At 42.4% G+C, this 1,094,002-nt stretch overlaps 6 protein-coding genes and 1 long non-coding RNA gene across 17 annotated transcripts; 2 read left to right on the top strand and 5 right to left on the bottom strand.

Moving 5' to 3' along the window:
• Positions 1-18,621: 18,621 nt before the first annotated feature.
• DYRK2 (dual specificity tyrosine phosphorylation regulated kinase 2) lies at positions 18,622-29,776 on the bottom strand. 4 transcript variants are annotated; one of them, XM_075856918.1, is made up of 3 exons: positions 29,687-29,776; positions 27,267-27,391; positions 18,622-20,374 (listed from the first exon to the last, which is right to left on the bottom strand). In XM_075856918.1, exons 1-3 carry the CDS (start codon positions 29,706-29,708, stop codon positions 18,773-18,775), a joined length of 1,749 nt encoding a protein of 582 aa, XP_075713033.1. In that variant the 5' UTR covers positions 29,709-29,776; the 3' UTR covers positions 18,622-18,772. The 4 variants fall into 4 exon arrangements, with proteins under 4 accessions (XP_075713033.1, XP_075713032.1, XP_075713035.1 ...); XM_075856917.1 differs by lacking the exon at positions 29,687-29,776 and adding an exon at positions 28,912-29,680; XM_075856920.1 differs by lacking the exon at positions 29,687-29,776 and adding an exon at positions 29,260-29,342.
• Positions 29,777-130,816: 101,040 nt separating this feature from the next.
• Positions 130,817-135,729, bottom strand: LOC142747888 (uncharacterized). The gene is made up of 2 exons (XR_012882081.1): positions 135,515-135,729; positions 130,817-131,494 (listed from the first exon to the last, which is right to left on the bottom strand). It is a non-coding gene; the product is annotated as an uncharacterized LOC142747888 (long non-coding RNA).
• Positions 135,730-202,477: 66,748 nt separating this feature from the next.
• On the bottom strand, positions 202,478-237,677 carry CAND1 (cullin associated and neddylation dissociated 1). Its single transcript, XM_075856916.1, has 15 exons — positions 237,320-237,677; positions 230,411-230,554; positions 228,474-228,628; positions 227,024-227,147; positions 225,257-225,513; positions 225,060-225,165; positions 221,713-221,858; positions 215,036-215,328; positions 213,595-213,736; positions 211,979-213,472; positions 210,469-210,564; positions 207,280-207,449; positions 207,034-207,198; positions 205,048-205,155; positions 202,478-203,623 (listed from the first exon to the last, which is right to left on the bottom strand). Exons 1-15 carry the CDS (start codon positions 237,385-237,387, stop codon positions 203,399-203,401), a joined length of 3,693 nt encoding a protein of 1,230 aa, XP_075713031.1. The 5' UTR covers positions 237,388-237,677; the 3' UTR covers positions 202,478-203,398.
• Positions 237,678-354,949: 117,272 nt separating this feature from the next.
• On the top strand, positions 354,950-827,338 carry GRIP1 (glutamate receptor interacting protein 1). Of its 7 annotated transcripts, none has more exons than XM_075856910.1 (25): positions 354,950-355,198; positions 650,712-650,792; positions 675,612-675,747; positions 678,979-679,124; positions 724,806-724,889; positions 728,903-728,978; positions 730,306-730,451; positions 766,692-766,839; positions 767,600-767,769; positions 770,135-770,293; positions 773,351-773,503; positions 785,337-785,523; positions 787,189-787,334; positions 788,474-788,554; positions 790,315-790,384; positions 792,071-792,216; positions 793,081-793,225; positions 794,539-794,678; positions 802,903-803,088; positions 804,491-804,647; positions 816,781-816,892; positions 816,971-817,015; positions 819,439-819,672; positions 822,376-822,522; positions 824,998-827,338. In XM_075856910.1, the coding sequence occupies exons 1-25, from the start codon at positions 355,144-355,146 to the stop codon at positions 825,232-825,234; spliced, it is 3,387 nt and encodes a 1,128-aa protein (XP_075713025.1). In that variant the 5' UTR covers positions 354,950-355,143; the 3' UTR covers positions 825,235-827,338. The 7 variants fall into 7 exon arrangements, with proteins under 7 accessions (XP_075713025.1, XP_075713022.1, XP_075713026.1 ...); XM_075856907.1 differs by lacking the exon at positions 354,950-355,198 and adding an exon at positions 508,898-509,314; XM_075856909.1 differs by lacking the exon at positions 354,950-355,198 and adding an exon at positions 610,609-611,044.
• HELB (DNA helicase B) lies at positions 826,381-877,902 on the bottom strand. Its single transcript, XM_075856914.1, has 14 exons — positions 877,677-877,902; positions 871,557-871,892; positions 869,813-870,012; positions 866,003-866,884; positions 854,153-854,327; positions 852,222-852,363; positions 851,153-851,274; positions 850,691-850,775; positions 849,332-849,391; positions 844,846-844,935; positions 838,016-838,193; positions 832,032-832,166; positions 827,682-828,224; positions 826,381-827,299 (listed from the first exon to the last, which is right to left on the bottom strand). The coding sequence occupies exons 1-14, from the start codon at positions 877,885-877,887 to the stop codon at positions 827,210-827,212; spliced, it is 3,249 nt and encodes a 1,082-aa protein (XP_075713029.1). The 5' UTR covers positions 877,888-877,902; the 3' UTR covers positions 826,381-827,209.
• A 73,736-nt stretch (positions 877,903-951,638) lies between these two features.
• Positions 951,639-1,020,149, bottom strand: IRAK3 (interleukin 1 receptor associated kinase 3). 2 transcript variants are annotated; one of them, XM_075856905.1, is made up of 12 exons: positions 1,019,704-1,020,149; positions 1,008,814-1,008,933; positions 1,008,655-1,008,729; positions 976,947-977,123; positions 967,168-967,319; positions 965,538-965,602; positions 960,789-960,903; positions 956,623-956,741; positions 955,969-956,167; positions 954,839-954,901; positions 953,992-954,156; positions 951,639-952,786 (listed from the first exon to the last, which is right to left on the bottom strand). In XM_075856905.1, exons 1-12 carry the CDS (start codon positions 1,019,747-1,019,749, stop codon positions 952,361-952,363), a joined length of 1,722 nt encoding a protein of 573 aa, XP_075713020.1. In that variant the 5' UTR covers positions 1,019,750-1,020,149; the 3' UTR covers positions 951,639-952,360. The 2 variants fall into 2 exon arrangements, with proteins under 2 accessions (XP_075713020.1, XP_075713021.1); XM_075856906.1 differs by lacking the exons at positions 1,008,655-1,008,729; positions 1,008,814-1,008,933.
• Positions 1,019,890-1,082,258, top strand: TBK1 (TANK binding kinase 1). The gene is made up of 21 exons (XM_075856904.1): positions 1,019,890-1,020,024; positions 1,027,296-1,027,412; positions 1,029,852-1,029,992; positions 1,039,128-1,039,257; positions 1,049,524-1,049,705; positions 1,050,465-1,050,625; positions 1,052,479-1,052,589; positions 1,054,514-1,054,693; positions 1,056,691-1,056,887; positions 1,057,388-1,057,446; positions 1,057,529-1,057,620; positions 1,058,558-1,058,659; positions 1,064,126-1,064,192; positions 1,066,792-1,066,913; positions 1,067,865-1,067,941; positions 1,069,268-1,069,307; positions 1,074,722-1,074,823; positions 1,074,906-1,075,002; positions 1,075,133-1,075,239; positions 1,079,811-1,079,882; positions 1,081,914-1,082,258. Exons 2-21 carry the CDS (start codon positions 1,027,326-1,027,328, stop codon positions 1,081,963-1,081,965), a joined length of 2,178 nt encoding a protein of 725 aa, XP_075713019.1. The 5' UTR covers positions 1,019,890-1,020,024; positions 1,027,296-1,027,325; the 3' UTR covers positions 1,081,966-1,082,258.
• Positions 1,082,259-1,094,002: the final 11,744 nt, after the last annotated feature.

Raw genomic sequence — 1,094,002 nt, 5'->3', positions numbered from 1 at the left:
TTGTGATCAAAATTTAGTTTTCAACTGCTATGTCTGATAACAGTGTAACTCTTAGGGCCCTTTCACGCAAGACAATTATCGGGCAAACGAGCATTCATAAAACGCTCGTTCCCGATCATTGCAGTGTGTAAACAGGGTAACGATCAGCCGATGAACAAGCAAACGCTTGTTCATCGCCTGATTTTATCATTTTAAACACTGAAAATATTATCGTTGTCGTCAGCACATCTCCCTGAGTAAAGAGGGAGACGTGCTGCCGACATGATAGAAAAGTAAGGGGACGAGCGATCGTAGTAACGAGCACTCATCCCCATACTGGCTCCTGGTAAAAGGAGCAAACGAGTGCCGATCAACGAGCTGTCTCATTGATCTGCACTCTTTTACAAGGCCCACGTCGGGCCTTGTAAGAGTACCTTTACTCTATATTCTTTATATAAAGGGCATTATGTTCTCCTGGAATACAGGAAACATATATTTAACTTATGGTTGGCTCCTCCCTGGGAAGGCAGCTTCTCCCTTGCAGAGACATGAATGTTGTCACGGTGCGGGGTGTTGACCCACTGGACCGTACCGCGTAGTGGGACGGCAGCTGATCAAAACAGGTATAGTACAGAGTCTATAGTCCAGAAAGGGTACCTGTGGCAACTCGGACAGTAGCAAGGCAGGCTAGGCTGGGACCAGGCGGCAGGTAGATATCAGGCGTGGAGTAGCGAAACAGGCGTGAAATGCAGCACAACATGACAACAGCTCAGCACGGTACTAGATCTGGATAGCACGGGAAACAGGATACAGGAACAGGGAACACTTGGAAACTGGAAGACACTAGGAGACCATTAGCAAGATCAACTTTGGGTAACGAACAATGCTCAGGCAAAGAACAAGAGGACAGAGCCCCTTTTATAGTCCAGTAGCAGTGTAGGCTTGATTGCAGACGCGCGCGCAATCTGGGAGTCAGTCTCGATACCAGGAAGTGAGTGCCGGCGCCTCACTGGGGGACGATGCAGCAGAGAACACACATGTCCATGGCCATGGCCGTCGAGGGGTAAGTCAGAATGACGGGCTGTGGCCATAGACATTACAGTAACCCCCCTTTTACATCCCCTCTTCTTGGAACCAGAGCGGGAGAGAAACTTCCTCACGAGGACAGGGGCACCGATGTTATCCTCTGGCTCCCAAGACCCAAGAATCTCCCTTACTTTGAAAGGTCCGGATGAGCCACCAGGGACCACTGCAGAACTAGGAGTCCTGGAGTAGCAGTTCAGGACCACGGGCTTCAGCAAGGAGACATGGAAGGAGTTAGGGATCTTGAGGGTAGGTGTCCGCCGCAGCTTGTAAGACACCAGGTTAATCTGTAGCAGGATTTCGAAGGGTCCGAGGAACCTAGGAGCAAATTTGCAGGATGGCACCCTCAGCCGGATATTCTTTGAAGACAACCAGACCTTCGTACCTGGAAGAAACGGAGGAGGAGCCCGTCTTCTTGTATCTGCCTTTCTCTTCATGCGGTCCACCTCCAGTACGATAGAAGATCGGGTCTGTTGCCATATTTGCAGAAAGTCCCTGAAGGTAGAATCAGCTGCAGGCACCTGAGACATAGTAGAGACAGTGATTCTTCCTCTGTCTGTCAGACGCACAAAAGTCCTTGCCGGAGGGATGTTTCTAACCTGCAGAGGGTTTACAGAGAAGATGCAGTTAGGATCAATAATATTCTGTGGGGACTCCACAGTGTCCTCTGTCTCAAATGACTTAGACAAGGCATCGGCCCGCACATTCTTGTCGGCAGGTCGGTAGTGTAGTTCGATCCGGAATCGAGCAAAGAACAACGATCACCTGGCTTGAAGAGGATTCAACCGCTGGGCCATCTGTAGGTAGGTCAGGTTCTTGTGATCCGTGAAGACCAGGATAGGATGGACTGCGCCTTCCAGTAGGTATCTCCACTCCTGCAGAGCCAGCTTGATGGCCAGTAACTCCCGATCCCCAATCAAGTAGTTGCGCTCTGCGGAAGAAAACAGCTTGGAATAGTAGCGACATACCACAGTCTTGCCCTCCGAACCTTTTTGGAACAACAGTGCACCTGCACCAACAGAGGAAGCGTCCACCTCTAAAGAAAACTGTAGGGATACATCAGGGTGATGAAGAATAGAGGCTGACGTGAAGGCTTTTTTTAAGGATTCAAATGCGGCTTCTGCCTCCGGAGGCCATACTTTGGCATTCATGCCCTTTTTAGTGAGGGTAGAGATGGGAGCTGTCAAAGATGAGAAGTTGGGATTGAACAGCCGGTAGAAGTTGGCGAATCCCAGGAAGCGTTGTATGGCCCTTAAGCCTTGGGGGCGTGGCCACTCCAGGACAGCCTTTACCTTCTCAGGGTCCATCTTGAGACCCTGATCGGAGATGATATGGCCCAGGAAGGGAAGAGACTTTTTTTCAAACACACACTTCTCTAGCTTGGCATAAAGATGATTCTCTCTTAAACGAAGCAACACCTGGCGGATATGACTCTGATGAGTTACTGGATCTGGAGAAAAAAATCAAAATGTCATCGAGATACACCATATCACAAACATAAAGGAGATTATGAAAAATGGCATTGACAAATTCTTGAAACACCGCGGGGGCGTTACACAGGCCGAAGGGCATAACTAGGTATTGTAGCGTCCATGGCGGCGGGCCTTCGGGTTTACTCACCTCCCGACTCCCGCAGCCATGGATCCGTGAGCGCTGGCCCCCATCTCCTTCCTAGGAGACGCCAGCACTCACTTCCACTCTGGTCTACTGGGTCCCGTAGGGTGCGCGCACACACTCGTGCCCGGCCTTAAAGGGCCAGCGTGCGCACAAAGGAAGTCGTCATCATTATCAACTGCCACGATTTCCTGGTCTATAAGAAGGCCCCAGGCCTTCTGATCCTTGCCTGAGCATTGTTAGTTTTCCCAGTCTGTCTTGCAGTCGGTCCCTTAGTGTTTCCCGTTCCAGTTGTTACCTGCCCCGTTACCTTTTCCTGTTTCCCGTGCTGTGCCTTTAGTATTGAGTCTTTCATGTCTGGAGGAATCCGCCACGTCCTGTGTCATCTGCCACGTCCGGAGGAATCCGCCACATCTGGCGCAACCTGCGGCACCTGTGTCATCCGCCACGTTTGGTGTTATCTGCTGCACACATCTCCATCAGTGCAAGAGGTGCGGCCACTGTCTGGACTATCCAGGTACCCTTGTGCGGGACATTGTATTACTGGGGTTTCCTGTTGTTTGGCCAGCTGCCTCCCAGCTACGGCGGTACGGCCTAGTGGGTCCACTAACCCGCTCCGTGACAGGTATTCATAGGGCCCATCATGAGTATTAAAAGCAGTCTTCCACTCGTCACCTTGACGAATCCGAATCAGATTGTAGGCCCCCCGCAGGTCCAGTTTAGAAAAAAATGTTGCCGCCCGTATGCGATCAAACAGTTCTGAAATCAAAGGCAGTGGATACTTGTTCGTCACTGTGATCTGGTTGAGGCCTCGGTAGTCAATGCAGGGTCGGAGGGATCCATCTTTCTTCTTGACAAAGAAAAACCCAGCTCCGGCCGGGGATGAGGATTTACGAATGAAGCCCCACTCCAGATTCTCTTTAATGTAGGCAGACATAGACCGGGTCTCTGGCAAGGAGAGAGGGTACACTCTACCGCGAGGAGGGGACGACTCAGGAACCAAGTTGATCGGACAATCATATGCTCGATGTGGCGGCAAATTCTCGGCTTCCTTCGTATCGAAGACATCAGAGAACATAGAGAAACAAGAAGGCAACCCTGCCAATGACTGAAGCGGAGGAGGCTGCGGTGGCTGGATATGACCCAGACAGCAGTTGAGACACTTGGGACCCCACTGGAGAACCTCTCCAGCGTTCCAATCCAGGACTGGGTCATGCAAACGGAGCCAAGGCAGACTCAGTTATGCAAAAAAATGGGACATAGAATGTAATTAAAACCACAGAAAAGGCCATACTCACAGATTAGGTGGTGGGTAAAAAAACCCGTTCCAAACAGGACGCAACCAGGTCAGAGAATGCTGTTGAAGGGAAGTGCCCAGGTGTGTTTAAATAATGATAGCCACTCCCACTAACCTTGAGGGGAGTGGTGTGTTGGGCATGGAAGTAAATGTGTAATAATAATAAATAAATAATGAAGTACTGTGTATAGTGTACATGTGAGGTATAGGGGACATGACTAAGTGTAGTGTGTAGAAATCAGGGCTGTGAGTGAAACAAAAAAGTGAGTGTAGTGTGTAAAACATGGAGGCATAGTGTTTGGATAGTGAGGCACAGCATATATCGCTGAATAGCAGCCTATTTATAACGCCCATACTGTAAGAGAGCGGGCTGCCCTGCATGCAGTGCCAAACATCCGCACACCAGGCTATCCCAGCATCATAAGACCCGGGCGCGTCCTGAAAAAAAGTATGTTTTTTCATGGTTACTTACATTGTACATACTTTTTTTCAGGACGCGCCCGGGTCTTATGATGCTGGGATAGCCTGGTGTGCGGATGTTTGGCACTGCATGCAGGGCAGTCCGCTCTCTTACAGTATGGGCGTTATAAATAGGCTGCTATTCGGCGATATATGCTGTGCCTCACTATCCAAACACTATGCCTCCATGTTTTACACACTACACTCACTTTTTTGTTTCACTCACAGCCCTGATTTCTACACACTACACTTAGTCATGTCCCCTATACCTCACATGTACACTATACACAGTACTTCATTATTTATTTATTATTATTACACATTTACTTCCATGCCCAACACACCACTCCCCTCAAGGTTAGTGGGAGTGGCTATCATTATTTAAACACACCTGGGCACTTCCCTTCAACAGCATTCTCTGACCTGGTTGCGTCCTGTTTGGAACGGGTTTTTTTACCCACCACCTAATCTGTGAGTATGGCCTTTTCTGTGGTTTTAAAAGGCAGACTCAGTAGCACGGGGTTGACGGCCTTGGACAGGACAAACAGGGAGATGAGCTCAGAATAAAGAGCTCCCACTTGAAGTCTTATAGGCTTGGTCACAGACAAAACTGGGTCAGGCAATGGCAGTCCATCTACCGAGGCAACAATCATCGGCCTTTCCAGCAGGACAGTGGGCAACTGAAGAAGATCCACAAGGTCTTGGCAGATGAAATTGGCTGCAGAGCCAGAGTTCAGGTAGGCAGAGACCGGATGGGACCTCTTGCCAGCAATGATGGTTACGGGAATGAACAGTTTGGAGGAGAATTCTCGATTAAATGTAGTAGCGCCCAGGGTTGTCTCTCCAACCAAACCTAGGCGCTGGGGTTTTTTGGCTTCTGAGGAAAGAGACGAAACATGGCCAGCGAGGCCACAATATAAAGAGAGTCCAGAGGTGCGCCTGCGCTGTTTCTCCTGGATGGACAATTTTGGCCGATCCACTTGCATCGGAACCTCGGGCAAAGCAGTAGAAGGAGGCCAGAGGGGTTGCTGGAAGTTGGGCGCCAGTCTAGGAAGCCGTCTCTCCTGAAGAACCTCATGATATCTCTCCCTCAGCCTTATGTCCACCCAAGTGGCAAGCAGAATCAGGTCATCCAAGGCAGGTGGCAGATCTCGAGCAGCAAGTTTGTCCTTGATCTCGGGTGATAGACCATGCTAAAAGGATGCCACCAAGGCCTCATTGTTCCAGGATAGTTCTCCTGCCAGGGTCCGGAACAGGATGGTGTATTCGCCCACGGATGTGTCCTCCTGGCGAAGGTTAAAGATAGCAGTGGCTGCCGATGACTCGTCCTGGCTCCTCGAAAACAGTCCGGAATAACCGCACAAACCCCTGGAAGCCTTGGGTCTCGGGTCCCTGACGCTCCCAGATAGGATTTGCCCATGCCAGGGCCTTGCCGGCAAGTAGAGACACGATGAAGTCGATCTTGGTTCCGTCCGATGGAAATGCTGAGGCGTGCAGGGTAAAATGGATATAGCATTGATTCAGAAACCCCCAGCACATACTTGCATCTCCATAGAACCGAGAAGGTAATGGCAGCGAGAACCGAGGATCCGAACCGGAACTGCCAGGAGGTGTAGCAGGAGGGTCGATCTGAGAAGCTTGCATAGAGGCAGGAGGGCAAGCAGCTAGTGTCCCTAGCTGCTGTGCCATGGAGTCCACTTCCACAAGAAGTTGATTCTGTTTTGCTCTGAGATCCTGCAGGTCCGCCTGCATGGCTTGGGAGGGTGACATGCCCTTGAATTGATCAGCGGGGTCCATAGCCTGAGCGTACTGTCACGGTGCTGGGTGTGGACCCAATGGACTGTACCGTGTAGCGGAACAGCAGCTGACCAAACAGGTAAAGTACAGAGTCTGTAGTCCAGAAAGGGTACCTGTGGCAACTCGGACAGTATCAAGGCAGGCTAGGCTGGGACCAGGCGGCAGGTAGACGTCGGGCGTGGAGTAGCGGAACAGGCGTGGAATGCAGCACGACACGACAACAGTTCAGCACGGTACAAGATATGGATAGCATGGGAAACAGGATACAGGAACAGGGAACACTTGGAAACTGGAAGACATTAGGAGACCATTAGCAAGACAAACTTTGGGTAAAGACTGCATCACAAGAGAGTGACCACCCCAAGGAAAAGAAAACCGCAATATAAAAATAAGCACCTTCTCTTGCCTGAGTGGTTTCCTTTCTCATGGAGGTAGACCTGGAAAAGACCCAGGAAATTTTTATTTTAAAATAAAAACAGGGCTCGGAGCTTCTGAGTTACAAAATGCCCTTTTTATTTAAATACATGGCTGCCTTTTAGGTGCTCTTTTGGCATAAGTCTCCTGGCCAAAGCAGATGTAAGTCTGGAACACTTTTTACAGGTCCTCCATTGCCACCATATTTCTGGGGCTTTCTTCTCTCCCACTGATCGAATCCTTGCACTGTTCTCTTGGCATTGTACACACATCTGATGGAGTCCTAGTTCAGTGGTGGTGTACTGTTTTCGGGTCTGTAAACAGAAGTTGTCTTGCAAAATCATGCTGTCATGCTTGAATAGAGAAGGTAAAGGTGAAAAAGTCTGCTTCCCTTGTTGGAAATAAGAAATTCTTAATTAAAGCAGAGGACCGCAACTCTAACGAAGCTTTATCTAAATGTGGTGACACAAGCTGGGTACTTCTGCGGAAGTAGTCTCCTAGGACTCAAGCTCTAAGGGTGAAAATTTGGAAAGTGTGGAAATAGACTGCAATTCTGACTCCTCCAAATTAGGCTGTAGGTGGGGCTAACCTCTATTCCCACCCAATTCCACTAAGACACTTGAGAAGCCTAGAGCGGCCCGTTCTGTTCAGGATGAAATATTTAAGGGGCTGTGTACCTGTGGGACACTGTGGCTTAAGCCCTGATCTGAAGATATATGTTTCAAAAGAGACTGTGTCATATCCAGTCTTATCGACCTGTTGAAAAAAATATTAAGAAGAAAAGGCTTCCCTCCGTTCCGTACCATGAACCATAAATTCTTTCATAACCAGAAGGGCACATATTATCATGTCACCTTACACCCAGGGTGTCAGAGACTTGCAAGGATTGCAGTGGTCAACTTCTCCCTAGTCTATCTTCAGTTCTGTGCCCAGCCAGGCAGGATTTCAGTAGCTCTTACAGTGTTCCCTAAAATTGTAAATGAAATGCCAGCCCACATATGGAAGTCTAATATCTCATATACCTTATCAATTCGACTATTAGGTGGTGAGATTCCCAAGAGAGTCTAACCTGTCATATATTCAAAGTCTGTTCTATTTTGCAAGAACTTGGGTAAAACTTAAACTACAAGAAGTCGGCTTTAAAGGGAACCTGTCACCAGCATTTCACCTATTAAACCAACAATACCTGGTGGTAGTGGGTGAAAAATCATTTCTATATAACCTATAATTGTCTTCTTAGTTGGCTCTGTAGCTTTAGTATTCAGTTTTTTAGTGTTCCCACACCGTATGCTAATGAGCAGAAAAGAGTCAAATGTTCGTTTGAAAAGAGTCATATCTTCATTACTAAAGTCTTTCCGAGTTTACCCCGCCTCCTTACTTTTGATTGACAGCTCCTCGCCACACAAAATCCTGAGCTTGCGCATTGATGTCCTATTCTAGTATCTGCGAACAACGGGACACCGGATTATTACGATAAAAGGCACAACATTGCAGACCGTTATTTACAGTCCGAGGAGGAGTTTAGGAGAGGGGATAACGGCAATGAACTTTTGATAGCAGCGGCCAGTGAGGGATAAGTAAAGTTCAATAGGTGAAATGCTGGTGACAGGTTCCCTTTAACTTATCTCCTTATTGATATTCTGCAAAATTTGGAAATGATGAAAACTTTCCTCCCAGCAGAAAATTAACTGAATGTGGCTAATGTAGTAAGGACAGTCCTAAAGAATCCTGTGATATCTTTGAGAAAGGCTATGGCTGTCTTGGGACAGGTTAGGGTCTGCATTCCAGCAGTTATATGGGCGCAGGCTCATACCAAGTTACTACAGAAAGAAAGTTTAAAGGAATTGGATGATTGTGTCTCCTCTCTGAACAACCAAATCCAGATCTCTTTACAAACTTTAGACTTCCTTCAGGTGGTTGTTTCACCTTCCAAACCTCTCAACAGGGGCCCAGTGCTGACAACAGATGCTATTTCATAGAAGTGGAGAGCCCACAATAAACAACAAATCTTTTCAGGGTTCCTGGGAAACAGAGACAAGATCAATGTCTTCAAAATGGGACAAAGCTGTTGAGGCTTGGAGGGCTTTGAAAACTGTGAACGGATAAAAAGGCTCAGATGTAAAAGTCCTTTCAGAAAACAGTTCAACAGTGGCATGCATAAACCGAAGATTTTCCCCCTCTACTATCAATCTCCGTACATGTATTTTTACTGTCCGTTTTCATCCTTTTCAGCAGTCTATCTAAAAGGGACAGAATCAAATTGCATATTTTCTCTTACCCATCAGTTAGATCAAGGAAAATGACAAGGTTTTTGTCATGCTAGTCATTCTGTGGCACATTCCTCAGGTGGATTTCTTTTCCACCAGAGCCAAAAAATATTTAAATATTTAAAGAGATTTTACTCCCTAGCACCTTTGAACTTTCCCATTTGGATAGATGCCCCTTTTCGAGGCTTGGAAATACACCTATGCCTTTTCTTTCTCTCCAACTGATAGCAAGGGGTTTCACCAAAAATCGTGGAAAGTCTCACCACGGTGGTATTAATAGTACCCTTCTGGTTCAGTAGGGCCTGGTTCCCCTGGCTGAGGGAATTAGCTCTATCAATCCCCTTCAAAGGGAACCTGTCACATTAAACATGCAGTCGTATCTGTGGTCACCATCATGTTATAGAGCAGGAGAAGTGGAACAGATGTATATGCTTTTGTGGAAAAAGCACCTGAATGCCTTATAATCATTGAGGGAGCAAAAAATTCAAAGGTGTATCAAAACATTTTACAGAAGAATGTACGGGTAAGGCCACACTGAGCAGCCCTGACACGGTCGCAACGCGGCTAACAACCACGCCGGCACCATGTTCGGTGCAGCTGTCAAACAGCCTGTTAGTGGCCGCATGTTAACACAGGTAAATCGTCCCTTTGTCTGCAAAATTGTGCGGCCATGAATTAATACACCTTTTACGGCCGCACGATTTTGCAAGTTACAACAACTTACCGCCTATTCAGTCTCTATGGCTGCACTGGAAAAAGCAGAACACTGCACTCGGCTATCTCCGGCGCTCCCATAGAGAATAAATGTAGCGGCAGTGCGCATGCACATGTCACCGGAATACCTCTGAACGAGGTATTTGTCAGCCACTCCTACATGGTGCCGGCGCAGTTGTTGGCCCCGTTGCGACCGTGTCAGGGCCGCTCCGTGTGGCCGTACCCCAAAAGCAACAGTCCATGATCTCAAGCTGAAGAGATGATGAGTGATGCAACAGGTAAATGAACCCTTTACGGAAACCAACTCCAGCGGAATCATTACCAATGAAATCAATGGTAATGCAAACGGAACCTATAGTTTCCGCTCAGCTTTCCGTTCATCGGTTCCTGTGACGGAAAGTTTGAACGGAACCGATGAACGGAAATCAACCTTAGATAAAAATCAGACCTCATTGTATTAGTAATCAATGCAAAAAAACAGGTAATTCCGAAAGTTTCACTTACCTTTTTCTTGCAATTGTACCTATATATAACTATAAAATGGTGTACAAAAGGTAAGCAGACCATTTAACTCTGTGGTTAAATGAATGCCTCCAAGGAGAAATCGAAACAAAACAAAATACTAAGGCAAAGTTCACACATTCATGGTGTATTTGCTGCAGATTTTGGGAAGCCTTTGCAATGTACCTTTGCAACAAACCATAGTACAATGCAAATAAACGGGGTTAAAGGGAAAAAAAATGATATATCCACACCATCTGAACATAACTTGGCACACAGGAGTATCCTTGTCTATTTAACAAGAAAAGTCTACCTAAATTGCATTCCTATAAATGGTAATCTTGCTGCATTGCATTATGTAACTACACGACAAACACCTTCAGGATACTTTGCCAAAGAGAGATCTTTGGCCACTTCAGTTTCATTAAGTGAATGACTTGGCTTCTATTGTAAGGACAGTATTCGATGAGCATGAAAGTAAGAACTGGAGGATGACTAATTTAATAAAAACACCAGTGCAATAGAACATGTTTACCGCAGGAGCATCTGTTCAGTTTATACATTCAAGAGATGATCGCTTGTGACAGGAAGAAAAGACAATGCAGCTACAGTTTGCTCAAGAATAAGTCAATCATAATATAATGCACCCTCCGTAAACACCATGTGGCTTTTTAGATGGAACGCATGATAAAATTACGACAATAAAAGAAATAAAGGACCATAAAGATATAGACTATGTCTTATAGACTGTATAGCTCTATTAATGTTTAACTATCAGAACTGATGTAGGAAATTATTTTGCATGTTTAAAGTGAAGTTTGACCTCTGGAGCCACTGTAAAGGATACTTCTAGTAATTGCATAAATATCAATTCCGTGATATATGGTATCACCTGAAACATTCCCTTTAGTTGGAGCAACATTCCTATAATAACCTCCAGGCAGTGTGGAATTTTAAAGGGAACCAGTCACTAGATTTTAGGGCACTAGAACACCAGCATGTCATTATACTGCTGGGGTTTAGCGCCCTGCACATGCTCAGATGAAGCTGGTGCAGGTACACCTGGACTTTAAGACTCCTCTCTAGTAATTTTCATACAGCGCACGCTGTATTATAACTTTCTTTTAGACAAAATACTAAAATTGACAGTTTTGAGAGGGGCATTTTTAGGGCAATAAACCCCAGCAGTATAATGACATGCTGTTGGTCTGGTGCCCTAAAATCTCATGACGGGTTACCTTTAAATACAGACTTTGAAGACTAGACTCCAGACCAGGGGTCAGCAACCTCCGGCTCTCCAGCTGTTGTGAAACTACAATTCCCAGAATGCTCTGGCAGTTTTAGGCTGGAATAATAAAGCCTTTGGCTGTAAGAGCATGATGAGAGTTGTAGTTTCACAACAGCTGGAGTGCCGAAGGTTGCTGACCCCTACTCTAGACTAATATATTTGTAGACAAAATGACTTCGAAATAGCCCAAATTCTATTACATGAACATGCCACAAATTCAAGGAAAGGGACAGCATCCAGCCATTACTTGCTTCCTTAAAGGGAATGTATCACCTGTATTTTTTTATTGTAGTTTTTTTTTATTCTATTGTACCGGATTATGGGGGCAGTCATCTCGCCTAAGCTGCTGCTAAGAGCATTTAGAGATATGTTTTACAGCAGCAACATGGACCATAGGAACCTGTGAACAGGAGGTGACCCATTTACTTCTATGGGAGAGTGTTCTAGGCATGCTCGGTGACCTGTGCAGAGGTCATTGGGTAGGAAGGGATGGGAGCTGTGACCATCATCTATTGTCAATGGATCCTGGGCTATCTATATATAGGTGTTACCTTCCATTGTAATCCTCCCTGAGATGATAATGAGAAGTTCTCTACAGAACAGGAAGGGTCAGTCTATTATAAATGGTGAATCCAGTGTTATCTATATATGTGTTATGTCATTATAATCCTGCCTGTGATGAAAATGAGATGACTGCTGAGAAGTGATCTCTACAGAACAGGGTCAGTCTATTATGAATGGTGGATCCTGTTATCCATATAGAGGTGTTTCCTTTCATTGTAATCCTGCCTGTAATGATAATGAGATGGCTGCTGAGAAGTGATCTTACAGAACAGAAAGGGTCAGTCTATTGTGAACGGTGGATCCTGTTATCTTCCATTGTAATCCTGCCTGTGATAATAATGAGATGACTGCTGAGAAGTGATCTCTACAGAACAGGAAAGGTCAGTCTGTTGTGAATGGTGGATCCTATGTTATCTATATCGGTGTTCCCTTTCGTTGTAATCCTGCCAATAATGAGATCATTGCAGAGAAGTGATCTCGACAGAATAGGACGTTTGTCTATTATGAGTCACAGTGGCCAGAGTGAAAACTGCAAGATTTTACGATTATTTTTTTAATATAATGTCATAGAACATTTTTTTAAAAGAAAAAGAATCACAAAGAAAATTCATAAAATATGTTTAACATAAAAACTTGATTTAAATAATTGTTTTCTGATGACATTCCCTTTAAGCCGCCTCAGGGCTGGAGAGATAACAAAGATGGCCACCTGAACTATTTAAGGCATGGAAATAAATATAATACAGGAGACCAGAAGTTCAACAAGATAAAAAAAAAACACTTCTTGTGGACAAAAACAAAAAAATAATCCTTTTTTATTTCAGTTTCTTTTCTGAACATTACTAAGGCTTGTTTATTGTGTGAATGGATATGTAGTCTTAGGGATTTTCCCTAGTTCCAGACAAAAAGAGTCAACACTGTGTGCCGACAGCTGATTGGTGCTTGAGATCCGGCTCCAACTTTCTCTCTGGATCATGAGGCAGAGCTGCTTCAGTCACGGTCAGGGCTCCAAGCTGCTAACTTGACCATTGCAGACATTAATGTGTAAAATACTGGATACAAAAAAAAAAAAGTGCAAATCTACAAAGAGCTATGTACATTAATGTTATGGCTCAACAGTGTATAAACAGGTGAAGTGAATATCATTGCGTATCTCATTAGAATGGCACCTTTCAAGTGGTGGGATTTATTACAGTCGTCTTGAAGTTGATGTGCTGAAAGCAGGAAAAATGGCCAATCGTAAGGATCTCAGCAACTTTGACAAGGCACAAATTGTGATGGCTAGACAACTGGGTCAGAGCATCTCCAAAATGGCAGGTCTTGTTCTTGATACGCAGTGGTTAGTAGCTACCAAAAGTGGTCCAAATAATTACAACCAAAGGCTCATTGATCTGCATGGGGAGCGAAGGCTAGCTCATTACCGCTGGCTACGAAAGAAAGGTGTCAGAACACACAGCGCATCTGCAACGAGCATGTGAATTGGTTCATGGAGCAATGGAAGAAAGTGGCCTGGTCTGATGAATCATGTTTTCTTTTCCATCATGTGGACGCCCAGGTAGAGTGGGGGGGGGGGGTGTGGGTTAGTTACCTGGGAGCAGAGATGCCACCAGGATTTACTATGGGAGAAGGCAAGCTGGCAGTCAGTATGTTGCTATGGACAATGTTTTGCTGGTATACCTTGGGTCCTGGGTTCATGTGTATGTTACTTTAACATGTACCAACTATTTAAACATTGTTGTAGACCAAGTATTCGCCTTCATGACAACGGTATTCCCTAATGGAAGTGAACTCTTTTAGCAGGCTAATAAATTGTTCAGGAATGTTTTGAGGAATATGACAAACAGTCCAAAATCTTCAGATCTCAATCCAAATCAGGAATCTCTGGGAGGTGCTAGAAAAACAAGTCAGATTCATGGAGGCCCCACCTCACAACTTAAAGGCTATGGGCACCTATTTCTCTTTTTTTTTTTAATGAAATGTATATTTGTATTAAATGTATTGTTTCACTTCTGCAGCTTCTATGTATCACTGTCGTAGTAGCTGCAGTTGAATCGGTCAGTGAGCTTGGTCTGATGGCTCGGTCTGCAGCTGCTCCTGAGCAATCTTTTAAGCCAAAAGTGTATCAAAACAAAAAGGATGCCATTATAAGAAGTAGCTGACACTTTAGTCAAACCTGTGTTATTACAAATGTAACCTCAGCCTAAAGCTTCATTTTTCTACCTAATTTACTAAAACTTTATCTGCCATTGTCAAAACCACTGTCCTTATTTGCACGTATTACACATCTACCCCTTTGCCGGCAATTTACACTTTTTACGTTAGTTAAGAAGTTTATAAAAAGTGTATTCAGATGTTCTCAGTCTTTTTAAGTACTGGCTGATATATCAAATAGGCAAATAAATAAAGGCAAAAAAAGGACGTACATTTTATTCTGAAATGATCTCTGGCCACAACAATAATATTTAACAAATATTCACTAGAAATGCATACGTCTGTCACCTGCTGTACAATACATACAGTATTATAAAACTGGCCACAGATTCTAGTCCACTAGAACATATCCAATATAAAGTGGAGCCAGCAGCATCTTACAGAAAATGTACACAAAATATACACAAGTCCACATTCAACCCAAGTGTTTCACATATTATCAGTACACACAATTGCAGCATATTACAGTCACATATCTAAGATGTTGCTCAAGAAGCAAAGCCAAAACCTTAAGCTGTGGTTATTACTATCAATCCCAAAAAGAGAATGCTTTGAAGACCTCATAAAGGAACGGGACAATTATCACGTCTCTTGTATTAGATCACTCATGAGGCATTCGTGAAAATATGCGGTTTGGGATCCTGGAGGACCCGGATTAGGATTAATAACCACAGGCGAAGGCAACTGTAGCAGTTTTGTGAGCATTCACAGAATTTTTCAGAACCAAATGTCTGCCAAGATGGAAAAAGCTTATGATACACGTATATCACAGGGCTATACTGTAATCTATAGAGAAGCATGGATTTGCTAGAAACCTTTCTAATAAGGATACTAGACTGAATATAAACTTGTCCATCTCAATTACAGTACAGCCCAATGTAAGAGCATATGCACTCCAAGGTCATACATGAAGAGGCTCAAATGCCTTGCACCTAGTAAAAAGTTCCTGGCTCTATTCATCAAGCCAGGTTATTAGAAAAGGAATGCACTTTGGTTCTTACCAAATGCCCTGGGTTTAAAGACACTACAAAAAAATGAACTGTCTGAGGTAATTCTTACAAAAAGTCTAGCATAACAAAAACATTGTACAAAAAAAACAAAAAAGGAAGGGTCGATGAACAAATGCAGGTAACCAGTAAATCATATATTGTACCGGTTGATTGACTCAGAGCTTCCTCAAACCTTCAGATGCATGGAAGTATTTTCCCGCCAGTGACAAGAAAAACAATACTACCGTTATAGTACCTTGTAAGGCCTCGAAGTAGGATGGTGATTTTAAGACAAGTCGTTTTCATCTGTAATAAAAATGCCTTTACCATTGAGTAAAATGAGGCCAAAACATGCCCAGCATGGCATCCATAACAAAAAGGCACATGGTTCACAACGGGCACAATTTATCCGGTATTGTTAACATTAGCTCCTTCTGTTGTTGCACTTTAAGATCAACACACTTATGTGTTAAATAAGCCCCAAAGGGTTCATGAAACCAAGCCAAACAAGACGGCAACGTGTTGTGTTATCACGACAACTAGTCATCCCTCGACAATGGGAAGCTGTGAGACGCAATATTGTTTCCAGGACAACCTACAGCAGCTCAGCCGCCAGAGCCCTTAATAAAGTAATGACAAACTTGGAACTCAACATGCTTAGTGTTTACCTCCTAATATTACAAAAGGATTCAGGGACGAAAGCTGCTATAAACTGAGAACAGACATGACTGTATGTGAAAAGTTCAAAAGTAAAAGAAAATTAAAACAAACAGGGCTTCTTCACTTTTGTTACTATACCCGACTAAGTTAAAAGTGTTGTATGAGAGTAGAAAAAACACGGCAGATCTCTTTCAGAAACCAAGTCACTTGTCTATAGACTGTCTGGTATTGCAGCTCAGCTCCATTCACTAGAGCTGAGCTGTAATACCGCATAAAGCCCATGGACAAGAGTGGCGCCGTTTCAGGAAGAAGGCAGCCAAATTTTTCTCTAATTTCATACAAACATTAAAAGGGTTCTGGCACTCCGAGCGACAAACACAAAATAGATGACAAAGTAAGTGCATTCAATGCCCAGTGGGCATATGAAACATACAACATAAAAATGGGCTCATCATTAAAATAGCGTTTCGAATATATAGTCAGTATACTGCTGGCCAAGTCGTGATGGCCAGTGGTTTTATTTTCACTAAACACAATGTGCAAATTATCAGTGTGGATATTTAGTCTGTTCAATATATAGAAATCGCCTTCTATAATAAATACATTCTTATATTTCGAGTAGAGTATAGGTATTCTTCATGTTCTAGAATATTTACTCTGAAACAAGGGATAAACACAGATATAGATCTGTGAAAATAGTACAAACACTGGAAAACAAAGTGTTAAAATACATGTTGCCCCAGATCCTGACTGAATTATACCTTTATCAAAGGAAAAGAAGAAAATGGAACACCAGAAGTTTGTTTTAGGGGTATTGGGGAACCATCTTTATGCAAAGGGAGAACAGCACACATTGTTTCTTAAGGGTGTGGGTATTCAATAACCCAACCGCCCACGGGTAGATCCCATGTCATTCCAAATCGAAAGACAGCATTTCAGATGAACATTCATTCAAGCCATAATAGAAACCAAACATAACCACAAGACGACATTTCGGCCTATAACATAACCCTTTCTCAAGCTTTCCGTGTGCACAGATAGGCTAACTTGGACTTCATGTACATCTGGAGCGCTGGCTTTGGATTCGGAATTACATGCTATTGGGGAACCATGCTTTAAGCGTTACTAGAAAAACACAGCTGGAGGTTTACAGTGTAAATAAAAAGGTTTAACAGTCAAACACTGCTCTTCTTTCCGGCAAAATCACATTCAAAAAGTTTTTACAAATACATATTAAAAAAACCCTCCTCTTTCCAGTATTTTATAATCTGGGTATGCAATCGGTTACTCTCACAACAACCATATGTTGGGCCATGGTAAGGAATTATATATTTGTTATTATTATTATAACATAACTAAATTAAATCCAAACAGAACGGATTCTAGGATTGAACATTAGTCTGACCGTGGCATAAAACCAGGGAAATAATTTGCTGCAGATACCCGTGTCAACAAGGGAAGCCATAATATAAATGCAACTAAAAACTGCAGGGCAGTTAAAGCAATGGGTGCCCGTCCTCCATAGCCAAGAGCTTAACAAATATTCTAGGCATAACTTTAGCACTGTGCTATGCTTTGTGCGCAGTCTGTGGAGGTGGTGTATGACATAGGGATTCTCTCTTTAGTATTCCTTGAATCACTGGGTCATGTACAACCCCCTCAGGCTACAATATGCATAACACTGGAGTGTTCCTTTAATGCACCCCTTGGCTGTAACAAAGAGGGGTTTTGATTGGGCACATAAGTTGGTTGGTCTAAACCGGACAACCCCTAGGGGGGGGGGGGGTGTATATGTGTATATATATATTATATAGATATATACACACACACATGTATATATATATACACTCGCAAGTCTGGGGATCCTTGTCGTGGATTGCGAGCTTGCGTCCTTTTGGCCAAAATGATCACGAATACCCCAGGTATTTTTCATTATTACGTATATTCGCTTCTCTTGGACACAGCCGGGTCTTTGATGCTGGGAGAGCATGGTGTGTTGTGGTTTGGCATAGCAAGCAGGGTAGCTCGCTCTATGAACTATCAAGGCGTCACAAATAGGCTTCTACCTGGCTATACACGTTGTGCCTCATGACGTACACACTATCCCTCCATGTCTCACACACTTGCACCCCATTATCCATTTATTTCTATTGAGGCACTTCACTCATTACTGCCCCCTATATTTCACTTATAGTATTACACTTGCACACACACTATTCATTTATTATTTCTTACTACACATCCCATGCACCACACACACCACTCCCCTCAAGACTAGTGGGAGTGGCTATTATCATTTAAAGCACCTGCTCACTCTCCTTCATCAGCGTTTCTGACCTGGCTGTGTCCATTTGTAAGGATGGCCTTTTTCAGTGTTTTTGTATTTGTCCCCTTGTTATATATATATATATATATATATATACACACAGATATACCAATGGTTAACATCTCTCTCGCATGTTACTTACTTAAAGCATCTTACTTATCTTTTCAATGACAGACCTGTAAAATATGCAAAATGCATACACAGCAATTGATCTGCTCACCCCAACTGTGCACCGAATATACATATTATAATGTGCGTCTCTGTATGAAGTAGTTGAAATAATGCAGGACTCTTGTAGTACTACAATCACAACTTTAAAATGTAGAAAAGGTGGCTAAACCTTCTGATAACAATAAGTCTAACAGTCAACCAATAGTCAGTGGCCAGCCACTGTTGACACTTCCTAAAAGCCAATTTTATATAATATACTTAAAATAAAAGCTTAAAGCATCATCCCCAATGTTTAAATACAAAATTTCATTGTTATTAAAAAAAATGACAATGGCTGCACAGATAAAGAGTTGATCGAAACAGAACAATAAAAATATTCTAAATGTGAGCTGTATGCATAAGGCTCAACAAGGTGTTCAAAGAGAGTTGTTCATTACATCAGCTTACAAGCTTTGGCAACACAGTCCTTTGCTGAATATTTCCATTGGCATCGGTTATTTGGGCCATATTAGTTCTTAGTTTTGCAGCGGAGCCTGATGTAGGAGGTAACTTAGAAATGGATGTTATAGCACCAGAACTTTCAGTTATTCTTTTGGATAAGGCCTTCTCCCCAGTAGGAGGCTTTGGCAAGCGCCTACGTAGCCAATGGTGTCGTAACGCTTGACTGGGTGTCATACGCAAAGCCGGATCCCATTCTAAACATTGAGCTAGAAAATCAAGAAACAAGGGATCATCACAGCCTTTCAATGCAGTTACCCAGTCCCTACTCCCGGGAGGGCCACGTAGTTTTCCTCTTCGAGAGCGCCCACCATTTAGTACCACGGATCCATCGGGCAGAGTTGTAACAGTGCAATAACGAGGATAACCTTTGGAGCTGACAAAATTCTTGCCTCGTTTTGAAGAATCAAGCAGTTTTTGGGATGGCATCCCTAGTAATTCAATCATACATGCCAACTGATCGCTTTCATCTTCTCCGGGTAAGAGTGGATAACCAGTCAACAATTCCGCTAGAATACAACCCAAGCTCCACATGTCAATAGGCATGCCATAGCGACCACCAAGTATTACTTCCGGAGCTCGATAAAAACGGGACTGTATGTAGGTGTACACACGCTGATGCTCATAACAGCTGGAGCCAAAATCTATCACTTTTATGCCACTTCTGCCCTGTTGCTTCAACAAAATATTTTCAGGTTTAAGGTCACAGTGGATTATTCTGTTTTTGTGCAAAGCATCCAAGCACTGTAAGATTGAGTGTGCGAACTTACGGACTAACGGCAGGCTGAAGCCCTGAAATTTGTTTTTCTTTATGAGCTCATAAAGGTTCATGCTCAGCAGCTCAAACGTCATGCAGATATGATTGCGGAATGTGAAGTTCTCCAACATGTGGATGACATTCATGTTGTTCTCTTTATCCTGCTTCTTTAGGTGCTCTAGAATACGGATTTCTTCTGCGGCTTGACGATGGAAACGTTTCTCATTCCTTACCATTTTTAAGGCCACGTGCTGATGGAGTTTGTGATCATAAGCCTTCACAACTTGCCCAAAACTTCCTTTGCCAATTACCTTAAGAACTTCATAACGGTAAGCAACATGGTCATGTGGCACTTGCACATAGGAGCCCTGGTCATCGTCATAGCCACCATTATTTGTGCCACCAATCACACCTTGACGTTTCTTTGCATTTGGACCCAAAAAAAATATTTCAGGATAGTTGAAAATTTCATGGTGCTCAAAGGCGGTCAGTTTTTGCATGTATTGCTTCATTGCTTGTTCCGGGGTTAATGAAGAGGACTTTACTTTGGTTGTCCCATCTGAAGATTTCAAAGAGCTAGAACTTCCTTGTCGACGGTGAGTGCTTTCTAGTTGTCTCTCTGAAACAACCGGTAATCCAGTTTTATTAACAGCTGAGAGCCCATTGGGTTGTGTGGTCAGGACGGTCCTTTTGTTGCTGTTCTCTTCAAACAATTGCTGCACGTGGATCTGTCCATGGCTGCTAATGTGCAGATGTTCATTCATTGTGTGCTTATTGCCGCCAATCTGAAAGATAGAATTTAATAGGTTTCAACGTTTTATAATCAACATATTTTTTTTTTTTTTAAATGTCAGCTGAAGAAAACCATTTTCTTGCACATGGTTTGCATTCTTCTATCATGCAAAAGGCAACATGACAATATACCTTATAGGTCTATACATAGTAGACATAATTGTCACCTTTAGGATGGGGGAGGGGGGAGTTGTCCGCACATTCCACGCATTTCTCTGCAGCCTGGAAGCACCCACTGAAGTAAACCCAGTATATGACATCCGTTTGCCCTTACAGTACAGGTGCAAAAAAATTATTGTACACAAACCACACTACCCTAACCGTATTTGCCCTTCTTATCCCAAAATCTTCTCACACTCCATTGTGGTGCTACTACTCCTCAGCTTTCTCTCCTCTCACCAGGACAAAAAGCAAACTACTGTATGTACTTTTTCCCAGTTGTAAGGGTGAGACCACACGGCGTGGCATTCGCAGGCTGCCGAAACCACGGTATTATACAGTATTAACGGTATACGTTATTAACTGGGCGTGTTTACGTGTATGACGCTGACCAATCAGTGACCAGTCAGCATCATACACTCATCTCCATTCATTTACACAGCAGCGATGTGCAGCCACATAAACACAGATTAACGTATAATGAATACACATGATCATCCAGCCTGGATGTCATGTGTATTCAGAATCCTGACACTTCTGAATCTTTTCTGTGAGATTTCCAGCAAGAGAAACGAAATCTTGCGAGATTACGGAGGTAAACGAGATTTCGTTTCACTTGCTGGAAATCTCACAGAAAAGATTCAGAAGTGTCAGGATTCTGAATACACATGACGTCCAGGCTGGATTTCATGTGTATTCATTATCAGGACACTTGATTAACGTTAATCTCTGTTTATGTGGCTGCACATCGCTGCTGTGTAAATCAATGGAGATGAGTGTATGATGCTGACTGGTCACTGATTGGTCAGCGTCATACACGTAAACACGCCCAGTTAAAAACACAATACACGCCCAGTTGGACATAACGAAAAAAAACGCCCAGTTGTCCATTTCAAACCTCATTTGCATATATATAAAATAGCTCATAACTTGGCAAAAAATTAACGTTTAAAAAAAAACAAACAAACGTTACCGTTATCTACATTGCAGCGCCGATCACATGCAATAGGAGATAGGGATTTGAGAATCTGGTGACAGAGCCTCTTTAACCCCTTCCCTCTTTGGCCGCTTTTGACCTTCCTGACAGAGCCTCATTTTTCAAATCGGACATGTTTCACTTTATATGGTAATAACTCCGGAATGCTTTTACCTATCCTAGTGATTCTGAGACTGTTTTCTCGTGACACATTGGACTTTATGTTACTGGCAAAATTTGCCCGATACATTCAGTATTTAATTGTGAAAAACACCAAAATTTAGCGAAAAATTGCAAAAATTTGCATTTTTCTCAATTTAAATGTATCTGCTTGTAAGACAGGCAGTTATAACACACAAAAATGTTGCTAACTAACATCCCCCATATGTCTACTTTAGATTGGCATCATTTTTTGAACATCATTTTATTTTTCTAGGACGTTACAAGGCTTAGAACTTTAGCAGCAATTTCTCACATTTTCAAGAAAATTTCAAAATGCTATTTTTACAGGGGCCAGTTCAGTTGTGAAGTGGGTTTGAGGTCCTTAGATATTAGAAACCCCCAATAAGTCACCCCATTTTAAAAAATGCACCCCTCAAAGTATTCAAAACAGCATTTAGAAAGTTTCTTAACCCTTTAGACATTGCGCAGGAATTAAGGCAAAGTAGAGGTGAAATTTACAAAGTTCATTATTTTTTTCCAGAAATTCATTTTGAATCCATTTTTTTTGTACCACAGAAGGTTTTACCAGAGAAATGCAACTCAATATTTATTGCCCAGGTTCTGCAGTTTTAGGAAATATCCCACATGTGGCTCTAGTGTGCTACTGGACTGAAGCACCGGCCTCAGAAGCAAAGGAGCACCTGGTGGATTTTGGGTCTCCTTTTTATTAGAATATATTTTAGGCACCATGTCAGCTTTGAACAGGTCTTGTGGAACTAAAACAGTGGAAACCCCCCAAAAGTGACCCCATTTGAGAAACTACACCCCTCGAGGAATTTATATAGGGGTGTAGCAAGCATTTTGACCGGCCAGTTTTTTTGCAAAAATGTTTGGAACTAGGCCATGAAAATCTAAATTTTTTCAAATAAAATGTAGGTTTAGCTAATTTTTTTTCATTTCCAAAAGAACTAAAGTAGAAAAAGCACCACAACATTTGTAGAGCAATTTCTCCCGAGTAAAACAATACCCCACATGTCGTAATAAACGGTTATTTGGACACACAGCAGGGCTTAGAATGGAAAGAGCGCCATTTGGCTCTTGGAGCTCAAATTTAGCAGGAATGGTTTGCGGAGGCCATGTCGCATTTGCAAAGCCCCCTAGGGGACAAAACAGTGGAAACCCCCAACAAGTGACCCCATTTTGGAAACTATACCCCTCGAGGAATTTATCTAGGGGTGTAGCAAGCATTTTGACCGGCCAGTTTTTTTGCAGAAATTTTTGGAAGTAGGCTGTGAAAATGAAAATCTACATTTTTTCAAATAAAATGTAGGTTTAGCAAATTTGTTTTCATTTCCACAAGGACTAAAGGAGAAAAAGCACCATAAAATTTGTAAAGAAATTTCTCCCGAGTAAAACAATACCCCACATGTAGTAATAAAAGGCTGTTTGGACACACGGCGAGGCTGAGAAGGGAAAGAGCGCCATTTGGCTTTTGGAACTCAAATTTAGCAGGAATGGTTTGCGGAGGCCATGTCACATTTACAAAGCCCCTGAGGGGACAAAACAGTGGAAAACCCCAACAAGTGACCCCATTTTGGAAACTACACCCCATGAGGAAATTATCTAGGAGTACAGTGAGCAGTTTGACCCCACAGGTGTTTTACAGAACTTATTGGAAGTAGGCCGTAAAAATGAAAATCTACATTTTTTTAAATAAAATGTAGGTTTAGGTTTTTTTTTTTCATTTCCACAAGGACTGAAGGAGAAAAAGCACCATAAAATTAGTAAAGCAACTTCTCCCGAGTAAAACAATACCCCACATGTGGTCATAAACGGCTGTTTGGACACACGGTAGGGCTCAGAATGGAACTAGCACCATTTGGATTTTGGAATGGTTTCTGGGCGCCATGTCACATTTGCTGAGCCCCTGTAGTACTAGTACAGTGGAAACACCACAAAATTGACTCCATTTGGGAAACTGCACCCCCTGAGGAATCATCTAGGGGTATAGTGAAAATTTTGATCCCAAAGGTTTTTTGCTGAATTAATTAGAATTAAGCCATGAAAATGAAAAATAATTTTTTTTTTCAACAAGATGTCGTTTTAGATCAACATTTTTAATTTTTACAAGGAATAGAGAAGAAAAAGCACCCAAACATTTGTAAAGTAATTTCTCCCGAGTACGGTAACACCCCATATGTGGTTATAATCAGCTGTTGACATATATGGGAGCATTCAGAAGAAAAGGAGCGGTATTTATCTTTTGGAGCGTAGATTTTGCTGGAATGGTTTGCGGACGCCATGTTGCATTTGCAAAACCCCTGATGTACCAAACAAAAGTGACCCCGTTTTAGAAACTACACCCCTAAAGGCATTTATCAAGGGATGTAGTGAGAATTTAGACTCCACAGGTGTTTTTCAGAAATGAATACGCAGTGGATGGTGCAAAGTGAAAATTGCAATTTTTCCACTGATCTGCCCATTCACCGCACAAGATGTTGTGCCCCTGGAGAATGTTACCCCATAAATTGTTAAGCGGGTTCTCCCGGGTATGGTAATGCCTTACTTGTGGCCATAAATTGCTGTTTGGGCACACTGTAGGGCTAAGAAGGGAAAGACCGCCATTTTGAGCATGGATTTTGCTTGGTAGTTTTGTTTGAGTTTTGCTGGTATTCAGTTTATAATGTGGTGGCATATGTAATCTGTGCGGAGTACATCAGGGGTATATGTAATCTGTGCGGAGTACATCAGGGCATAATAAGAGGGTATAATAATGGGGTAAATAATACAATTCTCCATAGATGTGTGTTACGCTGTGAAGCGATCCGTTATGCACAGGCCGGCGTCACACTGATAAACGGTTTTCTTTCTTATCCCCCTTTTGTAACGCTCTGCACCTTTTGGGGACTTTTTCTCCTTCGTAGTTTGGGAAATATTGCTGGGAAAGTTTTGCGCTGGTATAATACGGGCGCCCTCGCTTCCAGCGGATGTGCTGTGTCCCTTCCCTTTCCTAGTTCCTAAATACTGGGGTTCTGAAACTGCAGGAATGTTCCCCTCCGGCCTGCGCATTGAGATGTTTTTTCATCACCACATTACTAGTGCCATAACTTTTTTATTTTTCAGTTGATGGAGCTGTGTGCGGGCTTGTTTTTTGCGAGACGGGCTGTAGATTTCATTGGTACCATTTTGGAACACATACGACTTTTTGATCACTTTTTATTTCATTTTTTGGTAAAGGAAATTACCAAAAACAAGCAATTCTGGAATAGTTTTTTATTGTTTTTTTTATCGGCATCCACAGTGTGCCCTAAATTACATGTTAGCTTTATTCTGCGGGTCGATACGATTACGGCGATACCAAATTTATATCGTTTTTTTATGTATTGCGGCTTTTGCACAACAAAATCACTTTTTTTATAAAATCATTTGTTTTCTGTGTCGCCATATTCTAAGACACATAACGTTATTATTTTTGAGTGCACAAAGCGGTGTGTGGGATTATTTTTTGCGGGACGGATTGCCGTTTTTATTGGTACTATTTTGGAGTAAATGTGACTTTTTGATCACTTTTTATAGCATTTTTTGGAAGGAGATGTGACCTAAAAACAAAGATTCTGGCGTTGTTTTTCATGTTTTTTTTTTACGGCGTTCACCGTGCGGGATAAATTACATAATAGTTTTGTAGTTTGGGTCGTTACGGACGCGGCGATACCAATTATGTATAGTTTTTTTAATTTTTACGGTTTTTCCCATAATAAAAGACTTACTATGGGAAAAAAGTCAGTTTAGCTTTATTTTTATTTGAAATGTGTGTGTTTTTATTGTTTTACCACATTTTTATTAACTTTTTTTTACTTTTCTGACTTGTCCCACTACGGGACATGAGGGCCTGATGCCCCGATCGCTACTCTAATACACTGCACTACATACGTAGTGCAGTGTATTAGCGCTGTCAGTTATTCACTGACAGCAAGCCTATGAGGACACGCCGAAGGCGGGTCCTCATCGGCTCCCGTACAAGGCAGACTCGGACGCCATTTTCTGGCGTCCGATTGCCACAGCAACCCAGCGATTGCATCACTGGGTTGCCGATCGGGTGAAAACCTATCAGATGCTGCGCTCTATTGAGCGCAGCATCTGAGGGGTTAATCTGCCGGATCGGAGAATAGCTCCGGTCCTGGCAGTTACAGGAGGGTGCCAGCTGTATAATACAGCTGTCACCCCGCGGTGACGGTGCCGGCTCTGCTTCTGAGCCCGCACAATCACTGCGCCGTACATGTACGGCGCTTTGCGGGAAGCACCTCCCGACAGCGCCGTACATGTACGGCGCATGTCGGGAAGGGGTTAAGGGTCAGTCTATGCAGAGTTTTTTGGCGCTCACTTTGACGTGTAAACAGTGTCGGAATCAGCACCAAAAAACATCCGAAATCGCCTCCTATTGATTTTAATGGGAGGCAGAGTTGTTTTTATTCCGGGGCAGCTTTTAGCTACTCGCCCGGAAAAAAAAAAAAAAAAAAAAGTAGAAATCCTTTCTCGAAATCAATGGGAGGCAGAAAAAGCGTTTTTTTGCCAGTGGTCCACAATGACCGCAAGCGAAAAACACTGCAAAAAACGCAGTGGCAAAAGAGAACAGGCAGGTCAAAATCTGCCTCAAAATGCAGATTTTTTTTTCCTACTCCGTGTGAACAGGGCCTAAGAGTATCAAGTAAAGACATGCTTGAGGATATTAAAAAGGTATACAACAAAAAAGCATCAGAAGAAAACAAGGAACTAAATGGAAACTTACAACCAAATACTTATATTGTAGATTGCAAAAACAATAAAGGGAAAGGGTCACTGGATGCTTAGTGAAAACTCAAGTAAATAAGCAAGAAGACGACCGCCAAACAGCAGCATAAAGTGGTACGGACATTTTATTCCTAAAATGTTTCAATACTGAGCAGCTGCCAGCCACCTGTCCTGCCAAAACCCAGGGCATCCAACAGCTGTTATACACGAAAATGTAGAATTGAGCTGTTTGTGCAAAATGGGCGCCACTTGATATGACCATACGTGACCCGGCACAAATAAATAACTAAAATCTCCATTCTGTAACATATAAAACAACGCATGCTCCACTATAAAAAACACCATTAGGTGCCATTTCTTTCTATTAGAAAAGGTTCATACACGGTGAAGTGTGAATAGCTGTATAAGATAAAAGGTGTCGGACAAAAATAAGAGATGATTTCTGATCCCGGATAATTGAAAATAATAATAGAGGTCGCTATGGTGACTGTAAATATAAACTGGGAAAGAAAACTAAAATAACACAAAATATACAAACACTAGAATAGAAATCATAACTATGAAAAAAACAAACAGATTCATTCCTTCTTCTATAGAAGAAACACGGCTATAGATGATGCTTACAGCCGCCCCCAGCAGGGGCTAGTATGCCGCCTGGCTGTCACCCCGACTTTACCTTGCACATTTATTTCTATTAATACCAATGTCTGAATTTAGAAAGCAAGTAGATCGTTAGCAGGCGAATTAGAAATGTGATAGACAACAGGCCAATTTATGAACTGGCCATGGAAGATTCTTACCGTGTGTGTTGCGTTGCTGGTTCTTAAGGGCGGCAATGATACCGGTGATGATGGTCCTGTCCCAGCTGCAGAACGGGGTAAGGCCGGAGATGGCTGCAATTGACTAGTACCTTCGCTTCCTCTGCCTAAAATACAAGAGACACAAACCATGACTCAAGACGGTCATTTCTAATATGTGCAGCACACCAAATGTCTAGAGCCCGTTCACCACAGGTTCCAATACCAGAGACCCTGTACAGAATACAATGAAACCACCCAAGATTGCATTGAAAATGGTCTTCTAGAGGAGCGGTCCACTCAAATAACAAGGCCAGTGTGTATATTATATGATGGAACTGAAAGTCTGTCAAAGGATATCTGGTCTGGAGAAAGGGGGGCATCTCAGGTGGTATTTTGGAGAAATTTCACTGTAGATGTATGACCTATAGGCTGCATCCAATACAGAGTAGGCCTATAATATGGTATTATATGGGATATATAAGGGATACATTTAAATACCTTGTACAAAACTATAAAAGGTACAGAAGACATAGTAGTACCCTCTATTAAATAATAGCCACGGACGCGCTGCAGACCTAGACGGCACAGCCACAGACGCGCTGCAGACCTAGACAGCATAGCCATAGACGCGCTGCGACCCTAAACGGCATAGCCATAGACGCGCTGCGACCCTAAACGGCATAGCCATAGACGCGCTGCGACCCTAAACGGCATAGCCATAGACGCGCTGCGACCCTAAACGGCATAGCCATAGACGCGCTGCGACCCTAAACGGCATAGCCATAGACGCGCTGCGACCCTAAACGGCATAGCCATAGACGCGCTGCGACCCTAAACGGCATAGCCATAGACGCGCTGCGACCCTAAACGACATAGCCATAGACGCGCTGCGACCCTAAACGGCATAGCCATAGACGCGCTGCGACCCTAAACGGCATAGCCATAGACGCGCTGCGACCCTAAACGACATAGCCATAGACGCGCTGCGACCCTAAACGGCACAGCCATAGACCCGCTGCAGACCCACACATGTACTATATATATTGTATTAAATAGACAATAACTATATAATAGGCATAGGCTATGGTTCCCTGTACAGAAGTCACACAGGAACTATACATTGTGCAGACTGAGGAGCCCTACATTGTGGTACCTGTCACAGCTCAGTCTGCCATTGTTAGGGATAAACCCATGAGCCAAGATTAGCCAACCATTAACTGCTAATGGGACATGAAGCAAACGGCATTTCCTAGTCAGACAGCATTGCAATGACAAGTGTGATGGCCACGTCTGACTCCCGGCCCCGGTCACCGCAGACTCCAATATCCAGAACTGCCATGTACACGGGCTGCTTGGTCTCTAGGTGCACGGCTAGCGACAAGACAAAGCTGGGGGAAGGGGGCTTAACCCTTTCGTGCCCCTACGAGGGCCTGCGGGGACACGTCTGGAGAGTGTGGCAGCAGCACAGGAAATGGCCACAGATGTGTCTATGGAAGAGGATAACAGGGCTCCTGATACACAGACAGCGTGTCTCTGAGGAGGACACATCGCTCTCAGTATCTGCGGCACCCACAGGCTAGTGACAGCCGAGCTGCCTCGCATGCTCCCCGGTCATCCTCCTCTAAGCTCCGGGCTCAGCTCTTACCGGTCGGATGCACCGCTGCAGCCGCACAGGGTTTCCTCGTTAACATGGCGGCTGAGCAGGGAGAGGCCAGTGGGGAGCAGGGACCTGAACTCCGGGCTGTTGATCCCCCACTGTCTCCACGACCTCCGCTCCCCGGCTTCTTCTCCGATCAGCGCGGCAGCGCCCCGGCATCCCCAGGCTCGTCACTCACTCGCACAGCACGGTTAGCCCCGATGCCTCCTCCGCTCCCAGGCGAACTCCCCGGGGAGTCAGTGTGGGAGGAGAGCAGCCGGGAACACAGGCCCCGCCCACCACAATGCGGGCACACCCACACACTGGAGACACCGTTAGACCGCCCACTCGTCTCACCGAACTCGGACAGGTTAACTAGCGGACACGACTGCTTCAGCTGCTGTCGAGGCCGTACTCGGCTGTCTAACTCAGGGGCGGGCGGCGGTCATACGGATTGGAGGAGGTGGAGATGCGACTTCAGGTGACCAACCGCTCGCAAGCGGCTGTGGTGTTGCTAAGCAGCGATGTAACATGCTATTCACAGACTATCAACAAGGAAAAGCCGTGCGGGGGGCGTAGTAAAGTGGCAGGAGGCGGAGTCTAATAGTACCAGATGGTTGTCACAAGTTCGGGTTAGATTCTAGACGAGGGCGCCCGAGAAACATGTGGTAACGAGCTGCGCCTCGCTTGGTGACAGACTCTGAAGCCTCTCCAACATGGGTCACCATAGACCAACGTGGAGCTGGAACACCTGCAGCGCCCCCTTACCCCCAGGCTTACTCACTGCACTTAAGCCATCGCCACATGAAGTTGATGGGATGATAATAGGTCAGGGCTCTGGTAACACAGTCTATGTTGCTAGGCCTGCATTGATGTTGCTAGGCCTGCATTGATGTTGCTAGGGCTGCATTGTTTGTTTACTTTGGCAGCCGTCCATTGTGTCCTGCTGTGATCACACATTAGTGAAGTGTGTGGAGATTTCCCTACTCATCTGCTGTCAGCCACAGGGGTTAGAAGTTACTGGGAATGGTGGTCATATGTTTATGTTCATTTACTGAAAGGGATTACAGAAATAACAGACCTGGACAAGATGGCACTTTCTATTGTGCATCGTTACTATTTGGCCCTGAGCTTGGTGACCATAGATGGCGGGTGGATTAAATCTAAGAAAAAAGATGACTTCGTCCTAGTAAACAGTAGGAGTAGAGAATCGGGGGGTGCTTGGTAGTCTACAAGGTCCAGGTTCCAGGACTTCACTACATAGTCCACAAGAAGAGAAACCACTGCAGTCTCCTTGTAGGGTGGATTATATATGACTCTTCTAGGATATGTACATAGCGCCCACATTTATGGACAAGACTTAATAACTTATGCTTTTTTATTCTCTAGGAATCTCCCAAAATAAGAGGCAAACTCCTGGTACAGGGTTCAAGGCTTCCACACAACCTGGAGTCTGTAGCTGTCAAGAAGCTGCCAGTCCTATATCCTATAACCACCACCGCCACCGCCGTGTGACTACTAGTGGGGATTATTTAAATATCGGGGGCCAAATATACCAGCACCGATATCTAAATAATAGAGGAGGGTAGGAAAAAATAGAACGTCCTGTTTTCTCACGGACCCTTCAACAACGGCCATGTGAACGGCCACATTGAATTACAAAGGTCCGTGGGACGGTCGTTGTTTCAACGGCCGTTACACGGACGTTTAACACACTCGTGTAAATAAGGCCTAAGTTGCAATTCCTCCAACAGAGGACTCACAAATCAATAAATGATCCCACCTGAATAGCAAATCAAATACTCAGGCAGGTTAACCAGTATAATGCAAAATACAACACCTTTATTAGATATGAAATACAGAATATAAAATGGAACGACAAACCCATGATGCAAGGATCCCCACACATAAAATACTAAAAACCTATAGAAAAAAATGCATAGGTAAATACAGCAAAGTGCAAGTGGCTGGACAATAAATGCAGCAGCCCTAAAGCGACAAATGTTGAGTTAGGCTGGGTTCACACGAGCACATTAACGTCCGTAATGGACGGAACGTATTTCGGCCGCAAGTACCGGACCGAACACAGTGCAGGGAGCCGGGCTCCTAGCATCATAGTTATGTACGATGCTAGGAGTCCCTGCCTCGCTGCAGGACAACTGTCCCGTACTGTAATCATGTTTTCAGTACGGGACAGTAGTTCCACGGAGAGGCAGGGACTCCTAGCGTCGTACATAACTATGATGCTAGGAGCCCGGCTCCCTGCACGGAGTTCGGTCCGGGACTTCCGGCCGAAATACGTCCGTCCATTACGGACGTTAATGTGCTCGTGTGAACCCAGCCTTAGGGAAAACAATTAGACTAGACGGGAACAAAAAGGAGGACAGAATACAGACCAAAATAGGGGGACCTTGATCCCCAACACGTGTTTCGCCACCTGCTTCATGTTTCGACCCCCGGACAAAGCAGGTGGCGAAACACGTGGGCTTAATTTTTGCAGTAGTTTCTATTGGTACCATTTTGGGGTACGTGAGACTTTTTGATCACTTTATATTTAATTTTTTTGTGGAAGATGAAGTGACCACAAAACAGCAATTCTGAAGTTTTTAATTTTTTTACGGTGTTCACCGTGCAGACTACGTGGGTAGTACAATGCATTAGAGTAAAGATCAGAGGTGCAGGCCCTCAAGTCCCCTAGTGGAACAAACCGTTTAAAAAGTTAATAAAAAAAGTTGAACAAAAGTGTGCAAATAAAAGTTTCAAGTTAATAAAAACAATCACTGCCTTTTTTTTCCACATATTTGGTATCGCAGCGTCCATAAAGACCCAAACTATTATGTTATTTTTCTCGTACGGTGAACACTGCAAAAAAAAATAAATAATCAATGCAAGAATCGCTATTTTTTTTATCACCACCCCTCCCAAAACATGGAATAAAAGTGATCAAAAAGTCGCATGTACCCCAAAACCATACCAATAAAAGCTACAACTGGTCCCGGAAAAAACAAGCCCTTACACAGCTTTTTTGACTAAGAAATAAATAAGTTATGGCTCTCAGAATATGGTGACAAAAAATAAATAAAAAAAAGTGATTTTATTGTGCAAACGCTGCAAAACGTAATAAAACTATATACACTACCGTTCAAAAGTTTGGGGTCACCCAGACAATTTCGTGTTTTCCATGAAAACTCACACTTATATTTATCAAATGAGTTGCAAAATGACTAGAAAATATAGTCAAGACATTGACAAGGTTAGAAATAATGATTTTTATTTGAAATAATAATTTTCTCCTTCAAACTTTGCTTTAGTCAAAGAATGCTCCATTTGCAGCAATTACAGCATTGCAGACCTTTGGCATTCTAGTTGTTAATTTGCTGAGGTAATCGGGAGAAATTTCACCCCATGCTTCCAGAAGACCCTCCAACAAGTTGGATTGGCTTGATGGGCACTTCTTGCGTACCATACGGTCAAGCTGCTCCCACAACAGCTCTATGGGGTTGAGATCTGGTGACTGCGCTGGCCACTCCATTACAGATAGAATACCAGCTGCCTGCTTCTTCCCTAAATAGTTCTTGCATAATTTGGAGGTGTGCTTTGGGTCATTGTCCTGTTGTAGGATGAAATTGGCTCCAATCAAGCGCTGTCCACAGGGTATGGCATGGCGTTGCAAAATGGAGTGATATCCTTCCTTATTCAAAATCCCTTTTACCTTGTACAAATCTCCCACTTTACCAGCACCAATGCAACCCCAGACCATCACATTACCTCCACCATGCTTGACAGATGGCGTCAGGCACTCTTCCAGCATCTTTTCAGTTGTTCTGCATCTCACAAATGTTCTTCTGTGTGATCCAAACACCTCAAACTTCGATTCGTCTGTCCATAACACTTTTTTCCAATCTTCCTCTGTCCAATGTCTGTGTGCTTTTGCCCATATTAATCTTTTCCTTTTATTAGCCAGTCTCAGATATGGTGTTTTCTTTGCCACTCTGCCCTGAAGGCCAGCATCCCGGAGTCGCCTCTTCACTGTAGACGTTGACACTGGTGTTTTGCGGGTACTATTTAATGAAGCTGCCAGTTGAGGACCTGTGAGGCGTCTATTTCTCAAACTAGAGACTCTAATGTACTTGTCTTGTTGCTCAGTTGTGCAGCGGGGCCTTCCACTTCTCTTTCTACTCTGGTTAGAGCCTGTTTGTGCTGTCCTCTGAAGGGAGTAGTACACACCGTTGTAGGAAATCTTCAGTTTCTTGGCAATTTCTCACATGGAATAGCCTTCATTTCTAAGAACAAGAATAGACTGTCGAGTTTCACATGAAAGCTCTCTTTTTCTAGCCATTTTGAGAGTTTAATCAAACCCACAAATGTAATGCTCCAGATTCTCAACTAGCTCAAAGGAAGGTCAGTTTTATAGCTCCTCTAAACAGCAAAACTGTTTACAGCGGTGCTAACATAATTGCACAAGGGTTTTCAAGTGTTTTCTAATCATCCATTAGCCTTCTAACACAGTTAGCAAACACAATGTACCATTAGAACACTGGAGTGATGGTTGCTGGAAATGGACCTCTATACACCTATGTAGATATTGCATCAAAAACCAGACGTTTGCAGCTAGAATAGTAATTTAGCACATTAACAATGTATAGAGTGTATTTCTGATTAATTTAATGTTATCTTCATTGAAAAAAACAGTGCTTTTCTTGCAAAAATAAGGAAATTTCTAAGTGACCCTAAACTTTTGAACGGTAGTGTACATTTGGTATCGCTGTAATTGTATCCACCCTCAGAATAAAGTAAAATTGGCATTTATAGCGCACAGTGATTACTGTAAAAATAAATCCATACTCCAAAAGCCAAACGGCGCTCCCTCCCTTCTGAAACCTATAGCGTGCTCAAACAACAGTTTACGTCCACATATATGGCATCGCCATGCCCGGGAGAACCCGCTTAACATTTTATGATGTATTTGTTTTCGATGGCATAAATTGTGCACTAAAATTGCATATCAGTGGAAAATTGCAGTTTTCACTTTACACCAGCCGCTGTGCATTCATTTCTAATGAAAAAACACCTGTGGGGTCAAAATGCTCACTATACCCCTTAAAATGCCTTAAGGGGTGTAGTTTCCAAAATAGGGGTCACTACTTGGGGGTTTGTTTTACTATTTGACCTCAGAGCCCTGCAATTGTGGGCCAAAGCTGTGAAAATCACCAAAATAGGCCTCAAATTTGCATGTTGCTCTTCACTTCTGAGCCCTGTCATATGTCCAGTCAAATGATAAATGCCTTGAGGGGTGAAGTTTACAAAATGGAGTCACTTCTTGGGGGCTTCCACTATACTCTGGTACCGCAGGTTTTTGCAAATGCAACATGGCGCCCAAAAACCAAGCCAGCAAAATCTGCATGCCAAATAGCTCTCCTGCCTTTCTGTGCCCTGCCGTGTGTCCATACCGCAGTTTATGACCCCATATGCGGTATTGCCATAATCAGCAGAAAATGTTTTTCAAATGTTGGGGCACCTTTTCTCCTTTATTCCTTGTAAAAATTTAAAAACTCCACATTTTGTCAGAAAAAAATAAATTTTTAATTTCACAGCATAATTCCACTAAATACAGCAAAAAGCCTGTGGGGTCAAAATTCTCACTATACCCCTTGATACATTCCCTTAGTGGTGTAGTTTCCCAAATGGGGTCACTTAGTGACTTAATTCCACTAAATTCAGCAAGAAACCTGTGGAGTCAAACTGCTCACTATACCCTACGATAAATTCCTAGAGGGCTTTAGTTTCCCAAATTAAGTCACTTTTGGGGGGTTTCCACTGTTTTGGTCCTGCAGGGGCTTTGCAAATGTGACATGGCACCCGAAAACCATTCCAGCAAAATTTGAGCTCCAAAAGCGAAATGGTGCTTCTTCCTTTCTGAGCCCTGCCGTGGGTCCAAACAGCAGTTTATTACTACATATGGGGTAATGCCGTAATCGGGAGAAATTGTTTTTCAAATGTTGGGGTGGTTTTTCTCCTTTATGCCTTGTAAATATTGAACATTTTATTGGAAAAAATTTAGATTTTCATATTTCCACTAAATTCAGCAAAAAAAACTAACTGTGGGGTTAAAATGCTCACTATGCCCCTTGATAAATTCCTTGAGGGGTGTAGTTTGCCAAATGGTGTCTTTGTGGGGGTAAGTTTCCACTGTTTTGGCACCACAAAACCTCTTCAAACCCGACATGGTGCCCAAAATATATGCTAATAAAATGGAGTCCCCAAAATCCTCTAGGTGCTCCTGAGGCCTGTGTTTCAGTCCAGTAGCACACTAGGGCCACTTGTGGGATATTTCTAAAAACTGTAGAATCTGGGCAATAAAATGGAATTGCGTTTCTCTGGTGAAACCTATGTTACAGAAAAAAATGAATTAAGACAGATTTTCTGCAAAAAAAAGTCAAGTTTCACATCCACTTTGCTTTAATTCCTGTGACACATCAAAAGTGTTAATTAATTTTCTAAATGCTGTTCCGAATACTTTGAGGGGTGCAGTTTATAAAATGGGGTGTTTATAGGGGGTTTCTAATATATAAGACCCTCAAAGCCACTTCAGAACTGATCTAGTCCCTGAAAAAATAGCCCTTTAAAAGTTTCATGAAAATGAGAAATTGCTGCTAAACGTATAAACCTAGTAACGTCCTGGAAAAATAAAAGAATGTTCAAAAAATGAATGGTTGCTATTGACCGCAGCATTTAATGGGTTAAACGAGAGGGATCGCGCTTATTACCCGGAAGTGTCGGCTGTAACACACAACCGACACGCTCGTTCTATGGAGCAGACTCAGCCCGTGAGCCCACTCCCAACTCCCCCACCCGACTTGCGCTGTATATATACAGCGGATGTCGGGAAGGGGTTAAGTTGCACCAATGTTGCAATCACCTGTAACTTCAGCACAACGTAGTATCACAATTGTATAAATGCACAATGCGTTGCTATAGGTACAGGGGTCAGGCCTCACAGGGTATATTAGATTGTGGGAGGCATGTCTAATATTCTAAAAAAGTTTTTACTTTTGTGTGACACAACCCAAAGTATTTGGTCAAAAGTATTGGTACACCTACACAATACACCTACAGGCGCTTTTATAACACCCCATTCTAAATCTATAGGCATTAATATGGAGTTGGTCCCCTCTTTGCAGCTAAAACCGCTTTCACTTTTCTGGGAAGGCTTTCTACAAGATTTTAGAGTTTGACTGGGGGAATTTCCTGGTTCCCAATCTCTGTTCTAGTTCATCTCAAAGTCGATGGGGTTGAGGTCAGGGCTCTGTGTGGGCCAGTCAAGTTCTTCAACACCCAACTTACCCAACCATGCCTTTATAGACCTCATGCATGGATGCTTTGTTCACTGGGGCACAGTCCTGCTGGATCAGAAAAGGGCCTTCCCCAAACTGTTCCCACAAAGTTGTATGTATACTTTTGTACAAAATGTCTTAGTATACTGAAGTATTAATATTTCCCTTTAGTGGAATTAGAGGCCTAGACCAACCCCTGAAAAATATGGATCATATAACCATGTGCCTGCCATTCCCTAAAATATAGGTGAGAGTAGCCTGGTTCAACTTGGGTGATTCTAGAAGGAACCAGATACCTTTTTATCTCTACCCTTCCCTGATTGCAAATGTGGGGGAACAGAGGGATCGAGCATGTTGGATTTCAACATTTTCATCGCTTCTCTCCCTATGAATGGGTGTTTGTTAATCCAAGAGAATTTCTACTAAGGAAATGCTCTATGGACAGATGAGACAACAGTGGAACTTTTTAGCACAAATACACAACGCTATGTTTGGAGTATAAAGAACATTACCCACCCCAACACCAAAACCTCATCCCAACTGTTAGAACTGCATCGAAAAAACGCTTTTGAAATCCGAATGCGTTCTTACTGGGATTTGATGCATTTTTCAAAGTGGTTGCGATAAAAAAATGCAACCAAATTGAAAACACACCAAATTGCGCTAAAACCACATGTGGTTTTCGAGTGAGATTTTTCTATGCCGTTCTAACCGCACCACAACGTGTGAATGGACCCTAAGGAAACAATTGATTCAAAGGTGTATGAAAACAGGAGGATGTAAGGGCAGCTGTCCATGAACTCAAGAGACGTTGAGTGATGCAACAAGGTTGTTAATGACCCAACAATGACCCAATGCACACCAGTAAATCAACTAAGGAATGGTTGAAAAAGAAGATTTGTGTTGTGAAATGTCCCTGACATTAAAGAGGCTCTGTCACCAGATTTTGCAACCCCTATCTGCTATTGCAGCAGATAGGCGCTGCAATGTAGATTACAGTAACGTTTTTATTTTTAAAAAACGAGCATTTTTGGCCAAGTTATGACCATTTTCGTATTTATGCAAATGAGGCTTGCAAAAGTACAACTGGGCCTGTTGAAAAGTAAAAGTACAACTGGGCGTGTATTATGTGCGTACATCGGGGCGTGTTTACTACTTTTACTAGCTGGGCGTTCTGATGAGAAGTATCATCCACTTCTCTTCAGAACGCCCAGCTTCTGGCAGTGCAGATCTGTGTCGTCACTCACAGGTCCTGCATCGTGTCGGCACCAGAGGCTACAGATGATTCTGCAGCAGCATCGGTGTTTGCAGGTAAGTCGATGTAGCTACTTACCTGCAAACGCTGATGCTGCTGCAGAATCAGCTGTAGCCTCTGGTGCCGACACGATGCAGGACCTGTGAGTGACGTCACAGATCTGCACTGCCAGAAGCTGGGCGTTGTGAAGAGAAGTGGATGATACTTCTCATCAGAACGCCCAGCTAGTAAAAGTAGTAAACACGCCTCGATGTACGCACATAATACACGCCCAGTTGTACTTTTACTTTTCAACACGCCCAGTTGTACTTTTGCAAGCCTCATTTGCATAAATACGAAAATGGTCATAACTTGGCCAAAAATGCTCGTTTTTTAAAAATAAAAACGTTACTGTAATCTACATTGCAGCGCCTATCTGCTGCAATAGCAGATAGGGGTTGCAAAATCTGGTGACAGAGCCTCTTTAACCCTATCCAGATGCTATGGCATGACCTGAAGAGGGCTGTGCACACAAGGCATCCCAGAAATATCGATGAAATGAAACCCATTTGCGGGAAGGGATGGTCCAATATTCCTCCAATGTTGTGTAAATCTTATTTGCAGCTGTAGGAAACCTTTGGCGGAGGTGATTGCTGCTAAAGGGGGATCTACAGGTTATTAAATTCAAGGGTTCACTTTTTCCCCCTGCACTTTGGATGTTTACTCAATGTGCTCAATAGAGGACGTGAACAGTACAACTACATTTTAGGCAAATTGTGTTTGTCTATAAAACTTAGATAACAACCAGACCACATTTTATTAGTAATCAATGCAGAAATCCAGGTAATACTAAAGGGTTCGGTTAGGACGATTATCGGGCAGACAAGCGTTAATATAACACTCGTTGCCGATAATTGCCCTGTGTAAAAAGGTCAGCGATCAGCAGATGAACGCTCAATTAGCTGCTTGTCGTATAGTTTTAAAAAAGTAAAAGATTATCGTTGTCGGCAGCACATCTCCCTGTGTAAACACGGAGACGCGCTGCCGACATGATAATGTATGAGCATGAGCGATCAGAGTAGCGTGTTACGCCTCGAATTACGCCTGAAAAGACGGCTCCAATACGTCAGCAAACATCTGCCCATTGCTTGTAATGGGTCTTACGATGTTATGTGCAGACGAGCTGTCATTTTACATGTCGCTGTCAAAAAACGGTGCGTAAAAAGACGCCCGCGTCAAAGAAGTGCAGGACACTTTTTGGGACGTAATTGGAGCCGTTTTTCATTGACTCTAATTTATAACTATTAATAACTACATTTTATAAGTAATCACTGAAGAAATCCAGGTAATTCCAAGGGGTTCACTTACTTTTCGTAAAACTGTGTAGTAAATTTGCCAGTTTCTGATATGAGTGTTGAGCCTCATGCAGATGGCAGAGTTGCAAGCATGAAGCTTATGTGGCGGCACACATAGTTCCTTCAGCTCTGTATGCTGCCTTATGGTGTCTGCGTACAGCATTGTATTACAAGATATTATCCCCTAGAAGCATTGTTCAGTTTTGCAGAATCAGATGGAGCGAGCCAGGATTTTCTTTCTGTTGGGTTCGGTACTACTATGACAGAAAAAAACACACCATATGCTTCCATATGAAATTGGAGTCATACAGAGGTACAGTGTTGGCTACTTAGACTTAATAGGTACATATTTGTCTCTCTACAAGTCAAAGCTTTTATGGTTACTTAATATGGCATGAGCCCTAACAACAACATTGTTACTTTAATTTTTTAAAATAATTCCAAAATATGGATGTTATACAACTATTCACATCATTCATGTGTGTACGTACGTACGTACACACACACACACACATATATATATATATATATATATATATATATATATATATATACATATATTTATTTATATGTATGTATATATACAGTACTGTTCAAACGTTTTAGGCAGTTGTGGAAAAAGTAAGAATGCTTTAAAAAAATAGAAGTGTCAATCCTAATGCACCCAACCGTGTGTGCCAGGCCAAGTCCCGTTCAAGATCCGTGGAAAGATAGGATATGTCCTATATTTTCACTGATTGGATGGTCAGGTCCGTTTTTACGAACCCGATTCACCCACTAAACTGAATGGGTCCGTGAAAACTATCGGATGCCGTGAAAAACTGGCAATCATTTTTTATCAGATAAAGTGAATGAACAGAAGAGCAATCTAAATCAAATCAATATTTGGTATGACCACCCTTTGCCTTCAAAACAGCATCAATTCGTCTAGGTACACTTGCACAAAGCCATGGATTTCATAGGATCTTAGTCAGGTGTATGATTAACCAATTATGCAAAACAGGTGATAATGATCATCATTTTATGTAGGTTGAAACACAGTCAGTGTAACGTCCGCAGCCGCATACCGTAGATTCCTCTCATCCTGCCGACGCCTTCCTTCCCGGAGATGCCAGCACATGCGGCCGTCCTGGCCTGCAGTGACCACTAGAGTGCGCGTGCGAGTTCAGTCCCGGCCTTAAATGGCCAGTGTGCACACATGTTTAGAATTGTCTAATCACCCTGGACTATAAGAAGGGCCCTGCCCCTTCACTCAATGCCTGAGTGTTGTTGTGTTTACCCATGTTAGTCTTGCAAATGGTCCCTTAGTGTTTTCCAGTCCCAGTGTTCCCGTTCCTTCTACCTGTATCCCGTGCTACCTTGTTCCTTAGAGAGTTGGAGCCGTGTTGTGCCACCTATCGCATCTTCTATGTTACACTGCGCATGGTGTCTGCTGCCAAGGTCCCATCCGAGCCTAACCATTGCTACTGTCTGAACTACCACAGGTACCCTTACCTGGGCTATAGACTTTACTTGGTACACTGTGTGGCCAGCTGCTATCCGGTACGGCCCAGAGGGTCCACATACCCACAGATCGTGATAGTAACTAACAGAAACAGCTGTGTAGGAAGCTTAAAACTGGGTAAGCAACAGCCAAATTCTGCTACAAAGGTGAGGTTGTTAAAGACCGTTTCATGTCACAGGTCCACCATAGCAAAAATGATCGCAGCAACAAGACACAAAGTAGTTATACTTCACCAGCAATGTCTCTCCCAGGCAAAGATTTCAAAGCTGGCTGGGGTTTCAAAATGTGCTGTTCAAACGCTTTTGAAGTAGTACAAAGAAACGGGCAATGTTGTGGACAGTAGATGCAGTGGCCGGCCAAGAAAATGTAATGCAGCAGATCAAAGACACATCGTGCTTACTTCCCTTCGAAATTGGAAGATGTCCAGCAGTGCCATCAACTCAGAACTAGCAGGAACCAGTGGGACCCAGGTACACCCATCTACTGTTTGGGAAAGTCGGGTCAGAAGTGGTCTTCATGCAAGAATTGTGGCCAAAAAGCCATACCCTTAATGTGGAAACCAGGTCAAGCGACCCAACGATGCATGAAAACAGGAACTGGGGTGCAGAAAAATGGCAGCAGGTGCTCTGGACTAATGAGTAAAAAGTTAAAATATATGGCTTTAACAGAAGGCAGTTTGTTGAAGGGCTGGAGAGCAGTACAATAATGAGTGCAGGTAACCGTGAAGCATGGTGGAGGTTTCTTGCAAGTTTTGGGCAGCATTTCAGAAAAATGAGTTGAGGATATGGTCAGGATTAATGGTGTCAATGCTAAGAAATTCTTGCATACTTACCCATCGTGCGATACCATCAGGGAGGCGTCTAATTGGCTCAAAATTTATTCTGCAGCACGACAACGACCCCAAGCATACAGCCAATGTCATTAGAAACTATCTTCAGCGTAAATAATAGCATTGAACCTACATCCACAGAAGATCTGTGGTTAGTTCTCCAAGATGTTTGGAACAATCTCCCTGCCGAGTTCCTTCAAAAACTGTGTGCAAGTGTACCTAGAAGAATTGATGCTGTTTTGAAGGCAAAGGGTGGTCACACCAAATATTTATTTGATTTCTCTTCTGTTTATTCACTTAGTTATTTTTTAAAGCATTCTTACTTTGCAGAATTTTTCCACAACTGCCTAAAACTTTCACACAGTACTGTATGTACGATACCTGATCAACATTAGAGTATTCTGCATTCTTAATTTAATTTAAGGTAAATGCTGTCTGCAGCATACATGTTAACCATTTATTTGTACGTTAAAGACGTTTACACTTACAATGTAATCACGTCCTATTATATTTCAGTGTCTACAATGTTATAATTAATCACACTCGCTCACGTTTTATAGTTAAATTATTCTTTCATGTTATGACAGATGGCTGTGGGGTTGATATGTTGGTATAATGACCTTGGCACTAGTGTCTGCACCATCTGATTCATGATTATGCCAAAGGCTGTCTGTTTCTTACCAGGAAATTTACTAACCAATCTGTACTCTGGCAAGTGCCACGTCCATTAAGAAAATATGAATTGAATATAATACTACAGTATTAAGTGTTGGCAGGGAATTCTTTACAAATCCAACACTGGCCAAAAACCATTGGGAATACAAAAATATATATAAAAAAAATTACACAGTGTTATTAAAGATATTGTAACAGTTACATTAGCTAATGTAACACTGTTTTCTTATTTGCGCATTTCACTAGACTAGTGATTGTGATGTTATTTCTTCCTTAAAGGCTATGTACACCTTTGAAATAATTTTTATTTTTTATTTTATATATTTTTTTAAATAAAACTGTCCATCAGTGTGATTGGTGCAACTTCCTAAATACATTTTTATTAAAAATTATTTTTAGTTTTTTAGATACAGCTGCTTTGCATACTAAATGCGCAGCAGCTGTATCTAGCGCTGAAACCTGTATCCGTCAGGTCAGCGGCACTGAAGGGTTTCAGTGTAAGTGGGTCCTGCATGCCTCTGACACCCAAGATCGAGCTGCTACCAATCACATCTAAGTTCATAACTTAGATGTGTTCGATTACAGGTGAATCCCGGGGTACACCACCTATAACCGGTCACCATTTAGAGTAGGAATCATTGACCACAACTCTCTGGATGTGGTCCTTGAGCCAATTTTTAATCCAATTACAAACTATACTTTATAAACCTTAAATTTATAGACCTTAAATTTACCCATTAGACGTCTATGAGGGACAGTGTCAAATGCCCTTGTAAAGTCCAAAAACACTATATCCACAGTGGCCGCTCTGTCTGGGCTTCTACTCACTTCTTCATAAAAACAAATCCGGTTGGTTTGACAGCTTCTGTCCTTAGTAAAACTGTGCTGGCTGTCACTTATAATCCAATTTTTTGTCACATACTCCTGTATATAGTCCCTCAATAGCCCCTCAAACATTTTTCACACGATTGATGTTCAGCTTACTGGTCTATAATTACCCGGGGAAGACCTAGAGCCCTTTTTAAAAATAGGCACCACATTTGCCATGCGCCAGTCCCCTGGCACTATACCAGTCACTAGAGAATCTCTGAATATTATAAAGAGGGGGACTGAAATAACTGAACTAAGTTCTTTAAGAACTCTAGGGTGTAACCCATCTAGTCCCGGGGCCTTGTGCACATTTATTTTATTTAACTTCGCTTGGACCATATCTACATTCATCCAATTCATTATATTAATTAATGTATTAACAGCACTGGCACCGGCTATATCAGCTTCTCTTTCTTCTGTTGTATATACAGAGCTAAAAACCCCAAAGTTACTCTGCCTTCTCTTGATCCCCTGTGACCAACTCCCCATTACCACTATTTAGGGGTCCTACATATTCAGACCTTGGCTTTTTTGCATTTATATACTTAAAGAATTTTTGGGGATTTGTTTTGCTATCTGTGGCTATATGCATTTCATTTTGTATTTTTGCTGATTGTATTACTTTTTTGCTGGTTTTATTAAGCTCTTTGTAATTTACAAAGGCTACAGCTGAACCTCCAGATTTGTATTTTTCAAATGCCATTTTTTTTGTTATATATTGCCCTTTTTACTGAAGGTTTAAGCCATGTGGGGTTTAATTTTAGTTGTTTATACTTGTTACCTATGGAAATACAATTTGCTGTAATGGCAGGGGGTAGGGAGACGGACAAGTGAGCCCTAATCTACCCGCCACTTTGTCCCTGCCTACTTGCAACGACCCGCCCTAGGCGACGGGGTACAACTGGGCGGCGGTCCCGGCGCTCAGTAAGTGCACGACAAACACGACAAACATACAAAGGAACACAAGCAAGGAAAAGGGGCCGTTGCCCACGGCAACACCGTGAGCAACCAGAGTGGTGAACGAGCCGAGTCAAGCCAGGAGTGTGCGAGGTACAAAACGAAAAGCAGAAGAGTAGTCGGTAAGCCAGGGTCTGTATGGAGCAGGATCAAAAATAGCAGAAGCTGTAGCTGGGCCAGGAAACCACAAGGAAAGAATCACAAGCACCGAGGGACAGGAAGTGCAGGCTTAAATAGACCGAGGGCGGGAGCTAGCTGAGTCTGGCCAGGTTACGATAGGCTCTCCCACTCCTAAGCCTGCCAGCCTGAATGGTGGAAGCAAAAGTCAGTCTCAGGGATGTATTCTCAGGTGCTGACTGATTAGTTCTGGGAGTTAACCCCGAAGCTGTGCCTGGCAGATCCTTTACAGTATCCCCCCTTTTATGAGGGGCCACCGGACCTGGCTTACTGGGGAAACGCAGGTGGAACCTCCTGACCAATACCCCAGCGTGAACATCCCGGGCGGGTACCCAAGTCCTCTCCTCGGGCCCATATCCTCTCCAATGGACCAGGTACTGGAGGGAGCCTTGGACCATCTTGCTGTCCACAATCCTGGCCACCTCGAATTCCACCCCCTCAGGGGTGAGAATGGGAACAGGAGGTCTCCTCGAGGGAGCCAAGGACGGGGAGCAGCGTTTGAGGAGGGAGGCATGAAACACGTCGTGTATCCGAAAAGACGGGGGTAACTCCAGCCGGAAGGAGACAGGATTGAGGACCTCAATGACCTTATACGGCCCAATAAACCGGGGAGCAAACTTCTTGGACGGAACCTTGAGACGCAAGTTCCTAGACGACAACCACACCAGATCCCCGACCATAAACGGGGTTATCAGAACGTTTTTTATCAGCCTGAGTTTTTTGTACGCTCTGGGACACCTCTAGGTTTTTCTGAACCTGGGCCCAGACTGTGCACAGTTCCCGATGAACGACCTCTACCTCGGGATTGTTGGAACTACCAGGTGAAACGGAGAACCGTGGATTAAACCCAAAATTACAAAAAAAAGGAGAGACCCCTGACGAGTTACTGACCCGGTTATTAAGGGAAAATTCGGCGAGGGGAATGAAAGAGACCCAATCAAATTGACAGTCAGAGACAAAACACCTTAAGTATTGTTCTAGAGATTGATTAGTCCTCTCCGTTTGGCCATTGGTTTCAGGATGGAAGGCAGAGGAGAAGGACAGATCAATCCCCAACTTCATACAGAAGGCTCTCCAAAACAATGAAACAAATTGCACCCCTCTGTCCAAAACAATATTGACAGGGACCCCATGGAGACGCAGGATGTGTTTGACAAACAAGGTAGCCAACGTTTTGGCGTTGGGTAGTTTCTTGAGGGGCACAAAGTGGCACATCTTACTGAAGCGGTCCACCACCACCCACACCACCGACTTGCCTTGGGATGGAGGCAAATCGGTGATAAAATCCATGGAGATATGTTTCCAAGGTCTCTGGGGAATGGGCAACAAACGCAGTAAGCCCGCTGGTCGGGACCTGGGAGTCTTGGACCTAGCACAAACCTCACAAGCGGCGACGTAGGCCTTAACGTCTTTAGGCAACCCAGGCCACCAATAATTTCTGGAAATGAGGTGTTCGGTACCCAGGATGCCTGGATGGCCAGATAGTGCGGAGTCATGATTTTCCCTAAGTATAGTTTCACTGTATAGTTAGATAGAATCTAATTGTGCTCCCACAATATAAAGAGTTTTATTTTTAAGGTTCACTGAATTGACAACTGAGTAAAAAGATATCTTTAATAGTAACTAGTTTAAAAACAGGGGTAACACACCACTGTGACATAAGCCCCACCGTGAAAATTTAAAAAATGTATTAAACAAGGAAACACTGAGTTATTATGATACCTATATCTCTGTGTATAAACGATATTTGTAGGAATCAGCATATACCCAGGGCACAACAGTAGTACAAGCCCTAATTATAGCATAGGTGTCCGACAATTACGGATCTCCTAACGCTGGGTTTCACACAATATATTGTCCCCAATGCACACATTCCTTAAACATTAAACGACCCTACGCGTTTCAGATACTCATCCTCAGGGGTCCGTATCTTGGTAACTCTGGCCTCATCACCAGCGATATTAGTATTTCAACAGCGGATATTCCGCTGTGCGTCACGGGAAGATGCACGTATCGATGTCAACGGCATACTCCATAGCAGGCGCTAGGTTACTATAAACGCTAAACTCCACCCATCGTGTACGGCGGCAAAACATGAATTGACCAATCACAACACCCTCTCGATTCGTGACACCTGCCCATGTGACCCCCCGCCGTCAGCTGACAGCCTGGGGTCATCATCGGCCGCATCAAGCCGAACGCGCAGGCGCAGTGGAAGCCAAGGACGTGTCGCCCGGACTGCCAAACACGAGGAGGTAAGCGCTAAAAGATAATATATTGTAAGTATATCTTGCGGCACAGTGTACCACCGCAAGTGGGCAACCTCACAAAGCAACTCAAGAGAAAAAGACACATATGAGGTGGAAGAAATTGCTGAGGTCCCTATTCCTTAGAAAAACTGACAAAACGATCTCTTTGTATGTTGGCTAACAAGTATAGCCATCTCAAATAAGTAATGCACAAATGCAGATAAACACTCACCCACCCCAAGGTGAAACACCTATAGGGGGATGGTATCACACATTTTAAATAAAACATGTATAGTTAGTCTGCTCATTTAGACCTAGTGGTTGTATGCATTCCAGTCTATGGATCCACTGCGCTTCCTTCCGTAGAATCAGGTTATCCCAGTCCCCTCCTCTCTTGGGGGGTCTGACAAGTTCAATTGCTTGAAATTTTAACACTGCTGCCTGGCCTTGGTGTTTTGCATGCACGTGCTTAGATATTGGAGTGTCCCTACCATGAATAATGTCTCCAACATGCTCCCTAATACGACGACGAAATTGTCGTGCTGTTTTACCCACATAATTTAGGGGGCATGGGCATGTAATAAGGTAGACTACTCCAGCTGTCTTGCAATTGACATAGTCCCGAATATTGTATTGTTTTTGGGTGACAACACTGGTAAAGCTATTTCCTTTAAGAATGAAATCACAGGCTTTACAACCACCGCATCTGAAAGTGCCTGGTGTTTGTCTATCCAGCCATGTACCCCTAGGTGAAATGGGGTCAAAACAGCTGTGCATGACTCTGTCCCTTATATTTTTCCCTCTCCGATACGTGACAGAAGGCCTCTGTGTGATCTGATCTGCTAGATCTATATCAGAACTGAGAATACGCCAATACCTATTCAGTATCTGCATAATGTCATTCTGTTTAGAGTCATAGGTGCCTATGAGTCTGGTAACTTGTTCCTCTTTCCGTTTTTTAGGGACCAGAAGACATTGCCTATCTGCATCCCTAGCTCCCTCATAGGCCTTTCTAATAACACTCTTGGGGAAACCTCTATCCTTCAATCTTGTTTTGAGTTCCTGGGCCTGGCACTCAAAATCACCCATAGAGCTACAGTTCCTACGTACTCTCATAAATTGGCCCTTCGGAATGCCACGTTTGAGGGAATAAGGATGACAGCTATTCCATTGCAAAAAACTATTTGTTGCTGTCTCTTTCCGATGTACCTTTGTGCGAATTGTACCTCCTTCCGTTTTTATGATTTTCAAGTCTAGAAAGGACAGTTCATTCTCACTGATCTCACATGTAAACCTAAGTCCTACATCATTTTTATTGAGGGCTGCTACGAACTTATGGAACTCGTCTACTGAAGAGTTCCAGAGAATAAGCACGTCGTCGATATATCTAATCCACAGTCCAACGGATGAAGTCCAATTTACAAATTTGTCACCAAAAACAATTGTCTCCTCCCACCAGCCAAGAAATAGATTTGCATAGGTGGGAGCAGCGGGACTCCCCATTGCAGTTCCACATTGCTGATGAAAGATCTTATCTTCAAATATAAATATATTTTTTTCAAGAACAAACTGTAATAACTGCAAAACAAATTGGTTATGAGCAGCAAACTGTGTACCTCTTGATCCCAAATAGTACTCAATCGCTTTATAGCCACATTTGTGAGGTATGGATGAATACAAAGCCTCAACATCCAAACTAGCCAGGATTGTATCTTTCTCCAGAGAAATACCATCAATCTGTTTCAAGACGTCCATGGTGTCACGTACATATGATGTAAGACTTAAGACAAAGGGGCGCAACACCTGATCTACATAAGTACTCACATTTTGAGTTAAATTGTTAATGCCTGAAACAATGGGTCTGCCACGTAAGGGAGGATACCCTTTGTGGATTTTGGGCAGGCTATAGAAACACGCCATAACAGGAAATTGTGGGTACAGGAACCCAAACTCTCCTGCACTAATCAAGGATCTGCTCTTTGCATCACTCAGAATGCTCAGCAACTCCTTCTTGAATAGTGCTGTGGGGTTATCCTTTAAAATGGTGTAACAATTATGGTTAAACAATATGTCCTCACACATTTTTTTATAATCATCCCTACTCATGACCACAATGTTACCACCCTTATCAGATGCTTTTAACACGATGTTCTGTTTTTTCTCTAGAGTGGTCAGAGCTAATCGTTCGGACCAGGACAAATTGTTATCCATGCCCCTACTATCCTGACTAAGATTTTTGATCTCATCTCCCACCATATCCACAAATAAATCCACATTGGTAAAATCTCCTATAGGTGGCAGCTTTCTACTCTTCATTTTTAGGTTGGTAAAGGGACCTAGACCTGGAGCTCTTCCAGATTCCTCTAATAACCCCTCCAAGGCTGCAAGGCCTTCCATATCAGACTCTTCCAACCCTAGTTCCATACATTTTTTTCTATTATGATGTTTGAAAAATTTAATCCATTTGAGTTTACGAGCAAATAAATTAAGATCTTTTATCCACGAGAAAGAGTCAAATTTAACTGTGGGGACAAAGGAAAGTCCTTTCTCTAATAATGTGTTCTCTGATGCGCTCAAATTATATTCAGATAGGTTAATGATTTGTAGTCTATCCATATTTTTTCCCTTCATTACCGTATATATCGGCGTACAAGACGACTTTCTACACCCTTAAAAAAATGTCAAAAGTGTGGGGTCGTCTTATATGCCGGATATTGTCGGATATTAGGGATGCACGTTGCAGCCGCACAGCTCAGTATAGTACACATGACTATGAGAGCGGGGCTGCGGCTGTGTAATTCAGCCACAGCCCCGCTCCTGAGTCCTGACATATGCGCGCGGGGTCAGCATCATGTGATGCGGCCGGCGCTGCACTAATGATCTGCGGCACTGAAGACAGAACATGGCGGGCGCGCTACAAAGCACCCCCATGTTGTCTTCAGTGCCTGAACTGCCGCTCATTAGTGCAGCGCCGGCCGCATCTCCTCATGCTGACCGCGCGCGCACTTCCTGTCAGGAGCGGGGCAATGACTGTGTTACACAGCCGCAGCCCCGCTCTATAACGCCGGAGATCAGAGAACCTCTCATCTCCGCCGTTATTCCCGTGAATGCTGCGATCACAGCTGACTGCAGCATTCAGGGGAAAGTGAGAAGGGGGGATGCCCCTGGATCGCGTCACAGGGAATTCCTGTGACGCGATCGAGGGCCATACCATATATGGGCAGACAGCCCAGGGTCTATTGACGGACCCCAGGGCTGTCTGACCATATCTCTTGTTGTTAGGATATACCCAAGTATGTCCTAACAACTGCCTGTGTGCTATCCGTCCACAGGCTAATGTACTGGCACATATCTGATATATGTCAGTACATTAAAGTTTAAAAATAAAGTAAAAACAAAGTATGGTTACATTTTAAAAAAAATACACCTTCACCTTTTTTTACAATAAACATTAAAATAAGTCTCAATACATAAAATACACACATTCAGTAATGGCGCGGACAACAATGTTTTTGCATCATTTATGATGTGTACGCTGTAAAAAAATGAAATAAACACGGCTTTCATTCACTTATTAATGTGAGGCGCGAGGTGCGATGAATTTACCCTCCATGTTCCTCACATTAATAGTAATTAACCCCATCATGTACCTCGCCTATCTGCGCATGCGCGAGTTCAAAGAGACAGAGTCCTGGGTCCTGCCGCCGATGGCCATAGTGAAGCGCTCCTGCACGAAATGGTGAGTATATCTTAAATTCTATATTTTAAGGGTAAAAGTTGGGGGTCGTCTTATACGCCCAGTCGTCTTATACGCCGACATATACGGTAATCCTTTTGTCCCCTCAGCATATAGCGGGAAATGGGAGGATTGTTGGCTAAAAAATTATTGCCACTATTAGAAGAGGCTCTACCACGGCCTCTATTTCTACCTCTAGCTCCTCCCCTAAACTTTTGTTTCCCACCGCTACCACCGAAAAATGGGCCCACTCTTTCAGAGTCTGTGGTTTCACTCTCTGATGTGGAAGGGTCAGATTCCCTCGGCCCCCTATTGGTCTGTTGATATTGTTGTTGTTGTGTATGGACAAAATCATACGCTTTTTTCTCCCTAAATTCCTGTAGATCTCTCTGGAATTGGAAGTGTTTGCGTTCCTTAAGATGATTGGTAAATCTCTCTAAAGTTTGTTGAAGGATTTTGTCCCGTTTATCAAAACCAGGGGTATCTACCAGGGATTTAGCTGCCTCAATCTCTTTTTTAAGCTCAGCACTAATAAAGTCGAACTGAATTTTTTCCTCCTCTACCAGAATCTGCATAAGCCTAAGTGAACTCCCTGTAATCTCCTGTTCCCACCTTTCTTTTATATTGGCAGTTTTTAATCTCAATGCTGGGACAATGGGGACCCTGAGGCCTCTGGGAACTATCTTGTTCTTTAAATAATTTTCCAGACTCTGGATCTCCCACCAACTTCTCGTATAATCTTTATGCAGTCTATTAAGGTTTTTAAAGGTAGATTTAAGAGACACACCCTGAACTGTATACACCAGTTCACATTCAGAGAAAACACTTTTAGCCTCACTCATCCACCCTTCTGTGTTTAAATCTGAGAGTGCAAAGGCTGCCATACCCAGATAAAGCAAAATTATTGACTGTATAGATTAAATATAGTTTCACTGTATAGTTAGATAGAATCTAATTGTGCTCCCACAATATAAAGAGTTTTAATTATAAGGTTCACTGAATTGACAACTGAGTAAAAAGATATCTTTAATAGTAACTAGTTTAAAAACAGGGGTAACACACCACTGTGACATAAGCCCCACCGTGAAAATTTAAAAAATGTATTAAACAAGGAAACACTGAGTTATTATGATACCTATATCTCTGTGTATAAACGATATTTGTAGGAATCAGCATATACCCAGGACGCACAGCGGAATATCCGCTGTTGAAATACTAATATCGCTGGTGATGAGGCCAGAGTTACCAAGATACGGACCCCTGAGGATGAGTATCTGAAACGCGTAGGGTCGTTTAATGTTTAAGGAATGTGTGCATTGGGGACAATATATTGTGTGAAACCCAGCGTTAGGAGATCCGTAATTGTCGGACACCTATGCTATAATTAGGGCTTGTACTACTGTTGTGCCCTGGGTATATGCTGATTCCTACAAATATCGTTTATACACAGAGATATAGGTATCATAATAACTCAGTGTTTCCTTGTTTAATACATTTTTTTAAATTTTCACGGTGGGGCTTATGTCACAGTGGTGTGTTACCCCTGTTTTTAAACTAGTTACTATTAAAGATATCTTTTTACTCAGTTGTCAATTCAGTGAACCTTTTCCCTAAGTACCCTTAGCCGGAATTGCAGGGGAACAAACAGCTTGTTCTCAGGAAGGTTCCCGGGAGCTGCACCTTGATCAGCAGCAATATCAGAGACTAAATCAGAATCGATCGAGGAAATGATTATACCTGGAGGCAAAATACAAGCAGGATCTTCCTCCGAAGGAGGGCTGGCCATGAAGCTACGCGACAGTGCATCAGCCTTAATATTTTTAGACCCAGCCCTATAGGTAACCAAAAAATTGAATCTGGTAAAAAATAACGCCCATCGAGCTTGTCTCGGGTTTAGCCTCCGGGCAGATTCTAGGAAAACCAGATTCTTGTGGTCGGTAAGGACTGTTACCTGGTGCCTAGCCCCCTCCAGGAAGTGGTCCCACTCTTCAAATGCCCATTTAATGGCTAAGAGTTCGCGGTTGCCAATATCATAGTTACTTTCAGTTGGCGAAAACTTCCTGGAGAAGTAGGCACAGGGGCGGAGATGGGTGAGGGACCTGGTACTCTGGGACAAGACAGCCCCCACTCCCACCTCAGATGCGTCAACTTCCACGACAAATGGCTCAATTTGGTTGGGCTGAACCAGCATCGGGGCCGAGACAAAGCACTTTTTAAGGACCTCAAAAGCCTGGACAGCCTCAGGAGGCCAGTGGAGGAGATCAGCACCTTTGCGAGTGAGGTCCGTAAGAGGCTTAGCGATGACCGAGAAGTTAGCAATAAATCTCCTGTAATAATTAGCGAACCCCAAGAAACACTGTAACACCTTCAGGGAGGCAGGTTGGACCCATTCCGCCACAGCCTGGACCTTGGCGGGGTCCATGCGGAATTCATGAGGAGTGAGGATTTGACCCAAAAATGGTATCTCCTGTACCCCAAACACACATTTATCGGTTTTAGCAAACAGTTTGTTTTCCCGAAGGACCTGGAGCACCTTCCTGACATGCTCAATGTGGGAGGACAAGTCCTTGGAAAACACCAGTATGTCATCAAGGTACACTACCAGAAAAATCCCCAGGTAATTTCTCAAAATCTCATTTATGAAATTCTGGAAGACCGCAGGGGCATTACACAACCCAAAGGGCATGACGAGGTATTCGAAATGGCCTTCGGGCGTGTTAAACGCAGTCTTCCACTCATCCCCCTCTTTGATGCGAATAAGGTTATACGCCCCCCGTAGATCCAATTTAGAAAACCATTGGGCCCCCTGAACCTGATTAAAGAGATCAGGAATCAAAGGAAGGGGATACTGGTTCCTTACCGTGACCTTATTCAGGCTACGGTAGTCAATGCATGGCCTAAGACCACCATCCTTCTTCCCCACGAAGAAGAAGCCAGCACCTACCGGAGAAGAAGAGGGACGAATGTAACCCTTGGCCAGGGATTCCTGGATATACACTCTCATAGCTTCACGTTCGGGACAAGAAAGATTAAATATCCTACACTTAGGAAGCTTAGCTCCTGGTACCAATTCGATAGCGCAATCGTATTCTCTATTAGGAGGTAACACTTCGGAGGCCTCCCTAGAGAAAACATCAGCGACGTCCTGAACAAACTCGGGTAGCGTATTCGCCTCCTTAGGGGGAGAAATAGAATTAACAGAAAAACATGACGTACAACATTCATTACCCCATTTGGTTAGCTCCCCAGTATTCCAGTCAAACGTGGGATTATGCAACTGCAACCAGGGAAGACCTAGAACCAAATTGTACGATAATCCCTGCATCAACAGTACAGAGCATTGCTCCAAATGCATGGAGCCAACAAGGAGTTCAAAAACAGGGGTATGCTGTGTAAAATAACCATTAGCAAGAGGAGTGGAGTCGATACCCACTACCGGGACAGGTTTAGGCAAATCAATCAGAGGCATAGCAAGGGACATAGCAAATTCCACAGACATGATATTAGTAGAGGACCCTGAATCCACGAAGGCACTGCCGGTAGCAGACCTACCACCAAAAGAGACCTGAAAGGGAAGCAAGATCTTAGTACGTTTCATATTTACGGGAAATACCTGTGCGCCCAAGTGACCTCCCCGATGATCACTTAGACGCGGAAGTTCTCTGGCTGCAATCTTACGCTTAGGACAGTTGTTCACTTGATGCTTGTCGTCCCCACAGTAGAAGCAGAGACCATTCTTCCTGCGGAATTCTCTACGTTGTTGGGGGGACACGGAGGCCCCGAGTTGCATAGGTATCTCTGAATCTTTCGGGGAGGAACGAAGCAACGGAGCTTCGGGAGGCATCATGGGGGAGTCGGAGGAGAAAACACATAAACGTTCACGTTGTCGTTCCCTGAGACGTCGGTCAAGTCGTACCGCTAAAGCCATAACCTGGTCTAGGGAGTCAGAAGAGGGATAGCTAACTAGCAGGTCTTTCAGGGCATTCGACAGACCCAACCTAAACTGGCACCTTAAGGCAGGGTCATTCCACCGAGAAGCTACGCACCACTTCCGAAAGTCAGAGCAATACTCCTCAACAGGTCTCTTACCCTGACTTAAGGTCACCAGCTGACTCTCGGCAAAGGCAGTCCTGTCAGTCTCGTCATAAATAAGTCCGAGAGCAGAAAAGAAACAATCAACGGAGGAAAGTTCAGGGGCGTCAGGAGCCAAGGAGAAGGCCCACTCTTGGGGCCCTTCCTGGAGCCGGGACATAATTATACCCACCCGCTGGCTCTCAGAACCTGAGGAATGAGGCTTTAAACGAAAGTAAAGCCTACAACTCTCCCGAAAGGAGAAAAAAGCCCTCCGGTCCCCTGAGAACCGGTCGGGCAACTTGAGGTGGGGTTCAAGAGGTGCGGTGAGGGGAACTACCAGGGTAGCATCAGGCTGGTTGACCCTCTGAGCCAGGGCCTGGACCTGTAGGGAGAGACCCTGCATTTGCTGAGCCAGGGTCTCACGGGGGTCCATAGTGGTGTCAGGGACCAGGGGTAGACTAGGTATGGGCTTGTGATTATGTAATGGCAGGGGGTAGGGAGACGGACAAGTGAGCCCTAATCTACCCGCCACTCTGTCCCTGCCTACTTGCAACGACCCGCCCTAGGTGACGGGGTACAACTGGGCGGCGGTCCCTGCGCTCAGTAAGTGCACGACAAACACGACAAACATACAAAGGAACACAAGCAAGGAAAAGGGGCCGTTGCCCACGGCAACACCGTGAGCAACCAGAGTGGTGAACGAGCCGAGTCAAGCCAGGAGTGTGCGAGGTACAAAACGAAAAGCAGAAGAGTAGTCGGTAAGCCAGGGTCTGTATGGAGCAGGATCAAAAATAGCAGGAGCTGTAGCTGGGCCAGGAAACCACAAGGAAAGAATCACAAGCACCGAGGGACAGGAAGTGCAGGCTTAAATAGACCGAGGGCGGGAGCTAGCTGAGTCTGGCCAGGTTACGATAGGCTCTCCCACTCCTAAGCCTGCCAGCCTGAATGGTGGAAGCAGGAGTCAGTCTCAGGGATGTGTTCTCAGGTGCTGACTGATTAGTTCTGGGAGTTAACCCCGAAGCTGTGCCTGGCAGATCCTTTACATTTGCACTATAATTACCCAAAGCAGACTTTAAGCACTCCCATTTATCATTTGAACCTGTAATGGCCGCAGTCGCGGACCCCCGGTATTACTTACCTGCCAGCGGCCGCGAATGCAGACCTATGAGTTCCAGCCAGCATCTCCCTCCTCAGTGACGCCAGCACTTGCGGCCGCTCTGTTCCTCTGCTCTGACTGCGCTCGTCCCAAGCCTTAAAGGGCCTGTGCACACAACTACAAAAAGCTCCCTACTCACTCCCATGTATAAAAAGGTTTCTACCTCTGCCTGAGCATTGTTGTGTCTACCCATTTTCGTTAGCAAATGGTCCCTAAGTATCCTGTTCCTAGTGTTCCCGTATCCTGTATCCCATATCCAGTAATTGTTTGTTCCTGAGCGAAGTCTAGTGTTGGAGTCGAGTTCATCCTCTGTGCCACGTGTCATCTGCCACGCCAAGTGTCATCTGCCATGCCAGGTGTGATCTGTGCCAAGGAGTCTGCTATGCCATAGTGTCTGCTACGCCACGTGTCTGTCAGAACTTCTACACAGGTACTCTAGTTCTAAAGACTTACATTGACTGTGTTTTGGCCAGCTGCTACTCAGCAGCCTAGTGTGTCCACATACACCCCCCCCCCCGAGTCGTGACCGTACCATTATTTGAAATTAGTTGTTACCAGTCTATGTCCTGAATTGCAGCCTTCATCTCGGGGAAATTGGCCTTCTTAAAATTAAGTGTTTTTGCCCAACCAGCCTGTATTTGTTTTTTACAGTATTGGTAAAATGTAACTATATTGTGATCACTGTTACCGAGGTTTTCCTGAACATTGACATTCCCAACAAGCTCTGCGTTATTAGAAATTACCAGATCCAACAGAGCTTCACCTCTAGTCAGTTCTTCCACAAACTGGGCCACAAAATTTTGCAACACGTTGAGGGAATTATGACACAAATTAATATCTGGGTAAATAAAATCTCCCATTATCACTACAGTACCCCCCTGTGCAGTGGCGTAACTACCGCCATAGCAGCCGTAGCGGCTGCTACGGGGCCCGCGGCATGAGGGGGCCCGTGTCGCCCGCCGGCACGGGCCCCCACCATGGCCGGAGGCTTCGCTAGCAGCCGCTATGGCTGCTACAGCGCGACGCCACTTAACACTATGGCAGAGCAGGGAGGTATCTCCCCGCTCTGCCATTAAACAAAAGACATGTATCCCCTATCCACAGGATAGGGGATACATGTGTGATCGCTGGCAGCGATAGGGAGAACGGGGGACTGAAAGTCCCCTGAAGTTCTCCATCACAAACCTCGGACTTCCGTGGTCTGTGTCGGCAGCTCCGTAGAAATTAATGGAGCGCCAGTCGCGCTTGTGCGCATGCGTGACCAGCGCTCCTTTCATTTTTATTGAGCTGCCGACACAGACGCCGGAAGTCAGAGGTTAGTCATGGAGAACTTCAGGGGACTTTCAGTCCCCCGTTCTCCCTATCAATGCCAGCGATCACACATGTATCCCCTATCCTGTGGATAGGGGATGCATGTTATTTGTAGGACACACTATAGGTCGCATTTTTTTTTGGGGGGCGGCTGTATGGCGTTCCCTGCAGGGGGGGCGCTGTATGGCGTTCTCTGCAGGGGGGCGCTGTATGGCGTTCCCTGCAGGGGGGAGCTGTTTGGCGTTCCCTGCAGGGGGGGCGCTGTATGGCGTTCCCTGCAGGGGGGGCGCTGTATGGCGTTCCCTGCAGGGGGGGCGCTGTATGGCGTTCCCTGCAGGGAGGGGGCGCTGTATGGCGTTCCCTGCAGGGGGGGGCGCAGTAAGGCGTTCCCTGCAAGGGGGGCGCTGTATGGCGTTCCCTGCAGGGGGGGGGGCGCTGTATGGCGTTCTCTACAGGGGGGGCGCTGTATGGTGTTCCCTACAGGGGGGCGCTGTATGGCGTTCTCTGCAGGGGGGCGCTGTATGGCGTTCCCTGCAGGGGGGAGCTGTTTGGCGTTCCCTGCAGGGGGGGCGCTGTATGGCGTTCCCTGCAGGGGGGGCGCTGTATGGCGTTCCCTGCAGGGAGGGGGCGCTGTATGGCGTTCCCTGCAGGGGGGGACGCAGTAAGGCGTTCCCTGCAAGGGGGGCGCTGTATGGCGTTCCCTGCAGGGGGGGGCGCTGTATGGCGTTCTCTACAGGGGGGGCGCTGTATGGTGTTCCCTACAGGGGGGCGCTGTATGGCGTTCCCTACAGGGGGGCGCTGTATGGCGTTCCCTACAGGGGGCGCTGTATGGCATTCCCTACAGGGGGGCGCTGTATGGCGTTCCCTACAGGGGGGCGCTGTACGGCGTTCCCTACAGGGGGGCGCTGTATGGCGTTCCCTACAGGGGGGGCGCTGTATGGCGTTCCCTACAGGGGGAGCGCTGTATGGCGTTCCCTACAGGGGGGGTTCTGTATGGCGTTCCCTACACGGGGGGCACTGTATGGCGTTCCCTACAGGGGGGGCGCTGTATGGCGTTCCCTACAGGGGGGGCGCTGTATGGCGTTCCCTACAGGGGGGGCTGTATGGCGTTAGCGCCATACAGCCCCCTCTGTAGATAACGCCATACCGTCCCCCTGTAGATAACGCCATACAGTCCCCCTCTGTAGATAACGCCATACAGTCCCCTTCTGTAGATAACGCCATACAGTCACCCCTGTAGATAACGCCATACAGTCCCCCTCTGTAGATAACGCCATACAGTCCCCCCTGTAGGTAACGCAATACAGTCTACAGGGGGGGCTGTATGGCGTTATCTACACAGGGGGCTGTATGGCGTTATCTACGGGGGGGCGCTGTAATATATTATGTTAATTGTCCCGCGCAGTTGAACGCCGTAAAAAAAATAAAAAATACTGCCTGAATTGCTGTTTTTTTGGTCACTTTGTCTTCCAAGAATTAAAATAAAAAGTGATCAAAAAGTCGCATGTATCCAAAAATGATACCTATAAAAATTATAGCTTGTCTCGCAAAAAACAGCCATCATACAGCTCCGTTGACGAAAAAATTTAAAAGTTATGGCTCTTACAACATGGCAACAGAAAAAATACATTCTTTTTACATAAGTAATTTTATTGTGCAAAAAGTTCTAAAACATAAAAACGTGCTATAAAGGTGGTATCACCGGAATCGTACTGACCCGTAGAATAAAGTTGACATGTAATTTATGACGTGTGCTGAGCACTATATAAAAAAAACAAAAAAAACTATATCAAAATTGCTATTTTTTGGTCACCTTGCCTCCCAAAATATAGGATAAAATGTGATCAAAAAGTCGCATGTACCCCAAAATGGTACCAATAATAACTGCAGCGCGTCCGCAAAAAAACAGCCCTCATACCACTACTATGAACAAATAAAATAAATTAAGGCTCCAATAAGTCAGGAAAGAAAAATATGCAGTTGTGCAGACCCGAGGGGGACATTTCTTCTATTTCAAGAGGCTATTTATCAAGGCACTAAAATTAGGGAACCAGGAAGGGGAGGACCCAAACATATCTGCTGGAAGTGAGGGTGCCCGTATTATACCAGGACAACACTTTCCCAGCAAAATTCCCTAAACTGTAAAGGTGTGAAGTGTGGACCAAAAGGGGGATAAGAAAGGACACCATTTATCAGTGTGACACTGGCTTGTGCATAAAGGATTGCTTCACAGCGTAACACACATTTGTGGATTATTTTACCACCTAACTATGCCCCTGATGTACTCCGCACAGCTTACATATGCCCCCACATTATAAACTAAAATACTAGTAAAACTCCAAACAAAACTACTACCAAGCAAAATCCATGCTCCAAAAGCCAAATGGCGCACCCTCCCTTCTGAACCCTACAGCGTGCTTAAACAGTTGTTGCATCGCCAAACCAGGAAAAACCCTTTTAACAATTTTTGGGTGTGTGTCCCCAGTGGCACAACATATTTGCCACTGCATATTTGGTAAAAATTGCTATTTGTACTTTGCACCATCCGCAGCGCAATCATTTATGGTAAAGACCTGTGTGGTGAAATTTCTCACTACACCCCTTAATAAATGCCGTCAGGGGTGTAGTTTCCAAAATGGGTCACTTCTCAGGGGTTTATTTTTTATTATTTCACATCCGAGCCTCTGCAATTGTCCACCAATACTTTGTAAGTTGCCAAATTAGGCATTCACATAGTACTCTTTCACTCCTGAGCCCTGTCAATCATCCAGGCAAAAGATTAGGGTCAAATGTAGGGTGGTTCTAAAACTGGGAAACACAGCATAATAATTAGAGAGTTGTTTTTTCATGGTGGCACAAGCTGGGCACCACATATTGGCATAGCTATGGAAAAATTACCATTTTCACTCTGCAACATCTAGTGCACCCTAGTTTCTAGAAAACACCTGCGGAGTTAACATGCTCACTACACCCCTGGGTGAATACCTTGAGGATTGTAGTTTCCAAAATTGGGTTACTTCTGGGGGGTTTCCACTGTTTTGGTCCCACAAGGGTTTTGGAAATTTGACATAGTGCCCAGAAACCAATCCAGCATAATCTGCACTCCAAATGGCACTCCTTCCCTATTTAGCCCTGTATGCCCAAACAGCAGTTTATTACCACATATGAGGTTTTGCCGTACTCGAGAGAAATTGCTTTACAAATGTTGGGGTGCTTTTTCTTCTTTTATTTGTTGAGAAAATGAAAAATGTTGAACTAAATCTACGTCTTATTGGAAAAAAACATTTTTATTTTCACAGCCCAATTCTAATAAAATCTATGAAACACATTTGGGGTCAAAATGCTCACTACACCCCTAGATTAATTCCTCAGGGGGTGTAGTTTTTCAAATGGAGTCACTTTTGGGCAGTTTCCACTGTTTTGGTCCCACAGGGGCTTTGCAAACGAGACATGGTGCCAAGAAACAAATCCAGCAAAATCTGCGCTCCAAAAGCCAAATAGCGCTCCTTCCCTTCTAAGCTCTGCCGTGTGCGCAAACAGCAGTTTATGACAACATAGGTATTTCCGTAATCTGGAGAAGTTGGTTTACAAGTGTTGGGGATCCTTTTTTCCTTTATTTGTTGAGAAAATGAACAATTTTGAGCTAAAGCTACATTTTATTGAAAAAATATATATATTTTTTATTTTCACTGCCCTATTCTAATAAAAACTATAAAACACCTGTGGGGTCAAAATGCTCACTACACCCCTAGATTAATTCCTCAGGGGGTGTAGTTTCCTAAATTGAGTCATTTTTGGGTAGTTTCCACTGTAGTGGTACTACAGGGGCTTTGCAAATGCGACATGGTGCCAAGAAACCAATCCAGAAAAATCTGCGCTCCAAAAGCCAAGTGGCGCTCCTTACCTTCTAAGCCTTTCCGTGTGCCCAAACAGCAGTTTATGACCACATATGGGGTATTTATATACTCTGGATAAGTTGCTTTACAAATGTTGGGGGCTTTTTCTTCTTTATTCCTTGTGGAAATTGTTTTTTTTCAGATAAAACGACATCTTATTTCTAATAAAATCTATGAAAGACCTGTGGGTTCAAAATGCTCACTACACCCCTAGATGAATTCCTTGTGGGGTATAGTTTCCAAAATGGGGTCTTTTTTGGGGAGTTTCCGTTGTTTTGGCATCACATGACCTCTTCAAACCTGACATGGTGTGTAAAATATAATCAAATAAAAAGAAGGCCCCGAAATCTACTAGGTGCTCCTTTACTTTGGAGGCCTGTGCTTCCACACTAGGGCCACACGTTGGATATTTCTAAAAACTTCAGAATCTGGATATCAGAATCTCAATAAATTCTGAGTTACATTTCTCTTGTAAAACCTTCTGTGTTACAGAAAGAATGAATTAAAAATGAATTTCTGCAAAAAAAATGAAATTTGTACATTTCACCTCTACTTTGCATTTATTCTTGTGAAACGCCTAAAGGATTAAGAAACTTTCTAAATGCTGTTTTGAATACTTTGAGGGGTGCACTTTTTAACCCCTTCCCGACATCCGCCGTATATTTACGGCGCACGCCGGTTGGGGGAATATGGAGCAGGCTCACAGGCTCAGCTCGCTCTATAGTGCGAGTGTGTCGGCTGTGTGTTACAGCCGACACTTCCGGGTAACAAGCGGGATCCCGTTCGAGCATGATCTTGCTTGTTTAACCCGTTAAATGCCGCGTTCAATAGCGATCACGGCATTTAAATGACTAAAAACAAGGGGGAGACCCCCTGTAACATCCCAACCCCCCCCCCATGCGGCGAGATCGGGGGTGCCATTGGTTGGCATGACAGCCTGGGGCCTGACGAAGTCCCTTAGGTCCGCCATCTTTGTACTCTTATATAGGGCTTCATAGGAGGCTGTCGGAATCACGATATACTGCAATACATTAGTATTGCAGTATATCGTGCAAGCGATCTAACGATCGCTGGTTAAAGTCCCCTAGGGGGACAAGTAAAAAAAGTAAAAAAACAGTAAAATAAAGTTTTTTTAAGAAAATTAAAAGCTAAAAAAAAAAACCTTTTCCCATTTTCCCTCAAGCCCAATGTAAAAATAAAAATCTAACAAACTGGTATCAGCGCATCTTTAAAAGTCTGAACTATTACAATATATCATTATTTAGTCTGCACGGTGAACGCTGTAAAAAAAATTAACAACATCAGAATTGCTGTTTTTTGGTCCCTTCATCTCCCACAAAAAATGAAATAAAAAGTGATCAAAAAGTCCCACGTACCACAAAATAAAAAAGTTATGGCTGTCAGAATGTGGTGACAAAACTCAAATTAAATTTTTAACATTATTTTTTCCCTTGTAAAAGTAGTAAAACATAAAGAAAACTATATAAATTTGGTATCGCTGTAATCGTATGACCCGCAGAATAAAGTTAACATGCCGTTTTTACCGTACGGTGAACGCCGTAAAAACAAAACCACCCAAAAAGTTGAGGAATCGCTGTTTTTTTCCTATTTCACCCCACATATATTTTTTTCCCGTTTCCCACTACATTATATGGTACAAAAAATGGTGCTGTAAAAATTTACAACTCGTCCCGCAAAAAAACAAGCCCTCATACAGCAATATTGATGGAAAAATAAAAGAGTTATGGCTTTTGGAAGGTGGGGAGGAAAAAACAAATCTGAAAAATGGCTGCGGAGGGAAGGGGTTAAAATGGGGTGATTTATGGGGGATTTCTAATATATAGGGCCCTCAAAACCACTTCAGAACTGGTCCATGAAAAAAATAGCCTTTTGAAAGTCCTAGAAAAATAAAAGCAGATACATTTAAACTTAGAAAAATGCAAATTTTTGCAAATTTTCTCAAAATTTTGTTATTTTTCACAAATAAATATTGAATTTATTGACTAGCAAAAGCATTCCAAAGTTATTACCACACAAAGTGAAACATGTCAGATTTGAAAAATAAGGCTCTGTCAGGAAGGTCAAAAGTGGCCACAGCAGGAAAGGGTTAATGAAATTATCATCATAATCTCTGCTCTAGTCATTAAAAAATGACATGTAGTTTACATACCGTTTTTGCCATAGGTTACAAGTGACGCTTCAATGCACGCCAGAAAAGTGTGCAAGCCTGCTTCTAACAACATTAGAATACATTACAGTAATCTGATGACAAAGCGCAAAGTAAGTCATTGGAGACTCCAGTTTTTACTTCCCTTCTTGAATATATAGTTGTATCATAGCATCTCAATAAGAGCTTTACGTCCAGAAATTAACTATATGTACTCTAAAGACATAACAAGTATAGTACCAAATCATTCAGCTTCTACTAAAACTTATAAGCTATACAAATAGTATGATTATGGAGGCTCAATATTATAAAAGTTTCATACTACAATTGAAGTAAAGGTTGTACTTACCCATAATTATTCCTGTTTATTTTCTGAACTGTTCATTCGAAAAGAAACTGCAAGAGAATATCATTGAGTGGTGAAAACCTTGTACAAATGCAGTCGATCTATTATAAAGTCTTGTTCCTGCACTCCTGGTGCTGTTCTTATTACCAGCAACTCTGCTGCTCCATGACAAGTTTAGCAAAAGAGAAATACACAAGGAACAAATAGTCCACTGCCTGCAGCTTCTGCCTGGGAGAAGATTACTATTTGTACCTACACACTGACTGCAAGAAATGCCAGATGGATTGTTCCATGGAGGAGCGGAAATGTCACACTAGCTGTCTTCTGAGAAGAGATGAGAGAACATAAGGCGTGCGAGTTCATCAATATGTCGACAAGAGAGCAATGTATTTTTTACTGTGCTGCTTACCACAGACCGGAATCAAATATCTTGTGTAGCCAACATTTACGTTCTACAATAAACATGTCGAGAATCATTTCCAGGACTAGGTGTACAATACACTGTCACATAAATTCTCAGGAAAATTGAATCAATGAAAAGAAGGATTTTCATCAAATTTAATCAGTAACAACCTATTACACACTTAAAGGGGTATTCCCACAATGAAGATCAGGTCTTAATGAATAATATCTTAAAAATTTATAATATTTGTAATTAACATCAATTAGCTAAATCGCATTGTTTATAAAAAAAAATCCTTGCCCCAAGTACTCCAATTCCTACCAGTATTTGGATCGAGTTACGTCCTGCCGTAGTTCCTATTTTGAAGGACGAGCATACGTAGATGGGTTCACTTGATTGAATGCAGACATCGGAGCTTAGCTATACTGCGCCTACGCAGTAACTTATAGGAATTCAGTAGAAAAAGGGAATCCCACCGAGCGGCGCTGTTCCACCCCAGTGCAAAATAGGTCCAGCAGGTTCCGTCGGGATTAGATTGCTGGTGTAGATTTCAAAATTTTTCTGCACTACTACAAAGATGATCTGTTATCCATTTATTGTTGCGTTTTTTTAGAAAGTAAAATACATGTAATGAATGCTACGCATTTCAAGACCAGACCGGTCTCTTCATCAGGCTGTGGTTTTTTTCTTAGCCTGATGAAGAGACCGGTCTGGTCTTGAAATGCATAGCATTCATTAAATTTATTTTATTGTCTAAAAAAACCACAACAATAAATAGATAACAGATCATCTTTGCATTCCTTACCTGACGTTATACTTCAATCACCTTGGGATGATGCACCATGTGCGCCGTGTGTTCTCTATAGTTACACAGTAACTTAGTCCTATAAGTACAGGGCAGGCATGCGCAGTTGGAGTCCTCACCGACTCTTCCCCGGGCATTTATTGTACAGTATTCGTCCCTGCAGAACGGCTCAGAGGATGCAATCTTGAGTATGCGCAGAGCGCTGCATCCACAACTCACCAATGAACAATGAGCTTTTACAGCTGAGTTGAGTATGAGTAGAAGTTTCTTCAGATTTCACTAGGGGAAATATACGCGCCGCACATAGCAGAGCTCATGGGTAGTGTAGTTCTTCATTGCAAAGGGGGTCACGTGACACTGCAGGACCGCCCATTTCAGGATATCCATGGAAAATTTTTATTGAGCCGCAGGGGTCAGAAAAGAGGAAGCAGCAGGCGGTGGAAAACAGGCACCATACAGTGAGCATGCTTCCGAAACTTTGTTAAGGTTGTGGGAGTTTGGTGAAAATATTTAAAAGTGGAAAACCCATTTAATTGCGGAGTGTAATTGCTTTGATAAATCTCCCTCAATGGTGAGATTCCTGGTGGTTAGGGCTGTGAAGAGAATAATGTTATTTTATGTGGTGGTCTAGGGCAGTAAAAGTGTTAAGTTAAAATGTACATATAATTTTATTTTACCATTCAGTTAAAATGTATTTTTATTCAGCAAAAAAGCAGCATATAGATGTGGAGCACAAGCCTACGGTCGTTTCGTGTGTACTCATGCTTTGTTAAGGCCTTCAATTAAGGACAGGTTTTCAATTCATATTATATGAAACCAATTTATCCAATCACATTGTGAAACAAGGGTCATCATACTTATGTGCTGATAAATGTATTTTTGACAGATCTATAATAGCAACAGAGCTTACCTACACTACCCTTCAAAAGTTTAGGGTCACTTTGAAATTTCCTGATTTTTGAAAGAAAAGCACAGTTTTTTTTCAATGAAGATAACATTAAATTACTCTCTATACATTGTTAATGTGCTAAATAACTATTCTAGCTGCAAACGTCTGTTTTTTAATGCAATATCTACATAGGTGTATAGAGGCCCATTTCCAGCAACCATCACTCCAGTGTTCTAATGGTACATTGTGTTTGCTAACTGTGTTAGAAGGCTAATGGATGATTAGAAAACACTTGAAAATCCTTGTGCAATTATGTTAGCACCGCTGTAAACAGTTTTGCTGTTTAGAGGAGCTATAAAACTGACCTTCATTTCAGCTAGTTGAGAATCTGGAGCATTACATTTGTTGGTTCGATTAAACTCTCCAAATGGCTAGAAAAAGAGAGCTTTCATGTGAAACTCGACACTCTATTCTTGTTCTTAGAAATGAAGGCTATTCCATGCGAGAAATTGCCAAGAAACTGAAGATTTCCTACAACGGTGTGTACTACTCCCTTCAGAGGACAACACACACAGGCTCTAACCAGAGTAGAAAGAGAAGTGGGAGGCCCCGCTGCACAACTGAGCAACAAGACAAGTACATTAGAGTCTCTAGTTTGAGAAATAGACGCCTCACAGGTCCTCAACTGGCAGCTTCATTAAATAATACCCGCAAAACGCCAGTGTCAATGTCTACAGTGAAGAGGCGACTCCGGGATGCTGGCCTTCAGGGCAAAGTGGCAAAGAAAAAGCCATATCTGAGACTGGCTAATAAAAGGAAAAGATTAATATGGGCAAAAGCACACAGACATTGGACAGAGGAAGATTGGAAAAAAGTGTTATGGACGGACGAATCGAAGTTTGAGGCATTTGGATCACACAGAAGAACATTTGTGAGATGCAGAACAACTGAAAAGATGCTGGAAGAGTGCCTGACGCCATCTGTCAAGCATGGTGGAGGTAATGTGATGGTCTGGGGTTGATTTGGTGCTGGTAAAGTGGGAGATTTGTACAACGTAAAAGGGATTTTGAATAAGGAATTCTATCACTCCAGTTTGCAATGCCATGCCATACCCTGTGGACAGCGCTTGATTGGAGCCAATTTCATCCTACAACAGGACAATGACCCAAAGCACACCTCCAAATTATGCAAGAACTATTTAGGGAAGAAGCAGGCAGCTGGTATTCTATCTGTAATGGAGTGGCCAGCGCAGTCACCAGATCTCAACCCCATAGAGCTGTTGTGGGAGCAGCTTGACCGTATGGTACGCAAGAAGTGCCCATCAAGCCAATCCAACTTGTGGGAGGGGTTTCTGGAAGCATGGGGATAAATTTCTCCCGATTACCTCAGCAAATTAACAGCTAGAATGCCAAAGGTCTGCAATGCTGTAATTGCTGTAAATGGAGCATTCTTTGACGAAAGCAAAGTTTGAAGGAGAAAATTATTATTTCAAATAACAATCATTATTTCTAACCTTGTCAATGTCTTGACTATATTTTCTAGTCATTTTGCAACTCATTTGATAAATATAAGTGTGAGTTTTCATGGAAAACACGAAATTGTCTGGGTGACTCCAAACTTTTGAACGGTTGTGTACATTCTCCAAAATCAATGTAAAATCAGTCCTTTGCATCGATCTTGAATCTAAGACCTAATTCACACGAGTGTGTCAGATTTGCGTGAACGGGACAGTGGTGCAATGCCTTGCATGCGCCGTTACATTTATAGTGGCTGTTCAAGTATGAACGGAGTGGAGAACCATGTGAACAATAAAGAGGCTGCGGCGCACGTACAAGCACCGCGGCCCCTTCAAACAGCTGATTGGCGTGGTGCTGACTGTCGGACCCCCACCGATCTAATATTGATGTCCTATCCTAAAGATAAAAGCAAGAAGTCAAAGAAAAAGTTCATGCAGTATGACGGTATCGGTGCCAGGCTGGTAAGAAATTATGATGATAAAAGTATTTCTTTATTCGTGTAGACAACGCGTTTTCTTCGATTTCTTGCTTTTATCTTCATTCCCGCAAAAAGGATTAATCCTTCCAGGGATCGCAGTAGGTGACAGCCGGCAAACACCAACAACACACGGATTCACAAGTGCAAGATTTCTTTTGGTAGCGTGCCGACTATCACAGAAAAGCATTAATGTGTGTCTGTTTCATAGATTCACCTCTAAGGCTGGGTTCACACGACCTATTTTCAGACGTAAACAAGGCGTATTATGCCTCGTTTTACGCCTGAAAATAGGGCTACAATACGTCGGCAAACATCTGCCTATTCATTTGAATGGGTTTGCCGACGTACTGTGCAGACGACCTGTCATTTACGCGTTGTTTGACAGCTGTCAAACGACAACGCGTAAAAATACAGCCTCGTCAAAAGAAGTGCAGGACACTTCTTTCAGACGTAATTTGAGCCGTTCTTCATTGAACTCAATGAAGAGCAGCTCAAAATTTACGGCTGTCAGAGAAGCCTCGCAAAATGCGAGGAGGAGCATTTACGACTGAAACGAGGCAGCTGTTTTCTCCTGAAAACAGTCTGTCTTTTCAGACGTAAATGCCTGCTATCGTGTGCACATACCTCAGAGGACAACACCTCAGAGGAGCGCCACTTCTTCATTTTTTTTTCTTCACCTTCATATCCTAAGAATAGGCCATCAACTTTATTAACCCAGATAACCCCTTTAACTTTATATATTAAAAGTAACATGGTGAAGTAGTCACCATGAAGTAACCGCAAGGAAACTATACCATGGTCAATGGAAATTTTAAGTAAGAGACAAGTGATTAAAGAAATAAAAGTCTGGAAAGGGTTACAGCAGCTCATCTGCAAAAATCGGATGAAAACCTCTCCCGATTATGCCAAACTGACATAAGTGCCTGGCTTGTTCGTATATGCAGATGTGGCAAATTTGTTCTGTTCCATTGATCTCAATGGGGTTGTAAAAGTTAATGCACATGCTGCAGAATCCACCACATTAAAGGGGTATTCCGATTATAACAAAGTTATCACCTATGCACTGTGCAGTACAGCGCTCGTCAGTTTCTGTCAGTGCCATAGTGTTTGAATGGAGCGTCAGGGCGCATGCTCGACTACCACGCCATTCAACTCCTCCTGGCGATCAATTGTGGTCCCAGTGGTCGGACCCTCACCAATCTAACAGTTATCATCTATTCAGTAAATAGGTGATAACCTGTTATAACTGGAATATCCCTTTAAGATGTATGAAATTAACTTTAAGGTGCAGAAAGTTCTGCAACAAGTCCCACGCGTAAAAATAACCTTATACTCTTAAATCTGATCTGTCATTTTTGTATGCTGCCCTCGTTTCATGAGCTGCGGGCTCCCCCGTCACCGGCTCTGATTGACAGCTCCCCCCTTTCGAAGCTGTCAGTCAGTGGCCAGAGGAAGCCCACAGCTCATGAATACGCCTAACTCCAAGCTCACAGCGCAGACAGAAATATGTGCACGCTCAAACTATTAAAATGTACGTTTTCCGAAGCTATGAAGTATTTATACAAAATAGTTTTATAGTCTACATGAGCGGGCCTGTCACTAATTCATACTGCTCTTCAAGTATATATATTTACTATATAAGAGTCATATTATTATAGGAATAAGCCCCCTGACTGGTGTCCTAATGGGTTATAAACCTTTCGCTGTGACAAATATGAAATAATAGTGAAGAAGAAGACAAATATTTATTTTACTTCACTGTGCATTTAAATGGTCAAGGCTTATGTTAATACATTATGGATGACTCGGGAGATACTTCTGGCATAACTCATTGGCCGACATTTATGAAAGTGTCTGTTTCTGGAACTGCCTCCAAAATTACAACTTTTCTCCTCCCTCATTAAACTTGAAATGTGAGGGCAGATATAGCGCGGTCTCCCAGGAGACGTAGTGAAGGATAAGATTATTGCCGCATATCAACATCTGCTTCTAGCAGGCGTAGAAAGATTTGCCTGTCCGAAAAGTCACAACTTTTTAATAAATTTGAGGCAAATCTCGCCAACTACCCTCTTAATTGTGGCTGGTGTAAAATACCCAGTCTTTGTAAATTCTTAAAGTAAGATACAAAAATAAAATATCCAACAAGCAGTCCTAAAAAAAATTCTATAAATTTTGAATGTCTTTTTTCATTCAGTCACTGCACAAAACAGACCCAAATCCCTCCCAATCCATCCTTGACAATATAAGGTTTTCAATTATTTATCTACAATTTATTATTTTAATAAAACATTTTGCTGTATGGCAAATAATACATTTGCTAAAAGCTTTAATGTGTGAACTATAAGAATATGTTTGGAAAGCAGCACTTCTATGGCTTATGCTGACACAGTGACATGCTTGACTGCAGCTGTTTATGGCCCTTGGAAATCCATGGTTCTGTTTCCTACATTTCATTTTATAAATAGTTCTAATTATTTACACCACTTTTTGTCTTTGTACTCATCTGTGTCTATGTAAAACTTCTAAAATGTGTTGTCTCATTCTCGTCTAAAAAAAATTCCATTGTAATAATAATCTTGATATATCTTGCCATGTCAAATCAGTGACAACAATATGCTGCACCCCCATTCTTGTGTAGCGCATTGCATAAAAATTAAAGGGATTGTCTTGCCTAAGGGGCATGTTGGGAGTTGTGGTTATGTAACAGCTGGAAAACCACAGGTTAAATACCGCTCCTCTAGATGAAAAGCTCCTTAATAATGTGCCCCCACTATCTTCACCAGCAATCCTTGCTGCCAGTGTGTACCTACCGCCATTTTGAAGGACTGAATGTGCTTCTATAAACCAGCCCAGAATTAAGGAAATGGACATAAGTCGACTACTGAAGCCATGAACTTGCATTTCTTGTAAATCTAGCAACATGAGACTAGTTTTGCAAAGTATGCAGAAGGATACTATCACTGGGCTTTGTACAGCAGGCCGATAGTCGACTATTTTCATCCAGTTCACGCCTCAAATTATCTAATGGTATATACGGATGAATTTCTTAGGTCTTCTTAACCCCTTGGCGACATGTCACGTACATGTATGTTGGTTATCCACAGCACTCACTTGGTCGGAATATTTCCACTTGATTACGGCATGATGCAAATTCCAAGTCCAGAGATCCCATCTGGACAGTCAATTGATGCAAAAAATTTGAGGACAGCATCCGTATGGCAAAGATGTAAAAGTGTTTTATTCACAATAACAAAGTGCTACGTTTCGACTCCGCTGGAGTCTTTATCAAGCATAAAATTCAAATGACTTAAAGAGGCTCTGTCACCAGATTTTGCAACCCCTATCTCCTATTGCAGCAGATCGGCGCTGCAATGTAGATAAGAGTAACGTGTTTTTTTTTTAAAAAAACGAGCATTTTTGGCCAAGTTATGACCATTTTTATATTTATGCAAATGAGGCTTTCTAAAGTACAACTGGGCGTGTTTAAAGTAAAAGTACAACTGGGCGTGTATTGTGTGCGTACATCTGGGCGTTTTTACTTCTTTTACTAGCTGGGCGTTGTGAATGGGAGTGTATGATGCTGACGAATCGGCATCATCCACTTCTCTTCGTTAACACCCAGCTTCTGGCAGTGCAGACACACAGCGTGTTCTCGAGAGATCACGCTGTGACGTCACTGCCCCAGCTCCTGCATCGTGTTGGACGAGCGAGGACACATCGGCACCAGAGGCTACAGTTGATTCTGCAGCAGCATCAGCGTTTGCAGGTAAGTAGCTACATCGACTTACCTGCAAACGTCGATGCTGCTGCAGAATCAAATGTAGCCTCTGGTGCCGATGTGTCCTCGCTCGTCCGACACGATGCAGGACCTGGGGCAGGAAGTGAGTGACGTCACAGCGTGATCTCTCGAGAACACACTGTGTCTGTGCACTGCCAGAAGCTGGGTGTTAACGAAGAGAAGTGGATGATGCTGATTCGTCAGCATCATACACTCCCATTCACAACGCCCAGCTAGTAAAAGAAGTAAAAATGCCCCGATGTACGCACACAATACACGCCCACTTGTACTTTTACTTTAAACACGCCCAGTTATACTTTAGAAAGCCTCATTTGCATAAATATAAAAATGGTCATAACTTGGCCAAAAATGCTCGTTTAAAAAACAAACAAAACCTTACTCTTATCTACATTGCAGCGCCGATCTGCTGCAATAGGAGATAGGGGTTGCAAAATCTGGTGACAGAGCCTCTTTAAGCTGGGTTATAAATACATGCCCTTGTGTGCAGTTCATCCAATCCAATGGAGCTACTGCAAACACTCCCACACATACGTACATGTATGTGACAGCTGCCAAGAGGAAGTATGGAGCGCGCTCATGGGTTGAAGATCACTTTGATTCCGCCTGTTTAACTACTTAGATGCTGTGGTCAATAGCGACCGCAGCAATTAAGGCATCAAAATAAGAGGGGCGGTCCCGTCTGACGTGCTAACTGACCCCCCCCAGTGATGCTAACGGGGGAGCGATGGTTGTTATGGCAGCTTGGGGGCTTCATGAAGGCCCCCAGGTCTGCCATATTTGTACTCCTATGAAGCCCTGCCTCCTGTAAAGCCAGCTCTTTTTACTCATTTATTGGAAGTAGAAATTCAAATTTCTGAAACGAGGAATGTTTATACCATGCTCCAGTTCGTAAAATAATCCTTATGTCTTAAAATATTTGGTCACTTCTGTTATCTATTATGCCACAAAAGCAATCCGGTACAGAGAGCAGCAGTCCTCAACTTGCAAGTGGGATATTTCCACAAAGAGAACTCCTCTGTCATTCTTCCAAGCTGGATTGCTCGTACTGTCATCACCTGGAGTCATGGGCGTAACTAGGAAAGACTGGGCCCCATAGCAAACTTTTTACTGGGGCCCCCTTAGGTGCCACACGCACCTTATAGATAGTACCCCCATGTAGATAGTGCCCCCCCTGTAGATTGTGCGATACAGCCCCCCTGTAGACAGTGTCACACCCCACTTGTAGCTAGTGCCCCCACCTCTCCCTGTCTGTAGTATTGTAGTATATCATGCAAGCGATCCAACAATCACTGGTTCGAGTCCCATAAGGGGGCTAATAAAAAAAAGTAAAATACAGTGAAAATGTTTTTTTTAATGTACAAAAAACAAATATTAAAAGATTAAAAAAAGATATATTTGTAAATAATGTTAAAAAAAAAAGTTTACATAACTGGTATCGCAGCGTCCATAAAACTCCATGCTTTAATGTTATTTAACCCGCTCGCTGTTTTTTTTTGTCACCTTATCACCCCAAAAAAAAAATATTAAAAAGTGATCAAAAAGTCGCTTGTACCCCAAAATGGTACGAATAAAAACGACAGCTCGTCCCTCAAAAATTAAGCCATCACACCACTAAATCGACTGACAAATAAAAAAAGTTATGGCTCTCAGAAAGTGGCGACAAAACTATTTTGTTTTCTAACAACGTTTTTTCTTTATAAAAGTGGTAAAACATGAAGAAACTATATAAATTTGGTATCTCCGTAATCGTATCAATCCGTAGAATAAAGTTAACATGTCCTTTTTAGCACACGATGTACGTCGTAAATACGAAACCGAAAAAACAAAGGTGGATTCACATTTTTTTTCCTATTCCACCCCAGTACATTATATGGCACAATAAATAATGCTGTGAAAAACTACAACTCGTCCCGCAAAAAAACAAGCCCTCATACAGTTATGTCAATGGAAAAATATAAAAGTTCTAGCTTTTAGAAGGCGGGGAGGAAAAACGAAAATGAAAATCAGAAAAATGGCTGGGTCTCCAAGGGGATGAGAATCTTTTATCATCAGTGACCATACTGTTGTTATCTATGTTAAATGCACTGGTGTGCATTACATTGTTCAGTAAATATTTTTTATCATTATGCAAGTATAAATCCTATGTGGAGTACGGCAGATTCCATGGTTTAGCCTATTTTTTTGAACAATTAGTTTTCTCTCAGTTTCACATTACTGTAGTACTTCCAGTACATTTCACACAGTGAACCTGAACCAGTTTAACTGGTTACCAGGTTGTTGCAGTTACGACTCTAAATTACGGCTTGCAATCTTATCATAGCAAAGCAGGTGATATGTTAAAAGCTTGAATATACCTAGGCTGGCGGATAATTATAGGTGATTATACTTACCACTTTGACAATATGGTAATATTTATTTCATATCAATGACGAAAGTGTTTCTTAAAAGTTATGACCACCATCGCAACCTTTTTTTATTATTGTCCTAATGCATCTGAAATGAAAAAATGGAACAACTTTCCAAAAGGTCCTAATTAAAAATTTCCTCCCATTTTGAGTATACAGCTACTTTGCAAACCTATGTGTCTCCATGGTAACAGACTACAAACTACTTAGTCTGATCCTCTAGTCATTACCTTCAATTGTCGCCAATTCTTACTAACATGCATTTGTGTAGTCTGCTTCTGTAGCCATACTCCATTCAGCATCGGACTGGGGTCCCTTGAGGGAATGACTCTGGGGGCCCACCCACCATCTCTACAGGATATGTGCACATCAACTTGTTGTTATCATTGTGCACATATGACATATTGTCAATAATGTCTAATAGGATATTTGTGAATCACCTATAAGAAATAGACTCTAGTGGCAAGTGGTTGGCTCGCAAGTCATCTCCAAATGGAGTTGTGTTCTGCTAGACCTTTTAGGACCCATTATTGAGTCAGAGTCTGGGCCCACCGGAGGATACTCTGGTGGGCCAGTCCGACCCTGACTCCATTCCATCTGTCCCCTTCTTCTTGCTAACCTACATTCAGATGGTGGCAAGAGGTAGCAGACAGATGGTTGCGGAATATTCTTCCTATTGTACATTGTATAGTTTTCCGCAGCGTATTTTTATGTTGCGGAAATAAAAGGCAAATACGCCACATGGGACTGCATCAGTGTTTGTAAGCCAAAACTGGTCATGGTCCATACCATGGAAGAGGTGCAAATCTTTCCATTATAATTTTTCTCTATCTAGGTTCCACTCCTGGTTCTGACTTCCAAATGGCTTTCAAATACTGAAGGAAAATACAAAGCAAAATACTGCCATTTGAAAGTGGCCTAAGACTGCAGGAGCAGACTACATAAATGCATGTTAGTAAGAATTAGGGGGCCCATGTAAGGCAATACGCCTGCAGGATCAAACTACACAGAGTTTGCTCTATGTTACCATGGAAACATAAAGGCCTAAATAGGAGCTGAAGACACAAAACAATTTTGTGTTACAATTTATAATTAAGATGACTTGCAAAGCTTTTTCCCATCTTCCCCAAAAAATCTTTGCAAAGGTAAGGTTTTTTTCCTCTACTCTCCTCTCGACCGCTTGCAGGGAAAAAAGCGGCATGCTCTTTCTTGGAGCATTTTTTGTCTCTGACCATCCATTGAAATCAATGGGAGACATTAAAAAAACCATGTCGCTCTTTTGAAGTGGTTTTTGCCTTTTCATTTTACAAAACGTCAAAAATAGGCGTCAAAAACGCAGCAAAAAAAAAAAAAGCCAAAAGGCTGGCATTTTAAAATTTGGCTCAAATAACCTGAAGGAATTTTGAGGCAGATTTTTTTCTGCCTGACAAAAAACTCTGTGTGAACTTACCCTAACCTGCAAAGAAAGACTAAGAAAGTGATGCTTTACACTGCAGCTATGTTATTTTTCTGCTATTTATTGATTTCCCTTGCATTAGTGAATAATCATAAATTACAAATAACTAAACCACCAGTGAGACTGAGGGGGGGCCTAAACATTAGATTTTTGTTGGTATATCCTGCTTATTTTGGTGAGATCTACAGATCGTATACATTAGGCTGTCTGCATATTTAGAAGATAGTCTGTTAGTTGTGGCTTTGTTTTAAAGGGCACATGTTCCTCTGGTCCCTTATTGATATATTATAATGTACCGGTAATTGTAAAATTATTTTTTTATCAATACAAGAACAAGGGAAATGAACACAGAGAGAAAGAATTTATGGTCATGAGTTGGCAGTGTTTATATATTTTTATATACTCTTTTTTTTTTTTTTTGCTTGTACAGCTTTTTCATTTTTTTGTGAGAAAATGTAATAAAACAGAATATTGGTTAAAAAAAAAAGGAGAGTTGACTAGGCTGAGAATCGGGGCTGTGGTCCACCAACGGTATACCACACAGGTTTTGTGAACTTTTAGGCCGTGTTCCCACTGGATGGATAAGCTGCATAAAAACCACGCAGCATATCCAATCTGGAACCCACAGTACATTCCGTCCGAAAACCGCACTAAATTGTGGTGCGTTATATCGGACGGAATTTCCACTGCGGAAAGCATAGTTAAAAAACGCTCATACTTACGTAGGCCGTTATTATGGCGACGCATCCCTCTTGTGCAGTCCGGTCCAGCCTCCCTGGATGACGTTTCAGCCCATGTGACTGCTGCAGCGGCGATCACATGGGATGTAACATCATCCCAGGAGGCCGGCCCTCTAACATCATCCAGGCCGGCCTCCTGGGATGACGTTTTGCATCCTCATTGAAAACAATGGGGAGAACCCGCAATGGAAATTCAACAAAAATATAGCATAAATTGACATGAATTAAATTTCGCGCCGCAGGTAAATTTTTTAACGTTTATGCTGTTTTTTTCTGCAGCGTGGGCATGAGATTTTCTGAATCTCATCCGCTTTGCTTCTACTGTAAATGCTGCAGAATTTCCACACATAATTCCATTGCGAGAATTCCACAGCGTTTACGCTACTTGGGAACCCGGCCTTATACAGAAACTTCGGACCACGGTGTGGACGGGTAAAACATTGTATGGGACTTTTTTTTTATAATCCAAAGGAATGAGTGAAGTAAATACATTTTGGATGCCCTTTTCTGTACAAATTTGGAGGGCTGAAAAACTGTGAAGTTAAATTCTATCAACAGGCAGCATTTGTGGAAATATACAAACAAGTGGAATTCAAATGGAAATAAATAATTTTATTTCTGGGAGTGATAAAATCATGTAGAACGTGGACTATTATAATGCCGTTAAATTGAAAAGATATTCTGTGTGGTATGTAAGATACATTTCATTTTAAGCATTATAACATCTTTATTATGCAATCTGCTCTGAGTCTATAAGGACTATTTGACATATCAGGGCCAATAAAATTCTTGCCGTAGACTATGCACCAATCTCTGGTTTAGCTAAATAAACTACCACAATACCTTCGTGCTTATTTTAATGTTCTACTGTGTATAGGAGACATATTTTAGTATATATTTATTTAAATTATAAAAATTGGCACGGACTACAACCAATGGTGAGGCTCAGTTAACACCATGTTCTGGCCGGCAGGGCACCCGTAATAAAAGATTGAGATGCCCATGCCCATAAGATACTGGCTTCCCAGACCCTTTTAAGATAACCAGATAAAATCATGTTATGTATGGCACGGCCTCTGTTTCATTTGTTTGTATTTTTCTGTGTTGAAATTACCACATTTTTATATCAGTTTAGGCCAGGATCACACGCACAGTTTTAAATAAGTTTTTGTCGTAGTTTTTGTCGTAGTTTTTTGAGCCAAACACAGAAGTGGACATAAAAGAAAGGAGTTGCATCACTCTTTTTTTTTTATATATACCTTTTCTTCCTTTTGGATCCACTTCTGACTTTGGAAAAAAAAACTGTGCCCAAAACTTCTACAAAAACTGTATCTCAACTGTGTGTGTGATCCTGGCCTTAGGGAGAGGGGAATAAAAAAAGGAAGTCAACCATTCACATTAGCAGTTCAATTTGGGCATGAATTCACAGGATTAAATCTCTTCTGGTCAAACCGGCTAAATAGCTTAAAGGCTTAAAACAGAAAACTTGCTCCACCCTGTCCATCACACATTATTGTCTCACGTGCAAGTGTGAATTTATGTTTATGTCTTCCACTTGCCAGTTGCTAGGATCATATGTATACTAATCAGAAGGAAATCAACATGAATTATTTTCCTACATGTTCAGGTAAAACACCCTCAATATTATAAAATTGTGTAACTGCAGCCGATACAGCAATTGCAGCTGCTACAAGACCCAGAAGCTGAGAGGACACACTTAGGTAGAAACATTGTTCCTTTTCGTATGAAAAAGGAGATGGTAGTGGCCTGATATTGCCTAGTTCTCTTTTGTGGAAGATATGATATATGATACATGCTACTAGTCATCCATGTTGTTACGGTGCTATTTGCTCAAGTAAAAGTAATTATGTCCCAGTTCGATTAACTACAGTTCTGTTTCCCGTCAAAAAGGCATTCCTGACTTTGCCAAGGGGTTCTATTTATTCTAGTTATGCCACTGTAAATTAGAATTTTTAAAGGTCAATGGGGCAGATTTACTAAACTGTACAAGATTAAGACAACATAAACTTTAACCAGGCAACCTGAAGATGTGCCAAATGTATGACAGTGGTGCATGCTATATGATAAATTTGGCACATCTTGCTAGACACTTGCCTCTTCCTTACACCCACTTTTGGTTGGTTTAGTTTTAGTTTGAAGCATTTTAAGCCACACCCAGGCGGCACCGTCCATGAGGCGAGATGAGCTTCTTGCCTCAGGTGGCGGCCTGCTGCCTCATTGAGGGTGCGGCGGCGCCACTGAAACCAGCCACCGCCACCCCCTCCTGCACTGATTGTACCTGCGTCTATAGGACGCAGATATAATTACATGCATAAGCGCTGAATGGCCGGGCAAGATCCGACCATTCAACGCCTTACGATGACCCTGATTGGCAGGGCAAAATGACTTGCCCCGCCAATCAGTGCCTTTCAATGCCGCCAGCGTCGCGATGACGCTTCCGATGTTGAAAGGTGCGGCCTTGCTATTCAGCACCTTCCAAAAATGCTAGCGGTGCGATGACGTCATCTCGCCGCTTCCGCTGTTGAAAGGTGCTAATTGGCGGGGCAAGTCATTTTGCCCTGCCAATCAGCGCCTTTCAACGACGCAAGCAGCACGATGACGTCGTTCAGCCCCAGCAAGCCTGCTCAGAAGGCATTGCCACTGGACGTCGCGGGAACGGGATCATGTGAGTATGGAAAGTTTTTCTTTTCTAATAAAACTGAGTGGCATTATCTACAGGGAGAGCTATATGAATGGCACTATCTACAAGGGGAGCTCTATCTACAGGAGGGGCTATATGTACTGCACTATCTACAGGGGTGGGCTATATGTGGAGCACTATCTATAGGGGGAGCTATTTGTAGGGCACTATCTAGAGGGGTGGGCTATGTGTGGGACACTATATACAGAGGGGTTATATGTAGGGCACGGTCTACAAGGGTGGGCTATATGTTGGACACTATATACAGGGGGAGCTATATGTGAGGCATTATCTACAGGGGTGGGCTATATGTGGAGCACTATCTATAAGGGGAGCTATTTGTAGGAGACTATCTACAGAGGTGTGCTATATGTGGGACACTATATACAGGGGCAGGTTACCTGTGGGGCACTATCTACAGGGGGCTATATATAGGGCACTATATACAGGGGGAGCTATATGTCAGGCAGCACGGTGGTTCAGTGGTTAGCACTATTGCCTTGCAGTGCTGGATTCCATATGTGGGCATTACAAGGGGCTGTATGTGGGCACTATCTACAGGGGCTTCTATGTGGGGCACTATCTACAGATGCTCCATGCGGGTTACTATCTTCAGGAGGCATAGGGGGCACAGTGTTTGTGTGTGTGTGTGTGTGTGTGTGTGTGTGTGTGTGTGTGTGTGTGTGTGTGTGTGTGTGTGTGTGTGATGCACTGTATGGTACTATTATAATCAGGGTCACAGTGTATGGCGCTATTATATTTAGGGGTGTTGAGAATTTTATCTTCGTTTATAGGAGCAGAAATGTTTTAAAAGTGAGAAGCTGAAGACATCTGAGCTGCAGACATGGGCTGTGGCCGGTATAAGTTATCATAGAGGTATGGACTGGATGGAGAAGAAAAGAGAAAAAGAACAACTAGATCCTGAGATATCACGGTGAGTCACTTAATGTAAATGTTTGCCTCTAATCAATACTTATGTCACTGTATGATCTGCAGCGAGATGATGGGTGGTTTGATTATAATATGATTTTTTTTATGAAACAGCGACACCCAGCATACCCTTACCATTGTTCCGGCCATGCTGGGAGCTGTAGTTTTACGCCACTCAAACCTATAAGGCAGGGGTTGCACTAAAATGAGCTGTATTTGTGCTTGTGCTGTATATATGTACTGAGCTTTGTTCTGGTGCTGTATATATGTACTGAGCTTGGTTCTGGGGCTGTATATATGTAATGAGCTTTGTTCTCGTGTTGTATATATGTACTGAGCTTTGTTCTGGTGTTGTATATATGTAATGAGCTCGGTTCTGGTGCTCCTCCTCAGGAGACACCAGCGCTCACTTGCACTTCACTCTGCTGTGTCCCGTAGGGCGCTTTTGCCCGCTCTTAAAGGGTCAGCGCGTGCACCTAAATTAAAGAACCAAAATAGCCCATGAGCACCCTGGACTATAAGAAGGGCTCTGCCCTTCCTGCATTGCCTGAGCGTTGTTGTCATTTACTTATGTTCATCTCTGCAAATGGTCCCTTAAGTGTTTCCTAGGTCCCAGTGTTCCCGTTCCTGCTACCTGAATCCTGTGTCCAATGGCGGATCATCATAGGGCGTTTTAGGAGGCTGCCCGGGGCCCGAGGCTTCCGGGGGGCCCATGGCCACCCAAAGTACAATGTAGTTTTGTCTTTCGACAAAAGGTCACATGACCCCCATCTCGGAAGTTCTTACTACTATTTAGAGACCTGCTGGTCACATGACCGCAGCTCCATGAGCAGCAGCAAGACTCTACAGAGAAGACTGAGGTGAGCTGCTATGTAAGTATAAGGGGATGGATTTGTTCTTGGGGTCTGTATTTTGGGGACCTGGTTTGGGGACTGTATTTAGGGGTCTGGTCTGTATTTAGGAGGTTTGGTGTCTGTATTAGTTTAAGGGGTTTAGGGTCTGTATATTTAAGGATTCTGTGTTAGTTTAAGGGGTCTGGGGCCTGTATTTAGGGGGTCTGTATTTTACGTCTGGGGTCTGTATTCAGGGGGCCTGTTCCAGGGTCTGTATTAGTTTAGGGGTCTTTATTTAGGGGTCTGGTCTGGGATCTGTATTACTTAAGGGAGTCAGGTCTGGGGTCATTATTAGTGTAGGGGGTTAGGTCTGCGGTCTGTATTTAGGGGGTCTATTCGTTTGAGGTCTGTGGTCTGTATTTAGGGTGTCTGTATTTAGGGGGCCTGGTCTAGGCTCTGTATTAGTTTAGGGGTCTTTATTTATGGGTCTGTATTAGTTTAGGGGGGTCTGGTCTGGGGTCTGTATTAAGGGAGTCTGGTCTGGGGTCATTAGTGTAGGGGGTCTGGTCTGAGGTCTGTATTTATTTAGGGTGCTTGTTCTGGGGTCTGTATTTGTTTAGGGGGTCTGGTCTGAGGACTGCAATAGTTTAGAAGGTCTTGGGTCTGTATGTATTCTATGATTTAGTCTGGGGTCCAAATCTATAAGTCTGAGTAAAAGGGGTTGTCCAGGCACATCGATAGGTTATCAGTATAAAAACCGGTCCGTGCCCAGACAACCCCTTTAATATTATGGTCCTGGGCCTTGGTGTCTAAATTTGTGTGTTTAGAGGCTGGAAATGGCTGCAGAAGTGATGGAAAAAGATGTTTCATCAGGAGAAGTCACCATAACGGTCTACTTCAGACGGAGAAGAAAAGAAAACGACTTCCATCAGAGAAGACATGTGAGTCACTGGATCTATAGGGGATCTGTCCCCTCTCCTGACATGTCTGTTGTAGGAAATCCTTGTATTCTACATATCTTTGTGTACCCAGGACTAATAGACAGATTCCCATTGTCAAGGGGATGTGTCCCTACACAGTGTGATACAGTCAGCAATTGTTGGAGACTGTCAGTATGGACACAGCCCTTTGACAAGGGGAATTGTAACAACCATTTGTCAATGCTCGCACAAAAAGGTGGTGTTCACTATAGACACAGCAGAGCGGCGGTGGGGAAGGGGGGCCAAAGTTTGTGGAACAGCCCAGGGCCTAAGGTCTACTTAATCCACCACTGCCTGTGTCCCGTGCTATCCTGGATCAAGTTTCATTTAGAGTTGGAGTCGAGTCGTGCTGTGTGTTACACCTTCTTGGTTACACCACACCTGGTGTCCACCTGCTGCCAAGGTCCCATCCGAGCCTGTCTTCGCTACTGTCAGAAGTTACCACAGGTACACCTATCCGAACTATTGACTTTGACTTGTACCCTGTTGGCCAGCTGCTATACCATCAAGGTGGTACGGCCCAGTGGGTCCACGCACCCAACGTGACATATATATATATGTACTGATCTTTGTTCTGGAACTGTATATATGTACTGAGCTTTGTTCTGGTGCTCTATTTATGTACTGAGCCTGGTTCTGGTGTTGTATATATGTACTGAGCTTTGTTCAGGTGCTGTATATATGTACTCATCTTGGTTCTGAAGCTGTATATATGTAATGAGCTTGGTTCTTGTGCTGTATCTATTTAGTGAGATTTGTTCTGGTGCTGCGTATATGTACTGGGCTTGGTTCTGGTGCTGTGTGTGTATATATATATATATATATATATATATATATACATACTGAGCTTTGTTCTGGTGTTGTATATATGTATTGAGCTTTGTTCTGGTTCTGTATCTATGAAATGAGCTTTGTTCTGGTGTTGTATATATGTACTGGACTTGGTTCTGGTGTTGTGTATATGCAATGAGCTTGGTTCGGGTGCTGTATTTATATATTAGCTTTGTTCTGGTGCTGTATATATGTAATGAACTTTGTTCTGGTGCTGTATATATGTACTGAGCTTGCTTCTGGTGCTATATATATAGATATATATACTGATCTTTGTTCTGGTGTTGTATTTATGTAGTGAGCTTTGTTCTGGTGTTGTATATATACTGAGCTTTGTTCTGCTGCTGTATATATGTACTGTGCTTTGTTCTGGTGCTGTATATATGTAATGAGCTTTGTTCTTGTGCTGTATTTATGTAGAGGGCTTTGTTCTGGTGCTGTATATATGTACTGAGCTTTGTTCTGGTGCTGTGTATATGTAATGAGCTTTGTTCTTGTGCTGTATATATGTGATGAGCTTTGTTCTGGTGCTGTATATATGTAATGAACTTTGTTCTAGTGCTGTATATATGTAATGAGCTTTGTTCTGGTGCTGTACAAATGTAATAAGCTTTGTTCCGGTGTTGTATATATGTAATCAGCTTGGTTCTGGTGCTATATATATATATATATATATATATATATATATATATATATGTACTCATCTTAGTTCTGGTTTTGTATATATGTACTGAGCTTTGTTCTGGTGCTGTATATATGTAGGACAGGCGTTGTACTCAGCGCAGCATGGTTCCAACTCAATACGGCACTTGGACCAGGATAGCACAGGATACAGGTTATAGGTAGCAGGAACGAGAAACACTGAGAACTGGAAAACACTTAGGAGACCATTTGCAAAGACAGACTAGGGTAACGACAACAAAGCTCAGGCAATGCAGGGAGGGGCAGAGCCCTTCTTATAGTCCAGGGTGATCTGGGAGCAATCAGCTCAATCTCACACATGTGTGCGCTCTGGCTCCTTAAGGCTGGACTGAGCTCGCGAGCGCACCCTAGTGGTGGCTGCTGAACAGGACGGCCACAAGTGCACACATCTCTGGACTGAAGGGGGTCGACAGGATGGGAGGAGTTCGTGGTCAGCGACCACGGACGTTACACTGCGCTTTATTCTGGTGCTGTATATATGTACTGAGCTTGGTTCTGGTGTTGTATATATGTAATGAGCTGCGTTCTGGAGCCGTATTTCTCAGAGCTTGGTTCTGGAGATTTAATTATCTAGGATATATTTATAATAACAAAATTGCAGGGCAGATGGAGATGTTTTTAATTAATTGTATATTTAATGAGAACCTGTCAGGTAGTTTTAAGCCCTTGAACCGCCACCATGCGGTAATACATGACCTGACAATACTTCCAAATGTATGTTTTTTTTCAGATGCAGCAAAATCTATCAAATCAACTTTTAAAACGCTGTACGCTATATGCTAATTACTAATTAAAGTGTCATGGGCAGGTGCCACTAACCTGAAGAGTCACATAGTCCTCCCTCCAAACCTACCTTTCCATGTTTGATTGACATGCCACTGGCTGATACAACTTTCTCGGATGCACCATCGCCTTGTACTACTTAGGCACACACCGTGCAGCGAGGTGTACTCTGCCTGGCTTCATTACTGCACCGCGCATGCCAGGGGAGTACAAGGCAATGGCGCATCCGCAAGAGTTTGAGGAGGCCGGTAGTGATGTAGAACAGCCAGGGGGATGTCAATCAAAATCTGGGGGGTGCCATTTCAATTTTCGCCTCAGACAGCAGAAAAGCTAGAATTGGCCTGCCACGACACCTTTTTCACTAAGGCGGAATTCACACGACAGTGTTTCCCGGCCGGGTGCCGGCCGTTCATAAATCGGCCGTCACCGGGCTGCATTAGGAAACAATAGACCCCTAATGGGGCTATTCACACGACCGATTTTTTGACGCGCCGGGAAAACCGGCCATCAAAAAATGGGACATGCCCTATTTTCGACCGGGTACCCGGCCGCCCGGCTCCCATAGAAGTCTATGGGGCCGGCTAATACACGGCCATCACGAGTGATGGCCGGGTCTACCGTCGCTCGCGTACTCTCTCCTCCTCCTCACAGCGCAGAGTGCATGTGAGGAAGAGGAGGGTCTTTTTTTGCTCCCTGTAGTAGTCGGACTCCCCAATCCCCGGCCTGGGATTGGGGATTCCGCTACAGGAGAAGTGCGTGACTACACTGTCCATATATGGACACAGCGAAGTCACTCACTTCTGCAGCGGAATCCCCGACTCTATGGCCGGTGATTCCGCTACAGGAGAAGTGCGTGACTACACTATCCATATATGGACACAGCGATGTCACTCACTTCTGCAGCGGAATCCCCGACTCTATGGTCGGGGATTCCGCTACAGGAGAAGTGAGTGACTACACTGTCCATATATGGACACAGCGATGTCACTCACTTCTGCAGCGGAATCCCCGACTCTATGGCCGGGGATTCCGCTACAGGAGAAGTGAGTGACTACACTGTCCATATATGGACACAGCGATGTCACTCACTTCTGCAGCGGAATCCCCGACGCTATGGCCGGGGATTCCGCTACAGGAGAAGTGCGTGACTACACTATCCATATATGGACACAGCGATGTCACTCACTTCTGCAGCGGAATCCCCGACTCTATGGTCGGGGATTCCGCTACATGAGAAGTGAGTGACTACACTGTCCATATATGGACACAGCGATGTCACTCACTTCTGCAGTGGAATCCCCGACTCTATGGCCGGGGATTCCGCTACAGGAGAAGTGAGTGACTACACTGTCCATATATGGACACAGCGATGTCACTCACTTCTGCAGCGGATTCCCGACGCTATGGCCGGGGATTCCGCTACAGGAGAAGTGAGTGACTACACTGTCCATATATGGACACAGTGACGTTACTCACTTCTGAAGCGGAATTCCCGACCTGTGGCAGGGAATTCCTCTCCAGGAGAAGTCAGTGACTACACTGTCCATATATGGACATTGAAGTCAGTGACTTCTCCTGGAATGTGGGGGGGGGATGGGTGCAACCTACAGGGGGCTGTGTGGCATCACCTACAGGGGACTTGGTGGCAACCCCTACAGGGGATTTGGTGGCATCACCTACAGGGGGCTGGGTGGCATTAAAAACAGGGGGCTGGGTGGCATTACCTACAGGGGGCAGGGTGGCATTACCTACAAGGGGCAGTGTGGCATTACCTACAAGGGGCAGGGTGGCATTACCTACAAGGGGCAGGGTGGCATTACCTACAAGGGGCAGGGTGGCATTACCAACAGGGAGCTGGGTGGCATTACCTACAAGGGGCAGGGTGGCATTACCTACAAGGGGCAGGGTGGCATTACCTATAAGGGGCAGGTTGGCATTACCAACAGGGAGCTGGGTGGCATTACCTACAAGGGGCAGGGTGGCATTACCTACAGGGGGCAGGGTGGCATTACCTATAGGGGGCAGGGTGGCATTACCTGCAGGGGGCTGGGTGGCATTACCTACAGGGGTCTGGGTGGCATTACCTACAGGGGGCTGTGTGGCATTATCCACAGAGAGCTGTGTGTGGCAACAAATTTAAATGAAATTCATCAGATTTTAAAACGGACAGGGAAAAAAACGGATTCAAATGGGGTCCAAATCGGCTGGTAAAAACGGCAACACGGCCCGGAACGGAAGCAAACCGGATGCAAACCGGCCGGGAAAATCGGCCAAAAACAGCCGATTTTCCCGGCCGACACTCGGACCATGTCGTGTGAATGAGGCCTAAGTCACACCCCCTTTCCGTGACACTCTTTAAAAGTGTCTAGTGAGGCATAAACATCTGTACTTTAATTTGTCTAAAGTGAAATGCGACAAAACATTTTTCAACGAATTCTAGACACAAACAGTAAATCTGCCCCAATGTGTGTAGTTTCGGTCACACAATGATCGCAGTAAAACCATAACATAATACAACCTCAATGTTTAAATATGGGGGATATATTGAGGTTGCGTGGGGGTCCTGGTAACCCACAATTGCGAATGTTGCACAACCAAAGGCCCCCTGGAATTTTAATGAGCCTGCAAATGATTTATAATCAAAATAAAATGTAATGTAACACCAAAGACTATAATCAAGTATAGCAGGCAAGAGTCCAAAATCCTCATAAATTTAACCTGTTAGTGACCGCCAATACGCCTTTTCACGGTGGCCACTAATGGGCTTTATTCTGATGCATACGCCTTTTCACGGCGCTGCATCAGAATAAATAAACAGATAATAAATAAACAGAGCAGGGAGCTGTCAAATCTCCCTGCTCTCTGCTACCAGAGGTAGCTGAGGGCTGGGGGCATCCCTGCTCAAACGGGTGAGATCGATATCAGTATCGATCTCACCCGTTTAACCCCTCAGATGCGGTGCTCAATAGCGAGTTGTTTTGGAGAGAGGGAGGGAGCTCCCTCTCTCCCCCACCGACACCCGGCGATAAGATCGCCAAATGTCTGTGTCTCCAATGGCAGCCGGGGGCCCAATAAAGTAAATGCCTGCTAGGTCACGCCAGAGGCATGGCCTTGCAGATGCCTGTCCGTTTTAAACGGACAGGCAGTAATACTCTGCAATACAAAAAAAATATTAAAAACCCAATTTTTCCCCTTACAAAATGCTTTACTATTAAAAAACTAAATAAAGTGAAAAAGTTACACATATTTGCTATTGCCGCGTCCGTAACGACCCCAACTATAAAGCTATTACATTATTTAACCCGCACGGTGAACGCCGTAAAAAATAAAATAAAAAACAATGCAAAAATTGCTGTTTTCTGTGAACCCTGCCTTAAAAAAAAGTGATCAAAAAGTCGCATCTACTCCAAAATTGTAGCAATAAAAAACAAGACCTTATACAGCTATGTCGACGCAAAAATAAAAAAGTTATAGCTCTTGGAATGCGATGATGGAAAATATAAAAAATTGCTTGGTCATCAAGGTTTAATATAGGCTGGTGATTAAGGTGTCTTATTTATAACACTTGTGATAGAAGTTGGACACTGACGGCCTAAATACCATTTGAGTTAAATATATGCCCCATTCATACTATTCATAAGCCATGAATCTGGAATTCGATATAGTGTAAAAACTAATCTGTGAACGGCACCGAGTCCACTTTATGTAGCAGGTTTATAAACTTGTTGATCTTGCAAAAATATTATATCATTTTCGTAATCAGTAACAGAGTGTATAACTAATGACTACATAGTTCTGCTACAGTAATTTGATATTGCAATGAAGTGCTTTTCATAGAACTTATGGTACAGTACTTATTTTAGAGAATATCTTTATCAACGTTCACTTCCTACATGATATGATAAAGTCAATATAATTACAATATACAGATGTGTTGAAGAAAATTAAAATATGATTTAGATGTTATTAAAGTTTTTATTATAAGATATTATTGGGTCAACATATACCGCAGTGCTGTACATCTTATTTTTGTAAATGAAAGTAATAAAGTAATGTGTAATTAAATATCATATTATACAGTGTGAGCTCAATGTATGCGATCGATACGAGCACTTTGGTACCGTTTTTGCATCAGAGATTAGTAGCTGCTAGCTACACCTCTGTGTGTCTGTGTGGACAAACATCCCTTTTTTCATTGAAGCATATTAGTTACAAAAACTTTTGAAGAATTTTGCTTCAGTTATGAAAATCCTTATTAAAAGGGTATGCCTATCATAGAAAGTAATGGCATGTCGCTAGGATATGACATCACTTTCTAATTTAGTGGGTGTCTGACTGCCAGGACCCCCATTGATCCTAAGAATGAAAGGGCAACCGTGCAAGTGTAGCAAGTAAATGGCACAGTGCTGTAGTTCCCTGCGCAGCCGGTGACCGGGAGATCTGCTGTGCATGGAAAAACATTGAAGGGGCTGTAGCACTGTGGCCTCTTCCATCTTGGGATTAGTGGGGGTCACGGCAGCTAGACCCCCATTAATGAGAAAGTGATGGCATATCCTAGCAATGTGAATAACTCTTTTACCCCATACACGATGTTACGGCGGTCACTAAAATGCCTTATTCCGATTAATACGCCTTTTTACTGCGCATTGAAATAAGCTTGGTACAGGAGCAAGTTCTTGGCTGTCTGATGACAGTCGAGCTTCTGTTCTATCGGCCGGGATCAACTATCAATTATCTCCAATCCCGGCCGTTTGATCCCTTAAATGCAGCAGTCAATAGGCCCCCAGGCTTACCATGGCTGTATGCCTAATGGGCCATGCCAGAGACACTACCTTACAGACTGCCTGTTGTACACTGAAAGGCAATAATACTTTGTACACTAAAGCATTATAGAAGCGAGTAGCGATCACATAGTAAAATCCCCTAATGGGACTAAAAAAATAATTAATGTGAAATAAAGTTTATAAAAAAAGGTGCACAGTAAAGGTGGACGTCATGTGTATTCAGAATCCTGACACTTCTGAATCTTTTCTTTGAGATTTCTAGCAAGGGAAACGAAATCTCGCGAGATTACGGAGGTAAACGAGATTTCGTATCACTTGCTGGAAATCTCACAGAAAAGATTCAGAAGTGTCAGGATTCTGAATACACATGACGTCCAGGCTGGATGATCATGTGTATTCATTATCAGGACACTGCAGTAACGTTAATCTCTGTTTATGTGGCTGCACATCGCTGCTGTGTAAATCAATGGAGAGGAGTGTATGATGCTGACTGGTCACTGATTGGTCAGCGTCATACACGTAAACACGCCCAGTTAAAAACACAATACACTCCCAGTTGGACATAACGGGAAAAAAAACGCCCAGTTGTCCATTTCAAACCTCATTTGCATATATATAAAATAGCTCATAACTTGGCCAAAAATTAACGTTTAAAAAAAAAACAAAACGTTACTGTTCTCTACATTGCAGCGCCGATCACATGCAATAGGAGATAGGGATTTGAGAATCTGGTGACAGAGCCTCTTTAATGACCAAGCTATTTTTTACGTTTTCCCAACGTCGCATTCCAAGAGCTATAATTTTTTATTTTTACGTCGGCATAGCTGTATAAGGTCTTGTTTTTTGCGGGACAAGTTGTATATTTTAATAGCACCATTTTGGGGCACATATAATTTATTGATTAACTTTTATTAACTTTTTTTGGGAGAGAATAGAAAAAAAACTGAAATGTCACCACTTTTTTTTGCATCCTAAATCTACGCCATTTACCGTGTGGTATAAATAACACAATAACTTTATTCAGCGGGTTGTTACAATTGCTACGATACCAAATTTGTATGGATTTTTTTATGTTTTACTACTTTTACACAGTAAAAGCCCTTTGATTTTGTGTCTCCATATTTGAAGACTTTTTTATTTTCCAACGATGCAGCTGTATGAGGGCTTATATTTTTAATTTTTTTTTGCAGGACGACTTGTAGTTTTCATTGGTACAATTTTGGAGTAGAGGCGACTTTTTGATGACTTTTTATCATATTTTTTTTGATGGCAGGATTCACAGAAAACAGCCATTTTTGCATTGTTTTTAATTTTATTTTTTCGACGTTCACCGTGCAGGTTAAATAATGTAATAGCTTTATAGTTAGGGTCGTTACGGACGTGGCGATACCAAATATGTGTAACTTTTTTACTTTATTTCGTTTTTTTTAATAATAAAGCATTTTTTAAGGGGAAAAAGTTTGTTTTTCATTTTTTTTAAACTTTTTTTTAATTAATTTTAATGGCATGGCTTAGCAGGCATACTCTACAGGCAGACCTGGGGGGCTTTATTAGGCCCCGGCTGCCATAGAAGACACAACACAGGGCGATCTTATTGCCAGGTGCCGGTGCGATGAGAGAGGGCACTCCCTCCCTCTCTCCAAAACAACTCAGATGTGGCGCTCACTATTGAGGGGTTAAATGGGTGAGATCGATACTGATATCGATCTCACCCGTTAGAGCAGTGATGCCCCCAGCCTCCGCTACCTCTGGTTGCTGAAAACAGGGAGATTTAACGGCTCCCTGCTTTGTTTATTTATTCTAATGAAGCGCTGTGAAAAAGCGTATGCATCAGAATAAAGCCCATTAGTGGCCGCCGTGAAAAGGCGTATTGGCGGTCACTAACGGGTTAAACCACATAGTAAACAGCATAAAAAAAGCAGTGCAAAAAACAACGACAGAATTGCTTTTTTCCCATACCCCCAAAAAATGTGTACAAGTTAAGTCCCATGCACCCCAAAATTTTTCAATATAAGCTACATCTCGTCGCGCAAAAAAACAAACCCTCATATGGCTATATTGGCCGAAAAAGAAAAAGTCATGGGTCTTGAAATGTGGTGATAAAATAACAAATTATATTTGTTTAAGTGTTTTTATTGTGCAAAAGCAGAAAAGCATAAATAAAAAACTATACATATGCGGTATCCCCATAATCATACAGACCCATAGAATAAAGGTAACGTTATTTACACAACATGGTAAGAAGTGTAACGTTAAAACGCAAAAAACAATGTCTTTTTTTTTTTTTTTCGCTTCCCCCCCAAAGAAAAAGTTATTAAAAGCTAAAGGGGTTGTCCAGTCCCTAAAAATTTAAGACCTATCCTCAGAATAGGCCATCAGTAGCTGATGTGTTGGGGTCTGACTCCCGGGACCCCCCGCAGAGCAGCTGTTTTGATGGGGGTGCAGTGCTCGGACAATCACTACTTCCCCTTCATCTCTACTTGCTCACTGTGAATCGTCGTCACACATTTAGCGGCGATTCACAGGTATTACAGCCTTCTTCTCCCATTTTCTTCAATGGGAGAAAAGGCTGCAATACCTGTGAATCGCCGCTACATCCATGTTGAGGATTCACAGTGAGCAAGTAGAAATCAATGGGAAGCAGCACTTGTACGAGCACTGCACCCCGTTCAAAACGGCTGATCCCAGGAGTTGGACCCCGACCCATCAGCTATTGATGGCCTATTCTGAGGATAGGCCATCAATTTTTAGGGACTGGACGACCCCTTTAATAATGTGTACCCCAAAATAATGTAATTGAAAAACAACTCATCCCGCAAAAAAAAGCCATCATAAAGGTTTGTTTATGGAAAAATAATGTAACGTTATAGCTCTTTAAAAAAGGGCACAATTGCATGCTGGGAGATGTAGTAGAGCAGCGCCAGTTGGAGCACTAAGTCCCACCCGTAACCCGGAAGTACAGTAACGTTTGTAACTGTGATATCGAGGGTAGGTTACTGGCACAAAAAAAAATATTTCAGCTTATGTAATGATGTCATACCCTTAAAAAAACATGTTATATAGCTTTTGTTAACGTTTATATTTTTTTGGGGAGGGGACCGTCGAACAACCCCTTTGTTAGGAAACGTCCATCTCTTTAAGATTGTCACGACTACTAGCCTAGCTTCTGGGTGGCTCTGGTTTGAGTTGTACAGCCAATCTTATTTCTCTGTTTTCTTCCTATCAGATTCTAGGGTGGAGTATTTAAGTCTAGTCAGTTCTTTCATTGTTGCTTGTGAATTTCTTTGTGTATGCAACTGTCTGATCAAGCTCCTGGCTATAGCCTGTATCACCTGACTATTTGGATTATTGGTACTGGATCTCGGCTTTGTCTTTAGATTAACCCTTTTGCTCACTGATTTGGACATTCTGCTCTCGGCTGGTTTTGACCTCTGCAACTCCTGGTATTCTTCAGCTTTCTGATTTGGACTTTCAGTCCCTCCTGGTTGTCAACTCTGTTTGCTGTTGACACTCTGTCTGTCTGGTTTCCGTTCTGGCATTGCCTGCATTGCACCACCTGTCCAATACTGTTTTCTTTAAATGCAAACAAGGTTCTTTGCAGCCAAATCCAACCTGCCTTGCGGTGTGCTCTGGTGAAGACCATAGAGTAGCCTTAGACACTGCTGACAGACTTGAGATAGCGGATTACCTGCACGCTTTATCTAGACAGTCTCCACCTGCCTTTGGGGAATCACTTACAGAGCAATTCCATAACTTGAACTCTGGGGAATTTCTCAACTAGTGATTCCATTATACCCTTTAAGGGACAAAATAAGCAAGTCATTAAGGGGGTTAAAAGGGTTGTCTGCTTTGGAAAAAAAAACACTATTTCAAATAGCCTATGAGGGCTGTCAATGGTGAAAGTGTCCATTGTTCAGGGTCCTCATCTATTAGTCAGAGCACACAATCAGGGCCAGCGTCAGCACCTGGCGAGCCCGGGCAAGTGCTGGGGCCCACTACTCTAGGGGGGGCCCACTCGGCCACCTGGTGCTGCCGCTGCCGTCATTGCTCCTCCAGGAGTGGATTCTGGTTCTAGGGGGAGCCCCCCTTGCCCCCCCCAATGCCCAGTGGCCCCGCTAACAAACGCTATGGCTGCTACAGCGGTAGCTACGCCGCATTCAATAGGCACAGATACTAGGACGCAGATACTATTGAACGCTATGGCAGAGCAGGGAGGTATCTCCCCACTTTGCCATTTACTACGCTACAGACTCCCAGGCAGAGTGCTAATAGCGCTCTGCCTGGGACTCCGGCTCTAAGGAAGCCCCAGACATCACTGTCCATATATGGACAGTGATGTCAGGAGCAGAGCAGGAGTCCCAGGCAGAATGCTAGTAGCACTCTGCCCGGGACTTTGGCTCTGGCATTGCCCCTGACACCACTATCCATATATGGACAGTGATTTTAGGGGCTTCGCCGAAGTCCTGGAGCAGAGCCTTTACTAGTGTTCTGCCCGGGACTTCAGCTCTGCTCCAGACATCACTATCCATATATGGACAGTGATGTCAGGAGCAGAGCAGGAGTCCCAGGCAGAATGCTAGTAGTGCTCTGCCCGGGACTATGGCTCTGGGGTTGCCCCTGACAACACTGTCCATATATGGGCAGTGACGTCAGGGGCTTCTTTTGAAGCGGAATCCCCAGCCAGAGTGTTGGCAATGCTCTGGCTAGAGATTCCACTCCTAGAGGGAGCCCCAAAGGCGCTACCTGCAGGGAGGGGGGCTGCTTAGCACTACCAGGGAGCGGGCTATGTTGCACTACAAGGGAGAGGGGCTGTGTGGCACTACCTGGGAGTAGGGGGCTGTGTGGCACTACCTGGGAGTAGGGGGCTGTGTGGCACTACCTGGGAGTAGGGGGCTGTGTAGCACTATCTACAGAGGGCACTAAATTTATGGGGGTACAAACAGGGGGCCTAACTTCTATATGTGGGCATAAACAGGGCCTAACGTCTATATGGGGGCACAAAGTGATGTTTTCTGCCATTTTACTGTCGCCGTGAGTTCCACCGAAAAGGGGCCTACTAAGTCTGTGTCGCCCAAGGGCCACATAAACCTGGAACCGTCCCAGCACACAATGGTTTCAAAGAGCATCTCTTGATTTGGAATAGTACTAACAATTTACCGCAAGGAAACTAAATACCCTATTCCCTATAGAAAGTATATATTTTTTTACCATTTAATAAAACGTAACTTTTATTACATTTTAGGACATAGACAAATCAAAAAATGCAATGCCTATAGCTCAGTATTAGGCTGGATTCACACGAGCACATTACGTCCGTAATTGACGGACGTATTTCGGCCGCAAGTCCCGGACCGAACACAGTGCAGGGAGCCGGACTCCTAGCATCATACTTATGTACGATGCTAGGAGTCCCTGCCTCGCTGCCGGACAACTGTCCCGTACTGTAATCATGTTTTCAGTACGGGACAGTTGTCCGGCAGCGAGGCAGGGACTCCTAGCATCGTACATAACTATGATGCTAGGAGCCCGGCTCCCTGCACTGTGTTCGGTCCGGGACTTGCGGCCGAAATACATCCGTCAATTACGGACGTAATGTGCTCGTGTGAATCCAGCCTTAGAGTGAGAGATCCCTACTGTGAACGATACAACAAGTAGTGCATTCACCGCTGCGACTATATTAATGTAAATCACTGGATGTTTCTGCAGATTGCTTCCGGGACTATACTATACTATTTAAAAGCACAGAGAATGCCACCTGACATGTTTCGTCGTTCATACGGCAATTGCCTCATACAACCCTAAAGCCTCCCACACACGAGCGTGTTCGGTCTGTGATATACGATTCGTACGTCAGCCGCATCTCCCTGACCGAACACACTGCAGGGAGCCGGGCTCCTAGCATCATAGTTATCTATGACGCTAGGAGTCACAGCCTCGCTGCGGGACAACTGTCCCGTACTGTAATCATGTTTTCATTACGGGACAGTTGTCCCGCAGCGAGCAGTGACACCTAGCATCATAGATAACTATGATGCTAGGAGCCCAGCTCCCTGCAGTGTGTTCGGTCCGGGAAATGCGGCCGACGTACGCACCATATATCACGGACCGAACATGCTCGTGTTAGGCTCCTTAGGACGCTGTATCAACGGAGAAACTTGTATTGCTTACTGTAGAGATCTCTCACTCTAAGGGTATGTTCACACGGCAGCGTCCGTAATGGCTGAAATTACGGGGCTGTTTTCAGGAGAAAACAGCACCGTAATTTCAGCCGTAATGGCATGTTGAGGTGCTTTTTGCTGCGTCCATTACGGACGTTAAATGGACCTGGTTTTCCATGGAGTCCATGGAAAACGGCTCCATTTACGTCTGAAGAAGTGCCAGGCACTTCTTTGACGCGGGCGTCTTTTTTACGCGCCGCCTTTTGACAGCGGGGCGTAAAAAAAATTACCGTGTGCACAGAACATCGTAAGACCCATTCTAATGAATGGGCAGATGTTTGCCAACGCTATCGAGGCACATTTTTGGACGTAAATCGAGGCGTAAAACGCCCGAATTACGTCTGTAAATAAGCCGTGTGAACATACCCTAATACTGAGCTATAGGCATTGAATTTTTAAATGTCTGTGTCCTAAAATGTAATAAAAGTAAAATTTTATTAAATTGGTAAAAAATACATACTCTCTAAGTAGAGTGGGAATAGGGTATTTCGTTGCCTTGAGGCAAATTGTTAGTACTATTATCTATAGATATACCAGCCCTCCTAATGGGCTTTCCTAAAATCCTCTTGAGTTGGAAGACCCAGCCTAGCACATCCGTGCATTACATGGATGGACCATTGATTCCCAGCAACAGGATATCCTGTGATTAGATTATTATTGGGGGAATCTTCCAATAAAAAGGGATCCTCTAAAATGGGTCTGATATGTGGTAGTCCTGCATCAAGCGTGAAATGAAGACTGCTCGTGAAGCAGTCTAGCAATGTCATTTGCTAACACAAATATATGTTAAATGTTACGATTCTAGCAAATGTTTCCATTTCTGAATAATGCATGAAGCTCAATATATAAAACACTGTTTTATCCACTATAATGTTCTGTGCACTATTATCTTCAATCTACTGCTCTCTCAAGTTCACAGTGTAGATGTTCTGTGATGTCTCCTTCTGAATAATGGATGCCAAGGTTAGAGACTGTTGCTGTTGAAATTATTGTTTATAAGTTCTCTGTATAATATATAATGAATGTGGGTTGATGTTGGCATTAATGAAAATAAATGGAAATTATATGTAGATTATATCAAGCTTTACGTCTGATGCATCAGACTGAAATAGCCCTTTATATTTTCATATACACTTATAGTGCCAGTGGATGACCTGTATAGCAGCATACCATTCTGTGTCATTTATAGGTGATTTCTAGTTTTATGTTCCAGAATATAGTAGGCCATTTTTCTATAACAGTATGTAACCAACATACCCAGGTAGACTTGTTCTTCATGCTTATTTAAATTCATAGAGTTTGTCTAATATATAGAGAAATATATGTTATAACAATATTGATGTGTTAAGTTCCTCCTCAACATTGATCCTGAGTAACATTCCTTCTTTTGATTCAGAGTATTTACCATCAAAGGAAAATAATTGGCAATAATGCATAATCCTGTTAAGGTCCTTAAGGTGTGTACTATGGAACTCCAAGCAGTTTCTTGTGTTTGAGTTTATGGTTCTACTCATTTCCTTTGGTCATGGGTGATGAACCCATGGCACATGTATTGGAAGTGGCACATCTGAATATGTTCCTGGTATGTACTTAAATGGGGCTGAGCTGCAATACCAGACACAACTCATGGACAAGTGTGGTGCTGTTTTTGAAAGAAAGCCGCCATGTTTTTATAACCCTGGAAAATACTTTAAAGCGGCTCTGTCACCACATTATAAGTGCCCTATCTCCTACATAAGGAGATCGGCGCTATAATGTAGGTGACAGCAGTGCTTTTTATTTAGAAAAACGATCTATTTTTACCACGTTAGGAGCGACTTTAGATTTATGCAAATTACTTTCTTAATGCCCAACTGGGTGTGTTTTACTTTAGACCAAGTGGGCGTTGTACAGAGGAGTGTATGACGCTGACCAATCAGTAACCAATCTGCGTCATACACTTCTCTCCATTCATTTACTCTGCGCATAGTGACACTGCGTTGTTCACTATGTGCTGTCTTATACTGACACATTAACGTTACTGAAGTGTTTAGACAGTGAATAGACATTCCTTCCAGCCAGGACGGGATGTCTATTCACAATCCCTGCACTTCGTTAACGTTTCTGTGGTACTTACAGCAGAGCAAAGCGTAATCTCGCTGTAACCTGTCATTTACAGCGTGATCTCGCAGGATTACGATTGCTCAGCTGTAAATACCACAGAAACGTTAACGAAGTGTTGGAATTGTGAATAGACATCCCGTCCTGGCTGGAAGGAATGTCTACTCACTGTCTAAACACTTCAGTAACGTTAATGTGTCAGTATAAGACAGCACATAGCGAACAACACAGTGTCACTATGCGCTGAACTAAATGAATGGAGAGAAGTGTATGACGTTGATTGGTCACTGATTGGTCAGTGTCATACACTCCTCTTTACAACGCCCACATGGTCAAAAGCAAAAAAACGCCCAGTTGGGCATTAAGAAAGTCATTAGCATAAATATAAAATCGCTAATAACGTGGTAAAAATAGATCTTTTTTCTAAATAAAAAGCACTGCTATCACCTACATTACAGCGCCCATCTCCTTATGTAAGAAATAGGCCACTTATAATGTGGTGACAGAACCTCTTTAAAGAGGCTCTGTCACCACATTATAAGTGCCCTTTCTCCTATATAAGGAGATGGGCACTGTAATGTAGGTGACAGTAATGCTTTTTATTTAGAAAAACAATCTATTTTAAACCACTTTATGAGCGATTTTTAGCTTTATGCTAATGAGTTTCTTAATGCCCAAGTGGGTGTGTTTTTACATTAGACCAAGTGGGCGTTGTACAGAGTGTATGACGCTGACCAATCAGCGTCATGCACTTCTCTTTATTCATTTACACTGCACTAGCGATATAGTTATATCGTTATGTGCAGCTACATACACAAACACTAACATTACTGTAGTGTCCTGATAATGAATATACATCACTACCAGCCTGGATGTGATGTTTATTCAGAATCCTGACACTTCTGAATCTTTTCTGTGAGATTCCAGCAAGGCAAGCGTAATCTTGCGAGATTACGATGTAACCTGTCATTTCAAACGAGATTACGCTTGCCTTGCTGGAATCTCACAGAGATGCTACAGACATGTCAGGATTCTGAATAAACATCACGTCCTGGCTGGTAGTGATGTATATTCATTATCAGGACACTTCAGTAATGTTAGTGTTTGTGTATGTGGCTGCACATAGCGAAATAAAGATGTAGGAGATAGGGCACTTATAATGTGGTGACAGAGTCTCTTTAAGCAGAAAATCATAATACTATATGTGTATGGCAGAAAAATCTTAAAGTTAGTTTACTCAATGAAGAAACATTTTAAAGAATTCTAAAGGAAAGTGAGCAGATAGATGTAGAAGGGATTATATGTTCCCATTAGTACCTAGCTCTTCCGGGTGCTAAATATAACACTAATAAAGCAAGAGAGATCTGAACACTATGACACTGCTAAATGGCAAGGCGGGTGCACTTCATCTGCTCCTTGCCAGCAGCTGGCTTATCTGTTTGCTAATTGATAGAAAGGGAAACTTAGAGGGCAATCATCTCAGGTTTATTATCCACTTCTGTCATTCCTGGTTCATTAAAGGGAAAGCAATTCACACCCTGAAAAGTAATGATAATGCAATGAATTTAGAAGGCGAAGTCTGCCATACTTCAAGTAGTTCTCCAATAACATGTATAGGAGAAAAGGTAATTTCCAGTACTGGAATAAAATATATTAATTTTAGCAGACTACTTCTGTACTTGTTCCCAGAGGTGTCTGACTAGTAGGGCATTTCTCCCTACTATTAGGTCTCCTTCACACAGGGATTTTTCCTGGCATTTCTGGAGTTTTTACATGCATTTTTGGTGGCATTTTTATTGAATGTTATTTTTTATATTAGTATTTAAGGCCAGGATCACACAGTTTTGATGCAGTTTTTAGCTAAATTTTTTTAACCTAAAGCCAGAAGTGGATCCAAAGGGAAGGAAAGTTATCCATGCGGTCTCCTAAAAAATCCAAGTAAACTAAGTGGCATGGCGTTCTAGTGATTGCTGCGGTCACAGTGGTCGGTCCCCCACAATCAGACATTAATGGCATATCCTATCCATGTGGCATCAATGTCTGTAGTGAGTTAACCCCTCTAATGGCAGTTAAGAAAACAATGTCTCTGGGAATTACAGTCCACATCTGAAATGGAATTTCTGTTATTTATGAATATTAAGTAATGATATTGATCCGTAAAGTAAAAGTGGTGAACGGTGGAAAGACTGACTGATGTGTAGTCACTTTCCATCACATCAATCTTAAATGTTCTTTTCCGGTAAAAGGGGCAGTCTAAGTTCTACAATTAGAAGAACTGTGTACAGGGGATACCAAGAGGTTCTTAGAAGTCTCTGCAATGCTGAATCTGCTAAAAGACAAAAGTAGGATATGTCTATAGTAATCCTGCCGGTAGCTGGGACTATATAGGACGAGTGTCAACAACGCAAGGTTAAAATAGTCTAAACATTTTACAAGCTGTCAACTCAAAGAAAATGAAGGACCTATATTATGTTTCCAAGTTAGCAAAATACAGTAGCAGCCAAGTGCAGATAACAAATACACTAGATAGACAAAAGTATTTGGACATGCCTCTCTTAATCATTGAATTCAGGTGTTTCATTCAGTCCCATTGCCAGGTGTATAAAATCCAGCACCTAGCCATGAAGTCTGCCTTTACAAACATTTGTGAAAAAATGGGTCATTCTAAAGAGCTCTCTGAATTAGAGCATGGTACTGTAATAGGATGCAACGTTGCAACAAGTCAGTTTGGGAAATTTCTTCCCCCTAGATATTCCACAACCAACACTGATTGTTATTATTGCAAAGTGGAAGTGTTTAGAAACCACAGCAACTCAGCCATGAATTGGCAAACCACGTAAAGCAGAGCGGGGTCGCCGACTTCTGATGTACATAGTGCATTAAAATGTCGCCAATGCTCTGCTGACTCAGTAACTGCAGAGTTCCAAACCTCCTCTGGCATTAACATCTTTACATAAACTGTGCGTCAGGACCTGCAAGGCATGGGTTTCCATGTCTGAGCAGCTGCCTGCAAGCCTTACATCACCAAACACAATGCCAAGCGTCGGATGGAGTGGTGTAAAGCACGGCGCAACTGGACTCTGGAGAAGTGGAAACGTGTTCTGTGGAGTGACAAATCACTCTTCTCTATCTGGTAGTCTGATGGTTTTGTGTAACTCCAGGAGAACGTGACCTGTCTGACTTTATTGTGCCAACTGTTAAGTTTGGTTGAGAAGGGATAACACTTTGGGGTTGTTTTTCAGAGGTTGGGCTAGGCCCCTTATTTCAAGTGAAGGGAAATCTTAATACTACAATATACGAAGACATTTTAGACAATTGTATGCTTCCAACTTTGTGAGAATAGTTTGAGGACGTGCCTTTTCTGTTCCAGCATGACTGCGCTCCAGTCTACAAAGCAAGGTCCATAAAGACATGGTTGGGTGAGTTTGGTGTCTTGAACTTGACTGGCCCCACAGAGCTCTGACCTCATCCCCATCGAACACCTTCAAGATGAACTAGAACAGAGATTGTGAGCCAGGCCCTCTCGTCCAATATCAGTGTCTGACCTCACAAATGCTCTTCTGGATGAATGGACAAAAATTCCCACAGATACACTCCAAAATCTTGCAGAAATCCTTCCCGAGTGGAAGCTGTTTTAGCTGCAAAGAGGGGACCAACTCCATATTAATGCTTATGGATGTAGAACGGGCTGTCATAAAAGATCCTGTAGGTGTAATGTGAAGGTGCCCCAATACTTTTGTCCATATAGTGTATGTTCCTAGATGTTATTACTGTAATTGAGTTTACAAATGGAAATCATGATATCAATATGTGGTAACATGGAAGGTGGAGGAAGGGCAAATATACTGTATACTTATACAGTATATTGTATTAATTACAAAGTGTAAACATGTTACATGTAACCTAAAGAAAATTATATTTTCCACATTTCTTTGCAATTTATCATTAGTCATGCAGTGCCAGTGAAAGTCACTATGTTAGGTTCATCAAATGTGAATGCTTGCAGACACACGATCAGGTGCTGCATCATGGCTGCTTCAACATCTGCTATGGGCATAGAGGAACAGGACATGAGAAGAATGGGGTCAAACATAGGAAAAAAAAAAAGGAAATATTACATTGACAACCACGGAGAAGTTTAATAATTGCAATCGTATCAGTTTTCAGGCATAATTGCATAAAATAAATGGCGCTTGTACAACATAGTACATTTATGAAGGCCCCCTAACATTTTTACTGACCTAAATGATGATCATTTATTGTATTAGTAAAGGAGGCATGCTTTAACGTTTAATGAAGTGCAAATTATAAAAACATTCCACCTTTTAAATTTAGAAAAGTGTCAGTAGACCACCTGCCCTATGAGAAAATAGATGCATATACACAGTGTCAATCCAAGAATACATCACCTCTCTGATCCACAGATATTCAAATCATACTTTACCTCAATTGATAGTGCCCCCTAGTGCCATACTGAGCTCATAAGTGCAATATGACTATAAATGCCATAGAGCTCCCTTCTACCCGTCAATTGGCAGAATTGGCAAAAAACTGTACCTATGTGAACTAACCCCCAATTGTCTATGGCAAATGCTGACTGCTTTCATATTTGGTACTTTGTCGCATTCTGCCGCTTGGAGCTATACAGCCTGCAGCTGACAGGTTTTATTAGATTAGCGGACACAGTTTACATCCCTTCCTTCATCTACTACACTGGGCCCACGGCTAGTTAACCACCTGCCCCTTATTGTGTCCATGAGTTTTACTTGTAGAGCCAACTAGAATAATAATTCATCATTTTAAATAATATTGATTTATCAGCTACATTCCAAATCAAAGAATATGCTATAAAAAGCATGTATAAATCAGAGTGATCAAAGACAGTTTGTTTTAGAGCTCTTGGAGGAACTGAAACCTTGAACTAGCAAAACACTAACATGATATTTCGGAAGCCATCTATTATTAGTTTACAGAAATACTTATTACATTACCGTTTTTATAAGCTAAAAGCTTCTTATAGCATCATCCTGATACAAAGCATTTACAAGAAAGTCAGTGCTAATGCTCTTCAAGGCTCACACTTATATCTCAAAGCTGTCTGATTATTACCTACTTATAGTGTTATTAGAGAGATAAGCTGCAAGAGCAACTCAGCACTAAAAGTATCTGAATGTTATTGAAAATTCTCTATGCCGATGAATGTAAGTATACATACAGGTGAAGTGAATGACATGGTTTATCTTATTACAATGCCGCCTGTCAAGAGGTGGGATATATTAGGAAGCAAGGGAACAGTCAGTTCTTGAAGTTAATGTGTTAGAAGCAGGAAAAATGGGCAAGTAAGTGTAAGGACGTGATCGACTTTGATAAGGGCCAAATTGTGATGGCTAGACAACAGGGCCGGAGCATCTCCAAAACAGTTCTTGTGGGGTGTCCCTGGTATGCAGTGGTTAGTACCTACCAAAAGTGGTCCATGGAAAGGCCTACTGGTGATCCAGCAACACGGTCATAGACGCCCAAGCCTCATTGATGCGCGAGTGGAGTGAAAACTAGCCTGTCTGGTCAGATCCCACAGAAGAGATACTGAAGCACAAAGTGTTAAAAAAGTTACTGCTGGCGATGACAGAAAGGTTCAGAACAGACAATGCAGAATTTGGGGTTGTGTACCAAAGACTGGTCAAAGCGCCCAAACTGACCCGTGTCCACTGCTAAAAGTGAGCACATGAACATCGTAACTGGACCATGTACCAATGAAAGAAGGTGGCCTGGTCTGATTAATCATGTTTTCTTTTACATCATGAGGGAACACCAAGATGCACTATGGGAAGAAAGGGAGTTGGCAAAGGCAGTGTGGCACTCTGGGCAATGTTCTGCTGGGAAACCTTGGATCCTGGTATTCTTGTGGCGGTTACTCTGGCACGTACCACCTACCTAAACATTGTTGCAGACCAAGTACACCCCTTGATGGCAGAGTTATTCTCCGATGGCAGTGGCCTCTTCCCACAGGGTAATACGCCCTGACACACTGCAAAAATTGTTCAGGAATGGTTTGAGAAACATGACTATGAGTTCAAGGTATTGACTTGACCACTAAATTCCCCAGATCTCAACAATCTGATCGAGCATCTGTGGCATGTGCCGGAAAACAAGTCCGACCCGTGGAGGCCCCACCTTGCAAGTGACAGGACTTGAAGGATCTGCTGCTAAAATCTTGGTGCCTGATACTACACGACCATTTAGAGGTCTTATGGAGTCCATGCCTCAATGGGTCAGTGCTGTTTTGGCCACGCGCACTTATAGATATTCATACATAAACACATACTATATATATATATATATATATATATATATATATATATATATATATATATATATATATATTCATGTTTACCCATTGTGTCCTCTAAGCTTTAAAGAGGTTTTCTAGGACAGCCTTTCCTTCCTTCAAGGGAATGAGACTGAGCTGCAGCACTAGGCACAGCCACCAACCACAACAAGCTGCTGTGCCTGTATAAACAATAAAGGGGACACAGTGCTTCCTCTTCATTCCCCCACTAATCAAATATTGATGCCTATCCTACGGAGTCCACGATTAAGTCCAGGAGAACCTTTTTAAATCGCTCAAGACTCATTCAAAACCTAGATTTGAAAAGAAGTTGAGATGACCCAGTCCCCTTTTCTATCGTTATAAAATGTGATAGGGCTTCACAACGTAATGCCCTAAATGTGAGATATCTTTTTAAACTATTGTTAAATGGTCAGTCATTTTAAAAGTCACATAGTGAAGTGCTGATGGCTATTTCCATCAGGACAATCTTTGCTGCTGATGGGGGAGGAGGTTAGTTGCCTAATGACGCAGAAATGTCTTCTGTAATTGTCACTGGGAGTGGCATTTACATGTAGCAATCATGCTGCTAATAATGATCATTTAATGGGGGCTTTATGGATAGAAAATCAACTATAGTTTTATCATTGATCTCTGATATTTTCTCGATATACAGTATACTGCCCAATTATGGTTATACCGATTTGGAAAGAAGCGAATCCTAATGATTATGTGCCAGTGTAAATGGATATAAAATGGGTTTTCACATGAAGACATCTCCTGTACATATACCCTGTTAGGGCATATGGACGTCAAAGACAGAGGTCTTCTGCTTAGGACCCCCATCTATGAGCCGGAACAGAGAACTGTTCTGTAAGACCGTCTTCTGTTTTGGTGGATGGCCATTCATCGGGGAGGAAGGATATTTTGAAAATAAAATGTCACGAAATATAACAAAAACTAAGTTATGATGTAGATGGAACCTTTTGACAACAATTAGTTTGGTGCTGGCTAAACCAAAATGTGGAATCTAAGTGATCTACCCTTTTTCAACCGCAAACTCCCTCAAAGAGGTATATCTTTCTTGGTTGAAAAACCAGGTTGCAACTCTTGCAGAAGTTACCAGTTGGGGGTAACTGCTAGAATGGACACCAAACTGATTCTGGCTTAGGCAAGCTTGTAAAAAACATCTGCAGTTTGAAGTGGGTTTTTTTTTGTATTTTTATATGCGTTTTTGCTACAGCTTTTATTTTGTGTTGTTTTGTACAGGTTTTTTTTCCAGGTGTTTTTTAAGTTCTATTGAGGGGCCTTTGAAGCTACTTACTACATATATTTTCCCATTTGTGTTGTTGAAAGACAAAAAACTATAATCAGCAAGTAGCCAAAGACTGGGCTGCTACAGATCTCAAGGCTACATGCAAGCTCATGTTCAGATTCTCAGAAAGCACTGACTGGACATTCTCTGTATAGAGGTGCAAGAAATAGCACAAAGTCATAAAGTAGTCAGGTTTGACCTATGGGTGATCTCCATTCCTGTGCCTGTCATTCCGGTTAACAAGAACAGCTGGAGAAGTGAAATGATCTATATTATATTATATTATATAATATTATATTATCTCATTAAACCTGCTGGAAGGCATTTATTCAGAGAAATAGCTTTGTTTTATTCTGACATTATACACGCAGATTTAATCACATATTCACAGAAGAATTCCTTTGATCTGTGCAAATACACAATCCTAAAATACAACTCAATGCATGTGAAAAATGCAAACAGTATGAACTATTCACAGTACCACAGTCATCTCTAGAAATTATGGATTTTGCTTTCTTTCAGACTTCTAAACCCACAGCTATTGGAATACTTTTAGATGCAAAAGCAGCAATAGATAGCAAATAGTTGTCCTTGAGTTGTTCTCTGTTAAATCAAAACTTATGTTGATATACGTCTCTCACCCCTACATTGCTGAATGACTAGGCAGACTTAGGACAACCTCTGTGACAGCTGTAGTGGTAGACATCTATATTTTAACCTAAATATCCATGAATCATACTATCAAAATGATTTAAAGTGGTATAAGATTAGGAAAACAGAGCTTTACTGCCGTATTGCAACATTCAAGTGAATGGAGCTGAGATGCAATGCCACACACTGCCTATGGAGAAGAGTGGCGCTGTTTCTAGAAGATTTTTCAAATCTTATGAAAAGTGCTTTTAATGTACGTTTATTGTATGTAAATGTTTGTGAGTATAATAAATCTCTGATGATTAGAATTGTATCCTGTCTGTTGGTTTTACATTATTGGAGCCATATAGTATCAAGAATTTTAACTTTCAACGTGATTCTTGCTCCAAGATGAGAGACCTATATCTGTTGAGGCTAATTTTCCTTTCCCATCAAAATATAAAACCCAGCTGAAACAATTTACTTCTAAAAGAAGAAGTACTTGATGACATTCTGAACTATGCACGTTAATCATATACCAGGTAACAAATAGGTATGAAAAAATGTTGGTTGCCAAACTTGGAAGCTATACCAGATATATCCAGTAGGAAAATTGAAAGGGAACAGCAGTTTCCAAAGCTGGGCACCGATCCATTACTTCCACCAGGCTATTCAATGAACGGTCTATTTCTAACATTCAACGTGTGCTAAAGGGAGATATGAACATACTCAAATGTATTAAGCACATGAGCAAGGTTTACTTTTAATAAGTGATTAAACTATGCAAATGATATCAAATAAAGAGTAAATAAAAAGTATTTTGCTCTTCTTTAACTATAATGCCCCATCTACTATATGTAGCCACATGGCCAATCCAACAAAGAATTAAAGTCTTGGTTCACTTTCGATTTGCCAGTAATTTAATAAAAGTCATTTATAAACACATTTTAGTTCTACAAATAACTATAGTGACTTTGGCAAATCCTTGCCGCGATCTTTGCGGCATTTTTGCCCATGGCCATTGAGCGCCGCTGGCAAAAAACTCTTTCTCTGCATCCCATTGATTTCAATGGGAAGTCAGAGGCGGAACCGCCACAAGAAAAAGCGTGCCGCTTTTTTTAACGCAAGCGGCTAAAAACCGTCATGGAAAAAAACATCAAAATCAGCATAAAAAACTGTGTGAACTGGGCCTTAGGGTCTATTCACATCTGTGTCCAAATCTACATTGTCCTTTGTTTTACATAGCCAGACATGGCTGTCATAGGGGAAGGTCAAGACTACTCAGCCAAACTGCTATTACAGGGGGAGGTCCAGACTACACAGCCAGACTACTTTTATAGTAAGTGGTGCAGACAAATGGTCAGTCTGCTCTCATAGGGGTGCTCCAGACTACATAGACTGCTGTTATAGGGTATGGTCCAGACTACTCACCCAGACTGCTGTTATAGGGGTGGTTTAGACTACTCAGCCAGACTGCTGTTATAGTGGGCGGTCCTGACTACACAGCCAGACTGTTGTTAAAAGGGGTAGGCTGGAATAGGGCTACTCAATATTTTTCTACCTGGGCCCCACCAGCTATGATGCTTGCCATCACCAGTAATTGTAGTCCATGCCTCAATTTATCTTAAAATGTGTGTCCTAAACCCAATAAAACAATAGAATAAGTACAAAAGGTGTCCGTTATGATGCTAAAGCAAAGATTGGTGCAACTATAGAAAGGCCTGTGTAGCATGTTATCTCTTCTGTAAAAACTGCCTTCCCAGCTGCTCTTCACCAACAACTGGGGGGTGCCTCACAGTTTGAGCAGCACTGATCTAGACTACACTGCCAGACCGATGTTATAGAGGGCTGTCCAGACTTCACAACCAGATTGTGTAATAGGAGAGTTCCAGACTCCACAGCCAGACTAATGGTATAGGGTCTGGTCCATACTACACAGTCAGACTGCTTTTATAGGGGTGGCGCAAACTATACAGCTAAACTGCTATTACAGGGGGTAGTCCAGACTATACAACCAGACTGCTGTAATAAGGGGATGTCCAGAATCCACAGCCAGACTCCTGTTACAGAGGGCTGTTCAGACTACACAATCAGATTGTGTTATAGCCAAGTTCCAGACTACACAGCAAGACTGATGTCATAGTGTGTGGTCCATACTACACAGCTAGACTGCTATTATAGGGGGTAGTCCAGACAACTTTAATGAGGGGATGTTCAGACCTCACATTTAGACTCCTGTTATAGGGGGTTGTCCAGACTACACAGCTTGACTGCTGTTATAGGGAGTGGTCCAAACTACACAGCCAGACTGCTGTTATAAGGTAGGTCCAGACTAAGCAGCCAGACTGCTGTTATATGGGGCAGTCCAGATTGCACAACAAAACGACTTTTATAGGGGTGGTCCAAATAAGGCTCTGTTCACACAGGTGTTAGGTTCATTTCTGTTATGTTTCTGTTGCTCTCTAATGGCCAGAATAGTGGATTGTTCTGTCCTAATATTTTCTTTAAAACATGGAAAGAAGATGGATCTATTATAAGGATCATCAGGATCCAAAACACATCAAATCTGTCATATCAGTCGTGGCTTTTGTAATAACGGAAGCCTGACTGATGTGATAGGGCACAAACCAGACTACATAGCCAGATTGTTTTCATAAGAGTGGTCCATATTCTATAGCCAGACTATAGAGGGTAGTCAAGACTATACAGACACATTGCCAATAAAGGAGGCAGAGCTGATTGCAAAACCAGATGGATGTCAATTGACAGTCAGTGCTATTCACATAATACTAAGGCCTTATTCAGACTAACATAAATTACGTGTGCTATCTGTTGAAATAACTGACAGAACACGGACCCATGCAAATCAACGGGGCTATACACAATTCCATGATTTTTCATGCAGCGTGTGTATGTTGCGTGAAACTCACTGCATGTCCTATTTTGGTCAGATTTTGCAGACCACGTCACCCATTGAAGTCACTGGGTGCGTGAAAAACACGGACAGCACACGGACGATATCTGTGCGCTGTCCGTGTTTTTCACGCACCAGTTGCTAAAGATATGATGAGAAAACAGGAACACTGATGCCACACGGAAAGCACACTGATACCACGCAGAAATGAAATGCATAAAATATGGTCTGTTTTTTGCGGACGCAAAACCAACACGTTCATCTGAACTAGGCCTAAGTGAATTAATAAAATATTTTATCCAGATTTCCCTTTTTGCAATGTGTAAATATACATATTTGGAAGTTAGATTATTCTCACTGTGGCTTTTTGCACATTAATATAAGCAGGATTGGCTGGAAACTATAGATATGTTTTGTTGAGTGTTCTTGTGGCCCAAAAACTGTCAGTGTGTGGGCTGCAATGCTAACACATGGCTCTAGTTTTTAAAAACAATATGATGAATAAAATAAGTGTGAATAAGCAAATGACATCTTGTAATTTTCAAGAACATTTCTTTTCTCTGAATACTTTGTTTCTATATTACATTAATGTGCTTATATGTTACCACATCTTTTGTAAATTATTATATTTATTTAGCCTGCAGATCACAAGTTATAAGGAGAAACATAACTAAATAGTATATACAGTATGGGTAGGTAGTTTAGTCTTTAGCTGCGTAAATGGCTCAAGATGTGATTATTATTTTTTTGGTTTATGTTTGCACCATATACAATTACCATGACAGACTGTTAACCCAAAAAATTAGCTTTCCTAGTTAGTTGGTTTAGTACCCTAAACACTATATTATGTTACCCGCAAGACCAGTGCTTTGTCTATAAGGGGGCAAACTAAGGGAATTTCATGCAAAAAAAATAAAAAGCAATGAAGGGGATAAAAGTAAATTCTCAAAAGGCAAAAGTCTCATACTTCATAGTTATCTTAATGACTGCTCTACCATACTACTCTCTTAAAATAATAATACTGAGTTTTCAAAATGCTCAAAAATAATACCCAAATGCGTCAGTTTCTATTAGTTGGAAAGTTGGCATTTGGTCGGACAGTCACCATACGTTTACTGACGGTTACTGTCCAAAATGATAGAGTATTGGGGAATTTGACTGGCAGATTGTGCCATTACTTATGAGGGACAGAGCTTCCCAACAACCTCCTGAGGTGACATGCCCCCTGTGATATCAGTAGTTGGCAGAACTGTATACACCGGGCAGGCATAGCGTTAAAAACAGGCTGTACTACGGCTTAGTCAATAGGAAGGAGCTTATTAATACCAGTCCATGTTCCCTGTTGCAGCCTGGGCAAACTGTACTCCTTTCTTTTTCAGTGTACCCCATATTCTGGCCACCTTCACACACCCAATGCCCGCTCTCAGTAGAAGATATGGTAATGGTTATGGTAAATTGTGCACTTATAGGCCTACTAGTTTTTATGCCTAGACTTATAGTGCCATAAATGTTTCTTAGCAAAACAAATAGGAGCCTTCCTACAAGAGTACTATTTACCATAGGTCCTATTGAGGGTGGAAATGTGGGGACAGAAGAAGATGCAATGTGTATCCATGCTACAACAGGAAACATGGACTAGCATAAATGATAATTAAGTTATATTTTGGAACTATGAACACTTTTATTAAGGAAAAAAATACTTTTTCTTTCCAGTCCCTGAACTTGATATTTAGCTTTTATAAGTAGTATTTTATTTTCCAACATTTTCTATATTTTCAATGATTCTTGTTGCAGGAAACAATAAAGTTTTTTAATAAACGGAAAAAAAACTACACAATAATTTTCTGCCAGGATGGACTACTAGTAAGTTTTAATGATATTTTGAATTTCTTTCTATCCATAATTTAATAGGAAGCATAAGTTAAAGCACGTAGCATCACAAGAAGCCAATGCTACAACCAAGCAGATCGTGATACAATCAGTGTTCTGCTATTTATGTCGTCAATTGCAAATCCACACAGGAAGAACAAGCTGTGTGGGTAAACTTAATATATTTAGATTGTGAGCCCCAATGGGGACAGTAAAGAAGAGAACCTCTGTACAGCGCTGCGTAATATGTTGGCGCTATATAAGTAACTGAAATAAATAAATAATAAATAATGTAATTCGTATTTAATATTACAGTGTTCTGTCATTTATTGCATTAAAATAGATCTGTCAGCAGATTTCATACTACTTGCCATGCTTTTCATACAGGGCGTTATACACAGGACATTAGGAATACAAAGTAGAATATCATGGTTCTTATGGCAGCCATTCATAGTAACATAATAAGGGTAAAAAACGACACTAGGTTCAACCTATAATCCTACAGTTTTGAACTGAAGAGACGGCATGTGTTGAGCAAACTGCTCTCTCCGTCTTCTCAAGGAGCTGCTGCTTAGGATCAAGTGTAACTGCAAAGGATACTCCATTCCTGGCCTAGAGAGAAATACAGACTATAGTTGACTTAGAGGGCCTATTACAGTTTGCTTAAAGGGGTTGTCCCAAGTTGACTCAAATTTTTTTTTTTAAACATTCTAAGCAGGAAATGAATTTTAAAACATTTGCTGTTAAAAAATTTTAACAATTCATTTCCTAAGTGCCTTTTTTTTACACTTGATAACTCAGCAAGTGCTGGTTATCTTTTCTAAAAAGGGGCGTGAGCGGCTCGATGTCAATCAAGCCGCTCCGCTCTGCAGTGTGCGCGCTCCCGATGTTGCTAGATACTGTAGTTCTAGCAACATCGGGAGAATGTTCGTCTCAAGCGGGCATGGTAAGCCCGATTGAGACGAACTTACCGTGAATGTCATCAACCCTACAATACACTACACTACATTACACTACACTACATTCACCCCGTTTCGGCAAACTACTTCTCTCTCCCCCCCTGTCACTACATGTAATTTGTGTACCCGCCGCACCGGTGAGTATAAGTATCGGTATTGTTCACATTGATAACTTTTTTTTATGTTGTTGCAGATTTTGATGTACCGATTGGACTACGTCTTCGATTCGTTGGACTACTGCGTAGATCTACGTTTTTTGAAAATTTTAATAAAATGGTTAACGAGGGTTTTGTTGGGGATATCTTATTTCAATAAAAAAAAATTGTCTTTGTGTTTTTTTTTCAAACTTTATTAGTGCCTAGATAATGGTAGTTGGCTGATTGACAGCGTCCATTATAAAGGCGGTACTTAATGTTAGCCGGTGCAGAGGCTAGCACTAACCACCCATTATTACCCCGGTACCCACCACCACCAGGGGTGCCGGGAAGAGCTGGGTACGATCCAGTACCCGACCATCTGTTGTGATGGTCGGGCCCTGGGGCGGCCGCAGGCTTGTATTATGAGGCTGGGAAGGGCCAAAAACAGTGGACCTTCCCACCCTTGTAATGCTAGGCTGCTGCTGTGTTGTATCTGGCTGGTTATAAAAATGGGGGGGACCCCACGTAATTTTTTTAAATTATTTATTTATTATTTTTATTAAAAAGACTTGGGGTTCCACCCAATTTATCATAACCAGCCACAAACACAGTGTTATTAGCCTGGGAATGTACTAAACCAGTGGCCCCTCCCACCCGTGTAATGCCAGGCTGCTGCGGCCTTGTATATGGCTGGTTATTAAAAATGTGGGGGACCCAACGTCTATTGTTAAATTTGAAGAAAAAAAACGACGTGGGGATCCCCCACATTTTTATAACCAGTCAGATACAACACAGCAGCAGCAGCAGCCTAGCATTACAAGGGTGGGAAGGTCCACTGTTTTTGGCCCTTCCCAGCCTCATAATTCCAGCCTACGGCCGCCCCAGTACCCGACCATCACAACAGATGGTCGGGTACTGGATCGTACCAAGCTCTTCCCGGCACCCCTGGTGGTGGTGGGTACCGGGGTAATAATGGGTGGTTAGTGCTAGCCTCTGCACCGGCTAACATTAAGTACCGCCTTTATAATGGACGCTGTCAATCAGCCAACTACCATTATCTAGGCACTAATAAAGTTTGAAAAAAAAACACAAAGACAATTTTTTTTTATTGAAATAAGATATCCCCAACAAAACCCTCGTTAACCATTTTATTAAAATTTTCAAAAAACGTAGATCTACGCAGTAGTCCAACGAATCGAAGACGTAGTCCAATCGGTACATCAAAATCTGCAACAACATAAAAAAAAGTTATCAATGTGAACAATACCGATACTTATACTCACCTACACACACACACACAAACAACCACACACAAACATATACACAAACACATATAAATACACACCCATATATTACATAAACACATACACACAAACATATACACAAACACACACATATACACACAAACACATGTACACAAACACCCATATATACACAAACACACAAAAATATACACACAAACATATACACAAACACACACATATACACAAACACACACACATATACACAAACACATATACACAAACACACACATATACACAAACACCCATATATACACAAACACACACATATACACAAACACACACATATACAAAAACACACAAACATATACACATGCACAAACACACCCATATATACACAAACACACACACATAAACTCCAAAAAACACACATATACACACAAACCTATACACAAACACATGTACACAAACACACAAATATACATATACAAAAATATACACACAAACATATACACATATGCACAAACACACCCATATATACACACACATATACACACACACACACACACACACACACACACATATACACACAAACATACATACACAAACACACCCAAATATACACAAACACACACACACCCATATATACACAAACACACCCATATATACACAAACACACACGTATACAAAAACACACACGAACATACACACAAACCTATACACAAACACACCCATATATACACAAACACACACATATACACACAAACATATATACACAAACACACCCATATATACAAAAACACACACACACACACAAACATATACACACAAACACACCCATACACACACACACACACATATACACAAAAATATACACAAACATATACACATACACACAAATACACCCATATATACACTCACACATAAACACACACACACACACACACACACAAACACATATACACAAACACACCCATATATACACAGACACACACACACACACACACACAAACATATACACACTTACCTTTAGCGGAGCGCAGACTTCTCCTTGCGACGGGTGCCTTCCACTGCATCTTCTGCGCATGCGCCGAGAAGCGCCGAGATGCGCGTTCACGAGCAAATGACATCCTTTGCTCAGGGCGCAGAGGATGTCATTACGCATGCGCGGCCACCGCTAAAGGTAAATAGCGGTGGCCGGGAACCTAGGCAACGAGCAGGATACAAAGAGGGACCGACCGCAACTTCAATCAACGATATCAAGAAAACGACATCGCTGGACGACGGACAGGTAATTAGAATTCTTCTTATTTTTACATGGGGGAGCTTTATAGCTCCATTTATCAACTTGGGACAACCCCTTTAATCCTGGGGAGAATAGGTCTTCAGCACAGAGGTAAGCTGTTAACAAAATATCTTCACATTTTCAAGTAAACTAAACCATCATATTTATCACACTTCATGTACACTTCACTTCGACCCATGGCATAACATAACACATTTATACTTATTTTTTCATTTGAGACGCTTCCAGTTAAAGAGGAAACATTTGCATTAACTTACTATCTTTCCAAAAAAAGTGATCTAACCAGCCTACATCTCAGCTGGACAATACCCATAGTACCAACCATAGTCTAGACCAGGGGTCTCAAACACGCGACCCTGCTCCAGGACTCCTGCTCTGAGGAAGCCCCTGACATCACTGTCCATATATGGACAGTGATGTCAGGAGCAGAGCTGGAGTCCCAGTCAGAGTGCTAGAAGCGGCTCTGCTTCGGGACTCTGGCTGGGGAAGCTCCGGCCTGAGCGTCGCAACACTCTGGCTGGGGATTCCACTCCTAGAGGGAGCCCTAATGGAGCTATCTACAGGTGGGGTGTGGCACTATATATAGGGGTGTGTGTGTGTGTCACTATCTACAAAGGGTACTGTGGCATTATCTACAGAGGGCACTGTGGCATTATCTACAGAGGGCACTGTGCCATTATCTACGGGTGGGTGTGTGGCATTATCTACAGAGGGCACTGGCATTATCTACAGAGGGCACTGTGGCACTATCTAAAAAGGGGCTGCCCAATCTTCATACTTTTGTGTCTGCCAAATGCTGCCAACTGAGCAGCCAGAATGCATTTACTGACACATAAGCCAGTGGCGTAGCTAGGTACTCCAGCAAACGTGACAACGATTCAGTTTGGCGCCCCCCCCCAACCTCTTCCTCGACATCTCCTTCCCCATCGCCATGTTTGTTTTCTCTACCAATGAATGACGTGTCATTTCTTTTCCACATTATTTTTTTAATGTGACTCGAGTACCAACCATAGTTTAGACCAGGGGTCTCAAACACGCGACCCTGCTCCGGGACTCCTGCTCTGAGGAAGCTCCTGACATCACTGTCCATATATGGACAGTGATGTCAGGAGCAGACCTTGAGTCCCAGTCAGAGTGCTAGAAGCGGCTCTGCTTCGGGACTCTGGCTGGGGAAGCCCCTGACATCACTGTCCATATATGGAATGTGATGTCAGGAGCAGAGCTGGAGTCCCAGGCAGAGTGCTAGTAACGCTCTGCCCGGGACTCCAGCTATGGGGTTGCCCGACATCCCGCTCACCTCTCCCAGTCTGCGTGCTTACAGGCACCAAGACCTCGCTACTCCTCATGCTTAACCTGATTTTTTTTTCTCGCTGTGGATCTACGTGCATTTGGACAAGGAAGCAGCATGGGCAGGGAAAACTAGAACTCCCAGAAGCACTTGCGGGAAAAAATAAATATTCAAGGTGGAGCGAACTTTATTTGAGAATGTGGAACGCCTTTTCTCAGACAGCTGAGAAGAGAAAGGGAAGTGTGCAGGGCTGATAATAGATTATGTGTCTCAAACATGGTCTCACAGATCAGGAGAGTTCTCAAACATATGGACAGTGATTTCAGGAGCAGAGCTGGAGTCCCAGGCAGAGCACTACTATCGCTCTTTCCAGGGCTCTGGAGGTGCCCCTGACATAACTGTCCATATAAGGACAGTGATGTTAGGGGCTTCCCCAGAGTTCCGGAGTACAGCCTCTGCTTTGCTCTGGTACTCCGGCTCTGGGGTGTAGCGCCCATGGCCGCGGGCCGTCGGGTTCACTCATCTCCCGACGCCCGCAGCCATGAATCTGTGAGCGCTGGCCTCCGTCTCCTTCCTAGGAGATGCCAGCGCTTGTAGCGCCCATGGCCGTGGGCCGTCGGGTTCACTCACCTCCCGACGCCCGCAGCCATGGATCTGTGAGCGCTGGCCTCCGTCTCCCTCCTAGGAGATGCCAGCACTCACTTCCGCTCCGTCCGCGCGCACATGAAAACAATTATCATTAACCCACGTGATTCCCTGCCCTATAAGAATGTCCCAGCCCTTCTGATCCTTGCCTGAGCGTTGTTGGTCTTTCCCTGTCTGTCTCGCAAATGGTCCCTTAAGTGTCTCCCGTTCCAGCTGTTAACCGTGCCCTGTTACCGTTCCTGTATTCCGCATTGTTCCTGTGCCTACCCGTGTTCAAGTGTCATCTGCCACGTTCAAGTGTCATCTGCCACGTCAAGTGCCATCTGCCAAGTTCAAGTGTCATCTGCCACGTCAAGTGCCGTCTGCCACGTCAAGTGTCGTCTGCCACGTCAAGTGCCGTCTGCCACGTCAAGTGCCATCTGCCACGTCAAGTGCCATCTGCCACGTCAAGTGCTATCTGCTCATCGGATACTGCCCGCCACGTCTGGCGCCACTTTCCGCACCTGCCTCCATCCGTGCTGAAGCCACAGTCACCGTCCGGACTATTTCAGGTACCTATGCATTACTGTCTATCTTACTTTCACATAGACTGTGACCTGGTCAGCTGCCTCCCCGCTACGGCGGAGCGGCCTAGTGGGTCCACAAACCCAGTGACCGTGACAGTACGCTCAGGCCATGGAACCCGCTGGCCAGCCCAAGACCCCAGTACAGAAGATTCAGACAGAGATGCATGACCTACGCACTCGTCAGGATCAACTCCTTGAGGCGGTGAATTCTATTCTGGTCCGCCTGGATCTACTCGCTGTTCCACCCCCGGTTCTTCCTCCAGAAGCTGTTGCCGTGCCACTGCCTGTTGCTCCCCCTGTTTGTTCCGGATCCTCAGTTCCTCTGCCTCTCCCTCCTCGCTATGACGGTGACCCCAGAGCATGCAGAGGATCTCTCAACCAATGCACGGTGCATTTTAGGCTACGGCCTCATCTCTTCCCCTCCGAGGAGGCTAAAGTAGCGTTCATCATCTCCCTCCTCGCTGGCAAGGCCCTCGCATGGGCAAACCCAATCTTGGAGCAACAAGGACCTGTATCTGCGGACCTTGCCTTGTTCCTGCAGTCCTTTCGTGCCGTGTTCGAGGAGCCGGGTCGAACATCCTCTGCCGCAGCCACTCTGTTGACCCTCAAGCAAGAAGGCTCCACAGTAGGGGAGTATGCGATCTCCTTCCGTACCCTAGAAGCCGAGCTGGCATGGAACAATGAGGCACTGGTGGCGACCTTCTGGCAGGGACTGTCCTCTCACATCAAGGACGAACTGGCAGCCCGCGACCTTCCTTCTACCTTGGATGCCCTCATCCTGTTAGCCACCCGGGTTGATATGAGAATCCGGGAGCGCTCTCAAGAGGTTCGTCTGGAGAGCCGGGCCCACAGACCAGCACCCCCTGCCCAGAGACCACAATTGTCCACTCCTAGTGCGCTACCTGAGAAACCCATGCAGGTAGACAGAGTCCGGTTATCTGAACAGGAGAAGCAGCGCAGACGCTCCTCTGGACTTTGCATGTATTGCGGCCTCAAGGCTCATTTTGTGCGCCAATGCCCACAGAAACCGGGAAACTCCAGTACCTAGGGTTGGTTGGAGAGGCAACTCTAGGTGGAACGTCTCCAAACGTTAAAACCTCTTCCAAATTATCGATACCTGTGGCCATCGTCACCGGACAGGCATCACATCCTTCCTCCGCCTATCTTGACTCTGGAGCGGCTGCTAATTTTATCCACCAAGATCTAGTGGATCGGTTTCAACTACCCACAGTCCGTCTGGAGAGACCCCTGGCAGTTGCCTCGGTGAATGGTCTACCGCTGCCTGATCCAATCATGCTCATCACTGAGCCGGTGACATTACGGGTCGGAGCTCTTCACTCAGAACAGATCTCCTTCCTGGTACTACCCAAGGCTATCAATCCTATCCTGCTGGGTCTGCCATGGCTCCGTCTACACGCCCCGACACTTGACTGGAGTTCTGGAGAAGTTCTTCAATGGGGTTCCAGATGCCATAGCCATTGCCTGTCACAAGTCCGTCCTGTTGTGCCCCCTCTGCCTCAGTCACTCTCCAATCTACCTTCTCAGTATGCCAGTTTTGCGGATGTCTTCTGCAAACGAGAGGCTGAGACGTTGCCTCCACATCGGAGTTATGACTGTCCCATTGAACTGGTTCCCAATGCTTCTCTTCCCCGTGGACGAGTATATCCTCTCTCCTTGCCAGAGACGTTATCAATGTCAGCCTATATCAAGGAGAACTTGGAGAGGGGTTTTATTCGAAAATCTTCCTCCCCGGCCGGGGCAGGATTCTACTTCGTTAAAAAGAAAGATGGATCTCTCCGACCCTGCATTGACTACCGTGGTCTCAATCAGATCACGGTCAAAAACAAATACCCGTTGCCACTAATTTCCGAGCTGTTTGATCGCATACGAGGAGCCAAAAAATTTTCCAAGCTAGATCTGCGGGGGACCTATAATCTAATCCGGATTCGCCGGGGTGACGAATGGAAGACGGCATTTAACACCCGCGATGGGCACTACGAATACCGAGTGATGCCCTTCGGACTGTGTAACGCTCCCGCAGTATTTCAGGAGTTCGTTAATGACATCTTCCGAGATCTCCTCTATACGTGTGTTGTAGTTTATCTTGATGATATTCTAATCTTCTCCCCAGATCTGATGACCCATCGGAGGCACGTTCGTCAAGTTCTTCTGCGACTAAGAGAGAATCGCTTGTATGCCAAGTTAGAGAAATGCACATTTGAAAAGAGGTCTCTGCCCTTCCTGGGCTATGTCATCTCGGATCAAGGCCTTAAGATGGACCCTGAGAAGTTAAAGTCTGTCCTGGAATGGCCACGTCCTCAAGGCCTAGGGGCCATACAGCGGTTCCTGGGTTTCGCCAATTTTTACCGGCAGTTTATTCCGAACTTTTCTTCTCTGACGGCCCCCATCTCTACCCTTACCAAGAAGGGTGTGAACGCCAAGGTGTGGACTCCGGAGGCAGAGTCCGCATTCATTAGCCTCAAGAAAGCCTTCACTTCAGCTTCGATCCTCCATCACCCTGACATATCTCGGCAGTTCTCACTGGAAGTGGACGCTTCCTCTGTTGGTGCAGGCGCACTTCTGTTCCAGAGGAGCTCCAAAGGAAAGGCAGTAGTGTGTGGCTACTACTCAAGACTGTTTTCCTCTGCTGAGCGCAATTATTCCATTGGAGATCGGGAGCTACTGGCTATCAAATTGGCCCTGGAGGAGTGGAGACATCTTCTGGAGGGCGCTGCTCACCCCATCCTGATCTTCACCGACCACAAGAATCTCACTTACCTTCAGTCCGCTCAAAGACTGAATCCTCGTCAAGCCAGGTGGTCACTGTTCTTCACCCGTTTCCAATTTCTGCTCCACTACCGTCCCGCGGACAAGAACGTGAGGGCCGATGCCCTGTCCAGATCATTCAAAACGGAAGACACCGTGGAGTGCCTTCAGACGATCATAGACCCATCCTGCGTTGTCACCGCCAATCCTCTGCAGCTTAGAAATATCCCTCCAGGGAGAACTTTTGTTCGGTTGGCTGACAGAAAAAGGATTCTCCGCTGGGGACACAGTTCTAAACTGGCTGGGCACGCTGGTGTCCGTAAAACCCAAGACCTGGTCGCTCGTCACTTCTGGTGGCCCACGCTACCTAAAGATGTTCTGGACTTTGTCTCTGCTTGCACGGTATGTGCCTCTAACAAGGTGGCTCACAGCAAGCCTGCCGGCCTGCTTCAACCCCTGCCTGTACCCAGTGCCCCCTGGCAGCACATCGCTATGGACTTCGTCACGGACCTTCCTCTCTCAGCAGGATGCAACACCATCTGGGTGGTGGTGGACCGGTTCTCTAAGATGGCACATTTTATCCCGCTAACCGGCCTACCCTCTGCTCCTCGACTGGCAAGCTTCTTCATTCAGCACATCTTCCGCTTGCATGGCTTGCCTCTTCACATTGTGTCCGACCGGGGGGTTCAGTTTACCTCCAAGTTCTGGAGAGCCCTCTGTAAACTCCTGGATGTGAGTTTGGACTTTTCCTTTGTCTATCACCCCCAGTCCAATGGGCAAGTTGAGAGGATCAACCAGATCATGGAAAATTACCTCCGCCACTTCATCTCTTCACAGCACGATAACTGGGTACAGCTTCTACCATGTGCGGAATTTTCATATAATAACCACACAAGTGAGTCCACCACCTCCACTCCGTTTCACATCGTGTACAGTCAACATTCCAGAGTTCCTCTTCCAGTGTCGACTTCATCTCAGGTACCCGCTGCTGACTCTGCATATGGGGACTTCCTGCAAATCTGGCAACAGACCCGGTCCTCTATTTTGCAGGCGGTAGATCGCATGAAGCGTAAGGCAGATACCAAAAGAAGAGAGCCGCCTCAGTATCTTCCTGGAACTAAAGTCTGGCTGTTCTCTCGAAACATTCGCTTGAGGGTGCCTTCATACAAGTTTGCTCCCAGGTTCCTTGGTCCCTTCGAGATCCTGCAACAAATTAACCCTGTTTCCTATAAGCTGCCCCTACCCTCAGAATCCCTAACTCCTTCCATGTGTCCCTCCTGAAACCAGTGGTCCTGAACCGCTACAGCAAGACCTCTAGTTCCACAGTTTCTTCCAGCGGTTCTTCTGATGTATTCGAGGTAAAGGAGATCCTGGACCGCAAGAGGGTAGGAGGAAGGACTTTCTATCTGGTGGACTGGAGAGGGTTTGGTCCTGAGGAGAGGTCCTGGGAGCCAGAAGAGAACCTCAGTGCTCCTGCTCTTATTAAAAAGTTTCTCTCTCACTCTGGCCCCAAGAAGAGGGGGTGTAAGAGGGGGGATACTGTAGCGCCCATGGCCGCGGGCCGTCGGCTTCACTCACCTCCCGACGCCCGCAGCCATGGATCTGTGAGCGCTGGCCTCCGTCTCCCTCCTAGGAGATGCCAGCGCTCACTTCCGCTCCGTCCGGCTGGGTCCCGTAGGGTGCGCGCGCACGCTCGCGCCCGCTCTTAAAGGGCCAGCGCGCGCACATGAAAACAATGTTCATTAACCCACATGATTTCCTGCCCTATAAGAATGCCCCAGCCCTTCCGATCCTTGCCTGAGCGTTGTTAGTCTTTCCCAGTCTGTCTCGCAAATGGTCCCTTAGTGTCTCCCGTTCCAGCTGTTACCCGTGCCCTGTTACCGTTCCTGTATTCCGCATTGTTCCTGTGCCTACCCGTGTTCAAGTGCCATCTGCCACGTCAAGTGCCATCTGCCACGTCAAGTGTCATCTGCCACGTCAAGTGCCATCTGCCACGTCAAGTGCCATCTGCCACGTCAAGTGCCATCTGCCACATCAAGTGCCATCTGCCACGTCAAGTGCCAACTGCCAGGTCAAGTGTCTTCTGCCACGTCAAGTGCCATCTGCTCATCGGATACTGCCCGCCACGTCTGGCGCCACTTTCCGCACCCGCCTCCATCCGTGCTGAAGCCACAGCCACCGCCCGGACTATTTCAGGTACCTAAGCATTACTGTCTGCCATCTTACTTTCACATAGACTGTGACCTGGTCAGCTGCCTCCCTGCTACGGCGGAGCGGCCTAGTGGGTCCACAAACCCAGTGTCCGTGACATGGGGTTGCCCCTGACATCACATTCTGGTCCAGGAGAATCCCCTGACTTCACTGTCTATGGACAGGGATGTCAGGGTCTCCTCCAGCAGGGGAATCCCCGGCCTAAGCGTCGCAACACTCTAGCTGGGGATTACACTCCTAGAGGGAGCCCTAATGGAGCTATCTACAGGTGGGGTGTGGCACTATATATAGGGGTGTGTGTGTGGCACTATCTACAGAGGGCACTGTGGCATCATTTACAGAGGACACTGGCATTATCTACAGAGGGCACTGTGGCTTTATCTAGGGGGTGTGGCATTATCTACAGAGGGCACTGTGGCATTATCTACAGAGGGCACTGTGGCATTATCTATGGGTGGGTGTGTGGCACTATCTAGAGGGCACTGTGGCATTATCTACAGAGGGCACTGTGGCACTATCTAAAAAGGGGCTGCCCAATCTTCATACTTTTGTGTCTGCCAAATGCTGCCAACTGAGCAGCCAGAATGCATTTAGTGACACATAAGCCAGTGGCGTAGCTAGGTAATCCAGCAAAGGTGACAACGATTCAGTTTGGCGCAACCTCAACATCTCCTTCCCCCTCGCCATGTTTGTTTTCTCTACCAATCAATGACGTGTCATTTCTTTTCCACATTATTTTATTAATGTGACTCGAGCATAAAAACATTTGTACATTTAACAAGCAATATAGTTCTATACACAACACCAGAACCAAGCTCATTACATATATACAGCACCAGAACCAAGCTCATTACATATATATACAGCACCAGAATAAAGCTCATTACATATGTACAGCACCAGAACCAAGCTCAGTACATAAATACAGCATCAGAACCAAGCTCAGTCCATAAATACAGCTCCAGTACCAAGCTCTGTACATATATACAGCACCAGAACAAAGCTCATTACATATATACAGCACCAGAATCTAGCTATTTACATATATACAGTACCAGAACCAAGCTCAGTACATAAATACAGCTCCATAACCAAGATCATTACATATATACAGCACCAGAACAAAGCTCAGTACATAAATACAGCTCCAGAACAAAGCTCTGTACATAAATACAGTACTAGAACAAAGCTCATTACATATATACAGCACCAGAACCAAGCTCAGAACATAAATACAGCACCAGAACAAAGCTTAGTACATATATATAGTACCAGAACCAAGCTCAGTACATATATACAACACCAGCACAAATACAGCTCAATTTAGTGCAACCCCTGCCGTATAGGTTTGCACTAAACTGTTCCCAGCTTCCAGCATGGCCCGAACAATGGTAAGGATATGCTGGGAGTTGCTGTTGCACAAAAAAAAATCATATCATAATCATACCACCCATCATCTCGCTGCAGATGATACAGTGACTACAGTACTGATTAGAGGCAGAATAAACATTTACATTAAGTGACTCACTGGTGACGTCTCAGATTCTAGTTCTTTTTCTCCATCCGGTCCAGACCTCTATGATGACTTCTCCCGGTCACAGCCCATTTCTGCAGTTTGCCGCTCAGATGTCTTCAGCTTCTAATTTTTTCAAACATTTCTACACCTATAAACAAAGATAAAGTTCTCATTATACCACGCCCCAAAATATAATAGCACCATACACTGCACCTCTAATTATAATAGCACCATACACTGTGTCCCACACACACCATGCCCCCCGTAGATAGTGCCTGCCATAGAGCCCCCTGTAGATAGTGCACTACATATATCTTCCCCTATAAATAGTGCTCCACATATAGCCCACCCCTGTATATAGTGCCTCACATATAGCTCCCCCTATAGTGCTCCACAGATAGCCCACCCCTGTATATAGCCCCCCTGTAGATATAGCCCACCCCTTGTATATAGTGCTCACATATAGCCCACCCCTGTATATAGTGCTCCGCAGATAGCCCACCCCTGTATATAGCCCCCCTGTAGATATAGCCCATCCCTGTATATAGTGCTCCACATATAGCCCACCCCGGTACATAGCCCCCCTGTAGATAGAGCCCGTCGTAGATAAAGACACCCCCGTAGATAAGGCCACACACTTTTTTATTAGGATAAAAAAACAACCTATACAAACTCCCCATCAATCCGTTCCCACGCCATCCGGTGGCAATGGAGACCTGCTGTCTTCGGCGCAGGTCTCCTGGGGTTGAACGACGCAAGCAGCGCGATGACGTGATCGCGTGGCTTGCGTCTATGAAAGGCGCCGATTTGCAGGGCAGAATGACTTTCCCTGTCAACCAGTGCCTTTCAACAACGCAAGCATCGCAAAGTATCGCGCTGTTTCACTCGTAGAAAGGCGCTGGATGGCCGGGCACGGAATATACCCAGCGATTTATTGCTTCTAATTGTACCTGTATCCTATAGACGTAGGTACAATTATAGTGCAGGAGATTGTGGCGGTGGCTGGTTTCAGTGGTGCCGCTGACCCCTCAAAGAGGCAGCAGGCCACCGTCATGGAAGGTGCGGCCCTGGCACCCCCCTCTAAGATCGCGCCCTCACATGCCCCACCTGCTCCCCTAGCTTCGCATAAGCCCTGTTCACATAGTTATTTGGCGCTTTTTTTGATGTAGAAACCGCGTCGGAAACAGCGCCAAATGCCGGAAATCCCCTAAAAACCGCTCGTGGGAAAACGAAGCGACATGCCTTATCCTCAGGTTTTTCCGTCTCTGACCTACCATTGGTATCAATCGGAGGCAGAGAAAGCGTTTTTCGTAGCGTTTTTTTGCCCGCGGCGCTCAATGGCCGCAGCCGAAAAACGCAGTGAAAAATGCAACGAACAGCATACAAGCAGGTCAAAATCTGCCTCAAAATTCCTGAAGGAATTTTGAGGCAGACTTTTCCACCTGCAAAAAACTCTGCGTGAACAGGGTGTTAAACCGGAAAACTGGATTATTAAAATAAGCACGTGGAGTAAACTTGCAAATTTACAGTAAGTTTAAACCTAGTGCTATTATTATAGTAATGTAATATTGTTATAGTAAATGTAGAATTATTATAGTATTGTAGCATTGTTATAGTAATATGGTATTATTATAGTAATGTATTATAGTAATGTAGTATTGTTATAGTAATGTAGTAGTAGTAGTAGTAGTAGTATTAAAGTAATGTAGTAGTACTATAGTAATGTAGTATTATTATAGTAATGTGGTATTGTTATAGTAATGTAGTATTATTATAGTAGTGTAGTATTGTTATTATAGTAATGTACTATTGTTATAGTAATGTAGTATTGTTATAGTAATGTAGTTGTACTATAGTAATGTGGTATTGTTATAGTAATGGGGTATTGTTATAGTAATGTAGTATTGTTCTAGTAATGTAGTATTGTATAGTAATGTGGTATTATAGTAATGTAGTATTATTATAGTAATGTGGTATTATAGTAATATAGTATTATAGTAATGTAGTATTTTTATAGTAATGTAGTATTATTATTATTATTATAGCAATGTAGTATTATTATTATAGTAATGTAGTATTATTATAGTAATGTGGTATTTTTATAGTAATGTAGTATTATTATAGTAATGTAGTATTATAGTAATACATTATTCTAGTAATGTAGTATTGTTATAGTAATGTAGTAGTACTATAGTAATGTAGTATTATTATAGTAATGTGGTATTGTTATAGTAATGTAGTAGTACTATAGTAATGTAGTAGTACTATAGTAATGTAGTATTATTATAGTAATGTGGTATTGTTCTAGTAATGTAGTATTGTATAGTAATGTGGTATTATAGTAATGTAGTATTATTATAGTAATGTGGTATTATAGTAATATAGTAATGTAGTATTTTTATAGTAATGTAGTATTATTATTATAGCAATGTAGTATTATTATTATAGTAATGCAGTATTATTATAGTAATGTGGTATTGTTATAGTAATGTAGTATTATTATAGTAATGTAGTATTATAGTAATACATTATTCTAGTAATGTAGTATTGTTATAGTAATGTAGTAGTACTATAGTAATGTAGTATTATTATAGTAATGTGGTATTGTTATAGTAATGTAGTATTGTATAGTAATGTAGTATTTTCATAGTAGTGTAGTATTATTATAGTAATGCAGTATTATTATAGTAATGTAGTATTTTCATAGTAGTGTAGTATTATTATAGTAATGCAGTATTATTATAGTAATGCAGTATTATTATAGTAATGTAGTATAAGGGTATGTTCACACGCAGGGTTTTCAGATGTAATTTGGGTGTTTTACGCCTCGAATTACGCCTGAAAAAACGCGCCTAATACACCTACAAACATCTGCCCATTGCTTGCAATGGGTTTTACGTTGTTCTGTTCCCACGAGGTGTCATTTTACGCGTCGCCGTCAAAATACGGCGCGTAAAAAGACGCCCGCGAAAAAGAAGTGCATGTCACTTCTTGGGACGTTTTTGGAGCCGTTTTTCATTGACTCCATTGAAATACAGCTCAACTAACGTCCGTAAAATGCGCCGCGAAAAACGCGAGTGGCTACAAAAACGTCTGAAAATCAGGAGCTGTTTTCACCTGAAAACAGCTCCGTATTTTCAGAAGTTTTTGGTCACTGCGTGTGAACATACCCTGATAGTAATGTAGTATTATTATAGCAATGTAGTATTGTTATAGTAATGTAGTATTGTTATAGTAATGTAGTATTATAGTAATGTAGTATTGTTATAGTAATGTAGTATTGTTATAGTAATGTAGTATTATTATAGAGTTATAGTAATGTAGTATTATAGTAATGTAGTATTGTTATAGTAATGTAGTATTATTATAGTAATGTAGTATTATTATAGAGTTATAGTAATGTAGTATTATAGTAATGTAGTGTTATTATAGTAATGTAGTATTGTTATAGAAATGAAGTATTATTATAGTAATGTAGTATTTTTATGGTCCTGTAATATTTTTATAGTAATGTAGTATTTTTATAGTAATGTAGTATTATTATAGTAATGTAGTATTGTTATAGTAATGTAGTATTGTTATAGAAATGAAGTATTATTATAGTAATGTAGTATTTTTATGGTCCTGTAATATTTTTATAGTAATGTAGTATTTTTATAGTAATGTAGTAGTGTTTTAGTCATGTAGTATTATAGTAATGTAGTAATATTATAGTAATGTAGTATTGTTATAAAAGTTCAAATAACAAATTGATTAACAATAATTTTGTATTGTATCAAATTTGAAAGTAATACGGCCCGTCAACTTCACTTTTTTTTTCTTTGTGCGGCCCATTTACACGGCCGAGTTTGAGACCCCTGGTCTAGACAGTATCCCAGGTATCTATACTTTAGTGCCAGCCACTGTGTTCATACTATACAGCACTTACCACCCCATTCTGCTCTCCTTTAGTAACAAGCCAGAAGCTACAAGTGAGTGGCCTGTAGTAGACTGGCAACACCCTCTCCCTGCACAGATTCCTATCATTAGACATTGGTGCAAGAACAGGGCAGCTTGCTCAACATAGAGAAAGTAGAAGAAAGATCCAGCGACGTACGGTGAGTAAAAGGAAATCCTGGTTTCCACTTTATTGAGCAGTCAAAATGACATGTAAAACACGGGAGGGAGAACGCAATGTAGGTGGTCTTCCAAGGCAAGTAATAGAAGCCCTCCTCCCCCCATTTTTCCTCATGTTTTTTCAAAAGCTTGCTCAACAGATATGATCCTGACTGATTGTAGTGCCTGACAGCTCCATCTCTGGTCAGTGCTCCCTGGAATGGAGAATAGAGGCATTCCGGTCCATAAGGAGGGATGCGCATGGGATTATAATCATCCTATGTGGATCTTTATTTATGTTTATGCATAGTTTTGGAGGGAATATCCCCAACTATAGTTAGCTGTTTTCCCGTTTGAAGGTGGGCAAAGTTAAGGTTGATTGGGTTGATGAGGTAGACTTTATCCTCTGCCCTGTTACAGGTGGGTCATTGGATTGGTAAATCCATGTTACCCACCTATTTTGATATTTAAGGAAGGCCCCTCCCAACCTTTCACGACTGCTGACTGCTGTGCTCCCCGCATTCCCTCCCTACGACTCTAAGGGTATGTTCACACGGCTTATTTCCGGCCGTTTTTCGGAAGCAGAACACCTCCAAACATCTGCCTATTGATTTCAATGGTAAAAACAGCATTCTGTTCTGGCGGGCTGTTTTTTTACGCGGCCGTTTTGAAAAATGGCCGCGGAAAAAAACGAACGCGGAAGAGAAGTGTGTGTCACTTCTTGGGACGTCGGAGCCGTTTTTCATAGACTCTATAGAAAAACAGCTCCAAAAACGGCCGTTAGAAGCACAGCTAAAAACGCGACTTTGATTAAAAAACTTCTGAAAATCAGGAGCGGTTTTAACTTGAAAACAGCTCTGTATTTTCAGATGTTTTTGAGTTTGTGTGTGCACATACCCTAATTTGAAAAAATTGTGTATATGTTCTGTATTATCGTTATGGCCTCTTTATTAGAAGGAGGGGTATATTTAGATAGGTATTACCCTCTTACAATTTTATATATAATATGTTGGAGTAATTCACACTAGGTGTACACCACCAATTATCGATATATGAACAAAGGAACGGGGAGTGGGAAAAGTAGTGTGTTACATCAATGTTAAAAATAAAAAATACTTTATTGAATAATTATTAAAAACAATGTTAGATGAAAAAATGATGACGTTGTGCCAAAGTCCCCTAGATTGGCACACTGAGACAATATTATGTCTAAATTAATTGCTTCGTTTTATTAAAGATATATGTGTCTAGCCTCCCCCTGTGTATATGCGAGGAGGCTCTGCAATAGTCCCTAATCCAGAGATTAAAGTGTTAATTATTAGCAAATGGCTGTCCCCCTCAGTATCAATGACGAGACAGTCAACCTGCATATGACACTAAAGGTTCCTCCAACGGGCTGTAATTAAAGCCCTGCGGTGGAGAAATCCCTGCATCAATACAACCATATGGGTTGTATGTGCATGTGTCCCATGCAAGTAGACACGGCACAGCAGAGTTGAGACTGTTGCGTGCTAGCTAGTCCTCTATGTATAAGCTTGACATAGCAGAGCTGTAACTGCTCCGTGAGGACAACTCTGCAGGAGGAGTTAGGGTATGTTCACACGGCGGGGGTCCGTAACGGCTGAAATTACGGGGATGTTTCAGCCTGAAAACATCCCCGTAATTTCAGCCGTACCGGCATGTGCAGGCGCTTGAACGCCGCGTCAATTACGGGCGTAATTAGCGCTGCTATTCATTGGAGTCAATGAATAGCGGCTCCAATTACGGCCAAAGAAGTGACAGGTCACTTCTTTGACGCGGGCGTCTAGTTACGCGCCGTCATTTGACAGCGGCGCGTAAATATACGCCTCGTGTGAACAGACAAACGTCTGCCCATTGCTTTCAATGGGCAGATGTTTGTCAGCGCTATTGAGGCGCTATTTTCAGACGTAATTCGGGGCCAAAACGCCCGAATTACGTCCGTAAATAGGCCGTGTGAACATACCCTAACTGATCAGATAGTGTGCTCACACAGTGATCTCCAGTCCCACGTAACCATTAGTATTCTGCCTGTCAGGCAGTTGTATCACTAAATCGAGGTGTGTTTACTTTGTGCAGATAAGGCTGCCGAAGTCAGTCACATACACATGGGAAGGGTTGAGAGAAGGTGAGCCGCGATCAGCTGTTTGAGTGTATTCACAGCTCAAACATAGCTCGGCATAGCAGAGTTGTAACTGCTACGTGAGGACAATTCTACAGGAAAGAGTGTGTTCTCTTTGTGCAGACTATGCTGCCAGAGTCAGTCACATACACATGAGAAGGGTAGAGAGTAAGTGAGCCGCGATCAACTGTTTGAGTGTATTCACAGCTCAAACATAGCTCGGCATAGCAGAGCTGTAACTTGCTATGTGAGAACAACTACAGGGAGGAATAACTGATCAGCCACATTGACGGGCAGGCGGCCACACAGGTAGTGTGCCTCAACAGTGATCTCCAATCCCACGTAACTGTAAGTGTTCTGCCTGTCAGGCCGTTATATTACTAGATCGAAGTTTGTTTTCTTTGTGCAGATCAGGCTGCCGAAGTCAGTCACATACACATGGGAAGGGCTGAGAGGAGGTGAGCCGCGGTCAGCTGTTTGAGTGTGCTCGCAACTCAAGCATACGGTATTGACGTGCTTAAAGAGGCTCTGTCACCGGATTTTGCAGCCCCTATCTGCTATTGCAGCAGATAGGCGCTGCAATGTAGATTACAGTAACGTTTTTATTTTTAAAAAACGAGCATTTTTGGCCAAGTTATGACCATTTTCGTATTTATGCAAATGAGGCTTGCAAAAGTACAACTGGGCGTGTTGAAAAGTAAAAGTACAACTGGGCGTGTATTATGTGCGTACATCGGGGCGTGTTTACTACTTTTACTAGCTGGGCGTTGTGTATAGAAGTGTCATCCACTTCTCTTCACAACGCCCAGCTTCTGGCAGTGCAGCACTGTGACGTCACTCACAGGTCCTGCATCGTGTCGGCACCAGAGGCTACACTTGATTCTGCAGCAGCATCAGCATTTGCAGGTAAGTAGCTACATCGACTTACCTGCAAACGCTGATGCTGCTGCAGAATCATCTGTAGCCTCTAGTGCCGACACGATGCAGGACCTGTGAGTGACGTCACAGTGCTGCACTGCCAGAAGCTGGGCGTTCTGAAGAGAAGTGGATGATACTTCTATACACAACGCCCAGCTAGTAAAAGTAGTAAACACGCCCCGATGTACGCACATAATACACGCCCAGTTGTACTTTTACTTTTCAACACGCCCAGTTGTACTTTTGCAAGCCTCATTTGCATAAATACGAAAATGGTCATAACTTGGCCAAAAATGCTCGTTTTTTAAAAATAAAAACGTTAGTGTAATCTACATTGCAGCGCCGATCTGCTGCAATAGCAGATAGGGGCTGCAAAATCTGGTGACAGAGCCTCTTTAAGTCCCTGAGGCCTCTGATTCTGGCGGTCGCCACCCCTGGAAGAAGCCGGAAGTACCGGCGAAACGCGCGTCGGGTGTCTTTTAAAATCATCACAATGTTAGATGGTCACACATTGCTCCGCACTGTTCAAATAACAATTTGATTTAATCATTTATCTGGCAGAATATCTGCCCTGGTCAGGGACTTAAGCACGTCAATACCGCATGTTGGGCTGCAGACTCGGTCACAATACATGGAGGGACGGAGCTGAGCTATGCTTGAGTTGCGAGCACACTCAAACAGCTGACCGCGGCTCACCTCCTCTCAGCCCTTCCCATGTGTATGTGACTGACTTCGGCAGCCTGATCTGCACAAAGAAAACAAACTTCGATCTAGTAATATAACGGCCTGACAGGCAGAACACTTACAGTTACGTGGGATTGGAGATCACTGTTGAGGCACACTACCTGTGTGGCCGCCTGCCCGTCAATGTGGCTGATCAGTTATTCCTCCCTGTAGTTGTTCTCACATAGCAAGTTACAGCTCTGCTATGCCGAGCTATGTTTGAGCTGTGAATACACTCAAACAGTTGATCGCGGCTCACTTACTCTCTACCCTTCTCATGTGTATGTGACTGACTCTGGCAGCATAGTCTGCACAAAGAGAACACACTCTTTCCTGTAGAATTGTCCTCACGTAGCAGTTACAACTCTGCTATGCCGAGCTATGTTTGAGCTGTGAATACACTCAAACAGCTGATCGCGGCTCACCTTCTCTCAACCCTTCCCATGTGTATGTGACTGACTTCGGCAGCCTTATCTGCACAAAGTAAACACACCTCGATTTAGTGATACAACTGCCTGACAGGCAGAATACTAATGGTTACGTGGGACTGGAGATCACTGTGTGAGCACACTATCTGATCAGTTACTCCTCCTGCAGAGTTGTCCTCACGGAGCAGTTACAGCTCTGCTATGTCAAGCTTATACATAGAGGACTAGCTAGCACGCAACAGTCTCAACTCTGCTGTGCCGTGTCTACTTGCATGGGACACATGCACATACAACCCATATGGTTGTATTGATGCAGGGATTTCTCCACCGCAGGGCTTTAATTACAGCCCGTTGGAGGAACCTTTAGTGTCATATGCAGGTTGACTGTCTCGTCATTGATACTGAGGGGGACAGCCATTTGCTAATAATTAACACTTTAATCTCTGGATCAGGGACTATTGCAAAGCCTCCTCGCATATACACAGGGGGAGGCTAGACACATATATCTTTAATAAAACGAAGCAATTAATTTAGACATAATATTGTCTCAGTGTGCCAATCTAGGGGACTTTGGCACAACGTCATCATTTTTTCATCTAACATTGTTTTTAATAATTATTCAATAAAGTATTTTTTATTTTTAACATTGATGTAACACTGTTAGAAGAATTTTCCATACTTATCAATAATGATTCAAGTTTTCATCCCAATAAGAGTTTTATTCTCATCGATGAGGAGACAAGTCAAAATCAGCAGTTGTCTGCCTTCATTACATAAGCATAGGTTTATATACACATATACCAACTGAAAACCATTTGTGGCTTTCCTGTCATATGAAATGTTACACTTCAGAATGAGATTAGGCCACGTTGGACTTCCTCTGGAGATTGCAATCTTTATTAAGAAATCCAACCGACTTACACACTTAAGAATATAACATATTTAACCTTTTGTTAGCTAAAGCATTTTCTGAGAACCCTGCATGCACATTTAATATCTATTACATGAAGTAACAATAAATTTAAAATAAAACTTGTCTAACATTCCCTCCTCTTATAAATTTATGTAGACATGTTCTGTAAGATTATCCAGGACAGGTTCTCTTCTTTTGAATCTCTTGGCACATTGTCTTTGTTACTGAGGTCTCAATTAATCTTTGGATCAATCCTCTTATGCAGAGTGTCGCATCGACAAACAGTCAATATACTGGCAACAACGGCAATGGTCATGAGTACAGATGTTACCAGGCCAGTCCATTTTCCAAACTACCCCTCACTCCATGAGGTGAAGATGTCATTTATTCTGGAGTTTTCCTGCAAGCTCTTCGGACAGGGAATTGAGTCCTTCCAATGCCTTGGTAATACTGCCATCAGGAGCTGTATTATTGGGAATAAAAGTACAACAGACATTTTGCAGACACCCCCTTTCTCTGCTAGTAACATATCCAGGGTTATTCTATTTTGCCATGTCATTAAAGATATAGGTCCCAACTGATCTGCAATGCCCTTTATTGCATCTCTGGTAAAATTAACAAATCTCTGTTGATTGTAATAAATATAATAATCCAGTCGACATTCTTATTTATCGTAAACCACCAGAAAAGTACAGACTCGCAGCCTGATGCAATCTGATTTTGGGCCTTAAACTCATTTGCCCCCCCATAGGGTACTCGTACTTCATCTATGTATATTCTATGGTCAAAGGAACCTCCAGGGATCTACCGCTTATAGCGATTCAGATAGTCTCCAGGGCGTTTTCTCATTCTCTGAAACTCAGGTGTTAAAAACAAGTGGAATGGCATCAGAATCTGAACCAGAGTACAGCTTCCCTGCCACTTGGCCAGTAGCCTCCCCATAGCCACCAGAGATCAGTCCTTGCCCTTGTCTGGTTGGTAAACCAATTAGAGGAGTAATTACCATTATCGGTCTCAAAATTGTTCAGTGAGGTTCCCTACTTTCTTACCTTGCCCATTCCTCAGAAAGCAGGTGTAGTTGCCTGGGTAAGCCACTACTAAGGGAGGGATTTCATCTCTCCCCACAGGTGGGTACAATAAAGAGAATGTCTTACATAATTTATCACCTGGATTATATGATGCATTATATAAAGATAACACGCATTGCAGACCTTGTGGGTTCTCCTTATCTGATAGCCTGAAAGATATAGTAGCCGGATGTGGTCTGGCTTTTGCACAAGCGATACAGTTAGTTCTATTATTTTGGATTGCAGTGTATCTCATCCAGACTAACCATTCATGTTTATCACTGTAACCTGTTTCTAATGTCAATTTATCTTCATAAGTGAAGTTGGCCAGATAAACTTTAGAGGGTAGGTCTATCTTTGGAACTAAAAAAACTTTCAGTTGCAAGACATGCCCTATAGGCCAGTACCTGAAACATCAATTCCTATATCATATAGTCCCTTATCCTTTTTATTAGGGTATTTACATAGATAGTACAAATGTATTTATCTGAATATGCGCTAGTTTGTAAGCTATGTTTCTATCCTTGCATTGATCTATAACACAGCGCGGAAATCTATTTCATACATTGCAGTCTCACCTTCAGTGAAATTAAAATATTTAACTCTTTAAGCTAAGTCTTTAAGAAATCATACTCTGACCCTGTGTCCCAGGGATCCCATACCTTTGGTTGACACACCTTGGACCCCCATAGAATACCTAGAATAACTAATAACATTTTGCCCTGTCTCCTCCCAGGCTCTGGATGTTTTCTTCGCTGAAGTTTGAGACCAGTCACTTCTAACAAATGACCACCCTTTGTAATCAGTCTTTTATAGCCTAGGAGGATAGTGGCAATTTCCTAACTACCTTACAGTGTGATAAGTGTATCCTAGAGGTACATTCGGCTATCTGTACGGCCGTAGGTGTGGTAAGCAGAACCTGATATGATCTTTTTCAATGAAAATAATATCCAATTTCCTGGCTTCACAGGTTCAGGTTCAGGTATAGGTACACCTGGAATACAATTAGAGATAGAAACTTCCTTGTTGGTTAGCATTTTTGCCATAAATTCAGCAAGTGTAAAATCAAACTCTTCATCCATCCTAGAGAATGGATGTAACTGTGGTATTACAAATAGTCAACCCATTTGGTGAATACATCAATAATCACTAAATAATAATTCTTCCCTTTGAGTTTCGCATAAGAACTAAGGTCAAAAATAACTATTTTAATAACATGCGAAATCAGCATTAATATAATTGTCTTAAAGGAACAATGTCTTTCTTATTCACTACATAAGAACAAGACGGGGTCTCCAGACAAGATGACTGCTGCACAAAATAAATTAATCTAAACATTATTTTAATCACTTTCATTTTTCCCACCTTTTGTTTATTTTAGGACATTTTGTACCCAAGCCAGGTACTTAAAATAGGGCTTATCCCCCTTACGGACTTTATTTTCTTAGTTTGCTCTATCCTGCATAATGCCAAAAAGGTCTATACAATGGCAACAGGTTGAGCCAACTACTTGGCAAATGCCAAGGGAGCAGTGTTCAATCTGTCGGCCACTTTCTCTACATTATGAGCATTCTTTACTGCTAAACCTACTAACATTTTCAATAATCCAAACTTCTCCTCCACGGTACATATTGGTCATAATTGTCGCACTGTCACTTACTGTCCTAATGGGACTTTTACCCCTGCAGATATAACCGGTCGTGGGCAGCATCTTTCTCAAACCTAAAGACACCCAGGTCACATAACCTCCGGGCTGTCATTGCTGCCATGTACTTCTTACATATGAGTGACAACAACCAGTGACCTTCACCTCATAACTCCACATAAAACACCTCAAGTTGTTATTCACAATACCGTGACATATTTACATACATTCTAAATATAAACCTCAGACAATATAAACAATAGGGTCTCAACTAAGAAAATAATACTATCACCAATCTCATGCTATCACCTCTCATGTTTGGGTGTCATAAGTTCATTGACAAGTCCTGTATATCAAATCAAACAAACACCTTTATATAAGAAAAACTTCTCTGTCTCTCTGGACAGGGGAACCTAGAAATATGTAGTTACTGGGTACATTTTATGTCACACTTGTTGTTACCCTTTTCAGCAGGATTTGTACCTTAATCTGAGCTTATTACCTGTAACATCTACTCACAGAAATATTCACAGATACCATACGTTTTATCTGACAAGTGTCTCAAACCAAATTTCTTCTTGCATACTCTGAGATTCAAATTAACACCCTTATACGTATTCCAAATATCTTAGGAAGCAAAAACAACTTCAATGAAATCCATACAAATGTGTTAGAATGGATATTGTGGATTTGGGAACTGTTCTCTTTTTGGTCTTACATTCCCCTGTAGATTATATTTGGCGCATGTTAAACAAGTTAAACTAAAATTATTTTTTTTAGAGTAGTTAGTAAAGCCATATGCCGTGAACACTTTATATATGATCTCTACCATCCCCCCTGTTGAGACATGGCTTGTCCCATGGCTCAATATAACTGCACATCTGAATAAGTTGCTGGGTAGGATGTATTTGTTCTTACAAGATCCATCTACAAACAGTATGAGATCACTATCTAGTAGTGGAATATCTTTAAGATTTGATCTTGGTAACACTCTTTCTGCTATGGAGGATCGGCAATCATGTGGTTCACCATCCTCCGCAGTAGACATCAAGGTCGAAAAATTTAAAGTGGTACATCTTTCTATCATAAATAACACTAATGTGATGGAAGCTCTTATAGCATCTGTGGCGGCTACAACTGATTGAACACATGGAGGTAGCTCTAGCTACAGGGTCGAGTTTTGATGAGTAGTAAGCTAGAGGTCTATCCTTTCCCCCATACTCCTGTGTTAGCACTGAAGTCATGTATCCATTTTTACAATCAACAGTTTGAATTAAAAAAAAAATTCTTTGTTGTTTTTATTAAATAATCAGTTAGTCCAAGCACTGAAGATCCTACAAGAACCTGTTTTTATCTGAAAAAAAATCCTCTTCATAAATCAAAGACATTAATGGTCCTGTAATATCAGCATATCCAACTCCTGCAGAAGTTAGTCATACCCAAAAAGGACATCATTTGTCTTTTTGTCAGAGGTTTCGGTGCTTGGAGTATTGCTGACTTTCTTCCTTCATCTAGATGTTTACCTTCTTGGGTAATATGGTGTATGGAATGCCTGTGTAATGCCGAGGCTAGTAAGTATATGCCCTAATACTTCTCCTATGAAGTGGGTTCTTCTGTCACTCTCGATTACTTCAGGACCCCATATCGGCATACTACTTCACTGAGTATTTTCCTAGCAGTGTTTTTAGCTATGTTTTTTGGTTACTGGCTATGCCTCAGGCCAATTTGAAAACATTTCAATAGATACAAGGACATATTCATATACACTCACCTCGGGTAGCTGTATGTAGTCCACCTGCAGTCGCTGGAAGAGGTAATCAAGGCAAGGCGTGTGCTTACTGGGTGTTTTTATCATTTTTCCGGGGTTGTGTCTGACGCATGTCAGGCAACCCTCTACATGTTGAGCAGCTGCGTTCTGAAATCCAGGTGCAAACCAGTGTTGTATTGGTTTGCCTGCTGCAGTCAGAAAGCCTCTTGCACCATATTGTGTCATAATCGTGTGAGACTCCAAAGGTGTACCTCGAGTCTATATAGACGTTCACCCTTTTACCTGTGCCCAATTTACATGCTTCTGCGAGTGCCATGAGTTCTGCTTCCTGGGCAGAGCTGCTGGAGGGCAGTGACTTTTTCAGCACTGTCTTACCTTCCTGGACTACTGCATACCCAGGGGTGAAATGTCCTGTCAGCTCATTCCAGTATCTGGATCCGTCTACAAAATACTGAACATCATAGTTAGTCAGAGGTACATCAGTGACACCGGGTAACCCTTGGGCGTCAAGTTACATTAAACTGTGACAATCAGACTCATGTTCCATATCAACCAAGACATTATCATTTGCAAGTTTGTAGATTTAAGGAAACTGTATTTATAACTTTAAAATCTGATTTTATACAGCTAACTTTAATTAATTACTTAAAGTCAGTCTATTTACACAATCTTGTACTTTAGTTCAATGTTCTAGAACTTTTTACACACTAATTTTACATATAATAATAATTTGAAATTCAATTAATTCAGTTCTTAATCTGGATTGAGAAAAACATCTCACATCAAACAGTACACAATTTCATTTCCTCCTCAGACTAGTCTGCAACAAACACCCTGTATACACGGGGACACACCCTGTATACACGTCTACATCAGACTTCTCGTTCTCATCCACCTTACTCATTGCAATGTACCCATCTGTATTACTCTTTATCACTACTACAGTCACTATTATTGAATGCTATTATTTTATGCACATGCTATACATATCAACATTTATTGACACACTCTTCTATAGTTCTGCTTTTCCGATCATTTCATGGTCTTTCAACCAGCCAGCATTTTGTTCTATGAAAGTTTTTCATCTTGAACTATATAAACAACCTTCTTTAACATTCCTTATCATTTTAACATTCTGTCAACCTTCTACCTTGTTCCCCTTTGTGAGAATCTTCCAACCGTCGTCTTACACAATCAAAACCACACTTCTCTTTTTCCTTCACTAAATTATAACATTCAATTACCCTCAAAGTCCTTTTAAATCCAAATTTGCCACACCTTTATCATCATCATCATTGTACATTCACCACATCTAATTTGTGCATATACTTAACATCCCCTTCTAAAGGAATATTTAATACTTTTTAACACAAACAACCACATGTTACAAGCAGTGTCCTTTTGAAAGGAAATCTAATTTAGCAATTTTAGTATATGTCTCTCTATTTATTTAATGGACACCTAAATAGTTTATTTTTTCTTTTTTCTAGAATAGGAATCTTACGAGCACTTTTAATATGAAAAGATTTGATTAACTTTGTATCCTTTATCAATTATTTTGACTATTCTATGATCTGACTCTAATTTGATCTCATTCAAAGAGTCTTGTAGAATTTTGATGGTCATTTGGGAATATTGAATAACAGTGTTTGCTGCACCATAACGTTATTCTCCCTGGACTGTAGGACTCGCTGCACTCTACACGCCTAGAGCTGCTTACCAAAACACAGTCCCAAGACAGTAATGTCGCTCACCCAAGGTGACCACGACGAGGAAATGTCAAACACTGTCTCAACTCTCACTTTTACCACATTTAGACAAGACACATGATTAACGATTAACAAACAGACAAATTCGATATGAATAACAAAATCTACTATCATATTCTATATTTCTGTATACCTCATATATCTTCACCACAAGGTATTTTCACCAGTTTCACAGTACACACACAAAACACAACAATATTTACAAGTATTATGCTGATCAGTCATATACTTCATGTTCCTGGGTGTTTTAACAGTATTTTTCCTACTGATTTATCCTTGTAACAATTTTACAAAGGACCATTCCTAATCGGACTCCCTTATACACACAGGGTTTTATTTATTTAACCCTCATACATTCATTCTTCACAGTCAAGGAGTCTCATATATGTTTCATCTAGAACAACCATTTCTTTCAACTGCACCAAAGAAATACTTGATTACCTTAAAACTTCTGGTGTCAGGGGCGTCCAGAGACAATAAGAGGCTGGTCAAACCAGCAGCAGATGTCCTGGATGTGTCTTTACACCACAGTTTGAAAGTCTTTATCTTTCTTTAACTTTGGATTTAGTTTATCTCAATCATTCAATACTTTTAGTCACAATCATAAACTTTATAAAACAAATAATCCTAATACTCTATAAGCAATAATCATAATACTCTAAGAAATAATCATAATACTCTAAGAAATAATCATAATACTCTATAATCTATAGGAGATCCTCCAAATCTCCAAGTACTTTATCTTTTACGTGCTGCACGGAGTTATTTATTACCTGTAGCCTTCTCACATAGGCTATGGACTACTAACCTCGAGAACCACTATTCCCAGGTTTTTATATTAAGACCTCTGCTTAATATAACTAAGACCCAGTCTTAGTACCTAAGTTCCAACTCAGGTTTTTTACGTTATCTTTTTTTTTTGTTTTTTTTTATCACATAACCTTATAACATCTAAATATGAAAAATAATAAAAACACATATATACAAAATTATATTACCGTTATTCAGATTAAAACTCGAATCCTCAATTCTCCTTACTATGTTCTTTTAAAAACCGTCATTCCACACCTCGTCCCTCCGTCTGACTGGCCTCTTTTTAACGGTAATTTAACCGGAGGTCTTTGAATTAAGTGAGTATTTTGATGACTCACCCCGTGCACGGTGTACAGTCCTCGGGTGGACGAGGGTCTGGAAATATTGGTTTCCGGCTTCGAAGGACCAAGATGTTAGAAGAATTTTCCATACTTATCAATAATGATTCAAGTTTTCATCCCAATAAGAGTTTTATTCTCATCGATGAGGAGACAAGTCAAAATCAGCAGTTGTCTGCCTTCATTACATAAGCATAGGTTTATATACACATATACCAACTGAAAACCATTTGTGGCTTTCCTGTCATATGAAATGTTACACTTCAGAATGAGATTAGGCCACGTTGGACTTCCTCTGGAGATTGCAATCTTTATTAAGAAATCCAACCGACTTACACACTTAAGAATATAACATATTTAACCTTTTGTTAGCTAAAGCATTTTCTGAGAACCCTGCATGCACATTTAATATCTATTACATGAAGTAACAATAAATTTAAAATAAAACTTGTCTAACAAACACACTACTTTTCCCACTCCCCGTTCCTTTGTTCATTAGAAGGAGGGGTAAGTCGCTCACCTTAGTGAGTTGACAGGTAGTTGATAACTATATTTAATCCGAGCTTGTGGCTGAACTATGATGTGAATAATAAATTGAAGTATTTTTAAATTATTTGTATTGGAGTTTGAATTGATCTTTAATAAAGATGGCTGTGGCCAATTTTATGTCTACTTTTTATTATTTCCACTTGTCTTATTTGTTTTTAGCGGCAGTTATGGTAGTTAAATTAAGGATAAATACTAATTGTGATGTATAATCCCATGCAAAATAATAAAACCGATGTTGTGTTGTCTTTACCCCCTTGTAATAGGGTTTCCAAGAAGATGATACAGATGTCGCAACACGCACTTATTGGATTCATGCTACAACCCTGAGAACAGTCCCAGTCCACGAAGTGGCACACACACAGTCCAAAGTCTAAGTCCTTTAACCCCTTCAGGACCAAACTCATTTTGGCCTTCAGGACCAGGCCCATTTTTTCAAATCTGACATGTCACTTTATGTGGTAATAAATCTGGAATGCTTTTACCAACCCAAGCGATTCTGAGATTGTTTTCTCGTGATATATTGTACTTTGTTAGTGAAAAAATTTGGTCGATAAATTTAATATTTAGTTGTGAAAAACACCAAAAATTTAGAGAAAATTTGCAAAAATTCTAATTTTTCTAAATTTAAATGTATCTGCTAGATAGTAATACCACACAAAATAGCTACTATTTCACATATCCCATATGTCTACTTTATGTTTGCATCATTTTTTTGAACGTCCTTTTATTTTTCTAGGACGTTACAAGACATAGAACTTTCGCGGCAATTTCCCACATTTTCAAGAAAATTTCAAAAGGCTATTTTTTCAGGGACCAGTTAAAATCTGAAGTGGCTTTGAGGGCCTTAAATATTAGAGTTACCCCATTTTGAAAACTGCACCCCTCAAAGTATTCAAAACAGCATTCAGAAAGTGTTTTAACCCTTTTAACCATTTTACAGGAATTAAAGCAAAATAGGTGAAATGTACAAATTTCATATTTTTTGCCAAAATTCATTTGTAATACATTTTTTTCTGTAACACAGAAGGTTTTAACCAAGAAACGCAACTCAATATTTATTGCCCAGATTCTGCAGTTTTTAAAAATATCTCACATGTGGCCCTAGTGCGCTACTGGACTGAAGCACAGGCCTCAGAAGCAAAGGAGCACCTAGAGGATTTTGGGGCCTCCTTTTTTTAGAATATATTTAGGCACCATGTCAGGTTTGAAGAGGTCTTGTGGTGCCAAAACAGTGGAAACCCCCCCCCCCATAGAGACCCCATTTTGGAAACTACACCCCTCAAGGAATTTTTCTAGGGGTGTAGTTAGCATTTTGACCCCACAAGTTTTTTGCTGAATTTAGTGGAATTAGTCTGTGAAGATGAAAATCTACTTTTTTTTCTGAAAAAAACATAGAATTTTCTAATTTTTACAAGGAATAAAAGAGAAAAAAAAAACAAAACAACATTTGTAAAGCGATATCTCCCGATTACACCAATACCCCATATGTGGTAATAAACTGCTGTATAGACCCACACCAGAGCTCAGAATTGAAGAAGCACCATTTGGATTTTGGAGCGCAGATTTTGCTGGAACGGTTTTCGGTGCCATGTTGTGTTTGCAACGCACTGGAGGGACCAAAACAGTGGAAACCCCCCCCAAGTGACCCCATTTTGGAAACTACACCCCTCAAGGAATTTTTCTAGGGGTGTAGTTAGCATTTTGACCCCACAAGTTTTTTGCTGAATTTATTGGAATTAGTCTGTGAAGATGAAAATCTTTTTTTCTGAAAAAACATAGCATTTTCTAATTTTTACAAGGAAAAAAGGAGGAAAAGCACCCCAACATTTGTAAAGCAATTTATTCCGATTACGGAAATACCCCATATGTGGTAATAAACTGCTATTTAGACCCACGCCAGAGCTCAGAAAGGAAGGAGCGACATTTGGATTTGGGAGCGCAGATTTTGCTGGAATGGTTTTCAGTGCCATGTCGCGTTTGCAACGCACTGGAGGGACCAAAACCTTAGAAACTCCCCAAAAGTGACCCCATTTTGGAAACTACACCCCTCAAGGAATTTTTCTAGGGGTATAGTTAGCATTTTGACCGCACAGTTTTTTTGCTGAATTTATTGGAATTAGTCTGTGAAGTTGAAAATCTACCTTTTTCTGAAAAAACATAGAATTTTCAAATTTTTACAAGGAATAAAGGATAAAAAGCACCCCAACATTTGTAAAGCAATTTATTCCGATTACGGAAATACCCCATATGTGGTAATAAACTGCTATTTAGACCCACGGCAGGGCTCAGATGGGAAGGAGTGCCATTTGGAGCGCAGATATTGCTGGAATGGTTTTCGGTGCCATGTCGTGTTTGCAACGCCCTGGAGAGACCAAACCAGTAGAAACCCCCAAAAGTGTCCCCATTTTGGAAACTACACCCCTCAATGAATTTTTCTAGGGGTGTGATCACTTTTTTAACCCAATAGTGTTTTTGGAGGATCTTGTGGAAATCTGGCATGAAGAATAACATTTAAATTTTTTTTCACAAATGCGTAATTTCTAGGACATATTGTTCCTACATAGTACATGAACCTGATTAAACGCACCCCAACATTTATTACCTAGTTTCTCCTGTGTCCAGAAATACCCCCACTTAATCTGATGCATGCCCACACAGTGTGGCCCCAAAGCAAAGAAGCACCCTTTGGCTTTTCAGAACATAATTTTAGCTTGAATGACTTGATAGGCCCCACTACATGCCTATAAAGGATTTGAGCTGGCAGAACAATCTGACACCTAGAAGTGACCCCGTTTTGAAACCTGCACCCCTAAGGTATTCACCTAGTGGTTTAATGAGTGTTTGTACCGCTAGGTTTTCATAGCCGGAATCATGGTATTTAGGTGGTAATTTTTTTTACAAATCTATTATTTTTGGGGCATGGTTGCCTTCCACAGCATATTAACCCGTACAACTGCATTTGCCAGTGTATGTAACTATGTCGTGCCAACAAAGCAGATGACCAACAAATGTGTCAGTCCACAGCTGTTAACAATAGTTAAAGCAGGGAGAATTAAAATTAGAACTGTATTGGACTGAAGGGCAATATATTTGAGAACTGTAAGAAAAATTTTAGAACTTGAGCATGTTCACAGGATGAAAGAACAGGGCTTTATAATGTCCCTTCTTTTTTTCAAAGAGACTGGTCATACAAGGTCTCTTTAGCCCCATCAATCTCTATATCAGAGATGAACGTGCCAAGGGACGTTGGCACACCATTACAGGTCCCTGTCCGGCAAAGTAGGAACCGTAATGTGCGCAAAACAACCAATCACCTACAGAATATATAAAAGGGCAGTGTCCAACACCATCTTTATGGACAGTAAAAAATCACATCCCCTAAAATATTGTCAATTTTCCTGGAAGTATTTTCGGGTTTAACAGGTTGTTCAAAAACCTGAACAAAACATTGAGTTACCTCCAAATAATAAAGGACTATGCCCATATCACCAAACAGATTATAAGAATTAATATAACAGCTTTATATGGCAGGACATAGTTATAATAATAGGCAAACTCCGTGAAATTATAAAAAAAAAATATGTATTAAAGGAATATTACATTTATATGAAATGATGCTGTCAAATAAAAAATTTAATTTTTATCTCAAGTATGCTATTTCAGTGATTCCAACTGACCTTATTTTGAAAACTCTACCCTTCAAGGTATTCATCTAGGGGTATAGTGAGCAATTTGTTAGGGGTTTTTCAAAAATATTTGAATTTTGTGTGACCAATTATAACGAGAAACCACGTAGGTATTCATCTAGGGGTATAGTGAGAATTTTGTTAGGGGTCTTTCAAAAATATTTGAATTTTGTGTGACCAATTATAACGTGAAACCACATAGGTATTCATCTAGGGGTGTGTCACATAGGGTTCGTGGACCCACTGGGCCGTACCGCCTTGGCTGTTTGGCAGCTGGCCAACAGGGCGCAGGTCAGAGTCTATAGTTTATATAGGGTACCTGTGGCAGCTCGGACAGTAGCAAGGCAGGCTTGGCAGGAACTAGGCAGCATGTAGACGTCAGGCGTGGAGAAGCAGGACAGGCGTGGTATACAGCACAGCATGGCTACAGCTAAGCACTGCACTAGATCAGGATACAGGTTACAGGATACAGGAACAGGAAACACTGGGAGCAGGAAACACTAGGGGACCATTTGCAAGACAGACTAGGAATACAACAACAAAGCTCAGACGTGGGAGGATGGCGCTGGGACCTTCTTATAGCCCAGGGTGCTCTGGACCAATTAGCTCAATCACCAACATGCTGGCGCTCTGGCTTCTCAAGTCTGGACTGAGCTTGGGAGCGTATCCTGGTGGTCACTGTGGAGCAGGACGGCGTATGTGCAGACATCTCGAGAGAAGGGCGTTGACTGGATGGAAGGAGTTTGTGGTCAGCGACCACGTACGTTACAGGGTGTAGTAAAAATTTGTAGTTTTGTTTGGGCTTCTTTTAAATTAGTAAGTGGGCAAAAATATATGAAAATAAAATTACTCAGCTTCAAAAATCAATTTAGAATGGCCAATTTGTAAAATGAACGGGTATATAAATAAAATAATTTAAAACTTAGTGGAAGTATGGTAAAGTTTAAAGCATTTATTGATGCATAGGCCTGGCTTTTTTGGAACACACCCGACATCTTTTCTGGGGTTTTGTTTTCTTCTCAGTGGGGGGTATTACTGAGGGAAAGTGCTGGCCTGGGATTATATGGCAACTGTAATCTCGCCACAAAGTGCCCTCGCCTTCTGGGTTGTCAAACAAAAGGGCCTTGATAATGGTCTCCTGAAATTGGGGAAATGTATTTCTATTGCCTGCGTATCTGGACACCACAAATGCGTTATACATTGCTATTTGGGTGAGGTGGACTGCCAGCTTCTTGTACCAGGTCTTACTTTTCAGCATGGCACTATACAGCTTTATGACCTGATCAGATAGATCCACCCCACCCATAAAGCGGTTATAATCCAGTACGCAGGCAGGCTTGGCAGTCACTAGTGGTGCTGGAGCCACGAACTGGAACGTGGATGCTGCTATCCTTATGGATGCTAGTTAGAATATGGACATCTTTCTTGTCCCTATATTTCACTAGCAACATGTTGTCACTGCACATTGCTTTGCTTTCTCCTTTTGGCAATGTTTGGCCGCAGGCCACTGTTGCTCTTGCCAAAAGGCACTTTTGCAGAGGCATACTGTTATAGAAATTGTCTATATAGACATAATATCCCTGGCCAAGTAGCGGGTGTATAAGATCCCACACAATTTTTCCGCTGACGCTAAGGGAAGGGGGGCACTCTGGGGGATCAATTTTGGAATCCCTTCCCTCATAAATCCGGAAACAATGTGTGTACCCGGTGTAACTTTCGCAGATCTTATACGACTTTATCCCATACTGAGCCCTTTTCTTTGGGAGATATTGACAGAAGTGGAGCCTTCCCTTAAAACTGACGAGAGACTCGTTGACCGCAATATTTTTACCTGGGGTGTAAATTTGGGCAAATTTAAAAATTCAAATGGTTGATGACAGGCCTTATTTTATATAAACGGTCATAATTTGGATCATTGGGGGTGGGCAACAGGTATTATCTGCGTAATGAAGAAATTTGAGGATGACCTCAAATCTTTTTCTGGTCATAATGGTGCCATAAAGGGGGGTATTATATAGGATGTCCGATGACCAGTAGTCCCTAATTCTGGGTTTCTTTATGAGGCCCATATTCAGTAACAGGCCCCAAAGTTTGTGGGGGTCCAAATTTGGCCCTTGGAATAGTAGGATGTGGGATTGTGGGCGAGAAATTGTTCCACATATAAATTAGTCTGTTTGACCATCAAATTTATGTATTCAGCGGAGAAAAATAATTTGAAAAAATCAAACTCTCCGAACTCCGTGGTCACCACTTGAATTCCCGAGGATGCGGTGAAGTCGGGGACCTGGGGGGCATAATTTGTAGCAGGTATCCATATTGCCTCACTATCGGGGGGCTAGTCAGAACCAGCAACTCTTCAGCACGAACTGCATTTCATCCTTGCTAGCAAAGTCTGTATCCGAGCATAGCATAGCGTATGCCGGGCTATAAAATTTCTGTGCCATATTGCAGTAATGCACACTACAACGTAACAGATATAATTTTAAAACTTAAGTGTCCCTAAGAAAAAAAATATATATATATATATTTTTTTTGTATTAACTAGAAAAAAAACTGGCGCTCTCAAAAATGTAGGAGCGGGATGGAACTGACTGGATCACTGCGTAAAACTGTCACTGTATGTGGCAAGGCAACAGTGAATAGTGGCGATCTGTGTGGATCGTACAGGACACTGACACGGCTCAATGTTCTCTCACTGGGCAGAGAGGGGGCGATCTGGGGGTATTTAGGCTATCGCCTAAAGTAATATGGCGCAGTAATTTCACTGGGGTAATGGGTGGGCGATTTGGGGGCTATTCTCTAATTACTGGGACAGCAGAGATCTAGGAGGACCTGGGGAGATCTATAAGAGATTAGTATTCACTGTTCTTTTACTTTTACTTTCTGACAGGGCTTCACACACCGACTCTCACAAGCTCTCTGACAGAAATGAGCCTGTCAGAGCCGGTGATAAGAATCCTGCTTCTTTTGTTTACCTATGCTGTGATTGGTCAATCAGTTTTTAATGACCAATCACAACCATCGACGTCACAGGACCGCTCTGATTGGTCCTGTGCCGGCGAGCGGTGAGTGTCTGTTGTCACTCGCTGCCGCGATCTGCCCGTTGTCGCCATGTCATCTGACATGGTGACAGTTTAGTGTCATCACGTAACTAAGTGAGAAGCGGAAACACACCGCCGATTGTCACGTACAGTAACGTGATTGTGCGGGAAGGGGTTAATAGTGTACCCTCTCTTAAAGGGCTGCTCTCATACTTAGCACACAAAGCTTAAACTTGCACAACTTCCAATGCTATAATGTAACAGGTGCCATATAATGGTGTGGTACTTGTTCTGCCAACTCGGTCTGTGAACGGAAAGGAGGGCTCAGATAATTACTGTAGTCTGTCCCCAGGACCTGCACTTGTAACAAGAGGTTATCTCTTCTTCTAAACTCCTGCTGATCTTGACCATCTTATAAACTCTGTGGTACTTGCGTTTTACCATATGCAGCGGCTTAGGAAACCCAACTGCATTTCAGAGGGATCTTTTTTCCCTCACCCAGCGCCGGCTACACACACTCATCCTCCCCTGACTCACCATATATAACCCAGAGTCTTCTCCTACTTGCGTCCCAACGCTCACTGAGTGTCGATCCGCAAACTCCTCCTCCTGCACTCCCATCCATGCCTATGGCGTCGGTGTCATGGTGTACGGCAGTATAGTAAGGGCCAGTGTCATTCCCTTGCACTCTTTTTCCAAAGTAAAACCAGTATCCTAAGCAGGAGCTCCCAAATAAAGGGGTTCACGCTTAGTTAACTAAATTGATCATCTAAAAACAGGTGTATTTTTGATTGAGTTGCTTTATATAGGCAGCTTCCTATTTATAAGAAATACTAAATTTTGCTTAACAAAAAAACAACGAGACACCAAACTTATAATTCCATATGTTGCTTACCTTCCCAGCAGAAGAATGTATAATATGACACACTGATCTGCATATTATGTTGCGATGTCAAACAAGTACGTCACAGATAGCAAACTACTTTTTATTCAAGGACACTGGAGTTTGTGATCCTTCCTAGTTTAAGATTAAGATAATGACACACCTCTAATCTGCACACTGATCGTATCACTGTATGTCCCTGTGTGTTTCCGATTTCGGAGAATATCATCCTAAATTTTGTAGAGTGTAAGGGTATGTTCACACGCAAACTCAAAAACGTCTGAAAATACGGAGCTGTTTTCAAGGGAAAACAGCTCCTGATTTTCAGACATTTTTTAAGCCACTCGCATTTTTCGCTGCGGTTTTTACGGCCGTTTTTGGAGCCGTTTTCAATAGAGTCTATGTCCCAATCCCCTGAAAACACAACAGTGCCCATGTAGATAGTTCCACAATGCCCCTGTAGATAGTGCCCACTTTAAATAGTGTCAGTGTTCACATAGTGCCACAGTGCTCACTGTAGATAGTGCCACAGTGCCCAAATAGTGCCACGGTGTCCACTATAGATAGTGCCCACATAGATAGTGCCACAGTGCCCATGTAGGTAGTGCCACACACCATGCGCATGTAGATAGTGTTACAATGCCCCTGTAGATAGTGCCACAGTGCCCACTGTAGATAGTGCCCACAGACAGTGGTGTAGCTATAGGGGTCGCAGCGGTCGCCGTTGCGACCGGGCCCCCACGCAGCGCGCTAATACAAATTTTGTATGTGCCGTGATGCCGGCACTTCCTGGTTACGGGCATGTTTTATTTAGACGTCACAGTCACATGGTACACTCAGTCTGCCATGTGACCGTGATGTCATGTGAGGGGGCGTTCCAGCCACTCGGGAAGAGCGGATGTGGAAGAGCATGGAAGACTGCAGGTGAGCTGCAGAGGGGGCCCGTAATGTATGTGTGTTGTATTGTACTGTCTGTTGTATTGTACTGTCTGTGTTTGCAGTGGAGAGAGGAGAGGGGGGCTTTAAATTACAGGCCCCCCTCTCCACCGCAAACACAAACTGCACGACACAATACATTACAAACTGTGGGTCGCACTCCCCCTGGGGGGTCGTGTGAAGACCTCCGGGGGGTTCGCGAACCACTCACCGAGGTCCTGCTTCCAACTGTATTTGCGTCCTCAGGATGCCGATCCAGTTGAATATAATCCTGGAGCAAGGAGCTGACGGATCCTTCCTCCAGCATTCACTGTGCCGTGAGCTATTAGCGGCTCGGCGCAGACAGGCGCGATTTAGTGACGTCATTGCGCCTGTCTGCGCCGAGTCACTCATAATACAGGGCAAAGAAGGAGAAGGATCTCCTCCACCCGTCGTGGGAATGGGGATAGGTAAGTAACTTTATTATTTTTCTATTATGCACAAATGGAGGAATTATACTGTATAAGGAGGGGGGCTCATATGGTGGCAGCTATGAGGGGCATTATACTGTATAGGGGGCTGATATGGTGGCAGCTATGAGGGGCATTATACTGTATGGGGTCTGCTATGGGGGGCATTATACTGTAGGGGGTAGCTATGGGAGCATTATACTGTGTGGGGGGCAGCTACGGGGAGCATTATACTGTATGGGGGCAGCTATGGGGAGCATTATACTGTATGGGGCAGCTATGGGGAGCATTATACTCTATGGGGGCAGCTACGGGGGGCATTATACTATGTGGGGGCAGCCATGGGGGAATTATACTGGGGGAGGCTGTTGGGCAAGGCGGCTGGCCATAGGCGTGGCAGGGTTCTTGTGGTGTTGGGGAGGGGTAGGGGGGCCCAAGATGAATTCTTGCACCAGGGCCCATGAGCCTTTAGCTATGCCCCTGCCCACATAGATAGCATCACAGGGGCCCCTGTAGATTCTGCCCACATAGATGGTTCAACTATGGTTTATGGTGGCAACTAGAAAATTCAATGAAACTGTAGATTCAGTTGCGGAGTAAATTCTGACTTTTGGGAATTTTGAGCCACCTTTGGAAAAAAAATAAGTCTTAACAAAAGGGGCGCAGGGTCACCCGCAGCCCGACAGATTTACTATAATTTACGACAGAGAGCGACTAAAGTTATTGCTGAAATCAACGCCAGCTCCCAGCTGGCATAGATTTCACTCTGTAGGGCATAGCAAAGTAGAGGCCCATGCCAGGACCCGTACCTTGCCCCCCTCATCAGACTACTTTCCCCCTTCCCCATTGGACAATAAAATAAAAATGATGTACTCCCCTATCTGCTTCTCCCCTCAGGTCTTTACAGAAAGCCGCTGCATACGAGGTAATTGGGAACACAAGTAGCAGACTACTGAAAGGGTTTGTAAACAAAAATACAATAGTATTTAAAAGCATGCAATGGAAAAATTTCTACTTTTTCCCTTGCATCCACTCCTAATTTTTAGCTAAAAAATAGAAAACAAAATACTAATAAAAGTGTGAATGAGGCCTTACAATTTTGTGTCAGATTTTCATGAATAGAAATTTCTGAATAGTGATAAAGGTGTTGCAACTCTATGGAGGCCTTCCATTGTGGATTTCAGAGGTGGACTGAGATTACAGACTTTACTAAACACAATACCCATCCATAAGGATATGTTATTAATAAACTCTATATTAACATAGAAATGAGGCAAGTGACATTAAAATAGACATCTTTTACTCGCATTCTTTCACTATCATATTTTTATATATATATTTTTAGAGGGGACTGGATTAGTGTGCCATCTTGTGGACTAATTTGTGACCGAAGAATGTATTTACGATATACCATAAGAGAGATATAGACTTATGATCAATTTTTAAAAATCAAAACAAATGTATTTACAACATAAATATTTATATCTCACTTTTTACAATCACCTACTCCTGTTACCATATTCCAGATTTTGCATAGTTGAGTTGAAAATTAAAGGGAATGTTTAATATATTAATTTTAGTTTCATTAAATACATGTACAGTTGCAAGCAAAATTGTCGTTAATAAATTGAAGGGTTCACTTACTTTTTCTCCCTACAGTCGATGTTTACTTATTGTGTTCTACAAAAGACATGAACAGTACAACTATTTGTGTGTTATTGGTTTAGTTACATTGTGTATGTTTATAATTGTGATTTAGATAACTATCAGACCACATTTTATTAGTAATCAATGCAGAAATTCAGGAAATTCCAAAAGGGTTCACTTACTTACTCTTGCAACTGTAAGGCCTCATGCACACAACCACATTGGTTTTGCGGTCAGCCAATCCACGGGTTCGTTGCGGTCTGTGGAACCGCAAAAAACCTTTGTTGTACACCTGTGTGTCATACAGACTCACGGACAACAAAATTCACCAGATTTGGTAAATCTGCAATCTGGATCTATAGAGAATCTGTCCCCTCTCCTGACATTTCTGTTGTGGGAAATCCTTGTATTCCACATAAAGTCTTTGTGTACCCAGAGCCAGGGGTGAACTTAGCCCCTCTGCTGCCTGAGGCGAACTATAAAACGGCGCCCCCCCCCCCCCCGCAAACTTCTCATGGCCGACGGTCCGCAGCTTTCAGCTGCATCGCTGGGTCTCCTAAGTGACCCAACAATGCAGCACTAGCAGCCAGGGGCGTCACTAACTACTTAAAATGTCAGGGGAAATAGCCCCAATACATACAGTGAAGGAAATAAGTATTTGATCCCTTGCTAATTTTGTAAGTTTGCCCACTGTCAAAGACATAAACAGTCTAGAATTTTTAGGCTAGGTTAATTTTACCAGTGAGAGATAGATTATATAAAATTAAAAAAAACAACTGAAAATCACATTGTCAAAATTATATATATTTATTTGCATTGTGCACAGAGAAATAAGTATTTGATCCCTTTGGCAAACAAGACTTAATACTTGGTGGCAAAACCCTTGTTGGCAAGCACAGCAGACCTTTTTTGTAGTTGATGATGAGGTTTGCACACATGTTAGATGGAATTTTGGCCCACTCCTCTTTGCAGATTATCTGTAAATCATTAAGATTTCGAGGCTGTCGCTTGGCAACTCGGATCTTCAGCTCCTTCCATAAGTTTTCGATGGGATTAAGGTCTGAAGACTGGCTAGGCCACTCCATGACCTTAATGTGCTTCTTTTTGAGCCACTCCTTTGTTGCCTTGGCTGTATGTTTCGGGTCATTGTCGTGCTGGTAGACCCAGCCATGAGCCATTTTTAATGTCCTGGTGGAGGGAAGGAGGTTATCACTCAGGATTTGACGGTACATGGCTCCATCCATTCTCCCATTGATACGGTGAAGTAGTCCTGTGCCCTTAGCAGAGAAACGCCCCCAAAACATAATGTTTCCACCTCCATGCTTGACAGTGGGGACGGTGTTCTTTGGGTCATACGCAGCATTTCTCTTCCTCCAAACACGGCCCACTTGTAGGTAGCGCCACACAGCCCCCTTGTAGGTAGCACCCCCCCCCCCCCTTCCTGTAGACAACGCCACTGTAGCTCCCTGAAGGAGAGGAATCCCTGTGTGGCTGGGGATTCCGCTTCTGGAGCGCTCCGCTTGATTTCTCTGTCCATATATGGACAGTGACATCAGGGGAAACTCCTGAAGCGGAATCCCCTTCCACAGCGTTGCCGACGCTGTGACCGGGGATTCCACTCCAGGAGAAGCTCCTGTCGTCTGTGTTCATTTATGGACAGTGACGTCTGATAATCCAGAAAATTTGGTAATCCAGCACAGAACCGCAAAACAATGTGACAGAGTGTGATTGAGCAGATTAAGAAATTATAGGTTGAAAATTTGAAAACACTTTTTTTATACGAGCACTATAATCCAGAATATATGAGAATCCATTATCTCTGAGGTCCCATTGATGGCACATTAAAGGAATGTTACTCTAAAACTACGTATTTGACAGTTTCTGAATGTTTATGATTGATCCCATTAACTTATTGTGTTCTCTCTTCAGCTTATCCCAATACCATGGAGGAAAGAGATATATATAGTGGCTGATTTACTGCATGAAGTTTCTTCCGTCATTAATCTTCAAGATGGAGGCTAGTGATTATACTGATTATTATGTTGTCTTTTTAAAAGATTATTTGATGTTCTATCTATAGATGTAAAGATTTTATCAGAACGTCTCAATATACAAATGACTAAATCTTTTATTTTCTTAGGCCTCATGCACACGACCGTGTTTTTGCGTCCGCAATTCCCCCGCAAATCCACGGGAGAATTGCGGACCCATTCATTTCTATGGGCCCATACACACTATCCGTGTTTTCACGGGTCTCCGCATGTCCGCAAATCCGTGCCGCAGAAACTCAGGACATGTCTTATTACGGGCCGCAAATTCGATGCGGACATGCCAATAGAAGTCAATGGGCCCGTGGAAATTGCGGATACACCTCCGTGTGTCATCCGCGGATTTGCGGAAGTGTTGCTAGGCGACGACCGGGAATGAGTTCTGTCGTCATCCTGTTTTACCTAGGCTTTTTTTTTTTCATCCGCATTTTGCGGATTACATACGGATGAACTGCGGAGGACATTTCACGGAACACGGTCCTGGAATTTGCGGACCAGAAAAACACTACGGTCGTGTGCATGAGGCCTTAGTGCCTCATGCCAAGAAACCACGACACCAAACCTACATCAACAATGGCAAGCCAGCTGTGTGAAGAGCTGAAGGAAGAGGAGGTCAAGAAGGAGGGAGAACAGGCAGAAGAGAACGAGGAGAAAAAAAGTGCAGGAAGATAATGACGAGGAAGACATGGAGACTATTGATGAGGAATCAGATGGGGATGAAGAAGAGAGTGTGGAGAAGGAGAAAGAGGAGAATGAAGTTGGGTTGTTCCGATACCAGAATATAAAACTTTGATGACGATACTTCTGTAGTATTGCAATTCGCCATGCCCAAACGATACTTTGCCAAAAATAAAAAAAAAACACAAAAATAGAAAGTCCAAGGCCATTTTCTGATGTGAGTCACATGGTGTTGTGAATTTTAAACCTCCATGGGCCTCAGATTAATAGTAATTAACCCCATCATGTACCTCACAGTCATAATGGGCAACATTGTGTTAGTGTGTGAGGTACATGATGGGGTTAATTACTATTAATTTGAGGCAATTGGAGGTTCGAAATTTATAACACCATGTGTCTCACATTATTTTATTTTTTTTACTCAACACCTAGCCTGGTATTCATAGACGTCTAGTAATGTGAATTTCCTGCATATGCCCCCTTTGTATGCAGGTAAAAATAGTGGAGTGCATCATGTTGCATGTAAACAATGTTAGTGTACTATTTGATACCATTAATTCATCTTGCTAGGGAGATAATAAACATCACGTTACTTACCGTGGAGTGGAGAGCGGGTTACCATGGTAGCGACACTTGATGACGCGCCATGGTGCTTGCAGTCATGTGATCGGGGTTACTAGGTTACGTCGCTTTGTTGTCATAACGTCTAGTGAATCCCGCGCATGGGCAGAAGGGAGAGCCGAAAGCCGACACATTACTAATGTTGAATTTTTACAGCTTGTTTCAACTAACAGTCCAGGTATCCACTCATTCGGGTATTACACACTTTTATTCACATGTACACTACCGTTCAAAAGTTTGCGGTCACCCGGACAATTTTATGTTTTCCATGAAAACTCACACTTATATTTATCAAATGAGTTGCAAAATGACTAGAAAATATAGTCAAGACATTGACAAGGTTAGAAATAATGATTTTTATTTGAAATAATAATTTTCTCCTTCAAACTTTGCTTTCATCAAAGAATGCTCCATTTGCAGCAATTACAGCATTGCAGACCTTTGGCATTCTAGCTGTTAATTTGCTGAGGTAATCGGGAGAAATTTCACCCCATGCTTCCAGAAGCCCCTCCCACAAGTTGGATTGGCTTGATGGGCACTTCTTGCGTACCATACGGTCAAGCTGCTCCCACAACAGCTCTATGGGGTTGAGATCTGGTGACTGCGCTGGCCACTCCATTACAGATAGAATACCAGCTGCCTGCTTCTTACCTAAATAGTTCTTGCATAATTTGGAGGTGTGCTTTGGGTCATTGTCCTGTTGTAGGATGAAATTGGCTCCAATCAAGCGCTGTCCACAGGGTATGGCATGGCGTTGCAAAATGGAGTGATAGCCTTCCTTATTCAAAATCCCTTTTACGTTGTCCCACTTTACCAGCACCAAAGCAACCCCAGACCATCACATTACCTCCACCATGCTTGACAGATGGGGTCAAGCACTCTTCCAGCATCTTTTCAGTTGTTCTGCATCTCACAAATGTTCTTCTGTGTGATCCAAACACCTCAAACTTCGATTCGTCTGTCCATAACACTTTTTTCCAATCTTCCTCTGTCCAATGTCTGTGTGCTTTTGCCCATATTAATCTTTTCCTTTTATTAGCCAGTCTCAGATATGGCTTTATCTTTGCCACTCTGCCCTGAAGGCCAGCATCCCAGAGTCGCCTCTTCACTGTAGATGTTGACATTGGCGTTTTGCGGGTACTATTTAATGAAGCTGCCAGTTGAGGACCTGTGAGGCATCTATTTCTTAAACTAGAGACTCTAATGTACTTGTCTTGTTGCTCAGTTGTGCAGCGGGCCTCCCACTTCTCTTTCTACTCTGGTTAGAGCCTGTTTTATGCTGTCCTCTGAAGGGAGCAGTACGCACCGTTGTAGGAAATCTTCAGTTTCTTGGCAATTTCTCGCATGGAATAGCCTTAATTTCTAATAACAAGAATAGACTGTCGAGTTTCACATGAAAGCTCTCTTTTTCTAGCCATTTGGAGAGTTTAATCAAACCCACAAATGTAATGCTCCAGATTCTCAACTAGCTCAAAGGAAGGTCAGTTTTATAGCTCCTCTAAACAGCAAAACTGTTTACAGCGGTGCTAACATAATTGCACAAGGGTTTTCAAGGGTTTTCTAATCATCCATTAGCCTTCTAACACAGTTAGCAAACACAATGTACCATTAGAACACTGGAGTGATGGTTGCTGGAAATGGGCCTCTATACACCTATGTAGATATTGCATTAAAAACCAGACGTTTGCAGCTAGAATACTCATTTAGCACATTAATAATGTATAGAGTGTATTTCTGATTAATTTAATGTTATCTTCATTGAAGAAAACTGTGCTTTTCTTTCAAAAATAAGGAAATTTCTAAGTGACCCTAAATTTTTGAACGATAGTGTATATGTATTTTTATTGTTGTACTTCTATTTGCCTGTTTTTTCTCCATGTGAATCTGTTTATTCAATCACTGCTGTGATGTCATTTCCCCTATATAAATCTCACATTTGCACTTGATTTACTGCTTGAGAAAGACCCTCACTTGGGTCGAAACGTCGCTATTTATGGTGGAATAAAGATACTCCTTTTGATACTTTGATACCTGTGTGTGCTGCGGTTTTTCTATCTACTTATGTCTATTTGAAGTTGGACTGGCTACAACTTGACACTGCTTGCACCGATTGAAACCTTTTCCTGTTTAATGCCCCTCATTAATTTCTCTGGGACTGTGATGTGCTGCTGATTTCTCTTTTTGGTGACGTAGGATGTTTGCTCCATGTGGACCCTGTTTGCAGATTGGCATCTCCCTAATGCCGCGGAGGGAACCTAGAAGGCAATACCTCTCAGCAATTTTTGGCCAGCATAAGCCTACTTGGATCTCCACGGCCATATTATGCTCTAAAATTAATGATGCAATATATAATTTCCTGAATACTGGGGAGTTCACGCTCCTATTGGGCCGTGAGTAAAACTGCCGGTTGGAGATTTAAATGTATGATACATAATACAAACATCATTGACTTGCTGGTCTTTTGACTGCTTTGACATGGACAGAGTCACATTGAATTTGGCTTATGACATGTGCTATATGTTGAAAGCCTCAATTTCCCTGTGCCAATCTGCCATTCAATGGCTATAAACTATCTGGATAAACAGTACATACAGTTTAATAACAAGCATTAACATTTATTGAAAAGGTGCCCAATACTAAATCTTACACTACATTCAATGGCTAGTGATCTTAACTTTAACTGCCTATTATATAATTCTGTGTTTTTTTGTATAATTGCGTTTTTTTGGGGAGCAGAGCACCGCCATAAGATCTTCTTGGTATTATAGAGCCGTGAATTGTGTGGTCATCTGTCCCTTTTCGTGGTTCATTCACAGTATATAATACACGGACTAAGGTAAAAATAAAATCTGAGGATGGACACATTTAGATTATGCACAATGTGAAGACTGCTTAGGCAGACAATAATCTAAAGAACTGAATGTGAAATTAAGATGCAGAACATCCCGTATAGGAATGACATTGAGAAAATGTATTTTCAGCTCGCTAATTAACATATCAGTATGAATTTTGCCATTCACGCTACGCTATTCTGTAAGGACATTTTCTCTCGCATTCTTATCACTGCAAATGAAAGCTGATGAGGAGCCAGACATGTTTGAGAGCTCTTTACAGCTATGTATTGGCACTTCTATTCATCAATCACTTGACAGCATGAAGTGCACTTCAAGATGTCATTTGGCATAAGCGGTCACCACTAATGATTTTTTTTTTAAGGTATCTGCTTATTTTTCTTTATACTTCAAATTTAATAAGTGCTTTTCAGCCAAATTCTATATTGTTTTGTACAATAATGTTACTGCATTATAATTCATTGAACGGATCATATATTAATTTGAAATCTTGTTTTGTAATGTTTTATTCCCGACCGCCGACTGTATATAAACGTCTGGCTGGCGGGGTCCTTAAAACCTGCACCATAGAGTATTTACGGCGCGGGTTTTAGTTTGCTGCCCGAGCGATCAGCTAGCTGACTTTTGGGTCTCTGTCAGTCTGTGACTGCTGGGGACCCTGAGGAGAAGATAGAAGCAGCTGCTTTTGCTGCTTCTATCTTCTCTGATCACTTGTACACAGCGCTCAATGAGCACTGTGTATGAGTCCCGGTGATTATGTGACTGGTCACATGATCGCTGAGTGCCGTTAGTGGCAGACTGCTGCGGGGTCTAGCTAGACCCAGCACAACCCTATTAGTGACAAGAGTATAAGAGGGCTGATTTGCACTGTAACTGGGGCTGCTGTGTAGCCCCAGTTACAGTGGAAAGACAAAGTGTAAAATCTGAAGAAGAAAAAAAGTACCCAAAGGTCTTTTTTTACCTTTTGAGGTACAGACCATAATAATAATAATAATAATAATAATAATAATAATAATAATAATTAAAAAAAAAAAAAGTTAAATAAAGTGCAAAAGAAAGTACTACTATTTACACATAAAAAAAACCCGCCCAGAAGAAACTTTCACCCCCGCTAATCATTCTTAATGCTAGCCCAGATCCAATTACCCTAAAATAGACACGTAATATATCAAAATTTACAGTAGGCAATGACGATCACAAATAAAAGGTCTATTTTAGCGTAAAACTAAACTATTACCAGAAAAAATTACGTTAAAAGTAAAAAAGCATATTTATTTTTTATTATTTTCAAACTTTAAGCCTAAAAATTCTATAATAGTAAAAAAAAAGTGTATAAAAATGATTTTAAAAAAAAACTGCATTGTCTACGAAAAAGCATTGCACAATTGACATCACTAGCCCAACAAATAAAAAAGTTATAGCCGTTTAACTAACGCGTGTTAAAAATGGCTAAAGGTGTCTGGTCCTGAAGGCTGAAAATAGCCCGGTCCTGAACCGGTTAATATGATAGAAATGTAACTTTTTTAGAATTAGCTGTTGTAATATAATTGGACCAAAATAATAATTTTTCCTACATGCATTTATTTTATTCACATGCAGTCCCCAGATGTTGTCCGTGTGCTGTCCGCGGTTTTCACGCACCCATTGACTTCAATGGGCAACTAGGTGCGTGAAAACGCACTAATATAGGACATGCAGTGAGTTTCACCCAACGGACACTCGCTGTGTGACAACTCACGCTTGTATGGAATCGTTATTTCAACGCACAGCGCACAGACGAGAATCACGCTCATCTGAATGAGTCTATCATGCTGGGGCCATGTATCTAAGTCTATCATGTATGATACTGTCTGCTGGGGCAATGTATCTAAGCCTATCGTGTGTGATACTGTCTGCTGGGGCCATGTACCTAAGCCTATCATGTTTGATTCTGTCTGCTGAGACAATGCATCCAATTCTATCCAGCGGTGTAGCTATAGGAGCCTTAGTATTATAGATATGCTATCTCCGATATATATGTATGTGGGCTTGTATGGATATATATGGGGGGGCATATAGGTCTTGGGGCTTGTGCCCCATATCTTTTAAGACCCTAGCAACGCCCCTGGTCATGCTGCAGGAGTGGTTGTTTGGGGAACCTGGTGCAAAACTGTGTGCATGTCAGTGAGGCTAAGAATGAAGATCCTGCGAGCTTCTATTCACTAATATGGGTCATCTGATGTGATATGGAGGAGGACCCTTGATGTGGATGCCAGTGGTGCCATATTTGCTTTTGTATTGCAATTTTTTGTGAATATGTCTAGAGCGGTAGGTCCTAGAGAGCTGAAACCGGTGTAAAACCTACAAAAGCGCCTGATTTACTTATGTCAAATTTTGTGCAGATTGGTCCACTCGTTTGGCCGTGCATAAAGAACAGACAACAGTAATGTATTTTTATATATTGTGAGGGATTTAGCGTCAGTGGAGCGAGGCAAGCGAGTTCACAGCAGACAGACAGCGACGCAGCAAATATAGTCCAAACAGGGCTTGCATGTGTTTTATTTTTATAGTCCAAAATGAGAAAAGTAAGCCTTTTACATTTCAGGCAAAAACAAAAGAAACCTGCTCGGCTGAGCACTAACTACACAAGTACAGTCCCTGACTATACCAGGTGCCTTAGTAATATAGACATCTACGCATAGACAGCAGGCGATGTCCCAGACTCAGGAGTCAGACCCATAAGTGAGCAAGTCAACCCTGTGTCTGCACCTTCTTAGGCCTCATACACACGGCCGTGCCCGTAATCACTGCCTGTGATTGCGGGTACGGCTGTCCGCCGACAGCCGCGGACAGCCACCCGCATTTCCATCCCGTGCTCCCATTCTTTGCAATATACTTTCCAACCAGCCAGCTTTGAGAAGTCTGAGCTTTCCATTTTAAATGAAACATTCCCTTGAGAATAAGACACATACAACAGGGCTCTATGGGAAATGTACCTTCCCTCAATTACTTTACCTGCCACTGTCTCACATAATATTATAAATTATATATATATATATATATATATATTGATTATAAAAGCGAATATCTGTTTGTCTGTCCTCTATAGGCATCCAAACGCCTTAACCATTTTGACCCAAAATTTGGCACATAGGTAAATCGGGTGTCTGGGAAGGTTTTTGTAAAGATTCCGACCTTGCCGTTGTTCTCTGTTATCAGCCATTATCACAGGATCACAATCCAATACTATAAAAGCGAATACAGACATTTGCTTTTATAGTATAGATGTTGTTATCTGGCAGTAGCAGGTAGTGCACCTTACTAGATAATCGTACATGGGAAGGTACAGTGGAGCGTTTGCCCATAGCAAGCAATCCGATTGCTACTTTCCTTTTCAAAGGGGCCTTGGAAAGATGAGAGCTGGAATCTAATTGGTCGCTACCTCATATTTGTTTTACACCAGTTCAGATAAATCATCCCTTATTGCATCTTATGTTTTTTAGGCATATATTAACATTTTCAGTCATAAATCTTGAAGGGGGCGGTAAAACTGTCAAATTATCTTCCAGATTTCAGTGGGATCCTTTGGACCCACTAAGAAGTCTTGAAAACTAAAACCAAGTCCAGTGGAGGCCTACAGCAATTCTGGCCTTGAGATTTTGATTTCATGTTTCGAAAGTGTATTGCACTTGGCTTCTAAGCCAGCAACTACACCTTTAGAATCTAAACTTTGCAAATTTGAATTCAACTAACCGTTAACTTCAATTTGCAAAATGCCGCTGAAGAGAACTTCATCAATTCCCTCATCTCTGTCTACCACCCTACTCGGGCTCTACGTTCTGCCAACGACCTTAGATTAAAATCCTCCATAATCCGAACCTCCCACTACCGTCTCCAGGATTTCTCTCGTGCTGCACCCGTCCTCTGGAATGCGCTACCCCAGACAATCCGATTAATTCCCAATATCCACAGTTTTAAACGTGCCCTGAAAACACATCTATTTAGACAGGCCTATAAAATTCCCTAATCTGACTCCTTTTCATGGCCCTCCATTTAGATTAGTCATCAGAATAAGATTCCCTCACACTCCTTCTCTTCATGTCCGTCATACACGGATACTGGCTGGTGACCGGCTCATGCAGCTTTATGTTACCACCGCATGTGTATAAAAATGGCCGGACCATTGTACAGAACAAACACTGTTACACTTTGTGTCTCCCTTATGTCCTCATAGATTGTAAGCTCTTGCGAGCAGGGTCCTCACTCCCCAGGTTTGAATTGTAAATGAACTTTGTCACTATGTAATGTCTGATATTGTTTTCATGTTCCCTCTACATTGTAAAGTGCTGCGTAATATGTTGGCGCTATATAAATAAAGATTATTATTATTATTATTATTATTAAGTCTGGAAAACTGCATCACGAGTTGCAGAGGCTCCTCAGCAAACTCTTCCTTGACTGCAAACTAATCAAATGCGTTATACTGCTGTTCGAGCTGCAGAAGCTCCTGCCTAAACCCATGTCAGAAAACAAGCTGATGTTGCTCAGCGAGCTAATGAGTGGGCTTTCATGCATGATGCTGCTTTCAATTATGATCCAACCATAGCCTATGGCCAACATAGATTGGTTGAGATTGGTAAAATGGAAATTCCATGCACTTTCTGTGGTGCCAGGCACCAGGTATGTGTTGCTCTGGAGGCAAGGTACAGATACCAGACTTGTCAACTCCTCTGGAGCCACTCAAGCCATTGTTTACAGGCAAATAGCCTTGACTCAAGTGATTTTCTTAGCAAAATCCGAAGTTATAACAACTGCTTTCACTTGACTTCATTTGGAGCAACTGACGTCAGAGAAAGTGGTTTCATGCCCACATTTAAGATACAAGGTCAGATATCCCATCTCATTGGATCTCTTTTGCCAACAGAGAATCAGGAACATGTAATCCTGCAGATCTACTTCATGGGTGATGATCAGGTAGAGGCTAATGCCAGCCATGGAAATTCCCAGCTACCAAGCAGGAAACAATACTTAAATTACAGGAGATGCTACGTCAGCATAATCCTTATGTCAATCTGTTTAAAGAGGCTCTGTCACCAGATTATCAAATCCCTATCTCCTATTGAATGTGATTGGCGCTGCAATGTAGATAACAGCAACGTTTTTGTTTTGTTTTTAAACTATCATTTTTGCGCAAGTAATGGCAATTTTATATTTATGCAAATAAGCTTTTCAATGGACAACTGGGCGTGTTTTCTCGTTTTACCAACTGGGCGTGTATTGTGTTTTTACTAACTAGGCGTCTATTGTGTTTTTACCAACTGGGCATTGTGAATAGAAGTATATGACGCTGACAAATCAGCATCATACACTTATCGTTCCCATCCAGCTTCTTTCACTGCAGACACACAGCGTGGCGTCACCCACAGGTCCTTCAACCTTGTCGTCGGACAAAGAAGATACATCGGCTCCAGGCGTCCAAAAGGTTAATATGCTTGTCTCTAGGGAGTTTACTATGCTTACCTGCACATAGTGATGCTGCTGCAAATTCAACAGTACCCTCTGACGCCTGGAGCTGATGTGTCTTCTCTCTTCCGACGCCAAGGTTGAAGGACCTGTGGGTGACGTCATGCTGTGTGTCTGCAGTGAAAGAAGCTAGGTGGGAACGATGAGGTCACCCACAGGTCCTTCAACCTTGACGTCGGAAGAGAGAAGACACATCAGCTCCAGGCGTCAGAGGGTACAGTTGAATTTGCAGCAGCATCACTATGTGCAGGTAAGCATAGTAAACTCCCTAGAGATGAGCACATTAACCTTTTGGACGCCTGGAGCCGATGTATCTTCTTTGTCCGACGACAAGGTTGAAGGACCTGTGGGTGACTTCACGCTGTGTGTCTGCAGTGAAAGAAGCTGGGTGGGAATGATGAGAAGTGTATGATGCTGATTTGTCAGCGTCATACACTTCTATTCACAACGCCCAGTTGGTAAAAACACAATACACGCTCAGTTGGTAAAAACACAATACACGCCCAGTTGGTAAAACGAGAAAACACGCCCAGTTGTCCATTGAAAAGCTAATTTGCATAAATATAAAATTGCTCATAACTTGGGCAAAAATGATCATTTTTTAAAAAAAACACAACTTTGCTGTTATCTACATTGCAGCGCCGATCACATTCAATAGGAGATAGGGATTTGATAATCTGGTGACAGAGCCTCTTTAAGGCAGCAATTGAAAGAATGCCCTCAGACAATCATCAGGGCACATAAGGCACCTCCTGGCCAGCATCCAGGCAGTTTCCATACTCCAACCATTAAATGGGTTGTCCAGTCCCTAAACACTTCCAGGTGAAATGAACCCCCCGATCAGACACAATATGCTGCGGCAAGCCGTGCAGGCAGAAGATGTGTTGGATGAACAGCTTGGCCAGTTGAGGAGCAGAAAGAAGACCGGTCAGAGGAGCGAAGTGGGCCATCTTCGAAAATCGATCATCCACCACCCAGACAGTACTGCATCCAGCAGAGAAAGTCAGGTCAGTGATAAAGTCCATAGCTATATGCTGCCAGGGAGCATCGGGCACAGGCAATGGCTGGAGCAGGCCAGCAGGTCTGGAGTGAACGACCTTGTTAGCTGCACACACTGAGCAGGAAGAAACAAAGTCCATAATGTCCTTGGGCAGTGTGGGCCAACAGAAATGACTGGCAATCAGATCTCGGGTCTTACGGGTCCCCGCGTGACCTGCCAGTCTAGAGGAGTGTCCCCAGTGGAGGATTCGCCCTCGGTCAGCCAGGCGCACAAAAGTCCTCCGTGGAGGAATGTCCCCAACTTTCAGGGCATTGACCGAGACAATGCAAGATGGATCAATAATGTTCTGTGGAATTTCCATGGTGTCTTCTGTCTCGAAAGACCTGCACAAGGCATCGGCCGTCACATTCTTGTCGGCGATAATTGAGCTCAAAGTGGAACCTGGTAAAGAACAGCGACCACCTGGCCTGACGAGGGTTCAGCTGTTGGGCCGTCTGAAGATAGGTGAGGTTCTTGTGGTCTGTAAAAATCAGGATGGGATGAGCTGCGCCCTCTAGTAGATGTCTCCACTCCTCCAGGGCCAATTTGATGGCCAGTAACTCCTGATCCCCAATCAAGTAGTTGCATTCTGCGGAAGAGAAGAGCTTAGAGAAATATCCACATACCCTTGACTTGCCCTTGGAACCTCTCTGGAACAGGAGTGCACCAGCACTGACAGAGGATGCGTCCACCTCCAACGAGAACTGTAGAGAAACGTCTGGATGATGGAGGATAGAGGCTGACGTGAAGGCACTCTTCAGGCTATTGAATGTGGACTCTGCCTCAGGAGTCCACGCCTTGGCTTTCATGCCCTTCTTAGTGAGGTTAGAGATAGGAGATGTCAGTGAGGAGAAGTTTGGAATAAACTGTCTGTAAAAATTGGCGAATCCCAGAAAGCGCTGTATTGCCCTCAAGCCTTGAGGCCGTGGCCATTCCAGGACGGACTTTACCTTTTCAGGATCCATCTTGAAACCTTTATTCGAGACAATGTAGCCCAGGAAGGGTAGAGTATCCTTTTGAAACACACACTTCTCCAACTTGGCGTACAGACGATTCTCCCTTAACTGCAGCAAAACTTGACGGACATGTCTCTGATGAGTCATAGGATCTGGAGAAAAAAATCAAGATGTCATCAAGAAAGACCCCAACACAAACATAGAGGAGGTCACAGAAAATGTAATTAACGAACTCCTGGAAGACCGCGGGAGCATTACACAGGCCGAAGGGCATTACTAGATATTCATAGTGTCTGTCACGGGTGTTAAATGCAGTCTCCCATTTGTCACTCCGGCCAATCCGGATTAGGTTGTAAGCCCCACGCAGGTCTAGTTTGGAAAAAATCTTGGCACCAGCTATAACTGGGTCTGACAGAGGTAGTCCATTTACCGATGCAACCATCAACATTCTCTCCAGAGGGGTAGTGGGTAATTGAAGAAGGTCCACCAGGTCTCTACAAATGAAATTAGCAGCGGATCCAGAGTCCAGATACGCAGAGACCTGATGCATTTTCTCACTGGACACTATGGTCACGGGCATGGACAATTTAGACGGGAGTCCTTTTTTGCCTAAGGTTGTCTTTCCTACCAACCCTAGGCTTTGGGGCTTTTGGGGACACAGACGCACAAGATGGCCTCCGAGGCCGCAATAAAGACAGAGTCCCGAAGCGCGTCTGCTTTGTCTTTCCTGGGTAGATAGCTTACATTGGTCCATCCTCACAGACTCCTTAGGAGGATCGGCATCTGAGGACGGCAGGGGTTTCTGCAAGGTAGGGACCAGACTAGGAAGACCTCCCTCCCAACGAACCTATTGGAGCCATTCTCTGAGCCTTCTATCAATCCGGGCAGCCAGAAGGATGAGGTCATCCAGGGTAGATGGCAGGTCTCGAGCGGCAAGTTCGTCCTTAATTTTAGGAGACAGTCCATGCCAGAATGTAGCCACCAGGGTCTCATTGTTCCACAACAGTTCTCCCACCAGGTTGCGGAACTGGATGGCATACTCACCCACAGAGATGTCTCCTTGGCTTAGGTTCAGTAAGGAAGCCGCTGCAGAGGAAACTCGTCCAGGCTCCTCAAACACCGTGCGAAATGTCCGGAGGAAAGTCACGGGTCTCTGGTCCTTGTCTCTCCCAGATAGGGTTCACCCATGCAAGGGCCTTGCCAGTAAAAAGAGAGATGATGAAAGCGACCCTTGCGCCATCAGACGAAAATGGCCTTGAATACAGGCTGAATTGGATACCTGTGACAGCTTGGACAGTAGCAAGGCAGGCTCGGCTGGGACTAGGCAGCAGGTAGACATCAGGCGTGGAGTAGCAGGACAAGCATGGAATACAGCACATCACGACTACAGCACAGCATGGCACTTGACCAGGAAAGCACGGGATACAGGATACAGGAAACCATGGGAACTGGAAAACACTGGGAGACCATTTGCTTAGACAAACTAGGATACGGCAAACAATGCTCAGGCATTGAAGCAAGGGGCTGGGCCCCTCTTATAGTCCAGGGTACTCATGGGTTGATTACATATCAAAGTCCGGTGCACGCGCTGCCCCTTTAAGAGCAGACCCTACGGGACCCGGCCGAGGTGAATGGAAGTGAGAGCTGGCGTCTCCTGAGGAGGAAACTGGGGCCAGCGCTCGCAGACCCATGGCTGCGGCCGTCAGGAGGAGAGTGAACCTGATAGCCCGCAGCCACGGATATGACAGTATTAATATCTGTTTTACAAGTAGATATATTTAAATTTAGAAAAATTTAAATTTTTGCTAATTTTCTCTAAAATTTGAAGTTTTTCACAAATAAATATCTAATTTATCGACCAAATTTTTTGACTAACATAAAGTACAACATGTCATGAGAAAACAATCTCCGAATCGATTGGATAGGTTAAAGCATTCCAAAGTTATTACCACATAAAGCGACACATTTCAGATTTGAAAAAAATCATCTGTGTCCGCAAGGACAAAACAGGCTCAGTCCTGAAGGGGTTAATGCTGGTTATGATAGAACACACACAGTGCATCCCAGCTTGTTGCGTTTGGGGCTACATAGCTGCAGGCCAGTTAGATTATCCATGCTAATGTCACCGCATTCCAAGAGTCATACATTTTTTATTTTTCCCTCGGTGTAGCCATATGTGGGTATGGTTTTTGTGGGATGAGTAAATTTTTGGATAGAACCATATATGGGTACATATAAATTATCAATTAAATTTTAGGATTTTTGGGAGGGAACGAGATGGGAAAAACAGCGATTTTCCCATAGTTTTTTTATGTCATTCACAGTGCGGTTTAAATAACGTGTTAACTTTATCATACTGGTCGATATGATTGCAGCGTCAGTATATATGTGTACACTTTTTAACACCTATAGAAAATTAAATCATTTTTTATGGATTTCATTTTTTTTTTTTTTAATAAACTTTATTAAACTTTAATTACCTTTTTAGTCCCACTAGGTTACTTTACAATTTGATCTACTGACCGCTTCCAGTGAAAGACTACTAGACATATAGCTCTAGAAGGCCCCAGCTGCCATTACAACCCATCGGCACCCTGCCGATGGGGTGAAAGAGGGAGCCCCGTCCCTCTCTCTATCCATCTAGATGCTGCGGTCGCTATTGACCGCGGCCTCTAGGGGGATAACAGAGTAGCAGTACTCCAGAGTCTTCTAATGTTTACATCTCACAGTTATCTGCCTACTGCTGCAAAATATATAGTCACTTAGTGGTAGGCAAGTGGTTAAATACATACCGTCCAAAAAAAATGTATTGCTGTGAAACAATGGCAGGTTGGTAGCTAAGAATATACAGCCATCTACTTGGTGGACACTAGTAGGTAGTATGTGCATTACTGATCAACTTTCTTTTTTCATTTTGAACATTATAAGCTAACCCACATCATATTTTTGTCACATAATATGTTCTATATTGATAGGAGTCTTGTTTTTATATTTTCAGGTGATATCAGCCAGAAAAAAACACAAATTATTCCCATTAAACCATTTAACGGGAGGTCAGGAATTTCCAGTGTTACGAATTTTATAACATACATGCTCTGAACTCCATTTTTTTTTGCAGTTATTTCAATAAAGGCTGCCCTAATGTTCAATTGGTCATTTTAACAGTTTCTTTCATTTTACATCCACTGAGTGAGTACAGGCTGCTGCAAATGGCCCGTGTTTCCGGATGATGGTTCCTGCAATGCAGGCACTGGGATTTTAATTTCTCAATGTGTAACGTGGTAATAAGGAGATATTTGTTTTCTTTTTTTTTTGTTGCTTTATTAATGTTGCCTCCAACAATAACAGGCTAAGTGATCGACCAAATGATCAACCGGTGCTGGACAAGGCAGTTAGAATGACATATGGTGGGTAATGTCGATTTATCATGCATTGAGCTTGTGTATTGAGCTTGTATTACTTAATATACTATCATGCTAAATTTTGCCAATTGTGTGAATATATTTAATGCTTGATGGTTAGTGTGGTACTATGTATACAGCTACTGTATATCAGGGGATTTGTAAAACCACAGTTTTTTTGTCCTGCCTTATATACATATATCACACTGTCCTGTTTGTTTGCAATAGTTTGCATATTATATTTTAATGGGTGCTTTTAATGGTTTGTACAGCTATTTGTAAAAGGAATAATAAAGTATTTATATTTTGCGCTATTGTTTGGTATTTTCATTTATGTTAAGCATCGAGGGAAATAGTATAGGCTTTTGCATTTGTTTTGGTTCCCTAGTGTAAGGATCAGTGGTGTAGCTATAGGGGTCGCAGCGGTCGCAGTTGCGACCGGGCCCCTAAGCATGGGGGGCCCACGGGCCCCCGTTGCCATACAGAATGCTTCCTAAAGAAATCTTCTGTGCCGTGAAGCCGGCACTTCATGGTTACGGTCACATGATACACTTAGTGTACCATGTGACCGTGTTGTCACGTGACACGGCTTCCAGACAGTGGAATGGAAGAGTCGGTGCAGAGGACTCCAGGTAAGCTGCAGTCTGGAATGTAATGTATTGTGATGTAATGTGTTGTGTTGTAATGTAATGTCTTGTAATGTATTGTGCTGTATTGTGCTGTTTGCGGTGGAGAGGGGGGTGGCGTTAAATCACAACCCCCCCCCTCCTCTCTCCACCGCAAACTGCACAATCCAACACAATACAGTATAGTACACATGACTGTATGAGAGCGGGGCTGCATCTGTGTAATACAGTCACTGCCCCGCTCCTGAGTCCTGACATGTGCGCGGGGTAAGGATGATGCGATGCACTAATGATCTACGGCACTGAAGACAGAACATGGCGGCCGCACTGCAAAACACCCCCGTGTTCTGTCTTCAGTGCCTGAACCGCCGCTCATTAGTGCAGCGCCGGCCGCATCTCCTCATGCTGGCCGAGCGCGCACTTTCTGTCAGGAGCGGAGCAATGGTTGTATTATACAGCCGCAGCCCCGCTCTATAACGGCAGAGATCAGAGAAACCTCTCATCTCCGCCGTTATTCCCGTGAATGCTGTGATCAAAGCTGACTGCAGCATTCAGGGGAAAATGAGAAGGGGGATGCCCCTGGATCGTGTCACAGGGAATTCCTGTGACGCGATCGAGGGCCATACCATATATGGGCAGAAGGACTCCAGGGCTGTCTTACCATATTTCCTGTTAGGGCATACTTAGGTATGTCCTAACAACTGCCTGTGTACCATCAGTACACAGGCTAATGTACTGGCATATATCGGATATATGCCGGTACATTAAAGTTTAAAAATAAAGTAAAAACAAAGTAATTAAAAAAATACACATTCACCTTTTTTTACAATAAACATTAAAATAAGTCTCAATACATAAAACATACACATATTCGGTATTGGCGCGGCCGTAATAACCTGCACAACATTTTTTTTGCATTATTTATGATGTGTGCGCTGTAAAAAAAATAAAATAAAAACTGCTTTCTATCACTTAGGCCCCATTCACACGAGCATGCCGTTTTTGCGCAGGCAAAAAACGCGGCGTTTTGCCTGCGCAAAAGGCACTTAACAACTCCGTGTGGCAGCAGCATATGATGCACAGCTGCGTGATTTTTGCGCAGCCGCCATCATTATGACACTCCATTTGGATGTTTGTAAACAGAAAAGCACGTGGTGCTTTTCTGTTTTCATTCATCCTTTTGACAGCTGTTGCGCGAATCACGCGCGTCCCACGGAAGTGCTTCCGTGCGGCATGCGTGGTTTTCACGCACCTATTGACTTTAATGGGTGTGATGCGCGAAAAACGGCCAAAGAACGGACATGTCGTGACTTTTTTTCAGCGGACTCACGCTGAGTAAAAATCACGCACATGTCTGCACGGCCCCATAGAGTAATATAGGTATGTGCGACGTGCGTGAAAATCACGCGCGTTGCACAGACGTATTTCCCGTTTGTCTGAATAAGGCCTTATAGTGGGGCACGAGGTGTGATGATGAATTTAACCTCCATGTTCCTCACATTCAGGGCTCATTTACACGAGCGTGTTATACGTCCGTGCAACTTGCGTGATTTTCACGCGCGTCACACAGACCTATATTAGTCTATGGGGCCGTGCAGACAGGTGCGTGATTTTCACGCAGCGTATGTCCGCTGCGTGAAACGCACGACATGTCCTATATTTGTGCGCTGTTCGTGCATCATGGACCCATTGAAGTCAATGGGTGTGTGAAAACTACGCATGTCACACGGAAGCACTTCCGTGCGAACAGCGTGATTCGCGCAACAGCAGTAAAAAGTATGAATGAATACAGAAAAGCACCACATGCTTTTCTGTTTACAAACATCCAAATGGAGTGTCATAATGATGGCGGCTACGTGAAAAGAACGCAGCCGCGCATCATACGGGGCTGACACACGGAGCTGTTAAGTGCCTTTTGCGCAGGCAAAACGCCGCGTTTTTTGCGAGCGCAAAACGCACACACTTGTGTAAAGTGTAAACCCGGCCTAATAGTAATTAACCCCATCATGTACCTCACACATTAACCCATTATGACTGAGAAACATGATGGGGTTAATTACTATTAATGTGCGGCACATTCAAAATTCAGCATCACACCTCGCGCCTCACATTAGAAAACGAAAGAACTTTATTATTGTTCACAAAGAAAACGAAGTATCGGTATCGAAGTCCAAATTTTGGTATCGTGACATTACTACACTGTGGGTCGCGTCCCCCTGGGGGTTCGTGTGAAGACCTCCGGGGGGTCGCGAGTCACTCACCGAGGTCCCAGTTCCATTCAATCCTGGAGCAAGGAGCGGACATCTCCTTGATCCAGGATTCACTGTGCCCTGAGCGGCTGGGGTCTGATGATGATGGTGGTGGTGTTGGGGAGTGGTAGGGGGCCCAAGCTGAATTCTTGCACCCGGGCCCATGAGCCTTTAGCTACGCCCCTGGTCATGATCATGATTAATGAGACTAGATAGACCTGATAGATAACATAGTATTCTTTTTTTTAAACTTAATAATATTCGTGTCCGGCTGTGCTCCGTGGGTCACTGCAGGAACCACCCCAAAACCTCCAGGCCTTCTCCAAGAGCAGGGGAGGAGCCCTCTGCTCTTGATTGCGGCACAAACTTTGTGTTGTCGCAGATACACCACTGCGGGTCCTGGTGGCGGTAAACTACCACCTTCCGAGCATCAATGGTAACACACTCGTGCGGTTGCTTACTTATGTTACAAGCAACCTGTTTTGCACTGCAAACGGGAAAATGGTGCCACAAAGTTATTCCGTAATAAATAGTTTAGTTCACAGGCTAATTTCCCTCTATAGACCAATTCTGCAATGACAACAGTTCTTAGATGATGACACACTTAACTTCTTGAAATTAATAACACCTCCAATGCGTATCTGCTCATTGAGAGGCTCAGTTCTTTAATGTTATATCAACCTTGGCACTGTGAATGGTGGTAATGACTTTCCCCCTTTGCTGACTTGGATACTTTGCAGCTGCTGTGACCACTGCTTCTGGCCCGCTCGGCCAACTTTGGGTCCATACAGGCTTCCTGGTGCTTTTCACTTTGTATACCTTATGGATGACCTTTCTGCACACCAGCTTTAACCATCAGCCTAAAGCACCGGTCTCGATCCCGATCTTAACGCTGTCTCACTCCCTTATATTTATGTATGTCTTCCTAAAGTTTCGCTCAGCTTGACGTGGGATGTTATTATCTCATGTCTCAACGTTCATAAGACCTAATGGTAACAGGCCTCCGACAACAGGGCGCACTGGATCTACACTCCATGTCCATGTTGTTTCCTAGGCTAAGGAGGTCTGCGCCAATAACGAGGGGAAAGTCACCACATTCACACTAGTAGACCATTATTTGCATGCCCAACGCTCAACACTATTATCAACACAAAAATAAAAAGCAGCCATAGTAACACATAATAACTAACGCAATTCCACCTTCCCTACATTTTGCTGCCCTGCTCTATTACTTGCAATAAAATTCCTTTAATCTAACATCTGATAACCTGGTATTTGTTTCCAGTTTAGAAACTGCAATATGATTTAGAATTTCACATGACCAGAAGCAAGTCAGACTTTCTGTTAACATTTTATTTATTAAAGGTTCCTACCCTTAAAAGTCTTTGCAATAAATCCAGTAATCCAGAATACTTAATAATCTGGAAACTATCCTTTAATACAGCAACCCATTGATCTCAAAGTAAAGATTTCTTAACGTTTTAGTTTCATAAATTTTTGGCAAATCTAGAATTGTACACGGGGGAATATATCAAAAGTTGCAAACTTTGTTGCACGCCATATTTTGTGGTAAGAAAAGGTGTGGGGTTTAGCTGAAGGCGGCAGGCCCTCAACTGGAATGATAGATTTAGCATAATTTACACCAGGAATTAGAGTCAATTATGGCGCAAATCCACACCTGCTCATTTTAGGCATTGATTTGCATTTCTGTCGCACGGACAGCCAAAGATGCAAAAAATGTATTAACGGTTGTGCACCTCTCAATAAATTTTGCTCATTTTCTGTTGAGGCAAAATAGTTAAAGGCTGGTGTTTGAAACACCAGTCTTAATATATTCCCTTGCCTAATTTAAGGAAATGTCTGATCTGTATAATTAGTTTAGTCGATTGCAATTCCTTTTGGTGTGTAAATTGTTTTAGGTAAGGATTTCCTATCCTTTTGTGCAATCAATTGTAGTAAGGGGCCAGTCACTGAGTAGATGCAGCAGATTAAAACTTATTGACTGCTGGCAAATGTTCTTTCCTAAGAAAATCTATACACAGGCAAGGGCTCATTCAGACAAGTGTAATACTCGTCCGTGTGCTGTGCGCTGAAATAACTCACAGCACACAGAGCCATTCAATTCAATGGGACCATTCAGACATGTTTGAGCTTTCACGCAGCGAGTGTCCATTGTGTGAAACTCACTGCATGTCCTATATTGATGTGCTTTTGCGCACCTAGTCGCTCATTGAAGTCAATGGGTGCGTGAAAACCACAGACAGCACATAGACGACATTGTGTGCTGTCTGTGTTTCACGCATCAGTTACATAGGAAAGCAGAGAAATAATTTAATTTTAAAAAGTGCTTGCACAGACGTGAAAAACGCATGTCACATGCAAAGCACACTGATGCCAATACGCAACGCACATGGCAAGAAATGTAGGAAAAACACTGCGTTTTTTACATCAGACACGCTCGTCTGAATGTAGCCTTAGGGTATGTTCACACGTGCACGTCTGTTACGGCTGAAATTACGGAGCTGTTTTCAGGCGAAAACAGCTCCTGAATTTCAGACGTAATGGCATGTGCAGCCGTTTTTCGCAGCGTCCATTACGGACGAAATTGGAGCGGTTTTTCTATGGAGTCAATGGAAAACGGCTGACATGCACTTCTTTGACACGGGCGTCTTTTTTACGCGCCGTCTTCTGACAGCGGCGCGTAAAAAAAATGACCGTCTGCACAGTACATCGTAAAACCCATTCAAATGAATGGGCAGATGTTTGCCGACGCTTTCAAGCCGTATTTTCGGGCGTAATTCCAGGCGTAAAACACCTGAATTACGTCCGTAAATAGTGCGTGTGAACATACCCTTAAAGTGACTAATGCATGACTCTGCTTAGAAGTACAGTAAATTCACACCTGCATAAAGCATATTTTACAGAAATATTTAAAGGGCCATTAACACCAACCAGAAATAACTAACTTTCCTATACACCAAAACTAGATGGATGAAGCAGAATCCCTCTCTGATCGCAATGTGTAGTTACTCTCAATACATACCGATAGTAGAAAAAGCTGTATTTAAAGATTGAGCTTCATATAATGAAAACATCTCCCAGCGAATCAGAATTATCCAGTCACGAACTACCCAGCATGATACGGTTGTGTTATAGATGGGTGTCCTGCACCCATATACTATCGCATAACACACAATGTATGTTTTAAAAAATCCTAAACGGGTTCTTTAGAACTTTAAAAGGGTTGTCCAGTTTCAGCAAATGAATGTTATTTTTTGTATAATTATAAGTTATACCAATTTCCAATTTTAATTTGCTGAAACTGGAGAACCTCTTTAACATTCAATATTTGATTGGTGGGGCCCCAACCTCCAGGATCTGCATTGATCAACACACTGTTTCTGTTTAAAGCTTATCCATTTGCTAAACAGACTTTTCTGCTTCTTGAAGACAATCTGTCACCAGGTTTATGCTGCCCTATATGAGAGCAGCAAGAAGTGGTGCTGGAGACCCTGATTCTAGTGATGTGTCACTTACCATGTAATGTTCCATAGTTTTCATGAAATCGCGATTTATCTACTGAGCACGAGCCGTCAGGAGTCGTCTCTATGAGGGTATGTTCACACGCACTATTTACGGACGTAATTCAGGCGTTTTACGCCTGGAATTACGGCCGAAAAAACTGCTTGAACGCGTCGGCAAACATCTGCCCTTTCATTTGAATGGGTATTACGATGTATTGTGCAGACGGTCATTTTTTTTACGTGCCGCTGTCAAAAGACGGCGTGTAAAAAAGATGCCCGCGTTAAAGAAGTGCATGTCACTTCTTGGGACGTAATTGGAGCTGCGAAAAACGCGAGTACGAGCAATTACAGCTGAAATTCAGGAGCAGCTTTCTCCTGAAAACAGCTCTGTAATTTCAGCCGTAATGGACGCTGCCATGTGAACATACCCTAAGAGGCTCGCGTTCAGGAGTCCTGGATATACAAGTGCTGCATCTAGCCCCGACCAACCGTCGCTGATTGGCAGCTTTCTCACCATGCACAGTATGGGGGTTGGTGGAGCTAGCTGCGGCTCATGAATACGAGCTGCTGAAGAAAAAGAGAATTTTAGCAAAACTACTGAACGCTGAAAAGTGAGTGATACAGCATTGGAACCAGGGTCTCAGGCACATATTTATGCTGTAGAAAGGGGCAGCATAAACCTGGTGACAAATTCCATTTAACTCAGAAACAGGACGTTTTTACCATATCGAGGGACCTGCTTGAGGGCCTGCTCAGTCTCTATGTTCCCTGGACCATGCTACCACCTCCACCAATCTCAGTCACAGTGTAAGCTGCTTTTGATTGTCACACCCCAGGCGTAATGAACTGCTAAAATGTGACATCACTGTGTGAAAGGTTCTGGAGGGGCTTCAGTGGAGCTTCTTCTATTACATTGTCTGCAGATCACAGGTCCTTGAGCAGCTTCACCCAGCAGTTAAGCAAAATCAAGCTTGATTTTCACCACACAGAAGAGTCACAAGCCCTGCTGTTTTCTTGTTATAGTCACTACAGGTCTGCTTTAAGAAAATTTACACACTTGGATACAAACGACCTCTAGATGTAAATCCGTAATTTTTATCAGGGAATAGGGCCAGGCTGTAATACCGGACACAGCCCTTAGACAAAAATGGCTCTGTTACTGGAAAAAGCAGACCTTTTTTTCTAATCTCATACAACTCAATACTACCTTAACAGGGGTATAATACACAAAACAAAATCTGAGATGGTAGACTGTAGATCAGATGTTTATTTGTACTTTGCAATGTTAAAATTACTAGATAAAACGGTGTTGCAGATGCTGTACAAATTTATGTTCAGATGGGTTAATATATTCTGTATGCATTATTACACAAATGGCAATCAAAAAACGAAGAGCAGTAAAATTATTTATTTCAGAATTGTTTATATGCAAAAACCAAGTGTTCTTCTTAAAGGAGTTGTCTCACAATTAAAATGTATCACCTATTCACAGCAACAGAGGTCCCAACCCGTTCCTCCTTACTGCACAATTGCAGTAAAGATTATTTTGAATAGAGCAGGGGTTGAGCAAGTGTGCTGCCGCTCCATTCAAAGCCTATGGGTATGCTGAAAACCGCCGAGCGCTACACTTGGCTGCCTCCATTATCCCCCCCCCCCCCCCCCCCCCCGCTTCACTCAAAATTCTCCTAAAGGGATTCTGCATTGAGGAGGAATGGGGGTTGGGATCCCGTTCTAGAGATTGGTAGGGGTCCTAGTGGTAGGGAACTCAGCGATCATACACAGGATAGGTGACAAATGCTAATTGCGCAAAAAAAAACCTTTAATATTACATTTAGCGTAAAGTGGTATTCCGATTTCAGCAAATAGATCAAATTTACTTACCAAAATTTTCCTTTTCAGGAGTCCTCCTGAGGCAGCATACACATACACACAAAAAAAGGGTTAACAAACCATCTTTCCCTAGGAGGACAGAAGAAAACACACATTAATTAACAATTAATCAGTTAGCATGCTGGCAGCTCAATAAACACACCTGTAGACAATTACCCAACATGTTAGGCTATGTTCACACGGAGTATTTTGGGGGAGGAATATCTGCCTCAAAATTCAGTTTGGAACTTTGAGGCAGATATTCCTCTCCCTGCACGCCGATTTTCGCGGCGATTATCGCGCCGTTTTTCGCCCGCGGCCATTGAGCGCCGCGGGCATAAAACAGCGAGAAATACGCTTTCTCCTGCCTCCCATTGAAGTCAATGGGAGGTCAGAGGCGGAAGCGCCCGAAGATAGGGCATGTCGCTTCTTTTTCCCGCGAGGCAGTTTTACTGCTCGCGGGAAAAAGACGCCGACGCCTCCCATTGAAATCAAGGGGAGGCGTTCTCGGGCCGTTTTTGCCGAGTTTTGCGATGCGGTTTCCGCGTCAAAAAACTCGCCAAAATACCCCGTGTGAACATAGCCTAAGTATGCAGCAATAATTTTAATAGAGAGGGACATTGTGCTGCAGCCACTTCTTTGTTGGCAGAGATATCCAGTTTATAGTGTTTCACAAACGCATGTCGAAACGCTATAGATTTGATCAAAGGATACCTGGATGAATTCTGCCCAAGAAGTAGAAGTAGAACGAGTCGAATGAGTTCTAACTCCTGAAGGGAGTGAGGTACATTGGATAGAATATCGCATATTTAATCCACCTGCATAAGAATGCTATTGGGGCTTTCTTCCTCTAGTTAGGGCCTCAAAACTTGAAATTCCCAGAAGATGTAATATCCTCTGCGATTCTGCGAAAAACTGGAAAGAAAAATTTCCCGGTTGATATTATCACTGGTATGGATTTTAGGCAAAAAAACAGGAACCGTACTAAGAACGAGAGTGTCTTGGTTTACCTTCAGGTAAGGGTTTTAAGCTGACAGACTAAATCTCTCCCAGTCGCTTAGCTGAAGAGCTAGCCATCAGAAATAAAGTTTTCCAAGATAGGAAATTGAAAGCAATCTGCACCATTGGTTAGAGCGGAGACTGGACCAAAATTTCTAGTACTGAGGGAAGGTACCAAGATGGAATAGGCTATCTGCAAGTTTTATGTAAATTCCTAATGGATTTGAAAAATTTCGTACCAGAGGTTGAGTTTAAATATTTTCTTCATATAGGGAATTGATAGATGAAAAGTGGACTCTAAGTGTGTTAAACTGAAGACCTTTAGAAAATACTTCCTAAAGAAATTTGAGAATATCTGAAAGAGAAGATGAAAGGACATGGATATCCAAACATCAATATCTGAAATGCTTGGCTTCATAGACTTCAATAGTAGAGTCTATTTTTGAGAAACTAAAATATCTACATTATCAGCAAAACTTCTGTCTCTCAAATTCTACCTATCAGATGGGGTTTTTCTGGAAATGGGTAAAACCGACCCTTCTGGGTCAGCAAATCTAGATAGAGGGATTTCCCAGAAAGATCCTTTTAGAAATCTCAATGCAAATGAGGACCATGCCATTCCGGGCCAAAATGGGAGCACCACAATTGCTGAGGCTTGTTCCTCCACCATCTTACTAAACACTCTAATGACCGGAGGGAACGGGGGAAACACATAAATGTAGATGTTCTTCCAGCTGACCGCTAGACCATCTAGGATGTCCGGAACAAAACTTGACTGTATTCCTGTTCCTACTGGTTGCCATCACATCCAATTCGGGGCAACCGAATCCCTTGGTGATCTGAAAAAAACACTTCCGAAAGAAGGCTCCATTCTGATAGTTTCAGGAAATTCAGCTGAGCCAGTCTGCTTGTACATTCACAGTCCCTTTGATGTGGACTGCTCTGAATTCTAGGAGAAATTTTCTCTGCCCAAACCTTCATCTGCTGACACTCCTTCATGAGTTGAGGGGACCTGGTTCCACCCTGCTTGTTTATGTAAAAGCTTGGTTGTCCGATTGGACTAGCACATTCCACAATTGCAGGAGACAATGAAAATAGTAAAGTTCTAGGCGAATTGCTGTTAAATCTTTGAGGTTGGATGAGAACTGGGATTCTTCTTTGTACCATAATTGTTGAACCCACTGATTGCCCAAAAGAGCGAAAGCCCTGTAGTAAATGCCAGTGCACCTTTGGTTAAGAATTTGTCTATTAGTTGTAGAATTAAAGGTTTTCTTTTATTAAGAAATAAACGTGTTTGGAGGTATCTGAAACAGTTTGAGGGAGTACCCCTAAGAATCAAAACACTGGACCTAGGAATATCATGTAGGTTTAAGCCACGTATAAGAGAACGTTGCTTGTCTGGCCCCCACCCTGGGTATCGGGAATCTGGTGTCACAAATTAGATTCATTAGTGTCCCTCGAAAAGGGCTTCTTCCTGTAAGAGATTAAAGCAGATTCAATTCTGGGTTTGAAGCGTTGCTGCTTGTCCTGCTGCCTAGATTTTGTATTTCTTGGAGACCCTCCATATTTCCTCCGAAAGTATCTAAATCTGGGCTTCCTGATGCTTGAGGCAATGCCACCTATTTATTTTAACTCAGGGACTCCAAGATTTTATTAAGTTGGAGCCCAGACAGACTTCCTACTTGGAAAGGTAGAGTGCAAAAATAATTCTTGGAAGGCACGTTTCCTGACCACTCTTTGAGCCATAAAGCCCCTTTGGTAGAGATACAGTAGATAATGTCATGACTTTAGAACTTAAACTAAGAGAATCAAGGGGAAAGTCCATTGAAAACTCAGCAGTCAACTTAATCTTGTACATACTCTGGAGGATTTCCTCCCTGGGAAACCCTTCCTGAAGGGCGCTGGAAAGTTTGATTCACCAGATCCATAGAGACATGACCACTGGCACGATATTTATAGATGCTTTGCAAATAGACGCTGCAGCTGAATCAATTATTTTTAAGGAAGCATCTACTCTCCTGTCCATAGGGTCTCTCAGTAATGAAGAGCCCTTTGCAGGAAACATAGACCTCTTAGCCAGCCTAGCCTTAATTTTAAGGTCTAGCTTAGATACAGACTTAAACCTCGACCTAGGATCAAGCTTATTATCTGTCTTGGACCAGTCCAACTGCATAAAGTCACCAAGAAGTGGCTGATCCAGTAGAAAACGATGAGGTTTCTTGGAAAATAAAAAGTGCTTCCGTTTTTGGAAGGTTGTCTTTCATTTTTCAACTTCAACAGTTTTTTCACCGCTTTAGTTAGGATAACCGCCTTATCTTTATGTAGAAGATAATTCCAATGCAGGTCTGCCTGTCGATTATTATCTGCGTTTGAGAATATTTCACCCTCAGAAAGCATCTGTACATCTGTGTCTGTTAAAAGGTAGGAAGGAGATCTGTATCTGGAAACCTTGCGTTTTTTGAAAACTTTATGAGAAAATTTAAGCTCCTGAAATGCTTCAGCAAGTTGTGACTTGAACCATCCAAAAAACTCTTGCGCTTCCTCATGGGAACCTGAATCCTTAGCAGAAGGGGCCCAAACGTGACACCTATCAGAAGAATAGTTCTCTTGCACTGGTTGGGAACACTGTAGTACAACCTGTGTTTATTCTTATGCTTTCTTTTTCCTGACTCTCTGTGGCTCGAATATTTGAGTAAAAAAGTTGCAGGATAAGAACCGGGCATAATAGGCTTACAGACAGTGCAGCTGCCTTAAGCAGAAAATATACCTTGGCCAAAAAAAGGCTGCTGCCGGCAGAGTGCAGAGAAATATACTGCTGCCAAACACAGTTTAAAATGTCCAGGGTCTCACGAAAAAAAAAAAACTTGCACGAAGACATTTAAAAAAACGTTCACATGCACTAGAACTCAAAAGGCCAGAACCAATTGTGTTGTAATATATGGCCGAAGGCAGGAGTAACGCATAATGCCACTCAATGGGCAGCAATATGGTTGCAATGAACCACCTTACCAGATGCCTACAGTCAGAGCTAGAAGGAACCTGATTCCCGCCAGGAAATGTAAATACGGTGACATCCTTGCATGATGTCTATAACTCTAGGGATACATGAAGGAGTACAGGAATGGCTGTGCCGATACAGTCTTAATATGCCAGAGGTGATAGGAGCCAAACTTCTTCCTACTAGGAGAGAAGAAAATAAAACCCTTTTGGTCAATATCTACAGGGGTTGTTTTATGGAGCTAGCAGTATGTTAAATAAATAATTATTTTAATGTTAAATAATGGGGAAGATTTATTATTTCTTTACGCCTCTGTTCTGGCATTTTGTATGCCTATTTTCTTCGGGCATATATTGTTGGCTAAATTTATTAATGTCTTTGCCAGCAAGAACCTTGATTTGGGACATGCTCGCCACGTCAGGTCGCATATTTAGATTATGGCCTTGGATTTGTTGAGTCATGAAATATGCCAGATTTAACACTTGCACGCCAGTTTTGTGACGCGGAATAGTGGTAATAGAGATACTTGCAAGGGGCAAATGGGCAAGAAAGGACCCGTCACTACCACATTAAAATATATAACTTTTAATATTTATTACTTTAAAAGGACTCTGTCCCCTTCAAAAAAAAAACTAAACAGCAATAATCAGTTAAGATGCTAATTCCGAATCTGTTCATTTTATCTTACTACTCACTTGTATTCTCCCGTTGTAAGCCAGCAAACAGGCTGTGCAGTGAATGCTGATATTGAGTCCTAAGGCCCTATCTACACGGCAGGGATAGACAGCTGTGTGACAGCCATTTATTTAACGGCCGTCACATGGCTGCAGTAAAAACAATAGACCCAAAATGGGGTTATTCACGCGGCCGATTTTTTGACGGCCCGGTAAACCGGGCCGTCAAAAAATGGAGCATACCCTGTTTTGGCCCGTTCTTGCAGTCATACGACACCCATAGAAGTTTATGGGGCTGTGTACAACGCAGCTGTCACTTGGATGTGATCCAAGTGACGGCCGTACTTTCTGCCTTCCGCTCTTTCCTCCTCCTCACATCTACAGGGGTGCTATGTGCAGGGGGGGGTGGCACTACCTAGAGAGGGGCTGTGCGGCACTATCTACAGGGGGGCTGTGCGGCACTACCTACGGTAGTAGCTCTTGTACATAGCACCCCTTTAGATAGCATACTGACCGTGGATGGCACCTCCCCTTCCTGTAGATAGCGCCACTGTAGGGGACCGCTCCAGGAGAAGTCCCTGACGCCACTGTCCATATATGGACAGTGACTTCTCCTGAAGCGGAATCCCTGGCCATAGCGGCTGACACTGTGGCCGGTGATTCCACTCCTGTAGAAGTCCCTGACTTCACTGTCCATAAACAGACAGTGACTTCTCCTAGAGTGGTCTTCTGCTCCTAAAGCGGAATCCCCGGCCACAGCGGCTCGTGACTGTCCATATAGTGACGTCAGGGACTTACCCAGGAGAGGAATCACCGGACACAGCTGTATCAGGGACGGCTGTGACAGGGGATTCCGCTCCAGGAGAAATCCCAGACGTCACTGTCCATATATGGACAGTGAAGTCAGGAACTTCTCCTGGAGCGGAATCCTCGGCCACTGTAGAGAACTTCTCCAGGAGAAGTCCCTGACATCACTGTCCATATATGGACAGTGAAGTCAGGGACTCCTCCTGGTGCGTAATCTCCAGCCACAGCTTTGTCAACGCTGTGCCTGGGGATTAGGGATTCCACTCCTATAGGGAGCAAAAAAAATCTCCTCCTCACATGCACTTCTTCGGAGAAGAGAGCGAGCGAGCGACAGAAAGCACGGCCATCACTCGGATCACAACCAAGTGACAGCCGTGTTTTATACGGCCCCGTAGACTTCAATGGGAGCCATGCAGCCGGGAGAAAGGTCCAAAATAGGGCATGTTCCATTTTTTGACGGCCATGTTTACCGGGCCATCAAAATATCGACCATGTGAATAGCCCCATTTGGAGTCTATTGTTCCTAATGCGTCCGTCACGCGGTCGAGAATCCCTGCAGTGTGAATAGGGCCTTAGAGTCCTCTCAAATATATTGCCAAGTTTAGGAGTGCTCGCTATGCATTAGCATGCAGCACACGGCCAATTTGCGGGCTTACAACGGGGAAATACAAGCGGGTAGAAAGATAAAAATTACAGATTTGGAATCAGCGTCTTTTAAGCTATATAGTAATGATTGTAGTTTAAAGGGAATGTGTCACGAATTAGAATTTTTTTTGTAAGTTACTTATTTTTATTATATTTTTTACATATTTTTCTGTATTTTTTTTTTCTTCCAAAAAGTGGAAAGTATTAAAAATGAAATAATAATTTCACATGTTTTCCTATGTTTGCCAACAGAGAGAGCACTTCCCAGAATTAGGTGAACAAGGGAAAGCACCCTGACTCACAGCTGCTGTAAATGTGGGAGGGAATCTCACCCCCTCCATAGTTTTGGCTACAAGCGAGGAAAAGGTGTCTTCAAATTGCTAAGCATTGTCCGGCTCCCAATTTGAGAGAGCTTTTACAATGCAGCTGGTAGAAGCTCTAGAACACACCAAAAGGCTAAGGGTATGTGCACACGACAACACCAAATACGTCTGAAATTACGGAGCTGTTTTCAGTAGAAAACAGCTCCAGAATTTCAGACGTTTTTACAAGTGCACGAGTATTTTGCGGCGTCTTTTACGGATGTAATTGGAGCTGTTCTTCATTGGAGTCAATGAAAAACGGCTCCAATTACGTCCCAAGAAGTGTCCTGCACTTCTTTGACGCGGCCGTAATTTTATGCGCCGTCTTTTGACAGCGACGCGTAAAATGACAGCTCGTCTGCACAGAACATCGTAAGACCCATTGCAAGCAATGGGCAGATGTTTGCCGACGTATTGGAGCCGTCTTTTCAGGCGTAATTCGATTAGTAATACGCCTCCATTACGTCTGAAAAGAGGTCGTGTGCACATACCCAAAGAATGATGAAAGTCAGCAGGGAGACCCTGTGGAGAATGACTTTTCAGTTGACAGGTTTTTTAGCGCATTTTACGTGCCAAAAACCGCAATCAAAAAACACTTGAATACGCTTTTCATTTACATAATTGGTAAAGCGCGCTGTTAGTACATACAACATGCTTTTTTACACATGCGTTTTTATAAAACGCGTTATGTAAATGAAGAAGTGTCAAGTCAATTCCTTTGAACGTAAAACACGCCAAATGTTCCCATAGTCAACAGGAGTCCTAATTATGAGCCAAAAAACGTGCAAAACGCACACACATAATGCGTCAAAAATCTTGCGAAAAAAACAAACGCTTGATTAAGCTTCCCATTTACATCAATGGGAAAGCGAGCCGTTAGTTTTTTATGCAAGCGTATTTAAAAAATGTGTTGCGTAAACAAGAAGCGTTGGATCAATTCTTTGGTGCATAAAATGCACCAAATGTTTCCAGAGTCAGTGGGAGTCCTAACTACACGCCCAAAAACTTGCAAAAAGTGCACACAAAAACTGCAACAACAAAAAACCCGCAAATAAAAAGGAATTGTGCTTGGCCATATAGAAATGAATGGGTCAGTGTCACACACTAAAGCATTTCACTGAAGTGTGCTTGAAACCTAACTTTATTTTTTTTGCAGGTTCCGCTGGACCTATTGGACTACTGCGATGATCTACGTTTTATTTATTTTTTAAATAAAACGGTTAGCGAGGATTGTGTGGGGGAGTTTTTATTTCAATGTCTCTGTTTTTTTAATACTTTATTAGCGCCTGGATAATGGCAGTTGTCTGTTTGACAACGTCCATTAATAAGGTGGGGCTTAGTGTTAGCCAGTAAAAAGGCTAGCACTAACCCCCCCCCCCCCCCCCATTATTACCACCAGTGGTATCGGGAAGAGCCAGGTACGATCCAGTACACGACCATCTGTAGTGACTGGGGAGTACACAGTTTAAACTATTTAGTGCCTGGGAACACTAGCATTTCTAAAATCATAAAATAAATTACATTATTTTATGGTTTTAGAAAATCTTGTGTCTCCAGGCACATTCTTGTTGCGGCTCCCGCACCCCCTCGTGCCCCCCTATCTATCTATCTATCTATCTATCTCATATCTATCTATCTATCTATCTATCTATCTATCACATATCTATCTATATATCTATCTATATATCTATCTATCTATCTCACATATCGGTCTCCCTCTATCTCTCTCTCTATCTCATATCTATCTATGTATCTCTCTCTCTCCCATATCTATATATATATCTATCCCATATCTATATATGCCATATCTATCTATCTATCTATCTATCTATCTATCTATCTATCTATCTATCTATCTATCTATCTATCTATCTATCACATATCATTCTCAATAGATGCAGACAAAGCAAAAACAAATGTTATACGCAAGTTACTAAACTAAAACAAAGAAGATGTAACCGGATCCATAATATTTATAATATCCATATCGTTTCTTTTGTAAGTCTAGAGATCGGCAGTGAGAATATACTCTTGTTATTTGAAGGAGGAGCTGGGCGCGATATTCTGTGCTTACACAAGATATCGGGCGTGGTTAGATGGTGTGGCTTAAAAATGTCCCTCTTTTTAAGATTCAAAAGTTGGGAGGTATGTTAAAGCGGCTCTGTCACCACATTATAAGTGCCCTATCTCCTACATAATCTGATCGGCGCTGTAATGTAGATAACAGTGGTTTTTATTTTAAAAAACTATCATTTTTTAGCAAGTTATGAGCGATTTTAGCTTTATAGTAATGAGTTTCTTAATGTCCAACTGGGCGTGTTTTTACTTTTGACCAAGTGGGCGTTGTGGAGAGAAGTGTATGACCCTGACCAATCAGCATCATACACTTCTCTCCATTCATGTAATCAGCACATATTGATCCTGCGTTGTTCACTATGTGCTGTCACTTACTCACACATTAACGTTACTGAAGTGTCTTGAGAGTGAATAGACATTGCTTCCAGCCAGGACGCGATGTCTATTCACAATCCCGACACTTCGGTAACGTTTGTGTGGGATTTACAGCATAGCAAGCGTAATCTCGTTGTAAAGTGTCATTTACAGTGAGATCTCGTGAGATTACGCTTGCTGTGCTGTAAGTCCTGCACAAACGTTACCGAAGTGTCGGGATTGTGAATAGACATCGCGTCCTGTTTTGACGCGAATTCAATTTACTGACAAGACACTTCAGTAACGTTAGTGTGTGTGTGTGTGTGTGTGTGTGTGTGTGTATGTGACTGCACATAGTGAACAACGCAGGATCACTATGTGCAGAGTAAATGAATGGGGAGATGTAAAGGATCTGCCTGGCACTACGTCTGTGGATACTCCCAGGATTAATCAGTCGACACCTGAGGCCAGACCTCTTAGACTGACACCGGCTCCCACCAATCAGGGTGGCAGGCTCAGGAGTGGGAGAGCCTATCGCGGCCTGGTCAGTCGGAGTTAGCTCCGCCCCCTGTCCATTTATACCTGCCGTTTTCTCTTCCTCATTGCTTGTTATTCTTCTTGGATTCCTGGCCCCACTGCTGCCTTGCTCCAGCCTGCTTCTGCCGTGCTTCTGCCTTGCTTCAGTTCCCGCTTATCCTGCTTCGCTCTGCCCCTGGCTTGCTTCCTGCTCCGTGCTCTGCGTTTGTATACTCCACTACATCCTGATCCTGACTGGCTCGTTCACCACTCCGTTTCCTCACGGTGTTCCGTGGGCTACTGCCCCTTCCCTGTTTGTGTCCCCTTGCACTTGGTCAGCGTAGGGACCGCCGCCAAGTTGTACCCCGTCGCCTAGGGCGGGTCGTTGCAAGTAGGCAGGGACAGGGCGGTGGGTAGATTAGGGCTCACTTGTTCCCTTCACCTCCTTCCTGCCATAACAGGAGAAGTGTATGACGATGATTGATCAAAAGTAAAAACACGCCTGTTGTCTATTAACAACGTAATTAGCATAAAGCTAAAATCGCTCATAACTTGGTGAAAATGATCGTTTTTCTAAATAAAAAGCACTGCTGTCACCTACATTATAGTGACCATCTCCTTATGTAGGAAATAGGGCCCTTATAATGTGGTGACAGAGCCTCTTTAAAGAGGCTCTGTCACCAGATTTTGCAACCCCTATCTGCTATTGCAGCAGATAGGCGCTGCAATGTAGATTACAGTAACGTTTTTATTTTAAAAAAACGAGCATTTTTGGCCAAGTTATGACCATTTTTGTATTTATGCAAATGAGGCTTGCAAAAGTCCAACTGGGCGTGTTGAAAAGTAAAAGTACAACTGGGCGTGTATTATGTGCGTACATCGGGGCGTGTTTACTACTTTTACTAGCTGGGCGTTCTGATGAGAAGTATCACCCACTTCTCTTCAGAACGCCCAGCTTCTGGCAGTGCAGACACAGCCGTGTTCTCGAGAGATTACGCTGTGAAGTCACTTCCCCAGGTCCTGCATCGTGTCAGACGAGCGAGGACACATCGGCACCAGAGGCTTCAGATGATTCTGCAGCAGCATCGGCGTTTGCAGGTAAATCGATGTAGCTACTTACCTGCAAACGCTGATGCTGCTGCAGAATCAACTGTAGCCTCTGGTGCCGACACGATGCAGGACCTGTGAGTGACGTCACAGATCTGCACTGCCAGAAGCTGGGCGTTCTGAAGAGAAGTGGATGATACTTCTCATCAGAACGCCCAGCTAGTAAAAGTAGTAAACACGCCCCGATGTACGCACATAATACACGCCCAGTTGTACTTTTACTTTTCAACACGCCCAGTTGTACTTTTGCAAGCCTCATTTGCATAAATACAAAAATGGCCATAACTTGGCCAAAAATGCTCGTTTTTTAAAAATAAAAACGTTACTGTAATCTACATTGCAGCGCCGATCTGCTGCAATAGCAGATAGGGGTTGCAAAATCTGGTGACAGAGCCTCTTTAACTGCACTGCTTTGGAGCAGTCGCCTATAGGTTGTGAAGCAAAATCCTTTTTTGCATGGTTTAAAGGCCACTTAGTTGAGACTTTTAAAGGAGTAGTGACATCTAGTGGTCATTCCACTAAATCCAGGGAGCCCTCTATGTCAAGAGGAAAAAAGATCTACCTGCCCTGCTATCACAGAGTCTTCTGTTGCTACCTCTAGCAATTCTGATTTATATGATGAAGATAATCGTCTATTTAGGTAAGAGAAAGTATCTAAACGGATTAAAGAAGTTAAATCTACCATAGAAGTTGAAATTGCTGATCTTGCTATAGGAGGTAGAAGAGGGCTGTTCTATTTCCCAAAGAAGCTATGTTCCAAAAACAAAATGTATTAAAAGTAAAAAAAAAAAACCTTTTCACATTTTTCCCTAAATCAATGTAAAAAAAATTCAAATTTAACATAACTGGAATCACCGCTTCCGTTAAAGTCCGAATTATCACAATATAGCATTGTTTAACCCGCTTAGTGAATGCCGTAAAAAAAATATACATAAAATACGCAAATTGCTGTTTTTTGGTCACCTTAGCGCTCCAAAAAAATTAAATAAAAATTGATCAAAAAGTGTCATATACCCAAAAATAGTATCGGTGAAAACTACGGCTCACCTTGCAAGAGCCCTCACATCGCTAAATTGACGGAAAAATTAAAAAAAGTTTTGGCTCTCAGGACATGGCGACACAAGATTTTTTTAATTTAGCAAATAGTTTTATTTTTTAAAAAGTGGTAAAACATGAAACAAAACACAAATTTGGTATCTCCGTAATCATATCAACCTGTAGAAAAAGGTGAATATGTAGTTTTTACCGCCTGATGGACACCGTAAAAACAAAACCCCCCAAAAAAAGCATAATTGCTGTTTTTTGCACACTTCACCCCGAAAATATTTTTTTTTAGCTTCCCAGTACATTATGCAGCACAATAAATGAAGCCATGAAAAACTACAACTTCTCCCGCAAAAAAATAAGCCCTCATACGACTATATAGACGGAGAAATAAAAAAATGTATAGCTTTTGGAAGGTGGGGAGGAAAAAACAAGTCAAAATCCGAAAGGAGGGAAGGGGTTAAAGCTTCCAATTGACTTCAATGGGAATACAACTTTATTTATTTTTTTGTACGTGCACGCAATTAAATGTCATGTCAATTCTTGGCGCGTTTTCCACAATGGGAGGCTTTAAAATGCTGCCAAAAAAGACTTGATTTTTTTGCTTGTTTTGCATGTGTAAACGCGTCAAAAATAAGCAGCACATTATTTTTTGCCATTTTTAAACATACCCCACTGGTATTTTGGTACAGTATTTAAAAATCAGCATTAAAAAGCGGTGAAAAAACAAGTTAAAAAACGCTTGTACAATAATAACAGTGTGCAAAAACGCATCACATTTTTTTCTACCTACAAATTACTCCGTTAACATACATTTGTAACATAAAAAAAAAATTCTGAAGCATTCTGTTTGTAGTGCATTTTACATTTCACGAAAAAAAACTTAGTATCAAACCATTCATACAGAGTGAAAGAGTTGTTGTGAAATCCCATAAGAAAAATGATCACGTTCGGACTAACCACTTCGGGACGAAGCAATTTTTTGATTTTTGATTTTCGTTTTTCACTCCCCGCATTCCAAGAGCCAAAACTTTTTTATTTTTCCGTCAATAGAGTGGTGTGAGCGTGGTACCATTTATAGTTCCATATAACGTACTGGCAAACTGAAAGATAAACATTTTTGGGTTACGTTTTTAGAGCCATAATTTTTTTACTTTTCACTGATTGAGCGGTGTGAGGGCTTATTTTTTACGGGACGAGCTGTCTTTTTTTTTATCGGTACCATTTTTTTGGTACGTAGAACTTTTTGATCACTTTTTATAAAAAAAAATTGAGAGCTAATATGACCAAAAAACAGCGATTTTGGCGGTTTAAATTTTTGATTTTTTTACGGGCGATCACCGTGCGCATTAAATAACGCTATATTGTAATAGTTAAGACTTTTACGGACACAGCAATACCAATTTTGTTTACTTTTTTTTATTACTTTAGGGGAAAAATGGGAAAAGGGTTTTTTTTACTTTTAATATATATATTTTTTTCACCACTAAAGTTTTTTTGACTTTTTTTTTTTTTAGACACTTTATTAGCCCCTCTAGGGGACTTGAACCAGCAATCGTTAGATCGCTGGTACAATATACTGCAATACTAACGTATTGCAGTATATTGGCATTTTTACAGGCATCTCTTAAGCCCTGCAACAGGCAGGGCTTAACAGAGGCAGAGTGAAGGCAGTCCTGGGGCCCTTTATTAGGGGGGTACCTAGACTGCCATAACAATGGTCGTCACCCCCTGATCTCACTGCGAGGGGGGCGATGAGCTGTCGGAGGGGTCTGCCCTCCTCTTTTCAATGGCTCAGATGCTGCGGTCAATTGACCGCAGCATTTGAGGGGTTAAACAGCCAGGAACAGCGCAATCGCTGACCAGGTTGTTAGCCCAGGTGTCCGCTGTAAAATACAGCCGACACCCGCAGCATATGGAGCGCCCCCAAACATCAAACCCCCCCACACCAGTACGTAACACCATGGGATTTCCCGGGAAGTAAAGGCTATGTAAACCTTTGAAAGGACATTTTTTTTATAGAGATGTCAATCAGTATGATTCGTACAACTTTCTAAATAGTTTTTATTAAAAATTATTTTTACTTTTTGTGATACAGCTGCTCTGTATTTTCTTTACATAGCAGCTGAATCTAAATTCTGCTCCTGTCAGGTCCGCGGGACTGACGGGTTCAGTGACATCGAGTCCTACGTGTCTCTGATACGCAGGAGCCACCTGTAATCTATCACATCTAAGTTCATGACTTAGATGTGATAGATTACAAGTGGACCCTGCGTGACCCGATGACACTGAACCCGTCAGGTCCGTGGGACTGACGGATTCAGGTCATAGCGAATGATACAGCTGCTCTGTATAGAGAAAACAGAGCAGCTGTATCTCAAAAAGTAAAACAAATTTTTAATAAAAACTATTTGGAAAGTTGCACTAGTCACACGGACAACTTTTTATAGGAAGAAAAAAAATTCCCTTCCAAGGTTTACATAGACTTTAACTTTGATTGCTTATCCTCAAGATAGGTTATCAATATTTGATTGGTGGTGTCCGAGCTGCTGTACCAGATACAGACCCCCATACAGATGAGCCGCTGTGTCAACGTACACAACAAATGGTACGTGGCGCCTTCATTCTGCTTATTTGCGAGGGTCCTGATTTAGATCCCTGCCAATCAAATATTGATGTCTCCTCTTTAAGGATTGGGGTGGACAACATATTTTGCTCTACTTTAACCCCTTCCCGGCATTTGACGTATCCATACGCCAAAGTCGGGTAGGGGAAGTATGGAGCGGGCTCACGCGGTGAGCTCGCTCCATACGATGCTGGTGTGGGCTGTATGCTACAGCCGACACTCCAGAGTAACTAGCGGCATCGCGCTTGAGCGCGATCCCGCTAGTTTAACTCGTTAAATGCTGCAGTCAATACCGACCGCAGCATTGAAATCGTCAGATAGAGGGGGTGACCCCCTCTAGCAGCTGATCGCGCCCCCCGCAACGCAATCACGGGGGGGGGCAATGGTTGCTATGGCTGCCTGGGGGCTTAATGAACGCCCCCAGGTGTGCCATCTTTGTACACCTATTGAGCCTTGCCTCCGGCAGGGCTTAATAGGTGCCTGTCAGAATCACGATATACTGCAATACATTAGTATTGCAGTATATCATGCAAGCAATCTAGCGATCGCTGGTTGAAGTCCCCTAGAGGGGTCTAATAAAAAAAAGTAAAAATGAGTTAGTTATGTGTAAAAAAAAAAAATTCAAAGTGAAAAAAAAAACCCTTTTCCCATTTCCCCCCTAGAGCATAGCAAAAAAATAAATAAACATAATTGGTATCGCCGAGTCCATAAAAGTCTGAACTATTACAATATATCATTATGTAACCCGCACGGTGAACGCTGTAAAAAAAAAAATTGTAAACGCCAGAATGCCTATTTTTTGGCCACCTAATCTCCCACAAAAAATGAAATAAAAACTGATCAAACTGTCGCATGTACACTAAAATAGTTTTATTAAAAACTACAGCTTATCCCGCAAAAAATAAGCCCTCATACCACTTAATCGAGGGAAAAATAAAAAACTTATGGCTCTCGGAATTTGGCGACGCAAAATAAAAAAATTTTACACTTAGGTTTTTACATGTAAAAGTAGTAAAATATAGAAAAATATATATATATTTGGTATCGCCGTAATCGTATTGACCCACAGAATAAAGGTAACATGTTGTTTTAATTGCACAGTGAATTCCGTAAAAAACGGCGCGCAAAAAACCATGGAGGAATCCCTGTTTTTTTCATTTTCTACCCCACAAATAATTTTTTTCCCGTTTCCTAGTACATTAAACGGCAAAATAAATGGTGCTATGAAAAACTACAACTCGTCCTGCAAAAATCAACACCTCATAGTACTATATCGACGGAAAAATAAAGACGTTATGGCTCCTGGAATGTGGGGAGGAAAGAACAAAAATGAAAATCTGAAAAAGGGCTGCGGCGGGAAGGGGTTAAGGAACCACAATAAAATATTCTATTTATAAATAAATACTAAAGTACATGAAATATTGCAGCTGTAGAACACGTTTAGTGCTGAGTGAAATGAATAGCATTATACTTCATATGCTGGATGTGTGTATTTAATTATATTAGTGTTGCCACTGAACAGAAACAAGAATGTATCAAAAACTGCTATGAATGTGGTGGATCCATCTCTCCATCACTGTCTGGAATGGAATCAGAACATACTTCTTATATCATTTCCACAATCTAGGCATGGAGAATCTGTACACACTTCCTGTGATTACATCATCTAGATCTGGGTGTGGTCCATTTACACACGCTTCCTGTGGCGATTATCGAGCAGACAAGCGTTCATAGAATGTTCGCTAACTAATAATTTCCCTGTGTAAACAGGGCAGCGATCAGCCGATGAAGAAGCAAATGCTCGATCATCTGCTGATCGTATAGTATTAAAAAAGTGAAATAATATCGTTGTCGGCAGCACATCTCCCTGTGTAAACAGGGAGACACGCTGTCGACATGATAATAACGTATGGAGACAAGCGATCGGAGTAATGACGGCTCGTCCACATCCATAGCTCCGTGTGACAGGTGCAAACGAGCGCCGATCAACGATGTCTCGTTGATTGGCGCCCGCTGCACCGGCCAAATATCGGCAGGTGTAAAAGGCCCTTATGTCTCACACTTTGACAAATGTGGCAGTCTTATCTCTTGACTGTACAAATGCTTTCTACTTCTAGATCATTGATAAAAAAACATTTTTACTTAAAGTTTATGTACATCTTTGAAATAGTTTTTTATTTGTTTTTTTTATCCGTGTGTTTGGTGCAACTTTCAAAATACTTTTAAAAAATATATATTTCTAATTTTTGAGATACTGCTGCTTTGTATACTGTATACACAGCAGCTGTATCTAGCGCCAAAAGCTGTATCTATCAGGTCCGCGGGATTGACGGGTTCAGTGTCAGAGGGTTCTACGTATCTGTATCACAAAAAGTAAAAATAATTTTTAATAAAAAGAATTGTGAAAGTTGCACCAATTACACTGTGTATATAGCCTTTAACCCCTTAACACAGTATCACGTAAGTGTACGTGATAAGCTTTAAAGGAAAGTACAGAGCGGGCTCAAAGGCTGAGCTCGCTCCATACTTAGCGGGTGACGGCTGTGTAATACATCCGTCACTTCATTGCAACGGGCGGAATATCAAAGATCACTAATTGCAATTGTGGCATCTGAGGAGTTAGAAAGAGGAGGCAGTCCCCTCAGACGACTCATCGTCCTCGTCCCCACGACGCGATTGCAGTGTGTCGATGGTCGTCCTGGCAGCCTGTGGGCCTAGTGAAGGCCCAGGGGTCTGCCATCTGTGTACTCCTCCGGCAGGGCTTGAAAGGAGCCTGTCAAAATAGTAATATACTGCAATACATTAGTATTGCGGTATATAGTGCCAGAAATACAACAATTGCTGGTTCAAGTCCCCTAGGGGGACTAATAAAAAAAATTAAATACAGTTAAAGTTTTTTAAATACATTTAAAAAAAATATTAAAAGTTAAAAAAACAAAAACATTCCCATTTTCTCCCAAACACAATGTAGAAAAAATAAAACATTAACATATCTGGTATCATCACGTCCGTAAAAGTCAGAACTATTACAATATAACATTATTTAACCCACACAATAAACACCGTAAAATCAAAAAGACTCACGTACCCCAAAATTATACCAATAGAAACTACAGCTTGCCCCGCGAAAAATAAGCCCTCATATTGCTCAATCAATGGAAAAACAAAAAAAAGTTATGGCTCTCAGAACATAGCGACACAAAACAAATTTTATTTTTAACAATCAGTTTTTTCCTTGTTAATGTAGTAAAATATAAAACCTATGTAAATTTAGTATCACTGTAATCATGTAGACCCGCAAAATAAATTGTCAGCATTGACAACATGTCATTTTTACCACACGTAAACGCCGTAAAAACAAAACCCCCAAAAAATGGAAGAATCGCTGTTTTTTTACCATTCCACCACACAAATTTTTTCCCCAGTTTCCCAGTACATTATATGGTGTCAGTAAAATCTACAACTCGTCCCGTAAAAGACAAGCCCTCATACGGCTATATAGACAAAAAGATAAAAAAGTTATACGTTTTGGAATGCCGGGAGGAAAAAAAGTGAAAATCAAAAAAATGGCTGCGGAGGGAAGGGGTTAAGGGCAGTCTTTACAAGAACAACACTGTAACATCTAGAACATATAAAAACATCAGGGTTAATAACATCAATACCATCTATAATAACATCATCTTTAATATCATGTATAATAACATCTATGATAGAATTTCGATAGAATCTTAAATTCATATGAAGACTTCTCTATAGATGAAACCTCTGTTTAGAGAACAGGAGAAAGATTCGGTGTTAATAAACGTTGCATTTTCATGGTTGGGGTAAGACTCTTACATGTGTGGGGGTCACAGTCTGGTCTCTTTTGGTTATTTTATGTATTTTTTTTTCTTTTTGTCATTTTTAAATTATCTTTATCTATGTTGTTCTATTTTTTTGCTTATTTAAACTATTTCATTCTTTAATGGGATCTATTCTAGCGCAGGAAGACCTGAAAATTGAAAAACATTAGAAAAAATGTAATTCAGTCAAGGTTGCAGTCAGGGACGGAATGCCCATCTGGCAATTTTGGCAAATGCCACATGGCCATTGTCTGCAGTGGGCTGCTCTCTTCATCTTCGGCTACTGTAGCTCTCTCACCTCCTCTCTGACCTGCCTCTGCATGGGTCAGTCACCCAACCCATGCAGTCTCAGTTATGCTCCTGCTAGGTATAACATCACAGCAAGAGTTGGGGCCTCTTGAGAGAAAAGGTGGGGACTCCCAGATTACAGTACTGTTTTTAACAGGAAGAGACAGGACTGAGGGATTGCAGGATCAGACTGTATGTTGGAGGGAGCTGAAGGGATGGAAACTATGTGTTTTACATGGGACTGTATGTTGGAGAAAGATGAAGATAGGGTAGTGATGTTTTATTTTTTTTTACATGGACTGTATGCTGGAGGGGGCTGAAGGGAGGGGAGTGATGTTTTCCACATGACAATGTATGTTGGAGTGGCCGAAGGGTGGGATGTTTTTGTTTTTTTACATGAGGCTAAGTAATGAAAAATTGGTCAGCTCACCACTCATGCAAAGTAAAGACGCCACGTCCCATCAACAATCAGTGCACGGCCAGGAGATCTACGTCGGAGGTAGGCAAGGATCCAAGAAGAACAGTGAAGGGTCCAGCACACGATGGAGTGTAAAAATGCAAAGCGATTTATAGGTATCAAATGATGATAAAACAAGTGTTTAAAATCCCGGACAGAGAACGTTTGCGCGTTTTGAACTGGTCAGTTCTTAATCATAGCTGCTCTCCTAATGTGGTGGGTTCTGCTTAAATGGATTGGTTGTGAAAAAGGGTGTTTGCCCATAGGAGTGGGGTTAACCCCTTCTTGGTTTCTAAAATAGGCAGTGCATGAACAGCTTCATTATGCTCTTGTAAACCACACCCGGGCTCAAACCCTAAGGGTATGTTCACACAACCTATTTTCAGCTGTTTTTTGGGCCGTAAACGCCCCAAAAAACGGCTAAAAATGCGGGGCTGAACGCCTCCAAACATCTGCCCATTTATTTCAATAGGAAAGACGGCGTTCCATTCACACAGGGCATTTTATACGACGTTTTTAAAAACGGGCACGTAAAACAATGCCTCGTAAAAAGTGTTTGTCACTTCTTGAGCCGTTTTTAATGCCATTTTTCATTGACTCAATAGAAAAACAGCTCCAAAAACGGCCGTAAAAAAACGCTAGTTGCTTAAAAATCCGCTGAAAATCAGGAGCTGTTTTCCCTTGAAAACAGCTCCGTATTTTCAGCCATATTTTGTTAAGCGTGTGACCATACCCGAATAGTAAAAAGGTGTATCAGAGATATGTAAATTAGTTGCTATAGTAGATTCTGTTCGATAGTGTACTAATAGTCATACTAGATTAACCCCTTAGTGACCACTAATACACCTTTTCACGTGAGTCACTAATGGGCTTTAGGCTAGGCTGACGCCTTTTCACGTCAGCCTAGTCTAAGTCCTGCACGGGTCTCCCGTGCAGGCAGGAGCCGGGGCTCTGCTGTCTGATGACAGCTGAGCTCCTGCCCCAACGCCCGCGATCGAAGTTAACTTCAATCGCGGCCGTTTAACCCGTTAAATGCTGCCGTCAATAGCGACCGCGGCATTTAACTTTGTTTACAGAGGGAGTGCGCTCCCTCTGTCACCCATCGGCGGCCCGCGAATGAAATCGCGGGTCTCCGATGGGGTGTCATGGCAGCCGGGGGCTTGATAAAAGCCCCCAGGTCTGCCCTGGACATATTCCTGTTAGGACGCGCCGGAGGCACGTCCTAACAGATTGCCTGTCAGATTTACACTGACAGGCAATAATGCTCTGGTATACGAAGTATACCAGAGCATTATAGCAGCGATCGGAATATCGCACAGTAAAGTCCCCTAGTGGGACTAATAAAATAAGTCATCAAAGTGAAATAAAGATTATTAATAAAAAGTACAGTAAAAAAATAAATAAAACCATTTTTTTTCCATAAAAAGTGGTTTTATTTAGTAAAAGTGTAAAAAAAAAAAAAAAGTACACATATGTGGTATCGCCGCGACCGTAATGACTCCATTAATAAAGTTAATATGTAATTTAAACCGCAAAGTGAACACCGTAAAAAAAAAACGCAAAAAAACATGGCGAAATTGCAATTTTTTTCCATTGCCCCCCAAAAAAGTCATAATAAAAATGAATCAATAAGTCCCATGTACCCCAAAACAGTACCATTCAAAACTACGTCTTGTCCCGCAGAAAAAAAGCCCAAAAAATCACTACATTGATGGAAAAATAAAAAAATTACGGCTCTTGGAAAGCGATGATGCAAAAGCAAATAATTTTAGTTCTTAAGTGTTTTTATTGTGCAAAAGTCGTAAAACATAAAAAAACCTCTACATATGTGGTATCGCCGTAATAGTACCGACCCATAGAATAAAGGTAACATGTTATTTACGTTGCATAGTGAACGGCGTCAATTTAAAAACGCATAGAACAATGGCGGAATTTCAGTTTTTTTTTATAATCCCCCCCAAAAAGGTTAATAAAAATTATATGTACTCAAAAATGGTGCTATTAAAAAGCACAACTAATCCCGCAAAAAACAAGTCCTCATACAGCTATGTAGACGAAAAAATAAAAACGTTATAGCTCTTTGAATGCGACTATAGAAAAACGAATAAAATAGCTTGGTCATTAGGGCCTAAAATGGGCTGGTCACTAAGGGGTTAAAGAGGCTCTGTCACCAGATTTTGCAACCCCTATCTGCTATTGCAGCAGATAGGCGCTGCAATTTAGATTACAGTAGCGTTTTTATTTTTTTTAAAACGAGCATTTTTGGCCAAGTTATGACCATTTTTGTATTTATGCAACTGGGCGTGTTTACAGTAAAAGTACAACTGGGCGTGTATTATGTGTGTACATCGGGGCGTTTTTACTTCTTTTACTAGCTGGGCGTTAGGAATGGGAGTGTATGATGCTGACGAATCAGCATCATCCACTTCTGTTCGTTAACACCCAGCTTCTGGCAGTGCAGACACACAGCGTGTTCTCGAGAGATCACGCTGTGACGTCACTCACTTCCTGCCCCAGGTCCTGCATCGTGTCGGCCACATCGACACCAGAGGCTACAGTTGATTCTGCAGCAGCATCAGCGTTTGCAGGTAAGTAGCTACATCTGGTGCCGATGTGTCCTCGCTCGTCCGACACGATGCAGGACCTGGGGCAGGAAGTGAGTGACGACACAGCGTGATCTCTCGAGAACACGCTGTGTCTGCACTGCCAGAAGCTGGGCGTTCTGAAGAGAAGTGGATGATACTTCTCGTCAGAGCGCCCAGCTAGTAAAAGTAGTAAACACGCCCAGATGTAACACACATAATACACGCCCAGTTGGACTTTAGCAAGCCTCATTTGCATATGCAAATGAGGCTTGCAAAAGTCCAAATGGGTGTGTTTAAAAGTAAAAGTCCAAGTGGGCGTGTATTATGTGCGTACATCGGTGCGTTTTTAATACTTTTACTAGCTGGGCGCTCTGACGAGAAGTATCATCCACTTCTCTTCAGAACGCCCAGCTTCTGCCAGATCACGCTGTGACGTCACTCACAGGTCCTGCATCGTGTCAGACGAGCGAGGACACATCGGCACCAGAGGCTTCAGTTGATTCTGCAGCAGCATCGGCGTTAGCAGGTAAGTCGATGTAGCTACTTACCTGCAAACGCTGATGCTGCTGCAGAATCAACTGTAGCCTCTTGTGCCGATGTGTCCTCGCTCTTCTGACACGATGCAGGACCTGTGAGTGACGTCACAGCGTGATCTGGCAGAAGCTGGGCGTTCTGAAGAGAAGTGGATGATACTTCTCATCAGAACGCCCAGCTAGTAAAAGTATTAAAAACGCCCCGATGTACGCACATAATACACGCCCACTTGGACTTTTACTTTTAAACACACCCATTTGGACTTTTGCAAGCCTCATTTGCATAACTACAAAAATGGTCATAACTTGGCCAAAAATGCTCGTTTTTAAAAAATAAAAACGTTACTGTAATCTGCATTGCAGCGCCTATCTGCTGCAATAGCAGATAGGGGCTGCAAAATCTGGTGACAGAGCCTCTTTAATACACAACCCAAACTCCAGCTGAGCTCCAAGGACAAATCAGGTTTGTCAATTTACAAGAGCAATTGGACATGAAGAGGTAGGTGTGAATAGACCCTATTGGAAAGAAACGCAACTAATACTTGATACTGTTATGCACATACCATATGTCCCAGGCATCTAAGTGTCTAAGGTGTCTAAGTATAACTAAGGGAATAGATCAAAAGTTATATAGTAGCGCGGTGTATACTAGTCCTTCTCGATTAGAATATCATCAAAAAGTTAATTTATTTCAGTAATTCAATTCAAAAGGTGAAACTCGTACATTACATAGATTCATTACACACAGAGTGATCTATTTCCAGCATTCTTTCCTTTTAATGTTGATGATTATGGCCAACAGTTAATGAAAACCCAAAATTTAGTCTCTCAGAAAATTTGAATATTGGGTAAAAGTTGAAGATTGTAGACACATGGCGTCACACCCTAATCAGCTAATCAACACAAAACACCTGCAAAGGTTTCCTAAGTCTTTAAAAAGGACTGGTCTGCTGCTCAGTGGTCCAAAGTCCCATTTTCAGGAGAAAGTCAATTTTGCATTTCATTGGGAAATCAAGGTCCCCGAGTCTGGAGGAAGAGTGGAGGCGCATCAATCCAAGTTGCTTGCGGTCCAGTGTGAAGTTTCCTCAGTCAGTGATGGTTTGGGGAGCCATGTCATCTGCTGGTGTTGGTCCACTGTGTTATATCAAGTCCAGAGTCAACGCAGCCGACTACCAGGAAATTTTCAAGCACTTCATGCTTCCTTCTGCTGACAAGCTTTATGGAGATGCTGATTTCATTTTCCAGCAGGAACTGGCACCTGCATCACTGTGAAAAGTACCAATACTTTGTTTAATAACCACAGTATCACTGTGCTTAATTGGCCAGAAACTCTCCTGACCTAAACTCCATAGAGAATTTATGGGGCAGTCAAGAGGAAAGACACCAAACCCAACAATGAACAGACGAACTGAAGGCCGCTATCAAAGCAACCTGGGCTTCGATAACACCTCTGCAGTGCCACAGACTGATTGCCTTCATGCCACGCAGCATTGATGCAGTAATTCATGCAAAGGGAGACCCGACCAAGTATTGAGTGAATATATTGTACATACTTTTCAGTAGGCCAACATTTTGGAAATTGAGCTTATATAACATTCTAATTTTCTGAGAGACTAAATTTTGGGTTTTCATGAACGGTTAGTCATAATCATCAAAATTGTCAAATTGTGACTTGGTGCGGTCGATCAGCCACCCGAATCTACAAAGACAATCCAGTGTGATGTTGTGGCTGTCCAAGTTGTCCTGTTTGGAAAGTGCCTTCCCAAGAAGATCATCCAAGTACGGGATAACCGCTATCCCCCTGGATCTGAGGAGACTTATGGGCACTGCCATGACCTTGGTGAAATACGTTGGAGCCGTGGCCAGCCCGTAGGGGAGGGCCACAAACTGGAAATGCTCGGAACCTACTGCAAAGCGCAGAAAATGCGGATGTGCTTAAGTGATGGGAACATGAAAATAAGCATCCTTGAGGTCTATGGAGCACAGCAACTCGTCGACCTCCAAGGAAGCGGCCGCCGATCGCAGAGGCTCCATGCAAAACCTTCACATATCAATTGAGACGTTTTAGATACAAAATAGGTCGAAGAGATCCGTCCATCTTTTGTACTGTGAAAAGGGTGGAATAAAAAAAAGTTCTGGAGTTGGTACTGGGACAATTACTCCTTGATAGAGGCTTTGAATGGCCTGAGGAAAAGATTGGGCCCTGGAGGGGCACCGAGGGGGAATTGACAGGAAAGTACGCCCGGGGAGAAGAAAACTATTTTGTAGTCGACACAACCTCCTGCAACCGGACGTTTTTGTGCCATGTCTCCTGGAAGGAGGGCAGCCGTTCACCCACCCAAAGGAGCAGCTCAGGTGAGGGCAAATTTTTTAGGCTGTGGAAGTCTGCTGTCGTGGAGCGGGTCAGTCAGGAGTCTCTAAACTGGAAAGTTTCTGCCCTCGGAAGGAACGGAAGTTCTGCCTCTGACAAGGGGCCGAGTACTGAAATGAACAAAACCATCTTTGTCTTCTGAATAAGGGAACTGGGCATGGTCTTTGACAACGTTATGGAAGAAAAGTGCTCCTTCCTCCTATAGGCTCAGAAATTAGCTGGACCAAGTCACGTCCATAAAGGAGATCCTGGGCAAATGGCAGGGCGAAAACCTTCCTAGAGGCACGATCAGTATCCCTGTTCCTAATCCAAATAGCCCTGCGGACAGCTACCGCAATAGCCATAGCTTTTGCCGTCCTTTATGCAGCTTGGACGGAGAAGTCACGGATATATTTAGACATCTGCAAAAGCTGTGCAGTTAGCAGGGAAGTATCCACCTGAGAGTCCCCTGAAACAATTGCGTCCTGTAGTTGTATAGCTAGTTCAATAATAACCAAGCTAACCCAATATGTTGCAAAAGGGGGTCTGACTGAAGCTGCGGCCGCGCTGAAAGTGGCTTTTGCCAAAGACTCCCCTTTGGCATCGAGGTCTTTTAAAGGCGGAAACATCTGCAACCGGTAAGCTAATATTTTCAAAAAGACAGGCCATGGGAGCATCTAACTTTGGGTGAGCCAACCATTTGGCAATACACTCAGAGAAAGGAAACACATAGTCCGCACTCTTGGACATGTGCATAGACTGTTTTCTGAGGTATGGCAACACCCTACCTATCCAATGTCAAAACACGGATTATCTAAAAAGACCAGAAGGGGGTCACCTGTGGCGATGCAACAACAACTCATTCTGAGGGGATTCAGAAGGATCATCCGCAATCTTAACTATAGCTCTCACTGCCTGAATGAGATACTTCATAGCAGGAGTGGATTCGCTTCTATTACACTCAAACTCTGAAATCGGAGAGACGTCCCTGAAGATGCTGGTTCAGATATATCTCTTGAATGAAAGGAATGAAGGATGCCTGAAGCATTTTTGTCCAAAGAGGAATCAGAGGAAGAAGGATATCTCTTGACTTCCTGGCCCGCTTGCGGGATGCACCGGGAGAACGAGTGCAATCTAGGGAAGAATGCCTGAATGGACTGTAGTGCCTGAGAGGGGTCAGACAATTGGGACGGCAACTGCTGAGGAAGGTGCCGTGGCCTGAGAGGCGGGCAAGATTATCTACCGCCTGGGTGAGGGAAGCCGCCTATTGGGGGGCAATATGCTGACTAACCGTGGGAGCAGGGGAATCTTGTGGTGGATTAGGCAGAGGGCATTGAACACAGACTGGGTCAGCCTGCCCGATGGAAACTTAGTACTGTACCACATACACGCAAAAGTGAGTTACAATGGCAGGGGGGGTGGGGAAGTCACCAAGTGGAACACACAAGTAACTCACACTCTGCACCTGAAAAATAAAAATAAACTTAAAAAGAATCTGGAATTGCCTGCAGTGTAGGACATGTCTGCCTCCTACAGACACTAGGCTAAAATGTAGGCGCTGAGTGCTCAGAAGAGGGTATAGCCCACTGGGCGGAGCCACACCTTTTTTTTTAGATTTACTTAGTGTCGGGCTCCTAATGACAGCAGCTTATACCCATGGTAGTGTCCCCCAGTATATACTTTGATGAGAAAAATTGACTTGTCTCGATTTTTAGAACAAATAATAGGACTGATTGGACCATGAACAGAAAGTTGGACTGACTTATTTGCCATTCACCTTGTGGAAACCGCTCATCTAGCGCACTAGCAAGGTCTTGGTGCATTAGACCTGTGCATCCAAATAAGGTATTTTTCTTGAAGGACTTTAGAAAGAAGCCTGCCACTTTTATTCGCAAACTTCGTTGCTTAAATACGTCTTCTATACATCTTATTCTGAGACTAGGAGGCTTAGAGCTTAAGATCTTAGTGTTGCATTTAGGAGCATTTGTTTGTGTTGCTCCTCTAGTCCATTTTCTTGAGGCCTGACTAAGGTTTCTTGCCGAGTCTCTTTGGACTCTGGGACCATTCATAGAGATGAGCTCCATTATTACTAACCATGAGAGCTCCCACTTACGAATAGCAGCTGTATCCTCATTTATATGAGCCTGGTTTGAGTCTTTTCTCTAATCTCCTCTTAAGAAACAGTGAAACAGAATACAGATACACCTTTAATAGTGGGAGAACTATTACAATTCTGAGGAGTTCATTTTACAGAATAAACTTTTAGAAGTGGTTATGATAAAACATCGGCCCCAAGTCACAAAACAATTTCAGAGTAGACAGCCAATTTAGTCTTTATTCGTAAGGAACTACTGAAGAGTAGACAGGTGCTATTATGGGCTTTCTGGTACTTTGGAAACATTATAAAGCTAGATTGCTTCAAGTAAATGTATCAGTTACACTGAACATATGGCAGATTAAAAGGTCTTTTAATCATTCCTTAAAATTATATTAAAATAAAAAGACAAAACACTAAATTTAGGTAGTTTTGAAACCACAGACAAGCCCCACAGATGGCTTGTGTAAATAAATTCCAAGCAAAGGGCTCATGCATACTGCCATATTATGTATCTCTGTTGTATGGATTCACAATACAGCACCCATAGAGAGGCATGCCTGTACTTTCCCTCTGTATGCTTCAGACATTATAGAGGCAGGCGGAATCTGTGGTTGGGTCGGGTATTGTGGCATACGCCATCACATGCCAATTATAGAAGTATACTATGCCGTACAGAGGCATCACATGGAGCGCCTATGACTGTTACGGGACTGTAGGGAATCTGTATGCTGCCATACAGGCTCAGTGCACTTGGCTATGCCATGTACATGGCAGCCATAAAAATAAAACAGCTTTATATTGCAAAGGAAATGCTATATGTTGTGCTACCCTTTACGTTCGGAGTGACTATTTAAGAGAACAAAATCATATGCCAAACTGAAATATGATTTTCTTAAGGGGGTTGTCTAAAATTAGGGGGGGCGGGGGGGTGTTGAGTGGTATTTTTTATTTGTTTTAGTTTTTCACCAGAATCAGTGCAATGGCTGTCTGGTATTGCAGCTTAACCAGATTCACTTGTTCATATTCAGGTGAAAATAAAAATATCACTTACTTCTTCTATGTTACATTGTCAAAATGTACAAAAATGTGCCATGTAAACCATATCTGATGAACAGTAATGCAAAATGAAGAGCACGTAAGCCAGTTATTTATTGATGTTCCCATGTATGTGGTATGAACACAACTTGTTTATTTTCCAAAATGGCAATTATCTTCACTTCTATTATATATATTTTTTTTGTGTTTCCATTTGAAGGAATCTGCCAACTCTTCAACAAAAGCTATAGTTTCACACAACTTATAAAACCTTGATGAAATAGGTTATCTAGAGCAATCAGGAGCCTACATTGAACTGTTTAAGTGTTCTGCAAAGACGCTAGGACAATATATTATAGTACACTTAAATGCTTGTCAATTCCTTAACATTAAAACTGCACGTGAAACAATATGCAGTTTCTGTAGAAATGCATGCTATCTTACAGACATTATATACTGTATGTGTGAACCCAGTCATGCAAACTAAGTGCAGATTAGGGATAAAGGTCCTTCACCACAAATTTAAAAGGGAATCTTTACTTCTCAATCATGTCTGGTGTAAGAAATATTACAACCACTTTGATCTGCAAGCCAAAAGAAGCCTTTTATGAAGTGAAAGGAAGGAACATAAGTAATACAAAAAGCTAATGTGTTCATCTCTGAAACCAGAGACTAAAGAAAACGGAATAAAAATATGTTCATGGTCCGTTTTAACAGTTTTAATCCTAAACAATACAGGGGAAATGGATGCTGGAAGGTTATTTCCATACATTACATATTTTAACTTTCACCATCTTTAAAATGGCTGAACCAATAACCTCTTTATTATGGAAACATATTCCTGGAATAAAGGCTACAAAAAGCAACAATGGAATTAAGCCAAACCCCCTCCTTAAAGAATGTGGAACATTGTGAAGCTTTGAACGCAAGATCTCAATCTTTTGCCTTATTTAGAACCTGTCAATTTCAGTGCATTATATGGATCAATGTTATGGTCCCACTCGAGTAGGAATATTTAGGTTGTGTCCATTGAGTCCAGGTTGGCAGATGAAGTATCTTTTTGAATACTTTCAAATATTGCAGCAAGTTCAGGATTTGAGCTGATCTGGGACTGGAATTCACTCATTAAGGGGCTCTTTTCTGCTTCAGGAATGGTTAAAAGTGCTGCCACTGCTCTCATTGCTGAGCGCTTTAGTTCATCTTGCTTCTCAAATTCTTGTTTCACAGAGTTTGCCTTCACCTGCAGATTAAGAAAATGTACGCCTCAATAAAACGCTTTCATATAAAACAATGTCCCAGATGGCTTATCGTGTGTACACACACACACACACACACACACACACACACACAATCTGGGCCTTCTTAGCATAGAATCCTCCAGCTCACCAGTCTTGCGTCTCAGGATCAAACAGCACTGTGATCTGTGCGACAGCTCGTGGCAAATATCGTAGAGAAAAAAAAAGGATCGATCCAGTGCTGATAAATCGTTAAAAGGAAGCAATGTCCCTAATTCTATTTATAAACAGAGCTTAAAGGCAATGTGTTGCCAGAAAAACATGTTTTGTTTTTTTAAATTAAACATTTAGTGTGTGGGTGATTAAACATTGTTCAAATTTTTTTTATTTTTTTCACGAGTCAGGAAATATTATAAATTAATTCTAATTTATAAAATTTCCCATTTCTGGTCACTAGATGGAGCTATTCCCAAAATTGCAGCATTGCAAAATTGGGTAAAAAGCCCTCGCTCTAGTGAGCTCTCAGCATCCCCCCCTCCTTTATCCTGGCTAGTGCCGGGATAAACGAGGGGTTTGAACGGTGTAACCTCCTACACTGTGTGTCGCCATTTTTTGAGCTAACACACAGTGTAGTAGGTTTACATACAGTAGTAAACACACACACAAACACGAACATACATTGAAATCTCTTACCTGCTCCTGCCGCCGCGGCTCCCTCCGGCCCGTCCGCTCCGTCTGCTGCCGCTGGTCCAAGTGCACAAGTCCGGAAGCCGCGACCGGAAGTAGTAATATTACTGTCCGGCTGCGACTTCCGGTCCACAGGAAAATGGCGCCGGACGGCGCCAATTTCAAGTTGGACTGTGTGGGAGCGGCGCATGCGCAGTTCCCACACAGACGCCGTACACACATGTGAATGGGACGGGAGCCGTTCGCAGTCCCTATGGGACTGTGGCTGCCGTATTCCATGTCTGTATGTGTCGTTAATCGACACACACAGAAATGGAACAAAAAATGGCAGCCCCCATAGGGAAGAAAAAGTGTACAAATAAGAAAAAGTAAAACACAAACACACAAATAAATATAAACGTTTTTAATAAAGCACTAACATCTTGAACATATGAAAAAAATTTCTGTGATGACACTGTTCCTTTAAGATATCGGGATGCAATGAGAGGTGGTTTGTAATAATAATTTGCCAATTATTATTACAAACCACCACTCATTGCATCCCGATATTTTAAACTCTGTTTATAAATATAATTAGGAACATTGCTTCCTTTTAACGATTTATCAGCACTGGATCGATCCTTTTTATTCTCTAAGAAAAGTGACCACATGCCTTAATGGTTTCCTTTTAGTAGTAAAAAAATGAAAAAAAAAGTCTAATAAAAAATACATCAGAAATGAATCTACGCAAAAAGTAACATACCTTTGTTGTACAGGTGGCACGCAACGGTTCTACCAATCTATCCAGCCTCTGCAGTACAGCACTTGGACATAAGGTAGACAATCGTACCAACATCAAAAATGTCAGCATCTATAGAAGAAAAAAACAAACATAAGAATACAGTGCATTCGCAAAGTCTTCAGACCCTTTCACTTTAACATTTTGTTATGTTGAGGCCTTGTGCTAAAATAAATAAAAAAATCAAGTTTTCCCCCATCATTCTGGGGGAAAATTAATATTAATTAATGGGGTATTAATCATTAATACCCCATAATGACAAAGTGAAAACAGAATTATAGACATTTTTGCAAAATTATTACAAATTAAAACCTCAAATTTCGCATGGACATAAGTATTCAGACCCTTTGCTAGGACACTTGAAATTTACCTCCCATTTCTCTAGGTCTTTGAGATGTTTCTACACCTTGATTGGAGTCCACCTGTGGTAAATTCATTTGATTGGACATACACCCCTGTCAAGTAATCGGGGGAGAAGGGCCTCGTAAAAGACGTGACCAAGAACCCAATGGTCACTCTGGCTGAGCTCCAAAGATCCTGTGTGCAGATGGGAGACACTTTCAGAAGGTCAACCATCACTGCAGCACTCCACCAATCTGGGCTGTATGACAGTGTGGCCAGAAAGAAGCCTCCTCTCAGTAAAAAAAAAATAAAAAAAAAAATAAAATAAAAAAAAACACATAAAAGCCCACCTGGAGTTAGCAAAAAATGAAAAAAATAAATAAAAAAAATATACCTAAGGCTGGATTCACACAGTTTTTTTGCAGGCAGAAAATCTGCCTCAAAATTCCGTTTGGAATTTTAAGGCAGATATTGCCCTGCCTGCACGCCGATTTTGCCTGCGGCCATTGAGCGACACGGGCAAAAAACGCAGCGAAATACGCTTTCTCTGCTTCCCATTGATGTCAATGGGAGGTCAGAGACGTAAACGCCCGCAGATAGGGCATTTCCCTTTTTCACCGCTAGCCGTTTTTTCCACTCACGGGAAAAAACCGCCTCTGTCTCCCATTGAAATCAATGGGAGGCATTTTCGGCCGTTTTTTGGCGCGGTTTCCAAGTCAAAAAAACTCAGTGTGAACTGACCCTAAAGGACTCTCAGACTGAGAAACAAAGATTCTGTGGTCTGATGAAACGGAGATTGAACTTGTTGGCCTCAGTTCTAAGCGTCATGTCTGCTCATTACCTGCCCAACGCCATCCCCACAGTGAATGATGGTGGTGGCAGCATCATGGGGTGGGGGTGTTTGTCAGCGGCTGGGACAGAGAAACTGGTCAGGGTTGAGGGAAAGATGAATAGGGTATAGTACAGATATTCTTAATGAAAACCTGATCCAGAGTGCTCTGAACCTCAGACTGGGACGAAAGTTCACCTTCCAACAAGACAATGACCCGCAGCACACAGCCAAGACAACACAGGAGTGGCTTAGGACAACTCTGTTAATGTCCTTGAGTGGCCCAGCCAGAGCCCTGACTTGAACCCAATCGAATACCTCTGGAGAGACCTGAAAATGGCTGTCCACTGACGGTCCCCATCCAACCTGACAGAGCTTGAGAGGATCTGCCGAGAAGAATGTCAGAGGATCCCCAAATCCAGGTGTGCAAACCTTGTGGCATCATACCCAAGAAGACTGGAGGATGTTATCACTGCCAAAAGTGCTTTAACTAGGTACTGAGTAAAGGGTCTGAATACTTATGTCAATGCAATATTTTACTTTTTCCTTCTCAATAAATTAGCAAAGATTACTAACATTCTGTCTTCACTTTGTCATTATGGGGTATTGAGTGCAAAATGATGGGGAAAAACTTGCATTTTTATTTTAGCACAAGGCCTCATAACAAAATGTGAACAAATTGAAAGGATTTGAAGACTTTCCGAATGCATTTCATTTGTATAGTACAGGTGAGACTATACCAGTTGCAGTATATTTAAAAAGAACTAGCTTAAAGTTACCTTAATGTCATAATGATCCTTTAAACCATCTTCCACATGGTTTAAGAATTCAAAGATGTCTAGTCTGTCTAGACAGCTGTCAAGAAGAGTGTACATACACTCAAAGGCTGCTTTCCGGATGTCAAGCCCATCATCAACAGTGTGTTTGAAAGGGCCCATTTCCACCTGAAATAAATATATGTCAAAATACACCGGAAAACAGACCAGAAATCAATTGTAGAAAAGCTCAACGCTAACTTCACCAACCTCTCTTATCAGCTCTTTTCTGACTTTTGTTTCATTGTAAAGATGAGGAAGAACAGAATCAAGCAAATCTCGGATCAATGAGGGCTTGTTGTGTGCAGCAGAATTAAAGGTCACTAAAGCTACTCGTCTCACATTCAAGTCTGGGTCCTCCAAGGTCTTCAAAAAGTCACCTGATGCAAACAAAGTTAGATAATAAGTTGTGATTGTTGGCGTAATAAATTAAATTCTGCCTTAGAATTTTACGACTAAGGCTGCGTTGTCATCAGTGTTGTCTTTCCATTGAGGTGTTCTGTCGGAGGAACCCCTCAATGGAAAGGCAAACGGAAACCTTAGCTTCCAATTGCATCACCATTGATCTCAATGGTGACGGAAACGTTGCTAATGGTTTCCGCTTGTCACCGTTGACAGGGTTCCGTTGTTTTTGACGGAATCAATAGCGCAGTCAACGGAGGCTAAGGTTTCCCCGACTGAAACCCTAAACGGAAAGAGACGCTGATGTGAACAGGCCCTAACTATAGCAGAACACACACACCAAATAGATTGGCATAAACAATGTAACCAAATCTGCAACTTTATAAAAGGCAGGCAAAACCAAATACAGCTGTGACAATATCTTTAACCCCTTAATGACCAGCCTATTTTAGACCTTAATGACTAAGCCATTTTTTACTTTTCTCCATCGTCTCATTCAAAGAGCTACAACTTTTTTATTTTTGCGTCGATATAGTTGTATAAGGTCTTGTTTTTTGCGGGACAAGTAATTTAGAATAGCACCATTTTGGGGTACATAGTTAATCAATAAATTATTTTATTAACTTTTTTTGGGGGGGGGTGGAAAAAATCCTGCAATTTTGCCACACTTTTTTGCGTCCTAAATTTACGCAGTTTACCATGTGGTATAATTAACACAATAACTTTATTCAGCGGGTTGTTACGATTGCAACAATACCAAATTTGTATAGTTTTTGTATGTTTTACTGCTTTTACACAGTGAAAACACTTTTTTTTTCAAAATTATTTGTTTTTGTGTCTTCAGATTTGAAGAGCCATAACTTATTTTTTCGCCGATGCATTTGTAGGAGGCCTTTTTTTTTTGCGGGGCGACTTGTAGTTTTTACCGGTACCATTTTGGAGTAGATGCGACTTTTTGATCACATTTATATAACTTTTTTTTTTTAAGGCTGGATTCAAAGAAAACAGCAATTTTTGCATAGGTTTTTATTTTACTTTTTACGACGTTCACCGTGCGGGTTAAATGATGTAATAAGTTTATAGTTGGGGTCGTTACGGACGCGGCGATACCAAATATGTGTAACTTTTTTACTTTATTTTGTTTTTTAATAATAAAACAGTTTTTTTACTAGTCCCACTAGGGGACTTCACTATGCGATTATCCGATCGCATTTATAATACACTGCAATACTTCTGTATTGCAGTGTATTATGCCTGTCCGTGTAAAACAGTCAGGCATCTGCTAGGTCATGCCACAGGCATGACCTAGCAGGCGTCCACTACAGGCAGACCTGGGGGCCTTTATTAGGCCCCCGGCTGCCATAGAAGACACCGGATATTGCTCCCTCCCTCTCTCCAAAACAATTCCGACACGGCGCTCACTATCGAGCGCCGCATCTGAGGGGTTAAATGTGCGATATAGATACTAATAGATCTTACCCGCTCGAGCAGGAATGCCCCCAGCTACCTTTGGTAGCAGAGATTTGACAGCTCCCTGCTCAGTTTACTTATTTCGATGCAGCGCCGTAAAAAGGCTATTGCATCGGAATAAAGCTAGTTAGTGGCTGCCGTAAAAACACTATGGGGCGGTCACTAACGGGTTAATGACCAGCCTATTATAAACCTTAATGACTAAACTATTTTTTGCGTTTTTCTATCGTCGCATTCCAACAGCTATAACTTTTTCTTTTTGCGTCGACATAGCTGTAGAAGGTCTTGTTTTCAGCACTATTTTGGGGTACATATAACTTATATTAACCTTTTGGGGGGGGGGGGTGGAATAGAAATAAAACCCATACATTTCACCACCCTTTTTTGGCGTCTTAGATTTACTCCGTTTACTGTGTGGTATTTTATTCAGTGGGTCATTACGGTTGTGGCGATACCAAATTTATACAGATTTTGTATGTTTTACTACATTTACACAGTAAAAACACTTTTTTCAAAATTATTTGTTCTTGAGTCGCCGTGTCTTAAGAGCCATAATTGTTTTATTCTTATGCCGATGCAGTTGTATGAGGGCTTGTTTTTTGCGGGACGACTTGTATTTTTTATTGGTACCATTTTGGAGTACATGCGACTTTTTGATCACTTTTTATCAACTTTTTTTTTGAAGGCAGGACGAACAGAAAACAGCAATTCTGGCATTGTTTTTTATTTTACTTTTTACGGCGTTCACCGTTAAATAACAATCGCTTTATAGGTGGGGTCGTTACGGATACGGTGATACAAAATATGTGTAATATTTTAATTTTTGTTTTCTCATATTAAAGTATATTTTGAGAGATATAGTGGGTTTTTCCTTTTGTTTATTTGGGATTTTTATTTATTCATTAACTTTATTAAACTTTATTTCTAGTCCCACTAGGTGACTTCACTATGCGATCTTCTGATTGCTTTTAGAATACACTGCAATACTTCTGTATTGCAGCGTATTATTGCCTGTCAGTGTAAAACTGACAGGCACCTGCTAAGTCATGCCTCAGGCATGGCTTAGCAGGCATCCACTACAGGCAGACCTGGGGGCTTTTGTTAGGCCCCCGGCTGCCATAGAAGCCATTGGAACCCTGCGATTGCAATTGCAGGGTGCCGATAGGGCGGGAGGGAGCATCCTCCCTCCAAAACCACTTGGATGCGGCGCTCGCTAGTGAGCGCCGAATAAAGGAGTTATACGGGTGAGATCGATGTTGAAATCAATCCCACCCGTTAGCCGGACACCTGCACTGTCTTTAGACCGTCGGACACCCGCTTTATCCGACACCGGACACCAGTGCCGGGCTTATGCAAGAGTGCCGTGAAAAGGCAGCGCTCTGGCATAAGTACCCTTAACGACCGCCGTAGAAAGGCGTATTGGCGGTCATTAAGGGGTTAAATATAATAAATATTTAGAATGGATTAACTATTCATCAATGAATATCAACTACTTAGAGATTGCTGCTATCAGCATGTTAAGCTTACCAATACAATTTTTCAGCAGAGGATCAATGGGCTGTGGATGGTCAGAAATTGTAAACTTAACAGCTGTTACTACAGAGCTTCGTGCATAAGATGAACCTAGAAGAAATTTAAAAATAAAATAATTTCAACTTTACATTCAATAACCTATCAGACATGGAAGAGAATGTAAATTGCATCTGGCCTGTCCTTAAAGGTTTTCACTGACTGACCCACAGTGAGTGTCAGAATGAAGTGGCCGCAGCAGTATTTAAGTGCCTCAAACGTCAGACCCCCACTTATCTGAATATGCCGTAACATTCTTAGATGACAAAAGACAAATTATGCATGGCCGTGTCTGGTCATCTTCTGCAGTAAGTCCAGCTTAGTCAAACCTTATAGAAAAGAACCACTGAGGAGATCCCATCACCTAGCCCAGGCACTGAGCATGAGCCACAAGTACAACCGTCTAAACCACCATGGGAGTCTGGTTAATGCATTCAGATATGGCCAGACAGTGACTAAGCGACTATTAAGCGCATTGATTATTAAAAAGAGGTTTTCTAATCAATCTTGGACATTTCGGACTTATCTACAGGATCTCTCAAATGTCAGATAGATGTGGGTCCCACCTCTGGGACCCGCATTTATCTCTAGAACGGGGCCCCCTAAACAGAGTTCTATTTTTTTGTGCTCACGCTGACACCCGGCCACCTCCTGATTACATGTTCGGGACATGGTCGGGAGTTACAGAAACCGCGCAACTCGCTGAGCTACGCCATTTCCGTAAATCCTATAGTAGTGAATGGCAGTTATGGAAGCAGCGTAGCATGCAAGCTACGTGGTTTCCGAAACTACTATTCAGTTCTATGGGACTTACAGAAACAGAGTGCCTCAGCGAGTTACGCTGTTTCCGTAACCCATTCCCATGTAATCAGTAAGTGGCCGGGAGGCAGCGTGAGCACAAGAAGCTAGAACGGTGTTTAGGGGGCCCATTCTAGAGATAGGTGGTGGGACCCGCACCTGACATTTATGACATATCCTGTGGATATCCAAATCTAAAGTATTTGAAGCAGCACAAATCCCGATATCAGGAGAGGTGTCACGCTGTAAAATCAGACAAACCCAGTCTGACGTAATGTAATGCTCAAAAAAAGCACGGTTGAACAGCAGCCCACGTCTCTCAAGCTTGAGAAAGACCCTCCACTTGTCACGGGTTGAAGCGTTGCCATTTTTTTACTGGATGTTTGACCAATAAAAGAATATATTGATTGAAATTTGGGAGACGTGGGCTGCTGTTCAACCACGCTTATCCTGTGTATATGTCATAAATGTTCTTTGTGGGAAACCCCCTTTAAGTATCTAAAAATGGATAGAGACTACATGCAAGAAGCAGTAAACCATTAAGCTGGTAAGAACGAACCATGAACCAATGAAAAAAAACAAAAAAAAAAAAAACATATTGCACTATTCCTTCATGATTCTAAAGAACTATTGGCGTCTTACACATTATAGATACTATTTATACACGTACCTGCAGCCAAGTATCCTTTGAGCCGTGGTAAGAGCGTCTCCGGATCTATCAATGTCAGCTTGCCCAAGCATTCTGCAACAACATTCCTGGTTCCTTCCTCAGCACATTCAGAGTGTTTAAGCAGTAAAGACCAGATGTTTTCAACATATGGCTTAAGGCCCACTACTGATGCCGAGCTTATGATCTCTTTTAAGGAGTGAAGTAGAAGGTATTGCCTTTTGGGCTGACTAGTTATCTCTTGTAAGACAAATGGCAGATACTCGGGTAGATTACCTACACTAATACTTCCAAGGGCATAAGATGCTGCAGATTTTACTTCTTCACTAGGAGAGGAAAACGCTTCCAATATAACAGATTTTAGCTCTAGCTGTCCACTGAGATCAATGTGATGTCCAACTTCACCTAAAGAAAGCAAAGCCAAGAGACGAATTGAATCTGTAGACCTTGAGTTTTTAACGTCTTGGATAAACTGACCAACAACAGCGGGTCCCTCTTTTGGGCATGCCCGAGTAAGTGCTGCTACGCATTTGGCAATAGAATAGTACGACTGCTTGTGGGTGAGAGCCGTATTCTGGGCATATACCGGGCCTGTCAGCATACGCAGTAAATCCATATACCCCAAACTGGCAGTTGCTGTCACGACTAAGGCTTGGAAAAACTCCAACATTGCACTAAGAGCTCCTCCTTGAAGTAGCGGTGACCTCACAAGCCCAATCAGTTCAAGAAGGATAGATCCACTAATCTTTGACAGAGAGGATGGATAAACCTTAGCTAATGTGGTCAGAAAGCTTATTGCCATCTGAGACACATGCATATCGCTTTCACTAATAAGAGGTGGAAGCTCGTCCAGCACTGCATCAATCATTGATGCAGTCAGGCTGTCACTATAATTTTTTATCAAAATATCTAGAGCAGAAAGAGTGCCAAGTTTTAACGCTCTCTGATTCTTCCGTAGAAATGAGGCAAGGATAGGCACCCCTTCTCCCAGGATTGGCCTCAGATCAATTTTCAATGGCGATCCAGCTATTAACGTTAGAGCTTTAACTGTAGTCAACCGAGTGATCTCGTTCTTCAGTCTCTCAAGGAATATTTGAAGTGTGCTGGGGAGATCACTTCCCAAATTATCACCTAGACTACATATTATTTGACCCATGCAGGAGATTGCACGTTCCTTTACTTCTTGATCAATATCTGCGGCTTTTAACCTCTTGATTGTACATGTAAACAAATCTTTTATGTAAGGGGTTGCATCGAAGGAAGAGGGCCGATCCAGTGGTCTAATGACTTTCACGAGCTGTTGAGTAACTAAGAGGGCTTCAGATGTGATTTTGTAAAATGGATCTCCAACACAAATGACTACAGGTGCCACCAAGGCCTGGACATGCGAGTGGAAGACTTGAGGAGAATGATTGCAGAGGATTACATACAAACATGACAAAGCATCTATCTTCAGGTTAGATGAACTGGACTTGTCATTTAATGAAAAGATAATTCCTGCAAAACAAACAAAAAGGGGGAAGTAATGAACATGGCATAATCCTCGTTCAGTACACCGTGTATATTTTATAGACAGAGGATTACAACAGCATGCTAATCCAAATGTGAAAGTCACGAACCTGGTACAAGAACAGGAACATGTTGTGTCAAAGCCCCAGGCAACACATTGACCAACTCCGTCAGCATATTAAAACAACACTGCCGCGTCTTCACGCTCTTTTCCTTCATTTGTTTGTGCAGTGATTTTACAATGTTCGGTACCTACAGATTACACAAAGGAGTAATACTAACGTAAGGGTTAAAATGTTACAGCCAGAACTGATGAAAGTAGTTACAAAACAGTAAGGTAAGGAAACTAAATTTTGCCTAAATTATCGATTCTCTAAATTTTATGCTTTTTAAAAAAATTAAAAAAAATGTTCTCCGTCTCACATTTATAAACATACGTTTCCATATATGAAAAACAAATGGCTTTCAATTCTTAACCCAAGGGTTTTATAGTAAGCCGAGGAAAGACAATAATAGCTTGAAATATTAATATAAATGCCACTATGTTCACATCTTATTCGGAGGTTCCATCAAATTTAAAAGGAAAAAAAAAAAGAGCGGCATGCTGCGCTATTTATCCCATCAAAACAACGAACCGCATTGACTTCTTTAGTGCGACGGATCCAGCACGGTGTCTTGGCTTCGGTTATAAACAGAAGCCCTGACACAGATTTAAACAGAACCTATCCCATGTTTAGCAAAGCTAAAAACTACTTCTACCTCCCAAGCTACCTATTCAGATTGCAGTATCCACGCTATCCCAGCACATTACTGTTTGTAAGCTTGCCAAACAAAATGGAGTAAATAAAACTTTCCCTCCACTTTTTACTTTACTCTTAGCAAGCAAAGTGTCCTAAATACACGTCGCAAAAGCCCTAAATATGGGCACCGGTGTACGACATGCACGCTATTCAATGTAACATTTAATAATGGGATGATGGTCTTCTAAAGCAGCTATCAGTTTCTCTTAACTTCTAGATAGATTTATTGCATAAAAAGCATGATCATTGTACTGCGCAATACGGAATAGTTACAAGCACGTCTGCTTTGTTTCAATTAGTGATTATTTTAACGATCTCTGTTTAAAACCTCAGCTCTGACATCTAACTGGCACCGCTTTACACTTGGCGGTTCACGGTGAAGATTAAGCACGGATTGTGCACTAAAAAAAGATTACATAAGTACAATACATGTGAGTAGGGTTTTAACCCATTTCAGAAAGCGGCTCCTTGGGCGATACGCAGATCCCGCGTCATGCACCCCCAGCAAACTGCTAATTTTGCTGGGGGGAATTCGAGGTGGTCACTGTAATGAGAATGTAGTATTACATGGAGGCCATTTAAATAAATAGCCATCCTTGTACAGCTCGAGTCCACTAGAGAGGGTCCCCCCTCTGATGTACAATCCCTTTAACTATACAATTATCTAGCTTTATTTATATTAAACAAAACAAAAAAACAACCACCTTATTTTCTGTAATATAGTATTAAAAAGGCGGATTGAGACACCAACCTGGCTCTGCAGCATTGTCAAGGGAGTCTCTCCCTGTTCCATTGCATCCGGGTCACAAAGCCAGCTTTGTACAGGCCTAGTCTGTTTCAAAAGTGACAGATATGCATGAAACACATCAGCCTTAACATTCTCTTCACGTTCTTTGAACCTGGCTATCAATGCCGGAGAGACAGTCTTGTAAAATTCTGGCAGCATCTCATGGCGAGTGCTGACCACAGCATCCAGGCACTTTGCTGCTGCACGTCGCACCTTCCAACTCATATCATCATCATCACTGTACTCATCATCACTACCTGCAGCCAGACAGAAAGGTTACACTTTTACAGAGATTTAACTTAAAGGAAGGGTGTCGCGAAAAATAATTTTTTTGTATCAATTTGCTTTTAGTGTTTTATTTTTTTTTTTAAATATTTGTGTGTTGGTTTTACTTTTTTTTTTATTTTCCAACTTTTTCTTCTCTATGTGGGCTGCCATTTTTTTTTTTCATCTCTGTATGTGTCGATTAACGATACATACAGAGATGGAATACGGCATACACAGCCCCATAGAGAATGCGAACGCCGTCTGTGCATGCGCCGCTCCCACACAGTCCAAATGGAAGGTCTTCGGCCGAGCGACATCCGACACCACTTTCTTGTGGACCGGAAGCTGCGGCCGGACAGAAAGATTACTACTTCCGGTCGCGGCTTCCGGACATGTGATTAGAAGCAAGCACTAGGCGCGGACGGACCGGAGGCAGCAGCGGCGGCAGGAGCAGGTAAGTTATGTTTGTGTATGTTCGTGTTTTGCTGTGTGATTAGCACTGTATGTAAGCCTACTACACTGCATTCGCTCAAAAAATGGTGACACAGTGTAGGAGGTTTGAACATTCAATCCCCTCTTTTCTCCTGGCACTAGCCAGGATAAAGGAGGGGGGATTGTTTGAGGACGCTAGAGCGAGTGTGTCTTATCAAATTTTGCCGCATAAAGCAATGTGGTTGCTTTACCACATGCCAATGCTGTAATTTTGGGAATTGCTCCCTCTAGTGACCAGCACAGGGAAATGTTATAAATTAGAATCTAATTTATAATATTTCCTGACTCGTGAAATTTTTTTTTACAAATTAGAACAATGTTTAATCATTTATACACGAACGGTTTAACTAAAAAAAAAAAAAAAACACATTTCTAGCGACACATTCCCTTTAAATTTACAACAAAAAACTGTCTCATTGCTACTCTGCTAAAGATTGCTCAATGGGAAAACCAACGTCACTCAAGAATTACTGCATCCAAGAACAGAATCATCCTTCATGCATACTTAGTTGGTGACAGGCTAAAAAAACAAAACAAGTAATTAATATTTAAGGCAATAGATAATACAGTGAGAACTTTGTTTTTCTTAAAGGAGTTTTTAATATATTCTTTGGATAGGCCATCAATATTTGATTGTGGGGGTCAGACTCCTGTCACCTCTGCAGATCAGGTGAATGAAGAGGCCTCAGGCGCATGAAATAAGCACAGCAACTACTGTATGTTCAGTGCTGCGCCTGGGTAAACAAGAACGCAGAGCTTTATCCCCGTTAGCTCATCTGCATAGGTGCCAGGAGTCTGACCTCCACAATCAAATATTAATGGCCATCAACATTAACCCCTTTTCGCTGTGGCCACTTTTGACCTTCCTGACAGAGCCTTATTTTTCAAATCTGACACTTTATGTGGTAATAACTTCGGAATACTTTTACCTATCCAAGCGATTCTGAGACTGTTTTCTTGTGGCATATTGGACTTTATGTTAGTGAAAAAAACTGTAGTCGATAAATTCAATATTTATTTGTAAGAAACAGCAAAATGGAAAAAATTCGTAAAAATTAGGATTTTTCTCAAATTAAATGTATCTGCTTGTAAGAGATAGTAACTATTTTGTGTGGTATTACTATATTCTCATGGTTTTTTGAACGTCCTTTTATTTTTCTAGGACGTTACAAGGCTTCGAACTTTAGCAGCAATTTCTAATTAATTTTTTTCTGTAACACAGAAGGTTTTACAAGAGAAACGCAACTCAATATTTATTGCCCAGATTCTGCAGTTTTTAGAAATATCTCACATGTGGCCCTAGTGCGGTAATGGACTGAAGCACCGGCCTCAGAAGCAAAGGAGCACCTAGAGGATTTTGGGGCCTTTTTATTTTAGGCACCATGTCAGGTTTTAGCTATAAAAAAAATAAAATATCAATTTCCACAAGGAATAAAGAAGAAAAAACCCCCCCAACATTTGTAAAGCAACTTCTCCAGAGTATGTAAACAACCCATATGTGGTCATAAACCGCTGTTTGGGCACACTGTAGGGCTCAGAAGAGAGGGAGCACCATTTAGCTTTTGGAGCGTGGATTTGCTTGGTATTAGTTTGGTTTGGTTTGGAGTTTTACTAGTATTTTAATTTACAATGTGCAGGAATATGTAAGCTGTGCGGACTACATCAGGGGCATAGTCAGGTGGTATAATAATGGCATAAAATAATCCATATATGTGTGTTACTCTGTGACAATCCTTTCTGCACAAGCCAGTGTCACACTTATAAACAGTGTCCGTTATTATCCCTCTTTTGATCCACACTTTGGGAATTTTGCTGGGAAGTCTTGTCCTGGTATAATACGGGCGCCCTCGCTTCCGGATTCCCTAATTTTAGGGCCTTGATAAATCGCCTCTTGAAACAGAAGAAATTTTCCCCTCGGGCCTGCACAACTGCATATTTTTCTTTTCTGACTTATTGGAGCCTTAACTAATTTATTTTTTCATAGACTTCGTGGTATGAAGGCTGTTTTTTTTGCAGGACGAGCTGTAGTTTTTATTGGTACCATTTTGGGGTACATGCAACTTTTTGATCACTTTTGATTGGGAGGCAAGGTGACCAAAAAACAGCAATTCTGTCATAGTTTAGTTTATTTTATGCAGCGTTCAACCATGCATTATAAATTACATGCTAACTTCATTCTGCTGGTCAGTCCGATTCCGGCGATACCTAATTAATAGCACTTTATGTTTTACAACTTTTTGCACAATAAAATTACTTTTGTAAAAATAATGTATTATTTCTGTCGCCAAGTTGTGAGAACCATAACTTGAAGTGTAGCTAAATGTTTGACAAGCTTCTGACATGTCATACTGACATGTCAGACGTTTGGATTAGTGGGGGTCCGAGCACGGAGTCCCCCACCAATCGCTGGAATGAAGCAGCTGAAGCGCTCGTGTGAGCGGTCAGCTGCTTCGTGTCTGTTCGGCTTTTTCCAGAAAGCCGATGTATCAGAGTACCGGCTCATAGGCTTTCTATTGTGTCCATGCACCGATACATTTATTGCCGGAAAAAGCAGAACAGACACGAAGCGGCTGAGCGCTCACACAAACGCTTCAGCTGCTTCATTCTAGCGATTGGTGGGGGTCTCAGTGCTCGGACTCCCACCAATCCAAACTTCTGACATGTCACTATGACAAGTCAGAAGTTTGTCAAACGTTTAGCTACACTTTAATTTTTTTAGTTGACAGAGCTGTATGAGGGCTTGTTTTTTGCGAGACGAGCTAGATTATATACGTACCATTTTTGGATACATGCGACTTTGATCACTTATTTCAATTTTTGGAAGAAAAAACGCCCCAAAAAACCGCAATGTTTTTTAGTAGTTTTTTTTACGGCGTTCACCGCAGGGAATAAATATTTTTATAGTATATAGTAACTACTTTAACTATTTTTATTTATTCAGGTAGTTACGGACACGGTGATAACAAATATGTATGGTTTATTTATTTATTTCAATAATAAATGACTTGATAAAGGGAAAAAGGGCGATTGTGTTGTATTATTACTTGAAACTTTGTTTTTTACAACTTTTATTTTTACACTTTTTTTTTAGTCCCATTAGGGGACTTGAAGGTTCAACAGTTTGATTGCTGTTCTAATACATTGCACTACAGATGGGTGGGGTCTAATCAGCTTCCGTAATGGCAGGAGGCCATCGTTAGGCCTCCTGTTGCCATAGCAGCAGTCAGCAGCCTTGCCATCGCATGGCAGGGCTGCCAAATTTTCTAAAACCACTAAGATGCAGCGATCGCTGTATCTAAGCAGTTAATGGCAGGGATCGGAGCTAGCTCCGGTTCCTGCTGTTACAGCAGTGTGTCCGCTCTAACATACAGCGGACACCCATTGCTGATGACGCCGGCTCATATTATGAGCCGGAAGTTAAGTCGGCGCCATCTTGCCGTTGGTACTGGAAGTCTTTTAGGCCCCGCTTCTGAGCGGGGCCTAGGAGGCATCTGTCGCTGGCAGACTGGGAGGCCAGTATTAGGCCTCCGGTTGCCATTGCAGCCACTGGCAACCCAGCAATCAAGTTGCTGGAGTGCCGATGGCCAAAAACCCCACAGATGCTGCGATCTCTATTAAACGTAGCATCTGAGGGGTTAATCGGCCGGATCGGGGGCTAGCTCCGGTCCTGGCCGTTACATCAGGGTGTCAGCTGTAACATACAGCTGGCACCCGGCGGGGACAGTGCAGGTTCAGGAGCTGAGCCTGCACCATCACCGCGACGTAACAGTACTGTGCTTTGCTGGAAGCCCTGCCCAATGTGTATATATGCGGCGGATGACGGGAAGGGGTTAAAGCCCCGGGAAAAAAAACAAAAATAACTAATGCATATAGTACCTAAAGCGCTATTAGAACATATAAAAATATTAAAAGCCAAAGTAGAGGCGTGGAATAAGTTACCGCTATCGGCTCTGGGTAGGACGAATCTGATTAAAATGATCCTTATGCCCCAGGTGCTGTATGTCCTACATAACTCCCCGGTATGGATCCCCAAATATTGGTTCAGGAGGTTGCACAACCTTTTTAGGGACCTAGTATGGAAGAAGGGGGTACCTAGGATTAAACTGGAGAAATTACAACTGCCTAAAGAGGAGGGGGGCCTGGCTGTGCCCAATGCTTGGGTGTATTATTTAGCTGCCCAATGTCAGCATTTCTGGGGGTGGGAGCAGGAAGAGACATGGGGGTCCAGTGCGCGCATCCTATCATCTGGGGGGGGGGGGGGGGAAGAACCCGTTGGTAGGACTGGAAGCGCACAGCTATAAACGGATGGCGAGTACCAGACCCACTCTGCTTCTCATACACAAAGTGTGGTGGCAGTGCAAGCAATTGCTGGGGATAGGAGAGTGCACGAAATACACACCACTCTGGAGGAATTCTTATCTGGGGGAATTGGGTAAATTGGAAGGGATGCAGGGGTGGGAGCAGCAAGGTATAATACGATTGAGTCAGTTGTACGAGGGAGGCATACTCAAATCCTTTCAGCAAATAAGGGAGGAGTTTCAGCTGGACTCCCGCATGTTCTATCAGTACCTGCAGATTCGGCACGCTGTGCAGACACAAGCGGCCAGTGTAGACATGACAATACATGCCACGGGAGTGTTGGAACATATTGCAAAAGCAGTAACGTCAAAAGGATTAATTTCATTGGTTTATCGCAGGTTATTGGTGGAACATCTGGGGGATCCTATGGCACCAGTGAAAGCTATATGGGAGAGGGATGTGGGTCCTATTCCGACAGACCACTGGGAGGCTGTATTGGCAGCAACATGTACTTTGTCCATTAATGTAGCACAACGAAGATCGCAGTTGTTTCTGATACATAGGGTGTATAGGACCCCGTGGGTGCTGAAACAAATGGGATTAAGAGCAGATGCCAAGTGCCCTAGGTGCCCGGAGGAAAAAGCAGACATCCTCCATATGTTCTGGACATGCGGGAGGTTGGGGATTCTGTGGACGGAAATATTGGAGCTAGTGGGGAGAGTGTTTGAGGTACAGATTCCATGGGATCCTGTGGTAATGCTGCTAGGGTATGTTGGAGATTTGGAGGGGGATAGGATGTCAGGGTTGGCAATCGCTAAAATACTATATCAAGTTAGGAAAGGAATAGCAAAGCACTGGCTGGATGCGGAGCCAACCTCAACACAAGAAATCATAGGGGCACTTAACTCACAGGTTCTGATGGAATATAGGATATACTCCAAGAGGGGGTCCAGGGTCAAGTTTGAAAAACAATGGGCTAGGTGGATTGATCAATCTGGGTATGCTTCTGTGGAGCTAATGACACTACACGTTCAGGTATAGGGCTACTGACGGTGGGGTACATACGGAGAGCAGGTGTAAGATGGGGAATGGAAAAGGGGAAGAGAAGGAGATAGGATTGGAAAAGTGGTATCGAGAAGACCGGCTGGGGGGATACAAGGGGGAGTTGGGGGGAAGGGAATGTTTGGTTGGATATAAATAATTGGGTCTGTGGAAATTTGCTTATATACTGTATAAGAAAGTACAATGACCTGTAAAAATGTGAAGTTTGTTGAATAAAATTGAACTGATTAAAAAAAAAAATTAACAAGGCTTTAATGTAGGCCATCAGCAAGGTAGCCCTCGTCGATTACTGGGGCATGGACCACATCCAGCGGCGTTTCACAGTATTACAGCCTTCTCCGATTCCACGCGGTCCCTTCAAAACAGCTGACCAGCGCAGGTGCAGAGTCGGACCCCACCGATCAGATTTTTCCTTCTAACTGGAATACCCCTTTAAAGAACATGACCCACTTTCAGGACACACTATTTTTAGCCAAATGCAGCATGCCGGATTGATAATTGTTCATAGCAGAACACAATACCTTGATCATCATCATCTGCACCATCAGCATCCATCGCATTTTCATCTTCATCTTCATCATCGTAGTTGTAATTGGGATCATAAGTCAGGTACTTAAGACAGATATTTATAATAGTAGATACATGGGGATATACTTCCTTGGGGCATCTATATAAAAAAAAAGGACATTCAAAAGAGCATAAGCAAAATATTAATTTTAAAAAAAACAAAAAAAACACAACCCCCCTTATTCTATGTTATTCTCAATACAGAAAGGTTGCCCATACCAATGCCTTACAATAGGTCATAGAATAGAGCTGCTACAAAAAGTGGAGAACCTAGCATATCTGTGTACTGAAGTCAACTGTGTTATGCCTAATGCGGAGCCTGTGGGTGTGGGGCATGACAAATGGATTTAACCCCTTCCTGAACGGATTTAAAAAAAAAAATAAATTATTATGGGGGGTGGGGGGTACTGAGCATTTTCACCCCAAAGGGCTTTCATAAATAATTGTGCTGCGGATGGTGCAAAGTAAAAATTTACATTTTCCCTAGATATGCCATTTCAGTGGCAAATATGTCGTGCCCAGCTTGCGCCACTGGAGACACACACCCCAAAAATTGTTAAAAGGGTTCTCCCGGATATGGCGATGCCATATATGTGGAAGTAAATTGTTGTTTGGGCACACTGTAGGGTTCAGACCGGAGGGAGCGCCATTTGGAGCTCAGATTATGCTTGGTAGTAGTTTTGTTTGGAGTTTTACTGGTATTTCAGTTTATAATGTGGTGGTACATGGAACCCGGGCAGAGTACATCAGGGGCATAGTCAGGTGGTATAATAATGGGGTAAAAAAAACAATAAAATGATCCATAGATGTTTGTTACGCTGTGAAGCAATCCTTTCTGCACAGGCCGGTGTCGCACTGATAAATGTCCATCCTTATGCCCATTTTGGTGCACACTCCGCACCTTTGCAGTTTGGGGAATTTTGCTGGGAAAGTGCTGTCCTGGTATAATAAGGGCGCCGTCGCTTCAAGCGGATATGTTTGGGCCCTACCCTTTCTAGTTCCCGAATTTTAGGTCCTTGATAAATCACATCTTGAAACAGAAGAAACGTTCCCCTCGGGCCAGCACAACTGCATATTTTTTATTTCCTGACTTATTGGAGCCATAACGAAAGATTATTTTTTCATAGACTTCGTGGTATGAGGGCTGTTTTTTTGCGGGACGAGCTGTAGTTTTTATTGGTACCATTTTGGGGTACATGCGACTTTTTGATCACTTTTTATCCTATTTTTTGGGAGGCAAGGTGACCAAAAAAAACTGCAATTCTGGCATAGTTATTTGTTTTTTTTATACAGCGTTCAGCGTGCGTTAGAAACTACATGTTACCTTTATTCTGCGGGCCAGTACGATTCCGGCGATACCTATTTTTTGTGTCACCATGTTGTGAAAGCCATAACTTTTACATTTTTCGGCAACGGAGCTGTATGAGGGCTTGTGTTTTGCGAGACTAGCTATAGTTTTTATAGGTACCGTTTTTGGATACATGCGACTGTTTTTTTTCCTCCATTCACCGCGCGGAACAACAATATTTTTATAGTTCAGGCGGCTTTTTTCAATAAAAGGTCTTGATGAGCAAAAAAGGGCGATTTTATTTTATTACTTGAAACTTTTATTAGATTTTTTACAACTTATTTTGCACTTTTTTTTTAGTCCCACTAGGGGACTTGAAGGTCCAACTGTCAGATTTTTTTTTTTATACAATTGCACTACCTATGTAGTGTAATGTATTAGATCTGTCAGTAATTCACTGACAGCAAGCCAATTAGACTTAGTCTCCGGGCGGGGACTAATCGGCTTCCATAATGGAAGAGCAGGAGGCCATTGTTAGGCCTCCTGTTGCCATAGCAGCAGTCGGAAGCCGATCTGCTGCCAACCACTAAGATTCAGTAACATACAGCTGACATCCACCACTGAGGACGCCGGCGCCATCTTGCCAACGGCTACAGAAGCCTTTTAGGTCCCACCTCAGGGCGGGGCCTGGAAGGTGTCTGTGCTAAGCAGGCCGGGTGTCCACTATTAGGCCTCCGGTTGCCATTGCAGCCACCGGCACCCCGGCACTTTCATTGCTGGGGTGCCGATGAGCTGCAAACAACTTAAATGGAGCGATCACGTTTGAGTGCTGCATTTAGGTTAAATGGCGGGAATCAAAGCTACCTTCGGTCCCCTCCATTACAGCAGGGTGTCAGCTGTAAGATACAGCTGACATCCGGGGATGATGGCACCGACTCAGCTTCTGAACCGGTGCCATCCATTTGTCGTAATTATACGACAATATGCGGGAAGCACTGGCTTTCCATGATGTATACTAGGGATGTCATGATACTAGAATTTGGACTTAGATACCGATACGTCGTGTAGTATTGCGATTTCGATACCAAAACGATACTTTTACCAATAAAAAAAAGTTCTTCCGTTTTCTGATGTGAGGCACGAGGTATTATGAATTTTGAACCTCCACGTGCCTCACATTAATAGTTATTAACCTCATCATGTTCCTGTCATAATGGACAACATTGGGTTAATGTGTGAGGTACATGATGGGGCTAATTACTATTAATGTGAGGCACATGGAGGTTCAAAATTCATAATACCTCGCGCCTCACATTAATAAGTGAAAGAAAGCCGTTTTTATTTAATTTTATAACAGCGTAAACCTGAATGACGCTATAAATGTGTTATTACGGTCGCGACGGCACTGAAGACCGAACATGGCGGACACACTGCAAAACACCCCCCACGTTCGGTCTTCAGTGCCGCCGCTCATTAGTACAACGGCGGCCGCATCGCCTCATCCTGACGGCGCGCACTTGTCAGGACTCTGGAGCGGGGCGATGGTTGCATTACACATGCATTAGACGGCCGCAGCCCCGCTCTCATACATTCATGTATTACCATACAGCTGTGCGACCGCACAACTTAGTATCGAAATACATGAAATGATGGTATCGAACCGTTTGGGGATGTAAAGTATCGAAGTTTCAATGCATCGTGCATCCCTAACGTATACTTACGACAAATGTCGGGAAGGGGTTAGACAACACCAAAAAGAGAATCCCTGTGTCATGCTCCACCCCCTCAGGGCCAGAACTTGGCATAACACAGTGCATCCGTTTTGTCCAGAGCATTCCTTCTAACTAAAGGGGTCGTTTATGTAAACAATGTAAACTTTCTATGTTCTATTTTTTTGTGGGTAACCATTACTAGGGTTCATGGATGCCTATTCAATAAAAAGGTAGAGGAGACATCCGCAGTTGGTAACTTGGACTCAAGTATATCAACAGGAGTCACATACACATTACTTACCGTCTAACAAACGATTCAAAAGCTTGAATGCAGTATTCTCTAAGTTCATCATCATCAATATTACAAAACTTGACCACTAGAGGAATTATTTTCTCCAAATATTCACCTACAAATATGACATTTAAGACACACTTAAGTTATGTAATATGGTGAAAAGACATATGCAGAAAATCAGAATGTTACCAGCCTTTACTTACCAATCCTATGACCTGCTTGCCTACTGATAGCAGCAATACACTGTATGTAGGTCCTAGTGGTAGACATTGAATCATTTTTAGAAAGCTCTGCCAAGAGGTGCTCAATGAGATCAATGAATACAATGTTCCCGCAACTCATAACCAGATGACCAAGTGCAATGATGGTTCTTTTCCTTACAGCCAGTCTTGGGCTTGTTAATTGTGGAAGCAAACAGCTCAAAATTGAAGGATGGAAATTAACAAGCAATCCACCCTGTCTGAAGAAAAACACAAACCTTAACCAATTTTTGGTAAACTCTCCAAACCTCAACCTACATCAATACTTAAAGCTTACCTAACGTTTCAGAGTAAGATGTCATATGTGTGTGCATGAGGAATAACACGATTTCTGGCCATTATATGATATGAATTCAGCATTTTTTAGCAGCCCCCCCCCCCCTCCCTCCCTCTACAGGCTCTTATTTGAATTCTGTTTTCTCTCAGCAACTGGGTGGAGTCGAAGTTTCAGACGTGAACTATTTTTTTCCTGGGATTGGCAGTGCGAATTCCACAGCAATTGACATTACAACCCCATCTACATGTAGTGGAAAAAATCTCCACTGAAAGCATGGCATACTAGATTTCCAAATCCGCAGCATGCAGTGTTGCAACAGAAAGGCTGAAACCTGTGGCAAGCCACGTATGGATGCACCCTCATATATGAGAATTTAGCAGAAGATCCGTTGCGTAATTGCGGGAAAAAAAAGACATTTAAAAAAAAATAAAAAAATAAAAAATAGATCTGGAAATTTTCCACCACGTCTGAACATGCCTTAAAGGGGTTGTCAGAGATTAAATGATTGTGTTAATGCTTGTAATTTATAAATGTAAATACATTTGTAATATACTTACATTTTCCAAAGTGACCCCGTTTCCAGATCCTGCCGTGGGGTACATGACGGGTGACGTCACTCTCTGGCCGCTGTGTTGATCTTCAATTATTTTCCGGGTATACGACACGTCACTTGTGATGTGTATGGGCTGTTCTGTTGTAACGTGTATGCGGGGTCCCTGTTATCTCGAGAACAGCAAGGACCACACATACGCGTTACGGGCTGTACAGAAGAACTGCCCATACACGGCACATCCCAAGTGATGTGTCGTATAACCGGAAAAGAATTGAAGATCAACACAGCGGCCAGAGAGTGATGTCACCAATCATGTACCCCACGGCAGGATCTGGAAACAGGGCCACTGCCTCGCTGCATGACAACTGTCCCGTACTGCAATCATGTTTTCAGTACGGACAGTAGTTCCACAGCGAGGCAGTGACACCTAGCGTCATAGAGAACTATGATGCTAGGAGCCCGGCTCCCTGCAGTGTGTTCGGTATGGGAAATGCGGCCGACACACGTACCGAACACGCTCGTGTGAATTAGGCCTTAGGAGGGTAGGAGCCAAATCAAGAAAAAAAAAATGCATTTTCTCAAATAAGATATTACAAAAAAAAATAAAAAATCTATTCGCTTGAACAATCGATTTTTGCAAGGTTTGTTAAAAAGCCAGTGACCCTTCAAAAAAATAACTAACCAACTGCTCAGTATGTGTGGACAAAATTAAGAATTTTCCTCAACTGCAATCCAATATAGGGAGGTGGGGTATTTGCATGGGCAAATTTTAAAGGTCTTCTTTTTGAAACTGCAGTTTTTGCAGCAGTGAAAAAATTATGATTTTATAAAAATAAAAAAATACATAAAATCTGGGAGGATTGGCCAGTGTGAAGGTTACCTGCTAAGCATATCAGCCATAATATCCAAGGCTTCCAGCTGGACAGATACATCCTCCTGCTTTGCAATAGCACTTGTGAGACGTCCAGTAATTTTTTTGCAGACGTTTGCAGCCAAAGCCGATCCTGTGGAATAAAAGACACTTTAAATTCATCTCAAGGTATAACACTACATACCATAGAATTACAAATTTTGGGGTTAGTATAACTTTCTATTTTTGCAGATGACACCAAGTTATGTAATATAGTTCAGACTATGGAAGATGTTCATGAATTGCAGGCTGATTTACACAAACTGAATGTTTGGGTGTCCACTTGGCAGATGAAGTTTAATGTAGATAAATGTAAAGTTATGCATCTGGGTACCAACAACCTGCATGCATCATATGTCCTAGGGGGCGCTATACTGGGGGACTCACTTGTTGAGAAGGATCTGGGTGTACTTGTAGAATATAGAATAAATAACAGCATGCAATAAAGGCCAGCAGGATACAGTTTCTAATGCCAGGCTGGATTCACATTCTGTGTTTTTGTTGTGTTTTTAACAAGCTTTTTTTGTTTTGGTTGATAAACACCCTAAGAGAGACATAGAAGTTTCTCTACCTAAGCAAAAAAAAAAAAAAAAGTTACAACACCACACAATGAAAAGCCACTCTAAGAGGCATGTACTCGCGGGACATTGACATAATATCACTTTCCAAAGCATTGGTGTGGCCTGGTCTAGAATATGCAGTTGAAATATGTGCACCGGTTCACAGAAAGGAGTTGGAAAAAACACAAATAAGAGCCACAAAACTGATTAAGGGGCATAGAGAATCTCAATTATGAGGAAAGATTAACATTAGTTACAAAATTAATTTAGTCACGAGAAGTGGTCTAAATCCTAATGCATATGACCGTTGTGTGCCGGCTCACAAGTCACAGATTTGCCTATTGCAATTCTGGCGTGGATTTTTCAGAACATCCACAGCTGACACTTGAATGTCGGCAGCAGATTGGCGCCATTTTAATTCAATGGAGCTAATCCGCAGCTTTTTAGCACGGAATACAAAGCCATAATAAACATGCTGTCAATTTTTAAATCCTGAGCGTGTTAATGAGGTATAAAATACACCATTCACATGCACTGCCAGCGAAACGTGAAGTGTGTCAGGATTTAGACGTGGAATCCATGCCTAAATCCTAATAGAATCCTGAATGTGTGAACGTGGCCCAACTATACATAAGTGAGTAAACCTCGGACCTGGCTAAGTCACATTCTAGTACAGCAAGCATGATGCTTTACTGTGAACATGCAAGACGTATGATGCTTTATAGAGGAGACAAACCTATAGGGCCGGTTTAATTACAAACTATGGTATTGGTAGTTTGCACTTTCCCGTTACATTCAGAAAGTCTATCAGCGTCTGCCTGTTGAGCGTTCACCATTAGGGGAAATACTCTATAACTCACCACTGGAAGCCGGCGGAAGCTCTCCAATTACAGTCTTCAGTCCAATGCTAGATATATCGCGTAGCTGCTCCTTGTCAGACAACATGTTAGTGCAGAGAGTGTCCACAATAGTCTCAACTTGATATTCTTTTACTTTACTCACAAGCGGGCCAAGGCTAAAATAACAAGAACATATCAATTTCATTCGTTTTGGTCTTTACAAAACTAAACACATGAAATCACCAAAAAACAAGGGGGTTGGGCAAATCTGAAAAGCTAAGCTGTTAAAAAATAAATTAAATAAAAAATAAAAGGCCAAAACCTAAACCTAAATTTGTAACTTTACTTGCATTGTACAAAGCTGTAACCAGAAAATGTGCGACCATGGAACAATGCTGAATTTGTTCTGGAATCAAATTAAAATGAAAAGAAAAAAAAAAAAACAAAAAAAAAAACACTATTAAGGCTCTGTTCACATCTGCGTTGGGGTCCCCGTTCGGACGTTCCGTCGGAGCGGGAGGCCGAACAGACACGAAAGGAAACCAGAGCTTTCCGTTTCCATCACCATTGATTTCAATGGTGACTGATCCGGTGCCTATGGCTTCCTTTTGTCTCTTGTGCACCGGATCCGTCGTTTTGCAGGAAGCAATAGCGTAGTCGAATGGGACCCCAAAACGCAGATGTGAACAGAGCCTAAAATGCATTAGTCTCTCGCTGGGTTCTTTGAAGCCTGCTGCTGATAGACAACTTATTATGATTCGTTTTTAAAAATAAGTTATGTAGGGGGAAACATCCAGTAGTAGACCGTGCCAGCCAAATAAATTAGTACCTGCAACATGGTGCAGTTTTAGGCTGCTGAAACTGGCATTCTGGCATCTTCTACACCATTTGTCAAGCTGGATTCACAGGGGAATGTCTGTGCAGATAATCCGCAGCGTATCATAGTTACAGCCATGTAGATGAGATTTGAACAATCTGGAAATCCCAGCCTGCTGCGTTGTTTCAAAACCGCAGCATTTGTTTCTGTTCTGGATGTTCACCCTTTTCAATCTAGAAGGGGTGAAATCTGCAGCAAAATATGCCTATAAAACTTGAGTATTTCGCTGCAGAAAAACCTGCAGTATTTCCATCCCATGTGAATTCATCCTCAGTCTAAAGGATTTTCTGCATGTTCCGGTTCCTGTAGGAATCTAGCAGACAACTCCGGTGGTAATTTCTCCGCTTCCTTCCATATTCATCTGACAGACAGCGGAGCGGATTGTGTTTGTGTAAAGAAGCGACAGATTCCTGGTCTCTTATTGACAGAGAAGTTGGTGAAGGCTTCTCCTGCGTTCAGTTACTTTACAGCCAGACAGGATTGTGAGAAGGCGGGGGAGGGCAGGGCTCATCTCCAGGGACACACAGAGAAGGCTTCTTTCTAGATTTCTAACAATTTTGATCCTACCATGTCTTATACTACAACTAAAAGGAGTGGAGAATATACAGGTCACGTTCCCACAGCAGTATATTGCATCACTATTTGTAAGCTGAAACCAAGACGGAGGCCATAATACAAAAGAGGTGCAAATCATTCCAATAAAGTTATTTTCTTTTTATGTTCCGCTCCTGGTTTTGGCTTTCCAATACTAAAGCAAAATACTGCTGTGTGAAAGAGGCCTAAGGAAGGAGATTCTATGAATTTTCCAAATGTTTCTACATTAGTAGTCTCCAAACTGTGGCTCTCTTGCTGTTGCAATGACAACTCCTAGCATGCCTTAAGCCAAAGGCTGTCAGGGCATGCTGGGAATTGTAGTTTCAAAACGCCTGGAGAGCCAAAAGTTGGAGGTCCCTGTTCTAGATTTCTTCCCGTAATGAATAGAATACCACACGAGATGCTTTAGAGCGTCCATGCTACCTCAGTCCTACAGTACCAGCTAAAAAGGTGGAGGACTAGCTTCACAATACTTGATATAACTCACCATTTCACAGCTAGATTTTGAACTTCACCATTCTTATCTTCCAAAAGTTTTAAAATCATCTTTACAACTTTACGCTCACTGTCATCGTCCAGTTTAATGGAGTCCTTCTGAAGCTCGGTCATTAAGTCATTAGTTGCCATGAATCTACAGAATAAAAAGGATGAAAAATACTTAGTGTTACAAAAGTCACATTATATTAGATGTATTGCAGTCAGGAGTTTTGTGTCTCTATCAAAATCTGTGCATGGCACCTGGAAACGTATTACTTGGGTGCAGCAAGTATAATAGGGTCCAACGGGTTCCGCTGTGGTGTCCATCGTTTTGACGGGAAGAATAGTGCTAGCGTTTCTGCCACTAAAATTTGACAGGCTCTGTGAGGAAGTCTCCAAATAGAGCATCTGACGCACGTGTGAACATAGCTTGACCATATGTAAACTTCTCTTTGAGACAAACTGGGGAAACCGCGCCTAACCCTTCTTCACCGTTTTTGCGCAGCGTTTTATATTTTGTGACATTTTGTACATTTATTCTTCTAGGCTTTTTTAAAGTCCTATAAAGAAGTCCATGAACAAAAAAAAAAAACAAAAAAAAAAACCGGAGAGCCTGCTGCGTTTTAGAAAAACGCCACCAACCCTGTGTACGTAGGCCCTCTTAGATTTTACTATAGACTTTCAAGGAGTATTTTCATCTCGGACAGGACAAATATTCGATAGATGCTGGTCCCTGCATCCATCTCTAGAACGGGGCCGCCTGACTCCGGTTCTACCTGGTCACACTGTCTCTGGCCGCTGAGTTGCAAAGTCGCCGGTGGTACGAAAACAACAGAGCTTGCTGTGCTACGTTGTTCCCGTAGCTCCCATTTCCGTTGTCGTATTCCAGGTCACCTTATAACTCAGCGGCCAGAGATCCGCGACAGCGGGATGAGGTTTCAGGGGGCTCCGTTCTAGATAGGTGCAGGTCTCAGAGGTGGAACCCACATCTATCGGACATTTATGACACATCCCGTGGACACGTCAGATGTATGAAATAGGAAAATCCCTCTAATGTAATATCTGGCCAAAAATAAAACATGCACAAAAATTTTTTATTGTAAAATGGGAAAAAACAGCCTTGGGCTGGAATCACACATGAAACACAGGAATGGATACAAAAGAAGGGACATAGCAGTCTTTCCTTTATACTTTTCCTTCTTTTTGGATCCACATCCCTGCCACAAATACTGCATGTGTGATTTCAGCCTTAAGCATCCAATAGCTTGCCAAACGCAGGAATCGTTCATATGGAGTTCAGAAAATACTCAACATCGACTATCTCCTAAATATGAAAAAGTCTACAGTCTCTTCAGTTCAGCATCTAGTTTTAAAACTACAGAACGTTAGGAAGACCCTGGTAGTCAGCGGGCACAAGAACAATTTCTATATAGAATTTGCAAAGAAAGACCTTTATTTTCCAACTACCCATATGACGAAATGTTAAAATTTTACTTTTATTAATTCCTATTCAGAACCAAATTAAGCAACCACACACTTAAAATGACCAACGTGAGACTGACCGCGATGCCTGAATATTAGTAGATTTGATAACAAGTAGTATCTATTAGTCTTAGAACCAGCGGCTGCAGTGCGCTGCATCAACTGTATCTGCCATTACTAGTCTGTGAGCTAACCCATTGTATTAAAAAGCGGTGCGTTTTTATGGCGGGATAAGCTGTCGTTTTTAATAATACCATTTTGGTGTAAATGCGACGGTTTGATCATTTTTTATTTCATTTTTTGTGGGAGATTAGGTGACAAAAAAATAGACATTCTGGCGTTTACAATTTTTTATTTTTACGGCGTTCACCGTGCGGGTTAAATAATGATATATTGCAATAGTTCAGACTAAAAAACGAGCATTTTTGGCCAAGTTATGACCATTTTTGTAGTTACGCAAATGAGGCTTGCAAAAGTCCAAGTGGGTGTGTTTAAAAGTAAAAGTCCAAGTGGGTGTGTATTATGTGCGTACATCGGGGCGTTTTTACTACTTTTACTAGCTGGGCGTCCTGATGAGAAGTGTCATCCACTTCTCTTCAGAACGCCCAGCTTCTGGCAGTGCAGATCTGTGACGTCACTCACAGGTCCTGCATCGTGTCGGCCACATCGGCACCAGAGGCTACAGTTGATTCTGCAGCAGCATCAGCGTTTGCAGGTAAGTAGCTACATCGACTTACCTGCAAACGCCGATGCTGCTGCAGAATCATCTGTAGCCTCTGGTGCCGACGTGTCCTCGCTCGTCTGACACGATGCAGGACCTGTGAGTGACGTCACAGATCTGCACTGCCAGAAGCTGGGCGTTCTGAAGAGAAGTGGATGATACTTCTCATCAGAGCGCCCAGCTAGTAAAAGTAGTAAAAACGCCCCGATGTACGCACATAATACACACCCACTTGGACTTTTACTTTTAAACACACCCACTTGGACTTTTGCAAGCCTCATTTGCGTAACTACAAAAATGGTCATAACTTGGCCAAAAATGCTCGTTTTTTAAAAATAAAAACGTTACTGTAATCTACATTGCAGCGCCGATCTGCTGCAATAGCAGATGGGGGTTGCAAAATCTGGTGACAAGAGCCTCTTTAAGTGAAGTGAGAGCAGGAATAAGTCTGCAAAAGGACCCAAGCAAAATTCGCCATGTGAACATAACCTAAGACTGTTCACATCTGCACTGCGGATTCCGTTTATAAAAGGAAACCACACTGCTGTGAAGGATCCAACACTTGAGGAACACTAGCAGCAGCCGGAGGAACCCACTGACTTATAATGGGGTCTGTCGGCTTCCTCCAAGGCGCCCATAGCTTTAAAGAGAAAAACATTGCTGCATGCTGCTTTATTTTTCCCGTTAAAAATTACAGAATCTGCGACGGAGGCTCCCAACCAGATGTGAACAGTCTGTTTTTACACTGTGTTCGGCATATGCGCTAGAAATGCTCCTGGCACATATACGGAATTAATCCAGGGGGCCCAATTTATCAGACACATGCTAGAAGAGTGTTCTTTTGGCATCCGCCAGGCAGGTATATGTTGGTAGACTTATTAACTGTATCGAAAAGTGTAGTCTGCTGCTCTTATAGAGAAGCATCCTGCATAAAAACTTCATATGGAGAACCTAGGGGCGACATATGCCACATACAGTGGTAAATGTCACCCATAGGCTCCCATTGTAAAGAAAGAAAGAAACACAACACTCCGGACACATACCTCTGCCATCCAATCACATCCACAGCTGCATTCACAATTCTGCTCATTGATACGAATGCTTTGTGCTATACTGCATTCTGGGATAATTTTTCCTATATTAGATTACTTTACTGTGATTTGTATACAAGGTTAAGCTTAGCATTACACTGAACATGCAGGGTATACTGGAAGATTGGAGCTCAGCAACCTGCAGGGAAAAATGCAGGTGTGGATTAGAATGGCTATAAAACGTTCCAAGAGACGTATAAAAACGACAGTCGTCCATTACAGCCACATTTTTCTAGGGCACGTTGTAAAATGACAATATGAATAGGTGCTGCAAGAAACCGCTTCACTGTTCCGTTGTGATAGATGTATATACCTGTACCGCGGCACATGATGCCCCTACCGTTTTTATGAGCCAAACTGAAATAATATGAAGTAGTAGACACACGAAGGTACAGTATGGACCCATTCACTTCTATGGGTGCCGTGAGCTTGTAGGAATATGGCAGCGTACATGACAGTGAAAAATAAGGAACGCATTGCATTTACCAAGATACACAACTTTTTATGTGTATAATAAAATGTAAAAAGTAAGCCATCCACATGAAAGAGTAAACCTAACAATTTATAAGGTGGACTAAAAGGAAGGCATGTACACATCTGCATCAAGCTATGCACACCAAAGAAGAACCTGATGTACACTATTATAACAACAGATTCAACACTTCCGTCATAAACGGAAACCTGAAAGCAAGTGTGAACAGAGCCTAAGCTGAACTCAGTGATGACCGTGTAGATAGCAGCTGATTTGACAGCTGTTTCCTGCACAGGTACACATTGTCGCCACATTTCCTATCAGTGTACATGTACACAAGCTATCCAAAAGCAAGTGGGCATAACCATACAAGTCTCCTGACATGTCTGTTTACTTAAAGGGATTTTCCGAGTTATTTCAAAAATTGGCCAGGGTAGGAGGGATGCAAAAAAAAAAACAACTAATTTCACAGATCCCGGTCATTCCAGCACCACTGCTCCGCTCCTCCCCACCGCTCTTTATTGACATAGCTGCAGCGATGACGTGCCCGTATACCCACGTACTGGCCTCAGCGACCCTGTGCCACATACCCAGAGACCAGTGATTGGCTGCAGCGATCATGTGGGTATAAGGGCATGTCATCGCTGCCGCCATGTCAATACACAGCGGCAGGGAGAACTGGAAGCGGTAGTGCTGGAACGACGGGGGTTCGTGAGGTAAGCAATGGGTCTTTTATTTTGAATCTCTCATACTGTGGCAAAATTTTTAAATAACTCGGAAAACTCCTTTAAAAATTCTATTCCCCATGACAGAATACTGGAGCACCGTTACTTAGAACCCTGCGTTGTGACCTTCCTCGGTTATTCCTCTTGGAAAGGTGAGAAGAAATTGACAACTGGGCTTTATCATTCCCACTGTCAAAAGGATGCGTCCCCAAACAGTCAAGTGTTGCGACTTTTACGCAACTTAGAAAAAAACAAAACACCTTATACCTACCTCTGCCGTTCTATCCCACGTGACCGCTGCAGCTAAGCACAGGCTGGAGTACCGGTCACATGGGATGAAACGTCATCCAGGCCGGCCTCTTGTGATGACGTTTCATCCCACGTGACCGTCACCCCAGGAGGCCGGCCTGCCAGCAGGCTGGCTAAACGTTGCAGTTTCCCACAGCAGACTACCACCTGCGGCCACCGGGGCGCATACACTGTGTACCTTTACGCAGCGTATCCACCCCATGTGAACCCAGCCTAAGGATTTAACTGGCTTCTTTTTCACCAGATGGGTCCTTATTTTTTGCCCTGAAAATAATTCACACCAAAGGTGTGCACGTATATATATCCCCCAAACACACTACCAAAAACAACATGCAGGTGTGCAATACATATAAAATCGCCGTCACCCCGACCACTATAAACGTGGAAACCCGGATCAACTTCTTACCTATTACAACAGGGAGAAATGGATAAGCTGCTATCAGACACATCAAGCGACCCTTATTTTTTGCAAAAAATAGAATATTTGAAGCAGCACAAATCCCAATGTCAGGAGCGGTGTCACGCTGTAAGATCAGACAAACCCAGTGACGTAACGTAATCTTCAGAAAAAGCGTGTTGAACAGTAGCACACGTCTCCCAAATTTCAATCAATATGTTCTTTTATTGGTCAAACATCCAGTAAAAAATGCCAACGTTTCGACCCTTGACAAGTGGAGGGTCTTAATTCAAGGCTGAGAAAGAACCTCCACTTGTCACGGGTCGAAACGTTGCCATTTTTTACTGGACGTTTGACCAATAAAAGAACATATTGATTGAAATTTGGGAGACGTGGGCTGCTGTTCACCACGCTTATTTTTTGCAGTCACAAATAACAGAAAATCCAGTATGCCCGCTACTTGTTATGCCAGAGAGCAGAAGTTGGGGACAGCCAGGCTGCCCTCGTACACATTTAATTATCATCTGGATCCATTGACCTTTACGTAATGTGCAAGCACGAAATTAAAGGGACGCTGAAGGTGATAGTTGTTGGCTGAACATCCGATGGGTATGGTTGGACACGAGATTTAGTGGTCTGATCCTGCCACCTTTGCGGAAAACCTGATGTCTATGGTGCCTGCCATAGGTCCCTCAACAATAGAAGGATTGGACAGGTTCTATTTTAGCATGGCTGATCCTTTGTCACTACAAGAGATAAGCGGTACCAGATGCATCTGTCAGTCTCTTATCTCTAAGGCCCTGTTCACACAGAGTATTTTGACGAGCCTTTGAGCGCGGAATCCGCTCCGCAAAATTCATCAAAAACAGGCCGAAAATGCCTCCCATTGATTTCAAATGGAAGGCGGGGGCGGTTTTGTCCCGCGAGCGGGAAAACCGCCTCGTGGGAGAAAGAAGGGACATGCCCTATCTTCGCACATTTATGCCTCTGACCTCCCATTGACATCAATGGGAGGCAGAGAGAGCGTATTACGGGGAGCTTTTTTACTTGTAGCACTCAATGATCGCGGAGGAAAAACGCAGTGAGAAACGCGGCAAATGCCGTGCAGGAAGGACAAAATCTGCCTCAAAATCCCAAACGGAATTTTGAGGCAGAATTTTCCTCCTGCAAAAAAACTGTGTGAACATGGCCTTAACCTCCATGTTTGGCCGATCAAACCGCTGACGTTTATGGTGACCCTAAGTGGAGAAGCCACTTACATGATGACAAGCAAATGTGGCTGCAGTCTTTATTTGGGGCATGATGGCCACTGGGAATAGTCCTGCCCTAAGGCTGCTGCTGGAAAGACAACATGGGGTAATTGCTACTTATGCAGTTTCCCAATACATTAGCCTATGCTCACACAACGTATACACTAGCACAAGAGTAACTGCCTGCCCACTCACCACCACACAGGCATGGGATCGACACGGGCAGGCGCCTGCGGGGCAGCACATTGTACTAGAGGGCCCACAAGCAGTGTCCAATCTACCTGGGCCCGTCCACTGTGACACCGCGCTCAGCACACGTTTCCCAGAGCCACGGCCTAGTGTGAGCGCCTGGCAGTGAGTGACAGGCCGCACCTCCGTCCCCAGCACACAGCGCTATTTCTTGCTCGGACGCCCCTCCTCTATCGCTGCCTGCAGGTGACAACCGTCCGCTCCGCACCGTGCGGCCCCTCACCTGAAGTCCTTGTCGCTGGATGTCATTTTCTCCAGCAGGTTGGAGATGTGGTACGAGGCGCTCGCCATGTTGCCGCTGCAGTTGCCTCCGGTGATCACGCTGGTGAATTCTCCCCTGCCGGGGCCCCGTGTCTGGAATCCCCCCCGGTCCTGCCGCAGACAAGGCTCCTTTCAGCGGCAGAAGTCGAGAAGAGGGACGGGCGCGTCCACGATGCTGTATTCGCAGGCCGCCTGTCCCGTGTACGTGAGCGTCCCCGGCTGTCCCCGCCCAGATCCGCTCCCACAAAGCCTGTACCTAGCCGGTTAGGAGGAAGGAAGACACAGCAAACTGCCCGTCTCACTCACAGCCCCGCAGATGAGGCGGAGCTCCACGGGAGGGGGCGGGGCCATAAACACTCATGCATCAGCGTTCTGTGAGTCTAACCCTCGGATTGGCTGAGTGATCTGTCAGTCTAGATGATTGACAACAGATCCTTACACGGCTTCGTGCACGCGCTGTCCGGAGTTTGGTCGCTCGTTGCTGGCTGGGAGACCAGCCTCATCTCTATAACGTGTATTCATCGCCTTGGAGGTTTTGTTATTGCAGCCGATTATAACAGGTGCTGCTAATATCACTAACATACAGTAGTGATCATGGGGATAGACGGTTCTTTGAAACTACTGTAACTCTGCAGGCAGCCTGTAGCTATCCTAAAATGACTGATAACAGAGGACAATAGATTACGTTTGACTGCACAGCACATGGATAAGAAAAAGTGTATCTTTGGTGTTCAAAGTAACTGCAAAAGTTACTCTCAACTTAAAAGGGGACTTTAGTGTATATGTGTATAATAATCTTTATTTATATGGCGCCAACATATTCCGCAGCACTTCACAATTCAGGGGGTACATTGTACAGACTATCAGACATTACTTAGAGACAAAACTAAATTACAATTTCAAGAGGAGCGAGGACCCTGCCCGCAAGAGCTAACAATCTATGAGGAAATAAGGGACACACAAAATGTAAAATATGCTTGTCAAGTACAACGGTCCAGCCATCTTTTATACATATGGGGTAGTACATAAAGCTGCATGAGCCGGTCACCAGCCGGTATCCGTGTAGGAGACATGGGGTGCAAGGAGTGTGGGGGAAACTGCTGAATGAGGGGGTGACGTTCTCATGACTAATGTAAAAGGGGGCCGGGGAAAGGAGTCAGATTAGGGAATGTTTTAGGCCTGTCTAAAAAAGATGTGTTTTCAGGGCACGTTTAATAATGTGGATGTTTGGAATTAATCTGATTGTCTGGGGTAGCGCATGCCAGAGGACGGGTGCAGCATGAGGAGAATCTTGGAGACGGGAGTGGGAGGTTCGGATTATGGAGGATGATAATCTAAGGTTGTTGGCAGAACGTAGAGCCCGAGTAAGGTGGTAGATAGAGATGGGGGGGATGTAAGGTGGTGCAGCACTGTGGAGAGATTTGTGGGTAAGAGTAAGTGTATGTGCACACGACCTCTTTTGAGACATAATGGAGGCGTTTTACGCCTCGAATTACCCCTGAAAAGACGGCTCCAATACGTCGGCAAACATCTGCCCATTGCTTGCAATGGGTCTTACGATGTTCTGTGCAGACGAGCTGTCATTTTATGCGCCGCTGTCAAAAGACGGCACATAAAATTACGCCCGCGGCAAAGAAGTGCAGGACACTTCTTCGGACGTAATTGTAGCCGTTTTTCATTGACTCCAATGAAAACTAGCTCCAATTACGTCCGTAAAAGACGCCGCGAAAAACGCGTGCACTTGTAAAAATGTCTGAAATTCAGGAGCTGTTTTCTCCTGAAAATAGCTCCGTAATTTTAGACGTATTTGGCGTTGTCGTGTGCACATACCCTAATAAGTTTGAATTTAATTCTGAAGGGGATGGGCAACCAGTGGAGTGACTGGCACAGGGTAGAGGCGTTAGTGTAGCGGTTGGTCAGAAAGAGGAGCCTGGCTGCTGTATTGAGGATAGATTGGAGAGGGCAGAGTTTAGTGAGTGGCAGACCGATTAGTAATGAGTTACAGTAGTCAAGACGAGAGCGAATCAGAGACAATGAGACTTTTGGCTGTTTCCAAAGTAATTTCTTCCGATTATAGCAATACCCCATATGTGGTAATAAACTGCTGTTTGGACCCACAGCAGGACTCAGAAGGGAAGGAGCACCATTTGGATTCTTGAAGTTATTGCACACATCGACGTGCAGTTACGTCAAGGTGCAGGAAGGAGTTAAAGGAACAGTGTCACGAAAAAAAATTTGTTTACATCAGTTTGGTTTTAGTGTTTTATTAAAAACCTTTATATTTATTTGTGTTACTTTTTTTTATTTTTACACTTTTTCTTCCTTATGGGGGCTGCCATTTTTTTTTCCATTTCTGTATGTGTCGATTAACGACACATACAGACATGGAATACGGCAACTACAGTCCCATAGTGAATGCGAATGGGGCCTGTTCCACTCACTATGCTGTACGCCGTCTGTGTGGGAACGGCGCATGCGCCGCTCCCACACAGTCCAAGTTGAACTGCGTGCCGTCCGGCGCCATTTTCCTGTAGACCGGAAGTCTCGGCCGGACAGTAAGATTACTACTTCCGGTCGCGGCTTCCGGACTTGTGCACATGGAGCAGCGGCAGCAGACGGAGCGGACGGGCCGGAGGGAGCCGCGGCGGCAGGAGCAGGTAAGAGATTTCTATGTGTGTTCGTGTGTGTTTACTACTGTATGTAAACCTACTACACTGTGTGTTAGCTCAAAAAATGGCGACACACAGTGTAGGAGGTTTGACCGTTCAATCCCCTCGTTTCTCCCGGCACTAGCCAGGATAAAGGAGGGGGGGATTCTGAGAGCTCACTAGAGCGAGTGAGTTTTCCCAAATTTTGCAGCATAAAGCAATGTGGTTGCTTTACCACATGCAATGCTGCAATTTTGGGAATTGCTCCATCTAGTGACCAGCACTGGGAAATATTATAAATTAGAATCTAATTTATAATATTTCCTGACTAGTGAAAAAAATTAGAACACTGTTTAATCATTTTTACACTAACTGTTCAATTAAAAAAAAAAAAACTCGCAACACATTCCCTTTAATAGCACCATTTTGCGATACATATAATTTATTGATTAACTTTTATTAACCTTTTTTTGGGGGATAGAAGAAAACACTTTTTTGCGTCTTAAATCTACGCTGTTTACCGTGTGATATAAATAACACAATAACTTTATTCAGCGAATTGTTACGATTGCAACGATACCAAATTTGTATAGTTTTTGTATGTTTTACTACTTTTACACAGTAAAAACACTTTTTTTCAAAATTATTTGTTTTTGTGTCTCCATATTTGAAGAGCCGTAACGTTTTTATTGTTCCGCCGATGCAGTTGTATGAGGGCTTTTTTTTTGCGGGAAGACTTGTAGTTTTTATTGGTACCATTTTGGAGTAGATGCGACTTTTTGATCACTTTTTATCAAATTTTTTTAAAGTCCGGATTAACAGAAAACAGCATTTTTTCCATAGTTTTTTATTTATTTTTTACATCGTTCACCGTGCGGGTTAAATAATGTTATAGCTTTATAGTCAGGGTTGTTATGGACGCGGCGATACCAAATATGTGTAACTTTTTTTTGCTTTATTGTGTTTTTTTCAAAAAAAAATGTATTAACTTTATTCGACTTTTTTTTTACTAGTCCCACTAGGGGACTTTAATATGCGATTTTCAGATCGCTATTATAATACACTGCAATACTTTTGCATTGCAGTGTATTACTGCCTATCCGTTTAAAACGGACAGGCATCTGCTAGGTCATGCCTTTGGCATGACCTAGCAGGCATTCACTACAGGCAGACCTGGGGGCCTTTATTAGGCCCCCGGCTGCCATCGGAGACACAGACACTCGGCGATCTTATCGCCGGGTGTCAGTGTGATGAGAGGGAACTCCCTCCCTCTCTCCAAAACACCTCAGATGCGGTGATCGCTATTGAGCGCCACATCTGAGGGGTTAAACAGGTGAGAACGATACTAATCGATTTCACCCATCCGAGCAGGGATGCCCCCAGCCCTCAGCTACCTCTGGTAGGTGAGAGCAGGGACATTTAACGGCTTCCTGCTCTGTTTTCTTATTCTGATGCAGTGCTGTGAAAAGGCTTATGCATCAGAATAAAGCCCATTAGTGGCCGGGGTTAAAGGGATACATCATGAACTTTTCATGACAAGCTTTTCATAACATATCTATTAAAAGGGTGCCATTATAGTCATTATGAGTGACGGATACATTAAACAGATTCTTAACAGTGGCATCCGTCACCCACAATGACTATAATGGTATTTGTTTAACTTATACGTCATAAAAAGGGTCATGGGAGTTCATATCGTATTTAACGTCTTCGCGCGCTGCTCCGCAATAGTACGTCATAAGCAGGACTGCATTCCCGCACTCCAACGTACTATTGCGGAGCAGCGATAAACTGTCACAACCAGTGACATATCGGCGATAGAACAGAGATGGCGGCTGTCATGGACAGCTGACCATCTCTGTCATCACCGTGGGACCAATAAGAGCGGTCCCATGCCGGCGATCGCTGTTATTGGTCTGTCAATTATGACAGGCCAATCACAGCACTTCAGAAGCGATAGAATAGTAAACTGTCACTGTTAGTGACAGATTACTAAATGAGACAGTGATGGCAGCTGTCATAGACAGCTGACCATCTCGGTCATCAGCCAGGGCACCAATCAGAGCAGTCCCTTGCCGGCAAACGCTGTGATTGTTCTGTCATTTCTGACAGGCCAATCACAGCACTGTAGTAAATAAAGCATAGTAAACTGTCACTGCTAGTGACAGAATAGCAATAAGACAGTGATGGCAGTTGTCATAGACAGCTGACCATCTGTGTCATCGGCCAGGAGACCAATCAGATCGGTCCTTTGCTGGCAAAGGGATTGGTCTTTGAGTTCTGAAAGACCAAATCACAGCATTATTTAGTAAAAATAAATTGGATCGATACAGTAATCAGCTCTGATCTCCTCATTGTGTGGCAGAAATCTGAGGAGATTAGAGCTGTATTACCTGAAGAGCCTGTGAAAAAAACAAAAACAACAGTTATCCTATACTGTGTCCCATCCATTACCCTTTGAATCCCCCAGTGATCCCTCTCACAGCCCCACTGTGATCCTTCCTTTTTTTTTTGTAAAAGTATATGTATAGTTTTAGGGCTTATTCAGACGAACGAGATATACGTCCGTGCAACGCGCGTGATTTTCATGCGCGTCGCACAGACCTATTTTAGTCTATGGGGCCGTGCAGACAGTTGCGTGATTTTTACGCAGCGTGAGTCCGCTGCAAAAAACTTACGACATGTCCTTTCTTTGAGCGTATTTCACGCATCACGCACCCATCTAAGTCAATGGGTGCGTGAAAATCACGCGCAACACACGGAAGCACTTCCGTGGGACGCGCGTGATTCGCGCAACAGCAGTGAAAAGTATGAATGTAAACAGAAAAGCACCACGTGCTTTTCTGTTTACAAACATACAAACAGAGTTTCAGAATGATGGCGGCTGCGCGAAAATCACGCAGCCGAGCATCATATGGTGATGACACACGGAGCTGTCAAGTGCCTTTTGCGCGGGCAAAACGCACACGCTCGTGTGAATCCAGCCTTAGGGTTAGTTCGTTTGTGATAGTTAGGGATTTTATAGAAAATACCCCCAAAAAACAGTTAATATGTCTCGCCGCCTATATACCGCCGAGGAGGCGTATGCTATTGTCTGTTCGGACACAGACGGTGACAAGAATTTCCAAATTTATAAACTGCGAAAGTAATTCCGGATACACCCACCGATTTAGAATATATGAGGGGAAAGATTCGCAAATAAATCCCCCAGACTGCCCCCCCCCCCCTTCTCTGGGAATAAATGGACAAATTGTGTGGGACCTCATACGTCCACTTCTAAATAAAGGATACAACTTGTACCTTGATAACTACTACACCAGTATTTCACTTTTTAAATGCCTCCAAGACAAAAACACGGTAGCCTGTGGCACAATTCACCGCAATCAGAGAGGCCTCCCTAAAACATTTCTAGCTGATAAATTGAGAGTCGGGGAATGCAGAGCATTGTGCAGCGATCAGATCCTGCTCATAAAATTTAGGGACAAAAAAGATGTCCTGATGCTGACCTCAATTCATGGCGATATCACCAGCCTTCTCCAAATATGTGGGGCGAGCACCACAACCTCCAAGCCTGTATGTATACAGGATTATAACAAGAATATGGGTGGAGTTGACCTCGTCGATCAAATGATGCAGCCATATTGTGCCATGAGAAAAACCAGATCATGGCACAAAAAACTAGCTGTCCATCTGGTTCAAATGGTCATGTAGAATTCTTTTGTACTTTTTAAGCGTTTTGGCAATCAGGAAACTTTTCTTGGTTACCAAGAAAAAGTCATAAAATACCTTATTTTTGGAGATCAGGAGGAACCAGGGGCATGTAGGGCTACTGGTGAGGCCTCCAGGATCGTACCTGGGCAGCATTTCCCCAGTGAAGTGCCACCTACTGCAAAAAAAAGTAAACCCCCAAAAGCGATGTCGTGTCTGTTCTAAGAGAGGAATCAGGAAAGATACAACGTATCAGTGTGACACATGCCCTTCTAAACCCGGCCTCTGTATGAAACAATGCTTTCAGATTTATCATACCTCCCTTGATTACTAAATTAAATTATAATTATTTAGTAGTTTACCCTTTTAACTATTTTGTCCATTAAAAATTATATATTTGAAAAAATTCTAAACTATTATTTCTATTATCAAAATGCCCAGAGATAAATTGGCTTTCCACAAAAATACCAAACAAAACTAAAAATTCTCATTATACCCCTAGACGAATACTTTGGGTATGTAGTCCTCTAATTTGTTTCTGGTGAATGCTTCTATGTTCTGGCACCTGAGGGCTAATTTAAAAAAAAAGGAATTCAGAATTCTATCTCTAGTTTCGTATTCATACCTAAAAAGAAAACGGTGGGTCAGCATGATCACTACACCCCTTGATAATTACTTTGAGGAGTGTACATTCCAAAATAGGGTTACTACTCAGGTTTTTTTTAATTTTACCTCGGAGCCTATGCAATTGTGGGCCAATACTGTGCAAATCACAAAATGACACCTAAAAATGCGCATGTTGCTCTTTCCCTCCTGACTCCTGTCATATGTTCAAGCAAAAGAGGAAAAGTTGTATGTCCAGGCACCTCAAAGACTTTGCAGATGCAACATGTTGCCCAAAAACCATTTAATTTAAATCTGTGCTTCAAAAGCAAAATGGCGCTCTAAGCCCTGTCGTGTGTCCAAACAGCAGTTTATTACCACATATGGGGTATTGCTGTGCTCAGGAGACTTTGCTTTACAAATGTTGAGCTTTTTTTCTCCTTTATCTATTGTGAAAATGAACAAATGTGAGCTAAAACGACATTTTATTGGAAAACATTTTGATTTTCATTTTTCCAGGCCTAGCTCCAATAAATTCAGCAAAACACCTGTGGGGTAAAAATGCCCACTATGCCCCTAGATAAAGTCCTTGAGGGGTGTAGTTTCAAAAATGGGGTCACTTTTGGGGGGTTTTGGTCCCTCCAGGGTGTTGCAAGCGCGAGATGGCACCGAAAACCAATCCAGCAAAATCCGTGCTCCAAAATCCAAATGGCGCTGTAAAGGATCTGCCAGGCACAACTTCTGTGTATACGCCCATAGGTAATCAGTCTGCACCTGAGTCTATGTCTCTGAGACTGACTCCAGCTTCCACCACTCAGGCTGGCAGGCTTAGGAGTGGGAGAGCCTATCGCAGCCTGGCCAGACGGAGCTAGCTCCCGCCCTCTGTCTATTTATACCTGCCTTTCCTGTTCCTCCTTTGCTTGTGATTCTTCTCGTGTGGTTTCCTGGCCCAGCTACAGCTTCTGACTATTTGATCCTGCTCCATACTGACCCTGGCTTTCTGACTACTCTCCTGCTCTGCGTTTGGTACCTCGTGCACTCCTGGTTTGACTCGGCTCGTTCACCACTCTTGTTGCTCACGGTGTTGCCGTGGGCAACTGCCCCATTTCCCTTTGCTTTGTGTTCCCTTGTCTGTTTGTCTCTTGCACTTACTGAGCGTAGGGACCGCCGCCCAGTTGTACCCCGTCGCCTAGGGCGGGTCGTTGCAAGTAGGCAGGGACAGAGTGGCGGGTAGATTAGGGCTCACTTGTCCGTTTCCCTACCCCTGTCATTACAGGCGCTCCTTTCCTTCTGAGCGTTGCCATGGGTCCAATCAGCAGTTTATGACCACATATGGGGTATTGCCGTAATCAGGAGAAAATCCTTTAACAAATGTTGTGGTTCTTTTTTCTTTTATTCCTTGTAAAAATTAAACATTTCTATGTTTTTTCAGAAAAAAAGTAGATTTTCATTTTCACTGCCTAATTCCACAAAATTCTGCAAAAAACCTGTGTGGTCAAAATGCTAACTAAACCCATATTTAAATTCCTTGAGAGGTGTCGTTTCCAAAATGGGGTAATTTTTGGGGGGTTTCCACTGTTTTGGTCCCTACAGGGCGTTGCAAACGTGACATGGCACCGAAAACCAATCCAGCAAAATCCGTGCTCCAAAATCCAAATGGCACTCCTTCCCTTCTGAGCGCTGCCATGGGTCCAATCAGCAGTTTATTACCACATATAGGGTATTGCTGTAATCAGGAGAAAATGCTTTACAAATGTTGTGGTTCTTTTTTCTTTTATTCCCTGTAAAAATTAAAAATTTCTATGTTTTTTCAGAAAAAAAGTAGATTTTAATTTTCACGGCCTAATTCCACAAAATTCTGCAAAAAACCTGTGTGGTCAAAATGCTAACTAAATGCCTAGATGAATTCCTTGAGAGGTGTAGTTTCCAAAATGGGGTAACTATTGGGGGGTTTCCACTGTTTTGGTCCCTCCAGGGCGTTGCAAACGCGACATGGCACCGAAAACCATTACCACACTAGTGTCACGTGTGGGATATTTCTAAAAACTGCAGAATCTGGGCAACAAAATATTGAGTTGCATTTCTCAGGTAAAACCTTCTGTGTTACAATTTTTTTTTGTTAGAAATGAATTTCGGCAAAAAAAAAAAAATTTGTTCATTTCACCTCTACTTTGCTTTAATTCTTGTGAAACGACTAAAGGGTTAAAACACTTTGTGAATGCTGATTCAAATACCTTGGGTGCAGTTTTCAAAATGGGGTGATTTATAGGGATTTTCTAATATATAAGGACCTCAAAGCCACTTCGGAACTGAACTGGTCCATGAAAAAATGGCCTTTAGAAATTTTCTTTAAAGGGAATGTGTCGCTAGAAATTATTATTTTTTTTTTTTAGTTAAACAGTTAATATATACATGATTACACATTGTTCTAATTTTTTTAATTTTTTCACAAGTCAGGAAATACTATAAATTAGATTCAACCACATTGCTTTATGCTGCAAATTTGGTGTAGACACACACGCTCTAGTGAGCTCACAGAATCCCCCCTCCCTTATCCTGGCTAGTGCCAGGAGAAGGAGGTGGTTGAATCTGCTAATCCTCCTGCACTGTGCATTCGCTCCGAAAATGGCGGCACACAGTGTAGGAGGATTAGATACAGTGGTAATCAAACACTAAAACACGAACATAATACACACACCACATACACAAACATAACTTACCTGCTCCTGCCGCCGCTGCTGCTTCCGATCCTACTCCTCGCATCTTCGCTGCCTGGAACATATGACCGGAAGCTGCGACCGGAAGTAGTCATCTTACTGTCCGGCCGCGGCTTCCGGTCCACAAGAAAATGGCGCCAGATGTCGCTCGGCCGAAGACCTGCCTTTTGGACTGTGTGGGTGCGGCGCATGCACCATTCCCACACAGACGGCGTACACCATAGTAAATGGAACGGCTCCCGTTCGCATTCTCTATGGGAATGTATGTGCCGTATTCCATCTCTGTATGGCTGGGTTCACACGACCATGTTACGTCCGTAATGTACGGAACGTATTTCGGCCGGAAGACCCGGACCGAACACAGTGCAGGGAGCCGGGCTCCTAGCATCATAGTGATGTACGACGCTAGGAGTCCCTGCCTCTGCGTGGAACTACTGTCCCGTACTGTAATCATGATTACAGTACGGGACAGTTGTCCTGCAGCGAGGCAGGGACTCCTAGCATCGTACATCACTATGATGCTAGGAGCCCGGCTCCCTGCACTGTGTTCGGTCCGGGTCTTCCGGCCGAAATACGTTCCGTACATTACGGACGTAACATGGTCGTGTGAACCCAGCCTAAGTGTCGTTGATCGACACATACAGAGATGAAAAAAAAAATGGCAGCCCCATAGTGAAGTAAAAGTTAGAAAAAAAAAAAGTAAAACACAAAAACACAAATAAATAAAATTTATTTTAATAAAACACTAAAAGCAAATTTATATATAAAAAAAATTTTTTTGCGCGACACCCTTCCTTTAAAATGTGAGAAATTGTTGCTAAAGTTTTAAGCCTTGTAACGTCCTAGAAAATAAAAGGACGTTCAAAAAACGATGCAAACATAAAGTAGACATATAGGAAATGTTAACTAGTAACTATTTTGTGTAGTATTACTATCTGTTTTACAAGCAGATACGTTTAACCCCTTAAGGACGCAGCCTAGTTTGGGCCTTAAGGCTCAGAGCCCATTTTTCAAGCGATTCTGAGATTGTTTTCTCGTGACACATTGGGCTTCATGTTCGTGGTAAAATTTGGTCGATATATTCAGTGTTTATTGGTAAAAAATTGCAACATTTAGAGAAAATTTGGAAAAAATAGCATTTTTCAGAATTTAAATGCATCTGCTTGTAAAACAGACGGTTATACCACCCAAAATAGTTACTAGTTCACATTTCCCATATGTCTACTTTAGATTGGCATCGTTTTTTGAACATTTTTTATTTTTCTTAGACGTTACAAGGCTTAGAACATAAACACCAATTTCTCATATTTTTAAGAAAATTTCAAAAGCCTTTTTTTTAAGGTACTTCTTCAGTTCTGAAGAGGCTTTGAGGGGCCTATGTATTAGAAACCCCCATAAAACACCACATTTTAAAAACTAGACCCCTCAAAGTATTCAAAACAGCATTTAGAAAGTTTTTTAACCCTTCAGGCATTTCACAAGAATTAAAGCAAAGTGGATGTGAGATTTGCAAATTTCATTTTTCTTGCTGAATTTCAATTTTATTCAATTTTTTTTTCTGTAACACAGAAGGTTTTACCAGAGAAACACTACTAAATATGTATTGTCCAGATTCTGCAGTTTTTAGAAATGTCCCACATGTGGCTCTAGTGTTCTCATGGACTGAAACACAAGCCCCAGAAGCAAAAAAGCACCTAGTGCATTCTGAGGCCTCTTTTTTATTAGAATATATTTTAGGCAGCATGCCAGGTTTGAAGAGGTGTTGAGGTGCCAAAACAGTAGGAATCCCCGAATGGTGACCCCATTTTGGAAACTACACCCCTCAAGGAATTCATTTATGGTTGTTGTTACCATTTTGACCGCACAGTTTTTTCACAGCACCTATTTGAATTGGGCTGTGAAATTAAAAAAATGTAATTTTTTCCAATAAGATGTCATTTGTGATCAAAATTTCTTATTTTCACAGGGAACAAAATACCCCATTTGTGGTGATAAACTGTCCTTTGGGCCCATGGGAGGGCTCAGAATGAAAGGAGCGCTACGTGTTTGTTGGAGTCCAGATTTTGCTGGATTGGTTTTCGGGTGCCATGTTGCATTTGCAGAGCCCCAGAGGTATCAAAGCAATGGAAACCCACCAGAAGTGACCCCATTTTGGAAACTACACCCCTCAAGGAATTCAAATATGGTTGTTGTTACAATTTTGACCGCACAATTTTTTTCACAGCACCTATTTGAATTGGGCTGTGAAATGAAAAAAATTACATTTTTTCCAATAAGATGTCATTTTTTATCAAAATTTCTTATTTTCACAGGGAACAAAATACCCCATTTTGTTGCCTAATTTCTCCTGAGTGCAGCAATACCCGATTTGTGGCGATAAACTGCAGTTTGGGCCCATGGGAGGCCTCAGAAGTGAAGTAGCGCTGTGTGTTCTTTCGAGTGCAAATTTTGCTGGTTTGGTTTTCGGGTGCCATGTCGCATTTGCAGAGCCCCAAAGGTATCAAAGCAATAGAAACCCACCAGAAGTGACCTCATTTTGGAAACTACAGCCCTCAGGGAATTCATTTATGGGTAATGTGACCATTTAGACACCATAGTTTCTTCACAGAACTTATTTGAATTGGGCTGGGAATTTAAAAAAAAAATATTTTTTCCAATAATATGTCGTTTTAGCTCAAAAATTCTTATTTTCACAAGAAATAAAATACCCCATTCTGTTGCGCAATTTTTCCTGAGTGCAGCAATACCCCATTTGTGGTGATAAACTGCCGTTTGGGCCCATGGGAGGGCTCAGAACGAAAGGACCACCATTTGGCCTACTGGGGATTTTCTGGTGCGAAGTCATGTATGCAGAAGCCCCAGTACAGTTGAAACCCGCAAGAAGTGACCCCGTTTTAAAAACGACACCCTTAAGGCATTCATCTAGAGGTGTAGTGAGCATTTTGACCGGAGAGATACACCCCATCAACTGTAATGTGGGTTCTCCCGGGTATGGCAATACCCTCAATGTGGCTGTTATCAGCTGCTTGGGCACACAGCAGGGCTCAGAAGGGAAAGATAAGGGGGGATAAGCTGTGCGGAGTGAATCAGGGTAAGTAAAATTGGCGTCAATTATAAATCAAGGGATGTATGATAAATTTTAAAACCCTCTTCCATACAGAGCTCTGGTTTTTCGGGACACGCGTTACATTGATATATTGTGTCCTCCCTTATCCCCCTCTTATAGCAGACTTTGCACCTCTTTTGACTTTTTCCCTTCTTGCCAGTTTGGGGAACTTCTCCTGGAAAGTGTTGCCCTGGTACGATGTGTGTGGCCCCGCTTCCAGAAGTACTGGGTGCCCCCCCCCCTTCCTGGTCCCTAAAGATTAGGTTCTTGATAACCACCTCTTGAAATTCCAGGAAAGTTCCCCTCTGGCCTGCACATCGACGTAGCACGTACACATTGTACAATGCCATCTGTATGATGTGCCCGGCCAGCTTGTTATACCACACCGCATGGCGCTGTAGGGCTTCAGGACTTGATCTGACAAGTCCACCCCTCCCATGTACCTATTGTAGTCCAGGATGCAGTCTGGTTTGGGAGTCTCTGTACTGGTACCTCGTACGGTACATGGGTACTGGTGTGACATCTCTCTTGTCCTTGTACTTGACACACGATATGTTGCTTCTAGAATGTGCCCTGCGCTCACCCCTTCTTGTTTGCCCAAGCAGAGTCTTAGGTAAGCCTCTCAGATTTCTTCTAGCAGTGCCGCATGCCGCAGTACTTCTGGAAGCGAGGCAGTTGAAGAGTGGGACGCTGGTATAAAAATTATCCAGGTAGAGGTGGTAACCCTGGTCCAGCAGTGGGTGCACCAAATCCCACACCATTTTTGCATTAACTCCCAGTAAGGGGGGGGCATTCTGGGGGCTGAATACTGGTGTCCTTCCCTTCATATATCCTAAATCTGTAGGTATACCCTGATGCACTCTCCCACAGCTCATACATCTTCACGCCATACTTTGTATTCTTACCCGGCAGGTACTCGCGGAATTGAACCCTCCCTTTAAAATCTACCAAGGACTCATCAATAGAAATACACTTCTCGGGGGTGTATGCTTGGGAAAACCGGGCACTGAAACGGTCTAATAGGGGTCTCCGTTTATACAAACGGTCAAAACTGGGGTCATCTCGGGGTGAGCACGGCTCATTATCAGTATAATGTAACAAGCGAAGTATTGCCTCATTTATTTATTTTTTTAGGTTCCAGTTCAGTTCTGAAGTTGCTTTGAGGGGCCTATATATTAGAAACCCCTATGAAACACCCCATTTTAGAAACTAGACCCCTCAAAGTATTCACAACAGCATTTAGAAAGTTTATGAACCCTTTAGGTGTTTCACAGGAATTTAGAGCAAAGTAGAGGTGAAATTTACATTTGTTTTTGTCAGAAAATCCTCTTTATACCATTTTTTTTATAACACAAAAGGATTTATCAGAGAAACGCAACTCAATACTTATTGCCCAGATTCTGCCGTTTTGAGAAATATCCCACATGTGGCCCTAGTGCGGTAATGGACTGAAGCAGCGGCCTCCGAAGCAAAGGAGCACCTAGTGGATTTTGAGGCCTCCTTTTTATTAGGCACCATGTCCGGTTTGAAGAGGTCTTGTGGTGCCAAAACAGTGGAAAACCCCCAAAAGTGACCCCAATTTGGAAACTAAACCCCTTGAGGAATCCATTGCAGTTTTCATGGGGTGCATGTGACTTTTTGATCAGTTTTTATTCTATTTTTAGGTGGCGTGGTGACTAAAAAACAGCAATTCTACTGTTGTTTTTTTATTCTATTTTTTTTACAGCGTGCACCGTGCGCTATAAATGACATATTCACTTTATTCTGCGGGGCGATACGATTACGGCGATACCAGATGTTTATCGTTTTTTTATGTCCTATGGCGTTTGCACAATAAAATACTTTTTGTAAAAAATCATTCACTTTTTGTGTTACCTTATTCTAAGAGCCATAACGTTTTTATTTTTCCATCAAGAAAGCCGTGCGAGGACTTATTATTTGCGTAACGAACTGTAGTTGTGTCAGCTATGGGGCATTATACTGTGTCAGCTATGGGGCATTATGCTGTGTCAGCTATGGGGCATTATACTGTGTCAGCTATGGGGCATTATGCTGTGTCAGCTATGGGGCATTATACTGTGTCACATCTATGGGGCATTATACTGTGTCAGCTATGGGGCATTATACTGTGTCACATCTATGGGGCATTATACTGTGTCAGCTATGAGGGCATTATACTGTGTCAGCTATGGGGCATTATACTGTGTCGCAGCTATGGGGGCATTATACTGTGTCAGCTATGGGGCATTATACTGTGTCGCAGCTATGGGGCATTATACTGTGTCACAGCTATGGGGGCATTATACTGTGTCGCAGCTATGGGGGCATTATACTGTGTCAGCTATGGGGCATTATACTGTGTCAGCTATGGGGCATTATACTGTGTCGCAGCTATGGGGGCATTATACTGTGTCGCAGCTATGGGGGCATTATACTGTGTCAGCTATGGGGCATTATACTGTGTCAGCTATGGGGCATTATACTGTGTCGCAGCTATGGGGGCATTATACTGTGTCAGCTATGGGGCATTATACTGTGTCGCAGCTATGGGGCATTATACTGTTTCGCAGCTATGGGGGCTTTATACTGTGTCGCAGCTATGGGGGCATTATACTGTGTCAGCTATGGGGCATTATACTGTGTCAGCTATGGGGCATTATACTGTGTCAGCTATGGGGCATTATACTGTGTCGCAGCTATGGGGGCATTATACTGTGTCGCAGCTATGGGGGCATTATACTGTGTCAGCTATGGGGCCTTATACTGTGTCAGCTATGGGGCATTATACTGTGTCAGCTATGGGGCATTATACTGTATCGCAGCTATGGGGCATTATACTGTGTCGCAGCTATGGGGGCATTATACTGTGTCAGCTATGGGGCATTATACTGTGTCAGCTATGGGGCATTATACTGTGTCGCAGCTATGGGGCATTATACTGTGTCGCAGCTATGGGGCATTATACTGTGTCAGCTATGGGGGCATTATACTGTGTCGCAGCTATGGGGGCATTAGGGTATGTTCACACGTAGTCAACAAAAACGTCTGAAAATCCAGAGCTGTTTTCAAGGGAAAACAGACCCTGCTTTTCAGACGTTTTTTTACCAACTCGCATTTTTCGCGGCGTTTTCACGCCGTTTTCGCGGCGTTTTTTACGTCCGTTTTTGGAGCTGTTTTCATTGGAGTCTATGAGAAAACAGCTCCAAAAACGTCCAAAGAAGTGTCCTGCACTTCTTTTGACGAGGCTGTATTTTTACGCGTCGTCGTTTGACAGCTGTCAAACGACGACGCGTAAATAACAGGTTGTCTGCACAGTACGTCGGCAAACCCATTCAAATGAATGGGCAGATGTTTGCCGACGTATTTGAGACGTATTTCCAGACGTAAAACGAGGCAAAATACGCCTCGTATACGTCTGAAATTTGGCCGTGTGAACATACCCTTATACTGTGTCGCAGCTATGGGGGCATTATACTGTGTAGCAGCTATGGAGGCATTATACTGTGTCGCAGCTATGGAGGCATTATACTGTGTCGCGGCTATGGGGGCATTATACTGTGTCGCGGCTATGGGGGCATTATACTGTGTCGCAGCTATGGGGGAATTATACTGTGTAGAGGCAGCTATGAAGGGCATTATACTTTGGGGGCAGCTATGGGGGACATTATACTGAGCAATTACAAGAGCTGCAGATCCAAGGGGGGAGACGCTGTGTAGCACTATATATGAGGGGGGATTGTTGTATAGCACTATATAGAAGGGAGCGCTGTGTATCACTATATCTAAGGGGGATTGCTGTGTAGCACTATATACAAGAGGGGGAGGGCTATGTGACGCTATTTACAGAGGGGGAGGACTGTGTAGCGCTATTTACAGGGGGCTGTGTGTGGTGCTATCTACAGTGTTTGACACCATTATATTCAGGGGCGCAGTCTATGGTGCTATAATATTTAGGGGCACAGTGTTTGTACTATTTTATTCAGGGGCGCAGTGTTTGGTGCTATTATATTTAGGGGCACAGTGTGTGGCACCATGATAATATTATCTTTGTTTATAGGTGTGGAAATGTTGGAAAAGTGAGGAGCCAAAGACATCTGAGTGGCAAATTCTGCAGAAATGGGTCATGGCCGGGAAAAGTCGTCATGAAGTCTGGACTGGATGGAGAAGAGGAAAAAAACTACGTCGTCACCTGTGAGTCACTAGATTTATATACAATCTGTCATCTCTACTGACGTGTTTATTATAGGAAATCCTTGTATTTCACAAAGTCTTTTTGCAGTCCAGGACTGATAGACAAATAAGTGTTACTATTCCCCTTGTCAGCAGAATGTGTCCCTACACGGTGCGATACTGTCAGCGATGGTTGGAGACTGTCAGTATGTGGGGACACAGCCTTTTGACAAGGGGAGTAGTAACACCCATTTGTTAATGTCTGGACAAAAAGGAAGTGTTAACAATAGTTACAGGGCGGCGGTGGAGAAGGGGGGCCCAACTATGGGTAACAGCCCAGGGCCCATGGTCTACTTAATCCGCCACTGCTGGTTTATCAGAGGGGCATGCCACTTTACACCAACGAGAATGTCCTTCTATGACAGCCACAATGCCTCGTCCACCTTGTTGAGCCCAGACCACGTTTTCCTCCTGCGATGGACTGAGAAAAGTGTCTAACATGTCTGGCAAGATGCAGCAAATGTATCTTACAGCATGCACCAATTGGAGAAATTTGGTGCGTTTTCTGTCTATTCTAAGTTACAGCTGTCTAAATATTAGACGGCATCAGTAAATCTCCCCTGCTCTTATGCTTATATGTTAATGCTGGTAATGCTGACATCTGGTGGCCAATGTGAAAACTGCCAAAATTTGATAATATCTGTTATATAGTGGCACATATTCCACAGTACTTTACAATGCAGGGGAAATATGTACAAACAAAATTAGACATTACAGTGTAACAAACAGGAGGAGTAAGGACCCTTGTCACAGGAACTTACAATTAGAGATAAATGAATCGATTCTACACAAATCAAATTCGGTATGATTTTCCCAAAAATGTCAGATTTGGTGAATTCTGAAACTTTCGGAGTTCACAGCGCAGGAATAATGGCAAAATGGTGAGCGCTAGCCAAAGTTTTACAGATTTGGAAAAAATATTACATGACCTCGGACGGGCTTTCCCATATTGCCTCCCCAAAATGCACTGTGATTATCCCTCTCTCTACCCTTATGTGTTGATGTCACTTTGACATTACTAATGCTGTCTTGGTGTTAACGACCGCCCACCGTCTTTTGACGGCAGGCAGTGCAGGTACTTAGTCTACAGCGACATCTTTTGGCATCGCTGTATAAGAGGCTGATGAGCGCTCATCCTCTAAGCAGGAGCTGTAACTTACAACTCCTGATCTTAGAGGAGCCTGCTAAATACAGCTGGGATCAGAAAACATTCCGACCCCAGTTGTTTAACGCTTTGATCGCCGCGGTCTGTGACCGCAGCATGATCAAAGGGAACTCCCCTCTTTGATTGCGTCACCGGAAACCCGGTGATGTGCTCAAAGACCTGGGAATCCCTCTGCAGTCAGCCCTGGAGACCTAGAAAGGAACCCAGGGCTGTCTGTTCAGTTTGCCTGCTGTTAGGGTATGTTCACACGGAGTGTTTTCTGCCGTTTTTTGGGCAGGAAACGTCCCGAAAAATCGGAAGCAGAACGCCTCCAAAAATCTGCCCATTGATTAAATTGGGAAAAACGACATTCTGTTTTACGCGGCCGTTTTTGGAGCCGTTTTTCATAGCCTTTATAGAAAAACAGCTCCAAAAACAGCCGTTAAAAAAGCAGCGAAGAACGCGACTTTGATTAAAAAATGGCTGAAAATCAGGAGCTGTTTTCCCTTGAAAACAGCTCTGTATTTTCAGACGCTTTAGGCTGGGTTCACACGACCACATTAACGTCCGTAATGGACGGACGTATTTCGGCCGGAAGTCCCGGACCGAACTCAGTGCAGGGAGCCGGGCTCCTAGCATCATAGTTATGTACGATGCTAGGAGTCCCTGCCTCTCCGTGGAACTACTGTCCCGTACTGAAAACATGATTACAGTACGGGACAGTTGTCCTGCAGAGAGGCAGGGGCTCCTAGCATCGTACATAACTATGATGCTAGGAGCCCGGCTCCCTGCACTGAGTTCGGTCCGGGACTTCCGGCCGAAATACGTCCGTCCATTACGGACGTTAATGTGGTCGTGTGAACCCAGCCTTATATTTTGTGTGTGCACATACCCTTAGGGCACACTATGTGCTACCCTAATAGCAGCCTGTGTCATAGTGACACAGTATAAAGTATTAGCATATAGGAGTATGCTAATACATTATAAGTAAAGAATAAAGTTTTAAGTAAAGTTATCCCTTAAAGGGAATATGTCGTAAATGACATTTTTTTTTTAAAGTAAGTTACATTTAGTTTTTTTGTGTATTTTTTTTTCTTTCCCAAGCTGGGAAGTATTAAAAATTAAATACTAATTTGACATGTTTTCCTATGTTGGCCACCAGAGGGAGCACTTCCAAGAATTACAGCAAGGTGAATCAGGCAAAGCAATATGACTTACAGCTGCTGTAAATGTGGGAGGGTGACTCACCCCCTCCCTATTTTTGGCTACAAGCCAGGAAATGGTGTCTTCAAATTGCTGAGCATTGTCCAGGTCAATGGGAGTCCTAATTATGCGCCAAAAAACATGCAAAAAGTGCACAAAAAATACGTAAAAAATATGCGAAAAAAGCGTCAAAAACACTTGATTAAGCTTCCCATTTACATCAATGCGAAAGCGAGCTGTAAGTACATACTACGCTCTTTTTTACGCAAGCGTCTTTAAAAATCGCATTGCATAAAAAAGAACCATCTGATCAATTCTTTGGTGTGTAAAATGCCTCAAATGCTCCCAGAGACAATTGGATTCCTAACTACGCGCCAAAAACTTGCAAAAAGCGCACACAAAACATGCAAAAAAAAACAAATTAGTCAAAATCCCTGTATTTTAAAAACTGCTTCACAAGAAACGCTGGTGTATTTGACACGGTGACACGTCGTTTTTTCTTAGCGCAATGTGAACATACCCTAAGGGAATTATTTTTCATTGGCCCCTACTTTAAATTGTGGCGCAGGGAGAAGACAGAAGGTAGGTGAGTAGAAGTATTTTTATTTTTCATATTACTAAGGCGGGATTCACACGACCGGGTCGTTCCCGAGCCCGAGTCTCGGCCGGTAAAATCGGCCATTTTGCCCGGCCGGTTTGCATTAAGTTTTGCATCCATGCCGGGCCGGGCAGATCCGGACAGTGACATCAGCAGCAACTCCTGAAGGGGAATCCCCATGTGTTCGGGGATTCCGCTTCAGGAGTTTCCCCTGATGTCACTGCCCAGATATGGACAGAGACATCAAGCGCTCTGTCCAGGAGCGGAATCCCCGAAAACACGGGGATTCCGCTCCTTCAAGGAGCTAAAGTGCGGCTAGCACATAGCAGAGCGGGGAGATACCTCCCCACTCTGCTATAGTGGCGTCGCTACAGTAGTAGCAGCCGCAGCAGCAGCAGCTGCTAGCGGCGCCATCGAAGGTGTCGCCGGGCCAGGGTGCTTTTCAAGCAGGGGAAGGGAGCCAGCGCAGCGCTCCCTTCCACCTGCTGTACACCCCGGCCCTGCCACACAGTGTACAGCGATGCCATTCGTCCGAATGGCATCAACTCCTCCTCCTCACATGCACTCTGCGATGTGAGGAGGAGATAGAGCGCAAGCTCCGGAAAATCCGGCCATCACTCGGGACACATCCCGGTGATGGCCGTGTAATACCCGGCCCCATAGACTTCTATGGGAGCCGGGCGGCCGGGTACCCGGGCGAAGATAGAGCATGTCCTATTTTTTGACGGCCGGTTTTCCCGGCCGTCAAAAAATCGGTCGTGTGAATAGCCCCATTAGGGGTCTATTATTCCTAATGCAGCCGGGTGTCGGCCGGTTTATGAACGGCCGGCACACGGCCGGGAAACCCTGTCGTGTGAATCCCGCCTAAGGCCTCATGCACACAGCATCCGTGTGCGGTACGTTTCAACTGACCAAATGAATGGAATGGCCAAGACTGTTCTGCAAAAAACGGACAGGAATAGGACCTGTTCTATTTTTGTACGAACGGCCACATGGTTCCGTTGTGCTATTCTTTAAAAAAACAGATAGCAAACTGAAACATTTCACTGAAGTGTGCTTGAGGCCTAACTTTATTTTTTTGTTTGTTTTGCAGGTTCTACTGAACATATTGGACCACGTCGTAGATTCGGTGGACTACTGCGATGATCTGCGTCTTTTTTTTAAATAAAATGGTTAGCGAGGATTGTGTGGGGGAGTTTTTATTTCAATAAAAATATTTTCTTATGTCTGTTTTTTTAATACTTTATTAGCGCCTTGATAATGGCAGTTGTCTGTTTGACGACGTCAATTACTAATGCGGGGCTTAGTGTTAGCCAGTAAAAAGGCTAGCACTAACCCCCCTATTAGTACCCCGGTACCAACCGCCACCAGTGGTGCCGGGTACAATCCAGTACCGGACCATGTGTAGTGATGGACAGGTACTGGGGTGTCTGCAAGCTAGTACTATGAGGCTGGGAAGGGACAAAAACATGGCCCTTCCCACCATGGTAATGCTAGGCTGCTGCTGCGTTGTATCTGGCTGGTTACGAAACATGGCGGGTAACTCACTTAATTTACAAAAAAAAAAACGACATGGGGTCCCCCCCATTTTTTATAATCAGCCAGATACAACGTAGCAGCAGGCTACCATTACCAGTGTGGGAAGGGCCACGGTTTTTGGCCCTTCCCAGGCTAATAATACCAGCCTGCGGCCACCCCAGTGCCCTACCATTGTAACAGATGGTCAGGTACCGGATTGTACCGGACTCTTCACGATACCCATGGTGGCGGTGGGTACCGGGGTAATAATAGGGGCTTACTGATAGCCTTTTAACTGGCTATCACTAAGCCTCGTCTTTGTGATGGACGTCACCAAACAGACAACTGCCATTACTAAGGTGGTAATAAAGTATTAAAAAAACAGACATGTTTTCCTATGTTGGCCACCAGAGGGAGCACTTCCCAGAATTACAGCAAGGTGAATAAGGCAAAGCAACCTGACACAGCTGCCGTAAATGTGGGAGGGAATCTCACCCTTCTTCCTACAAGCCAGGAAAATCTGTCTTCAAATTGCTAAGCAGTGTCTGGCTGCCATTTTGGGTGTGATTCTGCAGCTGGCAGAAGCTATAGGACACATCAAAAGGCTAAGGCTCTGTTCACACGCTTACTAAACAAAGGGAAAACAGTTCCTGATTTTCAGCCATTTTTTAATCAAACTCGCCTTTTTAGCGTAGTTTTTTAGCGAGTCAATGAAAAATGGCTCCAAAAACGTCCCAAGAAGTGATATGCACTTCTTTTTGGCGGGCGTCTTTTTACGTGCCGTTTTTGGAAAACGGCCGAGTAAAAAATGCCCCGTCAGAACAGAACGCCGTATTTCCCATTGAAATCAGAGGGCAGATGTTTGCAGGCGCTCTGCTTCTGATTTTTCAGCCGTTTTTCGGGACGTTTACGGCTCGAAAAACTGCTGAAAACCTTGCGTGTGAACATACCCTTAGAATGATGAAAGTGAAGTGAATGACTTTTCAGTTGACAGGTTCACACGGAGTGTATTTGACACGTTTTTTTGCGCATTTTACGTGACAAAAACCACATAAAAAAACGCTTGCTTCCGCTTTTTATTTACATAATTGGTAAAATGCGCTGCTAGTACATACAACGCGCTTTTTACACACGCGTTTAAAAAAAACTGTTGGGTCAATGGGAAAGCGAGCCGTTAGTTTTTTACGCAAGCGTTTTTAAAAAACGTGTTGCGTAAAAAAGAACAGTGGATGGGGTTGTGTGTGGCGTAGTTGAATGTTTCGGGGGGGAAGTGTGTGTGTATGGGGGGGTGCTTGCCACTGATTCTTCAAAACAGCTGATAAGCGGCTATGAAGGATCAGCGGCGCCCGTGCATACGCCACATGTGCTGCACAGACACACACACTCAGCTCTGCTACACAGACACACACACACTCCGCTTTGCTACACAGACACACACAATCAGCTCTGCTACACAGAGACACACACACACACACACACACAGCTCTGCTACACAGACACACACACTCAGCTCTGCTACACAGACATACACACACTCAGCTCTGCTACACAGACACACACACACTCAGCACTGCTACATCTGACAAGCTTAGCTCCGCACACGGTCCACACTGACAATACATCTAGCGACAGGGGGGGCGTCGGGGGTCACAAGAGCGGGGGTCTGTGAGAGAGAGAGAGAGGGACAGACAGAGACACACACCTTACCTGCAGTGCAGCTGGTCTTCATAATGGCGCCTGCTATCTCCCTACAAACAGCTCCTCTGCTGTGTGACTCTGACCTGCGTCTGCGCAGTACAGAGCCAGATAGCAGAGGTAATAGACGGGAGCCGTTCATTGACTCCTATGCATTGTAGCTGCCTTATTCCATCTCTCTATGTGTCGTTAATCGACACATACAGAGATGGGAAAAAAAATGGCAGCCCCCATAGACAAGTAAAAGTATGAATACATTAAAAAGTAGAAAGTGACAACACAAATAAAGAAATTTATTTTTTACATTATATTAACCCCTTAATGACCAGCCTATTTTAGACCTTAATGACCAAGCTATTTTTTACGTTTTTCAATCGTCGCATTCCAAGAGCTATAACTTTTTTATTTTTGCATCGACATAGCGGTATAAGGTCTTGTTTTTTGCGGGACAAGTTGTATTTTTTAATAGCACCATTTTGAGGTACATATTATTTATTGATTAACTTTTATTAACTTTTTTTGGGGGGGGAATAGAAAAAAATCTGAAATTTCACCACTCTTTTTTGCGTCTTAAATCTACGCCGTTTACCGTGTGGTATAAATAACACAATAACTTTATTCAGCGGGTTGTTACGATTGCAACGATACCAAATTTGTATCATTTTTGTATGTTTTACTACTTTTACACAGTAAAAACGCTTTTTTTTCAAAATTATTTGTTTTTGTGTCTCCATATTTGAAGCCGTAACGTTTTTATTTTTTCGCCGATGCAGTTGTATGAGTTTTTTTTTTTTGCAGGACGACTTGTAGTTTTTAGTGGTACCATTTTGGAGAAGATGCGACTTTTTGATCACTTTTTAATCACATTTTTTTAAAGTCAGGATTCACAGAAAACAGCAATTTTTCCGTAGTTTTTTATTTAATTTTTTACGGCGTTCACCGTGCGGGTTAAGTAATGTAATAGCTTTATAGTCGGGGTCGTTACGGACGTGGCGATACAAAATATGTGTAACTTTTTAACTTTATTTTGGTTTTTTAATAGTAAAGCAGTTTGTAAGGGGAAAAAGTGGGTTTTTCATTTTTTTTCACATCTTTTTTAAATTAACTTTATGAAACTTTTTTTTTAACTTTTTTACTAGTCCCACTAGGGGACTTTAATATGCGATTCTGCGATCGCTATTATAATACACTGCAATACTTTTGTATTGTAGTGTATTACTGCCTGTCCGTTTAAAACGGACAGGCATCTGCTAGGTCATGCCTGCGGCATGACCTAGCAGGCATTCATTACAGGCAGACCTGGGGGCCTTTGTGTGGGAGACACAGACACTCGGCGATCGTATCGCCGGGTGTCAGTGGGATGAGAGGGAGCGCCCTCCCTCTCTCCAAAACCACTCAGATGCGGTGCTCGCTATTGTGCACCGCATCGGAGGGGTTAAACGGGTGAGATCGATACTAATATCGATCTCACCTGGCAGAGCAGGGACGCCCCCAGCCATCAGCTGCCTCTGGCAGCTGAGAGCGGGGAGATTTGACAGCTCCCTGCTCTGTTTACGTATTCCGATGCCGCGACGTAAAAAGTCTATGGCATCGGAATAAGGCCCGTTAGTCACCGACGTAAAAACACTATGGGCCGGTCACTAACGGGTTAAAAGCAATATAATAAAAAATAATAATAAATCATGACACTTTCTCTTTAAGCCCTAGAAGTGAGGAGCAGAAAGATCCAGGCTGCCATGACAACCATTGGCACCCCGCGATCACGGAGGGGTGGGGGATGAGCTGACGGAGGGGACAACCCCTTCTTTCTAACGACTTATATACTAACTTATATGCTGATGTCACTATTAACCCCTTAGTGACCAGCCTAATTTAGGCCTTAATGACCAAGCTATTTTTTAAGTTTTTCCATTGTCTCATTCAAAGAGCTATAATTTTTTTATTTTTGAGTCGACATAGCTGTATAAGGACTTGTTTTTTGCAAGAAAAGTTGTATTTTTTAATAGCACCATTTTGGAGTACATAGAATTTATTGATTAACTTTTATTAACTTTTTTGGGGGGGGGAATAAAGAAAAAACTGCAATTTCGCCACACTTTTTTGCATCCTAAATTTGCGCCATTTCTCGTGTAGTATAAATAACACAATAACTTTATTCAGCGGGTTGTTACGATTGCAGCGATACCAAATTTGTATAGATTTTGTATGTTTTACTACTTTTACACAGTTTTTCAGTTATTTGTTTTTGTGTCTCCATATTTCAAGAGCCATAACTTTTTTATTTTTCCGCCAATGCAGCTGTATGAGGGCTTTTTTTTGCGGGACGATTTGTAATTGATATTGGTACCATTTTAGAGAAGATGCGACGGTTTGATCATTTTTTATCACATTTTTTCAAGGCAGCATTCATAGAAAGCCGCAATTTTTGCATTGTTTTTTTATTTTATTTTTTACGCCGTTCACCGTGCGGGTTAAATAATGTAATAACTTTATAGTTGGGGTCGTTGCGGACGCGGAGATACCCAATATGTGTCAATTTTTTAGTTTTTTTAATAATAAATATGACCTACCAGGCCTAAATAGTGGCACACCTGGGGGCCTTTATTAGGCCCCCGGCTGCCATAGAAACCACCGACACTCTGCTCCCTCCCTTTCTCCAAAACCACTCAGATGCGGCGCTTGCTATTGAGTGCCACATCTGAGGGGTAAAACGAGCAAAATCGATACTGATATTGGAGCTCCCACTCTCACCCCACCGGCATGCTGCGTAAGATCGCAGAGTGTCGGTGGTTTCTATGGCAGCCGGGGGGCCTAATAAAGGCCCCCAGGTCTGCCACTATTGGTAGCTGAGTACTGCCACTTCTGATAGCTGAGAACAGGGAGATTTAACGGCTCCCTGCTCTACTTATTTATTCCGATGCAGCGCCATGAAAAGGCTATTGCATCGGAATAAAGCCCGTTAGTAGCCGCCGTAAAAACACTAATGGGCGGTCACAAACAGGTTAAGTGGTTAAAGAGGCTCTGTCACCAGATTTTCAAACCCCTATCTCGTATTGCAGCAGATCGGCGCTGCAATGTAGATTACAGTAAAGTTTTTTTTTTTTAAAAAACGAGCATTTTTGGCCAAGTTATGAGCATTTTTATATTTATGCAAATGAGCCTTTCTTAAGTGCAACTGGGCGTGTTTAAAGTTAAGTCCAAGTGGGTGTGTATTGTGTGTGTGTGTGTGTACATCTGGGCGTTTTTACTTGTTTTACTAGCTGGGCGTTGTGAATAGAAGTGTATGATGCTGACGAATCAGCATCATCCACTTCTCTTCGTTAACACCCAGCTTCTGGCAGTGCACAGACACACAGCATGTTCTCGAGAGATCACGCTGTGACGTCACTTCCTGCCCCAGGTCCTGCATCGTGTCGGACGAGCGAGGACACATCGGCACCAGGCGACAGAGGCTACAGTTGATTCTGCAGAAGCATCGGCGTTTGCAGGTAAGTCGATGTAGCCTCTGTCGCCTGGTGCCGATGTGTCCTCGCTCGTCCGACACGATGCAGGACCTGGGGCAGGAAGTGACGTCACAGCGTGATCTCTCAAGAACACGCTGTGTGTCTGTGCACTGCAAGAAGCTGGGTGTTAACGAAGAGAAGTGGATGATGCTGATTCGTCAGCATCATACACTTCTATTCACAACGCCCAGCTAGTAAAACAAGTAAAAACGCCCAGATGTACACACACAATACACGCCCACTTGGACTTAACTTTAAACACGCCCAGTTGTACTTAAGAAAGGCTCATTTGCATAAATATAAAAATGCTCATAACTTGGCCAAAAATGCTCGTTTTTGAAAAAAAAAACGTTACTGTAATCTACATTGCAGCGCCGATCTGCTGCAATACGAGATAGGGGTTTGAAAATCTGGTGACAGAGCCTCTTTAAATGGCCAGAATAAAAGTTATCATCAATCCCCGCTGTCACATTCTGGCGCGACTTCGGGTCACACGCATGCGCACTCAATTTGGACGCAATTGGTCAATCCCAGGTCAGCTGACACTGTCAGTCTGTGATTTAAGCTTCATCCTAGTTATCTGAAGTCACCCCTTGAGAAAGCAATTTACGCGAAACGCGCGTCGGGGCACTTGTCCGTCATACCGTCATCACATATAATGGGTAAGGCAGTATCTTGGGCTGAATGAGTGACCTTTATTTTTAAACACCTAGCTTTTTACTTTAAAGAGGCTCTGTCACCAGATTTTGCAACCCCTATCTGCTATTGCAGCAGATAGGCGCTGCAATGTAGATTACAGTAACGTTTTTATTTTTAAAAAACGAGCATTTTTGGCCAAGTTATGACCATTTTTGTAGTTATGCAAATGAGGCTTGCAAAAGTCCAAGTGGGTGTGTTTAAAAGTAAAAGTCCAAGTGGGCGTGTATTTTGTGCGTACATCGGGGCGTTTTTAATACTTTTACTAGCTGGGCGCTCTGAAGAGAAGTATCATCCACTTCTCTTCAGAACGCCCAGCTTCTGACAGTGCAGATCTGTGACGTCACTCACAGGTCCTGCATCGTGTCGGCCACATCGGCACCAGAGGCTACAGTTGATTCTGCAGCAGCATCAGCGTTTGCAGGTAAGTCTATCTTACCTGCAAACGCTGATGCTGCTGCAGAATCAACTGTAGCCTCTGGTGCTGATGTGGCCGACACGATGCAGGACCTGTGAGTGACGATGCAGGACCTGTGAGTGACGTCACAGATCTGCACTGTCAGAAGCTGGGCGTTCTGAAGAGAAGTGGATGATACTTCTCATCAGAGCGCCCAGCTAGTAAAAGTATTAAAAACGCCCCAATGTACGCACATAATACACGCCCACTTGGACTTTTACTTTTAAACACACCCACTTGGACTTTTGCAAGCCTCATTTGCATAACTACAAAAATGGTCATAACTTGGCCAAAAATGCTCGTTTTTTAAAAATAAAAACGTTACTGTAATCTACATTGCAGCGCCTATCTGCTGCAATAGCAGATAGGGGTTGCAAAATCTGGTGACAGAGCCTCTTTAAGTAGGTGCTTACTTTACTTTGCACTTATATATTTATTCATGACTTCAACTTTAAGTCCATACCTCTTTCCTTTATGGAAATTAATTTACCTGCTGCATAAATACCTCTGTGCAACAGGGTTTCTTGGCTGTCAAATATTGTCGAAATTACGTAAATGCTTGTTTGTTTACCCTAAACTTCACATTACATTATCACTTTTTCAATTTGTAATGACCTGATACTTTGTGATGTTGTTTTAACTACTGTATAGCCGTAGACAGTTAAATCCCTTTGGATCTTGCATTTTCTACTTTGAATTTTAGCTCTTTTTGTGCTTAATAAAGATTTTGCTACTTTTTTAATAGTACATGACTCCTTGTCCTCTTGTTTTCAATCTCAACATTTGTGTAATGCCACGATCTCTTACCAGTGTTCATGCAAGGAGTTCTCACCCAAGCTGCTACTGTTTCTGGCAGATGCGTCTCTCCTCTGCTGGTCGTGTGTGGCTCCTGTCCTCTTAAAGAGCCAGTGGTGGTTAAAGTGGTTGTCCAGTCCCAAGAAATTGATGGCCTATACTCAGGATAGGCCATCTATATCTGATCGGTCGGGGTCCGACTCCCAGCACCCCCGCTGATCAGGTGTTTAACCCCTTAATGACCGGGCATGTTTGTTACTTAATGACCAAGCTAGAACAACTCTGCAATAGTTTTGCATATCTAAGTAATTTTGACATTGTTTTTTCGTCACATATTACTTTTTTCGATAAAAGTAAACTGATACGATTTGCGTAGATGAATAAAAAAAATATATGACATTTTGTAAAAATTACAATTTTTCCCTAATTTGAACTGCAAAATGTCACATATGTACATACAACTGTACATTTTTTTTTCAATTAAATATATATTTCCATCTCTTTAGTCTATTTTGGTAGTACTTTTGAAAACATTTTTTTTAACAATTTAGAAGATTTACAAATGTAAGAATAATTTTATACATTTTGAAGTAAATTTTGTTTTCCTGCACCAAGCCAAGTTTTCAGAGGCTCATTGGTGTCAGAATGATAGAAACCCCCGTAAATGACCCCATTTGAAAACTACACCCCTTAAGGTATTTATTAAGGGGTGAGTAAGTATTTTCACCCTGCAGTTTTTTTGTAAGAATTCATGCCAAGCAGGTGTAAAAAAATATAATTTTCATTTTTTCACAAATGTGTCATTTTAAAGACAGATTTCTTTGTAAAGCATGAGAATGGGAGAGGATTTGAGCTGCTAGAACGATAGAAACTCCCCATAAATGACCCAATTTAGACAAATAGACCCCTTAAGGAATTTATCTAGGGGTGTAGTTAGTATTTTGACCCCACAGTTTTTTGCTGAATTTAATGCAAACAGGTGAAAAAAATTCCACTTTTTCAACAAATGTATAATTTTAAAGACAGATTTCTTTGTAAAGCGAATATGAGAATGAAGAAACACACCCCAAAATCTATCACCCTGTTTCTCCTGTGTTCAAAAATACACCCACTGTGACCTTAATGCGCTGCCTGGACACAGGGCAGGGCCCAAAAGGAAGGGAGCACCCAGTGGCTTTCAGGACACATATTTTGTTTGAAAATGTTCTAGGCCCCACTGTACATTTGGAGAGGCATTGAGCTTCCAGAAAGATAGAAATCCCCCATAAATGACCTTATTTAGAAAACTAGACCCCTCACAGTTTTTTGCTGAATTTAATGCAAAGACAGTGTAAAAAAAAATATATATATATTTTTTCACAAATGTGTCATTTATAGGACATATGTTTCGTACACAGTACATGAAACTGAGGAAATGCACCCCAACATTTATTGTGCTGCTTCTACTGTTTTCAAAAATACCCCCACTTAGGATGTAATTCATTGCCTGGCCGCATGGTGGGGCGCAAAATGACAGGAACCCCTCCATGGTTTTCATGACATAATTTTCACTTGAATGACTTATAGGCGCCACTCCTTCCTTACAAAGGATTTAAGCTGGCAGAATGATGTAACACCCCCAAAAGTGACCCCATTTTGGAAACTACATTCCCTAAGGTATTCTTCTAGGGGTGTAGTACGAATTTTTGTTTTGGTGGGGATCTTTCCCTAACTGTACTCCTCCAGGGGTATAGTGAGAATTTTTTTTTTTTTGCGGGGAACTTCCCTAATGGTATACATCTAGGTTTGTAGTGAGAAATATTTTTTGGGGTGAGGGATATTTCCCTAATGGTATTCATCTAAGGGTGTAGTGAGAAATAGATTTTGTTATTTTGGAGTTTTTCTTGTATTCCAATTTATGTGTGAGCTATAGTATAATAAAAAGTGAAGTGAAAAAAAATCAATGGATTGGATAATAAAATGCTAAAGAAAATGAATAAAAGGGCTAAAAATTTTTAGGGATGTATGGTGCACACAGAAACATTCCCTAATGCAGAGCCCTGGTTTCTCTGGGCAGGTGTCACATTGGTAACTGGTTTCCCTCCGTACTCCGTTCCTAGCACATACTCGACATTTCTTTTGGGGTCCGCTTTTTTTGGCAGTATGGGGCACTTTAGATGGGAAATGTTGTTCTGGGACAATTCTGCTGGCTTGACTAGATGATGCCACCCATCCCCTCACCTGGGCCTGGTCTACAAATATAAGATTTTTAATCACTTTTTCTTGATAATAAAGATAGGATCCCTGGTTCCAATCTTTTCTACAAATTACAAAGGAATTATATAGGGACACTTGAAAGAGGTGAACAGCCAGTTTTTTTTACGATATCCGGGATTTCCAGACAGCATTGTAGGGCTGCAGCATCTGGTCTGCAAGGTCCACCCACCCATACATTTATTTTAGTCCTGTATGCAAAAAGGCTTACAGGTGGTCGGTCCCACATACAGGATTGTGGCTGCTGCTGTCTGGGTGAATAGATGTAAGCATCAGGACATCTCTCTTGACAAGCCGCAAGTCCTCAATACAAAGTCACCTGATTTTCCCAGCTTTTAATTTTTGGTTGACCAGGGACTTTGGCAGGTTTTTTTGATTTTTGATTGCGACGTATGGTGCTACAGGCCACAGCTTGTTTTGCAGAAAGGCACCTGAAGAGGGGTACGCTAGTGTAGAAATTATCCACATATAAATTGTACCCCTTATCCAAAAGAGGGTGCAAAAGGTCCCAGACAAATGAAATAATAAATTTTTAACTCGAATCAGGCCCTCTCACTTGGCAAATATTGCCTGAACTGTAAAAAAGGACCAGACTTTCATCCACAGCGATATTTTTTTCTGGGGTATATGTGCCCGCAAACTTCCTATTTAAATAATGTAAAAGTAGCCTAATTTTTTTCATGGCTGGGGTCACCGCTGGGTGGGCAAACTTCATTTTCAACTAAATGAAGGAAGTGCAGTATGGTCTCAAAGCGCTGCTTCATCATTACCTCTCTGTACATAGGGGTGTCGTACAAGACATCAGATGTCCAATAGGACCTAATTGTGGGTTTCCTTACCAAACACATGTTCAAAAGGAGGCCCCAACCGCTGTTACAAGTGTGTTGGCGATTCACAATGTGAGCAATAAAGGAAATAAAGGGGAAGCAGCCCTCCTGCAAGCGCTGAAGCCCCTTCAGAACAGCAGATCAGGGGGGTGCCAGGAGTCGGACCCTGTCCAGTCAGATATTGATGGCCTATCCTGAGGACAGGCTATCAATTTCTTAGGACTGGACAACCCCTTTAACTGCACGTGTCTTCTGCCTATACACTTGTGTTCCAGGCTTCTGAAAGAACCATCTCCCACCTCTCCTTGCCTGAGCAATAGGTTTTGTTTGTTCCAGTTCTGGGCTGAAGCATATCTTCTGTTCTGAATACTTGTTATTGGACCAGCTTGTACCTGACTACATCTTTGTCTGCAGCCTGCCCTTACTACTGCCTGTCTTTTGTTTTACAACTTCACTGACATGTACCTGTCTGACCACGTAGTCTGCCTACTGTCATGGTCCCGCATCTATGTGACTTCTGCCTCTTCTACATCAGCTGTTACTATCGGATCATACTCCTGGGGTAGCGACCTGGGAATTCACTGCAACAAAGTCCAGATCCCTGTATAGGCATTAAAGTGAATAAGACAGTGGTGTAATACCTAAGGACAGGCCATCAATTTTAATAACCCGGATAATCCCTTTAAAGGGTGAAATACGGGGATTTCCTTAGAATCAGTTCCCGGATTTAACCCAAAGTTAAATCCGAAGCAACCCAGTGGGCCCACATCCGCCTCTTCAGGTGTGTGGCAATTTTTCTGCAACAGTTCATGTAAATGTGTCCAATATCTTTTCTACTAGTTTTTCCCTTCTGTTTCATCAGAAACATTACAAAGTAACGTAGATTTTTTTTACCTGCCTATGTATTCTCCATCAATAAGGCCATCTTCCTCTTGCTAGACACCGCCTAGAAAGCTTATTGCTTGTTGAAATTATTGTCAGAAAGACTCCTGAATAACTTAAGGTCCTTTTATATGGGCCGTGAAAACGAGCGCCGATCAATGCTCGTTTGCTTCTTTCACTACGATTGTTTGTCCCCATATATTATGTTGGCAGGACATCTCCGTGTTAAGACAGGGAGATGTGCTGCCGACTAGTGACCATTGTATTGGCCGCATAAACGAGCACATCTTGTTCATCGGCTGATCATTTTTCTGCTTACACAGGGCAGTGATCGGAAACGAGTGTCCATATGGACGCTCATTTGCCCGATCATTGGTTGGTGTAAAAGGCCCTTTACTATGGTAAATTGTGGGTTTTATTTAAACTAGTCATTGTAATAGTTTCTATTAAACCAGTTTTAGTAAGTGGCTGCTTCTTATTAATGTCCTCTGGATAAGCCTATTTGGACGTACTTTCCATTTCACTGAAAGTGCCTAAATGTCAAATGGTTGTCACCTGAGATACATATCAAAATGGGAAACAACGTTCAGCCAGAGTTTAGTCAGATATTTATTCCAAAAGAATTACCAGCGTGTCTGGCTTCCATAATCGTCTGATTAACATCAAACTGTCACTTCTGCTATTTTCAAAGATGCTGAGGATGTTAGTGTCTGCAGAATAAGCCTAAGTGCTGGAAATCTCAGAATGGATCTTACATATAGGGGCTGAAATGTGACCTGGGTGATTTTCTTGTAGTCTGACATCTACAGCACAAGGTTAGGAAGAATATTACAAGATGAGACGCTGTCAGTTATTAAACACTAAATACAAATTGATGCATTTTAAGAAGGTTATTTTACCATTCACTGATTCTGTGCTCTAAAAGCTGCGAATAAAGACATTTGTTAATGATTTGAGGTGAGTTTGAGCATTTATAATTAAGAAACCATTAACTTTTGTTTATATAGTTATTTCCTACAATAGATACAACCTCAGAAAATAAATACAAAATGTATCATAGCTGTTGCCAGTTTCTGGTTGTTAAAGGGTTAGTAACAGTTTTAAACATCACCTATGCTGTCCGTTGACACCTGACTGGAAAGCTTTATTGATTCTTGTAGATTGTACCAATTTCTGACCCTTTCATCGGCATGGTGCAACAGAAATCTGGATTCATCTGACCAGGTGATGTTTTTCCACTACTCAGTGATCCAATTTTTGCACTCTTTTGCCCACTAGAGTCTTGCCTTTCTGTATTCCTTAGACCACTCGAAACGGTGCCAGGAGAGAAGCCTGCAAGGTTGGCAGTTTTTTAAAATACTGGCCTCGGCTAGTCTAGCACCCTTGAACACGCCTCGTTCAAAATCGCTCAGATCGCTCAATTTTCTCACTCTAATGTGGATTCACACTAAAACTGATCCACAGAAACAGGCCCAGGCATATTCTTTTTTTTTTAAACTCGTTTTATTGAAGATTTGTAGTACAAATGCAATTATACCATACACATAGTACAGAAAATAAGGCAGAGATGTGAGTGATACATAATACACCACCATTTCAGATAAAGGAGAAATACATACATGTATTCAGACATTTAACATGTATCCCATGGTTAACAAACAAACTAAAACATAACACTGTATCATGAAATATGTAGATCCACAACCCAGTAACTCAATTATGTGTTAATGACCGGCGGAGGTCATCATACCTGTGTGGGGTATACTGAGTCACCGCAGAATCACACCCTGCTTCCCATATCTTAGAGAATTTATCAGGGCATCCTCTCTGTTTCATACATTTTCCGTTCATACGGAATGATCGAATTCACTAGTGATTTCCATTTAGCCACAGTTGGAGGACGCGGATCCATCCATCTAAGAGCAATAGTCTTCCGTGCCATAAACAGTATTTCCTGGAGAAATATTTTCAAATAATGAGGCCAGTATTCATCTTGAAGAATACCAAACAGACAAACTTGTGGACTAACTGGAACTGGGATATGCAAAATTCCAGTAGCTATCCCAACCACCTCATCCCAAAAAGAGGAAATATATGGACATGCCCAGATCATGTGCCAAAAGTCTGACCTAGGAAATCGGCACCTGTGACATTCCGTGCTCGGGTATCTACCCATTTTGTGTAACCTAACAGGAGTAAGATAACTTTGATGTATCATGAATATATGTATCATCCTGTTATTAGCGGCTGGAGACACATATAGCGGAGAGGATGGGATCTCCTCCCAACCCCCTCTGTAAGGTCGAGTATCAGTGTAGTCCACTTGTCTTTTACCTGTAGTGGTGCACTGGCTAATCTGGCCGATATGAGGGACGTGTATATGGCAGATATCAAGCCTCTGGGACCTTGGGATCTAAGAATTCCTATCAGAGAAAATTGTGAGAATGCCGTGTCAGGGGAAGGGTACTGGGCCCCGAGAGCATGGCGCAATTGTAGGTATCTGTAAAAGGCAGTCCTAGGTAGTGTAAAGTCAGACTGCAACTGTGTAAGCGACTTAAAAGTATTGCCCGCCAGTGTGCACTCCGTGTTGAATCCAAAAGGAGGGAGCCAAATCATCTGTTATCTGAGAAAGGAGTGGGTTAAACCACAATGGCATATCAGTGTGTACATCAGCATACCCATAAATGCCCTTCGCAGCTATCCACACCTGGGATGCCACCTTATGAATAGGCAATACATTCTTAATTGTACTCAGGGTCCCTTCTAATACTGGCCATAGAGTGAACATCTGTAGATGAGATGCCAGATGATGTTCCTTATATGTTAGTGACCCACACTTTCAAATATCTTAATTGACCCGCCAGATAATAAAGGAAGAGGTCTGGCAAGGCAGCTCCTCCTAATGTCTTGGGACGCTGCAAAGTAGTTAAACTGAGCTTAGATCGATTGGAACCCCAAATAAATGCTGGGAATAGGGTGTGTAACTGCTTGAAAAAGGTTTTAAACACTGGTGTCGCTGCATGTTCGAGGACGTAAAGACATTTGGGAAGAACGACCATTTTAATGAAGTTTATTCTACCAGTCACTGCTAGGGGAAGAGTGCTCCAGATCCTAATTTTAACCTTTTCATATTCCAGCAGCGGCAATATATTAGCAGCTTGATCATTCCCATGATCCCGATTGATAATAATACCCAGATATTTAAATGAGGAAACCACCCGCAAGCCCTGTACGGAGTCTGGCCATCCCACCCCCTGTAGGGACATAAAAAACGACTTGGTCCAATTAATATGAAGTCCAGAGAACCTCCCAAATAGTTCCAGAGTAGTAATCGCCAAGGGTAGCGTCACGTTTGGCTGGGACATAAGAAGAACCATGTCGTCTGCATACAGGCCAATTCTATCCTCCCTGCCCCCCAAACATATCCCTTTGTACTCGGGGTGTTGTCGAATACTTATAGCTAATGGTTCAATAGCAAGAGCGAAGAGCAAAGGGGAGAGGGGGCATCCCTGCCTGGTACCTCTCTGTAAACAGAAATATGGGGATAACACACCATTCACCAGGATTTGTGCCCTTGGTGCCCTGTAAAGAAGGGAAATCCATCTGAGGAACTGTGGACCAAATCCAAACCTCTCCAGCGTCTCCAGCAGGTATACCCATTCAATGGAGTCAAAGGCTTTCGCAGCGTCCAGTGACGCCATTGCCCAGTCAGCCTTTATAGCTCCCCCTATCTGAGCAAGTATCTGCACCCTCCGAATGTTATCGGAGGTAGACTTCCCTGGCATAAAGCCTGACTGATCATCGTGAATAACTTGGGAGATGACTTTATTAAGTCTGTTTGCAAGGATTTTAGTAAGTATCTTGTAGTCACTATTCAATAACGAGTTCGGACGATAAGAGACACATTGCATAGGGTCTTTATCAGGTTTTAACAGGACAATAATAGTGGCATCATACATGCTATCTGGTAACTGCCCCGTATCAAGTGCATAGGAAAACATAGCGCACAGTGAGGCGATGAGATGGTCTGAGTATTTGTGATATACCTCAATAGGGATCCCATCTGGGCCCGATGCTTTCCCCCCCTTTGACATATCTTTCAGGGCTTCCCGTATCTCATCTTCAGTCACAGCAGCCTCCAGGGCTGTTCTACCTTCTAGACTCAGTGTTGGGAACGAAATACCATCCATATAGGCCTTTAACTCAGACATATCATATCTAGATTGAGAGGTATAAAGCTCCCTGTAAAACTGCACAAATGTCTCGGCTATTCCTTGGGAGTCCGTCAAACTTTCCCCAGAGCTACTGTGAATTTTGAGAATAGCCGGACTTTTAGAGTTTTGATAGATTAAGTGTGCCAAGAGCTTACTTGACTGGTTACCCAGCTCATAATATGATTGCTTCGCAAAAAATAATTTCCTATTTGCCTTTTCCTGAAGCAACAACAGGTACTTCCGTCCCGTTTGCAGCCATAGATCTTTGATTGTATCAGTGGGGTCAGCAGTGAATTTACCCTCTGCCCAGGCAGATTCTTGGTGGGCCGTTCTGGCAGGCTACAGAGTGGGCCGGCTGCCCCAGCACACATATCTGCCGGCTCCCGCAGGTGGTCAGGTGGTGATTTTCTACTACATTTATATCTGTAACAGGTGACCAGAGTTAAAAGGAACCTGTCACCATCATTTCACCTATTAAACCAGCAATACCTGGTGGAAGTGGGTGAAAAATCATTTTTATGTAAACTATAATTATCTTCTAAGTAGGCTCTGTACCTTTAGTATGCAGTTTTTTAGTGTTCCTGCACCCTATGCTAAAGACCCTAAAAAAGTCATGCCTTCATTCGAAAAGAGTCATGTCTTCATTCCTCAAGCCTTTCCGAGTTAACCCCGACTACTGACTGTTGAGTGATGGCTTACTTTTGATTGACAGTATTCAGGGTGGGCCAGTTTTCAGCGGTGGGCGGGCATAAGAAAAGGAATGAATGAGACTGACGGATTATTATCATAAAAGGCGCAAAATGTTTACGGTCAGAGGAGGAGTTTAGGAGAGGGGGATAACGTCAATGCACTTTTGACAGCAGCGGCCAGTGAGGGGGGAGTAGAGTTCAATAGGTGAAATGCTGGTGACAGGTTCCCTTTGAGAGACTGTCTCTACACATCAAGGCTTCATCATGGTTTGTCCACAATTATCTGAAAATTGGGGCAAAAAACCCATTTTGACACAATTCCAAAAATTGACGTAAAATGTCTGATATTTGCTTCTATTTTCCAAAAAGCCATTCACATGTTGTGGAATTGGTGCAGATTTTCCATCTGGATTTGCGGGCAGAAAATCCAGCGTATTACAGTAGCAGTAAAGTGGATCAGATTTTAACAAATCTTATCCACATGGCGTGTAAAATTTCTGTGCAGAAATTGATCTACGGTGCAGATTTTTTTAATCTGCAGCATGATTTGACATGCAGAAAAATCACAAGTAGGAAAATAAAAAAAGCCCTTCACTTCCAGTTTACACACCAAATTAACTATCTCTCCACTTGATTTTTTTGTTGGTAGTGAATATAGAGTGAGGTAGTAACAAGCCAAGACAGACTCTACAGTGCACCAGGATCAGAACCAGGTAGTTAGGCTATATCTCTATTATATTCACTCTCTTACGAAACAGTCTGACACACAAGTTCGACAGATTCAAACTAATGCCTCTACTTTCTGAACTTTCCACAGTATTGTTGAAGGGTATAGTGCTAGGTTTTTAATGCAGATAAAAGTTTAAACGTTTAAGTTTTAATGTACTTTATGATTTACAAATTTCACCAGATATTCAGTAATATAATATTACAGGGCGAGCTAAATCAAGAAGTTATGTCTGTGATGTACAGTAGTGTTAAAAAAAATAGCAGTGAGTTTAAAAAGCAAATAAAGCGCAAAATTATTATTATAACTGTGATGGATGGTCCATTTACTTCTCTGTCTACTTATATTCTCTGTATTAAATTATATTATGGATTATCAAACAGGATGACGGATTATACAGAGATGTAATTTCTATCCCACCTGCAATGACCTTCTCCCCCCTATCATCAGAAATATATAAAACCTCTGTGTGTTCTTTATGTGGCCTCGATGAAGAGCAGTCTGGCTGAACGCCCAGACATGGAGTTATCACATTGCTTATTATTTGTTGCTATCCTAATATTCACATACGTATGTGAATATAACTCCTCCACACTCCCCATTTGGAAGAACAAGCTATTGAATTATTGCCAAGAGATTTTGCAAGTGTTAAGTAACGTAAGCATCTAATGAAAAATTATAATATTACATTTGAAATGTATTGTATGTCATTGGCTCAATATGAAGTATTCTCATTGTATGCTATTGGCTGAATCAGAGTTATTGTCACATTGCCTCTGATTGGTTAACCTCAAGCCTACACCCTTTTATGAAAGATATTATTGTAGTTGTTGATCAATAAACCTCAGAGGAGTATTTTTGAGCACACAAGCAGTGTCTGTGTGTCTTACTTGTCTTCGCTATATAAATATAATCTATGATTTGGAGCTAGATAAATTTCCGGAGTGAGTGTCGGTTGAAACACTCGTCTAAAATTTTAGTCTATTATATTTTGAGCCATGACTTCCTCAACATAACTTTAATTTGCCTAAATGCAAATGCACTGGAAATACTACACATTCAAATCCAAATCAAAACAATAACACAATTTATCCAGTTTGTGTTAAAGGGGTTTTACTATCAGGGACATTTATGACATATCCACAGGATTTGCCATAAATGTCAGATAGCTGCAGGTCCCACCTCTGGGACCAGCGCCTATCTCTAGAACGGGGCCCCCTAATCCCTATTCTACCGCTCTGTGTTTCGGCCTACTCGTGTGATTCCCGACCATGAAGAAGAAAACAGGGTAGCTCACTGAGTGGCAATTACTGAAACAGGGTTGCTCGCATGCTACGTTGCTTCCGTAACTGCCATTCACTACTATGGGACTTAAGGAAACACAACAATGTCTGTAACGACCAGGGGCGTAACTAGGAAAGACTGGGCCCCATAGCAAACTTTTGACTGGGGCCCCCCCTCCCCTGGGTGTCACACAACCCCCCCCCCCTTGTAGATAGTGCCTTTTTTACAAACCCCGCTTTTGATAACGCTATACAGCCACCTGTAGATAACGCCATACAGCCCCCTTTGTAGATATCTACAGAGGGGGCTGTATGGCGCTATCTACAGAGGGGGCTGTATGGCGCTATCTACAGAGGGGGCTGTATGGCGCTATCTACAGAGGGGGCTGTATGGCGTTATCTACAGAGGGGGCTGTATGGCGTTATCTACAGAGGGGGCTGTATGGCGTTATCTACAGAGGGGGCTGTATGGCGCTATCTACAGAGGGGGCTGTATGGCACTATCTACAGAGGGGGCTGTATGGCATTATCTACGGGGGGCTGTATGGCGTTATCTACTGGGGGGCTGTATGGCGTTATCTACGGGGGGACTGTATGGCGTTCCCTACAGGGGGGGTATATGGCGTTCCCTACAGGGGGGGACTGTATGGCGTTCCCTACAGGGGGGGACTGTATGGCGTTCCCTACAGGGGGGGGCTGTATGGCACTATCTACAGGGGGGGCTGTATGGCGCTATCTACAGGGGGGGCTGTATGGCGCTATCTACAGGGGCGGCTGTATGGCGCTATCTACAGGGTGGCTGTATGGCGCTATCTACAGGGGGGCTGTATGGCGCTATCTACAGGGGGGCTGTATGGCGCTATCTACAGGGGGGCTGTATGGCGCTATCTACAGGGGTGCTGTATGGCGCTATCTACAGGGGGACTGTATGGCGCTATCTACAGGGGGGCTGTATGGCGCTATCTACAGGGGGGCTGTATGGCGCTATCTACAGGGGGGCTGTATGGCGCTATCTACAGAGGGAACTGTATGGCGCTATCGACAGGGGGGGCTGTATGGCGTTATCTACAGGGGGGCTGTATGGCGCTATCTACAGGGGGGCTGTATGGCGCTATCTACAGGGGGACTGTATGGCACTATCTACAGGGGGAACTGTATGGCACTATCTACAGGGGGAACTGTATGGCGCTATCTACAGGGGGGGCTGTATGGCGTTATCTAGAGGGGGGCTGTATGGCGTTATCTAGAGGGGGGACTGTATGGCGTTATCTACGGGGGGGGGGGCTGTATGGCGTTCCCTACAGAGGGGGCTGTCTGGCGTTATATACAGGGGGGACTGTATGGCGTTACCTACAGGGAGTCTGTATGGCATACCCTATAGGGAACGCCATACAGCGTCCCCCCCTGTAGGGAACGCCATACAGCGTCCCCCCCTTAGGGAATGCCATACAGCGTCCCCCCCCTGTAGGGAACGCCATACAGCGTCCCCCCTGTAGGGAACGCCATACAGCGTTCCCCCCCTGTAGGGAACGCCATACAGCGTCCCCCCTCCCAAAAAAATGCGACCTACAGTGTGTCCTAATAAAAGACATGTATCCCCTATCCACAGGATAGGGGAGACATGTGTGATCGCTGGCAGCGATAGGGAGAACGGGGGACTGAAAGTCCCCCCAAGTTCTCCATGATTAACCTCTGACTTCCGGCGTCTGCGCAGCTCTGTAGAAATGAATGGAGCGATGGTCACGCATGCGCACAAGCGGGACCGGCGCTCCATTCATTTCTACGGAGCTGCCGACACAGACCCCGGAAGTCCGAGGTTTGTGATGGAGAACTTCAGGGGACTTTCAGTCCCCCGTTCTCCCTATTGCTGCCAGCGATCACACATATATCCCCTGTCCTGTGGATAGGAGATACATGTCTTTTGCTTAATGGCAGAGCGGGGAGATACCTCCCTGCTCTGCCGTACTGTTCAGTGGCGTCGCGCTGTAGCAGCCATAGCGGCTGCTAGCGGAGCCTGCGGCCATGGTGGGGGCCCGTGCCGCTACTGCTGCTACGGCGGTAGTTACGCCACTGGTAACGACCCATTTTCCCCAGTATTTCAGAAGGACTATAACCAACATGTGCAACATTTGCCACCCTCCTACCAAAATTGATACTTCACAGAGTGAATAACTTCACCGATTTAACTCCTCTCTGCTATTATTTTGTACAAGCGCCTTTCAATTAATGATTCAATGACTCAGAATGAGCGCATGTATGTCCTAAATGTTGGCTCTGTTTTTTTTCTACTATGCTACTACGCTTACAAATAAATTAATTGCTATATAAAAGTATCACTTCTACCAAAAACATTGATTTATCAGGTAAATAATGTTGGACTGCTATTTTTTTTTAACACTACTGTATATTGTTTCGTTTTCAATTGTTCTCTCTTCTGTTTGCCTTGTTTCACTAGGTTTGAGATTTGTTAGTTTTGTTTTAACCCCTATCCACACCACAATGTACTATTGCGTCATGGTGGGGGAGTTGATGTTTGGAGCGAGCTCACCCGCGCAGCTCGCTCCATACGAAGCAGTTGTCAGCTGTGTATTAATGCTTACACCCGGGACTAATGGCCATAAACAGCGATCGCACTGTTCCTGGCCATTTAAACCCTTAGATGCTGAGACCAATCACGATCGCAGCATCTAAGACGTTAAAAAGAGGGCTCCCCCTCTGACAGCTCATCTCCCCCAACGCAATCTGGGGGTGCCGATGGTTGTCATGGCAGCCCAGGGGCCCAATGAAGGCCACCAGTGCTGCCTTTCTTCATGGCCTGTTAAACCCTGCCTCTGGCAGGGCTTCAACAGCACCTGTATAAATGACAATATACGGCAATACACTAGTATTGCAGTGTATTGTACCAGCGATCCAACGACCGCTGGTTCAAGTCCCCTAGCGGTAACTAGTAAAATATGTAAAAAAAAGTTTTTAGTAGAGTAAAAAAATATATACATATAACAAAAGTTAAAAAAAATAACTTTTCCTATTCTTCCTCAAAAGTAAAGTCAAAAATGTCCATACAATTCCGAACTATTACAATATACCATTATTTAACTCGCACGGTGAACGCCGTAATTTTTTTTTTAATTAAAACGCCAGAATCTCTGCTTAAAAAATAATAAGGTTAAGGCTCTCAGAATGTGGTGACAAAACACAAATTTTATTTTTAACAAAGTGACTCCTAAGTGACCCAACGATGCAGCACTAGAAGCCAGGGGCCGTCACTAAGGTCTTAAAACGTCTGGGGCAATAAACCCAATGCATATGCCGCCCCATTAGATACAGTGGCTCAGCAGACAATATCACACATGATTGGAGTAGATTCAGTGGCTCAGCAGACAGTATCACATATAATAGGCTTAGATACAGGGCCCAGCTTGCTGACATTGCGGCTCCAGCGCTGGACCCAGGAAAGGTAAGTATAAGAAATGTTTTGCTTTTTTATGTGTTACTAATTTTTTTGTGTTTGTGTTTTCTTACAGGTGTGGTTGTTGGACTACTTCAGATTCGGGAACTACTTTGGTGATGACGTTTTGTTTTTTTATTCTCAATAAAATGGTTAATGAGGCTTGTGTGTTTTTTTTAATTTCAATAATATATTTTTTCTGTGTATTTGTATTTTTTTTTAAAACTTTATTACTACCGCCTTAGTAATGGCCACTGGCTGATTGACAGCGTCCATTAATAAGGCAGGACTTAGTGATAGTAAGTGAAGAGGCTAACACTAACCCCCCATTATTACCCTGTTACCCACTGCCACCAGGGGTGCCGGGAAGAGCCGGGTACAATGCAGTACCCGACCATCTGCAGTGATGGTTGGGTACTAGGGAGACAGCTGGGCTCCCGCGGCGATCATATGGGCACAGCTTCTGTGCCCGCACGATTTCCTTCACGTACATACACGGCAGAATGCGCTAATGGCTGCATTCTGTGCCGTTCATGTAAGTGATTCTGCGCCAACAACGGGTTAATGGTGTTAGGACAGTTCTTAGTGACAGACCCAGGGATAGATATAGGGAGAGCTAGTTAGGGTTAGCTTCTTATCTTACCTCTGGTATGAGAAATCTACAGGTGCCATTTTAATGTATTTATGAAGATTCAGTTATTATAAGCTCATTTACCCTATGACGCTTGTCAAAAAATCTGGTGAGTGTTGAGAAATTCTGCAATTGGTCTACAGTTCATTCTCTTCATACAAGTATTAAGTGATTGCAGACTGTTTTCTGTAAGAGAGGCTTTCTTATAGACCAGGAAATCGTGGCAGTTGATCACAGTCAAGAACAAATACCTGTTGCCACTCATTTCTGAGCTGTTTGATCGCATACGTGGAGCCAAAATGTTTTCTAAGCTAGACCTGCGGGGGGCTTACAATCTAGTCCGGATTCGCCGGGGTGATGAATGGAAGATGGCATTTAACACCCGGGACGGGCACTACGAATACCTAGTGATGCCCTTCGGACTGTGTAACGCTCCCGCAGTGTTCCAGGATTTCGTTAACGATATCTTCCGAGATCTCCTCTATGTCTGTGTTGTTGTTTATCTCAATGATATTTTGATTTTCTCCCCAGATCCGATGACTCATTGGAGGCATGTCTGTCAGGTACTACTACGATTGAGGGAGAATTATTTATACGCCAAGCTGGAGAAGTGTGTCTTTGAGAGGAATTCTCTGCCCTTCCTGGGCTACATCATCTCGGATGAAGGCCTCAAGATGGATCCTGAGAAAGTGAAAGCTGTCCTGGAGTGGCCACGTCCTCAAGGCTTAAGGGCCATACAGCGGTTCCTGGGATTCGCCAATTTCTACCGGCAGTTTATTCCTAACTTCTCTTCTCTGACGGCTCCCATCTCAACCCTTACCAAGAAGGGTGTGAACACCAAAGTGTGGACTCCAGAGGCAGAGTCCGCATTTATTAGCCTCAAGGAAGCCTTCACTTCACCCTCGATCCTCCATCATCCTGACGTATCTCCTGGGAGGACTTTTGTTCGGTTGGCAGACAGGAGAAGAATTCTCCGCTGGGGACACAGTTCTAATGTAATGGCAGGAAGGAGGTGAAGGGAAAGTGAGCCCTAATCTACCCACCGCCCTGTCCCTGCCTACTTGCAACGACCCGCCCTAGGCGACGGGGTACAACTGGGCGGCGGTCCCTACGCTGTCTAAGTGCACGGGAGAACAAACAGGGAACACGCAAGGGAAGGGGCAGTAGCCCACGGAACGCCGCGAGGAAACGGAGCGGTGAACGAATAGTCAGGACCAGGATGAAGTGGAGTATACCAACGTGAGCACGGAGAAGGAAGCAAGCCAGGGGCAAAGCGAAGCAGGTAAAGCGGAACTGCAGCAAGGCAGAAGCACGGCAGAAGCAGGCTGGAGCAAGCAGCAGTGGGGCCAGGAATCCAGAAGAATTACAAGCACTGAGGAAGAGAACACGGCAGGTAATAAAGGACAGGGGGCGGAGCTAACTCCGACTGACCAGGCCGCGATAGGCTCTCCCACTCCTGAGCCTGCCACCCTGGTTGGTGGGAGACGGTGTCAGTCTAACAGGTCTGGCCTCAGGTGTGGATTGATTAATCCCAGGAGTATACCTAGACGTAGTACCTGGCAGATCCCTAACAGTACTCCCCCTTTTATGAGGGGCCACCGGACCCTTACTAAGAGGACCCGGTTTAGTAGGGAAGAGAAGGTGGAACCTCCTGATCAATACCCCAGCGTGAACATCACGGGCAGGTACCCAAGTCCTCTCCTCCGGCCCGTATCCTCTCCAATGGACCAGGTACTGGAGGGAGCCCTGGACCATCCTACTGTCCATAATCTTGGCCACCTCGAATTCCACCCCCTCAGGGGTGAGAACGGGAACAGGAGGTTTCCTCGAGGGGGACCAGGACGGGGAGCAGCGTTTGAGGAGGGAGGCATGGAAGACGTCATGTATGCGAAAGGATGGGGGCAGCTCCAGACGGAAGGATACAGGGTTGAGGACTTCAATGATCTTATAAGGTCCAATAAATCGGGGAGCAAACTTCCTGGACGGGACCTTAAGGCGCAAGTTCCTGGAAGACAACCAGACCAAATCCCCGACGACAAACCGGGGGTTAGCAGAACGTCTACTATCAGCCTGAATCTTTTGTGCGCTCTGGGACGCCTCTAGGTTCTTCTGAACCTGGGCCCAGACTGTGCACAGTTCCCGATGAATATCCTCTACCTCAGGATTATTGGAACAACCAGGGGAAACGGAGGAGAACCTTGGGTTAAACCCGAAATTACAGAAAAACGGGGAGACCCCTGACGAGTTACTGACCCGGTTATTCAGGGAAAATTCAGCAAGGGGAAGAAATGAGACCCAATCGAATTGACAGTCAGAGATGAATTACCTTAAATATTGTTCCAGGGATTGGTTAGTCCTTTCCGTTTGGCCATTAGTTTCGGGATGGAAGGAAACGATATTGACTGGGGCCCCACAAAGAAGCGAACGTCTTGGCGTTAGGTAGCTTCTTAAGGGGCACAAAGTGGCACATCTTGCTGAAGCGGTCTACTACCACCCACACCACCGACTTGCCCTGAGATGGGGGCAAATCGGTGATAAAATCCATGGAGATATGGGTCCAAGGTCTCTGGGGAATGGGCAAGGAACGTAGTAGGCCCGCAGGTCGGGACCTAGGGGTTTTGGACCTAGCGCGAACCTCACAAGCGGCGACGTAAGCCCTAACGTCTTTAGGCAACCCAGGCCACCAATAGTTTCTGGTAATGAGGTGTTTGGTGCCCAAGATGCCAGGATGACCAGATAGAGCGGAGTCATGGTTTTCCCTGAGTACCCTTAGCCGGTATTGCAGGGGAACAAACAGTTTGTCCCCAGGGGCGTTCCCGGGAGCTGAACCCTGATCAGCCGCAATATCAGAAGCTAAATCAGAATCCGTGGCAGAAACGATTATACCAGGGGGTAAAATACAAGCAGGATCCTTCTCGGAAGGAGGATTAGCCATGAAACTACGTGACAGAGCATCAGCCTTAATATTCTTGGACCCAGCCCTATAGGTAACCAAGAAATTAAATCTGGTAAAGAATAGTGCCCACCGAGCTTGTCTAGGATTAAGCCTCCGGGCCGATTCTAGGAAAACCAGATTCTTGTGATCCGTAAGGACCGTTACCTGATGTCTGGCCCCCTCCAGGAAGTGCCGCCACTCTTCAAAAGCCCATTTAATGGCTAGAAGTTCGCGGTTGCCAATATCATAGTTACTCTCCGTGGGCGAAAACTTCCTAGAGAAGTAAGCACAGGGGCGGAGATGGGTGAGGGAGCTGGTACCCTGGGACAAGACGGCCCCCACTCCCACCTCGGATGTGTCAACCTCCACAATAAATGGCTCCTCTTGGTTGGGCTGAATCAGCACGGGGGCCGAGATAAAGCACTTCTTGAGGGTCTCAAAGGCCTGGACGGCCTCAGGGGGCCAATGGAGGATATCAGCACCCTTGCGAGTAAGGTCCGTAAGAGGCTTAGCGACGACCGAGAAGTTGGCAATAAATCTCCTGTAATAGTTGGCGATCCCTAAAAAACACTGTAACGCCTTAAGGGAGGCAGGTTGGACCCATTCCGCCACAGCCTGAACCTTGGCAGGGTCCATGCGGAATTCATGAGGAGTGAGGATTTGCCCTAAAAATGGTATCTCCTGTACCCCAAAGACACATTTTTCAGTCTTAGCAAACAGATTATTCTCCCGAAGGACCTGGAGCACCTTCCTGACATGCTCCACGTGGGAGGACCAGTCCTTGGAAAACACCAGTATGTCATCAAGGTACACAACAAGAAAATTACCCAGGTAATCTCTCAGGATTTCATTAATAAAATTCTGGAAGACAGCAGGGGCATTACACAACCCAAAGGGCATGACCAGGTATTCGAAATGACCCTCAGGTGTGTTGAACGCCGTTTTCCACTCATCCCCCTCTTTGATGCGGATAAGGTTATATGCCCCCCGTAGATCGAACTTAGAAAACCATTGGGCTCCCTGAACCTGATTAAAAAGATCCGGAATCAAAGGAAGTGGGTACTGGTTCCTTACGGTGACCTTATTCAGGTTACGATAATCAATGCACGGCCTAAGACCACCATCCTTCTTCCCCACGAAGAAGAAGCCAGCACCTACAGGAGAAGTCGAGGGGCGAATGAAACCCTTGGCCAGGCATTCTTGGATATACACCCTCATAGCTTCACGTTCAGGACATGAAAGATTAAATATCCTACCCTTAGGAAGCTTGGCACCAGGCACCAAATCGATGGCGCAATCGTAATCTCTATGGGGGGGGCAACACCTCGGAGGCCTCCTTAGAAAACACATCGGCGAAGTCCTGAGCAAACTCAGGAAGCGTGTTTACCTCCTCCCGGGGAGAAATAGAGTTAACAGAAAGACATGACATAAGACATTCATTACCCCATTTGGTAAGCTCCCCAGTATTCCAATCAAACGTGGGATTATGCAACTGCAACCAGGGAAGACCTAATACCAGATCAGACGATAATCCCTGCATCACCAGTACAGAGCACTGCTCCAAATGCATGGAGCCAACCAGGAGTTCAAAAACAGGAGTATGCTGAGTAAAATAACCATTAGCAAGAGGAGTGGAGTCGATACCCACTACCGGGACAGGATAAGGTAAATCAATAAAAGGCATCTTTAGAGACATAGCAAATTCCACAGACATGATATTAGCAGATGAGCCAGAATCCACGAAAGCACTGCCCGTGGCAGACCGGCCAGCAAACGAGACCTGAAAGGGAAGCAAAATTTTATTGCGTTTCACATTAACGGGAAATACCTGTGCGCCCAAGTGACCTCCCCGATGATCACTTAGGCGCGGAAGTTTTCCGGCTTTTTATTCTTGCGCCTGGGACAGGTGTTCAGTAGATGCTTGTCGTCCCCACAGTAGAAGCAGAGACCATTCATTCTGCGAAACTCCCTACGTTGTCGAGGGGACATGGAGGCCCCGAGTTGCATAGGTACCTCCGAGTCCTCAGTGGAGGGGCGAGGGGACGGGACCTCGGGGGGGATCGCAGAAAAGTCAGAGGGGAGCACATTGAAACGTTCAAGCTGACGTTCCCTGAGACGTCGGTCAAGTCGTACTGCTAGGGCCATAACCTGGTCAAGGGAGTCAGAAGAGGGGTAGCTAACCAGCAGATCCTTCAGGGCGTCAGATAATCCTAACCTAAACTGGCACCTTAGGGCCGGATCGTTCCACCGAGAAGCTACGCACCACTTTCTAAAATCAGAACAGTATTCCTCAACCGGTCTCCTACCCTGACGTAAGGTCACCAGCTGACTCTCGGCTAAAGCAGTCCTGTCAGTCTCGTCGTAAATGAGTCCGAGGGCAGAGAAAAAACGATCAACAGAGGAAAGTTCAGGGGCGTCAGGAGCCAAGGAGAAGGCCCACTCTTGGGGCCCTTCCTGGAGTCGGGATATAATGATACCCACCCGCTGGTTCTCGGAACCTGAGGAGTGGGGTTTTAGGCGGAAATACAGTCTGCAACTCTCCCGGAAGGAGAGAAACGTCTTACGGTCCCCTGAGAACCGGTCAGGTAACTTAAGGTCGGGTTCTAGAGGTGAGGTGAGGGGTACTACTAAGGCAGCGTCACCCTGGTTGACCCTCTGGGCCAGGGCCTGGACCTGTAGGGAGAGGCCCTGCATCTGCTGGGTCAGGGTCTCAAGGGGGTCCATGATAGCGTCAGCGTAGGAGAATGGTAGACTAGGTATAGGCTTGTAATTATGTAATGGCAGGAAGGAGGTGAAGGGAAAGTGAGCCCTAATCTACCCACCGCCCTGTCCCTGCCTACTTGCAACGACCCGCCCTAGGCGACGGGGTACAACTGGGCGGCGGTCCCTACGCTGTCTAAGTGCACGGGAGAACAAACAGGGAACACGCAAGGGAAGGGGCAGTAGCCCACGGAACGCCGCGAGGAAACGGAGCGGTGAACGAATAGTCAGGACCAGGATGAAGAGGAGTATACCTAGACGTAGTACCTGGCAGATCCCTAACATCTAAACTGGCTGGGCACGCCGGTGTCCGTAAAACCCAAGACCTGATTGCTCGTCACTTCTGGTGGCCCACGCTACCTAAAGATGTTCTGGACTTTGTCTCTTCTTGCACGGTGTGTGCCTCTAACAAAGTGACTCACTCCAAGCCTGCCGGCCTGCTTTAACCTCTGCATGTACCCAATGCCCCCTGGCAACACATTGCGATGGACTTTGTCACAGACCTTCCCCCCTCAGCAGGATGCAACACTGTCTGGGTGGTGGTGGACCGGTTCTCTAAGATGGCTCATTTTATCCCGATGACCGGCCTACCTTCTGCTCCTCGTCTGGCGAGTCTCTTCATTCTACACATCTTTCGCTTGCATGGCTTGCCTCTTCACATCGTGTCAGATCGGGGTGTTCAGTTCACCTCAAAGTTCTGGAGAGTCCTCTGTAAACTCCTGGATGTGAGTCTGGACTTTTCCTCAGCCTATCACCCCCAGTCCAATGAGCAAGTTGAAAGGATCAACCAGATCATGGAGAATTATCTCCGCCACTTCATCTCTTCACAGCACGATAACTGGGTACAGCTTCTTCCATGGGCCGAGTTTTCATACAACAACCACACAAGTGAGTCCATCACTTCCACTCCGTTTCACATCGTGTACATTCAACATCCCAGAGTCCCTCTTCCTGTGTCGACTTCATCTCAGGTACCCGCTGCTGATTCTGCATATGGGGACTCCCTGCAAATCTGGCAACAGACCCGGTCCTCTATTTTGCTGGCGGTAGATCGCATGAAAGGAAAGGCGGATACTAGGAGAAGAGAGCCGCCTCAGTATCTTCCGGGGACTAAAGTCTGGCTGTACTCTCGGAACATTCGCTTGAGGGTGCCTTCATACAAGTTTGCTCCCAGGTTCCTTTGTCCTTTCGAGATCCTGCAACAAATCAACCCTGTCTCCTATAAGCTGTGGCTGCCTCCTACCCTCAGAATCCCTAACTCCTTCCATGTGTCCCTCCTGAAACCAGTGGTCCTGATCCGCTACAGCAAGACTTCTAGTTCCACAGTTGCTCCTAGCAGGCCTTCTGATGTATTCGAGGTAAAAGAGATCCTGGACTGCAAAAGGGTAGGAGGAAGTACTTTCTATTTGGTGGACTGGAGAGGGTTTGGTCCTGAGGAAAGGTCCAGGGAGCCAGAAGAGAACCTCAGCGCTCCTGCTCTTATTAAAAAATTCCTCTCTCGCTCTGGCCCCAAGAAGAGGGGGCATAAGAGAGGGGATACTGTAGCGTCCATGGCCACGGGCCATCGGGTATACTCACCTCCCGACGCCCGCAGCCATGGATCCGTGAGCGCTGGTCCCCAGCTCCTTCCTAGGAGACGCCAGCGCTCACTTCCGCTCTGTTCGGCTGTGTCCCGTAGGGTGCGCGCGCACGCTCGTGCCCGGCCTTAAAGGGCCAGCGCGCGCAAATAGGAGGAAGTCATCATCATCAACTGCCAAGATTTTCTGGTCTATAAGAAGGCCCCTGGCCTTCTAATCCTTGCCTGAGCATTGTTAGTTTTCCCAGTCTGTCTTGCAAATGGTCCCTTAGTGTTTCCCGTTCCTGTTGTTATCCGTGCCTTGTTCCCCGTTGCTGTTTCTCGTGCTCTGCCTTTGTATCTAGTTGTGCCACGTCCTGTGTCATCTGCCATGTCCGGAGGAATTCGCCACGTTCTGTGTCATCTGCCACGTCTGGAGGAATCCACCACGTTCTGTGTCATCTGCCACGTCCGGAGGAATCCGCCACATTCTGTGTCATCTGCCACGTCCGGAGGAATCCGCCACGTCTGGCGCAACTTGCGGCTCCAGTGTCATCCGCCACGTTTGGCGCTATCTGCTGCACCCATCTCCATCTGTGCCAGAGCTGCGGCCACCGTCTGGACTATCCAGGTACCCTTGTGCGGGACATTGTATTTCTGGGGTGTCCTGTTGTTTGGCCAGCTGCCTTACCCACTACGGCGGTACGGCCTAGTGGGTCCACTAACCCGCTTCGTGACAATTGTAGAGCTACAGCTGATAAGTAAACTTGAAATTTGGCGTATTTCAGCCTATTGTCTTTAATATAAAGTACTTTATAATGTAGATTGTATTATGATACTAGAATTATTTTCTGTTAAAATATTTCACAATACCATCCTTATCATTTAAATGTAAGTGCTGTATGGTAATTTCTATTTTCCTTATCAAAAACACATTTAATATAAATATTTTTATAGACTGCACAAACTTGTGATCCATCAACTAGATTCACCTACTTCCAATTCATAAATAAAGTTGTATACATATTAGACCAGTCTTGGCCATTTGTATACAGCCCATGGAAAGGTCCAGAGATCTCCAGACTAGGGATGAGAAGCTCCTGAGTTACGGGGGCATACTTTTAAAGACGTTTTCTGGTTTACAATGAAGATCCACTCTAGAACACTATTTTTTTTAACCAAGTAGGTTCAAACTTCTGCGCTATTTAATTTTTTAAATATGTCTTTATAGCGGTAATGATGTTTTACTAATTTAGATCTTCTTATCCCCTGCAAATACATAGGTATTAAAGCATGCTGGCTACCTGCTGCTGTTAATAGGGCAAGGGTACACCACCTGTGGCCCGCGATGCCGTTTAATGCGCCCCGCCCCCAGCCATCTCTCCATATTTGGGAACTCCTTTCTGTTCAGAGAGGAAGAGAAGAGGTGGCTACGCATAAATGCAGCTCTTTCCATTGTAGTTTATGGGAGTAACGCGCATAAACTATAGATAGGATGACTATTCTTATGCGTGCCTTCCTTGACTCTTCCCCTGGAGTGCAAAGCAGGGCATTATGGGACCCCCATTCTCCCAATAAGTGAAAGTTTCAGGACCCCCACCTATCAGACATTTATGGCATATACTATCAATATGTCTCAGATGGGAATACCCCTAAGCTGTAGTGTGGCTGTTGGGAGTGGACAAACCAGTAAAGGTTGTGCACCCGTGCTCTAGAGGAAGCTTAGAAGCTTACTGCATACATTGAACGCGATAGTAACACAGTAAACTTCTAAGCTCCCACTAGTGGTGGCTGTAGGTAGCCAGTATGTTATCTTTTAAATCTCTGTAAGGGATTTAGAGCTGTGTATCATAAAAAACAGCTCTGATTGCTATAAAGCTATAGAAAGAAATGAATCGGCACAGAATTTTGAAGCAAAAAAATGATGTGACGATAAATGCTGGACATTTACTGTAAAGTTTCCTGGTGCTGTCTACTGTCAAAATGAGCTATGGCGAGAGATGCAGTGTCCAGTGGCCTCAGCAACCATAGGATGCCAAAAGCCGCTCCTGTAAAATAAAGTTTTAAAAAAAGATGAGATAGAGCATTATTATTAGTTTTTTCCTCCCCGCATTCCAAGAATAACAACTCTTTTATTTTTCCTTCAACCTAGCAGTATGAGGGCTTGTTTTTTGCGGAATGAGTTGTATTTTAATGGTACTGTTTAATGTATCATATAATGTACTAAGAAAAGTGTTTTGTGTCACCATATTCTGAGACCCATACTTTTTTATTTTTCCTTCAATGAGCTATGTGAAGGCTTGTTTTATGCAGGACGGGCTGTCATTTTATTGGCAAATACAACTTTTTAATCACTTTTCATTCCATTTATTTTGCAAAGAGAAGTGACCAAAAAACATGGCGTTCACAAATGTGTGATATTATTTTTGAGCTTTTACAGATTAGGCAATATCAATTATGCTTTTTTTATTGTTTGCATTATTGTATTTAACTTTTACTTCATTATTATATTTTTTTTTAAATGTTATTAAACATAATTTTACTTTTTTTTTTAGTCGCTCTGTCTGGAGAACTTTACCATGTAATCATTAACGGTAGCACACAGAAGGCTGACCTAGAGACCTTCACTAGGCCTCCGACTGCCATGGCAACCGATCGGCATACCGCGATTTTATCTGTCTACCTCTGTGTAACCCCTCAGATGTTATGGCCACTATTGGCTGCGGCATCTGAGGAGATAAATGGCCAAGTTTGGAGTTATCTCCAACCCCGGCCGTTGCACATGGTCGGCGGTTGTCACCAAGGGATTAACTAAAAATATTTTTTTTAAATAACCCATACAAAATAACCCCTATAAACAGTATCTTGGTACCATACTAAGATCATAGGGCAATCATCATTCTTTTACTATATAAATATTCATTGCAGGTTTTGGTAGACAAACCTACTTGCACTTTACTAAGAGTATCACGGGGCCCACAGAGAATGATGTAAATCCACTGTGTTGCCAATGGAATTTACGTGGGGCTATTCCATAGAGTGGAGTCTGGATTCTCAGGTGTTCACCCTTTAACCTCTGCACGGAAATGTGAACTATGCTGCTAGGATTTCCCAACGAACTACCCTCAGAGTGTAAAGGATCTGCCAGACACAGCTTCTGTGTCGATGCCCGTGGTTAATCAGTCTGCATCTGGTCCTAGGTCTGATAGAGTGACTCGATCTGCTACCACTCAGGCTGGTAGGCTGAGGAGTGGGAGAACCTATCACAGCCTGGCCAGACCGAGCTAGCTCCCGCCCTCGGTCTATTTATACCTTCATTTCCTGCTCTTCCTTTGCCTGTGATTCTATCTTGTTTCTTGGCTCTGCTGTTCCTGCTAGTACTATTGACCTGTGCTTCAAATTGACACTGGCTTTACTGACTACACTCCTGCTCTGCGTTTGGTACCTCGTACACTCCTGGTTTGACTCGGCTTGTTCACTACTCTTGTTGCTCACGGTGTTGCCGTGGGCAACTGCCCCATTTCCCTTAGCTTCTGTGTACCTTTGTCTGTTTGTCTGTCGTGCACTTATTGAGCGTAGGGACCGTCGCCTAGTTGCACGCCGTCGCCTAGGATGGGCCGTGCAAGTAGGGACTGAGTGGCGGGTAGATTAGGGCTCACCTGTCTGTCTCCCTACCCCGACATTACACAGAGAAGTCTCCATTGGCAATAGGCAATACAATAGCTGGCATGCAGAACGCAAAAAAATAGTATAGATGCTCCTAGACAGCAGACGATAATGTATCAGTGCAGGCAAAGTACAGTCACTACGGTAGACTGGCAGAAGGTAAGGGCAGGTGGCAGACAAAACGTAGTCAAGAAACAAGCAGAGTCATTAATGGAAGTTCATGTTACAAAGTTCAGCAGACAAACTAACTAGTATAGAACCCAATTGCTCAGGCCCACAGTGATTGGGGAGGGTACCCTGGAAAAGCTGGGTGGAATTGAAAATTTGTTTTTCACACTGGAAAAAGCTCTGACGGAACGGAGCCCTCACGCAGATGTGAACGAAGCCTTAGATTGTCAGAGTCCAGCATGTGGCAGTTTCTCCGTACAGATCATGCATTTTGCATCTGTGGTGAATGACTCTTGAACTTTGTGCCAACACTCACCAAAAATGTGCTGCAGCCTGTGTATGTCGGGTTTGAAAGCTGTATGTTTGAAATGTCCTACTTGTCTAAAGGGTCCTTGGAAGGCTACGTCTCTTTAATGAATTCTAAACCAATCTGTGCTGTGTCCCCATTTCCTTAGCATTCATGCTGCGGCTTGTAACTAAACAGAATCTAATTATGCGTGGCAACAACAGGAGATCCTCAATGAACCAAATTAAATGCAATACTATCAGCCTATTCCAACTGCTGATTTGCAGCCAAAAACACGCTCTCATTTATAAATCACAATCTCCGATAAAATGAGACAGCAGTTCTTCTTGGCATTAGGCAGTTCTATTTTTTTCTTTTCTCAGAATTTGATGATGTCGTGTTCGGTGAGACAAATGGCTCATTTTATTGTATTGTTAAGATGTATAATTAGACCTTTTAAGAAAATATTGAAGGTTCAACTTATATTTAGACATATTGCCACAAAAGTTTACAAATTGGGATGCTAAGAGTAGGCTAGAAAAGTGTAATTGTTTTACATAAGTATTGCAAATACTCTATTATACATATTCTTGTATTGATTCCCATTCACTCTTTTCAGTTGTTAATCGGTGTCCTTATTGTGTGGAAGTAAGGAGGAGTGATGTATTAAGGGAATAACCTTCAAATCTGCAGCAAAATACATAGGTGTTTCTTACAGATTTTTGTGTGGATTTCACTCTTTGCATTGACTTATTCATGTACACAGGGGTTGGCAAAACCAGACCACCTCTTTAATTCTTTTCATGCCATGGACATGACATTCACATGAAATTTTTTAGGAACGGACTCGAGTTTCACGTCTTGGCTGGAAAAGCCTTTAATGCAAACGTTAAACTAGAGCTGTGTTATATATATATATATATATATATATATATATATATATATATGTAACAAAATTTTCAGGTGAAACCCTTATGTTGCATGTTCACTGTTTAAGCATTTTTGTGAGCACACACTCTTGTAGATGTAGACATATGAAGTACATAGGAACTTTGCACACCTTCGTCTATTATTTTTAAAGTGTGATTTGTGTGTAGGTATCTGCTTGGATCCGAGTTTTAATCACAAACTTTCATTCTCTTGTTTTTTTTCTTTTTCCAACAATTCCTGTTTGTCACAAAGTTACACGAAGGTAGCCATAACTGCAAACTGCTGTGTTGTAACACTTCTACAGCACAGGCCTCTACCATGCTACACCCCTTTTAGTGAAGTGTACGCCAGCTCGGAGCTGGCGTAGATTTGCCCTTTAATTTACGCCAGTTTGTCGGGCAGCGGTGGCCACACCTTCTTTTCCCTAGGCCATGCCCCTTTCTCACAAGTGGTGAGGGTGACCTAAAAAGGCCAAAAGTCACAATTTTCACCACTAATTGCGACTTTTAGGCCGTTTTGCAACTTTAAAAGATTGTGTTTCCAGCCTTCGGCACCAAAACACATCTGAGGCATTTTTTTTCTACAGTGGCTTTTAGCTGCTCACAGGGAAAAAAAGCGCCATGTCCTTTCTTGCCGCGGTTCCACCTCTGACTTCCCATTGAAAACAGTGGGAGGCAGAAAAACAGCCGACACCACAGTTTGAAAGTGCAGGCAGGTCAAAATCTGCCTTAAAATTCCTGAAGGAATATTGAGGCAGATTTTTTCTGCTTGCAAAATACTTCATGTGAACAAGGCCTAATTCTTTGGCTTCTCCAGCTTCTCCGTACCGCCATAGCGGGGTAGCAGCTGGCCAAACAACAGGGTACCAAGTCAATATAAAGTCCAAGCACAAGGGTCCAGACAGTAGCAATGGCTTAGGCACAGATGGGACCATGGTGGCAAATGATGCAAAACGGGGCAGATGACACCAGACGTGGTGTAACACAGCAGACATGGTAAATGGCAGAACTCGACTCCAGCACTATAGAGGGCACAGGAACAAATACAGTACAGAATACAGGTAGCAGGGCATGGGAACACTGGGAACATAATACGACTAAGGGACCTTTTGCAAGAGTAACAGAGGAATACAAACAACGCTCAGGCAAGGAGTGAAAGGACAAGGGCCCTTTTATAGTAGAGGGTAATTAGGGCTAATTAGCACACACAGCGGAGGGGAGGGGATGCGGCTCAGCACTCACAGATCCATGGCCACGGACGTCGAGGGGTGAGTTAGAACGCCGGTCCGCGGCCTTGGATGTTACACTCCATCTCCATATATGAATTCAAACAGACACACAGTTTAAATCCTCGATGACAGAAGTTCTAAGATTTACAAACTTTGCTCCTCAGTAAGTTGAGGAGGGTTTTCGCAACATATTGTTCCACTATAAATTTTATATATATATATATATATATATATATATATATATATATATATGTATACACTACCGTTCAAAAGTTTGGGGTCACCCAGACAATTTTGTGCTTTCCACACTTATATTTATCAAATGAGTTGCAAAATGACTAGAAAATATAGTCAAGACATTGACAAGGTTAGAAATAATTATTTTTATTTGAAATAATAATTTTCTCCTTCAAACTTTGCTTTCGTCAAAGAATGCTCCATTTGCAGCAATTACAGCATTGCAGACCTTTGGCATTCTAGCTGTTAATTTGCTGAGGTAATCGGGAGAAATTTCACCCCATGAGTCCAGAAGCCCCTCCCACAAGTTGGATTGGCTTGATGGGCACTTCTTGCGTACCATACGGTCAAGCTGCTCCCACAACAGCTCTATGGGGTTGAGATCTGGTGACTGCGCTGGCCACTCCATTACAGATAGAATACCAGCTGCCTGCTTCTTCCCTAAATAGTTCTTGCATAATTTGGAGGTGTGCTTTGGGTCATTGTCCTGTTGTAGGATGAAATTGGCTCCAATCTAGCGCTGTCCACAGGGTATGGCATGGCGTTGCAAAATGGAGTGATAGCCTTCCTTATTCAAAAGCCCTTTTACCTTGTACAAATCTCCCACTTTTTTCTAATCATCCATTAGCCTTCTAACACAGTTAGCAAACACAATGTACCATTAGAACACTGGAGTGATGGTTGCTGGAAATGGGCCTCTATACACCTATGTAGATATTGCATTAAAAAGCAGACGTTTGCAGCTAGAATAGTCATTTAGCACATTAACAATGTATAGAGTGGATTTCTGATTAATTTAATGTTATCTTCATTGAAAAAAACTGTGCTTTTCTTTCAAAAATAAGTAAATTTCTAAGTGACCCTAAACTTTTGAACGGTAGTATATATATATATGTTATATATACCGTATTTCTCTGACTATAAGACGCAGTTTTAAATAAATCTTGCTAAAAAGTCCCTGCGTCTTATAGTTTGCAGTCAAGGGATCCGCCAGCGCCGGGCCCCCTGACCGCTTCTTACGTAAGCCCTTCCAGACCCATGATGTTCCGGCACATCATGGAGCGGGGAGGGGATGATGTGTCAGCTGTGTTTTACAGCTGAAATGCTACTCTAGTGGGCAGGAACAGCGATGGCGCTGTTCCTGGCCGTTTAACTAGTTAAATGCTGTCGTTAATAGCGACCGCGGCATTTATAGGGGTCTTCCCATGAAGGACATTTATGACATATCCACAGGATATTAAAAAAAAAGTAGTAGAACAGCACACGTCTCCAGATCTTCAAAAACGGTTTTATTCTCAAAACATCTACGGCAAACAGGCAACGTTTCGACTCATAGTGAGTGAAGGGTCTTTTTCAAGCAAGGCTTGAGTGAAGAGTCAGGCTTGAAAAAGACCCTTCACTCACTATGGGTCGAAATGTTGCCGTAGATGTTTTGAGAATAAAACCGTTTTTGAAGATCTGGAGACGTATGCTGTTGTCCTACTACTTTTTTTTGGAACTCACATTATGCCAGAGTGGGTTTGCCTGGCTTGACAGCGTGCACCGCACCAGACTCGGGACTTGTGCTGCTTCAAATTATCTACTTTGACTTTATATCTACAGGATATGTCATACATGTCAGAGAGATGCGGGTCCCACCTCTGGGACACGCACCTATGTCTAGAACGAAGCCCCCTAAACCCCGTTCTATCTTACCTGGCTCCGCTGTCTCCCAGCCACTTCATGGTTAGGTGGTCGGGCGTTACGGAAACAGCCGAGTGCTCGTTGAGCTACGCTGTTTCCGTAACTCCCATTGAAGTGAATGGGAGTTACGAAAACAGCATAGCACTGTGAGCAACTGTTTCCGGAACCCGGTAGCTACGAAAATATTGTACATGGTCGAGTTACGGATACAGCGTAACTCGCTGAGCTACGCTGTTTCTGTAACTCCCATAGAACTGAATAGTGGTTACGGAAACAGCATGCCACGCTGCTTCTGTAACTGCCATTCACCACTATGGAAGTTACAGAAACAGCGTAGCTCAGCGAGTTATGCTGTTTCTGTAACTCATCCATGTATTGCAGTGTATTGTACAGGCGATTCAAGTCCCCTAGGAGAACTAATAAAATGTGTAAAAAAAAAAGTTAGATCAATTTTCAGGAGTGTAAAAAAATATTAAAAGTTAAAAATAAAAACCTTTTCCCATTTTTCCCCAAACACAATGTAAAAATAAAAAAAATTGGTATCGCTGCTTCCGTAAAAGTTCAAAACGAGTAAAATATAGCATTATTTGACTCGCACGATGTACGGCGTAAAAAAAAAATGAAAACCCAAGAATCATTGTTTTTTGGCCATCATATTGCTAAAAAGAATGAAATAAAAAGTGATACAAAAATTGTATGTACCAAAAATAAGCCCTCACACCGTTCAAAGGATGAAAAAATATAAAAGTTATGGCTCTCAGAATGTGATGAAACTGACAAAAATAATTATAATTTTTTATTTTTTTTTAACGAATAGTTTTTTCTTTGTAAAAGTAGTAATATATTAAATTTTTCCTATTTTCTGTTTTCTAAAACCTGGGTGCGTCTTATAGTCAGGTGACTCTTATAGTCTGAAAAATACGGTAGTTAGAAACACAAAGGTGCACTATCCATAAGGAGAGTTGAGAACTTCCCCTGAGATGGTACCCTTTAATTCTCAATTTACAGTCGTGTATTATTAATTTCAAAAGACAGCAAAGCAAGGGTGGGATCTGGCTGGTTCTGCCGAGTCTGACAAACTGGTTGTTAAAATAACAGCCGGTTCGTGGAACAAGGGAGAAGAGGGACTCTGACCTGGTCCTCCTGCACTAATTGCATCCGCGTCCTTAGGACAATTTAGCACTGGCGAGGCAAGGGAACTATCAGTTCCCTGCCCTGCCATTCAGTGTTTTACCTGTGATGCAGGTGGTGTCATCGCACCGCCTGAGTCGCCACCTAAGCGGAACGCTGTAGCTAGCCTGGTCAGAAAAAAACAGGCCCTTATCTCAGGAGGACAGTTTGAGAACTGAGACTGGTGAGTATGTAATGTTTATTTTCTTTATTTTAGTGGACGCTGTGTGTGGTAATATCTACAGGAGGCACTGTGAGGTGATATTTTCAGGGGCACAGTTAATACCGGTATATTCAGGGGCACAGCGTGTGCCATTTTTTTATGTAGCACTGTACGTGGCACTATTTTTATGGAGCACTGTGTGCGGTGCTTTATTTCAGTGTGTGACAAGATTGGATTTAAAGGCACAGTGTGTGGCGGTATAATCAGGGGGCGCAGTGTATGGTGCTATTATATTCAGTAACTGTTAAGGATCTGCATGGCACAGCTTCTGTATCCACGCCCATAGATAATGAGTCTGTACCTGCTACTATGTCTGTGAGACTGACTCCATCTTCCACCACTCAGGATGGCAGGCTTAGGAGTGGGAGAGCCTATCACAGCCTGGCCAGACGGAGCTAGCTCCCGCCCTCTGTCTATTTATACCTGCCTTTCCTGTTCCTCCTTGCTTGTGATTCTTCTCTGTTGGTTTCCTGGCCCTGCTGCTGCTGCTTCTTGAACTACTTGTCCCTGCTTCGTATTGACCCTGGCTTACTGACTACTCTTCTGCTCTGCGTTTGGTACCTCGCACACTCCTGGTTTGACTCGGTGTAAAGGATCTGCCAGGCACTACGTCTGTGGATACTCCCACGATTAATCAGTCGACACCTGAGGCCAGACCTCTTAGACTGACACCGGCTCCCACCAATCAGGGTGGCAGGCTCAGGAGTGGGAGAGCCTATCGCGGCCTGGTCAGTCGGAGTTAGCTCCGCCCCTGTCCATTTATACCTGCCGTTTTCTCTTCCTCATTGCTTGTGATTCTTCTTGGTTTCCTGGCCCCACTGCTGCCTTGCTCCAGCCTGCTTCTGCCGTGCTTCTACCTTGCTTCAGTTCCCGCTTATCCTGCTTCGCTCTGCCCCTGGCTTGCTTCCTGCTCCGTGCTCTGCGTTTGTATACTCCATTACATCCTGATCCTGACTGGCTCGTTCACCACTCCGTTTTCCTCACGGTGTTCCGTGGGCTACTGCCCCTTCCCTTGCTTGTTCCCTGTTTGTATCCCCTTGCACTTAGTCAGCGTAGGGACCGCCGCCAAGTTGTACCCCGTCGCCTAGGGCGGGTCGTTGCAAGTAGGCAGGGACAGGGCGTAGATTAGGGCTCACTTGTTCCCTTCACCTCCTTCCTGCCATAACACTCGGCTTGTTCACTACTCTCCTGCTCTACGTTTAGCACCTCGTACTCTCCTATTTTGACTCGGCTCGTTTACTACTCTTGTTGCTCACGGTGTTGCCGTGGGCAACTGCCCCGTTTCCCTTTGTTCTGTGTTTCCTTGTCTGTTGTCTGTCGTGCACTTATTGAGGGTAGGGACCGTCGCCCAGTTGTACCCCGTCACCTAGGGCGGGTCGTTGCAAGTAGGCAGGGACTGAGTGGCGGGTAGATTAGGGCTCACTTGTCTGTTTCCCTATCCCTGTCATTACAGTAACACAGTGTTTGGCACCATGAGGGTTTTGTTTTAATTTATGGGTGCCAATGTGTTGTAAAAGTGAGGAGCTCGGTCCTCTGGGCTAGGGGGTTCACTCATTGATGCACTGGGTTTCTATTACTGACAACCCTGCCTTTCCTGCTGGGGAGGCGCGTCTCTCCTTCTTGGGTAGGTCTTCCACCAACCCCATGTACTTCACTCAGGTCCACTCCGATTCTTCTCTACTCCCATTAGCCACTATTTGCCCGGCTGCTACGCCCTCACCACGTCACATTTTTGAATACTCACAGTTAAAACATTTCTATAGTGTTACTAAGCGCCAGGCTCACCTTCACCGGCCGCTTACTGACTTTGAGCGCTTATATGTTTCCACCCTGTCCCCTACACAGTCCATCTCCACACTCTATAAACTACTCCTCTCCCAGCGATCACCTAATCACCCGTCCTTCTGCAAGGCTTGGGAGACAGAATTGAACACGACATTCTCTGATGTACAATGGAGACGATGTTTGTCCCTTTCCCAGAAAGCCTCGATAGCCATACGAGCTCAGGAAACTAACTACAAAATTATCTCTAGGTGGTATCGGGTCCCCACTGCCCTGCATAAATGGTACCCATCTATACCTGACACGTGTTGGCACTGTGGGGCGACAGAGGGATCCATGTCTCATATTTGGTGGAGTTGCCCCTCCTTGCAGAGTTTTTGGGAGGCGGTTTTTAAAACCATTTTTCAGGCCATACTGGGGGCTGTAGTTTCACATAGTACAAATGTGGAATAGCCTACCGCAGGAGCTGGTCACTGCAGGGACAGTAGATGGCTTTAAAAAAGGCTTAGATAATTTCCTAGAACAAAAAAATATTAACTGCTATGTGTAGAAATTTTTTACTTCCCCTTTCCTATCCCACTTCCCCTTTCCCATCCCTTGGTTGAACTTGATGGACATGTGTCTTTTTTCAACCGTACAAACTATGAATACTATGAAATGTATATGACAGGAGCTAAACAGAATTTGCAAATGATCTCTGTACTGAGATTTATTTTTTGTGCTAGAACTGTATATATATTGTCACGATCTGTGGGTATGTGGACCCACTAGGCCGCACCGCTGTAGCGGAGTAGCAGCTGACCAAACAATAGTCTTTACAAAGTCCTAGTACAAGGGTACCTGGGATAGTCCAGACAGTAGCAGAGGCTTAGGCACAGATGGAACTTGAAAAGAGCTATAAGTTTTAATTTTTGCATCGATATAGCTGTATAAGGTCTTGTTTTTTGCAGGACGAGTTGTATTTTTTAATAGCACCATTTTTGGGTACATATAATTTATTGCTTAACTTTTTTGGGGGGGGGAATAGAAAAAAAACATTAATTTCGCCACTCTTTTTTGCGTCCTAAATTTACGCCGTTTATAGTATGGCATAAAAAAAAACTAACTTTATTCAGCGGGTTGTTACGATTTCAACAATACCAAATTTATATACTTTTCTTATGTTTTATTACTTTTACACAGTAAAAACATTTTTTTTTCAAAATTACTTTTCTAGATAAAACTTTTTATCACATTTTTTTTAGGGCAGGATGCACAGAAAACAGCAATTCTTGCATTGTTTTTCATTTTATTTTTTACGGCGTTTGCCGAGCGGGTTAAATAATGTCATAGCTTTATAGATGGGGTCATTATGGACGCGGCGATACCAAATATGTGTAACTTTTTTTTTCATAATAAAGCATTTTGTAAGGGAAAAAAGTGGGTTTTTAATTTTTTTATTACTTTGGATTTTTATTTATTTATTATAAAATGTAATAAACTTTTTTTAAACTTTTTTATTAGTCCCACTAGGGGACTTCACTATGCGATCATCTGATCGCTTTTCATAATACACTGCAATACTTCTGTATTGCAGTGTATTACTTACTGCCTGTCAGTGTAAAATTGACAAGCATCTGCTAGGCCATGCCTCTGGCATAGCCTAGCAGGCATTAACTAGAGGCAGACCTGGGGACCTTCATTAAGCCCCCGGCTGTCATAGAAACACCAGCACCTTGCGATTGCATGGCGGGGTGCCGGTTGGGTGAGAGAGGGAGACCCCTCCCTCCAAAACCACTCAGATGCGGCGCTCTCTATTGAGCGCCGCATCTGAGGGGTTAAACTGGCAGGATCGATACTGATTTTGTTCTCGTCCGTTCGAGCAGTTCTGCTCCCAGCCCTCAGCTAACTCTGGTAGCTGAGACCAGGGAGACTTAATTGCTCCCCGCTGTGTTTATGCCAATGCAGCGCCGTAAAAAGGCAATTGCATCGGTATAAAGCCCGTTAGTGGCCGCCATAAAAACACCTATGGGCTGTCACTATTGGGTTAACAGCTCTGAGAGTACTTATGTGGTAGTGACAGTATACACTCAAAGTATTTACTCAATTTCTTACTATGTTGAGATTCAGCTTTTTCTGTAGATCAGTATGTAAAAAAATCCTGATTAAATCTATTGTTGTTACACACTAAAATTACTGTGCAGAGAAAGGAGGAATTATTTTTTCTAGACACTTTCGTTATTTAATTAGCGCACAAAAATTAAGTTGTAAAGCTGCATAATTAAAAGCTGTATATATTTTTTCATAATATTATTTTCATCTCTAACATATAGAAAGTGTTAACATCAAAATCATACAACTCATTTTCTGCTTCTTTGTTTCTCTAATAATTTACTGGATAATTTCAGAGCCGCTCTAGTATGGAAAAACTCACGAGCAGAATCGAAAGCTTGAAGATTGTCGGTTATAAAAATAATCTTTTTGTCATTTACTTCAATGCTTTTGTTACACCAAGAGCTTTTTTTACAAGTAGCAGTGCGAAAATGGGAAGTAAGTGCACATCTCGCAGAGTACATTTATAGTACACAGTTTTAATTCATCCGGAATAAGTATTTCTTAAATACTTTTCTGAAAACAAAACACAATCATATGTTAGCAGGGTTATACTAAATAACTGCATTTCCCTTGTATTCATCATTGTTTTAGTCATGGTTCAATAGAAGATGTTGCATTTGCTTTCATCTTCAGGAAACAAAGTTATCGACCAAAATGCATGGCCTAATAGATTGCCTGTCAGTTTTAGGCCTTATTCAGATGAGCGTATTTCAGGTCCGTGTGCTATCTGTTTTATTCACAGACACCACACGGACCTATGCATTTCCTATTTCGGTGCATTTTTGCGCACCACACAGCCCATTGAAGTCAATGGGTGTGTGAAAAAAACGGACAGCACACGGACGACATCTGTGTGCTGTCCGTGTTTTTCACACACCAGTTGCTAAAGAAGTGATGAGGGGGAAAAAAACATCTTCAATTTTATTTGCTGACGTAAAAAACGCATGACATACGGATGACATATGCGCATAAAAACCACAAACGCGCATCGTACACGGATGCCACACAGAACTGCGACGCAAGAAAAACGCTGCATTTTTTAAGTGCGCAAAACTGACACGTTCGTGTGAATCTAGACTTACACTGACAGGCAGTAATGCTGTGGTATACTAAGTATACCACAGCATTATATCTGTGATCAGAAGATCGCAAAGTGAAGTCCAAAGTGGGACGCAAGAAAAAAATGAAACAACAGTTAAATAAAGTTTAGGGAAAAAAACTTATGGTTTTATATAGTAAAAATGTAAAAAAAAATATACAAATTTTATCGTAATAGCAACGACTCGAACAATGAAGTTATCAATGAAGTTAACACATATATTAAACCGTTGAACGGCATACAAAAAAACCTCAAATACAACGACAAAATTCTTTTTTTCACCCCACCCAAAAAAATAAAATAAACCTTAATCAATAAGTCCCATGTACCCCAAAATAGTACCTTCTCCCGCAAAAAACAAGCCCACCAATGGCTACATAGACGAAAAATACAAGAGTTAGGGCAATCGTGCTGTTCTTGGCCGTTTAACCCCTGAAATCTTGTGGTCAATCGCGACCGCAGCATCTGAGTCGTGGGTGCTGATGGTTGTCATGGCAGCCCAGGGGTGATCCTGTGGTGCCGATGGTTGTCATGGCAGCCCAAGGGCCTAATAAAGGCAGGCCTGTGGCAGGGCTAAACACAAGCCGGTAAAAGTGACAATATACTGCAATACATTAGTATTGCAGTATATTGAACCAGTTCAAGTCCCCTAAGGGTTCTGATAGAATGTGTAAAAAAAAGTTATTAGCAGTGAAAAAAAAAAAGTATATTAAAAGTTAAAAAAAAAAACATTCCCATTTTTCCTCTAATGTAAAAAATAAAAATAAATAAACAAAATTGGTAAAAGTCTGAACTATTACAATATAGCATTATTTAACTCGCACAATGAATTCCCTAAAAAATAAATCATTTAAACCGCCAAAAGCAGTTTTTTAATCACCTTAGCTCTAAAAAAATTTTTAGAAAAAGTTGTATGTGCGAAAAAAAGTTACCAATAAAAACCACAGCTTGTCCTGCAAAAAATAAGCCCTCACACTGCTCAATAGACGAAAAAATAAATTTTTATTGCTCTCAGAATATGGAAAAACAAAACAGTTGTTTTTTTTAACAAATATTTTTTGTTTGCAAACGTAGTAAAATAAAAAAATAAAAAAATATAAATTTGGTATCACCGTAATCGTATTGAGCCGTAGAATAAAGTTAATTTGTAATTTTTACCGCACAGTGAAAGCTGTAAAAACAAAAACAAAAAAACAATGGAGGCCATTTTTACTAATTTCAGCCCGCAGAGAATTTTTTTTACGTTTCCCAGTACATTATATGGTACTTTAAATAGTGCCAATAGAAACTTTAACTCATCCCGCAAAAACTAAGCCCTCACACCACTTCATTGACTGAATAATAAAAAAGTTATGGCTCTTGGAAGGCAGGAGTGAAAAATGAAAATGAAGAGTCCCCAAGGGGTTAATATACTATGTGCACCCAAAAATGTTACTCGTCCTGCTAAAAAACAAGCCTAATACGGCTATGTCGACAGAAAAATATAAAAGTTATGACTTTATAAATGAAAAATAGTGCTTGGTCTTTAACGTCAAAAAAGGCTTGGTCATTAAGGGGTTAAGTCAAGGATTTAGAAAAACAACGTTTGCGCATATGGAATATTTTATGGCGTTTTGCACAGGCGTACTTTACTCTATGGTTTGTATTGGTCATGGTTCAGTATCTGACTTTTTATTTTTTGGACAAATCTAATGCATCTTCTTCCTTGGTACAGTCTAGAGCACAGAATCATTTGTAACTGTATTCCACAGAGACCTGCTGTTCCTAGTTGTGTTCAGTATTATGCCAGTTTTTTTCTATTGGGATTTTATTCAACCTTAGCAACACATTCTCATTCACAGGTACTTGTCAACTCAATGGACTATACACATGAGAACTAGTGATAAATAACAATGTATGTACAATCATGTAACATAAGTGTTCATGTAAATACAGTATGAAGACGAAACATTTCACTGAATTTTACACACCTTATAACAATTAATTCTTGTGACATCACATCTGGCTAACACTTGTATTGTATATCCGATTATCCTATCATTACTCATTTACCTTCATAATAGTAATCATTTACCTTCATAAAAAGTAGATTAACTTTTGTAAATACATTGCATTACTTATCTTGTACTATGTTAGGCTCTCTGCCTCGCTGCTCGGTGCCCTTTCTGTGACACAGGCGGCGTGATGACATCATTGTGTGCCTGGTCATACCGCATGGAATCTGGTTAGAAGAAGCCGGGCTGGATGAAAGCGTGGAAACATTTTTTACTGGGGTGATGGGATCAGGGACGGCCTTAGGGTAGATGGCGCCCTGTGTAGAATTTTCTTTCAGCAACCCCCCCCCTATCGTAAAATAAAACAATCTAAGTAATACAACAAAGGCATTTTTTTATTAATCAAATACTAACAAGCAAAAAAAGTCAAACAGATTGTTATTGTAAAGTATAAAGTGAAGAGCATTGGTTACTCGATTCAGGACAAAGAAGAAATGGAGACAACACTACCGAATTTTCAAAGTGAAGATCCTTTTATTCCACGGTGCAACGTTTCAGCTCGATACGAGCCTTTCTCATGCTTGAGAAAGGCTCGTATCGAGCTGAAACGTTGCACCGTGGAATAAAAGGATCTTCACTTTGAAAATTCGGTAGTGCTGTCTCCATTTCTTCTTTGTCTTGACTGAGGGGTCACTCGGACTGTGACCCAGGAGACGTGCACCCTCGTGATAAATGTATCCTGTGCTGCTGATCTATACCTATCGGTTACTCGATTCAGATGATTTCTGAAAGAGCTTTTTTAGAGACTGCACATTTTTTGTCTTCAAGTTCTTTAAGTGCTTTTCGTTTTCTATTTTGGGGCCCATAATAAAACTGAAAATTTTAAATAATAAGAATGAAATTATTATAGAACCCTTGCAAATATTCTAAACAGAGAATTATCTGATGTACGTATGTACAGTAACTAAGTAAGTGACATATAACGATTTTTAAATAACATCATCCCGTACTTGCGCAGTTCACAGATGAAGTTGAGGCCAGTTGACCGTGCTTCCCTGCACATGTTTGGGATGCTGCCTGTCTGACTAGATTATTGTGGTAGTGGCGTCCTGCCCCGGTGGAGCACAGGCCAGAGGAGTCTAGTCGCAGCCGCAGGTGAACTTAAAGAGGCTCTGTCACCAGATTATGAAATCCCTATCTCCTATTGAATGTGATGGGCGCTGCAATGTAGATAACAGTAACGTTGTTTTTTGTTTTTTTTTAAACGATAATTTTTGCCCAAGTTATGAGCAATTTTATATTTATGCAAATGAGCTTTTCAATGGACAACTGGGCGTGTTTTCTCGTTTTACCAACTGCGCGTGTATTGTGTTTTTACCAACTGGGCATTGTGAATAGAAGTGTATGACGCTGACGAATCAGCGTCATACACTTCTCGTCGTTCCCACCCAGCTTCTTTCACTGCAGACACACAGCATGACGTCACCCACAGGTCCTTCAACCTTGGCGTCGGAAGGGAGAAGAAACATCGGCTGCAGGCATCCGAGAGAGTACAGTTGAATCTGCAGCAGCATCACCGTGTGCAGGCAAGCATAGTAAATTCCCTAGAGACGAGCATATTACCCTCTCGGACGGCTGGAGCCCATGTATCTTCTCTGTACGACGCCAAGGTTGAAGGACCTGTGGGTGACGTCACGCTGTGTGTCTGCAGTGAAAGAAGCTGGGTGGGAACGATGAGAAGTGTATGATGCTGATTTGTCAGGCGTCATACACTTCTATTCACAACGCCCAGTTGGTAAAAACACAATACACGCCCAGTTGGTAAAACGAGAAAACACGCCCAGTTGTCCATTAAAAAGCTCACTTGCATAAATCTAAAATTGCTCATAACTTGGGCAAAAATGATCGTTTTTCAGAAAAAAAAAGTTGCTGTTATCTACATTGCAGCGCCGATCATATTCAATAGGAGATAGGGATTGATAATCTGGTGACATTATATTGCCAAATGTAAAGATGTTTTGCAACTGAGCTGGAATGGACGGGGATATTACGGAAAAATCCATCCACCTTCTATAAAATTGGCTGGTCCAACATTTACTAATGCCATGGCCTGGTTGTCAACATTTTATGTCAGTTTTTGGTACGGGTATTGTCCCGCTGATATCTTTCCCACAACTCAAGCTTTATGAAAGTTATTTCATGGAATGTAAAGGGGGCTGTGTGACAGCATGAAGGAGCGCTCCTCCTTCAGACTACTCTCTCCTTTCCCGAGGGAGCTACGGTGCCCCGCGGGCCGCAGGTGACAGTCTCAGAGGCCACGTGTTTGAGACCCCTGGTTTAAGGGGTCTGGGGTCTGTATTAAGGGGGTCTGGTCTGGAGTCTGTATTAGTTTAAGGGGTCTGGAGTCTATATTTAGGGGGTCTTGTCTGGGGTCTGTATTTAGGGCGTCTGGGGTTTGTGTTCGTTTCGGGAGTCAGGTCTGGGGTCTGTATTTAGGATGCTTGTTTTTGGGTCTGTATTTACGTTGCTTGTTCTGGGGTCTGTATTTGTTTAGGGGGGTCTGGGGACTGCAATAGTTTAGAAGGTCTGGGGTCTGTATGTATTCTAGGATCTGGTCTGGGGTCCGAATTTATTAGTCTGAGTAAAAGGGGTTGTCTGAGCACATGAACAGGTCATCGGTATAAAAAAACAGTTCTTGCCCGGACAACCCCCTTTAATGTATGGGCCTTGGTATCTAAATTTTTGTGTTTCTATAGTGGCAGGAAATGGCTGCAGAAGCAAGGGGCAAAGATGTCTCATCAGGAGAAGTCGCCATAACAGTCTGTTTCAGATGGAGAAAAGAAAAAAGAACGACTCCCATCAGAGAAGACATTACTTGTGAGTCACTGGATCTATGGAGGATCTGTCCCCTCTTCTGACATGTCTGTTGTAGGAAATCCTTGAATTCCACATAAAGTCTTTGTGTATCCAGGACTAATAGACAAATGCGTGTTACCATTCCCATTGTCAAGAGGATATGTACCTAGACACTGTGATATTGTCAGCGATGGTTGGTCATTATATAGGGACACAGCCCTTTGACAAGGGGAATCGTAACACTGATTTGTCAATGCTTGCACGGAAAGGTGGTGTTCACTATAGACAGGGCGGAGCGGCTGTGGGGAAGGGAGGCCCAAGTTTGGGGAACAGACCAGGGCCTATGGCCTACTTAATTCGCTACTGCATATACCCATATGATAAAGTTAACACGTTATTTAAACCTTGCAATGAACAGCGAAAAAAAACCCGCAAAAAATAACTGCGGAATTGCTTTTCTTTTCCATTTCCCCATATGTACCCCAAATGGTGGCATTTAAGAATAAGACTCGGCCCACAAAAAAAGTATAAAAGTTTTTTAATACATTATATGTACCCCACAATGGTATCATTTAAAAACACAACTTTTCCCGCAAAAAAAAGCCCTCATATGGCTACTTCGATGGAAAAATTAAACCGTCATGGCCCGCAGAAACGCAGTGATGAAAAATGAAAAAAGAACAAAACACTGCGTCCTCAACGACCAAAATAGCTCCATCTTACAGAGGTAAAATTTGTGATTTGACAAAAGTGCTTTGAATCAAAGTTTACTCACCACCTTTCAGCTTTAACCACAGTTTCCTGAAATAATTGTACTCAATTCATTGCCATCTTTGGTACTTTCTTTTGGTACTTTTCAGTGTTCGGAATTTATCAAAATGACAGTTTTGCTGTCTTTTATTTTTAGATTGTGAATGGCTTTATTATTTTGTCAGAATTTTAAAAATATTTATCCCTATTGTTTTCTATGGGATGTAGAATAATAAAGTGAGTAAAAAGAATTTAAACAGCAGTTATGACCACAAAGAAATGTTAATATTGCCATGTTAAATCTCTCAGCCATCAGATATTTAAATACATAAATAATTATTTTGTTTTATATTTGTACTAATATCCGGAGTGGGGCATTTTTAGTATTTTTCACATCCAGATGTACATTCCTTTAACCCCTTAATGACCAGCCTATTTTAGACGTTAACGACCAAGCCAGGGGCGTAACTAGGAAAGGCTGGGCCCCATAGCAAACTTTTGACTGGGGCCCCCCCTCCCCTGGGTGTCACACAACACCCCCTTGTAGATAGTGCCTTTTTTACAGCCCCCCCTGTAGATAACGCCATACAGTCCCCCCTGTAGATAACGCCATACAGCCCCCTCTGTAGATATCTACAAAGGGGGCTGTATGGCGTTATCTACAGGGGGGGCTGTATGGCGCTATCTACAGGGGGGCTGTATGGCGCTATCTACAGGGGGGCTGTATGGCGCTATCTACAGGGGGGCTGTATGGCGTTATCTACAGGGTGACTGTATGGCGTTATCTACAGGGTGACTGTATGGCGCTATCTACAGAGGGGGCTGTATGGCGTTATCTACAGGGGGTCTGTATGGCGTTATCTACAGGGGGGTCTGTATGGCGTTACCTACAGGGGGTCTGTATGGCGTTATCTACAGGGGGTCTGTATGGCGTTCCCTACAGGGGGTCTGTATGGCGTTATCTACAGGGGGGACTGTATGACGTTATCTACAGGGGGACTGTATCGTGTTATCAACAGGGGGGCCTGTATGGTGTTATCTACAGGGGGGCTGTATGGCGCTATCTACAGGGGGGCTGTATGGCGCTATCTACAGGGGGTGCTGTATGGCGCTATCTACAGGGGGGGCTGTATGGCACTATCTACAGGGGGGACTGTATGGCGTTATCTACAGGGGGGGTCTGTATGGCGTTATCTACAGGGGGACTGTATGGCACTATCTACAGAGGGGGCTGTATGGCGTTATCTACAGGGGGGACTGTATGGCGTTATCTACAGGGGGTCTGTATGCCGTTATCTACAGGGGGTCTGTATGGCGTTCCCTACAGGGGGGGTCTGTAGGGAACGCCATACAGCCCCCCCGTAGGGAACGCCATACAGCCCCCCCTGTAGGGAAAGCCTTACAGCCCCCCCCTGTAGGGAACGCCATACAGCCCCCCCTGTAGGGAACGCCATACAGACCCCCCCCTGTAGGCAACGCCATACAGACACCCCCTTTAGGGAACGCCTTACAGCCCCCCCTGTAGGGAGCGCCATACAGCTCCCCCTGTAGGGAACGCCATACAGCCCCCCCCGTAGGGAACGCCATACAGACCCCCCCTGTAGGGAACGCCATACAGACCCCCCCTGTAGGGAACGCCATACAGACCCCCCCTGTAGGGAACGCCATACAGCCCCCCCCACCTGTAGGGAATGCCATACAGCCCCCCCCCGTAGGGAACGCCATACAGCCCCCCCTGTAGGGAACGCCATACAGCCCCCCTGTAGGGAACGCGATACAGCCCACCTGTAGGGAACGTCCTTACAGCCCCCCCTGTAGGGAACGCCATACAGCGTCCCCAACCCCCCAAAAAAATGCGACCTACAGTGTGAAAAGACAAAAGACATGTATCCCCTATCCACAGGACAGGGGATACATGTGTGATCGCTGGCAGTGATAGGGAGAGCAGGGGATCGAAAGACCCCCAAGTTCTCCATGACTAACCCCTGACTTCCGGCGTCTGCGCAGCTCAATAAAAATGAAAGGAGCGCTGGTCACGCATGCGCACAAGCGCGACCGGCACTCCATTCATTTCTACGGAGCTGCCGACACAGACCCCGGAAGTCCGAGGTTTGTGATGGAGAGCTTCAGGGGATTTTCAGTCCCCCGTTCTCCCTATCAGTGCCAGCGATCACACATGTATCCCCTATCCTGTGGATAGGGGATACATATCTTTTGTTTAATGGCAGAGCGGGGAGATACCTCCCTGCTCGGCCGTAGTGTTCAGTGGTGTCGCGCTGTAGCAGCCATAGCGGCTGCTAGCAGAGCATACGGCCATGGTGGGGGCCCGTGCCGGCGGGCGACACGGGCCCCCTCATGCCGCGGGCCCCGTAGCAGCCGCTACTGCTTCTACGGCGGTAGTTACGCCACTGGACCAAGCCATTTTTTTTGTTTTTCCATCGTCTCATTCAAAGAGCTATACACTTTTTATTTTTGCATCCACATAGCTGTATAAGGTCTTGTTTTTTGTGGGACAAGTTGTAATTTTTAATAGCACCATTTTGGGGTAAATAGAATTTATTGATTAACTTTTATTAACTTTTTTTTGGGGGGGAATAGAAAAAAATCAGAAATTTCGCCACACTTTTTTGCATCCTAAATTTACGCCGTTTACCGTGTGGTATAAATAACACAATAACTTTATTCAGCGGGTTGTTGCGATTGCAACGATACCAAATTTATATTGTTTTTGTATGTTTTACTATTACACAGTGACAACACTTTTTTTTCAAAATTATTTGTTTTTGTGTCTCCATATTTGAAGAGCCATAACGTTTTTATTTTTTTGCCGATTCAATTGTAGGAGGGCTTCTTTTTTGCGGGACGACTTGTAGTTTTTATCTGTACCATTTTGGAGTAGATGCAACTTTTTGATCACTTTTTATCACATTTTTTTTAACGCTGGATTCAAAGAAAACAGCAATTTTTGCATGTTTTATTATTTTATTTTTTACGACGTTCACCGTGCGGGTTAAATGATGTAATAAGTTTATAGTTGGGGTCATTACGGATGCGGCGATACCAAATATGTGTAACTTTTTTACTTTATTTTGTTTGTTAATAATAAAGCAGTTTATAAGGGGGAAAAGTGGGTTTTTCATTTTTTTTTCACTTTTTTCTTTTTCACTTTTTATTAAACTTTTTTTTTCACTTTTTTACTAGTCCCACTAGGGGACTTCACTATGCGATGGTCCGATCGCATTTATAATACACTGCAATACTTCTGTATTGCAGTGTATTATGCCTGCCCGTGTAAAACAGACAGGCATCTGCTAGGTCATGCCTCTGGCATGACCTAGCAGGCATTCACCACAGGCAGACCTGGGGGCCTTTATTAGGCCCCCGGCTGCCATCGGAGAAACAGACACTCGGCGATCTTATCGCCGGGTGTCAGTTGGATGAGAGGAAGCTCCCCTCCCTCTCTCCAAAACCACTCAGATGCGGTGCACGCTATTGTGCACCGCATCTGAGGGGTTAAACAAGTGAGATCGATACTTATATCGATCTCACTCGGCAGCTGAGAGCAGGGAGATTTGACAGCTCCCTGCCCTGGAAACTTATTCCGATGCCGCAACGTAAAAAGTCTATGGCATCGGAATAAGGCCCGTTAGTGACCGACGTAGAAACACTATGGGCCGGTCACTAACGGGTTATTCAAAGTGATAAACCCTTATTGTGTGTCAGAATTGGACTGTAATCAGATGGTATTCTCACACTTTTCAGACTATAGTTATATTTTTGTTTTTTTCTTTGTTTTAAAACACGGGGTTGGTGTATTAGTAATTTAACAATTACAACTAAAGAAACTCTTTATATGTCACTGTCTATTTTGTGCCAGGAACGGGATTAGATCCTGTCAGTTGTTTGAAAAAGGTTTCTCTGCTTTGTTTTGATGGGATCTGTTTCTGCACTCTTTTTTTTCTATTTGTGTTATACTTTTTTTTCTATTAACAATTGATATATATATATATATATATATATATATATATATATATATATATATATATATACACACACTACCGTTCAAAAGTTTAGGGTCACTTAGAAATTTCCTTATTTTTGAAAGAAAAGCACAGTTTTTTCAATGAAGATAACATTCAATTAATAAAAAATACACTCTATACATTGTTAATGTGCTAAATGACTATTCTAGCTGCAAACTTCTGGTTTTTAATGCAATATCTACATAGGTGTATAGAGGCCCATTTCCAGCAACCATCACTCCAGGGTTCTAATGGTACATTGTGTTTGCTAACTGTGTTAGAAGGCTAATGGATGATTAGAAAACACTTGAAAACCCTTGTGCAATTATGTTAGCACCGCTATAAACAGTTTTGCTGTTTAAAGGAGCTATAAAACTGACCTTCCTTTGAGCTAGTTGAGAATCTGGAGCATTACATTTGTGGGTTCGATTAAACTCTCCAAATGGCTAGAAAAAGAGAGCTTTCATGTGAAACTCGACAGTCTATTCTTGTTCTTAGAAATGAAGGCTATTCCATGCGAGAAATTGCCAAGAAACTGAAGATTTCCTACAACGGTGTGTACTACTCCCTTCAGAGGACAGCACAAACAGGTTCTAACCAGAGTAGAAAGAGAAGTGGGAGGCCCCGCTGCACAACTGAGCAACAAGACAAGTACATTAGAGTCTCTAGTCTGAGAAATAGACGCCTCACACGTCCTCAACTGGAAGCTTCATTAAATAGTACCCGCAAAACGCCAGTGTCAACGTCTACAGTGAAGAGGCGACTCCGGGATGCTGGCCTTCAGGGCAGAGTGGCAAAGAAAAAGCCATATCTGAGACTGGCTAATAAAAGAAAAAGATTAATATGGGCAAAAGCACACAGACATTGGACAGAGGAAGATTGGAAAAAAGTGTTATGGACAGACAAATCGAAGTTTGAGGTGTTTGGATCATACAGAAGAACATTTGTGAGACGCAGAACAACTGAAAAGATGCTGGAAGAGTGCCTGACGCCATCTGTCAAGCATGGTGGAGGTAATGTGATGGTCTGGGGTTGCTTTGATGCTGGTAAAGTGGGAGATTTGTACAAGGTAAAAGGGATTTTGAATTAGGAAGGCTATCACTCCATTTTGCAACGCCATGCCATACCCTGTGGACAGCGCTTGATTGGAGCCAATTTCATCCTACAACAGGACAATGACCCAAAGCACACCTCCAAATTATGCAAGAATTATTTAGGGAAGAAGCAGGCAGCTGGTATTCTATCTGTAATGGAGTGGCCAGCGCAGTCACCAGATCTCAACCCCATAGAGCTCTAGTGGGAGCAGCTTGACCGTATGGTACGCAAGAAGTGCCCATCAAGCCAATCCAAATTGTGGGAGGGGCTTCTGGAAGCATGGGGTGAATTTCTCCCGATTACCTCAGCAAATTAACAGCTAGAATGCCAAAGGTCTGCAATGATGTAATTGCTGCAAATGGAGCATTCTTCGACGAAAGCAAAGTTTGAAGGAGAAAATTATTATTTCATATAAAAATCATTATTTCTAACCTTGTCAATGTCTTGATTATATTTTCTAGTCATTTTGCAACTCATTTGATAAATATAAGTGTGAGTTTTCATGGAAAACACAAAATTGTCTGGGTGACCCCAAACTTTTGAACGGTAGTGTGTGTATATATATATATATATATATATATATATATATATATATAATCCAAAAAGAAAATTCAGCAGCACTCCAATGATCAAGGTGAAAAAAAGGTGAAATTTATTGAGCCAACATGGCAATGCAACGTTTCCGTCCCACCTTGGGACCTTTCTCAAGCATAGTGATACATACAAGTTCAGTGATTTATATAGTGTGTATACAATCAGTGTCATCAATCTCATTAGAATAATGAGGTTGATATATACATCTCAAAATAACGTGATACAGCAAAGAAAGAGTATCGAAGCGACATCAATCGATACAAATAGTGAAAACAATACGTTGATGTTAAAAACAACATAAAACATACATTTCTCATGCAAGAAAATATAACATTATTTAAATCGCAATATTCACCAGCTGGGTGAGATTCAGAGACTGCACGACCACTTAACCAATCAGAACGCAGGTATTTTTGTAAGACGTATAACACTTGTCATTCACAGCCAGTATCTGTCCAGCTCCACTGCGCATGCGTCGGATCAGTCCGGACTGGATATGACGTCTCGCTATAGTAACTAGGATACCGATCGTTAGTAAACAAAGTCCTCATAATATTCAATTATATGTGGTCGATCCGTATAACCCGGAAATGACACATCGCTTCAAGAATTTAGACATATCGATCCTCCGAAAAGGCCATTACATACAGTACAGATAGAAAATATGAATTAACTAAAAAGATCTTTTGCTCATCTTGTCTTTACACAGCACCAACAGGGTAAATATACCCAAGTATTATACCTGCATGGGAATAGGCAGTTTACCGCACATCATAATTAGGGTGACAGAAGCTCATTCATAGTAATATATAAATAAACAAGTAGAATCCACACGAGGAAGACGGGATCCCGACCACATTCCGTGGGCGGCGGTCTCCGTCAATCAGGTTCGTGGAAAGAAACGCACACAACATCGTGTACGCGGTCCCAACCATATCACCTATAACCCGTGTAACGGACTCACTATATTTAAAATAATAAAAATAAAAAAGAGGGAAAAGATGTGCCGTAAATATCACCCAGCCATGGGAAAGGAAGAAACTAATAAAAAATCAAATATGCTGAGAAACAGACACATTGAGCAAGAGAACATTTCAACCACCTTTCCATCGCAGATATAGCTAATATTGGTTATCGTAATATCAATAAAGTTGATCTGAAGTGGTCCTGCAGTCCCATGTTTATCTATAATAGAAAAATTATTTTATTAAAAACATGTCAAAAATTTATGTATCACACATTTTTTCTTTTTAAAGAGGAGAACATCACCAGAAGTCAAGACACAACAGGAGGTAACGGTCTCAGGAAGCAACTCTGGCTACATTAAATTCAACGTTAAGACCATAAGGTCGTAAGGTATTCAATTGGAAAATCCATTGAAGTTCACATTTATGTAGTGCCCTATGTCGATCACCACCCTTATAGGATACAGGGATATGGTCAAGGATCATAAATTTTAGATCCTTTTCAGTATGGCCATGATCAGTAAAATGTTTTGCAACAGGTAAGTCACATTTCTTTTTTCTTATTGAGTACCGATGGTTATTCAACCTTGTTTTAAAATCACATGTAGTTTCCCCTACATACAATAAATGGCAGGGGCACCAAAGTACATAAATAACCCAGTCTGTATCACAAGTTACATGGTGTTTAATCTTAAATAACTTATGTGTCACAGGATGTTCAAAAGTATTACCCCTCTGCATAAGATTGCAATTGATGCATCTATGGCATGGGAAATTACCTGGTCTTAAAGACTTTAATAACGCTTGTGTCCCTTTTAGCTGTTGTTCACCAACTCTGGTTCTAACAAGATTGTCCCGTAGATTCTTAGATCTACGGTAAGACATTAAGGGTGGAGTGTTTAGTTCACAAATATGGTTATAGCTATTTTTGATAATAGGCCAATGTCTATTCAAAATACTGGATATACTGCCACTCAACACATTATATGTAGATATAAATGGTAATCTTTTACTTTTAATGTGTTTATACGGTTTAGTCAATGTTTCCCTCGAAATACTAAACATTTATTATATACTCACAAAATGAAGATTAAGAGTATTTCGAGGGAAACATTGACTAAACCGTATAAACACATTAAAAGTAAAAGATTACCATTTATATCTACATATAATGTGTTGAGTGGCAGTATATCCAGTATTTTGAATAGACATTGGCCTATTATCAAAAATAGCTATAACCATATTTGTGAACTAAACACTCCACCCTTAATGTCTTACCGTAGATCTAAGAATCTACGGGACAATCTTGTTAGAACCAGAGTTGGTGAACAACAGCTAAAAGGGACACAAGCGTTATTAAAGTCTTTAAGACCAGGTAATTTCCCATGCCATAGATGCATCAATTGCAATCTTATGCAGAGGGGTAATACTTTTGAACATCCTGTGACACATAAGTTATTTAAGATTAAACACCATGTAACTTGTGATACAGACTGGGTTATTTATGTACTTTGGTGCCCCTGCCATTTATTGTATGTAGGGGAAACTACATGTGATTTTAAAACAAGGTTGAATAACCATCGGTACTCAATAAGAAAAAAGAAATGTGACTTACCTGTTGCAAAACATTTTACTGATCATGGCCATACTGAAAAGGATCTAAAATTTATGATCCTTGACCATATCCCTGTATCCTATAAGGGTGGTGATCGACATAGGGCACTACATAAATGTGAACTTCAATGGATTTTCCAATTGAATACCTTACGACCTTATGGTCTTAACGTTGAATTTAATGTAGCCAGAGTTGCTTCCTGAGACCGTTACCTCCTGTTGTGTCTTGACTTCTGGTGATGTTCTCCTCTTTAAAAAGAAAAAATGTGTGATACATAAATTTTTGACATGTTTTTAATAAAATAATTTTTCCATTATAGATAAACATGGGACTGCAGGACCACTTCAGATCAACTTTATTGATATTACGATAACCAATATTAGCTATATCTGCGATGGAAAAGTGGTTGAAATGTTCTCTTGCTCAATGTGTCTGTTTCTCAGCATATTTGATTTTTTATTAGTTTCTTCCTTTCCCATGGCTGGGTGATATTTACGGCACATCTTTTCCCTCTTTTTTATTTTTATTATTTTAAATATAGTGAGTCCGTTACATGGGTTATAGGTGATATGGTTGGGACCGCGTACACGATGTTGTGTGCGTTTCTTTCCACGAACCTGATTGACGGAGACCGCCGCCCACGGAATGTGGTCGGGATCCCGTCTTCCTCGTGTGGATTCTACTTGTTTATTTATATATTACTATGAATGAGCTTCTGTCACCCTAATTATGATGTGCGGTAAACTGCCTATTCCCATGCAGGTATAATACTTGGGTATATTTACCCTGTTGGTGCTGTGTAAAGACAAGATGAGCAAAAGATCTTTTTAGTTAATTCATATTTTCTATCTGTACTGTATGTAATGGCCTTTTCGGAGGATCGATATGTCTAAATTCTTGAAGCGATGTGTCATTTCCGGGTTATACGGATCGACCACATATAATTGAATATTATGAGGACTTTGTTTACTAACGATCGGTATCCTAGTTACTATAGCGAGACGTCATATCCAGTCCAGACTGATCCGACGCATGCGCAGTGGAGCTGGACAGATACTGGCTGTGAATGACAAGTGTTATACGTCTTACAACAATACCTGCGTTCTGATTGGTTAAGTGGTCGTGCAGTCTCTGAATCTCACCCAGCTGGTGAATATTGCGATTTAAATAATGTTATATTTTCTTGCATGAGAAATGTATGTTTTATGTTGTTTTTAACATCAACGTATTGTTTTCACTATTTGTATCGATTGATGTCGCTTCGATACTCTTTCTTTGCTGTATCACGTTATTTTGAGATGTATATATCAACCTCATTATTCTAATGAGATTGATGACACTGATTGGATACACACTATATAAATCACTGAACTTGTATGTATCACTATGCTTGAGAAAGGTCCCAAGGTGGGACGGAAACGTTGCATTGCCATGTTGGCTCAATAAATTTCACCTTTTTTTCACCTTGATCATTGGAGTGCTGCTGAATTTTCTTTTTGGATATATGTATGGTCTTTGGATCGGGACTATCAGCTGGCACCCTTCATTACTGGAACCTATATACTGAATTAGAGTGCTGCCGTTTTTTCTACTGGTGTATATATATATATATATACACACAGGGTGGGCCATTTATATGGATACACCTAAATAAAATGGGAATGGTTGGTGATATTAACTTCCTATTTGTGGCACATTAGTATATGGGAGGGGGGAAACTTTTCAAGCTGGGTGTTGACTATGGTGGCCATTTTGAAGTCGGCCATTTTGTATCCAACTTTAGTTTTTTCAATGGGAAGAGGGTCATGTGACACATCAAACTTATCGAGAATTTCACAAGAAAAACAATGGTGTGCTTGGTTTTAACGTTACTTTATTCTTTCATGAGTTATTTACAAGCTTCTCTTTGTTTACAGCCATTGACATGTCGCAGAGGTTAACACGTGAGGCGCGGATAGAAATTGTGTTGATGTCTGGTGAATGCAGTACCCGGGTCATTGCAGCAGATTTCAATGCAAGACACCCTACGAGACCACCCATCTCCCATGCTACAGTTTGCAAACTGCTTGCCAAGTTTCGTGAAACTGGTTCAGTGTTGGATTTGCCCAAATGTGGACGCATGAAAACTGTCACTAATGAAGAAACATCAGTGGCTGTCCTAGCTTCATTCAGCAAGAGCCCACAGCGTAGCACTCGCCGCATGTCACTGGAGAGTGGCATCAGTCGAACATCCCTTCGGCGGATATTAGCTACTCACAAATGGCACCCTTACAAACTCCAGCTGCTGCAGCATCTCAACGAGGATGACCCAGATCGGCGAACTGAATTTGCAGAATGGGCAATACAAAAATTGGAACAGGACCCTTTGTTTACACAGAACATTTTGTTCAGTGATGAGGCAAACTTTTATGTGAATGGTGAAGTTAACAAACAAAACCACCGCTATTGGTCTGACACTAACCCACATTGGATAGATCCCTCCAAGACTGTTGGAACACAAAAATTGATGGTATGGTGTGGTATATGGGGTACAAAGATAGTGGGGCCATTCTTCATCAATGGAAACCTCAAGGCCACGGGATATCTGAAATTGCTACATGATGATGTGTTTCCCTCTTTATGCACTGAAGCTGGCACGTTCCCTGAGTTTTTCCAGCAAGATGGTGGACCACCACATTATGGGTGTCAGGTCCGAGCATTCCTAGATGAACAGTTTCCTGGAAAGTGGATTGGACATCGTGGGCCAGTTAAATGGCCCCCTAGGTCTCCCGATCTGACCCCCTCAGACTTTTATCTTTGGGGTCATCTGAAGGCAATTGTCTATGCTGTGAAGATACGAGATGTGCAGCAACTGAAACTACGGATACTGGAAGCCTGTGCTAGCATTTCTTCTGCGTGTTGCTATCAGTGTGTGAAGAGTGGGAGAAGAGGGTTCCATTGACAATCCAACACAATGGGCAGCACTTTGAACACATTTTATAAGTGGTCAGAAACTTGTAAATAACTCATGAAAGAATAAAGTAACGTTAAAACCAAGCACACCATTGTTTTTCTTGTGAAATTCTCGATAAGTTTGATGTGTCACATGACCCTCTTCCCATTGAAAAAACTAAAGTTGGATACAAAATGGCCGACTTCAAAATGGCCGCCATGGTCAACACCCAGCTTGAAAAGTTTCCCACCTCCCATATACTAACAACAGGAAGTTAATATCACCAACCATTCCCATTTTATTTAGGTGTATCCATATAAATGGCCCACCCTGTATATATATATATATATATATATATATATATATATATATATATATATATATATATATATATATATATATGCACACATATATTGCAGTGTCAGACTGTACAATTTTTCTACCTGGTTTTCAAGGTTTGAGCTTTTCTATTTTTTTTCTCTTCTTTTTTTTTTGCTTTCATTTTAATGTATTCTTTCTTTTTCAGATGTTCTCTCCCGGATACAGTGACAGGGGTTCAGGAGGAAGAAAATCCACCTCTAAATGTAAGAAATATGATATCCCTCACTTGCACAGTTAAGAATATAATTATTGCCAAGATTGCCGGTTTGTGGTTTGGGTCAGGGACTATGTCTAAGACTCAATGAAAGAGATAAAATAATCTATTTCTCTTCTTTCCAAAACATCTAGTCGCCACTCTAATAAACGTAACAGTTCCATCCTGTGAGAGGAAGAATTGCAGGTTGTGAATGAAACATATTCGTTGTCTTCAAAAAAGGAAGAGGAAATTACAAAAACGTATTTTCGCCTTCAGAAGATACAGGTACAGAAGCCAATAAAATCCATTCGGTCAGAGGGCCAGGATGTTGATATTGGGGAAGCTCCTGAGTCCACCTCTAGGGGGCCGAGTACATTCAAAGTGGACGATTCCTTAAACAAGGCTATGATGGCAGAATGGAGAAAGTCAGAGAAAAATCCTCTCTAGAAGATTTAAAAATCCATATTCAAAGAGGAAAAGTAAAATGAACAGAATTTCCCTCCTAAAGTAGACATGGCTATCGCCAAACTCTCTAGACGTATAGTGGTTCCTGTTAAAGATGTCTCAAACTTACAGGATCCTATGGATAGGCGCACTGATTGCACACTTAGAAGAAGATGCTCTACAGGTTCAGGACAATGCTCTGGTGCTAGTGCCTCTAATGAGATCACTAAGAGCCTGCGGACATTGATCCTTCAGATCCAGAAGGGCATTGCCTCTGGTGTTCCCAGAGATGATCTTTTCTCCTCTTTTAAGTATATTAACCTGGCTACTGATTTCTAAGGCTATGGCACTTTTCACGGTGGGAAGATGGTCTTTATGCTTTAATCCCTGGGTGGCTGTTAATGTCTCAAAGTTTAACGTGTGCAATCATACATTTGAGCCTAGCATGCTCTTTAGATTCAGAAAACAGATGTCTCTATAGAACTCTATTTTAGAGTTCCTTCAAAAGAATGTTTTAGAGGAGGTTCCAGTGTCCGAAGAGGATCAGGCATCTACTCCCCAATGTTTTACATTCCAGAACCCTCCAGAGGATGGAGGATAATTATCAAACTCAGATTTCCCAAATGTAATTATGTTGGGAAGAAAAAAATCTGTATGGAGACAATCAGGTCTGTGATGTTTCTGGAAAGGGGAAAATTGAAGGCCACCTTGGACTTAAAGAATATTTATCTTTACATCCCATTGTATCTTCCCTAAAGAAATTTCTTGAGGATAGAGGTTCAGTTCAGGATATCCATGTCAACTGTGACCGCGTCTTTCAAAATTTGCGTAATTTCCATTGTTCCGTACTTAGACGATTGGTGCATCAAGGCATCCACAAAAGAACTGCTTAGTGTATGTTCACACGCAAACGCAAAATACGTCTGAAAATACGGAGCTGTTTTCAGGCAAAAACAGCTCCTGAATTTCAGACGTTTTTGCAAGTACTCGCGTTTTTCGCGGCGTCCATTACGGACGTAATTGGAGCTGTTTTTCAATGGAGTCAATGAAAAACGGCTCCAAAAACGTCCAAAGAAGTGACAAGCAGTTCTTTGACGTGGGCGATTTTTACCCTCCGTCTTTTGACAGCGACGCGTGAAATTACACCTCGTCTGAACAGGACATCGTAAAACCCATTGCAAGCAATGGGCAGATGTTTGCAGGCGTAATGGAGCCGTCTTTTCAGGTGTAATTCAAGGCGTAAAACACCCGAATTACATCTGAAAATAGGCCGTGTGAACATACCCATATAGGCCATCTCTACTACACTCTCTTCTTTCCACAGCAATTGGCCTGGATTATAAACTGGGAGAACTTTAATGTTCATCCAGCCATTAGTTCTGCTCCCTCTGTCCAGACTGCTGCTATGTCTGCCTTCCTAGACAAGCACTTTTCGCAGCAACCCTTGATTAAAAGATTTCTTAAAGGGAATGTGTTGTGAATTAAAGTTTTTTTTTAGTAAGTTACTTATTTTTACTATATTTTTTTTTTCCGTTTTTTTGGTGTATTTTTTTTTTCTTCCACAATTTGGAAAGTATTAAAAATTAAATAATAATTTGACATCTTTTCCTATGTTGGCCACCAGAGGGAGCACTTCTCAGAATTAAAGCAAGGTGAATCAGGCAAAGCAACCTGACTCACAGCTGCTGTAAATGTGGGAGGGAGACTCACCCCCCCTCCATATTTTTGGCTACAAGCCAGGAAGAGGTGCCTTCAAATTGCTAAGCAGTCTCCAGGTCGATTTTGGGAGTGATTTTACAAATGGTAGCTGGCAACAGCTCAAGGACACACCAAAAGGCTAAGAATGATGAAAGTCAAGAGGGAAGACCTGTGGTGAATGACTTTTCAGATGACAGGTTCGCACGGCGTGTATTTGAAGTTTTTTTTTTTGCCCATTTTACATGCCGAAAAACGCGTCAAAAAACGCTTGCTTAAGCTTCCTATTTACATCAAGCGAGCCATTTGTACATACAACTCGCTCTTTTTACGGAAGTGTTTTTAAAAACCGCGTTGCGTAAAAGAAAAAGTGTGGAGTTAATTCTTTGGCACGTAAAATGCACCAAATGTTCCCATAGTCAATGGTAGTCCTAATTATGCGCCAAAAACTTGCAAAAACCGCACACAAAATGCCTAAAAAAACACGCGAAAAAAGCATCAAAAAAGCGCTTGATTAAGCTTCTTATTTACATCAATGGGAAAGCGAGCTGTTAGTACATACAACGTGCTTTATTATGCAAGCGGTTTAAAAAACGTGTTGCATAAAAAAGAAGCATCGAGTCAATTCTTTGGTGCGTAAAATGCGCCAAATGTTCCCAAAGTAATTAGGACTTAATTACGCGCCAAAAAAACGTGCAAAAAGCACACACAAAACGCATTAAAAAAGTGTCAAAAATGCCTGTATTTTAAAAAGCTCTTCACAAGAAACGCCAGTTTTTTTAGTGCCATGTGAACATGCCCTAAGGTAATTACTTTTTATTGACCTCTAGTTTCTATTGCGGCGCAGCGGAGAAGAAAGAAGTCTGCTGTAGGTGAGTATAAGTATTTTTATTTTTCATGGAGCTACTGGACTACATCGTAGATTCGTTTGAGTACATTGTAGATTCACTAGACTATTGCATTGATCTACGTTTTATTGTTTTTTAAATAAAATGGTTAACAAAGGTCTTGTGGGGGAGTTTTTATTTCAATAAAAATATTTTCTTATGTCTCTGTGTTTTTTTTAATACTTTATTAGCGCCTTAGATGGCAGTGGTCTGTTTGACAGCATCCATTATTAAGGCGGGTCTTAGGTATAGCCAGTAAAAAGGCTGGCACTAACCCCTCCATTATTACACCGGTACCTACCGCCACCAGGGGTATCGGGTAGAGCTGAGTACAATCCACTACCCGACCATCTGTAGTGATGGACGGGCACTGGGGCGGCCACAGGCTGGTATTATGAGGCAGGGAAGGGCCAAAAACCGTGGCCCTTCCCACCCTTGTAATGCTAGCCTGCTGCTGCCTTATTGTATCTGAAAAACCTAGCAAAAGCCCCATGGTGGTCCCAGTGAATAGATAATAATTCAAGCCAAAAAAAAATCACGACCATATATTGAAAAAATACAAAAGATACCATATTAATGAACTATAAAAATACATAGACATAAGTATAAAAACAAGAGACACAGATCCCTCATAGGGAATGAATGGAGTTAGAATAATGGAGCAATGGATAATCCAAATAAATACACAGTGTCAAGGTCCTACAAAATGGAATTGTAACTAGACTAGTCAGCACGTATAAAATTGATATTCAAAAATAGTAATGAACTACTAGTAATAAGTGCACATTGCAATTTGTATAGTATTATAGTGGTACCACATTGCAAGTGGTATAGAGTAAGACTGACATAGAATGTATACATACACATGTAGCTAAAGATGATATTTGAGAGACCAAAACCGGACCACCACTGCTGACGCTATGCGCCTTTCACCAAGGCTTCGTCCGTGAAACGCCTTATTGTGAATAATGCCTTATTGTATCTGGCTGGTTATGAAACGTCGTTTTTGTCATTTATTAATTTTAAAAAACAAAAATGCACAATGTGGGGTTCCCCCCATTTTTCATAATCAGCCAGATACAATAAAGCAGCCACAATGGCTCTGAGGAAATCCCATTCAGGGATGAAACGCGTCAGCTGATCTAATCAAGCTGGGCAGGTAGTGACGTCTAAACCTTGCCTTGCAAATCCCTGACTAAGTTTGGAGATACCATATGGAAGTGGATACCATGTGAATTGAGATTTACCTTCTTGCAGGCATATGCTTTTACCCTCTCGGACCTTGTACCTCTTGGTGTGCGGTGCGGTGCGGAGTGAGTGGACACACTGGAAAATACAAAATCACCTGATGTGACGGTGGAGCCTTGAAAGTATTGGGAAATATATGACCATACAGCTGGGAACTCACTTTTGGAAGGCCTTACGTGCCGCTCGTGGATTGACTGCTCCTGCACATGGATCACCAATGCTCACCGGATAATTAGAGGTAAAATATTTACAATCACAACACAAGTTGAAGTTACCATATATAATCCTGGAAAACTGGTCCCTTTCAATAATAAGGATCGAGTGGGATACACAGACCTTTGGGTCTATTAATAGACTGCCTACTACTGCAAGGTCCTATTGAATGGGAGGGAAGATTTAAACAAACAAAAAATTGCCTGGCGTATAAATTAGTCTGCTGGACGATTAGTTCCAGGACCTGATCGCCTATAAACAAATTAAAAAAATTATAGGGGGTAAAATTTGTGACATCAGCGTTGATGCCTGGAGTCGCTGTAAATGGCGGAATTTGGGGGGAGAAAGAAACTGCAGGATCCCACATGGCGGGAGGGACTGCAGTACTAGGCCCGGCTCCTGACGCCTCACCGGTGACCGCTGCGTCCACCACCATAGGGCTGGGGGGTCCAGTGGCAGAAGCAGAACTTGTGTCGCTTTCTGAGCCAAGTTCTGCTTCTGACGCAGTGTCTGTATCACTGCCGGAACCGCTAGAGCACAGCATGGCGTATGCCTGCTCTGCAGAGAACATTCTGCGGCTTCTGCGGTTCATTATTTTATAACACTAAACTAACAAGTAAATGTTATATTTTTTGTATTTTAAATTTTTTGGGGATTTTTTTTTTTTATATAATATAGACACAACACTAACCTAAAAAAATAAAAAAATACGGTAAACCGCAGTTAATTACAGCAACTAAAACTAATTCAGCGGGGGAAAAAAAGAATTACGGAGATAACAAGTAATTACGGGTAATCTGGCGTGATTACGGGTAATCTGGCGTAATTACGGGTAATCTGCGGTGATTACGGGTAATCTGGGGTGATTACGGACAATATCGGAACACTGGCGAGTACGTATGTGGTGTATTTCACAGTATAATACAGCACAAGATTTCTATAGTATTTCTCTCTCTCCTCTCACAGATCAACTACAGTGAGAGGAGGGAGGGAAAGAGCACAAATCTTGTGCTGTATTGTGTAAATATGGGACTATGGTCACTGTGATAGGTATATCACAGTGACCATATGATCAGGGACCAATTATCAGGGTCCCTGATCAGTTTCTATGTACAGGCAGAATAGCTGCCTTATGTCACTGCGCATGCGTGCGCCATTTTCTTTTTTTCTCCTGGCAGTTAGGGACGGGGGGGGCACGGGGGGACGACGGGGGACACGATCGGAGGCAGCAGGGGGCCTAAGAAGCAGGTTTTTTTATCTCCTCTCACCAAACATACATGGCGAGAGGAGATAAAATCATAATTTGCTGAGGCACATTTATTGTAATGGCGGTCGCCGGTATTCGTTGAATACCGGCGATCGCCGGTATGGGGACCGCAAACAGCGGTCCCCAGTCACTGCTCCCAGCCCTCAGTTACCTCCGGCAGCTGAGAGCAGGGAGCTAAACCTCCCCCCAGCGGCGCTATTTTATTCCGATGCCGCGACGTAAAAAGTCTATGGCATCGGAATAAAGCCCGTTAGTAACCGACGTAGAAACACGATGGGTCGGTCACTAACGGGTTAAATCTGCTTATCTGCTCTGAGATGGCCAATCTCCTAGGACGGGAATTATACTATACAGAAAATTCTTATCCAAAAAATTATTACTACCTGTTATAAATGGGAATGGTGGCCACCTTGAGGATAAAAAATACATATTGTTAAAAAACGCAAGTGTGAATACAACCCAGCGATTTGTTCAGAATTAATTTTCCGTCCCTGTGTTTGGGGAGAATATATGTATATAAATAACATCTATTACAGAAGGGATTTAATTAACATATAGAAGGTGTTTTAAGTCACATGCTATCTTTTCCTGGCCAGGAGATTTTTTTTTTTAATTTTGTATGTATATATTTATATATCCAAAAATATTCGGAGGTTAAAATAAAAATTATTTTTTTCATAAATTTCTATTTACCTAAGAGTGCCTTGATATATTTCTGGATTATTTTTTCTTTTGTTTTGTTCAATAAAGCAGCCGCAGCCTAGCATTACAAGGGTGGAAAGATAACCCTATAGAGTATAATGCCCCCGTACCTGCCCCATACAGTATAATGCCCCCCTAGCTGCCACGATGCAGTATAATGCCCCATAGTGCTGCAATGCCCCTGTAAATAGTGCCACAGTGGCACTGTAGATAGTGCCCACATACCACAGTACCCACATAGTACCACAGTGCCCACATATAAAGTGCCAGTCCCACGTAGTGCCACTGTGCATATGTACATAGTGCCACACACAGTGACCATGTAGATAGCGGAATCCCCAGCCAGAGCATCGGCTACGTTGTGGCCGGTGATTCCGCTCTGGGAGTAGCCCCTGACGTCACTGTCCATGAATGAATAGGGACGCCAGGGGCTTCTCCAAGAGCAGAATCCCCGGCCAGAGCATCGGCAACGCTCTGGCTCCAGATTCCGCTCCAGGAGGAGCCGCTGACATCACTGCCCATATATGGACATGATGTCAGGGGCTCCTCCAGGCGCAGAACCCCCGACCAGAGCATTGGCAACGCTCAGGCCAGGGATTCCACTCCTGGAGGAGTCACTGATGTCACTGTCCATATATGGACAATGATGTCTAGGGTTTAAAAAGACAGGAGTCCCCAGCCAGAGAGCTTGCGTTGCTCTGGCCGGGGACACCATAGTTGAATGGTGAAGCAGGGACAAACCACCGGCCGCCCGGGACAGATGGACACTGCCCGGAATTTGTACTGTCCCGCTAAATCCGGAACAGTTGGAAGGTATGCCATACGTGGTACCTTGGTGTATTCTAATGGAGTAATCAACACTGATCCGGAGCTGTGGACTTTTTGCAGTGTATCTAAATGACATCTTACGCCAGTCTTGTAAGGCAAAGGCGCATTAAAGCAATCACAATGAGCCTTACAAGACTGATTTCAAACATTGGTCATTTGCATTGCGTTATGTATTTGCAAAAGGTTTATGGGTCTGATTTCCTGGATTAGCTTCTGATGCATATACAGAGAAGTTTACCAATTGTAATGATTGTTAAGACTTCTTGCTGCAATCAGCGAAGCTGCAATTTGCAGACTAAGGAATTTTCTATTACACAGTCAATCCATATTCCTCCCTTTATTTTGGAAAATATGGCTCTATAATAGAACATTCATTCATTGGCAAACCCATGGAGAACTTCTACTATAGACTGTATAGGTTACAATGCATACATAGTTGCCATTTTAACTATATTTGTGGTCACACTATTGTAAATTATTGTTATTATTATTACTATTATTAAAACTATAATAGTTAAAGTCATCCCCCAATTTTCATTTAACTTCAATGCACTAAACTCATCAAAAAAAAAATTTGCATGTGGAAAGAAATCATTATAATAGGAATGTCGGAGTTTCATAGCCAATCATTTACATTTCTGCTATCTCAAGTTCATGATGGCCATAAATGTAGCTGATAAAATGATTAAGTGTCCAGCTCGAGTAATTAATCTTTTCCTCTAGCTCTTGGCAAGGATATAATGCCAATTTAAAGAGAATATCAGATGTACGAAAAAAAGTAATAGATATAAATTAGAAGGATTTCTTTTTTCTGGTTATCAGTCAGTATGAAATGTTTTCTTAGCTGTACATAGAAATGTAGAGTAATCACTATATCACGGGAAGTTGCCAACTAATCTAGAATATTGCTGTGTGAACACTGTTCCGAAGAAACTGCTGTGATTTTACTGCTAATATGTTACAAAGTAATTCTGCTTACATTACTCTCTTTCTATATGAGACCTCTCCATCACAAGGCCTGTAATTGCATTGATTTGAGATGACTGAGTATTATGTTCATTTGCCATCCAGCTATTCAGGTCTCCTGCTTCAGACCTGGAATACACAAACTCACAGCAAAGAAAAAATCAACTGAACTTTGAAGGAAATTAAAATACAGACATTTCCTGATTTACAACAGAGGCCTGCTTTAGATTTAAATAATTTCATTTGCCACAATGCCAACATTATTAAAAAGGTTATCTCACGTAGACAAACTATTTTGTCAGCCAGACATTTACCCTGTCCGTCAGAGCAAGAGCCACTGTTTGTTAGCAGTTCTCCATTGTGGCTCATAGACAGGAGGGGTCTCGTATAGGGATCCATAATAAAAGATAGAAACCGCAGAACTCCAGTGAAGAAAGTGTTTCATTTTTATTCACCAAGCATGACCTGCAACGTTTCAACCCTGTAAGGGTCTTCCTCAAGCATACAGGGAACTATTTGCTATGACGTTAATATGCCCTGATAAAGCATATGAAAAGGAGATGTCTAAGTGAGATAACCCCTTTTAAAATAAAAATAAAAAAATATAAAGGAAAGCGATGCTCTGCAGTGTTTACTATTCCAATGTTTCTCCATTAACTTCAGTGCTGTGTATAATAGCAGGCTGTGATATTCTGCCCTCCAAATGAAGAAAGCCATTGAAATCAATAGGGCCATTAACAGCTTATTTAAATGTTACTGTAAAAACATTGAAAAGCAATATTGAAAAGAAAAAAACTGGCATGTATTTGGGCAGAACTTTAACTGCACTTAAGTAGATGTAATATTAAAATACATTTATAACTATTTAGTCGTCTTACTGATGGCACCTTCTGAAGTAATGATTTATAGTAGATAATACAACTTTTCCACTTCCCTCACTCACTGGCCTGAACATATCCCCACTGAGTGCTCCTCACCACTGTTATCTGCTAGTAAATGATGTTGTGATATATGGAACTGAATGAATAAAGAGATATGATAAATAAAGCTATGATAAATAAAAGAATGATTTTTATGTATATTACATTATTACAGTTCAATTGGAGAAGTCTTTTATCAGATCAATCATTTCTATAACATGAGCCTTCCAACGTCAACATAATTGCTCAGAGATTAATTTTAATACACATTATTGTAAGTAGAGGAAGAATGGCAAATGTAACTTATTTTGAGCTTCCAAACAATAGAACAAAATGGGAGACCTGGAAGAAAGTAAAGCAGGCAATATAAATTAGCGACAAGTCCCACGAGCCTAAACAGCTATGTTTTACTCTAAATCGCTGCCGCGTTTTAGAAAAAAAATAGTTTTAACACTGGCTCGCGGCATTCCCTGAGAATCCAATGCAATTCCGCCAGCAATGCATGTGAATGGGTTTTTTTATTCCTCGTTCACATGCTGCAAAAAAAAAAAATGAGTGCAGTATAAATATAATTTTATAATCATGTCCAGCATGGTCACCCTGCGCCTTCCTCACCTAAACTGCAAATTAGCTCCATTGAACATCAAGAAGTTAATCTATGTGTGAATCTGAATTCACATCAATGGCAGAAATGATGAGCTTCAGTGCTGGATTTGTTTCTGCAAATCTTATTCGCATCAAAATCGCCTTGATGATCATTACTAAATGATTAAATATCCACCCGACTACTGCAAATACTTTTTTTCATACCACAGAATGAAATTCTAGAGAATGCAGGAACTTTTTGTGTATATTGTGCACTGTGTTTGTTGGAAAACTTAAATGTTTCATATCCACAAAAAAACACATAATATTCAGTATGTAGGATTTTGTAGTAGCTCTACCTGGCATTAGTTAATTTGTAAAATTACATTTTATTTGACATATATTTTAACTTGTCCCTGAACAAGCAAGTGAGTAATAGTTGTCTTCTTCATGCCCCCAAACTAGAAAAGAGTGTGAACAGTTGAAGCAATTTCGGTTGGACAGTCACTTTGTATAAAGTGTCAAGGCTCAGCAACATTCATTCCTGATATATATATATATATATATCCTATAGCATAGGTTGCCAAAACTTTGACACTGTTGCTTCTCGCCAGTAACAATATAGGGGCTCTCACAACGCAGGGTGTGGACCCACTGGGCCGTACCGCCTAGCGGGATAGCAGCTGGCCAAACAATTGCAGGCAATGTCTATAGTTCTGAAAGTGTACATGAAGCAACGTAGACAGTGGTGCTGGTTTCAGGCTGAGATGAGGCTCCGGTAGAAGACAGACACCCGGCAGGGTGTAACACAATAGATGCAGCAGAGAAAACAACACAACTCCAACACTTCAAGGCACAGGGGCACGGTAGCACGGGATACAGGGTACAGGCAGCAGGAACGGGAAACACTGGGAACTGGAAAACACTTAGGAGACCATTTGCAAAGACAAACTAGGGTAACACAACAACGCTCAGGCATTGAATGGAAGGGCAGAGCCCCTTTTATAGTCCAGAGGCATTGTGGGCTAATTTGCAGCTATTCTGCATGTGCGCGTACTGGCCCATTAAGGCCGGGCGCGCGCGCCCTGCGGGAGCCAGTATCACGATGCGGAAGTGAGTGCCGGCGTCTCCCAGGAGGGAGATGCCGCCCGGCACTCACTCGTCCATGGCAGCGGCTGTCGGGGTAAGTCAGGACGACGTTTCTGATGCTCGATGCAGCCTTTGCTTGACAAAGGCTGCATCGAGCAACTGAAACATTTCATCATCCTTTTTGCACAGATGGGAGAATAAACCTGGATTCTTGAAATCATTCTTGGAGTGCTGCCTCTTTTTCTTGTCTTTACCTGTATTGTGGGTATCTACAAGTCGATTCCTTGTGGCTGGTACCCGTAGTGCCCTGGAGGCCTAGTTCTGCTATGCTGCCCACATCTCTGCTATTTTGATGTTATCAGACATTATCACAGTCTACTGAATGGAGCAAGTGGACACAGCAGGTATTGCACTCGCCACCCTTTCCCCCTCCACTGCATTCTGAAGTGGGGGGGGGGGGGGCGGCGAGAAGAGGAGCTGTGGGGAAATGGGACTGAGTAAATACTACGATTTTTTTTTACCTGCCAACACTTATTTTACTGTATGGGGGACACAGAATGACTTTCCAGTCAAGCAATTAAACAGTCACTTTACTTTTTCTGCTTTTCCTAGCTGGCCAAAGCAAGGTCTCACATATGGCCCAAAATGGCAATTTTAGGAACTCCTATATGACATCATGTAAGGACTGGAATTGGTAGGCTATTTAAACCCTTAAAGTGCTTGTCCCACCATACCACATTATCAACAGTATAAGTGATAACTGTTTCATTGATGTGGGTCCCACTGCTGAAACCCCCACTGATCATGATAAGGGGAGATCCCGTCCCCTGTTTCTTTAAAGGACAGACGCAGATCGCTGTACTCTATCTCCGCCAGTCCCATAAAGAATAAGTGCAGTATAAACAGGGGACTCAGGACCCCTGTTCTCATGATCGGTAGGGGTCCCAGCGGTGGTACCCACAGTGATCAAACACTTATCACCTATCCTATGTGGTACAACCACTTTAATGCAAAATAATCAAAATAATGTACATGTATGTTAACTGCAAGAGTACGTTTCCATAAAATGATGTACTAGTGCAGCGTTTCCCAAACTGTGGGTCGCGACCCCCTGGGTTCATATGAAGACCTCCAGGGGGTCGTGAGCCACTAACTGACATCCTGGTTTCAACTGTATCTGCGTCCTCAGCACAAAGATACAGTTGAATCCGATGCTGGAGCAAGAAGCTGATGGCTCCTTGCTCCAGCACTCACTTTGCCATGAGTGGACTCGGAGCAGACAGGTGCAATTAAGTGATGTCATTGCACCTATCTGTGCTGAGCCACACACTGCACAGACCGGAGGAGCAGAAGGAACACCCACTCATCGTGGGAACGAGGATAGGTAATTATTTTATTATTTTTTATTAGCCACTATGGGGACATTATACTGTGTGGGAGGGGGCCGCTATGGTGGCAATATACTGAATGGGAGCAGCTATATGGGCATTATACTGTGTGGGGACAGCTATGGGGGCATTATTTTGTGGGGGTCTATGGGGCAATATACTGGGTATGGGGGGCCACTATACTAAATGGGGGCAACTATATGGGCATTATACTGTGTGGAGGCAACTACAGTATGCTGGTATTATTGCATGTGTAGGGCAGCTATGGGGTCATTATACCGTGTGGGGGCAGCTAGGGGGGAATTTTATTCTGTGGGGAGCAGCTTTAGGGGCATTATACTGTGTAGGGAAGCACTATATAGGGGCATTATACTGCGTGGGGGCAGCTATAGAGGCATTATCCTGTGTGGGGGCCATTAAGGGGTCATTATACTGTGTGGTATATTAAAAAATAAAATTGGTAAACAGGAAATAAGACACACACATATTTGGTATCCCTATACTCTTAAAAACCTGTACAATAAAGTTGTGTCAATTAGGGTCTATAATGAAAGGGGTGAAAAAATTATTTATTAGAAGTTAAGATTATTGAAAAATAACTGCAAAAAAATACAACAGAATTGTTTTGAAATCACTAAACAGCAAAAAGCATACACATATTTGCTATCTCTGAAAGAATAACCCTACTAACACTACGAACAATATTTAGTTGTACAGTATCAACATACTGTATTTCTGTGGCAGCTCTGACCTGTCTTAAATTGTAGCTATCGTTAAAAAAATTCCTAATAAATTAAAAAATAACCCTTTTACTATCAGTGATGAGAGAGATAGGCTGGGTTCACACGTAGTTTCCTGCAGGCGGAAAATCTGCCTCAAAATTCTGTTTGGAATTTTGAGGCAGATTTTGCTCTGCCTGCACGCCGATTTTCGCCATTGAGCGCCGCGGGCAAAAAATGCAGCGTAATACGCTTTCTCTGTCTCAATGGGAGGTCAGAGGCATACATGCCCGAAGATAGGGCATGTCCCTTCTTTTTCCCGCGAGACAGTTTTTCCGCTCGCGGGAAAAAAAAAACTCCACCTCCCCAAAAAATCAATGGGAAGCATTTTCGGCCGTTTTTTGGTGCGTTTTCCAACGCGATTTCCGCGTCAAAAAACTCGAAAAAAAACTCTGTGTGAGCTCCCCCTTACGTTCTAGCAGAAATTGAGGTTTCTAACCAGAGCTGTGACTGTCACATTCTGGCTTATTTACAAGTAATGGCTAAAACTATTATCACCTCATTTTAAAGCTGAGAACTGGGCTACAAGTTCCAGGGGTGACATAGCAACCAGGAGGTAGCAGATCACGCACTTGGAGCTCTAAATTCAAGACATTTTGTGAAAATGTTACTTTCTAATTTGGGCATGTGGGAAGGAGCATGTATTTTGCCATAGTCAATATTATGACACACGGTGGCCTTTGTGTGCCCCCCCAGATTTTGATTAAAGGAACTTTTGTTGCAATTGTGAAATTCAACTTTACTAACTAATGGGAGTCTGAGTTTGGCAAATTCTACCATGGACTGCACAACACGAGTAGCGAGACATGACATTTGCGCATTTTAAATCTAGTGACTTTTATGCTGCCCATATTCGTAAATGGAAAGTTTCACTACTGACACAACAACAATTTAAATTTCATATACTTTTATGGGTTACAATTGTCATAGCAACCGTTTTTAGTTTGGGGGTATGATCTAATTTGATGCAACCGTACCAAATGTATGAACTGCTTCAAAAACTGTTGGTGAACCTAAGCCATGTCAGAGCAGTCATTCATTTTACAAAGATCTTCTATGGGGCAGCACTTGCAACTAAATTCTCAAATGTCCATGTAACATTTATTGTGACTGTGGCCGACATTGCTTACAAATTGTGGCAACATGACATTTTCCATTTATTTCTCGTTCTTAGGGCTTATTTACACGAATGTGATATACGTCCGTGCAACACACGTGATTTTCACGCGCGTCGTACGGACCTATGTTATGGGGCCGTTAAGACAGTCCGTGACTTTTGCGCAACGTGTGTCCGTTGCGTAAAACTCACGACATGTCCTATATTTCTGCGTTGTTCGCGCATCACGCACCCATTGAAGTCAATGGGTGCGTGAAAATCACGCATGCCACACGGAAGCACTTCCGTGGGACTAGCGTGATTCGCACAACAGCTGTCAAACTATAAATGTAAACAGAAAAGCACCACATGCTTTTCTGTTTAAAAACATCCAAATGGAGTGTCATAATGATGGCGACTGCGCGAAAATCACGCAGCCGCGCATCATACGGGGCTGACACACGGAGCTGTTAAGTGCCTTTTGCGCACGCAAAACGCGGCGTTTTTTGCGTGCGCAAAACGCACACACTCGTGTAAATCCGGCCTTAAAAGGGTTGTCTCAACAAGAAAACCTCTTAACTGGAAATAAGTAAAATAAGGCTATTAACATAGAACGATATACTGTACAATGGCATGATGATGGCAGTGTGCTATAATGGCTGTAGTTACTAGGTGCTCGTATTTGCTTTTCTGCTTTGATAAATGCACATTGACATCAGTCATTTTTTTTATAATTTTTTTTCAAGAAGTTGGACTTTAACTTCTCTTGATAAAGTGCTTCCAGGTATGAAATGGAGTTATATATCTAGTAACATTCAGGCAAGCTGACACACGAGCGTGGCAGACTGTCAAATCTCTGACCAGAATTCTCTAGCAGAAATGTCAACTGTTGTTTATTAATCTGCAGCCAGAAATAGCTTGCACTGGGTCTGTGAAACACTCTGAAAAAAGTACAGGTCAAGTTAACTTGTAAACCAACATTTGATATGTTTATCCTACATGATTATAGCAGCACCAGCATTACACATATTTACTGGAACAGGGCCAGCTCCAGGTTTATGTGGTGCCTAGGGCGATATAGACTTAGTAGGCCCCTTTGCGGGGGAACTCACGGCAGCAATAAAATGGCAAAAAAACATCAATATGTGCCCCCATATAGACAATAGACTGTTTATGCCCCATATAGAAGTTAGGCCCCCAGTTTGTACCCCCATAAATTTAGTGCCCTCTGTAGATAGTGCCACATAGCCTCCCTCCCTGGTAGTGCCACACAGCGCCTCCTCCCAGGTAGTACGATATTGGGATTGTGAGAATTACACCTATGGTAGGTGAAAAGAGCTAAAAAAAATCAACCCTTGAAGCGGCGCTGGTCCCTTTGAACGTAATTCACTGATGGCTCTTAGTGTCGCATTGTAATGAAGCGGACACTGTGTGGGTTTAAATTGTCTTTATTGGATACAGGCGACGCGTTTCGGAGCCAAACCGGCTCCTTCCTCAGGCAGTATCAGAAAATGAAGGAAGAGTGAGAGACAGTACATGTATTTATACTGGAAAAAAACGGGAGAACAAACTGACAGTGGCAGGGGTCAAAGAGCACCTGTTACAAAAAAAAATCACATAATGTGCAAATTAAATGCAGTGGAGGAGGAATGATGGGGTGATGACAGCATGTTATAGTTATGGAGACATTATAATGATATTTATAATAATATCAGGGGATGCTGTAAGGTAATACAGAGGACCAGAAAAAAGCCGTTCCTTCGGCACCCACTTCAAGGGTTGCTTTTTTTTTAGCTCTTTTCACCTACCATAGGTGTAATTCTCACAATCCCACTATCGTACTAAGAACCAGCCCAAGGATTTGGTTTCTGGCCCAACCCGTGGCTTGCAGCTCTCTGACGATTAACTACAATGTAAAGTCCACATCTTCAGGGGTGTCGTGCTCCTAGCACGACATCACCAGGTGAGCATACTTATCACCGTATCCTCTGTTCTACACCTTATGTAGGTAATGCCCTATGGTTGCGCCGGTTTGTATTGCCCTTTTTTTCTTCTACTGAAACTCCTCCCAGGTAGTGCCACACAGCCTCCATCTCCCAGGTAGTGCCACATAGCCCCCTCCCAGGTAGTGCCATACAGCCTCCCTCCCAGGTAGTGCCACACAGCCCCCTCCTCCCAGGTAGTGCCATACAGCCCCCCAGGTAGTGTAACACAGTTCCCCTTCCTAGTAGTGCCACATAGCCCCCCTCCCTGGTAGTGCCACAAAGCCACCCCCTGGTAGTGCCACACAGCCCCTCCCAGGCACTGCCAACGCTCTGGCTGGGGATTTCGCTTCAGGAGAAGTGTTGTCAGGGGCAACCCCAGAGCCATAGTCCCAGGCAGAGAACTACTAGCACTCTGCCTGGGACCAGGGGCGTAGCTAAAGGCTCATGGGCCTTGGTGCATTCAGCTTGGGCCCCCCCAACACCACCAGACCCCCACGCATGCCTATGCCCAGCTGCCTTGCCCGACAGACCCTATGAATGCCCCACAGTATAATGTCCCCCATAGCTGCCCCCACAGTATAATGCCACCACACAGTATGCCCCTGTAGCTGCCCCATACTGTATAATGGCCCCATACAGTATAATGCCCTCTGTAGCTGCCACATACAGTATAATTCCCCCCATAGCTGCCCCATACAGTATAATGCCCCTATACAGTATAATGCCCTCCATAGCTGCCACATACAGTATAATGCCCCCATAGCTGCCCCATACAGTATAATGCCCCCATAGATGCCCCATACAGTATAATGCCCCCATAGCTGCCCCATACAGTATAATGCTCCTATACAGTATAATGTCCCCCATATCTGCCATATACAGTATAATGCCCCATGCAGTATAATGCCAGCATAGCTGCCCCATACAGTATAATGCCCCCATACAGTATAATGCCCTTAATAGCTGCCACATACAGTATAATGCCCCGGATACCTGCCCCATACAGTATAATGCCCCCATACAGTATAATGCCCTCCATAGCTGCCACATACAGTATAATGCCCCATGCAGTATAATGCCCCCCATAGCTGCCCCATACAGTATAATGCCGCCATACAGTATAATGCCCACCATAGCTGCCACATACAGTCTAATGCCCCCATAGCTGTCCCATACAGTATAATGCCCATCATACAGTATGATTCCCCCTCAGCAGCTACCATATGAACCCCCCTCCCATATCCAGTATAATGCCTCCATATATATGTACCTAATAGAAAAATAATAACATAATTACTTACCTATCCCAGTTCCCACGACGTGTGGGAGTGACTCGGCACAGACAGGCGTGATGATGTCACTACATTGCGCCTGCCTGCGCCGAGCCACTTCCGGCACAGTGAATGCTGGAGCAAGTCTCCAAATTTTAACCCAACTGAATGTGCGTCCTGCGGACGCAGATTCAGTTGAAAGCGGGACCAGCGTGGTCAGCGCTGTGTGGGAAAGGGGGCCCCAGGGCTTGCGTGCCCGGTCACAGTTGAAAACTTTGGGACCCCTAAAGCTACGCCACTGCCTGGGACACTGCTCCGCTCCTGACAACACTGCACATATATGGACAGTGATGTTAGGGGCTTTCCCAGGGACGGAGTCCCGGAGCAGAGCCGCTAGCGCTCTGCCTGGAACTCCTTCTCTCCTCCTTACATCACTGTCCCTACATGGTCAGTAATGCCGTGATGACGGCAGCGTCAGCACCCGACGTCCGAGTGGGCCCCCCCAAGTGTAGTGGGTCCCGGAACTTGACCGGGTTCCCCGGGTGCTGATGCCGACCCTGTACTGAAATAACCACAACATGTATATTCAGCAATAATGCCATTACATTTGTCTGTAAACACAAGGGTTTTGTTAGGATGGATTATCCTACAGATGTCATGATATCAATTCAATATAATCTTACACCAGTAAAAAACAAATACGTTAATGTGTATATATTTTTTTTTACATGGGAGTCTATGGGTGACCGGATGGCATTCATTAGAGGCATTAGTCACAGCAGTCCAGTAAAAAAATTATATGTTAAACGTATATGTTTTTTACATATTTGTTTAATATCTCTATATTTCAGGATATAGGGTTTAGACTCTGTTCACTATGTATTTTTCTCCTTTGTTTGATGTGTAAACCGGGAGATTTTCGTGGCGTATATGTTAAACGGAGGCTGTTACAGATGCCTAACAGTGGCATCTGTCACCCATAGACTATAATGTTATCGGCTTAACGGATACGTCATGAACTCTTATAACACTTTTCTTGATGTACCTGTTAAATGGATACCATTATAGCCTATGGCATCAAAGGGAGTCTGAATGACCTACCGGCCCGCACATTACCTCTGAGATCCAGAAGTACTGTGCTAGCAGTCATCCCTCCCTCCAGTCTCATATACCCACCCACACGGCAGCACGACGGCAAGAACTTCAGATCAGACAGAGCAGCTGGATTTTTGCCAAATAGAGGTCATTGAGCAAATTGAACCAGTGTTTTTCTAATAAAGGCCAAATGTTGGTATGGGAATGGATATAGGCAGCAATAAAGTTGTGCTATAGGCATTTGTGTTATTGGTACGGTTACTGGATATAGAAGCTTTGGTCAGAAGTTCTTCTTTTTGCTTTTAGAAAGGAGGTTTTGGTTTATCTCTTAGGGTATCCTCTATCTTTCAGCTTTTATTTTATAATATTGCTTTGAGATACATAAATTATCTTTTTGATACAGTTCCGACTGTGTCGTTTATATTGGCCATACAGGAAAATGTTCTTCTATTTCCTAGAATCAGAGCTCTCATATGTAACGGACTGTTGCTGTGAACTGATGAAGTATGTTTTTGTAATAATATTCTCACATTGGGATGATAATATGAGGTTTAGGTAATTGAATAAATCCCCAGTTTCCCCAGAAAACGATAGATTCAAACCATTATTTTTCTGGTGTTTACTGAAAGCGTCAAATTCGACAGATGTCCCTTCCCAAATGAATAAAAGATTATCTATATATCTTTTAAATAGGATAATCTTGTCTGCCCATTAATGGCCGGACTGATTGTAATATTTTTCAAAGGCAGAAATGTATATATTGGCAAAACGCACACCCATTGAGGTTATTTTCACCTAAAGATATAGTTGTGTTTTGATGACAAAAACATTGTGTTTCAGGATAAATTCATTTTTATTGCGTTTTATTTTGCAATTGTAACTCCTCCCACACCAGTACCCCAAACCCTTCAGCCATTTTTACCACCAATTTTTGTATTTGTACCCTATGTTTATGCACTTTCTGTATCTCTGTTATCTGAAGAAGAGGTGTTTAATATATCGAAACATGTCTTATTTGAGATTTACCTACTATCTATACATTGCAGTTCTGGTTTCCACAAGAAGGTAACGTACTGTCCAGGTCCTTTTTGTTTTGATGAACTCCATTATCTACTATGTAAAAAATATTCTGTAACTCCTAAACAGTTAATGCAATATTTTTTGTTAAACCCATTGAAATAAATCTAAAAGTCGACATTTCAAACACATCTTCATTGCTTTGTCTCTAATCTATTGTGGTGGTGGCGTATAGCGGCTAAATGATGAAAATTGTGTCACTGTCCAAATTCTTCTGGGCCCTTTTATGTTATACTCTTTGATAATATTTTTATTTTTTTACCAAATTCCAGAAGGATTGACTAAATACGCAGTCCCAAATCACATGCATAAAATCACAATTTTTCCTGTAATTTGATTACATTTTGCTATTTTATCTCTGGTTTAATATTTACTATGGACTATAACAAACTAAGATATTCATAGCTTGACTTGGGGCTAGTCTTGGGATAGATTTAAAGATTCTCAACCTCTGGACATCTGAATAAAACTTCTATATCTTTCTCCTTGCTACTCCAAAGTCCATCCTTACGGACTTTTCTTTCAACATATATATCAGATCAACCTAGACATTATGAGAAATTTCATAAGTGAAAAAGTATGCACATCAAATTCTTTCAATACTTTTTCCAATAAAATTACATGTCTAAACTGGTCGTAATAAAACTGTCCAACAGCACCAATATTATTTTCTCTATTGATAATATTTCACTCTTTTATCTTAACGTCTAAAAAAAATGGCTGATCTTGTAAAGGCGAAATTTAACCCGAAAACCTTATAAATAAATAAAAAATTAGAGTCTGTAGTAAAAATTCAAATGTCCTACACACAACTGCGTATTGGTTTGTGGCATTTTGGAGGCAATTTTGTGGTCAGTGGTGGTTTTTCATACGTAGAATGCTCTGGGTATGGCGTTTTTCCCATAGGCTTCTCTATAGGACCTCAAAAATGGCCCAAAAAAAAAAGCATGTACAAAATAAAAAAATTTAAAAAAACGCTAGTTTTTCCTTAAAATAGATAAAAATGTGTTCAATAATATCAGACGTATCATTCACCAAAGAGCTGTTTCGTTTTCTAACTTTAGCATTTTGCCCAGAACAAGAGAATCCTGTGCTTTTATAAAAGTTAATTTCGCTATATGATACCCCCACTTAAATATTCTTTCAAGGTGTCCCATACAGTTAACAATATAGTAGTTCCCTGATAAAGTTCTGTGATTTCTGAATAAGAACTTAATAATTGTAACCAAAAATTTTATATTTCAAAACTTTTGTGAAGTTTAGGAACACACAACCCACCATCAAAAGGTTATCCATAGCAAAATGTTCTCATTCCCCAAAGCAAAATCTATGCGAAGGTATTATGAAAATGTATTGAGTAACATGAATGTAGAGAAGGCTGTGGGTTCCTAATCCACAACAAATCATACCAACCCATATTGTGAATTATATATCACAACTATATCTATCAATTAAATAATTTAATACTGTGTTAAAGTCTACAATTGCAACAAGTTCAATATTTCCTTTGTAGCAACGAGCCACACGGTTTCCATTGTTAAAAGGGTTTTCCAGCCAGTAAAAATTGATTGCCTATCCTCAGGATAGGCCATCAATCGCTGATGGGTCGGGGTCCGACTAATGGGACCCCCGCCAATCAGCTGTTTTGAAGGGGATGCAGCACTTATATGAGCGCTCCTTCCCCTTCATTTCTACTTACTCACTGTGAATCCTCGACACAAAAGTGATTCACAGGTATTGCAGACTTTCTCCCATTGAAGCGAAAAGGAGAAGACTGCAATACCTGTGAATTGCTGCTACAACTATATCGACGATTCACAGTGAGCAAGTAGAAATGAAGGGGAAGCAGCGCTCATACGAACAGCTGAACGGCGGAGGTGCCGGGAGTCAGACCCTGAGCGATCAGCTATTGATGGCCTATACTGAGGATAGGCTATCAATTTTTACTGGCTGGAGAACCCCTTTAAGTGTGTCTGTTAGAGACACACCACAGCAAGCAGGTGTTTTTTTTTTTTTATCAGATTGAACATCAAAACATTCTTCAATTTTTGCCCAAGACCTCTAATATTCCATCAAAGGATTTTTAGTTCTTGCATAAAAAAACATTATTATTTTATTAACTAGAGGGGAAACGAAAGACGTTCTCTACAATGCAAAGGAAAAAAAGACGAATTGACTTTTGTTAAATATCATGTCCTGTTTATTATTTCTTACCCCCCCCCCCCTTTCCATACAATTGGAGCACTGTTCCTCGTGACATGGCCACAGAGAGAGGCATGTATGTGTTGGGATGTGGTTGCAATGTTTACATGCTATGTTAGGAGTAATAAACGGTACATAGTCTTTAATAAAGATCGATTGGATCTAGTAATATGGCCAGAACTGCTTTATTATCAAAATTATCCTGCTTGCAAAGGTGGTCAATAAAATAACAAGCAAATAGCAAAAGCTCGGTTCACAAATGTGTTTGGGGTTTTCGTTGTTCTGCTCCGTCAAAGGAGCAGAACAACTTAAAAAAACAGAAGTGCTGGATCTGTCGCATGATTGACACCAATGATGCTCAATGGAACCCATTGACTTTTTAATCATTGTTGTTTTACTGGAACAAATCTGCGCTATTTTTCCGGCATTTTGGACCGGATCTGAAACAGAGACTTCTAACGGAGCCATGAAAGCAGCACTATAACATAAATATATGACATTTCTATGATCTAAAAAGTGCTTCTACTTCTATGTTTATCTCACCAGCCGTTCATGCATAATAGAGGTAAATATATCCTATTTATGGGCTTGTATTGCAATTTACTGTGTTACTACAAAGATTCTGCATTCCATACACAAATTTTCTTCATAAATGTACAGATTTGTGCAAGGGGTTCTCTTGTATAGCTGTAGAAGGGTATGGTTGCAAAACTTTTGGCCAGTAAGCAGACAGACAGACAGACAGTAAGCAGACAGAGGCCTTGATTTGTGTTACGAGCCGAGTCATCTGAAATGCTACGTTTGTTCGACTACGTTCTATTAATACACTATATGTACCTTAAAATTCAAATTTTCCATCATTTAATAATCCAATAATTCTGTCTACCACTAATTTCAAGCAAGATAATAATCTGGAATCTCACAAGACCAGAAGTACAAGTCTGAGAAGAGATTATTAAAGTATTATATAAAATTATACAAACCAAAAATATTTTATGTTAGCATTTTATTGCGAACTCTAATCCAACAGGGCTGCATGCACACATCCGTCGGCCTTTGTACGGCCTCTAATGATGGATCATGAAACACGGACCGCACACGGATGGCTTCCGTGTGCAGTCCATTGTTTCACGGACCAAATCAATGAAAAGGCAGAGACTGTTCAGTCAAAAATGGACAGGACTAGGACCTGTCCTATTTTTGACGGAACGGCCACACGGTTCCGTTAAAACAACGGAAGTGTGCACGGCCCCATTGAAATGAATGTGTCAGGGTGCTATCAGTTAAAAAAATGGATAGCACCCTGAAGAAAAAAACTGAAGTGGGTATGAGGCCTTACTAGCACATTGTATCTACTTCACTATGATTGTCTAATAGTCCCCAGTGTAAACATCTAAAAATGTTTGTAATTGGTAAGGTGATTGTTGAAAAAATAGGTTAAGCTCGCCATATACATCTGATAAAAGTCAGCAAAAACTCACCAATTTCAGCAAGATCAGCCGATGATCTGTTGTGATTGTCACTTGTCCATCTTTTGAAGCCCCCAGCAATCAGCTGTTATCAGTGGGGACAGTCACAGCGGACCATACATTTCCCCCTGCAGTGGCCGCTTAAGGTGAAATGTAGTATTACATGACGGCCATTTACATAAATGGTTGTCCATGTAATACATGGATAGCTCTGTCTCATAGACCCTCTCTGACTTTCATATACCCTAATAGGGCATATAGAAAGGGGTTGTCTTAGTGAGAAAATCCAATTAAGACTAACGAACCACAGAAAATGGTGACTCTATTGGTCTTTTAATGCCCACATTAAACAATTCCTAGACATATGAGAAAATAGCCTCTTTCTAAGTATTTTTTAATTCACGTCATCTGTATATTTATAATTGCATTGCGCTCTTATATAGACTGAATTGAAAACATCACTAAACAAATCACGACAATTGTATATGTAGAATTGTATTGTGCTCTCATATAGACTGTATTTAAGGCATCACTTAACTTTCCTCGTTCATAAACTTGTTCTGTTAAATAACTGCGATGAACAAGAATAACAGTGGTATCTGGAATTATTTTTGCTCATTGAGTTATAATAATTTGTATTCAGAAGCAGCATTTTGCTAACTGATTAAGTATTTGCATTTTATACTTGGTATTGTAATTACACCAATTAAGACTCATTAGTTATTCTGAGCAAGTCAATAGCTAGTTATAGCAAAGTTTCTTTGCTTCATCTGAATTTTTTGGACAAAAAAAATAAATGCTGCAAAATTGGAAATTGTTATACTTTTGCTTGTTATCTATATCATACTGCACTGTAGATGCTATTTGAAATAAGAGTGCTAGAAGGAATTATTGACTTTTCATTCACCATGACTTTAAATGTCAAAACATATAAAATAATACATTTATAATAACAAAAACTGTAATGTTAGGATATTTTTGCTCTAGTTGTTTACAGTGCTTGTGTCAGGTTCGTATTTCACACCGAATAACCACCTCTGTAAATTGAAAGCTGAAGGCATGCCTGGAAAGAAGTAAACCAGCCAAAGATGTTTGGTACACAGCTTCCCTCAGTCAGCCAGGAGGAAGACTGAAACTTTATTCAGAACAAAGAAACACAGAAAAAGACACATGCCTCCTCCCTAGAGATGTGGGAGTGCCCAAGCCACTGGCTTCTCAGCTGCAAATTCTTATGCACACTCTTCTTGCATTCCAGGGGGCGGTGTCTTCCATAGGTGTGTCCGACATGAACAAAGAACTTATTATATATCAGTATATTACACAAAGAACTGAAATGTATATACATATGTGTGAGGATAATATTTTTCAAACAATATACATAGTAATGATCCCTGACAGTTGCATTCTCTGAATGAAGAGAAGGCAGAGACTGTAGCCAGAATTTGACTTCCATGTGGCAGTTATTCTCTATTACCTGAATTGCTCTAGTGATGCAGGTCATGGACATATATAAGGAAATGGTTATAAATTCAATTCCCTCATCCTAGCCCTGGATGGCCCTGTGTTAGGATTTGTGGTGAGGCTCAAGAGTCATGTGACAGATGTGTAACAGTACAATCCATAGCAAAACATTGAGTTGCGCTTAATGTGTGACCTAATGCATCTCCAACATTGAGATGTTAAAATATACTAAAAAGAGAGGTTACTAGCATATGACTGAGGCTCTCAGAACAGATATGTCAGCTGGTGCTACTAAGGCTATGCTCATGGTGCATCTTCTGATGTTTAAGCTAAACGTGTTCATAAGCTATAATAGGCTCAACTTATGCAGATGTAATGAGCCCAAACATCCTTTTGGCATTTTGATATAATTCCATGCATGTTAGACATCATTCCCAAGAAATGTCAGGAACTAAACTGCTGTATGGCATTCACTATCAATTCCATCAGCGCCCTGTGGCGCGTCTCCAGCCCCTTTCTTTCCTCTATACTAATTTAAAGGGGTTGTTCACTTTCTAAAAACTGATGACCTATCCACCGGATAGGTCATCAGTATATGATCGGTGTGTGTCCGATATCCGGCTGCCTCCGTGCATCGGATGCTTGGAACGGGATGCAGTAGTTGGAGCCGGAAGCAGATGGCTCCGACTACTGCATAGCGGCTGTTCGGCAGAACTGCAGCTCTTTTCCTGTTCACTTGAATAGGAGCAGAGCTGCAGTACTGCAGCTCATCCACTTTGTTTGACCGAAGCCATCTGAGTCCATCAACATCGTCCGTCACCCGGAGGCAGACGGAGTGGCGGATCGGTGCGGGGTCCGGGTGTCGGACACGCACGATCATATACTGATGACCTATCCAGTGGATAGGTCATCAGTTGTCAGAAAGTGGAAAACCACTTTAAGCTTAATTGTGATTAAAAAATGACCGTCTCTATCACTCTTTCCAAATGTAGAATTGATAGTGAAACTGGTAAACGATGAATTTAAATGTATTCCTAGAACAATTAGACAGGACAGCTGTACTCATCAGCAGAAGGTAGCATTTAGGGAGTTGGGTCAGATGCATGACGTTGTTATCAAACCCTCTGACAAGGGTGGCAATGTTGTTGTCTGGCCCAAAACTATGTACGAACAGGAGGTGTTTCGACCATTTCGGAACCCCACTTGCTACAAGAGACTCACTTTTAATCCTCTGGAAAAATACCAGCCTGAACTTAAAAATATTCTACTAGAAGCAGTCTCTTGGGATACTATCAATAAAAAAAACAATATGATAGTTTGATGCTGAATGATCCCATGGTTGCATGTTTTTACATGCTGTCAAAAATTCACAAACATGCCACTTATCCCCCAGGACGCCCAATCGTTTTCTGCATCAATAGGGTTTGCAAACCGATTTGTAAATTTGTTGACTTTGTTTCACGCCCTCTAGTGGAAATACTTCAATCTTATTTGAAGGACAAGACAGGCATGGGTACAGTGACCGATTTATCAGACAAGGATATAAAAGGGCGAGAGACGAGAAGATCTATTAGTTGCCAAAAAATACCTCCAGACAGAAACCGGATATAATAAGATTTATATCCCCTTAAAACTCCAGGTGCCATGAAATGAGGGCAGCCCTTACCAAACACTGGGATCTATTATGTTTGGATGATCTGTTAAACCAATACTTACCGAGGGCACCATCGATAACCTTTTGGAGATCAAAGAACTTAATTGATCTTGTCAGGGATCATTACCATGTATATTGTTTGAAAAATATTATCCTCACACATATGTATATACATTTCAGTTCTTTGTGTAATATACTGATATATAATAAGTTCTTTGTTCATGTCGGACACACCTATGGAAGACACCGCCCCCTGGAATGCAAGAAGAGTGAGTCTGAGAACTTGCAGCTGAGAAGCCGGTGGGGGCTTGGGCACTCCCACATCTCTAGGGAGGAGGCATGTGTCTTTTCCTGTGTTTCTTTGTTCTGAATAAAGTCAGTTCTCTTCTTGTCTGATCAAGGCAAAGCTGTGTACCAACACCTTTGGCTGGTTTACTTCTTTCCAGGCATGCCTTCAGCTTTCAATTTACAGAGGTGGTTATTCGGTGTGAAATAACAGGGAGAAGGGAGCTACCCTGATATACGGACCTGACAATCTTTTAGTGCAAAGTTATTATCCCGGTAAGGTTCCCATCAAAATATTCAGATAGAATGGACCGAGATGGTGATGTAAACTCTGTGGGAGGTGTGTGGCATGTCCAAATGTGTGGACTGCTGATGATTTATTTAATTCGTCCAGGGATAAAGAATACAAAATCACACACTCCATTGGATGCAGCACAGTCGGGGTGGTATACTACGCAATATGATCATGTGACAAAGTATATGTGGGCCTTACGTCGCGAGAATTATGACGTCGGGTGAGGGAGCACATCCTGGATATCTAAGCAGCAGAGCAATAAACTGATATAAGTAAAAGATTATACCCAGACATTTCAAGACACATCATGACTGCAACGGCAGACAACTACTGGTAGAAGGGGTTGACCGTGTCCTAATCAATGGGATGGTAGGTAATTGGAGACGTATTCTTGCTCAGAAAGAAGCAAGATGGATCTACCTACTGGATACAGTATCCCCAAGAGGGTCGAATGAAAAGATAAGTTTTTCTGTAAAAAAGTTTCAACTTATAATTGTGAATATCTACAACTAGTGATGAATAATTTAGTTTTTTGCTCTTTTTATTTACCATCTTGGTATGGAGGCTTTTAGTTTGTTTTTAATGTTTGAATGTTACATTGACTGCTTTCTCTCTCTTATTTCCTTTTTTACATTTTACAGGGATCTAAGATGTGCAATTTGAGTTTCAGAGATATGGGAAACAGGATGTTTTTACCAATCAGAATGGAGAATTAAGCATAGTCACTTGATATCTACATCAACTAATGGGACAGCATTAGATAAGATATGTTTGGTTGCTATTGAATTCTAATCCTCATCTAAATAATTTCCGTGGGCCATATTTAAAAGCTGGGATGTGTGATACACATCCCAACTTTATTTATTTAGTAATGAATTTACTAATATGGGTTTATATAACATATATTATAGGTAAGTTTCTGCCACTTTAGCCGTGTAACACATTAACCAGCAATCATGGCTGGGTTGTATGTGCTATCTTTATATGTATTTTTTGTCACTTGCATGTTCACTGTGTGTTCACGGGGGGGGGGGGGGGGGTCACTGTGTGGTCACTGTTATTTGCACATTAGCACTTGGGTTTTCTGCATTTATGCATCTATTTGTTCATTTATATATAAATTCTGCATTAGTATGTCACTATCACTATTGTGTGTTATGATTTTGTGATGCGGAAACCGCGCTGCAAAACGCGCCAGAAAATGGGCGAAAATGCCTCCCATTGATTTCAATGGGAGGCGGAGGCGTTTTTTTCCCGCAAGCGGGAAAAAGAAGGGACATGCCCTATCTTCGGGCGTTTACGCTTCTGACCTCCCATTGACATCAATGGGAGGCAGAGAAAGTGTATTTCGTGGCGTTTTATTGCCGCGGCGCTCAATGGCCGCGAACGAAAAACGGCGTCCAGGCAGAGGAAAATCTGCCTCAAAATTTCAAATGGAATTAGTTATATACATTTTTCCACATGTATATTTGTTTATACTTTTACTTTTATTTTATTACAGACTGGGTATGTTCACACAGAGTTTTTTTGCAGATTTTGACCTGCCTGCACTCTCTTTGCTGCGTTTTTTGGCCGCGGCCATTGAGCGCCATGGGCAAAAAAATGCTGCGAAAACCGTTCTCTGCCTCCCATTGTCAGTGGGAGGTCAGAGACGGAAACGCCTAAAGAAAGAGCATGTTGCTTGGGAGGCGATTTCGGTAGTTATTTAGCGCAGTTTCCGTGTCAAAAACACAGCCAAAAAAACTCAGTGTGAACTAGGCCTAAGTGTATCTTATCATACATTGTTGTTTTCATGCTTTTTTGACTGCATATTTATGCATTTATTATTCACGGGGTCTTCAACTTGTGCTACCTATTGATTTATCATTTTAAACTAAGTATTTTTTATTTTTTTTAACTATATATGGATATTAATGTACTACTAATATTCTTTCCAGTTTGTGTCATATTTTTTGTATATTAACCTTAAAATAATGTGGTATGTCCCTAATCTATTCACATAGTTCATATGGATTATGCTTATGTAAACACTCTAATCATATTGTATATAGCTAATTATCTGGCTAAGTAATTTATGGTGCTCGTTCTCAGCACATAGCAGTGGTTTATTATACTAGATCTTTATATCATGCCTAGTGCCCACCTGTACTAGCCAGAACTCCTCCCTCGCCCACCGATTGGTGGTATGAGGGAGTAGGTGTCTCCAGCCTTGCCGTTTCCTGGCGTCATGGTGTAACATGTGGGCACGTGATTACGCACCTCCTTTCTTGCCGCGTCCTGACGTCACGCATCAAGACGAGGTAATACTCCATGCTCCTTGTGTCGTCACTTCCACTTTTTGCCTATCCATGACCAAGCCACCTATCCACCCCTCTCTCCACTTTGTCGTGGGGATGGGTGGATGGGCATGTGGTCGCAAGTTTGACCCACCCACATACACACGGGTTTATGTGGGATGTACCTGACTTTTAATTGACTGTATGTTGATTGGACAGGTATTTGCTGTGGATGTGATCTAACTACTGTAGGGTCAATGGGGAATGCATTTGGTCACCATCTTGTTTATGTGGGATACACAGGAGAGGGAGTGGAATAACTGATTTTATTGTGGGCGTTACTTTGGAGCAGCTGTGTCATATGATTTTGATTGGTGGTCAGGGCTTTAAACACTGACCCCTCTCCTGACCTTGGTATGGCCCCTGGAATGTGTGTTTCAGCAATGTGTGAAACACGTATAGGGTTTAGAGCTCTCCACTGACCTGGAACTCTCCATTTTATTTTATTTTTTGCTATATAGATGTAGAGTTGAGTACCTGCTCTGTATTTGTTTCAATATGGTTAACCACTATTATTGCACTATTTGCATTTATACCATATTGGGCTAAATTAGGGGTTTAATGGCTAGTCAGTGGGGGGGGGGGATTCATCTCTCTTGTATAATGTGTCTGTTTTTAAATTTTTTATGTCTTGATTGTTAATAAAGATTTCTTACATTTACATTAGCCAGTTTTCTGCGTGTTCTTTCGTTAGTCAATTTTATATACATGTTGAGCCACTGATCACATTGGCATTATGGCTTCCCTGGGGTGGGATTTAAATTTCCATCCAACAGGTTTCCTATTTGGCATGTGGGATGCTAGCGGCATAAAAATGCCGCAGAAAATTATTCATATCCTAATAATCAAATAAACAAATTGCCAAGTCAGATTGACTCCTGCTACATAACTTTGTACGGCATCAAACTACAGCTCCCAGTATGAACTGAACAATGATAGGGAAATGATAAGAGCTTTCGTTTCCAAAACAAGAATCTGTAGCAACCAACCATCTTGCAGCAGACCATATAAGTGAACACAATCACAGGCAGAATAAACATTTACATTCAGTGACTCACAGGTGACATATTTTCTGATTGGAGTCATTCTCTTTCCTCTTTTTTCTCTGTTCGGCCTAGACCGTCATGATATCTTTTTACAGCTACACCACGCCTCTGCAACGTGTGCAATAAACATGTAAAGAATTTGTAAAGCACAGACAAATATATGCACATTTGTGCATTTTTCATTGTTTTTAGTTTTTGTCTGTTTGCGTTAGATTTTAATTTTTTTTGTATTTTCTATTGTTATAATAAAGTGATTTTATTCATATTTAGATGTGCAGTCTGCTATACATGTGCCTTTGCTTTACATATTTTTTAATATAATACTGACACACACTGTGCAACCTAATTCCAATACTACCACACACTGTGCAAGCTGAATCCAATACTGCCACACACTGTGTCCCATGAATAAAATACAGCCCTACACTGTGCCCCCTAAATCCTATACTGCCACACACTGTTCTCCCTGAATACAATACTGCCATACACTGTCACCTTTGAATACAATACTGCCCCACACTGTGCAACCCTGAATATAATACTGCCATACACTGTGCCAACTGAAAACAACACTGTCACACTCCGTGTCCCCATAATATAACAATGCCACAAGATGTGTCCTCTGAATATAATAGTGACACACTCTGCCTCTTGAAAACAGAGCAACACATTATGCTACCCTAAAAAGGGTGCCACACTGTGCCCCCTCAAATGAATAATAAAATACAATGTATGTCCTGAAATAAATACAATACACTGCGCCACCTTAAAGAAATAATACAATACACTTTGCCCCATGAAGTAAAAACTAAAATGCACTGTGCACCCTGAAACAATAAAATATACTGTGCCTCCTAAAATAATAAAATATACTGTGCCCCCGAAATACTACACTATATTGTGCCCCCTGAAATAAATACAAAAATATACTGTTCCATATACTGTTGAAATTAAGAGCAGCCCCCAGCCCAAGTAAAATATACTCATCTGACCCAGTTCCTGCGCTGCCAACTTGGGATGCAGGTGTAGCCTCTTCTGGCCAGGCCTAACTCAGCAGAGCAACGCAGGTGGTGCGATGACATAATCAAGCTGTCTGAATCATAAGAAAAGCGCTGAATGACTCCCTTGTACCTGCCAGTATACCTGATCATTCCATTGTATCTGCGTCCTAAGAACGTGGATACAATTGAATCCAAGGGGAATCGTGTCGCAATTCAGCTATTCCCAGGGCTCCGCAAACTGGCTGTTAATTTAACAACCGGTTTGGGAGAACCAGACAGATTCTACCCCTCTGGCTTCCTCTCTTATATGATTTATGATGGATATGATTGATCTATTATGAGTCATTATGATCTACTTTTTCCCACATTGACTTACAATGACTCTGTCATGTTTCCATTTTTCTACTGGATAAAACACCGTAGCAAGCTACGCCAGTGGCAAAGCAATAGGGGGTCGCAGCAGTCACAGAAACCCAGCGAAGCAGAGTTAAGCGGACCGGCTGTGAAAGGAAATTGTGCGGTGGGTTTATGGGTTGGGTACTGCGGCATTCAGCCCGTTTAAGCATTCACTCACTTAGCCAGGCGGCCCAACCACCAGTTGACAAGTCTGTCTGACCTGTGTAGATGGAGGAGGGGCAAGGCTACATGAAGAAGAACTGCCTGCAACTCCTCCATGTTTGGGCAGCTTCTAGCTAGGGTGCTAGAGTTGGTAAGGACAGGAATAAATAAATTATTTTAATAATATATTTAATTAATCCTGCCTCAGGTTTACAGTATAAAACACCTTGTCAGGAACTTTTGACATTATGGGACAGTGATGGTTTAACGGTAATTGCCCATTAATGGGTAGTTACCACTAACCCATAAGTGTCCCATCATGTTATGTTCCTGACAATGTGTGTGAGATTGTAAACCTGCCGTTACTGTGAAGACATTAATATACTGTAATTGCTGTATCATGGTACCAGAGTTAAAGGGGTTATCCCAACCAAGGACATTTAGCACCTCTGATAAATGTCTGATCGAAGGGGGGGCCCATCACTGGGAACCGCCACCGTTTGCTAGAATGCCCCCGTTTCTCCTCATCGAAGTGAGAAGCTTGAATGGATCGGTGGTGACACATGCGCCTTGCTGCTCCATTCAAATGCCTACGAGGCTGATGGAAACAGTCGAGCGCTATACTGGCAATTTTCATTAATCCCAGAGACATTAAATGGAGAGGCAGGGCACATGCATGACCACCGCTCCATTTAAAGTTGTCTTTACTGTGGTCATGCAGTGAGGAGAAATGAGGGTCTTGGGACCTCAGTTCTAGTGATAGTAGGGGACCTAGCGGTGGGGCCCCCAACGATCAGACATTTATCATCTATCCTGTGGACAGGTAATAAATGCCCTTTGTGCAAAAATCCCTTTAACCACTTAGGGACCCTGCCAATTTTGGCCTTGAGGACCAGAAAAAACTTTTGATTTTTCCTTTTTGCATTCCGGTGGTCAAAGCTTTCTTTTTGTTCAACATAGCTGAATGAGGGCTTTATTTATTGTGGGACGAGTTGTACATAATGTCTGTGCAGTTTTTTGGTACATAAACAGAGTTTAATTTCTATAAATTTTTATTTTGGCCAAAATGCAGGAAAATGTACTGCTTACACCGATTGTCATAAATGATGCTATAAATTCAATATGCAGGTTGTTACGTTTGTGACTATACCAAATAAGTGTATAATATTTTCATGTTTTAGGACTTTTTTCAACTATGATGGAGCCGGAAATATGGTCAAATAGCCCTCTTGTCCTTCAATGGACCCTGGGCTGTCTGCCCATACAAGGTATGTTCCTAGTTCGCGTCACAGGTATTCCCTGTGACCAGATCAAAGGGGCATACCCACTCACTCTTTCAATTTGAATTCCGCAATCAACATTAATCGAGACCTTCAATGGGTTAAAGCCGAGCAGAGGATTTTCTTATCTATGACGATAGAGCCGGGTTGCAGCTGTGTATTACAACCGCTGCCCCGCTTCTGAGCGCACGGGCACACTTGTGTCGTTAAGCAGTTAAATGTTTGCCCTATTATTACGAAAATGTACTTGAAGGATTAAATTGTAAACAAACTTTTGCGCCAGGCCCCATGAGCTTTTTGATACCCTCCTGAGCTACGCTATCCTGAACATGAAAAAAAATTAAAATTGGACAGAAAAGAACTAAATCAGGTTTGAACGGAGCCCAAATGTATCAGAGCTCCCTAGTAATGAGATATGCACCTGCGTGCCTCTGAATGAAAACATGAAGTCACTGATTGCAAGCAGAAATCAAGAGAACAAGCAGTAGTCTGCAGATTCCCTACACCCCCCCCCCACCCAGAATGCTGCGCTATTTGGTCTGCGATTTTTAACGGAATCTGCGTCAGAGGCTCCGCACAGCGTAATATAACTAATAACAGTGACGCTCTCAATCACTGGAGTGAGATGATCGCATACATACGAGATGATCTGTGCAATAGGGGGGTCTCTATCTCAACATGACTGTGTGCAGGCAGCCTCCCTCTCTCCATCAGTCTCTGCATTGTGGCTTATTCACATGGTTCCGTCAAATCGCAGTTTATTGCAGCAATTACCGCAAAATCTGACCGTACTGTGTGAATAAGTCCTTATATCATCCCTCAGCTCGCCTCCAAGTGTTTTACTGTGAGTGCGGGGATTCTGAAGTTACAGACCAGAGATAGAAGTATTTTTCTTCAACAAGACATTACAAAGTGTATTATCTCAGCACACACTATTGATATATGAGGAAAAGTACATAAGACTAGGTACACTTTTGCGTGCATCTTTTAACTTTTCTGTATGAAGGTCGCAGGACTGAAACATTTCAGGCAATTAGTCCCAGTTTGACTTTTCATACATGTCCCCCCAATATCAATACTGATGGAGCGGGGTAGCACAGGAGAGGGGAGGCACAGGAGAGCGGCGGCACAGGAGCGGGGCAGTACAGGAGAGCGGCGGCACAGGAGCGGGGCAGTACAGGAGAGCGGCAGCACAGGAGCGGGGCAGTACAGGAGCGGGGCAGTACAGGAGAGCGGGGCGGCACAGGAGCGGGGCAGTACAGGAGAGCGGCGGCACAGGAGCGGGGCAGTACAGGAGAGCGGCAGCACAGGAGCGGGGCAGTACAGGAGAGCGGGGCGGCACAGGAGCGGGGCAGTACAGGAGAGCGGCGGCACAGGAGCGGGGCAGTACAGGAGAGCGGCGGCACAGGAGCGGGGCAGTACAGGAGAGCGGCGGCACATGGGAGTGTCTATTCTGTGGATATGAATGGAGAGTGAGCGCACTGGGAATAGGAGAAGCCAGCATGTTCCTCATTAGTGGTGACTGTCTCCGCTTCATAGACTCCCCCAGCTCTGACCTCCCCGCATTAGAATGTGTGCCCGCCGGGAATGTACTCCGCGCCGTGCCGCCTCCTCCTGGTGTGTGAAGTTGAATCCCCCGCCCCCTGACACTGCCTCTATTGCCGTGCACTTGTTCCTCCTACTCCATACACTGTGCCTTCCTGCGCTGCTGCAGCCCCTCCTGCCGGAGCCCTCTCCCCTGAGACAAGGAGCGCAGCAGGCGACACAAGTGCCGGTCACACCAGGCTACGGCTCCAACACAACAGCACTGTGAGGTGATATGTGCCAAAGGTGCTGCAGCCCCTGACGGAGAGGAGAGCGCACGTCTGGGAACATGCCCGGCTGGAAGAAGAATATCCCCATCTGCCTACAAGCGGAGCCCGAGCGAGGTAAGGTGCATGCTGGGGGCGGCCAAGTGCCTGGAACTTGCATTGTGTCACTCCTGCCACCCTCAGCAATCACTGCCATGATGGATACAATGTGCTCAGGTGTCTGCAGCTCCTCCACATGAAGCTCAGGTGTCCTGAAGTGTCCGGCTCCTGTCATACATTCTTCTCAGCGGGTGACTAGTCCCTGAAACTAGATGTGCTCACTACTCTTGTGTGATGTCATCAGCTCTTATGATGTCACAGCTACGAAAGTTCTCAGTTTAAGTTTTTCTTTTATATATTTATTTACTAGGTGTTAATAGGTTCTCATTTTGTAAAGTTGTAATCTTATAAAAAGAACTGCTGACGTCAGTCACGTGTATCAGATATCAGAGCTGGACGTATGTGACATAAAGCGGTGACCAAGGGAAGGCTAATAGTAGACCGCTATAATACGCCCACATTTTAATATAGGGGTTCTAATATGAGTTCTATGGTGATCTAAGTTGGGTTCAAAAGTGTACGCCGTGGATGTCCAGGCGTTAAGATGTGGCAGTAAAGATCTAAGTTGGGTTCAAGAGAGCCGTGGATGTCCTGGTGTTAAAACGTGGCTCTATTACGTATGTCTGAAACCATTCAAAAGAATTTTCTGGACTTCGTGTTTGTAATCCAGTTGAAGAACATTATAGTCAGCCTCACATCAGACTGAGATAGCTGATAACAGGGAGCAACAGATTGCGTGCAATAGATGTGTCCAACCACAAAGAAAATGGAGAAAAGTTATTCTTAGGCTGGAATCGCGCATTCAATTTTGATGTAGTTTTTGTTGCAGATTTTAAGGAAAAGCCGTAAGTAGAAACAAAAGAGAGAAGAAGGATCAGTCTTTCCTCTCTACGATTCCTTCCTTTTGGATGTACTCCTTGGCTTTGACTCAAAAACTGCATCAAAACGGCATGTGAGAATCCAGCCTTAAAGGGGTTGGCCCACGAAAAACAGTTATCACCTACCCTTTAAATGAACTAGCATGTATATTGTAACGTACACTTCTAGTGGTGGCAACGCAGGACCTTGCCTGTTATAGGTTTACTCCAAGAGGAACTGTCATATAAGTTGAACTGGTTATCTTACCTGAATAGCGCTGTCTCCCTGATTCCAGTGCCGTTTTTCTTTTTTTCCTGGACCCCCATTTAAGAGATATGGCCCACTGTTATGTTGGCTCCCTATTTGCTAATTTGCTGTAGTTAGCCAACGGGGTGGAGCTAGCTTCCCTACCTCTGATGCTGACCAATCCGCATGAGGCTACTTGAGAGTAGTTCACGCGCTGTTGGCTAACTACGGGGAGCCAAGACAACAATGGCCATATCTCTTGAAAGGGGGGGCCAAGGAAAAAATAGAAAAACAGCTCTGGAATCGGGGAGACGATGCTGTACTGGTTAGTAAATTAGTTCAACTTATATGACCTAGTGGCAGTTTTTTTGTTTTTTTTAAAGGGGTTGTCTCATCATAGACAACCCCTTTTCTTGGTTGTCACGTGTTCCTGCTCACCAGACCCCTGGTAAACACATCTGTTTTTGCTGTGGGAAGCTGCTGCCAGCAAGGCATTTCCCCAGTAGCGGTCAGAAATAGGGTAGCAATACATGGCAACCATTAATCTGAACGGCAGTCCATGTAATACATCCATGGCCATGTATTAAATAATGGCCAGTGCAGGTTTATGCCCAATAAGGGTAATTCCACATGTAGCGTAAATACTGCGTCATTTTTTGTAGCAGATTTTATTGGGGAAAATCCACAGAGCAAATCTCATCAACACGCTGGGTAAAAAACCTGCCGGAAAACTGTTCATAAATTGACCTTCGGTACAGTTTTTTTTTTTTTTTAAATCTACAGCGTGTCAATTTATGTTGCGGAATCACTGGTTTTCTGTTGCGGGTTTTCCCCATTTGAATTCAGTAAAAACCTGCAACAAAAAGGAGATATTGCAACGGAAAAGCTACGATTGCAGCTCAGAAAAAAAAAAAAGCCTGTACCTACCCAGATCTCTATTCTCCTGCGTCCAGCCGGCTTTCAGGGATGACGTTTCACTGGCTGCAGCAGTCACGTGGGATGAAACATCATCCCAGGAGTCCGGGCTGCAGGACGTCCGAGGGAGATGTCACAATTGTACTGGGTAAGTATAGGCTTTTTTTTTTTTTAAAGTTCTGTTTTCTGCAGCGGATATTCCAGCCAAAAACTGCACCACATTTTGGGTGACGTCATCACTCCCAGCCAGCTTCTTTCACTGCAGACACAGCGTGACGTCACCCACAGGTCCTTCAACCTTGGCGTCGGAAGAGAGAAGACATCACAGCTCCAGGCGTACAGTTGAATTTGCAGCAGCATCACCATGTGCAGGTAAGCATAGCAAACTCCCTAGAGAAGAGCATATTCACCTTTTGGACGCCTTTCAGCCGATGTATCTTCTCTGACCGACGCCAAGGTTGAAGGATCTGTGAGTGACGTCACGCTGTGTGTCTTTAGTGAAAGAAGCTGGGTGGGAACGATGAGAAATGTATGATGCTGATTTGTCAGCATCATACACTTCTATTCACAATGCCCAGTTAGTAAAACAAGTAAACACGCCCAGATGTTACAAACACAAGACACGCCCATTTGGAAATACGAAAAAAAACACGCCCAGTTGTCCATTTCAAAGCTCATTTGCATAAATATAAAATTGCTCATAACTTGGCCAAAAATGATCGTTTTAAAAAAAACAAAACGCGTTACTGTTATCTACATTGCAGCGCCGATCACATGCAATAGGAGATAGGGATTTGAGAATCTGGTGACAGAGCCTCTTTAACTATCAGGCCAATTCTAAATACTTAGGTACATATGTCTCCCAAGATCCTCGTTTATACCCTGATCTTAATATCCTATTAATTAAGAAAATTAGGACTAGTTTATAAATATGTAATAAAATTGCAGATAAGGCCATTATCTTTATTAAACGGATATTACCCCTATTGTTATACATATTTATAAATACACCAATTTAGGTTCATAATAACATTCAGAATAATAAAGAATATGTTCAATGAATTAATCTGGGGAGGAAAAAAAGGTATGGATGAAGTTAACATATTTAGCTATGCCACAAAAATATTTTAAGTTAGCAATACTAAATATTATGTTGCTTTACATTTAGCCCATAACAATTGGGAGAGACCTGTGTTCCTTAGTGCATTACTTAGAAACCGTGAAGGGCCTAAGCCTCATATTTCTGCATTTGGAAAGAAACCACTTGGGAGGATATATTTAGTGAAATTTATTAGTTCAAATTTGAAGTAAGCTGAGAGATCTTATGCTCGCTTTGTGGTATAATATACAAATCTGCAAAGTTAAAGGTTTTAGGGAAGTGCAAAATTTAGTTTCGAGATAAGATTTTGCCATGTACCCCAGTTTTTTCATAATGGTCAATGAAGTTCATACCATGGGGATTTAGCTTTTAGGTATATGGAAATTCAGAGCAAAATCTTACTCGCCTCTGCTTTGCCGATCCCCTATTCAATGGTTTCTTTGTCACTCAAAAATGTTTTAGCAAGGACAAACTGCATTTATACGTGTTGTCATCAGAAAAGGCTTTTAATACTTAATGTTTTATGTAGGAAATTATATAAAACTTTTCTTATGTATAAGTAATAGGCAATAGTAACTATAATATTATGTAAATAATATAATAAAGTAACAAAGTGTAGCAAAACTTAATAATATATCGCTTTATAATAGCACAATGTTACTGCTATATAAGTTTTGGATTGGATTTACATTTCTGCTTATATATCTTGCATCCACGTGTGAAACGTTAGGTTATTGTTGACACCTGCCTCGTGGCTTCTATTTATAATGGAAACCACGATGCACTGCCTGATCTTACAATTGAGTGTGTCATGGAGCCTCCAAATCAAATGTGAACAACTTAGGCCTGATGCACACGAACGTGCATTTGCGTCCGCATACTATCCGCAATTGCGGATAGTATAGGGTACGTTATATCCTATGGTCCAATGCACACGACTGTGGTTTCCACGATCCTAGCATCGCCCAGAGCCCGGACCGCAAAAAAAATACGACATGTCATTTTATGGACCACAGTTGCGGTCCAGGCTCATTGAAGTCAATGCACATCTTGTGTCTGCACGGTTTGTGATTGCGGACGGCCCGCGGATGATACGCGACCAGTCTGTTCCATAATCACGGACCGTGCACACAGCTGCGGTCGTGTGCATGAGGCCTTAATGTTTTCTGTTGTCTTAGTTAAAAAGTTTGTAAGAAAGTTATTTCAACAGTAAAGATTAGGCCTCAGTGCTATTCCTAAAATAATTCTACTGTTCTGTGTTTAGCAAATTATATTCTTCAGTCTATCTGTTTTATCTTATAGCTGTTCTACGCTGGACTACCTAGATAGATTCGATACATGAACATACGGCAAAAGGCATAGGGTGTCTGATAATATAACAGTGACCGGTATAATAAATTTCAATACGGGAAGATTGCAATGCATTACGAAAGCCATTCGAGGAGCTCGTATACGTCGGCATCCCTTTTTTTTTTTTCTCGGCGAGCATTCCCAGGGCAAGAGTCACCGGGAAGAGCATCAGGTAGTGCTCGGCCTGGGGATTCTGGCCCTGGGGAAGCTCCTGGCGTCACTGTCCATATATAGACAGTATTGCCAGGGGCTTTGAACTATACAGTCCCCGGCCAGAGTGTCAGAAGAGCTGTGGTCGGGGACTCTGGGACTGGGGAGGCCCCAGATGTCAAGGTCCATATATGGACAGTAAAGTCAGGGGCTTTCAACTACGGAGTCCCCGGCCAGAGTATCAGAAGCACTCTGGCTTGGGACCTTTTATACATGGACAATTCGTCAGGGGTTTCTCCATTTTAGGTTCTCACCCCCACAGAATTCTACAACCAAAATCTGGCACATATAGACCATGTCGCAGATTTGAAAATCCACAGCATGCCCTAAAATTTGCGTCTATTTATTTATCTTTGTGTGAGTGAACCTATTATAGCAGGAGATGTATTTTTGAAACCAATGATTCCATTCTGTGCGATCTGGAAGTCTTTTTGAAAGCTTTCCTTGGGAAAGGCTTTTTTTGATTTCCCAGGACAGGATCCGATTCCATCTTTGGCTCTAAATATATGGCCCCTGCACAGAGCTGCAATTTATCATGTGAAAGTGGCCTTACTCTGTGTGCTTGGATCTCTATATGATGATGATATACCTTTCTTGAATTATCCAAATGAACCTTTCTACTTTTATCATGCTGCTTTCCTTTCCCCTATTCACACCTGTGAATTAAATATTCTCTTAATGCTAACCATCCTTCCAGCTTTCCCCATGATTACAAATCTTCATATGCATCACTGAGTTTACTATTTTGCATAAACCTTGCACTTAGATGTTTGGAACTGTGACTTCTGAATAGATGTAAAGAAAAAAAAATGTATTACAGTTCCTATAGGAGTGGATCTTTGTGGCTGTTCAGAGGATCAGGACCACTCTGCGTTACATACAGCTTGTGGGTCTGTATAGTGGTTGAGGATGCAATCCAGTGTGCTATTATTAATGCTAGGTTAGTGATATGGGAGTATCTGATAGGCGCTCTCATTTAATGAGGTCTGTTATACATTTATTCAGCATAATAGTACGTTCGGATTGTGTAATAATCTAAATGGCCAAAAAGCAAGGCCTCATTCAGATGGTTTATCGTACCCATATTTAACTAGATGAAACTATGGTGCTGTTAGTTTGGTCCAGAGGAACCGTGTACGGTCTGGGTGTTACACCCAGAATATGGACATTAAGGCCAGGATCACATACGTGGGTTGGATGCAGGTTTTCTTTTGTAGTTTTTGGCTTCGTTTTTTGAGAATAACACAGGAGTGAACACAAAAAAAGGAGCTTTATTAGTCTTTTGTCTCCTTCCCTTTAGGCTGTGTTCACACTGAGTTTTTTGCAGGAGGAAAATTCCTCCTGCAAAAACTGCTCCAGACGTTTTTTGCACAGTGGTTTGACAAAAACTCGTCAAAACACTCGTCGAGGCGTTTTTTTTTCCCGTTTCTGACTGATTGAAATCAGGTTTTAGAGGCGGAAACCGCCTCAAGATAGGTCATGTCGCTTCTTTTTACCGCGACACAGTTTTTTTGCTCGCGGTAAAAAAACGTCTGCCTCCCATTCAATGGGAGGCATTTTCAGGCGGTTTTTGACGAGTTTTTCAGAGCGGTTTCCGCGCCAAAAAACTTGTCAAAAAAACTCTGTGTGAACAGGGCCTTAGATCCACTTCTGGCTTTAACTAATAAAACAGAACCAAAAACTGCACCAAAACCGTGTGTGTGAATCTGTCACGATAATATGCTGCCCTATTTAACCCCTTTTTGCATTTGGATGTAACTGTACTTACATTTTAGTGGTACCTTCAAGAGCTGTGCCTGCGCCATCTGCTGTAGGTATTGGCTGTAATATACAGCCGACATCCCGCTGCAATGCCGAGACTGTTGTTCCCTCCGATTCAGCCGTTTAAACCCTTTGATGCCACGATCAATAGCGGCTGTGGCATCTAGGTGGATAGACAGCAGGAGGGGGCTCCGTTTGTCGCCCACCCCCATGCAGTCGCGTGTCACTGATGAGTTGGTATGGCAGCCGGGGGCCTAGCGAAAGCACCCAGGCCTGCTATAGCAGCATAGCTATTACGCAGTGCTGAAGGCATAGCCTAAAAGATATTACAGTTTGTTACAGACAAGCAATAATGCCTTGGTCTAGTAAGTATACCAAAGTGTTATATCAGCGATCAGAGTCGCAATGTAAACTCTAGTGGGACTAAAAATTACATTAAATAAGGTTTTTAATAAAAAGGTGTTGAGGGGTTCCGCCAGAGGTTTCCGTCGGGGGAACCGCTCAACAGAAAGGCAAACGGAAACCTTAGCTTCCGTTTGCATTACTATTCATCTCAATGGTGACGGAAACTTTGCTAATGGTTTCCGTTTGTCACCGTTGTGACTGGGTTCCGTTGTTTTGACAGAATCAATAGCGTAGTCGACTGTGCTATTGATTCCATCAAAAACCATTAGCATAGTTTCCGTCACCATTGAGAGCAATGGTGATGCAAACGGAAGCTAAGGATTCCGTTTGCCTTTCCGTTGAGGGGTACCCCCGACGGAAAGCTGTGATGGAACCCCTCAACGGAAAGCAATGCTGATATGAACAGGCCCTAATGATCAGTTAATTTTTAAAATTGGTGTCAATGTAAAACTGATACAAACAGATTTTCATCAGTTAAAATATATATATATTTTTTTAGCTTTGTAATGGTGTGAATTGATGACTGTACTCATACTCATGTACACTACTCATTTATAGGCCCCAAGGAAAAAATTATTTAAAATAAGAGCCTAGCAGCAGAAGACTATCAACTAAACAAAAAAGGGTGCAAAAAAAACAGATCCGTTATAAATTGATCCAAACGGATGCTTCTTGTCCGTTTTTTGACGGATGCATTAACCCTTTCATGCCGACAATCTGTAGATTCACGTCCTTTTCGCATATACCCTGTGCAGCCAGGGCGTGAATCTACAGATCTCTTCTCCAGCCAGCATAGCGCTGTGAAAAGCACTCGGAGGCCGGCTGTGTCAGTGTCCCCGGCTCCCCAGCAACCTGCTAACTGACAGCCGAACCGATTTGTTCGGCTGATAAGCATGTGATCACCATGATTAACCAATACAAACAAGCTTTACCGCTTGTCATCTCCTGTCAGCCTCCTTCACTCTGACACAGCGTTTTAGAGAGAAGGAGGATGATCGGGAGAAGACAGAAGAAAAGTGAAAAAGACATACATAAATACATACAATTTTGTGTATGTATGTGTATATATATATATATATATATATATATATATAAATATAAAATTTTCCAAGTATATAGAAACTATATACTTTGTATTCCCTGTGCCCCTTTAGTTTTAGAATAGGCAGGCAGGAATAGTAGGTTAGTTAGCTTGATAACAATTTGTTAGTTAGTTAGTTAGTTAATTTATTCATTAACTATTTAGTGTAATTTAATAATTTTTTTCACAATTAATTTATTTTCATTTGTTCTGAGGAGTGATCTGTAGTGCGGTTTGGCAAGTAAATCGCAATTCATTATACGTGAACAGTTATATAAAAAAAAAAGGTGTTATCAATTATTAGCGTGAACGTAAAAAGTACAAAAAAAATTTGTAAACTAATAAGGATGTCACGCAAAAAGTATTCCATGGAACAGGCTTATTTGATATTATGCCCGGACAGTGAACAAAATTCAGAAAGCGACATTACCTTTGAAGGCTTTGATAGAAGCGATACAGAAAGCTCTGATGACAGTGCTTTGTCTGGCCCCAGTGCAAAAAGGGTGGAAGCCAGTGGCCGAAATATAGAAAGTCCGCCTTGTACCAGCGCAGAAGCGCAAAGGCAGATGGAAGTGGTACATTGCCAAGAACCTGAAGTTCTTGAGGAGTTGGCTCTACATTGGGCACTCCTGGCTCTACACTGGCACCCTTCCTGAATTTACTGTTGACCCTGGCGTAACAGTTGATGAAAAAATTCTAAAGGGCCAAAATTTGTAACATCTTTTTTTTGATGACCATTTATTTAATCTATTTGCTCAACAGACAAACCTCTATGCTGAGCAATTTTTTTCTTGGCCAACCCTGTCGTCCTACTACGCAAGGGTAGGAAAATGGACACCCATGAGTAAAAATGAAATTGAAAAGTTTCTGATGCTTACACTAATAATGGGCATTGTAAAAAAAAACCGCATAAGATCCTACTGGGAAGAAAGCCCCATACATGGGACCCCAGGTTTTGCCAAAGTTATGCCAAGAACCCGTTATGAGGTTTTGTTAAAATTTCTCCACTATAATGACAATAGTCAGTGCCCCCCAAATGAATCCCCAGACTATGATCGTTTGTACAAGATTCGGCCTCTTCTAAACCATTTTTCTCAAAAATTTCTGAATCTCTATGCACCTAGCAAAAATTTGTCAATTGATGAATCCCTGGTAAAATTTAAGGGCAGACTCTATTTCAAACAGTATATCCCTTCAAAACGTGCCAGATATGGAATCAAATTGTATAAGCTATGCGAAAGCAACATTGGATTTTCGTGTCTACCAGGGGAAGGGCAGTCAGATAGATGTTCCAGGTTGCTCACCAGAAATCGGAACAAGTGGCAAGGTTGTCTGGGAGTTAATGGGCCCATTGCTCTACAAAGGCTACAAGTTATATGTGGACAACTATTATTCGGGTATCCCCCTATTCCAAAGACTCCAAGCGGTCAATACAGGGGCCTGTGGCACTATCCACCATACAAGAAAGGGATTTCCAGTTGCTCTAAAGAGCCAAAAGCTTAAAAAAGGGGAATCTGCTGCTCTCCGTTGCGGCAATATGCTAGTGCTTCTCTATCGCGATCAGAAAGACGTTGTTCATGTTGACTACTGTGCACACTGACGCCACTATTCCAATTAAAGAAAAGAGGTCGTCCAATAAAATGAAAAAGCCCATATGTATTATTGACCAGGTCTTGAAGCCATATGAAGTTATGCGAAGATCTTATACCTGGTATAAAAAATTGTCAATCTACATATTTCAGATGGCAGTTTACAATTCATATGTCCTGTATAAACAGTCAGGTGCCACGCAGACATTTCTGACGTATCGGAAAATTATTTTTGAAAAAATCCTTGGAATCAGAGGAAGTGCGTAGGCTCACAGAGCTGCACTTTGTGGCACCTATCCCTGCAACAGCAAACCAAAAATATCCACCGAGAAAATGCTGTGTCTGCACCAAAAGGGGCATAAGGAGGGATACTCGGTATCATTGCCCTTCCCTGCCAACCCTGTCTGATTGAGTGCTATAAAACCTACCACACGAAGGTCCGCTTTTAATTCCCATCAGCAACTTTAGAAATATATGCCATCATTCCTTTATTTTTTTTTCCTTATTTTGTGTTTTCATACAAACGTAGCTACTTAAACTGACGAATAACTTTTGCTTTCTGGAAAAAAATTAAAGTGCCAATTTTCCAATAGACCCCTCTTTGAATACTATAAGTGGTGTACTTTACTAAGTGGAGTTCTTTTTAGGTAACTTGATGATTTTACTCCATAGGTGGAATGCAAAGACAGTGTGGCGTCATAAAATGGTTCATGCAAAAAAAACGCAACTTGAACGTTAAGGCTGGGTTCACACGACCTATTTTCAGGCGTAATGGAGGCGTTTTACGCCTCGAATTACGCCTGAAAACACGGCTCCAATACGTCGGCAAACATCTGCCCATTGCTTGCAATGGGTCTTGCGATGTTCTGTGCAGACGAGCTGTCATTTTATGCTTCGCTGTCAAAAAACGGACCGTAAAAAGACGCTCTGTAAAAAGAAGTAGCATGTCACTTCTTGAGCCGTTTTTTGGAGCTGATTTTCCATTGAACACTATGAAAAATGCCTCAAAAAAACGCCTCAAAAAACGTCTGAAAAGAAGCCTCAAAAGAAGCTCCAAATTTCATTTTCAGCTTCAAAAACTCCTGAAAATCAGAGGCTATTTTCTCTGAAATCAGCTCCATGTTTTCAGACGTTTTTTGTTAAGTGTGTGAATAGACCCTTTGGGTATGTGCACACGAGAACTGTCTTTTACGTCTGAAAAGACAGACTGTTTTCAGGAGAAAACAGCTGCGTCGTTTCAGACGTAAAAGCTCCTCCTCGCATTATGCGAGGCGTCTTTGACGCTCGTAAATCTTGAGCTGCTCTTCAATGAAGAACGACTCAAATTACGTTGCAAAGAAGTGTCCTGCACTTCTTTGCCGAGGCAGTCATTTTACGCGTCGTCGTTTGACAGCTGTCAAACGACGATGCGTAAATGACAGGTCGTCTGCACAGTACGTCGGCAAACCCATTCAAATGAATGGGCAGATGTTTGCCGACGTATTGCAGCCCTATTTTCAGGCGTAAAACGAGGCATAATATGCCTCGTTTACGCCTGAAAATAGGTCGTGTGAACCCAGCCTTTAAGGTACATGTTTGCCTCTGGGCGTCATAACATGGCCAAAAAGCGGGTTACATGCACAAGTAGGGTAGCGTTTTGCTCAGCAGAAGTTGCAGTGTAGTTAATATGGTGATTTCTTTACCATGATGTGTGTGGTATACAAGAAAAATGCCGCCGAGTGGACACCAAAGTAGAAAAAGTGCCCATTTTTTTTTTTTTTTATCTCATCCTCTAACAGAATTAGAAAAAAAATTAAAAGTGACAATTTTTTAATCCACCCCTTTTTGAATACCATAAGCGGTCTACTTTACTAAATGGTGTACTTTGCTGGCCACTTTTGATGTTTTGGTACCACAGGTTTAGCACAAATGCAGTGTGGTGTGATAAAATGGTTCATTCAAAAAATGCAAACTGAAAGTAAATAGGGGCATCTGTGATTCTGGATGCTATAACATGGCGAAAGAAAGGGTTGTTTGAATTTTTGTGGTATCCTGAAACTTAGGAGAAGTAGCCTACTATGTTTTAGGCCTTAATTTAAAATTTTCTACAAATTTAAAAAGCAAAAAAATATAGCCAAATATTCCCACTTTTTTGATCAATTGTTTGTTTGTAATATAAAATGTGTTGCTATTGTAGTAAAACAATATATTTTTTTGAAAGTGCTATTTGTTCTAAAAAAAAAAACACAAAAAAATGGTTAAGTTATCCAAAGTAGTTTAACAGTTCTGACCGTTTAAAAGAATGTATTCCAAAAAACTTTAAATTTAGGCCTGGTCATTGAGGCATCGATGACCCTTTGTCCTGAAGGGGTTAACCCCTTCCCTCTTTAGCCACTTTTGACCTTCCTGACCGAGCCTCATTTTTCAAATCTGACATGTGTCACTTTATGTGGTAATAACGTCGGAATGCTTTCACCTATCCAAGCGATTCTGAGATTGTTTTCTCGTGACACATTGGACTTTAAGTTACTGGCAAAATTTGCTCGATATGTTCAGTATTTAATTGTGAAAAACACCAAAATTTAGCGAAAAATTGTGAAAATTTGAATTTTTCTCAATTTAAATGTATCTGCTTGTAAGACAGGCAGTTATAACACACAAAATTGTTGCTAATTAACATCCCCCATATGTCTACTTTAGATTGGCATTGTTTTTTGAACATCCTTTTATTTTTCTATGACATCACAAGGCTTAGAACTTTAGCAGCAATTTCTCACATTTTCAAGAAAATTTCAAAAGGCCATTTTTACAGGGGCCAGTTCAGTTGTGAAGTGGCTTTGAGGGCCTTATATATTAGAAACCCCCAAAAAGTCACCCCATTTTAAAAACTTCACCCCTCAAAGTATTCAAAACAGCATTTAGAAAATGTCTTAACCCTTTACACATGTCACAGGAATTAAAGCAAAGTAGAGGTGAAATTTACAAATTTCATATTTTTTTGCAGAAATTAATTTTTAGTACAATTTTTTTTATAACACAGAAGGTTTTACCAGAGAAATGCAACTCAATATTTGTTGCCCAGTTTCTGCAGTTTTAGGAAATATCCCACATGTGGCCGTAGCGTGCTACTGGACTGAAGCACCGGCCTCAGAAGCAAAGGAACACCTAGTGGATTTTGGGGCCTTATTTTTGTTAGAATAAATTTTAGGCACCATGTCAGGTTTGAAGGGCTCTTGCGGTGCCAAAACAGTCAAAATCCCCCAAAAGTGACCCCATCTGGGAAACTACACACCTCAAGGAAATTATCTAGGGGTACAGTGAGCATTTTGACCGCACAGGTTTTTTACAGAAATTATTGGAAGTAGGACGTGAAAATTAAAATCGACATTTTTTTCAAAGAAAATGTAGGTTTAGCGATTTTTTTTTTTTCTCATTTCCACAAGGACTAAAGGAGACTAAGCACCGTAAAATTTGTAAAGCAATTTCTCCCGAGTAAAACCATACCCCACATGTGGTAATAAACGGTTGTTTGGAGACACGGCAGGGCTGAGAAGGGAAAGAGCGCTATTTGGCTTTTGGAGCTCCAGTTTAGCAGGAATGGTTTGCGGAGGCCATGTCGCATTTACAAAGCCCCTGAGGGGACAAAACAGTGGAAACCCCCCACAAGTGACCCCATTTTGGAAACTACACCCATTGAGGAAATTATCTAGGGGTATAGTGAGCGTTTTGACCCAACAGGTTTTTTGCATAAATTATTGGAAGTAGGCCCTGAAAATGACAATCTAAATTTTTTCAAAGAAAATGTAGGTTTAGCTAATTTTTTCTCATTTCCACAAGGACTGAAGGAGAAAAAGCACCATAAAATTTGTAAACCAATCTCTCCCGAGTAAAACAATACCCCACATGTGGTAATAAACGGCTGTTTGGACACATGGCAGGGCTTCGAAGGGATGGAGTGCCATTTGGCTTTTGGAGTTCACATTTAGCAGGAATGGTTTGCGGAGGCCATGTCCCATTTACGAAGTCCCTGAGGAGACAAAACAGTGGAAACCCCCCACAAGTGACCCCATTTTGGAGACTACACCCATTGAGGAAATTATCTAGGGGTATAGTGAGCGATTTGACCCCACAGTTTTTTTGCACAAATTATTGGAAGTAGGCCCTGAAAATAAAAATCAAAATTTTTTTCAAAGAAAATGTAAGTTTAGCTTATTTTTACTCATTTCCACAAGGACTGAAGGAGAAAAAGCACCACAAAAGTAAAACAATGCCCCACATGTGGTAATAAACGGCTGTTTGGAGACACGGCTTAGCTTAGAAGGGAAAGAGCGCTATTTGGCTTTTGGAGATCACATTGAGCAGGAATGGTTTGCGGCGGCCATGTCACATTTGCAAAGCCCCTGAGGTGAAAAAACAATGAAAACGCCCAAAAAGTGACACCATTTAGGAAACTACACCTCTTGAGGAATTCATCTAGGGGCGTAGTGAGCATTTTGACCCCACAGATGTTTCATAGAATTTATTAGAATTGGGCAGTGAAAATAAAAACAATCCTTTTTCTTCAATAAGAAGTAGCTTTAGCGCAAATTTTTTCATTTTCACAACAAATAAAGGAAAAAAAAGAACCCAACATTTGTAAAACAATTTCTCCCGAGTACGGCAATACCCCATATGTGGTCATAAACTGCTGTTTGGGTACACGGCAGGGCTCAGAAGGGAAGGACCGCCATTTGGAGTGCAGATGTTGCTGGATTGGTTTCTGGGCGCCTGTGGGCCCAAAACAGTGGAAACCCCCCAGAAGTGACCCAATTTTGGAAACTACACCCCTCAACGCATTTACCTAGGGGTGTAGTGAGCATGTTAACCCTGCAGGTGTTTTGTAGAAATTAGTGTGAACTCGATGTTGCAGAGTGAAAATGGGATTTTTTCCACAGATATGTGGACAATATGTGGTGCGCGGCTTGTGCCACCATAACAAGACGGCTCTCTAATTATTATGCTGGGTTTCCTGGTTTTAGAAACACCCTACATGTGGCCCTAATCTCTTGCCTGGACAGTCGACCAGGCTCAGGAGTGAAAGCGTACCATGTAAAATTTAGGCCTAATTTGGCGATTTACAAAGTATTGGTTCACAACTGCAGAGGCTCAGATGTGAAATAATAAAAATAAACCCCTGGGAAGTGACCCCATTTGGAAACTGCACCCCTCAAGGCATTTATTAAGGGGTGTAGTGAGCATTTTCACCCCACAGGTCTTTTCCATAAATGAATGCGCTGTGGATGGTGCAAATTAAAAATTTATATTTTTCCCTAGATATGCCATTCAGTAGCAAATATGTCGTGCCCAGCTTATGCCACTGGAGACACACCCCCCAAAAATTGCTAAAAGGGTTCTCCCGGGTATGACGGTGCCATATATGTGGAAGGAAACTGCTGTTTAGGGACGCTGTAGGGTTCAGATGGGAGGAAACGCCATTTGGCTTTTGGAGCGTGGATTTTGCTTGGTAGTAGTTTTGTTTGGAGTCTTACTGGTGTTTCCGTTTATAATGTAGGGCATATGTAAGCCGGGCGGAGTATATAAGGGGCATAGTCAGGTGGTATAATAATGGGGTAAAAAAAAACAATAAAATGATCCATAGATGTGTGTTACGCTGTGACACAATCATTTCTGCACAGGCCGGTGTCGCACTGATATATGGCGTCCTTTATTATCCCCCTTTTGATCCACACTCCGCGCCTTTGTAGTTTGGGGAATTTTGCTAGGAAGTGTTTTCCTGGTATAATACGGGCACCGTCGCTTCCAGCGGATATGTTTGGGCCCTCCCTTTCCTGGTTCCCTAATTTTAGGTCCTTGATAAATCGCCTCTTCAAACAGAAGAAATGTTCCCCTCGGGCACAACTGCATATTTTTTTATTTCCTGACTTATTGGAGCCATAACTAATTTTATTTTTCATAGACATAGCGGTATGAGGGCTGGTTTGTTGCGGGACGAGCTGTAGTTATTATTGGTACCATTTTGGGGTACATGTGACTTTTTGATCACCTTTTATCCTATTTTTTGGGATGCCAGGTAAACAAAAAAACGCAATTCTGGCACAGCTTTTTTCGTTTTTTTTTTATACAGCGTTCACCATGCGTTATAAATTACATGTTAACTTTATTCTGCGGGTCAGTACGATTCCGGCTATACCTATTTTATAGGACTTTTTTATGTTTTACAACTTTTTGCACAATAAAATTACTTTTGTAAAAAGAATGTATTTTTTCTGTCGCCAAGTTGTGAGAACCATAACTTTTTAATTTTTTTGTCGACAGAGGTGTATGAGGGCTTGTTTTTTGCGGGACGAGCTATAGTTTTTATAGGTACCATTTTTGGATACGTGCGACTTTTTTATCACTTTTTATTCTAACATTTGTAGGGCAAAGTGACTAAAAAACAGAAACTCTGGTAACGTTTTTTACGTTTTTTTTTACGCTGTTCACCGCGTGCAATAAATAATATAATATTTTGATACCTCAGGTCGTTACGGTCGCAGCGATACCAAATAGATATGGTTTATTATTTTTCAATAATAAAGGACTTGATAAGAGTAAAAGGGGGATTGTGTTTTATTTGATTACTTGAAACTTTTATTGTTTTCAAACTTTTATTATTTGCACTTTTTTTTCTACTTTTTTTCTACTTTTTTTTACACTTTTTCTCAAGTCCCACTAGGGGACTTGAAGGTCCAACGGTCAGTTTTTTTTTTTTCTAATACATTGCACTACCTATGTAGTGCAATATATTAGATCTGTCAGTCATTCACTGACAGCAAGCCGATTAGGCTTCGCCTCCCGGCGGGGCCTAAATCGGCTTTCGTAATGGCAGAGCAGGAGACCATTGTGTCTCCTGTTGCCATAACAGCAGTCACCAGTCCCGATTGCCTCTCAGGGCTGGCGATCTGCTAGTAACCGCTACGATGAAGCAATCGCTTTCGATTGCTGCATCGAAGGGGTTAATGGCAGGGATCGGAGCTAGCTTCGGTTCCTGCCGTTACAGGTGGATGTCAGCTGTACAGTACAGCTGACTTCCACCGCTGATGCCGCCGGATCAGCTCCTGACCCGGCGCCATCTTGCCGGCAGCTACGGAAGCCGATCAGGCTCCGCCGCCGGGCGGATCTTGACCGGCTTCGGTGCTAGGCAGACTGGGAGGCCAGTATTAGGCCTCCGGTTGCCATTGCAGCCACCGGAACCCCGGCAATTTCATTACTGGGGTTTCGATGAGCTGCAAACACCTTATGTGCAGCGATCGCGTTTGAGCGCTGCACTTAAGGGGTTAATGGCGGGGATCGAAGCTAATTTCGGTCCCCGCCGTTACAGCCGGATGTCAGCTGTAAGATACAGCTGAGATCCGGTGATGATGGCACCGGCTCAGCTTCTGAGCCGGTCCCAAACATTCGGCGTAAATGTACGGCAAGATGCGGGAAGTCAATGCTTTCCATGACGTACATTTACGGCAAATGTCGGGAAGGGGTTAAACAAATCCTTTAAAAAAAAAAAAAAACTGACAATTTACCATCCATTTGCATCCGTTATTTTTATAACATCCACTAATCTAAAAACGGATTAGAGTAACCGATTATACAACGCATGTGTGAACGTAGCCTAACAGCTCGATCAGTGTGATAGACGGTTTTATTTTTTTTAAAAACTATTTCAAAGGTGTACATAGCCTTTAAGCAAATCTCATCCACATGCTGCAGAACATTTCCTACACGGACATACAAGAATGCTTCATATTTCGCCCTTTTCAATGTATGTTGACAGGTGTAGGAAAAGAATGCGTAAAAGCGGTCCATTGACGCCCACCCACTGGCCTGAATGCGCTGTTTGATCATGAGATTTGCCTGAAAGTAAAATAATTTAATTTACAATAGTCTAATTTTCTTAGGCTTGTGTTATCTGTGGGAAAACTCTTTTAATCATTGTATAGTGAAAAGTTATGTAACTCCAAAATACCGTACTTTCTGTCTCAAATTCTTTCTAGATCTGTTTTTGCTGTGAGTGAATTTTTGGTTTACATTTTGAGACTGTTTACAATCTGACACTGAAAACCAGTCCTGACAGTGCTGCTTACACAGCTCATGGTTTGTTACAATGTATTGGTGTAGATAAGGGTCTTTTCACATTACGTTTGTGAACTACGTTCGGCTTATGCGGCGCATAGGCTGAACGTATCCATAGGGCCCCATTCACCAAAATATGTCCTGTTTGCAGTAGCCGGGCTGGTATGCGTCAACATAATTGTTTTTTTTATTATTCTTTTGCGCTACGTAGTAGACAGGTATTTTTACAGTAGGGCCTTATAGGCGACCAATTCCACTATATGCTGATACAGTGGCATAGGTAACACCCTTCTATCGGAGGTGTACATTGGGAAATCCACAAATGGTAGGCTCAAATGTGATGAGAGCCTGAGCACTTTCAGCCTGCTTAAAGGATGGGTGTCGCGGAAAAAAATTTTTTTATATCTATTTGCTTTTAGTGTTTTATTAAAAAATGTTTTATTTATTTGTGTGTTTGTGTTTTACTTTTTTTTATTTTTGCACTTTTTCTTGTCTATGGGGGCTGCCATTTTTTTTTTCATCTCTGTATGTGTCGATTAACGACACATACAGACATGGAATACGGCACATACAGCCCCATAGAGAATGCGAACGGGACCTGTAAGGTCTTCGGCCGAGCGACGTCCGGCGCCATTTTCTTGTGGACCGGAAGCCGTGGCCGGACAGTAAGATTACTACTTCCGGACTTGTGTTCTAATGCAAGCACTTGGAGCGGAGGGAGCAGACGGAGCGGAGGGAGCGGTGGCGGGAGGAGCAGGTAAGTTATTTCTGTGTATGTACGTGTTTTACTGTGTTTACTACTGTATGTTAACCTACTACACTGTGTGTTAGCTCAAAAAATGGCGACACACAGTATAGGAGGTTTGACCGTTCAATCCCCTCCTTTCTCCTGGCACTAGCCAGGATAAGGGAGGGGGGATTCTGTGAGCTCACTAGAGCGAGTGTGTTTTCTCAAATTTTGCAGCATAAAGCAATGTGGTTGCTTTACCACATGCCAATGCTGCAATTTTGGGAATTGCTCCATCTAGTGACCAGCACTGGGAAATGTTATAAATTAGAATCTAATTTATATTTCCTGACTCGTGAAAAAATTAAAAAAATTAGAACAATGTTTAATCATTTATACACTAACTGTTTAACTAAAAAAAAAAAAATTTCTAGCGACACATTCCCTTTAAAGGGGCTGTCCAATGATTCGATATGGTATTTCTCTGCTAGATCATATAAAACATACCAATTTCTCAGTTGGAATAATTTTAAAAAATTGCTCCTGTGTGTAGATCTTGCAGTTACATACTTGTTATGGTGCCCCCTGGTGTTTGTTTGCTTCCCTCTCAGTAGCTCGGTCCCATTACCCTTGTACATGGGCTGTGGATTGATTACTGCGATTGTGAAGGCCAACCAGAAAGAATCAATGCACTAGAACTGACTTCTTTTCACCTGCACTGGACACATTCGGGGGACGTCATGAGAGTGAATCAAAAAACATCAGGGGGCGCTATAACAATGATGTAACAGCAATATCTACAAACTGGCAGTTTAAAAAAAAAATAAAAAAATATATATATATATACACACACACACACACACGATTCCAATTGAGAAATTGTCTTGTCGGATTTAACGAAGGACTGCAATATCTAATTGTGGACACAAGGAAAAGAAGAATAAATCTTTCCATTATACACTACACAACATTGAAATTGCAACACCAAGAAGGAAAAGTTTTGGAATTGTGGAAATCACAGGATCGATAGACATGTTAATGATATGCAAATTATGAAAAAAATGGAAACAAAATATTACAAACATCTTAATTTATTCAGTATGATGAGTACCACGCGCATAAATACACGCACTAGTACACCGTGGCATGTTATTAATAGTTGTTAGAGGAATGTTATGCCACGCTCAATGCACTTGGGCACGCAAATTATCAAGATTGGCTGCTGGCAGCTCCCTACGCAATTTCCAACAAATGACGTCTCAGATGTGCTCGATGGGAGTGGCAGGTAGCGCAGAGTAGCATGAGTAACATGCGGCCAGCCGTTGTCCTTTTGAAAAACGGCTTCTGGGACACTGCAGAAATGGCCGTACCACTGGTTCCACGACCAAATCAATGTAACGCCAAACTGTTAGTGTACCTGAAATGAAGACTAGAGTGGTCTGACTACCGTACGTTATGCCATCCCACACATAATCCTGGGAGTAGGACCGGTGTGACATACCCTTGTGACGGTCTCTTCATGGTGTTGCCCGCGCGGTCTCCAGACCAATTTCTGGCCATCATTGCGTCCGAGACAATAGTGGGACTCATCGATGCAGAGGATAGACCTCCAGTCCAGCCTCCATTGTAGTCTTGCTATGTACCATGATAGCTTTTGAGAGCGGTGGTGTGTGGTCAATGGAACACATGTAGCTGGACGCCTGGCTCATAGCCCAATCCAAACACCTTCTGATAGTTTGTGTCAACACTGATTGCCACCCTAGGCTTGGGATGTGACGTCCAATTTCACTTGCAGTACAGAATGGATCACTACGCATAATTCTTCCAATCTGATGATCCGTCCTTGCAGAGGTTCGCCTCCACGCACCTCTTGCTGTCATTCCTGTTCGTTGTTGTTCTGCCAAGCTCTGGGACACGCAACGTTGAACAGTGCTGACATCTCGGCCTAGGCACATAGCGATGTAACAGAGTGATAAACCAAGGTCTCTCAATTAAAGGATTCTGTCCCTCTGTTTGCAATAAGTGGCGGTAACTGGCACGTCGACGAACAGGAAGCATCGCACAATCATCCCACATCACTTGATCCGATTTTTGAGGTTTCATGTGGCTAAAAACTTTGCTTTCAATGGGGTTTCATGCCCCTCCCACATGCCACAGATTGGAGCTTGGTGCTTGAAAACGTGATCATTTGAAGATCTTAGTGACACCTGATTCTGCCTCGATTTGCATAACCTTATGGTAGTGTATTACTCGTGTTTAGGACTTAGTCCTGGTTTAGGTTTCAAAATACTGATGCAAAATACTGACCAATTCAACAATGTGCGAATGAGGTCTAAGGCCATGTTCACACAGCTTTTTATGCAAGTGAATTCCGAAACTTTGTTCGTGTCGGAATCATTGTGGAAAACGCCTCTATTTTGCCTGCTATCATTTTCAAATAGTCTTCTAAAATCAGCCTGGAAACCACCACGCTGCTTTTGGGGGTAGATACCATGTGAATATAAACTTATTGGGAGTAACAACCCACCTGTGATCACATTTTGACTGTTGGATGAGTGTATTTCTGTATTATCATTTATACAAGATAGAATAAAATGATGATACATCTGTCCAGGAAACTAGATATTGTATGTCGGAGGAACAATCACAAGTAATCTTGGCATGCAGCTGTAAAATGATAAATAAATGTGATAATTTTGTAGTGGCTTAGAATACAACATCTGCAAAATAAGTGTGACATCAGGGCAATTTCCTCTAATTGATCATGCCATTTGCCCAGATGTCTTTGTGTATACTTTATATACAGATGCCTCGAGAACGTAGTATTGGTATTGAACATTGTGTATTAAATGTCTTTGCTCTCATGCACACAAACTGCAGTCTGTTGATAATGGATTTATAGTGTAGATTCTACGCACTCTATGCGGTAACTAGTACCTGCATTTACAAATGTCAGTTATCAAAATATCAGTACAATGCTGCCTGTGAAGCTTCATTTTGTGATGTTTTAAAATTGTCATACAAATTACATCAAAGTTGATATGTACTACCGGTAGGTTTTTGACAAGTTGTTCTTTAGATTTTTGCTTTTTTTTTTTGTGCATGTAAGGCTTTGTTCACATCTACGTCAGGGCTGCGTTCATGGGTTCCGTCGAAGCTTTCCGTCAGGGAAACCCATGAACAGAATCCAAACGGAAACCATAGTTTTCCATTTGCATCACCATTGATTTCAATGGAGACGGATCCTGTTCAAATGGTTTCCGTTAGTCGCGGTTTTTTAAGGGTTCCGTCGTTTTAACAGAATCAATACCGTATTCGACTGTGCTCTTCATTCCGTCAAAACGACGGATCCCTTATACAGCGGTGACAAATGGAAACCATTTGCATCGGATCCTTCACCATTTGAAATCAATGGTGATGCAAATGGAAACCTATGGTTTCAGTTTGGATTCTTTTCATGGGTTCCAGTGACAGAAAGCTCTGATAGAAACCATGAACAGAGCCCTGATACAGATGTGAACCAAGCCTAAGGTGATCATTATTGCTTGGAAATCCTGGCACATTTGCTTCAACTTATAAACAAGTATATCTCTATGTATAAAAATACGATTTTTGAATAGAAAATGACAAAATATAGAAGAGATAGTTGGAGGTAGAGGACACTACTATATCGCCTCCCGTGCTGTGGTTAGTTGAGTTTCTCAATGGACAACTGGGCGTGTTTTTACTTTTTACCAACTGGTCTTTGTACAGAGGAGTGTATGAGGCTGACCAATCAGTGACTAATCAGTGTCCTACACTTCTCATTGTTCCAGCCCAGCATGATCCACAGCACAGTGTGATTGTGCAGTGAAAGAAGCTGGGCTGGAACAATGAGAAGTGCAGGACACTGATTAGTCACTGATTGTTCAGCGTCATACACTTCTCTGTACAAAGACCAGTTGTCCATTGAGAAACTCATTAGCATAAATCTAAACTAGCTCATAACTTGCTCAAAAAGGATCGTTTTTCAAAATAAAAATCACATTATGTAGGAGATAGGGCATTTATAATCTGGTGACAAAGCCTCTTTAAGCCACTCGCGATTTTCGCAGCGTTTTTTACGGCCGTTTTTGGAGCTGTTTTCTATAGAGCCTATGAAAAACGGCTCCAAAAACGTCCCAAGAAGTGACCTGCACTTCTTTTTCGCGGCCGTTTTTCAAAGCGGCCGCGTAAAAAAACTCCATCAGAACAGAATGCCGTTTTTTCCATTTTATTCAATGGGCAGATGTTTGGAGGCGTTCTGCTTCCGTTTTTCGGCCATTTTTACGGCCCGATAAACGGCCGAAAATAGGGTATGTTCACACGGCCTGAGGGCTTATTTACACGAGCGTGTATTACGTCTGTGCTACGCACGTGGATATCACGCGCGTCGCACAGACTTATGTAAGTCAATAGGGCTGTTCTAACAGGTCGTGATTTTCACGCAGCGTATGTCCGCTGCGTAAAACTCACGACATGTCCTATACTTGCCCGTGTTTCGCTTAGCACGTACCCATTGAAGTCAATGGGTGCGTGCAAATCGCGCACGGCACACGGAAGCACTTCCGGGTGACGCTCGTGATTCACGCTACAGTTGTGAAGGGAAACCTAAAAGCCCCTCCTTCTTTACTGTTTCGTTACATAAAAACAGAGTGTCATAATGATGCCGGAAGCCGCACACCATATACAGATGCCACACTAAACTTTTGCGCGCGCAAAACGGACACGCTCGTGTGAATCCGGCCTAACAGTTTGTTAGGCTGCTGTTGGTAACCCAGTTTACTCTAATGCTTGTGCTTCTGGATTACCTATGTATGGTATCTGTTCTTTATACTTATCTTCTCGGATGTAAGGCTCTGTTCACGTCTGCGTTGGAGGCTCCGTTAGGGGCCTCCATTGCAGATCTGGCAGAGATTACCAAAAGCAATAACGTAGGGTACTGTGCTATTGTTTCAGGTAAAACCACTGACACCCCGATGGAAAGCCAATGGGACCCATTAAAGTCAATGGGTTCCATCAGCCGCCGGTGGTACCCATGGTGTAACGGAACCGTCGCTTCCGGTTTTCCCTTGTTCTGCTCCTCTGACCGAACAACAATGGAAACCCACGACGCAGATGTGAACAGGGCCTTACCTATATTGCTCTATCACTTGACCACTTTATACCATGATTAATGTTTCTTGCTACACTGGAGTGTTTCTAATCATTCATTTCTATTTAGACCAGATTACAAATAAATCCTTTTCTTTGCAAATTTCGTTGGGAACGTTTAACAATTGAATGTGTAGTATGGGACCAGTCCAACTGACCTCAACATAAAATGTTGGGGAAAGCGCTTAAACATGCCTGATCCTTTTGTAGCCTTGTAAGATAAGCTGCAGCATCTTATTCCCCTTCTCTACGGTAAAGTATGCACTCGTCCACCATTGTCTGCTAAAACCAGTGGTTCCCAAACTATCTTCCAGGAACACCAATCCAGCTATAGACCCTTCTGCGAAACCCTAACCCATTCTTCATAAGGACAAGTCACCGGACCGCGAGGTTGTGTCACTTAGGACTTATTTACACGGACGTGTCCATTTTGCGCACGCAGAAAATGCTGCGTTTTGCGCGCGCAAAGGGTCCGTGTGTCATAAGCATATGGTGTGCTTCCGTGTGCCGTGCGTGATTTGCACGCACCCATTGACTTCAATGGGTGCGTGCTGCCCGAAACACGGGCAAGTATAGGACATGTCGTGAGTTTTACGCAGCGGACATACGCTGCGTGAAATTCACTGACAGTCTGAACGGCCCCATTCACTTACATAGGTCCGTGTGACACGAGTGAAAATCGCGCGTATCACGGACGTATAACACATTCGTGTGAATAAGGCCTTAAAGTGATGTCACCTTTGCAATCTGCGATTGGCCACTATGATCTGTCATCAGTATGGACAACAAGTCAACTCTGAGCCACAAATCACAAGCAGCCCAAAATCTTTTTACAAACGTATGACCCGCCTCTTTTTGTATTGGTCACACGTGTCACACAGTTTTAGGCCTCATGCACATATTTGTTGCCCATTGTACGGCCGCTAATGATGGATACCGTGTGCAGTCCATTGTTTCAACAGACCAAATGAATGAAATGGTCGAGACTGTTCCGTCAAAAACGGATAGGAGTAGGACCTGTCCTATTTTTGACGGAACGGCCACACGGTTCCGGTAAAACAACGGAAGTGTGCATTGCCCCATAGAAATGAATGTGTCAGTGTTCTGTCAGTTAAAAAAAAAATACGAACAGCACATCGAAGAAAATAACTGAAGTGGGCATGAGGCTTTATAGATATCAGAATGCAGGGAGGCAAAAATAAAATAAAAATATTACGGTTCTTAAAGGGTATGTGCACACACACTAATTACGTCCGTAATGGACGGACGTATTTCGGCCGGAAGTCCCGGACCGAACACAGTGCAGGGAGCCGGGCTCCTAGCATCATACTTATGTACGACGCTAGGAGTCCCTGCCTCTCTGCAGGACAACTGTCCTGTACTGTAATCATGTTTTCAGTACAGGACAGTAGTTCCACGGAGAGGCAGGGACTCCGAGCATCGTATATAACTATGATGCTAGGAGCCCGGCTCCCTGCACTGTGGTCGGTCCGGGACTTGCGGCCGAAATACGTCCGTCAATTACGGACGTAATTAGTGTGTGTGCACATACCCTAAGGCTCTTAGGCTTTGTCGTCTAGGGGTTAATACACTGCAAACTAAAATTCTATTCATGGATACCTACTCAATTAATTGAACGATTTTCGCAACTTCACCATCTGTATCATCTTCTGAAAGAAATCTATTTACTATTTCGGAGTTGTTGTTTATTTTAATCTTTTTTTTTGCTTTTTGAGATCTCTTTATTTTGCAAATGACATTTCAGACATCCTTTTTGCTCCTTGTGGAAGAAATGAAATGAAGACGAATACATTGCAAATGAGAATCAAGCCGCTGTTGCAAAGATCTAAATTGATATTCACTGAATCAAAAAGAATTCATACCAGATGTCACTTTGATTAAGGCAATGCATGACTTAAAGGTCTGGAGGCTCCTCGGGCTTCTTGTGTACTCACTGTATCTCTTCTGCTGTGCTATTTTCTTGAAATGCAGAATGTAAGTACTGTAATAGCTCATACCAATCTATATAATAAATGTTTTTAATACTATTATGGTTTATGGGCACACTTTTAGATGGTTTTCTTAAGTGTAGTTCGTATGTGCACCAATGGAATTTTTTTCTCTTTTTTTTTCTCTGCTAAACCCAGTTTGGTATGTAAGATTGTAGTCTCATTGAGAGTGCCTTCTCACACCGTGTTTTTAGGAAAACGCCACATTTTGTGTGACTTTTATTTGGGCAAAAAAACTCTGCGGCCAGATGTTCGCTGGAAGCCAGTAGGGAAATATTAAACACACAGTGTGTTCTTGGTGGTTTTTGTTTTTTTTACTTGCATTTTCTGGGTTAGTTTGGGACAATGGGAGCAAGGGGTTGGTTTAGCATTTTTTTTCAGCCAGATAGTGGTATTTTCTTGCCCATAGACCTCTATAAATTTTTTTGCCTGTGCCAAAAAACACTTGTCAATGTGTGTTGCGTTTTTTTTTTCTTTCGTTTTTGGGGTGTTTTTTTTCACAATAAGGGTATGTTCACACGCTTACTAAAAGACGTCTGAAAATACAGAGCTGTTTTCAAGGGAAAACAGCTCCTGAGTTTGACGTTCTTTTAAGCAAACTCGAGTTTTTTTACGCCTGTTTTTGGAGCTGTTTTGCTATAGAGTCAATGAAAAACAGCTTCAAAAAACGGCTCAAGAAGTGAGATGCACTTCTTTTTTGCTGGCGTTTTTTTACAAAAACGGCCGCTTAAAAAAACGCCCCGTTGGAACAGAACTACATTTTTCCCATTGAAATCAATGGACAGATGTTTGGAGGTGTTCTGCTTCCAATTTTACGGTCCGAAAAACGTCCAAAAAAAAGCTGTGTGAACATACCCTAAATCATGTGTTGCAAAGAGGAAACTTTGAATCGCATGATCTTTGAATCGCATGATTTGCACTGAAAAATGTCACACAAAAAAATGCATGTAAAAACATTGGTAGTAAAGCACGCTACTTTAATAAAACGTCAAAAACACACATGTACCATTAGGCGAAAAAAATATATTTTTGAAGTGTTTTTTTTTGTTTTTTTTAAAATAAATATCTCACCGTCAAATGGTAGAGCTATTGGTGCCATTTCGTTTTGGTGCCTGATCTACAAATGAGGCCTTTGACTGTTAAGCGGGCAGTTACCCCATGGCAAGTGAGCAGTGTTAACCACCGAATAGATAGTAAAGGCCTCATTTGCATATCGGGCACTAAGGCCTAATTCACACGAACGTGTCCGTTTTGCGCACGTAAAAAATGCAGTGCTTTGCGCGCGTTGCAGTTCCGTGTGCCATCAGTGTTTGGTGCGTGTCTGCGTTAATTTCTCCTGTATGGCATCCTTATGTCAAGTGGTTTTAACGTATGCGAAATGAAATTAAGGACGTGGTTTTCTTTTTCTCATAATTTTTTGAGCAACTGTTGTGCGAATCACGCACAGCACACGGGTGTGCGTCCGTATGATGTCCGTGATTTTCACGCACGCATTGACTTCAATGGGTGCGTGATGCGCAAAAAACGCTCAAGTATAGGACATGCAGTGAGTTTCACGCAGCGGACACACGCTGCGTGAAAAACACGGAATGTCTGAATGGCCCCATTGACTAACCTAGGTCCGTGCGACGTGCGTGATTTTCACGCGCGTATCACGGAAGTGAAATACGCTCGTGTAAATAAGGCCTAAAACTAATGGCAGCGATATCTCCGGTTCAGTGGGGGCTAGAAGAAAAGGCAAAAAAAAACAAAACGGCAGAATCTGTTAGGCGCTGACAATCTTACTGATTTGTCAACTGCAGTTTTTTTGGACAGGTGACCATTCCTCTTTTAGTCCACTTTTTTGGAATTAAAGGGGTTTTCCCACAAGAATAAGTGATGGTATATTTCTAGTATATGCTATAATTTACTGATAATGGCGGTCCTTCCAATAGAACTAATGTGCGCAGCTCCAGTAAACAAAGTGGTCTTTTCTGATTTTCTGTCTGATTGATTAGCACCACTACCATCTCAATGCAAGTCTGTGAGGATGAGTATTGTGCAGAGAAAATGACAGAGGGGCTTTCGTCTAGAGATCAGGGGAGGTCCCAGCAGTCTTAGGCTTTATTCACATGAACGGGTGTCAAATCGGCCGTGTAACACCCGTTTTCACAGATCCCTCATAGACTTGAGTCTATTGAGGGATCCGGGAAAACGGGCAAAAATAGAATATGTCCTATTTTTTCATCGTTTGTTAAAAAAGACGGCCGTGTGAATAGTACCATAGACATGCATTGATCTTACTGCTGCGGTGTGACGGCCGTTAAAAAAACATCCATCACCTGGCCGATTATCCCTGTCATGTGAATAAGGCCTTAGTGATATGCTATAACTGACTGGTATGTAGCGGCATGTTATATGCGGTGTATGGCCAACAGAACATGGTACTGATTTGACCTTATCAATTAGTCTGTAATGTATTTGAATAATCTTTAGGCTGGATTCACACGAGCGTTGCGTTTTCTGCGCGCGCAAACAACGCGGCGTTTTGCGCGCGCAAAAACCATTTGACAGCTGCGTGTGTCATCCGTGTCTGATGCGCGGCTGCGTGATTTTCGCGCAGCCGGCATCATAGAGATGAGGCTAGTCGACGCCCGTCACTGTCCAAGGTGCTGAAAGAGCTAAATCTTTCAGCACCCTCGACAGTGAATGCCGAACACAACAGCGAAAAACCTGTAAAAAAAAAGATAAAGTTCCTACTTACCGAGAACTTCCCGGCCGTTGCCTTGGTGACGCGTCCTTGGTGACGCGCCTCTCTTGACATCGGGCCCCACCTCCCTGGATGACGCGGCAGTCCAAGTGACCGCTGCAGCCTGTGATTGGCTGCAGCCTGTGCTTGGCCTGTGATTGGCTGGAGCTGTCACTTGAACTGAAGTGTCATCCCGGGAGGTCGGACTGCAGGAAGGAGACAGGAGTAATCGGTAAGTTAGAACTTCGTTTTTTTTTACAGGTTCATGTATTTTGGGATCGCAAGTCACTGTCCATGGTGCTGAAACAGTTTAACTCTTTCAGCACCATGCACAGTGAATGTCTCCCGACGTCGCGGACCGGAAATTTTTTTGCTGGGTTCGGCCAAAACGAGTTTGGCCGAACCCGGTGAAGTTAGCTTCGGTTGTCGTGGTTCGCTAATCGCAAAGACACTCCGTTTGGATGTTCGGAAACAGAAAAGCACGTGGTGCTTTTCTGTTTACATTCATCCTTTGACAGCTGTTGCGCAAACACGCAGTTCGCACGGAAGTGCTTCCGTGCGACATGCGTGGTTTTCACGCACCCATTGACTTCAATGGGTGCGTGATGCGTTGAAAACGCTGAATCAACGGACATGTCGTGAGTTTTTGGCAACGGAGCAACGCTGCGCAAAAAACGCTGCCATGTCTGCACGGCCCCATTGACAAATATAGCTACGGGCAACGCACGTGAAAATCACGCGCGTTGCACGCGCGTATTTTACGTTCGTCTGAATAAAGCCTTAGTGTGTGTTTTTTCAGTATAGAGCATCAATCTCTTTTTGCTGGCTGAATACTGCAAAATGACCCATACAGATTTTTGTGAGTACCGTTATGCATATTCAGAAGGCTTGTAGATCTCTTTATAACTTCTATTGAACCTTTCTTCTAGAAACATGTTTAGAAAATAAGCACTAAGAATTAAGTACTTTGGAGAGTTTTTATATTCTAAAAAAGGATGAAGAGCTGTCAGCTGGAACCCAAGAGTCTGGCGTCAATAGAGGGTAACATTTTTAAAGACCTAAATACAGAACATCCAAAAAAATATAAGCGCAAACAATCTGTAAAGAGATCACTTGATGTTACTTTTGTTTTTTAATGTCACCGAAAGCATTTATTTATTTTTCCCCATAAATGTCATTAACACAGGAAGGGAATATACAGACTACAGTATATGTCCATATTTACACAACTGGCTTAGAGGGTTGAAAGCTAAGTAAGGGTATGTTCACACACTTAGCAAAAAACGTCTGAAAACACGTCCTGACTTTAAGACGTTTTTTAATCCTACTCACGATTTTTGCGGCATTTTTTTTCCGGCCGTTTTTGGAACTGTTTTTTTTATTGAGTCTATGAAAAACAGCTCCAAAAACGTCCCAAGAAGTGATATGCACTTCTTTTTCATGGACGGTTTTTACGTGCCGTTTTTGGAAAACGAGGCGTAAAAAAACGCCCCATCGGAACAGAACGCTGTATTTCCCATTGAAAACAATGGGAAGATGTTTAGAGGCGTTCTGCTAATGTTTTTTCAGGCCTTTTTCGAGGCGTAAATGCCCTGAAATACACCTGAAAACACTCCGTGTGAACATACCATAATATTATAAATAAAACACAAATTTTAATTAACCCCTTAATGACCGGGCCATTTTGCAAGTTAATGACCAAGGATTATTTTTTGTTTTTTCATGGTTGCATTCCAAGAGTCGTAACTTTTTTTTTATTCCGTCGACATAGCCGTATAAGGGCTTGTTTTTTGCGGGACGAGTTGTATTTTGTAATTGCACCATTTTTAGATGCTTACAATATATTGATTAACTTTTATTAACTTTATTTTAGGAGAGAATTGAAAATAAGCAGCTATTCCAGCATTAATTTTCACGTTATAAATTTACGCCGTGTACTATGCAGCGTAAATAACATGTTCACTTTATTCTATGGGTCGGCACTATTATGGGGATACCAAATATGTATAGGTTTTATATGTTTTTCCTACGTTTGCACAATAAAAACCCTTTTAGAAAAAATGACTTGTTTTTGCATCGCCGCGTTCCAAGAGCCGTCATTTTTTTATTTTTCCGTCGATGTGGCCGTATGTGGGCTTGATTTTTGCGGGCCAATGTGTAGTTTTGATTAGTACTATTTTGGAGTACATAGGACTTATAGATTAACTTTTATTTTATTTTTTATGGGGGGAATGGGAGAAAAGAGAGAATTTCGCAGTTTTTTGCGGTTTTTTTGGACACCGTTCATCCAGCGGTTTAATTAATGTGTTAATTTTATTGGTCAAGTTGTTACGATCGCGGGGATACCATATATGTGTATGTGTGATTTGTTTTTACACTTTTACTGAATAAAACCACTTTTTGGGCAAAAAAAGTAGTTTTATTTGATTTTGAATGTAATTATTATTATTTTTTAATACAAACTTTATTTAACTGATTGACATTTTTTTTTTTTTGTCCCACCAGGGGACTTCACTATGCGATGTGCCGATCGCATATATAATGCTTCGGTATACTTAGTATACCAAAGCATTATTGCCTGTCAGTGTAAAACTGACAGGCAACCTGTTAGGTCATGCCTCCGGCATCGCCTAACAGGCAGATGCTGAAGGCAGACCTGGGGGTCTTTGTTAGACCCCCGGCTGTCATGGAAACCCGACGGCGACCCGCGATTTGTTTGCGGGGGCGCCGATCGGGTGACAGAGGGAGCTCCCTCCCTCTGTCAAACACATTAGATGCCGCTGTCACTATTGACAGCGGCATTTAATGGGTTAAACTGCCGGAATCGAAGCGCGCTTTGATTCCGGCAGTTGCAGCAGGAGCCAGGCTGTGTATAACAGCCGTGCTCCTGCTGCTGATCGCGTGGGTACAGTGACAGTACCCGCGCCATCACAGGACGGATATATCCGTCCTCCTGCGCGAACTAGCAGCTGCTGAGGACGGATATATCCGTACTTCGGCGTTAAGGAGTTAAGGTCTGTAATTGTTTGGTGAAAGCATGGAATGTATAATTGTCATCTAATGCTATTGTATTCCAGTATTATTGGTGCAAGAACATGACCTTATCGTATGACAAACATCTGTACTAATGCTGCATACACACAGATGTTGTGATAAACATGGGGGCACTGCATTCTCTTCCAAATCCCGAAACATTTTACCATAATTCCTAATGTGTGTATGTAAATAACCATAACCATTCCTAATAATAAAAGGGTTATTTACGTGTGTGTGTGTGTGTATGTGTGAGATAATGTTTAGGGTTTCCATCCTGACCTGAAGATTTGTGGCCTGATCTTTGTCTTTTTTGGTTCGACTTGATGAGATGTTATCCATACACAGAAAGCGAAATGCCCTTTTCTCCGACTATTCCTCATGAAAATCTCAATTCTGGCCAGCTTAAGTAATGTAGTTGTCATTCCTTATACTTAAAGGGATCCGGTCATCACCATCTTACCTTATAAAACGTCCTGACCCTGTAGTGACCGCAGCTGTCCATAGTTGATTGATGTGTTCTTCTCTCCTCACGTCCTCCTCTTGCCCGAAATATTATCCTTTAAAGTTTTACTGCCATTTATGGTAATTAAATTTAGCTTAGTGACGCACGATCTTAACTCCGCCCACGTACGCCGCCCGTACAACACTAAATGCCGAAATCGCATTTCAGATCTCGCGCATGCGTGCCTCACCACCCTTCCCTGCTTCATTCATCCTGAAATTTTTAACTGCGCATGCGCCGCGCGTGTACACACCCCCTTTCGTCGTCGTATGTTATACAGCATAACTGTCAATTGTCAATGAGCAAGCGCGGGATTTCATGTGCAGTGCAGTGAGGAGCTGTCAATCAAAAACAAGGAGGCGGAGCCAGCTCTGAAGCGCCGGAGGAATGAAAACCTGACTCTTTTCAAGTGAAGATTTGACTCTTTTGTGCTCATTTGCATACGGCGCGGGACTACTGAAAACCGCAATACTGAAGGTACAGAGCCGACTTTTAACATATTTATAGGTTAGCGAACAATGATTTTTCACCCATTTTCACAAGGTATTTTCTGGCTTGATATCGAAAATGCTGGTGACCGGTTCCCTTTAAAGCATACATGCTGCTGAAGGATATAAATCATTTCAATGCTCAATTTTTTTTTTCCACTCTTGTGATCTCCTTTACGGTCTCTGGAGTATATTTGGTTTTATTATGGTTTAAAATTAAATACTTTTGATTTAGTTTTCTGGAAGTTAATGAACTATGGCTTATGAATTGGCCAATGCATTTGGGCATGCTTATTCAATTTACTGACTTATTCTAAAGACTGCTATAGTTAGTGAGTATGGTAAAATGTCACTGGAAGCCTGGATAATGTAATCTAATAAAACATGCACACAAGCTTTACATGCGGTGTATACCTTTTGGGGTATTTTTATTTTTTTTGCAATCCACTTTGACGTGATTGGAACTGATCTTAAAAATTCTCCAGGAGCACACAGAAGTTGCTGTCAGCCGAGCCGTCAGTGCAGCTCACCGACAGGTTCGGCTCAAAACAGCTTTCTATAGCTTCTAAGTACTGTGCTGCATAGAAGCTAGAGAATTGAAACTTTGAATTTGTTTTAATAAAAGGACATTGCAAAAATGATAATGTTGTGACATGTCACTGGAACCTTTGGTATCTCCTCATCGTCAGACCCCCGTCAATCAGAAAATGGTGGCATATCCTAGCGATATGCCATTGCTTACTCTAGTGGGTTAACCCCTTTATTAGTAAGTTCACTTTCTTTCTAGATTATCTAAAATGTATGCTCCTTCTGGTCAAGACATTAACCCCTTAGTAACCAGACTATTTTAAGCCTTAATGACAGAGCCTCATTTTTCAAATGTGACATGTTTCACTTTATGTGGAAGTAACTTCAGAATGCTTTTAGCTATCAAAGCGATTCTGAGATGTTCTCGTGACACATTGGACTTTATGTTAATGGAAAAAATTTGCTCAATACATTCAGTATTTATTTGTGAAAAACACCAACATTTTTAGAAAAATTGAAAAAAGTTGCATTTTACTCAATTTAAATGTATCTGCTTGTAAGACAGGCAGTTATACCACACAAAATTGTTGCTAATTAACATACCCCATATGTCTACTTTGGATTGGCATCGTTTTTTGAAAATCCTTTTATTTTTCTAGGACGTTACAAGGCTTAGAACTTTAGCGGCAATTTCTCACATTTTCAAGAAAATTTCAAAAGGCTATTTTTACAGGGGCCAGTTCAGTTGTGAAGTGGCTTTTAGGGCCTTATATATTACAAACAAACCCCCAATAAGTCACCTCATTTTAAAAAACGTCACCCCTCAAAGTATTCAAAACAGCATTTAGAAAGTATCTTTACCCTTTAGACGTTTCACAGGAATTAAAACAAAGTAGAGATGAAATTTACAAATTTCATATTTTTTTTTTGCAGAAATTCAATTTTAATTAATTTTTTTTGTAACACAAAAGGTTTTACCAGAGAAACGCAACTCCATATTTATTGCCCTAATTCTGCAGTCTTTAGAAATATCCCTCATGTGGCCCTAGTGCGCTTATGGACTGAAGCACAGGCCTCAAAAGCAAAGGAGCACCTAGTGGATTTTGGGGCCTCCCTTTTATTAGGATATATTTTAGGCACCGTGTCCGGTTTAAAGGGCTCTCGCAGTTCCAAAACAGTGGAAATCCCCCTAAAGTGACCCCGTTTGGGAAACTAAACACCTCAAGGAAATTATCTAGGGGTATAGTGAGCATTTTGACCCCACAGGTTTTTTGCAGAAATTATTGAAAGTAGGCAGTGAAAATGAAAATCAAAATTTTTTTCAAACAAAATGTAAGTTTAGCTAATTTTTTCTCATTTCCACAAGGACTAAAGGAGGAAAACCACCGCAATATTTGTAAAACAATTTCTCCCGAGTAAAACAATACCCCATATGTGGTCATAAACGACTGTTTGGGCACACAGCAGGGCTTAGAATGGAAGGAGCCCCATTTGGCTTTTGGAGCTCAAATTTAGCAGGAGGCCATGTCGTGTTTGCAAAGCCACTGAGGGGCCAATACCGTGAAAATGCCCCAAAGTGACTCCAGGAAACTACACTCCTTGAGGGATGTAGTGAGCATGTTTAACCCACAGGTGTTTAATAGATTTTCAAAGACGTAGCTTTAGCTCAATTTTTCTTTTTCTCAACAAATAAAGGAAAAAAGAACCCCAACATTTTATAAAGCCACTTCTCTAGAGTATGGCAATATCCCATTTGTGGTCATAAACTGCTGTTTGGGCACACAGAAGGGAAGAAGTGCTATTTGGCTTTTGGAGTGCAGATTTTGCTGGATTGTTTTTCTGGGCGCTATATCGCATTTGCAAAGCCCCTGTGGGACCAAAACCGTGGAATCCCCCCCAAAAGTGACCCCAATTTGTAAACTACACCCCTCAAGGTATTCACCTAGGGGTGTAGTGAGCACATTAACACCGCAGGTGTTTTGCAGAAATTAGTGTGCACTCGATGTTGCAGAGTGAAAATGATTTTTTTTCAATAGATATGCCAATATGAGGCGCCCAGCTTGTGCCACCATAACAAGACACTATCTAATTATTTTGCTGTGTTTCCCAGTTTTAAAAACACCCTACATGTGGCCCTAATCTTTTGCCTTCGACCAGGCTCAGGAGTGAAAGAGTACCATGCGAAGTTGAGGCCTAATTTGACGACTTACAAAGTATTGGTTCACAATTGCAGGGGCTCTGATGTGAAATAATAAAAGTAACCCCTGAGAAGTGAACCCATTTTGGAAACTATGCCCCTCAAGGCATTTATTAAGTGGTGTAATGAGCATTTTCACCCCACAGGTCTTTTCCATAAATGATTGCGCTGCGGATGGTGCAAAGTAAAAATTTAAATTTTTCACTAGATATGCCATTTCAGTGGCAATATGCTATGCCCAGCTTGTGCCACTGGAGACACACATTGTTAAAAGTGTTCTCCCGGGTATGGCGATGCCATATATGTGTAAGTAAACTGCAGTTTGGGCACGCTGTAGGGTTCAGAATGGAGGTAGCACCTTTTGACTTTTGAATGCTGGGTTGACCCGGGGGTCGGCCACAGCTTTATTAACTTAATAGATATTTAAAATAACATTTGACAAAAATATAAACTCTAAATGACCTTAACAAAGGTCAATGAACAACCCGTATGCCTGCCTATACCAAGGAAATGTAGGTAAATCCCCTTCTACTACTGCCATAAGGTGACCGTGTACTCCTCATCTTCACGACTCACAGACCCCCAACAAAAACAGTGGCTGATCAACCCCATCCTGCAACTCGACAAGAAAATATCCAATCCAATGTCCATCAGGTGCACCCTGTCCGGCAGCAACAATCCCCTGTTGTCACCTTCCAACTCCCGATACCAAACCACCTCTAGCTCAGACACTTTCGAGACACCCTTGTATTTAAGAGGCGCCTCCCCCGTTCAATGGCATTAACATCCCGAGCCCCATGCCACACCAACCGAGGAACAATCTCTGACCACACTAGCACCAACCGGGGGAAAAAAAAGAAGCAAACCTTTCCAAATCCGACTGGATCAGCGAAATCCATTCACCCAACCAAACCGAACACAGATCATTCCCACCCAAATGTACAACCAAAACCGTTGGCACCGTATGATGCCGGCTGACGTTGACCACTTCGGGCAGAGCCTGCAAACAGCACAGGCCCTAGAGGCCTCTCCAGTAGACTTCAGCAGCTTCAAAGCCCAGCGACCGTCCACCAGGGCAGATAGCAGCCCGACGCTCCGCTCAGAACACATATGAGTGCCGACAATCCACACCGAGGGTCTTGGACCTAAAACGAAAACTGAATTAATGCAAAAGGAGATCAGGGCGAACATAACCAGCAAAACAATCCGACTTCCACCTACCGATGCGCCTCACTGCCGCATCAGATAATCCCAATTCACTGGCCATAGTGGCCGCCCCAATACGGAAAGAATGAGTCCCGTACTTCTCTGGAGGCTTGCCCACCTGAACAAGAGCCTTACTGGAACCTAGTAAGCGGCCTACCATCCAAATGCGACAAAACTTTAACCCCCAACCTACGCACCCCCAGGAAAGCCGACACCGCCGTAACCGGACTGGCCGAAGTGAAACCCAACAACCCCGCCCAAACACATCCGTCTTAGAGTGACGTATACAGAACCGAACCCCCACCGAAGAAACCACTACATCCTCGAAAAGAAGATTCCCCGGGCGAGCCGCCCCCATCGGAACTAGCTCCGAAATACGCAGAGCCCCGAAAAAACACAGCGAAAAGTCCACTGAAAATAAAACCGATTCATAAGGGGAAGAACAAATCGACGGCAGCGTTGCTATAAGTTGCTGCAATAATGAAAAGGATACAGGACGACGCGACTCCCTCCTGGAGGCAAACTTCTTCCAACCCTTCAATGCTTGCAAAATAGAAAAGGACTTTAGTAACATCCGACCACCCCCGTAACTTAGAAAAGAAGCCAACCGCGGCAAGCCGCCGCTGAGCTACCACCCCTTAAACACAACACTCGCGCAAAGCTGTCAAATATTCAAGCGTCAGTCGTGCACAGCACCGGATCCTCCCAAACAAGTCTGTCCCCCGCAGCGCTCAACCATTCCTTCCACGCATTACCGTAACTATCCCAGGTAGAGGGCGCAAGGGACGACCTCACCAACGGAACTAACCGATCCAGCAGCCTCCACAAGAACTCCAGGCAGCTGGCCCCCTCCAGATCCGCCTGCGGGCAAAGGGAGCGAAAAACCTGCCAATGAAAACGAGATAAAGCATCAGCAACAACATTATGAACACCTGGAATATGGCGAGCTCGAAAACGTATGTTATATTGCAAGCGATGCAACACCAAATGACGAAGCAAAGCCAATACCGGACCTGAGGAAGAAGTAAGTTGGTTAACAGCAAACACAACACTCATATTATCAGACCAAAACTCCACATACCTGTTGGAAAGGTGCACCCCCCACAATTCAACGGCGACAACTATAGGAAAGAGCTCCAACAATGTCAAATTTGCACACCAAACCTTGTCCCGCCAGGATTCAGGCCAAGATTCAGCGCACCACGCCGAACCCAGCAATGCACCAAATCCCACTGCAGCAGCCGCATCCGTGAACCACCCAGATCAACGCTGGAAATAGGAGGCGCCCTCCAACACGTGTGCCCATTATAATCCTCCAAGAAGGTGCGCAAGTCCGCCTTAACAGAACTAGAAATCCGCACATGATGAGAAGGCACCGACACGCCCACTGTAGCTAAGGACAACCTCCTGGCAAACACACGTCACATGGCCATAATACGACACGCAAAGACCAACAAACCCAACAAAAATTGGACCTGCCGCAACTCCAACTTCCGCGCAGATAAGGCCATATCCAATGCGGAACAACCTTCTCAACCGGGAGGCGAAAAACCATAGCAACCGTATCGATTTCAATGCCCAGAAAACACAACACCGACACAGTCCCCTCCGTCTTCTCAGAAAGGGGGACCCCAAAACGCTGAGAAAGGAATTGAAAAAACCTCAACAAAAACTGACACTGCCCAAAGGAAACGGGCCCCACAAACAAAAAATCATCCAGGTAATGAGTCACTGACCCCGAACCAGTGAGATCCCACACAGCCCATTCCAGAAATTAGCTAAACACCTCAAAATAATAACAAGAAATTGAACAGTTCATAGGCTAACACATGTCATAATGGAAAAACCCATTCAAGGCACAGCCCAACAAATGAAAACAATCCGCATGAACAGGCAACAAACTAAAAGCAGATGCAATATCAGACTTGGCCATCAGGGCACCCGCCCGACACACCAAGTCGACTGCCCGATCAAACAAAACATAGGAGACTGTCGCCAACTCACTGTCGATCCTGTCATTCACCGACCACCCCTTTGGATGAGACACATGATGAATAAGACGGAACTTACCAGGCTCCTTCTTAGGAACCACCCCCAGGGGCGACACCCTAAGATTAGGAAAGGGCAAAGCAGAAAATGGGCCGGCCATCCAGCCAAGCTCAACTTCTTTTGCCACCTTTTCCCTAATGGCATCTGGAAACTCCACAGCCGACTTCAAATTCCGGGACAAAACCGGGTCGGCCTGCGTCGTAAACGAAATAAAGAAACCAAAACAAAAACCTTTCTCTAAGCAGGGCGGCTTCCACCATCTTGGGATACGGTTTTAACCACATGAACATCGTGGACACACACACTGGCGTTCTCCCCTCGACCAACACCCGCAGCATATACCAGAGCATTATTTCCGGTCAGTGGCATACAGCCCAGGCAAGCCTGGGGGCCTTTATTAGGCCCCAGGCTGCAATGAAACCCCATCGGAGGCCTGCAATTGCATTTGCGGGCCGTCAATGGTTGAGAGAGCGCTCTCTCCCTCTGTAAACAAGTTCAATGCCGCGGTCGCTATTGACTGCAGCATTTAATGGGTTAAACAGCCGCGATCGAAGGAAAACTTTGATCGCTACCATTGGAGCAGGAGCCCGACTGTCATCAGACAGCCAAGCACCCACTTCAGCCTCCACGGGACAGCCGGGCAGGTCTTAGAATAGGCTGCCTTAGTGACCGCCGTGAAAAGGCGTATTTTAAAAGTAATCCCCAAGAAATATGATTGAGAAAAAATAAAGCTGTCAGGCTTGAATATGTTTTGATGGAGTTGTTGTGCAAAGATGAAATTTAGGCCTACCATATAAAATGATACAAGCAGAATATATGTAAAGTGAAACCTCTCCAATAGACCACCTCTTTTAGAAGACCGCCCTCTCATCAAGACCAGATTTTCGATTCCCTTATATCTCCGGTATATTGACCTCTTATTTGAGAGGCCCACCCCTCTAGAAGACCATTTTTCTATGCAATTCGGGTGGTCGTCTCAGAGGTTTCACTGTACTAGGTTTGTTCATTTATTAACCCATTTATACTATTGTATGGATTCCTCATATTTTTCTTTTGTTACTGTAGACTACAGCTTTGCACTAATGTGTAGAATGTTAATTGCAATATTCTGTCCTTTGTTATTGCTCAGTTGTGCTTATGACAGTCTTTGGAGGAAATGTATTAAAGGGAATGTGTCTCTAGAAAAAAATTTTTTTTTCAGTTAAACAGTTTATAAATGATTACACATTTTTTTTAACATTTTTTCACAAGTCAGGAAATATTATAAATTAGATTCTCATTTATAACATTTCCATGTGCTGGCCACTAGAGGGAGCAATTCCCTAAATTGCAGCATTGGCAATGTGGTAAAGCAACTTCATTGCTTTATGCTGCAAATTTGGAGTAGACACACTCGCTCTAGTGTCCTCACACAATCCCCCCTCCTTTATCCTGGCTAGTGCCAGGAAAAAGGAGGGGGTTGAAGGTTCAAACCTCCTACACTGTGTGCCGCCATTTTCTGAGCGAATGCACAGTGTAGGAGGACTAGATACAGTGGTAATCAGACCGTATAACACTAACATATACACACACACGTCACATACACAAACATAACTTACCTGCTGCTGCCTCCACTCCTAGTCCTTGCGTCTGCGCTGCCTTGAACATATGGCCGGAAGTCGTCAACTTACTGTCCGGCCGCGGCTTCCGATCCACATGAAAATGGTGCCGGATGTCGCTCTACCAAAGACCTTCCTTTTGGTCTGTGTGGGAGCGGCGCATGTGCCGTTCCCACACAGACGCCGTACGCTATAGTGAATGGAACGGCTCCCATTCGCATTCTCTATGGGGATGTATGTGCCGTATTCCATCTCTGTATGTGTTGTTAATCGACACATACAGAGATGAAAAAAAAATGGAAGCCCCCATAGAGAAGTGAAAGAAAAAAGTACAACACAAAAACACAAATAAATAAAATTTATTTTAATGACATACTAATAGCAATATTATAAAAAAAATAACTTTTTCGTGACACCTTCCCTTTAAACACTCTACGCTGACAGAAAAGTTGCAATTTGCACAAAAACTAAAAATGTGCAGCTTTTCCAATTTTATGCAGTCTATTTTAAAAAAGTGTGTGGGGCGCCGCCACATGTGGCCCAACAAATTTACTGTATTTTTAATACTGCAAATCTGTATCAGCTAGCCAGGAGCTTTGATTTGACTTTCTGGTGTATGGATGGCCAGAGATGAACCTAATTTATTGACAGGTGTGCATCTCCTGATTAAAATAGGTGCCTCTTTAAGGCCTCATTCACACGACAGGGTTTCCCGTCCGGGTGCCGGCCGTTCATAAATCGGCCGGCACCCGGCTGCATTAGGAATAATAGACCCCTAATGGGGCTATTCACACGACCGATTTTTTGACGGCCGGGAAAACCGGCCGTCAAAAAATAGGACATGCTCTATTTTCGGCCGGGTGCCCGGCTCCCATAGAAGTCTATGGGGCCGGGTAATACACGGCCATCACCGGAATGTGTCCCGAGTGATGGCCGGGTTTTCCGTGGCTTGCGCTCTATCTCCTCCTCACAGCGCAGAGTGCATGTGAGGAGGAAGAGTTGATGCCATTCGGACGAATGGCTACGCTGTACACTGCGTGGCAGCGCCGGGGTGTACAGCAGGTGGAAGGGAGCACTGCGCTGGCTCCCTTCCCCTGCTTGTTAAAGGGAATGTGTTGCCAGAAAAACATGTTTTTTTTTTAAAAATTAAACATTTAGTGTGTGGGTGATTAAACATTGTTCAAATTTTTTTTATTTTTTTCACGAGTCAGGAAATAGTCAGGAAATATTATAAATTAATTCTAATTTATAATACTACCCATTTTTGGTCACTAGATGGAGCTATTCCCAAAATTGCAGCATTGCAACAATGGGTTAAAAGCCCTCGCTCTAGTGAGCTCTCAGCATCCCCCCCTCCTTTATCCTGGCTAGTGCCGGGATAAACGAGGGGTTTGAACGGTGTAACCTCCTACGCTGTGTGTCGCCATTTTTTGAGCTAACACACAGTGTAGTAGGTATACATACAGTAGTAAACACACACAAACACGAACATACATTGAAATCTCTTACCTGCTCCTGCCGCCGCGGCTCCCTCCGGCCCGTCCGCTCCGTTTGCTGCCGCTGGTCCAAGTGCACAAATCCGGAAGCCGCGACCGGAAGTAGTAATATTACTGTCCGGCCGCGACTTCCGGTCCACAGGAAAATGGCGCCGGACGGCGCCAATTTCGAATTGGACTGTGTGGGAGCGGCGAATGACAGAAATGGAACGAAAAATGGCAGCCCCCATAGGGAAGAAAAAGTGTAAAAATAAGAAAAAGTAAAACACAAACACACAAATGAATATAAACGTTTTTAATAAAGCACTAACATCTTTAACATATAAAAAAATAATTTGTGATGACACTGTTCCTTTAAAAGCGCCCTGGCCCGGCGACACCTTCCATGGCGCCGCTAGCAGCTGCTGCTGCTGCGGCTGCTACTACTGTAGCGACGCCACTATAGCAGAGCAGGGAGGTATCTCCCCGCACTGCTATGTGCTAGCCCCACTTTAGCTCCTTGAAGAAGCGGAATCCCTGTGTTTTCGGGGATTCCGCTCCTGGACAGAGCGCTTGATGTCTCTGTCCATATCTGGGCAGTGACATCAGGGGAAACTCCTGAAGCGGAATCCCCGAACACATGGGAATTCCCCTTCAGGAGTTGCCGCTGATGTCACTGTCCAGATCTGCCCGGAACGGATGCAAAACTTTATGCAAACGGGCGGGACCCGATCGTGTGAATCCCGCCTAAATAATACTAGTGTAAGTTTTAAACATTTCTAGAAAAAGGGGGAATTTATTATCACACTGGCTTTTCTGTGCACAAAATAGCACAACACAAGATTTGTCCAGTATAATAGAAGTTCTAACAATATTATTATTAATAATAATAAGTATATAGTGGCAACATATTCCGCCTCACTTTGCAATTCACTTATGGTGATTAAAATAGAATATTTATATAGGAAAAGAAACCATCTACATCAATATATCCATTTTTACTGTGTTGAACATGAACCTCCTGGCTTTAGGGCTGTAAATTTAAGTAAATATATTTAAGCACAAACTGTTTTTTCTAAAATGAAATGTATACTTAGAAAGTTGCTTTTAGATTGTCACTACACCAATTTTAATTAAATCACAAAATATACTGGAAGTAATTTTTTTTTTTTTTATCATCGCTTATCTAGCAAAATAATCAACTAACCAGTCCCCCATTTCCCTGTTGTTACTTCCCATTTCCCCAGTTAATAACCTGTAGGCGCTTTGCTCTTTCAGGTCACCCATGGTCTTTCAGTCTCAATTCTTACCTAATTTCTTTATATTTGCATCGTGAAAGCGCATGTTAGCGTGCATGTGCATTTAGCCAACTCTCCCTAAGCTGACATTTCCATCCATCGTGCATGTGCAGACAAGCGGGGCTGCTGCTGATCTGTGCGTCACGACGCTCTGCTTGGAACCAATGTGTAATCAAAGCTCGTTGTGAATGTGCACAGCCAGAAAATCAAAGCAGTGAATTGTGGGCTTTGGAGTCTGGAGCATCAGGTCACAGGAGTGATGAAGGACATGCCCATACCTTTTTCATGGTACCGGGAACCAACAGTGAAATAATGGAAGCGATGGAGAGGTATAGGGGACATATAGGAAGGTGAAAAACATGATAAATAGCTGAACCAACATACAACACATTGAGCAATAAGTTTGAAATACGTTGTGACCGGGCTATTTTACCTTTTATAAATGTCTTCTGGTAAATTAACTTTAGAATTTGTGAGTAAGTCAGAAGATATGGAAGTGGTTTGTAGAATGTTCGGTTAGGCTTGGCCAGTCAATTGCAGAATTGGAAATTTACAGAACCTGCTGTCACTGCTTTATAGGAGAAGACAGACAGAAAAGCGGTCTATACCCACCGTGCTTCCAATAATCGACCGGCAACTGCACATTAATATAACAGATTTCTTTTTGTCATCTGGTCTACATTACAATATAATTGCTAGATTAGTTTTTAAAAAAAATTCTTGTCACAGTTTTTTCCCCACTATTTTTTTCAATCTACTTTGTTGCACATAAGTGACTCAGGCTTCTGCGACTTACATACTTTCCTTGATGAAGTGACCAAAGATATTCGACCCAGATTAGTTGTTGTGGGTAATAGAGAAGTTTGCTACAGAAACTGAAGGCAGAAGTCTGAAGCATAACGTTTTCTGAGTGATTTCCTAAAGTGACAGTCCCCGCATGGTGTTTTAGGCCGTATTCACACGAGCGTGTTCCGTCCGTGATATACGGTCCATGTGTTGGCCACGTTTATCTATGACGCTAGGTGTCTCTCGACGGAACTACTGTCCCATACTGAAAACATGATTACAGTACGGGACAGTTGTCCCGCAGCGAGGCAGTGACACCTAGCGTCATAGATCACTATGATGCTAGGAGCCCGGCTCCCTGCAGTGTGTTCAGTCCGGGAAATGCGGCCGACATACGAACCGTATATCAGAGACCGAACACGCTCATGTGAATCCGGCCTTATAGTACTGCTATTTCTCCCTGTTAATGAAACGATGATCAATAAATGTTTTAGCCATTCTTTTCTTGTTTTGTTTTTTTCCACATGCTATTTTGTTATTGACTTTATTTCTTGGTGTTTTTCTAAATTTGAAGGACGTTAAAGAACTAATGTTACTCTGCCAGTAAAAATGTTTTCTTGTGTCCTCTGACTGAATCCGCACCTTTTTAGCAAGCAATATATGGAAATAACACGATATGAAAATTCACACATGTGAATGGGTCCAAAGTCAAATCTTTGAGTATATCATAAATTTGGTTGGCAATATCAAGCAGCAGGAAATGATAATGCATTTGCTATAGGGCATATTTTTTTATCAGGAAGATTACTGTATAAGCTCAGTATCTAAGAAATTATGACCTGCCACCCGCTTGGTTCTGTAAATCAGTTGTTTTTTTTTTTTGGTGTTTTTATGTTTTTGTTTTTTACTTTCACTGTGTTTTTTAAAAAAGATCGATAATTGCTGACCTAGAATTTATTCCTGTATAATACAACTGAATCGTTCTTTGTAGCCAGACACTTCTAACCCATTGGCCAACATTTACTAATGCAGTCTAAGGCCCCATGCACACGAACGTGTTTTTGCGTCCGCAATTCCCCCGAAAATCCATGGGAGAATTGCGGACCCATTCATTTCTATGGGCCCATACACACTATCCGTGTTTTCACGGGTCCCCGCATGTCCGCAAATCCGTGCCGCACAAATTCAGGACATGTCTTATTACGGCCCGCAAATTCGATGCGGACATGCCCATAGAAGTCAATGGGCCCGTGGAAAATGCGGGTACACCTCCGTGTGTCAACCGCAGTTTGCGGATTTGCGGAAGTGTTGCTAGGCGACGACCGGGAATGAGTTCTGTCGTCATCCTCTTTTACCTAGGCTTTTTTTTTTTTATCCGCATTTTTTGGATTACATACGGATGAACTGCGGATTACATACGGATGAACTGCGGAGGACATTTCACGGAACACGGTCCTGGAATTTGCGGACCAGAAAAACACGACGGTCGTGTGCATGAGGCCTAAGGCTATGTTCACACGGGGTCTTTTGCCGAGTTTTTTGACGCGGAAACCGCGTCGCAAAACTCGGCAGAAACGGCCCGAGAACGCCTCCCATTGATTTCTTTGGGAGGCGTCGGCGTCTTTTTCCCGCGAGCAGTAAAACTGCCTCGCGGGAAAAAGAAGCGACATGCCCTATCTTCGGGCGCTTCCGCCTCCGACCTCCCATTGACTTCAATGGGAGGCAGGAGAAAGCGTGTTTTATGCCCGCGGCGCTCAATGGCCGCGGGCGAAAAACGGCGCGATAATTGCTATTCACACGGAGTATTTTGGGGGAGGAATATCTGCCTCAAAATTCCGTTTGGAGCTTTGAGGCAGATATTCCTCCCCCAAAATACTCCGTGTGAACATACCCTAAGAGTAGTTAGACAGAGTAAACTTAAAACACAGGCACAAAATGCACCAAATTTATCACAGTGGTGCATACTGCATGATAATTTTGGTTAGTCTTGTATAACTTGTTGGGCGCTTTCCTCTTCCTAACACCACTTTTAATTTGGCTTATTTTGTGCAAGAAATCTGTGCCCATTTTTTTAAGCATGTTGGCGCATCTTAAGCCGCGCCTCTTTCTTGCTTAGCCACACCTTTTTTGGAACACTTTTAAAAAGTGTCTGGGGAGTTGCAAATATCAAAATTGCATTTTTCGACACCCCGGCATCCAGACACCGTAGTAAATTTGCTTCATTGTGTTGTTGTCCTTTTTAAAGGGCTATACCAGTTTCAGCAACTGATTATTATTCATTGAAAACGCAGCGGTTGTGCAAAACAAGTGACTCCCAGCTGCAGCTCTACATTGTGTTTTATTAAGAAGTCATACAAAGATTAATCCTTGCCTTTAATGTCTCATGCACACGAACGTGTTTTTGCGTCCACAATTCACCCACTAATCTTCGGGTGAATTGCGGACCCATTCATTTCTATGGGCTCACGCAAGTGTCCGTGGTTTCCGTGTGCCGTGCATTGGCTGGAAAGCCGGTCCGCAAATAGGACAAGTCATTATACGGTCCAGGTTTAGCGGGCCGGGCTCATTTAAATCAATGTGTGCACGGTCCGTGAATTAAGGGCGGTCCGCAGATGACACTCTGCTGCCATCCGTGTCACAATCATGGGTCGTGCACACGGCTACGGTCGTGTGCATGAGACCTTTGTCTGCAGCACGCAATTTTTTATATAACCTAGTTTAACGTCTTTTCAGTCAGAATTCATAACTGGCGATATTAACAAATCTGTTTTGGCAATACGATAGCCATGATACGCTTTTTATTTTTCTAGGGATAGAGAGCGCCTCAAGCATTAGTGTGAACTACGAAGAACTAAGCTTGACTGGGTCATGAGTCAGCTCTGCTTTGTAGAGCACGACTAAGAAAGGTTAACTATTTACCAGCTGTCCGTCCATCCATCCCTAAGGATTTCTTTTTTTTTTTTTTTTTCTTGTATGGCCAAAATACGATTGCTTCAGTCTGGTCAATTGTGCATCGGGTCGATTTAACTATTTATTTGAAAATACTGGCAAAACAAACATGACAACTTGCATCAATGGTTTTCCTGATTCACTTCTTTATTGACAACATTATACCCTGGGCAATGGGGATCTTTTGTTTTCTATAGAAATGCCCAGAACACTTAAAAATATTCTCTAGGTCTTTCTTTCGTCATTGCCCGATTACGGTAAGTGTTGGGCAGACATCTGCAGAACAACTCAATGGCTGGCACGTTAGACAAGGTCATCCCAACACTAAAGATAAAACCTAAAAGAATGTAGAGAAATCTTACCATTTCAATTTTACCATACACCAGTAAAGGTTATACAAATTTGACTGTGTTGGCCTTGTAACATGATTGGGTGTAATAATCATGCCGCAAAAAACGTCACTAAACCATCACTGTGCCGTTATTCGTGTAATGTATACTGGGTGGATTAAAGAAGTTAAAGAGGCTCTGTCACCAGATTATAAACCCCCTATCTCCTACATAATGTGATCGGCGCTGTAATGTAGAGAACAGCAGTGGTTTTTATTTTGAAAAACGATCATTTTTGAGCAAGTTATGAGCTAGTTTAGATTTATTCTAATGAGTTTCTCAATGGAGAACTGGGCGTGTTTTTACTTTTTACCAACTGGTCGTTGTGAGGAGAAGTGTATGACGCTGAACAATCAGTGACTAATCAGTGTCCTACACTTCTCATTGTTCCAGCCCAGCTTCTTTCACTGCACAATCACACTGTGCTCTGGATCATGCTGGGCTGGAACAATGAGAAGTGCAGGACACTGATTAGTCACTGATTGGTCAGCCTCATACACTTCTTTACAACACCCACTTGGTTAAAAGTAAAAACATGCCCAGCTGGGCATTAAGAAACTAAATCTAAAATTGCTCATAACTTGATCAAAAATGATAGTTTTTCAAAATAAAAACCACTGCTGTTATCTACATTCCAGCGCCGATCAGATTAAGTAGGAGATAGGGCATTTATAATCTGGTGACAGAGCCTCTTTAAGGCATAAGGGGGCCGACTGTGACTCTATTGCCCAAGGGCCCACTTAGTCCTGCAGCCCTCCCTGCTGCTATCAATGGCAAAATATGGTAACCTGCTAGTTGCAAATCCAGGCAACCGATAGGTATTTAAAATTCCCTGTTCTCTTTCACTCTATCTTTCTTATATATTTGAGCCTTTTAAATGGCTGATATTTAACAACACTCTTTTTCATTGAAGTCACTCGTTATTCATTGAGCCTCGTTCAGTTGAAGTCTCTTTATACGCGTTAATGGACGTCCAAATGAATGTGCGCCTGTGTCTTACAGCAAGGAAGAGAATGATTCCGCTCTAGATATAGACCGCATGACGGGGAGCGTAAGTCGTGTACTAATAACTCCACTGATTGCGAAATCAGGAGAACTGGATTCTGCTCTGTGTAAACAGCGACTGCTGATGAGACCTTGAATAACCTGTATTATTGTGTCTAGATCAGTGCACTTTTTTCACTGCCTTGTGGGAGTTTCTGGAGTTTTACCCTCTTATGAGGGTGTATGTAATGCTTTCACTGCAGACTTGCGACGTGGACATTTTTTAGTAGCTGCAAAGCAAATATGGTGGTTGCAGCAATGATACGCATATGTATTATTCTGTATGATGATGATGATGGAATCTAGTATATAATCAGAATTCCCCAAAAAATAAAGGGATTATCACAAATTGCCATTTATATCGGGAGGAATTGTTACCATCCAATATGCTAAGGTGACTAGGCTCTGTTCATTGAAATAAATGTTTCATATTCTTTCAAGTGTTGCTTCATATTACTTTTTAACAGGAACGCCTACTTGTATCATTGAAATACCAATATTTGGAAGCCATTTTTTGGGGGTTTTTTTCACTCTGTCCTACCGAGCAAACACAGTATATGCCAATTCTATGAAAACATGATGAAAAAACAAACAATATAAATAGAGATAAGCAAATTTTCAGAAATTTAGATTCGGTCTCAATAAGCAGTGACTCTCGATTCCCCGATTGCCCTGAATAATTGTGTCTGACTCTCTTGTTTCTAGGACTGTATCCAACCCCTTTCAAGCTCTTTAACCACTTCCCGACATCCGCACTATATATATGCCACACGTTGGTTGGTAGAGTATGGAGCGGGCTCGTGGACTGTGCCCACTTCGTAGAACGAGTATGTATCTTAGAGCCGACACTTCAGTGCAATGAGCGGGATTACTCTCTAGTGAGATCCCGCTCATTTAACACCTTAGATGTCCCGATCAACATCGACCGTGGCGTTTAAGTGGTTAGAAACATGGTGTGGCCCCCTATACAGTTGCAATGGCCCTCCGCGACACAATCACAGTGTGGCAATGGTTGACATGGGGGCCTGATGAAGGCCCACATGTCTGCAAAATGTGTACTTCTATGAAGCCCTGCTTCTAGCAGGGCTTCAAAGGAGACTGTTAGTATAACTATGTACTGCAATACATTCGTATTGCAGTATATCGAGCAAAGTAAAAAAAAATACATAACTGCTATCGCCGCTTACGTAAAAGTCCAAATTGTTACAATATATATTATTATTTAGCCTGCACGGTGAATGCCATAAAAATGAAGACGCCAGAATCACTGTTTTTTGCTCACTTCATCTGCCACAAAAAATAAAATAAAATGTGATCAAAAAGTCTCATGTACAGCAAAATGTTACCAATAGAAACTACTGCTCACCCCACAAAAAATAAGCCCTCATACCGTTCAATCGCTGAGAAAAAAAACTTATGGCACTCAGAGTGTGGCGACACAACTCAAATTTTCTTTTTAACAATCAGTCATAAGTTATAATAGACAGCCTGTTTTTTTAGAAATCCAAGACAGCAGAACATGGAAGGTTGGGAATTTACTAAAGTATACAGAATCTATTAATTGCTGCCATGTATGACAAATACTGCAGCTTTTTGTAGTTGAGGAAGAAAAAGTATAGTTCCACTGATGGATTAGGATCTTCTGATCACAATACTTAAAGAGCCTCTGTCACCAGATTATAAATGCCCTTATCTCCTACATAATCTGATTGGTGCTGTAATGTAGATAACAGCAGTGGTTTTTATTTTGAAAAACACACTTTTTTGAGCAAGTTATGAGCTGGTTTAGATTTATGCTAATGACTTTCTTAATAGACAACTGGGCGTGTTTTTACTTTTTACCAACTGGGTGTTGTACAGAGGAGTGTATGAGGCTGACGAATCAGTGACTAATCAGTGTCCTACACTTCTCATTGTTCCAGCCCAGCATGATCCACAGCACAGTGTGATTGTGCAGTGAAAGAAGCTGGGCTGGAACAATGAGAAGTGTATGTCACTGATTGGTCAGCCTCATACACTCCTCTGTACAACGCCCAGTTGGTAAAAAAGTAAAACACGCCCAGTTGTCCATTAAGAAAGTCATTAGCATAAAGCTAAAATAGGTCATAACTTGGTCAAAATAGATAGTTTTTCTAAATAAAAAACACTGCTGTAATCTACATTACAGCGCCGATCATATTATGCACAAGATAGGGCACTTATAATGTGGTGACAGTCTCTTTAACCCCTTGCGTACCTTAGACGTAATAGTACGTCGCTGGCCGCTTATTCCAGCGTACCTTCGACGTACTATTACGGCGCAGGAATAAACTGTCACTATGTGAAATCACATAGTGACAGAACAGCGGCGGCAGCTGTCATTGACAGCTAACCGTCTCTGCTACCGGCCTGGGGACCAATTAGCAGTCCCCAATGCCGGTGATTGCTGTGATTGGTCAGTCTCTGAAGACTGACCAATCACAGCCGTCTGTGACGTTTTCTGCAGGAGAAAGCTCCTGTCACTTTCTCTGATCTCCTCACTTCTGTGAGATACGTGAGGAGATCAGAGAAAGCGGTGTAAAAAAAACAAACACTATTTTTATTAACCCCTTCCCGAAAATGGGCGTATAGTAACACCCTGAGGATGAAGCGGGCACAGGAGCTGTGCTCGCTCCATCTTCATCGGATGTCGGCTGTAATATACAGCCGACATCCCACTGCAACTACAGCGATCACTGTCCTCTCCGATCGCTGTAGTTTAACCCCTTAAATGCCGCTGTCAATAGCGACAGCGGCATTTAAGTGATTGATACAGAGGGAGGGGGCTCCCTCTGCACCCCATTGCCCCCCCCCCCCGCGAAAAATCGCGGGGTTCTGATGGTTGCAATGGCAACCAGGAAGCCTAGCAACGGCTTCCTGGTTGCCAGGTACGGGAGCCTATTAGGTCCTGCCCAAGGCAGGACATAATAGGCTCAACTGTCAGTTGTAAAGTGACAGTTACAATACACTGCACTACATCAGTACATACAGAAGTAGTGCAGTGTATTGTGCAGGGGATCAGAAGATCAGATCTTCCAGTCCCCTAGTATGTGTAAAATAAAAAGTGAAAAAAAAGTAAAAAAAAAGTTTTAGATAAATAAATAAATACAAGTTTTACGTAATAAAAACAATAATCGCCTTGTTTCCCTGATCAAGCCCTTTATAATTAGAAAAAAAAGACAAAAACTAGACATAATAGGTATCGCCGCGTTCGTATCGGCCTGACCTAAAAAAATATCATATTATTTATCCCGCACGGTGAACACCGTAAAAAAATACCATAAAAAACAATGGCAGAATTTCCTTTTTTGGTCACGTTGTTTCCAAAAAAATGGAATAAAAAGTGATCAAAAAGTCGCGCGTAGCCAAACATGGTACCAATAAAAACGACAGTGTGTCACGCAAAAAATGTATGTACTCCGCACAGATTACATATGCCCCCACATTATAAACTGAAACACCAGTAAAACACTAAACAAAATTACTACCAAGCAAAATCTGCGCTCCAAAAGCCAAATGGCGGTTCTTCTGGGCCTGGCAATGTGCCCAAACAGCGGTTTATGACCACATATGGGGTATTACCGTACTCTGGAGAACCGCTTAACAATTTATGGGGCGTATGTCTCCGGTGGTACAAGCTGGGCCCAACGCATTGGGCACTGAAATAGCATATATGTGGAAAATGCCAATTTTATATCTGCAACATCCACTGTGCACTAATTTCTGCAAAACCTTTGGGGGTCAAAATGCTCACTACACTTCTAGATGAATTCCTTGAGGGGTGTAGTTTCCTAAATGGGGTCACTTCTCGGGAGTTTTCACTGTACTGGTACCTCAGCGCAATGCAACATGGCGTCAAAAACAAATTTTGTAAAATCTCCACTCCAAAAACGAAATTGCACTTTTTCCGTTTAGACCCTTGCCATATGTCCAAATAGCCGTTTACGGAAATACCCCATATGTGGTTGTGATCAGGAGAAATTGTGTAACACATTTTGGGGTGTCTTTTCTCCTGTATTCCTTGTGGAAATGAAAAATTCTAAACTAAAGCTACAGGTTATTGGAAAAAAAAAATGTTTTCATTTTCACGGACCAATTCTAATAAAATCTATAAAACACCTGAGGGCTCAAAATGCTCACTACACCTCTAATTTAATTCTTTCAGGGGTATAGTCTCCAAATTGGGATCACATCTGGGGAATTTCTACTGTACTGGTACTTCAGGGACTCTGCAAATGCGACATGGCCCCCAGAAATTAATTCAGCAAAATCTGAGCTGCAAAATCCAAATGGTGCTCCGTCCCGTCTGAGCCCTGCCATGGGTCCAAACAGCAGTTTATTACCACATATGGGGTATTTCCGTAATCGGGAGAAATTGCTTTACAAATTTTGAGGTGCTTTTTCTCCTTTATTCCTTATAAAAATTAGAAAATTCTGTGTTTTTTCCAAAAAAAAGTCTCTTTTCATCTTCACAGACTAATTCCAATAAATTCAGCAAAAAACCTGTGGGGTCAAAATGCTAACTATACCACTAGAAAAATTCCTTGAGGGGTATAGTTTCCAAAATGGGGTCACTTTTGGGGGGATTCCACTGTTTAGGTCCCTCCAGGGCGTTGCAAACGTGACACGGCACTGAAAACCATTCCAGTAAAATCTGCGCTCCAAAATCCAAATGGGGGTCCTTCCCTTCTGAGCCCTGTTGTGGGTCCAAACAGCAGTTTATTACCACATATGGGGTATTTCCGTAATCGCGAGAAATTGCTTTACAAATGTTGGGGTGCTTTCTCTCCTTTATTTCTTGCAAAAATTAGAAATTTTTACGTTTTTCCAGAAAAAAAGTAGATTTTCATTTTCACAGACTAACTCCAGAAAATATAGCAAAATACCTGTGGGGTCAAAATGCTAACTATACCCCTAGATAAATTCCCTGAGGGGTGTAGTTTAAAAAATGGGGGGTCACTTTTGGGGGTTTCCACTGTTTTGGCACCACAAGACCTCTTCAAACCTGACATGGTGCCTAAAATATATTCTGAAAAAAGGAGGCCCCAAAATCCAAGAGGTGCTCCTTTGCTTCTGAGGCCTGTGTTTCAGTCCATTAGCGCACTAGGGCCACGTGTGGGATATTTCTAAAAACTGCAGAATCAGGGCAATAAATATTGAGTTGCGTTTCTCAGGTAAAACCTTCTGTGGTATAGAAAAAATGTATTACATATGAATTTTGTAAAAAAAAATGAAATTTGAAAATTTCAGCTCTACTTTCCTTCAATTCCTGTAAAACGCCTAAAGGGTTGAAACACTTTATGAATGCTGTTTTGGATACTTTGAGGGGTGCAGTTTTCAAAATGGGGTGTTTTATGGGGGTTTCTAATATATAGGGCCCTCAAAACCACTTCAGAACTGAACTGGTCCATGAAAAAATCGCTTTTTGAAATTTTCTTAAAAATATGAGAAATTGCTGCTAAAGTTCTAAGCCTTGTGAGGTCATAGAAAAATAAAAGGATGTTCAAAAAACGATGCAAACATAAAGTAGACATATGGGAGATGTTAATTGGTAACTATTTTGTGTGGTATTACCATCTGTTTTACAAGCAGATGCATTTAAAATTGGAAAAATCATAATTTCTTCATATTTTCGCTAAATGTTGGTGTTTTTCACAAATAAGCAATGAATTTATCGACCAAATTTTTGCACTAAACTAAAGTACAATATGTCACGAGAAAACAATCTCAGAATCAATTGGATAGGTAAAAGCATTCCGGAGTTATTACCACATAAAGTGATACATGTCAGATTTGAAAAAATGGGTCTGGTCCTCAAGGCCAAAATGAGCTGGGTACTCAAGGGGTTAAGTATTAATAAAGTGCTGTGTATAGATTAAAAATATAACTGATTAAATGAAGGAAAACGAAAAACTTTTTTGTGGTTGGCTACATGCAAGTCTGGCCACTTACTTTATTAGACTTGGCTACTGTCTCTCTGTATTTGCCAACACTTCTCAATTCCTGTCAGTGTTAGGGTATGTTCACACGCAGTGGTTTCAGACGTAATTCGGGCCTTTTACGCCTTGAATTACGCCTGAAAAATAGCACCATTACGCCTCCAAACATTGCCCATTGCTTGCAAAGGGATTTACGGTGTTCTGTTCCTACGAGCATGAAGCCACGGCAAAAGAAGTGCAGGTCATTTCTTGGGACGTTTTTGGAGTTGTTTTTCATTGACTCCATTGAATACGCTAAATACACTGCGAAAAACGCGAGTTGCTACAAAAACGTCTGAAAATCAGAAGCTGTTTTCACTTGAAAACCGCTCCGTATTTTCAGACGTTTTTTTGCTAAGCGTGTGAACATACCCTTAGGCTGGCTCATATGGTTTGACCGAGCCAATTTAGTTAGTGTCACGAAGGGTCTGTGGACCCACTGGGCCGTACCGCCTTGGCGGTAAGGCAGCTGGCCAACAGTGAGCAGGTGAAAGTCTATAGTTCTATAGGTACCCGTGGCAGCTCAGACAGCAGCAGGGCAGGCTCGGCTGGGACTAGGTAGCAGGCGGACGTCAGGCGAGGTGAAGCAGGTCAGACGTGGATGCAGCACAGCACGACTTTGGCACAGCTCAGTGCTAGACCAGGAATGTATGGATTGCTAGGAACAGGAACTGGAAACGGGTACAGGGACTGGAACAGGAAACACACTAGGAGGCCATCACATAGACAAACTAGGGAACACAACAACGCTCAGGCATAAAACTAGGGTGCTGGACCCCTCTCATAGTCCAGGGTACTCACGGGACAAAGTTCATCAACGAGGTCCAGTACGTGCGCTGCCCCTTTAAGAGCGGGCACGAGTGTGCGCGCGCAACCTACGGGATCCGACTGAGATGAGTGGATGCGAGCGCTAGCGTCTCCTGAGGAGGAGGCTGGGGCCAGCGCTTTCCGACTCGTGGCTGCGGCTGTCGGGGAGGTTGGAGCTGACAGCCCGCAGCCACGGACATTACAGTTAGAGCTACTTTATGCAATATAAAGCACTGAAACCGTATTGTAACAGGTGAATTAGCAAGTTAGCAGAAAAGTTTGGAAGCAAAGAAAATATTAAGGTAGAATGTGTCAAGGGTAGGCTGGTGAACCCTGTTCATGCTAAAGGTGTTGTCTCATATAGACATTCTGTTTTTGAATTGAAGTCGCTGTGGCAATCTGCTGATTGTCGTGGGTCCGGCTTCGCTAATCCTATGGATCCGCGGAAATCACCTGGGGAAGTCAAGTCTGAGTACACGTTTCCCCTGCGCAGCCATTGTACATGCTGCCTATTCAAAAGAATGGCCATCTATGTACTGCATAGATTTGCCGGGTCTGCTAAAGCAAGAGATATTATTATATGGTGGTTCTCAATTCTGGCTTGTGCAGGGGGGTCCCAGGCAGGAGTCCCCCTCTATATCGTCCATATTACCTAAATGGGCATGCAGACCAGGGCAGTCTTCATGACACAACCGTTTTAAATCCGGAAGATTTTTTTTTAAATTCATCTGGAGAAAGTTAAATAAATTGACAGAATGAAGAAACGCAGCTGGTGAGATAGTACTGACAAAAAATGAGGGCACTAGATCGAGTGTAAGTGCAGGGATGGTGAAGCATTGCCACTAGGAGAATATTACAGGGTCTCCTGACAGATGATGTTATCATTAAAGTAGGATAAAAGGCCATAAGCATTTGGCACCAGAAGTGGATGGCTTCATTTTTTACCTCCCTTCTCAGTCCTGGCGTACAGAGAAACATCTAAGATTGCTTGCTGGAGAGAGATGAAATAAATGAAGTGGTTTTGTTCTGCACAATTAAAAATAGGATTTCTGGATGAATCGGTAATGAAGGAAATCTGCCTACAATACTCCTTCCACTGACAACTCTATGTACTTACAGCATCTTTGTGTGTAATAGGTTGGAGTTGTGTGCTAAGGCACTAAAAATACTTGGTTTACATCTCCGAAAGTGTTTTTGAATAATTACGATACAAAAAGTGGTGTAGCAGATAGTTGTGTGGCCTTTGTTACAATTTGCTGCACATCAAATTGTCTCATTATATAGTAATTAAAGGCTTTTTTTCTGTATTTTTATCCGCGGTTGAATATGTTTTTCATTTTAGAAACACAAGTTGGAAACCTTTTGAAGCAATGCTTGAAGCCATTAGCTTTCTTACAAACATTTTAGGAATCTCTAGATCAATACCATTCATGCGTTTCTCAAATTGTAATAGATTAATTTAATTTGTTACTTATTGGAATATTGATTGTGACAGACGTTTTCCAGAGAGAGTAACTTAAAAATGTTACAGATACAACGTTCATCGTAAGACTCTATGTACAGTTCTCGTACCAAGAAATGACTACAATGGTATTAAGGGATTTTACTATCTTGGTTGATTGTTGCAACTAACATTTAATATGTTAAGAGATCATTATAAAACAAGTTGTCTGCTTAAGGCTACATACACACGAGCGTGACAGATTTACTCGTGTAAATATGTCCGTGTGCGTTGCGTTATTGCATCAGTGTTCTTTGCGTGTGGTATGTGTTTTTCACTCACTGACAAAGCAATTTTTTTTTCAATGTAATTGATGCGCAAATGACACACCGCACACGAATGTACATTAGTGTGCTGTGTGTGGTTTTCACACACTCATTGACTTCAATGCGCGCGTAAGTGCGTGAAAAAACACCAATATAGGACATGCAGTGAGTTTCACTCAACGGACTCTCGCTGCGTGAAAACTCCTGCATGTGTGAGCAGCCCCATTGAAATCAATGGGTTTGTGTGCTGTGAGTGATTTGCACACACAGCACACGGACGAGTTTTGCGCTCTTATGAATGAGCCCTAAAGGCTGTATGCAGAGCAGCTGTATCGTGCGCTGAGACCTGAATACGTCTCTGACATGCAGGATCCACCTTTAGTCTATCACATCTACGTTATGAACTTAGATGTGATCGATAGCAGCTCAATCCTGCATGTCAGGGCTTATTCAGACGAACGTATAATACGTCCGTGCAACGCGCGTGATTTTCACGCGCCTCGCAACGACCTATGTTAATCAATGGGGCTGTTCAGACTGTCAGTGATTTTCACGCCGCGTATGTCCACTGCGTATAACTCACGACATGTCCTATATTTGCCCGTTTTTCGCACATCACGCACCCATTGAAGTCAATGGGTGCGTGAAAACCGCGCACGGCACACGGACGCACTTCCGGTAGTCAAAACTGAATGAAAACCGAAAAGCACCACGTGCTTTTCTGTTTACAAACATACAAATAGAGTGTCATAATGATGGCGGCTGCGCGAAAATCCCGCAGCCACGCATCATATGCTGCTGACACACGGAGCTGTTATGGACCTTTTGCGCGCGCAAAATGCACACGCTCGTGTGAATCCGGCCTCCGAGATACACAGGACCCGCTGTCACTGAACCCATCAGTCCCGCGGACCTGACGGATACAGATTTTAGCGCTAGATACAGCTGCTCTGTATACAGAATACCAAGCAATTGAATCTCAAAAAGTTAAAATAATTGTTAATAAAAAGACATTTGAAAGTTGCACCAATCATTCTAATACATTTTTATTAAACAATTTCAAAGGTCTACATTGCCTTTAAGACCGCGTAGATTTGATATGACAAGTTACCCTTCATTGTAGAAGTGTGGGGGGGGGGAATAAGCATTAACCCCTACCCGCACCTTGATGTAACGGCACGTCCAGACGAGCAGTTGGTTAGCGCACCGTGACGTGCAGTTACGTCTGGAGTTTAACCGCCATGCGGTGCTAAACCCTGAGGCGGTTAACTGTGCAGGGTGTCTGCCCTGCTCTCCCTGTTGTGGATCAGTGGTCCATTGTCGCTGATTTCGGCAATTAACCGATTTGCGTTCGCCATATTTGGGGGTTTGTAGCACATCGGCACCCCCCGCAACGAGATTTCGGCGGCTGCCGATGGGTCTGCCGTGAATGGAAGCCTAGGCTTCCTATTACGTCACTGTCTGTGTCAAACTGACGGAATACATTAGTGGGACAAAAAAAAAGTTTAAAAAAACGTAAAGATATTTGTTTTATAAAAGTGTAAAAATAAAAGTTATAAGTTCCGAAAACAAAAAATGCTTTTTTTACTTTTTTCCGATAATAGGTCTTTAAAAAAAAAATACACATATTTGGTATCACCGTGTTCATAACAACCCAAACGTTGTTCTTTTTCCCGCACGGTGAACACCGCAAAAAAAAAAAGTAAAAAACAATGCCAGAATCACTCGTTTTTGGTTATCACCCCTCCCAAAATATAGAATAAATAGTGATCAAAAAGTCGCATTTAGTAATAGTACCAATAAAAACTACAACCCACTTGGGCATTAAGCAACTCATTAGCATAAATCTAAAATCGCTAATAAAGTGGTAAAAATCATTTTTTTTTAAAATAAAAAGCATTACTGTCACCTACATTACAGCGCCCATCTCCTTATAGGAGACAGAGCCTCTTTAAGAGCTTTTTACGCCAATGTTGTGTATATTCAGATTGGGCTATGAAACGCCAGTCTTAATACATTTCCCCCATAGTTTGCACGTGTACAGAAAATCCTGGGTGTGTGGGTGGATTTATATTCTTTTGATCCAGTTTTGATTTACATAGATTTAGGTCGGTCAAATCAATCCTCTAGTCCAGGGTTACGCAACTACTTTTATCAAAGATCCATTTACCGGGGTCTGCCATGAGGTGAAGGTCCGAGCTGAACACCAGTAGTAAAGATTTTGTCTTGCTAACTTTTTGCAAACTTTGTCAAACTATTTACATCCAGATTTATTGTTTATTAGTGGGAAAACTGGCATCTCTTCTTTCACCAGCCCTTTGAAATTAGGTACAAAGTGGGTGACTGCCATTCGAACAGACTGATGCAAATCATCTATGATCCGAGTGCGGTATCTGTTCTTCACCATAGTGTTGAATGCAGATTCACAAGTACATGTAGAACCAAACATAGAACATGTGTTGCTATTTTTCTAATGTGAGGCACGTACTAAATTAGTAACCCAACAGTAAAGAACTTTGTGATTACAAAGAAAACACTTGGAGCCCGTTTAATATTATTCCTGTTGTGCATGTCCCTCTTCTGTGTTCTACTGGAAGACACACATTTCATGGTCAGTAGGGAGAAGTACAGCAAATGGCATTTGTATGAAGGTTTGGATGAAAGACAAATATTAAATATTTAATCATAGTCCTAGTACTTTGCCTCCTTTTTGTTCATTTTCCTTTAATCTATCTATAGTTCTGAATCAAAGATATGAACCTGCTGAGGTTTTTAATTTCCTCTAAAAGTTTCATTTATCTGAGAGAAATCGGACAGGCTGTTAATGTCTTTAGTGAAAGCTGCCGGATGGATGTGACCCTTAATTCAGTATACATGATCTTTACATTTTCTTCTTTGATAGAATCTAGGAGTATGATCAAATTCAGTTGTTTCTTTTAATCTTTTACCCACGCTGTTATTTGATTATTCGGTAACTGGGGCTGTGGAGGTTTTTTTCTGTTTTGTTTTTTTACCTGGTTAACATAAAGACGTTTGAATGCCCATTCAAATGATTTCCACAGATGTGTATTTTTGCATCAATGGGTTGTCCAAGATTAGGAAAAAAAAAAATCTGTGTTTTTTTTACCCCAGAAACAGCACCACTCTTGTCCATGGGCTCTGTCTGGTATTGCAGCTTAGTCCCAATTACGTGAATGGAATTAAGCTGCAATACCAGACACAGCCCATAGACAAAAATGGTGCTGTTTGTAAAAAAAAAAAAAAACACTCACAGAAAACCTCTTTTTAAGTGTCTGTATTAGAAATATAACCGTTGACATCATTACACCCCCCTGTGCTTCAGCTAAAGGGAATTTTGAAAACTAGAAGGCTCTATGGTAATCCCACCTATGTCTAGGGTTCTGGTGTAGCAGCTGTAAGCTTGCACTCGCACGTGGTGTATTTGTATTGTATTTCCGCAGTGTAAACCTTTACAATGTAAGCCTACGTGAAAAATATTCCGCAATGCTAGAACTAGAGAAATCTGCCTGAGTTGTCGAATATTTTTCCATACATTATCGTTTTCTGCTGCGTATTATTATGCTGCAGTAAAAAAATGCAAGTACGCCACGTGTGAGCGCACTTAAGGCCTCATGCCCACTTCAGTTTTTTTCTTCAGTGTGCTATCTGTTTTTTTAACTGATAGCACTCTGACACATTCATTTAATTTAAAACAACGGAACAGTGTGGCCGTTCCGTCAAAATTAGGACAGGTCCTACTCCTGTCCGTTTTTGACGGAACAGTCTTGGCCTTTTCATTGATTTGGTCCGTGAAACAACGGACTGCACACGGAAGCCATTCGTGTGCGGTCCGTGTTTCACAGATCCATCATTAACGGCCGTACGACAGCCAATGGAAGTGTGCATGAGGCTTTATACACACTAATAATGATATACCAATGCCCAAGTCTATCACACCTATTGGAAGACCTTGTCCAATACATCTTTTAGGTAGCAGGTCAAGTTCTATGATAATAAATTGCGCAGTTACATATACCGCTCTGCAGGGATTTTGTCTGGAGGATTTTGCATCTTTGCTGATTTCTCAAGGCGCTGGTACAGTAGTTACCATTAGCTGTGTGTTTTGCCAAAGCTATTAGAATTCGTTTCAGGTCAGTAACCCGCTAGCGGGTGTTGTCGGCTCTCACACGCTAAACGGAAAAGGTGCTTTTACATTGCTAAACTCCGTGTACTGAGATGAAAATGCAGAGATCTGTATCAAACCCCGAAAAATGCTGTTCCTTAAATTGTTAAAGGCAATCTATAAGCCCTTCTCGCCACAGCCAGTTTTTATTTTTTAATTTTTGTTTTTTTTATCCCTGCCTTCCAAGAGCCATAACTTTTCTATATTTATATTGACATATCCCACAAAATACAAGCCCTTATACGGCTAAGTAGTTGCTCCATTGCCTTCTCACGGTGGCCCAGTCCTGCACGGGTATCCCGTGCAGGCTGGAGCTGGGGCTCTGCTGACTGATGACAGCTGGGCTCCTGCTCCAACGCCCGCGATAGAAGTTTACTTCGATCGCGGCCACTTAACCCGTCATTTAACTTGTTTACAGTGGGAGTGAGCTCCCCCTCACCTATCGGCAGCCCGCAAATACAATCGCGGGTCTCCGATGGGGTGTCATGGCAGCTGGCGGCCTGACCTGGGCATATGCCTATTAGGACGCGCCGGAGGTTTATACTGACAGGCAATAATGCTCTGATATACTAAGTATACCAAAGCATTATAGCAGCGATCTGAAGATCGCATAGTAAAGTCCCCTAGTGGGACTAAAAAAAATAAGTAATTAATGTGAAATAAAAATTATTAATCAAAATGACAGTAAAAAAATATTTTTTTTTCCACAAAAAGTGGTTTTATTTAGTAAGTGTAAAAAAGAAATAAAAGTACACATATATGGTATCGCCACGACCATAATGACTCAATAAAATTAATATGTAATTTAAACAGCAAGGTGAACCCCGTAAAAATTAAAAAACACAAAAAACAATGGCGAAATTGCTATTTTTTTCCATTGTCCCCCAAAAAAGTCATAATAAAAATCATTCAATAAGTTCCATGTACGCCAAAACAGTACCAATCAAAACTACATTTTGTCCTGCAAAAAGCAAGCCCAAAAAATCACTACATTGATGGAAAAATAAAAAAATTACGGCTCATGGAAAGCGACGATGCAAAATCAAATAATTTTAGTTTAAAAGTGTTTTTATTGTGCAAAAGTCGTAAAACATAAAAAACCTCTACATATGTGGTATCGCCGTAATCCTACTGACCCATAGAATAAAGGTAACAGTGAACGGCGTCAATTTAAAAACGCATAGAACAATGGTGGAATTTCAGGGGTTTTTTCTAATCCCCCCCCCCCAAAAAAGTTAATAAAAGTTAATCAAAAATTATATGTACCCTAAAATGGTGCCATTAAGAAGTACAACTAATCCCGCAAAAAAACAAGTCCTCATAGAGCTATGTCAACTGGAAAATAAAAAAAAGTTATAGCTCTTTGAATGCGACTATAGAAAAACGAATAAAATAGCTTGGTCGTTAAGGCCTAAAATAGGCTGGTCACTAAGGGGTTATCCCACCAAAAGTATTTATCACCTATTTGATCGCTGGAGGTCCGACCGCTGGGACCCCCCTGCGTTCAGGAGAGCGGGACTCCGATTCCTGCAATGAACAGAGTGGTGGTGTCGACCACTCCATTCATTCTGCTTGGCACTGACAAAGACACCGTTTTGGCTGTTTATTATTTTGTACATAGAAAAGAATGAAGCATTCTTTTTTTTTTTTTGTTAAAGTCTCTAGAAATATTCCCTGGAAAATGTTTTTTAATCGTTGGACAATCACTATATTGTCAGTTGTCTCCTCTGCTGTCAGAATGTTTCATTTGCTTATGAGTTCTGTTTTGGTGCTGACCGGGTATGAATGCTGTATTTAATATCTCTATAATGTCATTTTGCACGTTTTTAAATTAGTTATAGCTGCGCAGTTTCTAAAGAAATACACGTTGCCTACAGGTCAAACCAGCACTCATACCTAATTCAAACTCCTTCAGTTCCCTTTGTTTTTTATCTAGCGTATTCGTTCCCTTCTTAACCCATTATACCTGCTTGATGGTGTAGTAAAATTAGTTGAATCTTCATTAGGTGCATTCACATGTGCCAATTTGCAGCGTGTTTTTTGTAAAAAAAATTTTATAAAGCAATGCGCCCTGTCACAGTTTTGAACACCAGCTTTGTTTTTGTTTGTTTTTTTCTGTAATTGCGGCAAAGAAATGCTACAAAACTGACTTGTGTGAATACACCTTAAAGGGAATGTGTTGCCAGAAAAACATGTTTTTTGTTTTTTTTTTTTAGTTAAACAGTTAGTGTATAGGTGATTAAACATTGTTCTAATTTTTTTTATTTTTTCCACGAGTCAGGAAATATTATAAATTGGATTCAATTTATAATATTTCCCAGCACTGGTCACTAGATGGAGCAATTCCCAAAATTGCAGCATTGCATGTGGTAAAGCAACCACATTGCTTTATGCTGCAAAATTGGGAAAAAATCCCTCGCTCTAGTGAGCTCTCAGAATCCCCCCCTCCTTTATCCTGGCTAGTGCCGGGAGAAACGAGGGGTTTGAACGGTCTAACCTCCTACACTGTGTGTCGCCATTTTTTGAGCTAACACACAGTGTAGAATGTTTACATACACTAGTAAAACACACTGAAACACGCACATACATAGAAATCACTTACCTGCTCCAGTCGCCGCCGGTCCGTCCGCTCCGTCTGCTGCCGCTGCTCCATGTGCACAAGTCCGGAAGCTGCGACCGGAAGTAGTAATCTTACTGCCCGGCCGCGACTTCCGGTCCACAGGAAAATGGCGCCGGACGGCGCGCATTTCAAATCGGACTGTGTGGGAGCGGCGCATGCGCCGTTCCCACACACACGGCGTACACCAAAGTGGATGGAACGGGCCCTGTTCGCAGTCCCTACGGGACTGGAGCTGCCGTATTCCATGTCTGTATGTGTCATTAATCGACACATACAGAAATGGAAAAAAAAATGGCAACCCCCATAGGGAAGAAAAAATGTAAAAATAGAAAAAGGTAACACACAAATACACAAATATAAACGTTTTTAATAAAACCCTAACATAAAACTGATATTAAAAAAAATAATTTGGTGACACTGTTCCTTTAAGGGTCAGAAAACTACGCAGCTTATCCGACCTGGAACCCGCAGCACCTTCCGACAAAAACCGCACCACATTGTTGTGCAGTTTTTCAAGTAAAAAATTTCTGCTGTGGAAAGCAGCAGTAGAAAAAAAACCTGTTCATACGTACCCCGGCCATTGTCATGGTGACGCGTCCCTCCTTTGACGTCCAGTCCGGCCTCCCTGGACGACAAAGCAGACCATGTGACCGGTGCAGCCTGTGATTGGCTGCAGCGGTCACATGGGATGAAACGTTTTTCCAAGAGGCCGGACTGAAGGAGGAAGTAGGTCTGGGTAAGTATAAACTTATTTTTTTTTACCGGAGTTGTGATTTTTGCGCCAGAATCATTAAGATTAACACTTGTCTATGTGTTGTGGGTTTTGCATCTCCATTGAATTCAGTTGGGAAAACCCACAACAGAAAAGCAGAGGGCATGAGATTTTCAAAATCTCATTCACTTTGCTGCTACTGTAAATGCTGCAGAATTTCCGCACAGGATTCTGTCATGGATATTCCGCAGCGTTTACGCTACCTGGGCACCTGGCCTAAGGGTTCATGTCCACTGGCATATTGCGGCTTTATTATGTAAAAAACAAATGCGGCATGCTCTGTTGGAGGTAATTATTGCTTCTAGTCCAATAGGGCATGCCACGATTCTTTTTCTGTCGTATTGTATGGAATCCATCTGAAAAAACAAACGTATGAAATCTGAACTATACAGAGGTATAGAAAAGGATCCTCATGGACCTCTATATGGCAGTCCTATTTCAGCTCCGTACAAAAATTCCTTCCAGAAAGTTTGGTGTGGTGCATCTGCATTTACTGTGCTGGAAGTTAGGCAATCCCACCTGAACCGAACAGCAGCTTTGTTACTCACACTTAGGCCACTTTCACATGAGCTCTTAAGTTGGCCATACACATAAGATGTATGTTGGCTGATTTCGGCATTAACAGCATAATATGTTTGGCTGCGTCCTGACTCTCCCTTGACGGCAGATGTCGCTGGAGAGAAGGGTCAGGTATCTTTTTAATTTCAACATTTCCGATCCTTTTGTTCGGTATTAGATAAGCTGTGTCTGGCAGCGGCTTTCTCCCTGAGAACACATGCCGAGCTGAGCGTGCATGTGTATGGGGCAGTCGGGAGGAATAGCAAACGAGCGTTTATCTAACAGCTATATAAAGTGTATGGCCATCTTTACAGTAACTCCTATAGACTTTTTAATGTAGAGGGCTGCACACAAGAGCTGCCACCACTCTTGGGAGACTATGGCGGGCTCATTGAATCCCCATGGACAGGTGGAGACCTGCACCTATTAGGCATTTATGGCAAATCCACAATGGGGAGAAGGGAATAAGCCACTGCCAGATGCCCCTGGCAGCAGTTTATCTCCCGTGGAAACAAAAGCTCCTCCATGATGAAATCCAACATGCCTGATCATTCTTTTCTCCAACAACTGCTGTTGGGAGAGAGTCTATTGGCCCCGTATACGTCAGAACATCTGTTGATTCTGCTGAAATCCACAGGTATGAACTTGTTTTTTCGAATGTGTATAGGCACCTTTACACATGATTAAAGATTTTGATCGATTTCTTTCTTTTAGATTTCATTTGTAAAATTCTGTTTGGACACATTGATGCATTTTAGCTTCTACAATAATTTTTTTCTTTCAAAATTGAATCGCTTTGTATAATTTGCAGTGCGAAATATGTATGTTCTAAAGTAGACTTGCTTGTTTACTAAATTATGGTTTGTCAATTAATATTATGAATGACTGCAGCTAAATACGTTTTCGAAAGTGATATAAATATACACTGACGTACATATGGTGCATTAGTAATAAAATAAACTTTTTTGTGTTTTTCCTAACCAGAAATTCTATTTTTTTTATATATTTTTTCCCCCTTTGTTAAAAAAAACCAAAAAACAAACATCCATAGTGAAGATTGGCCATCTGTGCTGTCTCATTGGTCACTGAGCATAGTGAATGTTGTTATCTGAAGGGAGCATATGTGTGTAATTTAAAGGAAAGCAAATGTTGTCTGGACAGGTTACTGGAGCATGCTATGTCTGTACTGTGCACTGCTATCACTTGTTGCTGTGCAGTATCCAAGACAGCAGAAGGGCACAACAATTCTTCCCCAAGTGTATTTCAGTGCACGTATTTCAGTGCACGTATTAATGCAGGTATTGACAAACCCTGCAGGGATGACTGCATAATCTCCCCAAATATTTGTACAATATTTCACACATAGTTAGGCCTCATGCACACTTCCATCACCGTTTTATCGGCTGTTTTTGACGGATCCGTGTGTCCGTTTTTGTTTCCGTGTGCACTCAGTTTCTGTTCCGCGTTTCCGTTTTACACGGACGTTGTTCTTCCGTTTCGCTTCCGTTTAAAAAACGGAAGGTAAACTTCATTTGAACTTGTCACATGTGCCAGGAAACACACATAGAAAGTTTACAAGAAGTTTTTGGTGCTGTTTTCTGCAGCTTTCAGAGCATAGAGAACAGTTTGAGATTACTCGGCTTCGCTTGCTTTGTTTTTTTGGGGATTTTTGGAGTGAAATGTGTGCATTTACTTGCTTATTTTGTGAAGCTGGGCACTAGTTCCCTGCTGCCATCTGTGCGTCAAAAGCTCCTTGGCAAGTTCCTCCCACACGGCGTCCTTTTTATAGCGGTCGTGGTAGCATTCTGCCCGCGTATCCCACAGTTTTGGGTGATCATGCACCAATGCTATGAGTCTCTCCACATCCGTCTTCCTGAATGAATGTGTACTGTAGTCTGTGAGTCTGTGAACTTTGGCTCACCCAGCCGTTGCTATGGCAATGGATCCGTCAAAAACAGACGGCACACGGAAGCCTTCCGTGTGCTATCCGTTTTTTTGACTGACCCATTGACTTCTATGGGCCACACGGTCACTGAATCACTGTTCAAAGTAGGACATGCTCTACTTTTGACGAACGGAACAACGGATCCATTTAAATAACTGAAGTGTACATGGGCCCATTGAAATGAATGGGTTCAGGGTGCTATCAGTGACAAAAACGGATAGCACCCTGAAGGAAAAGACTGAAGTGGGCATGAAGCCTTATCCACAGAAACTGCCTCCTCTACTCCATCATAAACCCTTTTCTCCATTCAGTCTCTGTGACGTAGGACAGTAATACTAAGAAAGGTCCAATTGCATGTGTGTAGCTTATATTTATTCTTCACCTACAGTAATCGCACGTAGACACACAACGACTGTGTCCCCAAATCAGACCAATGTCCCAATATTATTGGGATGATGTCTAAATTCTGCCTGGAAAAATCTGTTCCGTTTCTTTTTAAATGGTTTTGCACCACATGCGTTTTTTTGAGGCTTTTGTTTTATCTATCTCTTCAACAGAAAGATGGAATAACCGCGAGCGTTTTTTACCGAAAAATGTGTAACAGAACCGTGTCAAAATTTGCGGATTACTTCCGTCTCCCATTGATTTCAATGGCGTTTTTGAGGCGGAAAATGCCTCAAGATAGGGCATGTCGCTTCTTTTTCCCACTAGTGTTTTTTTTTTTTTTTGCTCGCGGTAAAAAAACGCCTCCACCTCCCATTGCAATCAATGGGAGACAATTTCGGCCATTTTTTGTGTGAGTTGCTAGACACTTTTTATCATTTTTGATTTGCCCTTATTTGTGACCGAATGTTCTGCCAGATCTTTGGCACAATTTGTCAAATTTGAAGATCCACCTCTTTTTTTTTCAGAACTTATTAAAAACAAACTTGAGAGGTGCAAACAACGGTTTTATAATGAATCCACGAAAATGCACCAAATAGTGGCGCATTTTCGGACACATTCTAGGCACCGACAAATTAGTAAATCTGGCCCGATGTCTGCTCTTTTGTGAATGTATGGTTTATTCTATTGTGGTTCTAGTGCTAAATAACGGCGCTAAGAACTCCAGGTAATGAAGTTTAGAATTGCCGGCACCATATAAACCACAAACCATAAATTCATGTCATAAAATCCATCTTGGTCACTAAAATTACCCTTCATTTCTTATTAACAAACCTATTTTATGTATATATAATTTTTATTTGTACTAAACAAACTTTATTTAATCTGACTATAAGGAAGTGGCCCATATAGGTGTGTTGTGAGGGCCAATGCAAAGTTGGTATAAAGACAGGAGATTTCTTGCAAACTCAACTTTACTAGCCAGCCAGGTTTCCCCTAAACTCTGAACAGTCACTGGCAGGAACAGCAGCGTTTTATAGAATTGATACCACCCCCAGCATTAGAATTCGTTGCAGCCGCGTTGCAACGTCATTGTGCAGCATAAAAATTTAACAAAGATAGCTTCTGAGCCGTACATCCCAGCGCCAAACAATTTAGACAAAGCCTGTGAGCCATTCATCAAATGCCTGTACAAAGACTGCTATACCGTTATAGTGCAATAACATCAGCACAAAATAATACATTTTAAAGTAATATTGAAGCGTCAGTCAAAACATGTCATATACATAAGCACCATTACCGACCACAAAAATAAGTACACAGGATGGACGGCCACTTCTCCAGTGGAATGCCACATAAACAGCAGCAATAATAATAATAATCCTTATTTATATAGCGCCAACATATTCCGCAGCACTTTACAATTTAGAGGGAACATAAACAGACAATATCAGACATTACATAGTGACAAAGCTAATTTACAATTCCGATAGGTGGATTGAGGACCCTGCTCGCAAGAGCTTACAATGATTTATGTTCTCTGTGTTTGGGCATTGCTAGGCAATTCCTTTAGTCTAGATGTAGTCATAATTTAGTATGCCTGGTCAATTAGGGCAGAGTACTTTTCTGGGGCTTATATATACTTCAGGCCGGGATCACTCAGGTGCTTGTTATACTGTTTCTGGGATGTGCTGAACTCTTTCCAAATTCTAGTTGGTGACTTTTTTCTTCTCTATGTGTTTGTATGTAATGTGGTCCCTGTTGGTCCTCTGAGAGATCTAGTTTTTGTATAGTGGTTTTATGTGTATCCTGGGATCAGTAGTTCCACTGGTGTGTTTTCCTTTCCTGTGCATTTGGTCTACTGCCAAGCTGCTGCCTACCCTGCTGTGGGATAGTATTACATAGTTACATAGTTAGTACGGCTGAAAAAAGACACATGTCCATCAAGTTCAACCAAGGGACGGGAAAAGGGAAGGAAAAAATTTCTACAAATAGGAGCTAATACTTTTTTGTTCTAGGAAATTATCTAACCCTTTGTTAAAGCCATCTACTGTCCCTGCTGTGACCAGCTCCTGCGGTAGGTTATTCCATAGATTCACAGTTCTTACAGTAAAGGCTTGTCGCCTCTGCAGGTTGAACCTTTTTTTCTCCAGACGGAGGGAGTGCCCCCTTGTTTTTTGAGGGGGTTTTACATGGAACAGGATTTCACCATATTTTTTGTATGTGCCATTAATATATTTATATAAATTAATCATGTCCCCCCTTAGTCGTCTTTTTTCAAGGCTAAATAGGTTTAATTCTTTTAATCTTTCCTCATAACTTAGATTCTCCATGCCCCTAATTAGCTTCATTGCTCTTCTTTGTATTTTTTCCAACTCCAGGGCATCCTTTCTATGAACTGGAGCCCAGAACTGAACTGCATATTCTAGATGAGGCCTCACTAATGCTTTGTAAAGTGGCAATATTACATCCCTGTCCTTCGAGTCCATGCCTCTTTTAATACACGACAATATCCTGTTGGCCTTTGAAGCAGCTGATTGACACTGCATGCTGTTATTTAGTTTATGATTTACAAGTACACCCAGATCCTTCTCAACAAGTGAATCCGCCAGTGTAGCTCCCCCTAGGACATATGATCCATGCAGGTTGTTGGTACCCAGATGCATAACTTTACATTTATCTACATTAAACTTAATTTGCCAACTGGATGCCCAAACACTTAGTTTGTTTAAATCCGCTTGCAATTCACGAACACCTTCCATAGACTGAACTATATTACATAGCTTGGTGTCATCTGCAAAAATAGAAATAGTGCTATTAATCCCATCCTCTATATCATTAATAAATAAGTTGAATAATATTGCTCCCAGCACTGAACCCTGGGGTACACCACTTATTACCGTGGACCATTCAGAGTAGTAATCATTGACCACAACTCTCTGGATACGGTCCTTGAGCCAATTCTCAATCCAATTACAAACTATATTTTCTAAACCTATAGTCCTTAATTTACCCATTAGGCGTCTATGGGGGACAGTGTCAAATGCCTTTGCAAAGTCCAAAAACACTGTATCCACAGCGGCCCCTCTGTCTAGGCTTCTGCTCACCTCTTCATAAAAACAAATCAGGTTGGTTTGACAACTTCTGTCCTTAGTAAAACCATACTGGCTGTCACTTATAATACTATTTTTTGTCACATAATCCTGTATATAGTCCCTCAATAGCCCCTCAAACATTTTCCCCACGATGGATGTTAAGCTTATTGGTCTATAATTACCCGGGGAAGACCTAGAGCCCTTTTTGAAAATAGGGACCACATTTGCCCTGCGCCAGTCCCTTGGCACTATTCCAGTCACTAGAGATTCTCTGAATATTATGAAGAGGGGGACAGAAATAACTGAACTAAGCTCTTTAAGAATTCTAGGGTGTAACCCATCTGGTCCCGGGGCCTTGTGCACATTTTATTTTATTTTATTTAGCTTGGACCATATCTACAGTACATTCATCCAATTCAGTATATCAACTGATATATTAACAGCACTGGCACCGGCTACATCAGCTGCTCTTTCTTCAGTTCTATATACAGAGCTAAAGAACCCATTTAGTAACTCTGCCTTCTCTTGATCCCCTGTGACCAACTCCCCATTACCACTATCTAGGGGTCCTACATGTTCAGACCTTGGCTTTTTAGCATTTATATACTTGAAGAATTTTTGGGGATTTGTTTTACTATCCTTGGCCACCTGCCTTTTCATTTTGTATTTTTGCTAATTTTATTACATTTTTACAGATTTTATATTTTACAAAGGCTGCAGATTTGTATTTTTTAAATGCCCTTTTTTTGTCATGTATTGCCCCTTTCACAGAAGGTGTAAGCCATGTGGGATTTAATTTTAGTCGTTTATACTTGTTACCTATAGGAATAAATTTTGCACTATAATTACCCAAAGTAGATTTGAAAATCTCCCATTTATCATTTGTCCCATTATTTGACATTAGTTCTTCCCAGTCTATATCCTAAATTGCAGCCTTCATTCTGGGGAAATTGGCTCTCAAAATTAAATGTTTTTGCCCTCCCAGCCTGTGTTTGTTTTTTTACAGTATAGGTAAAATGTAACTATATTGTGATCACTGTTACCAAGGTTTTCACGAACATTGACATTCCCAACAAGATCTGCATTATTAGAAATGACCAGATCCAACAGAGCTTCACCTCTAGTCGGGTCTTCCACAAACTGGCCCATAAAATTTTCCTGCAACAGGTTGAGGAAATGTCTCCCCTTTGCAGTTGAAGCCGAACCATGACACCAATTAATATCCCGGAAATTAAAATCTCTCATTATCACTACTGTACTCGCCTGTGCAGCCCGCTCCATCTGTTTATATAGCTGAACTTCCATCTCCTCAGTTATATTGGGGGGTCTATAGATTACACCAAAAGTAATTTTTTCAGTGTTTACCTCCCTTTCTAGTTCCACCCACAAGGTTTCAACCTCCTCACAGTATTCACCCACTATTGTCTCTTTCACACTCGCCTTCATATCACTTCTCACATACGGACATACACCACCGCCTTTCCTATTTGTCCTGTCTTTCCGAAACAGTGTAAAGCCCTGTAGATTTGCAGCCCAGTCATGTGAAGAGTCCAGCCATGTTTCAGCAATACCAACTATATCTATATTTTCTTCCAGTACCAAGGCCTCCAGCTCCCCCATTTTGCTTGCTAGACTTCTGGCATTTGTGAACATACACTTTAACTTGCCTTTCAGTTTTTCACTTTTATTATCAGAAATGTGATTTGACATTATTTGGGCATTTTTATTTACACTGCTGTTTTGTAACAAAAGGATCTCCTTATCCTGTTGTCTAGTTGTCTCCCCACATTCTGTTTCTTCCCCCACCAATATAGTCTGACCCCTCTCTAAACTGAATACCCCTTTTTTTTCTACATTGACCTCCCTCCTCAGCCCTAGTTTAAATACTCCACCACCCCAGCTAGAATTCTCTCCCCCAGCACAGCGGACCCCCTTCCATTTAGGTTCAAATCATCTGCAGAATACAGTTTGTACCCCAATGAAAAGTCAGCCCAGTGCTCTAGGAACCCAAAGCCTTCTCCTCTACACCAAGACTTCAGCCATGCATTTAACTCCCTGAGCTCCCGCTGTCTTTCCTGTGATACGCATGGCACAATCAGTATTCCTGAGAATACAACCTTGGAGGTTCTTCCCTTCAGCTTGTAGCCTAGTTCTTTAAAATTATTCTTAAGGCTCCTCCACCTACCATTTATTCTGTCGTTGGTACCCACATGGACCACAACAGCTGGATCATCACCAGCCCCTCCCAGCAATTTGTCCACCCGTTTCACCACATGCCGAACCCTGGCACCAGGGAGACAGCAAACCATTCGGTTGAGGTGGTCTTGGCGACAAATTATTCTATCCGTCTTCCTGATTATAGAATCCCCTACGACTATCAATTGCCTTGGCTTACCTGCATTACCATCCCGCCGACTACTAGCTGGGCTGTTCTCCCGGCTGTTAGGGAGATCAGTATCCACTAGGGCTGCCATTTCTGAGACCGACACCCTCGCATCATCACCCAACTTAGCAATTTTGCTTGGAATGTCAGAAACAGGATTGGCCTTCCTTTTCTTGGACCCCTTTCTACTGCCCCTAACTACATCAACCCAGCTACTTGCCTGATCCTGCTCACCCATGTCTTCACCCTCCAGTTCTAACCCACTAACTGCATGCTCCGTGAGCAGCATGCTTCGCTCAAGATTGTCTATCGCCCTCATTGTTGCATTTTGCTCCTCCAGATCTCTAATGCGAGCTTCCAGGTGACCAACATGCTCACATCTGCCACAGAGGTATTCACCCTGGAACTCTGGCTCCAGTCGTGCATACATATGGCAAACTGTGCACTGAAGAAAACCTCTAATCTTGCTGGCCATTATCCCAGTTACAAAAAAACAGCGAACAGTTGTTAATGCAAAAAGAAAAGAAGAGTACTTACAGGGGCTGTAACTCCTCTTTTTAACTCCGGTTTTTGTAACTCCACTTGATATAACCACTTGTTTTACAAGCCCTACTAGAGCCCTGAGGGCTAATTTATACCACCTGGGACCAGCTAACCCCTCCCCCTAGTCAGCTGCTCAGCAGGAAGTAAGCTGCAAAGAAAAAATGGTTTTAAATTGTGTCACTTTTGCAAACTTTTTAGCAAGCAATCAATTCGTATATCACATACAATGGCCCCCCACTTTGTCAGATAGGGTCAGTAAGTGCTGTCAATTCTTGTTCACTTTCTATTCATCTGTTAACTGCTTACATGCTATTCTTCTGCCATCCACTCAATTCATGCATAGTCTCCATCCTCTACTACCTTCAGTATTCGATTTCCGCTCATCTACTTGTGAGTTACTAGTGCCTTTTTGTTTTCTGTCAGTATTGATGCGTGCTTCACCCATGTGATAGCGATTGTTTGATATTACGTTCTTGAGCGCCACTAACGGCTTAACAATAACAGCACATGTTGAAAGCACAGTGCACCAATAAATAACCCATTCTGCCATATAAACAAACTAGGCAGTGAAGTCCCCTTTAAGGGTTGTGAATTCTCCCTAGAGTCTGTGTCGGGACCTGGCAAAAATGAGCAGATGCTGGGGCCCTCTGAGTTCAGGGGCCCACACTGCCCTGCTCTTTTTAATAATAGCTACTCACCTCTGTCTGCTGCTGATTTGCTACATAACTTGTATTGTGTCTAGACCCATGTACAGCTTGACGTTATCAGTCTGCCCCTGCACATACAAGCTGTGTGCTACAGGAGGACACCGGAGAGAAATATCTGCTGCTCCTTTCTAACCTCAGTGATGAATCTGCAAGTCAGTCACAGCTTGCCAGCAATCCTCCGAGATGCATTCATTCACAAAGCTTAGGTGGGACAGGGCCGGTAGTGGTTCCCAAGAAAGCAGTGCTGTGGGTGCAGAGGTGAGGAAGCAGCAAGAGCAGCAGGGCAGAGCCTGTTAGACATACTGAGCTCTCTGCTTTCTTCTCTGTGGCTGTGTCACTAGTGCACTGAAGCTGCTCTCCTTGTTTGGTGATTTAGCAGTGCAGGTAGGACCATCATACTGTAGGTCAAAGGAGAAGACCACAGGGCTGACTAAGGGCTCATTCAGACGGGCGTGAATCTCGTCCGTGTGTTGTGCGTTGAAACAACGCACAGCATACGTCCCCATTGATTTGATTGGGGCTAGTCACACATGCAGAGTTTTCACACAGCGAGTGTCTGTTGCGTGAAACTCACTGCATGTCCTATGTTGGTGCGTTTTCACGCACTTAGTCTCCCATTGAAGTTAATGGGTGCGTTAAAACCACAGACACCACACGGATGCAGATCCATGTGCTGTCCGTGTTTTATGCATTAATTACATTGAAAAAAAGTGCTTGCATGAAAAACACAAGCCACTCGCAAAGTACACTGATGAAAAACGCAACGCACATGGACGAATTTTACGCGCGCAAATCTGTCGCGCTCGTGTGAATGTAGCCTTACAGTTTTACAATTTTTTTTTTTCTTTTTTCTTTTTAATGGTAGACAGATCCAAAACTTGTAAAAGACTTGTGTTTTTTTACACAGCAGCCAATCAGTAGTGGGGAGAGAAACAGCAGTTGTCAGAAATAAATAATAAGATGGGGTGTGTCTTAGACTACCTCAGACTCCTTGTAGGCACTGTAGCTAAACTGCAGTCACAAATCCTAGCTCAGCCCTAACCGAGCTGAGCTATAAAAGCAATCATTGAGTATAATAGATAGCAGGTAAGCCGCACCTATAGGGAGTAACTTACATAGCATTTTTTAGTTCACAACTGGAACAGTCTTTTTTTAGACCAGGCTCACACATACAGTTTTGATGCAACTTTTTTCTGTTACGTCCACTTATGTGTTTGGCTCAAAAAAATAGACCGAAACGGCATCAGTCTTTTTTTGACACCTTTTCTTCCTTTAGGATCCACCTCTGGCTTTGGTTCCAAAAACTAGAACCAAAAATTGCCACAAAAATGGCATTAAAACTGTGTTTGTGTGATCCTGGCCTAAAGGCAATTTTTCAAAGATTGATGAGCAATTGGTAGTTTGAAAACCATTTTGAGTATATATCCATCAGTATAATCATTGCACATATGCTGTCTTTTTCTAACACCGGTTTGATTGTAGTGGCATTTGTTTTGTAAATGACAAACTAGCAACCATTTGTAATACCAGCAATAATAGCAATGATATTTTTATGTTTGCACAATCAATTCTGATCAACAATGAATGATAGCTCGGAAACAAACTGTAATGATTATTGCTGCAGGTAAAAGTAGCTTGCCTATTTTATACCCCTACGTACAATAGATTTTGAGTAAATGCATCCAGTGTATTATCTTGTTTTTAAAGTCATTCCTTTGTGTCGTCTGCTTATTTTATATGCATTTATCTTTTTTGGTAAATTCTGGGTTCATTTTGATTTTGCAGTCATTTGACTAACAAGTTTTTTTTTCTGTTGGTATAGGTATGAATTTAATGGTTGGATAGTAAATCAGATTTAATAATAGAGCTGGCATTGATGTGCTTAATTGCTTCATTGAACCAGAAATCCGACCAGACAGCAAATTTATCTTGACAAATCTGTCATAAGATATACAGTTAAATAATTCCATATACGGAGCCATCAAATCTGTAACAAAATCGATAGTGACTTTATTTTTGCTAACTGGACTGTTCATTATGTGTAGGTTTACACTTCTTTAGGATTTCCTTTTATATATAAATATATTTGGTTTACAACCCAGAACATTAAAGTGAAGGTCCACCTTTAACAAACATTGGCTAGCATCTTTTCTAATATATCTGAATTGCCGTTTTTGTACAGTTTTTGCTTATTTATTTGTTTTTACTATCTGCAGTGTAGAACAAAACTCTCATGTTAATGATCATTATGTCTTATCAAGCCCTGCTTCACTCGATAATTACACAAGCCAACAGAAAATATTGAACTTGATAATTGTTTTAAAAAGTTTGGGCTCCGAGAAAAAAATAATTAAATGAAAATAGCAAAAAGGTAATGAAGATATTTTACAAAGATACTTTATTTTACATTTGCTTAGTAAATACTTATATTTCCCATGAAATAACAATTAGTCGAGACCTTGTGTGTATTCAAATCGCACAGAAATCAAATATGATTTTTTTTTATTTATCGTGTTAACAAAAAGATAATCCTACTTACCTTTATGGATGCCACCTTTTCCACCTTAAAATGCCTGCCAGCTTTAAGGTGTATTTTCACATTCCAGTTCTGTAACGTTTTCGCCTAGAAAATAACTTCAGTAAAAAGTGAATGTGATTTGCCACTTATGCCTGGGAGCCTCAGAAAGGTAATGACTCCTTTTAACTCCCTCAGTATCCTCCTCCCTCCGTTATTGACTCTCGGAGCTGCGCTGACAGATACTGTGTGCATTTCTGGCTGCTGAATATGAGTGTCTCCCTCTCTGCTGCCTTGACCACTGCAATCACCCACCGGTGACAATTTCACACTTGACCTAGACCCAGGTGCGTACATAGAAATGTATAGGGCCCTATAGCAAAAGTCAAAATTGGGCTCCCCATCGCTACTACCCATCATCACTCTGTAGACCATACAGATAAATAACTACAGCACTGATTAGACGCAGTCAGAGGCAGAATTAATATTTACATTCAGTGACTAACAGGTGACGTCTTCTCTTACTGGAGTCGCTCACTTTCCTTTTATTATTTATCTAGTCCAGACCGCCATGACAACTTCTCCAGACCACGACTTCTTGTCTGCAGAGTTTACTGCCAAGATATCTTCTGCTCCTAACTTTGGCTGCATATCCTCACACTGTTCACCTGAAAGTAACAATCACATATATCGCCCCTGAATATAAATACCCCACACTGTTCCCCTGAATAAAAAATATGGCCACAGTGTGCCCTTGAATAAAAATATACCTCACACTATGCCCCTGAATAAAAATAGGCCCCACACAGCTGCCCTGAATACAAATATGCCCCACACTGTGCCCCTGAATACAAAATGCCTCACAATATGCCAACTGAATAAAATAATGACCCACAATATGCCCCCTAAATAAAAATTGTCTAACACTGGGGCAACTTGATAAAAAAAATTGCCTCTCCATGTGCCCCCTGAATTAAAGCCCTCACGCCAGTAAGGAATGGAATACTCACCTGCCAACAATCCAACGCCGTTCCCGCTCGCCGCTGCTACACAGGTAAGGCCTAGCCTCCTCCAGCCAGGTTGCTGCGGAATGGCACAGGCAGAGCGAAGATGTTGCGCAGCCTGCAAAACAAACATGCCGTCTGGCATGGGTGTAGACAGCCTGGGCGTTTCTGATGGTTCCTGCGTCCTTACTCTCTTCCTGATTGTCGCTGTATCCTTTTTTTAACCAACAAGAAATAAAGATTGGACGTTTTACTCTAAAGCGCTGGATTAAACTTCTATCTTGCATATGAATGTAATTGCTAAACACCGTGATGTGCCTAAAAAGTATCCAGATGAAGTGTCTCACTTCTTCCAGAAAATCATCATGTTATGCTTTGTCCAGATGAGTAGTACCTTTCAGAACATGGCCCATAATTAACACAACATACCAGTGGTGGTGGTAATTGCATTTTTAATTTGCATGTGCTAGCGCCCATACTTGTATATTTGTCATTAGGTTCCTTCTTAGTCGTCTTTGATCCTATTTAATTACTTTAGCCCATATGGTTGGCTTATTAATAGAACCACCCAGACGTAAAAAAAAAATCCAGCATTTTTATTTTATTCCAAGTAGGAGTACGTAATTTATGATAATTTAAGGGTACCCACACACACAGCAAATTTGTTGCAGATTTCCGCAGTAAAATCAACACGTGTTACATGTGGATTTTCCTGCTAATTTTGTCTTTTGCGGATTTAAATATCTGCAGCATGCCATGATTTCCGTGCGGCAAATGTTCGGCTTGTGGATGAGATTTTTTTAAAACATTTTTTTTAACTGCTTTCTGCTGCAGATTTTCTGCCCGCAATTTTGCTATGTGCGCAGTGGGCCTACAAGTAAATAGGCTGAAATATAGTGCAAACTCTGTATGCAAGTATGTATATGTGTCAGACTATGGACTGCCACGGCATTTACTGCAGAGGTTGCATATGGGAGCGACTACTTATTGGCTCATTGTGCCGTAGCCTGAATGACGTCACTTGAAGCCAGCTGGCTGCTCACTAGGAGAGTTTTAGTTTGTTCTTATTTTAACTTTTGTACTTAGCGGTCAGCTTCCCCGCCAGAAGAAAGTTGTCTCAATGATGCCTGTAGAGCTGTTATTTCAACCTCTATTATAAAACTTATAACCGTGAAGTGTTGCTGTGCTGCAGTTCACTTCGCAGTGGATGACCAGCAGCATTGCTGCTCATGGAAAATCTGTGAGAGGGAGCCTCACTAACTTGCACTCAGACCCGGGCAAGGAAATGCCATTACTTTCTATTATGGCAAAACCTCTTTAATTGTTGCCACATACGCTAAAAATAATGGACCTTCCCTTTGTTTAATTGCCCCTCCTCTCTCCGCATGATGATTATTCACAGCCACATAGGCTGCAGAGCTGATAGTGGCTCTGAAGCTTAAACCTTCCCTGTTCCGCCTTGAATGGTGGACCTCTTGGCAGCGATCGTTCCACCCCTTTATAAAGGCATCAATATATTTTGTTAAAACTCCACCTTATGATCGAGGCTTCAAACTGCACTATGTGAACCTATGCCAACTCTGGGATAGATTTGTGTCCTAGTGATAAAGCTGGAGTGTTCTGAAAATTGTTTTTAGGTGGTTTACTCAATATTTATCAAAGCATATATTGAGAAGAAAAGAGTCCGAAAGCTACATATAGAGTACAAAAACTAATTTTATTACATATAATTTACATGAATAATTGATAAAAAAACATGGCGAGGTTTCTAAAAAGAAGAAGTATGCATGTGGGTCACTCTCAAATGGTATATAACCATGGGGGCATAAATATAGTTCGATGTAAATGACAGAGGAGCATACAAGTATACAGTGTAATGGTCAATACTTGCAAAAAAAAACCTGCTGTCTGTCAGATTTGTAGCTCACACTGATATATCCATATCATCCCAAAAGGGGAGGGTAGATCATCCAAGGAAAATAACCCCTTACTCAAATACACATCTAGCAATTTGAACAGCACCAATGATGTTCGGGGGGAGAACAACATAAGACCTTAGTGTCAAAATAAATGTACCGTACCAAAAATCCCCGAAGAACAAAAAAGTACCATCCAGTCCAAATATAGCTGCACTCTGTATGCAGGGTATACAAGATATGCAAGGCTACTACTCTGGAATCACCAGATAGAGCCAAAGAGAGTACACTCACCCATAGTTGGAAAGGTGAAGGTCGTGATCCACATGCACAGTAGATAGCCACCCCGGACTCTTTTCTTCTCAATATATGCTATGCTATCAGCGAGTCTGCTATTCTTTGACATTTTGGGGGTGCCGTATACCAATGTTGGTTGTACCCAACCAGTTACCTGTCCCTGTGAGACATTTGTTTATATATCCATATTTATCAAGTAGAGAAACAGTCTTTTTATGTTTTGTCTTTTAGAAGGGATGTGGCATGGATAGGATAGGATAGGGACCATTTAATTTCGGCTAGTAGAGCTGTTCAATTCCCATAAGGAAAACTCAAACGTGACCAGTATGGCTTAACTTCCTTTTGACTTTTGCATAATTGACTAACTAATATAAAAAAAATACCAATACCTCTAAATAAAAGAACTTAGTTGCTGCAATAACTTCTGATCTACATTTATATTCTGGTCTATGTTTCCCATGGGTTTCTATAGACGGCATATTGTAGAGTAGCTCCTCTCTCTGTCTTGACCTCTACTCTCTGTATAGAACACTTCGAAGACAAACACTGTCTTCTGTTCATCTTCTCGCCATTTCTGTTCTTCTCCTGACGCCCTGACACAGATAATGTATACCGCTGCGCTGTCTTTGATATACAGCAATGTAGGGCGCATGCGTAGAAGCAGGAGTCAACAGCAGGGACCGCGCTTGTGCATTCCCCGCTGTGCAACAGAGCAGCCCAAACACAGCACGTCACTAGTTTATTTTTCATCACCTATTGTTGCATTTCCTAATTTTCTTTGAAAATCTAACTAGCATTCTCTTTACATCCACCCAATTAAACAATACATTTTCGTCTTTTAGGAACTATATCTAAAACTTTTCTGTTTTAATCTCATTGGTCTATATGACACACTATAACTTCTTGTACGTGTGCAGGGTGCACAAATTGGCTGTTTTGCTGCTGCGGGGGTATATGAGATAGGAGCAGGGCCGATTCTAGCTTTTCAGCTGCCTGAGGTAAAAATTTAAATGGCGCCCCCAGATTTTGATTGACACTACCAGCCTCCTCCAACTCTTACAGATGTACTGTTGCCTTGTACTCCCCTGGCATGCGCAGTGCAGCGATGAAGCCAGGCATAGTAGACCTCGTTGCATGCCCATGGAGTACAAGGCAGAGGCGCATCTCTGGAGGAGACTGGTAGTGATGTATAACAGCCAGGGAGATGTCAATCAACCATGGAAAGGTGGGTTTGGAGGAAGGACTATGTGACTCTTCAGAATAGCGGTACCACCCCATGACCCTTTAAAGAGTAATTAGCATATAGCGTACGCCGTTTTAAAAGTTGATTTTATAGATTTTGCTGCATCTGAAAAAAAACCATACAGGGGAATGTGTGGAAATATTGTCAGGTCGTGTATTACCGCATGGTGGCGGTTCAAGGGGTTAAAAGTACCTGATAGGTTTCCATTAAATATACAATGAATTGAAAACCATTCCATCTGCCCTGCACCAGAACCAAGCTCCATACATATATACAACACCGGACCCAAGCTCAATACATGTATATAGCACCAGAACAAAGCTCAGTACATAAATTCAACACCAGAACCAAGATCAGTACATACATACAGCACCAGAACCAAGCTCAGTACATTTATACAGCACCAGAACAAAGCTCAGTATATAAATACAGCAGCAGAGCCAAGCTCAGTACATAAATACAGCATCAGAACCAAGCTCTGTCATATACGACTCCAGAACCTAGCTCAATACATATATACAGCCCCAGAACCAAGCTCAGTCCATATATACAGCACCAGAACTAAGCTCCGTACATAAATACAACACCAGCAGAAATAAAGCTTAATTTAGTGCAACCCCTGCCATATAGGTTTGTACGGCGTAAAACTACAGCTCCCAGCATGGCCCAAACAATGGTAATGTCGTGGAAATCAATGGCTCAAAATATATTAGACTGAAATTTATACGAGTCCAAACAGACTCTCAAGGCCAGACCCCATTAGTCCGTATCCTAATTAGGATATTTCACCGATATATATCGAGAGAGGAGAAGAAAACACACAGACGCTGCTGATATGCTCAAAAATACTCCTCTGAAGGATTTATTACCAGGCTCAAACTGTTAGACTGAAATTCAGAAGGGGTGTAGGCTTGAGGTTAACCAATCAGAGACAATGTGACAATATTTGTTGTTCAATAAAAAGCATACAATAAAATACATCCCAGATACATCATTATAATTCTTCACACATTAGGTTTGCAGGCCTTATCTCTTTTGGACAGAATGTTCCCGTGGAGGTGGGGGAGACCTTCCTTCACGCATACTTGCCACCCTCCCTTCTCACTCCCTGTCCATTCTCTACAAACTTCGCATGGGAACCAAGGTCAAAGATAAAACATACGAAATCAACATTACTTGTATTAAAGGAACAATGACTTTTCTATTCACTACAAAAGAACCAAGATGGGAACTCCAGACAAGATGGCTGCTGCACGAAACTAAATCATTTAAACATTATTATAATCACTTTCACATAATACATATCTTAGTAATTCGGCATCCTGCTTGATAATTCACAATGTAATTTCATACAGAGAATATAAGCAAATAAACCATCCTTCACAGTAAGGATATGCTGGTAGTTGCTGTTTCACAAAAAAAAAAATCATACCACCCATCATCTCGCTGCAGATCATACAGTGACCACAGTACTGATTAGAGGCAGAATAAACATTTACATTAAGTGACTCACCGGTGACTATCTCAGATTCTTGTTCTTTTTATGTTTTCTTCTCCATCCGGTCCAGACCTCGATGATGACTTCTCCCGGCCACAGCCCATTTCTGCAGTTTGCCACTCCGAGGTCTTCAGCTTCTCACTTTTCAAACATTTCTGCACCGATAAACGAAGATGATATTCTCATGGTGCCACACACTGTACCACTATATATAATAGCGCCATACACTACACCTCTAATTATAATAGCACCATACACTGTCCCTGATTATAATAGCACCATACACTGTGTCCCACACACACACACACACACACACACACACAGTGCCCCCTGTAGATCGTGCCCCATAGAGCATCCTGTAGATAGTGCCCACATATAGCCTCCCCTGTACATTGTGCCCGACATATAGTCTCTCCTGTAGATTGTGCCCCACATATAGCTCCCCCGTCGATAATGACACTCACACTTTTACGTGGAAAAAAAAAAACGTTACACACTCACCTTGATCCCGTCCCCGCGCCGTCCTGTGTTAATGCAGGTGTGCTGGGGCTGAACGACGGCGCTGATTGGCAGGGCAGAATGACTTGCCCGGGCAATCAGCGCCTTTAAACAATGGAAGCGGCACGATGACCTCATCGCGCCACTAGCGTCGTTGAAAGGCCATGATTGGCAGGGCAGAATTACTTGCCCCGCCAATCAGCGCCTTTCAACAACGAAAGCGGCACGATGACCTCATTGCGCCACTAGCGTAGTTGAAAGGTGCTGATTGCGGGGCAACGCGTTCTGCCCTGCCAAACAGCGTCATTGTAAGGTGCTTGTCTGGCCATGGAACTTGCCCGGCCACTCAGCGCTTACGCATGATGGAGGGGTGGCGTCTGGTTTCAGTGCATCGCCGCCGCCCTTTCAGATAGGCAGCAGGCTGCCGCCTGAGGTGAGAAGCTCATCTCGCCTCATGGACAGTGCGGCCCTGTCTGCTGTGTGTAAAAAAAATCTCTGTTATCTGCTCACTGAACAGTAACCTCTTACACATACAATTCTATCAAATCGCACTGTTGAGTGACCAAATAACAGACATTTGTACACACAGTGCAGTAAATCTGTGCAGGTACTGATCTGCAAGAACCTTCTAGCCACGCCCCCTCCTATGAACAGAGCAGCAGATTCATTACTATTAACCCCTGCCTCTCCACCCCTCTGATGTTTGGTGAGTTCAGGGGAGGGTGAGAGCAGTATAGCTGCCAATATCTTGTATTTCTGTGGCTGACATTGTATTGGGGCACTGTTGTACCCTCTTGTCTGAATATTACCTCCTTTTATGCTACAAATTATGGTCTAATGGTCCAGTGCGTCCTATAGTCCAAAAAATACAGTAATCTTATCCATAGTTCTAATGGCAGACTAAAATAAAACACTTGATCTATATATACAGTGAAGGAAATACGTATTTGATCCCTTGCTGATTTTGTAAGTCTGCCCACTGTCAAAGACATGAACAGTCTAGAATTTTTATGCTAGGTTGATTTTACCAGTGAGAGATAGATTATATAAAAAAAAAACTGAAAATCACATTGTCAAAATTATATATATTTATTTGCATTGTGCACAGAGAAATAAGTATTTGATCCCTTTGGCAAACAAGACTTAATACTTGGTGGCAAAACCCTTGTTGGCAAGCACAGCAGTCAGACGTTTTTAGTAGTTGATGATGAGGTTTGCGCACATGTTAGATGGAATTTTGGCCCACTCCTCTTTGCAGATCATCTGTAAATCATTAAGCTTTCGAGGCTGTCGCTTGGCAACTCGGATCTTCAGCTCCCTCCATAAGTTTTCGATGGGATTAAGGTCTGGAGACTGGCTAGGCCACTCCATGACCTTAATGTGCTTCTTTTTGAGCCACTCCTTTGTTGCCTTGGCTGTATGTTTCGGGTCATTGTCGTGCTGGTAGACCCAGCCACGAGCCATTTTTAATGTCCTGGTGGAGGGAAGGAGGTTGTCACTCAGGATTTGATGGAACATGGCTCCATCCATTCTCCCATTGATGCGGTGAAGTAGTCCTGTGCCCTTAGCAGAGAAACACCCCCAAAACATAATGTTTCCACCTCCATGCTTGACAGTGGGAACGGTGTTCTTTGGGTCATAGGCAGCATTTCTCTTCCTCCAAACACGGCGAGTTGAGTTAATGCCAAAGAGCTAAATTTTAGTCTCATCTGACCACAGCACCTTCTCCCAATCACTCTCAGGGTATGTTCACACGGCCAAATTTCAGACGTATACGAGGCGTATTTTGCCTCGTTTTATGTCTGGAATTACGTCTCAAATACGTCGTCAAACATCTGCCCATTACTTTCTATGGGTATAACGCTGTATTGTCCACACGACGCGTAATTTTACGCGTCGTACGGCAATTACGACGCGTAAAATTATGCCTCGTAAAAAGAAGTGCAGGACACTTCTTTGGACGTTTTTGGAGCTGTTTTCTCATAGACTCCAATGAAAACAGCTCCAAAAACGGACGTAAAAAACGCCGCGAAAACGGCGTGAAAACGCCGCGAAAAATGCGAGTTGGTAAAAAAACGTCTGAAAAGCAGGGTCTGTTTTCCCTTGAAAACAGCTCTGGATTTTCAGACGTTTTTGTTGACTACGTGTGAACATACCCTCAGAATCATCCAGATGTTCATTTGCAAACTCCAGACGGGCCTGTACATGTGCCTTCTTGAGCAGGGGGACCTTGCGGGCACTGCAGGATTTTAATCCATTACGGCGTAATGTGTTACCAATGGTTTTCTTGGTGACTGTGGTCTCAGCTGCCTTTGGATCATTTACAAGTTCCCCCCGTGTAGTTTTCGGCTGAGCTCTCACCTTCCTCAGGATCAAGGATACCCCACGAGGTGAGATTTTGCATGGAGCCCCAGATCGATGTCGATTGACAGTCATTTTGTATGTCTTCCATTTTCTTACTATTGCACCAACAGTTGTCTCCTTCTCACCCAGCGTCTTACTTATGGTTTTGCAGCCCATTCCAGCCTTGTGCAGGTCTATGATCTTGTCCCTGACATCCTTAGAAAGCTCTTTGGTCTTGCCCATGTTGTAGAGGTTAGAGTCAGACTGATTAATTGAGTCTGTGGACAGGAGTCTTTTATACAGGTGACCATTTAAGACAGCTGTCTTTAATGCAGGCACCAAGTTGATTTGGAGCGTGTAACTGGTCTGGAGGAGGCTGAACTCTTAATGGTTGGTAGGGGATCAAATACTTATTTCTCTGTGCACAATGCAAATAAATATATATAATTTTGACTATGTGATTTTCTTTTTTTTTATATATATAATCTATCTCTCACTGGTAAAATTAACCTAGCCTAAAAATTCTAGACTGTTCATGTCTTTGACAGTGGGCAAACTTACAAAATCAGCAAGGGATCAAATACTTATTTCCTCCACTGTAATTGCTTGAGACCAGATCTGATTTCTAGGGGAAATTAGATTGTGGGCCCCATTTGGAGAAATACTGATGTCAATGATAACATTCTCCATACACAGCTGCAGAGTATATCATTGCTATATAATCAAGTGGAAATAAATAAATCCATGTAGGAGTATACAAGTTCACGGAAAGAAAATTCTTGTGGAATAGTCCGCTAAAATAACTAACAAACGTCTCGTCCAGCCTGTATAAGACATATGTAAACAAACCATTCCACCTCCATCTTGCCACTGTCGCTGTGATCCGTGTAAGTGCTAAATTTAGCAGTTTTTATATTTGGAATTTAGAGAACATCTAGCGCAATTATTTGACAATGCAGAGCCTTTTAACCTCTTCCCGTGCCACGATGTACTATACGTACCATACGTTGTGGTGGGGGAGCACTCTCCGTATACAGCGGGTGTTAGCTGTGTTTTACAGCTGACACCCGGGACCAACAGCCAGGAACACCGATCGCACTGTTCCTGACTGTTCAACACCTTAGATGCTGCGATCAAGCACAATCGCATCATCTAATACGTTACAAACCAGGGCACCTCCCCCCTCTGACAGCTCATCGGCCCTCTGCAAAGCGATCGGGGGACGCCAATGGTTGTCATGTCAGCCCAGGGGCCTAATGAAAGCCCCATGACTGCCTTTCTTCATCTCCTGTTAAGCTGTGTCTCTGCCACGGCTTAACAGGAGCCTGCAAAAATGACAATATACTGCAATACATTAGTATTGCAGTGTATTGTACCAGCGATCTGACGATCGCTGGTTCAAGTCCCTTAGGGGGACTAATGAAATATGCAAAAAAAAAAAAGTTGAATAAAGTTTTTAGCAGTGAAAAAAATTAAAAAAATGAAACTGTTTTTTTTGAAAAAAAACTCACCATTTTTCCTCTGAAGTAATGTATAAAATACAAAATTGCTATCGCTGCGTCCGTAAAAGTCCGAACTATTAGGGTATGTTCACATGGCTTATTTTTGGCCTTTTTCTTGTGCCGTAAATGGCCGAAAAATCTGAAGCAAATGACGTTCTGTTCCGATGGTGCATTTTTTCACGCGGCCACTTTTAAAAATGGCTGCGTAAAAAAACGCCCGCATAAAAGAAGCGCATGTCCCTTCTTGAGCCGTTTTTGGAGCAGTTTTTCATTGATTCTATAGAAAAACGGCTCCAAAAACTGCGGGGAAAAATGCGTGTTGCTAAAAAATGACAAAATCAGGAGTGTGTGAACATTCCCTTACACTATAGCATTATGTGCATGGTAAATGCCATAAAAATACAAAACACCAGAATCTCTGTTTTTTTGGCCACTTCATATCTCACAAAAAATTTAATAAAAAGTGATCAAAAAGTCTCATGTAGCCCAAAATGGTACCAATTGAAACTACTGCTCACCCCACAAAAAATAAGCCCTCCTACCCCTCAATCGATGGAAAAATAAAGTTATGGCTTTCAGAATGTGGCGGCAAAACGCATTTTATTTTTAACAATTAGTTTCTTTCTTGTAAAAGTAGTAAAACATAAAAAAATATATATATATAAATTTGGTATTGCCGTAATCGTATTGGCTGGTAAAATAAAGTTAACATTACATTTTTACCTTATGGTGAAAGCCATAAAAACGAAACCCAACAAAATATTGAGGAATCGCAGTTTTTTTTTTTTCTATTCCACCCCACAAAGAATTCTTCTCCAGTTTCCCAATAGATTATATGTTACAACAAATGGTACCGTTAAAAACTAAAACTCGTCTCGCAAAAAGCAGCCCTCATAGGTCTATAGTGACGAAAAATAAAAAAGTTAGAGCTTTTGGAGGATGGGTAGGAAAAAATGAAAACGAAAATCCAAAAAATGGCTGGGTCCTGAAAGGGTTAATGATGCATGCAAAAACTTTTTAAGAGTTTTGTTTTTTTTTTTTGTTTTTTTATGTGTTCTTGAGCCATCCTCTATATAACTTATCACATAGTAGAAATTACCCATCAGCTTTAGATTTTTTTTCAGTTGAGCAGAATATAGAAGAATTTTCAAGTTCTGGATCGGGAAACCCCAAATCCTCTGGAGGCTCCTATATACATACATCTTGCGCATGGTGATACTTGAATCACCGCTTCTAGCTGTGAGATGCTTTGCCCCATCCTGAGAGAGTGCTGAGATTGTTCAGTACAATGGAACGAGAATTTCCACGTCATTCAGTGGCTGACTGCTTATCTTTCAGTGTGCCATATTATATTAGCCTTCCTCCAAAGCAATATATTCTAAAGACCGGGCACAATAGTCTGTATGTATGTGTATAAAGTAGGGATACAAATCCTTTGACCCACTGTACATACTCAAAGTGAGTCCTCTTTAATAAAGTGTAGCACAGTACAGTAGATGACTATTTACTGTTTGCAGAAAAGACACTACAGGTAAAAAAGGGCTGTGCACTACTACACACCTTCTGCAGTCATTTGAATAAGAACACCCCATGTAAACGTAATTCAAACCGTACATAAAGATAAAGGTGATGTAATCGACAAAAAACAAACAAACTGATTTTGCAATAATTTATTGAACAAAAATAATCAAAGGAATCCCCCCTTTACCCCCTCCCTCCTGTTCTGTTCCTGTTTGCCATGGAATTCCATGGCTGGTTGTAAAAAGTTATAAAATATTTACAATAAAAACATGTTGATAAAAAAATAATAATCAAGGGCATATTCACAAGACCAGGATAATCGGCCGTGTGATGGACGTTTTTTTAACGGTTGTCACACGGCTGCATTAAAATCAATGCACGTCTGTCGGCCTATTCACCCTGACATTCTCTTTTAATGGATCGTGTGCACGGCCCGTGAAAAAATAGGACATACCTATTTTTGCCAGTTTTCCCGGATCCCAGGACTCAAGTCTATGAGGGATCTGTGAAAACCGGTGCCGTACTGATGCAAATCGGCTGTGAAAAACATTTGTTTTTCATGGCTGATTTGACATCCTTTCTTGTGAATACGGCCTTATGTCATTTGCTTCTGAGCAAGTATACCAGATCCCTACCTTAAAGACCTTAAATAAAAACTGTTATAGAATTATTCAAGAATCCCAGATTGAATAAGAAAACGACGACCCTGGTATTGAGGTCTAAATAATTTATTCTTATTCTGTCCTATAAACTTGGATAGCCAGATGATGTAAGACACTACATGGTATATTAACACTCTAGGCGCCCAGCAGTTAGAGCACAGCCAGACGTGGCGGAATTGCTGTGGAATTCCGCTGCGGACAGTCCGCAGTGGAATTCTCCAGCGGCCGTTTTTTACAGTTTCAATGCATTTTTAGGCAAGTTAGTTCAGACGATGCGGAAAACTCAGCTGCGGACCATAGGCTGCAGTGCAGAATTTTCCCTCCGCAGCATGCACTGACAGTTGCGGAGAAGAAGCGGAATTTCACTGTGGTCTTCAGCCTTTGCAATGCAAAAACTGAAATCCGTGGCAAGTCCGCTGTGTTTTCTGCAACGTCTGAATTACCTGTCAAATATGCAAATGTTGGTGCAGATTCGTTGCGTAATTGCCCCAAATCTGCACCAACATTTGCAGCGGAAATACTCCGCCACGTCTGGCCGTGCCCTTATATGTTCACATATAGTCTAAGTATATATCCACACACAGCATAAACGCAGCAAAATTTTTGCCTGGATTTTCCATGCGGAAATTCTGCAACGTGTCCGCAAGAGAAGTTTACATGCTGCAGATTGAGGATCTACACATTAGGTCAATGCCCGCATGTGTTTTCGGAGTGTGTTTTACGCAGTGTATGTGATGAGTTTTGTAAAACACAATGTAATTTCTGCACTGTGTGTGTGTGTGTGTGTGTGTGTGTGTGTGTGTGTGTGTGTGTGTGTGTGTGTGTAAATACCCTATAAATTGGGTTCATGTCACATCAAAGTATGCACAACTAACATTCCTAGATATTGTGTGGGGTGTTCAAATATCATAAAGTGGAACAGTAGCTTGCAATATATAAACCTGATGTGTATTTATACATGTATGTTATATACTGGTGTGTTCTGCTTTATACAAAATGTTTAGTAGTTTTCTTTAGTAGTTTACTTTTTTTCTCTTCTATACTTGATGTCGTAGTTGGTTTTTTTCATATATTTTTTTGCTTCCCCATACACAGCCATGAATTTTACAGGTGAATGGAGAGTGCATTGTGTGTGCAATAGAGGGCAGTGTGATCCAACAAGAGAAGAGAAGACGGAGGGTGCTAGATTTATCTGATAAATGCTCATGTGTTTTCTTTAGACTGTATTGATGCGTTCTTTCCTTTATGCCTCTGATCTGTGGTTAGGTAATTGATCATTTCAGATTTCCATTCAATATGCAAGCACGCCTGGAGCTTTACTTGTTCTCTTAACCCTTTCTGTTAGAACAACCTCCAAGAAGATTACATTAAAACTGATAATTGTTTGCTTGCGGTACTCTAGAAAACGAGGATGCATTTTTTATCAGTAGTTTGTTTATTTAGCTGATACAAGTATTCAGGATGACATTTTGCATTAGCTGCAGGCTCATGGGTTACCAATGTAATATTGGAATATTTAAATAAACCTGAAGAGTTTACAGGGAAACTAACCTTCAATGTCTTTTTTCGTATGTTGCATTCATTAGAAAATGTGCAGGTTGCTACTTTAAGGACACTGATTTTGTTTTTTTATTTTTGATCTGTTAGCCATGTCTAGGTGCCAGCTCTGAATTTTATGAGCCAGCAATAGACAACAACCCGATTTGAGGAGTGATTTAATTTACATTTTAAAAAAAAATAAAAAATGGCACTTCAGATCTGTCCCCCCCCCCCCTGTTGTCACAAAAGATCTCCCCTTGGTAGTTAAAGGAAAGCCCCATCTAGTTAGAATGGTCTCCCCCCCCCCCCCCCCACCACCATTCAGCTAGTCATAGTAGGTTTCCCCCCTCCTTCCACTAGTGGTCACAGCAGGGCCACCATCTACTTAGCAAGCAGAACTCCCCTCCACTCAGTCATAACAATACTTCCCCCAGTGCACTCCGCCCCCCGATAGTCACAGCAAGTCTCTACCTACCACTAATATGCTGCTCCCACTTTCCACAGTGTGAGGAACTCATTCCGTATGAGACTGCAGTATGACCGCTTTTCCCTTAAATCATCTTAGGTTAGTCATTGTTTAGGGGAGCGAAGTGGCCGCAGTAAAAAAATCATATACGTGTGCTGGGAAGGGCTGGAGGAAAGTGGCTGGTGGAGGCCCGATGGCAATTGCCCCTTTTTCCCTTACTATAATCCAATTCTGTATACACACACAAAAAGTGAAAAATGAAAATGCACGGAGCATGTAGGGGTTTTCTACTACCCTAAGAAAGTGTCCGTTACCTGAGGGTTTCCCTCACAACATATATCCCCTATTAGGTGGGAAGTAAGGTAAGACCAATAAATGCATGAAGTCATACAGCTTTCTTCTGCATCCTCTGTATGACTACACAATGCTGTGTAAAAGGTGAATCTACACTAAAGAGGATGTCATTTGTAGGGACCACAAGAGAGTGCGTCGGTGTGCGTGCTAATAATTAATAAGCGGTGCCTTTCTTGCTAAGTGGATGTTGCTATGGGATTCCTCTCTTCTCCAATCATCCGAAAGGATGACACTAAGGCATATGGAAGCTCTCTTGCAGTACCCTGAATGGGAGTCCGAGGGTGGCAATCCTGACATTTTTCAATCAGGGCAACTCACAGTTGCCCTAACATAAAGAAGCATGTCTTCATGACATGACGTCTTAAAATAAAAAAAATATTCTCCATAATCGCCATGACCTAGGAACAAGAACAATTGATGTCTCACTATGTTTTCCATAGGCTTATGTGAAGGGATATAAGATAGAGGCTGCTTTAGTGGCAGCATTTTTACATTATTTGTCTGAATCTGAAAGATTAGTGCTTAATTTGAGTCCCTTGACGCCACTCATTTTGCTCAGCTACTTTTTATTTATGACTTTATGACCAAAAACTTCAAACCACACAGAGATGTGAATCTGTTTACAATAGACCATGTCAGACTAATCCATTTTTAAACAAGAGTCTATGTGAGCCTGGAATCAATCATACACGTTATACTATTCTGAAATCGAATTCTCATAGGTGGACTATGTCTAACACTGTTCACTTCACCTTTCAGTGCAGTATTTTATTATGAGCAATGATGTGACCCATTTCATCAATCGTTTGACCGTTTATTGCCAGGTACTCAATCTATACAAACAGGGCCTTGGGCTGCCAAGATGAAAATATGCATGTGTGATGGATAGCATTTAGGCTATGTTCACACAGGGCGGATACGCTGCGTAAAAGCACACCGCAAATGCGCCCTGGGCGCAGCAGGGAATTCCGGCCGAAAAACCACACCAAAGTGTTTTTCACACTTACATAGCCATGGCGACGTGTCTCACTGCTGTCCTGCAGCCCAGCCTGCTGGGATTACTCTGTAGTCCATATGATCGCTGCAGCCTTTGGTTGGCTTACTGCCAATCAATTTCTGTGAATTAAAAACCTCCTCTGACTTATGGGTAAGTTCACATGCAGCGTAAATACTTTGGATTTTCCGCAATGGATTTAGATGCGAAAAATCCGCACCATAATACAGTAGCAGCAAAGTGGATGAGGTTTGAACAAATCTCATCTATATGCTGCATAAATTATAAGTGGAAAAAACGCTCGGAAATTGACCCGTGTGCGTTTTTCTTAATCTGCAGCATGTCAATTGTATTTGCGTAATCGCTCCTTTTTTGTTGTGGGTTTTCCCCCATTGAATTCAATGGGGAGGTAAAACCTGGGTAAAACTAGGCTGCAGCGCTCACATGGGATGAAATGTCATCCCAGAAGGCCCGGGGTGCATGACAGCAGAGGGATGCGTCGCCATGGCTACGTGAGTATGAAGTTTTGGGGTTTTTACGTGCAGTTTTCCGCAACGGACATTCCGGCCAAAAACTGCACCGCAATTTGGTGCGTTTTTTTTCGCCCGGAATTTGCTGCGGCGCCCAGGGTGGATACACTGTATGCTTTTATGCAGCGTATCCGCCCTGTGTGAACATAGCCTAATTCTAGGTCCCCTACCTGCTAATTAAAAAAAAATACTAATTGTAATCACCTAGCCTCCATTTCCCCGCGGCTCCTCTTACCGGCCACTGCATCAGTATAAAGTGGGCAGGTGCTGTGAGTGATGTAATCAGCTGTGTCTGCCAACTTTATTCACTTAGATTGTGCTGACCTCTATGAGGGTATGTTCACACACCCTATTTACGGACATAATTAGGGCGTTTTAGCCCTGAATTACGTCCGAAAATACAGCTCAAAAGCGGCTGCAAACATCTGCCCATTCATTTGAATGGGCTTTACGATGTTCCGTGCCGACGGTCATTTTTTTACGCGCCGCTGTCAAAAGACGGCGCGTAAAAAAGACGCCCGCGTCAAAGAAGTGCCTGTCACTTCTTGAGACGTAATTGGAGCTGTTTTCCCTTGACTCCATGGAAAAACCACTCCAATTATGTCAGTAATGGACGAAGCGAAAAGCACCTGCACTTGCCATTACGTCTGAAATTGCGGAGCGGTTTCCTCCGTAATGGAGGCTGCCGTGTGAACATACCCTTACTGGTGTCCGCACCGTTTTAGACTACCGCTTCCACCTATATGGCCACTGGAGGGAAGCAGTAGTTTTAAAGTCGCTGCGACTTCTATCATCCATCATGACTACTGCCGGGATTGCAGTAGCAGCAAACAGCCACTAGGGCAATCCTGGTGAACGAAGAATGTTAGGGCTAAATATAGCTTAAAGAGGCTCTGTCCCCACATTATAAGTGCCCTATCTCCTACATAATCTGATCGGCACTGTAATGTAGATAACAGCAGTGTTTTTTACTTAGAAAAACTATCAATTTTGACCACGTTATGACCGATTTTTATATTTATGCTAATGACTTTCTTAATAGACAACTTGCCGTGTTTTTACTTTTGACCAAGTGGGCGTTGTAAAGAGAAGTGTATGACGCTGATTGGTCACTGGTTGGTCAGCGTCAATCAGTGACCAATCAGCGTCATACACTTCTCTCCATTTATGTACTCCGCACATAGTGATCTTACGAGATCACGATGTGCTGCCACATACACCCATATTAACTTTACTGAAGTGTCCTGACAGTGAATAGACATCAACTCCAGCCAGGACACGATGTCTATTCACACTCCCGATACTTCGGTAACATTTCACTACAGTTCACACAGTTCACCTCCGTTTCACTTCAGTAAAGTTAATGTGGGTGTATGTGACAGCACATTATGATCTCGCAAGATCACTATGTGCTGAGTACATGAATGGAGAGAAGTGTATGACGCTGATTGGTCAGCGTCATACACTTCTCTTTACAACGCCCACGTGGTCAAAAGGTAAAAACACGGCCAGTTGTCTACTAAGAAAATCATTAGCATAAATCAAATTATGTAAGAGATAGGGCCTATAATACCCCTTAAGCAGCATTATAACCATAAGACATAGTCTGTAGTTAAGAAAACCTATATATGCCTCATATAATTATATCCAGAAAAAGTCTTTTTAGACATATGTAAGTCCAAAAATATAAATTGTATTATTCCACAAATTGGAAACCCTCCCAAAGAAACACATACATTTACATACAAAATTAAAACATACTTAAAATAGAACAAACTCCGAGGTCATCAAATAACCACCGTAGCCATATATTTATAGTACATAGTATACCTCCTGACGAAGGTTGCGAAACGCGCGTCGAGGTGTTCCTCTCCTGAGACCATCAATAGCCATCATGTCAGCCACAGGTAACAGATATGTAACCGTGCCCACTACTTACGTATGGTAGCCAGTTTAACATCTTTAACAGACTTTACCGAGGTAGAGTGGAGGCAGATACTATTAGGAACTCTTACTATTTGAAGATTACATGCTCTTCCCTTGTGCTGTTATGTTACCTGATGTATACTATGTACTATAAATATATGGCTACGGTGGTTATTTGATGACCTCGGAGTTTGTTCTATTTTAAGTATGTTTTAATTTTGTATGTAAATGTATGGGTATCTTTGGGAGGGTTTCCAATTTGTGAAATAATAATAACATTTATATTTTTGGACTTACATATGCCTAAAAAGACTCTTTTTCTGGATATAATTACATGAGGCGTATATAGGTTTTCTTATGTAAGAGATAGGGCGCTTATAATGTGGTGACAGAGTCTCTTTAACTTTGAGGAATTTTATCTTGCTGTTCTTTTCAGAACTTCATTAAAGAGGCTCTGTCACCAGATTCTCAAATCCCTATCTCCTATTGCATGTGATCGGCGCTGCAATGTAGATAACAGTAACGTTTTTTTTTTAAAAAAACGTTCATTTTTGGCCAAGTTATGAGCTATTTTATATATATGCAAATGAGGTTTGAAATGGACAACTGGGTGTTTTTTTTTCGTTATGTCCAACTGGGCGTGTATTGTGTTTTTAACTGGGCGTGTTTACATGTATGACGCTGACCAATCCGTGACCAGTCAGCATCATACACTCCTCTACATTTATTTACACAGCAGTGATGTGCAGCCACATAAACAGAGATTAACGTTAATCAAGTGTCCTTATAATGAATACACATGAAATCCAGCCTGGACGTCATGTGTAGTCAGAATCCTGACACTTCTGAATCTTTTCTTTGAGATTTCTAGCAAGGGAAACGAAATCTCGCGAGATTACGGAGGTAAACGAGATTTCGTTTCACTTGCTGGAAATCTCACAGAAAAGATTCAGAAGTGTCAGAATTCTGAATACACATGACGTCCAGGCTGGATGATCATGTGTATTCATTATCAGGACACTGCAGTAACGTTAATCTCTGTTTATGTGGCTGCACATCGCTGCTGTGTAAATAAATGTAGAGGAGTGTATGATGCTGACTGGTCACTGATTGGTCAGCGTCATACACGTAAACACGCCCAGTTAAAAACATAATACACGCCCAGTTAAAACATAATACATGCCCAGTTGGACATAACGAGAAAAAAAAAACGCCCAGTTGTCCATTAGAAAGGCTCATTTGCATATATATAAAATAGCTCATAACTTGGCCAAAAATGAACGTTTAAAAAAAACAAAAAACTTTACTGTTATCTATATTGCCTCGCCGATCACATGCTATAGGAGATAGGGATTTGAGAATCTGGGGACAGAGCCTCTTTAAAGTAAAATAGTCTGATGCAAAAGATTTTTATCAAAATATCAGAAGTGTTTGGTTTTTAATAAAGGGGGTATTCCCATCTTAGACATTTATGGCATATCCACAGGATATGCCACTAATGTCTGATTTAGATGTGGGTACCAGCTCCTTCGACCCCTGTCCCTGCCTGGTGAGGCGGCTACTGTTCTACACTATTTTCGTAGTTCCAATTCACTTCTATGGTAGTTCTGGAAACAGCGTAGCACAACGAGCTCGCCTGTTTTCGTACTCCCAGCCTTCTCTCCACTGAGTTTTGGAGTTGGGCCCCCTTCTATCAGACATTTATGGCATATACTGTGGGTATTAAATGGAAATACCCATGAATATGTTTGAGGTCCGTGCAAGGTATTAATTAGGGAGGTTTTCCAGGATTACAAAAAATGAACTGTTTTCTTGTATTGGGGCATTCTAGCCCCATGAAAAGAGTAGCTGCAATACCAGACACATAAGTGTAGGGTTTCTGTAAAAAACAAAAACTGTTTCTTATCTTATGCTACCGATTTAAAATATGCAGTAATTCAACTTGTTCTTCTTTCTCATGTTTAATGGTCTATGAACTAGTTATTCTCGAGATATGGATTGGAGCAAAGCTGTTAAACTCATATGTGCTCTTGTCAATAGGTCAATTCCAGGAGGTAATTCTGTTTATTTGACTACTGCAGCCCTTGGACCCTTTTCCTGAGCTGTCATCTATGTGCCCTAAAGTCGTGATTTTTGTTACAGATGAAAGTGTTCATGTAACGTCATCTTGCAGCTTTACTTCCATTTTATAGGTAGTTTTGTTTAGTACACATGTGATGTCAACTGCTCCGTGGTCTTTTGATGGACATCTTTGAACCAGCGGTCTCTTACTAATCTCTTGTGCCCTTGGGGTTAAATCTGGTCCAACATTAAGTATGGCATTTTGCTCCAGCATTAACTGACGCATATCAACACAGCTGTGCTCGCAGGCAGAAACTTGGCATCATCGGCAAATGCCTCTTAATATGTCTGAATATCTAGGCCAAGAAACAAGGGTGTGAGAGCACTTTCTAAATGTAGTTTACTAAAATGTGTCGAAATTGGAGGTGCTCAAAATTATTGGAAAACTAACACCATGTAATGTATCAGCTCACTTTACCTTTTAGCACTACTGGGTCTGTAGTTTCCCATGTTGTGCTACTTTGACTTTTATACTATATGCAGATGGAGTCACCAAGATGAGATCTCGGGGACTACAGCTGTACAAAGTGTATTGTTTTTACATGCACTTTCATACAGTCTGCTAATGGACAACCTGTGTTCGATTGGAAAGACCGCTGTGCTTGTGTAAGAGACCCCACAGATTTATATAGCTAGTATTGAGTATAAATGGCTACTGTATGAATTTGAATGCAGTGAGCGACACCTAGTCACCGCTGCAGGCAACAAGAATTTTTGAAATTCACTTAAATAGGGCTTGCAATTCCAGACCTGGCCTACTGACCTGCGTACATGGTTTTTAGAAAAGAGGAATAAGAAATCTGACCTTTTTTTTAATAGCCATGGACAACCCGACGGAAACCTGACAGAACCCATTAAAGACAGTAGGTTTCGTTGAGCACCAGTGGTGTCCGTCTTACAACGGAAGCGGCGCTTCTAGTATTGTCGTTCTGCTCTTCTGACGGAGCAGAACAACGTAAATACCAACACAGATGTGAACCGGACCATACCTGACTGATTCATTATTAGTCAATGGAGAAAAAAAACAGACTCGTCATAGCTGTTCATGACAAAACACAATTGATTCGTCATATCCGTCATGATTTCTGTAAAAACAGAAATCATGATGCAAGTGTGGACAGATGGGTGTTATGACTAAGGACTCGCTGGAGTCCGAAACGCATCAATTGGATTAATTCTCTATGGGTGCTCCATGTTTTTTGTTTTGATGTTTTTACTTTGTTACAAATAAAAAGGACTTTTTAACAGACGAGTGCTGGTTCCACCTACTGAAAAATACATTTCTCTACGTTCAAGTTGGTGTCTCGAATGCACCAGGACCGTGCACGAGGTGAGGTGAGCAGGCTTCAAACCCCCTTTTTTCTAAGTGTGGACAGAACGTAACAAAGTTAAATAAATGTCTGTGCTGCACCTTTCTTTTGATTCTGCCAGGGCCTTCTATAGGTGGAATTACTATGTAAAAAAACTACATGTCCTGTAATTCCCCTCCCTTCTCACAGACTTTGCCTTTTATTTACAATTGCTGCATGCCCCTCTATAACCAGGTATAAGGTAGTCATGTAATTCCTCACTGTCTGCTACTGACACACAACTCTGCTGTTCTGCTGCCTAACTCTTCACCAACTATTGCCCAGTATGTTAAACAGAAACCCTCCAGAGAAGGGGAGGGAGAGGTAGTGCAGGAAGCAGTGGAGATAAGAGGCACGTGATGTGTGACATCCCGTACTACAGGGAGAGGGGAGATAACCATGTTTTCAGTGTATGGAACATCACACAAGCAGGAGATAAACACCAGGAACATGGTTATATGACTACAATACACTTGTGAGACTGGCTAACAGAGGCATTTCAGCTACAGACAGTACATTAATAAGTGAAAAATCTTACTGCAATTAAACCATTTGCACACAATTTTTAAAGATTGGAAAACCCCTTTAACATTTCTTTAATCAGCAGAGAACTTTTGGACCAGTTTAGATTAAATAAAATTACAGGTACAATATAAGCCCTTTACTACCATAGACCAAGACAAATAATACCCTTAACCTTTTCACCATCCTGACCCACCAGGAATACATAGGGTACGTTCACACGCAAACTCAAAAACGTCTGAAAATACGCAGCTGTTTTCAAGGGAAAACAGCTCCTGATTTTCAGACGGTTTTTAAGCCACTCACGATTTTCGCGGCCGTTTTTGGAGCGGTTTTCTATAGAGACTATGAAAAACTGCTCCAAAACGTCCCAGGAAGTGACCTGCACTTCTTTTTCGTGGCCGTTTTTTTATGCTGCCGTTTTTCAAAACGGCCGCATAAAAAATCGGCCCGTCGGATGCAGAACGCCGTTTTTCCCATTGAAATCAATGGGCAGATGTTTGGAGGCGTTATGCTTCCGATTTTTCGCCCGTTTTTCCGGCATTTACGGCCCAAAAAACGGCCGAAAATAGCCTGTGTGAACATACCCGAAGTGTTAACTTCTTTAATACCTTAGACCTCCAGGCATATTAACCCATAACCACCGTATACCATCATGGATGTATCATTTACCCGCTCAGGCTTACATAATTTTAGATATGTATGAAGGTATTATTTAGGCATTGTGTAATGCTTTCATTTTGGAACACCCACTCCTATCAGGCCACACGCTCTCATATCTTACTAAAGTATAATATTACATTCTTTAGCTAATGTTCTGTAATGCTTCTCCATATTCTGTTAATTAGCTTCTACGCCAGTTTATTAATTTTTAATATTTGTTGTTTCGCTGCCTTTATAAAGGAATATATTTTTCCATAGCCGCTTTTTCTTGTAATAACCAGTGTAATGAATGTCTTTTCATAAGACACAGCTACATTTCTAATAAATGCTAATGAGCGGAACATCATATATTCATTTATCCTTGTTTATTGTAATTGTGCATCTTTGTGTCTGCTTACCATTTGAACTATGGTGTTTGTGTTGTATAGGCATTTGCTCTGCACATGAACCAATTTTGGAATAGCCTGTCTTGCACTTTCCGTGAGAACTTGTGGCCAGCTTTACTATCTTAACCCCTTAAGACTTTTGGACTTGAATGTATGTCCAAACACACCTATAGGAAAAAAACAGTGCTTGTGCCCTCAGCAGTTCAGTGGAAGTTCAGCTTTTGCATATACCTGTACTTCTTCCTCTTTAAGGCCTTATTCACACGAGCGTATTTCACGTCCGTGTTACGCGCGTTAAAAAAACGGACGTCACACGGACTTATGCAATTCAATGGGGCCATTCAGACATTCAGTGTTTTTTTTTTGCGCATCACGCACCCATTGAAGTCAATCGGTGCGTGAAAATTACGGAAAGCACACGGACGCACATCCGTGTGCTATCCTTGATTCACGCAACAGTTGCTAAGGAAATGATGGGAAAAATAAAAACGCCTCTTTCAGTTGGTTTTGCTGACGTAAAAAACATGTGAGATACGGATGACATACGCGCGTAAAAAATGCAGATGCGCACCGGACACTGATGCCACACGGAACTGCAATGCAGGAAAAACGCTGCATTTTTTACGCGCGCAAAACGGACATGTTCGTGTGAATTAGGCCTAAGGGTAAGTGAACACATAGCAAAAATTCAGCGAATTTTCCATCCGGATTTGCGGACAAAATTTGTGAAGTAGAACACCGTACCAGCCATGTAAATCAGATTTGAACAAAACTCCTACATAGTGCAGGATTTTTCAGCACGGCAATTGACCTGAATTGTACCAGAACAACGAAAATTATGGCGGTTCTGGATCTGTCACATGATGGAAAAGGAACCCAATGAATGCCATAGTGGTGTCCATCAGGTTTCCATCATGGTGGCCATCATTTTAAAGGACAAAATAGTGCTGCGTGGTATGCTATTTTTTTCTCCCAGAATTTTTTATGGAATTTGCGACAAGAGGCTCCTAACCTAGCCTCTAAGGGTTCGTCCACACGTTGCGGAATTGATGCGTTTTTCCGTCAGGAATTGCGGATTTAAAATACGCAGCAGAATATAGTAGCAGCAAAGTGGGTGAGATTTAATAAATCTCATCCACGCGCTGCGTAAAAATTCAGAGCCGAAATTGACATGCGGTGCGTATTTGTCGGACAGCAGCATGTTAATTCATGCTGCGGAAAGGGGACTAAATTGCTGTGTTTTTCAGAGGAGATGTCTCCATCTCCCAACATTGAGAAAAGCGCAGCAAAATACTCACCATTTTCTTCCGTAAAAGCTGACGGAAATCGTGCTTTTTTGCCGCAGTGGAAAGTTTGCTACTTTCAACGGAAATGCTGCTGAAATTTTCTGCAGCAGTTCCATTTTGTATGGGCAAACCCTTACTCATGTGAACACAGCCTTATTATACCTAACATTAACCTAAATATTTAGTCAGAGGTAATGTTAGGGCCAGTTCACACAGAGTTTTTTTGACGCGGAAACCGCGTCGGAAAACGCGCCAAAAAACGGCTGAAAATGTCTTCCATTGATTTCTATCGGAGGCGTTTTTTTTCCCGAGAGCGGAAAAACCTGCTCATGGGAAAAAGGGACATTCCCTATCTTCGGGCGTTTACGCCTCTGACCTCCCATTGACATCAATGGGAGGCAGAGAAAGCGTATTTCGCTGCGTTTTATCCCCGCGGCGCTCAATGACCGCGGGTGAAAAACGCAGTGAAAATCTTTTCCTCAAAATTCAGATTTTCCTCCTGCAAAAAACTGTGTGAACCCAGCCTTATACAATACTACCCATAATGAAAAAATAAGCTAAATTGTAAATAAATTAAATTTAAAAGCAAAAAAAAGCCATCTAAGTAAATGTGTGTAAAGATGGATGGATTCTGTAAAAAACTGAAAAATATGCCTTGTACACAAATACTTGGTAGAATTCTAACTGTTACAACCCTTACAATGAACTTACCAACATACATTTGGTGTTTAATGAAAGGGAAAAAAAAACATTTTCCCAATTGTTCTGATCAATAAAGAAAATGCATTTGTTTTTAAGAATGTTCCTCTCTACGAACTGCCACTTTTCCAGAAAAAAAACCAAAAGGTATCACACAGCTTTGTATACTTCAAAATAAACTAGAGGTTGTACCAGAATAAAAAATGACCACTTATCTACAGGATAGCTGCTAATTTTCTGATCGCTAGGGGCCCCACCACTGGGACCCAATGGATCGGAAGAATGGGGGTCCTGAACCCCCTGATCCTCCTCACTTCACCCCCTGCAGTGAGGAAGAGCTTGAATGGAACAGCGTCATTCCCTTAGACTTTGAATGGAGCTGCAGAGCGCATTCTCGACCACCGGCTACGTTCAATATCTCCCGTGATCGGTGAAAGTCCCAGCGGTGGGGAGTCCAGCGATCAGAAAATTACCACCTATGCTGTGGATATGTGATCATTTTTTATTCTGGTACAACCCCTTTAAGCCTTGAAATGTCTAGGCCCCATACATTTCTGCCCTAATGTCCTTATACATCCCCACACGTAATTTCTGGCCCTCGCAAGACTTTCTTTACTGGTTTGCTTCACACATAATCGTCTCTTGGTTTCCTCGCGTTCAACCCTTATACTCTGGAAGCAGCTTCTATCCTCACTTACTGTCCCTTTCCTCCTAACCTTGTATATTATAAGCCCTCGCGGGCAGGTTCCTCCCTCCTTCTGAACCAATCTGTCACTCAGTAAGCACAGGTTTATTGTACTTCTTGTTTTTATTGTTTTATGTATTCAAACCTTCTGTATTTCATGCGTAGAGCCCCCTGGAAGTTAATGGCGCTTTAAAATAAATAATAATAGAGGGGTAAACCCCAAAACACACAGAGACGACATTAATCATCATGGTCTGGAAGTACATGTATTTTACTTCTCAGTAATCACATATATTGAATTCTTGCTTAAATGAGATAATGTTTCACATTTGTTCATTTCCTTTCCATTTACATACATTCACTGAGGACAAATTGGGGACATCTGGCCCTGTCACTCACATACTCGCTGATGCACCATTTTATCATCAACCGCAAATTTACTGCTGTCTGCCCAAATTATTAGTGTTTCATTTGGTCTTTCTTATTTTTGCACAGTATACAATTAGCTTAATGCAATTAAAGAGAACCTTTCACCTCCACATACATGTGCAGCTCTTACACTGTCCGTAGCAGTAACACGCCGCCGTGCCAGTTCAGCAGAAGACTGATCTTGACAGCTGAAGAGTGAGAGCGTGCGCGCGCACACTCTTTAGTCTATCCTCGCTCTTGCTGTAACACTGTCCGTATCTGATTGGACAGTGTCACAGCCATAGTTACACCCCATTGACAGTTCAGGGGGTTGTTTAAGTATCGGGCGCCAAATATAACCAATATCTAAATAACGGAGGAGGGTAGAAAAAAAACTGTAAAGTGCCCCAGGGTTTGTGCGGCCCTGCCCATTACATGCTGCACTCAGCTGCACGTGTATGGGGAGGTGAAAGGTTCTCTTTTAAAATATAGTCTGTAACCAAAAATTGGCTTATCAAAGCATCAGCACAGTAATATAATATAGCCTCACCTGAATATAATACTGTTTAATTTTTTAGATGAGTGGCTCTGTTGCAGCGATAATAACTTTATTCTTCATATGCAAATGAGCTTTTTGGAGCAACAGGGCCGTTGCTCCAAAGTGTTCTACCTTCTATCCCCAGTCCGACCTTCCTTCCTTTCCTTCTTTAATTGACAGGGCCAGGCAGTGTAGAAGTCGTGAACACACCTAACTCCATAATCTTCTGAGCGCGCGTGCGCCTCGGCTTCTGCATCGGATCATGCGTAGTACAGCAGTGAAGTTTCACCGGTCAAATCGGCTCTGCTGCCCATGCGTCGATTACGATACACTACACCCAGGTGGTGTACTGCACATGCACCAAGGCGCAGGCGGGCTCGTAAGAATACGAGGCCAGGCGTGATCATGTCTTCTACACTGCCTGGCCCTGTCAATCAAGGAAGGAAGAGAGGGTTGGACTGGGGATAGAAGGTAGAGCAGTTTGGAGCAATGATGATGACCTCGTTGCTCCAAAAAGCGGATTTGCATATGAAGAATAAAGTTGTTATCGCTGCAACCGAGCCATCTGAAAAATTAAAACCGCATTATATTCTGGTCAGGCTACACTATATTACTGAGCTGCTGACTTTATAGACCTATTTCTGGTGACAGAATCCCTTTAAGCGTTTGCAATGCAAATTAGATAACACAAATCTGCAATGCTATATGGTTGAAAAACAACCATGAACAGTAAGTGGGCAATTTTATTCAGCCTGTCCAAATAATCTAAAATAAAACATATGCATGAGCTAAGAGTCGTGTTGAAGCTCATGCATATAGTGGAGGTACAGTAGACTTTGAGGCCTGAAAATGGAAGTGCTTTTAACCGCATCATCGGGACCCGTTAACTAGAATGTTTCCACTTCACTTGCTTGGTTTTTGTCTTGTACTCTTTGTAGAGATCTGTAGCCAAAAGGCATTTAAGAAGCAGGGGGCAGCAAGAATGGGAGTCTAAATGGATTGTACATGTAGACACTGAGTGCAGGAGGAGTGAGTGGTACACGGTTATTCCTCCGCAGATGGGTATGATCCTGTTCTAACAAGTAAGGGCATCTATCAATCAAGAACCGTCTACAACCTAGTTCTGCTGATGCATTTTTGTCATGTACTTTTCACAAGAACTTGTAAATTGGAAGCTAATTAATGGTTTATCATCATACCCATTATTTTTATGCTTCTGACACGCAGATAATACAATACAATAGTCTTTTCTTTATATTTATTCTAAATTTTAATGTGCAGCTGATAATTAATGTCATGTTGGAATACAGGCTGCATAGTCGGAACAATTCCTTCGTGCCGGAATGCTGTGCAGTGACAGTGATGGGAAAAGGAGAATGAGACTACGCTGCTGTGCTTGGTTTTGTAAGAATATCTGGCCTTTTAATACTCAGCTGTGAATCATTTGTTTTATTACTTTTTATGATAGAAAGTACATTGCTTGTTTCTTCATATTACGGCACATCTAATTTAAATACCTATACTATCGCTTGGAAACAAATTTTACATCTGAATGTCTACCTACTATTTATTTTAGGGTTTATTCACCTGAACGTTGTATACGTCTGTGTGACGGCAGTTACAACAACGGCCGTCACACGGATGCATGTATTTCAATGGGGCCATTCACACGGCCGTTGTTTTAACGGACAGTGTGAAGAGTCGGTTGAAAAATAGAACATGTAATATTTTCTTCCGTCTTCACGGATCACTCCATAGACTCAAGTCTATGAGGGATCCGTGAAAACGCGTCCCGCACGGGTGCAACTCTGACTTTTGAATTTGGCCTTCTAGAACAGAATTCAGATGATTTCCACCCATTTAAAAATGTTTTTATTTTTAAATGTGTCAAATATTATCGTTGTCAGCAGCACATCTCCCTGGGAGACGTACTGCCGACATGATACAAATGTATGGGGACGAGCGATCGTAGCCTAGAGCGCTCGTCCCCATACTAGCACCTTGTGAAAGGAGCAAACGTGCGTCGATCAACGAGCGGTCTCGGTGTAAAAGTACCTTTTAGGAAAGCTCCTAAGATCCCTTTTGTGGCAGCAGCAGGCAGTCAGCATGTCTTTAAAATCTTGCCCATTTAGAACATTGAGCTCTGTATTAGAGAAGAGGAGCTCAAACCGCTATAAAGATATATTAAAAAATTTATTCGCACAGAAATTTGGCCTGAAACATGACATGATGATAAAAGGTGGAAATTCACTTTAAAGACTATGTACACGTTTGAAATCTTTTTATTTTTAATCAAAATGTCTATCCGTGTGATTGGTTCAACTTTCAAAATACTTTTTTATTAAAAATTATTCTTAGGAGCCGTTCACATATGTCCTTTGTCCGTTTCAGTTTCCCTCCGGCGTGTTGCAGAACAGCCAGAGGGAAACTGATGCTAGAACGGATCCCATAGCTTTCTATGGGATCTGTTCTGGCACAGGGGACATAAGTCATGGCGCCGTACAGCGCTGGACCTGTGCAGGAACCTGATCCAAAAACGTTACCTGCAGCGTTTTTTTGGTCCGGCTCCCAGGGAGGTCCGTCGCCGTATCCTATCTGAATTATGGCCGGATAAACGCCGGGTCCTACCGCATCCACCTTCCGGCAGCACCCGGCTGGAAGGTGGATGCGAGCAGGAGCTGAATTTAGTGACACCCCCCTGTAGATAGTGCCATTGTAGCTGTGGCCAGGGATTCCCTCCAGGAGGAGACCCTATATGGACAGTGCCATCAGGGGTTACCGCTAGGAACGGAATCCTCAGTCATAGCATTTCCGGGGATTCCGCTCCAAGCGGAGCCCCTGACTATACTGTCCATATATAGACCGTGACGTCAGGGGCTACTCTCTGAGCAGAATCCCCTGCCACAGCGTCGGCAACACTGTGGCCGGAGATTCCGCTCCTAGCCGTAACCCCTGACGTCACTGTCCACATATAGACAGTGGCATATGGGGCTCCTCCTGGAGGGAAACCCCGGCCACAGCGTCGGGTCGGGGATTCTGCTCAGGGAGTAACCCCTGACGTCACTGTCCATATATGGACAGTGGCGTCTGGCTCCTCCTTGGGGGAATCCCCGGCCAAAGCGTCGGCAAGGCTGTGGCCGGGGATTTCGCTTCAAGAGTTGCCCCTGATGTCACTGTCCATATATGCAATTGAAGAAAGGAACTGCAGCACTCAAGATAAACCAAAGAAGTGTATTTGATTTATTCACCAAGCATAAAAACACTTGCAACGTTTCAACCCATGAATGGGTCTTTATCAAGCATCCTCCTGGGGGGAATCCCTGGCCACCGCGGTGGCAATTCTCTGGCTGGGGATTCCACTGCTAGAGGGAGCTTCAGTGACACTATTTACAGAGCAAGGGGGGTAGCGCTATCTACAGGGTCCGCTGTGTGGCGCTATCTACAGGGTCCGCTGTGTGGCGCTATCTACAGGGTCCGCTGTGTGGCGCTATCTACAGGGTCCGCTGTGTGGCGCTATCTACAGGGTCCGCTGTGTGGCGCTATCTACAGGGTCCGCTGTGTGGCGCTATCTACAGGGTCCGCTGTGTGGCGCTATCTACAGGGTCCGCTGTGTGGCGCTATCTACAGGGTCCGCTGTGTGGCGCTATCTACAGGGGGTCGCTTTGTGGCACTTTGTACAGGGGGTGCTGTTTGGTGCTATCTACAAAAGGTTGTGTTACATTATCTACAGGGTGTACTGTGGCACTATCTATAGAGGGCACTGTGGCATTATCTACAGGTGTGTGTGTGTGTGTGTGTGTGTGTGGCACTGTATACAGGGGGTGTGTGGCACTATATACACAGGGCACTGCGGCATTATCTATAAGGGGTGTGGCACTATACACGGAGAGCAGTGTGGCACTATCTACAGAGGGCACTGCGGCATTATCTACAGTGGGGAGTGTGGTACTATATACAGAGGGCACTGCGGCGTTATCTACACAGGGCACGGTTTCATTATATACACAAACTCATCCGTTTTTAAAAATTTTGTCAAAACCGGAAACACAGACATGGAACAGATACAAAACCGATGCAAAACGGTCGTCAAAAACTGCCATCATGGAGCTGTGTGCGTGGGGTGCTTGGGCATGTGGTCACATGGCACCACACTCTTGCACTGGAGGAAAAGTTACCAATACATGGAAAACTACTACTCATCTAAGCTGCCGCTCAGGTTTGTATATGCGGCTGTAAACTCCTTGTTGATGTACCTCTCCAGATATGGAAGTGGGGACAGAGGTCCACAAAAAGCGATGGCAGCTCCTTCTCCCCGTTAATTTCCCGGTAACACGGCTTGAATTTAGCATGCATTTTTAATGAGGGCTTTTTACTACATTATACTAATCTAATGCACTGCACTTGGAGGGGCTCTCTTTCATATACAGGAGCACCCCACCCCCCAGGTACAGTGCATCAGATTAGAAATTATACTACAAGTTTGACAGCACCAGAGGGAAGCGTTTTGTCACCCCCCTAACTCGTCCTGTGGATAGGTGATAATTGAAAATTTTGGGAATACCCCTTTAAGGGAGCAGAGCTAAACCGCCAAGCAGCCTACACTAATGGAAAATGGCAGATAAGTCTTAACCAAATATAATTACTTTGAAGGATCATGTATAGGGCTTGTACGACTCCTTAGTATAGAGCCATACAGGGTCCATTTGCGCTTGCTTCTTGGGGGAAAATAACTCTCTACATACGCCATCCGATACTGTACGTAATCCCGACAGAAAAAACTCAGTATGTCTTTGTATGAAATCTGAGGCATAAGGAAGTACAGGGCCCCATGCACTTCTACGGCAGCCCGATTATGGCTCCGTACAAAAACAGACATAATATTGCCGTACAAGAGCCCTAATAATAATAATTTTGTATGTGTTGAACATAGAGGAGGACTATAGACAGGAGTGTTCCCGTATTATACATACTGGCTTGTATGGTTCGGCTATTCTTTGTTGGATAGATTGTAGCCTTTGTACAGCACAGACTTTGAGTTAAACTTCACAAAGCCAGTGTTTTGCTTTCAGTTGAGGCTGAAGCAGATGGAACAGTAAATCACTGACAAGCAACATGTTTCTAATTGTGATACTGATACTTCCTCCCTGGCGTGCATTACAAATAATAGACATGCTGGCAGACAAAAACAGATGTGATTTTGAGTTACAGTTATTCAGTGATTAACAAAATGCTGTGTGAATCCGCCATTTTGTGTGATCGGTAGGAGAGAAGACCATCAAAATTGGATTATAGTAACACTATAATAATAATAATAGACTCTCAACCTGTCAAAATAAAAGCTCAGGGTTTCTTAAGGAAGACGTGGCACTAGGTCATATAGTTCAAACTATTTATCTGACCTATGTCCCACTATCCCGCTAATTCCAGCGCTGTTTTTTTCCTAGTTACTGCACCCCTCTTTCCTGAGATATGGCCCCTCCTTGTGTTGATGCCCTATAATCTAAACCCTTGTAGTTAGCCAACCGGGCATTAACTACCCTAATTTTTCCGAGGTAGAGCCAGCTTCACAACCTCTGACGCTGTCCAGGCAGCTTCAGATCGGCCAGGCAAAGCGTGATCTCGCCAGAATAACCTGATCTCTCAAGACCATGCTGGAGTCTTGAAACTTCAGAGTGGGTCTGAAGCTACCTCGTTCTGATTGGACAGTGCCAGAGGGTGTGTAGCTGGCTCCACATCGGGAGAATCAGTGTAGGTCACGCCCTGTTGGACAACCACAGGGAATTAGCGTACATGCCACCAACGCCACAGCGGCCATATATCTGGACTGGGGGGCCCAGGAAAAAAAAGAAAAACTGCAATGGAATCGGGTCCATTCCTTGGTATTTTTCAGCCAAGGGTAAAGAGTTCGGTGGACGTTCTGCAATGATTAGTTAATATTTGTAATATACCTCCATGGTGGTTCTGAGCAATTTATAGGTGACAAGAAACCATCTATTTACTTCCCAAATTCTCCAGCATACCGAACATTTATCTCTTCCCCAGTGGGCTAACAGTCTAAGATTTCATATTTCAAAGATCCAAATGTACACAAAGGCCAATATGAGAAACAAACACAATAACTGTAGGAACTCTCACACTAGTACAATGAGGACTTCCAAAGTTTACCTCCACATCCATCAGCCACCAGATATTGGACTGACTGGGAAGAATACTGACCCGTTCAGTGCACAGAATTACATAATGTTGAAATGTCTATATCACATTTAGGCTGCTAAAGGTTGATGTTGAAATCCTTGTTAAAGGTAACCGAATGACTTTACACTATTCTCATTCTTGTAGACTTGAAATGGGTAAGGCATTATTTGGTAGGGGACTCAATTGTTGTAGATCTCCCATTTGGATACTTCCCTGATTCAACCTTTTTTTTCTTTGGAGTAACTGAATTAGCACATGTTTTAGTTATATAGAACTGGAAAGCCTTGGGAGGCCATTTACAGGCCTGGAGTTAATGTCAGATGTTTTCTCTGCTATTTAGGTCACTCCCTGCAGATCAGATGGCATTGTGAAGTTTCTTCAGGACACACAGGGATTATAAGCTACGCACTGCTTGACTTCATGCTGTTATTGTTGGAGTCTCTGCCGTTATATGGCAGTTTACAATAAAATCACGTTACACTTTAACAGACTTGGATTTTGATAAAACCGGCATTGCTCAGGAAGTATTAACCCCTTGAAGACACAGCCCATTTGGGCCCCAAAGGTCAGAAGACTTTTTGTAACCCCCCAGATTTTATTTGAGGCCTGTTTTTTTTTTTTTTGTTTTTTTTTAGTGTTGTTTTTTTCTATAGTCCCTATTGTAGTACATTTTGGTGCACATAAGTTTATATTTAGTTTATATTATGGAAAAAGGGATGATCTAATATATATTTTCGAAAGTTTGTTTGAAGCACAATTTTTCATTGGTTTAAAAGCAGTCCATGTGACCGCTGCAGCCTGTGATTGGCTGCAGCGGTTACATGGGATGAAACGTCATTCCGGGAGGCCGGACTGGAGGAAGAAGCAGGAGTTCTGGGTAAGTTAACTTTTAATACTTTTAACTCCAGCGGTAGTCACTGTCCCAGGTGCTGAAAGAGTTACTGGCGATCAGATAACTCTTTCAGCACCCTGGACAGTGACTAACCCCTGACGTCGCCTAGCAACGCTCCCGTAATTACGGGTGCACACACGTAGCCACCCGTAATTACGGGAGCCCCATAGACTTATATGGGCCTGCCCGTGCTGTAATTACGGCCTGAAATAGATGTTCTATATTTTTCAACAGCCCGGGCTCCTTCCCGTAAGCAAATGGGAAGGTACCCGTGGCCAATAGAAGTCTATGGGCCCGTAATTACGGGCCGTGATTAAAGGCGTTTTTACGTTCATGTGCATGAGGCCTAAATCTGTAATTAATATATTGCTTCATTTAATTTCTTTTATGTTTCCAATAACATTATTTACACTCTCTAGCAATTAAATTCATATCGAGAAGTAGCAATTAAATTCATACTGAGAGGTATTTAAATAGTGAGCTTTTACTCTATCCATACCGTAAGTCAACCTCCCGAGCAGCGCCGGGTATAAAAGCTAGTTATTTATATACACTGTGTGTGTGTGTGTATGTATAAGTATATGTGTGTGTATATATATATATATATATATATATATATATATATATATATATTGCTTAGTAATTGGTATTTAAAATTTTATAATGGTAATTTTTTAAATAAAAGTGTGGTTTTTTTTTATAGAACAAACTTCTTTGTTTCTTTTTTTCACTTTTTTTCATAAAATCCATGCATGTTAATTTTACGTCTTTTTTTAAAGTTTTCAAATCAGAAGGGAAAATATTTCTTGTTTAGCCAAGAACCTCTAAATAAAGCAAAAAATTTAACCTTTCTTCAATGATTACGATGCAAGTGTCCAAAGAAGCACTTTAGCACCATGACAATCTGTAACGTGTATGTAGCACCATGACAATCATGAAGTTTATCCTAACTTTTCAGGTGATCTCTTAGTGCAGAACAATTGTGTAGAAAGCATTTCCTCCCAAACTTGAAAATGGGTGTAAATCGGAATTTAGAGTAAAGTCCCTTTTACACCGGCCGATAAGTGAGACATCATTGATCGGCGCTAGTTTGCTCCGGTCACACGGAGCTATGAATGGGGACGAGTGGTTGTTACTCCGATCGCTCGTCCCCATACATTATCATCATGTCGGCAGTGCGTCTCCCTGTTTACACAGGGAGATGTGCTGCCGACAACAATGATATTTCACTTTGTTAAAACGATACGACCAGCAGATGATCGAGTGTTTTCTCATTCATCTGCTGATCGTTCCCCTGTTTACACTGGGCAATTATTGTGTGAACGCTTGTATGCCCGATAATCGTCCAGTGTAAAACTCCCTTAATAGCCGGAGTCTGTCATTTTTGCTAAAATGACAAGAGGATCCATAATCCATTATCTTCTCAGAAACGGACAATCAGCCATCATTTTGCTGAGACCGTTTTTTGGTTCTGAACAACTGATGACAAAGTGAAACCCAATATGGATTCTGTTGCCACAAAAATTAAAACTGCAACAGAATAGAAAAGCCTGAGTGACAAGAGGAAGTGCGTGAAAGTTTTCATGGAGGATACAAACTATATGCGGATGATGTTCTATTTTAATTTAAAGAGATTTTCCCATGAGGGACATTTATGACATATCCACAGGATAAGTCATAAATGCCAGATAGATGCGGGTCTCACCTCTGGGACCCGCACCTATCACTAGAATGGGGTCCCCTAAACCAGGTTCTAGCTTTTTGTGTTCACGCTGCCTCCCGGCCACTTCCTGATTACATAGTCGGGAGTTACAAAAACAGCTTTTGTTTTTTATGTATCCACAGGATATGTCATAAATGTCCGATAGATGCAGGTCCTACCTCTGGGACACTCACCTATCTCTAGAACAGGGCCCCTTAAACTCCGTTCTACCACTCTGTGTTCCGGTTGAAACGTGTGATTTCCGACCATGAATAAGAAAACAGCGGTAGAACTGAATGGTAGTTACGGAAACAGCGTAGCTCGCATCTTATAAAGTGATGGCATATTCCTAGGATATGCCATTACTTTATAAAATGGGAAAAACCCTTTAAAAGGATTCTGTCACAAGACAGATCCCTTGTGTGCTGAACGGAGTCAGTCGCAACCACATGGTGCCTGTCCACCAATCAGCCCATGAATCACTGTAATTCGATTACAGCTCGTGCTTTTGAACTGCACCTCAAACTCCTATTCAGAGCACTGTTCAGCAGGTGCAGTGGCACCTGCTTCATCACTTTATAAATAGGTTCTAAGGCCTCATGCACAGGGCCATAGCCGTGTGCACGGCCTGCGATTTGCGGCACGGACGGTTGCGTAGTGTTATCCGCGGGCCGTCTGCAATTCACGAACCGTGCACACATTGATTTAAATGAGCCCAGACCGCAAATTCGGCCCCTATAATGTCCAATATTTTTGCGGTCCGGGCTCTCGCCCAATGCACGGACCGTGGAAACTACAGTCGTGTGCATGAGCCCATAGAAATGAATGGGTCCGCAATTCATCTGCATTTTTGCGGATGAATTGCGGACGCAAAAACACGACTGTGTGCATGGGGCCTAAGGCTGTGTTCACACTTTGTGGTGAAATTAAGGTTTTTGCCATGATCGAAACTTGAAACAACCTTGTGATGACCGAATCCCTTTTAAAGAGGCTCTGTCACCACATTATAAGTGGTCTATCTCCTATATAAGGAGATCGGGGCTATAATGTAGGTGACAGCAGTGCTTTTTATTTAAAAAAAACGATCTATTTTCACCACTTTATTAGCAATTTTAGATTTATGCTAATGAGTTGCTTAATGCCCAAGTGGGCGTATTTTTACTTTAGACCAAGTGGGAGTTGTACAGGGGAGTGTATGACGCTGACCAATCAGTCATGCACTCCTCTCCGTTCATTTACTCAGCGCATAGGGATCCTTTTAGATTGCTATGTGCTGTCTTCTACTAAACACATTAACAATACTGAAGTGTTTAGACAGTGAATAGACATTCCACGGGATGTCTATTCACAATCTCTGCACTTCATTACTCTCTGTGGTAGTTACAGCAGAGGAAGCGTAATCTCGCGAGATTACGCAGTAAATGACAGGTTACAACGAGATCACGCCTCCTCTGCTGTAACTACCATAGAAACAGTAACGAAGTGCAGAGATTGTGAATAGACATCCCGTGGAATGTCTATTCACTGTCTAAACACTTCAGTATTGTCAAATGTGTTTAGTATAAGACCGCACATAAGGATCTAAAAGGATCCCTATGCGCTGTGTAAATGAATGGAGAGGAGTGCATGAGGCTGATTGGTCAGCGTCATACACTCCTCTGTACAACGCCTACTTGGTCTAAAGTAAAAACACGCCCACTTGGGCATTAAGCAACTCATTAGCATAAATCTAAAATCGCTAATAAAGTAGTGCAAACCGATCGTTTTATTAAATAAAAAGCACTGCTGTCACCTACATTATAGCGCCCATCTCCTTATGTAGGATATAGGGCACTTATAATGTGGTGAAAGAACCTCTTTAAATACAGAATTCTGCTAGAATCCTGTTACCAGAGAGCAGTTCATTGTGGGTTTTCAAATGACAGTCAAGGTAGCCATACACGTTAGACTAATGTCGGTCAAACCCATCGATTTCTGCGGAAACGGCCAACCATCTAATGTGTATTAGATATTGGGCCGGCATAGTTAGGTCAGGATTTGCACAAATTGTAAATACATTGCAGCAAAGTTACTCAACTATTTTATTTAAATTTCAACTGTGAAATGTAGTTATAAAAAATGAAATTTTGCTTTAAGTTCAGTGACCTTCTTGCAAAATTTCCCCTTAGGGTATGTTCACACGAGGTCATTATGTCCGTAATTGACGAACGTATTTCGGCCGCAAGTACAGGACCGAACACAGTGCAGGGAGCCGGGCTCCTAGCATCATAGTTATGTACGACGCTAGGAGTCCCTGCCTGCACTCCTCTCCATTCATTTACACTGCACTAGCGATATAGATATATCGCTATGTGCAGCCTCATACACAAGCCCTAACATTACTACAGTGTCCTGATAATGAATACACATGACCATCCAGCCTGGACGTCATGTGTACTCAGAATCCTGACACTTCTGAATCTTTTTTTTTGTGAGATTCCGGCAAGTGAAACCAAATCTCGCGAGATCACGGAGCTAAACGAGATTTGGTTTCACTTGCTGGAATCTCACAAAAAAAGAGTCAGAAGTGTCAGGATTCTGAGTACACATGACGTCCAGGCTGGATTTCATGTGTATTCATTATCAGGACACTGTAGTAATGTTAGGGCTTGTGTATGTAGCTGCATATAGTGATATAACTATATCGCTAGTGCAGTGTATATGAATGGAGAGGAGTGCATGATGCCGATTGGTCAGCATCATACACTCCTCTGTACAACGCCCACTTGGTCGAAAGTAAAAGTACGCCCACTTGGGCATTAAGAAAGCTCATTAGCATAAACCAAAATCGCTCCTAACATTGTGAAAAAAGATAGTTTTTTTAAATAAAAAGCATTACTGTCGCCTACATTACAGCGCCCATCTCCTTATATAGGAGACAGGGCACTTATAATGTGGTGACAGAGTCTCTAAGTTACATGGGTAGATTTCTGGCCAAAATGAGTGCCAATCAACGATATAACAATTCGATCATCACTTCTTAACAGGCCTTTTTACATGGGCCGATGCCTTCTGTATGGCGACGGACGATAGTTAATATGATCAATCGGTCCCCATTAGTTTGCATCATTGTCGGCAGCACATCCTTTCTTTACGCAGGGAGATGTACTGCCGACAACAATCAATCATTTTATACCCTCCATAAAATATGTGATCAACCAACAAATGAGCGTTTGCTCGTTTGTCGGCTGATCGCTACCCTGGGCACTTAGGAACGCCAGTAAATGGGTCTTTACTGAGAAAATCTAAAAGGAAACGTTGTGAGATATTAAAGTCTCTTGCTATCTTCTGGTCTGTTCAGGGACTAGGGGCGTATTTCTGCGCTTGTATTCAACTGTTGTTCACTCCTGCTGTTAGTATATACTAGTTCTTGATTGTTTATTGCTTCTAACACTCAATTCCAGGGGATCTATATGGGGTTATAAATCATACTATTCAAGAACCAAAACGAATCCATTAAAGAAATAAGAAACAACATGACAACCTTCTGGGTGGTAAAAATTGGTCATGGTCTTCTTCATTAACCATAGGCATTAAATAAATAAAACATTCATTAAATAATTTAAAACCGATCAATAAACTTTTTCAAGATATATAAGTATCGCCTCAACCATAAGCTCAAGCCAAACAGCCTTTGAACTTACTCTGAAAGAACTATTTTACCCCTGGTTTAATAAAGAGCCGTGACATAGAGCATAACATAAAAATAAGGGAGGGGGGAGGGCGCTCTCACGATGAACAATCATCAGGATGGTGAGTCAACAACCGACAGCCCAGCTCCATTATTTAAATATACCATGGCAGGCCACATGAGAAATACAATTTCCAATGACCTGCCTGTTGCTGGGACCAAGAGAAGAGACTTCCCTTTTTACCGGGTAAAATGAAAGCTTGACTATATCCAACAACTCACTGTTGCTAACCCCTGGGAAAACTTGTCTATAATTTCATGTGGATCCCTTCTTTAATGTCCAGGCTCCGTCCATTCCCTCATACTATATTGGTGATGAATATGCTCAAATAGTATTTCAGCATACTATAAATGAAGTTTATTCTGATATTTAGCATATTAGCAGAAAATGGAATGAGAAGACCCCAATCCTTCAGATAACTGAGCATTGCAAAATAGAGTAAAGCAGCCAGCTGTGAAATATTTCAAGGTCACAGCTTGGTTGGCCATGAGATTTCTAGCTAAAAAGATAGAAGGCGACAGTACTTCGAGTTTGGTAATGTTTGTTCAGTGAGCGTGAAATGAAATTTAACAGTGTGCTTTCACTGTATTTCTTAATTTATTATGGTTGTTTAGATTTCTTGGAACATAAAATGTCAGTTGGTCATTCTTAACCTACTCTGTACATGGTAGTAGCCTCGAAAAAGACTTGGTAGCTCTATCACAGAACTTTGTGGCCATCTGTGTTCTCTGTACGAGATGCGCCTCTTGCATACTATACAATGGGATTACAAATAATGCTATCAAAATAACCTAATAAAAGATAGAGAGGCTGATTGGTGGTTAAAAATTTGCCTACAGCCTTTATTAAAAGTTAAAGAGGCTCTGTCACCAGATTTTGCAACCCCTATCTGCTATTGCAGCAGATAGGCGCTGCAATGTAGATTACAGTAACGTTTTTATTTTTAAAAAACGAGCATTTTTGGCCAAGTTATGACCATTTTTGTAGTTATGCAAATGAGGCTTGCAAAAGTCCAAGTGGGTGTGTTTAAAAGTAAAAGTCCAACTGGGCGTGTATTATGTGCGTACATCGGGGCGTTTTTAATACTTTTACTAGCTGGGCGCTCTGAAGAGAAGTATCATCCACTTCTCTTCAGAACGCCCAGCTTCTGACAGTGCAGATCTGTGACGTCACTCACAGGTCCTGCATCGTGTCGGACACATCGGCACCAGAGGCTACAGTTGATTCTGCAGCAGCATCAGCGTTTGCAGGTAAGTCGATCCACTTGGACTTTTGCAAGCCTCATTTGCATAACTACAAAAATGGTCATAACTTGGCCAAAAATGCTCGTTTTTTAAAAATAAAAGCGTTACTGTAATCTACATTGCAGCGCCGATCTGCTGCAATAGCAGATAGGGGTTGCAAAATCTGGTGACAGAGCCTCTTTAACCTTATAAAACATTTAGTTAAAAATATAATAATTTCTTTAATAAATAACATATTAACCAGGCTTAGCCAAAACTATCAAGCCTACCAAAACTAACGCTGTCCGCAAGCAATTTTACATTTGACAATAACAGTATTAATAACTTAGCAAAAGGGTGGCGGGGGTGTCCTGTCCTCTTCCTGGAGTATGTTCATGGTCTTACCCAGACCACTGTTTATTCCCCTCTTTTAACTTTACACTCAGATGAATGTAGTCTTCCCCTTACCAGGCCCCTCCAAATCTTCCCTGGTCGTGCTATGTCACGTGGGCCACAGCTGTGTCCCATTGATAACCATTATTGGGCAAGAGCAGAATTTTCCCTTCTACCTGGGGGGAAAAATATTTCCCACCGAAATGTAACCCCTTAGGGGAAATCCACAGGGATGACCTGTAATCCCATGTGGATCCCTCCTAATGGTCCGGGTTCTCTTAAAACTGGAAGAAGCCAGTACAGGGTGATGATGCCTTTTTCTGTGTTCAGCAATAATGCAATAATTATTGCAAATACTTCTTGTATTTATTGCCAGCTTCTAACATGTCTTTTAATGAATCTATAGAAACTTCATACTCCCAAAGACCACCACTTTCTGTAATGAAGGCGGTCGCACGAGTCTGGCTTCTGAAACTCCTGTTGATCATCTGTTATTACTTGGGAAAGCTAAGGCCAGCCAAACATTTTCCCTGCAGTGGCCACTGCAGGAGAGATATATTATTACATGGCAACTATTCAAATGAATAATATTAATCTTGTGTAGCGCCAACATATTCCGTAGCACTTTACAATTCAGAGGGTGCATGTAATAACAAAATCAGACCTTACATCTTGACAAATCAAATAAGAGGAATGAGGGCCCTGCTTGAAAGAGCTTACAATCGATCAGGAAATATGAGGTGATACGAAAGGGTAAAGTGCTTGTTTTGTACAATATTCCTACCATCTTTTATATCAAATTGGGCAGTACACATACATCTGCATGAGCCAATCACCAGCCAGTATTTGTGTATTCCCAGATAAGAAGTGCATTGGGTGCAAGTAGTCTGGGGCATACTGTTAAATGAAGTAGTCAAGTATTGTGAAATAATGGTCAGAAAAAAACTGTAATATATTTTTTTTAGGGCATGCTTAAAACTATCAATGTTAGGAATCAATCTAAATTGGGAGCGCATTCCAGAAAACTGGTGCAGCACGAGAAATGTCTTGGAGATGGGAATGGGGGGTTCTATTTATGGAAAATGTCAGATCGTTGGCAGAACGTAGAGCCCCGAGTAGGGTGGTAGATAGAGATGGGGGGGGGGGAGATGTAAGGAGGTGCAGCACTGTGGAGAGATTTGTGGGTGAGTAATAAGTTTGAATTTAATTCTGCAGGGTATGGGCAACCAGTGCAGTGCCTGGCACAGGGTAGAGGCATTGGTGTAGCGGTTGGTCAGAAAGATGAGCCTGGCTGCTGAATTAAGGATAGATTGGAGAGGGCAGAGTTTAGTGAGGGGAAGACCGACTAGTAATGAGTTACAGTAGTCAAGACGAGAGGGAATCGGAGACAATAAGAGATTTGGCTGTTTCCGCAGTAAGAAAAGGGTGGATTCTGGAGATGTTTTTAAGGTGTAGATGAAATGACAATGCAAGTGTTTTAATATAAGGAGTAAAGGAAAGCTCTGACTTCAAGACCGCGGGCGTGCTGCCGAGGAGTTATGGTAGTACCACACGCTGAAATGGAGACATCAGGTTTAGGTAGGTTAGTAGATGTTGGGATATACCTTCCTGCCGAAATACCTCAGGAGAGAGACAATGATGTTAATCCCATGAGCCTCCCTTCTGAGGGTCCGGTATCCCACATGTTACAGACCGCTAACAATCACTAGAGTGGTGAGGATGCCACGGTTAGGCTGGGTTCACACGACCTATTTTCAGACGTAAACGAGGCGTATTATGCCTCGTTTTACGTCTGAAAATACGGCTCCAATACGTCGGCAAACATCTGCCCATTCATTTGAATGGGTTTGCCGACGTACTGTGCCAACGACCTGTCATTTACGTGTCGTCGTTTGACATCTGTCAAACGACGACGCGTTAAATGACTGCCTCGTCAAAGAAGTGCAGGACACTTCTTTGAACGTAATTTGAGCCGTTTTTCATTGAATTCAATGAAGAACCGCTCAAATTGACGGCCGTCAAGGACGCCTGGCAAAATGCGAGGAGGAGCATTTACGTCTGAAACGACTGAGCTGTTTTCTCCTGAAAACAGTCTGTCATTTCAGACGTAAAAGGCAGCTATCGTGTGCACATACCCTAAGAGGTATGTTATTGGATGTTATCAGTGTATAGATAGTACTGAAAGCCAAATCTGCTGATGGTTTGTCTAATAGGAGCTGTGTAGAGTGAAAAGAGGGGATGTGGTCCGAGAGGTAGAAAAAAGACGAGAGCAGTATCCTTTAGGCCACTAGAGTGTATCATACTGAGTAGGAGTTTGTGGCCTACAGTGTCAAATGCTGCAGAAAGATTTAGAAGTATCAAGAGAGTAGTTGCCATTAGATTTAGCTGTCCGGAGATGATTTGAGACTTTAGTAAGGGTAATGGTGGATATTCTTAGGTAAGGCATATATATTGACAGTTAAATGAGTTGTCCCACTATTGCATGTAATAGAAATATAATTCAGTTGTTATAAAATTGCTTCAGTTGCGAAATATTCCCTTTACTTCATTATAAGGGCACCCCCTGGTGTTCAATTTTGTATAGTAATGTGTACCACGTCCTACTGGGCTGAATGAGGGAGGACGTACATGCTCCGTTCCACTCTCCAACTGCCACCAGCCAATAGAAAATGCCTTCTCTGCCTGTCACTAAAGAAGTAGAGAAGAAGGTTTTATTCAGAAACACAGCTTGTCGTCTTCAGTTGCATACGGTTGGGCTCTCCCTCTAAAAAGACATGTAATGGTGGTCATTTGTAAAGCTTCTCCTCGAGAGGAGGCAGAGGCAGTGAAACAATGATCTGTGATCTGCCTATACGATCTATGACTGAGGGGGAGGAGCTGCAGCAGAAAGGACACACCCCCTGAGCTGCCAGCCTGAAGAAGATCTAGCAGAGCAGTTAGATCAATGAATGGGGAAATCTCTGGAAGATAAAGCACTGGTTATATTTTTGATAGAAAGAGATGGCCATGCACATGATAATGTCTGATTTTTTTCATTAATTCTCGGACAACACCTTTAAGTAGTAGTAGCTTAGAAATAAATCTGTAGACATGTTTGTTTGATTAACTCACATAGGATACAGGTCTCTTGCCCTGTCTAACTGCTATGTTTTACTGCAAGTACACTTTGACCATATTATACTTGGACAACAAAACTTCTGCCCCTGTGCCACCCTAGCACAATTGATAAATGGCCATCCTTGCACTATATAGGTGGGCCGTGTCCACCATAGCGGAAGCTGCTGATACTTAGCGTCTCTCTGCTCTGGCTTATAGTTAACCGGTCATATGGAAAGGAGTTATCTTAGTGAGACAACCCCTTTTTAATAAGAGGATTACAATGCCAATTCTTGTTTGTGATCTAGCAGGAACATCGGAGTATGTCTGCGTGTACTGTGACTTTCCAGCGAAGCGTTTGGTTTTAGGGAGGATTTTCACAAATTTGTCTGCACGGTTCCTTTAATTTGAATATACAAAGGACAACAACAATAATATTAAATCTATCTATCTATCTATCTATCTATCTATCTATCTATCTATCTATCTATCTATCTATCATCTTTCATATAGTGTGTGTGATATACTAGCATATCAGGTAGTTGACATTCTCTTCTAAGAAAAGCTGCTTATTTTTTACAAGACTACAAATGCTGTGATGTCCCTGCTGTTGAACAGGTTTCCCAGATCCCACATTTTTCTTGAATGATTGATTAAATAGTGAGTGCCATCAGTTTTAAATCAATTAGTGTGTAGCATCAAAGAAAAGAGCGGTTTTGGATGTTACGGTGGTCCAATTAAAGAGCAGAGAAGCTGCGGCATTCTTGAAGCCAATTAATGTGTACAGTAGTGTGTAGTATCTAAGATGCGGTAACACAGAGGTAAAACATTGTTGAGAGAATTCTGACATAAAGAAAGTCAAACGACTCAAAAATCACAATTTGCAGGAAATTTATTTTGGACATTTGGGCCTTTCTGCTGTTCTTGACACTTTTCACTTGGAGCTTAGTGAAAGCGGCATGACCACCTGCAGTCTGACAAGTTTATTTTTATAATATATGCCAGAAATTTTGGTATGAGGCATAATCAGGTTGAGGCAGGCCATATGCCAGGGCCTGTTCGAACCCTCCCCATGATCAGATATGAAAATGGCGCTTGGCAGCATCAGGGCCTTATATGTGATGCAGAACACCACATCCCGATGCTAGACGTTGTGTGTTACGTGCCTACGTCGCATATAGCATCCTGACTCTTCTCTGCATTAGGACCTTGTACGTGCCACTGCCGGATTTGGCATCCAAGAGGGAAGGGGGAAAAGCGCTACAATTATGGGGCACAACCAGTAGAAATTGTGACTGATTTATTAAGAGGTATGCGCCCCCTTTTAATAAATCTGTTGCATCTTACTCCAGAGGAGCAGAAAGCTGACTAGCTTATAAAATGCCAATTTTAGTAAATCTGTCCAGTTTTCTGATGGACGTGCATGTAGTGGCCAGAAATTGGCGTAAATTATAGCGCAGATCTACACCCGCTCATAGTTGCCGTAGATTTCAATTTGTTGTTCACAGACAAAATGCAACAAATTTTTAAAGGGGTGTGCTCCTCTTAATTACGGTAATTTAGCGATACTCACTACAATGGCTTCAGTTTAAAGTCCCATTTACACGGGCCAATACTCGTCTGGACAAGCGTTCTTACGAACGCTTGTCCCCAATTATTGGCCCATGTAATCAGGGCAGCGATCAGCGGACAAATGGGCAAATGTTCGTTGACTGATCATCTTTTATGAAGTCCATAAAATGATAATTTTCGGCAGCCCGTCTCCCTGTGTAGACAGAGAATGTGCCGCCAACAATGATGCAAACTGATGGGGACTGAATGATCATACTAAGTATTGTTTGTCCAAATACAGAAAGCATCAGCCTGCGAAAGAGGTCCTGTTAACGTTAGCTGATCAGTGCTTGTTATGTGCAGAAATCTGTCCATTTAAACCAGCCAAAAGACTGGCGTGTGAAACGCCAGTCTTTGTAAATCTGTGCCTAAATGTCCTGTCTAGTGAGGAGAGAAGTAGTGAGTGCACAGCGCAAATGTTCAGGCTGAAAAATACAAGGCTGATTTTAAGAAAGAGAGATCCTTTGAAGTTTAGGCGTTTTTAGAGCTGATATTCGAAACGTTTTTGATTTTTGCAAGCATTTTCGAAAGGGCATTTTAAGGCGTATTTTCGACGCGTTATATGAAGTGTCTATGAGAAATAAGAAAAATCAGATTGTACGCTTCTGAATTTAAAAAAACGACATGTCTCTTCTTGAAGCTTTTTACAAATAGGCCTCAAGAAATATGCAGAGTAATTGCCCTTGAAATTAAAGGTAAGCTGTTTGCAGGAGTATTTTAAGTGTATTTCTGAGCGTAATACGAGCATTTTGCGTTCCAAAATACGTCTGGCCATGTTCACACAGCATAATTTCATAGTCTTCAGATTTAGTAGGTCATTGGCTACTTTGTTGAGAGCAGTTTCTGTTAAAATGGTTTTGCTGGAATCCAGATGGTCTGTGATCAAATATGGAATTCTCCGAAAGACAGGTAGTAAGTGCATAGTGAATATGTTTTTCAAGTAGTTTAGAAGAGAGTTGGAGTAGTGATGTAGGCGCTAGTAGGAGAGGGCTAGGAGATGATCGTTGTAATAACGGCATGTTTAAAAGAGGATGAGAAAATGCCGGTAGATAGTGATAGGTTATAAGGAATTGTTGGGTCCGGGATGAAAGAAGAGGAGAGATTAGGAATAAGATGAAAGGGGATGAGATGACGAAGGCAGGTGGTGAGGTACGAGTTAAAAATAAGGGAAGAAACCGATTTATGAGAAAAGGGAGTGAAATTTGTTATAGGAGATGTTCGAGGAGGGGTAAGCAGAGTGGCTAGCACGGTCTGGGGTGTGTCTTTTTTGGCTTTATAGACATAGGCAACAAGTGTGCCCAGATTATAGCGTCCTAATTGAACGTTTTCTTCTTGCAGAAAGCAGATGAAATATCAACAATTTCTCCTTTTCTGTGACTTTTAGATTGTTGTCAACAAGGTAGCTTGGTACACATGTGTATGAGTCAGTCATTGTCAGGTCACCATAGGTTCAATTCACTCTATTGTACATCAAAATGTTCCTGCTTCAAGGTTTCAAGGGAAAACTGCCGCTGATTTACAGCCGTTTTTTATGCATCAAGCGTTTTTTGATGCGTTTACGGCCGTTTTGTGACATGCACTTCTTTTTTACGGGGCGTTTTTTTACGCACCATTTTTAAAAATGGACACTTAAAAAACGCCCCGTGGGAATGGAATGCCGTTTTTCCCATTTAAATCAATAAGCAGATGTTTGGAGGCGTTCAGCCCCTGTATTTTCAGCCGTTTTTCGGGGCCTTTATGGTACGAAAAACGGCTGAAAATAGGGCGTGCAAGCATACCCTTCTAATGAAGACTATATAAGCTCATGCTCAATGGCTCTGTACTTTATAATTTCTTCGTTTATATAGGAGAATACTGAGGGAAGGATGATCACACCTCCCAGCAAGCAGAGATGGTACTGGCTCTAGCTGCTCATGTGCTGCTTTGCTGAGGCATCGTGGGTTTGATAGCATAGCACAGAAGAAGAGAAAGCATAGTGAAATCTAAAATTCAAGATGGCGTCTGATCAGTCCGGATGCTGGATTGCAAGTGAGTACTAGTGGTGTTTATGCAATATTTTTTGTGTTGGGGCCAGAATTGCTAAAAAATATGATAAAAGAATAAGATTTTTTTTCTAAAATGAATGGGGGTAGTATGTACACTTACATAATTGTACTGACTGTCATAGCACATGCTTTTAACCTGTTGTTGGTGCATGATAAGTTTCCTCTTCATAAGCGGCGGGATGTTGCCGCATCAGGACTAGCATACTTGATCGCGCAGGCACAGCAAGTGCACTTGTGCCATCAGGAGCAGGACAATAGCTGTAACATACAGCGGTAGCCCTGCTCTAATGGCGGAGATCAGAGAAAACTCTGATCTTCACCGTTAACACTTTGAATTCTGCGATCAACGTTTAACGCTGCATTCAAAAGGGAAAGACTGAGGGGGGGTCTCCCCTTTTGATCACATCACAGGGAATTCAGTTGTTGGGGCATACTTGGGTATGCCCTAACAACTTCCTGTGTGCTATCAGTACACAGGCTTATGTACTGGCATATAGATGGATGCCAATACATTATAGTGAAAACAATATCAAAATGAAAAATCTCCCTATGGGACGAAAGAAAAAAACAACTTAAATGAATACAAAAAGGTAATGTTAAATGTAAAAAATCAGTAAAGGAAAAGCCACATAATTGCGCATTTTTGCCAATAAATAAACGTTATTAAATATAATTCACAAAACAAAATAATATACACATATTTGTGTCGCCGCGGCTATAACCCAACGCTGCTGAGCTTTTATATGTCGTCTAGCGATGCCGTGAGTTGTTTATCGTTCCCATGGATACTTGACATATCTTGGAGAATGCGTAGTTAGTAACGAACACTCGTCCAAGTGACTCTGTATTTCTTACGTGTATCCATGGTAATGCATGCAAGGCGTAAGTATTGACCGCTGTATGATCAGTAGTGATGGGGGACGCCGACCTCCTGTTGTATATGTTTAGGTGCATTCTCAGTGGTGAGATGGAGACGTCTCCCAGATCTGGAAGTAAGCGCTTATATACTGCAGCATTGGCATCGCCATGTGGAGTAGACACTCTCCTAGGTAATTCAATTGAATTAATTATGGTTTGTGTTCAGGGGTAGATACATTGTAATTGTGTATATAAGGTTTTGGATGGACATCTTACCAATGCCCTGAGGAAGCCACGTCTTCCAACGTGCTTGATGTTACATTTCATAAATGTTTTATTTTGACATTAGGATATTATTCTTTGCTGTTTTTTTTAATAGGTCAGTCTTTTTATTAGGCCTCATGCCCACTTCAGTATTTTCCTTCATGGGTGCTAGTCATTATTGTGATGGCTAGCACCCTGACCCATTCATTTCAATGGGGCCATGCACACTTCAGTTTTTTTGACGGTCCCGTTGCTCCGTTCCGATCCAAAGTAGAGCATGTCCTACTTTGGTCCGAGATTCCGTGACCGTGAGGCCCATGCAAGTCAATGGGGCCGTCAAAAAAAACTGAAGGCACACGGAGTGTGACGGAGCCGTTGCCTAGCAACGGCCGGGCTGGCAGAAATACATTACAGATATATTACACTAATCGGCAGCCACTTGTCTCTATCAATCACTGATAGAGGAAAGAGGCTGCTGATTAAAAATAAAAAGCAGTTCATACGTACCCGGTCGTTGTCTTGGTGACGAGTCCATCTTCTTCCTCCAGTCCGACCTTCCTGTATGACGCGGCAGCCTGTGATTGGCTGCAGAGGCGGTCACGTGGGATGAAACGTCATCCCTGGAAGCCTGCCTTCTGACGTCATCCTGACGTGCGTGACCGCCACTACAGCCTGTGATTGGCTGCAGCGGTGACATGGATGAAACGTCATCCCTGGAGGCCGGACAGGAGAAAAGTAAGTATGAACTTATTTTTTAGTTTAATTAAAATTGTATTTTCTGAGCGCCAAGCATGGTACTGTCCAGGGTGCTGAAAGAGTTACTGCCGATCAGTGCATTTCATTAACTCTTTCAGCACCCTGGACAGTACCATGCTCGGAAACGGAAACACGGAGTGCACACGGCCGCTAAAACGGGCACACGGATCCGTCAAAAACGGCCGTGAAAACGGTGTGGGAAGTGTGCACGAGGCCTTAGGCTTTATTTTCATGGTACTCTTGCATGTGTGGATGATCAGACTGGATTTGGAGATGGCTACGTTTTTTTTGTTAGTACAAATTTAGTGGCATTCATATATTTTTTTGGAAGGGGAGGTCCTTAAAGCGACCCTCCGGTCCCAGGACAAAATTATTAATATGGTGTATATAGAGTAATAATATCTGATACCCTCCAGTTGCACCACTATTCCATGGATCCACCGTTTAAGGGTCTCCTCTGTGTGGTCTTAAAATGGCCACAGCGATCTCAGACTAAGTCTAAGACACTTCTTCTGTTTATGTATTAGATAGAACTGATTACGTGAGCAGCTCTGGCCAATCCGAGAACAGTGGGAGTGTCTCAGACTCCTAGTCTAAGTAGCGCTGCAGCCATTTTTGGACAGCACAGAGGGGACCCTTAAACGGAAGATCCACAGCAGTGTGGCACAACTGGAGGGCATCAGATACTAATACTCCATATACCCCATCATATTTAAAATGTTGTTCTGGGAGCGGAGGATTTCTTGAAGGATAGCGACTTATTATGTCTGCAGTGCACCTCTGAGTTCTTTAGGAACCTTTTAATTGTTTTTTAGTATATGTCTTTTTGCGTTATTTAAATGAAGTATTTGTTATTATTTTCTATATACAAATGTTTCAGTGCTTTTTGCCATTTATTGCACAACTCTGCTTTCTCTTTAGTTAATATGATTTTTTCGGTGTGTGGCAAAATAAAGCACCATCACCTATTAGTTGTTTCTATTGAAGGGATTACAACATACATAAAATAAGTTCAGAGGTGGACAGACAAGTAGGTGAAGGGGTGCAGTGATGGAAAGTTGTATGTCTGCTGGAGGTTTTTCTTAGTGGTGTGTATGTATAAACCATTATGCCCAATAAAACTTCTCAGACGTTGACCACAAATGAATACAAACAGTGGTGAATACTCAACTACAATGTGTGTGTGTGTGTGTTGACGCTGGAATTGCGACCTTTAAGGCCGGGTTCCCACGTAGCATAAACGCTGCGGAATTTCCACAATGGAGTTCTGTGCGGAAATTCCGCAACATTTACAGAAGCAGCAAAGTATCCGAGATTTATAAAATCTCATGCCCACGCTGCAGAAAAAAACGCAGTGAAAAGTTTAATAAATTGACCTGCAGTGCGTAATTTAAATCCACAGCATGTCAATTTATGCTGCGTTTCATTGCTTTTATGTTGCGGGTTTTCCATATTGAATTTAATGGGGATCTAAAACCTGCAGCAAATAGGCAAGTGTTGCAACTTTGCCGCGGAATCGCAGCAATTCCGCTGCAAAAATCGAAACTCAGAAAAAAAAATATCATATACTCCCCACCCGGGCCTTGTCATCGTCGTTGACGCTATCTTCTGTTCTTCCAGGCTGGCCTCATGGGGTGACGTTTCATCCGGCCATTCACAGGCTGCAGCATCATCCTAGGAGGCTGGACTGCAAATAAACAGAGGGACGCGTCGCCATGACAACGGCCGGGGTAAATGTGAACTTTTTTTTTTGTTTGTTTTTTATAGGGCTGCTTTCTGCAGTGAAAATTCCACCCGAAAAACTGCACCACAATGTAGTGCGGTTTTTCGGAAGGAATGTGCTGCAGGTTCTTGGTCAGATACGCTGCATGCATCTCCGCAGCGTATCAGACCCATGAAAACCTGGCCTGATGGAGTTTACTATTGTTAATAACACCCAATAAGAAATGGGTATTCATCCATAGATTCTATTAGTGTTTGTGCCGGAGAGATTTTCCTGCGTTCCCGTAGAGCAAGAGCCTAGCTTTTAGTCTTCGTGTGCTTTCTGTAGTTGCATACTGTACATATGAGAACAACTGCCTGCATGTGCTGATGGTAAAAACAAACAAAGGGCACTGCCTAGTTTTTACCAGTCATTTCGGATTTCTCAATGAATGAAAGAATTATTATTATAGTATTGTTATTCTCCTCAAGAAGATACCTTCTGTGCCTCATGCACACATCCTTCACGTCCGTTTAAAATGGATCTATGTGTCTGTTATGACTTCCGTCTGGTTTCCGTTGTCACTCCGCATGCGCTCTATTGTTCCGTTTTAAACGGACGTAGTGCTTCCGTTTGTCTTCCATTTTACATGGCCCGTTAAAATCCATCTTGTGTGTTTAATGCAGGGAACGTTGGCACGCCCTGCCGTTGCTCGGCAACGGATCCGTGAAAAACAGATGGCACACGGATGCCTTCCGTGTGCCGTCTGTTATTTTGAGGGAATAGGCTTCAATGGGCGAGACGGACACTGAACAACAGACGAAAGTAGGACATGTTCTGCTTTTGACGGAACGGAACCATCAAAACAACGGAAGTGTGCGTGGCCCCATTTGAAATGAATGTGTCAGGGTGCTATCAGTTAGAAAAACTGATGGCACCCTGAAGAAAATAACAAAAGTGGGCATGAGGCCTAATCGTGTACCCTCACCAAGTGCCACTTTTCTGATCATGTGTCGTACAACTGGATTGTAACTTGGCATGTGTGATTTAGAATGGTTTGTGATGTCACTTTTAGGAGTGGCATCCTTTACCTAAATAAATGTTCATACAGAACTTTTGTCCCTGCCAAACGTGTTCATTCCCAGGACATTCTAATCATTGCAAACTGTAGTCATGAGAAAACATTGGAATAAACGGAGTTGAATAATGTACATAAATCACAGTCGCACCATTTTTCCCCAAGACGTTCTACATTTGAGTAAAGAATCTTCATCTTCTATCTGGCACAAAGACCAGAGATGAGAGGGGTTTACTGATGTGGAAAGCGAGGCTGTCAAAGCTGACATATTATATCTATGACTCTCCGAGTTTGACAGCATTTTATTTTTACTGAGCTTTCCCATTATAAAAGACCAAAAGATGTGAATGGGTGGCATGACTAAAAGATGCTTGGTCACTTGGAAATACCTTAAAATGTAGCGTGCCAATAAATGCCTTTCCTGTACTTTACTCAGGAGAATTTTATTGTCAGAGTTAGGCATTTCTGTCTTGTTTGCCTTTTTATACTTTATTTTTTAGGGGGGTAATGCTAAATTGCCTTATATACTTCTATTCAGGAGGCCAATGACCTCTATACATAGAATATTAACCACTTTACAGAAGAAAAAGCAAGAACTTTTTATTAGTGTTTTTTTAAATCAAGAAAATCTTTTAGAAATCCTTGGCTTACAGTTTTTAACAACTTGTAGTCGACTACGTTATTCATCCCGTCAAAACGAGGGAACCCTTGCACAATGGAGACAAATGGAAACCATTGGCACCAGATCTGTCACGATTGAAATCAATGGTGATGGAAACGCAAACCTATGGTGTCCGTTTGTGTCTGTTAGGGCTCCGTTCCGATGGAAAGCTCAGACGGAATGTCGGAACGGAGCCCTAGCGCAGATGTGAACAAAGCCTTACCCGAGCTGAAAACCAGCAAGAACAATACTGATCTTCACTATTCAAATTGTTATGTATACATATTAAAAGATGTGCGTCCTGGACAAGTATCCATCGTGTTAAATTAGAATGACTCAGGGGCTTGGCTGGACTTGCCCATGAGCAAATGAGCACGCTCTTCAACTGCTTATAATAATAATCTTTATTTATAAAGCGCCAACATATTCTGCAGCGCATTACAATTGGCTAAGGCTGCGTTCACATCTGCGTTGGAACTCAGTTCATGAGTTCCGTCTGACCTTTCCGTCAGGGGAACCCATCAACGGAATCCAAACTGAAACAAAAGGGAAACCATTTGGTGACGGATCCGGTGTAAATGATTGGCCTATGCCATACTGAGCCTTGGTGAGAACTGCAGTGCACATTGCAGATTTTCTCAGGCCAAATGGATGTCGACTTATTCAGTCCTTTATCTCACTAATCTATAGCACAATCACAGACTGTTGCAGTAGTCCCATTCTGTGTCTTCCAGAGGACTCTGTATTGAATGTCATGCTATGGGACTGTAAACGATCACTGCATTTAGCCTTTGACCACATGCCAACGACCTTGAGACAGCACTTCTACAAACTTTAAACGGGAGGGCCTCTTCACTTGGGACCCAAGACTCACCTGACTATAAGATGCACCCAGGTTTTAGACAACAGAAAATAGGAAAAAAAAATCATATTTTACTACTATTACAAAGAAAAATCTATTTGTTAAAAAAAAATTGTTCTGTTTCACCACATAGCTTTTTTTAAATATTTTTTCATCTATTTGAGCGGTGTGAGGGCTTATTGTTTGCGGGACAAGCTGTAGCTTTTATTGGCACCATTTTTTGGCACATACGATTTTTTTCATCATTTTTTTATTTCATTTTGTTTAGCGTTAAGGTGACCAAAAAACGATTCTGGGGATTTTAATATTTTTTTTTAAGCCATTCACCGCGTGGGACAAATAATGCTAAATTGTAATAGTTCGGGCTTTTACGGATGCAGCGATACCAATTTTTTTTTATTTTTTACATTGTGCTTAGGGAAAATGGGTAAATGTTTTTTTTACCTGTTTAAAAAATGTTACACTCCTGAAAATGTATATTAACTTTTTTTTTTTTTACACATTTTCTTCGTTCCCGTAGGGGACTTGAACCAGCGATCGTTTACTGAATTCCATCAGTGAATTTGAAAAAAATTTAATGGAACGTGAAAGTTCTTTAAACCAGAACATTGCATTCTGGCAATATTAGGGCTAAACGATTATGACCTAAATCAAAATTGCGATAAATTGAACGTGTAACAATTTTTTGGATTACAATTGATAATTTTTTAGGCCACACCCTTTTTTGCGCGTAACGCCCCCTATTTGCATGCCACGCCATTTAATTAATATATATCCCCTCACTCTGCTGTATAGTACTGTATATAATATATGCACTATAATTCCCCTATAGCTGCCCCCACACAGCCCCAAGAGTGCCTAAAATAAAATACCAAAATACATACTCTCCTAACCCCGTTCCAACGACAACTGGGGGAGATCCCTCTCCTCCTTCGGTCTGTGTGGCTAGAAGCAAACATGCGCAATGGCATCACTGCCTTGCATCTGTCCTCGCCGAGCCGCTCACAGCTTGACAAAGACAGGCATGAGAGAGTTACATCATCGTGCTAGTCTGCACCGAGCCGTGAGTGGCCGGCGTTCCATAGTGAATGGTAGGGGAGGGATATGACGGCTCCCTGCTCTACCATTGTATTCAACTGTATCTGCATCCTGAGGAAACTGGTGGAAAAACGAAACTTTTTTGATTAATCGCCCAGCCCCAATTTTTTTTCATATATATATATATATATATATATATATATATATATATATATATATATATATCTCCAAGTTAGTTTGATAATCTGGAATTCTTGATCTGTCAGGTCATGTCAGGCATTTAGATTACACTTTAAGGACCCTACTGTTCCAGTGTACTTTTAAACCTTAAAAGCATGAAATTCAGATACACACTTGGTGTATAAAAATTTCGTTTCTGCCGATCACATGCTTGGTTATAATTCATCCTGACAGTCAGTGATGGGAAAGCCAAGAATTGGGTCAGCAATGACAACATGGATAATTTATACAAGATGAATATCTCCACATTTTATTCATTTTATGTGGTTTTTTTTTCTCTCATGTTAGATCACATTAAGGAAAGATCTGCGTTCTGTTTCTTTTTTTAAGGAAAAAGTTTAGAAAGCACAGTTATTGCTGAGAAATTTATTTTAAAAAAAGGAAAACAATCAAATGTTTCTTTGAGGCAAGTATATTTAAATATTAAGCAGAAACTTTGTTTTTTTTATTTATATATTTTGTAGAATTTTCAGATACAAACTGATTCGAGCTGGGTATCATGATAATTAAATATTGTAATAGTCAGATTCCTGCGATATCTAGGCACAATTTCACCTATAGCACCCCCTTTCCCACAAATTTGGTTATGGTCAAAGTACTCTGCTGGCCCCAGGAATAAGGTTCCTCTAGCTCGTCCACTGGTTGATACCCTGGGTAACATCAAGCAGGAGGGGAATCAGACCAAATCGGAGTAGTTGGAATTAGAGATGCTACGGGCAACAACAAACTTATAAAAAGGCTTAAAATCAAAGGGAAGGAGAGATGTGGAATAGAAGTATGGTCAGGCAGTCGCGAAGTATGCAATGAGTGTTGGCGATCTAGATATGTGGTACTGGTGTAAAAAACAAAAGCGTAGTCGGTCGAGTCATAGGTCTGGTAATGGAGGTCAAGCAAAGGCGGGTATGCAATACAGTAGGGGGTATTCAGGAAAGACGAGCCAAAGATTCAGTAACAGTAGTCTAACAGAGCCTGATATTCGCTACGGTAAGGGGTTAATTCAGGAGAGGGAATCTTTCAACCGTTCTGAGGTCTCAAAACTGCTGACAGAGCGTCGTAGGGGAGGGAATTTGAAACTTTCCTTTTTTTCTCGGTCATACAAGTTGCATGTATGTTTAATTCCTCCAGCGCGCCAATCACAAGTACCCATGCAAGTGCTCCTCCACTGCACGCTGCAAGCCCCGCCTCTCTGCTCTGAGTGATCGCTCTAGCGGTCTCCTGATTGGCGGCTAGGGCCATCACTCAGAGCAGAGAGTGGCACTTGCGACCACCGCGTCGGGGGAATCAAATGTCAGCTTCTTGGTCATGCAACTTTCATGACCAAGAAAAAAGGTAAATTTAAAATGCTCTTCCCTTCCCCTCCCTTATATCATCCGGTCAGCAGTTTCGAGGCCTCAAAACTGCTGACAGGTTCCCTTTTAAACAGTTGAATTTAAACAGCAGGTGCAGGGAAAGTAGTGATCCCTCCTTTCACAATCAACCAAAAGGAAGGGAAGGATTGTAAGTAAAAATAACTATCATCTTATCTTTGATGCACTATTATGACTGCAGAGAGGCAATCTGTTTTGAAATAAATCCAAGTGCTGTGAACCATAGCCCATTTAAGTGAATAAATCCGACCCTCTGTTCTGTGGAGGGGTGCGACTACTATTCATACTCCATGAAAATGTGTCTGATATACTAATAACAAACCTGGTCCTCGGAGTGAGAGGATATAATATGCCTAACTCAGAACATTGCATGACTGTCACAATTCATAGCGAACCACATGGGGTTCCCTGTACTATGTTCCATCCTGGCAGTCGGCCTCTACATGACTGCAGTACTTTACCTAAGTCTTCTCAATAGCGGCACCGTGGCCCTTTGTTCTTTGAAAGACTACATGGGGAGTTTGGTCTCTGAAATTCCTTCCTTATCTTCAGAGCAAGAAGGAATGCAAACCTCTAGAAGATGAAAACCCTTTGTAAAGTCTGCATAGTTTACTGCAAATAAAACCTTACAAATGTACATATAGGAATCTGATGCTATATGTTTCCAAATGTAACACCAATCCACTGCAACACCAAAATAAGTGCACTAAATGTGCAAGTTGTCGTCTGGGCCGTATTCTTTTTATTTTATTTTTCTTATAAATAGAAGAATGACAATTCACTCAATATGAAGCATCCCTTTGAAGAGGCAATTTGTTGTCTGCTTACAGTTTCTGACTTCAAGGTGTGTGAATTGATAGAGTAAGGCTTCGATCACATCTGCGTTGGGACTCCGTTCATGGGTTCCGTCTGACCTTTCCATCAGGGGAACCCATGAACGGTTGCATTACCATTGATTTATAGTGACGAATTCAGTGCAAATGGTTTCGATTTGCCACCCTTGTTTAAAGGATTCCGTCGTTTTAACAGAATGAATAGCGCAGTCGACTACGGTATTGATTAAGTCAAAACGATCCGTCACTATTGAAATCAATGGTGATGCAAACGGAAACCTATGGTTTCCATTTGTTTTTGTTTGGATTCCATTCATGGTTTCCCCTGATGGAAAGGTCCGACGGAACCCATGAACGGAGTCTCAACGCAGAAGTGAACGAAGCCTAAACTTGACGGGACATCAGTCATTCCTCTCTCTTTCATTGCTGCATTACCATATTTTAGTAAAAATAGATTTGGAGATTTTATAAAAATAAATAAATCTATTGAGCAACTTTTTTGGTTGTTACAACTAGCAGATAATAGCTAAAAAAAAAATCCAGAGATCAGCAGCACAATCCAAAAAACAGTTAGTTAATATAAAGTCACCTTAGTCCATAATAGTAGGTGCACGCAGTCGAAGGTTCAAGTCCACGATCCTATGAAGAATCCAAGAAATATCATGCTAAATATACTAAAAGCTAGGAAGTTTTAGGGTGCATTTAGATCAAACGTTTCTGGTCACACAGTATCAGAAATCGTGACAAAACCGGTTGCGGTTTTACAACAATTTGCCACGGTGTCCGATGTGTTTTTGCATGTGGGGTTTTTACAGGTGTAGCTTGTAAGCAATGTCTCACCTGTAAAAACCGCACAGGCAAAAAACGCATTGCAATTCGTGATAATACTGCCTGCGTTTTTGACGCAATTTTTTATGCATTTTGTACATCGCGGCCATAAAATCTCATCTAAATTGCACTCTAATTTACCAAACACTTGTATATTCTGAGTGTGTTCTGCAGTTCTTCTAATTCTTAGATAATAGGTAAACGTTGTGCTCATCAGCTTACAAGTGATTGCTTTCTAATGTACTGCATAGGAGCCTCTAGTCTACGGAAAGCGAGGGAAATATTACTTTAGTGATTTGTCCTGGCTAATCCTGGCCTACTTGCACTATTGGATTGACTTCCAAGTCAATGTGGCGGTTTGACCTTACTCCCAATGTCATGTCCTAATGTAGTACTTGTACCTCTTTACTGTAATCACCACTATTGACCGTTCTGGTGGCCCTTACACACTAGCAGCTTCCCGAACATGTCCATTCCTATTCATTTTAGTCTTGACAATTTTATGCCACAGGGACAAATGCCATTATATACTGTAGAGGTTATCGCTCCCAGGTCCTTCTCATTGCATCAGTTCATTTGGCTTATGTAATACTTCAAACTACACGCACTTTTATTTTAATATTTTGATTTCCTGCTTCGGTCAAACTTCTCTTTTGAGTTGTTTACGTGATTAAAAAAAAAAAGGCCCTGGATATGACGTTGTTTCCGTGGCTTAGTCTAAGACACGTTTTATCCAATTCGCATTAAAACTGCAGATTTGTATAAACCTGGAACAACCTTTCTACATCATATTACTAGAGGACAGATTACTATTCAAATCTATGGAAACTGTATCCATTTTATTCCCCAGTCGCTACACTAAAGCAATTTATCACTTCAGTGACTAATGTTCTGGCTTTTATTCTTTTACACCTACTGGAGTTGAGCTTAACAAATAAGCCACTTTCTACCATTAAATATTGTGGTCCTAAAACATTGTCCTAATAGCCTGACCTGTTTACAAATCTTGTGCGCTGCCCCAATGTGTTTTATCACATTGGGTGAATCATCAGGGGGCATATTATATATACTGTATAAATGTCTGCTAAGAACACTTATGTTGCCTTCCTTTTGTGTGGTATTTGAAATGTGAAATATTTTAATTTGCAGCACTGATGAACTGTGACATTTTTAATATATAGACAAATGTAATAATATATGGAGGAGGGAAGTGTGAGGTTATTTACAAGCTTCTGACCACACTCTAAAAAAACAAACCATACTGATAAATGAAAGGGGTTGTCCAGTCCCTAAATATTGATGGCCTTTCCTCCGATTCTCTTCCTATGTCATGTTGTTCAGAATTGGCGTTCTATCTATTTATTCCTTTGCTGACCGGGTTATCTCACCGTTTTCCCAGACTCGTGAATGTCAAATCTTCCTCATTCTGCAGCGTACATGCCCCGTATTGCTATATAACTAGACATTACCTAGGTGTGCGTCCTTAAAAGCCAATGCTGCCGGTATGTGAGCGAGCTAATGCTTTACGAACATGTTTTCCAGTATAAACTCCGAGTATCGTTAGCTGCATCCATAAAGGGGAAACTTTTGCCTCCAGTTTACCAAACAGATGTGAAACTAATAAGCGGCCTGTAAGATGCCATTTCTAAGCAGCTGCTAAGCTTCCAATGTACCTGCACTCGTAAAAGCCGTGTTCTGCTTTGGTCTGTGTGACAAATGGTGCACCTTGAATGTGGGAGCTATGTTTGCTCTTTGTCTGTTGAGGCAGGTAAAGACAGCAGGACAATGAATTTTTATACCACCGTGTGGCTTTCTAGATAGCGACTCTTCACAATGCTTAATCTGTAATGATGATTCTTTTGAAGAATGTTTTGATGCTTGAGAAATGTAGAGATGAAAGGGTCATGCCTAAGGATATCCGCGAAGATTTGGACTGCGCTTCATAATAGTAATAAAAGACCAAAACGTTGCTGCCGGCGGGGATCTAAAAGGAAACTTACAGTACAAATAAGCTATAAAACATAATGAGTACTGATAAAAGTGGCATAAAAGCAATAGACAAAATGCATATGATGGACGCCGTTGTTTTATAATCTGGGCGGGAAGTGTCAGTAGGACTATGAAACCTATATGTCGTGCTTCGGTGGTATTTAAGGTGGCTCTTTGGGACTGTATAGTAAAGTATACAGAAAAGATCAGGCATTATGCTGACATTGATATATCATGTGCAGATGTTCAGCTATGTCCTCAGGGACTGCACTGTTTGTGAAACGCATGGACAGACCCCCTGTATTGTGTATTGCTCTCTATGTAAACATATAGCGCCGCTCTTGTACCTGTATTCCTTCAGAGTTCCTTGACCAAATTGAAACAAAACTAAATATTGCAGTATGAGTATATCCTTTATCCGCAAACCTGGAGAAACCCTTTTACATTTCATGTGTCTACAGTATGTTCTTCCTGGACTACTGTTTTTAAGTGTAGGTCCACTTTTAAGCATTGTTTTACATCTTAAAGGCTATGTACACCTTTTTTTTTAAATCTATCATTGTGATTGGTGCAACTTTTCAAAACACTTTTTATTAAAAAAAATCATGCGCTACAACCTCAATCAGTCCGGTCCGCAGGACTGACGGGTTCTGTGAAAGTAAGTCCTGCATGTCTCTAACACGCAGGATCCACCTGTTATTGATCACATCTTAGTTATGAACTTAGATGTGATCGATAGGTGCTCAGTCCCGCATTTCAGAGACACGCTGACACTGAAGCCGTCAGTCCTGCGGACCTGATGGCACGATACAGCTGCGCCGTATACAGGATACAAAGCAGCTGTATTTCAAAAAGTAAAAATAATTTTTAATAAAAGGTATTTTGAAAGTTGCACCAGTGACACTGACAGATTTTTATATTTAAAAAAAAACAACGATTTCAAAGGTGTAATTCTAATAGCATTGGTTTTCAGTAACATCTTGTCTGTGTAGTCCATTCTCATCCAGTGTTGCATTCAGATTTCTGCTGGTTGCTCAAAACTTGCTAGGGGATCACTCCTATAATGCAACACTTCTTGCTGCATTGCATTCTGGTATTGTACTGCATTGGTAGTCAAATCCCAGGAGCCAGGTAGCCCAGAAATTTTCTGTTGATGCCTACATTTTTCAGTTGTTTTCTATTGATGCCTATGACTATGAAAGTTGCCTGGCTACCATGAAAAAAACAAACAAAGTGGCTTCCAAAGTGGTGCATTTGGCTCCTTAACTCTTCAGTCTGTCCAACCTTTTTGGTGTGGGCAGCACATTCTGCCCTTTACTTGGATGATGAGTGCCTGGTAAATGCTCTGACACTTACCAGAACATGGTGCCTTATGAAAGATTTCCCTGTTCTCCTATATGATTCTCCTAACCGGGTGTCACAGCAACTTCCTACCAGAGAGAGAACTAGAAAATGATGGCCACCGACACTTGGTCTCCTTTCTTTCTTTGTCATGTGATGTCAGAAGGCTGTCTGAATGTCAGTTCAATGTTGCCTGATGTTTTGAGACGAATCTTCACGAGTGAGGCTGGGTTCACACAACCTATTTTCAGGCGTAAACAAGACGTTTTAGGCCTCGAATTACGCCTGAAAACATGGCTCAAATACGTCGGCAAACATCTGCCCATTCATTTCAATGGGTTTGCCGACGTACTGTGCCGATGAACTGTAATTTTACGCGTCGCTGTCAAAAGACGGCACGTAAAATAACAGCGTCGTCAAAGAGGTGCAGGACACTTCTTGGGACGTAATTTGAGCTGTTTTTCATTGACTTCAATGAAGAACAGCTCCAAATTACGGCCGTAATTGACGCCTCGCAAAACGCGAGTACGAGCAATTACGTCTGAAATGCAGGAGCTGTTTTTTCCTGAAAACCGCTCCGTAATTTCAGCCGTAATTGTCGTTATCGTGTTCACATACCCTAAGTGTTGGCCATCCCTTAAAACAGCAATGGCTCCAGACTCCCATAATAGTTGTTTCTAGCCCCCCATGTGTTAAAGTCAGACCTGCATAACCGTGACAGGAGCGTTTAGTGATTGACCGCACCTGTTGGACACACCGGCACGCTTAGAAAATGTTGGACATCCCTGGTATTAAAACTACAATTTCCAGAATGCAAACTCCGTATAAACACTTAACCAAAAGTTCAAAGATGTGGCCCAAGATTCCTATAAATTCAGATCTGTATGAAAATTAAATACACAAACTCAGAATCTGTACAATCACAGTAAAGAAAACTACAGTATTTGAAAAGTTCTTCAACTTTTTATAAAGTTTATGGCTTCGTCAGGTAACTTTATAAATCAATAACTGAGAAAAAAGCACATTTAAAGATGTTGCATAGAAACATTGGGGGGAATTTATTAAAAGGTTTATGCCACTTTAGGTCAGACGTCCTATTTGCTGAATAATTTGCATTTTTTTTTTTTTTTTTTACGGGAACTGATGTAAATTATAGTGAAAAGCTGAAAATGTGACAAAATAGTCCCCTCTTACCCCTACAGGCATGATACTAAAACTAGCTTATAAAATTCCAGTCTCTGTAAATCTGCCCCATTGTCCATAGAATGATATATCATTAAAAATAAGCACAATAACACCACAATAACCATATACAGTATAGTTTTTTTTATATACTTTTTCCTATTAAAAGCTCGTTTTATTGGAAAAATTTTAGTTTTTTAACTGAAGATTTTTTATTTTATTTAATCAACTTTACCCACTAGGGCCGCAGTCCCCAACCTTTTCTGCCCGAAGGACCAGTTTCATGCAATAAATTTTTCCCAGGGACTTGTGGGGGGACGGGGGCAGTTGAGGAATTTAGGGTCCGGTCACATGTTGCGTAAATACCGCAGATTTTCCACAATGGAATACGTTGCAGAAAATCCACAGAATAATACAGTAGCAGCAAAGTGGATGAGATGAAACCAATCTCATCCCCACGCTGCGTAAATACTGAGCGGAAGAACCGCCCAGAAATTGACATGCAGTGCAGAGTTTTATTCCGCAGCATATCAACTGTATTTGTGTAAACGCTGCTTATTTGTTGGGGGTTTTCCCCATTAAATTCAACGGGGAGGTAAAACCCACAGCAAATAGCAGTTGTTGCGTTTTTTTGTGGTGGATTTGCAGCAATTCCACCGCAAAAATGCAACTCCGAAAAAAAAATAAAAAATTATACTGTACTTCCCCCGAAGTATGTGTTATTCTTCCAGGCCGGCCTCCTGGGATGCGGTCACATGGGATGAAACATCATCCCAGGAGGCCAGCCTGGATGACGTCAGAGGGCTGGCCGGCCTCCTGGGATGACATTTCATCCCATGTGACGGCTGCTGCAGCCAATCACACCCTGCAGCGGTCTCCTGGGATGAAATGTCATCCCAGGAGGCCGGCCTGCGAGCAGGCCCGCTAAATGTTCAACAGTTTTCTGCATTGGACATTCCGGACGAAAAACTGCACCACAGTTTAATGTGTTTTTTTTGCCCGGAATTCCCTGGGGCCACAGGGGCGGATATTAGATACCATAGCCCGGTACCAAATGATCCGCGGCTCGGTGGTTGGGGAAATGTTTAGCTGACTTTTATCTAATGTTTAATGTTTATCTTTTATCCAATGTTTATGGCCAGCTTTAACCCCTTCCCTCTTTAGCCACTTTTGACCTTCCTGACAGAGCCTCATTTTTCAAATCTGACATGTGTCACTTTATGTGGTAATAACTCCGGAATGCTTTCACCTATCCAAGCGATTCTGAGATTGTTTTCTCGTGACACATTGGACTTTATGTTACTGGCAAAATTTGCTCGATATGTTCAGTATTTAATTGTGAAAAACACCAAAATGTAACGAAAAATTGCAAAAATTAGCATTTTTCTCAATTTAAATGTATCTGCTTGTAAGACAGGCAGTTATACCACCCAAAATTGTTGCTAATTAACATCCCCCATATGTCTACTTTAGATTGGCATTGTTTTTTGAACATCCTTTTATTTTTCTATGACCTCACAAGGCTTAGAACTTTAGCAGCAATTTCTCACATTTTCAAGAAAATTTCAAAAGGCCATTTTTACAGGGGCCAGTTCAGTTGTGAAGTGGCTTTGAGGGCCTTATATATTAGAAACCCCCAAAAAGTCACCCCACTTTAAAAACTTCACCCCTCAAAGTATTCAAAACAGCATTTATAAAATGTCTTAACCCTTTACACATATCACAGGAATTAAAGCAATGTAGAGGTGAATTTTACAAATTTCATATTTTTTTGCAGAAATAAATTTTTAGTACAATTTTTTTTATAACACAGAAGGTTTTACCAGAGAAATGCAACTCAATATTTGTTGCCCAGTTTCTGCAGTTTTAGGAAATATCCCACATGTGGCCGTAGCGTGCTACTGGACTGAAGCACCGGCCTCAGAAGCAAAGGAGCACCTAGTGGATTTTGGGGCCTTATTTTTGTTAGAATACATTTTAGGCACCATGTCAGGTTTGAAGGGCTCTTGCGGTGCCAAAACAGTCAAAATCCCCCAAAAGTGACCCCATCTGGGAAACTACACACCTCAAGGAAATTATCTAGGGGTACAGTGAGCATTTTGACCGCACAGCTTTTTTACAGAAATTATTAGAAGTAGGCCGTGAAAATTAAAATCAACATTTCTTCAAAGAAAATGTAGGTTTAGCGATTTTTTTTCTCATTTTCACAAAGACTAAAGGAGAAAAAGCACCGTAAAATTTGTAAAGCAATTTCTCCCGAGTAAAACAATACCCCACATGTGGTAATAACGGGTTGTTTGGAGACACGGCGTGGCGGAGAAGAGAGAGAGCGCTATTTGGCTTTTGGAGCTCAAGTTTAGCAGGAATGGTTTGTGGAGGCCTTGTCACATTTACAAAGCCCCTGAGGGGACAAAACAGTGGAAACCCCCCACAAGTGACCCCATTTCGGAAACTACGCCCATTGAGGAAATTATCTAGGGGTATAGTGAGCGTTTTGACCCAACAGGTTTTTTGCATAAATTATTGGAAATAGGCCCTGAAAATGACAATCTAAATTTTTTCAAAGAAAATGTAGGTTTAGCTAATTTTTTCTCATTTCCACAAGTACTGAAGGAGAAAAAGCACCGTAAAATTTGTAAACCAATCTCTCCCGAGTAAAACAATGCCCCACATGTGGTAATAAACGGTTGTTTGGAGACACGGCAGGGCTGAGAAGGGAAAGAGCGCTATTTGGCTTTTGGAGCTCAAGTTTAGCAGGAATGGTTTGCGGAGGCCATGTCATATTTACAAAGTCCCTGAGGAGACAAAACAGTGGAAACCCCCCACAAGTGACCCCATTTTGGAGACTACACCCATTGAGGAAATTATCTAGGGGTATAGTGAGCTCTTTGACCCCACAGGTTTTTTGCAGAAATTATTGGAAGTAGGCCCTGAAAATAAAAATCAACATTTTTTCAAAGAAAATGTAGGTTTAGCTTATTTTTACTCATTTCCACAAGGACTGAAGGAGAAAAAGCACCACAAAATTTGTAAAGCAATTTCTCCCGAGTAAAACAATGCCCCACATGTGGTAATAAACGGCTGTTTGGAGACACGGCTTGGCTTAGAAGGGAAAGAGCGCTATTTGGCTTTTGGAGATCACATTGAGCAGGAATGGTCTGCGGCGGCCATGTCACATTTGCAAAGCCCCTGAGGGGAAAAAACAATGAAAACGCCCAAAAAGTGACACCATTTAGGAAACTACACCTCTTGAGGAATTCATCTAGGGGCGTAGTGAGCATTTTGACCCCACAGATGTTTCATAGATTTTATTAGAATTGGGCAGTGAAAATAAAAACAATCCTTTTTCTTCAATAAGACGTAGCTTTAGCGCAAATTTTTTCATTTTCGCAACAAATAAAGGAAAAAAAGAACCCAACATTTGTAAAGCAATTTCTACCGAGTACGGCAATACCCCATATGTGGTCATAAACTGCTGTTTGGGCACACGGCAGGGCTCAGAAGGGAAGGACCGCCATTTGGAGTGCAGATGTTTCTGGATTGGTTTCTGGGCGCCTGTGGGCCCAAAACAGTGGAAACCCCCCAGAAGTGACCCCATTTTGGAAACTACACCCCTCAATGCATTTACCTACGGGTGTAGTGAGCATGTTAACCCTGCAGGTGTTTTGTAGAAATTAGTGTGAACTCGATGTTGCAGAGTGAAAATGGGATTTTTTCCACAGATATGTGGACAATATGTGGTGCCCAGCTTGTGCCACCATAACGAGACAGCTCTCTAATTATTATGCTGGGTTTCCTGGTTTTAGAAACACCCTACATGTGGCCCTAATCTTTTGTCTGGACATATGACAGGGCTCAGGAGTGAAGAGTACCATGCGGAGTGGAGGCCTAATTTGGCGATTTACAAAGTATTGGTTCACAACTGCAGAGGCTCAGATGTGAAATAATAAAAATAAACCCCTGGGAAGTGACCCCATTATGGAAACTGCACCCCTCAAGGCATTTATTAAGGGGTGTAGTGAGCATTTTCACCCCACAGATCTTTTCCATAAATGAATGCGCTGTGGATGGTGCAAATTAAAAATTTATATTTTTCCCTAGATATGCCATTCAGTGGCAAATATGTCGTGCCCAGCTTATGCCACTGGAGACACACACCCCAAAAATTGCTAAAAGGGTTCTCCCGGGTATGACGGTGCCATATATGTTGAAGGAAACTGCTGTTTGGGCACGCTGTAGGGTTCAGATGGGAGGAAATGCCATTTGGCTTTTGGAGCGTGGATTTTGCTTGGTGGTAGTTTTGTTTGGAGTCTTACTGGTGTTTCCGTTTATAATGTAGGGCATATGTAAGCCGGGCGGAGTATATAAGGGGCATAGTCAGGTGGTATAATAACGGGGTAAAAAAAAACAATAAAATAATCCATAGATGTGTGTTACGCTGTGAAGCAATCCTTTCCGCACCGGCCGGTGTCGCACTGATAAATGGTGTCATTTCTTATCCCCCTTTTGGTCCGCACTCGGCACCTTTGTAGTTTGGGGAATTTTGCTGGGAAAGTGTTGTCCTGGTATAATACGGGCACCGTCGCTTCCAGCGGATATGTTTGGGCTCTCCCCTTCCTGGTTCCCTAATTTTAGGTCCTTGAAAAATCGCCTCTTCAAACAGAAGAAATGTTCCCCTCGGGCACAACTGCATATTTTTTTATTTCCTGACTTATTGGAGCCATAACTAATTTTATTTTTCATAGACGTAGCGGTATGAGGGCTGGTTTGTTGCGGGACGAGCTGTAGTTATTATTGGTACCATTTTGGGGTACATGTGACTTTTTGATCACCTTTTATCCTATTTTTTGGGATGCCAGGTAAACAAAAAAATGCAATTCTGGCACAGCTTTTTTCGTTTTTTTTTTATACAGCGTTCACCACGCATTATAAATTACATGTTAACTTTATTCTGCGGGTCAGTACGATTCCGGCGATACCTAATTTATAGAACTTTTTCATGTTTTACAACTTTTTGCACAATAAAATTACTTTTGTAAAAAGAATGTATTTTTTCTGTCGCCAAGTTGTGAGAACCATAACTTTTTAATTTTTTTGTCGACGGAGGTGTATGAGGGCTTGTTTTTTGCGGGACGAGCTATAGTTTTTATAGGTACCATTTTTGGATACGTGCGACTTTTTGATCACTTTTTATTCTAATATTTGTAGGGCAAAGTGACCAAAAAACAGAAACTCTGGTAACGTTTTTTACGGTTTTTTTTACGCTGTTCACCGCGTGCAATAAATAATATAATATTTTGATACCTCCGGTCGTTACGGTCGTGGCGATACCAAATACATATGGTTTATTATTATTTTTCAATAATAAAGGACTTGATAAATGTAAAAGGGGGATTGTGTTTTATTTGATTACTTGAAACTTTTATTGTTTTCAAACTTTTATTTTGTGCACTTTTTTTTACACTTTTTTATACTTTTTTTACACTTTTTCTCAAGTCCCACTAGGGGACTTGAAGTTCCAACGGTCAGATTTTTTTTTTTCTAATACATTGCACTACCTATGTAGTGCAATGTATTAGATCTGTCAGTCATTCACTGACAGCAAGCCGATTAGGCTTCGCCTCCCGGCGGGGCCTAAATCGGCTTCCGTAATGGCAGAGCAGGAGACCATTGTGTCTCCTGTTGCCATAACAGCAGTCGCCAGTCCCGATTGCCTGTCAGGGCTGGCGATCTGCTAGTAACCGCTACGATGCAGCAATCGCTTTCGATTGCTGCATCGAAGGGGTTAATGGCAAGGATCGGAGCTAGCTCCGGTTCCTGCCGTTACAGGTGGATGTCAGCTGTACAGTACAGCTGACTTCCACCGCTGATGACGCCGGATCAGCTCCTGACCCGGCGCCATCTTGCCCACAGCTACGGAAGCCGATCAGGCTCCGCCGCCGGGCGGATCTTGACCGGCTTCGGTGCTAGGCAGACCGGGAGGCCAGTATTAGGCCTCCGGTTGCCATTGCAGCCACCGGAACCCCGGCAATTTCATTACTGGGGTTCCGATGAGCTGAAAACACCTTAAGTGCAGCGATCGCGTTTGAGCGCTGCATTTAAGGGGTTAATGGCGGGGATCGAAGCTAATTTCGGTCCCCGCCGTTACAGCCGGATGTCAGCTGTAAGATACAGCTGAGATCCGGTGATGATGGGACCGGCTCAGCTTCTGAGCCGGTCCCAAACATTTGGCGTACATGTACGGCAAGATGCGGGAAGTCAGTACTTTCCATGACGTACATGTACGGCAAATGTCGGGAAGGGGTTAATGGCAGGTGAATCACTACTAAGAAAATCCGTACAAAGATTTGCTCATCTCTAGTCGTAAATGGACTAGTCATGCGGAAATGGAGAAAAAAATGTAATATATATAATATTGGGAGAACGAGAAAAACATTTAATATTGGAATGCAAAACCACAATTACAATTTCAATTGAAACCTGCTCTAGTAACCTCTCTTGCTACTCTTGACTATTAGGGAATTGCTTTTTAACAAGAGTAGTATTTTCTTTTTAAATGAGCATTTTTTCCTGTATAATGACTGTCCTTGTAAAGTATGTATGTAAACGGGCATCTCGGAATTACATTCTTACAATGAATTATCATTTAGTCTGTCTGATTGGGGCCTAAATCCTTGTGTAATACCAGCCTGAATATATTTGCAAGTGGTACCCTCTAAATTCCTGTACTGAAATACAGTTGGGTCCAAAGTATTTGGACAGCGACACAGTTTTGCTTATTTAGGCTCTGTACACCACTACAATGGATTTGACACAAAGTAATGTAGATGTGATTGAAGTGTAGATTTTAAGCTTTAAGCAGTTTGCTATGCACAATAGCGTTACTTCCCTTGCTGTTCAGGACTATTGTTTATGTGATCACCATATTGTTATTTCTGTCATTTTATGGTAATATGATTGGTGTTTTTACGCTACTTCTCTACCAATGTTAACGCAAAAGATTTATGATAATTCAAGGCGTTTCACAAAAATATTGCATTAAGAGGTTAGGAATTGCAGCCATTTTTTGCATTGTGCCTCAAATTTCAAACTCAAAAGTAATTGGAGAATTGACTGATAAGTAGTTTCATGACCGGGTCTGATGACCAATTAAGGAGATAAAATTCTGAAGTTAATTCAAAGTGTTGAATTTGCTTTTGGTAGCTATTCATGGAAACCCTCAATATTTGGTCAAAAAGAGATTCAATGCGAGTGAAAGGGGCCGTCATTAGGCTGAAAAAATAAAACAAACCTATCAGCTAGATAGCAGAAACTTTAGGAGTGGCCATATAAACTATTTGATACATACTTATAGAGAAGAAATGCACTGGTGAGCTTAGTGACACCAAAAGGCCTCGAAAACAACTAAAGTGGATGTTTGCAGAATTCTTTCCTTGGTAAACAAAAATCCCTTTACAACATCTAGCCAAGTCCAGAACACGCATATTATCGTCAGTCTACAATCATAAGACACTGTCGTGAATGTAAATACAGAGGTTTTATCTCAAGATGCAAACTAGTATTAGTAATAGCATTATGTATGTTGATAATCACACTATAATCCTGTGTATGCTGGTCCTGTAGATAATAGTACTATAGCCTTGTGTGTGCTGGTCCTGTAGATAATAGTACTATAGCCTTGTGTGTGCTGCTTCTGTAGATAATAGTACTATATCCTTGTGTGTGCTGGTCCTGTAGATAATAGTACTATATCCTTGTGTGTGCTGGTCCTGTAGATAATAGTACTATATCCTTGTGTGTGCTGGTCCTGTAGATAATAGTACTATAGCCTTGTGTGTGCTGGTACTCTTAGTAATAGTACTATAGCCTTGTGTATTCTGGTCCTGTAGATAATAGTACTATATCCTTGTGTGTGCTGGTCCTGTAGATAATAGTACTATAGCCTTGTGTGTGCTGGTACTCTTAGTAATAGTACTATAGCCTTGTGTATTCTGGTCCTGTAGATAATAGTACTATAGCCTTGTGTGTGCTGGTACTCTTAGTAATAGTACTATAGCCATGTGTATTCTGGTCCTGTAGATAATAGTACTATAGCTTTGCTTAGCAGTATAGCCTTGTGTGTGCTGGTCCTGTTAGTAATAGTACTATATTTTTGCTTAGCAGTATATCCTTGTGTGTGCTGGTCCCGTTAGTAATAGTATTATAGCCTTGTGTGTGCTGGTCCTGTTAGTAATAATACTACAGCCTTGTGTGTGCGCTGGTCTTGTTAGTAATAGTACTATAGCCTTGTGTGCGCTGGTCCTATTAGTAATAGTACTATAGCCTTGTGTATTCTGGTCCTGTAGATAATAGTACTATAGCCTTGTGTGTGCTGGTACTCTTAGTAATAGTACTATAGCCATGTGTATTCTGGTCCTGTAGATAATAGTACTATAGCCTTGTGTGTGCTGGTACTCTTAGTAATAGTACTATAGCCATGTGTATTCTGGTCCTGTAGATAATAGTACTATAGCCTTGTGTGTGCTGGTACTCTTAGTAATAGTACTATAGCCATGTGTATTCTGGTCCTGTAGATAATAGTACTATAGCTTTGCTTAGCAGTATAGCCTTGTGTGTGCTGGTCCTGTTAGTAATAGTACTATATTTTTGCTTAGCAGTATATCCTTGTGTGTGCTGGTCCCGTTAGTAATAGTATTATAGCCTTGTGTGTGCTGGTCCTGTTAGTAATAATACTACAGCCTTGTGTGTGCGCTGGTCTTGTTAGTAATAGTACTATAGCCTTGTGTGCGCTGGTCCTATTAGTAATAGTACTATAGCCTTGTGTATTCTGGTCCTGTAGATAATAGTACTATAGCCTTGTGTGTGCGCTGGTCTTGTTAGTAATAGTACTATAGCCTTGTGTGCGCTGGTCCTGTTAGTAATAGTACTATAGCCTTGTGTATTCTGGTCCTGTAGATAATAGTACTATAGCCTTGTGTGCGCTGGTCCTATTAGTAATAGTACTATAGCCTTGTGTATTCTGGTCCTGTAGATAATAGTACTATAGCCTTGTGTGTGCTGGTACTCTTAGTAATAGTACTATAGCCATGTGTATTCTGGTCCTGTAGATAATAGTACTATAGCCTTGTGTGTGCTGGTACTCTTAGTAATAGTACTATAGCCATGTGTATTCTGGTCCTGTAGATAATAGTACTATAGCTTTGCTTAGCAGTATAGCCTTGTGTGTGCTGGTCCTGTTAGTAATAGTACTATATTTTTGCTTAGCAGTATATCCTTGTGTGTGCTGGTCCCGTTAGTAATAGTATTATAGCCTTGTGTGTGCTGGTCCTGTTAGTAATAATACTACAGCCTTGTGTGTGCGCTGGTCTTGTTAGTAATAGTACTATAGCCTTGTGTGCGCTGGTCCTATTAGTAATAGTACTATAGCCTTGTGTATTCTGGTCCTGTAGATAATAGTACTATAGCCTTGTGTGTGCTGGTACTCTTAGTAATAGTACTATAGCCATGTGTATTCTGGTCCTGTAGATAATAGTACTATAGCTTTGCTTAGCAGTATAGCCTTGTGTGTGCTGGTCCTGTTAGTAATAGTACTATATTTTTGCTTAGCAGTATATCCTTGTGTGTGCTGGTCCCGTTAGTAATAGTATTATAGCCTTGTGTGTGCTGGTCCTGTTAGTAATAATACTACAGCCTTGTGTGTGCGCTGGTCTTGTTAGTAATAGTACTATAGCCTTGTGTGCGCTGGTCCTATTAGTAATAGTACTATAGCCTTGTGTATTCTGGTCCTGTAGATAATAGTACTATAGCCTTGTGTGTGCGCTGGTCTTGTTAGTAATAGTACTATAGCCTTGTGTGTGCTGGTCCTATTAGTAATAGTACTATAGCCTTGTGTATTCTGGTCCTGTAGATAATAGTACTATAGCCTTGTGTGTGCTGGTTCTGTTAGTAATAGTACTATAGCCTTGTGTGTGCTGGTCCTGTTAGTAATAGTACTATAGCCTTGTGTATGCTGGTCCTATTAGTAATAGTACTATAGCCTTGTGTATTCTGGTCCTGTAGATAATAGTACTATAGCCTTGTGTGTGTGCTGGTCCTGTTAGTAATAGTACTATAGCCTTGTGTGTGCTTGTCCTGTTAGTAATAGTACTATAGCCTTGTGTATTCTGGTCCTGTAGATAATAGTACTATAGCCTTGTGTGTGCTGGTTCTTTTAGTAATAGTACTATAGCCTTGTGTGTGCTGGTCCTGTTAGTAATAGTACTATAGCCTTGTGTATGCTGGTCCTATTAGTAATAGTACTATAGCCTTGTGTATTCTGGTCCTGTAGATAATAGTACTATAGCCTTGTGTGTGTGCTGGTCCTGTTAGTAATAGTACTATAGCCTTGTGTGTGCTTGTCCTGTTAGTAATAGTACTATAGCCTTGTGTGTGCTGGTCCTGTAGATAATAGTACTATAGCCTTGTGTGTGCTGGTTCTGTTAGTAATAGTACTATATCTTTGCTTAGCAGTATAGCCCGGTGTGTGCTGGTCCTGTTAGTAATAGTACTGTAGCTTTGCTTAGCAGTATAGCCTTGTGTGTGCTGGTCTTGTTAGTAATAGTACTATAGCCTTGTGTGTGCTGGTCCTGTTAGAAATAGTACTGTAGTTTTGCTTAGCAGTATAGCCTTGTGTGTGCTGGTCTTGTTAGTAATAGTACTATAGCCTTGTGTGTGCTGGTCCTGTTAGTAATAGTACTATAGCCTTGTGTATTCTGGTCCTGTAGATAATAGTACTATAGCCTTGTGTGTGTGCTGGTCCTGTTAGTAATAGTACTATAGCCTTGTGTGTGCTTGTCCTGTTAGTAATAGAACTATAGCCTTGTGTGTGCTGGTCCTGTAGATAATAGTACTATAGCCTTGTGTGTGCTGGTTCTGTTAGTAATAGTACTATAGCCTTGTGTGTGCTGGTCCTGTTAGTAACAGTACTATAGCCTTGTGTGTGCTGGTCCTGTAGATAATAGTACTATAGCCTTGTGTGTGCTGGTTCTGTTAGTAATAGTACTATATCTTTGCTTAGCAGTATAGCCCGGTGTGTGCTGGTCCTGTTAGTAATAGTACTGTAGCTTTGCTTAGCAGTATAGCCTTGTGTGTGTGCTGGTCTTGTTAGTAATAGTACTATAGCCTTGTGTGTGCTGGTCCTGTTAGAAATAGTACTGTAGTTTTGCTTAGCAGTATAGCCTTGTGTGTGCTGGTCTTGTTAGTAATAGTACTATAGCCTTGTGTGTGCTGGTCCTGTAGATAATAGTACTATAGTCTTGTGTGTGCAGGTCTTGTTAGTCATAGTACTATAGCCTTGTGTATGCTAGTCCTGTTGGTAATAGTACTGTAGCTTTGCTTAGCAGTATAGCCTTGTGTGTGCTGGTCTTGTTAGTAATAGTATTATAGATTTGCTTAGCAGTATAGCCTTGTGTGTACTGGTCTTGTTAGTAATAGTACTATAGCCTTGTGTGTGCTGGTCCTGTTCGTAATAGTACTATATCTTAGCAGCATAGCCTTGTGTGTGTGCTGGTCCTGTTAGTAATAGTACTATAGCCTTGTGTGTGCTGGTCCTGTTAGTAATTATACTACAGCCTTGTGTATTCTGGTTCTGTAGATAATAGTACTATATCTTTGCTTAGCAGTATATCCTTGTGTATGCTAGTCCTGTTGGTAATAGTACTATAGCTTTGCTTAGCAGTATAGCCTTGTGTGTGCTGGTCCTGTTAGTAATAGTACTGTAGCTTTGCTTAGCAGTATATCCTTGTGTATGCTAGTCCTGTTGGTAATAGTACTGTAGCTTTGCTTAGCAGTATAGCCTTGTGTGTGCTGGTCCTGTTAGTAATAGTACTGTAGCTTTGCTTAGCAGTATATCCTTGTGTATGCTAGTCCTGTTGGTAATAGTACTGTAGCTTTGCTTAGCAGTATAGCCTTGTGTGTGCTGGTCCTGTTCGTAATAGTACTGTAGCTTTGCTTAGCAGTATAGCCTTGTGTGTGCTGGTCCTGTTAGTAATAGTACTGTAGCTTTGCTTAGCAGTATATCCTTGTGTATGCTAGTCCTGTTAGTAATAGTACTGTAGCTTTGCTTAGCAGTATAGCCTTGTGTATGCTAGTCCTGTTGGTAATAGTACTGTAGCTTTGCTTAGCAGTATAGCCTTGTGTGTGCTGGTCCTGTTAGTAATAGTACTGTAGCTTTGCTTAGCAGTATAGCCTTGTGTGTGCTGGTCTTGTTAGTAATAGTACTGTAGCTTTGCTTAGCAGTATAGCCTTGTGTGTGCTGGTCTTGTTAGTAATAGTACTGTAGCTTTGCTTAGCAGTATAGCCTTGTGTGTGCTGGTCTTGTTAGTAATAGTACTGTAGCTTTGCTTAGCAGTATAGCCTTGTGTGTGCTGGTCTTGTTAGTAATAGTACTATCATGGGCTGCATGTGTAGTTAATAATACATTGGATCTGTATTGGTTCAATCTGCAGCCAGGGCCATATCACTGGTCTGTGGGGGCGGCATGGGCAATTTATTAAAAAAAACATGCCTGTTTATGTAAATTTCTATGTAAATGGACAGCTCTGCATGACATCCTTACAATGAATTATCGTTTGTGTGATTGGGGCCAAAATCCTTGTGTAAACCCAGCCTCAATGTTGTTTACAGGAGGTACCCTCAAAATTCCTGTACTGAAATGTTTGTCACTTCTGCTTCCTGACTTGGTTCTAAAAATGTCAACACTCTTGGGTGATTACATTGCAAGTAAAATATTTCTGAGGTCTCGGTTGTGGTGAATGATTAAACTAAGACAAGCTGTCTTCTGCTCTCTGACACCTTTTGTGCCACTGCTCCCTAAGACACTGCAAGCATCGAAGAGGCCACCAATGACCCACTCTGTTTGGCTGCTGCGTGTGGGGGTTGATGCACCTAAAAGCACAGGGTGAGGTTTACTAGTCCTTCTCTATGAATTAGAATATCATCAAAAAGTTAATTTATTTCAGTAATTCAATTGAAAAAGTGAAACTCGTGTGTTTCAGGCTGGAGCCAATGTCCAGTCCTTCTCCCGTCGCTTGTGTGAAGGAACTACGGGAGTAAGTGACCGCGTGGATTAAGCTGGACATGAATGGAGAGAAGTGTATGATGCTGATTGGTCACTGATTAGTCAGCGTCATACACTTCTCTTTACTTGGTCAAGAGTAAAAAAAAAACGCCCACTTGGGCATTAAGAACAAATTTGCATCTTATTGCCGGGTGTCAGTGGGATGAAAGGGAGCTCCCTCCCTCTCTCCAAAACCACACAGATGCGGCGCACGCTATTTAGCGCCGCATCTGAGGGGTTAAACGGGTGAGATCCCCAGCCCTCAGCTACCTCTGGCAGCTAAGAGCAGGGAGATTTAACGGCTCCCTGCTCTGTTTATTTATCCTGATGCAGTGGTGTGAAACGGCTATTGCATCAGAATAAAGCCCACTAATGACCGCCGTCAAAAGGCTAATCGGCGGTCATTAAGAGGTTAAACCAGGTATTGGTACTTTTGGCAGTGTGCGCAGGTGCCAAGTCCTGCTGGAAAATGAAATCAGCATCTCCATAAAGCTGGTCAGCGGAGGGAAGCATGAAGTGCTCGAAAATTTCCTGGTAGACGGCTGCATTGACTCTGGACTTGATATAACACAGTGGACCAACACCAGCAGATGACATGGCTCCCCAAACCATCACTGACTGTGGAAACTTCACACTGGACCGCAAGCAACTTGGATTGATGCCTCTCCACTCTTCCTCCAGACTCTGGGACCTTCATTTCCAAATGAAATGCAAAATTTACTTTAATCTGAAAACAGGACTTTGGACCACTGAGCAACTATTAGGTACTATTAGTCATATCGTAATGGCAATATGTTGCGCTTATATAGTGGTATTATTTGGTTCTTGGATAGCAGTATTATTCAGTCCCTGTATGTATCACTAACTAGCGTTATACTTATTTATCTAGATTATTGTATGTGATGGGCCAATTATTTAGTGTTAGGGTTAATGCGGGACAAACATTTATGGATATAGATTCCCCAATACAGCACACGACTTTGGAGGAATTCAGCCCAAAAACAAGACTCACCTGGCCTTGTTCACCACCACTCTTCAGGCGAGAACTCTTCGGGTGGCAGCCGCACCCATGCGGTGGCAAATGTCTACTGTGAAACCTTGCGGCTATTCGGCACCACATGTGTGCGTGGTTTCGTCCACGTATGACTGCCGCTCCCTGTGTTCTCATCCTTCTAGGATGAAAAGTGGAGGAGACTGTTTAGTAAATCTACATGCGAAAGGAAGGCAAATCTTTTTGCCAGACACTAATAAAAGTGGCGAATGTCATTTTTGTTTTTTAATGTAGTTACAAAAGCTAGTTCAACTACATTGATAAATGACCTCTGTCGCCTATATTGGGTTGTATTTGGGGTCAGCCCCTAGGGCAGCATGAGCTAGACATACGTCCCTGTCTGCAGGTAACAGTACTATGGTAATGAAGCTGGCGTTATGCGTGTACTAGTATACAGTGTACCTGCCGTGGTAATAATACTATAGTGCAGTTTTGTAGATAATAGTATTGTAATCCTGTGTGAGCTGCACCACTTTTGTAATGATAAGGTTGTGAGGAGGGGGATTTAACCTTGAGTTTTTGTCTTTAGTCCCCCAACGAGCACAATAAGAAGACTGGCCAACCTGGTTGCTACTCCTGCTCTGCAGCACAATGGTTCAGCCCTGGCAGCAAGGCGTCTCCCTCCAGCCCCCTCTCCCAATGATGGAAAGCCGGCAGCAGAGGAGGGGGAGTGGGGGAGAGACATGTCAGTGCAGGGAGACCTCTCACACACACACCACACACTCAGTCAGTCACACAGCCAGCCAAGTTTACTACACTCTGCCCCTCTGGGGCACCCTAGCCGCACCTCACTGCCAAGGAAACCTGCTACCTCTAGGGAGATGAATGGCACATTGTGAAGAACCAGGTGAGAGCACTCCACACCTAGCAGTGACAGGTCCCCAGTGGATGCTCACACGCACTGCCCTGCACCCAGCCTGTCTCATCTAACCAGACGGGCACCAGGACTACGAGCATTAGGTATGGAAAGGTTCCTGGGCTTCGTCAGGCAGATCAGAAGATCCAGGAGAAGGAAAGGCAAGAAGTATCGACCTGAAGAGGATTACCATGAGGGATACGAGGATGTGTATTACTATGCCTCTGAGAATTTCAGAAGTAAGAGCTATATGGGTATTATTTGGGCACAGCAGGTGTTGTGTTGCCTGCTCTAGTGGTGCAATACATTTAATAACGGATGTGAATATGCTGCAATTCAGTGCGTAACCGGCAACTCTTCTAATATATGACTATACAGCATCAGTCCAGAGGTATATTACCTTCAGCTGGTAAAGTTCTAGGTTGTCTATGTACAACTCCAACTTTACAGCTGCTTACATGTAGCACCCTGACACTGTGGTAATAATGAGGTATGTGTGTCATCTGGCTGACGGTTACATTATATGCTGATCATAATAGAATAATGACAATTTCGGAGAGCATGTGTGAACAGGGTCTAGGGTTTGCCGATTTGATCTATTTGATAATTATTGGTACATTCAAATTTCTAGAAAGAATGTATGTACATTTTGTAGTGAATATGGCACATGCTGCTAAACATTGCCAGATTGTCATTTTTTGTTTGGTAAATTTGCAGAAATCTCTAATATATCAGTTATACCATAGGGCTACAAAGCAACTTTGGTTGCGCAACGTAAGGACCACATTGTGACATCTCGTAATCCTTGTGAAAGTTGTCTTGTTATGGCACATGACAACGCGACCGTGACAGGATAGTCGCAAAAAAATCCAAACCTGCTGGATTTCTGTTCGCAAGTTGCATACAAGTTTGCCTGCTTAGACTATAGCGTAAGTCGCGTGTGACTGCAACTTGCTTGCAACATGTCAGCGATTTTTTCATTTTTGGGTGTCTTTTGGATGTCGCAATGGCTAAATCACATGTGATCCGCTACCAAATTGCATCCTGAAATAGCAAATCGCACGCAACGCAAACATTTTCTTGACGCGCAACCAAAGTCGCAGTGTAGCCTTAGCCTTAATGATACATACCACCTCTCCGTATCCTCATGGCCATCCTAACATACCAAGGGTGGCCCATGCTATACTATTTAGATTTATTTGTATGACTACTTTCTTCAGACAAGTCTTTGAGGTGGACGTGAACTTACTTGGCCCCTCTCCCTGGGTGATAGGGCTCAGGTGTAATGAGATTTTTCCTAAGTGTGTAACATTGTTGTTGCAATGCAATTTTATAGTGTTCTATATACACGCGCATGCACCAATCAGCACCTCTGAGGACTGTGCAGTGGGCTTCATCTCTATTGACATCTTTATCGATATCCTTCTTGTATAGCCAGGTGTTTTCCATTATTATTATTAAGGCTGGGTTTACTTTTCGTTGTTATTCCTTTTTTAACATGCTTTTTTTTTTTTATAAACCCCCTCATGTCTCTCAATGGGAATACATCAACCAAGCCAAAAAAAATGCATGTTAAAAATGCACAAAAAATGACAGTGTGAACCCAGCCTTAGAGTATTGTTGATTTGTGGGATGGATGATATGTTGTTGGAAGGTGCAATCATTTATTACATGTGGGGTAGATATGATACAGTACATGTTCTGTACATATGCGCAGTTTATTCTAGCTTTCTCTCTTGGTATCTGCAGTGTGAACATGATCATTCCTACAAGTGTCGTTCTTTCAATTGTCCTCAATAGGCAGCAGTTACACAACTATAAGGGGAGTCTTTCCTATATTCTGTGTAGCTGTCACTCCTTTCTTTTCTTGGCCTATCTCAGACTTGTCCCTTTAGTTTACAAATAGCCAGATCTGCCTGAGGAGACAGTGACAGGCAAACTACAGGCCATGCAGTATTCACTGAGCTTGGTGTGTCATATTGCATTATGTGTGCAGGGCTGACGGTAATCTTTGCTCGCCACAATGTAAGATTTCAGGAAAGACGGTAACAACTTCATTATTGCTATCACCAAGAACAAACTAAAATAAAATCCAATACAATATTGCATTAAGATATTTAATCTAGGAAAGCTCTTCACTTACTATACAGTTTAGTATAAAGTCAATTCTTTCAACACAATCAGTAATGGAGACGTTCAGAATTACATCCTCAAGTCCTAACAAAACTAATTATGATTGGTTATTATTATTTTAACCCATTCATTTCATGAATATGAGAGTCCCTCACTGCTTGGTGTGGACAGAGTTAGGGCCTGTTCACATCGGCGTCCGGTTCCATTTGGGGTTTCCGTTCATCCATTCCGCCAGAGGAACAGATGAACAGAAAGCCGAACGGAAACAATAGCTTTTGTTGTTTGCATTACCTGATTTGAATGGTCTTCCTTTGTTTCCGTTACATAAAGTTTAGTTCTTTTTTTTTTTACGGAAACAATAGTGCTGTCGACTACACTATTGTTTCTGTGAAAAAAATGGAAACTTTACGGAACGGAAACCAACTGCAATGGAAGCATTACCATTGAAATCAATGGTAATGCAAACAGAAACTATGGTTTCCATTCGGTTTTCTGTTATCGGTTCCTCTGACAGAATAGATGAACGTAAACCCAACGGAACCCAACGCTGGTGTGAACAGGCGCTTTCTGTTACACAGTGATGTAGATTCGGATGCTCTCATTTATCGGTCAGTATGAACCACTGCAAATGTTTCCATTAGTGTTCATTGTTTTGCAGATCACTCCGGCACAGAATGTATGGAAGTGCTACACTATGTAAAATGTATTCTGCCAATTAAGAAATGTTTTAAAGTTTACCTCCGTGTTAAAGGGGGTTTCCACCTTTTACAAATGATCTCGGAACACATTTTAAATATATATTAAACTAACATTCTAATATTCTTGCCTATTGAAAGATCTTGATATCTTTTAATTGCGAGTAGTGTCACGTGACTCCGCAACCATCGGAATTTAGCACCTGCGATGACGTCCCGAACGGTCTTCTATCTTCTCAACTTCCGGACTAACTCCTCTTCCTGACTGCTCCTCCAATGGCGCGTCATCAGTGACGTTCCTGTTTCTGACCGTTCCTGTCGATGATGCAGCAAATTTGCGTATGCGCGGTTCATCAAATCTGTATTTGAATCACGCATGCGCTGTTCAATGGGGAGCAACGGAAGAGAGAAATAAACCTCAAGATGTAAACAAATAAGTGTTTCTCAAAGGAAAAATAAATTAAAATCTGTTATTCGGGGGGTTTATTAATGAAAATAATAAGCGGTAGAGAGATTAAAAAATAAAATTAGGTATCGGAAAACACCTTTAATATATTAGGAACTTGCAGAAAATCATGTTCCCCATTGCTTTCCCGCAACCATCAACAAATTATAAACTGGTTTACAACAGTCCATAGCAAACCTAAAAACCATCACAAATGACGGTCCAGGGTTTGTTGATGTACAAAAGAGACTACAATGAATTTGATTGCCATAATTGTCCTTATAATATACAGTACTTATAATACAGAACATTGTAGGTAATAGTTTGAATAGGAATTTTCTCCTGATTCTGTGTATACAAATGCTCCTATAAGCTATGTGATCTGAAAATAGAGCAGGACAACTGGTGGTATTTCTTCTTCCCGGCGGTTTTCCTGAGTGTCTTTAGCGGCACAACCTGTTTTATGACTGTCACATGCATTCCATTTGTAGACTGCCATAAAAGTAGTCAATGGTCTGCTAAAAAGGTTTTCTCTGGGAAACTATTGGGAATTTAAGCTATTCCCTACCAGCCCTGTATTTTGCTGTCCGGATGCTGCTGCTACGGGGAATACTTTATGTATAGATAGTATGTGAGGGAAGTTCTATTTAAGCAATACACTAATCTAATTTCTAAAACCCGCTTGATCCAGACACGACATTATTTTTCTGGTAATCCTGGGCACCGTTGATTCAGGATGATGTTCTTGCTGGTACTGTAGTTGTTTTATGTCTTTTCTTTCACTTAGTTGGTGTCTTGGCTGTTCAGATGTTTGAGTGGCACTTTATAACCTTTTATAGTTTTTGCCTGTGCAGTATTGGAGAACCTTAAAGCAATAACCAATTATGGTGTAATTCAGTTACTGAAGAAGAAGCATCCACAATTGTATTTTATTGTTGGCAAAGTAGAAAGTGGAAGAATACGTCATGTTCCCATTAAAATGATGCTGGACCAGTTTCCCAAAAAGTTTTCAATACTGTGCGGCAATTCTGATTTTCTGCAAAAAAAATAAATAAAATATTTTGTTTCATTCCACTGCCACGAAACTTTCTATATTTCTCATGGATTTGAAAATTAACAATTAAGCATCATAGAAGTACATGTGTGTTACATACTTGTTATGGCGCCCCCTGGTGTTCTTTTTGTTTTATCAACAGAACATCCACCTAATGTGCTGGTAGACACACATGCCAGTAGCTTAGTCCCACCGCCCAGATCCTATTGGTGTGCGGCCATAAAGGATGTATTCATTAACGGCCACATGATTTTGCAGGTAAAAAGCCATTTTGCCCATAACAACGCGGAGCCATTAACAAGTCAATGCCGCTCGGTGGAGCCTTACCCTTATACTCTTCTAAATATTCCTTGAATTATTTCGGTCACCTAAATATAAACCTAGCATTAATTATTTAATTGGACCCATCTGTCCTCTGTTCATTATTAGCCTGCTGGGTTATAATGGGATTGGAGACTGAATGAATACTATGACATTAAACATAGAGGAGGGTCTGATATATATATATATATATATATGAGCAGTCAACCAAGGAAAACCCTTCATGAATTTGGGGACGGTACCAAGGAGGTAAAGCTATAAACGATTATCATACATTTGTTTTTATGTGGCTGGTTCCATACATGCTAGTAAAACTAACACATTAGCTTAAATGATAGATCTTTTTGTATACCCCAAAGGCGAAACATTATTATTTTATTCAGCCGGACTTGTATTACATAACTAATGCAAAAATACTTAACTGTGTACAATCCTTTGGAATAAATTAGCCCACATAAAATTTTCAATTTTAAGTTTGAGTGTAGCTATACTCCTATATAGAGAAGGATTGCATAAAAAGGATTTATAGTGTCTGCAAATATGGAAAACAAATGTGTAAACAATTAATAGTGGAATAGATGTTTTGACGCAAAAAATATTTAGAGGCTTATAGTATGCAGTAATAATGTTCATGTGTAATTCAGCTGCCAGGTTATTCCTTTTTAGTGGGGATTCAGATTTTGTTGAAAAGATGTGCAATATGGCACTACTATCCATTCCTTGATGACTGCTTATCCCCTTTGTGCACCTTGACATACAATTATGTCGTGGTGATGGTGCAGGAACAGAAAAGTGGTTTTAATTTGCAAGTGTTAAAAAAAAAAAAATAAATAACAATAATACATATAGTAGTGCCGCAACTATAATGACCCATATAATAAAGTTAACGCGTTATTTTAAACGATTGTTAAACCTCATAAAGAGAACTAAAAAACTATGGTGGAATTGCAATTCCCCCCCCCCCCCCTCCAAAAAAAAATAAAGTTAATCAATAATATATATGTACCCCAAAATGGTCCTGGAATGCGGCAACATAAAAACAACTTTTTCCATAAATCTTGCTACTAGGCTGGATTCACACGAGCGTGGCGTTTTTGCGCACGCAAAAACGTGGCGTTTTGCCTGCGCAAAAGACACTTAACCGCTCCGTGTGGCGGCAGCATATGATGCGCGGCTGCGTGGTTTTTGCAGCCGCCATCATTATGACACTCCGTTTGGATGTTTGTAAACAGAAAAGCACATGGTGCTTTTCTGTTTACATTCAGAGTTTGACAGCTGTTGCGCGAATCACGCTGTTCGCACGGAAGTGCTTCCGTGCGGCATGCGTGGTTGTCACGCACCCATTGGCTTCAATGGATGCGTGATGCGCGAACAGCGCACAAAGAACGGACATGTCGTGACTTTTTTTCAGCGGACTCACGCTGAGTAAAAATCACGCACATGTCCGCACGGCCCCATAGACTAATATAGGTCCGTGCGTCGCGCGTGATTGCACGGACGTAATTCCCGTTTGTCTGAATAAAGCCTTACTGTGCAACTTAATAAAACATGCACATTTGGTATCATCGGAATTGTACCGACCCACAGAATAAAATGAACACGTTATGCTTCACGGTGAACATCGTAAATTTAAAACGCCATTAAAGTAATGGTAGAATTTCTGTTTTTTCCATTCTGCACAAAAAAATCCATATGTACCCCTAAATGGTTCTATTAAAAATTATGACTCATTCCGCAAAAAACATGCCCTCCTATGTTTACATCGACAGAAAATAATAAAATTGGCTCTCGGAATGTAACAATGAAAATGCAGAAAAAGATGCTTTATCCTGAAGACCCAAAATAGGCCAGTTAAGTCTAAATAGTCTGCGGTTTGATTTACTGTAGTTTACCACCGACAAATGCGGGGCCCATCACTGAATTTTTATGGGGCCCCGTGAATTCTAGTTATGTCCTTTTGTAGCATTCTTGTAGGATGTCTCTACTTCATATGAAGCTGCCCGTGTAAAATGCTCTGTTTAATTATGGAAGAAAATGCATGATCACTTAAGGCTTAATCTTAAGTGCTCTGAACATATTGCAGTACTTAATCACTTTTACAATGCAGATCATATAAATCATTTTGGGCCATAAAACGCAAAGAAGCAAAGCTACCTGACCTTGCTGTGTTGTACGAGAAAACAAACACACATGCTGGTTTTTTTTTCTACGCATAATGGGGCAGATTTACTAATGTGGTTTTAGACAGCGCAAACTTAAGGCCCTTTTACACGGGCCAATTATCGGAAAAATGAGCGTTCACAGAACGCTCGTTCCTGATCATTGCCCTGTGTAAACAATGATCAGCCAGTAAACAAGCAAACGCTCGTTCATCAGCTGATTGTATCGTTTATGCAGCCAAAAATATTATCGTTGTCGGCAGCACAACTTGGAGTGTAAACAGGGAATTGTGCTGGCGACATAATAGAAATGTATGAGGACCAGCAATCATAGTAATGAGCGCTCGTCCCCATACATCGCTCCTTGTGAAAGGAGCAAACGAGCGCCGATCAATGAGCTGTCCTGTTGATCGGCACTCGTTTACACGGCTCATGTCGTGCCATGTAAGAGGACCCTTAAACAAGGAAGTCAGAAAATGTGCCAAATTTATCAATATGGGTCGTGTTTATCTTTCATCCTCATGATCTAGCCCTCCTCCAAAACATAAACTGTCATTGTAGTGCCACATATAGGTGAATACCCTAAAAGTCAAAGTCCAATCCTTTATAAAGCCTTGAAACATGACTGGTTAGTTGCCGGAGACACGAATCTGTAGTCTGCACACAACAGTTTCTGAGTTGCTGCTCCTTATCTGTACAGAGTAGGGTTCTGGTTGGCTGAATGAGATTCCTTTTGAAGCAGCTTTCGAAAGGCACTGATTCTCCTTGCAGAGATCCAGCTGGTAAGACCGTTTTAAAGGGGTATTTCCGTTGTAAAAAGTTATCACCTATACACTGTATGGGGGATAAGTATTAGATCATTGGGTGTCCGACCCCTGGGTCCACCACTGATCGCCAGAAAGGTCTGTGTCACCCATTTCCCCCAGAAGCAAGGCCGTTTTCTGGAAGAACATGAATGGAGAGCAGTTCGTAATGCGACCTGTCGCACCATTCAAAGTCTCTGGGAGAGGCGTAAACTGCCGAGCTGAGTGCGGGGCAAAGTATGAGAAAATAACCTCTCTAGTGTCAGCTATAGATGACTTCCACGTAAGTCAATGTCCGACTCTCAATGTGAGGACATTGTATGCGGCAGTGAATACAACGTGCTGGTGCCAGGGACCTTGTGTGCGGCACTGCCCAGAAGTGAAGAAAACCCGGATCTGAGATATAAATTAATTTGTATCAATGAGTGAAATGAAGTTTTCACATTTACCTGCCACACATTTGTCATATTTAGGTTTGAATACAGACAACTCAGGTGAAAATAATAATAGCATCCCATGCCATGTTAATAATACAAACCTCAAAGTTATATGCCAAGCAAAGGGATTCAGAGACTGGACCTGGGCTTCTGCTGTTTGGCTCTACATCAATCATGTGATGACAAAGAAGCCTTTATCAAGTGATGACATCTGAAGCACTTCTGCCTCTGAATACCGCTTTGTGTACTGTCTGGAGCATCACGTTATCTGATCATTTATGTTAGGTGCTTGCATTGCTAACTTGCTTGTATTAAGGGGGTTATCTGGGAGATCAACATATATGAAAAAAATGTATTGTGGCAGGTTATAATAGAAGGAAGACAACTGTGCATCTGAATAAAAAGAAATATATGATTGATGGCTGTATACACACGTGAATCTCTGTGAAAATGTTTTACAGTGATCTACCAACACAGAAGCTGCAGGATAGCAGAGACCTATAGGATAAGGATAGCAGAGACCTATAGGATAAGGATAGCAGAGACCTATAGGATAAGGATAGCAGAGACCTATAGGACAAGGATAGCAGAGACCTATAGGACAAGGATAGCAGAGACCTATAGGACAAGGATAGCAGAGACCTATAGGACAAGGATAGCAGAGACCTATAGGACAAGGATAGCAGAGACCTATAGGACAAGGATAGCAGAGACCTATAGGACAAGGATAGCAGAGACCTATAGGACAAGGATAGCAGAGACCTATAGGACAAGGATAGCAGAGACCTATAGGACAAGGATAGCAGAGACCTATAGGACAAGGATAGCAGAGACCTATAGGACAAGGATAGCAGAGACCTATAGGATAAGGATAGCAGAGACCTATAGGATAAGGATAGCAGAGACCTATAGGATAAGGATAGCAGAGACCTATAGGATAAAGGAAACTTCAGACTATCCATTCTCTCCATAGATATACTTGGACAACTCAAAACATTCTTCTGAAGCAGCTCCATAGTAAATTAATGGTGTTTGGTCTGGGTCATAATTGCCATCTATTAAAGAAGGACTCCTGGGGGGGGGGGGCTTCCTCCCCTGTTTGCAAATGTGATATAGTGTAACGTAGACCTGTATGTATTGACTTTTTTTGATGCTGTATTTCACGGGACTCCGTTCCGATCCACTGTGGAGTCACCTGATATCATTCTGACTCCCTAGGGATGGGAAGTCAGTCTCTCAATGCAAGTCTATGAGAGCTTCGATGTGGAAGAGACTGACCTCCGGTTTCTACAGTAGATGTTGTAGGATTTGGGGTGTCGGAGTACAGATCACGTGACCACACAGCGGCTTGGAATGGAGCGGTGTCTCATGAATTACAGAGCCAGGTAAGTCAATACACATAACTATATTACATTTGCAAGCGGGGTGAGAAGGACAGGGAAATAAAATGGAGTGCTTCTTTAAACTTAATTTACTTGAACTTTTAGAACCTCTTTAAGTCTGGGAAATTAAAATATATTTGGAATAGCCATGAAGTAGTGTTTTGATGCACAGAATGTAGTGTAATGGGCTGGATTGAGTTAGTGTATCCATTAAAATATTAAGGTAAATTAATGGTTGTTTATCATTAACATTTGTAAATCTACATACAGTGAAGTTTACTAGTGTTTGGTGACATCACAGTTGGTGACCTTGTCCATTTATCACTTAAAATATGGACATATATACAGGTTATACGGATTTCCAAGCCCTTCCTCATGGTCACTACCGTATATCTCTAAACCATGATAAGGTATTTCTTCATTACTGTGTATACTGATTGTTATAGCAGTATATAAAATGGTTAGTGAATATTGGTTTGTATTAAGGGAAATTTGAATGCCTACATAATATTGTATCTTTGATCTTTGTCCAGCTATAGATGCCCACTTAGAAATAGTATAGCATAAATGTTTTGCTTGGATCCGATATTGTGTTCATCCTGATGCTTAGAAATGTCTTTTGGTCACTACTACTCTTAATGAAGATTACCTGAAAATTTCCTATGCTTGGTAATGCAAGCCTTACAAATTGGCAGCATATAGTATCTAGTAAATATGAAAGAATAAAACATTGGTCTGGTGAGGCATGCGTCATTTGTCTAAGTGGGAGGATGCCATGGACATGAATCAGAATTCACCTTTTTCTACTGCAAATATTAGAAAAATGAAGGCATCGCCAGGAATTGAAACGCTTGGTACTGAGCTCATTCTGTGGAGCGAGTGGGAAGAGCGACCTAGACCAAAATCAATTAGTTTTATTACAGTTGACAAAAGAAATGATGCAGACAATTTCACTTCCCCCTGACAGTGGGAAAACACATAGAGCAGTCGTGGCTTCATCATTGCAGGACGGGGAAATATTATTCATTGCTCATTGTACGCTTTTATTTCATGCATTAAATAACCTCCTCTTCCCTCAGCCTGTGTTCACTTGTAGCAATATTGTGTATCCTGCTATTCTTCCACCTACTAAAATGTCTTCATACAAGCATCGCTCCCATTATGACGGTGTCTACTGGCTCTCACTCCCCAGAGAGCAGTAATTCTTTCAATAGTGATTAGCTTGAGCTACAAAGTAAAATCTATCACTCCACTGGCATGTGCGTATTAATAATACTAATAAAAAAATCTATCACATGCCCTACGGCTTGTGGAACAAGATGCAACAGGAACGGTTAGTGCCGTCCAGACTGACCTGAATTTGTGTGAAAAATGGCCCGTGGACCGACGTCGCTGCTATCGTGTAAGTGTCATTTGTAACAATATTTGTTTCCCCTCTTTTTTTTATAAATATGTAAGAATAATCCAAGGAATTCGTTAGCCACTGCCCTCCTATCCGGTTCCTTTCTGAATATACTTTAGAACTTTTTTCCATTTAAAATGAGGAAAAATATGGATAACGTTAATATTAATCTTCTCTCTCTTTCTGAAACACATTTTTTTTTTCTTGAAGATATGTCTGATCATAAATTGTGATTGGTGATACAACACACTGTCAACACTTGCGATTGCCCTACGTACTTGTCCAAAGTTTGACACCATGTTTTTCAAGCCAGTAAGGCTGTCATGCAATACCAGACACAGCCTATGGACAAGAATGGCGCGGTTTAAAAAAAAAAAAAAAAAACTTTTTTAATTCTATGCAGAGAATTTGGAGCTCTAAAAACTGTGCTCCCATTTCTATATAGCTATATTAAGAAGTTAATGAGCACAGAATATTTAGATAAAAATTAAAACGAAATAGTGTACCAAGGTGGACATTCACGTTAAACACCCGCCAGTTACTATCTGAGTTCCCTTGTGATATTAACAGCCGGAGTTCTCACAAGACTGCCGCTTCCTCAGGAACACAAAGTAGAGGTCTATGGGGGTTGACGGAAAAGGGTACTAATAAAAAAAAAAAAGCTGTTGCACAATGACTTTGATAATTCGGTGACTTCAAAAATAATTTGGTGGCTAAACTTGTAGGAGATAGGAGTCAAACGGGACATCCAAGATTTGTTTTCTATTGTAGAATAATGTAATATAATAAATGTAAGATAAAGTCAATTTGCACAGTACAGGACATGCGCCAACTTTGAAATGCACTCTATGTTTGATCCCTGAGCTATGATATTAGAGAGGTAAAAATAGATTCTCGACTTGTGGATGATTCTGTATGTAAATATGAACTACAAATAAATCTCTATGTACACATTATTTGTCCATTTGTTCAAAATGGCCGCGTAAAAAAACGGCCCGCTGGAACAGAACGCCGTTTTTCCCATTGAAATCAATGGGCAGATGTTTGGAGGCGTTCTGCTTCCGATTTTTCGGGCGTTGACGGCCCGAAAAACGGACGAAAATAGATTGTGTGAACATACTCTAAAAGTATAACTTCTGTATCCGAGAAAGGCTACCTATAGCTGTTGGTTCTGAAAACACTTCCACCCATGATTGTTTTGAAGTTCCATGATGGTAGAAAACAGTGACATCTGAGGTGACGTCCCCATGGCTATATTTCAGAAAAAGGCCAGTAAGTTACCCTGACAATAGGAATGTGTAGGACCGCTCTAGTGATAAATGATGAGGAACACATTCATTCCAAATATCCATTAAACAGGATGACGTTTCCATATAAAATCTTAAAATTTTTGGAGAAAAATGTGTAATTGTGACTATGTTTATGTAACACCATAAGGCCCCATGCACACGACCGTATTTTCATCTATCCCAAAATACTGTCTGTAAATACGGATCCGTAGCCATCCATATTCCATCCATGTACACGGAAGGGTGTTCGTAAATACGGTGCGTATTGCATCCGTATTCAATCCGTATATAAGGATCCGTAAAAACAGGGAGAATGGTAATGATGTCATCAGCATGTTGCATGGCAACGCTTCTGTAAATACGGACGGTATACCGATGCACATCAGTAGCCGTCCGGATTTTATGGAAGTGCCCGTAGACTTCTATGGGAGAGTCCTTTCCGTAATTACTGACAAGAATAGGACATGTTCTATAATTTTTTCAGGACGGACACCCATCAGCAAAAATACTGAAAGATGTCCGTGGCCAATAGAAATGAATGGGTCAGTAATTACTGATGAAAAATACGGTCGTGTGCATGGGGCCTTAGGCTATTTCTCTTCATTCTTTTTTGGTTTCATTTAGCTCATAGTTTTTCTGTATTCATAAAATAAAAATAAATATTTTTATATCCGTATGTCTGTAGAGAGCTGAGATCTGCAGTAAAAAAAATAGAAAGGAAGTAGACCGTATTCTACGATTATAGCCATTATGACTTGAGGGAAATCTTCTAGACACTTCTGTAGTATATGGGACCTGTGTTTGTTCTAAAGTGTCTGGTATGTGTGGCTGAATCCTCATGAATTGAATTACCTGTGGAATTTCTTCCTGGAAGCATGCTTAGACAAGTGAATCTGTCCTGTGAGTATCTTTGTTGTACTAGCATAATTGGTTTACACATTCACGTCTTTTATTGTGCATAAGTTCTCTACTGTATAAAACTATTCTATAACATATGCATATTATTTAGTGCAAAAGTTTTAGGTAGTTGTGGAAAAATGCTGCAAAGTAAGAATGCTTTCAAAAATAGAATCGCTTTTTTTTTATCAATTAACAAAATGCAAAGTGAATGAACAGAAGAGAAGTTTAAATCAAAGCAATATTTGTTGTGACCACCCTTTTCCTTCAAAACCGCATCAATTCTTCTTGGTACACTTGCCCACAGTTTTTGGAGGAACTCGACAGGGAGGTTGTTCCAAACATCTTGGAGAAGTAACCACAGATCTTCTGTGGATGTAGGCTTCCTCATGTCTCTTCATGTAATCCCAGACAGACTCGGTGATGTTGAGATCAGGGCTCTTTGGGGGCCAATATAATCACTTCCAGGCTCCTTGTTCTTCTTTACGCTGAAGAGAATTCTTAATGACATTGGCTGGATGTTTGGGGTCATTGTCCCGCTGCAGAATAACTTTTGAGCCAATCAGATGCCTCCCTGGTTGCATGTTGGATAAGTATCTGCCTGTATTTCTAAGCATTAAGGACACCATTAATCATGACCAAATCTTCAATTCCATTTGCTGAAATGCAGCCCCAAACTTACAAGGAACCTCCACCATGCTTCACTGTTGCCTGCAGGCACTCATTATTGTACCGCTCTCCAGTACTTCGCAAAAAAACTGCCTTCTGTTACAGCCAAATATTCAAATTTTGACTCATCAGCCTAGTGCAACTGCTGCCATTTTTCTGCACCCCAGTTCCTATGTTTATGTGCATAGTTGAGTCGGTTGGTCTTGTTTCCACATTGAAGATATGGCTTTTTGGCCACAATTGTTCCATAAAGACCACTTCTGGCCAGAATGCTCCGAACAGTAGATGGGTGTACCTGGGTCCGACTGGCTCCTGCCAGTTCCGAGTTGATGGCACTGCTGGACATCTTCCGATTTTGAAGGGAAGTAAGCATGATGTGTCTTTGATCTCTTGCCCCACGTTCCCTTGGCCAACCACTGTGTCTACGGTCCTCAACGTTGCCCGTTTCTTTGTTGTTCTTCAAAAGAGCTTGTACAGCACATCTTGAAACCCCAACCGGCTTTGATATCCTTGCCTGGGAGAGACCTTACTGATGCAGTATAATTACCTTGTGTCTTGTTGCTGTGCTCAGTCTTTGCCATGGTGGACCTGTGACATGAAACTCTCTTCCACAACCTCACCTTTGTAGCAGAGTTTGGCTTTTCCTCACCCAGTTTTAAAGAGGCTCTGTCACCAGATTCTCAAATCCCTATCTCCTATTGCATGTGATCGGCGCTGCAATGTAGAGAACAGTACGTTTTTTTTTAGTTTTTTTTTTAAAACGTTCATTTTTGGCCAAGTTATGAGCTATTATAAATATATATGCAAATGAGCTTTGAAATGGACAACTGGGCGTATTTTTTTTCGTATGTCCAACTGGGCGTGTATTGTGTTTTTAACTGGGCGTGTTTACTTGTTTTACTAACTGGGCGTTGTGAATAGAAGTGTATGATGCTGACGAATCAGTGACCAATCCGCATCATGCACTCCTCTCCATTCATTTACACAGCACATAGTGTTCTTACTAGAACGATGTGCAGCCACATACACAAGTGTCCTGATAATGAATACACATGACATCCAGCTTGGACGTCATGTGTATTCAGAATTCTGACACTTCTGAATCTTTTCTGTGAGATTCCAGCAAGCCGCGTGTAATCTCGCGAGATTACGAGGTAAACGAGATTTCGTTTCCCTTGCTGTAATCTCACAGGATTCAGAAGTGTCAGAATTCTGAATACACATGACGTCCAGGCTGGATTTCATGTGTATTCATTATCAGGACACTTGTGTATGTGGCTGCACATCGTTCTAGTAAGAACACTATGTGCTGTGTAAATGAATGGAGAGGAGTGCATGATGCTGATTGGTCACTGATTCGTCAGCATCATACACTTCTCTCCATAACGCCCAGTTAGTAAAACAAGTAAACACGCCCAGTTAAAAACACAATACACGCCCAGTTGGACATATGAATAAAAATACGCCCAGTTGTCCATTTCAAAGCTCATTAGCATATATATAAAATAGGTCATAACTTGGCCAAAAATGAACGTTTAAAAAAAAAAGTTACTGTTCTCTACATTTCAGCGCCGATCACATGCAACAGGAGATAGGGATTTGAGAATCTGGTGACAGCTCCTACACAGCTGTTTCTGTTACAGTTAATGACTATGTTTCAACCTACATATGAAAATGATGTTCGTTATCACCTGTTTGCTATAATTGGTTAATCATACACCTAACTATAATCCTACAACATCCATGACTTTGTGCAAATGTACCTTTAAGAATTGATGCTGGTTTGAAGGCAAATGGTAGTCACACCAAATATTGATTGTTAGATTTCTCTTCTGTTCATTCACTTAGTTGTTTTTTTATCAATTAACAAAATACAATTTTTGAAAGCATTCTTACTTTGCACCATTTTTCTGCAACTGCCTAAAACTTTTACACAGTGCTGTATATTATATAATAAAAAGAGGAAAGCAGCCTACAACAAGCACAAATGATTACTCCGCAATTGTGGAAGCCATGGGAGCAGAGTAACATTCCCATTCTCCCTGAAGCCCAACAAATTGTTTCAGAAAACTCTTGAAATGACTTCTATATTTTCTCTTGTTAATTGGCAGATGTAAAACATGGCAGTTGTGGCATCTGGGAATTATCAAACCATGTTTTTTACTTACAGTTTAACTCGCGTAAGTCTAAGAATTTTATCGATATTTTCAATTGACTTTCAGCAGTAAAGTATATCGTGTAGATCATACAATATTTTACAGTCACTGTATGTTAATTTTTGAAGCACAAACATGCTTTACTTGTTAACTGCAATTGTTCGCGTGCTTGACCACATCATTCTGCAGTTTGCCCACATTTTTAGGTTTCTGTCGAATGCTGATTATGAATTAAAGTAACCATGAACTCTTAAAGGTTTCACATCCGATTAAATGGGTTTGTTTTATTTCCCCAACAGAAATAGTGCCACTCCGGAACATGGTACTGTGTCTGGTTTCGCATGCAATTGAATGGAGCTTAATTGCGATACCAGACACAACCCATGGAGGAATCTACCTAGAGGTATATCATTTAAGGGGTATTTCTTCTTTTGTCCTAATAAATTTGATGACTAATTTTCTGTTACTGGGAAAAAGTCTGTCCTCTTCCCAGTTATTGGGTTCTAGTTGAGCCCACGTGACCTGATTTGGATACATTTGTGGCACGTTCTCCCTGAACTTGTTAATCCATTCTACCTGTGCTATCTATATATGCATTTGTATTGATGTCATGGCATCTTTATTAGGAGAGGTAAACTGCTCACTTTGTGATTGGACAATGTCATGGTTTTGTTTGTTTATGGGGATTTTAATCACTGGTATTTGTTATTATTAATAAGGGTGCTCATACATGTTGCGATAGTGTGGCATGCGTCCATTACCGAATTACCGGGGGTTTTACTAAAAAAAAATCAACACTTTTTTGCCAAACCTTTTTATGTTGTATGGCTTGTACAGGTGAAACGTGTTGTATTTTACCTCTAGAAGGAGCATGGTTAAAAGCCACTTTGCAAAACTATGGTAATCCAAGTTTAGCCATGTGCATTTTCTTTTGGCATAGTTCTGGGCCTACATGGCACCCTACCACTACGTCTACAGACAGTCTCAAGAAGGCCATGTCCAAGCTTTTTATCCACCTAATTATTGACTTGTGTCTTTATTATTACATTGGGTTTGAATGGGTAATGTTTGTTTATTATGATATTTATTTATTATGCTCTTGAGTATGATTTATAATACCATGGATATGAATGGCGCTGTTACTGGGAAACCTCTTTAAGCAATGTTTTCCTAGATAACTTGAAATTCTACTGCTTTATAGAAAAGTCATGAGTCACATTCACTAAAATGTGCAAACGACTTGGAATCTTTGGAATTTTAGATATTTGAAAACATTTGCATTACGAGGGGGTTATGTGTTATTTGTAACGCTTGAACAATAATTGTTATGATAATGTTTTAGTATATGGTATTAAACCATTGCATGTGATCAATTTTAACTAATTACAAATCTTTCAATATGTATTGGGAATGTTTATAGAGATAATCCGGGCACAAAAATAAATAAATCATTGCCTATTTGATTTAAACTAGAAATTGACCCCCACTAGCCTATATACCTGTATAGTCAGTCTGTCACCATTTCACTAATTTTCATAAGCCACCACTGACCCCAGAAGTTCTGTAGTTTGTGTCATAATGATGACGCGCCGACATATGCCCACGTGACTCATAGCGTTCTCCACCTACATGTGACCATTGGGGGCTGGCGCTGGCAGTAGTAAGTCAGTACCCTTCAACAGCATCTCATCTTGCTTGAGATCCCGGGGCATGCGCATTGTAACGTGTGGTTTACAAGAGCTGAAGGGGCGTGGGGTTCGAGACACTGCAGGGGAGCACAAGGATTACACTATGTAATCAGTGGGATGTAATCGGGTGGAAGGGGGAGGGGCGGAGACACATGGCAGTAGTAGGAAAGCAGTGCACAATGGGACTTGTAGTTTACTAAGAACACAGAAACCACAAGTTCCGCCTAATAAGTGGAAGTGTGCCCATTACTGTTTTTTTGTTTTTTTTTGTCACATTTATCTTTAAGGCACCATGCACATGACCGTGCCCGTAATTACGACAGCCGTCTGCATTTACGGGCCGTGCTCCTGTTATAAAGTATGGTACACGGTCTATAAAATAAAAAAATAGGACATAAAAAAAGGAAATTTTTTCGGAAAGTTTACGGCACGGACACCTTCCCGTAAGTATACGGGAAGGTGTCCTTTGGCCATAGAAATGAATGGGTCCGTAATTACGGGTGTGTGCATGGGGCCTGATCAATTGAGAGGCAGTACACATATATACAATATATATGTGTACACCATGTAACTCTCTCCATTCTCCATATTGGCTCTTAGTATTAGCACTAGCATATTTCCTAAAGGAACAAATTGCTGATGCCGACCTGAAATGACTTGTAGGCTAGAAGGAAAAAAATGTCAAAGAAGCTTATGCTGCTGAATAATGCGAAGTTAAAGTCAAAATCTTATTGCACTTTATCACAGCCTTTCTGAGGGCATTAAGAAGTGTAAGGAAATGGGCAAGAAGAAAGGGCAGAAAATACAATTCTTAGGAGCATGTGAGTATTCAGGCTTTTCGTCCAGCACTTCTTTATAATCAATGACAATAAGTTGAAAATCGTCTTTTCCAGGGTGAGTCTATCTCCTCCCATTTTGCATGATAAAAACTTGATACAGTCTTCAGTATGATTGTTGGTCAGAATGTAAAGGCTTTGTCCTTGATAATCATTAATATTCTTATGTGTTCCGCAGTGTGTATCGTGTGGATTGTATGGCATATGTCAAGTTACATCTTGCATTAAATACATAATATTATGAAAGGCTTTAATGGGATGTGAGTCCAATAGAATGGATTATGTGCCACTATAATTGTATCCAGCCATTGAGCAAAACTTTAGAAGGTCACCGTTGTCACAGCCCAAAGGTCTGCTTTCTGCTCCAGATAATTGGATGTTTTGCAGCTTTTTTTTTTGTTTTCATCCATAATACATTTTTTGCATCGGACAGAGACACGAGGGTTTATTAGCTGTCTGTTTTGGAGTCATTAGTGTGTCGGGCTTTAGTTAGTTTTGTATAGTCTGGATTGTAAAGCACTGCAGACATCAGTGGGTAGATTAAAGTGGTGCAGTTATTGTGCAGTTTCTTAAGACTGGGCTTTGTTAGCAATACCTGCTGCAGGGTGTTACACAGGGGAGAGCAATATTAGACCAAATAAGCATTGTACTTGTCACAATGTCAGGTGCTGGATGGATTCGAATCACTTGTAACACAGATCTCCAATGCTGCCAACATAAAGTACACCATTTCTATTAATCCATGGATTATATGAAGCCCCTGCTGAAATAATCCATAGACAAGAACTCTTGTTCTACCAAACATTGCACACTTGACTTAACACGGGTTTGTATTCCCTATAGAAATGAGATCTTTGCTTGTGAAATGTGACATAGATAAAAGCAAATCTTAACAAAAATGGTGACTGCATAATAAATCCATGACGGGAAGAACCAACAGACATCAAGACCCTGTAAGAGAATATAAAATGATCTGGACACACCGTTCTAAACAAAGCTCAACTGTCTACTTGGGTTTAAATGGGTTGTCCAGGTTTTTTTAAATTAATTAATTCATTTATTTGAAGAATAGGAAGTCATAAAGTTTTCTATGAAATTCTACTCATACATTTCTTGTAGTTCTTGAGGCCCCTGTCATAGTATGTATGTAGCTCACAGATTAGTCCTATGTAATGTATCCACAGGCTAACTGTATATGACTAAACATGGCGTCCGTCTTGTGACCCCCCCCCCCCCCACACACACACACACCTACAAACATCATGTCACCCCTAACATTCAGTTAGAAACAGCTTAGTTAAGTAGAAGAAACAAAAAATTCACACACAACACACGAAGGGGACAGAAGAATGTAAGAGCTGCTCCTCACACACTGACAGACATGATGAGATGTTGCTGGAGGTAGAAATACTTTATAACTTCTGCTCCTCAATATCCTATTATTCACCTGTTCTATACCTGGACAGTTACCTGAATGCCAGGGGTCACATGACTGACGCCATTTTTAGTCTATTCCGTTATCCTATGGGTGCATTACTATGGACTAATCTGTGGGCTATACCATTTTTTGAAAATATTTTTTATTTTTTTTTAGACAAAGGCAACTGCACCGATATAAGAAAGGGATGTCATCCAAATTTGAAATACGTATATATTAGATATCTGTATGATCAGATTTCTAATAAATTTATAAAACAAATTAAAAGTGGACAAGCCCTTAACTTGGTATTATCAGAAAACAGCTGTTCCTGACCAATGTTCATTGTTCTATGCGTCAGGTGACTCATTCGATTTGAAACTGTTGCAAACTGATCAAAGAAATGTTAGTGCCCAAAAATGATACTATATTATTGTACTATACATCGTATGCTACTCTCCAGTCTGTATTTCCATCTCCTAGTACATAGGTTATTTTAGGGTACGTAAACACTGTGGACTCTTCAACCAGATATTCTATGTGGAAATTCTGCAGCGTTTTTGCAAGAGTAATTGACATGCTGCAAATTGAGAATCCGCATCACAAGTCAATTTCAGCACTTCTTTTCTGCAGGGTTTTTTCCGCAGCATGTGGATTAGATTCATTGAAATTTCATTCTCTTTGGTGCTACTGTAATTTGCTGCAGATTTTTCACAATGAAATCCCTTGCGTAAAATTTACAGCTAATCTGTTCCGTGTGTACATACCCTAAAAAAATAAAATTGTTTGGCATGGGTAGGTTGGAAAATACAGCTGTAGAATTTTCAATTTTTCATCCATCACTCATTCACAAGTGCTTTACTGTTTTAAAATGATCAGGAACATTAGTAAATGTATAGCTATATTAGATTTTCGTAGGGATAGCACTTTCTAACCTATACATTGAAAGTGTTTTCTCACTGCACATTCCCTCTGGAAACATAGTGTCATATGTGCTGCCTCCAATGGGTGCTGGATAAGGGAAGACTGGAACGTGGCGGATTGTGCTCACACAACAAGTTTTGTAGGACTGTTTATAATATAAAGGACCTGAAGAACATATTTGTTTATACACATAGGTACTAATATAACATTTATTTATAACTAAGTAAATGTTTCCATTTTGTCTCTAGCAATATTTACACTATGTGGGTGTTAGATATAAATACAATTTTAGAACGTCTCATTCACACTTTGTGAATACTGTGCAGTTTGTATATGAATGGTGTTTGTGCAGCATCTCTTTTTCCAATTGAACTGTGCAAATAAATGTACTACCTCTAGGACTTACCGGCTATTTATTCTCTCTCTTCTCTTTGCTGCTTTTTGTTTACTCTCCATAAACTATGATCAGCTATGACTTTAGGTCGGCCACAATGCTTAGGGTGGATGGCGCATTCAGCACTTTTATGAAAACGCGTATGATGTTTTAAAATAAAAAACGAATTTACCTCCTAAAATACCAAAACATCCAGAAGAAATATCAATCAACCCACAGAGAGCATGCGAGGCTATATATATATATATATATATATATATATATATATATATATATATATATATATATATAAAAAAAAGAATATTTACATTTTATGTATGCTCATTCTTCCTATGGTACTGAAACTATTGAATATAATTGGAATCTTCTCAATAGTTAGGAAAATGTAGACCCATTCAAAATGCTGGTTATGAATTCTCTCATTACTATCTCTCATTCCATTGATCGGACACAATCCATCTAAAATAACAAACCGCTTTCCAATAGTAAAAAAAAAAAATACCAGCATGCTGGTGGGATCAAGAGTAATTTGACCTGTGTTTTAGTTGGTTTTAGACCGATTCTTGTTAAAAATGTTAACGTTTTTGTCTCAGGGCTTGCTAGAAATGATTAGAAGTCTGCTGCATTGTTTTTGTTTTTTTTTTTGTTTTTTTTTTATAGTCTTGTACTATAGTTTGTTACTGCCTTTTTGATTTTCTGCTTGTTAACAACTGCTTGGGGAAGAATAATGTCGCGTGTTTGGGTGGAAAAAAAAGCTCCATTCACAATTTTTTTTTAAAGAATTTTTTTTATTATACGTTTACGTTATTTTTCAAGACTACAGATAAGCTAGAAACCTCTCGTAATACTTGTTACTGAAATATAAGAAACACAGGTTTGGGTTGTAGTAGCAGAACATGACATCTAAGTGGAGTATAATGGAGGGTTCTCCTTCCTCCTTTTTAACAATCTGTTTTTACTGAATGACCGGTTTATGTACTGAGTATAGAAAGACTGTAGTTGCTATTGTGGATGATTGATGTATTCTCTGCATGAAAATAAGTAACAGGTTTTGCCTACATTTGATCATGTTGTTAAAGACAAGTTCACGGACAGTGTTTTAAAGCATTGCCTTGTGTGTACATCAAAGGCTAAACTGTCAGAGACTGATGATACTCCAAGTCCCATCTGATGTTGTGCATGACATCTGTTGACACACCAGACGCTTACATTTGGTATTAATACGTTTCAGTGTGTAATTTTGACCTTGTTTATTATGGTAGAAGTGGAAATGCGGGGACTGATGGACTCTCTTGTCAGAAACACTAGCCTGGAGTGAAAAATCCAATACACATTGATTGCTCGGTCTAATGCAGTTTACAGCTATTTTTTTTTTCTGCCTTTCCTTTGTCAGCTACGCTTACTAGTACATTGTTATGCATAGACTGGTATCCAAGAAAGGCATAAAACTTTACTTTATCCAAAAATGCCACAACAACAGTACTGGATAGTGTAAAATACATATTCTACTGGTTAGCAGATCAAAAAAATGATGCTTAAAGTTTAGACCATTTTTTTTTAAGAATTACAGTAAGACCAGTTCCTGATGGTCGTGAGGCACGCGCATTTTAGCGTTCATTTTAGGGTCATAATACCTAGGCCTCCTGTGGTTGTACTGTACTGAACTTAAAATAATCCAGTTAGCAGTTTTGAGGCCTCAAAACTGCTGACAGAGCTTTATAGGTCAGGGGTAGGGCATGACCAAGAAATCGACGTTTAATTATCCGCGGCGCCGCAGTCATAAGTGCCACCCTTTGTCTGAGTGGCGGCTCTAGCATCCAATTAAGAGACCGCTATAGCCATCACTCAGACCAGTGGGGAGGGTCTGGTAGCATTCTCTAAAAAGCCAGGAGCCCTTGTACGTCAGGGGCCCGCCTCAGTGGCTCTTGTGACCGTGGTGCCAAGGGAATTAAACATTGTTTACGCATCTTGCATAACCGAGACAACCTGTATCTTTACACTGCCCACCCCCTCCTATATATTGCACTGTCAGCAGTTTTGTGGCCTCAAAACTGCTGAAAGACTTCCTTTAAGTCTCTATAGAATCCTATAATAATAATAATCTTTATTTATATAGCGGCAACATATTACGCAGCACTTTACAATTTAGAGGGGACATGAAACAAACAATATCAGACATTACATAGTAACAAAGTTCATTTACAATTCAAACCTGGGGAGGGAGGACCCTGCTCGCAAGAGCTTACAATCTATGAGGACATAAGGGAGACACAAAGTGTAACAGTGTTTGTTCTGTACAATGGTCCGGCCATTTTTATACACATGCGGTGGTAACATAAAGCTGCATGAGCCGGTCACCAGCCAGTATCCGTGTATGACGGACATGAAGAGAAGGAGTGTGAGGGAATCTTATTCTGATGACTAATCTAAAAGGAGGGCCATGGAAAGGAGTCAGATTAGGGAATGTTATAGGCCTGTCTAAATAGATGTGTTTTCAGGGCACGTTTAAAACTGTGGATATTGGGAATTAATCGGATTGTCTGGGGTAGCGCATTCCAGAGGACGGGTGCAGAACGAGAGAAATCTTGGAGACGGGAGTGGGAGGTTCGGATTATGGAGGATTTTAATCTAAGGTCGTTGGCAGAACGTAGAGCCCGAGCAGGGCAGTAGACAGAGATGAGGGAGGAGATGTAAGGAGGTGCAGCACTGTGGAGAGCTTTGTGGGTGAGAGTAATAAGTTTGAATTTTATTCGGAAGGGGATGGGCAACCAGTGCAGTGACTGGCACAGATTAGAGGCATTGGTGTAGCGGTTGGTCATAAAGATGAGCCTGGCTGCTGCATTGAGGATAGATTGGAGAGGGGAGAGTTTAGTGAGGGGAAGACCGACTAGTAATGAGTTACAGTAGTCAAGACGAGAGTGAATCAGAGCAACAATGAGAGTTTTGGCGGTTTCCTCCGTAAGAAAAGAGCGGATTCTGGAGATGTTTTTGAGGTGAAAATGACAGGAGCGTGAAAGTGATTGTATGTGAGGAGTAAAGGAAAGATCTGAGTCAAAAATAACCCAGAGACAGCGGGCGTGCTGCTTAGGAGTTATGGTAGTGCCACACACAGAGATGGAGACATCAGGTTTAGGGAGGTTAGTAGATGGTGGGAACACAAGGAGCTCCGTTTTAGAAAGATTCAGTTTCAGATAGAGAGAGGACATGATGTTAGAGACAGCGGACAGACAATCACTGGTGTTCTGTATTAGAGCAGGGGTGATGTCACGGGAAGAGGTATATAATTGGGTGTCATCAGCGTAGAGATGGTACTGGAAGCCAAATCTGCTGATGGTTTGTCCAATAGGAGCTGTGTAGAGAGAAAAGAGCAGCGGACCTAGGACTGATCCCTGAGGAACCCCGATAGCAAGGGGAAAAGGAGAAGAAGTGGAACCAGCAAATGACACACTGAACGAGCGGTCAGAGAGATAGGAGGAAAACCAAGAGAGAGCCGCGTCCTGGAGGCCAATAGAGTGGAGCATGTTAAGTAGGAGTTTGTGGTCTACAGTGTCAAAGGCTGCAGAGAGATCCAAAAGAATAAGGAGAGAGGATTTACCGTCCGATTACTTCAGTAGAGGGGGTCTTGATGCCGTAATACAGATGCTAATAAAATGGAGCTGTTACGGACGTGAAGTCTGAAATGAGCCTAAACCTCGGACAATTCCTCATACTTGCAACTCGCATTTAATATGGTAGGAATTAAATCTGCTTCATGGTTTGCAGGAAATGAACTTTTTTCTTTTAACAGGAATATTTTCCAGTTAGATCCCACGTAATGTATTCTGCCGATGGTGGCAAAAGTACATTTTGTGTCTATTAATATTCTGATGACACATTTAGCTGCAGGAAATATGCCTTTTCCCCCCCAGTGTCTTTTATTGAATTTTACTTATTTTTCTACTTTTTGAGGCATACAAAGCATTTGCCATGACAAACAAGAAAAAGAGGTGGTCATTTATAAGGCTGGGTTCACACGACCATGTTACGTCCGTTATGGATGGAACGCATTTCGGCCGGAAGTCCCGGACCGAACACACTGCAGGGAGCCGGGCTCCTAGCATCATAGTTATGTACAATGCTAGGAGTCCCTGCTACTCCGTGGAACTACTGTCCTGTACTGAAAACATGATTACAGTACGGGACAGTTGTCCGGCAGCGAGGCAGGGACTCCTAGCGTCGTACATAACTATGATGCTAGGAGCCCGGCTCTCTGCACTGTGTTCGGTCCGGGTCTTCCGGCCGAAATACGTTCCGTCCATTACGGACGTAACATGGTCGTGTGAACCCAGCCTTATATTCGCAACCTAAGCCAGTGTGGTGTTTATCTGCTATTCAGTATTATTCTATATGCTAGAAATGATAATGATGGTATGCGATACTAGGGGTTTGGATTCTGGGTGAAGATGGGTAAGATATATTGAAATACAAAAATAGTATTCTCTGCCATGATCAATCTTGGTTATGGGTTTCCCATGAAAACTGAGCATGGTAGCATCTGTGACCACAGCTTTCCCTGTAACATGTACGGTCATTAGTGGCAGTTAGATAAAATTAACAAAAATCTATTTTCAGTGCAGTCAATTTTAGATTTTTTTCCCATCCATCTAAACTGCAGGAAAATATATATTTTTTTGTCTTTATGTAATTCAACCATTGAAAAATTCCATATTCAAAATTTTAGTTTGCAACCCCATTTTTGGGGGAAGGGGATGCAAAGACTGGCGTTTTCAGTAGCATAGGTTATTAAATTGGAGAAAACATTGTAATAAGCAACGACTAGTGCATGTAAACACATCTGCGGCTGTGACCCTGATAAGTTAATAGGTGGTTAAAAGTACATCCAAAATTGTAGATTGCAAAAGCACACAATCCGTGGAACAGTGGAGTAATGCTGGATATTAATCTTTCTCCCTTTAAAGCTGAGCATACGACCTGTAACAAATGAGAACAATAATTGGACAGATTTGGATTCATCTGTATAATAAAAGTAATAACTTATTTATACACGTCTATTGCCAGTAGGCTCATTGTTTAAAAAAAATAAAATAAAAATCCTTCTAGAAAGTAAAGTTCTGTAGGCTTAGATGAAATGATAGTCTGCAAATATAGATCTATATGTCGAAGATCTCTTGATGGGATTTAAAATGTATTTTAGAATATTTCGCTATTTACTAAGCAATGTTATAGGAACAGCTGTGGTTCGACTGCTCTCATGTGGGAGCTAGCTCCATATTTACAGCTGAGGCAACTCTATTTGGAAGATGGCACTGAATGTGCCTGCCAGCTGCAGTATGGCATTGTTGCAGCACATCCCTAGGGCATTTTTACGATTTGGTGCCTCGCTCAGTCCAATTATTCACTCTTTTTTTTAATGATTACTAATGAAATACTAGTATTAAAACAATGAAGTGCAACATTTTATTGCCCATTACAGTATACGGTTGTAGGTCCTAAACATGGTCTGCACGTTGTTTAACATTCATAGAATATTGCTTTAGAGAAGAAATACACCTAAAAATAAACATTACAAAGTTTTCGCTCCCCGGTGATCCACAACTGCTCCCGCCAGTGTCATAGAATTAGGTATATAGAAGCTGCAAAGCTGGACAGGCTTATTGACCTATGAATCCACAGGTATCATCTATTATGGTTATATCATTAGTTAGAGCTCTCTAAATCTACGCATACATGTTCATGATCCAACCAGCATTCAGGGTTTGTTTTTCGTCCCCGTCACCATACTTTGAAGACGCTGGGATGACAATTTAAGAGCATATATTTGTATCACTATTGTTTGTATGTTTTTGGCCAATAGTTTCAAAGGCATCTTCCTATGAGAAACCTTTGACATATCCACGGGATACCAAAAGAAATAGTAAGACGACAGCACACGTCTCCAAATCTTCAAAGTGGTTTTTATTGTCAAGACATCCACAATCGACAGGCAACGTTTCGACCCATAGTGAGTGAGGGGTCTTTGTCTCACTCACTATGGGTCGAAACGTTGCCTGTCGATTGTGGATGTCTTGACAATAAAAAACACTTTGAATATTTGGAGACGTGTGCTGTTGTCTTACTATTTCTTTTGGAATTTACAACATGCCGGAGTGGGTTTGCCTGGCCTGACCGCGTGCACCGCACCAGATTCGGTATTTGTGCTGCTTCAAAAATTATTTTTCTCTTGATATCCGCGGGATACGTCATAAATGTCAGATGCGGGTCCCACTTTTGGGACACGCACCTATCTCCAGAACGGGGCCCCCTAAACTCTGTTGAGCCGCTCTGTGTTGTGGCTGAACCAGGTGAATTCCAACCATAAAAAATGTTATATGGTCGTGAGTTACAAAAACAGCGTAGCTCGCTGAGCTATGCTGTTTCCGTAACTCCCATAGAACTGAATGGTAGTTACGGAAATGGTGTAGTTTGCAAGCTATTCTGCTTCCGGAACTGCCATCACTACTATGGGAGTTACAGAAACTGCGTAGCTCAGCGAGCAATGCTGTTTTCGCAACTCCCGACTATATAACCAGGAAGTGGCCGGGAGGCTGCGAGAGCACAGAGCAGCAGAACAGGGTTTAGGGGACCCCATTCTGGAGATAGGTGCGGGTCCCACAGGTGGGACCGGCATCTATCTGACATTTATGGGAAAACCCCTTTAAGTAATAGTATTATTCACCTATATTTGTTTTAACCAATGGAGCAAATTTCAACCAGCAGGTACCAGTTGTAATATGGTGCCGTGGATGTAACGATTGTGGTTATATATTGACTGTTACTACTGGACGATTATTTATTATGTCTATGCCCTCTCTATTAAGAAATGATAGGGTCTGCTGGTATGGTAAATTCAGCACATATTGGTAGTCTCTGCGGCTCACGTGTACCAATAAAGGGTCCAATGATGGAAGAGTACGTAGCCAAACTTCACACCTGTAGTGTATAGTATACAAGATATGTTCAGTGTCTGGTTCCTTACTCCATTTAGTCTTCCTGTGCTATTCTTTTTTTCTCATTTATGTTTGCAACTGATAAACTGATGAAAAAACTGACATAATGGATGACGATTTTTGTCAACTATCATACACGTTTTTCTAGTTGTGGTCCTATCTACTTTAAGAAAAAAATATTTATCATTGATTAGTGGGATGATGTATTTCACTGCTTTCCACATTGAAGTAAATAAGATGACTGAGGTAAATGATAACTAATATCATCTAAAGCCTTAGATTTACACCCATTTTACTATGTCTTTCATAAAACAAAATGTAAATGAAACTGATGAAAAAGACATATCGATAAAATATGCATCACCAAAATAAATTACAACTGATGACTAATGCTGATGTAAATCATTTGGTATAATTCCCTCATGTTGTCGTCTTTGCCAAACCACACACTGCTTGCCGGTAACGTGAATGTCATTTTATCAGACGAATCGGCTGCTATATAGAGAGAAATCTATGGTGGTGCCAATAAACTCAATATTGCCTGACGAGGTATGTGGACTTTCTGGTTTTAACTAATCCAAAAAAATAGGTGATGTCCATGTTTCCATTTGTTTTCTTTCTCTGTATGTGCCCCTTGGTTCACGATTAACACTTCACCTACTGCCACGCCCAATTCCTTTTTTCCAGAAGTTGCTGTCTTTCCTCGAGACTTTGAGCCAACGAAGGTTGGGGTTTCCCCTTTTGGGGTGGGTGCTCTGATCAGGCAAGGCAACACTAGGGTGTGAGAGATATTTTGGTAGGTTTTGTTTAGTGATTATTTATTTTACTTTGAAATTGGGGATGTTTTTGCTTCTGTGAATTAAACTTTTTGTGTCTACATCTATTTGTCTTCATGGTAAAATATTACCAAAAAATACTGTGTTTTATGATCCTGCAAAATAGTCCCTGGCATCTGTTTCCTACTTATTACTAACATGGTAGTTAAGCAAAAAGTAAGGGAGAGGTGGAAGATGTATGACAGCTGGATTAAACTATTCAGGATTTGCTTGCAGTCTGCATAGGAGCTGTAGACACTAAATAATAGGAGATCCTAATTAAAGAACTGTTTGCAAAGTTCCTTATTTTGTACTTTGTGCTTTGGAGCAAAAACTCCAAAAAACTTTGGATACAAAACCTGGTTGTGAATGTGTACATGGCCTTTAAAAGTAACATGCTGACTACCTGCAGCCACCACTAGAGGGAGCTTAGGATTTTACTGCAAACTGTAATACATTAAATTCAATAATAAAACCGTATGCATGTGCAACCCCTGATATCTTTCGCTTGTCAGCCACATATTTACTGTATGTCCGTAATACGATAAGATTTTTATTTTGGATATTGGTAAAAAGTTACAATATATAGGCTGCAAGATTTGGTGAAAATGTATTAATTGGTGACTTTCACGATACCAGTTATAGTTATGAATATTATATTTGTGACAAACTACAGTTTGTCATGGTAGGTAGTATCAATCTATATTTTTTACCTGCATAAAAAATACTTGTCTATCTTGTTCCACTTTTCAGTCTGTAAACTAAGTTATGTGATGTGCTTCAGCACAATGTATTGAAATTGTGAATTGATTTTACATCTATGACTTTAAATGACTATTACACGGGCCACTTATCTGCAGTCATTTGAAATAAGTAAATGATTTAAGTATTGTAATGAGTTTGCACACGAACAGTCACATTTCTTGCTTACCTAAAGAGGTTTGTTAAGCTGATATACTGCTGGTAAGATCGAATTACATGAAGCCAAGACTGTGATGCCGGTCAGTGAGAAAAAAACATAGCTAGAATCTTATTCATGGCTGTTTGTACTAAAACATGGAAGAGGATTGATATTTTTCGAACATTTTTTCCATATTCACTGCGATTCATAACATTAAAATTCCTGCAGTAGTTTATATCTGTTTCATTTTATATTAAAGGGAACCTGTCACCAGCATTTCACATATTGAACTCTACTCACCCCACTTTGCCCGCCACTGTCAAAAGTTCATTGCTGTTATCCCCCTCTTCCTAAACACCTCTGACCTTAAATAACAGTCTGCAAACATTTCGCGCCTTTTTGGTACTAATCCGGCAGTATCGTTTGTTGCTCTACATATGCCCGTCCACCACCAAAAACTGGCCTGCCCTGAATGCCAAAATCTTGTCTGAGAGTGCACATATGCCCCTCAAGTATGGTCCGATACCCTTCACTGCTTCATCCAGGCCTCAAATCTAGTTACTGCGCATGCGCCGCTATGGTGTCCCGTTGTGCACACGCACCAGAACAGGACATCGATGCACAAGTGCGGGATTTCGTGTGTGTTGGAGGAGGCGAGGAGCTTTCATTCAAAAGTAAGGAGTCAGGGTTAACTCGAAAAGCCTTGAGGAATGAAGATATGACTTTTCAAACGAAGATATGACTCTCTTATGCTTATTCGCATACGGCACAGGAACACTAAAAAATTGAATACTTAAGGTACAGAGCTACTTAGAAGATAATTATAGGTTACATAAAAATGTTTGTGTTTTTGTAAAGGATCTGCCAGACATAGCTTCTGTGTCAACGCCCATAGGTAATCAGTCTGCACCTGCTTCTATATCTGTGAGACTGACTCCATCTTCCACCACTCAGGATGGCAGGCTTAGGAGTGGGAGAGCCTATCACAGCCTGGCCAGACGGAGCTAGCTCCCACCCTCTGTCTATTTATACCTGCCTTTCCTGTTCCTCCTTTGCTTGTGATTCTTCTCTGCTGGTTTCCTGGCCCTGCTGCAGCTTCTTGAATTACTGACCCTCTGCTTGTTTGACCTTGGCTTTACTGACCACTCTTCTGCTCTGCATTTTGTACCTCGCTCATCTCCTGGTTTGACTGGCTCGTTCACCTCGCTTGTTGCTCAAGGTGTTCCCGTGGGCAACTTCCCCATTTCCCTGGCTTCTTTGTACGCTTGTCTGTTTGTCGTGCACCTATTGAGTGTAGGGACCGTCGCCCAGTTGTACCCCGTCGCCTAGGGCGGGTCGTTGCAAGTAGGCAGGGACTGAGTGGCGGGTAGATTAGGGCTCACCTGTCTGTCTCCCTACCCCATCATTACAGTTTTTTACCCACTTCCACCAGGCATTGCTGGTTTAATAGGTGAAGTGATGGTGACAGGTTCCCTTTAAGAAGAATGTAAAAATCATGGGAATAAATGTTGATTCAAGAAGTTGGCTTTGGACACTAGTTTGTCCATCTGTGTACTGGTTGCATGATGTATATTATTGTGGTTTTGTTTTTTACTTTGTTTAAATTAAAAAGGACCCCCACCCCTCTTTATTTTTTCAATTTCTCATAACATCCTGGCTGGTTTTGCCTAATGGCAAACCAAGCCGTCTCCAGTGGGCTTAAAGGTAGTGTTAGGAAATGTGTAATGGAGATACTTACTAATATACTTTTGAAACTTCAAGGATGACCAGATTTCTCTGCCCTGTGATGTGGTCCCGAAAGTGGCGTTTCTCTCCTTAGCTGTGACATGCCGACACATCCTCAGGATGCAGGGAGCCTCCCCCCCTACCCGACACATCCTCAGAATGCAGGGAGCCCCCCCCTCCCTCTGTGTGTCAGTGATGTGATGAAGGGTCTGGCTGCTTGACTTAGTTAATTAAATTAGACAGCCCCCCCTCTGTCACAGCTCAGCTAATACACAGTTGCGTTATGTCCAGTCTGCAATTGTTCCTTTTCCTTCTGCTCTCCTTATCGGTTAGCTCCCCCCCATTGAGTGTCAGAACGAAACTATCTGTTTTCAGTGTGAGCCATAGCAATACTCCCAGTGGCGTAACTATAGGGGTCGCAATTGAGACCGGGCCCTGAAGCCAGGGGGCCCACGGCCCCCCGCACAACATCAATGAAAAGTTACTATAGTAACTGGGGCCTATGTAATAAACTACACGGGCTCCTGTTACTATAGTAACTGACAGTACTTACCTTCCTTGTTTCGGAGCGCAGCGGAAGTCCTGACATCACAACGCTTTGCGCAGCGCATGACGTCACAGCGCTATGCGCTGCACACAACATCCCGACCCTGGATGGAGTCAGGAGCTCCGCTGCGGCCGAAGGGAGGGTAAGTTCAATACCACTCTGCTGGAGCTGATAGGTCGGTGTCTGACTCCCAGGACCCCCGCCAATCAGCTATTTTTAAGGGGGCGCAGAGCTCGTACGAGCGCTACTTCCCCTTCATTCCGGTCACTTTCTCACACTGAATCGCCGACACGGACGTGTCAGCGATTCACAGTGTGAGCAAGTAAGGAAAATGAAGGGGAAGCAGAGCTTGTACGAGCACTGCACCTCCTTTAAAACTGCTGATAGGCGGGGGTCCCGGGAGTCGGACCTCGACCTATCCGCTATTGTTGGCCTATCCTGAGGATAGGCCATCAATGTTTAGAGACTGGACAACCCCTGGACAACCCCATGTGGCAGGCTTAGATACAGGGCCCCAGCAGACAGTAATCTTATACTGTATAAGATTACTGTCTGCTGGACCCTGTATCTAAGCCTACCTTAGGCATAGATACATGGTCCAACAAACAGTATCACACATGCACTTGGGTCCTACCATATGTGTTAGGCTGTGTTCACATCAGCGTTGCCCTTCCGTTGAGGTGTTCCGTCGGAGGTTTCTGTCGGGTAGCCCGTCAACAGAACGGCAAATTGAAACCTCCGCTTCCGTTTTGCTCGCCATTGATCTCCACTTTGCTAAAGGTTTCTATTTGTCACTGTTGTGACATGGTTCCGTTGTTCTTGATGCAACCAATAGCGCAGCCGTCAAAACAACGGAACCAATAAATGGTGAGGGAAACGGAAGCTGAGGTTTGTTTGCTTTTCCTTTGAGGGGTTACCCGACGGAAACCTCAGAAGGAAGGGCAGCGGTGATGTGAACAGGTCCTTACTAATGTTTTTTATTTTTTTGTATTTGTGGTTTTTTTCAGGTTCGGTCTTTGGACTACGTAGAATTCGAGGACTACTTCGATGACGGATTATTTTTTTATTAATAAAATGGTTAATGACGGTTGTGTGTTTTTTTATTTTTATTTCAATACACCTATTTTTTCTATGTCTGTATTTTTTGAAACTTTATTACTTCTGCCTTATTAATAGCTGCTGGCTGATTGACCGCGTCCATTACTAAGGCGGGGCTTAGCCTCTGCACCAGCTAACACTAACCCCCATTATTACCCTGGTATCCACCGCCACCAGGGGTGCCGTGAAGTGCCGGGTACGATCCAGTACCCGACCCTCTGTAGTAATGGTCGGGCATTGGGGCGGCCGCAGGCTGGTATTATTAGGCTGGGAAGGCCAAACATTGTGGCCCTTTCCACCCTGGTAATGCTAGCCTTCTGCTGCTGTGTTGTATCTGGCTGGTTATGAAAAATTGGGGGGATCCCATGTCATGTTTTTTAAAATAAATAAATAATTGGAAGGAACGATGTGGGGTTCCCCCATTTTATATCCAGCCACATACAACACAGAAGCAGCAGGCAGCATTACCACGGTCGGAAGGGCCACTGTTTTGGGCTTTCCCATCCTAATAATACCAGCCTGCAGCCACGCCAGTGCCCAACCATCACTACAGATGCTCAGGTACTGGATCGTACCCGGCTCTTCCTGGTGGCGGTGGATAATGGGGGTTAGTGTTAACCTCTTCATGTCTAACATTAAGCCCCGCCTTAGTAATGGAAGTTGTCAATCAGCCAGCAGCCATTACTAAGGCGGTAGTAATAAAGTTTAGAAAAATATAAAGACAGAAAAAATATTTGATTGAAATAAAAATCCCACACAACCCTCGTTATCCATTTTATTGAGAATAAAAAAACCGCTGTTATCGTAGTAGTCCTCAAATCCAAAGTAGTCCAATAACCAAATCTGTAAAAAAACAAAAAACACACAAACACAAAAAAAATTAGTAACACGTAAAAAAGCAAGACAATTATTATTCTTACCTTGCCTGGGTCCAGCGCTGGAGCCGCAATGTCAGCGAGCTGGGCCCTATATCTTATCTTATCTTATAACGTGTGATATGGTTTGCTAAGCCACTGTATCTAATCCTATAATGTTTGATACTCTCTGCTGAGCCACTGTATCTAATCCCATCATGTGTGATATTGTCTGCTGGGCCTTATATCTAATCCTATCATGTTTAATACTGACTGCTGAGCCACTGTATCTAATACAATCATGTGTGATACTGTCTGCTGGGCCTTATATCTAATCCGATCATGTGTAATACTGACTGCTGAGCCACTGTATGTAATCCTATCGTGTCATACTGTCTGCTGGGCCTTATATCCTGTACCTAATCCTATCATGTAATACTGTCTGCTGAGCCACTGTATCTAATCCTATCGTGTTTGATACTGTCTACTGGGCCTTCTATCTAATCCTATCATGTGTGATACTGTCTGCTGAGCCACTGTATCTAATCCTATCCATAGCTATAGGGTTGTAATGCTATAGATATGCGGTCTCCCATATACACCTATACAAACACGCACATTTTTTTTTGGGGGGGTATATGTATTCGGGCTATTTCCCCTAGCGTTTCAAGACCTTAGTGACGCCCTTGGCTGCTGGTGCTGCATCGTTGGGTCACATAGGAGACCCAGCGATGCAGCTGAAAGGTGTGGGCCCTCAGCCATGAGAAGTTTGGGGGGGGCTCAAGAAGAACCTTTGCATCAGGGGGCCCATGAGCCTTCAGCTACGCCCCTGAATACTCCCATCCCCTCTTCGCTAATAGCTGATTTTGTTTATTTCCCCACTCACTTCCCAGGTTGTTTAAAGAGGCTCTGTCACCAGATTTTCAAACCCCTATCTCCTAGTGCAGCTGATCGGCGCTGCAATGTAGATAAGAGTAACGTTTTTCTTTTTCAAAAACTAGCATTTTTGGCCAAGTTATGAGCATTTTTATATTTATGCAAATGAGCCTTTCTTATGGACAACTGGGCGTTTTTAATCTTATTTCCAACTGGGCGTGTATTGTGTTCGTTACATCTGGGTGTGTTTACTTGTTTTACTAGCTGGGCGTTGTGAATGGAAGTGTATGATGCTGACGAATCAGCATCATCCACTTCTCTTCGTTACCACCCAGCTTCTGGCAGTTCACAGACACACAGCGTGTCCTCGCGAGATCACGCTGTGACGTCACTCACTTCCTCCCACAGGAACTTCATCGCGCCGGACTCGCGAGGACACACTGTGTGTCTGTGAACTGCCAGAAGCTGGGTGGTAACGAAGAGAAGTGGATGATGCTGATTCGTCAGCATCATACACTTCTATTCACAACGCCCAGCTAGTAAAACAAGTAAACACACCCAGATGTAACGAACACAATACACGCCCAGTTGGAAATAAGATTAAAAATGCCCAGTTGTCCATAAGAAAGGCTCATTTGCATAATTATAAAAAACCCTGCTGTTTTCATACTCAAGGCCACCTCATAACTTAGTGGCTGGAGACTAAAAACAGCAGGAGAAGGTAGGACTACGCTCAAGGGGCACCGTATTAGAGAGGGATGTGGGCCCCACCTCTGGGACCCGCACTTATCGGACATTTCTGGCATATCCTGTGGCTATGCCATAAATGCCCGACATGGGAATGCCCCTTTAATGGCTTCATAATTGCATTTTTAATTTTATCTTTTCATCTAAAGCAAGGGACAACACAGCATTGCATTGCTAGTATATATATATATATATATATATATATATATATATATATATTTATTTTATTATGTAAGGGACTGTGTCTATTAGAGTCCAGCTGCCTTGGGAATAATAACTGGTTAGTTAGGTCTGTGTTCTCCAACCTCTGCTGCTGGGGAACAAATGGGAGTTCTTGTCTCACTGCATTGTAATTTGTGTCAGCACGGTAAAAATGGCAGACAGCAAAATAACTACATTGGAATTGAGAAGATTGCAACCAAATTTTCTCATGTTGCGAGAACGAGTGTGGCCCTGGCAGATGGCTTTGTCACTTGTGATATGTCTGCAATTATTAGCTAGTTTTAGCCGGTATTTATGTTCCTGGTAAAAGATGAGAAGATTCATTTGTGTGCCCAGTCGTTATCTGTACTGACATTAATTTGTGTTTTATTTCCTCCCTAAAGTCGTAATAATGGGGCTGTCATTCATAGTTATTATGTTGTCACTTCATTCCTTTGGAATGCAGCAGAAGTAAAAAAAGGAAGAAATTGATCGTGTGGATCTGTACTCCCTGCTGCGGATCAGCATATTCATGCTCTATAGTTACTACTTTTTCTTTTTTATGATTTCGTGCTTAGGTATTTCCTGTCATGCTTCAGAACTTATTGTAAGCATCACATGCTCCCGAAATATCACATCAAAGCAGAAAGGTAGAACATTTTGTTGATATCAGCACAGGAAAAATGTCAGCCTGCTGTAGTGGGGACGTTCTAAGGCCGGAAAGGAAAATGCTATTAAGTGTGTGCTGTAATCCATTAACAGATCTTAAAGATTTTTTTTGTAAATAATGCATTATCACTGCAGAAATAAAAAGTTCTATAACTTTTTAATCTATGAATTTCAATTACCATTTTAAAGATATTAGTTTGTGGTCAGTGAATGAGAACATTCTTATTTACATCCGAAGGCTGAAAACCAGTACATTGCTAGTCCTGCTCTCCGCTACAACATAGATGCACTTGTAGGCAATACTCTGCAAGCTTAAAAAGGTTGTCCAGTCATAAGAAATTGATGGCCCATCCTCTGGATAGGACATCAATATCTGATCGGTGAACATCCGACTCCCGGCACCCCCACCCATCGGCTGTTTTGAAGGGGCCGAAGCGCTCGTACAAGCCCTGCTGAGCAGTGACAATAATGAAGGGGAAGCAGCGCTTGTACGAGTGCAGTGGCCCCTTCAAAACAGATGATCGGTGCGGGGGTCGGTAATCGGACCCTCTCTGATATTGATGGCCTATCCTGAGGATAGGCTATGAATTTCTTATGACTGGACAACCCCTTTAAAAAAGCAGCAGAATGTGCACAAATCTTACAGATGGTTTACTACAATGTATCAGTCTGGAGACCATTCTGTTTGCGGGTGGAAAATTGCAGCAGAAGACTTCTGGATTTCATATAAGCAGGATGCTCATTCTGTTCTGGGTGTTCTACAATGAAAAGGATGAAATTCACAGTGAAGTGGAGAAATCCACAGCAAAATCTGCGCAACTGATGATCAATTGTCATTTTGACAGATTGTAATAAAAAAGTGACGATTTACCGAAAGGCAAATTCAAAAGCGACATCCAATAAGGCTGCCACTTTTGAATTCCAACAGATAATCTGTTTTGTACACAGAAGAATATGGCCAATTAATCGGGAATAATAGTTGAAAACTGCTGTTCCGTGCCTACATTTATCTCATGTACATTGCCATTTATACACAAGTTCGAGGGTGGCAGCGCATAACATTCTGCCCTAAGGCCTGCTCTCGGCCAGCGCACATATGGATTTTTTGTGGATCTCCTGAACAAAGTTGCTGGTGGGGGGTAACACAGCAGAAGTCCAGGAGTTCAGGCAAAATGCAGCTTTTCCTTTTTGCCTGGCTATGTCTTTCAGTCACATGATAAATGTCTCCGGCTTCTTGTACAGCCGGAGGAGAATGTGATCTGACAGCAACAGGAGGTTTTTGTTGTCCAATGCTGAAATGACGGCTTAGCTTGTTTGTCACAGACAACCTGATAAATGTCATGTATGAGCATTTCTAACTTCCAGTTACATTCAGCTAATGGGTTGTGCTATGTGAATTGCTGTATTGACCTGTGACACTTGTGATTGATTGTGTTGCCTGTTTTATTTTCAGGTTCCGACATTAACTCTTTAAGGACTCTGCCTATTTTGACCTTCAGCATGCAGCGATTTATTTTCTGTTTTTTCATCCCCACCTTTCGGAAGCCTTTTTTTTTTTTTTCCATCGACGTAGCCATGGAAAAAAAAAAAGGGATTTTCAGGTTTTTTTTTGCGTAAACTTTTTCTATTGACTGCTTTTTGTAAACTTTTTTATTTTTTATTTTTTTTGTTTTTTCTTTATTCTAAAAGTCCTACTATGGTACTTGTATTGCAGTGTATTTTTGCCTGTCCTTATTGCCCGTTAGTATTTTAATAGGCAAATACCCATGGCAGACTTGAAGCTTTTGTTAGGCCCCGACTGCAATGACAACACATCAATAATTCTTTTGATGTTGTCTACTCGGCAACCATGTATGTATCTATGTATGTATATATTTTTTGCCTTTTGTATCTTGTGATTTTTCAAAAACAGGTGAAACAATGGAAATGTCACAATTTCTATGACTTTTGGGCTGTTTGCGACATTTCTGTGCCAGAAAACTGGCGTAGAAACACCGTGTTAACTTTGCCCTTGTGTTTGAATTGCTCCTTTTAGTTTTAAGATATTTTTTTGTTATCAGGGAATGAGAACAGTATTGTATACATTTAGGCCTCACGCACACGTCCGTAAGGGTTTTCACTGTACAAATCTGTCGCCGTCCGCAATTGTGGAAGCGCCCATAGACTTCTAAGGGGGAGTCTGCCGCAATTGCGGACAAGAACAGGAAATGTTCTAGATTTTGCAGTAAATATATACGGAAAGGTGTCCGTGGCCAATAGAAATAAAATGGGTCTGCAATTTCATACGTAATTACGGATGAAAACTATGGTCGTGTGCATGGGGCCTTACCGGCTCCAACCCCGTACATTGCTGGTACGGTTCTCCGCTCAGAAGTGGATATAATTGTATGAGGTCTAGGCAATTACTCTGTGAGCTAAATGGATCAGCAGCAACTGCACAAATCTCTCTGCTCGTTTGCAACAATGTATCAGCCTGGAGTCTTCCTCTCACAGAGCATTGCTTAGACTGGATACAGTTGTATACACTTCTCAGCTAAGATGGTTTGTTTGATATTGGCCCAAATAGAGCACCACATGCAGTGGCTGGTGTGTGTATATGGGATGTAGATTGTGTGTATGTGGGAACTACTCTATGTATCTCATCCTGCTTGACCAGAATCTTTGACTCTGCTGTATAGCAATAGGTTCACTATCAAGCAATGATCAAAATAATGTGAAAACTACGCCAAAAAAACAAAAAGTCCCTTAAAGACCGTTGAAAGTCAAGTATGAATGAATTATTAGTTTAACGGAGTGTGTAAAACATTACTGCTTTTAGCGATCTTATACAAAATGAGTATAGAAGAGACTTTGGAAACCATAATGAAGACTACAGATATCTGATTAGGGAGGTAGTGATAAATGAACTGGCCAGTAGGAGATATAAGCAAGTGAGCTACCTGAAACTCTTAGGTAAGGGAATAATTTGTTATCTGTCATGTACTGTGTAGATACTGTGTGCTTACCATAATCTGAAAGCTAATGAGATACAGTGCAAGTACTTGTAAAAAAGAAAAGCATGTTTATCCCAATCTCTATACCTGTTGTTATAAACGTCATTGACTCTCTCTCTCTCTCTGTCTCTGTCTCCGGAAAAGGAGAAATTAAATGTAATTAGTTGCTATGACTTTTCCTTTGTGTTTGTTTTGATAAATCTCCCCTGCCTCCCCTTTCACGCCGCAGCCCTTTTTCAGATTTTCATTTTCGTTTTTCCCTCCCCACCTTCCAAAGGCCATAACGCCTTTATTTTTCCGTCGATATAGTACTATGAGGGCTTGATTTTTTGCGGGATGAGTTGTAGTTTTTCGTAGCACCATTTATTTTGCCGTATAATGTACTAGGAAACGGGGAAAAAAATTATTTGTGGGGTAGAAAATGAAAAAAACAGCGATTCCGCCATGGTTTTTTGCGCGCCATTTTTACGGAATTCACTGTACAATTAAAACAACATATTCATTTTATTCTGTGGGTCAATACGATTACGCCGATACCAAATATGTGTAGGTTTTTCGATATTTTACTACTTTTACAAGTGAAAACCTAAGTGTAAAAAAGAAAATTTATTTTGTTTCGTCAAATTCCGAGAGCCGTAACGTCTTTATTTTTCCGTCAATTAAGCGGTATAAGGGCTTATTTTTTGCGGGATAAGCTGTAGTTTTTAATAATACAATTTTGGTGTAAATGCGACGGTTTGATCACTTTTTATTTCATTTTTTTGTGGGAGATTAGGTGAACAAAAAATAGAGATTCTGGCCTTTACAATTTTTATTTTTTTACGGCGTTCACCGTGCGGGTTAAATAATGATATATTGTGATAGTTCAGACTTTTACGGACGCGGCGATACCAATTATGTTTATTTAATTTTTTACTATGCTCTAGGGGGAAAATGGGAAAAGGGGTTTTTTTTTGAACTTTTAATATTTTTATTTTTTTTTTACACAAAAAAAAAACCTTTATTTAACTCATTTTTACATTTTTTATTAGTCCCCGTAGGGGACTTCAACCAGCGATCGTTAGATCGCTTGAACGATATACTGCAATACTAATGTATTGCAGTATATCGTGATTCTGACAGTCTCCTATGAAGCCCTGCCGGAGGCAGAGCTTCATAGGAGTACCAAGATGGCGGACCTGGGGGACTTCGTCAGACCCCCAGGCAGCCGTGTGAACCAATGGCTCCACCCGATCTCGCCGCGGGGGGGCCGTTGAGATGTTACAGGGGTCGCCCCCCTGTTTTTAGTCATTTAAATGCCGCGATCTCTATTGAATATTGAACGCGGCATTTAACGGGTTAAACAAGCGGGATCGCGCTAAAGCGCGATCCCACTCGTAACCCGGAAGTGTCGGCTGTAACACACAGCCGACACACTCGCTCAATGGAGCAGACTCAGCCCGTGAGCCCGCTCCATATTCCCCCACCCGGCGTGCGCCGTATATATACTGCGGATGTCGGGAAGGGGTTAAATATTCATGCCCTAAGAATTCACTCCTAGAATCTGTAGAGCACTGCTTCACTGAGAGATCGGGTTACAGCTACCCATAGAAGTCTATGGGGAGCGCGAAGCAATAGACTAGATGATAACAGTCTACCATACACAGAATACAGAGAAGATCCTGATTCCCTATCTCTATCTCTCTCACACATACACAGAAGTATCTGCAGGATTGAGGACATTATACAGCAGTAAGGAGCAGTGTAGCTGTAAATCTAGCACTGGGGTGAGACAGTAAAAGACTTACTAGAAGAAACATCATCTGTGTCTGTCTCTCTTTCTGCAGCTACTCCCTGTCCCCTCTCTATAGACTTCTAGGGACAACTGTAACCTGATCTGTCAGTGAACAATCTGTCTCTACCTCTCTCTTCTCTACGGGTTCTGTAAGAAAATTCTGAGTGAGTGTACAGTTAAACAGTTGGGGGGGGATAAGGGGAGAAAGACAGACCTATTTCTGTAATAAAATAAATTACAAATTTTCTTAACTTCGCTTGTACTATTGATTTATGGAAAGCTGTTTAGTAATCGGAGGTACACTTTACTAAATCTTTAAAGCAGTACCAGTTCTGCTTTTCTGCAACAGTGCTCCAAATCGTGTGTGTGTGTGTGTGTGTGTGTGTGTGTGTGTGTGTATGTGTGTGTGTATATATATATATATATATATATATATATATATATACACACACATATATGTGTTTGTTTTTAAATATAAATAAATTAATACTACATGTATTATAAATAAATACATATAGAGACATAATCATAAAAAGTGAAAACATGAATCAGTGTAACATAAGTATGTTCAAGTACAACATCTCTCAAAAATATATGAATAGTACAAAATATGAATGAAAAGGGTTATTATATTAATCAGTATCATACACACGCATATACATAGTATTTGGTGGAACAGAAATTCTCACAGAAAATCAGGTCTGGATAAAGGAGTGGTGTTCTCAAAGAGGTTATCTTTTGGGGGTGTGTGTATATAATATATATATACTTATTTAAAATATAATATGCTGGCTACCGACAGTTGCCATTAGAGAGAGTTTACTGCATACAGTTTATTTATGCATTGAATTCAATAATAAGACAGTATGCAGTAAGCTCCCTATAGTGGCGGCTGCTGGTTGCCAGCATGCTATCTTTTAAATATAGGTCTATCCAGGATATGCAGCATAAAAAATATATTAAGAAATTAATCCGCACAAAATTTTGAACCTAAAAATGACAATGTGGACAGTCTCTTCTTAAAATTACTTTATACTGAATTACATTTTTATCATCACTGTTTTTGCCATTATACAGTGCGTTGTGAAAGTTGGTGTTTTTCCTATTTTGTTGCGTTACAACCTTGAATTAAAATAGATTTTTGGCGGGTTTGTACTATTTGATATGCACACTTTGCACAACATGTCTAACGCTTTGAAGGTGCAAAATATTTTTTTGCTATGATACAAAAAAAAAACAAACCCAGAGAACTTTAATGCGCATAAGTATTCACCTCCTTAAAGTCAATAATTTTGGAGTCACATTTCAGATTCAAGTCTATTCGGTATATCTATTAGCTTGGCACATCTAGACCCTAGAATTTGTGCCCATTTTTCCAGGCAAAACTGCTCCAACTCCTTCAAGTTAGATGACTTGCGTTGGTGTACAGCAGTCTTCATGTCATGTCACAGAGTCTCAATTGCCTCCCCACAGCATGAAGCTGCCACCACCATGTCTCACTGTGGGAATGGTGTTCTTGGAGTGATATAAAGTGTTGGGTTTGCGCCATACATAGCATTTCCTATGATGACCAAAAAGTACATTTTTAGTCGTATCTGACCAAAGAACCTTCTTCCATGTGTTTGGGAAGTCTGTCACATGCTGTTTGGCAAAATCAACCCGACTTTGTGGAGTGTACGGCTAATTCTGTTTCATCTGTGGCTCTTTGGAGCTCCTTCAGTGTTATCTTTGGTGTCTTTGTTGAATCTCTGATTACCCGGTCTGTGAGTTTTGGAGGGCACTCTTCTCTTGTCAGGTTTGTAGTTCTTTCCATTTTGTTAGCATGGATTTAATGGTCCTCCTTGGGATGTTGAAAGTTTGGGATATTGTTTTATAACCCGACCCTGATCTATTCTTCCCCACAACTTTGTCTCTGACCTGTTTGGAGAGCTCCTTGGTCTTCATGTTGCTTGCTTAGTGATGTTGAAGACTCCGGTTCCTTTGAGAACAGGTGTATTTATACTGACATCATGTGACAGATCATGTGACACGGACTGCACACAGGGGGACCTTATTCAACTAATTATGGGACTTCTGAAGATAATTGGTTTGACCAGACCTTATTTAGGGGTTTTATAGTAATAGGGGTGAATACATATATGTATGCATAACTGTACAATTTTTATTTATTTACTTTTTAAACCAGTCATTGGTTTTTTATTCCACTGTAACAATTTGGACTATTTTTTGTCAGGTCCATTACATAAAATCAAGTTTTAGGCCCCATGCACATGACCGTGCTCGTAATTACGAGCATGGCCGGGCACGGCCGGCCACGAGCAGCCGGCCCTTATTCCGAGCCGTGCTCCCATTATAAAGTATAGTAGCATGGCCCGTAAAAGAAAAAAATAGAACATGTTCTATCTTTTTCAACGGCACGGGCACCTTCCCGTGAGAAAACGGGAAGGTACCCGTGGCCAACAGAAGTCTATGGGCCCGTTATTTCGGGTCGTAATTACGACCCGTAATAACGGGTGTTTTTACGGTCGTGTGCATGAGGCCTAAGAGGGTGAATACTTTTGCACAGCGCTGTATACATTTCATAATTTCCCAACAACAAGCAGTGCAAAAAAATTCTCTGTAACATAGAGCTGAGTATAAAGCAGGCTCAGCCTGTGAGCCCACTCCACACATCCCCCTACTGGCTATGACATAACCTTATGTCACATGTCGACAAGGAGTTAAATATAGTGTTTTAGTAGGACACCCATCCCTAAAAGAAACATATATGTTTTTATTGGCTTTTTATTATACTGGACATGAATGTAATGTTTTTCTTTCTCTCTTTTGACATTTTAGGTAAATATATTTATTTTCTCTAAATTGGGCACAGCTGTTCAATATGTGGGATTTATGAATAAACAACTGATGATAAACTGTAGGCTAGCATACAAGATTCCCCTATGTCTCCTAAGCACAAGCATAACTAAGTAGCGAGAACTGGTCACAAGTGGAACAGTAATAATATATGTTATCCCCTTCTTTTTCCCTTCCTCCCGCTGCACAGGTCTGGCGATCCACTCATGCATAACTTTCCTTTCATGTTCAAGGGTTTCAAGTAAATTGAAGATAGGGTTTTATCTTTTTAAAGCATGATATAAATAATGCAAGATCTGTAAAACAGTACTTTAAATTCCTTCTTAAATATTTATATTTGCACTCTCTTTAATAATAAAAAAAAATGGTTTGTATGAAGGCCACTTGCTGAACGGATTTCAGCACATCATTAATCTGAATGCACGAACAGAAAACTGACATCTTGCATTTCTTTCCATAAAAAAAAAATATAAGCAAAAATTTGGTGACAGTCAAATATCAGGTTATTCTCGAGAATATGAAGATTTATTATTCATCTTGCACAATTAAGTAGTTAGCAGTGTATTGTAGCCCATGCGTTGCATCACACCTAGATGACCTGCAGCAGTGGTAGGTCACTACATGATGATCCACCATGTCAATTGTAACAGGTATTAACCCCTTCAGGACACAGCCTGTTTTGGCCTTCAGGTCACAGATTATATTTTCAAATCTGACGTGTTACTTTATGTGGTAATAACTTTGGAATGTTTTCACCTATCCAAGTGATTCTGAGATTGTTTTCTTGTGACATATTGTACTTTTGTGTTAGTGAAAAAACGTGGTCAATAAATTCAGTATTTGTGGAAAACACGAAAATTTGCAAAAATTTGCATTTTTCTAAATTTATATTTATCTTGTAGAACAGATAGTAATACCACACAAAATAGTTACTAGTTAACATCCCCCATATGTCTACTTTATGTTTGCATCGTTGTTTGAACGTTCTTTTATTTTTCTAGGACGTTAAAAGGCTTACAACTTTAGCAGCAATTTCTCACATTTTCAAGAAAATTTTAAAAGGCTATATTTTTAGGGACCAGTTCACTTCCGAAGTGGCTTTGAGGTCCCTATATATTAGAAAGTCCCCATAAATCACCCTATTTTAAAAACTGTACCCCTCAAAGTATTCAAAATAGCATTCAGAAAGTTTCTCAACACCTGCGTCTCACAGGAATTAAATCAAAGTACAGGTTAAATTTACAAATCTTTTTTTTTTTTTTTTTTTTTTTGCCGCAAGTCATTTGTAATAAATTTTTTGTACCACAGAAGGTTTTACCTGAGAAATACAGCTCAATATTTATTGCCCAGATTCTGCAGTTTTTAGAAATATCCCACGTGGCCCTAGAGTGCTAATAGACTGAAACACCTGCCTCCTTCAGAAGCAAAGGAGGACCTAGTGGACTTTGGGGCCTTTTCGTATTTTTAGAATATATTTTAGGTAACATGTTAGGTTTGGAGAGGTCTTGTGGTGCCAAAACAGTGGAACCCCTATTTGGATTTTGGAGCGCAGATTTTGCTGGAATAGTTCTCGGTACCATGTTGCGTTTGAAATGCCCTGGAGGGACCAAAACCGTGAAAAAAACACCAAAAGTGACCCCATTTTTGAAATTACACTTCTCAAGGAATTAGCCTGTGAAGATGAATATTGACTTTTTTCTGAACAAAACGTAGATTTTTTTAACATTTTTACAAGGAGTAAAGCGGAAAAAGCACCCCAACATTTCTAAAGAAATTTCTCTCCTGATTACGGCAATACCCCATATGTGGTATTAAATTGCTGTTTGGAGCATAGATTTTGCTGGAATGGTTTTCGGGTGCCATGTCGCTTTGCAAAGCTCCTGAGGTACCAGTACAGTGAAAACCCCCAAGAAGTGACCCCATTTTAGAAATTACACCCCTTATGGAATTTGTTTAGGGGTGTAGTGAGCATTTGGACTCCAAAGGTGTTTCATAGAAGTTATAAACACTGGGCGTGAAAATGAAAAATTGCATTTTTTTAAATTAAAATGTTGCCTTAGCCTCAAATTTTTCAGTTATACAAGGGGTAATAAAAGAAAAAAAACATCACGATTTGTTATGCAATTTTTCCTGATAAGGGCAATACCCCATAAGTGCCCATTATCTGCTGCCTGGTAGGGCTCAGAAGGGAAGACCCACCATTTTGTTTTTGGAGCATGGATTTTGTTCAAATGGTTTTTGAGCACCATATGCATTACCCCTGAATGCCAGTACAGTTTAAAGTGACCCTATTTTGGAAACTACACCCTTCAAGGAATTTTTTCAGGCATTTAGTGAGCATTTTAAACCCACTGGTCTATTCCAGAAAGTAATGTGCAGTGGATGGTGCAAAGTTAAAATTGCAAATTTCCCACCATTATGCCATTTCAGGGCCAAATCTGCTATGCCCAGCTTGTACCACTGAAGATATACATCTTGTGCTGAATAATACGCCATATATGATTTTTACACCGTTCCAGGAGGTTTTTAGGGCCTACTTTTTACTTGGTATGGTTTATGTTTGCAGAGGTTCCAGAACATAAAAGAAGTTCAAGAAATGCCTCATTTAAAAAAATTACACCCTTCAAAGCATAGTATTCGGAAGGCCCATGCACGCGGTGCCGATGGTGGATGCTTGTCTTCAGAGCTCCGCAATCCCCTGAGCACCAAAGTGGCTACAATAGGTTTATATCAGCGGGATACTTACGGATTCACTTGGAAACTGCTCCAGATCAATCTTAGATCGACCCGATGGCAAAAGGTAACGCCAAAAAGGGAGGCATAACTACTAGAGCTTCTACTACATTCGCTGCTCCGGACCTCGTGGAGCCACCATTACAAATCACTCCACTCCACAGCATCACGAAGTTACACTCTCCTCAGCTGATAGAGCAGCTCCTGGCTCCAAGTGCCGGCACACCACAGGTCAGAAGTCCTAGCTCTGTCCTGGATTTGTTTGAAGAGGACTCCTCGGATGACTCTTCTATAGAGAAGACTGTAGCAGGAATGCAGATGAGTCAAATGGCCTCAGAGGACGCTGAAGACTCGCTCGCTTCTCCTCCATTGAGGCGGAAAGCTCCACAGGATACTCGGGCGACAAAATCCTCATTGCTAGATTTTCCCAATTACTCCAACAGGAATTGGATAAAGCTTGTACTAAAAGTACATATGACTTAATATCTTACTTTAAAGAACTTGGGGATAGGATTGAAGCAATAGAGACTAAAATGTATTACACTGTTGCCACGGTGAACCAGCATACCTCTGGGATTGAAGATCTATATTCATAGTTAGAAGAAGCTCCTTGTAAAATAGAGGACCTTGAAAACCGGTCCCGGATGGAAAACTTTAGGATCCGAGGTCTCCCTGAAAATATCTCTCACCTGGAAGCAGTAGTACATGATACCCCCTGACCCCCAGACGAAGGCATTTGCGCCGAAACGCGCGTTGGGGCAGACATCTTGCTGTGCACTCAGTCCCGGACCTATCATGGGTATGTTTCATCGCTGCAATTTGTTTTGATATTGCTTCATTTGTCAATATTATCTATTTTCTGCTGTTATTTTCACATGCATTTTGCTATTTATCCTTATACCATTCCATATGGCACATGTTCATTCAATTTTGTTTAATTATTGTGGGCAGGATATAGCTTACAGATGCATACAGTGATAGGTTATGCCACTAGGCATTTATTACTACTTTTTGTCTATATGGCTTGTTCATTGTTGTGAGTTGCATGGCTTGTATGTCTTTTTTAACCTGTTGGTTATGGATTCTTTTTAATTATTGTACACCTATTTGTCATTTTCAATAAAGTATTTTTCTATTTTTCTTACATTTCTAGTCTATTGGCATCTTTTTCTTTAGGTTATACAGTGAAGGAAATAAGTATTTGATCCCTTGCTGATTTTGTAAGTTTGCCCACTGTCAAAGACATGAACAGTCTAGAATTTTTAGGCTAGGTTAATTTTACCAGTGAGAGATAGAATATATAAAATAAAAAAAAACAGAAAATCACATAGTCAAAATTATATATATTTATTTGCATTGTGCACAGAGAAATAAGTATTTGATCCCCTACAAACCATTAAGAGTTCAGCCTCCTCCAGACCAGTTACACGCTCCAAATCAACTTGGTGCCTGCATTAAAGACAGCTGTCTTACATGGTCACCTGTATAAAAGACTCCTGTCCACAGACTCAATTAATCAGTCTGACTCTAACCTCTACAACATGGGCAAGACCAAAGAGCTTTCTAAGGATGTCAGGGACAAGATCATAGACCTGCACAAGGCTGGAATGGGCTACAAAACCATAAGTAAGACGCTGGGTGAGAAGGAGACAACTGTTGGTGCAATAGTAAGAAAATGGAAGACATACAAAATGACTGTCAATCGACATCGATCTGGGGCTCCATGCAAAATCTCACCTCGTGGGGTATCCTTGATCCTGAGGAAGGTGAGAGCTCAGCTGAAAACTACACGGGGGGAACTTGTTAATGATCTCACGGCAGCTGGGACCACAGTCACCAAGAAAACCATTGGTAACACATTACGCCGTAATGGATTAAAATCCTGCAGTGCCCGCAAAGTCCCCCTGCTCAAGAAGGCACATGTACAGGCCCATCTGAAGTTTGCAAATGAACATCTGGATGATTCTGAGAGTGATTGGGAGAAGGTGCTGTGGTCAGATGAGACTAAAATTGAGCTCTTTGGCATTAACTCAACTCGCCGTGTTTGGAGGAAGAGAAATGCTGCCTATGACCCAAAGAACACCGTCCCCACTGTCAAGCATGGAGGTGGAAACATTATGTTTTGGGGGTGTTTCTCTGCTAAAGGCACAGGACTACTTCACTGCATCAATGGGAGAATGGATGGAGCCACGTACCGTCAAATCCTGAGTGACAACCTCCTTCCCTCCACCAGGACATTAAAAATGGCTCGTGGCTGGGTCTTCCAGCACGACAATGACCCGAAACATACAGCCAAGGAAACAAAGGAGTGACTCAAAAAGAAGCACATTAAGGTCATGGAGTGGCCTAGCCAGTCTCCAGACCTTAATCCCATCGAAAACTTATGGAGGGAGCTGAAGATCCGAGTTGCCAAGCGACAGCCTCAAAATCTTAATGATTTACAGATGATCTGCAAAGAGGAGTGGGCCAAAATTCCATCTAACATGTGTGCAAACCTCATCATCAACTACTGAAAACGTCTGACTGCTGTGCTTGCCAACAAGGATTTTGCCACCAAGTATTAAGTCTTGTTTGCCAAAAGGATCAAATACTTATTTCTCTGTGCAAAATGCAAATAAATATATATAATTTTGACAATGTGATTTTCTGTTTTTTTTAAAATATAATCTATCTCTCACTGGTAAAATTAACCTAGCCTAAAAATTCTAGACTGTTCATGTCTTTGACAGTGGGCAAACTTACAAAATCAGCAAGGGATCAAATACTTATTTCCTTCACTGTATATAGTAGTACATGATATGGTTAGGGCTCTTCCCCCTGACCTACCCCAGAGTTACTATGATATCGATAGGGTTCATAGAGCCCTAACTGCTCTGAGGGCTGATGGCTTGTCATGCGATGTAGTGGTTAAACTACACTTCTATACTGACCCCCAGACGAAGGCATTTGCGCCGAAACACGCGTTGGGGCGAGGCGGACGTCTTGCTGTTCACCCAGTCCTGGACCTATCATGGGTATGTTCAATTGCTGCAATCTGCTTTCATTTTGCTTTACGTGTTAGCACTGTTCACATCTTGCTGTTATCTTCATACGTACCTTGTTATTCATCTTCATACCACTCTACATGGCATATGTTCATTCAACTTTGTTCAACTTCTGCGGGCATGATATAGCTTGAAGGTGCATACAGTGATAGGTTGTGCTACTAGGCATTTACTCTTTGTCTATACAGCTTTCTTACTTTTTGAGTTGCATGGCTTGTATGTCTTTTTAACCTGTTGGTCTGTGGATTCTTTTTAATTATTGTATATCTATGTGTCATTTTCAATAAAGTATTTTTTTCATTTTTCTCATACTCCTAGTCTATTGGCATCTTTTTCTTTAGGTTGTGTATATATATGCTTTGGATGCTTTGTGGGTACACGCCCCAGGATCTAGCTCACACTTGATCATATGTTTGCTGACGGCTGCATTATACTTTTGGGCTAATAGGATCCATGCTGTGTTTTTCGGTTATACACTTCTACACTGTTTAAAGAGAAGGTGATGAAAGCCTCTAGAGAGACAGACACCATACTGCTACGAGATGCTACCATTCAAATTTTTACAGGTATTTCTCCTCGTACATTTCAAAAGCGGCGAAGCTTTAAACCCCTGCTTCAAATCTTACAGTCAAAGGCCATCAAATCTAGATGAGCATTCCCATTTCGTCTGATATTTCTACACCACAACCGCACACACTGCTTCTCTACCCTTCAGGCTGGGGAGGCCTTGTTGGAGTCTCTGGGATTTCTTTCCAAGGAGGGACAAGTTACTTCGGGACCATGGGTCTTCTCTATGAGATAGTTCCTTAACAGACAAGATTTCACCTCTGTGATCCCTGAAATCCAAGAACCGTTCATCAAGACGTCCAGAAACCGGAGAGACATTGATAACTCCATCTTGGTGTTTTCTTGATCTCATATTGTTGCTAAGGATAGATTCTATATAGAAATAGTTCTGTATAAATATAGTTTCTGCCACCAGCTCAGGGGAATTTGCATGTTCCCTCCTGAAGGGATGTGAAATTCCCGATTTGAAGTACTCACTGCACAAATACATTTGAATGTTTTTTTTTTGTTTTTTTTTTAAATCTCAACCAATCAAGATCGCTCGGGGAACTAGACAGGGTTGTCCACTGTCACCTATTCTATTTGTCCTAGTGATAGAGCCATTGGCCCACTTGATCAGGATGGATATGGATATCAAGGGTATTTCTATAATCGGACAGTCTCATAAATGTGCCCTTTTTGCCGATGATATTCTATTGCTCCTCACCGCCCCCCTCTCTACACTCCCCTATGTATATAATATAAAATTTTTGGTCTTAAAATAAACCATGACAAGACGGAGGCACTTAATATCCCCATCCCCCACCATATGCCCAAGTTGATTCAAATAAACTTTGATCTCCGTTGGTGAGAAGATCACATTAAATATCTGGGAATCGCTTTGACCCCCATAATTGTAACACTTTTTAACGCCAACTTTATTCCAACTGGAAAGAAACTCTTTGAGGATCTGCCCCACTGGTCGTTACTTAACTTATCCTGGTTAGGTCGAATTACTGCCATTAAGATCACCCTCCTACCTAGAATTTTATACCTATTTAGAACTATTCTGATCGATATCCTTAGTCTATTTATTAAAACCCTACAGAAAAACATTAACGGTTTTGTTTGGGGCTCGAAACAGCCTAGAGTCTCTCAGTCTGTTATATATGCTCCTAAAGTTAACAGTGGACTTTTGCTTCCTAATTTGGCCAAATACTATTAGGCTGCCAGATTGACCCCTATAATTAAGCTTTACAAATCAAGGTCTTATGCACGTTGGGTCTCCATTGAACAACACGCAACTCCTTCCATACCTATAGGCCTACTGCCGTGTATGACTTCCGAAATTCTGCCCGTTGCTTTTGTGCCCGCTCCTCCCTTCTTCTTTTGCATTGTGGGACAGGATAGGCAAGTTATATGACTTTATTTCTCATTTATTTCTCCTCGCCTTTTTCATAACCCCACTTTTTTGCCAGGTCTTCAATCGCAAAGTTTTAAGTGGTGATTAGACAAAGATCTCTATCGTATTGGGAACTTTATTGACATATTGGGAATTCGTTCCTGTGAATTCTATCAAACTGTACATTCTATGCCTGATATTGAATGTTTTCGATATTCGCAGATTAGACATTATTTAGACTCCTTAAAAGCCCGCTCTCCTAATATTACAGTATACTCCCCTATTAAAGGCTTATGTTTGAATATGTCTGCTAGTCATCATATCCTATGTCTGATATACTCTCCCTAGTCTACACCAACACAAAGACTCCCATACATGGAGGTTTGGGAAAGATATCTATCAAAGACCTTTTCATTAAGAGAATGGCAAAATATGGCAGAGAGAACTGCAAAAATATCAATTAACACTTCTATGATTGAAGCTAACTATAAGGTGCTGTTACGCTGGTATTTAGTTCCATCGAGATTAGCAGCAATGTTTCCAACCTCATCCCCTCTGTGCTTTCGCAATTGTGGCCATATCGGTACACCCTTGCATATATGGTGGGATTGCCCTAAAATGAAATGCTTCTGGATACATGTGTCTAATATGTTGTACTCCATTACCTTACTTAATCTGCATTTATCCTCTACACAAGCGTTACTGAAAGAGACTGTCCCAGGACTCTCCAAAACAGATTATAGATTTGTCTCCTTCCTATTTTTAGCTGCCAAGATAGCGATAACTACTTCCTGGAAGAAAACCACTATTCCATTAGATTTAGTAAAACGTACACTGCACTGGATAATGATTAATGATCGACTACATAGTATGGTAATTGATAAAGAAGCCCAATTTTCAAAGATTTGGCAACCTTGGATAGTCTATTCTGGAATGGTTTTGTAATTATTTCTGATATTGCTATATTGGTCTATCCAAGCCTTAATATTCATATACCACTTTACTAGAGAGACTGATGTATGTAACCTGTGACACTCACCCCTCCCTTTTTAATTTAGTATGTCTCCTTCCCCTTCCCTCCCACCATTATCTCTATCACTATTCCAACAGCACCTAGGCCCTATTTTGTTTGGACCTCGGAAATTGTTAAATTACGACGTTTATTTGATTGAATGTATTGTTTATTGCTATAATTGACATGCTTACACATTTTGTTGTAAAATTCAATAAAAAATATTCTGAAACAAAGCACAGTATTCATCTAGGGGTATAATGGGAATTTTTATTTTTTTTAACTTGGGGGCGGGGGTGGTTTTATTGGAATATCAAATTAATTCGGAAAATAAATGCCCAGGGTGTATTTAAGAAATGGAATGGATGTGATGTCAACGGAGGAGTAAAAATTTGATTTAATGAATATCAACAGAGGTGTGATGAAAATGGAAGCATTCTCCGATGCAGAGGCCTGGTTTAGAGGGACAGGTCATACAGTAGTGAGTGGTGTCTTTCCTAATCCCTATGCTTGATTTTTTTTTTCTGTGGGGGGGGAAGTACTCCCGGGAAATGCTGGCCATGTATTATTCTAGAGATCCCAGAAGTGCTGCTGCCTTCACTGCTGCCCTCTCCTTCCTGGTCACCCAAAAAATAATTTTTTTTTAAAATATTTTTTCCCTGAAATCCCAGGAAAGTGTCCGTATTGCTGGCTGTTCTGTAGAGAACAAAGGAATTATAGAGTGCCACTTGGGTGAGCTATACAGCCAATTTGTTATACTACACCCTAGATTTTCGTAGGGCTGCAGTACCTGGATCTGAAAGATCCATCCACCCATGAATTGGTTAAAGTCCTGGATGGACACAGGCTTGGTGGTCTGCTCCGTGGCTCCTCTGACTGGAACTGGGGTGGATCGATCAGCATGGAGTGTAGCCAAAACAAACACATCACGCTTATCTTTGTATTTGACCAGCATTACATTTTCGGAGCAAATAGCCCTGCTTTCCCCACGGCGCAGTGTCTGTTCTATAAAGGACTTTGGGAGACCCTTTTGATTTCGCCGAATTGTGCAACATGCTAGTGTACCCCTGGCAGCAAGGCACTTCATGAGGGGGACGCTGTTGTAATAATTGTCAAAATACAAGTGGTATCCGTGGTCCTGTATGGGGTGGAGCAAAACCCATACTATTCTCCCACTTCTTCCCAGGACAGGGGGACAGTCTGGTGGCTCGATCTTTGAATACTTCCCTTCATATTCACAGAAGCTAAGTGTATACTCGGACACACTTTCGCAGGCCTTATACATCTTCACGCCATACCTAGCCCTTTTGTTGGGCAGGTACTGGCGGAAGTGTAATCTGCCTTTAAAATGGACTAGGGATTCGTCCAGTGCTAGGCATTTTTTGGTGGTATAGGCCTGACTAAATTTTGAGTTGTAGTGGTCAACTACTGGCCAAATTTTATAGTCTAACATAATTGGGGTCGTTTGGGGGTGGGCACTCATCATTGTTGTTATAGTGAAGGAATTTTAATATACTTTCAAAACGGGTCCTGGGCATGGCAAGAAAATAAAGAGGGGGATGATAAAGGATTTCTCTGTTGCAATAAGAACGTATCGTGTGTTTTTTGTTAAATAAAGGCCCCAGAACTTGCGAATTTCAGTGAGGTTTGTGGGGGTCCATTTTTGGGGCCTGGCGTAACAACCATTTGGATTGCGGGCAATAAAATGCTTCTCATAGATGTTTGTTTGTGCCACTATCAAGTTCACAAGGTCATCATTGAAGAACAATTGAAAGAAGTTAATTTCACTGAAATCTACATTGATGCCTGGAGTCGCAATAAATTCAGGCACCTGGGGCACAAGATTATCTGCGGGGATCCATGTGGAGTCACTTGTACTGGGCTGCGATCGTGCACTACTGATGCCTACCCTTGGAAGCGGTTCATCAGTAGATGAGTCACTAGATGAAGAGGACACTAAAAATGCTACCTCATCCCCACTGCCAGAATCAGATTTCTCAAAGAGCAAGGCTCATGCCTCTTCGGCAGTATACAGCCGTTTAGTTCTTTTTTTTATTTTTATTTTTTTCGTCTGTAAAACTAATGTAAAACTTTTTTGTGTGAGTTGTTCTTTTTATTTTTTTTATTGAACAATAACTAATTGCCTAAACCCAATGTAATTATTTTATCTATCTACAAAAACTCCTGTGGAAAATGTGTCAAGCTCAGGTTGAATGAGATGAGATACAGAAGTTTGGTATGGGCCACAGATTTGTCCCAATTAGGCGCAGGCTACAGGAGGGTAGCGATGAGGCAATGATGGGGTTAATTATTTTACACACGTCACTGGGCAGTGAATTAAAGGGGTCACAGGTGATACTGGAGGCACAGAGTGCTGACGAGGCTGGTGCCAATTAGGCACAGGAGGGAGGCAATGACGGGGTTAATTATTTTTATTTTTTTCTGTATAGTAGTGACAGGAGACTGGATGAGGCACCGTAGGCTGGTATAGAGGCAATAACGGCATTGATTTATTTTATTTTTTATTTTCCTGGGCAGTGACAGACGTCTTTGTGCACAGGATGGTATGGGTGCCAATCAGGCCCAAGACGCTGGTATGCAGCACAGGAGATGGTGATGGGGCAATAACGGGATTGATGTTTTTTAGTTTTTACGCTGGGGAGAAAATCGTTGGCACAGGAGGCTGGATGCGGCACAGGAGGCTGCCAGTCTTATGATGGGGCACCAAGGGTACTGTTCTGTGGCGCAGATGGCTGGTGATGGGCAGAGGACACCTATATAGGGCACAGCTCACCTATATAGGACACAGGCCACCTGTATAGGGCACAGGACAGGTCTATAGGGCACAGTAGATTGGCTGCTGGGTGATCCCGGGGTTAATTTGTGCTGCATTATATTTCTATTATCACTAGCTGCAATGGCTCCGTCTCTGATCGCATACCCTGACATACTAAACTGTGATTGGTCCATTTGCACTGATGGACCAATCACAACGATCGCCGGCCGGGGGCTGCTGTGATTGGTCCTTGGCTGGCATCCTTAGTTACTATGCTGTCGCAGACTAAACTCCCGCTGCACATCCCGGTGCGACGGCAGTTTAAAGCGACCATCTAACTCTACCAGACCGCATCCCATGACGTACAGTTATGTGAAATTGCGGGAAGGGGTTAAAGGAAAAATCTGCTCTGAAGTCCCTTTATCTGTTCCATTAGTATGTTACTGTCACAATCTGTGGGTATGTGGACCCACTGGGCTGTAGCGGGATAGCAGCTGGCCAACAGAGTACCAAGTCAATATATAAATAGTCCAAGCACAAGGGTACCTGTAGTGGTTCAGACCGTAGCAACGGCTAGGCACAGATGGGACCTTGACAGCAGACACCAGACTCGGTGTAACATAGCAGGTGGAACCGGTGGCACAACACGCCTCCAACTGGTTTAAGGCACATTAACAAATAGTACAGGATAGAGGCAGCATGGCACGGGAACAGGATAACACGAAGGGACTATTTGCAAGACTAACATATGAAAACACAACAACGCTCAGGCAATAAGCAAAGGGGCAGGGCCCTTCTTATAGTCCAGGGTGATCTTGGGCTAATTAGTGATAATTACCATGTGCGCGCGCTGGCCCTTTAAAGCCGGGCACGAGCGTGCGCGCGCACCCTACGGGACACAGCGGACCGGAGTGGAAGTGCGCGCTGGCGTGTCCTGGGGAAGAGATGCGGGCCAGTGCTCACAGATCCATGGCTGCGACCGCCGGGGGGGGTGAGTAATCCCAACGGTCTGCGGCCATGTACGCTACAGTTATAAGAACATCGATGGTATGTTTCACTAGGGCATGGTTTGACGTGAAGTCTCTCTGTATCCCTGGATAATGGTATCAATCCCCTATAAATAACAATAAATGCTTCAAGGAACGGTCACTTTCAACAGCAAGACATTTATGGGATATACTCTGAAAGAAATTTTACAGGATTGTTCAGTCTAAGCTATACAAGGCAAACTTTATGCCTGGAGTGTGTTTTGAAAAGTTATTGTCATGGTGCTATTTAATGGATGATGCAGGGTAAGACTAATTCTTCTAGGATGAAATACGGTAAGTAGCTCTCGGTAGTAGATGAAAATCCTCCCTTCATAGTTAACCTATTGCTTGCACATATGTTTATCAGACAAAACAGTACGTTTAGAGTTAAAATTATATATTAATTTGCGATCTCATTACATTTAAAATATAAGGTTTCTAACATGTTTGGTTTATTCATATTCTGTATAAGATACTGTTGAATGTGGTGTCACTACCGCTGTAGCAGCCATAGCGGCGGCTAACGGTACCACCGGGCATGGTGGTGCCCGTCAAAGATGTGTGGCATGGGCCCACTTATTCCGCGAGCCCCGTAGCAGCCGCTATGGCTGCTACAGCGGTACTTACGCCACTGAATGTATCAACACCTTATATAGTATTCCACTTAAAGGGCCAGTACTAACTTGTTTATGCTATTAACCAGGGAAATTATATCTATATAAAATTTTAAATACATTTAAATATTTTTGCATCTCAGTCTGTGCTGGTTATATCCTGGAATTGTTTTTTCTTTTGTTTTTTTATTGTCGTATAATGTAACATACCAAATGGTGCCATAAAGAACTACAACTCGTCCTGCAAAAAAACATCCCTTTATACGGCTATATTGAAGGAAGAATAAAACTGTTATGACTTTTGGAAGGTGGGGAGCGAAAAACAAAAATGAAAAACCAAAAAATGCAGCGGCAAGGGGTTAAAAAAAATATTTACAAACACAGGTTAAAAGCAGTATTTTCTGCAAACATAGCACTTTTATTATATATCCTGTAACACACACAGCTCGGTCTTAATGTTCTAAATATTGGAAGTGTAGTTTCAATTTAGATTATTCTTCCCTGTGATTTTAACAATTACTACAATCGCCATATATTATTTTAAATAGCTGTAAGCAATAAAATATTTTCGTTAATCTATATCCTGTTGTTTATGTGAACTGTGTATTCTATTATTCAAGGACGCATTGATGCCCTCTAGTGTTACAGTATTGGTTCATAAATTCTGGCCACTCGATATTGTGTTTAGTGGATACTTAGGGGACATTAGTAGTGTCAAACACCCACAGCACCTTCATAAATGATCTCACACTAAACCTAGCTGGGCAGCACTGCATTTAGCGATAAGGGGGGACACTAACATTTGCATGTTTATTTATTCACTCATTCAACGTCCCTATTCAGCAATTCCTCTGTGACTTGAGGTCAGGATATAAATGAATTCCCGCTGATGTCACTCACTTGTACAGCTGACAACATCCTTTATGGTATCTCCTATTTCAAGAACAAGATGCTCCCTTTGACTGTGAGATGTGTTGCCATCTTTATAAGACCCTGTAGACTTTGTCAGGCAGGAAAACTGGAAATGGACAGAAAAAGTAAGCAGTCCCTGCGGTACAGTGGGTGGAAGTTTTATATACTTAATATGAGTGTTTCACTTGGATAACCTTGTATGAAACTACAATACTCGTGATATGTATGTGGTATATGAGGACATGTTACAATGGTTCAGTTCTAACTTTTTGAATGACCCCGACTCTCACATTTTTAGTTTCTCTTCGGGAGACAGTCACGTAACAATAGCTGATGGTTACGGGCAACTAGCCTCCTAAATGCCGTCTGATAAGTGAATGCATTAGACTGTGTTCACACATTGCAGGTTTTTTTTCCGCGAATTGCTGCAAATCCATGCAGTTTTGTTGCAGTTCCCGGCAAAAAGCGCAATGTTTGAACACCGCATTACTGTGCATGTAATCACTGCTTCAGGTGGAGTCCTAAATGGGGCAGGGCTTCATCTCAGGTGACGTGCTGCCCAGGCAGGGCATTACCTCAGAATTCTTTCAAATGGCTTCTCATACAGATGTGTTCCCAGGTCGAGTGGGAAGTTCTGTGGTTTTTTACCTTAGACTTCAGCTAAGTCTCTCACAGATTACTAGAAATGGTTAGTAAATAAGTAGGACTGCATATTTCCTGTCAGTTCTTTTCTCAAATCCTGGGAAATCTGTATTTCTAGTCAGGCACCGTATTAGGGTCCTATTAACGGGCAGATATTCTTTCATGAGCGAGCAACGAGCGATGATTTAGCAAGTTATTTGCGCTTGAAAGGTCTATTACGCGTTACAATTGCTAAAGATTTTCGCTGTTAGTCGTCACTGCGATCATTGCGTGCAACAAAAACTACCTCCAATAAAAGGCAAAGCTCCTCTCTGATCTGCTAACGACTGGAAAATGTCTGATTAGACAAGGGGATGTGGCAGTGACAAATGATAATCTTTCACTCAGGTAGAAGTGGCCGATCCACAAAAAAAATCAACGATTTATCGTATGTCGTTCGATTGTTACGCACAATACATGTGGTGAATATCTTACATTCAAAATGCGTGCGATAATCGCACCGTTTAATAGGACCTTTAGATTTGCTGAGAGATTTTGGTGTGTAACTGACAGAGCAGCTTCTCTACTGACTAATATATTTTATATTACACTCAATACTCCGTTTTATGTGTTATCCGATATATACAGTGTAACTGTAGGTACTTTGACTGTTACTGCTGTAAACTGGTGTGTTCAGATTAGAGACCAGACTCCTGTGGTAAATCATGACCTGCATGTTGGTTTTTATCACTCGAGACAAATATTAACATTTTTACTTCTAGCAATTTATTCCTGTCTCTTAACCATATAGGAGAATTACCTCTAAGGCCTTATTCACACGACAGGGTACCGACCGAGTGTCGGCCGATGAAATCGGATGTTTTTCCTGGCCGGTTTGCATTCGCTTTGCATCCGTTCCGGGCCGGGCATATCTGGACAGTGACATCAGGGGCAACTCCTGAAGTGGAATCCCCATGTGGCCGGTGATTCCACTTCAGGAAAAGCCCCTGTCGTCTGTGTTCATTTATGGACACTGAACGTTACTGGCTTCGCCTGGTGTGGAATTCACAGAGAGTTGGGGGATTCCGCTTCAGGAGTTTCCCCTGATGTCACTGTCCATATATGGACAGAGACATCAAGCGCTCTGTCCAGGAGCGGAATCCCCGAACACATGGGGATTCTGCTCCTTCAGGGAGCTAAAGTGGGGCTAGCACATAGCCGAGCAGGGAGATACCTCCCTGCTATATTGGCGTTGCTACAGCAGTAGCAGCCGCAGCAGCTGCTAGCGGCGCCATCGGCCATGGGAGGTGTCGCCGGGCCAGGGCGCTTTTAAAACAAGCAGGGGAAGGGAGCCAGCGCAGTGCTCCCTTCCACCTGCTGTACACCTGGGCCTTGCCACACAGTACCCCTGTATAGAGCACCCCCACATTTTAGAAACTTACCTCCATCGTACAGCCATTCGTTCAAATGGCATAAACTCCTCCTCACATTCACTCTGCGCTGTGAGGAGAGAGAGAGCGACGGTAGACATGGCGGTCACTCGTGACACATTCCGTTGATGGCCGTGTATTACCCGGCCCCATAGACTTCTATGGGGGCCAGGTGAACGTCCGAAAATAGGGCATGTCGCATGTCGGTCGTGTGAATAGCCCCATTAGGGGTCTATTGTTCCTACTGCAGCCGGGTGACAGCCGTTTTATGAACGGCCGTCACCCGGCCGGGAAACCCTGTTGTGTGAATAAGGGCTAAGGTGAACCGTAGTTGTGAGGCCAGATTTACACAAGTGTGTGCGTTTTGCGCACGCAAAAAACGCAGCGTTTTGCGTGCGCAAAAGGTACATAACAGCTACGTGTGTCAGCCGCGTATGATGCGTGGCTGCGTGATTTTCACGCAGCCACCATCATTATGACACTCTGTATGTTTGTAAACAGAAAAGCACGTGGTGCTTTTTTCTGTTTTCATTAATAGTTTTTACTGCTGTTGCGCGAATCACGCGCGTCCCACGGAAGTGCTTCCGTGTGCTGCGCCTGATTTTCACGCACCCATTGACTTCAATGGGTGTGTGATGCGCGAACAACGCACAAATACCGGACGTGTGTTTTACGCAGCGGACACGCTGCGTGAAACTCACGGATAGTCTACACGGCCCCATAGACTAACATAGGTTTGTGCGAGGCGCGTGAAAATCACGCGCGTTGCACGGATGTATATCACGTTCGTCTGAATAAGCCCTGAGCAAGGTTTCCTCTAAGTCTTGGCAGTTCCTGAGCAGGGCAGTTAGGGAGCAGGGCAAGGTGGGCAATCTGATGACCAAAAGTAATACCCCCAGTAAACGCTAATATAGTGTACTAAATAAGAGAATAAGAAAACGTATTTTAAATTAGTTTTAATTACTTTTTTAAATACTATAATATTACAAGTACACCATTAAATTAGACCGTTATATACACCAATTATAGGCATTGATGAAAGAATCCCTCCCTTACACCACTGTCCCTATAGATAGCGCCAGAGAGCCCACTGTAGATAGTGCCACACAGCCCCTTTTGTATATAGTGCCACACAGCCCTCCCCTTGTATATAGTGCTTCCCAGCCCCCCCTTGTATATAGTTCCACACAGCCCCCCTTGTATATAGTGCCACACAGCCCCCTTGTATATAGTGCTACACAGCCCTCCCCTTGTATATAGTGTCACGCATCCCTCCCCTTGTATATAGAGCCACACAGCCCTCCCCTTGTATATAGTTCCACACAGCCCCCCTTGTACATAGTGACACAGTCCTTCACTTATTTATAGTGCCACACAGCCCCCTCTCTTGTATAGAGTGCCACACAGCCCCCTTGTATATACTGCCACACAGCCCTCCTCTTGTATATAATGCCACACAGCCCCTCTCTCTTGTATATAGTGCCACACAGCCCCTCCCTTGTATATAGTGCTGCACAGCAATCCCCCCATGTATATAGTGCTACCCAGCAATCCCCCCTGTGTATATTGCCACATAGCCCCCCCCCCCAAAAAAAATATTGTACTTACCTTGCCACGTTCCCGCGATGGACGATCACTGCCTTGCGGACGGGACACATGCGCAGACCAGCGTGATGCAGTCACATCATCATGCCGGCCTGCGCAGGGAGTCTTCCCAGTGCCTTATAGGCTGCAGGTCTAACGTGGCCTTCAGCCTATAGTATTCATTTGTATCTGCATCCTGAGGACGCAGGTACAAGTGAATGTGGCTGTCGCTAGCACCGGGGCCCCCTCCAGTGCTAGCGATGCCACTGCATCTGCCCGTGACAGTGCGCAGGCTTTAATCTTTAGTGAGCAGCGGACACACGCTGCGTGAAACTCACGGACAGTCTACACGGCCCCATAGACTAACATAGGTTTGTGCGCCGTGGAAGGTGTGCGGCTGCGCACCTTATAGGGAGCACTGGCTGTGAGACCCTGCAGCAAACAAGTCATCTGAAAAGGGCCATGCAACCTGTAACACCTCGGGTTTAGAAATGAAGAGAAGGGGGGGCAGGAAGCTGGGTCAGTTTCTATGGGGTGTCCCCACAAAAAGTGATTTCCCGCTTGTTTATGTGGGAAGGAAAAGGCGGTATAAACCCTCTCCTCAGAAGAGAGTAATTATTGAAGGAAAAGCAGAAGGGTGCCTGGAAAGGGCCATGCAATATGTAAATCCCTCTCAAACTCTGAATATGAGGAGGGTTAGGCTATGTTCACACGGAGTATTTTGCAGGAGGAATATCTGCCTCAAAATTCAGTTTGGAAGTTTGAGGCAGATTTTCCTCTCCCTGCACGCCGATTTTCGCTGCGTTTTTCGCCCGCGGCCATTGAGCGCCGCAGGCATAAAACACAGCGAAATACGCTTTCTCTGCCTCCCATTGAAGACAATGGGAGGTCAGAGGCGGAAACGCCCGAAGATAGGGCATGTCGCTTCTTTTTCCCGCGAGGCAGTTTTACTGCTCGCGGGAAAAAGACGCCGACGCCTCCCATTGAAATCAATGGGAGGCATTTCCGGGCCGTTTTTGACGAGTTATGTGACGCGGTTTCCGCGTCAAAAAACTCGGCAAAATACTCCGTGTGAACATAGCCTAATACATTGGATACTGTCTTAAGGGTCTTATTTCCCACATAATCAACACAAATTGCATATTTAGCTGTACTCTCAGCACTCAGAAAATAATTATCATTGTAGTGATCATTGTGACTAATAATATGGGACTTCAACTGGTGAAACAGATCCTGCACCTCTGATATGTGACTGCAGCTGGTGAGACAGGCTCTACACCTCTGATATGTGACTGTGGCTAGGGAGACAGACGGATCCTGCACCTCTGATATGAGACTGTGGCTAGGGAGACAGACTGATCCTGCACCTCTGATATGTGACTGCAATTGGTGAAAAAGACCCTGAATCCTTGATATGTGACTGCAGCTGGTGAGACAGGCTCTACACCTCTGATATGTGACTTCAGCTGGTGGGCCAGATCCTGCACCTGTGACAATGTGACTGCAACTGGTGAGACAGACCCTTCGCAGGTCTTACATGTCTATGTTTGGAAGATCAGAAGATTTGAATGAACATGGCCTGAGTTTGTGTGTACATGAGAGATGCCTTTACTTTAAGGCAATATGTCTGCATTCTGTGAACAGAGCATTTGCTCCACTATTGGTTCACAACATATAAAAACCTCAGGAGCTTGTTTGACTTGAGATCTGTCTTTGAAGCAAATTAAGCAATTGCTTCCTAATTTATCTATAGCCAACAGATCACCTCACAAATTATGTATGCCTGTCTCTATTCAATTATCTGTGGTAACAGTGGAAGTTCTTCCATATTACTCCAATAGGACAATTCCTGCCACACCAGCAGGGGGTAGTGAAGAAAAGATTACAACGGTCCAGCGTGGCTTTGTATACACAGATCTCTCTTCTGTTACAGCTGCAAGGGGCAGTCCTCAAGTATCAGGGCCTTTATTAAATGCTTGTTAGGTCCTCATGTTCACACTAATTGTACCCCACGTGGCGCCAGGTCTTGGTCAATTATTGCAGACCATTGTCTCTAGTGATTTTCTCTACAATTACCATAAAATGTTGTTGCAGGATCTTATAGCTGTCATTTTGTGTTTCAAAATGCAAAGAGCTTTGTGCGGATGAGTTTCAAGGATATATAATCTCACAAGCACTGAAACTGTCATTAATGCAAGATGCACCTTATATTGGGTTGTATACAATGGCTGACTAAAAAGAGAAATGTAAAAATATCAATTGTTTCCTTATTTAGGGACTCATAATAAATAATGGGACATCAGTCTCTTTATCCACAGGACTGGATTTTGGGGGATCCCCCACGAAGATGTCCTTAAAGAAATGTGTGACAAGTTACAAAATTAACTTTACACCCTAATAGAAAGCAGTTGCCTATTTTTTGCTACAGAAAGTTTTGTATGGAACGCTCTGCACAAGTTCCCTTTGTATTGAGTCTGCAATTTATCCTGGCAGACTAGACAACTGCCAACGGCTCTGGGAAAGATAGATCTATGTTACTGGTACCCTCTAGGGTACTCTTTAGGAATGAGAAGATAATGTCCCTGCCAAACATCAGATCAGGAACCAACCTTGGTAGTAAGATCCAATCCCAAGCAAATTTGTTGTCAGGAGGCACAATCCGTTATGTGTTGGTTCTTGGTGACCCTCCTGCCTTTTTCTCTTATATTCGCCAAAACAGAACTGGTTTTGGTATAGGAGTTAGTAATACAATAAATATAACTGGTTCTGGTATAGAAGTAGCTGGTATTGGATTAAAAATTCTCTAACACTTGTGGCTATTCGGACCTGACTAACTTAAAATGCATTTAACAAGTTCTATACAGAAAACAGGTGTGTTTTTTTTTTGGAGGGGGGGGAGGGGCATTAGTACATTAAAGCATAGTCTGATGTTCAGTACTATATTCTGCACCCAACTCAAAATTTAGTTTTCAGGACTTCTCGACTTCCCTTAAAATATTCTGCTTGGCAAAGGGTTCAATGGCAAACAGCCAATTGTCCCTCATACATTCTTGGGAGAAATAAACCGCTTGCATTGGGTTTCCTGGATAATTCTTATCTTGTTTTGAAAGTGGTGAGGGTAACGCTTTTCAAGTTTTCTTTGATCATACAATGCAGTGATCAGAGACTGTTTATATACAGTACATGGAGGATTCTAATCCATTTATTCTGAAAGCGTTCATTTTATCATCAAATGCAGATCTAAAAATCGTATCTGCTTTGTTTCATGTTATATTACAACTTTTGGTATTGTCCAAAGTCTAATATCATGGGAAATATATACAATTGTTGTGTTGATGATGGTATGATAGAACGTTTCATCCACTAACTTGAAGCGCACATCCCAATAAACACATATTGATCAGCGCTGCAATAGTTTCTTCAATAGATGAGACTAGTGCCAGGTGTGTTCTACTTTACCCATCAGCTGCTTTTAGGTGGCGGTCTCCCGAAGAGAAAAACAGAGTTTGTAGGAAACTATGATTGCAAACTATAATTTCTTAGTGGAAAGGACCGCCACCTAGCGACAGCTCCAGCCACCTAACTAAATTATGAATTAAGTGGCACATTTTTTATTTTCTTCTTTTTCCTTTGCTGAGCCTGTAAGAGGGGTCAAACCTGTGTTCGAATTGTGTCCGTGTATTGTTTTGGTGGGATGGGTGGTGATGACCTCCTCTAGTGCGGTGTTTATTGAAAATGTGACTTTGTTGTATAGTGGCATTATGGCTTTTGGGAATGTCATTCCCGGAGCTATATTGTGGGATTTCTGAGGCGCCGTAATGTAAAAGCCTCTGAGACGCACAGGGGATTGGAACCTTCCCAGATTATAAATAAGTGGGGATGTTGGCTCAAAGGTTGTTAGGCATTACCCGGTGAGTAGAGAGAGGCTTCTCCGGACTACGGAGTGTGACTTAAAGTCTAGAGAGGGCCCATTTTTCCTGAGATACAGATGGAGTTACGGCAGTGGTCAGCCACCCGGATTTACAGAGTTCAAGGCGTGCAAAGCCGAGTTGCTGAACGAGGCAGTAGCCAACGTGAGGTGGGTGGAAGCCGCTGGGGCCTGTTGAAAGCAGAGTAGTCAAGGTGGGAGGTAGACACTGAAACAGGCCTACTGTGTACGCAGGCGTTAAAAACGGGGGAAGTAATCACCGTCAACCAGTATATATCGTTTTTCGTTTAAAAAAACTATGTTAATTGTGTGTGTAACATTATTAGGCCCAGAGTTTTTTGCAGCCGAAAAAATCTGCCTGAAGGAATTTTGAGGCAGATTTCGACTTGCCTGCACTCTTTGCACGTCATTATTTGGCTGCAGCCATTGAGCGTCTCGAGCAAAAATACGGTGCGAAAACCACATCCCATTGAAATCCATGGGAGGTGTTTTTCGACGCGGTTTGCAACGCGGTTTCTCCGTCAAAAACAGTGCCAAAAAACTCAGTGTGAACAGGGCCTTAGAGTTCTGCCTCCGTAAACATTCAGTAAATGCTTAATTTGCAATTTCACCTGTGCCTGCGACATTTATGTATCGGAATAAGGGCCGGAAAGTTGTCCCTGCCTTTTGAACTGCTATAACTCCTATCCTCACTCAGGCTCCCTGGGCCCCGTTACAGGACTATTACCAGTTCGATAATATAGTCTTATTATCAGAATTAACAGAGTGTTTCAGTTAAAATAGCTTACGCGGCTTTAGAAAAATGCAACTTGCTTCAGAGTCCCTGTGAATCACTAAGCAGAATACATGATTCATTTGTAGCAGCCTACCAATGTACTAGCAAACACTGGTTGTTTTTAAACAGTGGGCAGATTTACGCTATTAATTCCGTCAAAACTACAGAACCCTTGCACAACAGAGACAAGCGGAAACCGTTGGCACCGGACCAGTCACCATTGAAATCAATGGTGAAGGAAACGGAACCTTTGGTTTCTTTTTGTGTCATTCAGGGTCCCGTTCCGATGGAAAGCTCTGACGGAACGTTGGAACGGGAACCTGGCACAGATGTGAACGAAGCCTAAAATACATTTTTTTTTGCTTTGTTTTATGTTTTCTTTTATCTTTATTTTTATTTGTTTAAATGACAATTTCAGCTACAGTATATGTGTAATTGTAATTTTTCCTTAATGGGATTTACCTATTATTGCCTGACTCTGTACAGCTGTGTCTTTTTTATTAAATGTTCAAAAAAAGTTTATTAAAATAAAAAAACAAAAACATTTTCTATACATTCTAGATGCAGACAGTAAATCTACCCCAGTGTGCCTACTGAAGAAGAAATTACGGGAGTGTATAAAATAAAGCTTTGTTAGGAATCTGTTTTTATAAAAAATGTAACCTACCCTTCAAGAATAACGTAAGCAAAATTCTGTAAAAATTTGGTATATTGTTATACTGATGGAATTAATTTCTATGTGTTAGGTAACGACAAAAAGGTGAATAGTTTTAGTTGTGTCTCTTTTTCAGCAGATGGCAGTATTACAAGCCTTTCTGCAGTTATTAGCACAGTATAGAAGTAAATGCAAAATACTCATTCTGCAGCTGCAAATCTATTTCTTTAAATGTGACAATGGCCGAACAAATCATTTGTGACCAACCGTCCTGTATACAATTGAGTAACAAAATTATATATATATATATATATATATATATATATATATATATATATATATATATATATATATATATATATATATATATTTATTTATTTTGTACAGGTAGTATTCCACACTCCTTGTTGTCTATTGGTGCATTACAACCTTGAATTTAGACAAAAAAAATGGAGAACTTTAATGTGCATAGGTATTCACCCCCAGAAATTCAATACTTTGTAGAGCACCTTTTGCTGCAATGACAGATACAAGTCTCTTGGGGTAGGTCTCGATTATCTTATCACATCCAGACCCTGGTATTTTGCTTATTCTTCCAGGCAAAACTCCTTCATGTGTAATGGGTTGCGTTGGTGTACAGCAGTCTTCAAGTCATGTCACAGATTCTCAATCGGATTGAAGTCTGGGCTTCCAAGATATTAAAATGTTTCCCCTTAAACCACTCCAGTGTAGCTTTAGCAGTATGTATAGGATCATTGTCCTGCTAAAATGTGAACCTCTGTCCCAGTCTCAAATCCCTGGCAGACAAACCGGTTTTCTTCAAGAATTGCCCTGTATTTACTGCAATCCATCTTTTCTTTATCCTGACTAGTTTCCCAGTCATGAAAAGCATTCCCACAGCATGATGCTGCTACCATCGTGCTTCACTGTGGTAATGATACTGTAATGACAGGGATAGGGAAACAGACAAGTGAGCCCTAATCTACCCGCCACTCAGTCCCTGCCTACTTGCAACGACCCGCCCTAGGCGACGGGGTACAACTGGGCGACGATCCCTACACTTAGTAAGTGCACGACAGACAACCAGACAAGGAAACACAGAACAAAGGGAAGCGGGGCAGTTGCCCACGGCAACACCGTGAGCAACAAGAGTAGTAAACGAGCCGAGTCAAACCAGGAGAGTACGAGGTGCCAAACGCAGAGCAGGAGAGTAGTGAACAAGCCGAGTCAAACCAGGAGAGTACGAAGTACCAAACGCAGAGCAGGAGAGTAGTGAACAAGTCGAGTCAAACCAGGAGTGTATGAGGTACCAAACGCAGAGCAGAAGAGTAGTCAGTAAGCCAGGGTCAATATGAAGCAGGGACAAGTAGTTCAAGAAGCTGCAGCAGGGCCAGGAAACCAACAGAGAAGAATCACAAGCAAGGAGGAACAGGAAAGGCAGGTATAAATAGACAGAGGGCGGGAGCTAGCTCCGTCTGGCCAGGCTGTGATAGGCTCTCCCACTCCTAAGCCTGCCATCCTGAGTGGTGGAAGATGGAGTCAGTCTCACAGACATTACCTATGGGCGTGGATACAGAAGCTGTGCCTGGCAGATCCTTAACAGACACATAGATTTTTGTTTAAATGCAGGCCGTTCCTTTAGAGGGGCTTGGCGCATGAGGTCCTTGCTTGTGCCGCTGTTTTGAGGTAGAGAGAAGCCAATAGCGTGGAGAGGCAAGTATATTGAGAGGGTCTATATTTATACTACCCTGAATGGTCCCCGGTAATAAGTGGTGTACCCCAGGGTTCAGTGCTGGGACCACTATTATTCAACTTATTTATTAATGATATAGAGGATGGTATTAATAGCACTATTTCTATTTTTGCAGATGACACCAAGCTATGTAATATAGTTCAGTCTATGGAAGAGGTTCGTGAATTGCAAGCAGATTTAAACAAACTAAGTGTTTGGGCGTCCACTTGGCAGATGAAGTTTAATGTAGATAAATGTAAAGTTATGCATCTGGGTACCAACAACCTGCATGCATCATATGTCCTAGGGGGAGCTACAATGGCGGATTCACTTGTTGAGAAGGATCTGGGTGTACTTGTAGATCATGAACTAAATAACAGCATGCAATGTCAATCAGCTGCTTCAAAGGCCAGCAGGATATTGTCGTGTATTGAAAGAGGCATGGACTCGCGGGACAGGGATGTAATATTGCCACTTTACAAAGCATTAGTGAGGCCTCATCTAGAATATGCAGTTCAGTTCTGTGCTCCAGTTCATAGAAAGGATGCCCTGGAGTTGGAAAAAATACAAAGAAGAGCAACGAAGCTAATTAGGGGCATGCAGAATTTAAGTTATGAGGAAAGATTAAAAGAATTAAACCTATTTAGCCTTGAAAAAAGACGACTAAGGGGGGACATGATTAATTTATATAAATTATATTAATGGCACATACAAAAAATATGGTGAAATCCTGTTCCATGTAAAACCCCCTCAAAAAACAAGGGGGCACTCCCTCCGTCTGGAGAAAAAAAGGTTCAACCTGCAGTGGCGACAAGCCTTCTTTACTGTGAGAACTGTGAATCTAGGAGCTGGTCACAGCAGGGACAGTAGATGGCTTTAAAAAAGGGTTAGATAATTTCCTAGAACAAAAAAGTATTAGCTCCTATGTGTAGAAATTTTTTGCTTCCCTTTTCCCGTCCATTGGTTGAACTTGATGGACAAGCCGTACTAACTATGTAACTATATTTTCTCGTCTGATTTAATTTAGGGATCTGGTCTGGGGTCTCAATAAATTTAGGGGTCTAGTCTGAGGACTAATTTAATTTAGGGGTGTGGTCTAAGGTCTGATTTAATTTTGGGTTCTGATCTAAGGGCAACCTATTCACGGCCTGCATTTCAGAACTAGGCTTACGTGGGGCGATTTGGTGTTATGTCAGCCAGCGTGCGGCTGCTAACTGCTGGGCAGAGGGGTGAGTAGAAGCCGCCTGACTCCTCGTGGGATTGAGGATAAGTATTGTAAACTGGTCAGTATTTTTTGAGGGCAGGTTCTATGTGGTGCACAGGATTGCACTATTAAGGTGGCAGCAGGATAGGGGGTTTGTGAGGATGGTGGGGATGTGCTTGAAGCATGAAGCCAAAGACATCTGTGTTGCAAACTCTGCATAGGAGAGTTGTAGCAGGAAGAAGTCATCATGTAGGTCTGGACCAGACGGAGAAGATGGGCTGAAGCAAAAAAATTACGAGTTAATATGTCACCTGTAAGTCTCTAGATTTAATGGTTTATTCTGCATCTGATCAGTATTTTATTAATTTGTCCAGTCTGAATTGTGGTGATACTCTGCAGACTGCCTGTGTGGTATATGACCACTATATGATCACTTTATTCAGTCTCCATAAGTTAGTAATGTTCACTTACAGTATGGTGGTAATTTGGGTATTTGTGTAGCTTTTTTATTCCACAACAGTGTGAAGGTATTATTCAGTCACTATTTGGTGGTATTTAGTCACGTTATGGTGGTGTTATTTAGTCACTGTATTTATTAGTATTTGGGGGAAGGACTAATCTATGTATACAGGTTCTAGATTCTGGTACGGGATAGTGTGTGTATTTCCTAATAGGGCACACAGTTCACACTGCTGAACAGGACCTAGCAATGCCTTGTGTAAGTGTCACTGAGCAGCATTTACATTTGTCAATTGCGCAACTGATAATTATCACAATTGATAAACGACAGTTTTATTGTTGATGTTCTCTTTTAACACTGACCATTAGGGTCACGAGGCGGGTCAGTGGACCCACTAGGCCGTACCGCCGTAGCAGGGAGGCAGCTGGCCAAACAGGAAACCCCAGCAATACAAAGTCACGCACAAGGGTACCTGGGTAGTCCAGACAGTGGCCACAGCTCTGGCACAGATGGAGAAGAGCGCAGCAGGTAACGCCAGACGTGGCGGATGACAGAGGTGCCACAGGTTGCGCCAGACGTGGCGAGTTCCCCCGGACGTGGCAGATGACACAGGACGTGACACGACTCCGACACTAGTTGGCACAGGAACAAGGATGGCACGGGTAACAACTGGAACGGGAAACACTAAGGGACCATTTGCAAGACAGACTGGGAAAACTAACAACCCTCAGGCAAGGATCGTAAGGCCTGGGGCCTTCTTATAGACTAGGAAATCATGGCAGTTGATGATTTCCTTTGTGCGCACGCTGGCCCTTTAAGGCCGGGCACGAGCATGTGCGCGCACCCTACGGGACACAGCAGACGAGTGGAAGTGAGCGCTGGCGTCTCCTAGAAAGAAGATGGGGACCAGCGCTCACGGATCAATGGACGCTACAATTATTATTATGATTGCTCAGAAATAAGTGAATCAGGATTTTAATTGGCGAGTGTAAATGGGTCTTTCATAGGGGTGAATTCAGGCATTGTGCCTAGGGCAGCGTGAGCTGTAAATATGACCCTGCTTCCATGCCTTTTTTCTATGTAAAAATTGGGGGGGAAAAATCTTGCCCTATAAGATGCAGGCTGTAGCTGTGGTAGCCCAAGCTCTGGCAAAGTTTATTCAGTTCCCTGGTTGATTACCAAACAACTCATTGATGCATGCACTGTTCAGAATGCGTAGGTTTATTTTTTAAACAAAACTATGGGCTTGCTGGTCTATATGTCAGGAGATTTTCCTGGTGTATACGCCTCCAATGCACCACAACACCCAAGAGGGGAAGGTGGGTGCAGAACACATACACAATAGATTTTCAGCGGATCCTATCAAAATCGAAAGGTTGTCACTGGAGCTTAACTTCTGTAGCTGACCGACATAGTGCGACATAATACGTTTCAATGCTGTTTTTTCTGTATAGAATTAATTTTTTTGTTTTAGGCAGTATTTGCTGGAATGCCTCTGCCTAATGTATCAAAATTAAAGTATTCTTTCCAAGAAAGATGCCATAATTATTCTTCATGCAAAGTAACACGTACCTGCAGCCAGGGCCCCCATCAGGGGGGTATTAGGGGTACTTCTGTAAGGGGCCCGGCCAGTGGCCCGCGGCATGAGGGGGCCCGTGTCGCCCGCCGGCATGGGCCCTCACCATGGCCGGAGGCTCTGCTAGCAGCCGCTATGGCTGCTACAGTGGGACGCCACTGAACGCTACGGCAGAGCAGGGAGGTATCTCCCCGCTCTGCCATTAAACAAAAGACATGTATCCCCTATCCACAGGATAGGGGATACATGTGTGATCGCTTGCAGTGATAGGGAGAACGGGGGACTGAAAGTCCCCTGAAGTTCTCCATCATAAACCTCGGACTTCCGGGGTCTGTGTCGGCAGCTCCGTAGAAATGAATGGAGCGCCGGTCGCGATTGTGCGCATGCGTGACCAGCGCTCCTTTCATTTTTATTGAGCTGCGCAGACGCCGGAAGTCCGATTTTAGTCATGGAGAACTTCAGGGGACCTTCAGTCCCTCGTTCTCCCTATCACTGCAAGCGATCACACATGTATCCCCTATCCTGTGGAGAGGGGATACATGTCTTTTGTAGGACACACTATAGGTCAGATTTTTTTGGGGGGGTTTGGGCTGCATGGCGTTACCATACAGCCCCCTCTGTAGATAACGCCATACAGCCCCCCCTGTAGGTAACGCTATACAGCCCCCCCTGTAGGTAACGCTATACAGCACCCCCTGTAGGTAACGCTATGCAGCCTCCCCTGTGGTTAAAGCTATACAGCCCCCCTGTAGATAACGCCATACACCCCCCCCCCCCGGTAGAGAATGCCATACAGCCCCCTCTGTAGAGAACTCCATACAGCCCCCCCCTTGTAGAGAACGCCATACAGCCCCCTCTGTAGATAACGCCATACAGAGGGGGCTGTATGGCGTTATCTACAGAGGGGGCTGTATGGCGTTATCTACAGAGGGGGCTGTATGGAGTTCTCTACAGAGGGGGCTGTATGGCATTAAAGTTATATATAAAAATTTTGTTACAATGTATCAGTCAATCATCTGTGAGCTAAATGCAGCAACAGCACAAACCCCTCTCCTGTGCTGGACTCCAGGCAGATGGCTCTTATCTACACTGATACATTGTAACAAGACCATCAGCTGTGAAAGTAATAAGCCAGGACTGGTTTTAATGTTCTCATTCACAGACAGCAGGCAGAGATCTTGAAAATCATGAGGAACTGAAGCAGAAAGACAGAAAGCTGCAGAATGTAATTATACAGTAGGCTGGGGTGCTGCACCACTCGCAGGGAATTTATACGTGTAAGGCTATGTTCACACACAGGTTTTTTTTACGCGGAAACCGCATCGCAAAACTCATCAAAATCGGCCCGAAAAACGGCATCTGTGTCTTTTTCCCGTGAGCAGTAAAAGGGGGGCCCAGAAAATTTAGCTGTATGGGGCCCTGAAATTCCTGATGGCGGCCCTGCCTGCAGCTATTTTTTTAATATATTATAACCTTGTTCTGTCATACAACCCTTCATAAAATTTCATGCAGTTCTTTAATCCTCCCCTGCCCATCATTGCTTAGACTTTTTTTTTTTTATATACATGTTTTGTATTTTTTCCATTAAGTAGTGGACTGTGTTCTTTTGATGCATTTAATGTACAAACACCACTTTTGACCAGACACGTGACAGAAGGAACATGCAGAAGCATTCATTTCAACAGAAAAATAAACTAGGAGTATCCTGGGTTAATAAGAGAGATGTGCCACTAGATGGTGCCCACGATTTTAATTTGATATTAACGAGCATTATATTATTCTGAATGAAGAGGAAGAGTCTACAATAACCTCACCTCAAATGGATGGCACTATGACTGTACTAGATGAGCTGCGTAGCTTTAAAGTGATAATGCCCATAAATTCCTTACAGGAAAGGCTGGCGCTTTATCTACATGCTTGTGTTGTACTAGAAAGGAAACATGATATAGCCATGTGCTTAGCCAGATGATTCTATTGGTAATTCCTGTACTAGCTTTTATGGAGGAAAATAAAAATTGTTTTCTTACTAATTTTGAAAAAAAGCTATAGCTACTGTAGGTGCGCGCACACACCCCACATTAAAGTGCAAGACAATGGGGCAGATTTACTAAGCTGTCTAAGATTGAGACAGCATAAACTTAGACCAGGCAGTCTGATGCGCCAAATTTATCACAGTGGCACACGCTAGACACTTTTTCGTATACCAGCTTTTGGTAGGCTTTGTTTTCTTTTGGCACATTCTGCGCTAAGCCATGCCCATTTTCCAGACTCTTCAAAACTGTCTAGTGATGCGCAAACACCTGTTTTCAAATTAGTAAAAATTAAATGGAACCGAATATATGTATAGATCCTCACTGATAAATTCCATGTCCATGGATGAGAACTACATATCAAACACTGCTGCCTCATGCCTGCCGCCAAGGATGGAAAGCCAGATACTATTACGGTATATGTTTAAAATAACAGAAAACCTGTATTGCTCTGATTTCTAAAGTTCATCATAGAGAACAATAGAACCTCTTTAAATGAATATTCCTCAATGTAACCAAACTAACCTGTTTTTTTAATTAAAACATTTTTATTACAGTTTCTCTTCTATTGTTGGTGTGTACATACACTGTATAACGTCATAGCATTCCTTCCTGTTAACCTTAATAGATATTTATTTTCTAAATCTCTGCAAAGTAAAAACTAAAGATACAGAGCAGCTAATATCAGAATGTGTCATTTTGTTTTCTTGAACGTGGTGGTTTGTACACTAAGGGTCCTCTTACACAGCCTGACGTGGGCCGTGTAAACGCATGCCGATCAGTGATCGGTACTCGTTTGCAACTTTCACAAGGAGCTATGTATGGGGACGAGCGGTCGTTACTATGATCGCTCGTCCCGATACATTTCATCATGTCGGCAGCACGTCTCCCTGTTTACACAGGGAGATGTGCTGCCGACAACAATCATATTTCATGCTGCATAAATGATACAATCAGTCGATGAATGAGCGTTTGCTTGTGCATCGGTTGATCGTTGCCCTGTTTATACAGGGCAATGATCGGGAACGAGCGTTCTATGAACGCTCGTTTGCCAGATAATTGGACCATGTAAAATGACCTTAAGGCTATGTTCAGATGTGGCAGAGTTTTTATGCTGTGGATTTCGCTGCAAAATACGCATGAGTTGCATGTGGATTTTGACTCGGACTGTCCTGTGGACTCGCCACAGATTTCACTAGATGCAATGAATAAGAGAAATACGCAGGGCAAATCAGCAAGAATGAGCATGGTGCAGGCTTAACAATCTGCAGCATGATCGTATTTTCATGCAGAATTTTTCTTTTACGTGTGAATGGGGCTTTGAAAACCCCATTCACATGTTTTGTACTGTACATTGCTGTGGATTTCCACACCGCAAATCGTTGAACGTATGTAGCACAGGTTTATTAAATGTGATCAAATGGGAAAGAGAATGATCCACTATGGTCTGGTGATGGCTCTGATGCACGTTAATGCATTTGGGCATAGGTTTGACACCTATAAAAATCCATTATTCTTTATATGAATTTCAAATAACGTAATAGTGCAGCTTTGTTGTAGAAATTTTTATTTATTTTTAGGTATCTATGAACATATTGTCAAGTTGCATTTAGTTCTTGGCTGATTTTGAATTTCTTCTTTAAGGGTAGGAACACACACTACGTTTTCAGGGCGGATACGCTGCGCAGAGTATCCGCCCTGAACACCGTGGTGCGTTATTTCGGGCGTACATTCCACTGCGTATATTATCGCATATACACTAACGTTCAAAACTTTGGGGTCACCCAGACAATTTTGTGTTTGCCATGAAAACTCACACTTATATTTATCAAATGAGTTGCAAAATGACTAGAAAATATAGTCAAGACATTGACAAGGTTAGAAATAATGATTTTTATTTGAAATAATAATTTTCTCCTTCAAACTTTGCTTTCGTCAAAGAATGCTCCATTTGCAGCAATTACAGCATTGCAGACCTTTGGCATTCTAGCTGTTAATTTGCTGAGGTAATCGGGAGAAATTTCACCCCATGCTTCCAGAAGCCCCTCCCACAAGTTGGATTGGCTTGATGGGCACTTCTTGCGTACCATACGGTCAAGCTGCTCCCACAACAGCTCTATGGGGTTGAGATCTGGTGACTGCGCTGGCCACTCCATTACAGATAGAATATCAGCTGCCTGCTTCTTCCCTAAATAGTTCTTGCATAATTTGGAGGTGTGCTTTGGGTCATTGTCCTGTTGTAGGATGAAATTGGCTCCAATCAAGCGCTGTCCACAGCGTATGGCATGGCGTTGCAAAATGGAGTGATAGCCTTCCTTATTCAAAATCCCTTTTACCTTGTACAAATCTCCCACTTTACCAGCACCAAAGCAACCCCAGACCATCACATTACCTCCACCATGCTTGACAGATGGCGTCAGGCACTCTTCCAGCATCTTTTCAGTTGTTCTGCGTCTCACAAATGTTCTTCTGTGTGATCCAAACACCTCAAACTTCGATTCGTCCGTCCATAACATTTTTTCCAATCTCCCTCTGTCCAATGTCTGTGTGCTTTTGCCCATATTAATCTTTTCCTTTTATTAGCCAGTCTCAGATATGGCTTTTTCTTTGCCACTCTGCCCTGAAGGCCAGCATCCCGGAGTCGCCTCTTCACTGTAGACATTGACACTGGTGTTTTGCGGGTACTATTTAATGAAGCTGCCAGTTGAGGACCTGTGAGGCGTCTATTTCTCAAACTAGAGACTCTAATGTACTTGAGCCTGTACTTGAGCCTGTTTGTGCTGTCCTCTGAAGGGAGTAGTACACACCGTTGTAGGAAATCTTTAGTTTCTTGGCAATTTCTCGCATGGAATAGCCTTCATTTCTAAGAACAAGAATAGATTGTCGAGTTTCACATGAAAGCTCTCTTTTTCGAGCCATTTTGAGAGTTTAATTGAACCCACAAATGTAATGCTCCAGATTCTCAACTAGCTCAAAGGAAGGTCAGTTTTATAGCTCCTCTAAACAGCAAAACGGTTTACAGCGGTGCTAACATAATTGCACAAGGGTTTTCAAGTGTTTTCTAATCATCCATTAGCCTTCTAACACAGTTAGCAAACACAATGTACCATTAGAACACTGGAGTGATGGTTGCTGGAAATGGGCCTCTATACACCTATGTAGATATTGCATTAAAAACCAGACGTTTGCAGCTAGAATAGTAATTTAGCACATTAACAATGTATAGAGTGTATTTCTGATTCATTTAATGTTCTCTTCATTGAAAAAAACTGTGCTTTTCTTTCAAAAATAAGGAAATTTCTAAGTGACCCTAAACTTTTGAACGGTAGTGTACTTACCCCCTCCTCGGACGTCCGCTCCGGCCTCCTTGGATGACTTTTCAGGCCCATTTGACACTGCAGTCTGTGATTGGCTGCAGCGGTCACATAGCCTGCCACGTCATCCAGTGAGGCTGGACTGGAGAAGGAGGGAACTCTGGGTAAGTATCACTTTTCTTACTTGCGATTTTTGCGGAGGAATCACTATGATTCCACCGCAAATATCGCAAAACACACTCCTTTGTTGCGGGTTTAAACACCCCATTGAATTCAATAGGTAAACCCGCAACAGAAGAGTTGCGTATCCACAGAATTAATTGAGATGCTGCGGTTTAAGTAACTGCACCGCAGGTCAATTTATGTGCAGTGTTTTCGGTGGAAATTTACCGCAGTGTGAGGATGAGATTTGTTGGAATCTCACCCGCACTGCTGCTACTGTAATACGCTTCGGGTTTTCCGCAATTAATCTGTTGCGAGAAATCCGCAGTGTTTACGCTGTGTGTGTTCCTACACTTATTCTCAAAACCTGCTTTCGCTGTCATGCGTGTTCGTGGACCTGCAACTTCAGAGCTCAGTGTATGTTTCCTTCCCTTTAAGGCCTTATTCATACGAGGGTATTTCATGTCAATCTTACGCGCATTAAAACAACGGACGTCCCTTCAATGGGGCCATTCAGACATTCAGTGTTTTTCATGCAGCGTGTCCGCTGCGTGAAACTCACTGCATGTCCTATACTTGTGCGTTTTTTGCAAATCACGCAGCCATTGAAGTGAATGGGTGCGTGCAAATCACGGACAGCAAACGGACGTCATCCGTGTGCTGTCCGTGATTCACGCATCAGTTTTTAAAGACATGATGAGAAAAATAAAAACACCTCCTAATGTTTTTTTTGCTGACAAAAAACGTGTGACATACAGATGACCCGGACACGCTCTTGTGAATAAGACCTAATTAAAGGGGTTTTCCGACATGGTTTTTTTTAATTTAATAAATCTTTACATCTGTTAGTTCTGTTAAACCTATGTTCCCCACCTGTTTATATGCCTAATTTTCTTCATTATACGCTCCCGAGGTTATTCTCCTGTTTGTTGACCTCGCAAGTTTGTCGTGACCGGCAGTTTTCTGTACTGATTAAAGACTACAAATCCCATGATTCAAAGCGCCGACCGATAACAGAGCATGCGTTTTGGACACTGAGTGTGTATCTACCACGCATGCTCTGAATAGGAGGATTAGTACCTTGTACAACTCCTAACTACAGTGTCTCGTTACGTCATTTATGACGTGACCGTACACTCAGACAACAGGAAAACGGAAGTAAGAGCTCATGGACGGGGCTGAGGAGGAAGTTTGGATTTCAGGTTAGCGAGGGGTCACGTGACAGAAGATGCGATACACCGCTAGGAACATCGGATCAAATGTAAGTATATTGCAAAAAGATTTGTTTGCCATTGGTTAGCTTAACTGGATTGGATTGTTTGGTTCTGGAAAACCCTTTAATGCTGTAGCCTGTATACCTGCCCCCCCCCTCCTCTTTCCCTCTCTCAGACTGACATAGGCGTGAAAGTTGCAAAAAAACAAGGTTAGGGTCAATTCACAAGTTGAGGTGCGGTTAGATCCGCATAAAAAAAAAGCCATCCTAAAACGGTATGCATTTTACCGCTATTCTACAATACCTCCAACCATAACATGTAAATGGACTCTTAGGCTTTGTTCCCACGTAGTGTAAACGCTGCGGATTTTCCACAACAGAATTCTGTGTGGAAATTTCGCAGCATTTACAGTAGCAGCAAAGTGGATGAGGTTTGAACATTTCTCATGCACACGCTGCAGAAAAATGTTCATAAATTGACCTGCGGTGTGGGTTTTAAATCTGTAGCATGTCAATTTATGCTGCAGAAACATTGCTCTTTTGTTGGGGTTTTCGCCATTTTCTGGGAGGTAAAACCTGGCAACAAATGGCTTATGTTGCGATTTTTGTGGGAGAAACGCTGCAATTTCGTCACAAAAATTGTGAATTTGGGGAAAAAATCGAAAGCTTTTTTTTTTTTATAATTAGAATTCATTAAAAAAAAGCCAATATTTACCCCTGTACGTTGTCATAGCAACACCGACACATTCTCTGTACTTGTGCATCGTGGCCTCCTGGGATAACGTTTCATCCCATGTGACTTCTGCAGCCAGTCACAGGCTGCAGCAGTTACATGGGATGAAATGTCATCCCAGGTGGCCGGCCTGCAGGATGGCGGAGGGACGCATCGCCATGACTATGAAAGTATGAATCTTTTTTTTTTTCTCTTTTTTTTTTTTGGTGCAGTTTTCCACAATGGACATTCCAGTCGAAAAACTGCACCACAATTTGGTGCATTTTTTTGGGACAGAAATTCTCTGCGGTTCATAGGGCAGATAGGCTGCGTATCCGCCCTGTGTGAACTCTTAAAATGCACTTGTACAGTGTTACATAGCAGTGGGACTGCCAATGGGGAAAACCCCATCCATTATTACCTTATGAAATTGCTTTTTTTTCCCTATTAATCTTCTTAAGAATCTTATTAAAAATCAAAAGGAAATTGTCTGCTTGTACACGGTGATGCTGAATTTTTAATCTTGCAAATGGAAATTGATTTGTTCCCAGTAAGCAAATCACGTGAGTGTGGTTGGGTAACCGTGCTGCACACTGCTCTGCAGAGATTCTCTGCAACATATTCCATCTTTCTGTTATTCACACTGGCTCTGTGATATTTGCTCTGCTTCTCACAAGAGGCTTGCTGATAAAAAGCAATCACAAGCCGGTTTATAGATTTCATTTCAACCTGAACTCGGTGAGCCGGAGAAGGTTGAATGAAGAATTGAGCGCCCAAAATGAAAATAACAACTTGCAACACACTGCTGGACAATCCATAAATATTTAGGACTGCTGATGATACAACATAAGATGTTACAAAGAATTACATTTACTCTGGACCTCCTAATTATCCTTTATGTTGCTCATTCAGTAATGTAGTACCAATATTTTGTATACAAAGGGGAGTTGATGTGTCGTGTAAGGTTCCACGCTCCAGTCTTAGGCTATATTCACACGACAGTGAAAAAAAATGTCCATTAAAAACTGATCAACAGTCAGTTTTTCATGGCCGTTTTGCATCAGTGTGTCTCTAAGGCCTCATGCACACTTCCATCATCGTTTTCACTGACTTTCTTCACGGATCCGTGTGTCCGTGATTGAATCAGTGTGCTTCCCGTGTGTACAGGGTGCTGAAAGAGTTACTGCCGATCAGCGCAGCACCCTGGACAGAGCCTACCGCTGGACAGTGAGTATCATGCGTGGTGCTCACAGTATAGATTATTAAGGTTTCATTAAAAAAAAAAACAAAACAAAAAAAAATTTGCTACTTGCCCAGAACCCCCTGCTTCCCTGCTGCTTCCTCCAGTACGGCCTCCTGAGATAACGTTTCAGACCATGTGACCGCTGCAGCCAATCACAGACTGCCGCGTCAACCTTGGAGGTCGGACTGGATGTCAAAAGAGGGACGCGTCGCCAAGACAACGGCCGGGGTACGTATGAACTTATTTTTCTTTCTATAGCTGCGTTCCAGCACTGATCAGCAGCCTCTTATCTCTATCAGTGCTGGATAGAGAGAAGGGGCTGCCGATTAGTGCAGTGCAATATCTGTCTCTATGTGTACCTCTGCCCACCCGCCCGGCCGTTGCTAGGCAACGGCTCTGTCACACACGGACCCATTGACTTGTATGGGCCACACGGTCACAGAATCTCGGACAAAAGTAGGACATGCTCTACATTTGTCGGAACAGAACAACGGGACCGTCAAAAAAACTGAAGTGTGCATGGCCCCATTGAAATGAATGGGTCAGGGTGCCGTTTTTTCCTTCAGGGTGCTAGCCATTTTTTTGACGGCTAGCACCCTGAAGGAAAAAACTGAAGTGGGCATGAGGCCTAAATTTTCACCCATTTCCAGTCCGTCTGTCCGTTTTTAATGGCCGTTTGACATCCAGTTTGCATCAGTTTTTCATGGCCATTAAAAAAATAATAATTTCATTGGTCAGGCTTTTTTTGTCCAAACCCCCTGAAAACACCCAAAGGAATGTCACATGTTCACCTAGACACTATTTACAGCCTCCCGGTATATGATGCCACACAGCCTCCCCGTATATGATGCCACACAGCCTCCCCGTATATGATGCCACACACCTCCCTGTATATGATGCCACACACCTCCCTGTATATGATGCCACACACCTCCCTGTATATGATGCCACACACCTCCCTGTATATGATACACAGCCTCCCTGTATATGGTACACACCTCCCTGTATATGATGCCACACACCTCCCTGTACATGCCACACAGACCGCCTGTATATGATGCCACACACCTCCCTGTATGTGATGCCACACAGCCTCACTGCAGATGCCACACAGCCCCCTGTAGATGCCACACAAACTCACTGTATATGCCACACAGCCCCCCCTGTAGATGCCACACAGCCCCCCTGTAGATGCCACACAGCCCCCCTGTAAATGCCACACAGCCCCCCTGTATATGATGCCACACAGCCCGACATGAATGCCCTACATACTCACCGATGCAGCGCTGTCTTCTTCAGGTAAGGCCTGTCGTCTTCACGGGATCTGCGGCGACGCGATGACACATATTCACCGATGCAACGCCAACTTCTTCTGGTCTGGTCGCTAGTCTCACGAGATCTGCGAAGGCAATGACGTCTTCGTGCCGCCTTCGCAGAACCCGCGAGACTAGCGGCCAGACCAGAAGAAGTCAGCGGTGAATCGGTGAGTGTCATCGTGCCGCCGATAGCCAGCAAGGGAACTAGTAGTTCCCTTGCAAATCCCCATGTCACAGATCATTTATTAACGGTGGTTACATGTATTGACCTCCGTTAAAAACTGATCCATTGACTTCTATGGGGGACGTCAGGCCGTTAAAACGGGCAAAAATAGGACATGTCCTATTTTTTGACGGTCATTATTCACGGGCCGTTAAAAAAACGGCTGTGTGAATACACCCATAGAACATCATTGTTCTGAAAATGGAGGTGTGACGGCCGTTAAAAGAACGGCCGTCACACGGCCGTTTATCACTGTCGTGTGAACAAGGCCTTAGTATGATACACATTATCCAGCTAGAGGTGGATTTTAGAACTTTAAATATTATACAACTAAAGGCAAGTGACGCAGATAAAGTCCAAGGGATAAAAAATAATACATCGATTTTTGGCTGTCACCAAGACACTGTCATTTATTTTAATTTTTTTTTAAAGTACCATGTGTTGCTGGTTTACAATTTTTGGTCTTAGTTCTTCAGGAGTTCAGGATTAAAGGGGTTGTCCACTGATAGTAACAGGTCATATGGACAGAAATTGAGTGGCAATATTTTATACAAGTTTTTATATTACATTTCATGCACTATAACATATATTTTGTTATCCTTTTCAACTTCTGCTTGGCATTGGATGCTACTACTTAGCTTACTGGTGACCTGTATACCCATGTCCTTGTTCTGTTGTGCCCAGTTGCATTCTAGTTAGTATAAAAGTAGCCATACTATAAGGCGAAATTCACACGAACGTGTGCGTTTTGCGCGCGCAAAGAACACTGCATTTTTTGCGCGTTGCAGTTCCATGTGTCATAAGTGTTTGGTGCGTGGCTGCGTGATTTTCACGCATATGCCATCCTTATGACACGCGGTTTTGATGCTTAGAAACTGCAATGAATGTGGTTTTTTTTTTTCCTTCATTTATTTAACAACTGTAGCGCGAATCACGCGCGTCACACGGAAGTGCGTCCATGTGCGTGGTTTTCACTCACCCATTGACTTCAATGGGTGCATGATGCACGAAAAATGCTAAAGTATTGGACATGTCCTGAGTTTTATGCAGTGGACACACGCTGCGTGAAAATCACGGACTGTCTGAACGGCCCCATTGAGTTACATAGGTCCGTGCGACGCGCGTGATTTTTCACGCACGTAACACGGACGTGAAACACGTTTGTGTAAATAAGGCCTCACTGTGGCCTTGGTACGCTACTGTTGTGTAAAAATGTTTTTTTCAAACATCTCTTTATTTATAAGGGTATGTTCACACGCTAATGTAAAAACGATCGTAAAATACGAAGCTGTTTTCAAGGGAACACAGCCTCTCAGTTTCAGCCATTTTTAACCCTTTTTGGAGCTGTTTTTCTATTGACACAATGAAAAACAGCTCCAAAAACGGCTCAAGAAGTGACATGCTACTTTTTTTCAAACGGCCACGTAAAAAAACGCTTTGTCTGAACGAAACTCAGTTTTTCCCATTGAAATCAATGGGCAGATGTTTGTAGGCGTTTAGCTTCCGTTTTTCGAGGCGTTTACGCCCCGAAAAACAGCTGAAAACACTGCGTGTGAACATACCCTAAGAGTTGTACAAGATTAGTAAAATGGGTCTTTTGTTTTCCCAGAAAGTGCACTACTCTTGTCCGTGGGCTGTGTCTGATATTTCAGCCCTAGTTTTGATATCCTGCTTTATCTAGGCCTCCAGAAATACAACAGTGCACTCATCTATCATTAACTTCTGATGATAATGAAATTACTCTGCTAACTGTGCCATAATCTATATAGCAAAGCTGAAAACTTGATCTACCGGGAAATCAAACAATTAAAAAAGTTGCATTGCATTTCAGTGGCCTCTACAATAATTGTATTTATTGGAAAGCACAGATGGAATAGAAATGTACATATCATCTGTGCTACATAGAGAAGTGATTATCCGAGCAATTATATATGCTTGTTCTATCCTGCTTTGGTACATTGGCTTCACACAATTGAAAAGTCACACATTGTTTCCAGTAATGCATTATGGCAGTGGTCTCCAACCTGTGTCTCGCGAGCTGTTGTACAGCTACTGCCTCTGACTGCAAGAACTGGAAAGCCCAGGGTTGATGATCTCTGAATTAAAGGGATTTGTGAGATGCTCTACCAATTGTTTTACCCACTAAACTGCCCCAAATCCCCTTGAGGGACCTTTTTTCAACACACTAAGCATTAGGCCCTACAGAGCCCTTTTGGCCTATGAGATATACAGTGATAACTTCTTCCTGTGTAGATTCATTCATTTCTATTAAAAGTCCTCAGTAGCTGACACCGTAGAATGGCTAACTGAAAAGATGATGACAAATAGCAAGCTTTCGAGGCTACTTGGGTCTCTTCATCAGGCATGACCTAAGAAGTCTCGAATGCTTGATATTTGTCAAGCTCTTTTCAGTTAGCCATTAAATAGTGTCAGCTTCTCTCAATTTTCACATCTTCTATCAACTGGCTAAAACTGTAAAAATATATAGTTTTTTCTTTCACTTCTATTAGAATTTAGTAAAATATCTCAAGATGTAATCTCATTATGAACATGCCATAATTGAGATTTTCTCTCTAACTCATCTCCTTGCTGTTTCTGAACATCACCAAAGTAAATGTCTTATTTAGGCTATGTTTACATAATTTGCGCTGTGGCTTCCATTTATAACAAAAGCAGTACAACGAATACCACCAGTGCCCAACATAACCCATATAATAATGGTTTGTAAAGGGGTCCATCAGGTTCCGGCGTGGTATTTGTGCATTCAGAGCTATTGTTCCCATCAATTATATGACAGAACATGCCACAGAGGCTCCGTCGGATGCAGTTGTCAACAGAGCCTAGGTCAGCAGTCTAACCACCAAGAGGTAGCGTTGCCTGATACAAAGTGTTTTTGTTCAAGTATGAAAAGAGTTTTTATAAGCACTAACTATTTGGTAATTTCAGAGCCATTTCTGCGTTTTTGTATTTTCTCTGGATATAGCAGTGTTTCCTATATTAAATTGGATTGTTATATTGTATAGTGCTTGTTTTGTTGAGGGCACTGATATAACTGCCCAGTAGTACTTGTAGTCATACATTAAAGCCTATGAGAGCTTTACAATGGTTCCTTGTTCACGGCGTTCAGTTACGTTACTTCAAATGTCTCTAGAATTATGATTATGTTTTACTCACGTTTTATCTTTAATCACAGTGGGGCTAGTGAAGAATATTATTTGTACTAGACAAGCAACCATATTTTTCAGTTTTGTTTTTTTTTTGGCATGTGGTTTTTTTGTGAGGATGGATGTAGAATATACTAGTCCTTCTCAATGAATTAGAATATCATCAAAAAGTAAATTTATTTCAGTAATTCAATTCAAAAAGTGAAACTCATATTCATATTGATATAGATTCATTACACACAGAATGATTTATTTCTAGCATTTTTTTTCTTTTAATGTTGATGATTATGGCTAACACTTAATGAAAACCCAAAATTTAGTTTCTCAGAAAATTATATTATATATACAATTTCAAAAACGATTTTTAATACAGAAATTTTGGCCTACTGAAAAGACAATACATGCACTATATACAGTATATGCACTCAATACTTGGTCAGGGCTCCTTTTGCATGAATTAAATGCATCAATGTGGCGTGGCATGGAGGCGATCAGCCTGTGGCACTGCTGAGGTGTTATGGAATCCCAGGTTGCTTTGATAGCGACCTTCAGCTCGTCTACATTGTTGGGTCTGGTGTCTCTCATTTTCCTCTTGACAATACTCCATAGATTCTCTATGTGGTTTAGGTCAGGCAGGTTTGCTGGCCAATCAAGCACAGTGATACTGTGGTTATTATACCAGGTATTGGTACTTTTGGCAGTCTTGGCCGGTGCCAGTTCCTGCTGGAAAATGAAATCGGCATCCCCATAAAGCTTGTCAGCAGAGCGAAGCATGAAGAGCTCTAAAATTTAGTGGTAGACGGCTGCGTTGAGTCTCGACTTGATATAACACAGTGGACCAACACCAGCAGATGACTTGGCTCCCCAAACCATCACTGACTGTGGAACTTGGATTGATGCCTCTCCACTCTTCCTCCAGACTCTGGGACCTTGATTTCCAAATGAAATGCAAAATTTACTTTTATCTGAAAACAGGACTTTGGACCACTGAGCAACAGACCAGTCCTTTTTCTCCTTAGCCCAGGTAAGATGCTTCTGACGTTGTCTCTGGGTCATGAGTGGCTTGACAAAAGAAATGCGACAGTTGTAGCCCATGTCCTGGATGTGCCTGTGTTTGGTGGCTCTTGAAGCACTGACTCCAGCTGCAGTCCACTCCTTGTGAATCTCCCCCAGATACTTGAATGGCCTTTTCTTGACAATCCTTTCAAGGCTGCGGTTATCCATGTTGCTTGTGCACCTTTTTCTACCGCACTTTTTCTTTCTGCTTAACTTTCCATTAATATGCTTGGATACAGCACTCTGTGCACAACCAGTTTCTTTAGCAATGTCCTTTTGGCTTTTGTGGCTTACCCTCCTTGTGGAGGGTGTCAATGACTGTCTTCTGGATAACTGTTAAGTCTGCAGTCTTCCCCATGATTGTGTAGCCTACTGAACCAGACTGTTGGACCATTTAAAGGCTTAGGAAACCTTTGCAGGTGTTTTGTGTTGATTAGCTGATTCGAGTGTGACACCATGAGTCTACAATCTTCAACTTTTACCCAATATTCAAATTTTCGGAGACACTAAATTTTAGGTTTTCATTAACTTTTAGCCAAAAAATGCAACATTATAAGAAAAAAATGCTAGAAATATATAATTCTGTGTCTAATGAATCTATATAATATATGCGTTTCACTTTTTGAATTGAATTACTGAAATAAATTAACATTTTGATGATATTCTAATTTATTTAGAAGCACTAGTATGTATACATTGGGGCAGATTTATTATTTTTACAGCTTAAAACTGGACCAGGCAGGCAGAAAATGTGCCGAATTTATCGCAGTTTTGCATGCTATCTGATAACTTTGGTACAACTTGCTAGATATGTTAGACACTTTTTTTCCTTTCTTTCGCCACCGACATAATTTTTGCGCTCTTTGACACATTTTTTGCCATGCCACCTATTTACTAACTCCCCCTTTTCTAGTCCCTGTCCAAAAGTAAGGTGCCAAAAGTTTAAAACACATAATAAATCTGATGCAAGACATGTATGCCAGTTTTTGGGAACAAATTGAGCTAGAATTCTGGCGCATTTAGCTTGGTAATTCTCCCCTATTGTGTTATGTCTTTGGCTCTGTTTCTACATACATTTTAACACGCTTGGAAAGTATCAAGCCTTTTTATTATTTTTATTTTATTATTAAAAAAGGGTTGTACAGGACTAGTAAAACATGGCTACTCTCTCCAGGAAACGGGGCTGCACCTGTCTATGGGTTGCATCTGGTATTGCAGTTCAACTGCATGGAAGTAAATGGGACTGAGCTGCAATGCCATACACAGTGTGTGGACAGATGTGGCTCTGTTTTTGGAAGATGGCATCCATGTTTCCTAGTCTTCTACATGCCCTTTAAATATCCTAATTTCGTCTTGAAGCAAGTGCCTTTGGAGTTACAGGAGAGCTGTAAAGCCGTTTTCGCTCTCTTTAGTTTGTTCTTAAACAAATTAAAATCGATATGATTGCATATTTTTTTTTTTTTTTTTTTTTTTTTTAATCAGTTCAATTTTATTCAACAAAACTCCACATTATTACAGGTCATTGTACGTTCTCATACAGTGTACAAGCAATTTTCAACAGACCCAATTCTTTACATTTAACCAAACATTCCCTTCCCCCCAACTCCCCCCTGTATCCCCCCCAGCCGATCTCCTCAGTACCACTTTTCCAATCCTCTCCCCTCAGTGGCCCTATACCTGCACTTGTTGCCTTAGTGTCATTAGCTCCACAGAAGCATACCCAGATTGATCAATCCACCTAGCCCATTGTTTGTCGAACTTGACCCTGGACCCCCTCTTGGAGTATATCCTATACTCCATCAGAACCTGTGAGTTAAGTGCCCCTATGATTTCTTGTTTTGATGGTGGCTCCGCATCCAGCCAGTGCTTTGCAATTCCTTTCCGAACTTGATACAGTATTTTAGCAATTGCCAACCCTGACATCCTATCTCCCCCCAAATCTCCAACATACCCTAGCAGCATTACTACAGGATCCCATGGGATCTGTACCTCAAACACTCTCCCCACTAGTTCCAATATTTCCGTCCACAGACTCCCCAGCCTCCCACATGTCCAGAACATATGAAGGATGTCTGCTTTTTCTTCCGGGCACCTAGGGCACTTTGCATCCGCTCTTAATCCCATTTGTTTCAGCACCCACGGGGTCCTGTACACCCTATGTATCAGAAACAACTGCGATCTTCGTTGTGCTACATTAATGGACAAAGTACATGTTGCTGCCAATACCGCCTCCCAGTGGTCTGTTGTAATAGGACCCACATCCCTCTCCCATATTGCTTTCACTGGTGCCATAGGATCTCCCAGATGTTCCACCAACAACCTGCGATAAACCAATGAGATTAATCCTTTTGATGTTACTGCCTTTGCAATATGCTCCAACACCCCCGCGGCATGCATTGTCAGGTCCACACTGGCCGCTTGTGTCTGCACTGCGTGCCGAATCTGCAGGTACTGATAGAACATGCGGGAGTCCAGTTGAAACTACTCCCTTACTTGCTGAAAAGATTTGAGTATGTCTCCCTCGTACAACTGATTCAACCGTATTATGCCTTGCTGCTCCCACCCCTGCATCCCTTCCAATTTACCCAATTCCCCCAAATAAGCATTCCTCCAGAGCGGTGTATATTTAGTGCACTCTCCTATCCCCAGCAATTGCTTGCACTGCCACCACACCTTATGTATGAGAAGCAGAGTGGGTCTGGTACTCGCCATCTGTTTATATCTGTGCGCTTCCAGTCCTGCCAACGGGTTCTCCCCCCCCCCCCAGATATGATAGGATGCGCGCACTGGACCCCCATGTCTCTTCCTGCTCCCACCCCCAGAAATGCTGACATTGGGCAGCTAAATAATACACCCAAGCATTGGGAACAGCCAGGCCCCCCTCCTCCTTTGGCAGCTGTAATTTCTCCAGTTTAATCCTAGGTACCCCCTTCTTCCATACTAGGTCCCTAAAAAGGTTATGCAATCTCCTGAACCAATATTTGGGGATCCATACCGGTGAGTTATGTAGGACATACAACACCTGGGGCATAAGGATCATTTTAATCAAATTTGTCCTACCCAGAGCCGATAGGGGCAACTTATTCCACGCCTCTACTTTGGCTTTTATCTTTGTTAACAGTGGCATTACATTAAGGGACATATAATCCTGTACTTTCGCCGTCACCCTCACCCCCAAATACTTAAACTCCTTAACCACAGGTATCTCCACCTCCTCTTCCCCATTCTGAATATCCCCCGGGTCCATGAGCATTAGGGCCGATTTTGACCAATTAATGAGCAGTCCTGAATATTTCCCAAACCGCTTAATTAGGGCCATCACTAACGGTAATGTGCGTTCGGTATCCGCCATGAATAGCAGCATATCATCTGCGTATAATGCAATTCTTTCCTCCACCCCCCCATATCTCAACCCCTGAATATGTTCATGTTGTCTCACTGCACACGCCAAGGGTTCCACCGCCAACGCAAACAACAATGGGGACAATGGACATCCCTGACGCGTTCCCCGCTCCAGCGCAAACCGATCCGATAACACCCCATTCACCCTTATCTTTGCTGTCGGGGCTACATACAACAATTTTACCCATTTTATATAATTAGGGCCAAATCCCATTTTTTCCAGAACTGACCACAAATAATTCCACTCCACACAATCGAATGCTTTGGCCGCATCTAAGGACATTATGGCTCTCCCCCCACGATTATCCGGCATAACTTGTAGATTCAAGAACAGCCGTCTCAGATTTACCGCCGTCGATTTGGATGGCATAAAACCGGCCTGATCTCCGTGTACCACCCCAGCTACTACTTTAGCTAGTCGAAGCGCCAATACTTTCGCCATGATTTTAATATCCGCCGTCAGCAGTGAAACTGGTCTATAAGAGCCCGGGAGTTGAGGATCCTTCCCCTCTTTAGGCAGAACTACTATAGTCGCTTCATACATTGTTTCTGGAAGCCGCCCCCTATTGAAGCTATCTAAAAGAGTGGCCAGTAACTGCGGCGCAAGCTCCTCCCCATATTCCTTAAAAACTTCCACCGGAAGACCATCCGGCCCCGGCGCCTTTTCACTGGCTAGTATCCCTATAGCCGCCTGTATTTCCTCCAGAGATATTGGCTCCTCCAATGTCCCTCTCTCCTCCCCCCCCAACCTAGGAAATTCTATCTCCCCTATATACTCTTCCAGCTGCTGAGGCGTGTGCTCTGCCCTAGAGGCATACAAATCCGAGTAGAACTGCTGAAACACTTTCAAAATCTGTCCTGTATCAGTCTCCAACTTCCCCCCCTCCCCTTTAATGGTGTGTATGTAATTATTCTCCCTCTGAGCCTGCGCCATCCTTGCCAGTAACCGTCCAGTGGTTTCCCCCTCCTCATAATATTGGCGTTTTAAAAACATCCTTTTGTTATCTGCCCTCTCCAACTGATGTTGCTTTAACAACCGCTGCGCCTCCACCCAATGCTTCAATGTGTCTGGTGTGTTATCTATTATATGCAGCCTTTCTGTCTCCTCTACCCTTTCCAACAGTGCCTCTCCTAATTGTCTAGACCGTGTTTTTACTGCTGAAATGTGCTGGATGAACACCCCTCTCAGCCACGCCTTCATCGCGTCCCACAGTATCTCTTGCGGTACCGTTCCTGAATTGAACTGAAAGTACTCCTTTATGAGGTCTAAAATTTGTTTATTGTCTATCAGCTTTAGCCAAAAGGCATTAAGTTTCCAACACCCTTGCCCCCGCCCTGTCCTCCCCTCCGTCTCTACCTTCATTAACAAAGGAGAATGATCCGATAACGCTCTTTGCAAGTATTCTATCTGAGCTACAAATGGTACCGCTGCCGGTGAGCACAAGATTAAGTCTATCCTGGATAAAGACTGATATGTGGAAGACGCACAAGAATACTGAAAGCTATTTGGATGTTTATCCCTCCATATGTCCCGCCAACCCATTTCAGCAACCAGATGGCCAAAAGCTGTTACACCTCCCCCTGTCATGCCAAATTTATCCATATTGGTATTCAATACTGCGTTAAAATCCCCCATCACTAGTAACGGCACCTCCGGGTACCTAGCCAGTTCCTCCACCACTTTCTTGATACATCCACTAGAAAACGGAGGGGGGACATACAACACCACCAACACACAATTCCAATGATACAATGTACAGTGTACCCCCACATACCGCCCCTCCCCATCCTGGAAGGAGTCGTGACATACAAATGGCACTGCCCTATGTATGAGAAGACTCACCCCCCTTGAATATGTAGTATGGTAAGAATGAAAACTATGGCCTACCCAGGCCCTATGCATCATGGAAACTGAATCCCTAGTCATATGTGTCTCCTGTAGTCCTATCACCCTCGACTCCTGTTTTCTAATAAAATCAAATACCGCCTGTCGTTTTCTGGCTTCCCGCAGGCCCCGTACATTCCAGGACAAACAATTAAGTGATCCCATCATCCCTCAACATATCACAGCTCCTCCTATCCTGTTCTCTTAATTTTACATATCCGACCGGCTGGGTCGTCTTTCCCTCCCTCCCCTCCCCCCCCTGCAACCTCCCCTCCCCCCCCTGCAACCTCCCCCGTAAACCTACCCCTTTCCAAGGGTTGGGGCAACAGAACGTATCTGCCATTACCCATAACAAACATCGGCAGGTCAACTCCGCCCACCATACATTCAACAATACCATAACTCGTTATGTGCTTTTCCCGCTTAACTGACCATCCCTCCCGCTGCCATTTTCTTACAAATAAACTACCATCCCTTCAGCATATCAATACCCCTCAATGTCCATAAACACATTCCTCCTCTTCCGGTCTTCCGCGGTCCCCGCAACCATGCCCTCCAACTCCAAGTCCAATCAAATGCCAAATCTTGCAATTTTTCCTACGACACCTGGTTCAGTCCCGCATCCCCAGCCTCCTTTTGTCAGCCGGTCTGTTCCGGATCAACGCCGTCCCTCTGCCGGTCTCAGCTGACTTTCATGGCTATCCAACCATCTAACCGCTTCTCTCGGTGTCTCAAAAAAAGAAGTTGTTCCCAGCGCCACCACTCTCAAACGGGCAGGATACATCATCGAATATTGCACTTGTAATGCCCTTAGTCGTCTTTTTATATCCATAAACTGTGATCTTTTCCGTTGTACTTCCAAAGAGAAGTCCGGGAAGAAGGACACTTTCACCCCATTAAAGGAGATGTCTTGACGTTCTCTAGCTTTCCTCAGGATCTTGTCTCTATCTTTATAATGTAGAATCTTTATCAGCACCGGTCTCGGCGGCCTTCCCGGAGGGCCAGGTCTGGTCGGCACCCTGTGCGCTCTCTCCACCGCAAATAAAGGGGTCAATTCCTCTCTACCAAATGTGTCTATCAGCCACTTTTCAAAGAAGTCATCCGGATTCGTTCCCTCCACTCTTTCCGGAACCCCCACAAGGCGCACGTTATTTCGTCTCAGCCGATTTTCCATATCGTCTGTCTTAGCCATCAATGTCGCCACTGCCTGCGAATGTGCCTGTACATCCTGCTTTATGTGAGGAATCGCATCCTCCATGTCTGAGACTCTCCCTTCCACGGCAGTGGTGCGTTCCGCAACTTTCTGCAAATCATTCCTGAGCAGCAAAATGTCCTCCTTCAATCCTCCTTCATCTGGCTTGCTAAGGTATTAAGGACCATAGAATTCTGCTTCACCGCTGCCAAAATGTCCTTTAGGGAGGGTTCCTCCTTCCTTACTCCACTTTTCCCTCCAGCACCTGGCTGATCCTGCATGGCGCCACTCATCTCCTCCTCCTCCTCCTCCTCCTCCTCACTTCTCATGTCCCCCGCCAAAGGAGAATACCTGGATCCATATGATGAGCTTCCAGCTGCCTGATCTCCAGCCGACTTTCGCTGCTGTGCAGCCGCCCCCCCTGCTCTCGGCGTGCGGGCGAACCTCTCCAGCTTCTCCACAACTTCCTGCCGGAGGCCTCTATTGCGGCCTTCCTTCTCCTCGGCGCCATCTTGAGCGCGGGACCCGGGACTCGCTGGCGGCGACTTCTGCTTCTTAGAGCGCGTCATTATGGCCGGGTATTCGTGCTCCTCCACCTCCAGACTCTGGTAAGCCCCTAGGGAAGCTATTTTCCCCGAGTTTTACGGGATATATGGACCTTAAAGGATGATTACAGCAGGAGCTCCGGTCACACACGTCCTCTCACATTCACCTCTAGGCCACGCCCCCCTATATGATTGCATATTTAACAGGAACAGTAGTGAGAAAAAAATATTATTTTTATCAAAGTTTTTTTTTAGAAATGGGATGTATGAAATTCAATCTGCTGAAGCATTTAGAAGTGAATAGTTGTTTTTTCCTGTGTATAATAAGCTAAAGGCATCTCATGCAGGTTTTATCCGCAGATATTGATTACATCCACGGTTATTAATGGAATGATCTCCATCACATTTCTCATATAGTCATTCATTACTATACATGACATGCACATGGAAACTCTTGGTAGTGGAGCAGAGCTTTTAGTGACCAGTATACCCAACTTACACTTTTAAAACTATACATTTCTTTAAGCATTGTTAGCCGTTGAGCAGAACATTTTTCATGTTTACGATCGATAACCATGAGGCTTTCAAGCCGTAATGTATGGAAGTCGTTTATCCCAACAAAACATAAGCCTTTGTGCAGCAGATTATTTTTATTGGTTGGTGCTTACGGATAAAGTAGTGAGGTTTTGTTTGAGAACTATGGGGGAGATGTATTAAGACTGCGCCAGTCTTAATAAATGTGTCGCGTTTTACTGCAGCTTGATTTTTATTAAGAGGCACATGCGGATCCTTATTACGGCCTGGACACCTTCCCGTAAATACGGATCCGTAATTACTGATCAAAATTAGAGTCATGTGAATCGGCCCTTCGTATTGAATTGTATGGGACTTGGATGTTAAACACCAGGATAAAGTGGTTTATTTACTTCATTGTGCAATAACGTGCCACTTTTGAAGCAATGGAAATAAGAAATGTATTTATTTAGTTGCTTGAATTATCAGTCCAGTAAGGTTGAACATGTAATACTCATATTCAACAGAATAAATTATAGATCATACACTACTATAGACAATATTGAAAAAATGATAAAACTAATTTAAAAATCTGCCTGATTTCTCTATCACGGAGAAGCCACATATTTTTGCATGGAATGTTCTAAGGCCGGGTTCCCACGTAGCATAAACACTGCGGAATTTCCGCAACGGAATTGTGTCTGGAAATTCTACATCGTTTAGAGTAGCAGCAAAGTGTGTGAGATTTAGTAAATCTCATGCCCACGCTGCGGGGAAAAAAACGCAGCGTAAACATTAATAAAATAATTAAAGAATTTAATGCTGCGTTTTTGTTGATTTTCCGTTGCAGGTTTTCCCCATTGAATTCAGTGGGAATGCAACAGAAAGTCAAGTGTTGCGACATAATCGCAGCGTTTACCGCGCAAATCGCGGAAGAAAAAAAAAATCATACCCAGAACGCCCTCGTTCTTCCTGCAGTCCGACTTCCTGGGATGGCGTTGCATCCCATGTGACTGCTGTATCCAATCACAGGCTGAAGCGTCACATAGCCTGCAACGTCATCCATGGAGGCCGTAGCGGACGTCAGAGGAGGGAGGAGGTAAGTATGAGCGATTTCTTCCGCAGCGGAATTTCTGTCAGAAAAATCGCACCACAATTTTTCGGACGGAATGTCCTGCAGATTCCAGGTCGGACACGCTGCATGATTTTGAGGCAGCGTATCCGTCTCATGGAAACCCGGCCTAAGGGTCTAGGAGATTTCAGAGTACCAGCTTCATTATTGGTTTCTCTCTGGTAAGAGAGACATAAGAGCATGTACAATATTAGAAAAGTGCAGTGGAGGCTTTATATTACAAGTGATAGAGATGGGTAATTAGATTAGAGTAGAGGGAAAAAAAAAGAGCTTCATTTACTTCTCCAAGTAAGAAGGGGGAAGATGTTGTTTTTTTCAGTATAGCTTTGTCAGGCCTAGTTGACATGTTTTGGCCCTACGTTTAGCATGTACATAGGGGAACCTGCCGCATACATGCTTGTTAAAAGTGTCCATAAGGCTCCATTAGCCCAGCAGAGGCCAACTTTTTAGCCTTCTTTTTATTTATTTTTTAATAGAGATAAGAAAAATTGCAATAGACTACACTACTCAAGTTCATGACCTATACTTGAAACTATTGTAGACTATAGTAAATGATGTCACTGTTAGGCCATCTGTCACTGTCTTCGTTTAACATAAACGGTGGAAGTCTTTCCCCGGGTAAACGTAGAACGTATGCCAAAAAGTATGTGGCATAAGGATAAGTTCACACCTGTGTTGGAGGCTCCGTTGAATTGATAGTAACTTGACAGAACTGGTGTCAGTCATGTGACAGATCTGGAACTCAGTCTTTTTTGTTGTTCTGCCTCTATGATGGAGCAGAACAACAGAAATGGAAAACGATGATGTGAACTTGGCCTAAGAAACGCAATATGTATTCTTCTGAATGAAAGCGATTCTTCCATCGCCAAAAGTAATGGCGTATAGCTTGGATATGCCATCCCTTTCTGATCGGTGGAGATCAAACTTCTGGGACCCACACGGATCCAGAGAATGAAAATGTAATGTTTTTCCTGCACAGTGGCTCTCTGGGAGCATCACTGTGAAGGGGCAGCAGCGCGAAAGCTGCAGTCCCCTCATTCTCAAAATTGATGGAGAGATCCAGAGCCCGGATCAGAAACCAATGGCCTATTCTAGCGACAGTTCGTGACTTTCTAAGGCCCCATGCACACGACCATAGAATTTGTCTGTAATTACGGACCGAAATTACAGACCCGTTCACTTCTATTGCCCACGGACATCTTCCCTTATATATACGAGAAGGTGTCCGGGCCGTAGAATGCCTCCGCAAAAGATAGGACCTGTCCTATTTTGCTTTTATGGACCATGCTCCCATACTTTAGAAGGGGAACGCGGCCCGCAAATGTGGGTGGCTGTCTGCGACCGGCGGTGCCCGTAATCATGGATCGTGATTACAGGCACGGTCGCGTGCAAGGAGCCTTAGATGTCAAAATCTCTATAAAGCAAATTAGTTATCTGAGACTTCATTGTACCTACAATGTCTATAGGAGTCTTCAGGAATCAGAAATCCACCTGCTGTCTAATTTTTTTCGGTGTCAGCTGCTCAGTATTTGCCTCTCATCATGGTATACACTGTAGTTAACATTGGCTGCTCCTAAAGCATTAAAACATCTGGGGCATGGACCAACAGCCATGACATTTTAAGGGACCAATTCTCATGCACATGACCATGCATTTGCGTCCACAATTTATTCAAATTTTTGCGGATAAATTGCGGACCCATTCATTTCTACAGCCCCATGCACATGACCGTGGTTTTGCACGGATCCGTGCTGGGGCCGCGATCCGGACCGCTAAAACTCAGGACAAGTCATTTTACAGTCCGGATTTGTGGCTTCACTAGACTTGTGAAATCGTATTTTATTTTTTGTGAAACCTGATGACACACAGATGCACAACAAAGGTTTTTTTTGGTCAAAGACGGCAATAATGAACTTCTATTTCTCCCTCTTCCAATCTGCTTTCATGTCTGTAAAAAAAAAAAAAGAAAAAAGTACTGCAGAGATAAACTGGAGCATACGGGAGGAAAGGGTTTAAAAGGCACTGTAGTAAAATAAGAAACACATTCATATATCAGAATGACAGCATTATCTTGCCTTGTAAAGCCCATCAGTATTGCAGCAGCTTCAGAGCATACTTCAGTAACTAGAACTGGTCTGGGCACATTGCTGCAGAGATATATTAAGTACACTTTTCACACGGTGCAGATTTTTCATGCATTTTGGAAGCCAAAACCAGAATTGGATCCAGAAGAGGAGACACTTTTAAGGCCTTCCTTTACATATTTTTTTTCTGTTAAGGTTTCATTCATGGTTTTGGATTAAAACAAAAATCTGCACCAAATCTGCTCTGTGTGAACAAGGCTTACTGAATGTTTTATTTGGATGAGCAAAAAGTGTAGACTAGTTCATAATTCTTTTTTAGCCCTATATATACTTGTACAAACTGCACTAGACTGTAATAATTCATGACAGCCATGTAACCTTATGTAAAAGTGTATATAACCTTATAAAAGTGCATCGTTTACTAAATTATATGTAAAAATGACCCTTGACATGACTTTCCTCAGTCGTCATGTATTCTGTATTGTAATTTTTTTTAAATGTTTTTTCTTGATATTTTTAGCTTGCTTCATTTTGCTTGATTTTATTTATATGGTCACTGCACCTCTCTAAGGGCCTGTGCACATATGTGTTCAGCTTTCCGTTGCTCTGCTCCCTCAGAGGAGCAGAACAACAAAAATACTGGAAGCGCTGTCCGTTGAACGACTGAGACAAAAAGCGCTCGATAGTACCCAGCCCTAAGTCGACTGCGCTATTGATTCCATTGGAAAAATGGAAACCTGCCGGAACGGTGGGGGCGTGTCCGGATGCCGAGGAGAGCAGTCACATAAGTCTGAGCTCCTCTCCTAGCCTCAGATAAAGCGGCTCATAACCACCCTTAAAGGTCGGATACCGACACAAAAATATACCTGGAGACTCCTGAAGTAGCCACAAAGCAGCAGGGATGGTGAGAGGAAGATCTAAACCGGCTGCCCCGGTTAAACTCACGTCCTTCTATCCCCCGGCGGGAAACTCACAAAATGGCGCCGGCCACACTCTGCAGGAAAACGCTCCGGTCCTAGGAGCTCCTATCCTCTCCCAGGCAGCACATTGCACAGCAGGCAGTCCAAGTGTGGAAGGAACTTCAAGCACACCAGACAAGCTGTATGCACTGGATTTCAGGTCAGTCTCTCTCCCTCCTAGTCTGCCCAATCTGGGGAAATCTAGGGAAAGCAGCCCGTCTGAGGAATCAGCCATCACCTTATCTAATATGAGGAGTCTATTGTCAGAATTAAGGACATCCATGCAAAACGATTTCCAAACTGCCTTTACCACACTGTCTAAGGACATTAGAGATATTGGTGATCGCACAGCTCATCTTGAAACAAAAATGGATGAATTTTCCTCTGCTTTTAATACTTTAGTGGACGCTCAAAATGAGACAGATGAAGACATGCTAGCAGTAAAATTAAAATTGGCTGACTTGGAAGACCGCTCCAGAAGGAACAACATTCGTTTCCGCGGTATACCGGAATCCATCATGCCAGCGCAGCTCAGAGAGTTCCTGATTGATTATTTTTCTGCTTTAATCCCAGAGGCGGATCAATTCTTTTTTAGCCCTATATATACTTGTACAAACTGCACTAGACTGTAATAATTCATGACAGCCATGTAACCTTATGTAAAAGTGTATATAACCTTATAAAAGTGCATCGTTTACTAAATTATATGTAAAAATGACCCTTGACATGACTTTCCTCAGTCGTCATGTATTCTGTATTGTAATTTTTTTTAAATGTTTTTTCTTGATATTTTTAGCTTGCTTCATTTTGCTTGATTTTATTTATATGGTCACTGCACCTCTCTAAGGGCCTGTGCACATATGTGTTCAGCTTTCCGTTGCTCTGCTCCCTCAGAGGAGCAGAACAACAAAAATACTGGAAGCGCTGTCCGTTGAACGACTGAGACAAAAAGCGCTCGATAGTACCCAGCCCTAAGTCGACTGCGCTATTGATTCCATTGGAAAAATGGAAACCTGCCGGAACGGTGACAAACGGAAACAATTAGCATTGTTTCCGTCGCCACTGATATCAATGGTGATGCAAACGGAAGCTGTGGTTTCCGTTTTGACTTTCCGTTGCGGGGTTCCACAACGGAAACCACCGACGGAACCCCTGAACGGAAAGCCAACGGTGATGTGAACAGGCCCTTAGCTTGCCTAATACATGATCGATCTGGTCACTAATCTCCTGATACCAGTCTAAACACAATCTCACCCACATCATCATTGTCCTTGAATAACCTATAGATATGGGACGCAAATGCTTAAATACTATAAAAAGCAAGCAAGTGAAATGATGAATTCAGAATACCTTGGAATGGTCAGTCGCTTTACTATCTCATCTACACTGTTTTTTCCCTGCTTGATCATGTGAGGTGATCCTACATTTTAGGACTATGGGAATCCAATAATACAGAAAACAGTCATTCAAATTTAGTCAATCCCATCTTTTATATTTTCTATTCATATTATGAAATCTCAAAGGCTAAGCTGTATATATTTTATTTGCCTGCTAAGATATGGGTTACGACACATGAAGCTTATGGCTTGGATGAAGTCACAAATGCATATATGTCTGTCTGTGTTGTATTGTCTTTTAATAGTGGACACCATGCAAGACCGACATAACATGCATTGTACCCAACTTGCCTGGCATGTGCTTCTAAGGACGGCAATGCTGACTACCGAGCTGACAATAGATCAGATAAAGGAGCCAACACAAGTGCAGACAGGACTTTTTTTTTCAGCACTCAGGCGAGGACTACGTGGTGACCTTTTGTTGTCTGCAGCCCTTCTGGTTGCATTCCTGACATTCAGTACTACCACAGCTATGGTACAGTTTGATAATTGGTTACACTTGCCTATGATACTGTGGGGCAAGGAAGGAGGGCTACAGTGTTCCACCTTGTGGTCAGCCCATTTTATTTTGCCGTTTTGCAAATGAATGTGGAGTAACGCTTTGGCAACAATACGCTATGCGCTAGCTCACAGCTCCAAAACAAACTTAACTTGTGGTTGTCTGTTTCAGAAATGCCAATACGGAGTAGTCTGTTTGTGAATTCTGAAAAGATTGCGGCTCCATTCTGGACCCTCATCAATTTTCCAGAGCAGACCGTGGCTGCGTAATGACACGTCTGTGCATTATATAAACAGACAGTTCATTATATCACTAAGAACTGTGTAATGCTTAAATTCACCTCTAGAAGTGCTGCAGGGGATTTGAGCACTTGCTGCCTTGGTAGCCCACAGATTACAGTTTCTGCTGCTGGTAGCCCCAGCAATAATACCTTGTCATCAACTCATTGTCAAAGGACCCTTATGAAAAAAAAGACAAAAAATTGCCCAAAGTGGACAACCCTGAAGAACGTCTCATTCAAATAAAGAACTAAGGGCGATTTCCTTAAGCAATCTACACCAGTTTTCTTGCGTAGAAAAGTTGCAAAATCTTTGTGCAAAAAAAAAGAAAACATTTTTTGTGTAAATTGCAACTTTTCTACGGGATTGAAAAGCACAGTCTACTACGCTATTTCATCCTCCAAAAAAAAAAAGTATACTGGTGTATATTAGCCTGACGAGGCCAAAATAACACTCTTTAGCCTTTAATGGATCCCAATGGACACGTTTAGCATGTACTGTATGTCGGGAGCTTTCCCAACATATGTGCTAAACGTAGTGTGCACAGAGCCTAAGATGTATGCACTGTGACAGGACATTTACCTGTATTTGTACATTATTTGCCTGCCGATAACTTCATATCCATTGACTCATGCTATAAAAAAAAGTACAAAGAATTTTAAGATTTTCTTCCCAAGATTTCTGGATAGAATACCAACCGCTTATCCTATTTTGTGGTTACCAAAAGATGACTGGGATCTGAGTATCTTTCCAGTAAAAATAAAGGCTATATTTTCATTTGATCAACATTTTTAATAATTGGTGGTCACAATTTTATTGATATTACCTACAATGACATAGTGAAATTTACATTTAAACATTCTAGCGTTCCTATCCTACTGAGTGGAGTTCATTATTGAAATGGTTGAGGGAAGTACATCCTTCTGTACCGAAAGAGTTAAACCTTTCAGTAAAAGAACATCCTATGAATGGGAAGAAAGAGAAAACTGCAGGTTTACAGCGGATGTTTGAATGCTCAGCCCTGTATGGTCTCCACTTGTGTGTCAGACGCAGCACTAAGCATGAAGGAGAGCAACAAACGGGAATGGAGAAGGAGCTGGTTCTATCCAGCTCTCGTAATCATCCCTTCTTCCAAGTGATGCCTGCAATAACGGAGGAGTTGTGCCCGTCAGGCAATTGATCCAGTGCTGCAGGTTTCTTGCTCAAGTAGCAGTGTGGAGCTGTGTGACTGATACAGTGTCATTAGATGACACAGAGCTGATCTCTGCATCAGCCAGGAGGAATCAAACCGTGTCACTCCCCTCTGGGACTACCTTCTCCTCTTATTCGCGCTAGGAATTCGTATGCTGCTGCTGCTGCCGTTACATCTCTCCGAGAAGGACTGTGTATGAGTATTGCCGGTGGAAAGCAGCATAGAAGAATGATAGCTGTCTCTTTCAAATGTCGCTGTCAAATCCTGCGGAGGCTGGTTAAAGGTAAGGTGCTTTTTCTTGTACGCTTTCAGCCAGTGACACTCGCCCTGGCTTTCCAAACGCGCTGGCTCATGCTTTTGACTCGCAAATATGCCTGTCCTAATAATTTATAGACAAGCGGCAGAGAGCAGGGTGTTCAGAGCTGGGGTCTTGAATAAGCCATTCACATCAGGGCCTTTAATGCTACCTGCCGTTCTCTCCATATTTTATGCTGCTCCTTTTTATCCATCTACTCTTATGTCATACATGATCAGTGGTATATTGTCTTAATAATAGTGCAGTGGAAAGACTTCATAGCTTTCCTTTTCTACCGATGTGGAGATCAAGCCTTTATAAAGATTTATAGGAAAAGCGGAACTACCCAGAAAATAAGTTTTCACAAATTGCCTTGAATTTAGATGTAGACTTTCAATAGTGTGTGTGTATATGAGTATGATCTTGCATGTAAGATGTTTAGGAAGTGCACCAGCAAGACGGCTGAGGCTGATCTTGGCTGCATGGAGCTGCCATTAGGAAATATTGAACCTATGACCTCATGATCTCATTTAAAATCCATGTATTTGCTGATTGATTCCTGTCAAAGAGAACTGATCGTATTAGTTTTCATGGATTTCAAATTCCCCCCATTAAACAGACATTGAAAGAAATCATTATTCTGCAGGAATACAATAGCAGAGACCTTATCCTCCTGCTACAAACCAGTAGAACAGCATCATTATGGTAGTGAACGAGCACCCATGACATGTGCTATATTATAAATATGAGATGCACCTGTCACCCAAGTGTGGTGCCATGATCATTTAAAAAGCATTGCACGTCTATTAGTGCACACAGCATTGCCTACCCTCACTGGCGATGATGGGGTTAAGACCGGACACTATATGGATTATGTACGTCCTCTTACCTTTTGTAGACGACGCTCATTCCGCCATTAATACAAACCTCACATTGTAATTTTACATGTGGATTTGTTTTGCCCTGGGCCAGCGACGGTAGCTCGATGCAGTGACTTGATAATGATATTTTAATAAGATGGTTACAGAGCTGCTGGTCACAATGCAGCCAGCTGAGCATTGTCACTATTCATTTGTGTTCCGTTGCGTGTATTTTGATATACTGTGAAAATGGCCTCGATCTTTCAGTTGTGTTGAGTGTTTGGTCTTTGGCAGGTCTTATTCATACGGAACCCAAGTATTGATTGGGCCAGATGAGCACGCTCTGATTTATATTTATTTCCCAGCATCACCCAGGAAAGGGAAACCAGCGCCGTTCTACTTTTGTGGCACTGTTACATCTTTGATCTGCTGATAAGTAACGTAGCGTAGATGAATTATTGAAAAAAGAAAATTGGCTTCTAATTAATAAACATAATAATGCAAATGATTTTACTGAAGATCATTCTTTTAATTTTTTTTGTAATGAATTTAATTTAGCTGACATGTTCTTTATTGTAATGGGATTGCTCCATAGAGAAAAAAAATGGCTCTGGTCACGTTCTGCTCTTTCAGCAGCACTAGACCTCTAAATACACTGATATATCCTTATTTTACAGCCCACAATTCCAGATTTTTCAATGTTTTTCTGAGTATTGGCAAAAAGTCCAAACTGTTAAACAAATCTGTCAGAGCATGTGTTACCTATCCAGTGTGCACTTTATTTAGCCCGTCAGTGGTATTTCTTTCCCATACCTGCCACGCAATGGCTGAACTATATTAAAACTGGCAATTAACACCAGTCCAAAACCAATTTACGTGTGCGGAAAATGCGTCAAATATATTTAGAGGTGTACATCTAAATATATTTGACACATCTTTTGCTGTCCGTGTGGCAGAAATGCAAATATATGCCTGCTATGTGCAAGTGTAAGTTTGCACCATAACTTGCGCAGTTTCTGGCGTAAATTATGATAAATCTGTCGTTCCTACAGAGGCCCCAATGCCTATGGCTATACCAAATTCCTTCTTTACCCACTTTTCGGAAGTTGTTCGAAAAATAAAAGGTCGCAAATTTAAGAGAAACGATGGTGTTCGCCAAATTTTGTGACTTTTCATGTCAGAAAACTGGCTTAAACTTTCCCTCCCTTGGATTTTTAAGAGGTACCAGCCAGCTTGTTGTGAAAATCAAAAGGTCCAAACATTTGCCTTCCAGGGTTTATAACTGTATTTAAATTAGCATAAGCTTACATATTGTTAGCTAATATTCGCTTGCTCCAGTGTACCTACATACAACTGTTCGTTGGGACAAATGACCGACTACTTACAGAACTGCCATTTCACATTCGTCCTTTGCATACCCAATACCAAAAGATCTGGAGATTTGTTTTCTCTCCAGACTGGGAAAGAATTCAGGGGAAACACTTCAATAATAAATAAAGTTGGGCTCCAGTGACAGATTCTCTTTAAATGGGTTGTCTGGTTGAGTAAAGTCATTTTCAAATGGTCAGGAGTCTCATGTTTTAGCCATAGTGTAGTGGGTCTATCCAGAGCGTCACTCTGGAGGATCTGACATGTCCATGCATTACACAGAAAGCTCATGGGTTCCCTCACCGATCAGTTTATTCTTTTTGAGCCTCAACATCCAAAATATATTAATGTCTGGGCTTTTACCACCAGTGGCTGAGGTCCATGTGAAAATTTCAAATATTGATAAATTTACCTTTCAATGTCTCCTGAATTCACTTAAAATACGCACGAATGGAGTCTGCTAAGCCAGAGATTCCTACAGCCCGTGAAAGAACTGTGTAGCTTCTGTCAAGCTGCCCCCCCCCCCTGTCTGCACCTCATCAGGAGCTGGAGGGTGCCTCACCATTTAAGAAGCAGTGGTCTGCAGGACCTCATCAACCCAGAGAAGGGTTTTTGTGAAGGAGGTTGTCTAAACTTGATAACCCGTATCGAGATGCCTATAAGGGGAGTCCTCTGCTCTATAAACCAGGGCGGAGAGCACTTCCACTCTGGTAGACCCATTTACCAGCATGAAATACTACAAATCTTTGGCCAAACTAAAATCAGCTGTTGTTGCGGGGGTTCCAGTGATCAGAAAATCGGCAATCCGATGATCGACAGGATGGCAAAAAATAGAGATGGGGTTGTCTTCATTAATTATGTCATATTCTGTTGGAACATTTTACATTTTTTTAAATGTTTTCTAGGGTAGTCCAGTGGAGCATAGCATTTTTTTAAATTTTGTTATAGTTCACAATACACAGATACAATACAGCCATATGTATAAGGCCAAATTGTAAACATTAATCATCTAGCAATAAATAATGTTTTGATTCATAAGTATATTAAGCACACAGTAGATAACCACCTTCTATCTGTTTGGTAGAACACTTGTGTATCTGGGAGGTGAAGGGGTATTTGAAAAGGCACGTAATGCTGTGGTTTCTTCTGTTTTTTGTCAATAATAGTGATTTGCATAGTTTGCTTATGCTTCGGAGAGCCAGCAGTTCTTATTGTCTTGCTGGTAATAAAAACACCCACGCTGTGCCGTTTTCATTTTCGAGTATATTAATGAACTTGTCAGTTTGTGAAAGGTGAGCTGCAAAGAAAATCTGGTTAAATAATGTTGTAGTAGTTCAATGTTGTGCCAGGCAAATCTGAAAGGCATCTTCTTTTAACTAAAATGCATTGCATAGCACCTGCCAGCTTAAAGAGTCTCTGTCACCAGATTTTGCAACCCCTATCTGCTATTGCAGCAGATCGGCGCTGCAATGTAGATTACAGTAACGTTTTTATTTTTAAAAAACGAGCATTTTTGGCCAAGTTATGGCCATTTTTGTATTTATGCAAATGAGGCTTGCAAAAGTACAACTGGGCGTGTTGAAAAGTAAAAGTACAACTGGGCGTGTATTATGTGCATACATCGGGGCGTGTTTACTACTTTTACTAGCTGGGCTTTCTGACGAGAAGTATCATCCACTTCTCTTCAGAACGCCCAGCTTCTGGCAGATCACGCTGTGACGTCACTTCCCCAGGTCCTGCATCGTGTCAGACGAGCGAGGACACATCGGCACCAGAGGCTACAGATGATTCTGCAGCAGCATCGGCGTTTGCAGGTAAATCGATGTAGCTACTTACTTGCAAACGCTGATGCTGCTGCAGAATCAACTGTAGCCTCTGGTGCCGGTGTGGCCGACACGATGCAGGACCTGTGAGTGACGTCACAGATCTGCACTGCCAGAAGCTGGGCGTTCTGAAGAGAAGTGGATGATACTTCTCATCAGAACGCCCAGCTAGTAAAAGTAGTAAAAACGCCCCGATGTACGCACATAATACACGCCCACTTGTACTTTTACTTTTAAACACACCCACTTGGACTTTTGCAAGCCTCATTTGCATAAATACAAAAATGGCCATAACTTGGCCAAAAATGCTCGTTTTTTAAAAATAAAAACGTTACTGTAATCTACATTGCAGCGCCTATCTGCTGCAATAGCAGATAGGGGTTGCAAAATCTGGTGACAGAGCCTCTTTAACGTGTTCAACGTGGCTACAACAGAACAGTCCTAGGACTACAGCATTATTATCAGTTCAGCAATAAGAATATCTAGTAGCGTATACAGTAGGGTTTAGACCAGAATCACACACACACTTTTGAGGCTGTTTTTGTGGCAGTTCTTGGCTCCGTTTTTGTTTTTTTAGCCAAACACAGAAGTGGACACAAAAAAGTTAGATGAATCCGTCTTTTCTTTGCCTTTTTCTAAATTTTGGATCCACTCCTGGCTTTGGCTAAAAAAAAACTGAGCCAAAAACTGCTTCAAAATTGTGTATTTAATCCTTACCTAAAGGGCCTGTGCTGCTTACAGCTCTTCTTCTTCCTGCTAAAACTAGGCTACCACTAATAAGTAGTGGTGTTGAAGATGTTTGTCCCCTTTGAGCTCTCCATTCGTGTGGATGGAAGGTTAGAAAAAGGAGGCAGGATGACACAGCCAAACAGAAGTGCTAAAGCAAATAACAAAATGGTCAGTGAAACCTAACCTCTCTAGGACATATGAAAAATCTAGTAATCATTTTAAAGATTAGTCTTTTTAGCTTGGTTTGAGGACTATGAGGCAGAAATTTAATAAAGCATTTTTTATGCTGTTGCAGTTGCATATAGTATGTGAAAGATAGACCACATTGGTGTGCACAACCTAGGTAAGTATGTATAGGTAGAGGGAAGGGAAAGACGTTAGTATGTGGTCTTGCTAATATATAACTTTTATTAGTTTAGTTAAAATGAGCAAAATTTGATTAAAAAATGCCAATGGTGCAATTGGGTATGTGTGAGTGACCCCCAAACTCACATACCCTGAAGGCCAATTGAACAGTGTAGCAATGGTATGTCACTGTTATTGTAACCACAATTGAATTATTTTTTGTACTGCCATGCGGTTGGCAAGCAGCACTGTATGAATAGGCAGTTGATCTCCCACAGCGGTGCTCCGTTAGTTGTGGAGCAGCAATGTGGTGGGTACCGTGTGGGGCTGTGTGCAATGGACTGGGAATAATTGTATGATGCAGCAGCACCTCAGCAGGGATAGCAGAGGCAGTGATGCAGGACGATCGTCCGAGTTGGTAGGCTATGGTCCGGGCAAAGTGGGACCCCGCAGCGGCGCTCTGCCTGGAATTAGCAGGGCTGCAGTGCGGTTGGTGCCGTCCGGATGGTGAGTTGAAGGAGCGAGATATGAGATTGCAAGAATGAGCCTGGCCGTTTACCTCATGGACAGGTGAACGGCTGCAGCGGCGCCCCAGCAGGCTGGTGGGGCAGCGGTGCAGGAGAGACCGTCCGGTGGAGTAAACCAGGGATTGGCGTTTCACAGACGGTATTACAGGTGAGCGCTGAATCACGCTCTACTGCTGGAGTGTAGCACAGTGAGCTTGCATGCCAGTCTCGCGAGACCTCGCTAGTGCACTCATAGGACAGCTAGTAGCTTGTCCGATTGTGGGATGAGGTTAGCTGCGTACAGACTGATACTGTACTAGATAGCTGGAAGCCATGTTATTGCACCTTGGATTATTAAAAGTACTAAGCACCCGACGCGCGTTTCGCCAGAATTCTGGCTTCTTCTAGGGGTGGGGGACCGCCATTACACTGACCTATAAATAGGGTTAGAATTGATTGAAACCAAATCGCCCAATGATAGGCTTGGAGTACAAGTTAATATGTAGTTCATGTCAAAATAATAAATGACTAAGTTGAATGGAAGAATGTTTAATTATAGAATACCATGGTTAAGTCGAGGATCAATAATGACGTTTTATGCATATATTAGGATCTTTTCAAAAACATCAAAGGATGCATGGGGGAAGAAAGGGGGAGAAAGAAAGGGAAACAATAACAATTCCCTATATTCAAAGTTAAAGGAAGCATCCAAACCCAAAATTTTCATTGAGTCCAAATGGATTGACTGTGTTCAAATTAAAAATCCACTCACTCTCTTTTTTGAAAAGTGCCAAGTCTAAATTTCCCCTTAGGATGCCCAGGCGTATTTGGCACAAAGCCCAGCCTTTCAGGGTAGTCCAGTTTAGGTCATTTTTGACTTTGAAATGTCTGGCTATTGGAGTCGGGCAAAATGGTTTGTTTTTTGACTGACAGTCACTTTGGTCTTTGTCATAATTTACAATAGAGTTGTGTTCTCTTATACGAACACGTAGTTCCCTCACCGTTTTGCCAATATACTTGAGACCACAAGGGCATTCAAGACAATATACCACACCAGGTGTGGAGCATCTGATATGGTCTCTGATGTGATGGTTAATTCCATAAGAATCTACAATTTGTCTTTTCTGTATCAAAATTCTACAAGCTCTCCACATTTTGCAAGGATAAAAACCAGGATTCAAGGTTGATTTTATCTCGTGAAAAGTGGCTTCGTACCAAGATATTCAAAATGGTTCTGCCCTTCCTATATCCTAGGGATACTCGATCACCTAGGATGTTATTGAGGACTGGGTCACTGAGTAGGGTCTTCCAATGACGATTCAGGATGAGATTAATTTAGTCCCAATTTTCGTGGAAATCCGTAATGAATCGCGGTTGTTCTCGTCCTTTGTGGACTTTCACCTTAGGGGTTAACAGAGTCTTACGTTCCGTTCTTAGAGCCCCACACGGTATCCACCACATTGCTGCTCCACAACTAACGGAGCGCCGCTGTGGGAAATCAACTGTCTGGAGCCTATTCATACAGTTCTGTTTGCTAACCGCACGGCAGTACAAAAAATAATTAAATTGTGGTTACAATAACAGTGACATACCATTGCTACACTGTTCAATTGGCCTTCAGGGTATGTGAGTTTGGGGGTTACTCGCACATACCCAATTGCACCATTGGCATTTTTTATCACATTTTGCCAATTTTAACCAAACTAATCCCTTCCCTCTAACTATATATGTATTAAATACTACAACTACCACTGCCGGTGACCACTTATATTGTGTCTATTATGTGGTTACGTTTTTTATGTTTGCCTTTTTTAAGCATGTTTGGTCTTGTTTTTTATACTTGATAATTTGGAAAGAGCCTTACGTTGACTTTTTTGGTCTTGAATTGAATTTTTAAGGTGTCACCTGTACCCCTTAAATTTATTTAGGGATCTCTGTAGATAAACAGTTTATGTATTACAGTATTATAATCCTTTGCCAGTATGTTTAAATTACACCCGTCCGCATTATCCTGGATCCTGGTCACCAATAAATCTTTGTATATTCCATTTTTTGACACCATGGAATATGATCATCAAAATCCCTTGATATCTATTCTGTATTTCCTTAGAATACCTGCACATGCTGTACATGCTAAATCCAGTAATTGATGATTAGTCAGAGACTGGAAATCTTGCAGGATGGAAGAACTTGAAAGCTGTCTATGTAGCAAAGGAACAGGCTGTGCAGGTGCTAATCTTCTAAATCACATCTCTGACAGTTTGATGGCTAATAACTTTCTTGCAGAGAGCAAGTTTCAATGATCTTGATATTGATGGATGAGCTGTTGGAATCTTGAATATCCAGCAACAGCAGGATTGTTATTAGAGGGCAAAGAGACAATAAAATCCGCTTCATGTTCTGTAGCAAAGATGTCAAAATCGATTACAAATGTAAGAATAAACAGTTCCCAAGTACCTTCTCAAATATCCACGCCAAGTAGTGAACTCCACACCAGAACGTTTTGTGATTAATGTTCATGTATGTGTGTTGGGCAGTTTTGGACCACAAAGACGTTTTAACAAAAACAAGAACCTCCGCTACTATATCAGTGGCCATTTTTACACTTATTTCTATAGCACCATGCCTGTCAGTGGACTATCCCCAAGCACTAGTTGTCCTATTGACTAATTGGCACCAGCTTGTGAACCTATACTAAGAAAATCACTTTTAGTATGCTCGTTGTGAACTAAACCAGAAAAGTTAAGAGTGTCCTACATCGACGACCCATATAGAGTAAAGGACAGATGTACTATTGAGGCTGCGACAGAAATCTGTCATATTTTTCTGTAAAATCTGGTGCAATATTGGCTTAGAAAAAAGGGGGCATGGCTTAAAATGTGCCAAAAATCTGACAAAAAACTTTGTCGCAAAATAAGTCAAATCAAAGGTGGTATAAGGAAGAGAAATGTGTCTAAGATTTGCCGAGATTAGCATACAGTGTGCACCCATGTAATAAACTTGGTGCCTCTTCTGACCGCCTGGTCTAAGTTTACGCTGTCTAAAACGTACAAGTATTAGTAAATCTGCCCCATAGAGTAAATGTTTCTGGACATTCTCAGACGTGAAGATGTGTGAGATAAAGTAATGATCGTGGGCACAGGCAGTGGCGTAACTACCGCAGTAGCGGCTGCTACGGGGCCAGCGGCATGAGGGGGCCCGTGTCGCCCGCCGGCACGGGCTCCCACCATGGTCGGAGGCTCCGCTAGCAGCCGTTATGGCTGCTACAGCGCGACGCCACTGAACACTACGGCAGAGCAGGGAGGTATCTCCCCGCTCTGCCATTAAACAAAAGACATGTATCCCCTATCCACAGGATAGGGGATACATGTGTGATCGCTGGCAGCGATAGGGAGAACGGGGGACTGAAAGTCCCCTGAAGTTCTCCATCACAAACCTCGGACTTCCGGGGTCTGTGTCGGCAGCTCCGGAGAAATGAATGGAGCGCCGGTCCCGCTTGTGCGCATGCGTGACCAGCGCTCCTTTTCATTTTTAGTGAGCTGCGCAGACGCCGGAAGTCAGAGGTTAGTCATGGAGAACTTGGGGGACTTTCAGTCCCCCCTTCTCCCTATCGCTGCCAGCGATCACACATGTCTCCCCTATCCTGTGGATAGGGGATACATGTCTTTTATTAGGACACACTGTAGGTCGCATTTTTTTGTGAGGGTTGACGCTGTATGGCGTTCCCTACAGGGGGGGGCTGTATGGCGTTCCCTACAGGGGGGGGGACGCTGTATGGCGTTCCCTACAGGGGGGTCTGTATGCCGTTCCCTACAGGGGGGCTGTATGGCGTTCCCTACAGGGGGGGCTGTATGGCGTTCCCTACAGGGGGGCTGTATAGCGTTCCCTACAGGGGGGCTGTATGGCGTTCCCCACAGACCCCCCCTGTAGGGAACGCCATACAGACTCCCTGTAGGTAACGCCATACATCCCCCCCTGTAGGGAACGCCATACAGCCCCCCCTGTAGGGAACGCCATACAGCGTCCCCCCCTGTAGATAACGCCAGACAGCCCCCTCTGTAGGTAACGCCATACAGCCCCCTCTGTAGATGGCGCCATAAAGCCCCCTGTAGATAACGCCATACAGCCCCCCTGTAGATAGCGCCATACAGCCCCCCTGTAGATAGCGCCATACAGCCCCCCCTGTAGGGAACGCCATACAGCCCCCCCTGTAGGGAACGCCATACAGTCCCCCCGTAGATAACGCCATACAGCCCCCTCTGTAGATAGCGCCATACAGCCCCCTCTGTAGATATCTACAAAGGGGGCTTTATGGCATTATCTACAGGAGGGCTGTATGGCGTTATCAAAAGGGGGGTTTGTAAAAAGGCACTATCTACAAGGGGGGGGGGTTGTGTGACACCCGTGGGAGGGGGGGGCCCCTGTCAAAAGTTTGCTATGGGGCCCAGTCTTTCCTAGTTACGCCCCTGGGCACAGGCATATTTTCTCTGCTTTTTTTAAAGTAATCTCATAAACTAGATAACTGTTCAGCCTGTTGTTTGTATTCCGTTACACTGCAAATGACGATAAGATTTTGTTTTAAAACCTTTTTAATATTTGATCCAAACTATTTATTTTCCTGCACCTGAGACATTGTTTTGAAATATCTATTAGATAATCCATATCCTAATATTGATTTGTGGCTTAGTGATGCTGCACTGGTTTTAGAGAATTGATAAGATGTATTCAGCTGGATATTGCTTTAGTCAATAAAATGTTGTGTAGAGAACACTTGCTCTATCACATACCACTTGTTTTTGACATTTTGACCAATCAAAATGATAAATATTTGGGATTAATTTCAATAATATAGTATAATATATCAATTTTATGGGTTACATTGTTTTATAACAGTTGTTGCTTTCCATTAGTTTTCCATGACTGTATACTGTTTTATCTCTTTATAATCGACGGCATGATTTTTCAAAATACTATTTTGGTGAACTTTGTGAAAACCTTGAATGAAGCATTAAAGTAATTTTACTCCGTTAATAGGTGTGTTAAATAATTCTCACTTGGCTGCAGAACAAGAAGTTAAAGGGAGTCTTTAAGGATTTTCTAAGAAGCCAAATGGCTGATATCGGGTAACGTATTAGGAACATACCATTGTTGAAGATGTTACTGCTTCCATCCGTGTAAAAAAATAAGTTTTATTCCATCAAGGCTCCAACCACTTCTACTGTTGATGGAAGGCTCTAATTGTATGACGATGGAGACCATCAACCGCATAGAGGAGGGGTCGGAGCCCTAGATGCCGGACATATCCTGGTTTGGCAGACACTCTCGCGTCACAGAATTTAACTTATTTTTTACACTGATGTAAGCAGTAACATCTTAAAAATGGGTATATTTCTAATTCGTTAGCCGATAGCTACCTAGTGATATCAGTCATTTGGTAGCGAAATATTTCCTGAAAGACTCTTTAAGGAGCTGTATCCACGAGATTTTCTAATCCTCAGTAAAGTAACAAAAGAATTTGGGGAATTTTTAGTTTCTTGAAAGATCCATGGCCAAGATATATCAGTGACTACTTGATGAGAGACATCAATGAGATCAACATGGCATCACTTGTTCCAAAGGAAAAAAATAGTTCATATATTTAAAAACACAATGTATAAGTTGTATACCATATAAGCCATCGGGAAATATTTTGACACTTGTCATCTTCTACAATGTTTCATTGGTTATTGCGTTCTATACAGCATAGGTGACCAGATATTGATTAAACCTTATAGTATACAGAGGTAAACAAAATTCTCTCCAACTAATTCAGCACTCGAAGCAGTGGAAAGCATTTGATCCACAGACTAGAGAAACATCCAAAGCATCAAACAGTGAAGTCCTGCTGGAAAGGTTTCCTCACTTTACTAATGTAGACTGAATGGCTTCACAATGAATTTACAATTTTTCAGACTTTCACCAGTTTGTCCATCGTGATTCTAATACATTAAATAAAATGTATTAATGAAGGGTCTCAGAGGAACCCACTTAAAAAAAAGACCCATCACCTTACTGGAAATGCTTTTGTTTAGACAAGTTGGGGCTAAGAGCTATAAAATGTAAAAATATGCCACTTTTTAAGAAATGCTAATGACCTATTTTGCCACATTAGGCCTTATTCACACATTGCAGATTTGGTCAGTATTTTGAAGCCAAAACCAGGACTAGATCCTAAACACAGGGGAAATATAATGGAAAGATTACTCTACTTCATTTTTCTTTGCATCCACTCCTTATTTTGACTTCAAAATACTAATGGAACATAGTGCAATACACCAATGCTGGGTGTATTTTCTACTGATGTGCACAAATCTGTGGTTAACTAGTAGATTCTGACTACAAACAGTCTCCTGTAAGCTGCAGGATCAATGCTTGAGAGAACACTCTGTGTCCTGGGGAGGAAAAAGATATGTTCACACACAACAGAGGTGTTGCTGACATTTCTGTAAGGGTATGTGCACACGATAACTGCATTTACGTCTGAAATTACGGAGCTGTTTTCAGGAGAAAACAGCTCTGTAATTTCAGATGTAATTGCATGTACTCGCATTTTTGCGAGGCGTCAATTACGGACGTAATTTGGAGCTGTTCTTCATTGGAATCAATGAAAAACGGCTCAAATTACGTCTCAAGAAGTGTCCTGCACTTCTTTTGACGAGCCGTCTTTTGTACGCGTCGTCGCTTGACAGCGACAAGTAAATGGCAGGTCGTCGGCACAGTACGTCGGCAAACCCATTCAAATGAATGGGCAGATGTTTGCCGACGTATTGGAGCCGTATTTTCAGACGTAAATCGAGGCTTAAAACGCCACGTTTACATCAGAAAATAGGTCGTGTGAACCCAGCCTTATGGTTCATACCTCTGAATGTGGTTGTTTCTGCAGAATGGGGAAAGCCCCATTCCTATGAAAGAGACAGTTGCAGATTTTTTTTGCAACAAATCTGCGTGTGAACATAACTTTTAGGCTCCCAGTACACAGACTGTTCTCTCCAGCGATTGATACTGCTGCTGTATCCTCGGTCACTATAGATAATAGCACAATGCACTTATCACTGAAAGGGAATGCCTATTGGGCTCCAAATTAGAATCTTTCTCTGAAACCATCCTGAAAAGGTTAAAGCCAGAACAAAAAAATGAAAAAGAGCAAGATTGCAAAGAAAACAGGACAAAGCACTCGATAACCGATCTGAAAATAAAAATGTTTAGTGTAAAACTAAACCTTCACAGGATATGCCATACATGTCTATAATGTCATTTCTGGGATCCCCACCTATCAGGAGAATGGTGGTCCTTTGACCCCTATTCTGCCTTCTTTACTCTTTTCATAACTACTATAGACCTTAACAGAAAGGCCCATGCACAGCCACCTCTGCATTCAGTCTGCGGCTGCCTCGTCAGACGAAACATGGGTTATGTGGCCGGCCATTCTCCTAATAGACTGGGGTCTCAGAAGTGGGTTTACCTTAAATGTTCTGTGGATATGCCATAAATGTTACGATAGGAAAACCTCTTTATTGAATGACCCCTCTTTCTTTAGAACATTAATTCTTACTGGTGACCATTACATCCTCTATACTTGATATATTAATGATGGCAGATTTATCTTAGATGCAAGAAATAAAAATATTCAATTTAGGCCTCATGCACACGACCATGCTTTTGCGGCTGCAATTTATCCGCATATTTGCGGATAATTTGCGGACCCATTCATTTCTATACACGACCATGGTTTTCACGGATCCATGCTGGGCCGTAAATCCGGACCGCAAAAACTAAGGACAAGTCATTTTATGGTCTGGATTTGCGGGTTCACTAATACTGTTGAATTGTTGTGGATCCGTGAGTCCTGATGACTGCGACGTTTTTTTTGCGGTCACCCACGGTTTCTCACGTAACCGTGGGTGAGCCTTTGAGTTATGAATAGGACACCTTTTTTTTTAATCATTTTCAGAATGTTGTCTGTGATTCTGAGTACATAGTATAGTTTTGTAGCATAAAATAATTTGAGTCTTTCTGCTCTATATTTTGTACTGTGCAGTTTAAGATTTATCGAGAAATTAAATATCCTGTATAGGTTAATTATATACGGATGGATTATAAATCCGTATTAATATTGTATCCCAGGTAACAGAGCAGTATGGTTGGTTAGACCTGTCTTTTTAGATCTTCGCGCTACCTTCAAGGCCTTGACTGTAATGCGAAGTTTACAACAGGGATTTTGTGTTTATTGCTGTAATGTCATTGTATGGCAGGTAGTTGCATTATTATTTCTATAACTTGATGTATGACACTTCTGTGTTTTTAAATGTTTCCACGTTTCTAGAAATACTGTCCAACGGGTAAATTCACATAAAATCATTTTTTATACAATTTGTATTCACATTTAGTCAAAGTCCTAAAAAGTAGCATAGCTTTGTACATTCACTGCTACTGACTGAAGTGTGTACATAGCTTCTGCCTTGTAGGTATTCATAATCCATATGTACGGTATATTCCACAGTTATTACAGGCAAGTTATTAAACTATTAAGTACCTCCACTGAATGAAAACTAGGCGATGGTGGTCCCCTGCCCGGGATGGGCGCCATGTAATACTTCATTATCCCCGTTTTGGGGAAATGAGTGGCCGCATGGAGCTTGTCCATCGCTTAATTCTAAGATGGGATTGTCTAGCAAGGAAAGTATTTGGCTAACTTACCAGAGAAAGATCTGCTTGATTTGGAGGTAAGTTTAAAATTCCCCACGAATCAGACTGATATAATGACGGATCTCCAACCTCGAGGGTCTCCCCCTTGTCCTAGTACTGGGTAGAATGATATGGGCAGCTTTCTTTTGGTGCTGGTTAACCGTAAACAGAACAGAGAATGTGTCTCTTCATATAATGTCATACTTGAAATATTCATGATTTTGCTGTTAAGAAGAGGATCCTGTCATGAAGCTGTAAGTAGCACTAGACTACTTGATGAACATCGCATATGAAATTCAAATGACCGCATAATACCAAATTAAATAATTCATTTCTCGCTGACGCAGTTGGAGATCTGAGATGAATAAAGAGTTCAAGGTTTTTACGACATAAATTCCAAAAAGTATTTAAGTGCTGTTTTTTCTTGATGACATCCTCTCGTTGGTCTTACAAGTTCACATTACTGTCAGATATGAAAATGAAGGATGGACTGGATGCAGGAATCCGTTTTGGTTTTGATATCCTTAAAACAAAAAAAAGATTTTTTTTGTCAGTTATACTCTTTCATGTCACCTAGCAGTTACATCCTACGGCACTGTGTATACAGTGCTGTAATACAGACAGTGCAGTAAAGATAGATTGTTTTATGAAAAAACCTGCACTGGTCTGTTGTTCATCCCATATACACCAAGCAGTTCTGTGGATTTCTATGTAAGGAATAAGCGGCTATGCATTAAAAGAAAGGCCTCGTGCTAGCATGTGTAATATGACGCTGTACAACTTGTGTTTTACAGAGCCATAATATGGCGCAAATAGACTTCTATACTACTATATGTCTGTATACCTCCTCTGCATATAGAGGTGTTTTTTTTTTTTATATTTTTATTCATGTGGACCATACACTGGGTGTACAGATGTGCAGGGACACCGGGTGCCTCCGTTCACCGTCTGTGCACACGGCTTAGCCCTGTGCATGAGGCCTAAGGAGCTTGTTCCCATAGCACGTGTTAAGCACTGTAATGTGAACTTGTATTTCCTAAAGATTTTTCCGTTTAGATTCGCAAGGAACCGCCTCAGACTTTTTCCCAGAGTAATAACCTAGGTCAACTCAAATGACTTCCTGAGTATTTCTGTCAATTTCATCCAATTGCCATTGAATGGCAGAGTGCGGAAATTAAATAGAGAATTAATAAAATGATCTCATAAGTTATTTAAATGTGCATTCAATACCAATGACCGGTCTTTGAAAGATGTAGAACAATTTATTAAAATGACATGGTAGAACTGACAATTGACTGAACATAGCCTGAATAAATAATGATAGACCACAAAATAAGAAGACTCTGTCTCACACCTTATTATGTAGAAAATTGGTTTAGAAGTAGAGAATTGAATTTGCCTGGTAGGCTTTTAGTTGTTATTATATGCAGCAGATTGAAGTCCTGGCGGAAATTGACAGGAGGAAATTGTCACGCACGGAATACAATTCGAACTTCTAGTCTACAATGCTTTCAATAATGCCGCACTAGCCTTCCTTCACCTCCAAGTACACTCCAGATCTGACCCCCACTAAATGACTGGCAGGATGGAGCATATTGATAAATGGGCTTAAGTTAAAATATGTGGAATGTTTTGGACATTTCAGATAAGAAATAACACTTTCTTCTCTGAAAGTGTTTTCTCAATTTTGACGGAAGGATGTCTGTAGTGATGTACATTTTAACTTTGTACTAAAAGATCATACCTAGGGGTTTGTTGCCGCAACCTGTCACTTACACCAAATTGAATTTAACACTGAGCAGATATGTTGCCGAAATTTCTGAGACTGTCCCTCTGATCTAAATGGAACTTGTTTCCTGTGAATATACCTTATTTTTCGGACTATAAGACGCAGTTTTATCAAGAATAAAAGTCTTACAGTCGGCCGTCAAGGGATCCGGCAGCACCGGGCTCCCTGACAGCTTCTTACTTAACCCCTTCCCGACCCATGATGTGCCGGCACATCATGGAGTGGGGAGGTGATGATTTTTGGAGCGGGCTCATGTGCTGAGCCCGCTCCATACACTGCAGGTGTCAGCTGTGTTTTACAGCTGACACGCTGCTCTAACGGCCAGAAACAGCGATGGCGCTATTCCTGGCTGTTTAACCAGCTTAAATGCTGCGGTCAATAGCGACCGCAGCATTTATAGGGTCTTCCTATGAAGGACATTTATGACATATCCACAAGATATGTCATAAATTTCAGATAGATGCAGGTCCCACCTCTGGGACCCGCACCTCTCTCTAGAACGGTGCCCCCTAAACCCTGTTCTAGCTTACTCGGCTCCACTGTCTCCCAGCCACTTCCTGGTTAGGTGGTTGGGAGTTACGGAAACAGTCAAGTGCTCGCTGAGCTACGCTGTTTCTGGAACTCCTATAGAAGTGAATGGGAGTTATGGAAACAGCGTAGCACCGCAAGCTATGCTGTTACCGGAACTCGGTAGCTCCGAAATCAGCGTGCATGGTCGAGTTACGGAAACAGCTTAACTTGCTGAGCTATGCTGTTTCCGTAGCTCCTATAGAACTGAATAGTAGTTTACGGAAAAAGAGTAGCTCGCATGCTACACTGCTTCTGTAACTGCCATTCACTACTATGGGAGTTACGGAAACAGTGTAACTCAGCGAGTTATGCTGTTTCCGTAACTCATCCATGTTTTGCAGTGTATTGTACCAGCGCTCTAATGATCGCTGGTTCAAGTCCCCTAGGGGAACTAATAAAGTGTGTAAAAAAAAAAAGTTAAAAACATTTTCAGGAGTGTAAAAAAATATTTCCCATTTTTCCACAAGCACAATGTAAAAAAAAAAAATTGGTATCGCTGCATCCGTAGAAGTACGAAACTATACCAATATATCATTATTTGACTCGCACGTTGAACGACGTAAAAAAAAAAGTAAAACCCCAGAATCTTTGTTTTTTGGTCACTATAGCGTTAAAAATAATTAAATAAAAAGTGATAAAAAAGATCGTATGTACCAAAAAATAGTGCTAATAAAAACTACAGCTCGTCCCGCAAATAATAAGCCCTCACACCGTTCAAATGATGAAAAAATATAAACGTTATGGCTCTCAGGCTGTGGTGAACCGAACAAATTATTTATTTTAAGCAATAGTTTTTTCTTTGTAAAAATAGTAAAAAAATTTTTTTTTCCTATTTTCTTTTGTCAAAAACCTAGGTGCGTCTTATAGTCCGGTGCGTCTTATAGTCCGAACAATACGGTAGGTCCTGTATATTATCAAACGATTGTCACTTCTAGCTAAGCTGCATACTAGTTTGTTCTGCAATATCTATCTCTAGAACGGGGCCCCTAAACACCATTCTACTGCTCTGTGTTGTGGCTGAAGCGTGTGATTTCCGACCATAAAGAAAAAAAACAGTGTAGGTCGCTGAGCTACACGGTTTCCGTAGCTCCCATGGTAGTGAATAGCAGTTACGGAAGCAGCGTAGTTACCATTCAGTTCTATGGGACATACGGAAACGCTGTCCTCTTCTTCATGGTCGGAAATCGCACACTTCAGCTACAACACAGAGCGGTAGAACAGCGTTTAGGGGGCCCCATTCTAGAGATAGGTGCAAGCCCCAGAGGTGATCTGATATTTATGACATATCCTGTGGCTATGTCATAAATGTCCCTGATGGTGAAAACCCTTTTAAGGCGGAATGGTCGTGTTGTTTTTCACTGTACTACAAAACTGGCCATAAATGTTCTGTTAATATGTATGGGATATTGACACATACCTTCAAGTGTACACTCCAAGGGAGCAAGGGGAATTTGATTGACACAGCCATTTGTTCTGTTTGCTCCTTCCTAAGCCCTGTACACAATGCAAAATACAGGCCTCTTTATGAACCGCATTCTCCTAGGATGGAGCAATATTGAATGATCTACGGGGATTGACCAAGAGGCCTGACCAGAGACGAGAAGCTCTATATATGAATGGTCAACTTTGATTTTATCCGAATTCAGCTTAGATTAGCATTCAGGAGAAGACGGTAGGGACTTGAGCATAAGCCGACCGTAAGCCCGTTTGTCTGACTTGACACTGAACGGCATGGAGCTGCTTGCAATGTATAGGAATACATATGCAAGTTACAAAAGAAAAACGGTAGCACTCTGGCAAGAGAATATAATACTGGTGGGTGAACAAGTGGGTGTAAAAAATGCAATGAGAGTAAAGGCCAAATTCTCATATGCATGTAAAAGTCTTATGACATGATTGGGAACTATAGAGTTGTTGTTTTTTTTTATAATAATTTTTATTTGATTATTACATTCTGCAATATTTTCCTTAAACATGGTTCAATCATAAACCGCAAAAAAACAAGAAGGAATACAATACCCAACCCCCACCCATCCCCTTCCTGACGACAAGGAAGATGAGGAACACACAGAAAAAAAAGAAAAAAGAAACCAGAGATAAATAATTATCCAATATGGGGCCTTAGGGCAATAACTTTGTCCCTAATATCCAATTAGTCACTCTAACTTCTCCATCTATAGCAAAAAATTTCATTGAGCAGAACTCTTAAAACTGCCTTTTGCCATACGATCACTACTGGTGGATTTTTTACAAACCATTTTCTCAATCTCTAATCTTGCCAAGAATCACAACTGAATCACAAGATCAGTCATTCCTCTGCTTCAGCCTCGGTACTTGTGAGGGATCTCCCAAAATCCTAAAACCTTCAGAATTCCCCAAAGCCATACCTAAAATAGATTCAATGGTTTCAATTACCAAGAACCAATATCGATGCAGCTTTGGGCATCGCCACATTAAATGAATGAGATCAGCCTGTTCTATATTACACCTAGGACAGGTATCATTCTCTCTGTAACCCATACTATACAGACTTTGATTAAAGTACAGTTGGTGTATCAATATAAACTGGGAGAATCTATGTTAATAATTTAGTGACACCATATTAACCATGCCCCTTCTGATTTTTCACGCAAGATGACAGGTTTTCCACACTGAGTTTTTTGCAGGCGGAAAATCTGCCTCAAAATTCAGTTTGGAATTTTGATATAGATTTTGCTCTGCCTGCACGCCGATTTTCGCTGGATTTTTCGCCCGCGGCCATTGAGCGCCGTGGGCAAAAAACGCCGCGAGATACGCTTTCTCTGCCTCCCATTGATGTCAATGGGAAGTCAGAGACGTTAACGCCCGAAGATAGGGCATGTCGCTTCTTTTTCCCGCGAGACAGTTTTTCCGCTCGTGGGAAAAAAACACCTCCGTCTCCCATTGAAATCAGTGGGAGGCATTTTCGTCCGTTTTTTACGCGTTTTCCGCGTCAAGAAACATGTAAAAAAACTCTGTGTGAACTGGCCCTAAGGCACCATGCCTCATGTGTGAAGCTATTCTCTCTAGGGGAAAATACCTCCTTACATACGGTGTCTTCATGAGCTCTTAAAGGGGTTGTTCAGTCCTAAGAAATTGATGGCCTATCCATAGGCCATCAATATGTCATTGGTCGGGTACGACTTCTGGCACCCCCACCGATCAACTGTTTTTAAGGGGCCACATCACTCGTACAAGCGCTGCTTCTCCTTAATTTCCTTTAAAGCTCACACTTTGCATCACCGACACACCTTTAGTGGTGGTTCACAATATTCTCCCATGGGGAAGGCTGTAAACCACCGCTACATGTGTGTCGGCGATTCACAGTGTGAGCAGTAAAGGAAATGAAGGGGAAGCAGTGCTCGTACAAGCACTGCGGCCCATTCAAAACAGCTGATCGGGGGTGCCAGGGTTTGGATCCCGACTGAGCACTTATTGATGGCCTATCCTGAGGATAGGCCATCAATTTCTTAGGACTGGAAAACACAATAAATTGGTTGTCCAGGAAAAAAATAATTCTAAAAAGTGTCCCCCAGCCTTGGTTTGCCTTCCCTAATACCCCCTATTAAACTTCTAACCAGTTTCTGTTTGCTCTCCATCGACACTGCTGCTCTTTCTGTTTGTTTACTCCCTTGCTGTCTGTTTCCTGTCTTGTAACCCACCATACCCATGATCCCCTGCTGCATCTGAGGAGACAGTTGCATCTCCCCCTTCCGCCAAAGCATCTCAGCTATTTGCATGCTGCCATGCGCCTCTATGTTCACAGGTCCTTCTCTAATTACAAGTTACAGGCAGCCAGCTCCCTCCCTGCACACTGCACAATTATAAATATTTAAATAATTTAAACATGCAATATAAATCAAGATGTAAAATGTGATTCTAGACCTTTATACTGACCTCACTGAAGATGAATAAACATTTATTGCACGTATCGTATGTGGGAGTCACTAGGACACTAAGTCTACACACCGACTTCAAACAGTTAAAATTTGCGCATGCACAATGGAACATACATGGCTGCTGAAGACGCACCCATATCATTTAACAGCATGCGTGGTGGAGTGAGTCAACCACGCATGCTCTAAGCAGATGGGGAAACACGTGGTACAGTTACGTCATTTGTGACGAATGGACGGGTCTGCACAGGAAGTGCAAATTTTGCATTACCAAGCGGTCACATGACGGAAGAGGGGATACGACGCTTCATTCATCTGATAAAACGTAAGTACATTGCAAAGTTCTCCATTGTTTAGTTTAACTAAAAGTTATTTTTTTGCTTCCGGAAAACCCCTTTAAGCAGTGGCGTAGCTATAGGGGTCGCAATTGCAACCGGAGCCCCCCCCCCCCCCGCACCACATCAATGAAAAGTTACTATAGTAACTGGGGTCTATGTAATAAACTACACGGGCCCCTGTTACTATAGTAACTGACAGTACTTACCCTCTTCTTCTTGGAGCGCATCAGAGGTTCTGACGTCACAGCGCTATGCGCAGCGCATAACGTTACGATGCTATGCGCTACGCACAGCATCCCGACACTTCATGGAGTGAGGACCTGCGGCCGAAGAGGAGGTAAGTTTAATTTTAGTGTCTTGCTGATGGGTTGGGGTAAGACACCCGGGACCCCCGACAATAAGCTGTTTTGAAGTTGTTGCAGCCGCTCGTACGAGCGCTACTTCCCCTTCATTCCGGTCACTTTCTCACACTGTGACGTGTCAGCGATTCACAGTGTGAGCAAGTGAGGGAAATGAAGGGGAAGCAGCACTCGTACGATCTCTGCACCCCCTACAAAACAGCTGATTGGCGGGGGTCCCGGGACTCTTACCCCGACCCATCAGCTATTGATGGCCTATACTGAAGATAGGCCATCAATGTTTAGGGACTGGACAACCTTTAAAGCCTACCGTGTGTTAGGCTTAGATACAGGGCCCCAGCTTATACTGCATAAGAATACTGTCTGCTGGACCCTTTATCTAAGCCTACATTAGGCTTAGATACAGGGTCTAACAAACAGTATCACACATGCACATGGGCCCTGTTCACATCACCACTGCCCTTCCGTTGAGGAGTTTCGTCTGGTTAACCCCTCACCGTAAAGGCAAAGGGAAACCTTAGCTTCCGTTTTCATCACCATTGATCTCAATAGTGATGGAAACTTTGCTAATGGTTTCCGTTTGTCACCGTTGTGAATGGGTTCCGTTGTTTTGGCGGAATCAATAGCGCAGTTGACCATGCAAAACAACGGAACCCGTTCACAACGGTGACAAACGGAGATCTTTAGCAACGCTTCCGTCATCATTGAGATCAATCGTGAGGGAAACGGAAGGAGAGGTTTCAGTTTGCCTTTCTGTTTAGGGGTTAACCCGACAGAACCCATCAACGGAAGGGCAGCGGTGATGTGAACAGGCCCTTACTAATGTTTTTTTTTGTGTTTTTTTAGAAGTTCGGTTGTTGGACTACGTCGGATTCGAGGACTACTTAGATGGCGGCTTTTTTATTCTCAATAAAATGGTTAATGAGGGTTGTGTGAGGGTGTTTTATTTCAATAAATCAATTTTTTTTTACATCTTTGTAATTTTTTTTTTACTTTATCGCTACCAACTTACTAATGGCCGCTGACAGATTGACAGCGTTCATTACGAAGGCGGGGCTTAGTGTTAGCCGGTGAAAAGGCTAACACTAACCCCCATTATTACCCCGGTACCCACCGCCACCAGGGGTGCCAGGAAGAGCCGGGTATGATCCAGTACCCGACCATCTGTAGTGATGGTTGGGCACTGGGGTGACCGCAGGCTGGTATTATTAGGCTGAGAAAGGCCAAAAACAGTGGCCCTTCCCACCCTGGTAATGCTAGCCTGCTGCTGCTGTGTTGTATCAGGCTGGTAATGAAAAATGGGGGGGACCCCACGTCATTGTTTTTTATAAATAATTGGACAGCACGATGTGGGGTTCCCCCATTTTTATAACCAGCCAGATACAACATAGCAGCAGCAGCCTAGCATTACCAGGGTGGGAATGGTCACAGTTTTTTGCCTTTCCCAGCCTAATAATACCAGACTGCGGCCACCCCAGTGCCCCTCTGTCACTACAGATGGTCGGGTACTAGATCATACCCGGCTCCTCCTGGTGGCGTTGGGTACCAGGGTAATAATGGGGATTAGTGTTAACCTCTTTATGTCTAACATTAAGTCCCCCCTTACTAATGGGCGTTGCGAATCAGCCAGTGACAATTACTAGGGTGGTAGTTATAAAGTTGAAACAAATACAAAGACATAGATAAAATATTTTATTGAAATTAAAATTCCACACAGCCCTCGTTATCCATTTTATTGTGAATTTAAGAAAACACAGTTATCGAAGTAGTCCTCGAATCTGAAGTAGTCCAACAACCGAACTTGTAAAAAAACAAACACACAAAAATAATTTGTATCACGTCAAAAAGGAAAATAATTATTATTCTTACCTTTCCTGGGTCCAGCGCTGGAGCTGCAATGTCAGCGAGCTGGGCCCTATATCTAATCCAATCATGTGTGATACAGTCTGCTGAGCCACTGTATCTAATCCTTTCATGTGTGATACTGTCTGCTGGGTCCTATATCTAATCCTATCATGTGTGATACTGTCTGCTGGGCTACTGTATCTAATCCCATCATGTGTGATACTGTTTGTTGAGCCACTGTATCTAATCCTATAATGTGTGCTACTGGCTTCTAAGCCACTATCTAATCCTATCCATAGCTTTAGGGTCGTAGTGCTATAGATATGCTGTCTCATATATATATATATATATATATATATATATGCACATATTCATACACGCACACATTTTTTTTGGGGGGGGGGACACATATGTATTGGGGCTATTTCCCCTGACATTTTAAGCCCTTCGTGACGCCCCTGGCTGCTAGTGCGCATTGTTGGGTCACTTAGGAGAACCAGCGATGCAGCTGAAAGCTGCGGGTCATCGGCCCTGAGAAGTTTGGGGGGGGGGGCCAAGAAGAACCTTTGCATCTGGGGCCCATGAGCCTTTAGCTACGCCCCTGCCTTTAAGGTTTGGTGATAGTGCAGTCGATGATACAGTTTCTAACTACAACTCCATTTGTTGATCTAGTCTATTTACATTCATATCTCACTGGGCTAATAATCCTCAGTATTCGAGATGGATGAAGAATAAGACACCACTGCTGGACAACATGGGAAGGGCTTCCAAGATCTTTTCCTTACAATCAATGTAATCCCACCTGACAAGTCTGTCACCTTATGCTGTGACACTAGATGACTGACTGTAGTACAAGCAAAAAGTACAAGTACTGAAAAAAGTGGAAAAGGCTTTTGTCTCATGAAATGATCTGAAAATGTCTGCTCTACTTACTGGCCATTTAAGCACACTGTCAGGGTAATTCAGAGGATTTGGCACCATTTACGATGTCCTAAGGATTTGTACTTTCTCTGAACCTGTCATATTCTGGCAGAAGTGTCACAAGGCCAGTAATGTGTCTTTCTCCGCATCTTTAAATGAGGGGGAAAAGGATATCTATATATGGATTCAGCAATAGACTTCCTTACAGGACCTCCGTAATGGTATTACTAATGTATATATAGTTTAGCGCTAATAATGCTAACTGACATACAAGACCTTTTTTATGGTGTACATTTGTAGGAGCGACGTCATAGAGCAACTTTATATTTCCGTTTATTCAGTCTTCAATAGAATGGTTCTTGTGAATGTGATGTGCACAACTGTTACAGAATCCTATGCAGACAATGAGTCGAGGGCTAGCAGACAATGTCCAGGTTATGGGATAGAAAAACGAGAAATTAATCTTTTAAGATATTTGTGTTCTGCCTGGGTTATTGATACTGCAGCAAGTAGAGCATAGGTATTTTCCATGAATTGTTAGACTTGTAATTACTCTATGGTATTCTATCTTAAAGAAGTTAAAATTTCCCTGTGCTTCTTCAATTTCCTTATTGATAAGGAAATCCATGAACTAAAGCAACCCATTGTTAAAACTGCTAGAATGCGAACACCCCTGGCTTGTACATTTTTTATTAGACGCTAGATATTTTGGTGGATTTAGCTTTTTTTTTCCCCGTTGATTTGTATGGTGCCAACATATTCCTTATCGGTGTAACTAGATGGACAACAATCTAGTTTCCCTATTGCAGATGCAGACACATTAGGTTTAGTTTTATAGGAAACCAATGAACCTATCCGTTTGCATTTGGAGTGTTGGAGGAAACCCATGCAAATAGAGGAGAACATACAAACTATTTTGGCCTTAAAGAGGCAGTGATTTTCTTTTTTTTCTTTTTTTATCTTTCCATGCAGAGTGCCATAACTTTATTTTTCCATTGACGTAGCTACAGTATATGAGGGCTGTTTTTAATTTTTTTTTATTAAAAACTGCTAGTCCTCCAAGTTGCCGTTTTTAATGTGGTACATATAACTTATTGTATGACTTCTTTTTGGGAAGATGATGAAAAATAACAGTTATTCCGCCGTTCTTTTTTGGGTTTTGTTTTTACGGCGTTCACCGTATGGTAAAAATAACATGACAACTTCAGTTTTTGGGTCGATATAATTACGGTGATGCCAAATCTATATATTTTTTTTGTTTGTTTTGCGACTTTTACACAATAAAACTTCAAATAATTATACTGTAAAGGATCTGCCAGGCACAACTTCTGTGTATACGCCCATTAGTAATCAGTCTGCACCTGAGTCTATGTCTCTGAGACTGCTCCAAATCCTCTCCATCTCAGAGACATAGACTCAGGTGCAGACTGATTACCAATGGGTGTATACACAGAAGTTGTGCCTGGCAGATCCTTTACATATACATTGTTTTTGTCTCGCTGTAACATTTTTCGTTTCCCATCGGTGTAGACGTCTTGTTTTTCTTGTGGGACAAGTTGAAGTTTACTTTGACTTTTTTAGCACTTTTTCTTAATTTTTTTTTAAAGGCGAAATGAACAAAAAAACAGCAATTCTGGCAGGTTTATTTTTTATTTTATTTATTTCCCGTAGTAAGGAATCTTATTGAAAAAGAAGGCTTTAGTTTTTTTCTTATTTTTTTTACTTGGAATTTTTTTTTTTCTTATAAAGTTAGATTCATATTTTTGCCATTTTTTTTTAAGTCCCCCTATGGGAATTGAACCTACGATAGTTTTATCGCTTCAATAATACACTGCAACACTTCAGTATGGCAGTGTATTATACCGGTAAGGCTACGTTCACATCTGTGTCGGGACTCCGTTCATGAACAGAACCCAAACTGAAACAAATGGAAACCATAGATTACTATTTGCATCACCATTGATTTCAATGGTGATGGATCCGGTGCAAATGGTTTCTGTTTGTCATCGTTTTGTAAGGGTTCCGTCGTTTTGACTGAATCTATACTATAGTCTACTGCGCTATTAATTCCATCGAAACTACGGAACCCTTACACAACAGTGACAAACTGAAACCATTTGCACCGGATCTGTCACTATTGAAATCAATGGTGATGAAAACGTTTCCGTTTGTTTCAGTTTGGGTTCCGTTCGTGGGTACCCCTGACTAAAAGCTCAGATGGAACGCATCAACGGAGTCCCGACGCAGATGTGAACAAAGCCTTCGTGTTATACTGACTGGCAGCCTATTAGGTCCAGCCTTAGGCAGGGCCTTAATAGTCTCACGTCAATTGCAGACCTTAGGGCCCTCGACTGCCATGGCAACCCAATGGCACACTACAAATTAAGCTGCAGGGAGTCAATGGGCTTACAGAGGGAGCCACCTCCCTCTGTAAAATCACTTACCTTAGATGGAATTGTCAATAATTACCGCAGTACCTAAGAGGTTAAACTGCCGAGATTAGAAGTTATCTCCGATCCAGGGCATTTGCAGCAGGGTGTCCTACGCCATCCCCACACCATACATTTACGGCGCTGTGCGGAAACGGGTTAAAAACAATGCGTATTTGCTTGCTTACTTCTTGCTTGATGTTCCTTTTAACTTAACATAACGAAACTTACCAGCTCTCATTAAGAGACATGATCATCTTCAATATTTCCTTATCTTCTTCTAGTAATTGCATTTTTTCTAATAATCTCTTGGAACTAAAGTTTTCAAAATTGACATATCAAATATAATATTTACCAGAAAAATTACAAGTCTATTACATCTGATCTCCCTTTTTATCTTAGCAGGAGCTCCGCTTCTTGTACATTAACCATGTCTTTCAGTTTGCTTTTGATCGGGCCTTAGCTCCCTCCTGCTTGTAAGTAAAAGAAGTTTAACTTTAAAATGTAATAGATCTATTTCTGAGGCTCCTCTAATCGAGGCACTTGTGATAATGACAGTAAAACTGACATGTGCTTTTTCAACAAATCAGGAGCTTAAGGTCTACAAAGAGCTTCCAAATGACTTATTCAGAGTTAAAGATATGCAAAATGATTCTAAAATATGTCTCTAAATAATTTTCATCTACTTTGAATACTGGCAACATATTCAAAATGGAAATGGTTATTTTTTTTGGGGTTTGCATTTCTTAAAAGGCTTGTTAACCGAGTCGATTTTTAGCTTGTTGCTGCTCATAGATTTGATCATTTGGCAGTTTTTTTTGCAGAACTTTGTTTCATGGAAATTCTAAACAGTTTTTTATAGTGATGTTTAAAAGTGGCATTTTCAAGCCTGTGTGGAGAGAAAACTTGTTTCCTAAGACATTAAACAATTACATTTAACATATAATTGCAATCTCCCAGCCAATCTTACATCGGGCGCAGGTAGCCGTCTAGGCAATACAGTACCCAAGACAACTGTACAACTCCGAAAAGTCTTTTACACGGGTCCTATTCTAATTAATAGGCATAAGACTCTTCCGGCAAGAGTACTGTCCTGGTGGTGCTGCAAGGGCATAATCTTTTAAATGTATAATATATTGAAACCAGATTCCGCAATTCACTCTCCAAGTGGCAAAATGTTACTAGCTCCGGTTACAATAGTTGGCAATGTCCTCCTGGGCTATCATACACTTTATGGACAAATCCCGTCTGTAGTCTGATTGCTTGTTACAGTTCATTTTCATTGCTTCTAGGCAGAAAATCTGAAGTGAAGAAAGTGGACAAGGGATTTTACTTTGTGTTAGGAATCATATAACTGGCACAAGCGTATTACTTGGTACAGGTTCATTTAGTGTGTTAGATCTGCTAAAGCTGCTTACATGTGGTCCTGCTTAATAGTTCCAATTCCCCGGTGACTAAACTGTTAGATATTGTCTAGGACTGTGGGTATTGTCAGAGAGTTGACCCTCGCTGTCTACAAAGACATACAAAGTAACCGTATGTCCCAAGGGACCAACACTACACCCTTCGTGCCGTGCAAATCTTTATAAAAGCAAGAAAATTATATCATCCAAAAGACATATCCCTAAAGGCAGTATTTGGCTTCTTAGCACATGGTAGTTTTTGTACTGAAGTTCAAGAAGTCTTTACATTTGTGTGCCGTTTTTCTAAGCCAATTTTCAGCTGGGGATACTCTTCAAACACTCAGCAGGCTGGAGCAGGATAAAGAAAATGGAGTATTCGTGTCCTGCCAAATGAGAATGCCCTTAGGCATTGTTGAGGATGAATTTGCATTGCAGAAGAAATAAATGCACTGCTACAAACTTTAAACAAGTCTCAATGTGAAGTATGAAGATGTATTGAAGTGTGCATACAGAGTATAAGTTGTCAGTCTCACAAAACCATGTATTGATCTTGATTTATTACCCTTTTATGTAGGTCTGTTTGGTCTTTGGATGTGCCCAATCATTCTGGTTATAGACTATTACAAGACTTGGGCATATATTAATGATTTAAAGACCCAGCTTTCAGATGGCACAAATCTAGTGTAGTGCTCCCATAGTAAAAATCCAAAGGGCTACCTCCTCATGTTGGCTCATGCCGCGACTGCACACTACTATCCCTTGACAGGAGGGTGGGTGACCTTCGGGCTGGTTGCCTCTTCCTTATATGTGACCTTATCCATTAGGGAAAACACACATTAGTGTGATGTCCTTTTTTTTTCCTCTTACCTAAATTTGTCAAAATCCTATTTGAACTTTGTTTTTCAAGCTAAATAGACGTGAACAACGAACATACTACTATCATCTTATTGAAGGGCACATTATATTAGGCGATGTTCACATATGTGTTGTGTGTTTCCAGAAAACCGTAAGTGATTGTTCCGTTGCACCACGGATATCACCGGTAGCCGACGAAACCCATTGACTTTAATGGGTTATGCTGACTTTCCGTCAGGGTGTTCGGGGTTTTACCAGAAACAATAGCTGCTGTACTATTGTTTCCGGCAATCTCTGCCGGATCTGCGACGGAGGCCCCTAACAGAGCCTCCAACGCAGATGTGAACAGCCCCTAAGCTGTGTGCAGCCTAAAGGACAATTGCTTACCAAAATTTGAAATTATACATCCTTAAGATCTTTCATGTTGACCAAAATGTACTGATCAGCGTTTCTTCAAAAGACTAATATGGAAGATAATGCTTTTGTATAAAATCATTAAAGACAAAAAACAGCTAGTGTTTTAAGTTGAAGTGAGAAAAAAACTGCTGTGTTTTTTTCAAGACTCTATCTTCATTTTAGGAATGTCATGGCAAGTGATTGAGTGGTTTGCTGCTATGATCTACTGTGATAATACAATGTGTTAATAATAATAACCAATTCATCTACAGTTTTATGGCTTCATTATAGGAAATGGCACATAAATGTTGTGAAGCATGTACTTAGGAGAATGTTGGATTGGTACATAGATATGATCCTCAGTAGACCAAATTCTAGCAGATGTTTGGATCTTAGACTAACTCACTGGTTTGCTAGATAACTTTTCATTTTGTACATCCTTATCTGATAGCTTTATGTGAGAAACTAGAGTTTTGAGAAAGTCTTTTTTTCTTTGTAAAGGTGTCCTACATTGAGGACTGTTAATATTTTGCTGCTTAGAGAGGGGAACACACAGTAGTAATATGTAGGTGTTGTGGTGTAGAATAGGACTTAGTAAATCAGCCATGAACATTGTAGAACGCAGACAAAATTATACTGTATATACCATTGCGTATTAGGGGCTAGATATTGGATGTAACATGTTATGACCAGGAAAGATTCATAGTATATATAACTATCCACCAAGATTTGGGAAGTGTGTGTGTGTGTGTGTGTGTGTGTGTGTGTGTATAGGTAGAGATCCATAGTGATCCATCCGTAAAAGATTCATTCACTTACTTAGTTATAGCCTTTTCCCTGAACACATATTACTTGTACTGTTTTTCTGCCACCCGTGTTTTATGCTGTATCTGTCTCTGGCATTGTTTGCAGGCACATTAAAAATTCAGGTAATATCTAGGATTTACATTTGTGCTAAATTGTATATGTCCAAGCTTTGTTTTAGGAAGAGCCTACTGCAATAGGGGAAAAGTCGACCATAAAGATGACACTAATATTGCAGCAGCAAAGGAGATTTGTGGCGTTCAGTCATTGACTGTCGCAGCAGCTAATGCTTGTATTTTATTGCCACCTAAAAGCTGTATTCTGTGCGGCTCTATTGCTGGATCAAAACAACGGCATTAACCCTTTTCTGGAAGAAAATGCTATGTTTTTGGGTATTTTATGGGGTCAGCGATTTTAGATGGGCACCTCGAATGTCCTGTTAGTTTATTGATACCCCCCTCCACAACCAGGTCTACATGTAAAATGAACAGTAACAAATAGATCATGGTTTAGTATACGTTCTATACCTTCGTATCTACTCAGTTTTGTCAGCGTGCAAGTATTAATCTGCTGTGAGATGAGAGGGGGAGGAGAAATATCAATGCAGCAATGGATATGTGTTACAGCTGCCAAGGATCTGCATGCTGAGACCAGGAGCTAAATTAAAACTAGTTTGTGCAGCCCAGGCTCTGAGCAGGGTTACAGCCAGACATAAAGCATTCTGCTGCTCTGCTGATTTCTAAGGGGACCCGCAACCTAACGCAATATTTCAACTTGACACACATTCCCTCTAAAAGTCACTATGGACTTCTCCAGGCTATGGATTAACATATGCAAAATGGGGCAGAGGCATTTATAGTTTCCGCTTAATGGAAGAAGGCCAGAACAGGACAATTCTGAATTGATCGAACATCTGGATTTTAACAGTTGGCGTTGTGTAGCATTGGGCTAGTGATGGCCCTCCTCTGCGGCTTTAATCAGGGTATCCCACTGGAAACTGGTAAGCTTCCTACGTAGGATTTATCACAGATATTACGCTTATTACACTTTTGGCAGATGGAACATTGTTGTCGCCAAGGCAAAGTATACCTTAATGTTATGTTTGCTTGCAGCTTTATAAAAGGCATGCTTATAGAAGTGTCTACATGTTTGGTATCTTTGCTCAAAAAAGTTTATAGGTTCTTTTTGAAGGGTTAATGGCAGTAGGGAGTCTTGCTGAAAATACATTGCTGATCCTTTCTAAGGCTAGGTTCACAATTTTACTATTCTGTAAGTAATCTAAACTGACAAGTTGACATCCATTTCCATCATTTTTTTTTAATCCTTAACCCATAAACCTCAGTGATTAAAAAAAAATATTGATACCTTATCCTGTAAGAAAAAATGATCATGGTGGAAATTCAGCAGAACTAATGCTACTTTGTATCCGTTTGAATCTAAAAGAAAATTAATAGTATTCGTCAACTGATGCGTCATAATGAATTTAGTTTTTTTTCTTAACAAAAGGCAAACTTCAAAAAACAAATATGTGGCTGCACCCTAAGGCTCTGTTCATAACGGAGCCATGATCGCTATGACGGATTGTTAATCAAACAAATCCCAACAAATCCTGACAGATCCTATTGTTTCTGTGAGGGTTCCAGTATTTTTTATGCCAAGAATAACGTCGCCTACTACACTATTCTTGTCAAAAATATCAGAACCCCTGCCAGAAAAAAAAGAGCCTAAAAAAGAAATGATCGTGACAATCGTGATAATTACCTAGACTTTCATACTAGATTATTGCTGCTAAGCATAACTATAATTTTAAGGATCGTGGTCCTTTTTGGTCATACATTGTGCTGGTTAAAGGGGTTATCTTTGACTTTTAAAAATCTTCAGTAGTACAGGGAATAGTATAAAATATTAAATGATCAGGTACTCGTCACCTAAAATGATCCCCACTCCAGCGCTAAGGTTCGCCACCGCTCTGATACCGGAACCCCTATGATGGTCTCGTGCCGTATATCGGTCGCTTGCCGGTATACTGCAGCGGCACGTGACCTATGAACAACATGTGACCACTGCAGGTGATCCTGGGACCAGAACGACAGAAGATGGGGCCTTAGCGCTGGAGCAGTGGGAATTTCAGGTGGGGAGTACATGATAATTTACTATTCTATACCCTCCCATGCCCTACTGCAGATTTTGAAAAGTCCCTGATAACCCTTTCAATTTCACTTACCACTATAGATCATCCGTTGTCATCTGCCAAAAAGATTAATTATATTAATTTTGATAAAAAAAACCGTTAATGGCCTAGTGTTGCTGTAGATATCTTTGTACCTTTGTGATGTCCTCTGATAAGTAAACTACACCCAGTGTTTCTATATTGTACTTACATAATCTATAACTAGTCATCTGGAGACCTAAAGACTGAAGTTCTAGGGTTGGATCTGGATATGACACGTTTTGACCATTGTGGTGTATGGGTGAGTGAAGTGAATTTTGAGCTACCCAAACAAAAACATTGTCAGTGGTGCCTATGACGGCTTCCCTTCTAGTCCATTAAGAAAATAGCGCACCTCTTACTTTAGTCTAATTGGGATGAGGAAAAGGAATGAGTTTTGTATCTATGGGTTTTTGTGACAGACACAATCACACACACAGTTTTGGTGCAGTTTTTGGCTCAGTTGTTTTTTTTAGCAGACACAAGAAAAAAGAGATATATCAGTCTTCTATATATTACCTTTTTATCTACCTTTCCTTTATTTTGGATCTACGTCTGGCTTTGGCTTAAAAAAAAACCGGAGCCAAAACTGAGTTTGTGATCCTGGCATGTTCACACAGCGGGTTTGCACGCATATATCAGGGTGGAAACCATGCCTAAATACACGGGAAATCACCAACAAAAAGCATTACATTGATTTTAATAAGATATCGCCCTATGGTCTACACAAGGCAGACTTTTCTGTGCACGGTATTGCAAAATCTGCATACAAACCGCGTCGGGTAGCCACAAGCAGATTAGCCTTATTGAATGGGGCTAATTTGCATGCAGATCCGCAGCCGTCCAACTGTTAAACTGCAGCATAAATCCGAGGTTCAGCTTCAGATTTCTGCTACAGATTCTTGACAAAATCAGCAACATATTTTTCCTATGGATATATCAGTTGTCTAAACATAGCCTAAGGTCTGTTTACATGTATGTGCTAGAAGCTGTTTACTTGACATTCCTCTGCGTGGGATCTATGGATGCAACCAGAGATGATAAATTATAGAGCCGTCAAATATGTTGTATCCATGGTTCATGTGGAAGTGGAAGGTCACGATCATGGAAATATCTCTGACAGTCAGATGTTACAGGCAGTTCACAAAGAGTTTTAATGTAATACCCGCAAAGGTATCGATAAATCTGCCTATTAATAATTCGAGCAATGTCTTTGATATATTTATTATAATGTAGAAGGTTTCATGAAAAATGTCTGTTGCACTAAAGACTGAAGACCTTATAACTGCATTTAATAAGTTGACCAGTTCTCAGTTTCTAAGATCCAATGCAAAAAAATAGTGTTGTCAAAAAAGGGGTTTTCTGCTTTCATGCAATCCCTACTTGATAATAAGCTGATCCCAAAGTGTCCCCTTGATGGAACTCCCGGCGATCAAGTTGGCAGTAATTGTTAAATTTTCCTGCAACGCCACTACGGAGAATATTAAGCATTACATAGTCCCTTTTTAATGGGGTGTGTGTTTAATGCAGTACAGGACAGATCCTCCAGAGCGAGAGCTGCTCTTTGTGACTGCTCTCCTCTCTGGCCAAGAAAAGAGAATCCTGAACATAGGGAATTATGGGATAATAGTGGGAGTCCTAACAGGGTATATGAAAATGGGTTTTCTAAACTGGACAACCCCTTTAAAGACTGCTCTAAAAAGAGACACCAGCTATAGTATTCAGGATTCTCTTATGGCCCTTTTTCACTTGTGACACATTTATAAATGGCCTACAATGTTTATTCTCAGCGCTCTTATAATCATAGAGATCCAACCGGTCGGGCACTTGTTGATCACACTTTTATTGCATATCTTAGGACTATGCCAAACTCATTTATGAAAATATTACAAATATATTACAGAGCCTAACAAGTATAAGTGAATCCAAAGTTTTAACTGGAGTGTGAAGCTCTGTTCAGTTTGTAGCTTATCGTGTAAGAAAACACAAGCTCCAAACAGAAGCAGGTCTGAGGAATGTTGGGGGATATTTTGGGATACTACAAACAGAGTTGAAGGTATCAATAACAACATGTTTCTAGTGGAGGCAATGTAACTCTTTTTTCCTCCCTTTTTTTTTTTTTTTTTTTTTCTTAGGCTTCGTTCACATCTGCGTCAGGGCTCTGTTCCGACGTTCTGTCGGAGCTTTCCATCGGAAGGGAGCCCTGACTGGCACAAACTGAAAACATACAGTGAAGGAAATAAGTATTTGATCCCTTGCTGATTTTGTAAGTTTGCCCACTGTCAAAGACATGAACAGTCTAGAATTTTTAGGCTAGGTTAATTTTACCAGTGAGAGATTATATTTACAAAAAAAACAGAAAATCACATTCTCAAAATTATATATATTTATTTGCATTGTGCACAGAGAAATAAGACTTAATACTTGGTGGCAAAACCCTTGTTGGCAAGCACAGCAGTCAGATGTTTTTTTTAGTTGATGATGAGGTTTGCACACATGTTAGATGGAATTTTGGCCCACTCCTCTTTGCAGATCATCTATAAATCATTAAGATTTCGAGGCTGTCGCTTGGCAACTCGGATCTTCAGCTCCCTCCATAAGTTTTCGATGGGATTAAGGTCTGGAGACTGGCTAGGCCACTCCATGACCTTAATGTGCTTCTTTTTGAGCCACTCCTTTGTTGCCTTGGCTGTATGTTTCGGGTCATTGTCGTGCTGGAAGACCCAGCCACGAGCCATTTTTAATGTCCTGGTGGAGGGAAGGAGGTTGTCACTCAGGATTTGACGGTACATGGCTCCATCCATTCTCCCATTGATGCAGTGAAGTAGTCCTGTGCCCTTAGCAGAGAAACACCCCCAAAACATAATGTTTCCACCTCCATGCTTGACAGTGGGGACATTGTTCTTTGGGTCATAGGCAGCATTTTTCTTCCTCCAAACACGGCAAGTTGAGTTAATGCCAAAGAGCTCAATTTTAACTCATCTGACCACAGCACCTTCTCCCAATCACTCTCAGAATCATCCAGACGTTCATTTGCAAACTTCAGACGGGCCTGTACATGTGCCTTCTTGAGCAGGGGGACCTTGCGGGCACTGCAGGATTTTAATCCATTACGGTGTAATGTGTTACCAATGGTTTTCTTGGTGACTGTGGTCCCAGCTGCCTTGAGATCATTAACAAGTTCCCCCCGTGTAGTTTTCGGCTGAGCTCTCACCTTCCTCAGGATCAAGGATACCTCACGAGGTGAGATTTTGCATGGAGTCCCAGATCAATGTTGATTGACAGTCATTTTGTATGTCTTACATTTTCTTACTATTGCACCAACAGTTGTCTCCTTCTCACCCAGCGTCTTACTTATGGTTTTGTAGCCAATTCCAGCCTTGTGCAGGTCTATGATCTTGTCCCTGACATCCTTAGAAAGCTCTTTGGTCTTGCCCATGTTGTAGAGGTTAGAGTCAGACTGATTAATTGAGTCTGTGGACAGGAGTCTTTTATACAGGTGACCATTTAAGACAGCTGTCTTAGCACCAAGTTGATTTGGAGCGTGTAACTGGTCTGGAGGAGGCTGAACTCTTAATGGTTGGTAGGGGATCAAATACTTATTTCTCTTTGCACAATGCAAATAAATATATATAATTTTGACAATGTGATTTTCAGGTTTTTTTTTAATATAATCTATCTCTCACTGGTAAAATTAACCTAGCCTAAACATTCTAGACTGTTCATGTCTTTGACAGTGGGCAAACGTACAAAATCAGCAAGGGATCAAATACTTATTTCCTTCACTGTAGGTTTCCGTTTCCATCACCATTGATTTCAATGGTGACGGATCCGGTGCCAATGGTTTCAGTTTATCTCCATTGTGCAAGGGTTCCGTCGTCGTGACGGCATGAATACCGTAGTCGACTAGTTTGTGTCAGTCTGGGCTCCGTTCCGACGGAACGTCGGAACGAACATAGCCTTAGCTGATATAATCTCAGAGTCCTGTTTCACTCCAATCTAACTCTGTTTCGTTATAGTCTTGTGTTTAGTTTTGATGAATACTGCAACAGACGGAATATTAACACGTCATACAAATTGTCAATATGTAGTGTCAACCTCTTCAAAATGACTGCAAAACTACGAACCTAAAAAATTACTAATTCCTTTATGTTTGTGCCAGATTACCGGGTGTTGTGCCAAGTTCATTCATAGTAATTTGTTGCCATTTTTGCTGCTGCAGTATTTTACTGCAGCAGCCATGTGAACAATGTTAATTACCTTTCATCAGTTGCAGCTTTTTTACTGTAATTTTGCAATTAAACTTTGATTTTTAATTGCATTGTTACTAAGGTTGTCCACAAAATTGAGGGGACCCCAAGACTATCTTTGTTATGATTGTTTTTTAATATTAATAATGGTATAATAATGCATTTCTTGGAACATTAGACTTAGAGGAAACAAAAGGGCAGAGTGCAGTCTTCAAAGCGTATTAGCCGAATCCAAAGGAATGCCAGGCCAGAAGTGGTTTCATATCTCATGGGAGTGAAAGAAAAGCTTGCGTGCCTCTAAATTGCAAGGAAAGTCTCTAAAAAGCTTCCCATATCTTCCCATGCCTAACATTAATTGTCCAAGTAATTACAAAAATCCCTATTTCTTAATTCTTTATATTACCTGTTCTTTTTAAATTCCTTTTTGGTCCATTTATATTACATATCTATATGTACGGTTATAATAGGACTGTAAATTGTCAACCCCTTCTTTCTTTTTACCTTCTTTTTTCACTGTGGAAATTGACTTTTGATACAGTATATATTTAGCTCTCATTATTTTCCAGTTAAAAATACATCTATCTCTCGCCTTCTATTAAAATCTACCAGTCGTGCATTGTGGATCAGCGCAGAAGTTACCTTCTGTGTTCACCTAGTGTTGGACTGGCTCACTACAGAATTTGCCACTAGGTCCAGGTTCTTACTAAGTAATGGGGTCCATGATGTCCAGCACAAACCACCCCAGACTCCGACTTTCAGCCCACCACTGGCACGACTGGACTGGATAACTTTTTACAATTAGGTGGACAAGCTCTGTATGGCAGGCAGTGGGTATAGTGCAGGCAGTCCTAAGAATAATTTCCTATCTTTAGATGGCCCAATGTATTTAACCCCTTAATGACCGGGCCTGAATAGGTCTTAATGACCAGCTACATTTTTCAGTTTTTACCTCTCTGCATTTCAGCCGCCATAATGTTTTTATTTTTTCCATTAACGTGGCCGTATGAGGCCTTGTGTTATGTGGGAGAAATTTTATTATTTTTTTCATAGTTTGGAGGTAGAGAAAAAATGTTTTTACGGCGTGAGTATTAAGAAGAAGCGATTCTCTACATTGTTTTTCTTGTTTATTCTTTATCCCGTTTATGTTTCACGCTAAATAACACATTAGATTAATTCTTCAGGTTATTACGGTTTATTTTTTACTTGTAATGTATTCGCATACTCCTGTATGCTAATACATCATACTGTGTCACTATGACACAGGCTGCTGTTAGGGCAGCACATAGTGTGCTAGAACAGCAGGCTTACTGAACAGACAGCCCTGGGGTCCTTTGTAGGTCCCCAGGGCTGACTGCAGAGGGATTCCCTGGTGTTTGATCACATCACCGGGTTTCCGATGACTAGATCAAAGCGGGAAGTTCCCTTTGATCTTGCCGCGGTCACGGACCGCGGCGATCAAAGGGTTAAACAGCTGGGGTCCGAATATTTTCCAACCCCCGCTGTATTCAGCAGGCTGCTCTAAGATCAGGAGCTGTTAGTTACAGCTCCTGCTTAGAGGATGAGCGCTCACAGGAGCGCTCATCAGCCTAATCTACAGCGACACCAAAAGACGTCGCTGTAGACTAAGCACCTGCACCGCCTGCTGTCAAAAGACGGTGGGCAGTCGTTAAGGAGTTAAAAAACACTCAAGCTATTTTTTTTTGCCTATAAAGTGCAGCATAGGCTTTTATTAAAGAATAATGTAGAGCAGAGTTTCCCAAACTTTTCAGGCTCGAGGCACCCCTGGAAAAAAAAATTTCCTCAGGGCGCCCCAACCAAAAATTGTTTACAAAACAACAAAAAAAAGGCTAAAGACAAGTACTACACTCTTAGGGTATGTTCACACGGCGTCAGACTCTTCTAGTAGGAAGTGGTGCACGGTACATGTAGCATAGTTGTAGTAATCGTCGGGGCGGATCTTTTTTTTTGCAGTGGATAAGTGGAGTGTCGTGGCACCCCTGGACGGTTCTCGCGGCACCCTTGTTGGGAAACACTGATGTAGAGGCTCTTGTGTTTGCCTTGTGTATACCTGTTTTAGGTAATGTGTTATTTATGGGTTGTCTGCCATCATGGTTCTTTCATCAGCACTGATATGCTTTCCCTAATGCAGCCTACATTTCCCATGATGCTTCTGGTTGTGCAGAGGGGATGGACTCTCCTCACACTGCACTTGCTCTGCACTGAGTACTATCTAAGTGCAGCAAGTGATAGATCAGTGACAGAACTTCTGTCCCCTAACTGAAGACTTTCAATGTATTCCTACATAATGTAGCTTCAGCCTGTCTCTTCTGTATTCTACTTCTAATAGGTTTCTCCATGTCTGTTTTTACACAGGAGACCGTGAGGAACAGCATCTCATAGAAATATACTGGACACTCTGCACACAGCACACACAGATAGTATAGGCATTCAGTGCAAGTCAGGGGAGTTTTATAATTCTGCAACTCTGCAGCTAATCATTGTATCTATTATATCACTGCACTCCTGCTCCCTTAGATAGGGAAGAAATTATCTTTTCAGCAGTACTATATGAATGGAGGGTCATACGTAGGAACAAGGAGGGTAGAGCTGGTAGGGATCTCGGAGCTCCCAGGGGGAATTTGATAGATGATCTAATCCTGTAGTTCACAGGAAATAAGACACACAAAATAGACTGACATCTTGTCTACACACCAGAGCATGGTGTATTTTGGTGGTCAGGCTTAGTTCACATGACACAGCTGCCCGTAATGAAAGTGTTCAAAATACTAAGCTGGGAAAAATTAGCATGATGTGTGCAAAAGGAAAAAAAAATTGCCGGAGTGCTTCTTTAATTTTGCCCATATGTCTACCCTCCAGTATATGTTAAATTCAGAATATGTGAGCTACAAAAAAACCTGGTTGTTTAGTAGATCGCTTTGATTCCTGTCATATTATATATGCTTTATGTTCTATTATTCACACACAATTTAAGATAAATAAAGCTGTCTCAATTACATGCCATTTAGCGGTATGTTCTCGCAGTTCCTTGCCAGACAAAACTATTACACGATGGTGTACAGATGTCAGAATAAATGCAGCAATTCATTTAATGATGCGCACTTGGCTTCTATGTCACATTTCACGTTTGTAAGAAACGTAAGAATTTCTTTATTCTTCAGTTGCAACCTAGTCATTGTGTGATTTTGTTTTGTTCACAGATGAAGGTCCTTATACAAAGTCTGCTTCCCAGACAAAAGCGCCAGACGGTTCATTGGCTGTTAGAAGACAGAGCATCACCGGTAGGTACTACTGTATAATGTTATCTTGTGGACAATGAGCCCTGATTTATGACCGCTAGAGCAGATAAAATGTGGAGGAGTTGCCCATAGCACTAGGCTTTAGTTTCCAAACATCTACTCTAAAAACAACACCGGGAATCTGGTTGCTGTGGGCAACTTCTTGACTCTTTGTCCTTGCTAGTTTTCATAAATGGTGCCCACGCTAGAAACAAGAATTACAGATGCACTTGACTGTTCGACTTAGAGGTGCGAGTAATCACGGCTGCGCGTGTGAAGTAAGGCATTTTTTTTTATATTTACAGTTTCTTCTGCGAGACACACTTAGTGAAATAGCTGTTCTGGGCTTAAATCTGTCTGCTCTAATGAGTGTGAAAAAGCAGAAGAAGATTAAAGCGGCAGCGCGTGATAGACTCTGCCTCTAATTGACTATACTGCTGCTGAGAGATGGCCTCTAAAGATTTGCTGTAAAATGTTGCGGCTGAAATATAGTCTTAAAAATATTTTGCAGTGCTAGTTGTAAACTTACACCCAGCTGGTATTCTCTGCCGCCAGTCTGTCACTATGTTGCTTGTAACAAGTGAATGGTGTAAAACAGTACAGTACATTCTCTGAATGACTACAGAAGAATCCTCATTTCCTGACATGCACCCTGCTGGTAAGCAGCCACATCGCTATAGGCAGCAACAGCACCATTTAGGATGAACAGTCTGTCTTATAATGGTTCAATTAAAGTTATTATCTAAGTGCGGCACAATTTATAAATATAATTTTATGTAGGACAAGCTTACGTATCTAGAATGCAATGCAGAAGAGAACATTATCTTGGAAGAGCTCAGCTAAGCTTCTAAGGAGGTGTCGGTCAGCAAGCTTTTGAACTTGTTCCAATAGCAGAATGGCAGAATTATGAGGGCAGCTCTGGGCAATTATAATAGATTGTGTCACTTATGATCACTGCATGTTAGTAAAGCCTAAACATTTGTTACTCCGCTTTTATTGTAGATTGCGCATACCAGACCAATAAAGTTTAGGTTAACCACCACGTATGCACTATGGAAATTACATTAACCGCAATTGCCTATATAGAGCAACAGCTTAAATCTATCTCTCTGCTACAACCAAGACATCTACCCGCTCGTGTCCCTGACGATCTGTCAGCCATCTCCTCTTTTATGCCTTCCTGCTTCCTGAAACTAAACGTGGACAAGATATCCTTATCTATTAACATTTCCCCACTATCACACCCTGTACAAGGGTTTTGCTTAGGGATAACATTTGACCCTCACATATAAGCCTCACATCCACACTCTCACTACCTTTTGCAGTCTTTAACTCAAGAACAAATCCTGTATCCGTTCCTTCCTCCACACAGCAGACTATGAAAATGTTAGTATACAAATTTATAGTACCCCAGCTAGAGTACTGTAACACTCTCCTTTTCCGGCTTACTACCAACATACAAACTAACCACTCTTCAATCTATCCTGCTGCATGACTAATCTACCTATCCTCCCATTCCTCATCCCTCTGTCAGACCCTCCACTGGCTACTCAAACCCCTATCTAGTTCTATGCACTCCTACATTTCTTTTCTAATTCACAGGCACTACCCCACGCAACCTCCACTATGCCAATGACAACTTCCTCACTACCACTCTAATCCCCTCCTCAAGTTCACGCATACAAACCTTCTCTTGTGCCTCCACTCTCTTCTAGAACTTTATCTCTCTCGTTCCAATCGACATTCTTCATCCCTCAAAACCTTCAAACACTGACTGAAAACGTAACTCTTCTGATGAGCAAAAAACCTGGCCTAAAGTGTCCCCCCAAAACTGTATTACAATAATTCCAGCTTTGTCTGATGTGTTTAGAGCTGCTTACTCTATTGCCTTACCTTTTATATCTTTTTCCTAACCCTTATATACTGTGAGCTCATATGGACAGGGCTCCTACCTTCTGTATCTTGTAAACACTGCTTTCTGTGTCTGTACCAAACTGTCTTTTGTGCCGTGTAAAGTGCTACTGAAGTTGATGGAGCTCTAAATATATATATATCTCCAAGAATAGGCAGCACTCCAACTCAAAGTGAAAAAATAGTATATTTAATCGCCCTCAAATAGAGCCGAAACATTGCATGAGGGCAATTAAATATACTATTTTTTCACTTTGAGTTGGAGTGCTGCCTATTCTTGGACATATATTGGAAGATTTGGAATGAAAATCGGGTTCCGAAGGCGTGCACCCATCCGTTATTTATGTTTGTGCTGCTGGACGGTGGACTTATATATAAATAAATTCAATTATCCACATGGCTTTCTTTATGAGCTGAAGCAATATCCCAAAAAATTGCAGGTTTACTGCCGCTCTGTCTGTAGAAACTAGAGGTTCTACATGAGCCTTGGTCTGTTTCTCCAAAGACAAAATAAAGGTTGTTGTAGATAGCAGCCTGTATTGTAATGCCGGGATAGGGAGACAGACAGGTGAGCCCTAATCTACCCGCCACTCAGTCCCTGCCTACTTGCAACGGCCCGTCCTAGGCGACGACGTACAACTGGGCGACGGTCCCTATGCTCACTATGTGCACGACAGACAAACAGACAAGGGTACACAGAAGCTCGGGGAACGGGGCAGTTGCCCACGGCAACACCGTGAGCAACGAGTAGTGAACGAGCCGAGTCAAACCAGGAGTGTACGAGGTACCAAACGCAGAACAGGAGAGTAGTGAACGAGCAGAGTCAAACCAGGAGTGTACGAGGTACCAAACGCAGAGCAGGAGAGTAGTCAGTAAGCAAGGGTCTATATGGAGCAGAGGACAAAAGTACAAGCAGCAGCAGCAGAGCCAGGAAACAGACAGAATCACAGGCAAAGGAGGAGCAGGAAGTGAAGGTATAAATAGACAGAGGGCGGGAGCTAGCTCCGTCTGGCCAGGCTGTGATAGGCTCTCCCACTCCTCAGCCTCCCAGCCTGATTGGTAGAAGGAGGGGTCACTCGATCAGACTTAGGAGCAGGTGCAGACTGACTAACCACGGGCGTCGACACAGAAGCTGTGTCTGGCAGATCCTTTACATGTATTCAGTTGGTTGCAGAATGTTGCTCGATAATTTGAATTCCAACTGCGGTCCTGCACTACTTCTGTTATACGGAATCTTGTAAAAGAGACCAATTTGAATAATGTATATTAGGGAATTACTGTTGATGCAAATCTCTCATATATAAAGCTTGCCATAGACATAAGATACTCTACCATGCAGAAGGATCATATTATTTCTGTGGAAGTATGGAAAAGATAGCAGCTGCCAGACACCTGGCATTGCCTATAGTGCACAAAGGATCAAAAAGGTAAAATCATCAAAAATGTCATGTATGTGACCAGCTTGAGTGTAGTTTCACCATAGGTTATGCTACACTTATAATCTCTCCAAAGAGAAAGTTTTGTTTCTAACATTCAATACTTTTCTCAGTTGGTCTTCAGCAACTGTCTGTGAACGGCTGGAGTGTCCATATGTACTGTAAGCATCAGGTTGTAGTCTGTTAGAGCAACTGACAAAATATTGCAGGAAAAGTCTACCTTCAAAAAGCAATAACGATTGATAAATAGGTATTTTTCTGTTTTAAATACTTTTCAGAGAGCCGTACTGGCCATTGGCTAAATCATATATCAAGTTATACTAATGGGGAAACAAACATTCCCATATATCCCCACTGCAGTGGAGATCAGCATTGAGGGACAGAATTATAACATGAAATTAGAGTAGTAATTGTAACAGGGAAAAAGGGATGGGAGGAAACCTCCAGCTCACCAGCTTCACACTCCTGTGCTCGATATCGCCCGGATCAACCGCGACGGCTCGTTATTCTCCTGGTGTTATCCGTCATTCTGTCGGATCTCTTTGTATGTTGGTGTATTTTCTTCAATAAAGTGGAAACGGAGTTTCCCCCACTTATACCACACATCGCTGGACCTTTCTCTTTTTTGCCATGAAATTAGAGTCTTGTGCTCGGTTTTTCTATCCAACAAACTTTTCTGAATAGCAAACAAGATCACAGGCTCGGCATATTTCCATCTGACTACAGTGGTTCTTGCATCCAGTGTCAGTCCGCTAGGAGATGCATACACACTAGCATGAGGCAATGTTCTCATTATTTCTACTGAGTGTCATATCTGCAGTATTTTGGGATGATATTGTTGAAGGAACTTGATCACTTTCCCTACACACGGCGAGAAAAAGCATGAGTGATTTTACAGTGGCTTTTAAAAAGAAAAAAAACATGAAGTGTCAAAAGCAATATTGTAGATGTTCAAATATTAGCATTGAGCCACGTCCAGAACACACTGCAACCTAATGTCTAATTTATCTACCTAAGGAGTTCTCGAGAAGGATCTGTGGTTTAAGGTAAACTTGAATATTTGTGTGGAGGTCTGCAACGGCATTTAACAAGAAAAAAAACGTACTTCAAAATGACCTGTTCCTAGTAATGAATGTGGGGATATGTATTTGATTTATTCTGTTCAGTAGTGGGTATTGTACATCTACATCATTGTTATGAATTCTTCCATGACCCTGTAACCAACCATGAACAGTCTATTTTGTTCTAGTAATGTGTGTATGGCATTGATAAACATGAGCAGGGTACAAATCTGCCGGTGGCCCTGGTTTCTTTAGTCCATGTGTTAAAACCACAACTGGACTATGGACTTGGGTAGGACCAAATCCCAATTTTCACCCATGGCTGCAAATTTTGAATTAGTCATTCATAATATTGCATTTGTTATCGGTCCAAATTTTTTCAGTGCAGTATGGGCAAACTATTGAATCACTGCTGTCCGTCCCTGCACTGCCAACTTATGTTCACCACAGTCATTTTAAACAGTTATGGTGAGTGTCTGTGTGGTTTGGATAGTCAGTAAAGCAAGGAAAAAATATATATTTGGGCACTTCTGAATAGGCACAATTGATTTTGTTGTGCCCATGACCATGGGACACTTGGAGTTTGCCGGCGTCTCCCTCCCCAGCACACGCGGCTGCACTGCTCCACAGTTTCCCCTAGGGTGTACACGCTCGTTCCTGGCCTTAGAGGGCTAGCCAGCTCACCGGTATAATAGTCCCTACCCAATACCTATGCATACTGCTCTATAAAATGGACCCTCTTCCTCATTGCCTGAGCGTTGTTGTGTCTTCCCATATTCGTTAGCTTTATTCTGTATCCCGTATCCAGTAAGTGTTTGTTCCAGTGCGAAGTCTAGTGTCGGAGTCGAGTTTGCAATCTGTGCCAAGTGTCTGCCACGCCAAGTGTCTGCCACGCCAAGTGTCTGCCAAATCTTCTATCCAGCTACTCTTGTTCTAAAGATGATCTCGGACTATTGTTTGTCCAGCTGCTACTTCACTGCAGCAGAGCCGTCTAGTGGGTTCACATACCCCATAGCCGTGACAGTATGCTCAGGCCATGGATCCCGCTGGTCAACCCAAAGCCATGGTCCAGATGATGATGCAAGCGGACATCCGTCACGTCAGGATCAGCTCCTACAGGCTGTAAACGCCATAATTACCCATTTGGATCTTCCTTCTGTGCCTCCTCTGGATACTTACACTATTCCACCACCTGGTATCCCTCCTGACTGTCCTGGGTCTGTAATTTCGTTGCATCGACCTCCTCGCTACGACGGGTATCCTAAGACCTGTAAAGGCTTCTTCAACCAGTGTACGATCCACTTCAAGTTACGTGCTCATCTCTTCCCCTCTGATGAGGACAAGGTTGCCCTTTATTATCTCCCTCTTAGGCAAAGCACTGGCATGGCCGAACCCCATCTTTGAACGAGAGGTTCCAGAATTCGCTGATTTGCCACTGTTTCTAGAGACTTTCCGTACAGTGTTCGAAGAACCGGGCTGAACATCCTCTGCAGCTGCTTCACTGCTGACACTCAATCAAGGGGAATCAACAGTAGGGGAGTACACCATCCACTTTTGTATGCTGGCAGCAGAGCAAGCTTGGAATAACAAGGCCCTAGTGGCAACTTTCTAGCAGGGACTTGCCTCTCAAATAAATGATGACCTGGCAGCTCGAGAACTTCCATCTACCTTGGATGCTTTAATACTCCTGGCAACCCGGATCGATATGAGGATCCAAGATCGCACTCTGGATGTTCGCCGGGAGAAGAGGTCTTGCCGAGTGGCACCCAAATTTCAAAGGCCTCTACTGCCCTGTCCTGTTGCACCTCCGGAGAGGAGCCAATGCACGTAGAAAGACCCCCGACTTTCCGACATGGAACGGCAACGCTGAGGTTCGACTGGGTTGTGTCTGTACTGCGGTCACAAGGGACATTTCCTGAGCCAATGCCCGCAAAGCCGGCAAACTCCAACATCTAGGCTTCATTGGAGAGACAATCCTAGGTGAATCTACCTCATCATTAAACCGCTGAATGATTGCACTCTGTACCTGCTCAATTGGATTCTGGAGCAGCTGCAAACTTTATCCAGCAGGACTTAGTAGGCCGTCTCCACTTGGCCACTGTTCCTCTGGCAGTCGCTTCTGTTGATGGACAACCTCTGCCGGACCCTATCCTGTCTATCACCAAACCCCTGAGACTACAGGTAGAAGTCCTCCATTCCGAATTAATAACTTTCTATGTCCTATCGAAAGCTATAAACCCCCTTCTGCTGGGATTGCCATGTCTTCACTTTCCTGTCCATGATTGGAATTCCTTAGAGGTCCTCCAATAGGAATCCCGATGTCTTCACCGCTGTCTGCCTCAGGTTCGACCTGTTGTTTTTCCTCTGCCTCAGTGTCTCTCTGGACTGCCTCCACAATATGCTAGTTACGCAGATGTTTTCAGCAAAAAGGAGGCAGAGGTCCTTCCTCCTCATCACCACTATGACTGTCCTATTGAGCTGCTTCCTCTTGCCAGAGACCTGGGCTATGTCGGAGTATGTCAAGGAGAACCTAGAGTTCATCAGGAAGTCTACTTCCCCAGCCAGAGCCGGATTCTTCTTTGTGGAGAAAAAGTATGGATCACTTCGACCGTGCATTGACTACCGTGGGTTAAAACAAATCACGGTAAAAAAAAAGTACCCCTTGCCGCTGATCTCCGAGCTCCTTGACAAGATTAGTGGAGCCAAGGTTTTCACTGAGCTGGATCTTAGCGAGGCCTATAACCTGATCCGTATCTGCAAGGGTGATGAATGGAAAACAGCATTTAACACCCAAGACTGTCACTACGAGTATCTTGTAATGCTCTTTGGACTGTGTAATGCTCCAGCAGTGTTCCAAGAATTTTTCAACGATATCTTCCGTGATCCTCTGTATGTCTTTGTGGTGGTGTATCTGGACGACATCTTGATCTACTCACCTGATCTGACTACGCATCGGTAGCATGTTCGCCAAGTCTTGTTGCGGTCAAGGGGGAATAGCTTATACGCAAAACTCAAGAAGTGCGTATTTGAAAAAAATCCTTGCCCTTCCTGGGTTATATTAGTCCTGATCATGGTCTTCAAATGGATCGAGAAAAGGTGAAGTCCGTCCTGGAGTGGCCACGTCTTCAAGCTTTCCGAGATAAACGGAGAATTCTAATTGTTATCGACCGTTCATCCAAAACTTCTCGTTTCTTACTGCTCCCATTTCCGCTCTTACCAAGAAAGGAGTGAACGCTAAGGAGTGGACCCTTGAGGCAGAGTAGGGATTCTCCAAACTCAGGAGCGCCTCCACTTCTGCCTCAGTTCTTCATCCTGATGTGACTCGACCGTTTTCCTTGGAGGTTGATGCCTCTTCCATCAGTGCTGGGACACTCGTTTCAAATGAACTCCAAGGCTAAGGCAGGATCATGTGGATTCTTCTCCAAACTCTTCTCTCCTGCTGAGCGCAACTACTTCATTGGGGACCAAGAATTATTCGCTGTCAAGTTGGCCTTGAAATAGTGAAGACACCTGCTGGGGGAGGCTGCTCATCCCATCATCATCTTCACAGATCACAAAAATCGTACATATCTGCACAGCGACTAAATCTTCGTCAAGCCAGTTGGTCCCTGTTCTTCGCCAGATTCCGATTCCTTTTCCACTTTCTCCCTGCAGACAAAGTCATTAAAGGGAATGTGTCGCGAGAAAAAAAAAAAATTTCTTAGTTAGTTAGTGTATACATGATTAGACAATGTTATAATATTTTTACATTTTTTCACAAGTCAGGAAATATTATAAATTAGATTCTAATTTATAACATTTCCCTGTACTTGTCACTAGAGGGAGCAATTCCCAAAATTGCAGCATTGGCATGTGGTAAAGGAACCACATTGCTTTATGCTGCAAATTTGGTGTAAACACACACGCTCTAGTGAGCTCACAGAATCCCCCCTCCCTTATCCTGGCTAGTGGCAGGAGAAAGGAGGGGATTGAATGTTCAAGCCTCCTACACTGTGTGCCGCCATTTTTTGAGCGAATACACAGTGTAGTAGGCTTACATACAGTGGTTATAACACAAAACATACATAAACATGACTTACCTGCTCCTGCCGCCGCCTCTCCCTCCGGTCCGTCTGTTCCCTCCACTTGCTTCTGAGCACATGCCCGGAAGCCGCAACCGGAAGAAGTCATCTTACTGTCCGGCCGCGGCTTCTGGTCCACAAGAAAATGGCGCCGGATGTCACTCGGCCGAAGACCTTCCATTTGGACTGTGTGGGAGCGGCGCATGCGCCGTTCCCACACAGACGGCGTACAGCATAGTGAATGGAACGGCTCTCGTTCGCATTCTCTATGGGGCTGTATGTGCCGTATTCCATGTCTGTATGTGTCATTAATAGACACATACAGAGATGAAAAAAAAAATGGCAGCCCCCATAGAGAAGAAAAAGTTTGAAAAAAAAAAAGTAAAACACAAACGCACAAATAAATAAACTTTTTTTTAATAAAGCACTAAAAGCAAATTTATCTAAAAAATGTTTTTTTCGCGACACCCTTCCTTTAAGGCTGATGCTCTGTCCCGGTCATTCGAGACAGACGACTTTGAAGAAAGTCCTCAACACATAAATGTCCATTCCAGGATTATTGCTGTACACCCTCTACATATCAAGGACATTCCCCCTAGAATAAAATGTGTTTGTCTTGTTAACAGGAAAATAATTCTCCACTGGGGACATGATTCCAAACTGGCTGGGCACTCTGGTGTCCGTGAGACTCGGGAATTTATTGCTCATCACTACTGGTGGCCCATGCTACCTAAAGATGTTCTTGACTATGTCTCCTCCTGTACTATCTGTGCCTTAAACAATCTACCCATTCCACACCTGCTGGTCTGCTCCAACCTTTGCCAGTGCCTGATGCACCCTGGCAGCACATCGCCATGGATTTTGTTACAGACCTTCTTCCTGGATGTACTACTGTCTGGGTACTGGTGGACCGTTTCTTCAAAATGGCACATTTCCTCGTCTGGCAAAACTGTTCATCTAGAATATTTTTCATCTGCACGGATTACCCCTCCATATTTTGTCTGATCAGGGTGTACAGTTCACATCCAAATTCTGGAGGGCCCTATGTAGTCTGTTAGATGTGAAGCTAGACTTTTCTTCTGCTTATCACCCACAGTCTAATGGTCAAGTGGAAAGGATCAATCAAATACTGGAAAATTATCTTTGTCATTTTGTTTCTGTTCAACATGACAATTGGGTGCAGCTCCTGCCTTGGGCGGAATTCTCTTATAATAATCATACAAGTGAGTCTACTGCTTCTTCTCCATTCTTCATTGTATACAGTCAGCATCCACGAGCTCCTCTCCCTGTGCCAGTTTTGTCTCAAGTGCCTGCAGCCAATTCTTCCTTTGCGACTTTTCTACACATCTGGCAGCAAACCAAGTCCGCGATTCTTCAGGCAGTTGATCACATTAAAAGATATGCCAATAGGAAAATATAAGCTTCAGCTGCCTCCTACTCTCAAAATTCCCAAGAGGAGGGGGTGTAAGGGGGGTACTGTTGTGCCCGTGGTCGCTGACCGCCGGCGTGTTATACTGACCGGCAGTCGCGACCACAGGATGCTTGGAGTTTGCCGGCATCTCCCTCCCGGAGACGCCAGCAGAAGCGGCTGCACTGCTCTGCTGTTTCCCCTAGGGCCAGCGCTTGCACCTGTAAAATAGTCTATATCCAATCCTTATGCACCATGCTCTATAAAATGGACTCTGCCATCTTCCTCCTTGCTTGAGCGTTGTTGTGCCTTCCCATGTTCATTTGCAAATTGTCCCTTTGCTGTATCCTGTGTTCCCGTATCCTTTACCCCGTATCCAGTAATTGTGTTTGTTCCAGTGGAAAGTCTAGTGTCGGAGTATAGTTCACCATCTGTGCGAAGTGTCTGACGAATCTTCTATCGAAATACCCTTGTTCTAAAGACTATCTCTGACTATTGTTTGGCCAGCTGCTACTCAGCTACAGCGGAGCAGCCTAGTGGGTACACATACCCCATAGCCGTGACAGATTTAAAACAATGAACAAGTACTGGTACTCACAGCTTTTTATAACCTGTAAAACCTTTGTTGAAAGATTAGATACGGTGCAGAAGGTTGAGGGGTCAGAAGATGTTTGAGAATTGTATGCCATTCCATTGTGCATATATAATACTGATATTTTACTAAAAAAAATGTATTCATGTGTTATGTAAAAGGATTTTTATTTGAACATACCCATACAGTTTTAGTATGTCCACATGATTATCTTATAGGAAACTTGATAGGGACGTGCATCAGTCTACAATCTGCTCCTGGCACTATGAAAATGTCATTTAATAAGCCTTACCCATCAACCCATGGGTGCATTGGAGCAATATAAATAATTGGTTGCAGAAGTAAACTAACATGTCCTTCTCAATGAATTAGAATATTATCAAAAAGTTAATTTATTTCAGTAACTCAATTCAAAAAGTGAAACTGATATATATTCTATAGATTCGTTACACACAGAGTGATCAATTTCCAGCATTTTTTGCTATTAATGTTGAAGATTATGGCTAACCGTTAATGAAAACCCAAAATTGAGTGTCTCAGAAAATTAGAATATTGGGTAAAAGTTCAAGATTGTAGACTCATGGTGTCACGCTCTAATCTAATCTAAAACTTAATTTTTTACCAAGTTACGTACATTTTAAGATTTATGCAAATTTGTTCTTAATGCCCAAATGGGTGCTTTTTCACATTTCACCAAGTGGGCGTTGTAAGGAAAAGTGTATGACGCTGACCAATCAGCGTCATACACTTCTCTTGATTTCAGCCCAGCTTGATCCACAGCACAGCGTGATCTCGCGAGGTCACGCTGTGACGTCACTTCATCCCGCGAGTCCTTCACCGGAGCGATGGAAGACTGCACAGACATCGCTTCCAGCCGCTGCAGATTCAGATAAACGTCCTGGCACGGCTGGAGGCGATGTCTGTTCACTCTGACGTCGCTCCGGTGAAAGACCTGCGGAAGGAAGTCACGTCACAGCGTGATCTCGCGAGATCATGCTGTGCTGTGGATCAAGCTGGGCTGGAATGAAGAGACATGTATGACGTTGATTGGTGAGCGTCATACACTTTTCTTTACAATGCCCACTTGGTGAAAAGTAAAAAAATTACCATTTGGGCATTAAGAACAAATTTGCATAAATCTTAAAATGTTCATAACTTGGTCAAAAATAAGTTGTTGTTTTTTTTAAAAAAAAAACAGTAGTTATCTACATTAAAGCGCCTATTAGATTAGGTAGGAGATAGGGCAGTTATAAACTGGTGACAGAGCCTCTTTAATGGAAAGTTGAGAGGAAGGAAAAAGTGTGGTAGAAAAAGTTGCACAATCAATAGGGATAACCGCAGCCTTGAAAGGATTGTCAAGAGAAGGCCGTTCAAGAATATGGGAGAGATTCACAAGGAGTGGACTGCGGCTGGAGTCAGTGCTTCAAGAGCCACCACACACAGGCACATCCAGGACATGGGCTACAACTGTCGCATTCCATGTGTCAAGCCACTCATGACCCCGAGACAACATCAGAAGCGTCTTACCTGGGCTAAGGAGAAAAATAACTGGTCTGTTCAGTGGTCCAAAGTCCTGTTTTCAGATGAAAGTACATTTTTCATTTCATTAGGAAATCAAGGTCCCAGAGTCTGGAGGAAGAGTGGAGAGGCATCAATCCAAGTTGCTTGCAGCTTAGTTTGATGTTTCCTCAGTCAGTGATGGTTTGGGGAGCCATGTCATCTGCTGGTGTTGATCCACTGTGTTATATCAAGTCCAGAGTCAACGCAGCCATCTACCAGGGAATTTTAGAGCACTTCATGCTTCCCTCTGCTGACAAGCTTTATGGAGATGCTGATTTCATTTTCCAGCAGGACTTGGCACCTGCCCACACTACCAAAAATACCAATACCTGGTTTAATGACCACAGTATCACTGCGCTTGATTGGCCAGCAAACTCACCTGATCTAAACCCCATAGAGAATCTATGGAGTATTGTCAAGAGGAAGAGGAGAGACACCAGACCCAACAATGCAGACGAGCTGAAGGCCATTATCAAAGCAACCTGGGATTCCATAACACCTCAGCAGTGCCACAGGCTGATCGCCGCCACGCCGCATTGATTCAGTAATTCATGGAAAAGGAGCCCTGACCAAGTATTGAGGGCATATACTGTACATACTTTTCAGTAGGCCAACATTTCGGGATTAAAAATCATTTATGAAATTGTACTTATTTAATATTCTAATTTTCTGAGAGACTAAATTTTGGGTTTTCATTAACGGTTAGCCATACTCATCAACATTAAAATAAAAGAATGCTGGAAATAGATCACTCTGTGTGTAATGAATCTATATGAGTTTCACTTTTTGAATTGAATTACTGAAATAAATTAACATTTTGATGATATTCTAATTCATTGAGAAGGACCTGTACTCTTAAACACTTGGGCTATTTGATCTTTGCATCTTGACAATGGTATAAGCTGTTTTGGCTGCATATTTAGTTCTCTATCTGTATTTGGTTTAAAACCAAAGTTTATATCTTGTCACACATCCCTAATCAAATGGCATAGTGTCCAGCTGATGATCTATTAGTGTAGTGCCCAGTGTGTGGTAATTATAGCACACAAACTGGCCCAGCCCCTAGTGATCTACTTGTGCAGTGCAGTACTCTACAACTGATGGCACGCAGCACTATATAAACCCTTCTGTGAGGCAGTGGTCAGTTGCTTTTCCTGCTTCTGGCTGGGTGGCAATAGTAGTACCAAGATAGCTATTTTACCTTCTCGGATAGTTGGGTGTTCTTACTACTACAACACTGGCCAAAAGTTTTGAAACTAACACAAATTTTGGTATTCACAAAATTTGCTGCTTCAGTTTTTTTAGATTTGAATAACAATTATTTGCATTTCAGAAGTTTTTAAACTTTTCTTGACAAATACATCAAGTTTATGCAAAGACTTAATATTTACAGTGTTGACCCTTCTTTTTTAAGATTTCTGCATTTTGCCCTGGCATGCTGGATATCCGCTTCTGGGCCAAATCCTGACTGATGGCAACCCATTTTTGCCTAATCAGTGCTTGGAGTTTACCACAATTTCTGTGTTTTTGTTTGTCCACCTGCTTTTTGAGGATTGACCACAGGTTGTTAATGGGATTGGGATCTGGAGAGTTTCCTCACCATAGACCCAGAATTTCAATGTTTTGTTCACCGAGCCTCTTAATTATCAAATCTGCCTTGTGACATGGTGCTCCATCATGCTGGAAACAGCATTGTTTATCACCAAATTGCTCCTGTATCAATGGGAGAAGTTGTTCTTGGAGGATGTTTAGATACTATTCTTTATTCATGGAAGTGTTCTTACAATCATTCTTCCAGTTTTCCAAAACAGTCGGAAGGAGGCTTCATCAGAGAAAATAACTTTACTCCAGTTCTTTGCCGTCCAGTCCATGTACTTCCTGCAGAATATCAGTTTGTCCTTGGTTTTTTTCTTGGCGAGAAGAGGCTTCTTTGCTGCCCTTCTTGACATCGGGCCAGCCTCCAAAAGCCTTTGCCTCACTGTGTGTGCAGATGCACTGACACCTGCATGCTGCCATTCCAGAGCAAGCTCTGCACTGGTGTTGAACCGATCCCATAGCTGAATCATCCTGGCATTTGCTGGACTTTCTTGGGTGCCCTGAAGCCTTCTTCACAGCAATTGAACCTCTCTCCTTGAAGTACTTGATAATCCAATAAATGGTTGATTTAGGGGTAATCTTACAAGCAGCAATGTTCTGCTTTTAAAGCCCTTTTGATGCAAAGCATTGATGACTGCATATGTTCCTTGGAGGTAACCATGGTTAACAGAAGAAGGCAATGATTTCAAGCACCATCCCCCTTTTTTAAAGCAACCAGTCTTCTCTTATAATTCAGTCAGCATGACCGTGTGATGATATCAGCTGCCTTTTCTTCGTTAACACTTTCTCCTGAGCTAATGAGAAGATCACTAAAATTATGTTAACAGGTCATTTTGTGGCAGGGCTGAAATGCAGTGGAAATGGGGGTTTTGTGATTTAAGTTAATTTTCATGGCAAGGAATGACTTTGCAATTGACTGCAATTCATCTGATCGCTCTTCATAAAAATCTAGAGTTCATGCAAATTGCCAGTATAAAAACTAAAGCAGCAACTTTGTGAAAACCAAAATTTGTATCCGTCTCAAAACATTTGGCCAGGACTGTGTGTGTCAACACAGACATTGTTAAAGGGTAACTAAACATTCAACAAACTTCTGACATGTCATAGTGACATGTCAGAAGTTTTTATTGGTGCGGGTCCGAGCACTGAGACCCCTACAAATCGCTAAACTGAAGCGGCAGAAGCGCTCATGTGAGCGCTCAGCTTCTTAGTTTCTGTTCGACATTTTCCGTAAATCAATGTAGCGGTGTACAGGCTCGCTAGAAATTCTACAAAGCTCGTGTTAATTGTTGTCACATTTTCAGTCTTTGTATGCGATCTATGCAAATGTACGACAGTATAACTTCTTTGATAGGTTGATGGGAAGCTAATAAATATCATTGATCAATAAGGAGAAGAATTATTCCATGAACAATAATGAGAGACCATAAATAAAACAAGCCACTTCTGTTTTTTGGTGGCCTGGAGCAGATCTAATTACTTTGTAAGTGCATTGAGTAAACTTTTTGAGACTGAGATGCCAAGATTATCACACTGATTGATAAATTGAGGTTGGATCAGCAACATTCTATGTCTCTGTGACCACCTTTATCTATGCCTGCACATTGTTGCCTTCCTTATATTGACACACACTGCCACAGCTTATTGGATGAATGATCCAGAATCTCAGGGGGTGTCCATAAATGACTAATGCAAGTGATAATGACCCCTGGACATTGAGAGGATCTTTACTGGATGGGATAAATATTACTGGTTTCTAATCATTCAGATCCTCCCTAAAAAAAAAAAAAGTTGTTGCCAAAACTTTTTTTTTTGCCACAATGGTTTTTACTATAAGGAAGGAAGTATAAAGGAGATATACTACTTTCCCACTCGCAGGCAGGCACCTAATATCAAAATATATTGGGCAACATAATAATAATAATAATGAGCTTTATTTATATAGTGCCAAGACATTCTGCAGCAATTTACAATTTAGAGAAAAGTGTTGAGCGCAGTGTAAAAGTAAAAAAACATCACATTTTTGCGCCAAAATGTGCTACTTTTTTTCACCACAATACTGGCATTCAGGTCTTCATTCTTTGTGTACATATGAAAGTGTAATTTTCTAACATGAAGACCCAGAGAAAAATGGGTAAATTATAACTGAAAACATTAGGAGTAGGGCCCCATGCACATGACCATGCAGTATTAACGGTCAGTAAATACTGCACAGACGGCCGCGGAGCGTTATCCGCATTTGCGGACTCACAGTAAAAAGTATAGAAGCATGGTCCGTAAATGAGAAAAATAGGACATGTCCTGTTTTTTGCGGCTCATTTCTGACTCGGATACTATGTAAATATACGGGAAGGTGTTTCCGTGTCTAATAGAAATGAATGTGTCCGTATTTTATCCGCAATTATGGATCCGTAATTGCGGATAAAAAAAACTATGGTCATGTGCATGAGGCCTAGGAGTTTTGATATTTACATGGTTCTGTGGGCACCAGTATTACATGTGCCAATTATTTATTTTTTTTCAGCTTTTTTTTTCGATGGCAATATTCTATCTGTCTTATAAGAGTGGGTTATAAAAAGGCAGTGTAGCAGAGTGAATTTGTAGCATGTTGCCCCAAGAGATTGCAATCATCACATAAGCATGTGCACGGAAGTGTGGAATGTGACCTATTTAACTATCCTTTTCCCAACAATTTTCACAACGGCTTTCCAAATAAGATATTTTCTGATGCTTACAAAATAACGTATTGCATTTTTAGGGTTTATGTATTGAATATTTTTTAAAAACATACAGAATGATGTCTTTATAAATGGAAAAACCTCACCCGTACATTTGGTATAAATGTTGTACTTTATATTAGAGGGGAAAGGTTGACTAGTTGCACTGTGTAGTTATTAAAATTTAATGTGCTTTGGGAATTATGCAGAAAATTAGTACGTCCACAAGAAAAATCAACTTCCTTCCTCACATTCTTCTTGGGAATTTTTTCAAATCGACCCTTCAGAATCTCGAAGCAGTGATCCATAATGACTGGCCCTATTAATTTACTAGAATTCTATTTTATCATTGTTGCTCAACTTTTATGTTGATGCAGTTCTTTCTACTTTCTAGGTGTGCTCATTGTAGAATATTGATTGCTAATAATGGAGGGAGCCACAATAAAGACTTCTTCTAGCCTCTAGAATTGAGCAGTTCTATATATCGAGAGAAATCTATTCAAGCATATTATCCTTTGCCTGTTGCGTGTATTTTCCTAGTTTCTTTGCTATATGAAGACAAGCTGAAATATCTTTAGCTAATGTTATCAATTGCTGAAGGAAACCGGCCAGAACTTACATTGCTAGCTGTTAGAGCCTTCTCAAGACTGAACTCAAGATCCTGGGTTTCTAACCAGCAATGCCAACCAGTTTACCTCTTTTTAATATGGAAATATAAAGTGTGGTGTAAGAAAACTAGCACATCATAGATGATACCTAAACCCAGAGTACTGGATATAATTGTGTCACATACTGTTCTGTGGAGAGTCTTTTTAGGTGAATTTTAATTTTTTATCCGGAATAAACTAATTCGGTAAATTAGGTAGCCAATCCAACTAGAGATTTGCTGCTGGCTTCTAACTTTTTAGGTTGATTCTGTTAAAGTCTATGCAATTTCTCATTTGCACCTGGAGTGGTCTAAATGACTCATATAGTTTACTGCAATTTGACTTATTTTTATATAAAGGTCTATGTAGTTATCCAGACTTTTTTAGATTTTTGCATCTGACTTACAGAATATAACAATTTACATTTCATGAAAATATGTAATTGATATGAAATACATTTTCTCTGCATAATAAATGTTTCCAGGTACAGCTCTCTTTCATGCAGAGCATAATTCAGTCATCTAGGTTAAATAAGTTCGCTGATGCAAATGAAAGCATCCATCTTCTGTCTCCTTTGCCTTTTGGTTCATTACGCATGCATTTTTCTTCAGGGACTGAGGAAGGAGATTGATTAGTGAAACAGACTATAGGTTTATAGAAGGGAATCTACTCATTTGCATTTTTCTTCCTCCGTACTTTGACACTGAGTATTGATTGGCAGATAAGCTACGGCAAGTTATCCGGTCACGACGGGGTAGCTAATGGTTAATGTAGAAAATTCATTTCTTTTTTCATGTGTTTGTCACAACAAATCTCTAGTAATTTACCCTCAATAAATCACTAGTACGTAGCCAAGGGCATGATTACCAAGAGGCAGCTCCTGTGAAGAGCATAATGCCAAGCTTAAGTTGGCAGATGGACTTACACAATTCGATTAAATAATTCATAATATGTAGTTAAACATGTGATGGAATACAGTTGTCATTTCTTAGTGTTTGCTGTGTACTTCTGCTCTTTACTTGTTATTGGGATGGTAAATCATAGATGATGAGAAGACATTCTACTTATGTACATTGCTTCCAATAGCACAGCCATTAGTAGGTAACACTGGATGACCTCTTAAAGTGAACCTGTCACCTGCCAAAAAAACTGCAGCTCACATCTCTGTTAGATTGCAGGTGACTCACAGATTCTGCCACTTTTTATTTACTTCTTCTAGCACCCACCGTTGCTGAGATATCGGTGCCCTTACGTTTGGTGCCCGATATGCAAATGAGACCTTTGACTGTCAAGTGGGCGGGTAACACCAGTCACTTGATAAGGGGTAACCGCCCACTTGACAGTCAAAGGCCTCATTTACATATTGGGCACCAAACGTAAGGGCCCCGATGTCTCCGGAACAGTGGGGGCTAGAAGAAAAGAATAAACGTCAGAATATGTGAGGCGCCTGCAATCTAACTGAGATGTCAACTCCAGTTTTTTTGGGCAGGTGACCGGTCCTCTTTAAAGAGGCTCTGTCACCAGATATTCAAACCCCTATCTCATATTGCAGCAGATCGGCGCTGCAATGTAGATTACAGTAACGTTTTTTTTTTTTTCAGAAACTAGCATTTTTGGCCAAGTTATGACCATTTTTATATTTATGCAAATGAGCCTTTCTTAAGTACAACTGGGCGTGTTTAAAGTTATGTCCAAGTGGGCGTGTATTGTGTGTGTACATCTGGGCGTTTTTACTTGTTTTACTAGCTGGGCGTTGTGAATAGAAGTGTATGATGCTGACGAATCAGCATCATCCACTTCTCTTCGTTAACACCCAGCTTCTGGCAGTGCACAGACACACAGCGTGTTCTCGAGAGATCACGCTGTGACGTCACTTCCTGCCCCAGGTCCTGCATCGTGTCGGACGAGCGAGGACACATCGGCACCAGGCGACAGAGGCTACAGTTGATTCTGCAGCAGCATCCAGAAGCTGGGTGTTAACGAAGAGAAGTGGATGATGCTGATTCGTCAGCATCATACAATTCTATTCACAACGCCCAGCTAGTAAAACAAGTAAAAACACCCAGATGTACACACACAATACACGCCCACTTGGACATAACTTTAAACACGCCCAGTTGTACTTAAGAAAGGCTCATTTGCATAAATATAAAAATGGTCATAACTTGGCCAAAAATGCTCGTTTTAAAAAAAAAAAAAAGTTACTGTAATCTACATTGCAGCGCCGATCTGCTGCAATACGAGATAGGGGTTTGAAAATCTGGTGACCGAGCCTCTTTAAGCAACATTTTGAAATAATGTATTAAACTCTTCCCAAAACTAAACAATGTACCGTAGATTAATTATAATAGTGTTATATGTTTTATAATATGGCCAATATCTTTAAAGGGAACCTGTCAGCAATTTTGATGCTGACTGGGCAAAATAGGCAAGGGGGAGGGCATTTAAAATGTACCTTTTGTCTCTGTCATGCAATTTGCCACTAAGACGGGCATTTGATGTGCGAGTCCTCCTGCACTGCATGCTGCAAGCCCCGCCCCTCTGCTCTGACTGACTACTTTAGTGGTCCCCTGATTGGCCACTAGAGCCATTACTCAGAGCAGAGAATGGCACTTGCAAACGCCACGCCAGGGGAATCAAAGGTCGGTTTCTCGCTCATGCAACTTGCATGTCTAAGAAAAAAACGTATGTTTACAATGCCCTCCCCCTCCCCTATATCACTGTCAGCAGTTTTGAAGCATCAATATATTCAATTTCAAGCTCGTCTCCTTATCAAAAATGTTGACTTTGTCCGTTACAAAACTTTAAGTCATGTATGAAAAGCAGAGAACATTGCATACATATAATACCTTTCCTTTATGACAGCGAAATGCTTCAGCACTCTAACCGTACAGTGTACGTTTATGTATGTAGAATGTCTGTTGATAAAATTAAGTGGTCTCCATAAAGTGGGATTTCAGGCTATGAAAGGTTTAAATAAGCGCAGGATCACAGTTAATTCCATAGAAAAATTCTTGTTGAGAAGCGAAGTAAGATTATGGTTAGCCAATAAAGGTATCATACCTATTATACTTTTGTCTTTTTTGACACAAAAGTATTTAACATTTCATACTGTATAGTCACTGAAATGCATTTGAAGATCGATTCTATAGGAAGAGATTACTACTGTATACAAACCTCAAATCTCGACTAGATTTCATTCTGAAAAGTAAGGTCTAAATGATATATTTAGTAGCAAGAAGAATTTCTTTAACATTAACTCTTTCCTAGAATCTAGTACCAGGGGAAATATGAGGCCTTGGCTGGTGTTGGATCTGGCAGAATCTGCATCTATATGAGGAATTTAGTTGGCAGAAAGAATTGCTGCACCACCTCTGAGCACTGCACCAAGCTGTAAATGTTGCAGGTGACGTATCCAAATAGAAATGTGGATAATAATGACATAACTATTATAGCTATGAGATTTCTAAATGCCCTTTAAAGTAAAGTATAGTGGTAGAAAACCGTGTTTTCCCTAAATTTAATCTTTTATAAGAAGATGGTGCAGTAAATATTTATCCCAACACTTAGGGTATGTTCATACTGAGTTTTTTGCAGTTTTCTCCGTTTTTCGACCGTGACCGTTGAGCGCCGCGGGCAAAAATGCAGTGAAAAACCACTTTCTCTGCCTCCCATTGATGTCACTGGGTGGTCAGAAATATAAACGCCCGAAGATAGGGCATGTCGCTTCTCTTTCCCGCGAGCCGGTTTTACCATTTTCAGCCGTTTTTTTGCGTGTTTTCAGACGCGGGTTCCATATCAAAAAACTTGTCAAAAAAACTCAATATGAACAGGGCTTTAAGCTACCCATACATTTAAAATAGCTGTCAGCCAAACAAGCTGTTCCTTCCGACTCCCCCAAACACACGTTCTCAATGGCGAGAGGGGATATACAGTAATCTGCGGCCAGATCTCTCTGTCAGCGGCTTAAAGCCTGCAGGAACAAAGGATTGGCCATGTTGAAATTCAATATGTCTGATCCTTCTTTCCCCTACATGTGCCATTAAGGAGGGTCGGAACATACCTATACACATCAGAAAGTCATCTGGTTTGGCCAGCTTTAATTTATGAGGACCCGTAGGCTATAATCACACAGTGCAACGTTGGTTGTCCAGAATTAAAAACACTCTTGTCCATTTACTGCGTTTGGTATTGTATCTCAGTCCCATTCACTTGCAAACCAGGTGTGATGAGGTAAGGTTTTTATACCTTTTTATAACCAATGACAGGTTTGGTTTGTGGGAAAAAAAACACAAAAACGTTTTATACCTTTTTGTGGTCATACTGGGAACTTCCTGTTATCTTTCACCATGAGATAGTTGATAAAAGTTTCAGATGACTGCTGTTGGTATGAATAATTTAGATAAAATGTGTAAAATATAGTACTTTTGTGTGTATAAAGAACAGTAGCTTTCTTCCTTAAAGGCATTGTGTTGCCAGAAAAACATGTTTGTTTTTTTTTAATTAAACATTTAGTGTGTGGGTGATTAAACATTGTTCAAATTTTTTTTATTTTTTTCACGAGTCAGGAAATATTATAAATTAATTCTAATTTATAATACTACCCATTTTTGGTCACTAGATGGAGCTATTCCCAAAATTGCAGCATTGCAACATTGGGTTAAAAGCCCTCGCTCTAGTGAGCTCTCAGGATCCCCCCCTCCTTTATCCTGGCTAGTGCCGGGATAAACGAGGGGTTTGAACGGTGTAACCTCCTACACTGTGTGTCGCCATTTTTGGAGCTAACACACAGTGTAGTAGGTTTACATACAGTAGTAAACACACACAAACACGAACATACATTGAAATCTCTTACCTGCTCCTGCCGCCGCGGCTCCCTCCGGCCCGTCCGCTCCGTTTGCTGCCGCTGGTCCAAGTGCACAAATCCGGAAGCCGCGACCGGAAGTAGTAATATTACTGTCCGGCCGCGACTTCCGGTCCACAGGAAAATGGCGCCGGACGGCGCCAATTTCGAATTGGACTGTGTGGGAGCGGCGCATGCGCAGTTCCCACACAGACGCCGTACACGGAAGTCAATGGGACGGGAGCCGTTCGCAGTCCCTATGGGACTGTGGCTGCCGTATTCCATGTCTGTATGTGTCGTTAATCGACACAGACAGAAATGGAACAAAAAATGGCAGCCCCCATAGGGAAGAAAAAGTGTAAAAATAAGAAAAAGTAAAACACAAACACACAAATGAATATAAACGTTTTTAATAAAGCACTAACATCTTTAACATATAAAAAAATAATTTGTGATGACACTGTTCCTTTAAATATAGGTCACTTTTCGCTACCATTTATGTAGTGGGATCACACATGTACATACTGTACTACAAGAGCACTCCATCAGAGGAACATCTTACACTCGATGATGCATGGATTGAAAGTGATCAAATACTTTTAGGGCTCATTTACACATACATTTTCTTTATCCATGTGCAATTTGCATAACATTTCCAAAAAATGGAAATGGATTCCAGAAGAGGAAAGTAGGAAAACTTTCCACTATGATAGTTTCTCCTGCTTTTCTCTTATGGCCTCCATTGCTGAGAGCTGATTTTAATTGGCTGCATGTATAGTCCAGCTAACATAAGCAGGAAAAGTACAGATGCACCTATAGTGCAAGACTCGATAAAGTTTGCGAAGTATGTTAGCATTCTGTAGACGGACAGGAGGAGTGATGTAGTGGCTGGTGCATTTGAAGAAAACCTGGTCTATATTGGCTGCATTTAGTGGTAATTCCTCAATAGCTGTGAATGAAGTAACTCTGTTTTTCATTGGGTAGGTTAAGTTGTAAATGTATAAAATATTACAAGTTACTGATGGATGTGTACAAGTATATATACTAGTACATAGCTGTAAAGTATTCTTTTTTTATACTGGTCGTAGATCATAAGTGTTCCTTCACAAGTCCGTCTTTACTGTTCTATATGGGATACATTGAGAAGATTATAGATTTCTGAATGGTATTGATTTATACGAGACAGAACTGAGAATTTGCTTTAGACCTGTGTCTTGTTCATAAGCCATTGATCAGCTCATAGTGTTACAAAACAATAGACCGTTACTTTACATGGTAAAATCAATGCAAGTTACAAGACGTTAGCTTGTCTTTTTTTCTTGTCCTACCCCTATATTACCTAGGTTAGCCATAACTTTTTATCCCACATTCTTGTTTTCATCAGACTTTAGTTTTTATATTATATCATTTTCTCTAAATTAATATACTTCCTAAAATCCGTAGACTTCTAGTTTATTCATTCTAATAAGGGTATGTTCACACGCCCCATTTACGGACGTAATTTAGGCGATTTACGCCTCGAATTACGCCTGAAAAAAACTATCAAAACCGTCTGCAAACATCTGCCCATTGAATTCAATGGGTCTTACGGTGTTCTGTGCAGACGAGGTGTATTTTTACGCGCCGCTGTCAAAAGACGGCGCGTAAAAAGACGCCTGCCTCAAAGAAGTGCATGTCACTTCTTGGGACGTAATTGGAGCCATTTTTCATTGACTCCAATGAAAACCAGCTCCAATTACATCCGTAAAAGACGCCACGAAACACACGTGCACTTGTCAAAACGTCTGAAATTCAGGAGCTGTTTTCGCCCGAAAACAGCTCCGTGATTTCAGACGTATTTGGCGTTGCCGTGTGAACATACCCTAACTCTTAGGCCACGTGCGGACATTCTGCAGTGGAATTCTGCAGCAGCCGTTTTTTACACTTGTTTCTATACAATTTTAGGAAACTTAGTTCAGACGTTGCAGAAAATAACTGTGCGGAAATTAGGCTGTGGTGCAGAATTTTCCCTCCACAGCATGCACGTTATGTTGCGGAGAAGCAGCGGAATTCAGCCTTTGCAATGCAAAAACTGAAATCTGTGGCAAGTCCGCTGTGATATATGCAACGTCTGAATTACCTGTCAAATATGCAAATGTTGGTGCAGATTCGTTGCGTAATTGCCCCGAATCTGCACCAACATTTGCAGCAGAAATTTTCTGCCACGTGTGTATGTGGCCATATAGTGGTGACATTGATCTTCTAAATGAAGTCCATTATGTTAAGTAAATATTTCTGCATGATTAAGTAGTGTTTTTACTAATATATTACACAAATAAATAGAGTCAAGACTCTTGTGTTTGTCTGGAAAGTAGCTAATCTCAAGCTGAGTAGAAGATAATTGGCTTTGAACTCCAAGGTTACTGTTGCTGAATGTTTTGCCGTGGATCACAGCCTTCGTTTTATGTGTGCTCCAGCTAGAGGACACCCATGTTTTAATCTAGCCAGAGTATAATATAATCAAAATATGCATCTACAAAGGTTTATTGGCTCCGATGACCTCCTGTCTTGAGAGAGAACCTGCTGAAAAAGATGTATGACTGCAAAACAGAGGAATATAGCTTCTTCCATTTAGAGGAAGTAAAGGCAGACAACATAATTAAAGCCTTTAGTAAATCGTATTCATAAAACGGACTGTTCACCCTTTATGGTCTCTCACCCACTCACAGACATGATGTGTTGCTTATTAGCGTAAGAACGAAGGAAACTTTGCTCTCTGTTATTTAGTGTAATGCTTTTTAGAACGACTTTCCTTTCCTATATGGGCTTTGGCGTCCTTTCTGATGACCTGATGAATAGGATGGAGTATAATGGGACTGTGTCATTTATCACTCTGTGGTAATAAGAAAACCACATCTTTCTCATTTATTCTTTCATAAATGCAAATCAGGTTGTGTGGAAGCATTTCTCAGATTCCACTCTAATGATATCCATAATTTTCCTTTTAACAGAAGAGTTCAAGGGCTCAACAATAGTTGAATTAATGAAGAAAGAAGGCACCACACTAGGGCTTACAGTGTCAGGTGGAATTGACAAGGATGGGAAGCCAAGAGTATCAAACCTGCGTCAAGGAGGAATCGCTGCTAGGTAATCTCCTATACAATCTAGACCAAAGACTTAGAAAGTCAGAATGTGGTAACAGCACAGAACCACATAGTTCCTTTAGTGTACTGGACTCTGCCGTGCTTATTGGGCGGCTGCTACTGAGGTAACACCGTGTCTTATAGACGCAGATATTTGGCTCTACGTTTTTTTTATTGGCAAGCACCATATTTATAACCGATGACATGGCTTCAAGTAAGATAGTATTTCATTCACTGCATATAATACTTGTAGATACATATATTGAATATGGCATTTGTTTTCTATCGTACAGAAAATTACCAAAAAGACTTTGAAGTGCTTTGAATAAAGCTTTTCTTTTTGAAGGTTCCATCATGTTCTCTTTTTCCTGAGCCTTTTATAAAAGGTGCATGTCGAGTTATAGAAGTCCATAAATAATCTTAAATTTCATTTTAAAAGTTTAGCTGTTTAGTCATCAGGTTTAAAAGAAATCATTTAATTGTGATATAAACCTTATATGTATTATGTAGCATTTTCCAGTTCAACTATGAATGCAGCCAGCAATGTAAATAATGGATTGATTTTTTCTGGTAACCATGGCAACATCCAAGTACATCTATCTTTACTGTAATTGTGTTCTTTTAATTTTATAAGCTTGATAAGAAGAAAAAACGGTGTGCTTACTAAACTAGACAAAATGTGCTATTTTATATTCGTATAGCTAGTATAGACTAGAGGAGAAATTGTACTCGCTTGCATAGGTATATGCATGTGTCTGGACGTAGCCATGGTAACCGTAATGAAATTATAAATACATTGCTAGCTCTATTCTGATTGCTGGAAAAATGTGCACAAAAAGGAAAGGTTTATATTATAAAGTACCTCTGTTAGTGACTCAAAGTGAATCTCCACCATATTGTTTTTTTTAGGTTCAGCATTTTGGGCTAAAAATGTTTTTTTTATATATATCTTTGTAGAGGCTGAGCTCCATTTTTTTAATGCAGAGCTACAATTGATAAAATTCTGGCTGACTGCAGCTACTAGAGGGTGCTCAGGAGCTTACAGCATACTGTAAGAGGTCTTGATCGGTTTGGTCCAGGTGCTGAGACCCTCACTATTGCTGAAACAAAGGGGCATAAGCACCGAAATCAGTGCTCTGCACTGCAAGCAGTGGTCAGCTCTCCTCAGTTTGAAGACGTCTCAGACATTTTATGTGAGCCGATCTTCAGCCTAACGAGGAGCAATAATCACAGAAAGTGCTCTTTAAGTTTAATGTATATTCAGTATGCAGGAAGATTCTAAGCTCCCTCTAGTGGTGGTTACAGACAAAAATAATTTTATCATTTAACGCTGCCTGTGCAGTAGATTTCTGAACACTATACAGATATATGAAGAAATCAATAGTTTTAAAATTCTGTGCCGATTTTTAGATGAAAAAAAACAAAAACGAAATAAAATGTTCGAGGTTAAGGGTATGCTCACACGCTTAACAAAAAACGTCTGAAAATACGGAGCTGTTTTCAAGGGAAAACAGCTCCTGATTTTCAGCCGTTTTTTAATCAAACTCGCGTTTTTCGCAGCGTTCTTCACGGCCGTTTTTGGAGCTGTTTTTCTATAGCGTCAATGAAAAACGGCTCAAGGAGTGACATGCACTTCTTTTTCTTGGGCGTTTTTTATGCGCCCGTTTTTCCCGTCGGAACAGAACACAATTTTTCCCATTGAAATCAATGGGCAGATGTTTGGATGCGTTCTGCTTCCGATTTTTTCGGCTGTTTCCGGGCCGGAAAATGGCCGAAAATAAGCAGTGTAAACATACCCTAACAGCTTTTAAACCTCTGCCTGCTAGGTAAATCCCCCCAGAATATAATCGTTATAGCTCTGTTAATCCAAATATAAAAATCTAATCTGCAAGACACTTAATCACTTTATTAAAATGAATTATTCCAGATTCTCCTAGCTCCCTTTTAAGAATTCATTATTTCAATCATTTATTGTTTTTGTTACAGTGAAATCCATACACAAAGATAAAACCCCATTGATTACAGGGTCGATCTATTACCTTTTACTAACATTAGGAAAGATTTACTATCAGAATTAAACTTGGAAAAGCTTGCCTTTGTTGACCTATTCTAGGCCTGTCAATAATCCGTATGTGGGCTGTTCAGCAGTAGTCGGTGTTCTTCTGCTGGAGACGGAGAACTCTGAAACGCATTATTTAGCTGTGGGCTATAATTATATGTTTTCAGCAGTACATAACAGCCATGCTTGACTCCTTACTATTTCCATCAAAATGCATGTTACTACAGTTCATGCTGATTGAATATAGTTTTCTTGCTTTGCTAAGTTTTTAACTTTTCTGGCAAAAAATATTGCAAATACTTTAGCCAAATTATATTGTTACTAGAGTTGCCTGTCATTTGAAAGGGGAAAAATAACACCCTACCCCCAAGTTCTGGGCTTGAAAAGTGCTATTTTGGCTTATTGCCATTTGTTATTAACATGATGTCATTCCAATGTACTCTACTTTTTAGTCATGAATAGTTTGAATGTAATCCATTTTTTTTGGCCTCAACAACAATGCTGCTTCAGTGTTTTCACATAAAATAGGGAAAAATATCAAACCATGTTTAATTGATAATTTTCTACAAAGTCCTTTAGATCACCATGGTCACCTGTGGTTGGTGAGACATTCATATATATGTACTTTTTTTTTTTTTTTTTTTTAAAGGCTATGTTCACTTTTGAGTGTATTTTTTTTTATTAAATCAATGTTTTTTTTGTTTTTAAGAACTTTTCTAATTGACTTTTAGAAAAAAAATATTCATTTTTTACGATACAGCTTTTATGTATTCTGTATACATAGAAGATGTATTGTTCTCGCTCAGCCAAATCCATCAGTGAACTGATGGCTCAGCTGAGAGAGGGTCCCGTGTGTAAGTTCATCAACTTAGATGTGATTGATATTAGGGTGATCCTGTGTGCCGGAGACACACAGGACCCGCTCTCAGCCAAGCCGTCTGTTCAGCAGAACGGACTGATTGGGCTGAGAGAGAACGATACAGCTTCTATCTATACAGGATACATAGTAGCTGTATAATTTTTAATAAAAGTCAATCAGAAAAGTTATTAAAACACAAATTTCATTTAAAAATAAATACATTCAAGTAACCATAAAGTTAAATTTAATAATTGCCTTCTGTTGGTAAGACTTAAATATAGTATAGTGTAAATCTGACAGACTAGTATTCTTTACAGAAGTGACCAACTGAATGTGGGAGACTATATCAAATGCGTAAATGGCATCAACCTTACAAAATTTCGTCATGATGAAATCATCAGCCTGCTGAAGAATGTTGGCGAACGAGTGGTTCTTGAAGTGGAGTATGAGCTTCCTCCTGTGTGTAAGTAATAGAGATCATATTTAATAATGTGGACACTTTAAACAGTGCATGGGGAGAATATTTATGGAGCTTTATTTCTCATTGACCTACAAATTATAGTGTAAGCAGTGGATCACGGTATTTAATTATCGATATATATCACATTTATTTGCCAAATACTGTGGATACTGATTAAAACCATGAGCATTTCTGTGAGGGTGCTCATCTCATGAGTGGTTATAGCATTTCGGGCAGGAGACTATTTATGATGAAGTCAGTGCACAGATGGGAAGAGTTCATTCATCAATAAATGTTTCCCTTGTAAATAGGTAATACTAATGATTAGAAGGGCTTTCTCCAGTTTTTGTGCTGGTATTTTGTGTGAAATGTAAGTGATGATAAAGTTCACCAGGCAATGTACTTGTAAATGTGCAACATAAGTGGCACTATTCTTTCATACGGACTTCATTGTAGAAAGTTACAGTATATTTCAGTATTCACGGCTGTTATAGATTTGTGTTTTTCAAGAAACTTTTTATTCCAGGGAATTGGTGTAGTTATGGAGAGTGCATCTTGGCTGAGAAGGATTCTATGAACTTGTCTTTTTGGATATAGTCCCTATGTAACACTTGTATTGTCCCTATGTACACTTAGTACCCGCACTCTGGATTTCCCAAGTAATTGGACATTGATTCCAATGTACATATCACATATTTACAGCAGCCTATAGGGCATCTGTATATAAGCAAAGTTTGATCCATAGAGTTCAGCACCTGTTCAGCACCTGAGCTTTTCCAGAAGCTCAGCACATCCGCGTTCGGTGGGTGTTTATGCTGAGCGCCTTTGTGAAATATTAGTGATAATTCTTGAGGTACTGCATCTGTCTATACATGGACATGTTGGTGCGTATCCCCAGATTTGAGAATTAGGTTCCTTCAACCTATTCTTCTGCTTCGCACTTTATGCAGAACAAGTGACCTCAGCCCGCATCTCCGGCACTGCTTCTGTTCCTATGTGTGTTTTCTTTAATTATTTAGAAGCCCGGGCTGAGCTGTGCGAGCTTTTCTGCCATTTGATGTTTTCATTTCACCAGCCGCAGGAAGCGGAGCCGGTGTTTCGTCTTGTAAATGAAGCATGAAAATCTAAATACTTTATGCTTCAAGCTCTTATTTATTGCATGTCTGCATAGGCTGAGCGCATGCTTCTTTCTCCTGCTATTTTCCTTCAAAACCATTATTCTTTCGGTACCAATGATGCCCATAGTGTTTGCTGACATTTTCCAATATTGTATTCCATAATCAGATGAAAAATGTCGTAAAGTTAATTTATTGTTCTATATCAAAGGGCCACAAACTTTTTATATCTGTTTCTAAATACTGCACAATACTTTCATGGTTACCGTACCAGATAGGTTTCATATATTTAATGGAATATATCAACTTTTAGAAAATTATCATAATTAAAAGTAGATATGGAAACATACATATTTTTTCTTTTCTAGTCTGCATTTATCTTCTGATTGTATGTTTTTTCTTACTCCATTTTTCTTATATGACTATGGGAATCAGCCATCTTTTCTTAGCTGCTGCCCTCCAGTTCAGAGATTTGTTTTAATGTTGACTTTCATTGTAATCTTGCATGCGATGATAATGAGATGACGCAGGGGCAGATCCAGGATTGAAATCTAGGGAAGGTGGGCAAAAAGCAACAGCATATTTCTATATGTTTGGGTGTGCCCCCTTGCCACTCACTTAAATATGTAAGCCACACCGTCCGCACAAGAAGAAAAATTAAAATGGAACACAGAAACACCTAATCGTACAATGGCTTATTAGAAAAATACAATTGGAATTTAAGTTTTACAGAACAACTCTTGTGAAACTACAACTTCCAGCATGATCTGACAAATGATCGGATCACGCTGGGTGTTGAAGTTGCACATACTATGGGACCACACACACACACACACACACACCACACACCACACACCACACACCACACAACACACACACACACACACCACACACCACACACACACACACACACACCAGATCCCATTGGGTGTTCTGACTCTGTTTGGCGTCAGGACCTAGTGCAGCAGCTCGCAGAGTTGAAGAGGTCCGAGGGGCAATGAGTAATAATTGATGCCGGTATTATTTATAGGATTTAATTTGCATCACTTAATACAAATCCAATAGATAGCGGCCAATTAAAAAAATAGCTGGTGAAGTCGGCAGGGGGGGGGGGGGGTGTATATGCCCCAATCCCCCCAAATCTGCACCTTGTGAGAGCTAAACTTTATAAAACAGGAAATGTCAACCTATTGTGGGAGCTCAAATGACAGTGTGAATATTTCAGGATTATTATTTTTTATCTAAATAGTGACAAAAAAAATATAAAACCAACTATTATGGGTATACTTCCTGCACATCACCATACAGCACGAGGATGACGTGAGCTCAGGAGCTGTGCCCGTGCCAAGGCACACTGTTTTAGCAGCTGGGATTGAACATGAATCCGATCCCGGCCGTCTAAGCAATTACATTTTCAAGTCCGATATTAGGACTTAAAGAGGCTCTGTCACCACATTATAAGTGCCCTATCTCCTACATAAGGAGATGGGCGCTGTAATGTAGGTGACAGTAATGCTTTTTATTTATAAAAACGATCTTTTTTCACAAAGTTAGGAGCGATTTAAGTTTATGCTAATGAGCTTTCTTAATTCCCAAGTGGGCGTACTTTTACTTTCGACCAAGTGGGCGTTGTACAGAGGAGTGCATGACGCTGACCAATCAGCATCATGCACTCCTCTCCATTCATTTACACTGCACTAGCGATATAGTTATATCACTATGTGCAGCCTCATACACAAGCCCTAACATTACTACAGTGTCCTGATAATGAATACACATGACCATCCAGCCTGGACGTCATGTGTACTCAGAATCCTGACACTTCTGACTCTTTTTTTGTGAGATTCCGGCAAGTGAAACCAAATCTCGTTTAGCTCCGAGATCTCGCGAGATTTCGTATCCGTTGCTGGAATCTCACAGAAAAGATTCAGAAGTGTCAGGATTCTGAGTACACATGACGTCCAGGCTGGATTTCATGTGTATTCATTATCAGGACACTGTAGTAATGTTAGGGCTTGTGTATGAGGCTGCACATAGTGATATATCTATATCGCTAGTGCAGTGTAAATGAATGGAGAGGAGTGCATGATGCCGATTGGTCAACGTCATACACTTCTCTGTACAACGCCCACTTGGTCGAAAGTAAAAGTACGCCCACTTGGGCATTAAGAAAGCTCATTAGCATAAACTTAAATCGCTCCTAACTTTGTGAAAAAATATCGTTTTTTTAAATAAAAAGCATTACTGTCACCTACATTACAGCGCCCACCTCCTTATGTAAGAGACAGGGCACTTATAATGTGGTGACAGAGTCTCTTTAAAGAGGCTCTGTCACCAGATTTTGCAACCCCTTTCTGCTATTGCAGCAGATAGGCGCTGCAATGTAGATTACAGTAACGTTTTTATTTTTTTTAAACGAGCATTTTTGGGCAAGTTATGACCATTTTTGTATTTATGCAAATGAGGCTTGCAAAAGTACAACTGGGCGTGTTTACAGTAAAAGTACAACTGGGCGTGTATTATGTGCGTACATCGGGGCGTTTTTACTACTTTTACTAGCTGGGCGTTAGGAATGGGAGTGTATGATGCTGACACGATGCAGGACCTGGGGCAGGAAGTGAGTGACGACACAGCGTGATCTCTCGAGAACACGCTGTGTGTCTGCACTGCCAGAAGCTGGGCGTTCTGAAGAGAAGTGGATGATACTTCTCGTCAGAACGCCCAGCTAGTAAAAGAAGTAAAAACGCCCAGATGTAACACACATAATACACGCCCAGTTGGACTTTTACTTTAAACACGCCCAGTTGTACTTTAGAAAGCCTCATTTGCATAAATACAAAAATGGTCATAACTTGGCCAAAAATGCTCGTTTTTAAAAAATAAAAACGTTACTCTTATCTCCATTGCAGCGCCGATCTGCTGCAATAGCAGATAGGGGTTGCAAAATCTGGTGACAGAGCCTCTTTAAGCAAATTGTAAGAAAAAGTTAACTGAAATGTCCAGAGAAATAAATAAAGAAATCCAAAGGGAAACAACAACAACTTTTTTCCTGTTAGAAAATGTTTTAGAATGGAATGATGTCATAATCCACAAATACAGCTATGAAACAAGCTGTGTCGTAAACAATAAGCAAACACTGTGTTGGGTATTATCCCATAAAAGTATCTCTTCTAAGGGAAACATTTTTGTTTTAAAGCAGTACATGGAGTCTCTGTGTACCACGTTATAACTTAGTGTGCTACAGCTGTGGTGTGCATGAGGAAGGCCTTAAAGAGTTATTCCCATCTTAGACATTTATGTATATCCACAGGATATGCCATATATGTCTGATAAATGTGAATCCTAGCTTAGGGACCCGCACCTATTTTCAGAACAGGGAGTTCCCGACCCCACCTGGTGAAGCTGCCGAGGGGCACCGCATCCAGGGACCATGGGAAGAGGTGGCTGGCCTTACGGAAAATGTCCTAGCTCGCTTTGCTACTCTGTTTTGATAACTCCCACAAGAAGTGAATGGGAGTTATGGAAACAGCATTACAGTACCAGAAACCGTGTAGCTCGCTGTGCCAAACTGTTACCACAACTCTTATTTACTTCTATGAAGGAAACAAAAAACAACATAGCACAGTTTTCTGAAGCCCGATCACCTCTCCACACAGTTTTAACCTTGATGCAGACAGGAACAACGTCGGGGGACCCCTTTTATAGAGATAGCTGAGGGTCCCAACTTTGAGACCTGCACCTACTGTATCAGACAAATATGGCATATCCTGTGGATATTCCAAGAATGTCTAAGACATACCTTCCAACCGTCCCGGATCCGGCGGGACAGTCCCGGTCTCTCACCGCTGTCCCGCCGTCCCGGGCGGTCTGTAAATGTCCCGCTGGGCGCTGCATCAGAACAGCTGATCGCTGCTGACTGCAGCAGCGATCAGAAGAAGGCAGGAGTCTTGCGGCGGTGTTCTCACTGGGATCGATGCCGGCCCGTGAGTGGACCAGTCCAGTCACCTGACCTGTCACCTGACCTCACCAGTCAGGTGACTGGACTGGTTCACTCCCGGGCTGGCATCGACACCAGTGAGAACGCCGCTGCAAGACTCCTACCTTCTTCTGATGGTGAGTGACGTGTCCCGAGTGACGGCCGTGTCTTCCGTCGCTCACGCTCTCTCTCTCTCCTCCTCCTCCTCACAGTGCAGAGTGCATCTGAGGAGGAGGAGGAGGGTCTTTTCTTGCTCCCTGTAGGAGTCGGAACCCCAAATCCCCGGCCGGGGATTGGGGATTCCGCTACAGGAGAAGTGAGTGACTACACTGTCCATATATGAACACAGCGACGTCACTCACTTCTGAAGCGGAATCCCCGACCCTGTGGCCGGGGATTCCTCTCCAGGAGAAGTCAGTGACTACACTGTCCATATATGGACATTGAAGTCAGTGACTTCTCCTGGAAGGGGAGGGATGGGTGCAACCTACAGGAGGCTGGGTGGCATTACCTACAGTGGGCTGGGTGGCATTACCTGCAGGGGGCTGGGTGGCATTACCTGCAGGGGGCTGGGTGGCATTACCTGCAGGGGGCTGGGTGGCATTACCTACAGGGGGCTGGGTGGCATTACCTACAGGGAGCTGGGTGGCATTATCTACAGAGGGCTGTATGTGGCAACAAATTTAAATGAAATGAATCCGATTTTAAAACGGACAGGGAAAAAAACGGATGAAAAACGGGTCAAAATCTGCCGTTAAAAACGGCAACACGGCCCAGAACGGAATCGGAACGGATGCAAAACGGCCGTTTTTATCGGCCGACACTCTGACCCTTTCGTGTGAATAAAGCCAACCTCTACTGCTCTGGCGGCAATGTGGCACCTACAGGGGGACTGTGTGTGGAGCTATCTACTGGGGGGCTGTGTGTGGAGCTGTCTACAGGGGTGCTGTGTGTGGACCTATCTACAGGGGTGCTGTGTGTGGCGCTGTCTACAGGGGGGCTGTGTGGCGCCATGTACAGGGGGTTGTGTGTGGCGCTATCTACAGGGGGCTGTGTGTGGCGCTATGTACAGGGGGCCTGTGTCTGGTGCTATTTACAAGGGGGCTGTGTCTGGCGCTATCTACAGGGGGGCTGTGTGTGGCACTATCTACAGGGGGCTGTATCTGACGCTATATACAGGGGGCTGTATCTGACGCTATGTACAGGGGCTGTGTGTGGAGCTATCTACAGGGGGGCTGTGTCTGGAGCTATCTACAGGGGGGCTGTGTCTGGAGCTATCTACAGGGGGGCTGTGTCTGGAGCTATATACAGGGGGCTGTATCTGACGCTATGTACAGGGGGGCTGTGTGTGGAGCTATCTACAGGGGGGCTGTGTCTGGAGCTATCTACTGGGGGGCTTTGTCTGGAGCTATCTACAGGGGGCTGTGTGGGACGCTATCTACAGGGGGCTGTGTGTGGCGCTATCTACAGGGGGGCTGTATCTGGAACTATCTAGAGGGGGGCTGTATCTGGTACTATCTAGAGGGGGGCTGTGTCTGGCGCTATGTACCGGGGGGCTGTGTGTGGAGCAATCTACAGGGGGGCTCTGGTGGATGATTTTTCCATTGACCGGTAGCAGAGTTACACAACTGGATAAAAAAAATCCCCATCAAGTAACTCTGCTACCTGTCAATTGAAAAGTCATCCACCACAGGGTCTCCCTTTTGATTTTCATTGTTCTCAGCCTTTTGGTTTGTCCTGCAGCTGCTGCCGCCGTGATGAGCAAATGTTATACCCAAGATAGGAAAAGTGACATAAAGACGATATAATCGGATCCATAATATCTGTGATATCCAGACAGTCTAGAGATCCGCAGTGAGAATGTGCGCTTGTTATTTTTTTACAGAAGGATTTGGCCGTGATTTGATGTATTTATGCGGGATATTGGGCGTGGCTTAAAATGTCCCTTCCGAATTCAAAAGTTGGGAGGTATGGTTTAAGATGAGAATACCCCTTTAAGGCTGTTATTCCAAGGAATACAGGTTGTTGAGATTAAAGGTCTACATTTCTAAATTTTTAAAAATGAAAGGGGTTTTCATATGCCCTGAGAACTTTGTCAAATAGTTTTTATAAGACGTTTTTAGAAGACATACTGTAGATATGGTTTGCTCCTATCCGTAAAGTAACATAGCTGTAGGGATTTTCGGTTTGTCCTAAAAGTCTATCAACAGAATATTCTCCTGCCTATGGAGCAGCAGATGTCAGACAACCTGTGTCTGCTGATGGGCTGGCAGGGAAGCTGCTGGGAATTAGATTTCCCGGTAGATTTTGTTTTCTATTATCCGAACACTCCAACCTATTTAGAAGACTGATTATGAACTTCGAACCATTTGATGGAATTGCTCTTCCTCAGATATATTCTTTAAATTTCATCTAGAAAATTCTGTCCTATTGCAGGCACTCATCTTTTTTGTTAGTGGAATTGCCAGGTATGTAAACATAATGCATGCTTCAGAGACTTTTAATGCTTCCATGATATTCAACTCCTTTTCTAGAACCCTCCCAATAAATTAATTTGGAGCAATTTTCTATTACACTTTTATGTTTTTCTCTGGGGTCTTTCCACATGAAGCAGCATTACTGAAATAACTAATATTTTCGATGAACCATATTCAACCTCATCAACGGAAATGGCACAAAGGCTTCAGAATACAATACTCTTGAGATTGAAAGATATTCACTATTCTAATCATGGTATAGTTCTCTCCGTTATTTACATACTCTGACCATTAAAATTGTTAGTTTGTAAATCTCAAGTTTAATTTAGTCCCTAGTTTGCCCTCACCCACCATTAGCTGATTTAGCTGTGCATGTATATGCTGATGTTTTAGCTGCTGTAAAGCGTACAGGTGTCCTATGTGGCCAAAGCTAGAATACAGATGGTCCGCATGACTTTATGCTTATGAACCGATTGGTTAAAGCTGGTTCCTCTCACAAAGTGAGAATATAAGTAGCAGACGTTGTTCTCTTACCAATGCACTAAAGCAAATCGGTTATTGTACCCCGGTGACAACGGCATTATCAGCAGCTCGGAATGTTCCGAATAGGTTGTATGAAGAAAACGGATGACTAAAATAACGGATACAAACTGATACTAACTGATGCAATTAAAAATCCCATTGATTTCCTTGGGATTTTGAACTTATCCGTTTTTATCCCTTCTTTCACATTACCGTTAGTATACCTTTACCTCTCTGCCGTCAGAGGAAGAGAGGATCGAAAGATTAAATGGAAAGTAACGGTTCTGTTAGAATTACCATGTTAGAATTACCATTGTGTTCAATGGTAATTCTTTTGTTTCAGTTGCTTTATTTTTTTCTCCGTTCACTAGGTTTCCGTTTTATTTCACGGAAACAAAAGTTCTGCAGACTGCACTTTTGTTTTCATTCAAAAAAACTTTCGGAAACCTAGCGAACAGATACAAACGGAAAGCTACTGAAACAAGAGAATTAACATTGAAAACAATGCTAATTTTAAAGGAACCGTTGCTTTCCGTTTAATCTTTCCATCCCCTCTTCCTTTGACGGAAGAGAGGTAAACGTATACTAACGGTAGTGTGAACTTAGCCTTATTCTGAACTGAAAACTGATCAGAGTAATGGATTATTCAATGCAAGTGTGAACTTAGCCTTAATAAATTCCTACTAATAATTAACGAGAGGTGTGGGATGGAGAAAGGAGAAGAGCTGAAGGATACATGGTAGAGTAGCCAGCCAGCCCTATATAGAAACCTGCTTGTGTGTGGAGGTAAATCAGTATATATTATAGATAAGGACACTATGGATTGGTATTGAAGGGTAGGGCAGAAAGCAATTAAATTAATGATTGCCGCCTGATCGCTATCAGATACCCATGGTGGGGGAAGTGCTTCCTCCTTAGGCACCAAGAGTTTGTTCTTCTCCTGTTTGTTGCACTATAGGTTTCATCTGCAATATAGATGATTCAGAGATTAAAGCTTCACATACAAAAGTATTTGTATATTATTTACGTATTAGTCAGATGACACGGGGAAACCAGGATCCCAATAAAAAGCTACCGAATAGAAAGACCAAAATGAGAGGTTAGAAGTTACACCTTGCAAAAGTAATTGTGTGCAGAAACGTCAGCACGATGAGGATGAAACCAGCTTTCTAGGTCAAGGGAAAAGAAAGCATCCGGAGGCTGAAGAGATGCAGAAAGGAAGAATTCATTACTCATCAACTTCAGGCATGCAAGCACGCTTAGTAACTGACTGCAAGCCAGATCTACTACATGTGACTCAGCGCTCAGTGAGAGGGGCGCTTAGTGCTGCACTAGGTAACCCCAATTCCCTTCACACTTCACGTTATTTGTAGACAAAGAATTGCCTTATCTATGCTAATGGTCATAAATTACTCTATGTAGGCCTGGTTCACACAAGGCATTTTGTGGCTGTTTTTCTGTAACATATTCTCACATTCACACATTGCATTTGAAAATAATGGAGAAGATTTATTTATACTGTCTTAAATTTAGACAGCTTAGAACTAGACTCGGTATTCCAAATTTATCACAGTGACTCATACAGTCTGATAAATTTGCCACATCTTTAACCTCTTTGTTTTTACTTTATGCCACCTCTTTTAGCGCCAAAATTGTATGGGTGTTGTGGGTTGAAAACCATGCCCCTGTTAGCTATGCCACACCCCTTTCTTGCTTAACCACACCCCCTGTCGATCAAGGCGCAAAAAGTGTCTAAAACCATTAATAAATGTGGCGTAGGACATGTAATTCTGGCTAAATTTTAACCTGTATTCTGGCTTGTTTTGAATAGTAAACCTGCCCCAATGTTGTCTTTTTATAACTGCAACATGCCCTATCTGTCTTACTTTTGTATTAAAAAAATTGCATGTAAAACAAAAGCATGCAACTGGGGGGCAAGCACACAGCACACAGCAACCTATGAGTAGCAGACCATTCTTAGCCTGCTTACATCCACAGAGGTAACTGGGCTTTATATTCAGCCGCCGTTAAAAGATGGCAGCTGCTGGTGGTCTTATTTTGTGATCGCATTCGCATGTAATTCCCGATTCATGATTGAGGGGTTAGCAACAGAGGGACCAGGAACTAAAAACTGTTGGTTTCTGATGGTGTGATTGCTTTGATAACAAATCCCTTCTTACTATATATTACATCCCGACTAGAGACCCCTAGCTACTAACTATATGTTACATGCAGACTAGAGACCCCTCCCTACTGACTAGTCTGGATGTAATATATAGAGACCCCTCCCTACTTACTATATATTACATCCAGACTAGAGACCCCTCCCTGCTTACTATATATTACATCCAGACTAGAGACCCCTCCCTGCTTACTATATATTACATCCAGACTAGAGACCCCTCCCTGCTTACTATATATTACATGCAGTCTAGAGACCCCTCCCTACTTACTATATATTACATCCAGACTAGAGACCCCTCACTACTTAATATGTATTACATGCAGACTAGAGACCCCTCCCTACATATTACATGCAAACTAGAGACCCCTCCATACTTACTATATATTACATCTAGACTAGAGACCCCTCCCTACTTACTATATATTACATCCAGACTAGAGACCCCTCCCTACTTACTATATATTACATCGACTAGAGACCCCTCCCTGCTTACTATATATTACATCCAGACTATAGACCCCTCCCTACTTACTATATATTACATCCAGATTAACGACCCCTCCCTACTTACTATATATTACATCCAGACTAGAGATCCCTCCCTACTTACTATATATTACATCCAGACTAACGACCCCTCCCTACTTACTATATATTACATCCAGACTAGAGACCCCTCCCTACTTACTATATATTACATCCAGACTAGAGACCCCTCCCTGCTTACTATATATTACATCCAGACTAGAGACCCCTCCCTGCTTACTATATATTACATGCAGTCTAGAGACCCCTCCCTACTTACTATATATTACATCCAGACTAGAGACCCCTCACTACTTACTATGTATTACATGCAGACTAGAGACCCCTCCCTACATATTACATGCAAACTAGAGACCCCTCCATACTTACTATATATTACATCTAGACTAGAGACCCCTCCCTACTTACTATATATTACATCCAGACTAGAGACCCCTCCCTACTTACTATATATTACATCGACTAGAGACCCCTCCCTGCTTACTATATATTACATCCAGACTATAGACCCCTCCCTACTTACTATATATTACATCCAGATTAACGACCCCTCCCTACTTACTATATATTACATCCAGACTAGAGATCCCTCCCTACTTACTATATATTACATCCAGACTAACGACCCCTCCCTACTTACTATATATTACATCCAGACTAGAGACCCCTCCCTACTTACTATATATTACATCCAGACTAGAGACCCCTCCCTGCTTACTATATATTACATCCAGACTAGAGACCCCTCCCTGCTTACTATATATTACATGCAGTCTAGAGACCCCTCCCTACTTACTATATATTACATCCAGACTAGAGACCCCTCACTACTTACTATGTATTACATGCAGACTAGAGACCCCTCCCTACATATTACATGCAAACTAGAGACCCCTCCATACTTACTATATATTACATCTAGACTAGAGACCCCTCCCTACTTACTATATATTACATCCAGACTAGAGACCCCTCCCTACTTACTATATATTACATCGACTAGAGACCCCTCCCTGCTTACTATATATTACATCCAGACTAGAGATCCCTCCCTACTTACTATATATTACATCCAGACTAACGACCCCTCCCTACTTACTATATATTACATCCAGACTAGAGACCCCTCCCTACTTACTATATATTACATCCAGACTAGAGACCCCTCCCTGCTTACTATATATTACATCCAGACTAGAGACCCCTCCCTGCTTACTATATATTACATGCAGTCTAGAGACCCCTCCCTACTTACTATATATTACATCCAGACTAGAGACCCCTCACTACTTACTATGTATTACATGCAGACTAGAGACCCCTCCCTACATATTACATGCAAACTAGAGACCCCTCCATACTTACTATATATTACATCTAGACTAGAGACCCCTCCCTACTTACTATATATTACATCCAGACTAGAGACCCCTCCCTACTTACTATATATTACATCGACTAGAGACCCCTCCCTGCTTACTATATATTACATCCAGACTATAGACCCCTCCCTACTTACTATATATTACATCCAGATTAACGACCCCTCCCTACTTACTATATATTACATCCAGACTAGAGATCCCTCCCTACTTACTATATATTACATCCAGACTAACGACCCCTCCCTACTTACTATATATTACATCCAGACTAGAGACCCCTCCCTACTTACTATATATTACATCCAGACTAGAGACCCCTGCCTGCTTACTATATATTACATCCAGACTAGAGACCCCTCCCTGCTTACTATATATTACATGCAGTCTAGAGACCCCTCCCTACTTACTATATATTACATCCAGACTAGAGACCCCTCACTACTTACTATGTATTACATGCAGACTAGAGACCCCTCCCTACATATTACATGCAAACTAGAGACCCCTCCATACTTACTATATATTACATCTAGACTAGAGACCCCTCCCTACTTACTATATATTACATCCAGACTAGAGACCCCTCCCTACTTACTATATATTACATCCAGACTAGAGACCCCTCCCTGCTTACTATATATTACATCCAGACTATAGACCCCTCCCTACTTACTATATATTACATCCAGATTAACGACCCCTCCCTACTTACTATATATTACATCCAGACTAGAGATCCCTCCCTACTTACTATATATTACATCCAGACTAGAGACCCCTCCCTACTTACTATATATTACATCCAGACTAGAGACCCCTCCCTGCTTACTATATATTACATGCATGTTAAATAGCATAGATGGTGATATTCCCTCACCACAGGGTTTGGTTTCCACAGATGAATACTCCACAAACAATAGAAAAAAAATCACTGGAGTTGAACAGAAATTTTGTAATAAAATGTAACTTTTACTTGAGCATGATATAAAAATAGTAAGAGCAAGAAATACATGCATGGAGAACAAAAAGAATGAATACTAGTCCTTCTCAATGAATTAGAATATCATCAAAAAGTTAATTTATTTCAGTAATTCAATTTAAAAAGTGAAACTCGTGTGTAATATAGATTCATTACACACAGAGTGATCTATTTCCAGCATTTTTTTCTTTTAATGTTGATGATTATAACCGTTAATGAAAACCCCAAATTTAGTCTCTCAGAAAATTAGAATATTGGGTAAAAGTTGAAGATTGTAGACACATGGTGTCACACGCCAATCAGCTAATAAGCACAAAACACATATTCGACTAAGGTAATCATAACAGTATGTCGGAGTAAGTAGAGTCAGTCCATTGATCCCATAAGGAAGTACGAGCGTAGGACCCTTGAATAGAGGCTAAAGCGCGTTCCATAACACAATTATTGTTAACATATAAAATCACTTCACTCATAGATTTCCAGTATTTTGCAATCAATATTTTTGCAGACAGCAATACATGAAAAAGTACGTTTCTGACACCCGGAGAGAAATCCACCAATCCCACATGCAGTAGGGCTAGAGCAGGGGCGAGCTGAATGTCAACCACTAAAAGAGATCGTAAGAAATCTTCTACTTGCTGCCAAAAGCTGGACAATACTGTACACTCCCAGAAAATATGGAGGATGGTACCCTTAGAAGTGAGGCACCTCCAGCACCTATCTGATGATGTTGGATATATTCGCGACAAACGACTAGGAGTGTAATACCACCTATACATTATTTTCCTAAGCGTTTAACACCTTCCCGACCACCCCACATAGATTAACGGGCTGCCGCACTGGTCCTTTTGCCTGCAGCCCGTTAATCTACGTGTGCTCCTAACAGAGCACACAGGTGCTCCCCACAGCCCGGCATCTCCGAGTACGGGCTGCTACTAGCAGCCTTAGTACTGGGGGAAAATATTGGGTCGTATCACGGCGGTGATCCGAACAGATTAACCCCTTAAATGCGGCAGCCAATAGCGACCGCCGCATTTAAGTTGTTACAACAATATCGGCACCCCGCTACGCGATTGCGGGGGCCAATTGTTGCTATGGCAGCCGGAAGCATAACAAAGGCCAGAGGCAGGACCTAATATGCCCCCTGTCAGTGTGAAACTGACAGGTATAATACCCTGCAATACATAAGTATTGCAGGGTATTATAACAACGATCCAACAATTGGATCTGCAAGTCCCTAGTGGGACTAAAAAAAAGTTTCAAAAAAATGTACAAAAGTAAAAAAGTTACATTTTAATATAATAAAATTAAAAATCACCCTTTTTCCCTTTCTAAAGTCCTTTATTATTAGAAAAAAATAAACTATGCATAATGAGTATCGCCTAGTCCTGAACTATAAAAATATAATGTAATGTAAAAAAAAATAATAAAAAAACTATACCAGAATCGCTATTTTTAGTCACTTTAGCTCCCAAAAAATTTAATAAACAGGGATCAAAAAGTTGCATGTACTCAAAAATGGTACCAATAAAAACTACAATTGGTTCCGTAAAAAACAAGCCCTCACACAACTTTCTTGATGGAAAAATAAAAAAGTTGTGGCCCTTAGAATATGTTGACACACAAATAAAATATTTTTTTTAAAACCGTGATTTTATCATGCAAACACCGTAAAACATAAAAAACCTTTATAGATATGGTATTGCCGTAATCGCATCAACCCACAGAATAAATTAAATATGTCGTTTATAGCGTACGATGAACGCCGTAAAAAAAAGAATAAAAAACAATAGAAGTTTTCACGGTCTAATTACACTAAATTCAGCAAAAACCTATGGAATCAAAATGCTCACTATACCCCTAGATAAATTCTTTTTAGGGCTGTAGTTTCCGAAATGGGGTCACTTTTGGGGGATGTCCACTGATTTCTCCCGCAGGGGCTTTGCAAATGCGACATGACACCAGAAAACCAATCCAGCAAACTTGAGCTCCAAAAGCCAAATAGCGCTTCTTCCCTTCTGAGCCCTGCCGGCCGTGTGTCCAAACAGCTGTTTATTCCCACATATGGAGTATTGCCGTAATCAGGATAAATTGCTTTACAAATCTTGGGGTGCTTTTTCTTCTTTATTCCTTGTAAAAATGTACAAGTTTTATTGGAAAAAATTTAATTTTCATTTTTACTGACGAATTTCACAAAATTCTGCAAAAAAACTGTGGGGTTAAAATGCTCACTATACCCCTTGATAAATTCCTTGAGGGGTGTGGTTTACCAAATGTTGTCTTTTTGGGGGTGTTTACACTATTTTGGCCCCACAAGACCGCTTCAAACCTGACATGGTGCCTAAAGTATATTCTAATAAAAAGGAGCCCCCAAAATCCACTAGGTGCTCCTTTGCTTCTGAGGCTGGGGCTTCTGTCCATTAGCACACTAGGGCCACATGTGGGATATTTCTAAAAACTGCAGAATCTGGGCAATAAATATTGAGTTGCGTTTCTCTGGTAAAACATGTGTTCCAGAAAAAAATGGATTAAAATGGATTTTCTGACAAAAAAAAAAGAAATTTCCTGTGAAATACCTAAAGGGTTAAGAAACTTGCTAAATGCTGTTTTGAAAACTTTGAGGGGTGTAGTTTTTAAAATTGGGTGACTTATGGGGGTTTCTAATATATAAGGCCCTCAAAGCCACTTCAGAAGTGAACTGGTACCTATAAAAATAGGTTTGGGCAATTTTCTTGAAAATGTGAGAAATTGCTGCTGAAGTTCTAAGCCTTGTGTAACTATGTAACTATTTTATGTGGTATTGCTATCTGTTTTACAAGCAGATACATTTAAATTTAGAAAAATGGTAATTTTTTGCACATTTTCTCTACATTTTGGTGTTTTTCCACAAACAAATACTGAACTTATTGATCACATTTTTCCACTAACATAAAGTACAGTATGTCATGAGAAAACCGTTTCAGAAAAGCTTGGATAGGTAAAAGCATTCCCAAGTTATTACCACATAAAGTGACACATGTCAGATTTAGAAAAACTCGTCTGCGTCCACAAGGCCAAAACAGGCTCAGTCCTGAAGGGGTTAAAAGGACTGGTCTGCGGTTCAGTGGTCCAAAGTCCTGTTTTCAGATGAAAGTAAATTTAGCATTTCATTTGTAAATCTCGGTCCCAGAGTCTGGAGGAAGAGTGGAGAGGCATCAATCCAAGTTGCTTGTGGTCCAGTGTGAAGTTTCCACAGTCAGTGATGGTTTGGGGAGCCATGTCATCTGCTGGTGTTGGTCCACTGTGTTATATCAAGACCAGACTCAACGCAGCCATCTACCAGGGAATTTTAGAGCACTTCATGCTTCCCTCTGCTGACAAGCTTTATGAAGATGCTGATTTCATTTTCCAGCAGGACTTGGCACCTGCTCACACTGCCAAAAGTACCAATACCTGGTTTAATAACCACAGTATCACTGTGCTTGATTGGCCAGCAAACTCTCCTGACCTAAACCCCATAGAGACTCTATGGGGTATTGGCAAGAGGAAGATGAGACACCAGACCCAACAATGCAGACGAGCTGAAGACTGCTATCAAAGCAACCTGGGCTTCCATAACACCTCAGCAGTGCCACAGGGTGATCGCCTCCATGCCACGCCGCATTGATGCAGTAATTCATGCAAAAGGAGACCCGACCAAGTATTGAGGGTATATACGGTACATACTTTCTAGTATGCTAACATTTCGGTATTAAAAAATAATTTTTGAAATTGGGCTTATTTAATATTCCAATTTTCTGAGATACTAAGTTTTGGGTTTCATTAACTGTTCGCCATAATCATCAAGATTAAAAGAAAAAAATGCTGGAAATAGATCACTCTGTGTGTAATGAATCTATATAATATGAATTTCACTTTTTGAATTGAATTACTGAAATGATATTCTAATTCTTTGGGAAGGACTAGTATATGTATTTACATCTTCTATAAATAGAAAAATCTACATAAGGGCTCTCATTTTGTAGACATTTTTTAAAGTTGCTGCCCTTGCTATATAATGAGTTTGGTTGCCACATGATGAATTATGTAAAAAATAACGAAGTGTATATTATATCTCTTATAGACCAGGGTTCCCATATTTCCTTTATCTATAACATTATTTAGAGCTGTAGTTGTGTTTGGGGTTATATGTAATAATCCCATAACCGTTCCTGTTGATAATCGCCCTCAGTATTTTTTATTTTTTTTTAAAGGGAATCCCGTCAGCACTCCTGAGTCAAAAGTTTCTCCCAATGCATTTCCACTAGCCTTTGGAATCATGAGGGGAGATTAGGCCTTTTTAAAGAGGTTATTTTAGAGCATATTTCTGGTTGTAGCTTCCAGTTTGCCATGGTTCTCTTGCCACAGCAAGTACCTTTGAGAGTGGTGCAGAGTTCAGTAGCACATATTCCGCTCCGTGTGCTCATGTAGAGCAGACAATATCAGATGCTCGACATGAGGACTCAGGAGTGCGGACGGGATTCCCTTTAAAACAAACAGAAAATACTGAGGGCGATCCTCAACAGGAACGGTTATGGGGGTTATTACATATAACCCCAAACACAACTACAGCTCTAAATAATGTTATAGATAAAGGAAATATGGGAACCCTGGTCTATAAGAGATATAATATACACTTCGTTATTTTTTACCTAATGTATCATGTGGCAACCAAACTCATTATATAGCAAGGGCAGCAACTTTTGAAAAGTCTACAAAATGAGAGCCCTTATGTATATTTTTTTTTATAGAGGATGTAAATAAATATATATTCATTCTCTTTTGTTCTCCATGCATGTATTTCTTGTTCTTACTATTTTTATATCATGCTCAAGTAAAAGTTACATTTTATGTCATTTATTTTTATTTTTAATTATATTTATCTTTATTTTCCAAGTCAATTATAGAATAACATTTGACATATCCATAACATTAGGTTTGCCAAAGGAAAAATAAAATACATATAGACAATATTCTAAAACCGAGCAATTACAGGTATTTTTCTTTTTTCCCTTTTCCCTCCTTCTCTTTTCCCTTCCTTCACTTCCCTCCTCCCTCTTTCTCTTTTCTCTTTACATTTATTTCCTATGTTTATATAGAAATTATAACCGTTACATTTTATTACGAAACTCCTGTTCAACTCCAGTGATTTTTTTTATATACAACATGCAGACTTGAGACCCCTCCCTACATATTACATGCAGACTAGAGACCCCTCCCTACATATTACATGCAGACTAGAGACCCCTCCATACTTACTATATATTACATGCAGACTAGAGACCCCTCCATACTTACTATATATTACGTGCAGACCAGAGACCGCTTCCCACTTACTATATATTACATGCAAACTAGAGTCCCCCCTACTGTATGTTATATGCAGGCTAGAGGCGTTTTTCGCTGTGTTTTTTTACGCATAAAAAATCGGCCGCGTAAAAGAAGTGCAGGACACTTCTTGGCACGTTTTTGGAGCCGTTTTCCATAGACTCTATTGAAAAAAAGCTCCAAAATCGCAAGTGGCACAAAAAACGTCTGAAAATCAGGAGCCGTTTTCCCTTGAAAACAGCTCCGTGTTTTCAGACGTTTTTTGTTAAGCGTGTGAACATACCCTTAAAGTGTATCCCCGCTCAGAGCATCTACAAAATGGCAGGTCTTGTGGGGTGTTCCGGGTATGCAGTGGTTAGTGCAGGGGGTGGATCAAGGATTGAAATCTGTGGGGGTGGGTGGGGAGCAACGCAGCGAATTTCACTTTATTTGGTTACGCTGCTTGCCTTGCCCTTAAATATGTAAACCACACCATCAACACAGGGAGGAAAAAAAAATTGAAGATAGAATAACCGAATCACAGGGACAGGTGTCGCTTTTTCAGTCAGGGGCAACAGTACGCTACCATTACACAAGCACATATAGCCGCCATACAGTGAGCATATACGTAGTGGTCAGATACCAGTTCTACACCGTGCTCTGCAGAGTATCACTACGCTGAAGACTATACAAGAGAATACAGCACTGATCAGAGGCTGTTACAGGCAGAATGCAAAATAATTAACCCCTTCCCACCACAGCCATTTTTCATATGTTTTCACTTTTTCCTCCCCACCTTCCAAAAGCCATAAGATTTTTTTTCAAAAATTGTCACTATAGCTGTATGAGGCCTAGTTTTTTGTCGGTCGAGTTGTAGTTTTTCAGGACACCATTTTTTGTGCCTTTATAATATACTGGGAAACTGAAAGAAAATTCCATGTAGGGCGGAATGGGGAAAAAAATATGATTCCTTCATAGTTCTTTGGGTTTAGTTTTTATGGCGTTCACTGTGCGGTGAAATTACATGTTAACTTTATTCTGCGGGTCAATGCAATTACTGTGATACCAAATTCATATTATTTATTTTTTTCTTTTACTACTTTTACAAGGAATAAAATATTATTAAAATTAAATTTTGTTTTGTGTTGCCGTATTCTGAGAGCCATAACTTTTTAATTTTTTTGTCGATTGAGAGATGTAAGCGCTTATTTTTTTGTGGGGTGAACTGCAGTTTCTATTGGTACCATATTCAGTTACATGAGACTTTTTGTTTACTTTTATTTTGTTTTTTTGTGACAGATGAGGTGACCAAAAAAGAGCGATCTTGTGTTTTGTTTTTCATTGTGTTCACCATAATGTTACTTTGTAATAATATGTACTTTTTTTAGAATCGAAGATACCAGTTATGTTAATTTCTATTTTATTTTTACACATTGCTTTTGGGGGAAAATGGAAAAAGTTTTTGTTTTTTACTTTATATATATATATATATATATATATATATATATATATATATATATATATATATATATATACACTACCGTTCAAAAGTTTGGGGTCACCCAGACAATTTTGTGTTTTCCATGAAAACTCACACTTATATTTATCAAATGAGTTGCAAAATAACTAGAAAATATAGTCATGACATTGACAAGGTTAGAAATAATGATTTTTATTTGAAATAATAATTTTCTCCTTCAAACTTTGCTTTTGTCAAAGAATGCTCCATTTGCAGCAATTACAGCATTGCACACCTTTGGCATTCTAGCTGTTAATTTGCTGAGGTAATCGGGAGAAATTTCCCCCCATGCTTCCAGAAGGCCCTCCCACAAGTTGGATTGGCTTGATGGGCACTTGTTGCATACCATACGGTCAAGCTGCTCCCACAACAGCTCTATGGGGTTGATATCTGGTGACTGCGCTGGTGTAATGACGGGGGTGGGGAGACAGACAAGTGAGCCCTAATCTACCCACCACTCAGTCCCTGCCTACTTGCAACGACCCGCCCTAGGCGACGGGGTACAACTGGGCGACGGTCCCTACGCTCAATAAGTGCATGACAGACAAACAGACAAGGGTACACAGAGCTAGGGGGAGAAAGGGCAGTTGCCCACGGCAACACCGTGAGCAACAAGAGAAGTGAACAAGCCGAGTCAAACCAGGAGAGTACGAGGTGCCAAACGCAGAGCAGAAGAGTAGTAAACAAGCCGAGTCAAACCAGGAGTGTACGAGGTACCAAACGCAGAGCAGGAGAGTAGTCAGCAAGCCGGGGTCAATAAGAAGCAAGGACAATGGTACAAGAAGCTGCAGCAGGGCCAGGAAAGCAAACGAGAAGAATCACAAGCAAAGGAGGAACAGGAAAGGCAGGTATAAATAGACAGAGGGCGGGAGCTAGCTCCGTCTGGCAAGGCTGTGATAGGTTCTCCCACTCCTAAGCCTGACACCCTGAGTGGTGGAAGATGGAGTCCGTCTCACAGACATAGAAGCAGGTGCAGACTGATTATCTATGGGCGTTAACCCCGAAGCTGTGCCTGGCAGATCCTTTACAGCTGGCCACTCCATTACAGATAGAATACCAGCTGCCTGCTTCCTCCCTAAATAGTTCTTGCATAATTTGGAGGTGTACTTTGGGTCATTGTCCTGTTGTAGGATGAAATTGGCTCCAATCAAGCGCTGTCCACAGGGTATGGCATGGCGTTGCAAAATGGAGTGATAACCTTCCTTATTCAAAATCCCTTTTACCTTGTACAAATCTCCCACATTACCAGCACCAAAGCAACCCCAGACCATCACATTACCTCCACCATGCTTGACAGATGACGTCAGGCACTCTTCCAGCATCTTTTCAGTTGTTCTGCATCTCACAAATGTTTTTCTGTGTGATCCAAACACCTCAAACTTCGATTCGTCTGACCATAACACTTTTTTCCAATCTTCCTCTGTCCAATGTCTGTGTGCTTTTGCCCATATTAATCTTTTCCTTTTATTAGCCAGTCTCAGATATGGCTTTTTCTTTGCCACTCTGCCCTGAAGGCCAGCATCCTGGAGTCGCCGCTTCACTGTAGACATTGACACTGGCGTTTTGCGGGTGCTATTTAATGAAGCTGCCAGTTGAGGACCTGTGAGGCGTCTATTTCTCAAACTAGAGACTCTAATGTACTTGTCTTGTTGCTCAGTTGTGCAGCGGGGCCTCCCACTTCTCTTTCTACTCTGGTTAGAGCCTGTGTGTGCTGTCCTCTGAAGGGAGTAGTACACACCGTTGTAGGAAATCTTCAGTTTCTTGGCAATTTCTCGCATGGAATAGCCTTCATTTCTAAGAACAAGAATAGACTGTCGAGTTTCACATGAAAGCTCTCTTTTTCTAGCCATTTTTCGAGTTTAATCGAACCCACAAATGTAATGCTCCAGATTCTCAACTAGCTCAAAGGAAGGTCCGTTTTATAGCTCCTCTAAACAGCAAAACTGTTTACAGCGGTACTAACATAATTGCACAAGGGTTTTCAAGTGTTTTCTAATCATCCATTAGCCTTCTAACACAGTTAGCAAACACAATGTACTATTAGAACACTGGAGTGATGGTTGCTGGAAATGGGCCTCTATACACCTATGTAGATATTGCATTAAAAACCAGATGTTTGCAGCTAGAATAGTCATTTAGCACATTAGCAATGTATAGAGTGTATTTCTGATTAATTTAATGTTACCTGTTAAAAAATAAGGACATTTCTAAGTGACTCTAAACTTTTGAACGGTAGTGTGTGTGTGTGTATATATATATATATATATATATATATATGTATATATAAATATATATGAGAAACAAGATATAGGAGCCGCACTGTAGCCGGAACCAGAATATGGTGGGTGCTATCCCCAGAGGAATCTTAACAAAAAACCTCATGTAAATGTCAGAACGCAATCCAAGAGAAGAGGCAGCACTCCAATGACAATGCCTTCAATGGGAAGGTGAAACGTTGCCTTTATGTTGGGTGAATAAACTTATTTGGATTTTTCTACTACATTGGAGTGCTGCCTCTTCTCTTGGATTGTGTTTAATATATATATATATGTGTGTGTGTGTAATATTTAAAAGAAAAATTAACTTTTTTTATTAGTCTTTTGGGGATTTGAACCAGCGATCCAACCCCAGATCAGATCTCCTAAATTAGTCAGACCCCAGACCAGATCCCGTAAATTAATCGGACCACAGACCAGGCACCATTAATTAATCAGAACCCAACTAGATCCCCTGAACTAATCGGACTATAGACCAGACGCCCTAAATTAATCAGGCCCCCAAACCAGAGGGAAAACAAATAAAAAATATATTCATACTTTAGATCAGATGTCTCCTTATACACACCACTCCTTGTTATCTGGGCCTCTTTTGCTGCCCACTGCACATTATGTTCTGATGACACCCAGTATCCGGACATGTAGTGCGTCGCCACACACCATGTTCTGACACTGGACAGCTTCGGTTGTAATGTGCCGCAGAACTCCCATTCTAGTAATTCCCAGCGATGGGGCCCCCAGCGACCAGACATTTATAACCTATCCTTTGGATTTCATTTAGAGTAGTGAATATTTGAATATGATATGAATATGACATATATTTTTTTTAAAAATCAGGTCAAGTTTATTCAACAAATAACAGGTCATCATACAGTCATAAATGCAATATTGCGAGTACATCAAAGACCCAGTATTCATTGCCGACAGAACAAATCCCCCCATCCCAAACTCCCCCTTCCCCTGTCCCGCAACCCCCCAGCCGTCCATATATCAAAAAGGACACAATATGCCAACACCTGTCACTGGCTTTTCCAGGCCATCTCCTTTCCCATCCCAATCATAGATGTACCATATACAGACAGTGAAAACAAAGAGTAACAATCTTACATGAGTTCCCCCTCCATATCTACTAGTGCCACTCCCCCACCAGTCTCCATATACCAACTCCATCCCTGCAGAAAAGCTGCCTTGCCCAATACCAAAGCACCACCCTCCCGGCCATCAGTATGCACCTCGGTCCTCCCTGCCATGTTAATCTGAAAGAGACGAGCGAAGTGTCAGGTGTTCCGCTGATGCCAATTCAGAATGGTGGAGCTACCTAGCCCATTGTTTCTCAAATTTCTTAAGAGACCCCCTCTTTCAATATATATTATACTCCATCAGAACCTTGTAATTTATTGTACCAATGATTTCCTGCATCGAAGGTGGTTCCGCATCCAACCAATGCTTAGCTATACCCTTCCTCACTTGGTACAGCATTTTGGCAATGGCCAAACATTCCAGCCGTTCCCCCTCCAAATCCCCAACATATCCCAGGAGCATCACTATTGGGTCTATTGGAATCCGCACCTCATACACCCATCCCAATAACTCTGACATCTCCCCCCACAAGTTCCCCAGAACCCCACAGGACCAGAACATGTGATAAATATCCGGACACCATGGACACTTAGCATCCCTTCTAAATCCCATGCACTTAAGAACCCAGGGGGTCTTATATACCCTGTGTATCAAAAAGAGTTGGGATCTACTTTACGCCACATTAATTGACAGAACACTTTTTGACGCCAGTATATCCCCCCAGTAAACCTTTGGAATAGGCCCCACATCCTTTTCCCATTTAGCTTTAACAGGTGTCATAAGATCCCCCAGATGTTCAGACAACAGCCTACGATATACCAAAGAGATCAACCCCTTCAATGTAGCTGCTTTCGCAGTATATTCCAACACTCCCAGTGTGTGTATCGTCCGGTCTATTCTAGTAGCTTGCGTCTGTAAGTCGTGACGGATCTGCAAATACTGATCAAACAGATGCGGATCCAACTGAAATCCATCCCGTAGTTGCTGGAAGGATTTAAGGGTGTCCTACTCATTCAGCTAATTCAGCCTTATGATGCCCTTTTGTTCCCAACCCTGTATTCCCTCCAATTGGTACAATTCCCACAGATATGGGTTCTTCCAAAGTGGAGTATACTTATTACATGCTGCTATCCCCAATAATTTCTTATATTGCCACCACACTTTATGCATGAGAAGTAATGTTGGTTTATTACCCACTAGCCTCTTATATGCGTGTGCTTCCAGTCCTGCCAGCGGATTTTCCCCACCCCCCCCAAATATGATAAAATATGTGCACAGGACCCCCAGTTATCTGCATGTTCCCACCCCCAAAAATGCTGACACTGAGCAGCCAGGTAATACACCCACGCAATGGGCAAAGCTAGGCCCCTCCGCGTCCTTAGGCAATTGCAGCTTCTCCAGTTTTATTCTCGGGAGTCCCCTTTTCCACACTAGGTCTCGAAAAAGGTTATGCAACCTCCTAAACCAATGCTTAGGGATCCATATCCGGGAATTATGAATGGCATATAGCACTTGTGGCATGAGGATCATTTTGATCAAATTAGTTATGCCCAAAGCAGAAAGTGGGAGCTTGTTCCAAGCCTCCACTTTGGCCTTTATTTTTGACAACATTGGAAAAATATTAAGGGACATATAATCCGTCACTCTCGCCGTAACCCTAACCCCCAGGTATTTAAATTCTGTTACAACTGGTATCGATACCCCATCATCCCCATTCGGGATAGCAACCGGATATATTAACATGAGAGCAGATTTTGACCAGTTTATTGTTAATCCTGAATACTTCCCGAAGCTTTTAATAAGGGCCATAACTATCGGCAGGGTGTGCTTGGTATCTGCCATAAACAACAGCATGTCATCGGCATACAATGCGATACGCTCCTCCACCCCCTCATATCTCAGCCCCTGTATGTAAGAATGTGGGCGGACTGCGCATGCCAACAGTTCCAATGCTAGAGCGAATAACAACGGCAATAAGGGACAGCCCTGACGTGTCCCCCTAGCCAACGAGAACCGGTCAGAGAACGCACCATTCGCCCGTATCCTTGCACTTGGGTCCACTTATAACAGCTTAATCCATTTGAAATAATTAGGACCGAAACCCATTCTATCCAGGACTGACCACAGATAACCCCACTCCACACAGTCGAAAGCTTTAGCATCCAATGAAAGAATGGCTCTTCCAATAGGGTTATCCGGGGTCACCTGCAAGTTCAGAAACAAGCGCCTCAGGTTCAGCGCCGTCGATTTAGACGGCATGAAGCCAGATTGGTCTCCATGCACCACCCCAACCACTACTCTAGAGTGCCAAAACTTTCTCTAGAATTTTAATATCTGCCGTCAACAGGGACACCGGCCTATAGGATTCTGGCAGCTGAATATCCTTTCCCTCCTTAGGCAGAACCACTATTGTGGCCTCATACATGGAATCCTGAAGTCGCCCCCTATCAAAACTTTCCATCAGAGTAGTCAATAGCTGAGGAGCAAGCTCCTCCCCCTATTCCTTTAAGACTTCTACCAGGAGGCCATCCGGCCCTGGAGCCTTGTCGTTCGCCAGTGTCCCTATTGCTTCTTGAAGCTCCTCCAATAATGTTCACTCCTCCCTCCCCAATCTGGGAAGTCAAACCTTCCCTAGATACTCCTCTAGCTGTTGCAGTGTGTACCCTGCTTTAGATTCTTAGAGAGTAGAGTAAAGCTTCCTAAATACCTGTAAGATCCTCCCCGTATCAGTCTCCTTCCTACCCCCCTCCCCCCTGATAGTATATATATAATTATTCTCCCTCTGGGCCTGTGCCATTTGGGCTAACAAATGTCCTGTAGTTTCCCCTTCCTCATAATAATGTTGTCTAAGAAACATCCTCTTGTTATCCGCACTTTCCAACTGATGATGTTTTAGCAACTTCTGAGTCTCCACCCAATTCCGCAAAGTATCTGGCGTATGATCAGCCACATACTGCCATTCCGTCTCTGCCACCCCCTCCAACAAAGTTTCCCCAAGCTGCCTAGACTTAGTTTTAATTGCAGTAATGTGTTAGATGAACACCCCCCTCAACCAGGCCTTCATTGCATCCCAAAGTATATCCTGTGGCACTGTACCTGTATTGAACAGAAAATATTCCTTTATCAACTCCAATACCCTCTTATTGTCGATCTGTTTAAACCAAAATGCATTTACTTTCCAGCACCCCTGACCCCGTCCAGTCCTCCCCTAAGTCTCCACCTTTAGTAACATAGGAGAATGGTCCGACAATGCTCTCTGTAAATACTCTATCTGTGCAATAAAGGGTACCGCTGTAGGCGAGCATAATATCAAATCTATTCTGGAAAGAGACTGATACTAGTAGGAAGCACATGAGTACTGACACAATCCCGGGTGTTTATCTCTCCATGTATCCCGCCAAGCTATCTCAGTAATAAGCCTTCCAAACGCTGTTATCCCTCCCCTCGTACTGCCATCCCCCCTTTGAAATTTATCTGATTCAGCATGCATCACTGCATTAAAATCCCCCATCAAAATAAGTGGTACCTCCAGGAATTTAGACAATTTTTCCACAATTTTTCTAATACACGCACTGGAACTGGGAGGGGGAACATACACCGTGTTCCAAATTATTATGTACATTAGATTTAAGTATCATAAACATTTAATTATTAGTTTTTCAATTAAACTCATGGATGGTATTGTCTTAGGGCTCTTTGGATCATTGTAATCAATCTCAGACACCTGTGATAATTAGTTTGCCAGGTGTGCCCAATCAAAGGAAAACTACTTAAGAAGGACGTTCCACATTATTAAGCAGGCAACAGGTTTCAAGCAATATGGGAAAGAAAAAGGATCTCTCTGCTGCCGAATAGCATGAAATAGTGCAATACCTTGAACAAGGTATGAAAACATTGGATATTTCAAGAAAACTTAGGCGTGATCATCGTACTGTGAAAAGATTTGTGGGTGATTCAAAGCACAGACGGGTTCATTCAGATAAAGGCATAATGAGGAAGGTTTCTGCCAGACAAATTAATAGGATTAGGAGAGCAGCTGCTAAAATGCCATTGCAAAGCAGCAAACAGGTATTTGAAGCCGCTGGTGCCTCTGGAGTCCCGCGAACCTCAAGGTGTAGGCTCCTCCAGAGGTTTGCAAGTGTGCATAAAGCTATTATTCGGCCACCCCTAAACAATGCTCACAAGCAGAAACGGTTGCAGTGGGCTCAGAAATACATGAAGACTAATTTTCAAACAGTGTTGTTTACTGATCACCGCCGAGCAACCCTGGATGGTCCAGATGGATGGAGTAGTGGATGGTTGGTGTACTGCAAAGTACGTAGAGTTTGACTGACCACTTTCTTCCGGGGTACAAAAAGAAGAACCGTGCCTTCCATAGCAAAATTATCTTCATGCATGACAATGCACCATCTCATGCTGCAAAGAATACCTCTGTGTCATTGGCTGCTATGGGCATAAAAAGAGAGAAACTCATGGTGTGGCCTCCATGTTCACCTGACCTCAACCCTATTGAGAACCTTTGGAGCATCCTCAAGCAAAATCTCTATGAGGGTGGGAGGCAGTTCACATCAAAACAGAAGCTCTGGGATGCTATTCTGACATCCTGCAAAGATATTCAAGCAGAAACTGTCCAAATACTCACAAATTCAATGGATGCAAGAATTGTGAAGGTGATGTCAAAGAAGGGGTCCTATTTAACATGTAAACTTGGCCTGTTCAGTTTTTTTTGATTGAAAGAGCTTTTGATTTCTGTAAATATGACCTCCTGATGCTGCAAATTCCACAAATTATCATTTTAGTTCTCTTTACAACCGTTAAAATGTTTTGATCTCTGTTGTGCATAATAATTTGAAACAGTGCATTTTGAGTTTTTTACTTCTAAAAAAAAATCTGTTATCATTAGGAGATTTGTTCAATAAAATTCGCATTATACTCCAATGGTCGATGGCTTGAAGATTATACTGACTGTCATTTGCATTGATTATTTAGGAAAATCCACGAAAAATAACATTTGCATAATAATTTAGAACGCGGTGTAGAGCACCATCAGTACGCATTCCCAATTATATAAGGAGCAATGTACTCCCGCATACCGGCCCGCTCCATCAATAAAGGAAGAATGACAAATAAACGGTACCGCCCTATGTATGAGAAGACTCACCCCCCTGGAGTAAAGCCTCATGCACACGACTGTAGCCATGTGCACGGCCGTGATTCCGAGTCGGCTGGCTATGGAGTGACAGCCGCGAGCCGCCCGCAATGCACATGGCCGTGGCCATTATTTTCAATGAGCCCGGACCACAGAACACGGCCGTAATAAGGCTTGCCCGTTCTTTCTGCGGTCCGGGCTCTGGGGCCTTGCACGGACCGTGAAAACCACGGTCGTGTGCATGGCCCCATAGGAATGAATGGGGCCGCAATTCTCCCTTGGATTTTTGTGGAAATTGTGCCCGCAAAAGCACGTTCGTGTGTATGGGGCCTAAGTGGTGTGATAAGAATGAAAATTATGTCCTATCCAGGCCCTGTGCAGCAAGGACACCGAGTTTCTAGTCATATGCGTCTCCTGCAACCCAACCACCCGCGCATCCTGTTGTCTAATAAATTCAAAAATAGCATGACGTTTCCTGGATTCATGCAGTCCCCGAACATTCCAGGAGTTAAGTGATCCCATCAAACCCCAAATAAACCAATACATCCTACCCAGCATCATGAGTTGTGTAAATCTGGCCGGCTGAAGCGAACTCCCCCTCCCCCTCCCCCTCCATCCCCCTCCAAATCCCCGGTAGTAAACCCAATAAACCTACCCCACCAAAAGGGTCATGGCAACAGACCGTGTCTGTCTTAGCCCACATCAGCGAGCATCGGCAGGCAATTACTGCAAATCTCAGAAACATTGGTAACATACCAAGGATATACAAAGCCATACCCATCTGACAGTTACTTCCACTGCCCTGTACGAATAGTCATCCATCCCTTCAACACATTATAAACATACTGTAATGACGGGGTAGGGAGACAGACAGGTGAGCCCTAATCTACCCGCCACTCAGTCCCTGCTTACTTGCATGGCCCGTCCTAGGCGATGGCGTACAACTGGGCGACGGTCCCTACGCTCAATAAGTGCATGACAGACCAACAGACAAGGGTACACAGAAGCTAAGGGAAATGGGGCAGTTGCCCACGGCAACACCGTGAGCAACAAGAGTAGTGAACGAGCCGAGTCAAACCAGGAGTGTACGAGGTACCAAACGCAGAGCAGGAGAGTAGTCCGTAAAGCCAGGGTCAATTTGAAGCAGAGGACAATAGTACAAGCAGGAGCAGCAGAGCCAGGAAACAGACAGAATCACAGGCAAAGGAGGAGCAGGAAATGAAGGTATAAATAGACAGAGGGCGGGAGCTAGCTCCGTCTGGCCAGGCTTTGATAGGTTCTCCCACTCCTAAGCCTCCCAGCCTGAGTGGTAGCAGATCGAGTCACTCTAACAGATCTAGGCACAGATGCAGGCTGATTAACCACGGGCGTCGACAAAGAAGCTGTGTCAGGCAAATCCATTACACATACACTACCGTTCAAAAGTTTAGGGTCACTTAGAAATTTCCTTATTTTTGAAAGAAAAGCACAGTTTTTTTTCAATGAAGATAACATTAAATTAATCAGAAATACACTCTATACATTGTTAATGTGCTAAATGACTATTCTAGCTGCAAACGTCTGGTTTTTAATGCAATATCTACATAGGTGTATAGAGGCCCATTTCCAGCAACCATCACTCCAGTGTTCTAATGGTACATTGTGTTTGCTAACTGTGTTAGAAGGCTAATGGATGATTAGAAAACACTTGAATACCCTTGTGCAATTATGTTAGCACCGCTGTAAACAGTTTTGCTGTTTAGAGGAGCTATAAAACTGACCTTCCTTTGAGCTAGTTGAGAATCTGGAGCATTACATTTGTGGGTTCGATTAAACTCTCAAAATGGCTAGAAAAAGAGAGCTTTCATGTGTGTCACTCGACAGTCTATTCTTGTTCTTAGAAATGAAGGCTATTCCATGCGAGAAATTGCCAAGAAACTGAAGATTTCCTACAACGGTGTGTACTACTCCCTTCAGAAGACAGCACACACAGGCTCTAACCAGAGTAGAAAGAGAAGTGGGAGGCCCCGCTGCACAACTGAGCAACAAGACAAGCACATTAGAGTCTCTAGTCTGAGAAATAGACGCCTCACAGGTCCTCAACTGGCAGCTTCATTAAATAGTACCCGCAAAACGCCAGTGTCAACGTCTACAGTGAAGAGGCGACTCCGGGATGCTGGCCTTCAGGGCAGAGTGGCAAAGAATAAGCCATATCTGAGACTGGCTAATAAAAGGAAAAGATTAAAATGGGCAAAAGCACACAGACATTGGACAGAGGAAGATTGGAAAAAAGTGTTATGGACAGACGAATCGAAGTTTGAGGTGTTTGGATCACACAGAAGAACATTTGTGAGATGCAGAACTGCTGAAAAGATGCTGGAAAAGTGCCTGATGCCATCTGTCAAGCATGGTGGAGGTAATGTGATGGTCTGGGGTTGCTTTGGTGCTGGTAAAATGGGAGATTTGTACAAGGTAAAAGGGATTTTGAATAAGGAAGGCTATCACTCCATTTTGCAACGCCATGCCATACCCTGTGGGCAGCGCTTGATTGGAGCCAATTTCATCCTACAACAGGACAATGACCCAAAGCACACCTCCAAATTATGCAAGAACTATTTAGGGAAGAAGCAGGCAGCTGGTATTCTATCTGTAATGGAGTGGCCAGCGCAGTCACCAGATCTCAACCCCATAGAGCTGTTGTGGGAGCAGCTTGACCGTATGGTACGCAAGAAGTGCCCATCAAGCCAATCCAACTTGTGGGAGGAGCTTCTGGAAGCATGGTGTGAAATTTTTCCCGATTAACTCAGCAAATTAACAGCTAGAATGCCAAAGGTCTGCAATGCTGTAATTGCTGCAAATGGAGTATTCTTTGACGAAAGCAAAGTTTGAAGGATAAAATTATTATTTGAAATAAAAATCATTATTTCTAACCTTGTCAATGTCTTGACTATATTTTCTAGTCATTTTTCAACTCATTTGATAAATATAAGTGTGAGTTTTCATGGAAAACACAAAATTGTCTGGGTGACCCCAAACTTTTGAACGGTAGTGTATAACAGCCAAAAAATCTCCTCCCCAAGTTCTTGGTAATCACTTCATGTTGTTCTCCAAAGGATACCAGGAAGTTCAGCCCAACTAGAAATCATCCAGTCGTGCCAGTTATACAGAAGTATGCAACTCCCGCCACAGTCCCGCAGCGCCGGCTTTTTCATCCAGGCCCGGGTACGATGTGATCAACACCCTCTCTCCTCTTCCTCATGTCGCAGTCGACTTTCATTGCTATCTAACCATCGGACTGCCTCTGTAGGCGTCTCAAAAAAAGAAGTAGTTCCTAGAGCTACCACCCTAAGTCTTGCCGTATACATCATAGAATACTGAACTTGCAATGCCCGAAGGCGTTTCTTTATATCAAGAAATTGCAACCTTTTTCGTTGGACTTGCATTGAAAAATCAGGAAAGAAGGATACACTCACCCCATTGAAGGAAATATATTGACGTTCTCTTGCTTTCTGCAAAATCTTATCTCTGTCCTTATAGTGTAGGATCTTTATGAGGACTGGTCTCGGCGGTAAATAGAGGGGTCAATTCCTCACTGCCAAATGTGTCAATCAGCCATTTTTCAAAAAAGTAATCAGGGTTTGTGCCCTCCAATTATTCCGGCACCCCCACAAGGCGACATTGTTACGTCGCAGCCGATTTTCCATATCGTCCGCCTTCGCTTGTAAGGCAGCAACAGCCTGAGAGTGTGATTGTAGATCAAGCTGAATGGCAGGAATAGCATCTTCCATGTCTGATACTCTCCCCTCAATAGCTCTGGTGCGCTCCGCCACTTTCTGCAGGTCATTTCTCAGCAACAAAATGTCCTCTTTCAAACCCCCCATCTGGCAGGATAGTGTAGTGAGGGCCAGTGACTTCTGTTTGACTGCCGCCAAAATGTCTGTTAAGGAGGGTTCCCCCTTCCTAGCGCTCATCTTCCCGCCAGTACATGACTGACCCAGCGTGGTCCCGCTCACCTCCTCCTCCTCCTCCGCCTCACTCCCCATGTCTTCCTCCAGGAAAGAGTATCGAGACCCGCATGAGTAACAGCCAGCAGCCTGTTCTCCAGCCGACCGAGATGTCAGTGTAGCCGAGCCTCCCGCTCTAGGCGTACGGGCCGACCGCTCCAGCTTATCAACTGCATCCTGGTGGAGGCCTCTGTTCCGGCCGTCTTTCTCAGCGGCGCCATCTTGGGAACCAGACCTGGGACTCGGCGGCGGCGTCCTCTGTTTCTTCGAGCGGGTCATAGTGGCAGGTCACTCCAGCACAACCGTCTCCAGTGTCAGACTGTACCTGGGAAGAGGTTTTCCCGGATTCAACGGGACATATAGGTTCGTTCAGGAAGAGTACAGCAGGAGCTCCAGCCACACACGTCTCCTCACATTCGCTGCTAGGCCACACCCCCCCTAGTCCTGACATTTTTGCATGTTTCTAGGATACCAATGACAAAAAAAGTTAAAAATCAAAATGTACCTTACCTTATGTTTATAATCCCAGCTAATCCCAGCAAGGTTCTTTGATGCATCAGATCAACCATCATATTCAAATATTTCCTACTCTTAAATTAAATTTAGTCCTTAGTGAGTACATCTTTGTTTCGGAAAAATGATTTCAACGTTTCTAAGACAGGTAAGTATTAGATTTTGAAATACATAAAAATATTTGATATAGACGCTGTGCAGTCCTTCCCACTATTTTTCAGGCAGGACTACATAGACATCATTTTACGATCTTGTATCTTTCAGTTAAAATGCGATTACATACCAAATAGATATAGATGTGGCGGCCTTTGAGTGGAAGCCTTAGGAACAATTGTAAATATGGTATAAATATCTCCAAAACCTATCCATTCTTTAATGACCAGCTATATTACGTAGAACCCTCTGCCCCTTCATACTTATTTTGTGTGATATAGGAGCAGATAAAAATGTACACTTTTTATTTTATTTTGCGGCTTCAGAATGAGTTGTATATTTGTCATGGCCAGAGGGTCTGGTATGTTGCTGCATATTAATGTACAGCAGTGGGCATGCTCAGATGATACTAGCTGACTTTCAGCTGTGCCAGTACAGAATAAGGAAAATGATTATTAATATATGAGTGTTTATAGCTGTGTATTGTCATTGCCATAGGTCTCTCTGTGTACAGTAATAGGCAGCCATATGAGTGGTATGCATCAAACAAATCTTGCCGTTTTACATTATGCTGACAGCACTCTCGGTTTTTAGATGACGTCCATTATGCAGATGAACATTTACCATATAATCAGAGAGCTGAGAGAACGAGATTAAATGCATATGCAAAGAGCTTCGTCTCTATTGCCAGGAATTGTGGTCTTGTTAAGTGTATATGGAGTAATAGCAATATGAACTTGCATATGTGCTAGAAAATGATAGTAGAATGGTGATGATGAGGATGATGAACGTTAGCAGGTACAAAATAACTCCTTTCTAATCTGTAGCTGAATGTGTGCATTTCCCTCTATCGATATACAGAGCACGAGAGAGAGAACAAAGTATGATTCCCAAAAATTTGCTACCAAATTTGTTTGCTAAATGCTAAAATATGTCTGGTTAATAAAGAATAAATCCGTATGTGAATATACCAGACTTTGTAATATATCTTATTAGGGGAAGTGGCATCTTCCGAACTTTGCAGCATCATGTAGTTTCCCTTTCCCTACCTGCAGGTTCTCTGTAAGTGTTTAGAACCTCCTTACTCACCAAAAAATCCATCTAGAATAAAACCGTAAATATGAGACTGGGGGGGATGCTGTGGCTGTGTAAGCCTGCATGCTGTGAGAGGGGAGGGGGGAGACATCTGATATACATAATATAAATCTACAGCTGTCTAATGAGTGATTGTAATAGGTAACATACTGTAGATACGCTTTAAGGTGTAAACAAAAAAAAAATTCTGATCATATTCCGTGCTTGAGATTTATAACATTCCACCAATAATGCAGTAGACTGATGAAAAAGGAGAACTTATTTTTTTTTACTTCTTGGTCAGGTCAAAACTTAAATATGGGGAAACCATGGATGGCAGTGATGGGGACAATGCCTGGTACTCATGAGGGGCATGGTAGCATGGCACTGATGGGGGCACTGCAACTTGTACTCATTAAAGGAATACTTTTTCTTCCTCTTATTGCTATGGTATGGGTTTGGGCATGCTTTAGCATGGCACTGTTATGGGGACACTGGCCAACAGACTTATGGGGGCACTCACAAATGTTCTTGGGTGTGCAATGCCCTGTTATGAAAATACTATGGCTAACACTGTTATGGTGCACGTTATCTAAAACTCTAATGAAGGTATGCCATACACATGAGACAGTATGAGCATGCCTGTTTTTTTTCAATAGGGAGGGAAAATACGACAGTTATCTCTGGTAGTGCTTCCCTCCATGGTTAACAAAGGATCACAAATGTTGAAATCCAACAGGCCTGATGCTGTTTTCTCCTGACGGCAGATGTCAAGAAACAGTGAGGGTGCCCCCATACACATTAAATTGTTAACTACATTTTAAAACTGCAACTGCAAAAGTTACGGGTCTTGGAATGCGGGTAAGAAAAAAAAGTAAAAATGGCTGCCACAGAAATGGGTTCAACTTTTTTTATTTTTTTTTATTTGGTAACTTAAGACATGTAAGCAAAGTAAGAGACCTTACATTACCCAGCCTATCAGGTTTTTCAAGTTATTTTAAAAACTGGCCAAGTCAGGAGGGATGCAAATATAAAAGAGCCATTACTCCCCTCACAGATCCCCATTGTTCCAGCCCCGCTGCTCCGTTCCATCCCGCTGCTGTTTGTTGACATAGCTGCAGTGATAACATGCCCGTATACCCAAGTGATTGCTGCGACCAAGCACTGGCCTCAGAGCGCCTGTGCCGCATACCCAATGAGACTGGTAATTGGCTGCAGAGATCGTGTGGGTATACAAACACATAGCTGTCGCTATGTCAATACACAGCAGCGGGGTGGAATGGAAGAGGCGGCGCTGAAACGACGGGATCCGTGAGGAGAGCGATGGCTCTTTTTTTTGCATCCCTCATACCGTGGCTAATTTTTTTAAATGGCTCGGAAAACCCCTTTAACCGATTTCCGACTGCTGGCTCTATATACAGTAAATGTCGATCAGGCAGCTGAATGTCGGGTGACTGGCAGTCAGTGACTGCCGGGACACTGAGGAGAAGATAGAAACTGCTTCTATCTCCTATGATCTCTTCTACACAGCGCTCAATGAGCGCTGTGTATGTGAATAAAGGCAGCGACACCCTCTATTGGTCCCGGTGATCGCGTGACTGGTCACATGATAGCCGGATCCTGTTAGTGGCTGGCTGCTGCTGGGTCTAACTAGACAGTGCAGTCCCACTTACATTGGAAAAACATGGTGTAAAAAAATTAAAAATAAAATATAAAGTCCCACAAAGGTCTTTTCTGACCATTTGAGGGACAGGCCATAATAAAAAAAATAAAAGTCGTCGTCCCCCCTCCCCGCCAATCATTTTTGTAATGCTAGCCCTGACCCAATTATCCTAAAATTGAGATTTAATATATCAAAATGTATGGTAGACAATGAAGATCACAAATAAAAGTTCTATTTTAGGGTAAAACTATGTTATTACCAGAAAACAATTAGCTTAACCCCTTGCATTCTGGGCCCTAATGACCAAGCCATTTTTTAAGTTTTTCCATCGTCACATTCGAAGAGCTATAACTATTTTATTGTTCCGCTGATGCAGTTGTATGAGGGCTTGTTTTTTGCGGGACGACTTGTAGTTTTTATTGGTACCATTTGAGAGTAGATGCGACTTTTTGATCACTTTTTATCACATTTTTTTAAAGTCAGGATTAACAGAAAATAGCAATTTTTCCATTGTTTTTTATTTAATTTTTTACAGCGTTCACCGTGCGGGTTAAATAATGTAACAGCTTTATAGTCGGGGTCGTTACGGACGTGGCGATACCAAATATGCGTAACCTTTTTGCTTTATTGTGTTTTTTTTAATAATAAAGCAGTTTGTAAGGGGAAAAAGTGGGTTTTTCATTTTTTTTTTTTTACATTTTTTTTATTAACTTTATTCAACTTTTTTTTTTAACTTGTCCTACTAGGACTTTCATCCGATCGCATTTATAATACACTGCAATACTTTTGTATTGCAGTGTATTACTGCCTGTCCGTTTAAAACAGGCATCTGCTAGGTCATGCCTCCTTCATGATCTAGCAGGCATTCATTACAGGCAGACCTGGGGGTCTTTATTAGGCCCCTGCTGCCATTGCAGATACAGACACTCGGCGATCTTATCGCCGGGTGTCAGTGGGATAAGAGGGAGCTCCCTCCCTCTCTCCAAAACCACTCAGATGCGGTTTCACGCTATTGTGCACCGCATCTGAGGGGTTAAACGGGTGAGATCGATACTAATATCGATCTCACCCGGTCGAGCACGGACACCCCCAGCTCTCAGCTGCCTCTGGCAGCTGAGAGCAGGGAGATTTCACGGCTCCCTGCTCTGTTTACGTTATTCTAATGCAGCGCCGTGGAATAGCGGCGCTATAGAATAAAGCCCATTAATGACTAGCCGTGAAAAGGCTAATCGGCAGTCATTAAGGGGTTAAAATAAAAAAAGCATATTTTTTTTGCTATATTTTTCAAACTTAAAGCCTAGAAATTCTAAAATAGCAAAAAGGATGTGTATAAAAATCATAAAAAAATAAACCTGCATTGTCTACGAAAAAAAGTCGCAAAAATCACATCCTTAGCCCAAAAAATAAAAAAGTTCTAGCCTTTTAACTAAAGAGTGCTGAAAATGGCTAAATGGTGTCTGGTCCCGAAGGCTCAAAATAGCCCGGACCTGAACCGGTTAAAGATAAACTTTGATAAGCATCATAAGACATTAATTACAAAGTAGCATCCTGAATATAGTCAATTTCCATATTGGATATCTGGGTGGCCCATTTACTCAGGCCCTTGGAAGAATTTTCTTCTAATTTCAGAAGAATTGGGGCATGAGAAGGGATGCAGAAATAAGCTAATAATAAAGGCGAGTGTGGATATTGTGTACTCTTGAATAATAGGTATAATCTCTGTGTAAAGGATCTGCCAGGCACTACGTCTGTGGATACTCCCAGGATTAATCAGTCGACACCTGAGGCCAGACCTCTTAGACTGACACCGGCTCCCACCAATCAGGGTGGCAGGCTCAGGAGTGGGAGAGCCTATCGCGGCCTGGTCAGTCGGAGTTAGCTCCGCCCCCTGTCCATTTATACCTGCCGTTTTCTCTTCCTCATTGCTTGTTATTCTTCTTGGATTCCTGGCCCCACTGCTGCCTTGCTCCAGCCTGCTTCTGCCGTGCTTCTGCCTTGCTTCAGTTCCCGCTTATCCTGCTTCGCTCTGCCCCTGGCTTGCTTCCTGCTCCGTGCTCTGCGTTTGTATACTCCACTACATCCTGATCCTGACTGGCTCGTTCACCACTCCGTTTCCTCACGGTGTTCCGTGGGCTACTGCCACTTCCCTTGCTTGTTCCCTGTTTGTATCCCCTTGCACTTAGTCAGCGTAGGGACCGCCGCCAAGTTGTACCCCGTCGCCTAGGGCGGGTCGTTGCAAGTAGGCAGGGACAGGGCGGTGGGTAGATTAGGGCTCACTTGTTCCCTTCACCTCCTTCCTGCCATAACATAATAACAAGCCCATACCTAGTCTACCATTTCTCCTACGCTGACGCTATCATGGACCCCCTTGAGACCCTAAGGCTGATGCACCGTCACGTAGTTTCATGGCCAATCCTCCTTCTGAGGAGGATCCTGCTTGTATTTTACCCCCTGGTATAATCGTTTCTGCCACTGATTCTGATTTAGCCTCTGACATTGCGGCTGATCAAGGTTCAGCTCCCGGGAACCTCCCTGGGGACAAGCTGTTTGTCCCCCTGCAATACCGGCTAAGGGTACTCAGGGAAAACCATGACTCCGCACTATCTGGTCATCCTGGCATCTTGGGTACCAAACACCTCATTACCAGAAACTATTGGTGGCCTGGGTTGCCTAAAGACGTTAGGGCTTACGTCGCCGCTTGTGAGGTTTGTGCTAGGTCCAAGACCCCTAGGTCCCGACCTGCGGGCTTAGTACGTTCTTTGCCCATTCCCCAGAGACCTTGGACCCATATCTCCATGGATTTTATCACCGATTTGCCTCCATCTCAGGGCAAGTCGGTGGTGTGGGTGGTAGTAGACCGCTTCAGCAAGATGTGCCACTTTGTGCCCCTTAAGAAACTACCTAACGCCAAGACGTTAGCTTCTTTGTTTGTTAAACACATTTTGCGTCTCCATGGGGCCCCAGTCAATATCGTTTCTGACAGAGGGGTACAATTTGTTTCCTTATTTTGGAGAGCTTTTTGTAAAAAGTTGGAGATTGGTCTGTCCTTCTCCTCCGCCTTCCATCCCGAAACTAATGGCCAAACGGAAAGGACTAATCAATCCCTGGAACAATATTTAAGGTGTTTCATCTCTGACTGTCAATTTGATTGGGTCTCATTCCTTCCCCTCGCCGAATTTTCCCTGAATAACCGGGTCAGTAACTCGTCAGGGGTCTCCCCGTTTTTCTGTAATTTCGGGTTTAATCCAAGGTTCTCCTCCATTTCTCCTGGTTGTTCCAATAATCCCGAGGTAGAGGACGTTCATCGGGAACTGTGCACAGTCTGGGCCCAGGTTCAGAAGAACCTAGAGGCGTCCCAGAGCGTACAAAAGATTCAGGCTGATAGAAGACGTTCTGCTAACCCCCGGTTTGTCGTCGGGGATCTGGTGTGGTTGTCGTCTAGGAACTTGCGCCTTAAGGTCCCGTCCAGGAAGTTTGCTCCCCGATTTATTGGGCCTTATAAGGTCATTGAAGGCCTCAACCCTGTATCCTTCCATCTGGAGCTGCCCCCATCCTTTCGCATACACGACGTCTTTCATGCCTCCCTCCTTAAACGCTGCTCCCCGTCCTGGTCCCCCTCGAGGAAACCTCCTGTTCCCGTTCTCACCCCTGAGGGGGTGGAATTCGAGGTGGCCAAGATTGTGGACAGTAGGATGATCCAGGGCTCCCTCCAGTACCTGGTCCATTGGAGAGGATACGGGCCGGAGGAGAGGACTTGGGTACCTGCTCGAGATGTTCACGCTGGGGTATTGGTCAGGAGGTTCCACCTTCTCTTCCCCACTAAACCGGGTCCTCTTAGTAAGGGTCCGGTGGCCCCTCATAAAAGGGGGAGTACTGTAAAGGATCTGCCAGGCACTACGTCTGTGGATACTCCCAGGATTAATCAGTCGACACCTGAGGCCAGACCGCTTAGACTGACACCGGCTCCCACCAATCAGGGTGGCAGGCTCTGGAGTGGGAGAGCCTATCGCGGCCTGGTCAGTCGGAGTTAGCTCCGCCCCCTGTCCAGTTATACCTGCCGTTTTCTCTTCCTCATTGCTTCTTATTCTTCTTGGATTCCTGGCCCCACTGCTGCCTTGCTCCAGCCTGCTTCTGCCTTGCTTCAGTTCCCGCTTATCCTGCTTCGCTCTGCCCCTGGCTTGCTTCCTGCTCCGTGCTCTGCGTTTGTATACTCCACTACATCCTGATCCTGACTGGCTCGTTCACCACTCCGTTTCCTCACGGTGTTCCGTGGGCTACTGCCACTTCCCTTGCTTGTTCCCTGTTTGTATCCCCTTGCACTTAGTCAGCGTAGGGACCGCCGCCAAGTTGTACCCCGTCGCCTAGGGCGGGTCGTTGCAAGTAGGCAAGGACAGGGCGGTGGGTAGATTAGGGCTCACTTGTTCCCTTCACCTCCTTCCTGCCATAACACTCTGACAGAAAACCCCATAATGCATTGTTCATCATTTGATTATATGTTTATTGTGTTTGATAACTTGAGGCAATAAGATCAAGGGAGGCTTGACATTCTCTTTGACGTGTATCCATAGCAGAAACGAGGATATCTGAAACCGCTTTAGCTATATTATGTAAGGTTTCCTCTAGCGTCTAGGGGTTATCGGACCTTGTGTGTGTGGGGGATCCGGCCCTCTTAGGCTTGGTCTTAACATTATGCGTGTTGAATATAGAATAATTAGAAAGCTGAAAGCTGCCCATAACCTGTAAGGCTACTCTTTCACGGCAGTATTTTGGTCAGTATTCTGCATTAGGCTGGGTTCACACTACCTATTTTCAGGCGTAAACTAGGCGTATTATGCCTTGATTTACGCCTGAAAATACGGCTCCAATACGTCGGCAAACATCTGCCCATTCATTTGAATGGGTTTGCTGACGTACTGTGCCGATGACCTGTAATTTACGCGTCGTCGTGTGACAGCTGTCAAACGACGACGCGTAAAATGACTGCCTCGTCAAAGAAGTGCAGGACACTTCTTTGGACGTAATTTGAGCCGTTTTTCATTGAATTCAATGAAGAACAGCTCAAATTTACGGCCGTCAAAGATGCCTCGCATAATGCAAGGAGGAGCAATTACGTCTGAAACGACGGAGCTGTTTTCTCCTGAAAACAGTCTGTAATTTCAGACATAAAAGGCAGCTATTGTGTGCACATACCCCTAGTATTCGTAGGCCAAAACCAGAAGTGAGTCCAAAAATACGGAAATAGGTATAATTCTTTTCATCATACTATTCTCTGTGTAGGTTCCACTCCTGGTTTTGGCTTCTAAATACTGATTCAAAATACAGACAAAAATACTGCCGTGTAAAAATGGCCTAATGTCCAGATGCAAATGGGTAGAGCTAGTATGAGATAGGAGATGCCTTCAGGTAGAGTGATTACATGGGGGGGTTTGAAAGGCATGCAAAAAAATGAACAAGCTTTGGTGTTTCCTTTTAAACCTCTAGATGTTCTGAGGTAATACTGAGTCAGAGGCTTTGAGTAAGCCAGTTCATGTGAAAGTAAGTATCTAATTCAGGTATCAGTTACCAGTAAAATTTATTAGAATAAACTAACAGAGTCCCTAGATATGCTGCAGAGTAGGTGCAGGAGCTGTGGCGCGCAGTGTTGCTCCGTGATGGCTGTGGGGTCTTGTTGGAGGGAGCCCCTAAGCAGTTATGTCCTCCAAGACATGCAGGGCTTATGAGAGACCCTGATCCTGTCACCAGAATGGAATATTTTTTGTCTATGTAAGGTTAGGCTTTACTTAGCCAGATCCTGCCATTAGTTCTGACCATCACAGATATCGACAAGTTTTTGCAGGCTCCATTTCAGCCTGCTACTGGACATCGGAGATGCATTTGGTTGTTGGTTGGCAGTACTCAGGATAAATTTTCCAGCATGTCTAATAATTCTACTTCCCGGCATTAGTGGATGATATTGCATTGGAGCTAATAAATAAATTGCACTATTATGCTAAATAAAGTGTTACGTATAGTTATGGCTCATACCGCTGTGGTCACGTATGGAGTCCTGTACAATCTGCTCACATAAGTATTGTACTAGTTCCATAGGCAGCCGAGCTAGTTAGAGCACTGCATGATGCCAACTATATTTGTGCCATGTCTAGTGTCATGTCTGATACAAAATACAATAGTCCAGTTTGTGAATCTAAACCGAATAGTGACTGTGCCAAATAAAATAGTACTGGTAAGAATAAGCAGTTCTATTACTTTCATGTCCCCTCTACTTCTATTCTGTTCCTGTTCTGTACACAAATCTTCATGAATGATGGAATAGGCACGATGACTCAATGCGGCACACGCCATTCTACATGTTAGAGATTAGTATCGAAAGTTTTCTACAGAAAGAGTTATTGTGACCCTAAGCTGACAGAAAGTGCGGAATAGGAAACCATTCTTATTTCTGTGCGCCAATTGAATCTCCAGTCCTTTCAAGTCTGGATAAAGTGCATTCAGAGCATCAGCATGGCAACTGTGATTCATTGCCCTCAGGTCTATTTCTTTGTTACAGGGATGTCTTCACTTCCACACAGTAATCTGAAGTGACATCTGATGAGTTGGCCACTTCATAGCAGCCAAAAATGTAATTTACCTCCTCAAGACACTGTTGGCTGAATGGATGTCATTGAAAATTGCTGATAAGCGTTAAGAATGTGCAGAACACACATTGGGCCATGAGTTGCAGAACCGGCTTCGAGAAATGTGGCCTTGCTACCCATAGCAACCAGTGTGTGTGTGTGTAATTTATCAAGTGGCTGATCTAGGCAAAAGGGCCAATTGTTTTCTGAGAACATTTTGTGTAATGAAGCCCATGCTGTATTGGCACCACATACTGTGTGTGGTGTTTCAATGGGATTGAACGGATCATATGATGTAGTTTAACCAGAAACCAAGAATAATTATTCAAATCTTGTGTCTTCGCGCTAATACAGTAACAAAAAAGCCCAATTAAAAAATGACACTTGTAAACAAGAAAGAGGTCAATTAGAATTATACATTATTCAGTGATCTACCCATTCATAAAACGAGGTAAATACAGGGTCCGTTTCTTTCTTTATAAAAAAGAAAATGTAAGCACAGTTCCCTTGGTGTGGGTCATAAAGGGAGAAAAAGTATAAAGGACAGGTACTACTTCTCCTCTTATTTGAATCCACTCTTGGTTTTGGCTTCAAAAACGGCATTAAAAAAATTAACAAAACCTGCACGCCTGAATACACTTCAATCAGTTTGTATGGTCAACTATCTTAGTACATTCCATGGACGTGATATTCAATGGGACTATGTTAAAAGTCAATGTTAAATGTAGAGGTTCATACAGCATTGCACTATTCTAAATATGAATTATTTGGTGGGGTTTGTCTATATGAGCCAAAAATTTAGTATATAGTTCTACATTTAAAGCTACATGCGCACGACTGTTGTAGTTGGGTTTTTTTTTAACGGCGAGCACACTGACCCGTTAATTTGTATTGCCCCATACACAAGACCATGGTTTTCACGGATCCATGTTGGGGCTGTGGGACCGAGCCGTAAAACTCAAAGCAGGTCCTATTCCTGTCTGTGCTTACCTATTCTCACCTATTGAAGTGCATGGCGACATGAAAACCACAGACACCACACGGATGCCACCTGTCGGCTGTCCGTGTTTTGTGGATCCCTTGTTTACAGACCACAAAATGCAAACGGTCCTGTGCATGTAGCCTAAGGACGGTCTACATGTATTCTGTAAAGTAAACATTTCAAGAAATAAATCCGAGTATAAATAGCCTTGAAACCATTAAATAATAATTGGATACAACGTGATCAATAGTAACAACCATCATATAATAATGGCATGTTTTATTGCGTACATGAAGTCCTGTAAGAATTGCATTGGTTTCGGTATTCCATTTTTCGTTTTACTGTAATTTATTTTGATACACAATTTCAGCCTGACTATTGTGGACTCTGTATGGTATTGAGCTTTTCCTGCCTCATCACTTGCTCTTTGTATGTCATTAGACCGCAACTCTTTTCTGTTTATAAGAGCAAAACTACTACCCTCAATCTCTACCCAACGGCCATAGCACAATATGTACAATAGTATCAAAATTAAAATGTCTCCAGCATTCTGAGCGTGGTAAAATTATTAATCTGTCCAGAATTTAATATGTACGGTATAATAATTTATTATAATAGTCTACTCAATTCACAATGTACCGTTATAACTGCCAGACATGCACAAAGTCTCTAATACTTTAACTTTTTATTATGATTTTTGTTTTTCATTTAGATTAGACTTATCTATAAAACAACCCATAACGCCTTATACTGTGCACTGTTGTTCATTGATGTGTCCGTATACCTGTGTAGGAGCCAGGGTTCTTGGAAGTTTGAGTACTTTCTCACTGCTAGTGCAGACTTTTATTACATTTTTAAGTTTTTTATTGTTTACTGCTCTGACCTTACCAGTGATATTGAGTGTGTATTTTAGCGACGAAAAAATATAACATAATTGTTGTAGTTTAACTGCATGCAAATTTTACACAGCGCTGTGGAAGTTAGTACTATATAAATTAGGAATCCTAAAATTAGAAATCATAAAAGCCTAGAAAATAAATTGGCCACATTCTCAAGATCCTGCCATTCAATATTACTATAGTAGTTTAGCAATGTTAGCAATAACATGTTACATGTGTGAACATACACTGATAAGTAGATATATACTGTGCATAGGTATTAGATAGATCGACATCTGCATGGAGTTTGTATGTTCTCCCTTGTGGTTTGCGTGGTTCACCAGGTTCTCCAGTTTCTTCCCACACTCCAAAAAACATATTGGTCGGTTAATTGGTATCCTTTGAAATTGGCCCTAGTGTGTGTGTTTCTGATATAGGGGTGATCAGATTGTGATGCCCAATGATGGCAATCTGTGTACAGGGCTGCAGAATAAGCAACAGAAAATATAGCGCTATATAAGCAGCAGGAAATAAAAGTAAATGTGTGTATGTATCTGTATAAAAAGAGAGAAAAAAAACCCTGTGATTCAGATGTAATATTACACCTCTATAAATCCCTTATAAGACCACATCTTGATTATAGAATTCAGTTTTGGGCTCCACATTGTAAAAAGGATATAGGGGAGCTGGAGAGGGTTCAAAAGTGGGCAGCAAGATTACTAAATGGGGGGAGGTCTCTCTTATGAGAGGCTAGAGAAATTTGGCCTGTTCAGCTTGAAAAAAAGGAGTCCTTAGAGGTGATGTTATTAATATGTATATGTGGTCAATACAAAGAACTAGCACATGATTTGGTCTTATCAAGGAAAAAAGTGGAAGAAAGACGTTTCAGACATCAATATAGAAAAGGGTTCTTTACAGTTAGAGTGGTCAAGCTATGGAATGCCCTTCCCCAAAACGTAGCGATGGCAGATACTATGTCCGCATTTAAAAAAAGGCTAGATGCTTATTTATTTACGGACTAATTTCATTGAGGGTTAAAACTAATCTGGCAATGAAAGACGTGTAATTGATTGAGAAAGGTTGGACTTGAAGAACCTGTGTCATTTATAACCTATGTAACAATTACATTATAACTTTATCATGTATTATATTGCTCTGTCAGTGTCCTATTCTGTTCTGATGACTCGCTCAATATTATTTCAAGCTGACTGTAGAGAAACCTGCACAAAAGGTATACAGCATATATGTGACGCAATATAAAGCCTTATTTCTATATCTGTTTCCCCTCAGCAATACAAGGCTCAGGAGTGATTTTTCGAACCGTAGAAGTGACTCTTCACAAAGAAGGTAACACGTTTGGCTTTGTAATACGAGGTAAGTTCCATTTCGGAAGTCAGTATTATAGTGATCCCTATAAAAACATAAATTACTTCTTTTTTTTTTTTTTGTGCAGCTATATAAATTTCAATTTCCCATAAATTATATTTTAAAGAAGCGGAGAACGCAGCGTAGCATTAGTATCTCTATGCATTTAACAGCCGCTGTGCACATCAAAAGTGTAGGGGCTTAGAAAAAATGTCTTACGTGCATTTGTAATGTTTTTTTCAATGCATTTCCCCCGCTAGCCTTTCCAAAGGTCTCTAACATGATGGTAAATTAAATTTTTCTGTAATATTTTGCTACACATGATGAAAGCTACATATTCTTTGAATCCTTTGAGCTAGTTTTCTATGGTCTGTTTACAGCCTTTCATCACTTTTTACTAGATTGCTAAATCCATATCCATAAGATCCTTTGCTGAAGACTCAAAACAATATTCTTTTTAGTTAATTAATTACCCGGTAGAACTATCCTTAGATTTTCATTAAATGATAAGAAACTAATTTTGCAGTGCATTTAAAAACACTTTAGCTACCTGTTACCAATTTACAGAAGCAAGAAACTGTAGGCAAACTGTAAACATCCTCCAAATGTAATCATCTTGAATATCTCAAAACACAAAGTAGGGTTAAAGGAGAACCCCAACAATGTTCTTTTTAAAATCTGTTTAGGATGTGCCAAGATTGCGTGTGTTGTTTTTCTTCAGTACCTTGAGGCCCTATTACACCGGCCGATAATCGACTGGTGCAGCGCGCGCCGATCAACGAGACATCGTTAATCTGCGCTCGTTTGCTCCTGTCACACAGAGCTATGGATGGGGATGAGCGGTCGTTACTCCGATCGCTCGTCCCCATACATTATTATCATGTCGGCAGCGCGTCTCCCTGTTTACACAGCGAGATGTGCTGCTGACAACGATGGTATTTTAATAAAACGTTAAGATCAGCTGATGATCGAGCATTTGCTCGTTCATCTGCTGATCGCTGCCCTGTGTACACAGGGCAATTATCGGCAACGAGCATTCTATGAACCCGATAATCGCCCAGTGTAAAACCCCCTTAACTCAGAACCCTCAGCAATTGTGAATTAATGAGGACCTGTCACTAGGTCATATAAGTTGAACTGGTTAACTGACCTAAATAGCGCTGTCTTGCAGATTCCAGCACCTTTTTTTTTTCCCGGACCCTATTTCAGAGTTATGGCCCACTGTTGTGTTTGTGTTGTATATTCTAATCTACTGTACTTGGCCATCTGGGTTTCAACTACTTTCATTCTCCTGAGGTGGAGCTAGCATTCCTGCCTCTGACGCTAACTAATCAGTGCGAGGCAGCTTCAGAGCGGTCAGGCACAGCATAATCTCATGAGATATGGTTTTTCTGGCGAGATCACGCTGGGCCTGGTTGCTCTGAAGCTGCCTCGTGCAGCATCAGAGGCAGGGAAGCTAGCTCCACCTCGAGAAAATAAGGTTAGTTCCCGCCCTGTTCGCTAAGTACAGCAAATTAGCATATAGGGGGCCAACACAATGTGGGGCCATATATCTAGTATGAAAGAATCCAGAAAAAAAATGGTGCTGAAATCATGGAGACAGCGCTATTCAGGTGAGATAACTTGTTCAACTTATATGACCTAATGGCAGGTCCTCTTTAAAGTGTCTGCCCCCACTTTTTACTTTTGCTATTTTATTTGTATGGATGAATATTTGTCACCATTAAATTCAATTTCTGTCAGATCCTTAAAGAGTTATCTCACCAAAGACATTGATGGCATATTGTTAGTATATGTTATCAATGTCTTATCAGTGAGGGGTCCGACCTCTGTTTCCGGAAGCAAGAAACTGTAGGCAAACTATACATCACATGAAATAGAAAAGGAAATCCGGCAACTCCATGGAAGTAAAATCTTAAATCTTTATTCCAGTATATGAAAAGTAAAGAATATCCTCCTCATACAAAAAGCCGTTTACGCGTTTCCGGTTGCTCTAACCCTTACTCATAACTGTTAATAGCTGTTGTTACCTGATTTTTGCATACTAGAATAAAGAGTCAATATTTTACTTCCATGGAGTTGCTGGATTTCCTTTTCTATTTTAGGCATTGTATCTGGTCCCCCATCCCTATTCCACTGCCCATGGAGCTGATTGGCGTCTGCCTCGTTTTTTTTAAACTGCAAATGCCCACCAAATGGGATCATCTTGAATACCTCACTGTAATGATAGGGGTAGGGAAACGGACAAGTGAGCCCTAATCTACCCGCCACTCTGTCCCTGCCTACTTGCAACGACCCGCCCTAGGCGACGGGGTACAACTGGGCGGCGGTCCCTACGCTCAGTAAGTGCACGAGACAAACAGACAAGGGTACACAAAGCTAAGGGAAATGGGGCAGTTGCCCACGGCAACACCGTGAGCAACAAGAGAGGTGAACGAGCCGAGTCAAACCAGGAGTGTAGGAGGTACCAAACGCAGAGCAGAAGAGTAGTCAGTAAGCCAGGGTCAGTATGGAGCAGGATCAAATAGTCAGGAGCTGTAGCTGGGCCAGGAAACCACACAAGAAGAATCACAAGCACTGGAGGAACAGGAAAGGCAGGTATAAATAGACAGAGGGCGGGAGCTAGCTGAGTCTGGCCAAGCTGCGATAGGCTCTCCCACTCCTAAGCCTGCCAGCCTGAGTGGTGGAAGCTGGAGTCAGTCTCAGAGGCATAGACTCAGGTGCCGACTGATTACCTATGGGCGTTAACCCCGCTGTGCCTGGCAGATCCTTTACACTCACAGTCCAAAGCAGGGTTAATGGAGAACTCCAACAATTTTTTTTCAAAATGTGTTAAGAATGTGCAAAGAGCAGGGTCGGGCTGGCCCACCAGAGTACCAAAGGATCCTCCGGTGGGCCCAGATTGACCCAATATTGGGTCTTAAAAAGTCTAGCAGAGGACAACCCTATTTGGAGCTGACTTGGGAGCCAATCACTTGTCACTAAGATATATTTCTTATTGGTGATTCACAAATAACCTATTAGACGTTACTGATGATATGTTCTGTGTGCACAATGATAACAAGCGCATGTGCAAATATTTTGTACAGATGGTGGGTGGGCCCTCAAAATCATTCCCTCTGGTGAGCCCAAGAGACTCCAGTCCGACGCTGGCAAAGAGTGTGTGTGGTTTTTTTCCTATACTACTTTGCTAAGATAGGCCAATCGTGTCTCATCAGTGGAGGTCCAATCACTGTGACCATGGCTGGTTGCGAGAATGAAGTGGCGGCAGCACTAGGAAACTGCTGTGCCACTTGAGGTCTTGTGAGCTACACTCAGATTTTTCCAAGACTTTATGGTCGGCCATTCACTATAATAGGCTAAGCATGCGGACCCTGAAAAGATGGACTAGATTAGACATAATAGCTGCCTATTATGTTATTGAATCCAATTTTATGCGACCTATCTATCCGGTAAGCACTACAGCTTTCATTAAGCTGCTTCTTGACTAATATTGATGAGACATAACTAATATTCATAAGGCACAAGTCCCTTATGAATATAGCGTCTGCTCACAAAATAATTGTCTTCATGGTGGCAAGTCAACAGGTCCTCAGTGCAATATATTGTGTCAAATAAGATTTAAGATTTCTGGAAAAAAGCAAATTATAGACATTAGAAAACAAATAAACAGTAATATTGTCGTTTTTAAAGTTTAGTCACGACTGGATCTAGTGTGTTTTCTTTTCTTATCTATTTTTATGATATAAATGCACCTTTTTTGTAATCTGTATTTAATAACAGCCTTTAAAGGCTGCGAGACTTCTGCATTTTTCTCATTTCTTTCTAGTGACCTTTTAGATTTATTTTTTTGCAGAAGACATTCCAACAGTAATGTTTCATGTTTTATATTTGGAGGCTAGGAAGGACTGAATATATGATCTTTGTGTAGAATAGCTGAGACTAATTTTCTTCAGGCTAAGCAGTGAGCAGAATGTGTATGTGCTTTGAGCAATAAGTGTATTCTATTTCCTTGTTTCCAGGAGGAGCACACGAGGACAGAAATAAATCTCGTCCTGTTGTAATAAGTTGCGTTAGACCTGGAGGACCTGCTGACAGGTACAATACATCTTTCTGCAGCAATACAGATGGCTCTGGATTGTTCTGGCACACAATCAGATAAGCTATGCATCAAATGCTCTAAGCAAATATAATGAATTTAAAAGTCCTTACAACGTATTAAAAGCAGCACTGACAAAAAGATCTGCCGAGGATGCTCATTCGCTGTCTCGTACATCTGCTGGATTTTACAACGCCAGAGCAACCTTAACCAAAATGCAATAGGATGACAATACTTAACATTCTTCAAAAATTGTGAGACAACCAGGCTGATGAAATAAGAAAATCTATTGAGATGTCGTCAAATACAATGTGACAAACTGCAAGCTTGTTCCCTCACTAGAGATCAGGGGAATCTTCTGAAATTTTTGGTGTTTTAATTTAATACATTTCTATGTATTTAGGTTTTCTAGTGTGATGCTGTAAATTTAGAGTACTGTGTGTACCATCTGCAAGTGTTTTCTGACCTTATCACTATGTGATCTGATTGCCAGGTAGTATCTAAGCGATCCTAACAATAATCGGAGAGTGTAAATGAAGAAAAAGATCAGTAATTAAACTATTGGGAGATATTTGTCCATCACAGTGAGCTGGATGGGGACACTTCTCGCCAAGTTTGGCACATACAGTAACACTGGCTGCCCAATTTAAAACAATATTTTCTGTAAAATGCGGCAGCGCTTAAAATGAAATATAGCGGATTATGATCGTCGGACCTTACCGCAGTAAGGCCAACGTGTACTCGCTGACAGGTTCCCTTTCATCTAAAGTTTTACAAAACCTAACAAAGTACTTAAAGTGATATCTTTGGATATAATGGACCTTTATACACATATCCAGCGACTTGCCATGGCTGGTAGTGGAAGGGACAATGGGACATGTGAATTCTATATATGTACCCTGGATCTTCACAGGAATAAGATAATTTGTCATGACTGCACTCCGTTATTCTTAACTTTAGTGCAGTTATTACGGAAGAATTGTACACCTCACAATGTAATGGTTACCGAAGTGTATAGGGAAACTTTAACCTTTTTCTGAAGTTTACTTTAATATAAGGTAGCAGAGCTTTGTAGAGCCCTGGTGTAGTTGCTCTTCATTAGATCGTAATAAGCAGTTATTTTCCCATCACTGGTTTTCACATTAGAGTAATTTCTTTTCCTCGGTGACCTAGAGCTTGATAACTGTCAAGGTAAATGTTAAGAGGATGGACAAGTAGGATTGATGTCATGAACGTGGCAAATGAATCATTTTGTGTAAGTGGCTATTATCTCTAAACCACATTACATGAAATTAATAAGGATTGTTTTCTTTCATCCTGTTCTAGAGAGGGCACAATCAAGCCGGGGGACAGATTGCTGAGCGTAGATGGAATTCGCCTACATGGCGCAACACACGCTGAAGCCATGAGTATTCTTAAGCAGTGCGGCCAAGAAGCTACCTTACTTGTAGAATATGATGTCTCTGTCATGGGTAAGCAGAAGTACTACCATTTGTTACGAACTGATATTTATTCTCTGCATGTGGCCCACAGATCTTAAAATAATTGATGTATCAATACAGCGTTAACCTGATTTTAGTATGTTTTTTCCTCAATTTCTGTCAGATGCATTGTTAATGAGGAAACCTTGTGTGAATCCTAATAACCAAATACATAGATGTCCCCACATATCCACACATAGCTGCCACTATGCAATCCAGCTAGCAGGTAGATATTGTATTTGGGTTTTGACCTCACAAAGTCTCCGTTACGGCACTGCACCGGACAGGAATAAGAAGGGGACATGTTTTCATTAGATTTGCACAGTAGTGCAGCCTCAGGCTGAGATCAGGTCTCATCTTAAAAGGAAGACTTTTTTTGTATGTAGATTAAAGGGACTTTTTCATTTTCTTCTGGTAGGTTTCCTTTAAGAAAGTGCATTGTGGGTCACTGACATTTCACATGAAATTGCTCTTTAAGATTATACTAACCACATCTACAGTAACTATTAATATAAAGCAAATATGCTTTAGGAGTTTGAGTTCCGTTAATCCCGTAAAAGGCAAATTAAACCTTCTAATAAAGATAATGGCCTTCACCAGATCGCCAAGGAAGCATCATTCATGTGTGACATTTTATGGGCAGGATTAATTGTAACATTGCATAGTAATCTATAACCATGCACAATGTAATGTCTCTATTCAATTTAACTACATTTTCAGTGGAGCATGTGAATCGTGCTATAAAATACAAATATACTGTTGTGGTTTAATTTCAGAGGAAGAACTTACAGTAACCGTCCAAACAAGGAGTTCATATTTCTACCGAAAACAAGTCTTTATACTGCGCTGCTATATAGGGATTCATTTCAAACAAATTTACCATAATCCAATGTTACCCAATATAACAGATGTAAGCCCAGAAATGTCTCCGATGTGTGTGGTATTGCCTGTTTTCCAGCATGGACATACTTTTCTTTACTTCAACTATCCGATAAATACCTCCTGTTTCATGTATACTATAATAGCTTTTAAATTCTTCATGTTGTTTTGCCCGCCCTTCTTCATGATTCATTCCTAAAGCTGTAGGTTCAGTCCTTGTAGGTCAGTAAATTTCTAGACAAAAGGGAACAAGAGATACGCAAACCCAACATGGACCAAAACTACAAATGTTTGACTGCTTCCTTAGACTTAATGCACAAAAGCGTATATATCTGCTCTGTACAACCTCCGAGTTGTAAGGAGGTATACTACAGCACCCATACATTTTTGTATATGCCTCTGTATTCGTCTGATTTCATATGGGGCATAAAGAGATTTTCTTTCTGTCTGATTTCATGTCATGTCCAACAGCAAAAAAAATTGTGGTATGCTCCATTGAATGTCGTATTACGGAAGTATTCTATATAAAATGGTGGCGTATGACAATTCCTGGAGTGCTTTTGCCTCTTTAGTACGGAGCCGCAGGTACACCATGTGCCTCTGTAACACTCTATCCATAACGCATTTCGCGGAAAACCACCACCACCCGATATCTTTACATTAGTCAGCATTTATGATTATGTCCGCTTAAAGTTACACTGTTCCATTTTTCATTACAGGGCATGTCCATATGGCTGCCTAGGTCTTTGTCAATAAAATAATTAAACTTAGGCCTAGTTCACACTAGTATCCTTCAGGAATTTTGAGGCCGATTTTGATCTGCCTACGCTTTTTTGCCAAGGGGTTTTTGGTGCATTTTTTTCCCACGGCCATTGAGCACCGCCGGCAAAAAAATGCAGCGAGAAAAAGTTTTTCCTGCCTCCTGTTTATTTCAATGGGAGATCAGAGGTGGAATCCCGGCATGAAAGGACATGCCGCTTTCTTTCCCCGAGAGCGGCTTAAAGCCGCCCGGGGAAAAGAAACGCCTCCGCCTCCCATTGAAATCAATGGGAGGCGGTTTCGCCTGTTTTTTTCCACGTTAAAATCAGCGCCAAAAAAACTCAGTGTAAACAAGGCCTTGGGTGAAATCGGTCACAAAAAATATCTTCTGATATGTTATAGATTTAAGTGAGAAGACCACATTGGGGAAGTGTGTGACTGATACTGCTTTTCAGAGCACTGAGATCCATTTTTCCACTTCTGTTACTGAAAATCTGACAAAACATTATAAGCAAGTATCCGTTAAAATTATTGGCAATTGTAATATAATAAGGAAAAAGAAATTACTAGAGTGTAATATAGTTTTATTAAATTACTTTTTTTCTACTATAGTTAGATAGGAAAATATTAGGACAGGTGAAATGCTTAGGGATAAGGTAACTGTATTAAATGCCTAACCCCAAAAGAATAACAGTTCTGCCTTATAAAGACTGGATTCAGATCGCATGCTCCCTCGTGTTCTGCATGTGTTTTTAAAAGTTAAATGGATTGCCTCATGAAAACAAGACTTTTTTTTTAATGAAGCTGCTGATCGCTGCAGGTCTGGCTTCTCACTCTCATGGATAACAGCTGACTTAACAAAGGACGTTGCCGTTGGTTATACATTTCCCTTGCAGTGATCGCTGTAGGGGAAATGGTAGTATTCCAGGTGGCCATTAAAATGAATGAAGTCTGCCTGAGCGAGCACATCTGTTTTGCTAGCAATTCTCTGTCCAAAGAAGGAACTCCCGAGTGGGGGGACCCCTCTAATGACGTCCATATGCCCTATGTACTGTATTATGACGGGATCGGTTCCATGAAACTGGTATAAAGCAAATATGTAAAAGGGTGACAAACGGAACCAGGGCACATTTCTCCTTTGTTGTGGTAACCGTTTTTGCACAAGTGACAACAGGAAATGCAGCCATATTGATTGCCACCTTTTGAATTAGCATCTTATGGTAAACGGTCAGTGTCAGCATGTGGACTCAATAACACTTCCTACTGTCACCCTTGCTAAAATGGCCACTAACAAAGTACACAAATGTCAATATCTTTAAAGGCCATGAAAACCCATGGCCAACCAATAACTTTGTCGACTACGCTATTGTTTCCACAAAAAAAACGGAAACCTTACAAAATGCTGAAAAACGGAAGCCATTTGCAAAGGAAGCATTACCATTTAAATTAATGGTAATGCAAACGGAAGCTATGGTTTCTGTTTGACTTTCCGTTCATGGGTTCCTACGAGGAAATGTGAAGCAGAACCCATGAACAGAACACGGCGGGATGAGAACGAGGCCTAATACTCCGTGTTTTTAAAAGAGGACTTGTCACCAGGTCAGTAAAGTCCAATTTCCTACATAAAAAATACACTGCAATACAAAAGAATTGCAGTGTATTATAAAAGCGATCAAACAATCGCATAGTGAAGTTCCATAGTGGAAAAAAAAAAAAGGGTAAAAGTAGTTTAAGAAAGTGATAATAAAGAAATGAAAAATCCCAAGGAAAAAATGAAAAACACCACTATTTGCCATTACACCCCCCCCCCTCCGAGAAAAGTTAATAAATGTTAATCAATAAATTATATATAAATATTCTATTAAATTAAATACAACTCAACCCGTAAAAAAGACCCCCACACGGCTGTGTCTATGGAAATATAAAAAAGTTATGGGTTTTGAAATTCAACGATGAAAAAACGGAAAAAAATGCTTGGTTACTTAAGTGTTAAAAATCATTACTAATACCCTCTATAGACCTAAATATCTTACTATCTACCCACACAGTGGAACAGAAGAATATATAGGAACGGGGGTAAGATCACCATCTTTATTTCTGAAAAGGAGAACGGTAACTTGGCCCAGACCCCCCACCCCCCTAACTTTATTTGACCCCTTAAAGACCAGGCCAATATGAGGTTTTTTTCATTTTCGTTTTATCGTCCCCGCCTTCCAAAAGCCATAACTTTTCTATTGCTTCATCAACATAGCCATATGAGGGCTTGTTTTTTGTGGGACAAGTTGTCGTTTTTCATGGCACCATTTATTGTACCGCATAATGTACTTTTTGTTTTTGAGTTTTATTTTTACGGCGTCCATCAGGCGTCCATATTCACCTAATTCTACAGGTTGATACGATTACGGCAATACCAAATTTATATGTTTTTGTTTTATGTTTTATTACTTTTAAAAAAATTATAAGATTTGCTAAAAAAAAAAAGTTTTGTGTCACTATATTCTGAGAGCCATAACGTCTTTTATTTTTCCATCAATTTAGACGTGTGAGGGCTTAAATTTTGCGGGGTGAGCTGTAGTTTTCACCGATACCATTTTTGTGGTACATGCGACTTTTTTTTTTTTTTATTTCGTTTTTATTGAATTTTTTACTATGACATAAACAGAGAATGTATGCATCGGTTTAGCCAACATGACTACAAAAGCAGTATTACACTTAATTAACATAAAGCATACAATGCAATATATGAAAACGAGGAATAAGGAACAAAGAAAATAAGTCATGGCTGCTTACACATGTAGTTAGACAGAGAAAAAGGATTGTATGTCCTATAATCAGGCACATAAAATTATACAAATGGTCAGGTCGGTAGATTCTCACATCAGAGTGAAAGGCCCAGAAGAGAAGAACATGGGGGAACAGGTCTCTACAGAGCTTATAATATGTTGACTCGTATAGTTATACATGAGAATCACATAAATAAATAGGTCCACATTTAATTACACAGAATTACTATATATAAACGGAGGGCAAAGCATTTAAGTTGAGGTAATAGCAGGCACAGAAGCTCCCGATGTCACAAAGTTAAACCATGTGGACCAATGACTTGTAAATTTGCCTACAGAATTAAGCCGAATCGCCACCATTTTTTCCATGGTGCAGTCTAAATTAACCAGATTAAGTACATGCGACTTTTTGATCACTTTTTATTCCTTTTTTTTTTTTTTGGAGAACTAAGGTGACCAAAAACAGCAATTTGCATGTTTTATGTATATATTTTTTATGTCGTTCACCGAGCGGGTGAAGCAACGCTATATTGTGATAGTTCTGACTTTTACGGATGCGACAATACCAGTTATGTTAACTTTTTTTTTTAACATTGCTTTAAGGTTAAACCAAAAAGAGGAACCAGTCACGACCAGATAATAGAAAAAGTTAAAAAAACATTTATTGAAGTCAATTAGACACAAACAAGCAAATAGATACAACTATACACAATAAAATAAGCCCTCATAAAAAGATGGAATCAGAACATGAAAACAGCATGGACCCCCAGATAGAAAACCGGCCACAAGCTCGCCCAGACTATTAAGGTGCATAAGTTATAGATTTACAGAGAGTGCTAGGTATAGTACATTTGCACAGATTGATAAATGAACACAGATAGATATAAGTGCAATCACAGACATTTGTTTAATAAAAACGGCACTACACCTATACCTACAAAGTGCAGAGATAACCGGGAGATCAGGACCGGGATAGAGGGGGGACTGCTGCTGCGCCCGACGCGCGTTTCGCTGATGCTTGGCCGGTTATCTCTGCACTTTGTAGGTATAGGTATACTGCCGTTTTCATTAAACATATGTCTGTGATTATATCTATCTGTGTTTGTGTCTAATTGACTTCAATAAAGGTTTTTTCACTTTTACTATTATCTGTTTATTTGTGTGTTTGTGTTTTACTTTTTTTTATTTTTTCACTTTTTCTTGTCCATGGGGGCTGCCATTTTTTTTTCCATCTCTGTATGTGTCGATTAACGACACATACAGACATGGAATACGGCACATACAGTCCCATAGTGAATGCGAACGGGGCCTCTTCCATCCACTATGCTGTACGCCGTCTGTGTGGGAACGGCGCATGCGCCGCTCCCACACAGCCCAAATTGGAGGTCTTCGGCCGAGCGACGTCCGGCGCCATTTTCTTGTGGACCGGAAGCCGCGGCCGGACATTAAGATTACTACTTACGGTCGCGGCTTCTGGACTTGTGCACTTGGAGCGGAGGTAGCAGACGGAGCGGAGGGAGCGGCAGGAGCAGGTAAGTTAGGTCTGTGTATGTACGTGTTTTACTGTGTATTTACTACTGTATGTTAACCTACGACACTGTGTGTTAGCTCAAAAAATGGCGAGACACAGTGTAGGAGGTTTGACCGTTCAATCCCCTCCTTTCACCTGGCACTAGCCAGGATAAAGGAGAGGGGATTCTGTGAGCTCACTAGAGCGAGTGAGTTTTCTCAAATTTTGCAGCATAAAGCAATGTGGTTGCTTTACCACATGCAATCATGTAATTTTGGGAATTGCTCCATCTAGTGACCAGCACTGGGAAATGTTATAAATTAGAATCTAATTTATAATATTTCCTGACTCGTAAAAAAATAAAAAAAAATAGGACAATGTTTAATCATTTATACACTAACTGTTTAACTAAAAAAAATAAAATAAAAATTCTAGCGACACATTCCCTTTATGGAAAAAAATGGGAAAAGGGAGGTTTTTTGAACTTTCAATCTTCTTTTTTTTTTTTTTTTTAAACAATCTAAAAATCTTTATTTAACAGTTTTTTACTTTTTTATTAGTCCCCCTGGGGGACTTAAAGCAGCAATCGTTGGATCTCTTGCATGATATAATGAAATACTAATGTATTGCAGTATATTGTGATTCTGACAGTCTCCTTTGAAGCCCGTCCAGAGGCAGGGCTTCAAAGGAGTACAAACATGGCAGACCTGGGGGCCTTCATTAGGGGCCCAGGCTGCCATAACAACCGTCATCACCGGCTGATCCCATCACGGGGGGGGGGACGTGATGCCATGTTCGAGGGGGCGCCCCCCTGATTCTAACAATTTAAAATCCACGGTCGCGATTGACTGCGGCATTTAAGGTGTTAAACCGGTGGAATCAAAGTGATCTTTCATTCCGCCTGTTTCAGTGAGGTGTCGGCTGTATAACACAGCCGTCACCCGCTGAGTATGGAGCGAGTTCAGCCCGTGAGCCCGCTCCATACTTCCCCTTAACGGCTACCGCGTACCAGTACATGACATGTCGCTAAGGGGTTAAATGGGCACTGTCATTTTGACAAACTTTGCAGAAATTAATAGTACAGGCGATTATAAGAAACTTTGTAATATATCTTATCAGAGTAACAAGCCTCTTCCTGCTCCCCCTTCTTCTGTTAAACTGACTTTCACTCTGAAAATTCAGCTCTATCCGTCTCAAATCGAACTGCAGCTGGAGGGAAGATTGAGCAGGAAGTGCAGGTGATACGAGCAGAATGACAGGCATAGAAACTTTCTATCACAACCAAAGCACTTTATTCACATTAGTACTTCTATATATATGTCCTGTATGATCCTGGGGCTGTTTCTGAGTGAGAGAGAAGGTTATGGAGGGAGCAGATTCTCCTCTTCTTACTGTGTGTAGTGTATGGCTGCCAGTTTCTATCCCCCAGCTTAGAGAGAAATGCAAGCTACAGATATAGCATGCAAAGCGGAAAACTGCTGAAAATTGCATAATCAAAGTCATATACTGTAATGGCCAGAAATAGTGCTGCTCTTCATGTACACACACATGGTAGCTATTCCTGAAAATTCAAATGAAATGACAGGAACAATTTAAACATGGGATTTTATTAACCATACCTCCCAACTTTCAAGTATCGCAAAGACTGACAACTAATGTGGCGCATAGCGTGTCACGGCAATTGTTTTCTCTTTTAAGCCACGCGTCTAACTCCACTTATACACACCCGGCTCAGCCCACACAGTATCATGCTCCCATAATGCCTCCATAGAACCCCCACACAGTATGATGCCACTATAGTTCCCCTCACACAGTGTAATGCCAAATAGCTGCCCCCGCACAGTATAATGCCCCCATAGATGCACCCATACAGTATAAAGCCAACAAAGTTGCCCCATACAGTATAATGCCTACACAGGTGCGCCTCATACAGTATAATTACCCATAGCTGTCCCCATACAGCATAATGCCCCCATAGCTGCCCTTATACGGCATAATGCCCCCATAGCTGCCCCACACAGCATAATGCCCCCCATAGCTGCCTCCATACAGTATAATGCCCCCGTAGCTGCCTCCATACAATATAATGCCCACACAGATGCCCCCATACAGTATAATGCCCCATAGTGCCACAATGCCCTGTAGATAGTGCCACCATGCCCAATGAAGATAGTGCCCACATATTGCCACACTGCCCACATATAAAGTGCCAGTGCCCATGTAGATGGTTCCCACAGTGCCCATGTAGATGGTGCCCATACAGTACCACAGTGCCCATGTACATAGTGCCACAGTGCCCAGATATCAAGTGCCAGTGCCCATGTAGATGGTGCCCATAGAGTGCCACAGTGCCCATGTAGATAGTGCCACAACCTCCTTGAAGAGAGAGCCACCCTGCCTGTAGATAGCGCTAACACCCCCTGTAGATCGCTCCACTGGGGCTCCCTCTAGGAGCGGAATTCCCAGCCAGATCAACGGCCATGCTGTGGCCGGGTTTTCCTCTTCAGGAAGAAACCCTGACATCACTGTCCATACATGGACAGTGACGCCAGGGGCTTCTCCAGAAGGGGGATCCCCGGCCAGAGCGTCGGCAACGCTCTGGCCGAGGATTCCGCTCCAGAAGGTGCCCCTGACGTCACTGTTCATATATGGACAGTGTCATCAAGGGCTTTCCCAAGACAGGAGTACCCGGCCAGAGAGCTTGCGCTGCTCTGGCCCGGGACTCCATAGTTGAATGCTGGAGCAGGGAGCAGAACTGAATTCAACTGTATCTGTGTCCTGAGGATGCAGATACAGTTGAAACCGGGACATACCACCTGCCGCCCTGGACAGCGGGATACGGCCCGGAATCCGGGACTGTCCCGCTGAATCTGAGACGGTTGGGAGGTATGTATTATCATCAATAAATTTCTTAGCAGATTTTGATGCTGTTTCCCCTAAATACTTAAGTCCCCTTTAGCTATAAAACTTTTAAGCTACTATCTATCAAGGTCATAAGGTCATTCAATGGTAATTAAATAAATTTCAAACCATTTATATGTACTCCAGAATTATTTCCAAACAACTGGGCCCATTAGAATACATATTTGGAACAGGGCTATGATCTTTTAGCTATAGCTATCTTTGTGCTTGATCATAAAGATGATTGTTATATTCTAATGCAAACTCTTCCCATTCCTGTTTACTAAAATCTACCCTCAAGTAATTATATTCATAAACCAAATACCTGTTCTGCCATTGTTCCTCCATTATTCTTTCTATGGCTTTCTTTCTTAAGATCTATAAACAGAAGTCCCCTCAAGAAGGCCCTTGAAGCATCCCATACATTATGAACTGAAGCAGAGGACCAATTAAGATCACTTAATTTTAACCCCCATCAAACATAAGGGATCAATCGCAGGTAACCACCTTGAATTAATACTCTCAAATGATCTTGACCTTTCCTTCTTAGATACGAATTCCACAGCAATAGAAACATGATCTGAAATATTACAGGGACCATAGGTGCCATATCTAGCGCAATATCAATCTGAGAGAAAGGTTATGCAACTTATTGTAAAATGTAAAATCAGGGTTTCTAACCCACCAGATATCTGCCTATCCCATTTCTAATAGTATATTACTTAAATAACAGCTAGAATTTCTTTTTGAACAAGAACAGCCCCCTCTGTCCAGCTTCTCATCAATCACAAAATTGAAATTGCCAATAATCAATAATGGTGCCTGTTTCTTATGACGCATTAACTCTTCTAAATCAAAGAAAATTTGTGTTGAAAATGTCGGCATTATATACATAAATGCCATTATAAAAAAAATACCTTCCAGGGTACATTGTAGAAACACATTTCCCCAAATCATTATCTTTTTTATTTAATCTATAATTTGACCATCACATTTTTTATTTAATTAAATACGCTTACTCCTCTTGAATAGGCTAAAAAAACAGAATGATATCCTCAAGCGACTTCTTTTTTTTTTAACTCCTTAAGGACCGGCCTATTTTGGGCCTCAAAGACCAAGCAATTTTTTACGTTTTTACATTGTTGCATTACAAAAGTCATGACTTTTTTATTTTTCCATAAACATAGCAGTATGAGGGATTGTTTTTTGCAGGACGAATTGGATTTTGCATTGGCACCATTTTTTGTTTCATATGTAATTGATTATCTTTTATTCATTTTTGGGGGGAGCGCAGAAAGAACCACCGTAATTTCGCCATTGTTTTTTGGCTCCCCCCCCCCCAGCTGTTAACCGTGCAGTAAAAATAGCAAATTAACTTTATTGTACAGATTGGTATGAATATGGCAATACTATATATGTGTAGTTTAGATTACCTGTAGTTCTTGTTTTATGGAAAAAATAAAATTTTGCGTTGCCGCATTCCAGGACTCTTTATGAAGCTGTATGAGGGCTTGTTTTTTTTTCCATTTGGGGGTTTATTTAATTTATTGTCTAATTTGTATAATTTTATTTGGGGGGATGTAAAAAAAAATAGCAAATTTGCCATGGTTTTCTTGTTGATTTATTTTTACGAAATGCGCCGTGTGGTATAAATAATAAGTTATATTTATTATTAACAAGGGGTTTATTAATCTTTTCTTTTGGGGGGACTTTTTTTAATTATATTTTATTAATTGTATAAAAATTTTTTGCACCACTAGGTGACTAGAATCAGATTGTTTGTTTGTTTGATGGCTTCTACAAAAATGTTTTTTCCCTCATTGCTGACCCCCTACTTGCTCTTTTCCGCCTTCAACCCTGAATTTCCAAGCTGTGTTCTCTTCTTCCCAGCATCTCACCTCCCTCTCGATCCCGCAAGGCCTACAGGAACCAATCCGTCCCATTAGTATCTAAGCCAATGCAAGAAAATATTTACACCAATCATTATATCCCTTTTATTGTAAGTCATTCCTCTGCTTCTTTTACTGAGGAGAAATAAGTGATTTGCCCTCAAAAACAACACACAGTTTTTGAGGGAACAAGAGTACAAGAATCATATTTGCTTGGCGCAGCCATTTCGATTGCTATACATTTTTCCCCTAAAATGAGGACAATCGGTAACTACCTCTTGGGGATTGTTTTTGTATTTCTGTGGAACAATACTGAATATAAGGTTATCCAGACTGAGGTTTTTTTTGTTTTATAAACCTTACTGCTGTATGTTACTATATTACTGAACATGTTATTGGCTGTGTAAAGAGAATAACTAATTTTAGAAAAATGACAATAAATTGGTATACTGCACCCCAAATACCGCTGCTGCTGCTGCCTGATTCCGTTTCCATGTTTGTCACATTGGAATAATGCAGTAACTTAATGTCAGCAGGTATATACTGTGAGAGACTGGTATTACAACATTTTCAAATTGTGGTTTCTTTTTTTTTTTACAAGAGTAAATCCTATAAACACAAATTTAAAGGGAACCCTAATACTGTAATTGTTTCATCTATTTGCAGCAAGATATGCTTTTGTGGCTGCCTAAGGCTGTGTTTAAGCATAAATATGATTTTACGAAATTATGATAGTTTCCGACTACAAATATATCCTTGAAATTTAGAAATTCATTTTCATAAAACACTTCCTGGCAGGCTGTACATTAACCATTAACAACATTGTAGACAATTATGTGAGGAGGTTGGATTCAATCTGTAAAAAATTTTTTTTAATGATGAGAAAATCTTTATTGGTCCTATAACTTTCCTTCCGTTTGGAGCCACTTCTGGCTTTGGCTCAAAAAACTGAACCAAAAACTGCATCAAAACTGTGTGATCCTTGCCCAAAAATGCAACTGATTTCACAAAAAAAAACAACTAATAATATGAACACGTCGATAAAAAAGTAAAAAAATTATGGCTTTCGAAATGTGGAGATTGAAAAAAATAGCCACGTCCTTAAGGTTTTAAAAATCCACTTGATGCTTCCTGGAGAAAGTGCGATTTTATTTATTTTTTTGAATTCTAATTTTTTAATTTGTGATTCCACTAATATTTTAAAATAACTATAATTTTAATCTGTTGATTGAAACTGAGCAATTATTCGGAAGCCTAATTTAAGGCCTGGCTATTAAAACCACTACTCGGTAATCCAGTCACAATAAAATACATTGTATCCTGCTTCTGGACTTTTTCCATTCAAATCCTCAATTCCATATTAAGTGATGGCCTCCTTCTCCACAAATATTAATATCAGTGACCACACGGTCTATACATGTAATGAGTCATTACATTAGCTGGCACAATAAGTGCTGAATATTGGGAGGACTGAAAAAGAAAAACTTAAAAATTAACCTTTAATAAACCAAGGATAAAAGACTTTCAATATGAAAGTTGATAAAAACACTGGTCAAAACCAGTGTAAAAAGATGAAATCTCTGCAAAATCAGAGACACCAACCTTAGCGCTGCCGCATTTCATTTACCGGGTGCATACTAATGTCTTGGTGCTGTGAGTAACAGTAAAAGCTTCTGCCAATGTATAGTTCAAATATGGCTTTTCCCACAGTATCTTAGGTTTAGATAAGCTTAGGTCTGCTGATTGGTATGCTTGCAGTTTTAGGGGCACTAAAAGCTCAGTGATTGTATTTAAATTGATCCTATATGAAGTATATCTGGTTCAGTATTGGTCACCCTTGTTAATTTTGAAGTTTTTTCATTTTCCAACACTGGTTTTGGTTATTTCAATGATATATAAACAATGGCAGATTAAGTAGATTATAGGCCCTGGGCTGTTCCCCAAATTTGGGCCACTCTTCTCCACTGCCGCTCTGCCATGCCATGTCTATAGTCAACACCACCTTTCTGTGCAATCATTGACAAACAGGTGTTACGATTCCCCTTGTCAAAGGGCTGTGTCCCTACATACTGACAGTCTCCAACCACCGCTGACAGCATCACACTGGGTAGGGACACATCCTCATGATTGTCTATTAGTTCTGGGCTATACAGAGACATTTTGCGGAATAAAAGGATTTCCTATAACCGACATGTCAGAAGAGATGACAGCTGCTCTATAAATCCAGTGACTCACAGGTGACAACTTCTCTGATGGGAGTCGTTCTCTTTGCTTTTCTTCTTTATCTGACATAGACCATTATGGCGACTCCTCCTGACCACTGCAGAATTTCCTGCCGAGACCTCTTTGTCCCTCGCTTCTGCAGCCATTTTCAGCCGCTATAGACACACAAAAATTCAGGCACCAAATCCCCTAAATTGTTCCATACCCCAGACTAGACCCCTAAGCAAATTCAGACCCCAGGCACATACATTAACTCAGACTTATAAATTCGGACCCCAGACCAAACCCTAGAATACATACAGACCCCCCTAAACACAGACCCCAGAACAAACACCCTAAATAAATGCAGACCCTAGACCAGGCCCCCTAAATACAAACCTCAGACCAGACCCCGAGGCCTGACCCCCTAAACTAGTACACACCTCAGGACAGATCCCTAAATACAGACCCCAGACCAACTAAACTAATACAGACCCCTAAATAATAACAGACCCCAGATCAGCCCCTCCTAAATACAGACCACTTAAACTAATACAGACCGCAGGCCAGACCTCCTAAATACAGACCCCCCAGTCCTGACTCCCTAAACTAATACAGACCTCAGACCCCCTAAATACAGACCCTAAACTAATAGACCCCTAAATACAGACGCCTAAACTAATACAGACCCCAGACCATGCCCCCTAAATACACACCCCAGACCCCTTAAACTAATACATCCTCCTTATACTTACATAGCAGCTCATAGTCTTCTCTACGGAGTCTCGCTGCTGTACTAGGACCTGCCTACATGATCATGTGACCTGCAGGTCTCCCAACAGTAACAAGAACTACAGTACAAACATAAGGTCATTTGTCTTCAGGTCCTTTTGCAGGACATACACCATGCGTTTTTGCTGTGATTCACGGCAAACTCCCCTATGATGACCCGCCACTGTATATAAAGCAAGAAAGTTGTGGGTGTAAGATTTGGTGAATTATTATAATCTCTCCCTGCTTACTTATATGGACCATCACCTTGGCAACTATTGGCAAGAATGTGTGTTTTTATCAAATTGTGTTGATATTTGATGTCTTTAATCCTTGGCTTATTAAAGGTTAAGTTTTGCTTTTTCTGTAATAGTGGAAGTTTACAGCAAAATTTTTCTGATTTTGGTTATAGTGATTATTTATATTTATATTATTTATATATAAAGCTATGTGTCATAGGGCTATTGGTGCAGCTCTCTGGTCAATAACTGTGTCTAAAACCGGCTAAATACAAGTGAATCTGCCGTTAATTTGTTTAGCACTATGGATATACTGATGACTAGGGGGGCATACCATTCAAGTGTGCAATAGTCTGAATGATTTTCCCCAGGGAACAAAAAAACAATTGTTCTAGTTGTGACAATAGTCACTGCTCAGAGAATCGGAGGAAAGGGCATCAAAAGGGGTCATATACCGAAGTATTCTTCTGGACCATAGTCTTAAAGCCCACTGGGCAATTATTGGGCAAACGAGTACTCATAGAACGCTTATTCCCAAGCATTGCCCTGTGTAAACATGGCAGCGATCAGCCGATTAGCGGGCAAATGCACGTTCATCAGCTGATTGCATTGTTTTAAAAGCATAAACTTTTATCGTTGTCGGCAGCACATCTCCCTGTGTAATCCGGAAGACGTGCTGCCGACATGATAGAACTGTATGGGGACGAGCGATCCTAACAACAAGCGCTCGTCCCTATACATAGCTTCTTGTGAAAGGAGCAAACGAGCGCCGATCAATAAGCTGTCTTGTTGATTGACGCTTGTTGATACGGCCCACGTAATACTACCTTTAGTAACCGGAATAGATCTGAGTAGCAGTCTACTGTATATACCATATAAATATATACCAGATCCTGCATTATAATAGCAGCCCATGTTGCTTTGCATTGTAGGCTGGGTACCAAACATGGGACTGCACATTAGTCATAAAACAAGTTATTACTTTGATTGATGGTGCTCTGGGCAAGGAAATTTATTAACGTAATGTTAGTATTTCCATATGAATTGTCTCTTTCTTAGGTCTATCTTGTTAACTTTACAGACGTTTGTAAACCGGGCAAACTAATACTTACTAGAAGATCTACACACAATGATACAAAGGGTGAGTGAGCTGCGCCCATTTGACTGGAATCACACATGCAGTTTTTGAGCCAAACACAGGAGTGTATCCAAAAGAGAGAAGAACTATCGGTCTTTCCTTTATACTTTTTGTTCTTTTTATATCCAGTCCTGTGTTTAGCTCAAAGAACTGCCACAAAAAGTGCCGCAAAAGCTGCATGCGTGATTCCAGTCTTGGAGCTGACAATCTGCAGTAGATTATGATGGGGACACAACATTTTATGTTTAAACAACCTTTATTGGTTCTGACAAAGATTATCAAAACGTAAGGACCCACACTAATAATAGACAGACGACAAGATAAGGGAATGATCCCCACCGATCTCCACCTCACTGTAACATAAGTTTTGTGCCCAGAGAGGAGGAATTTAGTGTATATCAATCTGTTAGCAAGTATAGAAAGTCATAGAGCAACACGATTACATAGTCTATCTGATGGATGGTCCCTCTCATAGATGGGGCAATTAATATTAGGTGGTCCAGGGGTAGGTAGGGCAGGTCCATAGATAACGACATGTAAAGGAAGAAGAAATAAAGTAAAAAAGTAAAGAGGAAGGGGAGAAAAAAAAAAGGAATTGAAGGGAAAGTGGAAGGGGTGTCATTTTGGCCATAATATATTGTATGGCTCTACTTAATAATGACTCTTAAAGCAGAATTTATGGTGGTGCACTTTTTTTTACAGTGGAAAAGTGAAAGAATAGTAGACGGTAGAGTTGATAGTGGGTTAGGAAACAAGTTTAGTGTAATGATGAATGTCTGCAGTACCCACATATTGCAGCTAAAATATGTTTTCAGAACACGACGACAGAAGGTGCAGCACATCAGAAATCTTGAGACTAGGAACATATTGCACATCTGTACCTTTTGAGTTTATTACAAACATAAAGAATCTATAGAGAAGCTATACCTTACACTTCTAGTATATAAGCTGTGTTCACTCCGGACGTGGTTGAGAGGTTGTCATACAGCCACACTATCATCACCAACTACTCTGTAAACATCTTTTTTCAGTGCTTCTTACTCAGTTTCTTTATTTTGTCTGCATAAAATTTTACTATAACTAGGTAAAAGATATACAGAAATATTGCCTTGGCAATTGTAATTTATAAATGAATGTATGAGAATCAGTATATCCAACCCAATGACTGTTATTAGGGAAATGGCAGTCATTACACATGCATGCACGTCCCTTCAGCAATGTCCCAACATATATGTAATGACGGCAATTCTAAAGCAGTCAAAGCGGTCTGATGTGTGAAATATATGGGAAAAGTTCATCTAACGCTTTAATAAGGTCTAATTCATTTTTCACTTGGCCAGTTGCTGCATTTAATGTGGTGACCTGATAATGATAATATGCTGGAGCAAATAAATCTTGTCCCGATGCATCAATAAAATAACATTATCTGAAGAGAAGGGAAATGTCCTATAGTTATCACAAGTTGATTATTTCTAGCGCAAGGTCATAAATAAGATATACATCGCTGCAGGTTTATCTGCTATACAATTTGTAAAGGGCAGCTTTCGCCTCTATACATCAATTGTACAGTTCTGCAGAATTGTTTTAGATTCTATTCATCCATTTCCATGTAACATCTGTTTCTGGGAAAGATGGGCGACAACGATTATGGCTGCTACAGGGGTGGTCATATATTGGTTGATACTCTCCTGAACAGCAAATGTATCTAGTACGGTGGCAGAGGGCACATGAATTTCAGAAGTATAGGAAATAAATTTATATATAAAGAATCCAAGGGATCCTATTCAATTGTTGAAATTATTTGAACGCCAATAATAAAATATTGCTGTAAATGTCTAATAAAATGACCAGTAAGAATATTAGAAGTTGCCGTCAGTGTAAACGTGCTGGTGATACTACATTATTGAGTGGGAAGATTGGTAGAGATATAACTAATTCGGTATGGGTCATGACATAATGTGGTAGTGTCTTGCTCCTGGGCAAACGCATAACTTGGTTACTTGGTATTTAGGTCACCTGAGATGTTATCGAAATATAAAGGGACAATACATTTTTATGAATTTCTCCAGCTTATGAAGCACACATCTACCAATTCCTTAGACCCCATGCACACAAATGTGCTTTTGCAGCCGCAATTTCCCCAAAATTCCACGGGAGAATTGCGGCCCCATTCATTTCTATGGGCCCATGCACACGACCGTGGTTTCCACTGTCCGTGCATGGCCCAGGAGCCTGGACCGCAGAAAGAATGGACATGTCTTATTACAGCCGTGTTCTGTGGTCCAGGCTCATAGAAAATATGGACGCGGCCATGTGCACGGCCCGTGATTTGCGGGTGACACTCCGCAGCCGGCCAAAATCACGGCCGTGCACATGGCTATGGTCATGTGCATGAGGCCTTACTGTTCCTGATTCCTCCCAAGTACAGATTTATTGTAGGAGAGAATACGTAGGATGCCCCAGAACCGTAGGCACTTTGAGTGTTGACATACGGGATCGTTACCATGCTCATAAGCCCCTATTGGTTTGATACTTGTTTGTCTTGAATTCATGAAGGTTTGACACTTCAAAATAGACAGACAAATACTTTAATTAGGATTTGCTTGAACAGTGGCAGACCGAATGGTTGGGGGTTTGGTAATGCCCAAGGCTGTCTGGCATCAGGAGGCCCAAAGGCTTTCCTTACACTCTACACAAGACAAGATCCTGCGGTAGACCCCTGCATGAAACTATTAGATGGAAGTCCAGCACCGGGTCAGTCCTAGTCCATCTCTATCTCTGCTTTCAGGTTGGAAGCAAGGCTTTATTGTCCAGAAGCTTTTATAAATGAGTCATTATGTGACAACTGCTCAGTTGCAAGAAGTGTTGTAAAGCACCACTGTGCTAACATTTGGATTACACTCGCCTTCTCTGAGAATCATGGAAAGTCATTTTTTTTAGGTTTATGTAAAATTACTTCAATTTTAAAAAGAACAAGCAAATTGATAATTATAGAAATGTACATCAGTAACTCTTCATCACAATACTATTTTACAATGGTGAGGGCAACGGCCATAAATCTGCGATTAACAGTAGACTGGTATATACAAATACATCAAATAAAATAAAACTGTCCCAGTTTAGCTATTTCAAATACTATAATTTCTATTTACTGCTTTCTCTGTGTGCATGTCCAGATCAATATGGAATTACCTGTGAGGATTCTGCCTATTACATTCCATACATATCACTATTTTTGTCAACTATGTTCTTTAGATAATTGAATCATTGCTTTTCCTTTGTATTTCTTGACTGGCTTTACATTGGGAGTCTCTAATGGAACAAATCATCAGCACTGATAATGGTAGAACTAGTGAGGGCTCTTTTTCTAACCTATATTAAAATAAAATGATGGTTGTCCTTTTCCAATGGAGAATCTGGTGTTTATATTTTGCCTTTATAGTTCATAAATCAGGTACATCTGTCTCAATGGCCGGTTGAGAATATATTCAGGTTCTCATCATAAATCTCTTTTGCTACTGTTTATTCCTAAGTTGTCTTGTTCAGTGGTCCATGCTCTGCTTGTTCCCCTGAAGGTTAGTTGAGACATTCTGTATCACACTTGAATAAGTATAAATCATAGACAGATTAGCCTTCTCCTGCCTTATTGCAATAAATCATATTTCCTTAGGCACACACTATACAATGAGGCCTCCTTCAAGCATCATAAAGAACGTGTCTACAAAAAAAGTTCATAGCTCACTCTATTCTGTATCCGACAGGAGTAATACGTTGGGTCACAGGAAACGTCCAAGTTCCTGGACCAGTATCCAGATCCAAACATGCAAAAACATAAATGTTCGGCACTCCACAATAATAACAATCCACGGTTAACTCTAAATCCATAAAAAAAACAACAACATCTTATTGGGAGTAAAAATAAAAAACAGGGAACACCTGTGACTGCAAACAATACATTGCACAAGAAAATGGTGACAACACTCTGCTAAACACTATATATAAACAAATATGCATTGCTGCTGAATCTACTTACAATAGTGAGGTTCTTAGCCCACATTTTGATAACATTTTGTGAGCCCACCCACCACAAAAAAGCGACCTCACTTATAAGGTTGGTCCCTACGCTCAGTTCTGGGACTAAGCCTACATATACTTGGAGATGGTAGGAACCAACATTAATTAAAATCAACCAGGGCAGAATGGGAGGAGTGAAAGATCAATAACGGAGGCAGTCACTACCCCCATATATATATGTAATACAAGAAACAAGAAAGTTTTATCAGCACATTCCAACAAAATGAAAGAAACGTGTATACAGGTGCAAGAATGTGCAGCGTAGGGACCCACCTTATAAGTGAGGTCACCTTGTCGTGGCGGGTGGGCTCACACAATTTAATCTAAATGTGCGCGAAGAACCCCACTATTGTAAGTAGATTCAGCAGCAATGCATATTTATCTATATATGGTGTTGAGGTGGCATTGGTGTTCGCAGAGTGCTGTCACCATTTTCTTGTGTAATATATATATAATTAGTAAGATCTGAGATCAGCTTTAAACGTGTAAGCCTGTTTTATATTTTTGGATGCAATAATAGCTATGGTTCCAATCTGAGGTCTGCATAGCTAGAATATCAAGGATCCTTGCTAAACTGCACTGAGGGATCACCGCAGTGGCCCGGTCTTACCACTAATTGGGCATAGTTCTGGCCACTAAACACTTCAACATAGTTCTTATTAGGAAGCCAGAAAATGTCAATTCACATATATTAATAATCCGGGACAGCTTCCCACTCTAGCCTGACCATTCTACAAAAAGGACAGTCTTACAAGTTTCACACATGTCCACTCGTGGAACTTTGTTTCAAAAGATTGGAAGTTTTAAAAAAATTTCAAGAGGGTGTGCTCACCCCTAGAAAAACAAACTTTAGACTCACTTTAGACTTCACACATAATAGTACACTTTGAACATGAATTCCTCATTTACTGAACTCAGACACCTCATCGCTGGTTGCACATTTTAAGGTACCCTAAAGAAAGTACTTACATGCCAAGTCTCCTTGAACCTAATTTTTAAAAAAATAGGTTTCCCATTCTTTGTTGGATAAATGTAAAGTGACGGACAAATGTAAATGAATGATAAAAAGAATTAAACATGTTGGATAGTTTACAAGGTTTTTATACATGTTCTGTATAGTAATGCAGAGAATAATCTCTTCCCTTTATGCAGCCTGTCTCTGGCGCTAGGATAGGGCATTAACAGTTATTGCGCGGCATCCTCGCTGTGTGTTGCCTGCAGTTCTGCTTCATTGGTTTCCTTAGTAATGAAGATGTTAATAAATTAAAAGATTAGTGTATCGCAAGCAATTAAGCATCCAATAAATCAACTCGGTGTGTAAGTGCTTGAGTCATGGTGTAAATATTTTAATGACTAAACACGACCGAGCACATGAATAATTGATATGTGATTCATTTTTATATCCATGCTTCGCTTTGGTACGATCAACTAATCGTTTTCTGTCGTAGAAATTGTACTGCAATGTCCGGTCAACTCCTCAAACATGCCTTCATAACATTTCTTTCGGTCATGCACTTCTACTAATATGATTACAGGTAGTGTAAGGCTTAATAAAGATATTATTATAATAATAATAACAACAATATATAGTATAAATACAAAACAATCCCGTACAACTCCAAATTTCGGGACTCTAACTCTATATGCATTTCTACACCTTCCTACTCTAGTAATGGTATAGGAGAGAGGAATACACTTTAAAGTTAGAAGTTATTCCAGAATATAAATTATTTTTCTTCTCCAAATGCTCTGTAGCCGAATACCATATTTAAAGTAACCCAAACATGTCTTTAGATACTCACTAGCTGCTTGCCTGTTACTATTTGAGGCTCCCAGTCCTCCATGGTTGGATCTCTCTCCTCAATGTTAAGTGGGCGATCCTTCAGCGCTGCCCACATGACCGCTGTTTGCTGGTGGGAAACTGCATTTCCTCCAGACTCCCTGTACCATCCTGTGTGCTGCCAACGTTAGCCACTCCTCCAAAATACACTTGGGGGAATAAATTAAGACTGGCGTTTCAAACGGCAGTCTACAACTATATTACGTCGGTGGTAAATGCGCCAAACATATCAAGAGGTGCACACCTCTTAATATATTTGGCACATCTTTGCCTGTTCATGCGGCAGAAATACAAATCTACACCTATTATGAGCAGGCGTAGATATGTGGCATAAATGACACCAGTTTTGATAATGCTGTCTCTCTGACTGAGGCCCAGACCCATACAGCTAAGCCCCGCCACTTTTTGCCTCTTTCGAAAAGTGTAGAGAATAGTAAAAAGTCACAACTACTGTATGGCGTGCACCAAAATCTGCAACTTTTTTATGCTAGTTTTCTAATGTGCTATGAGCAAATCTAATTGTTATCAATCCCTACTGCCCTGTGGAAAGGGTGCAGACGGAGAGTGCAGCTGGTGCAGTTTTTTATGCCTGCCATGTTTAGTGAGAATGGTGCAACCACGAATGTGCCGCCTCAATGCACAGAACGAAGAGGATACCCGCTATAGAAGAACAGCGGATATCAACCGTGCATGCTCAACCTAGATGAAAAGAACTACAGGAGGACGGATTCCTGGGCAACAAGATATAAAGTAACTTGCCACGATAGTTTGTGCCCATGCATTTACACAGGGAGATGTGCTGCCGACTAGCGACCATTTTTTGGTTCCCATTAAAGATGCTATCAGCCGATGAACGAGTGTTTGTTAGTTTATGAGGGCAATGATAGGGAACGGGCATTCAGACGAGCGCTTGTTCAACCGTTCATTGGCCTGTGTATAAGGGCCTTTAACTATACTGTGGACATACTAATATATGTTATAGTGGACAATAAACGCAAGGGCACACAGTCTTTTCCAGCACAACCTGTGTAGCGGCCAAAGTAGCTGTGCAGCCCTAGGCTAAAGCTACATTTCAGGAAGGACTGATATAATATGTCATGCCTCAGGGGGCATTATGTAACTTAGAGATTCAAAGTCATGCCCTTTCAGGCCCTGCACATAAGTGTGTATCAGTTTTGAAATAGTTAGGCACCAAACATAGGACTATTTTAGGTGATAATGTTTTACTTCTAACACTATTCAAGGTTTGCTCGTACAGACATTTTTGCACTTGTGTACTCATAAACCTCATAGGGATGATTGCATGAATTTTCTAGTCTTAGGCTGGGTTCACACGAGCACATTAACGTCCGTAATGGACGGACGTATTTCGGCCGCAAGTACCGGACCGAACTCAGTGCAGGGAGCCGGGCTCCTAGCATCATACTTATGTACGATGCTAGGAGTCCCTGCCTCTCCGTGGAACTACTGTCCCGTACTGAAAACATGATTACAGTACGGAACAGTTGTCCTGCAGAGAGGCAGGGACTCCTAGCATCGTACATAACTATGATGCTAGGAGCCCGGCTCCCTGCACTGAGTTCGGTCCGGGACTTCCGGCCGAAATACGTCCGTCCATTACGGACGCTAATGTGCTCGTGTGAACCCAGCCTTATGTTACATTGCTAACATTCGCAGCTGATTAAGGAAGATTCTTTAGAGTTATGTCAACAAATTCAAAATCTTTTCTGTACTGTTTCATATATATGTCCTTTAATATTACATACGTTTTTTCCTGCGTCATCATTGGTCCATTAATGCACAAATTAATTCTGTATACTGTAAATGTTTTAATGTTTGTATTTTCTTCATCACTTAAAGGGTAACTAAATCTTCAAAAAACTTCTGACATGTCATAGTAAAATGTCAGAAGTGTTCATCGGTGGGGACCCCCACAGATCACTAAAACAAAGCGGTGGAAGCGCTTGGGTGTTTCTGATCAGCTTTTCTCGGAAAGCGCCGCAGTTGGCTTACGGCCTCATGGACATTCTATTGGGGCCGTACAACTGCTCTGATTTCCGCGGGAAAGCTAAGCAGAAACTAAACTGCTCAGCTCTCACACGAGCGCTTCTGCCGTTTTGTTTTAGCGATCGTGAGGGTCTCAGTGCTCAGACCCCCACTGATCAAAACTTCTGACATGTCACTATGACATTCCAGATGTTTTTTGAAAGCTTAGTTACCCTTTAAAGGGATTGTCCAGGCTTAGAAAAACATGGCTTCTTTCTTCCAAAAACAGTGACACACTTGTCCACAGGTTGTGTGTGGTATTGCAGTTCAGCCACATTCACTTCAATGGAGCAAAATTGCAATACCAGACACGACCCATGGACAGGTGTGGAGCAGTTTGGATAAAAGCAGCCATGTTTTTCTAATCCTGTACAACCCTTTAAATGAATATTCTTTATTAAGTGCCAACATCTTTAATGACATAGTCCAGTAGGTATTAGTACACATATGGGATAAGAGTATTCCCATTTATATTGAACAGAACTGGAGGGTATTTTATTGTTGACATTTAACAGCAAAGCTTAGTAAGCAGTAACTGATTTTATAACCGTACGATGCCATTTCAAACACTATTACATCCACTCACTCCAGAATTGATTGCGTTCTAGAACACTGAGAGCCCAGTAGCAAAGTGTTGGAAGCATTACTAGAAAATAGTTATGTCTTCAGTGATTGAGAGCTTTGCAGCGGGCGAGATTTTTACGTCCATTAATACACCCAGCGAAAAATGGATACATATTGCTGTTTCTTCTCAGGGAAAAACTATTTTCCGAGTATATTCTAATCTGTTTTGTTTTCTTCTTTGAAATGTAATTTTTATTTTTTAATGTAAACGTATTGCCCATTCTTCGCAAGTAAAGTGATAGCTGCTGGCTATGCAATTAAATTTATTTATTACCTCCTAATGCTGCTTACAGTGCTTTGAGGGTGTACTTGCTATGTAAAATGCAAGATAAACTGTGTGTATAGCATGGCATGTAAAGGTAGAATGCCCATTTAACATACAATAATCTAGTGACCTAAATATCCATAAAATAATATAACCTTGTGTTTGGTAAAGATGTTTTAACTCTTACCTTGGCTTGAATTTGGTTAAAGAGGCTCTGTCACCAGATTATAAGTGCCCTATCTTCTACATAATGCGATAGGCGCTGTAATGTAGAAAACAGCAGTGTTTTTTATTTAGAAAAACTATCAATTTTCACCAAGTTATGAGCGATTTTAGCTTTATGCTAATGACTTTCTTAATGCCCAACTGGGCGTGTTTTTACTTTTGAACAAGTGGGCGTTGTGGAGAGAATTGTATGACGCTGACCAATCCGCGTCATACACTTCTCTTCATTCATGTACTCAGCACATCGTGATCTAAGTAGATCACTATGTGCAGCCACATACTCAGTGGCGGATCCCCATATGGGCGTTTCGGGCGGTCGCCCGGGGCCCAAGGCTTGCAGGGGGGCCCATAGCTTCCCACACCGCACACAAGTGAAACAAAACTCTCCAGGGCTGCTGCTGCCGGCCGCATTCTAGAGGCGGGGGGAATGTGCAGGGGGAGTCAATTGCGGCCAGGGAACAGGGGCACAGCACATCAGCTGTAGAGAGCAGACTGTCAGAGATTGTGATGGGCAGGTGCTGGAGTCTCCCTGACAGTCTGCTCCTCTGTGCTGCTGTGCACTGTCCCTCCTGTCTAAACCTCCAGCAGCTGCCTGATAACGGCAAAACTGAAACTAGAGGGTGAAGGACCTGTGGTGACGTCACAGTCACATGATTAAGGTCCTGGAGGCTGCCAGAGACAAGCACCGCAGAGGAAGAGACTGGTAAGTGTGTGTGTGTTAGTTAATGTAAGTCTATATAGTGTGTGCTGTGTATATAGTGTGTGCTGTGTATATAGTGTCTATAATGTAAGTCTATGTAGTGTGTGTGTGTGTGTGTCATAATGTAAGTCTATATAGTGTGTGCTGTGTATATAGTGTGTGCTGTGTATATAGTGTGTGCTGTGTATATAGTGTCTATAATGTAAGTCTATGTAGTGTGTGTGTGTGTGTGTGTGTGTGTGTCATAATGTAAGTCTATATAGTGTGTGCTGTGTATATAGTGTGTGCTGTGTATATAGTGTCTATAATGTAAGTCTATGTAGTGTGTGTGTGTGTGTGTGTGTGTGTGTGTCATAATGTAAGTCTATATAGTGTGTGCTGTGTATATAGTGTGTGCTGTGTATATAGTGTGTGCTGTGTCTATAATGTAAGTCTATGTAGTGTGTGTGTGTGTGTGTCATAATGTAAGTCTATATAGTGTGTGCTGTGTATATAGTGTGTGCTGTGTATATAGTGTCTATAATGTAAGTCTATGTAGTGTGTGTGTGTGTGTCATAATGTAAGTCTATATAGTGTGTGCTGTGTATATAGTGTGTGCTGTGTATATAGTGTGTGCTGTGTCTATAATGTAAGTCTATGTAGTGTGTGTGTGTGTGTGTCATAATGTAAGTCTATATAGTGTGTGCTGTGTATATAGTGTGTGCTGTGTATATAGTGTGTGCTGTGTATATAGTGTGTGCTGTGTTTATAGTGTCTATAATGTAAGTCTATGTAGTGTGTGTGTGTGTGTCATAATGTAAGTCTATATAGTGTGTGCTGTGTATATAGTGTGTGCTGTGTATATAGTGTGTGCTGTGTATATAGTGTGTGCTGTGTCTATAATGTAAGTCTATGTAGTGTGTGTGTGTGTGTGTCATAATGTAAGTCTATATAGTGTGTGCTGTGTATATAGTGTGTGATGTGTATATAGTGTCTATAATGTAAGTCTATGTAGTGTGTGTGTGTTTATGTGTGTCATAATGTAAGTCTATATAGTGTGTGCTGTGTATATAGTGTGTGCTGTGTATATAGTGTGTGCTGTGTTTATAGTGTCTATAATGTAAGTCTATATAGTGTGTGTGGTTTGAATATATAGTGTGTGGTGTTAGTGTGAATTGTATATAGGGTGTTTAATCTCACATTTTTTGTGTGCAAAATAATTTCCCACCCATAGAGCCCTCTGCAGTAAGTCAGATGCTCAGAACCCCCCCCCCCCCCTCTGCAGTATAATCTCCCCCATGGAGCCCTCAGTAGTTATTATACTGCAGGGGGGGTCAGAGCATTTGATTGACTGTTCAGGGTTCTATAGGAGAATAACTCCTTCCCCCCCCAAGAGCCATAAGGGCGGATTTACACGAACGTGTAATTTGTCCGTGCAACGCGCGTGCTTTTCACGCGCCTCGCACGGACCTATGCAAGTATATGGGGCAGTGCAGACTGTCAGTGATTTTTGCGCAGCGTGAGTCTGCTGCGTAAAACTGACGACATGTCCTATATTTCTGCGTTTTTTGCGCATCACGCACCCATTGAAGTCAATGGGTGCGTGAAAATCACGCATGCCACACGGAGGCACCTCCGTGGGACGTGCGTGATTTGCTCAACAGCAGTATAACTATGATTGCAAACAGAAAAGCACCAGGTGCTACAAACATACAAACAGAGTGTCATAATGATGGCGGGTGCGCGAAAGGCACGCAGCCGCGCATCATATGGTGATGACACACGGAGCTGTTGTGCCTTTTGCGCGCGCAAAACGCCGCATTTTTTGTGTGCGCAAAACGCACACGCTCGTGTAAATCCGCCCTAAGTGTCAGACACTTAGACCCTCCCATAGGGCACTCAGCAGTTAGTCAGATGCACTGGGGAGGGGTGTCTGACTGCTTAAAGGGTAACTAACGAAACTTTTAAAAAAAAATTACATGTCATAGTGACATGTCAAATGTTCTAATTGGTGGGGGTCCGGGCACTGAGACCCCACCAATCGCTGAAACAAAGTGGCAGAAGCGCTCAGGTGAGTGAGGAGCCACTTTGTTTCTGATCGTCTTTCCTCTGATAGCCGAGCATGCGGTCTATGGGCACAACAGAAAGTCTATGAGTCCGTACACCGCGACGAGGAAAGACAATCAGAAATTAAGTGGAACAGCGCTCACCCGAGCACTCCTGCTGCTTTGTTTTAGTGATCGGTGGTGGTCTCAATGCTGGGACCCCCATCAATCAAAACTTCTGACATATCACTCTCACTATGACACGCCAAATGTTTTTTAAAAGTTTAGTTACCTCTTGGGGACTGAATTTATTGGTTTGAGTTAATGTATGGGCCTGGGTCTTAATTTGCTTAGGGGTCTGGGGTATAAGACAATTTATGGTGTTTATGTCTGAATTTTTATGTTGCTATAGACGCTGAAAATGGCTACAGAATCAAGGGGAAAAGATTTCTCATCAGGAAACTGCAGTCATCAGGAGAAGTCGCCATAGCGGTCTGTGTCAGATGGAGAAGAAAAGAGAACGACCCATCAGTGAAGACATCACCTGTGAGTCATTGCATTTATAGATCTGTCACCTCTCCTGACATGTCTGTTATCGGAAATCCTTGTATTTCACATAAAGTCTTTGTGTACCCAGGACTAATAGACAAATGCGTGTTAACATTCCCCTTGTCAGGAGGATGTGTCCCCTACACAGTGTGATACTGTCAGCGATGGTTGGAGACTGTCAGTGTGTAGGGACACAGCCCTTTGACAAGGGGAATCGTAGCACTCATTTGTCAATGCTCACACAGAAAGGTGGTGTTTAATATAGACATGACGTGGCAGGGCGGTGGTGGACAAGGGGGCCCAAGCTTGTGGAACAGCCCAGGGCCCATGGTTTACTTAATCCGCCACTGCACATACTCACACATTAACGTTACTGAAGTGTCTTGACAGTGAATAGACATCACCTCCAGCCAGGACGCGATGTCTATTCACAATCCCGACACTTCGGTAACGTTTGTGTGGGACTTACGGCACAGCAAGCGTGATCTTGCGAGATTACGCTTGCTGTGCTGTAAGTCCAACACAAATGTTACTGAAGTGTCAGCGTCATACACTTCTCTCCACAACGCCCACCTGTTCAAAAGTAAAAACACGCCCAGTATAGGTCATAACTTGGTGAAAATATATCGTTTTTCTAAATAAAAAACACATTATGTAGGAAATAGGGCACTTAAAATGTGGTGACAGAGCCTCTTTAACCAAATTCAGCGCTACTCACAAGCCATGCAGGATAATGCATTAGTGTAGGAGCTGTAGTTTGTAGTTTGCTCTATCTATTTATTGTTCTATTGTTATTATTATTTACATGAGTTTTGATAGAAATCGACAAATATTTTTATCTGTTTGCAGCAATGTGACATGGGAAAGCATTGCTTAGGCTATTCTACTAATGGAAATTGTTAATTTGAGACAAAGTAATTATCCACAACTCAACACTCTGGTCGGCTCCTTTCTTCCTCTGGTCCCTGTACAATAAGCAAATATTATATTACATGACATTGCTACTATACCAACTGTTTGGGCGTACCCACATTTAATCTGCAGCACTGGTATATTTTGATAATCACACGAACCACATCTTGCTTGTCTAGGCACATTTCCCAGAGTGTTTGTTTCCCCTGTCCAATAATCTCTTCTCATGATATGGATAATTTAGTTTACAATTTTAGTTTGAGTACAGCTCCAACAATTCTACCCTGGTTTGTGGAAAAAAAATAGATATATTTGACCCAATGTGTAATTGTTTTCTTCTATCACAATATTTTATATACACGCTGACTCAAAACTCTTTTTATATATAGGGATAAATTTTAATGCAATTGTGTTAGTAAAGAATAATACTTTTATAGTAATTCATAAATATACAAATTAAAAAGCGAAGTTTACTTTCAGTACTCTGAATTTTAAGAAATTTGGGCATATCCAGGCACAAAAGTAAAATTGCCACTGGAAATTGAGGATATCCGGAAACTCTGTTCTGTTCTGTTTTTAAATTTGCATGTAATCCATTACAACTGTTTTGACAAACCTCTTAGGCCAAATGCACATGATGCATATTACGTGTGAATTTGCCGCGCATATTTTCATGCGGCATATCCGCAGCGTAATACAGTACCAACAAAGTAAATGAGATGTCAAGAGATCTCAACTACATGTTGCGTTTTTTTTTCTGCACGTAAATTGTCCTACGATGCGTATTTTAAAATCCGCAGCGTGTCAATTTATCTTGCGTTTCCGCTTGCGAGTTGTATCTTTTTTTTTTTACTTGCTGTTTTCCTCAGCGGACATTGTCAATCAGCTGCTTCAAGGGCCAGCAAGATATTGTCGTGTATTAAAAGAGGCAGGGACTCGCAGGACAGGGATGTAATATTACCACTTTACAAAGCATTAGTGAGGCCTCATCTAGAATATGCAGTTCAGTTCTGGGCTCCATTTCATAGAAAGGATGCCCTGGAGTTAGAAAAAATACAAAGAAGAGCAACGAAGCTAATAAGGGGCATGGAGAATCTAAGTTATGAGGAAAGATTAAAAGAACTAAACCTATTTAGCCTTGAAAAAAGACGACTACACAGTGTTCCAAATTATTCTGCACATTGGATTTAAGTGTCATAAACATTTAATTATTCATTTTTCAATTAAACTCATGGATGGTATTGTGTCTTAGGGCTCTTTGGATCATTGTTATCAATCTCAGACACCTGTGATAATTAGTTTGCCAGGTGTACCCAATCAAAGGAAAACTACTTAAGAAGGACGTTCCACATTATTAGGCAGGCCACAGGTTTCAAGCAATATGGGAAAGAAAAAGGATCTCTCTGCTGCCGAAAAGCGTGAAATAGTGCAATACCTTGGATAAGGTATGAAAACATTGGATATTTCAAGAAAACGTAAGCGTGATCATCGTACTGTGAAAAGATTTGTGGCTGATTCAGAGCACAGACGGGTTCGTTCAGATAAAGGCATAATGAGGAAGGTTTCTGCCAGACAAATTAATAGGATTAGAAGAGCAGCTGCTAAAATGCCATTGCAAAGCAGCAAACAGGTATTTGAAGCCGCTGGTGCCTCTGGAGTCCCCCGAACCTCAAGGTATACGATCTTCCAGAGGTTTGCAAGTGTGCATACAGCTATTATTCGGCCACCCCTAAACAATGCTCACAAGCAGAAACGGTTGCAATGGGCTCAGAAATACATGAAGACTCATTTTCAAACCGTGTTGTTTACTCATGAGTGCCGTGCAACCCAGGATGGTCCAGATGGATGGAGTAGTGGATGGTTGGTGAATGGCCACCATGTCACAACACGGCTGCGACGTCAGCAAGGAGGTGGCGGAGTCATGTTTTGGGCTGGAATCATGGGGAGAGAGCTGGTAGGCCCCTTTAGGGTCCCTGACGGTGTGAAAATGACCTCTGCAAAGTACGTAGAGTTTATGACTGACCACTTTCTTCCGTGGTACAAAAAGAAGAACCGTGCCTTCCATAGCAAAATTATCTTCATGCATGACAATGCACCATCTCATGCTGCAAAGAATACCTCTGTGTCATTGGCTGCTATGGGCATAAAAGGAGAGAAACTCATGGTGTGGCCCCCATGTTTCCCTGACCTCAACCCTATTGAGAACCTTTGGAGCATCCTCAAGCAAAATATCTATGAGGGTGGGAGGCAGTTCACATCAAAACAGAAGCTCTGGGAGGCTATTCTGACATCCTGCAAAGATATTCAAGCAGAAACTGTCCAAATACTCACAAATTCAATGGATGCAAGAATTTTGAAGGTGATATCAAAGAAGGGGTCCTATGTTAACATGTAACTTGGCCTGTTAAGTTTTTTTTTTTTGATTGAAAGAGCTTTTGATTTCTGTAAATATGACCTCCTGGTGCTGCAAATTCAACAAATTACCATTTTAGTTCTCTTTACAACCTTTAAAATGTTTTGATCTCTGTTGTGCATAATAATGTGAAACAGTGCATTTTGAGTTTTTTACTTCTAAAAAAAAATCTGTTATTAGATTTGTTCAATAAAATTTGCATTATACTCCAATGGTTGATGGCTTGAAGATTATACTGACTGTCATTTGCATCGACTATTTAGGAAAATCAGCGAAAAATAACATTTGCATAATAATTTGGAATGCGGTGTAAAGGGAGGACATGATTAACTTATAAAAATATATTAATGGCACATACAAAAAATATGGTGAAATCCTGATCAATGTAAAACCCCCTCAAAAAACAAGGGGCACTCCCTCCGTCTGGAGAAAAAAAGGTTCAACCTGCAGAGGCGACAAGCCTTCTTTACTGTGAGAACTGTGAATCTATGGAATGGTCTACCGCAGGAGCTAGTCACAGAAGGGTCAGTAGATGGCTTTAAAAAAGGCTTAGATAATTTCCTAGAACAAAAAAATATAAGCTCCTATGTGTAGAAATTTTTTACTTTCCCATCCCTTGGTTGAACTTGATGGGCATATGTCTTTTTGCAACCATACGAACTATGTAACTATGTAACATTCCGCCCCAAAAAGCACCTCAATTTGGTGCTGTTTTTTGGCTGGAATTTACCTGCGGACTCCAGGGCGGATACACGGTGTACTATTACACAGCTTGTCCACCTTGTGTGAACATAGCCTTAAAGAGGCTCTGTCACCACATTATAAGTGGCCTATATTGTACATGATGTGATCGGTGCTGTAATGTAGATTACAGCAGTGTTTTTTATTTAGAAAAACTATCATTTTTGACGGAGTTATGACCTATATTATGCTAATGCATTTCTCAATGGACAACGGCGTGTTTTACTCTATGACCAAGTGGGCGTTGTACAGAGGAGTGTATGACGCTGACCAATCAGCGACCAATCAGCATCATACACTTCTCTCCATTAATTTATACTGCAAATAGCGATATAGCTGTATCGCTATGTGCAGTCACATAAACATATTATAACGCTACTCATGTGTCATGACAATGAATATGCATTACCTTCAGCCAGGACGTGGTGTGTATTCATTCTCCTGACCACTTCTGTAGCGTTTCTGTGAGTTACAGCACAGCACAGCGAGATCTCGCTGTGAATGACAGTTTACAGCGTAATCTCGCGAGACTACGCCTGCTATGCTGTAACTCAGAGACGCTACAGAAGTGGTCAGGAGAATGAATACACATGACTTCCTGGCTGGTGGTAATGTATATTCATTGTCAGGACACTGCAGTAACGTTATAGTGTGTTTATGTGGCTGCACATAGCGATATAGCTCTGTCGCTGTGTGCTGTATAAATTAATGGAGAAAAGTGTATGACGCTGATTGGCCAGCGTCATACACTTCTCTCCACAACGCCCACTTGGCCATATATACTGCATTCCAAATTATTATGCAAATGTTATTTTTCGCTGATTTTCCTAAATAGTCGATGCAAATGACAGTCAGCATAATCTTCAAGCCATCAACCGTTGGAGTATAATGCGAATTTTATTGAACAAATCTCTTAATGATAAGATTTTTTTTTAGAAGTAAAAAACTCAAAATGCACTGTTTCAAATTATTATGCACAACAGAGATCAAAACATTTTAAAGGTTGTAAAGAGAACTAAAATGGTAATTTGTTGAATTTGCAGCATCACTAGGTAATATTTACAGAAATCAAAAGCTCTTTCAATCAAAAAAAACTTAGCAAGCCAAGTTACATGTTAACATAGGACCCCTTCTTTGATATCACCTTCACAATTCTTGCATCCATTGAATTTGTGAGTATTTGGACAGTTTCTGCTTGAATATCTTTGCAGGATGTCAGAAAAGCCTCCCAGAGCTTCTGTTTTGATGTGAATTGCCTCCCACCCTCATAGATATTTTGCTTGAGGATGCTCCAAAGGTCCTCAATAGGGTTGAGGTCAGGGGAACATGGGGGCCACACCATGAGTTTCTCTCCTTTTATGCCCATAGCAGCCAATGACACAGAGGTATTCTTTGCAGCATGAGATGGTGCATTGTCATGCATGAAGATAATTTTGCTACGGAAGGCACGGTTCTTCTTTTTGTACCACGGAAGAAAGTGGTTAGTCATAAACTCTACGTACTTTGCAGAGGTCATTTTCACACCGTCAGGGACCCTAAAGGGGCCTACCAGCTCTCTCCCCGTGATTCCTGCCCAAAACATGACTCTGCCACCTCCTTGCTAATGTCGCAGCCTTGTTGGGACATGGTGGCCATTCATCAACCATCCACTACTCCATCCATCTGGACCATCCAGGGTTGCACGGCACTCATCAGTAAACGACACGGTTTGAAACTTAGTCTTTATGTATTTCTGAGCCCACTGCAACCGTTTCTGCTTGTGAGCATTGTTTAGGGGTGGCCGAATAATAGCTTTATGCACACTTGCAAACCTCTGGAGGATCCTACACCTTGAGGTTCGCGGGACTCCAGAGGCACCAGCGGCTTCAAATACCTGTTTGCTGCTTTGCAATGGCATTAGCATAAACCTAATATAGGTCATAACTCCGTCAAAAATGATTGTTTTTCTAAATAAAAAACACTGCTGTAATTTACATTACAGCGCCGATCACATCATGTACAATATAGGCCACTTATAATGTGGTGACAGAGCCTCTTTAAAGTAAAGTTCCAACTGACTCCATAGTCAACAAATGTAAAATCTAGAATTATATTGTCATTATTTTTGTGTTATCTGATTTTCAGTTTGTTTTTACTCAAAAAATCTTCTGTTGCTATCTGGAAACAGTCAGCGAGCTGCTGTTGATGCATCTTTTTTTACTTTGTTCCTCTGTTTCGTGTTCTGAGTGCATAATAGGGTACTTCTGTGAGTGGACTGTAGTCTGATTATTTCTTTAACACCTAAAGCTCAGTTCACCTCTCGTTTTTCAGGCACATCGAAGGTATACGCTGGAGTATTCCCTGACATATGCCTCCGACATATTCCACTGTATACAGCACAACATAGTTTTGTTTTTTTTACTGTCCCCCACTTCATAAAAAGTGTGGCAGACCACGCTTTTCTATGTAGTTAAAAAAAGGATTGCCTATACATACCGGCCTAGCGTTTGCCAAAAATACACCTTGCGCTGGGTGCTTGGGGGGCTATGGGCACTTTGGAGTATATGTCAGGCAATATGTGTACTTCAGATGTGGCTGAAAAATGAGATGTGAACTGTGCCTTAATTTCCCTTCAGCTGTGGTCATTACTTTATGAATGGCTAATACAAGTAATGTATATTCGGTAATCGGACTGCTTGCATAGTGATAAATTAATGAGCTTTGCTTCAGCATAAATTAATGTCTACAAGCCATAATTAAAGAGCGTGTCTGCCTACACACTTTCCAATAAATGATAACAGTTTCACACTCTGTAGGGACAAAACCCCATTGACCAGGGGAATGGAAACGCCCAGTTGTGAGTTTATGCATACATTATTCATACATTTCCAGGGGGAATAACAAGAGTGGCACAACGCAGAGTTCTAATATAAGATGATCCAGGATTGTTATTTTATGCAGAATAAAAGTATTTACTAAAACGGACATGTCAGGAGAGCTGCCGTGAATATCTTCTACTACTATGTCCGGAGAGAGCAATAATTAGTACAGCATATTGTAAATACCATGAATTTAGCTTCAGGCAAGATTCACACGAATGTGGGGAAACTCGAACGTTAAAAACGGCAGTTTTTCACATCCGAGTTGCATCCATGCGAGTCCCGTTTTCATAGATCTCCATAGTATGAGTCACTTCATCCGTGAAAACAAAACAAAATATGACATGTGCTATTTTTCCGATGATACAACGGCCGTGTGCACGGCCCCATTGAAACACATTCGTCCGTGTGACGGCCGTTGTTTTAACGCACGTATTCTACATTCGTGTGAACAAGCCCTTATAGGGAGCCTGAATTATACGAAGTGCTAACACTTGTAAAAGAAGGCTTTCTAATACATTTAAAGGGAACCTGTCACCAGCATTTCACCTATTGAACTTTACTAATCCCTCACTGGCCGCTGCTATCAAAAGTTCATTGCCGTTATCCCCTCTCCTAAACTCCTCTTCCGACTGTAAATAATGGTCTGCAAACATTTTGCGCCTTTTATCGTAATAATCCGGTGTCCCTTTGTGCGCATACACCAGAAGAGGACATCAATGCACAAGCGTGGGATACTGTGTGCTGGGGGAAGGCGAGGAGCTGTCAATGAAAAGTAGGGAGGCTGTGAAAACTCGGAAAGACTTGAGGAATGAAGATTTGACTATTTCAAACGAAGATTTGACTCTTTTCAAATGAAGATCTGACTCTTTTCAAATGAAGATCTGACTCTTTTCTGCTCATTAGCATACGGTGTGGGAACACTAAAAAGCTAAATACTAAAGCTACAGAGCCGACTAAGAAGATAATTATAGGTTATATAGAAATGATTTTTCACCCACTTCCACCAGGTATTGCTGGATTAATAGGTGAAATGCTGGTGACAGGTTCCCTTTAATTATGGAATTCCTTAACACAATTTTACAGTTGCTCCAAACCAAAGCTTCACGTTAACTTTTACTTTTGTTGTTCCTATATTTACTACCCTTTATACCTCGCTGCCTACAATCTGTTGCCTGCAAACTAATATTTTTATGTTTATATTTTTCTGTTTATGCTTAATAGTGTGTGTGCCCATAGAAATTAAGCAAATTGTTCATCTGTCATAATAGTTTCATCTAATTTCATTTTAAAAGGAACATGTGTTGTACCATATTTATAATGGCACTACTAATTGTATATTTTTTCTCATTACATTTTAGATGTACTCAACTCCACTTTCCACAGCAAAAACACTTTTTCTTCTTAGCTACAGTGTTGCAATTAAACATTTCATAGTGTCTGTGTATGTGATTTGCTGGTTAATGACTGAATATTTTGTTGAAAATGTCATAAACTGATATCTGTATGAGGCTAGGTTCATACAGTGCAGTTTTTGGTGCATTCTTTTTTTTTTTATTCATAAACAAGAAGATGATCAACCAAAAAGGATCCACTTCTCGCATTGGTTGAAAAACTGGTGCATTTTTTTTCTTTTTTACAAACTGTTCTAGGTGAACCTGGCTTTACTCCTACCATCGGAGTTTAATTTTAGTAAATGGTACATGATTACATAAGCGGAGAACAGAGGAGGTAGTAAACTTTAGTTCAGCTGCGGTAAAATTGTAATAATAACAATACTAAAGTCCTTCGAATGCAATACCAGTACCATTCCTCAAGGCTTTTTTGCAATTCCGGATAATATTTGTATGAAAAGTAATGCTTTGGCTTTCTTCCCCTGTCATATATAGATTCGGTGTCTACGGCATCTGGTCCACTTTTAGTTGAAGTTGCCAAAACTCCAGGCTCCAACCTCGGAGTAGCACTAACTACCTCGATGTACTGCAACAAACAGGTCATTGTTATTGACAAAATCAAATCTGCAAGTATAGCTGACAGGTAAGAACTCCTAAAAAGATTTTAATTCAAAGCATACCCATTGTTTCTTTTTTCCTTATAAATAGTGAATGAAGAGATGTAAACATATCTTATTTTATTTTTTTTAAGTATATTTTTTCCATTATCAGATGCATCCTTATACCTTGTTATTTTCTGTCTGTAACTATTCAGAATCTCTGCACTCACTGATAAGTTATGAGCCATGAAAGTTATTGGAACTTCTCACTGAAGGATCAAATTACACAGACAGAGAGACTGTGGGAGGTTGTCTGCACACATACATAGAAGATAACTCTACAGCAGTCCCTATTTATACGTTTCATACTATCTCACACTAGTGCGCGTGCGTGCGTGCGTGCGTGCTGAGGGGGTGGGATCCTCAGACAGGCTGTGACGCAGAATCAGTGCTTCTGAGTGTAGGACAACATCCTAACAGCTAGAAATAACTGACACTTAGAGATGGAGCCTGCAGAAAAACTGCTGAAAGTACACACATGATGATAGGTACGCTTTATAGAATTTGATTTCAAAGTTGTTTTTTAATTTCTTCACTAAAAACACCCTTAAATACTAATTTAACCAGATCAAATTTACATTTGTGCTATTGAATACTGTTGCAGAAGACATGTAATAAAATATGTCACCATCAGCTGTAATTCATATTTTGCATCATATGTAACATATTTATGGAGATTGGATTGTTTACATGGAGCTCACATTGTTTTCAATGCATGTACATTCCTTCGGTATTTTTATTCAGGTGTGGTGCACTTCATATTGGGGACCACATCTTGTCTGTAGATGGAACGAGTATGGAATATTGCACATTAGCAGAAGCCACACAGCTCCTAGCAAGCACCTCTGAAAATGTGAAACTAGAGATTCTTCCATACCATCAGACCCGGTTAGCACTAAAGGGGCCTGATCACGGTAAGATAATCAATAATGTTGTGACCTTTATCCAGTGTCCAGCAGTTATGTTATGCACAGTTTATCACTGCTGACTCATGCCTACAAGATATTTACTATGGAATGCTGCCATGCCATCATTGTCACTGTATACCTTGATTATGGTAATTTAAAATAATTTCTGGTCAAAGAAGTGTTTGATGGCAAAAGCATGCCAAAGTCCTTAAAGCAGAACTCCAGTCCATTGGGCTAGAGTTCTGTTTTAGAACAAGTTAACATGTGGAACATAGTTTTACATGGAAAAAAATCGAAAATGTATATACTTACCTAAGAAAGCCCCGGGTTTCCATGACCAGGCATTTCTCTTCTCCATGGCGCGGCACAATAGAGTGGGCAGGCAGGCATTGGTGAATGATGTCTCCAGTGTGTGTCTACGAGCTCCATAGAGGTGACTGCGCTGACATCTAATATTAAGCTCTAGCATAGTCTCTGGAAGACGTTTTCGATTACTACCCGCTATTGCCACTTCTGATGTAGTCATAGGGGTAAAATGTCAGGGCTATATACAAGGTACTCCGCCCCTGATATTTTATGAAGTGACCCTCTGACAGTAGGGTTGCTTTAAGCTGTCCATACACTAGAGATTTTACACCAAATGTCCATAAAGGCTGATTAAGGCCATTTGCTGCCAACTGATGGCGCCTTTTTGTGACCCGGAAGAGCATGACAGATGTTGACCAAAGGTAGATATCTGTAGAATAGGCGATCTGACGTGTTGTATTTTTTCGGTTCTTGTTGGGTGTGGTCATTGGCATATGTAGAAAGTGTTCATGATAAATGTCAGATTGGCTCCAGTGGGCATGCACCAATTGTTTGCTTCCCTTTTTTCGTGATCTCATAAACATTGTCTGCTTCTGCCCAGGTCAAAGATTGATCTGTAGATTGTCTGCAATGCATGTGATGTATGCAGTTGTTATTGAAAAAGGCAACCAATTTACACTATCTGTTAGTTGTTCATTGTTTGGCCAGGCTATCCCACTCCTGGCCATTGCATATATTACAGTTGTCCACATTGGTCACAGCTTTAAGTTACTATATGAATAGGTATTTTACAGGGGTTGTCCAGGCTGGGGGCTGTTTTTCATACTGATGACCTATCCACAGGATAGGTCATCAGTATATAATCGTGGGGGTCCGAAACATGGACACCACACTGATCAGCTGTTCCGGGTGCCAGAAGCTATGCAGTGGTAGGTGCCTGAAGCAGAAGGCTCCTGGTCACAGTATAGAGGCTGTGAGGCAGTACTGCAGCTCTGCTACTATGCAAGTAAATAGGAGAAGAGCTATAGTAACCCAGCACGGCCGCTATAAAGCGTATGGAACCTTCTACTTCTGGCACCGACCACTGCATAGCTTTCGGATCCCGGAGGCAGCCGGTACAGCAAAAAGGTATGGGGTCCAGGTGTTGGACACCCCACTGATCATATACTGATTACCTATCCTGTGGATAGGTCTCATAAGTATGAAAAACAGCCCCGAACCTGGACAACTCCTTTAGAAAAAATTATATTTTGAAGCCTTTCAAACATTTTAGTCTTAAATGTTTAGTCACTATTTTCCCTGCAAGCTGTGAATGCACTTTTTTTTTCTCTTTTGACCTGCTGGGATTCATAGCTTTCAAGCTGAGCAGCAAAATGGTTCTCTGAGATATAAAGACTGTGCATATGCAAACAAATTATATTAACATCCCAGACACATTGTATCGTAGCTTAGCATTAGTTTTCAATTTTCTCTTTCAAAAGATCTTACAGCTTTCATTAATAAATCTACTTATCTTCACTTTACATAGGAGTTATAAAATGGTAAATAAGTCTTAAATATTTTAGAACTCTGCAGATATATGCACGGTACATCTCTTTGCTATATCATACTAGGGACCAAAATCCCAGACTGTTCCCTTAGTATTGTAATAGCACTAGATACTAAAATCGTGTAGCATTTCTGCATCTAAATGATGGAGTCTAATAACAATGACTTGATGCCCTGATTTTGCCCAAATTACCAGCAATGTGCACAAAATAAAATAGCAATATAACTCTTGCTCCTGATTTGTAGGACTTGCTGGATTGCTGATATAAATAAATGTGTTGAATCTTTGCAACCATTTCCAGGAAATGGAAGACTTCTAGATTATTATTATTATTATTATTATTATTAATAACGTCCTTGTGTATTATTGCCTCAGTGTCAGCATCTAGATCATGTAGCTTTCAATTTCCTTGCTAATTGCTCTCACTTCCACTTTTATTCATTAAAACTCAGTTACCTCTCCCTCTTTTCTGGTTCTTTTTCGTTCTGATTTCCTGTCATCCCTTCATGCGGGCAGTAAAGGTTCAAAGGAGCAGCGAAAAGCCACTTCCGTGGGACAGCACAACCAACAGCCACCGCCGCCTCCTCACCAACCAACATTATAACACCTACCATCCTGACCATTGTAGGACGCCAGCTATGAAATGCCAGAAACCTCCTCCTCAAAAACTCCTTCGTAATGAGCCACCTTTACTTTCTGCCTCTTTATTTCTCCTTCTCTCTTCTACATGCTTTCTCATTTCAGGCATTACAGCATTGCTATTATTTCTCACTTCTCTATACTAATAGTAGACATGACATTTGTATGCTGGTGTTGGTATAGCCTCGGGTTGTGTTAATAGTATGAGATGTTAAAAAGTGTTTGATGGTGGATCCATTGTACCAACAATGACTGTATAACTTATTACCCAGGTCGCAGATCTGGAACAATTTCATATTAGGACTACAACCTGCCTGGTGGGAATCATTTGGTGTAGCTTTTATTCAGTATAGTATGTTTTTGATGAGCTGGCACGTGGCCAAATTTAAAACTAGAGTCATAGCAAATTTTGGGGCTCTTCTTTATCATATGAGCAGAACAGGATTACACAGACATACATACACACAAATATGCACTCGCAGATGTACACAGACATATACATGTGTGATATACACGTGCACAAGTAGACACAGAAACACAAAAAATACACACCAAGTGGCAGCACTATCATTATTCTGAAACTAGGTGGAATGGGTAAGAAGCACTGCCCTATTTATTAGACATTTATAATTTGAAGATCCTTTAGTATGAAAGTATGATATTTAGTCATTAGTTCTTGTCCTCTGTCTTTTTCTGCCCATGTCTGACTGTCAATGTTCAGGGGTGATTGGTTTCTACAAATACATTTTATTTTTTGTATAATGAAAAGTTAGACAATTTTCCAATACACTTTCTGGATCAATGCTTCATGGTTTTTAAGATCTCTGCTTGCTGTTATTCGCTGGGAACTTGTATTGCTTACTTTTAGTGGATACAAATCTGTCCTGGTCATTCGATGGTACACAGGTGCAGGACTCGGTACAGTTACAGTATGTGTATCAGTGCTTGCTATTTTTTGTAAACTAGTTTTATTAAACTTTTCAACGTGACATTATAGAAGGCAGAAGGTATACACTGGAAATTGCAGTACAAACCGTAAGCGCTGTGTTTTTTAACCAGTTGAGCACCTGTGTGATCATCACATAACCATGGACACACATCTCCTGCGAATAAACAAGGAAGGTATTTATTGAAAGTCAGCAAGAAGAGATCTTGAAAACTATGAAGAGTTGATACTGAAATTATATAAAAAAATTGTATAACTATTATACAAACTATAACATTTATGTGCAAAAACGGGAAAAAAATGTAACTGGTTCACCGTTTTGTTTTTTAAATGTTTTATGTAGCCCTCTTATTCATGAAGAATAAGGGGGCTTTCCAATAATAGCGGGAACACCCTTTCTGTACATTGCATAGAGGGAGAGGGACGGACCTGAGTGCCACTGTAATATTTACAGGTCAGCCGGTGCTATGGGAGGGACAGAGTTTTGTTTTTTTAAACAAGTTCTTGATAAATTCCCCTCTAGTCTTCATGAATAAGAGGGTTAAATAAATAGAAAAAAAACCCAGAGAACCCCTTTAAGTAGTTAAACTGAGGAGCATAGATGGCTTTGTATGTATGTCTATGGTTCTGAGCCCATGTATTACAATTCTGTTGCTTAGGCTTCTTTCACATTACCGTTAGTATACGTTTACCTTTCTTCCGTCAGAGGAAGAGTGGAACGAAACATTAAACGGAAAGCAACGGTTCCATTAGAATTACCATTGATTTCAATGGTAATTCTTGTGTTTCAGTTACTTTCCGTTTGTCTCCGTTCACTAGGTTTCCATTTTTTCACGGAAACAAAAGTTCTGCAGACTGCACTTTTTGCTTCCATGAAAAAAAATGGAAACCTAGCGAACGGAGCCAAACGGAAAGCAACTGATACAAAAGAATTACCATTGAAAGCAATGGTAATTGTAACAAAACCGTTGCTTTCCATTTAATCTTTCGATCCTCTCTTCCTCAGATAGAAGAGAGGTAAACGTATATTAACGGTAGTGTGAACTTAGCCTTACCGATGTTTTATTCTGATACATTAGATAAATTACTTTGTAGATATGAAGTGCAAAATGGTTGCAAGCATCATTTACCTATGTGGAAGATCAATTAGGAATATAAAAGCAAGTCAAATGAAAAGTGCTTAGTAAATTGCTGTAACCGTTACATTAGGGAGACTCCAAATGATTTATGATTGAGTACATCTCTTTATATTAATCAATATATCTAAAGTAGAAACATCTGGTTTTCTCTTCCTTTCAAGTAAAACGAATGAAAAACATATAAAATGACTAAATAATGTAATCTAATGACTGAATAATTCTTAACTGTAATGCAAAAATCCAATTGGATTTAAGGTACCCAGATGTTAATTTAGTATTCCTGCCCATATAATGGTCTTTTAACATAATGCACATTTATGGCATAACGACTTGATATGCCACAAGTGTCAGGCTCCCACCAATCCCTAAAATGTAATGCCCGGTCCCCTATTTCTGAAAGAGTTGGCCGTGTTTGGTCACATTCCATTGAGCCCTAAGGGGATATGGAAGCTACTGGGTAAACTGATGGGATTTTACATTGTTTTAAAGATTCTTATGTATTTTAATAGACATTTACCGCTGTCTTTTTACCTCAAGGTGAGCAGTGGCTATATGTTGTACAGAATAACCGCTCTTTAAAAATTATAAAGACCTCAGCCAGGGAGACATTGTGCCCCACATCGCAGTGTAGAATGCCTAATCTGATGCGCCCTTCTCCAGTATAGGAGAAAGACTTCCATCGACCTCTGCAAATGCAAGGAAACGAAATGCTGGTGGTTTACAGATTATGCGGACCACTAGGATTACAGGAGTATAGAAAGTGACTGGTAGAACTAGCACTGTTAGATGGCTGCGTAAGAACAAGTCCAGCCGCCAGCACAACTCTCATATAGGTTATTTATTAGTCTGAAGTTTTCTTGTTATGCTATTTGTAACGGAGAGATTGAGTATAATCTGTCATATGAGCAGATCCTTGTGATCGCAGACGCCACGTCAGTGGAGTAATACTACCACATCTAGGTGTGGTTTTGGAGTGCGGTATACTATGTGTACTCTTTCTTCCATCAGCATTGGTATCTTCGTCCTTCTCTCCTACCTCCATGAGTGCATACAGCCTGAGCTCACTTAATATGGGGACACTACCTCGCAGTCTGTACCCAACCAGTCCACGAGGAACGCTTATGAGAAGGAGAATGAAGAAGAAGGATTTCAAAAGTTCATGTAAGTTGCTTTACAATGCTTCCTTTATAATAGTATATCATAATCTTATTTCCATTGTAGTTCTTACATTTCAGTGAGTCTAACCATTGTGAAAACGTTGTACATCTTTCCCTGTGGTGACTTTAAGAGCAATCCCAGTCAGCCAATGACCAGACAAACCATGTCTGAGTCAGCTTAGAGAAGTGGTCATTGCTTTTCAGACATATCCTTAGAGTAGCTGTCACTCTTCTTCCTCCACTTCTTTTGGCTGGTCACATAAAATGTCCACGCCATAGGTGGAGACGATGAGGAAAGGAAAAATAGTTACTAAGGATTTCAAATAATTTTTACCCTGTTTATCCCTCTATGAAGTATTTTTATTTGGTCATTTCTGTACTCATTGTTATGATGCTAGTTGTAAAGCGGGGAAGTATATAGCAATAAGACGCTACTTAATGATGAATACATTCAATAAGAAGATTTTATACTGAACAGATTTTAGTTCTGATAAGATTTATCCCCAAACTACAGTGACGTAAAACTGTGGTTAATTTTCCGGCGCCATGCGACCCCACTTATTTCCTATGAAAATGACTATTGGAAAATTCTAAATGCAAAGCTTCTCTATTTGCATGAATATATTCTGAAGGTTTTTTACTAATACTTTTCAATTACATTCTAAGTTTCCAATGATGTTTGGATGTAGACAAAGAAATCCAATGATGTCCAAACAGAATACAAAAAAAACCCATGTTTTTTTATTCCTAGGCCTCTCAGTAGATTGCAACAATGGATTGACAGTCCGCAGTTGGCCGAGGGTTACAGCTATTCATATTGCTTGTGTATAAGTCTACTGGATGCACTGATCAGCTCAGACGAGAAGCCACTCTTGATCAATCCTGTTGTTTCAGTTGTTCTTACGAATATTTTATTAATGGGGAGAAGGATATTTGTACAATTACAACTACCACCCTCAAAAATTACTGAACATAGTTACTGTCCTAACAGGATAGCGTTAGGCTATGTTCACACTGAGTTTTATTAGGAGTTTTTTTTTACGCGGAAACCGCACCGCAAAACTTGTCAAGACCGGCCCTAAAATGCTTCCCATTGATTTCAAGATAGGGACATGCCCTATCTTAGGGTGTTTACGCCTCTGACCTCCCATTGACTTCAATGGGAGGCAGAGAAAGCGTATTTCGCGGCGGTTTATGCCCAATTCACTCAGTGGCGTGCAGGGAGAGGAAAATCTGCCTCAAACTTCCAAACTGAATTTTGAGGCAGAAATTCCGCCTGCAAAATGCTCTGTGTGAACATAGCTTTAAAATAGTCTCCTTTTAGGTATTTTCTTTAAAATAATCAAGGATGGTTGCTTGATAATTTGATCTAGACGTATCATGTGTTATTATGGTTTGTACACAGGAGTACTCCACAAACAACACATTTCCAGAGAGTAGAAAACAAATCTTGTAGAATAAAGCTCAGCAGCCTTGACCAAGGTAGACGTCCCTAGATTTATTTCGGGGTTTAGGGTCAGTTTATACGTTGCGTAAATACTGCGGGTTTTCCACAACGGGAAAATGCGCAGTATAATACAGTAGCAGAAAAGTGGATGACAGAGAACAAATCTCATCCACGCACTGCGTAAATACTGAGCGGAAAAAACTCTTCGAAATTGACCTGTGGTGCAGAATTTTATTCATTCTCTATGGCAGCGCCGGAAAAGGCCGAACACTGCACTCGGCACATCTCCGGCACACCCATAGAAAATGAATAGAGCGGCAGTGCGCATGAGCGACCTGCCAATTGGTTCAAACGAGGGGTTCAGGGTACTCGTTCTCGTAAACGGTGGGGATCCGAGGCCCCAGAAACTCTTTTGAAAGCGGATCTGTTTAAAATGTGGCCCTATGTACGACAACTTTTTAAATTATTTACATTTTTTTCTTAACCCGCATTCCAAAAGTCAACATAGCTGTATGAGGGCTTGTTTATGTACCATGTATTGTACTGGGAAACTAACTTCTTTGTGGGATGGAATCTGCTATTTTTTTTTAAAATGTTTGACTACTTTTAAAAATAAAAAATGACTTGTTAAAAAAAAAGTGTTTTGCGTCACCATATATAACTTTTTAACCCCTTAACGCACCATGACGTAACTGTACGTCATGGTGAGCAGTAAGTTCGCGCACCTTGACGTACAGTTACGTCAGTGCTTTGACAGTTAACCGCCGCGCGGCGCTACACCGCAGCGGCGGTTAACTGTGCAGGGTGTCAGCCCTGCTCTCCCCGTTGCCGATCAGCGGCCTGTCGCCGCTGATATCGGCAGTTAACCCCTTAATTGCGGCGCTCGATTTTGAACGCCACAATTAAGGTCTTTAGCGCCGATCGGCAGCCCCCATGTGAAATCACGGGGGCTGGCGATGGTACCCATGGCAACCGGACGCCAGACAATGGCTTCCGGGTTGCCATGTACAGAAGCCTATGAGGACCACCCCGAGGGTGGTCGTCGTAGGCTTCCTGTCAGTGTGACTGTCACGTCACAATGACAGTTGAAATGCATTACACTACGTGTGTAGTGTAATGTATTCCAGCAGCGATCAGAGCTGCAAGTCTAAGTGTCCTCTAGTGGGACAAGTGAAAAAAGTAAAAAAAAGAATAAAAATGTTTTAAAAAAAGTGTAAAAATAAAAGTTATAAGTGACATAAACAAGAACTGCTTTTTTTCCTATAATAAGTCTTTCATTATAGGAAAAAAAATGAACACGTAAAAAAAAAGTACACATATTTGGTATCACCGCGTTCGTAACGACCCCAACTATAAAACTATAATATTATTTTTCCCGCACGGTGAACGCCGCAAAAAAAATAAACGAAAAACAATGCCAAAATCACTATTTTTTGGTCACCACCCCTCACAAAATATGTAATAAAAAGTGATCAAAAAGTCGCATGTACGCCAAAATAGTACCGATACAAACTACAACCCGTCCCGCAAAAAACAAGCCCTTACACAGCTTTTTTGACTGAAAAATAAAAAAGTTATGGCTCTCAGAATATGGTGACACAGAAAATACATTATTTTCTAAATAAGTTATTTTATTGCTCAAACGCTGCAAAACATAAAAAAACGTATATACAAATGGTATCGCCGTAATCGTACCGACCCGCAGAATAAAGTATAATGGTCATTTATAGCCCAGGGTAAACGCCGTCAAAAATAAATAAAAATCATTGTCAGAATTGATGGTTTTTGGTCACCTGGCTTGCCGAAAAATTGAATAAAAAGTGATCAACAAAATCGCATGTACCCCAAAATGGTACCAATGAAAATTACAGATTGTCCCGCAACAAATAAGCCCTCACACGGCTCCGGTGGTGAAAAAATAAAAAAAGTTCCGGCTCCCAGATTATGGCGATGCAAAATGTGCAGAGTGTCCAAAAGTGGATAGGATCGGGCACCATTTATCAGTGCGACACCGGCCACATATCTGTGGATTATTATTTATTTACCCCATTATTATACCCTCTTATTATGCCCCTGATGTACTCTGCCCAGCCTACATGTGCCCCAACATTATAAACTGAAATACCAGCAAAACGCCAGAGCTACTACCAAGCAAAATATACGCTCCAAAATCCAAATGGCGTCCCTCCCTTCTGAGCCCTACAGCGTGCCCAAACAGCCGTTTATGTCCACCGATATGGCATCGTACCAAAAAATGGTACCAATAAAAACGACAGCTCGTCCCGCAAAAAATAAGCCCCCACACCGCTCTATTGACAGAAAAATAAAAAAGTAGTGGCTCTTGGAAAGCGGGGAGGAAAAACGAAAAAGCAAAACATGAATCAGTTCGTAAAGGGTTAATTACTTTCTAATGAAAAAACATTTATGACCACATGTGGGGTATTGCCGTACTCGGGAGAAATTGCTTTACAAACGTTGTGGTGCATTTTCTCGTTTATCCTTTGTGAAATTGAAAAAATTCAACAATTTAGTGGAAATAATGTTGATATTAATTTCACGGCCTAATTCTAATAAATTCTGCAAAAGACGTGTGGGGCCTAAATGCTCACTATACCCCTAGATAGATTCCTTAAGTGGTGTAGTTTCCCAAATGGGGTTACTTTTGGGGGGCTTCCACTGTTTCGGTCTCTCAGGGGCTTTGCAAATTCGACATGACACCCAAAAACATTCCAGCTAAATTTGAGCTCCAAAAGCCAAATAGCGCTCCTTCCGTTCTAAGCACCGGTGTGGGTCCAAACAGTAGTTTATTACCACATATGGGGTATTTACGTAATCAGGAGAAATTGTTTTACAAATGTTGGGGCGCTTTTTCTCCTTTATTCCTTGTAAAAATTAAAAATGGCTACCTTTTTTCAGAAAAAAAGTAGATTTTCATCTTCACATACTAATTCAAATAAATTTAGCAAAAATACTGTGGGTTCAAAATGCTAACTATACCCATAGATAAATTCCTTGAGGGGTATAGTTTCCAAAATGGGGTCACTATTGGGGGGTTTCCACGGTTTTATTCCCTCCAGTGCATTGCAAACGCGACACGGCACTGAAAACTATTCCAGCAAAATCAGAAATCCAAAATCCAAATGGTGCTCCTTCTCTTCTGAGGCCTGCTGTGGGTCCAAACAGCAATTTATTACCACATATGGGGTATTGCTATAATCGGAAGACATTGCTTTACATATGTTGGGGTGTTTTTTCTACTTTATTCCTTGTAAAAATTTAAAATTTCCTAATTTTTTCACAAAAAAAGTAGATTTTCACCTTCACATACTAATTCAAATAAATTTAGCAAAAAAACTGTGGGTTCAAAATGCTAACTATACCCATAGATAAATTCCTTGAGGGGTATAGTTTCCAAAATGGGGTCACTTTTGGGGTGTTTCCACTGTTTTGGCAGCACAAGGCCTCCTCACACCTGACATGGTACCTAAAATATATTCTAATAAAATAGAGGCCCAAAATCCACTAGGTGCTCCTTTGATTCTGAGGCCTGTGTTTCAGTCCATGACCGCGCTAGGGCCACATGTGGGGTATTTCTAAAAACTGCAGAATCTGGGCAATAAATATTGAGTTGCATTTCTTGGGTAAAACCTTCTGTGGTACAGAAAAAATGTATTACAAATGAATTTTTGAAGAAAAAAAATGAAATTTGTAAATTTCACCTCTACATTGCTTTTATTCCTGTGAAACGCCTAAAGGGCTAAAATACTTTGTGAATGCTGTTTTGAATACTTTGATGGGTGCAGTTTTCAAAATGGGGTGATTTATGGTGACTTTCTAATATATAAGGCCCTCAAAGCCATTTCAGAACTGAACAGGTCCCTGAAAAAATAGCCTTTTGAAATTTTCTTGAAAATATGAGAAATTGCTGCTAAAGTTCTAAGCGTTGTAACGTCCTAGAAAAATAAAAGAATGTTCAAAAAACGATGCAAACATAAAGTAGACATATGGGAAATATAAACTAGTATGTATTTTGTGTGGTATTACTATCTGTTTTACAAGTAAATACATTAAAATTTAGAAAAATGCTAATTTTTGCTAATTTTCTCTAAATCTTGGCATTTCTTACAAATAAATATTGAATTTAATGACAAAATTTTTTCAGTATCATAAAGTACAACATGTCATGAGAAAACAATCCCAGAATCGCTTGGATAGGTAAAAGCATTCTGGAGTTATTACCACATAAAGTGACACATGTCAGATTTGCAAAAATGGGGCTGGTCCTGAAGGCCAAAACAGGCTTAGACACTAAGGGGTTAATCAATTTGTTAGGGAGCTAAGGTGACCATAAAACAGCAATTCTGGTTGTTGTTTTTTTTACGGGGTATATAGCATGCAGGATAAAAATGTATTAATATATATTTTTTTTAACATTACTTTAGGGGAAAAACGTTAACTCTTTAAGCGATCGCTTATAACATACACTGCAATACGTATTGCAGTGTATGGTACTTTTAACTGGCTCCTATTGAGCCCTGGTAGAGTTTAATAGGAGGAATAAATATGGTAGACCCGGCGGGCCTTCATTAGGCCCCCGGGCTGCCATGACAACCATCAGCACCCCGTCATCGCATCATGGGATGGGGGGCAAGGTGCTAATGGTAGGGACCAACCCCCCCTTTCTAATGGCTTAGATGCCGCAGATGCTATTGACTGCGGCATCTAATTAATTAACGCTCATTATTGGAGTTAATGCCGAACCTACGCATTACGAACGCATTATAGGTCAATTAGGGGTCAGAGGGGGAAGGATCATAATAGATTATGTCAGATCCATCATGGGTCCTGTGAAAATGAAAGCCTTGATGCCAGTGTGATCAGAGCTTTACTGTGATCATGATCAATGACTAATCAATTCACAAAAGGACTTGTTAAATAAACTGAGGATTTCCCTTTACAGCATGAAGCAATGTTCTCAATTAGTCGCTGTTACCTGGTTAATTGACTTTTCTAAACCGTATTTGCCAGTTTGGACAGCAACCGTTTTTTTCTTCTGAAATGTTTTCTGAAAAACGTTAAATAATAGACGCTCGCTCTTTGATAAAGAAAAAAAAAAATAATAGACGCTCGCTCTGACTGATTGGATTTATTCCTGCGGACCGGTGAATTATTATTTTGAGCTGCTCCAGTCAAATTATCTGTAGGACGTATAGAAACCTAAATGTGGACATCATATCGCAGCTTATGACACACTCAAGTTTCTACATGTATTTATTTCTCTAAATGCCAGCTGATCATATCTTCTATTACTTTTTTTATTTAATTACGGTATTTTTTAATTCTTTCACTTAATTAGAACTTTTTATGTTTTGTCTCTACTAGATGTCAAAAGGGTTGCATGCAAAACTCCTGACTTGAGCAATTCTCTATCTTAATATGATCCTACTACTATAAAACACAAAGCCTCATTATTAAAGCAATATATACAAGCATACAATGTATGTGTATGTAGAAGGGTATTCCATCATTCAGCCCAATGTTGTATTTTCTTTTATCAGTCCCAAATCTTCCACAAATGTACCTCAGGATACACTATTAACCTCTTAATATCCGACACAAGTGGGTGCATATCCTGCATCGAGACGAATATATCAGTCGCTCATATCTCATGGGTCCTGACACTGTACCAACAAGATCAGCAGCAGGAGCACGGCTGTTATACACAGCCAGGCTCCTGCCACAACAGCCAGATTTGGAGAGTAGTCCAAGTAGTAGGGAGTTTAACCCCTCAGATGTCGCTGTCAATAGCAACCGCGGCATCTAAGGTGTTTGACATCGGGTGCTCCCTTTGTCACCCAATCGGCACACCCGTGACGCGACCTTGGGGCCAGGGGAGTAACTAGGAAAGACTGGGCCCCATAGAAAACTCTTTACTTGGCTCCCCCAGGTGCCAAAAGCAGCATCCCTTATAGATAGTGCCCCCCTGTAGACAGTGCTATACAGCCCGCCTATAGACAGTGTCACACCCCACTTGTAGATAGCGCCCCCACCCCCCCTTGTAGATAGTGCCATACAGCTCGCCCTGTAGATATCACAATAAAGCCCCCCTGTATATAGCGCTATACAGCTCCCATTGTATATAGTGCGACACAGCCCCCTCCCTTGTATATAGAGCCACACATCCCCCCCCGTAGTAGATATTGCCGCACAGCCCCCCCCCCTTAGTAGATAGTGCCACACACAGACCCCTGTAGGTTGCGCCACACACAGCTCCCTGTAGATAGAGCCACAGCCCTCCTCCTTGTAAATAGTGCCATACAGCCCCCCTAGTAGATAGCCATACAGCCCCCCTTGTATATAGTGTCACACAGCTTCCCCTTGTGTATAGTGCCACACAGCTCCACCTTGTGTAGAGTGCCACACAGCCCCCCCTTGTGTATAGTGCCACAAGGCAATTGCGCATCCGAGAAAGTTGTATCAGCCAGGGGGATGTCAATCAAACATGGAAAGGTGGGTTTGGAGGCAGGACTATGTGACTCTTCAGGATACACTGCCCCATGACCCTTTAATGAGTAATTCGCATATAGTGTGCGCCGTTTTAAAAGTGGATTTCAACGATTTTGCAGCATCTGAAAAAAACATACATTTGGAAATATTGTCTGGTCATGTATTACTGCATGGTGGCGGTTCAAGGGGTTAAAACTACCAGACAGGTTCCCATGAAATATACAATGAATTGAGAACAATTCTATCTGCCCTGCAATTTTGTTATTATAAATATATCCTATATAATTACAGCTTCAGAACCAAGCTCATACATATATATAGTACCACAACCAAGCTCAGTACATAAATACAGCACTAGAACCAAGCTCTGACATATATACAGCACCAGAACAAAGCTCAGTACATATATACAGCACCAGAACAAACTCAGTACATAAATACAGCACTAGAACCAATCTCATACATATATACAGCACCAGAATGAATCTCAGTACATAAATACAGCACTAGAACCAAGCTCAGTACATATATACAATACCAGAAAAAAGATCAGAACATAAATACAGCCCCAGAACCAAGCTCAGTACATAAATACAGCACCAGAACAAAGCTCAGTACATATATACATCCCCAGAACCAAGCTTAGTACATATATACAGCACCAGAACAAAGCTCAGTACATATATACAGCACCAGAACAAAGCTCAGTACATATATACAACACCAGAACAAATACAGCTCAATTTAGTGCAACCCCTTCCATATAGGGTTGTACGGCGTAAAACTACAGCTCACAGCATGGCCTGAAACAATAGTAAGGATATGCTGGGAGATGCTGTCTCACAAAAATTTCAGTTCGTTGCAGTTCATACAGTGACTACAGTACTGATTAGAGGCAGAATAAACATTTACATTAAGTTACTCTCCGGTGACGTCTCAGATTCTAGTTCTTTTCTTCTCCCTCCGTTACAGACCTCTATGATGGATTTCTCCCGGCCACGACCCATTTCTGCAATTTTCTGCTCACTTCAGCTTCTCACTTTTAAAAAATTTCTGCACCTATAAATGAAGTTACAATTCTCAACACCTCTAAATATAATAAAGCGCCATACACTGCATCACTAACTATAATAGCACCATACACTGTGTCCCTGATTATAATAGTACCATACACTGTCACACACACACACACACACACACACACACACACACACACACACACCATGCCCCCTGTAGATAGTGCCCTGATAGCCCCCTGTAGATAGTGACCCCCATAGAGCCTCTGTAGATAGTGCCCTACATAGAAGCCCCTGTCGATAGTGTCCCACATACAGCCCTCTGTAGATAGTGCTCACATATGGACTCCGGAGCTGCAAGGCCATAGTGCTAACCACTGAGCCACCATGCTGCCCTACATATAGCTTCCCCTATAGATAGTGCTCCACATATAGCCCACCCCTGTAGACTGTGCCATACATATAGCCCCCTGTAGATCGTGCCCCACAGGTAACCCACCCCTGTATATAGTGTCACACATATTGCCGACCCCTGTAGATAGTGCCCTACAAATAGCTCCCCCTATAGATAATGCTCCATATATAGCCCACCTCTGTAGATAGTACCTCACATATAGCGCCCCCCTGTATATAGTGTCCCACATATAGCCCACCCCTGTAGACAGTGCCCTACATATAGCCCCTGTGTAGCCATTGCCCCACAGGTAACCCACCCCTGTATAGCCCACCCCTATACGTAGTGCCCTACAAATAGCTCCCCTATAGATAGTGTCCCACATATAGCTCCCCCTGTATATAGTGCCCCACATATAGACCCCCCTGTAGATAGTGCCCCACATCCCCACATATAGACCCCCCTGTATAAAGTGGCCCACATCCCCACATATAGATGCCCCCCTGTAAATAACGCCACTCACAGTTTTAGTAGAAAAAATAAATAAATGACATACTCACCCTGATCCCATTCCCCCGCTGTCCGGTGGCAATGCAGATCTGCTCTCTTCTCTTCAAGCGGCGCGTCGTTCAAAGGCGCTGATTGGCAGGGCAGAATGACTTGCCCCGTCAATCAGCGCCTTTCAAGCACGGAAGCGGCGCGATAACGTCATTGCGCCGCTAGTGTCGATGAAAAGCGCTGAATGGTCGGGCACAGAATGGTAGTGCCCGGCTATTCAGCGCTAATGCATGTATTTGTACCTGCGTGCTATAGACGCAGGTACAATTACTGCAAGAGGGGGGGGGGCTGTCGCTAGCACCGGGGCCTCCTCCGGTGCTAGCGACACACCCGGGCATGAGGGCCTGTGTCGCCCGTCCCATACACGTTAGAGGCTCGGCGGCGCGGGCCCCGTAGTAGCGTCGCTACCACTGTAGCAGCCATAACGGCTCCTAGCGGTGCCACCGGGCATATGGGGGGACGTGTCGGCAGGCGTCACGGGCCCATTCAAGCCGCGGGCCCCGTAGCAGCCGCTACAGCTACTACAGCGGTAGTTACGCCACTGCTTGAGATGCCAATGGGTTTCCATAGCTGCCATGGTCCTCATAAAGGCCCCCAGGTCTGTCGTCATAACTAGAGGCATGGCCTAATAGATTACATGTCAGTTTTACACTGACAGGCAATAATGCTTTGGTATACTAAGTACACCAAAGTATTATATATGTGATAAGAAGATCGCATTGTCCCTAGTGAGACTGAATAAAAAAATGTAAAACTGATAAATAAAGTTTATGGATTTTTTTTTTTACAGTTAAAATAAAAGTACTTTTCCATAAAAAGTGGTTTCATTTGGTAAATATGTAAAAAAAGATATAAAATACACATACATGGTATCACCTTGACGATAGCAACACAAACAATGGAGTTAACACATTGATTAAACCACAGGTCAACAGAATACAGTATAAAAAAAAACGGCAAAACTGCTTTTTTTTTTTTCATTCGCCCCCAAAAAATAAAATAAAAGCCAATTAATAAGTCCCATGTACTGCAAAATAGCAGTGATGAAAACTACACCTTGTCCCGCAAAAAAAAAAACCCAGATATGGCTACATCGACAGAAAAATAAAAAAGTAGTCTTGAAATGCGGTGATGCAAAAAACAAATATTTTGTTTTAAAGGTTTAAAAAATTTGTAAAACATAAAAAACTATACATATTTAGTATCGTCGCAATTGTACCGACCTATAGAATGAAAGTAACATTTTATTTACGCCGCATAGTGAACTGGTAAATTTAAAACTCAAAAAACAATTCTGGAAAAGCTGGGGTTTTTTTTCAATTCCTTCTGAAAAAAAGTTAATAAAAGTTAATCAATATACTATGGTCACCAAAAAAATGGTGCAATTGAAAAATAAAACTTGCGCAGCAAAAAATAAGCCCTCATACGGCTATGTCGATAGACAAATAAAAAAGTTATGACTCCTAGAAATGCAACGGTGAAAAAAAATGAAAAATAGGGCTTGGTCATTAATGGCCAAAAAGGCCTGGTCTTTAAGTGGTTAAAATCTTATGTTAATTTTTTTAGTGGAATTGTTTTTGTAATGTGGTAGACTGCATTGCTAGCACTCATGGGCTGTCATGAGGGTGTTAATACATCAGCATAGTCCTGCCTTTCCATGCTTCTTAGACCAATCAGACACATATGGCACAGAGGTGGGACTAGGGGGGTAACATACACAAGACTGGCAGACATGTAGAGATCACGGATAGATGGCAATGGAAGTTCCTGGTCTAGGAAGATCTGCTCCAGAGCACAGATTGCAGTTATAGAAAGTGAAATACTGTGCAGACTATGGGTTGTTATTCTAGACATTGGATATGTGTACATTTCGATGCTCTGATGACTTTTTTCTTCTTCTAATGTTTGCCATTAGTGTCCTTGGCATCTAGCACAGTTGGTTTGGCTGGACAGGTTGTCCACACAGAAAGTACAGAGGTGGTGCTGACTGCTGACCCCATAGTAGGATTTGGAATACAACTTCAGGGCAGTGTGTTTGCAACGGAGACCTTGTCTTCCCCACCCTTAATTTCCTACATTGATGTTGACAGTCCAGCTGAAAGGTAAGCTAACACGTGTAAGTATTGAACGCCAGTCAAAGTAAGGGGGCTGTTGGCATGATTTTCGACAAATTTGTTAACTGGTGCACACTTCTGAAACATTTTTGAGAATTTTGACCTCTCAGACAGGCAAAAACCCTTTATATGCCTACTATGAACAGATGTAGATTTGCACTGAAAATTTTTGCCAATTTCCCTTACTCCAGTCAATAAATGTGCCGTAGACCACGTCTCTATGGAGACCACAGCCACTTTCTTGTCACTTTTCAAGTTTGATGAGTGGGAAGAAAAGTCACTAAAACAAATTTGCTAATTTTGTGCAAGTTCCAATGTGACTTTTAAACGTCACACATTACACCAAAATATGGCATAAACACATTGATAAATGTGGACCATTGTCCTTTAAACAAGCCTAAGTGATATTGCCTTGGTATTGTGAACTGCAGTCCTCATTATTTTTCAGAACTGGACAGTGCATTCGGCTGTTTTCACACAAAGTGATAAATTTGCTGTTTTTTTTGTTGTTTTTTTTGCAGCGATTGCTACTACTACCATGTGTGAACATAGCCATCAGAGAAAAATTGGAAAAAATAAATATGGATGATTATAGACTATAGACAAAAAGACCATGTTGTTTTCTCTTAGCCGGTTTTGATACGTGAGGCCTATGGGATTCATCATTTGATGTGAATGGTGTGTCATATGCCTTGTGGTAACAGTATGCAAACCAACATCTTCATGGTAATAAATACCTGAATGCCACCTGTGTATGGAGAACATGAAGTTAATTTCTGCTCCGCCAAAAAAGTGTGAAAACCGCATGTCTCCTGGGTGTCGCAGTGTTCTTCTTCAAAGCAAGCGGAGCCCTACTCTTTACAGTGTAGGTGTATGCACTGAGGAGATGTGGCAGAAGTATTAATATTAATTCTATGAGTGAAGTTACCCGCAGTGTGAGATTTCCATTTTAGAATGCTTTTATTGGAGACATCCAGGCTATTTTCCCGTTCACTGGAGGCTTTGCTTTCCCCAAATGATTATGTGAATGGGTACAGCGCAGCGTCCTTTCTCTCTGCGGTTTGAGTAAAATTCTCTCTTTTTTTGGACAGTAAATTTATCAAAGCTTTTTGTTTGTAATACTTTTCTTGGCTCCTAATAAATTATGCAGGATCGTTCACTCTGCGTGCAGCACATAATGAAATTTCTGTCCTGACAATAAAATATCATGTTCTTGATCTGGTAGGAGAAGATTAACAAGTTCCAGAGGCTTTATCATGCAGGCTTCTCCATCGGGGGGCCGCAGGCTATATGAATTACAAAAGAGAACATGCGCTAAGAGGGGCTGCCATATTGAGGACTCTAATATTCTCCGTTCCATTGGGGAACTTTCATCAGTCAGCACTATGTGTGAGCTCTGATCACATCCGTAGAAAGTGTTAGTTCTGAATTATTCATCACCTCTTTAGGACATTTTACAGGCATCTGAAACTCACACGTTCCTTTGTATACAGAATTGGGGCGCTGTGCTTTTTCCTTTTTCTTGCCGGGGGAAAGCCACACAGGAGGTCCCAGTATTTAGATATTACGCTGTACATTTCACTTATTTTGCATTGTGTAGTTTGCGGTTGATATACTTATCATTCCATTAATAAAAACCATATCTCCTTGTAGATGTGGCATTATACAGGTAGGAGATCGAGTGATGGCGATAAATGGGGTTCAGACGGAGGACAGCACCTTTGAAGAGGCCAATCAACTGCTAAGAGATGCAACCATCGCTGGGAAAGTCACGCTGGAAATAGAATTTGATGTTGCAGGTTAGTTCAGAAACCTTGCTTATAGGGGATGTCCAGGATTAGAAAAACATGGCGGCTTTCTTCCAGAAACGGCACCACACCTGTCCACATGTCTTGCAGCTCTGCTTTATTGAAGTGAATGGGGCTGTGGACAGATGTGGTGCTGTTTTTTGGAAAACAAAAAGTCAGCCATGTTTTTCCAAATCCTGTACAACCCCATTTAACTATTAATGTATGTAAAAAGATTTTATGGTCTTTAAAATTTGTGTGCAAATGGTTTATCTGTAGTAAGTTTAGTCCCTAAGGGCCCTTTTACACGTGCCAATGATCTGGTGAACGCTCATTCCTGATCATTGCCCTGTGTAAAGATTAAGTGATGAACGAGCAAACACTCATTTATTGACCGCATCTTTTCAGCCACAAAAATGGTCGCTAGTTGGCAGCACATCTCTCTGTGTAAATGGGGAGATGTGCTGCCGACATGATGCAAACTCATGGGGACGAACGATTGTAGACGGTCATTTCTCCGTTTGAAGTGAGAAAACAAGCACGGAAGAAGTATTGCTCGTTTTAAAGGTGGTAAACACGGGAGATAGCCATGTACTGACTATAACGGAAATGTGTCTGTAAGCCAGTCTCACACGCAGCCACATGACCTGGATCCTGGTGTTTATCTCCTGCTTGTTAAGTGGGAACTGTGTATCGGCCCAGTTCTCCGCCACACCAGTCGTGGAATCTCCTGTAACAGACACGTGCCTTTCATTGGTCACATGCTGCTACAGCCAATCGCTGGCCTCAATGGTCATGTGCTGTTCATAGCAGGATCACTGGTGAGGGCAGTGATTGACTGCAGCGGCACGTGACCAATGAACGGCACGTGACCGTTGCAACAGATCTTGGGACCAGAGCGGCCCCGGATTGAGTTCCGGATAACTCCTTTAAATTAATCCATAAGGTACTGCACGAAAATGCGACATTTGATCTATGCAGGCCCCTTTTACTTGTATACTGTGCCTGATGGAATAAATACCTCATTCTCTGTTAGCTAATTTCCACAACCAGGAGGTTTGGAGTAGAGACTTTTTCCAGCTAAGCTCAGTGTGGTGCCGTGAAATGTGCTCATTGATGGTATATTATATTTTCTTCTTCCTCCGCTCTAGAGTCTGTGATACCCAGCAGTGGGACATTCCATGTTAAACTACCAAAGAAACACAATGTGGAACTTGGCATCACTATTAGCTGTAAGTAAATATATTGACGGTAACATATTACGTTCACATACTAACCTTTCCAATCAATCTCTGTATACTGGATAACTAACCCGTCCAAACCGCGGCAACTAAATCTCATTGCAGGCGACTAAGGTAATGTTATTTTTAATATGATTTGAGGCGTATGAAAAACTAGATCAATAGGGGTATTTACTAAGACCAGATCCAGAAATCAGTAGATGGCAAGCTCTGTGCATCATCCTCTCCACTTCATCATTTATGTAAAGAATTAACAGTAAAATGTTACCTAGGATACATCAGAATGCTGAAAATAAGCAACATGATGTCCAGGAGCCTCACATGTATATTATTTCACCATGCTGCATCTATACCTGCTGTTCATCTCATAACCTCTCTGGGGCACTACAGTCTGCAGATCACTGGTATAGTCCAGTACAACAAAGAGTCAATGCTGCTTTATACCTAGTGGAGAATGTTAACATATGAATATAGATGTTTAACTATTCAACACAGATGCTGAACATCCCTTTGGGGCCTCGGGTAACGTTGCATAGATTACCTAGGAACAAATGGGACATGGGACAGTAATGGCTTTAATGCCATTGATTGCAATGATCAAACTGCTAAATAAAAGACAATGGAAGGTGCATAATAAAAACTCCAGTATGTGTATAATAGGAACTAATGAATTATAAATAGAGATGGGGTCAGCTGCTGGAAATGGATATAGGCTGGAGAGCTTTAAGTTAAGTTACTACGGTCTCCTTTTCATTTAACGGAAAGGAGATAATGTCAAGCTAGGAGTCATCCGGTTATTTCCCAGTGGGTATCGCAGGAAGCTGGCATGGCTAACAAGTCATTAAAGTCACTGTGCCCACACGGAGGGCAATATGTAGCACAACAGCTTGTTGTTACAGACAGAGGCTGTCATTTTGATGAACAGATTTTTAATTTGGCGGACAAACTGCGATGTATTCAGCGTTATTAGAGACTCGCATATGCTAACAGAGGCTCATAGCACAACATTTGCTTGTGTTTGCAGCTTATTTTCTGCATTAATGTCATGTTTCTCAATATAAATAAACACTCGTGTTATGCACAAAGACTTGCAGTATCCCAGCGATATGTATGTGTTTAGGGTACAGGGTGTTACATGAGGGTCTCCAGGGTCCCAGTGATTAATATATAGTCTCATGAGTGTTATTTTCAGTTCCCTTATTAGAATGCGATGAAAGCTATGTTTAGTTTGTGTAGGGAGTGAAATGGGAAAGAAAGCATTACATGTCATCTTACAGACCGGAAATGCTGAAAAACTATGCCCTGATGGCCATATACCATTCACAAGAAATTCCATATTAGTGCTATAGGTATATACAATTATCTAGACCATTTTATACTGGTATAGTGGCCTGCCATCCAAATCAGATTGACAACGGAACTCTTCAGGTGTCTGTACAGCAGGTGCTTTGTGTGACGGCTGGTTTACCCTATAGGGACATCTTATTTATACCCATGTTTATTTCTTTAAGTCATAGAACATAGAGAGCAAAAGAAAACTGGGGGAGTTTCCCATAGCAAGTAATTATATTTCAGATTTTATTCCTATAAGGTACATTGCATAATGGGCAGCTACCCAGGAGGCAGCCTTTCCTAAAATGACCAGGAGAAATCTCCAAAAGGGGACCCTTCTGTGAATGATCAATGCATTGGAAGAAATGTTTGGAATTGTTTCTGAATAAGAATAAACCTTACTCTGTTCTGTCTTGCAGCTCCGTCCAGTAGGAAAACCGGTGATCCTCTGGTTATTTCAGATATAAAGAAAGGCAGTGTTGCCCACCGGTGAGTGTCATGTTACAGAATCCACGTTTAGAGGTGTATGAAGTGTTATTTCAGTACGAGAGCATATAAGGTGCTTCACTTTGCAATATACATTGTGATCCTAATAGCAGGTATTAATGTAGCACGTGTTTATTTACTATGGTGCAGGGATGCTCGGCCTAGAATCTTCTCTACTTGGCAAGTAGTGGATGAGCGTCCAGTAATGCTTCCTGAGATCTGCTCTGAAAAAGCACTTTTTTTTTACACAACTTATCTTTAGTGTAGCTAACAGTGCGTAAAAACAGTGTGTATGATACAGACATCTAGTACTTTATAGGGGTTATCTTATCCTAGACAACCCCTTTCATATGGGAGTCCGCTTCCGAGACACCCTGCAAATAGCTACGCCACAGCCAGCCAGGCATTTCCAATGCAGCAGGTGAAGAGTATATGTATGATAAATGGCTGTCCATGTGATAAATGTGTGTCCCAGGCCTGCCAGAGCGAGAACTGCTGCTTGTTAGCGGCTCTTCTTTGGCTCTATGACGACATTATGCTCTAATGGGACATATGGACATTGGTTATCCTGATGGGACAACACCTTTTATCATCTTTAGTATTCATTTTATTTATCCTGTTTGTCAGCCCAAAATAATGGACAACCAAAATTTTTACTAAGTTGTCCAGACCCTGCTTAGATTGAACGTGAAACTGAATAATAGAGCTATTCTCATTAGAAGAATTAAAGTTTTACAATTTTTACTCTATGTTTAATTTTTATGGACTGACAGGAAATGATCCATTGAATGAAAAAGTTTTACCTAAAAAAAAAAGCTAAAATCTTTTGCAGCATTATGAATAACATTTGAAATGCCAACATAGTAATCATATTTCACTAAAACGTCGCTAAACTGGAGAAGTTACTGCTGAGAGTTGTGTTAATAACAGGTTTAGAGGGATATGAAAAAATGGAGTGAGTGAATAATCCATAATAACAATCTGAATGACTGCTGTAAAGCTGGGAAGGTTTATTTTCCTTCTCTGTAAGGCTGTGTTCACATGTTGCCATCAAATTGTTATGCGTAAATCGCAAGAACAAAAACACAAGTTGACCGTGACGTGTGAACACAGCCTAAGGCCTCATGCACACTTCAGTATTCTGTTCAGTATTTTGCTCCGGTATTTGGAAGCCAAAACCAGGAATGGGTCCAAAATACAGAAGAGGTGCAAATCTTTCCATCATAGGTTTTCTCTGTTTAGACATGAAGGGCTTGTCTGGAATTACAAAAATGGGTCTGCTTTTTTTTTCCCAGAGGCAGTGCTGTTCTTATCAATGGGCTCGGTTTGGTATTACAGCGTAGCCCTATTCAGATGAATGGGGTCCAGCTGCATTTTAGACACAGTCCATGGGCAAAAGTGGAGCTGTTTCTTAAGAAAAAAAAGCAGAGCCATTTTTTGTTCTTATCGGATACAATTTCTTGAATTAATAAATTGCTTTCTGGGTGGTTTGGCTTGTAATCCACTAAATCTGAACATTTGTATATGTGACTTCATACAATCTGTGTATACATGTATGTGTATGTATATATGTGTGTATATGTGTATGTATGTATATATATATATGTATATGTGTGTGTGTGTTAGAAAGATAAATCTTAAGGAAGACAAGATAGGAGTACATTAATAGCTATTACTTCGAAAAAACAGCACGGGCACCCTGGAACTGGGCGATAAACTACTCGCCATAGACAACATCCGGCTGGACAATTGTTCAATGGAAGACGCAGTTCAAATCTTACAGCAGTGTGAAGAGCTTGTAAAGTTGAAGATACGCAAAGACGAAGATAACTCAGGTGAGCGAGCAGGTCAATGCTTCTCTTAGTGGTGGTCTTTATGCTGGCTGAGAATTAGGAAAGATTGATTTTTGACCTGTGGACATTTTACATGAATATGAGCCTTTTGTCATCCAGGGCTGTAAATCCCCACAGAACAGTGTAACTGTGTGGCAGTGTTTTGTCTTGTCTGTAGTACCTACACAATATGTAATAGATGCAGCTTTAGATGTGTGCTGAGAATTTTTTTTTCATTTTGGTGCACAACGGTTCATTTCTTTGATATAGCTCTACCTGGACTATTGTTACTTTGTTATGAATGACTAGAAATAGGGTTACTGACATACAGATACTGGTGAGTTTCGTCATCTGTAGCCTTCTGTACAGTGGCACAGTTTGTGCTATGGCACCTGCTATGGTACATGAAGAGGGGCACCAGGAAGAAGTGGCTGCCTCAGTGTAGGAGGGACAGATCTCACACAGCAGGGGAAGAATGGATAGTGTCATGGAAATGGAGCGCCCAATGAGCTGTCAATTAGAAAATCTAGATCTTTTCAGCATGGCTCCTCAGAAAAATTCTATCACCAATCCAAAAATAAATATTTATGAGTGTAAAACGGAACCGTCTTTTTAAATAGGGTTAAAAGCTTGCTGGGCTTCATGTGGTACATCTTGGAATTGCTTACTGACCAGCGGGGTTCTTTAATGATTGCCAGATCCTCAAGTGGAGAAAATAAGTATCGCCCCAGTAATCCTAAATGCCTCGCTGCAGTGCACAAGGATGGCATATGACTAATAAAGATGCAATGCAGTTAATCTCATTGTCTGTAGTTAATTACAAATTATCTCAGCAGCCAAACTGAGACACAATTTTCACACTTCTAGATGAACAGGAGAGCAGCGGAGCCATCATTTACACAGTAGAGCTGAAGAGGTACGGAGGGCCCTTGGGAATTACAATTTCAGGCACCGAAGAACCTTTTGATCCAATTATCATTTCCAGCCTTACTAAAGGTGGACTAGCGGAAAGGTAATATAACTCCTATCTATCTATCTATCTATCTATCTATCTATCTATCTATCTATCTATCTATCTATCTATCTATCTATCTATCTATCTATCTATCTATCTCTCTCTCTCTCTCTCTCTCTCTCTCTCTCTCTCTCCCTCTCCCTCTCCCTCTCTCTATATATATCTGTCTATCTCATATCTATCTCTCTCTACGGGTCTTCTTACACGGCCCGACGTGGGCTGTGTAAACGAACGCCGATAAATGAGATCAGCGCTCGTTTGTATAGGGATGAGCACTCATTACGCCGATCGCTCGTCCCCATACAATTGGGAATGAGCATTCTGTGAACGCTCGTTTGGCTGACGTAAAAGGGCCTTATATTTTTATCTCGCACTATCTAATATCTATCTATCTTAGGCTACATTCAGACGAGCGTGTCCGATTTGCGCGCGTAAAAAACTCAGCGTTTCTTTCCTACTTTTCTTATCCGTGAGCGTTGTATTGGCGTCAGTGTGCTTTTGCGTGTGGCATGTGTTTTTCATGTCCATGCAAGTATTTCATTTTATTTTTTTAATTATTTCTCTGCTTTTCAATGTATTTGATGTGTGAAACACAGACAGCACCCGGACGAGAATTACGCTCGTCTGAATGAGCCCTAATGCAGGAATTTATCCAAGTTTTCCCAACTAAAAAAGTGACTCTTATGGGCAGAAAAATACAATATATAGCAGATAAACAGATAACTGTTCCCAAAATACAAGAATTTAATGCATTTTCATATATATAAGTGAACCATTCTCCACTCACATGACCTATTAAATTTGTTATTTCCTCTTTTTTTATTCCGGTAAATTATAACATAGAACTAATTCTGTAGCGGTTGGGGATATGATTGAAGGACTGTTTATTTTCCTGTTATTTATAGATCTCCTAAAATTAGGTAGCGCGGGTCTTCCATTTCTTTTATCGTTTATTTTATTACTTGAATGGAGCTCTTTGTTGCAAGGCTCGTAGAGTGCAGATATTAAGAGCTTGTTATGTGCTTATCTGCTGCTAATAATTTAGGATATCCCCAATTATAATATAACAAGAGGTGAGCCAGTGCTGGGCATAATAGAAAATGGTTTATTTAAGATGATGAATTGGAAACTGTGATGATGAGTCGTTCACAGCACCGGTTTTATTACAGTGAAGATTTCTGTTCAAGAACAAAAACCCTTTGCTTAAAAATGTTTTTGCAAATTAGTTTTTTTTTGCTGTTGATGAAAGTAAGAAATTGGCTGAATTTTTTTTCCCACTTAATTAATTTTCTTTTTTTCTCTTTTGATAGAACGGGTGCAATCCACATAGGGGATCGAATTCTAGCCATAAATAGTAACAGTCTGAAAGGAAAACCTTTGAGTGAAGCTATTCATTTACTTCAGATGGCAGGAGAAACTGTCACTTTAAAAATCAAAAAGCAAACAGATGGTAAGCCAGAATTGAATAATATCATTGGGGAATTCATGCAACCACCCAAATTGCAAGTTAAAAAGAGAATATATATGTGTGTGTGTGTGTGTGTGTGTGTATATATATATATATATATATATATATATAATGTTAATATAAAATGTGTGTGTGCATATATATATCTATCTATCTCAATCAGCCATAACATTAAAGCTACTCACACGTGAAGTGAATAACATTGATTATCTCGTTACAATGCCTCCTGTCAAGAGGTTGAATATTAGGCAGCAAGTAAACAATGAGCTCTTGAAGTTGATGTATTGGATGAAGGAAGCATAGGCAAGCGTAAGGATCTGAGAGACTATGACCAGGGCCAAATTGTGATGGCTAGACGAATGGGTCAGGACATCTTATGGGGTGTTCAAGGTATGCAGTGGTTAGTAACAACCAAAAATGGTCCCAGTATGGCAACAGGGTCATGGGTGTCCAAGGCTCATTGTTCCAAGAAGTGGAGACTAGCCTGTCTGGTCCGATCCCACAGAAGAGCTACTGTAGTTCAAATTGCTGAAAAGTTACTGATAACAATGATAGAAAGGTGTCAGAACAAAGTGCATCTCAGCTTGCTGCATTTGGGGCTGCATAGCCGCAGACCGGTTAGAGTGCACATACTGACCCATGACCACCCCCGAAAGTGCCTACAATGGGTACATGAGCATCAGAACTGGTCCATGGAGCATTTGAACAAGTGGCCTGGTCTGAATCACATCATCTTTTACATCATGTGGACGGCTGGATGGGTGTGTGTCACTTACCTAGGGAAGAGAGGGCACCAGAATGCACTATGGGAAGAAGTAAACCCAATGTAGACAGTGTGATGCTCTGGGCAATTTTCTGCTGGGAAGACTTGTGGCCTGGCATCTATGTGGATGTTATTTTGACATGTACCACCTACCTAAACATTCTTGCAGACTAAGTGCACTCCTGCATGCCAATAGCATTCCCTAATGGCAGTGGCCTCTTTCAGCAGGATAATGTGCCCTGCCACACAGAAAAATTGTTCAGGAATGGTTTGAGAAACATGACAAAAAGTTTAAGGTGTTGACTTGGCCTCCAAATTTCCATATCTCAAACTGATCGACCATCTGTGTGATGTGCTGGAAAAATAAGTCGGATCCATGGAGCCCACCTTGCGACATACAGGACTTAAAGAGGCTCTGTCACCAGATTATAAGTGCCCTATCTCCTATATAATCTGATCGGAGCTGTAATGTAGATAACATCAGTGTTTTTTATTTTGAAAACCGATAAATGATAAACGCTAATTAGTTTCTTAATAGACAACTGGGCGTGTTTTTACTTTTTTACCAACTGGGCGTTGTAAAGAGAAGTGTATGACGCTAACCAATCAGCGTCATACACTTCTCTGCATTCATTTTTAGCAGTTCTCGCAACACAGCGTGATCTCGCAAGATCACGCTGCGCTGTCACATACTACCACATTAACTTTACTGATGTGTCTTGAGAGTGAATAGACATCGCTTTCAGCCAGGATACGATGTCTATTCACACTCCCGACACTTAGGTAAAGTTTCTTGGGAACTTACTCACACAGCATAGCGTCATCTCGCGAGATCACGCTGTGCTGTCATTCACAGAAACTTTACTGAAGTGTCGGGAGTGTGAATAGACATCACGTCCTGGCTGGAGGTGATGTCTATTCACTCTCAAGACACTTCGGTAAAGTTAATGTGGGAGTATGTGACAGCACAGCGTGATCTCTCGAGATCACGCTGTGTTGCGAGTACTGCTAAAAATGAATGGAGAGAAGTGTATGACACTGATTGGTCAGCATCATACACTTCTCTTTACAACGCCCAGTTGGTAAAAAAGTAAAAACACGCCCAGTTGTCTATTAAGAAACTAATTAGCATAAATCTAAAATTGTGCATAACATATGGGCCAGAGGCCTTTTTGCGTCAAGAGGGGGACATACACAATATTAGGCAGGTGGTTTAATGTTATGGCTGATCGGTGTTTGTATGTATTAGGGCTGGGCGATCAGGCCTAAAAATAAAATCTAGATTTTTCTTGTTTTTTTGCTAAAAGAAAATTAAAAAAGTTTAGTGAGCCAGCACTGGAAGGAGTCGGATATATTTGATGCAGGCTTCCCTGTCTCGCCCCCCAGTTATGAGTAGCTGTAGTGAAGAAACTGCCATCAAAGCTGGTGGAAGTAGGAAGCACGCATGGACTATATTGGACTCCTCCGGGCGCCAGGTCTCTGAACTGTGCATGGACCTGCATATATCAGACATTTATGATATATCATGTGGATATGTGTATATTACTTTATTGAACCCCATTATTTTCCATACAGAATTGCATGCAGAGCAATCCCTTAACCCCTTCCCGACATTTGACGTACATGTACGTCATGGAAAGTACTGACTTTAGTACATGTACGTCAAACGTTTGGCACCGGCTCAGAAGCTGAGCCGGTCCCATCATCACCGGATCTCAGCTGTATCTTACAGCTGACATCCGACTGTAACGGCGGGGACCGAAATTAGCTTCGATCCCCGCCATTAACCCCTTAAGTGCAGCGCTCAAACGCGATCGCTGCACTTAAGGTGTTTGCAGCTCATCGGAACCCCAGTAATGAAATTGCCGGGGTTCCGGTGGCTGCAATGGCAACCGGAGGCCTAATACTGGCCTCCCGGTCTGCCTAGCACCGAAGCCGGTCAAGATCCGCCCGGCGGCGGAGCCTGATAGGCTTCCGTAGCTGCCGGCAAGATGGCGCCGGGTCAGGAGCTGATCCGGCGTCATCAGCGGTGGAAGTCAGCTGTACTGTACAGCTGACATCCACCTGTAACGGCAGGAACCGGAGCTAGCTCCGATCCCTGCCATTAACCCCTTCGATGCAGCAATCGAAAGCGATTGCTGCATCGTAGCGGTTACAAGCAGATCGCCAGCCCTGACAGGCAATCGGGACTGGCGACTGCTGTTATGGCAACAGGAGACACAATGGTCTCCTGCTCTGCCATTACGGAAGCCGATTTAGGCCCCGCCGGGAGGCGAAGCCTAAACGGCTTGCTGTCAGTGAATGACTGACAGATCTAATACATTGCACTACATAGGTAGTGCAATGTATTAGAAAAAAAAAAATCTGACCGTTGGACCTTCAAGTCCCCTAGTGGGACTTGAGAAAAAGTGTAAAAAAAGTATAAAAAAGTGTAAAAAAAAGTGCAAAAAATAAAAGTTTGAAAACAATAAAAGTTTCAAGTAATCAAATAACACACAATCCCCCTTTTACTCTTATCAAGTCCTTTATTATTGAAAAATAATAACAAACCATATGTATTTGGTATCGCCACGACCGTAACGACCGGAGGTATCAAAATATTATATTATTTATTGCACGCGGTGAACAGCGTAAAAAAAACCCGTAAAAAACGTTACCAGAGTTTCTGTTTTTTAGTCACTTTGCCCTACAAATATTACAATAAAAAGTGATCAAAAAGTCGCACGTATCCAAAAATGGTACCTATAAAAACTATAGCTCGTCCCGCAAAAAACAAGCCCTCATACAACTCCGTCGACAAAAAAATTAAAACGTTATGGTTCTCACAACTTGGCGACAGAAAAAATACATTCTTTTTACAAAAGTAATTTTATTGTGCAAAAAGTTGTAAAACATAAAAAAGTTCTATAAACGAGGTATCGCCGGAATCGTACTGACCCGCAGAATAAAGGTAACATGTAGTTTATAATGCGTGGTGAACTCTGTATAAAAAAAAACCAAAAAAAGCTGTGCCAGAATTGCGTTTTTTGGTTTACCTGGCATCCCAAAAAATAGGATAAAAGGTGATCAAAAAGTCACATGTACCCCAAAATGGTACCAATAATAACTACAGCTCGTCCCGCAACAAACCAGCCCTCATACCGCTACGTCTATGAAAAATAAAATTAGTTATGGCTCCAATAAGTCAGGAAATAAAAAAATATGCAGTTGTGCCCGAGGAGAACATTTCTTCTGTTTCAAGAGGCGATTTATCAAGGACCTAAAATTAGGGAACCAGGAAGGGAGGGCCCAATCATATCCGATGGAAGCGACGGTGCCCGTATTATACCAGGATAATACTTTCCCAGCAAAATTCCCCAAACTACAAAGGCGCGGAGTGTGGACCAAAAGGGGGATAAGAAATGACACCATTTATCAGTGCGACACCGGCCTGTGCAGAAAGGATTGCTTCACAGCGTAACACACATCTATGGATTATTTTTATTTTTTTATACCACCTGACTATGCCCCTTATATACTCCGCCCCGCTTACATGTACCCCCACATTATAAAACACCAGCAATACTCAAACAAATATAGTACCAAGCAAAATCCGCTCTCCAAAAGCCAAATGGTGCTCCCTCGGCCCTGAACCCTACAGCGTGCCCAAACAGCAGTTTCCTTCAACATATATGGCACCGTCATACCCGTGAGAACCCTTTTAACAATTTTTGTGGTGTGTGTCTCCAGCGTCATAAGCTGGGCATGACATATTTGCCACTGAATGGCATATCTAGGGAAAAATATAAATTTTTAATTTGCACCATCCGCAGCGCATTCATTTATGGAAAAGACCTGTGGGGTGAAAATGCTCACTACACCCCTTAATAAATGCCTTGAGGGGTGCAGTTCCATAATGGGGTCACTTATCAGGGGTTTCTTTTTATTATTTCACATCTGAGCCTCTGCAGTTGTGAACCAATACTTTGTAAATCGCCAAATTAGGCCTCCACTCCGCATGGTACTCTTCACTTCTGAGCCCTGTCATATGTCCAGACAAAAGATTAGGGCCACATGTAGGGTGTTTCTAAAACCGGGAAACACCGCATAATAATTAGAGAGCTGTCTTGTTATGGTGGCACAAGCCGGGCACCACATATTGGCATATCTATGGAAAAAAATCCCATTTTCACTCTGCAACATTGAGCGCACACTAATTTCTACAAAACACCTGCAGGGTTAAAATGCTTACTACACCCCTTGGTAAATGCATTGAGGGGTGTAGTTTACAAAATGGGGTCACTTCTGGGGGGTTTCCACTGTTTTGGGCCCACAGGTGCCCAGAAACCAATCCAGCAACATCTGCACTCCAAATGGCGGTCCTTCCCTTCTGAGCCCTGCCGTTTGCCCAAACAGCAGTTTATGACCACATATGGGGTATTGCCGTACTCGGGAGAAATAGCTTTACAAATGTTGGGTTCTTTTTTTCCTTTATTTGTTGAGAAAATGAAAAAATTTGCGCTAAAGCTACGTCTTATTGAAGAAAAAGGACTGTTTTTATTTTCACTGCCTAATTCTAATAAATTCTATGAAACATCTGTGGGGTCAAAATGCTCACTACACCCCTAGATGCATTCTTCAAGAGGTGTAGTTTCCTAAATGGAGTCCCTTTTTGGGCGTTTTCATTGTTTTGTCCCCTCAGGGGCTTTGCAAATGTGACCTGGCCTCCGCAAATCATTCCTGCTAAATGTGATCTCAAAAAGTCAAATAGTGCTCTTTCCCTTCTAAGCCCTGCCGTGTGTCCAAACAGCCGTTTATTACCACATGTGGGGTATTGTTTTACTCGGGAGAAATTGCTTTACAAATTTTGTGGTGCTTTTTCTCCTTCAGTCCTTCTGGAAATGAGAAAAAATTAGCTAAACCTACATTTTCTTTGAAAAAATGTAGATTATTATTTTCAGGGCCTACTTCCAATAATTTCTGCAAAAAAACTGTGGTGTCAAATCGCTCACTATACCCCTAGATAATTTCCTCAATGGGTGTTGTTTCCAAAATGGGGTCACTTGTGGGGGGTTTCCACTGTTTTGTCCCCTCAGGGGCTTTGTAAATGTAACATGGCCTCCGCAAACCATTCCTGCTAAATTTGAGTTCCAAAAGCCAAATGGCGCTCTTTCCCTTCTCAGCCTCGCCGTGTGTCCAAACAGCCGTTTATTACCACATGTGGGGTACTGTTTTACTCGGGAGAAATTTCTTTACAAATTTTATGGTGATTTTTCTCCTTTAGTCCTTGTGGAAATGAAAAAAAATTAGCTAAACCTACATTTTATTTGAAAAAATGTAGATTTTCATTTTCACAGCCTACTTGCAAAAATTTCTGCAAAAAACCTGTGGGGTCAAAATGCTCACTATACCCCTAGATAATTTCCTCAAGGGTTATAGTTTCCAAAATGGGGTCACTTGTTTGGGGTTTTCACTGTTTTGTCCCCTCAGGGGCTTTGTAAATGTGACATGGCCTCCGCAAACCATTCCTGCTAAATGTGAACTCCAAAAGCCAAATGGCGCTCTTTCCCTTCTCAGCCACGCCGTGTCTCCAAACAACCGTTTATTACCACATGTGAGGTATTGTTTTACTCGGGAGAAATTGCTTTACAAATTTTGCGGTGCTTTTTCTCCTTTAGTCCTTGTGGAAATGAGAAAAAAAATCGCTAAACCTACATTTTCTTTGAAGAAATGTTGATTTTAATTTTCACGGCCTACTTCCAATAATTTCTGTAAAAAACCTGTGCGGTGAAAATGCTCACTACACCCCTAGATAATTTCCTTGAGGTGTCTAGTTTCCCAGATGGGGTCACTTTTGGGGGATTTTGACTGTTTTGGCACCACAAGAGCCCTTCAAACCTGACATGGTGCCTAAAATATATTCTAACAAAAATAAGGCCCCAAAATCCACTAGGTGCTCCTTTGCTTCTGAGGCCGGTGTTTCAGTCCAGTAGCACGCTACGGCCACATGTGGGATATTTCCTAAAACTGCAAAAACTGGGCAACAAATATTGAGTTGCATTTCTCTGGTAAAACCTTCTGTGTTATAAAAAAAATTGTATTAAAAATGTATTTCTGCAGAAAAATATGAAATTTGTAAATTTCACCTCTACTTTGCTTTAATTCCTGTGAAATGTTTAAAGGGTTAAGACATTTTCTAAATGCTGTTTTGAATACTTTGAGGGGTGAAGTTTTTAAAATGGGGTGACTTTTTTGGGGTTTCTAATATATAAGGCCCTCAAAACCACTTCACAACTGAACTGGCCCCTGTAAAAATAGCCTTTTGAAATTTTCTTGAAAATGTGAGAAATTGCTGCTAAAGTTCTAAGCCTTGTGAGGTCATAGAAAAATAAAAGGATGTTCAAAAAACGATGCCAATCTAAAGTAGACATATGGGGGATGTTAATTAGCAACAATTTTGTGTATTATAACTGCCTGTCTTACAAGCAGATACATTTAAATTGAGAAAAATGCTAATTTTTGCAATTTTTCGCTAAATTTTGGTGTTTTTCACAATTAAATACTGAACATATCGAGCAAATTTTGCCAGTAACATAAAGTCCAATGTGTCACGAGAAAACAATCTCAGAATCGCTTGGATAGGTGAAAGCATTCCGGAGTTATTACCACATAAAGTGACACATGTCAGATTTGAAAAATGAGGCTCTGTCAGGAAGGTCAAAAGTGGCTAAAGAGGGAAGGGGTTAATACTGTAATATATACTGATATCTATAGAATGTGTATATTACTTTATTGGCCTGATATGCATTTGAAAAGTAAAATGGTGGAAGAGATTAGCCCATAAACCATCAGCTTCAGTTCCATATGGCTCCCTTAGGACAACAAATAAATTTCTGCACAGACCTACCCCCTTGGATACTGGTAGGGCTAGTCTGTGCAAGAATGCATTTGTTTTTAACTCTGTTGGACAGTCCCTGATTCTCTTTGAGACCAAAAGGTGCTGAGCAGTGCAGAGCTCCAGGCTAAAATAAAGTCACTTGGGCGCCTTTGGCCACGAAGTATAAAAATGTAGGAGCCATATTATATATTTTTTGGGTCGCCAAATTAAAAAGCAACATAAGCATTAGTCTAACATTTACTCTAGACTATGGACACACCGCAATGTTTCTACTGTTACCATCAGGCGCCAAGATGGCAAATTATTAAAATTAATTTGATTAATCTCCCAGTCCAAGTATGTATATATTCTCCAACAGAGAAAAAAAATAGTGCCATGCTCCATTGGACGTCATGTTATGGTGATATTCTCCCCCATAAATATTCCTACTAGGGGAGTATCTCTCCGGAATATAGTGCCATAGGGTCTTCTTATTGCCAGTAGCTTTCCTACTGCAGCCAAACAATAAATTTAATAGCCGGTAGAATACTCTCACATCTCAAAAAAAACTTGTCTTTCCCTTTCAGAAACTAGTCCTAAAGCATTTACATCATCTGGTAGAATAAGTGAGCTATGCGACGGTGAAGATGATACTCCAGTTACTCAGAAGTCCAGCAACCTTTCAGATATTTATTCCACCACTGTGCCAAGTGTAGACAGTGCAGTGGAGTCCTGGGATGGCTCTGCTGTTGACGCTACTTTCGGAAGTCAAGGTAAATAATCTGGTGTTAAACACTGTTGCATTACTTGGGTAAACTGTGAAGGTGGTGGATTGTGGATTAGTATTTTGGCCTTCCCATACCCTAATATAAATACTTGTCATTGGTATCAGTCTCTATAGGTTGGGTATCAGTAACAACATACAGACTACAGTTTTGATGGAAGCCATAATGATCATAGCAAATGTAACCCTTGGACAATGGGTAGCCATTTTAGGCAATTTACTGTTTTTTTTAATTTTCTCTTTGTCGTTTGTTTCAGAAATGCAGGTCATTTTCTACTTCCACTTTAAGACCTTTGTGTGATTGGTGTAAACTGGTCATATATCTTCTATGCTCAAATCAGTATATGCATCCTCACTATAAACACTTAGGGAAATGATGGCCAAAGGTGAAGGGAAAGGCAAATTCTTATAGGCAGTAACTCTTCCAAGGATAATATTCAGTCATGAGTTCTTCTGTATGCTGAGCGCTGTGCCTAACCGTAAAGAACAGAAGAGCTTCTCTGATTTCTTCTGTTATGGGGGGCTCTGTGGTATCGTTCTCATCTCCAATGGCATAACATGTGTGTATGTCTGCTGTGCGCACCTTTAATAGCGTCATACACCGTTTTTAAGGCCCACACAATGTTAGGTTGACCACCACTAATCATTGCTTCTATGATGAAATATGGATCTGTAGGGACTATGTGTGCCATTGTACAGGCTCCGTAAACACAGTATTACATTGTGCATAATGTAAGGCATGACAAATCGTATTGGCTAACTAGCTCCTATCTAGGTTTTTATTGCCTGACTCCTAAAGTGGCCAAACTGGCTACTAATGTGTGCCTCTCAAAAATCTGGACTATATATATTTATTACAAAATGCCCTGTGTTTTGCTGTTAGCCATTTATGATGTTACTGGACCAGTGTCTATCATCTAAAAAATTTCAGTAAGTGGATTGGAGCAAAACGGCTGCTTTGGAGCTCTGTACGAGAGCCACTAGAAGTGAATTACAGTCTAATCACCTACCTTCTCCACTGGTCTACACATAATGGAGCCTGATGAAGAGTCTAGTACCCAAAACGTTGCCTTAAACTTACAGTATTGATACACAGCACTGGTGTTTTGTGTGACGTGGATTATCAATAAAGAAATATGTGAAGCATATCACCTGCAATGGAGCACTGTCCCATTTCTCATCATTTTGGATTGTTCTAGTGGGAAGGAGGTCAACACACCTGGGAACGAGCACCCGTAAATAACTTCACATATAAGGAGTGTGCTGCCTGAACCCCATTTCAATATAATCAAATAACGTGCTGGTAAAATTAAAGTAATTCGTTATTTTTATTGAAAATGACTTATTATGACATATAGTTACCAGTTTTAAGGTTTCTGTGACTTTTTCAGGACCTAACTTCCAAGCCTCTGGATTCAGTTTCAATTCATATGAATGGAGAAATCCAAAACAGAAGGGCAGTCTGTCTCCTCTGAATAGACCGACCAATAACCACTTTCAGGATACAGTACTTAGTGATGATGAGTGGGAAAGACCAACAACCAGTGGGTACGTTTTTCTCTTTTCTTGATGAGTGCCATAGAAGTGGGCAATGTACAGAACTAGTCCATCCATTGCCAGATGTGTTGGGATGTCACTTAGTGCCATCACATTTTATGTCTGTACTTTCTCCGTCCCGTTAAACCTTCTCCCTTTAATTGCTGCTGACATTTTGAGCACTCACAGATTTTTCTTTTTTAATCTAATGCTCTGACAGTTCATTTGAAATGAAAAATGCTAGTCAGGGAGATTAAAACGCTCTGTTTGACAGGGTTAGCAGAAATAAACTGGATTCATATGGAGAAGCTTTCAACTTGAGTGCTTTAGCGCTTGGTAAGTTTTTACATATACTGCTGCCAGCATTTATAAAGTTGATCCAGGGCCTCTACAGGTCGCTAGATGGCAGCTCTATGATGGTGCAGACCTGCAAGGATGCAACACAGGTTGTACCTCTGTATACCACCCTTGTATGCTATAAATTGACCGTTTATTTGTCATGTGGCATTGGTATTTTATAGCTGAACAGTACTATTGATAACCCCCCCCCCCCTTCCTTGGTCTTTTACCGGTGTACTTAATCCCATGCCGCTATATTGCAAAGTGAAATGTCTGCAGTATTGTCGGTGATACTACAGCTGCAACCTCATGTACGTCACTAAACTAGAAAGTCACTACTACAAAATTTGGTCAGTACAGACTGAATAGAAACCAGCACTGTGCCAACCAAGTAAGACTTTCTAATTGTCATATGGAAAATGCCACTGCTTCCCCTGGTTGAGTTGTTAGGGCCTGCAGTCTGTCTTTACTACATTATAGTATTTGGCAACAACACTAATAGCAATGAATGCTGATCTGATGTTTTTGGTGATTCATGGAGATACAGTGCAACAGATTTATAAGGTTAGATGGTGCCCTGTGCAGTGACGTCTATTGTTGCCGCCATTATGGTGTACCTTATTGCACCCTAAATACAGTGATACAGTGAAAATATAACCATACATTGCCCAAATAACATTGCCAGACAGTTGCCTAAATGATACTGCCCAATGATAAAACTAGGGAATGTAGCTAGACTCGGTACAGCCAATAGGATCAGGCACCAAGTGTGGGATTAGGAATGCGAGCCCCAAGTGCCTAGGCCATCAGGGCCTGGGACGCCCCTTTCAGTAGGGACCAGTGATGCACCCTTTTGACTGCACAGGTCGCACACCGCCAAAGCCTGCCATGCTCAAAATTATGTATTTTTTTTTACAACACTATAAATATGTGTGGTCCTGAAAACCTCCCCAGTTGATACAAGTCACCTAACCCTTTTTATTTTCACGCAATATTGAAATTTACTATGTGGTGAAGTTTTATTCACAAGAAAAAGAATTACTTTCAGTTTAGCAGTATTAAAAAAGTATGCATTTTAGTCTAGGTGTTACATTTGTTTGGACGATATATGTGCCCTCTATATGTAAATCACCCTCTAGTGCAGTGTCAGGGAAAACCGCATAATCTTTCTATATAGCATGGTCCATCTGCAGTGTAGGACTCCGTGCCAGATCAGTTTCATGTCCACATTGCCAGCAGAATTTATTGCCACTTTAATAAAGTGAAATTTTCAATTTACAGCATCTTTTTAGCGGTGAGTAAGCTTTTTCCCCAATTTGCAGCTATGTTAATGTAAATTCTGGTGCTATATTTTGAATGTGTGAAAAAACTTTTAACGTGCAGGTTCATTCTTGATGATCATACAGAAGTATTAGGCAATTGCAGACATTTCCTAATATGTTGCTATTATTAGAAGCTTTCCAGTAATACAAAAGTGCTGCTGACGGAATTAGAATCCTGTACAACTTCCATGTCAGCGACCACGTGCTGTTTTGTGGAATAGCAGACTGCAGTCATCCTGTAGCTTTTTGACAGAGTTGTGGAATAATACTTGAATTAGATTTTTATTACTGGAATACATTGGCTACTTAAACAAGCAGCAAAGATAATAAGGCTGTACTGGGGATCCGTTTGGATTAAAACCAGATAGAGCTGTGGTTAAACCTGTGTGATATTGGTTGTGCGTTCTCCAAGTGTATAGGTATAAAGAATCGTTTTCTGTGAACAAGTAACAAAACATGTCTGTTAGGCCTAATTCACACGAGCGTATTTAACATCCGTGTTACGACTTCCGGTTCCGGCGCTGGAGATGCAGGACGCGAGTGACTGAGCTCCCGCTCCCGTCCAGCCTATTTGCTTCTAATAGTCGCTTCGGCGGCGACAATCAGCGGTGAAGTCACCAGCCCTGCACACGGAATCATCACAGGTGGTGCCTGTATGGACAGGTACCTCCTCAGAAGCGCGCAGAAGCCAGCCATGGAAGACTCAGCCGCGGCCGTGGTAAAGGGAGGTAAGATGGCGGCGCTTCCCGCCACTGCGACCCTGCTATACACACAGGAAGATGAGCTGCAGCACCATCAGTCCCAGCTTTCAAGCCCGACAGAGCACATAATGTCCGCTCTTCCTGCAGCCATTGATTATGTAGCCCTGGCCCGAGAAGTAGCCAAACAGATAGCGCCAGACCAGCAAAAGGCGCTGGAAAAAACGGTGCAAGATTCCCTAAACCGCGTGCATGCGGAGCTGGCACAAGTCACTATCAGAGCTGATGAGTTAGAGCAGCGTATGACGCTGCTGGAGGAGGAAAATGAGCGTCTGCAATCCAAACTCAGAGGGGTGCTGTCTGTTACTACGCAGTTGGGGGACAAGGTGGAGGATCTGGAAAACCGCTCCAGGAGGAGCAACCTGCGACTGGTGGGGCTGAAAGAAGCGGTGATATCTTCTGATTTGCAACGAGTGTGTGAGAGGACATTGCCAGAAGCTTTAGGTCTTCCCCGTCCCTGCCGGGTGGAGAGGTCGCACAGAGTGGGGCCGGACCCCAGAAACCTCCCAGCAACAGACGACCACAGTTCGCTTCGTCCCAGACAAGTAATCTTTAAGCTGTTGGATTACAATGATAAGGTGGCACTTATGAAAGCTTTCCGCAGCTGATCGCGTCCCTTGGAAATACTGGGCATGAAAGTGCTACTTTTTGAGGATTTCTCGGCGGAAGTTGCAAAACGAAGCTGGGCTTTCAGCAAAATTTGCACCGCGCTGTTCCAAGCGAAAATACGTTTTAACCTGCAGTACACAGCAATCTTGCGGGTGTTTCAAGAGAACGGACGGAACAAGGTTTTCACTACGCCACAGGAAGCGGAGGACGCACTTACGGAGCTTTGTAGGCGCAGACCACAGCAAGAGGAGAGTCACAGTCCAGTACACAGTCCGAATCGCAAGTCGAGAGAAGCCAAACGGAACCGACTAAATATGGAGCGAACCTGGACAGAAGCTTTAATGCCCACACCTGGAAGATCCCGGGGCGGCCGAGCCGGAAATGGAGGGGACTCTCCGAAACCGCAGAGGCGTACGCGGGACCGCACCCGATCCACGTCTCCTGATTGAAGGACGAAGAGCTTTTCAGCACATTTTATTTTCAGCACATTTTATTTAAGCTGATGTGATGATGATTTTGTGGACGCTGTAGACCAATTGCAGATTCCGACCAGATACAGATAAGTTTACAGATAATTTGAAAATTTTGAGGGAGACTCTGTACCGGTCAACAGCTGGCCTATTGTTATAATGTTACAAGGTTATAAGGTTGAAATGTATGCACTCTGGTATTTCCCTGCATTTTCACTACAGAAGATTAGTGAGGGAGTTAGATCAGGCTCTGAGATTTTTCCTTGTGGGTGGAACTGACCGGGAATGAGATAATGCCTCCTCCACGCAAGGGATTAGCTGTATCTGTCACAGATGGCAGACTGGGGGAAATTGTGATAGAAGATATGGGAAAAGGAGGTAGGGAAACCTTGAGATGAAGCAAGATTCATGTGGATATGTGATTTTAAGTCTGTTTGCATAAAAGTCATTAAGATATAATCCAAATGGACGCTAGGATGTTAAAATTGATGATATGGAAATGTATAACAGTGTGCACAGGCGACAAAGAGGTAATGAGGGGGCAAGGGCTGGTGTTACTTCCTCAGGGAAGGAGTCATAGGTGCAGGCTGGGGGGGAGGGAGGGGCGTGTTCTGACATAACAGAAAAAAGTGAAGTCACGTACGCCAGTGGGTATGAAGGGGCTGCTAACCCTTGCCGCAGGTGATTTGAGGGTTTCGTTAGATAAGGGCCGGTTGGCCTTGTTGGTTCTGGCTTATAAGCCGGGTTTTGGTTATGTTGTTAATGTTTATACATGGCTCTTGGAAAAAGACGGATCTGACTCCCCGAACTTAGCACGACTTTTAGGCACTTTAGCTCATCTTATACATGGCTCAATAACATGAAAATAGTCTCTTGGAACGTTAAAGGGCTGAGATCCCCACAGAAACGGGCCAAACTTTTAAGACACATGAAAAGATTGCACCCAGATGTGGCCCTATTGCAGGAAACTCACCTTACCGAGCCGGAGTTTAAGTATTTGCAAAAATTCTGGGTGGGGCAGGTTTTTGGCTCGTCGGCAAGGGAGGGTAAGGCGGGAGTTATAATTTTGGTACATAAAAATTTTGTGTTTACACTGGTGTCTCAGGAGCGGGATGACGAGGGCCGTTGGATCCATCTAGTGATGGAGCATGCAGGGGAAACCATCAGTATTCATAATGTGTATTTGTGCACTTGCACTTGCACTTGCACCAGCGGCAGCAAACGGAGCGGACGGGCCGGAGGGAGCCGCGGCGGCAGGAGCAGGTAAGAGATTTCAATGTATGTTCGTGTTTGTGTGTGTTTACTACTGTATGTAAACCTACTACACTGTGGGTTAGCTCAAAAAATGGCGACACACAGTGTAGGAGGTTACATCGTTCAAACCCCTCGTTTATCCCGGCACTAGCCAGGATAAAGGAGGGGGGAATGCTGAGAGCTCACTAGAGCGAGGGCTTTTAACCCAATGTTGCAATGCTGCAATTTTGGGAACAGCTCCATCTAGTGACCAAAAATGGGTAGTATTATAAATTAGAAATAATTTATAATATTTCCTGGACTCGTGCAAAAAAATAAAAAAAATTTGAACAATGTTTAATCACCCACACACTAAATGTTTAATTTTTTTTAAAAAAAACATGTTTTTCTGGCAATACATTCCCTTTAAGGGGTGGTGGATGGAATTTGATGGGGATAATGTATCACATCGCTCGGAACCGTCATTGTATTGGCGTACAGCTAAAGGGGTAATACGAGGAAAAATTATGCAATATATGTCTAATCTTAAACGTAAGACGACCGAAGGATACAAGGCAGCGAGCGACAGATTACGGTGTGCATACACAGCATTTCTACACTCTCCATCACTGCCATTGGGGGAGGAATGGAGGGAAGCCAAGCGACAGTTTGATCAATGGTTAGACAAAAGAGAGCGTATTTACCGGTCCCAATTTGATGCCGATTTAATGCGTTTCGGCAATAAAGCGGGCAAATTATTAGCGCGATTAGCAAAAGGGAGGTATGCACCATCGCACATATCAACACTTAACGAGTCAAATGGGACTTCTACCTCAGACCCAAAAAAAATCAATACCATATTAAGTAAGTACTACCAAGCCATTTACTCAGAAACACCCATAGATCTCCAAAAAGGGAGGGAATTTTTGGAGAAGGTGAAGTTGCCAGGGCTCACCCAGGAGCAAAATGGTCACTTGAGCGCAGAGATTACATTAGAGGAAGTCTGGAGCGCCATTAAGACCTTATCTAATGGAAAGGCCCCGGGTCCGGATGGATTCACAGGGGAGTTTTTTAAATCTCTGAGAGAAGAAATCAGCCGTACCTTGGTGGCATACTATAATATTTTACTAAGCACGGGGGCTTTACCAGCAGAGGCTAAAGTAGCGCATATAAAGGTGCTACCCAAGAAGGGGAAGAATCCTCTTGACCCGGTGTCGTACAGTCCCATTTCGCTGATAGACAAAGATCAGAAATTACTCACAAAAATTTTGGCCAATCGGCTGGCTATGTATCTACCCATACTGGTGGGAAAGTCCCAAATAGGCTTTGTAAAGGGCAGGGCAGCAGTGACAAATCTACGCAAGGTGTTGACGGTGCTAGAAACAGTCAGGCATGATCCCCAGCCAGGTACCAGGCTGGCACTTTTAGCGCTAGACGCAGAGAAAGCCTTTGATAACATACAATGGGAATGGCTGGGGATGGTGCTAGACAAAATGAACATTCAGGGAGACTTCCGAGTCTTCCTGAAGGGAGTCTACAATAGCCCGCAAGCACGTGTTCACTCCTCAGGGTTCCTATCAGATCCCTTCCAATTACATAAAGGAACACGACAGGGCTGCCCCCTATCACCCCTGTTATTCAATCTGGCATTGGAACCTATGGCTAGATACCTGGAGGAATCGGATATGTTCAGAGGCATTCAAGTAGGGTCTTGTGCAGTGAAATTAGCCCTGTTCGCTGATAATGTCATACTTTTTATGTCGAATCCTCAAGAGCATTTAGGGAAGGTTTTTCAATTTTTACAGGAATTTGGGCAATGCTCGGGATATAAAGTCAACATAGCTAAGAGCGAACTGCTGGAGTTGGGCAGGCCATTGCCTAAGACCTTTTGGCAATCATTGGGTTGCGGGATATCACCGGTTGAGCACTGCATTACTTATCTAGGTATCAAAATAAGGAGGGCACCAGACACTCTGTATGGCCTAAATTATCCCCCGTTAATTAAAAAAATACAAGCGGAACTCACTAGATGGGGCCAATTGCCGTTGTCCCTCCTGGGAAGATGCCATCTGATTAAGATGGTTAGTTTTCCCAGATTGCTATACCCCTTTCAAACACTTCCTCTATTATTGAAGCATGTGGATGTCTCGAAACTGACGGCTTCATTCACTAAATTTATATGGGCAGGAAAAAGGCCGCGCATAGCACTTACCAAGCTCATGATGGGTAAACAAGAAGGGGGTGTGAACTTTCCGAATGTATGGGGTTATAACGTGGTCTGTCTTTTTCGCCATGTAGTAGATTGGCTTCATGAGACAAGCAATTATTCCAACTTAGATCTGGAGGGGGAGTATGCCTCACCCTGGAACCTAAAAGCTTTGTTACATTGTAGAGTTGCTTCTCTTCCGTGCCGTCTCAAAACCTCCATTGTATTGAGAGATACAGTTCTAGCTTGGAAAGTGGTACGCAAACAGTTTGGGCTACCTCACCTGGTCTCGAAATATATGCCGTTAAGCGGACATCCAGAGTTCTAACCGGGAATAGACAAGGGGGACGGAATTGCCTCATGGGGGAGGGTAGGCATGGGCAATGCAGGGGATCTTATGCACACAGAGGAAAAGAGGTGGTTAACTGGGGAGGAAATCACCACTAAACTCAGACACATAGACGGGAGGGTCAATTTTTTGCAAGTACTTCAGGTACGAGCATTCTGCACCTCCAGGCTCAGGGATGTGAGTAAGGAAGCTACCTCGCACACTCTGGATGAGGTCATGGGTCCAACAACTGGGAGGGCGACCATTTCGGGACTGTATGGAGCATTGAGAGATGGTTTTGTTCGGCCGCAATCAAGGATTAGTTTTAAAAGCTGGGAACGGTGGACTCAGGATCCAGGTATAGGAGAGATCATACTGGGGGGTTGGGAGACGGTACGGAAGAGTGTGATAAATGAGAGCTGGAGGGAAACCTATTTTAATTTGATGCATGCAGCTATATATGGCTTTAATATTCTGCCTTCACAATCTTTCCCTGACCGCATTACAAGTTGTCCCAAGTGCAATACACCACTGACGAATTTGTGGCATGGGGTGTGGGGGTGTGTACACACGAAACGATTTTGGGGGATGATACAGAAATATATTGAGGACCATTGGAAAACGAATCTCCCAATGACGCCGCAAGCGCTACTATTCCATCAGGCGCGGCCGCCGGAGGAAGAGGGTGCTCGAGGAGTGAGATCACCTCCCGTGCTGGTGCACACGATTCTACTGGTAGCCTTGAGATGCCTCCTGAGTAAATGGCTAGAGGCAGACATGCCGGGTTTAGAAATGATTGTGTCGCGGCTGAAACAGTTATTGGTTCTTGAGAGGGTGGAGATGGAAAGGAGGAAGAAAACGGGAACCAAGAAGCTATTTGATAAGTGGCAAACATTCATAGAATCGCAATGTACAGCAGCCGAAATAGCGGAAATTGTTAGGCCCTTCCAGTACACAAAGTGGTATTGTACACAGCTCTTGGCAGGCACTTTAGGGGGGTTGCAACTCTGAATCAGCTGGGGGAAAAAGGATGAGTAGAAACTTATTGATGACCTAGGTCGTGTCGGGGTTGGGGGAAGTCATGCTTTCGGTCCATCTGAAGATAGACAATTATGCCATGTTCATGTGTTTATATTTTTATGTGTTATGTTGAATTTAATTAAAAGTTAATTCCATGACAGTAGAGTGCTGCGCACTCATGATGTAACTGTTACGTGAAATGTTTGTAAGAAAATGTGAAAACTGATAATAAAAAAGATATTTTAAAAAAAAACATCCGTGTTACACGCGTGAAAATCACAGACGTCGCACGGACCTATGCAAGTTAATGGGGCCATTCAGACATTCGGTGTTTTTCACGCAGCGTGTCCATTGCATGAAACTCACTGCATGTCCTGTACTTGTGCGTTTTTTGCGCATCACGCACCCATTGAAGTCAATGGGTTCGTGAAAATCACGGACAGCACACGGACGCACATCCGTGTGCTGTGCGTGATTCACGCAACAGTTGCTAAAGAAATGATTTTGAAAAATAACACCTCGTTCAGTTTATTTTGCTAACGTGAAAAGCGTGACATACTGATGTAGGGATGTCACGATACCAGAATTTGGACTTTAGTACCGATACTTTGTGTAGTATTTGCGATTTAGATATCAATTCGATACTTTGCCAACAGTAATAAAAAAAATAGTTCTTCCATTTTCTGATGTGAGGTGCGTGGTGTGATGATGAATTTAACCTCCACGTGCCTCAAATTAATAGTAATTAACCCCATCCTGTTTCACAGTCATAATGGGTTAATGTGTAAGGTACATGATGGGGTTAATTACTATTAATGTGAGGCACGTGGAGGTTAAATTCATCACACCTTGTGCCTCACAATAAGTGATAGAAAGCAGTTTTTATTTTACTTTTTTACAGCGTACACATCATAAATGATGCAAAAAAATTGTTGTGAAGGTTATTACGGCCGCGCCAATACCGAATATGTGTATATTTTATGTATTGAGACTTATTTTAATGTTTATTGTAAAAAAGGTGAATGTGTATTTTTTTTAAATTTAACATTACTTTGTTTTTAATTTATTTTTTAAACTTTAATGTACTGCCATATATCTATATCCCAGTACATTATCCTGTGTACGTATAGTACACAGGCAGTTGTTAGGACATACCTAAGTATGCCCTAACAACAGGAAATATGGTAAAACAGCCCTGGGGTTCTGCAATGGACCCTGGGCTGTCTGCCCATATCTGGTATGTCCCTCAATCGCGTCAGAGGAAATCCCTGTAACGATCCAAGGGGCATCCCCCTTCTCATTTTCTCCTGAATGCTGCAGTCCGCTGTGATCGCAGCATTCAGGGGAATAGCGGTGGAGATGAGAGGTTTCTCTGATCCCTGCCGTTATAGAGCGGGGCTGCGGCTGTGTAATACAACCATTGCCCCCGCACCTGACAGTAAGGGTATGTTCACACGCACTAATTACGGACGGAATTCGGGCGTTTTTGCCCCGAATTACGTCCGAAAATAGCGCCTCAATAGCGCTGACAAACATCTACCCATTGAAAGCAATGGGCAGACGTTTGTCTGTTCACACGAGGTGTATATTTACGCGCCGCTGTCAAATAACGGCGCGTAAATAGACGTAAATTGGCCGTAATTGGAGCCGTTATTCATTGACTCCAATGAATAGCAGCGCCAATTACGTCCGTAATGGACGTGGCGTTCAAGCGCCTGCACATGCCGTTACGGCTGAAATTACGGGGATGTTTTCAGGCTGAAACATCCCCGTAATTTCAGCCGTTACGGACGCCCTCGTGTGAACATGCCCTTAGTGTGCGCGCGGTCAGCCTGAGGTGATGCGGCCGGCGCTGCACTAATGAGCAGCGGTTCAGGCACTGAGGACAGAACATGGGGGTGTTTTGCAGAGCGCCCGCCATGTTCTGTTTTCAGTGCCGCCGCTCATTAGTGCAGCGCCGGCTGCATCGCATCATCCTGACCCCACGCACTTGTTATCAGGACTCAGGAGCGGGGAAGTGGCTGAATTACACAGCCGCAGAACCGCTCTCATACATTCATGTGTTACAATACTGAGCTGTGCGGCCGCAGCCCCGCTCTCATACATTCATGTGTTACAATACTGAGCTGTGCGGCCGCACAGCTAAGTATTGAAATACATGAAATAACGGTATCGAACCGTTTGGGGATGCAGAGTATCGAAACAGTATAGAAGTTTCGATGCATCGTGCATCCCTATACTGATGACATACGCGCGTAAAAAATGCAGATACACACCATACACTGATGTCACATGGAACTGCAACGCAGAAAAAACGTTGCGTATTTTACGCGTGCAAAACGGACAGGTTCGTGTGAATAAAGCCTTAGGCTGTGTTCACATCACCGTCTGTGTTGCGTTGAGGGGTTCCATCTGAGGTTTCCGTTGGGTTAACCTCTTAGTGGAAAGGCAAAAGGAAACAGGATTGTTTGCGTGAAGCTTTTACAAGTTGGCATTGGTACCCTGTGTGTTCTAACTACATGAGACATTTAATCTGTGAGTACGGGCCTGTTCACATCAGCGTTGCCTTCCGTTGAGGGTTTCCGTCGGAGGTTTCCGTAAGTTTAACCCCTCAACGGAAAGGCAAACGGAAACCTAAGCTTCCGTTTCCCTCACTATTGAACTTAATGGTGACGGAAACCTAGCTAATGGTTTCCGTTTATCACCTTTGTGACAGGGTTCCATCGTTTTGACGGAATCAATAGCGCAGTCGACTGCGCTATTGGTTCCGTCAAGAACAACGGAACCTTGTCACAACGGTGACAGACGGAAACCATTAGCTAGGTTTCCGTCATCGAGTTAAATGGTGAGGGAAACGGAAGCTTAGGTTTCCGTTTGCCTTTCGGTTGAGGGGTTAACCTTACGGAAACTTCCGACGGAACCCCTCAACGGAAGGCAACGCTGATGTGAACAGGCCCGTACTCACAGATTAAATGTCTCATGTAGTTAGAACACACAGGGTACCAATGCCAACTTGTAAAAGCTTCACGCAAACAATCCTGTCTTACTGATGAGATCACTATTTCTCTTAGAAATTCCCACCATGAAGATACTACAAAGGTAGAAATGCAAACTCACCATTGAACTGATGAGGCATGACACCCACAGCTGGTATAACAAATTGCCCTGGTAACATGTTATAACGAAAGGTGTATAATGCATGTTTTTTTCTCCAATGATGTCAGTATGAGGGGTCGTTGCAGCTCTCCTCTGACGGCTCAAGAGCCCACCATTGAGAGTGCTGATTTATCTACCCGAGTAGCAGGTAGCACTGTGGGAACTGCCAGGCTCCAGCAATGGATTTGTCTGTGTGCTTAAATGTCAAGGTGGTAACGGCACCATGCTCTTTGTTCACCATTACTCGTCTTCTATTGGGGTTCCTTGGGACCCAGTTTGAGAAACAGAAGCAGATTTATTTTTACTCTCTGAAACTTAACATAAAATTAGACCAGGTGGGCAGAAGATGCGCCAAATGTATCAGTAGAGCATGCTGTGTGACAGGTTTGGCGCATCTAGCTAGACATGTCAGACACTTTTCTCTTCTAAACGCCACATCTTGCTTTGCTTACTTTACTCCAGTATTTTTTACCAAAATTGGGGCACATGCCATTAATAAATCTGGCGCATTTTAGGACTCTATAGAGTGGTGCAAAAAGTGTTTAAAACACATAATAAAAAGCATGCCATGTGCTCCTGATGTTTGGCGCAAATAAAACTCCCATGGTAATCCCAGAGCAAATATCTTTGATAGGGTTAATGGGCCAATTCCGCAAGTAACCTGTATGGCATTCTTTATATTCTTATGTAAATTATATTTCTAGATTTATTGGCGGTCTAGAGGATCCAGAAGCTGAGCAAGAGGAGAACTTCTGGTCTCAAGCACTAGAAGACCTAGAAACTTGTGGACAGTCAGGAATTCTGAGAGAACTAGAGGTAACATGTGAATCCTGATGAATACAATCCAGACAATCGTCCTGTTATTTAGATAACATCCTTTTATTATTTTCACAGGAGAAAGCTGACAGCCACAAATGTTCTAGGAACATGATTCTTTTGGTATACATTTTCTGCGTGTTGCTTACTGTGTGTTGATCTTAACTCTTGCTTGTCATGGCTAGAGTGCGGCGTGCAAGTAAAATACAGCATGTAGATACACAGCTTGTCACTGCATACCCTTGTCTTATAAACTAAACTGACATGTATGATCGTAAATACACTACAAAGGAGTTAGTTAGAACACTTTTTAGATATGGGGCAAATATACCTGCATTTAAAAAATAAAAAAATACCGCTAGAATCTGGTTGCTCTGGGCATGACATTCAATTTTTCCATTTAAAAAATAAATGCTTTGGTCCGGCAGTGCCCACATTGTCCAATCTGGTCTAGTGGCAAATTATAGTGGCGTAATATTGATCTGTACATATTGTCCCGGCTTCCAATCCAGTTATTGGAAAATTCCTAATTTGTAGTTAAGATAAGAGATAAGGAGCCTGGTTCTCATACATAAAATCTGGGGAAAAAGTGACCTTGTTACCCATTTAATTTTTCCAATGCTGTTTAGAATATGAAAGCGGATTGGTTATGGACAACAAGGACACTCTCTTTTTCTTCTGAAAAGTATTAAATGATCAAGTAATCTAAAAATGGCATCTTATAAAAGGAGCTGCTTATAATAAATAATCGTATAGGTTCATAGAACTGGAGATATGTGTCTGCCCCATGATCAATACTTTATTCATTCTATTTGCCCCTCCCCAACTTGGCTGATAAAGAAACATACATTCAGCGTCACAATAAACATAGATAATGTATGCTTTATGTTCACTATCCATTTCATATTTCAGCCACAGTGAACAAAAGGAGGAGATATATCAAAACGGGTGCAAATAAAAAGTGGAGTAGTTGCCCATGGCAACCTATCAGATTCCACCTCTCATTTTTCAGACGCCCTTTGGAAAATAAAAGTAGCAAACAGATTGGTTGTCACGGGTAACTACTCCACTTTTCCCTTGCACCCGTTTCGATAGATCTCCCTCAATATGTTGATGTAATGTATGTGGTTTTGCTTTTCTACACTAGATAGAATAAGGATACTAGGACAGATGGTGCTGATCATAACACACACTTCTGTAATAACAAGCGTAAACGTGAAGCCACAGCTCGGGGGAGTGTATATTTTACACATTGCATCAACAGTATGTGCCTGTTTCCAAGAGGCTGCTGTGTGTGTTGGCTGATAGCATGTAGGAAAGATCTGTCCTCTGCTCCTGCCTTCGGACTGATTCGGGATCTTCTTACCTCTACTGCATCTGTGTTCTAAGGGGGACATGTATAATGTGGAATAATGTGCAAGCGACATTTGAGTTAGCGCCGCCGATAACACAATGTGAAAGTAACTAATGTTATGCTAAATACATGCTACCTGCAAATGTGTATAAGGCCGGATTCACACGAGCGTGTGCATTTTGTGCACGCAAAAAACACAGCGTTTAGCGCGCGTTGCACTTCCGTGTGTCATCAGTGTTGGCTGCATGATTTTTACACATATGCCATGCGGTTTTGAAGTGTAGAAAAAGAGATGAAGGAAGTGCTTTTATTTTTTCCTTCATTTCCTTATCTACTGTTAAGCGAATCACGCAGAACACACGGAAGTGCTTCCATGTGCCGTGCGCGATTATCACGCACCCATTGACTTCAAAGAGTGCGTGATGCGCGAAAAACGGCCAAGTATAGGACATGTGAGTTTTGAAAATCATGGACTGTCAGAACGGCCCCATTCACTTACATAGGTTCGTGCGACGCGCGTGAAAATCCCGATTTTCACGCACCTTTTACGGACGTAAAACACGTTCGTGTGAATAAGGCCTAAGTTAATTAAGAATTTCTCACTTCCTCATGGTCACACTACCAATACTGAATTTTGTGTAATGAAATGAAAACAGATTGGACCGTGACCAAAAAGGTTTGTGCACATCACCATTTATACATGTCCCAGGAGTTGTGTGAAGGACATCTAAAGCGGTTTGCTATTGGATACAATAAAAATTAATCTTCCGTTGGATGCATGCATCGTTTATATTGCAGCAATGCTCCGTCTGAACGATGTCTACATTCGGCTTGAAGTCATTGGTTGACCACGGTTCTCTTTGCTGCTCAATAAAATCCCTGACTTCTAATAATACTGTAATTGCATAAAACAAATCTAGTTATAAGAGCTACCATTTACATAAAACGTACTATATCCAGCCGCCCCGTAACACAAGCCACATGCATGAGATGCAGATTCCAGATTTATATATTATATATAAATATCTAATGTACTGTTCTATGCATATGCAGCTCTACACTAGAATCTCTCAACCAGTCTTGATCAACACATGTTCACAGTTCTAGTTTCTCCAGATCCACCCTTGAAGCTATGACTGGAGAGCACAATATGAACAGTTACTAAGAGCTGTTGTTTCTGTTTATGCTAAAGGCAACCATCATGTCCGGCAGCACGCTGAGTTTGAATCACGAAAACTCTCTGCCTCGGGGGCATTTGGGCCGGCAAGCAAGTTTCCAAGAAAAGAGCTCTGTCAGACCACATTACAGCCAGAATACCCGCAGCAACACATTACCATCTGATGTGGGGAGAAAATCTGTGTCCATGAGAAAAATGAAACAAGAGATGAAAGAAATTATGTCGCCGACTCCTGTGGAGTTACACAAGGTCAGTAGCATGTGGATTTTAAAGATGATTTTTTTTATAGTGTATAGAATGTAGATCCTATTTACATTAAGTATTCAGAATTACCAAACTTTACAACAGTGCAAAGTGGTGCGGATGATCGGGTAGCTATGAATATACTGGTTTTTAAGATTACATGTGTGCACGCACACTCCCTCAATAGCCATTTTACCACTTTATTAGAGACACCCATCTAGTAACACATTGGACTTGTTTTTATCCTTCAGAACTGCAGCAATTTGTCATTGCATATATTCCACCTGGTGTTGAAATTGTTCTGCAGGAATATTGGCCCATGTGGACAGGATAGCTTCTAGCAGTTGAAGCTAAAGTGTCCGTCTGTCATAGGGTAAACAGCTGCCATGAAGGGTTGATCTTGGTCAGCCACAATGCTTAGGTAAGCCCCACTGGTCAAACATCTATCCACTGGTATCAGAGGACCCAGGGTGTGCCAAGAAAACATTGCCCGCACCATTACTCCACCAGCCTGAACTGTTGACACCTGGCAGGAAGGGTTCATCGATTCATGCTGCTTGCCCCAAATGCTTACCCTCTCATCGGCATGGTGCAACAGAAATCTGGATTCATCTGACCAGGTGATGTTTTTCACTGCTCAGTGAATTCTTGCACTTTTTTTGGCCACTGGAGTCCTGCCTTTCTGTTTCCCTTAGACCGCTATGGCACACCAACTGGTCGTCTGCTGTTATAGCCCATCCGTGCCGAAGAACAACGAGTTCTATATTGTGCACCACCTGTTCGTACGAACGAGCCTTGACAGATGTTTTTCCTCCCATTCTTTTGACACCATTGCATGAGAAAATCCCCCACGGTTGGCAGCTTTTTTTAAATGCTAGCCCTGGCTCATCATGCACCAATGACCTTGTCTTGTTCGGAGTTGCTCAGGTCGCTGGATTTTTCCATTCTAATATGGATTCACACTAAAACTGATCCACGGAAAGCTTGCTGACTTGATTTTATGGTGCATTCCGGGATCACATGTCTAATTTCCATACAAAGAAGCTCCAATCGTGAAAGGGCATGTGTATAATAAAGTGGCCATTCAGTATGTATGTATGTATATATCTACACAGTCAAGTCACATTATTATGACCACCTCCTACTTTCGACATCAGCAGTGCATAGCCCATGAAGGAAGTGATGTGTTGTGGGCTGGCTTGGTGGGTATATAAGGTGTGCGATAGGCTGTCTGAACATATCACTCGTTGTTGCCATGGGTAAAAGGGGCGATTTATCAGAGTTACAAAAAGGGATGATGATTATTGGCTTTTGGGTGGCAGTATTTTTCAAACAGTGCAGTTTGTGAACTGTTCGCGTGCTGCTGTGGTGAAAGTGTATCATGAGTGGACAAACGGTACCATTGGGAGTAACCGACATGGAAACTTCTGAGCACCACGTGCCATTGATGTGAGAGGTGAACGTCGGCTACGAAGGTGCGCTCTAGGCCGAACTACACGCTAGAGTGTAGCAGCTCATCGTGCAGTGGAGCAGCTCACTGCGTATGGGGCTCCGAAGCAGATGGATGGTTACTGCTCCTATGCTAACAAAGGTGCGCCGGAAAAAAAAAGGCTTCAATTTGCACTGCAGTACCGGAATTGGACCACCGATGATTAGCAAAAGGTTGCATTCTCCGATGAGTCACATTTTCTGCTTCACCGACCGGATGGACTTTGGCGTGTCACATGAGAAACATCAGAGAACAAACACCCTGCAACCATTGCTGGAAGAACACAAGCTGGTGGCGGCAGCGTAAGGTTCTAGGGAATCTCTTCATGGCATTCTCTGGGCCCACGCATCCATGTGGAAGGCACTCTCAACCGATTTGTGTATGAATCCATCGTTGCATATCACGTCCACTCATACATGCGGTTTGTCTTCCCTGGGGCAGATGGAATCTTCCAGCAAGACAATGCGACATGGACATTTCTAGACGTGTGACGACAGTGGTTTGAAGAGCACGACCAAGGTTTCCAAGTATTACCTGGCCCCCTAACTCGCCAGACTTGAACCCAATTGGGCATCTGTGGGACCTCGATTGTCTGGTGTGCTCTATGGATTCTCCCCCACGCACCCTCCAGCAAATGTGGGATGCACTGCAGTCAGCATGGCTCCAGATACCCGAGACAACCGACCAGCACCTTATTGAGTCACTCCCAGCCCGTCTAGCTATTGTCCGTGCTGCACACGGTAATAATGTGACTCGACTGTGTCTGTATACATACACGCATGCAGTGGTAGGGGGTTATGGAAGCCGTGCAGTGTTTAGGAAAGTATCTGGTACATAGTCCACTAAGGGGCTCTAAGGAAATTATTGCATATTGCTAATTCAACATCATAGAGGTAAGAGGATTTGTATTATTAATATCTCAACAGTACCAGTAGAAAAGAATACACAGACACGTGACAGAGGTCTGTGTATTAAAAAAAACGCAGTTTTGAAAGCTCCGGATAAACTGAAGTAACAGGCACAGCAGCAGTTGCATCTAGCACAAGTAAAGGGGCAGCGGCGCCCTTTGTTTTGCTCCGTAGATGACCAATTAATGATTAATAGGAAGAAAAAACTGTTAAATTTGGTATTTCACTATGGTCTATGACTTGTTTTACAAGTGGTTGGGTTGTTTTGGATTGGCAAACTGATTGTTATTTATTTTTCATCCCCTTCCCCAGATCTCTTTATTCAAAGACTCCGATAGAGATGACTTCGGATTTAGTGTAGCTGACGGTCTGCTGGAAAAAGGCGTGTATGTGAAGAACATTCGGCCTAATGGACCTGGAGATATAGGGGGACTTAAGCCATTTGATCGCCTCCTGCAGGTACTTGTCCTCTTCAAGCATTAACAAGTTTGTGAGGTTTCATGCACATCACAGGGCATTTGCCCTCTACTGTACCTCCGATTTAACACACAGGGGTTTTTTTTCTGTCAGACACAAAAAAAATAATAATAATAATTGTGGTATGTATTATTGGGACTCAGTCTGTACATGTTATTCTCATTTAGAAGCAATGCTTCTAGTGGAGTATGACTGTACACAGAGTCCAACAAAGCCTGCATGGCTCCATAAGAAAGGAGCCACATCGGCCCGGTGGACTTCAATACATTGAGCCAATTTAAGACAGCTTTCAATTTCTCTTAAAAAAAAAACTGTTAAGATTCTCTACTTATTCAATTTTCTACACACACGTAAATGTTATATAAACAAGAATCTTGATTATCTTTTTTTTTTATTGTAGAGACACAGATGACCAGACAGGGAAGTAGATATAAAAGGGTTTAGCAGAGCACACTTTTTTTCCTATAAACTTCATTGGAGTGGAGATGGCTGTGCTATTAATCCATAATGAACACCAGTTCGTTAGTGACCACAAATCCGCCTTTTCACGGTAGCCAATAACGGGCTTTATTCTGATGCATACGCCTTTTCACGGCGCTGCATCAGAATAAAGCATCACTGCCAGGAGCAGTTAAGACTCCCTGCTCTCAGCTACCAGAGAACTTGGGGCAGCGCTGCTCAAGCGGGCGGATCGAAATCCGCCCGTTCAACCCCTTAGATGCCACACTCAATAGCGAGCGCCACACCTAAGTAGTTTTGGAGGGAGGGGGCTCCCTCTCTCACCCCACAGGCATTGCGATCGCAGGATGCCTTCTATGGCAGCCTGGGGCATAACAAATGCGCCCAGGTCTGCCTGTAGTGGATACCTGCTTGGCCATGCCAGAGGCATGGTTGAACACGTGCCTGTCAGTTTTACACGGACAGGCAATAATATACTGCAACACAGAAGTATTGCAGTGTATTATAAAAGCAATCAAATAAATGACAGTAAAGTCCAAAAAAAAAAAAAAGATAAAAGTTAGAGTTTAATAAAGTTTATAATAATTAAAAAAAAATCCCCCCCAAAAAATAATTTTACCCTTACAAAATGCTTTATGATGAAAACGTTACATATTTGGTATCGGCCCGTCCGTAACAGCCCCAACTATAAAGATATTACGTTAAACCCACACGGCGAACGCCATAAAAAAATAAAATAAAAAACAATGGCAGGATTGCTGTTTTCTGTTCATCCTGCCTTCAAGAAAATGTGATAAAAAGTGATCAAAAAGCTGCATGTACTCCAAAATACCAATAAAAACTGCAATTCGTCCCGCAAAAAAAAAAAAGAAGCCCTCATACAGCTGCATCGGCGGAAAAATAAAAAGTTATGGCTTCAAATATGGAGACACAAAAACAAATAATTTAAAAAAAAAGTGTTTTTACTGTGTAAAAGTAGTAAAACATTAAAAAAATCAAATTTGGTATCGTCGCAATCGTAACAACCTGCTGAATAAAGTTATGTTATTTTTACCACACGGTAAACTGCGTAAATTTAGGATGCAAAAAGAGTGGTGAAATTGCTGTGTTTTTTTCTATTTGCCGCAGAAAAAGTTAATAAAAGTGAATCAATAAATTATATGTACCCAAAAATGGTGCTGTACAAAAATACAAATTTGTTCCACAAAAAACAAGATCGGTCAATGCAAAAAAAAAAAAAAAAAAAAAAAAAAAAAAAGTTAGCTTTTTTATTGCGATGATGGAAAAACACTAAAAATAGCTTGGTCATTAAGGCCTAAAATATGCTGGTAACTAAGGGGTTAAGTGTAGAGCTTTTACACTGGACCCCTCTTCCTTTATGTAATTGGAGCGCTCTTGGGTTTTCCTGCTTCCCCGAATGTAACATGCATAGATGACCCACTAAGTATATCGTTTCTGTGAGTACATCTGCTTGCCTTGCTTTTGAGCCACTCACCAGAGCGGTTTGTTGCTAGGGCTAGAAAAATAAATAAATAATCGTGATGTAACGTATTAATTGTGGCTTATCACTGTAGCAACGGTCATTACGCAGTGACATAACCTATAACTGGGCTGATTAATAAAGCTCATAGCTCGGAATACCTGCTAAAATGTGGTCCACAAAGTTGGCTCACTTTTTTTTCTTTTAGAATCCAAAAACATGAAGAAAAAAAAACCCTTTGACCTCAAAGATGTTAAAGATTTTATTTTTGCAGTTTTTGATAACAAAACAAAAAGTGTATAATGATACAGGTGGTGACTGTGTAGATATCTAGAGCTGTTACGGAGAACTCCTGATCCAGATAAATATAAGCAGAGCGGAAGGTCTTCTTCAGGGAGAACAGAAAAGGTGTATATAAGACACCGGATTGTAGCTTTACTTTTCTTCATCTTCTGTGGTCCACAATTCTATAACCAGTTACATTACTAACTACAGATGTCCTTTTCCTTTCATCTCAGGTAAATCACATCCGCACCAGAGACTTTGACTGCTGCTTGGTTGTTCCCTTAATAGCAGAATCTGGTAACAAACTAGATTTGGTAATTAGTAGGAATCCCATTGCGTCTCAGAAGGAGGCCCCAGATGTCTCCAGCCAGCCTACAGAAGAATGGACTGATCACACGGACCCCTTCCCTCTACCAACGAGTGGACGTCTAGCAGCTATGGATATAAGAGACTCAACAAGTACATTATAGCAAAAATCATTCTAGTCCAATGACTTAGTAGCAAAAAAATATAAACTGGTGCTAAATCCCTGTCATACGACTGATCTGCGAGGTGTCGCACTGGGCCTTTACGGTTAAGCACAGGGGATCTGAAACACTAGGTAAACGAAGGGTACTCCACGTACCAGTGTCGGGAGTACCAAATATTTCTACACGTACAACTACGTTGAGACCATAAATAATAGTGCCATTCCAAGCTTAACCTTGAACAAATATGGGGCTTTTGTGATGTGCAATGTCTGTGGACTAGAGGGGAACTCATCCATGGTTTTAAGAAGACCCTCACAACGAATGAGCCTGTGCATATAAAACGTATAGCTGCTAAGACTTTAAGCAGGATTTTATTTATTTTTTACCAAGTTTAAGACAATTTCTGCCCCATTTGCCCTTCAAAAAGGTATGTCTGATTCTCCTCCTTTAAGACGACCTCTGGTACACGTGCTCCCTGTACTGTGTGTGGTTTAGTCTTAAGTTAACCCTCTACTCCATTCTTGTAGTAAGGTCTTTATTACTTTGTATCTGTTTTGGGCTGCTATAAAAATCAAATAAGGCGAACATAACATTGGTTTAAGATTTTTAGAATTTCATGGCGCCTGAAGTCATCGGTTACATATTTTTAGTCATTGGCCTTTTCAAATGGTGTCGGAGGCATCTACATTGAAGACTTAACCCAAGCTCCGGTGTTTGTATAGAATAAATAAGGTTTAGCATCGAGCCATTTCCTCTGCCATTCTCACTGTTGTTTTAGAATTGTACGTGTTAAAGAGCTGTGCCAGTTGTCTACCCCTGGAAGCAATAACGTGGTACCTATTTTGATTGGATACTCACCAGCAGCTCTGTTTGCGATACTTAGCAATGGCATCTGCTGTGCAGGAGAGGTTCCAGGAGGCCTCCAACTTGTGTGTTTGAATCTTCACACTACAGTCTTTTTTGGGTATGGTTAAATGGATACATTACTCTTACCTCTGCAAACATATGGTTGTAACACTGCCAGTCAAAATACGAAATTAACGAATAAAAGTAAAATGGGAGAAAAGAAAATCATTTATCATAAGTCAATTAAATATGTATTTTTATTTGTAACAAACAAGTATTAAACTGTAAAGTATTTTTGTACAAATTTAATACTTTAATAGCATGGAATTTATTGTCTTATGTATGGTTTTGGGAACTCAACCTGTTGAAACTTTGTATGAAACATACAAACTGAATAAACAATGACATAAAACCAAAGCCATGCTATATTACTATAAAGCGCAAACATGATTCAGAAGGTGGTTTCTCACTCCCTGCTCCTGACCGTTTCATTTGAGTAGCTGCACATAAGCAGACTTGAGGACATTCATTGGTTAACGCTACGTCACATGGGCAGTACCGGCAGGCATTGTAAACACTGGGCTCTGCATTTATTGGGCATATATTACAATATTGTCCTAAGCTACGAAGCTTGATGCCAGTGAATTTGAATACACCATCTGTCAGAAGATGGCAATATATGTCCTTGGTTAGAAAAAATGCATAGCCAAAAAATAAAGACACACATGAATTAGAAATATGAAAGCACGCAAGTTGTTGATGCACATTCACAAAGATTTGTCCTTTGATTAAGTAAAACAATAGACCTTATGTAAGAATATTGTTTAAAATACACAATTAATAGATTCCGATACTAAAAGTCTCATTCCATCTAGCACCAGTCTATAAGTGATATTTTCAACATGTAAATACAGTTTATTAAATAGTCCGCAAGCATCTCCTAATTCTGCTGGGAAAGCATCAATGAGACTAAATGTGTGATTTTTGATAAAAATCAATTAAAACATCAGTAACAATTTCCAAAATAGAAGTGCAAATACATAAAAGTAGTAGAGGAAATTCTACTGTAGCTTTTAGAGGAGATGAGTAAATGTTGGTCACTGGGTCGGTGCTGGGATGTTTTTTCAGTTTATGGGTTGAACAGCCTCTTGTGACAGGGACTCTGGAGACTCAGGAGCTGAAATCTTTGACTATTTGTAGGAGATTCTGCTGTAAGATCCTGCAGATAAAATAAACATGTTTTTATTTCATAGATTCATTAATCTGTACCATTTCTCTTATTTTTTGTAGATGTTGAAGTTAGAACATAGTAAACTCAATGGTGTCGTTTAGCAGCCACCGTCCTGCAGATCGTTGCTTTATAAAGGCACTTCCTACAACCCCCCACCACACACCTCAAAGGGTCTATTGCGGTCTAGAGAAAGGTCTTCATATAAACGGATTGTGTAGTTACTGCAACTATTCTGCTTTCAGCAGTGATCAGAATCTGTGTCGCTGCGGTCGCATAAAGAAATAGTGACTTGTGTCAAACAATTACAAGAATTGCAGATCTTTAGAATATGGAATATATACATACAGCCGAATAAAGACGAGCACATTACCGTGTTGTCCCCTTTAATCTTTTTAGGAGTCTCCGAATCATCCCCAGGACCTCGTGTCCTCTTCTGTGAAGGAGACTCGTCCAGCAGACAGTCCTGTAAGCGGGTGGGTGGTGTACGCATTATGTGGTCAGCGTGCTCCAGCCTTTCACCACCACCTGAAGTAGATGAACCTGTGGTAGGGGTTGTAGGCACAGGTGGGCAAACAATGCGAGGTGGTGATCTAAGCTGTGTAAAGGGCAGTGGATGAGATGTCAGTCTGATATCAGGTTCCTGCTCTTCTGCTGCCGGACTGCTCTCTGGATGTGCAGAAGGCATGGCTGCTGGCTGTGTATACGTTTTGTCTTGAGGCAGTTGATCTTTCAGACGCTGCTTTAATCGGGTCTTTCTATTTCGGGCTTTATTGGTGATTGCTCTGTCGAGCTGATCTTTTTTTGCAATTATATAAACACGCTTGCGGCCTCTTGTTACAGCAGTATATACATGTTTCCAATTCTGCCTGCCAGCAGTGCCAAGTACATATACAACCGTATCCTCTTCTGAACCCTGGATCCAAGTATAAAAAAAAACTTAAGACATTATTTATTTTGTGTAGTTCTGTAGGATTATAAAACAAAACATTGGCGGGGGCGCGCGCGCGCACACACACACACACACACACAATTATTCTAGTGTAATATTCTGAGTTGCCAAATTACAGATTTAGTTACATAGTAACAACTACTGCTCTTTTGTTCGTCTGTTTACCTGAGCCGGACCGGTATATAATACTTTATATAGCTTCCAGATACCCGCACAGTGTTCATTTGGAATGGTTTTGCACGAGAGCGAAATTAACATCGACATTGTTTGCACTTAGTAATAAAAAGGAGTTATAAAGGCCAAAGAATTAAAGAAAACCTGTCACTATAACCGAATAAATGGGATGCCCTAACAGATTTATAGTGAATACAATTATCCCCAGAGTGCCGAACATTGGGTCTAACAAGAAAGCCCTTCCCGGTTCTGTGGAGTCACAGCAGGTGTCACATGACTTCTCCCAGCAGCTCTGAAAAGGATTGTGTAATGCAGTGTGACTCCTCCTGAGGAGTTGTAGAGCTGGTCACGTGATCCTTTTCAGAGCTGCTAACTGGCTGAGAGAGATTACATTATACACCAATAGACTCCACAGAACCAGGGAGGGCTTTCAGCCCCCTTTGTCACTTTGCAGCTGTTGAATACATACAATTACACTCAATTGTAATGCTTTATTAGGGTATGAAAATGATGCACTCCTATAAAGAGGTCTGACATAATCAAAGGTTCTCTTTAACTGGTTCTTGACCGCCCACAGCATTTATATGGCGGACATTCCAGGTCTTTAAAACCCACGCCACAGTATGGCTGGGTTCACACGAGCACATTACGTCCGTAATGGACGGAACGTATTTCAGCCGCAAGTCCCGGACCGTACACAGTGCAGGGAGCCGGGCTCCTAGCATCATAGTTATGTACGATGCTAGGAGTCCCTGCCTCGCTGCAGGACAAATGTCCCGTACTGTAATCCTGTTTTCAATACGGGACAGTAGTTCCACGGAGAGGACGGGACTCTTAGCATCGTACATAACTATGATGCTAGGAGCCCGGCTCCCTGCACTGTGTTTGGTCCGGGACTTACGTCCGTAATGGACGGAACGTATTTCGGCCGCAACATGGTCGTGTGAACCCAGCCTATATCTACAGCGCAGGCTTTTGCAGACTACCCGAGCTATCTGGCAGCTACATGTCGGGTGCATGGCAGTCAGAGCACTGTGTATAGAATGGAGGCGGCAGCAGCAACTGGTCATATGAAGGCCTAGATGCAGTTTGTGGAAAGCTGCTGCTGGGTCTAACTAGACGCAGCACAGCCCTTAGGGTATTTTCACACGCTTAACAAAAAACGTCTGAAAAATACGGAACTGATTTCAGAGAAAACAGCCTCTGATTTTGAGGCGTTTTTGAAGCGGAGAATGAAATTTGGAGCTTCTTTTGAGGCTTCTTTTCAGTCGTTTTTTGAGGCGTTTTTCATAGTGTTCAATGGAAAAATCAGCTCAAAAAAACGTCTCAAGAAGTGACATGCTACTTCTTTTTACGCTGTTTTTTGACAGCGAAGCGTAAAATAAAGGCTAGTGGGAACAGAACATCGTAATTCCCATTGAAAGCAATGGGCAAATGTTTGTAGGCTTATTAGGGGCGTTTTTTCAGGCGTAATTTGAGGCGTAAAACGCCTCCATTACGTCTGAAGAGAGGTCGAGTGCACATACCCTAAGGCCGGATTCACACAAGCGTGTGCATTTTGCGCACGCAAAAAAACGCAGTGTTTTCCGTGCGCAAAAGGCACTTAACAGCTCCGTGTGTCAGCCCCGTATGATGCGCGGCTGCGTGATTTTCGCGCAGCCGCCATCATTATGACACTCTGTTTGGAGGTTTGTAAACAGAAAAACACGTGGTGCTTTTCTGTTTTCATTCATAGCTTTACAGCTGTTGCGCGAATCACGCGCATCCCACGGAAGTGCTTCCGTGTGACATGCGTGGTTTTCACGCACCCATTGATTTCAATGGGTGCGTGATGCGCGAAATACGCTCAAAGAACGGACATGTCGTGACTTTTACGCAGCGGACTAACGTTCGTCTGAATAAGCCCTAACAGTGACAACGGTCACTAGAACAAGGGTATGCAGCCCCAGTTAAGAGGAAAAACATGGTGTAAAAGACAAAAATAATAGTAAGAAATTCCGTCAAAGGTCTTTCCTGGCCTCTCAAGGACAAACCATAACAATAATCAAAATAAAAGACAAACTAAATACATATAAAATACCCATCCAAAAAAAGTGTTCCCTCACACCAATCATTGTCGTAATGCTAGCCCTGACCCAATTACCCCAAAATAGACATGGACTATATTAAAATTTACGGTAGACCTTTTGTGATAGTTATTGCCTATTTTAGGGTAAAACTATATTATTACCAGAAAAGTAAAAAAGCATTTTATAATTTTTTTCAAACTAGAAGCCTAAAAATGCTAAAATCGTAAGAAGAGTATATAAAAGGGATTTAAAAAAAAAAAAAAACCCTGCATTTTCTAAGAAGGCGTGCTAAAAATGGCTCAACGGTGTCTGGTCCTGAACTGGTTAAGTATATATGTTACCAGAGTGTGTGACACTAAGGCTTTGTACAAAATGTCTGGGTATTCTGTAGAATGCCTAAAACTTCTAGACAACGTCTAAAATAAATCAATCAGTTTAGAATAAATCGCAAATGTGTACAGAGTTTGTTTTAAGAAACATGAACCTGCTAGACGTTCTACAGAATAAGTCCTCATTCACACGACAGGGTTTCCCGGCGAGGTGCCGGCCGTTCATAAATCGGCCGGCACCCGGCTGCATTAGGAATAATAGACCCCTAATGGGGCTATTCACACGACCGATTTTTTGACGGCCGGGAAAACCGGCCGTCAAAAAATAGGACATGCTCTATTTTCGGCCGGGTGCCCGGCTCCCATAGAAGTCTATGGGGCTGGTTAATACACGGCCATCACCGGAATGTGTCCCGAGTGATGGCCGGGTTTTCCGTGGCTTGCGCTCCTCCGTGGCTTGTGCATGTGAGGAGGAGTTGATGCCATTCGGACGAATGGCTACGCCGGAGACTGTGTTGCAGGGCCGGGGTGTACAGCAGGTGGAGTGAGCGCTGCGCTGGCTCCCTTCCCCTGCTTGTTTTAAAAGCGCCCTGGCCCGGCGACACATTCCATGGCACCGCTAGCATCTGCTGCGGCTGCTACTACTGTAGCGACGCCACTATAGCAGAGCAGGGAGGTATCTCCCCGCTCTGCTATGTGCTAGCCCCACTTTAGCTCCTTGAAGGAGCGGAATCCCCGTGTTTTCAGGGATTCCGCTCCTGGACAGAGCGCTTGATGTCTCTGTCCATATCTGGCCAGTGACATCAGGGGAAACTCTTGAAGCGGAATCCCCGAACACATGGGGATTCCCCTTCAGGAGTTGCCGCTGATGTCACTGTCTAGATCTGCCCGGCACGGAACGGAACGGATGCAAAACCTTAAGCAAACCGGCCGGGGAAAATGGCCGATTTTACCGGCCGACACTCGTGCTCGGGCGGGACCCTGTCGTGTGAATCCCGCCTAATAGTTAAGAGTGTCCCCTCCACCCCAGTTTGTTAGAAGTGTCCCCCCTGTTTATTGGAAATCCATTAATAAAGTGTCAATAACTAGACATTCATTAAAATACCTAGGTAAAGTATATAAGGTCAGAATGAAAAATAAATGCTAGACGTTCTATAGAATACGCTAGTTTCATACTTTGCCGGTAACATATGTCTTACCTGAAATGTATGGATTGTACGAGCCCAAGCATGCTGTAATCCGCTGCGACTTCTTAGTGCTTTATAATTCAACGTGTATATTCTATCTTGTCCATCAGATAACGTTAATTCTCGAATTTTATCTTTCTCCACATCCTAGGATATAAAAAGCTTTTGTAATTTTTTTATACTTCAGATCACCCACTGAACTCATAAGCCCAAATTGAGCACGGATTTCAGAATCCAGTGGGCGGTCTGACAGCCTTCCCTGTATAAGTATGCATAGAGGGAAACGGTCAATTGCCCTCTGGGGTCATAAACCCAGAGTGAGCAGGAAATTCAATCAAATTACAAGTTATATTGAAGCTTTTCTAAATTGAGCCTCATTATAACTATCTATCATTCACAGCATTTGATATTTTCCTTACCAAAACGGAGTAAGGTATCCTGTGCATAGTAGAGCCTTGTGCATGAAGCCTGTACACAGCAGTCTCTACAGTTCCATGCTCCGTGTTTCGCCGTATAGTGACTTTGTACAGCACCATATTAGGGTATTGTCAGACTTATCATTTTCACAAGGGATTGTTTTGTTTTTTTTGTAAAAAATCTTTTAAAAAACTACAATTAAACAAAAAAAAAACCCGTCAAACTATTTGTGAAGACAAAACGCTGTATGCTTCTGTATGAAACCTGGTTACAGTTCCATAGAACTTGTACAAAGCCCAAGACTGATTTCACACGGTCATAGCAAAAAAAAAAAGGGAAAGGAGACGCGATCTCTAGCAAAGATAGGAATAGATCCCAGAAATATAATACAGGAAGGTTTTTAAGTTGTTTCCTTTTTTTCAGTCTAGTATCCGTTTCAGTTTTCCCTTGCAAACCCAAAGGAAGGATAGACCCTTCTGACAATGTAAAAGCAAACCCTAGACTGCTATCACAAAAGGGACCCTTAAGGGCAGAGCCATTTTTTAATTTTCGTTCTTCCCTACCCACCTTCCAAGAGCCATTTTTTGTGGGAGGAGGTGTAGTTTCTATCGGCAACATTTAAAGTACCATATAATGTACTGGGAAACTGAAAAAAAAATTCTGTGCAGGTTGAAATTGGAATTCCTCCATTAGTTTTTTTGTTTTAGTTTTTATGGCTTTCACCATGCAGTAAAAACGACAACTTAACCCTACCCTGCAAGTCCATACGATTAGGGTGATACCAAATTTATATAGGTCTCTTCATATTTTACTACTTTTACAAAGAAAAAAAAATTGGTTTGGTTTCCCCACATTCTGAAAGCCATAACTTTATTTTTTTATAGATTGATCAAAAAGTTGTATGTATCAAAATATGGTACAAATAAAAACTACAGCTCGCCTTCAAAAAATAAGCCCTCATACTCACTTTTTATGAAGTTTTTTTTTTTTGAGAGTGAAGATGACCAAAAAAACCAGCGATTTTGGCGTTTTATTTTTTTACAGCATTCACCGTGAGAGTTAAATAAATAATGGTATATTGTAATAGTTGGGACTTTTACGGAAGCAACAATAGCCATTCTGTTTATTTTTCACATGACTTTAAAATGAAAAAAAAAACAAAAACATTTTTTCCTCTAATTTTTTCCTCACAACTAAACTCCATTAAAATGTGTAAAACAAAAAACAAACAAAAAAAAAACAAAACTAAGAAGCCCCCCTTGTTAGATCGCTGGTACAATACTAATGTATTGCAGTATATTGTCATTTTTACAGGCTTCTGTGGCAGGGCTTAACAGGATATGAAGAAAGGCAGTCCTGGTGGCCTTCATTGTCGAAATAAAAAACAACAGTCATGTGTTGACTGAGTGAACAGGAAAACTGTATTTGTATAAGGGCATTAAATAAGTGAAATGCTGCAGTTCTTAACTACATCTGACGTACTATTGCATCACTGTCGTTAAGGACTTAACGCAATACAACGTAACTGTACGTTGTGGTGATGGTGCGGGCTCCGAAGCGGAGCCCGCGCCATCACCAGCTGTTGTCAGCCGTATATTACAGCCGACACCCTGCTGCAAGGCCAGGACCTGATAGCCTCCGATCCGGCCAATTAACCCCTTGGATGCAGCCTCAAATGTGAGCAATGCATCTATTTGGTTACTAGCAGATCAACACCCCGCGACGCTATCGTGGGGTTTCCGATGGTTACTATGGTAACCGAAGGCCTAACAATGGCCTCCTGGCCTGCCACGCACGGAAGCCAATTCGGCCCCACCCAGAGGCAGAGCTTAATAGGCTTGTTGTCAGTGTATGACTGACAGCTCTAGTGCATTGCACTACGTGGCTAGTGCAATGTATAAGGGTATGTTCACACTGCCTATTTTCAGCCGTTTTTCGGGCAGTAAACGCCCGAAAAATGGCAGAAAAATCGGAAGCAGAACGCCTCCAAACATCTGCCCATTGATTTCAATGGAAAAAATGGTGTTCTGTTCCAATTTTTGAAAAACGGCCACGTAAAGAAACTGCCAAAAAAAGAAGTGCAGGACACTTCTTGGAATGTTTTTGGAGCTGTTTTTCATTGACTATAGAAAACCGCTACAAAAACGGCCGTAAAAAATGCTGCGACAATCGCGAGTGGCATAAAACAAACGTCTGAAAATCAGGAGCTGTTTACCCTTGAAAACAGCTCAGTATTTTCAGACGCTTTTGAGTTTGCGTGTGAACATACCCTTAGAATAAAGATCAGAGATGCAGGCCTTCAAGTCCCCTAGTGGAACAAAAAAAATGTACAAAACGAAAAAAAAACAAAAAAAAACTGCCTTTTTTCCTATAAGTAGTTTTTTTTATTATAGGAAAAAACAAAGACGTTAGAAAAAACAAAAAACACATGGACGGACATGGACAGTTGAAGCTGAAAACAGCCGACAGATGGGGGATCGCTATTCTATTCTAAGACTTCTGGTGTAGGACTTCGCATTCAGCTGTTACATAGGCTGACGTGACAAGACTTGATGACATTGTATTTCTTTTGGCTAAAGATACATACTAAGACGAGCTTGGGATTCTGTATTTTACCATATGTATATGTATGCAATTATGAGGGTAAACGCCTACTCTCATTTCCTTACAAATAAAGATGTATTTGCCCCTCCCAGGGGCAGAGACTGTTTTGAGCACCGACGCTGCGTGTCATGGTCTCTCTCCAGCCGGCCGGCCGGCCTCTCTCAAATCCACCAGTGAGAGCATTAATTAATTTGGAACTTATAGACAAATGCAGATTATGTCCAAAGTTAAGGGACAAAGTAAATTCTGCAGCGACACGGCAAAACCCCAAAACAGAACAACTACCAAGCAAAATCTGCGCTCCAAAAGCCAACTGGCGCTTCCTCACTTCTGAACCCTACAGCGTGCCCAAACAGCAGTTTACGTCCACATATATGGCATCGCCATACCCGGAGAACCAGCTTAACAGTTTGAAGTATTTGTCTTCAGTGGCTCAAACTGGGCACAACATATTATGCACTAAAATGGCATATCAGTGGAAAATTGCAGTTTTCACTTTGCACCATCCGCTACGCATTAAGTTCTAAAACGCTAACTACACCCTTTAAAGTGCCTTAAGGGCTGTAGTTTCCAAAATAGGGGTCACTACTTGGGGGTTTGTTTTACTATTTGACCTCAGAGCCTCTACAATTGTGGGCCAATGCTGTGAAAATCACCAAAATAGACCTTAAATGCGCATGGTGCTCTTCAATTCTGAACCCCATCATATGTCAATGCAAATGATAAATGCCTTAAGAAATGTAGTTTCTAAAATAGGGTCACTTCTTGGGGGCTCACTGTACTCTGGTACCTCAGGGGTTTTGCAAATGGGACATGGCGCCCAAAGACCAAACCAGCAAAATCTGCATGCCAAATAGTGCTCCTGCTTTTCTGAGCACTGCCATGTATCCAAACAGCAGTTTATGAACACATGTGGGGTATTACCGTACTCTGGAGAAATTGCTTTACAAATATTGGGGTGCTTTTTCGCCTTTATCCCTTGTGAAAATGGAAAATATGTACCATTTTAGTGGGGAAAAAGGTTTATTAATTTTCACGGCCTAATTCCAATAAATTCTGCGAAAGACCCATGGGGTCAAATGCTCACTATACCCTTAGAAAGATTGCTTATGGAGTATAGTTTCCCAAATAAGGGAGTTTCTACTGTTTTGGCCCCTCAGGGGCTTTGCAAATGTGACATGGCACCGAATACTATTCCAGCAAAAATTGGGCTACAAAAGCCAAATATTGCTCCATCTCTTCGGAGCCCTTCCGTGTGTCCAAACCGTTAATTACACACATGGGCTATTGCCATAATCGGGAGAAATTGCTTTTCAATTGTTGGGGTGCTTTTTTCCCTATATGCCTTGTAAAAATTGTAAAAAATTCTACGTTTTATATTGGATAAAAAAGGTGGATTTTAATTTTCACAAAATTCAGCAAAAAAAAAAACTGAGGTCAAAATGCTCACTATACCCCGTGAATAAATTCCTGAAGGGGTGTAGTTTGCCAAATGGTATCCTTTTAGGGGTGTTTCCTAAGGTTTGAAGAGGTCTTGTGATGTCAAAACAGACCGTGGGTTTTGGGGCGTCCTTTTTATTACAATATATTTTAGGCACCAAGTGCTCCTTTTCCTTCTGAGGCCTGTGTTTCTGCCTATTACCACACTAGGGCCACATGTGGAATACTTACAAAAACTGCAGAATCTGGGCAATAAACATTGAGTTGCATTTCTCCGGTAAAAAACCTTCTGTTACAGAAAATAATGGATTAAAACGAATTTGTCAAAAAAAAATAAAAAATGAAATATGTAAATGTCACCTCTACTTTGCTTTAATTCCTGTGAAACGTCTAAAGGGTTAAGAAACGTTCTAAATGCTGTTTTGAATACTTTGAGGGGTGCGGTTTTTAAAGTGGGGTGATTTATAAAGGGTTTCTAAAATATAAGGCCCTCAAAGCCACTTCAGATCTGAACTGGTCCATAAAAAAATTGGTTTGGAAATTTTCTTGAAAATCTGAGAAATTGCTGCTAAAGTTCTAAGCCTTGTAACTCTTTTGTGTAGTATTACAAGCAGAGAAAATTTGCGATTATCATCATTTTTATAAATTTAAATGTATCTAAGGCCCCATGAACACGAACGTGCTTTTGCGGCCGCAATTCTCCAGAAAATCCACTGGAGAATTGCGGCCCCATTCATTCCTATGGGGCCATGCACACGACCATGGTTTCCACGGTCCGTGCATGACCCAGGAGCCCGGACCACAGAAAGAACGGGCATGTCTTATTACGTTTGTGGTCTGCGGTCCGGGCTCATAGGAAATAATGGCCGCAGTCATGTGCACGACCTGCGATTTGCGGGTGGCTCGCAAGTGACACTCCGCCCCTGTCCGACCCGAAAATCATGGCCGTGCACATGGCTACGGTCATGTGCATGAGGCCTAAATGTTGCGATTTTTGACAAAATGAACACTGAATGTATCAACCAAATTTTACCACTAACTTAAAGTACAACGTGTCACGAGAAACTAATCAAAGAATCGCATGTCAGATTTGAAAAAATTTGCCTTGTCAATAAGGGCAGAACAGTGTCCTTAAGGGGTTAAAAAAAATTACATACAGCACTGCAGATCCATTTTTCTATAGAAAGAGTTCTACGAACATTTTCAAAAAGTAGGTTTTAAAATAAAAACATCCGCAGCAGAGCCAAATTGTTTTTTTTCTGCAGTACGCTCTGTACATTACTTTCAGTAAATAAACATTACTGAAACAGAATCTTCCTATGTAGTCTCTCTCATTTGTGTTATATCACACAATTGTAACATGTGCATAGTTGTCCTATGACCCTTTTCCTATTGAACTGCATTTACTACCACATTCAATGCAAACTTCTATCCCATAGTTATACAAGTTTGGAAGTCATCCGTCGCGGATATTGCTACAGTAAATGGGCTTTATAGAGTGTATAATATGTAAATAAAGATTTAGAATGACTTACGTTGACTATAAAAAATATTTCTCCATTACAGAGCCTGTCGTTTTCTTCAATCTCCTTCATAGGTTGGCCCCCTACATTAAGTACATCAGTGTCCAAAGGTAATCCCGCTTCTTCCAGGTGAGGCGGACTGGTGGTGACTGATCCACTTGAACAGGCCTTGTTTGATTCTTTGCTACGCCTAGAGCACAGGAAACTTGTTAAAGGGAAAATCCATTCAAAATGAATTCTGATACATTTGAGAAGATCATATCGGTGAAGTCTGATCTCCAAACCACTACTGATTTCCAGAATGAAAAGGTCTCTATAGAATACTTAAAAGGAAATTAATTTTTTTCTCACAAAATGTATTTTTTTTTCTTTCATTTACACCTTTTTACTGTACTGGCGGCTGCCATTCTTTATTTCATCAGTGTATGTGTCTCTTCACGACACATACACAGATGAAATATGGCAGCTACAGGGCATAGGAGATGGGAACAGCTCCCTTTCCTATCTCCTGTTGTTCCGCCGTCTAGCTCTGTACTGTGCATGCTCTGTGGCATGCACAGGACAGAGCGACCCAACATAGTAGCTAGATTGTAGGGGGAAAGCTGGCGCTATTTTGGTGAAGACCGGCCACACTGCAGGTAAGGCGCGTGCGAGTTTTGCATGTTTGGGGGGGGGGGGGGTTTGTGCGTGGCACGGCTGCATGTTTGGGGTGGGGATTTTGAGCCCCTGCATGTTTAGGGGGGGGTGTTTGAGGGGCTACTTGTGTTTGTGTCGGGATGTGCGTGGCGGGGCGGGTTGTTTTTTTTGGATCGACTGCATGTGTGGGGGAGCTCAATGATGCGCCAGAATTATTAATATTTATTAAGAGACACAGACATCTGCTGTAGGTGAGTATTTGTATCCTTTTTTTCATATCCCTAGCTTTATTTAATTTGCTTTTCAGGTTCCGCTGGACCTGTTTGACTACATCGTATATTTGGTGGACTACTTCGATCTACATTTTTTTTTAAAAATTCGTAAATAAAATGGATAATTGAGGCTCTTGTAAGGGAGTGTTTAATATAATTTAAAAATATTTTCTTAGGTCTGTTTTTTGAATATTTTATTAGCGCCTTAGTAATGGCAGTTGTCTGTTTGACTATGCCCATTACTAAGACAGGGCTTAGTGTTAGTGCTAGCCTTTTTTTACTGGCTAACTTCCCATTATTACCCCGGTACCCACCGCCACCAGGGGTATTGGGACGAGCTGGGTACAATCCAGCTCTAGTGGTACAGACCATCTCTAGTGAGGGCCGGGTACTGGGCCGCCACAGGCTGGTACTATGAGGCGGGGAAGGGACAAAACCTGTGGCCCTTCCCACCCTGGTAATGCTAGCCTGCTACTATGTTGTATCTGGCTGGTTATGAAAAATAGGGGCCCCACGTCTTTTAAAAAAAAACAAAAAAAAACCTCAATAAATAGACGAAAATGTGGGGGATCCCACGTCATTTTCAGAACCAGCCAGATACAACACAGCAGCAGCAGGCTAGCATTACCAGGTTGGGGAGGGTCACTGTTTTTGGCCCTTTTTAGCCCAATAATAACAACAGCCTGCGGCTGCCCCGATAGCTGACCATCACTACAGATGGTCGAGTACCGGATTATACCCGGCTCTTCCCGATACCCATGGTGGCAGTGGGTACTAATGGGGGGGGGGGGGGGGGTTAGTGCTAGCCTTTTTACTAGTAAAATTGATGTTAGTTTACTTAGTCAGGACATGCAAAATACGAGAGGACGCATGGGAGAGCTAGAGGACAGACTCGCTCGAGCGGAGGATAGGATGGGTCCACTCGCTGTTACTCTTGCCACCACTACGCGTAAGGTGGTTGCTTGCCAGTCCAAGACTGATGACTTAGAAAATAGGCTATGTCGTAATACCTTGCGCATCATTGGCCTGTTGGAGAGAGCGGAAGGTCAAACTCCTGAAACAATGGCTCAAAACTACCCTGGAGGAAGTGGCCTTTTCCACTTGCTTTGTAGTGGAGAGAGCTCATCGTGTCTCGGCTAAACGACCGCAACCGGGCGCTCCACCAAGACCCTTCTTGGTCAGGTCGTTAAACTACAGTGATCGTGATACAGCTCTGCACAAGGCCGAAAGCTCAGTTGAAGTTTACTAATTCAACGACTTCTCCGCAGGTCTTCAGAAGCCTTTAGCTACATTTACCGAAGCCAAGAGGAAATTTAAAGGACCGTAACATGCCTTATTCTATGGCTTACCCTGCTCGCCTACGGATGGTTAGTGAGGGAAAGGTGATATTTCTGCACAGCCCGTTGGAAGCTAACCAGTGGCTTCAGATGCTTCCTCCATCTGCTGGAGTTTGCTGACCAACCACAACTGCAACTAGTTGACCTGATTTCTGGGGCGGACTAGGATATTGTACACATCAGGTGTCACCTGATCCCATTATATCCTTTTGATGCTTACTTCAGATATATTGTTCTTTGTAGAACTTCCTTGCTCTGTTGAGATGTGATTTTCTTGATATTGCCCAACACCACCCCCCTTTTTTTTTTCTCTAGCTCCGTATTAATTTGATGGGAGATTTCCTTGCGTCTCTCCATAATTCTGGTCCGACACACGATACTGATTTTAGCACATGAGTAGCGGTGCCAGATTGTATACCGAACAATGATATTGTTGAGTATCCCCCCATTTTTTTTGACGCCCTGAATGATGGCGCTGTTCCTACCTCGTTGTAGGGTTACCTTCGGTTCTTTATTACTTCTCCATATGTTACGTTTTATGGTTATAACTACACTTGTCTATGCCATATACCTGGAAGGGGTTATTTGTATGTACTTATCATAGAAACTGAAAAGAGACAAGCATATCTACCTCTGGAAATCAACCTTACATGAGAGATTTCAGTTATTATTACTATGGCGAGGTCTTTAAATTGTATTTCATGGAATGTACGTGGGTTGTGCCTCGGTGTTCTCCCATATTAGGCGATCCAACACCCATCTGATAGGTTTGCAAGAGATCCACCTCACTGCTGACAAATCGGATTACCTTAACAAGCCCTGGATCCAATGGGCATGTCATTCTTATCACACCACTTACTCTAGGGGAGTCTCTTTATTAATACAATCGATCTCTACGATGGAACCCCAAACACATTTGCAGAGACCCTGTGGGCAGATTCAGGTTTCTATATGCCGAAATTGATACCAAGCTATATGTCATCTTATGCGTTTACAACCCACAGCAATCAGGTATTTTTGTTCTTCAGGCCGCAATTGCGTTTGCCCACCAATTCCCTGCTTCCTCTGTATTATGCATGGGCGACTTTAATCAGATTATGAACACGACAATGGATCGCTTCTCCCAGGTTCCTGGCCCCGCTATGATGCCCCCTACTCCTTTGAACCAGCTGATGGAGGGTGTGGGTTGGATCGATCTATGGAGGCACCATAATCCTCAGGTCTTAGAATACACTTGTCATTCTTCTGGGATACATACTCTCTCTGGAATTTATTACATTTTTGGCACTCCTAACACATCACTATGTCTCCTCGATCTCTCATGACCATAGAGGGATTTCAGACCATAGTGCTATACTCCTTACATTGGAATTCCCAGGCCAGCGTCTCCTACCCAACTGGAAGTTTAACCCCTTTTAGCAAACACCGATTGGTCTCTCTGATCGTATTCCAAACCAAATTGAACAAATTCTGCAGGTTCACGATCTCCCTCTCTCACACACTTACCTCCGTGGTTGTTTGCGTTCCACGATATCGTATATTAAGAAAACCACAGCCCACTCACAACGTGAAATGGAGAGCCACTTAGCTGCTGCAGAATCTTTATAGGTTTCTAAACCCAACAAAGGCCCATAGATCTGATTTGCTGAGTATCTCTCGCTTATATAAGCATAAACTTCACCTTAAAACAAAATGTAAACTCTTCTTCACACGACAATATTACTTTGAAATGGGCAATCAATCTAGTCAATTATTGGCCCACTTTATTATACGGGACGGCACTTCCAATTCGGTTTTGAAAATTAAGGACTCTTCTGGCCGTGTACGGACGGAAGGGGATGCCATTGCCACTAGGTATAAGGAATACTACGCCAATCTATATAGCTCCTCTACTAATTACCCCATGATAGATGTCCTGAATTACTTACATGACCTGACATTCCCCTCCCTGTCATCTGAACAGGTCTCACTACTTGATGCCCCTATATCTATGGAGGAATTTCAGGACGCTATACGAGATATGGCATCCCATAAGTCCCCTGGCCCTGATGGACTCCCTGTCGAAATTTACAGAAAATATCTTGAACATATTGGCCCACTTTTACGGAATACTCCCAACCAGGCTCTGCTCGCCTACTCACACCCTTCTACCTTTTATGATGCCTCCATCATAATACTGTTAAAACCTGGTAAAGACCCGGTGTGTTGTAGTTCATACAGACCAATTTCCCTAGTTAATGTGGACTATAAAATTTTAACTAACTCCTTGTGAAGAGGCTCAATCAGGTTATTTTGACAATTATACATCCAGATAAAACTGGGTTCATGCCCGGGAAATCTACTACTATCAATATTAAGAGGGTTCAAACACTCATACAGATGGGCAAAACTTATAACCTGCCATGGGCTATTGATTCCTTAGATACTATGAAGGCATTTGATTCTGTTGAATGGCTGTTTGTGAGTGATAATTTTCATATCTGTATTCATGGTCTGTTCCATCACTTTGGGCATGTACAGTTTTAGCTATATTCTGTTGTGTGAATGGACAGATATCTTTTTCATGTATTTCAAAATTGTCTACTTGTAAAATATTACTTATTCACGTTACTTGCATTCAATTCATTGCATGCATCATATTTCAAGTTATTTACGGTGCTGCTCCTTACAGGGCTAAATGGCAGCATGCTAATTTGCGTAACCTGACGGACCTATTAGCATGTCAATACAGATATGCATACTTGCTCTTCTAATGCCTTGGGCATGCGCAGTGTGAATTGCTACTCTCTCTGACCAGCGGAGACATAGCTCTCTGCTTCGGGTGGTTTGCATTTGCGCATGCGTACCCCTTTCTTTGTTATCCGCATTCAGCTGTTGTGCCGGAAGTATTATTGCTTCTGTCGTCATGCTGGCATTGATGCATGAGTCTGAATGACTCATTCATTAATTTGTGCCGGCTGCGATGTCTTATAGGTCATGCATCATACATTAGCCTCGCTTTGACTCCTTGACACCGCCCCCGGACGAAGGCTTCATAGCCGAAACGCGCACCGGGGTGTTTGGCCAGGCAGCCTTCTTTCAGTCTCCATTTATTTATGAGAGGGTTATATGCACTCTTCCATGTCTTGGATGCGCTGTACACACCTGGAGTAATATTATATGTTGCTATTTACAACCATTTGGTACAATTTCCATACAGACATTTTGTCGTCATTTGCATTATATATAATCTTATATACTTTTTCGAAAGTTTGTTTGAAGCCCGATTTTTCATTGGTTTAAAATCAGGGAATAGCTATTTTTGATTGGACACGCATTCCCCAGGTAACGGATTGCACGGACAGGCTCCGCCCCCTATCGATGACATGGCAGCCCATAATTGGCTGCAACGTACATCATTCCTTGCTGAATTGCCTAACACAGCAGCACTGCGATGTTGGCCGCAGCGGGTTTACACAGAGGCAGGACAGTTGTCCTGTCTCGTATCATTGAGGGACTAAAATGCATGGAGAAGCAATGAGCGATGGAGGGACTAATGGTAAAGATGAGTGAGGAAAAATGATGCCAAATGGGCATGAATCAGAAATCCCCGTCCCTCATCCACCACTTCGTAGTTTGGTCTAGGAGCACTGGCTTAGGACTTTTATTTCCTAAAGGGAATACATTTTTTTTTGATCATGTGATCATAGTGTTAAGGATATTTAATGGTGCTTCCAATAACACTGGGTCCGGTGTCACCAGTATTCCACCCATACTTACGGACCAGTTTTCTCTGCACTAAATCGGCAGTCCCTTCTCTCTATCAGTGCTGGAAAGAGAGAAGGGGCAGCCCTTTCGGGCAGAGTTTCCGCAGCTACTGAAAGTAAAAGAAGTTCATACTTACCGTTGTCTTGGTGACGCGTCCCTCTTGACCGACCTCCCTGGATGACGTGGCAGTCCATGTGACCGCTGCAGCTTGTGATTGGCTGCAGCGGTCACATGGGATGAAACGTCATCCCGGGAGGCCGGACTGGAGGAAGCAGCAGGTACGTTAACTTTTAATACTCTCTAATTATTATGCGGGTCGTGCTCCCATATAAAGTATGGGAGCACGGTCCGTAAAAAGCAAAAACAGGACATGTCCTATCTCTTGCGGAGCCTTTCTACGGCACGGACACCTTCCTGTAAATATGCAGGAAGGTGTCCATGGGCAATAGAAGTGAAGGGGTCTGTAATTACGGACGAATTCTACGGTCGTTTGCATGGGGCCTTACAACACATAATTGGGTATTTAACTAGTGAGCTTTTACCCTATCTATACCGTAAGTCAACCTCCCGAGCAACGCCGGGTATAAAAGCTAGTACAGTTAATACTGAATTACAATTTATATTCCGTTTTGGAGACTATTTTTATCTTATGCATATTTATGCCTATGTACCCTTCATTTGTTGCCTGGTCCCCATTCCACCACAATCTGTGGTCATCATCTCTACTTTTTATATGTATGTTTTTAGATTTATATATTAATAAAATGTATATATTTTATATTCATATTGGTGGAATATTGGTCAGACTCGTTTCTTCTATAGGTTTAGTAGTTAAAGAAAAATCACCTACCTGGGTCTGGAGAGAAGATCCTTGACATAGACGTTTTTAGTGCAGCAAACTTTATCACCACATAGAAATTCAAATTTCGATTTCCGATCCCTAATAAATACAAAAAAAGTCACTACTCATTTGACTGTGTATTACATTTTACAGTATGAAGAATAGCAGCATATTATTCATACAGTTATATCAGGAACACAGCTAACTGCAAACCAATGGCATTCATACATAATTAAAAAAAAGTCATGGGAATATACCCTAAGGGCTCGGTTTTGTACAGAGCCATACTAGGCAGATAAATAACATCTTACTGTACCCCGTGTACCTCCAATTTCACAAACAGGCTTTTAAACCCTGACAAAAATCGTGGCAGGGTTCATCACATGATGTGTATATACAGAGCTTTTCTCCCAAATAAGCGTTGTTTAGGGGAGAATATCTCCTTACATGTGACACCTGATGGAGAATTATATGGCTGCAGCGTCCCTGCGGCTCCGCCAAACGAGGACCTGTGTTCCGCCATACAGCCTTCTACACATGGCTAAAGAACTTTTAAGGTCTCTACATTTTGTTTGTTCAGCCACTAAGGCTTCGTTGACATCTGCGCTAGGGCTCCGTTCCGACGGAACGGAGCCATGACAGCGACAAACAGAAACCATAGGTTTCAGTTTCCATCAGCATTGATTTAAATGGTGACCGATCCGGTGCAAATGGTTTCCGTTTGTGTCAGTTGTGCAAGGGTTCCGTCGTTTTATTAGACTGCGCTACCGATTCCGTCAAAATGACGGAACCCTTGCACAACTGACAAAAATGGAAACCATTTGCACCGGATCCGTCACCATTGAAATCAATGAAGAAGGAAACGGAAACCTATGGTTTCCGTTTGTGTCTGTCAGGGCTCCGTTCCGACAGAAAGCTCAGACGGAACGGAGCCCTAGCGCATGTGAATGAAGCCTTGGGCTGCGTTCACATCTGCGTTGTGGCTTCCGTTCTAAGCGTATCAGTCAGAGGAGGACAAGAACGGAAGTTAACATTTCTGTCAAAAAAACAATTAATTTCAATAGGTTTCTTAATTGCATCAGTTGTGCTCAGTTAGGTTCCGTCAGGTTTCCGTTCTTTGGGCAGAAAAAAATACCGTAGTCTGCTGCGCTATTGTTTCCGTAAAAAAATGACGGAAACCTGACGAAAAGGAGCTTTCCGGGTTTTTTTTGCCATCCGTTTGTATTAGGGTATGTGCACACACACTAATTACGTCCGTAATTGACGGACGTATTTCGGCCGCAAGTACCGGACCGAACACAGTGCAGGGAGCCGGGCTCCTAGCATCATAGTTATGTACGATGCTAGGAGTCCCTGCCTCGCTGCAGGACAACTGTCCCGTACTGTAATCATGTTTTCAGTACAGGACAGTAGTTCCACGGAGAGGCAGGGACTCCTAGCATCGTACATAAGTATGATGCTAGGAGCCCGGCTCCCTGCACTGTGTTCGGTCCGGGACTTGCGGCCGAAATACGTCCGTCAATTACTAGTTAATTAGTGTGTGTGTGCACATACCCTTAGGCTTCGTTCACATCTGCATCAGGGCTCCGTTTCGACTGAGCTTTCCGTCGGAATGGAGCCCTGACTGACACAAACAAACTAAAGATTTCCGTTTCCATCACCATTGATTTCAATGGTGACGGATCCGGTGCTAATGGTTTCAGTTTGTCTCCGTTGTGCACGGGTTCCGTCGTTTTGGCGGGATGAATAGCATAGTCGACTACGCTTGCTCTCACTCACTATTCAGCTCTCGGCAGACAAGGACAAGACTCTGATCTCTCGGTAGAGTTTACACAGTCTTGTCTGCCGAGAGCTGAAGAGTGAGTGAGTGCGTGTGCACAGCTCCGAGATGCGCTTGAACACGCACGCACACACACACTCACACACACGCCTCTCTCCAGCTCTTGTTTTGGCACTGTCCGTAGATGATTGGACATTAACACAGTGATGTTACATGACTCCTTGGCAATAACACGCCCCATTGATAGTTCAGGGGGTTATTTAAATATCGGGCGCCAAATATAAATGGCACCAACATCTAAATAACGGGAAGAGTATAGGAAAAATTATCTGAAGTGCCCCAGCGTTTGTGCAGCACTGCCTATTACATGCTGCACATGTATGGGCAGGTGAAAGGTTCTCTTTAAAGGCTATGTACACCTTTGAAATAGACATTATAAAAAAACTAAAACAGTGCGTTTTGTATCCTGTATACAGAGCATCTGTATCATGCGCTGAAACCTGTATTTGTCAGGTCAGCGGGTGTCTGACACACAGGATCCACCTATTATCGATCACATCTAAGTTATGAACTTAGATGTGATCGGTAACAGCTCGTTCCTGCCTGCTGACACTTTACACGTCAGTGCCGCTGACCTGAATGATTCAGGTCTCAGCGCACGATACAGCTGCTCTGTATACAGAATACAAAGCAGCTGTATCTAAAGAAGTAAAAATATTTTTTGAATAAAAAGCATTAAGAAAGTTGCACAAAACAGACATTTTTAGTAAAGAAAAAAATTGAAAAAACGTGTACATAGCCTTTAAAGCATACACAACTTTTCAGAAATGATTAACAGTTTACCCCTCTGCAGGTTCTCACTCGAATTCTCAGAGCTAGTGGGTGGAGCCTAATGGCTATCAGATCTGCCATATACAGCATGCAGAACAGAGAATATCTATGTAGTACACCCTTAGGCATCATTTACACGAGCGTAATATACGTGCGTGCTTTTCACGCGTGTCGTACGCACCTATATGGGGCAGTGCAGACAGTCCGTGGGTTTTGTGCAGCGTGAGTGCGCTGCGTAAAACTCACGACATGTTCTATATTTCAGCGTTTTTCGCGCATCAAGCACCCATTGAAGTCAATGGGTGCGTGAAAACCACGCAGGTCGCAGGGTAGCACTTCCGTGCGAACTGCGTGGTTCGCGCAACAACTGTCAAACTCTGAATGTAAACAGAAAAGCACCACGTGCTTTTCTGTTTACAAACATCCAAACGGAGTGTCAAAATGATGGCGGCTGCGAGAAAATCTCGCAGCCGCGCATCATACACTGATTACACACGCAGCTGTTAAGTGCCTTTTGCGCACGCAAAACGCCGCGTTTTTTGCGTGCGCAAAACGCACACGCTCGTGTAACTTAGGCCTTAGACGTAGCATGGAGGAAATTATACAGAAGGAGCAGTGTAACTGAGAATTCAGCACTGGGGTGAGATATAAATGTTACTAGCAGCCTGTTTCTCCGCTCTACTCCTGCTCCCCCCTCCATAGACTTCTATAGGCTGCAGCGCCTGTGTCTCCTCTTTCGCTGTGCTTCCTCCTCCCCTCTCCATAGAATTCTATGGGTAGAAGTGTCTCTCTCTGCACCCTCCTCCTGCTCCCCCTTCATAGACTTCTATGGGCAGGATATCTGCATCTCTTTCTCTTCCTCACCATAGACTTATATTGGCAGGCAGTGAGGAGAACAGCTCCACTTTCTGCAGTCCGTCATTAGCTCTGTAACTTGAGACATATTTTGCTTGACAACAGGGGGTGGACAGGAGATTACAGGTAAAAAGACAACTAGTGGCAGTAACTTCACACAGATTTTGCATGGAAAAAACAATTTAATATTAACAGGAATTTAACTACCAAGTTGATCTATATCAGGTATACGATTAGATTAGCAGAAGTTGTTTGAAAAGTTAGTGTCTATTTAAGCCCTGATGCAAGAAAGGTAAAGAAATATGTAGTGTGTGTGTGTGTGTGTGTGTGTGTGTGTTATTTAGATACTATAAAGACTGGGACCCCCGGTACATTTAAATAAAAATTCTGAACAGAAAAAGAGTTATCGAATTAATTGAACAGATAGCGGCCTGTATACTTAACCTACTCCTTGCTCCAGGCATCACTGCACTGGGTCCTGATGCTCAATGGTTTTAGGACTCAGAGCAACGAAATCTTGAGATCAAAATGAGAGTAAGGGTATGTTCACATGCAAAGTCAAAAACGGCTGAAAATTACGGAGCTGTTTTTAGAGAAAACAGCCTCTGATTTTCAGTCGTTTTTGAAGCGAAAACGTTTGAGGCATTTTTTTGGAGCAGTTTTTCCATTGACAACGAAAAACCGCTCCAAAAACGTCTCAAGAAGCGACATGCTACTTCTTTTTACAGAGCGTTTTTTTACACGCCGCTTTTTAAAACAGCGGCATCTGAATGAAACACCGTTTTTTCCATTGAATTCAATGAGCAGATTTTTGTAGGTGTTCAGCTACTGATTTCTCAGGCATATTTCGGGGCGTTTACGCCCTGAAATATGCCTGAAAACAGCATGTGAACATACCCTATGTATATAATCTGGTCTGGAGTCTGAATATTTGTTTGTGTCTGATCTAGGATCTGAATGTTTTTGGACATTATTTTAAGCAATGCCAGTTACAGGTAGTTTGTGAAGGGAAGAAAACACCACACTTACTTGATTGTATGTTTTGAGTAGTGTCTGCAGCAAAGATCATTGATCAACAGGCAATCACTCCTAAATAAAAAAATAAAAAATAATTCTGTGACTTTCTCCTGCTAAAGAGAAGGCTTTACATATTAGGCCGGATTCACACAAGCGCGTTCGGTCCGCGATATACAGTCCGTACGTCAGACCGAACACACTGCAGGGACTGACGCTAGGAGTCTCAGCCTCGCTGCGGGAAAACTGTCCCGTACTGTGATCATGTTTTCAGTACAGGACAGTAGTTCCGCGGAGAGGCAGGGACACCTAGCGTCATAGATAAATATGATGCTAGGAGACCCGCTCCCTGAAGCGTTCAGTCCGGGAAATGCAACCAACATGGACCGTATATCACGGACCGAACATGCTCGTGTGAATCCGGCCTTAGGGCTCAGACGAGCGTAAAACTCGTCCGTGTGCCGTGCGTGAAAATCATGCACAGCACATTGACCCATTGATTTCAATGGGACCATTCACAAATGCAGGAGTTTTCACGCAGCATCTGTCAGTTGTGTGAAACTCACTGCATGTCCTATATTGGATTGTTTTTCACACACCTACGCGCCCATTAAAGTCAATGGGAGCATGAAAATCTTGCACAGCACACGGATGCACATCCGTGTGCTGTGCTGATTTGCGCAACAATTCCATTGAAAAAGAAAAGATGTGCTTTGTGAGAGTGCGTGAAAAACACATGGCACTCGCAAAGCACAGATGAAATAACGCAACGCACACGGACCAGATTTACGCGCGTAAATCTTTCACGCTCATGTGAATGTAGCCTTATGGAGTACAGAATATCTACTAAAATAAAGAGAACTCCAAGGTTATCAGCATGTATTTAAACGGTTTATCAGGTGTTTTAAAAAATCTTCAGTAGGGGAGGGGTTACTATAAAATAATAAACTCTTCAGTACTCATCACCTGAAATGGCCAGATGCCAAAAACATCAATATGGGTATATACGGTCTACATTTGAATGATCTATATTTTATATTTATGGTAATAAACATTGTCCTATATATTATATGGGTGCCTAGAGAACCGGTTGTGGTCTATAGGAGACAAAACTGAGCTGAACTCATGGCAGCTATGAACTGGAAACGTTGTCTACATTTGGCACAGGCTATTCAGAGCTGGATAACAAAAGATTGGAAAAAAAGTTGCCTGCTCAGAGGAATCTCAACACCTGCACCAACATGTCAATGGCATGGTCAGAATTCAGCATAGACAACATCAGTTTAGGCCAGGTTTTGGCATAAACCGCTCTACTAAAATGTCGCAAGTGAAGTTTTATGCCAGATTTTATATAGGAGGAAATGGTGTACATACTTCCTAAATGAAATAAACTGTGAATGTTTATCATCCTTTAAACCAGGTCCACTCTTCAGTAATGTTGATATAGCAGCGCTTAAATCTGCAAAAAAAAAAAAAAAAAAAAAGGGATTTAGAAAATAACTGGCATGCTATTCAGAAAATATCTTGGAGACTGGCCAGCAGAGGACAATTTTACATTACAAGTCCGAGTGCCCAACAGTCCTAGCCTCCCTAAACACCTGGAGCAGTAGTAGGAAAATCAATGTTTGCTATTACTTCTAGCGTTTGCGTGTGCTCTAATCTGACCTCCAATATACCAATTGCTGTCTAAATAATTATATATACCCAAAATTAGATAGTATAGACACTACAAGAGAGTATTTAGAGGGGTGAAATACCTCAAAAGATTAGACAACTGGAATAATTGATATTGCATGGCAAACACCATAAAATGAGAAGATGTATAGTCAATCTTACCAGCATCATCAGCCAGGGAAACCAGAATGAATTTATTATCCTCACTGGGCATTTCAGAGCTTGACTGCCCATCAATGTGCACATATGCATCGAATTCCACAAAACAGCTCTGATTAGAGATGCTAAAAAAATTGACAAACTCATATTAGAAACTACAAAAAGAAGGCCTAGTTCACACAGAGTTGTGCAGGCAGAAAAAAAATCTGTCTCAAAATTCCTCCCGGAATTTTGAGGCAGATTTTTGAACCGGTTTCTTTTCCATGTTGTTACAGCGTTTGTAAAAAATTCCAAACGAGTGCTGCAGGTTTTTTTCTGCCTCCCATTGATTTCAATAGGAGATCAAATGTGGAAACCGCTCGAAGAAAGAGCAATGTCACATTTTTTTTCCCCACAAGTGGTCCAAAGCCTCCCAAGAAATATTGAATAAAAAATTGCCTCTGCCTCCCATTGAAATTAATAGGGGGGGGGGGGGGGTGGAATTTAAGCAGTGTTTTGGTTGTTGACTCCGATGCGGTTTTCGTGTAAAAAAAACAAAACCCTGAACGGACCCTAAAGGGGTCTCAAACTCAACCAGGTAAATGGGCCGCACATAGAAAAGATTTGAGGAATCGTAGAAAAAAGCCAAGAGAGGAATCCCCGGCCAGAGCGTCGGCAATGCTTTGGCCGGGGATTACGATCCAGTAGAAGCCCCTGACAACCCTGTCCATATGTGGACAGTGACAACAGGGGCTCCTCCAGGAGAGGAATCCCCCCCAGCCAGAGAGTCAGCAACGCTGTGACTGGTGATTCCACTCCTAGAGGGAGCCCAAAGGAGCCATCTACAGGAAGGGGGGGGGGGGGGTGTAGCACTATCGACAGGGTGGGGTGCTATCTACAGCGGGTGGCACTTTCTACAGGGAGTCCAGGCGGTGTTCCACCTTCGGCCTGCTCTCTGCTGTCCCGAGGATGTCTCAGGAGCTTTGGTCCCCCACGGGCTATGTTTGAGACTTCAGCCCTAAAGCTTTCGAAAAAAAAATGTAAAACTAAATAGGAAGATATTCTGTTCATCAATTCCTCTTAGAATTCTTACCGTGTAGCATTGTCTACAATGAGCTGTGATTCTGCCCTGTGATTGGTCCTTAGCTCAATTGCCCAATTAAACCGACTCAAAGCAGTGAACAAATCAGCCAGCATATTTCCTGGCTCTATACTTGGCAACTGGCGTACATCTCCTGGAACAAAACATTTGATTTTTATTTCCACATAAACTTCTTAAATTCTCTGTCTCCTCAGCTTATATTATAAAGCTTAAAAAACAAAAGGAATAAAATAAATATGCACTGATCAGCCATAACATTACAACCACCTGCCTCACAGCGTGTAGGTCCCCCTCTTGCTGCCAAAACAGCTCTAAACTATCAAGTCATAGACTCCACAAGACCTCTGAAGGTGTCCTGTGGTGTCTGGCACCAAGACGTCATACGCAGATCCTTTAAGTTGTGAGGTGGGGCCTCCATGAATAGGACTTGTTTTTCCAGCACATCCTACAGATGCTTGATCAGATAGAGATCTGGGGAATTTAGTGGCAAATTCAACACATTAAACTCTCATGTTCCTCAATCCATTCCTGCCAGGGTGCATTATCCTGCTGAGAGAGGTCACGGTCATCAGGGAATACTATGGCCATGAAGATGTATTTGGTCTGTAACAATATTTAGGTAGGTTGTACGAGTCATAGTGTCTACATGAAGAATAAAGCCTAGAGCATTACACTGCTTCCGCCACCTTGCCTTCTTTCCATAGTTTATCCTGGTGCCATCTCGTCCTTAGGTAAGCGATACACACACATTCAACTTCCCGTATGATGTAAAAGAAAACTTGATTTATCAGACCAGGCTCCCTTCTTCCATTGGCCCATGGTCTATTGCCGATGCTCAAGTGGACAGGACTAAGCTTGGTCACGCTGACCAGTCAGCGGCTACGAAGCAAGCTGGAATGCATTGTGTATTCTGACATCTTTCAATCGTAGGGTATGTTCACACGGCTTATTTACGGACGTAATTGGGGCGTTTTATGCCTCGATTTACGTCCGAAAATGCGCCTCGATAGCGTTGGCAAACATCTGCCCATTCATTAGAATGGGTCTTACGATGTTCTGTGCACACGGTCATTTTTTTTACGCCCCCGCTGTCAAAAGGCGAGGCGTAAAAAAGACACCCGCGTCAAAGAAGTGCCTGTCACTTCTTCAGACGTAAATGGAGCCGTTTTCCATGGACTCCATGGAAAACCAGCTCCATTTAACGTCCGTAATGGACGCAGCAAAAAGCGCCTCAACATGCCATTACGGCTGAAATTACGGAGCGGTTTTCTCCTGAAAACAGCCCCGTAATTTCAGCCGTTACGCACGCTGCTGTGTGAACATACCCTTAACCAGCAGTAACTTTTTGAGGAATTTATGCTACAGTAGCTCTTCTGAGGGATTGGACCAGACAGACTAGTCTTCGTTCCCCATATGCATCGATTAGCCTTGGGCACCCATGACCCGGTCGCTGGATTACCAGTAGGCCTTCCTTGGAACCACTTTTGATAGGTACTAACCACTGCATATCAGGTACACCCCACAAGAACTGCTGTTTCAGAGATGCTCTGACCCAGTAGTCTAGTCAACAAAATTTGACCCCTGTCAATGTCGTTCAGATCCTTATGCTTGTCTATTTTTCCAACACATTAACCTTCAGAACTGACTTTTCACTTGGTGCCGAATATATCCCACCCCTTGATATCAGATAATCAACATTATTCAGTTCACATGTCAGTAGTTTTAATGCTACGGCTGATTGGTGTATACCCAGGTAAGAAAATGGGACAACAGTTTCTGATCCGATTGCTATTTGCTCCCATCACAACAGTGGGAGAATGTCTGTGAAAATGCACTTATTATTATCCATCTTCTGGTAGTTTGGTCTATAAATTAGGCGGGTATAACTAGTAAGAAGCACAGACTAAGCATCTTGCACATACCGAGAATTACAACTTTAGCCAGCTTTCCATAGCTATATAACAGTTTCAGCACAGCACTAAACATACGAACGGACACCAAACTGGCTTCATCCACCACCAAAGCCTTCACTTCGGAAAATTTCCATTTTATTTTGTCATTTTTTAGCTTCCGCCAAGCAGAATAGCTGCATGTTACCTGAAAGATGAAAGTTTTACAATAATTATTTTTAACTGTTTAAATTTACATTAAAAAAAAAAAGTCAAATACAATTCATCACAGATCATCTCAAAACAATGCACTCAGTTGTACGAAAATAGACAGACACAGACAGTTAGGATTCAGATGTGGAGACATAAAAGTATATCTATTATATTACTATAAACTACCATACATCTGCATTTCTAATCCAGTACAGTTTATACATGATCGATGAGTCCTAAAAAGGTTTCCAAAGTAAACCTCTTTAATGAGAATCTTTCTTGTGCCCATACATGTGCAGCTGAGTGCAGCATGTAATGGGCAGGGCTTCACAAACACGGTCTCTGCAGACTGGTGGTTCTGCAGAGACCACTCTCTCTGTCTGTGTTCTCACGGGAGGGAACACAGCGAAAGCCGCCCTGACACTGTCCAATCAGCTACGGGCAGTGTCACAGCGAAGACATCACGCCCCCTTGCCATTTAGTTAGATAGAAACGCCCCATTGACAGTTCAGGGACTTATTTACATATCGGGCGCCAAATATAACGGCACCGATATGTAAATAACGGAGGAAAATTTCAAGTGAGACCGTGTTTATGAAGCCCTGCCCATTACTTGCTGCACATGTATGGGCAGGTGAGAGGTTCTCTTTAAGGATGACTGTAGCGGTCGTGCAGTGGTTTTACAGCGAATTGCAGTGGTTTTGAAATGCAGTTTTTGTCCGCGCAGCTTGTAAAGGTGAAGCATATTGAAGCCATGTGCTTCAACAGTAGAAGCCGTACAACCAGAAACCGCATAGCAAAACAGGGTAAAGCCAGCACCCAAACGCACATCTTATGTTACAAGTTCTTATTATTTTTAAGACATTTGTTTGCTGTAACTGACGGACAATATTCTTGTTCACATCCAGAGGCTGAAAACCCATACAGACTTAGGCCTCATGCACACGACCGTAGCCATGTGCACGGCCGTGATTTCCGGGTCGGCCGGCCACGGAGTGACAGCCGCGAGCCGCCCTGCAAATCGCAGGCCGTGCACATAGCCGCAGCCATTATTTTCAATGAGCCCGGACCGCAGAACAAGGCCGTAACAAGACTTGCCCGTTCTTTCGGTGCGGTCTCCTGGGCAATGCACGGACCGTGAAAACCACGGTCGTGTGCATGGCCCCATAGGAATGAATGGGACCGCAATTCTCCCGTGGATTTTCGGGAAAATTGCGGCCGCAAAAGCACGTTCGTGTGCACGAGGCCTTAGCCCAGCTTTTAGCTTAAAAGTGGATGCATTTGTATTACAATCCTCTGAGTTAATCGCTTCCCGACCGCCCACTGTATATTCACGTCGGCGCTTGCTGGGCTCTGTGCAGCGCCAACGTGAATTCCCGGTGGGTGTTAAAAGCGCGATCCGGGTGTCAGAGTAGCGCTGACACCCGGATTGCGCGGTTAATCCCGGCCTCTGGTCCCGGAGACATGATTGGGACCGGATTGGTTCAGGTCCCAATCACGTGATCGCAGGGAAAGTTTGTCATAGCAACAAACTGGAAAGTTTGTTGCTACAACAAACTGTCCCGGGAACCAATTGCGGGTGCTGTAGTCGGTTGCATGGCAAAACCGGAGGCCATACAACAGCCCCCGGGTCTGAAATGCACGGTAGCCTATGAGGACCAACCGGAGGCCGGTCCTCATAAGCTTCCTGTCAGTGTGACTCTCAGCTTCACACTGACAGTTTATAATACGTTACACTACCTAGGTAGTGTAATGTATTATAGCAGCTATCAGAGCTGCCAGGCTTCAAGTAAAACAAGTAGAAAAAAAGTCATACAAATGTTTTATAAAAAAAAGTGTAAAAACAAGTTATAAGTTACAAAAACAAAAAAAAAAGCTTTTTTTCCTATGTCTTTTATTATAGGAAAAAAATTAAAGTGTTAAAGTACACATATTTGGTATCACTGCGTTCATAACGACTCAAACTATAAAACTACAATATTATTTTTGCCGCACGGTGAACACCGCAAAAAAAAAAAAAATAATAATTAAAAAAACAATGCCAGAATCACTATTTTTTTGGGTTACCAACCCTCCCAAAACATAGAATAAAAAGTGATCAAAAAAGTCGCATGTACCCCAAGATAGTACCAATAAAACCTACAACCGGTCGCGCAAAAAACAAGCCCTTACACAGCTCATTTGATTGAAAAATAAAAAAAAGTTATGGCTCTCAGAATATGGTGGCACGACTTAAACTTTACTAAACGTATATATGACTGCCTCAACGAAGACGTGGAGATTACTAAGCGGGCCCATTTTCTGAGTTGGGAGCAGGACCTAGACAGGATATTTACCATTAAGCAATGGACTGCGGCAATTCAGAGGACTATGAAGTCCTCTTTATGTATGAATCTTTTGGAAGTATACCATAAAATGCTGATGAGATGGTACTATACACCTTCCAAGTTAGCTAGAATTTATCCCCACTCGTCGGACTTGTGCTGGCGAGGATTTGGCCAAGTGGGTTTCCTTTACCATATTTTTTGAAAATGCCCTCTTATATTGACATTGTGGGATGATGTGTTTCAACTTCTCTCACCACTTTTGGGTATTGTTATCACTAAGGATCCAGCTTTGGCTCCATCTTTGGGAATAGAAGATCTTCCCACTAACTCTAGATGTCTGGTGAGCCATGTGTGTCTTACCACTAAAAAAATAAAAAATGAAAATAAAAATCACATGTAAAAAAAAAAAAAAGTTAAAAAAATATATCATATTTAACCCCTTAATGACCGGGCATGTTTGTACCTTAATGACCAAGCCAGATTTGTCAAATCTGGTATGTCTGACGTTATCAGAGAATAACTCTGTGAAAGTTTTGAATATCCAAGTAATTCTGACATTGTTTTTTCGTCACATGTTGTACTTTATTTTAGTGGTAAAAGTAGACTGATATGATTTGCGGAAATTAATTAAAAAATAGAAAAATGGAAGAAACTTTGTAAAAATTAAAATTTTTCCCTATTTTTAACTGCAATATGTCACATGTACACACATACTGTACAATTTTTTAAATTAAATATATATTTCTATCTCTTTACTCTATTTTGGCAGCACTTTCGAAAAAATAAAATAAATTTTCAGCAATTTAGAGGACTTACAAATTGAATAATAATTTTATACATTTTGAAGTACATTTTGTTTTCCGGCACCAAGCCAGGTTGTCAGAGACTCATAGGTCTCATAGTGATGGAAACACCCACAAATGACCCCATTTAGAAAACTAGACCCCTTAAGGTATTTACCTAGGGGTATAGTAAGTATTTTGACCCCACAGTTTTTTGCTAAATTTAATACATAGCAGGTGAAAAAAAAAAATTTTCACTTTTTTTCATAAAAGTATCAGTTTGAAGACCAATTTCTTTGTAAAGCGACCATGAGAATGAAGAAACACACCACAAAATCTATCACCCTGTTTCTCCTGTTTTCAAAAATACCAACATTGTGGCCCTAATGCGCTGCCTGGACACACGGCAGGACCCAAAAGGAAGGGAGCACCCGGAGGCTTTCAGGACTCATATTTTGCTTGAAAATGTTTTAGGCCCCACTGTACATTTGGAGAGGCTTTGAGCTGCCAGAACGATAGAAACTCCCCATAAACGACCCCATTTAGAAAACTAGACCCCATAAGGTATTTATCTAGGGGTATAGTTAGCATTTTGACCACACAGGTTTTTCGCTAAATATATTGGAATTAGTCTGTAAACATTAAAATGTACTTTTTTTCTGAAACAACATAGACATTTTTATTATTTACAAGGAATAACGAAGAAAATGCACCCCAACATTTGTAAAGCAATGTCTCCCGATTACGAAAATACCCCATATGTGGTAATAAACTGCTGTTTGGACCCACAACAGGGCTCAGAAGGGAAGGAGCGCCATTTGGATTTATGATTTTGCTGGAATGGTTTTCGGTGCCATGTCACATTTGCAATGCACTGGAGGGACCAAAACAGTGGAAACCCACCAAAAGTGACCCCATTTTGGAAAAACCTTCAAGGAATTTTTCTAGGGGTATAGTGAGCATTTACACCCCACGGGTCTTTTGCAGAGTTTATTGGAATTAGGGCGCGAAAATTAATATCAACATTTTTTCCACTAAAATGTTGCATTTTCTCATTTTCACAAGGGATAAAGGAGGAAAAAAACAACTATTTTTTATAAAGCAATTTCTTCCGAGTACGGAAATACCCCACATGTGGTCATACGTTTTTTTCATTAGAAATGAATTAACCCTTTCAGGTACTGATCCATTTTTTGCTTTCATATTTTAGATTTTCACTCCCCGCTTTCCAAGAGCCATAACTTTTTATTTTTCCATCAATAGAGTGGTGTGAGGGCTTATTTCTTGCGGGAGGAGCTGCAGTTTTTATTGGTGCCATTTTTTGGTACATAAAAAGTGATTCAAAAGTTGTATTACATTTTTTTTTTAGAGCGAAGGTGACAAAAAAAAAAAAATAGCGATTTTGGCGGTTTCAATTATTTTATTTTTTTAAGGTGTGCACTGTGCAAATTAAATAATGGTATATTGTAATAGTTCGGACTTTTACGGACGTAGCGATACCAATTTTGTTCATTTTTTTTACATTACTTTAGAAGAAAAATGCGAAAAGGTGTTTTTTTAACTTTAAAAAAAAAAATTCTCACTACTAATAACTATAATTCTTCTACACATTTTATTAATCAATCCCCTTAGGGGACTTGATCCAGCGATCATTGGATCACTGGTACAATACACTGCAATACGAATGTATTGCAGTATATTGTTATTCTTACAGGCTTCTGTAACAGAGCGATCGCTGTTCCTGTCCGTTAGTACCGAGGGGGCCTGCTGTAATACACAGCCGACACCCGCAGCGTATGGCGCGGGCTCAGCACGTGAGCCGGCTCCATACATCAACCCCCGCACCATGATGGGCAATTAAGTCATAGTGCGCAAAGGGGTTAATGCACAGCGGATGGTTCAAAGTGAAAATTGCAATTTTCCACTGATACGCCATTTTAGTGCATAATATGTTGTGCCCAGTTTGTGCCACAGAAGACAAATACCTCATAAAACGTTAAGCGGGTTCTCTCAGGTATGGCGACGCCATATGTGTGGGCGCAAACTGCTGCTTGGGCACGCTGCAGGGCTCAGAAGGGAGGGAACGCCATTTTGCTTTTGGAGCGCAGATTTTGCTTGGTAACTGTTCTATTTTGGGTTTCGCTGGTATTTCAGTTTATAATGTGGGGGCATATGTAATCTGTGCGGGGTACATCAGGGTATATGTAATCTGTGCGGGGTACATCAGGGTATAATAAGAGGGTATAATAATGCGGTATATAAATAATAATTCACAGATATGTGGCCGGTGTCGCACTGATAAATGGTGCCCGATCTTATCCGCTTTTGGACACTCTGCACATTTTGCATCGCCATATTCTGAAAGCCAGAACTTTTTTATTTTTTCACCACCGGAGCCCTGTGAGGGCTTATTTGTTGCGGGACAATCTGTCGTTTTCATTGGTACCATTTTGGGGTACATGCGATTTTTTTTTTGATCACTTTTTATTCAATTTTTTTGCAATCCTGAGAAAAAAAACAGGAATTCTGACACCGTTTTTTAGGTTTTCTTTTTGCGGCGCTCACCGTACGCTATAAATGACATTTTTACTTTATTCTGCGGGTTGGTACGATTACGGCGATACCAGATGTATATAGGTTTGGTCCTTTTTTTTAGCGTTTGCACAATAAAATGACTTATTTATAAAAAAAAAAAAATTCTGTGTCGCTATATTCTGAGAGCCGTAATTTTTAAATTTTTTAGTCAAAAAAGCTGTGTAAGGGCTTGTTTTTTGCGGGACGGATAGAAGTTTTTATTGGTACTATTTTCGGGTACATGCGACTTTTTGATCACTTTTTATTCTTTATTTAGGGAGCGGTGGTGACCAAAAAAATTGCGATTCTGTTGTAGTTTTTTATTGATTTTTTTTGGGGTGTTCATCGTGCGGGAAAAATAACATTATAGTTTTATAGTTGCGTTCGTTACGAACGCGGTGATACCAAATATGTGTACTTTTTTAACGTGTTCATTTTTTTTCTATAATAAAAGTCTTATTATAGGGAAAAAAGCATTTTGTGTTTATAGAACTTATAACTTTTATTTTTTAACACTTTTTTTTAAAACATTTTTATTACTTTTTTTTACTTTTTTAACTTGTCCCACTAGGTGACATTTAGACTTGCAGCTTTGATCGCTGCTAGAGTACATTACACTACACACGTAGTGTGATGTACTCTAACTGTCATTGTGACGTGACTGTCACACTGACAGGAAGCCGAGGAGGACCGGCCGGAGGCTGTTCCTCCGAGGCTTCCGTACATGGCAACCCGGAGGTCATTATCTGACCTCCGATTGCCGTGACAAGCATCGGTAGCCCCCACGATCACTTCGTGGGGGCTGCTGATGTGTTTCAAACCACTTAAATGCGGCGACGGCAATCCGTCGCCGCACTTAAGGGGTTAACTGCCGAAAGCAGCGGCGATGGTCCGCTGTCCGGCAAGACTGATATCTCAGCTGTCTAGGACAGCTGTCAGCGCGCGCCTGACAGAGTGACAGTTTGAAATGCGGACGAAAATAAACGTCATGGTGCGGGAACTAGCAGCCGACCATGACGTTCATTTTCGTCCTTGGTCGTTAAAGGGGTTAAAGTAAAAAAAAAAAAATGTAGAAAATGAAAAAAAATAAACAAAATTCGTATCGCTGCATCCGTAAAAGTCAGAACTGTTACAATATACCATTATTTAACTGTGAACGCCGTCAAAATTAAAGAATTTAAAAACGACAAAAATCGCTGTTTTTTTGGTCACGTTCACTTTTTATTAAATGTTTTTCAAAAAGTTGTATGTACCAAAAAACGGTACCAATAAAAACTACGGCTCGTCCCGCAAAAAATAAGTCCTCACACACTCAAATCGACCCAAAAAAAAAAAAAACAATGCCTCCCGGATTGTGGTGAAACAAAACGTTTTGTTTTTTTAACAAATTTTTTTTTTTATATACAAAGTAAAAACTAAGTATAAAAAAAACCCAACAAACTGTATAAATTTGGTATGACCTTAATCGTATTAAGTCTCAGAAAAAAATTTAAGTTGTTGTTTTTACCGCACGGTGAAAGCCGTAAAAACGAAACCCAAAAAACAATGGAGGAATCGCAGCTTTTTCCAATTTCAGCTTGCAAAGAATTTTATTTTCCCAGTACATTAAATGGTACTTTAAATGGTGTCACCAGAAACTACAACTCCCCCCGCAAAAAATAAGCCCTCACGCCACTCTACTAACGGAAAAATAAAAACCAGTTATGGCTCTTGGAAAGCCGGGAGGGAAAACTAAAATGAAAAAAGCAAAAAATGGATCAGCCCTGAAAGGGTTAATCCATTTCTACTGAAAAAGCATTTAGGACCACGTGGGCTATTGCCGTACATGGGAGAAATTGCTTTACAAATGTTGGGCGGCTTTTTCTCCTTTATCCTTTATGAAAATGAAAAAATGCAACATTTTTGTGGAAAAAACTTGATATTAATTTTCATAGCCTAAGGCCTGATTTACACGAGCGTGTGCGTTTTGCGCGCGCAAAAGGCATTTGACAGCTCCGTGTGTCATCCGTGTATGATGCGCGGCTGCGTGATTTTTGCGCAGCCGCCATCATAGAGAGGCTAGTCGACGCCCGCCACTGTCCAAGGTGCTGAAAGAGCTAACTGATCGGCAGTAACTCTTTCAGCACCCTCGACAGTGAGTTCCGAGCACAATATACACCAACCTGTGAATAAAAAAAACAAGACGTTCATACTTACCATGAACTTCCTGCTTCCTCCAGTCCGGTCTCCCGGCCGTTGCCTTGGTGACGCGTCCCTCTCTTGTCATCCGGCCCCACCTCCCAGAATGACGCAGCAGTCCATGAGACCGCTGCAGCCTGTGATTGGCTGCAGGCTGTGCTTGGCCTGTGATTGGCTGCAGCTGTCACTTGGACTGAATTGTCATCCCGGGAGGTCGGACTGGAGGAAGAAGGCGGGAGTTATCGGTAAGTCAGAACCTCTTGTTTTTTTTACACGTATATGTATATTGTGATCGGAAGTCACTGTCCATGGTGCTGAACCAGTATAACTCTTTCAGCACCGTGGACAGTGACTGTCTCCTGCCGTCGCGTACCCGAACATTTTTTGCAGGGTTCGGTCAAAACGAGTTCGGCCGAACCCGGTGAAGTTCGGTGCGCTCATCTCTAATTTGACACTCCGTTTGGATGTTTGTAAACAGAAAAGCACGTGGTGCTTTTCTGTTTACATTCATCCTTTTGACAGCTCTTGCGCGAATCACGCAGTTCGCACGGAAGTGCTTCCGTGCGGCATGCGTGGTTTTCACGCACCCATTGACTTCAATGGGTGCGTGATGCGCGAAAAACGCACGATTATAGAACATGTCGTGAGTTTTACGCAACGCACTCGCGCTGCGCAAAATTCACGCATCGTCTACACTGCCCCATAGACTAATATAGGTGCGTACGACACGCGTGAAAAGCACGCACGTATATTACGCTCGTGTAAATGAGGCCTAATTCTAATAAATTCTGCAAAAGACCTGTGGGGTCTAAATGCTCACTATACCCCTAGATAGATTCCTTAAGGGGTGTAGTTTCCCAAATGAGGTCAGTTTTGGGGTGTTTCCACTGTTTTGGTACCTCAGGGGCTTTGCAAATGCGACATGGCACCCAAAAACTATTCCAGATAAATTTGAGCTCCAAAAGCCAAATATTGTTCCTTCCCTTCTGAGCGCTGTCATGGGTCCAAACAGCAGTTTATTACCACATATGGTGTATTGCCGTAATCAGGAGACATTGCTTTACACATTTTGGGGTTCTTTTTCTCCTTTATTCATTGTAAAAATTAAACATTTTGATGTTTTTTCAGAAAAAAGTAGATTTTCACTTTCAGAGTCTAATTCCACTAAATTCAGCAAAAGACCTGTGGGGTCTAAATGCTCACTATACCCCTAGATAGATTCCTTAAGGGGTGTAGTTTCCAAAATAAGGTCACTTTTGGGGGTTTCCACTGGTTTGGTCCCTCCAGGGTGTTGCAAACGCGACATGGCACTGAAAACCAATCCAGCAAAATCTGCGCTCCAAAATCCAAATGGCACTCCTTCCCTTCTGAGCTCTGCCGTGGGTCCAAACAGCAGTTTGTTAACACATATGGGGTAATTCTGTAATTGGGAGAAATAGCTTTACAAGTTTTGGGGTGCTTTTTTATTCTTTATTCCTTGCAAAAATTTTCATTTTTTCAGAATAAAAAGTAGATTTTCACTTTCACAGACAAACTACAATAAATACAGCAAAAGACCTGTGGGGTCAAGGTGCTCACTATACCCCTAGATAAATTCCTTGAGGTGTGTAGTTTCCAAAACCGTGTCACTTTTGGCACCACAAGACCTCTTCATACCGGACATGATGTCTAAAATATATTCTAAAAAAAGAAGGCCCCAATATCCACCAGGTGCTCCTTTGCTTCTGAGGCCGGTGTTTCAGTCCATTACCACACTAGAGTCACATGTGGTATATTTCTAAAAACCTGCAGAATCTGGGCAATAAATATTGAGTTGCGTTTCTCTGGTAAAACCTTGTATTAAAAATGAATTACAAATGAATTTCAGCAAAAAAAAACCAAACAATTTACATTTTCCCTCTACTTTGCTTTAATTCCTGTGAAACGCCTAATGGGTTAAGAAACTTTCTGAATGCTGTTTTGAATACTTTGAGGGGTGCAGTTTTTAAAATGGGGTGATTTATGGGGTCTATCTAGTACATAAGGCTCACAAAGCCACTTCAGAATTGAACTGGTCCTTGAAAAAAAAATAGCCTTTTGAAATTTTCTTGAAAATGTGAGAAATTGGTGCTAAAGTTCTAAGCCTTATAACGTTCCAAAAAAATAAAATAAATGTTCAAAAAACGATGCAAATATAAAAGTAGACATATGGAATATGTGAAATAGTAACTATTTTGTGTGGTATTACTATCCGTTTTACAAGCGGATACATTTAAAATGAGAAAAATCATAATTTTTGCAATTTTTTTTTAAATGTTGGTGTTTTTCACAAATAAGCAATGAATTTATTGACCAAATTTTTCAACTAACATAAAGCACAATATGTCACGAGAAAACAATCTCAGAATTGCTTGGACAGGCAAGAGCATTGCAGAGTTATTACCACATAAAAAGTGTTTTTTTTTAAATTAAACTAAGCCTAGAAGTACAGCACTGTTCACACTGAAGCAGTGCCTGTACTTTTCTTTCCCCTGGCTCTCTCAGCCATTTGTCAGCACCTCCCCCTCTCGGTCTAAGGCTGGGTTCACACGACCTATTTTCAGACGTAAACGAGGCGTATTATGCCTCGTTTTATGTCTGAAAATAGGGCTACAATACGTCGGCAAACATCTGCCCATTCATTTGAATGGGTTTGCCGACGTACTGTGCAGACGACCTGTCATTTACGTGTCGTCGTTTGACAGCTGTCAAACGACGACGCGTAAAAACACAGCCTCGTCAAAAGAAGTGCAGGACACTTCTTTGGACGTTTTTGGAGCTGTTTTCTCATAGACTCCAATGAAAACAGCTCCAAAAACGGACATAAAAAACGCCGCGAAAAATGCAGCGAAAAACGCGAGTTGCTCAAAAAACTTCTGAAAAGCAGGGGCTGTTTTCCCTTGAAAACAGCTCTGTATTTTCAGACGTTTTTGGTCACTACGTGTGCACATACCCTAAGGTTTCTGCACAGGGATAACGGAGCCAGTAAGCTCATTTTCTGGGCAGATAAGGTGCTGATGATCACCAGGACTGTCTAATCATGGTGATCATAGAAGAGTTTGTTTGCTCAACAAACTTTTCAAGCAGCTCAGAAACTCTTTAGCCTTCTTCACTCTCCCCTCACAGCAATCTAGGAAAGAGAGAAGACTAATTGTTACAGAGCCTTAGGGCTAGTTCGCACTGAGTTTTTTGCAGGAGGAAAATTCCTCCTGCAAAATCTGCTCCAGGCGTTTTTTTGCACAGTGGTTTGACAAAAACGTGTCAAAACACTCTTCGAGGTATTTTTTTTCCGTCTCCCACTGATTGAAATGGGGTTTTGGAGGCGGAAACCGCCTCAAGATAGGTCATGTCGCTTCTTTTTACCACGATGCGGTTTTTCCACTCGTGGTAAAAAACCGCCTCCGCCTCCAATTGAAATCAACGGGAGGCATTTTCGCCCATTTTTTTACGAGTTTTGCGGAGTGGTTTCCGCGCCAAAAAACTGTGTGTGAACAGGGCCTTATAGTGATTTGTCTGCTCATAATTAAAATTTAAAAACATAGAATTAAACTAATCTAGAAAATGAAAGCCTCATAAGTCTAGTAAAAAAAAAAAAAAAAAAAAAAAAAGGGAAAATTGTTGTGATATTCAAAGCGGTTGAAAAGATATTATCGTTTAAAGAAGTGCATATCAGAAGTGGAAAATTTGACCTGGACATAGGGGTACCAATGAGCCTTGGTCATAAAAGGGTTAATCTTATTAAAAAAAATAATAATATTATTATAATAATACTAAGAATATCCACTATATACCTGATGTAAGGTAGCAGCGGGAAGTCCGGCTTTTGTCTTTAGTAGAGAAGCAGCTTTTCCGGTCGGTGCAGTAAGCAATACATGTATAGAGTCATTTTGGTCAATGCTGGAGGTCATGGCGTCACAAAACCATTCTTCTGAAGCAGTGATGTCTTCTTCAAGGGCTTTACAGGCCTTTTCAACCTCATCATTCTCCTTTCTCATTATGGACTTGAACACTAGACTTACAACTGTGGTCTTCCCGCACCCACCCTTGCCACTTATAACAGTCACTGGGTTTGCCAGAATCATCTTCACTGCCTTCATTTGGTCAGCATCCAATTTTGTTGATAATTTTGGCTCTGTAGCAGCGGCACATTCTGACAGCTGCAAATCTTTGATCTTCTCCTCATACCCTTCACCACTGTCAGAGCAACCTGCAGCACTTTGGTTATGGAAAGTCTCCTGGTTATTTGTATTTTTTTGTGGTCGTTCCTGTGGAGGCGGTTTAGTCCCGAATATATCATTTTCATCAACGTCAATATTCCAGGGCTTCCTCCGTACCACATTATTGATCGCGTCTGCTATGTTTACTTCATACCAGTACCATCTATACAGGAAAATCCTTTGCTGTTCAATCACCACAATTTCTTGTTCCTTTAAAAATTGTAAAGCTTCCCATGCAGCTTCAACGGACATGTCCTGTGCATTAGTAACTGCTTTAGTAAGTTCGGAGTGCTCTACATATGTATCTCCTAGCTCCATGCATTTCTTCTTCAGTACACTGTAGATGATCAGAGCATTGATCTGCAAGTCTGGAATCTTTTCCCACAGACCTTCACACTGTAGAAAGCTTTCCCATGTTGCCTCACAGCCATAAAGACGCAGATCTCGATAAATTATCTGTGAAAAGGAGGAAAACATTTTTTATTTATTTTTTACTGCCATTCATGATGCATTATTCTGAAAAGCTTCAAGAGAAAGTTAAAGCAGAGAGGTGAATCCAGACGTCCATTGATCTCAGTTAGATCTTTTTCCAAAGTATAAAATAAAAGTACAATAGAGCAGTCAATGTCAAGCAGTAGCCGCAAAAGCAAATAGGATATTAGGGTGTATAAAAACAGAGATAAAAACCAGGAGATTCAAATGTGATATTACCCCTTTTTATATCCCTTATAAGGCCACATCTTGAATATGGAATTCCATTTTGAGCACCAAATTGTAAAAAGGATATAGAAGAACTGGAGAGAGTTCAACGGCGGGAAAACTAGATTAAATAGAGACTAGAGAAATTGTGCTTATTCAGCTTGGAAAAAAAAAGACGTCTAAGGCCCCATGCACACGAACGTAAAAACGCCTGTAATCACGGGCCCATAGACTTCTATTGGCCACGGGTACCTCCCCGTATGCTTACGGGAAGGCGCCCGTGCCGTTGAAAAATATAGAACATGTCCTATTTTAGGCCGTAATTACGGCACGGCAGGCTCATAGAAGTCTATGGGGCTCCCGTAATTACGGGTGACTACGTGTGTGCACCCGTAATTACGGGAGCGTTGCTAGGCGACGTCAGTGGATAGTCACTGTCCAGGGTGCTGAAAGAGTTAAACGATCGGCAGTAACTTTCAGCACCCTGGACAGTGACTTCCGATCACAATATAAATCAACGTGTAAAAAAAAAATACTTACCCAGAACTCCCTACCTCTTCCTCCAGTCCGGCCTCCCTGGATGACGTTTCAGCCCATGTGACCGCTGCAGCCAATCACAGGCTGCAGCGGTCACATGGAATGCCGCGTCATCCAGGGAGGTCGGGCTGGATATCAAGAGAGGGACGCGTCACCAAGACAACGGCCGGGTAAGTATGAATTTTTTACTTTTACCTCGGAAAGGGCTGCCCCTTCTCTCTGTCCTGCACTGATGGAGAGAAGGGGCTGTCGATTAGTGCAGTGCAATTTTGCAGCGAAAACGTGCCCGTAAATACTGGTGCAATACGGGTCGAATACGTGTGACCAAGGACCCGTATTTACGCCAGTATTTACGGGAGGGAAAAAATAAGTTTGTGTGCATGAGGCCTTAGAGGTGATCGTGTAAACATGTGCGTGTGGTCAATAGAAAGAACTAGCACATGATCTTTTCTTTCCAAGGACTCTACAAAGGACCAGGGGACATTCATTACATGTGGAAGAAAGACGTTTCAGACATCAATATAGGAAGGGGGTTCTTTACAGTTAGAGTAGAATGCTCTACCCCAAGAGGTAGTGATGGCAAATACTAGGACGGCATTTAAAATGTTTATTTACGGGTGAATGGCATTGAGGTTTATAACTAATCTAGCAATAAAGGATGTGTAATTAATTGAGGAGAGGTTGAACTTGATGGACATTACTACTATATAATCTCCTTGTTGCTGCTATTTCTGAGTGTTTGCTACAAAGACATTGGGGAGCATTATGTTTTCTGACGTTTGTGTGCTGTGTACGGCAGACGTGATAGCAATTAGGCTCCGCCCACTAGCTCAGGAAAAACAGAATTATAGATAGCCGTTTTCCCCTCTCCACGCACTAAAAAAAAAAAAAATAATAAAGTCGAAACGTAGCACTTTATCATTGGGATGTGTTAATAAAACACTTTTAGACCCTTGCCATACGGACGCAGTCCTCAAGTTTTTGTATCAGCTCATCCTGAAAAGTCACCTGAGCTTTTAAATATGCTTCAAGTTAAAAATACAGAATCGGCCTTCCAAAGGCTAAACTGGGGGAAAAATTTTCAGACTTCAATTAACAGATGATATAACATTGAAGATATAGGAGACAGATTTTACCTACTTGAATCAATTATTACAAATTGACATAGCAGCCAAGAAATATGGTGAAAACTTAGAACTTGAAAAGGTAGAACTTGGCAGAGCAAAAATTAAAAAGGACCCAGAAAATGAACTGTTTTTCGTAGAATGATCAAATCAGAACTGTCTAGTCTATGATATTTTCTGTGGCTCTTTAACCCCTTAAAAGTTATGAGCCCGCTCCATAAATTCAGCGACCGCGGCACCTAAGCCGTTAAAAAAAGGGGGCGCGGCCTGTGGGGTTGGATCACCGCTTCCCCGGCGACGTGATCGGAGGGGGCTGATGGTTGTCATGGCAGACTAGGGGCCTAATGAAGGACCCCAGGTCTGCCATCTTTGTACTCTTATTAAGCCACATTATTTAACCTGCACGGTGAACGCCGTAAAAAAAACACACGCAACAGAACTCTGGTTTTTCAGTCAACTCATGTCCCACAGATTTTTTTTATAAGGAGTGATCAAAAAGTCTTATGGACCCCGAAATGGTACCAATAGAAACCAAAGCTCGCCCTGCAAAAATTAAGTCCTAATACCGTTTAATCCACAGAAATAAATTATGGCTCTCAGAATATGGAGACAAAATGTAATTTTACTTTGAACATTGTTTTTTTCCTTGTAAAAAGTAGTAAAACTTAAAAAAAATTAAAATATAAAAAATGGTTATCGCCGTAAACGTACAGACACACAGAACATTAACATGTCATTTTTACCAGTGAACGCTGTAAAAACGAAAAAAAAAAAAATCCACATTCCATCACACACCACAAAAAAATGGTTTGAATTTTCACAGTACATTATAAAGGTACAGTAAACGGTGACGTGAACTACTACAACTTGTCCCGCAACAAAAAAGCTCTAAATATGGCTAAATCGATGAAAAAAATAAATAAAAAGTTATGGCTTTTGGAAGTGGGGAGGAGAAAGTGAAAATCCGAGTAATGGCTGCGGAGGGAAGGGGTTAAGGGTACAATCAAGATACAGTTGTACTTACCAAGCCAAACCCAAATTTCCAAGGATCATTGGCTAATATTGCTTCAATGACATGCAGGATGTTGGGTGGTGATTCTCCAAAGAACTTTTGGTCATTAACATCTAACATAAACAAACTTCTTATTTTGTTCGGTAAAAGTTTTGGTAAATATTTCATTACCAGGGGAATATTCAATGATTGAAATGCAAGTGCTCCACAACCTGCATAAAAGAAAATATTAACTTATAGGCAAAAACCACTACGTAAGAAACATTTTCTATTGAAACTGGTGTCCCAACTGGACAACCCCTTTTTCGAAACCCCTCACATTCAGCATTCATCACCATTGCTATTTAAACTAACTCATTTTACTTACAGCTCTCTCTAGTCATGGCAGGTAGTAACTACAGCAACTGCACCGCATTACCCATATTGCAAATACATTTGGTCCCCAGGTATTATACACTATACAAAGAGCTAAGACCCCTCAAAACTTAAGATTTCATGTGTGACTGTAGGAACCCCAGTAGCTCACTCTCCCCATACATAATCACTGTGATCAAGGAAGCGGAGATACACACACAGTCCCAATGGAGGGCTGGGTCTGTTCACATCGGTGTTGGCCCTTCCGTTTGTAACGGATCTGTCAATTTTTATGGAAACTGATGTTAAACTGAACCAAATGGAAGGTAAACATTCAGGGGTTTTTTGACGGTCTGTTAGGGCCTGTTCACATCACCGTTCGCTTTCCGTTCCGGGGTTCCGTTGGGTGAACCCCCGCGACGGAAAGTGAAACCACAGCTTCCGTTTCAGTCACCATTGATCTCAATGGTGACGGAAACATCGCTAATGGTTTCCGTTTGTCACCATTCCGGCAGGTTTCCATTTTAACGACAGAATCAATAGCGGAGTCGACTGCGCTATTGATTCCGTCGGAAAACCGGAAACCTGATGGAATTGTGAAGAACGGAATCCATTAGCGATGTTTCCGTCACCATTGAGATCAATGGTGACTGAAACGGAAGCTGTGGTTTCACTTTCACTTTCCATGGCAGGGGTTCACCCGACGGAAATCTCAGATGGAACCCCGGAACGGAAAGCGAACGGTGATGTGAACAGGCCCTTACATAGATAGTCTCCTCTATGTTTTTTTTAAATTGTTAACTTTATTAACAGCATCACCTAGAGACAGGCAGCCATTTTATACAAGTAAACACACGCACAGTGATTAGTTGTTTTTCACTATTGCAGCATTAGTCCTATTCATTTAGCCCACGGACGTGTCCTCTACATTCGCCAAACACATGTACAGTATGCCATGTAACGCCATTGCTAACTGAATGCTAGGGGTCACATGGTGCGTGTATGTACAGGGGGGGGGGGTACATGACTGACGCCATGTTTAGACATATTCAGTTAGCTCATGGATGCATTACACAAGACTAATCTGTGGGCTATACCATTCTCCTGTGAAGAGACAGGGCCTACAACACTAAATAAAAATTAAAAGCAGACAACCCGTTTAACCTCAATGAATTCGATACAGGGTGCATGCACCCGACCACCGAATGCCTGAAAAACAGGGAGCAAATCCCAAATCGACAAGGAAAATTTCCTAGTGGCCATGACAAATGGGTTTTGTCCAGTCCTGGGTGAATTGCCGTGACACTTTTCAATAGCTTTTTTTTTTTTAAAGCTCTATATATACACACGGCTATTAAATTATTCACACTGCATATAGAGATGAAACAAAAGTCACACATACTACAGTTTTCCAGGTATGGCAGGATGTTTTTTCCTTCCTTCATCTTAAAGTCATTTGCCAGCTCTTTCAAAATGCTAAAAGAGACAGGATAGTTATTTGGTAGCCAGTCCATAAAATCTTTTCTGTATTCCTCTGGTACGTTGCATTCATGAAAAAAAAGTGAAAGGATGGCTTCTTCTCGAAGGCTTTCATCATCCAGTTCATAGGATGGTGGTCCTTTAGCATAGTTCTGAGACTGATATGGTTTCACTTTTACAGTGACAGTCCACCATGGATCATCAAGTGGAAAAGACCCATTCACTATGTACTCATGGGAATCTTCAGTTTTCATTTTTACTAAAATAAAATATAGAAAAAAATGGACATTAAATGAGTACACCAATTACATCACTGCACAAATGGAAGAGAAACGCCAGCAGGGAGACATAGCCCTCTCACCTTAAGAAAAAAATACTTCCCATGAGAACCATGATGGAGTACAGAGTCCTGGACGCCATCTTCCTCTCTTTGTTGCAGATATTTCTGTTCATCTGAATGAGATTTGCAGAAATCCATTCAGATTCTGCACCACAAACCACATTCAGATGCATGGAACGGATTTTTCAGTCACAGAAATTTCTGCAACAAATCTACCAGGTGTGAACATACACTAACACTGCCAAACAAAATCTGGCTCATGCAGTAAGGTCAACACAAAATATTAATTTGTGAGCGAGAAAGATCAACAATCACATGTTGAACTTCACCCTTCAAAGCGTATGTTCGTTTTACAGACTAGTCTAAAAAAAAACAAAAAACACATTTAGGAGCCTGAAGAGAACCCCTGTTCGGGAAAATAGTTGCGGGTCCGGGAGGTGGGATCATATGCCAAAAATGTCTAAGATGGGAATGCCCCTTTAACAGTACGAAGGGGCTCGATCTGTCACCCCATCGGCACTCCTGATGGGCTGTCATGGCAGCCAGGGGCCTGACAAAGGCCTACCATGTGAATGTGTCTATTAGGCATGCCTAAGACAGGGCCTAAAAGGCTGCCTGTCAGTATAAGGCTCTGTATACATCACATTTTGGCCCCACATTTAGCTTTAACATACATGCTAAATGTGTCCATAGGGCTCCATTAGCCTGATGGAGGACAAAATAGTGTTCTCTTGGCCTCTGCTGGGCTGGTATACGTTAATGTACCTTATTATTTTTTTAGGGTGGAATAGCGTAGTAGACTACACTATTCCATATCACGAGATACCACTAAAAAAACGAGAAAAAAACAAAAAAAAAACACAACGTACACCGTACGTATACCTGGAAGCCTATAGGTGACATGTATGCCACTGTATGGCATACATTTTACATATGTCATGTGCTTTATAATAGCTTTTCATGAATTATCCGTTAAACCGATACCAATATAGTCTGTGGTGATGGATGCCACAATTATGGCATATACGTTTAACGTCAGGAGCTTTTACCAGCATATACGTCAATTTAAAAAAAAACAAAAAACTTTCACACCACAACATATTTGGTATCTCTGCATTCGCAAGGACCTGTAAAATAAAGTTACAATTTAATTTATACCACACAATGAACAACATTAAACGAAAAAACGAATGAGTTATATGTACCCCAAAATGTTTTCAATAGAAAAATACAACCCGTCCAGCAAAAAAAAAAAAACAAGTCCACATACAGCTATGTAGACAGAAAAATAAAAAAAACAACCTCTGTGTCCTGAAGGAGAAAAGAAGTCTTTGCAAAGACAACCCCTAGAGTTGCTAACAAGTAGCGGCTGTTGAGGGAAAACGTCTGTAAAGCGAGGCTTCCCCTGGCATTATCAGATGTTTGTCAGGGGTTTTGGGAGCAGGATATATAAAGATGGTTGTATGTGGTAAGACTATCCTTTAAATATTGCATGCCCACCTGACTGAGGTGAATGAGCTTCTTCAGGGATGGGGTATCCTTGTCATTCACTTTTAGTAAATCTACCTTAGGCCCCATGTACACGACCGTAGAATTAAATCGGCAATTAAAAGTCTGTAATTACGTACCCATTCACTTCTATTGCCCATGGACACCTTCCCGTATATATTTACGGGAAGGTGTCCATGCCATAGAAAGGCTCCACAAAAGATAAGACATGTCCTATTTTTTGCTTTTTACAGACCGTGCTCCCATACTATACGGGAGCACGGCCCACAAATGCGGGTGGCTGTCCACTGCCAGCCGTGCCCGTAATCAAAGCCCGGGCATGGTCGTGTGCATGGGGCCTCAGAAAGGAAGTGGAATCACATTTTCCTAAAATGAAACAATATTTCCTTTTTAGAAAGTGCTGATAAAACAGATATAGAATTCATGTGACAGGGTTTCTTTGTAGGCTTGTACTAAGCGTATGAAACTATATATGGCACATAAGAAGACGAACTTCCTACAAATGAAGACGCCCAACTCAAATATGTGTCTTGTCCTTCCCTTCCAGTGACGTATAGAAAGTATAAGTCTAATTTCCACAACGTTAATTGTATGCGGAAATTCTGCAGCATTTACAGTAGCAGCCAAGTGGATGAGATTTTGTAAACACCATGCCTACACCGCGGAAAAAAAACGCAGACTTACGGTGCAGAATTAAATTCCGCAGCATGTCAATTTATGCTGCGTTTTTGTTGATTTTTTGTTGCAGGTTATCCCCACTGAATTCAATGGGGATGCAAAACCCGCAACAGAAAGCCAAGTGTTGCGCCTTGTGGCATGATCGTAGCGTTTATGCTGCAAAAATCGCAACTCTGGAGAAAAAAAAAAAAAAAACACCACCACATACTTACCCAGAACGCCCTCCTTTTTCCAGCAGTCCGGCCTCCTGGGATGACTTTACATCCCAAGTGACCGTTGCAGCCAATCACATGCAGCGTCACATGGCCTGCAACATCATACAGGGAGACCGGAGCGAACGTCAAAGGAGGGAGGAGGCAAGTATGAGCGATTATTTACGCAGCGGAATATCCATACGAAAAAACACATCACAATGTGGTGCGATTTTTCGGACAGAATGTCCTGCGTGTTCCGGGTTGGATACGCTGCATGATTTTTACGCAGTATATCCGACCCGTAGGAACCTGGCCTAAGACAAGAAAAATGACACTAACATTTCCCTTGAATAGGTGATTAATATTTCTGTCTGGAAAACCCCTTTACCTGCCGTATATTATAGGTCATAAAGTTACACGCTTGCCGCGACTAGAAATTAAGGAGTAGCCGCATCAAAAGTTGTAATTCCTGGTTTTGTGTACGTGTAAAGAAGGGGTAGGTGAAGAGAAGCTACAAGTGACAGCAGGTAGAAAGATCACAGCCTGTTACAATCATCTCTCCCCTCCGGTGACGGTACAGACACTTTTTCTAATGTGATTACCCCTCCGATGTTTACCGGCATGGCAGAGATTTTTGGTTTATTTAGTTCTGGTGATTATGTGAAGATATATGTAAGAAGTTTCAGCTCTGCACATCCTGAACTTTTATTTTTAGGAGGTGTTGTGTATATAAGGGTGGCCTCACAAGTGGCAGATCTAGTTTCAGAGATTGCGCCGACTGAATATCAGTTCAATTAATGTGAATATGGCTGTTTCTGCAGCAGGTGCATACATTTCTGCAAGTTCCATTCAGATGAATAAAACAGATTTTCAGTCAGAGAAATCTTCAAAACAATATCTGATGCATGGGAACCTACCCTAAAGGGGGTTTTACACTGGGCGATTGATTATCGGGCAGACACGCCTTCATAGAACGCTCGTTGGCGATTATTGCCCTGTGTAAATGGGAACGATCAGCAGAGGAACGAGCAAACGCTCGAACATCTGCTGATGGTATTGTTTTGTTTTTTTTAAATATTATCGTTGTCAGCAGTACATCCCCCAAGTACACAGGGAGACGCTCTGCTGACATGATAACATATGGGGACGAGCGATCTGAGTAACGATCGCTCGTCCCCATACATAGCTCCGTGTGACAGGAGCAAACGAGCGCCGATCAATGATGTCTCGATCTGCGCTCGCTGCACCGGCCGAATATCGGAAAGTGTAAAAAAGGGCCTTAAAGGGAAGGTGTCATGAAAATATATATTTTTTTATCATATTACTATGATATTAACATAAATTTTATTTATTTGTATTCTTGTGTTCTACTTTTTTCTTTCTTTTACTTCTCTATGGGGGCTGCCATTTTTTTTTTCATCTCTGTAGGTGTCGATTAACGACACATACAGAGGTGGAATACGGCACATACAAGCCCATAGAGAATGCGAACGGGAGCCGTTCCATTCTTTGCAGCGTACGCCGTCTGTGTGGGAACAGCCCATTCGCCGCTCCCACACAGATTAAAACGAAGCTCGTTCGCAGAGCGAAATCCGGCGCCATTTTCTTCTGGACCAGAAGCCGCTGCCGGACAGTAAGAGGACGACTTCTGGTCGCGGCTTCCGGCCATATGTTCAAGGAAGCGAAGGCGCAAAGGAATAGGAGCGGAGGCGGCAGCAGGAGAAAGTAATTTATGTTCGTGTATGTGATGGGTGTATTATGTTCGTGTTATACTGTCTGCTGAGCACTGTATCTAATCCTCCTACACCGTGCAGTCGCTCAGAAAATGGCGGTACACATTGTAGGTGGTTTGAAGATTCAAACCCTTCCTTCTCCTGGCACTAGCCAGAAGAAGGGAGGGGGGATTGTGTGAGGACACTAGAGAGTGTGTCTACCCCAAATTTGCAGCATAAATCAATGAGGTTGTTTACCACAGTGACCATGCTGCAATTTTGGGAACTGCTCCCTCTAGTGGCCAGCACATGGAAATGTTATGAATTAGAATCTAATTTATAATATTTCCTGACTTGTGAAAAAAATTAACAATGTGTAATCACTTAAATAATAATGGGTTGACTAAAAAAAATAAAAAAAATGTAAACAATTTCTAGCAACACATTCCCTTTAAGGGTAAGTTCACATGTAGCGTAAATACTGAAGATTTCCGCAACAGATTCCTCAGCATACAGTAGCAGCAGAGAACAAATCTCATCCACACGATGCGTAAATACGGAGCGGGAAAAAACGCTCAGAATTTTTTTTTAAATTTGCAACACGTTAATTGTATTTACATAATCACTGCTTTAGTGTTGCAGGTTTTCCCCATTAATTCAACAGGGAGGTAAAACCCGCAACAAATAGCAGATGTTGTGTTTTTTTGCGGCAGAAAAGACGTAATTCTGCTGCAAAATCCGATACTCAAAAAAAATAATTATATAAACACAACCAGAATTCTGCGTTTCTTCGTCCAGGCGAGACCCTGGGATGACGTTTCATTCCATGTGACCGCTCCAGCCAATCACAGGCTCCAGCGGTAACATAGGATGAAACATCATCCCAGGAATGCAGAATGTCAGGACGGCAGAGGGACACGTCACCATGGTAAGTATATCAATTTGTTGGGTTTTTTTTTCAGTGCAAGATTTCCGCAGAGGAAAAACTGCACCACAATTTGGTGCGGTTTTTCGGCAAGAATTCCCTGCGGCGACCAGGGCGGAAACGCTGTATGTTTTTACGCAGCATATCTGCCCTGTGTGAACATAGTCTTAGGTTGCCCTCACACGTGGCGTACTTGCCATGTATTTCCGCAGTGTAAATATATGATGCTGAAAACTAAACAACGTATGTCTATGGGAAAAATATTTTGCAACGACAGAACTAGAGAAGTCTGTCTGCGATGCAGAATATTTTTCCCATTTTTACAATGTGTAAGGCGTCTACTTTCATAAAATATATGTGGGTATAACATGATTGTTTTATTTTCTAATTCAGGTTTTGTGTGTCACAAGTTTAAAATTTGTCACAGAACCAAAAGGGTTAAACAAGCACCAAGAGTCAGTGTTGCCCGTGATGGGGCATTGTGGGATAGAGCCGGTGGTAGTGGTTGTCACCTGTAGAAGTACACAGAAGTGCCAGTCACATTCATAATTAGAAATAGTGAGACGTTTATTTACATAGAGGGAGATGCCGATTTTGGAGTGCTTGTACTTGTCCTGTGTTTTCTTATAATAGGGTGCAGAGCACGTGACACAGGTGAGAGCCCGGAGAGGTCATGTGACATTACCTTTAGTGGTCGGCACCCTCCAGGACTTCACTTGTATGGCTCCTCCTTCTATTTCATCCGCGTCCAGAAACTCAGGATCCGAGTCATCAGGGCCATCACTGTCCCTTTCAGTGCCCCCCGTATCTAGCGCCTCGTCCTTTACTGGCAATAGTCGACCCCGGAGCGTAATTAAGTCCCTGTTCCTACGACCACGACCACGACTGCCTGACATTCTACTGCTATTCTGTAGTTCCAAATAGCCGCCCGCTACACCGGAAGTGACGCCTCTAGGAAAAGTCAACCCCTTTCCGCCAGAACAGCGAGGCTCTGGTAAACGTCGCTGAACAGGAACGGCGGACATTTTATTGGTTGTTCAAAATAGTTTTTCTTAGCTAGCAGTAAAAGTAGCATATATCAAATTACATTCACATAAAATGATCAAGTTCATATTGTGTGCGTGCCAAGCGTGTCACAGTATGACAGTCAGTTGCTAGTTTGGATTATAATTTATAGTCTTCATTTAAAAAAAAATTCTGAGCCCAAACTATTACTGTTTTTCCTAGAATGTGGCTACCTATATAGGGAAGTATAGGAATGATAAATAGCGCCTCCACTTTGCTATTACCCTATTGAGGGACCAAAATGAATAACCCCTTTATTAATGTGTTACTGTAACTTAAATCCCTACAATCTAAGCCACGCCTCCATCCCGCACAGGAAAGCTCCAAAACCTGTCCGAAACAGTCACTTGTCATGCAAATTTGCATAAATACCCCCCATTTTGCTGTCCAGTTTGCAGGATTGTCACGCCAAAATCAAAACTGTTACCCAAGTTTGCTCTTCTAGGAGTTACAACAGCTCAGCCACAAAGCGGTGGACCACACAAACTCACAGAGCAGGACCGCCAAGGGTAGTGTTGCCAACTTTTCCACCCAAAAATACCAGCCATGTTTAGGGTGTATTTACACGTGGCGTTTTGCCATGATTTTGCACAACATCGCAACAACAAAGCACAAAACCGCCATGTATACATACACTTTAACCCCTTCCTGCCCTATACAGTTTCCTTAAAGAGGCTATCACCAGATTTTGCAACCCCTATCTGCTATTGCAGCAGATCGGCGCTGCAATGTAGATTACAGTAACGTTTTTATTTTTAAAAACCGAGCATTTTTGGCCAAGTTATGACCATTTTTTGTATTTATGCAAATGAGGCTTGCAAAAGTACAACTGGGCGTGTTGAAAAGTAAAAGTCCAAGTGGGCGTGTATTATGTGCGTACATCGGGGCGTGTTTACTACTTTTACTAGCTGGGTGTTAGGAATGGGAGTGTATGATGCTGACGAATCAGCATCATCCACTTCTGTTCGTTAACACCCAGCTTCTGGCAGTGCACAGACACACAGCGTGTTCTCGAGAGATCACTCTGTGACGTCATTCACTTCCTGCCCCAGGTCCTGCATCGTGTCGGCCACATCGGCACCAGAGGCTACAGTTGATTCTGCAGCAGCATCAGCGTTTGCAGGTAAGTAGCTACATCGACTTACCTGCAAACGCCGATGCTGCTGCAGAATCAACTGTAGCCTCTGGTGCCGATGTGTCCTCGTCGTCCGACACGATGCAAGAACTGGGGCAGGAAGTGAGTGACGACACAGCGTGATCTCTTGAGAACACGCTGTGTGTCTGCACTGCCAGAAGCTGGGCGTTCTGAAGAGAAGTGGATGATACTTCTCGTCAGAAAGCCCAGCTAGTAAAAGTAGTAAAAACGCCCCGATGTACACACATAATACACGCCCAGTTGTACTTTTACTTTAACCCCTTAACGCACCATGACGTAACTGTACGTCATGGTGAGCAGTAAGTTCGCGCACCTTGACGTACAGTTACGTCAGTGCTTTGACAGTTAACCGCCGCGCGGCGCTACACCGCAGCGGCGGTTAACTGTGCAGGGTGTCAGCCCTGCTCTCCCCGTTGCCGATCAGCGGCCTGTCGCCGCTGATATCGGCAGTTAACCCCTTAATTGCGGCGCTCGATTTTGAACGCCACAATTAAGGTCTTTAGCGCCGATCGGCAGCCCCCATGTGAAATCACGGGGGCTGGCGATGGTACCCATGGCAACCGGACGCCAGACAATGGCTTCCGGGTTGCCATGTACAGAAGCCTATGAGGACCACCCCGAGGGTGGTCGTCGTAGGCTTCCTGTCAGTGTGACTGTCACGTCACAATGACAGTTGAAATGCATTACACTACGTGTGTAGTGTAATGTATTCCAGCAGCGATCAGAGCTGCAAGTCTAAGTGTCCCCTAGTGGGACAAGTGAAAAAAGTAAAAAAAAGAATAAAAATGTTTTAAAAAAAGTGTAAAAATAAAAGTTATAAGTGATATAAACAAGAACTGCTTTTTTTCCTATAATAAGTCTTTCATTATAGGAAAAAAAATGAACACGTAAAAAAAAAGTACACATATTTGGTATCACCGCGTTCGTAACGACCCCAACTATAAAACTATAATATTATTTTTCCCGCACAGTGAACGCCGCAAAAAAAATAAACGAAAAACAATGACAGAATCACTATTTTTTGGTCACCACCCCTCACAAAATATGTAATAAAAAGTGATCAAAAAGTCGCATGTACGCCAAAATAGTACCGATACAAACTACAACCCGTCCCGCAAAAAACAAGCCCTTACACAGCTTTTTTGACTGAAAAATAAAAAAGTTATGGCTCTCAGAATATGGTGACACAGAAAATACATTATTTTCTAAATAAGTTATTTTATTGCTCAAACGCTGCAAAACATAAAAAAACGTATATACAAATGGTATCGCCGTAATCGTACCGACCCGCAGAATAAAGTATAATGGTCATTTATAGCCCAGGGTAAACGCCGTCAAAAATAAATAAAAATCATTGTCAGAATTGATGGTTTTTGGTCACCTGGCTTGCCGAAAAATTGAATAAAAAGTGATCAACAAAATCGCATGTACCCCAAAATGGTACCAATGAAAATTACAGATTGTCCCGCAACAAATAAGCCCTCACACGGCTCCGGTGGTGAAAAAATAAAAAAAGTTCCGGCTCCCAGATTATGGCGATGCAAAATGTGCAGAGTGTCCAAAAGTGGATAGGATCGGGCACCATTTATCAGTGCGACACCGGCCACATATCTGTGGATTATTATTTATTTACCCCATTATTATACCCTCTTATTATGCCCCTGATGTACTCTGCCCAGCCTACATGTGCCCCAACATTATAAACTGAAATACCAGCAAAACGCCAGAGCTACTACCAAGCAAAATATACGCTCCAAAATCCAAATGGCGTCCCTCCCTTCTGAGCCCTACAGCGTGCCCAAACAGCCGTTTATGTCCACCGATATGGCATCGTACCAAAAAATGGTACCAATAAAAACGACAGCTCGTCCCGCAAAAAATAAGCCCCCACACCGCTCTATTGACAGAAAAATAAAAAAGTAGTGGCTCTTGGAAAGCGGGGAGGAAAAACGAAAAAGCAAAACATGAATCAGTTCGTAAAGGGTTAATTACTTTCTAATGAAAAAACATTTATGACCACATGTGGGGTATTGCCGTACTCGGGAGAAATTGCTTTACAAACGTTGGGGTGCATTTTCTCCTTTATCCTTTGTGAAATTGAAAAAATTCAACATTTTAGTGGAAATAATGTTGATATTAATTTTCACGGCCTAATTCTAATAAATTCTGCAAAAGACGTGTGGGGCCTAAATGCTCACTATACCCCTAGATAGTTTCCTTAAGTGGTGTAGTTTCCCAAATCGGGTTACTTTTGGGGGCCTTCCACTGTTTCGGTCTCTCAGGGGCTTTGCAAATTCGACATGACACCCAAAAACATTCCAGCTAAATTTGAGCTCCAAAAGCCAAATAGCGCTCCTTTCCTTCTAAGCCCCGGTGTGGGTCCAAACAGTAGTTTATTACCACATATGGGGTATTTACGTAATCAGGAGAAATTGTTTTACAAATGTTGGGGCGCTTTTTCTCCTTTATTCCTTGTAAAAATTAAAAATGGCTACCTTTTTTCAGAAAAAAAGTAGATTTTCATCTTCACATACTAATTCAAATAAATTTAGCAAAAAAACTGTGGGTTCAAAATCCTAACTATACCCATAGATAAATTCCTTGAGGGGTATAGTTTCCAAAATGGGGTCACTATTGGGGGGTTTCCACGGTTTTCTTCCCTCCAGTGCATTGCAAACGCGACACGGCACTGAAAACTATTCCAGCAAAATCAGAAATCCAAAATCCAAATGGTGCTCCTTCTCTTCTGAGGCCTGCTGTGGGTCCAAACAGCAATTTATTACCACATATGGGGTATTGCTATAATCGGAAGACATTGCTTTACATATGTTGGGGTGTTTTTTCTACTTTATTCCTTGTAAAAATTTAAGATTTCCTAATTTTTTCACAAAAAAAGTAGATTTTCACCTTCACATACTAATTCAAATAAATTTAGCAAAAAAACTGTGGGTTCAAAATGCTAACTATACCCATAGATAAATTCCTTGAGGGGTATAGTTTCCAAAATGGGGTCACTTTTGGGGTGTTTCCACTGTTTTGGCAGCACAAGGCCTCCTCACACCTGACATGGTACCTAAAATATATTCTAATAAAATAGAGGCCCAAAATCCACTAGGTGCTCCTTTGCTTCTGAGGCCTGTGTTTCAGTCCATGACCGCGCTAGGGCCACATGTGGGGTATTTCTAAAAACTGCAGAATCTGGGCAATAAATATTGAGTTGCATTTCTTGGGTAAAACCTTCTGTGGTACAGAAAAAATTTATTACAAATGAATTTTTGAAGAAAAAAAATGAAATTTGTAAATTTCACCTCTACTTTGCTTTAATTCCTGTGAAACGCCTAAAGGGCTAAAATACTTTGTGAATGCTGTTTTGAATACTTTGATGGGTGCAGTTTTCAAAATGGGGTGATTTATGGTGACTTTCTAATATATAAGGCCCTCAAAGCCATTTCAGAACTGAACTGGTCCCTGAAAAAATAGCCTTTTGAAATTTTCTTGAAAATATGAGAAATTGCTGCTAAAGTTCTAAGCCTTGTAACGTCCTAGAAAAATAAAAGAATGTTCAAAAAACGACGCAAACATAAAGTAGACATATGGGAAATATAAACTAGTATGTATTTTGTGTGGTATTACTATCTGTTTTACAAGTAAATACATTAAAATTTAGAAAAATGCTAATTTTTGCTAATTTTCTCTAAATCTTGGCGTTTCTTACAAATAAATATTGAATTTAATGACAAAATTTTTTCAGTATCATAAAGTACAACATGTCACGAGAAAACAATCCCAGAATCGCTTGGATAGGTAAAAGCATTCTGGAGTTATTACCACATAAAGTGACACATGTCAGATTTGCAAAAATGGGGCTGGTCCTGAAGGCCAAAACAGGCTTAGACACTAAGGGGTTAAACATGCCCAGTTGGACTTTAGCAAGCCTCATTTGCATAAATACAAAAATGGTCATAACTTGGCCAAAAATGCTCGTTTTTTAAAAATAAAAACGTTACTGTAATCTACATTGCAGCGCCGATCTGCTGCAATAGCAGATAGGGGTTGCAAAATCTGGTGACAGAGCCTCTTTAAAATAACGTATCACTGTCTTACTATTGGTTTACCGGCCTTGACAATGGGAGATGTTCTATTTTTGGCCGTTTTCACGGATCCTTCAATAGACTCAAGTCTATGAGAGATCTGTGAAAAAGGGTTCCCGCACGGGCACGAATCGGTTGTGAAATCGATTTCACGGCCGATTTCGCACACGTTTGTCTGAATATAGCCTGAACACATTTAAAAAAAGTGTGTGTGGTTTTGGAGCTGAAACTTCGCACAGTGTGATTTGCCACCTAAAGGCTATGTACAGTCTTGAATGTGTTTTTTGTTTTAAATTAAATCAATATTTTTTGTGTTTTTATGAACTTCTCTAATTGACTTTTATTATAAAAAATGTTTTACTTTTTACAATACAGCTCCTATGTATCCTGTATACATAGAAGTTGTATCGTTGTATCTCAGCTGAAAGCTTGTCCTGCGTGTCTCTGACACACAGGATCCATCTAATATCGATCAAATCTAAGTTGATGAACTTAGATGGAATCGTTATTAGTTGGATCCTGTGTTGGGGGCACTATGGGGGCATTATGCTATGTGTGGAAGCACTAAAGGGGCATTATATTGTGTGGGGGTCATTATGGGGGCATTATACTGCGTGGGGACTGTGGAGGCACTATAGGGGCATTATACTCAGTAGGGGGCCACTATAGGGGCAGGATTCTGTGTGGGGGAGCACTTTAAAGGCATGACATTGTGGGGAGGTACTAAGTGGGCATTATACTGTGTGGGCATTATACTGTGTGGGGGAATTATACTGTGTCTGGGGAGGTACTATGGGTTGCTATAGGGGCATTATACTATGTGTGGAGGCACTTTGGGGGCATGATACTGTGTGGGGGGTCACTATGGGAGCATTATACTCTGTAGGGAGGCACTATGGGGCATGATACTGTGTGGGTGCCACTATGGGAGCATTATACTCTGTGGGGAGGCACTATGGGGGCATGATATTGTGTGGGGAGCCACTATTGGAGCAGGATGTTGTGTGCGGCGCACTATTAGGGCATGACATTGTGGGGAGGCACTATGTCGGCATTATGCTGTGTGGGCTAAACTGGGTGTGTATGGACAGGGATTTGGCGGGGTTAGAGGCGTGGCCTAATGGAAAAAATATTGCAGCGCCGCACTTCTTGTCCCTCTTTGTGATACTTGAAAGTTGGAAGGTATGGCATCAAACAATGAATCGTTGTAACTTAATCCATATCCTCCAACCTCAGCTATTGAGACTCAGGGCTGGGCAGGCAGACTGCTAAATGTGAGTATTTGGGTTCTCTGCTGCCTTGCTTTTACTGGCCTCCCAGTGTATAAATACCAGTGGTTTACCTACATGGTGGCAACCCTAGCCGAGTGCTGAATTTTGTGGTGTGTAAAAGTTGCCTATCCTCTGTTGCATCATTCAACTGGAGCAGTGGAAACTTGTTCTCTGAAGTGATGAATCATGTTTCACTATATGGCAGTCTGATGGACAAATCTGGCTACCTACCGGGATGCAGAGTGCCTAGTGTAAAATGGTATGACACGTTTGTTGTGGAGGAACTCAAGTGGCCCGCACAGAGCACTGACCTCAAGCCCATCAAACACCTTTGGGATGAATTGGACCTCAAATATGCTCTTTTGGCTGAATGGGCACGAGTTCACACAGACACACTTCAAAATCTTGTGGAAAACCTACCCAGAAGATTGGAGACTATAGTTGCTTCAAAAGGGGGACCAACTCCATATTAACGGCCATGAATTTGGAATGGGAGGCCCAACAAGCTCATTGTGGTGTAATGGTCAGGTGTACACACTTTACCCAGATAGTGTATTTATTAATTTTTTTAATTCTTTATTTACATGACCTGGGCGGTCTATTTTCACAGCATAAGGGATACAGAGTACGAAGAAACAGAAAAGAAATACAAAGGCACTAAACATTTTGAATAAATCAGTACAATAGTCCCTACACACATAGGGAGTATGAGGCAATATACAAATAGCTAATAACACCTGGAGTAAAGTATTCAATATGCAGGGTGAGAAAAAGGAGAAGAAAGAGGAGAGGAAAAAATGAGGTAGAAAAGAAGATGAAAGAAAGAGGGAAAAGAGAAAAAAAAAAGTTAAGGGGGGGGGGGCTGAGGGAAGGAGGGATTGTAGAACATCAGGGTGTAGTATGTTGCATCACTATGGCAAACTCTCAATCAGGTTGTTGGTCAAAACTCATCACACGCAGGATGTCTTTATATGAGTCAGAGCTCTGAAAGTCTATCCAAGGAGCCGATATTTGATAAAACTTCTTATATGAGTCATCGAGAGAAGAGGTTAAGTCTTCCATCTGCATGAGATTATTGACCTTGGATATCCAGAGGGACAGAGAAGGAGGAGAGGTAGTTTTCCAATTTAATGGGATGCAATGGCGAGCTGCCATCACCAAAAAGTGTAGCAGAGAGCGTCTATAAGCATCAACTGGGACGTCGCAGTGATGGAGAAGGAAGAAAGCCAGGTCCAAAGGAAGGCCTGTATCTGTTTACTCGCGGATCACCTGCTTAACTCCATCCCAAAATGGCATAAATAGAGAGCAGGACCAAAAGGTGTGGAGGAGGGTACCATCCTCCAATCCGCATCTCCAGCAAAGAGGAGAAACTGCAGGGAAGAAGCGGTGTAGACGAACCAGGACCCTGTACCAGCGATAAAGCAATTTATAACTGGCTTCTTGATAACGAGAACTGATCGAAGTCTTGTGAGCCAGGATGAGGATGCGATATCTTTGTGCATTCGAGAGATAAATATTCAAATCGGCCTCCCATTGCAAAAGGTAGTCAGGGGAGGTAGATCTGGAGGATTCTGAAGCAGGGTATAGATCGTCGACAATGTACGGCGAATCAGACCAGAAGCTTCACACCAATCTTCCAAAGGAGTCCTGCTGGTTTGATATAAGGAGGGGGGCGAAATGGAGGAACAAAAATGTCTGAACTGAAGAAATCTCCAATGACCCAAGGGCGCGAGGTTAGGCATCCGAGACATTTAAGCAATAGAGAGCCAGTCCGAACCACTCAGGAAATGGGATGCCCTAAATTTGCCGGAGGCGAACCAGGATCGGAAGACTGAATCTTTCAGACCTGAAGGGAAGAGTGAGTTCCCCATAATGGGGTGCATTGAAGAATGGACTAGGAGTAGGGAGGAACTCATTGAGGGTATGGAGCAGCATAGTAGTGTAAGGCCTATGGTAGGGTGTTGGCGAAGAGGTTTGAGTTGATTACGGTCTAGCCACGGAATGACAGAAAGAGGGACCTCGGTGAAACTCTGTTCCAAACATACCCACGGTTTAAGGAGAGCATGCCTGCACCAATCTACTACCCTCGAAAGGTGGGAGGCAATATAAGAAGATCTAATATCAGGAAGTGCTAGTCCCCCTGACTCCTTAGATCTACATAGAAGCGTGCGTTTAAGTCTAGGTGGTTTGCTGGCCCAAATGAACGATATTTGCAGAGAGTTGACCGCTTTGAAAAACGAGAGAGGAACAGCTATAGGAAGAGCCTGGGTAGAATATTCATTTTGAATATGGTGCATCGTCCCTTCCACGTGAAAGTACCTTTTGTCCACTAGTGCAGTCCGACTGTATGTTAGCAAGGAGCGGGGGGAAATTTAGTCTGAAAAGGTCTTTCAGATCAGACGGGATTTTAACCCAGAGGTATTTGAGAGTTCTCGCGTTCCACCTAAAACAAAAGGACTGTTCTAAGGTAAGTAAGAGAGGTGGGGGAGGGAAACGTTCATGGCTTCTGACTTAGAGAAATTAATTTTAAAATGAGAGAGTTTAGAACTGCTGAAATTCATGCATAAGGTTCGGGAGTGATATGGATGGATTGGTCAAGAAAAATAGAAGGTCGTCAGCATAAGCTGCAACTTTATCTTCTGTCGTACGCACTTTTATACTGTTAATGTCAGGGTTCGCTCGGATATGTCGGAGAAAATGTACTAGGGTCAGAATAAAAATTAGGGGAGATAGAGGGCAACCCTGTCTAGTCCCATTGTGAATTGAGAACCCGTCTTAGAGGATGCCGTTCACACGGACTCCGGCAAAGGGACATGAACATACCCTAACAAAACTCAGATATGTATCTTATCCCAGTCCAACTTGAAGTTGAGGTGTGCCCCTTTGATGTAGACAATTAAAAAAATAGGAGCAACACCCTAGGGTGATATCCCTCAGTAGCCCCATAATAGTGACAACTTCAGTGTCTTCATAACACTTGTCAGCAGCAAAGACCCCGTAACAGTGAAAGTCACAGTGACTCTGTAAGTGTTTGAGACCCACAGTGACCTCATAAGGGTCAGCCACTGTCACCCCCTAAATGCCAAGCCACAGAGCCCCCATAACAGTTCCAGCCACAATGTCCCTATACGTGCCAACTGCAGTGTCATTCCAGAGCATGCTCATCAATCATGTATGGATTCACGTCAACCGGTTATGAGCGTGCACAGGTGCAAACCTGGTTAGTCATTGTATGCTTGTATAGGTAGTCTCAATTCACAGTAGGAGCTTGTGCTAAGTATTGTGCTCTTACTCTCTAACTGTGATTCAGATGCATCCGGTTTTGTAGTTCCCTGAAAAAGGATTGTCCAAAATAGTAAAAATAAAAAAGTATTTCCAGCAATTTGAACAAAAATTGTTCAGGGTATGCGCATGTCCTTAAATTTTCAGAGTATAAAACTATATTTTCAGTTACCCCAAAGATCCTACATATGAGAGCATGCCAGCTACAGATGCCCCCATATAAAAAAACCAGATGCCTGTGTTTTTTCCTCTGACAGTGAATATGAGCACATAAGACACAGCCATCCGCATAAAGCACTTTCCTTCTGGTGTTCACAACACAACAGCTTAAATGCCAGAAGCTCAGAGCTTTGTATGTTTTGCTCTTTTTTTAAGTTCCGCTAACCATAAAAAGGTAGTGATTTTGGCAAAAGAAGTTTTAGTATTACCAGCAAAATAAGTTCACTTAGAGGGACTGTAATATGTCTAAGGCTGGGTTCACACGACATGGTCCCGCCCGAGCCCGAGTGCCGGCCGGTAAAATCGGCCATTTTGCCCGGCCGGTTTGCATAAAGTTTTGCATCCGTTCCGGGCCGGGCAGATCTGGACAGTGACATCAGCGGCAACTCCTGAAGGGGAATCCCCATGTGTTCGGAGATTCCGCTTCAGGAGTTTCCCCTGATGTCACTGCCCAGATATGGACAGAGACATCAAGCGCTCTGTCCAGGAGCGGAATCCCTGAAAACACGGGGATTCCGCTCCTTCAAGGAGCTAAAGTGGGGCTAGCACATAGCAGAGTGGGGAGATACCTCCCTGCTCTGCTATAGTGGCGTCGCTACAGTTGTAGCAGCAGCAGCAGCTGCTAGCGGCGCCATGGAAGGTGTCGCCGGGCCAGGGCGCTTTTAAAACAAGCAGGGGAAGGGAGCCAGTGCAGTGCTCCCTCCACCTGCTGTACACCCCGGCCCTGCCACACAGTGTACAGCGTACAGCCATTCGTCCGAATGGCAGCAACTCCTCCTCCTCACATGCACTCTGCGCTGTGAGGAGGAGGAGATAGAGCGCAAGCTACAGAAAACCCGGCCATCACTCGGGACACATTCCGGTGATGGCCGTGTATTACCCGGCCCCATAGACTTCTATGGGAGCCGGGCGGCCGGGTACCCGGCCGAAAATAGAGCATGTCCCATTTTTTGACGGCCGTCAAAAAATCGGTCGTGTGAATAGCCCCATTAGGGGTCTATTATTCCTAATGCAGCCGGGTGCCGGCCGATTTATGAACGGCTGGCACCCGGCCGGGAAACCCTGTCGTGTGAATGAGGCCTAAGGCCTCATGCACACGACCGTAAAAACTCCCGTTATTACGGGTCGTAATTACGACCCGTAATAACGGGCTCATAGACTTCTATTGGCCACAGGTACCTTCCCGTTTTCTTACGGGAAGGTGTCTGTGCCGTTGAAAAAGATAGAACATGTCCTATTTCAGGCCGTAATAACGGCACGGGCAGCCCATAGAAGTCTACATGTGTGCACCCGTCATTACGGCAGCGTTGCTAGGCGACGTTAGTAAATAGTCACTGTCCAGGGTGCTGAAAGAGTTAAAGAGGCTCTGTCACCAGATTTTGCAACCCCTATCTCCTATTGCAGCAGATCGGCGCTGCAATGTAGATAAGAGTAACGTTTTAGGACTTCCGGTTCCGGCGCTGGGATGTGAGGACGGAGCTGCATGAGCTCCTGAAGCCCTGATCCCCTAACCCATCTACGCCACACACCCGCAGGATATAAACACCCCGGCATTAGGAGGAGAGTCGGGGGACAAGAACCGGGCGGTTTATGGAGAGATATCTCCTCCGGAGCGGCAGCAGAGAGATCTCCTGTCCGGCCGAACACAGCGCACGAGGTGAGGTGCTATCCAAGATGGCGGCGCCGCTGCAGCCACCACTTTCACAGAGCCGGTCTCAGAGCCCAGAAGTTCAGAGGGAAATGTTATCGCCGTCGGTAATGACTGACTCACAGATTGATTATCGGAAGCTGGCAATTGAGGTAGCTACCCAACTGGCCCCCGACATCAGAGACTCCCTAATAGCCACAGTCACAACAACGCTCCAAAAACTCCAAAATGAGGTGACATCTCATGGCAATCGACTAGATGAATTGGAGCAGAGGGTTGGTCTCATGGAGGATGAATCAGCAGGGGCACATACCTGCATTAGAGACCTAATGCGAGATAACACAATACTCAGAGACCGCTTAGAAGATCTTGAGAATCGTTCCAGAAGAAACAATTTAAGAATAGTGGGACTGCCTGAACATATTAGACCGCAGCTCCTCCAGGGCATCTGCGAGACGGAGTTACCAGAAGCGCTAGGCCTGACCAGATCTTGCAGAGTGGAAAGGGCACACCGAGTGGGCCCCCCTGGTCCGAGCGCCAACGCCAAAGGAGAGCCGCAAAGCAGACCGCGCCAGGTGATCATGCGGTACTTGGATTACAATGATAAAGAGGAACTTCTGCGCACTTTCCGGAACCGTAATACCCCTTTGCATATAAGGGGAGCAAAAATCATCCTGTTTGCAGATTATTCGGCAGAAGTCACAAGGCGTCGGAGAGCATTTGGAGGGGTTTGCGCCTCCCTATACAAACGCAAAATCAAATTCCAGCTACAGTATCCGGCCACTTTGAGGATCATGCAGACGGATGGCGCCACCAAGGTATTCCACAATCCTGAGGAGGCGGCATTGTATGTAGACAAGATCCCTGGACTTCGGGGCCCTAGACAATCGGGAGAGGAGACGGCGAGTCAAGGTACAGGAGGGGAAGGTCCTCGTGCACCAGTATCTTCACCGAGGGACTGTACATGGTCAGATATCGCCCGCAATTCCACTTCCTCACCCAAGCAACAACGGGCAGAATCGTCGAAGATGCCACATCGACAACGCTCAGACAACCGGCTTGCAACCATCCCGGACTGATAAGTATCTCATAGAGGCTCCATGAGCGCATTTGATTGTGCCTTATATATTGATGTGGCAATTGGTTCTGGTGGGATATTATGCAGACAAAATTCCTGCTATAATAGGCATAAGCACTTGTACCCGTGATGTATAGGAAGTCCAACTTATTTGAATGCCTTAAAAATTAAAATATGAAGACCCAGTATGTCATGAAAAGATGGCGGGAAGGGGAAGGGGGGAGGGGTCACAGACCAGAAAAAAGTGAAGTTATGTATGCCAATTTAAAGTTTGTCTCACAGGAAATGCTGGTGACATTCCTAGATGGGCATTTTGTTGTTAAAGGTTGTGCCAATTCTCTGGCACCAAATGCAAATGTTGTTATTGTAATGTTGGGAGCAATCTGGAGCAGACGCCGCCGGGCGGCTACCAAGGCAGCAAAGCACTCTTGCCTAGAAATAGATATATATGACCAGTCAATAGTGAACCTTTTCGGAACGCCCAATTTATGCAGCTGACCTCGTGGAATGTAAAGGGGCTCAGGTCCCCTAACAAGAGAATGATGGTACTCCGTCACTTAAAAAAACTCCATACGGACATCGCTCTTCTTCAGGAGACACATTTGGAGGAGAGCGACTTCCACCGCATGAAAAAATTGTGGGTGGGCCAAGTATACGGCTCTTCAGCTTGTGGCCGTAAAGCGGGGGTACTTATATTAATAAATAGAAACCTGGTACATGAGGTAATCCACACTGATGCAGATAAGGAAGGGCGACTGCTCCATATTACTCTAAGCACACCATGTGGGGTATTAAGCATTTATAACGTGTATGGACCTAATAGTGATAATATTGCGTTTTTCAATGGTTTGGAAAGGGCCCTTCTGTCAGATAATGTCCAGCACAAAATAGTGGGAGGTGACTTTAATTCAGTTTCTGATCACAAGGAAGATAGACGCACACACTGTCCACAAAACACGGAATCCATTCCTACAAGGGCCCCCAGAAAACAGGACCGAGTGTTAGGACCCCTGATGGAAAGAACACACTTAATAGATCCCTGGAGAAGGGGTAACCCGGATGCCCGGGAATTTACACATTACTCCCACGCTCAACAGTCCTGGTCCAGGATTGACTACCTCTTAATATCCCCAACATTACAACCGAGGCTGGGGGCCGCTGAGATAGGGGACTTAGTGATCTCAGATCACGCCCCGGTACGAGTAGATTTCCAGGAAATATATCCCAGGGGATCAGACTTTATATGGAGATTCCCGGCTCATTTAGCAACTGACGACACCTTTGTGAGACAGCTAAGAGGGTGGTGGTTAGAATACACGTCGACGAATTCAGGACACAGAGATGATCCCTCACTGTACTGGGATACGGCCAAGGCAGTGCTGAGGGGGAGGATAATGGCGTATACTGTCAGCAAAAAACGGGAAATAACACAAAAATTTAATACCTCTAGTGCTACACTGAGAGCAACCTATACAGCATATTTGGCACACCCTACACTAGATGCTAGACAGGCCTGGACTCAGGCAAAACACTCTTTTGACGAGTGGGCAGCTCAGAAAGAAACAATGCATGCTCGAGACTTTGAAGCTACTTTACATAAGTTTGGAAGTAAGGCGGGTAAACTTTTGGCCAATATGGCTCGAGGAAAGCGCTCAGTGCAACACATAGCGAAATTGAGGGATCATAAGGGGCAAGAAACGTGCGATCCAACTAGTATAAACTCCATCCTGGCCAAATTCTATGAGGAGCTATACTCTGATACATCTTCCCTTTCATTGACAGACACACTGTTAGACAAGGTCACTTTACCGGTCATCTCCGCGGAACAGTTGCAACTTCTAAATGCCAGGGTCACAAGGGAGGAGGTGGATGAGGCAATAAGAAACCTTAAAAATAGTAAGGCGCCTGGCCCAGATGGGCTGACCGGCGAATTTTTTAAAGTAATGCGGGAACAGATTACGGAGACTTTGGTCTCCTTGTTTAACAATGCTCTGGGAGAGGAGGGGCTACCACCATCAGCAGACACATCTTATGTGAAATTATTGCTAAAACCTGGAAAGGACCCTCTACTACCAGGATCATACAGGCCCATATCGCTCATAAACGTGGACGCTAAACTCCTTTCCAAAATCATGGCTGATAGGTTAGCGAATATAATGCCGTTCCTCATAGCCCCAGAACAAGTAGGTTTTATTAAAGGTAGGTCGGCGGTCACTAACATTAGGACGGTTCTGGCAGTGCTAGATAGAGTACAGCATAACCCATTTCCGGGGGAACATTCGGCTTTACTTTTACTTGACGCGGAGAAAGCTTTTGACAATGTCCGATGGAAATGGTTGGATGCTGTCCTGGATAAGATGGAAATAACAGGGGCATTCAGGATCTTATTACACCACATATACAAAGACCCTAAGGCTAGAATCTCCACACCGGGCTTTTTATCTAAACCATTCCGTCTATGTAAAGGTACAAGACAGGGGTGTCCGCTATCGCCACTGTTGTTCAATCTGGCTTTGGAGCCGCTGGCACGTTATCTGGCGTCATCCAATTTATATACGGGCATAAGGGTGGGGGAGATGGAGGTCAAGGAAACGTTGTTTGCAGATGACATCTTGTTATTTCTCGCAGACCCCCTTAAAGATGTTGCGCGTATCTTCCAGGCATTGAACGACTTTGGGAGCTATTCAGGGTACAAAGTTAACACGTTAAAATGCCAGTTATTAGATTTGGGAACGCAGGACCCAGCATATAGGCGGTCCCTAGCCTCCCTGGATGTTGAGATGGCTAAGTCAAACATTACTTATCTGGGTATTAAAGTGGGTCGAGCACCCAACTCCCTATATGATCTAAATTATCCCCCCCTTATACAGGATATCCAAGCAGACCTTCTGAGATGGCACAGTCTACCTCTATCACTGATGGGAAGGAGCTGTTTGGTCAAAATGTCAGGATTTGCGAAATTACTCTACCCGCTCCAGACTATTCCACTTCTGGTCAAGCACTCAGATATCAATATACTCAACTCATCATTTACCAAATTCATATAGGGGGGAAAGAAACCAAGAATAGCGCTCACTAAACTCATGATGCGGAAGGCAGAGGGAGGGGTCAATTTCCCTAACATCCGGGGTTATAACCTGGCCTGTCTGAGTAGACATCTGCTAGATTGGAAACACAACACGGAGTTCCACTCCAACACTAGACTGGAGAGACAGCTGGCAAAACCTTGGGATCTCATGGCTCTGGTACACACAACGTTCACTTGTCTCCCAAAGATCGTCAAGAAATCATCTCTGTTACGAGATACCATCATTGCCTGGAAGATATTGCGCAAACATTATAACCTATCTTATCGCATTTCAAAACATATGCCCCTATGGCAGCACCCAGAGTTTGCAGCAGGAAGATCTAACAAACTAATGTCAGAATGGAGGGAGAAAGGGGTAGCGACTCTGGGGGATATGTTTCACGCGCAGGATAAGAGGTGGTTAACCTTGCAAGAGCTCCAGAATAAATACGTTTTTGTTCGGCATCAGCACTTACAGTACTTGCAAATAGTTAATCACTGTAAAACTAAACTTGCGGATGTAGCGGATGAGGTCCCCCCCAACCTGTTTGATTCATGGTTCACGGACAATCACAGACACTCCATTTCCCAGTTATATAGTACACTCAGACCATTACTACTGAAGATGTCCCCGGGGCAGGCCTTTGGGAGATGGGAAAAACTGTTTAATTTACCAGGCATTGAAAAGCATATTGAAAAAGGGCTGGTGGATTTCAGGGCGCACGTACACAACGAAAACTGGAGGGAAACTCATTTGAAGATTATTCACCAAGCAATATATGCATTTACCATGGCCCCCTCCGCCTCACAACCAGATAGGAAAACGTCATGCCCTAGATGTAATATCTCAAAGACGGACATGTATCATGGCCTTTGGGCGTGTGCACATATTCAGCCATTCTGGGGGGAGATAACATCCTTATTGCAGCAGGTGGGCAGGTTCCATGGGAATGTAGGGCCAATGGAGGTCTTATTCCATATACAACATGATGGAGAATTAGAAGAGACAGAAACGACACATTTATCTCCCATGGCCCATGCCACACTGATAGTGGCAAAGAGGTGCATACTCCAAAACTGGCTGGTAGCTGAAGTACCGACTCAGAATATGGTGGTCCAGGGGTTGAGGAAACTGTTTTATCTAGACCGCATTGGTATATTACAGAATAAAGACACGCAGAGCAAAAAATTCTTTGAGAAATGGAAGCTTTTCCTCACAAAATATTTCACCAGTACAGAACGAAGGGACATTATAGGCCCATTCACGGGAACGTCATGGTACTTGATTGAAGATCTCAAGGGCACTTTAGGGGCACTGAAAATATCACGGGAGTAAAGCGTATATCTCCTCTTGGGTTTCTTTATTCTTGCGGACTAGCTGCCTGAGTCGGTGAACTGCTTCACGAAGCTCCAATTGTTATGTATGTTCCCATTTCTTATTTGTTTTGTGTATTGTTTAGATATGTTAGCTAGGCAGATATACGAATTTATGTAACCATATTTACAGGAATACCTGACATGTGGGGTTAAAAGGATGGGAAGGATAGAGGAGATGAAGGAGGGCTGATAGCCTCTGGGGAATACCATCCAAGATTAAACCTATTTTGCTAGGAAGCATTTAATACCACATGTTCATTTATACTTTTTTTGTAATGTTTATTATTATGGCAATGCATTACTGTATGATCTGTGTTATTTCTTTGTTGGAAAAATTTAATAAAAATATGTTTTCAAAAAAAAGAGTAAAGTTTTTTGTTTTTTTTAAAACGAGCATTTTTGGCCAAGTTATGACCATTTTTATATTTATGCAAATGAGGCTTTCTAAAGTACAACTGGGCGTGTTTAAAGTAAAAGTACAACTGGGCGTGTATTATGTGCGTACATCTGGGCATTTTTACTTCTTTTACTAGATGGGCGTTGTGAATGGGAGTGTATGATGCTGACGAATCAGCATCATCCACTTCTCTTCGTTAACACCCAGCTTCTGGCAGTGCACAGACATACAGCGTGTTCGAGAGATATCACGCTGTGACGTCACTTTATGCCCCAGGTCCTGCATCGTGTCGGACGAGCGAGGACACATCGGCACCAGAGGCTACATTTGATTCTGCAGCAGCATCGGCGTTTGCAGGTAAGTCGATGTAGCTACTTACCTGCAAACGCTGATGCTGCTGCAGAATCAACTGTAGCCTCTGGTGCCGATGTGTCCTTGCTCGTCCGACACGATGCAGGACCTGGGGCAGGAAGTGAGTGACGACACAGCGTGATCTCTCGAGAACACGCTGTGTCTGCACTGCCAGAAGCTGGGCGTTGTGTAGAGAAGTGGATGATACTTCTATACACAACGCCCAGCTAGTAAAAGAAGTAAAAACGCCCCGATGTAACGAACACAATTCACGCCCAGTTGTACTTTTACTTTAAAGAGGCTCTGTCACCAGATTTTGCAACCCCTATCTGCTATTGCAGCATATAGGCGCCGCAATGTAGATTACAGTAACGTTTTTATTTTTTAAAAACGAGCATTTTTGGCCAAGTTATGACCATTTTTGTATTTATGCAAATGTGGCTTGCAAAAGTCCAAGTGGGCATGTTTACAGTAAAAGTCCAACTGGGCGTGTATTATGTGCGTACATCGGGGCGTTTTTACTACTTTTACTAGCTGGGCGTTCTGACGAGAAGTATCATCCACTTCTCTTCAGAACGCCCAGCTTCTGGCAGTGCAGATCTGTGACGTCACTCACTTCCTGCCCCAGGTCCTGCATCGTGTCGGCCACATCGACACCAGAGGCTACAGTTGATTCTGCAGCAGCATCAGCGTTTGCAGGTAAGTAGCTACATCGACTTACCTGCTAACGCCGATGCTGCTGCAGAATCATCTGTAGCCTCTGGTGCCGATGTGTCCTCGCTCGTCCGACACGATGCAGGACCTGGGGCAGGAAGTGAGTGACGTCACAGCGTGATCTCTCGAGAACACGCTGTATCTGTGCACTGCCAGAAGCTGGGTGTTAACGAAGAGAAGTGGATGATGCTGATTCGTCAGCATCATACACTCCCATTCACAACGCCCAGCTAGTAAAAGAAGTAAAAACGCCCAGATGTACGCACATAATACACGCCCACTTGGACTTTTACTTTAAACACGCCCAGTTGTACTTTAGAAAGCCTAATTTGCATAAATATAAAAATGGTCATAACTTGGCCAAAAATGATTGTTTTTAAAAAAAACAAAAAAACACGTTACTCTTATCTACATTGCAGCGCCGATCTGCTACAATAGGAGATAGGGGTTGCAAAATCTGGTGACAGAGCCTCTTTAACTGATCGGCAGTAACTCTTTCAGCACCCTGGACAGTGAATTCCGATCAGAATATAGTGCAACCTGTATAAAAAAAAAAAAAGACGTTCATACTTACCGAGAACTTCCTGCTTCCTCCAGTCCGGTCTCCCGGCCGTTGCCTTGGTGACGCGTCCCTCTCGACATCCGGCCCGACACCCCTGGATGACGTTTCAGCCCATGTGACCGCTGCAGCCAATCACAGGCCAATTACCTGCTGCAGCGGTCACATGGACTGCCGCGTCATCCAGGGATGTCGGGCTGGATGTCGAGAGGGACGCGTCACCAAGGCAACGGCCGGGTAAGTATGAATTTCTTTACTTTTACCTCGGAAAGGGCTGCCCCTTCTCTCTATCCTGCACTGATAGAGAGAAGGGGCTGCCGATTAGTGCAGTGCAATTTTGCATCGAAAACGTGCCCGTAAATACGGGTGGAATACGGGTGACACCGGACCCGTATTTACAGGCACGGGTCCGTAAATACTGGTGCAAAACGGGTCGAATACGTGTGACACTGGACCCGTATTTACGCCAGTATTTATGGGTGGGAAAAAATACGGTCGTGTGCATGAGGCCTAAGGCCTCATTCACACGGCAGGGTTTCCCGGCCGGGTGCCGGCCGATTTATGAACGGCCCTGCATTAGGAATAATAGACCCCTAATGAGGCTATTCACACGACCGATTTTTTGACGGCCGGGAAAACCGCCCGTCAAAAAATAGGACATGCTCTATTTTCGCCCGGGTACCCGGCCGCCCGGCTCCCATAGAAGTCTATGGGGCCGGGTAATACCCGGCCATCACCGGGATGTGTCCCGAGTGACGGCCGGGTTTTCCGGCTCTTGCGCTCTATCTCCTCCTCCTCACAGCGCAGAGTGCATGTGAGGAGGAGGCGTTGATGCCATTCTGACGAATGGCATCGCTGTACACTGTGTGGCAGGGCCGGGGTGTACAGCAGGTGGAAGGGAGCGCTGCGCTGGCTCCCTTCTCCTGCTTGTTTTAAAAGCGCCCTGGCCCGGCGACACCTTTGATGGCGCTGCTAGCAGCTGCAGCAGCTGCTGCTGCTGCTACTACTGCAGCGACGCCACTATAGCAGAGCGGGGAGGTATCTCCCCGCTCTGCTATGTGCTAGCCGCACTTTAGCTCCTTGAAGGAGCGGAATCCCCGTGTTTTCGGGGATTCCGCTCCTGGACAGAGCGCTTGATGTCTCTGTCCATATCTGGGCAGTGACATCAGGGGAAACTCCTGAAGCGGAATCCACGAACACATGGGGATTCCCCTTCAGGAGTTGCCGCTGATGTCACTGTCCGGATCTGCCCGGCCCGGCACGGATGCATAACTTTATGCAAACCGGCCGGGCAGAATGGCCGATTTTACCGGCCGGCACTCGGGCTCAGACGCGACCCGGTCGTGTGAATCCCGCCTAAGGGTGTATAATAAAACGTTCATCTCAGGGAGCCCACCTAAAGTGTCCAGTGCCAGTGAGAAGAATCCTCTTCTAATGCAACGATTCCTCTTGGCTGGCCTGCAAAATAGCAGGAATCAGTCCTCCACTTGTGTACAAGGGGATGCATGCGGAGGGACTAAGATACTGAGCATGTGTGACCACTGACACTGGACAAATAAAGTGGATGTTCCGAGAGGGATTCAAAAGTTGCTGTTACCATTATGTAACAGCAATATCTATACAGAATGATTTCAATTGAGAAATTTTTATGTTTTGCATGATCTAACAGAAAAATGTAATAATACATTTTGGGACAACCCCTCTAAATTTTTGATGGGAGGTACAAATTAATTAAATAAAATTCTAGATATAGTGGAGGAAGTGTAAAGTCCAATGAAGAATCACCTGGTCAGCTAAAGATTGCATGAAAGTTTGTGCCCCGTCATTAGCTGACTATAATGTGTTGGTGTTTATTTTTGCATTAGCCCTGTATATACAGGGTGGGCCATTTATATGGATACACCTAAATAAAATGGGAATGGTTGGTGATATTAACTTCCTGTTTGTGGCACATTAGTATATGGGAGGGGGGAAACTTTTCAAGCTGGGTGTTGACCATGGCGGCCATTTTGAAGTCGGCCATTTTGTATCCAACTTTAGTTTTTTCAATGGGAAGAGGGTCATGTGACACATCAAACTTATCGAGAATTTCACAAGAAAAACAATGGTGTGCTTGGTTTTAACGTTACTTTATTCTTTCATGAGTTATTTACAAGTTTCTGACCACTTATAAAATGTGTTCAAAGTGCTGCCCATTGTGTTGGATTGTCAATGGAACCCTCTTCTCCCACTCTTCACACACTGATAGCAACACCGCAGTAGAAATGCTAGCACAAGCTTCCAGTATCTGTATTTTCAGTTGCTGCACATCTCGTATCTTCACAGCATAGACAATTGCCTTCAGATGACCCCAAAGATAAAAGTCTAAGGGGGTCAGATCAGGAGACCTAGGGGGCCATTCAACTGGCCCACGACGACCAATCCACTTTCCAGGAAACTGTTCATCTAGGAATGCTCGGACCTGACACCCATAATGACATAAATAACTCATGAAAGAATAAAGTAACGTTAAAACCAAGCACACCATTGTTTTTCTTGTGAAATTCTTAGCTATGCTCCGTACATCTGTATTGCCTAGTTTCCCATAGGTTCTGACTTATGGGAAACAGTGTTTAAAGCAATGAAGCAGAATATTTGGGCAGTAAAACTGGTAAAACAGCAGTAGCTTTGAAGTGATTTAGTAATAATACAATATAAAAGGGAACTGTTAACAGATCTGAATTCAATTAAACTTTTTATGATTTCAAGTTTCAATATCCAGCCGCTACGACAGATTCCTACATAATGAGTAGATACTGAAAGTTTATGGAGTATGTACAGTCATGAAGTTCAGTGCCATATCCATGCCCGATGTGTATATATTACACCATTAACCTTCCAATAGAGCTGATACTGGAAACAGGTGACATAATATACTTTAGACTAGTAGAGCGTTAAACAATCCTGGAATATAATATTACAATTACATGTTTCTGGTATTCTATAGACTTCACATTTTTTATTATTTCAGTTCTTTTTATATATCAGCTGTTGTTTCAAAATAGCAAAGTCATCATTTTGTTTAACAGTGGAGGAGTGTAACTGGAGCTTTAACTGATCTTCTATCCTCATACAATCTCCCTGTATGTCTGCAAGTCTCAGATAATAGGATTTCTCACATACACAGCAAGAAACCATGCCTGTTACATTCAATGAATCACCAAGGTCAATAAAAAGCTGAGACGGCAGATCTGAAAATAGAAGAGCTCACTAATGTCACCCTAAAATATGTCATTAAAGGGCCTTTTAAGACACGTTGGCTTTACTTTACATGGCACCTGTCTTTGTACATCAGTGTGAAAGATGTTGCACAGTATTAGCATATAAGAAAGCTGCAAAAATTGTGAATACTTTCAACTTTGTGAAAATGCCACAAGGTTTATTTACACGGGCTTCAGGGATTAGAGAAAAAAAAACTTTTTTTCAGAAACAGTGCCACTCTTGTCCATAGGCTATGTCTGGTATTGCAGCATAGCTCCACTCACTTAAATGGGCATGAGATATAATACCAGACACAGCCCATGGACAAGAGGGGTGCCAGAGAGGTGACATGAAGCTCCCGTGCTCTAAACATGCCAGGAACACTGCTAAATTGGCTTATTTCATATGTAAATTCAGTTCATATATAAAGAAGTCCAATTTTATATGGGAGCACTCCTGCTGCTATCTTCTTCTAGAATAGCTTCAAAATGATCACCAAGGAATCTGTCATTTGAAATTATGATAGGACATTCATTTGTAGAATCGCTATACGTGCTGAATATGCATACTCAAGCATTTTCTGGACAATTATAAAAGATTGCTGTGTGCTTAGGGTACTTGCCCAAACTAACAGCATCAGGTAATAAAATATGTTATAAGCTTGCCCAATTTTACATGTACAATGAAGCAATGGGAAAAAGTTTGAAGCAGGAGCTACGCACACACCTTTTAAGAGCCTGCGCTTGAGCATAGGCCTGCAAGATATGACACGTGAGGACAGGCGGAAGACAAGCCACACTGTGAGATATGCTACTGAGTTAGTTGGAGGAGGAAAATACATTATATTACTGTAGTTTTGCTGGAGGATTTATCAAAATAACATAGGAAGGAGGTCAAATAGCTTCAACTATGGGTTCCTTAATGAAATCTGCCAGATGTTTAATAACTGTGAATTAGCGAATAACTGCTCATAGACCCTGAATTTTCAACCCTATGGAGCCATAAGAGGCTGAAATGAAAGGGATTTTTTTTAGTAGATGTTATGGCATATTGCTAGGATATGCCATCACTTCTTGGTCATGAGGGTATGCCTGCGGTGCCCATCACAATCTTTAGAATAAAAAAGCAGCAGTTCTTACACAGTTTTTCCCTGCAGAGCAAAGTCCCCAGGCCACCTTGTGTGCAGAAAACTGCTGCATGCCCCCCATTTACTTGAATAAATCTGTTCTTGTGATCGTTCCTCTACTGACCATAATGTTATGGCATATCCTAGCGATATGACAAAACATTTTAAGATGGTAATACTGCTTTTTTTTTTTTACCTGTTTCCGAGTGTTTAACCCCTTCCCAACATTTAACGTATCCATACGTCAAAGTCGGGTAGGGGAAGTATGGAGCGGGCTCACTGAGGTGTTTGTTACAGCCTACACCTCAGAGTAACTAGCGTCATCGCCCTCAAGCGCGATGCCGCTAGTTTAACTCATTAAATGCCGCGATCAACAGAGACCGCAGCATTTAAATTGTTAGAAAGAGGTGGGCGACCCCCTCTAACAGCTCATCGCGCCCCCCGCAACGCAATCGCGGGGGGGCGATGGTTGCTATGGCTGCATGGGGGCCATCTTTGTACACCTATTAAGGGCTTAATAGATACCTGTCAGAATCACGATATACTGCAATACATTAGTATTGCAGTATATCGTGCAAGCGATACAACGATCGCTGCTTCAAGTCTCCTAGGTGGACTAATAAAAAAAGTAAAAATTAGTTAAAGTTTTTTTTTTTGTGTAAAAAAAAATATATATATTAAAAGTTAAAAAAAAACCTTTTCCCATTTTCCCCCTAGAGCATAGTAAAAAAATAAATAAACATAATTGGTATCGCCGCGTCCGTAAAAGTGTGAACTATTACAATATATCATTATTTAACCCGCACAGTGAACGCCGTAAAAAAAAATTGTAAACGCCAGAATGTCTATATTTTGGTCACCTCATCTCCCACAAAAAATGAAATAAAAAGTGATCAAACCGTCGCATTTACACCAAAATGGTATTATTAAAAACTACAGCTTATCCCGCAAAAAATAAGCCCTCATACCACTTAATCGACGGAAAAATAAAAAAGTTGTGGCTCTCGGAATTTGGCGAAACAAAATAAATTTTCTTTTTTACACTTAGGTTTTTACTTGTAAAAGTAGTAAAGTATAGAAAAAACTATATATATTTGGTATCGCCGTAATCGTATTGACCCACAGAATAAAGTTAACATGTTGTTTTAATTAAACAGTGAATTCCGTAAAAACGGCGCGCAAAAAACCATGGAGGAATCGCTGTTTTTTTTCATTTTCTACCCCACAAATATTTTTTTTCCTGTTTCCTAGTACGTTATATGGCACAATAAATGGTGCTACGAAAAACTACAACTCGTCCCGCAAAAAATCAAGCCCTCATAGTACTATATCGACAGAAAAATAAAGACGTTATGGCTTTTGGAAGGTGGGGAGGGAAAAACGAAAATGAAAATCTGAAAAAGGGCTGCGGCGGGAAGGGGTTAAGATTTTGACAGGCCATGCTGAAGATTGTTGTGATCCACATCAATGTGAATTATTAAAGCAAAATGAATGGTAAGAATGAATAGTAAAAGTAAACATGTCCCTGTAACAAAGCAGTTTTGCAGAGGACACATCTTTTTCATTTTTTTTTCTAACAGACAACTGATGGGTGGAGCTTAGCTAAGGGGCAAGGCTTAGTGTTTCTGGTCTCCTATTGCAGACAGGGCAGTTGGGAGTGGCTCCTTCTGCAGCCAGTTGCCTTACAGCCAGACACAGAGGGAGAAGGAGGAGGGAGAAATGGATGATCTTCTGGGACACATATATAAGAATTCTTTATATATTTCTCACAGTTTTGATGGCAATATGAAACAAAATAGAAAAGGATGATATTAACCCCTTCCCCCTGCTTGCATTCTGGGCCATAATGTCCAAGCCATTTTTTACATTTTTCCATTGTCACATTCGAAGTGCTGTAACTTTTTTATTTTTGCGTCGGCATAGCTGTATAAGGTCTTGTTTTTTGCGGGACGACTTGCAGTTTTTATTGGTACCATTTGAGAGTAGATGCGACTTTTTGATCACTTTTTATCACATTTTTTTAAAGTCAGGATTAACAGAAAACAGCAATTTTTCCATTGTTTTTTATTTTATTTTTTACGGCGTTCACAGTGCGGGTTAAATAATGTAACAGCTTTATAGTCGGGGTCGTTACGGACGCGGCGATACCAAATATGTGTAACTTTTTTGCTTTATTGTAGTTTTTTTTAATAGTAAAGCATTTTGTAAGGGGAAAAAGGTGGGTTTTTCATTTTTTTTTTTCACTTTTTTTTTTAAATTAACTTTATTAAACTTTTTTACTCTTTTACTAGTCCCACTAGGGGACTTCCCTATGCTCCGATCGCTATTATAATACACTGCAATACTTTTGTATTGCAGTGTATTACTGCCTGTCCGTTTAAAACGGACAGGCATCTGCTAGGTCATGCCTGCGGCATGATCTAGCAGGCATTCGCTCCAGGCAGACCTGGGGGTCTTTATTAGACCCCCGGCTGCCATAGAAGACACAGACACTCGGCGATTTTATCGCCGGGTGTCAGTGAGATGAGAGGGAGCTCCCTCCCTCTCTCCAAAACCATTCAGATGCGGTGCTCGCTATTGTGCACCGCATCTGAAGGGTTAAACGGGTGAGATCGATACTAATATCGATCTCACCCGGCAGAGCTGGGACGCTCCAAGCCCTCAGCTGCCTCTAGCAGCTGAGAGCAGGGAGATTTCACGGCTCCCTGCTCTGTTTACTTTATTCTACAGCAGCGACGTAGAATAGCGGCGCTCTAGAATAAAGCCCACTAATGACCGCCGTAGAAAGACGTATCGGCGGTCATTAAGGGGTTAAAGGAGGAAGCGCTAGGATATTTAATTTTTTTTGTATATTTTCTATATTTAGTGTTTCTTTAAGAAGAAACTGTATTATAATATAGTAAATAATTGGTTCACGTGAGATTGTTTTAGACATTTGCTCTGTAATTCTATATGTATATGACCAGCTTAAATGGGTTGTCTCATTAAGACAACCCCTTTCCATATTCACTATTAAGACATATGGATGTCTCAGAGGTGTTCCTCTGCTCGGGACCCTCTCTCTATGAGCCGGAGTGACGAACCGCTTTGACAGTTACTCCCACTCTGAGTGTGAGGGGGGATTCACACGAACGTGTATTGGGTCCGTGCGGGCCGCGTGGTTTTCACGCGCCACGCACAGACCAATACAAGTCTATGGGGCAGTACAGACGGTCCGTGCTTTTTTGCGCAGCGTTTGTCCGCTGCGCAAAAAGCGCGACATGCTCAATATCTCCGCGTATTTCGCGCATCACGCACCCATTGAAGTCCGACTGTTTCGCGCACCAGCTGTCAAAAGGATGAATGTAAACAGAAAAGCACCACGTGCTTTTCTGTTTCCAAACATCCAAACGGAGTGTCTTTGAGATGAGCGAACCCGGACAACCGAACCGAACTTCACCGGGTTCGGCCGAACTAGTTTTGGCCGAACCCGGCAAAAAAAATTCCGGTACGCGACGTCAGGAGATAGTCACTGTCCAGGGTGCTGAAAGAGTTAAACTGTTTCAGCACCCTGGACAGTGACTTCCGATCCCAATATACATGAACGTGTAAAAAAAAAAGAAGTTCTGACTTACCGATAACTCCCGGCTTCTTCCTCCAGTCTGACCTCCCGGGATGACAATTCAGTCCAAGTGACAGCTCCAGCCAATCACAGGTCAAGCACAGGCTGCAGCGGTCACATGGACTGCCGCGTCATCCAGGGAGGTGGGCCCCTGATGTCAAGAGAGGCGCGTCACCAAGGACGCGTCACCAAGGCAACGGCCGGGAGGGATGTTCTCGGTAAGTACGAACTTTTTCTTTTTTTTTAACAGGTTTCTCGATATGGTGATCGGAATTCACTGTCGAGGGTGCTGAAAGAGTTAATTGCCGATCAGTTAACTCTTTCAGCACCCTGGACAGTGACTGACGTCGACTAGACTCATCTCTATGATGGCGGCTGCGCGAAAATCACGCAGCTGCGCATCATACACGGATGACACACGCAGCTGTCAAGTGTTTTTTTGCGCGCGCAAAACGCAGCGTTTTTTGCGCGCGCAAAAACGCAACGTTCGTCTGAATAAGCCCTGATACTAAGGTTTCTTTCAGATCTGTGCCAGGGTCCCGTTCCAACGTTCCGTCTGAGCTTTCCGTCGGAATGGGACCCTGACTAACACAAACGGAAACCAAAGGTTTCCGTTTCCATCACCATTGATTTCAATGGTGACGGATCCAGTGCAAATGGTTTCCATTTGTCTCCGTTGTGCAAGTGTTCCGTAGTTTTGACGGAATGAATAGCGCAGTCGACTACGCTATTGATTCCGTCAAAACATCTGAACCCTTGCACAAAGGTGACAAGCAGAAATCATTGGCAACGGATCCGTCACCATTGAAATCAATGGTGATGGAAACGGAAACCTATGGTTTCCGTTTGTGTCTGTCAGGGCTCCGTTCCGGAAAGCTACGACGGAACGTTGGAAAGGAGCCCTAGCGCAGATGTGAACAAAGCTTAAGTTTGCACTGTAGCGACTACAACAGGGGAAATGTGTGTCCAGACGACCTTAGAGAGATATAGAAGCCAGATGTGCGGTGATCAGATGATCGCTGGACCACCATTTCGTGAAAAAAAAGATTGCCTTCATGATAGAACCACTTTCAGTCTGCAGTTTAGTCAATGGAACTTTGTGCCACCCAAATGATTGGTCCTGGGTTTGCAGGTTTGTAGAATCTTCTGCGTCTACCCCTAGTGTCAGTTTGCAGTTGAAACATAACATATGATATGGCATTTATGCTAATGAATTGGAACGACTAATCCTGTGCGGAGACAGGAATGCAGGTCTAATAATTTCACAAGCCTGTAAATATGAAATCTATAATTTCTGCACTGATATTCTCAGAAATGGTGCCACAACTAATCTGTGGAAGTCATAGATACATGTCAGAAGATCACTTTGGTGGAATTCGTGGGCTTAGACCAACAGTGATTTCCAGTCCAAAGGGGCAACAGCGCTCTCTACAGAGTACCCAAACCCTTTTGGACATTCTCTGGAATTTCAGTTACTAGACATCTCTGATATAACCTTCTAATCAAAGCTTCATTGATTTGAATGGCTGAGAATTTAGATTGCAGTGATGGAAATCTGTGAGTAGTGCTGAATTGGTTTAGCATGCTATCATTTGGGAATCTGGTGGAGGATCAAGCTCACAGACTTCATGGATCATTCAAGTGAATGTCCCAAATAAACTTTAATTATTGAATTATTTTTTAGCTTAAATTTAACTATAGAAGAATTAGGTACTTTCGCTGTAGAACCAAGAAAAAGAGGAATGATATATACAGTATAAGTGATGTTTTTAACTATAAGGGTATGTGCACACACACTAATTACGTCCGTAATTGACGGACGTATTTCGGCCGCAAGTAGTGGACCGAACTCAGTGCAGGGAGCCGGGCTCCTAGCATCATACTTATGTACGATGCTAGGAGTCCCTGCCTCGCTGCAGGACAACTGTCCCGTACTGTAATCATGTTTTCAGTACGAGACAGTTGTCTTGCAGCTAGGCAGGGACTCCTAGCATCGTACATAACTATGATGCTAGGAGCCCGGCTCCCTGCACTGTGTTCGGTCCGGGACTTGCGGCCGAAATACGTCCGTCAATTACGGACGTAATTAGTGTGTGTGCACATACCCTTACCTGTTTTAAATTAGTGAATCAAACGGTGCATGCAATTCAATACAAGGAACTACACACATGCTATGGTAGAAAAATGACTATCACTTCACTTCTATCTCCATTAATACAAATGTGTTGCCATGTACCTGTGTAACATTGATTGCTGGTGTTCACTGCTAGTATTTGTAATGGTGTAGTTAGTTGTGGTGTAAGGTAGTCCGCTATGTGATATATCAGAATTTATGTGGTTTTGAAATCTGCTTCTTGGGCACATGGTTTTTACAGGTAAAACATGCTAAAAATATGTTTCCCTTTCAAAACCATGCAGTCAAAAAAACGCTTTGCTAAACAGCAGGAATTTGCGGTAAAACGTGCGGTTTTAGACTACTTGCCCATGTAAATATACTCTTAGAGCCAGTTCACACAAACCGCGTCGGAAAACGCGCCAAAAACGTCCGAAAATACCTCCCATTGATCTCAATGGGAGGCAGAGTTGTTTTTTTACCGCGAGCAGAAAAAAAAAAAAACGGCTTGCGGGGAAAAGAAGGGACATGCCCTATCTATGGGCGTTTATGCCTCTGACCTCCCATCGAGGCAGAGAAAGCGTATTTCGCAGCGTTTTATGCCCGCGGCGCTCAATTGCCGTTGGCAAAAAACACCGCAAAAATCAGCGTGCAGGCAGAGGAAAATCACACAGGTTCACACAGAGTTTTTTGCAGGCGGAAAATCTGCCTCAAAATTCTGATCGCTTTTATAATACACTGCAATACTTCTGTATTGCAGTGTATTACTGCCTGTCCGTTTAAAACGGACAGGCATCTGCTAGGACATGCCTCTGGCATGACCTAGCAGGCATTTACTACAGGCAGACCCGGGGGCCTTTATTAGGCCCCGGCTGCCATCGGAGACACAGACACTCAGCGATCTTATCGCCGGGTGTCAGTGGGATGAGAGGGAGCTCCCTCCCTCTCTCCAAAACCACTCAGATGCGGCTCTCGCTGTTAGGCACTGCATCTGAGGAGTTAAACGGATGAGATCGATACTAATATCGATCTCACCCGTTCGAGCTGGGATGCCCCCAGCTACCTCTAGTAGCTGAGAGCAGGGACATTTAACGGCTCCCTGCTCTGTTTATTTATTCTGATGCAGCGCCGTGAAAAGGCTACTGCATCGGAATAAAGCCCACTAATGACCGCCGTGAAATGGCGTATCCGCGATCTTTAAGGAGTTAAAAAGTTTCAACTGATTTTAGTTACTATTGCTGTTGTCATACAAGTAACAATCAAGACATCGATGGTTAATCCCTACAATATGCTATCCATGACTAATTGACATGCGTTAACCGTTGTGACCCCCACCAATGGCAAAAAAACGAATGTTGCACCTCTTTATCCCCTTCCGGCTCTGCTCAGCTTGCCGAAGGTGCTTTCCACAACAATGTTGCCACTTTGTTCTAGTGATTAATGAGGGTCACAAAGGTAGGTTCCCCTCAATAGGACATAGCAATATAACATAAATTTCTATCATGAGCAGGCTTTCCAACCATCCCGGATCCAGCAGGACAGTCCTGGTTTCCGGACGATGTCCTGCTGTCCTGGGAGCCCGACAGGATTTCCAGGTTTCAACTGTATCTGTGTCTTCAGGACGCAGATACAGTAGAGTACAACGGTGGAGCAGGGAGCCGTCAACTTCCTGCTCTACCATCAACCCTGTGACGCCTACCGTGAGTGGCTTGGAGGAGGCCGGAGAAGACTTGAAGAGAAATCACCTTCATTTGTCGTGGGAACGGGGCTAGATGAGTATTTATTTTATTATTATTAGGAGACACTCTGTAAGCATTATACTGTTTTCTGGGGGGCACTATGGGGGCATTATACTATGGGGAGGCACTATGAGGGCGTTATACTGTGTGGGAGGCACTATGGGGGCATTATATTGTTAGATGAGGCTCTATGGGGGTATTTTTACTTTGAAGGGATTCACTATGGGAGTATTATATTGTATGGGAGGCACTATGGGGTCATTATACTTTGTGTGGGGTGGCACTATGGGGGCATGGTACTGTGTGGGGAGGTAATGTGGGGGCTTTATACTGTTAAAGGAAGCTCTATTGGGGCATTATACCGTGGAGGGGTACTTTGGGGGCATTATACTGTTAGGGGGGTACATATGAGGGCATTATACTGTGGGGGGACTATGGGGACATTGTACTGTGTGCGATAGGTACTATGATGGCATTATACTCTGTAGTGGGAACTATGGGGCATTGTTCTGTGTGGGGTACTATTGGAGTATTATGTTGTGTGGGGGGCACTATGGGGCATTATACTCGGTGGGGAGCACTGTAGGAGCATGATACTGTGTGTGGGGGCACTAGGGGAACATGATAATGTGAGGGGGCAAATGTGATCGCGGGCCGCCAATGTGTTGCCATAGCAGCCGGGGGCCTAACAAAGGGCCTCAAGCCTGCCATGGCTATATGCGCCAGAGGCATGGCCTAATATATTTCCTGTCAGTATTATATCAAAAGATGGCACAGTGAAGTCCGTAGTGGGACAGAAAAAATAATTAATGTGAAATAAAAATGATTAATAAAGGTACACAGAAAAAAACCAAACCATTATTTTGTCATAAAAAAGTGTTTTTAGTGTATTTAGTAAAAGTATCATAATCGTAATGACCCAAAAATTTAAGTTAGCATATTATTTAAACAGCAAGGTGAATGAGGTAGACAAAAAAATATTGCTATTTTTTTTCCAAAAAGAATAATAAAGGTTAATCAATTACCATGTACCCCACCATGGTAGCAATGAAGTCCCGCAAAAATACAAGCCCTCATGTGGCGACAGCGACAGAAAAATAAAAAAGTTATGGCTCTTGGAATGCGGCGATGCAAAATAAAATTATTTTAGTTCAAAAGTGTTTTTATTCTGCAAAAATAGTAAAACATAAAAAATCTATACATGTTTGGTATCGCCGTAATCGTACCGATTCATAGAATAAAAGTCGCATGATATTTACGCAGCATGGTGAACGGCGTAAATTTAAAATGCATAGAACAATGGCTAAATTGCTGTTTGTTTATATTGCCCCCCCCCAAAAAAATTTTTTTTAAATAAAAGTTATTTAACCCTTTCACGACCAAGGACGAAAATGAACGTCCTGGTCGGCTGCTAGTTCCTGCCCCAGGACGTTCATTTTCGTCAGTATTTAAAACTGTCACTCTGTGTAAACACAGAGTGACAGGCGCGCGCTGACAGCTGTCCTAGACAGCTGACATATCAGTCTCGCCGGACAGCGGACCATCGCCGCTGCTTTCGGCAATTAACCCCTTAAGTGCGGCGACGGATTGCCGTCGCCGCATTTAAGTGGTTTGGAGCACATCGGCAGCCCCCACGAAGTGATCGTGGGGGCTACCGATGCTTGTCGTGGCAATCGGAGGTCAGATAATGACCTCCGGGTTGCCATGTACGGAAGCCTCGGAGGAGCATCCTCCGGCCGGTCCTCCTCGGCTTCCTGTCAGAGTGACAGTTACGTCACAATGACAGTTAGGGTATGTTCACACGAGGGCGTCCGTTACGGCTGAAATTACGGGGATGTTTCAGCCTGAAAACATCCCCGTAATTTCAGCCGTACCGGCATGTGCAGGCGCTTGAACGCCGCGTCAATTACGGCCGTAATTAGCGCTGCTATTCATTGGAGTCAATGAATAACGGCTCCAATTACGGCCAAAGAAGTGACAGGTCACTTCTTTGACGCGGGCGTCTATTTACGCGCCGTCATTTGACAGCGGCGCGTAAATATACGCCTCGTGTGAACAGACAAACGTCTGCCCATTGCTTTCAATGGGCAGATGTTTGTCAGCGCTATTGAGGCGCTATTTTCAGACGTAATTCGGGGCAAAAACGCCCGAATTACGTCCGTAAATAGGCCGTGTGAACATACCCTTAGAGTACATTACACTACGTGTGTAGTGTAATGTACTCTAGCAGCGATTAAAGCTGCAAGACTAAGTGTCCCCTAGTGGGACAAGTGAAAAAAGTAAAAAAAAGTAATAAAAATGTTTTAAAAAAAGTGTAAAAAGAAAAGTTATAAGTGATATAAACACAAAATGCTTATTTCCCCTATAATAAGACTTTTATTATAGAAAAAAAATTAACACGTTAAAAAAGTACACATATTTGGTATCACCGCGTTCGTAACGACCCCAACTATAAAACTGTAATGTTATTTTTCCTGCACGATGAACACCCCAAAAAAAATCTATAAAAAACTACGACAGAATCACAATTTTTTTGGTCACCACCGCTCCCTAAATAAAGAAAAAAAAGTGATCAAAAAGTCGCATGTACCCAAAAATAGTACCAATAAAAACTTCTATCCGTCCCGCAAAAAACAAGCCCTTACACAGCTTTATTGACTAAAAAATAAAAAAATTATGTGTTTCAGAATATGGTGACACAGAATTTTTTTTATTTTTTATAAATAAGTCATTTTATTGTGCAAACGCTAAAAAAAAGGACCAAACCTATATACATATAGTATCACCGTAAACGTACCGACCCGCAGAATAAAGTAAAAATGTCATTTATAGTGCACGGTGAACGCCGCAAAAAGAAAACCTAAAAAACGGTGTCAGAATTCCTGTTTTTTGCTCAGGATTGCAAAAAAATGGAATAAAAAGTGATAAAAAAAAATTGCATGTACCCCAAAATGGTACCAATGAAAACGACAGATTGTCCCGCAACAAATAAGCCCTCACAGGGCTCCGGTGGTGAAAAAATAAAAAAGTTCTGGCTTTCAGAATATAGCGATGCAAAATGTGCAGTGTCCAAAAGCGGATAAGATCGGGCGCCATTTATCAGTGCGACACCGGCCACATATCTATGAAATATTATTTATTTACCACATTATTGTACCCTCTTATTATGCCCTGATGTACTCCGCACAGATTACACATACCCCCAAATTATAAACTGAAATACCAGCAAAAACCCCAAACAAAACTACTGGCAACCAAAATCTGCGCTCCAAAAGCAAAATGGTGTCCCTCCATTCTGATCCCTACAGTGTGCCCAAGCAGCAGTTTGCGCCCACATATATGGCGTCGCCATACCGGAGAGAACCCGCTTAACGTTTTATGAGGTATTTGTCTTCTGTGGCACAAACTGGGCACAACATATTATGCACTAAAATGGCATATCAGTGGAAAATTGCAATTTTCACTTTGAACCATCCGCTGTGCACTAACCCCTTTGCGCACTATGACTTAATTGCCCATCATGGTGCGGCGGTTGATGTATGGAGCCGGCTCACGTGCTGAGGCCGCTCCATACGCTGCGGGTGTCGGCTGTGTATTACAGCTGACAACCGGGACTAACGGACAGGTACAGCGATCGCTCTGTTACAGAAGCCTGTAAGAATAACAATATACTGCAATACATTAGTATTGCAGTGTATTGTACCAGTGATCCAATGATCGCTGGCTCAAGTCCCCTAAGGGGACTGATTAATAAAATGTGTAGAAGAATTATAGTTATTAGTAGTGAGAATTTTTTTTTTTAAAGTGAAAAAAAACACCTTTTCGCATTTTTCTTCTAAAGTAATGTAAAAAAATGAACAAAATCGGTATCGCTACGTCCGTAAAAGTCCGAACTATTACAATATACCATTATTTAATTTGCACAGTGCACACCTTAAAAAAATTTAATAATTGAAACCTCCAAAATCGCTGTTTTTTTTTTTTGTCACCTTCGCTCTAAAAAAAAAATGTAATACAACTTTTGAATCACTTTTTATGTACCAAAAAATGGTACCAATAAAAACTGCAGCTCGTCCCGCAAGAAATAAGCCCTCACACCGCTCTATTGATGGAAAAATAAAAAGTTATGGCTCTTGGAAAGCGGGGAGTGAAAATCTAAAATATGAAAGCAAAAAATGGATCAGTACCTGAAAGGGTTAATTCATTTCTAATGAAAAAAACGTATGACCACATGTGGGGTATTTCCGTACTCGGGAGAAATTGCTTTATAAAAAATGGTTGTTTTTTTCCTTCTTTATCCCTTGTGAAAATGAGAAAATGCAACATTTTAGTGGAAAAAATTTTGATATTAATTTTCGCGCCCTAATTCTAATAAACTCTGCAAAAGACCCGTGGGGTGTAAATGCTCACTATACCCCTAGAAAAATTCCTTGAAGGTTTTTCCAAAATGGGGTCACTTTTGGGAGGTTTCCACTGTTTTGGTCCCTCCAGTGCATTGCAAATGCGACATGGCACCGAAAACCATTCCAGCAAAATCATAAATCCAAATGGTGCTCCTTCCCCTCTGAGCCCTGCTGTGGGTCCAAACAGCAGTTTATTACCACATATGGGGTATTGTCGTAATCGGGAGACATTGCTTTACAAATGTTGGGGTGCATTTTCTTCGTTATTCCTTGTAAATAATAAAATCAGCCTGAAAACATCCCCGTAATTTCAGCCGTACCGGCATGTGCAGGCGCTTGAACGCCGCGTCAATTACGGCCGTAATTAGCGCTGCTATTCATTGGAGTCAATGAATAGCGGCTCCAATTACGGCCAAAGAAGTGACAGGTCACTTCTTCTACGCGGGCGTCTATTTACGCGCCGTCATTTGACAGCGGCGCGTAAATATACGCCTCGTGTGAACAGACAAACGTCTGCCCATTGCTTTCAATGGGCAGATGTTTGTCAGCGCTATTGAGGCGCTATTTTCGGGCGTAATTCGGGGCAAAAACGCCCGATTTACGTCCGTAAATAGGCCGTGTGAACATACCCTAAGACTCATCACACTGAGGACACATTGCATCTTCTCAGTGAATTGATGCTTTGCTTTAAAATTCTTGGCGCTGTGGTCTAGTGCAGATTTTTCCAGCTATCAAATAGACATATACATTAAATATTGGCTACATAATTATATATGAGTATAGGAATTGTTGCCATTGTAGCAATCCTCCTCTTTACACAAGTCTGTTGGCTGGGCCTCAGATAGTATTCAATTAACATAAAATACTCTGAAATATTGAACATGAAACTGAATATTTAATTTCTAAGCATCTGGCTCTGCTATCTTTCTTGCAGACTTACAGCTCCCCCATGTGGTGATTTAAACTTGTAATGCCTTAGTAGTATGTGAACCTTGCACTTGTGTAAAATTAGTTTTATTCACTATTCATTCATTCATTCATTCATTCAATTATGATGCATTTATTTTCCATAATTAAAATGGTGGCAACACAATCAGCAGTGCTGTACATGGGTTGTATTAACTCCAATCTGTCCTTGCCCCCACTTGGTTAAAAACAAACTTTGGAGTAATATTTTTCTCTAAGGACGGATTCACACGGCCATGTTCGGTCCGTAATATATGGACTGCATGTCGGCCATATTTCCTGCACCGACCGCAGTTCAGGGTGCTGGGCTCCTAGCATCACAGATAATCGTATGTCGGCCATATTTCCTGGACCGACCGCAGTTCAGGGTGCTGGGCTCCTAGCATCACAGATAATCGTATGTCGGCCATATTTCCTGGACCGACCGCAGTTCAGGGTGCTGGGCTCCTAGCATCACAGATAATCGTATGTCGGCCATATTTCCTGGACCGACCGCAGTTTAGGGAGCTGGGCTCCTAGCATCACAGATAATCGTATGTCGGCCATATTTCCTGGACTGACTACAGTTTAGGGAGCTGGGCTCCTAGCATCACAGATAATCGTATGTCGGCCATATTTCCTGGACTGACTACAGTTTAGTGAGCTGGGCTCCTAGCATCACAGATAATCGTATGTCGGACATATTTCCTGGACCGACCGCAGTTCAGGGTGCTGGGCTCCTAACATCACAGATAATCGTATGTCGGCCATATTTCCTGGACCGACCGCAGTTCAGGGTGCTGGGCTCCTAACATCACAGATAATCGTATGTCGGCCATATTTCCTGGACCGACCGCAGTTTAGGGAGCTGGGCTCCTAGCATCACAGATAATCGTATGTCGGCCATATTTCCTGGACTGACTACAGTTTAGGGAGCTGGGCTCCTAGCATCACAGATAATCGTATGTCGGCCATATTTCCTGGACTGACTACAGTTTAGTGAGCTGGGCTCCTAGCATCACAGATAATCGTATGTCGGACATATTTCCTGGACCGACCGCAGTTCAGGGTGCTGGGCTCCTAGCATCACAGATAATCGTATGTCGGACATATTTCCTGGACCGACCGCAGTTCAGGGTGCTGGGCTCCTAACATCACAGATAATCGTATGTCGGCCATATTTCCTGGACCGACCGCAGTTCAGGGTGCTGGGCTCCTAACATCACAGATAATCAATCGTATGTCGGCCATATTTCCTGGACTGACCGCAGTTCAGGGTGCTGGGCTCCTAGCATCACAGATAATCGTATGTCGGACATATTTCTTGGACCGACCGCAGTTCAGGGTGCTGGGCTCCTAGCATCATAGATAACTATGATGCTAGGAGCCCGGCTCCCTGTACTGTGGTCGGTCTGGGAAATATGTCCGACATATGGTCCGTATATCACGGACCGAACACGGCCGTGTGAATCCGGCCTAAATATTACAATGCCCCCTTCCACATGAGTACCTGAATATTGTTGTCCTCTTAGCATTATGATTTTCTTATAGTAACATCCACATACAGTGGCTGGGGCCCATTGCATAGAAACAACTCTTGTGACATCATGATGACCACCATCTTTTCTTTGGATTCAGTGTAATATGGTGGTCACCTTTCTAGGGGAGGCAATAAATGATTTTGTGGGGTAGTCAAAGATAGCACTGACACACTTTAACTCCCTGTGTGGCGAGACCTGCTGCAGCCTGGAAGCAGGGACTTCTATACAGAATAGTCAGTGAGAAAAACATGACTGATGGGCTCAGAAACTAAAAGATGAATATTAGGATGTTAGAAAATTATTTTATAATTAATAAGAACAGGAGAGTGAATATCCAACCACAACTCTTAACTAGCAGAATTAGAGTCTGTTTTAAAGAGATTTTCCAACCAGAGACATTGATGCCATATTGATAATAATGTCAATCAAAGTCTGAATAGTGGGGTCCAATCTCTGGGCCCCTAGTGCTCTCTTCAGCTTTCTCCTAATAACACAGCCCTGCTTGTACCGATGACATGCAGAGAATGGCAACACAGCCCCATTAAAGTTACAGCAGAGAACTTCACAGCGCTGTGTTGAGAATAGCGTTCTTTTAAAGCAAGAAAGACGCAAGGGGTCACTGTGCTTTACCTAACACTGAAGTCCCTTCATTCTAGAGATTGTGGGAGTCTCAGTGGACATTGATAGCATATACTAGCAATATACCATCAAAGTCCTATGTCGGGAAAATCCTTTAAAGGGGTTTTCCTGGACTTATATATGGATAGCCTGTCCTTAGGATAAGCCATCAATATTTAATCTTTGATGGTCTGACTGTCGGCACACCCGCTGCTCAGCTGAAAGAAGGGCCCCCTTCATTTTTATTTTACATAGAAACCCTCTCTTTAATTATTACTAGATTTAAATATAGGTTACACAGGGCCGGCCTTAGGATAGATGGCGCCATGTGTCAAATTTTCTTTCGGAGTCACCCCCCCCCACAGTATAATGCCCTTTTTAGTGCCCCCACCAGTATAATGCCCTTTATAGTGCCCCCACACAGTACAATGCCCTTAATAATGTCCCCACACATTATAATGTTTAATGCCCCACATAGTATAATGTCTCCTAAGTGTCCTCACACAGTATATTGCCCCCCACACAGTATAATGCCCCTTTAGTGCCCCCACACAGTATAATGTCCCTTTAGTGCCCCATACAGTATAATGCCCCCAAGCTGCCCCATACAGTATAATAATATTTAGTAATATATTATAACCCCTTTAAGGACATATTGGAAGTATTTTGTCCTCTAAGTGTGCCCACACAGTATAATGCCCCCCAAGTACCATACACAGTATATTGCCCCTGTAGTGCCCCTACACAGGATAATGTCCCCTTCGTGACCCCCAGTGTGAAAGATATATAGACATGCAATCAGTATTCAGAGCCTAAATAGAGTGCATCTCTTTTTATATTTACACCAAGGCCGTCGCTTCTGCCAGTAGCCTCGCACCTCCACACATCAGCCTCTCTTCCCCTTGAAGTCAATTGTCTCAACCAGACCTCGGGACACTTTGCTATTCGTATACGTGTGGTAGAGTACTATAAGGCTATGTTCACACTGAGTATTTTGACGAGTTTTTGGACGCGGAAACCGCGTCACAAAACTCGTCAAAAACGGCCCGAAAATGCCTCCCATTGATTTCAATGGGAGGCGTCGGCGTCTTTTTCCCGCGATCAGTAAAACTGCCTCGCGGAAAAAAGAAGCGACATGCCCTTTCTTCAGGCGTTTCCGCCTCTGACCTCCCATTGACTTCAATGGGAGGCAGAGAAAGCGTATTTCGCGGTGTTTTATGCCCGCGGCGCTCAATGGCCGCGGGCGAAAATCGGCGTGCAGGGAGAGGAAAATCTGCCTCAAACTTCCAAACGGAATTTTGAGGCAGATATTCCTCCTGCAAAATACTCTGTGTGAACATAGCCTAAGGGTATGTTCACACGGGAGTTTTTTGCAGGCAGAAAAATCTGCCTCAAAATTCCTTCAGGAATTTTGAGGCAGATTTTGACCTGCCTTCACTTTCTTGTGTTAGGCTTAGATACAGGGCCCCAGCTTATACTGCATTAGAATACTGTCTGCTGCACCCTGTATCTAAGCCTACATTAGGCTTAGATACAGGGTCCAACAAACAGTATCACACATGCACATGGGCCCTGTATCTAGGGCCCTGTATCTAAGGCCCTGTTTACATCAACGCTGCCCTTCCGTTGAGGGGTTCCATCTGGTTAACCCCTCAACGGAAAGGCAAATGGAAACCTAAAGGCTATGTTCACACAGAGTATTTTGGGGGAGGAATATCTGCCTCAAAATTCCGTTTGGAACTTTGAGGCAGATATTCCTCTCCCTGCACGCCGATTTTCGCGGCAATTATCGCGCCATTTTTCGCCCGCGGCCATTGAGCGCCGCGGGCATAAAACAGCGAGAAATACGCTTTCTCCTGCCTCCCATTGAAGTCAATGGGAGGTCGGAGGCGGAAGCGCCCGAAGATAGGGCATGTCGCTTGTTTTACTGCTCGCGGGAAAAAGACGCCGACGCCTCCCATTGAAATCAATGGGAGGCGTTCTCGGGCCGTTTCTGCCGAGTTTTGCGACGCGGTTTCCGCGTCAAAAAACTCGGCAAAATACCCCGTGTGAACATAGACTACCTTTGCTAAAGATTTCCGTTTGGGGGGGATATTAATTTGTATCGATAGGGGGCTGTGTGTAATGTTCTCTATGGGGGGGATGTGTGATATCCACAGGGGGCTGTGTGTGGCGCTATGTATGGGGGGGTGTAATATCCACAGCGGCTGTGTGTGGCACTATGTACAGGGGGCTGTGTGTGGCACGATGTACATGGGGCTGTGTGTGGCACTATGTACAGGGGGCTGTGTGTGGCACTATGTACAGGGGACTGTGTGTGGCACTATGTACAGGGGGCTGTGAGTGGCGCTATCTACGGGGGGCTGTGTGTGGCACGATGTACAGGGGGCTGTGTGTGGCACTATGTACAGGGGGCTGTGTGTGGCACTATGTACAGGGGACTGTGTGTGGCACTATGTACAGGGGGCTGTGAGTGGTGCTATCTACGGGGGGCTGTGTGTGGCACTGAACAGGGGGCTGTGAATGGCACTATGTACAGGGGACTGTGTGTGGCACTATGTACAGGGGCTGTGTGTGGCACTATGTACAGGGGGCTGTGTGTGGTGCTATCTATGGGGGGTGTAATATGTACAGGGGGCTGTGTGTGGCACTATGTACATGGGACTGTGTGTGGCACTATGTACAGGGGGCTGTGTGTATGTGGTGTTTTACAGTGTATGATATTATTATATTCAGGCGCGCAGTGTTTGGTGCTATTATATTTAGGGGTACAGTATGTGGCACCATGATAACTTTATTTTCATTTATAGGTGTGGAAATGTTGGAAAAGTGAGGAGTCGAAGAAATCTGTGTGGCAAATTCTGCAGAAATCAGTCATGTCCGGGAGACGTCGTCATGAGCTCTGGACCGGATGGAGAAGAAAAGAGGAAAAAAACTACTAGAATCTGAGACGTCGTCACATGTGAGTCACTAGATTTACAGAGAATCTGTCATCTCTCCTGACATTTTTATTATAGGAAATCCTTGTATTTCACAAAAAGTCTTTGTGCAGTCCAAGACTGATAGACAATTGCCCTTGTCAGGAGGATGTGTCCCTGCACAGTGTGATACTGTCAGTATGTAGGGACACAGCCCTGTGACAAGGGGAATCCGTAACACCCATTTGTTAATGCTTGCCCAAAAAGGTAGTGTTAAAAATAGTTACGGCGCGACAGGGCGGCGGTGCGCAAGGGGGGCCCAAGTTTGGGTAAAAGCCCAGGGCCCATCGTCTACTTAATCCGCCACTGTACAGGCCCCTGTAGATTCTGCCATACAGCACCCCTGTAGATAGTTCCATACAGCCCCCACCTCCCCTTGTAGACAGTGCCAATACAGCTCTCATCTCTGCCTTATGGATAGTGCCATACAGCCCCCACCTCCTTGTAGACAGTGCCATACAGCCCCCCACCTCCACCTTGTATATAGTGCCATACAGCCCCCCACCTTCCCCTTGTAGACAATGCCATACAGCCCGCCACCTCCCCTTTGTAGATAGCACCATACAGCCCCCACCTCCCCCTTGTGGATAGTGCCATACAGTCCCCCCCTCCCCCTTGTAGATAGTGCCATACAGCCACCCACCTCCCCCTTGTAGACAGTGCCATACAGCTCCCCACCTCCCCCTTGTAGACCGTGCCCCTCACCTTTCCCATGTAGAGAGTGCCATAAAGCCCCCAACCTCCCCCTTGTAGATAGTGCCATACAGCCCCCCACCTCCCCCTTGTAGATAGTGCCATACAGCCCCCACCTCCCCCTTGTAGAAAGCGCCATACAGCCCCACCTCCCTCTTGTAGACTGTGTCCCTCACCTTTCCCTTGTAAACAGTGCCATACAGACCCGCACCTCCCCCTTGTAGATAGTGCCATACAGCCCCCACCTCTCCCTTGTACTCAGTGGCCCTCACCTTTCCTTTGTAGACAGTACCATACAGCCCCCCACCTTGCCCTTGTAGATACCACCATACAGGCCCCCAACTCCCCCTTGTAGACAGTGCCCCCACATCCCCCTTTTAGACAGTACCATACAGCCCCCCACCTCCCCCTTGTATACAGTGCCCCAAACAAATATAATAAAAAAATTATACTCACCTAGGCCCCATTCCCGCGACGAACAGAGCTGCCCCCATGCCGACGGGATCCTTGCATAGGCCGGCATGATCTAGTGACGTTATCACGCTGGCTTGTGCAGGGATCCCGTCCCTGCGACTAATAGGCTACAGGCCGAACGTGACATGTAGCTTAGTAAATGGCAGAGCAAGGAGATACTGCCCTGCCCTGCCATAGTGTTCAATAGTATCTGCGTCCTAAGGACGCAGATACTACTGAATGTGGCTGCTAGCGGCGCCATCGGGCATGGGGTGGTGGCAGGGGCCCCCTCATGTAGCGGGCCCTATAGCAGCTGCTATGGCTGCTACAGCGGTAGTTACGCCACTGAGCAGAGAAGGAGCGCCCGGGCATAAAGGCAACCTAGAAATACAAGAAGGGGGAGGGAGCCAGCACTGCGCCCCCTTCCACTTGCTGGAAGGATGCACCCTGTGCGATGGCATGTGTAGGTATATTAGCAGAGGTGGTATAAAATGTTTAAGGTCTTCTACATTATTCAGATATTTTGAATTCACAAGATCCCGTATATTCTTATATGGAAAACTAGCATTCTTATATAGATGTGCAGAAAATTTACATTTATCCCTCACAAACTTTTTCTTTCAAAATCTGTTCGAATTGCTGTACATTCTCTGTCACAGTCACAATTGTGTTGAAATAACTGTCAATATGTGATTGTAATAAAATGTATTTCCTCACATTGGGACTAGACTGCAGTTTTCCAGTTTTGAAAAGGAACATGTTCCTATAGAGTAAAATAAAACTCACACGTACATGAACATTTCACATAGATTGTTGTGCAACAGAATTTAATTTCCTCTGGGAAAAATTTAATAACAGGAATAAAGGAAATAAGTCTGAGGCTACATGACGTAACTACTTGTGACTTGTGTCACATGACTGCTACGGGGAAGAGTGCAGCATAAGTCATTATTTAACTCTGGACTAAGTATAAGTAATCCATTATTACTGTACTTTGCAGTATAGGTCCTGAGATGACATACAGAGATAGGACCCAGTCTCATGGTCTTCAGCTGTGACAGTGTATTGGATTATACTTGTATCTTTTATCTTTATAGAGATCAGAGCTCTGTTTCACCCATTTTTCCTCAGAAAGCCATAGATCAACCTCACATGCAGTCATAAGGGCCCCACGTCACTCCGCATCCATATACACAGTCGACTCACATTATTATGACCACCAGCTAATATCCAGAGTAATGGCCATGTGCAGCACGGACAGCAGCTACACAGGCTGGGAGTGACTCAATAAGGTGCTGGTAGGTTGTCTCAGGTATCTGGAGCCATGCTGACTGCAGTGCATCCCACATATGCTAGAGGGTGCGTGGAGGGAGGATCCATAGAGCGAACAAGATAATCGAGGTGGTCCCACAAATGCTCAATTGGGTTAAATTCTGGAGAATTAGGGGGCCAGGGAAGTACTTGGAAGTCTTGGTTGTGCTCTTCCAACCACTGTCGGACATTTCTAGCCGTGTGACATGTCGCATTGTCTTGCTGGGAGATTCCACCTGCCCCAGGGAAGACAAACAGCATGTATGAGTGGACGTGATCTACAACGATGGATTCATACCCAAATAGGTTCAGAGTGCCTTCCACATGGATGAGTGGGCCCAGAGAATGCCATTAAAAAATTCCCTAGACCATAATGCTGCCGCCACCAGCTTGTGTTCTTCCAGCAATGGTTGCAGGGTATTTTTGTTCTCTGATGTTTCTCGTCTGACACGCCAACGTTCATCCATTCAGTGAAGCAGAAAACGTGACTCATCGGATAAGGCAACCCTTTGCCAATTATCGGTGGCTCAATTCCGATACTGCTGTGCAAATTGAAGCATTTTCTTCTGATTCACCTTTGTTAGCATAGGAGCAGTGACCATCTGTCAGCTTCGGTGCCCCATACGTAGTAGGGTTCACTGAACTGTTGTTTTAGACACACGTTGGTAGCCCCCTGGTTGATTTTCACAGTGAGCTGCTGCAGTGTAGCGTGTCGTTCAGCCCTCACGCACCTTCGTAGCTGACGTTCACCTCTCACATCAATGGCACGTGGTGCTCCGCAGTTTCCATGTCGGTTATTCCCAATGGTGTCATTTGTCCAGTCACTATACACTTTCACCACAGCAGCACGTGAACAGTTCACAAACTGCGCTATTTGAGAAATACTGCCAACCTTGGTCCAAAAGCCAATAATCATCCCTTTTTGTAACTGATAAATCGCCCCTTTTACCCATGGCAACAACGAGTGATATGTATATAGTACTGCTGTTCATAGTCTCTCTAAAGGTCAAGGTTTGTCCAGGCTCCAGCACCCTGTGACAAGAAACGGATCATATTCAGCCTGCCGCAGACTAATCACATTCAGTTTCTTCTTCGTGTCCTGCAATGATGTGAAATAAATCAGGGCAGTAGGTAAGTAGCACTTTATGACTACCACATGGTTCTTCTATAGTCCTTATTTTAAGTGCCGGTGACTCCTGCTGAGAGTGAAGCTTAGTTCTGGGGTTCTGTCTTCAGGGGCCACCTAGTGATTGAAGACCCTGGGAAATTGCCAAGTTTATTCAACTATACCACTGAAGGACCTGCAAATTTTGGCCTTACAGACCATAGGAATATTTTAACTTTTTTTGCCTCCGGCATTCACCCATAACCTTTGATTTGAGGCCTTGTTTTTGGTTTTTTTTTGCAAAATGAGGTGTATATATTTTTTGTATCGCTTTGAGATACATATAATTTAGCATTAAATATTGATCCATTTTTTTTAATGGGGGGAAATGCTTTTTTTGTTTCTTTTCATTGCTTTTACTGTTCACCTTAATTGACGCAATAACTTTATTGTATGGGTATACTAACTATGTGTTCGTTTTTACTGTTTAAAGAGGCTCTGTCACCAGATTTTGCAGCCCCTATCTGCTATTGCAGCAGATAGGCGCTGCAATGTAGATTACAGTAACGTTTTTATTTTTTAAAAACGAGCATTTTTGGCCAAGTTATGACCATTTTTGTAGTTATGCAAATGAGGCTTGCAAAAGTCCAAGTGGGTGTGTTTAAAAGTAAAAGTCCAAGTGGGTGTGTATTATGTGCGTACATCGGGGCGTTTTTAATACTTTTACTAGCTGGGCGTTCTGATGAGAAGTATCATCCACTTCTCTTCAGAACGCCCAGCTTCTGCCAGATCACGCTGTGACGTCACTCACAGGTCCTGCATCGTGTCAGACGAGCGGGGACACATCGGCACCAGAGGCTACAGATGATTCTGCAGCAGCATCGGCGTTTGCAGGTAAGTAGCTTACATCGACTTACCTGCTAACGCCGATGCTGCTGCAGAATCAACTGAAGCCTCTGGTGCCGATGTGTCCGACACGATGCAGGACCTGTGAGTGACGTCACAGATCTGCACTGCCAGAAGCTGGGCGTTCTGAAGAGAAGTGGATGATACTTCTCATCAGAACGCCCAGCTAGTAAAAGTATTAAAAACGCCCCGATGTACGCACCTAATACACGCCCACTTGGACTTTTACTTTTAAACACACCCACTTGGACTTTTGCAAGCCTCATTTGCATAACCACAAAAATGGCCATAACTTGGCCAAAAATGCTCGTTTTTTAAAAATAAAAACGTTACTGTAATCTACATTGCAGCGCCGATCTGCTGCAATAGCAGATAGGGGTTGCAAAATCTGGTGACAGAGCCTCTTTAACCCCTTCGCAACATCCGCCGTATATATACGGCGCTGTCAAGAAGGTGTTCCCGCAAACCGCAGTACAGTTACGTTGCGGTGATGGTGCGGGCTCAGTAGCAGAGCTGGCACCATCACTGCGGGGTGACAGCTGTATTATACAGCTGGCTCACTCCTGTAACTGCCAGGACCGGAGCTATTCTCCAATCCGTCCGATTAACCCCTCTGATGCTGCGCTCAATAGAGCGCAGCATCTGATGGATTTTAACCCGACCGACAACCCAGCGACGCAATCGCTGGGTTGCTATGGCAATCGGAGGCCAAATAATGGCTTCCATGTCTGCCTTGTATGGAAGCCAATGAAGGCTCACCGGAGGCGGGTCCTCATAGGCTTGCTATCAGTGAATAACTGACATCGCTAATACACTGCACTACGTATGTCGTGCAGTGTATTAGAGTAGCGATCGGGGCATCAGGCCCTCAAGTCCCCTAGTGGGACAAGTCAAAAAAGTTAATCAAAATTTCGTAAAACAATAAAAACACACATGTTTTAAGTAAAAAAAAAAGCCAAACTGCCTTTTTTACTCATAATAATTCTTTTATTATGGGAAAAAACGTACAAAAAAAACAAAAAAAAACATACATAATTGGTATCGCCGCGCCAGTAACGACCCAAACTATAAGACTATTATGTAATTTATCCCGCATGGTGAACGCCGTAAAAAAAATATATATGAAAAATAAAGAATCTTTGTTTTTAGGTCACATCTCCTCCCACAAAATGCTATAAAAAGTGATCAAAAAGTCACATTTACTCCAAAATAGTACCAATAAAAACGACAATCCGTCCCGCAAAAAATAATCCCTGACACAGCTTTGTCCAATCAAAAATAAAAAAGTTATGGGTCTTAGAATATGGCAACACAGAAAAAAAATGATTTTATAAAAAAAAGTGATTTTATTGTGCAAAAGCTGCAATACATAAACAAAACTATAGAAATTTGGTATCGCTGTAATCGTATCGACCCACAGAATAAAGTTAACATATAATTTATGGCGCACTCTAAATGCCAAAAAAAACAAACAATAAAAGACTATTTCAGAATTGCTTGTTTTTGGTAATTTCCTATACCAAAAAATGAAATAAAAAGTGATCAAAAAGTCGTATGTGTTCCAAAATTGTACCAATAAAATCTACAGCCCGTCTCACAAAAAATGAGCCCACACACAGCTCCATCAACTGAAAAATAAAAAAGTTATGGCACTAGTAATGTGGTGATGAAAAAACATCTCAATGCGCAGGCCGGAGGGGAACATTCCTTTAGTTTCAGGGCCGTAGTATTTAGGAACTAGGAAGGGAAGGGACATCGCACATCCGCTGGAAGCGAGGGCGCCCTTATTATACCAGCACAAAACTTTCCCAGCAAAATCTCCCAAACTACAAAGGATAAAAAGTCCCCAAAAGGTGCAGTGTTACAAAAGGGGGACAACTTTTGCGCATAACGGATTGCTTCACAGTGTAACACACATCTATGGATAATTGTATTATTTATCCCATTATTATACCCTCTTATTATGCCCTGATGTACTCCGCACAGATTACATATGCCCCTACATTATAAACTGAAATACCAGTAAAACTCAAACAAAGCTACCAAAGCTACCAAGCAAAATCCATGCTCAAAATGGCGGTCTTTCCCTTCTTAGCCCTACAGTGTGCCCAAACAGCAATTTATGTCCAAAAGTAAGGCATTACGATACCCGGGAGAATCCGCTTAACAATTTATGGGGTAAGGTTCTCCAATGGCACAAGCTGGGCACAACATATTGTGCAGTGAATAGGCATATCAGTGGAAAAATTGCAATTTTCACTTTGCACCATCCACTGCGTATTAATTTCTGAAAAACACCTATGGAGTCTAAATTCTCACTACACCCCTGTAGTTTCTAAAATGGGGTTACTTTTGTTTGGTACATCATGGGTTTTGCAAATGCTACATGGCGTCCGCAAACCATTCCAGCAAAATCTACGCTCCAAAAGTTGAATACCACTCCTTTTATTCTGAATGTTCCCATATATGTAAACAGCCGTTTCTAACCACATATTGGGTGTTACTGTTCTCGGGAGAAATTGCTTTACAAATGTTGGGGTGCCTTTTCTTCTTTATTTCTTGTGAAAATGAAACTAAAACTACATCTTATTGGAAAAAATTAAATTTTTCATTTTCACTGCTTAATTCTAATTAATTCAGCAAAAAACCTTTAGGATTAAAATTCTCACTATACCCCTAGATGATTCCCCAGGTGGTGCAGTTTCCCAAATTGAGTCACTTTTGGGGTGTTTCCACTGTACAAGTACTACAGGGGCTCAGCAAATGTGACCGTGCCCAGAAACCATTCCAAAATCCAAATGGTGCTCCTTCCGTTCTGAGCCCTACCGTGTGTCCAAATAGCAGTTTATGACCACATATCGGGTATTGTTTTACTCGGGAGAAATTGCTTTACAAATGTCATGGTGCTTTTTCTTCTTTAGTCCTTTTGGAAATGTAAAAAAATTTGCTAAACCTACATTTTATTTGAAAACATTTAGATTTTCATTTTCATGGCCTACTTCCAAAAATTTCTGCAAAAAAAATGTCAAAATGCTTAATATACCCCTAAATAAATTCCTCGAGGGGTGTAGTTTCCCAAATGGGGTCACTTTTGGGGGGTTTCCACAGTTTTGGTACAACAAGACCCGGTGCCTAAAATATATTCTAATAGAAAGGAGGCCCCAAAATCCTCTAGGTGCTCCTTTGCTTCTGGGGCTTGTGCTTCAGTCCAGTAGCACACTAGGGCCACATGTGGGATATTTCCTAAAACTGCAGAACCTGGGCAATAAATATTGAGTTGCGCTTCTCTAGTAAAACCTTATATGTTACATAAAAAATGAATTAAAAATGAATTTCTTAAAAAAAAAAAAAAAAATGAACTTTGCAAATTTCACCTCTACGTTGCTTTAATTCCTGCGAAATGTCTAAAGGGTTAAGAAACTTTCTAAATGCTGTTTTGAATACTTTGACAGGTGCAGTTTTTAAAATTGGGTGACTTATTAAGGGTTTCTAATATATAAGGCCCTAAAAGCCACTTCACAACTGAACTGCCCCTGTAAAAATAGCCTTTTGACATTTTCTTGAAAATGTGAGAAATTGCTACTAGATTTCTAAGCTTTGTAAAGTCCTAGAAAAATAAAAGAATGTTCAAAAAAAAAACGATGCCAATCCAAAGTAGACATGTGGGGGATGTTAATTAGCGACTATTTTGTGTGGTATAACTATCTGTCTTACAAGCAGATACATTTAAATTTAGAAAAATGCAAATTTTTGCAATTTTTTGCTAAATTTTGGTGTTTTTCACAATTAAATACTGAATGTATCGACCAAATTTCACCACTAACTTAAAGTCCAATGTGTCACGAGAAAACAGTCTCAGAATCGCTTGGATAGGTAAAAGCATTCCGAAGTTATTACCATACAAAGTGAAACATGTCAGATTTGAAAAATGAGGCTCTGTCAGGAAGGTCAAAAGTGGCCAAAGTGGGAAGGGGTTAACAATCTTTATTTAAGATGAATTTTAAAAAAAATTGTGTTTGTTGTATTTCTTTTTTTGTGCCAATATTGTTTATTAACACAAACATTTTTCATATATATATGAGAGAAAACAGCTGCCTCGTTTCAGACCTAAATGTTCCTCCTCGTATTATGCGAGGCGTCTTTGAAGCTCGTAATCTTGAGCTGCTCTTCATTGACTTCAATGAAGAACGGCTCAAATTACGTTGCAAAGAAGTGCCCTGCACTTCTTTGCCGAGGCAGTCAACTTACGCGTCGTCGTTTGACAGCTGTCAAACGACGACGCGTAAATGACAGGTCGTCGGCACAGTACGTCGGCAAACCCATTCAAATGAATGGGCAGATGTTTGCCGACGTATTGTAGCCGGATTTTCAGACGTAAAACAAGGCATAATACGCCTCGTTTAAGTCTGAAAATAGGTTGTGTGAACCCAGCCTTAGAGTAAACATAGACACGAATGCAATGCCAGGGCTAGCGGACAAGTGACAAAGTGAGCCCCTAACCTTGTCAGCATCGCAATCGGCCATTAGTTCAGCTGGGTAACTGTTAATCCCGCAAGGGATTGCATTAGCAGAGTTGCTGTGTCCACTCAATTACTGTTACGTACATGTACACCATAATGTGGGGAGGTAGGTACAAAATCAATAGGGTGTGTCCCTACACAGACTGAGAACGTCAGCTCTGATTGGACAGTGTCAGAGTATGCAAGGACATTGCCCATTGACAAGGGAAATAGTATCACCCAGTTTTTAACTGAAAAGGGTGTGTTCACATCAGAACAGGAATTAACGTGTCACATGGATTTATGTAATTCTACGACACTTAAGGAATGCGCCCCTCAGCCTTTGTTGAGGGCATCAAAACCATGGACCAGGTCCCAATTTTAAGGACAATAAAACTTTCACTCTCCCTATCTATGAACTGCTCCAGCTATTTACTACTTGTCCTGTTTACTCGCCTACCTATAGTCTTGGTTCTGGTTTCCATCACTTGCCTCAGTTACCACTCTTTTTTTTTTGTATTTTTGTGTAAAATATGTTTTGTGTTAGACTAGGGGTCTCAAGCACTCGACCCGAGGGCCACATGTGGCCACTGAGGCTGTCATCTGTGGCCCGCGGGACTGAGCCGCTAGTATAGGCTCTGCTCCGGAACTCTGTGGAATTACCTGACATCGCTGTCCATATATGGACAGTGTTGGCATATATATGGACAGTGTTGTCAGGGTCTTCCCCAGAGCGGAGTCCCGGGCAGAGCGCTAGCATAGGCTCTGCTCCAGGACTCTGTGGAATCCCCTGATATCGCTGTCCATGAATGGACACGCGATGTCTGGGGTTTCCCCAGAGCCTGAGTCCCGGGCAGAGCGCTAGCATGGGCTCTGCTCCGGGACTCTGTGGAATCCCCTGACATCGCTGTCCACATATAGACAGCGATGTCTAGGGCTTCCCCAGAGCTGGACAGTGATGTCAGGGGCACAGCTGGAGTCCCAGTAGGAGTGCTAGTAGCGCTTTGCCCGGGACTCCAGCTCTGGGAAAGCCCCTGACATCACTGTCCATACATGGACACTGATGTCAGTTGCTTCCCCAGAGTTCCGGAGCAGACCCTAAACTAATGCTCCCCTCTGGGACACCGGCTCTGGGGTTGCCCCTGACCACATTCCAGTCCAGGAGGATCCCCTGACATCACTGTGTCGTCAGGGGCTCCTCCAACAGAGGAATCCCTGGCCAAAGCGTCGGCAACGCTCTGGCTGGGAATTCCACTCCTAGAGGGAGCCCCAATGGAGCTATCTACTGTGGGTGTCTGTGGCGCTATCTACAAGAGGTATGTGGCATTATCTGCAGAGGGCATTGTGGCAGCATCTACAGAGGGCACTATGGCAGCATCTACAGAGGGCACTGTGGCTGCATCTACAGAGGGCACTGTGGCAGCATGAACAGTAGGCACTGTGGCCGCATATACAGAGGCCACTGTGGAATTATTTACAGAGGCCACAGTGGAATTATCTACAGAGGGCACTGTGGAATTATCTACAGAGGGCACTGTGGAGTTATCTACAGAGGGCACTGTGGCATTATCTACAGGGGCACTGTGGCAGCATCTACAGAGGGCACTGTGGCAGCATCTACAGAGGGCACTGTGGTAGCATTTACAGAGGTTACTGTGGCATTATCTACGGGTGGGTGTGTGGTAGTATCTACAGAGTACACTGTGGCATTATCTAGGGGTGTGTGGCATTATCTACAGAGGGTACTGTGGCATTATCTACAGAGGGCACTGTGGCATTATCTACAGAGTGCACTGTGGCATTATCTACAGAGGGCACTATGGCAGTATCTATGAAGGGCACTGGCAGCATCTACAGAGGGCACTGTGGCAGCGTCTACAGAGGACACTGTGGCATTATCTAGGGGGGGTGGCATTATCTACAGAGGGTACTGTGGCATTATCTACAGAGGGAACTATGGCATTATCTACAGAGGGCACTGTGGCAGTATCTACAGAGGGCACTGTGGCAGTATCTATAGAGGGCACTGTGGCAGCATCTACAGAGGGCACTGTGGCAGCATCTACAGAGGGCATTGTGGCATTATCTACGGGTGGGTGTGTGGCAGTATCTACAGAAGACACTGTGGCATTATCTAGGGGTGTGAGGCATTATCTACAGAGGATACTGTGGCATTATCTACAGAGGGCACTGTGGCATTATCTACAGAGGGCACTGTGGCATTATCTACAGGGGGCACTGTGGCAGTATCTACAGAGGGCACAGTGGCAGTATCTACAGAGGGCACTGTGGCCGTATCTACAGAGGGCACTGTGGCAATATCTACAGAGGGCACTGTGGCAGTACCTACAGAGGGCACTGTGGCAGTATCTATAGAGGGCTCTGTGGCACGATCTAAAAAGGGACTGCCTAATCTTGACATTTGTGTGTCTGACAAACGCTGCCAACTTAGCTGCCAGACTGCATTTAGCGACACTTAAACTGTAATACTGGATTGTTGAAATAAGCACATGGAGAAATCTCGCACATTTCCGTTAAGTTTAAACCTAGCGCTATTATTATAGTAATGTAGTATTCTTATAGTAATGTAATATTATTAGAGTAATGTAGTATTATAGTAATGTAGTATTATTATAGTAATGTAGTAGTGTTATTATAGTAATGTTGTATTGTTATAGTAATGTAGTATTGTTATTATAGTAATGTAGTTTTGTTATAGTAATGTAGTTTTGTTATAGTAATGTAGTATTGTTATAGTAATGTAGTATTGTTATAGTAGTGTAGTATTGTTATATTAATGTAGTATTGTTATAGTAGTGTAGTATTGTTATAGTAGTGTAGTATTGTTATGGTAATGTAGTATTATAGTAATGCAGTGTTATAGTAATGTAGTATTGTTATAGTAATGTAGCATTATTATAATAATAATGTAGTATTGTTATAGTAATGTAGTATTAGGCTGGGTTCACACGACCATGTTACGTCCGTAATGTACGGAACGTATTTCGGCCGGAAGACCCGGACCGAACACAGTGCAGAGAGCCGGGCTCCTAGCATCATAGTGATGTACGATGCTAGGAGTCCTTGCCTCTGCGTGGAACTACTGTCCCGTACTGAAAACATGATTACAGTACGGGACAGTAGTTCCACGCAGAGGCAGGGACTCCTAGCATCGTACATGACTATGATGCTAGGAGCCCGGCTCCCTGCACTGTGTTCGGTCCGGGTCTTCCGGCCGAAATACGTTCCGTACATTACGGACGTAACATGGTCGTGTGTACCCAGCCTTATAGTAATGTAGTATTATTATAGTAATGTAGTATTATAGTAATGTAGTATTATTATAGTAATTTAGTATTGTTATAGTAATGTAGTATTGTAATAGTAATGTAATATTATTATAGTAATGTAGTATTGTTATAGTAATGTAGTATTGTAATAGTAATGTAGCATTATTATAGTAATGTAGTATTATAGTAATGTATTATTATTATTATTATTATTATTAAAATAGTAGTAATGTCGTATTGTTATAGTAATGTAGTATTGTTATAGTAATGTAGCATTATTATAGTAATGTAGTATTATAGTAATGTAGTATTATTATTATTATTATAATAGTAGTAATGTCGTATTGTTATAGTAATGTAGTAGTGTTATAGTAATGTAGTAGTGTTATAGCAATGTAGTATTATATTAATGTCGTATTATTATAGTAATGTAGTATTATTATAGTAGTTCAAATATCTAACTGCTTAACAATAATTTTGTAATGTATCAAATTTGAAAGTAATGCGGCCCGTCAACTTCACATTTTTTCTATATGTGGCCCACTTACCCGGCCGAGTTTGAGACCCCTTTGTTAGACCATGCCTGATGAAGAGACCTACGTAGTCTCAAAGGCTTGCTATTTTCATATTTTCTAAAGTTTAACACTTAAGACATAGAATAAATGTACATGGAAAACAGAGTTAGGGTATATTCACACGGCAGCGTCCGTAACGGCTGAAATTACGGGGATGTTTTCAGGAGAAAACATCCCCGTAATTTCAGCCGTAACGGCATGTGCAGGCGCTTGAATGCCGCGTCCGTTACAGACGTAATTGGCGCTGCTTTTCATTGGAGTCAATGAATAACGGCTCCAATTACGCCCCAAGAAGTGACAGGTCACTTCTTTGACGCGGGCGTCTATTTACGCGCCGTCATTTGACAGCGGCGCGTAAATATACGCCTCGTGTGAACAGACAAACGTCAGCCCATTGCTTTCAATGGGCAGATGTTTGTCAACGCTTTCAAGCCGCATTTTTCCGACGTAATTCGGGACAAAAACGCCCGAATTACGTCCGTAATTTGTGTTTGTGAACATACCCTTAGGCCTCATGCACAACACCGTAAAAACTCCCGTTATTACGGGTCGTAATTACGACCCGTAATAACAGGCTCATAGACTTCTATTGGCCATGGGTACCTTCCCGTTTTCTTACTGGAAGGTGCCCGTGCCGTTGAAAAAGATAGAACATGTCCTATTTCAGGCCGTAATAATGGCACGGGCAGCCCATAGAAGTCTATGGAGCTCCCGTAATGACGGGTGGCTACATGTGTGCACCCGTCATTACGGCAGCGTTGCTAGGCGACGTCAGTAAATAGTCACTGTCCAGGGTGCTGAAAGAGTTAACTGATCGGCAATAACTCTTTCAGCACCCGGGACAGTGAATTCCGATCAGAATATAGAGCAACCTGTAAAAAAAAAAAAGACGTTCATACTTACCGAGAACTTCCTGCTTCCTCCAGTCCGGTCTCCCGGCCGTTGCCTTGGTGACATGTCCCTCTCGACATCCGGCCCGACACCCCTGGATGACGTTTCAGCCCATGTGACCGCTGCAGCCAATCACAGGCCAATCACATGCTGCAGCGGTCACATGGACTGCCGCGTCATCCAGGGATGTCGGGCTGGATATCAAGAGAGGGACGCGTCACCAAGGCAACGGCCGGGTAAGTATGAATTTCTTTTACTTTTACCTCGGAAAGGGCTGCCCCTTCTCTCTATCCTGCACTGATAGAGAGAAGGGGCTGCCGATTAGTGCAGTGCAATTTTGCATCGAAAACGTGCCCGTAAATACGGGTGGAATACTGGTGACACCGGAACCGTATTTACGGGCACGGGTCCGTAAATACTGGTGCAAAATGGGTCGAATACGTGTGACACCGGACCCGTATTTACGCCAGTATTTACTGGTGGAAAAAAATAAGGTCGTGTGCATGAGGCCTTACTTTGTATACATTGCATTACTTATCCTGTTCCTGGTTTGACAGACCAAAGTGATACCATCCAGAGCTGCGTTCTCATTTCTGTAGTCTCCTTAGGGTTCACAGGCTGTGTTAAGCTGCTGAACCTTTGACTGCAGGTCAGTTCCCCTTTAAATATCCCTAGGGGCTAACTGAGTGTTGGGGGGAAAATAGGATTGGTCCAGAGGGACACATGGGTGGGAGGGTAAAAAGGTATAAATAAGGAGGCATTTCCGGGATTCAGCCTCTTTTCCCACTCCCCTGCAGTGTGAGGAACCTCTTCAGCGCTTCACAGCAAACAGAGGAAAGTGACATAGCGATGGCAGAGCAAGCGCTGTTAGCGCTTTTAAAGGAAAAGATCGAGAAGGAAGGTTCAGCCTGGCTCACACCGCTCTTAAGAGGTGGGTCGGAGCAGCTGGATGGCTCAGTGTCTGAGCCGCTTGCGAGCAGCGCGCGGCCCGCTCGGAGGTGCCGTCCGCCTGCTCGTCTGAGTCCCTCCCCCACTAGACCTAAGAAGCGGGGGAGGGCGCCGTCTCGTCACCCGGCACAGAAGTGTGTTGAGGTGAACGAACGGCTTAGTGCAGGAGTCCCGATGCCGGCTCGTGGGGGGCGAGTGCTGGCAGGCAGCCAGGCCTCCCCCCCCTCAGGGTAGATGATTAGTCAGGCAGGGATAGTCAAGGCTCGTACACCCCCGCGTTTAGACGGCGCGTCGGGTATTATAAACAGCAGCGAGCAACTGGAAGGTCAGAAGCAGGCTGCTCCAAAGCCACCTGGCAGGCTTGCTAGGTGGTTTGGGAGAAAATCAGCCACGGTGGTGAGGGAAACAATAGAGGCAAGGGGGGTTAACAATGAAGGGGATCAGCACCCTAGCATGGCAGGGACTAGTCAGATAGAGGAAGAGAGTGAGGAGGATTTCTTTGAATGCATCCCAGGTACACCACAAGTTAGAAACGATGAGCAAGTGAACAGATGTGTTACCGCCGGCAGATCCCAGAGAGGTGGGTCAAGGGGCCGTGGATGGGACACATGCTCGGAGTCTGGTTCTGTTAGATCCGGGAAGCGAAAACATAAAAGGTATAGCTCCCGCAGACGCTCCAGCTCTAGGGATAGAATGAGTAGACGTAGACAGCGCTCCAATAGCAGGCGATACAGACATCACTCCCGAGACTCGCACAGAAGCCGGTCGGCGTATCGCACGTCATCCGTTTCTACGGATGATTCAAGGGATAGATGCAGTAGGAGGTCATGCGCGAGCAGACAACGTGGGCGGAGAAGTAGATCTGTTGACCGAAGAAGACAGAGATTGGTTTCGCCAGTGGAGTCAGCAGCGTTTGTTTCTCCGCCGCCCACTGCGCAGACGCCAGAGGTTCGCCCTTTAGTCCAGCAGAGCGGTGAGTTGGCATGCGCACAAGCATGGAATAAGAATGCTAGTAATGAGACTGAATTATTTGGAATGTTAAAACACGTTTTGGAGAAAATGGGTGGGACAGAGATCCCAGTTAAGGTCCCAGGGGCGGAGGAGCCGCAGCCTGTGCAAGCGGTGGATAATACGGGTATGTTAATCAGGGATTCATATTTCTGTGGAGTTGCTCCACTGGGTACACACATAACGTCTGAAGTGAGGGAAAAAATAAAAAAATGTGAATACGTGGATATATGGGCTTTGGTGTCACCAGAGCAGTTGACAGTTGATAAAGAACGAAAATGTGAAAAAAGTGAAGATAAAAAACAAAAAGTTGCTAAAACATTTGGAAACTGGTTACAGGCTTTTGTGGTATTGACCAGCATAACAAGCCAAAATAAGCCAGAAAAAGCCTTTGAGTTATTCACATACTTAGATACAATTTATTCTGCACATAAGTTACATGGTGGGACAGCATGGTGGAGGTACGACAAGGAATTTAGGCGCCACTTGGCGATTCGGCCAGATATAGGTTGGTCTTCTAAGGCCACAGATGTGTGGATACAATTGATGATGTCCCAGCGGCCACAAAATTCCTTTCTTGCCTCCACTTCAGCACCCACGCAGTCTACAGCCGCGGGGCGCAGACCAGGGGCTTGTTGGCTCTTCAACGAAGGGCATTGTCGTTTCTTCGCGTCTTGTAAGTTCAGACACGAATGCTCTACCTGCGGAGGTTCCCACTCGGCTTTATGATGCTTTAAGAGAGGTAAGATCCCCATGAGGCCTGTTGCTGCAGGTAAGCCAGAGGACACCGGTGAATGTCCAAAAGATGCTTCCGTGGTTAGACAGGTACCGCAGGAGACAGGAAGCAGAAACGCTCATTAGCGGTTTCATATATGTTTTTCGTATACCGCACGTGTACCAAACAGCTTCCACGTTTGCATCTAATTTAAAATCCGTTGAGTCCCAACCCGACATCGAAATTGACAAAGAGGTTAGTATGGGGCGCATTGCGGGCCCCTTTTGTGAGCCGCCGCTAGTCAACCTTAGAATATCCCCTTTGGGGATTGTGCCCAAGAAAGAACAGGGAAAATTTCGCCTCATTCACCACTTGTCATTCCCTCCAGGTGATTCGGTCAACGATGGAATCTCTAAGGAGGAGGCGGCGGTGTCATACATGTCTTTCGACAGGGCTATGCATATAGTTTCAAAGGCGGGCCCTTTTGCCTTGTTGGCAAAGTCAGACATAGAATCGGCCTTTCGCCTCCTCCCGGTCCATCCTGACTGTTTTCACTTGTTGGGATGCCAATTGAATGGTTTGTATTACGTGGACATGTGTTTACCGATGGGTTGCTCTATTTCCTGCCGCTATTTCGAAATGTTCAGCTCCTTTTTAGAATGGGTTCTGCGGACGGAAACGGGTTAACTCATCGATAATACATTATTTGGATGATTTCTTGTTCATAGGCCCGCGGGGTGAAGCATCCTGCCTATACGCATTGAATTCATTCAGGTTCTTCATGTCCTTGTTCGGGTTCCCTATAGCGGAGGACAAAACGGAGGGGCCCAGCTGTTGCCTCTCCTTTTTGGGAATAAAAATTGACACGGAAAAAATGGTTCTTAGCCTCCCAGAAAACAAGATTGAAAAATTGCGTCAGGCCATCGGCGGATGTATTCGGTCAAAGAAGATTACGTTGCACGACTTACAGTCACTGTTAGGTCAGTTGGCTTTTGCCTGCAGGATATTCCCTATGGGTAGGGTTTTCTCCAGGAGATTGGCCATGGCAACGGCAGGTACGAAGCAACCGCATCATTTTATAAGGCTGCCAAAATTATTAAAAGATGATGTCAGAGTGTGGCAATCCTTCCTCGAGTCATATGAAGGCATATCGTGCCTCAGGGAAGAGGAGTTGGGCAACGCGGATTTACAATTACATACAGACGCAGCGGGTGCTCATGGTTATGGGGCAGTTTTCAACAGGAAATGGTCGGCCGAAAAATGGCCGGATGATTGGTTTCAAAAAGGCTTTACAAGGAACTTGACGTTACTGGAATTGTTCCCCATAGTGGTGGCGGTAGAGCTATGGGGTGAGGAAATGGCAAACAAACGTATCCTTTTTTGGTCCGATAACGAAAGTACAGTGATGGCCATTAATAGACTAACATCTAGCTCGCTCCCGGTTTTAGCATTACTAAGACAGTTAGTATTAAAATGTTTGTCTGTTAATGTGGTTTTTAGGGCATGTCATGTGCCGGGTGTTGTTAACAACGTGGCTGATGCTTTGTCCCGTTTTCAGTGGCTTCGTTTCAGGACATTACATCCTCTGGCGGAGCAGGAAGGGCACACATGCCCTCATTTTCTTTGGGACTTGCCGGAGAACATTTGACACCGCTACTCCAGAATTCGTTGGCGGCGACGACATGGAACTGTCATGGTAAGGCTTGGACGGAGTGGCTGACTTATGCTAGTGTACAAGAAGTGTTCTCTCCTCAGGTATGTCATGAGGTGACACTAAGGTATTTAAGTGGTTTACGGCAACAAGGAGTATCGGCAGCGGCGGTCCAAAAGCGTTTATCCGGAGTTGCGTTTGCGCTTAAAACGTTAGGGGTCGAGGACGTTACAAAGCGTTTTGTTTTTTCGCAAATAGTTAAGGGTTGGAAAAAAGAGTCGAGAACCACGGACGACCGGCGCCCGGTGTCCTTTATTTTACTGCGACGGTTAGCGGACGCCACGACTGCGGTATGTTCGTCAGAGTTTGAGTCCTGCATGTTGTCATGCTCCTTTGCGCTGGCCTTTTTCGCGGCATTACGAGTTAGCGAATTAGTGCCCACCTCCCGTTCGCGCCCGGCGGGACTGTTAGCGGATGATGTGATTGCACTGCCAGAATCGATAAAAGTGCGCGTGCGGAGGTCAAAAACAGATGTGGCGGGTATAGGGACATGGCTGTCCATCTTTAGCTTGGCCTCGGAATTTTGCCCAGTAAAGATCATCAAGAGATACATGTCGGTCCGCCCCCCAGGTCCATGTTTTTTGACGCATATGGATGGTTCCCCTCTATCAAAATGTCAATTCTCATCAGTGCTAAAAAAATGCTTGTCAGCGGTGGGGTTGCCCCCGTCCGAGTTTGGCACGCATTCTTTTCGCATTGGGGCGGCTACTATGGCAGATGCGGCGGGTTTAACGGAAACAGAAGTTAAAACTTTGGGCAGATGGAAGTCTGGTTGTTTTAAAAGGTATATACGTCCTCACTTGTTAACGTGTTAATTGATACAAAAAATTTTTGTTTCCCACAGACGTTCGTAGGCCAGTGGTTTGGTTGGTTGGACACTTGTATATTTATTGGGCGGCCCAGAGAGCGTCGTATCGCCCCGGAGGGCTGGATTTTGGATTTAAGCATGTGGATGTTTGCTGGAGGGGTATCAGAGGTTTAAAATGGCTACAGGTCCTTCCCGAGGTGGTTGCAATCGGCAGGATGTCACAGTCGCCAACAGTTTTAGTGATACACGCCGGTGGTAACTACCTGTGTTCTACAAGGGTGGCCGAATTGATTTTGATCATCCGTTCGGATTTTGATCGTTTCGCAGCCTTTTTCTCGGACCTGATAGTGGTGGGGTCCGAGATAGTGCCGAGAGTGTTGTGGAAAGGAGCGAGGAACAAAGCTTCTCTGGAAAGGACTTGGTGCCTTTTGAATGTGAGGGTGTCCAGACACGTGAGGGGAAAAGGTGGTGTAGTCATCAGGCATCGGCAGTTGGAGGACGACAACGTCAATCTAATGCGGCAGGATGGGGTCCACCTGAACGACATTGGTTTGGACATTTTTCTGTCAGGTTTGCAAGATGCTATTGAGAGGGCTTTGTTCTTGCTGAAGGGGGTGGGGCGGAGTGCGGTGTAGGTTTACACCCGACTCCGTTTGGCATTTTGTTGGAGGCTTGTTCCGTTCGTTGATGGGTAATTGTAACACGGGTCACCTGGCAGATTCAACAAAGACATGCCCACCGCGGGGGCGGTGGCCCGGCATGCGAGGTGATAGTTATCTGGAAAGAACATCAAGCAATTGATGTACTATGAACAGACAAGGTTTTCCTTTTGGTTATTGTTAAAATAAAGCTGTGGCCACCCCCACTTTTTCCCACTAAAGCTGACTCAGTGTTTTATTCAGTAAACAGTTATGTAGAATATCACTCAGAAGCCCGCATGTACATGCAGTCTTAGGGTTCACAGGCTGTGTTAAGCTGGTGAACCTTTGACTGCAGGTCAGTTCCCCTTTAAATATCCCTAGGGGCTAACTGAGTGTTGGGGGGAAAATAGGATTGGTCCAGAGGGACACATGGGTGGGAGGGTAAAAAGGTATAAATAAGGAGGCATTTCCGGGATTCAGCCTCTTTTCCCGCTCCCCTGCAGTGTGAGGAACGCCCGCCCGCCCGCCCGCCCCGATTTTAGAGGTTTATAAGCACTTAAAACTTTTAGATTTGATTTTGTAGGTGTAATTATTTGTTTTTCTTTTGTCACAGCTAGCATTTTGTTGAAGGCTTGTTCCGTTTGTTGATGGGTAATTGTAACACAGGTCACCTGGCAGATCAACAAAGACATGCCCACCGCGGGGGCGGTGGCCTGGCATGCGAGGTGATAGTCATCTGGAAAGGACATCAAGCAATTGATGTACTATGAACGGACAAGCTTTTCCTTTTGGTTATTGTTAAAATAAAGCTGTGGCCAACCCCACTTTTTCCCACTAAAGCTGACTCAGTGTTTTATTCAGTAAACAGTTATGTAGAATATCACTCAGAAGCCCGCATGTACCTGCAGTCATTGTATGCTCTGGTGACTTGCATTCTGGGAAGTGTCATCTTTCCATTCTTAGACTCTGTACAAGTAATGTTAAATCATAGGGCCCCATAGCAAAATTTAGAATTGAGCCCCCCTCTCAAAAAAATGCACAAATAACGTTTTTATTATCCAATTTTACCATTGTCCCAAGAGTGCCAGCTGCAGTTTGACCCCTTTATTTCAAAATGTTTACCTTCCTATTGCCAGTCACACCAACCCACTAGTGTCATCCCATTTCCCCTATTCCCCAACAGTGTCAGACACAATTAGCCCCCTTTATTGTATAATTTGCCCTTCAATATGCCTACCATGCCTTTAGTGCCATACAGCTTCCCTACACCCTAATAGCAGTAGCCACAATTAGCCTCCTTTATTTGCAAATGTTCCCCTTATAATGCCAGCCCGTTCCCTCCTTTAAGGCAGCTCCAGGCCCCCTTACCCTTCAACCCCCTCCCACACTCATACATTTTCAAAGTCCTTATGGAAAACTAAACCTCAGCAACACAGTGAGCAACTAAATACAGTCACTCGCTGTGTTGTCCACAGCGTCAAGTGCCTCCTGTGTGCAGAACCTCTCTGGCTTTCTCTTTGTCCCTGTTTGAGCGAAGGATCAATGTTGAACAGACAGGGACAGAAAAATACCACACACACAGGATCAGGCAGAATAACAGGGCTGGGCATTGAATACAATTGATGGGGTGTGATTGGTCATGGGGACATTAGTCCAAGGGCCTCCCGACCCACGACCCCCTGTAGCAGCTACGTGATCTACCTCCATTAAGGTACGCCACTAAATCCTGACACCCAAAGTGATGGAATATCACTAGGATATGCCATCAATTTGTGATCAGTGTGGATCTGACTGCTGGGATACCCACCGATTCCCAGTCACTGGCTGTGCAGAGTAGTGCAACAAGGCTTTATTCGCTTGAATGGAACTGTAGTACTTTGCACAGCCGGTGGCTATAAGCGCTGCTACGCAAAGAAAAACTGAGGAGACATATCGCTAAAGCAGCGATGCTGCCCTTTCATTCTCAAGATTGCTGGGGGTCCTAGCAGTTGATATGCCTTTACTTTCTGTGATGACAAGGTTCACAACTTTTTTTATCGACAATCATGCAGAATTGGGAATATAGCTCTACAATATCATACATGTGATAACTCAGTGTAAAATTACTGCAAGAAAAGTAATTCAATGTGCTTACAAAGTTAATTAACATTTTATATATTATTCAATTTAATTCAGAATCCTGACCACTTCTGTAGCGTCTCTGTGATTTACAGCATAGCAGGCGTAGTCTCGATCTCGCTGTGCTGTAAATCACAGAGACGCTGCAGAATTGGTCAGGATTCTGAATACACATCACGTCCAGGCTGGTAGTGATGTATATTCATTATCAGGACACTGCAGTAATGTTAGTGTGTGTGTGTGTATGAGGCTGCACATAGCGATATAGCTATATCGCTATCTGCAGAGTAAATGAATGGAGAGAAGTGTATGACGCTGATTGGTCAGCGTCATACACTTCTCTCCACAATGCCCACTTGGTCATATAGTAAAACACGCCCAGTTGTCCATTGAGAAACTCATTAGCATGAAGCTAATATAGGTCATACCTCCGTCAAAAAAAGATTGTTTTTCTAAATAAAAAACACTGCTGTAATCTACATTACGGCGCCGATCACATCATGTACAATATAGGCCACTTATAATGTGGTGACAGAGCCTCTTTAATCTTTTCTCTGACAGAGGAGTTTTCATTAGAAAGTGTTGTAGACCTCTCTGAAAGTAAATGAAAGAATATATACCCCCCTTCATCCCTGTATATAACACTCATCATCCCTGTATATACCAGCTATCAGCCCTGTATATACCAGCCATCATCCCTGCATATAGCTCTTATCATCCATGTATATAACTGTACAGCCTGGCCGGTATATAAAGCGATGATGGAGGTTATATACAGGAATGATGGCCGATATATACAGGGATGATGGTTGATATATACATGGATCATTGGGTTTATACACAGGGATGATGGCTGGTATATACAGGGATAATAGGGGGTTGTGTACAGGGATAATGGGGGTTATATACATGGCTGCTCCAGCTATCATCCCTGTATATAATTCCCATCATCCCTGTATATAACCCCCATCGTCCCTGTAAAAACCAGCCATCATTCCTGTATATAACCTCCATCATCCCTCTATATACCAGCCAGGCTGGTATGTACAGGTATGATGGGTGTTGCATACAGTGATGATTGGGGTTATATACAAGGATAATGGCCGGTATGTACAGAAATGATAGGGGTTGTGTACAGGGATGATGGGAGTTATATACATAGATGAAGGCTGCTCCGGCTAAAATCCCCTTATATAACCCCATCATCCCTGTATATAAACCCCATCATCCATTATAGATCAACCATCATCCCGCTACCTCCACGCTATGACGGAGACCCGAGGTCCTGCAGGGGATTTTTGAATCAATGCCTGAGCCACTTCAGACTACATGCCAGGTCCTTCTCTTCGGATGACGTCAGGATCACCTTCATCATCTCTCTCCTTACTGGCAAAGCCCTGGCATGGGATAATCCTCTGTGGGAACATCAGGAACCAGAGACCCATGACTTGCAGTGCTTCTTACAGACCTTCCGCTCGATCTTTGAGGAACCTGGGAGAGTTTCTTCGGCTGCTGCATCCTTGCAGACCCTACACCAGGGAGACCTCTCCGTGGGCAAGTATGCCATTCAGTTCCGTATCCTGGCTGCTGAATTGACCTGGAACAACGAGGCTTTGGTGGCTACATTCTGGCAGGGACTGTCTTCAGGGATTAAGGATGAGCTGGCTGCTTGCGATCTGCCATCTACCCTGGACGATCTTATCCTACTCGCCACCCGGGTTGACATGAAGATCCGGGAGCATTCCCAAGAGGTTCTCCGGGAGAGAGAACTTCCTAGGCTGGATTCTACTTTTCAGCAATCCTCCTCAGTCGTCCCACCAGAGGATCCTATGCAGAGTAACTATGTCAAATTGTCTACACAGGAGAAACAACGCAGACGCACTTCTGGACTTTGTTTGTATTGCGGCCTCGGAGGCCATATTGTGCGTCTGTGTCCCCAGAGGCCAGAGAGACTCCATTGCCTAGGATTGGTTGGAGAGACAACCCTAGATGGAACGGTACCTAATAAAGCATTCGGTTCCAAGTTGACTATTCCTGTGACCCTAGTATCCGGCGAGAGGACGCATCAAGTTTCTGCCTATCTTGACTCTGGATCTGCTGCAAACTTCATCCAGAAAGCGCTAGTGGATCATCTTCAGTTGCCCACAGTTCCCCTAGAGACATCTTGGGCTGTTGTCTCATTTAATAGACTGCCTCTGCCTGAACCCATCGTTTCTAAAACCAAGCTGTTGAAGCTCCAGGTTGGAGTCCTTTATTTTGAACTGATTTCTTTCCTTGTTTTGCCCAAGGCCATCAATCCTGTTCTGCTGGGCCTGCCTTGGCTTCGACTACATGCCCCAGTCCTGGACTGGAATTCTGGAGAGGTTCTCCAATGTGGCTCCAAGTGCCTTGGTCCTTGTCTGTTGCAGATCCATCCTGTCAAGCCTCCTCTACCTCAGTCATTGGTAGCACTGCCTCCCAAGTTTGCTCAATATGCAGATGTTTTCAGCAAAAGGGAGGCTGAGACGCTGCCTCCACATCAGACTTATGACTGCCCCATTGAACTGGTTCCTATTGCCTCTCTCCCCCGTGGTCGAGTATATCCTCTCTCCTTGCCAGAGTCTCTATCCATGTCGGCCTATTTCAAGGAGAATCTGGAAAGGGGTTTCATACAAAAGTATTCCTCCCCGGCAAGGGCTGGATTCTTCTTCGTTAAAAAGAATGATGGATACCTTCGACTCTGCATTGAATACCGTGGTCTCAACCAGATCATGGTCAAGAACAAATACCCGTTGCCACTTATATATGTATATATGAGCTGTTTGATCGCATGCGAGGAGCCAAAAAATTTTCTAAGCTAGACCTATGGGGTGCTTATAATCTAGTCCGGATTCGCCCGGGTGATGAATGGAAGATGGCATTTAACACCCGGGACAGGCACTACGAATACCTAGTGATGCCCATCGGATTGTGTAACGCTCCCACAGTGTTTCAGGAGTTTGTTAATGATATCTTCCGAGATCTCCTCTATGTCTGTGTTGTTGTTTATCTTGATGATATTTTTATTTTCTCCCCAGATCCGACGACTCATCGGAGGAATGTCCATCAAGGTTCTACTATAATTAAGGGAGAATCATTTATACGCCAAGCTGGAGAAGTGCGTTTTTGAGAGGAGTTCTCTGCCCTTGCTGAGCTACATCATCTCGGATCAAGGTCTCAAGATGGATCCTGAGAAAGTGAAAGCTGTCCCGGAGTGGCCACGTCCTCAAGGCTTAAGGGCCATACAGCGGTTCCTGGGATTCGCCAATTTCTACCGGCAGTTTATTCCAAACTTCTCATCTCTGACGGCTCCCATCTCTACCCTTACCAAGAAGGGTGTGAACGCCAAGGTGTGGACTTCAGATGCAGAGTCCGCATTTATTAGCCTCAAGAGAGCCTTCACTTCAGTTTCAATCCTCCATCATCCTGACGTATCTCGGCAGTTCTCACTGGAAGTGGACGCTTCCTCTGTTGGTGCAGGTGCACTTCTGTTCCAGAGGAGATCCAAAGGAAAGGCAGTAGTATGTGGCTACTATTCTAGACTTTTTTCTTCTGCTGAGCGCAATTACTCTATTGGAGGTCGGGAGCTACTGGCCATCAAATTGGCTCTGGAGGAGTGGAGACATCTTTTTTTTGTAAATTCTTTCTTTATTTGCTTTTCCAAACAAGGAACATATCAAGCAAGGGAACAAAAAAGAAAAACGGGGGGAAGGGACAAGGGCACATAGGCCCAAGATATTGCATCAAACAATTTACAAAATCATATATGCGACATTAGAGACAGAGGAGGGGTAAGGACAGGGGAGAGAAAGAGAAAGGAATAGGGGGGGAATGGAGGAGGGGGAGCACATAGGTACATGATGCAGATTACAATTCAAAAACGTCTTAAATTTCAGCTGGCCCTGATGGCCCGATATTCTGGAGAGTCCTGATAGACAATCCAATGGGACCAAGTCTTGGAGAAGCTGCCAGATCTGTTAGTCAACTGAGATGTAAGGTCATGCGCTTAATTTCTTCTATTTTATGAAACCAGAATCTGAGAGAGGGAGGTTCCGCACTTTTCCACAGAACAGGTATACAAGCTCGAGCACTGTTAACTAAATGTCGAAGAATAGACTTTTTGTATATTGGAAAAGAAATGTCGCTGAGATGAAGCAGAAAAAAGGCCGGAGTAAAAGGTATGGTGTGGTCAGAGAAAGAGGAGGTTATTCTCCAGACTTCCTGCTAGAAATGAGACACTGAACAATCCCAGAAGGTATGGAGAAGGGTCCCCTCAGAAGACCCGCAGCGCCAACAAAGAGAAGAGACATTGGGGAACATAACATGAAGTCTAGACGGAACATAGTACCATCGAGATAAAAGTTTACATCCTACTTCTTGGATACGACTAGAAATGACGATCCATGAGTTAAATCATAAATCCTGGTCAATTGGGAGTCAGAAAGAGATAAATTCAAATCCCGCTCCCACGTCCACAAAAGGAGGTGGCGGCTGCGTAGAAGAGGAGCCCAACATGGCATAGATAGCGGAAATGGCATGTCGCACCGGGCCCGTTCCGAGCAAAGGGTTTCCAATGGGGTAACGGAACGGGACAGGGCGGCAGGGGGTGGGAGGGAGACAGGGAAATTATGGAGTTGGTTTGCCTTCCAGAATCCCAAAGGACAAGGGTCCAGAGTGGAAGCGAGAGCTTCCAAGGTCGGCCAAGATTCCCCTGTCAAAAAATGGATGGCCCGATATCATCCAAAAGACGCCCATCTCTGAAAAACAGGGTTCGACAGGCTCGGTGTGAAGGAAGGATGGCTCAATATTGGGAGTAACGGGGAAGGTAGGGGTAGAAGTTGGGACCCAGTAGAGTTTCTGATTATTGTCAAGGTAGTGGAAACGGTAGGGTGAGATGGAGAGGGCAAAGAAGAATTGGGAAGCCAGGGCAATATGTGGAGAGGCGAGGAGCAGAAGTGTGATTCCAATATAACCCAAAGTTTGGTATCAGCATTACGATGCCAATCCACTAGCCTAGTGAGGTGGGTAGACCTATAGTATGCATAGATATCAGGGAATCCAATCCCCCCCTGTCGTTTGGGTCTATAGAGCAATGACTTTGAGATTATGGCTGTTTTATTATTCCACACAAAACTTGGAGAAGAGGGAGGCAAGTGCCCTGAAGAAGGACCGAGGGATATAAATGGGCAGGGCCTGTAGTAGGTAAAGAATCCTAGGGAGAACGTTCATCTTTAGTATTGAGCAGCGACCAAACCACGTAAAGGTACCCATAGACCATCTATCCAGGTCTTTTTTAACAGAGGACAGTAGGCGAGGGAAGTTGGCCTGGTAGAGTTCCGACGTACGCGGGGTGAGGTGAACTCCAAGATATGGTAAGGTAGACGTGGAGCTGTCTGTAGCAAAGAAATATTGAGGGCTTCCGATTTCTGCAAATTGATCTTGTAATTTGATAGGGTCGCGTATCGGGAGAGTTCAGCGAGAAGATTGGAAAGTGAGATTAACGGGTGTGAAAGAAAAAATAAGAGGTCATCGGCATCGGCGGCAATTTTATGGGTATTGTCCCCGACCTGAACTCCTGTAATATCCACATTCTGACTAATGCATCGAAGGAGAGGTTCCAGTGTGAGAATTAAAATAAGAGGGGAGAGGGGGCAGCCCTGACGGGTTCCATTCAGAATACGGAAATAGTCTGAGAGGACTCCGTTAGTATTGACAGCCGCAGAGGACCTTGAGTACAAACTACCAATCCATCGGAGCATATTGTATCCAAGTCCTATATGTTTTAAGGTCTGGGTAAGGAACCCCGAATCCACTCAGTTGAAGGCCTTCTAGGCATCAGTGGAGAGAGGAACAGCTGGGATAGAGGAGGAGGAGAGATAATGTAGGATACTAATAGTGTGGAGACATCTTCTAGAGGGCGCTGCTCACCCCATCCTGATCTTCACCGACCCCAAAAACCTTACCTACCTTCAGTCTGCTCAACAACTGAATCCACATCAAGCCAGGTGGTCGCTGTTCTTCACCCGTTTCCAGTTTGTGCTCCACTACCGTCTCGCGAACAAGAATGTGAGGGCCGATGCCCTGTCCAGATCGTTTGAGACGGAAGACACGGTGGAGTCCCTTCAGACTATCATAGACCCGTCCTGCATCGTCACTGCTAATCCTCTGCAGGTTAGAGACATCCCTCCGGGGAGGACTTTTGTTCGGTTGGCAGACAGTAGAAGAATTCTCCGCTGGGGACACAGTTCTAAACTGGCTGGGCACGCTGGTGTCCGTAAAACCCGAGCCCTGATTGTTCGTCACTTTTGGTGGCCCACGCTACCTAAAGATGTTCTGGACTTTGTCTCTTCTTGCACGGTGTGTGCTTCTAACAAAGTTACTCACTCCAAGCCTGCCGGCCTGCTTCAACCTCTGCCTGTACCCAATGCCCCCTGGCAGCATATTGCGATGGACTTTGTCACAGACCTTCCCCCCTCAGCAGGATGCAACACCGTCTGGGTGGTGGTGGACTGGTTCTCTAAGATGGCACATTTTATCCCGCTGACCAGCCTACCTTCTGCTCCTCGACTGGCGAGTCTCTTCATTCTACACATCTTTCGCTTGCATGGCTTGCCTGTTCACATTGTGTCCGACCGGGGGGTTCAGTTTACTTCAAAGTTCTGGAGAGCCCTCTGTAAACTCCTGGATGTGAGATTGGACTTTTCCTCAGCTTATCACCCCCAGGCCAATTGGCAAGTCAAGAGGATCAACCAGATCATGGAGAATTATCTCCGCCACTTCATCACAGCACGATAACTGGGTACAGCTTCTTCCTTGGGCCGAGTTCTGATACAACAACCACGCAACTGAGTCCACCACTTCCACTCCATTCACATTGTGTTCAGTCAATATCCTAGAGTCCCTCTTCCAGTGTCGACCACATCTCAAGTACCCGCTGCTGACTCTGCATATGGGGACTTTCTGCAAATCTGGCAACAGACCCGGTCCTCTATTTTGCTGGCAGTCGATTGCATGAAGTGAAAAGCAGATACAAGGAGAAGAGAGTCACCCCAGTATCTTGCAAAGTCTGGCTATCCTCTCGGAACATTCGTTTGAATGTGCCTTCATACAAGTTTGCTCCCAGGTTCCTTGGTCCTTTCGAAATTCTGCAACAAATAAACCCTGTCTCCTATAAGCTGCCTCCTGCCCTCAGAATCCCCAACTCCTTTCATGTGTCCCTCCTGAAGCCTGTGGTCCTGAACCACTACAGCAAGACTTCTAGTTCCACAGTTGCTCCCAGCGGTTCTTCTGATGTATTCGAGATGAGGGAGATTCTGGACTGCAAGAGGGTAGGAGGAAGGACTTTCTATTTGGTGGACTGGAGAGGGTTTGGTCCTGAGGAGAGGTCCTGGGAGCCAGAAGAGAACCTCAGTGCCCCTGCTCTTAAAAAAAATTCCTCTCTCGCTCTGGCCCCAAGAAGAGGGGGCGTAAGAGGAGGGATACTGTAGCGTCCATGGCCGCGGGCCATCGGGTTTACTCACCTCCCGACGCCCGCAGCTATGGATCCGTGAGCGCTGGTCCCCATCTCCTTCCTAGGAGACGCCAGCGCTCACTTCCGCTCCGGTCTGCTGTGTCCCGAGGGGCACAAAGGAAATCGTCATCATCATCAACTGCCACGATTTCCTGGTCTATAAGAATGCCCCAGGCCTTCTGATCCTTGCCTGAGCGTTGTTCGTTTTTCCAGTCTGTTATGCAAATGGTCCCTTAGTGTTTCCCATTCCAGTTGTTACCCATGCCTTGTTACCTGTTCCTGTATCCCGTGCTGTTCTTGTTCCTGTGCCTATTAGTGTCAGAGTCGTGTCATCTGCCACGTCCGGAGGAATCCACCATGTCCTGTGTCATCTGCCACGTCTGGAGGAATACGCCATGTCCTGTGTCATCTGCCACATCCGGAGGAACTCACCACATCTGGCGCAACCTGCGGCACCTGTGTCATCCGCCATGTTTGGCGTTACCTGCTGCATCCTTCTCCTTCTGTACCAGACCTGCGGCACATTGTATTGCTGGGGTTTCCTGTTGTTTGGCCAGCTGCCTCCCCGCTACGGCAGCGCGGCCTAGTGGGTCCACAAACCCGCTATGTGACATCAACCATTATCCCTGTATATACCAGCCTGGCATATACAGGGATAATGGCTGGTATGTACAGGGATGATAGGGGTTGTGTACAGAGATAATGGGAGTTATATACATAGATGATGGCTGCTCCGGCTATCATCCCTGTATATAACCCCATCATCCCTGTATATACCCCCCATCATCCATGTATATAGCAACCATCATCCCTGTATATACCAGCCTGGTATATACAGGGATGATGGAGGTTATATACAGGGATTATAGCTGGTATATACAGTCATCATGGTTGATATATACATGGATGATGGGGGTTATATACAGGGATGATGGCTGGTATATACAGGGATCATATACAGCTATCATCCCCATATATAACCCCATCCCTGTATATATCAGCCATCATTCCTGTATATAACCTCCATCATCAATGTATATACCAGCCAGGCTGGTATATACAGGTATGATGGGGGTTCTATACAGGGATGATGGGGGTTATATACAGGGATGATGGGTAGTCCAGCCGTCATCCCTGTATTAAACCCCATCATCCCTTTTTAAAGCAGCCATTATCCCTGTATATTTTCATAACTGGATCCATTGGGGAGTGGTGCTTGCTCACCGTCTCCTCACACGCAGGCTTCTTCTGTTCCTGGTGGGCGGCGTCAGAAGGGTGCTCTAGTAGACATGCCTAGCGTGTGGCACGTCTGCTAGCTCGAATAATAATACAGCATGGCCACGCGCAGTCATAGTGAGAGCGGCGGGAGGAAGGAAGAGAAGGGGCAGGAGTGAAGCGGCTGGAGTGGAGAACCCCACCATCTCAGTGGGTCCGGGGCCACTGCCCCCTCCTGCCCTCCGCTAGCTACGCTACTGAGTAAGGGCTCTGGCTGGGCCACTCAAGAATATGCACAGTGTTGTCCCTAAGCCACTTGTCGGCGGTGTGCTTAGGGTCATTGATTTGTTGGAAGGTGAACCTCCAGCCCAGTCAGGTACAGAGCACTCTGGATCAAGTTTTCAGTAAGAATATCTCTGTACTTTGCTCCATTCAACTCTCCCTCTACCCTGCCCAGTCTCCTTGTCCCAGCCACTGAAAAATACCCCCACAGCATGATGCTGCCACCACCATGCCTCACTGTAGTGATGGTGATGAGAAGTGCCTGGTTTCCGACAGACATGACGCTTAGAATTGAGGCCAAAAAGCTCAACCTTGGTTTCATCAGACCACAGAATCTTGTTTCTCACAGTTTGAGAGCCCTTTAGATGCTTTTTTACTAACTCCAAGTGTCTTTTACTGAGGAGAGGCTTCTTTCTGGCCACTCTGCCATAAAACCCAGATTGGTGGAGTGACGCATTGATGGTTGACCTTCTGGAAGTTTCTCTCATCTGCACATAGGATCTTTGGAGCTCAGCCAGAGTGACCATTGAGTTCTTATCTCTCTTATCAAGGACCTTCTCCCCTAATTACTTAGTTTGGTGGGGCGGCCAACTCTAGGAAGAGACCTGGTTGTTTCAAACTTTTTCCATTTAAGAATTATGGAGGCCACTGTGCTTTTGGGAACTTTCAATGTGGAAACATTTTAGCGTACCCTTCTCCACACAATCCTGTCTCTGAGCTCTACAGGCAGTTCTTTCCTCCTTATTGCTTGTTTTTTGCTCTGATATGCATTGTCAGCTATGTGACCTTATATAGATAGGGGTGTGTCTTTCCAAATCATGTCCAATCAAATGAATTTACCACAGGTGGACCCCAATAAAGGTGTAGAAACATTTCAAAGATCTAGAGAAATGGGAGGCCCCCAGAGCTACATTTCAAGTGTCATTTCAAAGGGTCTGAATACTTATTTCTATGTGAAATTTGAGGTTTTCCTTTTTAATAAATTTGCAAAAATTTCTTAAATTCTATTTTCAATTTGTAATTATGGGGTATTTAGTGCAGAATGATGGGAAAATTCATTTTTATTTATTTATTTTAGCACAAGGTGAAAAAGTGAAAGGGTCTGAAGACACTCCGAATGCACTGTAAAAAATAAAAATAAAAAAAATACACACACACACACACACACACACCATATATGCTATAAGACAGTGCTCAAAGTTGTATATGCTCTTTAAACTTTAGCACCAGCTTTGATGTTTCATGTTGTCCAGTTTGTATATAAAATAGCAGCAATTTTAATACTTTAAATGAATCAATAAGTTATACATGAATGTAATAGAATAGAATATTCATAAAACATGTTAACATAAACATTATTGTCATCTCCTAGAAGACCTTATGGATTATTTTTTACTAGATCAAAATCTCATCTACTCTAACCTGGTAAATATTCTGTACTCAACAGTATACTTTTCATATTTGTTTTTAACTTCCCTCACGCCCAATCTTTACCAGTTACTGCCAATTTGAGTACATAAATCATTGGCTGCATAGGGGGTTTACACGGCACTTCAGTATGCCCTCTTATGTGTCTGCATGCTTCTAGGATGTTGTTCTTATACAGGTAATTTACATATAAATGAAGAACATGTTATACCTTCTATGTCAAAACAATGTTTATAAAGTATATTTAAATATTCAGCCAGGATAGAAAACACTTGTCACCAAGTCTCATGCACAGATATGGCATAGTAAGAGTGCATGCCCAAGTGTTGTGCTAATGGAGCAGGGGATTGGCATATGCATTCATTGTAATCCTGGTAACATGTGGTTAATGTATTAATGCTTATTATACACACATCATTAACACATAACCACATTTAAAATCTATTGTAAATCACCTTCAACTCAGAAGAGCCATGGAAATGTACAGATGATAGAAAGGTTTTAAAGAAAACCACAGAGGGAAAACAGATGGTAGAATGAGATTGATATCCCTTGTTAATCTCATCATATTTGTCATATAAATGTGTTCGTATTAATGGCAGCAATGCATTTGTCTCTTAGGCTATGTGAGGTGAACAGAGCGCTTAACCTTCATTTTTCATCATTTATTTTGCATGGCCAAAGCCATTTGTCAGACATTCTTCACAGTATGATGTGCTGTCCGGTCCTGGTGAACAGCTACACTCCACCGGCCTGCTTGTATAAGATAGGTCACTCATTTGCAGCTTATGATCATTTTGTGATGTATTCCTGCTCTGTATTGGTGTGCATATAACATTTTCTGCACTTCTACATTTTCTGGAGGCTCCTAAATATGTCACTTCAGACTGGCTGCATTCACAGGGAGTTATGGTGTCTCGTTTTCTTTCAAACAAACCGAAATAACTGTCCAGGTTTTCATCGCTTTCAACGGGAACATTGGAATGGCTCCAGGGCAGTGGACAAAGACAAGGTGGAACAGACATAAGCGACTTAGGCTGATCTTCAGTGTATGTGTCAGCAGTCTTACAGCTTTCAATTACTTCTAGAACCTGCAGGAACATTTACAGTCAGTTTTATTGTTTCATTGAACAGCATTACGGATGCTGCCAAGTTTATCTCGACTCTGATAACTTGCTGCAGCGTTATATCACACAACCAGAGCCATTGAAAAAGTCAAGTTAAAGTTTCTTGACACTGTATTTAATGAGTTAAAAGTCAAGATAAAGATGGCTACATTTATATATTTTATATCCTTGAATTTCCACATTATCTGACTTTATAACTTCTACTGAACTATGTTCCCTTATTTTCCACCATATTATTAAAGTGGTTGTCCCATCAAGACAACCAGTTTTTATAATGAAGTTGGCCCAGTTATCAGCTAATCACTGCCGGTCCGGCTTCTGAACCGGCAATCAGCTGACTTTGCCAGGAGTTGCGGATGGCCATACATTTCCCAAAATGAAATATTATATGCTGGTAATTCAAATAAGTGGCTAATTATGTAATAAGTGGCCATGTCGAGTCTACACGTGCAGAAGATTCTCTATTTTATCAGCTCTGGCTAAATTGATAGACTGATGCGGGGGGAGCCCTATCAATGAATCCATATGCCCTGGATAGGGGTTGTCTCATTTACACAACCTCTTTAATGTTATGTTTTCACTATAGCAGGAGGCCATAGCACATACATTTAAAGCCACTTTATATTACCTTATATTACTGAAACAATATTTTGTTCTAACCAGGAGCAATATGGGTAATACAGGAGCATTTACAGTGCTTGCATTCTGATAATGGATGAAGCAGTCGATCTTCCGTAATGGTTATCAGTACATCGCAAAACAGCCCTTCTCCACTCTTCATTCACATAATACAAATGCTGTAAATGGAGTGTGTACTGCTCTTCCAAGAGCTCAAAAAGGCAAATCAATACCGTTATTCCAATCAAAAAAAGAAAAACTGGCCTAGCCCATAATAAATAATAAAGGAAACATGCAGCAACATTAATAATGTAGATATGTTCCACTGGAAAATCTATTCACCAAATGTGGTGTTTTGGTTTGTAGTCTTGATCTAGCAATATTATTCTAGGAGTAAGATAGAGGTTCCTGTCACACTGTTGTAAAATTATGTTGTCGAGGAGACTTCTATAGAAAAAAGACTAATTATTCAACTGCATACCCCACATGATGTATTGCCCAAATATTAACACAGGGGGTTATTATAAATATAATAATAAATGAATCCTCACCATTTCCATTGTGGGTCTCTGCTTGGCACGCAGTGAGGTAGATTCAATAGATATGTCCAGAAGTTTGTGTGCAACAACAAAGGGACAGTTTTTAGCTTTCACATCCACAAACTGGAGAAGAGATTCAACCCCACTTTTATCCACTTGATTCCTAAACACGTCTCTCTATTCATTGAACATAAAAAATTATAGTTTAGATTTAAGACTTGAAATGAGAAGTAAATACACAAATTATAAGAGGGACAGATAGACACATAGCTGATCAGAACATAGAAAATGTTAAAAAAAACAAAAACGTTTAGACAGTAAAATTTCAATAATTCATCTATATGTGTAGTCTCCACGGCGAAGTCTACATTACTCCTATGAGCCTAAGATGGTAGCATGCTGGCATCCCTGTCTGGACATCTGCCATGATGTGCCTAGGCTGCCCGTTACCTCCTGCTTTAGAATAGCCATTAGCATGCTATCAGGTCATTTTCATCATAAACCATAATACAAAAAAAATAATCGCATGATGGATTATCAGGATTTCTGGAGGTGTAAAACATATGAGACGTACAACTCAAGCTCAACCTCAGGAAAGAAGGAAGGAAACTGACAAGAGCTTTAGGCAAATTCTTGGCTCACAAATTTGGTTATCACTTTTCAAGAATGTTTAGCAAACAAATCAAGCAAATTGTCCTTAGACTTCCAGCAAAAACGATTCCAATACTGAACAATATGGACCTGAACAGATAAATCCTGTAAATTCTTTATAGGCTGAGCTTATAAACAGGGGTTACACAGTTTATCTTGTTTATATGTTCCATATATGTAATACTAACACTAACATAATAAAACTTACCAGATATGTACTTTTTGATTCGTTTAGCACAGCTTGACATCCACTTAGGACTTCCATTATTACCTTCAGAATAAAGTAAGTAAAGTTGTATTAGTCTACTAGTATTAATACAAATTCCTAAATCATAATTTGAACCCAGGTTAACTAGTTTTTGTCATACGTTAATGATTACAGTGAGTAAATTGCATTTAGGAATTTTAGAAATAGTGTAAAATTATTAGAATCCCTATTCATTTTAGCTCTACAAATTGTAAATCTGTCAGTAAGCATTCATCTTTTGTTAAGCTTACATAATTATAGAAAATTCCAAGCAGCGCTAAAAGTTTCTCATGGATTTACATGGTTTCTTTGCACAGAAATACACAAGACATTAAAGGGACACTAACTTTCAAACTATTTATGCTCATCTAATAGTATACCTGATATAGATCAACTTTGTAATTTACTTACTGTTAAATTTTAGTTGTTATATTCATGGAAATTCTGTGTGAATTTACTACCACTAGGTGTTTCCCTGGTTATAGAGCAGAATTGACAGACTGCAGAAGGTGGGGAGGGGTCTCATCACTGCCTGCCTAAACAAGTCCATGGAGAGGGGAGGGGGAGCAGGAGGAGGGAGCAGAGAGAGAGAGAGAGAGTGTGTGTCATTAACAGACAAGCTGCCTATAAGTCTATGAAGAGAGGATGGGGTAGCAGGAGGAGAAAGCAAGAGTAGAGAAAGACACAAAGACCTGCTGCAGCTGCTGGTAAGATTTCTGTCTCACTCCTGTGCTGGATTCTCAGTTACACTGCTCATTACTGCTGTAAAACGTCATCCATATGCTGCTGCAGCTTCTATATACGAGATAGTTAAAGATAGGAAAGCAGGAATGTCCTCTTCTATGTGTGCAGTTTATAGAAGGCATGATAGCCATTAGGCTCTGCCCACTAGCTCATATAATGGCCAGAAATAGTGTTATTCCTCATGTATACACATATGACAGCTTATTCTGACAGGTCATCTGAAAGATTAGGTACGCTTTAACATTTTAATAAAGGTGAAATCCTCATTTAAGCACAAAATGCTTCTTCATATAAGTTGTTTTGCATAGTAAACTATCATTAAATGAAGGTGGTTTTTACACACTCACAACTCCATAGCTGTACACATCAGTTTTTGGTGACAGATCTCCTCTCCTAATGTACTCCTCTGGCAAGTATCCCAGGAACTGTAGTGTGGAATGATCCATCTTTATGGTGTAAGTGTGATTTATCAGGTAAGATCTCAAATGGACCATGGCAAAGTCTGAGAGCTTTGGTTGGAAATGCTGATCGAGCAATATATTTTTGCTGGAAAATAGGAAGAATTAACTAGTAACTCTAATATATAGAACCTATTCATTTTAGTTATAAGTTCCAGTCCACTCTAATGTAAAGATAAAGAAAACAAATGAAGCTAAGCCTACTTAATGCATGACATGACAAGTGAGCAAAGACTTACTACAGCAATATGTCTTTGTATCGCTGGTGCTACATGGAGTCTTGTGCCCCACAACTACAAATACAGAGTTCTGAACAAGTCAAGTGACATAATGTGATTTTGTCTGATTTGAGTCTTGCAACTGTCTTTCAGCAACTGTAAATTTCTTCAATCATATTTCATTGAGACTAAGATGCAGTCAGTGGAGCAGAATATCTCTTTGCAATAGCCTACAACGACATTGTGTAACATTCATATTCAGACAGATGTGATGGAATGTGATATAAGGATGTGATGTTTAATTAAATAATGTACTTTGGATTACCTGGTTATATTTCCACATATGACTGGACAAGCGTTCATTGTATGTAGATAGTTAATGGCATTGGCTACACCAAGCAAAATATTGTAACGTATTTGCCAAGGTAGTGTAGGATTGCTGTCCTAACAAAACAAAAAAATAAATAAAATGTTAAGACAAAACATCTACAGACAAAATACTATTCTCAAGCCAATCATACACATTAGATAGCTATCTCTCCCCATGTTTATTTAAATGGGGAGACAGTAATAGGCCATTGCCATTCAACTCTGGCAGCGCCTCATCTCCCGGGAGAACAAAGGGTCGGACATGTAAAAATCCATGCGTGACCCTTCTTTTTCCTGACAGATGAAGTCGGGGAACTGTAGGGTGGCCGCCAAACACATTAGATTAGAATAGCCGATCTAATCTGAATCAGCAGGTTCGGTCACTTTAATGTTATGTGTATGGCCAGCTATAGAAATCTTTTTAAACTCTCTATTTAAATTTTCAGAATAATAAACAAGGAAGTTTGGGCGATGGATACCCCTCAATAGGTTAAGGAATGTGTTTGCCACATCAGTGGATAATCTGGGGCCCATGTCAGGCGGAAAGGACCAGTTAATAGTAATGCTTCCGATTTCTCTATATTCATTTTATACCTAATGATCTCTCCTTTGGGCCAAAGGTAGCCTGAGGTCTAGATATAAAACCACTCCCAAGTGGGAAGGCGTCGAATTAGCGGATCTAGGGCTAAGGCTTCATGCCCACTTCAGTCTTTTCCTTCAGGGTGCTAGCCGTTTTTCAGACAGCTAGCACTCTGACCCATTCCTTTCAATGGGGCCATGCACACTTTAGTTTATTTGACAGTCCGCTTGCTCCGTTCCGACAAAAGTAGAGCATGTCCTACTTTGGTCCGAGATTCCGTGACCATGAGGCCCATGCAAGTCATGTGTGCCGTCCATGTGTGACGGAGCCGTTGCCTAGCAACGGCCGAGTGGGCAGAGGTACACAGACAGATACTGCACTGCACTAATCGGCAGCCCCTTCTCTTTGTCAGCACTGATAGAGAGACGGGGCTGCTGATCAGTGCTGGAACACTGCGATATTAAGAAAAATGAGTTCATAAGTACCCCGGCCGTTGCCTTGGTGATGCGTCCCTCTTCTGACATTTAGTCCGACCTCCCTGGATGACACGGCAGTCCATGTGACCGCTGCAGCCTGTGATTGGCTGCAGAGGTCACATGGTCTGAAACATCATCTCAGGAGGCCGGACTTGAGGAAGAAGCAGGCAAGCAGGGAGTTCTGGGTAAGTAGTAACTTTTTTTTGTTGCAGGTTTTTTTTAATGAACCATTAATATATATTGTGAGCGCCGCGCACTGTCCAGTGGTAGTCTCTGTCCAGGGTGCTGAAAGAGTTAAGGGGCTTCACTGATCGGTAGTAAATCTTTCAGCACCCTGGACAGTGAGTACCGCTGGACAAGGAATAGTATGTGCTGCACTCACAATATCATGTACATAGTGTGAACGGGTTACAGTTTCCTCTCGGAAACGGAATCACGGAAGTGTACACGGAGTACACATGGGAAGCAGACTGTTTCAATCACGGACACACAGATCCGTGAAAAATGGCAGTGAAAACGGTGATGGAAGTGTGCATGAGGCCTTAATGAAACAGCAAAGAAGAGGAAGGGCATCCCTCTCACATGCCCATCACAACTATAACAGTGAGGGGTTCAGGGAATTAATGGAGATGGAAGTGTGGGTGTGGAGTGATGAGAGAAGCCGAAGAAAGCTGTCCCCAAAGTTTCAGTATCGTAATGATGTACTTAAGAATTGTCATGAGATCAAATCAAACGCCTTTTCGGCATTAAGGCTGAGCAACATGGCGGTGGGGAATTTCATGTGGTGAGCCCACTCAGTCGCATCTCTAGCCTGACAGTAGAGTCTTGGAGGCGATTTGAGAAAATTGGTGGTTTTTTTTTCATCTACATTAAGCAAGGATATTGGCTGATTAGAAGCAACCAACGTGGAATCCCTTTCCAGTTTTAGGAGGACTGGCATCGGTGGGGAAACTTTAGTCATTAATACAATTACAGTAATACATTTTAAAGAGGCTCTGTCACCAGATTTTGCAACCCCTATCTCCTATTGCAGCAGATCGGCGCTGCAATGTAGATAAGAGTAACGTTTTGTTTTTTTAAAAACGAGCATTTTTGGCCAAGTTATGACCATTTTTATATTTATGCAAATGAGGCTTTCTTAAGTACAACTGGGCGTGTTTAAAGTTATGTACAAGTGGGCGTGTATTGTGTGTGTACATCTGGGCATTTTTACTTCTTTTACTAGCTGGGCGTTGTGAATAGAAGTGTATGATGCTGACGAATCAGCATCATCCACTTCTCTTCGTTACCACCCAGCTTCTGGCAGTGCACAGACACACAGCGTGTTCTCGAGATATCACGCTGTGACGTCACTTCCTGACCCAGGTCCTGCATCGTGTCGGATGAGCAAAATCTGGTGACAGAGCCTCTTTAAATTAAATTATCGTAAGGTTCACACTTGCATTTTTTTGCACTATGTTTTTGACAACAGTTTGTTCCGTTTTTCAATACATCTTCCAATAAACTCCATTAAAGTGATAAAGAAAAAAACAACAACAGGTGACTGCAGTCCTGTGAAATATTAACCCGTTAGTGACCGGCCCATCGTGTTTCTACGTCGGTCACTAACGGGCCTTATTCCGATGCCATAGACTTTTTACGTCGCGGCATCGGAATAAGTAAACAGAGCAGGGAGCTGTCAAATCTCCCTGCTCTCAGCTGCCAGAGGCAGCTGAGGGCTAGGAGCGTCCCTGCTCTGCCGTGTGAAATCGATATTAGTATTGATCTCACACGTTTAACCCCTCAGATGCGGTGCTCAATAGCGAGCACCGCATCTGAGTGGTTTTGGAGAGAGGGGGGGAGCTCCCCCTCTCTCCCACCGACACCCGGCGATACGATCGCCGAGTGTCTGTGTCTCTAACGGCAGCCGGGGGTCTAATAAAGGCCCCCAGGTCTGCCTGGAGTGAATGCCTGCTAGATCATGCCGCAGGCATGACCTAGCAGATGCCTGTCCGTGTTAAACGGACAGGCAGTAATACACTGCAATACAAAAGTAATGCAGTGTATTATAAATGCGATCGCAGAATCGCATATTATAGTCCCCTAGTAAAAAAGTGAAAAAAAAGTTTAATAAAGTTAATTTAAAAAAAAATGTGAAAAAAAATGAAAAACCCAGCTTTTCCCCTTACAAAATGCTTTACTATTAAAAAAATAAAATAAAGTTAAAAAGTTACACATATTTGGTATCGCCGCGTCCGTAACGACCCCCACTATAAATCTATTACATTATTTAACCCGCACGGTGAATGCCGTAAAAAAAATTAATAAGAAACTATGGAAAAATTGCTGTTTTCTGTGAATACTGACTTTAAAAAAATTTGATAAAAAGTGATCAAAAAGTCGCATCTACTCCAAAACCGTACCAATAAAAACTAAAAGTCGTCCCGCAAAAAAAAAGCCCTCATACAACCGCATCAGCGAAAAAATAAAAACGTTACGGCTCAAATATGGAGACACAAAAACAAATAATTTTGAAAAAAAAGCGTTTTTACTGTGTAAAAGTAGTAAAACATACAGAAACTATACAAATTTGGTATCGTTGCAATCGTAACAACCCGCTGAATAAAGTTATTGTGTTATTTATACCACACGGTAAACGGCGTAGATTTAGGACGCAAAAAAGCGTCGCGAAATTTCCGATTTTTTTCTATTCCCCCCCAAAAAAAAGTTAATAAAAGTTAATCAATAAATAATATGTACCTAAATATGGTGCTATTAAAAAATACAACTTGTCCCGCAAAAAACAAGACCTTATACAGCTATGTTGATGCAAAAATAAAAAGGTTACAGCTCTTGGAATGCGACAATTGAAAAACTTAAAAAATAGCTTGGTCATTAAGGTCCAAAATAGGCTGGTCATTAAGGGGTTAAGTCTCACACTACATTGACACGGTCTATTATGGATAGTTAGTTCTTATATAATGGAGGCCACGACACTGATGTGAATGCTGATGAAGGGAATAATTTACAACTAACAACAATATTGATCAAATAAATAAAAACGTTTAAAAAAAAAATACAACTCACAGCACAGTGTAGTTTGTGAAAGAGAGATCCATTGATCATATTTGGGTACACCAAACACGTTACTCCTCCCATTGTGATACATCCAACCAATTTTACTATATTCACGTGTTGAAATCTAACAACAAAACAAATACATTGTTTACAATTACATTTTAATGCTATGACTGAAGTTCCGAGAGGTCCGTAATAATGTCGTACAGCAGAGTAGGGCTGAATGTTATTGAACATTGACAGATGTACAATAGAAACTGATATCAGAAAAAAAACGGTATTTTGTCATACTCGCAAGAAACAGGATCAAAGGCACATCTCATTATAAGAAACAGAGAAGAATTTTCAATCAGTGGATGAAAATTGATGAGTGTTGTGCTGATTTGAACTTTGGTTTTGTAAAGATCTCCTAAGTTGAATCTTAAGTTGGGTGTTTCTCACATTGAGAGGTGTTTCTTTTGTTCCTTGTGAGTATAACAAATAGTATTTTATCCAGGTAGCAGTGTTACACTGCGCCATTTCTCCTTTTCTCCACCATAGTTTCATTTGGATTGACACATTTTCTGCCCCAGCCCTAAAGATAACCATTTAAGGATCTGGCATACAGTCCCCTTAAAGAGGACCTGTCACCTCTCCTGACTTGTCATTTTAATAAATAATCTTTTCTTTGAACTCCTCTGCTATTCCTCATAGAAATATATGAATAAATTGACAGCTGGGTGTTACCAGTCGGAGGTGTGTCCTTACACAGACTGCCATTGTCCAATCAGGGCTGACAGTGAGAATTTGTAGGCACACCCCCATTTGACAAGGGGAATCGTAACACCCAGTTGTCTGTGAAGTTGTCAACATTTTCTTTGTAGTATCTTTGTAAAAAATAAATATTATTACTATTTGCTGACAGATCATATTTATTTCTATGGAACTCAAACTAATGCCAAAGTTCATGTTTGCATTAGTCTTCATCACTTCTGTCAGTCATTTATTTTTATAGGATATGTCTTGCTCAACTCTTTTTTACTTTGCGATCAATGGACAGATAAAAAAAAACAACTGGAAACCTAGTTTTTACATGCTATTTTTAGTTGCAGGGAAGTTTTTAATTTAGCATAAAAAATCACAAAAACCTCCCCATTAATTTCAATCGGAGGCAGAGGTGTTGTTTTCCAGGTAGGCTTTTGTCCGCTCGCAGAAAAAAAAAAAGCGACATGCTCTTTCTTCAAGCAGTTTCCGCTTCTGACATACCATTGAAATCAATAAGGGCCAGTTCACACAGAGTTTTTTGACAAGCTTTTTGATGCGGAAACCGTGCCACAAAACTCGCCAAAATACAGCCAAAAATGTCTCCCATTGATTTCAATGGGAGGTGGAGGCGTTTTTTTCCCGCGAGCGGAAAAACCAGCTTGCGGGAAAAAGAGGGGACATGCCCTATCTTCGGACGTTTACGCCTCTGACCTCCCATTGACCTCAATGGGAGGCAGAGAAAGTGTATTTTGTGGCGTTTTATGCCCGCAGCGCTCAACGGTGCAAAAATCGACGTGCATGCAGAGGAAAATCTGCCTCAAAATTCAAAACGGAATTTTGAGGCATATTTTCCTCCTGCAAAAAACTCTGTGTGAACCCAGCCTAAGGCCTTATTTACACAAACGTGTGTGTTTTGCACGCGCAAAAAACGCTGCGTTTTTTGTGCGTTGCAGTTCCGTGTGTCATGAGTGTTTGGTGCGTGGCTGCGTGATTTTCGCGCATATGTCATCCTCGGTTTTGAGGTTTAGAAAATGAAATGAAGGAGGTGGTTTTATTTTTACCTTCATTTCGTAAACAAATGTTGCGCGAATCACGCACAGCCCACGGAAGTGCGTCCGTGTGCTGCGTGGGATTTTCACGCACCCATTGACTTCAATGGGTGCGTGATTGCGCAAAAAACGCACAAGTATAGGACATGCTGTGAGTTTCATGCAGCGGATACACGCTGCGTGAAAAGCACGGGATGTGTGAATGGCCCCATTGACTTACATAAGTCAGTGCGAAACCCATTCGTGTAAATAAGGCCTGTTACTCTATGGGGCCGTGCAGACTGTCCGTAAGTTTCACGCAGCGTGTCCGCTGCATAAACCTCACGAGATGTCCGTTATTTGTGCGTTGTTTGCGCATCACACACCGATTGAAGTCAATGGGTGCGTGAAAATCCCGCGCAGCACACAGAAGCACTTCCGTGTGACGTGCGTGATTCGCGCAACAGCAGTAAAAAGTATGAATGAAAACAGAAAAGCACCACGTACTTTTCTGTTTACAAACATACAAACAGAGTGTCATAATGATGACACTCACGCAGCCATGACGAAAATCACGCAGCCACGCATCATATGCAGCTGATACACGGAGCTGTTAAGTACCTTTTGCGCGTGCAAAACGCCGCGTTTTTTTTGCAAGCGCAAAAGGCACTCGCTCGTGTAAATCCGGCCTCAGAGGCAGAAAAAAAAACGCGGCGCTTGTTTAGTGTTTTTTACAGTATTTTTTTACCACTTTTTTTGCATTAGATTCAAAGGCTGCGGGGAAAAAAACGCTGCAAAAAATGCGGAAAAAAAGCATCAGTTCAAAATCTGCTTAAAAATTACTTGCGAACTGTGTGCGAACAATGTTGTTTTCCCATAAACATTTATGGTATTCTGTATGGAGGGGCCTGCAGGAGGACTTCTGGTTGGCAAGGAACCATGTAAGTATGACTTTGGGAAGGTTGTGGGCACCTCCACTCCTGGCAGAAGCTAAATTTCAACATTTGCCTCTAAATACTATTCAAATGACAAACTGTGATGAGATGATTTTATTAGCGTCTTTGTATATGTCAAGGCTACCTGAGTCTCTGAAGTTGTTTGGGATTGCAGAGCATGCTGAAAGTAGATGCTCAGTGAAGAGAGAACCTCACAACTGAATAATTCTGTGAGAATAGTAGAAGCAAAATAACTTAAAGGCTACGTAAAACTTTGCAGGGCAATTGTTTTTAATAAACAGGTTAGTCAGTGTGTCTGGTGTAACTTTATAAATAGTTTTTATTTAAAATTAGTTTTACTTTTTTAGACACAGTTACTCTGTATTCTCTATACACAGCAACTGTATCGTTCGCTATTACCTGAATCCGTCAGTCCCACGGACCCAGACCTGACAGGAACAGGATTTAGCGAACGATACAGTTGCTGTGTATAGAGAATACAGAGCAGCTGTATCTAAAAAAGTTAAATGAATTTTTAATAAAAACTATTTATAGAGTTATACCAAACACACTGACCTGTTTATTAAAAAAAAAAATACTCTCCAAAGGTTTATATAGCCTCTAAGTTTGTAGTTTTGAGTAGCTCTCAGTATTGTTATTATAGCCTCCTTCATTATGAAAGATGTGAGGCAGAATATTCGCCACTCAATGATTGATTCTGAAAATTGTCTCTATTTGTATATTTTTTTTTGTCTTAAAATAACTGTAAGAATATTACATTTAATCAGATGGTTAACTCATTTTCAAAAAGTGAAGACCTCTTGTTAAACATACTCTGTGAGTATAGTTAAAGGGGTTATCCGGGGAACAAAATTGCATTGCAATAATATATTTATATGAAACGAAGTAACATACTAATGTACTTTAATTAAAAATTCTGTACTTAATTCAAACCTTGTGAATTGTTCCCGGAAGTCCTGGAGCTTTTCTAATAATGATGATGCTCCGACACGGCCCCACCTGACTGAGGGCTTGTTTCATGTGCTGTTCGTGAACCTGAATGCAAGGGGCTGTCACATTGCCTATTGCTTGAGTCCCAAGCAGAGCATCAGCTAGCGCTTTGTTTGGGACTCCAGCCCTGCTCCCGACGTCCATATTTGGTCAATTCAGGGGTTTCCCATCACTGGAGTTCCCAAGCAGAGCATCAGCTGCTGCTCCGCCTGAGGACTACAGCACTTCTGCCAACGTCACTGTCCATATATGGTCAGTGACTTCAGGGGTTTCCCATTGCATGAGTTTCCAAGCAGAGCATCAGCTGATGCTCTGCTCAGGGACTCCAGTACTGCTGCCGACATCATTGTCCATATATGGACAGTGACATTGGCAGAAGTGCTGGAGTCCCCAGGCTGAGAATCAGCTGATGCTTTTCTCGGAGACTCCAGTACTGCTGCCGACGTCATTGTCCATATATGGACAGTGACAGTGACGTGGGCAGAAGTGCTGGAGTCCCCAGGCAGAGTATCAGCTGATGCTCTGCTCGGGAATTCCAGCGATAGTAAACCCCTGAATTGACCAAATATGGATGTCGGGAGCAGTGCTGGAGTCCCGAGCAAAGCGCTAGCTGATTCTCTGCTCGGGACTCAAGCAATAGGCAATGTGACAACCCCTTGCAGTCATGTGAACAGCACATGAAGCAAGCCCTCAGTCATGTGGGGCCGTGTCGGAGCATCATTATTATTAGAAAAGCTCCAGGACTTCCGGGAACAATTCACAAGGTTTGAACTGCACTATTTAGTACAGAAGTTTTAATTAAAGCACATTAGTAAGTTACTTCGTTTCACATAAATATATTATTGCAATGCAATTTTTGGTCCCCGGATAACTCCTTTAAGGAGCTGGATGTTTTTTTTTCTCTACCCGAATATATTTGGGAATTAATAAATATCAGTTTCCTAATATATTGGAATCACTCCTTCACTAATAAACATGGAATTTAAAAATAAAAAAGTTAAGATTATACCAAAGATTATTGTATAAAATACAGTATTTACCTAGGCAAACTTTTCCATTTTGACATAAAACGGTTCAGTGGTTTCTGGTCTACTTCTTGATTCTTCTGCAGGAACAGAAAGAAAAAAAAAAAACATTATAGATGTGGTTTTGAATATTTTAAAGTAGTTTTATTTATATGGAAAGCGCCATCCTATATAGGGGTAGACTGAACAGTTAGGCAATTGTGCCATTCTTAAGGGGAACCTGTCACCAGCATTTCACCTATTAAACCAGCAATACCTGGTGGAAGTGGGTGAAACATCTTTTTTATGTAACCTATAATTATCTACTAAGTCGGCTCTGTACCCTTGGTATTCAGTTTTTTAGTGTTCCTGTGCCGTATGCTAATGAGCATAAAAGCGTCATATCTTCATTTGAAAAGAGTCATATCTTCATTCCTCAAGTCTTTCTGAGATTACCCCGCCTCCTTACTTTTGATTGACAGCTCCTCGCCTCCCCAGCACACACAAAATCTGGTGCTTGCGCATCGATGTCCTGTTCGCAGTAACTAGATTTGAGGCTCGGGCGAAGCAGGGAAGGGTATCGGACCATACATGAGGGGCGCATGCAAGCTATCTCAGAAGAGATTTTGACATTCAGGGCGGACCAGTTTTCGGCGGTGGGTGGACATAAGAGGAACGAACGAGAATGCCTGATTTTTTACCATAAGAGACGCAAAATGTTTGCAGTTATTTACAGTCCGAGGAGGAGTTTAGGAGAGGGGATAATGGCAATGAACTTTTGACAGCAGCGGCCAGTGAGGGGTAAGTAGAGTTCAATAGGTGAAATGCTGGTGAAAGGTTCCCTTAAAGAAAGGCCACAGCATTGTAAATTATCACAATTATAAACCTTTACACATAATAAACCTTTACTGAATTTTACTGAGATGATGTGTGCTGTTATGCAAAGATTTGCGATGTTAAAAATAGGTGTAAGGAGATGACACTGAGTCATATTTATAAAATATTTTAGACCCTTTGTGTGCTGCGCTCGACAAGGGCCGTGGTTTAGCAGGAAATGGGGCGTGGTCTAGAGGAAAGCGGCATGGTTTAAAGGCATCAGTGTACACCAAAATTCTGCAAAAATGTTGTCGCAAAATTTTTTTGCGTAAATCAAGCCAATCGTGAGGTGGTATAAGGAATAGAAAAGTGTATAACATGTCTAGCTAGATGCATTAAATTTATCATACAGCATGCACCACTTTGGGCCTGTACACATCAGAGTTCGGTTTCTGTTGATGGGTTCCATCAGACCTTTCCGTCGGAAACACGATTCCGTAGGGTCTCCATTTTTTTGGGCGGAAGTAGTGCAGAACGGGGACAAACGGAAACCATTAGCAACGGAAGCATTACCATTGAAATCAATGGTAAAGCAAATGGAAGCTATGGTTTCTGTTTGCCTTTCCGTTGATGGGTTCCTCCGACTGAATGGTCTGACGGAACCCATCAACGGAAACCAAACGCTGATGTGAACACAAGCTTTGATACACTTTGCCGCATCTTTTTACTAGTTTACTCCCTTGTCCTTTACAAAATAGCAATCATTTATCTATTACTCAACATTCATAAAGAGCAAACATACTATGTAGCGCTGAACAGACTATTCACACAGATAAATGTTGAACGGTACCTGTTTAAGCAGCTTTACAACATACAATTCTTTCTTAATTTCTGCTTTGAAAATGTCAAAAAAGTGTCCTTCTCCAATCAAGAAATCTCTGTGGAAGTTGCGAGTTGCATCTGTAATCTCTTTAAAACTCACACGTGAAAGGACATTTACCTCTATGAAAAGATAAAAGAATAAAATATTTTATCCCATCAGGTGTTATTTCATATTGTTGAGGTATTCATGGAATGATTGCTTATGAAATTATTTCATATGGCTGAATCCAGTGAGACAGACAAGTGAAGAGAACTAGCATTAGGGTATGTTTACATGCTTACTGAAAAAAAGTCTGAAAATACGGAGCTGTTTTCAAGGGAAAACAGCTCCTGATTTTCAGAAGTTTTTTAAGCAAACTCGTGTTTTTCACTGCGTTTTTTTAAAAACGGCTGCGTAAAAAAAACGCCCCTGTCGGAACAGAACAATGTTTTTTCCCATTGAAATCAATGGGCAGATGTTTGGAGGCATTCCGAAAATAAGCCGTGTGAACATACCCTAACAGTATATGTATATAAGAAAGTAAAATAGTTCTGTGTAAGAGACACCATACCTGACACTTTATAGCTTTAAAGTGTACCTCCACTAGTGAACTCCACGCTGCAGTTGCATGCCCTATTAATTAGAATTGGACCTGTGTACGATACCATCCGGGCATGGTATGGTTGCCACAGCAAATGTACCGCCCAGTGTAAAGGAGCATCTCTCCACACAAGTGGAATTACACTTTAAATAGATCCTATCACTTCCTGGGAAACCTAATAATAGGAGACCAAAATATAACATTTTATTTGAAAAAATATAATTAGTAAAATAAAGAAAAATACTCTCTAATTTAGTAATAAAGGCCATGTCCCTTTAAGAAAGGGAGACGACTTCAACTGAAGTCTGCAGCAATGAGCAGTCCAAGTTTCAGATTTTTATGGCTGTGTGAGACTTCCTGCTTCTAAGGCTCTGTTCACACTGCGTAATTGTCCTCAAATTAAGGTATACGCTGGGAGAATCTCGGGAAACTCCAGTAATCATTTAGCGATAATTGGTGCTACCTGATGTAGAAGAGGGAGTCTGGATAACCTCCCTGCCTAACTGTACCTCTGGGATTCAGAGGTACTATGTTACCAGTACCTCTCCCCCAGTCAGATATACCCACCCGCATGGCGGCCCAACGGCAAGAACTTCAGTGCAGCCGGACTCCCCTGCTGCTTGGAGCTTCCCTGGGTTAGCCCCAGTGACGTAACTGTCCAGCTACGTCACTGGGGCTACATCAGGGAAGTTCTAGCTCACCCTGTCACCTGTGTTTCCCCCTCAAAGCGCCACCTTGTGCAAGCAGACTATCCCCCCTTATCAGAGGGGTGATATTAAACATCTACATTATACCTTTTTTTACTGGATGCCTCTGGATGGAATAGCATATTCGACTACACTGCTCTATCCAGTAAAAAGAAAACGGTATACCAGACATATACTGCCCGCAGGAGGCCAAAAGGACACCTTTTAACGGCCCATGTCGGTATATTGGGAGCCTATGGGTACGTTTGAAGTATGCGCGGGGAGCTTTCCTAACGCATATGTCAAACCTACATGGGAAACGCAGTGTGAACAGGCCCTATGCTGGGAGAGATATTTATGGTATGCTCTGACTTGCCCTAGTGTGTAAGAAATGCACATATATTTGGTATCGCTGAAGTCGGCAGAAGTTGACAAATATGTATTTTATAATATATCTATTATTTTTTACACAATATGGAAGCCCAATATATTCTGAAAAAAACAAGACCAAATACATGTAGGTTGGAAGAGTAAGGGCGGGTTCACACGTGGCGGAATTTCACTTAAATTCCGCTGCGGACACTCCGCAGCGTTAATCCGCAGCGGTGCCGTTTGTCCATTGACTTACACTTTAATTTAGCAGTGTTCGTTTAGACGAGGCGTAAAATTCCGCTGCGGAGCATAGGCTGCGGAGCGGAATTTGGTGTCCGCAGCATGCTCTGTCTGTTGCGGAGCAGTGGCGGACTCATGGCGGAATTTCTCCATTGACTTCAATGGAGAGTCAAAATTCCGCAATGAAGTCCGCAGATCTTATGTGTGCTGCGGAGCGTATTGTTTTTACTACCATGACATTTCTTCATTCTGGCTGGACCTATGTATTTCTAGGTCTACAGCCAGACTGAGGAAGTCAATGGGGCTCCCGTAATGACGGGAGCGTTGCTAGGAGACGTCTGTAAATAGTCACTGTCCAGGGTGCTGAAAGAGTTAAGCGATCGGCAGTAACTGTTTCTGCACCCGGGACAGTGACTACCGATCTCAATATACATGTATCTGTAAAAAACATATAAGTTCATACTTACCGAGAACTCCCTGCTTCTGTCTCCAGTCCAGCCTCCCAGGATGACGTTTCAGTCTAAGTGACGGCTGCAGCCAATCACAGGCCAAGCACAGGCTGCAGCGGTCACATGGACTGGTGCGTCATCCAGGGAGGTCGGGCTGGATGCCGAAAGAGGGACGCGTCACCAAGACAACGGCCGGTAAGTATGACATTCTTTTACTTTCCCTAGGGAAAGTGCTGTCCCTTCTCTCTATCCTGCACTGATAGGGAGAAGGGAAGCACTTTTCCCGCAGTCCGCAGCAGCTAGTCCGCATAAATTTTCTGCACATTTTGTGCAGATCCGCAGCAGAATCTGCAACGCAGATTCTGTGCGGCATTGATGCGGACAGTTGCGGAGGAAATCCGCCACGTGTGGTCATGCCCTAATGGTACAACAATTTGCTTTTAAATTGGCACATGGCTAAAACTTGAAAATGAACCTGGTCAGCAAGAGGGGTAAAGCTTCTGGTCAAGAAGTAGTTAATATGTAATGTTAATAATAATAATGTAAAGGTACTTTTTATCATTGTTTCAATCCCTTCCACCAGATTCCATTTATTTTTGTACCTTAAAAGAAAGTTTTTTTCTTTTGCATTATATTTTGTTATCCCTTTCTGAGTACATATTTAATTGATGCCCGTTTTTCTATTCATACGTGCGCTGTCATTTTAGCATCCATATTGATGTCACTTTTGGATGCTATTACTTTCAGCATACATTTAGGCCTCATGCACACGACCGTGTTTTTGCGTCCGCAATTCCCCCGAAAATCCACGGGAGAATTGCGGCCCCATTCTTTTCTATGGGGCCGTGCACACGACCGTAGTTTTTGCGGTCCGTGCACGGCCCGGGAGCCCGGACTGCAGAAAGTACGGCCATGTCTTATTACGGTCCGGAGCTGCGGTCCGGGCTCATTGAAAACAATGGCCGCGGCCATGTGCATGTGCGGGCGGCTTGCGGCTGACAGTCCGCTGACAGTCCGCAGCCGGCCGACCCGAAAATCACGGCCGTGCACACGGCTACGGTCGTGTGCATGAGGCCTTAGATGTTTCTAACATCAATCTGTTAATATCATTCTGTTTTAGACACAGTCTTTTTAACATCCCTTTGGATGCTTCTATTTTTAAGTAATTTTACTGCCGTATATATATATATTTGCTTGTATATTTGGATCTTTTCTTTTTTTCTATTTATTTATTTTTCTTATTTATATTGCTCCGACATGATAGAGTTTTTTAACCCCTTCCCGACATTTGACGTACATGTACGTCATGGAAAGTACTGACTTCCCGCATCTTGCCGTACATGTACGTCAAACGTTTGGCACCGGCTCAGAAGCTGAGCCGGTCCCATCATCACCGGATCTCAGCTGTATCTTACAGCTGACATCCGACTGTAACGGCGGGGACCGAAATTAGCTTCGATCCCCGCCATTAACCCCTTAAGTGCAGCGCTCAAACGCGATCGCTGCACTTAAGGTGTTTGCAGCTCATCGGAACCCCAGTAATGAAATTGCCGGGGTTCCGGTGGCTGCAATGGCAACCGGAGGCCTAATACTGGCCTCCCGGTCTGCCTAGCACCGAAGCCGGTCAAGATCCGCCCGGCGGCGGAGCCTGATCGGCTTCCGTAGCTGCCGGCAAGATGGCGCCGGGTCAGGAGCTGATCCGGCGTCATCAGCGGTGGAAGTCAGCTGTACTGTACAGCTGACATCCACCTGTAACGGCAGGAACCGGAGCTAGCTCCGATCCCTGCCATTAACCCCTTCGATGCAGCAATCGAAAGCGATTGCTGCATCGTAGCGGTTACAAGCAGATCGCCAGCCCTGACAGGCAATTGGGACTGGCGACTGCTGTTATGGCAACAGGAGACACAATGGTCTCCTGCTCTGCCATTACGGAAGCCGATTTAGGCCCCGCCGGGAGGCGAAGCCTAAACGGCTTGCTGTCAGTGAATGACTGACAGATCTAATACATTGCACTACATAGGTAGTGCAATGTATTAGAAAAAAAAAAATCTGACCGTTGGACCTTCAAGTCCCCTAGTGGGACTTGAGAAAAAGTGTAAAAAAAGTATAAAAAAGTGTAAAAAAAAGTGCAAAAAATAAAAGTTTGAAAACAATAAAAGTTTCAAGTAATCAAATAACACACAATCCCCCTTTTACTCTTATCAAGTCCTTTATTATTGAAAAATAATAATAAACCATATGTATTTGGTATCGCCACGACCGTAACGACCGGAGGTATCAAAATATTATATTATTTATTGCACGCGGTGAACAGCGTAAAAAAAACCCGTAAAAAACGTTACCAGAGTTTCTGTTTTTTAGTCACTTTGCCCTACAAATATTACAATAAAAAGTGATCAAAAAGTCGCACGTATCCAAAAATGGTACCTATAAAAACTATAGCTCGTCCCGCAAAAAACAAGCCCTCATACAACTCCGTCGACAAAAAAATTAAAACGTTATGGTTCTCACAACTTGGCGACAGAAAAAATACATTCTTTTTACAAAAGTAATTTTATTGTGCAAAAAGTTGTAAAACATAAAAAAGTTCTATAAATGAGGTATCGCCGGAATCGTACTGACCCGCAGAATAAAGGTAACATGTAGTTTATAATGCGTGGTGAACTCTGTATAAAAAAAAAACAAAAAAAGCTGTGCCAGAATTGCGTTTTTTGGTTTACCTGGCATCCCAAAAAATAGGATAAAAGGTGATCAAAAAGTCACATGTACCCCAAAATGGTACCAATAATAACTACAGCTCGTCCCGCAACAAACCAGCCCTCATACCGCTACGTCTATGAAAAATAAAATTAGTTATGGCTCCAATAAGTCAGGAAATAAAAAAATATGCAGTTGTGCCCGAGGAGAACATTTCTTCTGTTTCAAGAGGCGATTTATCAAGGACCTAAAATTAGGGAACCAGGAAGGGAGGGCCCAATCATATCCGATGGAAGCGACGGTGCCCGTATTATACCAGGATAATACTTTCCCAGCAAAATTCCCCAAACTACAAAGGCGCGGAGTGTGGACCAAAAGGGGGATAAGAAATGACACCATTTATCAGTGCGACACCGGCCTGTGCAGAAAGGATTGCTTCACAGCGTAACACACATCTATGGATTATTTTTATTTTTTTATACCACCTGACTATGCCCCTTATATACTCCGCCCCGCTTACATGTACCCCCACATTATAAAACACCAGCAATACTCAAACAAATATAGTACCAAGCAAAATCCGCTCTCCAAAAGCCAAATGGTGCTCCCTCGGCCCTGAACCCTACAGCGTGCCCAAACAGCAGTTTCCTTCAACATATATGGCACCGTCATACCCGTGAGAACCCTTTTAACAATTTTTGTGGTGTGTGTCTCCAGCGTCATAAGCTGGGCATGACATATTTGCCACTGAATGGCATATCTAGGGAAAAATATACATTTTTAATTTGCACCATCCGCAGCGCATTCATTTATGGAAAAGACCTGTGGGGTGAAAATGCTCACTACACCCCTTAATAAATGCCTTGAGGGGTGCAGTTCCATAATGGGGTCACTTATCAGGGGTTTCTTTTTATTATTTCACATCTGAGCCTCTGCAGTTGTGAACCAATACTTTGTAAATCGCCAAATTAGGCCTCCACTCCGCATGGTACTCTTCACTTCTGAGCCCTGTCATATGTCCAAACAAAAGATTAGGGCCACATGTAGGGTGTTTCTAAAACCGGGAAACACCGCATAATAATTAGAGAGCTGTCTTGTTATGGTGGCACAAGCCGGGCACCACATATTGGCATATCTATGGAAAAAAATCCCATTTTCACTCTGCAACATTGAGCGCACACTAATTTCTACAAAACACCTGCAGGGTTAAAATGCTTACTACACCCCTTGGTAAATGCATTGAGGGGTGTAGTTTACAAAATGGGGTCACTTCTGGGGGGTTTCCACTGTTTTGGGCCCACAGGTGCCCAGAAACCAATCCAGCAACATCTGCACTCCAAATGGCGGTCCTTCCCTTCTGAGCCCTGCCGTTTGCCCAAACAGCAGTTTATGACCACATATGGGGTATTGCCGTACTCGGGAGAAATAGCTTTACAAATGTTGGGTTCTTTTTTTCCTTTATTTGTTGAGAAAATGAAAAAATTTGCGCTAAAGCTACGTCTTATTGAAGAAAAAGGACTGTTTTTATTTTCACTGCCTAATTCTAATAAATTCTATGAAACATCTGTGGGGTCAAAATGCTCACTACACCCCTAGATGCATTCTTCAAGAGGTGTAGTTTCCTAAATGGAGTCCCTTTTTGGGCGTTTTCATTGTTTTGTCCCCTCAGGGGCTTTGCAAATGTGACCTGGCCTCCGCAAATCATTCCTGCTAAATGTGATCTCAAAAAGTCAAATAGTGCTCTTTCCCTTCTAAGCCCTGCCGTGTGTCCAAACAGCCGTTTATTACCACATGTGGGGTATTGTTTTACTCGGGAGAAATTGCTTTACAAATTTTGTGGTGCTTTTTCTCCTTTAGTCCTTCTGGAAATGAGAAAAAATTAGCTAAACCTACATTTTCTTTGAAAAAATGTAGATTATTATTTTCAGGGCCTACTTCCAATAATTTCTGCAAAAAAACTGTGGTGTCAAATCGCTCACTATACCCCTAGATAATTTCCTCAATGGGTGTTGTTTCCAAAATGGGGTCACTTGTGGGGGGTTTCCACTGTTTTGTCCCTTCAGGGGCTTTGTAAATGTAACATGGCCTCCGCAAACCATTCCTGCTAAATTTGAGTTCCAAAAGCCAAATGGCGCTCTTTCCCTTCTCAGCCTCGCCGTGTGTCCAAACAGCCGTTTATTACCACATGTGGGGTACTGTTTTACTCGGGAGAAATTTCTTTACAAATTTTATGGTGATTTTTCTCCTTTAGTCCTTGTGGAAATGAAAAAAAATTAGCTAAACCTACATTTTATTTGAAAAAATGTAGATTTTCATTTTCACAGCCTACTTGCAAAAATTTCTGCAAAAAACCTGTGGGGTCAAAATGCTCACTATACCCCTAGATAATTTCCTCAAGGGGTATAGTTTCCAAAATGGGGTCACTTGTTTGGGGTTTTCACTGTTTTGTCCCCTCAGGGGCTTTGTAAATGTGACATGGCCTCCGCAAATCATTCCTGCTAAATGTGAACTCCAAAAGCCAAATGGCGCTCTTTCCCTTCTCAGCCACGCCGTGTCTCCAAACAACCGTTTATTACCACATGTGAGGTATTGTTTTACTCGGGAGAAATTGCTTTACAAATTTTGCGGTGCTTTTTCTCCTTTAGTCCTTGTGGAAATGAGAAAAAAAATCGCTAAACCTACATTTTCTTTGAAGAAATGTTGATTTTAATTTTCACGGCCTACTTCCAATAATTTCTGTAAAAAACCTGTGCGGTGAAAATGCTCACTACACCCCTAGATAATTTCCTTGAGGTGTCTAGTTTCCCAGATGGGGTCACTTTTGGGGGATTTTGACTGTTTTGGCACCGCAAGAGCCCTTCAAACCTGACATGGTGCCTAAAATATATTCTAACAAAAATAAGGCCCCAAAATCCACTAGGTGCTCCTTTGCTTCTGAGGCCGGTGTTTCAGTCCAGTAGCACGCTACGGCCACATGTGGGATATTTCCTAAAACTGCAAAAACTGGGCAACAAATATTGAGTTGCATTTCTCTGGTAAAACCTTCTGTGTTATAAAAAAAATTGTATTAAAAATGTATTTCTGCAGAAAAATATGAAATTTGTAAATTTCACCTCTACTTTGCTTTAATTCCTGTGAAATGTTTAAAGGGTTAAGACATTTTCTAAATGCTGTTTTGAATACTTTGAGGGGTGAAGTTTTTAAAATGGGGTGACTTTTTTGGGGTTTCTAATATATAAGGCCCTCAAAACCACTTCACAACTGAACTGGCCCCTGTAAAAATAGCCTTTTGAAATTTTCTTGAAAATGTGAGAAATTGCTGCTAAAGTTCTAAGCCTTGTGAGGTCATAGAAAAATAAAAGGATGTTCAAAAAACGATGCCAATCTAAAGTAGACATATGGGGGATGTTAATTAGCAACAATTTTGTGTATTATAACTGCCTGTCTTACAAGCAGATACATTTAAATTGAGAAAAATGCTAATTTTTGCAATTTTTCGCTAAATTTTGGTGTTTTTCACAATTAAATACTGAACATATCGAGCAAATTTTGCCAGTAACATAAAGTCCAATGTGTCACGAGAAAACAATCTCAGAATCGCTTGGATAGGTGAAAGCATTCCGGAGTTATTACCACATAAAGTGACACATGTCAGATTTGAAAAATGAGGCTCTGTCAGGAAGGTCAAAAGTGGCTAAAGAGGGAAGGGGTTAATAATATTTAATATTTAATATCCATTTGCAATTTTCTGCACTATGTACCATTGCTGTTCTTTTTGCTATGTGTTTTTTTTTCAGTTGCGTATGGTTTGCAATGCTGCTGTCCAAGGTCCTGACCGCTGATTATACGATCTACTGCCTCGTGTGAATGGTTGCATTCCTTCCATTTGTGACGTCATCTGAGCACTTTGACCCCGGTCACATTGGCGGGTTTTTTCAGTGTTCAGTGTGTATTTAAACTGTGCAGTTGATATGCTTCTTTTATGGCCTGATGAAGATGCCGGTGCGGCATTGAAACGCGTAGCCTTGTTTTCAATAAATCGCTTGAATATTATATATCGTTCATGCCTATTGCCTTCCTAGTGCAGCAGCGCCTTGGAGACTCTGTTTTTTCTGTACATCAGCATTTCTTTAAACTCATAACTCATTGAAACACCATTTGCTAGAATTATCTATGCTGGGTTCCCGGCTATAATGATACAATGCAATATGAGCCAATTTCATACAAATATTTTCATACCTATTGTTGAAATTCCTTCTCCGAGATGCCATTTTGGATATGCATCATTTTGGGGGATGTTGGTGGGACCTATTGAAGCAAATTACTGTTGGTGGTTTTTGGCTGTACTACTTGCTTAGAGCCTCTCGATGCACATATCTATGAATAACACTGGAGGTGAGCACAGGCAAATTTGCCAGGTAGCCATTGAACATATAAAATCTAAGTCTACATAACTACCACTATATTTGTTGATGAAACTATGATATCAAGCGACTTTGTCTAGGTGATTCTACTGTGAAAGGCAACAAAGGCATAATCTTTAATTGCAGCTGTTAATGCACAATTACATGCAAATTTTACATAGTGCACCGTAGATGACAGAGAACTGGTTGATACAAAGCCATTATAGAAAGTTACAGAATTATCTAGCTTTGTCATTAATGATCTCCCAGAAAAATCTAGATATTTTCAAATTAAATGCAATGAAGAAACGTTATATACCTTTGAATACGGTGATTGCTCTCTGATGTCCCATTTCATGAAGAACTTCCAACAAGTCACCAACAGTCTTATTTTTGTGTGCCCAGCTCCATAGCAGTTCCTTTGTACGGCTTCTACCTTGTTCAGCACACTTTTCAATTTTACGGAAGTCCATCCAATCTGAAGAGAGGCGTTCAGCTAGAAGAATAATTGTTTTTAACATTTTGGAGATGATAATAATAATAATAATAATAATAATAATAATAATAATAATAATAATAATTTAAAAAAAAGTATAATAGCACAGTATGATTTAGTATGCATAGGTGCAAGGTGGGCAGCGTACATCGGAAGGATGGGACACAATTCACCAACCTGGTTAAGTCAATTGAAATGAAATTCTGAAAAACTTAGCACTAACTAAAAACGTATCCACATCCTAAAAGAAAATTATTTATGTGCTATTGCTGTGCAGTGAAAAATTAGTAAGGTTATAAAAACAAGAAATGTTTTACCATGTACCAACAAGTTTTCAACACAGATATTCATTTTGCTGACATTTCGCTGAATGTATTTTATGAATATTGGGTTTATGGAAATAAGAAGGAAAGCAATTACTTGTGCCTTTTATGTAATCTTGTGAATACATGGTGACACTTCTCTAGTTATAAATGCATTCTTGTACAGATTTAAAGAGGACCTGTCACCCCTCCTGAAATGTCTGTTTTAGTAAATAATTGTATTCCCCATGAAATAACCATTCTGGAGCATATTTTCTGAGAACTCTATGCTTTGCCATTCCTCTGCTATTACTCCTAGAAATGTATGAATGAATAAATTGCCACAGGGTGTTACCAGTTGGGGGTGTGTCCCTACGTAGTCTGACACTGTCCAATCAGTGATTACAGTTTTAGACTTTGTAGGGACCCAGTTGTCAATATATTCATACATTTCTAGGAGGAATAAGAGAAATGGCACAACACAGAGTACTAAGAAAATATGTTCTAGACTTCCAGTTCCGATGCTGGCGATGCAGGACGCGTGAGGCTGAGCTCCCGCCCCCGACCTGGCTCAATACCCGCTTTAGCCGCTCAGAAGGTGCACATCGTGCCACCGAAAGCATCCTTGCTGACCGCCCAGACACTGACTGTATGGAAAGATGTCTCCTCCGGAGTGCCCAAAAGTCACACACCCTGCTGGAACATTCAGAGCAGTCGCCTGAATGATTCCCGCCAACTCTTCTCCCCCACTATACACGCAAGAGGAGCCTCCCCTACAGGCACCCTCAGCTCCTATAATGTCTGCATACACTATGTCCACCAACACCCTGATAACTTACGTGGAACTTGCACAGGAGGTGGCTAGACATATAGCTCCAGACTTACAAAAGGCATTGGAAACTACGGTTTGAAAATCCTTAAACCGCATGCATGCGGATTTAGCGCCGTTGAACACCAAAGCAGTTGAAGCTGAACAACGTATAACGCTGTTAGAAGATGAAAATTAGCGATTGCAGTCTCAGCTCAAAATTGCCCTAAATAACACAACCCAGCTGGGGGAAAAGGTGGAGGAGTTGGAAAATCGCTCCACAAAAAGCAATCTGAGACTTGTGGGCCTTAAAGGATAAATCGCTCACTCTGACCTACACCGTTTGTGTAAAGGATCTGCCAGGCACAACTTCTGTGTATACGCCCATGGGTAATCAGTCTGCACCTGGTTCTATGTCTCTGAGACTGACTCCATCTTCCACCACTCAGGATGGCAGGCTTAGGAGTGGGAGAGCCTATCGCAGCCTGGCCAGACGGAGCTAGCTCCCGCCCTCTGTCTATTTATAACTGCCTTTCCTGTTCCTCCTTTGCTTGTGATTCTTCTCGTGTGGTTTCCTGGCCTTGCTGCAGCTCCTAGCTATTTGACCTTGCTTCATACTGACCCCGGCTTACTGACTACTCTCCTGCTCTGCGTTTGGTACCTCGTACATTCCTGGTTTGACTCGGCTCGTTCACCTCTCTTGTTGCTCACGGTGTTGCCGTGGGCAACTGCCCCTTTCCCTTTGCTTGTGTTCCCTTGTCTGTTTGTCTGTCGTGCACCTACTGAGCGTAGGAGCCGTCGCCCAGTTGTACCCACGTCGCCTAGGGCGGGTCGTTGCAAGTAGGCAGGGACTGAGTGGTGGGTAGATTAGGGCTCACTGTCTGTTTCCCTACCCCCCTGTCATTACATAATCACAAGCCCATATACCTAGGCTACCCTGGTCCCTCACTCTATTATGGACCCCCTTGAGACCCTGGCTCAGCAAATGCAGGGTCTCTCCCTACAGGTCCAGGCCCTGGCTCAGAGGGTCAACCAGCCTGACGCTGCCATGGTAGTACCCCTCACCTCACCTCTTGAACCCCACCTCAAGTTGCCTGACCGGCTCTCAGGGGACTGGAGGACTTTTCTCTCCTTTCGGGAGAGTTGTAAGCTCTACTTTCGCTTAAAGCCCCACTCCTCAGGTTCTGAGAGCCAGTGGGTGGGTATAATTATGTCCCGGCTCCAGGAAGGGCCCCAAGAATGGGCCTTCTCCCTGGCTCCTGACGCCCCTGAACTTTCCTTCGTTGACCGTTTCTTTTCTGCTCTCGGACTCATTTATGACGAGACTGACAGGACTGCCTTTGCCGAGAGTCAGCTGGTGACCTTACGTCAGGGTAAGAGACCTGTGGAGGAGTATTGCTCTGACTTTAGGAAGTGGCGCGTAGCTTCTCGGTGGAATGACCCTGCCTTAAGGTGCCAGTTTAGGTTGGGTCTGTCGAACGCCCTGAAAGACCTGCTAGTTAGCTATCCCTGTTCTGACTCCTTAGACCAGGTTATGGCTTTAGCGGTACGACTTGACCGACGTCTCAGGGAACGAAAACTTGAACGGTTTTGTGTTTTCCCCTCTGACTCCCCCATGATGCCTCCCGAGGTCCCGTTGCTTCGCTCTTCCACGGAAGACTCGGAGGTACCTATGCAACTCGGGGCCTCCGGGTCCCCCCGACAATGTAGAGAGTTCCGAAGGAAGAAAGGTCTCTGCTTCTATTGTGGGGATGACAAACATCAAGTGAACACCTGTCCTAGGCGTAAGAATAAGCAGCCGGAAAACTTCCGCGCCTAAGTGATCATCGGGGAGGTCACTTGGGCGCACAGGTATTTCCCGTAAATATGAAATGTAATAAAATCTTGCTTCCCTTTCAGGTCTCTTTTGGTGGTAGGTCTGCTACCGGCAGTGCCTTCGTGGATTCAGGGTCTTCTGCTAATATCATGTCTGTGGAATTTGCTATGTCTCTAGATATGCCTTTGATTGATTTGCTTAAACCTGTCCCGGTAGTGGGTATCGACTCCACTCCTCTTGCTAATGGTTATTTTACTCAGCATACCCCTGTTTTTGAACTCCTTGTTGGCTCCATGCATTTGGAGCAGTGCTCTGTACTGTTGATGCAGGGATTATCGTCCGATTTGGTTTTAGGCCTTCCTTGGTTGCAGTTGCATAATCCCACGTTTGACTGGAATACTGGGGAGCTTACCAAATGGGGTAACGAATGCTTGACGTCATGTTTTTCTGTTAATTCTATTTCTCCCCCTGAGGAGGTGAACACGCTGCCTGAGTTTGTTCAGGACTTCGCCGATGTTTTCTCTAAGAAGGCCTCCGAAGTGTTACCTCCTCATAGAGAATACGATTGCGCTATCGATTTGGTACCAGGAGTTAAGCTCCCTAAGGGTAGGATATTTAACCTTTCTTGTCCCGAACGTGAAGCCATGAGAGAGTATATCCAGGAATGCCTGGCCAAGGGTTACATTCGCCCCTCTACTTCTCCGGTAGGTGCTGGCTTCTTCTTCGTAGGGAAGAAGGATGGTGGTCTTAGGCCATGCATTGACTACCGTAACTTGAATAAGGTCACTGTAAGGAACCAGTATCCCCTTCCTTTGATTCCTGATCTCTTTAATCAAGTCCAGGGGGCCCAATGGTTCTCTAAGTTTGATCTACGGGGGCGTATAACCTTATCCGCATCAAAGAGGGGGATGAGTGGAAGACTGCGTTTAACACGCCCGAAGGTCATTTCGAATACCTCGTCATGCCCTTTGGGTTGTGTAATGCCCCCGCGGTCTTCCAGAATTTCATAAATGAGATTTTAAGAGATTACCTGGGGGTATTACTTGTAGTGTACCTTGATTACATACTTGTGTTTTCCAAGGACTTGTCCTCCCACATTGAGCATGTCAGGAAGGTGCTCCAGGTCCTTCAGGAAAACAGACTGTTTGCTAAGACCGAAAAATGTGTGTTTGGGGTGCAAGAGATACCATTTTTGGGTCAAATCCTCACTCCTCATGAATTCCGCATGGACTCCGCCAAGGTCCAGGCTGTGGCGGAATGGGTCCAACCTGCCTCCCTGAAGGCGTTACAGTGTTTCTTGGGGTTCGCTAATTATTACAGGAGATTTATTGCTAACTTCTCGGTCATCGCTAAGCCTCTTACGGACCTCACTCGCAAAGGTGCTGATCTCCTCCACTGGCTCCCTGAGGCTGTCCAGGCTTTTGAGGTCCTTAAGAAGTGCTTTATCTCAGCCCCGGTGCTGGTCCAGCCCAACAAAATGGAGCCATTTATCGTGGAGGTTGACGCATCCGAGGTGGGAGTGGGGGCTGTCTTGTCCCAGGGTACCAGGTCCCTCACCCATCTCCGTCCCTGTACCTACTTCTCCAGGAAGTTTTCGCCCACTGAGAGTAACTATGATATTGGCAACCGCAAACTCTTAGCCATTAAATGGGCATTTGAAGAGTGGCGCCACTTCCTGGAGGGGGCTAGGCACCAGGTAACGGTCCTTACCGACCACAAGAATCTGGTTTTCCTAGAATCTGCCCGGAGGCTAAACCCGAGACAAGCTCGATGGGCGCTATTTTTTACCAGATTCAACTTTTTGGTTATCTATAGGGCTGGGTCTAAAAATATTAAGGCCGATGCACTGTCGCGTAGCTTCATGGCCAGCCCTCCTTCGGAGGAAGATCCTGCTTGTATTTTGCCTCCTGGTATAGTCGTTTCTTCTATTGATTCTGATGTAGTCTCTGAAATTGCGGCTGATCAAGGTTCAGCTCCCGGGAACCTTCCTGAGAACAAGCTGTTTGTTCCCCTGCAACTCCGGCTAAGGGTACTTAGGGAAAATCATGACTCCGCACTATCTGGTCATCCAGGCATCCTGGGTACCAAACACCTCATTGCCAGAAACTATTGGTGGCCTGGGTTGCCTAAAGACGTTAAGGCCTACGTCGCCGCTTGTGAGGTTTGTGCCAGGTCCAAGACTCCCAGATCCCGACCAGCGGGCTTACTACGTTCTTTGCCCATTCCCCAGAGACCTTGGACCCATATCTCCATGGATTTTATCACCGATTTGCCTCCATCTCAAGGCAAGTCGGTGGTGTGGGTGGTAGTAGACCGCTTCAGTAAGATGTGCCACTTTGTGCCCCTCAAGAAACTACCCAATGCTAAGACGTTAGCTACCTTGTTTGTCAAACACATCCTGCGTCTCCATGGGGTCCCTGTCAATATTGTTTCGGACAGAGGGGTACAATTTGTTTCATTGTTTTGGAGAGCCTTCTGTAAAAAGTTGGAGATTGATCTGTCCTTCTCCTCTGCCTTCCATCCTGAAACTAATGGCCAAACTGAGAGGACTAATCAGTCTCTAGAACAATATTTAAGGTGTTTTATCTCTGACTGTCAATATGATTGGGTCTCATTCATTCCCCTCGCCGAATTTTCCCTTAATAACAGGGTCAGTAACTCGTCAGGGGTCTCCCCCTTTTTCTGTAATTTTGGGTTTAATCCACGGTTCTCCTCCATTTCACCTGGTAGTTCCAACAATCCCGAGGTAGAGGTCGTTCATCGGGAACTGTGCACAGTCTGGGCCCAGGTTCAGAAGAACATAGAGGCGTCCCAGAGTATACAAAAAACTCAGGCTGATAGTAGACGTTCTGCTAACCCCTTGTTTATGGTCGGGGATCTGGTGTGGTTATCGTCTAAGAACTTGCGCCTTAAGGTCCCGTCCAAGAAGTTTGCTCCCCGGTTTATTGGGCCGTATAAGGTCATTGAAGTCCTCAATCCTGTCTCCTTCCGACTGGAGTTGCCCCCATCTTTTCGTATACACAACGTGTTTCATGCCTCCCTCCTTAAACGCTGCTCCCCGTCCTGGGCTCCCTCGAGGAAACCTCCTGTTCCCGTTCTCACCCCTGAGGGGGTAGAATTCGAGGTGGCCAAGATTGTGGACAGTAAGATGGTCCAAGGCTCCCTCCAGTACCTGGTCCATTGGAGAGGATACGGGCCTAAGGAGAGGACTTGGGTACCCGCCCGGGATGTTCACGCTGGGGTATTGGTCAGGAAGTTCCACCTTTGTTTCCCCAATAAACCAGGTCCACTTAGAAAGGGTCCGGTGGCCCCTCATAAAAGGGGGGGTACTGTAAAGGATCTGCCAGGCACAACTTCTGTGTATACGCCCATGGGTAATCAGTCTGCACCTGGTTCTATGTCTCTGAGACTGACTCCATCTTCCACCACTCAGGTTGGCAGGCTTAGGAGTGGAAGAGCCTATCGCAGCCTGGCCAGACGGAGCTAGCTCCCGCCCTTTGTCTATTTATACCTGCCTCTCCTGTTCCTCCTTTGCTTGTGATTCTTCTCGTGTGGTTTCCTGGCCTTGCTGCAGCTCCTAGCTATTTGACCTTGCTTCATACTGACCCCGGCTTACTGACTACTCTCCTGCTCTGCGTTTGGTACCTCGTACATTCCTGGTTTGACTCGGCTCGTTCACCTCTCTTGTTGCTCACGGTGTTGCCGTGGGCAACTGCCCCTTTCCCTTTGCTTGTGTTTCCTTGTCTGTTTGTCTGTCGTGCACCTACTGAGCGTAGGGACCGTCGCCCAGTTGTACCCCGTCGCCTAGGGCGGGTCGTTGCAAGTAGGCAGGGACTGAGTGGTGGGTAGATAAGGGCTCACTGTCTGTTTCCCTACTCCCCTGTCATTACAGTTTGTGTGAAAGAACCTTGCCAGAACTTTTGGGCCTCCAGCCCCCATGCAGGGTGGAACGAACGGGCACACAGAATGGCCCCAGATCTAAGACATCAACCACCAATTGATAATACTCGTCTACCATGCTCTAGACAGGTCATAATGAAGTTGCTTGACTATAACGACAAGGTGGCCCTTATGAAAGCATACCGTCGCAGATCCAAGCCCTTGGAGATTAGGGGCATGAGGATTTTACTTTTTGAGGACTACTCGATGGATGTCTCCAAACGTCGCAGATCTTTTAGCAATATATGCACCGCTTTATTTCAAGCAAGGCAACGTTTTACCCTCTAATAACCAGCTACCTTGCGAGTGTACCAAGCAGACAGACAGGCTAAGATTTAGACTTCGGCGAAAAGGGCTGAGGATGCTCTCTTGAATTCATGCATGAGACATGGTAGACGAAGCTCACAGCGAAGTGGATGAAAGAGTCCGCAACGCAGCCCGCGTACCCCACAATGCCGCCGATCAAATGTAGACAAGACTTGGTCGGAGGCTTGTTTTCCACATCGGAGAATACTCGCAGTACCAGATCTCTACACAATGCAGAATCTCCCAAGCCACAGAGAGATCACACCCGTTCTCATTCTCCATCTCGAGATTGAAAGATCGTAGGGACTATCGCAGATACTTTTGTGTGGAACTTACAGCACAGCAAGCGTAATCTCACGAGATCATGCTGTAAATCACGCTTGCTGTCATTAACTCCCACACTAACGTTACCGAAGTGTCGGCAGTGATGAATAGACATCCCGTCCTGGTTGGACGCAATGTCTATTAACTCTCAGTAACGTTAGTGTGTGTGTGTATGTGGCTGCACATAGTGAACAACACAGGATCACTATGTGCTGAATAAATGAATGGAGGGAAGTGTATGACGCTGATTGGTCAGCGTCATACACTTCTCTCCACAACGCCCACTTGGTCAAAATGTAAAACACGCCCAGTTATCCATTAAGAAAGTAATTAGCATAAAGCTAAAATAGGTCATAACTCCATCAAAATTGATTGTTTTTCTAAACAAAAAACACTGCTGTAATCTACATTACAGCGCCGATCACATTATGTAGGAGATAGGGAACTTTTAATGTGGTGACAGAGCCTTTTTAAAGCTAAGCAAAGACTGCCTACGTCAGACCCTAAACAGTAGGCTGATACACCTATTGATTTACATAAAGGTAAGGAACTATTGGATCAGATACATTTGTGTAATGAAGGGGTAGGGAGACAGACAGGTGAGCCCTAATCTACCCGCACTCAGTCCCTGCCTACTTACACGGCCCAACCTAGGCGACGGCGTACAACTTGGCGACGCTCCCTACGCTCAATAAGTGCACAACAGACTAACAGACAAGGGTACACAGAAGCTAAGGGAAATGGGGCCGTTGCCCACGGCAACACAGTGAGCAACAAGAGTAGTGAACGAGCCGAGTCAAATCAGGAGTGTACGAGGTACCAAACGCAGAGCAGGAGAGTAGTCAGTAGGCCAGGGTCAATTTGAAGCAGAGGACAATAGAACAAGCAGGAGCAGCAGAGCCAGGAAACAGGACAGAATCACAGGCAAAGGAGGAGCAGGAAATAAAGGTATAAATAGACAGAGGGGGGGAGCTAGCTCCGTCTGGCCAGGCTGTGATAGGTTCTCCCACTCCTCAGCCTCCCAGCCTGAGTGGTAGCAGATCGAGTCACTCTAAGAGACCTAGGTAGAGATGCAGACTGATTAACCACGGGCGTCGACAAAGAAGCTGTGTCAGGCAAATCCATTACAGTACCCCCCCTTTTATGATGGGCCACTGGATCCTTCCTAGGTGGACCTGGCTTGTTGGGGAACCGAAAATGGAACTTCCTGAGCAATAACCCGGCGTGAACATCCCGGGCAGGTACCCAAGTCCTCTCCTCAGGCCCGTAGCCTCTCCAATGGACCAGGTAGTGGAGGGAGTCCTGGACAATCTTGCTGTCCACAATCTTGGCCACCTCGAATTCTACCCCTTCAGGAGTGAGAACAGGGACTGGAGGTTTCCTCGAGGTAGCCAAGGACGGGGAGCATCTTTTCAGGAGGGAGGCATGGAACACGTTGTGTATCTGAAAGGACGGGGGTAACTCCAGCCGGAAGGAGACAGGACCTCAATGATCTTGTACGGCCCTATATACCGGGGAGCAAATTTCTTGGACGGGACTTTAAGGCGCAAATTTTTTGAGGACAGCCACACCAGATCCCCGACCAAAAACAAGGGGTTAGTAGAACGTCTCTTATCTGCCTGAGTCTTTTGGATGCTCTGGGACGCCTCAAGGTTCTTCTGAACCTGGGCCCAGACTGTGCACAGTTCCCAATGAACATCTACCTCGGGATTGTTGGAACCACCAGGTGAAACGGAGGAGAACCGTGGATTAAACCCAAAATTACAGAAAAAGGGGGAGACCCCCGACGAGTTACTGACCCGGTTATTAAGGGAAAATTCGGCGAGGGGAATGAAGGAGACCCAATCATCTTGACAGTCAGAGATAAAACACCTTAAATATTGTTCTAGAGACTGATTAGTCCTCTCAGTTTGGCCATTAGTTTCGGGCTGGAAGGCCGAGGAGAAGGACAGATCAATCTCCAACTTCTTACAGAAGGCTCTCCAAAACAATGAAACAAATTGTACCCCTCTGTCAGAAACAATATTGACAGGAACCCCATGGAGACGCAGGATGTGTTTGACAAACAAGGTAGCTAACATCTTGACATTGGGTAGTTTCTTGAGGGGTACAAAGTGGGACATCTTGCTGAAGCGGTCTACTACAACCCACACTAGCGACTTGCCTTGGGATGGAGGCAGATCAGTGATAAAATCCATGGAGATATGGGTCCAAGGTCTCTGGGGAATGGGCAAAGAACATAGTAAGCCCGCTGGTCAGGACCTGGGAGTCTTGGACCTAGCACAAGTTTCATAATCGGTGACGTAGGCCTTAATGTCTTTAAGCAACCCAGGCCACCAATAGGTTCTAGAAATTAGGTGTTTGGTACCCAGGATGCCTGGATGGCCAGATAGTGCAGAGTCATGATTCTCCCTGAGTACCCTTAGCCGGAATTGCAGGGAAACAAACAGCTTGTTCTCAGGAAGGTTCTCTGGAGCTGAACCTTGATCAGCCGCAATTTCGGAGGCTAAGTCAGAATCAACAGAGGATATGATTATACCTGGGGGCAAAACACAAACAGGATCCTCCTCAGGAGGAGGGCTGGCCATGAAGCTACGCGACAGTGCATCAGCTTTAATATTTTTAGACCCAGCCCTATAGGTGACCACAAAGTTGAATCTAATAAAAAACAATGCCCATCGAGCTTGTCTCGGGTTTAGCCTCCGGGCAGATTCTAGGAAAACCATATTCTTGCGGTCGGTAAGGACCGTTACCTGGTACCTAGCCCCCTCCAGGAAGTGGCGCCACTCTTCAAATGCCAATTTAATGGCTAAGAGTTCGCAATTGCCAACGTCATAGTTACTCTCAGTGGGGGAGAACTTCCTGGAGAAGTAGGCACAGGGACGGAGATGGGTAAGACCCCTGGTACCCTGGGACAAGACAGCACCCACTCCCACCTCGGAGGCGTCAACCTCCATGATGAATGGCTCCATTTGGTTAGGCTGAATCAGCACTGGGGCAGAGACAAAGCACCTCTTAAGAACCTCAAAAGCCTGAAAGGCCAGTGGAGGAGATCAGCACCTGTAATGACAGGGATAGGGAAACAGACAAGTGAGCCCTAATCTACCCGCCACTCAGTCCCTGCCTACTTGCAACGACCCGCCCTAGGCGACGGGGTACAACTGGGAGACGGTCCCTACACTCAGTAAGTGCTTGACAGACAACTAGACAAGGAAACACAGAACAAAGGGAAACGGGGCAGTTGCCCACGGCAACACCGTGAGCAACAAGAGTAGTAAACGAGCCGAGTCAAAGCAGGAGAGTACGAGGTGCCAAACGCAGAGCAGAAGAGTAGTGAACAAGCCGAGTCAAACCAGGAGTGTACGAGGTACCAAACGCAGAGCAGAAGAGTAGTCAGTAAGCCAGGGTCAATACGAAGCAGGGACAAGTCGTTCAAGAAGCTGCAGCAGGGCCAGGAAACCAACAGAGAAGAATCACAAGCAAGGAGGAACAGGAAAGGCAGGTATAAATAGACAGAGGGCAGGAGCTAGCTCCGTCTGGCCAGGCTGTGATAGGCTCTCACACTCCTAAGCCTGCCATACTGAGTGGTGGAAGATGGAGTCAGTCTCACAGACATAGAAGCAGGTGCAGACTGATTACCTATGGGCGTGGATACAGAAGCTGTGCCTGGCAGATCCTTAACAGCACCCTTGCGAGTAAGGTCCGTAAGAGGCTTAGCGATGACCAAGAAGTTAGCAATAAATCTCCTGTAATAATTAGCGAACCCCAGGAAGCACTGTAAAGCCTTCAGGGAGGCAGGTTGGACCCATTCCGCCACAGCCTGAACCTTGGCAGGGTCCATGCGGAATTCGTTAGGAGTGAGGATTTGACCTAAAAAGGGTATCTCCTGCGCCCCAAACACACATTTTTCAGTTTTAGCAAAGAGATTGTTTTTCCTAAGGGCCTGGAGCACCTTCCTGTCATGCTTAATGTGGGAGGACCAGTCCTTGGAAAACACAAGTATATCATCAAGGTACACTACAAGAAATACCCCCAGGTAGTCTCTTAAAATCTGATTTATGAAATTCTGGTAGACCGCAGGAGCATTACACAACCCAAAGGGCATGACGAGGTATTCGAAATTACCTTCGGGCGTGTTAAACGCAGTCTTCCACTCATCCCCTTCCCTGATTCGGATAAGGTTATAAGCCCCCCGAAGATCAAACTTAGAGAACCATTGGGCCCCCTGAACCTGATTGAAGAGATCAGGAATCAAAGGAAGGGGATATTGGTTCCTTACAGTGACCTTATTCAAGTTCCGGTAATCGATGCATGGCCTAAGACCACCATCCTTCTTCCCTACGAAGAAGAAGCCAGCACCTACCGGAGAAGTAGAGGGACGGATGTAACCCTTGGCCAGGCTTTCCTGGATATATTCTCTCATGGCTTCACGATCAGGACAAGAGATATTAAATATCCTACCTTTAGGGAGCTTAGCTCCTGGTACCAAATCGATTGCACAATCGTACTCTCTATGATGAGGTAACTCTTCGGAGGCTTTTTTAGAAAAAACATCAGCGAAGTCCTGAATAAACTCCGTTAGAGTGTTTACCTCCTCAGCGAGAGAAACCAAATTAATAGAAAAACAGGAAGTCATGCATTCATTTAGTAAGATCCCCAGTATTTCAGTTAAACGTGGGATCATGCATCTTCAACCAAGGAAGGCCTAAAACCAAATCGGACGATAATCCCTGCATCACCAACACAGAACACTGCTCCAAATGCATGGAGCCAACCATGAGTTCAAATACAGGGGTATGCTGTGTGAAATAACCATTAGCAAGTGGAGTGGAGTTGATACCCACTACCGGGAGAGGTTTAGGCAAATCAATTAAAGGCATAGCTAGAGACATAGCAAATTCCACAGACATAATATTATCAGAAGACCCTGAGTCCACGAAGGCACTGCCGGAGGCAGACCTACCCCCAAAAGAGACCTGAAAGGGAAGCAAGATTTTATTAGGCTTCATATTTACGGGAAATACCTGTGCACCCAAGCGACCTCCCCGATGGTCACTTAGGCGCGGAAGTTTTCTGGCTGCTTATTCTTACGCCTAGGACAGTCGTTCACTTGATGCTTGTCATCCCCACAGTAGAAGCAGAGACCATTCTTCCTGCGGAACTCTCTACGTTGTTGGGGAGACACGGAGGCCCCGAGTTGCATAGGTTCATCCGAGTTTTCCATGGAAGAACGAAGCAACGGAACCTCTGGAGCCATCATAGGGGAGTCAGAGGAAAAGGCACAAAAACGCTCGAGTCGTCGTTCCCTGAGACGTCGGTCAAGACGTACCGCTAAAGCCATAACCTGATCTAGAGAGTCCGAAGAGGGATAACTAACTAACAGGTCTTTCAGGGCGTTCGACAGACCCAATCTAAACTGACACCTCAGGGCAGGGTCATTCCACCGAGAAACTACACACCACTTCCTAAAGTCAGAACAGTACTCCTCAACTGGTTTCTTACCCTGACGTAAGGTCACCAGCTGACTCTCGGCAAAGACAGTCTTGTCAGTCTTGTCATTCTCGTCATAGATGAGCCCGAGAGCAGAAAAAAAATAATCAACAGACGAAAGTTCAGGGGTGTCAGGAGCCAAGGAGAAGGCCCATTCCTGGGGGCCGTCCTAGAGCCAGGACATAATTATACCCACTCGCTGGTTCTCAGAACCTGAGGAGTAGGGCCTTAAACGGAACATCTTGGACCTGTATGGAAAGACCCTGCATTTGCTGAGCCAGGGCCTCAAGGGGGTCTATAGTGTGTCATGGACCAGGGTAGAAAAGGTATTTGGGCCTGTGATTATGTAATGACTGGGTAGGGAGACAGACAGGTGAGCCCTAATCTACCCGCCACTCAGTCCCAGCCTACTTGCACGGCCCGTCATAGGCGACGGCGTACAACTAGGCAACGGTCCCTACGCTTAATAAGTGCACGACAGACTAACAGACAAGGGTACACAGAAGCTAAGGGAAATGTGGCCGCTGCCCACGGCAACACCGTGAGCAACAAGAGTAGTGAACGAGCCGAGTCAAACCAGGAGTGTACGAGGTACCAAACGCAGAGCAGGAGAGTAGTCAGTAAGCCAGGGTCAATTTGAAGCAGAGGACAATAGAACAAGCAGGAGCAGCAGAGCCAGGAAACAGAACAGAATCACAGGCAAAGGAGGAGCAGGAAATGAAGGTATAAATAGACAGAGGGCGGGAGCTAGCTCCGTCTGGCCAGGCTGTGATAGGTTCTCCCACTCCTCAGCCTCCCAGCCTGAGTGGTAGCAGATCGATTCACTCTATCAGACCTAGGAACAGATGCAGGCTGATTAACCACGGGCGTCGACAAAGAAGCTGTGTCAGGCAAATCCATTACACTTTGCCTGGACTCACACAAGATCAATGTGAGCTGTTGAATGCAGAAATTACAACTGATGAAATTCAGGGAGCAATTAAACTCTTCCCACTGGAAAAGCCCCCTGGCCGGATGGGTACAAATGTGAATTTTACAGATCCCTGAGGGATAACATTAGCCGATTATTGTCAGATTACTATAATGAACTTCTGAGAACAGGGACATTCCCGGCCGAAGCCAAAATGGCATATATTAAGGTGTTGCCCAAAAAGGGGAAAGATTCTATGGACCCAGGGTCATATAGGCCAAAATCATTGATAGATCAAGACCAGAAACTTATGTCTAAGATATTAGCAAATCGTTTGGCTTTGTATATGCCTGACTTGGCGGGATGCTCTCATGTGGGATTTGTAAGAGGTTGAGCTGCGGTAACAAATTTGCATAAGGTATTGACGGTGTTGGAGACGGTGCGGCACCATCCGCAGCCAGATACCAGACCAGCTTTACTGGACCTGGATGCTGAAAAGGCTTTTGATAATATTCAGTGGGGCTGGCTGGGGATGGTGCTGGACAAAATGCATGTCCAAAGAGCTTTTAGGTCTTTTTTACATGACCTTATTACAAGCCCACATGCTGGTGTATACCCCGTGATTTCTGTCAACCCCTTTCCAGTTGTTCAAAGGGACTTGGCAGGGTTACCCCTTATCTCCACTCTTGTTTAATTTAGCATTAGAACCAATGGCGTGATTCTTAGGAGACTCTGCTCTATTTAGTGTTATACGAGTAGGGACTAGCGAAGTGAAGATAGCATTATTTGCTGACGATGCTATACTCTAACTGTCTAACCCGCAGGAGCATTTGGTACCTATATATGACTTCCTCTCTCAATTTGGATTATGCTCCGGCTACTAAGTTAATGTAGAGAAAAACTAATTTTTAGAACTGGGACAACCGTGCCCGAGATCGCAAAGGCAATTAATGGGCTGCGAGATTTTTCCTACTCATTCAGAAAATTCAGTCGGAGCTCACAAGATGGCGCTACCTACCGCTGACCTTTCTAGGTAGATATCCCTAAGTAAAAATTATAGGTTTCCCTAGGCTTCTATATCCCTTACAAACACTTCCACCTTTGCTCAAACATGTAGATATCTTTAGGCTGAATTCCGCCTTCACGCATTGCATCTGGGCGGGTAAAAGACCTCGCATAGCACTTACTAAAGTAATGCCTCACAAATCTGATGGAGGAATTAATTTCCCAAACGTCAGAGGTTACAATGTGAAATGTCTTTTTCGCCATATAATAGATTGGCTGCATGGGTCGGACCACCGTTCCAATTTAGCCCTAGAAGCTGTGTATTCTTCGCCCTGGAACTTAAAAGCATTGTTACACTGCAAAGTTACCACCCTTCAGCAACGCCTTAAAACCCCAATTCTCTTGAGAAATACAGTCGTAGCTTGGAAGGTGCTTCGAAAATTATTTGGTCTACCTCATCGGTTCTCCAAGCACATGCCTTTATGGGGCCGTCCAGAATTTCCCCCAGGGGTGGGAGGGGATAGTGCATTTGCTACTTGGATAGCTAGTGAGGTCAGATGCGCAGGAGATCTTATGCATGAAGAAGATAGGAGATGGCTTACCCCGTTTGAAATCTTGGCTAAATTAAGTCCAGCTGAGGGTGATTTTCTTAAAGTGCTACAGATAAGATATTTTTGTATGTCCCGACTGAGAGACTTATCTAGGGAAGCCACAACACACACTTTGGATGAGATCATAGGTCTGACGACATATAGAGCATCTATCTCAACTCTTTATAGGGCTTTCAGAGACAATTTCCTTAAAATGAATCCCAAATTAATGTTCAAAACATGGGAAAGATGGACCCGTGATCCTAATATAGGAGGGATAATACTGGATGGTTGGGAAACGGTGAGGAAGGACATACTGAATGAGAGATGGAGAGAAATCTACTTTAAATTGATGCATACAGCTCTATATGGCTTTAACATCTTGCCTTCTCCATCATTCCCGGATCGCATAATTGCCCCGCCCCAAATGTGATGTCCCGTTAACTAGTCTTTGGCATGGGATATGGGATTGTCCTCTCACTAAACAGTATTGGCATGCGGTCCGAACCTATGTGTTTGATCACTGGAAGATGAGGCTCCCCATGTCGCCTCAGACAATGTTGTTTCACCAAGTTAGACCGCCAGAAATGGAGGGTCGTCAGGAGAAAAATACTCCCCCCCCCCCCCCCCCCCACGGTACACATAATTTTGTTGGTAGCATTACGTTGTCTTCTTTCTAAATGGCTAGAAAAGGATATACCAGGAATAGATATGAATGTAACACATTTGAAGATATTGTTGGGGTTGGAGAGAATAGAAGCTGACAGGCGTAAAGACTCAACGCCTGGGAAATTGTTTTCCAAGTGGAAAGTTTTTATTGAATCCCACTTTACTGCTGCGGAAATAACAGACATGGTCAAACTGTTTCAATACACTGCATGGTACAATAGGGAACTGTAAAGGATTTGCCAGACACAGGTTCTGTGTCGACGCCCGTGGGCAATCAGTCTGCACCTGCTCCTATGTCTGTGAGACTGACTCCATCTTCCACCACTCAGGATGGCAGGTTTAGGAGTGGGAGAGCCTATCACAGCCTGGCCAGACGGAGCTAGTTCCCGCCCACTGTCTATTTATACCTGCCTTTCCTGTTCCTCCTTTGCCTGTGATTCTTCTATGCTTGTTTCCTGGCTTGCTGCTGCTGCTTGTATTACTGATCCTCTGCTTGTTATTGACCTTGGCTTTCTGACCACTCTCCTGCTCAGCGTTTTGTACCTCGCTCACTCCTGGTTTGACTCGGCTCGTTCACCACTCTTGTTGCTCACGGTGTGTCCGTGGGCAGCTGCCCCGTTTCCCTAGCTTCTGTGTACCCCTGTCTGTTTTGTCTGTCTTGCACTTACTGAGCGTAGGGACCGTCACCCAGTTGTACCCCGTCGCTTAGGACGGGTCGTTGCAAGTAGGCAGGGACTGAGTGGCGGGTAGATTAGGGCTCACCTGTCTGTCTCCCTACCTTGTCATTACAGGAACTTTTGAAGGGTACTCTTGGTGGGTTACAACTCGTGTCCTGAATTGGGAAATCTTCTAGGGTTATTTCTACGCAACAACTATATAATTTATCGTCGTGTTTTAGGAGAGGTGGTGGGGGTTCTAAGCTTTTACGAATTAGAAAAGTTATTTGCCATGTATTTATTGTTCATTATGCTATGTATGCATTTTTCTATGTACTCTGTATTTATTACTAAATGTAAAAATGTTTAAATAAAAAAAAAAAAAACATGTCCCAGAATTATTATTTCATTGGGAATATAAGTATTTACTAAAATAGACAGGAGAGGTGACAGGTGCTCTTTAACTGTTTGATACAGTAGTTATGCCAATATTTAATGAGAAAAACTTACTAGTGAGCAGATTAACACCATGCAGTTTATTTGGAATACATTTGTCAGGTTAAGGATCGTGTATCATAGCTCTTAGCCACATTAATCGTGACTTATATAATTGGTTAGAAAGCATATTTGCATATTTGGTTTTAGCCAGTCAATTGAACAAACAGAATAAATGGAACATTGTGTCTCTGTAATGATGGGGGTAGGGAGACAGACAAGTGAGCCCTAATCTACCCGCCACTCAGTCCCTGCCTACTTGCAACGACCCGCCCTAGGCGACGGGGTACAACTGGGCGACGGTCCCTACGCTCAGTAAGTGCATGACAGACAAACAGACAAGGGTACACAAAGCTAAGGGAAATGGGGCAGTTGCCCACGGCAACACCGTGAGCAACAAGAGTGGTGAACAAGCCGAGTCAAACCAGGAGTGTACGAGGTACCAAACGCAGATCAGGAGAGTAGTGAACAAGCCGAATCAAACCAGGAGTGTACGAGGTACCAAACGCAGAGCAGGAGAGTAGTCAGTAAGCCAGGGTCAGTATGAAGCAGGGTCAAATAGTTCAGAAGCTGCAGCAGGGCCAGGAAACCAAACGAGAAGAATCACAAGCAAGGAGGAACAGGAAAGGCAGGTATAAATAGACAGAGGGCGGGAGCTAGCTCCGTCTGGCCAGGCTGTGATAGGCTCTCCCACTCCTAAGCCTGCCATCCTGAGTGGTGGAAGATGGAGTCAGTCTTACAGACATAGAAGCAGGTGCAGACTGATTACCTATGGGCGTTGACACAGAAGCTGTGCCTGGCAGATCCTTTACAGTCTCTGGCATTGATCCGAGATATGAAATGTGCACATGTAACTTATAGCATTGTCTAGAAGACCTTTACCATATCTCCCGCATTTAGCGCGACACTCCCAGGTTCCAGGTCCTGTTCCACCCTCCCTTCATCAATTACCAATGGTTTAACAGCCAAGAGGACCATCAGAAAAGCCCTGCCAATATTAAAACTAGCCCAATAGCGTCTTTCCCAAATTAAGCAGGAAGGAGTTGATGGGAGGACAGCCAATTAATTATAATGATTAGTTTTGCTTTTATACACTTTAAAGACTATGAACACTTTTGCAAGTAATTATTTTATTATCATTATTATTATTATTATTATCAACATCAATGTTTTAGATGACTTAAAAAAAAATGACTTTTTTAAGTTAATATTATGCTCTCAGCTGAGCCGTCAGTTCAGCTGATCTGACCTAATCAGCTCATAACAAACAATACAGCTTCTATGTGTAGAGGATACATAGAAACTTTATCATAAAAACTAAGCAAAATTTTTAATAGTCAATTTAAAAAATATTTCAAATCGCCTAAAACATTGATTAACAAACAAGCTTACAAAAGTGTACACAGCCTTTAAAGGGCTTGTACGAAATTAGAGAAATGGTTTTCTCTTTTTCCAGAAAAAGAGCCATTCCATGAGAATGTTTGGTATTGCAGCTTGCCCTATTCACTTGAAGAAGACCGAGCTGCAGTACCAGACGCAGCCCATGGACAAGAGTGGTTCTGTTTCTGGACAAGAAAAATACTTTTTTTTTCTAGATTTACATGACCCCTCTTATTGATTTCCTTACTTATATATTGCCAACACAGTCTGCAGCACTGTACAGCATTTAAGGCCAAAAGAAAAGATGAATGCTGGGAGACAAAGGATAATGAAAAAATGCTTTATTAACATAAATAAGTCATACAATGATAAAATAATCCATAGACCAACAGTAAAAACAAGGACACTCAACTGGAAATTGTCCAAATAAGCACTGTACAGCATTTGTCATCATACACATCAGTCCCTGTCCCTAACGTTTCACAATCTAATTTCTCAAACACACACTTACACACTAGGGCCAATTTAATTGGAACCCAATTAGCCAGTCATGCCAGTGTGTTTTCAGAGTGTGAGAGGAAAACCACTCAAGCTCATTAATTAATTTTCCCTGCTGCAGTATTATGTACCCCTAATATCTGAGGTTATTAAGGTATACCTTCGGCCTTAAAGGGGTTCTCCCATGAGGGACATTTATGACATATCCGCAGGATATGTCATAAATGTCAGATAGATGCAGATCCCACCTCTAGGACCCGCACCTATCTCTGGAACGGGGTTCTCTAAGCCCCGTTCTAGCTTTATGTGCTCAAGCTGACTCTCGGCCAATTACTGATTACATGGTCGGTAGTTATGGAAATAGCGTAACTCAATGAGCTATTGTGATGGCAGGAAGGAGGTGAAGGGAAAGTGAGCCCTAATCTACCCACCGCCCTGTCCCTGCCTACTTGCAACGACCCGCCCTAGGCGACGAGGTACAACTGGGCGGCGGTCCCTACGCTGTCTAAGTGCACAGGAAAACAAACAGGGAACACGCAAGGGAAGGGGCAGTAGCCACGGAACGCCACGAGGAAACGGAGCGGCGAACGAACAGTCAGGACCAGGACGAAGTGAGTAACCCGAGCGGGCACGGAGACAGAAGCAAGCCAGGGGCAAAGCAAAGCAAGACAAGGGGAACTGCAGCAAGGCAGAAGCACGGCAGAAGCAGGCTGGAGCAAGCAGCAGTGGGGCCAGGAATCCAAAAGAATAACAAGCAATGAGGAAGAGAAAACTGCAGGTATAAATGGACAGGGGGCGGAGCTAACTCTGACTGACCAGGCCGCGATAGGCTCTCCCACTCCTGAGCCTGCCACCCTGATTGGTGGGAGCCGGTGTCAGTCTAAGAGGTCTGGCCTCAGGTGTCGACTGATTAACCCTGGGAGTCTCCACAGACGTAGTGCCTGGCAGATCCATTACAGTACTCCCCCTTTTATGAGGGGCCACCGGACCCTTACTAAGAGGACCCTTTTAGTGGGGAAGAGAAGGTGGAACCTCCTGACCAATACCCCAGCGTGAACATCTCGAGCAGGTACCCAAGTCCTCTCCTCCGGCCCGTATCCTCTCCAATGGACCAGGTACTGGAGGGAGCCCTGGATCATCCTACTGTCCACAATCTTGGCCACCTCAAATTCCACCCCCTCAGGGGTGAGAACGGGAACAGGAGGTTTCCTAGAGGGGGACCAGGACGGGGAGCAGCGTTTAAGGAGGGAGGCATGAAAGACGTCGTGTATGCGGAAGGATGGGGGCAGCTCCAGACGGAAGGATACAGGGTTGAGGACTTCAATGACCTTATAAGGCCCAATAAATCGGGGAGCAAACTTCCTGGACGAGACCTTAAGGCGCAAGTTCCTGGACGACAACCAGACCAAATCCCCGACGACAAACCGGGGGTTAGCAGAACGTCTACTATCTGCCTGAATCTTTTGTGCGCTCTGGGACGCCTCTAGGTTCTTCTGAACCTGGGCCCAGACAGTGCACAGTTCCCGATGAACATCCTCTACCTCAGGATTATTGGAACAACCAGGGGAGACGGAGGAGAACCTTGGGTTAAACCCGAAATTACAGAAAAACGGGGAGACCCCTGACGAGTTACTGACCCGGTTATTCAGGGAAAATTCAGCAAGGGGAAGGAATGAGACCCAATCGAATTGACAGTCAGAGATGAAACACCTTAAATATTGTTCCAGGGATTGGTTGGTCCTTTCCGTTTGGCCGTTAGTTTCGGGATGGAAGGCGGAGGAGAAGGACAGATCAATCTCCAACTTTTTACAAAAGGCTCTCCAAAATAAGGAAACAAATTGTACCCCTCTGTCCGAAACGATATTGACTGGGGCCCCATGGAGACGCAGGATGTGCTTCACAAACAAAGAAGCTAACGTCTTGGCGTTAGGTAGCTTCTTAAGGGGCACAAAGTGGCACATCTTGCTGAAGCGGTCGACTACCACCCACACCACCGACTTGCCCTGAGATGGAGGCAAATCGGTGATAAAATCCATGGAGATATGGGTCCAAGGTCTCTGGGGAATGGGCAAGGGACGTAGTAGGCCCGCAGGTCGGGACCTAGGGGTTTTGGACCTAGCGCAAACCTCACAAGCGGCGACGTAAGCCCTAACATCTTTAGGCAACCCAGGCCACCAATAGTTTCTGGTAATGAGGTGTTTGGTGCCCAAGATGCCAGGATGACCAGATAGAGCGGAGTCATGGTTTTCCCTGAGTACCCTCAGCCGGTATTGCAGGGGAACAAACAGTTTGTCCCCAGGGGCGTTCCCGGGAGCTGCACCCTGATCAGCCGCGATATCAGAAGCTAAATCAGAATCCGTGGCAGAGACGATTATACCAGGGGGTAAAATACAAGCGGGATCCTTCTCGGAAGGAGGATTGGCCATGAAACTACGTGACAGAGCATCAGCCTTAATATTCTTGGACCCAGCCCTATAGGTAACCAAGAAATTAAATCTGGTAAAGAATAGTGCCCACCGAGCTTGTCTAGGATTAAGCCTCCGGGCCGATTCTAGGAAAACCAGATTCTTGTGATCCGTAAGGACCGTTACCTGGTGTCTGGCCCCCTCCAGGAAGTGCCGCCACTCCTCAAAAGCCCATTTAATGGCTAGAAGTTCGCGGTTGCCAATATCATAGTTACTCTCCGTGGGCGAAAACTTCCTAGAGAAGTAAGCACAGGGGCGGAGATGGGTGAGGGAGCTGGTACCCTGGGACAAGACGGCCCCCACTCCCACCTCGGAAGCGTCAACCTCCACAATAAATGGCTCCTCTTGGTTGGGCTGAATCAGCACGGGGGCCGAGATAAAGCACTTCTTGAGAGTCTCAAAGGCCTGGACGGCCTCAGGGGGCCAATGGAGGACATCAGCACCCTTGCGGGTAAGGTCCGTAAGAGGCTTAGCGACGACCGAGAAGTTGGCAATAAATCTCCTGTAATAGTTGGCGAACCCTAAAAAACACTGTAACGCCTTAAGGGAGGCAGGTTGGACCCATTCCGCCACAGCTTGAACCTTGGCAGGGTCCATGCGGAATTCATGAGGAGTGAGGATTTGCCCTAAAAATGGTATCTCCTGTACCCCAAAGACACATTTTTCAGTCTTAGCAAACAGATTATTCTCCCGAAGGACCTGGAGCACCTTCCTGACATGCTCCACGTGAGAGGACCAGTCCTTGGAAAACACCAGTATGTCATCAAGGTACACAACAAGAAAATTACCCAGGTACTCTCTCAGGATTTCATTAATAAAATTCTGGAAGACAGCAGGGGCGTTACACAACCCAAAGGGCATGACCAGGTATTCGAAATGACCCTCGGGTGTGTTGAACGCAGTTTTCCACTCATCCCCCTCTTTGATGCGGATAAGGTTATATGCCCCCCGTAGATCGAACTTAGAAAACCATTGGGCTCCCTGAACCTGATTAAAAAGATCCGGAATCAAAGGAAGTGGGTACTGGTTCCTTACAGTGACCTTATTCAGGTTACGATAATCAATGCACGGCCTAAGACCACCATCCTTCTTCCCCACGAAGAAGAAGCCAGCACCTACAGGAGAAGTCGAGGGGCGAATGAAACCCTTGGCCAGGCATTCCTGGATATACACCCTCATGGCTTCACGTTCAGGACATGAAAGATTAAATATCCTACCCTTAGGAAGCTTGGCACCAGGCACCAAATCGATAGCGCAATCGTAATCTCTATGGGGGGGCAACACCTCGGAGGCCTCCTTAGAAAACACATCGGCGAAGTCCTGAACAAACTCAGGAAGCGTGTTTACCTCCTCCCGGGGAGAAATAGAGTTAACAGAGAGACATGACGTAAGACATTCATTACCCCATTTGGTGAGATCCCCAGTATTCCAATCAAACGTGGGATTATGCAACTGCAACCAGGGAAGACCTAATACCAGATCAGACGATAATCCCTGCATCACCAGTACAGAGCACTGCTCCAAATGCATGGAGCCAACAAGGAGTTCAAAAACAGGAGTATGCTGAGTAAAATAACCATTAGCAAGGGGAGTCGAGTCGATACCTACTACAGGGATAGGATAAGGTAAATCAATACAAGGCATCTTTAGAGACATAGCAAATTCCACAGACATGATATTAGCAGATGAACCAGAATCCACGAAAGCACTGCCCGTGGCAGACCGGCCAGCAAACGAGACCTGAAAGGGAAGCAAAATTTTATTGCGTTTCACATTAACGGGAAATACCTGTGCGCCCAAGTGACCTCCCCGATGATCACTTAGGCGCGGAAGGTTTTCCGGCTTCTTATTCTTGCGCCTGGGACAGGTGTTCAGTAGATGCTTGTCGTCCCCACAGTAGAAGCAGAGACCGTTCATTCTGCGAAACTCCCTACGTTGTCGAGGGGACATGGAGGCCCCGAGTTGCATGGGTACCTCCGAGTCCTCCGTGGAGGGGCGAGGAGGCGGGACCTCGGGGGGGATCGCAGAAAAGTCAGAGGGGAGCACACTGAAGCGTTCTAGCTGACGTTCCCTGAGACGTCGGTCAAGACGTACTGCTAGGGCCATAACCTGGTCAAGGGAGTCAGACGAGGGGTAACTAACCAGCAGATCCTTCAGGGCGTCAGATAATCCTAACCTAAACTGGCACCTTAGGGCCGGATCGTTCCACTGAGAAGCTACGCACCACTTCCTAAAATCAGAACAGTATTCCTCAACCGGTCTCCTACCCTGACGTAAGGTCACCAGCTGACTCTCGGCTAAAGCAGTCCTGTCAGTCTCGTCGTAAATGAGTCCGAGGGCAGAGAAAAAACGATCAACAGAGGAAAGTTCAGGGGCGTCAGGAGCCAAGGAGAAGGCCCACTCTTGGGGCCCTTCCTGGAGTCGGGATATGATGATACCCACCCGCTGGTTCTCGGAACCTGAGGAGTGGGGCTTAAGGCGGAAATATAGTCTGCAACTCTCCCGGAAGGAGAGAAACGTCTTACGGTCCCCTGAAAACCGGTCAGGTAACTTGAGGTCGGGTTCTAGAGGTGAGGTGGTGCGCCCAACCCCTTGGGCCAGGGCCTGGACCTGTAGGGAGAGGCCCTGCATCTGCTGGGTCAGGGTCTCAAGGGGGTCCATGATAGCGACAGCGTAGGAGAAATGGTAGACTAGGTAAGGGCTTGTTATTCTGTGATGGCAGGAAGGAGGTGAAGGGAAAGTGAGCCCTAATCTACCCACCGCCCTGTCCCTGCCTACTTGCAACGACCCGCCCTAGGCGACGAGGTACAACTGGGCGGCGGTCCCTACGCTGTCTAAGTGCACAGGAAAACAAACAGGGAACACGCAAGGGAAGGGGCAGTAGCCACGGAACGCCACGAGGAAACGGAGCGGCGAACGAACAGTCAGGACCAGGACGAAGTGAGTAACCCGAGCGGGCACGGAGACAGAAGCAAGCCAGGGGCAAAGCAAAGCAAGACAAGGGGAACTGCAGCAAGGCAGAAGCACGGCAGAAGCAGGCTGGAGCAAGCAGCAGTGGGGCCAGGAATCCAAAAGAATAACAAGCAATGAGGAAGAGAAAACTGCAGGTATAAATGGACAGGGGGCGGAGCTAACTCTGACTGACCAGGCCGCGATAGGCTCTCCCACTCCTGAGCCTGCCACCCTGATTGGTGGGAGCCGGTGTCAGTCTAAGAGGTCTGGCCTCAGGTGTCGACTGATTAACCCTGGGAGTCTCCACAGACGTAGTGCCTGGCAGATCCATTACAGCTATGCTGTTTCCGTAACTCCCATAGCAATGAATGGCAGTTACGGATCAACATAGCATGCGAGCTACGCTGTTTCCGTAACTACTATTCAGTTCTATGGGAGTTAAGGAAACAGCATAGCTCAGCGAGTTACGCTGTTTCCATAACTCTCGACCATGTAATCAGTAAGTGGCAGGAAGGCAGCGTGAGCACAAAAAGCTAGAACGGGGTTTAGGATACCCCATTCTAGAGATAGGTGCGGGTTCCAGAGGTGGGACCCGCATCTATCTGACATTTATGACATATCCTGTGGATATGTCATAAATGTCTCTGATGGGAAAACCCCTTTAATGAATGATCAATTGAAAATGCCTAGCATAAAGAGTCTTAACATTTCTTGGCTGATCGCCAGTATGGGGTTTGCCTGAGAATTGGAATTGCTTGCATTGAAAGCAATATCAAGGAATAATGAATGGATAAAGGTTAGTGAAGTCAATTCTTTCTGAAACATTCTTTCATGATATCTAGATATTATTATTATTTTTATTATTATTATTTTTAAAACGTTGATACTATTTTTTATTTGGACAATGGGTCATGGCTATGGGCGCCAGGTTTTCTTTCATCTATGCCAACATGTACACTGGGCATTGGGAGGCCCATCATGTCTTTGAGGGTGGTACAATGCAAGACAATGTTAGCACCTCCTTACAAGTGAAAAAATAAAATCTGCTGTGATTGCAATGCAGTAGCAAACAAACATCAGCGTTTTTGTTTTTTTAATGTTTTTTCATGTTTCCGTCTATGTACCTGTATGATGGCTTGTTTTTTTGTGGGACAAACTATATTTTTCATTGGTATCATTTTGGGAGAGATATACAATTTTTTTTGGGGGGGGATAGAAAAAAATAGCAATTCTCAAGGGTTAACAGGCACATACACCTGGAAGGCCCCCTGGTGCCATGACAGCCCATCGGCACTCCACGATCACATCGTAGTGGCGCCATTGGGTTGACAGAGGGAGCTCCTTTCCTTTGTTAAACTCCTTAGGTGTCTCGGTCTCTACTGACCACAAGTCACGAAGGGTCTGTGGACCCACTGGGCCGTACCGCCTTGGCGGTAAGACAGCTGGCCAACAGGGCGCAGGTGAAAGTCTATAGTTCGTATAGGTACCTGTGGCAGCTCAGACAGTAGCAGAGCAGGCTTGGCTAGGACTAGGCAGCAGGTAGACGTCAGGCGAGGTGAAGCAGGTAGACGTCAGGCGTGGTGAAGCAGGTCAGAAGTGGGATACAGCACGAAACTACTTTGGCACAGCACAGTGCTCGACCAGGATGGTACGGAATGCTAGGAACAGGAACTGGAACAGGTACAGGAACGCACTAGGAGGCCATCACATAGACTAGGAAACATCAACAATGCTCAGGCATGGAAAGCAGGGGGCTAGACCCCTCTTATAGTCCATGGTACTCACAGGTCAAAGTTCATCAAAAGGTCCGGTGCACCCGCTGCCCCTTAAAGAGCGGGCACGAGCGTGCGCGCGCACCCTACGGGATCCGGCTGAGGTGAGTGGATGTGAGCGCTGGTGTCTCCTGAGGAGGAGGCTGGGGCCAGCGCTTGCCGACTCGTGGCTGCGGCTGTCAGGGGAAGGTTGGAGCTGACGGCCCGCAGCCACGGACATTACACCACATCATCTAAGGGGTTCAGAGTCATCTCTTATCTCGGCCGTCACCTTGGGATGTCTGCTATTAGTTACAGATGACATTTACTGGTGATGGTGCCGTTGCAGCTTCCAACACACAATAATACAGCTGTTCACAGGAACGACCTGCTCACCGTTAAGTCATGGGGAAGGAACGTCAAAAATAAGAAAAATATATGATTTATATAACATAATATATGATAGCTATAATATTATTTATTTATATAGCATTATCAACTTCTGTAGAGCTTAACATAGCATAGTACTCGGTTAGGACATTGTAACAATCACAGTCTATAAGAAATAGAAAATAGATAAAAGAGGCCAGGGACTGCTGGTGAGTAACACTAATAATATATGGTATATAATATGTTAATTACTAACCCCTACTAATATACATTTGTTGAAAGGAATTGTGGAAATGTATTCAAAATGTGCTACATGTTTTCTAATATCTTCCTTCTATGATAAGATTTCATCACTTGAGGTTACAGGACAAAAAACTGTGGCTGCACTACTAATATACTCTAATGATAATATCTTCCCTTCTGATTCAGGTACAGTATCATGAAGACCATGTGCGAATTCAAATCACCATAAACATGATAAACATGAGAATCTACAGCCTACTTGGCTTGCATACACTGCATTCCAAATTATTATGCAAATGTTATTTTTCGCTGATTTTCCTAAATAGTCGATGCAAATGACAGTCAGTATAATCTTCAAGCCATCAACCGTTGGAGTATAATGCGAATTTTATTGAACAAATCTCCTAATGATAACAGATTTTTTTTTAGAAGTAAAAAACTCAGAATGCACTGTTTCACATTATTATGCACAACAGAGATCAAAACATTTTAAAGGTTGTAAAGAGACCTAAAATGGTAATTTGTTGAATTTGCAGCATCAGGAGGTCATATTTACAGAAATCAAAAGCTCTTTCATTAAAAAAAAAACTTAACAGGCCAAGTTACATGTTAACATAGGATCCCTTCTTTGATATCACCTTCACAATTCTTGCATCCATTGAATTTGTGAGTATTTAGACAGTTTCTGCTTGAATATCTTTGCAGGATGTCAGAATAGCCTCCCAGAGCTTCTGTTTTGATGTGAACTGCCTCCCACCCTCATAGATATTTTGCTTGAGGATGCTCCAAAGGTTCTCAATAGGGTTGAGGTCAGCAGAACATGGAGGCCCCACCATGAGTTTCTCTCCTTTTATGCCCATAGCAGCCAATGACACCGAGGTATTCTTTGCAGCATGAGATGGTGCATTGTCATGCATGAAGATAATTTTGCTACGGAAGGCACGGTTCTTCTTTTTGTACCACGGAAGAAAGTGGTCAGTCATAAACTCTACGTACTTTGCAGAGGTCATTTTCACACCGTCGGGGACCCTAAAGGGGCCTACCAGCTCTCTCCCCATGATTCCAGCCCAAAACATGACTCCGCCACCTCCTTGCTTACGTCGCAGCCTTGTTGGGACATGGTGGCCATTCACCAACCATCCACTACTCCATCCATCTGGACCATCCAGGGTTGCACGGCACTCATCAGTAAACAACACGGTTTGAAAGTTAGTCTTCATGTATTTCTGAGCCCACTGCAACCGTTTCTGCTTGTGAGCATTGTTTAGGGGTGGCCGAATAATAGCTTTATGCACACTTGCAAACCTCTGGAGGATCCTACACCTTGAGGTTTGCGGGACTCTAGAGGCACCAGCGGCTTCAAATACCTGTTTGCTGCTTTGCAATGGCATTTTAACAGCTGCTCTCTTAATCCTATTAATTTGTCCGGCAGAAACCTTCCTCATTATGCGTTTATCTGAACGAACCCGTCTGTGCTCTGAATCAGCCACAAATCTTTCCACAGTACGATGATCACGCCTAAGTTTTCTTGAAATAGCCAATGTTTTCATACCTTGTCCAAGGTATTGCACAATTTCACGCTTTTCGGCAGCAGAGATCCTTTTTCTTTCCCATATTGCTTGAAACCTGTGGCCTGCTTAATAATGTGGAACGTCCTCCTTAAGTAGTTTTCCTTTGATTGGGCACACCTGGCAAACTAATTATCACAGGTGTCTGAGATTGATTACAATGATCCAAAGAACCCTAAGACACAATACCATCCATGAGTTTAATTGAAAAACTAATAATTAAATGTTTATGACACTTAAATCCAATGTGCATAATATTTTGGAACACGGTGTAGAGTAAAATTTGTGTGTGTGGCCAAGATCACATTTTGCTGCAAATTTTTTCATCCAAAAAAAATAAGTGAAGCTTAACTAGAAACTCTATTTAATCTATGCACACTTTTGGCAAATTTTTCTTTACATCAATACATTAAGGCCCATGTTGATCGAAAGTGGCATAAAGTTGAAAAATTTATGACTGCATCTTCCCTCTGATAAATCTGTCACAACATACATTAGTGCCATTAATTTTCACACTGGCTAAAATTACGTAATTTTTTTTCAATTCCAAGGCCTTTGTGGGGTAGAGATGCAACTTTTTTTTTTCTCATTGGCACTTTATAAAAAAGTCGCATTTCATAAATGTGTCTAAATCCTGGTCATCAGTAAGCCACGTCTATTTTTTACTCCACTTTTAGGCTTCACATCTGCACAAGGGTCCCGTTCCGTCTAAACTTTCCGTCAGAACGGGACCCTGACTGACACGTTTTGATGGAATCAATAGCGTAGTCGACTACGCTATTGATTCTGTCAAAATGACGGAACCCTTGCACAACGGAGACAAACGGAAACCATTGGCACCGTGTCCGTCAACATTGAAATCACTGGTGATGGAAACGGAAACCTATGGTTTCTGTTTGTGTCAGTCAGGGTCCCAGTCCGACGGAAAGCTCAGACGGAACGTCACAGCAGGACCCTAGCGTAGATGTGAATGAAGCCTTAGAAACTGACATGCATGGTGTAAATGGCATTGAATTCTGGTGTAAATGGTTAATATATACGTCACACAGCAGATTAGACACTATTTTGGAGTAAATTATGTAAATTATGCAAGTATATTGATAAATGTGGTCCTAAGTGTGAATAACCTACATGGGTAAACATTGATGTAGATGGTGAGTTGACATCGGTTATGACAACACTGTACCTGATAGAAATCAGAAGCAGTCATGTCATCAGAAACTCTCAGTAGTGCAGCCTACTGTAACTTAATTCATGGTAAGGGTATGTTCACACGGCCTAATTACGGACGTAATTCGGGCGTTTTTGCCCCGAATTACGTCTGAAAATAGCGCCTCAATAGTGCTGACAAACATCTGCCCATTGAAAGCAATGGGCAGACGTTTGTCTGTTCACACGAGGCGTATATTTACGCGCCGCTGTCAAATGACGGCGCGTAAATAGACGCCCGCGTCAAAGAAGTGACCTGTCACTTCTTTGGCCGTAATTGGAGCCGTTATTCATTGACTCCAATGAATAGCAGCGCTAATTACGGCCGTAATTGACGCGGCGTTTAAGCGCCTGCACATGCCGGTACGGCTGAAATTACGGGGATGTTTTCAGGCTGAAACATCCCCGTAATTTCAGCTGTAACGGACGCCCTCGTGTGAACATACCCTAAAGGTGACAGAAAATAATGCTGTTTGTCTATGTTGTGCACCTACCAACTTCTCTGTAGTAAAACAGCAAAATGTGTTATACAAAGGCTGATTCGACACCAAAACATTAAACCCCCTACATGAACCAACAAGAATGAAACGGTTTACCAAAACCCTGTCAGATTTTCATTTTTAGACTTGTATACAGGGCATTTTCCCAGCATATATTGTTCTGATACATCTCCTTTAAACAGCAGTCAGCAACAGTGACAAACCAGAGGAAAAATGAATTGTTTGTTCTGGTCGAGGGAATGGTTGCGATTATTTTATACAACATGAGTAGCTCAGCCATGTACAACATGTTGACTTGCAGCCTATCATAGTTTGTAGAGGAATCCTTAGTATGCTGAGTAGACTGGCTTGAAGCAGTATATGATAAAACAAGAGTGGCAATCGAATAACGTCATATCTGTATTTGTGCTTACAATAGCAGTAGACAGGTGTAATAAGCATCCATTCTGCTCATCCATACGTCTGTTGGTAAGATAAGCAAACTTTGGATACATTTTGGAGTTGTAATATAGCAGGTGGGTTACTTATCTCTTTTTTCCCCTCTTTCTCATTCAGTGGACCTTTATAGTTTGGCTATGTACCTTCCAGAGAATCCAACCTCAGTCCACCAGAATTTTGGGCACTATTTATTAACGCTCTATTCACATCAAGTGAGATTCCTACCTTACCAGTATATCTCAGGAAGATTTCTTCTTGACATAAACTTCCAACGGACGGGAGCGACGTATCCCACTGTATAGGCATATGGTAGAATACGGCGCTTATAGGATCCCATTGTAATAAATTTTATACTACAAATGCGGTTTGTATACCTTTTTATGGAATAGTGTAGTGTACTATGCTATTTCATAACACAAAAAACAATGTATGCCGATGCATATACACCCGGAGTATGCCAAAAGGGCACACTTTAGGCATACACCAGGTAAATGGGGGTCTATGAAAGCATTCAGTGTATGCGCCGGAAGCATTCCCGGAGCAAACAACGAACGTAGGGCTCTGACGTGATGTGAACAGTCCCAAATACCGATGTAATGCTCCACGGTACCTAGTGTTGTTGAAAACCAGAGTATCAGAGACACAGAGTACAACATGCTCATACCCTTTTTCTTACACAAGCACTGCAGATGTGAGGAGTCTCTACGCCTTAGAACTGGTATTTCTGCAGTAATAAATCTCCCCACATGCATTATTTATAACATGTGGCTACCCCACAAATTAGACATAGGTGACAGACAGATATTTATTTAGTATTTCAGACTTACCCAAACCTTTCCATCCTAAATCTCCCTCACTGCAGTCCATGAGTTCACAGAAATGTTCCATGATTATAGGTGGAACTTCAAAAAGAGAAGTATTTCGAGTGAGTGAAGGCTCTGCCATTGTAAACGTATGCCGATGAACAAATCATAAACTGGACTGACCTCGACTAGTGTTCTGTATGAAGTAGAAATCAGGGCTGGAATTTCCCAGTCCACACCCCATAAGAGATCGGTTAGTTAAACAAGGAAATCCTGCAGTTGCACAAGTTGTGTGTGCAGTACCTAAAGAACAACTGTAATAATCATTATCTATGGAAGGATTTCTTATAACTACTGGGCATTCATTCTGTTACTACGCCGCAGATGTCTTGTATAATGCTGGGATTATGTGAAAGAGAACTAGAGGAAAACAGCAGCAAAAACACAGTAACATAGAATTCTGGAAAATCACCAGGCGTTGGTGATACAGAATTCTTCGTAACATTTAACCACTACTCGTAGCATCTAAACATATGTAATTGAATATTTATATTATTTATAATTATTATTATTATTGCTGTGCACCAAGTAGTAGGAAGAAATTCTTCAAACCTCATAGAACATGTTAAAAAAAAAAAAAGCCTGGAGGAATCTCCTTACAAGGTCCTCATGCACTGGTACTTGGTCCCCTCACGAAAAGCTAATATGATTCCTGGTTACCCTGCTATTTGCTTCAGGTTGTGCGCCTCCAATGGAGACATGCTTTATGCATGGTGGACATGGTTCTTGTTCCTTTCAGTCTAAAAACTGTGTCTCACCTCTGTGATATAATATGATCACTACATTTTTGCACTGTTAGGCTAGAATCACACACACAATTTTGATGCCGTTTTTGTGGCAGTTTTTAGATCAGGATTTTTTGACAAACACAGGAGTGGAAGCAAAATAAATGAAATTAATCAGTCTTTTCTTTAATACCTTACATTCCTTTTGGATCCACTTCTGGCATTGGCCAAAAACTGCATCAAAACTGTGTTAGTAATTCTCTTAAAGGTGTTAGTAGATTTATGCACTTTTATTAGTACAATTTATTATACCATTACACCATAAAGGTCTTTATATTTAATCAATGTTGTCTACTTTCTAAGGGCTAATTCACATCTGCGTTGGAGGCTCTGTTAGGGGCTTCCATCGCAGATTCCGCCGAAAACACAAGAAACAATAGTGCAGCATGCTGCTCTATTGTTTCCGATAAAACCACGGACATCCCGACAGAACCTATAAAAGTCAGTGGGTTCTGTCGGCTGCCCATAGTGTACGTGGTGCAACGCAACAGGCACTTCAAGTTATTCCCTTGTTCTGCTCTTCTGACGGAGCAGAACAACGGAAAACCGACCGCAGATGTGAATTTAGCCTAATCTGTATAAAAAAGCAATTGTTTTAGCTTCTTGTATGTTTATGTATTTTTAGGACAATACAGATGTCAAACTGGTTTATCCGTAGCCAATTATTTGTTATGTATGCACTTCATCTATTTCCTAGTTGAAGCATCAGGGATAATCCCTGTGAATCCCTGTTGAGATGTGCACGGGGGAAACACATCAACTGCCTAATTTTTATTTCTGGGTGCACTAGTGAACACTTAGTCATTTTTTATATTTAGTTAGTAAATAAAGGTTATGTATCCAGGTACATTTTCTGTGACTATATTTTAGCATGTACTTGGCTTTTTCCTCATTTAATAGGGCCTGTACACATCAGCATCTGACTTCCATTCATGGGTTCCGTTAGACCATTCCGTCAGAAGAACCCCTGAATGAAAAGGCAAAGGAAACCATAGCTTCCATTTGCAATACCATTGATTTCAATGGTAATGCTTCTGTTGCAAATGGTTTCCGTTCCGTAAGGTTTCCGTTTTTCACGGAAACAATAGCTTAGTCAACTGCGCTATTGTTTACGCAAAAAAAACAAAACAGAAACCTTATGGAGTGGAAACAAACGGAAACCATTTGCAACGGAAGCATTACCATTGAAATCAATGGTAATGCAAATGGAAGCTATGATTTCCGTTTGCCTTTCCGTTCATGGGTTCCTCTGACGGAAAGATCTAATGGAACCCATGAACGGAAGGGTGACACTGATGTGAACACACCCTAAGGGCCCATGCACACGACTGTAAAAATCATCTGTAATTGCGGACTGCAATTATGGTCCGCAATTACAGACCCATTCACTTTTATTGTCCACGGACACCTTCCCTTTTATTTACAGGAAGGTGTCCGGGCTGTAGAAGGTTACCGCAAAAGATAGGACACGTCCTATCTTTTGCTTTTTACGGGCTGTGCTCCCATACATTGTATGGGAGCACAGGCCGAAAATGCAGGCGGCCGTCAGCCCGTGATTACGGGCACTGCCGTGTGCATGGGGCCTTATCTAAATCTTATGGATTGTTGTGATTTTTTTCTTCTACCATCTGAAGAAAATTTTTACAAGCAATGCAGAAGAGACCAGCAAACTGTGTGCTTTCAGTTAATACCGTGTTTCCCCGAAAGTAAGACAGTGTCTTACTTTCTTTTTATCCCCAAAATCCCCACTATGTCTTACTTTCGGGGTATGTCTTATATTGCGTTGCGTTGCTCGATTTTCTAGATAGTCACTGTTCATGGTGCTGAAAGAGTTAAACTGTTTCAGCACCATGGACAGTGACTTCCGATCCCAATAAACATGAACCTGTCAAAAAAAAAAGAAGTTCTGACTTACCGATAACTCCCGGCGTCTTCCTCCAGTCTGACCTCCCGGGATGACGATTCAGGCCAAGTGACAGCTCCAGCCAATCACAGGCCAAGCACAGCCTGCAGCGGTCACATGGACTGGCGCGTCATCCAGGGAGGTGGGGCCCGATGTCGAGAGGCGCGTCACCAAGGACGCGTCACCAAGGCAACGGTCGGGAAGTTCTCGGTAAGTACGAACTTTTTCTTTTTTTCACGGCATTCACTGTCGAGGGTGCTGAAAGAGTTAGCTCTTTCAGCACCTTGGACAGTGACGGGCGTCGACTAGACTCATCTCTATGATGGCGGCTGCGCGAAAATCACGCAGCCGCGCATCAGAAATACCCCCGTGTTTCCCCGAAAGTAAGACATATGTCTTACTTTCGGGGTACGGCTTATATTAGCCGACCCCCCTGAAACCCCCGATACGTCTTACAATCGGGGGTGTCTTACTATCGGGGAAACACGGTAGATCAAAATCATCTGATGTCACAAAATAATAGGTGTCCTACTATGCAACTGTTCTAATGAATACTGTAGCATGTTTCATTATTCAGACTGTCAAACAGCAATTGAAGCCTGACAGAAGAGAACTTACATGTGAATAGAGCCTAAGCCTGTGCCTAGCATGGTCTTCAATCCTTAGTTCTGTGTCTACCTTCAGTCACAAGCTACTAAACATAGCCATAGTGATGCTGTGTATTAGGCCACTGTTAGGGCATGCCCACACGTGGCGGATTTCCTCCGCAACTGTCCGCATCAATGCCGCACAGAATCTGCGTTGCAGATTCTGCGGCCGATCTGCCCAAAATGTGCAGTAAATTGATGCGGACTAGCTGCTGCGTACTGCGGGAAAAGTGCTTCCCTTCTCTCTATCAGTACACGATAGAGAGAAGGGCCAGCACTTTCCCTAGTGAAAGTAAACGAATTTCATACTTACCGGCCGTCGTCTTGGTGACGCGTCCCTCTTTCGGCATCCAGCCCGACCTCCCTGGATGACGCGGCAGTCCATGTGACCGCAGCAGCCTGTGATTGGCTGCAGCCGTCACTTAGACTGAAACGTCATCCTGGGAAGCCGGACTGGAGACAGAAGCAGGGAGTTCTCGGTAAGTATGAACTTCTATTTTTTTTACAGGTTGCTGTATATTGGGATCGGTAGTCACTGTCCAGGGTGCAGAAACAGTTACTGCCGATCGCTTAACTCTTTCAGCACCCTGGACAGTGACTATTTACTGACGTCTCCTAGCAACGCTCCTGTAATTACGGGAGCCCCATTGACTTCCTCAGTCTGGCTGTAGACCTAGAAATACATAGGTCCAGCCAGAATGAAGAAATGTCATGTCAAAAAAGCAAGACGCATCCGCAGCACACATAACATGTGCATGACAGCTGCGGACTTCATTGCGGAAATTAGAATCTCCATTGAAGTCAATGGAGAAATTCCGCTATGAGTCCGCAACCAGTCCGCCACAACTCCGCAACATCCAGTGCATGCTGCGGACACCAAATTCCGCACCGCAGCCTATGCTCCGCAGCGGAATTTTCCGCTTCGTCTAAACGAACCCTACTAAATAGAAGTGGAAGGTAATGGAGAAACGGCTCCGCTGCGGATTAACGCCGTGGAGTGTCCGCAGCGGAATTCAAGAGCAATTCCGCCACGTGTGGCTTTGCCCTTATAGGTCCCAGGTGGGGATTAGGATTGTCCACTTTACAGCCATTATCTGCTTTGATGTAAAAAGCAATATCATTAGCCCTTTGCTCAAGTTCTAATAATTAATGTTTGCCACAGAGAACCATTGTGGGTCGATTATTTATCATCTGCCTTGTCATATACAATTGATTTGTAGATCTGACTCTCTTGTCTTGATCCCCCAATTAGTCTGGATTTTTTTGCCCAAAAAAGCTGTGGCCAGATGTTATTTTTACCCTTTCATGACCAAGGGTCATTGATGCCCCTGGGTCCAGGTCAAATTTTTAATTTTTGATATGCACTTATGATAATATTGGCATTATCTACAGAGGGCAGTGTGTGGCATTATCTACAGGGCTGTGTGACATTATCTACAGAGGGAAATGTGTGGTAAAAAAAATTGACAAATGAAATTCACCCAGTTTTAAAACGGACAGGGAAAAAAATGGATGCAAAACGGGTCAAAATTGGCCGTAAAAAACGGAAACATGGCGGGAACGAATGCAAAACCGCAGAGAAAAACTGATCAAAACGGCCGTTTTTATCGGCTGACCCTTGGACCCTGTCGTATGAATAGAGCCTAAGACTCTATGCCTCTGGCACGGCCTAATAGGCATATAGCCAAGGCAGGCATGGGGGCCTTTGTTAGGCCCCCGGCTGCCATGGCAACCTGTCGGGGGTCGGTGACAAAGGGAGCTCTCTCTTTCTCTCAAACCACTTATTGACAGCGCCATTTAAGGGGACAAACGGCAGGGATTGGAGGTTTTTCCAATCATAGTCGTCATAGCTGGAGCCTGGCTGTCATTCACAGCCGGGCTCCCGCGGTGATCGTGCGGGCACAGCTTCTGTGCCCGCATGATCACAATCACGTACATGCACGGTGGAATACACGGATGGTTGCCTTTCCATGCCGTGCATGTACATGATTATGCTAGGTTTTTGAACCCATCCATTCTCTTAGGTCATGCATTCTTGAGCACATAAAAGCGTGCCAGTGAAAGGGGAAAACAATAAAAAAGATAGCCAAAAGCATACTGCATTCATTTTGATAATGGAAGAACAGCACTCTCAGCTACAATTTAAAACGTCTCTATGGGCTGTGAGACATGAATTGTTTTCTTGTACATTGCAATTATTGTGTATCCCTAGTTTTAGGCAGGATTTCGACTCAGCGTTTGCATGTTTTTTTGTGGAGTTTTTCTTTTAGAACAAAAAAGCTGCTGCCAGATGTTACTCTAAAGTCTATTGTGATGTTGTCTGTGTGCTGTCCGTTCTTTTCACTAACCCAGTCTTCAACGGGAGTGTCTGGTGTGCAAAAACGGACCAGAATAGGTCCCTTTTTCAACGGACACACGCTCCATGAAAAAAAACGGATGTGTGAGTAGCTCTATTGAATTGTATGGGTCAGTGAGTAGTCCGTTGTTAACCCCTTAATGACCGCCGATACGCCTTTTCATGGCGTTCAATAATGGGCATTATTCTAGACCACCTCCTTTTCACGGCGGGCTAATCAACGTCCTGCACGGGTCTCCCGTGCAGGCTGGAGCCGGGGCTCGGCTGTCTGATGAGACAGCCGGGCTCCTGCTCCAACGGTAGCGATCGAGGTTTACTTTGATCGCGGGCGTTTAACCCCTCAAATGCCGGTCATTACCGACCGCTGCATTTGAGTTGTTTACAGAGGGAGTGAGCTCCTTCTGTTACCCATCGGCGGCCCGCAAATGCAATTGCAGGCATCCGATGGGGTGCCATGGCAGCCGGGGGCCTAACAAAGGGCCCCAGTTCTGCCCTGGCTATATACCTATTAGGACGTGCCAGACAGGCAATAATGCTCTGGTATACGAAGTATACTAAAGCATTATATCTGCGATCTAAAGATCGCATAGTGAAGTCTCCTAGTGAGACTGAAAAAATAATTAATGTGAAATAAAAATGAATAAAGTACACATTAAAAAACAATAAAACCATTTATTTTATTTAGTAAAAGTGTAAAAATAAGATAAAAACTACACAAATACGGTATCCCCGCAATTGTAATGACCCAAAAAATAAAGTTATCATATTATTTAAACCGTAAGTTAAACCCTGTAAAAAAAAAAACGCAAAAAAAAAACAACGGCAAAATTAAAAAAATTTCCCATTCCCCCCTCAAAAAATAATAAAAGGTTAATCAATAAGTCCCATGTACCCCAAAAATGGTAGCAATGAAGTCCCGCAAAAAACAAGCCCTCGTACATTGACAGAAAAATAAAAAGTTATGGCTCTTGGAAAGCAGCGATGCAAAATTAAATTATTTTAGTTCAAAATTGTTTTTATTCTGCAAAAGTAGTAAAACATAAAAAAAACGATACATATATGGTATTGTCGTAATCGTATCGAACCATAGAATAAAGATAGCAAGTTATTTATGCCGCACAGTAATCGTCGTAAATGTAAAACGCATAGAACAATGGCTAAATTGCTGGTTTTTTTTTTTAAATCCCCCCCCCCAAAAAAAAGTTAATAAGGGTATGTTCACACGCCCTATTTACGGATGTAATTCAAGCGTCTTACGCCTCAAATTACGGACGAAAAAACGGCTCCAAACATCTGCCCATTGAATTCAATGGGTCTTATGGTGTTCTGTGCAGATGGGCTTTTTTTTTTTTACGCGCCGCTGTCAAAAGACAGAAGTCCTCATACAGCCATGTCCACGTGAAAATAAACAAGTTATAGCTCTTCGAATGTGATGATGGAAAAACGAAAAAAATTGCTTGGTCATTAGGGCCCAGAATGCATGCAGGGGGAAAGGGTTAAAAACATTGATGAGAAAAACGTTTGTGTAAATAAAGGCCTTTTACAGTGGAGTAGATTTAAGGGTATGTTCACACGCTTACTAAAAAACGTCTGAAAATACGGAGCTGTTTTCAAGGAAAAACAGCTCCTGATTTGAAGACATTTTTTTTAGCAACTCGCTGCCTTTTTTACGGCCGTTTTTGGAGCTGTTTTTCTATAGAGTCAATTAAAAGCTGCTCCAAAAACGGCTCAAGAAGTGACATGCACTTCTTTTTCGCGGCCGTTTTTTTCCGCAGCCATTTTTATAAAACGGCTGCGTAAAAAAAACGGCCCTTCGGAACAGGTTTGGTAGCGTTCTGCTTCCGATTTTTCAGCCCGAAAAACAAGCCGTGTGAACATACCCAGGGTGACTCAATGTAGTGCTTTAAGGTGAGGGCCCGGGATGGTGTAGGTCCCTTCAAAGTTTCTCACGGAAGAACTGTAATGGTGACCAGGAGCTTGTGGCAACAAAAGAACACTTCTAATTATGAGAGGCACAATCTCTTATAAATGGCGGTTCATTTAGGCTGGAGGATGATGGTTGGCTCACTTTTTCGTCGGACACAGTTAGGCCCTATTCACACGACAGGGATTCCCGTCCGTGTGACAGCCTTTTTTGAACGACCGTCACACGGCCACAGTAGGATAGAACCACAATAGAACCCCGAATCGGGCTATTTACAAGGCCGATTTTTTGACAAAAAACGGAGCATGCCCTATTTTCAGCCATTCTCCTGGCCGCATGGCTCCCATAGAAGTCTATAGCGTCGTGTAAAGCACGGCTGTTACTTGGATGTGATCTGAGTGACGGCCAAGCTTTCTGCCGCTCACTCTCTTCCCCTCCTCACAGTGCAAAGTGCATGTGAGGAGGAGGAGGGTATTTTTTTGCTCCCTATAGGAGTGGAATCCCTAATCCCCGGCCACAGCGTTGCCGGGGATTCTGCTCGAGGAGAAGCCCTAACTTCAGTGTCCATATATGGACAGTCACGTCAGCGACTTCTCCTGGAGCGGTCCCCTAATCCTGAAGCGGATATCCTGGTAACTGTGGCCGGTGTTTCCTCTCCAGAAGTCCCTGACTTCACTGTCCATCTATGGACACAGTGACGTCAGGGACTTCTGAAGCGGAATACCCGGCTCTGTGGCTGGTGATTCCGATTCACGAGAAGTCCCTGACTTCACTCTCCATATATGGACATTGAAGTCAGGGACTTCCCCTGGAACAGTCCCCTACAGTGGCGCTATGTACAGGAAGGTAGGGGGTGCCATCTATGGGGGGGGGTGCTATGTAAAAGGAGGCTGTGTGGCACTACCTACACGGGAACTGTGTGGAACTACCTACAGGGGAGCTGTGTGGCATTACCAACAGGGGGCTGTGTGGCACTATGTACAAGGGGGCTGCGTGGCACTATGTACAAAGGGGCTGTGTGGCACTATCTACAGGGGAGCTGTGTGGCACTATCTACAGGGGGCTGTGTGGCTCTATCTACAGGGGGCTGTGTGGCACTACCTACAGGGGGCTGTGTGGCACTACCTACAGGGGGCTGTGTGGCACTACCTACAGGGGGCTGTGTGGCACTACCTACAGGGGGGCAGTGTGGCACTATCTACAGGGGGGCAGTGTGGCACTACCTACAAGGGGGCTGTGTGGCACTACCTACAAGGGGGCTGTGTGGCACTACCTGGCAAAAAATGTACAAATGAAATTCATCTGTTTTTAAAACGGACAGGGAAAAAAACTGATGCTAAACGGGTTAGAAACGGAAACAAGGCACGGAACGGATGCAAAATGGCCGAGAAAAACGAAACAAAACTCGGACCCTGTTGTGTGAATAGAGCCTTAGGGCCAGCTCATCCACACGATGCGTAAATACTGAGCGGAAAAAAAGCTCAGAAATTTACATGCGGTGCAGGATTTTATTCCGCAGCATGTCAATTGTATTTACGTGAACGCTGCTTACTTGTTGCGGGTTTTCCCCATTGAATTCAATGGGGAGATAAAACCCGCAAAAAATAGCAGATATTGCGGGTTTTTTGTGGCGGAATCGCAGCAATTCCGCCGCAAAAAAAACGCAACTCAGAAAAAAAAAATCTTTTACTTACCCAGAAGTCTGTGTTTCTTCCTCCAGGCTGGCCTCCTGGGATGACCTTTCATTCCATGTGACCGCTGCAGCCAAAGGCTGTAGCGGTCACATGGAATGAAACGTCATCCCGGGGCTGCAGTGTGTCTGACGTTAGAGGGATGCGTCGCCATGGTATCTTTTTTTTGTGCAGCGGGCATTCCGGACATAAAACTGCATCACCACAAGTTTTTTTTCGGACGGAATTCCCTCCACCCTGTGTGAACTTAGCCTCAAGGGCACTCCTCCTTTATACAGGGGATGTCTGGTAAATTCAGGCCTAATGGCCTATAGCTTGCTGCATTTTTCTCATGTGTGGAGGGAGACTCCTGCCCATCACTCACCCACCACAGCTCACATGACGCAAAACACACGCACACTACAGTCCACTAATCTCATGTTATTGCACCACTCGCAGTTTCAGCAGCTTTCTCAGCTCACTCTCCAGCACTTGTCACAGCAGCTCTCTTTCTCTCTCTCTAGCCAGGTTCCTCCTCCATCCAAGCACTGAACACTCTTGGCCCCAGCGCCAGGATGCAGGGTAGCAATTCTGCGACATCCTGGTGCAGCATAACATTAAAAAGGATGGTTTCCAGGTAGTGTATCCCGGCACCGAGTAATTTAGCGAGCTCACGACCATCTGCCATAAATAAAGGTAACGTGCTATAACAAAGTCCCCTTTAAGGATATATACCGACAGTACAGTTTTTGAAGCCACACATAGGAGTGGATTAAAAAAGAGAGAAGTAGATATATACTTCCCCTTCCTTTACAATCCACTTCTGGTTGTGGCTTAAAAAACTGCAGCGTTTGAATAAGGCCTTAGGCTGAGTTCACACGGTGCAGTTAAAATGCATTTTTGTGGCAAAACACCAATATTTTTCCACGGGCGCGGCAAAAAGAATGCATTTTGACCGTACCGTGTGAACCAAGCCTTTGAGTTGGGATTCTGCCCCACACTCTTAGGCCTTATTCACATGGACGTTTTACGCGCGCAAAAGGCCAGTGTGGCATCAGCATATGGTGCGTGGTTGCGTGATTTTCATCATTATGACACTCTGTTTTTAGGTTTACAAACAGAAAAGCACGAGGTCCTTTTCTGTTTTTATTCATTCATTTTACTACTGTTGCGCTAATCACGCGCGGCACCCGGAAGTGCTTCCGTGTGCCGTACGCGATTTGCACTCACCCATTGACTTCAATGGGTGCGTGCTGCGCGAAACACGGCCAAATATAGGACATGTCGTGAGTTTTACGCAGCACACATACACTGCGTGAAATTCACGGACGGTCTGAAAAACCCCATTCATCAACATAGGTTTGTGCGACGCGCGTGAAAATCACCCGCGTAGCACAGACGTATAACAAGTTCGTGTGAATAAGGCCTTAGACACACGACCGTAAGGGCCCACTGAGATCTGTTGATCACAAAAAACCTTTGTTGTGCATACGTCTGTCATCAGGATCCATAAAAAAATTATGATAATTTCACCAGTTTAGCGAAGCCACCACGGTCCTAATTTAAGGATAAATTAGGGACACAAATGGTCGTAAGGCTGAGGCCTAATTACAGAGCTAGCCCTACGTGAATGAAATGGATGAATGAAATTCATGCTTCGAACATCAAAATATTAAATAAAAGAAAAACACTAATCTGGCAACGAGAAGGTTAACACTGAAATAATACCACTAAAACGCTCCGTGCTGAGAGAATACATAGAAACGTGCCCCATACTTTCCCGATATGAGTAATAACGTAGTTTCCAGACGATGTAAAAAAAAAAACAACAACAAACTATACTGCAGGAGACTGAGGTATTTATCAGCCCTGTGACGTAAATGTTTCCGCTGCAATTACTTCGGCGCCTGCATTCCCACAACAAAGATGGCGGCCGTGATTCAGCTGCGCAGGCAGTTCGCTCACGTCACCAATAATCTATCACCACGTGATTTCATGGCACGGAAGCTCTGCAGTGTCAGGACAGGAGACAGCAAGTGACGAGCGCAGGTAAGCGGCTGCCGGTGGGGGGCACAGTCACGACCCTGTGTATATGAGGCAGCCCCTCAGCTGCTGGGCGACAGTTCTAAATGATATCTAGTCGTCACACCTAGCCTCTGGCCTGTATGCCACCTGTCTTATCACTAGCCTAGTGTCCCATGGAGGACTCGGTGGCGGCTGCTCTTCTGATACAGGACAGGATCAGTCACATTCCTATACAGATCATTCTTCTGGTGTTCTAGAATGTCTCAAGTTTTCTCATTTGTTCCTTCATTTCCAGAATTGGGGACATTCACACACACTGGAGTAGTGCTGTGTAGTATTCCATTGTGTAATGACCGTGTAGTGTGCGCCATTTTCTAAAAGATCGGGCACGATTGAGGAATACGGTGCAACTATGTACTGAGCAGGTTTTACCCGGTGCAGTTTACTTTTGTGTATGGAAAGCCATTCCCCTTTTTACCTGACAAATATGAAAATGTCGTAGGTGTTCGAAAAGATTGCGGTAAATCTGAGAACTACTAAGCATTGGCTTGCAATAGGTCTTTCATGTTCCCGGCAGGTATCCATTTTTGTTTTACTGGATAGAAAACTGCAGCATGACTTGTCAAAAATCAATGGAAAACCTGACCAAAAAGAACGAACGCAAATAAATCTCAGGCTGCGTTCACACGTCGCTTAAATATTATGCTGTTGAACCGGGTTACACATCTACAAAATTCACAATGAAACATGCAGATTGTGTTGCTCGTTTTGGTGGGGATATAGCCACGCATTTCACACATTGCAATCCACGGCGAGAATCCGCTGCAGATTTTTTATTTTTTTTTATGCTGTAAGTCAATTGGCGTTTGCGAAATCCCATTGTACTATTCTGTATCAAATACACGATGTGTGAACTGGACCTTATGTGTTCTCATAGGTTAAATAGGTAAATGAGACTAATTCAACCAAGTTCCAACTCTATAATATATACTCTAAATATACAATGGGGTTTTTACTTTGAATAGGCCATCACTGGTTCATCAGTGGGTGTCCCACCCCCAGGACCCCTACCCTTCGCAGAAGGGCAGCACCATTCATTTGATTGGGCTGACCTGCATTACCAGACACACATGTATGGACGTCACTGTGTCAGCTGCTGTAGTGAATAGGGCACTGCCCCTTCATTCTCCGTATAGTGGGCATCCCAGTGGGCATCCCAGGGATGAGACTCTCGGCAGCTTTCTTATCACTCTTCATCCCCTAAAGAGTCTGGCAAGAACGACCGAATGAAAGCCACTTAAGGGCTTAACAGGGAGAATAGCCCAGAGGGACAGATGTCTGACTGGGCCGCTCTTGTCGGGGGCTCCTGCCTTAGGGACTGATCGTTTTTTATATTGGGCCAACGAGGGGTCAGTGGATGTGTCCCCCGTTATCAGCTGGTACCACCAAGGATATATAGGTGCACACACAAAAACGTCTGAAAATCAGGAGCGGTTTTCAAGGGAAAACTGCTCCTGATTTTCAGATGTTGTTTTTTTAAGCCACTAGCGTTTTTCGCTGCGTTTTTATGGCCGTTTTTGGGGCTGTTTTTCTATAGAGTCCATGAAAAACGGCTCAAGAAGTGACAAGCACTTCTTTTTCGCGGGCGTCTTTTTACGCGCCGTTTTTTGAAAGTGAGGCGTAAAAAAAGCGCCGTCGGAACAGAACGCCGTTTTTCCCATTGAAATCAATGGGCAGATGTTTGTAGGCGTTCTGCTTCCGATTTTTCATCCATTTTTCGGTACGTTTACGAGTTGAGCACACATCAGAAATGGTAAGACTGTTCTTTTATGTATTGTTTGTGGCACAACTCCTCATTGCATCTTTGTACCCTGGGCTATAAATTAGTTTTTTCTTACACCCTACAGGGTTTACATGTCACGTGACACTGACATTAGTATTACGTGTGAAAAACTCTTGAATTATTATTTTACCGCATGTTACCGTTGGGGTATGTTAACATGCTTACTAAAAAACGTATGAAAATACGGAGCTGTTTTAGAGGGAAAACCGCTCCTGATTTTCAGACGTTTTTAAGCAAACTCGTGTTTTTCACGCCGTTAGAGCGGAGGTGCGGCTGTGTATTACAGTCATTGCCCCGCTCCTGATTGCGTACACACTTATTGTGCCCGCGCGATCAGCATGATGTGATGCGGCCGGCACCAGCTCTAAAGACAGAGAACATGGGGGAGTATTGCAGTGTGTGCACAGTGTTCAATGCCTTTAGTGCCTGCGGTGCCGCTCATTAGTGCGGCGCCGGCCGCAGCACACCATGCTGGTCACCAAATTCATGTATTACAATTCTAAGCTGTGCGGCTGCACATGTTCGTATCAAAATACATGAATTCACGGTATTGAACTGTTTGAGTGCGCACAGCATCGAAATAATATTGATAATTCAATGCGTCGTTCAACCCTAGTTTGGACTTCACTTTTGAGCTGAGCACCACCCCAGATCTCGTCACGCAGCCCACTTGCTACCACTACGTGCCATTATTAGAGCAGTGTTGATGTGTACCGTCTTCTCTGTGAATATTAGACTTGTGTATGCAGTTCCCTAATCTACAAGAGTAAGGCTGTGTTCACATCAGCGTTGCCCTTCCGCTGAGCTTAAGTCGACTGCGCTATTTGTTCCGTCAAGAACGAAACCCTGTCACAATGGTGACAAATGGAAACAGTTAGCAACGTTCCCTTCACTTTTGAGATCAATGGTTAGTGAAACGGAAGCTAAGGTTTCAGTTTGCCTTTCCGTTGAAGGGCTAACTCAACGGAAACCTCAGACGGAACCCCTCAACGGAAGGGCAACGCTGATGTGAACAGGCCCTAGCTTGTCAAACGTGAAGCTGTACTGTAAGGCTATGTTCACACGGAGTATTTTGGAGGAGGAATATCTGCCTCAAAATTCCGTTTGGAACTTTGAGGCAGATTTTCCTCTCCCTGCACGCCGATTTTCGCGGCGATTATCGCCCGCGGCCATTGAGCGCCGCGGGCATAAAACACCGTGAAATACGCTTTCTCTGCCTCCCATTGAAGTCAATGGGAGGTCAGAGGCGTAAACGCCCGAAGATGGGGCATGTCGCTTCTTTTTCCCGCGAGGCAGTTTTACTGCTCGCGGGAAAAAGACGTAGACGCCTCCCATTGAAATCAATGGGAGGCGTTTTCGGGCCGTTTTTGCCGAGTTTTGCAACGCGGTTTCCGCGTCCAAAGAACTCGGCAAAGTACTCCGAGTGAACATAGCCTAAGATAGTGTTTTTCCTAATCTTCAAACTGTTTACTATTTATCTAGTTAAATTACCTAAATACCGACAGTACCTCTCCTGCATGAGCCGGCAGCCATGGTATTACTATGGAAGGGAATAAGTGTGGAGAGTTGTCTTGTAGCCCGTCATCTAAGGGGATGAATAATAATAAAATCTGATCTAACTGATCCTGGTATCCCCTGATGGGGGAGGGAGCAGTGGTGGGGCAATGATGCAGTCCCTATAGACATGAGATTGTGGGTGAACCTTGTTGCGTTCTCATGTTTATGGCCAGATTTGGGCCTTGTTCACACAGTGCAGATTTACTGGAGATTTTGCAAGGATTTTTTAAAGCCAAAAAACAGAACCTAAACAGAAGAAATTAATAAAGGAAAACCTGCTCGCCAGGATCTAATTCTGGTTTTGACTTATAAATGAAAGCAAATACTCCAGCAAATCTGCTCTGTGTGAACAAGGCCTTATACTTGAGAATGTTTGGATTCAGCTTGGTCTGATAAGCACAGTGTTGACATTTGTGTGAAAGAAATGAAACCAGCTCATGTAAAAAGTAGATACATGGTTACCACACCTTTTCTCCCACAATGCTGTTTCATTATTCTGAAAGGATGTATGCAAAGAAAACTTTAACCCTATTGCATTTCCCCCCTAACAGTCACTTTAAAATAGGAAAAAACACTGTGTCATCTATGAGGGCTTGTTTTTTGAGTGGGGAGTAGTAGATTTTCACGGCACCAATTATTTTACGATATTAAGGCCCCATGGACACGGCCGTAATTTTGATCCGTAATTGCGGATCAAAGTATGGACCCATTAATTTCTATTCCCCCCCCCCGACACGTTCCCGTATATTTAGGTGAAGGTGTCTGGGCCGTAGAAAGGCTCTGCAAAAAATAGGACATGTTCTATTTTTTTTATTTTATGGACGACGCGTTCCGCAAATGGGAGTGACTGTCCGTGGCCGACCGTGCCCGTAATCACCGTCCGTGATTACGGGCGCGACCATGTGCAGGGTGCCTAATTTAGTGGGAATCTGTAAAAACGTTCTTTGTGGAATGAGAAAAAAAACTGCGATTCCTCCATTTTTTTGGGGGGGCTGGGGTGTGTTTTTACGGCATTCACTGAGCTGTAAAAAATACTTGTTGACTTTATTCTGAGGGTCAGTATGATTACGGCGATAACATTTATATAATGTTGTTTTTTTAATGTTCTACTACTTTTAGGCCGAATGCACACAATGTGTATTATGTGCGGATTTTAGTGCGGCAAATCCGCAGCGTAATACAGTAGCGGCAAAGCAAATGAGATTTCAAGAAATCTCATCTACACGTTTTATTTTTTTCTGCAAGTGAATTGACCCGCGGTGCGTTATTTTAAAATCCGCAGCATGTCAATTTATCTTGCGTTTCTGCTTGCGAATTGTATCTGACTAGTTTCAAAAGAAAATGCACCAAAATCCGCAGAATAAAAACGCACCTATTTCCGCATTAAAATGTAAAAATTGCACCCAAAAACTCACTTTTAGGTGTGGACTTTACCTGCGGAACTACCTGCGTATACTTGCAGATTTTCTGCGCCAAATTCCGTAACGTGTGCATTTAGCCTTACAAGGAAAAAACTGATTGTTATAAATAAAATTTGAGTGTTGTCACATTCTGAGAGCCATAACATTTTTATTTTTCTGTCGATTTTGAGCGGTATGAGGGCTTTTTTTTGCGGGATGAGCTGTAGTTTCGATTTGTACCATTTTACACATGGATACATAAGACTTTTTTGATCACTTTTTATTCCATATTTTTTTTGGGAGATAAACGTACCAAAAAACATAGATTCTGGCGAATCATAGGTTCACTGTGCAGGTTAAAGAGGCTCGGTCACCAGATTTTGCAACCCCTATCTGCTATTGCAGCAGATCGGCGCTGCAATGTAGATTACAGTAACGTTTTTATTTTTAAAAAACGAGCATTTTTGGCCAAGTTATGACCATTTTTGTAGGTATGCAAATGAGGCTTGCAAAAGTCCAACTGGGCGTGTATTATGTGCGTACATCGGGGCGTTTTTACTACTTTTACTAGCTGGGCTTTCTGACGAGAAGTATCATCCACTTCTCTTCACAACGCCCAGCTTCTGGCAGTGCAGACACAGCCGTGTTCTCCAGAGATCATGCTGTGTCGTCACTCACAGGTCCTGCATCGTGTCAGACGAGCGAGGACACATCGGCACCAGAGGCTACAGATGATTCTGCAGCAGCATCGGCGTTTGCAGGTAAGTCGATGTAGCTACTTACCTGCAAATGCTGATGCTGCTGCAGAATCAACTGTAGCCTCTGGTGCCGACACGATGCAGGACCTGTGAGTGACGTCACAGATCTGCACTGCCAGAAGCTGGGCGTTCTGAAGAGAAGTGGATGATACTTCTATACACAACGCCCAGCTAGTAAAAGTAGTAAACACGCCCCGATGTACGCACATAATACACGCCCAGTTGGACTTTTACTTTTAAACACGCCCACTTGGACTTTTGCAAGCCTCATTTGCATAACTACAAAAATGGTCATAACTTGGCCAAAAATGCTCGTTTTTTAAAAATAAAAACGTTACTGTAATCTACATTGCAGCGCCGATCTGCTGCAATAGCAGATAGGGGCTGCAAAATCTGGTGACAGAGCCTCTTTAAATATTGTTATATTCTAATAGTTCAGACTTCTAAGGACGCGGTGATAACAGTTATGTTAATGTTTTTTTTACTTTTCTACATTTGTGTTTTTGCTTGTATAATATATTGCAGTACTAATGTAGTTTATCATGTACCTTTGCTGTGCTCTGCCCACTTTCTGGTGAGGTGGCGTGTTTCTGGAACTCTGTAGCTATGGAAACAGCGTAGCTCACTGTACAACGCTGTTGCTGGAACTCATAATCTCTTCTATGGGCGTACTGGAAACAGTGTGGCAAAATGTACTTGGCTGTTTCCTACAAAACCAAGCCACCAAATAAATCAGTGGCAGAAGGTAGTGGGAGTTAGGTAGGACCCGCACCTATCTCTAGAACAGGCCTCCTATCTGTCGCTTATGCCATGAATGTCCCAGTCTGGAATACACCTTTAAAGGGAAACTATCCGGAGTATTTAGGCCCTTCAAACCATCACCAACCTGTTATCCTGGACGATAATAGGTTGACAATGATTCCCTTCTATATTCTGGCAGATGCAGCATAAATTAAAAAAAGAAGTTTGAAAATTGCGTCTGCTCTATTCAAAGTAACCTGTAAGGAGTCATGGGGGTGATGCTGCTCCTCTGAAGTCACGCTCACCGGTTCCCTTACTCGCTTGATTGACGTCCCACAGGCCAGTATATGTCAATACAAGCAAGCTCCGACGGCGTCCTGCGCTTGGAAATAACTTTTCTGGTACTGTCTCTCTGTCTGGTACTGCGTGACCAAAAGTTATGGTGTCTAGTGACCTATAGACTTGGCCTACTTGGTTTCAAACAACATAGTGATTTTTACTGCATTTTTATCCGAGTTGTGTATCTCCTGACTTAGGCTACATTAACACGAGCGTATCAGATTCATGCGCGTAAAAAACGCATGAATCTGCTCCGTTATGCATCAGTGTGCTTTGCGAGCTGCATGCGTTATTCGTGTACTCGCAAAGCACATTTTTTTTTGTAAATTTGTATTATTGTCAATTGAATTGATGCGCAAATCACTAACCGCACACGGATCTGCATCAGTGTGCGGTGAGTGGTTTTCACACACCCGTTGACTTCAATGGGCGTTAGGTGCGTGATAACACACCAATATAGGACATGCAGTGAGTTTCACGCAACGGACTCTCGCTGCGTGAAAACTCCTGCATGTGTGAACAGCCCCATTGAAATCAATGGGTCAATGTGCTGCGCGTGATTTCCATGTGCAGCACACGGACGTTATTCACGTTCGTCTGAATGAGCCCTACGTGATAAGTGTCCTGCTATAACATGTCTTTGTTTATCTTTTCCAGTGTTAATAAGGAATCTTCAGACCAGGCAAGATGCAGAGCACTGCCAATTATTTATGGCTACTCTCTGATATACTGGGACAAGGAGCCACTGCCAATGTGTTTCGTGGGCGTAATAAGGTAGGAAGTTAATGTGTAAAGCTAGAAATGCCTTAAAGGGGTTGTCCGGTTTCAGCAAAATTTTCCAAAATACTTTCTAAATTAATTCCTCATGGTTTTTAAGATTTATGCCTGTTGTTATTTAGTATGAACATTAATTGTTTCCTTCCAGTGGATAAAATTCTGTCCGTGGTCATGTTATGGACACATGTGCACACCTCATTTCAGTTACAGTATGTGTATCAGAGCTGTGTCTTCTATCGTTCCCAGCGCCTGTGTGTCCATGACATGACCAAGGCCAGAATTGTATCCACTGAAAGTAAACTATGACGTGACAAACCACTCCCTCTGTCCAGCTACAGGGAGCCACCTCCCTCTGTTAAACCGCTGAAATGCAGCCGTCGCTATTGACAGCAGCGTTTTAAATAGTTAATTGGCCATGTTTGGAGTTCTCTCCGATCCTGGCCGTTGTTGATAGCTGGACACTTGTGGCGATCCTGCGGGCACAGCTCATGTGCCTGCACGACCAGAATAACGTATATGTACGGAATTCTGTGGCAACTAAACCCCACAAATGATGTACACTACCGTTCAAAAGTTTAGGGTCACTTAGAAATTTCCTTATTTTTGCAAGAAAAGCACAGTTTTTTTCAATGAAGATAACATTAAATTAATCAGAAATACATTCTATACATTGTTAATGTGCTAAATGACTATTCTAGCTGCAAACGTCTGGTTTTTAATGCAATATCTACATAGGTGTATAGAGGCCCATTTCCAGCAACCATCACTCCAGTGTTCTAATGGTACATTGTGTTTGCTAACTGTGTTAGAAGGCTAATGGATGATTAGAAAACACTTGAAAACCCTTGTGCAATTATGTTAGCACAGCTGTAAACAGTTTTGCTGTTTAGAGGAGCTATAAAACTGACCTTCCTTTGAGCTAGTTGAGAATCTGGAGCATTACATTTGTGGGTTCGATTAAACTCTCAAAATGGCTAGAAAAGAGAGCTTTCATGTGAAACTCGACAGTCTATTCTTGTTCTTAGAAATTAAGGCTATTCCATGCGAGAAATTGCCGAGAAACTGAAGATTTCCTACAACGGTGTGTACTACTCCCTTCAGAGGACAGCACAAACAGGCTCTAACCAGAGTAGAAAGAGAAGTGGGAGGCCCCGCTGCACAACTGAGCAACAAGACAAGTACATTAGAGTCTCTAGTTTGAGAAATAGACGCCTCACAGGTCCTCAACTGGCAGCTTCATTAAATAGTACCCGCAAAACGCCAGTGTCAATGTCTACAGTGAAGAGGCGACTCTGGGATGCTGGCCTTCAGGGCAGAGTGGCAAAGAAAACGCCATATCTGAGACTGGCTAATAAAAGCAAAAGATTAATATGGGCAAAAGCACACAGACATTGGACAGAGCCACTAGAGCAGACAGAATAAGCTGTTATTTTCTGTTGCTCATTTGTTAGTTTTGCTGTGCAGACCGGGGCAGGCTTAGCAGATGGCAGGGGATTTAAAGGGGTTATCCAGAATTAGAAAAGCACCGCTGCTTTCTTTCGTAAACCATGCCACATTTGTCCACAAGTGTGTATGGCATTGCAGTTCAGCCCCTTTCACTTCAATGAAGCTGAGCTGCTATACCAGGCACAACCTATGGACAGATGTGGTGGTGGTTTTAGAAGAAAGCAGTTATGATTTTCTAAACCCATTTAATGACCTTACTGGAGTTCTTGTACTGATGAAGGCTTAGATAAGCAGAATAGCCACAGTACTGTATCACTTCATGGAGACTATTCGCATTTTTTTACATCTGCGTTGGGGTCCTGTTATGAAGTTCCGTCGGAGCTTTCCGTCAGAACGGGAACCTGAACAGACACAAACTGACACGAATGGAAACCAGAGGTTTCCGTTTCCTTCACCATTGATTTCAACGGTGACTTATCCGGTGCCCATGGTTTCTGTTTGTCTCTGTTGTGCACTGGACCCATCGCTTTGCCGGAAGCCATAGCGTAGTTGACTACGCTATGGCTTCCGGCAAAACGAAATCAATGGTAACGGAAACCTCTGGTTTGTCAGTTTGTGTCTGTTCATGTACTCGTTCTGACGGAAAGCTCAGACGGAACGTCAGAACGAGACTCCAACGCAGATGTGAACAAAGCCTTAGTCTATTGGCACATTCATTGCACACTACTGCACCCCCCAATTGGAGACAATTTTGCAATATCCGTTACTCTTATACAATAAATATGTTTTAAACTGAATGTAAGAATTTCAATGAGGAATGTTGGAAAGCAATGCACTTTATTTTTCTCTAAAATCTTGATTTTGTATTTTTTTTTATCCTAAACATTCTTGTGAGTGCATTCAGTTTTAAATGTTAGTAGGGAGTTGTATAAATTGTGGTAACCCTGATGTTCTGTTCAGTAAAGCTTTGTTGCTTCCTTTTTATCATAGAAAACAGGAGACTTGTACGCTGTAAAAGTGTTCAACAATCTAAGCTACCTTCGTCCTGCGGATGTTCAAACAAGGGAATTTGAGGTGCTAAAAAAGCTGAACCACATGAACATTGTTAAACTCTTTGCAATTGAGGAAGAGGTAATCTTTTGTTTGCTTTGGAGTCGAGCTTGGTATACCCTTGTTGATATTGTTTTATTAAGTAAATTATATATTTTATGTACAAATTTATTTGGTATTACTTCTTTACATAGTACGGTTGAAAAAAGACATGTCCATCAAGTTCAACCACGGGATGGGAAAAGGGAAGGTAGAAATTTCACAACTGCATCGGCTAAAAAAATCTATATAAAACTGTTATCGTTGCAATCGCAAGAACCCGATGAATAAAGTTATTGTGTTATTTATACCACACGGTAAACGGCATAAATTTAGGATGCAAAAATGTGTGGCGAAACTGCTCTTTTTTTTTTTTCTATTCCCCCCCCCCCCAAAAAAAACATTTTTAAATGAAAGTTAATAAAGTCAATTCTGTGTACCCCTAAATGGTGCGATTATAAATTACAACTTGTTCCGCAAAAAACAAGACCTTAAACGGCTATGTCAACGCAAAGATAAAAAAAGTTATATCTCTTTGAATGAGACGATGGAAAAATGTAAAAAATAACTTGGTCATTAAAGTCTAAGGGGTTAAATCCGCTTGCAATTTACGAACATCTTCCATAGTCTGAACTATATTACATAGCTTGGTGTCATCTGCAAAAATAGAAATAATGCTATTAATCCCATCCTCTATATCATTAATAAATAAATATGTCCAAATAAAGTATAGTAGTGATCACCCGCCAAATACAAGTAATTTTATATATCAAAAAAAGTTTTGTTAGGAGGGTTGATCAAAAGAAGTCAATTCAGTATGTTTGCCTTCATCCAAACTGAATAACCAAACCAAAAATGAACAAAAGATGCAAAACACAAATGTAATGTATCAAATATAAAATATATAAATTTAGCGACATGTCTGCCTGCCAACCGGAAGTTGTGAGAGCACCACAGCATGTGCACGGGGCACGCGAGTGCATGTTGACGTGGTCACGTGCGCCGTTGCCATGGTGCGGCGTAAACATCAATCCGGAGGCGGAAAAGACATTCCTCACTATTGAATAATAGTCATCCCAGAATGGAACCCTGGGGTACACCACTTATAACCGGTGACCATTTAGAGTAGGAATCATTGACCACAACTCTCTGGATACGGTCCTTGAGCCAATTCTAAATCCAATTACAAACTATACTTTCTAAACCTATAGTCCTTAATTTACCCATTTGACATCTATGAGGGACTGTGTCAAATGCCTTTGCAAAGTCCAAAAACACTACATCCACAGCGGCCCCTCTGTCTAGGCTTCTGCTCACCTCTTCATAAAAACAAATCAGGTTAGTTTGACAACTTCTGTCCTTAGTAAAACCGTGCTGGGTGTCACTTATAATACTTTTTTTTGTCACATAATCCTGTATATAGTCCCTCAATATCCCCTCAAACATTTTCCCCACGATTGATGTTAAGCTTACTGGTCTATAAATACCCGGGGAAGACCTAGAGCCCTTTTTTTAAAATAGGCACCACATTTGCCTTGCGCCAATCCCTTGGCACTATACCAGTCACTAGAGAATCTCTAAATATTATGAAAAGGGGGACAGAAATAACTGAACTAAGCTCTTTAAGAACTCTAGGGTGTAACCCATCTGGTCCCGGGGCCTTGTTTACATTTATTTAATTTAGCTTGGACCATATCTACATTCAGCCAATTCAGTATATCAACTGATATATTAGCAGCACTGGCACCGGCTACATCCGCTGCTCTTTCTACATTTCATTATTTGTAGTGCTCGAGCTGTTTCATAAAAATATGGTACTTAATGCTTGTCCCTTCAGCTGTGCCTGCAAAGAGTCATTAAACGGGTTTTCTATGGCCTATGCTCAGAATACCATTAAGACCTGATCGGTGGGGGACCGACTCTCAGCGACCCTTCCGATCAGCTGCTTCAACTTCATTCCTGTCGCTTCTCATACTGTAAGTTGCTGACACACTTGTAGCTGCGGGAGAAAGCTGTTATACTGTGAACCGCCGCCACAAGTGTGTCGGCGATTTACAGTACGAGCAGTAAAGTAATGAATGGGAAGCACTGCTAGCATAAGCGTTGTGGCCCCTTGAAAACAGTTGATCGGCAGGGTGCCAAAAATCATACCCCCACTGATCAGATATTGATGGTTTATTCTGAGGATAAGCCATCAAATTCTTCTAACTGCAAAACCCCTTTAACCCCTTAGTGACCACCAATATCGCTTTTCACGGCGGTCACCAAGGGGTCTTAGGCTAGGCCGCCGCCTTTTCACGGCGGCCCAGTCTAAGTCCTGCATGGGTGTCCCGCGCAAATCGGGGCTCAGCTGTCTGATGTCAGCCGGGCTCCTGCTCCAACGCCAATGATCGTTCGCGGACGTTTAATCCGTTAAATGCCACAGTCCATAGCGACCGCGGCATTTAACTTGTTTACAGAGGGAGGGAGCTCCCTCTGTCACCCATCGGCAGCCCGCAAATGCAATCGCGGGCCTACGATGGGGTGTCATGGCATCCGGGGGCCTGATAAAAGCCCCCAGGTCTGCCCTGGGCATATGCCTATTAGGATGCGCCGGAGGCACGTCCTAATAGATTGCCTGTCAGATTTACACTGACAGGCAATAATGCTCTGGTATACGAAGTATACCAGAGCATTATAGCAGCGATCTGAAAATCGCATAGAAAAGTCCCCTAGTGTGACTAAAATAATAAGTAATAAATGTGAAATAAAAATTATTAATCAAAATGACTGTAAAAAAATCCATGTGTTTCCATAAAAAGTGGTTTTACTTAGTAAAAGTGTAAAAAATAAATAAAAGTACACATATATGGTATTGCCGCGACCATGATGACTCCATCAATAAAGTTAATATGTAATTTAAACCGCTAGGTGAACACCGTAAAAAAAAAAACGCAAAAAACAATGGCGAAATTGCTGTTTTTTTCCATTGTTCCCCAAAAAGTAATAATAAAAATTAATCAATAAGTCCAATGTACCCCTAAACAGTACCAATCAAAACTACGCCTTGTCCCGCAGAAAACAAGCCCAATAAATCACTACGTTGACGGATAACTAAAAACATGACGGCTCTTGGAAAGAGATGATGCAAAAACAAATAATTTTAGATCAAAAGTGTTTTTATTGTGCAAAAGTCATAAAACATAAAAACCCTCTACATACGTGGTATCGTTGTAATAGTACAGACCCATAGAATAAGGTAACGTGTTATTTACGCCGCACAGTGAAAGGCGTCCATTTAAAACGCATAGAACAATGGTGGAATTTCAGGGTTTTTTCTAATCCCACCCCAAAAAAAAGTTAATCAAAAAATTTTATGTATCCTAAAATTGTGCCATTAAAAAGTACAACTATTCCCGCAAAAAAAGTCCTCATACAGCTATGTCGACAGAAACATAAAAAAAGTTATAGCTCTTTGAATGCGACTATAGAAAAACGGAAAAAAGTAATAGCTTGGTCATTAGGGCCTAAAATAGGCTGGTCACTAAGGGGTTAACTAACTTTCTCTGTATGCGCATAGAAATTGTGGTAAATTTGGTGAAAATGGTGCACATAGTATGATAAATTAAGTGCAGCTTGTTTTTAATTTCACACACTAAATCACGGTTAGAAAATTCCCAATATTTTGTGCCAAAAAATAAAATGATTCCAGGATGTATTTCATTTTTTATTTATTTTTTAAAATTATATTCAGCCCTCCTATTCTTAACCGCTTCCCGATCGTGCACAGTAAATGCACATCGGCGCTTGCTGGGCTCTGTGCAGTGCCAACGTGAATTCACAGTGGGTGTTAAAAGCGTGATCCGGGTGTCTCAGAGTAGAGCTGACACCCGTATCGCGCTGTTAATCCCTGCCTCTGGTCCCGGAGACATGATTGGGACCTGATTGGTTCAGGTCCTGCTCATATGATCGCAGGGAAAGTTTGTATCAACGAACTGGAAAGTTTGTTACTATAACAAACTGAAAAGTTTGCTGCTACGACAACGTTTCCCGGGGACCGATTACGGGTGCTGCAGTCTGTTACATGGCAGAACCGGAGGCCGGTCATCATAGGCTTCCTGTTAGTGTAACTCTCAGCGTCACACTGACAGTTTATAACACGTTGCACAACCTAGGTAATGTAATGTAATGTATTATAGCCGCTATCAGTGCTGCAGGTCTTCAAGTAAAAAGTAATAAAAATGCTTTCTAAAATTACAAAAACAAAAAATGCTTTTTTTTCCCCTACTAGTCTTATTATAGGAAAAAAATGAAACCGTTAAAGTACACATTTGGTATCGCCGCGTTCGTAACGACTCAAACTCTAAAACTATAATATTATTTTTTCCGCACGTTGAACACCGCAAATAAAATAATTAAAAAACAATGCCAGAATCGCTATTTTTTTGGGTCATCACCCCACGCAAAATATAGAATAATAAGTAGTCAAAAAGTCGCATGTACCCCAAAATAGTACCAATAAAAACTACAACCCGTCCCGCAAAAAACAAGCCCTTAGGCCCCATGCCCACTTCAGTTTTTTTCTTCAGGGTGCTATCCGTTTTTGTCACTGATAGCACCCTGAACCCATTCATTTCAATGGGGCCATGCACACTTCAGTTTTTTTGACGGTCCGTTGCTCCGTTCTGATCCAAAGTAGAGCATGTCCTACTTTAATCCGAGATTCCGTGACCGTGAGGCCCATGCAAGTCAATGGGGCCGTCAAAAAAACTGAAGGCACACGGAAGGCATCCGTGTGCCGTCCGTGTGTGATGGAGCCGTTGCCTAGCAACCGCCGGGCGGGCAGAAAAACATTACAAAAATATTACACTAATCGGCAGCCACTTGTCTCTATCAATAACTGATAGAGAAAAGAGGCTGCTGATTAAAAATAAAATAAAAAGCATTTCATACGTACCCGGTCGTTGTCTTGGTGACGAGTCCCTCTTCTTCCTCCAGTCCAACCCTGTGATTGGCTGCAGAGGCCGCTGCAGCCTGTGATTGGCTGCAGAGGCCGCTGCAGCCTGTGATTGGCTGCAGAGGCCGCTGCAGCCTGTGATTGGCTGCAGAGGCCGCTGCAGCCTGTGATTGGCTGCAGAGGCCGCTGCAGCCTGTGATTGGCTGCAGAGGCCGCTGCAGCCTGTGATTGGCTGCAGAGGCCGCTGCAGCCTGTGATTGGCTGCAGAGGCCGCTGCAGCCTGTGATTGGCTGCAGAGGCCGCTGCAGCCTGTGATTGGCTGCAGAGGCCGTCACGTGGGATGAAGCGTCATCCCTGGAGGCCGGCCTTCTGACGTCATCCTGACGTGCGTGACCGCCACTACATCCTGTGATTGGCTGCAGCGGCGTCGTGGATGAAACGTCATCGCTGGAGGCCGGACAGGAGGAATGTAAGTGAACTTATTATTTTTTTTTTTGTATTACATTAAAATTGCATTTTCCACGCGGGGAGCATGGTACTGTCAAGGGTGCTGAAAGAGTTAGCTCCGATCAGTGCAGCCCATTAACTCTTTCAGCACCCTGCACTGTACCATGCTCGGCGCACGGAAACACGGAGTGCACAAAACGGTTACACGGATCCGTCACAAACGGCCGTGAAAATTGTGGCGGAAGTGTGCATGAGGCCTTGCACAGCTTTTTTGACTGAAAAATAAAAATGTTATGGCTCTCAGAATATGGTGACACAAAAAAGAAATTATTTTATCGAAGTGATTTTATTGCGCAAACGCCACTAAACATAAAAAAAGATATATACATATGGTATCGCTATAATCGTATTGACCGGCAGAATAAAGTAAAATGTCATTGATAGAGCATGGTGAAAGCTGTAAAAAAAAAAAAAAACAGGTCAGAATTTGTTTTGTCACAGCAAAAAAAAAAAAATCGCATGTACCAATGAAAATGAAAGATTGTCCCGCAACAAATAAGCCCTCACACCGCTCCGGTGGAAAAAAAATAAAAAACTTCTGGCTCTCAGAATATAGCGGCAGAAATTGTGCAGTGTCCAAAAGCGGATAACATCGGGCACCATTTATCCGTGCGACACCGGATACATATCTATAAATTATTATTTAGCGCATGATTATACCCTCTTATTATGCCCTGATGTACTCTGCTCAGCTTACATATGCCACGTTATAAACTGAAATACCAGCAAAACCCCAAACAGAACTATTACCAAGCAAAATCTGCGCTCCAAAAGTCAAATGGCGTTCCCTCCCTTCTGAGCCCTACAGCGTGCCCATACACCAGCTTACATCCAAATATATGACTTTTTATATCCGGGAGAACCCACTCAACATTGTATGAGGTATTTGTCTTCAGTGGCACAATCTGGGCACAACATATTGTGCGTTAAAATGGCATATCAGTGGAAAAATTTAATTTTCACTTTGCACCATCCGCTACGCATTAACGCCTTTGCGCACCACGACTTAATAGCATGTCGTGGTGCGGAGGGGGGGGGTTATATATGGAGCGGGCTCATGCGCTGAGCCCACTCCATATTCTGCAGGTGTCAGCTGTGTATTACAGCTGACACCCGGGACTAATGGACAGGAACAGCAATCGCGCTGTTACAGGAGCCTGTAAAACTGGCATTATACTGCAATACATTAGTATTGCAATGTATTGTACCAGCGATCTAATGATCGCTCGTTCCAGTCCCCTGGGGGGACTAATAAAATGTGTAAAAGAAAGTTATTAGTGAAAAAAAATATATAATATATTTAAAATAAAAAAAAAACCTTTCCCATTTTTCCTCTAAAGTAATGTAAAAAAGAAACAAAATTGGTATCGCTGCATCCGTAAAAGTCGAACTGTTACAATATATCATTATTTAACTCCCACTAAGAACGCCGTAAAAAATAAAGAACTTAAAAACGCCAAAATCGCTGTTTTTGTCACCTTCGTTTTTATTTTATTTTTTTAAATAGTGATCAAAATGTTGTATGTACCAATAAAAACTACAGCTCGTCCCACAAAAAAATAAGCCCTCACACCACTCAATCGACCAAAAAATAAAAAAAAGTGATGCCTCCCGCAATGTGGTGAAACAAAACGTTTTGTTTTTTTAACAAATAGTTTTTACTTAAAATATAAAAAAACCTGTATAAATTTGGTGTGACCTTAATCGTATTAAGTCTCAAAAAATGTAAGTTGTTGTTTTTACCGCACGGTGAAAGCCGTAAAAACAAAGCCCAAAAAACAATGGAGGAAATCGCAGCTTTTTCCAATTTCAGCCTGCAAAGAATTTTACTACAATTCCTCTCGCAAAAATAAGCCGTCACCACCACTTTCTACTGACGGAAAAATAAAAAAAGTTATGGCTCTTGGAAAGCGAGAAGGGAAAATTTAAAATGAAAAAGCAAAATATGGTTCAATCCTGAAAGGGTTAATTTCTACTGAAAAACCATGTATGACCACATATGGGGTATTGCCGTACTTGGGAGAAATTGCTTTACAAATGTTGGGTGGCTTTTTCTCCTTTATCCTTTGTGAAAATGAAAAAATGCAACATTTTTGTGGGAAAAAATGTTGATATTCATTTTCACGGCCTAATTCTAATAAATTCTGCAAAAGACCTGTCGGGTCTAAATGCTCACTATATCCCTAGATAGAACCTTAAGGGGTGTAGTTTCCCAAATGGGGTCAGTTTTGGGGTGTTACCACGGTTTTGGTACCTCAGGGGCTTTGCAAATGTGACATGGCACCCAAAAACTATTCCAGCTAAATTTGAGCTCCAAAAGCCAAATATTGTTCCTTCCCTTCTGAGTCCTGCCGTGTGCTCAAACAGCAGTTTATTACCACATATGGCGTATTGCCGTAATCAGGAGAAATTGCTTTACAAATTTTGGTATACTTTTTCCTCCTTTTATTCATTGTAAAAATTTAAAATTTCTTCGTTTTTTCAGAAAAACCTGTTGACTTTCATTTTCACTGTCTAATTCTACTAAATTCAGCAAAAAAACTGTGGGGTCAAAATGCTAACTATACCTCTAGAAAAATTTCTTGAGGGTGTAGTTTCTAGAATGGGGTAATTTTTGGGGGGTTTTCCACTGGTTTGGTCCCTCCAGGGCGTTGCAAACATGACATGGCACTGAAAACCAACCCAGCAAAATCTGCCCTCAGAAATCCAAATGGTACTCCTTCCCTTCTTTGCTCTGCCGTGGGTCCAAACAGCAGTTTAGTACCACATATGGGGTAATGCCATAATCGGGAGAAATAGCTTTACAAGTTTTGGGGTGCTTTTTTATTCTTTATTCCTTGAAAATATAATTTTTTTTAAATATTTTGTCAGACCAAAAGTAGATTTTTACTTTCACAGACAAACTCCAATAAATATAGAAAAAGACCTGTTGGGTCAAGATACGAACTGTACCCCTAGATAAACTCTTTGAGGTGCGTAGTTTCCAAAATGGGGTCACTTTTGGAGAGCTTCCACTGTTTTGGCACTACAACACCTCTTCAAACCAGACATGGTGCCTAAAATATATTCTAAAAAAGAGGCCCCAAAATCCACCAGGTTCTCCTTTGCTTCTGAGGCCGGTGTTTCAGTTCATTTTCACACTAGTCACATGTGGGATATTTCTAAAAACTGCAGAATCTGGAATAAATATTGCGTTGTATTTCTCTGGTAAAACTTTCCGTGTTACAGAAAAAAATGAATTTCAGCAAAAATAATTATATTTGTACATTTCCCCTCTACTTTGCTTTATTTCCTGTGAAACACATAAAGGGTTAAGAAACTTTCTGAATGCTGTTTTGAATACTTTGAGGGGTGCAGTTTTTACAATGTGGTGATTTATGGGGTCTATCGAGTACATAAGGCCCTCAAAACTACTTCAGAATAAACTGGTCCTTGAAAAAATGGCCTTTTGAAATTTTCTTGAAAATGTGAGAAATTGCTGCTAAAGTTCTAAGCCTTGTAATATCCTAGAAAAATAAAATAATGTTCAAAAAACGAAGCAAACATAAATGAGACATATGGAATATGTGAAATAGTAATACCACACAAAATAGTTACTATCTGTTTTACAAGCAGATACATTTAAAATTAGAAAAATCATGTAAACTAGTTTCTATGAGAGGAGTGAGGTTGATGTTTCCCGATTTTGTATTTACAGTATAATAACACTTGTAAGGGATATTTCTGCATTCCAGATGTCAAGTCGGCATAAAGTGCTGGTTATGGAGTTTTGCCCATGTGCCAGCTTATACTCTGTGCTTGAAGAACCCTCAAATGCATATGGATTACCCGAGTCAGAGTTTCTTATTGTTTCCCGGGATGTTGGTATGTCATTTGTTATACGTACATTAATTTGTTTTATTTCTCTTTTTAAAGTATGCAAAAAAACAAACATGAAATGATTGTTAGATCTTTGTAGTTCTAATCATTAACCAGCTATGTTATTAACATCCATAGACAACACACCCTACTTGTGTAAGTGATAGTCAGGCTAGGTTCGCAATGTGCATTTTTGCTGCGCAGCCTAAAGAAACGCATCTAAAAAAATTAATGCGTTTTTGAAATACCCATGCGTTTTTCAAAGTGTTTCAGCTGTAAGTCTATAATCAGTCAATTTAAAAACCACGTTACAGCTGAAACATTTAAAAAACGCATGCACAATATGCACCCAGCCTTAGGCCTCATGCACACGATTGTAGCCATGTGCATGGCCGTGATTTTCGGGTCGGCCGGCAGCGGACTGCCAGCTGCGAGCCGCCCGCTAATCGCGGGCCATGCACAAGGCCATTATTTTCAATAAGCCTGGACCGCAGAACATGGCCGTAATAAGACTTGTCCGTTCTTTCTGCAGTCTGGGCACCTGGGCCATGCACAGGCCGTGAAAACCACGGTCGTGTGCATGGCCCCATAGGAATGAATGGGGCCGCAATTATCCCGCCGATTTTCGGGGGAATTGCGGCCGCAAAAGCACATTCGTGTGCATGGGGCCTTAGGTAAGATTATCTGTACGGAATTAAACCGGTTTAAACACACGGGCAAATATCTTTAAAGTCATTTTTTATTTTGATAATTAAAAAATATAATTGAAAATAAATTTCTGACATATATAATATTGTGTAATGAAACAAAAAGTGATTCACATATTGTGCCAGCATTTTTATTTTATTGGTCATTTCTTTAAATAGACTTGCTGTCATTGAAATATAATTCTTAACCCCTTAATGAACAGTGTTTTGGTCCTAAATGACCAGACACATTTTAGCGATTTTGCACGGCTTAACTGCACTAACTTTTTTTTTTTTTTTACATTTCTTGGGCTATCGACATAATATTTGCACCTCCTTTTATTTGACATGGGGCTGTTTTTCAATACTATTTTTTTAGAGCAATTTTTTTTTTTTTTTTGTTTTATTAAAGGGATTATCCAGGTTATTAAAATTGAGGGCCTAAAGTTTTTCAATTTATATTTCTTTTATTCTGTATGTTTGCTAATCAACACTAAAATAAAGTCTTAAAATGTGTTCCCTATTTCTCGTTCATATCATTAAGAGACATGGCACCATGAGTGTAGGCCCTTGCCACTAGGAGACTGACACCAGGCACCCTTAAGGACGCAGCCACTTTTGGACCAAATGACACAGCCTCATTTTTTAAATCTGACATGTTATTCTATGTGGTAATAACTTCGGAATTCTTTTACCTATCCAAGCGATTCTGAGACTGTTTTCTCGTGACATATTGTACTTTTTGTTAGTGAAAAAATTTGGTCGATAAATTCAATATTTTTTTGTGAAAAACACCAAAATTTATAGAAAATTAGCATTTTTCTAAATTCAAATGTATCTGCTTGTAAGACAGATACACAAAATAGTGACAAGTTAACATTTCCCACAGGTCTACTTTGTTTGCATCATTTTTTTGAACATCCTTTTATTTTTCTAGGACGTTACAAGGCTTATAAATTTAGCAGCAATTTCTCACGTTTTCAAGAAAATTTCAAAAGCCTATTTCTTTAGGGAACAGTTAGGATCTGAAGTGGCTTTGAGGGTTTATATATTACTGCACCCCTTAAAGTATTAAAAACAGCATTACGAAAGTTTCTTAACCCTTTTATGCGTTTCACAGGAATTAAAGCAAAGTGAAAGGGAAATTTGCAAATTTCATTTATTTTTATTTTTTTTCAGAAATTCGATTTTAATCTATTTTTCCTGTAATACTGAAGGTTTTTTTTACCAGGGAAACACAACTGAATATGTATTGCCCTCATTCTTCAGTTTTTAGAAATATCCCACATGTGCCCCTAGTGCTCTACTGGACTGAAACAAAAGCCCAAGAAGCAAAGGAGCACCTAGTGGATTTTTGGGCCTTCCTTTTCTTAAATTATATTTCGGGCACCATGTCAGGTTAGAAGAGGTCTAGTGGTGCAAAAACAAAGCAAACCCCACAAAAGTGACTGAATTTGGGAAACTACACCCCTAGAGGAATTCATCTAGGAGTGTAGTGAGCATTTTGACCACACAGGTATCTCATAGATTTCATTAGAATTGGGCAGTGAAAATGAAAAATTACATTATTTTCCAATAAGATGTAGCTTTACCTCAGAATTTTAAATTTTTCCAACAAATAAATGAGGAAAAGCACCACAACATTTGTATACCAACTTCTCCAGAGTACAAAAATACCCCATATGTGGTAATAAACGGCTCTTTGGGCAAGCGGCAGGACTCGGAAGGGAAGGCATGCCATTTCGCTTTTGGAGTACAGATTTTGCTGGATTGATTTCTCTGCACCATGTCGCTTTTGCAAAGCCCCTTAGGTACCAGTACAGTGGAAACTCCCCAAAAGTGACTCCATTTGGCAAACTACACCCATTGAGGAATTCATCTAGGGGTGTAGTGAGCATTTTGACCCCACAGGTGTCTCATAGATTTTATTAGAAATGGGAAGTGAAAACGAAAAATTACATTATTTTCCAATAAGACGTAGCATTCGTTAAAATGTTTTCATTTTCTTAACAAATAAAGGAGAAAAAGCACCGTAACATTTGTAAAGCAACTTCTTCAGCGTAGGGAAATACCCCACATGTGGTCATAAACTGCTGTTTGGATACACGGCAGGATACAAGGGAAGGACGCCATTTGGCATTTGGAGCTTAGATTTTGCAAGATTGATTCCTCGGCGCCATGTTGCATTTACAAAGCCCCTGAGGTACGAGTACAGTAAGAACCCCTGAAATGTGACTCCATTTGGTAAACGACACCCCTTGAGGAATTTATCTAGGGGTGTAGTGAGAATTTTGACCACATAGGTTTTTGCTGAATTTATTAGAATTGGGATGTGAAAATTAAAAAAATTAACATTTTTTTTTTGCGAAAAGATGTAGTTCTAGCCCAAAATTTAGAATTTTCACAAAAACTATAGGAGAAAAGCACATCAACGTTCATAAAGCCCTCTCCCTCTGTCAACCACTTCATTCCGCGGACGCTATTGACAGCCGCATTGAAGGGTTTAAACAGCAGGCGATCGGCGGTAACTGCCATCGCCTCCGTTGCAGCAGGGTGTCAGCTATGTATTACAGCTGACAGCCGCTGAAGATGAAGCGCACACTGCTCCTGTGCCGGCTTCATTTACAGGGCGTAACTGTACGCCCTTGTGCGGGAAAGCACTTTGAATCTGGACGTACAGTCACGCCCAATAGCGGGAAGGAGTTAAGAGACATGGCACCATGGGTGTAGTCCCTTGCCACTAGGAGACTGACACCAGGCAGGAAAAAAGTGTTTGTTCCGCCCAGGCAGGACATACCCTTCCCCCAGACACTGGCTTATTCAGTTTTTTAAATCAAATTCTTTTTATTGCACATTTTCAACAATTACAACAGTCCAGAAATAGGACCCCCCTCCCCACGAACTTTCGACCTTACACCATACAGGGAAATTAACGCATACATTTGTTATACAGAAAATTTGCCACACAGGGCAGAAACAGTTTCTTTTTGTGTGTTTTACGTCCGCTAGCAGACATAAGCTACATGCCATACAGTTGTAGCCGAGGATATCATTACCCACTCCCCACCCAGGTAAGCATTACCCCAGAAACAGACTCAAATCAAATATGCAAGAAGTTATTTAACTCCGAATCCCAACAGCCCCACCCCCTAGCATTCCGGCACTTGCCAACCCATCAATATTTAACCATAGCAACCACAGTTTCTCAAACTTGGCAGATGTTCCTCTTATAAGAAATATCGCCCTTTCATTAATGAGCAACTGGTTCACTCTATCCACAAACTCCTGAACCTTTGGAGGGAGAAGGCTGAATCCAATGCTGCGCTACGAGCTTCCGGGCCACATATAGCACTCTCCCCACTGCCAGTTTCCCATTCGAGTCCAGAGGCAGACTGTCTACAAAACCTAATAGACATACCTTTGGATCCCGAGGCACAGATATAGGGAACACTTTACCCACAGTCGCAAGGAGGGTGGACCAGTATATATAAAGTTGCGGGCAATCCCACAGCATATGGAGGAGGTCGGCAGGCTCCAAACCGCATCTCGGACATGTAGCATCAGGCCGAATTCCCATCCGATGTAACACCTCAGGGGTTTTATACACCCGGTGGAGTATATAGAGCTGTGAGAGCCTGCCGCCCTCACTCAGCGTAAGACCCGGAACAGCTTCCATTATAGTGGACCACTGGTCTTCGTCAATCCCTGGTACATCCCTATCCCATTTACGCATAGCTACCAAGGGATAACTATCCAAAAATTTCGTCAGCAGGAGTTGGTATACCCATGATATAATACCTTTCGTAGCCCCAGAAGGGCCAAGAGTTTGGACAATCGGGTCGTGTTGTATATTCACTTGAACCTGTGGGAACTGCGCCTGAAACGCATGTCTCAATTGTAAATACCTATAGAACCCTCTATGCGGAACATTGAGTTCCTCTTGGAACTGCTGAAAGGATTTAAAGGTAGACCCACTTGTCAGTTGAGATACCCTCGTAAGCCCCGCCGTCATCCAGTACTCCAAACTGTCTAGGCCCACGAACTCAGGAAGCAGTCTGTTTCCCCATATTGGTGTATATTCCATGTATCCCATCACCCCTCTCAACTGCTTAACTTTCTCCCAGGTTTTATGAATGAGATCTAACATTGGAAACACAGATCGCCTGCCAGAGAGATGCCCACTCTCAACAGCCTCCAACAAAATGTCACATTTCAATTGATCCTGCAATATAACAGCAGAAGCATCGTCCCCAGAACGAGCGCCCCATCCTTTAAATTGCTGACACTGAGCTGCCAAAAAATAAATCCATGGATTCGGGAGAGCCAGTCCCCCCTCAGTTTTGGGCCTTTGCAAAATTTCTAGCCGCAGTCTAGGGCGATTCCTTTGCCAAATACGGTCTCGGAACCTGGTGAGCGGGATCCACACCGATGCATTATGTATCTGATAAAGCAATTGCGGCATCAGAATCATTTTTATAAGATTCAAACGGCCTACGACAGAAAGAGACAGTTTACACCACACACCTATTTTACATTTAAATTTCTGCATCAAGGGTACGAGATTCAAATCCTCAAAATCAGATATCTGCCGTATTACCTCTATCCCCAAGTACCGCATTTGTGCACATTGGACCGAGCTCTCTATTGTCTGGCTTATTCCGTTTAAGAGGCAGACATGACCTGCTTCTCAGGTCTGCTGAATTTTATCTTATTTTATTTTAGATTTATTTTACTTTTTGTTGTTGTTGGTTGTCAGCCTGAACTGCCAGCCTAGTCAACACCCTGCAGGTGCCAGGAAACCAAGCAACAATCTTTACTTGGCTTCCGTCACCGCCATTCCCACTTTATTTGCCAGGTTACTGAAGAGGTGACCCTGCGTACACCCAAAGACATCGGAGGGTGAGTTGGAACATTTTCCTGTCAGAACTAATGCTCTCCCCAATCCCCACCCCATTGGCCGAATTCCCTTCAGAACCATGTTTCTTAGATAGAAGATCGTTTGGAAATCCAGGTGCTGTAGACTATCATTTTCACCCCTCCAGGGGAATTGTGCTAGGAATATGTTTCAGAGCGGGAGGTTATTTTATTAGGCACTGGCTTAGACCTGGGGGATTCTGGCCGTTTTTTCTAGACTTCTTTCTGTTGCACACACGTGCGCTGCCGCGGACTTGGCCTCTTCTAATTTAACTCACGACTTTTCAGTGGCATAGGCTGCATTCTCTACAGCCGCACATTCTGCCCTCCTCAGTCATGTGACATTCGTCAGCCTTTCTGAATCACCAATTGCGGTCCTGGCTGCTTCAGTGGCAGGCTCTGGTCGGGAGCACAGTTTTGTTTACATAAGCGGTTCTTGCTGAACGCAGCCTTTCTAGGGGACTGTTATCCTTCAATCCACTGCTCACTCCAACACTTGTTCCGGGACCACTTCAGTTTGCTTCAGAAGTCCTGAGCTGCTCCAGGGATACCAACCACCTCTCCATTTGCCTGGCAGTACACCACACCAAGGGTCCGGAAGGCTAGGCCAGTGGGCTATTTTTTTTTTCGAGGGGTCACTAATTTATCTAGGTGGGGTTTCCCCCAGAGGTCACTTTTCCCCCTGACATTACTGTAGTTCTCTCCCCTTTCCCTTTGTGACGTGTTCGTCTCGGGTGGTCCCTTACAGGCTACCTACCCAGAGGGGCATGGCAACATACTATGCCTGTAGGGAAAAGGGAAAAGAATTGTAGTTCCTATTTGAAATTGAAAACAATAAATTTTATATATTAAATATTTCTAAAATGTTTTCTATATATTTCTCAATGTAGGTCAAATATTCAGCAGTGCAGAGGACTTTTCAATTTCAAATAGCAACTACAATTCTTTTCCCTTTTCCCTATTTCCAAAATATAATAAATAACATTATTTGGTGGTATACACCTTGTGGTTCCCCATAACTCACTTTGTATATATAAATAAGTGAGGGTATCAGCAAAATCTCTATTTTGGACATACTATGCCTGCGTCAGCTGTAGTAAAAAGTTTACCTGTGGCCATTCTAACCCATTTTGCCTGCAATACAAAAAAAGCAACCAGGATATTGCCCCTTCCAAGATGTGACACCCCAGAATAGTGTAACTCTCTTTTTTTTTTTTCCAGGCCTGGGGGACATTTCCAGACTTTAACACACTATGGTGGAGTTTTTGAAGCGCTTACCGTCCCAAATAGCAGCCCAGATTATGGGCCGTTTTAATTTACTAAGCCCTCAGCTCGTGGTAGGTCACGTTGAAGACTAAGAAGCGCCAGGGACAAGTCCTGTTTCTCTTGAGGTCCTTCCCAAGTGACCCTGGTTAGGAACAGTACTAGAGAGACTGCTTCCTGGCAGAATCCGTCAGGACTCGCACAACCATACAGGCTTTGATACGTTCTGTCAGAAATACCTTACAAGTTAAGCAAGACTCCAGCACTCCCTCTTAGAAAGAACTGCCTTTACGCTGTCAACGACACCAGCATTTTTTCTAAACCACAGCGCGTTTTGAGATGATCCTTTTAAAAGAATAGAATCATCCTGATAGTTTCTCGACCATTTCAAAACCGACAGATGCACGATTTTCCTTTTCAGGCAGATTTTGTCTCCAAATGGGATGTTTCTTCAGTGGATCTGCCTAATCGCGGCTATCTAAAAGCACTACCATTTCACTGTCTCAAGTGGCGACACTTAGTGATTCTCTTGACAAGAAGTTGGATTTCCTTTCCTGGTCTGCCTTTATGGTGGCAGGTTCTACCTCGCGCTCAGCATTTGCCCCTTCCAGGGTTAGCAAAGACTGCTCCGAATGGGCTAAACGACTTCATCACTGTATCTTAGAAGGAGCGCCACTGAAAGATCTAGCTGATCCAACCTCTCAGAATATCCATGCTTTCAAGTTTTTATTTGAATCAGCCTGTTTTACTGCCAGAGTGATGACTGATTCGGGAGCTACTTTGGTTACACTCTTGGGTATCAGACCCATCTTCCAAAAAAGCCTTCATTGGACTTCCTTTTGTTTGGGGCAGACTCTTTGACAAGCGTCTGGATAAGATTATTTCTGACGCTAGTGACGTCAAGAGTACCCTTCTGTCTTAGAACCACCTTTGACGTTTGCAGCCTTCTCACCGGTCTCAAAGGTCTCCTTTCCTAACTTTTCCTCTCCGAGATCATTCTTGTCTCAAAGGTCAGACGAGGTCTAACCGCCCCATGAAACCTAGATGTCCGTCCTTCAAGCCTAAGCCCACTTGGCAACTGCGCCCCATGCCCCAAAAACCCTCCTCTTCAAATACCTCTTCTACATGAAGGTGTCTAACCACACGAGTCTTCTATACGAGAGGAAAGAAAACATCCACCCAATCAGGTGATTGGGCTTGTCCATGTGGACAATACATGGATTCAATAAGTGGGTGTCCACATGGTATTAAATAGAATTCTCACTTTCCCCTGGGTTCTTTCTGTCGATTTTTTTTTTTTTTTTTTTTTTTTTTTTTTTTTTTTTTTTTTTTTTTTTCCCTCTGGCCCTGGATCATGCTCCTGTTTTGTTTTCCTGGTTGTTCGCTCTCTTCTCTTGCAGGAAGCGATCATCCCAGTTCTTCAGTTGATATATTTTTTTTAAGGATTGTTCTTGAATCTCTTCACAATCCCCAAGTAGGGCGGATCAGTCAGGTCAATCCTGGACCTTATGAAAGGGAAATGCTTTGTCCATGTTTGGAGGTTTCACATGGAATCCCTGCGGTCAGTGGTCGCATCGCTGTAACAGGGAGAGTACCTCTCCTCCATCTAAATTTGCGATTCCTACCTCCACATACCTATTGAAAGGGCCCACCAGCGCTTCCTTCACTTCGCTGTCTGTTCTCTGCTCTTCTGCGCTAGGAGAGTCGCTGTCATCCCTTACCTGGACGACCTCTTGGTAAAGGCTTCCTTCATAGAGGACAACCTCTCCAGTCTCAATATCACACTGGACATTTTTAAGAGATTTAGATGGATTATCAACAGAGAAGTTTGTTTCAGTTCCAGCACAGCGCAATAATTTTCCACTCCAGAACAGCCAAGGTTCACCTAACGGTGGACAAGATGAAGTCCATCCAAACCGGTGTGTCTCTCCTTAGCCGGAATGCTCCCACTTCCATCAGTTTCTGCATACAGGTGCTGGACAGGACAGTATTTACATGTGAGTCTGTTCCTTATGCACAAATTCACACAAGGCCCCTCGAGGACTATTCTTATGTGCTGGGACAAATCTCTGGACAAGCTGATTCTCTTGCCCTCTGATTCATCAGGAGTTTTTTGGGTGGGAAACTTTACCAGCCATTCTACAGGGCTGATCCTTCCTTACACTCCAATGGCTCAACATCTGGATGGGTGCCAGCCTATCTGATTGGGGAGTATTTGGTCACCAGAAAAGTCATCCTCCTGGAATTAAGTGCCAACTTTCTGGCCCTCTCTCATTGGACTCCAGTTCTCCAGGGTTGTCTGGAAAGCGTCCAGACCGACAACTCCACAGTGGTTGACTATCTGAACCATCAAGACGTCTCCAGGATCCTCCACTGGGCGGAGAATGACATGCTGCCCCCCTTTATATAAATTAGAAAATTGGATTTCTGTACTCACTGTAAAATCATTTTTGTCATTGACTTAATTGGGGGACAGATTACGCTCCTTTTTTTTTTTTTTTTTTTGTTTCAAGGCCCAAGAACTTGATTTTGGTTGGCTGTTGCGTTTTCGCCTGTGTCCGTTCTTGTTTTTTTTTTTTTTTTTTTTCTCCTACTGCTTCTTTACACAACTGATTATGCCAGTGTCTGTGGGAAGGGCATGGCTTGCCTGGGTGAAGCCAACATTTTCTTTCCTAGTGTCAGCCTCCTAGTGGCAAGGGCCTATACCCAGGATGCTGTCTCCCCCAATGAATTCAAAGAGGATGGGATTTTACGCTGAGTACAAAAATCCAATTTTTGTTTTCTTTTTAACAATAACGCAATGCACATGGACCAGATTTACGTGCGGTTTTACATCAATTACCAAATATTATGCAACAAAAATATCTAAATACATAAGACTAGATTCACACAAAAATGACAGATTTTCACGTTTGTGTGAATGTAGTCTTATGTATTTATATATTTTTGTTGCATAATATATTTACCCAAGAGGTCATAAAAGGCCTCTGGGATACAATTTATTTTTTATTTTGCAATTTTCCACGGTGACAGGCATCCAGGAAAACAGCCCCCTATGGTGACAACAGACACAGACAGTGCTGATATGGGTCTGCTATGTTATGCATGTAGGCATCTGGCGATCGCGCATTGGCAATGCTGTACAATTTATCACATAGCGCTCGTTGAGTGCTATGTAGCCTGGACAGAGAAGACAGAAGTGGTTATAAGCCACTTCTATCTTCTCCTCAGGGTCCTCCGCTGTCTCTTGGATTTAAAACCCATGCCACCCACCGTCGTTAAGGGGTTAAATATTGAAGCCAAATTTCATATTTCTGTATTTAATTACATTTTACTTTTAAAGTGATCAAAAAACGTGAACTACACATCAATCAACGCATTACTGACTGATTTTTTTTCTTCCCCCTAGTGGCAGGAATGAACCACCTCCGAGAAAATGGAATAATACACAGAGATATTAAGCCGGGTAATATTATGCGAGTTATTGGTGAAGACGGGCAGTCAGTTTATAAATTGACTGACTTTGGTGCAGCCAGGGAATTAGAGGATGATGAACAATTTGTTTCTCTCTATGGCACTGAAGAATATTTGGTAATTGATGGGAATTTGTTTTGATGAATGACCTGCATTAAAGAACAGTAAAAAAAGATTTACATTTTTTTTCTTAAAAATAAAAGAAGCCTTTTCTATATAAAATGTTTGACTATAGTCTCCACCTACTTAAAGCAGATCTGTCATCATACGATGCTGCTTTATCTTCGGTGTTCTATATTGAGCTCTGTTAGTCAATTGGCATCGTATTTTTTGTGCTATTTGGGCTAATATTAGTATGGTTTTTGCAATTTCAACAAATAAAGATTATTCATTGTATAATGAGAAGTGCTGCCATTTTTTAAAGTTTGCACAGTATTTGGGAACTCTGTCTGCTGTTAAGTAATTGGAATTATCTTGTTTATATTCAGAGGATGGTTATGTGATGATCCCACAAGTTCTTGGCACATTACAGTACAGTTGTCTCTGTCAAAGCTCTCTGATCTGGCTAATAGAGAAGGGTGTTTTGTTGTTGTTTTGCAGGGGGGTCCCCACCCAGGGCTAGAGGTAAAAGGGTTTTATAGTTTGAACCACCACTGTCCATATTGCCCTTTTAGGCAACATGCAGTCAAAAAGGGGTAGCCGCTTTAACTTGTTAAAAAATATATAAAAAAATTATATATGTAATATATTCAAAATTTAAAAATCCCCTTACCCTGCCCTAAAGTGACACCATAAGATTGTGTTGTAGTTTAATTGTATGCATTTTGAATATCCATATTTTTATTTTATTCTTGCTAAGAATAGTTTCTTTTATAGCACCCAGACTTGTATGAGCGTGCTGTGCTCAGAAAAGAACACCAGAAGAAGTATGGTGCCACTGTGGATTTGTGGAGCATTGGCGTGACATTCTACCATGCAGCAACTGGTAGCCTTCCCTTCAGACCTTTTGAGGGTCCTCGTCGTAACAAAGAAGTCATGTATGTCTTTAATTTTACTGTTGCTTAGTATAAGTGGAGTTTGAGTATTAGGGATCTGTTAAAACTGAAGCCATGGTTATTCAATATGATATATTCCGTCTGTAGCACTTTTTCTGTATGCACAGCATGATTTTTTTATGTTTCTCATCCTGCAGTTAAAATGAGTGGTCTCGCATAAACAAACACTTTATTCAGAACTGATCCACTATTACGCCTACCGCTGGCCCTGAGGAGGAGGTGCTTGACATTTCTTTGGCAGATATGGAGCTGCCAAGATTTTGTGAACAGTATTACTATAGAGTACACAAACAGTTTTTTTTAATTCCTTGTTCATCTGCATGAACAGTTGGATGTTTCATGTCTTTCTGTTATTGCTTTCAAATCTTAACCTTTTAAAGACTGGCCCTTAAAGGGGTTGTCCCACAAAAAAAACATGTATCCCCTATCCGCAGGATAGGGGATGCATGTGTGATCGCTGGGACCCCTAGTGATAAGGAGAACGGGGGGCCGATAGTCCCCCGACGTGCTCCATGAAAAGCATGGGACTTATGGGGTCTGTGTCTGGCTTGTGTGTCCGGCAGCTCCATAGAAATGAATAGAGCTTCTCATGGAGCACTTCTGGGGACTTTCGGTCCCCCGTTCTCCTTATCACTGGGGGTCCCAGCGGTCGGACCCCCAGTGATCACACATGTATTTCCTATCCTCTAGATAGGGGATATGTGTGTTTTGTGGGACAAACCCTTTAATGACCAGCTACATTTTTCAGTTTTTGCATCTCTGCCTTTCAGCAGCCATAGCCTTTTTGTTTTGTTTATTTATTTTCATTGACTATGCTGTATGAGGCCTTGTTTTATGTGGGAGAAATTTTATTTTTTACTGCGCGTTTAGGGGTAGAAAAAAATCACTGAGTAAGATCTATAATTTATTTTTACAGCGTGAATATAGAAAAAAGGGATTTTCGGCATTTGATTGTTGTTTTTTTTTTTTATCCCATTCACGCTGAATAACCTCTTATATTAATTCTTCAGGTTATTGCAGTCGTGTAGATATCTAAAAAGTAATAAAGTGATCGATACATGCCAGACTGAAAAGTGATAGATAAACATCAAAAACATAAGACAAAAAAGGCTATAGGGACTTGAAACACAGAAACAAAAAACCTACTTCTAAACTTGTTCTATGTAATGTACCGTATGGGCAATAAAAAAATTTATGCTAAATAATAAAAACATTTTTGGGCCATTTTTTGTAATTTTTATTTTTTTTGTTGCATATGTTTTTTTTAATCCCATTAAGGGATAAAATTATAATTTTTACTTCTAATGTATTAACATACTATTGTATCCTAATACATGATCTGTGTCACTATGACATAGGCTGCTGTTAGGGCAACACATAGTGTGCCCTAAAAGCAGACATACTGAGCAGAGAGCCCTGGGGTCCTTTGTACGTCCCCAAGGCTGACTGCAGATGGATTCCCTGGTCTTCGATCATGTCACTGGGTTACCAGGGACGCAATAGAAGAGGGGAGTCCTCTTTGATCATGCCGGTGACACAGACCGTGGTGATCAAAGAGTTAAACAGCTGGGGTCGGAATATTTTCTGATCTCAGCTGCTCTAAGTTCAGGAGATGTAAGTTACTGCTCCTGCTTAGAGGATGAGCGCTCATTAGCCACTTCTACAGTGACGCCAAAAGAGGTCGCTGTAGACAAAGCACCTGCGCCGTCTGCCGTCAAGAGATGGTGTGCAGCCATTAAGGGGTTAAAGAGTAGTGTTACTGACAATATACAATAGTAGTCAGAGAAAATGCTTATAAAGATGTTTTGATCAGTGATGTTTTGATTCTTACACAGGTATAAAATTATTACTGGGAAACCTTCCGGTGCATTATCAGGAGTCCAGAGAGCTGAAAATGGTCCAATAGAGTGGAGTCGGGAATTGCCTCTTAGCTGTAATTTGTCCTTGTAAGTAGGTATAATTGATGGTCTGCATTTCCTAGTATTCTCCTTAAACAAAATGTAACATAGTCTTTACCATTCATTACATATTAAATTTATATAGAGTCTAGGAGGAATCCTTGATGAATACTGATAAGCATGTGACAAAGACGTTACATTTAGTTTACTGATAAAAGCATGAAAAATAATGTTTCACTTTAGAGAATTCCACATTTCTTTCAAATACATCTAGTAAATGCTTCCACACTCTTGTTATGTATTAGTAAATCACGCAGTAAGGCCCCATGCACACGAACGTATTTTTGTCCTCCCGTAAATACTGGCGTAAATACGGGTCCTTGGTCACACGTATTCGGCCTGTATTGCACCAGTATTTACGGACCTGTGCCCGTCAATACGGTTCCGGTGTCACCAGTATTCCACCCGTATTTACGGGCATGTTTTCGCTGCAAAATTGCACTGCACTAATCGGCAGCCCCTTCTCTTTCTCAGTACAGGAAGAAGAGAAGGGGAAGCCCTTTCTGTAGTAAAAGAAATTCATACTTACCCGGCCATTGTCTTGGTGACGCGTCCCTCTTTCGACATCCAGCCCGACCACCCTGGATGACGCGGCAGTCCATGTGACCGCTGCAGCCTGTGATTGGCTGCAGCGGTCACATGGGCTGAAACGTCATCCCGGGAGGCTGGACTGGAGGAAGAAGCAGGGAGTTCTGGGTAAGTATGAACGTCTATTTTTTTTAGACGTTGATCTATATTGTGATCTGTAGTCACTGTCCTGAGTGCTGAAAGAGTTACTGCCGATCGTTTAACTCTTTCAGCACCCTGGACAGTGACTATCCCCTGACGTCGCCTAGCAACGCTCCCGTAATTACGGGAGCCCCATAGACTTCTATGGGCCTGCCCGTGCCGTTATTACGGCCTGAAATAGAACATGTTCTATATTTTTCAACGGCACGGGCACCTTCCCGTAAGCATACGGGGAGGTACCCATGACCAATAGAAGTCCATGGGCCCGTAATTACGGGAGTTTTTACGGTCGTGTGCATGGGGCCTAAGACGGTTAAAAAAAATTGTATTGCACAGGATATGCCATAAATCCCTGATATGTGCGGGTTCCACCTCTGGGACCCGCACATATCAGGGGAATGGGATTCTAGTGGTCCCCAGTTTACACATTCTGTTCCCTGCATTCTACATACACTTCAATGGAGAGGTGGCCGCACATGAGCTTGGCCGTCTCCATTGAGGTCTATAGAAGATGGCATGCACAGCTGTTTTCATAACTCTCATAGACTTCCGTGGAGAGGGCCTTGCACAAGAGTAGCCACCTCCCCACTGAAGTATATGGAAAATGCAGGACCTGAGAAACAGTGAATGGGGGCCACTGGAACCCCTTCTCCCTATAGGTGTCCGTTAACCTCTGGTGCATTGCCTTTTCAGATATTCCATAAAGCCTAATATGGGAATACCACTAGAACACCTCTTGCACACGACTGAGTTCGGGCTGTACAAAACGGTCCGAGTATCGGACACATTTCCTGGCCTAACCGCGGTACACCTGAACGGGACTCCTGACGACATAGACATTTTATGATGCTAGGAGTTCCTGTCTCCCTACGGAACTGCTGTTCCGTACTGAAAGAAATGATACAGTACGGAACAGCAGTCTGAGAGGGAGGCTGAGACTCCTAGCATCATAAAATGTCTATGATGCCAGGAGTCCCATTCACCTGTACCGCAGTCGGGCCGGGAAATGCGTCCGACACTCGGACCGTTTTTCACGGCCCGAACTCTGTCGTGTGCAAGAGGTGTATATATGTATTTTACATAATACAAGTGGGAAGTTGTTTGTTTTTTTAAAATATTTTTCTATTATGTCACTTTTGAATATGTACCTTTTATTTATGTATCTTCCCTGTTCTCTTTTCAGTGGCCTACAAACGCTTTTCACTCCAGTCCTGACAAATATTCTAGAAGCTGATCAGGAGAAGTGTTGGGGTTTTGAGCAGTTCTTTGCTGTGACTAGTGATGTTTTCCACCGAATTGTAATTCATGTCTTTTCTCTTCAGCAAATGACACTCCACAAGATATACATTCATGCATATAATATGTAAGTTTGAGATTAGGTCAGAAGGTAGAACGCTTTTATGGGTAGTTCACACAGCGTTATTTGGCACGGAAACCGCATCGGAATTGGCGCCAAGAAACACCCCAAATCGCTTTTGATTTAAATGAGAGGCAGAGGCTTTTTTTGTTCTGTGGCAACGTTTGTACCCTTGTGGGGGAAAAAAAACGTCATCCGCTTTCTTTGAGCGGTTTCCCACTCTAATCTCCCATTGAAATCAATGGGAGGCAGAAAAAACATGTGGTTCTCGTTTTAAGCTCTGCAAATAAAGCAAAACATTTTTTATGCCTGACAAAAAAAACGCTGTGTGAACTACCCCTTAGGCCTGATTCACACGAACGGTGCGCATCTCGGACGTGAAAAACTGCAGTTTTTCACGTCCGAGGTGCATCAGCGCTGCGGGATGCGATGTCACGCATCCCCCATAGTTGAGAGTCTATGGAGGGATGCGTGATGCACGAAAAGAACGGACATGTCCTATTTTCGCACGGACCCATCACACGGTCCGTTGAAACAACGGCTGTGTGAACGGCCACATTGAATTACATAGGTCCGTGAGACGGCCGCTGTTTCAACAGCCGTCCCACGGATGTTTAACACGCTCGTGTAAATAAGCCCTTAAAGAGGCTCTGTCACCACATTATAAGTGCCTGGTCTCCTATATAAGGAGATCGGCGCTGTAATGTAGGTGACAGTAATGCTTTTTATTTAAAAAAACGATCTATTTTCACAACGTTAGGAGCGATTTTGGTTTATGCTAATGAGTTGCTTAATGCCCAAGTGGGCGTACTTTTACTTTCGACCAAGTGGGTGTTGTACAGAGGAGTGCATGACGCTGACCAATCGGCATCATGCACTCCTCTCCATTCATTTACACAGCAGAATCGCGTTCTTACTAGAACATGATCTGCAGCCACATACACAGCGATTCTGCTTGATTAACGTTACTACAGTGTCCTGATAATGAATACACATGACCATCCAGCCTGGACGTCATGTGTATTCAGAATCCTGACACTTCTGACTCTTTTCTGTGAGATTTCCAGCACGGGTAACGTAATCTCGCGAGATTACGGAGATAAACGAGATTTTGTTTCCCGTGCTGGAAATCTCACAGAAAAGAGTCAGAAGTATCAGGATTCTGAATACACATGACGTCCAGGCTGGATGGTCATGTGTATTCATTATCGGGACACTTGATTAACGTTAATCAAGCAGAATCGCTGTGTATGTGGCTGCAGATCATGTTCTAGTAAGAACGCGATTCTGCTGTCTAAATGAATGGAGAGGAGTGCATGACTGATTGGTCTGCGTCCTACACTCCTCTGTACAACGCCCACTTGGTCGAAAGTAAAAATACGCCAACTTGGGCATTAAGCAACTCATTAGCATAAACCAAAATCGCTCCTAACGTGAAAATAGATCGTTTTTTTAAATAAAAAGCATTACTGTCACCTACATTACAGCGCCGATCTCCTTATATAGGAGATAGGGCACTGATAATGTGGTGACAGAGTCTCTTTAAGATGTTAAAATGCAAGTGGGATCTTGAGTGACTGCTAATGTTTGATACTAAAGCATCACTCAAAAGTACATCTGTGAGTGCCTAATATTCGGTATAACTTATAATTTATAGATTTAAACCTCTTCTCTTTCTATGCTTTGGAGTCTAGTGAGCAGTCCTGCTGAATGATTGACAACCTTCCCTGTATGAGTGCGCACACAGAGATAGCTGTCAACTGGAACCTAAGCCCAAAATTAGCAGAGATATAGATCCATATATTACAACACTATAAATCAATCTGCTCTGCTCCTCCTGCTATTTAACGTGTTGCCCACAGATCAGACTGTATTTTCAAAGTGACAAGTTGCGTTTGAATTAGTTGGTGTGATGTGCAGATATATTTTTTTTTATGGGCAACGGGTGTGAATTTTCTGCTTGTAAATGTCAACTAGAGATTTTTTGTTGTGATGTTTTTCAGGCCTGCAGAGTTTCATGACTTGGTGTACAAACAGACAAAAATTCCATCTCAGAACCAGGAGCTGCTTTATGAAGGCAGAAGACTTGTTTTAGAGGCCGGCAGATTGGCGCAGCATTTCCCTGCAACTACAGAAGAAAATCCTATCTTTGTGGTGACTAGGGAGATGATAACCGCTATTGGTCTACGATATGAGGAAAGTAAGTACACAGTATAAGTGCAGCAGCAGTACAAACCTAATGACCTGAGCAGTCTCCGCTTTCGGTTGTATGCAATAAAACGGTTTTGTGAGTTTAAGTGATATTTGCTCATTTATTTGTACTGTTACTAGGATATATTTGTTACCGCTCACAGAATAACGGTCTACACAGCATTCCATGCATTCTTTGCATTGATTTACCTTTTGAGATATGACTTTGTGAACTTGGTAAGGACCTGTTTAATAACAGAAGGTCTCCGAATTAAGCTGTGTTCACACTGACATTCCGTTCCCTTCTGTAGGAAACTATCATATATTTTGTGGGTCCTGTAAAAACGATGCTCGTGATGGCAGGGTCAATTAAATATTCTCCCAAAGTGTACTTAAATTGTACTTCAGTTCTGATAGGCTGAGATAAGCTATTCATTTTATTCTTTGTAAGAATTATTCCAAGTAATGTAACCAGATGAGCTGGAATTAATGTCATCTGTATTTCCCCAGTTGTGATCCCTAAACTTCACTCACATTATGACTTGGAGATTGATGCCAACATGGCCAAGGTTTGTGTATTCCTTACTCCTATTATGATGTACCGTATATATTTTATCTTCTCATGCTTAATATATCCTAATTTGTTTACAGGCAGTAACTGGGGTTGTTTGCTACTATTCCCGAATTGCCTCCTTATTGCTAATCACACAGGAGCTTACACGGAAAGGAATATCTTGGCTCATGTAAGTTTTTCAGTTAAATATAGTTTAAAGGGATGTTCCGATCATATATATGGCATATCCTATAGATCTGCTATAAATGTATGTGTGGTAGGTGCGGGGACCCTAACCTATCATGAATTAGTCATATCCTGGGGATGAGTCATAAATGCATATGATGGGAGTACTTTTATTTTCACCCTTTTACTACAGTGTTTCAATATTGGTGGATCTAAAAATTAAGAAGTGTATGTGAACACATGGAAGAATTAATTTTAAAAAAAATGAAATTTAAAAATGATACCGCTGTCGTACGCATTCTTTTCTGTAATGTCCTATACCATTTTCATCATCATCATCATCAAAAAAAAAAGGAAGTCCTCGACACGCAGGCATTTACTTTTATTTCTCAAGTCACCATCAAGATATTGTTACTGATATCTCAGTATTCTAACTAAGCTGACTTAATTGCCACATTACTAGATATATTAAATGCCACACTTGAAGGGGTATTTCCATCTTAGGCATTTATGGCATGTACACAGAATATGCCATAAATGCCTGTTAGGTGCAGGTCCCACCTCTAGGATTCTCACCTATTGGGAGAACAGAGGGTCAAGTTACCCCCATTCACCGATTCCACGCCATGCATACTTCACTACAATGTAGAGATCGCTGCATTTGCCTGCGGCTTTTTCCATTGTAGTCTGTGAAAGTTATGGTAGGGCTTATTTAGCAGCGCTCCGCTCCCTCTGTAACACCCGTAGACTTAAATGGAGAGTGCCATAAACATCCACCTCTCTAATAAATTGTATGGCGAATGCGGTGGCGGCTGGGAATTTGCAATTGTGGGACACCAGACTTCTGTTCTCCCCTAACAGTAGCGGCTTACACCTCTGTTCTTCTGCTTTCATTGTTATCAAGTAGAGGTCAATTGTAAGCAGTATATTCTCTTTTTCAGTGAAGTAATGAAGGATGAATATAATGAGACTGTTCACAAGAATACAGAAGTCACTCTGAAATTTAACTTCTGCAACAGAACCATAGAAAAAGACCTCAAAACGTAAGTTCCCAAAATATCGTTTCGAAGTGCAGTACAACGCTCTCTAAATATTTGTTGGGATCTTAGTTATACACAGTAGTGTTAAAAAGATGGCAGTCCAACATCATTAACCACTTACGGACCGCCCATAGACTGTGTCCGTGCGGTCCTTAGCAGGTTTGCCGCTCCCTGGCGGTATTTGGCTTGGTCATACAGCGGTCTCTAGACAGTTGTATCACGGAGCTTCAACCGGAGACCACTCACGTTGGTCTCCGGTCATGTGATCGTTGTGATAACCTTTTACAACAATCACATTGCACCTAACCGTGGCGCTTCCGCGCCGACGGTAAGGAGCTCCATGATACAGCTGTCTACAGGCAGCTGTGTCACAGAGCTTCATCCAAAGACAACACAGTGTGGTCTTCGGTCAGGTGATCGCTGTGACAGCCTATCACAGCGATCACCAGTTGTATGTTCTCCCTCTCTGGCAGGCTCATTCTGGGTCATTGAAAGGGGCTTGTTCAAAATAATAGCAGTGCGCAGTTAAATTGGTGAAGTCCTTCATTCTGTGGAATAACAGGTGTACATTTTGGCCCTTATTTAAAGATAGGAGGGTGGCAAATTTTGCACATGTTGGTTATACTGCATTTCCTTCTGAAATACTGGGGAAAATGGGTCATTCCAGACATTGTTCTGATGAACAATGATTCAAAAGTTGATTGGAGAGTGAAAAACATATAGAGAAGTGCAGCAAATTATAGGCTGCTCAGCTAAAATGATCTCAAATGCCTTAAAGTAGCAACCAAAACCTGAAAGACGTGGAAGGAAGCGGGGAACTACTGTTAGAATGGATCGGAGAATAGGCAAAATGGCAAAGGCTCAACCAATGATCACCTCCAGAAAGATCACAGATCTGAAGTTACCAGTGAGTCCTGCTACAATCAGAAGACGATTTAGTGAAGCCAAGTTACCAGCAAGAACTCCACGCAAAGTCCCGTTGCTGTAAAAAACACATGTCCTGAATAGGTTAAAATTTGCCAAGGAACCCATTGACTGACCCAAAGAGAAATGGCTCAATATTTTGTGGTCTGATGGAAGCCAAATTGTTCTTTTTGGGTCTAGTGGCCGCAGACAGTATGTCAGACGACCCCCGAGCACTGAATTAAAGCCACAGTACACAATGTAGACTGTAAAGCATGGTGCTGCAAAAATCATGATATGGTGATGTTTCTCATAACATGGTGTTGGGCCTATTTATCACATACAAGGGATCATGGGTCAGTTTAAATATATCAAAATACTTGAGATCATCATGTTGCCCTATGCCAAAGAAGAAATGCCCTTGAAATGCGTGTTGCAACACGACAGGGACCCAAAACACAGCAGTAATCGAACAACATCTTGGTTACAGACAATCAGGATAGAGGTAATGCAGTGTCCAGCCCAATCCCCTGACTTTAATCCCATAGAGAACTTGTGGGGTGACACAAAAAATGAGGTTTATGAGGAAAAATGCAGAAGAAATGTGGAATGTCGCCCAATCCTCCTGTACTGGAATACCGATTCAGAGGTGCCAGAAGATGTCGAGCAGTTCTCAGAAACAATAGTTATGCCACTAAATATTAGTTCAATAAAGTGAAATCTGAAAAAAAATAAATTCAGTATATACATTACATTTTTAAAGAAAAATGCTGGCACTGCTTGCTATTTTTTTGAGCAGCCTAATATTAATTTTTCTTTACTTTCTGTAAAGGATTAACACAAACTGTATAAATGTTATTGTTCTGATTTGGAATTGAATGTGTCGTATTTCCAGCGCATTTGCATCTAGGCAAATAAAATGTATTATAATGCTTTTGCGCTTTATTTGCTTCTCTTTAAACTCACTGCTATTTTTTTAACACTGTCTGCTAAATGCGAAGCTTTTAGGGCTGCTAATCTGTTGATCAAAATGAATGTTCACACCTTGGTGACATGTGATGTAACTGTACGTCACACCCGCCAAGGGGGCAGTATGAAGCAGGCTGAGTATGCTACAGCAAACACTTCACTGTAATGGTTGGGATCGGAGATAACTCAGAAACCGGCCGTGTAACCACTTAGATGCCACGGTCAAAAGCGACTGCGACATCTAAGCTATTAGAAAAAGCGGTGCGGCCTTCTCTGTCATCCTATCACCCGTGACGCAGTTGCGGGGTGCCGATGGTTGTCATGGCAGCCCAGAGACGTAATAAAGTCCCCCAGTCTGCCATCTTCCTGCTCCTAATCAGCCCTGCAAGAGGCAGGGCTTAAGAGAGGCGGTTGAAAGTACCATGCACTGTAATCCAAAAGTACTGCAGTGTATGGTACCTACGGCCAAACGTTCGCTTGTTCAAGTCCCCTAAACTCGTTTTATTGTAGGAGAAAATAACATTTAAAAAATCAATATCTGTACAGAGTTCTGATTCTTACATACATAGTTGACAAAGCCTCAAGGTCTAGTAAGACCATGGCAATGGGGAATATGCAAGTGAAAGAAACGGAGAACGCTGGGTAGTACATACCAAGGCACTATTGCACCTATAAATACATTATGCAAGGGGTCCGAGGAGACAACTCGCTCAAGGCACGCAAGTGTCTTAGCTTTCTCAAAATAAAAGATCTTGGATGGGTGTGTAAATATTAAAAGTTAGAACATTTTTTTTTTTTACCATTTTTTTCCCCCCAAAGTAATGATTAAAAAAAAATGTACGTAATTGGTATCGCCCCTTCCGTAAAAGTCCAAACTATTCTTATATAACAAATATTTAACCTGCACGGTAAAGGCCATAAATAAAAAATAGACAAAATCAGTTACTGTTCTTTGATAACCAGAGTTCCCCAAAATTAATAATTTTATAAAAAGTGCTCATGTACCCCAAAATAGTACTAATTAAAACGACAGTTCGCCCCGCAAAAAAAAAAAAGAACAAGACTTTTGTAACCGCTCAATCAACAGATAAAAAAAAGAAGTTATGGCTCTCCGAATACTGTATGGCGACAAACAATATTTTTTTTAACAAATAGAGTTTTCCTTGTAAAACTAGTAGAACATAAAGCAACCATATACATTTGGTATTGTCGTAATCGCATTGACGTGCGGAAAAAGGTAACCTGTCGTTATTACCGCATGTGAACCGCCGTAAAAACGAAATATGAAAAAACGGAGGAATCGCTGTTTTTTTCAGATTCCACCCAACAAAGAATTGTTTTTCAGTTTCCCAGTACATTATATAGTACATTAAATGCCATTATAAACTACAACTCGTCCTGGCTTTATCGACAGAAATATAGAAGTTATGGTTTTTGGAAAACAGAGGACAAAAATGTGAAATTGAAAAATGGCTTGAAAAAAATCAAGACTCTTGATCTTGCTATCATTTGTTATGTTGACCAATCCAATTCAATATATTTGGCCTGACACTGAATCTTATGACCCTCTGCAACCTTTTTTTCCCATGATACAACTATGTAGGGTATACATACAGGTACACTTCTTATACCCGTTTATCATGTCAAACACATATTTGCTATTTTCAATGTATAATAGGGAAACATTAACTTTCAAAAACATATTTTGAATTTGTGTCTGCCATCACCGTTGTACCTTGCCCTTTATTAAAGTAAAAGAGAGGAATGTCCAGCATGGAGTTGCTGGACATTCCTCTCTTTTACTTGAATATATTAATTGGAACCCCACCCTCCTGCTTCCGTTCACCTGTATGATCTCACTACACGTGGAGCTATGTAGTTGGCAAGTGCTTTTTCTTTGTTGCCCTTTATTACATTTAAAGTGTATCTGTGACCAGGTCCTAACATCCAATTTACATAAATTACCTTTAAACTGCTCCCTCCTACTTTCCAGTGTTGTGTTGTTTTTTTGTCCCCCCCCGTTCCTAAATAATGCTCTGTACTTTAGGTGCCCAATATGGTTATTCACTGTGCTTTAGCCAATGGGGACGTGAACTACAGTCCCTCGCTGTTTCCATCACTGGTTTTTCTTTTTGTTCTGCTCCCCTCCCATTCCTGAGTAATTATGCCTCGTACTTTAAGGCGCCCAATATGATTATTTACTGTAGTTAGCCAACGGGGCGTGAACTACAGTCAATCTCCCTGAGTGGAGCCATCTTCACTGCCTCTGACGCTGTCCAATCAGCACGAGGCAGCTTAGGACAAATGTGTCTGTTAGAAGTCTTCTCCCAAGCTGGGAAAGACTTGTCATAAGTTGCCTCGTGCTGATTGGTCAGCGTCAGAGGCAGTGAAGATGCTCTTCCTGGGGAGATTCACTGTAGTTCACGCCCCTTTGGCTAATTACAGGGAATTACCATATCTGGCGCTTATAGTATGGAGCATAATTACTCAGGAATGGGAAGAAGCAGAATAAAAAGAAAAACAGGGAGGGGCTGTAGTTCATGTCCCGTTGGCAGTGAATAAACATATCAGGCGCCTAAAGTACGGAGCATCATCACTTAGGAACGGAGAGAGCAAAACAAAAAGCGAAAACCTGGCTGGAAACAGAGAGAACGGCTAAAGGTAATATGTGTACATTGGATGTTAGGACCTGTTGACAGGTCCTCTTTAAAGAGGCTCTGTCACCACATTATAAGTGCCCTATCAAAATGTGATCGGCGCTGTAATGTAGATCACAGCAGTGGTGTTTATTTTGAAGAACCAATCAGCGTCATACACTTCTCCCCATTCATGTACTCAGACATCGTGATCTGTCACTTACTCACACATTAACGTTACTGAAAAGTGCCTCGAGAGTGAATAGACATCACCTCCAGCCAGGACGCTATGTCTATTCACAATCCCAACACTTCGTGTTTGTGTGGGACTTGCAGCACAGCGCATCGAGATCACGTTGTGCTGTCATTCACAGCGTGATCTCGTGAAATCACGCTTGCTGTCATTAAGTCCCACACAAACGTTACCGAAGTGTCGGGATTGTGAATATACATAGAGTCCTGGCTGTAAGTGATGTCTATTCACTCTCAAGAAACTTCAGTAAAGTTAATGTGTGAGTAAGTGACAGCACATCGTGATCTAGCAAAATCACAATGTCGGAGTACATGAATGGAGAGCAGTGTATGACGCTGATTGGTCAGCCTCATACACTTCTCTTTACAATGCCCACTTGGTCAAAAAGTAAAAACACGCCCAGTTGTCTATTAAGAAAGTCATTAACATAAATCTAAAATAGGTCATAACTCCGTCAAAACTGATCGTTTTTCTAAATAAAAAACCACTGCTGTGATCTACATTACAGCGCCGATAACATTATGTAAGAGATAGGGCACTTATAATCTGGTGACAGAGCCTCTTTAAGTTTTACTCTAAACGTGTCTCCCTGTGTTCTACAGCTGAAATATTTCCCACATCTCTCTCATTCGTTCCAATTTTGTTCAGACATTAGGCCAGAGATTGAATCTTGTTTCCAACTAAACGGTTTGTAATGTGTAATTGTAGATATGAACATGTGATGCAAATGAGTGTGGAGTCAGAGATTTACGAAATACATTCCAAACTGCTACGTGTGAGTATTTACCTTTATCAGACAGTAGAGAAGCTTAAACATTGCTGTTTTGTTTTTTTAAAGCGGTACGCTTATCCAGTTGTCCATTTAAAAACCTCTTGGGCCCCATGCACACGACCGTAATTACGGACCCATTCATATCTATGGCCGACGGACACCTTCCCGTATATTTACAGGAAGGTGTTCGTGCCGTAGAAACTTTCTGTAAAAAATAAGACATGTCCTATTTTTTTAATTTTACGGACCGTGCTCCCAAGCTTTATAATGGGAGCACGGCCCGTAAATGCGGACTGCTGTCCGCGGTCAGCCGTGCCCGTAATTACGACCCGTAATTACGGGCACAGTCGTGTGCATTGGGCACAATAGGACATGTCTTATTTTTTACAGAAAGTTTCTACGGCACGAACACCTATGCACCTCAGTGTGTAAATTCAAGTCTCTAATAAAAAAAATAAAAAAAATTCTCTGATGTGTATTAGCTACATTTATTTGCAGGGATGTACGCTTCATATCAATTTGGGGCAGAGTAGGAGGAGACTTGAATCACTTCAATCTTTTTTTTTATTTCCTTCCTATTGACCGAAAGATAGATGGCTTGATAGAACTAAAGAGATACAGATTAAGTAGCTTGAATATATTACCCAAACAGGGAAGTACAAGCTGTCTATTAGCTAGCCATTGCCTTCTACAGACCTATAAAGTCATGTCATCACAGCAACATCAACTACTTCAAACAAGCAGTCTCTGGAGTCTGAGGGGGGGAGTGGCAAGTTTATTAGAAGGCTTAATGGGGTTTCAGACATAGTGACCGGGACTGGGCTGCAGCTCCTCTGTAGGCCCCATGCACACGAACGTAAAAACGCCCGTAATTACGGCACGTTTTTACGGGCCCATGGACTTCTATTGGCCACGGGTACCTCCCCGTATGCTTACGGGAAGGTGCCCGTGCCGTTGAAAAATATAGAACATGCCCTATTTCAGGCCGTAATTACGGCACGGGCAGGCCCATTGAAGTCTATGGGGCTCCCGTAATTACGGGTGACTACGTGTGTGCACCCGTAATTACGAGAGCTTTGCTAGGCGACGTCAGGGGATAGTCACTGTCAAGGCTGCTGAAAGAGTTAAACGATCAGCAGTAAGGGCCTGTTCACATCACCGTTCATTTCGGTTCCGGGGTTCCGTCGGAGGGTTCCCTCGGGTGAACCCCGCAACGGAAAGTGAAACTGACAGCACAGCTTCCGTTTCAGTCACCATTGATCTCAATGGTGACGGAAACATCGCTAATGCTTTCCGTTCGTCACCATTCCGTCTGGTTTCCGGTTTTCCGACGGAATCCATAGCGTAGTCGACAGTGTTATTGATTCCGTCGGAAAACCGGAAACCAGACACAATGGTGATGAACGGAAAGCATTAGCGATGTTTCCGTCACCATTGAGATCAATGGTGACTGAAACGGAAGCTGTGCTGTCAGTTTCACTTTCCGTTGCGGGGTTCACCCGAGGGAACCCTCCGACGGAACCCCGGAACGGAAATGAACGGTGATGTGAACAGGCCCTGACTCTTTCAGCACCCTGGACAGAAACTACCGATCACAATATAGATCAACCTGTAAAAAAAAAAAAAAAAAAGACGTTCATACTTACCCAGAACTCCCTGCTTCTTCCTCCAGTCCGGCCTCCTGGGATGACGTTTCAGCCATGTGACCGCTGCAGCCAATCATAGGCTGCAGCGGTCACATGGACTGCCGCTTCATCCAGGGAGGTCGGACTGGATGTCAAGAGAGGGACGCGTCACCAAGACAACGGCCGGGTAAGTATGAATTTATTTTACTTTTTCTGCGGAAAGGGCTGTCCCTTCTCTCTATCCTGCACTGATAGAGAGAAGGGCTGCCGATTAGTGCAGTGCAATTTTGCAGCGAAAACTTGCCCGTAAATATGGGTGGAATACGGGTGATACCGGACCCGTATTTACGGGCACGGGTCCGTAAATACTGGTGCAATACGGGTCAAATACGTGTGACCAAGGACCCGTATTTACGGGAGGACAAAAATACGTTTGTGTGCATGAGGCCTTAGGGTGAGTTTATATGTAGCGGCCAAAAACCTCACCGACATGTAGTTTTATCGCAAATCTGGACAGTAAAACTACTGTGTACTTCAAAACCATGCAGTCATTAACAATCAATTTGAAAACCGGCTATGCAGTGGCCACATCGTGTGAACTCCACTTTACATGGCAGACTGTGGTCGCAACTTCCTGTTCGTGAATTAGGAAAGAAGCAGGCAGTCTGCAGCTTTGAAGGGAAAGGCTACAAAGGTACGTTGAGGCTCTGAGCACTGTGAAGTTTTCATTTTTCACTAGAGGTTTGGTTTAGGGCTCGACACATTTTAGAACTACAAGGTGCACTTACCGAGAATACTTCATAAAATTAGAGCCGTGTTATCGGGCTCATCAGTCTTTTGATGCACATGCCTGATACTATTTGCCCTCCTCTTTCAAAAAAATATAATTTTAACTTGTATAGCTTTTTTGCTACTGTAATAAAAACTTTGTATAATTTGTCACTTTTTTAATACCCATCTTATTCATTTTTTTCCAGCTTTCTAGTTCTCAGCAGAATCTTGAAGCCTCTCTACGGGAAATAAAGAATGATCTATCCCCAGGGGGTGGACTCACTGACTCCTGGATAAATGTCGAAGGCACACGCCCCAGTGACAGAAAGTAAGTATATTTACCATTAGGCTCTGTAACCAGCACAGTGGAGGAGATTTACTAATACTGTCAAAGTTTTAGACTGTGTAAACTTGGACAAGGTAGTCAGTAATTGTGCCAAATTATTCAAAGTAGCTTGATGTGTCAAATTTATCAAACCGCGTGCACCAGACACTTTTCTTTTCCTTATACCACGCCCTTTTCCCACAAAGCCACACCCCCTTGTCGAATGTGTCTATAGCCGGCAATAAATGTGGCGCATTGGCATGTAGGTCAGCATTTAGCCAGGTTTCTGGCGCATTTTGAATAGTAAATCTGCCCCATCTGTTTTTAATTGAAAAGGAAGAAAACATGAATAGAAATGAATTGACATGTATGGACATCCTCAATATGTCTGTATTTGCCTACAAGTGTAAAAAAAACAAACTAGATGGAACGTTGGACTATGTTCACATCTACGTCAGGGCTCCATTCTGAAGGTTTCCGTTTCCATCACCATTGATTTCAATGGTGACGGATCCGGTGCCAATGGTTTCAGTTTGTCTCCGCTGTGCAAGGGTTCCGTCATTTTGACGGGATGAATACTGTAGCCTACTACGTTATTCATCTCGTCAAAACGACGGAACCCTTGCACAACGGAGACAAACTGAAACCATTGGCACCGGATCCGTCACTATTGAAATCAATGGTGATGGAAACGGAAACCATTTGGTTTCACTTTGTGTCAGTCAGGGCTCCGTTCCGACGGAACGGAGCCCTGACGCAGATGTGAACGAAGCCTATTGCTCATAAACTTCATACCGTTTGTATCAAATTCTAAACAAATAAATGTTTATTTTCATATAGAAAAAACTCTGTTAAATTGAGACTAAAACACAGTGATAACAGAGCCTTTATGAACTTGTTAACTTCGCTATAAAGAACTGAAGCAATATTTATTGTAATGTTTGTTCTTTATAGTGTGGAAACGCTTCTAGTGTTGCTCAACCTGATAACTGAAATCAGCTGTCAATTCAAGAAAGATAAAGCGCAACGCAGTGAGTCTGCCTTTCTGAAAGTTTAAAAAAAAATGTTGCATTGTTTAAAGTTTTACCTTTTTATAAAACCGTTTGTTGGACACAGCAAGTTTACATGGTATGAGTGGAATAGTATTTTCTATTCCCTCTATTTATCTGGTTAAGAGGCAGTCCACATCACAGGTCTTTGTCCTACGTTTGACTTATACACTGGGAAAAGCTTTACAACTTATACATTAAACAAAGGCTATGACAGAGGCTAAAAGTGACATCGATCACCCATAAACTATGATGGGATCTGTTTAATGTATATGTTATGAACTCTCATTACCCTTTTCATGACATCCATTAAAAGGATACCCTGTCCTATTGGGGACCAATTGCGCTGTTGGGCCCCGTGCACACGACAGTATTTTTCGACCATGATTACGGGCCCATTAGTTTCTATAGGATGCGGACACCTTTCCGTGTTTTTACGGATGGGTGTCTGTGCCGTAGAAATGTTAGAACATGTCCTTTTTCTTTTGTCCGTAATCACGTCACGGACTCCGCATAGAAGTCTATAGGCGCTTCCGTAATTACGGAGGGCTACAGATGTGCATTCGCAGCCATCCGTAATTCCGGAAGCATTTGCTTTGCAACGCCAGGGGATTACCCTAGATTCCTCCGTTTCTTTTTGTGGATCCATAAATACGAATGCACTGTGGACCGTATTTAAGGACACCCTTCCGTATATGCGGATGATTTATGTATGCCTACGGATCCGTATTTACAGACGGTATGTACGGATGGATGAAAAATACGGTTGTGTGCATGGGGCCTTGGTCATCCGTTTAATGCGTCCGTCATCCGTAGGTCAAAATTAACTCTGGGATGGAATGCCAGGACAATGGAGCCCTATGGACACGTATATCGTATATGTCAAGAGCTTTTCCAAAGTACACACTGCATAAACAAAAAAACTTGATTTGAACAGCCCCTTATGTAGAATAATAAAGTACACATAATATAGAAAAGTACATTTGTGAAAATGCGGAGCGCACAGAGTTTAGGACAAGAATGTTTAGCTCACAATTTTATTGGTTAAAATGTCACATAAAATTTATTTTAAAGAAATATGTCCAGTTGCGACAGCACAGAGCTTCTGTCATGGAAATGACAGATTACCCGAGACTAGAGAAATTGATAAAAGATACTGAGGTCCCATTAAGGGAATTCACAAAAACCTAATACATTACAGAGGAACACATGGTAGACATGCATAGTAGATTTGGGCTTTATTTTGAAGTAATTCTGGATCACTTGAATTTTGATGATTATAAATTTGTATCTGTTCATAATTTGCAGGGCTTTCATACAATGAAGAACAAATACACAAGTTTGACAAGTAAGTTCTAAAACCTTAGATTGCTGGTAGTCTACGTGACCTTGAACAGTCTTACGATTGATGCCTACGTTACATTGATATTTGTACACTCCTTTCTATGCTAGATATGGTCCATGCTAAATAAAATAAAATAAATGTGCACAAGGCCCCGGGACCAGATGGGTTACACCCTAGAATTCTTAAAGAGCTTAGTTCAGTTATTTCTGTCCCCCTTTTCATAATATTCAGAGAATCTCTAGTGACTGGTATAGTGCCAAGGGACTGGCGCAGGGCAAATGTGGTGCCTATTTTCAAAAAGGGCTCTAGGTCTTCCCCGGGTAATTATAGACCAGTAAGCTTAACATCCATCGTGGGGAAAATGTTTGAGGGGCTATTGAGGGACTATATACAGGATTATGTGACAAAAAATAGTATTATAAGTGACAGCCAGTATGGTTTTACTAAGGACAGAAGTTGTCAAACCAACCTGATTTGATTTTATGAAGAGGTGAGCAGAAGCCTAGACAGAGGGGCCGCTGTGGATTTAGTGTTTTTGGACTTTGCAAAGGCATTTTACACTGTCCCCCATAGACGCCTAATGGGTAAAATAAGGACTATAGAGTTGTGGTAAATAATTCCTACTCTGAATGGTCCCCGGTTATAAGTGGTGTACCCCAGGGTTCAGTGCTGGGACCACTATTATTTAACTTATTAATGATATAGAGGATGGGATTAATAGCACTATTTCTATTTTTGCAGATGACACCAAGCTATGTAGTAATGTTCAGTCTATGGAAGATGTTCGTGAATTGCAAGCAGATTTAAACAAACTGAGTGTTTGGGCGTCCACTTGGCAGATGAAGTTTAATGTAGATAAATGTAAAGTTATGCATCTGGGTACCAACAACCTGCATGCATCATATGTCCTAGGGGGAGCTACACTGGCGGATTCACTTGTTGAGAAGGATCTGGGTGTACTTGTAAATCATAAACTAAATAACAGCATGCAGTGTCAATCAGCTGCTTCAAAGGCCAGCAAGATATTGTCGTGTATTAAAAGAGGCATGGACTCTCAGGACAGGGATGTAATATTACCACTTTACAAAGCATTAGTGCGGCTTCATCTAGAATATGCAGTTCAGTTCTGGGCTCCAGTTCATAGAAAGGATTCCCTGGAGTTGGAAAAAATACAAAGAAGAGCAACGAAGCTAATAAGGGGCATGGAGAATTTAAGTTATGAGGAAAGATTAAAAGAATGAAACCTATTTAGTCTTGAGAAAAGACGACTAAGGGGGGACATGATTAATTTATATAAATATATTAATGGCACATACAAAAAATATGGTGAAATCCTGTTCCATGTAAAAACCCCTCAAAAAACAAGGGGGCACTCCCTCCGTCTGGAGAAAAAAAGGTTCAATCTGCAGAGGCGACAAGCCTTCTTTACTGTGAGAACTGTGAATCTATGGAATAGCCTACCGCAGGAGCTGGTCACAGCAGGGACAGTAGATGGCTTTAAAAAAGGCTTAGATAATTTCCTAGTACAAAAAAATATTAGCTCCTATGTGTAGAAATTTTTACCTTCCCTTTTCCCATCCCTTGGTTGAACTTGATGGACATGTGTCTTTTTTCAGCCGTACTAACTATGTAACTATGTAACAATTTAAACATATGGTAATTTAAAAAAAAAAAAAAAAAACACTATTTATAGGTCATAATTTCCTTTATCACCTACTTTGAACTTTTAAGAAAAAGAGTTAACCACCGATCTTTATTAATCGCGTAGATGTGAGGGTTGAAGTTATTATTAGGACATATGGACATCCTAGGGGGCGGGGTCCCCCTCTATTAGCCAGAATGGAGAGCTGCTCTGGCGGACTCGAACCATCCATGTTTTACATGGACGGACGATTATTTGAATTGCCACCATGTAATACTACATTTGTCTGGTTGACCACAGCTTTCCCTGGCATAATCAGATGTTTGCTGGGAGCCAGACCCACATTGACCAGCTGTTTGCTGCCGCAACTATCTAAAGGGCTAAACTCTGATGAGACAACCCCTTTAATTTAGGAAACTGTTTTGGAATTAGGTGTCTGAATTAACTTTGGGGCCTTGGCTAGGGTCTGAAATTAATTTATGGGTTTGGTCTATGGTCTGAATGAAGATGGGGTAAGATGCCTCCATGCCTGCATCCTACGTTTACTGTGACTCGGCCGGCAAGTGTGCTCTCACCCTAATGCTTCGTTCACGTCTGAGTCAGGGCTCTGTTCCATCGGAGCTCTCCGTCAGAATGGAGCCCAGACTGACACAAACGGAAACCATAGGTTTCTGTTTCCATCACCATTGATTTCTTTTTTGAATCCTAGTTTTTATTACAAATTTTTAAGGGTATGTTCACACGAGGTCATTACGTCCGTAATTGACGGACGTATTTCGGCCGCAAGTCCCGGACCGAACGCAGTGCAGGGAGCCGGGCTCCTAGCATCATAGTTATGTACGACGCTAGGAGTCCCTGCCTCGCTGCAGGACAACTGTCCCGTACTGTAATCATGTTTTCAGTACGGGACAGTTGTCCGGCAGCGAGGCAGGGACTCCTAGCGTCGTACATAAGTATGATGCTAGGAGCCCGGCTCCCTGCACTGTGTTCGGTCCGGTACTTGCGGCCGAATTACGTCCGTCAATTACGGACGTAATGACCTCGTGTGAACATACCCTAACAAAGAAGACTACCCAACCCCACCCGAATCCCCCCACCATTGATTTCAATGGTGATGGATCTGGTGCCAATGGTTTTCGTTTGTCTCCGTAGCGCAAGGATTTAGTAGTTTTGACGGAATCGGTACCGTAGTCGACTGATTATTTCTGTCAACTACGGAACCCTTACACAACGGAGACAAACAGAAACCATTGGCACCGGATCCGTCACCATTGAAATCAATGCTGATGGAAACAGAAACCTATGGTTTTCGTTTGTGTCAGTCAGGGCTCCGTTCCAACGTAAAGCTCTGTCGGAACGGAGCCCTGACGCAGATGTGAACGAAGCCTAACTTGCATATGGGTATGGTAAATGGGGGCGATTTTGAAGTGTTCTATAGTCCCAGCGCTTTCTAGTTATGCCTCGGTTCCATGTGATCAGGTATTCTTGTGGTAGGGAGCTTCAACATTACTGCAGCACAAACACCCTTTTATGCCTTACTAATCTGAAAAATAAATATCTGGTTAATCATTGGAGGACACAGCATTGTGTGTATATGCTCCTGCCAATAGTAGGTGGCGCTCGGCAGGCAGGCCCTTCCCACAGACACTGGCCAATACAGCTTTTGGCCTAGTTTTGTAGGAGACAGACCTCACCTTATTCTTAAACCATGTTCACACTGAGTTTTTTGCCGCGGTTTCTGCTGCAGAAACTGTGTCTGAAACTGCGCAAAAAATGGCCGAAATAGTCTCCCATTGATTTCAATGGGAGGCAGAGGCATTTTTTTTTCCCGCAAGTGGAAAAAAACGCTTGTGGGAAAAAGAAGCAACATGCCCTATCTTTGGGCGTTTCTGTCTTTGACCTCCCATTGACATCAATGGAGGCAGAGAAATAGTTTTTCGCTGCTTTTTGCCCGCAGCGTTCAACGGCCGCTGCCGAAAAACGCAGCGAAAAACACGGCAAACGCTGTGCAGGCAGATCAACCTATGCAGGCAGAGAAATCGGCCTGCAAAAAACTCTGTGAACAGGGCTTTCGGTCTGCTATTTTTTGTTTTTGTTTTATTTTCTTTTCTTTCTTTAGCTGCAGGTGGGTTTTCAGCCCTGTTCACATGTCCAGGCAGTCCTCTGCTCCGTTTCTCCCCCCCCCCCTTTTTTTTTTTTTTTTTGTAGGAGCTGGCTGATGCGGTCCCTCCTTTCAGACATCTCATTGAGCCTGGAAATCTTAAGATAGTTTTCGGAGCTCTTCTTGTGACTCCTTTTGAACCTTTGAGAGACATTTTGCTGCGTCTCCTTTCCTGAAAGGTAGCTTTTCTGGTGGCTGTTATCTCCATCTAGTGGCTGGCGGAACGTGCTGCCTTGTTCTGCAAGTCAACCTTTTTTGGTCATTTATAAGGATAATGTGATGATCCGACCTGTTCTATCTTTTCTACCGGAGGTAGTCTCTGCCTTCCTTATTAATGAAGAGATTGTTCTTGTTTTTCCCCTCCCTGTCTCATCTGAAGGGAACCGGCTTTACATTGCCTTGATTTGGTAAGTGCAGTCCGAATCTATCTGGCTGCGATGAGTAGTTTTGGCGTTCCCATTTTGTTTTTTATTTTGTTTTTTATTCTTGAAAGCCCACTCAATGGTTTGGCCACTATTAGTGGCCAAGGCCACTATTGCATTTTGGATCCGGTGTGTGATTTTGGAAACCTTAGTTAGGTTACTGCCCATTCTTCTAGGGTTGCTGGTGCCTCCTGGGATGTCGGGCATTAAACTTCAGTTGCTCAGGTTTGTAAGGCTGCTACTTGATCTTCCATGCTCACTTTCACCTAGTTTTACCAAATTCACACTTTGGCCTCTGCTGAAGCCAGTCTGGGTCGCAGAGTGTTGGAGGCAGCTGTGTGTTAAGCGGAATGCATGGCTGTACCTTTACTTTGTTTTCCCACCCTCTAGGACTGATTTAGGACGTCCTGTGGAGCTGTGTACCCCAATGATTAACGAGAAAACAAGATTTTTGTAATCACTGTGAAATCTTTTTCTTTTTTAATCTATTGGGGGACACCGATCCCATCCTCCTATTTTTTGATGTTTATTCTAGGCCCGGACCAGTAGTTCTGTTTAGTTTTCTCCTGGAACTGTGGACACGTTTTGTGTGCTTTTTTTTTCCTACCGTTTTTGTACAAACTTAATCAGCCGGTGTCTGTGGGAAGGGCGGAGCCAAGACGTTCTTTCTTTATAGTGTCGCGTCCTAGTGCCCGGAGCATATACCCATGGTGCTGTGTCCCCCAATGGATTGAAAGAGAAATAGATTTTACAGTGGGTACAAAATCTTGTTCTTTTTATTTTATGTTCTTAACATAAGCTTTTAGAAAGCTGCTATGAATGGAAATGTTTTCCACGGTCTCGCTCCTGGTAAATCTAATTTTGGTGGCTCATGTTCTGGTATCTAACAGACATTTTAATTGTCACCTGAGCACAAAATCGCATGTATACTTTTAAGGCTGCCTAAAATTGTTTTCTATGTAAATGTGCTCCGCATCCTCTCTATTGTATCTTGTGTTTGAATGTATTTGCTGCATTTCAAGATATTTTGCTTTTATGTATCTATTTTTATAAACCTTTATATTTTATTTCTATTCATATTTAAAGGGAAAAGCCGACCAAAACGAAGGTCTCCCATGTGTGTCAGTATCCCTATAAAAAAAACTTGCTTAGAGGTGCCAGTCTTTTTACATCCCTTATCATTTCTGTGCAGGCAGAAGCTGTGTATTTATGCAACAAAAGCCCACACACTGTTCAAAGATGAATGTGTCAGCAAGTACGAAGGGTTCCGCAGCAAAGCCCAGGACTGGATGAGGTAAGTATAGCTTGTCATCTTAATGGTTACCTACTGGAGCATGTTTATGGTTCTATTATCATTCTTAACCGTTTCCCTCCAGAAAGATGATGCTCTTAAGGAAACAGTTGTTCACACTCAAAAGTCAGTGTTTTGACATTGCGGAAGAAGTGTCAAAGTGCCAGCATTACATTAATGAGGTACGTCTATACACAACGGTGATTTTATTCTAACCGTTTATTTTAGTTTAATGCATTTTTTTTTTTTTTTATCATTCTACGCTCTTGAATTTCATTTTCTTCTCACGACGTCTGAATAATCTAATTGCAGTATCAAGAAAACATGCCTCAAAAAATGTTTGCTAATCCTGGGGGAATAAAGTCAACAGTAAATCCAAACTACACAAGCCCGAACACCTTAGTGGAAATGACCCTTGGGTGAGTGTCTGCCTGGGTTTGCCTCTGCATAACTGAATTACTTCAAGACCTTTTGATGTGTCGTTTTGTTTTTGGTTTTTGAAATGTATGTATTTTGGCATGTTACATTTCACAGAATTGGCAATTATCACCTATTCACAGGATAGGTGATAATTGTCTGATTGCTGGGTATCCAACTGCTGTGACCCCCTACTCGACCGCCGCACCATTCAAGCTCTGCACCATAACCCCCGTCCCCCACAGTGAGGAGGACCTGCGGGTTTTACAATCCCCGTTGTCGCGATCAATGAGGGAGATGTCCTGCTGATATGATGCGAATGCATGGGGGCGAGCAATCTGAGTAGCAATCGCTCATCCCCATATATAACTTAATCATTGCTCCTTGTGGAAGGAGCAAACGAGCGCCGATCAATGAGCTTTCTTGTTAATCTGCGCTACTTTTCACGGCCCATATTGGTACCTTAATACCAATCAAATCTAAGTTAACTTAGGTTTGATCAGTATTTGTGTTAGATTGTGTGTCAGAAGCGCAAAGGAGCCGCTGTCAGCCAGGCCGTCCGTCCGTCCAACTGATCTGATAGATTCAGCTTAAAGTAACCATATGCAGCTTATATGTAAAGTGGATACATGGAAGCTGCATCTCTATAACTAAGCAACATTTTTAATAAAAATATGTTAGAAATATGTTTGATATCCCAATATACATACAGTACATTTAAAAAAAAAGTTACATAGCCTTTAATGATGTGTAAACCTAAAGAGCCTCCTACCTAATCTAGTAGGCGCTTTAATGCTTATAACTCCTGTGTTTTTGTTTAAAAAAATGTTTATTATTTCCGAAGTTATGTTCTTTTTAATTTTTTTTAATTTTTTATAATTATGCTATTTTTCTCTTAATGGCCAACTAGGAGTTTTTTTTTTCCTTTCACCATGTGGGCGTTGTATAGAAAACTGTAACACTGACCAATCAGCGTCATACACTTCTCTTCAGTCCAGCCCAGCGTGATCTCCGCTAGAAGGAAGTAAGTGACGTCCCAGCTTGTTTCAAGCTGGGCTGGACTGAAGAGAAGTGATTGGTCAGCGTCATAGTTTTCTATACAACGCCCACATGGTGAAAAGAAAATTAATGCCCAGCTGGCCATGAAAATTAGCATAACCATAAAAAAAAAAAGAACATAACTTTGGAAATAATAAGCGGTTTTTTTAAACAAAAAATATAGGAGTTATCCGCATTAGAATGCCTACTAGATTAGGTAGGATATGGGGAATGATGAACTGGTGACAGAGCCTCTTTAAGAAATATTTTTTAAATAAATATTCAAGGCTTGGTTATTTTAAAGGTATTTTGAAAAGTTATGTTAAATGGAACTTTCTTAATTTGCACTACCCTGCTATTACTACAGCCTGATGAATTTGGTATGGGAACTCTATTGTTCGGTCTTATACCCATTTTTTGTCATATGATACTTACTACACTGTATATACACTTGATTACTACTTTCCATAGTACTCCCTGCGCAGGAAAACCACGGCTTGGAGCTCATGCACGAAAAGTACCACTTTGATTAGCATTTACACAAACTTTTAGCATCAACCCAGTGACTGACACAGACAGCTGAGGGCCCCTTTGCAAGAACAGTATATGGGACCCTTGCCCTCAATATCTCATCACTTTTCACCCCCTAATGTCTCTTTTTACAATCTATAATTAATTGTTAACTGTAAAATGTATTCGCTCAGGCATTTACATGTAATCTAATAGACAGAAAATGGTTGCGTTAAAGGGATCTTCCACGACAACTGATGACCTATCCACCAGATAGGTTATCAGTATATGATCGGCCGTTCTGACACCCGGACCCCGCACCGACCAGCTGCTCCGGGCACCGGATGTTTTGAACGGTATGCAGTAGTTGGAGCCGGAAGCAGATGGCTCCGACCACTGCATAGCGACCGTTATGCAGAAGTGCAGCTCTTCTATTCACTTGTATAGGAGCAGCGATGCAGCTCAGCCGCTATTCTGTGACCGGAGCCATCTGCTTCCGGCATGGACGTCCGTTGCCCGGATGCAGCCGGAGCAGCTCATCGGTGCGTGGTTAGAGTGTCGGACCCGCACCGATCATATACTGATGACCTATTCGTTGGATAGGTTATAAGTTGACCGAGCGTGGAAAACCCCTTTAAGGTGACAGTGGATCACCTTACCTACTGGCCCCTATGCAGCTGCACTGTTGAATCAATGTTATGTCCGCCCCTGCCTCAACCGCTAGGATGCGTGGATCCGCTTGTACTAACAGGCCATTTTTGCTTTCCCAGTTAAAAATGTAATTCCTAACTATGTGAAATGATAGGCAAAGCTTATACACATTAAAGGTTTTTTCCCATTTCCCCACTTCTTTTGCTTTAACCCCAGATGCATGCGTGTGGCCTCATTCAAACTTCAATGTCGGTGGGCAGGCTTGCAGCCTGCGTCCACATGATCCACTCGGCAGAGTGGCTGGGATCCTTGATTGTTTGTTTACGTTCTTTAACCCCTTAGTGACCAGCCTATTTTAGGCCCTAATGACCAAGCTATTTTATTCGTTCTTATTTTTTTGTCTACATAGCTGTATGAGGACTTGTTTTTTGCGGGATTAGTTGTGCTTTTTAATGGCACCATTTTTGGGTACATATAATTTTTATATTAACTTTTATTAACCATTTTGGGGGGGATTATAAAAAAAAACTGAAATTCCGCCATTGTTCTATGCGTTTTTAAATTGACGCCGTTCACTGTGCGACGTAATTAACATGTTACCTTTATTCTATGGGTCGGTACGATTACGGCGATACCACATATGTAGAGGTTTTTTTATGTTTTACGACTTTTGCACAATAAAAACACTTTTGAACTAAAATTATTTGCTTTTGCATCGTCGCTTTCCAAGAGCCGTAATTTTTTTATTTTTCCATCAATGTAGTGATTTTTTGGGCTTGTTTTCTGTGGGACGAGACGTAGTTTTGAATGGTACTGTTTTGGGGTGCGTGGGACTTATTGATTCATTTTTATTCTGACTTTTTTGGGGGGCAATGGAAAAAAATTGCAATTTCGCCATGGTTTTTTGCGTTTACTAAATAAAACCACTTTTTATGGAAAAAAATGGTTTTATTTATTTTTTTACTGTACTTTTTATTAATAATATTTATTTCACTTTGATGACTGATTTTATTAGTCCCACTAGGGGACTTTACTGTGCGATCTTCCGATCGCTGCTATAATGCTCTGGTATACTTCGTATACCAGAGCATTATTGCCTGTCAGTGTAAATCTGACAGGCAATCTGTTAGGACGTGCCTCCTGCGCGTCCTAACAGGCATATGTCCAGGGCAGATCTGGGGGCTTTTATCAAGCCCCCGGCTGCCATGACACCCCATCGGAGACCCGCGATTTCATTCGCGGGCCGCCGATGGGTGACAGAGGGAGCGCACTCCCTCTGTAAACAAAGTTAAATGCCGCGGTCGCTATTGACGGCGGCATTTAACGGGTTAAACGGCCGCGATCGAAGTAAACTTCGATCGCGGGCGTTGGAGCAGGAGCTCAGCTGTCATCAGACAGCAGAGCCCCGGCTCCTGCCTGCACGGGAGACCCGTGCAGGACTTAGACTAGGCTGACGTGAAAAGGCGTCAGCCTAGCCTAAAGCCCATTAGTGACCGACGTAAAAAGGCGTATTAGTGGTCACTAAGGGGTTAAGGGTAGGAACACACATCGCGTATACACTGACTATTTTTTGCGGAAAATCTGCAGCGTATTACAGTAGCAGCAGTGTGGATGAGATTTGAACAAATCCCACTCCATGCACAGCGGAAAGACACACCGAAAAATCTTTCATAAATTGACCTACAGTGCGGTTTTTTTAAGCTGCAGCATGTAAATATATGCTCTATTCTGAGCGCAGCCCGGCCTCCTAGGATGAATTTTCATCCCATGTGACTGCTGAAGCCAATCAAAGGTTGCAACGATCACATGAACTACAGTGTCATTCAAGGAGGCCGGGCTGTACTCAGAACAGAGGGACGCATCGCCATGACAATGCCCAGGTGGTAAGTATAATTTTTTTCTCTGCAGTATTTCCGCAGCGGACATGCCATCTGAAAAACTGAAATTTGGTTCGGTTTTTGGGGCGGAATTCGTTTTGCTTTACAGGACGGATATGCTGTGCACTTTTGTGCAACGTATCCTCTGCATGTGTCCTAACAGGACAGCTTTCACGCTAGAGCCATTTCCAAAAGCATTCCTGTTCATTTTAGTGGAAACTGAGGTGATCGGGCAGGCTGATGCAGGGATGAGGGAGCACATCTGCGCAAGCGCCGCCACTGTTATAGGGATCAGAAGGCGGTCGTATACTAGGGCAACTAAATATATTAAGGGGATGCCATACCAAACCTGGTAAGCTGATTGCTCTGAATTAAGGCTTATTTTTTTTAAATGCGTATATTTTAAAATGTTAAGAATTTTGCATTGGGATTATATTTGTTGCCTTGTTGGGAATCCCTCTTTAAAAAGTAGTTTTTATTTATTTAATTTTAATCAGAATGCGCAAATTAAAAGAAGAGATGGAAGGAGTTGTCAAAGAGTTGGCTGAAAATAACCACATCTTGGAAAGGTAAACCAGACAAATGTTTTCTATGTCCATTCTGACAGAAGTGAAGCATATAACAATCCTTCTATTGGTTGTGGTATGATCAGAATCCGTAACAGTCTAGAGCTATAGTGATTTAACGCATAACTCTTTACACTGCAAAAGTGTTCTATTAAAAAATACACCCTCGCCAATCGTGCACGCACAACAGCTGTGAACGTGCGATCAGGACTGAAGGTGAGGCTGTGAGTGACGGCTACATTCCTGCACTAACGGCCGGGATCTGATTTTTAATTGTTAACCCCTGAAGCAAAGCGATAAATGCTGATTGCGTTGCCAACAAAGGGAGGGTGCTCCTTTTATCCTGTATCGGTCAACCCTGACTGAATGGGAAATCGTGACAGCCATGGACCTTATAAAGGCCCCTATCTCTTTCTAGTAATTTTACATGCACAGGCAGTATAGTCTCATATAGACATATGACAGTACATTATGTTTAAAAATTAAAAGTCCACTAATGGGTCTAAAAAAATCAAAAAATAAATCATGTAAATGTTTTAAATTCATAAAACATAAACAATAAATTTTTCCCAAAAAAAATAAACCCAAAGAAAATCGCTCTAGTGTCCTCACACAATCCCCCCTCCCTTATACTTGCTAGTGCCAGGAGAAGGAGGGGGTTGAAAGGATTAGATACAGTGGTAATCAGACAGTGTAAAACACACATCACATACACAAACATAACTTACCTGCTCCTGCCGCCTCCGCTCCTATTCCTTGCGTCTTCGCTGCCTTGAACATATGGCCGGAAGCCGCGATCGGAAGTCGTCATCTTACTGTCCGGCCACGGCTTCCGGTCCACATGAAAATGGCGCCGGATTTTGCACTGCTAAAGACCTTCCTTTTGGTCTGTGTGGGAGCGGCACATGCGCGGTTCCCACACAGACGGCGTACGCTATAGTGAATGGAACGGCTCCCATTCACATTCTCTATGGGGCTGTATGTGCCGTATTCCATCTCTGTATGTGTCGTTAATCGACACATACAGAGATGAAAAAAAAAATGGCAGCCCCCATAGAGAAGTAAAAAAAAAGAATAAAGTAAAAGCGACAACACAAGAACACAAATAAATAAAATTTATTTGAATATCAAACTAAAAGCAATAATATATATATATATATATATGTTTTGTGACCCCTTCCCTTATGAGCACTTCAGATAATAACAAAAGCATCAATGGAACTTTACGTAAAAGTGACTTATGTAGAGATGTTAAAATACCTTCATAGAAATGAACAGAAATTGATTTATCCATTTTAAATTCTTTATATTAAGCAATGCAAAACTTAAATAGGACAAGAGTTACTATGGTCAAAGTGTCAAGTCCATGTCAAGTGAGTTCTGAACATTGGCCACAAATTAAGGATCATGTGGCGCGACCCATCCATTAGCAACCTCTATTGATACACATTGCGCATGTGCTAGTTTTCTGAACGCCCAGGACCTGCGCAAATTTAAATCAAAGTATCTGGTCCTCTTACTACCAAGTATGGCTCTTAGCTTGTGCAGGTCCTCAATGCCCCGGAAACTAGCACAAGCACAGTGTTTCAGTGGAAGTTGCTGGCGGAAGGGAGCGTTACGTGACACATTATCTGCACCCATTTTCTGGACATGTGGAGTGCTGTCTGGAGAGAAGACTTTACCAACCAGGGGGCGTAGCTTCAAATGGACAAAACGGCACAAAACTTTTAATGAGTATATATTCGTAAGTTGCCTGTGTTTCACTTTAGCCGCACATTTGTAAAGATTATATATAAAGCGGCCAAACCCTTTAAATCTAACTGATTTGCCATCACAGTGCCCAAATTCTGGAATAGGGTTGTCCTTAATATTCCAAATATTAATATGATGGGTTGAACATTACTTTCTTTTAATTTCAGATGATATGTACATGTCCTTTCCTCTTCTCGACTATAAATACTGATTTATATAGCATGTTTGTTTTGGAACTGTAACTGTATTTCGCTGAGGGTTTGTTTGCTTTATTTCTCATAGATTTGGGGCTCTGACCATGGATGGTGGCTTTCGAAATGTGGATTGCATATAGTCTATTTTGAAGGTGTTAACCTGCAACTAGCCTCAAGTGGCATTTCATTGGACCTTAACACTTGCCTGCTTCCTTTCTGTAATTTCAGTGCCAGAGATGTATGTATATATGTACTATAATGTGAATATATGGCAATGTTTTAGTCTATTCTTTCGATTTATATTACAATTGCTGTTTTTCAGTTTACTGAACTCTTAAAGTACTGTAACTTTCAGTTTAATAGTGTACATAAAATGTATTAATTATGCATCTAAAGTTAAGCACTGTTTTTATTAAATATTTAGAAATATTAAGTCTGCTTCATATTCTTGTACTTTTTCCAAATCAATGCTTCCGTCTACAGGAAGTGTTATGTCTTATGATTAATGTGGGACCTATAGAAGATGTTTGCTGTAAAAACTACTGATCTACATTAGTTCTATTAAAGAATCTCACTGAGCAAAATTGCATTTATTTTTGCGCGGAGTATTGGGTTCCTACCCCTCTATTAATCTTACAGCTCCTGTTTCTTCACATATATTATGTTATGGGTTATGCCTGTGTCCTGGCTCTGTTTAAATATATAATGCTGTGGAGAAAGTAGTAGTGGCATAGGATATAAGCTTATGGCTGTGCAAACTCCAAAGATGCTGGGTCTGGCTACTTACAGTAAAAGGAGGGGGTGACTAATTCTCGGTAAGTGGTTCTTCATTCGCTCGCTGACCATACTTTTAGTGGATTTTAATGTACTTTGAACACTACACGGAATATGGCAGGACCAGCTTCCTGGATGTCCCCACACTGCTAAAATGAATAAGCAGAGACTTCTATGCATACTGCTCTTACAACTCATACAGTGGCTGTACATAGACACTTCTGGTTTTTCAGCAAGTACTGATCTCCTATAGTATATAGCTGCCAATTAATAATGCTGCACTGTATTACTTCTACTGGTCCGGTGTTACTGCTGCTCCCATGTGACTGTTGCCGCTACTAGAGTACAGCTGCTGCTACGCCTCCCATGTGAATACAGCTTTAAATATTACTCACGTGTGACTGATCCTACTACTACTCCAATATGACTGACTTTAGCTGTTGCTAGTTCTACTGTGACTGGTGCTGTTACAACTAATACTCCAATGTGAATACAGTTTCCACAATTTGTCTCATATGGTGACTACGACTACCACTGATACTGAGCCCCTTGTAAATAATGATACCATCATGTGACGTTTACTATGTCCATGTGACTGTTGCTGATGCTACTACATTGAACCCTAAGTTTACAATAAGAATTAGTTCTGTTACCGTTGTAATTGAAATTATTGTGACTGGAGACCTCTCTGTTCTAATGCTCACAAAATATTACCCTAAAATCAAAAGGGAAAAATAAGCACATAATTGGTACAAATAAAGCGATCACAAACCATTTGCATATTAAACCTAGTGACATGCATTGTACTGTATAACCCTTACCAACGGTCCTCTTTGGTACCGATCTTTAGGATACTATCCTGTACTGTACACAGACATTACAGTAGAGCACAGAGTGGTACTGGAGATTAACCCATTCCCGTTAGCCATTTTTAGTTTTTTAATTTTTGTTTTCTCTTCCCCACCTTCCGAATGTCCTAGATTTTTTTTTATTTTATTTCCATTGCTGTAGCTGTATGATGTTTTGTTTTTATTTTGTTTTTTCAGACAAGTAGTTTTTCACGGCACCTTTTTATTGTACCATTTAGAAAAAAATTAGAACGGTGTTTTACTTTTTAATAGTTCTGTAGGGCCCTTGAACTAGCGATCCTTGGATCGCTTTCACAATATAATGCAATACTTTGGTATTTCAGTATAGTGTGGTTTTTACTGGCCTTTAAGTCCTGCCACTGGCAAGGCTTTATAGGAGCAGAAAGATGGCAGACCTCGGGCCCTTCATAAGGTCCCCAGGCTGCCATGACAATCATTGGCATCTCAAGATTGTGTAGGGGGGGGGGGGGGTTGATGGGCTGTCAGAGGGGGCCAGACCCTCTTTCTATTCGTTTAGATGCCGTGGTCACTTCTGACTACCGCCTAGATGTGATGAACAGGTGTCCAAACAAAATATTGCCAAACAACTTGTCAGATGGTCCCCATCCCTATTTTACTTGCTGTTTTTACAGGACTCTATATGCAAATAAAACAGTCGTTTCTATGGAACCTTGTTCTGGGAGAGAGTCACATGTCCTGGGCAAATTGCCCTCTCAGGTAGGCATCTGTACATGATCTGAAGCGCAATTCCATTATAACAAGATAAGAGGTGGAGTTGATCGTCTGAAAATGTGGTGGGACATTAAATAAAGTTATGTGCTTGTAAGACCTCCAGTGCGGATGATGGAACATAATTCTGCATAGAAGAGCAGGATAGAATTCCTCCCCACCGATGTGAAAATCTGATCTTCTGTTATTAAAGTGTTTAGCTGCAGTTTCTGCTGCCATAGGTGTCACAACCAGGTATTGGATAACTTTATTCCCTTCAATAAATTAAATGATCACATAAAACGGTTGTGTGTTTACCCGGACTCTTTGGTATTTACATCTGAAGTGATGCGTGTTTTCTATGATTAAATTCATAATCCTTTGGAGTAAATAGACAAACTTGGCATTAAAGCAAGTTCAGCCGTCGGCAGCTCTTATGTACAGTCTAGGTCAAATGCTTCCACTGGTTTTCTTTAATGTGCAAAATTCATTGATTTCTAAAAACTGTAGTTCACACATCCTTGTAGTGGTATGACTGGAAGCACAACCACTTCCTCATAGTTTTTCTTTATGAAATTCAAGGAAATGTTTTCTCAGCGAAATCTGTGTTTCTGTACTGTCAGTCATTGAGGTCAGTTTGAAAACTCCTGTTACTTATTTAACCCCTTCCCGACCACCCCACGTAGATTAATGGGTTGCAGCTCCGTTCCTTGTGCCTGCAGCCTGTTAATTTATGTGTTCTCCTAACCGAGCGCACACTGATGCCCCTATGCCCAGCATCCCTCAGGGAAGAAATCGTGACTGGATCACAGCGGTGGTCCCCACCGATTAACCCCTTAAATGTGGCGGTCAATGGTGACCGCTGCATGTAAGGGGTTACAACACCATCAGCAGCCCCGCAACGCGATAGTGGGGTGCTGATGGTTGCTATGGTAACCGGAGGGCAGAGGAAGGACCTAATACTCTACCTGTCAGTGTGAAACTGACAGGTATAATACACTGCAATACAGAAGTATTGCAGTGTTTTATACCAACGATTGGAAAATTGGACCTACAATTCCCTAGTGGGACTAAAAAGTAAAAAAAATATAAGAAGTTAAAGTTTTAAGTAATAAAATAAGGAATCGCCCTTTTTCCCTTATCAAGTTCTTTATTAGAAAAAAAAATAAACTATACAAAATTGATATTGCCGTGTCCGTTATGGCCTGAACTATAAAAATATTATGTCATTTATCCCACACGGTGAAGGTCGTAAAAAAACAACAACAAAAAAATACCAGAATCGCAAAAAATTGTACCAATAAAAACCACAGTTCATTCTGCAAAAAAAAGCCCTCACACAGCATTTTTGATGGAAAAATAAGAAAGTTATGGCTCGAAAAAACGAAATGATTTTTTAAAAAAAGTGATTTTATTGTGCAAACACTGTAAAACATTAAAAAAAACACATATGGTATCGCCGTAATCGCATCAACCCACTGAATAAATTAAATATGTTTTTTATAGTGCACGGTGAATGCCATAAAAAAACAATAGCAGAATTGCTGTTTTGCTGAATTGCCTCCCAAAAAAAATAGAATAAAAAATTATCAAAAACTTGCATGTACCTCAAAATGGTACAGATAAAAACTACAGATTGACCCACAAAAAATAAGCCCTTACACCGCTCCGTCGCAAAAAAAAGGTATGGCTTTCAGAATATGACACAAAATGTGCAGTGTTCCAAAAGCAGATAAAATTGGGCACCATTTATCAACACGACAATGGCCATACACCTATAAATTATTATTTATTTACCACATTATTATACCCTCTTAATATGACCTGATATACTCCGCACAGCTTACATATACCCTCACATTATAAACTGAAATACCCGCAAAACCCCAAACAGAACTACTACCAGGCTCCAAAAGCCAAAGAGCGCTCCCTCCCTTCTGAACCCTACAGTGTGCCCAAACAGCAGTTTACGTCCACATATATGGCATTCCCATACCCGGGGGAACCCGCTTAACAGTTTGAGGTATTTGTCTTCAGTGGGAGCACCTAGTGGAAGACTTCAGTGGAAGACTCAAAGGAGCACCTAGTGGATTTTTCGGCCTACCTTTTCTTAAATTATATTTCAGGCACCATGTCAGGTTAGAAGAGGTCTTATGGTGCAAAATCAAAGGAAATCCCCAAAAAGTGACTCCATTTGGGAAACTACACCCCTAGAGGAATTCATCTAGGGGTGTAGTGAGCATTTTGACCCCACAGGTATTTCATAGATTTCAAAAGCAGTGAAAATGAAAAATTACATTCTTTTCCAATAAGATGTAGCTTTACCTCAGAATTTTTAACAAATAGATGAGGAAAAGCACCCCAACCTTTGTAAAGCAACTTCTGCAGAGTACGGAAATACCCAACATGTGGTCATAAACTGCTGTTTGGGCAAGCGGCAGGACTCAGAAGGGAAGGCACGCCATTTAGCTTTTGGAGTACAGATTTTGCTGGTTTGATTTCTCGGCACCATGTCGCATTTGTAAAGCTCCTAAGGTACCAGTACAGTGGAAACCCCCCAAAAGTGACTCCATTTGGGAAACTACACCCCTAGAGGAATTCAACTATGGGTGTAGTAAGCATTTTGACCCCCCCCCCCCCCAGTTGTTTCATAGATTTCATTAGAATTGGGCAGTAAAGAAAAATTTCATTTTTTTTCCACTAAGATGTAGTTTTAGGTCAAAATGTTTCATTTTCTCATCAAAGGAGAAAAAGCACCATAACATTTGTAAAGCAACTTCTCCAGAGTATGGAAATACCCCATATGTGGTAATAAACCACTGTATGAATACACATCAGGGCTCAGAAGGGAAGGAGCGCCATTTGGCCTTTGGAGAGCAGATTTTGCTGGATTGGTTTTTCTGCACCATGTCGCTTTTGCAAAGCCCCTTAGGTACCAGTACAGTGGAAACTACCCAAAAGTGACTCCATTTGGAAAACTACACCCATTGAGGAATTCATCTAGGGGGGTAGTGAGCATTTTGACCCTACAGGTGTTTCATAGATTTTATTAAAAATGGGCAGTGAAAATGAAAAATTACATTATTTTCCAATAAGACTTAGCATTAGTTCAAAATGTTTCATTTTCTCAACAAATAAAGGAGAAAAAGCACCGTAACATTTGTAAAGCAACTTCTTCAGAGTAGGGAAATACCCCACACGTGCTCATAAACTGCTATTTGGACACAGCAAGGCTCTAGAGGGAAGGAGCGCCATTTAGTATTTGGAGTGGAGATTTTACAAGATTCGTTTTTTGACACCATGTTGCATTGAGCTATATTACCAGTACAGTGGAACCTCCGAAAAATTACCCCATTTTGGAAACTAGATCCCTCATAGAATTTATCTAGGGGTGTAGTGAGCATTTTGACCGCACAAGTGTTTTTCAAAAATTAGTAAACAATAGATGTTGCAGATTGAAAATTGCCATTTTCCACAGATATGCCATTTCAGTGCCCAATGTGTTGTGCCCAGCTTGTACCACCGTAGACACACATCCCATAAATTGTTAAGCGAGTTCTCCAGAATACAGTAATACCCCATATATGGTCATAAATTGCCGTTTGGGCACACTGCCAGGCTTAGTTTGACCACCATTTGGCTTTTGAAGTGCAGATTTTGCTTGGTGTTTTAGTCGTATTTTACCTTATAATGTGGGGGCATATGTGAGCTGGGCGGAGTACATCAGGATATATGTAAACTGGGCGGAGTACATCAGGGTATATGTAAGCTGGCCTGAGTGCATCAGGGCATAATAGGATGATGTAATAATGGGGAGAATGAATAATCCATGGATTGGTGTGGTACGCTTTGAACCAATCCTTTATGCACAGGCCGGGTTTATTGGGTATAATACAAAATATCTGCGCTCCAGTATTGCCTAATCTTTGACTTCTTCACTAGCCCTATGAGCAGCACAAGGCCCTAAAGTTTCCTCATCTCTGCTGCATCTACAGGGTCCACCTGTGACTAAAAAATTAGTCTGGGCCGTAATTTTGCATCATTGCGTTTTGAGAGTCATAACGTGTTATTTTTCCGTGGAATGAGCTGTAATTTTTATTGGTTCCATTTTGGGATATATGCGATTTTTTTTTTTTTTTTTTTTTTTTTTTTTTTAAATCACTATTTCTTCCATTTTTTTGGGAGATGAGGAAACCAAAATACAGCAATTCTAGCACGGTTTTGTTTTTTTCTTTTTTACAGTGTTCACCGTGCAGTATAAACAACATGTTAACTTCATTCTGTGGGTCGATACGATTACAGCGACACCAAATTGATATCGTTTTTTTACGTTTCACTACGTTCCCACAATAAAAATACTCTTTTCTAAAAAAAAAAAATCATGTTTTAGAGTCACCATTTTTGGACAGCCAAAGCTTTTTTATTTTTTAGTTGATATCGCTGCAGGATGGCTTGTTTTATGAGTGACGAACTGTAGTTTCTATTGGTACCATTTTTCGTTACTTCCAGCTTTTTGATCACTTCTTATTAAAAAAAAATTTGAGACAAGATGACCAAAAAATAAAATGTGGTCATGGTTTTTTATTAAAAATTTTTACGGTGTTCACCGTGCGGTAATAATAATGTGATATTTTTATAGATCGGGCCGTTATTATGTATATTTTTTTTTCATGTTTTTTCATTTTTTTTCTAATAATAAAGGAGTTGATCAGGGAAACAGGGCAAGTGTTGTTTTTATTAGTTAAAACTTTTATTTATTTATTTTTCTTTCACATTTTTTTTTTTTTACTTTTTTTATTACACTTAGGCCTCATGCACACGAACGTATTTTTGTCCTCCCGTAAATACAGGTCCTTGGTCACACATATTCGAGCCGTATTGCACCAGTATTTACGGTCCCGTGCCCGTAAATACGGGTCCGGTGTCACCCGTATTCCACCCGTATTTACGGGCTGGTTTTCGCTGCAAAATTACACTGCAGCAATCGGCAGCCCTTCTCTCTATCAGTGCAGGATAGAGAGAAGGAACAGCCCTTTCCGCAGAAAAAGTAAAAGAAATTCATACTTCCGGCCGTTGTCTTGGTGACGCATCCCTCTCTTGACATCCAATCCGACCTCCCTGGATGACGTGGCAGTCCATGTGACCGCTGCAGCCTGTGATTGGCTGCAGCGGTCACATGGGCTGAAACGTCATCCCAGGAGGCCGTACTGGAGGAAGAAGCAGGGAGCTCTGGGTAAGTATGAACGTCTTCTTTTTTTTTTTTTTTTTTTTTTAAATTTACAGGTTGATCTATATTGTGATCGGAAGTCACTGTCCAGGGTGCTGAAACAGTTACTGCCGATTGTTTAACTCTTTCAGTACCCTGGACAGTGACTATTTACTGACGTCGCCTAGCAGCGCTCCCGTAATTACGGGTGCACACACGTAGTCACCCGTAATTATGGGAGCCCCATAGACTTCTACGGGCTTGCCCGTGCCGTAATTACGGGCTGAAATAGGACATGTTCTATATTTTTCAACGGCACGGGCACCTTCCCGTAAGCGTACGGGGAGGTACCCGTGGCCAATAGAAGTCCCTGGGCCCGTAAAAACGTGACGTAATTACGGCCTGTAATTACGGGCGTTTTTACATTCGTGTGCATGGGGCCTTACCTGAGGACTTGAAGATCTGGTCTTCTGATCCCCGGTACAATACACTGCACTACTTAGGTAGTGCAGTGTATTGTAACTGTCATTCTTCATTTGACAGTCAGCCTATTACGTCATGCCTCGGGCAGAACCTAATAGACTACCGTACCCGGGCAACCAGGAAGCCTAGCAATGGGTTCCTAGTTGCCATAGCAACCATCGTCATCTGCGATCCATCGCGGGGGGGCCCGGGGGGTACAGAGTGAGCTCCCTCCCTCTGTCAACCACTTCAATGCGGCGGACGCCATTGACTGCCGCATTGAAGAGGTTAAAAATGGCTGCGATCGACGGTAACTGCCATCGCAGCCATTGCAGCGGGATGTCAGCTGTGTATGACAGCTGACAGCCGCTGAAGATGAAGCGCGCACAGCTTCTGTACCGGCTTCATCTACAGGGCGTGACTGTACGCCCGTGTGCGGGAAAGCACTTTGAATTTGGACGTACAGTCACGCCCAAAAGCGAGAAGGGGTTAATAAATGCCTTGAGGGATATAGTTTCTAAAATGGGGGTCACTTCTTGGGGGTTTGATTTACTATTTGTTATTTATTATTTGAAAAATAACCAATTGGAACTCAAACGCGCATGGCGCTTATCACGTTGGGTTCGTGGACCCACTGGTCCGTACCTTAGTGGCGGTATGGCAGCTGGCCAACAGGACGCAGGTCAAAGTCTATAGTTCGTATAGGGTACTTGTGGCAGCTCGGACAGTAGCAAGGCAGGCTTGGCAGGAACTTGGCAGCAGGTGGACGTCAGGCGTGGAGTAGCAGGACAGGCGTGGTATACAGCACAGCACGGCACTAGATCAGGATACAGGAACACTGGGAGCAGGAAACGCCAGGGGGCCATATGCAAGCCAGACTAGGAATACACAACAAAGCTCAGGCATAGAACTAGGGGGCTGGACCCCTCTTATACTCCAGAGTACTCACGGGTCAAGGTTCAGGAACGAGGTCCGATGCGCGCACTGCCCCTTTAAGAGCGGGCACGAGCGTGTGTGCGCACCCTAACGGATCCGGCTGTGGTGAGTAGACGCGAGCGCTGGCTTCTCCTGAGGAGGAGGCTGGGGCTAGCGCTTGCTGACTCGTGGCTGTCAGGGGGAGAATGGAGCTGACAGCCCGCAGCCACAGACATTACAGTGCTCTTTTAATCCTGAGCACTGCCATATGTCCAGGCAAATGGTAAATGCCTTGAGGGGTGTAGTTTCCAAAATGGGTCACTTCTCTGGGTTTTCCACTATACTCTGGTACCTCAGGGGCTTTGCAAATGCGACATGGCGCACGAACACCAATCCAGCAAAATCTGTGCTCCAAAAGCCAAATGGCTCTCCCTCCTTTTTGAGCTCTGCTGTGTGCCCAAACAGTAGATTAGGGCCACACATGGGGTATTGCCGTATTTAGGAGAAATTGAGTAACAGATTGTGTGGTGTTATTTTTCTCCTATTACTCCTTGTAAAAATAAAAAATTGGGAGCTAAAACAACTTAGTTTTGGGGAAAAAAATATTTCATTTTCACTGCCTAGTTCTAACAAAATTTGTGAAACACCTGTGGGGTCAAAATGCTTACTACCCCCTAAATGAATGCCCTGAGGAGTGTAGTTTCCAAACTGGAGTCCCTTCTCAGGGGGTTTCTACTGTACTGGTACCGCAGGGGCTCTGCAAATGCGACATGGCGCCTAAAAACAATCCAGCAAAATCTGCATGCCAAGTAGTGCTCCTGCCATTCTGAGCCGTGCCGTGTGTCCAAGCAGCAGTTTATTACCCCATATGGGGTATTCCAGTACTCGGGAGAAGTTGCTTTACAAATGTTGGAGTTCTTTTTCTCTTTTAACCCTTGTGAAAATAAAAAATTCTACATTTTAGTAGAAAAAAATGTGTATTTTTATTTTCACGACCGAATTCCATTACATTTTAAAAAAAACCTGTGGTGTTTAACCCCTTCCCGATATTTGACGTATCCATATGCCAAAGTCGGGATGGGGAAGTATGGAGCGGGCTCATGGAGTGAACCCGCTTCATACGATGCCGGTGTCGGCTGTTTGCTACAGCCGAGACCTCAGAGAAACTAGCGGCATCGCGCTCGAGCGCGATATCGCTAGTTTAACTCGTTAAATGTTGCGGTCAACGGAAACTGCAGCATTTAAATAGTTAGGAAGAGGGCGGCGACCCCCTCTAACAGGTCATCGCGCCCCCCGCAACGCAATCACAGGGGGGCGATAGCTGCTACGGCTGCCTGGGGGCCTAATGAAGGCCCCCAGGTCCGCCATCTTTGTACTCCTATCAGAATCACCGACAAAGGCCATACTTACAAATGGACACAGCCAGGCCAGAAATGCTGATGAAAGGGCGAGCAGGTGCTTTAAATAATAATAGCCACTCCCACTAGTCTTGAGGGGAGTGGTGTGTGGTGCATGGGATGTGTAGTAAGAAATAATAAATGAATAGTGTGTGTGCAAGTGTAATACTAAAAGTGAAATATAGGGGGCAGTAATAAATGAAGTGCCTCAATAGAAATAAATGGATAATGGGGTGCAAGTGAGTGAAACATGGAGGGATAGTGTGTACGTCATGAGGCACAACGTGTATAGCCAGGTAAAAGCCTATTTGTGACGCCTTGATAATTCATAGAGCGGGCTACCCTGCTTGCTATGCCAAACAACAACACACCATGCTCTCCCAGCATCAAAGACCCGGCTGTGTCCAAGAGAAGCGAATATACATAATAATGAAAAATACCTGGGGTATTGGTAATCATTTTGGCCAAAAGGACGCAAGCTCGCAATCCACGACAAGGATCCCCAGACTTGCGAGTCCCTAACTCCTAAACTGGAACAGAACGTTCCTGATGCACAAACAGAACCGATAAAAACACAGGGACATATACAAAAACACCGACAAAGGCCATACTTACAAATGGACACAGCCAGGCCAGAAATGCTGATGAAAGGGCGAGCAGGTGCTTTAAATAATAATAGCCACTCCCACTAGTCTTGAGGGGAGTGGTGTGTGGTGCATGGGATGTGTAGTAAGAAATAATAAATGAATAGTGTGTGTGCAAGTGTAATACTATAAGTGAAATATAGGGGGCAGTAATAAATGAAGTGCCTCAATAGAAATAAATGGATAATGGGGTGCAAGTGAGTGAAACATGGAGGGATAGTGTGTACGTCATGAGGCACAACGTGTATAGCCAGGTAAAAGCCTATTTGTGACGCCTTGATAATTCATAGAGCGGGCTACCCTGCTTGCTATGCCAAACAACAACACACCATGCTCTCCCAGCATCAAAGACCCGGCTGTGTCCAAGAGAAGCGAATATACATAATAATGAAAAATACCTGGGGTATTGGTAATCATTTTGGCCAAAAGGACGCAAGCTCGCAATCCACGACAAGGATCCCCAGACTTGCGAGTCCCTGAGGGTATGTTCACACGGCCTATTTACGGACGTAATTCGGGCGTTTTGGCCCCGAATTACGTCTGAAAATAGCGCCTCAATAGCGCTGACAAACATCTGCCCATTGAAAGCAATGGGCAGACGTTTGTCTGTTCACACGAGGCGTATATTTACGCGCCGCTGTCAAATGACGGCGCGTAACTAGACGCCCGCGTCAAAGAAGTGACCTGTCACTTCTTTGGCCGTAATTGGAGCCGCTATTCATTGACTCCAATGAATAGCAGCGCTAATTACGGCCGTAATTGACGCGGCGTTCAAGCGCCTGCACATGCCGGTACGGCTGAAATTACGGGGATGTTTTCAGGCTGAAACATCCCCGTAATTTCAGCCGTTACGGACCCCCGCCGTGTGAACATACCCTGACTCCTAAACTGGAACAGAACGTTCCTGATGCACAAACAGAACCGATAAAAACACAGGGACATATACAAAAACACCGACAAAGGCCATACTTACAAATGGACACAGCCAGGCCAGAAATGCTGATGAAAGGGTGAGCAGGTGCTTTAAATAATAATAGCCACTCCCACTAGTCTTGAGGGGAGTGGTGTGTGGTGCATGGGATGTGTAGTAAGAAATAATAAATGAATAGTGTGTGTGCAAGTGTAATACTATAAGTGAAATATAGGGGGCAGTAATAAATGAAGTGCCTCAATAGAAATAAATGGATAATGGGGTGCAAGTG

This window comes from Rhinoderma darwinii, chromosome 3 (genome assembly GCF_050947455.1).
Source record: "Rhinoderma darwinii isolate aRhiDar2 chromosome 3, aRhiDar2.hap1, whole genome shotgun sequence".
NCBI classification, from domain to species: domain Eukaryota; kingdom Metazoa; phylum Chordata; class Amphibia; order Anura; family Rhinodermatidae; genus Rhinoderma; species Rhinoderma darwinii.
Note: the sequence above shows the minus strand (reverse complement) of the source record. Positions and strands in the feature narration are given on the sequence as shown.

What these genes read in the sequence shown, in the direction of transcription:
- GRIP1 (XM_075856907.1), top strand. Translation starts at nt 509,182, where the DNA reads ATGGAAAGGTTCCTGGGCTTCGTCAGGCAGATCAGAAGATCCAGGAGA. An exon ending in GAAGGATTTCAAAAGTTCAT is followed by an intron (nt 773,504 to 785,336) that starts GTAAGTTGCTTT and finishes GTTTGCCATTAG; the next exon opens with TGTCCTTGGCATCTAGCACA. An exon ending in CATTTGATCGCCTCCTGCAG is followed by an intron (nt 822,523 to 824,997) that starts GTACTTGTCCTC and finishes CTTTCATCTCAG; the next exon opens with GTAAATCACATCCGCACCAG.
- HELB (XM_075856914.1), bottom strand. Translation starts at nt 877,887, where the DNA reads ATGTCAGGCAGTCGTGGTCGTGGTCGTAGGAACAGGGACTTAATTACG. An exon ending in GGAAATTTGGGTTTGGCTTG is followed by an intron (nt 866,885 to 869,812) that starts GTAAGTACAACT and finishes TCCTTTTCACAG; the next exon opens with ATAATTTATCGAGATCTGCG. An exon ending in GGCTAAAGTTGTAATTCTCG is followed by an intron (nt 852,364 to 854,152) that starts GTATGTGCAAGA and finishes GTTTTGTTCCAG; the next exon opens with GAGATGTACGCCAGTTGCCA.
- TBK1 (XM_075856904.1), top strand. Translation starts at nt 1,027,326, where the DNA reads ATGCAGAGCACTGCCAATTATTTATGGCTACTCTCTGATATACTGGGA. An exon ending in AAAGGAATATCTTGGCTCAT is followed by an intron (nt 1,057,621 to 1,058,557) that starts GTAAGTTTTTCA and finishes TCTCTTTTTCAG; the next exon opens with TGAAGTAATGAAGGATGAAT. An exon ending in AATAACCACATCTTGGAAAG is followed by an intron (nt 1,079,883 to 1,081,913) that starts GTAAACCAGACA and finishes TATTTCTCATAG; the next exon opens with ATTTGGGGCTCTGACCATGG.
- DYRK2 (XM_075856917.1), bottom strand. Translation starts at nt 28,957, where the DNA reads ATGTTAACGAGGAAACCCTGTGCGGCTGCAGCGGTGCATCCGACCG. An exon ending in TGCAGCGGTGCATCCGACCG is followed by an intron (nt 27,392 to 28,911) that starts GTAAGAGCTGAG and finishes CTTGTATTTTAG; the next exon opens with GCAGAGGAAGCGAAGGTACT. An exon ending in CCAGCAACGCAACACACACG is followed by an intron (nt 20,375 to 27,266) that starts GTAAGAATCTTC and finishes TCTATCTTTCAG; the next exon opens with ATTGGCGGCAATAAGCACAC.
- IRAK3 (XM_075856905.1), bottom strand. Translation starts at nt 1,019,749, where the DNA reads ATGGGGCACGTTTCTATGTATTCTCTCAGCACGGAGCGTTTTAGTG. An exon ending in TTGTAAAGCTGCTTAAACAG is followed by an intron (nt 965,603 to 967,167) that starts GTACCGTTCAAC and finishes CTGTTCCTGCAG; the next exon opens with AAGAATCAAGAAGTAGACCA. An exon ending in TTCACAAACTACACTGTGCT is followed by an intron (nt 956,742 to 960,788) that starts GTGAGTTGTATT and finishes TTGTTTTGTTAG; the next exon opens with GACAGCAATCCTACACTACC.
- CAND1 (XM_075856916.1), bottom strand. Translation starts at nt 237,387, where the DNA reads ATGGCGAGCGCCTCGTACCACATCTCCAACCTGCTGGAGAAAATGACA. An exon ending in TGTTCCTGTTCTTGTACCAG is followed by an intron (nt 213,473 to 213,594) that starts GTTCGTGACTTT and finishes TTTGTTTTGCAG; the next exon opens with GAATTATCTTTTCATTAAAT. An exon ending in GTGCCACCTGTACAACAAAG is followed by an intron (nt 203,624 to 205,047) that starts GTATGTTACTTT and finishes CTTAATCTGCAG; the next exon opens with GTGAAGGCAAACTCTGTGAA.